General features: G+C 42.2%; 6 protein-coding genes, 2 long non-coding RNA genes, 2 other non-coding genes and 1 pseudogene across 13 annotated transcripts; 7 read left to right on the top strand and 4 right to left on the bottom strand.

Moving 5' to 3' along the window:
- Window positions 1-204,447: 204,447 nt before the first annotated feature.
- Window positions 204,448-323,022, bottom strand: LOC118995416 (uncharacterized). 2 transcript variants are annotated; one of them, XR_005068268.1, is made up of 4 exons: window positions 322,870-323,022; window positions 309,534-309,636; window positions 306,696-306,806; window positions 204,448-204,636 (listed from the first exon to the last, which is right to left on the bottom strand). It is a non-coding gene; the product is annotated as an uncharacterized LOC118995416 (long non-coding RNA). The 2 variants fall into 2 exon arrangements; XR_005068267.1 differs by lacking the exon at window positions 204,448-204,636 and having other exon boundaries at window positions 306,279-306,806.
- On the top strand, window positions 230,693-283,380 carry EDNRA (endothelin receptor type A). The gene is made up of 8 exons (XM_037058435.1): window positions 230,693-230,992; window positions 235,211-235,694; window positions 260,893-261,020; window positions 270,695-270,893; window positions 274,204-274,356; window positions 278,260-278,393; window positions 278,815-278,923; window positions 280,917-283,380. Exons 2-8 carry the CDS (start codon window positions 235,275-235,277, stop codon window positions 281,055-281,057), a joined length of 1,284 nt encoding a protein of 427 aa, XP_036914330.1. The 5' UTR covers window positions 230,693-230,992; window positions 235,211-235,274; the 3' UTR covers window positions 281,058-283,380.
- Window positions 316,262-316,379, top strand: LOC118995603 (small nucleolar RNA SNORA61). Its single transcript, XR_005068316.1, has one exon. It is a non-coding gene; the product is annotated as a small nucleolar RNA SNORA61 (small nucleolar RNA).
- A 535-nt stretch (window positions 323,023-323,557) lies between the features above and the next one.
- Window positions 323,558-340,385, top strand: TMEM184C (transmembrane protein 184C). Its single transcript, XM_037058434.1, has 10 exons — window positions 323,558-323,869; window positions 330,225-330,355; window positions 330,454-330,490; window positions 331,148-331,353; window positions 334,023-334,097; window positions 335,431-335,524; window positions 337,094-337,206; window positions 338,734-338,833; window positions 339,281-339,452; window positions 339,669-340,385. Exons 1-10 carry the CDS (start codon window positions 323,654-323,656, stop codon window positions 339,905-339,907), a joined length of 1,383 nt encoding a protein of 460 aa, XP_036914329.1. The 5' UTR covers window positions 323,558-323,653; the 3' UTR covers window positions 339,908-340,385.
- A 3,438-nt stretch (window positions 340,386-343,823) lies between these two features.
- On the bottom strand, window positions 343,824-364,368 carry PRMT9 (protein arginine methyltransferase 9). Its single transcript, XM_037058433.1, has 12 exons — window positions 363,947-364,368; window positions 361,559-361,707; window positions 358,612-358,848; window positions 357,704-357,871; window positions 355,348-355,450; window positions 354,038-354,144; window positions 351,488-351,680; window positions 350,092-350,275; window positions 347,565-348,282; window positions 345,823-345,976; window positions 344,494-344,616; window positions 343,824-344,203 (listed from the first exon to the last, which is right to left on the bottom strand). The coding sequence occupies exons 1-12, from the start codon at window positions 364,133-364,135 to the stop codon at window positions 343,973-343,975; spliced, it is 2,556 nt and encodes an 851-aa protein (XP_036914328.1). The 5' UTR covers window positions 364,136-364,368; the 3' UTR covers window positions 343,824-343,972.
- LOC118995617 (uncharacterized) lies at window positions 349,051-349,201 on the top strand (annotated as a pseudogene).
- Window positions 364,369-380,377: 16,009 nt separating the features above from the next.
- LOC118995267 (uncharacterized) lies at window positions 380,378-384,696 on the top strand. Its single transcript, XR_005068238.1, has 4 exons — window positions 380,378-380,659; window positions 381,043-381,166; window positions 382,578-382,742; window positions 383,525-384,696. It is a non-coding gene; the product is annotated as an uncharacterized LOC118995267 (long non-coding RNA).
- Window positions 384,697-389,325: 4,629 nt separating this feature from the next.
- On the top strand, window positions 389,326-632,567 carry ARHGAP10 (Rho GTPase activating protein 10). Of its 2 annotated transcripts, none has more exons than XM_037058430.1 (23): window positions 389,326-389,712; window positions 453,934-454,029; window positions 454,107-454,168; window positions 470,556-470,627; window positions 479,528-479,629; window positions 484,154-484,264; window positions 486,499-486,603; window positions 491,330-491,459; window positions 492,743-492,849; window positions 494,660-494,754; window positions 513,263-513,344; window positions 516,189-516,234; window positions 518,562-518,627; window positions 537,786-537,860; window positions 544,446-544,533; window positions 552,440-552,498; window positions 559,715-559,820; window positions 561,139-561,298; window positions 590,580-590,730; window positions 612,269-612,410; window positions 628,301-628,453; window positions 629,579-629,670; window positions 631,853-632,567. In XM_037058430.1, the coding sequence occupies exons 1-23, from the start codon at window positions 389,559-389,561 to the stop codon at window positions 631,939-631,941; spliced, it is 2,343 nt and encodes a 780-aa protein (XP_036914325.1). In that variant the 5' UTR covers window positions 389,326-389,558; the 3' UTR covers window positions 631,942-632,567. The 2 variants fall into 2 exon arrangements, with proteins under 2 accessions (XP_036914325.1, XP_036914326.1); XM_037058431.1 differs by lacking the exon at window positions 389,326-389,712 and adding an exon at window positions 422,584-422,602.
- Window positions 632,568-638,732: 6,165 nt separating this feature from the next.
- On the bottom strand, window positions 638,733-933,044 carry NR3C2 (nuclear receptor subfamily 3 group C member 2). Of its 2 annotated transcripts, none has more exons than XM_037058428.1 (9): window positions 932,757-933,044; window positions 925,271-927,023; window positions 784,752-784,903; window positions 724,276-724,392; window positions 697,390-697,737; window positions 695,997-696,141; window positions 670,949-671,079; window positions 666,562-666,719; window positions 638,733-641,301 (listed from the first exon to the last, which is right to left on the bottom strand). In XM_037058428.1, exons 2-9 carry the CDS (start codon window positions 927,019-927,021, stop codon window positions 641,146-641,148), a joined length of 2,958 nt encoding a protein of 985 aa, XP_036914323.1. In that variant the 5' UTR covers window positions 927,022-927,023; window positions 932,757-933,044; the 3' UTR covers window positions 638,733-641,145. The 2 variants fall into 2 exon arrangements, with proteins under 2 accessions (XP_036914323.1, XP_036914324.1); XM_037058429.1 differs by having other exon boundaries at window positions 784,764-784,903.
- Window positions 933,045-934,267: 1,223 nt separating this feature from the next.
- LOC118995324 (uncharacterized) lies at window positions 934,268-1,032,454 on the bottom strand. Its single transcript, XM_037058237.1, has 3 exons — window positions 1,032,353-1,032,454; window positions 935,066-935,599; window positions 934,268-934,759 (listed from the first exon to the last, which is right to left on the bottom strand). Exons 1-3 carry the CDS (start codon window positions 1,032,452-1,032,454, stop codon window positions 934,532-934,534), a joined length of 864 nt encoding a protein of 287 aa, XP_036914132.1. The 3' UTR covers window positions 934,268-934,531.
- Window positions 951,691-951,795, top strand: LOC118995637 (U6 spliceosomal RNA). The gene has a single exon (XR_005068332.1). It is a non-coding gene; the product is annotated as a U6 spliceosomal RNA (small nuclear RNA).
- Window positions 1,032,455-1,153,433: the final 120,979 nt, after the last annotated feature.

Raw genomic sequence — 1,153,433 nt, 5'->3', positions numbered from 1 at the left:
TCACACTAAAGCCACGAGATAAGTTATCCTCATCTTCATTTTACAGACGAGGAAACGGAGGTTTTCAGTGATTGAGTGTGAGCAGTAAGCTACCAGCCCAGGCCTCACTGATCCTCAAGTCTGAGCTCTAACCACTACCCTACTCTAATGACAAATGATGCTTCCCTACAGTCTGGGCGAAAAGAGGGGACAATGTTCAGATTCATAGCAACGGGGGAAAAACGCATCAACAACTGGGGAGGAGCACGGCTTTTCCCGGATTCTGAACTTTAAAAAGTTATCCCCTACGTCAAAGCATTCCCCAGCACCCTGCTCGTGAGCGGCAGCCTGGGCGTCAATCCCTGACTTGAGCAAAACAGCAGATTTTACAGAGCCTCTCCCTGGAAGGTCCCTAGTCCAAGCCAGTGGCCCCACACAGAAACAGAACTCACCAGAGTCCGTTCTCCACCAGGGAAAACACAGTTCTTGAACCAAGGGGTTATTTAAATTGCCAAAATCAAAGCCAGCAAATGTTTCTGTTGTCGTTCAAAGTCACTTTCTCCTTGAGAAGAGTGAGGAGGAGGAACGTTGGTGGGTACAAAGGGCAAGGGGCCTAGAAAGGCGGTGGCAGGTGCGAAGGGACCTGCCTTTGCCAGCGTGCTCTCACGGAGGATCTCTCCGAGGGCCCTGTGATCTGGGCGCAATTCCTCCTCCATAACCCGAGATGCCGTGTCCCAGGGTCCCATCTGCTCCAGCGTCCCCTAGGCTGCCAGTTGTCACTTGTCTCCTGGGGGGCGGGGGGCACTTTCTGTGGTTTTGTTTAGGAGTTAAAATCTGGCTACCCCCTCCTTACTGTCTTCTGCCACAGAGGCTAAAAGCCCTTGGCCACAGAAAATCATGCACACACAAAGACACACACAGGCAGGCACGCACACCTCTGGTGTTGGGAGCAGTGTTCAGCTTGGGGCCCAGTGCAGTCTGCACATTTGCTGTCTGGGTCGGCCTGGAGAGTTCTCTCTGAAACAGCTACACCTTTGCCAGTTGTTGCTGCTGTCAGCCGATGCTTCCCGCCTTGCAAACATTTCCCCTCAAGTGACCTCGACCAGGGTTCATCTTCTCCACCTCGTTTACAGCACTGTGAATGGGAATTTCAGCCCTTGCGAATGCAGAACTTTGTCTGAAGAAGAGCAAATTGGCCTTTAACCACGGAGCTGTAACATCTCAACAAAAACCAGTTCTATATGTTAGTCTTTTTCGCATGAAGCTGTGGGCCTCGGCATTGGTTTCTGAAAACACACACTGCTTGTCTTACAGACGTTAGCAGTTCTCTCCCCACCTAACAACTGCTCACGCAAAATGACTTCCAGGTAGGTAAACAATGTAAAGTCTTTGAACAAAACAGACTCCCTCTCCCCTCGAAGACATGAAGAAAAAATTTACACATAAAAAGTCTGAAAATTCCAGGATAAAAGACGCGAGGCGTGAGCCTTCCGACTATTCCCAACGCACTGGTGCGCTTTAACGGGACTGTGTAAGTCAATGAGTCTGACTCTGCCGACCGGGCGGGAGTAAGGCTGCTCACTGGCAGGACATACGGTTGTCTTCTTTCTACCAGGGAGCTGCAGAATTCAGACTTTGACAAGCGTCGGTGTGCACTCTGTTTCTACGTGTGCTTTTCAGCATCTCATCCTGCACGGTACTCGATGTCTCTCAATGCAATAGTCACTAGTCGTTTAATGCCACCTTATTTTCAGTTCATTGCTCCATGGATAAGAGAAATGGTGGAAAGTTCAAAATGATTCAGAAGAGAACACTGAACTGGTTGAGAAATAAGTCCAAATTCCAGAAGCAAGATGACAGCTCTAAACCATAAGGAATTTGGTATATTTGTCTTGGCAAAGAAAAGGGGTGTGCTAGGTTTTTCTAGTAAGAAAGAAAAGCAGCACCTTCAATCCATGAGGGGAAATGTAGGTGAGACTTCTAAAGAAAATGACCATATATTTTGTGAGAGGGCGGATATGTCCAGAATGAGGAGAGCTGAAGATGCGAGCAGGTCCTCGTCAGCAAGGTGGACGGGGGGCAGGCACCCGAAATGAAGGCGCACCTCAAAGAAGTGTGGGATGCAGCCACTGAGCCCTGCGCATCGCTTCCTTCCAGCCCCAGGGATCAGCAACTCGCCTTCCACTTTCTAAATAGTCCTCACTTAGCAGAGGGCGGCCTAGCCCTTGAAAAGAGTGAGCATCTCTCTCCCGATTCCTGCTCATCTGTGTATAGAGACCTGGAGGAACCTGTGGTGCAATATTAATGCCAAGTGCTCTCACTTAAGTAGGCCGGCCTGTGTTCCATTACCGGCAGGAAAGGAGAAGCAACCAGGTTTTAAAAAAAGATGGCCCGTGCTCATCCCAAACTTTTCGATAGCTTGTCAAAATAAGGGACAGTGGAAGCACACAACATAACAAAATGCAAACACCAAACACAGTTCTTCTGAGAAAACTCCCTGGCGTTCCCTGTGTGGGTCCATCTCGCTGCTCATTACACGAGTCATTTTAATACTCCCTGTCAGTCCGTTCATCCAGGTGCCAGGATTCCCTTTTGAAGCCTGAAGGTAGTCTGTGGGGCAGCCTTGCAGAAGGGGAAACACGTGGAGGCCAGGGCAGGCTTTCTGGCACTTCACACCTGACATCTTCTAAATTTAGAGCCCCCCACCCTCTTTTTTAAAAAATTGCTTTAAAATATTTCAAAATTTTTATTTTAATTTTTTAGTTTGCACAGGCACAGGGTGCTGTGAAGCCCACCTCCAGTGTCTTTTAAAAATTAAAACAGGGCTGATTTGTAGTGTCAGTGATGACTGCTGATCAAAATCACTGACAATTTTTTAGGAGGGAAGAGGTGCGGCTCGCCTCTCTCACTAGAGAGCTCCGCTTCATTTTTCTGTTTTGATCTAAATCTGAATGTTTTTCTGCAGATGATTCTTGTGCATTTTTAAAGGAGAGACACGGGGAATGAAATGCTCAGAAGAAAATAAATGTTTATTTGGACACACAGATTCCTGAGCCCGGGCTAGACAAACGAGCGGCACGCCAGGTCCCTCTGCTGGCCCAGCTCCGAGGGAGCTTCTGCCCCGACCACAGCCCAGAGACTGCGGCCTTGGCATTGAAACCTCCAAAATAGAAGGTTTGGTGGGCTCCACTCCTACCGCCAAGGCTCCTCACCGAATGCAGGGAGTGGTGGGCACGGACAGCAGTTACGGTGAGAAAAACAAGCTGCAGCCCCAAACGAGCTCTGCTCTCAGTCACGCTTCCGACTCTGAAGCAAATGTATATTTCAATGCGTGCTCTGTTTTTCTGTAATTGTCTCAAAAAAAAATAGAAGTGGCTTTTATGAACTAGAAAAACTATAGAAATCTTATCTTTAAATTCAAGTATTTCTTAGAGAACCAGAGAAACAAACGAAGACAGGGATTTAACAAAGCAGTAAGTTTCCCAGAACCTTGCCTTCTAACAACAAAAAGTCATAGAAGTGTAGCTTTATGAGCAGCTGATTTGATTCTTTTAAACTGGAGAATAGAGTCATGGCATTCTAGTGCTTTTTTTTGCCTGTGAAAACCAAATGGTTCTATAATGTGTAAAAAACAGCTGTAGCTTAATTTTAAATACAACACATTCAGGAAAGCAACACCCTCTTTCCCTCGTCATTGTGAGAGCCTTTATGGAAGCCCACGAACTGACACCAGAAAAGGATGGCAGTAGTTTCTGATGCTAATTGCCATGGTATTTTTAACTACGAAAAAGAGAAGATGATATCAGATAAAGAAAAAACTCATGAGGTCAATTGATTCAAACGCATCAAGACAAATTATATTTGAACAGTGATTAGCTGGTCTAAAGCTACCACATTAAACCAAAACATCAATAAGGATCCAGAGCAAATAATGACAGAAATAGACACAGAGACACAGTTTTAAAGAGAAACAGGAGAGGGAAGGAGAAGAGGGGAGAAATGACTTTACAAAATAGTATTTCATATAGCTGGTGGGGCCCTTAAGTTTTTCAAAAGTGATAATTAATGACTTTTAAAGATATACATGCTGATATTTAATAGAATAAACAGAGAAACATCATTCTGGAATATCTGAAGTCATTTCTGTAGAAACCCCTCACTCCCCAGTTTGAGAATCTCTTGCGATAAGAAACGGACAGAATGGGGACACTGTTAGCTTTCTAATCATCAGTTTCATCCTGTCTCCAGCTCTGATGACCTTTGTTCCAGACACAGGGTGAATAAATATTATTTCAATTATTAAAACTATGATTTTTACAGTGATTTCAAATTCAATGTAATTGAGATGCCTAAGTACTTTCAGTTAAGACTTTTTCTCTAAAAAAATGTATGTGGCAATTTTATATTAAGTTAATCTAAAACTCCCTTTGCTTTGGGGATTCTGTTGCTGGAGAAATTAAGTCCACAAGGTCCGCTTCCTAACGTAATTGACCATCGGGAGCATGGGGAGGTGATTTCAAAAATCAGACAACCCACAGTCCACCTCAGATCTACTGACCTTTCCAGGAAAGGTCCCTGGAAATCTTTCATTTACTTGTTTACTGTTACGCTACCATGTTTGGAGCCACTGTCCCAGGATGTTGCAAAATCAAGAGCGATGTGAGTGATTTGCATAAAAGATCGCCCAGCGTCCCGGCAGCTCCCTGCGGCTACGAAGGCCAGAGGAACTGAGGCCACACTGTCTTCTCTCGGCATCTGCACAGATGCCCGTTTTCTAAAGGAGCAGAGAACAGCGTTGTTTATTTAGTGTGCTATCTGAGTAAACTGCAAACTCATGGTTTAATATGCTTCCACCGTATTCCTGTTTTACAGAGTAATACATTTAAATTACTACTCTTTGCCTTTTTATTTTTGATTTGGTTGTTGGACAAATAAACCCCTTCTGTTTATTGTAGTCAAAGCTGTAACATAAAAGAACAATGTTGCCATCTAGTGGTCAATGGGAGACATTTAAGAATCAGGCTGTCAGTGAAATGCCATGTTCAAGAAAATGAACCCCAAAGAAAGAGGGTAAAGTCATTTCAATAAAGGAGACATATTATTGAAAGAATTTCTCTCAACTATGGATTACTATGAACAGCCCCGCTGAACCCAGCCAAGTGCCGGCTTCTAGTCCTAGAATCACAAGTAGGGATGAGCTGAGAGCAGAGAGGTGCTTCACTTGGCTTTTAAAAAATAACATTGTAAACTCACTGTATTGTATTTGCGTAGGCTCACAAGTGAATTTTACTACCAGAGCCTCTCAGTCATCAATGACACCATCCTTCATGGCCAGGCTAGGCCCACGGGGTTCCTGCTATTCGTTGCCTGGACCCAAAAGCCCTCTAAGAGGAAGATTCTACAGCTCCTTTGCACCTCTGACTTCTTGGGAGAGAAGGGGCGTCACACAGCTTCTGGAGGTTCTTCCTCTAGAAGCCGTCTCAGACTGAGCCCTTCCATGTCTGAAGCCTCGAGTTGTGTGGCGGAGCTGGCCTCCCCGAATATCTGGAGAAGGGAGACTTTCGTGCGCGGCATGTGCGAACACTTACCCACAGGAGTTAGCTCACGTACAATCAGAAAGGAAGGAAAAGGCATCAAGCAGAGAAAAGGCATATTATTCGGCAATTTCTGTTGTTTTAATTTTAAACATTTGGTTTGGTCTAAGTGGTCTCAGTTAGGTCACCATGGCATTTCTTACGTTTAATGCTACTGTAACTTAATTTTATTTCTGAGGTTACAAGAATAGTTTGGGGGCAGCCAGATATATGTGTATGTGTATAAAAGGTGAAGGGTGTAACACTGTCTCTCTAAGAGCTGGGAAACCCTCTGTCTCACTCCCAGGCCCCGGGAAGGAGAGATGGGCCCATGGGGTGGAGCTCGGTGTAGAGCATTTTAGAGGGAGATGGGGACGCACTGAGCATCACCTGTCCTTTTCATCTAATGGGACACACTTCCATCTTTACTGGAACAAAAGGCACTCTTCCTCCAGACGTTCCTCTTTTTGATTGGTATAGGCATCTGTATTTGTCACCCAGCTCCTTGAAAATGCAAAGGTGCCCGACCAGCAGGGGTCTGGTAAGGGCCCACACAGAGGGCCTGCCCCAGGTGGGGGGCTGGGGGAACACATGGGGAGAGTCCAGAGCAAAGCTGCTGAGAACACTAGGTTCACAGCTGCCTCTGGGTGGCATCTCGGACTCTTGGTGCTAGGGCCTTACCTACTGAGTTTATTAATTACATGAAAAAATATTAAGAGAGATTTACCCTCTGTCAGAAATCAGTCTTTGCCTTTTAGATAAACTAACTCATCAAACCTCAAAGCAACTTGGGAGGCAGGTTCTCTCATTATCCCCAGTTTACAGATGAGGAAGTTGGGGCACAGCAGGGTTACATGGCTTGCCCAAGGCTGCAGGGCTAACAACCATAGGTGTGTAACTTGGCTCCAGGCCATGTCTCCAGAATCCACGCTTCTAACTGTTGTTGCAAACTGCCTGACTCTGTGGAACTTCAGCCCCTTCCACAGAAGTAAATTCAAGAAGCCACAAGTGAAGTTCCAGGGAACACAGGAAATTTCCTTGCATTAATTTAAAGGCTTTGGGGGACCTGGGATCCCTCAGAATGCTAGTTCTCACTGCACAGTGCTGCAGAGGTAGATGGGACAAGACACTGCACCACGCCCACACCAGGAGTCACAGCCAAAGTGATAATGGCAGAGGTGACTTCCACCAAGATGGACGCATAGGTGAAAACACTGTGCCTTCTCCCACAACCAAGTTTGAATACAACAAAAGTTTTGGAGAACTAGGACACACCCAAAGACCAGAAAACAGAATTATACAGAAGTCCGACAGCTACGTTCAACGGGGACGGTAAGAGAGGCAGAGCCAGCAGCGGAGCTGGGTCGGGCAGAACAGATCCCCCGACCTAGGTGCACAGGCAGCCCGGAACCAGTCGGGGTGTGGGGCAGACTGATCAAGGTCGCACATTCGTGCACAGTGAGACGGACCACGCAGGCCCCAGGGGGCGAACCCAGTGGTGGAGGGCTGACAGCGGTGGCACACTCGCGTGCAGTGGAACAAAACGCGTGGGCCTGGTGACGGTGGTAGCTGCGGTGCCGGCGGGGGTCGTGGCAGCAGGTGGCAGAGGGAAGCCATTGTCCCTCTTTGACCCTGCCCCCACATACAACGTCACAACCCAGCGACTTAGTTGCCCTGCTCTGGTGAAAACCTAGGGCTCTGATCCTGCTACTTAACAGGAACGAACAGCCCAAAAGATGGCGCAAGAAGAACTCAAAGTCCCAGAGCCAATAACTCTCAGTGACCGAGAAATTGCCAGCCTCTCAGAAGCACAATTCAACACACTATTTATCAGGATGCTCACAGAATTGGTAGATTACAGTCACAAATTAGAGGAACATAGTCACAAATTAGAGGAACATAATGAAGGCTAAACTAATTGAAATGAAGGGAGATGCCCAGGAAACCAATAGTGATGGAAAGGAAACTGGGACTCAAATCAATGGAATGGACCAGAAGGAAGAACGAAACATCCGACCAGAAAGGAATGAAGAAATGAGAATTCAAAAAAATGAGGAGAGGCTTAGGAACCTCCAGGACATCTTTAAACATTCCAACATCCGGATTATAGGGGTACCAGAAGGGGGAAGGAAACAGCCACGAGTGGAAAACGTATTTGAACAAATAATAAAGGAGAACTTCCCCAGTCTGGCAAAGGAAATAGACTTCCAGGAAATCCAGGAAGCTCAGAGAGTCCCAAAGAAGTTGGACCCAAGAAGGAACACACCAAGGCACATCATAATTACATTAGCCAAGACTAAAATGAAGGAGAGAATCCTAGAAGCAGCAAGAGATAAGGGGACAGTCACCTACAAAGGAGTACCCATCAGACTGTCAGCGGATTTCTCAAAAGAGACCTTACAGGCAAGAAGGGGCTGGAAAGAAGTATTCCAAGTCATGAAATCCAAAGACCTACAGCCAAGATTGCTTTATCCAGCAAAACTTTCATTTAGAATGGAAGGACAGATAAAGTGCTTCTCAGATAAGGTCAAGTTCAAGGAGTTCATCATCACCAAGCCCTTATTATATGAAATGCTAAAGGGACTTATATAAGAAAAAGAAGATGAAAAATATTAACAGTGAAAGGACAGCAAACACACAGTTATTAACAACCGCAGCACAGCTGTCTGTGGAAATAAGCAGAATGAATGGGGGAATAGAACAACTGTAATGGTATAATCAATAAAATATATTTAAAAAATACTTAAAAAAAACGGCAGAGGTGAGGCCTGTGTGAGTGTGGTTGGAAGGGCAGTAACGTGGGTGTAATAATTTAGAGTTGTAATTTGAGCCTTTTACCTAAAATCTTATATGATGTGCTTGAGTGTGACATTGTTATGTCACAGAATTACATGCTTATGATCTTGTAGTAAAAGAGTTTGTAATAAAAAGAGGGGGCATTATTTGTGTGGGACCCTGTGGATGATCAAAAATCATGCGATTTGAAATATCAGAAGCTATAGTTTAAAATGTCTTTCTTCTATCCATTCGTTGTAGTTCTTTTTTTGTCACTCTTGAAATGACATTGAAGCAGAAGGAAACACAGGCTTCTTTGGGCTTTGATAATTTAGTCATTAAATATAGAGATATATGTAAGTTTATTCTAGAAATGCACACCTACTGTGTGCAAGGCATTTGCTCGATGCTGCTGCGAATGGAAAGCTAAATGACAAGTCACTGCAATCAACTCACAGCCAGCAGGGGAGATTTTTAAACGGTGTAAAATGACTGTGATCTTACAATGACATGCGACTCTTTCTAAATGAGAGGCACAGAACCATGAGTCCTGTGAAACCCTGTAATTCTCTGAGGCCCAGGACGATGAGTCTCCCACTGACCACTACAGATGAACAGCGCTGTTGGAACACATCATTCAGACGCTCAAAACACACCAGGTATTCTTTTAAAATTCACACAGCAACCCCAGAATGGTAGAGAAGTCGAAGGAAGCAACCAGAGAATGAATTGTGTGCAGAAGCTGAGACCAAGATGAAGCAGCCAAGAAGAGCAGCTAAAATGTGCCTGTCAGCTCGGCCTTCAGGCCACGGCCCTGAAGGCACCCTGGTGAGGGCTTCACAGCATCTCCAGAAGGTGGCCGACATTCCTCCTGACTCCACTCTCGTTGACGGTATCTTATAAAAATTGTCTGGAGTGGCCCTTCGTTCTCTACCCACTCATGAAGACATGCCTTCTCTCTCTGGAGCTGTCAGTAATGACTGCTAGTTACCCAGCCCATTTCTCTCCTAACTGCCTTCATCTGGTCCCTGACCCAGGCCCTTTCCACCACCAGGGTCTTCTGTCACTTTGTCACTGCTCTTTGCTCCCATGCCAGCGAGAGTCCCATACAAATTACTCGGGTTAGGTTAGGTTAGGTTAAAGGACTCTGGAGACTTCACAGAGCACATTCTCGTAAGGCTAAAAATAAAGGTAAAATCTATGGTGCCCCAAGGAAAACAGTGCCCATCGGTGCCAGGAGTCTGAGAGACTTCCAGGCAAAAGGCATTGCTTAGTCTCCAGATTAAGCCACTAAGATTTGTATTTTGAATCTTGACTTCCCAAGACCTTCAAGCAGGAGTTTCTGGTCCCATTTATGCCCCTGTCCCATTAACCAAGCCAGGCTGACTGGTTACATCTGGGGAAAGCTGTCAACAAACACAGTGGCCTTGAGTTTCTCCAGGCGAGTTTCAGACTGTAAATGTGCATTCATAAATCATTAGTTTGTTGGTTGGTTAGCCCAGTGACCTAAACTGGCCAAGACTCAAAGCCCAACACCCAGCTGTCTGTGGAAATAAGCAGAGAGCCGTTCAGTTCAGCCCTAAAATAACCCTACAACATAGGAGCTTCAACTACAAACAGAAGAACCTGGCTGTGGTCACCTGAGGCAGAGGGGATGTGACTGGGAGGGCTCGCCCAAGGAAGATGAGGGAGTTGCACTGGACAACAGGCATTTAACAGGACAGCTGTGGACAAGGAAGTGGGCCCTCCACCGACGGAGGTCTGACCGAGTTTCCAGGCCCTTCGCTCCTCTACTCCAAATTCAGATGGATGGGGAAGGGGCCAAGCTTGAGACCTATGCTCGCCCCCCATCCAGGGAAGTGTGAGACCCTAACAACCACCGAACTAGACCAAGAGATAATTTCTGAGAAGAAAATCGACTTATCAGATCCGCAAAATGCATCTTATCAGATCTTCCGCCGATTACAGCTTATAACCCATCTTTGTACATGAGATGTTGGAAGCAATTCAAGAAAAATGGTTCACGTCTAAGACAAGGGCATAAATTCAGCCCCTGTGAAGTTTTGTTCTTCTCGACTCCCCCTTCCTACGTCACGCCCTCCGTCAGCCAGAAGCTGTGCACGGCTATTGCCACTTGAAAAATGCTATCAACCAGCTGGCGTGAAAAAGGGAACAAAAATAGCTGGTGGCTTTTAAAGAAGGGTTTTCTTATTTAAAACGCATATGTATGCTCATTAGAGAAAGTTCTGAAAGGGAAGAAAATGATAATGAGAACAATTAATATCACTTGTGGTCTCACCACCAAGAGGCAGATTTCTATCAACATTTTGTTATATTTACTTCTGGGTTTTAAGTTGTTATTTTCGTCTATACATTTGTATTAGTAAGAGGAACATTAATCTATACCTGTTTCATTACATCATTTCGAGAATGAAGTCTATTCAGTATTTAGGGACATTTTTGCCTTTTTAAGAAAACTTTGTTTTATCTAGTCCTTATATTTTACTCAAATGTATAGTTTTTTCCCCATATGTATATTTTAAGAAATCTGTACTTTAATGGCTTTTAAAGAACCATGTAGAGTAACTGTTACATAGTTTAAAAAGTACAGGGGGGAGTCAACTCCATGAATTCACGCAGCCTGGGAAAAGGGGGCCCGGGAGGGGAATGATTGGAAATCAGCCCTGGCCCTTGCTCGCTGGGCAGAGGCAGAAAGGGCAGGAGCCAGCAGAAATCACATGACTTAGCAACAGGCAGAGACAATCCCCTGGAGTCCAAGAACTGCCCTGGAGCCAGTCCCTTCTGAGAAAGAAAACACTACTCATAACAGAACTCGAGGTTCTGGCATCAATTTAACTCGTATCTTAGTCCTGCCCCACCTCTGGCCTCGGTCTCCCCCCACCCCCTACCACAAGAAGTGCTATATATCCTGGAGTCTCAAACCCTTCCCAGACCCATTAAGGACTTATTTAAGAAGCTCAGCTGGGGCCACTGTGATGTGCAGACCGACTCTCGAGGAGTCTCCTGAGGGGGAACTGGTGAGGGAGCTCTGAGCGGTGACCGTGTCACGAGAAGCAGTGACTCACCCAGACGTGGAGAACAGTGTGAAAACTGCAGAACACAGACAGGCATCTGCTTCGTTTGTTTTGGTTTGGGGATACAGGGAAATAATAATGGGAATATTTTTTACTTTCTGTCATTTTCTACCCCCCTTGATTTTCACTGCAGCCTGACCCCTGACCCGTGGATGTTAGAGGTGGGTAAGTCACAAGATGTTTTCTTATAAAGCTTAATGAGATGAAATTATGAAACTGGCTTGGGAGTGACTTTTAAAAAAACTGTCCCTTATATATAAAATATTAAACGGCCAAATATTATTTGGTCATATAAAAAGGGGGAAAGTTTTTCACAATATTCAAACTCAACTTGCCTAAAAGTGTTGTTTAAGAATTGACATTAGGTTTTCCTACAAAAATTTCATGGTCCCTTTTTGGTTGTGAACAAGGTGGATTCCGAGCCCCCACTTCAACTGGACATGATACTGTAAACCCAGCAACTTCGGCCTGACTTCACGTCCCCCCGCAGCCGTGCGACAAATGTGAAACCCATAGATCCTGGAGCTGATCTCCTGCTTGGCAACAGCACAGACGGGCCGCCAATTCATTCACACTGTGATCACATTCGTGTGCGGAGGAAATACAGATTTCCACCCACCCTGTAACTGAGTTTATACTTCTCCTACACACCCGCCTGCTCAATAATGGAAGAAAAATACCTTAGGCAGCTTAGCTGGCACGAGACCCTCAAACACCCCTTCAGCAAATGCTCCATCTCTTTAGGTCAAGTTCAGTCTCTCCTGTGTCCCCCTGGTTGGATCATCTCTGGTTTCATTAGCAGGGAGTGCAGTTTCCGTGACCCCGTGGTGGAAGAGGGAACCAGTGGTCCACAGAACCAGCCGGTGTCCTCCACCTCCATGGACTCCTCACACACAGTGACTCGTTCCCCATGGATTCCAACACTGCGCTGTACCCAGTGTATCTCTGGGCCTCCTGCAGCATCCACTATGGCACGGCTGGAGTTTCTCTGGGCTTCACGGTTGGGATTCTGTGGGGCTCCCTCATTCCTGTTCTGGGCTTCAGTTTGCCTTGCACCAGCGCTGTGGGCCCACTGGCGTCTGCCCCATCTTCTCCCCGCCCGTGGGTCACCTCCACCCCCGTGGCCCACTGCAGCACCCTGGCCCATTCACTGGCTCCCCTTGGAGGCCCATGGGGCTCTCTGAGTTCCTTTCACTCCTCAGCAGAGCTAAGGGGACTGCTAGGTTGAATTCATGCCCCAACCTCCATTTGTTGAAATCCTAACTCCCAAGGTGACGGTGTTAGGAGGCAGGACCTTTGGGAGGTCATGAGTGTGGATGCCTCGTGAGTGGGTTAGTGCCTTTATGCATTACGGAGGCCCCCTGCTTGACTGTGGGGCTGTCGTATGGAAGTGAGTTCTCACCCTACACAGAACCTGCCAGGGCCAGCATCTCTGACTCCCCAGCTTCCAGAACTGGGAGAAACAAATAATTGTTGTTTGTAAGCCACGCAGCTCATGGCATTCTGTTACAGCAGCCTGGACAGGCTAAGGCAGGGACCTGGTGACGAGAAGCCGGCCCTCCTGCTCCACCTGACGCCCCTCCAGGTGCTCACTGCAGCGCTCCAAAGAGGGCAAAGGATTCCGGGTTTGAACCCAGTCCTCTCCCCTCGGCACCTAATCTCTAAGAGGAGAGACGGAGATACACATTCTCTCCCATTTCCCCTCATTTTTACAATCTCCCAATGGGGAGGGTTGGGTCAGGATTCCCATTTGAAAACCATACAAACTGAGCAGCCAGAAGCCTAAAGAAGCTTGGTTATGAAAAATTTTTCAGGCTTGCTCCCCATAGTCTGGTTTGCCAAAGAAATTAAGAAAATCAGCATTAAGATTCAAGCCTCTCTAGGCAGATGATTCTTCACAAAGGCAGCACCACCCCTTCGGGGGCATTTTGGAAAGTTGTGGGGTTGTTCTTGGTTAGTACAAAAATTGGAGAGCTGGAGAGTATTGGCGTTCAGTACCTAGGGCCAAGGACAACCGATGCCCTGTAACGAAGGAGGCAGCCCCCAATGAAGAGTCGTTCCACCCAAAGTTTGTGTCGGTGCAAAAGTTGTTCACAATTCTCTGAGCTTAAAATCCTAACTTCTAGCAGAGCGTTTCTGTGTGGCTTACATATAAACCATATATTTAGTTTATTTAAACCAATACAAAATTTTCAGTAATGCAACGGCCATATAAGTGAGGGAATATCACTCTTTGCCCTGTCTGACATGCTGAGAGCTCTTCGCCGTTTCCACAAGGCACCGAGAGCAGGGCCGCTGTTTGCCCCAGAGCCACCCAGCCTAGTGGGCCACTCAGGCGAGGATGGAGGCCCACGGCTGCTCGGAGGGGTGCGCCCAAGCGTTGAAATGCGCATTGTTTCACCCCAAGTCAGCGCCCTCTACTTCCCCTTTATATTTATTTCAATGACAGCACTACTGCCTATCGCTAATTAAAGGGTGTAGTACGTCATTTGTACTAGCTCTAAAATTCATTTGAAAATAGTAGAGAGGGAATAAAAATACTTGTTATATAAACAGGGTTGGGGGCAGATGCGTTTAAGAGCCACTGCTCTGGGCAGCCCCCATTTCTTCCTTTCCATCCTGAGCTCCTTGGACAGGAGTGAAATGTTCTCCAGCCTTGCTCCCCTTCGTTCTCCTCAACCAGTCTGAGAGGGGGGCGTTCTCATCCCTCTTCTTAGAGCAGGGATGTCAAATTCATTTTTCCCAGGGCCACATCAGCCTCGTGGTTGTCTTCAAAGGGCCAAATGTAAATTTAGGACTGTATGAACATAACTACTCCTTAACAGTTAAGCGAGAGCTGGGCACTGCCGCTGGGTGGAAACAAGGTGCTGGGCAGATAAAACAAGGCAGAGGCCAGATTCAGCCCATGGCCTTGTGTTTGCCACCTGTGCTACAGACAGTGGCACTGAAGCTTCGGGGTCTGAGCAAACCAATAAGTGAGAAAGCCCATACTCAAATTCAAGTCCACTGGCTGCAAGGCCAGGCATCTTAGTCATTCTGCATATTAAACTGATATAAAAATATAATGAAAAGAGGTCCTCTTATGTACATTTTAGTTACTACCGTATTTCTACTCACATCTATAACCCGTTCATGGAAAATACTTACTAGGCGATCAAAGGGAGCTGCAACCAAGGCCTAGAGTCTTCTGTTTCAGCGAACCCCCCGTGGACCCTTTCGGAGCTCTGCCACCTAACTGCCCCCCTTCGCACACCTCTGCTGCAGTAACTTCCTCAGTGTTTTAGGTGGGAAAAACACCAATTCTTGCAGTGTAAGGTAGTAGGTAACAATTTTATAATGTAATATTTCTCTAGAGTCATTCACGAAACCCCAAATACTCTAGCCACATTAGTTCTAGAAGAAAACTAGTCCTACCCCCTAATTATTAGAAAGTACAGCGAGGACATCTCCATCCACGCTGGCACCTGAGAGGGGAGGACATCGCAGATGCCTGAGCAGCCCGCGTGCAGTTCCCAGGAAGGGTTTTTCTCAGAAGTCATCTTGCACCCAGCTCAACAGGGAACCTGGGCAGACAGGAACGAGGAAAAGAGCGGTGGCCATGTGCAGAGTAGCTAGGACAGGCTGCGTGTCCGTTGCTTTAGGTACGTTACTTCATTAAAAGCGCAGACAACCTGTGAGCTAGGTGTCATTCCCCTCACCAGGCAGATGAAACTGCATGTGGGCCCAGGGGCGACATAGGCCAGGGGGGCACCGGGTGCGTGAACTGTGTGGTGGACGTGGGGGTTTTGAACTCAGCCACGTCCCATCACCCCGGCTTCCACACACTTTCACACATGCGTGGGCCTGAGGCCCTTGCAGGAGCTCACAGATCTTTCACCCCACCTTTATTACTATTCTGTCCTAAAGGATCTTTGGCGGAGGGGGGGGGGGCTCTGGATTAAACCCCTAGTTAAATTTGGCTAAATCTGGGACATTTAATTTCTAGGGAATGTTCTCGGTTGTCTCTGACAGACAAGGGTACAGCTGAAATTTGGGCAGCCGATGCCACTGCAGTGATGGGAATGTTTCTCGGGAAACCCAGCAGTGATGGGAAAGCCTGCGGATACGCTGTAACTACATGCAAAACGACACGGTGGGAAATCCCCAGCACCGTCTCCCCAGCCTTCCGGCACCCTCTCTATTTCTGGTGCTGCTGTTAGGCTGTTCCCGCGTCCCAGCGAAGTCATTCCACTGCAAAGAAACTTGCTTCAAAAGCATCCATGACTCCATGTTCTCACCACCTTCCTAATTTGTTCTAGGACAGAACCTCACAAAATTGAACTGAAGATTAGAAAAGGTAAATGTGAAAGCAGCAGCCACTGGGTGTCACTGATTTACTACGTGAACATCCCTCTTCCCACATTTCTACAGCAGGAGAAACCCGAGCGTTTTAGTGGGATATTTTGAAACCCCTCATGTTCTCAAGTGCTAAAGACAAATATAGGAGAGTTTAAAATGTGACCTTTGTGGCTTTGAAAAGAGCAATAATAATATTCTTCTGTGATCTGTTATGAGTTACTCATAACTCTAATATTCCCATCTCAGAGATGGACATGCTGAAGTTGAGCAAGTAGACAACGAGGATGGCAGAGAACTATTGCCGAACTTTATTTTTTAGATCAAGACTTGAATGTTTTGTTTTACTTTAAGATAGTTCTCTAAAGCCAGGGATGCACTACCCATTACTTTTTCCTTGTACCCACCTCCTAATTCTATGTATCAGGGGCAGTGGGGGTGGGGGGAGTCATTTCAGAACATCTGAGAATTTCAGGGTTCAGATTATGTCCCAAGCCCCTAAAACATGTTTTAGGGGCTATCACTTAGCATAGGTCTGTTATGAGTCCAGAACATCCACAGCAGTACCCTAATCTTACCACAAAATAATGTGCGGGTTATCGTCAGTCCCAGATGAAACGTGCTGGGGATCGGGGAAGGAAAGGAACCTGCGGAGGATCCCACAGGAAATAAGATGAAGGTGATAATTTAAGCCCACATTTCTGGCCCCCCAAGCTACGCCCATTCGGTTATACCAGGCTGTGTCTCTAAAGAAATGCTGTCTTTATTGTGGACACATCCCTCTCAAAACAATTTAATGTTGGGCGAAACCTTTGGTTAACTAAGTAGTAAGTGGCAAACATATTAAATCCAAGACAATAGTGTCTTCAGTGTTTTAGAATCATTTCCTGGGTAATTGCACTGGCCAAGGGAATTAATGACAGTCTCGCCCCACAAAGATTAGGCAATGCCCCCTCCCCAAACCCTTTGGGTGGCGTTCTGGCCCGAGAATTAGTTTCTCCGGTCTTCTGCTGTCGAAGCAGACAGACTCGAATCTCTTCCACAGTTGGATGTGTTCCTGCTCTCCATCCATCAGGACAAATGCAGTCCTTATTTAGGCTGAAAAGTGGTGGAGAGCTTTGGGGTTATTTATGTATCTTCGAATAGGTGCAGCAACCACCCAGCAGAGCTATAAACTGTAAATCTCCTGATTCTTTCTTGCCAGCACGATGGAGCTCAGAGCCAGAGGCTTTCTCCGGGGAGATAAGATAGCATGTCTACATCACCTCCTGCCAAGAGGCTGCTCCACAAAGAAGGCAGCTTTCTAGCTGGGGCCTCTGCCTCCTTGCCTTCCCGAATCACACCTCGACTGTGGATTTTTTTTGTTCTTTGATCCAGCGTCAAACACCAGGGCTTCTTTGCTTTCTACGTTGTCCCTCCCAACCCTTTGGATTCCTCTCAGACCTGGTTGGTAATTTTTCCACTGATCCCGGAGAGTCTGGCAAATAATGCCATTATTTTATATTTTAAAACAGAATTAGGTTCTAAAGCACAACTCTTGTTTCCCTTTCCATTCTTCATTGTAAAGACAATGCAAGACTTTTCTTATCTTGCTCAGCAAATCTGCATCGGAGAGAGGGAAGGAGTCCCTCGTTCGTTTCTTCTCCCCCTAGTTATAGCTTCTTCCCCTGCCCCTTTCAACATAATTTTCTGGATGATAACATCAAAATACACTAGGAAAACTCACAGAAAACTCAAGCTTCTCTCTTGATGACCATTTCCAAAACAGAGATGAAATAAATGTACAATAGATGCAATAGTTGAAAGTTGATCCTCTTTTCTTTATTGAAAATGACATTCCAAGATTTTATCTTAAAAACTAGATTATTTATAATAAAAACCCCACAAGTAATATGTATTTTGAAGTGTGGTCTCCTCTGCTGCCCATGCAAACCCTGCTGCAGGGTGGCGTCCGGGGGTGGGTGGTTAGGAAATGTGGGAGGATTTCTACGTACTTGTGACATCGTGCACTACTGACTCTGTATAAATGCAGACAAGCATCCAGCCTCCTTTTGCCCAATATTTTTCATAGGAGCATCTCTCATCTCATTCCACTTTCAGGTCACTGGCCTTGCCTAAGCACCTGCCAGTCCCACCATCAACATCACCTCATCCCTGCTCAGTTAACCTTTGTGAAGCCCTGTCCTGACTACAGGCTTAGACGCTCTATACCATTGGCCTCTTCATTCACCCAGCACACATGTACTGAATGGCCGCTCTATCCCAGGCACTGATCTCACTTTTTTATTTCTGTGCAATGCCTCCATCACTGCTTCTTATAGCACAACCACTTCAGGAACTGGTCCAAAGTTACACAACCAAGAATAGGCAGAGAAAGGATCCAAAGCAAAACGGAAGCTTTGAACCAGCTGGAGACACCAGCTCTGAGGTTTATCGCATTTACGATACGAAGGTTTTTCCTCTCTCGTGGTGTTCTTTCATCTCTGCATCTAGTAAGTTTCCCAAAAGATAAGTAAATAAAAAAATAAGATAAATTATCTTAAGCCAGCAGATATTCTAAAAGAGAAGTCATTAATGCAGATGAAATGCTTATAAAATCTGACACATAGTCATCTTTGTATTTATATCTACATGAGTTTTTTCCTGCTTTGCCAATGTATTTTACCCATTGGTCATTACAAAGATCAGAGCAACGGTCTTACCCAGGAAAACCCATTTTAGAAAGAAGTGTTAATTTGGAGAACACATCTCCCAAAAGCAAGTAACAGGCCTCTTCCCGGCTCCCCCCGTGCCCCCACCACCAGGAGCAGGTGAGGACTAAGACAGTAGGGGAAACAACTGAATACTCATTCTCACAAGGGCTGCCATCAAAATTCTCTCACTTTCACAGTCCACACTAACAGTTTAAAAGGTGAAAGTGTTCCAAAGCTGCAGACACAATAAGGTGTTGTCTGCAAAGGAAGGATTCGGAACTCTGCCCACAAAGCGGGAATTAATGAAAATCGGAGTATGTACTTTCAAGCACACAGAAGAACTTGGCAGAGGTGAGAAGCATTCTCTGTCCCCCGTTAAACGTTATCGCCACCACCTCCCTTTCTGATCATTTGTAGGGAAACATCTCCTGCTAACAAGCACACTCTGCTCTCAGAGAGGGATCTGTGTCCTCGGGACACTGTAAATGTGATGGTGAAATCAAGACATTCAGTCCACGAGAGGTTCACATGAGAACATAAAACCCTGCTCAGCTTCCTCGGCTTTACCAGCACAGATGCCTCACCGTCTTATCCAGGTGTTGACATGAGGCCAGAGCAACTCAGACGAAGAGTGCCACCAGGAGGCCCCACCACCCAGGTCCCCTCTCCTGGCATCCTTTCCACCGCTCAAGCATTTAACCAGCTCAGCTCATGCATGTCCATCCCACCAGATCTCCCCCACAGCATCGCTTCTGCTCGGGGAGCAGAGAAATTGCAGAGGTTGTTGATCTTTGCTGAGGGCTGTAGATCCTTAAACTTGCTTAACCTAGCAAGACCAAAGCCATGTACAGCATCTCCAGCTGGCTTGCCTCCATTCTTCCTGACTCCAACTTGCCCCAGCAGCCAGAAACCCCTCAACCCCTGTTGACAGAACAAGGTTATTTCCTCTCCATAAAGCATGAAGCATCAAGAAATTGATTCTAATTTCGCTAACTAGAATAGTGTAGAGGCATTGTCAACTGGTGTATCTCATAAACATAACGAATGGCAAGAGGATATGTTTGTTATACTGCTAGGTCAATTGGCTGCTCAAATATGCTTGGGCAACTGTGCCCAGAACACCAAAGAAACGTGTAAAATAGGTGATTTTATTTAAACTGTCCTCAGACAAACAAGAAAATTCCTTTTGTAAAATGCCTTCAGACATTTGATTGTCTGTTTCAGCACACTACTCAAACCATCGTGCTACAGGAGAGAGACAGGGCCCAGGGGCTGAGACCCGCCCCTGGAGCGACTCACTTCCAGGAGTGCGAGCTTGTAGGCAGCCTGTTGTCTACAGGACAGTGTCTCCATATTTTGCTTTAGGCTTTCTTCTCCCCTTCTCTAGTACCCTAGCATAGGTACCTTTGTTTCTGATCTGAATTAGAACCACACACACCTAAAAGGTAAAGAAGGTGGAGGGAGAGAGGTACAACCTTCTTCCTTGGGGCAGCTGTGTCTTTATTCTAGTTGGGAGAAGAACAATCTGGGAAGAGGCATTATAGTAGAGAAATTGCTGACTGACCAGTGAGTCATCAGAGAACTCTCCTCCTGTGGCCATGACCCCAGGGCTAGGAGAGCCTGCAAAGATGCTGGATGGCAGATGGACCTGAAGCAAGTGAAGGATGGGCCTAAAGACATCTGGCCACCCCCAAAAATTCAGGAACCCTCTTATCAAATTCTAGGAATAAAGCCAAGCTTAATTAAACTTGATTCATGATGAGAAATTGGTTTTTAGACCTTTTTTTTAGAACAGACTGCAGAATTCATCGGGTAGATGAGCTTTATAATGTTAATATTATTCAGGTTCAACAAAACTCTACCAAAATACAGACCTAACATAGAATCTGTTTGTGAATGGCGACGCCATCTTCCTCTTTTATATTCCAGATCTTATTCACAAATTCGCACATTTTAGGAATCAAAATTTTCACAGGTTGAGTCCATAACCATAAACATTTAAAATGATGTTAAATTTCAAATCTAGTCACCTCCTACTCAAATTCATTATTCCGACTGCTTTACTTTGATAGTGATACCTACTAGGGGTTCCAGTTTTGTTCATTTCCTCATGAAAACATAATGAGGTTCTGATGCAAAATAATACAATATTTTGTGTACAAATAGCATTGTGTTTCTTTTTAGGGAAAATAAATAAGTTATCTTTCACTAAAAAAAACACTTTTCATTTTGAAATATTCATAGATTCCCAGGAAATTGCAAAGATAGGACATCTAAACATTAACTATAATATCAAAACCAGGAGGATGAAGGGGCAGAATGAGTATGTCTCCTTCTGTACCCCATCACATGTGCAGGGCTGGGTAAGCACCACTGCAAGGGAGATACAGGGCTACTGTATCGAGAGAGAGAAAGATCTTTGTGGTTTCACATTCTTCCTCCCCACTTCACCATTCCTAGTCCCTGAAAATTGCTAATCTGTTCCCCACCTCTATAATTTTGCCATTTCTACAATGTTATACAATTGGAGTTATATAGCAAATGACCTTTTGAGATTGGCTTTATCTTTTAAAAAATGTTCCACAGAGGCAGAGTTACTTCCAGATGTGTGTAATAGAGCTCATCCTAGCTGATGTGGCTCAGTGGATTGAGTGCTAGCCTATGAACCAAAGGGTTGCTGGTTCAATTCCCAGTCAGGGCACATGCCTGGGTTGCGGATCAGGTCCTCAGTAGGGGGTGAGTGAGAAGCAAACACACACTGATGTTTCTCCCTCTCTTTCTCCTTCCTTTCCCCTCTCTCTAAAAATAAATAAAATATTATTTAAAAAGAACTTAATATTTGACTGTGTTTTGGACATTATGAATTCATAAAGCCACTAGTGAAACTGATTTTTTCAACGGCTAGCAAAACTCCTGTTATCCGGATGTATTTTTGTCTTCCTCTATCTTTATTGTGAATTATTTAAAACAGCATACTCCAATTCGAATACGGCCCATGTTTTCAATAAAGTTTACCAAGAATAACATGCTCAATGTACCAATTTCCTTTTAATAGAAATATCTCCATAAAGTTATAGTATCACTGAAGTATGAAGCTAAACACAGGAATATTTCTTAAGGCTTATTTTATCCTAGGAGAAATTAATCTTTGCACAAAAATATCATGCAAATATTTATCTGCAAAAAATTCTAAGCATGTCTCTAGAAAACCACATTTATAAACAAACTGGTTGAGCTGCTTAAAAAGACTCTCCACTAAACTGGTGGTTCTTTCCTCTCATTTTCATTCCTTTCATAGAAATGTATTGTGTATGAAAGACCTACATGATTTTTCACTGGGTAAGGAAATTCCAATTTTAGAAAATAAAGTTGTGTGACAGTATTACTACAACTTATTGAGACCAGTTCTTCTAAGAGCTAAGGTACCTCCTACAGGGATGGATTTTTTAGAAAATGAATGGAGCAAACAGGGAAAGAAGGAAGTTCAGACCACAGGATCTGAGAGCCACAGCTTCACCTCCGCCCTTTCTGAAGGCCTGGGGACACTGTCAGGTCTTGGATTTTGTAAGACTGGCTTCTCCGCCTCCCAGTCTTCTCCAAGGCAATTCCAGGTAAAACGCAGAAGCACGCCCTGCGTGTCTGAGACTACCCACGCCACTTTGCTTTGGCTCCACTCTAATCTCCACTCATTCAACAACCTTGTAAAAATTGTAACAGCTACCCATACCCAACCAGTTTATATATGGCCTGGCTACAAAGTTCTTTTGGTTTTGTCTGTAGCTCTAGTAGTGCTCAGTTATCTTGAACTTCATTTGAGACAATTTTGTTAGGTTGTATCGTGACAGCTATCCTGTCAGCATGCATTTAAAAAAAAAACAAAAAACATCGAGCCCTGGCTGGTGCAGCTCAGTGGATTGAGCGCGGGCCTGCCAACCAGAGGATCGCAGTTCGATTCCCAGTCAGGGCACATGCCTGGGTTGCAGGCCAGTACCCAGCAGGGGCCAGTTCCCAGCAGGGGATGCACGAGAAGCAACCATACATTGATGTTTCTCTTCCTCTCTCCTTCCCTTCCCCTCTAAAGATAAATAAATAAAATATTAAAAAAAACATCAAAATTGGTGAATTTTTGTATAGCCATTTTAATACTAAAGATGGAAGAAAATAAGCAACATCTTTGGCATATTATGCTTTATTATTTCAAGAAAGGCAAAAATGCAACTGAAACACACACGCACAAAAAAGGTATGTGCAGTATATGAAGAAGGTGCCATGACTGACCAAATAAGTCAAAAGTGCTTTGCGAAATTTTGTGCCAGAGATTTCTCATTGGGAAATGCTCCACAGTTGGGTAGACCAGTTGAGATCAAAGACCAATTTGATCTCAATCAGTTGAGAGGCTGATTGAGATCAAATTGAGACATTAATTGAGAACAATCAACATTATACCATGTAGGAGATAGCCAACATACTCAAAATACCCAAATCAGTAATGTTATTGGTGAAAACTGAAATTGTGTCTTTTATTTTTGGCTAACCCAATACAAAGACAAATTTGTACGTTTGTACATGTTAAGCTGCTGTATTTTAACAGTGCTGTCCTTTGATGTCATGCGACTGATGTCTCCAATAAATAGAGCAAATATTTCTGTAATAATTATCTGAGGAAGAGGAACATTTTTTACCAAAAACTGGACCTTGGTAAACAAACCTTCAGTTAATTCATTATTTTATTCAGTGACTATTTATTGGGTGCTTACTACACACCCAGCAGTGTTCTCTAGCCTGAACCACTGCCCAAACGAGAGACTTCGGGGCCTGGGGTGGGGGGGCAAATTTTTTCCTTTACCCTCGCAGGGTTTTTCTGGCTGGGCCTGAGAAGTAAATTGACTTAAGACAGATGAACAGGGGAAGAGCATACTGTATTATTTAACACAACTTTTATGGGACACAGGAGCCTTCATAAGGAATGACGACCCAAAGAAATGGCAAAACCTATTTGCTTTTTTATATTAGGTTGAACAAAGAAAGGCATTTGTGGAAAGTGACTAAACTATGTAGGGGAACTAAAGAAAGAAGAATTATTTTAAGTCTCAAGTCTTAAATTCTCTGAAGTCTCAACTTCTCATCCTTGATGATAAGAATGTTATTTTCCTTCTAGTATAGGAAAGACATCTTGCATATAGGAATTTCATGTCCTACTTTGAAGAAAGAAAAAGAAAGTCAGATGTGTGTGTGTGTGTGTGTGTTTACTGTTTAACGGTTCTGATAAAATTTAAGTTCAAAGTGTCTTTAAGTTCAAGTGCCTTTAAAGCAAAGTGGTCAATGCTCCAGAGAGGAACATTTTGGACTGACCTGTTCTGAACTACTCCAAGGTCACATATCCAGCACCTGCGCAGTGTTTCCATTTAGATATCTAAAGGGCACACCCAGTTTAATGTGTCCACAACTAAAAGCCTCAGCTTCTGAGGCCCTAACATTGTTCCACTCACTGCTCCCCCATGTCAGCTGACGGCAACTCTGCATTTCCATGTGCTCAACCCAAAAGACCTGATTCATCCTTTCTTCCTCACACTCCATATTCAATCCATCAGGAAATGCTGTGGGCTCTACCTTTAGAATGTATCCAGAGTCTGGTCCCTTTCCACCACCCCCACCACCAGTCTCCCTGGCAGAATCCACAAGTGTCACAACCGCAATATTGCAATGCCCTCCACACCAGTTCTTCAGATGTTATCTTGCTCCCCTACAGTCTGTTCTCAGCACAAGAACCCAAATGGTTCTGATAAAATTTAAGTTCAAACCATGCCACACCTCTGCTCAAAACCCCAGTGACTGCATTTTACTCAGGGAAAGTTCTTACTGTGGCCTCTGAGGTTCCCATGACCACTTGCTCCCTGTTACCTGTCGGGCATCACCCCACGTCCCCTCCAACACACTGCATGCTTCTTCCAACAGCTGAGCATGCTTCCAACTTAACTCTAAGTGCTGGTTCTTCCCTCTGCCTGAAGATTTATCCCCCTTCCCCCAAATATTCACCTGACCAATTTTTATAACTTTTTCAAATCTTGTCTCAGATTTCGCCTGCAAACACAGCCCACCCCAAACACACAAACTCCCACACTCCCTACTGGGACTTCCAACTTCTCTTAACCTATTCTATCTTTTCCCCATGACACTTATTCCAATCGAACCAAATTTATTTTGTCTTGTTATTGTCTTTGTTGCTCGATGACAGTGTTTTGTTTTTGTCTCTTTCCTGATGTGTCCCAAGCATCTGGCATAGGGTGGGTGCTTAAGGAACAATTAATTATTCATTGAAGGAATGCGAGCAAAGCAGATGTGAGCCCTGCTGACAAGATTATAATCAACAGGAGCGGTAACTCATCTCTCCAGGCTTCCTTGTGTGGTCAGGACCTCGACAAGTCCATCCGGGTAGGTCTGAGGGTGCCCCTTGTGGGGCACATTCTGATTTTGAATTTTATGTAAAGATAGCTACTCTGTAGGCATTTGTGCACACACTGATATAGAGTTAATTCAACACATACTTGTTAAGTATCTACTCTGCATAAACTATCACTTATCTGTGAAGTTTGTCTCATTGCCCAGGGAACCCTTGAAACTCTCCAAATTTAAAATGTTAAAATTATGTTGATCCCACCCCAAGTAAGCTTCTGACACCTTCCAGCTCTAATTTTATTCAAATGCAACAATGTCTGGCAGTAAAGAGCGACTGTTTTCAATTGGCTTTCCACATGGTGCAACGGTACCTTCGAAGCTCGATCACCAAAATCTCACCCTTAGGAAACTGTAAAAGGCATGAGAAAATTTCAGCCCCAAGGCAAAATCATTAATTAATTTAAATGCCAAACAAATTTGCTGGGAAACATAAACTTTTACCTTCAGGTCTTGTTTTCCTTCTAAAGAGAAGAGTACACATAGTTCATTTTTCTGAAAGGCCATTTCCATTTTGTTTCACAGAATAAAGCTGGGCTAATTGAGCCTGAAAGTCAAAAATGTTACCAAAATGGGTAAGATGAGGCCCATCCCAATTAGCAATTTATTTGGTTGATATCACAGCTTAAAAATGTGAGAAGCAGAACATCCCTGAGTGAATGCACACCCTCCAAGGCCATTTCATAGTATTACGGAGCACAGAGATAAAGCTAAACAACCCCTCCCTTCCCCCCATCCTCAAATGTGTGCATTAATAAGACGGACCTTTGCAGAGTAAAGATGAGTCATTTCTAATTAAACTAAAGCCAGATTCTCAGTTTCTGGAAAAAGAACCGAACCAAACAGCTTTTTTTGTTGGCTGGAATTACGGTACTTTAAATTAATTTAGAAAACGTCAGAAAAATAAATAAATTCATTTCCCTTCTTGCATGTACTTTTCCAGTTCCCTTCAAAAACAAAATGTTCATTTGAGGCCATGACAGCCAAAATAGAAATGTCTTTGGCATAAACTCAGCTTTGTAGCCTGCAGGCAAAATATAAAATTGTTAAATTGGAGTGGACCAGAAAATGGATGATAAAACTTGTCCATGAAACTTCTACTAATAACAACATTTGTCACATGACACATACTGTAAGTAATAACACATGACCAGACAGATGTGTTACTGTCCCGAACGGCAGGTTTTGGTGCCTGTAAAGCAGTAGGCCAAGTTTACCCAGCCCTGCGGTCATGGCCGCCTATGAAACTGATAAGGGTGAAAATGCCCTTCTTACTCGAAGAAATAGTTGGGAAGAGAGTTCTCTGGTGTTTCGGGCTCAGGGAGTCTCGCGTTAAGTTTCAGGTGGTTGTGTTATTCGACATGACCAAACACAAATTTCAGTTATTTTCTGCTTTGGCAGTATTATTTCCTAAGAGTTAGGCCATTTACGTATTTTGCCTCTGTTTCTCTTTCACTCAATAGTCAGAAAGAGAGAAAAGTGACTTGGAAATAGGCGAGACAGCTGGTAGCTGAAGGAAGCTTGTCCATGGGTAGTCGAGGTACTAAAAGTCCCTGCTTTATTCTGGCTTTGCTTTGCCGTATTCTGCTGAATCTGAGACACCACTGGTTGTGAGATTCTCCATCTCATGCACCAATAGGAAAAAGAACATACACTTCCAGCCAGTCTGTGACCCAGCACTGCGTAGTAGTCCTGCCGGAAGCCTGGGTGGGCCGCACAGCCTTCTTTGCCTGAAAACGTCTTTTATCTATTCCCAATTATTTGGCATTTCCTCTTGCCTTCTGCTGCAGTGCTTGGCCTGTAATAGGAATTCTTTTGCTTTATCTCAGTAACAAACTATAACAAAGCCTCACGGACCCGTAGGATTTTCGCTTCGTGGGGAGAGCATTTTCCCTTGAAGGAAGAACATTTGCTTCACTGGTTGTCACAGTCTTGGCCAGCTGCTGTCTGTCTGCGTGCAGAGCCGCTTTTCATCTCAAAGTGCTTGTGAGCCTCTTGTCAAAAACTTCTGAAATAGGGGTTATGCTCAACATTCACCTTTCCAACACGGCGCCTACACTCAGCCAACGTCACCACAGCATGGGGGCGGTGACCTCTTCTCCACGGCTCACGTAGGTGCGCCTGGCTGACAGCACCTCGGCAGTGTTTCTCAGTCTTCGACAGGCTGGGCTACGAGGGGGAAACGTGCGCCTCAGGAGCAGCAGAGTGCACGCATTCTCTGGTCACCGACTGTTCAGGGGTAGATGGCAAACTCAAATGTCCGTAGGGCCAATTAAATCACGGACATTAAGTGCCGCTCTCTCCACATAAGAAACACGTGCCCTCTGTACCTATAGTTCCTCCCACTTTTTATAGAGATGTGGACATAAATAACTATTGGACACCGTGAGGAAAGCAGCAGGCTGCACAACCAGGAACGGCGCAAACTAAGAACGCGTGTCCTATCTAAAGAAGGCAGATGTTACCATGTCAGGAAGACTTGAGATTTTGGACACAGCCCTGGCTGGGGTGGTTCAGTAGACTGAGTGCCGGCCTGCGAACCAAAGGGTCTCTGGTTTGATTCCCAGTCAGGGCACATGCCTGGGTTGCAGGCCAGGTCCCCAGTTGGAAGCACGTGAGAGGCACCCACACATTGATGTTTCTCTCCCTCTCTTTCTTCCTCCCTTTCCCACTCTCTGAAAATAAATAAATAAAGTCTATTAAAAATTTCTACTTAAAAAAATATTGGACATAGCTGTAGTGTCCAATCTCCTGATTTTTAAAGAGAAGTTGCGAATCTCAATTTTTTATGTGAAATCTCTTCATGTATAAGTTTTGGCAACTGATTAAAAAATTTCAAAATACCATGCATGCCGCACAAAGCAATCTGTGTGCTACATTTGGTTCACAGCTCAGCAATTCATGGTGTGCATGCAAGATACACCTAACATAGGTCAGCCATGTTACAAACAGGGCCGTTTGTTTGTTTACAAACAGCAAACACAAAATGAGTGGAAAGGTGACCCTATCACCATAATATTTTTGCCCATAAAGTATCAGGACACATTAGATTCCCGTAGAAAACTGAACAGGAACTTCTTTCAGCCAGTTCACTTTGAATATTTGTTAACAATTACTCCATGTAATTATAAGAAAGATTTCAAGTTTTGAAGCTAGGAGCAGGCATTTTTTCACAAAATAAAAATGATTGGTTTTTTGAGCCCAACTACTCATTTAGAAATGAGAATCACCACGCCGGGCCCTGGTCCTGCTCAGGGCTCCTGCTCCTCCAAGCGCAGGGCCGCCTTGCTGAACCCAAGTGCTGTTCCAAGTCTCCCTGCTCTGCTGTATTTTATTATTCTTATTTTTCATCTCAGAGAAAGGATATGGGAGAATAAAGAATGGTGACTCTAACCATGGCTCAGCTCAATACAGTCATCTCACCCTGGCCAGTATAGCTCAGTGGATTGAGCATGGGCTGTGAAACAAAGGGTCATGGGTTCAATTCCCAGTCAGGGCACATGCCTGGGTTGTGGGCCAGGTCCCCCAGTAGGGGGCACATGAGAGGCAACCACACATTGATATTTCTCTCCTTCTCTTTCCCTCTCTCTAAACATGAATAAATAAAATCTTCAAAAAAAAAAAAAACCATTAATCTCTGGTTTGAAGGCTTGAAGTCAGCCAAGATGTTGAATCCTAAATGTACCTGCTCTCATAATGGAATTCAAGGCCATAGGTACTTCATTTTCTGGGACTCAATTTTCTCAAATGAGAAATTTTGTCAAATGAGCAGGCAACTTAAGTATTTTTGCATTTGTGTTTTGAGCAACTTTAAGGACTCAGACACTGTGCTTAAGGAGAAGGGTCTGGTTTTATACGATTAGCCTGTAGTCCTAAAGGTAAGGCTTTCATTTAATAGGAAACTATAATGCCTGAAAAACATGCAGTGCTGGGAAAACACGGGCTTGGTGATATAAGTGATCTGCAATGGGGTCTTTCCAGCCCTAATGATTAGATTGTAAAACTTCCCCAACGTATGCGCACCTTTTAATATTGTTCTTACAAAGTCAAACACAAAGACGTTTTCAGATTCAATAATAACTCCAGCTTTTAGGCAACATGAATCAATAAGAAAATTCTGCTAAGGCTGAGTATGCAAAGATACAACTGGCTTTGATTTTTCTCTTTGAAATGAAGCTTTTTTCTTTTTAGATTTTGCAAAAGACACCAGAGATAAGCACGAGTCTAGAAAAGGCAGCTTACACTAGGAAAAATGAGACCTTGCATCTATTCACTGTTGATTACGTTCTCCCTGATCAAGTCTGTACACAGAGGAGCCCCCCTTTTGTGTGATGGGGTATGTGCCAAGACCCCCAGTGGATGTCTGAAACCTCAGAGTCCCGAACCAGATAGATACTATGGTTTTTCCTGTATGTACATAGCCATAATAAAGTTTAATTTATTAGTTTAACACAGTAAGAGATCAACAGGAATAGCTAATAGTAGCCCTGGATGGTGTGGCTCAGTGGATTGAGTGCCAACCTGGGAACCAAAAAGTTGCGGGTTTGATTCCCAGTCAGGGCACATGCCTGGGTTCCGGGCCAGGTCCCCAGTAGGGGATACGTAAGAAGCAACCACACACCGATGTTTCTCTCCCTCTTTCTCCCTCCCTTCCCCTCTTTCTAAAAATAAATATTTTAAAAGAATAATAATAAAACAGAGCAATTTTTGCAATATGCTGTAATAAAAGTTATGGGAATATGGTCTGCCTTAAAGCATCTCATGGTACTGCACTCACCTTTGTACTTGAAGGAAGCTCTTTAGGGCCAGATTTCCGGCCTCAGCGCTCTCACCCTTTGGGGCCATTAGCAAGTAAAACAAGGGCCGCATGAACACAGGCACCTCCAGGCAGCAACAGTCGGTCTAATAGCCAACATGGCTCCTAAGTGCCTAATTGTCAGGGAGCCTCCACAGCATGGAGACACTGGGCCAAGCGGTGACTTGCCTCCTGAGGGGGATGAAGCAGCTGTCACGAGACTTTATCACATGACTCAGAACTGGACTCGAGTTCAAATGCATGAATTGTTTATTTCCAGAGTTTTCCATTTACTATTTTCAAACCATGGTTGACTGACAGCCGGATAAGGGGGGATTTCTGTACAAGTGAAGAGGAGTCTGAAGACGTTTGGGGCATATAAACCATAAAGACTCCAGACCGTGTTTTCCAGGAAATGCGGGCACCGAGGTTAAAACAAACTTCACTGTACAGACCAGGCAGAAATCTAACTGCCCTTTAAACACACTCAGTGATTCCCACCCCTTCTGCCTGTGTCTGTGAGGACCCCTGAACCTGTTCGTCCACATCTCTTTAAGTCCACATCAGAGCCATCCACACACCTCGCTGAACTGTGATTCCATTTCCAGTCTCTTGTGTTCTCCCAACTCATTCTCTTTTGTATCCCACAGTTTCGTGCACAAATACATAAGTAGGTAGTGAGGACATCAGTGGAAGCATTACGTATATTAATGTAATAACTTTTGTATCTGTGGGCAAGAACACTACGACTATGTGTGGAATGTAATATGAGTTCAGAAGCACTTTGAGAAAAAAATGAAAACAGCCCAACTGATTGTAGGAGACTAGACTGTATGGAGAAAACAATACCTACATTGCATCGGTGAGTGGAGACAGGCTGTGGTGTATGATGCTACAAGTTTAACGATATCTCTAAAGAAAAATACAGAAAGAGAAGGAAAAATTTCACAATAATGTGTAGGGTTATTGAATTCAGAATAGCATTATTCTCCACTTTTTGAAATGTTGACAATGAGTTTTATATTACTTTTATAATGAAAAAACTAATGAGAACCATGCTTTGAGTTTCTGTGCTCAAAGAAATGAGGAATACCAGCGGAATTTTGTTATAACATGAATCCGAGGTTCACATAATTGCCATTTTTTACAGGAATCCACTTTATAGCAAACGCTCTATTTTGGACTAAAAGTTGACAGCCTTTTCTGCAGGCTTCATCATGGGCCTTTTAATAAATTCCATTCCAAGGAGAACAGTGTTGTAGCAACAGGCCTGTGTCCTGCTACCAAAGGAAATTTCATAAGCAAACTGAACGAATTTGTTTCCTACTATATATTTATCTCAATTAGGAGCCCAGAAAGTAGAAAAAAAACTTGGTAATTATCTTACTGGCCTCTAAATACCTTCATGTTTTAAGCCATGGGTCAATTTAGGTATTGAAAGACCCAATCTAGTCAAAGCCACAAAGTCTACTGACCACCTGAGGAAAACCCCACCGTTCATCCTCTGGCAAGTGACTGACCTAGATTTGGGCCGCAAGGCACTACAGAGTGTTTCCAGGGATGGGGGCGGGGCATCCACTCCCAACCCGGCTTTAAAGCTATGAGTGTGTTAAGGGAGTATGCTGTTCTGAAGACAGCAAGAGAGGGTGGAATTCTTCATCTTTCTTTTTTTCCCAGAAGGACCTGGCTACTTCCAAAGACTTGCCTAAAGAAATGTGCCTAAAATAACACATTCCACCTCCATACAGCTACAGTTTAAAATATTCACAAATCATTCCAAACTCCTTTTCTTACCTCAATTCTGTTACTGCCTCAGTCACCAAAAAAATGCCCGATTGGTGAATATAAAGTTACAGTTGAATGTCTCCCACTGCTCTTTGCTATGTGACATAGTCCCACACAATCAGACATATTCACAACTGTGCTGTGGTTTTCCTGCAAACAACTTTATCTTCTTGCTGAAAACAACAGCCTTTTCCAAACCCTCCCCTTTCTCCTACATTTTCCCGCCCAAGATGCAGGTGCGAGGGTCAGGACCACAGCAGCCATGTTGCAAGTAGGAGGGCATAGCCAAGAGAAAATGCAGAAGCCTTGGAACTAACGTTGTTAAGGCGCTGAAATAAAACTGGAACCCACCCACCTCCAGACTGACTTTATTCATGTCAATGTGGTTGGGTTTTTCTGGAAATACAATAAGGGCAGTTTTATCTAGTATGGCCCATCTATAGCCAACTGCAGCATGGTGTGTTCCTTCTTTTTTCCCTTTGTTCTACTTTGTTCTACTCTCTCAAAAGAGGCTGAGGGCAAAGAATAGAGAGACTTTATGATCAAATATACTTGGAAAACACTGAACACTCTGTTCCCCTTCTGGGGTGTCACAGTACACATGAAACTACTGCAGACTTTGAAAAGAACAAATATAGAAGAAAAACTGAAACAACATTCAGATGCTTCTCAATCTTATTCACCACTGAACTGATTTTTCAAGCAACCCCTTTATTTACTGTACTCCTCTGAGAATTAAGGTTCTGAGGGCCATATGTGGGAAGTACTAAACTATATTTATCCATAATTATTTTCATAATTGTTGTCTTACATTTTCTTATTTTCAAATGACCCATATGTTCTGGAAAATGTTAGAGAAATTCCAGAGAACTCAGATCAACACACATTCTGATTGATACCAAAGGCAGGCAGGCAGGCAGGAAAACCAGGGGTTACCCTGGCTGGCTACAAATTCCCCACTTCCTTTGACTGGAAGATGCAGCCCCAGATCCCGGCAGCTATGGTAACCTCCACATGCCTTTCTGCACATGCAGATATCGCCTTCCAGACTCAACGCGAGACCTGACACCCTGCTACTGCTGTCTGTAGCGACAATCGCCATGAGTCCATGCAACAGGCAATCCTTGCTACTCTATGATACATGTGGATCACCCCGTGTTCTTAAAACCCTTTTCACCTTTCATGCCAAACTCGATTCCCCTTTGGGGCTGCTCTGTTCTCTCCACACGGGCATTTGATGTGCCGCCAACGAACCACAGGCCGCACTCACCACCCCCAGTGTCCTTTTCCAGATTACTTCCGCTGGGCCATGAACCCAACGGTGGCCATCAGGGTGTGTGTATTTTTCCCTTTTCTCTCTTCACATTGTCCCAACTTTCGAGCCAGAATAACTGAAGCGCTGGGTTCTTGTTGGGATTCGCAACTCCGTGCAGCCTTACAGAGTCTAGGCATTTTGCCAGAAATCTAAACTCTGTTGAACTATGTTAAAAGGTTAAGCATTTCACAGAGTTTAGGTTCCCCTGCCCCCACTGCACTCCCAGATTCTGCCTGGTTTTTTAAATGTCAGCTTTATCGAGAAATGGAATAACTAATAACGTGCTGGATGGGACACTTCCAGCCATCACCATGTCACCATAGCAGAGCAAGAAAACCCCAAACAAGTGCTTACATACGACTCTCTCCTTCACTAGAAGAGCTGAGGCCAAACAGTCAATTTAGACCGTTTTAAGACAAAATGCTAAAAGCTTTCCATAAAAATAAAATGTTTAAAATAAAGCTCTTACTCATAGCTCATAATAACTTCTATTTTAACGGAAAGGCTTTCCTAAAATGAACATCCATGAATAAAAGGCAAACCATAGCCTCCCCAGTCTGGAGGGAAACAGGAAACACTGGCTCCCAGGCCCTTCATTGTGAAAGCCTCCTCGTGGTTATTTCCTGGAACCCAGGGCATCTGTTTCCTCATGGCCATGATGCTGTGAGGTTCTCCAGCCCACAGGGATATTGAAGGGAAAGGAAGTGAAAAATCTTGAATTTGTCCTTCATTCACGCAGCTCCCCATCTGAGGGTAAATGCTGTTGGCATATCTGCAAAAACGTTTCCCCAGTTTGCTGCTCTCTCTTACCCCCACTACCCTCCAGTCCCAGCGACCATTCTGTCACCTGGACCCCCAGGGTGGCCCACTCCTTGGCCTCCCTTCTTCCTCTCCATGTCCATTCTCCCCAGGGAGCAGCCCGGCCACTGGGTCTGCAGAGCCTCAGAATAAGCCTCAGAATAAGCCTCACACAAGCTTCTTATCCTGCTTTATAGGGCCCTGCTTAAATCTCTCCTCACTTTAAACCACCTCCTCCTTCGCCACCACATTCCTGCCACTTGGGACCTTCCTCCTCTCCTGCAAACACACCAGGTTTATAACCTGGGCCCCATGGGGCCATGCCCCCCACCCACCTCATTCTGTGTATGGCTGGCTCCTCCCTGTCGTCAATTTTCAGCTTAAGTGTCACCTGTGTAGGACAGCCTTCTGCAGCCACAGTCTAAAAGCCCGGCTCCCCAAACGCTCAGGTTTTCCTCCCGCAGAATAACTACACTACACAGCACCTTCCCCATCTGGTATTTTCTCTGTTCCACCTTCGGATTTCCTCTACTGGTCAAGAGCAGGAATTTTCTCCTCCACCGATGCATCTCCAGCACCCACAACAGTGCCTAAAACTCAGGAAGATCAAACTTAAGTCTGTCTTGAACGAATGCCCGAGCAGGACAAGAACTGAGAATGGGCGCTTCCTCCAGCTCCTGTGGCCCAGCCATGGGAAGATGTAACAATACCAGTCAGCGGGGACTTTTGGGTAAGAGCGTGTCGGGGGCTGGGCATCCTGTCAGATGTCTTGGGATGTGCCATGAGCCTCTGAGAACTAACCCACGGAAAATACAGATACTGACATAAAGAGAGAGAGCTGTTTGTCTTCACTTGCGGGGACATGAACTGCTCCAGGTGGCTGTTTGTGTCTTTAACATGTTCAATATAGTTTAAGCTGCTGCGGGTCAAGGAAATATCATGATAGAAAATTTCCCTAAATACAGAGTACATCTTTTTTACTTGCTGTATCAAGGTAAATCACCAAAGGCGTCCTGGTAGACAGTCACCACTTCATAAGCAATTTACAAATATAGTCAAGCAACAGGACTCCTTGCTGCTCAGCAAACAGCCAGCTTAGGTGACTCACATCCATAGGCTGAGAGCTGCATCTGTGATCAAAGATCAGAGCCAAAGACGATCACTGGAAAAGTGCTTAACAAATCTTTGGCTTCAAAGCTGGGTTTCATGTGGAGCCAGAATTAACAAGGGGAAGCATGACCAGAATGGAATGCAAGGGTTGAGCTCTGTGGACACGTCCCTGGGGCTGTGACCTGCTTTGGGTTGGCAGCCCTGGGAGCTGGGCTTGTTTCGGCTTAGGCGGCTTTGCTCTCATGGCCAGTCAATGGGATAGGAAGGAAACGGGAGAGGAGCCTGGGCGAAGAAGCACACCGGCGTATACAGTGAAGGTAAGAGGAAAGGTAAGGATCACGGTAAGGTCGCTTCTGGGAGAACACAGATAATAGCAAATTTATTGATAAGGATGAAAGCAAGGAAGTCGACTGGCCCTAATGTCATGAATTCCAATTCTGGGTCTGTACCCAAAGGAAATGGAAACGGGATATCAAAGAGCTATCTGCACACCCATGTTCTCTGAGACACTACTCACATCAGCCAAGATACCGAAACGACCTAAGTGCCCACAAGGGGTGAATGGGTAAAGACGATGTGGTATCTACACAACAGTGGAATATTATGCAGCCATGAGAAAGAAGGAAATCTTGTCATTTGTGACAACATGGATGGACCTTGAAGGTATTATGCTAAGTGACATGACTTAGACACAAAAAGACAAATACTGTACAATGTCACGGATATGTGGAATATAAAAAAGCCAAATTCATAAAAGGAAGGAGTAGAAAGGAGGTTATTAGGAGCTGGGGACTGGGCAAATCGGAGAGATGCTGTTTAAGGACACAGACCAGTGAACATAGTCAACAATGTTGTATTACAATTATTGAACTTGGTAAGAGACTAGATCTTAATTATTCCTGCCTTCAAAAAAAAGATAATTATGTGACATGATAGAGGTGCCATCACCACAATGGGAGTCCTATTACAGTACATAAATTATCAAATCAACATGCTGTACATCCTAAACTTACACAATGTCTCATGTCAAATATATTTTAATAAAAATAAATAGAGATCACAGGAGGCAAGTAGGCAGACCAGGTAGAAGCTGAATCCGATAATATTAGTATCTGGCAGAAAGCTTCTCATAAAAATGTCACAATACAAAAGGACTGCAATTTCTTTTGAAGAACAACACAAAAGGAAACCTTATAGACCTGAGTCAAAGAGCCCTTACTCTCTTTGGTGTGTTTAAGCATATATTGGGCTATACTTTGTGCCAGGTTATGCATCCAGCAATGAGGACAGAAAGAGAAGTTACACATCTTGAAAACAAATCTTAGAGAAGTATGGGGAGCAGTGACCCACGTGCAAACAAAGAGTGATCCGAGCAGTGGTACAGGGTCAAGGCCAGGGCTGCTGGGTAAGGCAGGAGAAACATGAGTGTGGTAGGGATCCAGGGCATTTCAGAAAAGATGATTAAGTACTTCTTTTTCTTTCCGGTTATCACTCCATCACAGTTCAGCAAATGCTGCGAAAACACAACATATTGTACCCCTTTTCTGAACAGGTATTTCAATCCCTGAAGACAGAGAAAGAAACTTCTAGATCAGACTTTAAAATAGTATAAGCAATGTCTCCTCCCAGTTTTCCATCCTCATCGTCTAACACCCCCCTGGACATGAGACGTTTTCCTTTAATCACCATTTCTGCTGTCTTAAACCAGGAGCTCCTGCTCACCAACGTTGATCCATTTTAGCTGCTTTTGAGATCATTCAGTTTCCTGAACATGTGCTGAATTTTTTTAACTTCAAAATTTCTTTGTTAGCATTATATAGTCTTTTTTTTGGACAGGGATTCATTCATTCATTCATTCATTCATTCAACGCAGCGCATCCTCACTTTGGGTGAGTCACTGAACTAGGCAACAGGAAGAGAAAGACAAGCGAGTCGCAGTGAACCTGCCCTGAGGAGCCTCCTTCCTGGTGAGTGACCAGAGAATCCCACAGGCATGCTAAGGGCCATGACAGAGGACGCATAGTAGGAACTGTGAGGGCTCATTATCGGAAAAAGTCTTGGCCCGTCAGGAAAATTGTTTAAGGAAAATAACATCGAAACTGAAACATAAAGGATGATAAGAATTTATCCAAGTAAAGAATGGAGGAAAGAATGATGTCATCAGACATATTTTCAAAATCCCTAAGACAAGAGTGCATTCCAGAAAACACAACTATGGGACTATTGTCACTGGGGGCGGGGGATGGATGGAGGAGAGCAGGAACAGTGTGAGGCAGGGTTAGGAGAGGTGCGCAGTGCCCTGGTTTCTAAGGAGGGAAGCGGGAGAGAAGTTGTAAAGGATCTCATGAGACATATTCAGTGCTTTTGATTAGATCCAGAGGGTCATGGGAACCTTCAGGAGTTTTTAAGCAGGGGAGCTGAAGAACCTAGATTTCTGTTTTACAACAGTAACACTGACCACAGACCAAAAGAATGGATTTGGGGGAACATGGATGGTGGTAGCCCGCGTATAATTTGAAGGTGGTTAGAGCGGTGGTATCATAAGCCAAGGGAGGGAATGTGTGGCAGAAAAGGAGAAAACTGAGCATGTTAAACACTGATGTTAACAAACCTATATGGAAAGGTAAATATACGGGAGAGAGGGGACCATCAGGAAAGTAGTCCTTGAAGGATGTGGCCCAGAGTTCAGACTGAGAAGCCAACTTGGGGAAGAGACTCATCTTCCACTGGAATGAAAGGAAAGAGAAGATGGTGGGTGTGGATGCAGGTCAAGTTTTAAATTTGCTGGCATGGACTGAGGAAATTCTCTACTTGTGCCTGTTTTCTAGAAGATCTGCTGGCAAGATTGGTTGCTAAGATGGACTAGGGAGGAGGTAGGGTAAGGAGTTCAGAAAGAGTGGGTAATGTCGAGTGTGTGGCTGATATCAAAGGCACACACTTCCAATGGCATGAATCCGGCCAGTTGTGTGGATGTGTCGACAGAGCGCAACGTCCCAGCTGTGGGTGGCTAATGAGCAGGCACTTGCATGACTAAGCTGTAAGGTTTTGCCAGCAAGCAGGGAGGAAGAACCAAGGACAAGAAAGTCTGAAGATTCTTTAGGGTATGTTTCCTACATACCAGAACACTCTCCTATATAACCACAATACAGCCATCAAATCTAGAAATGAACAGTGGAACACTGTTCCACTGAACACTATTAGACAGTGTGCTACCACCTAATTCTTAGACCCCACTTAAGTTTTGCATATTTTCCCATCAGTATCCTTTGTGACAAAAGGTTCAGTCCAGAACCACATGCTGGGTAGTCATGTCCCTCCATCTCCTTTGGTCTGGAACAGATTCTCCATCTTTTCCTGCCTGTCCTGACTCTTCAGAAAGTGGTAAACCCGTTACTTGAAGTATATCTCTCCGTTTGGCTTCATCTGCTTTTTCTCTTAATTAGATTCAGAATATGCGTTTCTGGCAAGAATATTTCAGAAGTGACGACATGTCTTTCTCAGTGGATTCTGTCAGATGGTGAGTGATTTCACCAATTTGGCCGATTCCTGGTGCTGGTGACTTTGGGCTCCTGGGTGAAGTCCAGTGACTTCCCCTCAGAAAGGTTCCTCCCTTTGCCTTAGAAATGAATGATTACTTTGTAAGGGGATACTTTGAAACTATATAAATATCCTGATCTTCAAATTTTCAATTTATTCATGAAAGTACTTACATCAGGTAGAGTTTCCATTTTATTCAATGGGGTTTAACCTACCAAGTCATCATTTATATGCTCCAGCTGTTCCAAATTGGCCAGAAGGAGCACACTTAAGCTTGCTTCTGTTTCCTTTTGACATGTCCGCAACATCTTTCTAGCATTTTCTTGCTTTCTAGCACAAGATGTCCTGTCTTGTGTTTTCCTTGCCCGACCCTGGGAATTTGCTACTTCCTCAAGGAGCCTGGTGCCTTTGCATGGAAGATAGTATTTAAAAGCCAACATCTGAGTGCCAGATGGTATGAGGGTCACTGCTCCTAGGCCTCTGTGTACAAAGAGCTAGGAAACGTGTGTGTGTTAGATAAATGTCCCAATCACTTCCATACCCATACATTTACACCTTCAATTACTGCCCTATCTACCTACCTACTTACCTACCTGTCATCTATGCCAGCCCATGAGTTCACATGGAGAGTTACAAGTCCAATCCAACATAAAGTAGAACAAACACAGGGTTCATCCTATTTGTTCCCTGTTTTATTTGTAGCTCCCTTCTCCGAAATGGAGAAAACCATCTCCAGCACATTTGCTAAATTAAGCCGTCCCCCTGGGCGTAGCCTGCCACCAATCCTCCTCCAGGTGGCTGCTTCCACATGGAACCCCTCACCAAGACCCTCTCCTCCACCCTGCACCTCTAACTCCCACACCAGGCCACCGCAGCATGGACACTTTGCTCTCCCTGCCCAAGCTCTGCCTCCCTGCACCGGCCCCAACTCCCCACTGGCTCCTCCTCGTGGACTCGCCCCTCTCCCTGCCGAGTTCTGACACCCTGTGCCCGCTGCCCATTCCCTCTCCTTACTCTGTGCGAGTTCTGACTTCCAAGCCACCCCTTCCCTCTGCAGGGATGCCCTCCTCACCCAGCTAGAGCACTGATGCCGGATCTCGAAGTGCGAAAGGTCTTCCTCTGCTTGGGCTCTGGGCCCTGGCCACTCTCCCAAATGTGCACGTGGTGTCCGGGATGCCTGCTTTGCTCCGCCCACATAAAGGGTTTAGGACTGAATCTTGGGGGAAGGAGCATGTGGGCTCTGAAATGCCTTTTTTACATAGAAAATAAAGAGCTTCAAAATGTCTAGCAAGTTGTGTTAATCATTTTTTCATGTTAATGTTTATCACTATCTAGTTTTTATTACGATTAGGAGTTACTAATTTATGAGATGAATAAAATTTAGTGAGTTCATTGGTATCTCATAAAATTTAAAACTAGCCTTTTCAATTTCAAAACTAGCCTTGCAATTAATTATGCCTTTTAAATTAATGATGCCATTTTAGTGCCTTTTTTTCAGTTTTCTTAATTTTTTATGTATATGGTTGGGTGTTGATTTGAGTAAAAATACAGACATTTTTATTATTTTTAAGGAAATCAGAAAATTGATTCATGAAATGTTAATTTTAAGAGATAACTCACTCTCTTCATTGTGCTGTCCGGTTTTTGTTTACAAATCCCATGTGTGTGTATTGTCACTTTACAACCAAGTTTTCTCTACATAGTTTCATTTCAGTACATTTTATATCAAACCCTGTATCAATGTTTCACATTTGCAGAAATGTATTTATTCTTGTCATCTAAAATATTCACTATTTAGAAACAGACGCACTGCCAAGGTCTTTATTTTGCCTTTTGTTTATAAAACCATGAACATGTTTAAAATAATAGTCAGCTAAAAAGTAAAATGGTCGATTTGATTATTTATTTTTGTGTAGTGCAAAAATAAAATAAAAATTACTGAATTTAACTTTTTCTACTGAAGACTTTTTTTTGGAAAAAAAATACACAGTAGTAATTTCTTAAAACTAGTACTTTCTAGTCCTATTTCTGCATGAAGTTCGATTTTAAACACACTGCTCTGAAAATTGACAGTTGCCAGACTAGAACACGATTTTCCTCCTGCAATATACAAGGTAATTTCCTTTCCCAGATGTGAATGGAAAAAATCCTTTATTTTTTTCTTACATTAACCTATGTCAATTTTATAGGCTTTTTCTTTGTCTGAGAATGCTGAAACTGCAGTGATTTTAGCAGCATGTTTTACCTGGATTTATTTTTCATAAGTCTATTATTTTAAAAAATATATGACAATGGGCCACACTTAAATTTTTGCATTGTATGTCCAATAGAGTTTTCAATAAAGGCTAGGTGTTATATAATTTATTAGTTTCCCTAATGAGTTCACCTTTCAACAATGTCGTTGATTGTGCAAAAGATTGTGTGTCGATCAATTTCCAATCTTGTTAGAAATCCTTTTCATCCTTTTTCCTCTTGCCTTTCTTTTCTTCTTATCTTATCTTCAAACAATACAGTTTTTATTAATAGATATGTGGGAACCTGGAGTCATTTTTCCTTTTCTGCTTGCGTTACAAAAATCAAAATGAATGTGTGCTCCTTCCTCATTGCAATTTATGATTTAACAATGCGACAGTTCCTGGCCGTGTCAGTATTCTTCCTCCACACGCACGTCTCGAGGCCCCTAGTCTCAGGCACCGGCTGGCGCGGGCACCAGGGGGAAACAATCTGCCTTAAAGTACCACACGAGGTGCAAAGAGAAATGCAAAATTTTGGCCATACCGTTTTTCATTCCACTAAAGCTTTTCCTCCGGCTAACTTAAATTTATATTTTCACTTGGAATGTTTTAACACTTTCACCAATCTACTCAGTGAATCTCTATTTGTTTTTAATGAATTGCTCAGAAATTCTACCTTTCATCTGCAATGCAAAAGTGTCTAAATATTTTCACATCCCAGAATTCAATATAATTAAATTATGCATATAGTTTTTTGCAATAAAAGACTATGTAGCCTGTGACAGTGTATGAAAAGGAATAATTTTTTTAAATTACACCCTATTTTTAAGTCTAGAAAATGTTTTGTAATATTTTGTATAAAGCAGATGAAATGTAATATAGTTTTAAATAATATCTATTATATATCCTCCTACTTCTTCTGAAGCTTTACTCCCTAAACTCAAATGACTACATTTCCCATGGGGAAAATGTCTCCCAGATACAACTGAATTCTTGATTAATCAACACTAAGAGTTTGTTATGATGGATTAAACATTCCGCCCCCAATGTTACTATAAGCTGCTTAAGGTTTTCAGAAGATGTGTGCTCTCCAGGAGCTAGAATTAATTTTTAAAATTCACAAAACACACGTGTCCAGTTGGTAGAAGTGCTGACTTAACTCCACCTTTAAAAAGTGAGCCAGGCTCTGCTCACATGCAGAAGGGCCAGGTTATGCTAATGAGAACCATTTAGCCAGCTGCTGACACTTATTGGCCAGGATGATCAAACTGCATGTAGGCAGGAGATGCCACCGGATGGCGTGGCTTTTAAATCCATAAGGTCTGCAAGAAATTTTCTCAGACGACTGTGTGCAGCCCAGAGGTGTGTGATGGAGGCAGCCTGGGAGGACCAAGGGGAAGGGGCTGCTGTGCCCCTCAGCAGGAACCCCACTTACGGGACAAAGAAATGGCGGGTGTGAGAGAGCAGTCACCCTACCAAGGGTGGAGATGAGAGGAAGAAACAGGGGAGAAAAGGAGTTACAACAGGGCAGGAAGGGACTACATTTTAACAATGAACATGGATAATACATCAGAGAAGATAAAGGTATTTGCCAGTTGTCAAAAAGCTAGGTACACACATGGGGATGATAAAGAGGCAGGTGGGTGGGTGGGTGGGAGGGAAAGGGTTCAGGGAAGATCTTAGTCACACTAAGAATAGTCCAGTAAGCACCATGAAAGTAGACAACTGACTTCATTGGCTTTTGATATTATTTTATAGACTACATTGCACTTGAAAAACGACAACTAAGTAAACTAATAGTTCTGGCCAAACTTTTATAATCAATTTCATAATTTCCAGGAGTCCTAGAGTCATGGGCCCACAGCTAGAGGACCCCAAAACTCACAGCCTCATTGCTGTTCTCAGGACCCCCACACAATGCATGCCTATTTAGAACAAATAACCTCCTGAGACTCAACTTGGGAGATATTAAGAATATCTCTTGCCCTGGCTGGCATAACTCAGTGGATTGAGCATGGGCTGCAAACCAAAGGGTCACAGGTTCGATTCCCAGTCAGGGCATATGGCTGGGTTGCAGGCCAGGTCCCCAGTAGGGGCCACATGAGAGGCAACCACACATTGATGTTTCTCGCTCTTTCTTTCTCCCTCCCTTCCCCTCTCTAAAAAATAAATAAATAAAAATCTCTCTAAAAAAAGAGTATCTCTTAGGCAATTACATCCCAGTGCTATCCACACATTTTATAGTAGTTAATAATAACAATAATGTCTAATTAGTAAATGCTGCCATATGGTCTCTCCAGTGTAACCAAACAATAGCATAAAGGGGAAGTTGGGTATTCTGGTAACAGCAGAATTTCTATTCTGAATGGAGACATAGAGAAGATTATAATTTCAAGCTGAGAGAAACACATTTAGAGGCTAGCAGGGACCACCGAGTAAGGAGAGCCCCAGAAATGTTCAAAGTAGTAACTATAGTTTTTCACATTAAGTAAAACATTGGTCATTGATTTGATGTGGTAACTAAATATCTTTCATTAAAGAATTATTCTTAAGGTCCTAGATAAAAGACAGTTTTATACTGAAACTATTGATGGGCTTTCAAAATCTTTTCAATAAGTATATGGTTTATCATTATTAACCTTCTGAAATAATTATGTTACCAGATAGTCTAATAAATAAATTACCCTTGCATTCCTGCTTAAGACTGACTAGTTATGTTGGAGTGTCCTCAAATATACAGAACACTATAATTTATTGTTATTTAAGATTTTCTCATACGGATTTCTAAAAACAATTGTTCTTAATTTTCCTTCAGCTGGAGAGAGGGTGAACACAGGGAGATCTCTTCCTGGTATTAGTAGCAAGGGTATTATCTGTTATGTTACACACTCCAAATAGTTTATTGTTTTAATGAATAATATTAGAAATATGAGCTCCTTAAAGACTCCTTCAAATTAGCCGCAGAAACAAGTAACCTAGGGAAGTATCAGAAATATTTTGAAATAAGCTAATTTTATTCCACAATTATTCATCTGTTAAGGTTTCCTCCAAAAATGTATGTTTAAAATGTCTTTCTGTGGGTCAATTTTGATAAAAATTTAGTTCCCTATTAAAACAAATGTGTCTCTTTCTCGCATTTGTTGAAAGAGAAGAGTGAAAAGCAGGTATTACTGAAAAAGAAGAGCTGCAATCAATAAATCTGGGAAACTGGACTGAATAAAGTAGTGTGGGTTTGCCTAGGCAGAACTTCTCAGAATTCTCTTTCCAGGGCAGTCCTGGGAGTCTTTCAGTGAGGGGGCCACTCAGTCAGCAGGCGGGGATCGCCCGGCTTACTTGCTAGGCAACCACTTCGCCCTGAATGTCTTGTAGGGCACACTCTGAGGACTGTCCCCTTACATCATAGGCATCGTAGACAAGTTAATGTGAGTAGGTGGGTAGGTAGGCATAGGCAGACAGGCAGTTATAATGGAATTTTTGAAATTTGCCTTTGAGTTTTGCAATATTTTTAAATCAATCATAACTTGTGTGGATTTAAACTTCTCTTATAGTTTATGAAAACATTGTGCTTTCTTGACTGAATTTCCTTGTTCTCCATGTTGTGGGTTATATAATGGTCACCTCTGGTCAGATCTTGAAAGTTCAACATAAACAGAGTTAGTTCCCCTTTGACCATGTATCCTAGACAATATTTTTCCTTAGGCATTGCTTGGATATTTTCTTTTCAGAAAGGGTTAGAGGTTCTGTTGACTGCCATTCAGAAAAGAGATTCTGAATGAAGGCTAACTAAAATGACCATGACACATCAGAGCTGAGGCTTCTCAAAAAGACAAGACCTAAGTCTGGTAAACCATTGACACATTTCCTGTACAAAAGTACATTGCCCACGACACACAGGAGCATTCTGAGCTAAGGACTTTAACATGCGTAACCCATGATGCACTGAGGGTAAAGGCTGAATTACCAACACTCTTGGGAGACAGGGGCTGCACCCATGAGCAGACACACAAACTCACACATATACACACACCGATATACACCCCTACCCCTAAACTTTACCTGGGCAAAGCAAGTGAAAGACACAAGAAAGGGAGAAAGATAAAGTTTACCTGTGTCCTGATTTTGTCCAGATGCAGCCCACAGAACTCTGATTTTTAAAAATACCCCACTTCCCAGCCCCTGACGCGTTAGTAAGCTCCACCTTCAGGCTGAATGGTGAGTGCAGCTTATTCGGTCTGCTCCCATGTCACAGTGTGGCACCAGTGAGGAAGGTCATTTGCTCAACACATGTGGCCGGCTGTCCAGCGGCTCCGGCTCTTTAGACCTCATTAGGCCTCGTCAGCTGGGTCTCGCAGGGCCCAGTGGAGGAGCCGCCCGCTATCACTCAGAGAGAATAACAACCAAAGCTTAAGCAGCCTCACAGAGTTTACGCTTCAAGAAAAATACCCTGAAATTTGCATCATTTTTAGTTGTGCTCACAGAGCCCACATGTCTGAAATCACAGTTCAGAATAAAGCGCTAAAACCAAAACAATCAAGAAACTCAATAGCCTGATCCATTCATTCAAAGCAGGAACTGCTTTGGACATATGATAAAAGCTCCATCCATGCCCCGGGCTCAGGTCTTGGTGGCCCTAGATTCCCCAGCCATTCTAGACCTTGGCCACGGGAGCAGAAAGAACAGAGACCCCTGCGACTGCGCAGCAGGGGCCGGGAGGGCACCCCTCCCCCAAAACTCTGAGAGCTCCGCCCCCCTGCTCCAGCGCCTACGGCCCTTGAGCCCTCGCACTCAGCTCCACTTTCAAGCCACCAGGGACAGCCTCTTGGTCCGCTTACATTTTCCTTGTTACAAGTAAAACAACAACAATAAAATCCATCCATAATTCTCACATTCATGGTTCGAGCCAATGCAGTTTCCTATGACTTCTCCATACCACGAGATGCAACGGATCAATCGTGCGAGTGACCCTAACTCGCACAGTCACGCTGGCAGAAGTAGCCACTGCAGTTACCCAAATGGTCTCCCCTTGAAAGAGCAAGTACAGAAAGCCGTCACTGTCCTTCATGTTATGGAAGAGTCACTATCTGTGGGCATCTGTTGGGCGCAGTGGTTTGCCTTTGAAACTGGCTCTGCTTCAGAAACACCAGTAAATGGGATGCGGTTTAGAGAATGTAGTGGTCATAGACCACTATGATAGGCGAAAAGCAGAGTGAAGCAGTTTGCGTGGAAATCAGAGCTGCTCAGCCCGAATCGTTCACAGTCCTCTGCCCATAGATTCTGGAATCCTGTTCTGCCCCCTTTCCCTGGGACGGAACACAGCACAGCCACGTGACACTCCAAAGAAGCCTCTCCTCACCCAGCAGTGCCTCCCACCACTTTCTGCAGCCGCTGTACTCACCTCGCTTCACCCAATTCTCTCCTTCCCAGGCCTTCTCAATACCAGTCCTTCCCGCTGCCTCAGAGGTTTCTCTAGCTTCACGGAGCTGGCTAGAAGCAACCAGAGCCTCCACGGAACTCTGGAGTCAGGACCAAGCAGTGGCAGGAAAGGAGAGGCTAACCTGAAGCACCTGAGTGAGGAGGCGCCAGCGGGAGGTTGAAGGAGCAGCTCTCAGGGGGTCGACCATTTCAGCGCTGCCCTAAACCCGGGAACCGTGAGGCGGCAGGATTCTCCAGGCTGATCACTTGACCTCGGGTCAGTACCTTCTTAACCTTTGTGACTCCTCGCTGCTCTGGCACTTTGCACCCTTTGATTTAGTCCAATGAGCATGACCCATGTACCTATTGTATGAGCCAGGCCTCGGGCTAATTGCGTGTGGAAGAGAGGGGACTGGGTGAAAGGACATAGTTCCGTAAACTGTCAGCTCTAGGAAAGCTCTCTCCCCCCAACATCTAGAAGAGTACCTGAACACCATATACCCCCGCACCTGGCACAGAGCAACCATCGGGTATTTGCTGAGTCAGCAAAATGCTCACAGTTACTGCCTCACCTAACGCTCCGGTGGAGTGGCTGTATGCTATGCTGGGGACTCGGAGTGGCAGGTTTTAGTGAGCAGGCAGAACAGGCCTCTGCTTTGCTCTGTTGACCTTAGGAGAGAGATGTGTCATCAAAGATGAAAGGCTGTCTTACCAGTATTATATCTGCCTCCACCATGAAACTCTACAAATCACCCCATAACCCTTGTCCCCTCATTTTCTCCCCCATGTTCCTTCCATTCTTGGGGGCTCTTGGAGCTGCGGGCCGTGGACCCCAGAGCTCTGTGAAGTGGCTGGCTGTCTGCAGCAGGGTCAGCAGGGAGTATGGGCTCCCTGGGCCTGTCACTCAAGATGAGTGACAGGGCTCAATGACAGCCTCCTGACCCTAGGGGATAAGCGTGCAGTGTCACTGATGTGCACACACCAAATCAGAGGGAGCGCACCCCGCCTCTCCTCCCATCTCCAATCCTCCCCTTTCCTGCGCGTCCAGCGTGCCTGCTGCGGCTATTGTTTCCTCTTGCTTTCTCGAAGGGGGCTGGTTGGATGGGGATGGCAGTTGGAGTGTGGACCAAACCAGGAATAAGGCAAGCAGGAAGTAGAGGACAATGAAACGCTTTCCAGAAGTGGAATTAATCTGGGCAAAAAAAAAAAAAAAGAATTACTGTGCTGATTTTTTATGCTCAGTGAACTAAAAAGATCAGAACTAAAATAAGTTTAAATGAACAAGAAATTCTTTCTCTAAATCAATTCCTGTTTGCTCAAAATGCCAGGATAGCTCACAATACAAAAGAAATGATGTTGACTATGTGTCAAAATGTGTTTTAAATAAATGATATGATATAGTAAAACGGATTAAAAGTACACAGTATCTTCCGATTATCTCAGCTGATTAAACTAAGCCATTCCACACATCTGGGGGGCGGGGGGCGGTGTGAGTATCTTAAGGCATGGCCCATGCTTGGGGAGTTTCCTAGTCCACATGCAGGTCTTACAACTTTACATTTGTATCGTGTGTGAGGGGCAGGCTTTGCAGCCAGGAAGCCTGGGTGCAGAAGTCTCACTCAGCCACTTACCTGTGCCATCCTCGGCGAACTTCCTGTGGTTTTTTCAGCTGTAAAGTTGAGGATAATAACAGGACCCACCTCACGGGATGTGATGAGCATCACACACAAAGACTGAAAACAGTGCCTGGCACGGTCACATGCAGTAAATATTAGCTATTTAATTTTGCTAATTAATTCTGCTCAAATAGTAAAAAAGAAAAAAAAAAACAAGGACCATTTCAAATCATCTGTAATGTCAAAATACCTTTACCATGGGATAGCATTGTCCTTTTTATAAATTTTGCTATTTTCTCAACTTTTTTACAATGAGTGTACAAATATAGAAATGATTTATAACTCTAATTAGAATAAATGTATTCAAATAACAGAAATGATTAAGAAACTTTTAAAAATAAATGAAGCTTTAAAAACTAGGTATTGAAAAGACTGAGGCACATTCAGATTTGGAGCCTGTTTTAGCAGGAAGGTGTTCATCCTGTTCAAGAGAGGTCAAGGTCAAGGGTGCAAATGCCGGGAAGGGGTGATAAACCAATTTGCTGAAAGCATGTCATTAGGAATAGTCCTGACTGCAGACAGTAACAGACACTGGCACCTACTTAAAGTTGGGATCAAAGGAGAATGAGCCCAGAAACTATAGAAATGTTATCATTTTCAATGTCAAATGCCTCAAATTTTATATTTAAGTAAATCCTTCATTTTTAAAAATGCTTCCATGCACAAATACATACAAATGCACAATGCCAAATTATTAACTATAAGTTGTGCTCTGTTCAATCACCTGAAAAGCTGAGATTTTTTGTAAAAACAAAATAATTGAAATATAACTTAAACATCTATTCTTAAGTATAAACAAAAGGGCACAATTCTGATACTGTTTTAAACAGTTAAAAACATAAAACAGATCCCATGTATTCTGACCAATTCTTTGTGCCTTATTAGATCTACTTTTATTTTCTTCACCCGCATTATTCACTTTTAATTACATGGTCAATAAATAGTAATATCTGAAAATCATTTTTAGACTTTTATTTTACTTTTTTAAAAAACTAAATTCTGGAAGATAAAATGTTTAAAAACATTTGATTAGGAAATAAGATACATCTCCATCTAAAAATGTTCTCAAGACAAAAAAAATAGAAGTTTATTCCCTCTGGCTAACATTTAGCAAATTCATCACCCTGCCCCCAGAAATTTCTACATATATATCATCAGGTGGTGGTAGTGGTGATGATGTTGGTGGCTTATGAAAATATTTTTGTAGACTACAGTCCTGGGAACACGGGAAGTGCTACGTTCCGAGGAACTGAGCTGTAAATGAATTCCTCTGTGAGGAGAAGAGCAAGCAGTCTTAACCGACATCAGAACAGCCTTCACCATGAACACAAGGGAGGCAATCAGCCCAGCACCTGCTTAGCTGCTTCTGGATACATTTTTCTGAGATCCCATGTCAGACTTGTAGTATCTGACCTACAGGTGCAGCTCACAGCCACCAGAGGTCAGACTTTCACACCTCTGTCCCAAACAGATGCTACTCTTAAGTCTCCGACAAGGGTGCCTCTTTTTCAGCACCCCATTTTCTTCTTCAATTTTTCACATTATCACAACCAAATATAAGAAGATTGCGTATAAACATAAGAACCACATATTTTACTTTCCCAGGTGAAAGCAACTTCCTGAGAAAAAGAGAAGGAAAAACATAGAAAATAAGATGATAGTTCTTTTAAGGAGAGAACTCTGGTACTGAGGAGGAAGAGCCCAAACCAAACAGCCTACAGACCACTTGGAAAAGACAAGGAGAAAGCAAAAACTCCATATGAGCAATCTGAGGTTCGAGATTTTATTAAGGTATCAGGCCTCATTCTGGAAAATAAAGCCAAATTTCCCCCAAAATAACAATAGTAGTAGCAGTAAGGGTAGTAACAGTGGAGGAGGAGGAGGAGGAGAGGCAGCAGCAGGAGCCAGTGTGTGCTGAACGCAGTGTTCTAAGCACCATACACTTGATTAGAGCCTCACTTTAGGTGTGAGGACACCCGTTGCCAGGGACTTTCTAATAATGGTCGGGAGCCGAGAAAATGCTTCTAAGTTGTCAACAGCACTCCTACATTTGAAAATGTGCTCAAAGAATTCAAACAGGGGAAGAGTCAGTCAGCAGTTTCCTACTTTGGGCAAGAAGATATCCTATTAATTCCAGGGTTATTGATAATAGCAGAATTTGGAAACAACCTAAGTGTCTACAAATAGCAGAATAAGTAAATAAAATAGCAAATATTATGTAGCCGATACAATTAGAATGATGAAGATTAGAAGCCATAAAAAATGATGAAGAGAAAATAGAACTTAAGGAAATTGTATGTGCTGTGAATAAAGCTATGTAAAATATTCACATGTATAGAGAAGGATAAAGAAATCTGATAGAAAAACAATGTCCTTCATACAGTGTATTATATATACAATTCCAGTTTTACAGGAATTATATACACACTTTAGAAGTAAAAATCCTGGAAGACATTTTAGAAACCCTGCCAAAAAATACCATGTGGAACTTATTCCTCGTGGGACTTCAGCCCATGAGCAAACTCAATGTATTCCTCAGAGCCGGCGTTCCCCCAAGGTCCCTCCAACTGCCGGGCCCATCTGCTTCCCAGGTCCAGGCTGGATGGCTACATTTCTCAAAGCACCCAAGGGACGCAGCAGTAACCACTACTGTTTTTGCTAGCAATAGCAATAATACACAAAATGTGCATAGAATTTTACAGTCTTAAACAATGTTTTTGCCTACCTATTTCAAGTCCAACTCCTGACAAACCAACATTGCCAGTGATGAGAATTCCATGGTGCTTTCAGCAGAAGGACGTCCCATAAGACAGCAGTGACATTTACACAGTTCAGGCCGCACTTTGGGGAACAGGGAAGCAACTTGTGCCATAAGCAGGCCACAGCCTCACCCAGCTTTCCAACAAACTGCATTGCACCCCAGTGCCACAAAGACACAACACAGCAGACATAGAAACCACGTCCTAGGTGCGTTCTTACAAAAGACCACAGGCTCACAGGTGTAATGGCTATCCTCTTCCCTCTCCCTAATAAATGTTCTTAGTGGTTTCCAAACCTCTCTGTCATCACAAGCACCCAGACCAACTGAATAAGGGCAGTGTCTGAAAAAACATATTATCTAAAAGGCTGCCTAGCTTTTAAAAGTCAACACGATATAATTTTTAGGGAGCAAAGCCAAAGAGGCAGAAAACTGTACCCAACCTTTAAAGTTGTACCCTTTGGCCCATGTCTAGATAAGTCCTTCTTGGTCACGAGCATTCTTTTTAAGGAATCCCCTACCATTTAGGAAACCAGCCTACTTGACCCACAGAACCTCCAGCCGTGGACTAAACTCACTGCTGCTCTTCTTCACACCTCCCCACACACCGTCCACATCTCCCATATCCAAGTTAGCAAGAGTCTAAAATGCCTCTTTCTTTACAACGTAATGGCAGAGAGCTTTAGGGTAATAAATCCAGAAATGCAGCCACAACACTACAGGCAGAGACGGCGGGAAAACGCAGCCGTAGACATTCCATGTGGTCACTAAGGCAGGCAGCTGGTTTTGTTCAGAGCAGAGGTGTGGATGCTGCAAACTCTAGCAGATCAGTGATAAAGCCTCTGGGCTTAGAAAGAAGTGCAGGCTGATGTCTCTGATGGTTATAGGTGCAAAAACTCTCAGCAACACACTGGCAAACTGAATTCCACAGCACATTAAAGGGATCATCCAGCATGGCCAAGTGAGATTTATCCGTAGGATGCCAGGATGGTTCGACACACGCAGATCAATCAATGGGGACACCACATTCATAACGTGACAATGAAAATCATACGATCAACTCCACAGATACAGAAAAGGCCTCTGACAAAATTCAACATCTTTTTATAACAAAAACTCTCAACAAAGTGGGTATAGAAGGAACATACCTCAACACAATAAAGGCCATATATGCCAAGCCCTCAGCTGAAATCAAACTCACTGGTGAAAAATTGAAAGCTTTTTCTTTACAACAGCAACAGAACAAAGTGCCCACTTTTGCTGCTTTTATTCAGCACAGTGCTGAGAGTCCTAGCCAGAGTAATGTAGGCAAGAAAAAGAAATAAAAGGAATCCAAGTCAGGAAGAAGTAAAATCGTCTCTGTTTACAGGTCATGTGATCTTATATACAGAAAACCCAAGGCTGTTAGAACTGAAAAATGCAGTGCGGCTGTACGGTACAAAATCACTACACAAAAATCAAGTGTGTTTCTATATACCAACAATGAACTATTTTACAAAGAAATAAAGAAAACAATCCTTTTATAACAGCATAAAGAGAATAAAATGTGTGGGAATAAATTTAATCAAGGAGGCGAAGATCTGTGCTCTGAAAACTCTAAGACGTCGGTGAGAGAAATGGAAGAAGACACGAAGAGATGGAAAGGTATCTTGTGTTCATGGATTCTAAGAATAAATATTGTTAAAATGTCCACACTACCCAAAGCAGTCTATAGATTCAGTGAAACCTCAAATTCTAGTGCAAATTCCAAATGGCACTTTTCACAGAAATTGAAAACCAATCACAACACTTGTATGGAATCACAAAAGACCCTGAATGGCGAAAGCAGTTCTGAGAAAGAACCAGGCTGGAGGCTTCACAGGTCCTGATTGCAATCTGTACTGCAGGCAAAACAGAATGGTACTGGCAAAAAGAGACACATGGGCCAACAGAAAAGGGTAAAGGGCCCAGAAATAAATGCATACATATATGGGCAACTAATATTTGACCAGCGAGCTAAAAATACTCGATGGGGAAAGGACAGTCCCTTCAATAAAGGGTGGTGGGAAAACTGAATAGCCATAGACAAAAGTGAATTTCCTCTTCCTTTTTCTGGGTGTACTGTTGGTTCATCTACTTTGAACTCACAGCCAACAGCATTGTAACTCATGCCTAAATGAAGCGTAGATCTAACGCACATTTTTTTGTCCGCGACCCACAGCACAGCTCGGCTATGCTTAAGGACATCAGGCAGCACTTAGGTACCAAGCTTCTTGCTATGTTGAACAGCAAAATCACACACACAAAAAAAAAAAACCCACAAAGATGCAAAAATAATGTGACCCAGTAGAGGAGAGGACACATTTACAGTAGGAGAGCTGAAACGAGATGGCAGAGCAAAACTCAGCAGGGCGTGTGCGTGGCAGGTGACTTCAAACTTTTACCATTCTCCCCACATCTGCCGGTGGCCACAGAGGCACCACAGAGTTGATTTGGGGGTTATGAATAAGTTTTAGTGAGTAGGCTAATTTGCAAGTATGGAACAGGTGAGAAATGAAGGTCAACTGCACTTTGGAATGAAGACATTCTTTCATGTTTCAAAGGGAGGAGGTCCAGGAACACTTAACACTGTTCACACCTTAAGGTGTCATTTCAGATGATGCTGATATAATGCGTTGGTTATTGTTATTATATCCCGGAACATCCTAAAGAATCTGGAGAAAGTACATATCTTTCAATGCTGCTTTCTAAAGCCGTATCTTTATCCAAAAGCCTGAGAAAATGTCCATGGAAAACCACAAAGAATAAAAATCTGAGGTCTGTCTAGAAAAAGTTCAGCCACTGTTAATACAATGAAAATGGTTCATGCAACATCGATGTGACTAGGCAGTCAAGGAGAGAGGACAACTCACGTGCATGAACAATGACGACTTCACCATACTAGTCAGTGGGAGCAGTAGACACCATCGAGTGGGCACATGTGCTGTGTAGCCATCACATTCAAAATGACTGAGTGAGTAGAGCAAGGAATCTACATCAGATTTGGCATTAAGCTTGAACATTCCTCTACAGAAACTATTTGGGTGATTCAGGAGGACACAGGTGTGGATGACTGGTGAGCGGCAGCTTCATCACAACAACATGCCCACTCATGCATCACGTCTCATGCAGAGATTTTGGGTGAAACATCAGATCACCCAGATGACTCAGCCCCACTACAGCCCAGATTGGTACCCCCTGACTTCTGGCTTTTCTCAAAACTAAAATCACCTTTGAAAGGGAAGAGATTTCAGATTGTTGATGAAATTCAGGAAAACACGATGGGACAGCTGATGGTGAATGGGAGAACTGGTCCCAAGGTGCCTCATTTGAAGGTGAGTAGGGAATCACTGTCCTGTGTTCAATGTTTCTTGTATCTTCTTCAGTGTCTCTATTTCTCATAGTACATGGCTGGATAGCTTCTGGACAGACCTCGTATCTAGACAGAAAATGAACTTCAAAGTTGCAACTCCACAGATAATTTCTGTGTGGAAATTAGAAAATGTGAGACCCAACTGCCCATGCCCAAAGCTGGGAAGTTTCTGTCCCATCCTCATATTCTGACTGCCACCAGCTCTGTACTTCACTTTCTGTGTTCTAAGTCAGCATCTCCCTCCTGTTCACCCAGTTTATCTCAAAATGGTAGGGAAGTTTACACTTTTGCTTATAAAATTACGATCATGTTTTAGACTCCCTGTGATTATTCCCAGAACACCTTGAGTTCAGATAAACATGGTCAAATGAGTAAAAGTAATTTTGTGCTAGTTTAAGGTGTGCTTATTCATTCATCCTACAAATATCTCTCAATGAACACTTACTCATTACCTGGCACCACACACTAGCTCTGAGGGCCATTCCAGCTGGAACACATTCCTGTAAGGGGTGGAATTTGAGCGAGACCTGGAGTAATGCAGAAGGCTTCAAGAGAGAAACAAATAAGCAGCCTGAGAAAAATCTATGTAGAACAAAATGAACACACTCAAAATAACAACACTGCCAAGAAGTGATCTGATCCATCCGAAGAGGGAAAACTCTACTCTCACAGAACGAGATTTAACCACTTCCATCAACTGTCTGCAGGGAGTCTTCCATCACCCGCTGCCTTTTATCTATGAGCCAGTTTATTACTCAAGACACATGCTTGCCATACCCACCTAATTAATGAAAGGGAATTAATATGAGTATGTGTAAGAGCATAGCGCACTTCACTCAATAACAAGGTAACAGTAACAGAGGTGTAACATCGGGGTGTTTGTGGGTCAGTTGGTTTGTTTTTGCAGTCTGGTCATTCAGTCCCATAACTCTGCATCTAGTTGGGCCCTCTGAAAATTGTGGCTTGTTTACAACTTATAGAAAAAGCATTGATCATTTGGTGAGAACAGATACGTTCTCGTGCACTGCAAATTTACCTCTCCAAAAAAACCTGTTGAGGCTTTGTAAAATATCAGCCTTACATTTCATAAATGCTGGAAGCTCTCAAAATCTAAGAAAACACAAATATTTCAGCACCAAAAAATGCAATAAGGATCTTCCTGCGGTCACAAGGAAACTTCAGGTGACGCAGAAGGCTGAGGACAGGTGTGGTCAATTCATTTCACTCTCATGGAGACAGGTCTTGACAAGCTTTCCAGATGTCCGAGTGACCCTTATGTTTTACTGTATTTAAAACACTCAGGCAGAACCTTTCAGACAACCATGGCCACAATTCCTTTCGTTCGCCCTCATCCAAGCTCACAAAGGGAAGAATCCTTCGGAAAAAATTAAGAGCTACTAGCATTTCAGTTACGAGTAAGGAAAAGTGGCCCTACAACTAGAAGGCCAAGTGAAGGTGTCCCCCAAGTTGGCAGCCTGTCCTTTATGTACCCACAGAGCATCTCCCTCACAGAGCATCGGAGGGTCCATGGTAGCTGACGCCCAGTGGGCACTGGGCAGCCCCAGGGGGCAGTGACAGCTGGCGTGTGTTAACTCCATTCCACCGACGTGGAACACGAAACAGACCACATACTTTCTTTCCCCTAGCCAGTGCACAGTGAGAACAGCATGCATACTTTCTGGTTCTCCATCAGGTACCTGTTTTTCAGCCACCAAATTCCATTCAATCCTAAAGATACTCAATACCCACAACTGGATGACTGATTTAACCCCAACCCCGAAGGAATCACACGCAGTAATAACATGTGAGTATAAAACCACACCTTCAGAACAAAGCATGCTGCAAAAACGAATCGCAATCCTGTAGAGTAAGTAAGCCCTCAAAAATAATTCTCAAGCATCATTATACATGTTACAATAAAGTTTGGATTATCCTTACCCAGTTTAACTGGGGGTCCTATGCATTTCTCACCTCTTTGAATCCACGTCAGTATTTATTTTGCTTTGAATAAATAGATAGAAAAATAGAAAAATAGATAGCTTGCAAAATCAGATAAACAAGGAATAATCTTACCAGAAAGGTGAGAATGTCTCTGAGGCACCTTAGTTTCTCCCCCGCCCTACCTTCCATCATCACTGCCAGGTTCTGTAGCTCCCCGGAGTCTGCTGCTCAACAACCACTAATTTGAGACCAAACCTTTGAGTGTACACATGGAAAACCGAGGCCCACAGAGTGAGGCACAGGCTCAAGCACATCACAAAGCAGAGCAAGAATATAATCTTATTTCTAACCCAGAGGTGAATGTCCCTGCCCCCATTTTGCCATTATTCTCCCCAGCGTCTCCTATCCCCTTCTCTGTATCTTCTCTGTAACATAAAACAGAACAAAACAAACACACACAATAAAGAATAAGAGCAGAATTTCAACAAGCTTGCTCCTGAATTTCTGCACGTTCCAGAAACAACACTAAAAGCTGTTATCATTGCTGTCACAGAGCATAGGATGACGTCATGTACACACAGCTCAAAATCCCAGACTGGTGAGTTCAGATTTCTACCCACCCATTACTTTTAGTCACAGGGCACATGAATAAGCTTAGTCACCCACAAATGTGGTGCAACAGTGTGAATTGGCTGAAAACAGATATTACTCATCAAAAAAAAAAAATACCTACTGAGTACTTGAAAGGGGATATGTATGTGAAATAGCCCAATTCCCATAATCATTTATTTCAAATAAAATTTAACTGATTCCCAACACCTCTAGAAGTATAGCTCAAATTTGACTCTTTATGCAAATAAAAACTGGATATTCTACATTATCATGGTACTAGCTTAACTTTATATTTAAAATACAGATAAAACTTAAAACTTTATTGTATAGTTTCACATACTAAAAATTATTGTGTTACAATATTTTCAATGTTTACAATAACATGGCCCTTTGAGATGATAAAATGAGAATTAAATTCTACTAAAAATATATTCAATTAATATTTTACCTGTTCAATATAGTCCAAATCTCAGACAAAATATTCTCTATATAACCCTGAATCTTATTCAATAGAATTTAGAACTGGTGGATTCAGATCTGAAATATTTGCTTCAGTCATTTTTTCTTTTTTAAAAACAATTATTTCACTATTATAATAAGAGTATGTGGTTGTAGAACATTCAGGACATAGAAGAAAGCATAAATAAGGAATATTTTTAACTTACTATAGTACTAACTTCTAGAGGTAAAGATTGAAACCATTTCTGGCACTACATTTTAAGCTTTTTTTATAACCTGTTGCCTCCCCTCCTTTGGTATTAATTAATATTTTACTAGGTTGTTAGATATTCTCAGAAAATGTGATGATCAATGGCTGCCTCATAGTCTACGTGGTTACAAACCACTTTACGTCATCAGTTCCTAATGTTGGATGTTTCAGGACCCTTCTTTACAGAATCATGACAGCCACTAGTACGAACAAGGCCACTGCCACATAACTCCACCAACACACCTGCGCTAATCAGGGGCAGAGTCACAGCCCAGCATCCTCCCTCGTCCCTAGCAGGTTTAGGTACACCATGAGGTCTCATCACCCCAAGCCAAATGTTGATGGAGGCCAACCCTCCAGTTTAGTGGTCTGATATTCCGTAGAGAAGGACATAGTCTATGTGGTTCTTTTGTTTTCAGTTTTCTTTTTTTTCTTTTGGCATATTAAGGCAGATACTCACAGAGCCTGTTTGCAAATTCTTTACCTTTGGACTGCATTTGGTTTTTTGGAAACCCCAAACCTAAGGGTTTCTGAAGGCCTTACCCATGCATAACCATCTTGGTCACTATTGACTATTAATGTCTCCTGAGCAGGATCTGCATGAAAGCAGTTATTACATGAGCAATCCAACAAGCACTAGACTCAATGGCCACGCTACTTTGGCCCAGCAGGCCCTTTTCCATTTGTTCCCAAGACCATGCACTCACTGATTAAAAGCAGGAATGCCTGTTCGGGTCCTGGGGAGGGAGGTGATGAATGGTATGTCTGAACAGCTTGGTCCCTGGCTCGGTGTCACTGAAATGCCACACTCCTCACTAGAGTCCACTGATAAGCCAGACAGTGCTAGCGACTTTTATCAACAGACTCTGTAATCGAGGGGCCCGAGTGGAAAGTTAGCACATAGGTTGTTCTGTCAGCACGGGAGGCTTATGCTATTAGCAGACCTAAACAGATTTCAGATTGTAGAACCAAATAAAAATCTCGGTCATTAAGTACATAAAAGAAAAAGTTACAAGAACTCCAATAAAAATAAAATGATGTTTTGAGAGAACCAAAGAAATTAATCTTGCAGTCCATTGGCAATAAAGAAATAGTGAATTGTATATTGTTTTACATACTACACTAATTAGTGCCATTTGGGACAACTTATGCTCCAGGCTATTTGAACTAAAGAATACTGGAAGAGATCTGGAGAATCACCATGAGCCAAGTAGAATTTTTTTAACATAAAAACAAAACAAAACAAAAAATCCCTCTCTGATCTCTCAGGAGAGCTCATTCCTGGAGAACAACTAAACAGTACTGTGCCATATAACCATGAAAATGCAATGCCCATAAGGATCTTTATTCATGAAACAAAGTTCAAAGTTGTCTAGAAATTTAAATGCTTGACATTTAAATCAAACACAATGTGAAGCAAAATAAAACGTTTTCACACAATAAAATGGGTGCAAAATGAGCTTCAGAAAATGGAGTAGTTTTCTTTATGGATCATCAGAAGCCATGATGTCTTCCAAATAGTCACCAGAGTTCTAGGCTAAGGGAAAACATGTGTGAAAAGCATGTGACAAATGGAGTTCGGTGCTCAGTAAAGGAGAAATGTAACAAATTTACCTTGGGTAATTTGATTACGAGAAAAGAAGCTTTGGACTTATTCCCTAGTTCACTTTTTTTTTTTAAATATGGGAATCAAAGCTGACTAAATGTGGTCCCTTTGCTTATTCTCGTTCACCATGTGCTGGAAATAACAAAGAAGAAGAGAGTTCCTGGAAAATGAAACTCTAGGAGAAGTTCCTGAAAGAGCAAGAGAAAATCACAAAACCATGCAAAGATAGTATCGCTTGAAAAACTACGAATGTAATCATCAATATGTAAATGTGATCATGGGGACTCTAAAAATTACTTTCTGCACTTGCCAGAAAAATGGTGACTTGAATATATGTAGGTGCCTCTCCCATGGAACATAAAATAGAGATAAAAGTCACATCAGTGATAGAAAGTAGAGAAGCTTATCAAGGCCATGCCCGAAATATTAAGGAAGTAGAGTAGCAGCTGTCAGGTAAACAGAACACAGTTGCAGAAGCTATGGAGGCTGGGGGAGGAAGAGTGATGGTCCCTCCAGTGATGTCCGTGTCCTACTCCCAGAAGCCAGTGACTATGTTACACTCCGTGGACAAGGGGCATTGAATTTGCAGATGGAATTAAGGTAGTAACTAGCTGATCTTTAATTGGTGAGATTATCCAGGGTCTATCCAAATGGCAGAGGGAGGCAGAAGGGGAGGTGAGAGTGGTGAAGGATGAGAAGGCCTTGAAGATGAAGGCAGGGGCCCACAAGCCAAGGAACTCGGGAGGCCAGTAAAGCAGGAAAAGGCGAGGGATGGGTTGTTGCTCCAAGCCCACAGAAAGGAATGCAGTCCTGCCAATGCCTGATGTCAGCCCTGAGAGATGCATGGCCGACTTCCCCCCCCACAGAGCTGTAAGACAATACACCTATGTTGTTTAATCCAGCAAGTTTGCGGTGATTTGTTTGGGGCAGCAACAGAAAACTAATACAGATGCCCTTGAAAAATGGTGTGTGGAAATGGATAGAGGAGAGTCTTTCAAAATCCCCTAATTTGGAGAACAAAAGTATGATAATCAGAGGACCTTGGGAAAGGAGAACCACTAGGAAAGTCCCTCTACCTCTGGATTCAGCAGCAGGCAAAGCAACTGTGATGCAAGGCCCAAGGGCGTAAAAAATAAGTGCATCGAAGGAAGTCAAGAGTGAGATACAGTCTCCAAGATGTGGGGGTGGGCATTTATACTGAACACAGTTGGTCCCATCTAAACAGGGAGACTAGGAACAGACACACTACCCTTTCTGTGGTGTGCAATGACCCCACAGAAAGATGGACACAGGAAACCCCTCTACAGGAAAACAAAGAAAAAGTTCCCCTACTGGGACTGCCCAAGCTACAGCTCACTGCCTAAACCCCTCCTCGGGCAGCCAACTCCTGAACAAGTGATGTAAATATATATCCAGCAGACACTGGACGTATGGAAGGAGATAAGGGGAGAGAGCAAGGCAGAGCTCCCACGCTGTTTATGGGCTTAGCTAGCCCGTTCTTTATTCAGGGATAGAGAGAAAAGGATTCTTCTACATCAAAGGAGAAGATGCAGAGAAAGAGAATAATATGGATCAAGGCATTTCAGAAAAAGGGGAACATTGGTTAGAAAGACACCCTATGTTTTCAAATTGCAGAATGTGAAATAAAATATGAGAAGAAGAAACAACAGAGTAAAATGGGAAATAAACTGTTAAATGTCAATAGATAAAATATTCCTCCAAGGAAACAAAATCTGTTGGAGATATTAATGTGTTCATAAGAAGACAATACAATAAAACAAAAAGTTAGACCAAATGAATGATACCAAGGACAGAAAATGAAGTTCGAGCATAAGAATAACCTTCATTTTTTTAAAGAAGAATCTAACACAGGCAGAAAAGAAGTAATTAAGATGTAATCATCAGACATATTTCTGAACTGAAAAAGGTATTACTGTGCAAAAAACCTGATTCACCATAGATGAGGTAATGCCACTGAAGAAAGATGAACTTTTATATATACTCCAGAGAAATAAAGTTAAACTCCAAGGATAAAGAGAGGACACAGTCAGAACCCAGGGAGTTAATCTCAGGCTTTTTTTAGTCAGCCTTCAGAACCAAATGATCATGGGGCAATGCCTGCTCTACAGAGATTTTTAGGGCAAAGTTTGGGTCTCGGGATTTTACAATCAGCCAGTTTGTATGATACACATTACAAAGGCATAGAAAGTTACATACAACGAGAAAAGTTGTATTCACAGAAGTCCTCTGACCTCATGCATCCCTCCTCTAGCCTGTTCCAGTCATATTGGCTTCCCCGATGTTCTTAGAAACAATGATCTTTCCCCGCCTCTCACAAAACACGTACAGTTTCAGCTGGTGCGAGGGAATGCGGGTAACGCGCTGGCAGGCTTCTCGCCCGCAGAACTGCACGAAAACAAATGTCTGCTGTTGAGGCCACCCAGTCTGCGTTGGTATTACGCTTCCACTTGATTTGTTTACTTTAGACTTTATTAAGCAGGCCTACCAGATTAACACAAAAGACAACCTGTGGGAATACCAATGAACCTCCAGGCCCCGCTGGGAGAAGAAACGGACCCCCTGTTCCTCAAAGCCAGCGCTCCCGGCTGCTGGAAGTGTTCTCCCAGAAATGCCCCTGCGGACATGTATCCTAAGAGAAGCATAGGGATGTACAGAAAATGTATGACAAGGGAATCCATAGTAGCACAAAATGCACACTGTCTATAGCAACCAAGTGCAATACTTCTTATACATACTACGGGACATACAGTTGACCCTTGAATAACACAGGTTTGCACGGCGTGGTCCACTGAGATGCCATTATTTTCCAATAAATACTGTCAAAGTATTTTCTCTTCCTATGCTTTTCTTAACATTTTCTTTTCTCTAGCTTACTTCACTGTAAGAACACAGTATATTAGACATATAACATTAAAAATGTGCTAATCAACTATTAATGTTACCAGTAAGCCTTCTGGTGAATAGTAGGTTATTAGTATAAAGAGTTTGGGGAGTCAGAAGTTTTACCGGGGTTTCTGACGGTGTGTTCACCTAAGGCCCCTGCTGTTCAAGGGTCAACAGTATATACATATATAAATGATATGTGTAATGTGTATACACTATCTATATTTATATAAATGCTGAGCCACCATGTTGTACACCTGAAACTAATATAATATTGTATGTCAACCATACTCTCACACACAAAAAAGAAAATGTTTACTTAAAGTTTGAAGGGAGATGATGAAGCTGTCATAAGCCAATCATAAAATATGAGTTGATTACAGTGGTCTTCTGTTTGGTGGATTTAATCGGGGAATACATACCTCATGTGGACTTCTCTAATAAAGATTATTAAGGACAATAGTGTGTCGATCTTATGGCGAACATGAGACAATCTCTATAATACATAAAACAAGATCTGGTGAGCCCTGTTCCAAGGGGCCAGCAAGGTCCAGAACGTTTTCGTTTCCCTGGTGACATGATAAGCACTTTGAGGTCAGAGACTTGGCATTTGGGTCTTTTCACCTTCTCCTTGGTGCCTTACACTGTGGACCAGTGGTTCCGACCTTTTTGGCAGCAGGCACCAGTTTCATGGAAGACAATTTTTCCACGAATGGGCAAGGGGTGCAGACAGGAGCAGGAGAGCTCCGAAGAGCTTCCTTTGAGTTTCACTGGCTCTCTCACCTCCTGCTGGGGATGGGGAGGGGCGGAGACAGGAGGCGGANTGATAAGCACTTTGAGGTCAGAGACTTGGCATTTGGGTCTTTTCACCTTCTCCTTGGTGCCTTACACTGTGGACCAGTGGTTCTGACCTTTTTGGCAGCAGGCACCAGTTTCATCGAAGACAATTTTTCCACGAATGGGCAAGGGGTGCAGACAGGAGCAGGAGAGCTCCGAAGAGCTTCCTTTGAGTTTCACTGGCTCTCTCACCTCCTGCTGGGGACGGGGAGGGGCGGAGACAGGAGGCGGAGCTAGGAGGCGGAGCTCAGGCTGGTGCCCCAGATCCTAACAGGCCACAGACCACTACAGGCCTGTGGGGGAGGGGGCTGTTGAGGACCCAGGCTACAGATAACGTAGGTGAAGGATCCCATTCCTCTAAATGTTCCCCAGACCCCAGATTGTATCACCTTTCTCCCATTTAAGCTATTACTCCAGCAATTCCCCTTCTCTCCAAAATCTTCAAAGCTTTGCTCTCTCTTTCTGAATTGTTCCCATCAGGAGACTATCACGAACGTTATATCTTAAAACTTTAAACACATGCACACACCCCAACGTTCTCTTGCCCCTTTTTTTCACTTTTCACTAGTAACTACCTTATGTCATTGCTTTAAAACTCCTTAAAAATCGTCTCCACTGCCATTTCCACTTCCTCTCCTTACAATCTCCTCCAAAATCATCTAGCAGGCACTGTCTCCTGCCACCCTGCCCAGAGGCTTTCCCAGGACACCTGTGAGCTACAGAGCTCTAAGTCCAGAGGTGAATTCCCAGTCCCCATCTCACTGAGTGATTGGCCAGCAGCATGAGACAAAGCTCTCCCACTTTCCCCTCGGCTCCAGGACAACACACTCTCTGACTTTTCCTTCGGCCTCACTGCATCTCTCTGCTCAGTCTCCTTTCTGGTTCCTCCTCCTTTTCTTGGTTTCTTAATGGTTCATTGATCCAAGACACAATACCTACTCTTTATTTACACTTACTCTGGTGATTTAAGACAGTCCCATGGTTTTAAACACAGGTCGGAAGCCCTAAATCTAGTATTTCCAGCAAGGAAATACTCTTGACTTTTCAACTCCAGACTCATACACAAAACTTCCTACTTCATATCTTCACTTGGATTTCGAATAGACACATCAAAGTCAGAATGAACTCAACTCGCTCTTTCCCTTCAAACACACTCCATCTGCAGCTTTCTTCATCTCTGCTAAGGGTAATCCCATCCTTACAGTTATTCAAGCCAAAACACTTAGCACCAAGAGAGAAACTTTCGTTTTAATGTGAAGCCAAATTTTAAAACCACACATGTAATTAAAGATTCTTAATAGGTCCAAGCTCTTAGCTATAGATTGCGAAGGCTCTGAATGAGACTCTGACTACAGATAAGACTTTGACAAAGTCTCCTCCTGAGACGATGACTGTAAAACTCTCCTGCTTCATCTCCCATGACTTCCATCCTTAGCCTACATGCCACAGACTTAACAAAGGAAGGCACTTCCCTGCCCCTCTACTAGGAGGTCTCCTATTTTCATTCTAGAGTCACATAGCTGCTTTGAGTGCTTTTCTCTCCCTATACCCCCTCATCTGACAGCTGAACTATTTGTCCACCAAGTCACATACACATCACTGTCTCTGTGCAGAGATCTCCCTTTGGGCCCCCAGAGCCCTGGTACAGAGACAGCCAGTAGCCACCAAAGATGCTCCACTTCCTTGGGGTGACTACACTGATTTTCTTAGAAGTAGCTGGCCATTTTCCAGCTACCTTGCTCAAGGTGGAGCCATGCAACTGGTTCTAGCCAATGCAATGTAGACTTAAGTGGCATGTGTCATTTCCAGGGAAAAAAAATCTGAGCATCAGGTGTGGTATCCTTCATGAATTCTCCCCTCCCACTTCTGAGTCATTGCTTCAAGGAAATACAGCCAGGAGAGCTGTCCATTTAGGGCCATCCACATTGGCTTTTGCACAAGCAAGAAATAATTTTTATATGAAGCCATTGAAATATGGAGTTATTTTTGATAGTAGTTACTGGATCCTAAAACATGAACTGTGCTCTATACTTCATTTGATAACTTCATGTTTTTAAAATTGATGTTTATTTCTATACACATTAGCCTCCTTACTTATCTGTGGGTTATTCATATCCCGAGTCCCAAGTCCAGCATAGAGTAGGCACTTCATTAAAGTTGTCGAATTTGATTCAACAACAATTACGAAAGGGTGCTGCTGGTGGAGCCAGAGCTGCCACGCAACTTGAGGGGCTGGGTCCATCCCTGCATCTACGGGGCCCAGCAGTTGTCTTCCCTTTCAGTGACACGACTGTCCTAGCTGCACGCTCAGGACCCTGACCTGCAGCCCTCTCCCCCACAGCACAATAGCCACGCGGGTTGTCTCCCACCTCTACCCCGTGTGCCGGAGTAACGCACTTGCCTGGACCCCAGCTTTTGTCTGCTAGGTCAGTAAGTCCAGCTAGGGAAGTTTTACTCCTTCCATGGTGAATTTCCCGCAAAATGAGTCCCTAGTACCCATGCGTGCAGACTTCTATTGATGCCGCAAGTAGAGAACTTACTTTGAGCTCCTCATGCATCCATTTTCCCTGGCAGAGTCTGTGCCCATTGCGGGAAGAGCCTCTGGTATATTTGCATCTTTAGCAGCTGCTCTATGCTTTGCTCAGGACAGGTTCAATAAACGTGTTTCTTAGTGGAACGGCATGGAGCAAGTTGAGGAGTAGAATTTAAATACATGATTTTCTGATTGCACTCTCATAAAGCAGCTCTTCTATACCAAATACCCATAACCCCCTCTAATCAGCTTGAATAGCCATTATAGTATAATTGGTTATTTATTCATATATATAATTGCATCCCCCCAGAAAAGAGCTAGAGATCATTCTTGATCAGTAAGGGACCCTTTGGTTTCCTAGAATATTAAGTGTTTGTGTGTGTATGTCTCACTATGTATTTAAGAGATGGTGCTGTTTGCAGCTTTATCACTAAAGGGAGTTGAGTTACAGACTATGTTTTTCCCAAAGCCTCAGTCTCAATTGACTTAGCAGCCTCTTTGAAAAGCAATGATTATCCTCTTTGAAAATTACCTACTGAATGAAAAAGAGAATAACTGAAAAGTAGAAAAAATATCCTCAGTGCAATAATGGTTTAATATACTTTATTCCCATTGTATGCTTGGCAAATGTGTAGACATTAGTTTTAGAAGGTATTAATAATAGCATTGCTTCTCTTATTTTCAACCGATGTGGAAACTACATGATAATCTTAGAATCAACAGGTGTTTTTAGAGATGCCCATCCTGAACAATACTTACTCACTGGAAATTCTTAGCTTAGGGATCTTTACTGTATTGCTCCAAAAATCTTAGCATTCGAGAAAGGCTGAGAGGTCTCAGGAACAGTTCCCATCCCAAGATACAAGCTAATTGCCCACCCAAGGTAACTATGTTGCCGTTTTATTATTAAAAGTTAAATTATCAAAGAAGTGGCTCTGACCTCTTCCTCAGTGTCCCTGCACTCCTCCACAGCTTTCAAAGCTCCTAGCTGTTGCACATCTGTATAACCAAATTAAGAACCTGTGCGTCTGACTTAGCTATCAGAAACAGGAACCGCTTTTAACTGTAATCGGCACAACGCCCTGGTTCCTTAATGCCATTCCTTAAAACAGTGCTGCCTTCTTTCTTTATTCCTGGGCCTCCATGTTTCAAATAGAGGGCCTTTGCACTCAGAGTCCACATTCAGGATTGTGAAAAGGAAAAAAAGCCCCACCAGTGTTTGCCAAGTTGCCCTTGCTTTGGTTCAGTTGGATCTCCATCAGCGAACCGAGCTTGTGAAGAGTCCAGCCCATACTTCCGGGGGAGATCTGCCTTGACTTCAGGCTGTCAGAATGATTGGGAAATTGCCAGCTGGTTATAAATAAAAATCTGTTGAAAAATAATGTTCATTTAATTTATGGTGTCCCGAAGTCAGAGTTATGAGAAAACTTTCTGTTTAGGAACGAAATCAAATCCCAGGATTCATAGAGACAAAGTCTCCCACAAAGAGGCATATTGCCTTCATGGACATTTAAGACAACACATAGGAAACAAAAGATATTGCGTGAGTGTGGCATGGAATTCCACAGCCAAAGGGCAGCTGTGTCAAATGCAGGAGACGCAGGCCTCGGTCCTGGCTCCCGGCCTGGGTTCTGACGGACAAGTGTGAGGAGCAGCCAGACCTCGCCTCAGTTGCTGCCTCTGCAGTGGACATGCCTGGACCCTTGTAGGGGTGTCCAACCTTTGGCATGTCTGCGCCACACTGGAAGAAGAAGAGCTGTCTTGGGCCACATGTTAAATACATGCAACACATAATCACAAAAAAATCTCATGATGTTTTAAGTAAATTGATGATTTTGTGTTCACAGACCGCAGGTTGGACACCCCTGCTTGGTGCACTGATCCTCGAAAAGGCAGGGTACTTCATGGGCTGTGGCCATGTAACAGTGCATATTCCTGGGGCCAACTGTGAGTCTAGTGGGTCAGAATCTTTGGAAACGGAGCCTCAGAATCTTGATTGTTATAGATACTCCAGGCAATTTCACTCCACAAAGACTGAGAACTATCCCTTTGGTGCCAATCCTAATGTTAGGCAGACATTTAGGGGACAAAGCCTAAAATTCTTTGGGCCCAGCATTGTCACCCTCATAGATATTCTCTCCCCAAGTCGGATGAGTAGCTGTTGCCTTTTCACTGAGATAGAATCTCCATCTTGTGTCCCAGTTGGGATTATAATTGGGATTTTGTCACATTCCTTCAGACTCCCTACCTGCAACCTGCCTAAAACTCTGGTCCCCTTCAGAAGGTCAGTGCTGTGACTCCCTGTGTTCCTGAATGTTCTGTGGCTAACATCTGGCCCCTGATGACTGGCCCACCTGCCCTGCCTGAAAGTGAGAATCCCTTCCCTGCATTTCCCTTGTCTATCTGCCACTCACCTTCTAGAATCATGGACACCTGGTGTCTTTGCCCCTCCCCATCAAGACTACTGCCTGTTGCCTATCACAGAGGCGTCAGAAACCACGGCATCTTTGCACCTGGCTGTGTGCCCCCAGGAACTGCATAACTCTAGTGCATGGCTGAGTCTTTCCTCTCTCCGCACCCAAATGCAGTTACCTGCACCATGTCTAGCCATGTCTCAAAATACGGTAAGACACTTTCTAGGGGAAATTTCAGGTACAAAGTTCTGCAATGCTCTGGCTCAAGGTCCTCCACAATACGAGGGGATACGGAGCAGGGAAGAGATGTGTGAATGAATGAGTTTTCCAGGTTTTTCTCACGTGCCTCCAGAGTGGGGCGGACAAGGCTGCTGGACACGGAAAGGTCAGCAAAGAGACAGACAAGCCCCATAAGCTGGGACTTCTGGGAGCCGGGCTGGAAAGTTACTAGTGGGTGACCCACTGTCCCAGTGTTCCCAGAACTGAGGGGTTCCTGGGTCATGAGACCTTCAGAGCTCAAATTGGAAAAGTCCCTGAAAATCCGGGATGAGTTGGTCACCCCAAAACTCAAAATTGTTTGGATTGTTGCTAAATCTAAGATTTGGGATGTACAAGAATTACAATAAAAAGGAAAGAACATTAGATTTTATTTAAAGTACTTTGCAAAAATATGTAAATATTACAATGTCTTTGTATTTCTCGGGTCTGTTGGACCACACGTTTTGAATGTAATTTTGTTCATAGACCAGCCCCCGGCTTTGTGCTGGTTACCTGTTAATGAAAGAAAACACACGAGTATTATTAATTCCACTGCCAGACATTTTTAGAAGACCTAATATGCCAGTCACAAGTGGAAGTGCTTTACATAGATTATCGCAAATTACTGGAACAATGACCCTAGTAGGTGACCACTATTATTAGCTGAATTTTACCAATAAGGAAACAAAGGCACATATTTTAAGCAACTTTTCTGAAAAGAACCCCTGACCCTGAATTGCCATATGGCAGACAATGAAAGGAGCCTCCACTCCGTTCCAACAATGTAAACTCAATGGGGCATAGACTAGCTGATCATACAGTCCCAGCGAAATACACATTTCTGTCACACCCCTGTGTGCACACAAAGAGGGACAGGTCCCCTGGTCAGATCGGGGACTCTGCTCTCCACCTGACCTCCCTTTTATACTGTTAGCGTTTCTGGAGTGTTTCCTCTGTGTCAGCCATGGTCCCCCTGTGACCTCTTTCACTGCTCACCTCTATCTTCCGAAGCGATTGCGGCAGGCTCCATTTTGCAGAGGAGGAAGCAGGAGCACAAAGAGATTAAGCAACTAGGCAATATCACAAGGCTAGAAAGTTGTGAAGCCAAGACACAAACCCAGGTAAGTTGGCTTTATTCATTTAATGACCTCCGTTCTTCGATGTAATGCATACAGACTGTAAGAATGTTAAACTCTGCTGACTATTTAGTTAGCCTAGCCTCCTCATTTTATCAATAGTAAACCAAAGACCCAGAGATTATGAGATGGGAAAACAGAAATATGTATAGTTGGGAAATATGTATTCTACTATATATATATATATATATATATATATATATATATATATATATAAAATATCTATTGTATCTAAATATGTATTATAATATACACATTATAATATAAATAATATCATATATTATATATTGGGAAAACAGTATATATATGTATATGCCAGAAAGAACACAGGGTTTAGATACAAACAACTGAGTTTGATCCCTATCTGCCATCTACTAACTGTAATTTGTGTAGATTATTAAATCTCTCTAAACCTCAATTCCCTCAACCATAAAATGAGGATAATGCCTACTTACTGGGGAGATTTCAGGATTAAATAAGACAATGAATACAAAGTATTTAGTAGATTTCCTTGCTTACAGTAAGGGATCTATAGAGGGAATTTCTATAGATTACTATTGTTATAATTAGTACTATAAGTACCCACTAGTTACTAGTATTACCTGCTATTACTACTACTATGACTACAACACTGTGTCTTACATCATCATCGTCATGCAGACCATAGAGCAGTCAAGTGCAGGAGAAGCAGGCTTAAAATCTGGCTGTCTAACTTACCAGGATGCCCTATGTTCTTCCTTATCATAGAAACAACATTAAAACCCCACCAGAGAAAGCATTTAATGAAGACTTTTGGAATCCAACAGGTTATCTGATGTGGCCGAAAAGTTGCAGATGAGAATGTACAAAAATTAAAATGGGATAGAGCACAAAGTAAATGCAGTGCCATGGAATCTTGGGAAATGGTGATGTTTCTTTAGCATGACTTCCAAGTTCAATATAAATCCAGTATACATGTTGGGTTTGGGTTTATTTTTGTATTTCTTCTGGCTTCTGTGTGCACCCTGTGAACACATGGAAGACTGTCAGACCTTCTGTATTTGCAGCACAGATCTGAGATTCGAGACTGAAAACAGAGGGCTCACAGCTACCTCAACAGAGAACGGATTTGGTGGAGCTGTATTTCTGTTAAGAGTTGACAAAACAACAGACCAAATGCAGCTTCAGCTTTGCGATCACTAACATGACATGGCAAAAGTCCCCTTGCCTCCCTCTTCCTTTTACCATAATGAAATGTCATTAACATATGTTCATATGAATAAACCTTTCTAAATAGGGGTACATGGAAGAACAAGTTACGACACTCATGAAGCATTTTACAAAGAAATTTTTATTACACTATTTTAAGTTGAAATTCAAAAATTAAAATCATTCACAATCCTATAATGTTAGATAATACTTTGTTGTTTATATTTTCTGATTTTTTGTAAGCAAATAAAAATTCATACCTAGGTAAATATAAGCAGACTTTTTAAACATATTAAACTAGAACATTTTCCGCATAGCAAAATAGAATTACTACTTTTCCATGTATGCAAGGTCAGTCCAGAAAGTATCCAGCCATCTACTATGAAGAATAGAGACATTTACTGAAGAAGATTCAAGATACAAGAAATATTATACACAGGACAATGACACCTCAGTCATCTTCAAAGTAGTCACCTTGAGACCTCACACAGTTCTTTCACTCTCCATCAGCTGCCCTATCACATTTTCCTGAATCTCATCAATGGTCTGAAATCTCTTCCCTTTCAAATATAATTTTAGTTTTAGGAAAAGTCAGAAGTCGCAGGGCACCAAATCTGTGCTGTAGTGGGGCTGAGTCACCTGGGTGATTTGATGTTTTGCCAAAACCTCTGCATGACCCATGATGTATGAGTAAGTGCTTTGTCATGATGAAGCTGCCAATCACCAGTTGCCCAGAGCTGCAGGCTTCTGAATCATCCGAATAGTTTCCACAGAGGGATGTTCAAGCTTAACACAAAATTGGGTGCAGAATCATTGCTCTACTCACTTAGTCATTTTGAATGCAATGGCCACACAGTGCACATGCTCACTCAATGGCGTCTGCTATCCCCACTGCCTAAAACAGTGAAATCATTCTTGTTCACGCATGCACATTCTGGCCCACTCTCCTTGGCTGCCAGGTTACATCAGTGTCACACAAATTGTTCTTGTTATATGGACAATGGCTGGACTTTTTCCAGACAGACCTTTGCATGTTACATAAATTAATCACATCCCGTATCATTGTTTTAAGTAGTTGCCTGACATCCCACTATGTCGGCGCACCATACGTTATCAGTCCATCACTGCTCATGGATACTTGGTTGTTTACAATTTCTTGCTGCCAAGAGCAATTTGTTTTTGTAAATATCCTTGTTTGTACACCTTGGCACACTTGTCAGAGTATTTCCTTAGACACAAAAAATTTCTAGAAGTGGAATTTCCTAATCAAAGACTGAATATTTGAAGGCTTCTCAACATACACTTTGCAATAAGTACGATGCATGTATTTATAACATGTATGTATAGAGCCAGCACACTTATCTGCACCCTGGCAGTGGACATAACTGAGCCTGCGGCACTGCCTTTTCCAGCTGCAACAGCCCACAGCTTGCCTGGGTGGCCATGGGGTCCAACAGAGAGTCCAGGAAGACCCTCTCATGGGCCATACCTTTGTTACACAAGGAGAGGACAGGACACAATACCCAGCTGCTGTGAGGACTTCCTGCCCACCAGCTGGCTAACAGCTGCTGACAACTCCAGTGTGCTACAATGTCATAAACTATCAAAGGAAAACACCATTCCAAACGACGAGACAATTGAGAATTGCTAGACACTGGCATTGAGAAAAGTTTTGATATTTACGTGCATATCTGTTTTGCTTTAACAAGTTAAACAGGAAAGAAAGGGCTGGTCACATTCAGCAAGCAAGAATACTTTTCCTTTGGGAAAAACAAGAGGAAAGAGCATCATGACAGATTTTTGAAACCTGGTACACATTTCCTGGCCAGACAGAGTAGAATATTAGAATGCCCAAGGCTTGGGGGAGTGGGAGACAGTGGGAAAAACCTTTCTCTTTTGCCTGGGTAATATTTTCAATCACTTCCTACTGGAAGGTTTAAAAACTAAAATCAGAGTGTCTCAGTGGATTATAAGCGAGAACAAAGCATCAGAACGAGATAGAACAGCTCTTCCTTGGGAGGCTTTGAACTGAAGGGAGCTACTTCCTGCAGAAAGGGAAGGACCAGGACAAGTCAAACGCTGGACGTGTGCACACCATGGGCGAGCACGCCGGTTGGGAGGAGACAATGAAATGCAATTCACACTTGAACAAACTAATAAATGAGGTAGTTTCTTCTACCTCGTCGGGCATGAGAGAACTATTTTACAGGTAGTTGTCTAGTGCTCTCTACTGCCTTTCCCAGTAGCAACTCAGCTCATCCTGTGACAAACTACCCCCATTTTTCAATGAGGAAACCGAGGCATACAGAGGTTTTTTTTTTTATATTTGCCCAAGATAATACAACTACTAAGTGGAAGAGCTACGTTTCAGACCCAGGGAGACTGGCTCTAAGAATCTATGCTCTTGGCCACATGGGTATGCCAGCTCTCAGGCCACAGTGAGAGACGGGATAGGATATCCCCAAAGCCCCACAGTTAGTTACCTCCTAGTAGCAGACCCAAGAGACCAAAGGGCGTTTACTTTCTATAGGCCTCAGGGTCCTCAAATAGGTGAATCCAGATGTTGGCTCTGTCCTCATCCTCCTCCTCCAACCTGCCTCCCACTCCCACCCCGAACACAGAGCTCAGCACACCTGGAGCTCCACATCCTTTCTCCCTGCTTCCACTGAGTTTGAATCTGAATTTTTACTCACTACCCAAGCAATTTTAATTGCCACTAAAATGTGATCATCATTCCCCTAGAATCCTTTGCTATGAAGACACTGAAATAGTAAATCTCGTTTTTCTGAACATTTTGCAGGGGACACAAAAAAGGGAGGGGAAAAACATTGCATCCACAAAGAAAAGTACTTTCAAACTCCCGATAAATATCCCCACTGGTCCCTTAGCTCCGCGCCATCAAGTGGGGAAATACTCCTTCAGTGCCTTTTCCTCCTTTCAGTTCCCAGAAGTGACAACTGTCCTTTCTTCTGAATTTCCACCCGGGGATTTTTAAAATAAGATCTTTAAGATCTCACCTCTTTCTTTTAAGGTGTAAATGGCGTATTTATTTATAAATAATTTCATAACTGCGATGCTCCAATGAGGTGGCAGATATGAAACTCCCTTATAAAAATGGAGTGACACATTAACCAGAGGTTTCGTTAATACTGCCCCTGGAAAGACGGTACAAAGTGAGCGACTGAAAACGCGAATCTGTCTAAATTTGTGATGGCGAGTATGTGAGGAGGAATCTGAGGGAGCGTTTTTACACAGCGGGGATTGATGTCGGCTGCAGACCGTGCCTTGGCAGTTACATCAGAGACCATGCTGAGCTGATGAGAAGATTTACAAATCTGACCTCAAGCAACTCTCTTCGAGGTGCAAACAGACCCCGCCCTCCCAGTGTGTCATTCACCTCTACTGGTCTTCCTCTTACCAGCTTAAGTTCTGTACTTTACAAAAGTCTCAAATGTATATTCTATTCCCACTGGCTCCATCTTTATCTCCACACCCAGTTCCTCCTCCTCACCTTGGAATCTGGATTCTCTCTCTCTCCGATGCTACCGTGGAATGGGTGCCTGCAGGTTCACAGAGACCTCCTGTTGGGAAGTGTGGCGGGCATGTCACCTCCTTCATCCTCCTGACCTACCTGACTGCGTTTGACACATTTAAGTTAACTAGGGAAGAGTTTTGAGCAAGAAGGCTCTTACTCAAAAGCAGACAATATGAATCAATCTGTCCAATGGTCTGTTTTTCTAAGTTATAAAAGAAATCTATTTTAACCACCTGCTTCACTGACTCATGCAGCACCAAAACGCGAAGGTACGGCTAGTGTTTGAAAAATTCTACCAAGTCACACAGCTCATATGTGGCAGAAAATTGATAGGGGTCTCCCAAAATTTGACAGTGATCCTAAAAATGTTCATGACACTACCGGGGGCAAGTTATAAAACAAAAACAAATTTTTCTACATTATTAACAATAAAAAATAAATTTCAATCCACTAGTCAGAGAAGAGATTGAATTACCTTTGCATTCTTTCTATGAAAAATATTACAAAATTACTGTCTTATGCAGAGTTGATAAAAAAGTATGTAGCCAAAAGATGTAAGAGAAAACAGTAATATGAAAATGTGCAGGGCACTGTACTGATTAAAAATTATACTATTTTTCTGGATTTATATGGGTAGTATTTCTCAGATTTTATTAACTTATAATTTCTGGTGATTTATTATTTGTAATAAATATTCACTTTTTAATGTAATGCATTTGCAACTTTTTATTATTTTTAAGGAGGGTGTCCCCAAACTGTATAAATTCCAGGTCCACCCAAACCTGCATCCCCCAAATTCACACTAGCTCTTCTATCATAGGAACCCAGACTATTAACTCAAGAACTCTTGCGGATAATGAAAATGAGGTATCATTATTAGTGTCTTATTAAAAGACAGCAATTCCTCTCATTTCTTCCATCTTCCTGAGCCCCCTCCCTTTCCTCTGGCTCTGATACACTCACACTTGTGCTATAGGCTGATAATGTGGGATAAATAGATAATACCTCTGCCTTAAGTAGAGGCAGACCTAATAAAGGGTAGAAGACATGAACACTAATAACTGTGCAGTAACTTTTCAATGCTCTTCTAAAGAGTTAAGAGCATAGGATGGGGAGAGACATTATACCCAGGGAATTCAAGTAAAGTGTCTCAAGAGAGGTAACAGCTGACCTGGGCATAAAAGGATGGGGAAGGAAGCCTGATAGAGAAGGGAGACAGCGCCCCATGGGGAAACCTGCAGGGTACCGTATGCAAGCGTAGCATCAAATCTTTCTAAAACACACACTCAGATATGCTATGCTGGATGCAGGATCAGAGAAACAAACACAAATAAGCCACACCCCAAAAGACAAGCATCGCTAGCTTTCCAGAAGAATTAATAAATGATAAGCATATACACGGCATCCTCTTATACACCAAATGTTTATAAGCCTTGGAAATGTGTAGTTTCAAGCTCTGGGATCAGGGAAGTCAGGGCATTGAATCCTCCAACGCCTACTAGAGTTGTCACTGGGGACACCCGTGCACTTTTTCAAAGCCTCAGTTTTCTCATTGGTGAAGTATTTACATCCAAAATTGTCATGAGGATTAAACCAACTACGCGAGACATGAAGAACTGCTGAGCAAGCATCGTATGTTGTCATTAAGTGACACTCACCCATCCAGATTGTCCTAACCGTAAAGATAAACATGCATTGCACATCTCTTTGTTACACCAGTAATTAACTCGGGCAAAGGCAGCACCTGTTGCCAAAACAATCGAGCTGGAAGCAGAGAAGCTGCAAATCGCCACAGCCTTCCACGGAATTCCAGAAATGCTCTCACATCCTCTCTCACATTCCTTTAAGCACAGACCAATTTAAACAACCACCCAAAGCACACCAGGTCAAAAATGTACATACAGGGGACAAAGGCCAAAAATAAAATCCCAATGAAAAATAACCCTCTTGTGAGGAAATGAGACCTTTATTCTGTGTCAGATGTGATTCAGAACATATTCTGAAAAGTCAAGGTGTCCAAACGCTTAGCCCTGGGAGAAAGGTCTGCAGACTGAGCCACTTCTCACAGCTTGGAGAGAGAGGTTAAAAAATAGTTGTTTTTTTTTTATTGTGCTTTTCCATCACCATTTATCCCCCTACACCCTCTTCCACACCTGAAGCAGTAACAACTTGATCCTTTCCAGCCCTAATACAANCATCCCCCAAATTCACACTAGCTCTTCTATCATAGGAACCCAGACTATTAACTCAAGAATTCTTGCGGATAATGAAAATGAGGTATCATTATTAGTGTCTTGTTAAAAGACAGCAGTTCCTCTAATTTCTTCCATCTTCCTGAGCCCCCTCCCTTTCCTCTGGCTCTGATACACTCACACTTGTGCTACAGGCTGATAATGTGGGATAAATAGACAATACCTCTGCCTTAAGTAGAGGCAGACCTAATAAGGAGAAGAAGACATGAACACTAATAACTCCCTAGTAACTTTTCAATGCTCTTCTAAAGAGTTAAGAGCATAGGATGGGGAGAGACATTATACCCAGGGAATTCAAGTAAAGTGTCCCAAGAGAGGTAACAGCTGACCTGGGCATAAAAGGATGGGGAAGGAAGTCTGATAGAGAAGGGAGACAGCGCCCCATGGGGAAATCTGCAGAGTACCGTATGCAAGCAGAGCATCAAATCTTTCTAAAACACACACTCAGATATGCTATGCTGGATGCAGGATCAGAGAAACAAACACAAATAAGCCACTCCCCAAAAGACAAGCATCGCTAGCTTTCCAGAAGAATTAATAAATGATAAGCATATACACGGCATCCTCTTATACACCAAATGTTTATAAGCCTTGGAAATTTGTAGTTTCAAGCTCTGGGATCAGGGAAGTCAGGGCATTGAATCCTCCAACGCCTACTAGAGTTGTCACTGGGGACACCCGTGCACTTTTTCAAAGCCTCAGTTTTCTCATTGGTGAAGTACTTACATCAAAAATTGCCATGAGGATTAAACCAACTACGCGCGACATGAAGAACTGCTGAGCAAGCATCGTATGTTGTCATTAAGTGACACTCACCCATCCAGATTGTCCTAACCGTAAAGATAAACATGCATTGCACATCTCTTTGTTACACCAGTAATTAACTCGGGCAAAGGCAGCACCTGTTGCCAAAACAATCGAGCTGGAAGCAGAGAAGCTGCAAATCGCCACAGCCTTCCACGGAATTCCAGAAATGCTCTCACATCTTCTCTCACATTCCTTTAAGCACAGACCAATTTAAACAACCACCCAAAGCACACCAGGTCAAAAATGTACATACAGGGGACAAAGGCCAAAAATAAAATCCCAATGAAAAATAACCCTCTTGTGAGGAAATGAGACCTTTATTCTGTGTCAGATGTGATTCAGAACATATTCTGAAAAGTCAAGGTGTCCAAACGCTTAGCCCTGGGAGAAAGGTCTGCAGACTGAGCCACTTCTCACGGCTTGGAGAGAGAGGTTAAAAAATAGTTGTTTTTTTTTATTGTGCTTTTCCATCACCATTTATCCCCCTACACCCTCTTTTACACCTGAAGTAGTAACAGCTTGATCCTTTCCAGCCTTAATACAATTGATTGCTTCTTTAATATCAAAATGTGTACCTTTTTAAGGAAGGACATCAACCTCCTGGATTTACAAAGACAATTATAGAACAGTGAGCTGTGTATATTTCGGCCTGGAAGGCCGTTAAATCTGTCCCTGTAGAATTAGAAGGCGAACATGAAGTTCCAGAGACACTAGAGAGAGGCAGCGGATACACCTATGTTCTTACAGTAAACCAGTCTCTTGATTTTTGTGACTAAGGATTCTGAGACTGTCAATATGGAAAGAGAGGGACAAATCACTTGTTGAAGGAAGATTTGCACGAAGGGAGGGTTGTATCATTTCACTGGAATGAGGCACCTTTACAGACCTGGTTATGTGACACTTGAACAACAACCAGCCTTCACCAGGTGACTGCACAGGGCATCGGGCAGCCCTGCAGCCGCACTGACATACACAGTCACGACGACTTCCTAAGACAGCGGGTACTGATGGACTGGTGGCCTCTTATTAGCAAACGGAATGATTTCACCATCTGAGAGCAAGTGCTCACAGAACATCTTTAGAGAAAATATTACAAAAGTGATCATTTTTGTGGCCCGTCTGAGGGTCATTGTATGGTGACATTAGGCTAAACCTTAACCTAAGGCAGCAATAGTTTGAGGTGAAAAAAATTCCATTTAAAAACTTACCTTCTTAAGAAAAGCGGTCGATAACAGTTGTGACTGGGTTCCAGCCAGCCACACACCTCATCCTTATGTGTTCTCCCCATCTCCGTTTTCAGGAAGAAGTCCCAAATAGTTGTTTTATTGAGGGAACTGTGAAGGGTTTTTGTTATTGCCACATCCACTTTGCTCATGGCTACACTTCCTCCGTCATGTTTGAATGAGGAGTGGGATGTGCCTTAATCTGCTGGTAGCGGGCACACCTGGCAGCCTGCCTTCGTCCTATCATCCCATCTCAGTGTCTCTGTCAGGTCCGGGTGTACCAACTGTCTGTTGGATACCATCTTTACCTTAGTAGAGAAACTTAGGTGTGATGGTACTAACACTTACAGCAGCCTTTCCTAACTCCCCCAAGTCGTGGCACTAGAGAAAACGGCCGTGTTTACCCAGCACTGCAGGAAAGAAATAAGGCAGCATGGTCCAGAAGGAACTGGCCAGGGGAGCAAGGGACAGCGGGGACGAGTGCCAGCTCTGTGTCATGTCCCACCCGACAGTATCTACACACCCAGGAGCCCCGCCCTGCATCTGCCTGAGAGAGGTCACCTTCAGCAGGGTAGGTGTTTCAACCGCTCCTTTGGGAATATAAGACCCTGAATGGTAGGGGACTTCATGGTAGGGGACTAGGAGTCCATACGATTTATCAAAAGGTAATAATATTCTTCCATGTGATTATATTTTATTCATTGTTTAAATAGTGTTGGCTGTTGTGAAAACATCTTATAAACAAACCATTTACTTACAGCCTTCTCTTCATTTCCCAATTCTCTAAAGTCTTGGCATGAATGGTGTGGAATGTACGTGGGTTTTAAAGTAAACCAGACCTCCCAGCAGGCCCTGGTACACACCCATAAGGCCTTAGACAGAGGCCGCTCTGTCTGAGCCTCAGTTCTCGCACATAAATTGGAACAATAATATCTACTTCAAAAGAGAGTTATGGGTTTTAAAAAGTTTGAAAAGCTGGCGGCACAGAGAAATGAGTGCTTATTAAATATCAGCTCAATTCCTCGCCATGGGAGAGAATTGCCATCAGAAGTTAACCCCCCACCTGTCATCTTACTTTATTCCTTTCTCCTCTACCATCTTCCCTCTCTCACTGGCCCCTCCTCCTTGCCTTGTTTCCTATTTCTGTAGTGCCTGCTGCCTCCGTTCGTAGGTTCTTACTTTCTTCTCTGTAAACACTGGGGCAATGAGGGAGAAGAGAGAGTTTGGATAGGAATCAACAGGCAATATGGTCATTAATTCAATTCAACTCCCAGGTTTTGTAAGGTACTGCCCTAATCACCTCAAGCAATAATAAAAAAGGAAAAGAAATCATTTCTATCAGGTAATTACTGTGCCCCAGACCTGCGCTGCCTAACTCTCAGTCTCCATCAGTAACCACCCTTCGGATCAGTGGCTCTCAGCTCTCACACCACTTTGCCGTACCAGGAAACGCCAGCACGGACCCATCAGCAGGAACAGCCTGTGGAAGTAGTGAGTCTTGCTAAGAGAAAGAGGACCAGATGGTGGATACTCAAGAAATATTTTCTTATAATACAAGTACCCGAAGAAGCAAAATTCAGCTAAGGTATGGATTCACAAATCAGATACAAACCCATTGCTCCAAATATTTTTTTAAAAAGTCAAGGAAACCCTAAACTAAACTTAAAAGAAAGATACTAGAGATTTACATCTCCTTTCTTATATATTTGTTTTATTTTGCTACATTATTATCTGTGATACAGGGAAAACCCAGAAGGTATTTAAAGTGTGCTGATGTTCTCTGAGTTCTTCTAGGCTAATGACCCCCCCCAAAAAAATTAAGAGAAAAAGCCAACAGGGAAAGCGTGGTGGAGACAGCAAGAATTGCCATGCCAACATTTCCAAGATGGGATGATTTCTACAATGAATCTGCAGGCTGGACCCCATCTTCTACCACTTTCTGAAACACTTCCTCTGTTAGTTCCGATACCATGACCTTCGTTGAAAAGAGTAGGCAGATAACATCTTAGCTCATACACAAAAACGTCAGAATGCGATGGAAAGGCAGTAACCCTAACCATCTGGCACTGACATGAAGCAAGCACAGGCGTTGGAAATCATCTGAGTCATTTTCATAGTCATCTCAGTAACAGCTTCGTCCAAAGGCACTACCGTAGCTCTTAGAATAATAATTATTGTTACTATTCTCGGTGATGCCGCCACTGGTGAGCCACGTGAGCAAAAGCGTTTCTGAAGAGGTTGGGGCGTCCCCAGCCATAGCAATGAACTTCCAGTGCATGTGCCTACGAGGTGTGAGTCATTCTGTAAAGATATAGCAGTAATGAGACCCACAGTCAAGAAGCATAATACTGTCAAAAACTCCAATTTTATTTTCTTGCTAAAAAAAATAGGATCCAACAGATCTATTGTCATTTCAGAAATAAAAAAGTAACCCTATGTGTGCACTTCATAAAATTATATTAATTTCTACATTAATATCTTTCCAGTATACCTATATTGGAAATTTCTGGCTCATTTATATTTTTATGGTAATGTTCTTAAATATGGTTCTTCAGAGTATTGTTTTAATAAGACTTGGTTTGGGGGAGGGGGTAGGTCTGGCTCAGGTGCACGGTGATGAGGGGTGCCATTTATATAAAAGTCCACATGAAAACTGACCCCTGGCGTAGGGCAGCAAGGTGGCCCTGGATGAAAAGAAAAAAGGCAGAATGAAGAGAGGAGAAAAAAGAAGACAGTATGAATTATTAAAGAATTACTCTTCTAGGTAAATTTTAACCTATAAAATATTTGATCATGGGGGATGTTAGAAAACAAAGAAAATATCTTTACAATGAAAATTATTGCTCCATCAATTTAAAAAGCAGAAGAGAGAGGAACAGAAAGAGAGAGAAGGGGAATTAGAAGTAATAAACAGATGTTAAATCTGCCTAGTTACACTCTAGGTTCCTTAATCAATCAGAATAGTAAAAGCTTCTGTTCTCCCTAATACTCTTGATATTCTAGAAAGTCAGGGGTATCCAAACTTTTGGTGCCTCTGAGCCACACTGGAAGGAGAGCTGTCTTGGGCCACTGTGATTTTGTGATTACATGATATTATGAAGTGTAATCATTTAAAAAAAATCTCATAATGTTCGAAGTAAATTTACAGTTTCGTGTTGGGCTGCATTCACAGCCACCCTGGGCCACATGCAGCCCATGGGCTGGACACCCCTGGGGGGGCAAAGAATCAACAGGGGACAGAGCCCTAACTAAATAACACTCACCAAAGTTATCAGAAAAATGGGCAGGAACTAAAGGAAGAAGAGATACAAGAGAAATGTTGGTTAGAGGAGGAAGAAGGGATTGGGACAACAATACATTAATGAGTTCGATGTTGTAAAAAGCAGAAATGGTAAGGGATTCTGAAGAAGTGTGAGGGAAAACATAAGGAGACAAGTTTTCTGAGGGACGCGGAGTCAGGGAGTCCATTCGACACACGGCACATCCCGGTGCCTCTCTGGAGCAAAGGAAAGGCTGCCTCAGCAGCAGCAGGGCACTTCCCATACTGACTACATGCGCTGCCGAGGTAAACACCGTGTGACTTCACATCCTCCCTCAGGTGCCCTCATGAACGACATCCTATGCTATATGCTCATTTTTGCAGATGAAAAAGATCAGGTCTCAGAAAGTGGGGGTAATACTTACAAGTTTTCATTCAGTGTGTAACTTCTGCACCCACCCCCACACTCAAACTCTTAAACGTTAAAATGAACCTCCACCTTGCCTGATCCAAGTTGGCGGAATTTGGCACGCTCCACTCGCAGGGCAGCATCAGCACACCAGCTTCACAGGGTGATGCGCCTTCCTGTCTGTTTCACTGGCGACCATTGTGCAATTTTATGCTGCAACAGCGCCCCATGTCAGAGACCCAGACCACTAACTGATCAATGTTCAATTTTTACTTTTAATGAAACATACCCAATAAACAATAAAACTTCTGCATGAGTAATAGGGCAGTATTTCAGCTGACTTCAGTAGGCCATCATTTGAATATACCCATTTAATGTGGCAGCCAAGTTATTTACTCATGCGTGACTCAAAGAAATTCTGTATGTTTGTGCAGAAATGTACCAAAAAATGTAACTGGATGAGATAGAGAAAGTTTAGGACTTTTTAGTAATCACATTGATAGACACATTCACACACATTAATTCTTTGTTTCTGGAACAAAGACTCAGATTTCAAACAACTTCTTGAAATACTTTTGTTGTTCTGTTTTGATGACGTCCAGCACAAATGGTGATGTTTGAGACTCTGATTCCTCTGAACGCAATTAGATTTTTGGGGGTAATCTAATATAATTGATCAAATCATGAATTTGAATTCTAGAGCTTCAAAGTCTATGTCAGAATATCGGAGGTACTTGTTTTAAAAAATGAAAGAGCTAGTCACAGTTCAAAGTGATAGTATGTTCAGATTCATATTATGGCAAAACTAGGTACATATTCACCAATTCCATTTTATTTTTCTTAGGAAAAAAGAATACAGCACAGTGTTTCTTATAGCTGGGTTAGGTATAGGGGACCAGGTTTTGGCCACTGACATGTAGAGGGAGGAATATGTCCCTTTCATGCCTATTTTATAAAAATCCAATGCATGACCATCCATGACAGCAACCATGGAGACCATGTGTTGAACATAACGAGATGAAGAGCAACTCAACTGCTATGGACAGTGATGTGCGAAGCGAACCTTTATTAATGAAGCCACTGAGATCCCAGAGCTTGTTTGTGATGCACCATAACTCAGCCCAACCTGACCAGTTAAGAAAGTGGGACCGGAAATGGGGACTAGTATTATAAAACTTTTAAGATACGGCGGTGCATCAGGCAGCAAAGAAGCTGGTAACAAAGGCTGGGAATACGGTGATCTAAGTTGTGCAGTGGAAAAACAGTTTGTGAAATTGTTATCAAAGATACCTTGATAGGCAGACAACAGCCTACTACATCAGAAACTCTAGAGGAAGGGAGAAAACAATCATGCCATTGGTGTACACAGAGCTGGCTCGGGTAGGGTGCATTTGGCCAGGCATTCCATGAAAGATAAGTTCAGGGAAGAGCTGGCTGGTTTGGAACACTCTGAAATACTATTTATCTCAGGGGTCATACTTCACTGAAATAACAATATTTCCAAATTTCCGCAGGGCTATTACATATTTGACATTAAGGACTAACACTGTCTACCTCAAATCCAATAGCCAAATGTCATTGCTGCTCTATTTTCAAGCCAGACCTGTTCATATTGGGTGGTAGAAGGGCGAAGGCAGGGGGTACAGAGAAAGGAATGAATCTAACTGTTACTCCAGGCCTTCAGAAAATCCTGAGTGAGTGTGTTGCAGACTGTTTATGCTCAAGTTAAGAATACAGTCTCTTTTTCAATAGTATTTTTGGCCTCTCCTAAATTTCAAAGAAATACTTTTGAAAGGTTAGTGAATTTTCATATCTAGAAAGAAAAAGAGGCCATTGTCTTACCACTTTCTTCAGAAGGCAGAAAGAATACAAATTCAAATGCTGTATTCAAATTCCCTTGAAAGACTAACCATAGATCTGGGGTGGGAGACAAGGTCTGGTATTCATTTTAGCAAGCTGGACTTAATGTTCTACTTTGGGAGGCCACGCGTGATAGTCATTGTTTAGCATCATTCCGCTAAGGCTTCAAAAATCTCCATAAAAGAAACCATACGGGGAATTTATGTGCCTCACATTATGCCAAAGCTCTGAGAAGAGTCGGCTTGGACTCGGTGGCCAGTAAGGTTTCCTTCTTGTCGAAGGAGGAACAGCCATGGCCACCACTGGGACCACGTGGGAAGCAATGAGGACCTAGTCGGGGCAGAGCCAGGCAAACCATGCAGGTGTCAACCGAGCAGGGCTAGAAGCCAGAAGGGTGTGGAAATGGCCATGGGCCAGTCCTCAGGACACTTCCGACCCAGAGGAAAACTTCATGAGTGAACGGGGTGGGACACCTACCAAAATAAGAATCAGGAGTTTGTGGCTTGAAAGTGACTTCTTCCACCGACCAGGTATGAGACTTTGAGACAAGTCACACCCCCACTTTGGACTGCAGTCTCCTCTTCTATGAGATGAAGACGTCGGGCTTAATTATGGATTGTCAGTCCAACCGCCTACAAGGGCCCAGCAGTGGTGGGATGGGAGATCCACATGGAGTGCGGAGCTGGGTGGGCGAAGAGCACGCGCCTGCCAGCGGGGGCGGCTGCCGCTGGACTGCAGCTGAGGACGGCGTCCCAGAAACGCAGGCGCAGCGTCACCAAACTTCCAGTTGTTTCAGAGAAGCTAAAGACCAGGGATTTATATGGAAACTCTTTCGACTTATAAATGTTCACACTTAATTCTATTTTTAAAGCACATTATTGCCCAAATAAAAACTGTCTGCTGGCGGGGTGTGGCCTGGGGACCACATTTGTCAGATAACTATCTCTGAACTAAAGAAATTCTAAGTCCCCTTTCGTATGTGACGATAAATGCAAACGAATTGCCTGATAAATGGCATTTCATCTCTTCTGTCTTGTGATGTCTTTCTTTTCTCTCATTTTTTCAAATGCTTTGGAAGAAACTCCCACACGACGTGCTGGGGCCCTGGAGTTTTGTCAGCTCTGCTGACACAGGATTATTATCCCCGAAGTCCTGGCCACAGACTCCAGAGGGAATTGCCCTGTCTTCATTCTTCACCAATTTGCAGCAGAGCAGACTGTTAGCTCCTCTTCCGAAAAGCCAGCCTCTTCTGTTTACTCACGTGTTTCCAATAACCGTGTCCCAGACCCTTGTGCTGTCCCCTCTTTTCCTCACACTTCCTACATGTGGGTGTTCCCGGGGACTCGGCCCCCAGCCCTCTCTTGTTCTCTCTCAGTTCTTATCCCCAGATCTCGGCTGGAACTTCAGCATCACTGGATTCGTTCACGTGCACAAACGTCCTCTCCACCGAGGAGCGCCGACTCTCCCTTCCCAACGGACATCTGAACATTTCTACTTGGGCCGTACAGACCATTCCTCATGTTTAACGTGTTCCAAATTGATTGTTTTCTCCAAAACTTCTACCTGTGTTCCTCTTGCTACGAAGTTCTCCCACTGGTCCTCCAGTTCCTCTGAGCTAAAATCTTTGTTATCTCTGACTCCCCTCACTCATCTCCACGCTCACGGTATTGGGGACACTCATCTCCACGGGGCTGAGTAGGCCCGAGCTTCCTGGTTCAAGGCTGGGTGCACCACGTCTGTCTTTCCTGCTGCAGTCATGGCACTGCCGACACCGAGTCGCCACTCGCATCATGTGATACCCCTGTCCCCACTGCCTCCCAGAAACACCCGCTCTCTGCAGCTGGCGTTCAAAGTCCACTGTTTGGCCTTTAGACATCTTCCCAGCCTCTGCACACAGAACACCTTCTGTTCCGGCCAAACCGGCCTCAGCATTGTTCCCCAAAGACTACGTTTTGTTCATGTTATCTTGTCCTCATCTGTAATTTCTACCTGTTCAAATCCTGCTGATTCTTTAAGGCTCAGATCAACCTGCATCTTCAAAAAACTTCATAAATTTCCTAAGTCAAACTGACCTCTTCCTTAAGAGTGTCTGGCCTATTCTAGGCCCTTCCATATAAATTTCACATAGATTTGAATGCCAGCTTTTCAAGCACCCATCGCAAGCACCCCCCAAAACCAAACCACTCGCTTGGGATTCTTATTGTTATTTCTTTAACTTTTAGATCACACTTTAGTATTTTTTATTTTTTCTTTCTTCCTTTTTTTTTTTTTTTGTCTGACTAGACCTTATACTGCATGCCATAGGTTTATTTTGCTATTTTTTTCTGGTTTCCAAAGATGAAAATTTTGAATACAAATGCTAAACTTCTTGTTTTCAATATAAGAATTTAATACTATAAACTTCCTTTTATCATTTTATGCACTTACATGCATCCCCAATTTTTAATGTGACATTTTCCTATTCATTCTCTCCAAGAGATTTACTAATTTCCTTTGTGACCATCTCTTTGACTCAAGAGCTATTTAGAAGTACAGCCATACCTCATTTTATTGGGCTTCATTCTATTGTATTTCAACAGATACTGCATTTCTTTTGCAAAATGAAGGTTTGTGGCAACCCCGTGCTGAGCAAGTCTATCAATATCACTTTTCCAATAGCATTTGCTCACTTCACAACTTTGCGTCACATTTTGGTAATTTTTCACAATATTTCAAACTTTTAAATTATTATCAGAATTGTTATGGTGATCTGAGATCAGTGACATTTGATGTTACTACTGTAAGTGTTGCCTTATTTCAAGACATTGCCACAGCCACCCCACCTCTTAGCAACCATCAACCACCCTGATCTGTCAGCAGTCACCGCCTCATGGGAAGACACCCATCAGTGAAAAGACTACAGCTCCCCAGAGGCTTCACTGTGATACTCACTGTACCGTTGTGGTCTGGAGCCAAGCCCCCCACATCATCAAGATATGCCTGTGTGTTGTTTGATCACATGTTTTGTAATTTGCCAGTTTTCTTTCCGTTATTGATTTCTAGTTTAATTCTGGGTGGCCACAGAATTCTTTAGGACATCTCAAGATTTATTTTATGGCTGAGAATGTGGTCTATTTTGACGACTGTCAAATGTCACTTAGGACATATTGGTTAACAGTGTGGCTTACTTCTTCATTCCTAGTTATTTTCTACTTGTGTATGTTGATATCTCCAACTAGAATAATGGATTTCTCCACTTCTATCAGTTTTGCTTCATATATTCTGAAGTCTTATTATACTTCAAATACACACTTAAACTGTTATCTTCTTCATGAATTGAGCTTTTCATCAATATGTAATGCCCCTCTTGATCCTGGTTAATATTTCTTGATGAAGTCTATTTGGTCTGATATTAACATGGTCCCTTCACTTTATTTCTGTTTGTGTTTGTATGGGATGTCTCTTTCCATCCTCTTACTTTTAACAAATCTATGTCTTTATAGGAAAGTAGTTTCTTATAAAGGGTATATATTGGGTCTTATTATCTAACCTAGCAATGTCTGCCTTTTAATCAGCATAATCAGATAATTCATTTTTAAGGTAATTATTGATATGATGGGTTATATCTATCATCTTTTTAGTTGCTTTCTATTTTCTGATGTTCTTTTTTTCCCTTTCCTATCATCATTTAAATTGTATAGTTTGTATTATTTTTTTCTCCAAAGTTGGCTGATTAGTTATACTTATGTTTAAAAATTTTTAATGGTTGTCCTAAAGTTGACATTATAATTTATTAAATTAAATTAAATTGTATTATAAATTTTAAAATTTATCATAGCTTGTTTTAAAATAATATTTTTACTTCACTTATTTTTACTATATCAGGATCTTATAACAATATATTTTCAGTTCATATCTCCTAAAATTTATACTTTTGTTTTCTCACATTTTATTTATACATATACTACTATATTTATATAATAGTATATGTTTATATTTATATTATGTTCATATTATAAACCTTAAAACAATTTTGACTTTGCTTTAAACTGTCAATTGTCTTGTAAAGTGATTAAAAGTAAATAAAAATGTTGTATTTACCTTTATTTTTAACATTATTTTCACTATTAATTTTTGTTAAATCCAAATGTTTACCTGGTATCATACCCTTTCTCCATGAAAAACTTTCATCTTTCTTATAGGGAAGCTCTACTGGGAATGAATTTTCCTATTTGTTTATTTGAAATTTTTGGATAATCAGTTTTTTAAAAGATATTTGCACAGAGCATCAAAATCTGAGTTGATGCATTTTTCTCTTTAAATATTTAAAGATACCACTCTGTCTTTCAGCCTTTAGATTTTCTAACAAGAAGCCCATGATAATGTATTTTCTTTTTAATTTGACTAAGATACATTTTTTGCTGTTTGTTGTGCTTATTTCTTTATATTTGATTACAATGATGCTTCAAATTTTTTGTTTACTTGGGTGTTTTGTTTTGTGTTGTTTGTTTTAGGTATTTATCCTGCTTGCAGTTACATGAGCTTCTTAGATTTGTGACTTGATATCTTCCTTTGTCTTGGGAGAGTTTTTAACATTTATCCCTTCAAGTATTTTTTGACTCATTCTCTTGATTCTCTCCTAGGGCTCTAATTGCACATATATTAGCCCATTTAATATTGTCCCATGATTCTTGTGTGTTATCTTTTTGTTTTTGTTTATCTAAAACATTATTTTTTCCACTTCATGTTTCAGTTTGGATTTCTACTATTCGGTTTAGATAGTTTCTATAATTTTTTTATTTATCTTCTAGTTTACTGTTTTCCTCAGTTCTATCAAGTCTAAAGATGAATTTGTTGAAGGAATTCTTCAATTCTAATACCCATTTTTAAATTTTGTATTTAAAAATGGTCTGTGCTTATAGTTTTATCTTTCTTCTTAAGTTTTCCATCTGCACATGCATGCTACCCTCCTTTCTGAGTAGATCCTTTAATATAATTGCTTTAATTATTTAAAGTCCTTGCCTCGAGGTCCAAACCTGGACAGATGACTATCTAGGTACAGTCATCTCTGTACCTGGATCTTTGGATTCCCATATCTTTTGACAATGGGTTGTATTTTCTTGCTTTTTAAATTTTCTTATAATTTTTAATGAATTCCAGTCATTGTATATGGAAGAATAGAGGCTGAAGTAACTAATATTTATGCCCCTTTCCTGTCAGGCCATTTGAGGGAGAAGGCGAGTTAATCTATTCAAACAATGAGCTGTGTCTGGTTTAACCTCAGTGTACCACAGACTTCACATTCCAATGGTGATGGGTGGCCATCACACCTTGTGCTGAGTGTGGGACCCGAGTGCCAGACAGATTTTCTCAGTGTTCACTCTCCATCCCCAGCTCTCAGCCACTGCTCTGTGTCCACCCACAGAGAATGACTCGCTCCACCCTCTTACATACACCATGCCAACCGTAGATAGCTATTGTTGGATAGACACTCAAAGGTAGGCTTCCTGAAGTAGCTCCCTCTTTCCCTGGTTCAGCCTCAAGCTGAGGCAGGCCCTCTGTTCCTTGAACTTGAGGCAGAGCTTTTTCAGTATGTCTGCCTTCCTCCCACAACAGCCAAATTCTCTGCATTGCAACTGCAGTTTACTGAATTTTGCTGTGTATAATGTGCACTTTTTGCCCAAATTTTTGAAGGAAAAATAAGGATGTACATTATACATGAGTAATACTAATTTTTTATCTATATAAATATTTTTAATTTTATTTATGTTTACACATTAAAAGTGTGACTCTAGAAAGCATTAACAACATCCGTATGCAAAATAATACCCTGGAATCCAATAATCAGTTTAGTTTCTAAATATAAATAAATAAAAATTAGAGTGAAAGACTTTTTTCCTGAGAGTTTGGGCCAAAAATGTGGGTGTGCAGTGTACATGGGAGTGCATTATACATAACAAAATGTGGTATTTTAGTCAGGAGTCCTGGTCTCCTCTAGTGGCGGTGAACCAGAGTGTCTACTGCAAGGCATATGCTAGAGATACAAAGTTGAAAAGGCATGCTCCGTATCTTCAAGACATTTACAATCTCTGTTTGTGAGACGTATATTAAGGTAATGCAGTGTGGTCACTGCTAATGTGGAGGTATAGTCAATAGGAATGATTGAGCAATGGAAACATGACGTCATGAGAGACAGGAAAGAAAAAAGATTAAAATGGTAAATCTACAAACCCTAATGACTCTGGTCAGAGCACATTAAAATTAGTGCTTAACAAGAATGAACTATTTAAAGAGTGGGAAATAGATGCCGAGGCACAAAACACATGAACACATCAATTTAATAATGTCACTCCACTGAGACACAAACGAAAACTTCACTTTAAAGTGGGGACAGTAATTGGTAAATGTGTCACAGTAGAAACATCCATAGGGGATTGTAAGAAGGGGGTTATAGAACACTAAATACATACAAAAAGTCTTATACTTTAAAGGCAGCATAAATCTCAAGAGAGACTAGAACTTGGAAAACTTTGAAAAAGCAGGAACTTTGAAAGAAGCATCTAACTGAAACACGCTCTGCAAAGACCACACTCCAAAGGAAACAGGAGATTCATACTTTGGTGATCGAGCCAAATTAGAAAGCTATCTGCTCGATAGTCAACAGGTGGGTTCTGAAGGGCTAGACAAAAGCATATACTAGATGGTCCAGAAAAAATGTTTTAACCTTAAATTACAAAACAGATCTGTCCTAAAATGACCTTTTATTTCTCTTCACTTGCCATAAATAGAAAGTTAAAAGAGCCCAACAGCTGTGTTTTGGAATAGATCCCAGATATACTAACTTCTTTAATATTTTGTCATTAGCTGTAAGTTTTAACTATCTATTGCAAATATCATTAATTAAAAAATGAATATAAACAAGGACTCCCTTTTGTTTATAATTTCTGCTCTAAGATGATAAGTATAATGCAAATTCTTAGAAGCAAAAAGCTTTAATAAAATGTAGCCAATAGAAGCCAAATGGGAGTTTTTATTGAAATTCCTATCAGGTATAGAGTTTTCATTCCCTCTCTACCCAAACAGCACAGGTCCAGGAATTTTTTGAGCGTGACTTTCGGTCAAACAAATGGGCACATTTCTGTCATGATGGCTCCTCATCATATTTAGAAGACAGCCAACAGCATTTTCCTGGAGTATATTTGATCATACCATTGTATTTGCAGACCTAGTGGGGTCAAAGTGAAGTCAAAGGCTGGATGATAGACCAGAAGCTTGACTGAAGCCAGTGTGATACTCTTGCATTTCATGGATTGTTGACCATCTACTCTCTTTAGCACTCTGCTTGAGTCTGGGATGCATCATCGAACAAAACCAAAATGCCTACATTTGATGGTACCTACATCCTATAAATAGGAAGGTGCCCATGAGGGGCATAATTAACCACAAAGTGAAATGGGTTCAATAATAATAATAATAATGTAACATGTGTAAGGTACCTATTACCTATGAACTGAATACTCTTCTTCTTTTTAGAGGTTTGTGTGTGTCAATGATGGGATAGTTCAATGACTCTCCCAAAAGCACTTGTGGAATGTTTAAAAATAGACTTTAGCCCTGTGGCAACATCAGCCTGGACCCACAACTCACTCATAATAATACACAATTGAGCACCAAAGAATCAAAGAGGTGAAAGCCTTCGGTTTTAAAAAATAAAATGCCCAAGTTTTGCCTTTGGCTCATTCAGCGTGTGTGAGCAAGCCATTTTCTTCTGGTTCCATTGTAACAAGGAAAAATAGGCCAATTATGTTAACTAGAAATGCAAATAATGAAGTTCTCATGACATTTGATGCATCTTGCACCATTAAGGGAGAAGAATATTGTATGTGGGGAAGAAAACTTCCACTCATGAGTTGAAGGCGTGTTATTCTGCTGTTACAAAATTGCATGATATTGTTAAGTTTGAAAAAAACAAAATTACACATGAGAAACCTCCTGGATAAATATTTTGCATGTCAACCAAAATTCAGCAGAGAAGAATTTCCGCTCCACTCAGGTTGCTGTGGGGCCCTTGAGTCTTCACCAGGCACTCCTGCCTGTGACTTTGCAGCCATCGGAGTGTCTGGCAGAGAGCCGGGCACCACAGCACAGAAGAGGAGCCTCTTCACAAACTGATCGAAACCTTCAAATTAAGGAAGACCATGTAGGGCTGTGACTGGTGTGGCTCAGTGGGTTGGGAGTCCTCCCCAAGCTTCAAGTTCAATGGTTCCATTCCCAGTCAGGGCACATGCCCGGATTGCAGGCCAAGTCCTTAGTTGGGGGCTTGTGAGAGGCAACTGATGGAGGTTTCTCTGCACATCCATATTTCTCTTCCTCTCTTTTCCCACCCTTCTCTCTCTAAAATAAAATAAAGAGATAATTTTCTTTTAAAAAAAGAAAAGAAGCAGAAGAAGGAAGGAAGAAGAGATAAAATTGGAAGGAAGGGAGGAGGGAGTGGAACAGGAAAAAGGGAGAGAGAGGAAAGAGGGATTGAGAGATGGAAAAATATTGAAAATTAAAAAATAAAAAATGATAAAAAAGAAGTACAAACTGGTCAGTACAGAATACGCAGTGGGTATAAGAACAGTACAGGAAATGGTGTAGCCAAAGAACTTATATGCATGACCCATGGACATGAACTAAGGGGGGGGTATTGCCAGAGGGAATGTGGGGTACCAGCAGAGGGAGGCAAAAGGAGAAAAACTAGGACAACTATGATAACATAGTCAATAAAGTATATTTTAAAAAAACAAAAACAAAAATAAAAGAAAGAAAGATGCTGTGGGTCTCACACACCCAGAGAGAGGAACACAGTGAGTGAGAAAACTTCTACTATCTCATTCCTGATTCTAGAAAGGTTCGTTTACACAACTTGAAGGAAAACTCACATTGTTTATGAGTTTCATGCTTTGTAACATCACCAGCGGCGTGGAGGAGGAAGTGTTTCCTGCACACCATCGGCCTAAGCCAGGATCTTAAAGAGTTAACTTGCTTGGTCTTAAATATTTACACGCCATGACTATGATTAACTAATTTGGATTATTGGGATCCGTCCCAAAACTCACATAAACTGAAGACTTCCTTTCCCTGGATTAGGTCTGAACCAACAGAAAGTCTTAAGTTCTGCAGAGTTTGGAAACAGGAGTCTAGTCTTTTCATCTAATAAAATAGCTGCCCCTAAATCTCTGACTGTATAGTCTGTGTTTACCACAGAATCTGGGACATTAGTCAGCCTGCTGAAACTCTGCCCTCAATAACAGCCATTTCATTTCCTCAGCCCTACTTAAGTTACAGTTCAGAGTCAACTAATTGTTTTTTCTTTCTTTCTTTCAGCCAAACTACCCATGCTTTGAAGACAGTCCAAGGAATGCTCATTCGTTTCTATTGAAATAAAACCTATTCATTCCTTCTTACTAGTTTACCTTTGAAGTGGCTTTAAAAAATTATTTGATACACATAAATGTTAATTAATCTGACTGATAAAATAATATGAACTCCGCTGACATCAGCATTACCACTGCCTCTGCCCATTACTCCTCATATGCTGGATGAAGTGCAAGCCTCGGGGAGCAGTGGACATACTCCAAATGCTCACCTCTAGAAAGCAGATTTCACAAAAGAAAATAAATGTTGACACTAGAATGTGAAAAGGGGTGTATTACATTTTTTCATAATACCCATTGTAGTATTTGTTTTTGGATACTGCCTAATTTCATGGTGTAACTAACATTGAAATCCACCAACATATTTTTCATTCTAAAATAAAAACTTTTTTTTTTAAACTTTTTTTTTTAAAGATTTTATTTATTTATCTTCAGAGAGGAAGGAGAGAGGGAGAGAAATATCAATGTATGGTTGCCTTTCATGTGTCCCCTGCTGGGAGTTGGCCTTCAGGGAACCAGCCTGCAACCCAGGCATGTGCCCTGGCTGGGAATCGAACCGCGATCCTCTGGTTCGCAGGCCCGCGCTCAATCCACTGAGCTACACCAGCCAGGGCTAAAATAAAAACTTTTGACTTGAGAGTTGTTAGGTGGCTGCCTTGAATTGGCTGAATTATTGAAAATTGCCTTAAGATAGTCTTCCATGAAGTATGTATGCTTTTACAAGTTTGAATGCATTTATGTATAAGTTAACATTTTAAAAGTTTGCACACACAATGCAACTGTCTCTAAATATTTATGAGTGTACTCCCCCATTAAGTCAGGAGACAGTCAGAAACGAAAAACGGTGTGAAACATTCTCAATCTGGTGCACATATACAAACATCAGATTTTTAAATGAATAAACCCAATATCCTAATTCTGGCGTCTTTTTTAACCTCTCTGTTAAGATATGATTGGCTAATAAAAAGCTGTACATGTTTAATTTATACGACTTGATGAGCTTGGAGATAAGGAAATACCCATGAACCATTACTACATCTATGCCACACACATACCCATCGCCCTCAAAGTTCTCTCCTACCCTCTTTATTTAGTGATATTATTTTGTGGGATAAGAATACAACGTCGGATCGACCCTCCCGGCAATTTTTTAAGTATACAATACAGTGCTGCTAACTATAGGCTCTCTGCTACACACACAGTCAATTTTGAATTCTTGGCTGTATCTCCAGGAACTTTCAGTTTCAGATGAGCACTTCCAATTAAAGGAAACATCTGATATCAAATATCTTCTGAACTACACCAGAGTTCATAGCCTATTATGAAATTGGCCAATATACAGAGGAAATGAGACTGAAAGAAGTGGAAGGACTTCGCGATTCTTTGCAAGGCTTGATTTAGGCAAATTCTCAGGTCTTTGGTCTAGTTATTTATGCTTCTTAGGAATGTGCCTTCAATAGGATTAGAGGAAAAAGCCTCTCATCCATTGTCTTTACAAAAAGAAAAAAAGTGCTCTCACCCTGATTGGTGTGGCTTTGTGCTTTGAGACCCATCCTATAGACCTAAAGGTCCCTGGTTCAATTCCCAGTCAGGGCACGTGCTCGGGTTGAGGACCATGTCCCTGGTTAAGATACATACGATGTTTCTCTCACACATTGATATTTCACCCCCTCTCTTTCTCCCTCCCTTCCTTCCTGTCTCTTTAAAAATGAATAAATATAACCTTTTAAAAATGGAAATGTTTAAAAATGTTATTTGGTTACAAAGACATCAGAGAAGGAGGACTTTTCATGTGTGAATACTCTAAGTGACAAGTGAATTCAACACATACAGTCAGATACTGTGTGAACGTTTTTTTAATTTAATTTTCATTGTGATGAAATATCTTCTACATTCTAAAAAATAAATAATATGAAGGTTATTAAAGGTATATGGCATAAAATAAGTGTAAAATACTCATATAAACCTTACACAAAGGTTATAGAACATTAGTGGTATTTTAGCCTCCCCCCTCCCAGTGTGTTCTACCCTCTTTCCTCTCCACACCAGCTCCTCTTAGGGGTAACTAGTCTCCTAAAATTTGTATGCATCCACTTTCTTATTTATTGTCAAAGTGTATAAATCCCTAGACAGTATGATATTTGTGTTTATATTTGTATGCCTTTGAGCTTCATGTAAATGGTAAGCTGTATGGTTTTACTGCAGCTTGCTCTGTTCATTCAGCCCTATCACAGATTTAGCCACTGTGTCAATGTTTAATGTTCCTTCCTCATCCACCATGGCTGATGGCATTACGTATCAACCTTCAGATTTTCTATATAGTTATGTAATCTTTTGTCTTAGAAAATACACTTCCCTTCAGAGCTGGTGGATATCACCTGCCCAGGCACATCTAGTCACGTAGCGTTGGCTTCAGTAGGAGACCACGACGCTGCAATTCTCACTAGTAGAGAATTGCAATAGGCAAAGATAAAACTTCCTCATGAAGATAGAAGCTGGAACAGACTCTGATAACCAAACCCATACACTGGCTTCTAAAACCCATATGCAGTCACATAAATGCACATGCACAAAATGGTTAACTTCGTTCAGTAAAAAATAAATATATAGCCTTTAGGAAAATGTTCAGAAATAATTTTTTTCCAATTTTTTTATTTAATTATTTTTCAAGTACAGTTTTCTGTCTATTACTCCCATCCCATCAATAATTTTAATTAATTTAACTAGATTCATCATTGTAATATTAAGAGGAATGGTCTTTTCTCACATCCCTAGATCTCTGAAATATTACATTGCTTTTGAAATTCTACTGTGTTTTGTGAATCTTAGTTAACTGTCAGGGTTTTTTTACTCAAAGATCATCAGCCTCTTGACTGTGCTTCTGTTTTGCCTTTCTAATCCTTCACTGTGCCCTGCTTCACATTCCAACAGAAATAAACCCTCCTTTCTCTGAACTCCCAGAGCTTGTCAATATTACTTTATAAATAATGGTTATCACATCCCACCTAACATCAGAGTTACTCATGCGCGTGTCTCACTGGCTGTGCTACGTCGAAACTGTCTTGAGGCTGGAACTCATGCTGGAAGTCTGCGTGATTAAATTACATGGTTACAATGAGGTAGGTGACTCATTTGAAAATGCAAGCTTTTTTTCAAAATCACACCTTCTACTCCATTGCAGAGACTGGGGCCAAATAGATGCTGGGGTTTCCCTGACTTACATTTCCACTTGACTTTCTTCCTATACATAAATTTTAAACTGCTGTTATTAAATCAATTCTTTTCCACTTGGTGGTTAAAAAGTTTGCATTGAAAGCAATAATGAAAAGCAGAGAAATGAACACCAATTCTGCTCCCTTTTTTACATTTGACTTTCTAGAACACTAAAATTCGATTTTACAGAGGAGAGATTGAGGAGGGGGCAGAGAGAGATTGATTCATGCTGCCCAAAGTTATTTCCCTGAGGAACAAAAGCTTCTTCCCATTAGGTGATCAAATGCAAGAAGAAGCGGACAAGGGATTCTTTACACCAGAGACTTAATTGAAACAGCAAGGCATGACCTAGAGCAAAATAGCAATTAAAACCCCAACACACAGTTCCTCCCCACTGCCCAGCAGCGAACAATTGCTGAGCCTCAGCCCCCTAATGGAAGCACGACTTTTGCTGCCATTGTCTAGGAAGCTATTGTTGTTGTCCCATGGGAAACAACTCCTTGAATTTGCCTTTGTTCTGTTCAATTGCTTACAATTCAATAACTTTTTATAATCTAAAAAAAAGTGATATCATTTGAAATCTTATTCTTTGAAATGTTTTTATGACAAAAAAGTATGACTTTCTTTTTTTGATATTAAAAAAGTTTCAGGGCAAAATTATTACCTTCTTTAATAACAAAAACATTATCCACAAAAAACCTCTTGAAAAACTCAAAACTGCATAATATGGTCTAAATATACCCTGGGTATTTGCTATCGACCAGAGTTGAGTCTGTTAGTAGCATGTTCTATGTAAGGATTGTTTCAACTTCCAGTGACAGAATATATATATTCATTCTGTTCTCTCACTTCCTGTAGCTTTTTCAAGGGTCAAACTACATAGAAATAATTCAAAGAAAGCAAGGTAAATTGTATTTAAGTCTTCCAGTATTTTACTAGACTCTTTTTTACTCTTCCTTCTTTCTAGATTAGCCTATAAACGTACAGGTCCCAGCAGAAGTAACACCTGCTTGAGTGTGGTGATAGGCTAATAATATAGGTGTAATAATTTATAGTTTTAATTTGAACATTTCACTTAAAATGTCATATGGTGTTTTTGAGTGTGATATTGTTATGTCATAGAATTACATGCTTATGATTTTGTAATAAAAATTTTGTAATAAAAAGGGGCATTATTTGTGCCTGAAACCTGTATAATAATTAGTTTGTAAATGCTGCACAATAAAATAATTTTGTTTGACTTTCCTGTCCAAGGAAAAGAAGCCAAAGTCACTTAATAGCATATGGTTTAAACCATATCATTCTTAATTCGTCATAAGGAAAAATATTTTTATCAGGTATTCTTTACCTCTTTAGTAAACTGACTTTCAATTAATTAATCAATTGTTACTTCAATTGTACACACTTATTATTTCATTTAAATAGGTGGCAAAGAACCAATTCATGATTAGCTAGATTTAAGAGAAAGGGAGGGAAAAGGGAGGGGGGAAGGGGAGAAAGGAACACAATAAATGTAAAAGCAGAAATAAACCTAAGTAATGTTTATTAAATTTTTAGCGTTCTGCCAGGATCTGGCATCTAGACTCATCAAGTCTACAGTGATATGACTCCTGTAAGGGAAAATGATGACTCTCCCTGCTTGCAAATGAGAAAGAGGAACAAGAGATTAAGGCACCGACCTGGAGCCCGAGAACCAGGGACTATGAGAGCTGGGTTTGGAGCCAGGCCTGCGTGTTGCCTGTGTGCACCTTCTTCTCCACCCTGCTGGCTTGCATGTTGCCTCATGAGACAACAGGTTGTTTTTTTAATAAGTCTAGTTGTATGTATTGTGAAGTAGAACTTTTTGCCAAGTAAAAGATCTTTTGTTCTAATTATTAACAACTAATAATCATTGCATGCCATTTGCCCCTGTCTCTGTTCTTGTAATCAACGACAAAAGTCAATGTTGCCTAGACTACTATGCAATGCACAACTCAAAATATTCCTGTGATTCAGAGTCAAGTTCAATCAATACTGAATGGGTACCAAATGGAAATTTAAATCACGTTGTCGTCCACATAAGAAAATAGTAGGTAGACATCTGAAAAGATGACAACTTGTTCTTTGTGTTTGAAAAATATCCTAAATATGCTGTAAATTATTTCAAATTCTACTCTCTATTATGTAAAATAGGAACAAAGGGGCAATATTAGAAACATATCATTAACATATTAGAAACATGTTAATAAGCAATAAAATCAAGGGACCTGTCTTGAATCCCTTCAAGAAACATGAAGATTCACCACTATAAATTATTAAAAGAATAAAATGAATGCATGAATAAAGAAAGTTTCTGAATCCTTGGGCAGATAAATTTCAGATTAGTTCAGAAAGGGTCTTGACACCTGCCTGATTGAGTGTTTGAAATAAAAAGTTGAAACCATTCAACTACTGGTTGTTGTTTGGTTGCTGTTTTTTTCCCAAGTGTGCTGACAAGTTATCCACTTGGCAAAAATTTTTCAACCGCCAAAAATATATTCAATCTAAGACCTCGTATTAGATTTGTTATTTTGTGTCATTCCAGAGTGCCTAGAGCACTTCTAATAACAATATTATTTTCCTTTGTAGAGTCCATTTCTTGGGACTCAGGTGAAATGAATCTGCCCGTAGCCCCATGGTGATCCCATGATTCAGAGATGGCCAATCAGAATATTGCATTACTACCCAACCCACAACCATTGGTTGAGTACACGACCTAACAAAAGCCAGAGTATTTGATCAGATTTGATATCGTCTTGTTGTGAGAGAGTTGTTCTTCCCTTTAATCAACACTCAACAGGATATATTCTTGAGGTTCCTTTTCCTAACACATTGAGAACCTAACTGTCTGACAAATACACTAATAGGAAAATAGGGCAAAGGGATAGAGAATCTAAGCCCTAGGGACATCACTTGAAAAACCCTGAATCTATATGTACCTGAAGCTGATCTAGCCTTGTGTTGATGACTTCAGATTTCAAAAAATTCCCCTTATTTCACTTAGGGTGATTTGAGTTGGAATTCTGTCACTTGAAGGCAATAGATTGCCAACTAATTAAAGTGTGATGTCATTTTCTAAGTTACTACAAATTATTGTGCATTACCTCTTCTTACTTCTAGACAATTATCAGATGGTACGAAACAAGATGAAATGAAATGGTCAGAACCATTACAGATATCTCAGTTTTCTTTTCAACAATAATTCTGAGAACTTGAAAAGAAGATCAGAGTTCACTGTAATTCAGTCATACTGTCAATGTAATTATGATTTTCCACATAGACACTCAGTTAAGTTCATGTACATTCATTCTGTATCATGAACTTTTAGAATTAAAAAGGATTTTGAAACACCCCTTCCCTATCCTCATTTTAGAGATAAGGAACCTGAGGTGTGACAATATTAAGTGAATTGTCCACAATCACACAGCTAGTGAGTGACAAGGTTGGAATGAAACCAAAGTCTGTATCCATAATTTACCAGAAATTATAAAATTACACCTATTACAGTATTCACAATACTCTGAAATAAAGTGACTGGAGACTTTCTAGACTATTATCATTTAAAAAATTGGTAATTCATTTAGTGAAGCACAGAAATGTTTCTGCTTATTCATCTATTGGGGTATGCATTAATTCTTCTGAAATGAGGTTGTATTAAATGAGCCAAAATTCCACTAAACACACACAATGATAAATGACCTGAAATGGTCTCTTTGTAATACTTTTGTTTTCATTATAAATAACTACCAGAGAGAAAAGGGTAGAAATAAGGGTATTCCAATGGGAACTATAAATTTTATTAGATGTGAAAGCTGAATTATAAACTGAGTGAAAAAATGGTTTTCTTTTGGATAAGGATGGCTCATCATTCTCCCTCCGAGTCGATAGGCCAGAACTAATAACTGAATTCCAAAAACCAAACAACACACTCAAAGAATTCTGTAATCAAACAGCCTTTCTGACCACATTCCTAGGTGTCCACTGGTGGGAACAGCATATTTTTATCCATGTCCTTATTCTAGATTTATTACTGCTTTAATAGACATAATTACTATAAAGTGTTTAGTATTCATTTGTAAGTTTTTAAACCAGGTCTCTAACATCCAGCCAAGAAATCCTATGAAACTCAAAGTAAAATAATTATTTTCTTTGGGAATTGATACATAATCACATACAGCACATTCATAGCCCTAAATAGTGAAGCAGCAAAGAGTTTAGGTAACACCCAAAGTGGCCACAAGGACATGAAAGAAAGTCATCAGGATAAGAAGCTTTTTAAAAGCTAAATTGATACTCATTTCAAAGCCTCTCTTCCAAGAATTTTAAGTTTTTAAACTATCTTATTAAAAACACTATTAACAATCTAGTTCTACTAGGGCAAACTAGCTCAAAATGAGTTATTATTTTTGCTTTATATTTATAAAAACTAAATACAGCTTCATAACTAAATATTATAATAAATTATTAACCCAAATCAAATACCCAAACATTGGAGGAGTAACATAGTGAACATGTTGACCATAGAATTAAATGACTAAAGGTCTCACTTATGGTTTTTTTAACCACAATCCCATTATTTTCCTGTATCAGTAAGATATTTATAGCTAGAATGATTAATCAGCATCTGAAAATGGCCAGAGTAGGCTTTTTTCAATGACTATTTGATTAAAGTCTGGCTAGAACACTGCTTAGCACACAGGCAGACAGGAATGCTATCCCTAGAAACCTCTGCCTGTTTTCCAAGTTCCCGGCTTGGCCCCCTCCCTTCCCTACTGTCGCGCTCTTGAATCATGTCCTCACTTCACTTCTGTCTGGCCTTCCTCTCCGCCTCTAGAGCTCAGGACGTTTGCAGACACTACTCATGCCTTCAAAATACACACACAGACATTCCACACTTTTAAACCATCAACTCTCTTCTTGCAGAATGATAAAATCATCTAATCCACTCACTGTTCTACTCACCGGGGTTGCAGAGAGTTGGTAAATGGCTATTTCAAAGTGCTCCCACACACAGGTTCTTCTTACTGGTTATTACCAGTGGACAAAACAACATGCCGTACGTAACCCTGCTGCTTTGCACAGGCTGCCTCCCAGGGCCCTGTGTCTAGGGAAATCGTCCTAACTCATTTCCACTCGGAATTTGTTGCTGTAGCCTCCCACTGTCCTGCAGACATCGGGGGGGGGGGGGGGGGGGGGGGGGGTTGGGNGGGGGCGGGGGGGCTTAGGGTCAGCCAGACGCTAGGGCAATGGCCGACTGTTACTCAAGGCCCTAAACTGCAAGAAGCAGAGGTAGTCCAAAGAAGGAGACTTTTATTAAAAGTTTTGTAAGAAGAACACACACCTTTCTCTCATTGGTAAAATGCTACTGTAAATTAAAGGGCGGACATTTGAAGGCTTGCTGGGTCCAGCATCTCCACGTTAATGTCAACATACTCGTAGAATTGTTTTGCTGTTGCCCTCCACCCCCCACCCACTCTCTCTCTTTCTCTCTCTTTTTAAGAGTTTTCTCACATACTGCAGTTTTAAAGTGCAAATAAATACAAGACCCAGGCACTGTTTGGATTCAGTGTTCTCACTTGGAACCAGCGCCTTACAGATTATGACACACAGCACACAGAAAATGGGATTAGAAAAGGTGCTGTGGCCATCGGGTTGTCCTCGGGCTGTAGAAGCAGGGGAAACCCTTCATTATTCTTCCCCTCAGACTGAGGAAGCTCCTGATAGCTGTGTGTCACCTCTAATGTCATCGTCTCCCTCTCAGGCTTTGTCTCCCTGTCTCCCACTTCCCTTCACTGTCTTCACCATCACCTCCCACCCCCACCCCCGCTCTCCTGGGCTCCCAGGACTGAAGTAAGACAGAAGAGCCTAAGAGTGGATCCACCATTCCCTAATGAATTAATAACCAGCCCCAGCCACAGCCCCAGCCACAGCCCCAGCCCCAGTGCAAGCCAGAAAGGACTTTTTCAATTCCAAAGAGAGTGTTCGGAATCTTTTAAAGGTGTACATTAAAAGTTTAACAATTTGGTTTCTATTATTGTTATTGTTGTGAGAGCTGTTAAAATATTTAGGTTTTAAAGAGAGGGGTTCAATAATTGTTAACATAAGTCAGTGTCAATGTCAGCTATTATTTTTAAACACACTAAGAAAGGTTACAATGGAAATAGAAAAAGAAATCACTGTTTCTATCCAATATGTAAAGCTAGTAGAGAGCTGTTAACACAAAGGTGGGGTAGCAGAATACCTAAGAGTTCTTTTTTTCTTTTTCTTTTTTTCTGTAACAGAAAAAAAACAAGTGATTTTGCTTAAAATTACAACCAGACCTCCTAAATTAAGAAATGATCATTTAGGTTTTATATAAATAACCATATAACATCTTTCTCATGACCAAACTAAGTAACATGTTTTCCTTTACAATCACGTGTGTTGCAGTTTTTGGCATATGGAACACGGATACAGTAGGAAAGATAGGAAAATAAAGCAGCGCTGAAATTAATTTCATGAGTTTATACATAAGAAAAAAAGTTGCCCATAAGAAACTGGTGAGAGATTCTCAGCCTAGTATTCCATTCACTGCATACCCAACATAAGCAGACCCCTCTACCTGGGTGGGGAGGTGACTTGCACACGGTCTGTGTTTTCAGTAAACAAAAGATGCTCTGCACGGCAGCCTAGGTCCCAGGGAAGGGGAGGCTCTTTGGGGCTTGACAGAAGTATTCAGCAAATAATATTATTATTCATCAAATATCACTTTGACTTCCTTTCTGAAGCTCTTGTCTCGTATTGCTTATTGCATTTGGGTGACAGAACATGCATGCAAAGTATGGAAGGAATTCTGATAAAGACAAACTCACCAGGGAAAGGGGAGCTCGGGCAGCTGCTCAAAACCACGCATACACACAGCCCCACAGCCCATGGTCGTGCACTCTGGACACTCTGGCTCATCGCTACTACATGAATGGGAAATACAGTAGAAAAAGTGTCCAAATGGCCAATACATAATTAAAGTTATAGTTTATTAGTCATGTATGTAAATGTGAAATCGTAAAACATGTTTACTTGTAAAAATAACTCGATTTCAATGCTAGGATAAATATTTTGCACAATTTCATTCCCAAGTTCAAAATCGGTGACAGTACATAGAATCATATTTATATTGCTAGCTGATTAGCTGATGTAAACAGGCAAAAATGAGGGTACATTTTTCTGTCCAAGATATTTGTTAACCTTATTTGAAGCCCAAGCTAGTGGGGAGAATATTCTAGGTGATTCAAAAACATTAACTAGCATTCATTCATTCATCAGTCAAAATCTAGTTAGAAAAGTCTTTATTAAAAGGATATAGACATGTGCCTCTCAAGCCAGCAATCTTTCTGAATATGTGCCCCCACTGGTCCACAAAAGAACATGTGTAGGGACAGTCACAGAAGCTTTGCTTATGGTTACAAATAGGGAGGAACCACAACACCCATCTCTAGGTAATATTAAAAGGAAATATCAAATGTGCACATGAAGGAGTCCCGTCAGAGGCAGACCTCATGAGTCAGACACTGGGCAGCAAAAACATAATAGTAAATTTTGTTAAAGTAATGAATTTAATGAGATTTATAGCATAGTATCATTTATATACATCTTAAAATATACTAAATATTATATATTTTCAAGAGTATAGTTAAATTTGTCTACATATATGTTTGTATATTATATAATTTTAGATATATAGATAGATAGATAGACGTGTATATATAACAATAATCAGAGGAACATATATTAAGAGCATTAGAGCAGATAGATGTCTATGGGGCAAGAGAATGGGAGTGCAGATGGGAGGCCACATGGAAAAGCTACAGACAGTCAGTCTCTGACATTGTGGGCTCTGAATGGAAACCGGGACAGACACAGACCATTCTGCATGCTTGACCAAAAGAAAAGAAAACAAAAACACAGAAAGGACTTTGGAGCCATAGTTATGGACATTAGGATAGATCAACAGAGCTAAACAACCAGCCATAGGTCAAAATAAACTTCATCAAAAGGGCAAGACAATGGTATTGTAGAAGACACCACCCGATGTATAGATAGAGATTGGAGATAACCCTCAGCTATAATATTTATAGTCAAGTACAGTTTGGAAATCTTAAAAAGCTTACACTGAAACTTGTAAGCTGTAAAATTTATTGATGGCTCTGACTGTACTTAAACACATGTAAGAGGAGAGTCACTGTAGGAGAGACCATCTGAACGGTTCGCCATGGCCACGGCGCTCACGGGGCACAGCTGTACCGAACTCGGGGGACTGGAGTCATCACTGAGAGGGCCAGCACCACCAGGGGCAGACAGTCATACCAGGCCACACTTGCATGGCTTCGCTATGTGTTCTGGGAGTTGTGCAGCCAGTAGAACAGAAATACACATGTGTGTGAAATTCTGTCTCAGTGACCTAGCTGTCGGAGGGCAGAGTGGGGTTGCAGGAAGGCTGTGGCCATGTCCCCAGTTCACTTTATGGGGATTGGGCACAGTTACACAGTCTGAAAAGAGTTTGCAAAATTCCGTCCAGGTTGTCTCTAGTTAAAGACAACCAATCAAGCTATTCTGAGCGATCCATAATAGTCATCCGACCAGATACTATTACAGACACTAGGGAGAGTCTCTGTGACTTGTATCATTGTTGTATCATTGAAAATACTTACTTCAATTTCCAATGAAAACAGATACATATGTATTATACAATTATAGTTACATAACTGATACAGTTTACTACTTAGATAACAGAAGTAATATTTAAAATGTATTGACGTGTCTGCATTGCTAAGGAAGTTGAATTAAATAATACATAAAGTGGCTCATACTCACTTGTTTTTCCAGCAAATATATCTTGGGAACATCATTCTTTTTTAAATCCATTATTTTTATGCATTTTACCATTACTTATAACATTGGTTTCATGAGAATGTCTCGGGAAGTTACTGAAACCACAAAATGTCAATAATTATAAACGAAGCTAATTCTTATAACATAAAGATAATAAATTATTTGAGAAATAATCCAAGTTCATTAACTATATCATCTCAACATTATAAAAATGTACTGAACTGAGAATTTTATCCCCAAATGCAAGAAATTATAGAAACCAACCACTATGAGAGTTAATCAACAAATTTATACTGCCAAAATTCTCACTCTGAGCAGGTTGTGGGAAGCTACTTCAAAGAAAGAACACTCAGCAAAATGCACCAGCTGAAAAGTCTCAAAGACACACAAACTTCAAAGTATGTATTTTTTTGGAAATGAAAACCAAGTTTAGATTACCATTCACTGACCATAAACATACACACACACACACACACACACACACACCATAGCAACACTCCAAGGTGCTTATCCCATCTTCTCAAATAGTTTGTTTGGCAAGAATTATAAATCAAATCGCCATATTCATGGGTGGTTATAAAGCCACATTTTATGCCTTGGTACTACATTGACGAAATCACAGTCAGGCGAATTGAGAAATTTGCTTCCTATTGTCTACTGTTCCCCTGTTAGGAGATTGTCTACACATGGCGAAGAACAAAAATCTAGACAATGTATTACATATTTTCTATTTTTTAAATGATAAAAGTACACATAGATGAGGCAAGTCCTCAGATAGTTAAATGGTCACACTAGAGAGTTTATCTGAATTTTCTACAATAAACGGCCACCTAAAAAGGTTTTTCTTTAAAATACTGAGAAGTACTGAGAGATTTTGTTGGTTTTTTTTTTCCCTTCTCCCCTTTGCAACAGAATGAGGGAATGAAGCATTTTCTTGGACACTGAGTATAATTATAACTAATCATCTCCTTCTCCTTGGAGCAACATTCGTTGACGTTCCTTCATTTTAGGGTGGCTGGCTGACACAATTCAAATATAATTACTCTTCTTGCATGATAAACTCCAGCACCGTGAGCAAATACAGTATGTCTCATTGTCAAGTTTGGCTAGACAGCAGCAGTGTAATATAGACCTTTCAAGCCCCGGTGTAGCCCCCTGCCTTTGAAATCTGTGCGATATGACAAAACTGACTTTCATTTCCCTTGGACTTTCTCAAGGTATCCTTATTAAGAAAAAAAAAAGTCTAAAACCCATAAATTTAATCTACTGCCTGCCAATCACAATGGTTTCTGCTGTCAGACACTCATGATATATAACCACAAAATTTAAATGTTATTGTTTCATACAAGAAGAGAATGTTGCTCACGACTACCCCAAACAGTCATGTGACAATTCAGTGCACACCCTTTGTTTGCCTCCCCCACTGCCGAACAATAGCAAGAGCAGGGAACCTGTAACCCATGGACCGAATGTGGAAGGACCTACACAACAATACGTGCTGAAGGAGACCATTTTCCCCAGCTATCTCCTAAGAGACAATTGCATGATGAGAGGAAGTTTGCTTCCTAACATATATTTCATTTCAGATTAACAGTGATGCTTGCTTATTTCATTTTCAAATGATTTCTAGTTTTCAGAAAATCAAACTTGGGATTTGATCACTGGAATACAACTTGCACCAACTTTGGAAAAAGAAATAATGCAAGAAGAAATAATAAAAATCACATAGCCATGAATGTTGAAATTGGGGAAGAAACAACAGCTTTAAAACTTAAAATGAAAAATTTCCATATGGCTGACCAGCCCCAAAGACCTCTGTCTTCACTAACATGGAAAACCACATGGCTTTCTTGCACATGTTCTGATCAGTAGTTTTAAGAAAAACGTATTTCGTGGATGACTACAAACAAACTTGACATTTTGTCCCTTATTGAATTATGGTGAAAAAACAAATGTAATTTCATTCCACTATTTTCTGGGACAGTATTTAACAATGGGGCCTTCCAATTCTTGATGTGTGGTTTTTTGTTTTGGGTTTTTTTGTTGGGTTGTTTTGGGGGTTTTTTGGAGTGTATAAAAACTCTTTCTCTCTGTGTGTAGCACTGTCCAGTGAAACTATGTCACATCACGATCTGTGTGTTTATCTCAGGCTGCTCTGAAGACAATTATAGGCAGCTGGCTCTTCATTTCTTGAGCTTCTAAAAACTATTATAAAGTAATCATTAACCGTTTTCATTAGCAGCTGGATGGACTTAGCAGATGAAGAAGCAGATTCTGACAACGGGGCTGTTTTGTTTCTTGCGGGGAGAAACAAATTGGTTCAGCACATCCCCTGGCCTCATTCCTTTGGGATGGGAAACAGTGAAATCTAAATAAAGTTATATTAAATTGAGAACAAAAATTGTGTTTGCGCTACACATACGAGCACATAAATCCTCAGCAGTTTTTGCTTCCAAAATAGACAGAATTCAACTGCTCAGTTCATTTGGAGAAAGGGTCCACTCAGAAATAGTCGCATGTATGTGGCTAGCAGCAACTGGAGGAAATCTATACATGAAATAAAATAGAACATTTGGCCACTGTGTTTGCAACATCTGACCGCTTGTTATAAGAGAATGCCAGGTGCAACAAATGAATATATGGTCAATATACACAGAAAAGGCACACTATAGAGACTCAGGCGGAACGTGTTTACCAGTTCCTGGAAGCCTCAAACTCTTGCTGATCAGATCCATCCATCTTCTCATAATAAAAGGCCACTTTATTAGGAAAGGTCCCTGCAAAGAGACCTCGCTGTTTCCACTGGACACAACATGCAATCACATATTACCTCAATGGCTCTCTCCTTTTGTTACGGACAAAGCTCACCCTGAAGCCTTTTCAACAGCAACCTCGTTTCCAATGTAACCTTTTCCTTGTCCCAGGAAACAAACCCCTGCCACCCTGAAAGCCAACAGATTCACTGTTCTGATCAGGATGTTCCTTTGATCCACGACGATATTTGTCTCTTGGATGCATTTACACCTAGACTTCTCTGGGTATACTGCCTAAATGAAGAAGTCATTTAGAAATCAAAACTACATATATATACAAATCCACCCTGTGGATTACAGAACGCACTCTGCTGCCCACGTAATTTAGTCCAAAATGATAATAAACCTGACTAAGCTCAACTGACCTACTACCCATAAAAAGTCTAAAATTCAGCAAATTGGCTATATCAGTGCATCCCAAACCCAAAAATAAAATAAAGACAACCCTAGAAAATAAAATTTAAAACACAAAGAACAAGCGACGGAAAGATATGCATTTGGTTTGCCATCTTGCCTCTACTCAAAGGCTGAAAATTCTTCGCCTTGCATATTTCAATATGCATCAGCTCAGAAGAAGTTACACAATGTTTCCATCAGCAGAAGACGTGGCACTTAGAGAAAGCATCAGGAAAATAAAAACTACAGACGAAATAGGTGTATTTGCATATTTCACTTGAAATTAGGCTATGTTGCAGCATATTGGGAACTCATATGCATTGGATGTCAGCTGAGTTCCCTTTCTTTCCCCCCAAGGTGACATTGGTGCTTGTCTTACCAAATATGATGCAACTGACAAGTGTTTTCATGTAAGGAAGATATATGCCTCCCATCACCTTGTCAAGCTGAGTGAAGGCAAACTCCAGCACATCCTTTCACAAGTGATTAGGTGGTCGGAGTCATTAAAAGTCATAAAGTTAGACTGCAGCGGTGTGCCATGCATATATATGAACTCATCCAAAGCTGTCCTCCTTGAAGCAGGTGATAGCTCTCAACTTTGCCTCTGACCGAGTCATAAATTCTTGGCTGAGCTTCCTCCCTTTTAGCATACCTTTGAAATTATACTGAGCAGGAAGTGCTGCTTTGGCCAGCCTCATTGTCGCCTGCTTCCCCAGCCAAACCTCCAACAACGGGAGGTCCAAACATCTGATTCTGGTTCCCTAACACAAAGTAAATAGCCGGGTTGTCATTATTTGTTCTTTCGCAGCACTTTGTAGATTTTTAAGTGCTTTAAAAACTCTCGTCACTCGGCCTCCTTTAAAATTTTCTTAAAGGGGCAATAAAACAAAAAGGGGCGGTGTCATTGAATTCTTCCCCCAAATAGGGAAATTAAGGCACAAAGAGTAGAGGTGACATTGCCCAGAGTCTGGAGGATCACGAGTGATCAGGAGTGCAGAACAAAGACTCAGTGCTTACGCTATAAACCTCTACAACGGCGGTTTGCAGCCGGTGCACCACAAGACTGTTTAAAACCGGCAACGCCTGACTATTTAATCAGAGCACTGCCTCCTTTCCCTCACATCGTCAAATTAAAGTGACAACAGCCAACGCAACCATGGCTGTCCGGCGTGAGTGCATCACAGTCACCCCTCTTTCGTCAAGTAGCAAAAGGTATCTTTGGCGTGGCACAGAATGTTAGTAATTAGTTTATGTGTGCCATGAGATGAACAAGGTCGAAAATCGCTGCTCCACAGTCTTCCCACATTTAGCCTTATCTTTGCTCAATAAAGAAATCTGATTTTATAGAAATCTAATTTCTAAAGTACTTTAGACAATATGAACTTAAAAAATTTTAAATGTACCATTTGTCTCAAAAATTCCACTTCTAAGAATCTGTCCTAAAGAATTAGTTAAGTATAGGGCAAGAATATACACACAAGATGTTCGATACATCATTATTTACCATAATTAACAACTGCAAACAAACTAAATGTCCAAAAAATAGCGGATTCTTCAAATTCTTTGATTAAGTATTATAAATCCAAGATGTATTTCTGAATAATTTTTGGTGCCAAGAGAAATAATCGTGGTATAACAATTGTGAAAACAGCAAAATACAATATTTAAAGATCTCAACTTTGCTAAATATATAAACATGGAAAGGAAAAAGAAGTAGTAGCAGAATGCTACTTTTTTGCTGCCTTTTAAGAAAATTTTAAGAAATACAACAGAATGATAACAATATTTACCTGTATAGAAAATTCTGATTTTTTTTCTGTTAAACTTGTATGAATTCCCCAGTTTTTCTACAATGACCATCACTTACTTTAATAGTTAGGAAAAGAAAACAAAACATTGGGGTCTCTGTTTGAATATATCAAAAAGTCCCAATATGCCACAGGTCTCTTGCAAATCATCTGCACATAGACGACTCAATATCAGCAATTTAAATACTTTAAAAAATGCATCACCGCAACACACTCACTCAGGGCCTGCCCTGGACGTGTGGGCTTTGCCTCATTATGGGTCTGACGTCATGGCCAATGCATTTTTAAAATGTGGTATTTAAATGTATGAGCGCCTTTCCTAAAATAATTTTATTTTCCTATAAACGCCTAGAAGTTTGTTCATCTAGCATAGATTGGACACAATCATAACTGAATAAAGTGTTGATTTCTAACTCTCCAAATGTAATAAATCAGTTTTGGGCTTTGAGTACTACAGCAATTGAGGACAGCTTCTCTTGGGCTAATCAGCTATATATAAATCAGCTCATTTCAGCCTCCATAAAAGTCATTAAACAAAAAGTTTTTAACCATCAGACATTTAAAAAGATAACAAGGCAAGATTGGGATGCATGTTCTTTCACATAGCTCTTTATATTGCATTTTCCCTTGTTCTGGACCAACAACATAACACAAAGAGGCCCAGGCTATTGGCTGTGTTACTATAATGTAAACAGAAATGTCCATATGCCTACCAAGAAGAACACATGTGTATAAGAACAAAAGAGGCATGTTTAGTACAGATTTAATTTTCAAGCCATCATCATAATCATTACTCGGAGCATACAATGGAAGTAATTTCTTGCTCAGTATTCTATAGTTGAAATGCTTTAAATATCCAAGCATATTAGGTAGGCAGCTGAGAAACTTTCAGAAGAGACAAGAAAAAGAGGCTAAGGAAAACAAACCTGAGCCCCTTGTGTGGGTCAACAGCCCATCCCCTCAGGGCTGTGCTGGGAAGACACCCTGTCGTCACCACACTCACCTGAGAGGAAGCAAGGGGGGTGTTTTGACCACACGTACGCTGATCCGGCTTTTTCTTTGACAAGGGACGAAGAACTGCAGCCATTCAGAAATGTTGCTGCTGGTTGTCGTGTAATCTCAACAATGAAGCAGCCTCTAAAAAGAATTTATTAAAAAGTAATTTGTTATTAACATAAGGACTTTAGTATTAATAAAAGCTATATCCAAATCCAGCCCATAAGAAGGTCCTAGGAGTCTGCTTCTTCGTCTCCCTGTTTATTCACTTTGGACCACAGGGCAAATAAATAGTGAAATCAGTAGAAGCTGAGCTTCAGGAGTAAAAAGAAGAAAAATGAAATTCTTAGATGATCAAAAACATGAAAAATCAAATCCCTGAAAAACTCAACTTGAGATTAAGATTTTTTTCTTTAGAATGAATTCAAAATAGTGAAATTATTGATTTCAAAGAGGGTGAGCCTTTTAAGGCGTTTAAAATACATTAAGTGGCGCTCCATACATTTTGTACCCTTTTAGGCTCCCGAGAGCAACATTTGTGAAAACGTCTTTCAAAATAGTCCTGCTAGCCTTCTCTGTGGCCTTAAAACAATAGGTTAGCTGTGGGAAAAGGTACAATAAAAGCTAAAACAGCATTCTATCTGTCTAGAAATTATTTATGGCTTCTCATGTGCTCAAACAGAGTGTATGTGTTTACTGTGGGGATGATACCCATCCGTAATGAGCGCATCCGACAAGGCACAGACATATCACTGGCTACATACACCTTCTTCTTCCTATTTGAATGAAGCACGAGCAAATGCATTTTGGATTTATCGCATCACTGGCCTTAGGATTTTAAAAACCCTATGAATTGCATTATTCTGAATGACTTAGAGATCTAACAAGGGAGAGGCATTAACCTCTCTGTGTCTGTTGCATCACTCACACAGAATGTACTTAGCCACCCTAGGAAAGCTAAGATTTAAAGGGGTGAGAGGACAGGCCCATCAGTCAGGGTGATACCAGATGCTAATGCCCCTCACAGCAAGGCTTGCACGCATCAAAAAGCATCAGAGAATGAGTGGGTGCCAAGGTGGTGGTATTTTACTTCCTAGGAGAGGAAATTAGGATAGAATAACAGAAGAGAAAGCAATGAAAAAAAGGGAAGGGCAGAGAGTCAAGGTGGCGTCCGTGCACCTTCCCAACTTTGCCACACCAAGAAGAGTAAGGTGAGTTTTCCACGGGTGAGATTCCTAATTGGAAATATCCCCCACATTATTCTCTTGTTCCCACGAACCCACAGGAAGATGTTGTGGCAGAGTCGAGCTGTTTGCTTAGTGCGAGAGGCAACTGCTGTTCTCCCCACTTAGTGTCCCAGAAGGTTAAACACAGGCCTTATAGATACAGAGCATTCACATCATGCCTCTCACTACCAAGGCAGCCAGCGCTGCCCCTAGCCAACATCTCAGTCATTCTCTAAGTCGCACACTAAATGGATGCATCACAAGTGTGTGGCTGCAATGAACAAGGGCCTGGCAGCACCTCTGAAGATCAAATGCCTTTGAGGGGATTTCTGATACATGATTTTATCAAGCAGAGCATAGACAGGGGTTGTCCTTCCTGGATCAAAGGCATTTAAATGATAAACGAATCATTCGCATTGGTGCTGGAACTCTTCCCCATCAACCTAAGTGCTTCCCATTCAGATGTCCTGTGTACTGACCCACATAACGTGAAAACTACAGGAGAACTTTTCTAAAACGTCTAGGGTTAACTATAAACTTTCCGTTGGATGTTTCTGAAAGAATTGCTACATATGTCTTAAATTTATAGAGATCATCGTGGTTTAAAACAGAAAACAATAGAGGACGCCGATCCTGGAACTGAGGCAACGAGTAATGAGAAGCGAGGGCCCCGCAGCAGCAGTGGCTGGCTGGCTGAATCTCTCCTCATGCCTCCCTCCTCTCACTTGGCCTGATCCTAATTCGGGCCTAGCGTTCTCTTTCCAGATGGAAATCCATCCATGTTCTGGGGACATCAAACCACCAGCACAACCATACACGTGAGGAAGCCATAAGCCAAACTCAACAACCCAAGTCTTACACAAGACTCAATTGGACTCAAAATTGAAGCAAATACTAAAAGCAGTTTATGGTGTAGGATTGGTCCTTCACTACAGTCTCTTTAGGGAGGGCAGTGTCCTAATAGAAGTTTCCTAACAATGAACTCAGCTACATTCCAAGTATATTCTTGGAGGGGACTGTCGTTCAAACGTATTTTATAGAGGACAGTCACTCTTTAGTCCAGCAGTGGGATTGTTTCTTCAGGTTACAAATCCTATGACCCCCCCAAATGCACCGTATATGAGGCAGGATACTCACTGAGTCACCTTTAACGTGACCCCTGCATCAGAACGCTTCCCCAAAGCAGATCTCCTTCGCCCCTTCTTTGATGAAGTGCTGCGAGAGTGATCTCAGCAAGCTACTGTTTGTTCTAAACAATAGTGACTCTCGGTTGAAATAAAATATTTAAATCTCAAAAAAGAAATGAAAATTCACACCACAATGGTTTTCAGTCCCTGGCTTCATCATTCCAATGCTTTTGCTGCTCTGAGAATTTCATTCCATTTTAAGAGTGAATTGTACTTGATATTTGTACTTAATCATTGTCATTTTGGCAAATTTTCTCCATCTTCTGGCCCAAATTCATTTAAAAGAAATCAGCTATTTCCATTCTAAAAGCCAGCTTTCACCAAACTAATGGGAAATACATTCATCTTCCTGCAGCTTTCATTCTAAAGATTTCAAATTTTCTAGTGAAAGATGTCTTTAAATAAACCAAGTTGTTTGTGTTTTTGAAAACTGATTTATATTCATTTCCACACATAAAAATGGTACTAACTTTCTATTCCATTAAATAAAACTAGAAAAATCATTATTTACTAGGGTTCATATTAACAATAATATGAACTACACTTGTACTTAAGTTACCCACAAAAAGTAGTAAATCATTGAGTTACAGCAAATAAATCCTAGAGAATCTATTTTCATAAGCAGGGATTGGTTTTCAGGGATTTTCAACTCTGCCTGATAGTGGAGTACACTAGAGAGCTTGTGAAATTTCAGGAATGTCATACATTGGTTAAACGATTCAGAACTATATGTGTAAATAGGTAATTAATTAGTTGAATAAATTAAAAATAGGCTTCCCTACAATTATTTTTCTCTACAAGCTGCTAACGGTGTTGTCCCAAAGGTACAGATAAATACTCAGGCTAACCAAGTGGACAGAATCCTGGAACTTCCACAATATCCCACTTAAAGATCCAAGTATTATATACTGTGTGCTTTTTAGTTGTTAGTTCTGTGAATGCAAAAAAGCTTTCTATATCAGCATTCCTGTTTCACTGGGCTCCAACAAATGTAGGTTTACGCTGGGAGTAGAATGAAGGTGCCCTTTTCGGAAAATAGCATGTTAAGTGTTTGAGCAGGTCTTAAACCCTTTGTTAGGAATCGAGTTCATTAGGTTTTCTGGTGGAGGAGGGGCTCTGCTGTCCTTCTCTCCAAACCTTCCTCCCAAGGTCACATTCCACTGGTGTAGTTCAGGGTGAGCAGGAGACAGCAAACAGCTTCCCTGGTCATTGTCTGCTTTGATTTAGTACATTGGTTTAATATGATGTTTGATTGAACATTAGCGACCAGAAAACATGAATGTCCCATATTTAGAAAGAAGAAACAAACATAGTTCAATTCCCAATGTGTAGATGAGGGGTTTTTTTTGTGTTTTGTTTTTAAGTAAAAATAAGCATCTCCACTGACTTCATTTGGCTATTGTTTTCACAGGATAAGGTATGTGTTGTTCTATACTGATGTGGCTCTTAGTAAATGCTTTTATTTCATGCATGAAAAAAACGTCACCCAGATGTATCTAACTCTAAATCCCTTTCCTTTTTCACACCCCACTGCCCTCCCTGGTGGAGCCTACTTCCTCTCCTACCACACACTGAACCTGTGTCACAGCAGTAAACACACATGGCTTTGGAGGACAGTCAGCTATGTGCAAGCCCATCACGAGGACAGCATGTGCTCAATAAATGCTTGGAAAGAAAGAAAAAGGGAGGGAAGGACGGGGGAAAGATAAGGAAGGAAGGAAGGAAGGAAGGAAGGAAGGAAGGAAGGAAGGAAAAGGAGGAATTGTTTTGAACTTTGTGCAGAAGTCTCAAACTTCAATGCCTCCCAAGAGAGTGGAAAGGTGTCGTGTACATGAGTAACACTGGTCAGGTGGGGACCGGGGGAGCGGGGAGCAGATGGTCTCTGAGCAGCTGGTCGGCCCCAACTGGCCAAGACAGCCACATCGTGAAGGAAAGCTAGAATCTGTATTTTGAGGTGAAGAAACTCCCTACATTTAAAAGTGGCCACCTAATTCATTTTTTTAAAAAACACTCGATAGGCCAAATGAAAGTGATCTTGTACTCGTTTTAGTCTGTAGGTCTCTAAGATTTTTTTCCCTAAGACATTTTAAAGTTATTTTCAAAAAAATAGCAAAATAAGCGGCATTTATTCCAAGGAAGACCAACATGAAAGTTCATTTTATTGGAATATAATGAAATGTTTACAGCCATAAAATTTTACAACCTACCTAAAATGAATTATATTAGTGGGAAAAGAGGAAGTTACAAACACTGGTTTTTCATCTTCCTGAACATCTTTTATCCATCCATTTCACGCCGTCCCTGATGCCAGCCTTGCCTAGGCCACCAGCACACGGCCCCTGGCACAGTGCCCTACTGAGCCCTCCAAGTGAAAGGTACCATGCAGGGTACAGTCTGCTTAAATTGTCCTTTTTCATGGAAGATTTCAACCATAATATAATTTAATTTAGTACATGTACCCTACATTTTCACCCTTTATGCTGATATTAATTTATTTTAGAGCTCTAAGTTGACAGGTCTAATTGTTTTTGGACAATAAAATAGAAACTTACAAGTATCTCCAGGTTTTTTTTTTTTAAATGAATCCATAACCATCCACATATACATATATTCACACGATGGCAAAAAACACAGGCAGTCAGCTGGCCAAAATTAAATAAAAAGGCCAAAATTCGTGCTCAACAACTAAAATAGATTTAGGCTTTTAAGGGTCAGACCTTGCAAATGACAATTTCCTGGAGGATTTATTGTGAAAGTCAGGTCTTGACAGGGGTCTTAGCGTTATCGCTAAAATTTGACCCCAGCATACGCTAACTTCCTTCAATTAGCAATAAAGTAATTTCTAATTTTTATTTAATTTATACCCTATAAAATCCTGGCCTAATATAAAAATATGCTTTTAAGCTGATATTTGGTAATATTCTTCTGAATGGAATAATGTATCAAAGTACAGTTTTTAAATCTGTTACAGCACCAGAGATAAAGACTTAAATTGGGTCAAATTCTGCTAAATCTAAACTGTGTCATATTTTACACTGAAGAGAGGAGGATTTTCCACATTTTAACTCATTTCTACTGTTCTGTTTGGTTTTCTTTAAAAATGAGAGCAAAAGGCAGCACAATTATAATAATAATTTTAAAAGCAAAATTTTAATATGATTTTTCCCTTTTACTTATGCTTTTAGCCTCTATCAGTCCTTGAGAAAACAGTTTCTGTAAATTCATTGATCAAACGTAAGTTTTCTTCAGCCTATATTTTTTAAAAGCTCTAATTTTATATTATATGTGTACCTCTATGGCAATTATGATTTCTTAACATATAGAAACTAGAACTTCATGAAATATTACGTTCATTCACTTTATTTTTGAAATCAATGAAAATGGTCAGGTTTTTTTTAGTAGCCCTCTACATCTTGTTGGTCATAATGGATGTAGCACACAGTTCCTAAGAACTAAATTTTCCTGACTCCTTAACTTAAATAATCAGCTGAAATAAATTTGATCTTAGGGAATGTAACACACACACACACACACACACACACAACACACGTTTCCAAATGAACAACTTGAGCAGGTACAGAGTCTATATAAGACCTTTGGAGAGATGACAGCAATAAAAATGTCACAGTTAGAACTTCAGCAAATTCTCTGTCCCATAAAAATAAGGATAAAAGTAGTCAGAATAAATGTTTTTGGAACTCTGGCAATTAACCAAAAGCTTGTAGTAATCCTAAGAGTATTTCAAGAAAAGAAAAAAGGCCAAATTTTGGTATAAAGCACCAGCTTTGTGGTATTTTCACTTGTCCCAGTCAGATATTCCACTCTACAGCTCTGGGGTAACTTTAAAAACCAAAGCCTGCAATCGTGGTGAAAGCGAACAGTCTGCCTTCACGCTCTAAACCCACAGCCCGCAGTCTCGGGGTAAACCAACACCCTATAGCCGACACAAGGGAAAATGGTGGTGGGGCTCATTCCCAGGGGTATGGTCATTATCTGACCCACCTTATGGTTCCATGGAAACCCCACCCTCAAGGTAATGTTCTTTACTTGACTCAGCGCTCACATAACGCAAAAGTTATTTTTTCAGAAGCATTTGTCAAAAATAGTTGGAGACAATTGATTAACTTCATAGTTTTATAAGGTAGTGCATAACAATTCTAGTAAATGATAAGCTAATTAAAATACTGAAAAGGAAAGTGTGGGGAATGAGAGGCAGCCGTGGGGCACCAATAAGCTCCAATACATCCCTGGGGATCTAGAAGCCCACGTGATGTGTAGGGCTATCCACGTGTCCAGGGCTGCGCTCACGCACAAGAAAACTCTGAGACGGCCCTACGTTCACACTGTGGGATAATGTCAAGGCTCTTCACAAGAAAGAAAGCAATATTATTAACTGCCTGAGTGTTGAAGGTTTCTCCCAACATACCCATAGGCTTCTTCAGGAATATAGGGAGACATTGATCTAGATACTCAAGAAAATTTTTGTTCAATCACTAGCTGACTACTAAACTGAGTGAATAGAAACCAAATACACAAAGGACAGACTTTACAGATTTAGTTCAGAAAAGATACTTAGCAACCCTCAGGAAGGAGGAGAATTTAATTTCTAAAGTTGTCATATTATGTTGGGAACTGCCCTGCCTGGTTTCGGAAACCAACCCCTCATGCCTGAGGCTGAGTATAAAGACCTTGGGACTGAAAGCCACTAAGAAGAAAAAGCTTATGTTCCTTCTAAAGGCACTGCCTCTGTCCCCTTTCACCTCACCCTGATTGCTCCCCCGTCTCCCGTGGATGATTGGTTAGCTGATGATGGGTAAGATTCCTGAAAGGAGGGATGACTTAAGACAGGCACAGTCATGAAGAGGCCTTCAAGGAAGGACTTGGAGGGGGGGCTATAAAAAAGGGGGTGTTGGACCCTTGCCCCTCAGCTTTGACATAGCCTGAGGCCTCATTCTTTCTGCCAGAAGTCTCCTAATCTCTTAACTGCCTTACTTCCCCAGCCTGATTTAAGCCTGAAACAATGTCTGAGGTGGGTGTGGCCCTGTGCTGGAAAGGGCAGGTTCCCTGGGGCAATCAGGCCTAAAAAAGAATGCATACAATTCTACGAAACCTACTTTGCTAATACCCTCAATTTAAATGATAAGGGTCCAAGCATGGAATGAGTTTGTTTCCCCAAAGTTTTATGGCCCCTTAACTATCTGACCCTGACTCAGAATAAGCCCTCAGAGTTCTTTGAGTGTTATCTATTTCATTATTACTGCCTGACAATGATTGATGAGCTTTCCTTATATGCCCCGTATTCCTTCACAAATTAAACCCAATCAAAGCCTGTGCAGGGAAGGGTCTGGGCCAGCCCTCTTTTCCACTGAGAGAATGGCTGTGTCATCACTTTTCTCCACAGAATTTCTGTAGTCTGTGTGAAATTGTCTGGTCCCATCTATAATGCCACAGACAATGCAGGCCAGTGTCCACATCAATATTATATTATCAAAAATGTCCATCTTTCAATAAAAAATTACCAAACATAAAAATAAGAAAGTATGGCCCATACATAAGAGAAGAAACTATCAACAAAAATTGCTCCCGAGGAAGACCAAACATTGGACTTACTAGACCAGAACGTTAAAGAAGCTATTCTAAATATAGTCAAACAACTAGTAGAAACCATGACTTAAAAACAAAAGGAAAGTATAAGAATAATAACTCACCAAATACAGAAATCAATTAAGAGATAGAAGTTGTTTTAAACACATACATGGAAAAATTCTGGAGTTGAGAATACAGTAACTGAAATTAAACATTTACTAATAAAATTCAGTACCAAATTTGACCTTGGGAAGAAAGAATCAGCAAACCGGAAGACTGATTGATTGAGATTATTCAGTGTGAGGACCAGGAAGAAAGAAGAATAAGGAAAAATAAACAGAGCCTCAGAGACAATAGTAACTGAACCAACATACGCATATGAGGAGTCCAAGAACAAGAGGAGAACAAGAAGCAGGCAGAAAGATTTTGTTAAAATGACCAAACCTTCCAAATTTTATTTTAAAATGTAATCTACACATACAAGAAGCCCAATGAAATCCACACAGGATACGCCCAAAGAGATCCACACTTAGATGTATCATAATCAAATTGTTGAAAAATAAATACAAAGAGGAAATCTTAAAAATGGCAAGAGAGAAATGGTTCATTACATGCAAGCAATCCCAGTAAGATTAAGAACAAATTTTTCATCAGAAATCATGGAGATCAGAAGGCAGTGGGTATGACAAATTAAAAGTGCTAAAATAGACTCAACTAAGAATTCTATACCCAGCAAAACTATCCTTCAAAATTGGAGGAGGAATTAAGACATGTCCAAATGAACAAAAACCTAAAAGTATTCATCACTTGTACAACTGTTCTATAAGAAATATTAATGAGAGTCCTTCAGGCTGAAGTGAAAAGCCACTAGAGAATGACTCAAATCCACAGGAAAAAATAAAGGACATTGGTAAAGGTGGTTACATAGACAAAAATAAAAGGCAGTATAAATGTACTGTTTGCTTGTAACACTTTTTTGTTTATATATGATTTAAAAGAAAGCTGCCTAAAGCAATCATTTTAAATCTGTATTATAGGACACGCAGTGTATAAAGATACAATGTGTGTGACAGTAACAGCGCAAATGAGGGGGAGAGATCAGAACTATGTAGAAGGAGAGTTGTTACCTCTACGCTTATAAATTAAGATGTTAAATGTTATTCCCAGAATAATAGCAAAGAAACTAATTCAAAAATAGTAAAATAAATGACAAGGAAATTGTAGTGATATACCAGAAATTATCTGTTTAACACAAAAGACAGTAATAGAGAAACTAGAGGCAAAAGATAGGTATAAAGCACATAAGAAAATAACAAAGGCAAATTTTACCGTATTAATTCATACAAGGGAATATTATCTGCTGTAGAAAAGAAATGAAGTACTGATTCTGGCTACAACACAAATGAAACTTGAAAACATTATGCTCAGTAAAAGAAGTCAGACTTAAAAGTCACATTTTTAAATTCAATTTATATACAATATCCCAAATAATCAAGTCTATAAAGAGAAAATACAAAGGAAGTGGCGTAACCGTCTAAATGTTTGTTCCAGCCCCCACCAAATGCACACATCGAAACGCAACCCCCCAAGGTGACGGTATTGAAGGGGGGCCTTCGGGAGATGACTAGATCACAAGGTCAGAGCCTTTCTGAATGGCATTCGTGCTCCTACAGAAGGGACCCCACAGCATCCTCACCCCATGGGTCATGTGAGGACACAGCAAGCCAGAAGTCTGCCAACAAAAGCGCCCTCACTTCGCTCTACTGGCCACCTGATCGAGGGCTTCCAGTCTACAAAACTGTGAGAAATAAATGTTTGTTGTTCATAAGCCACCAGGGTCTATGATATGTTGTTATTTAATATTTAGTACTCCTACCCAAGGGGGAAGACTGGTGCCATTAATAAAAGGCCTGGAATCAGAAAATATCTATTTCTGAGGTTCAGAACTTCGAGGCAGAAACAAGGGCAGACTGATAACCAACCAAGGAGCAGACAGCATCAAGGCCCAAGGACCAGCCTGGACCAAGCGATGCAGCGGGAGGCTCATGAGAAAGAGGCCAATGCCAAGACGAGTGGGACAATACCTCTCAACAACAAGGGGAAAGCAACTGAGAGGACCACCCAGGGACCTGCAAACATTGAGCCTTTTCTCTCTAGCCAGGTGTATCTAGCCAGGAACACCTGGAAGCCATATCCAGGAGAAGGTGGAAGGGCAAGAACTGTGACAGGTTGAAGAGTTGCTCAAGACATTTAAAACAAAAGAGCCTCTTTTTCACTAGAAGAGAATAAATTAAATTTAATTGACCCATATAAGTAAAACACAAACACACACTCCACTGAGCACAGCTTACTGGGGCCCAGGAGCAATGTGAGAGCAGTTAGAGACCACGAAGAAGCTGTTTTCTTTGTGGATTTCAGAGATGACATTAAATGATCAACTCTTCCACATAATTTGGTTAAATTTAGGATCATAGTTTGAATATAATGTGTTAGACATGTGTGAGAAGTAATTTAGGGAAGAAAACACGGCTAATTTTTCTTTCTTCTGAAAAATGCTGTTTGTCTCTGCCTTTTATTTCTTGACAGCAAACAAAGATGTTATGGAGAAGGCGGAGCCCCTCAAGCACAGATGATTTCATTTCTTTCCTACTGAAGCTGATGAATAATTTTGAAAGATTACATAAATTATGCTTCCTGGTTTATCTTCATTCTCATGCTTCTTTGGCCTCATCAAAGAATTCTAATAGAAATCACTTTGTGGAAAAGTCTTAGTTTTCATTTTACTTTCAGCTGGGATGTGAATTTTTTTCATATGTATTATGCTGATCAAATCCCTTGGGAGATTTGATGTGGGCGTGGTCCTCTTAAATGTTCTTGAATTCATTATGTGAATGAAACCATCTGTAACCTTTTCAAAGTGAAAACTCAAAGTAGCACAGTCATCTGACAATGAAAGCAATGAAACTGGACATGAAAATACTGGTGGTCAAGGTCATTTAAGAGAATCCTAACTCAGGAAGTTTCATTCATAAGCCCAGTTAGTCTCTTTCCACTCCCATTAAGTCAAATTTATCAAGCAAATGCAATCAGATTTGAGTGACACTAATAACAAACTACTGGAAATGGGAGCAAATTTCCAAAAGCTTTTAAGTGTATTCACCAAATAGAAACAAACAAACAAACCTCCCCCCACTAGATATGATCAATCTGGGACAAGAAAGAAACACTCAAGAAGTTATTATCAGTTACTAGAGCCACAGGCTCTCTCTCTTTTTTAGGTCACAGTTGGCATCATTAGCATTAAACTTTGAGTTACCATTTTATGTGATGTGGAATACAGTATTTCTATCAGGAACAAGACAAAACAAGAGATACATGGAGATATAGATATCACTCTTGTTATATGCTGCTACATGTTGAAATTAAGGCAGGTCTTAAGGGTGGCTTACTACATCAACTTTGTAGCCAATCCCATCTTCAGTTGACGATGAGTCACCCCCCACCCCCAAATGCAACTGTCTGCAGATTTATGCAAATTATTATCATCCAACAGCAATAATGATAACTTTTTCATACAAGGATTTTCTGGGGTTCGTGGCTCTTTTGTCTATAGAACGTTAGCAGTTTTGAGCAGTGGTACACAAGTTTTCTCCTTCAGTATCTCTAGAGCCTGACTACTCAGAAGTTTGCTATCTGCACCAGCATCAGTAGGATCGCTGGGAAGCTTGTTAGAAATGCAGGATCCTGGGCGTATCCCACGCCTACTAAATAAGAACATGCATTTTAACGCCATCCCCAGCGACTCATATGCACGTTAAATTTTCGTATGGATCAGAATCATCCAGAGTACTTCTGACCACACAATTCCTGGCTCCCACCCTGAGTGTTTGATTCACAAGGTCTGGAGTGGCGGGGGGGTGGGGGTGGGAATAAACTGTATTTCTAACAAATCCTCGATGATATTCATGTCAATGGTCTGGAGATCACACTCTGAGAACCACTGCTCCGGACCACAGGATGTGGCTCCTGGTTTGGTACCAGATTACTCGTCTTTCATGGAGGATAACAAATGGCAAGAGTCTAAGTTTTGGCGAATAGCTCCTAACATAATTAAAATTATATTTGACCACATGACCACAGAAAAGCGTGCACGTGGGTGTTTACAGCGGCTTTATTCATGATTCTCAAAACCTGGAAGCTACCAATGTAGGTGAATGGATAAATACACTGGCGTATGTCCAGACAATAAAATAGTATTCGATGCTAAGAATAAATGAGCTAACAAGCTATGACATAGAGAGAGTTAAGGACAGGTTACTAAGTGAACCACATATTGTAATAAGATTCCACTTTGGTAAAATTATGGAGACAATACACAAGACCACTGGTTGTCAGAGATGGGGGGCGAGGAGATCAATAGGAAGAACATGGATGCTTCTTAGAGCAGTGAAAATACTCTGTACCATTTTATCATGATGAACATACATAATTATACATTTGTCTAAACCCACAGAATGTACAATACCAGGAGTGAATCCTAAGGCATACAATGGACTTTGGGTATTTATGATGTGTAAGTTTGCCCTTGTTTTTTTTTTTTTTAAAGTATCTTTTTGGCGATGTTGATAATGGGAGAAGCTATGCATTTGCAGGATAGATGGTATATGGGAAATTTCTACCTCCTTCTCAGTTTTGCTATAAACCTAAAACTGCTCTTTTAAAAAGTCTATGGTGATTGATTGATGATAGGTAGATAGATAAATAAAAAAGATAGAATTTCTAACAACAAAAGATATATTTCACCAATGAAAAAACATACGCAGGTGGCGGGGGGGGGGGGGGGGCNATACATACGCAGGTGGCGGGGGGGGGGGGCGTTGGGGAGCAGGTGCTGCCCAGCTCAGCAGAATTCTCCCAATCACAGTGGCTGTGCCCCCTGTCCCATCTCCTGCCACTGTGGATGGCTGGAACCAAGGACGAGATAACAAACTCTGTCTGGCCCAGTCACCCTCCCTCATCCAAGAACTGGAAAATCTCAATAAAGATCCCTCCCCTATTTCCTGTCTTTCCCCAGGCTCAATTATTTATTTAATTCCTCTATCAATGCTGTGAGCTGCCAATATTCTTCTAATAATTTATTCTTTTCCCAAGTTTGCAGAATTATCAGAAATGCTTTTATTCATGACTTTTTTAAACAACCATTTCCTCTGTGAATCCTTTTTTGGTTTTGTTCTACCCATGTCTGAATAGAGAGGATCCATGAGTGAGAGCCAAAGAGTATAAATAATAAAACAGGCACCTCTTGTGCAACCCCAAGGCCATCCTCCTGGTTCCCTATTGTTTATTGTCTGTTGAGCGCAGACTGCATACCCTCTGGGAAGAGCCCAGATAAGGAATCTGTTGGTGTTGGTACAATGCCTAGAACTGACAGTCACAGGGAACCCAGCTCTCACACACCTTTCCTTTTGTGGGTAGAGAAGGGTCATAAACATGCTGAAAAAGGACTCTGGCGGGGAGGGGTGGGGGCGGGGTGGAAATCAGCAGTGAAGGGGGGTGGGGGGGGGCCATGTCTGGAGCAGGAACAGCAATGCCTTGCTCTAGCAGTTCGAATGAGGCGCTCTCCGCTTTGTGGAATATGCCAACACTCCATGGTTGCCATACGTTTTGGTGCTTGAAAATAACCTTTCACCCTGAGCAGGGATGAAACTTTATCAATAATTGAACTAAAAAAGTAACTATGTGAGATGATGTTAATTAGCTTGATTGCAGTAATCATTTCACAATGTATATGTTCATACCTCAAGTTGTATACCATAAACAAGTTATTTTGGTCAATTATATTTCTATTGTACTTCAATTGTGCTTTAATAAAGCAAAAAAAAAGAAAAATAATAATTGAGCTATTCCATGGGAGATCACGAGATTGTACGCAGACTTCTGAAGGCAAAAATGGTTGGTCTGACTCACCTTGACTACCACCATCACCACCATAATCCCTGCAACGATTCACAACTGAGTGTCATCTAGGTGAACAAGTTGTTGAGAATCAACATTCTCTGCACTTAATTGGTACCACACTGTGGTCTACCATTAGCCTCACATGAAACCCTGTCACTAGCTGTTTCTTCTTCTGTGGCTTAAAAACATTCTGAACTAGTTCTGAAACCAACAAATAAATTCCTAGCATAATGGGAGCACATGGAGACCACATGGGCAAGCAAGGAAGAGGGGGCAGGAAGCAGAGCTGTTTGCCTCACACCCCAAGGTAGCTGTTTCTTCCCTCCCTCCCCTAACACATTCCAGGGTTTTATGAAGATGAAAAGGGGAAGGATTCACAGGAACAAGTATAAAGGACACATGGACAATAACTAAGGGGGGGTGGAAATGGGAGAGAGGTGGGGAGCACTGGGGGGTTGGGCAGGGCTGGGAATATAAGACAGAAAACTGTACTTGAACAAGAATTAAATTTAAAAAGAGTTTTATGAAGATGAATTGTAGCAGGGAGGGTGGAAACCCCTGCTCTCTGAATTTCCTGAGAGCAGAAATAGTAACCGGAAGTCGTGGGCATGATATTCATGATATTCCCCCCCAACACCTCTCTTGTTCCCCTCAGCCCAGAGGGGACTGTGAAAGTCCTGTCCTCCTGCCCTTTCCTCCAGCCCTGGGCGGAGGGGGCAGTTCCCCCTTCCCAGAACTTCAGCGAACCCAGCCTTCATCCGGAGCTCAGCCCTGTTCCCTTCCCATGACACCCAGTGAATCCCCTCAATCCAGGAGGGGAAGATAAACAGCAGCCTCTTGAGATTGTCAGTTGAAAAAGTTACCTGAAAGACTTCAGAATGGACACAAAATAGACGAGAACATGAAGAGGAAGTAACCTAGACACTAGGTGAGGCCTACTGGCCCCTAGAGAACAAGATGTGATAGATTCAAGGCCCCATGTCCCGTGCAAGCCCAGGTCCTTCTCCTCTGAGATGACCACAAACCCAGCATTGTGGTGTAGGGGACTAACGTGTTATGCATCACCTCTGGACGCTGCTTCTCTAGTTGGTTGATCAGGTCAGNGGGGTTGGGCAGGGCTGGGAATATAAGACAGAAAACTGTACTTGAATAATAATTAAATAAAAAAAGTTTTATGAAGATGAATTGTAGCAGGGAGGGTGGAAACCCCTGCTCTCTGAATTTCCTCAGAGCAGAAATAGTAACCAGAAGTCATGGGCATGATATTCATGATATTCCCCCCCAACACCTCTCTTGTTCCCCTCAGCCCAGAGGGGACTGTGAAAGTCCTGTCCTCCTGCCCTTTCCCCCAGCCCTGGGTGGAGGGGGCAGTTCCCCCTTCCCAGAACCTCAGCAAACCCAGCCTTCATCCGGAGCTCAGCCCTGTTCCCTTCCCATGACACCCAGTGAATCCCCTCAATCCAGGAGGGGAAGATAAACAGCAGCCTCTTGAGATTGTCAGTTGAAAAAGTTACCTGAAAGACTTCAGAATGGACACAAAATAGACGAGAACACGAAGAGGAAGTAACCTAGACACTAGGTGAGGCCTACTGGCCCCTAGAGAACTAGATGTGATAGATTCAAGGCCCCATGTCCCGTGCAAGCCCAGGTCCTTCTCCTCTGAGATGACCACAAACCCAGCATTGTGGTGTAGGGGACTAACGTGTTATGCATCACCTCTGGACGCTGCTTCTCTAGTTGGTTGATCAGGTCAGCAGAGACGCAGCACACCGGAGATGGCAAAGTGATTGGGTAGAGACGTCCTTGGAAGTCTTTAAAAACTCACTGACCAGGCAAGTTTCTATAGCTGCCTTAATTTTCATCTGACCCATCAGCCTCAGGCCATCTTACTGATATTTCCCCTCCTTGTTTCCTCTTTCTCCCAAACCAAAACTTACTCCTTTTATAGCCTCTTCAAGGCAGTTTGGCAAGCTCCTTTACTGCCTTGGCTCCCACCTTCACATGGCCTCCTGACGTCAACTCCCCCCACGCAGAGACCCCACTCCAGCCCGACTACACCAGAAACTCTGGAGGTGGGCCCAGAACTCTGTCTGACATGTATCTGTATAGTAGTTATGATGCACACTAAAGTTTGAGAACCATCACTTTAGGAAGTAACAGTTAAGCGACTGGGGTGGAAGAAAAAGGTTACAAAATCACCCTGGGGATGTAAAGTATAACATAGGGAAAATAGTTAATAATACCCTAATAACTCTCTCTGGCGCCATGTGGGCACTAGGCTCACCAGCAGTTACCACTTTGTACGATGTGATAGTAGGCTAACCACTATGCATACACCTGAAACTAAAATAATATTGAATGTCAACTGCAATTGACAAAATTAAAGTTAAAATTGATTTTAGAAAAGAGAGATGGAGAAAGAAAATTTCCACAGTAAAATAAATGGCAGTGTCCACAAGTGGATTGAAGGAAGGGAAGGTTAGCTGCCACCACCCCCACAATCTCTTGTCACTTTACTGATGTAGCTGCGAGACCAATGCCCCATCTCCCAAGTCCCACTAGATTGCCACACTCTTCCAACAAGCACCTGTACGAAAAAGTATGAGGTGCCTGCAGTTGCTCTAGTGTTGCTGTAGCAATTACACGAGTTGGCGATATAAGATTCAAAGACAGCATATGTATCATCAGAAAATAATGTAGTTAAAGACAACTACAAAATAAGGAAAGGGCAATGGAGCGCAAACAGTGTGGAGGCCAAACACGATAGTTGACCATGCGTGACTAGACTCTGTTTTTTTCCTATAATTAAATTGGAACACTGAGCAAATAATATGTTCAAAAGACATGCCACTTTTGGCTTCAAATTATAACAATAAGTCATTACAGATACTGGACATTGCATAATTGTATTGTGACATCCTAGCACAAAGGTTTGGGGATGTCTCCAGACATGATCAAGGTCAATAATGACAAACAAACCTCACAAAAAATGTCATACAGCCAGCAGCGAGGGAGGACAAAAAGGCAAAGTGTGTGGGAGGGGGCCATGGAGAAACTTAAAACTAGGTTCTCCTCTGCCCCAATTAGAAACAGCAAAAACAAACATCCTTCATAGTTCAGGCACTTTAGTGATCTGTCTCTAGGCCTGCTAATAATTATTTTCACCTATCCACTGTCATAACTATAAAAGCAAAGGTAATCTGTAGAATTTTTCAATGATGTTAAAAGTCTTCTCCTGACTTTCTAATATATTTTACACACCTTCCCTACATATTGATATTTGGATTGGTTATATATTGCTGCTCAACAGTTTACCACAAAACTTAGCAGGTTCAGGAACCTGGGAGTAGCTTAGCCGTGCAGTTGTAGCTCAAGGTATCTCATGAGGTTGCAGCCCACATGTCAGCCAAAGCCATATTCAAAAGCTTCACTGAGCCTGAAGGATTCAGCCCCAAGGTGGCTTACTTGCTTGGCCACACACAGGTGAGCCAAAGTTCTTCACCTTGTGGCGTCCCCACATGGCTGCTCATAAGATAACAGTGCATAGCTGTTAACTCCGCCAGAGCGAGCAACTATTCCAAGGGAGAAAGTGGAGCTCTATGACCTTGTGTGTGAAGTTACGTATCATTGCCGCCACTGTACTCTTCTGATAGAAGTGCGTCTCTAAGCACAGTCCGCAGTCAATAGGATGGGAACCAGACTCCAGACGCTACCTCTTAAAGGGAAAAGTATCAAAGAATGTGTGGACATACCTGCATTTAAAGCCAACCAGAATATTTCAAATATTTATTGGATTTTTCTTCATAGATATTTCACACTCCTTTTTCACTAAACTCAATAGTCCGTATGGAATGGAAACACAGTGAGCAGTAGTGGGTGCACAGATCTGCGTGTGCGACACAATAGTACAGAGCTGGGCACACTGAGCTGCAAAATGTCAACTTCACGGTTCAAGGAAACTGGGCATTGACCATTCTGTATTGTCTTTGCAACTTCTCGCAAAATGTATAGCACTTATACGTAACATTCTTGACATTACAAAATTTTGGACGTAAAGAAGGGATTAGTGACTGGCGGGGATTAAATACGGGAGTCGGGGTGGGAGGAGCTGTGCGCGGTTAGAAGAGGCAGCACGAGGCATCCTGCGGTCACCTGCTTTCCCCCTGCGGTCACCTGCTTTCCCCCTGACGGTCACCTGCTTTCCCCTGACTGCTGTACGGCAGTCGACACACGAGCCTACACATGCAATAATGCTGCCTAGAGCCAAATATGCACACACACATGCAAAAGAGTGCACACAAAACTGAAGAAATATGAATAAAATTTTTATTCATGTCCGTATCTTACTTGTAATACTGCAAGATGTGACCTCGGGGGATCTAGGTAAGGTGCATTAGGTAACAGGATCTCTTCATAGTCTGTCCATAACTTTGTGTAAGTCTACAATTATCTTAAAATAGAAAAGTTTAATTTACCAGATATCTTCCTAACCCTGTCATTATAACCAAATATGAAGTCTTCAGAGACACTCCTACCAAACACGTAGCTAATATTACCACGTGTGAGGCATGTTATGTGCTCACAATCATGTTAGCTGGAAGGTTTTAACCAGGATGAAAAAGTGGGATTAGACTCCCTCTTTTGTGTGTGAAAAGTGTGATTATGAATGCCTGAAACAGCAACATGGTTACTAAGATTTAGAACTTTGGATTAATGAAAACTATTGCTCTAGCCTGTAATCCTGCTAGGCAATGCAAGAAGAGAGTCAAATATATTGTCTTTTAAGGAACTAACAACACAATAAAATAAAACAGCTTGCTTAACACCAGCCTGTACATTCAAGTGCACATCCAATCGGAACTACCTTAATAGATTTTCCATGCAGTCGCCCTTAGCTGGTTTTGTCTTCAGTCTGTGTAGGAATGCATAAGTGTGTCTATTTGTCATTGAGTCTGTCAGTCTGTCCTACAGTGTGGCTGTGTTCCTATTTCTAGCTTTACATCAACTAGCCTGACTGCAACATTATTAATTCAGCTTTCACTCACATGGAGTCCAAGAGTAACTCCTTATGTTTCCTTTGGGAACTTTAAAATAATACATTTTCCTTTTGGTAAGTGCCAGATATTTTGATCTCCCACTTGATACTGTCAATATCAAGGAGTTATTGGACAGAGGTTGTTTTCCCTCCCCAAATCAGTCTGATTATAATTATTTGCTCTCACAACTTAATATTTACAAGTGAGGATAAAACAAATTAAATTTGCTTTTGTTAAATTATGGATAACTCAATTTAATGAAAGCTATCATATAAAGTTGTTGATATTTCCCATCCAAAGGGTTATTAGAACTTTCAAGAAATGCTTAATTTTGAATAACACTTTTCACATGAAAAATATTTCAAAGAAATAAGTTAAACACTGAAAGTGATTATTCCAGGTGCTATGACTCACAACAATTTTAATTTTATTTTTTATGAAAAATGTCTTATTTTCCAAATTTGCTATACTGAGCATGTATTACTTTTTAAGTAAAAAATATATTCTTGAAAACACTGATATGTTTAGTTTTGTGTGATAATAGTCATGTAAAAACAATATATTCAGTAAACTGATCGAAGGAAATACAACCAAATAACATCAATGATTTTTTTCTATTGATCTATTGCTGATATTCTCTTCTATTTTACCAATTTTTTAAATTCTGCATAGTGAGCATTTATTAACTCTGTAATGAAGAGGTAATAAAAAACATATTTATATCACATCCCCACCCCACCCCACCCCCAATGCTGTATTCTCCTCAAATATCAAATTAGCAGTAGTTGCACTTTATAAAATCTCGGCTCTCCTTGTCAACAGTCAGGTTTGCCAGTAGACAGGGGCGTATCCCGATATTAGTCATTGAGCAGCAGGAAAGAAGCAAGTAACCAGACCCGTAAAGAACTTTGGCGACCACAAAAGAAGTCAGTCAACCATATACTAGAGACAATATATGACTTTCCAGAGAAATTATCAAATATTTCCTCTTTCTTCCAGTACCAGTATAAGCGGCTCGGAGAAAAGCGAAGGAGATTGACGTGGAGGCAGGTAAAGAGAAAAGTGGCCTTTTACAAAACAGAGGTCACCACAGTTGCAGGTCAGACGGTGAGAGCGCACGCATCTTTCAGACAGCGCAATGCACGCACGGAACCACCAGGGCTCTAAACCCCGGAAGGGCTTTCAAAGCCTCAACACGTGCCCCCTGGTGCCAGGCACTCGCTCACCACACAAAATGCGTTCCTAAGAAGGAAATATAATCATCGGAGCAAAGCAATTGTTGGATCAATACTGAGTAAATATAAATATAAAGATAACTTTAACCAACAAGCTGTGGTTCAGGTTCCCAACAAGGACTGGTCATTTCACACCCCGGCTCCTGGACACAGAGGGCAGGGAGAGACTGATGGCACAGGCTGACCACCCCAGACTGGCAAGTGGCAGGTTTAATAATGCAGGAAACTTACATAAGAGGCTTGCTTTGGTCAGCTGCAAGATGAGTAGATCGCCACACCTGCCCTCGAGAATTTTAAAAGTTTGCATAGAGGCCTCAGTTGGGTTCAGCCATACATTCAATCCAAATGGTCTCAGTAACACCTTACTCTCTCAAGGCTATGCCCCTGAAGCTGCTGGTAGTACAGGAATGGTGAGCAGATTTCTTTATCCTTTTTTTCCTGGTAGGTTACTTTATCTTCCAGCCATTTTATTTAATTCTTTATTTCAGCAGTGATATCAAATTTGCAAAACATCATTCTCTTCTTTTAATTTATCCTTCTTCATAGTATTCTCTTCTCATTTGATGAGTACAATAATTCCTTCTTATATCTGAATAGGCCAAGTAGAATTCTCCTTCTGTTGCCTAAATATCTTTGTTTCTTCTGGGTTTATCTCACCTGTTTATTTTTGTCTGTTTCTGGGAGGAAGATTCCTTCAGATGGCAGTCTGCGATTGCCCATTTGTACGTGACAAGGAGACACTAAGGCCACGAGGAGATGACCAGACACTCTGGTTATAAACAAGGACCACTGATTAGAAACTTCGCTCCAGGGTGCTCTGGGGAAGAACTTTCCTTCAGAACACACTTAGGGCCCCCAGTGTCAGGCTCCTCCAGTTGTCTCATGCTGCATAGAAAGCACCGGAATGATGTGGCTCAGAACAAAAACAAACTTTAGTTTCCTTACGCACACGGAATAGGAGGAGGAACATTTGGTCTCTGCTCTACTTGGCATCACCCTGAGTGGCCCAGGGCTGTCAGCTGCAGCACTCAGGGACCCTCAGACACCTGACTCGACCTCTGGGCAATCTCGCCGTGTGATCGCCCCAGCCCGGCAGCTTCAGAGGAGCCAGGCTTTTTACATGTTGGCTCAGGGTTCCCAAAGCATGCGATCCAGTAAAAGCTCTATGGTTGTATCCTTTTATTTTCTAGCCCCAGAAGTCACGGAGCGTGACTTTCACTAGATCAATAGGAGCAGTGACAACCCCCTTCCCAGATTAAAGGGGCGGGTGCAGAGACCACACACCCTGGCATCTTCAAATACCCCACCCCATGTGTGTGTATGAGAATATATATACACATATGTACATATATATTTCTATTTGAAAAATAACACTTGCCTCTGTTTGCCTTTTTTTTGAGGCAATTTATTATCTCCAAAAAGAAGTGACTCTGGACTCCCTGTCTCAGGAGGGTAAATGCCACTGCAGGGGGTGACACCCTGGGGAGAGCAGGGGAAGGCTGGTTTCTCCCAGTCCCCAGCCCATGCAGTTCAGCTTTCCACAGAAGAAAACCATGGTCCTCAGTCTGAATGTGAGTCACCCTGCGGCTGCTGTTGGATTCTGAATGTTGCCTTGCAGGTGATCCTATTCCCAGCACTGGCCTCTTCCAGAATCTCAGCCTGCAAAGGTTCTGCCAGGAACAGCTGGCCTTTCCTCATGAGTGCTCCCCGTTGTACGCTGTGGCTGCCCATCTATTTGGGTTGGTGCAATTTTTACTTCTTTACCATTTGACTGGGCCTCAGAGGGATGAGATGATAAACATTTATCATTCATCAGTCAACTTTAACCACATCCCAGTGATAATTCCCCAACGAGAAGGTGTGTGATGCAAATCTAAGGGTCTTCCAGTTTTGAAGACCAAAGCCTCAAACTCTGAAAAGGAAGGTGGAAGTAGGAGCTGGGAAAAGACAGCTCTCTTGATACAATTTAGCCTCGAGTTCTCGGCTTTGTCGTTCGCAAGCAGCAAAACACACGTGGCCTCATGGAAGCAGATGGTGTGCACCCAAGTCTCCACTCTATTCTACTAGTTATGTCAGCAGCTGATTTAAGATTTCTGTACCTATGAAAGGCAGGGGATGCCACCCACCTCCCACAGCTGTTTACAGTGCATCTAATATGCTTAGAGCAACTCCTGGCCCATAGTAAGCATGCAATGGATTTTAGCTCTTACTATCTAGCAAAACCCCTAATTCACACTTCTCATTTGCTCATTTAAAATAAATTCTTATGTTTGACTATCTGAAACAACATCAACCAAAAAATGTAATTCAAAAAATGTAATTCACTAAATGTAATTTAGTGCCTGAATGTAATTCATAAAACAAACAAAAATCTAGTCATTAGTTAGCCAGCTTCCAGTCATTTCCATTCTCTGTTCACATGTGGATATTTAAGAAAACGTTCTTTAACTTCTCTTGCCGTGTACATTGAATACTAATCCAGAATGATGTCTTGGATTCTTCTGCACAACTAGTTTTAATATTTGTTATCTGTTAAAGAGAAAACTGAAGTGAGAGTTTTAGGATAAACCAATTGCAAAATTCATATTTCCGAGCACTACAAAATCAAAAAAAAGAGAGGCAACAAAGCCTAAAGCAGATCTCATTTGCAATCTCACTTTACTGGTAGAAATATTTGCAGCTGCAGGAAGAAAAAAGCACATTGTTCAGATGGTTGTGGTTTGACCCTAACCCATCCACTGATTCACCGGCCTGGTTTTTCATATCATGTTTTCTGAGTCTGTTTTTAAAATCTGCAAAATAGATTTTTATTTTATCACTCAAGAAAAAGTGAGAACCAGCTCCTTCTGTAAATATATTTCCATGTTTTGGAATAGGTTACATCCATTGTGCATGAAAAGGATCTGCATTCGCTGGACCAGTCACTCTACTGTGCTCCATCCCACACAGCCTTCTTGCCGTGATTTCACTTTGATAGGACAGATGGAAAAACACGCATGAAAAGAAATAGGGACCAGCATCGCTCCGGAGCATAAACGCGTTCTCCATCACGTTCACTACTGCACGCAGCATGTTTGTAGAATACGGCAAGCACAGAGAATTAGACATAATCATCGCAAACAAAATATTTCACACGTCAGGTCACTTTTACATATAATAATACTCCAAACCAAGAAACTGCTGACAACCAAAATCAAAACGTATGTGAAACAAATGTTTCACAGTTCTTTGTTTTTCAAAATTATTTCAAATTGCTTGTCCACTTGTTTTTTAGATGGTTTATAAAGGTGAGTTACCAAACAGGCCAAAAGCAGAAGGGAAGGTTCCAAAATAATTAGACCCAAAATGATTAGACCCAAAGTAATTAGACAGTGAAGATGGAAATAAGGTTTTTCATCTTTTACTTTTTCCAGAAATGAAAGTCAAACACGGGAGTGGGCAAAAGTAGGTTTGCAGTTGTTTGTATGGGGAAATAAGGATAAACTCTGTGTTTTGCATACTCACCACTGTAAACCTACCTTTGCCCCACTCAGTGTCACGTCATCTCACAGGAGAACATGCACTTTCGAACATTCTCAGCTTGTGGATTTTAAGTTGTCATAACTCTGAAGTGAAAGAAAGTGCACGGTCCTCAGGTGCGTCTCTCTATCGTCTTCCTGAGCCGAGACCAAATGGGAGGCTCTCGTGAGGAGTCCCAGAGCACTGAGGTGTGGAAACCTGCCTTCAACCATCCATAAATGAGAGCCAGTCAGGCAGCTGAGCAGACTTCTCAGTTAATCACCATCTTTCAAGGACACAATGGGACGGCCTATAGCCAGCCTTCTCCCCACCCTGGGTGAGGAAATGGCCGCTACTGACAACCTGCCTTCCTGAAGCATCGGACAGTGAAGGGCCCACAGCGGGATAGTTTGCAGAGGGCAGCTTCCATGACCATTGAGCTATAAAAACTCTCCCAGTGATAGTCACTGCAGGCTAGACAATAATTTTCACCACTAGCAGGGAGAGTCCCCTTGCACACAAATAAATCTAAGTGTTCATCATGAGAATCCACTCTGAAAGGAGCTCCAAGTCTGCTGAGCATCCTGCAGGGTTGCAATGATTCATGGATGAAAAATGCATCTCCTTTAAAAATAAGCTACTGAAAAATATCCGATTCATGCAGATGAGATGGGAATCTTCAGGTGAGCAAATAAAAAGAGCTAAGGCCTGATGCATTTCCTTAAAATTCTGATTTTCATTTTATGGGCTCCCCTCAGAGGTTCCCATTAAACTGAGATACTTACCCATCAACATTTGTAACCAACTTTCATTGCCAGGTTCAGGTCTTCCAAGGATCACACCCTTCATTACCCTAGAGCGACTTCCTGCATGACAGTATTTTTTCGGTCAACAATTGCCCTGATCCCTACACATCTTTATAGATGAGGTGGTGAGACAGTGGCAAATGTAGGCTTCAGTCGACAGAAAGGCAGAGAGCATAAAGTGAGAAAGAAGATATGCTGCATAGAAACCAAGTAGGAAGAGAAGAGAAAACATCTCGGGCAGGCACATGCAACAAAGTAGTTACATGGAAAGAACACCTTTTCTTAAGTTGACTTAAGTCACATGGACGTTAAGTTCACATTCAAATCTCACCTCTGGTGGTAAGAGTGACGCTATTTGGTGTATGAATATATTCTAAATCCATTTCTCCTCTATACATGGAGATAATGATGCTTTTCTCATGGGATTGTTGCGTGTGTCCAATGTGGGAAATACACTGCAGCACCCAGCACATAGTAAGAAGCAATAAAACAACGCAAACGTTTCCTGAACACAAGTGCACATTTTTCAGGGTATAGAAAGAAAAGCTTCGGTCATTTCCCAAAGGTCCTTTCTTTTTTTCCCATGTACATAGCATGATCTTCTCAGCCAGGGAGAGGGGAGCCAGCATGTCCTGACCAGATTTTCAGTGGCACACAGTTCTCAAGCGCATCAAGCTGTATCTCTTTCACTGGATTTCATTTTCATTCCCACATGTACGTGATTACGGAATCATTTCATCTATTATAAGAAGCTGCAGCTTCTCATTTCACATGACTGATGATGATCTACAGCTTAAAACAGTTTCTGTTTTTGTGAGAAACACCAGATGATAAATTAAAAGTTATGTTTTTCTTTTGAGAGACTAGAATCAAAGAAAGTCCCAAGTTGGTTTTGATGCCAGTGTGTTCTTTCATCTAGACAGAAGTTCGCATGTTTGGATTTAGTACACTCTTCTCTCTGCTAAACCTAAAACTACTGAGATGAATATTTTCTATTTCCCTATCTCTAACTGTGATAACTTTACCCTCATATGACACTATTTAATTGATTCTTAAATGTATCAACATCATACTACATTTTTTAAAAACCCAATAATACTTTAACTACAGGTATATGCTGTTGTTGAAATTATCATAAGAGCCAATAGCCACTGATTGAACAACTACGTGCCAGACATTATGCCCCATGCCTTATGTTCGTTCTTTCATTTCTTTGAAAGGAGTCTGGGGACATCTCTCCACAGTCCTCAGGGATCAAAGGAGTCAAACTAAAAATCCCCTCTCCACCAAAGCTGACTTGCACTAATGCTTTCTCACAGACAGATCGAGTTCACAGGCCATGAATCATACTGGTGACACCTACAATTGTTATCAGCACCTGAGTCCACACCCAGAAGGTAACTATTGATAAACATGGGCCTGCAGGATCCCAGTGGCCTGGCCCTCCACTCCACGTCTGTTTGTGAGGACCCAACAGTGGGCCCCAGCGGTAGCCTTATGAGGAAGCGTCGACAGCAGAGTTCTACCTGCAGCCTTTGCTGCAGGAATGCGTGGAAGGGAATGGGCACAGCCTCTCGCCTTTTGAATCCCCACTGGTTTCTTGCCTTTATCCTATGAATATGCTCTCCTCTATTTTCCTGAAAGACATCTCTGTACTCCATGTCCTTCCCTCTTGTCTTCCTTCAGTGAACTTCTCGTACTCTTTCTGCCTAGAGATTTCTAAGAGCGCTCCAACAATTTGCTAGTCTCCCATTACGAATGAGATGTTTGCCGTCTATGTAACACTCACACACACTCGGAATGACGATGTAAGAACTGAGGTTTAGAAAGTTTTATTGCTGGGGTTCAAAGTCCCATTGACTGATGCCCAGTGTGGTTCCCACACCATCTCCCTGGCACGTCTGAGAAATGTCCACGCTAGTTTGGTCTCTTTCATCTCCAGGCCAGAACACAAGCCCGCCTTCTGTTCACATTGACCTTTGTCATTTTCACTCTACAGCTGGGTTATCAAATGCAATTATCTCTTGCATATGGTTTTCCGATGTGGTTAGAAGTATTTTCATAAAAGATTATAAGGTATCAGTTACCTTTTGGTGTGTTCCCTTGGGGAACAAGTCCATGACCATTTAATTCTGACTCTTTAGTCTTGTCCTGCAGGAGCTGTGAGAAGAAAACTTGAAACACTTTAAACACAGGGTAGCTCGACCAACAAGTCAGGGAAAGAGGAAGAGGAGTAGTGGATGCGCAGAGGAAGAAGAGGAGAAGTTGGAAATTAGAAGGGCCTCCATTACCAAGTCCAGTTAGTAAGCATTTTAATATTATGATGGTCGCTCGGTGAACTCCAACCAGTGGTGGATTCCACCTAACCCTGAAGATCTCAGCCCCTTGTCTCTGACTGGCTAGGAGCTCTCTGCCTCAGGACCCTTGCACACCCTCCTCTTTCCACCTGGACCTCTCTTGACCAGGGCCCACAGAATGCTGTCTCCTCTCTCTGGACCTTATTCCGCTGTCATTTTCTTAGCGAGACCTTCTTTGACCTCTATTAATAAAATTTCAATAACACTCCCTGCCCCCATACCCTTCCTTTTCTTTTTCGCTGCTTTATTTTTCTCCATTGCACTTTACCACCATTTTACACACTATTTAGTTCACCTTCTTATTTCACATTTTGTCACCTTCTCCCACTAGAATGTACTGTCCACAAGGACAGGAATGTTTGTTCCCTGCTGTGTGCCCAGTGCCCAAACAGTCCCCGGCATACAGTAAGTGATCTAAATGTCTGTTGAACGAGTGGATCCATGGATGCACTGGGGGATAAGTGTCCCTCCACCTAAAACCTCTCGCTGCAGAGCTATTTGGTAAATCAATATATTCTGGGCAAAATTAGATTTTCCTCTTTTGTAAAGTATATTTTATTGATTATGCTATTACAGTTGTCCCATTCCCCCCCCTTTATTCCCCTTTGCTCTACACACCCCCTACCACCAGCATCCCACTCCCTTAGTTCATGTCCATGGGTCATACATATAGGTTCTTTGGCTTCTCCATTTCCTATACTATTCTTAATCTACCCCTGTCTATTCTGTACCTACCATTTATGCTTCTTATTCCCTGTACATTTTCCCCCATTCTCTCACCCTCCCCACTGATAACTCTCCATGCGATCTCCATTTCTGCAATTCCGTTCCTGTGCTACTTGTTTGCTTGGTTCGTATTTGTTTTTGTTTTTATTTTTTAGGTTCAGTTGTTGATAGTTGTGAGTTTGTTGTCATTTTACTCTTCATATTTTTGATCATCTTCTTTTTCTTAGATAAATCCCTTTAACATTTCATATAGTTAAGGCTTGGTGATGATGAACTCCTTTAACTTGACCTTATCTGGAAAGCACTTTACCTGCCTTTCCATTCTAACTGATAGCTTTTGCTGGGTAGAGTAATCTTGCATGTAGGTCATTGCCTTTCATAACTTTGAATACTTCTTTGCAGGCCCTTCTTGCCCACAAGGTTTCTTTTGAGAAATCAGTTGATAGTCTTATGGGAATTCTTTTGTAGGTAACTGTCTCCTTTTAGCTTGCTGCTTTTAAGATTCTCTCCTTCTCTTTAATCTTGAGTAGTGAAATTATGATGTGCCTTGGTGTGTGCTTCCTTGGGTCCAAGCTTTTTGGGATTCTATGAGCTTCCAGGAAGTGTATTTTCTTTGCCAGATTATGGAAGTTCTCCATTATGTTTTCAGATAAGTTTTCAATTTCTTGCTCTTGTTCTTTTCTTTTTGGTACCCCTATGATTCAGATGTTGGAATATTTAAAGTTGTCTTGGAAGTTCCTTAGCCTCTCCTCACTTTTTTGAATTGTTGTTTCTTTATTCTGTTCTGGTTGAATGTTTATTTTTTCCACCTGCTCCAAACCATTGATGTGAGTCCCAGTTTTCTTCCCTTCACTGTTGGTTCCCCATATATTTTCTTTCATTTCACTTTGCATAGCTTTCACTTTTTCCTCTATTTTGCAACCATACTCTACCATTTCTATGAGCATCCTGATTACCAGTGTTTTGAATTCTGCATCTGATAAGTTGGCTATCTCTTCATCCCTTAGCTCTACTTTTGGAGCTTTGATCTGTTCTTTCATTGGGGCCATATTTCTTTGTCTCAGTGCTCCTGTTACATAGTAAGGGGCGGAGCCTTAGGTGTTCACAAGAGCAGGACAATCCACCGTGCTGCATTATGGTACTGTATATGGGGGAGGGGTCTGAGAGGGAACAATGCCACTTGCTCAGCTCTGCCAGGTTTCAATTGCTTCCCCCACTACCCATAAGTGAATTGGGCCCTTCTGGTGCTGATTCACAGGTGGGTGGTTTTATGTACATTCCAAGACCCCATGGGTCTCTCCTATGAACTCTCCTATGAGGCTTGGAGTTTCTCCCACCACAGCAACCCTCACAGATTTTTATAGCCAAAGGCTTTGAGTCCTTTTTCCCCCACACTAGAACCCTGGGTTGTATGGTCTGTCTTACTCCCCAGTTGTTCCTCCCTGTTTATTCACATGCAAATGTGGGACCACCTGCCACCGCCTTGCCAAACCTGTCCTCCAGTCACCACCTTGCCACAAGTCCTCTATACCCCAGCTGCCCATCTCCACCCCTCCTACCAATCTGGTTGAATGTTTCTTCTTTAATTCCTTGGTTGTCAGACTTTCACACAGTTTGATTTTCTGGTTGATTTTTTTGTTTTTAAATTTGTTGTTGTCCCTCTTCTGGTTGTGTGAGGAGGCAAAGTGTATCTATGTACATCTCCATTAATCTCCACCTCAGTTCAGTGGGGCAACTTTTCTTTGATCCCTGGCCCATGGGTCAACTGCAAGACTTTTATTCCAGAGTTACACATAACCCCTGTGCTAGAAGGTGGTTCTTTCCAGCAGATCTCTGCCATAGGCCCTGAGAGTAATGGTCCAGACAAGTGTAGTGTTCAAAACTCTCACACAGTAAACAGTAAAGATGTGCAGAGCTGCTTAAGTTACCCACTCTCAGAATCAAGGATAAGAAGCTAAAATGTCTATTCTCAATCTGCCATGTCATTTACAGATTACAAAATCTTGGTCCCACAGGCCATAAATTACAATGTTGGCTTCTGAAAAAGGGCCCATGATATCATCACATTGCCATGCTAATTAATAAACACCCTAACTCTTTAAAAAGACAATTACATTACTATGCATTTGGTGCTCTTTAGTGAACGTTATATTCATTTTCCCCTAAAAACCTAAGGCCTCTAACAGTGTTTGTTTTCTGTTCCTTTTTTTGTTTTCTTCTGTATTTTGGGGGGGGGGGTGGGTATTTAACATACTTGGCTTGAAACTCAGTCAAGAAACATTTTAAAAGTCTTACCCTGTTGGCCTTTCCCAAGAATAATTTATACTGGAGTTGATTGCAGGGGTTAAACAGAGTATGCTTACAGCTCAGATTTCACAAGCAGGGAAATTCATGGTGTGTCTCCAAGGAATGTCAAGCCCAAGAAGCTGAAACGGGACTTGAGAAAAATAAAACATGTGCAACTTTTAGTTGTATTTTATTACAAAGCAAACAGGAAGTCCAACATTAAATGTTAAGAGCATTACATGAGGCTCATCAGAAAGGGTTTCATTTAATGAAACCATTGTAAACTTACAGAAATTTCAGTGGATGGTTGAAAACCTAAATGATAAGCATTGTGAAAGCCTACTTTTAAAGTTTAATAAAATTAGCAAAAACAGGGGGCTGAATGCTGGGGGCAAATCTAGTGGTGTGAGCAGACAGGGTCTCTGGAAACCTTCCCAGGCACATCTCCACACCTCAGCCTCTGGTGAATTAAGGCAGCTTCACAGTCCTCCACAAAAAGCCAGCGCCAGAGCTCTGAGGTGCTGATTTAAAGTTTTACCACACATCTAAAAGCAAACTGAAGTTCCTTCTATGGTGACTTGGAGGAGGTGGAATAATGGGCATTGTGGATGAGGTCTTTACTCTGGTTTATAGCCTCACAAATTTAAAATGGAGTCAATAAATAAATTATTAGTCAATACCAATTTTTCCCAATGTGTGGTCCTAAGACAACTCAGCCAGAATCACCAAGGGGAGGGGAATTTTAGGGGGTCCTGGTTAAAAATGAAAATCCCCATCTAGACCTCCTGAAAAGAGAATCTCTGAGGGTGGGACCCTAGAGCCACCAAGTCCCCCATAAACCTGACACTTGCCAAAGTGTAGGGCTAACACCAAAACTACCCATGAAAACACCTGGGGAACTCAAAGACTAAAGCCTGATCCCATACCCGGAAGTCTGTTGGATTGTTGGCGGTGCACCTTGGGCCCTGGGTGTTTTAAGGGCTATCCCTGGACGATTTTAATGTTCTGGCAAAGTTAAGAATTACTGTAATCGAGTCTCTCCCCAATAATAGCATCCTCTATCTCCTCCTAATCATGTAGAAAAAAAGACATGACCATAAAATAGCTAGGATCAAATAGGCACATTTCTGTGACTGATTTCCAAACACTGCTAAGAAATTGAAGTGATTCTCTGATTATATGGGGCAACCCAAGGATTTGGGCCATAAAATAGTTCAACTAACTGTCTGAGATGTGACTGAATTACGTCAGACAAGAAGAGAAATCTGAGCAGTAAAGTTGTGGAGTTTACAGCCTCTGAGGACAAACCAGAGAAGCAGGGATTTCAAGGACCTGCTGGAACCCTTCTTGTTTCTTCCTTGTGGACAGAGGAATTGGGTAGAAGAGTGACATTATGGCCACCAACAGGCATTATTCAACAAGTTTTTTAACCTTAAGTATTTCATTTATAAGTCAGGAGTACCTGTCACTGAAGATGATTTCCAATATTGGCTGACTTCTTACTACACTACAGGTACTGCGTGAAGCACTTCAAATGTGTTATCTCATCTACTGCTATATGGTAAGTACAGTCATCAGCCTATTTACAAAAGACCAAACTGAGATTTAGGTTAAATGTCCAAGGTCATACAAGGTTTTGAGAATTTCAAAGCCTGTGTTTATCATCCCTTTGATAGTACTGTAAGTTTAAATGAAGGTCCAGTAGTCACCCTGTAGTAGGAAAACACAGAGAAAAAAGAAAAAGGAAAACATATTTCTGGCCAAAAAATGATTCTTCTTTCATACCAGATTACACAAGCTCTGACGAATGAGTCCCTACTCCCTGAAGCCACAATGCTTTTGTAAATGCAGGAAACCCAAACACTGTCTCAGTGAACCCCACTTCCCTGGGGAGTCTGCTATAGGCCGATTTGCCATGGAAGGCATGGTCTTCTATTTTGAAACTACAAATCAGTCCCCAGACAAATATCATAACTTGAAAGAATGAAAACTTTGTTTAGAAATTAGAGAGGAAAACTAGAAAATCTATAGAGAGGACAAGGCACAAAATGACATAGGTTGAAGGTCATTTGCCTACTCAGTGGGAGTCCCAATTCTTAAATGCTCACATGTCCGTGTTCAATGATCTTCACGACCCCTCAGTTGCTCCCATTGCTGAGACGGGCCCTTGTCCTGAAAAATACTTAGAGGATAGATTCGTTTTTAATGTTACCTTTCACAAGTGGATTTTCCTGTAGAATGTATTGTCAGATCATTATTTTAAGTTTTTAAATGTGATAAGAAGTGTTGGTTTGTTTTTTTAAATGTTTTACCTAGTGGACAGATGACCCTCTTCAATTATCTGGGTGGGAAAAGGAAACTCCTCATGACTCTTTCATCACATGAAAGTACTGTAGGTAAGAAGGGTGGGAGAAATAAAAGTATTTGCTGATTTCTGGAGTCATGTTCTGACATCTTCTCACCAGCTAAGAGATTCTTAGCCCAAGAAAGAAAGCCGGGAATCCTGATTTCTTGTCCCTTTTCTACGTCTGACGCACTGTGGCCTGAGCATGTTGCTGCCTCTCTGGGCTAGTCCCTTCCTCTCAAAAATAGAGATAATGATACAGTGTTTCAGCCACTTAATCCTAGTAATGGCGCTAGGATTAATGAGAGTGTTCTGGAAAGAAAAGAAATAAAAGTCTTTGATCAAAGGTGTGACTAAGTACAGTATTTTATTATAAACAATAATAATGGGCCTTATGTTTGGATGCCTGGAAACAGACCATTCTCCTCTTGGCCTGCATTAATGCTTGGACCCAGGGGTGTTAATTAGTGCAAAAATATATAAACTGAAAGTCACCCTGAGGGCCTAAAGGAGTTACTCCACCTCCAAAAGTTGCCTAATTTATCCTCCCCTCCACCCTTCCCCCACGAGGCTTCTGTCTATCGTTATTAGTAGAGAATAACTGCACCCTTCTTGCAAGTCCATTGATAGATAGATGTGCTTCCTTCAATTTAGTTAATAGACTACAAGGGATCTGGAAGTACTATTGAAATAATTAGCTTGTATTTGAATATTTGGTCTTAACTCACTGGTGGGAGCAACCTCAAACTAATAATGATTACCTGTGACAGTTCATAGTTGGTATTATTTTCTTATTGTCAAGATGATTTGTTTCAAATGCGCAGAATGTCTGTTTTTTTCAAACTTTTAAAAGTCTTCCTCTTCCTCCCCCAACCGTCCTCAAAACCACCTGTGTTTTGGTTGACACAGCATGTTTCCTGCTCTCTTCACTGAGCCACACCTTCTCACCATTTAGCAGAGAAGCCACTGAGATCCTGGCTAAGTCCCCTCGATCCTGGCCTTGACCTACCCGTCGTTTTTAACCAGAGCAGTTCCAGAATCAAACAGGCCTTTACTGTGTGATGGTGACTATCATAAAAATCATTACAATTTTAACCCAAGATCACTCAGGTTGGGACAACCAGCCCCCTGACAGCTGTCCTGCTCCCACTCTTCCCTCATAAATGCCAGTATCAATGTGACTCAGAGGACAGAGATACCAAGGGCCTTGAGCACAGTTGGTAAACCATCTGAGCTTTACCAAACCCTCACGTCTCAGAGATCATCCTTACTTATTTCAACATGTTACAACTGACAATTTCGGATAAAGGGCAAGATCAGCCCATCCATCGTGTTGAAAAACCTAATAATGAGCATAGGTGTGGTGCTCACAGTGATTTATGAAGCACAGACAGCTAAAATCACCTGAGCGATCACCTCATCCAAATTGGTACCTTAAAGATGGAGAAGCATAGCCCAGAAAGGCAGAGTGGCTTCTGCAAAGATCTGTCTGCCAGCACTTTCTCCAGTAGTAATGGTGAGGTGTAGGAAAGAAAAATATGTGATTTTAAGACAACTCCAGTCAATTAGGAAGATTTCTAGAGATTTAATAGAAAAATCACCTTAGGGTAACACCAATTTTATCCACATGAAGTTGAAATATTACTCCAAACTACAGTATCAGCCCTACTCTAATACTGAGTTGTGTTATGTTTCTTTAACACAAACGTATCTCATACAGAGATAATTAGCCATTCGGGTAAATAAACTAACAAAGAGAAAAACTAGAGAAAATGGATTTAAGATGTGTATCAATGCACATGTTTATATTAGCTTGACTCACTCTACGGCAATCCTGTATTCCTGACATCAGTAGAAAGAGAAAAGCTCTCATAGATCACTTTGATAACAAGAATTCCCAAACTCTCCCTAAAGTATTAATCTTGAGTTTCTGAGAAGCAGAGCTTGTCACAGAGGCTTACAGAGGGTCTTAATGACCTGGCAAGAAAGGAGCTGTTATGGGATGACAACTAGACAGAGAAATGCCTCCCGGTCATTGATAGCTGGAAGTGCGATGGAGACGAGCTCCCTTCCCCAAGTATAACAAGGTTATGCGGAGATTCATCACACTTGATCTCCATTTCCTCCCTGTCCACCCCTTCCCACCTTAAGTAAATATACAAGGAAAGAAATCTAAGCAGCTCTTTAAAGAAATGCTTTTCAGGAAAGTCTCCAAGAATAATTTTACCTTCTCAGAAAGGAAGGAATTAGATGCTTTTTTTTTGACCTCTGAAGCATGAGGTTTCAGATAATACTTGTGAGAGTTAATAAAGAGTTATTTTAATAGGTATGACTGGACAATTAAACATTTCAGCTGCATTTTTTCCTTATTTCTTTTACATTTTAATGATCTTCAACCTCCAAAGACTGTGTTTTTGTGTCCATAGCCTGTTAGCGAAGTTTTTGGAGGGAATAATTTTTCAGGAAGTCTCAAACAGGCACTGAGGTGTTGCCATCGATGGTGACTGACTGAAGCTTTAACAAAGAATACAGAAGCCTCAGTAGACTTATATTCACAGAAACTTAAACTAAACTTTTAAAGAGTTTCTTTCCTTTATTTTATCCATAAAATATCTGGGTTATTTCTACACCATTTGATATTATGGCCACGTTTCTTTTCTATGAAATCAAATGCATGACCAGCTTCATCCCTAAGTGTATCTCGAGTAAATTAAGATAAGTAAACCATGCCTGGCTGGTGTAGCTCAGTGGACTGAGCGCGGGCCTGAGAACCACATGATCACGGTTCGATTCCCAGTCAGGGCACGTGCCTGGGTGGCAGGCCAGTTCCCGGTTCCCTGCAGGGGACGCATGAGAGGCAACCATCCATTGATATTTCTCTCTCTCTCCCCTTCCCTTCTCCTCTAAGAAAAATAAATAAAATCTTTAAAAAAAAGATAAGTAAACCATGTATGCAGTTAAAGAAAGGCTGTATGAATTGAAGATGAAGCACCAAATTGGGCTACATACTCTAGGGCAAGAGCTTAGAATATCGTCCTTGACACAGGTACTAAAACAGGGTTTAAATTCTACCCTGTGAAGTTATTATTGATGATGTAATAACAATAATATGTGTTATTGGTATTATTATTGAGATTGGGCAGTAGTTGGTTACCTAATGGATGATGTATACATATTAGTTTTTAAATTTTTATTTACTTATTTATAGAGTGAAAGGAAGGAAGGGAGAAAGAAAGGGAGAGAAACATTGATATATGAGAGAGACATTGATCAGTTGCCTCTAGCATGTCCCCACTGAAACCTTGCCGTGTGCCCTGACTGGGAATTGAACTGGTGACCTTTTGGTTTGTGGGACAATGACCAACCTTCTGAGCCACACCAGTCAGGGCATCCTTCACAAAAATTATTAATTAATTGACAAAACATTTCTATTTGAAGCTCCAAGAAATTTTACTGATGCTTTTTCATAGAAATTCTCTCTGACAGGGGCAATTGCTGTGGTCAACTCTGTACCTTTAGAAATGAGGTTTATTTTATGATCAAATTCAAAATTCTTTGCACTTCTATACACTAACAATAAACTATCTGAAAAAGAATTAAGGAAAATAATCCCCTTTACAATAGCATCAAAAGAAATAAAATACTAAGGAGTAAATTTAATCAAGGAAGTGATACACTAAAATCTAGAAGATATTGATGAAAGAAATTAAAGAAGACACAAATAAATGGAAAGATGTCTATGGATAAGAAGAGTTAACCTGGCTAAAAATGTCCATTCTATCTATTTCATTCAATTCCTATCACGATCCCCATGGCATTTTTCAATGAAATAGACAAAAAAATCCTAAAATTCATATGGACCTATAGAAGACTCCTAATAGCTAAAGTAATCTTGACAAAGAACAAAGCTGAAGGTATCATGCTTGCTGATCTTAAACTATATTACAAAGCTATAGTAATCAGAAGAATATGGCAATGGTATATAAACAGGCACCTAGACCAGAAATAAACCCAAACATATATGGCCAATTAATATTTGACAAGAGAGCTAAGTTTACTCAATGGGAAAAGAAAAGTCTGTTCAGTAAATGGTGCTGGAAAACCAGACATCCACATGCAAAAGAATGAAACTGTATCCCTATTTCAGACCAATCACAAAAATTAAGTAAAAAATAAGGCTGTAAGCTGAAGAACTAGAAGAAAACATTGGGAAAACTGCTTTGACATTGGAACTAACTTTTTGGAAATAACTTTTTGGATATAAAACCAGAAACACAAGAAACAAAAGTAAAAATAGGCAAGTGGAACCACATCAAAATGAAAAATTTATACAAAGCGAAATAAAACATTAATAAAAAAGGCAACCTATATAATGGGAGAAAATGTTTGTGAATTATATATCTGAAAAGGGATTAACATACAAAATATATAAGGAACTCATACAACCTAATAGCAAAAAAAAAAGAAAGAAAGAAAAGGTTTTAAAAATGCACAGAAGACCTGAACAGACATTTTTCCAAAGACATACAAATGGCCAACAAGTACATGAAAAGATTTTCAACATCACTAATCATCAGGAAAACACAATCAAAACCACAGTGAGATATCACCCTACATCTGTAAAATGGCCATTATCAAAGAGTAAAGAGTATGTGTGTGCATGAGAAAGAGAGAGAGAAAGAGAGAGATGCTGACAAGGATGTGGAGAAAAAGGAACACAGAATACTGTTGGTAAAAATGTACATTGTTATAGCCACTACGAAAATAGTATGGAGGTTCCTCAAAAAATTAAAAATGAAACTACGTCATGATCCAGCAATCCTACTTCTGTGTGTCTATCCAAAGGAAATGAACTCAGAATCTCAGAGAGATGTTTGCATGCCCATGTTCACTGTAGCATTATCCACAATAGCCGAGATGTGAAAATAACATAAATGTCCATGAACAAAAGCATGAATAAAGAAGACATGAGATGTACATATATGGAATAATGGAATATTATTTAGCCATGAGATGAGAAAAGTTGCAAAACTTGCCATTTGCAACCACACGGATGAACCATGAGGGCATAAGTGAAATAACAAGAGAAAAACAAGTATCGTAGGATCTCACTTATTTTTGGAATCTGACCCTATAGAAACAGTGGGATAGCGGCTGTCAAAGGCTGACATTGGGGGAAATTGGGTGATGTTTGTCAAAGGATACAAATTTTCTATCACAAGATGCATGAGTCCCAGATATCTGATATACACCATGGTGACTACAGTTAACTATACTGAATTGTACACATAAAAACGGGATGAGAGTGCAGTTTAACGTTCTCATCAAAACAACAAAGTAGCGATTATGTAAAGGGAACTTAATTGGGTGATACGCTAACTTTCTTTATTATATAGTAAACATTCCACAATATTTCATGTATCAAATCATCACATTGTACATCTTAAAATTACATAGTATTATATGTCAATTCTATTATAATAAAGCTGGAAAAATAATTTTTTTTAAATTTACAAACTTGTTTCAATCAAAATCACAAGGTGATTAAGGACCAATTCATATGGAACTCTAAAAATAATGAAAATAGTAATAATTGCATGGCTCTTACCCAGTATTCATGTTAGCCCTGAAATACCATGTGATCAAAAGCCTGAAATAAACTGGAAAACACCCCCAAAAGTCAAATTGTACATAAGTAACTCTGTGTACCAATCTATGCACACTTCATTTTTAAAAATGCACTTTTTTTAAAGATTTTATTTATTTATCTTTTAGAGGGGAAGGGAAGGATAGAGGGAGAGAAATATCAATGTATGGTTGCCTCTGGTGTGTCCCCTGCGGGGAACTGGCCTGCAACCCAGGCATGTGCCCTGACTGGGAATCGAACCGCGATCATGTGGTTCGCAGGCCCGCACTCAATCCACTGAGCTACACCAGCCAGGGCCAAAAATGCACTTTTAAAGTAGGCCACTTTCCCTTATTTGGGGCACAATTTTATTTGACTCAGTAATCTGTTTCTCTAAGATGCAACATATATAAAACAAAAATCTAGAAAGGAGGAGGAGACTTAGGGAGAGTCATTGAAAGCAATAAGATATATTAGCTGAGATAGCTCAACAAGGAGGAGTAGATGTTGTAAAATAGAACTTCAAAAATCAGATCGTAGAGCCTGAAATGCAGCGTGGGGCCATTTGATGCAAGGGCAGGCTCCCCAGCAATCTCAGAGAGCTTTCTCCATTAGACCACAATAACAGCTATGTGACGTCAATGACTCTGCATCAACAAGAAATGGTTCATTTATTATTAGGAATTCTATTTTCTAAGGTGTAAAAGTACAGGATACATTATTTTAAGCATCTATTCTTATCAAAAGAAATAAAATTTTTAAAGTTTTAAGACTTTTGATAATGCCTTGAAAACACTACACATTGCTGTGAAGTGGATCACTGTGTCAACAATACAAAAACTAGGTGATTGTACCTCTTCATTTATGCTGAAGGAGGTGCTGTCCCAAATCTAGCAACCTGAGAACTGAAGAAGGGCTTTGGGTGAAGACATGTGAAGCTCTGCAGAGCAGCATTCTGGGCCAGGGAAAGCAAGTGCTCTGACCCTGAGGCAGGAGTGAACCCAAGCCAGCTGTCTCGGCTGCCTTAACATGACCAAAAGGAGGGCTGTATAGGAAAGGTCATGGAATTAATCAGGAGTCACATCGCAATCAGGGACTTGGATTTTGTTCTAACTGCAGAAGGAAAATATTGTGAAGTTTTAAGACAAGCAAGAATGGGATCTGATGCCTTTTGTTAGTTTGGAAAGTTCCACGGCTACTGTAGTGGATTGCAAACAAGTAAGATTGGAAAGTGGGAAATGAATTATTAGGTTGTTCCAAGTAGAAGATAATGGTGTCCAATGAAGATAGCAAGCTATCCTTTAAATAAAGCATTAGCTTAGTGTCAATATTAATGCAACTTTTCACATAGCAACACTGGTGATCAAAAGTATATCTTTCTCTCTCTTTTTTTCTATATTTTATTTACTTTTAGAAAGAGGGGAAGGGAAGAAGAAAGACAGGGAGTGAGCACTGATGTGAGAGAGAAACATCGATCAGTGGTCTCCCATACATACCACAAGCCAGGGAACTGAACCCGCAACCCAGGCATGTGCCCTGACTGGGAATCGAACCAATGGCCTTTCACTTTGTAGAATGATATCCAACCGACTGAGCCACACCAGTCAGGGTTCTTTCATTTCCGTTAAAAGTTGGTAATTGCATTAAACACTTCTAAACACTGAAGCTGCCATTCATGAAGATAATCTACAGAGGTGTTTAATATAGTGCTCCAGGCAGAAAGTGACCAAATTGGGTGCACAAGGTACTTTCCGAAGGAGAACTATCTAGTTAATTTTTATCTTTCACTCCATTTACTCTTTCCAGAGTTTGGTTTTAGAAATATGATTGATCTAAAACATACTACTGACACTGACGGCTTTACTTTTTAGCAATTTTTGGGCCACTATTCTTGCAACCTATAAACTATTTTCCAGCAGGGACCTGACACCAGATTATTTAATAATGAAATATGAACTTTGAAAGCCCTTCAAGTCATTTACCTTTAGGTCTAAGACCAACCATAAGAAATTTCTAGCTAAAAATTGTATGAATTCAAGCATGGTCTCCTTCATTGTACTGAGTTTTAATTCCCACGTGAATCTCCTGCCTTAGGCAACACCACCTTTCTAGATGAGTGATTGTCTTGAGAAAGAAAAAATACTCTTTTTTTTTCATGAAAGATAGAGAATCTTTCTACTCATTGCTCTCTTTGTAGATTCCCTTAGGAAGAAATCTAGTGAAAGCTAAACTGGAAAGAATGTAATCAGTTTGCCAAAAGAATATGACCAGCTTGCCAACTTGACGTAGATGGACATGTAATGTTCCAGCTGTCATAAGTATGATTTTCATTTCAAGAGTCCTCTGAGTGCCTCCAAACTCTCCAAGAAAGCTATAGAAACTTTTACAACTTTCAAAGTGTTTGCCCAAAATGGGCCCCAAGGGCTGCCAACTAAGAGGTGAGAATATTTATCCAAGTGTAACGTGGTAGGGCACAGGAGAGCTGGGATGCGCTCCCATCCTGCTTCCAACACATGAGCAAGACCTAGGGGAATCGATATGTAAACGACCGCATGCAGCTAGTGCATGAATAGTTACAGCTGTTCATCTAAACTCAGCAATGTCCACATGTCTATGAAAACAGAAGTAAAGAAAAAGTGGGTGAAATTGTTGCAAATTGCCACTGAAGAGATTAGCTCTATCCACTCCATAGGATTTTTGTAACAATAAAATACTGTATTCCTTTATTCAAAAACTTCTGAAGTGCCTACTAAGAGACATAAGCCCTCTGACACTAGTCCTGGTGCTCAGTCTCCTCAGATAGACTTTTTTTTAATTACAATTTACACTCAGTATTATTTTGTATTAGTTTCAGGTGTACAGCACAGTGGTTAGACAATCATACACTTTATAAAGTGTTCTCTGCCCCCCACCAACATACAGCCTCTTAAAACTAACCTTCCACACTTATAAATAGCTAATCATGTCAGCTCAGGTCCACATTGCCCTGTTCAAACCCCAGCTCTGTCTCTACCAGCTGTATTGTCTTTGAGCAAGTTTACTCATCTGTAAAAGAAGAGTAACAACAGTCCCTGCCTCATAGGGTGGTTAGGAAGATTATAGGAGTTTATACATGTAATGCATAAATAGTCCCTGGCATACCGTAAATCTAATAAATGTTCATTAATGTGATCTCTGCTTTCATCCATCCACACCAAAAGTGTATTCCCTCCCCCCACCCCAAATAAAAACCTGTGTTCTTTAATCCCTTGACAAAAGCAGTTGTCTGGGGCCAAGCATTGGCATCACCTAAAAGTCTTTTAGAAATGCAGATCCCGCCACGAATCCGTACTCCCAGAACAAATACAAAATAATATTGAAGGTAAACTGTAATAGAAAAAGAAAAGAAACGCAGGATCTCAATCCTCACCCCGGATGAACTGAACAATAACCTGCACTCGGACGAGGCCGCTTGGGTATGTGCTGCAATTTCAGAAGCACCGACCTGGCAGCCATTCTCCCACAGCTTCCTTCCCCAGAGCCGCCCTCCCGCAGACTTCCATAGAAAAATCTCACACATGCCCCTCACCCCACCAAAGGCATTCTCATGTGAAGAGGCAGGAACCTCCACTGACTAGAGGACACTCCTCCAACCCTTCCCACCCCAACCTCACCCCTTCACCTCCGGATCCACCTGGTTTCCGGATCTCTGAGACCCTTCTCCTCAAAGGGAGTTTGTGGGCTGAGTTTTTGTCTCAGACTTTGGGACACATCAGTCCTTACAAGCTGTACCTTAGTTCCCTTCTACTACCATTTCCTACAAGCAAGTCCTCATTTTCCACAGCCTCCCTGTCGCTTGGTTGTCTGCTCAGCTCCATTCCACCTATGGCTCAGCAAACGCTCTGGAGCAGACCTCCTAGATTGATCTTGCCCTTGCTAATCCTGCCCACAGGCTGGGTGCCCAGTTTCAGTCTGGCCTTTCCTATTGCTCTGCAGTTAACCTTCCTAGAACTCACCCTGTCGCAGGAAGCCACATGCCCAGGCTACTCACCTGTTTTCTTTCTTTCTTTCTATGTAATCTTTATCATATTTTTTCATTACAGTTTAGTCCCTTTATACCCGCTTCCCCCAGCAATCACCACACTGCTGTCCACATCCATGAGTCCCTTTCCCCTTTTGCTCAATCCCTTTACTGCCTAAACCCCACTCTCCAGCTGTCAAACGCACCTGTTTTCATCAGACATGACCTAAACCACTGACAGAGTGCCTGCCGACCTTTTAGACAAAACAAAGTTCCTCCAAAGGAACTTTGCTTTAGACAAAGCAAAGTACCGCTTCTTTGCCAATGGCAAAAGTTCCTCCTAGTGTCTACATATTTTTACGAGTTATGTGTTCAGTGCAATAGATAGGTGGTTGAGTTAGTGCCATAGAATATTCTGACTCTGGTAGCCTTTGTTAGGAGGACTAAGACCACAGAATTGACTCGACCTCTTCATGTAGCTGGAGGTGAGCAAAAGGGAATCCGCAAACTGCACGCACACTCAGCTACAGAGGAAGTCATCTCCAAATACGAACAGAGACGAATCTCAGAGCACAGACCAAACCCTGCTTCGCCTTCTTACGCTTGTTTTCCTCTCCCTTCAGTTAATGAGCAAGCCCTGGGTCTCCATAATAAATTCCCTGGAGTTGCTTTCTGTTCTAAAGTGCCATAAACCATACTTGTTACTTCCAACCTACCTCAGGAGGGCCGTGCAGCGGCCGGTTGACCGTGTGGGTCTGGAGCTCTGGAGAGAGTGACGGTTGAATGTGATGGCTTTTCACAGGATGCCCTTCTATGTCCCTGCACCCCCTAATCACAAACCCCCAAGTTACCCTTATGTCAAATACCACCACCCAGAGACGGCCTCTCCCTTGTCTAAATTCCAGTGTAATCTCTTCAAAGAGGTAGAGACTATTCTTTATTCTGTTTTTCTAAAACAACATGGGGCGGAGCTGACTAATAAGTGCATATGTCTGTGAGATTTTTTTCCACTTACGTGGGATTGCTGAGCAATCTTCCATGGGTGGCTTAGTGCCTGGTAGGTCTGCTATTCATATAACCGCTACTCAGATAACTTCCCCTTTAGAAATCCCAGGGTGTTACTTTCACCTGTAGACCATAAACGTAGATCTCCATCTGAAGTCCATGAGCCTTTCTCAGGGTCCTGTGTCAAGAAGTACGTGGCTTCAGAAAAGCAGATGTTTTTTCTATGTGAATGGCTGGCACCTGGGGGAAAAAACAACATTGTTATAAAAATCCTGAAGTTGGGGCATCCACATTTCCCATAACATAAAATAGGATTAGTCTATGTGCAAATCACTTCCCTTCCATCTGCTTTTCATAAAAAGCATTGACTGAGAGGTGGAAGGGAAGAAAAAGCAGTGAGATGGGAAACTGAGTGGATATTCTACCCCCTTATGCCTGCAGAGGAATATGCGGTTATCCTATTTAATTTCCCATAACGAAGAAAACACCTCCCTATTGCACTGAGAAGCAATAAATTATAGTTAACTCTTGAACTATGTGGGTCTGAAATACACAGATTCACATATATGTGTATTGTTTTTGATAAATACAGTTGGCCCTGCCCTTTCTGCCATTTCACGCCCAAGGACTAAAGCAAATAAGAGAGAAAATAGCATTTTCACATTCCCAACCGCAGATTCCTTACTGCAGATTCCCAATACTGGATAGAAAGTACTGTTTTTGATCTGCAGTTAGTTGAATCCTCAGATGCAAAAGGCTGACCATAGAGTCAAACGTTATATACAGATTTTTGACTACCTGGGGGTAGACACCCCAAACCTCCGCTTTGTTCAAGGCTCAGCTGTACAGCACTACCACAATAAAATTGGAGAGTTTTGCTACCTCTATGTTAATGTAAAAATAGTGAATACTATATAAAATAATAATGTTTTCATACTTTATTTTATAAAGTCAAAATTTTGTCATTTGACCTGGACAGGATGTAAGACGCCAGGATGTCTGAGTAAAACTGAATGAAAGTTTTCTATTGTATCAGTTTGTTTTATTTTATTTTTTCACATATAATAAACGTTTTTATTTTTTGAGTTTGTGAAATCAATAAAAATATGTCTATTTTGGTAAGAAGAAGCCTGAAAGTACCCTTTATAAAGCAATGGTAAGGTAGAGAATAACATAAGTTGAGTCAGGTAAAATTTCTTATTAAACATTTCATGTGAATAATTACACATCAAGAAATTACAGATGGCTTCCACCCTACTGCTGTGTCTTCAGTGATAAACCAAATTGTTAGAATTTAGTGTTCTTTTTGTTACTGCGCAAAGAGAAATGCAGTATTAGACAGGTCTCCAATGTAAATAATATACTTCACTAAGAAGATAAACAAAAGTTTAGATAATAAAGAATTACAGGATCTTCAATGTTTAAATGTCCTTTGAAAACACTTCAAAGTAAACCTAATAATTTTTTTAAATGGCCAAATGGCTGGTTACCATTTTGAGCACCAAGCCTTAGTGTCCTCAGCATCAGCAAGAGAAATGTTATAAACCTCAGCAAACCTCATTCCCAGATCTAATGGACATTAAGCTAGCACACTGCCAAGGAAAACATTTCTCATTCACTGCTCTGAATAAGAGTCCTTCCTATGTGCATGGGAGGAAGTCATTTGCCAGATGTTGCTGCTTATTTTACAAGTCTCCCTTTGACTTGTGCTTATTTTCTCTTGACCTCCCCAACTTCTCCCATGAACACCACATGGAGAGCACACAAGCCTCTAAACGTTACTGAAGAAGTACCTTGCTGTTCTAGTCAGCACCTCAGTCCGAACGTGTGTTCTTGTTTATGAAAGCAGCTTAATTGCTGATGGCAACTGAATGATCAGGCCTCCCCCATTCCGTGCTATCTGGACATCCATTGGCAAAACAGACTGTTTTACAATTTGGCATCAAAAATGATATGTATGATGAAGACTTTCTCTTTCATGATAACAACAAACCTATTAATGATACATGAAGATAAATAAAATATAGTTAAAGTGAGAGTCAAGATGGAAAGAAAAGATTGTGCTATTGTCTAACAGCATTCTATGTCTCTGGAACGCCCCAAAGATCCTGCAGCAGAAAGTCAAGGGTTGTACTTCACCAAATGGGATTCTAGCAGGAATTTCACGACACTCTTGCTCTCCCCTCTAGATGGAGAGGCAAACTGGCTGACTCAGGATTCAGGTTAGAGAGTACAGTTTCTGTGTGACACATATGCTGCTAAATTTAAGCTAAAATGGTCTCGGTGTCTGTGTAGCCCACTGCATCCTCAGGGGTCTCGCACCTACATCACCTACTTGTCGCCTCCCTGCCGAAGCGAATTTCTTTTGCAACGGAGGCAGCCTCTGTAGCGATGGCCCAGCTTTAACTTTTTCACTCTTCATTTTGATCCCATTATCTTGTTCCACTTGCTGTCTCCTGGATCCGTTCCAAAATTCGGAGCTGAGCAAACTGGGGTGACAGAGGATGGGGCCAGGAAAATGGATAAAGCAGGATTAAAGTTCAGGCAGCTGAGAACATTCTGTCAATGCTCAGGGAGCCTGAGATCTTCAAGTGTTACTCAAAGAACTCAAAGGATTTATATCATCTGTGAGAGTGTTTGCACGTACACACACAAGCCCTTATGCTATCGCTGAAGTACATTCCAATACACAGACAAGAGGGCTGGGCACTTACTTAGACGCTCAGTAGTCAGTGAATGTATAAATGAATGAGTGAATGGCAATATAGTAGTTCCTTGTGTGAGAGACTGAAGAAAAATGTCTCGTGATAACTTGGTAAAGATATTCAACTGCTAGGCTAGTTAACAGAGCTTGCCTTCTCCCAAATTTTTGCAAAATTCTTTACTTGCAATTAATTAAAGTGTATCTCTATGTGATTGCAAATCTCCAAAATCCTTTGGATTCTATTCACCTAGTTGAGCAAGCATTAAAAAATATCTAATGCTATAATTTATGTATTTTAATGTGGTATTTTATACTCAATATGTTTTTTTAAGATTTTATTTATTCTCTTCAGAGGTGAAGGGAAGGAGAGAGGGAGAGAAACATCAATGTATGGTTGCCTCTCGTGCGCCCCTCCTGGGAACTGTATTCCCTGCTGGGAACTGGCCTGCAACCCAGGCATGTGCCCTGACTGGGAATCGAACCGCGATCCTCTGGTTCCTGGGCCCCTGCTCAATCCACTCTATTGAGCTACACCAGCCAGGGCTCAATATGTTTTAAAAACACATTTTTTTAAATTCAAAAACAAACTTGGCTTAATTGTGGTTTAACATAATGTTCTCAAAACTCTCTGTAGTGAAAGATGCATTTGTTTGTTTTAATTTTCAACCTGAAACAGTCAGATATTTTTTATAAAATAAAATAGAGATGAATTACCAGAAAACAAAAATTAAAACACCCATATTCAGGGCCCTGGCTGGCGTAGCTCAGTGGATTGAGCGCGGGCCTGCGAACCAGAGGATCACGGTTTGATTCCTAGTCAGGGCACATGCCTGGGTTGCAGGCGGGTTCCTTGCAGGCTAACTACCAGCAAGGGATGCACAAAAGGCAACCATACATTGATGTTTCTCTCCCTCTCTCCTTCCCCTCTAAAGATTAATAAATAAATAAAATCTTTAAAAAAAAACCCATATTCATTATCCACAACAACCAAGATATGGAAACAACCTAAGTGGCCATTGACGAGTAAATGGATTTGAAAAATGTGGTAGATAGATACATAGATAATGTACTGGCCATGAGAAAATGAAAAACCTGCCATCTGCAACCCTATGAATGATGCTGGAAGGCATTCTGCTAAGAGAAGGAAGGTAGGCATAGAATAGACAAATACCATATAATTTCACTTATATACAGAATCTCTTTTGAAAAAAAACGAGCAACTTGTAGAAACAGAGAGTAGAATGGTGGTGCCTAGGAAGTGGAGATGCTGATGCAAATGCACAAGCCTTCGGCTACGAGTTCTGGGGGATCTAAGCTACAGCATGGTAACTGTAGTCAGTAATGCCGTACATACACTCGGAATTTGGTAAGAGAGTGGATCTTAACCACTCACCACACACGCAAACACACACACAAACACACACACACATACACACACACACACTGCACAAGGTGTTGGCTGTGTTAACCCAATTGTGGTAATCTTTCACAATGTGTATGTATGTCAAAGCATCAAGTTGTACACTTTAAATACACACAATTTTATTTGTCAATGCTATCTCAATAAAGCTGGAGAAAAAAAACAAGACAAAAAGTACAAATGTAGAAAATAACTGTCATTTTTTTATCATTTTAGAAGATTTTATTTATTATTTTTAGAAAAAAGGGAAGGGAGGGAGAGAAACATCAATGTGTGGTTGCCTCTCACTCACCCCCATACTGGGGACCTGGCCTGCAACCCAGGCATGTGCCCTGATGGGGAATTGAACCAGTGACCCTTTGGTTCGCAGGCCTGTACTGAATCCACTGAACTATACCGACCAGGGGATCATTGTTTTTACCATTATATTCAAAACTTAAAATTAAAGTTTTGAATATAAACTTAAAACTTTAAAGTTTCTTTGAGTTATCTAAATACTCTCCATTTTCGTATGTATCTGGTAACAGTTGTTTACAATCAGTCTGGTTAGTGTCAGTCTGTTGATCACACTCAGGGTCGCACTGGTTCAGGTCCAACCTTTTTTTGTCCTAAATTAAGCAGATTTAGGGCAATAACTCAGAGTATGTTCACATTTCCTATCACTTCCTCCCTATAACACTTAGTGCTAAGGTGTTTGCAGAGAAGAAAGATCACCTGTGTAGTTGAAATTAGTTTCCAATGTTTTTCAAGCATAAAAGAATTCATTTTAATCTTTGTATTCTTCCAGTGTTTTAAATACTGAAGATTAAAATATTTGTCAAAGTCAGGAAATAAAGGTCACTGAGAAAATGTCTCTTTTTCACAAAGAGTGATTATTCTCACACATATCTCTGGTCCCCGACTGAAATGCTACCAAGCCATATTTTCTTAGTGTTAGGGAATAATGAAGATGTATGTCTATGCAACGCTGAGCTCACTGCGTGACTCCCAGTGTAATGGGGAGAGGCAAGACTATCTCTCTCTCTCTCTCACACACACACACACACATACACACACATGTGTGTGCATGCACAGCACATAGTATAATGGCTTAGCAGTTAACTGGATGGCTTTGTAACCAGACAGTCTGTATTCAGGTCTCACAGTAGGTTCTCCATAATTATTTTAATGAGAAAATGCTTTTTTAACTATGTGAAAGAGTAGTATAGTAGAAGATGGACAAACAGCATCATATTTTTACATTTGTGAGAATTTTATAGAGTTAGAGTTAAACAAACAGTATCATAACTAAGCAGCCAGCAGTAACTGACTCACATTACAATCTAAAGTACATTATCAAGAACAGAAGCCATGGAATATGTAGGAAAACTGCTCACAACGAGCACAAACCTTTCTTTCAGCACTAATGTTCTCCTTCCTGTAGCCAAGCAAGTACCTAAGTAGGCAAACAGAAAACCTGAGTTAATATATTGATATTCTGTATTGAGTCTGTGCTCACACATAAACATTTTAAAAGAAATGAATCCAATAATAAATACTTCTAACAAAAATCATTACTTGAATTTAACTACCATTTATAATTATTTCCAGCAAAATGAACCGGATCTTTCGAAAAACCTAACATGTGAGAAATGTCCAAAGCTATCATCGCTCCATTTCTCCTGGGAAAGATGCAGATTACGGAAATTCCCACAAGCAATAAAGTGCAAATCTAGAAGAGCTTTGTTACACAGAGTGTAGAAGTTTTGGTGCATTTTTATTCTGTAAATGGAATGGGGTTTCTATGGCAGAGGGGCCATAGATCCCCCAGGTGACGGGGGAAAGGATGTGGAATTTGAGATCAGAGGCCATGGAAAGACCACGGTGCACTGCCAATTTTTAGTCGCAGTTTAATTTCCCTTCATCTTTAGTAAAAATAATGATACATACTCCCAAAGGCATGTTATAAGAAATATGTGAGACTTCCGCCAAGATGGAGGCATAGGTGGAAACACTGTGCCTTCTCCCACAACTAACTTTGAATACAACAAAGGTTTGGAGAACAAAGACACAGCCAAAGAACAGAAAATTGAACTATACGGAAGTCCGACAACAATGAACCAGTCAACCAGGATGGTAAGAGGAGCGGAGCCAGCAGCGGAGCAGGGTTGGGTAGAACAGAACCCCTGACATAGGTGCGCAGGTAGACCAGACCCAGTTGGGGTGCGGGGCAGACTGACCACAGTCACACATTCATGCACAGTGAGATGGACCACGCAGGCCCCAGAGGGCGAACCCAGTGGTGGAGGGCTGACGGCGGTGGCACACTTGCGTGCAGTGGAACGAAACATGCGGGCCCCCCGGTGACGGTGGCAGCTGCGGCGGGAGGCGGCAGACGGGATGTCATTGGTCCTCTTTGACCCCGCCCCCATGTATAGCGTCACAACCCAGCGACTGAGTTGCCCTGCTCTGGTGAACACCTAGGGCTCCGATTCTGCTATGGAACATGCACGAACAGCCCAAAAGATGGTGCAAGAAGAACTCAAAGTCCCAGAGCCAATAACTCTAAGCAACCAAGAGATTGCCAGCCTCTCAGAAGCATAATTCAAGACACTGTTTATCAGGATGCTCACAGAACTGGTTGATTATAGTCACAAATTAGAGGAACATATGAAGGCTACACTAAGTGAAATGAAGGGAGATGCACAGGAAACCAATAGTGATGGAAAGGAAACTGGGACTCAAATCAATGGAATGGACCAGAAGGAAGAACAAAACATCCCACCAGAAAGGAATGAAGAAATGAGAATTCAAAAAAATGAGGAGAGGCTTAGGAACCTCCAGGACATCTTTAAACGTTCCAACATCCGGATTATAGGGGTACCAGAAGGGGGAAAGAAACAGCCACGAGTGGAAAACGTATTTGAACAAATAATAAAGGAGAACTTCCCCAGTCTGGCAAAGGAAATAGACTTCCAGGAAATCCAGGAAGCTCAGAGAGTCCCAAAGAAGTTGGACCCAAGAAGGAACACACCAAGGCACATCATAATTACATTAGCCAAGACCAAAATGAAGGAGAGAATCCTAGAAGCAGCAAGGGATAAGGGGACAGTCACCTACAAAGGAGTACCCATCAGACTGTCAGCGGATTTCTCAAAAGAGACCTTACAGGCAAGAAGGGGCTGGAAAGAAGTATTCCAAGTCATGAAATCCAAAGACCTACAGCCAAGATTGCTTTATCCAGCAAAACTTTCATTTAGAATGGAAGGACAGATAAAGTGCTTCTCAGATAAGGTCAAGTTCAAGGAGTTCATCATCACCAAGCCCTTATTATATGAAATGCTAAAGGGACTTATATAAGAAAAAGAAGATGAAAAATATGAACAGTGAAAGGACAGCAAACACACAGTTATTAACAACCACACCTAAAACAAAAGCAAACCAAGAGGACAGCTAGATCAGGAGTGGAACCATAGAAATGAAGAACACATGGAGGGTTAGCAACAGGGGAGTAGGAGGAGGAGAAGGGGGGAGAAGGTACAGAAAATAGCACAGACGGTAGGTAGAAAATAGATAGGGGGGAGGGCAAGAATAGTATGGGAAATATAGAATCTAAAGAACTTGAGACACGTGGTTATAAACTAAGGGGGGGAGAATGGTGGGGGAGGGAGTGTGTGGGTGGAGGGGAATGAAGGGGGGAATAGAACAACTGTAATGGTATAATCAATAAAATATAAAAAAGAAATATGTGATAAAACATATATGAAAAACATTTTTTAAGTTTGTGGGTTTTCAAAAGTTTTTAAAGGTAATATGGGGGGGAAACTTTACTTTATTTTAATTTTCAAAGCTCCCATGAGTACAGAAATGCAGAGAGCATTGTTTATGATGGTAACATAGAAATATACTGCTGCAAACCATTAACACAGTATTGCTGCCAATTACAAAAGTCCCTGGCTAACCAATCTTCCAAGAAACTGCCTAACAGATGGGAGGCGTGCCACATTTTCCTCAATAAATGCTCTTCTTATTCTCCATTTTCTAAAGAGACAAAATGCAAACTTTTTCCAACTAGCCAAAGTAATTGTTCTGTGGTGAGGAGTTACTGTTTTTGAAGCAGTCATACACAGAGCAGACAAAGGAGTGTTATAACACAAACAAAAATGAAAGCATGAACACACACTCATTCCTTCCTTAGCTCTAAGTAGAAGAAGACACCCAAAGGCTGGATGGGGAGTTATTTCCCACCAGGTCTCTTTATTATCTCTGTGTGGATATTTGCATTTTGGAAATACCCTCTCCCAAGTTCACTACCCATTGCCTGGTGCAACAGCGTGTGGTCAAGCACTCTGTTCAAGTGATTCACGTTGGGAAGAGGGCCTTGCCCCAGGACTGAAGGCTTCTTAATTGCTTTAGTGGTTCAATTGCCAATGCATGTTAGTTTTGGCAGAGCAGATGTAAGGAAAACTGTTCTCATTTTTTTTGGCTCTTATACTTTACATGTCAGATGAAACAGTAACGCAAACTAGAACCGTTCCAGTCCAAAGAACACTTTAAATGTAATTTGGCTTGCAGGAGACAGAGGGACATGGTGGGAAGGGCAACCCAGGACAGCCTGGGGTGCTGCGTTCTAGGCTCAGTGCTGTAGCTCCCTGTGTCAAAGTGCTCTGCTCTCTGAGTCTCCACTGCTTCCTCTCTGAACTGAAGACTTCAACTGAGAGTATGAATTAATGATCACAAATGAAATAGAGCATAGCCCATTAAAGTCTTCAACGACTTTTCTGCACATTAAGGAAGGGGTGAAGTGGAACCTAATCAACAAAACAAACAAGCAAGCAAAATACAACCAGAGACATTGAATAAAGAACAAAATAACAGTAATCAGGGGGGAGGAGGGGACAATGGGGGAAAATAGGGGAAGGGTCTTCAAGGNAAGGAAAACTGTTCTCATTTTTTTTGGCTCTTATACTTTACATGTCAGATGAAACAGTAACGCAAACTAGAACCGTTCCAGTCCAAAGAACAGTTTAAATGTAATTTGGCTTGCAGGAGACAGAGCGACATGGTGGGAAGGGCACCCCAGGACAGCCTGGGGTGCTGCGTTCTAGGCTCAGTGCTGTAGCTCCCTGTGTCAAAGCGCTCTGCTCTCTGAGTCTCCACTGCTTCCTCTCTGAACTGAAGACTTCAACTGAGAGTATGAATTAATGATCACGAGTGAAATAGAGCATAGCCCATTAAAGTCTTCAACGACTTTTCTGCACATTAAGAAAGGGGTGAAGTGGAACCTAATCAACAAAACAAACAAGCAAGCAAAATACAACCAGAGACATTGAATAAAGAACAAAATAACAGTAACCAGGGGGGAGGAGGGGACAATGGGGGAAAATAGGGGAAGGGTCTTCAAGGAACGTATATAATGAGCACATGGACAAAGGGGCTAGGATTGAGGGTGGGAGGTGAGGATAGGTGAGGCAGGGCAGGGGGGGGCTGGGGGAAAATGGAGACAACTGTACTTAAACAACAATAAAAAAAGAAGAAGAAGAAGAAGAAAGGGCTTTGTTTAAAACTGTATCTTCTGTTGTCAGAGCCAGGATTGGAAAGTGTAATGATTCAAAGGAAGAAGTCACAACTAGGTTTCTACTGAATCATTTCAGCCACTTAGTTACTCATTAAGTATGTATTAGTCTGTACACATCTTATGAAATGAGGTGAACTACAACACTGCTTTTTTTTACATACTGTTTTCCTCTCTATTTCTTCCATCCATCAATATCACCCACAGAGCAAGGAATTATTCTTTCAAGTTACGAAACAGCAAAAGGGAATTCGATCATGAATACTGCATTATTTAAAATAAAATTTTAAAATAGTATAAAATTTTTATTTCTACTCTTAGAGTGATACTACACGTATTACAGATAATCTAAAAACAATTAAAGTGGAGAAAAGGGAATTACCAATGGTTTAACCTCTCATTGTCAACTTCGCTTTCAGGCTTTTCCTAAGCATACTTTTCCTACAAGGAAGCAGAGTTCTTTTCGCTCCATTTTGGTTATAATGCACACATCATTTTGCATCCTTCTTTTCTCATTTAACAGATTAAGCCTGTCTCCAGTTTACCACGAGCTCTGTATTTTTATTGGTGGCATACTCTTCAACACATGTATTTACCAAACTTCACAGAGCCATTTCCCCACAGATGATCACGTTAAGCAATAAGTTGTTAAACAATTTTATAGTAATGTCTGTGTGTAAAGTATGGAAACCTTTCGTTAAGGGGGGAAACTCAATACTTGAAGATGGAATAGGAGTAAAGAGGAGCAGGAGCCAGGAGCTTTCTGACCACCAGACAACTCTTCGGAATAAATGCAGACAGAGTTTTGGGGAAAGGCCTTGCATTCTGTCTCAATAGAGACCAGGCAGTCACGGAAAAGGGGCCTTCTGGTAGGCGACTCACAAGGAGCGCTTGTCCCCAGGAGTAGTCCCACCCACTCTACAGCCAGGCAAAAACGCTCATCGAGGAAAAATCTCATGTTCTGCAGCAGCAGAAAATGAATTCCAAAGTAAAGAACCAGGTGGTGGGTGACAAATTCTGCCATAGAAAGTGCTGAAATGCAGTCCGGTGAGCGAGCCACCCCTTGCTGCATGGGAGCTGGAAGGAAAAGGTGCAGTTGCGCCTTCATCCCAGGATAGCATTAGAGGCATTTTGGGATTGCTCACCAGGGTCTGCAACAATCATTTGTATTTTTAGAGAGGTTTCATAAACAGATAACTTTTTTAAAATTCTCTTTCTTCCTGCATGTGGCCCTGGATTGGGAGACACACAGAGAACTCGCCCTTCCTTGGGGCCGTCAGCTGAGTTCCACGTTTTACCTTTTCATAACCACCCTAGAAAAGACAAAAATTTTTTCCTACAACTTTTTCCTAATAGCAGTTTCAAATATATCAAAATTATAGAAAAATAATCTTTGTTGATAAGTTGGAGAAATACCATGGCTAATGTAACATACTACTTAAAATTGTAAGAAAAAGGTAGTGATTTTGCAAAAAGCTTTAGAATTAAAAATAACTATGACCTAACTTTTTTAAAACAGGCAGAAAATATAAACTGTATAAGTTCAAGATATGAAATGACTGAGTGTACAAGTCCTAAGAAAATATAAATAGCAATCAGAGAAATTAAAAACATATATCAAAGAAAACAAGTACGATGATGAACTTTATGAGACAGTGGATTGATTATTCAGAGAGCTTCTTAATCTCCTTTCTTTCAAAGTATTTAAAAATATGGCACAGAATTTGCTCTCTAAAAATTTTGGCCGGAGTTCCATGAAAGAGAAAGATGGCCTAGAGTCTAGACAGTCTCTAAAGGGCCCTTCCTGTACACTAATCCTAAATTGTATTCATTACTCATCTCCTCAGAGGTAATCCAAAGAGATTAAGAAATAAAATGCTTTTTTTCTTCCCACTTCCTTTTGTCTTTGGGAACTCTTTTTAAGTTACTATTTCCTGCTCCCTCCCCAGCATGCTGGAAGCTTTGCAAACAGTTGTTGAATAGTCGTTTAACATTAGTTTCTGATTCATTCCCATAATCGTTCAGCGTCGGTTTCACAGGTGATACGGATGCCCACCCAAGCCTGCCGTTCAAGATCTCTCACATTTTGTCCCAGGAATTAATTTTTAACGTGCTTTTCCTGATGAAATTGGGGCTAAAATGAGGTTTGTCCTTAATTTCTAGGATGGCCTGCAGCCTTTGGCTTCTCTGTCCTGATCAGCCTCTGGTCTGCAGCAGTGACCCCTGTGTCTGGTTGAGCTCCTCCTGTCCTAGAGAGAGGACGAGGGGATGAGCTCCACCAGCGGGAACCCCTGGTGGAGTGAGACATGAATTCAATTAGTCTAGCTCATTGCTATCTCAATTTCCTTAAAAAAAAAAGAAAATTTCTAGCCTCCAAATAAACTGCTGTAACAGCTGGATCTAGATGAAATATACGACTACTTCCCCTCTGGAAGATCCTAGTGTTTCAGAAAACACCGTGGGAAATCTGTTGGCAATTTCCTGTAGCAGGACCGACACCAGGTCCCACTGATGTCAGCCATTTCCTCTCCAGGAGGTTTCACAAAGCCCTTTGCCATGGCAAAATTCGCTCTTGAAAAGAACATGCTAAGATACATTTTGTTCTTGCGGCATCTTCTCCTGTGCTCTGAGATGTGCCCGAAACATGGTAGGCATTCAATAAATGTCAGTTGAATGAAGAAGTGGTTTCTTGCCACATAAAGTATGGGGTCTTTATCATTGTGAAAGACTTAATAAACTAGTACACAGTCCTTTGTAAAACATCGAAGGAGCGATCTTTGTGCCTCATTGATCTACCACAGAGTTGACTTCCATTTTTGGAAACATATTCATCAATGAAACTTCTTTCAAATATATCACTGTTCAGAGGCTTCTTACCTGTACTATTATTCAAATCTGATGCAATGTCAGGTTTTCACAATTAGTTTACAAATTTAGACCATCTGATGCTGGCTATTATAAGATGCCCCTAGACCCGGCCCTAGTATATTTTGAAGAATGATCTCATTCATAAAAGAGTTTCTTTTCATAAATATACAAACAGAATCCTGACGTAACCCTCTGTCATCTGAATAGCATTGCTGTGGTCAAAAAGGCTAGAAAATGTCCTAGGATGGGCACCTCCTAGTTCCTCCTGTCTCATCAGTACAGTGTCCCTTCTACATCTACCGAAAGCAAAAAGTCTTTTCTATTGATGTAGAGTTTAGATGACATGAACTGAAACTACAAGTTTCACTTCAATAGACTCTCTCCAATACAGATGATCTCTTAAAGTTGTCTGTCAATCAAATTTGGTAACTAATTTTAATCTAAATTACCAGGAGAGCTCATCAGTTGAGCTGAGCCTATGATACTGCCTTTTGAAAGTGGTGAAAAAGTAAATGTAATTGTAACAATAAATCCTTTTACTACCAACAAATTTGTCACTTGTGTTATTAAAGTGATACCTTGTCTCAGCAGCTTAAAGAGACCCTTTTGGATAGGATTCCTATTTTAAAGGGACGGATTAAGGCATTTAAAAAATAGCACAGAAAATCACTAGCCATGTGGATTTTGCCAAGGTAAATTCTTTCTTTCATTCACCAGACATTCATTGACATGTTTCCCAAGCTACACATTAATTAATAGAGAACTAGAGAATCACAGTACCGTCCTCACAGTTTATACTCAAGAGAGAAACATGAACTTGAAAATACTTGCATACTTTGGGCAATGAGCACACTAAGCAGTATGCAGATAAAATCTATATGGTTTTATGAACCAATGTCACCCCCCCAATAAAAAAATAAAAAGAAAATACTTGTAAGTACACTAGGTATTAAGAAAACAAACATTCAGACTGATATACAGATATTTAAAGTCACACCTCTGAGGCCTTCCTGGGAATGTTGTATTTAGGCTGAGATCTGGACAAGTGACAAATGGCCAAGCAAAATAAGAAGAAACATCACAGTGCTGGTTCAAAGGCAACAGAGAGACTATCATGTAAAAGGAATTAAACAAAGCTCAGTAAGGCCAAGGCAGAGAAGAAATGGGCCAGCAAGCTGGGGAAAGATGCTAAGAGTGTAGGCAGCACCTAGTTCTGGAAGCCCCTACCACCACGTGAGATGTTGCAACTTTTTCCTCAGAATAGTGGAAAAGTATTGAAGAGGCTAAAGCAAGTGCCGTGGTAATAGTTCAAGAGCACATATCAAGGAAACAATACTCAGCCAACTCCTATCAGATCCCTGTGTCTCAGCCAAAGGTTAGCACCAAGGAGCAAAGCTGGAGACAAGCAAGACTGGCAAGCTAGTGGTTTATTTTAGGTAGTGAGCCCAAGGAGCAGGAGTGGGGAACTGGGGGATTGAAACAGAGGAGAGAGAGTCGATTCAAAGGTGCAGTTTAGAGATCTCTACTGTGGGCGTTAGGTCTACACCCCACAAGGGACAACTCCAAAGAGCCATGTAGAAGGTGCCTTAGGATCATCCAGCCAAGTGATGGAAAGGAAGAGAATTGACACACCACCACCTATGCCTAATGGGTCCAAGTTTGCACATGCATTAAACAGATTGAAAGGGTCCATGCCAGGTGCCTTGAGGCAGCCCCAGGATAGATCAAAAGGCTCTTATATAGCTGAGGCAGGTATCATCAGTTACTACTTACTCTACAGTTGGTTTCAACAGCAAGGCTGAAATTACAAAGTGGGAAAGAGCTCGTGAGGCAATACACAAGGACTGTCAGACAGATCACTCCACTTGCCATTCACTCAGGAGCCTGCTATAAATCTGAAGTTATCCATTAACTAAATGCAAGCCTACATAAGACATTTGGCATAAAGTACTAGAGAGACTTGTCTTCTAGTATCGAGTTCCACCCATGACTAACGTTTTTATCTTTGGGAATAACACTTGCCACGTGCCAGACTCTGGGCAAAGCCCTTCCATTGCCACAGGTAACCCTCCCAACAATCCAATGAGGGGTACCATCATTTTAATTGTATCAGTTATCCATCGCTAAATGGCAAATTATCCCAAACTCAGGGGCTCACAACTACAATAAACATTTTTTATCTCTCTCAGTTCCTATAGGTCAGGAATCTGTGGGCAGCTCAACTGGGTGTTTCTAGCTCAGGATCTCTCATGAGGTTGTAGTCAAGACATCAGCCAGGGGTGAAGACACCTGCAGGCCTCACTGAGGCTGGAAAATGGGTTTCCAGGACGGCTCACCCAAACAGTGCTGGCTGTTGGCAGGACACCCCAGTTCCTGTATGTGGGATGTTCTTAGGCGTTGGACTATCCATACAACATGGGTCCTAGCTTCCACCAGACTGAGCAATCCAAAAGAAAGCAGTGCAGAAGCCACTATGTCTTTGATTTCCTAGACTCAGAAGTTACACACCATCACACTGGTTACACAAGCCAACCCTATTCAGCATGGGAGGAGACACAAGGGAATGTACGCCAGGAGGCAGGGCTCAGGGTGGGCATCTAGGAATCTAGATACTGCAATCGCTGTTCTACAGCTGAGGCCACTGTAGCCAGAGAGGCAACGTGACTTTCTTACAGTCACACAGGAAGTTGTGGACCTAATATTTAAACTCGGCTCTCTGTGACTCTGAGTCCCATGTGTTTAGTACTATGCTATACTTATCTCTTTAAACGGCCTGATACTTAAATCCACACAGGGAAACGTTCAATCTAAAAGTATATCAAGAAGAAGAAAAAAAACCTGGAGCCTACCAATAGCCTTAATGTGGCCAAATTTCTGACTCCAGCTTCCTTCGTCTACAGACTAAATTGTCAGATGTATAAACACAGGTGTACTCGCGCCAGCATTAATCAAACGTTTATGGTGTGGTGTAGAGAAGAAGGGCACAGTCGGAGAAAGCTTAATTTAGGAAAATAAACGGACTTCAAAGCAGCCCAGATGGTTTCAATACTACCTTTTAGAAAAAGGAAGATTAAGGGCTTGATAATGAGACATGAATAACCATTCTGTCCTCTATGGGGTGGGGGGGAGGTGGGGGTGGGAGGGGGGGGACTATTTTCTTCAACTTTGTATTTACAAGACATGGAAATCAAAGGCCTGATGATTAAATGTTGCTATAAATCACGCAGGATGCCCACTTCTCGTGCTCTGAAGGGAGGCTGGGGTTGCAGCTTTCAGCAGCGCAGTGCTGCGTGATTAAAGCAGCACGTGGGAACTGAGGAGCAAAGAGTAGGTGTACCGAAGGACTTTCTCCCCTTGCATTCATTGAATGGAGCATCAGTATCAGAACAGAGCAACAAAAGAATGAGCAACATTTACCGTTCTTTGGTCCCGTCTGTATCAAACACACTGTTATTTAAATCAATATAGGGACAATATTCTAGGTGTAGAGTGAAATGGTATCTCACAACCTGCTCATATATCACACCAAGACCCAGCTTGGCATGTCCTGTGGCATCTCCAGGCCCTTCTGCCACTGGAAGAAGCCACCTGATAGCGTGTCTTCCACCCGAGTTCTCACTACTGAGCTTGGCAGTCCCACTCTAGTCCCTGCCACTGTCCTCTTCGACTCCATCAGAACAATATCCTGTTTTTCTGATGTAAATAGCAATCTCCAAACTGCAGGCACTGGTTCTTTTCAGCTACAGCCGCTCTAAAAGCTTTTGCTCTCGGTATTCCTTTCTCTTTTATATAAGTTAACAAAAAGCAGGCGTATCTTGGGCTGAGATCCACTTCCTAAATTAAAGCCATTCCACACTCAATGGTTTCCAGCAGCTTTTCATATCTGCAGACCAGGCCTATAAATGTGATCATGTTCATTCATTTCAACTTTTGTTACAAAGCATTCAGAATGGAATACATTAGCCAGCTCATCTTTCCCTCTATTTCATAAAGAAAAGAGTACTGTTTCTTTAGAGAGAGCATCTCATGGAACAGACACAATTTCTGGCAGTGAAACAGCTTGACAAATACAGTAAGAGATATGCAACAGTTGTTCAATATGATATCTAAGCAGATAGGACCATGGAACAAAAAGAGACAGGGGCTTCAACACAATAAAGCACCTTGAACTTCCCAGGGTATTTGATCTTTGGAGGCTTTGAAACATCACTGCAACAGGCTCCTGGAATATCTCCAGGCTTTTTCTTCTGAGAAAATGGAATCTCTAAAACATGACTCTTAACATACATAAATCTCATTATCTTTTTTCCATTCCATCTCCCAAGGACCACACCATTTCAGACACATCCACACTAACCCTCAGAGGTAGGTTTCTACAAAGGCTGCATATACTATTAGAAGAATAAATAGTTCGACAGAAAAACTTCAAATCAGCTACAAGGTGATCACAAAAGCTAATTTTTAAGTATTTTTTATTGATCATGCTATTACAGTTGTGCCAGTTTTTCCCCATTGTCCCCCAGTGCCCGGTACCCCCCTTCTCTCCAGCATCAATAATTACAGGAAAACCAGAGTTTTTAACCCGAGCTGTTTGAGTCAGGGATGATTGCGTAGTAGGATACAAGAAGGGAGAAAAAGAGATGAAAAAAAGGACTTGGCTCTGAAAATGGCAGACAGAGTGCCCCAAGCACTTCTCAAACCTGAAAATCAACTGTGGTTCCCGCTAAGGCCAGGGTCACCTGTAAAGTCCGTTCCACACCTGAAGTGAGTAGATAGAGAGCAATACTTAGATAACGAAGCTTAGCCCCAGAGCCCTGCACCCGAATGGGGCCCTTTCTAACTTTATATCTGTATGTTGAGTTTTTTCTTCAGGAGGCCTTCCCAGAGTGCTTAAGACCTAGGACCCTTAATGTCTGGATTCATTTCTGCACCACACATGTGCTGAAGTACCCCTTTATCATTTCTATAAATATAAGCACAACATGAGACACAAACAAAAAACAAAAAAGCGAAGCATTTAGAAACACTTAGGGCCGGTGACCCAGGGACTATGTTTGAAATTCTTCGAAGGTCTCCCATGGCACTTTGAAACCCAACTTCTCTATGGTTTGCAGAGCTCTCCCGTGTGGCATGGAAGCAGTCAGAAGTAAGATGCAAATGAGTGTGTGTGGATATTACCCAATAAAACCTGACATGCAGATACAGACAGCAGGCTGGATTGGGCAATGGGTTATAATCTGTCATTCTCTGGTTTAATGAAAAGCAAGGCAGGCAAATTTCTTCTCAGGAATCTGGACAATGAGCAAGGAGGGCTGGGGGAAAATAGTGAAGTTGGAGAGAAAACCCAGGGTTAAATCAGATGGAGCTTTGCAGGCTATATTGAAGGGTTTTGGATTCATTCCAACGGCTGGGGAAAACTTTTACATATTTTCAAACAGGGATGTAAAGTGGTTTGGTTCACATTGGGGCGGGATGACTTTGGCTATTGTGAGAAACAGACTCTGGGGAAGTGAGAATGGAGGAAAAGTGACCAGTTGGCGTAAACTCACGACAACTGTGTCTTCAATCTTCCCACCGGCGTGTTAGCAGTAAAGACAGTAAGGAGCTGCCAGGTTGGAGGCTTGGCCCCAGGGGAGAGCCAGAGAGATCTGCTCACAGAGAGATGTCTGTCGAGGGGAGGTTGAGCAAATGAACTAGGAAGATAAAAATGTAAATTTGAGATTTCAGTGCTAATACAATTTGTAGGGTTGGCAAGGTCAAAGGAACGAATGTTCACAGCACTAAAAAAAAATGAAAATTGAAAATTAGTAGGGAGCCTGAGAAACTGTGCTCAAAGAGAAAAGAAAAATGATGTGATAACCGTGACCTCTGAGTCAGCAGTGACCACGATGATACAAAAAGCCAGCTGCATCCTGTACTGCTCATTTGACACGATACTTTCATCAGAGAGCCAGCTCTTCACAGATCTGACTGGTGACCAGCACAACAGCGAAAGTGAGTAAATCAAAAGAGCCACCATTGTGTAACATGAGACAGGCCCACCTTGGCGGCTTGCTCCCCACAGTTCCCACAAAGAAGCACACTTGCCCGGAAGCCGGTCTTGATGTGCTCACACAGTCAGATGCATATCCACCCAACACCACCCAAAAAGTAAAATTGAAAAGCAATCGGCATCTTTATGGTGCCCATTCACAAAATGCCACAGAACCCCTTCTTGCCCTCAGTAATCCGCAAAACCCACAACTGTCCCACAGGCTTCCTTCTGTCCCCAAGACTTCCCAGACCCTCCTCTGAAACCTGACCTAGGCTAGTTTTTTTCTATCTTGTCCCTCATTCTCTTAAGCTTTTCCATTCTGAGTATTTCTTCCCAACCTTAACTGACCGAGCTGGTCTCAGTACTTTTTATTACCCAGTTCATAGCAAAGTACCAGGAACCAAGTGGCAGAGTCAGCACTGTCCTCAGCAGGCAGGAAAGGGAAGATTCTCAAGTGTCATCAGGCATCAGCCCAACTAAAGTGACTTTTAAAATGAAGAGTCCCAGGCTCCAACCTCAGAGACTGGTCTGGGGTGGGCATGGGACGCTGAGAATTTGCATTTCTAACAAGCTGCCATGTGGATACTGACATTGCTGGTCCACCAGCTACACTCAAGGAACAGATTATAAGGGTTATTTGGGCAACACCCACGGCAATTCACTGCAGGGTTTCATAGTGACTAACACACAGACATTATTTTCTTTCAGAATAGGTAGATAGACAAGAGAGAGCAAGAGAATAATGGTTTATTTTATATGCCAACTGGACTGGGTTAAAGGGATGCCCAGAGAGATGCTAAAACATTACTTCAGGTGCTTCTGTACCAAAGTTTCTGAAAGAGATAAGCATTTAAATCGGTGGACTGAGCAAAGAAGGTCACCCTCACCAGTTCAGGTGGGCCCCATCTAATTGACTAAGGACCAGAATAAGACGGAAAGGGGGAAAAGGCTGAATTTGCTCTTTTTGCTTGAAAAGGGACATCCACTTTCCCTTGTCCTTGGACATCAACACTCTTGGGTCTTGGATTTACACCACCAGCATCCTGCCAATTCTTGGGCCATTACACTTGGCCTGAGCTGCACCCCCAGCTCTCCTGGTTCTCCAGCTCACACACGGGAGGTTATGGGACTTCTCAGCCTCCACAATCACATGAGCCAATTCCTGTTTTATATTCACATTCAGAATGCAGTTTCATTATTTTTGGATAAATTAATACTTTGTGTTTTATAACTGCTATTCATTACTGAGTCAGGAAGTGTATTAGGACTGCATATTCTTTTCTTGAATAATTTTAGCTGTGGTACATTTACACCATGGAATACTACACAGCCATAAAAAAGAATGAAATCTGACCTTTAGCAACAGCGTGGATGGACCCACAGAGCATTATGTTAAGTGAAATAAGTCATTCAGAGAGAAACAAGTACCATATGATTTCACTTATATATGGAATCTAATGAATAATAAATTAACAAACAGACTAGAAAAGGACTCATAGATACAGAGAACAGACTGACAGCTGACAGAGCAAAAGGGTAGGGTGGCTAGGTGAAAAAGGTAAAGGGATTAAGCAAAAAAGACCCAACGACAACAACAAAAACTTCATAGACACAGGCCACCGTGTGGTGATTACCAGAGGGAAGGGGTGGGGGGCTGTAGGAGAGGGTAGAGTGGGAATAAATGGTGAAGGAAGGCCACTGACCTGGGTTGGTGGACACACAATGTGACATACGGACAGCATATCATAGAATTGTACCCCTGAAATCTACATAATTTTACTAACCAATGTCACCCCAATAAATTCAATTTAAAAAATTCATAAGGGGCAGGGGTGGGGAGAAAATACAGATAACTATAATTGAACAACAATAAAATAATTTCAATAAAACAAAAAAACTCAGACAAAATAGGATATCAGAACAAGAAGCCACCAGAAGAACTAACACTATCCCACTTGAGTAATAATAATAATAATAATAATTTTATATTATTCTTGGAGTACATTCCTTCTACTTGATTTACATTCCTTTTTTCTTTTTCTTTTTTAAATTTCTCTTGAAACTCTGGTTAAATGTTCCCCTAGTCTTCAATAACTCTTCACTCAGTTTTCTACATGGACAACTGGCACACAGGTCTATCATTTCTGCTTTCTTTTTTGTTTTCTGGAAATCTCTCCTCTCCTCCTCCCCGCAGCCCTCCGTCATCCTGTACAAGGTGCTCTGGGCCTTCACGGTCTCTCTCCTCTTCTTTCCCATGCTCAGCCCCTTACAGCCTGGGTCCCAGTCTTCCTCTTTCCTGATTTAATCTCTTGTTTTGTAGGAACACATCTTTCTATAGTTTGCTGAGAATGTGTGTGGGAGATTTAAAAATAATAAAAAGACTCTTCCCGTTTGAAAATGTCTCTACATTAATTTCACACTGGATCGATCATTTCATAAAGTATAGATTTCTAGGTTAGAAACCATTCTTCTGAGAAATTGGAAACATTTACCGGGACCTTCTAGCTTCCTGTCTTATACTTGAAGGGCTGGTTGCCATTGTTGGTCCAAATCCTTGGATGTGACTGGTTCCTGTTTTGTTTTCTCTCTTTCTCAGCTTTTAGGACTTTATATTCCTGAGATTTTATGATCATATGCCCTTGCATAGGTCTTTTTTCCAATCATCATAGCAGTTAAACAGTGGCATTTTGCATCTAAAAACTCATGTCCTTCGATTCTGAAATGTTTTTATAAATCATTGATAACATTTCTGTTATAGGTTGTGTCCTCATTTTTCCTTAGAAAACCATGGTCACCATTGTTGTGAGTCCTGTGCAGAGCAGACCTGGAAGCCTTGTCATGGGATAAAAGGGAAACACGCCGGAGGGGAACCTGAGTTCATTACAACCTCGTCTGGGGGGAGCAGAAGAGGTTCTGCAATGAAGAGACAGCGTGAGGGAAGGTGGTTTGCAAGTGAGAAAGGTGCCACTTCGCAACTTTCAGGTCCACCCTTGGCATTAACTCATTTCCAATAGCCAAGACGAGCAATTTTCACCTTTTTTCATCTTGTGGCACATATAAACTACTAAAATTCTGCAGCATACCAAGAAATATGTATTTTTGGCCAATCTGACAAAAACCAAAATGGTGTAATTTTTATTCATTTATAGCACATGGCTATTGTTGTGTTGGCTGCTGTTATTTCCTTATTCAGCAATCTAAGGGAAAAGAGCTCACTGCCCCCAACTAAATAGTCAGGTACTGCATGTTTTAAAAGTTCTAGTGGCACAGCAGTTGAAAATCACTGGCCAAGACAATTGACTTTTAATTGTCTACCCACTGCTATCTTGCTCTGTGTCGGGGACAGGGAAGCGGCAGGAAAGGTAAGCCCGACTGGGGGTGTTTGTCCACAGGACTGTGCCTGTCTGGCAGCCTCCTGTGAACAGCACTGTTCGTCGGATGCACTCACACATACGCGCCCCATCTGGCTGTCATTCTGCTTCTGATCATGTTTCATTTACCCAGATACGGTCATCAAAAAATATCATAATAACTATCACTATTGTGTAAAAGGACTCCAGTTTTCAGAAGCATAATAAACCTTCTGTATTCCAACCATAAAAAGAATTTTCCCACCCCTCCTCCTATTTCTCTTGGAACATCAGCAAATTGAATTGCAGGGGAAATATAATGAAAAGATTTTAAGTTATCCTGCAGACATGAAGACATGGGAAATTGGCTATAAAGTTACATTTGGGTATTTTTGCTTATTCCCTGTTCAAACTCTGTCCAAAATTTCTTCCCCTTTCTTGCCCCTCTACTGTGCAAGTCTATAGCTAGCTAGCCTTTTATTGACTCTCCTCTCTACCCTCCACCACCCTCCAAAATGTGTAGCAGCGTTAGAGACTCATTCATCATTGCCTGCACTGTTAAAAGAAAAGAGACCATAACAAAGAGCCCCCTACCATTGCCAAGATACACTGTGATCAGTCACAGAGAACAGTATGTATTCCATACTTATTCTAAGTATCAGCAGTTCTAACGAAAACTGAGATGCATGACCCAATATGCAAAGTGTGTACCTGGATGTAGATAACCAGATGTGCTATGCAGAAGGCAGAGGGTGCGTTAGAAGTTATAGATTAGACCTCAGACTAGAGTTCATGTGGTGCTTCAATAGGAAACACCATGAGCTGTGTTCCCTTGCTTTCCCTCTTTTCAGTTTTTTCTCCCCTTACTCTTCTCTAGATTAAAGGGTGAGGAGTGATAAGAATAGTAATAATGATGTAGAGTATAATCAAAATCACACCCAGTGTGAAAGATGGGGTACAGTCTTTACCTAGAACATCCTGATTTTTCCCCTTAGACTTTAAACATGAAAATGTGGAATTTACGTTAATCTCTTTGTTCTTCATCTTGAACATAATTCATGGCCCTACCATCTGAAGAGTATGTTACCTGCTCAATACTGAAGCAAGACTCAAAGCAAGTCTTGTTCAAAAGACATGTGATGGGGTCAAACTCAAATTACCCGGAGGGACTTGAGTGCATGAACTAAGTTCATAAATGTTTAAGGGAGTCTAGCTTTGAGCTCTCCCCTAGGACAAGGAGAAGGGGAAAAGATATCAAATAAATTCCAGTCTGATAAGCAGTCTGGGTAAAGGATAAGAGTAGTAGGCGAGGGAGGAGGGAGAGGAAAGGAGATCATAAAGCTAGGAAAGAGAAAGGTTCATTAAACTCAAGTCTGAAAGGAAATTGTACTAACAGTTAATGAACAGAAATCAAAACAAGAAGGAGATGTTCCCAGGACCCTGGGCGAGTCGGCATCTGGCAGCTGACTTGTACATAGGGCAACGTGAAAGACGTAGGCAGAAAGCACAGTGCTGCGAGCACTTGAGAGGGTGCAGGGCAGGCTCTGTTTTTGATCACTGAAATTGCAAGAAACGCTACATAGCTAAATCGTCAATTAAAAAACAAAAGCTTCTATCCTGGACAATGGTGGTTGGGTTACCAGCATTGTTCATAAATGAACTAAAACCTCTTTCATGAAACTTGGCTAGTGAGATTAAAGAGCAACATATGAGTATTCCAGATTATGCTGTTTCTTGACCCATTCTGAACTTGTTCTTATTTCTTCTTTGCTTTAGGCAGCTCACTTGGCATTTGTCATAAATTATGGTCACATGCAAAGGTTCATGGCCAGAACTGGCAGAAAAACTCAAAACGGCACATTAAAAACTTCTCGTGGGAATTCTTTACAACATTCACGCAAGGGGAACATTCTAGCAACGCATGTAGGAAACAAGATTCACCATATAAGCGGCGCTTCTCTCTGCAGGAAATGACGGCCCAGTATCCACAACGTTTCCTGCAGGCGGTCCCCTTAGTCACGGGAGTCCAGCTGCTCCTGTTAACAACAAAGGCACGATTTATCTCTCAAGGCTGTAAAATAATAAAAGGCATAAATAAGAAAGTTACGGCTTATCCAGATGGGACTGATCCCAGGGGACAGTGACTTTCCCACCACTTCCGTCTTCTCCTTTATACACTCTGGTGCCGAGCTGCGTCTCGGGACCATTCCAGTTAAATGCCCCATCCTTATTCTGATATTTTACTTTATTCGGACTTAGTTTCCTGTAGCCAGAAAGTCATTAATTAAATTACCATAATTTTTTATGTAAACACTTTTCTCTAGGGCAAGATTCATTTTGTTTGATTGTATAGTTGTTTTCTGCCCATATATTCATCTATATGAGTTAAGCCATAGTTTTAAACACAGTGAATCGTTTTTTCTGAAGCACAATTTCCAGTCTTGCCTTGCCTTTCCTGTCCATTTCAAAAGAAAGGAAATATTCAACTCAAGACATCATTTCTGCTTGAGGAGACAGATGAATGCAGAAAATAGGAAATCACACCCAACTGAAAGTCACACCCAAGGATCTAGCTGACAGAAAGGCCAGTAATTTTATCTCTTCTTTTATTAATCATTGTCAGATGTCTTTTTCCTGACTTACTATATAGTGCTTCTCTCCAGAATTTAAGCAACTAAAAAGTTCAGATAACTGGAAATTTTTCTGTATTTCACATCAGTAAAAACGAGTCAAACCAAATGAAGGGATATTAAAGACGGGCCTTTTCTGTCATCCCGCTGTTGTTTTCCCACTTTTCGAAGCAGTCGTTGGGTCAGGACACCGTAGATGAGCCGCCTGCATTTCACACGCCCGTGACACTCGATAATTTATGCACGAACAAGCACGATTCCATCGGGGCTCTTCGTGACATGAGGCATCAAGGGAAGAACAAATCCATGTTAATGCTCTGTACTATACGTTATTTGAAGTTTGAAAGCTTGGATCAAAGTAACCATAACCTTTTCATCATCAGGACACTTCCAGGTATACACATACTTTATCAGTGGTAAAAGTGATCTAAACTCAATAGTAAACACACATACACATATTCAAAATAGTTTTAACAGAAAAGTAAATTCTGTAAACAAGATTTCAAATAACCTATCAAAGGAAGAAGCCAGTGACAAAAATAGCACATATTGTACACTTCCGTTTATATGAAATGTCCAGAATAGGCAAATCTGCAGAAATAAAAAGTAGATCAGTGGTTGCCACGGGGTGGGGGTGGGGGTGGGGGATTAGGAAAAGTAGGGGCAAGTGACTGCTAATGCGGGCCATGGGGCATGGAGTTTCTTTTTCAGGTAACGAGAATGTTCTAACTTAGATTGTTGTGATGGTTGCCCAGGTCTGTGAACATTGCAAAAATCAGTGAATTGTATACCCTAAATGGCTGAAATGTATGCCGCATGAATTGGGTATCATTAGACTCTCCTTGAAACACTGCCTCAGAGATGGTTTCCCTGAGCTGCCCAACACATGGGTAGGTCAATAAACTGCAACTGAGAGAGCAACCTAACCTGTGGGTGAGTCTCCTTTGCTCCACCCTCTCCTCCTCTTGCTTTGTCAGTGGCATCTGACTAATCTCTGCTTCTGTCTCTGCTTTCATCTCACTGACTTGAAATTGTATTTCTCCATCTGTTCACGAACTTGGCTTTGAATTTCTGGTCCTCCTTAAAATATCATCAAGTGCTCTTTTAGAATGTCCGCTGATCAAAAACGCTGCCTCCTGGATCTCACACAAAGTCTGACACCTGAGCACATTCTGCCTCTCTGGACCAGCACACTCTGGCCTCTGCCAAATTTCCACTGTTTTCTAACCCAAACCCCAGTCTTCTCCCGAGATGGGAAGTTAGAACCAAGGTAGGGGCTCTGATTGATGCCAGGCCAGGCTCCTCAAGGAGGCTTTGCTTGATCTTGTGGAAGTCCATGCATCTAAATGAGATGAAAAGAAGTATGGGGGACTCATACTAGAGAGCACCCAATCTTTTCTGCAGCCATTATACTGACCCAGAAACGAGTGGGTGTTCTATTTGGATTGAACTACCCCATCCCCCATCAGGATGCAAGTTACAGAACACAGTGCGAGGAAGTTCACAGCAATACCCTCTGGTCCCCAGCTTCAAAAGCGCCCCTATCTACCTGTCACATTCAAGTAGACCCTGGGAACACCTCTCCAAATAATAATCACTTACTTAATGTCCATGTTTGAAATGGCTTAGAAAAGTAAAAGTCCGAAGAGCTTATCTGATCTCATGGAAAGACAGAAGTCAGATGTGTTTTCCTTGGGTAGTTTAGCTTTTCCTAATTTTTCCACCCCTCATTCGCAACGCACTTTGCCTTCATCTGCAGATTCTCTTAGAAAGTGGTGCCTAAATGCACAGTTGGATCACTGAGTTGCCCTGTGGCCTGACCCCTGAAGCTTTAGATTTTGATCTGAAGAAACTCCTTGAAAGCACTGGAATCTTGTTCTCATCACTGGCAAGTGGCAAAGTTTTCAGATCCTGAAAGCAATGCTTGTAAGTGAGAAATACAAGAACCAATTTGTCCATCAAACCATTATTCTGCCCAAACACTTAATAATTAAAGAACAGGCCATCTTACCTCAGTTATTAACTACCCAAAATGTTCTTTTAAAAGTTGATTTTGAAGTTGATAAGCTTCCAAAAGTCTAAAAAAAATTCTTTACCTATAAGTTGTCGCAATTTAAATGAATGGCTTATCCAAAATGAAGTTTAAATTTCTTTGTAGCAATTTTAATTTCATGTAATTTTACATCTTAGGAATATTTAATACAGCATCTTCGCCTTAGGGATAGCAAAAATAAGACCCAGTGAAGAGAAGCTACTTGCCCAAGTTTCCGAAGCTCAGTTCGGAAAGCACTGGGCCTGAAAAACCTCAGACTCCTGAACCAGGACCTTTCGTAATGTGGTTCTAATGAATGATGCTCCGAAAGGCTTTATACAATTCACACTTGACTCAAAAACTGGGGGAAGGGTAGGGAGGGGCTTTGGAAGGGACAGGGAAGAACGAGAAGATCAAAGAGCATCTTTTTGCGGGGGGGGGGCTCCCTGCAATAAAGGATATTTTGAAGACTATTGTCTATCTCCCTGAAGGAAAAACAGCAAAGACCTGGCAGCTACAGGAGCTGAGAAACAGAAGGTCAGCCACTGCCCCAAACTCAATTCTTGGATCCCGAAGGCCCAGAGCGCACTGGGTCAGGATGAAACAAGCTCAGAATGAAGCTCACACCAGCCTTAAACAGTTGCAAAGATCCTTCATACTCATTTGACTATTACTCTCTAACACCAAAATAATAGTAGCAATGATACGCACTTATATTTTATAAATAAACACAAATTCATCCTCAGAGGGTCATAATATAAGGGAAATAAAGAACTGTGAGGGCCCTGGCTGGTGTAGCTCAGTGGATTGAGCACGGGCCTGCGAACCACATGATCGCAGTTCGATTCCCAGTCAGGGCACATGCCTGGGTTGCGGGCCATTTCCCAGCAGGGGACTCACGAGAGGTGACCATACATTGATATTTCTCTCCTTCTCTCCTTCCCTTCCCCTCTAAAGACTCTAAAGATAAATAAATAAAATCTTAAAAAAAAAGAACTGTGAGGAAAAAAGATACACTATATTTCATTAGCCCTATTACCTGATCTTCCTTAGATGTAACCTATATTTCTCTTGTATTAGAAAATCACTTTCTTCCATTGGCAGAAATTGTCTGTGACTATTTCTTCGCAATGAGATATTTATGGCATTGTCCAGCTGCAGTTCCACAGAGCACTTCCATGGGGGCAACTGAATGAGTCACAGACACTCCCGGGGGAGGGCAGAGCTTCTGTCCTAGCACTGGATTCAGGGCATGTAAGTTATCGGTCTCCGGACGAGGTGTTTCTTTGAGCTGAACAGGAATCCTTTAGGGAGGTTCATCCCAAGGCAAGTGTGTTTGGACAGGAGAACAGAACCTTGTGGTGACAAGTACAGAGGCTGGATTACATTCTGGTCCACTGACTACTAACTTGATGCTATTGGGTGAGTTACTGGACTTCTCAGTGAAACGAGACCAGTTGCACTGATGCTGTTGGGTTGTTGTAGACATTCAATGAAGTAGATACGTAATTGTACTTACCTCAGTGCCTACACAGTTTACATCCTCTGTCACAAATAGGTCCCTTCCCTTCACTAAGGGAATCAGGGAGGTCTGGCAATAGGGTTGTAGCGAAAATTCGCACCAAAACCCAGGTCCATTATGGCCATGAGGACTTTGGAAGATGAGGCCCGAATAGTAGCTCAGAAAATTAGTGAGGGAGCCCAAGTCTATCCAACACTAGAACCACAATTGTTAATAATCTAGACCAATGCTCTTCAGAGTGTAGTCCTTGGTCCAATAGTGTGGGTATCATCCTAGACCTTTATTACAAATTGTCGTCCCAAGACAAGAAGGGATCTGCAATAAAACCCTTCAACAAAATGTGCCTGAGTGCTTATTTGTGGTGACAAGAACTAAAGAAGGAGATGGGAAGATTGCATCTTACTCAGCAGCCAATCTGTGGGAGTAAAAGAACCAAGAAATAGAAGCAACCCAAATTTCTAGGGCTTCCAGAAAAAAAAAATACGAAGAGCAAGACACGGGACTGGAGTCCAAGGGCTGAGGCATAACCCACCAGCCATAAGTGATGGAGGCCCACAGTGGAGTTCCTTCTCAGTGATGAAACGCCCACCTGCTTTTCTATTTCCACCACACGCCCAACTGTTAGCGAAAAGTTGTCATGTTGCACAAAGATCAAGGACACACAACACTTAGGAATTCAACTGCACATGTAAATGTTTACCTAACTACTTCCTTGGGGTCTACGGACTTGTTTCATTATATTGGCAGCTGAACGCCATCGTTTTAGTAAGCCTCTATACTTTGCTAGGAATATGTGGGAGGAAGACATAACTTGAAGCAACTGGAAAAATATATCACCTCAATGCTTCTAAAACTGGTGGGGGTGGGGGTAAGGAAAATATCTGAAGTGGCCTGTCCATGTCAGGGAAATTAACATTCAAAAGATTTACCAGGCTCCCAGCTCCTGGGAGCAACTTCCTCTACTCAAAGTTACGGTCACTGGAGCATATTTCCAGGTTAAAAGCTTCCCCAGAATCTGAATCCAAATACAATCACTAATGAGAAGAAATTGAAGGAGCTCCAAATAGGCATCTCAAGTTGACATGCCTCCTATGTAATCTTATTCCTAGACCTGCTCTAACCTGTGGTTCCAGCTGTATTTACCTTGCCTTGGCCTTGCTCTTGTGGGCAGCTCTCTCCTTTTGCTTTACAGTATACCTACAACATGCCCATCTCAGAGCTAGATGACGAAATCCAACTCTTTGCCTCATCTCCTGCATCCCTCCTTTCCCAGCTCAAGGAAAATAGCACCATCAGCCATCAAGAGATCTAATTACCAGCCTTGGTCTTTGTGTTCGTTTTTATGGCAAGTCACTGTGGTCAGAACCAAAATCAAACCAGGCCCCTCACAAACCACACCAAAGAAACTTTTCTGATGCCACGCGCAGTAGAATAAGCCTGTAGCCATCCTTTGCATCTCAATGGACACGATTTCTGCAGTTTGGCTAAATGGTTCTGCTCTGCTCCACAAATCTTTCACACAACCTAGTAAGTAGAAATGTGGCTTCCACTCAGAGACTCTGTAACCCAGATTATCTGGAGAGCTCTCAATTTTACGATGGAATTTTCCAGTCCACAGCGAAGTCCCACAATCCCCATCTTTGCAATAACAACTAGCATTCACTGAGAACGTGTTCTGTGCCTGGCACGTGCAATTACATGTAACCCTCACAACAATTCTGTGAGGTAGGTGCCACCATTTTGTCCACTTAAAAAGGAAGAACAAAGGGCCCAGAGGAGTAATTCACCGTGGATCATAGAGCTAGAAAGTAAATGAGCAAATGAATATTTCTCTCTTTCTTCTCCACCCTGACCCATGGTCTCTGTCAGCAGTTCTCGCCTGATTCTTCCCGCCCCCGTGCAGTGCTGGCCTGGGTCTGGGAATGACGTCCTCACATGGCACCTCAGTTTCTTGCTCTGAAAGAACTAGATCTGTCTTCTAAGCTGGGCACTTACCCAATCATCTTGTCCTCTGCGGTGTTTAGACTCTTTCCATTTAAAGAAAAAAAAAAGGCCCTGACTTAACCTTACCCTTTATTCTGTTATCTTATCAGAACTTTCACCATTTTATCTTGAGGGTGTTTTTTCCACTGCATTTTATCATGTTCAAACGTCAGATTAATCTGTCACCATGAGTGCCCCTCTGGAGACCTCCGAACCACGGTTCATCGAGACCAAGCCGGGACCCAGCAGCCCAATCCGGAAGAGAGCCAAGACTTCAGATGCCGTTACCAGAAAGAAAATGGGACTGTTCTCCAGCTGCACATACATCTGTGTGTTTTTTGAAGGTTCACTTTGAAATGCTAAACCACTCCCACATGGAAAAGATCCATCATTTCATTGTTTATGCATCTGAGTACACAAACATATGCTCGCCGATGTCCAGAGAGCCTGGAGCACGATGCCCAGCTAATTCAACCAATGTGCGCCACGGCCTGGGAGTGATTTTACAGAAATTTACGAAAACAAGTATATTGCCCTTGTATATAGATAAATCAGCGTTCAGTTGGCTCACTCATCTAAAAAAAAATTGGTCTAAATAATCCATTTTGCCCTATATAGTAAAAAGTGTTTTTAAAAATTTGCACTTATTTTTTATAGAAAAGAAACCAAACAACACTTCCAATTTTTGTTCCTGTACAAATATAAGTACATGTCTATGTCATTGTATCATCCGTGCATTCTGTTTTGTATTCTGCTTTTTCTTCACGTTATTAAATATTCCTCTATACCTAAGCAAACACCACGTTTGCCTTCTTTGCGCCACAGAAAACCTGTGCCTCTAAGATGCCGTTGCCCTTCACCTTGTTGGGGGGGCGAGGGGGGCGAGGGGGGGCAGGGCGCAGCAGGGGCTTCTTGGGGCCATGTCCTATTTTCTCCTATTTTAAACTGAGTTATTTTTATTATTTTCATATAATCTCCTTTTTCTCTTTAGGCATACCTCGTAGAGCACTAGCTTCAACTAAATTTTTGCTTCTTCTAAACCGTTTACCCCGATTTTAAATGAGACTAATTTAAAACACACGCACGCATGCGCACACACAGCTCCTGAGCGCGGGCGAAGGAAAAAGCTTCAGCCCCCGCCTCCCCACCCTCTGCCCCCTAGGGCTCTCCGGGGACTGGTGTGAACGTCACTGCCGGCGGAGGGGCCCAGACCGAAACTGCCACATCCAAAGGGAGAAGCAGTGTTAAAGTTTCATGTTTTTTTTTTTTCAGTTTTGTCAGATTCCTCTCAAAAGGACTCAAGAATTTACATAGTTGCAGATCTTTCCAACGATGCCTTCCTCTAAGTCCACCACTGACGCTGTGTTTTGCTATAATATTTGACTTCCGATATTTAAATAGGCATGAAATAGCACCTAAACATTGCTTCAGAGTTCCTACCTTCAATTTTGTCACGTGATTTCTCTCACTTTTCTTCAGAGTATACATTGTCTTCTCGTCTCCACGCTGAACGGGCTTTTAGAATTTGTATGACACATTTATATAAATTTAAGTGGCAAGTGCATACCTCTTGTTTTGTGTTATGTTTTTCTTATTACATAGCATATATATTTGCAACAAGTTATATTTATTATTTTGTCATTCTGTCGTCTCCTCTGAAATTTTGTCCTATTATGAATTGTTACACAAATTTGTTCTTCAGCGTTATGTATATAAGTCCCCTTGCTTGAGACCCAGACCCAGGGATGCAGGCAGAGACTGGGAGGGGTCATCACAGCCAACAGCGTTGTCCACGGGGCTGCTGTCAGGCAGGCCTCCTGCGTGAGGGGAAAGAGAGCAGGCAGGAAGCCACACACAGGGCCCGTGACGGAGAGTCTAAGAGAAGCTTTGCTCCAAGTGAGAAAAATTATACTATTAAAGCTGGCCAATCAGGATACACACTGGAAGGGCTGGGTCAGCTGAGGTCAGAGAGGGATTGAGAACAGTCTGGGATGAATTTCACTGTTACTAATTCTCACCTCTGTGTGGGCTGTTGTGAGCTTTGCCAGAAAAAAATAGTTTGGAATAGGTCAGAAAAAAGTACAGATTGCATGAGAACTTTCCATCTTATCTATGATAATATCCTTGATTTCACCAATAGTTAGGATTTTATTTTCCCATTATAAATTTCTTATCTTTTTACAAGAGGTGGTAGAAAAATGTACAGAGGAATGTATATAATATGATAATGTTAAAATAGAAATAGAATTAGGAAATCAGGCCAAGAGAAAATAGAAATGAGTTGAATGTCAAAATCAAGTGAAAGAAGACCACCTAAAAGGATACAGAAGTATACAGTGTCCTTTCTGCTTTTCTAGTGCTTTGCTTTCTGATAAATCTGGAATTCCTTAGTGTAATATGTGGTACATTTGTCAATAATTCATTTCTTCTCTACACCATTGACGGTATTTCTGCTATATTTAGTGGTTAGTGATGCCATTCTCTATTATTCTACTATTTCTGATCTGTAATCTTTCACCCTCTTAAAATAGCTTGTAAATTCTTCTAAAATTTCAGTGTAACCCTGTTTTCTTTTTTTAACCCAGTGGCATAGTATTTTTATAAGCTTTATTTTTTAGAATCATCTTAGCTGCACTGAAAATTATGAAGACAGTACAGAGGTCCCATATACACCTACCCATTTTCCCCAACTATTCAAAGATTACATTAGTAGGGTGTATTTGTTACAATTAATGAACCAATATGAATCCATTATTTAAAATCCACAATTTATTTAGATTTCTGTGACTTTTACCCAACCTCCCTTTTCTGTTCTAGGACCCCAGTCCGGACACCAGACTGCCTTTAGTCATCACGCCTCCTTGAGCTCCTCTTTGATTGGAACAGCTTCTCAGCCTGACCCTTGGTTTTCACAACCATAAGACTGTTGAGGAGTATTGGCCAGGCATTGTGTAGACTGTCCCCTGCTCTGCACTGGACTAGGCCCACAAGTCGTATGTTAAATCCCTAAACTCCAATGTGACTATATATGGAGATAGGACCTATGAAGAAGTGGTAAAGGTTAGAGGAGATCATAGCGTGGAGTTCTGATAGGGCTGGCACCCTTGTAGGACGAGGAAGAAGTATCAGCGCTCTCTCTCCACAGTATGAGGACACAGCAAGAAGGCACCATCTGTCTGGAAGCAGGCAGCGAGCCCTCCCAGACCCACCTGTGCTGGCCCCCTGGCCTCAGGCTTCCAGGCCCCAGAACTGTGAGAAAATACTTCTGCTGCTGAAGCCACCCAGTCGGCATATTTTGTGGTGGCAGCCCAAGCTGACACATCCTCAACTGGGACATGCCTGATGTTTTTTCTCACAATCAGACCAGTGTTTTGGGTTTGGAGGAGGAAGACCACAGAGGTAAAATGTCGTTTCCATTGCACCATATCAGGAGGACGTACTGTCAGGAGGACTTACACGATTGATATTAACCTTGATTACCTGGTTGAGGTCATGTTTGCCAGGTTTCTCCACAGTAAAGTTACCTTTTTTCTCCATTTCCTTTCTGGAGAGGAAGTAACCACTATGCATAGCCCACACTTAAGAAGCAGGAAATTATATTCCACCTCTTGGACAGCAGAGCATCTAGATAAAGTCTTTGGAATTCTTCTGCACGAGAAATTTGTCCCTTCTCTCTATGTATTTACTTTCTTTTCTTATCAATAACAAGTTTTTAAAATAAGTCTCCTCAGTAGTTCACTTAATTTACCCATTACTTTGAAGAACCAATTTTAATCTTGAATATTGTTTTAGTTATTTGTCATTTCACCTTTTTCTGTCCTTCATTTTATTTCATTATCTTCTTATGCAACTACATGGAACTTTTATACATCATATTTTAAGGATGGCTTATGCCATTTCTATAGGAAGAAAGCCAAATGACAACTAATTTGCTTAATACAGCTTGGTTTTTATTCCTCTAAGGGCCAATATAATTCCATCATATTATACGAAAATAAATTTACCCCAGGTTGAGCTAAAATATCCCCCAATCAATAAACAACTGTTAAACTGGGTATTTTATCACTGACCTGTTTATGGCTCAAGTTCTGGAACAGAAAAAATTAAAGATTTCAAATATCCAGAGAAATGCCAAGGCCATGGAAGAGACTTAAAAGGAGCAATTGCATTAGCTCTCTGCCTTTCACACAGCCACACCTTCGGGTTTGTCTCGAGAACCAGTAACTGGGATGACCAGCAGTACTGACTCCTCTCAGTCTACACACCGGCACCCGGGCCACAACTTCCCTCAGATCCCTGCTTCCAGGTATGACTCACCTCACTCAAGCAGCCAACCTTTCCTACTTTAAAGAACTCCTTTTCCTCCTAGTGCTTTCAAATTATAATGAGATCACCAGACGTCTATTGCAAAAATACCCATCGCCCTTTACACACTTTCATCATTGGCTTATAAACAACTCTTTTATCTTCAAACCACCTCCATGAGTTTCAAAGTTTATTTCTAAAAAAAAAAAAAAAAAAGTTTTCACTGCAGAGTTTTAGAGAATTTTGTGGGTTTTGTCTAAATGTAAATGAGCATTGGCTTTGGAGAATTTCTTTTTGTACCTGAAAACATCTCCAGTTCACATGTTTGGTGAGCACAGAGTGGACATGTCCCATCAAAAACAACAAGTTCTCAACCCGACCCACCTGCGTTCTTAAAGCACAAGGCTCATCTCAACAGGGTCTGCCGAGCGTCTCAGCCTCACCTGCTAAAGACCGGAGGTAGAATAAACAATCAAACTCACGCACAAAGTGACATTTACACGGAAGAGCATACTGATTGACGGACCTCCACGTTGGGTTCTCTCTTGCCCCATTGCTTCAAGGCAGGTATTACATTACAGTTTGTTGTTGTTGTTGTTTTAAAGTAAAATCTTGAGCATAAAGCCACTGCCATCAACAATGGGAAAAAACAGTAATGCAGAGTATTGTCTTCCAATAAATCCTAGGACTGTGGCACATCCAGCCCCAGCCTGGGCGAGAGCACCTGAAGGGCAGGAGCCACGCCCGCCCCGCGCTGTGTTCTCGGTGCCTCAGGACTGCCACGGATGTGCTTCTCTCCCTCGTCAACAAGGACTGCCTCCCACCAGTCCCCACGGGACCTCCACACACATCAGGAAAAGACGTCTCTTCCTCGTGTTCCAGTCTTTAAGTCAGTAGAGAACACCCATTCTAGTAGGAGAAATACACAGCAATACACAGACTGACTTAGAACTTGACATGTACTAGAAACAGGTACCGAGAAAGCGCCATGGGAAAATACAGGAGAAAGAAGCCATTTTGACTAAGGGGCGTGGTAAGAATCTCATGAACTGACTCACCGAATACTAACTGAAGGCCTACGTACAGTGTACAGGCACTGTTCGCAGTGCCAAAGCAAAGGAAACAGCAAAACCACAACGAGTCTACACTCCACTAAGAAGCAGACCATAGGCAAATAAACATGAAAACCTCTGTCCAGCTGTGCAAAGTGCTGTGGAAAACCTCAGTGGCAGAGGACAGAGTTGTGCTGGAGAAGTGCACTTTTAGAAAGGGTCTTGGGGCGGGGGGGCTCTGCAGGAAGGCAGCATTTCGGCAAAGCCCTGAAGGTGAAGGGAGTAAGTCACGCAAACTTAGGACATGCCCATACTTGAACTTTCTCGGGCTCTTGTCTGTGTTTTACTGGCCTCAAAGTTTAATGGCAACTGTTTCACAAGAATGTGAATCACACACATTGAAGCTATAAAATGTTCTCCAACATTCTTGAGCATGATGTGATAAGCCTGTATTGCACTTGGCCCACATAGACTTGGCTAAAGGGCACACCTACCGTCAGTGGAGCTAAAGAAGAGGCCACTTCTAGCCTTACAGTTCCTTGGTGATGATACATTAGGTTTTCAAATACTTGTATTCTTTACTTTTTTCCTTATGCTCTTCAGCATATGACAAACCCAAAGGTCTGCCTACCTGTAGCATAAATTATTGTCTTTTTTAAATCAATGCAGTAAGATAAAAATAAATCTGATTCTTTCCCATTGAACTGAAGAAACTACCAAGGGAACAGATTTTTCACTCTTCAACTGTGTGTGTTGATGCTCTATTGACAAAGCACAAAATCGACAGTGTGTACCCTAAGCGAAATAAAGCATCGCCTCCCAGGGCTTGTGTGTGCGGCCACACCTCCCTTGCCCCTTACCTCCTACCACTGCTTGAGAGGATCACTTTCCTCCAGTCACACCAACCCCCTTCCTGGTCCTCCAGTAAACGGAGCTGATTCCTGTCGGGCTGCAGCACTGCGCTGCTTGCTCTGCCTAGACCACCCTGCCCCCAGACTAGACACGGTTTGCTTCTACTTGTCATCCACGGCTCTTAGCTATGACTGTCATCAGCTTACCTGTCACCCAGGAGGGGCTTCTCCAGTCACTCTCCTAAGGAGCACTCTCCCTTCACACCCAGTCGGGCCCTCTCTTTGCAGCTGTATTTTCTTCACAGTGCTTTTCACTATCTGAACTGTCTCCTTCATTTGTGTGTTCAGCTGTCTTCTGTTGGCTCCCCCATCAAATATAAGACCCAAGAGCTGGGACCTTGTCGGTCCTGTTCAGCAACATGTCTCCAGAGAAGCAAACATTTGCCTAACACAGAGCACTCAATAAACATTGGCCATATGTATGAATTTACAATTAATAAATGTCTAAATGAATGAATGAATGAATGAGTGAGTGGTTTTTGTAAAAATTGTAGCAAAGCCATTCATACTAAACATATCCAGGAGTCAATGACCAATTGGCAGACTTCTACAGCAGAGGTGCAAAACTTTGGGAACCAGGTCCTATCTTTTAGAGACATCCTTATATTTAGCCAAATTCGAACTAAAAATATCTTTGTTTTACTTAATACCACATAGAGACAGTTACTAATCCAAAAAATGTCAATCCATTTAAAGCTGATTAGCATTTTTGTTAAAAATTAGTGCCATTTAAATTATTATATTTATCTACATAATATATTTTATTACTTTATGAAGAGGAAAATGTAATGATATGTATTTTATCTAAAATTCCTATTCAAATGTGTTAAAAATAAATAAAAAGTAATCATATAAAACTTAAAATTCATCTTTATTTAGAGTTTAAAGCATTCAGGATTTAGTAAACAACACTTAATAGTAATAACAGTGATAAATTTAAAAAATAACTTTTACCAATTAATGTCGTCCCATGTACGGAAATTTGACAAATGGCCTCATAGAAAAAGTTTAGCCAGTACATGGATTAACAAAACATATAGCATTTTGCTTCACAGAATGGATTTCTCCAGCTTCAATGTGCCTTGTGTCCCCATTCATAAATTAATGCCATAACCTGCCCCTAAGCTAACATTCAGACAAATGAGGTAATTTGCCGACTCAGACTGACCTGCCTTTACCCCTAGCCTTTGGCAAGCAAAAATCTCAGTGTGCTGACCGCCCGCAGTCACCCCTAATCTGGAACGCACATGGCTGGTTTTGGTTGCCTCAAAATTGTACTGCCAAGTGACACAATGAACTTCCCCCTCACCACCAAGATCCTCTATGCCTATTTTCCCTCAAATGTTCAACTAACACACACGCATTTTAAGATTGGGTCAGGCCCTGGTCGGTTGGAGCACCATCCTGTACACCGAAATGTGGGGGTTCAATTCCGGTCAGGGCACAGAGGTTGTGGGGTTCGGTCCCCAGCTGGGCTGTGTATGGGAGACAACCAATCAATGTTTCTCTCTCACACTGATGTTTCACACTCATGCTTTCTCTCTCTCCCTTCCCCTCTCTCTAAAGTCAATAAACATATTTTTAAAAAAGACTGGGTCAGCCAATGTCATATTAATCTATCAACATATCAGACAGGGCCTATTTGGGCTATAATGAGATTTCTACCCCATAAAAGACCCATAGTGGGTCTTTTGTTTTCTATAGGCTAAAAGAGAATCCAGTTGATATATGCTTGTCTGGAAGTTTATATAAAATTAAAAACTAAAAAAGGGAACCAAAGAGCCAAAACCTTTGGAGTTTCTTTTGGCTCTAGTCTAAGGAGAATTTCTAAGGTATTAACTTCTATTGTTGACTAGCCTTTAAAGAGATAGAACAAAAAAAAATTCTGAAAGTAGAATCAACATTCTTGGATAGATAACCTCTTACTTGGACAGTAACCTCTGTCACTGAGGTTAACAAAAAATGTGGAAGTTCCCAGTTATCACTTTAATAGAAATACATTAGCAGAACATAGTTCAAGTGTGTGATTGCTTTGCCAATTAAACTTTCCCTTTACTAATGTCAGAACTCAGAGTTTACTGCAGGTTCGTGTTTCTGAAGAGGGAGAGAACATACAGGAAAAGCGGGGGAGAACTACTCTGCAGTAGATGAATACCTAGGCAAAAAAGTTTTATTATTACATTTTTAAATTGTTTTTTAAAGGAAGAGCTCAGGGTCTAAAGTTAGAAGCATACATAGCTTACAGGGTTAATTACAAAATCTTTTTAATACTTCATAAAAGTTTGGATTTTGGAATTTAATCCAAGTTCACTTAACTTAGTGCTAAGAAAAGAAGAGTATAACCACCAGCCGTCCTTGCTCACCCTCACTGACAGGCCAACTTCGTCACCAGCCGTCCTGAAAATGCCCATTAATTTACATCACTGCTCATTGTGTTCTGGTTTTGGACGGCACCTGACTTGGAAGGAGTGGGCAAGAGTGAGTGAGTGTGTGTGTGTGTGTGTGTGTGTGTGTGTGTGTGTTGGTAGGGATTTGCTCTGTCTTGAATTCAGTGTGGCTGAGCAATAGCACAGGAGTGTCTGTGCCCCGGCTGCATTTTCCTATGGGGAGAACTTCCACTTGACCTAGAAAAAATGCATTTGGCTTCTTGCCACCTCTTTACATGTATGTGTGTCTGTGTTTAAACACAAAATCGACACTGCCTCTCAGGCAAGCACTCTGCTAAGTCTCATGGCTTTCCCTGACCAAGTTCATTTTTACTTTTAATTGTAAGCTATTATAAACAAAGTAAAGTGCATAAAATGAACTTGCAACTGAACAAATTATTCTATAGTAACACCTGTATACCTACCATTCAGGTGAAAAAAATACCATTTCCAATCAATTCCATCACTCACATAAATGAAGCAAATTACATGAAATTCATGTAACATAAAATTAACCTTTTTAAAGTATCATTTAATAAATTTGCAATCGGTGCAACTTCCAAATCCATCTACTTCTCAAAAATTCTTACCCCAAAATAAAGCCCTATACCCATTAAGTAGTTACTCCCCATTCTCTCCTTCCCCCCACCCCAGTCCTTGGCAGACCACCAAATCTGCCTTCTGTCTCTACACATTTACTTATTCTGCATATTTCATATAAATGGAATCATACAATGTAAGACATTTGTGTCTGGTTTATCTCACTTAGCTTAATGTTTTCAAAGTTCATCCATATTGTAGAACACATAAGTACCTAATTCCTTTCTATGGCTGAACAATATTCCATAGTATGTATATACCGTAATTTGTTTACCTATCCACCAACTGATGGACATTTGGGTTATTTCCATTTTTGGCTACTGTAAATTGTGTTGCTATGAACACTCATATACAAGTATTTGTTTGAGTAATAGTTTTCAATTCTTTTGGCTATAAAACTGGGAGGGAGATTGCTTGGTTATATGGCAATTCTCTGTTTAACTTTTTGAGAAACTACCAAACTATTTTCCACAACATTTCAACTATTTTACATTCCCACAAGCAATGTAAAAGGCTTACAATTTCTTCACATCCTTGTTAACACCTGTTATTGTCCATTTTGGCTTTTGTTTGTAATTAGAGTTATTTAAAGGGTATGAAGGGATACTGGTATCTCACTGTGGGCTTTCCACTGTTTTCACATAAAACTTGAACACAGAGAAATCCATCAACTAATTTCTCTAACAAACAATTTTGGTTGACATCTTGGGGTAGAGCTCCCCACCCATCTGCCAAGCATGTGCCATTTTACAACATTGAACAGCACAATAAGAAAAATAATAGTTCGAGCAGTTTTTTGGTAGAGTGTATAGGATTTTCCATGTACACTATCATGTCATCTGCAAACAATGACAGATTTGTTTCCTCCTTTCCAATTTGAATGCCTTTTGTTTCCTTTTCTTGCCTGATTGCTGAGGCTAAAACTTCCAATACTATATTAAATAGAAGTGGTGAAAGTGGACAACCTTGTTTTGTTCCTGATCTTAGTGAAAAAGATTTTAGTTTTTGCCCATTGAGTATGATGTTGGTTGTAGGTCTTTCATATATGGCCTTTATTATATCGAGGAATGCTCCCTCTATTTTCATTTTGATGAGTGCCTTTATCATAAATGGGTGTTGTACTTTATCAAAAGCTTTTTCCGCATCTATTGATATGACCGCATGTTTTTTGTCTTTGCTTTTGTTTATGTGGTGTATTACATTTACTGATTTGTGGATATTGAACCATCCTTGCATCCCTGGGATGAATCCCACTTGGTCATGGTGTATGATCTTTTTGATGTATTGTTGGATGCGATTTGCCAATATTTTGTTGAGGATTTTAGCATCTCTGTTCATCAGCAATATTGGCCTGAAATTTTCTTTCTTTGTTGTGTCTCTATCTGGTTTTGGAATTAGGATGATGCTGGCTTCATAAAAAGAGTTTGGGAGTTTCCCATCATTTTGGATTTTTTGGACTAGTCTGTGAAGAATAGGGCTTAGCTTTTCCTTAAATGCTTTGTAGAGTTCTCCTGTGAAACCATCTGGTCATGGATCAAAAAACTATGGTACATATACACAATGGAATTCTATGCTGCAGAAAGAAAGAAGGAGCTCCTACCTTTTGCAACAACATGAATGGAACTGGAAAGCATTATGCTGAGTGAAATAAGCCAGGTGTTGAAGGATAAATACCATATGATCTCACCTTTAACAGGAAGCTAAACGACAAAACAAGCAAGCAAGCAAAATATAACCAAAGACACTGAAATAGAGAACAGGCTGACAGTGACCAGAGGGGAGAGGGGAGAGAATTTCAGGGGAAAAGGGGAAGGATTCACAGGAACAAGTATAAAGGATACACGGATAAAAACTAAGAAGGGTGGAAAGGGGAGGGAGGTGGGGAAGCACGAGTGGTGGGATGGGATGGGAGTAATAGACAGAAAACTGTACTTGAAAAATAATTAAATAAATTTTAAAAAAAGAAAAATAATAATAGCTAACACACAGTGCTTATTGCTTTACAGGTATTATTGTTAAGACTCATTTAACTCTCACAACAATTCCATGAGGTAGGTATTATTGTGAGTTCCACTTGGGAACTTGGGAACAGATGAGGAACTGAGGCACTAAGATCTCAGATGATTTGTTCAAGGTCTAAAACCAGTAAAAACTGGAGATGCAATTCACACACAGCCACTCTGTACAGAGTTCATTTTTTTCCTTTGATTACCAGATATATTCCAAAGTCTTTGAAGCTTGTAAATATAAAGCTGATCTGTCTTCAGCTGGTGGGGGGAAAAAACACCAGTTAAAAATTTTTTTTAAGAATTAGTTAACAGAAATCATGAACCACTGCTAAGGATGTGAGCAAGAAGTAGCATGAAATGACACAAAATAACTCAGAAAGTTGCATAATGTTCTCGAATCCCTGAGAGGATCCAGAGAGGCCCACAACCTTTGCCCTCCTCGTGCTTTTCATTCCAGCTCAGAGTGACCAGTATCTGGGTGATGTCCTTCGTCTGTGGCCATCCTATCAGGTAAGAGATAACAGGGCTACCACCACAGCCTGTGTTGCCCAGAAAAGATGAAAACAAACATCTGGTGAGCCCCTACTATGGGCCAGACAGAGAAGCAGCAATGGGCAAGAGAAGGGTCCAGGAGTCAGGGAGACAAGGCATGATGCTCAACTTCAACACTCACCAGCCGAGCTCAGGCAAGTTACTGAACCACCTGCACCTCACTTTGCTCATCTGCGAAATCTAATGGTCTGTATCTCCCAGAGACTGCGGTGAGAACCACCTTGCACAACACTGGTCAAGTGCCTTGCACGTAGCCTACAACAGAGTCACTGCTCAGTGACTATTAGCTATTAATAGCAGCCCTGCTGTTATTATTGTTCCATTACCTCACAGTCTCTTCTTAGGCAAAGTCTGAAAAAACTCAGAATGGGAAGAACTCCCCAAGCCCTCTCAGATATGCCGGCTCTTCCCAGGTTAGTCCCAAGGGCTTCAGAGGATAAGCCCTTCCTCTCACCTGGAAGTGTCTCCGAGGAAGCATCTCCAGAAGCATCACCAGAACGTTCTCCAGGATTCAGTGCCTTGCTCTGAACCTCAGTAATGTCTGCTTGGTAGTTGCCAAAACATGTGGCTCTGTAGTTGTTTCTAAGGGGGGCTGTGAGAATAGGATCCAATGCCACGTGCGAACTTGGGCCACTCACTGAAACAAGAAGTGCCATTTCAACTGGTGCCCATGTCAGGATGGTACTAAATAAAGCATCACCAACCCATTGCGGGAATAACTGATTACCTCCTGCTAGGAGTTCACATTGCTACTGAATGGATGAAAATTCATGTTTTAAATGTTTCCTCAAGGATGGGTCAGTTGAAAACTTTTGCCCATTTTTAGAACAAAATTGGAATTGGCCTTTTATGGCAATTCAAAAGCAGGCAGATAGTATCTGCAATTATTTGCTTTTTTGCATTTATGGAATTGCTTCTTCCCCCAAAGCAGGTGGCCTGAAGCAATCTGTGCCAGCTGTTTCCAGAATAATCCATGTTTGTACATTGACTCCCCACACACACTCTCCAAGAAAAAAATCCAACGGGAACTAAACAGAAACAGGCAATGCAAAAAACAGGCCTCTGACGCATGCGCCTCGCCCACAGCAATCCAGACTTCTCTCCTCCCTTTTTGCTTAGTGAAATGGACAGGTTTTTGCTCCTGCTGGACTTTTGAATACTTTCTGAGGCATTTATACTGTTGTGCAATGGAAACTTTACAGCTTTGTGAAAACTGCCTCTTCCTGGTCACAGTGACATCCTGCTCCCCAAGCCCTCTTGGCATCTCTCCGGCTTCTCTGCCTCTGCCTCCTTCATGGCTGGTCTTCCCTTGCCCAGCCTGCCTGCCCTCGGGCTGTTCCCTGGGATGCCCACCTCCATGTCCTGATCCCCTCACTATGGGACATAGAACTCCATGGCACACAGAGCCTATGACTGCGGGAGATGGGATCCAAATGATGTATTTCAGTTAGAAAGCACCCTAAAACGGCGCCTTACTTTTTAAACAACGTATAATTTCATGTAATTACAAAGGCATTTACATGCCTAAAATAAGACCAGTTAAGGTAATTCCTCTAGATAATAACCTGTTCACAAGAAGGAAAAAAGACAGGCATATTGGACATCGCTGGTGGGAAAAGTACATTGATGTAACTTTCCTGAAAGCAATTGAACAATAATCATCAAAAGGTCTTTACATTTTTTCATACACTTTGATGCAACAATTCTATTTCCACATAATGACTAGAAATATGTGCTAATATTCATCTTAAACAATGCTCAATTAAAACACATTTAAAGCAGCTAAAAACTGAAAGCAATCTAAATAGTTCAATGACATTTTTTTAAATCTCCAAAATATATTCTTACATACATACACATAGAAAAACAAGAGGGGAAAAACTGGAGAGAAGTCATAGCCACTGTTGAAAGTGAGTATTTCTTGGTGTGATATACAAACGACTAACATTTTATACTTCAGGCTTTTCTGTGTTTTCAAAATGTACTCAAATAGCCCAGATACTTTTATAAAGAGGAAAAATCTTTTTTGAGGAAAACACATTCATAAATATAACACATTAACCATTCTTCTAGAATACTGACTTGCAACTCCCATAAGGAAGATCCACACACTGAGACTATTTGAAATAGAGTATTTTCCAGAAGGAGATGCATTTCATTCCATAGGCTTTAAATGCTGTTTGGAGCCAGTCCAGGGTCAGACATCTGAGTGGACATGTCTCACTTCTTACAAGTTTGTGTGGTCAGCACCTGGCTGACTCGGGAGCTGTCATGGGGTAGCCGAGCTCTCTCAGACACAGTGGGATACACAATGAAAAGACAGAAACGGCACCATTGGAACCAGCTGGCCTCAGGGAAGTGACTCAGCATCCTCAAACCTTGGAGGTTGGTTTTCTTTTTAATTTAAGATATAAAAATAACTTCACACAGTGTGGATGAAGATTACAGTTGATTCTTATTATTCATGGATTTCATATTTGTTGAGTTTTTCCACCTGCTAAAATTTATTTCTAGCCTCAAAATCAATACTCATAGACCTTCCAAGTCATTTGCTAATATGTTCAGAGAAGGGAATTTGAGGTGCTACCCCAACGTTCTCAGTGAAGGCTAAATGACTGACACCCTGTCTTTCTCATACTGTGCACAAGTGCCCCTCTCACAATCCGTTTGACACCACACTTTCACATTTTTTTTCACTTTTTGCTGGTGATGCTGCTGTTTAAAATGGCAGCCTGCTAGCACAGCATAGCAGTGCTGTGCGGTGTCCCACAGAGGAAGAAGGCTGCACTGTGCCTCACAGAGAAAATATAGGTGTCGGAGGATTGTTATCCAGGCATGAGTTACAGGGCTGTTGGCTGTGAGTTCAACATTAATGACTCAACAATATATATTAAAAGGGTCTCTTTAAACAGAGATACACATAAACAAGAATGCATATTGATTAGCTGACAAAAATGTGACCTGAAGCTCAAAGGAACCGAACCCTGTATTTCGCCTAGGAGCAGTGGTCCAGTGTTTGCTGATTCACTGTCTACGGCAATGTTATGGACCATGACTGCCTTGAAAAATGTGAATAGATCGCATGTACAACCCCTTTGTGCTTTGCAAATGTCACAGATGAGCTAGGTGTAACAAGCCCAGAATGAAGAAAGTAAGGTAATGTCTGGTGAATACACCCAATGTTGCCTTACAAACAAAATCAGGTGTCATAATACACCTATTTTTAATCCAACATTTGGTTACATTTTCTGAAAATACATAAGCCTGATGGCTCTAACTTCTTCGCCTGGGCTACATTTGTTTGCAATAGAAGTTAACCCTGTTTGTCACAGATCAGCTGCCCTTCAATAAGCAAACACCCTTCTAAAGCAGGACATCCAAAACAACTTCAAAACTATGGTTTGGGGTTTACAAGTAATTACTGATTCTCTTTAAGGAGAGCTCTGCATCCATTTAAACATATATATGTTTTTGTAAATATATATATACAGCATTGTGTGTGTACATGTAATATATATGTTTATAGCATTTCCAACCAAATCCAACTTTATCTTGTTTAGGTCCAGTGCTAAACATTACAGGAAGCTGGGAACTCTCTATACTATTTTGAAGCTCTTCTCTCAATCTAAAATTAAATTTTTAAAAAGAGAGAGGGAGAGGAGGAGACAATAAGGGAGGAAAGAGATGGCCCATCCTGCACTCCAAGTACAAATACTGAATAGAAGCCAGATTGTGGGGAGAGGGAGACACGTAGCCACTTGGGGTGGTTGGGAAAATGTCTTGCAGTCTATAGGGGCCTATCATTGTCTTTAAAAATTGACATCGCCCTGACCAGTGTGGCTTAGTTGGTCAGGTGTTGTTCTACAAAGCAAAACTTCATCAGTTCAATTTCCAGTCAAGGCACTTGCCTGGGTTATAGGTTCAGTCCCCAGTCGGGACACATAGAGGAGGCCACCAATCTGTGTTTTTCTCTTATATTGATGTTCCTCTCCCTCTCTTTCAACTTCCCTTCCTCCTCCCTAAAGAAAAAGTAAATAAAATCTTAAAAAGAAAGAACATTTAGAAACTGACATGAAGTTGATCTCTAACAGTACTCCATGGCTGAGCCAGTGGGGGGACTCTCCTCAGCGCCCTTAAATTTTTGTCTCTGAGAAGATTTCTCCAGGCACCCTGCGTACTGAGCACACTTTCTAGGGTGAAATGGTGCATACAGAAGAGAGACCTAGAGGGCTGGAGTTCTGCAAACACAAAGCCCATTTGGGAAACTACTTCACCTGAAAGGTTCACATAAGGGGCTATGAGTGGCCTGACAGTGTTTTCTCCTGCATGAACTCTGTGTCTGAGGGACAAGTACCTATCTTCAATTGTCCTGCTAGCAAAACATAGGCCCAAAGAAGCTTCAAGTTCCTTTGAAAGTCTGCTGCTGTTTAAGATTCTGTCTTTGTGTAACCACTAGAAATTGCAATGGGCATGATCCAAACAGAGGGCTGGGAGCTACTTATTCCCTTCCTAAAAATACATCAAAGCTGAGATCTATCCATCTAAAATATTAAGAAATGTATTTTATTCTTCATTAGTTTCTTGAACCAGTCCTTCCTCGACAGTTGCTGGTGAGTGAGTGGCACTGAGGCCTGACTACAGAGAGCTGACTGTCCTTTGCAGCTTGAGGACTTTGGAAAAGTCCGTGTGATCACAATCCATACCTATCCAAGAAATATGAGGCCTCGGAGCCAAATACCAAGATCAGTCTATTAAATGCCAAAAGTACTGGCCTCAGCACGTCACTGAGTCATCCTTTCTAATCCCAGAAAACCCCAAAGGCCCTAAATCCTGAGTTCTGCTTGGAAGAAATGCTCGAATCCTGGGACAGGGGCCCAGCTGACCCAGGTGTGGTGGCAATGAGATGGTACAGAGCACCAATATAATAGCAGTAGTAATAGCAATGATAAAAAGAAATGCTAACATTTATTGAGCATTTACTATGTTCCAGGAACTGTGTTCAGCACTAGCAGTGTATTTTGTAATCCTCTTTTGTAATCCTCTCCACAACCTACATGTGATTCTTATCCACCATTTGCGTGATAAAACAGCTAGGGCTTTGTGAGGTTAGGTAACGTGCCAGAGCATTCAGGGCTAGTGAACGTAGGAAAGGAACCAAATTTCCCTGACTCCGGAGCCTCCCAGTTCAACCACGACACTTTTGTGTTCCCGGAACATCTCCCCAGTTTCTGTACTGACATGGCTTCTATGAGGTTACTTTCTGGCAGAGTAAAGAGTCAAGAGCTCAGAAACCACTTGGGTCCTCTTCCACTCTCTCCCCCCTCCCCAAATATACAGCTTGCTTAGTTCCCTAATGCCAAACACATGCTCTACACGGAAAGACAGCCACGTGAACACACGGCAAGAAGGCTGCCTTTTGCAAACCACGGAAAGTGGCCTCCGCATAAAACCGAATCTGCTGACACCTTGATCTCAGACTTTGGCCTGTGTATCTGTATGGAGACATAAATCTCTGTAGCTTAAACTGCCCAGTGTCTGGTATTTTGTTACGGCAGCCCTAACAGACTAATATACCTCCCTTTCCCGAGGCGTTTGACCCCGACCCTCCATCTTGACTGTGGGTCAAACTTAGTGATTTGCCTCCAAAGACTAGAGTAATGGACGTGAGAAATAATGACTTCACAGTGGAGAAACCTGGCAAGTACCACTGGAACAAAGTGACTGAGACTAATGTCACTAGCGCTAAGTCATGCTAGTGCCACCTGATGGGGTGGATGAGAAAGGCATTTCTCTTCGGAGGTATTTGTCCCAAACACCCTTCACCCCCAAGAAGAACCGTGAAAAAAATCAGACAAACCTCAAGTGAGAGATATTCCCCAAAATATGTGACCAGTACTCCTCAAAACTGTCAAGGTTATGAAAAACTGTCACATAAGCCAAAGACTAAGGAAACATGATGATTAAATGCAATGTGGTAACTTGGACTAGATGCTAGAACGGGAAAAGAACATTAGTGGAAAAACTAGTGAACCTAACTAAAGTCTGAACTTGACTTAACAGTGATATCCTAACATGGGTTTCTTGGTTATGACAAACATCCACAGTAATGCAAAATGGGACCCGGGGTGTGCTGGAACCTTCTGTATCATCTCTGCCACTTTTCTGTAAACCTAAAGTTATTTCAAAATAAACATTTGTTTTCTTTCAGATGGGCAAGGCAAATGAATAGGCCAATCATTAAAAAAAGTGTATGTGGTCAAAAATCTATGGGAATGATATGCAAAGAAATATAAATGATAGCAGTGAATCGTTTTTCACCCCTCAGAGTGACTGGTTGTCAAAAGTGATAATACCCGATGTTTTTTAAAAGGTATGGGAGAATCAGTAATTTGCCAATGGTATCTAATGTCTTTTCTAAGACATTACCTCAATTCATTTCCTAAAGAAATCAGCAAGTCCTTAATGTAATAACTAATAATTATCGAAAACTTCTAATGTTCCAGGCACTGTGAAAAACAGTACATATGCAGTGGATCATTTGATTTTGATGATAATTCTATGAGGTAGATACAATTGTTACCATCTACATTTTAAGGATGAAAAACCTAAATTGTGATACTTAAAATACAACAGCTGGCAGGTTTATTATAGTAACAACCTCCACCAGCGAATCACACCTCCCCGTATCTACACCCTAGCGTAGTCCTCTCCTGCAGTGACTCTGGGTTTAACCCCATCTGCATGGCCCATGGACACAGACAACAGTGTGGTGACAGCCAAAGGGGAGGCACCGGGGCTGGGTGGAAGTGGGCAAAGGGGAGAAATGGGGACATCTGTAATAGTGTCAATAATAAAAATAAAGAAAAAATGTTAATGTAATTGCAAAAAAATAACCCCTAAGACTCAAGGTCAGTCAACAGTCAGCGCCGAGCACCAGACAGGGGAGAGACGCGACAGCTTGCTTAAGGTGCTTGACATGACACCCACTGTGGTGTCAGAAAAGCTTAGCAGTTCAAGACTGGTTTTAGAACCTAATAAATATGTGGCCATGGATTGGGCACTAAAAGACCTTGATGAACAGGTACCAGCAGTTATCTGACTTTTCTACCACACTGGTTACCAATGACTACAAGGATAAGGGTTTAATTTAAAACCAAGTAAATATTGCATTTACCACCTCCAGTCTCTATTATATGCTATATTTTTTTTATTGTTGTTCGAGTACAGTTGCCTGCATTCCCCCCCACCTCTCCCCGCCACCCCAGCCATGCCCCACCTCCCTCCTCTGATTCCACCCCCGCTTGGTTTTGTCCATGTGTCCTTTAGAGTTGTCCCTGAAGACCCCTCATCCTTACATCACCCAAAATAATAATGGAGCAGTGATTGGTATGTGGTAGTCATAAACACATATGGCATTTAACATTCACCCTGTCTAATGCTGTTAGTAAGATGCAGTTTATTTGAAAACGAACAGAAAACCAATGCAGGTGTCGATTTGTACACTGTAGAGCTGTTTTATCAGTGACGTAAAGTTTCGCATGGCACAACTAGACACTTAGTCAGGAGCAATGTCTTTTCACTGTAAGAAATCTCCCACTCTAAGAGAGCAAGAAAAAAAGCAGAGGTTTGTGAGCAGGTGTAGCACCTTGAAAAATCAAAATCACGTATAGAGAGTTTCTAGTACTTCCCCTAAAAGGTCATGCAGTAACCAGGTTTGGAGACCCTGACCCCTGGAACTGAGGCTGGAGGTGCACAGGGAGAGTACCCAGAAGAAGCCCCACAAGGGACTTGGATGAACTCCTCACTGCTCTCCCCGATCTGTGAACTAAGACTGTATGTTTTGTATCAGTGATTCTCAAACCTCAGTGAGCACACACACTGACACCGTGTTACCACAGAGTCTGGTTCCGTAGGTCTAGGGTGGGGCCCAAGAGTCACACGTACAGGAAGCTCGTGGATGATGCTCAGACTGCTGGGCCAAGGATTTCAGTCACAAGTAGTAAGGGTTTTCATTACGTTTTTCATTATTCAGTTGATTTGTGAAAAGACATTTGCTTTTACTTGTCATAATGGCTAATTTTGTGTCAGTTCGACTGGACTAAAGAATGTCCAGATAGCTCATAAAACATTATTTCTGAGTGTCTGTGGAGACTTTTCTAGCAGAGATTTTCATCTGACTCAACAGGGTAAAGAAGACCACCCTCATCACTACAGGTGGGCATCACCTGATTTATCAGAGGCCTGAATAGAACAAAAGAGATGGGAAAGGGGCAAACTTGCACTCTCCGCTTAACCTGGGACATCCATCTGCCCTGGGCATCTGCCCTGAGAGCCAGGGCATCCATCCAGCATCAGTTGCCCTGGCTCTCAGGTTTTCAGACTCAGGTGGGCCTACACCATCAGTCCCCCGATCTGCGGGCCTTTGCACCTGCGGTGAATTACCCCAGCACCTTCTCAGCCAGCAGACAGCAGGCCAAGAGACTAGTCAGCCTCTGTAACCACGTGAGACAATTTCTGTAATAATGTCCTTTGGAGTTTTTGCTGTGCATTATGATAACTTATAGTATCACAAGGCTTTTTAAATTTAAATGACTTTAAATTATATAAAAATTTAATTTTAATTCCTCAGCTACATTAAAGGCTCAATAGCCTCAAGAGGCATATTAGACAGCCAAGGAGGACAGCATATGATAATTTCCATTATCATAGAAAGTTTCACTGATCAGTGCCAAACTGAAGGTTGTTCCGTTACCAAATGAAAATGAAAAGAATATAAGGTTTACTCTAAAACAAATCAAAATGTAAAATCTTGACCTGTCACCTGTAAAATTCCAGCCATTTTTGCTCAGAAAAACAACAAACATAGGTCAAGACAACATGATACCACCAAGAAAGGAAGCTTACATACCTTCTTCTCAGAGAAGTGCTGCGCAAGCCCAGCCTCAAGTGCGAGGTGGCAGGCGTGGGCTGAGAGGCAGAGACGGGGAGCACTGAACGGCTGAGGCTAAATCGAACAAGCCCTGCGCTCTTTGCGCTTCACTCCACGGCCATGGTCATCACCCTGTACTCCTATCAGTCGATCTCCTGGCCTGATGGGGAAACTAATACCAGTGAGAAAAAGGTTTAGCTGATGATGTGGAGTGCACTTTTATATCCCATCTGGAATACTCAACTCTGACTATTCAATACAAGTAACAGCAAGCAAAAAAAAAGAGTATTTATTAGTGAGGAAGTTAGGGTCTCCAGAGAAAACTGAACTAGTAGGATAGATAGATAGACATAATTTCAGTGATATATATGTAAGATGAAGGGGGACCCCCAAAAAACAGAATTTATTAAAAATTGCATACTTATTCTTACATGTTTAAACTTTAGTCACCTTCAAAGTACTTTCCGTTTGATGCAATAGACTTATCAAGATATTTTTTCCACTGCTCAAAACAGTTTTTAACTTTGAACTTGTCGATTTTCATGCTTTTGGTGTTTCTGCTGTTTTTTGTTTCACCTCTTCCACATCAGCAAAATATTTTCCTTTGAAGACTTTTTTTATCCAGGGAAACAATACCAAATAAAAGTCACTCAAAGTGAGATCCAGTGATTAGGAAGGGTGGGACACAGGGTTCATGTTGTGTTTCGTCAAAAACTGTTGAATACTCAGCGTGGTGTGGGCAGGTTGCTTGTAAATTGCCCATCATGAAATGGGCAAACACATTGAAAGTCTTCAAAAAAATTCAGGGAAAGCCAAACACAGCCTCTCACAACAACGCCAGCTGGTACACTGATACAGATGGGTTCCCAGAACTCTCACCTGCGTTACAAGGGGCCCACCCTCCAGAAGATCATTTTAGTTTTTTGGTGCCCACCCCCATAGACAGAGAGGTGGCGGGGGAGAGATTTTAAGGAACTGGCCTCTGTGATTGTGAGGGCTGGAAGGTATGAACATGCATGCCAGCGGAAAACTCGGGGGAGAACTGGCATTGCAGTTTTGAGGCTGATGACAATCTGAAGGCAAAATTCCTTCTTTCTGGGAAGACCTCAGGCTTTTCTCTTAAGGCCTTCAAGTGATTGGATGAGGTCCACTTACATTATGCAGCATAATCTGCTTTAGTCAAAGTCTACTGACTTAAATGTTAATCTCATTGTAAAAAATACCTTCACAGAAATATGTAGCCTGGTGTTTGACCAGACAAGTAGGTAGCATAGCCCGGCCAAGCTGACACAGAAAATTAACCATTCCCAGAGGAAAAAGGTTGTGAAATCTTTAGCTCCAGATCCCTAGCATGTGGGGCCTCTCGACCAGCCCCCTTTCTTGTTCCTCAAACCCCCAGCGACACCAGTGGAGACTGCAATGGCAGTGATGCTGTCATTACAGCATGTAATGAAGGCGGACTTAACTGTGGTGGCCGCCCATCACCTGACTCACATTGGTTTGTTGACAGGGAGTTTCCATGAGTTTTCACACGGGGACACCTGATGCCCACACCGAGATTCCTCTAGGCCAAGGGCACAGTGAGCATCAGTGAGCATCAGCCTTTCTCTTTGCTTCTGACTCCCCCCTGCCAAAGCACACCCAACTCTGAAAATTGGAATTACATTTTGCTGATTATACGACCAATTGGGAAATCTGAAAAATACAGGAAATGTTTGTCAACTACTCTGGGCATCTCAAAACATCAGTCCTGCTGGAGGGAGAAGGGCTTTTACTGAAAGAGCCCTTCCTGGCCTCTAAGCCCACCCTGATTTTCCCCTGGGCTGGGTATATGGAAAAGAATTTGCTTCCTAGAAAAAAATAATTCTTTCACACCATGTTCTTTGTGTTCTATCAGAGATAAGATTACACTTCCACTAACATGCTCCTTTTTCCTAATTTTATATTCACAATTGATGAATATATAGCCCGCAATGGTATTATCTCAGTGACAAGAGGGACTTAAGCTCTATGTCTATAGAAATCCTTCCTCTTTATAATAATATTAAATATTCAGGCAGCACTTTTCTGGACTGGTTTCCTTTACCACATTTAAAAATGTAATCATAAACTTTGTGAATCACAGGCACTAATATCCAACTGCAACTTTTTGTATTTGCTTTGGCATGGTCCCTGGGAAACCCTTTCTAAGTGTTCGGTCAGAGAAGGCATCCCACTGGCGATGTTACAAGCCATATTCTCGGCATCTGTTTATTTCACAAGACATCACTAAACTCCATGATTACCGGTTACTCTCAACTGTTGATGAGAAAAGAGTATCAAAAGTACAGTTGCTTAAACCCATGAAAGCATTGGTTTATTTCCACTCTTGATGCAGACTTGGGAAGATTCCATGAACCAAATCCTATCATAATAGGGTGTCAGAGGAAGTACGAGAATTATATAAAATGAAGGTGACTCAGTTTCCAATAGTCAATGTCAATTCAGGAAATGAAACCAGTAAATTCATTTACATGGGGTGAAAAAACAGATTGGGAATATGCCCCTCTACAACTTGGCCTGCTATCCACCCTTCCACATTCTAGACTCATCTCCTGCTACGTTCACCTACTCTGTCTCACATCTCCCCCTTCTCAGATTCATCCCTCGGATTAACCCAGCCCATTCCCAGTTTTGGACCCACCAAAGTCCTATCTGCTAGGTACTCACTACTCAAATCCCATAAGCCTCCTCAGAGCGAATCACTTAGAATTAATCTCTTCTCCTCTGTCCTTCAAATATATTGTCTTTACCAGATTAGAGCCTTTATCACATTTCAGTTTGGGGTTACTTATGTATCTTTCTCGCAATTTGTGAGCTCTGACTCAAAAATTTACTGTATGTCATTTTCTTTCTCTCCCAGCACCTAACACACCATCTGCCCAAATGTTTAAAATGGAGTGGGATGGAAAGGAATGGAAGCAGCTGCCAAGAAGGGCAGGTTCACAGGCTCAAGTTAACCTGTGAATACAGCTTTTAGGAAGGCCCAGTGATTCTATAACATAGCAGGAGGTCTTTAGGACACAGAAGCCCAGATACAGGAGAAAATGTCCTTAAAGAAAGGACATTTCTCTACACGGAGAAGTAGAGGAGGATGCAGGGAATGGGGGGGCGGGGGGCAGGTAAAGAGACACTTCAGCGAGGACCAGGCTGTACTCACTATCCTAGAATTGCCTCTCATTTCCTGTACTTGCAAATAGATTCTCCCAAGATCCAATTAAATGGATCTTCCCCAGCCAAGTGCAGCGGTAAACTATGACTATTTCTGAGCACATGCTAAAGCAAATAATAAGTTGTGTTTAAGGCTCTTCCATACACATTACCACATTCTGCTTTTATGCACCCTGTAAGGTAACATGGTAGGGGTTTTTTTTTTCCCTTTCTATTTTGCAGATGAAGAGAGAGAATGTCAGACGTTAAGTAATTTCACTAAGGTCACATAGGCAGTTTATGGAAGAGCAGGAACTGTACCTCAGGCCTTTTTGATTCCTGTTTCAGGAGTGGAGGCGCGGACTACACTCCCACTTTAGTAGCGGTAAGGATTCCAAGCCTCGACCACCACTCACTACTTCTCCTGCAAACACTGTGGAGTTGGGAAGGGCAGCGAGAAGCCAGGGTGTGGCAGCAGGGAACGCTCAGGCGACGCAAGGAGTGGGGCAGGTGCGGAGACTGAGCCCCAAGTGTTGCCTTTATCACGTCAGGAAATTGGGACTTCTGCTGAGCCTTTTCCTCTAGAAGCAAAGTGCAAGTACCTCCTTGACTAAGGTCCTGGATGTTCAACCACAGGCGGCGGCCACTTTTCATGGGCAAGACTTGCTGACAAGTTCGCCTAATTCAGTATTGTGACATTTTATGGGAATTATCCAAATACTATTGCCACAGAGCCATGATAGGTTGGGTAAGAAAGATGGTCCAAAATGCAAGGCAAGGCTGGTCATAAAATCTTTTTTTGACTCTCTGGCATTTGGTACAAAAAGGGAAGGAGACACATATATTAAGCCAACCTGTAACACATGTGAATTATACATCTGATAACAAGAGGGAAAATGCATGCTTTTCATACGTAAGATTTTGTAGTGCTGAGCAGGTCCTCAGAGTGAGTGGATGTTGGAAAGTAGAAGACCGGAGATAAACCAGAAGAATCCCACAGATTCCTAAGGTCGAGAAGGAAAAGAGAAAAGCAAACCAAAATGATGGAAAGAGATGACTAAAAACTGAGACAGAAGAAGATTAAGGCTCTGCAACTATGAATATCTGCTCATCATAAAAAGATTTTGACTTTTTAACCTAGGTTTCAAGAACAACATTTCATAAATTATCCCATTTAAACATTATCCCATTTTGCTTTGGTAGGTTTAAAGTATACAAAAAGAGCTTAGCTTTTTAAATCAAAAATATTAAAATATTTAGTTTATGGAGGTGGTGGGACTGTGAACAATTTTTAAGTTTACGTAATTTTAATATTGTTTGGAATATGTTTATGTGAATATGTACAAGATCTGCCAGGAAAAGTCCAGCCATTGTTAATACAACAAGAACAGTTTGCACAACATCAATGTAACTTGGCAGCTAAATAGAATGGACTGGAGTTCGCATGCATGAACAATGGTGACTTCACTGTACTAATCAGTGCAGGTGGAAGACGCTGTTGAGTGAGTGAGCATGTGTACTGTGTGGCTGTCACATTCAAAATGACTGAGACAGCAGAGCAAGGAATCTGCATCAGATTTTGCATTAAGCCTGCACATTCCTCCCCAGAAACTATTCAGATGATTCAGAAGGCCACAGCTGTAGGCAAGATGAAGATGGTGATGGCAGCTGTATCGCAACAACATGCCTGCTCATGCATCACATCTCGTGCAGAGTACTTTGGTGAAGCATCGAATCACCACGATGACTCAGTCCCCCCGCAGCCCAGATTTAGCACCCTGTGACTTCTGGCTTTTCCCAAAACTAACACTACCATTTAGAGGGAAAAGATTTCAGACTGTTGATAAGATTTAGGAAAATATGTTGGAGGCAGCTGATGGCGACTGGGACAACTGTGTGAGGTCCCAAGGTGCCTACTTTGAAGGGGACTGAGGTATTATTGTCCTGTGTACCATGTTTCTTGTATCTTCTTCAATAAATGTCTCTATTTTTCATAGTATGTGGCTGGTTACTTTCTGGAAAGACCTTGTAAGTCTATGTGTGTGCAATGTCTATGTGTGTGGACATGTGTAATATATGTGTATGTGTGTAATATATACACTTACATATTTAGAAAATAAAACTATATATATACATATATAGTACATGTCTATGTATATGTATATATGTATGTATACATGTACTTTTCTTTAAGAACACTGGCAAAGACCAAGAGATCTTAAGCAGGTTGTGAACTTTGGGTTCACTAGCCCACATAGAATAATATTTTAGCTAAAAACCAAATTGTTAAGAAGAATAAACAGCTAGGTTGCTGTTGGTCCAAAACAACAGATATAGGAAAATGCACCAACCCCCACAGGTGACAGCCACAAGGAATAGAAGCAGGAGAGAGATTGGCCTTTCGATTTGGAAGAGGGGCCTGTGGAGAGCTGTGGGCCATAGCTAATTAAAAGAGCCAAACAGAAAACGTTGAACTACCTCCTTTCAGATAGAACCAAACTACTTCCTTTGATTAAGAGGAAGAAATTAAAGACTTTGTTACAGGGTTCTGTACAGAATGTATGTCTTGATGAATGTGTTAATACCAAATTAAATCAGATTCGTAATTACTGTTAGACAAGGAGAATCTAGAGGCAACTTTTTGACCCTGGAAAAAAACAAAACAAAATCAATTGTATTTTATTCCAAGAAGTAAATCCATTGTTATTTATTTATTACTACTTCTTGCCTATTTAAAAGAGCGTGGAGGGTTGGAAATTTGATATAGCTTTTGGTTAAAGTCAGGCATAAATGCTGTTGAAGTAGAAATTAAAACCAGAAAAGAAGAAACAAATATCCTAAGCACAAAGGATAATTCAGTTACTGTGATTGAGGTCTAGGCTTGGCCCTGAGCTTCTTGGCAGTCAAGACCAAAAGGAAAACACAGTGGGTTACACAATGCCAATGAAAGAGAGCACGCAAATGCTTCAAGGGAGAGAACCTTTCTTCCACTAATAAATTTTCCAGAAATCATTCATCAGTAGGTTAAACAATAATGGATAACAGTTGAGGTCTTGTGGAAGGAGCTTGCGTTTGTATTTCTTGAAAAAGTGCTCTTTTTTATCTTGGCATAAATGTATTATTTGCTCTTACTTATGAAAGGTTAATTTGTATGCTAGTGATGTTAAAATCGTATTGTTGAAGAAAAGTGTAAAAGACCATGGACAACACATTAGGGTCTTACTCTCAGGTATTCATGTGCAAACTTTACCGTTTTAATCGAAGCCAGATGCCAGGCCACAGTGATTTTCATCTCAAATCTACTATAGGATATAATGAACTACTTCTGTCTTCATGAATAAGTGAGCATTCTCCAAAGAGTTTTAATGTCTGTGGGAATTTAAGATAGCTTGGACATTTATACGAGGATATTTTATTACAGTTCACAGTGTTTTGGCGTGCAGCAAGTTTATTTCCATTTTAATGTCAGAGGAGGGGGATGGGTGGGTCCTCCTTCCTTAGGATTGTGCAGAGAAGCCTCTCTGCAGAAGTGTTAACACGGGTACATGGGAAAAGGTCTCGGGAAGGATTGATAAGTAGAGATAAAGGCTTATCCCAAGAGACAAAAAGGGGCGGAGGAATACAGTTACCAAAGGAAAGTGGGCTAACAGACACTTATGAAGAATACGAGAAAGACGTACAAGAGGATTTTCAAGGAAAAGGTGAATTTTAAAAAGAAATGATCAAAAATTGCTAGAAAGCCTATTTTAAAGCTAGAGCTGAAGAACAAATGGGAAAAACTCACAGAGGCTACAGAAATTCTATAGATCAAAGGGGTCACGTAGAGTCTAAGATGTGCAGTTCTAGAATGTGTAATATACGAAGTTTATGCCATGTAGGAGCAGGAATGATTGTATCCACATGAGGATTTAAAACCTGTGGCTGTTGCTGTCATAGCCAAACAAAGTGCTAAGAATGGAATTAGATATTATAGGAGATTTGGTAGAGAAACAAGGGGGGAAAGAGAGATGATGAAAAGTAGCAGTATCGATAGGAAAAGCAGGGATTTGGAGTTGGACCTACTTGGATGTGAATCTTTTTTCACCACTCACTGGTTCTGTGATATGGGACTAATTACAGAAGTTCTCTAAGTCTCACTTTTTTCATTCATAAAGTAAGCATAACAGTAAAATTATGAGGAGAGGTAAATAAAATAATACTGAAATCACCTAGCCCAGTGCCTTCCACAAAGATTATTGATGCATTTATAGGGATGGCATGGGGGAAATAGAGAGTAAAAGAGGGGAAAAAGAAAGGAAGGACAAAAGGAAGGGAGGAGGGAGAGGGAGAGAGGAGGGAGGGAGGGCTTTACTTAGGGAGCCTGCAAGGATATTCAGACAGTCGAACAGAATGGTGGAGAAAGCCTATGCTGCTTTTCCTATTGGATGTCTTAGAGCAGAAACGCCCCTTAGAGATTATTGAATTCAACTACAATTCTACGGAGAGTTAAACTGATGCCCGAAATGGTACTATTCAAGGTCACATTGAAAGTTGGCAATAGGTAAAAAATCTACTATGGTTAGTTCAGAAAAGAAAATTGGGCAAGGTTGGATGATTTCCTTAGGGCCGTCAGTGGCGGGGGCGGGGGGTGGGGGAGTGGTCAGCACCAGCCTTGGCTGGCTTAAATTACAAAAACTCAGTACCTGAATTTTTTACTTGATTTTGGCCTAGTCACTTGAAGACTCTCTTCTAAATTTAATGAATAGTGCTTCATATTCTATTTAAATATAGTAACCTAAAGAATCTGTTGAACATTTTATTCATTATAAGACTGCTAAGACTGAGCATGTACCTCTTTGGAGGGAATAGTTGCTACCTCTCTGTTACTTTAACCACCGTCTTTGAAGACACTTTAGTCCCGACATGTCAATTAATAACAGAATCATTGGTTCTTGGCAGCCAGTGCTTCCTGACACCTTTCCCCTATTCTAGCCAAATCCTAGCAACCACAATCACAGAGATACTTTTTGACTCCCTATAACCTCATTGTTGTTTTCACAGTGTAGCCGGAAAGAGTATTTCTCAAAGAAGAAAAAAAGATTTCTTTTTTTCTGAGGAAAAGAAATGTTTCAGCCAGTGAGGCCCATTGTTGAATGTTTATAGAGAGTGTAATAATATGTCTCAGTTCTTTCTTTGTATTAAAGTCCAAATCACAAAAAAATACTTGGAATGGGATTTTGTTTATGCTTGTGTTTTTACATCAGTAGATCACAAGATCTACTCAGGCTGACTTCATCTGGGGACATGACAGAGGTGCTTCGTTCTACTACCTAATCGGATTCCTGCCTTTAACGTAGAAACCCAAAGGAGGCTCAAGGGAAGTAAGGTTTCATCTGAGTCCTCAAGAATGGAAAGAAGTTCACTAAACACAGTGGTGGGAAAAGGTATGGGCAAAAGCAAAGAGGTGAGAAAAATCACAGTTCACCTAGAGTGGAGGAAATGATTGCAAAGATTGGCTATTGGGAACAACAAAACCACTGAGATTTTAAAAGTAAGAAATGGACGAGTCCAGATGACATTTTAGGAAGATGAATTGGACAATAATGTGTAAGGTGGAATCAGAAAGCTAGAGGGCCAGTTCGCCGACCCTCGCGATAAGTCGGGTAAGTTGCATGAAGACCGGAACAAGCAGTAACGGGAAGAGCTGAAAGAGAAACGTTACATAAATGGCAGCTGAAGAAGCCTGGGGAGTCAGAGAAAATGAAGAATCAAAGGTGGCACCGAACTAAACCTGGACAAGTAAGAGTAAGATATCACTACAGACAGAAATTGGAGAGCTGATTTTACAAAGACAACGATGAATTAATTGATAATTTTCCCAAAGTCACTGGTTCTCCTACACAAATGCTTCTTTACTGCATTACTTCAGTCTCCAACAGTCCAGGTTTGTATTTCCCAAGGTTTAGTCCTTGACTTTCTCTTTTTCTTTCCTATTCTTTACCCCACAAACAGTACACTTATTCCCATAGCCTCAACATTGATGTGCATGTTCGTATTCCTCAATTCCTACCTACATGTAGCCTTAGCTTAGTCCTGAGTTCAAGCTCCACTCCAGCATGCTAAGGCTACCACTTGGACACACATCCACCATCTCAAGCTAACGTGTTCCGAAGTAAGTGAAGTAATGGCACACAACCAAGCTGAAAAAGCAAGCCTCCACTTTCAACCTATATGGTCAATAGATCTCCATCTTTCTTTTACTTTGGAATCAACTAGGAAGCATTTGAAATTCATGCATAGCTGGTCCATAGCCCAGAAGCTAGGTTAGGAGAGGGCATATATGTATGCTTGAAAACCTTCACAGGTCTTCCTATCGTGAAATGAGGATTGAAAATTACTAACCAATTATAAGATTGATCAGTGGACCGATAGCCCAAGGTGTGGAACAAGGATGGGACAATCAGGAGCTGGAGTTAGGTTATAGGACAAAGCTCAGTGTCTTGAATGAGACAACCCCAGAAAACATGTAGAAGGGTTTGGATAACAAAGATTAGAAATGGGTTTCAAGTCAAAAGCAGGGGTGCTGGACAGCAAAGTAGTGAGAAGCAGAGGGAGCATTATGGTTCGGACAGGGATTCCTATGAACGCGATCCCCAGACCGGCAGCTTTGGCATCACCTGGAAACTTAGGAATACCAAGCTCCTCAACCACACCTGACCGACTGAATCAAAAATTCTGGTGGTGGTCAAGCAACGTGTGTTTTACCAAGTCCTCCAGGTGACGGTGATGGACAAGAAAGCTTGAGAACCTCTGTTCAGGGAGCTCAGAGAGCAGACAGGAGGAAAGGACCTAAGTAAAGAACGGGGTACCTGGAGGCCTTAAAGTGTTTCCAGATTTCATGGAAATCTTATTCATTAACCATTCCCTGTACTACACAGGAAGTTGTATCTAATACTAAGGTATAGACAGCACTCTCTGACAGCAATGAAACAAAATTAGAAATCAAAACAAAAGTCTGTAAAACAATACAACTAAAATCATACTTCTAAATAAGTCATTGAAGAAATAAAAATTGTACTAGGAATTATAAAATACTTAGAACTGAATGTTGACAAATATACTACATATAAACTTGCACAATTCCAATAAAGAGATATTTAAAAGAGAAATTACACATGTATATGAAATATGTATATTAGAAAAACTTGGTATTAAAAATTGATGAGTTAAGATTCTAAACACAAAGAAAATATATCATTTTCTAAATTTACCAAATATAACTCAAGAAAAAGAATCTGAAGTTGAATAGGATTACAACCCTAATATAAAGGGTTCTCAAATTGAGAACCTCAGACCAGAAACAACACATCTTGGGAACTGCACATTCTCAGGCCCCACTCCTACCTACTGGGTCAGAGTATCTGGGGGTGGGGCTCCGCGATCTGGGTTCCAGCAAATCCTGTCGGTGATTTGGTGCAGCTAAAACAATAAAGCGCACCCTATAGTGGCAGCTACAGAAACAATATCAGTTATTTTTGTCTCTGGTTAACCCCAGAGATCTTGCTTGTAATCATTATGAAGGTCTGAATGGGTTTCCATAGGCGACGTGAGTGACAGTCGCATTACACGGACTGTGTTAAGATGGTAAAAAAGTCTGGGATGCCCTGTGCCCTTCAGGATGGTGGCCGAGCTCAGATCTCTGGCTGGTCCGGCCTCCAGCTTTGAATCCAGGGGATCTTAGTTGTCTGAACGGTGCCTTAAAACACCGCCATGTTTGCCTTAATGACATTTCAAACAAGCTGTGGTCAGAACACCTAGAAGGACAAAGATCTGGGGTTTTTATGTTTATTTTTATTTTTGTGACTGCTTCCTAATAACTGCTGTGCATGTGTCAGAATTTCCTCTGAAACTTGGTTATATCGTAACTGGGTAGTGAGATGGCAGAGGAAAGGAAAATCCCTACTTGTTTCTCTTCATGGATACCATTACCAACCAAAAAGAACCTAATTGTCGTATATGACCAATTAGTCTGGGCTAGTTCCCATTTAGTGGACATAAGAGAGAATTAAAAAAGAGAAATGGAGCCCTAGCTGCTATAGCTCAGTGGATTGATCATAGGCTGCAAATTAAAGGGTTGCTGGTTTGATTCCCAGTCAGGGCACATGCCTGGTTGCAGGCCAGGTCCCCAGTGGGACCCATGTGAGAGGCAACCACGCATCAATGTTCCTCGCCCTCTCTTCTCCCTCCTTCCCCCTCTCTCTAAAAATAAATAAATAAATTTTTTAAAAAGAATATAGGATTTAAAAAAGAGAGAGAAATTGAAAACAATGAGTGCAATGAGACAATTATTTTAAGAAATCTTATAAATGGGAGCAGAGATTAAGGGCCATGAGTGGTCTGGAAGTGTGGGGGGCAGGGGTGACGTGAAGGCCAGAAAGTGAGTAGTCAATAAAGTAACCCTCCCTATCTTTTCTTTTCTAATCTTACCCAACACATTGAGAGCATCACAAAGAAAAATATTGAGTGATGCTCAAAAAACACATGAAGATGGTTTCAGTAGTTCACACTCTTAATCCATCATAGTCCACATTTGAACGTGCACATGTGCAATCTATTTATCATCCCAAAGAGTTTCGCAAATTAGGAAGTATATTTAGACCAATAAAGTCAGTTTTTAAATGTTTAAAGTTTAAAGCAGGAAAGTCTTGGGCTTTCCATCCGGTATTTATTATTCCCTTCTAGCTCTATGGGATGCCACTGCCCCTCAACCACCACGGACTTCTGGCACTGTTCGTTCTTTGGAGGACTTTGTTTGCAGGACTTCAGGTCACACGAAGATTGGATAGGAGAGAGGGACTATTCATTAATGAATGCTTCTCTTTTTTCAAATTGCAATCCTAATCCATTAGAACGTTTAATTTTCTTCTGTAATAAATATGCCCCAAGGTTATTCTCCCTGGTGAATTAGCTGGGCACAAATTAATCCTGAGTTTCCATGTCCTGACTTCACGATTTTTTTCTTTTACAATCCACTGCCTGGCAGAATTCTCCTACTGAAGACTGACTCACACAGACTACCGGATTGGACATTCCAATTAAAAGACTGAGTCTCCTCAGCTGACACCAGTTATTGAACAGAACTAATCCAAGAAAGGTGAGTCCTAAATATCTATTCTAGTAAAAAGGCTTAGTCAGCCAAATTAAATTGAGTATACTTAGACCAGGCACATTCTAAACATTTCTAACCCACTATCCAGATGTTTCCATAAAAACATCTCTAAATTGGTTCCTTTCAGAAAGCATAATTTTGAAACTGATGAAAATGAACCTCTGTTTTCATCAGATCTAATGAATTAGTCTACCTTATTAAACAAAGAACTTGTTATTCTGCATCTGTTTTTTCTCATACAAAAAGGTCTCGTTTTAATAATAAAAATAAATACTTGAATCTAAGTAGTCTTTTCTCCAAGGAAGTCACAATTTCTATTCATTTTTAAATCTAATTGTTTGAAGACAGTCATTGGTAAAGTATGAGAATCCTTAATATGAACCTACATTTGACTAACTTTGGTTTTTTTAAAGGACCTTCACACTCATTCTCTCAGCACCTGTGAGACGGACAGGCAGGAGTCACCGCCACATTGCAGATGGCACAGCTAAGGTTCAGAAACGTGAGGCACTTGCTTAAGCTCCCACAGCTAGTAGGTGCTCTATGTAAACCCAGTCATATGACCCCAAACTCCAAGCCCAACAGTCTTCCATCACTTTCTTCCCACTTGAGTAAGTAAGCAGAAAATAGTGGCTCCACCGTACCGTCCCTGTTGCCTAGGGGTTACATATCGATCTTTTCTCTGTGGATTTAGTGATTAAATTCCAAATTGGTCCTACTGAATGAATTGACACAAACACCTTAGAGTTTTTATTTAAAAAACAACACTTGTCAACCCTCAAAAAAGTTCACAGTTCAAACATAATAAAGTTTAGAAGTAACAGACACGGAGGGGGTGGAAATAGGAGTGAGGTGGGGAGGGCTAGGGGGTTGGGCTGGGATGGAGGTAAAAGGCAGAAAACTTTACTTGAACACTTAAATTTCGAAAAATTAAAATTAAAAGAAAAAATATTTCTAGCTATGGTTTCATTCATGCCAATATGTTTGCATAATATTATACAATATTTTAATTTGTTTAATATTAATTAAACAAGAAAAAACTCTAATATAAATGCATCAACAGTTAGGAAAAATAATGTACATTTGTTAGAAAAGAGATGGAGCAAGAGTCTAATAAAGTCGTGCAATTGCTGTACAGAGCCCATAAGGCTTTCAGTTCAAGGTGACAGACGAAGCACATATGTTTAGTTTTATACCTTCCCAAAGCCCACTTGAAAATACTTTAAAAAGTTTTAAAGAATAAATCCCCAAAAGCACTGGAAACAAGAAAAGGTATAATCAATAGAGCAGAAATTTTGAGAAAATAAAAAGCAGATGAGATCAGACGGATGAAAAAGCCCAAGCAGAGGAAACTGCAAACACATACTAGATGTGGGAAGAGCCGCCATAGGAGATGTTGGCCCCTAAGAACAATATCTGCCAGGTGGGAACCAGGAGCTCTGCTCTTACAATTGGGGGATCAGAGTGGATGACAAGCTTACCAAAACAACAAAGTAAAGAAGTAGCAATAGAACAGCTGAGCTGGCTGTGTCCCTTCTACTGACTATGCAAGTCTGCCTGGGGATTTTGCTTCCAGGGGATCTAACTGGGTAGGGCTCCCAGGACAGGGCAAGACATGGCAGCAGGGCCACGCCTGAGGGAACGCCGGACATCCGCACACACGCACACACGTACAGGAAGGGGAGCAAATTCCACACTCAAACATGTCTTCCACTAGCAATCCTGGGGTTTCTCAGACGGCACAGCTATTCCCAGCTAACACACTCTACAAGACAGCATGTTGAATTGCAGAAAAAATGTTTTAATTGTAGAAGAAATGCTATGTTCCTAGGAAAGAAATATCCATATTTCCAAAATAAGTTGTAGAGCCAGATTGGAAAAATTAAACCATAAGATAAATTAAATATATAGGGGAATGTATATCCACAAAAAGGCACTGGGCCCAGACCATTTTGGGAGAATTTGTTCCAATAAAACCAATTCTATCTATTTTATTGAAACCACCCCTAGACATAAAAAGCAAACAAACAAAACCCTCCTAACTTGCTCTGTGAGGCTCAAACACACGTAACAAACGCTACTCGCTGGGTTCTAAGGGCTACATCTGTCTTGCCAAGGTTTACATTGAGATAGCATCTTCTTTTATGCTGAATGTAAATGTTATGAGACCCAATCTACATTTTCCTATTACCACAGTCTTTGGTTCTCTGCAAGCCTCATCTCACTCTAATCTTTTTTTAATTTGGCTCCTCTAGGCATTTCAGTGTACGGTTCTTACCTCAGACCAACTGGACTAGTGAATGTAAATTTTAAAGTTCTTACTAAAACATTAGCAAATCAAATCTAGCATAGAGTAAAAGAATAAAGCATTGTAACTAAATAAAGTTTATTCAAAAACAGGTTAATCATTAGAAAATTATTTCACAGAGTTCACTATATTAATAGATTAAAGAACCATTTGATAGGTGGACACACATATGCACACATACTTGAAAATCTTATATTCTTTTCCGATTTTTTGTGACTATTAGTAAGCTAAGTACAGAAGGAAACTTCCTTAATTGATAAAGAGAATGTATCTGAAACATAAAGCAAATGAGATTCTTGAAGGTAAAAGGTGAGAAAGAACTAAGACTAATCATCACTATTATTCAAAATTATTCTGGAGTTCCTAGATGATGCAATAAGACAAGGAAGTAAATCAAACTTAAACATTATAAAGAAAATAAACAAGGCTTTGCATTGATATCCGTCAGCAAAGTGTCTGGAGGTCCAGTATCTCTGAAGGACAGAAGACTTCATCTATCTGGTATCAAGCAACCACATTTATAACTAAATAAATTGAAGATATTGCCTAGAGTGAATGTGAAACTCACTGAGTTCTATCTTTAAGAATAAAGCCAGCGAGAAAAAAACATAAAAGCATTTTGTCAGGATTTTTTAATTGAACACCTACTATACTGTTCTTAGAACAGCTCTAAGGTAAGTGGCAGTCTTCAGTAGGGTTGTAACCTCCAAATTTAACATTTCTCTTTGGGACCAAGTAGAATCTCCTTATAACACCATTTCTCTATGTGATATAGTTTCCATGAAAACTGGTGAGTCAATGACATTTGCCTGTACCTGCCCTACCTTTTCCAGAGTATTACTATGAGTTTTTTAAAATGTTGGCTATAAATGAAATTTTTAAAAGCTAACTGAATTAAATGCAAACTATTATTTAAAAAACAGTTCCACCCTGGCTGGTGTAGCTCAGTGGATTGAGCATGGGCCTGTGAAGCAAAGGGTCGCCAGTTCGATTCCCAGTTGGGGCACATGCCTAGGTTGCAGGCCAGGTCCCCTGTAGGGGACACATGACAGGCAACCACACATTGATGTTTCTCTCCCACTCTTCCTCCTTCTTGTCCCCTCTCTCTAAAAATAAATAAATAAAAATAAAAAAACAGTTCCTACCCTGGAAATATTCTATCCTAAGGTACAAAGCATAGTTGCTATATATGCTCATCCTCTTAGATTTTAAAACTTGTGGGACCAGGGACTGTATCTATTATATCCTTTTCCATTACAAAGCCCAAAGTAGGCCGAGTCTGGAAAGAGCTCCCTGGTGAGTCAGAGGACGTGATAGAAAGGCGAGAGTGTGTTTCTGAAGAAGAATTAGGAAGCATTCTGGTCGTAGTGAGTGGCATATGAGAAGGCTATGCCAGCAGGAGAGGGTGAAACTGCAGAGCACTCGCTAGAAAGTTGTCAAACACATTTGACTAAACTCAAAGAGCACCAGGCTGAAAAGTAGGGCCTTTTCGATAAAAAATGACAAAAAGCTCTAGTAGGAGTTTAATTTGTAATTCTGATAAAGAGATAAGATAATGGGTAGTTTTAGTTTCATGTAGTTTCAAGGAAGAATCTGGTGAATATCTTTGCAGGATTCTGGGCTAGGAGTGCCTGTGCAAGCTAACTACACAATGGTTCTATTATATAGAACTGGCTCTTAATAAAGATAGAACTGGCTCTATAAAGATAGAAAGAGGGATTGGGGTGGAGTCATTCATGTAAACGCTTAGTTTAGTTCCTACCAGGTATGAAGGATAAAGAAAAAAAATTTCTAGGGAAACCTGACCACAGCCCAGAAATGAAAAAAGGAACATTTCCAAGGAATAAAATGGGTTGAGGGCTCAAAGTAAAAGAGCTAGACATGTTGTTAAAAACAATATCTAAAACTCACTGTCCTTGAGGCGTGATTTGGGAGGGTCTCATATGGACAAAAAGCCCAGAACTATAGCATAAATAAACTTTACCTGGGGTGACTAATATCAATATAATAATACTACTAAAGTGATGAATAATGACACATAACCACATCCTCAAGACTCACCTAATTAGCATTGCCTAATATTACTTAATCACAGAATGCTTTACTATAACAAATTGTTGGTGAAACACCAACCTAGAGTGAATTATCATGCATGCTTGACTAAAAGGGACAGCAGCAAATAAACCTTCTGGGAAATTATCACAACTGAATTCATGTTTGAGAAGAAACATTTAATAAAATCACAAATAAATTCAATAGGAAAACGTTCTTATATTTTAGAGAGGACCAAATATTTAGAAGTGAATGTTATGATGTTTATAACATAGTTTAAAATACTTCACAGAAGCCCTGGTTGGGTGGCTCAGTTGTTGGGGGTGTTGTCCCGTACAACAAAAGGCTGTGAGTTCAATTCCCCGGTCACCGCAAGTGCCTAGGTTACAGGACCCATCCCCCATCAGAACACACACGGGAGGCAATCAATCAATGTTTTTCTCTCTCTCCCTTCCTCTCGGTCTAAAATCAATAGACATATTTTTTAAAAATTAAAAAATACTTCCACAGAAATACATAAATTTGTGAACATTTTTGTTAAATCATTCAACTCCAAAGAAAAGTACATGAAGCAGCAAGCTGGAGCAGAGCCAGGAAGGCCTCAGTGTAGCATGTCAGTTAAACATGCCTGCAAAATCACATTGCCATTCAGACCACAGAGGGCAATGTCATGGGTCAAATTGTGCCCCCCTAAAATTCATATGTATACCTCAGACTGTAGCCCTACTGGGAGACAGGGCTTTTAAAGAGGTAATTAAGGCAAAATGAGATCACATTTTGAGCCCTGATCCAACATGACAAGTGTCCTCAGCGGAAGAGATTAGGTCACACGTGTACACACTCACACAGGGGAAAGCCACTGGGAAGACACAGCAGGAAAGCTGCCGTCTACACCGAAGGAGAGAGGCCTCAGAAGAAACTGAACCTGCTGACACCTTGATCTTGAACTTCCGACTTCCAGAATCTGAGAAATAAGTTTCTGTTGTTTAAGCCACCCAGCCCGTGGTATTTTGTTACGGCAGGCCCAGCAAACAAATGTAGATGTCTTCCCAAATATATTTAAATCAGAAGGCTGTACACAAAGGTCCTTGAGATGCTGCCTAATCTACCCATCATTGTAGGCAAAGCCACCTCTCGACCTTCTGGCGAGAACAAAGTGAGTGCCCGGGAGAATGCCTGACATCCATGGGAGAGAGGGCCCAGAGAATAGGACTCAAAATCTCAATTCTAAATTCTTTACCGCTCAAAACCCATCCATCCACAGTAGTGTTAAAGCCTTGGCTAACAAATTAAAATGAGGGGGGAAAGCGCAAGGCTTTGCTACAGAACACACTCTGCATGAATATTACTTAACTGTATTCAATAAATACACATGAAAACCTAGAAGTCTCAATCATTGTCTCTTCAACCCAGAATTCAGATAAGGTAATGAAAGACATTTTTGTATTTTAAAAATATAAATTAGAAATTTATACTTTACCTCACATGCATGATTCCTTATCTCCTGTTCACCTCTCTATAAAAAATAATAATAATAAGTAGAATTGTTTCCCAAGCAAATTCCTTTTCCAAAAGTTACCCAGAAGTCTTGAAAAAAAGTCAAACGTAGCACACACTAATTACAGATGGTATTGATTTTTATTCCACAAATTACAAAAATAAATCTAGCAAAAAGATTTATACTCACAATTTAGCAATGTTCCTGCAGGTCGCTTTGCACTGTTTCTAATTACTGAGTTATTTTGAATGTAAAGCAGAAGAGTTCGCCCAAAGGCTTGGTTTGAGGTCCTCAGAACAATGGCTCCTTATTGTCCCTCTCCATGACCTGTTCCCACTCTTCCTTTCCGTTGACCTTTCTTGACCACCCGTTCATTCTTGAAAGTCTCTTCTTTCTTCGTGTCACAAACACTGCCCTTCCCTGGTTCTTTCTCAGATGCTTCTCTCTGTTTGGCAAGTTTCTAGTTCAGCAATTTTCAACCGGAGTGCCACGGCACGCTGGCGTGCTGCACAAATTTTTAAAACATGCAATCCCTGACTATTTAGTCAGGGGCACTGACCTCTTTTCCCTTAGATCGTCACATTTTTAAAAATGACAACAGCCAACCCAACAATAGCCAGCCAGTGTAAATGAACCAAAATTATAACTATGCTTTTTCAGATCAGCAAAAAGAAAAATTCTTGGTGTGCTGAATTTTAGTAATTAGTTTATGTGTGCCATGAGATGAAAGAGGTTGAAAATTGTTGTTTGAGTTGATTATCCTAACTGACTGCTTCATACAAGGATTATCCTGGTTAATTTGACCTTTTCTCTTTCATATTCAGTCCCCGATGAAATGTATCCAACTCACGCTTCACTTACTGACTCTCACGCACTCCTATTTCAGCCCTGAAGCCCCCACCTAGACCCAGGCCTATAGTTCCATGTGCCCTTAGATTATAGTCATGTCCAACTTGAATGTTTTCAGACTGTTTAAAAATTGAATTCTCCTTCTCACTTAAGCTACTATTTCCCCTCAGATCTGGCTTCCTTTTCCAGGCACCCTAAAGGGTTCACGGTCAGCCTTCCTCGCCTGGCCCCTGGTGGACTAACACCAAGTTCAGGAGTTTTGACAGAGACTATAGGTCCTCAAAGTCAAATATTTCCTAGATAACCATCCTCAGAAAATGTTTCCCGACCCCCCCTACCTAACAGGTAGCTCTATCCTGACACTTAGTGGGTTGTTTTGAAGCTATTTTTGCATATCTTCCCTTCCCCATTACGCTTCATTAGAATTGAGTCACATCTTATACATTGTTGGTTTTTTAAATCTTTATTTCTAGCAGAGAACCTAGTACACAGTATTTATTCAAGAAATATTGGTGAACTGTTTTGAACTCCCTCTAGAAAAATTTACTCGTTTTTGACCCTTCCTGCTTCATCCCCTAGAATTAGATCTAATCTGCAACTGCTCCCCTCCCCCCAAAAAACAATGCTTGGTTGTTGCAAACAATAGATTGTTTGCAATAATTCCCTCTTTGGTTTCCATACCCTTGGCTAGTCTCCCCCAGTGCTGACTTTGGGGTTGCTCAGGTTACTTGCTTTGGCCAAGGGGATAAGAGCAAATACAATGCAAGTGGACCCTCGAACAGAATGTGGTCACTGGGCTTGCCATCTCTTGCTGCAGTTGGAACCCTGCCACCACTAGATGAACGAGGCAGGCTAGCCCGTTGGATGATGAAAGACACATGGCCCAGATAACCCCTTACGACAGCCAAGAGCCAGATAATGTAGGTGAGGCCATTGAATGCTGACTGACCGCACATACATGAGGAGACTCTATCGTGTGAATTAGCCCAGCCAAGGCCAGCGAACACCCACCCAGATGAGCCTAGGCATCACTGCTGACCCACAAAATCAGGAGCTAAAAAACCATTTTCTTTAAGCCAAGATGTTGTGAGGTTGTGTGTTTGTTTTCACACGACAGCTACCCTCACAGGGTAGCTGTATACAGCATAAACTAGCTGCTACATTCATCTTCTTCATTTTAAATGTTCATAAGATTTGTGCCTTAAACTCAACCCCCTCAGAACAAAAGCAGTGTCTGTCACCATGTTATTCTCTACCCATGCACTATATATATACTAAGATAGCACACCGAGCGGCCCTCTTGTTCCCGGTTTTTATTCAGATATGTAAAACACTTCTGCAAAATCAATCTCCCTAAAATCCTTCTTTCCACCATATCCTGATCCATGATGAATAAGGACACTTTATTCCCTAAGTTCAAAGTCAATGTGATATCCTGAATTCTATTTTTATATCCAAAACATCCATCTTTATCCTCAAACCATTATAAGATAAGCCCCACGAGAAATGAACCATAGAATCACAGATAACATAAACGGACAACTTTCCTTTTACAGACGAGGAAACTGTACGCCCTCTGTCATCCCACCATCGTCCGCGGGAAGCAGGGACTTCACGGGTTTACAGCTGCTGAGGATAGTTGGGTCTGGTTGAACCCTACCTCCACTCACACCTGTGTCTGATTTTGACAATATTTACGTGAGACTTTGGAGTTGATGCTGGAATGAATGTAAGATTTGGGGGCTGTTGGGAGGGAACAGATGCATTGTGCAATCGAGAAGGACAAGAGTTTAGGGGAGTCAGGGGAGGAGTGCTATAAACGGAATGTTTGTGTTCCCTCAGATTCCTAGGTGGAAGCTTCGTGCCAGTGTGATTTAGAAAGTGCACAAATCGGGCCATTCAGATGTCCCAAATCTACGTCTCACATACCCTCGGCCTCCATCCCTCTCTCTCGCCCCCTGTCACACTCTCCCCGTGCTCTGTGAGGTCACAGACAAAGGGCACCCCCTGAAAGCAGAAGGGAGCGCTCACTAGTGCCTGCGCATGCGTGTGCCCTAATCTTGAACTTCCAGCCTCCAGAACTGTGAAGAGATAAATTTCTATTTAAACCACCTGTCTGTGGTATTTTATTATGGCAGCATGAGCTGATTAAGACAATTTGTCAACACCCACCAGCCAAAAATCACTTGCATCTCTACTGATCAAAGTTAATTTTTTTGTCTATGGATAAGAATCACTTATACTGCTATCAGTTTTCTACAACTTACAGAGTCGTAAAATAGCTCAAAGATGATGAAGGGCATGGAAAACACAGAAAATTGCCCTAGACAGGATACCCGGTAATCCTTCCTGACAATTTCAAGCTCTACCGCAAGTTTCCCAGACACACCTATACAGCCTACTATAAGCTAATTGACCTGAAGCTACTCCAGAGAGACCTGCTGTCACCTCTTTTAAGTCTTTTTTTTAATTCAAGCACAGGCCGTTTTGTTTGTTTTCATTACAAGTGCAACCCGAAGCTCCCAGGCCTACACCAGCCTGAAGGAGCATCCAGGAGTCAGTCCTGCCTCCCCCCACCCCCGCCCCATGTCGTCAGAGCACACAGCCTGGCCTCTTGTCCTCTCTAGCAAACTCTGAACCCTCAGGCCCTTTGGTGCTGTACAAGCCCTGCTGTGGACGGTTGGTCTCATCGTGGCTAATTGAGGGCATCAGACCCCCTTTTACCTTGTGGCTCCCTGGACGCCGTGGGTCTCCTCGGCACCGGTGACTCCCACTGTGAAGTTTATTCTGTTCTACTGGTCACCTCACTGACACACAAGAAGGAACAAATGAAAGTGGAAGGCCTGTCATTTACTGAGCTCTGATTATACGCCAGGCTCTCAGGTGCTTTTCACCTTTTTATCTAACCTTATGACATTTTTGTTTCTGCTTGGTACAATAGTTAAAACTAAGGTATACCTCCCCTAAACGAATCTCAAAAACATAAGACCATTCTCCTATGTACCCCAAATTATAACATTTAACAAAATTAATAATTGCTTAATAATATATCATAGCTAGTCCAAATCTAAATTTTCCCAGTTGCCCTAAAAATGTCCTCTCCTGTCAGTCGCTCCAAACCAGGATCCAGTCCTGGACAGTGCAGCTGGCTGTCATACTCCTGTAGGTCTTAATCTGGAAAAACACCCCTTTTTCCTTGACTCCTTGAAGAGGTAGGGCTAGTTGTCCTGTAAAATATCACACTTTCTGGATTTGTCTATTGCTTCCTCATGGTATTTATTTACCTTGTGCGTCTATCTCCTGTCTTTCCTCAAAACTGGAATAGCTGTGGTCTTGGTGCAAGTTAAATATTTTGGGCCAGATGGACGCCACTCGCTGGGAGGCTGAGTGACGATGTGCCGGCCGCCCAGTGAAGCCAGCAGACGTTTACAGAACGTGGGGCTACATCAAGCCTTAAGTTTATTTTGATGAGATAACCTGCAGTCTTGCCCACCAACACACTTCAGAATCCTCAACAAATTAACATTTGGGAGTACTTCCTTTTGAAAACAAACTGCCTGTACTGCAGTGAATTTTCATTAAAAATGGACTTTCAACTCATGGGCTTGCTTGTTTTCCTCCAGGCCAGCAATGGTCACTGCCAACAGTGAGCTGGCTACGGCGCAGCCCAGTGTGACAGGCTGCGTGCCAGGCTCAGTGACAGGCTGCGTGCCAGGCTCGGTCCCTGGTGTGCGTTTTTCCCAGTTTTTCTACCTGTCCTCTCACAGCCAGCCCTCCTTTATCGTCACGGTTGGTGCTTCTCTGAAACTTGTGTGTTTTGTTTTCCCCAGGGAGCCCTAAAGTGAGCACAACAAACTTGGAAAATACTCTGAGACTTGGATCCTTTGTTGCATTTCCAGTCTGAGGATCTCAGGAATTAGCCATTGTGAAATGGATTTGCAAATTTGAATCAAGAAACTGAAATTCGTAATAACATTTACCCTGAGGACACATGGAAAGTTGGCTTTAAGTGCTATCTTGAGTACTTCCTCTTCAGCAATTATCATTCAGGAAGTCGGTAATGAGAATATGATGCTCAGAAAAGTCATCGTAACTACCATTATAGTAACGCTCCCCTTAATGAGCTGCTTGAACCAGAAGTCAAGGGAAGTATTTCTGAACCCCAAAAGACTTGCCGATCTGTACAAGGAAAAGAAGTAACCTTTGGAAGTGAAGTTGGGAAACGTAATCAGATGTATTGATGACAAGTTCATTATCGGTACAAAGCAAGGACAACAGAGATGGGGCAAGGACAGAAAGCCGTGGCAAGTCATTTCCCAAAGTAAATACAAATTTACAAAAGAGAATGAGAATACAAATCCCCAACAACTAAGGGGTGTTTCTGTTGTTCTCACCTGAAATAAGGCCACCCCAACCCCTTACAAAAGCAGGTGTGTGCTGCTGATCCACATAAACATATTTATTTATACTAAAAAAATCTTTCTTAGAAGAGGCAATACATTTATTTTACAAACTTATAGGGCAGATAAACAAGTGATATTCTAGGAAGGCAGATTTGTTTTGGCGAAATACATACAATATAAATTTTTCAGCTTAAAACCGTACAGCTGTGATACTAAGTACATTCAGTGTCGTGCAGCCATCACCACCAGTCACATCCAAAACCTTCTCATCACCCCAGACCGAAACTCAAACACATGACACAGTAACTCCTCACCCCTCCTTCTCCCAGCCCCTGGTAACCACATACCACTTTCTGTCTGTACGATTTTAACTACCACTCTCAGTCCCTCATACAAGCAGAATCATAAATGGCTGTCCTTTTGCATCTGGCTTATTTCACTTAACATAATGTCTTTGAGTTTCATCTGTGATGTAGCAAATGTCAGAATTTTATTCCTTTTTAAAGCTGAATAACATTTCATTTCATATACATCACATGTCATTTATCCATTCATCCACAAATGGACATTTGGGTCGCGTCCATCCCTGACTCTTAGGCACATGCTACTATGAACGTGGATGCGCAAATACCTGTTTGAGCCCTGTTCTTGGTTATTTGGGGCATGTATATAGAAGTGGAATTGCTGGATTATGTAGTAGTTTTTATATTTCATTTTTCGAGAAATTGCCATCCTGTTTTCCTCAGCTACTGCACTATTTTACACTCCCACAAGCAACGCACAAGGGTTCCACTTTCTCCACATCCTTGTCAACACCGATTATGTCCAGCTTTTTGGTCATGGCTGCTCCAACAGGTATGGAGGAAGAATTTTTAATGGCTAGGTCTGCACTACAGTGGGACGAGCCATCCCGGGACGCAGGGGCTGGTGGATGCGCTCTAGCAAAGACCAGACAGACTGACATGTTTGCCAGGGCAGACTGTGCACTGTCCAAGTGTGTCTGATCGCAGGGCAGGTAGGGGCTGAAACCCAGCCCCTGCTCACACACACCCTGCACACTCCAAAGTACAAACCCGGGTGTACAGCCACCCTTCAGGGAGGAAGCAATGACATTTAGTTCCCTAAAAGCTTTCCAGGCCATGTGCTCCAAGGGGCGCCTTTTCTTCCTTCCTTCCTTCCTTCCTTCCTTCCTTCCTTCCTTCCTTCCTTCCTCTTTCTCTCTCTCTGTCTCTCTCTCTCTTTTTCTTTCTTTCTTTTTAATGCAAATCAAGGCATTTATGAAAGCTACTGGTTATCCTGGCTGGCTGACTCTTCATCATGGGGTTGTAGCTAGAACAGGTTAATGATACCTCATCCACTTGGACCAGATGACTATTAAGGCTCCTTTCAATGGTGATACCCCACGGACCTCTGTCGGTTTTACAAAATGCCCCGCCCCCCGGTGCTCTGACACTCCGTGCGCTGACAGTGGAGTTCACCTTCTCCCATCTTGAACCTAGGATCTGTCTGACGATAGAATTCTGCAGAAAGGACACTGGACCAGTTTCCAGGCCCTCACCTTAAGAAACTGGCAGCTCCCACTTCCTGTCACTTGGAACACCCTCTTGGAACCCAGCCCCCCCCACCCAAGGGAAGCCTAAACCACTTTGTAGAGAGACACACATGGTGAAAAACTAACACTCATCACCAAGTAAGTGAACTATCTTGGAAGCAGAGCCTCCAGCCCCAGCAGAGATGAGCTGTCCCAGCCGAGACCCACCCAAATTGCAGACTGATGAGTAAAGTAAACGACTGTAGTGTTTTTAGGCCACTACTGTTGTAGGGTGATTTTCTCTAGCTACAGTCGATAACCGAAACAGTCCATGACATAAAGTGACCAGTTCCCCAAGGGCACATTTCCAAGACAGGCCTCACACCAGCAGACCTCCAAGGCAGGGCCATCTCTAAGGAGCCCTCAATTTTTCTTCACATGTCACTGGCAATGGCCTTTGTCCCTCATCTCCTCTCCCAGTCCCCCATTTAGGATAAAATAAATCTCTCATATAAGGGTGCTGAGTCCCACCTTCTGCACCCGCCTCTGCACCCTCATTGCTTGGATTTCTTGGGGAATCATAGGTTTCTCTGAGCCACACACTGGACCCCTCTATGGACTCTCCCCGCTTGTGCTTTGCCCTGGTCTAGTATTATGCAGCTTTGGGGGGCTGGCTTCAAGGGACAAGGTAGAGGTAAAATGTACTTGATCCAGTAAACTTCTGTCCACGCTGGCTCTTTAACTTGCTCTGAGCTTAAGATAACTCACACAAACCAAGCAAGGGAGTAGGGGCCGCAGAGAAGAAGCCATGCCGGGGCCCTGGCTGTCTGCAGTGGCTCCCCACAGATCAAACCTGCTGCATTTCCTAGGACAGGACTGGGTTTCTCTCCAAGGCCTTCCCCAGTTCTCACGCTTGTCGCTTGTCGGTTAAACTATCCTCCTACAGGGATTACCACCCCCTCCCGCCCCAACTTCATTTCAGGAAGGAAATAGTTAAAACAAGACTCCTGCCCTTCAGGGCCTGGGAGGGGGCGGTGGCAGCTTTGTGCTTTATAGTGGTTGACTCTAAGGAAGGCTGGAAGCTTAGGACATTCTTGCTGTCCTAGAGTGGAGGAGGTCTGGGAGATCTCGGAGGAGAAGGGAAGAACAGGCAGGCGGGGGGCGTGAGTTCCTCCAGGGTTTTCTTTTACTCGTTAGCCCTTGCACGCGCGCGCACGCGCGCGCGCGCACACACACACACACACACACACACACACACACACACAAGTCATCCCTGTGGGCTGGCGACTGTGGACTGGACGTGGAGAGGCTCCATCCATCCCAGCTGGTGGCCGGAGGCTGGCTGCGCAGGCTGGCTGCTGGGGAGACCTCCCCACCGAATTGGTTCCCAGGAAGTTTTGCGGAGTAGATGCAACAGTGCAGCCGGGGCCGCCGCTGCGCAAGAGCCTGGGACCTACGCCACCCACTCTCGCCGACTCCGCTCCCTCTTGTCCAGGCGTCCAGGCACCGTGCGCGGACCAGGCAGCAGTCTGCGCCCGTCTAGCTCCACGGTGGGTGCAACTCTTTCCTCTCGGGGCCAGGCAGGGCTGGGGGAAAGGCCTCCTGACCCCCTGGCTGGGAGAGGGAGCCGGCATCGTTTTCGCCCGTGGCTCTGCGCCTTGGGCAACCCTCCACACATGGGCTGGCACCCACCTGCCCAGGGGCGTGTGGCGACCCGGGGGGCCTTCCTAGAAGAGGTGCACTCTGGAAACACCTGGGCTTTGGGGTCTGTTTCAGAGCCCCTCAGCCTCCCCAGGCGGGATTCAGATTTTCAGTTAAAGAAGATATACAGTTCTCCCTGAGTATGTCTTTTCCCCAGGCGTGCAAGAACTTTGAGGAACTTCACGCCCGTCGCAGGCTCCAAAGCCTAACTTGTGAAGTGCGTGTCCCACAGCCTTTTCTTACTCTCCACCTTCTCCTCCCTGCACACCCGCGGTTACCAAGGGTAGCCACGGGCACTCGGTGTAAGGGACAGATGTTTTGGAAACCCCCCAGTGCAGCTTGTTTGGAAACCTGCTTGTGGGTGTCTGGGCGTTTGGTTCTATGCTGTCCTTTAAAGGACACTTGTTGCCTTCCACTTGCAGAAAACTAGGGCTGTTTCTAGATTATCAGCTTCTGTTTACACCATCCTAATGGTGCTCCCCGATGGAGTTGGTGACTGAGGGGGTTGGATAAGTCAGACTTTGTCAGTAAGGCAAGTTGCGGATTTATTACCCAGCGAGCAAAACCCACAGAAAACTTGCAAAGAGTGCCTAGTTTTCTGTTTCGCCTCTTGTAGATGCTTATGACTTCCTCTGCCCCCTTCCCATGCCTTCTGTTTTAAGTGTTAACTGAGAAACACCTTGACAATCATTTCAGGTAAACTAAGTGCTCAAAATTCAGGCCATTTGGGTAAAGCCAGAATTTCCAAATTATTGTACTAATTACAGGTAGGCGTTGATCTTAGGAATCAAAGATGTTAAATGGTTAATGTGTAAGCATTAGGATTCATTCCTCTTCCTTAATAACAGCTTTTGAACTTCAGCAAATTCTTATACGCCAAGTAGAACATCGAATCTGTAAACCATGAGGTCTGAACCTGAGATACTTCTCTAGAGCCGTGACTAATTGTTCCAAGCACAGCATGGCTTAGACCCATGGAAATGAGCTACAGGCTCGTCCTGGGAGGAGCATGCATTTGAAGAGGCTTCTTTTGTGTGGGTTTGTATTTTTCACCCAATGTATGGTATTCATGTGCCTTTGCCACATACCCTTTACCTCTGCAGCCTAACATGTGTAGAGAGCTGATGAAGATGTCATCAGAAATTATTTCTGTAGTGTCATTGTTGGCAGGGGAAAGAACACGGCTTTAATGATCACTAGCTCACATTTTGTTAAGAACCCACAGCCTTGGCCTCCTTAGCTCCTGCCGTAAATAGCTGACTGAGCAAGCCAACAATCCAATGTTCAAAGACTAAAGCTGTTCATTTCATGGGTGGCGGGATACCCTCATGGCCAGGTTAGTTCACCAAATATCCTTCCAACGGACTCTGAGAGGCAAAGAGACATTCCATTTCTGGAAGAAGCCTTCCCTCTCTTAGTTGTAATACAGCTATTGCTGAGGATTCCATTCCGATTGGGAAACTGCGAGGCTTTGGTCATTAAACAGCCCAAGATACATTGAAGTATTTTTCTTCTCTCATCTCTGATCTGGAAAGGAGGATGACAGTATGATGAGTTCTCAGAATCCTGGTCTCCACTGCCAAATGGAAATAGTGTCTCTCAATATTCGGTCACATATTCACTCCAAACTGTAAGAAGCCAGAACAAAACTGCAGACTACTTACAAGTCCAAGTAGATCTGATATGTACACAGTATGCCCCTAGCTTAGAAAATGGATGTTTTGATCATTTATTTTTATAATATCCAGCTGAGTCAAGTCCTAGAAGCAAAGTAAAGTGAAGTATTATATCTGTATTGTATCTGTAAAGTGAAGTATTTCATGCTGCTTCCTGGCCATGAAAACTTGACTAAACTTTCTAGAGACTCAGTCTCCTTATGAGTAAAAGGTGGATAGTGCCCCTGCCGACCTGCAGTTGTCAAGTTGAAGTCAGGTGGCAAATACATGCCTAACAGAATGTATTACTACTATAAATAAAATGTTATTATTTCCGGTTCCTAGGGAATAATAAGGTTTGTACTTTTCATCCAACGTGTGGTATTCATATGCCTTTGCCAAGTACCCCTTCCCTCCTCTCAGGAGAAGGCCCAAGTATGTAGTGTCTGCACTTTAGACCTACCATACAAACTGAACAAATCTTATTTCATCAACATATTGAGTAAAGCTAAGGTTTACTGATAGCTATCAAAGATAACTCAAAATTCCTGAAAGTGCTATCTTATTTCACCCACATATTGAGTAAACCTAAGTTTTATTGATAACTGGCAAAGATAACTGTCCAAATCCCTAAAACTGGTTAATGCCAACCATGAATAGATTAAGAATAAAGACACAATTTTTAAAAATTCCATTATATGTCATGGACACACACATCACTGCATAAATGAGCTTACTTCATTTAAAGAGTCATAAAAACTCACAAAAAGAAAATACAAAACTACTTAAATGTGAGGAGCTACCAACCCCACTCGATTTCCCAACATCTCGTTTTTAAGGGTTAAAGTAGAAACCTAGATTTCCTAGGCAAGAAAGACCACCCGCTCTCTGCCAGAGGCTAAGACAAGAAAGCAACACACAAACGGAAGCTTCACTAAAACATTTTAGGCACTAAGAAAAGCATGAGAAGGAGAGGCAGTGTAGTTCAGTGGTTAAGAGCTGAGGCTCGCAGTCGGATTAACTTGCCTTAGAATCCCAGCGCTGCTACCCAGGCCTGTGCCTTTGACGGGCACCCTGATGTTGCTGAGCCTTTGTTTCTCTGTCTTCATAATGGACCTGTGCCTGCTTCACAGTGCTGGCCGTGGTCTAGATCAGAGGGCATCGTGCATGTGTAGTGCTTGTCACTGTGACGAGGCACGGGTTCCCTAGAAAACCAAACAGTGTGCCTGGCTGGGGAAGGTCCATTAGTCCTGGTTTCACTCATTGGCAAATAATTATGATAATAATTTCTGAAGAATGGAAAAGCCAGAAACTCCTGTCAGAATATGTAGGTCATACACATAAATCATCAAGGTGTTTAATAAAATAAATATTTTGTCTTTATCAGTTATGTCATGTTTAATTAAAACTAAAATTGTGAGCCCTGGCTGGTGTGGCTCAGTGGATTGAGCACCGGCCTGCGAACCAAAGGGTGGCCAGTTGGATTCCCAGTCAGGGCACATGTCTGGGTTGCAGGCCAGGCCCCCAGTAGGGGGCGCACAAGAGGCAACCACACATTGATGTTTCTCTTTCTTCCCTTCCTCCCTCTCTAAAAATAAATGAATAAAATCTTTAACAAAAAAAAAATTGTTATGTGTATTGATGGTGTTGACCAGAGTTCTGATATTTAACATTTTGTGACACTTTAAATGGCTAACTATGCTGCATTTTATTCCCATGTTCACAGTTTACCATGTGTAAAACAGCACACTTTTTGGAATACTGGATTCTTAGTTATAGAATTGGTAATTTTATGCTGTAACACTATGTAACTTAGTCAGCATAGAATACCTCTTCTCTTCCACTAATAAAATTTATCCCAATGCTTGAAGATTTTTTTAATTCATGATCTCATCAGCGTAGGTATAGTGAATAGAAAACAGAAATACTTCTAGATCTACTTCTAAAACAAAAAGTTGACACATCCTCATGCATTTTATAATCTAGATATAAGGATAACAGTGGACAGAGATGAGAGATGAGAGAGAGATGAGAGAGAGATGGAGAGACAACTTGCCCTCACAGAGCTTTGGTCTCTTCTGGTTTGTTCTGGTTTGTTCTGCTTTGGTGAGCTGACACAGACACAGATGTAGATACACAAAAATCCACCAACTTTGATGAGTATTTCTAAGTGCACGCTCATATGACAGCTGTCACAGCACAGTCTAACAAAACTGTTTCAAATAAAGTTAAAGACAACTAAGTGCAACTAGAGCCATTGTATGGAAGAAAACCAAATGAACTTTTGGCCAACCCAGTATCTTACCGTTGCCCAACACCTGCTTTTTGACTACAGCAATGAATAATCATTGACTACAATCTTACTGGCAGCTGAATTCTGTAACCAAATTTATTTTTTCTCCTTTTTTTTAGGTGGAAAAACAGTGAGTTTGTGGAAGCAGCACAATAAGAGGCATTTCCTCGAATCTGCATCAGGATGGAAAGGTTTTGCTTCAGGGTGTCCTTTTGGGTGGCGCTGGTCGGGTGTGTGATCAGTGATAATCCCGAGAGCTACAACACAAATCTAAGCACTCACGTCGAAGATTTTACCACTTTCCCTGGGACAGAGCTCAGCTTCCCGGTTACCACTCATCGGCCCTCTAAGCTGGCCCTACCCAGCAATGGCTCGATGCACAGCTACTGCCCACAGCAGACGAAGATTACTTCGGCATTCAAGTACATCAACACCGTGATATCTTGTACTATTTTCATCGTGGGAATGGTGGGGAATGCAACTCTGCTCAGGATCATTTACCAGAACAAGTGTATGAGGAACGGCCCCAACGCGCTGATAGCCAGCCTTGCCCTCGGAGACCTTATCTATGTGGTCATTGATCTCCCCATCAATGTATTTAAGGTAGGAAGTCACCACAAATACTATTTGCAAGTTTGAACCTGTGCTTTGATTCCACAGTAAGAGAGTTGCAGCAGACTTTTCTGACCTGAATTTTATAGTCTGTTTCTCACTGAAAGCAGTTTCTGCTGTCTTACAGCTAGTGGCATTTGAAATTTTTATTACTTGTTAAATGTTGCACTTCTTTTCTAACTTAATTGTTAACCAAATAGTATTTAGGGAATGACTCTTCAAAGGTGTCTTTCTTGCATGGATTCTCATGCCATCCCTAAGCTTGCTGAGCAGCTGGGCGGTCTCGGGGTGATCACTTGATTTTTCTGGCACTCGATTTTCAGAGTGAGATCTACTGAGCCCCGAAAGTACTTAAAATAAGTGCATTCAGTTGCAGTTACCTGCAACTGCATGATGCTGTTCAGAAGCCTGATATCCACAGTGTGGCTTGAAAGGAAGAGCAACTATTTCATTTTGGCGGCCTGGATTGGTGGGTGGAGCCACAGCACCTGCTGGCTTTCCCAGGCACCTGGGCGCCTGAGAGATAAGAGGCCCACGTGACAGCTAGCCACGGTGGACCTCAGTGAGCAGAATCACCAAAACCATTCAGGGCAGGCATCTGGGCACTGTTGCTGCCTCCACTACTCCAGTTTACATTTAGAGAGTATCCACTGTGTGTCGTCCCCCCATGCACCCCCACGTCAAGCTGGGCAATAGGGTCCAAAAGGGCAAATTAGACAAAGGTAGTGCCTGAGTGGGAGAGGGAGACCACAAACCCACTGTCACTGTGGTTACCTTGCTTCCAGAGCTATTTAGCACCAAAACAAACTAGAGTAGAGCCCGAAGGAACTGGTTGGTCCATATTTGGTCTTGTGATTGTGAGGGGAAACTGCTGCAAGAATTCAAGTGAACCAAAATTCAAATAAAACCATGATCTACGCCAGATATTACAGCATATCTCTATTCTAAGCCCAGGAAAAGCACTTTCCTTGGCCTTGAGTTCTTCTTCTATGTACTATCCATACAAATGAAACTATTCTTCACAATCATATTTTGAAATAGGACTTTATATGGTAAGTGTTGTCAGTTGAAGACATAACTCTAAGTAGTTGGTAGCCTTTTGGTTTCCAACAGATACACTTGAACAGTAGCAAAATACCCTAGTACACCAGAAAAATCAGTGGTCAAATAATAAAGATGTAAGCAATGATTCCAATTTTCAAAACTACAAATAAAAAAACATTGCAAATTATCCAGTACACTGTAAAAGTGGGGGAATTAGACAACAAATAATTTTTTTAGAAGTCATATACTATCTCTTTCCACAGAACAGCATCAATACATGCTTTCTATTTGAAATTAAAATGAGATTTTAGAACCAAACGATGAGGCAAAATGAAAATGTGTAATTAATTTAAAATATTTAACATATACTACAGAACTTCATTTTTTCTGTTAACAGGTAATTTTCTCTTTATGAAGTATTATGTGTATTCAATGCCTGACTTTCTCGTGACTTCGATCTTTAATAATAGATTTGAAAATGTTGTTATGACACACTCAAAATTTGACTTCCCTGCAGTCACTGTGGGGAATTAAACATTGACTATGCATGCTTCAACACCAGTTAACCAACCCATCATGGCTCAGGAGAGTAATTAACCATATTTGAATTAATAGCCCCCATTTGAAGATATGCAAAGCAGCTTCTTGGCAAATCACTATCTGCAACTGTGGGGAGGGGACTTGCATGTCACTTTTAGGTGCCACCTGCCAATTATAGAACCAAACTTCATTTCTACTGCACAGCCAAATTTTGAAGTCATAGCATCTGGACTATCTCCAAATTTGTTGAATATCTCAAAAGAAAAAAAACCTTCATTTAAAAAAAACCTTTATTTTAAATCCATATAGTAATAGATAAAAAAATAACACATTCTTATTTGACTATGTGGTTCTTACCTCCTGGAAATCCAACACAGTCAGCTTCTGTATCCATAGGTTCTGCCTAGGCAGATTCAACTGACTACAAATAGAAAATATTTAGAAAAAAAGTTATATCGTTGCTGGCATGACTGTGTGGTTAGGTGTGCAATGGTCATGTCTATACTGAACATGTTAGGCTTTTTCTTCTTGCCATTATTCCCTGGGACACAATATGGCATAATGGCTATTTACCTGCATCTACATTGTGCTAGGTGTTATAAGTGACCTAGATGTGACTCCAAGTGCACGGGAAGATGTGCAAATACTGTGCCATTTTAAATAAGGGGCTTGAGCACCCAAAGATTTAATTATTTGCAGGTGTCCTAGAACCAATCCCCCATGGATACCAAGGGGTGACTGTACTGTGATGCCTACTGTAGTTTTCAATAATATGGACAGTGTGGCTGTGGTATTTCTATATCACAGGTGTACATCTGCGTAATTCCTGTTTTTCGAAAACTTATGTAACAAGTCACCTAACCAATATTACTTTTAGAAAGTAAACCTTTTGGTTTCAACGAAAACTACTCTTTAGTCATTTCTATCTTATCCCAGAAGAAAAGAGAAAAAAATGGAGGGAACCCTCACTGGTGTAGCTCAGTGGATTGAGCACGGGCTGTGAACCAAAGAGTCGCTGGTTCAATTCCCAGGCAGGGCACATGCCTGGGTTGCGGGCCAGCTCCCCACTGTGGGGCGTGTGGGAGGCAGCCACACAATGATGTTTCTCTCCCTCTTTTTCTTCCTCCCTCCCCCCTCTCTCTAAAAATAAATAAAGAAAACCTTAAAATTTTTTTCAAAAAAAAAAGAATTGGAGGAAGCTAAAAGGGCGCCCAGTGTTTGGGGGCTACTCCTACTTCTCAAGTCCTCCTCCCTAGGTTAGGAGGTGGCGCTGTTTCTCTGACTTTGGTCCAGGGTCATCAAGAGACATGCTTCCCAGCACCGTGGGCACCAGGCCCTCATGCCTTTCCCCCACAGCCGCCTCCTTCCGTGAGACTCTGACGCTTTGGGGTCTCACATCCCAGGCCTGTGATTCCTCTCAAACTATGTCAAGCTCCCTCTTTACTTCAGGGCAAAGTAGCAGCTGCCCATCTCATTTTACTATTATGTTTAGGTATCTATGAAGTGAAAATAACGTGCAAACTTGGAGAACATGCTATTAAAAGGATGGATGGAGCTTCTTTATCACCCCCGCCATTAGAAGAATTAGCTTGAAAAAAGATGGGAAAGTATCTGCCATGCTCTCCAAAGAATGATGAGTTTTCACGCCACACAGGTCGTTGTGTTTAACAATTCTATCAATTGCCTGTATACTCAGTCGTAAGGTCTCCAAGCAGAGAACGCGACGTTGGATCCCAGCAGAGGCAGCATGAGTGGGAGGGGACAGTGGAGGGCTGCGTCTTTGGCCAAGGTAGACTCGCTGACTGGACTGCAGTGGTGTTACAAGTGATAAAGCGTTCCTCCTATTCGCATTTTCTTCCCCTTCTCTCAGAAAGAAATTGTACCGAAAGTGTTTCGTATATGAATGCGACATGAAACACAACTGACAAGCAAAGCCGCGGGGCTGTTTCTGGTCTGTTATTATCTCATTCAGGGGGTACAGGGCAGCTCTGGAGGTTCTGCGGACATGGAAGAAGGGATCACTCCACACAATTCCAGAAATTTCCAAAAGATCTCAATGTCTTCAGGGTTTCTTCCCTCTACTCTATATTGCACTTTGCGTCTACTTACTGAGTGTCCCTCTGCCCACAAACACCTAGGAACTCCCATGGTGAGCGGCCAAGGCCTTCCTCACTCTGGACATACTTCAACTACTTCTTAACTACTTCCCAGAGTGCAGGCTCGGCTCTCGTGGAACGCCATCACTTCCCGGAAGTACAATGCTGTGCCTTAAGCAACGTTCCCAGGGAGGCTGGATGCAGCCGCTGAATTGCTGCTGCTGAGACATGCACAGACCCTGCATTGAGTTAGGTCTGGAGTTACACATGCTGCATTGAGAAAAATAGAAACCAAAAAATGGAAAGAAGCCCCTCTGGCCCTTGCTTAAGCTCACACGTGCCCAGACACACTACTTTAAGTGGGGACAAAATCAGACGTCTTGTGATAAAATGTCAAGCAGAAGGAGCCTAAGAAAGGAAATGAATGCCAGTTACCTTCCTGGTTTTCATGCATAAAAGGGCCTTGCAAATGGCAATATGGAAGAAAACCTGTCACTAAGTTTATTGAAGAAATACTCTAATTTTTAATGGTTCAAAAAATAATATCACCAATTTCAAGAGAAGACTGAAAAGAACAAGAGGGAGGAAGGGACACGAGTTAGCAGCCCTTTTCAAATACCCACACTTACAATCCAAACAGATGATGGACTCAACTGGTCAAGAAATTACATTATCTGATATCCTAATTTTTTAAAATTTATTTTTAGACAGACGGGACAGGAAGGAGAAAGAGTGGGAGAGAAACATCAATGTGTGGTTGCGTCTCACGTGTCCCTTAATGGGGACCTGGCCTGCAACCCAGGCCTGTGCCCTGACTGGGAATCGAACTGGCGACCCTTTGCTTCACAGGCCCGTGCTCAATCCACTGAGCTACACCAGCCAAGGCTGATATCCTAAATTTTTAAGAAATGCAAAAACTTAGCCTGGTAAATTAATCTACATATAAAATATATGCATTCATTACCAAGCAATGAAAACATTGTGTCTGTTTTTAGGGACCAAAAATAACCCCCAATTACTTAATGACAATATAGAAGTATAGAACTTAATAACTGTATTCTTTAATGATTCATAGGATTTTGTTTATGTCATCGAGCGTTGTCCCCAGGGTGTCAGGTTATAATTCTGAATAGAGTAGAGCCCTAGAAGTGATGTTTGTGCGTGGATGGGCCGGAGCTGGGTACCATGTGCTTTCCTGTAACAGCTCCTCCATACATGCACGCAGATACTGGGCCTAGTAACAAAAACAGGAATGTGGGGAAATACATGTGAGAGAAGTAGAGTGGAGGAGACTAAATGATGGCCATGGGAAGAAGGGGGACGTTGAGTCTGATGACTTGACGTAGGACTCTGATGTGCATAGCGGGGAGTTGGAACTGGTGACATCGGAGATAGCACTGTGGGTGAACAACGTCTTCATTGGACATGTGGGGTGCAGCAGGTCTGGGGAAACAAGCTAAACAGCCAGTGAGAGCATTCAGTCATGGCTGTTGATTACTAGTTGGGTCCACTCTAAGCAATCACCTGTTGTTGAGGACAACAGTGAAAAATAAACAAATCCAATTTTTGCCTAAAATGATCGGGAATATTCTGCAGTGGAAAGTCAAGGTTCCCAGTATGTTGCCCTGGCCAGACCAACACATGGGAAATACAAGGAATGCAGAAACCCCAGATGTTCACGCAGAGCAGTTACACCACTAGGGGTCCATCTTGTCGGGGCAGCCATGCAAAAGCTGCTTCTCCACACCTCAAGGGAATTCACATCTCAAACACAGATGCCGCGACTTACAGGTTTTTATGCCTCCAACATAGCAGCTGTTCAGTAAATGTTCATTGATAGGATTTGATTTGATTAGGGCCTTTGCTGTTAAAATGAACTTTTAATCAGATTTCTCTGAGACCTTCACATAGTGATAATGATAATGATGATTTCTCAGAGGGCTTCTTCATTTATGGACAAGGCACAGGATATCATCCATGGGCTGCATGTGCTATTCCCCCAAGTCGATCAAATTGCCAATGAATTCCTTACGTGATACAATATTGTCTAACCCTTTTACTCATCAGGCAAATAAACAGACTTTTCTCGTGTACTCCAGCGATAGTACTGTACCTGTAAAATCAGGCACAGAAACTGTAGCCCCAAATTTTTAAGACAGGAAATGTGTCCCTGGACAAGGATCTCTTTGCCTTGCTGGGGCACTGCCTGCTGGCTAGTTTTCCTTGCAGATAGCTCTGACCCTGCCCCCTTCCAGGTGCCACCCTCTTCACCATTTCCCGTGCCTCTAACCACTCCAGCTTCCTTGGTCCATCTGAGAAGACCAAGATGATCCTTCCACTTGACACATTTCTCCCTCATGCCTCCTCTGGCTTACTCCACTTTATTCTTCAGATCTCAGCTTAAACATCTCTTTGTCTGGCAAGTATCCACGGGCCCAGCCTGGGGGAGTGCCTTTCTCCTGTGCTGCCACGTCACCCTCTGTTAACCCTGTAACAGCATCTCACACACACTCTCTATTATATTTGCCAATTCACTCCCCTGTCTGGCCCATTAGACTGTAAGTTCCTTGAGGCAAGCTGCCACCATTCTCATTTATCATTGTATCTTCTGCATCCAACACTGGCCCAGCTTTAAAAAGATTTGATGAATGAGTAAAATAAGAAAATGTACTATAGTTGCCTCTATAAGAATGTTTTTCTCCCATGCAATTCCAGATCTAAAGGCAGCCTTGCTTCTTGAATTTATTATAGTTCTACTTTTTTCCCTTCACACCAGGAATGCCTCACGGTCCATAAATGTGCAAGCAGAGCAGAGCAACACAGAACAGGATCGCTTTCTCCCTTTCCCTTTCTCTTCAGAGGTCAAGAGTTCCTGTCCTATGGTTCAGGCATTGAGCTTTTTCATTTCCTCTCTCTCTGGTGCAGATAACCAAATGAAGGGTTCTTTCCAAGATTTCTGTGCAATATACATTCTTTGAGCATAGCTGCACTTTTGGTTGTGATTGCAATATTAAACCTACAAGTGATTTGGAATATCAAAATGAACATTCTTATCACAAAAGATTTTATTTGTTCTCCAGAGAATAGAAAATAGGTTGATTTTCTGGCATTGCTAAGATGTCCACTGCAAAAGTTCGTTATGCTAACTTGGTGATTTAAGAATATATGTACATATAAAACGACAGAGTGATAAATTTATTAGCCAATTTGCTGTTATAAGGAAGTTCCTGTCTGGAAAGGCTTCAGAACCCTCTCCAACTCTGCCTCCCCTCCGACTTCGTTTCCTGTGTCTGGGAACCTCATTGCTTTCTCTCATGGTTGTGCTAAGTAATTACTCTCATGTGAGGTTCCCCCGTGAGCCCCGCGTTTGGCTCACAGCACAGCTGTTACCATCTCTGATGGCCGATGGAAACCGTCCCCAACTGTAGGACTGCTTCCTGTGGCGGAGGAGGCAGAGATGTTTCAGAGGTGCTCTCATTAGGAAGGTGTTGAGACGTAGAAAGCATTGTTCCTAATGATATTCCTCCATCAAAGAGTTTAGTTCTTGAAAGAGTTTGCTGTATTCTAAATATAACAAAGTTTTACGTAGAGAAAGGAACTTCCCCAGGCTCAACAGTGTGTGTGTGTGATGTTGCGCTGATTCCAGCATTCTCCTCAGTAAAAGCAGATGTTCTGGCTATTTTATGGTGAAATATTTCTATAGGGTATTTATTTTGTGAGTTTCCAGGATGCGAGTGTTATTTCTTTATTATTATACAAAGTTAACACAGTCTGAAGAGTGTGTGAACTAAAATGAAAGAGGGTGGGGAATCAAGTTTACTGAGTCTCAAGTTGGTTCTAAGACAACAGCAGTTAAATGAGGAATGTTTTAAGAAATTCTGTCATAGTAAATTTGATAGACTGCCAGAAATTCTACGACTGCCTTCCAGCTCTACCATAGTCTCCTGGGAGTTAGAGTAACTGCTTCCTATAGCTACGACTTTATTTTTAACTAGGTCTAGCTTTTCTTGGAAAAACTTTCCTTCATTATAAAATTAGTAGTTGAAATTAAATTCAATAGTAGAAATGAATGTAAGTATCATTCACCGTTAATTTTTGGTAGCCTTATTTTTAAATTTGAACATCAAAAATTTTACAGAAGTGCATACTATAAAATACGTATTTAGATTTGGAGGGTTTGAAGTCCTCAGTGTTCCTGCACTCGGGAAGCCAGAATCAAACATGCCCCCAGGAAGACTGAGTGTGGGGTAGGATCAAGGTGGGAAGTGGGGGTGGCTAGGGTGGGGGGGGGGATGGGAGAAAATGGAAACAACTGCACTTGAACAGCAATCAAAAATAAATAAAAAATGTCTAAAGTTCAAAAAAGAGAATGATTTAATATTTTTGGATCTGTAAATTTAGAGGTCACTTTTTAGAACTTAAACATCTCTAGGAGTTCCATCAACAGTTTTGGCCATCACAACTTTTGAAACAACTTACTTGGAGACCAGTATTAATAATGAGAGAGGGTCAAATTATGCTTCTTATAACACTTATTCTCAACCTGAGAGTGCTATTATTTTAGATCAAATTTTATAAAGAAGGTGATGGGGATGGCAACTGGATGGCCTTCTGGTTATGTAGTTACAGCAGGACTTTCTTGTCTAAACGTTCTTATTCATTCAAAAAATATTTGAGCACCTCCTATGTACCTACCAGTCACTGGAGAAATAGCAGTGAACAAGAACAGGCAAATATCCTTGCCTTCATGGAAGAAAAGAATAAGCCAGCTAACTAAGTACATACATAGTATATGAGATAAGTGCTAAGGATAAAAATAAGATGTAAAAGGAGGGAAAGAACATTAATCTAAGAGTGAGTGGGGGAACAAGGCCTCGATACAAAGTGACAGTTGGGTAAAAAGTTAAGAGAGACTTAGGAGCAAGCCATGCCACTAAGCAAGAGCAGTCCAGCCAGAGGAAAGGGTGGAAGGCTCTGAGGCAGAAGGGGACGGGAGGGCGGAAGGAGGAGCAAGGGGGAGGGAGGGGAGACCACAGGAATGTGGGGCTCGGGCAGGAGATGGGGAAGGCAGATTACATAGGGCTTGGTAACAGGGTGACCGTGTAATTTATTGTCCAAACTAGGATATTTTTGAGAGTAAAAGAAGATGCTAGCCATAATTACATCTGAACAGTAGGCATGAATGAAGACTGTCCTAGATATAAACCAGGAAATGTGGTCTCCCTACCAATGTACCTTTATAAAGCCTTTAGCATTTTTTCTCTGGATGAGATAGGAAGCTTTTAGAAGTTCAAGAGCAGAGGAGTTACACTTTCTCATTTAAATTTAACAAGAATTTTCTGGCTACTATGTTGAGAGATATTTCCTAAATTAATGAAGGGAAATGTGCAATAGTAAAATGTTATTTATACCAATATACAACTTAAGAATAAAACTACCTGAAACCTAATTAATGTTTATTCTGGGCCAGGATAACTCATTTGTTCTTCACAAGAAACCTGGGATTCACTACTATTGCCTGAATCCCCTAAATAAAGAAACTGAGGCACAGAGTCTAAGGACTGCTTTAAGGTTGCACAGCCAGCAAGTGGCGGAGCCAGGATTTGAGTCCAGTGTGACGTCAGAGGCCGGGCCGTTAGCTCACTGCCCCATTGCTCCTCTCCCATAGGGCCACCTCCTAAGGCAAATTTCATCACTATCAAAATGGCTCCTCTAGTAGAGAAATATATTTTCAAAGAATGTGTTCAATGATGAAAATCACCCCACTTTTCCCTCCTGCATTAAATCTAACAGCTTCTTTAGTTGCTTATTTAAAACAGAAGTAATGTAGCCCTAGCCAGGTAGCTCAGTTGGTGAGAGGGTCATCCCAATACACCAAGAATTCGGGTTTGATCCCCCAGTCACGGCATGTACCGGAATCAACCCATGAATGCATAAATAAGGGGAACAACAGGTCAATGTTTCTCTCTCTCAATCAATCAATAAAATTTTTTAAACATCTTATTAAGAAAATCAAATAAGTCAGGGCACATGCCTGGGTTGCCGGCCGGTTCCCGGCAGGGGACACACCAGAGGCAACCATACATTGATATTTCTCTCTCTCTCCTTCCTTTCCCCTCTAAAAATAAATAAATAAAATCTTAAAAAAAGAAAATCAAATAAAATAAAACAGAAATAACCTACTTAAAGGAAAATGTGAATGACACCAAGATTGTCCTCCAGAGTAGCATTTATGTTGTAAGTCTTGCAGGCTGCACTGGAACATCTGTTAAACAGATTTTTGTATCTATACTCATTGTCATGTTGGTGAGGCCAACTGACAGAAGGGAGCCAGAAAATAAAGTAAGCTGAAAGGAAAGTGTGAGTTCCTTCAGGGACTGATCGCCTAGACACACACATCTGCTCATCTGCTCAAAGGACCACTTTTTGCCAAACTGGCGCCCCACCCCCAATCGCTGGAAAGTCCAGTGTGGACATGACACAGAAAGTGAGTGTCCATAGCTAGCTCATGTTTTCAGCTGGGGTTGAAACATCAGATTTTACTGATAAACTAAAGGTTACATTGCTAGACCTCCCTTGTAGGTTTATAAGATGCACAGGAATGAAAAGGGGAATGTGAAAGCAAAACAGATGACATTTGGGAATATGTCTCAACTGATATTTTAAAAGAAGCTAGACTTCTTTTTTAAAAAAGCCTGGACTTCCAGCCATCACCACCAAGATGCCCAGTTATGTGTAGGAAGCCATCTTGGACTCGTCAGACCAGCCCATTTGGCCAGCTGAACATCAGTCACTGAGTGACCTCAGTTGGTGTAACAGAAGAATCACCTTGCCAAGCCCTGCGCAGCTTCCTGGACCATAAAACTGTGAAATATAATAAAATGGATACTGTTTTAAGCCACAAATAAATAAAAGAAGCTAAGAATCCTCAATTTTAAAAAATTTACATATCAAGTATACTTTTTTGTGAAATGTTCCATTAAATCTAAAACAATTTGAAAAAGGAACATTATTAATAGCTCTAACTTTAAAAGCAACATGTAACACAAATAATATTGAACATGTTCAAATGTCCAAAGTCATTGCTTGTCAAAATATGAAATGTAATGGACACACACCTCTTTGCCAAATATTGGATGGTATACCATGACCCACCACACATGAGTGTTATGTCAGATAAAGCAATTCTGCAGAATGTCTGTACAAAAGATTAAAAGGAAAAAAAAACAACAACCCTGACCACTATGAACTTTTACCTTAGTTCCACAAATAAATATGTCTTAAATGTTATCTATGTCATAAATGTTGTATCTCTCTGTATATTTCTACTATTTCCACAAATTTGATTTTCTTATAGAAGCTAAATCTATGAAAATTAGACTAGTGTTACATCATTGAAGAGCCCTAGCATTTTGTAAACTTCTTAAACATTTTATTGAAGTATAATATACGTACCTACAGAAAAATGCTCGTATGGCAAGTGTTAGCTCTGTGAATTGCCACAAAGTGAACACATCTGTGTATCCAGGATCAAGAAACAGACCTGCACCTGGGCCTAGAGGCCCCTCAGTCACTAGCCACCCTAAGTCCCAAGGTAGCCATTCTCCTGACCTCCAATGGCATGAATTTGTTTGCCTATTTGGGTGCCTTACAGAAGTCTGTACATAAACGGAATCCTATGATACATACTCCTGCCTGGCTTCTTTTGCTCAACAGTGCATTTGTGAGAGTAACCCATGCTGTTGTGTTTACTTGTGGCTCATTCATCTCGCGATTGTCCAGTGCTTCCCTGTCTGAACTTGCCACAGGTTCCATTCAATACCAGGCATTGAAAGAGATTCCAGCTTTGAGCAAATATGAAGAGTACATTTATAGACAGCCTCATATGCACCTATTCATGAGAAAATACATGCTGAAAAATACATATGTATATACATATATAAGACCTACATGTGCATAGTATATAAAATATGTTTAATACTTACATATCAATATATATCTATATGATTAAAATAATTTTAATATGAATCTTGATAATAATCCTTTTATATTTTAATGAGTAATTTTGGAGAGCTATAGCAGGGCATGGTGCAGTATTAAGTACTGGGCAGAATTTTCGAGACAGATTTTTTTTTCTAATTTTAAAGCCAAAGATCTGTGTCGCCTTTGAATAAACTTTGCTCACTGTAACTCTTCTTTGCCTTTCCAGGAAATCTATTATATGCCTCTATATAATGGATAACCCCCAAATAATTCTCACATTCACTAAGTTTTTATAGAAAACACAAAAAAACATAGGATGAACATGAATTTGAGTTGTTTAGATTCTATTTGAGGGCACGAGCATAGATTCCATCAAGTCAGACCAAATTCCAGAGCAATTTTATATTCACTGTTTTGTTGAAATTTTTGAAACTACTGAATATGAATATATTTAAAAAATAACATTTTAAATGTTAAATGCCTGTTCACATGACCTTTAAAAACAGAAAAACTGTCATTTCTCCTTCTCCCAAAGTAATATATGCAGCTAAAACAAAATTGATTAAATTAATCTCAAGAGATACAGAAATAAAATGAGGTTTCATTTCCACTACTCCCCATTACTGCTATAATAAGTGGTTGTTTATTTTAAACTCTAAGACACGAAACTCAGATTAAGAAGCACTGTTAAGACAGTAAATGGTATGGGAGTAAAAGTTACATTGATGAAGTTGTCTAGGTAATCTCTCTGAGGGTATTTTTGTTAAATGCTATATACTATGTGTGCCAGATGCTAGGTAAAAGTGAGTTTTAACTGTAATCTAGTTACTACACTATAGAAGGATGAGATCATTAAGGAAGTACTTTTATAGAAATTTACCAAATTACAGCATGTGAAGATAGATCTAAAAGGAAATCCCTCTTTTTTTATATTTTTTTTATTTTATTTTATTTTTAATATTTTATTTATTTATCTTTAGAGGGGAAGGGAAGGAGAGAGGGAGAGAAATATCAATGTATGGTTGCCTCTGCCGAGGACACACAATGTATTGTGTGTCCCCTGCCGGGAACTGGCTTGCAACCCAGGCATGTGCCCTGACTGGGAATTGAACCGCGATCCTCTGGTTTGCAGGCCCGTGCTCAATCCACTGAGCTACAACAGCCAGGGCTGAAATCCCTCTTAATATCAACAAAATTTTGCATTGTAGCATTCAAGAAGCAATTTTATTTATCAAAACTACTGACTAGTTTTTAAATGGAAGTATATTACAATACAAATAACACATATCCCCAAGAATGTAATCAGAATGGTATACAATGTGTGAGCACTGAGGTTTACAATCCTATGAATGTGTTTAAACTTAGATTGGTTGAAACTTTTCCTGCTTTTTGTTCTGGGAAACCAGTTAACTTCATGGTAATATTTTCATTGGCTTTATGGAGTGACCTCAAAATTGTCTTGAGCTACTGAGCCACCATAAAGGAGGGGAGCTAAATCCAAAGTAATTATCACTAAGATGATATTCCAAGGCCTAATCTGAAGCACCTTTCTTCTGTCTAAATCTTTCACCCACTGGTAGGCAAACTACAGCCAGTGAGTCATATCTGGCCTAATGACTATCTTTATTAATAACGTTTTATTGAAACAGCCATACCATTGCTTATGTGGGTAGTTTCAACAAACATATGTTCCTAAAACCTAAAATATTTACGCTGTAGCCATTTCCCAAAAAGTGTGCCCACACCTGTAGCATCTTACCAACCACTCTGCCCTGTCTTTCATTCCCGCCTCTCATTCTCCTCCATTTTGCCCCATTGGAGGTCAGAGGTCAAGATCTGAACTTCAAAAAACATACATAAGAATTCATCACCTTCAAAACTCAACAGAAAAAAACAACCCAAACAGAAAATGGGTAAAAGACTTGAACAGAAATTTTACCGAAGAGGATATACACATAACCCATAAGCACATAAAAAGATGTTCAATATCATTATTCATTCGGGACATGCAAATTGAAACCATGGTAAGATATCACTACGTTCAAATGGATGCAGACTTTTTTAAATGACAGCATCTAATGCCGACAAGGATGGCGAGCAACTGGATTGCTCACACATGCCAAGTTTGGCAGTTTATTATAAAAGTAAACATGCAATTACCATGAGACCCAGAAATTGCACTCTTGGGCATTTATCCCAAAGAAATGAAAAGTATGTTTATGCAAAAATCTGTTCATGAAGGTTCAAAATAGCTTTTTTTGTAATAGCCCAAGCTGGGGAACAACCCAAAAGTCCTTCAGTGGGTGGTGAGTGGCTAAACTAACCACAGTACATCCATTTCACAGAACTATACAATAAAGGGAGCTGTTGACATTCACAACAGCTGGGCCCTGACCAGCCTGGCTTCGCTGGTTGGGTGTCACACCACAGTGGAAAAGGCATTCACAATAGCTTGGACGAACCTCAAGGAGTCAGGCTGAGTGAAAAAAAGCCGATCTCAAAAGATCACATACTATGTGGTCCATTTGCATAACATTCTTGAAATGATAGTTATATAGATGGAGGACAGGGTAACGGTTGCTAGGGGATGGTGAGTGGGAGGGAGGGAAGTACAGTTATAAGAGGACATCACAGGGGATACCTGTGGTGATGGACCTGCTCCGTATCTTGACTGGTGGTGGGTACGCAAACCTACACACATGATAAATTATACACACATGATAAATTATACACATGATGAACCTACACACATGATAAATTGTACAAAATGAAGTCCACAGAAATGAGATATGTAACACTGAAGGAAGGAGAATAATATTGGTGAATCATCACTGTAAAAAAAAAGTAGTTGCACCATTCTACATTTTCACCAGCATTCTTTGAGGGTTCTGATTTCTCCACATCCTCACCAACATTTATTATGTCCATCTTTTTCATCAAAGTTATTCTAATGGTTTGAAGTGGTATCTCTTTGTAGTTTTAATTTGCATTTCCCTAATGACTCATGATGTCGAGCATTTTTAATTTTCATGTTCTTAGCTATTTGTATATCTCCTTTGGTGAACTCTCTATTTAAATGTATTAGTCTTTCTATTTTTAAACTTTGAGGGTTCTTTATGTATTTTGACCAAAAGCCTTTATCACATATATAATTTACAAACATTTTTCCACTCTGTGGCTTTTCTTTTCATTTTCATAATAGTATGTCTTTTGATGAGCAAAAGTATTTAATTTTGATTAAACCAAAATTATCAAACTCTTCTTTTATGGACCATGTTTCTGATATCATATCTATGAAATCTTTGCCAAATAAAGATCACAGAAAAATTCTCCCATGTTTTAAGTTTTATATTTTAGCTCTTCCTTTTAGATATACAATCAGTTTGAATTGAGTTTTGTGTAGGATGTGAGACAACCATATAAATTCTTTCCTTGCATTGGCAGGTCCGATTCTTCCAGTGCCGTTTGTTGCAAAATGTTCTTTCCTCAGTGAATTGCCTTGGCACCTTTGTCAAAACTCAACTGAATATAAATGTTTAAGGGTTTATTGATGAACATTCTTTTCTGTTCCACTGATCTCTTTGTCTGTTGTTATGCCAGTACCATCTTGTCTTGATTATTGTGAGATTTAGTAAGGTTTTAAACAGTACTGTAAGCCCTGCTTTCCACGCCCCCCAAAAAATACTGTTTTGACTATTCTTGGTCTTTACATTTCTATATAAATTTTAAGATCAACTTGTTAATTTCCTTGAATATAGATAAGGAATGTATTCACTCTTTAGATAAATTTGGGAGAAATTTCCATCTTAACAATATTCTTCCAATCCATAAACTTTTGTTAGGATCTTCTTTGATTTCTCCAATATTTTTTATCTTTCAGTGGATCTGTCTTATACTTCTCTTGCTAAACTTATTCTCAAGTACTTTTATGCTATTTGGAGTGGAATTGTCTCTCAATTTCAATTTCAACTTTTTGGTTTTTCTTTGCTTGTACATAAAGTGCAATCAGTGTTTGTATATTGCTCTTCCATCCTGTAACCTGGCTGAACTCCTCATCATTACTCTTAACCCCTCCACTTTTTGACTGCGAGTGTGTGATGGCGAAGAACAGTGACTACTCGAAGGCTGGGTGCCACCGTCCTGACTCACGCTAGGGTGCCAGTGGTTCTAACCACAATTGCTTTCGCATCAATAGTGCGCATGTCAACCAGTGAAAAAGGCAATAATCTCTTAATGATCCCTCGATCTTGCAGACCCCATGGCAGGTTCTCGGGGATACCAGAAAGCCTGCAGCCATCACTTAGAGATCTAGACGATGTCTGAAATACTGTGATTTTAAAAATGGAAGATAAATGTTTCTTACCAGACTGCTGTTACTAACATTCACTTGAATGGCTGATTTTCATGGAAGTCATTATTCCATAGGCAATTGCAACATGCAGAGCAACATCCTAGGTCCTTAAGAAAATGAAAACACTGGCCCTAATCCCAAGGAAGTGGTACAAGTGTCTCTGAGTATTCACGTGTCTAGGGAAGGAGCACCAGCATCACTGTGGGCTAATTGTATTGGACCCCAAATACTATGTTTTTTGTTCTACCAGCACCAAAACAAAATTCCTGCAGTGGAGTGTGGCATGTACCAAATTTCAAGTCGGAAGTAAAATTAGGTTAAAATCGATTGTTCTTGATGAGTACTAGTTAATGTGATCTCATTTCCAAATGACCATAAATAAGACATAAAGCAATATCTAACTAATCTTCAAAACTATTTTGAAAGCCTTAATTTTAGTGTTATTTATTATAGGCCCTTGGCTAGAAGCTTAAAATAGCCACTTATCCACTATTTTCCTGAATTTTACATACAGTTAGGATTGTATTTACAGTATGATGCTTATGGCTCATGAGATGAATTCACTACACATTTTACTTTTTCCCTGGTGAGAACTAAATACCACTCACCCATTCAATGTAAACAAATAGTCAAGGTTTCAGATTGCACAGGTTCTGACATCCTTAACCTTTGGGGTAAAAGAGAAAGGCAAAAAGACTAAAATGCTTAATGATGGGAAGATTAAAAGGAAAAATGGGAAAAAATGAAATTAACTGTATAAAATAGAGGAAAGAATTGAGGTTAGGTTACGGATAAATGGAATTAATAACAGTTTCAGAGAAACCAGTTACACCCTTGAATTCTGATATGAAAGATATCATACAATGTAAGAGCTGGCAGGGAATTTAAAGAAAACTTAGTTCTAGCCCAACATTTTTATTTGTCAGAGGAGGGACCCAAGGCCCAAAGATTTTCAACAGGTTTAGAGCTGGAAGCCAGAATTTCTCAGTTCCCCTTCAGGACGTCCCGTCCTCTTCACATTCAATAAAACTGCTGTCGTTTTCGTAACTCTCTGGACCGCACACAGCATTTTCCTAGAAGACAGCCAGGGCTTCTAAAACCCTAATGGGTGCATTGTGAAACTCACGTCGTTGTGATGTGATGCATAGTACCGGGACTGGTAACTCAGACGTCTCGAATATGTCTTCCCACTTCACTTTATGCCTCAGCTGTTGGAAACTGTGAAGTTTTGTTTTCTAATGAATTTCTGTCCCCAAGCATTCAAAACCACCTCAGCTTTATTTACAGTAACACATCAACTTTAGCATCAACTGTATTTTCCCCCCAAAAGACACATATGGTATCATTTTCTTCATGCCGCATACTGTACCTTTGTTCTGTCACTGTTTCCGTCTGCATACAGGACAACTATGACCACATGACATACTTTGTGATGAAGCATTAACTCTAGTTCTTAAGAATTTATACATGAAATAATTACATAAGCTGCATGCTTTCAAATATACCATTGATTTTTCCTTTTTCCTACTTATCACCACCTTCCTGGTTAGTTTTGGGGGTGACTACCTAAAGCTCTGTGTGGTGATCGCTGCTAGTGTGTTTTGTTTTCCTACTCTGTCTTTGCCTGCATGTTTCTTTCAAATAAGTGCTAGCATGTACTACCATGGAGACCACTAATTAAAGTAAGACTTTTTCATTAGATGTTGGGTCTTCCTGTGTGTCCTGGTTGGAGCCCTTATTTTCCATCATTAACTCTGCTTGCACATTGTCTGAAGCGAATGTAAGGCTCCAGTCAGGACACAAGTGTGAGAGCTTGTCTCCATTCAGAAAAGCCAGGATGCATTCCCTCCAATGTGAGTCTCCTCTCAACCATGAATGAAGGGTTAAAGCATCGACACATGTTTGGGTGTGGGCAAAAGTAGGTTCACAGTTGTCATAAAAATAAACAGTACAATAATGACTAAATAATGATACAAGCATAAACTCTGTGTTTTGCATACTCACAACTGTAAAGCTACTTTTGCCAATCCCTCTATTTAGCACTAGCCTGTATAATTTTGATTATACTGAGTATTTCTGATTTTTCTACTTTAGCAATTCTTGTCCACCCAACTAGCCTTTGGTCTTGTGCATGCAAAACAAGCAGAAATCGCGAGTCCCTTGCTTCCAAATCAGCATCCTTATGGTAAAGCTATCGAAAAGAGACATTTCTTTGAATTGCCAGCCTTCAGGTAACTGACTCTGTTGGGTATAATGAGCTCTCATCTTGGATGAATCATCTTTCCTCTAAGGAAAAAACTTCATGGCTCTGGAACTTTGATTTTTAAAAGTATTTTTTCCTTTTTTTTACCCCCATCTTCTCCACCTGGTTGTTATTAACATTTAAGTGTTTCAAACTCTAAAAGTTAAGACCTCAGCAAAACCCGAGACACTGAACAGTCAACAGTGGAAGCTCTGGGTCGCAAGCGGCTGCAGCAGCTCCAAACTAAGCGCAGTCGCAGGGGCAGTTCCTCCCAAACCACTTCTCACGGGGACCAGCCTCTCCAATCTGTGATGGACCGGGCCCTGTGCTAAGTTCATTTCACACGCACATCACCCAAAAGGCATAGGTTCCCTTTTCTTCTCCATCTTCACTGAAGCACAGTGAACTCGCCTAAGTCATGCCAGGGCCCAAAACAGTGGGTAGCAAAGCCTGTTCTCTTTGTCATCGTGCCACACCGCTGCCTTCGGCTGTGCCCCCACTAAATGTTTCTTGTGACTTCATTAGGAACCGGTGCTTATTTCATCCTCCAGGTAGTTATCTCTACAGGGGCTTTTATGCCTCTGTGCTCGGCCAGCACCCTGCTCCTGGGTGACCTGGGTGATCCACCTTAGCTGTCTCATTGGAAAACAGGACAAAAAGTAGACACGGATCACCACAGGCCATGCGAATAGCCCACATTCCCAGATACTTATTTCCCCCAAGCCCTTTCTAAGGATTGGCTCTTCAGGTGCTCACAGCAATCCTCTGAGGAAGCCCGCATCTCTGTCTTCATTTTCTGGAGGAGGAAGTGGAGAAGCAGGAGGGTTGACACTGACCAACATGCCAAGGTCAGGAGCATAGCAGGGAGTGAAGCTTCCGGGCCCACACCTAACTAGTAGGCCAGACCACTCGCTTCACTTTTATTAATTGAACCGTTGTGCTCCCCATCCCCCAGGTCACCGACGGCACCTGGTGCCAGAGCGTGAACGTTTACGGAGCCCCTGCTCTTCTCCGCACTCACCACGTGCTCGCAGTGCTTGGGCTGGTCAGGGGGCAAGGACAGTGGCTGGAAGGAAAGAGCGGGTGGGTGGGGAGCAGCCATGGGCTGTCTGTTCCTGTAGAAGTTCTGCCTCAGTCCTGAAGCAGCCAACGCATAACGGAGGAGCAACGTCTATTCTGGGTCACCCAAAGATGTTGAGCTGTTACACCTGATTTTAAAGTTGCAGCAGCCAGAGAGCGTGTTCTCGTTTTAAAGGCCGTGATGGTGATCACAGACTGTATAATGATCTTGGTCTGTGCTGTCGGAAAGATGCCTTTGTTTCGACAGTGTGCCAGCTTCTACGTCCCAGCCCCTCCCCCATCAGGAAAGACCACCTCGAACCCCACTTTTCTGAAGACTGGTTCCCGGTCCGTCATGTCCAATTCCACATGTCCCTACAGTAGTTCATGCTGAGAGGAAGAGAGCCTTTTATCTACTTTGAGTTCTTCAGCTATTACAGACTGTACTCATAAATCCCTCATTCCTGTCTAGGGTGGGTGGAGTGAGACTAAGGAGAGGAAGGGAATCCCTCAGCCTCGCCAGACAGGGTGGAGGGAAAATAAACACAAAGAAAAATGTGCCACTGGATTTATTTATCCCATTACTTGGATGTCAGGCTGATTAGAAGAATAATGTCCAAGTAATAACATTAAACAGCAGGGAATATTAACATCTGGAATGGATAAAGGGGGAAGTTCATTTATATTTTTAAGTTGTGCATAAATGGTACATTACAATTTATGATTAAAAACCATAGCAGGTCAAAGTAACTCCTATATGTGTGGTGTACATTCAGTTTGCAGAATTCTTCCATAAGCATTGTCCCATTTGAGCCTCCCAAACAGTCATCGGCCATGCGGCAGATATGAGAACCACCCCACTAACAGATACAGGAATGAGGCTTACAGTGGGGAAGTGGCTCACCCAAGACCCCACAGTTGGTAACAGGCAAGTCTCGTATTTGAACCTCAGTCTCCTGAGTTCACTACCTCTGAATTTAGGGAAAGAACAGCCTTATTTTGTGGCACCACTCTGGTGAGGCCTAGGACATGAGACTGCAACCGTGGGATTATGCATACCAGTCAGGTCACTGTACCTTTATGTACGGATGGTTTTAGGGACCGGTGGGGTGGGGGGCGTAGTTGGATGCTGGCTACACAACCCCAAACCATTGTGATTTTTTATTTCTTAGGTCTGTTCTAGACTCTTTTCTGCTCCTCCTGCATTCTCTGACTGTCAGCTGTCGTGTTTGGCCAGTCATGGTGCCTCTAGAGCAGCGGTTCCAACATGTGGGTGGTGGATCAGCAGCACCAGCATCACTGGGAGCTGGCTAGAAACACAGGTTCTCAGGCTCCACTTCAGATCCCCCGAACCGAAAATGGTGCTAAAGCAATGATGCTCGGCCTTGGCTGCACATTGGAATCACCTGGGGGCCTTAGAAAGCATGAGGCCTTTGTCCCGACCCCAAAGATTCCAATGTAGTTGATCTACAGCATGGTTTTCAACCTCAGCACTATTGTCATTTTGGGCGGGATAATTATTCATTGGTCTTTCCTATGCATTCAGAATGTTTAGCAGCATCACTGGCCTCTACCCAATGGGTGTTGGTAGCCTCCCTCCTCCCCCACCAGCTGTAATAACCAAAAATGTTTCCAGATATTACCAAATGTCCCTTGAGTACAAAGATGGGACACTAATCTAAGTGCATGGCCCAGGCATTGGGATCTGTAAATGCTCCCCAAACCATTCTAATGTACAGCCAAGACTAAGAACTACCACTCTGGAAGGTTCTTATTAATTACAAGCTTTGAATGTGCAATGGACTAAAGTACAACAAAAGCTAAGCTTTATAGCATTGGGTGTAAGGTGAGAATAAATCGACCCACCATGAAGACTCAGCCAGTCTGGCCATCAGTGAAGTGCACAAGATTAGACTGTAAATTTTGCATTAACCAGTGGCTCCTTATATTTCTGCATACTTTCTGATTGTTGGGTGTGTTCCAAAAAACTGACATAAACAGGTACATTTGCACTTATCTAAAAGCTCCCAACCAAGCAGCTATTGCTTTGTACTAGACATAGTAGAGGACATCCTGCTTTTGGACCCAGTCATTCTAAAAACAGGGTGCTTATCGGTGTACCATGTGGTACAAGTCCTTAGGCAAATCTGTTCTGACAGGTTAAAAAAATGTGGCCTGTCAATGTTATGATGTTGATTTTGACACAATCCAAATCAGCCACACAAAACAGGATTTCTATGTTAATATGTACCATTCGGCAGGATTTTAGTTTTCAGACTAAAATCAGGACTGTAATTATATTTCAACTGTAGAAAAATCCCCTGTGTAAGAACCAAGGCAAGTGCTCTTCGGTAAAATCCATGCTCCACAGGTCACTCTCCGCTGCCTCGGTGGTTGCTCCTTGATGTTCCAGGGGGGTCCCCTGGGCACCAGGAGGGCACGGAGTGCGTCATCTCCTGGCACCTGCCGTGGGGCTCTTCTGGGCTGAGCAGCCCCATCATGGCCCAAAGTAAAAGGTGTCCAAGAAAAGAGCTTGTGCCCTGCGCTCTCCAACCTGGGTCTTACACAGAACAGTACTCTCCCACTTTCTCAAGTAACTAGTTGGTAGGTACATTGCTTCTTTCAACAGTAAGAGTAGAAATACTACTTTGAGATACAAAGAAATAACTTTTAAACAGAAAGTATATTGTAAGATGAATATTTTTGCAGGGCAAAATTGGTACTTTCTAATTTCAAAATATGAACATATTGTCCCAAGTTAATGAGTTGGAATCATTGATTCATTCAACACCTACAATGTTGTAGGTAGTGTATAATGTGATTGGAAGTTATAAATATGGAGGCTGTGTAAGAGTGCAGACCCTTTTATGGCAAAAATAAGCTATGATTGCTCCAAGGTGCCAGATTAACCCAGTAAACTAGCTGGTACAAGCTTGTACACATTAATGAAACCAACTAGTTTTTTTTTGCTATAGTCTAATTTATCCTAAGCAGTTGCTTATCTTTTCCTATCCCAGCCTAAATTGTTTCATCAATGTGCTTTTAAAAATCAAAACCTTTTGATTGGGTTTCCCAGAAAAGTACTTGAGGAAAACAATGCATAAAAGACTAGTAATAGGAAGTACTCCATATGGTTCCACTTGTTTTTACAAAAGCCATATGCTTTTATGTATGTGGGGAATTTCTTGAAGAAAATACAATTCACAATTAACAGTGGTTGCCTTTGGGTAGGAAGTTTAGAGACTTTGGTCAGAAGGGAGACTTGCTTTTCCTAATGTTCTTATACAGCTTATTTTCACCATTTTTAAGTGTGTATTTTCCATTTCAAATGCTACTATATAAAAGTAAAGACACATTCCCAGTGGTCTTTCAGAAGTTCCAAATGCCTCTTCTAATGAGAGAGAAATGGGTGAACTACACTCTCCGCCTCTTTGATGGCCCCTTCTTTTTACGTGTATTTATTGCTACAGCAGAGTGAGCAGAAAGGAGACTTTATATGGATGATTACTCCAACGTCAGGTCCAAGAACAAGATGAACAAGCAGGTCCTAGCTGATCTGAGACTGGGTAGTTAGGGGGAACTCTTTGAAGAAGCCACATTTAGCCAGAAAGGACAGAAGCTGCCTCCTGGCAGGAGCCCGCTCTTCACCAGCTGCACTGGAACAGCTACTCACCATGTTCTTTCAGAAAGAAGCAGACAGAGGCTGGAGAAGTCCACACTGTGATTGTACCTAAGAAGTCCCTCCAATGATTTCTTTCAGTCCCCTTTGTCCACACTTGCCAAAAAGAATGCGTGCTTACCCCTGGGGGCGGGCTGGGGGAGGGGGAATAACAACACACCTATTTATGTAAAGACAGACAATTCTATGATCGTTTGGGTGCCCACTAATACCATGATATCTTCCCCTTCGGTCCTTCCCTTACACTTAACCCCAGTTAAGTTTATGCAAGCATGAAAAAGAAAAATAATCCATGGAGACTGGAAGGGCCCAAAATGATGCCTGCTCAGTTGTGGAATTTTCTGGATCATTTTTCTTACTACTTATCACTTAGACCTTCACAGAATTTCAGAGTCCCCCTTGTAAAGCAAGACGTACCCTTTTCTTTTCTCTGTTTGCTGGATGTTTGGATTGGGAAACCCACCCCGTGGGCTTCAGGATCCTCTGCCTCTGGGAATGAACCAACGACAGGCAACACAACAGTTCAGCCTTTCCAAACCATACCCTGAGACAGCCCCCACACTCTTTAATTACATCTCTGCGGCCTTTAGTGGAGAGTTACATTCTGGGATAACATACTACACTCTCCTTCTATGAAAAGTAGTTTTCAGGTTCTCTGTTCTTTATAGGGGGTGATTCATCCTAGAAATAGTGTTTTATGTCTTTGCTTGCATCAGGCATTAATAACCAGCAATCAGTGATGGTCTAATTGTTAGCTTCATGCAAATTGTCAGAGTTTATGGCAGTGTTTTTGTGAAGAGCATACCAGCTGTTCTCAGGCAGAAGTTTATGTGGAAATTCTGAGAACTCACCAACCCAGGCTGGTCAGAGTCAGAGGCAGAAGAAACCAGGGGCCAGAATGGACTGAAGGCAAACGTTCTTTTAGAAAACTCTCCAGAAGAAAAGGAACTATGTTAGAAAACTAAAAACTTCTGAAATGAAGTCATATAGGGTTTTAGCCATAAAAATAGAATTTTAGAGAACCCTATGTTACTAAATCCTCAAAATGCATAGGTTCTGTATCTATCCACTGCATAGATACAGTGGATACCCCATTGTATCCATGGGGTACTTGTTTCCCATCCTCTTTCAATGGATTCATGTAAATGACCACATGGACCATGAAAGTAAACCCCACATAATGTTTTAGAAGTTGTAGAACTGAAATTTGAAGCTCAGCTTAGAGCTACTATGGCAACAGGTACTTTGCAGAAAAAGACAAATTTGTCTAGTTAGTAGGATAGTGCTTCCTAGTGAGTGGAATAAGTTTAAATTATGAATCACTAGGCAAAAATTAGAAAAGAAATCAATGCCATCCTCACTCTTGAAAAGGCATCATATATTCAGTAGGGACTTCCTTTCCCCTTTTAATTTTTCTGCTCCTAGTACAATACCAAATTAGATGAATATCAGCAACTCACGGGACTTCACGTTCTTGCTCTTTAACCACGACCACTAGAGGGTGTCCAACCTTTCCCACCAACAAAGACGTTAAATTGTCAACAAGAAGAAATAGACTTTCCACACATGCTACAAACAGATTACGAGAGCCACGTTTTAGGCAAGTTTGAGCCTAAAGAGGGAAAGGCCACTTATGACACACCCACTGAAGCAGCCGGCTCCTAAGTACAGAGGGGAGGTAAGTTCCAAATGGCTCTGGGTGTTGACCAGCTGACAGAGTCAGCACATCCTAAACCACTTCGCCTCCACTGTATTCCCCGTAACCTCGCATTTGGAACTTTGACTGCTTGTCAGAAGATAATAGAATCTTCCAATGTCACTAGCTGAAAATGTGAGAATAGTCTGCTTAACTCGTGGTTTAGCAAGAATGGATAAGAGATGACTGCCTGCTTCTCTGTTAAGCTGTCACCCGAGTCCCATACTTCCGCTGCTCTTTGAAAAGTGGTTGGTGTGCCTACTTCACATAAGATCAAATGTTTATCCCTTCCATTATTATATTTATCACTTTCCATGCCTTTCCAAGTTGCTGAGGCTTTATGAGAAGGGGAAGGAGAAGGAGAAGACTGTTGCCATCATGCTAACTGGAATGCATAATGAATAACAAAATTTAGAAGTTTGGAAGATAATTAGAAGGACATGTCCATGTATCCCATGGCGGCTGTGCCATTCCTAACTACAGTGTCTCCTTTTCGCAGCTGCTGGCTGGGCGCTGGCCTTTTGATCACAATGACTTTGGCATATTTCTGTGCAAGCTGTTCCCCTTTTTGCAGAAGTCCTCAGTGGGGATCACCGTCCTCAACCTCTGCGCCCTCAGCGTTGACAGGTAATGTGGTTCTTTCCCTCTACTCTTTTGTCGAATTTAGAAAAGCATTTTTGTCATAAAGAATGGAAGTCAAAAAGCCTTGAGAGTTGGTATCAGGACAGTGGTTAGTTTCAAGTGAATTAAAATATTAACCATCTTGCTGTACAGTTTACAATTGCTTTTCACATTTGCTGGTTATTAGCCATCTTTGGCCAAAGCAATTTGCATCTAGAGCATTTTGCCAATTATATTCATTTGGCACTCTTGTGGCAACAAAGAAATTCTAATGAAAAAGCATGGTTCTAATATCTGGCAGGAGTTGAGATTTGAACAGCCCTTTTGGAAAACTATTTTTCCAAATAGTTTTGGAAAAACTGCAAAAGATTTTGCCTTTTGACCCAGTAATTATGATTTGGGGAGTTAATTTTAAGGAAATCAAAATTTGAACAGAGAATTCATCATGCATGAAGATGTTCTTTATAAAACTATTTATAACAAAAGTTGAAAGCAGCCTTATTGCTTCATTTTAGGAAAATGGATAAGGATGTTAAATATATTTTGCATGTATAAACATATGAATATAAAATTCCTTGAAAGAAACAGGATAAACATTAGTAGTTATATTTAGGGAGAGAGTCATGGGTTTTTGTAATGTTCTTTTAAGAGAAGAAAAAAATTTCTAAGTTTATGTACTTCTGTTATCTGTTACCGTTTTCCTTATATACTTAATGCCATTCTCTATGTGATATTTTTTCACTTGCACAGCTCATTCCTTTAACCTTTATTCTGTATCAACCTGATTTTCTCTGGCCACACAGCTGTGAAGCACAAGCCCACGCAGGCACACGGACCAGAGCGCAGAGGCCTGAGTGAACAGAGGCACACAGGCGCATTCCCAGGCCAGAGTTATGACCATCCCTACTGTTGTCTTTACAAAAAGCTTAATCAAAATTGGGGAGATATTATTTTAAAAATTAATTAGACTTTGTCCCAAAGTTTAGGTAAAAACCAGGATAATGCCCTGGCTGGTGTGGCTCAGTGGATTGCAGGCTGCAAACCAAAGGGTGGCTGGTTTGATTCCCAGTCAGGGCACATGCCTGGGAGAGGTCCCCAGTAGGGGCTGCGAGAGAGGCAACTGTACATTGATGTTTCTCTCCTTCTCTTTCTCCCTCTCTTTCCCTCTCTAAAAATAAATGACTGAAATTTTTTTAAAAGAAAGAAAAAAACAGCATGATAATAACTTTAGGAGTTATTCAGCATTCTAAAAGAAAACCACACCTTTGAAGAAACATCTAACCAAAGCCAAAGACAGACAAGGCAAGCACGTGAGAAATAGGAATAAGAAATAGGAGAATGAAGATCAGGAAGATGCTTGGCTCCTATAAACAATAAAATCTCTTCTAGAGCTTATAATCCTCTGAGAAGAGAGTCATTGATGAAAAGAGAAGCCAAAAGAGAGGAACGAATTTTCTTGGTATAACAATTGATTTATTAATAGGCAACTTTTTATTCCTGTAAAAGAATTATTACAGAATTTCAAGTATGGCTTATGGTGTTACATGGCACAGTACAGTGATCCCTGATATATTTCATACAAATCTATTTAATAATTTTTTCTTGATAAAAAAATTTTAAGGCACTTACTTTTCAGTGATAAGCTATATAATAAAGCATCCCTACACTGAGTGGTATAATGCATAATTTAGTTCACCATAGAGGCTTGAGCAAGAAGGGTGTGATGGACAGACATGGAGAGTGAGGCCTGGCTGTGTCCTTTAGGAGCTGTCCTGGAGGTGAAGACACAGACCTGGGCACAAGGGAGAATAAAATACGTGATGTAGGCATTCAGGCAGTGGGATTCTTAAATCGTCAAATAAAAAACCCCATTCCTTCTCTAGCTTACCTTGTTCTGCCCCCTCTTTCTTCCCTGGGAGAATCTCAGAGGACCTTCTTGCTAAGCTTAGTCTCCCCAGTAGAAACTACCTGTGTGCAGTGGGGGCAGGGGTATGGGTGGTGACTGGGGGACTAGGTTGGAGGGGGTGGGGCAGAGGAAAGAGGGATATAGGTTCACCTCACCTCTGTGCATGGGGAAAAATTAGCTAACTGTTCAATCACAAATGATCGATTCTGTATCAAATGAAATGTTCTTGGTTTTAATCAAGACTGTGTCTCGGTTTTGGATCAAGAAGGTAAACCATTTTCAAATTCCATTCCCAGAAAAATCTACCTTAATCAAGGAGGTTTTTCCTTGGTAATAAGCTCATCATTCTTTGTTCCCTGGGTCCTTTCTTTATTCTTTTTACATTTCATTTGTTTTAAAATCTAAGCTTTGGGACCTATATGTAGGGACTCTGTTTTGACATTTCTGTTTCAAAGGCTTTCACAGTGGAGAATGAATCACTCATATTTAATTCCTAAAGACAAGATACCTTTGCTTTGAGTCTTCATTTGGTTGCATTGTAGTCTACTAAAAATGTTAAAATCTTTGTTGTTTTTTTTACTAAATCAAGGAGCAAAAAAAGGAAACTACACCCGTTACGGAACAATTTATAACTTCCATGCTATTTGTTGCATGAGCTGAGTCAAATTATGGCTCAGAAAGTGTTCATGATTTTTTTATATTCTTAAAATATTATACATATCTTTCACTTCAGTTGTTTCGGAGAAAAATAACTGTAGAATAATTGTACAGTTACTGAGAGTAGCTGTCCGTCCGAGTGCTGTACAGTCTCTTTATTATTCTGCCCATTGTTCAATGAGTGCAGATGCTGTGGGATCAGAGAGAAGCTCTATCAGCTTTCAGTCTGAAAATTGTAAACAAGATGTTTTTGACTCGCACGAAAATCAGTAAAAACTTCCGTTGTTCATTTCTACTCTAGACTTGTCTCAGTTTAACCATTTCACTAATTCCTCCTCAAACCTCTTATTTGTATTTTATATCCATAGTCACTTAAGAAGAAGGCAAAGTGGAAATTTCAGAAAAAGATGGGAAATTTAGTAACAAACTTTGATCCCTAATTCCGCTTTATCAATGAAATGATTTTTAATTTATTTTATTTATTGATTTTAGGGAGAAAGAAGAAGGGGGATAGGGAGAGATGGAGACAGAGAGACATTGATTTTACTGTTTAACTTATTTATTCATTGAATCTTTCTTGTCTGTACCCTGGACAGGTATTGAACCCACAAGCTTGGCACATTGGGACAATGCTCTAACCAACTAAGCTACCTAGCTAGGGTCAGTGAAATAATTCTTTAAATGTTAAGGCTGGGTACTTCTAAAATGAATGGATTTTTCCCAACAAAACATGAATAATCACCCATTACCAATGATCAAAATAGATACTCTTACACACCGTGAGAAGGTTCACACATTCCTCTGAGTTTGGTGGGAGAGAAAAAGAGGGCAGGAGTGGGGGAAGAGAATCAGTGCCGTTCTTTGTAGTTAATAGTCATGTTTAAGGTAGAAGATGACAGGGGTCAGACCAGTAAAAAGGTCTGGGTACAGATTCAACTTGTAGTTAAAAGTTGCCTAGGGAAGAAGGTTGTAAAAAGATCAAACCCTTTAACAAGTACTCCAGAATGATGTATAATTACACACCCAGAAAAGTTGCAAAGGTCCATTAATAAGGCAACTTAGATATGTGTCAAACTCAAAAGTCAATGCCAGTTATTCATTCCATCGTTCCAAATAACTGCTCAGTGGTCACTATGGTATTCTCAGAGGTTTATCCTAATTTAAGAAGCATGGGGGCGATTTTCTGAAAACCTTCATTTTTACGTAGACACGGAGTTGGTTTCCCCTCATTCTACTGGTGTTACCATTTTCCTGTGCTGCATGCCAGTAGTGAAGACATGGAAGAAGTGGCGGAGCCAGGAGGGAGAGTCTAGGCCCTGGACAAAGTCAACGATGGCTGTAGGACAGACAACTCAGGGTCTCTTGCTGGGTTCTATTCTTCATTGCACACAGTTACTCATTTTCTTAATCTTAACTCTAATATAAAAATTAGGAAACTGGTTAATTTTGCTAGTTCATTTTTCTTTGATAACCAACTACCCTGAAACAGCGATTTACAACATTTTAAGCGATTTTATTATCTCACCAGCTGCATTTCAGCTGGCGGCCGAGTGTCTCCTGGGTCCATGGCTCACATCTGGCCTGTCGGCACACACAGCTGGAAGGCTGAGCTCAGCGAGGCCCGTCTCCCTCTCCACGTAGTCTCGGGCCCTTGAACACATTCTGTGCAGCAGGCTCAGGGCTCCAAGGGGAGCCTGCTGCTCTGCTTAGAGGCCAGACCTGAAACTGGCAAAGCATCGTTCCGGCTCCACCCCAGCTGAAGGGCTCAGCTGAAGAAGTGTCAGAGTGTCCGCAGCCCTCTTTTAACCCTCCACACCATGTTGCTCTTCAAAATTCTCCTTGCTAGTGTTCTACCTCCAGACCTCTCTGCAGCAATTGGTTTGTCTGCCCCACGAGGCAGAAATCATAAACAAACATTACAAATAGTCGGGTTCGCTGTTAATCAGAGACATGCAGAGGTTAGGCGAGAAGTACCACTCTACCTTATAAAGTGGAGACACTGGAGGAAGAATAATAAATCCTAATGTAGACAAGCATGGATAGGTGCTTGGTGGAAAGGTTTTCTAATGTTACCCTACCCACTCATACAATTAATTCTGGAAAATCATTGAAAAAGAGAAAAAACACTTGCAGGTATGTTATTCACAACCTTCAAAGACTGCAAATGTGAACATGAGAGAAAGGTTTAAGTAAATTTCACCAATATCTTGTTATATTGTGTAGCCATCAAATCAATACATGCCATGCCTCTGTAGAAACATGAGTATTTTTATAATAAAATGTAAATAATGCTAAAATAAAATTGTCACTGATAATGATTTTTATATTCAAACTATGTTGATGAGAATAGAAATGGACAAAGAATAAGAATCAAAAGTTTTGTTGAAGTAGTATCTTTTGAATTGGTTTTTATACTGTTTCAAAGTATTGATAAATTTAATAATAAACTTTTAAAAATTTATCCACTATCCCGGACCATACTATAAAGATTCAAAAGCATGCAATAGATAACTCTGGTCTTGAAAACATGTAAAAATCTATTTATAGAAATAGAGGGTGAGGCCCTGGCTGGTGTGGCTCAGTGGACTGAGTGCTGACCTGCAAACCAAAGGGTCGCCAGTTAAATTCCAGTTCAATTCCCTCCCAGTCGGAGCACATGCCTGGGTTGTGGGCCAGGTCCCCAGTAGGGGGCGCATGAGAGGCAACCACACATTGTCATTTCTCTCCCTCTCTTTCTTCCTTCCTTCCCCTCTCTCTAAAAATAAATAAAATCTTTTTAAAAAAGAAAAGAAATATAGGGTGAAGCAAAAGTAGGGTTACAGTTGTGAGTAAATGAACTACAGAGTTTCTTCTTGTATTATTGTTCATTAATTATTGAAATAGCTGTAAAACTATTTCCACACCCTATATACAATAACAAACATTTTAATAAATAAAACATAATTTGTACTTTTATTTTGGCACATCGCATGACAGGGCACAGGGTGACATCATGAGGAAGACTCCCTGGGAACCCACAGGCCAGAGCCCCACGCCAGGCCCCCCAAACCCACCGGTGACCAGGCAAAGGACATGGCAACACCAGTCCTCAGGCTCCAAACTGGAACACAAAGGAGAAAACCACCAGCCCAAAGGTTCCTCCTGGTGATTTAATTATTTGATTCTAAAATTATGAAAGTATTGGCCCCTTATCTATTGGCTAATTAAGAGATGGCCTGAAAAATTAGAAAATGTCTAGAATGTAGTGTGCTATTGGCTTTAGCCAATAAAGACAAATGCACTGGTAAAGAAACAAAGACATTTAATTCCACAAATACTTATTCAGCACCTATTTGCGTGACCGACACACAAAATGGCTACCCTGTGGAGCTTACATTCTAAAGGGAGGGGAGGGCAGAGGCAGTGACTAGAGGGTGGAAGAGAGAAAGGGGAACGAAAGCTGACTTTGAAGTTTTGGTCTGAGGTGGTAAAGACTGTAGAGAGGGCAGGCTTGGGGACAAAGAAGACACGAGACAGTGTGGGTGAGTTTCAATGCCCATTAGATGAGTTACATTGCACTGTGTGTTCCCCATCCCAAGTCAAGTCCCCTTCAACCATCGTTTACCCCCCCACACCCTCCCACACCTCCTGCCACCCCTCTTTCTCTCTGGCAAGCACCACACTGTTGTCTGTGCCTGTGAGTTTTATTTTATTTTATTTTTGTTTCAGCCCTTTACTTCTTCACCTAGCCCCCCAATCACCTTCCCCTCTGACAGTGGTCAGTCTGTTTTCTCTATCTATGAGTTTGTTTCTATTTTATTTGTCAGTTTATTTTGTTGATTAGATTCCACACATAAGTGAAATCATATCGTATTTTTCTTACCCTGAATGGCTTAGCAAAATTCTCTCCAGATCCATCTGTTCTCTCACAAAAAGTAAGATTTCCTTCTTTTTCATAATTACATAGTATTCCATTACATACATGTACCACAGCTTTTCTATCCACTCATCTACTGATGGGCACTTTGGCTGCTTCCAAATCTTGGCAATTGTAGGTAATGTTGCAATGAACATAAGGGTGCATATATTTTTTAGAATTAGCGTTTCAGTTTCTTCGACTACCTTCCCACAAGTAGAATCACTGGGTCATAAGGCAGTTCCATTTTCAATGTTTTATACACTTAAGTGCCCCTGTGTTGGGTACAGAAATGTTTACTAGGGTTACATCCTCTGGTAGATTGCTCCCTTTATGGCTATATAGTGCCTTCCTTTGTCTCTTGCTACAGCCTTTGTTTTAAGGTCTATTTTGTCATATAAAAGTATTGTTACCCTAGCTTTTTTTTTCATTTCTATTTGCATGAAATACCTTTTTCATCCCTTTACTTTTATTTTGTTTGTATCTTTTGTCCAGAGGTGGGGCTACTGAATTCCCACAGGCTGATGTCACAAGTAAGATGGCATCTGGGGTGTGAGGGACTCAGCACAGGGGTCCTGGTGGCTGTCCCTCCAGCTCTCTCTCCAAAGGCACAAATCCCAATCTCTCCTCACAGAACTAGTCTGCCCCACACCCCCTCTGCCAGAGCCCAATATAACCGGCTGCAAACAAGATTTTTCCTTGCTGGCCCTTTAAGAAGGCATCTGTGTCTCTAGCAGACTCTTGTCTCTCCCTGATGGACAGATTCCGCACTGATTTTCACAACCAGATGTTAAGTGGGCACCTCTTCCCAGCTCTGGTGCTCTGGGCTAGGGATCCTGGCTTGGGGTTGAGACCCCTTTGCTTCTCAGTGGAACCTCTGCAACTAAGACATCCCTCTGGAATCTCAGCCCCTGCCCTGTTAGCAGAGCCAGCCCTTTTCAAGTCTCTGTCCTTCCTACCAGTCTCATTGTGGCTTCTTCTGTAAATACTTGGTTATAAGACTTCTCTCAAGCTAATGTTCAGTTGGCTGCTCAGTTGGCTACTAGGTTGACTGCTCTATATTCTAGTTATAATTCTGGTTTGGTCCTGGGAGGCGGCGAGTGTAGTAACCACCTACTTGGTTGACGTCTTGAATCCCAGTATTTCTTATTTTCCACACCTGTCCCCATCTCCATCATCATAATTGGTTTTAATTGCTTTTATGGTTATTTTCTCATTTCATAGAGGTTTTTATTGTTGTTCAATTACAGTTGTCCCTATTTCCCCCCATTACTCTCCCCTGCCTTACCCACCCCCACATTCAATCCTCCTCCCCCACCATTTCATAGAGATTTTATCAAGATCAGTGTGTGTGTGTATGTGTGTGTTAATGAAGGAATAACTATGAATAATCTCCTAAACAAGACACTAAAAATTGCTTCTGCTTATTTCTAGATATTCAACTTCCATTGGATTATAGACATGTAATATTCTGGGAACTCATGGTACATTGTAAAATTAAACTGGTCTGTGAGCATATTCATCATAAGAACACTCTGACCACATTTTCTTACTGAAACTAACTTCTATCTCCCATGCTGCCTAAGACACCTGGTTTTCTTATTGCCTTAAGAGACAAAGTGTTTTATTTAAATCACCTTTCCTGTAACTGATCTAAGAGGAAGGGAGAAGAAATAGATACAACTCACTGACAGCCTCAGGATACAGACATTCCTTCTCCATTCCTTCTAGCTTTCACTGAATATCAGGCTGCCAGTCTAATAAGGCAACAAAGAAAAGTAAACAGAAATGGAAAGCAAAATAAATAGCAGTCTTGATCCCACTGGAAATAGCCATAAATTTAAAAATGCAATCCTGGCCATACTGTAAAAGGATTTCCTTGGTCTGTTTGTACAGCTGTGTTTTATTCCATTCTGAACTAATCTGGACTTTTTTACAGATTGTATTATGCGCCAATCTTATTTACTCTAAAAAATCTTTTGCAAAACATTTCTTCAGCAAATTGTACTGTACATATGCTATATGACATCATTATACATACCAATATTATGGGTTCTAACCCATCGTGAAGACAAGATAGTATAATTCATAGAAGCTGTGTTTTCACAGACGTACCTTGAAGGTGTTCTGAGACAGCACTGAATATAAGGCGGGACTCATCTTGGTGAATATGGGTAGCTTGTTGCCTTGGCTTTCACACCTGTCTCCAATGTACACCTGTCTCCAATGCCTTAGTCTGTTTTACAGCATTTTTCTGGCACTATCTAATGAAGCTACAAAAAGAAAATATATCCTTTCCATTACAACAGCAACAAAAATTTGAAGAATGAAGCCACTAAAATACCACACTACATCACAGGTCTCTTCTTAATACTAAGTCTGAAAGGAGTTAGCACCAGACCATCACATCTGATCAAAGAACATAGAGTTTCTGAACCAAACTTTCTTTTGACTTAACATTTAAATGTGACTATCACCACAAAAATATTAAAGTAAAAAAATGTCAACACAATTTCTTAGTGCCAATTTGTTTTTTAATTGACATAATTGTTTGGTCACATTTATATCCTATACTTTATAAGAACTCATTTTTCTATTAGACTATAAACCCTAAAGATTAGAAATCAAGGCATTTTAAGTCATTTTCATATAGTGTAGCATTATGGGACCAAGATGGGAGAGATATAGTCATTCTTTGACATTTACCAGAAATGCTGTCTATTTACTAAAATGGCCACCTGGTACAAGCCCACTGTGATCATATTTTGAGGGCAGAAGAACAGAGAAGATGATGGAGTATCTATGGCCACTGTTCACTTAAGGGTGGTCAGCTCCATAGATAAGTTTTCAAGTGTTCTGAGTATATAAAGAAAACTAAGATATAACCAGAATAAGTACCAGCAGCTTTCACTACCTCTTCCATCATCCAATTTTCCCCCAACTTAAAAAGCACACATACCTATGTGATGCTGCCACATTCTACACTCTCACAAGATTTTCCTAAATATCAGTGAAGAGCTCAGATCCGCCAGGCAACGGATTTCCAGATGGGTGGAACTGTGAATAGCCCACCTGTTTCTCACACCAGAACTCACAGAAAATCCCTAAGAAGCCAATGCTTGGTCACTGGCCAAGGGAAAGAGCTCTGTTGCATTTATAATTTTGTAAAATTGAAGTAATTAAAAATTTTCTAACTGACTCCATCACCCCATTTAATTTCAGGTACAGAGCCGTTGCCTCCTGGAGTCGCGTTCAGGGGATCGGGATTCCCTTGGTCACTGCCATTGAGATCTTCTCCATCTGGATCCTCTCTTTCATCCTGGCTATCCCCGAAGCCATCGGCTTCGTCATGGTGCCCTTTGAATACAGGGGTGAGCAGCACAAAACCTGTATGCTCAATGCCACATCAAAGTTCATGCAGGTACAAATAGTTCAAAGGGGGTTAATTGGGGAGGGAGCGGGAGGAGGGCTTCATTTTAACTTTACCATCACCAAGACTTGTTGACACCCCCACAGAGCCTGCTGTGGTTGGTCAGGTACTCTTCAGTTGCACAAAAAAAGACGTTAACCCAGGGCTTAGCTTCTAGAGTAGAACAGTTATTTTGTTGTTACTCTTGTAGCACACCTGTAGACACAACTTTTGTTCTGTACCACACAGCTCAGAATTCTGAAATACATTTACTAAAAAAGAGGAATGTAAATGTATAAATTGCTATTTGTTTTTATAATAAGGAATAGAGCACATGCTGATACTTATTTTATGTTACTTGGGGAAATACTTGTTGCTCACACACTTTTTAAAGACAGCTTTACTAACTCAAAGTAGGAAGTCATACTTACATGTACAAATCATGTAAGCTTGCAGAACTTTTTAAAAAGCTGGGTCCAGTTTAACAAATTCAATTGTTGTTGTTTAGTACACCTGGTCTCATTAATGTTTGTCTGAAAAGCTTAATCACACAAGTGTATTGAGAAACATTCTTAAAATGCATATTACCTTTGCAAAACTAGTCAAAGGGGGACTCAGGAGGAAAATTGGAAGGGTAACTATTTCTCTCAAACCAGCATAATTTAGTGCTTTGATGTAAGCTTCATGCAGCTCAGATTCCACATTTAATCACTTACAGACATCTCAAAGTATGTTTTCCTAACTTGGAAAATTTACAAAATGAGTGGTACTACAGTTGACCAGTTATCCTGCTTACACGTTCTTGTTTGAAAATTAAAAGTACTCATGAAGGCTGCCAAACTGGCAAGCTAAAAATTAGAGTCTGCTTATCTACTGACTTTTTTTTTTTTTACTAAGTTGTATCTCCACAGTGGAAAACAAAATCAGTAGGAGATTGTCAGAATTTGGGCAGTGTAAATGAGCAATATAAATATTTCTGGATAAAATGTTAGAAGAGAAGAAGCTTAATGCCCTGGCTGGTGTGGCTCAGTGGATTGAGCGCCAGCCTGCAAACCAAAGGGTCGCTAGCTTGATTCCCAGACAGGGAACATGCCTGGGTTGTGGGCCAGGTTTCCAGTAGGGCTCATGCAAGAGGCCAACCACACATTGATGTTTCTCTCCCTCTCTTTCTCCCTCCCTTCTCCTCTCTCTAAAAATAAATAAATAAAATCTTAAATTAAAAAAAGGAAGCAGCTCACCAATCACTAGAACTGGACAAAATGAAATGAGATGCTTCGTGACGACTGAGTCCCTTTTACAGAGTAGACAAGCAAGGGGTAGCTGCCCTTCAGACAGCAGGGACCCAGAGGGTGCAGTAAAGGATATGAGTTTGAACTGGTGATTTTTTTTTACATTTGGGATTCTCTTTCTCCTCCTGTTCTTTTTTCTAACTTTATTTCTTCTCTTTGTTCCACACTTTCCTCCTCAACTTTTCTCTAGCAGACCAGAGGGAGGCCCTCCATACCCTTGCTGATGACATCAATTCAAAGGGAATTTGTGACCCCTTGCTCTACAGGCCTCTGGCAGCAGGGGTGGGGCGGGGGCTGGGGACTCCATCCGGGCCCCGCAGGGTCAGCTTCCAGACCCTGCGGAGCTGCTTTTGAGCCACTCGTACCAGTCAGCAATGCACCTGGGAGAAGGGGTCACAAACTGAAGAGGGTACTTAAAGCAGTGTTTATTGTGCACTTAAACAAAAAGACAGTCCCTCTCATTTTTCTGTTTGTTTGTTTTTTAAGTCCAGTACAGAAATCTTTCAACAGTGTGATGTGGGTATGGAAATATTTGTAGAAGCAGATATGAATAAACCAACTCCTTTGGGAATTTGTATTTAACCAGAGGATAAAAATCAGGGGTCTGTGAACTTGAATGAAAAAGAAATGACACATGTATTTCACTAACTTCTAACTGAAAATTTATCATTTCCTTCTATTATGAATATAGGCAATGAACTATAATACAATAGTATTTAGCAGTATCACAATTTTTTTCACTAATAGAAATAACACATTTTCATACCATATGACACTGGTACAATCTTGAAATATCATTTATGCTCATCATTGCCTCACCATTAGAACCACCATTAGATATGTCATTTAATTTGTTAATAAATACATATATTGTACCAGAATTCTATTTTAAATAATTTGATACCATTTCTGTGTAACTGATTTCCATTATAATCTTACATATTTTATTTCATGCATGTAAAAGTATTATTCTCAGAAAGGATTATCATCTTCACCAGACTTCCAAAGAGGTTTATGGAATAAAAATAGTTCAGAACCTCTGCCCAGAACTTTTGTTCCTCAGGAACCATTTATAGACTATTTTAATACACATGCTATAAATGGAGCCCACGGGGCCTCTTTCTATATTCAGAGACTGTCTAGTTGTTCACAGAGCAGCATGATTAGCTCTTACTGTGGGAACTGAGACATTACGGGAGGCTGCCTTGTCCGTAGTAAGTAAACACTCCGAAAAGCAGAATAAGGAAAGAAGCATTTCCTTCCCAAGTTGATAATAAATTTAGTGGGAAGAAGAATATAGGTATAATTTTCCAATTTCCATTGTTTATAGGGTATTAACTTTTCTTCTTAAAAAATAAATAAAAGTGAATAATCCTGGTATTTACAAATCTTGCCCACAAGGAGATAATGCTAAACAAGCTTTCAGATAAGATACTCTGCTTTGATAGTTTCCAGGTGGTAAGGGTTAAAGAAGAGTGAGAAGAGGCATGATTATTAATGGCTCAAACTGGCTGGCTGTGAGGTCACATAGCAGGCATTCCAGGCAAAGGGTTAACTCCCAGTAACCAAAGCTACACAGATAAGCCATTCATAACCTCCCTGTTTCCAAGCAAGATATTCACATTAAGTGCACTTTGACCATAACAGTCAGAAGTAAACCGGGCACTAGCAAACCTGGAGGCTCATTAATAAAGTTAAATGTATATTCCTCACATCTCAGAATCATGTTTTGTGGGCTTTGGAATGGAATTATTTTTATTGATTGGGGCTCTTCCATTTGAATAATTAAAATCAACTTCCATTTATAAAAAGTATCTTTGCCAGGGTAATTTTTAATGCAGTTTATTCATGTACTATTTTATAAAGTCAAAGTAACTTCAAGTCTCCAATTTAATTGAATTTTGAGCACCACCCCCAAGCTCATTACCACAACCAGACAGTGAACAGGAAGATGTCAAAGCTCCCAGCTTGCACTGGGCAGCTGGTCTGCATTGTAAAGGCCCTCCTCCTCTCTCCCTTTTCCTCATTTACAGTTCTACCAAGATGTGAAGGACTGGTGGCTCTTTGGCTTCTATTTCTGCATGCCCCTGGTGTGCACCGCGATCTTCTACACCCTCATGACTTGTGAGATGCTAAACAGGAGGAATGGCAGCCTGAGAATCGCCCTCAGTGAGCATCTTAAACAGGTAAACATAATAAGATGAGATGAGTCTCTGGCCAAGACTGTCTTGTCCTTGACAACAAAAGACTGCATTTTGCAGATTTAGCCTGGTATCCCAAAAATAAAGATACTACCTGTTTCTCTGTAGATGTTTATGGTTACAACATTAGGGATTTCTCTTGCAAAATAGGGAGCCTACCTGCAGGCAGGCCCAAATAGGGGGGAACTATTCATTTATTTTGCCAAAAAGTATATTGACCACATGCTTTGTATGTGTTGGCTTGGAACTGCATCGGGGCAAAGAGAAGCATATGACTCGCTCCCCTAGCAGGCTTTGCGATTGTGTTGGGTAAATAGCATGCAAACATGAAAGCAACTGGAAAGTAGAATCACAGCGTGTGGTAAAAAGTCGCCCATCCTATAGAAAGCCAAGGAGGTCATGAGACTAAGTCACAGAGAAACTGTTCATGGATGAGAGGGACTGACTTGGTCATGGAAGATAAACGGGTTTGATGGAAAGAGGAGCTCAGAGGGTATTTCAGGTGAGAAGACCGGAATCTAATTATGTCATGGCCTGGGAACCACCCATTTGGGGAGTGAGAAAGGAGATGCGCCTCATTAGAAAAACCTCAACAACATCAAAGGGGAGGCTCTTGAAAGGAAATGGGACTGGGTGTACAAGGACGGGTTAAATACTGGAGGGACATACATTCCAGAATACTGCCGTTGGTCCCTCCAGGGCAGCAAACAGAACAGAAAAAGCTGTGAGCTTTGGAGGCAACTCTTGGGTCTTATACTTTGGCTGGCTCTGTGACATTGGGGAAATTGCTAAACCTCTCTGAGTTTCTCATAAAATGTATATATTAAAGCATCAAGGGGGTTGCCTAATGCATAGAAGGTGTCTAACAGAGTCCAACTCATGATAAGTATTCAGAAAATGTTGATAGGTCAAATTCACAGAGTAAAGCTAGGACTGTAAGTAAGTTCTAAGTCTCAACAGAGGGCACCCGACCACAGCAGAAGTTAATGGGGGTTATCGATGGTACCTGTAAATGTGCCCTGTGTGATTGTCATACCCAGACTCATTCTGCATCAGCAGGTCTGCTCAACTACTGTTCTTGTTTTTCTGAGCTTCAGGTCCTTATCTATAAATTGGGCATAATAGCATATAAATCAATGTATGATGGGAATCAAAGGAATTAATGTGAACATGCATACTTTGTAAAAATCTAACACACCGCACAGATGGTAGCTCTTACCTTCTATTAAAATTAACAGGAAAATTATACTGAGAAACTTTAGTACAAGTTTGTTCAAGCATGAAAATTTCCAGACATAAAACATTAAGTAATTAAGACCTCTCATTTCTGCAGTGGAGGTAATTAGTTAGAACAGTTTTGTGAAAAAAATGGCGTGGTACGTGTTGGGTTTTGTATCAGCACCAGGAGTGAGCCTGTTTAAGCTACATGTGGCACCTGCTCTGAGAACAATTCAGTAGAGTTTGAGAGCAAAATAACATGACGCCCCTTCACATTCACCTACCATTTCTCAAGGTTTTTGTTTGTTTGTTTGTTTGGTGGTGGTTTGTTGTTTCGGGGTGTGTGTGTGTGTGTGTGTGTGTGTGTGTATAGCATGAGCAAAGACCAGCCATTCATATGGAAAATCCACTGCTAGCTTGGGCAGGCCTGTAAATTACGTGGGGCACAGCCTCAGGGAATCACCAGGGCGTGGCAAACCATGTTAGGTTGATGGAGTCTCGGATATGGCACCCACCTGCCGGTTTTGTGGCTCTGTGGGGGGAGCGTTCAAAAAGACACAACGGCCTCTCTCAGTTCCGTAGAGCAGTCCCACCCCTGACTCCTCCAAGCACGCTGTGGGATAGTCACAGTAGACGCTATCCTTGTGCAGGTGGTTGAGAGACTGACTCAGGCAAAAGGAAATCAGAACCCATGACTCGGACCTCATGCAGTAGACAGTCCCTGTGTCACACTCAGGGCTGTGGCTGGTGCTAAGAGCAGAAGACCGAGCCTGGTTGGCAGGCCTTCAAGTGGGACCATGGGAGAGCTGGGTCAGGGTGGAAGGCCCTGCCACTCTCTGACTAGTATCCTGAGGGGCTCTTGGTCTCACTTCTTGCATGGTTTCTCAAATTTCTCTTCATTATGCTGACAACAGCTTTATCAGGTAGGGATTGTGTTTGAATGCTGGTGGAAGAAAACCCAAAAAACACTGAGTAGCCCACGGAGGGGTTTCTCTTTCTCCCACAGCAAAAGGTTTGTGTGCCATTCGTTGAGCAGGGCCGGGACTCATCAGCAGGGCCTGCCGTTTTGCTGACCTTGCATTCAGTATTACGAGACAGCAACTAGGGCTCTGCCCCTATATCTGGCTTCCAGGCAGAAAGAAGGGGAAGAACATAGATCACACAAGCATGTGGGCACCAGAGGAGTACCTCCCACTTTTAGGCAGCTTTACAGAAATCTCACACAACAATTTCTGCTAAATCTAACTGGTCAGAACTGCATCAGGTAGCCATGCCGATGACTGGGCCAGGTTCCCATACTGCTGTAACAAAATCAAGAATCTGACTGCTAGCAGGGAGAGTAGGAGAATTGGTTTTGGATACGCAAATAGCAGGCTGTTGTGGCAAAGTATTACCTTCTAAAGGGGTTGTCCTCTGTGAGGATACACTTGGGGGAGGCGACCTCTCTCCTGATACTCTCCTTTTTCATTTTTCTGGACACACTATCTTTCATGACCACCCAAAATGATCTCCCATTTCTGCACATTGGAATCCTTTATTCCTCTTAATCATTGCTCAGTGTATGTGTTCTCGGAAGCATATTGCAGCCAGCCCAACAGCTCTACAAGATTAAAGAATTCCCAGTTCTTTGAGTTAGAGTAGCAATTTGTGATAACTGCTCCAAATTTTTTTAAACAGCTCTATTAATCATGAGGGTTTGTTGCAGGCTTCCCATATTTAATGCTATATGCTTTGAGTTGAACCAGCATTACCCTTCCAAAGCCTGTTTTCAATCAGTTTTATTATGACATTAACTGATCCCAGTTACAAACAAGTTGCATTTTATGTTCCTAGTTAGGCTTCTAAATGCATGCACTATAATGCTCAAGGATACTGCACACAAATGAGCAGTTGCTGATAATTCCTAACCTACGGTTTTCTGATCCTGTGCAGACATGGAAGTATGTAAACCTCCAGCTGAAGTCAGTCCAGGGTCAGAACATCCCAGTTCTTCTAATCATCATTGCCGATAGTCCTTTACCCTTATCCCTCGGTTTGAAAACAATACATCTTTGGGAAATATATGCCATTAGCAAAACATTTTAAAACCAAAAATATCCCAATGCTAGCTTTCTTCAAGATCAAAAAAATGGAGAAAACATATTGCTGGTGCTTTTTATTTTCTGTTTCCTATTCCTATGTCATTTTCCAGACATCTCTGCAGCCTTGTCCATTCTTTGTCATGGTGAGTGCAGTCACGTTGACTGCCATGCTGTCGTTAATGCTACTTAGTTACCTGATATTGAGGCTTTGAGCTAATGCTTTCCTTCATACTCGTACATTCTATTCACCACACACACTCACACACACTTACCCACACTCAGCCATACTGTTGGCTCCACTCCAGCCAGTTCCCACCTCTCCCTGCCATAGAACCTCTGCCCTCGTCCTAAGAGCCACCTGAAGCCACCATCCTTCCTGGCAGCTGCACAAAAAATCAGGAGCAAACCCTTGGCCATGAAGTTGGACTCCAAGTCTTAAAAAGAAGGAGGAGGCACCATGAAACAGGCCGTTCTGGTTCCTCTTTAGCTCCTTGTTCCCTGCTCTCTACTGCTTCCTTGTTGTGCTGGTCTTTTATCTAGTAGGAAAACACTGGACTGACTGTACTTTTTTCCTCTCACTTTCCTTTAGCGTCGAGAAGTGGCAAAAACAGTTTTCTGCTTGGTTGTAATTTTTGCACTTTGCTGGTTCCCTCTTCATTTAAGCCGTATTTTGAAGAAAACCGTGTATAATGCGATGGACAAGAACCGATGTGAATTACTTAGGTACGACCCTCTGCACCCATTAGGAAATGGAAATTTCTCTGATTTTTGCAGTTACAATACTTTTACAAAACCATCTGGCCTACATTCTCATTAGCCCTGAAAATTGGAACTACCAAGTTCGTTATTTTTTGTTTAGCTGACATAGCCCGTAACTGATCCCAAAATTTGTGCTCACTATGTCTCCAATCTTGGTGCTCCCTCTGTGAGGCTGTGCACAACCACCTGAGCCAGCCACACGGCCAGTGAATGTTCTGCAGCCCTGGAATTGCTGTTTACACCGCAACTTTACAGAAGTTCTGACTGCTCTCTCTAAGAAATGTCTTCTGGGCAAGAAAAAACGCTTATTCTAGGAATAAATGCTAGTTTTCAGTTTTAAAAACATTATGTTCTAATTATTCTACTCTGTTCTCTTTTGCTCTAGTTTCTTGCTGCTCATGGATTACATCAGTATTAACTTGGCAACTATGAATTCATGTATAAACCCAATAGCTCTATATTTTGTGAGCAAAAAATTTAAAAATTGTTTTCAGGTAAGGCTGTTTTGCAAGTATTTTTAAAGACAATCAAATAAGTATATTAAGTAGCCAATAGTCAAGGCTAATTCCAGTTGTAAATATTACTTTTGTCAGTTATACAGGGCTCCGGCACAAATAACGCCCCCTTTTATTATAAAATCTTTTATTACAAAGTCATAAGTATGTCATTTTGTAACATAACAAGATCACACTCAAGCACACCATATATTTTAGGTGAAACATTCAAATTAAGACTATAAATTTTTACACCCATATCATAAGCCTACTGACCACAATCAAGCAGGTGTCACTTCTGCCGGACCCTGTACTTTCAGGAGGGAAAGGAAAATCACTGTTTTGTTAACCAGGAAGATGGTTAAATTGTCAGCATGAAAGAAAGTAGTATCTATTCAGGCAACAACATGTTCAGAGGTTAAAATGAAAAATAACTAACTTAAAAACATGCCAATTCAGTATGCTCCTTTAAAAAGAAATGCTTAAATGTGAACTCCAGGCCACACAGAATACATACAAACCTATTCCCTCCTTATTTTATCATAGATTTTAACAGTAGTCCCACAATTTCAATAAAACATAAGTTACACTTATTGTTAAGAAACCGCTTGCTAAATGCTACTTAATAGTATATTTTATAATGGGTTCTTCAAAGAAACTAAATGCTCTTTATTCTGGAAATCTGAACTAATGTCATTGAATTTGAAATGTTTCCTTCTGTTCTTCAGATCTCCTTGTAGCTAAGCCAACCCACCTCCTCCAGAAGCTCCATGTACTTCTCATTGATGGGTCATTTTTCCAGTTTCTGGAATGATTTTAGCATAGAGTTAATCCAAACTGGACTCTGTTATCTCTAGCCAGGATGTTAGTTCATGATACATTATCAGGAAGGGCAGCATAGAGGTCAAGGGTGCAGGCTCTGGAAGCAAACAATCTTGATTTACATCACAGCTCTGTACTTACTGACAAACCCAGGGCCAGGTGGTCCTGCTTCCTTAGTCTGCTGGTCTATAAGGTCAGACAATCACAGTACCTATCTCATAAGTAGGATTCAATGAGTTAATATATGTTAAGTGCTTAAAACAATAGTAAGTGCTCAATNCATTGATGGGTCATTTTTCCAGTTTCTGGAATGATTTTAGCATAGAGTTAATCCAAACTGGATTCTGTTATCTCTAGCCAGGATGTTAGTTCATGATACATTATCAGGAAGGGCAGCATAGAGGTCAAGGGTGCAGGCTCTGGAAGAAACAATCTTGATTTACATCACAGCTCTGTACTTACTGACAAACCCAGGTCCAGGTGGTCCTGCTTCCTTAGTCTGCTGGTCTATAAGGTCAGACAATCACAGTACCTATCTCATAAGTAGGATTCAATGAGTTAATATATGTTAAGTGCTTAAAACAATAGTAAGTGCTCAATTCGAACTTAACATTATCTGGGGATAGAGTGTACAGGAGAAAGACAGTGACTGCCCCCATTGAATTTACAATCTAAAAGGAGAACAGACATATATTAACCCAGAATCTTACAAATAGATGAAACTTGGTAGTTTCATACAAGTTGGTGGGAAAACAGCACCCAGCACCCAGCACCCAGGGCTGGGAATACCAGATGAGGTGCACGACGCAGACAGACACCACAGCAGCGGTGCACAGTGAGGACATGCCAGGCCTCGCCTAGCCCCCCGACTTGTGCCCACCCCAAAGTCATAGAACATTCTTCCTCTGACCAAAACTGCTCCCCTTCTCCTTTAACTTGTTGAATAGAGTTAAACAAGAAGCAAGGGACCTATTTCTCTGCAGTAAAATGGACAGTTCAGCTTCCACCATGGGATCACAGACTCCACACACTAGGTTACTGTTAAGGCTCACATTCTATCCTCGAATGCTTGTGGACATTTACCCCTTGTTGGTGGAGGCCCAGGGCATCTGCATCCTACTGGAAACAGGCTGGTAGACTCACGTCAGTTTGCATCTCTTCCTTCTCTCAGTCTTGCCTCTGCTGCTGCTGTTACCAGTCCAAAAGCCTGATGACCTCAGTCCCCATGAATGGAACTAGCATCCAGTGGAAGAACCACGAACAAAACAACCACAACACAGAGAGGAGCAGCCATAAGGACAGCATAAACTAAACATCTTCAGAAACATTAATATTCCTTCGACTCCTATTGGAGAAAAAAAATCACACAGCAACTATGTCTCCTGAAGTCTCTTCTCACGTGGCTCAATCCCACTCCTGGAAAATGCTTTTCAAAGCATCAGAGAGTGTATTGGTTTATACCCACAAATTCAATGAATTTGACTTCTTTAATTCATCTAATTTGCATATTCTGCATGTTATATTCAGCACTAAAAATGGTGAGAGTTGGTAGGGGAAAGAGAGACTGTTAAATGAAACCAGAAGGTATTTACTACTTTTGCATGAAAATAGTTTTCAAGTACATAACTAGCTTTCACGGCTGTTCTGTCCAATGTTCAATGGGAACTGGTCGCCATGAAAGTTTGGAGATGATGAAATAGAGATATTTTTAGGTGCTTTGTTTTGTTTTGTTGCCAAACACAGTATGGGCTTAAGTCACCTTTATTTGAGATGTTATTCTGTGCCGGTATTTTTAAACTCATAGTAGCTTAAAAATAATTATTTGAACCTATTTATACATATTTTACCAAAAAAAGCAAGTAAAACAGAATTTAGGTGAACAATTAGGTTAATATTTCTCATGTCATTGTTTTTTTTCAACATAAATTCTCAAGCTGCGACCATTGCAGGCACTAAAGCACAGACTGGTAACCACACGTGGCAGTTCAATCGCTGCTACTTGAAGCATTTTTAAGAACTTACTTTTTTAGTGATTTTTCAGTACAGGAGATCCTGAACATTGTTTTATGTTAAATTTTAAAAGTAATGCTTGAGTCAAATAGTTCTATTTTTCATAAGCCAAATCATTTTTATGTCCTTTTGGTAAAGTCAGTAACATACCAAAATTTAAATGTGCATGTCACTGAACTATTCCTAAGACTTTCAGTGCGATGCAGGGAAGTCTGAAGTACACCTAGGAGAAAAGGACTAAATATTTTTAGAAGATTTGGAAATTTTCATTGAGTTTTTTTTGTAATAGCAACATGTATATGTATGTATATACTTATCTATGTACATATATACACATGTGTGTATATACATATATACATATATAGTATACATATCACCTCATATTCTTTTGATTTGTCTTCAATGTTAACTGGCAGTAAGACTTTTTTGGCCGTCCCACTGTCCATATAGGAAACCTAATTTCAAAGTGGCTGAGTTGATCGTGTCACCCAAATGTAATTACCCCAAAGGCCATCATGAACGGTGGCTCCTCACTTCTCCAGTTTCCGGCGTGAACTGCAACACCTCCCCCATTCCTCCCACGGTCACCATTTCAAGGGCCCACAGTGACTTTCGCTGGGCATTCCCCGAGATGTTTACAGACTGTGAGTATAGCAGAAAAATCTTTCACTGTGTGTACATAAATATATATATACAACTATACATTTCTTTTAGCCAGCTGTTCTGTTATTATCTTTATGGAGTGTATTTGTGTGTGTGATATCTCCATGTGTGCGATGAGCTGTGTGGATTTATGTAATCTAACAACAGTGCCCTGCACTGGTGCCACGGTGCACACTTCGAATGGCGTCCAGCTGGTCATTCATCGTGCCGATTGGCCTTGGTCAGTTTTAATCTGTGTGTTCATAAATCTTGTGACTACATCCCCATCACAAATGGAATACGGGAGGCAGCATGAGAGGGGATGAGCCATTGGTTAACAACAGTTTCGTTGGTCAGTCGGTGCGATAAGCCAGTATTTGGGGTTGTATACGTTCCTGTGCTAGAGCAACAGTCACTGAACTTGGAAGAATTGTACAGTCCTAACCCTCAATGCAGCTTGGTGATGAGGTCATCAAGTGGTCAGCTGTCTGGGTCAGACTTCACCGAAGACATTACCGATGACGAACTAGCTAAGAATTTGTTGGGGTACATTTTGGCACAGTCACGTACCAAATGTCACCATTGGCTCCCAGTCGGTCCAGGTGCAGGGCTCTTTGTGTATAAGCAGTCGATTCCATGGCTCCCCTGGCCCATCACATGCAGTGCTACCTGCCCATAATGTAACCCATAAGTTCACACTGTTTTGTCAAGATGATTGTCTTTTTGTTTAAAATGCTTTGTCTCTTTCATATGAAAAATGCATTTGATAAGTTCAGAAAGCCATAGATTTCTGAATAACACACAGGCTTCAATGTTCATCGTGTTTATGGACTGGTAAGTAATCATGGTTTACTAGTAGGAATATTTCTGATTTCTACTTTTGTCACATCTTTCCAAGTAAATCTGTAGAAATGAGCCAAAAGCCAAGGACCCCTGCATTGGCAGTGGCCTAAAAGTATAAAATAAAGTTTGCAGAAAACTTGCAAGTGCCTCTTCATTTTTATATAGTTCTTCAGAGAACATGCTTGTTACACAAAGCCTGTCATAAACGTCTCCCTAGTAGTAGCTGGGCAAGGAATCTTACCTTCAAACAGATACTCCTTGCTGTGCTGTCTTCTCAATCTATATGTTGTGCTGAACACACAACTCTCTCATTCATTTCCTCATTCACCTTTCCAGTAAATTTTACCAAGCATCTGCTATGCCCCAGAAATTCTTCTAGGTCCTGGAGATATAGCAGTGAACAAAGCAGACAAAGTTCCCGTTTGGATAGAGCTTGAATTCTAGAGGAAGGAGTTGAACAATAAACTACAGCCCATAAATAGTACATCAGGCAGATATGAGGAATAAACTCATGTGTATCCAACTACTTATTGAACATCTCCAACTGGACGACCAACAGATCTAAAACTAAGCCCCTGGTATCCCTCTCCCTGTGCCACCATAATACCCCTCTGCTCACGTATCAGTCAGGTTCTCCAGAGACACAGAGCCACTATAGGTAAGAAGATTTATTATGGGAATTCGCTCATGGGACTGAGGAAGCTGAAATACGCTACCATCTGCTGTCTGCAAGCTCAAGAACAAGGAAAGCCAAGATCAATTCAGTTCAAATCCAAAGGCCTGAAAACTAGGGAAGCCGACAGTGTAACTCCCAGCTGAGGCCAAAAGCCTGAGAGCGGCGAAGCAGCCCACCAGTGTGGTCCCAGAGCCCAGAGGCTGAGAACCGGGGGTGCTGATGTGCAAGGGGAGAATGGATGTCCCAGCCCAAGAAGAGACAGAGAATTCATCCATCCTCTGCTTTTTCTTTTTCCTGGTCTGGCTGTCTACAGACGGCTAATCCCAGCCCACACCGGTGAGAGGCCATGAGCTTTACTTGGTCTCCTGATTCAAATGCCCTTCTCTTCCTGAAACACCCTGGAGTAACACCCAGAAGTAATGTCACACAGGCTCACTGGGCATCCCCTAGCCCAGTCCCACTGATGCATAAAATTAACCACCGCCGCTCAGCGAAAGACAGCTCCGATCTTTGGGTTGTCAGGAAAGATCCTTGGAGCCATTCCCATCCCCTTCTCTCACAGCGTCGACCCAATGCCTCAGTCAACCCTATCTGCACATCTGCAGAACAGGCCCAGAAGCTAACCACTTCTGCCCACCACCTCCACCACCCTGCCTGCACCACCACCATTTCTGGTCCACACTGCAGTAGGCTCCTGTCGTGCCTACTTGTGTCCAGCCTGGCAAACACCGCACTCCTGTTGGGGCCCATCTCTCAAAAGGCATAACTGGACTGAAGGTGTTCACATGTCCAAGGCAGGCTGACCAACATCCCTTGGGGATTTTTTTTAAAAACAGCTAAAGGAAGACAGGGTCCTTTCCCACTGCGGCAAGTCTGGGAGGTTGTGAGCCTGGGAGCTGTGACCACCGAGGTTTGGGCTGCACGAGGAAAGCCCGTGGAGACTGTTAGGAAGCTGGGAAAGAGCCTTCGGGGCCCAGCTCCAGTTTCCCTTGATGCTTGGCCAGTGCTGCCCTTGTTTGCTGAGCAAGCAAACAAACGTACCGCCCTTTGTGCCTGTGCTGCTTCTCAGTTTTCTTGAACGTACCATGCTGAGGCCACCTCATCGAAGTTACTTACCTTCCGTTGCTGTTGTTTAGATTAATGGGTTTTATGTTTCTTAGAGTCGTTTCAGGCTTCTAGAAAAACTGAATGGGAAGTACAGAGAGTTTCCACATGCTCTTTCTCCTCTTCCCTGCACACAGCAACCCCCCCCCCACCCCGTTACTTCCCGCCTGTATCAGTGTGGTAGCTATTACTAACTAAGTCTGGACTTTACGTTAGGACTCCCTCTTTGTGTTGCACAGTCTATGCAATTTGACCAAGAGACAGTGGCCCTTATCCACCCCCGTGTGTTATTCAAAACAGTTTCACTGCCCTAAAAATCCCCTGCTCCACCTTTCCTTCCCTCCCTCGCTCCTTCTCCCTCTGGGTTTATCTTTTCACTCAGTGCAGACGCAGTGAAGACCCAGCATACTAAACTGTCTTGGTCGCTGGGAACACAATAACTAAACAAACGCAGGTGAGTATTGGGAAGTACTTCGTGGTGACTCAGTAGGTGTCAGCATAGGAAACGGTGAAGGTGGGAGTAAAGGCACAGTGGTCCCACTGTGCGCACTGGCAACCTCCGTGCACACAGTGGGAGGGCTCTTGCCTCTACAACTCTCACTGTAGTGAGCATAAATAAGTCGCTGCTAGAAAAATGGCATAATGGTAATCAACACAGCATTGGCTCTGTAGCACAAGTGGTGACACAAGGCCCGAGGGCTGACTCTGGCTGTCCACTTTGGTTTACCCCCCGCCCCCCGCCCCCGGCACCTTGTTCCTGCCTGGCAGCAGCTATGAGCTCTCCCTTAGCTGTTAAGGAGCAGTCAGATTCATGCAGTCCTAAAGTTACACTGGGCCCTTTGAAGGCAACTGTGAGGCTAATGCGACCCCCAATGAAAATGAGTCTGACACCCCTGCTCTATAGGATGAACTTGTTAAGTCAGTGAATGCATACTATTCCCCATCCAAAATACACCTAGCCAGTAATTTTTTTAATTAAGTGAATGAAACAAATTAGAGATTAAGTCTAGAAAATAGCCAAGACAAATGGGAATCTTTCGGTAGTCTGTTAGCTCTATTGGTGTTTTAGCAGCACGCCCACTAGTCCAGGACAGAGTATTAAGCACTACGCCTGTGTGGAGAGAGGGAAGTGACCTGCCGGTCCTTGCCGGCCTCCCCAGGCCTGAAATTCTGAGTCTACAATTCCTTTCTTTATAACACTGCTTTGTATAGCATTGTATGTATTGATTTTTTCTCCATGTTTCAAGCAAGCAAAGTTAAATCGGGGCACAAGTCCACTATAGGCTGTTGATTATTTCTGAACTTTCAGTGGGATCTTGACATTTTTTTAGTGTTTTTTAACTACTCCTACATTTGTAGAAATGCTCTGTCACACTTTCCCCTGAGCAGTAACAAAGACAAAACCAATGTTTATATTTGGTCGGTGCCAATACTCTCCCTTTTTTTGGCTGTTGTTTCTAAAAGTGAAAGCAGACAGGGCACTGTTCTTAGATTCAGGGAATAAGAAAGAACTGAAAATAGCATTGTAGCTGCAAAGCAGGTCTTATTGCCCCACGAAGCTTGCTAGCAGAGTGCCCTTTCGGTGTGAGGAAGCCAGAAGCCCTACTATCTCTTGGTTTCCCAAGCTTTTAGCATCACGTTATCAGTGGGTCCTGAGTCTCCTCCTGGAAGGTAATAAATTAGGAAAAGCAGTGCCAAACCTAGACATTATCAAAAGAGTCACAGAATCTTCCTGCGGGAATTTAGAGAATTCCACAAATTTTTCCTTTGTGGTCCTGAACCACAGTCCTCTTACCTAGTGTATCTCTGTGAAAAGGATGGCATTTTGTTTGATTCAGTTCTCTGACGGCGGATACAGGCGCACACTGGGTGCTGCGACAGACCTGTCCCAGATGGGAGGGGACAGTGGGCCCTGCCACAACTGTAGTATCTTGTGACCAACCAAATCACAGGTCCCGGGCCCCTGCAGGGCACAGCCCTGACTCACTTCATGTATCCTGTGTTTTCACCAAAACGAGTCTTATCTCCATGAACTATAGCTCTCTGTTTTTCTCAAACTGTGGTAACTGAAATTAAATGCAGTTAAATTCTTCTGATTTTTAAAAATTCTAAAATGAGAAAATCTACTAAGTGTGCTTGGGTAAAGGGACCATATGTGCCCTTTTAGGCTTTGCAGGCATACGCTTGTGCATAACGGAAAGCTGCCCTTGCCCCCTCTGCCCAGTCCTTCCTCTGAGTTATGAAGCCAGATGGGGTAGGCCTGGGTCACTGCTCCTCACTCTCAGTCACGACCCTGGGGGAAGGGAGGGAGTTCGGCCGACCAGTGTAGACCAAGCAGAGCCAAGTCCTGGAGCCGGAGTCGGGAGCGGTTGGGGGGGGCGGGGGGAATGGGGCAGGGGCGGGAGGGGCTTGACTCCCAAAGGAAAACCTGTGTGGCCCTCGAAAGGGGAACGGGGAGCAGCCACACCACTTCCTTTCTTCCCCGTTTCGCACATCGTCATACATCCTGCTACCATCGTTTCTGCTGCCCTTTCAACTCAGTTAATTCCTCAATTTTTATTGTTTTCTTTAAAAATCATTTACCTTCAAACTTAAAAATAATACATAAACTAGATCTATAAAATATGTAAAGTTCTTGCTGACTAGAACAATAATTAACAAATGATCTATGTACGCTAGGGAGAAAAAAAAACCCACATTTGGGACTGTATCTACATCTCCATTGGATGTTTAATTTATCCAGTTCTTTGCTGCCACAAATAAGGCTACACCTTGCATCTTTGTACAAGACCCCATGGGGACCTGTGTGATTTCTCAGGGACGCTCAAAAATGAGTAGGATAAATTGATCCATGTGATCCAGGATCACAGGGTCTTTGCGTAGCTAACACCCCTAAGTGCTTCCTGGATTGTCTCTAGAATGGCCCCACCAGTCCTGGTCTGATCCGTCATGAAAGATCCCAGGGCTCAGGGTGTCTCACGAACATTCCAGTTTGTACTGGCACTGTGTCGCTGGAGGAGCCTACACCCGCAGGCATATGTAACAGACACTTTTGGAGACCTAACCAGTGCCTCTTGGATCCCTTGTACTGGCTTGCTCACCCATCCTCAGCTTTGGTGTTTTTGCTACTAATTGTACCTGCAACCCTGAGGGGCCTGCCCTTGGACATGGAGCCCCTGAGTTGGAAAGGAGAAGAAGTACCTGGAAATGTTATGTCCCTCCCACCCCCACCATGACCTGTGGCCAGTGACTTACAAGTGTGGGAGCCCAAAAGCCCAGCTCTTGCGCCCCAAATCAAGTAAGCACCAAGCACCCCAGCAGATGAGGCTGAATCTGGAACTTCACCTGAAATCTCACCTTTCTTAACTTTTTCCCTCCCCTGAGCCTGCTTCTTCTAGTTCCTTTCTGGTTTTTTCTGGGCGCTGCACCTTAAACAAACCACTGACACCCAAATCCCTGGTGTAAGGTCCACTTCTGGAAGTGGACTAACCAAAGATAGCACACATTTCCATTTTCCTGCCTAACATAAATGACAAGCTCTAGGCACTGAACACGTTAGAATCCTTCAGGACACTAAATATGGGCTCATATCTGAAACCCTCTTTCAGTTTCTCTGCCTGAAACATCTTAGTATGTGTGAGATCTCTCCCCTAACCGGCCAACCAAACATTCTCACCCCCACCTTTGGTCCCAGCCACTGGGACACAGCGTGGCTTTTCTGTCCGGTACACACACAGACCACTCCAGAAATTCCATTTAAGGCTCCTTGGAGTGGGACAATTAACCTTCTTTGTGACTCCAAATGCTCCTCATATCAGAAATCAGCTGTCATTAGGAAAACATGCCCCTCCCAAGTGACAGTGAAGGTGTAGGTCATTTATGAAGCAGGATATAAGCGAGAGGTAACAAAATTCGTCAGCCGGGGGTGGGGAGTGCAGGCAGAAAACACAGGACACTCTTAGAGGGTCTGACAAAGAGGGCACTGGAACACTAGGGTGGCAGCCTGAGGAAACAGTGTTTTTATTTTCAAGGGAAAAACAACCCAGGCGTTTTTATGACAGAACTGGGGCCAGTGAAAGGAAGCGATCATGTATGGATGAGAAAAAGAAGGTACTTGATGGATCGAGATCCCAGGGGAGATGAGAGGAGTTGGGAAGGCGGACTTGGAAAGGAAGAGAGATTCTTCTTCACTGACTAATCGCCAGTGTCTGTTTCTTTAGGCATGTGGTCTCCTGACTTCCTACTCATGAATATTCTCTCTCTCTCTATCTTGGGCTTAAGGATAAAGATAGGGTCTGTTTGTACCATGGATAGGAGTATACATTTTAAACAGCACATTACAAGAGCACCCTGAAGGATATCCATGCAAGTGAACCCTCATGCATGAACTCTTCTCCTTGGCCAGCTCCTAGAGAGAAGGACTTGGGAGAGACTGGCCCATAGCTGGCACCAGAAAGGGGTCTCCTCCCCACTCAAGGCCATCTATGGGTGCCAGTGGAAGCCATAACTGTGTGGCATTTTTCTGTAACAAACATGTGTTGCTCTGGAATGTGGGTAGATTGGACATTTCACCAATATTAATTCTTCTGATACATGAACATGGGATATTTTTCCATTTATTTGTGTCATTATCAATTTCTTTTATAAATGTCTTCTAGTTTTCAGTGTACACATCTTTCTCCTCCTTGGTTAAATTTATTCTTAAGATATTTTACCATTTTATGCTATTGTAAATGGCACTGTTTTCTTTATATTTTTCAGATATTTTTGTAGTGAGTGCATAGAAACACAACTAATTTCTGTGTGTTGATTTTGTATCCTGAAATTTCAGTGAATTTGTCTAGAAGGAGGGGAAAACAAATTTAAATGACCAGGAAAAATATCACTTAGCAATATGTGCTATGCAAAGAATTAAAACAGAGCGACTGCGTACTGGGTGACTAATTTGCATCATGTAGTCAGGAGAGGTCTCTCTGAGGACATGACATTTCAGCTGAAATTAGAACGACAACCTCATCTTTGTTGCGTACTATGCTATCAGCAGAGGCAGAGTCTGTAATGTCGCATGTTGTACAACATAATTCCTAGAGGAGAGCTCTCAAGGGTAACCGCACAGTGTTCCCTGAAGTATTAGGACAAGTCATCCTAAGCATGGTCAAAAGTTATATCATTATTTTTCCCGAGCCAAATCATGGTTAAGGAGAGCATTAAGTTCCCACAACCCTTCTACTTCGTGATTGAAGGAAGCCCTGGGAAGCTGGGCCGATGACAAAAGTAGGGGCTGGAATGACTTGCCCACAGAATTGTGTGATTTGTCATGCACCTGCTGGATATTGACAGATGATGTAGACAATCAGAGTGTCAGCACGGAGGAAGGATCGAACTCAGGCTCCCTTTTTCCCACTGAATATTAGGCCCAGGGACAGTTCGAAATGGAACACACAGTGGAGGAGAGGAGTTAGAAAACATGTGACCCCACAGAACCTATAACCAAGGCTCTGCCCACGTTTCCCCTTCCCTCGGCCTCCAGATGCACTCTGGTGCTTCTCTGTGTGGCCCCTCACACACACACACCGGTGGCACAGTGGGGCCCCTCCTCGGGGTCTCTGAGCATAACAATCTTTTCAAGGGCAATTGTCTCTTGACAATTGGTCTTTCCATAGCCAAATAACAGGAACACCTCGTTTTAAAGCAAGGCTTCATCAGATTTGCCCTCTCTCCTCTTTAACTATATCCCAGGCAGATCCCATAGCTCTCCCACCCCTTTCAGGAATTCAGAAAAGTCTTGTTTTCAGACGCTTAAATGCCAGTCCAGTTTAACCCAAAACCTTCACCCCTCCTGCGTGTCCACACTTTTCCCTTCCTGCAGTTCAGGCCTGACCCAGCCCAGGGTAGCGAGGGAGAAAGGCAGATGGTCTTGCTCTTTCACTTCTCTCCCCTTCCTGCTGCTGGATCACCCCGGATCGTGGAAGGGCAAGGTAGTAAAGGAGTTTAGACCATATTGGTGATCTCTTAGGGAAACACTCAGTTGCCCTTGCCCTCCGTTGTGGCAGGGGCTCATAGGGAATGTTAATGAACAAAAGCCACACACAAAACTACAGAGACCTCCAAAACTCACCATTTCCTGACATGAGCAATATACTGAGTTCTCTCTGCAGCTGACATCTTGCTACCACCCCCACGCAGCTCAGCTCCTTGGCAGCAAGCCCTGCAGCCTCTTTCTGCTGGGACCCCCTCACTCTGGCAGACAAAGTTCTCTCAAGATGACTGGAGCCTGGCCACTTGCCCCAAGGTAACTCTGGCACTCCTGTCCTTCCTGAAGGAAGTAGAGCTCATTCCCACTGCCACCCTCTACTGCCACAGGAAACTTTAGTCCACCTTCTCTTAGCTTCAAAATTCTCAACCTCTGGAGTCACCTCTGCCCTCAAACTCCAAGAAACACTGGAGAGCTCTCCCAACTTGTGCTCCAGTGCCATGGACTTGAGATTCCACATCTCGGAGAGTGTGAGTCAGAGATGGCTCTAGGCTTGATCACGGCTGAGGAAGCTCCCGTGGGGGCACGGGAAGGCCCCCACAGCCATCTGTACTCCCGCATGTAGCCTTCTCCTAACAGACCATTGGGAGTAATGGTAGCGGCACCAGACTGGCTTCCTTTCAGCAAATCCTCAGCAAATACTGATCTTTCTGACACTTCACTATAAAAAGTCACAATACTTCCTGTTCTATTATGGACTGTTGCTTCCTTTCTCTTTTTTCCTTTTTATTGACTGTACTGGGGTGACACTGGTTAACAAAGTCATTCAGGTTGCAGGTGCACCGTTCTACAACACATCGTCTGCACACTCACTGCATTGTATGCCCTTGGACTCTTGCTTTCCAAGCCTCTGTACAGCCGTTCTCCTGGAATTGCTTATCATTGAACTCCTGGGTTCCACTGTATCTTCCTCTTAAGCTTCTTAACTTTTTTTTGCCAGTGAATAATATCCTTGGGTAATTTTTCCAGACAGAAGAAAATGTCTTTTTAAAAAATATATTAGAAATGTCTTCATTTGCCCTTCACACTGAATTGATCATTTTGCCGGGTACAGAAGTCGTGGTAAAAAGTTGTGCCCCTCGCAACCCTGAAGGTGTTCTGCCATCGGCCCCACAGTTGCTAAAGAGATACCTGCTAACAGTGAGGTGCGTATCCACTTTAGGTTATCTGTTCTTTCATTCTCACATTTGAGATTTTTCTCTTTTTCCTGGGAATTTTGAGCCTTCATGAGGCTATGTTTGTCTGTTAATTCATCCACACAACAAATTTTTACTGAGCAAGTGATATAGGAGGGCATATGACGTAGCTGTGAACACAACAGATTACAATATCATTTTCTGATCTGCTTTTGTTTGTTATTCTTTGCTTGGACCTCTGTGAGCCCTTTCCTTCTGAGGACTGGAGTCTTTAAAATTTGGAGGAAATGTATTAACTAGTACTTATTTGGATATTTATTTGACTCAGGCAGCAAGTATAAGAATTAAGGAAAAAGATCTCTCATATTTTCCACCTCCTCCTTTTCAGCTGTAATATCTGAAAGATTATCTCATTTTATCTTTTAAGTAATCAACTTAATCTTTTTCCTCATCAATTTTATGATGTAGCCAGTCCATACATTTTTTTTAATTTTGCCACTTTTTTAAAAGTTCTGTGTGTTGTTCTTGTAGTCTGCTTTCTCCTGGTTTTGTTTGTTGCATGAAATATTTTCTTAACTATCTCTGAAGATAGTACTTAGAAGTTTTAAAATTCTTCTCTGTTTCTTAAATTATCTGTTTTCTCCAGGATAAACTGTCATTTCAACTTTGGTCTTCCATTTTATGTTGTTTGCTTTCCTCCCGTGTCTGTTGAGCTGGTATCTATTCATATTCATCAATGATGGATGGCATTAGTTAGCATAGAAACGGAGAGTTTTCTCTCCAGTTGGGTAGGGCCAGATCTCCAGTTGGCTCTTTCCCGAACACTGACAGCGGGCAAGCAGACAGAGTTGTGCTTCCAGGCAGCCAATACGGGTGAGGAGCCAAGAACTCAAATATCAAATTACAAAAAGCTTTTTAGGGTATTTTACCCCTGGAACACTATCCTCCTCCTCCTCCTCCCTCACTTCCATCTTCTTCTCCTTCTTCTTTTTCTTCAAAGAGACTTTTGTTTTATTTTGTTGTAGAAGTCTGGAGTTATGTTAACTTCTGTGCTACTTTTTCCCCAGGTTGAATAATCTCATTAGGAGCCTCATGCAATCCTGTTGTCCACTAAAAGCAGTTTTGAACTTGGGCCTAAGGGTAAAGCAACTGTGTCATAGCCCCGATTTAGGAGGTGAAAGAATAGTGCAGGCAGCTAGGACTCCAGAATATAATTTGTAGGCCTTGGTGAAAAATGAAAATGCAGGGTCTCTTGTTTTAAAATTGTTAAGCATTTCAAGACCATGTCAGAGCATTATCACAAGGAGATGCCACCTCTGAGCACAGGCACTATGCAATCCACAGAATCATGGGAGATTAAAACACACAAAGCAATCATTGTTTTCAGCCCTAAAGTTTTGGTGTGATTTGCTACACTCCAATAGATCATTGAAATGTATGGGTCATGCCATTCATGGGTCCACTGCACAAGCACCGACAGAGGCTGGCTGACATCCACCCACCTTATTGCCAAACAAATGCTCTGCCATGGATGCTTCCTAGCAGACACTCTTCACGCACAAAGACTTTTGTGCTCAAACTCATAAGTCCATTTACATTTCTCTTTTTCCAGATCTTTACTTCAGTCTCCCAATCTTGCTGTTTTCAGGCCCCTAACAAACCAGACGAGTCATTTGCTTAGACCACTTCTGTCATATAAGATACGGGATGACAGAAGTGTACTGCTGAAAACTCTCCCTCCGGGGAGGGTTTCACCTCATTACCGTCTATAGGGTACACTCTGCAGGGGGCGGCATAGAGCGACAGCATCCGTGTTCAGGCATCACCAACAAATTAAGCCAGCCATCCAGGAACTGGGCTGGATGTTTTCCTCCTGTCTTGGCTGGTCATAGTGAACTCCTCAAGAAACCATAGGGGTGAGCTGAGGGAAAGCTATGAATGCAAGAGAAGAATGTAATGGGGGGTCAGGCGCAATGTTGTGCCCCCTGACTCGCTCTCAGAGCTACCACTGTACCATACAATACAATCTGGGGGCTCCACCTCCTGACAAAGTTTATGACAGGCAGCTCCAGTCACACAGATATTTGACACCCCCACTGTTGGGCATTCAGATCCTACTACGATGGCTCCAGGGGCTGGCTGTTCCCACCATCACAGTGCTCCTCTGAGGGGAAATAGAGATTTCCCCTTGATTTCCTCTGGGGCTCCCCATTGACCCGCAGAGACTGGCCCAGCAACTTTGAGTTATTGTGGTGCTACCACCAGCAATAAGGTTTTCTTGTCATCTGGCTGTTGAGTGATTCTGTCCTGCTAAACAGCCCGAGGCCAGTTGGCTACTCTCTGGGACCACCTTTAGGATCCCTGTCTTACATCTGCCAAAATCTATTTCTACATCCATGTCCAAGTGGACATGGATTTCGTAAGGACACAAGTCAACCCAGTATGGTCTTAAAAGACAAGTAACTAACCACATAGTTCTGTTGTTTTGGCCGCATGGGCATGTGGCTTCAGGGGCCAACAGAGTAGCTACTACTACACACTCATCATGCTTTATATCACTGGATAACCTGACACTCTAAGTCTCCCCCTAGCATGTACCACAGCCAAAGCACACAAGTCAAGGGAATCCTCTAATTCAGTGGTTTCCAAACTCAGAACTCTTTGCTCAAGTGAAATTTTACTAGAAGTATTCAGATAATTGTAATAGATAAATGCTGTTCTGGTAGAAGGACAGCTGACAGGACCAGGGCCTGTGTCCCCCTCCTGTATCAGATTATTCAGCTTCCAGAATATTCCTGGAAATCCACTTACCCACTTTCCCACTTAGTTCAGGAGCAACTGATAAGCACCACTAACAGAGAGCAAAATAGGCCCATAGCAGCTAAGAGAAAAGGCAAAGAGGAAGAAGTGAATTTAGGAAGGGCTAGAGAAGAGACAGTTACTGCCACCTTAAGTATTTTGGGTGCAAAAGGGAGAAGGAAAGTCGCAGAATACCAGTTTGTGGCCTCCTGGTGATGCCAGGGGAGAGGGTAAAAGGCTGGAGGGGAAGGACCACCTTAGACAATGATTTGGAGTGACAGCTAGGTTTTTTACGGCCTTGTGATGGGTGCACAGTTAAAACTTCAGTTTCCTGGGTAAATGTTGAGGCAATTAGCTACAAAGTGCAGGCAAGTTTATATCGAATGACTTAGAAATCTTCTGTTTCCCAAATAAGTAGATAAACAGAAGACTTTAGTCTCCAAACTCATTAATCTAATACCTTCTGTGAGTACTCAGCATGCATACAAGGCCAAATAAAAGCACTCAATATAAATAAATCAATACAAATTTATATCTTTTGATCTTTCCAAAGAAAAATGTTTATATGTGGAGAAAAAATAAATAAAGTGACATTTAAAGGAAAAACCATCCTTCCCCACAAATTCACAGCACATTTTTTAATGTGGAACGTTACGCCATTTGACGTGTCTTCAGAGTCGTTGGGGGGGGGGGAGGCGGAGCAGCTGTCAAGGCGCCAGGGCCTGTGAGTCAATGGGTCACTTCAGTTTTTCTAAAGTCACGCTCCCAAGGAGGCACTTTAATTTGTTGCCTTAAGTAGTTTAATATTTTAACCTATCAATTCTCATATAACTAGCTGAGTCTCAAATGGGGCAAAGAACGAGTCGGGAACAATTCTGATATGAGAATACTGCTCAGCAGGACAATACCACCATCACGAAAAACCTGCATAAAGGCTATTTTGTTCAGTGAACGCTGCGCCACCAGATCCAGCTCTGTGACTAGTTCTCGGGGCAAGGCCCTCCTTGGACGGGGGCTCGGTCAGCTCAGGCTGCTACAGTGAAAGACCAAAGACCAGGTGGCTACAGCAGTCAGCGATTGTTTCTCATGATTCTGGAGGCTGGGAAGTCCAAGGTCAAAGTACTGGCAGACTCCGTATCTAACGAAAGTTGCTTCCTGGCTACCTTTGTGCAGTACCTTCACATGGTCGAGAGAGAGGAGGCTGTCTTCCTTTACTTACAAAAATACTGATTCTGTCATGGGGATTCCACCCTCTATGCCTCATGTAAAGCCAATCACCTCCCAAAGTCCCACCTCCAACTGCCATCGCATGGGGGATTGGGGCTGCAACACATGAATTTGAGGGGCAGACAAACATTCAACCCATAGAGGGGTTCTTGATGTTTTTCGGATCATGACCACTTTTGGAAATCTAGTGAATAATATTCTTAAATGCATTTTTAAACACTTTGTTTATTTGTCTTTAGAGGGGAAGGGAAGGGAAGGAGAGAGGGAGAGAAACATCAATGTATGGTTGCCTTTTGTGCGTCCCCTGCTGGGAACTGGCCCACAACCCAGGCATGTGCCCTGACTGGGAATCAAACCACGATCATCTGGTTCGCAGGCCCGCGCTCAATGTACTGAGCTACACCAGCCAGGGCTTAAAATGCATTTTTAAAAGTACATAGAATTTTAAAAACAGCAATTGCATTACAATACCATTATCAGGACATTTTTAAAAATAAATTTGTGATGGGGCAATACATACCTCCTGTGTTAACAAAATAACAAAATCTAGTGGCAGGTCAAATAACTGGCATAATTTCAAAGTACTTATGAGTGTAGGTGATGTTTTGAGAGATCTGCCCACAACTGTAACATGGTAAGAAATATCAGTGGTGTCTATTGGTGGGAAACCCATAGGCACTGCTAACTTTACTGTGATGTGTTGCCTATACTCATAATGGAAAGAAATGCTCATTTTCCACCGGGACATAGGCCTGGACGGAAAAACACACCCTCAGAAACTCCCGGTCTTACAGTCCGTGCCCGTGCCCGTGCTAACGGGGATTGTTCACGCCCCTGCTCTGGCACCTGGGCTGCGGCTCTGCACCTCAGGGCTCCTACCTCCAGGCACAGGGAAGAGGACTGTCATCACCAGTGTCAGAGATTCAAACTAACGGAGATGGAAGGGAGAACAGAAATTATCTGGTCTCTACTACAATGGCACAGTGTGGGTTGCACAGGCCACTGTGCAGCCAAGTAAGCAGACACCAGGTGGCGCAGGCACCCTGGGGTGTTTGCGGAGCTGGGGCCGGGAACCAAACACGTGGATTCACTCAATAATAGCTCACTAGTTCACACCACAAATACATATCGAGGGCCTACTTAGTGCCGGGCCCCTCGAGGTGCTGAGAGTGGACAGCTCAGTCTGGGCGTCTGCCGTCTGGCTCTGCAAGAGCGTGAACATGCCCCGGCACAATAAACGAGAAAGTGTGGAGGCCGGTCATCCGTAACCAAGAAATCCGTTTCCTAAATGACGCTCTAAACCCAGGACTCAGTTAGTAAAAGACAGAGTGAAGAAGAGTAACATTCATTGGCAACCTACTATGTGCCAGGCACTTCACATTCGTTATTTCAAGACACAATTAGGAAAGAAAAAGAAAATGGGTGTCTACGTGGATAAACAGGTCATTTTTCAGTTCGTACACCATGGGGCCGGTTTTGAATCCCAGTCTGTCTGTTTCTAAAGTACACAGTCCTCTTTCAGGACGTCACTTGGTGCTGTCACTGAGTCAGCCTCTTGACCATTCAGAATCAGTTTCCTTATCTGGACTTGATGATACTGTGGACCAGTAGAGAATATGTATACAAGTGCTCTGCAAATTATAAAACACTAAGCACGTGTTACCATTGTTGTAATCAGATGTCACTTTTGCTATTATCGATGTTGGGTATACAATGAAATTTTTTAAAAGATTTTATTTATTTATCTCTTGGAGGGGAAAGGAAGGACAGGGGGAGAGAAATAGCAATGTATGGTTGTCTCTCATGCATTACCTGCTGGGAACTGGCCCGCAACCCAGACATGTGCCCTGACTGGGAATCAAACCACGATTCTTTGGTCCACAGGCCTGTGCTCAATCCATTGAGCTATATCAGCCAGGGCAAAATTTATAAAATTATCAGAAATCCCAGGCACCTAGATGACTCCATCATCAATGAGCCAAAGTGAGGAGTCACAGTAATGGAAGGAATAATATATTCTGATTTTTCCTGGTAATTGCTTTATTTTTTAAGGAAATTGGATATTCCCCAATAAGGAAAATAACTTGCAAACTAAGTCTCACTTCCTTAATAAAATATTTAGTTTCTAAGACATTACATAAAGAAATAAAGTAATACAATGAATACTATTTTAAATGTGATAAGGGGGTCTCTTACCTAACACTGAGGTGAGATACAACTTTCGCCAAGGCAGTCTAAATTTCTCACCATTTTTGGACAAAAGCTCTGTGAAAATGGGTGTGGGATAGGTAGCTTCTCAATTCCAAACTTGTTCTTGATGGTTTCCCCAAAAGGTTTCGTCATGCTGTCCAATGAAATAGACTTGCTTAAAATAAAGTGGTTTGTTTTGTAAAGTTTTTAATACTGCTTTTCTTGTGTATAAAAATAATACTTGCTCATTACTGGGGGTAAAAAAGAGAGGGAGAAACACAGATAAAAATTAAAATACCAGAGACAACCACTAATTAATATACTCTGTTAACTTTTCAGCCAATTTTTAAATTTTTCAATAAGTTCAATACTTTTTTTTAATTCTGACTTTTTTTAGCAAGGTCTGCCTTTAGTGCATTTAGCAACACTAACTTTCAATATACAGAGCAAAAATAGCTTTCCTGGTCAAAGGAAGATGTTTCAATGATCAAATACACACATACAAAGACACATGAGTATAAACCTCTTTGTGGGAACCAAAAGATTATCACAAACTTATAGTTATTATTAGGATTACATGGAAGAAACAAGTAATTTCCACTTTGCCCTTAATTCTTCCTAGGAAACTCCTCAAAACAAAACAAACAAGTGTTTCACTAAAAAATAAACTAGTTGAGCAAACAACCCACTCTGATCTCACGGTTCAGTTTAACCCAAAGGCAGATCATTGCAGCAAAAGAACCTTCTTTGGTCTCCTCCACCACCGCCCCAGCCAGACCTGCACTAAGTCATGAGAACACACGTGTGAGGATCACTGTTGGCTTCCCCAGAGGACTGTTCGGGCCCACGCGGCCGGGCCTGGACTTCCTGCCTCTCTCCCCGGGCTTCACGCAGTCGAGTAAGAGGCCTCCAGGACAACCACCCTCAAAAAAACTGAACCCAGGAAAAAAAATACACATAAAAAAGCTTTTTGTGTATATTTTTCTACTGAGTTCAGTTGAGTTCAGATGCTATTTTTTTTTCTATTGAAAGAAAAGACACAATAAGAAAGCCAAATTGGATTCTTGCAAGAGTGATTTTTGACACTAATTGCTGGGCGGTATGATGTGATTTCTAATGTTTCTTGCAGTTCATACTTTGTGGGGTGTTTGGAAGTTGAAGAAATTGTGCTGAATGAAGAAGGCAAGAAGAATTTCCAGGCCCAGGAAAAGTACATGGGAAGCATGGACTCTTCAAAGGTCCCCCAGGGGTCAGGGAACGGGGAGGAAGTAGCTCACTGTGGCTGTGGCAAAGGGCTTATGCGGGGTGGGGGTGGGAGACAGGGAGAGGGGCAAAGAGGCGTGAGCGCTAGACCACGAGGCCCAAACTGCCCCTGCACTGCCGGTGGGAGCACTGCCGGTGGGAGCACTGCCGGTGGGAGCACTGCCAGTGGCCGGTCTTCTCCTCTCCTTCTCTTTTCTTAAGTACAGTTGGTGCACAACATTATATTGGTTTCAGACGTACAATATAGTGAGTGACTCGATGTTTATATATCTTGCCATGTGATCACCTCACTAAGCCTAGTGATCGTCTGTCACCCTGCAAACTTTTCCCAATATTATTGACTACACCCCCTTCACCTCTCCCAGCCCCCACCCCTCCTCTCTGGCAACCACCAGTTTGATCTCATAGAAACACACGTGCTTCCTTATCATGCAACACAACGTGGAGGTGTAACTTCTGACCGTTCTCCTTTGATGAACTCATTCAAACTACTAGCATCTCCCCACAGACAAATAAATGCAAAAGGTCATTTGACCCTAATAGTTGCTGAAAAGTACAAATACAGAAAACGAATGTGTAGTGGAGCATTTGCTTTTCTCCATTCAAATATATGGGGGTGATAATGTTTTCCTCCCCACTACTGGATATCGATGAGTACAAACTACTTAACAATTATTCTCCCTGTTGCATTTAGCCAGCATTTTACTTAATAAGGAAAAGGTACTTGTGGTGGTAAATACATACAGCCTGGAATTGATCATTTTAACCATTTTCAAATGTACAGTTCAGTAGGATTAAATACCTTCATAATGTTGCACAACCATCACCACTGTCTAGTTCTAGAACTTTTCCAACACCCTAAAAGGAACCTCCATACCATTAAGCAGTCACTCCCCACTCCCCACATCCCAAGCAACCTTTAATCTGCTTTCTGTCTCTATGGAATATCATGTAAGTGGAATCATACACTATACGGCCTTTCATGTCTGGTTTCCTTCACTTAGCTAACGAAGAATGTTAGCCTAGTTAGCTAAGAGAAGGCAAAAAACAGAAAGTAGAATACATTTTGTGATATAAACATTTTGAGATACCTCTAAAACCACACCTCCTTTTATTCAGTTGTTCTACTGGGATTTGGGGAACTCATCTGTTATTCATTTGCTCCAGACATTCTGCTCTAAGTTACCATTTCTTTCCATGGAGGTTTGAAGCTGCCAAACACATGCTGGCATCAGGCCAGCAGGAGGATGTAAGGCCAGTTCAGGGGGTTCCTTTCCCCCCCAGAGGCCTTCCTTCCCTGCAAGTGACCTGGCAAGACCGTGGGGGTCATTAGGTCATACAGCCCTGAGGGGCACAAGGATGGATGTCTGTCCCTGACACTTTCGGTCTTGATGAAAAGAAAAGCAAGTACATCTCTGGCAGCAAAGTAAATTATACATGGGCTTTATTTAAAAAGAGAGAGAGCATTTATGGGGAAAGAAAATAGATATCACTTCAAATTTAAAAATCATTTCCAGGAGAAGGAACTATTTCTGATCCAGTGTGAGTCAAAGATACTGCCTTAATAGTTCATACAGCACAGCTACTGAGTTATTAAAGAATCCAGGGTTCGCTGACAAACTGCTTTCTGCAACGTGAGCAATTTGGAAGAATACATAGCTTTATTGGGAATGTACCATGCGGATGGCCAGCCCAGACTATGAGTCTGCTGAAGTTTTGTGGGAAATGAGTGGTTTGGCGGCCCCCCAGCCTAAAGGGTCTAAGATCCGCATGCCAGAGGAGCAAGGACCACAGGAGAGCCCTCAGAAAGCCGAAGGCCCGGAGGCCCCGCTGGAGCGCCTGAGACTGGAGGTGCTGCCAGCTCCCGCAGCTTTATTTGCTCTAACGTACAACCCGAAGCTGAGGCCTTACTTTCTTTGTCTCCCTTTTTCACCCATCTCCCACTTTTATTAATAATTAAACACAAATAGCTTGCAAATATTTTTAGTCTTTATTTCTGTCCTGGTATTATTTATACTTGTGCTAAGATCGAAGTCTAAATTCATCATTAAATAATGAGTTCGTGTTGTTTTCCTGCTTCTGTTTCAAAATAAGGACCACGTGGTCTTTATTGTCTCCTTCCAGGACGACTGGTTTAGACTCAGTCGTACACACAAGCTCCAACGGCTGGCCAAGCACACCCACGTGAGGACACAGGGGACTCGCAGGCCCGTCTGAGCACAGGGCCTCCACATGCTTCTCCTTCTTTTCAGAAGTTTTTGGAATCTAAACGCAGCCGATTCTGATTAAAAATTCACAATGGTTCTTTTTAAAATAACAGCATTTATCTTTTTATGAGGTCTATCAGCCCAAATAGGAAAAAGATTCCCATTTGACAGCGTAAATACTGACATTCAAAAGACATGACTACAAGGCAAAGTCCCTGAATTTTAACAAACACACCAAGTTTATCCATACAAATGAATGATGTCCCCTCAAATAGGTGGCAACATTCCAAGATATTGTTACTATTGAACCTGATTTTGGAACTCCAGTTAGGAACTGCCTTCCTTCACACAGAGAGCGAATTGCTTAGAATGCCCTAATGGTCAGAAAAACCATTTTCTCATCGGTATAAGTTTTATTTTTGGAAATGACCAAGGAATTCAATAAGGCAGATGGTAATCTAACCAGATGGATAGAGCTACTTTAGCCTAAATAGGAGGAGAGTACAATATAGTAAGACTAGCTTTCATACTCCTTAGGTAGCCCCGAAGATAACTCTAACAGAAGTTCCTACAGCATCTAGAACAATGGCAGTGTGGTCAAAAGAGGAGTCTGGACCTCCGAGGCAACTCATCTGAAGAGGGTGACTTCCATTTGAATACACAGGATTTTTTTTTAAGAAAAAAGCTATCCTCCTCTTTTTTTGATTTTCGTAGAAACCCACGTTATTTGTTATTAGGTAAGGGGAGTTGGCTGTTTTTCAGCTTATTACAGGACAAAAATTTTAAGTAACAATTCAGTTTTTGGAGTAAACAGAAGTACAAAACCTGAAACACCTTCACAGACTATGCTTTAGTCATTCTCTCCCACAACAGACTTCAAACATTCACATGGACATACAATCTGGAAGGCACAATGGATAGATGTAGAGTAAGTGCACATATGAATATGAACCAAATAGAAACTACGAACTCGGCGGAACAGAACTTATCCTTCTGGTTTCCAAGTCTTATTTCCAAAGCTAATTTCATCAAGCACGTGGGCCAGTGGCCTGCAACACCGGCCCAGACGGGAACGCTAGGCAGCGTGCAGATTAGTTCCAACGAGAGTCGTATTCTGCCCATGTAGGAGGCGTCTGAGAGGACAGTATAGGCAAACGTGTTTTGGGATTTTGTATTCCTGCCAGTAATAAAAAGGAGAAGGAAGTGATCACACATCAGGCACAAGACCTGAACACATTACTAATTTAATTCTTTCAACATCTCGGAGTTAAATATTTTTATTCCCTTTTATAGATGAAGAAACCACGGCTTGGGAAGTTTAAATAGCAGAACACTGGCGCCCCAGTGACCGGGGGAGAGATGCGTGCGGAATCAGCGGACCATGGGAGGGGAGCAAAAGAAAAGGCCCAGGCCCTGTGTTTAGAAAATAAAAGAAAAGTTTCTTCCCACAGAGAACCTTTTTTTTTAAGCTGATGTTATCATATATTCTAGTTACATCTTTCACTAATCTTAATAATTATTTTGTCATACTTTTCTCCAAAATGAAGTAGTGCAGTGACTTCCTGATCTGGGAAAATAAAATGTTCTATGAATTTCTGACAACCAGTTAAGTGCTTGAAACAGTCAAGTGTCTGGGTCAGACATATAAAAATAATGCGAGATAGATACAGAAATGCCGAGGTAAAAAAAAAATTTTTAAATTGTGAAACTTAGTCTTAAGTCACTAGGAACCTTAACCATCCATGGAGTGGGGATGATAGATGAAAGATTTAAATTAGGAAAAGAATAAAGAGGAGATCCTGCAAATAAAATGCAAGAGGAAATTGTGAATAAATGTCAGGGCATTTCATTTGACCTTAAGACATATTTTACTGGTGACTGCTTTTACAAGTACTTCTGGGGTTTTTTATTTGTTAATGACCCTGATTTTCCAGTTTATCTCCCAGTTTATCCTGCCCTAGTAAAGCTCGATCATGTTCGGCTTTTATTTTCTTATTCAGCTCCCAATGACTGATAATTTGAGAGGAAACAAATTAAAACAAGCCACCTGGATGAAATAATGCATTTTTATCATCTTGATAACAATTCAGTTCCAAAATAAATATAAGCGCCATAACTTACACAAATATTTTGCGAGATTCATACCTTATTTCTGTAAGGGTTTCGGTCTCATTGCCACTGTCTTTTCCATCGCCAACAACAAATACTACCAAAATCCTAAAACAGGTTAAACCTGAAATAAGTAATGTTTTGACAGTGATATGGCCAAAAAGATGGTCTTATCCAGAAGTTAGACTTGAGAATATATTGTCTCAAAAACCTCAACGCCACTTGCATGATTGTAGCTGTTTTGTTTTGCTTTGCTTTCTGTGAGTCTGCATCTGCTTTCACGCCACAGGGACATCCAGAAACGTGTGCAAGTTGACACCTTACAAAGCAGAGCTGAGCACGCAAGTTTCTTTCACTTCAAAGGGCGTAGCACAGGGTGCACAGAGAGGAGGAAGCGGGTGCGGCAGCCAAGCACTGCCCTCTGGCTCTCACACTCCACTCCCCAGGGATGTGAGGCTGCAAACTCTGGCCCCTTGGAACTCTAGGTAACATTTCCCACAACCCTTGACTCATAAATATTGACATTTGGGGAAAACAGAGCAGAAAAGAAAAAAGGGCTTTACTCAGAAAAAAAGTTGCTTTCAAGTTGAAATGTTCTTATATCTTCTAAAGCCTGATTTACACCAAAGACACTGCTATAATTTTAAATAAAACATACTCTACTTTGGTATTTTTAAAAAATCTTATTTATCATCAACCAGAGCATTTAGGAAACCAAAGTTTCAACGGAGTTTTTTGTTTGTTTGCTTGGTTTTTGTTGTTGTTATTTTCTTGTTCATTGCCATCAGGAAAGGTTTAACTAACAGGGCTGAGTTAAATGAAGTCTTTCTAGAAGGAACTTAATGTTCTCAGAGAAAATCTTTTTTTTATACTGAATAACAACGTTTAAATTATAGTGAATTAGGAAGTCTTTATTTTTAGGGAAAGAAAACCTTTTTTTTTCTTTTTAAATAGTTGTCTCCACCGCTCTTAACTTCAAAGCCAGAAATAAGATGGTTAAGTAAGACCTCTGAGAATTCTCCACAGACCCTGGCCCCAATGCTTCCATTGTGGAACTGCAGCGCACCCTGGTGGTGCCTGCTGTTATAGCCGATGCACGCCTGTGAATGGCCAACATCACACTCAAATTTAAAAAATGCCCTGTGTTTAGGCTTTTAGAAAACAATCAGGAAAAAGAACAGTGGAGGAGCTCTCTTAAATTATAATTACAAATAGATCTTTTCACAGTTTTTAATATAATTACCTCTTAAGAACAGTTTTGTAAGGTTTCTGATGAGTCATTGACATAAACTGATATAATTTTTAACGTTCATATATTTTCACAATAATCCCTTTTAATAACTTTTCCAATTATCTGAACAATGTTTCAAAAGCATTTTAGGGGAAAATATCTTTATTAAGTGGTAAGATAGTTTCTTCCTTCTCTGTCCTTGGAGTATAATAAGTAGTGTCAAAACATGAAAAAAAAAAGAGAGGGAGAGAAAGAAAGAAAAGAAGAAAGGAAGAAAAAGGAGAAAGAAAAGATGCATATGTCATATGACTTTTCCCTAGCCATCAAATTTTGGCTAACAAGAAAGTTAATTAAGTTCGCTTCCATTCTTAGAAAGAAAATATATTTTAAATACTTTTCCCCTGAAAGAAAAGACAGTTTTATATGCTTTTGTTGTTGTTGTTATAGCTAGCAATACCACTGATGCAAGACTTTAAGGACAAACGGTGATTCATAGTACAGTCATTTCATATCCAGGATTTCTGCATGTGTGGACTGAGCTAACCATAGATCAACTAAAAAATAAGAGAAAATGCTATGTTGTTGCTTCTGAGCACTCTGTAGTTGGACCCGCAATAGTTCCACCTGTACTGAATAAGTACAGGCATTTTTCTTGCCATTACCCCTAAATAATATGGTATAAGAACTACTTACACAGCATTTAAATTTCATTGGGCATTATAAGTAATGGGAGGAGGGATGAAAAGGAGCCTGGCTAAGATGAGAGAAACAGAGTCCTAGCAAAATCATTTGATCTCCTAGATGCAGCCATATCTGAAGTAAGGTGAACTTCTGAACTTTCCAACTACATTGACAAATTCTTTTTTTCTTTAAGAAAGTAGAATTAGATTTCGATCACTTGCTACCAAAACAAAAAGGGTTTTTTATATAGTTAATTTTACTAACATTTTATTAAAATGTGTCCTGCCCGTGCCAACAGCCCATATAATCTTAGAAGTCATCTTATTAAAGTTCCCTCCCTGGCCACCCTAGGTGTGCTGCCTCTCTGATCTCTGCCTCCCACACCCAGTCCGTTTGCACTCACTTTGAAGAAGTTTCATGAGTTTGCTCTAGTGGCACCCCCTCTTACACGTGGCCACCAACAAAGGAGGATCCCTAAAAGGGCTCCCCCAAAAGGAGGGCTGCAAAGAGCTAAGCCCAGATGACAACTGCAGCCCTAGCCAACACCTTGATGTCAGCCCGGTGAATACCTGCACAGACAATCCAGCCATCTGACCCGTCAAAACTGTGAGATGATCAGTTTGGGTGGTTGTAATCCACTCCTGGTCATTTATTACCCAGCAACAGAAAATGGGTACAGGTCAGATGCAATGACTTGTCCCTTGCTTTGGAAGGGATATCTTAACATGTTCTAAATGACTGGGACCTCAAAAAAGTTGAAATGAAGACATGTGAGCAGATTCCAATGAAGGGGGGTACCTGGAATGCCTGTGTTGTGTTGAATCTTCGTTGCCAAGAGAAACGGCTCTTCTAACTCTGCTGTTTCATCTAAGCTGTGTCTTCCTTTGCCTGCAGCACTTTCCTGGTTTGCTGTAAAGAAAGGTATCCAAAGGTTTAGAGAGACTGGACCTTCAGCTCCAGGCTCAAATGCAAAGACAACAAATATCCTCACAGAGACTATTAAATCGGCTCCCACATTTGCATAAGGTCAAAACTCTGTAACAAATGTGTGTGGGTATTCCAGAGTTTCTTCTTTTCTGGTTGAGCCCATGGAGATGAAGGAAAGGTCAGTGTCACTAACACCACATTCAAGACTCTGAAACCCTTCTGTGCTCCAGACCCTGGTGTCCTCATAATGTAGTGTTCCTCAAGTTGTTTTTATCTACTTACTGCTCTGCGAGAGGCAGAAGCCAAACGTGTTTTCCTCAACCTGGCTCAAGACAGTCAGGGCATATAAGACAATTACAATGAAATTCCCTTTAGTTATCATCAACCCATTCTGTATAAAAAAGAATGATGTGAGCCCTGGCTGGTGTAGCTCAGTGGATTGAGCACAGCCTGTGAACCCAAAGGCCACTGGTTGGATTCCCAGTCAGGGCACATGTCTGGGTTGTGGGCCAGGTTCCCAGTGAGGGCTACGTGAGAGGCAACCACACACTGATGTTTCTCTCCCTCTTTTTCTCCCTCCCTTCCCCTCTGTCTAAAAATAAACAAAATCTTTAAAAAAAGGATGTGAGAAATTTATCATTTTTCTGCTCCAAAAATGTACTTTTTTAAAAGTCTTTTTGTTTAAGGAATGCAAAAGACCTAGAAAAAGATGACTGATACCATTTTGATTTGTATGCAAGTGAAAGAAACACAAATTAGCTGTAGCAGTGAGACTTGAGAGAAGCAGAACACTAGAGTATTACGGGAATGAGAGATTTATTATAAGAATTAGACCTCACACAAATGTGGGAGCAGCTGAGGAAGTGAAGGGGGGACATGAGCGAATCACTAACTAGGTCTTCTAAATGCACTGGCCTGGGCGGTTAAGTTGGAGCTTGTGGGGGAACCTGAGAGGCCACTACACCCAGTGCTTCAGTGGGACTGTGAAGGCGGAGCTCACAGACAGATGTCTGGGGAGATGTTCCTTCTGTGCAGCTACCTCATCTGTGGGCCTGCAGCCACGAGTCCAGACAGAGGGGAGGAGGAGGCTGAGTCTGCTCTGGGTGAGCAGGAACGGCTGCCCTTGGGCTGAGGAGCAGGGCGCTGTGGAGGAAAGCGAGAACCAAGTGGGCCCCACAGGTACACCTGTGTCTACCTGGTCAGGGTGCCCCTCCAGGAATAATGGTCTTTCCTTCCCCTCAGTGTCTTGGACGCTCCTCTTTGGCCAGCTCCAACCCAGAACTGTGCATGGAAGGAGATTTTGGGAAACATACTTCTCAGCTTAACTAAGATGTCATGGCATACCCCAGCATGCTAGCTAAGTAAAAGAAGTTTATTCTAAGAATCCTGGAGTTCCTCATAGAACCGAGGATAAGAATCGAATTCGGTCTCAGGAAGAGTCAGAAACAGGCGCTCAAACACCAGCTTTGCTCCTTGCTGTCTTGCCTCTCTCGCTGCTCTCCTCCTACCTGCTCCTTCATCTTCCTCTCCCAGACCACCTGCTGCACCGTGGGAGACCTGTGCTGACTGCTGACAACACCCAGACTTTTTGCCACAGCTTCCTCAGATGGGTTAACAGGAGACTCTCAGCTCTACTTCTGGGTGCCTAGTCCAAGAAATTCTGAGAAAGGATTCATTGGCCAGTGCACTGGGCCATGTTACAAAATGGCTACTCCTGCTGTACCATGTGGGTGGAAAGGAAGAAGCAGGTTTCAGGAGAAAGTAGAGAGTTTTGAGCAAAGCAGCTCATAGGTGTACGCGATATGGGGAAGTACTTACATATAAGAGGCTCCATGGGTATATTGTCTCATTTAATGCTAAGTCAATCCATTTCATAGATAAGGAAATTGGGGGTCAGTGAGATACCTTATTGAGGGTCCTAGAGCAGGGGTGTCAAACTCATTTTCACCAGGGCCATGTCAGCCTCATGGTTGCCTTCAAAGGGTCAAATGTAATTTTAGGACTGTATAAATAACTGCTCCTTACCTAGGGGCAAGGAGCTCTACACCCAGCCCTTTGAAGGCAACCACAAGGCTGACATGGCCCCGGTGAAAATGACACTTTTGGCACCCCTGGCCCACAGCCTATACGGAGTAATACCGGCCTGGCTCTAGAGTGCTCTGTCCTACCCCAGTGGTTTCCAGGGTTTCAAGGGGACCCAGTAGCTCCATTTCATTGTCACTACACGGTGGACTTTCCCTCAACATTCCAATCAAATTCACTATGTTTCTTTGAGTCCTTAGAGCCCACCCTGCCACACTGTACTACCTTCTGCCCCGGACTTTGGTCATCCACTGCAGTAAGTGTGATCAGAGCTACTTTAAATTTCTTACTTTGAGCAAGAGAAAAATCTGTGTTCACTCGAGGACATTTCGTTTAACATAATCCAAACAAAAAATTCACACTTAATATAATCATATAAATGGCTATTAACAATACTCCAGATTCAAGAATCTTCTACCAGAAAGAAAGTAGAATAGCTTGGAAGTTCACTGTTTCTTTTTCTTCTAGGATTTCATTATCAACAACAATTAATATGTATTGAGCATGTTATTATAAAGCACTGTACCAAGCATAATAGAAATACATATGTAATATAATAAAAATAGATGGCAAAGTTCCGATAAGTTCTTCTAATAAAACAGGGGAGAAGTTGCTCCCTTGCTGTACCTTCAGAAAATATCTCATGCCCCTGGGAAACACAGCTTCACTATTCTCTGCTGTCAGGAATACTGAGGTCAAAACACTGGACAGGCCCGAGATGAGGTCCTACCTATGGAGAAAAAATAAAAGAAAAAAATGATGAAACAGTAGCTAAGAGAGGTTCTGAGATTCCTAACTTTTTCTTGAAGAGTTGCAAGTCAAGACCAAAGAAATATTTTTCTTTATATCAGCAGTAAACTGAATCATGTGGCCTCCATAATAATAATACTATAAATATATAATATATAAGTATAATATTTATAATAAATAAGAGAAATGTTATAAGTAGGAACACAAGTTTATATCAAGAGGCTTCCACAATAAGTATTTAGCTCTATAACTCATCTTTGGGGAAAAATAAACCAAAACAAAACCTGCTAGATCTAAAAATTTGTAACTGTACACACAGACACACACAACTCCCGAAATTTAAACTAATCTTGTTAAGAAACCATAGTTCCTTCTTAAAACTGAAATTCTTTAAGGCCTTGATTGAAGATGACAATGGTAGAGATAATGCAACACATGAAAATAGATCGAAATATTTAGAAAATATTTCTAAAAATAGTAGAAATTTTAAGGATCAACTATAACTAGAAAGAAAACTGGGCCATCAAGCTTCATTTTGATATTACTTTTGCAGAAAATTTTGCTACTCTTCAGTTTCAAAATTTGCTCTCACTTTGCCTTGCTTTGTCTTTCAAAAAACACATCATGCCATTTTGAGCTCCCTGAGGGTAACTAGTACAGTCAGTTCAGTGTTGCTATAAACTTCGGATCTGGTTATTGTCACCCACTTACTCTTCCCAAAGATTCCGGGCACTTATTTCAGGACACATGTCCTATTATACTAGTTTTTAAAAATGCTGGTGACAGCGCAGTTGAAAATTCAAATGGAAAAAATTTGGAAGGGTCAGCTTCTTCCCTTCTGCTGACTTATAAAAACTGATTCTTGAGAAGAATGTCTCTGTGCAGGGTGAGCAGTCTACGGGACCAATAACCTATCCTTGCCAGCTCCTTCGTAATCAGTGTAGATGGTCACACAGTTCCTTCAGCCCGTAGTGATGGAAATCAATTGTGAAGATGGCTGAAATAATTTGGGCACATCTGCAGCAGGCCGGCTCTGTGGTCACATAAAAATGAGGTCATATTCTCTGTGGGTAAAATAGGAGTGATGATGAGGAGATACCAGCCAGTTTCAGAAGGACACTAGCAAGTCAAAGATGTAAATCATTCATATTTATATAAGTGTAGAATAAAAATAAACAATACTACTTAATTTACGCAGATTTGTGTCTCAAAAAAGTAATTTCCAGGTCATAATAAAAAAGTTAGCCAGTAATAAAAACACTGGGAGTAGGACTGGTTTAAGCTAAAGTATTGTTTTTAATGCTGTTTTGTTATGCTGGATTGGATTTCTCCCATTTGTCACTCCAAATCTATCCCCTGCCCTTCTCTGCTGTGTCCCATGCCTCAGGAGGCTGATCTGTTCAAACCATACCAACAGGCTCCATTGTCCTCTGACTTCCAGCTGGGTTTGGCCGATGGGTGGCATGAGTGTGACATCAGAGAAAGGGAGGAGAATGGGCTGCAGCTGATTCCATCCATGGTGTCATCCCTCCACAGGGTCCATCAATACACAAGGTCTTTTCAGATGACCCACTCCACACAGCTTCTCCCCCGTCATGTTCCAGCGACTGCATCCTCTCTTCGCCCTGCTGCTGTACCATTTCAAGTGGTTTCCATAGGCATTGCCCAAACCTTCGTAAACGTCCCCTATGAAACTATCAAGTCATCCCACTTGAGTGACCATGTGTGACTTTGGTTGAATCATATGACAAGCTGTTATCCTGACAGAACCACAGGACCAGTAATCATAATTTAGAACTATTTGGCAATTAGGGTTAATTCAGAGCAGTTGCTTGATGATAACAAAATGTGTGGCGGTTGCCCTTCACCTTGTGTATGCCTTCCTTGGTAAGCCTGAGACGACATTCGGATCTGCTCCATCATGATGCCCAAGTGGCACGTCAGCCTGCATCCCAGCCTGGACAGGCTGCAGAGCTCACTCTTTTCCCCAGGACCCACCTAAAACTGGCAGCTTTGGACGGTGCAGCGTGCCCAAATGTTGTATGCATCATCGCCAAAATCCAAAAGGTTTCATCGTATACTATGCCTCTTCCTTTATGGTGACTGGTGCAAGGTACTACCATTTGCCTCTTTCTGTAGAAGGAATTTCCTACTACACCCCAAATGAAGGAACGTCTTGAAACTTCACTACAGTGTAGAGCCCTGAACTATCACAGAATGTGTCTCCCACCTTCTGGCACATGTGCTTTCTACTTTCCACTCACTATGTTCAATTAACAATATGATAATTGATGTAAAGGACCAATATAATGTTTCATAAAATATAATAAAGGTATACCTTTGTTTCTGCTATATAAATGTAAACTGCTTCTGATTTTGCTTACAGATTGGGATGGAAAATAATGCATTTCCCAGGTCAATAGCTGCATGTTGGGTGCCAGGTGATAATGCATTCCAGCAAATATACTGTATCTAAAACTATAGCTGCAACTACCAGCACATTGTTTGTAGTTTTGCAATAATCTGTCATTTTCTAAGGCCCTTCAGGCTTTCGCTCTGGTCAAACAGAAACACTGCACATAGCTAGAGCAGGAACCACTACCCCCACTTCCCTCCAGGTGTTCATGGTCATTTTCACAGTCTCTCCAGGAGCACTGCTTACCACTTACCATGGGTGTTTGGCATGGAAAGAGTTCCAGAACTCTAGATGGTTTTTCCTTTCATAAGGTCTCTTGCTCCACAGGACAGGGAACCAGAGGGCACTCTACTACTTACCAAGTATATGTGTAGGTATTCCCACCATATATTCTGGAACTGGAATAATAAACACAGGGTGGGTCTGAAGTCCCACTAGACCCACTGTTAGATGAATTTGGGCCAAGGCTTCATCTAACTCCTGACATCCATAAGCTCCCACTTTGGTGGGCTATCACAGTCTTCAGGGCCTCTGAGTACCAGTGTAAAACTAGAGCCAGTATATGAGCTCCCCAAGTTCCAGGTATTTCTGTTCCCCCACTGCACAGTCCCATGGGTAAGTAGCTCCAGGTCAAGTAGCTCCTGTGGAACGCTTTGGAGGCTTTTCACTGCATACATCTCTGGCTGTGCTGCAGGGTCTGTTTCAGAGGTGCCTGGCCTCCACTTCTGTTGAGGGGCTTTAGGTCTACCTGCCGGCTGAGTTCTTGAAACCTGGTAAGAAGCCATGAATCCTAATAATAGTATCTGGTTAGCTTCTTCCCAGCTGACCCTAAAGTATCCCTTCTACTATGTTAAGCAGAGCCTCTCCAGACTGCCCATTTATTTCAAACACCCCTATTATTATACCTTCTCTACGATTCATTATTGTACCAACTGCATCTGAAGTTGCCTTTGCCACATAGGCTCAACTGCCTAGCCGCCAACCTTCTAGAATTCCACTTCTCCACTATAATCAGAAATGCAATTTTTGTAAAATTTCCCACTGTCTTCTCTGGATATCTGAAGGGAGCCACCACAGAGATGCCTTCCTGCTCCCTTACATGGTGCTTGATGGAGAGAGTGGCCTCTGGGCTCTCCTAGACAGTCTACGCTGGACAACTTGTTCTATCTTCCAAGTGTGCAGAGAATGCACTCCCAGAGGAATCTAATCACTGTTTGAAACTTGAGACAGTAGGCAGTTTGAGAAATATAATTTCTTGTTGGATGGCCGCGTGTCTAGCTAAAGCTCTCCTGCTGTGGTAGAAGCAAAGGGCAGATTTGGGGGGATCGCTTCCGGTCGGCTACACCCCGCTCTCCTCCTGATTCCTCCCCCTCAGCATCTGACCATGCTCACAGGTGGCCTTTCCTTCCTTCCACTTTTGGAGGAAAAAATAAAACTTTCTCTCATTTCAATATCCCTCCCTCACTATTTCCCTCCCCTTATTCTGTATAGTTATATGAAGTAATTGTCCTGAAAAACTTATCAGTGGATGTAGGAAAGTCTCAGTTGACATAGGAAAGAAAGCTTTAGGTATCAATATACAATGTACAAAACTGACAACTTCAGAATTATTCAAAGTTAAAGACCATTTGTTTCATTTGCATTAGCTCATTTTTTAACATCACCAGGTGTGGTAAGCAGAATGATGGCCCCCAAAGATGTACATGTCCTAATTTCAGAATTTCTGAATATGTTACCATGCATGGCAAAAATGGATTTTGCAGATGTGATTAAGATTAAGAACCTTGAAATGAGATTATTTTGGATTATTTGGGTGGTCCCAATCTAATCACATGGGTCTTTAAATGTGTATGATGAAGCTCTGGACACGTGGTTCAGTTGGTTGGAGCAGCATCCCATACACTAAAGATTGAGGTCTGACCCCCGGTTGGGGCATGTACAACTGGGGAGGCATGAGGAGGCAACCGATCGAAGTTTCTCACATCATGTTTCTCTCTCTCTCTCTCCTCTCCTCTCTCTTTCTCTCTCCCCCACCGCCCCCTTCCCTTTCACTTCCTCTCTCTGTCAAAAGTCATTAAACATATCCTTGGGTGCAGATTTTTTAAAACTATGATGAAAATAAAAAAGGGTACTCTTGATAGGGACTCAACTCACTGCTGCTGGCTTTGAAGGTGAAGAAGACAGGCCATGGAGCAGGAATGTGGACACCCACAGGCAGCTCTCAGCTGAGGGCCAGCAGGGACAGGGCCCTTACTGCTACAGTGTCAAGAAACTAATCCTGCCAAAGGCTTTAATGAGCAAGGAAAGAGATCCTCCCTGGGGCCTTCAGAAAGGAATGCTGCCCTGCCAACTCCCAGGTTTAAGCTCACTGAGGTCAACCTCAGACTCGCCCTCCAGAAATGTTAAGATAATAAAATACATTAGTTAGGCCACTAAGTCGTGATCATTTGATATGGCAGCAGCAGAAATTACATCAGGCAAGGTATGTTTTCCACTTGTCTTCCCTCCTGGGGACACTGATCAGAGGAGCCAGGATTCCTCAGAACAGGGGAAGTGGAAGACACTCAGCCAGAGGGCAACTGCTTGGCTTACATTCGGATTTAGAGAAAGCTCCAGGGAGCGTGCAGGCAGGAAGGAAAAAACAAAGACACTGCTTTCTCCTCGTTTTCCTCTCCTTTCCCAAATGAGAAAACTGGAAAACACAAATCACAGAATTTGCATTACAGGAGCAAAAAAAATGACTAGTTCTGCCTTGCGTAATAAAGATGATACATAAACAGCAGCACTGGCCACACTGGTCACACTGGTCAAGCCCAGTGGACCCCATTCAGAACTATGCATGTGCAACACACTCATTCCACAGTGCCGGAGAGCAAGGAATTGCCATCCCCCCCTCACGTCCTACCTGTGCAAAGCCATATAGGACATGTGCTCCATAGTTTACACAAGGGCAACTGACAGCCTGAGAAAAGGAAGAGGGAAAACTCAAGTTCCACAGAGAGCTCTCCACACTGGAATAAAACCCTCCATGAATTCTCCCAACTTCATGTAAATCAAAGCCTTCTTTCCAAGCGGATCACCAGAGTCTAGCATCAAATGTACCAATGACATTTTGGTCCTTGTTTAAATCCTAAGACAGTATGTCTCAGTAAAAAAAAAAAAAGTTCTGTTTTTATGATGCACAGAACTTCTTCCTAACCAAAAATACCTTCTTTTCAAAATCTTCTGAATTACCTAGTTTTGAATCTGTGATTTTGATCCATCAGTAAATGAATGGATCAAAAAACTGCAGTACATTTAGACAATGGAATACTACACAGCAGAAAGAAAGAAGCTCCTACCCTTCGTGATAGCAAGGATGGATCATGATAGCATGGATGGATCTCGAGATCATTATGCCAAGTGAAATAAGCCAGGCAGTGAAAGACAAATACCATATGGTCTCACCTATAAGTGGAACTTAACAAAACAAACAAGCGAAATATAACCAATGCCGTTGAAATAAAGAACAAACTGACAGTAACCAGAGGGGAGGGAGAAGGGGGATAATGGAGGGAATATGGGAAAGGAATGTCAAGGAACAAGTATCAAGGACCCATGGACAAAGCCAAAGAGGGGTAGGCTCAAGGGTGGGAGGCAGGGATGGATGGGGTAGAGGAGAGTTGTGAGGGGAAAATGAAGACAACTGTACCTGAACAACAATAGAAAAATAAAAATATATCGGGGTTTTCCACATTCTTTTAACCTGTAATTTATATTCCACAAGTATCACTTAAATCAGCCTGAAAATAAATCATCAATGAAGACAAGGGAAAAAAACTCCCCACCATAATAAAGACTTTGTTATTTTTTTTTAGAAGTTTTAGGTTTACCAAAAAAGTAGATACAGCTACTGGAAAGGTCATCTACTGAGGAATAATTTATTAAAAAGGTAATTTATTATTTACTATGTAAGTTATTTACACCATTCACAGTGCTCCTCACTTGAGTAAGGAAGCATAGCAGGTACTATCAAGGATTATCAGGTGGCTTAAGATTCTTTATCACCTTTCTTGTGAGGAAACTAGAGAGCCTCATCGTCATTCACCCAGTAATTTGAGTAACGCACCTTTGAAGATGAGGCAACTCTCCTATTTCGTTAAATGTTTACTTTAGTAGTTTAAACAAAGAGCCATTATAAAGAAAATCGACCCCGGTTCCCTTTCCCATCAGATCTGTACACCAGTCTTGGTGGTCGGAAAAGGAGGGAAGGTAACACCGAAGCTGGCCTCACAGCTCTGTGGCGTGTGGACTAGTTTCAAACAAGGTAAAAGAAAGAAAAGAGAGAGAGAGAAAAAAAAGAAAATCGAATGTGCAAGTTAATATACTAAAGAAATAAACCTGAGTCCAGAATGTAAAAATTAAATCTGTAAGGGAAGAGAGTCACCAGAAATTGTCAGAAAAGCCCTGGAAACGTGGGGAGTAGTATCGGATAGAATGAGAAGCAAGGCCTAGTACAAAGTAAGGTCCACCTCGGAAACCTGAATGGAAGGCCCAAGGGCAACAATCCCCAGACTGTGCACATAGGGCACTGGAGTGGACTCACAGAGGCACCATGAGATGTTTTCAGTTTTTGAGAGAAACACCATGAGATATTTTTATATTCTCTCAAATTCTTTGAGAGAATTTGTTAGACATTATGTCATCTGTACAGTTAGGTAGTTTGGAGCCAATTACTTAATAAATGAAACTATTTATTAAGAACCCCTGAAAAAATTACTGACATTCTAAGGGTGCCATAAAACAAGAAAGTTTGGGAATCTCCATCTTAGGAACATGCTCAGGTCCACAGGACACGGCCTGCTTCGAGCGGAATCAGGAACACAGACCGAAGTGGGCAGGACGGTGCCTCCAGCCGCTCCTCACCGTCACCTGCGCTGTGGCTCTCCTGCCACTCCGCCCTGGCTCTGAAGGAGTTCTGGGGCCTTATGTGCAGTGTACTGTGAAGTCCCTTTAAAATCAGTGAATCTCACTCTTACATAAGATTTTTCAATGTTGGTTTAGGGAACAAACTACTAGAAACTACTTCCCAAATATTTAGTGTGAGAAAGTCTACTAAAATGTGAGTACTTTCTTAGAGAAAAAATGAACTCTATGTTGAGACTCATTCAACAACTTCGTAAGAGCCCATTAGAAAAGTTTTAAAATATATATATATATTTTTAAATTTTATTTATTTACTTATCTTTAGAGGGGGAGGAGAGAGGGAGAGAAACATCAATGTATGGTTGCCTTTCATGTGTCCCCTGCTGGGAGTTGGCCTGCAGGGAACCGGCCTGCAACCCAGGCATGTGCCCTGACTGGGAATCGAACCGTGATCCTCTGGTTCGCAGGCCCGCGCTCAATCCACTGAGCTACACCAGCCAGGGCTAAAAGTTTTAAAATTTACTCCAAATTAAGAGCTGACATACTTTCTGTAAAGACCAGGCAATAGTTTAAAATTAGTTAAAATATTCTTAATTTTTTGTAACTCTTAGGTTTTTAAAGTTTGATATTACAACTTGCACCATGTTTTGTTTTCTTCCGCACTCAATTGGTGAGTAATAGACCATTTTTCCTCCTCCCATTGGGGGGGGGGGGAGGGAAAATGGCTCATCACAAAATCAGGTATAAAGACCTGCTCATCTCTTTCCTGCATTTACCACAATTAAATTTAAAACTCACCCTGCCTGGTGTAGCTCAGTGGATTGAGCGCAGGCCTGCGAACCAGATGATCGCAGTTCAATTCCCAGTCAGGGCACATGCTTGGGTTGCAGGCCAGTTTCCGGCAGGGGCCAGTTCTCTGCAGGGGATGCACGAGAAGCAACCATACATTGATGTTTCCTTCCTCTCTCCTTCCCTTCCCCTCTAAATATAAATAAATAAAATATTTAAAAAAAAATTTAAAACTCACTTAATTCTTTTGACTGGTTAGCACAGTCTCAGATTCCCAAGGCAATGTATCCCTTAAAAAGAAAAACCTGGAGCATTTGAGATCTTCCTCCCTAGCATGTTGTCAATTTGCTACAGATGCTCAGATAAATTCTTATAAAAATAAAAATACACACCAGAAAACAAAAAACCTGAGGCACTTGACCTAGGCTTAAATTTAGCTCTAGGCAAAAGAAAAATCACTTTAAGCAAGAAGCCTCTTTGAGATTAGATACAGAGTTTACAAAGAGACAAAAGACATTGTTTCAGTTATCTATTCACTGGAACAGGCACATAACAAACCCCAAAGTCAGTGAAGTAAAATAAATCATTTCATTATGCTCATGGGTTCTTTTTCTTAAAAAAAAACAAAAAAACAAAAAAAAACTTTATTATTTTTTTAGAAGTTTTAGGTTTACAAAAAAAGTTGAAAGATACAGAGAATTCCCATATACCCCGGGCCCCTTTACATGAGTTGCTTCCACCTTCATCAGTATGTTCACCAGAATGGTACATTTTTAAAAAGATTTTATTATTTTTAGAGAGAGGGGAAGGAGAGAGAGAAATATCAATGTGTGGCTGCCTCTTGTGTGCCCCCTACTGGGAACCTGGCCTGCAACCCAGGCACGTGCCCTGACTGGGAATCTAACCAGGGTCCCTTTGGTTTGTAGGCTGGCACTCAATCCACAGAGCCACACCAGCCAGGGCGGTCAGTACATTTTTAGCAAGGATGCCTCACACTAACACATCAAAATCACCCAAAGTCCAGTTTACATTAGGGCTCATTCCATGGGTTTGGACAAAAGTATATATAATGACATATATTCATCATTATAATATCAGAAAGAATATTTTCCCTGCCCTAAACATCCTGTGCTGTTTATTTATCTCTCTCCCACTGCCATCTGGCAATCACTAATGCTGCATCTTCATAGTTTTGCTTTTTCCAGAATGTAATATAGTTGAAATTATACAGTATGTGGCTTTTCCACTTAGTAATATGCATTCAAGGGCATTCTAGGTCTTTTTATAGCTTGTCAGCTTATTTCTTTTTTTTAGCAATGAACATATTCTATTGTCTGAATGTACCGCTCTTTATTAATCCATTTTCCTACCGAAGGACATCTTGGTTACTTTCAATTTCTGGCAATTATGAATAAAGTTTCCACAAATATTCATATACATGTTTTAGTGTGAAATAAGATTTTCAGCTCTTTTCAGCAAATAGTAAAGACTACAACTTCTGGATGGTATGGTACCAGTATGTTCCATTTTATAAGAATCCACCAAACTGTCTTCCAAAGATGCTGTACCATCTTGCATTCCCACAAGCAATGCACCAGAGGTCCTTTTGCTCGGCATCCTCACCAGCATTTGGTATCAGTGCTCTGGATTTTGGCCATTCTATTAAGTGTTTAGTTATATGTCTTTGTTTTGATTTGCATATCCCTGATGTGGAACACCTTTTCATATGCTTATTTGACATCTGTATGTCTTCTTTGGTGAGGGCTTTGTTGAGTTTTAAGAGTTCTTTGTATATTTCAAACAAGTCTTTATGATGTAACTTTTGCAAATATTGTCTCCCACTCTGTGTCTTGTCTTCTAATTTTCTTGAGTTCATAGATTCTTCAGGTCAGGAATCAAGACAAGGCAGAGCAGGAATAGCTCACCTCACAAGTCCATAGCCTCAGCTGGGAAGACTCCAAAGGGTGAAAGGTAACTTAAATGGCTGGGAGCAGGAATCTGCTTCTCCACTCACATGACTGGCACCTGGGCTGGCCTAACCAGAGGTCCAAACTCAGTGGTGACTGTCAATCAAAGCACCTTCAAGGGGTCTCACTGTGTGTCTTGGGCTTTTCACACCACACCAGCCTCAGGCAGTCAGACCTCTTACATGATGGCTGAAAGTTCCAAACACAAGTAACTGCATGGCCTTTTATGACATAGCCTCTGAAGTTACATGTGGTGATTCTGATTATTTTCACTATATTCTATTGGTTAAATTAGTCACAAGTCCATGCAGACTTAAGGATAGAGTCTATCTCTTTATGGGTATCTTTAATTTTATTTACTTATAAAATTATTTAGAGAAAAGGGAAGGGAGGGAAAAATAGTGGGCAAGAAACATCAATGTGTGGTTGCCTCTTGAGCACCCCTTACTAGAGACCTGGCCTGCAACCCAGGCATGTGCCCTGACTAGGAATCGAACCCATGACCCTTTGGTTTGCAGGCCAGCACTCAATTTCCTGAGCCATACCAGTTAGCACTTTTTATGGACACCATGGACATATTTCTACAGAGATATGGAGATACATGCCAAGGGTTAACATGCCCACCTACCAGAATCCCTCAGAGTAAATTTTTATTAACTTATTATTTTAAGTCAGACTAATTCAAACATATCTTCTATGGATGACAAAATTCCATCTACCTATTTTCACGAGATACAGTGACAAAGAGAAACTTCATTTTATCTATATGAATTTCATCAAGAATGACTAACAGCTTGCTTTTGACCTCAGTACCATCTGCCAGTTACAACCATTTCTTATTTTCTAAATACTATCAAGCTGGATCCACCCTCAGGCTTTGGCTGTCATATCCAAAAAGAATAGCGACCACCTAAAACAAGTATATTAGATAGATTAGGATCAAGCAAGCAGTGTGATTGCTGAATTCAGTGGCTATTCCCTATCTCAGTGATTACTAGACTGTAGGATTTCATAGGCCAAGAAAAAAATCGTAAATAAAAAATAAATAGGAGTCAATAAAGTCACCAACTTTTTATTCTTCAAAGTAAGGGCATTTAGAAAACAACTATTTTATTATTGTCATCACATAAGAGAACTGAAATGAATGATTTCAAAATAAAGCACAATCCTTAAGAGTAAGTTTGACTAAATGAAAAACTCACTATATTTTTTCTCATTTCGCTGTTGTCAGAAACTTCACCACAGAAGAACCCCGGTTCACAAAGAGGTGTGGGAATAACTTTTGCATCTGACATTTTGGTCTCGTCCCCCTCTTGCGTTACTCTAATAGTTCTAGAACTTTAGCTTACCTAGGAACTCAGTCTAAAAAGACAGACAAACAGCATCGTATAAGCACCAGTGGTCAAAATGAAGTTCCATCCCTTTATACTAAGGAATGTACTTAGTACTTTCCATCCTTAGTACTTAGTCCCTTTGTACTTTCCATCCCTTTTGTTCTAAGCAGAACGAAAGCAATAAGGGCATTTCAGTGCACCTTTCCACATTTGCAGGAAGATGATGTCTTCTCCTCTCTCCAAGGAGCTGAGACAGAAGTTCAATGTTTGATCCACGCCCAGCTGAAAGGATGATGAAGTTCAGTTTGTGTGAGGACATGACAAAGGGCAGTAATTGGCAAAGTATTCCTGGTTCACAGGAAGAAATATGTCATCTACACTGAATGAGTGCAGCGGGAGAGAGTTCATGGTGCAACTGTTTGTGTGGGCATTCACCCTGGCAAGGTGGCTGTCACTGGGCTAAGTTGGACAAGGACCGCAAAAAGATCCTTAAACATAAAGGCAAATCTCAACCATCAGGAAAGGGAAAGGGCAAATGCAAGAGAGAACAATTGAGAAGATGCAGGAATAAAGTCATCTTACATACAACTTTCATTAAAAAGTTAAAATTATGTTAAAAAGACAAATAAGTAAAAGGTTCTAACATAACAGTGCTATAGAATACACGTGGGAAAGTCAAAGAAGTTTCCGCAAAATTGGCAAGAAAGGTCTACCCATGAGAAAGAATATAGTGCAATGACTGTGGCTGAAAGCACAGAGGTAGTCCGTGTATGCGGTCTATCCAAGGAAGATTATACTGTGTACCAAAAAAGTGAGCAGTGGTTATACTTGGTTAGAGAAAGGGTTACTCTCCTATTCTTCTCTTTTCTGAAATTTAACAATGGAGTATGCATTACTTTAATGATCAGGAAATTTTGTAAAAACAATTTCAATTTTGTAGGTTACCTTAGGAAGAACCAGCAAAAGGCCTATTGCCATTTTTAAAAAGTTTGTATTACGAGACACCAGATTGGAACATGCAGATGTTGGATCTAGAAGAGGAATACAGAAATCGAATTCCAAACTTTGGCTAGGACAAATGACACCAGGGGAGTGTCACTCACTCACTGCCTCTGTGCGGATCCTAGGTTGGGTGTACTCAATACAGCTAGGCTTCTTGCCCATCAATAAGGCCATTAGTCAGAATTTCTCAGGTGGCAGGTGCTCTCTGACCAGCTCTATCACTAGCTCAGAGAGTTCAAGCCAATTATTTAACCTCTTGAATCTGTTTTCTCCTATGTAACACGGAAAACTCCTTACCCTTCCAAATTCTTGTGTAGATTAACTGATATAATGTAAAGAACTTAGTGCACTTTCTGTCCCTCAGAACATGACAATTATAACAAAGGACACATTTGTGTATTTAATTGAGAAGCCCGTATTTGTTCGCTCTATTGGTTTAGAAAGGCCTTAAAAACCCATTTACCATTTCTTACAGTTTTCGCTAAAAGCTTGAAGCACGTAAAATCTTTGTTGGTTGGAACGTCGACCTTTTGAAACGTAAATGAGTGTGTTTTTAACACAAGTTCCACAGGTAGAAGGGGTACTCAGTATTTGCAGTTACTTCCAAAATTAAGCTGTCTTCACAATGACCTTTCTGCAGGGTCCGGAAACAAATATTCTAGCAACCAACACAAACCTAGGCAGAGGTTTCCAATTTTTCTCTGTGTTCTTATTGCATCTGGGCCCCCTACCCACATCCGCAAAGAATCAGAAACCTTTCGTGCATTAAAAGGTTCAGCTCTAACGTAACTGCCTCTTACCCAGGCTTTTTTTTTAACGTTGCGCTATAGCCAGCAGAAGAATGTAGTACGTATTCGTCCAGCGTTCTCAATTCTTACAGCTTCCAAATCATTCCCATAGGCTACTGGGCCAAAAGCCAGCGATTCTAGCAAATTCCATCCACCTTCTCGGTTTCCAAGCGGCTAACCTTTATAAACGCCCTTACAGCCCCGCCCACCGCAAGTGACCAATCAGAGAGTGGAAAATGAACCGGATAAGGCGGGCTCAGCCTCGCTGTTGACAAATCACCAACCTCAGCCAGCGGGGGCGGAAGCGGAAGCCCTGGTTTGGGGTTGGGTTCCGTCTTTGAGGGGGATGGCTTGTAGGAGCCGGTGAGGATTCGTAGCACTGTAGGGTTTGAGCCTCGCCTCCTGTTTGTAAGCGGAATTGGACGAAGAGGCGCTTGGGATCCTGCAAGGTAGCAAGCTCGACCTTCCAAGAAAAGAGCGAGTGGGTTGGCAGCTGAGAGACAGAAGCAAAGTGTGTGCAGGGTGTTTAGAAACGGTTGTTGGTCCGCGCCGCTCTCCAGGCCATGGTGCAAGAAGAGCTCTGGGCGATCCCCAGGTGAGGGCAGCGGCTCCGCCCGGGGTTTCCACCGCAGAAGAACTGGGTAGATGCAGGGTGGGGAAAAAAGGATGCTGCCCGTTCTGCTCCCCGGCAGCACCCTGAGCGGCCGCAGTTGCCGCAGCTGCAGCAGACAGCACAGCGCAGGCCGAGGAGGCGGCTCGAGCTGGTAAAGTCGCCCAACAGCTATTTGTGTGTAGGATGCGAGTTGATAAGACAGCCGAACAGAGCTCCCTATTACAATATCTTTCGAGCTCTTTTTCCTTGCTATTCGGAGTTGATTTATGCGAAAACATGCCTTGCACTTGTACGTGGAGGAACTGGAGACAATGGATTCGTCCTTTAGCGGCGGTCATCTACCTGGCGATCGTTTTGGTTGCGGTTCCCCTTTGCGTGTGGGAATTACAGAAACTGCAGGTAAGGAGCCTGCACGTCGGCTCTGTCCTTTCCTCTACCTTCCTGCCCCATCTGAGGTTGCTCATTTTTACCCCGGATGCCTCAGACTTGATATCCTGAAAACCATGTCATGTAAATGAGCCCAGTTTTAGAATATAAACCTGTCTGGTTTCTCCTTCACTGTTTTTCAAAGCATAACACAGGTGGAGATAGGACCAGGTCGAGAAAATAGGAAATATTAAGATAACCGCGTAGAAAAGCCCTGTTTTGTTTGGCAAGTATTCTTCAATTCTTTGAAAGTGAGGTAATTTTATCCCTAAAATCTGATCTGTTCCCACACTGTACTTGAATAAACTACCTTGAAAGCCACGTATTGAGTTTATTAGCATTTAACTAGCTTCCTGAATTAAAGGATTCTAGTCGGTTTAGCTCTGTTGTTTTTACTTTAGAAATTAACTCTTAACCAACGAAGGTTTTGCAAAAGTCCCTTTTATATTTCTTGATGTCATATTCTTATTATGACATCAATAAAGTGCTACAAGCTGAAAGACCCCAAGCTAAATACTTAACTAAGGTATGTACTTTATAAACGCTGTATAATGAACTTTAAATTCTAATTGAATAATAACAACTTTTACCTAGAAACACTTTTTTACAAAGGATATGACAAGATCATGGCTACTTGAGGCCCTTATTTTTATTTAAAACTATTTTTTTATTTTCAGGTGCAATTGACCTTCAATATTAGTTTCAGAAGTCCAGCGTAGTGATTAGATGTTTATAGAACTTACGAAGCAATCTCTTCAGTAGGTCTTGCACCCATCTGACACCATATGTAATTGTTAAAGTGTTACTGACTGATCTCTATGCTGTATTCTACGTCCCCGTGACTATTTTATAATCGCCAATTTGTACTTTTTAATACTTTCAATTTGAGACCTTTTATTGTGGAGATGATTTTTACATAAGTAAACAAAATGTTTACTTATGTTTACTTATTTGTTTTCGGTATGTTCATGAAATTGTTTTTTGTTGCTTTTCCCATGCTGGCATATTCCATGTAGTTATTTTTAATATATAATTTTCCACTACATTAAATATTTCTCATTTGTTGGATATTAGGTTATTTCCATGATTTGTTTACCAAAGACATCTTAATACAAATAGGGATTTCTTGCTTTGAAGTATTTCTTTGGAATATGACATAGGAAATACTTTTAAAGTTGATGATATGTACAGTGTCAACCTGTTGTAAGGCTTCTCAGGTGTTGGTTTCAGCTGTACTGTTTTAAGTGCCAGCTTTTAAGGAAAGTTTTGATCTGCAGTCTCCACTGCGAACACTCTGCACCGAATGCATTATGTTCTGCCTGGGCTATTGTCAACACACCAGCAAATGTATTGAATTAAAATGTAAGTCATGTGATATATGTCCTCTTCTCACAGTTTCCCTGTCTCTCCTAGTCCCAGATTAAAATCCAGTGTCCCTACCTATGGCCATCAAGGCCCACAGGACCTGATACCACCCCCCTCTGACTTTCCTCAATTCCTGAGCCTTCACCACACCCACATCACCCACTAATGAGAGGCACACTCCCGCCTTAAGGTCATGTACCAAATGTTCCCCCTTCATGGCAAGCCCTTCCTTTGTGTCCTTCAGGTCTTCACCAAGACGTCACCCAGCCACCCTGTGTAACATTCAGGTGTGTCCCTTCCTCAACTTTTTAGATATTCTTTATTGCTCTGTTTTTCTTCCCAGGGCTCGTTAACATCTAACATGATGTATATTTTACTTACTTTGTTTTCTTCTCCTTCTGCCCGAATGTCTGATGATGACTATTTGAGTCTCAGTGATAAATCAGGCTCGTGTTCTGTGTGACGAAAGATGGAAACCCAGCACCCACTTCCATGGAACTTAGTGGTGGGGGCAGTGGCTACTTGGGCTGTGTGACTTACGGCCCAAATCAGGACAGCAGAAACAGAGAGAGAAAACTGGATTTTAAGTATTCTTAAAAGTAAAGAAATAAGGGGAGGGATTTAGAGGAACATATATAAAGGATACATGGACAACAACTCAGAAGGGTGGAAATGGGAGGGAGAGGGGAGCACGGGGGTGGGATGGGATGGGAGTAATAGAAAACTGTACTTGAAAAATAATTAAATAAAAAAATTGGAGGGGGGTGAAGAAATAGGAACTGACAGGCCTTTGGGTTGGGAAGGGGAGACAGAGCAAGGGCAATACCAGGAATGACTGTGAGACTTGACCACCAGGGTAGCTGGTGATGCCAGTTAACTGAGATGGAAAATTGACAGGGACATGATTGAGAAAAATCAAGGGGTTTTGGTTTTGTTTTTAATTTTTATTTATTGATTTTAGAGGAGGGGGGAGGCAGAGGAGAGAGAGAAACATCAATTTGTTCCATTTATTTATGCATTCATTGGTTAGTTCTTGTATGTGCCCTGACCAGAGATCAAACCTGCAATCTTGGTGTATCGGGAGGATGCTCTAACCAACTAAGCTACCCAGCCAGGGCAAGAAATTGAGTCTTTTGGTCATTTAGTTCGAGATACATAAGAGACATTCAGAAGGGCATGGAAGATATGCAGTTGGATATACAAGTCTAGAGCTCAGAAAGGTTTAAGCTGCAGATATAAATGGGAGTTGTCAGAAGAGAGATGCTGTTTAAAGCCATAAGGATGAATGCTATGTAAGGGAGAATAAAAGGCTGAGGACCTAGCCCCAGGAGTTAGAGATCAAGTAGGGGAATTGGGAGCCTAAAAAAGAAGCAGCATCCAGTGGGAAAGTGCAACGCCAGGAGAGGTGTCTTGGTAGCCAGAACACAAGAGTGTTTCAAGCATAAAGTAGTAAATGGTCAGGGCTCCTACAGTCTTGGTGTTGTAACTTGGTGTTACAGTCTTTGGTTTTCACAAGATAGGAATGCCATTTTTCTAGTGATCCGAGTAATGGCTTTAACGGTTTTGTGATGGCTGAAACTAGAGGGAATCGTGCGAAATATGAATGTGTTGGGGTAAAGAAGTGGAATCAGAATATGAAGGCAAGTGTTTTTTCTTTTTGTTTTGATTATTTTGACTCTAAGGGGACCTGAGAAATGAATACCACAGTAGATAGGAGTGTGGGATTAGGGGAGTAGTTTTTTCCCCTTGTTGTTGTGGGATTAGGGGAGTAGTTTTTTCCCCTTGTTGTGGTTTGTTTTTAAGGATCTATATACTAACTATAGCATGTTCCTAAGATTTAAGCATACTTTCATTTAATGTTCTTAATAACCCTGAAGCATAGGGATTATCTTCATTTTATGGATTTGAAAATGGGTAAGTGGGTAAAGGGACCTTGTGCTGAAGTGGTCTACATACAACACCCTGATCATTCTCTCTGTCATTATTCATTTAATGAGTTTGTGTATCTGAAATACTTAATACCCTGCCCAGCACACTGGAGATACTCAGTAAGCTCTTAATTGTTGTTTAGACACCCCATTGTTGGTTAAACAATAGCTTCACTGTTCTTGCATTGGAACAGCAATTCTTTTTTTCATGAAATAGCATCTTAGTTGGTATTAGGTTCTCTATTGAACACCTGTGGCAAAGTTTTATGCATCTGCCTGAGCCCTAGATAAAGTAGTTGACATTTAGGGATAGCCTTGAATGAAAAATACATGTCTTTTAAACACTAGAATCACAGTGCTAACAGTGAGACATCAGTGGAAACTGATATTGTAGAAAACAGGAGGTTTATACCACTGGTCCCATGCCCACTGTGGTGCATACAGTCATTTATTGGAATGACAAGGTGACTGCGCTATTTAAACTCACACTCACTCTCTCATTTGGCTGAGTATGTACAATTGAAGTCAAGTTAGGTAAATGCGCACATGATGTCACGCTGCTCTGCAGTCATCTCACCCTGGTCCTCGTGGTCCAAGTAGCCACCCTCTATGTCAGTGCTTCTCTTGTCCCCTCAGGATTGGGGACAGCTCTCCTGTTCCTCTCTGGCCTCTGTTTTGAAAGCCTTCAGCTGAGGGACAGTTAATTTACTCCTGGGTGCTCATCTTCAATGGTTTTTTTCTTGTCTTTCCTCTGTAGTTTCAGATTACCTTGTTGGGGGTGTGGGATCTACACTACTGATCTCCCCCTTATTTTGTGAGCCAGAAAACCCTACTCATTGCTGATAAGTTTAATAATGTTAATGGCATCCTTATATCAAATGTGTCTTAAGCTTAAATTAAAATCAATGTAATAATTATATTAATTTCTACAGATACCTACAGTTGACTTATTATATGTGCACATGTAAGAGTTTAAGTTTCTTGTACATATGGCTTTTTATATAGCTCAAAAATCAGAACAATTATAAATCCAGTGATTTGCATTAATGGTGCTGATGCGTACAGATGGACTGAGTTACCACTTGCGCTGTAGAAATGATACTAACTCCACGAGGCAAGATTTTTGAAATTTGGCATCGCTACACTGAAATGACAAAATTATTCAGTCACTTGTTTTATGATCATTTGAAAAAGAACTTTTTTTCTTACAGCACATTGAGGTCATTTTGCCTCTATTCTTTTTTTTCTTTTAATTTAATTTATTTATCTTTAGAGGGGAAGGGAAGGAGAGAAAAGGAGAGAAACATCAATGTATGGTTGCATCCCACAAGTCCCCTGCCAGGAACTGGCCTGCAACCCAGGCATGTGCCCTGAGTGGGAATTGAACCGCGATCATGTGGTTCACAGGCCCGCCCTCAATCCACCGAGCCACACCAGCCAGGGCTCATTTTACCTTTATTCTTTACAAGCACATCAATTTTCTCTTTTAAAAATATGTTTTCTTTGTTTTATTGTTGACACTATTACAGATTTCCCATCACCCCATCCCCTTCGCCTTCCTCTGCAGAGCCCTGCCCTGCCTCCCTCTGGCCATCCTCACCCTGGTCTGGGTCTGTGGGTTATGCATGTGCTTTGGCGAATCCCTTCCCCTTCTTTCATCATTTGTCTCTCAAGTTCTGTGTTTTGGCACTAAGACCATTATAAAAACAAATGCGGGCATTAAAATTACTTAGCAATATTGTTCCTAATGGCCACCTTACAGAAGATGTAGAATATGATTTTTCTTAATTCTTATTTTAGGCCATTATTAAAATGAGTTCAATTTTAAATGAAATTCAGCCAAGCAGAAATCCCTGGAATGTGACCGCTCAGACATTCCTTTTAGAATCTTCATCTCCACATACTTGCATTTCACTTACTGCTTTGATTAACCTCCAGCATTCAGCAAGGCTTCTGTATTTGCTTCACAAGTTTTCCATACAGTGTAATGTAGGAATTTATTGTTATAAATATATATATTTGTTCTGTATACTTTTGCTTTCTACTTCTTTAATCTTTGACTGCCTGGTAAGAAATCTTGTTCAAAACAGTAAAACCAGAAGTTGTTGGCTTAGTTCTACTTTAATTAACTGCTCATACCCCTCAAGTATGAAAAATAAATGCCTACCTTTTTTCCTTTAAAAAGTTAGCATTTCATTTTTTTTTTAATTAAAAGGATTCATACTCTTTAAGGCAGAAGTGCAAGTAGGTATAAAATTAATTCCCTAGAGCTCCTCATATAGAACAGAGGTTCAAATAAATTTGTTTTTATCAAGGAGTGAGTAGATTACTTCAACTCGACCTAGGTTGAGATAGTTAAAAGCATATTTTTAGAAATTGAGTTTTCATAGGATTACAGATTGATCAGATACTGACCTAAAGGAAGAACTAGAGCTCTTTAAAATGTAATATCCTGAGTTGACATGGTTGTATGTAATATGTTAACACAGGTTGCTTCAACAGTCCTGGCAGCAGTGCTTACCAAATGGGGGATTAAAAGTCATGATGTGTGCAAAGAACAAAGTGTCTGTCAGTCGGTAGTCAGTGTTCTGTAACTGTTCTGCTGATGTAACAGAATCTGCAGAAAATGTGGCTAGGTTTTTAATTTTCTAGACATAAAGATCAGTAAACCATACAAAGATTTTTAGATTTGAATTGCAGAAAATTTGGAAACTCTGTATATCTCCAAACCCGATAATCAAATCTAAAGGGCAAGTAAGCTGCCGGGGAAGGACATGGTGTTACTTATTCTTAATGTACACATCACTCTAGAAAAGGCCCCCTGAAGAAAAATGGTCAATGCCATGGGGGAAATTCTGCCCCTTCCCTGTACGTAAGTGAAAATAGGCTATTGATTAAAGAATAAGTAAAAAATAGCTACTAGTCATTTGGAAAATACTGGACCTCATTAATAATCAAATAAATGAAAATGTAAGAAATATTTAGCTCGTTTAATATCAGAGAATTTATACTAGCATGTTCTTTTGTCTCTCCAGGTTGGAATACACACCAAGGCTTGGTTTATTGCTGGGATATTTTTGTTGTTGACTATACCTATATCGCTATGGGGGATATTGCAACATCTAGTGCATTATACACAACCCGAACTACAGAAACCAATAATAAGGTAAATCTTAACATATTTTGAATTTATTAGTGTTGTGTTGGCTTATTTCATAAGTATAATGTGGAATGTTTTTAACTTATGTTTTGCTTTCCAAATAGGATTCTTTGGATGGTACCCATATACAGTTTAGATAGTGTAAGTATGTCTCATTTTTATCTTATTAACTAAGAATTTTTTTTTATGATACCACCTATACTTAGAGAATGCTTAAAGTAATGAAAGTATTTTTATTTGGCAGTAGGAATCAAATTGATAAGAAAAGTGAAAAGCTCAACTTGTGTTTTATGTTGCTGAAGATAGAGTATGACAATAGAAAAGGCAGATGCTTAAAATTTTTTAAATCTATAGCTGTCTTTGCTTAATCTTGTAAAATGTCAGACTCTCACTCTTAATCCTTAAAAGAATATAATGTTTAAATTTACGTGATCATCCTTTTTATTTATTAAATCTCTTATTTCAACAACAAACCTTCCCAATGGATTTTAACACAGTTCTTAGAGGTGATTGCTTTAGTTGGATTAAATATAAAGAAAATGTTTTCCACAGCATTTTCTATCATTATGTCAAGAAAAAAATTGGATTTTTTCATCATTTACTCCCCAACAAATATTTCCATTGAAGATGTTTATTGCTTTTAGAAATTCAGCTCTGGTAGCCCTCATAGTAATAAACTTTCAAAAGTTTGATGAACATAGCAAGTTCAAAAATTAGCTTATTGTGAATACTGTGAATTGGAGTGGTAATTCATTTATGTTAGCTGCAAGCATTTTTAACACCTGTGCTTTTTTATAGTGGGTAGCTTTGAAATATCCCAGGATTGCAATATATGTGGATACCTGCAGAGAATGTTATGAAGCTTACGTCATTTACAACTTTATGGGATTCCTTACCAATTATCTAACTAATCGGTATCCAAACCTGGTATTAATCCTTGAAGCCAAAGATCAACAGAAACATTTCCCTCCTTTATGTTGCTGTCCACCATGGGCTATGGGAGAGTAAGTATGTTTTGGTTTTATTTAAGCAGTCAGTTCTCTGCAAAGCAGTGTGTTAAGTACTATGAGCAGAAGAAAATATGAGTCCCTACCCTCATGTAGTTCATAGTCAAGTTCAAAGAGTAGTGAAACACATTTTGATAATCCACCCACATAGTCAGTTTCTTTCACATTATTCATTCTAAATAGAAAACTTAAAATAGTATCGGTAAAAACCATCATCCTTTTACAGTTGGGGACAGGGTCTGCAGAGATTAGTTTCCTCGAGACCATGTAGCTAGTTCATGACAATGAAATGCTTTTTCTCTGTTGAGATGATCATGGTTTTTCACCCTGAACATGTCAATGTAGTGAATTAGATTTGTGGATTATATTAAAACCCCCTAGCTTTCAAGGATAGATTCAAAGTGGTTGTGATTAATCATCTGCTTGCCTACAAGATTTGATTTGCTAATATTTTGTTTAGAATTTTTGCATGAGAAGCATTAGACTGTAATTTTCCTTTCTTACACTATCCCTGTCTGGCTTTCATATCCCGATTATCCTGTCTGTATAGGAATTCCTGCCTCTCACGTGTATGTCTCAGGAAGAGATTGTGTACTCTACCCTGGAAGATTAGCTCCGGCTTTTTGCTGTGAGATGACAGTTATAGAACTAGGCAGGCTTCCTGTGGTTTCTGGAATTTTCTTTTAAGTTTTTAGGAATTGGGCAAAATAGACAATTTTAAAATGTGTGGGCATGCGTCACTTTAAAACTTCTTCACCTCTTTCAGATCTGCGGCTACTTTCCCGTTTCTGATGTTACTAGTATGTATTTTTTTCCTTGAAAAATTTTGCCATCCGTTTCCTGGTCTTTTCAAGAACTGATTTCTGGCTTTGCTAATTCTCTCTGTGATGTGTTTGTTTTCTATTTCATTAATTTCTGCTCTATTTTTACTTTCTCCCATTTCTTTTGGTTTACTATGGTCTTTTTTTCCTAACATGTTAGAGTCTTTAATTTACAGCTTTTCTTTTTCTTTTCTTTTTAACACTATTTAAAGCTATATATTTCTGTTCAAGTTCTACATTCATCCCTTGCATCTCAGTTCTTCTATTTAGGATCATTTCCCTCTTTCTAAAATATAGCCCTTAAAACTTTCTTTAGTTTCAATTTATCAGTGGCAGATTTTCTCAGATATGCTTATCCAAGGTGTCTTTATTTTGTCCTCATTTGTGAAAGATAGTTTTGGATACACTTCTTTGTTAACTGGATTTTCTCCTACCATTTTGAAGATTTTATTCGTCTTAATTCTGTCTTCATTTATTACTGTTAACCCTCTACTGTCGATCTGATTGTCCTTCAGTTATACGTGACCTGTCTCCCAATTGCCTTTAAGATTCTCTGTTCTTGATGTTGGCAGTTTCACTATGAAGTATCTAGCTGGTTCTGGCTGGCTGGTTTGAAGACCCGCTTAGTTTACAGTGCACCCCAGTCTGTAGATTCCTGTCTTTCATCAGCTCTGCAAAGGTCTCAGCCATGATCTCTTCCTCTGCTCTCTCTTGTAATTCTCATTATATGTTTAGACTTTGTTCTGTTCTTTGTAACTTTTTTTTTCACATTTTTTTCTTTGTCTTAGCCTTTGCTTTTTGCTACTTTTGGAGCAATTTTTTTCAGATACATCTTCCAGTCATGGATTCTCCATAGCTTTCAAAAGTATCTAATTGGCTATTTAATCCATCTGCATAGTGAGTGACTCTTAGTGGTCTCAGCTTTGTTTTGACAGTCAACTCAGAGAATATTATGGGTTTAAGCAGTTCCGACTTAACTGAGCTTTGTAAAGAGTATGAGATGGGAAGCACAAGTGTACAGCCAAGAAGGATTTTCAAGAGATCTTGCAGCAAGCCCAAGTGCAATTCCTAGAGCCACCACCGCTACCTCAGCACAGAGAAGCTTCTCAGCACAGAGAGCCCCAGCAGTACTCAGACATGTTAACACGGCATCTCGAGGTGTGTGTGCCTGACTCAGAATCTTCTCAAGTCTAAGTATAATTCTTAAATTAGGGGATTCATATACATAACACTGACGACCAGATTTCATGATGGAAGTGCTAAGTGCGCATTTGCCCTCAGAGACACTTGGTCTTCTACGTAGTCTTGCACAAGTCTTGCGGGGAGAGAACCTTGGTTTGATAGTTGTGTTTAGGGACTTTGTCGCTTTTGTTTGTTACTCCTTGTGAATTTTCCCCTATATTGAGTGAGCCCAGCGATAGAATGAAAAGTGTTTTGTCCGTTCAGAGTATCTAGTCAATAATAGTTTCTGGAGTGATATTTAAATACCAAACTCGAAACTGAATCCTGAAATGTAAATACTTTCACATACACATATACACATGATTCATTTGTTAATCATTTTTTATTCCAGAAACAGGGACCCACTTTTGTTCTTTTTGTTACATGCTACACTATTTATGAAAAGGAATCCTTCAGAGGTGCAGTTGTCAAATAATTTTTAAAATAGTATTTAAATTATTTGTTTGCTACCATCCAAGTGCTTCCCCAATTGCCATTTACAATGACTAAATTAAATATAAATATTGCATCACTTGTCATCGTGATTTTAATCTGGGGGCTCTGGAGAAAATCTGATGCTGTTCAAATGACCCGTGGCAACGCTAAGTTCTTTTCCTTTGGCAGAGTGTTGCTGTTCAGGTGCAAGCTGGGCGTCCTGCAGTACACGGTTGTCAGACCGTTCACCACCATCGTTGCTTTGTGAGTACACAGAGCTTACGTCACGTGTGTGAGTCCTCGTGCTCTGCTCTTTCTCAAGTGGGACAACCGAGTAGAAAAACACAGAGAACATTAGGTTACTTGTTTATAGTACAGGTCTAGTTTTTAAACACACAGCTTATAGAAACCCTGCTACATTAAATAAGGTGACCATTTGTAGGCAAAGAATCTCCACAGCATTCTTCTATATAACATTCTCTCTAGAGCTTTCTGGAAAGCGCTTAAGTACTTTCTCTTTTAAATACCAGTTCACACAGCCTTTAACATCCATGACATGAATTTAAAGTGTGTTACTTTAGGTTCATTATATGGTCTTATGTTCTAAATAGTTTAGAGTATGAACACTATATTCCAAGGAAGAAGTCTTATTTTTATTTTTTAGTAATTCTGTCAAGGTTTAGCACTTGAAATACATTAAGCTACCTGGTAAAACTATTCCCTAAAAATTTAAAAATAGCCCTGGCTTGTGTGGCTCAGTGGATTGAGCACGGGCCTGTAAAGCGGAGGGTCGCCGGTTCAATTCCTGGTCGGGGCACATGTCTGGGTTGTGGGCTGAGTCCCCAGTGGGGGACTCATGGGGGGCAGCCACACGTTGATGTTTCCCTCCCACTCCTTCCCTTCCCCCCCTCTCTAGAAATAGGTGAATACAATATTAAAAAAAATAAAAAAAATAAAAATAAATCATTTAAAGCGGGTAGATTGTGTGTCTTATCTGCGACATACAAGTAACTAACATTCCGCTTGTTTACAGAGGAAGACAGGAAAGACAGTGAAAGAAACATTTGGTTCTTTATTCTGCCTTTGAGCTGGCAGTTCTGTAGTGATATTTACCTTAGAATTAAGATTCATCCACTTATTTGTGAAGGCATGCTTTAGTTTCTGCGGTTTAGAAACGGTAACCATGTAAATTAAATACTTGGCTCTGGGTCTTCGTCAAATTTACCTCCAAGACATTTGAGGGGGGAATTAGAGTTGTAGTTAGAGCTGCATTTTACAACAATCGTGCTTTCGACAGTAGGCAGCGTAATTTTTTTTGAAGCTGTGTATAACTACATTTAACTACACTCTCTAGTTCAGTGTATGTGCCTTACTTGGATTTACTTCAACTTGGACGTATGATCATATGGTAACATTTCTGGAAAAATGTTTTGTTGTTTTATGTTTTGAAACATCTCTGTGACCAAAATCAAGTGATTGTCTCTAGGATCTTTTAAATGAACTGACTTTTACATTTAAGTATTGCTGCCCATGCTGTATTTTAAAATATATCTTGATTTAGATCATCATAAATTTGTCTCATTTTTACCATTTCTAGAGTCTGTGAGCTGGTTGGTGTATATGATGAAGGCAACTTCAGTTTTTCAAATGCTTGGACTTACTTGGTTATTATAAACAATATGTCACAGTTGGTAAGTAAATGAAGTAAATATTCCTCTTAACTGTACTGAATTAGTGTCTCTAATTCTAAATTCTTAGGGAAAGTATCTTTGGGAATAAAGCTTATTACGTTTTAATCTTGAAATTTGATTTACAGGAAGAATTTGAGGAAACGGTAACATGTACCTGTGCATACAGATATAATATCTTTGTCACTTATTTGGTGACTTATGCCTTGGCCTGTTTATTGTGTTTGTTCATTTGCTCCTGGGTACTTACTGCATGCACACAAAGCCCTCTCTTTCAAAAAGAAAGAAACCAGACACATCCTAGGCACGTTCATAAGAGCCTCTCACGTATTTGGAATTAAAGGAAAATTGAGAATGTCAAGTATTTTAAAATTATGTTCTAGATACTGAAATGCTCTAAATAACTATCTGATGCTTTCAGCTTAATGTTACAATTGAAAATCTTCTAATTAATGCCTTCAGCAAAATAGTCATTTAGATGGAGTGGCGTACATGGGTGGTATTCGAGGTCTAGAATAGAAATCGAATGCCTGTGTATTCAAAGCTTTGCCGTATGTTTATATTCTTTGGAACCAGTAATTCCATTTCTGGAAACGCATCTTCAAGTAATGGTCAGAAGTACTTTCGCTTTGATTATCTTCGTATATAAAGCCTGTTTTTAGTAGCAAAAGGCTGAAACCAATCCAAAGCCCAAAGATGGGGGCTGGTTTAACATACTGTGGTCCTTCCACGGGCCAAAATATTTGGCAGTTACTAAAAATAATTTTTATGAAACCTATGGAAAAGTGGAGGAAAAAAATCAGGCAACAAAACTTGTATTTAGTTGATGATACCTGTTAAAAAACACTGTATGTATGAATAGGAATGGTTGGATGATAGGACTATGAACCACTTTATACTTTACTGCTTTCATAGTCTAAATATCTTAAATGAACATTTCATGATTCTAATGAGGAAAATTAAACTTTAAGGAAAATGTTTACTGCTCTCCAGCATTGATTTTTTTAAAATAAGCCTTGAGCATTTATTTTATAAAAGTAAATTCTGCTGGATTAACATGATGCCCTCAAGAAAATTGTTTCCCTGGTTTCTTACTTTCCGATGGAATGGTCACACTTTTACTGCAAAGTGCTTATTTAATGTGTCGATTTATAGTGAATAGCTAGCCCCTTGTAAAATAATGGTAATTTGTGTACAAAAGCCATTACTAAGTAGTGTTTTTATTTTGGCGGAGTGTGAAGGCAGCTACACATGCATGGAAGCCTCTCATCAGGCACAGCCCTCACTTTGCTGTTCATGGGCCCCAGTGAGCGAGCACCTAAAACCATTGTCAGGGCACACGCTGCACATCTCTTCGGAGAGGTTTCGTCTGTGTACATACTCATCCATGGCAAACTATAAAAGCGTGTTAACCTAAAAATACCGTAATACAGCCTAGAAAGGTTTGCCTGAAACAGTACTGCCGAAAACATTACTCTATCCCAGGTCTCTGCTTTGTAACTTCAGCATTTCTACTACTATATTTAGTTATTCTTATTGAAGAAGTTTAATTGTTAATCTTGTTGTTTCTAGTTTGCCATGTATTGTCTGTTGCTGTTTTATAAAGTCCTGAAGGAAGAACTGAGTCCAATCCAGCCTGTTGGCAAATTCCTTTGTGTAAAGCTAGTGGTTTTTGTTTCTTTTTGGTAAGTATTGCTTCATCTTAAATATTCTCATTTTCTAAAGGGCAATAAAATTGTGAACTAGGGAAGATTTTTAAAATTCTTTTAATACAGGAAGTTAATTAAAATGTCTCTGCTTTTAAAAAGTTCATCCTTTTAGCCCATGTTTTTAATAAGGAAATAATCAGATGGCCACGTAATATTTATAAGAAGAAAATAATTTGAGACAGCCTAAACAGTCTCAGTAGGGTGGGTGACGGGGGCCTAGAAACAAACAGATCGAATTTAACAACATACAAATAAAAAGTGGAAAAAGAAAAAGTCCTTAATGCCGCCACTCAGAATGATTGTTATAAACCTCTGCAGAAGTAAGTTTCATACTATAAAAACGTACAGAATTTAGTATGTTCAGTATATTGTAGATATAATTCTTTGTTGGTAAAATGAGATATAATTTTGTAGTTTAGGAATTTTTTGGTTTTGCTTAGTATTCTGTTGTATAAATATAATTTTTAATCTCCTGTTGACATTTAGGTTGTTCCTAATTTCTTTCACCATTACAAGCAATATTAAAGTGAATAGTATTATCTATAAAACTATCATGATGAGATGATCATCTGATCATCTCATTGTTAGCCGATTAAATTTAATCTGGGTTCAGATCTCTAGTCTCTAGTTCCAGCACTTCAAACAAGACTGGTTTCAAAAAAATTTTTTTTAAATAATCTCAATAGCCAGTTAACACATGTAAACAACATTTAAGTATCTACCCTTTCATTTTAAATGCCTGTTGTGAGGTATTAGGCATTACCTATGTATAGGAAGAACTATAATCCCTCTTGCACACTTTCAAAACAAAAAGACATAACCCCGGCCAGTGTGGCTCAGCTGGTCCCGTAAACCGAAAGGCCTTGGTTCGATCCCCAGTTGGGCTCANGGTTTCAAAAAATTTTTTTTTAAATAATCTCAATAGTCAGTTAACACATGTAAACAACATTTAAGTATCTACCCTTTCATTTTAAATGCCTGTTGTGAGGTATTAGGCATTACCTATGTATAGGAAGAACTATAATCCCTCTTGCACACTTTCAAAACAAAAAGACATAACCCCGGCCAGTGTGGCTCAGCTGGTCCCGTAAACCGAAAGGCCTTGGTTCGATCCCCAGTTGGGCTCATGCCTGGGTTGCGGACTCGGTTCCTGGTCGGGAGCACATGGGAAAGGCAACCGGTCAACATTTCTCTCCCTCTCCTCCTCCCCTTACCCTCTCAAAAAAAAAAATGTATAGTCCAAGTACTGAAGTTCTAAGAATACATAAACAATTCACGTGATGAAACTACTGGAAGAGTGACTTTGTAAAGGAAGTAAATCAGTTTCATGTAGACACACGGTGTCTTCGGGAATATGCTGAGGAGGTGCAGTGCGTGGTGGTGGTGAGGGTCACGGTCCACAGGGTGTGCTGGGGGTTAACTTTTTTAAGTGGCATATTGGTAAAACAACCGCTCATTTTATGCTTGATATAGATTTGGCGTTTACCTTTTCCTAACATATAGGCAAGCAGTAGTTATTGCTTTGTTGGTAAAAGTTGGCGTTATTTCTGAAAAGCACACGTGGGAATGGCAGACTGTAGAAGCTGTGGCTACAGGACTCCAAGTAAGTAGTGCTGTTTCTGAGTTCAGTGGAACTTTTGTTAAGCATTGTTATATTAGGCACGTTCTCTCTTAAACCTGACAATGTACAGGCTACTGTTAGCCAATTTCTCTAGGGTTCTCCCATTTCGCCTGTAAAGTGAGGCTATTAATTACTACTTTGTAGAGCCAGGAATACAACCTAGATTTTGGTATTCCTAGTCGGTGTGTCTTTCTGCACTTGAGCTCGAAGTCCCTGAGCATTTAGTTTACTAAGAAATACTTGGGAGGTAATGCAAAATGGATTTAAAATTTTTTGAGGTCAAAAATTATTATTTTGGAAAATGGAAAAATTATTATCTTATGCGGGGGGCGGAACAGCTACTAACATGTACTTATGAAAAGGAAGAATGTTCTCCCTTTACCTACAAAACTAGATTTAAACTAAAAGATGGCTGACATTCTGTTGTAGGACTTCATTATCTGTGTTGAGATGTTCCTCGCTGCTATTGCCCATCACTACACTTTCTCGTATAAACCGTATGTCCAAGAAGCAGAAGAAGGCTCATGCTTTGATTCCTTTCTCGCTATGTGGGATGTTTCAGACATTAGGGATGATATTTCAGAACAAGTAAGGCATGTTGGTAAGTAGCAGTCATTCGGTTCATCCAAACAGGTGCTTTTATTAAGGGCAATTCAGTAGCTATTTAAGAGATGAAAAGACTTTGTTTAAAGCCCATACCACCATTAGGCTCTTCAAATAGGGAGGGGGAGAGGAGCTTACATTTAGTAAATTTGTAGTGGTAAACTATGATTACTTAATTTTTGGCTAACTTGGAAACCTTTATACTATTTTAAAGGAAGGACAGTCATGGGACATTCTAGGAAAAAGTTTTTTCCTGAGGACCAAGATCAAAACGAACACACAAGCTTGTTGTCGTCGTCATCACAAGATGCAATTTCTGTTGCCTCTTCTGTGCCGCCTTCCCCTGCGGGTCACTATCAAGGCTTTGGACACACCCTGACTCCCCAGACTACACCTACAGCTGACATGTCCGAGGACATGTGTAACACTATGGACAAACCTGTGGTCTCCTGAACAGTGTGGGAAAGCAGACTGCACCACTGCCATGTTACTCAGCACATGGCATCGAGTTGCTCAGGATTTTGTGCTTGGGACAAGCCATAAGTGATGGTAAATTTCAACACAAAAACAGGTGAAAGCCAGGTACTGCTGGATTTATATAACTAAATTTTGTATCTCTCAAGTAATCAGTCTAAATATCCTAGACTTCAACTTGATTTCTTAACATTAGAGTATCACACACTGAAATGGTAGAAAATGACACTGTATTAAATGTTCCTGATGTTATTATTTGATCAAGAGAATGGGCATAAAAAAAAAAAACGCTTCCTACTACCACAGCTGCATGAATATGATGCTCTGGAATTAGCAGAAAAGTGTAATTCAAAAATATGAATTAGTGGAACGTAATTATAATCATGTGCCATATATACTAACAATTATTTCTCTATTTCACAATTAGCTATCTTTCAATAAATGAGAATTTATCATTTTCTGCAACTTTGTGTCTCTTGTTCTTTAAACATAAGACACTACTTACTGTTTTAAACAAAAAGTTCTTGATTAGAAAAGCATAGCATAAGTCCAAAAAATTAAGGGTTAAAAATTATATACCTACAATGAAAGATACCTATCTCTTATATTCATATTAGAATAAGTATCTTGGACCTAATCTTAGTAATCTTAAAACTATCTAAAAGTCATTTTTAGTAATGCTAATAGATTAATAAGTTATTCATGACTTTGAGATGAAAAACTGAGAAATAAGAAAAACTTGTGATAGAAGAGTCTACTTTTCCTCAGTGCTATTAAAGGTGCCAGCAAATGTAAACCCAGAAACCAGTCAGAAGACATGTACATGCTCTCTGGGAGAAATTTACTCAGCATGGTGTTTCTCACAACCCACTGGGTCATACTTAACATTTTATACTGAAAGACAGAAAAGTGCCAGAGTAGTATGTTGCCAGTGGCAACAGTAAATATTTTCTCAAAACTCTTGCTTTATATATTAATACACACCCATTCACATATATGTACTAGTTCACAGTAGACTTTACTATGTCCACTATTTAAATATTTCTATTGAAAGTAAAGGTGGATGGTATAATATTAGAGGCAAAGAGAATAGACATTGTAGGAAGAAGGTACATCTTACTCTGTGGCTTAAAAAGAGCACATAGTATATATACAACATGATTTATTAATCCAATTCAGGTGTTTAAAAATTGGACCAATTAGACTTCTGGCCAAGATGGAGGCATAGGTAGACACACTGTGCCTCCTCACACAGCCCAAATAGGGACAACATTTTAGTAACAAAATAACCAGAACTGACAGAAAATTGAACTATATGGGAAGTCTGACAACCAAAGAATTAAAATAGACACATTCATCCAGACCAGTAGGAGGGGCAGAGTCGGGTGGGCAGCCGCATAGAGAGGGGTCACAGCAAAAAAAGTGGTGGCACTGGGTGCACGAGGCAGCAGCTGACAAACCCTGGGCGCAGGGTGGCAACAGGCAGACCCAGCAAGGCAGCGATTATGAGGCAGAGTACAGCGTACAAGGCAGCTGGCAGATCGGGCAGTCCCACATTTGCACACAGATAAATCAGGCGAAACCGGGGAGCAGGATAGACTTCACAAACCTGGGTCCCAACACCAGGAAATCAAGCCTCAAAACACTGATTGAAAAGACCTGTGGGGGTTGAAGGGCAGGGAGAGACTCCCAGACTCACAGGAGAGTTCACTGGAGAGACCCACAGGGTCTTAGAATGTGCACAAGCCCACCCACACTAGGAAGGCCATTTGCTTGGGGGAAGTGGCAGAAGGGACTGAAACCTGACAGGCAGAGAGTGGACTACACCATTGTTCCCTGTCAGACCCCACCCCCACATACAGCATCACACCCCAGCAACTGGGTTGCCCCACCCTGGTGAGTACCTAAGGCTCCGCCCCTCGTACATAACAGGCACTACAAGACAAAAAAAAGGCCCAAATGGAAGAACAGATCAAAACTCCAGAGCAAATACAACTAAGCGATGAACAGATAGCCAATCTATCAGATGCACAATTCAAAGCACTGTGATCAGGATGCTCACAGAATTGGTTGAATTTGGTTGCAAATTAGATGAAAAAAGGCTACACTAAGTGAAATGAAGGAAAATGCACAAGGAACCTATAGTGATAGGAAGAAAACTGGGACTCAATGGAGTAGACCAGAAGGAAGAAAAAAAACACAAAAGAAAGACAAAATAAGAATTTTAAAAAATGAGAAGAGATGTAGGTACCTCCACATCTTTATACATTCCAACATCCGAATTAGGGGTACCAGAAGGGGAAGAGGAAGAGCAACAAGTAGAAAAGTTACTTATAATAAAGGAGAACTTCCCCAATCCTTATAATAAAAGAGAACTTCCCCAATCTGGCAAAGGTAAGAGACTTCCAGGAAATCCAGGAAGCTCAGAGAGTCCCAAAGAAGTTGGACCCAAGGAGGAACACATCAAGGCACATCATAATTACATTAGCCAAAATTAAAATGAAGGAGAGAATCCTAGAAGCAGCAAGAGATAAGGGGACAGTCACCTACAAAGGAGTACCCATCAGACTGTCAGCAGATTTCTCAAAAGAGACCTTACAGGCAAGAAGGGGCTGGAAAGGAGTATTCCAAGTCATGAAATCCAAAGACCTACACCCAAGATCGCTCTATCCAGCAAAGCTTTCATTTAGAATGGAAGGGCAGATAAAGTGCTTCTTAGGTAAGGTCAAGTTCAAGGAGTTCATCATCACCAAGCCCTTATTATATGAAATGTTAGAGGGACTTTTCTAAGAAAAAGAAAAAACATGTACAGTAACATGACAACAAACAGTTATTAACAGCCACACTAAAAAAACAAAAACTAAGCAAATAATTAGAACAGGAACAGAACCACAGGAATGGAGACCACATGTAGGGTTAGCAACAGGAGAGTGGGAGGAGGAGAAAGGGGAAAAGGTACAGAGTAAGTAGCATAGATGAAAATAGATGGGGAAGGCATGGATAGAATGGGAAATGTAGAAGCTAAAGAACTTATGACACATGGACATGAACTAAAGGGATTGTGGGGGAGAGGGTGTGCAGGGGATGAAGGGGGGAATGGGACAACTGTAATGGCATAATCAATAAAATGTATTTTTTAAAAATTGGACGAATTATATATTTCTTATTGTGCACCCAAATCAAAATTTGGAATTTAGGTGGATTTTTTTTATTAAAGACTATTTAAATTTTCAGATGGGAACAGGGAGAAAGAAACATTAATGCATGGTTGCCTCTAGTGCGCCCACTACTTGGGGGGGACCTGTCCAACAACCCAGGCATGTGCCCTACACTGGGAATCAAACCAGCAACCCTTTGGTTCCCAGACTGTCACTTAACTGAATGAGCCACACCAGCCAGGGCTGGTTTAGGCTTAATTTTTTCTTGAATTTATCAACTTTCTCATTTTTCTTTGCCAGAGTAGACCCAGGAAAAATGCAGCCCCCTTAAGATTTTTTTTCCTAACTTAATTACATTTAGCTTATAGCTTACTGCCAAAACACAAAACCTGAGAAGGTATTTCAGAAGTACACCAGTATTTAAAAGTAGCAGGCCTGTAATTCACAGGTAAGCAACTTTTTGATGTTTCCAATTATAAGTTTGGATTTTAGGAAAAAAGCCAAGACACCTAAAAATTAAAAGTTGTGCTTTACTTACCGACCCAGGATGATGAAGATGACTCAGAATACTTTATAGCTGTAGCATGTGGACGAAAATGGTTAGTAAAGTTTAATCTACAGTGAGTAAAACTAAGCAATAAAGATGAAGTTTCTTAATGTGAAAAGTGAACGACTGCCTCTTCCAGAAAGGAACTCTGCGGCAAACATTTTTGGAATAATGCTACTCGATAATTTGGCATCTTTTAAATACACTTTATTAAGGTCAGTTTTTAAAACTATTTCACTGATACAGAGAATTAATTCTTTACCCTCCCCCCCCCACTTTATGATGACAGTCGCTCTACTCAGTCCAGGAAAGGCTGCGCTTGCCCGACTCAGCGCTTCGTCAGAAAACCGCCCCTCGGCGCTGCACGCGGATGCTGACGTTGCTTTTGTGGTGCTGGACTCGGAGCACGAGCTCCTCCCCGACCTGCACCTGGATGGGATTATCCAAAACAACCGCAGCCTGTTTCCAGTGGGAGACCTCACTGGAAGTGTCCAATCGAATGTCGTCATCAAGGCACAATTGATACCAGAATGGAATGGCAGTCACGTGACCAGATTTACAAATGTGTACCTGGGAGAATTAAGAAATTGAAAATTTCATCAGAACAAATGAGTTAGTCAGTCTTTGTCTTTTTAGTCAATTTTACATCCAAATTTTATAAAGAAATATATTTAATTACCCAAATCAGATAATTTTACTCACTAATATTTATTTATCCAAGCCCATTTTTGGATATTGTTCAAAAAGAAATAACATTTAAATTTCCAAAGGCAGTGGCTAAACCAATTTTATGTACATAAAGTATTACCTAGTTTAAGATAATAATTCTGAATGTGTCAAGAGGAATTATTTTACATTACCTTCACTTGTCTGCTAGAGGTGTTCAAATAGGGAGTCATTAAATCCAGTCTTAAGAGCTCCACTGGCTTACTTAAAGGCACACAGGGCACTGAGGAGAGGTCCAGAAATGCACGGATGGGCACCTAAAGAGAGTACACGTTTTTCACTTCTACTCAATTCCTTTGGTGACCGAGGCTCAGCAACTCACTGCTCTGTACTCAGCTTTTAATATACAGCTTTTACGATACGATACTTTTTACCTCATTTAACCCAATTCCTGTATCCATCCTAAGGAACAAGGAATTTCATGATTCCAGTTTTACAGGAAGACTAAACAAACTAAGGTTTAGGAAGGTTAAGTCATTTGTTTAAATCGTGGTTTCAGTTTGCTTTGATGAAAGCAGATTAAATTTTTAATTAAGCCAAACAGCTCAAAAAGTTGAAACCAAGGATATGCTTGTGTGTGAAAGGTGAAATAACAAATAAATAGTATTACGTTAATTATTGAACTGTTTGAGAATATATGCCAAATTCAGCCAAACAACGTAACAGTGGATTTTGTTTGAAAAACAAAGTTTATAAGGCAGTGATTCTCAACTTGGGCTGCAAATTAAAATCACCTAGGGAGGTTTTTAAAAGTCTGGCTCTTTGGGCCACACATCAGAGATCTGGAGTTGAGATCTGGTTATCAGCAGTTCTGGAAGTACGGTCATGCGCTTAACCAGGGGCGTGTTCTGAGAAATGAGTCATTAGGTGGCTTTGTTGGGCAGGCAGCACAGACAGAGCGCCTTGCACACACCCGGGCCCACTACTGTAATGGTACGTGCTAGGCTTTCAACAACAGGCAGCACCGTAGCTTTTTTACATGCATCATCATAAATACACAAGGAATGCACGGTTCTATGACATCACCTTGGCTATGACATCACCAGGCAACAGGAATTTTTCAGCTCTGTGACAGTCCTATGGGACCACCGTTGGATATGTGGTACTTTGTTGACTGACAACATTATGGGGCACAGGACAATACGGTCAAGGTGGGGAACCCACTGCTATAAAGGGTCCCATCACTTCCGCCTCCTCATTTGAAATGAGGAGGAAGCGTTTAGAAAACGCCCTCCTGTATGAATGAAATGTTAGAGAGCAACAGAGGACACAGATACATCAGCCTCTCCCTGGATATCCTTGAAGGCACCTGACCTTCCCTAGGTAATTTTTATCCACAGTAAGTAAGTACCTTTGCTCCAGGAAACAGATTACTATCCTAATCCAGCTAAGCACAATAGACTGGATAACAGCCGCCTGGCTGAGCTTCTCTTTTAGAGAAGCTTCTCTTTATTAACACGTACCTGAAACTGGTTAATAAATGGTGCTATGTTTAATCCAAGAGTTCGTGAGGTTCCTTGAACAGCATTCTCTTCCACCAGTGTCTGGGATTCCACAAGCAACCCAAACATCAGCACATACTGAGGAAATATCTTGCCTCCAGATTGTAGCAAACACCTAGAGAAAGAAAAGCGTTTTGAAAAGCATCATTATGCCCTACATTTTATCAATACCAACAACTCAATTGTGATGAATTAGTGAGAAAAGGGTTAGCAAAATCCCGTCTCCTACAATTATCTTGGGTTCATCTTCTGTTTCCCTGGAAATCCCATAGGTTGAAAGTTAGCTGTGAGGTCAGCAACACTGCTATGATAAAAGAAAAATTAAACTATTAGTAAAGAGATTGCATCTGGACTGAGAGAACTGTGACCAAACCAGAAATGCCCAGTGGAAAGCCACACTCCCTTCAGGCCCCCCTGGAAATGGGAAGCTGTGCCCATGGGGGATGTTCATCCTTTGGGCCGTTTAGGGCTCTCAAGCCCAGGCAGCCCCCACACGCACACATCCAGTCTGTTCCCTCTCCCCTGAAAACTGTGGAAGATGTGAGAGGGCGGAGGACACTTGAAGGTACTTGAAACCAAATGATCATTTTCATTTGACACATTCTCAATTAAATATTAAATCCCTCAATTTTACTCGATAGTCCAAGCTGGTTCCAGGTGGGTGAGAAAAAAGCAGTAAAGAACATATTCCTGGGACAGCAGGGGGAATTTTAATATCCACTAAATATTAAATAATAGTATTTGATCGATGCTAAGTTTCTTGAATGTGATCATTTTGTGTTGTGTAGAGGAAAGCCTTTGTTCTAAGGAGACAAATGCTAATTGTTAAAACAAGGGCCCAAGATAAGCTAACAACTATCCAATGACTCAGCAAACAAAACAGTTGTCTAGTGTTCACTGTTACTACCTTTCTGTTTTTCTTAAATTTGGAATTCTGAAACTTTTCCAAATAAAAAGCTGGAGAAGTTGACAACAGGTACGCAGGCTGCTCTTGCAATGGCTTTCCGTTGTCACAGGAAGCCAACTCACAACCAGGTCCCCGATGGGCACAGAACGAGCAAGGAGAGCCAGAGGCGATTCCAAACTGCTGGGGCAGCAGACCGATCAAAACAAGCCAAGCTCCCAAAGCAGGGAAACCTGTCGTCACTAAATACAAGTACATGATCATATAATTGTAGTAAGTGCTCTACGCACATTAGCCTAAAAATGGACTCCACCCTGACACTAACGCTTTACTCATTTGTGTTATTCCTTTCCTGTTAACTTGTAACATTCTAGGTGAAGTCTGGTAGAAACTGAATCTCCAATAATTGGTAAAATTACAACTTAACAAAACTATACAGTTCTTTAAAAATATATATATGTATATACACATATATATACATATACCTCTCACCTAAACTCTTGTCAATACCTCTGCCAAATCAGATAAAATTTTAATCCCAAATAGCCACAAAAGTGTACCATTCTATGAAATCAGCAAGCTGAAATTTGATTTTTCCTTAGTCACCCAAACATCTTCTATTTTTACAGATCTCTACTTGTTTCCCATCTTATATAGAGGCAGCCAATCCCAGAGCAGGCTTTCTTCTTCACATCTACAGAGCAGGAGGGTCCATGGAGGGGCAACATCAGTAACACCAAGCACAGGAAACACCAGATCATGACCCACAAAAACCAACAGTTACATTTTTTTATTTTACCTGGATATTGCGGCTTTCTCCATTATTTCCTGCTGAATGAGCCCAGACGGCTCAATGACATCCAATATGATTATACTCCACAACTTGTCCGACTTTGGCCTTTGCAACACAGCAGATTCATCTTCCACGTGTCGCAACCAAAACTCAAGTGCTTCCTTAGGAAAGTGATTGGCTTCAGATATGAGGTCCAGAGTGACACGATGCTGGTCTTTCTCCACCGAACTGTAAGGCTTAACTCGCCCGAGGGTGCTGGCGATGACAGGCAGGACGGAGAAGCCTTCAGACACGTCTAACACATAGAAAGGCTCCGAGGCGCTGGGTGCAGGATCGGCCTGCCCGCTCCCGTGGCTCAGCTCGCCGTCCTGGCAGTGAGCCTCCATGGCCTGACACGGCCGCTCTGGAGTCAGGGAAGACAGCACTCTGCTCATTGCCAGTTTAAAGGCTTCGTGGTACGGAACGTTATTAAGCAGAGCGATTTCTGTGGATTCCAGTACACATGTCTGCTCCACAGCATCTGGTTTGCTGGTCTGCAGGTTAGCCAGGGCACTACAGAGTTCAGCCTCGTTTCCTAGAGAGAGCAAGTCTTCATTCTTGGTAAAACTTTTTCCAACATCCATTTCGGGTTCCGAACTGAGGACATTGACACTCTGGATTCTTAAGTAAAAGTCTTGACAAGACACTTCCATCATCACATGGTCCCCCGGCCTTACACAGTAGTCTTCATAAAAAAGAAGAAAAAAAGTTAGAGTGGATGAATGCAAGTGTTTACATAAGCCTTATGATCACATAAGCCTTAGGATCACATTTGTCCTCCCATTCCACCACCCCTCCTCATTTTTAAATCACTACAGGGAGGATTATATCCATTAATTCATTAGAATTAAGCAAATTAATGTATCCATTTCCTACCAAAAAAAACCTAGAAAAATCTCTCCAGCTTTACACAGGGAAAAACTGAAGTTTGAAGATTCAGTTAACAGCCAGCAAATTAATGTATCCATTTCCTACCAAAAAAAAACTAGAAAAATCTCTCCAGCTTTACACAGGGAAAAACTGAAGTTTGAAGATTCAGTTAACAGCCTGAAGAGATTCAAGAGCTACATTATTGGACCCTAACTATCAGTATTTAGTGCTTTTCCTACAATCATTAGGTACCCATTCATGTTCCCAAATTGGGGCTGGAGGAAGGGCCACAGGGAATTCTCAATCTTCTTTGGTAATGAAGCCAACCATAATAAGGAGAGATGAAATTCAGGGATTAATACCAAACCTCATTTTAGTTTAAAGGAACATTATTCTTTTCTGTAACAGTAATTTCTACAAGAGCAAAGTAGTAGTCAAAAGAACCTTGTCAGTAATACTTCTTAACTGACAGTCTTGCATATTTAGGAATCTGAAAATATAAGGAAACACTAAATCCTACAATAGACTTTATCATGCTCTTTTCCCTTAGCTTTCTCGATAAAACTTTAAAATGTGACTGTACATCCCTTCTCGGCCTTTTGGCTAAGATCAAGTGTAGTATCTATTCTTATCAGTTTAAAATGTGAATGTACAATCACAATACTTTATCAGCACTAGTCAGTTGAAAATATGAGTTGTTATTCTTATGTTTAAACATTTGAAATGTCCTTTCCCTAAAGATTAAAAAAAGACTATCTGTCATTATGGTAAGAGGCTTAGAATAAATCAACACAAATAGAAAATGCCACTTGGTAAGAGCCTGTCATAATCATAGCATCTTACATCCATTATCTCTAACAGCCCTCACAACAGTTCTGCAAAGCAGGCAGCATCCCCACTCTCACGCAGCACAAAACGAAAGCTCTGAAGGAACCAGCAAGGCCAGCCAGAGATCTGAATCCAAGCCACCTGACACTGTACTGGCCAACCCGCTGCACTGACTTGCAACTTAGTGACTGTGCCAAGTTAGAGCCTTGATTCGGACAAAGAGAAACAGCCCTTTGAAAAAGGTAGAATGTTTCTATGCAATACAACTGCGGTGAAATGGACTGAAACACATCAAACTGCTGGTAAAAAATATATATATTCTATACCAAAAAATACCTTCAACTTCCGCAGAGAAGCCCATGGATTTATGGACTCCCTAAAACTGCAAAATTTCGCACTTATATGAATGTGAACGTCCATGGCCTGGGCTCCACAGACCCCGCCAGGTTCTGTGAGTGGTAAGGACTGCTGAAAGAAAAACACTATTTTCCACTGCATTCCACTAAAAATGGACCAGCATCTCTCTTAGCTACAGGTAACTCGAGCACTCGGAGCTGCAGAAATGACTGAATGCTAGATCCTTCTGAGGGGCACAGCAGAGCTGTGTTTTAGTCTCTCTTCTCAACTGCATATATTATTTAAAACTGCTTTTAATACAGAAAAAGACAATTCTCAAAGCTCAGTCGCCCTTGACCAGAAACTTCGTATTCAAAGTACATTTTTTGACAATGACTCAAGTGTTTAAAGGGTTGAAGCAACACAGTTAAGAAAACAAAACAATTACATGAGATGATACCTGCAAGGTCTTGCACGGGGTAGACGGCCTGCTCCCAACACGTTTCCTCACTCGGACCGGTGCACAAGCTGTGTTCGTCATCCAGCTGCAGCACGAACCAAACCACGATAGCATCCAGCACGCCTTCTTTAATAACAGGAACATCAATTTTATCGGGTTTTCTAGTGGCAAGACTTTTTAATTCCTACAGAAATGTAAAAGGATTTCATACATTTAATACGTACGCGCCCCAGAAGCGTATCTCTCACTTTCCATTTCTGCGAGTTCTCAGTCCTGCCAGCCCTCAGCGGATCAGCACCTTGGCACACCTAGACCACTTAGGGCACCCCGGGCGGGAAGCTGTGAGAGGCGGACTGGCATGCCCCGCAGCTACTAAAAACAAGGAAGCAGACACACAGCACTGGCGTAGTTCTAAAGAAGCCCAAGAGGTACATACGGGGTGGGGAAGAGTCGGTTTACATGTGTGAGTACACAAAACACACAGGTTTTCCTTGTATTATTAGTTATTGTATTATTTTACATTTGAACCGTAAGCCTACTTCTGCCCCACTGTGTATTGCTGAATGAAGGCAGTGAATGGCAAAGCAATAGAGATTGTTTTGTTTTTTTCAAAAAGTGTGCGCGCGCGTGTGGAACAGAAAAGCGAATCTGAAAAGATGCACTTGAAACTGGTGACCTGGGTAAAGAAGGGCCTAGATTTTTAAAAAAAGGTATTTTTTCATTTTTCCTTTTCGCTTTTCTGTATTCTTAAAAGTATTAAACAGGCAGATACTACTTTTGAAACTAAAGCCTTAATAAGAGGTACTTTTTTTACGGTGGCAAAGAAAAATTAAAAACAGAAAAGCTAAAACTAAGAAAAGGATCACTTTGGGGCACTTTGCAGCTGCAATCACGTTGTTCTCCACTGGACTGAGTGCTATCAGAAATGAAACGTTCTTGAAGTTTGGCCTTGGTAAGCAGTGCCAAAACGTTCATTTAGCTCCGTACCACGTCAAGGAAAAGACAGTAACAATTAATAGGGGAAGCCTTTTGTTAAATTACAAAAGTCTTAGGCTAAAATGACCCTTGTAAAGGCTTCTGCCCCAGGTAGGCTTCATCTAAAAACGTATGTACTTAAACATTTAGCCTTACTTAAAGAGGTTAGAGAAGGACTTTCTGTAACTTTTCTTGATTCCTTTGGGCACTTTCCTTCGTCCATCACTCCCTTCCACCACTCAGCAACACCCACAGAGACGCCAGGTGACCAACTTGACCTGGCTTGCCCAAGACTGCCCCCACATCTCAGGAACCTCCCAGTCCCGGGCAAGCTGAGATAGATGGCTGGACCCCCTAACGATCCTACAACGCAGAGATACGGACTACTACATTTTGTTTAACCTGAACTTTTTTTTTTTACCTCAAGACTGTTGAAATCCACTGTCATAATTTCAAAGCACTCTGTCAAAGCCAAATACCCTCCAGGAACTCGGCTCATCTTTTCAGTTGTATAAGGTTCACTTGTTTCTTCGGAGTCTGCAGAAGAATAAGCTGGACTCCGAAATTTCACACTTGCTGGCAAACAGATCCCAGCAATGTTCTTCACACCCACCCTGGTGAGGGAGGAAATAAGAGGGGGTCAGGAGAAAGGTGGGGTTCTTTTTATTAGAATAAAGTTAGCACCATCTAATATTGAATCTTACGAAAATGAAAATTTCAGAGACAGTTTTCTTAAATACAATACCTAGACCTACATTAAAATTTAAGAACTTCTGCTCATCAGAAGACACCTAGTAAGAAAAAAGGCAAGCTGAGTAGAAAATATATGTGATACATCTATTTAGCAAAGGATTCATATCTAGAATATATTTTTGAATTCCTAAAAATTAATAAAAGAAAAAAAAATTGGGAAAAGAGTTAAGACACTTCACAAAAGAGCATATCCAAATGGCCAAAAAGCATATCAAAAGTTGTTCACATTCATTAGCCATCAGGGAAATAAAGTTAAAACCATACTACACAACCACCAAAAGGGGGGAAATAAATAGTCTATACAAAGTACTGGTGAGCATACAGTCTCATACACTACTGGAACCAATATAAAATAAAATAAAAAAAACACTTGTGGGAAACTTTCATAGTATCTTTTCAAGGTGAACATATCAGTTTTGAAACCTGGTGTCTGACATTTCTACCTTTAGGAATATGGCCCACAAAAATTAACACACATGATCACAAGAATGTTAAAGGATGTTTATAGCTGTACTATTATTTCCAATGCCCCCCCAAAACTGGATATAACCTACATGTCCATCTGCAGTAAAATGGACAAATGCATCATGGTGTGTTCATACAATGGCATACTATACACAGCAATGACAATGAACAAGCTATACACCAGAACATGATGTGTTGGACAAAAGACAAAAGAAAAGCACACGAAAAATACTGCATGATTCCATCTGTATGAAATGCAAAACAGGAAAAACAACCGATGGCGTTACAAGTCAGAAAACTGGCAACTCTTGGGCGGGGGTAGGGGGTCTAGGATTACACTATAGTAAGAAATCTCAGCAAGATACACCCTAGCTTTTCTGGTGGACAATTCAGCAATGTGTCTCTATAGTCTGAAAGCTCATACCCTTCAACTCAGCAGTTTTATTATTAAGGAAGTTATCCCAAGAAAATACTAAAGAGAGATCCACGGGGACTAAGAACAAAGATATTTACCACTGTTCTTAAGAGCAGAAAAGTGAAAACCAATCTTAAAATCCTAAAATCTGCCCTGGCTGGTGTGGCTCAGTGGATTGAGCACTGGCCTGCAAACTCAAAGGTCGCCAGTTTGATTCCCAGTCAGGGCACATGCCTGGGTTGTGGGACAGGTCCCCAGTGGGGGATGTGCAAGAGGCAACCACACATTGACGCTTCTCTCCCTCTCTAGAAATAAATAAACAAAATATTCAAAAATAATTCTAAACTCTGAAAACGACACTAGAAACTGATTTTAAAAATACACGAAGCAAATTTATTAACACAAAGAGGTTCACAAAGGAAAAGCAAACATATTTACTGATACTTTTAAAATAAAATTTAATTTACACACACACACTTACACAGAGCTGATATCCAACCAGTATACTCTAACTCTGCCGGTGTGCTGACTAAGGCCACTGTCCATCTGGTCAGTGCACTGTGCCCCGCCCAAACCCTAAACATTTTTACTTACCACCTTGCAATATGCACAGAAAAGTATAAGGAAGAAAATGTAGCAAAGACGAATAGTAGTTACCTACAGTAGTTATCAGGATGATTTTTATTTTATTCTTTTACTCATCAGTATTTCCTAAAATACTTGTATGTTACATTTAGCACTACTAACTTATCGAGAGGGGGGACTCCTTAAAAACTCCTAAGAAAATCTGGATCAATTATTTTAGCAAAACAAAATATTCACTAATGCTCACAAAAAATGTAACCAAGAAGCTTCCATAACTAAAAAAAATGATCTGTCATTGTTTAATCAGTAAATCTCAGCAACTCAAGGATAGAAAGGTCCTAAAAATTTCGTTCCCCTCCACCACAAAACATTATAATATCCATAAAGTTACTGGGAAGAAAAAATGAGAGAAATAAATTAAAACTAAAATTATCTTCATATTGGTAATTTTTACTTTACTTGCATCTAAAATCAATGAACTTAATATTTTCCTACAAGAATCTATCACATATCAAAAGGATACTAAGTTACATCAAAATTAATTTTCCACTAGAAAATTGAGCTGGTTTTAATCCTAGAATCCCTAGGCTTTAAAAAACTCAAAAAGAAAATTAAGACCAGAATAAACATGAATTTAGAGATCAGGAAACTTTCAACTGTCTTCCAAATAAACAGTCATACATAACCATTAAGGCACGGTCTACTCCCTAAAATCACAATTCTTTACCATCTGCTGTGTAAACCCTCACTCACCTGTGATGCCTTCTTATCTCTGCACACTCCACTGCCATGCCGAACATGACAGCACCTGCTGGTATAACTTTCCCATACTTTTCACAATTACCATCTTCACCTCTGGGCTAAAAATGTAACAATAAAAATCAGATTCAGTTACATGTACACAAAAATACCTGCGTATGATGACAAGCTATAAAAATAAGAAAAAGACTTTATGTATGCATTTTTATATATTGTGTATATATAAAATTTTAAAAGATTTTATTTATTTATCTTTAGAGGGGAAGGGAAGAAGAGAAGGAGAGAAATATCAATGTATGGTTGCCTCTGGTGAGTTCCCTGCAGGGAACTGGCCTGCAACCCAGGCACGTGCCCTGACTGGGAATCAAACTGGCGACCTTTGAGTTCGCAGGCCAGCACTCAATCCACTGAGCTACACCAGCCAGGGCTATATATTGTGCATATATAAAATTTTTAACAGTACAAATAGGAAGGGAAGGAGAAAGGGGAAGAGGGGGAGTTACAAGGGTGTAAGTATGAGGAAAGCAAAAAACTTTTGGATATAACTCACTGAAAAGCCAAAATCACTATTACCTCCTTGAAAAACAAACTATTCTTCTTTTCAATGTTTAATTAGATATTTTAAATCCAAATTAATTTCTGTAAGCAGTGAATTCTTATTACATGTTAAAATCATTCCATTCATAACATGTATTATATAAACCAAATCTACAATTTGTGGGCTACAGTAAAGGATTTTAATGCAAAATGTAATGTGGTAATTACAAAAGTTAATTCTGTCCAATTAGTAGCCTGGGTTCAACTACTACCTTAAAACCATACCAAGTCATCCCTGACCAGTAGCTCAGTCAGTTAGAGCATCGTATGCCAAGGTTGCAGGTTCGATCCCTGGTCAGGGCACATACAAGAATCAACCAATGAATGCAGAAATGGGTGGTACAACAAATCAATGTGTCTCTCTCTCCCTTCCTCCCCCCACCATCTCTCAAATCAATTTAAGAAAAGAAAACAAGACAGCTCTCACTATCCACTCTTGATAATCTGCAGAGAGGACTGTGAGACTGAAAGTACTTCCCTTTCCGACCTTACTCAAGAATCCAATAGTTCCTTCACTACCTAGTCTCAATTTCCATGCATTCCTCCCCGGACCATTTTTTGGCCTGAACACCCCATTTGTACACACAAATATATAATACATTGTTATTAAATGTTTTATATATGAGTTTCTTTCCAGTATGGGCTCGATAAATATCTGTTAAAATAACAAATTATTAATCCAATTTAAGAATTTCCATGCTGCTTACCTTTGGCTGCAAAAGTAAATGCTCCCATGCATGAATCAAACTCTCCACAATTCCTTCTCCAAATAAACCTGCATCGACAGTTTCTGTTACAACTAGGGACACTCTATAGAACGATTTTTTAAAGATACATGTAAGTAAAATATCATGCTATTTATGTAGATGTCAAAGCTGAGAGAAAAAAGGAAGAGTATATTATAGGAACAGTCCACATGTAAAATTTCCCAACACATTTCATTTTTAACATCTACTCTTGAATCTTGAAGAACTTGACTCTAATGTTCTTCAGGCTCCTCTGAACACCATGGACAACTTCTGGAGGGCCAGTGGGGGCGGGGAGCACAACCTTCACTTGACCCTGCTGCCTGCTCAGACTATTCTTCCATTGCCTAAATCCTAAGAGTGTTCATACCCATCACCTTTACCAGCCTTTCTCCTAAACGGTGACTAACTGGACTTCTGTCCCTAACACTCTGTAAAAATACTCTGCATCACCAACGACTCTCCTCCTACTGATCAAAATGAATAGTCTTTCTCCATTTTCATTTTTGATCTACAAATAACATCCAACACACATAAGAGGTCCTGCCTCTCAAAATCCTTCTCTGCCTTCACTGCCTGTGTTTGGCACTAACACGCTGGTTGGGCCTCTCCTGAGACTTCTCTTGCTTTACTGATTTTCCCTCTGTTCATTTTTTCTTTCCAGAAAACTTCACTAGGAGACACACCAAAATGATTTGTGCCTTCTCTGAACTGCTTCAGCACTTATTGTATTGTTCATTGGTATATTCAGAAGATTAAAAAAGAGTTTCATTACCATTCCTTATCTTCCTGTGTAGACTGTAGGTGCCTTGAGAACAAAAACAACTTGGGTATTCCCGACTATGCCTAACCCCAGTATTCTATTTATACACAAATTTTTCAGTATTTTTGATTATATACATTTACAAAGTGGAAGGTATCACAAACATCTATTCTAACATCTTAAAGTGTCTAGATTTACTCAAGGTCAAAATAAATTAAAAACCCAATCTGTACTGGAATCTATATCTTCTGATTCAAAGTCAGTAGATCCTTCCACAACACTGTCTGTGAGAAAAGTGTTAATTAAGTTAAAGTAACTTTGATTCATGCTATGGACTGAATTATGCAACACCAAAGTCCGTGTTGAAGTCCCAAGCCCCAAAGTCACTGTATTTGGAGAGTCTTTAGGAGGTAACTGAGGTCAACTGAGAGCCTAAGGGTGGAGACAACTGATGGAACTGGTGTCCTCGTCCAAGCAGAAGAGACACCAGTGGCCTCCTGCTCTCCTCACATGCACAGAGGAAGGCCATGTGGGAACACAGCAGGGAGGAAGCCGCCTGCAAGCCAGGAAAAGAACTCTCACTAGAAACCAAATTTGCCCGCACCCTTGATAATGGACTTCTAGCTTCCTAAACTATGAGAAAATAAGTGTCTGTTGTTTAAGCCACATAGTCTGCAGGCGAAGACAATTCGGGACACTGTTTATTTCTATTAAATGGGTATAATATGTTTTGACAGTCTACTAGGACTTCCTTCTATTTCATGACAACAAATGTAGGGACAGACCACTGAAAAGCATAAGTATTATGTAAATATAAATATTATTATACACATAAGAAAGACTTTTTAAAATCATAGTCCAAATGACAAGAGTATAAAGCACTCTTTCAATATAAACTTAAGTAAGATGAGAAGAGAGATTACCCAGAAGGAGGAGTAAAGCAAGTGCTACTAGAGAAAACCCCACCTAAAATGAGAATGCTGGACCAGATGACTTCGAATCCCTTCCAGCTCTAAATTCCATCATCCCCATGACAGGATCAAAGGCTAGGATTTACTGTAGTCAAAGCTGTTTAAAGAGTCCAAGCCATTGAAAGCTGAAACTCCCCAAACTTCTAATTTAGCCAAGGATATTAACACAAATTATAATATGGGTATCAAGGCTGACCTACTCATGTATTACTTTACTGAAGAATTTTTAAATAGTTATTAACCACCCAGGAGGTATTATTCATTTTTACGACCAGAACGCTAAAATTAACAAAGGTAGAGTAACTTGCTAAAGGTCAAGTTCATTTATTAGGTCCCTTGCCACAAATTTTTCTCAAGATCTTTAAATAGTTATTATCAAGAAATATGACCTTATTTTGAAAACTCATCTTATGCTAAACTACCCTATTTCCATAACTTTACAATATAAAGGTTTTAGCATTTTTGTTTAGACTAGAAGCCAGAAATGTAAATATCTTACTTCTTTAAAACATTAAATGGAGGATTATAAATACATTAAAATCAGAAAACATTAAACAGAGGAAATTAGTTTACATGATATTACCTTTCGGGAATGTGTTTCGGAATCTCTATGTCAAGCGACTTCATGTGTAAGAGTGTGATCCCTGATGCCATCTTGTTCGCTGCCACGACATCGCAGGCCAGCTCGTACATGGTCTGGGACAGCTCGCAGGCGTACACCGTGTGCGCGCCAGCTCTCTTAGCAAACATGCTACAGGGGAAGAGTGCTCCATCAGGAAACCACAGTCCGCTGCATTCTCTCAAATGTTAGCGGAACTGTGATCCTCAGACACTTAGATACTTTTATTCTTTAATACCACCATTATTTATTCCATATTAAAAATGAATTAATATTCTTGTCAAGGTAAAAGTTATACAATAAATCATAACATCCACCTGATCAAGAAGACACAATTGGTGCAAAGAATGCTAATGGATTTAAATAACTAGATTCAAGCCAGAGTGCTAATGTAAAAAAATGCTACTAAAATTCACTATTCAAAATTTCAATAATAACTTCAAAATTTTCTTAGAAGTTAGGTCCAGTTTCTTGATAAAGTAAAAGTTATAGTAAAAAATACAGTAACAGTTGCATGAACAATCATAACAAAACTATGTGAAAAATGTCCTAGCTGGTGTGGTTCAATGAATTCAATGCCGGCTGGTGAACCAAAAAGTTGCTGGTTCCATTCCCAGTCAGGGCATATGCCTGGGTTGCAGGCCGGGTTCCTGGCTGAGAGCCTGATAGAAGAAACTGATTGACAACTGATTGATGTATCTCTCACGCATCAATGTTTCTCTCCTTTCCCCTCTCTCTAAAAATCTTTAAAAAGAGATTATGACAAATAAATTAATCTCTAGTTTTAAATTCCAAAGTTAATTATGCCATATGATAAAAAATCTTTACATTAGTATACATGCATATGTAATTAAAGCACAAGTACAACAAACCTTAGTATTCCAGTTCCTGCTCCAATGTCCAAAACACTTTTGGATCCCAAACAAACTGCCTTTTGGATTGCTGCGTTATAAATCGTATTCCTTTTGGTGTCATTAAGCATGATAAAGTGCCAGCGTTCTACCAACCAATTTGCAACACGATAAAAATTCTCCTTTGCATCACTGAAATCAGGGTTTAGCTTCACCGCTTTATGGAAATACCCGGCTGCTTCATCTCTAAAGCCCATCCTAGAGTGAAAAAATGCCAGACAAGACATTCAACTACGTGCTATCAATTCCAGGGCCTTTGTTCGTCCCACTCGTCTGGCCTGAGAATGCCTCACCTGCACCCCAATCCCACTCGACCCAGTGCCATCTCCCTTGGGAAGCCTTCAGTGAGAACGCAATCCTCAAGCACTTCTTTCTCTTCTGAACCCCTATTATATTTATGCATCCCAGGACACTAACAAGTGCTCAACTAAAAATTACTATTGTACTACAGTATATCAGAAGCTCTCAAAGTCATCCTTCATTTAACCAACCTAATAGAACACCAGTGCTTTTTAACACCATTCTCTCCATAAAACCTACTAATGCCTGTATCTAGTGGGCCCCCTGTGAAGTATCCAATCATTTGTGGACCAGTACAGCTGTACCGCACGTGATTAGTATGTAGCTCACACATCAGATTTCAGCAGCACCCGAACTAGTCCAAACTCTCTTCAACAAGTCAGTTCCCTGAACACATGTGTGGATTCACAGCAATGTCAATCTGCTATTCAGATTTCTAAATGTGTAGTCTCAATGTCTGTGTTTATCTGTCATTGACTGGTAATTTGTAAATCAGAACCAGTGTGTGCTCTACACACTGAAAAGGACTGAGCCAGCAAAACCATTTACACCCAGATTTCTTCACAAGCACCTTGAAGCATTCTGTAAATTTTAAAGAAACTGAATCAGACTATTCATTCTGAGTATGGTTTGAGCAAAAAAAGGGAACCGCACTCAAACAAAAGGCAAAAGCCTTATGTCAAATGATAGGCACTCGTGTTATTTTTAAATATCTTGAAGATGGAATTGTTTTATTCTTATTCTGCAACTGCCGTAACATGCAGTGAGAGATATATTATATGCAATCATTATTTGTGGAGACCAGAGCAACGAGTATTTGAAAATTTCAAAATATCAGTGACCTGTTGAATCAATGCCAAGCCTGCATCTAATAATTTCCTCGGTTTGCCCTTCCCTTAGGCTTGATCCGTAATAATTCAGTTTTCTTAAACCACAATGCTAATCTACAAATAGATGATCCACTCAAAGTGTACCTCATATGGAAACACTCAACATGTGTGTCAACAATATCAGCACACTATAAGAATGCCTTTTTTTTCTTCCTAATCAGGAAGAAAAAACATCTTCCTGATTAGCAATTTAATATTTTTTTAATCTGATGAGTGGCTAACGCAAGGATACAAAAACAAGACACCCCCCACACAAATTTCATTTCACAAATAACTGTCAGGAAAGGAAGCTATCGTTTACTCGGGAAATCTTTTTCCCTGGAACAGTGATTTTTTCGGTGGGAAGTCGGTCATGCCGTCTGGATGAGAAAAGCAGAACAAAAGCTACGAACCACTGTCCTAAAGAGCAGAGGACAACCGTTTAGCAAAAGCCACATTCACACTATCACAAACTCCGAACTGCCCAGGGTCCAAATTCAAAATGTTGTATAGTTCCATCTCCCCAGAGCAAATTAACACCAAGATATTTTTTTTCTCATTGACTGGTAATTGCTTAGGCTAATGCCTTACAAAAACAGGTCACCAAGAAGTACAATCTGCCAAAAGTATGTAGAGCTCCAATTTTCTGTTAAACTGAATTATTCTAAAACATAAGTCTTAAAATGTGATGATCATCACACACACATCATAACTCTGGAGTTCTGTAAAGTAACTCTACTTACATAAACTAAAGAAAACTTCAACATTAAAATGTAGATTTCTAACTGATGTGAAGAGTTATTTAAAAACATTTTTAAACTGAATTTCATTTAAAGGGAGAAGGGCTGCTGATGTGCAGAGACGGATTCCGGGGATCAGGGTCCGGACAGTGCGAACCAACAAGCTCCAGGCGACAGTCTGCCTTATCTTCCCAGTTACTCTCATGCTCTGCAACTGGAAACTCAGAAACATTTGTTTCTTAAAGGAGTACTCATTTCCCTCCCCCAGGCATTGCAACGAAGACTCTTAAACTATAAAGTGGTTACATTACCGGGGCTGACTAATAAAGTCTGACAAAGATATTTCTTATACCTCTTTCATAGAAAAATACCTAACATGACCAGGTGACCAGAGCAGTAACAATACCAGAGGACAACTGTTGGAACCTGTAAAATGATCTTACTATATAGCACAGAGCATTATAACAGTGCTTCCTAAACAAGAATTCCCCCTTTACTGTGTACAGAGAGGTGAAACCAGATTTACTGAAACAAATTCAAAACAAAAACTTTTGCTTTTTATCAGTTTTCCTAATTATAAAGTTTCTATGGAGACTAGACAGAAATTCCAACAGCCGATTTCTGCAAGTTGTAGAGTACAACCTACGAGTTCCCTGGCGAGGCACACAGGACCTCGTGGTTCTCTGCCATCCCATGAACCAGGGTTAGGTCCTCTCCCACCAGGCCTGGACCTCAGCCCAGTGCGGGGCACTCCTCCTGAGACTCTCGCTCAGCCTCAGGGACAGTGGCTATCACACACTGTTACTACATATTATGTCTGCTATTCCTATATTCTTCTGAGTTTACATTTTACTAGCCAACCCCTCATTACTCTGATCCTGTTATAATTAATAATTCTTTATACTTTAAACTTTCCCTGTTCAAATTACTTTACAAGGTATCCCTGGTCCAGACTGAGGCAGGATAACTCTTAACAAGTGATCGGAAATCACGACGCACCTGAAGAGATGCTCCCCCATGCTGTTGCAAATCACTTCGTCGTCAGGGAACAGTTCCAGGGCTTGCTCATAGCAGCCAAGCAGGTCTTGCGTTCTGCTGATCGCATCCAGCTCTTCAGCCCATCTGAAGAGTGTGTACTGAAAAGTTTCCTTTACAAAAGAGAAAATAGCAAGACGGTCGATGACAAAAATGATGAAGGAATACACAATACAGGTTGAAGATTCCTCAGAGAACCAAACCTAACTATAATCGATCACCTTAAATTTAATTTAGCTTTAAAAGACACTGTTAAACAAACAAATACATAAATGAATTAAGTGTGACCACCTTAACACAGTTTAGTGGTCTAAACTCTCTCAATTCCTAGCTGCCATTTCACATTCTCCACCTACCTCTTTTGAGGGCAGGGTTCCTGTATTTTGGGAGTTCTTCCTAGGTCTTCTCTTTTCTCGTCCATTCCCAGTGCATTAACTATCGCCCATGTATTGATGGATGCCACATCAATTCAATACATTTCCAACCATGACCTTCTTCTGAACCTCAGACTCATAACACAACTTCCTATCAGCAATACCTTTCAACCAGGGATTGCTCCCTCAGTTATCTCAAATTCAGCTCAACTCAAATATATCCTAAACAATCAGTGTGCAGAGAAGAGTATGAACATAAATCCTGTTCCTACCCTCACCGAGGCCTCGTTATGAAAATTTTAACATACGATTTGAAAGAACGCAAAATGTTCTAAAAGAACCTACCATATTCCTCTCGCACAGGATATAAGGTTAAGGTACCACCTGGTTGCAAACCATGAAGTCACCTTGCCACCTTAATTCCAATACAATTAGTTTCAAACCCAGCCTCTTCTCCCTCAATTTCTTTAAATCTGTCGCATCCTCTCCTTCCCCAGTGTTGCAAGAGAATCTGGCCCTTCGAACCACTTGCTGGACTACAGCAGCCGCCTCCCACTGTCACCCCCTCTCCACCTGCACCTCCCTCCTGACACTCCCCACGCTGCCACACTGCGTGGGGAGAGAAGGCTTTGGTCATTCTGGCTTCGTCCTGGACACATTTCACATCATCTTCATGATCTTCCACAGAAGAGTTAATACCTGAAACTGAATTCTGATAAAGTTTACTTTACTAGAAAGCCAAGAATAGGGTATGATGGGGGAAAGCACAGATTATATGGAATTGGTCAATAGAGAATCAATAAGTAAGTAGGCTAGTGTGGCTGAAGTGTCGGTCTGGGGGTAGAGGGAGTAACAGGAAATAAGACTAAAGAGATGGGTATTTTGCAAAGGCCTAGGACAAGAAATAGGGACTTTGTTCTGCAAAAACACAGAGCCAGTTACTGAATACCAGGTATTGAAATACAAATTTTAGATATACTTTTAATACACATTAAGTATCTATAAAAAAGGTATTATCCCTGTTTTATAAGAGGAACTAAGGAACAAGGAATAGAGAAAAAGCACTGGAAATTATCTATTAAACACATCACTTAGTCCTGAAATTTGCACTAAGTTTATGTGAACTACAAATGTCTAACAGCTACTGATAACTACTGAATGGGGGTCAGGGATGTTGCTAAACCTGCTGCAGTGCACAGGACCACCTCCACAACAAAGAATGATCCCATCCAAAACCTCAGCAGCACTGAGCTTGAGAGACCCTAAGTAAAATAAAGTAGCTTAAGGTTAAAAATTGAATGCATAATTAAATTATTTTCGCAAAATTAGATTCTAACTTGAAAAAAATGTACAGCATTTCAACATATTAACTATCACAGATAATCCAATAACTGAACCTAAGCAATGCATCATCAAATGAATACTTCAGGTTAATTCCAAAGTTTATTCCACTACAGAAACCGACAACATTGCTTCTGCATACAGTAGGCACAAGTGCAAAGGCCCTGAGACATGTACAGCTGGAATTCAATTTAGGAAGTGGGTGAGGATCACCTGAGGCCTCACGTGCAATATGGCCTTTGAAAGTTGACTGAGTAGGAAGTTTTGAAATAGAGAAATGATGTCATCTGACTTTTGTTTAAAGCTCTCCCTAGCCTTACTGAGATAGACCGCAGGAGAAAACCTAGCTGCGAGCCTATTTCAAGGATCAACAGGGGATGCCTGAAGCTAAAACCAGGATAGCAAAGGACAAGGTGGGGAGAAGTGCTAAGATTCCGGATACATTTTTAAGGTGGAGCAGAGAGGATTTCCTAATGGGCTGGCTGTGGTGCGAACAAAAGGAGTCAAGATTGAACCGTAAATATTAATAGCACCTCTAGCCCCCCAACTTAGCCCCTTCTCCCAACTTATTTATGCATTTATTGACTTTCACGAGGACAGAGGATCTGCCAGCAAGTGAAAGAGGGGCTCTCCTCACCTTCACGTCGTCTTTCAGCTCGGGCGACAGGCTGAGCACCAGCAGGTAGTGGGCGTAGGCAGTGCCGAAGTCCTGGGCGCGCAGGCAGTGCTCTGCGCTCTGCAAGGACCGCGACACCAGCTGGTCCCTCCCGGATCCCCCCGAGGCACTCCCGGCGGTCCGGCGGGGCCTGGGCCGCGAGTTCGACATGACAGTCACCACCCTCAGCACTGAGCTAGTGGAACCGAAGGGCAGATGCTTTGGTAAACGAAACAAGAAAACTACTGCGAAGGCTACACGTCCACGAGACTAACTAGAGCGCGAGAAGCGAAGAAGACACCCCTCTGCAGCCAGGGAGCGTGCCCACCTCCGCCAAGAAGAAGCCCCGCCCCCTCCGACCCGCGGACTACCCAAACCGCGGACGCGCACCGTCCGTAATTACAGACACTGGTGGGCGGTGCACGCTACGCAAACGTCTGCGCGCCCCACGTCGCGACCCACCCCCTTCCGTAGGCAGAGACGCGCGGGGTGGCCACTGCGCGTGCGCTAAGGGGATGGTGAGTGAGGGCGTGTCTCAGTCTCGCGCCCTTTTTATTCCATGGCTGAAACCAGAACTTTCTCTCCCCCTTCCCTGGCCTTCGGGACTGTGTGGTGGGTGGGTAAGAGGAAAGACCGTCAGGCGTTGGTGGTGATGCTTCAGGCTTTTGGTTGGTGATGCACCAAGTCTCAAAATGGCAAGACTGGAAAGAGCCCCGGAGATAACAGAAGCACCTTGGATGTGGTGGAGGGAATGCTTACACTGGCATTATTTTGTCACCCTCACAAAACCCTATAAGGTGGGCCCTTGGATCATGTTCGTCTTAAAGACAGAAAGGGGGGCATCCTGCGATGTACTTGCCCAAGATCACACAACCAGTTAGTGCCACAGACATGGCTCAAACCCGAGTCCCGCGACTGCCTGTTCAGTTGTTTTTAAGTGGACTTAGGGTTCAATCCATAGAAAAAGTTTTTCTGAGATGTGGCCCCTAAGAGATAGATTCTAAACTTTAGAGGGGAACGGACATAGGAAACACAGCTTAAAAAGTCAATTTTGTTCCTGGTTTCGGACATGTTAACGGTGAATATTTTCCTTAACAAGAAACAAACAAAAAGCATTTCTGTAAATCAAACTAAAACTGGAGGCCCCTTCCAAAGTCCATCATCTGCAGGACTTTTTACCTTCTCTTTTGATCTGGTTATCTGAGTCAGCCTTCCTCTGAGTCAGCCCACCTACCTATCTCTAAATCCTAATCAGCTCTTGAGAGGTCAGATCACTAGCTTGTGATCCTCAGAGGCAGAATCTATTCTTAAGCGTTGTTTGACTTTGCATCTAGTGAAGTCCAGATCAAAGTAGGGAGTCAAATATTTTTAAAATTTTGATGGAACGACCTACCCCCGCCCCTGCTCTAGGTTTTGCATGCAGACATTCCCAACCATTTCAGGTCCTTATTTCTCTCACGTCTTCAATGACCACTTTCTCTACTAAGCAATTTAAGATTTAACTGTGTTATGTTCCTAACATGACTGAAAAGCTAAGATCTCTCTAGTCCCAGCAGGATATAGTAAAACATGAAAAGACCGCTGGACTTATTTTAAAAAAAAAAAAAGTATGTTCTAGGCCACACTTGGTCCTTTCTGGCCCATTCAATAACCTTTCCTTAAGCGTCATTTCTAAAAAGGCCTAACAAAGTCACGCTTCCTACTTTGTGTTCTAACTAAACTTTGTTTTTATTGTTGACATTGTTACAGATGTCCCCATCACCCTCTGCCCACCTCCACCCAGGCGCCTCTTCCCTCCCTTCCCTCTGGCCATCACCACACTGTTGTCTGTATCTGTGGGTTATGCATATATATGCTTTGGCTAATCCCTTAAGAGTGGTATAACCATTATATATAAAATGCACATATATATTATGTTATGCATTGTTACTATTATCTACAGCCATTTAAAACTTACCTGGATTATTTAAATAAAAAAATTGAAAAAAAAAAAAGAAAAACTTACCTGGATCATTAAGATAAAATTAAGGTCACTAACACCTTTTGAGCATTTTTTCACAAGTGTGTGCAACTCATATCCTGCCAACGTCTAAAGTAATGGGTTGGAATCTCCCTTCAGAAATCAAAGGGAGACCTCCCAGTCTTTCCAAAGATCTGGGTTTGGTGAGGAAGCATTTAGGCTTCATTGTTCAAGTTACCTCTGTGAGTTGCTCTTCAGCCGAATTACTTCACTTTGCAGATTATGTTATACTGCAGGACTTACTTTTTCATTCCACAGGGGCAAGGTTTGTTTTATCTTGTTTTGCTTTGTTTTGTTCTTGGCTCTGTTTGGTTTGTTGGAATAACTCAAATATCTAAAACACCTAGACTGCATGAAGCTTAAAGTGTACATATTGTTACTACCAAGTGTATATAGGCTGAGATGGTGCAAAGAGTTGGCAGGAAGTGGAGAGAGAGCAGAGAAGAAATGGAAGAAGCCAATTTCAATTGTTTCATCATTTCCTATGTATCAACGTGTGGCCAGTGCCAGCTGCTGAAACAGTGCAAGGGATGTCTGTCCCTTGTGAAACACTTCAGATAACTTTCTGAGCTACTACCTCTCACTCGTTAAAATATGATTGATCCAAATACAGACATCACAGGTGTTCTGCATTTCTTTGCGGTGTCTAAGATACTCTTGGAACTGACGCAATATGGAACATCTGGTCACCTTAAGAAATCTGGAATGGAAAATATATTTTGATTACTATTTTCCTTTATTACCTTATTCCTAATTGAGACTTAGAATTACTCAAGATTATATTTATTGGAGGTTAACTGTATTAATATATTACCTTTCACTTCTTTTGGGGTATTACAAAGAAACCTGAAGTAGGACGCAAAGCAGTTGCAGAATGCAGATTTTACTTCTTGATCCTTAGCCAGAAGTTTCCTTAAAAATATTGAAGGCATCACTCCTTTGCTCACAATAGCTCTTTCCCCCTCCACACCCCAAACTGTGATCTTTACCTTAGAGAGTGTGTTTGAGGCCATCATTTATGTATTCTTTTTCACCCTCTTTTAGGGTTCTAAGGTAAACCTCACTGATGTGGAAAACCACTGCTGACTTGAGGCAGATTTCATTGTGGTTGTCTCTCACCACATTCTGGGCAGCTTGTCCACAAAGCACACATGCCAAACAAGGAAGCAAAACCAATGGAAGGGCTCTCAGTCAACTTTCCGATGCGCAGAAGCGGACTCAACAGTGGGGGAAATCTCACTGGAAGTTCAGTAACAAGGATGAGCAGCTCGCTGGGCCTACGGTGTCCTATGTGTATACCTCCTGGGAAGATTCCTGTCTTCCTGTGTGACCCTGTTTGTTTTATCTTATGGTTTGGAGACTGAGTCCCAATTCCATGCATTTTAGGATAATTTGGAAAATTTTTAAATATCAGTGCCTGGCCCTCATAGCCAAAGGCAATGATTTAATTGGCCTGGAGGAGTCTAATGTCCATGCGAGGGGTGTGGGGTATGGGGCAGGCTTCTGTAGGGTTTGTTAGGAATTTGAAGTCCTTAGAGTGTGTAGTATAACGCATAAAGGCAATGTAGGGAGTCAAAATATAATTTCTTTATGGTTTAACAAGAATTGTGACGATTCGATGAAAGTGCTTTGACCTGAAGTGATTGTTATATGATATATAGAATGTACCAGTGTATTGAATTACTTGGAGAAAAAACTTTGTATTGGAACAACAAAATACTATAGCCATGGTCCAACTGCTTGGGCATTGAAATTTGTATACATGCATTCACACTGCTAAACATTCTGTTTCTTCAATATTTTTTGTTTTACTACAATTAAGATTTTTGTTGTTTTATAATAGAACTTTTCTAATGGTTCCATGTACATTTTAAAATCTAGAACTCAAAGTTAAATATAAAACTCTAATAATGGCCAGACCAATGCTGAGTTCAGAATTTGAGTGTACAAGGACCTATAGTAATGTGACAACAGAGTTCAAAACACTGTGAGAGAATCATGACTGGTGCAGCTCAGTGGATTGAGTGCCAGCCTTTGAACCAAATGATGGAACCAAAGGGTCTCAGGTTCAATTCCCAGTCTAGGACACACGTCTGGGGTCCCAAGTGGGGAGCTGAGTGAGAGGCAGTCACAGATTGACGTTTTCCTCTCTTTCACCCTCCCTTCCCCTCTCTAAAAATAAATGAATAAAATCTCTTAAAATGTGAGAGAAAAATTCATTTATTGCTATTCTACGACAAGCACCATGCTTGGTTCTTGAGAACCCGCCTCAGTCTCCTGCTTGGAAATGCCAACCAAAGTGTTGGTGACGACAGTGGATTCCAAGTAATCTGAGCAGAACATGAATTAACAAAGCATTCAGGAAAACGCTAAACTCTGAAAGGAAGCAAAGAATCTAAACCCAGGAGTCACCTCATCTCTCTGTACTCTCTCCGCATTCCCTGTGGTTTACTACTTACTAGTCAGGGTCCCTAAAGGAAAAAGGCTCAAAGGGATGAATTCAAGAGAGTTTAAGTGAAGGACGGTTTACAGAGGTGAGAGCAATGAAGGGACTCATTCAGTACGTTTGTGAGGTGTCCAGAAGCCAGCATAAGGAGAGGATTGTACTACCTGAACCCGGAAGGAGTTGTAGCAACGGAAGAGCAGTGGCCTAAATGAATGTGTGGCCTTAAGGAGAGGAGAGAACCCTGTGGCTTTCCCCCACCTTGCCCTCCAGTCTTTTACTGATGCCTCCTATTAGCAGAACCTAATGCAAAGACTATACATGATATAGTCTGTAGAGTCAGCCACCCTCCAGGGTGCAGAGCAGGGCAAAACAGAGTAGAAAGTGGTTCTGTGGGGCAAAAGGAGAATAACCGGCATCATTACCAAATTTTTACCTCTTTTACTTTTCAAGTTTGAAATAAAATCTGTTCTCTCCTTTCAATGCTTACTGTGGTCATGTTCTCTCTCTTTTTAAAAAGATTTTATTTATTTTTAAAAAGAGAGAAAGGGAGGGGAAGAGACATCAATGTGTAATTGCCTCTCACATGCACCCCAGCTGGAGACCTGGCCCAAAATCCAGGCACGTGCCCTGACTGGGAATCAAACTGGTGACCTTTGAGTTCACAGGCCAGCGCTCAATCCACTGAGCCACACCAGCCTGGGCTATGTTCATGTTCTTGTTGTCTTTTGCTTTGTCTGTTTATACTGGCCTTTTCATCATCCAGCCTTTAGTCATGTACCTCTTAAATTCATCTTTCATCTTCCATGATGTAGCTAGAATGATCTAAGATACAAATTTCCCATTCAATGGCTACCCAACACCTACTGTTGTGTATTATAAAATTTTTTCTTAATTATCTATATGGAGAACTTCTGAAATCTTTTTTTTAAAGATTTTATTTATTTATCTTTAGAGGGGAAGGGAAGGAGAGAAGGAGAGAAATATCAATGTATGGTTGCCTCTTGTGAGTCCCCTGCTGGGAACTGGCCTGCAACCCAGGCATGTGCCCTGACTGGGAATCGAACCGTGATCATGTGGTTCGCAGGCCCACACTCAATCCACTGAGCTACACCAGCCAGAGCAACTTTTGAAATCTTAATTAAAGATATTTGTCTTTTCCTTAGAAGAGGGGAAGCAAAAGTCATATTGAATGTGTAGATTTGTACCCTGAAGTTGTTTGGTTTGGTTAAAGATCATTTGAGGTTTCTTAGTGGTTAAAAGCCCCAAGAATGTTCAGTTACAGTGTCCTTCCCGAGCAAAATAAAATAATTGAGCCAATGAGAGTTGATCCTTAGAAATAAATGATTGGTAAGGACATAGCTTCATCTTCTTTTGTAGCAGCCTAGGAGGAACTGAACCATCCCTACCATTCAAAAGGGAAGTCTCCACCCTGCCTCTGATATCAAGCTAGGCTGGCTGGAATTGGCCCTTTACACCCTTCCCCCTACAGGAGATGCTATCTCAGTGATTGTGAGATCAAATGCTGGAGCCAGACTGTCAGGGTTGGAAGCCTAGCCACTTACCACCTAGGAATCTCGAACAAGTTAAGTGACTTAATTTCTGTACTTAATTTTCCTCATCCATTAAATGAGAATCACACAGCACCTCTCTCTTTGTTTTGTTGTAAGGATTAAAATGAGTTAATGTACTTACAGAGCCTGGAAAATATTGAGCCCTTAATAAGTGTTCCTTACTATCACTCCAGCTTCCCTTGGAAGGGGACTCAAGTGGTTCTCAGAGAGCCAGGCTTGCACCTAAAAGGATCCCTGTCTTCTGCCAGTCCTGTAAGTCTTTCCTAATGCTTGGATCTTGAGACCTATAACTGGGGAGAAAGGAGAAAAGAAGTCCTTCCTTCCCCACCTACTGACGTCTAATAAATAAACGGAGGCCTCGACCTTGAGATAGCTTACTTTGTTTTTCTCTCACAGCTAAGCTAAAGAAAGAGAAGAAATACATTGTTTTTCTTGGTGAAATAGATTTTAAAACATATAATAGATCTTAAATTGTGGTAACAAGCCCTTGAAAGGTTTTTTAACTTGATGGAAAGCAAGTGATCACAGAAGATTCAGGTGACATAGTATTTGTACACACTGCTGATTGGATGTGAACCAGATCATAAGAAGACATGGGGAAATAGTAACTGACATTGTGATTTGTCTGCAGAGCAGAGTTAGCTTCAACTCTTCAGGGCTCATGCTTTCCCAGACAAAGAGACCCTCTCTAACCTCTTGATCTGTGTGATTTTGATAAGCACCCAGCATCTCTGGGTAAGGAAAGTATTATGCAAATGATGGGATGAAAGTTAGCCAAGCAGCTCCCTTTGAAGTCAGTGTCTGAACCAAAGCCATCCACTGCTGCCCCTCCCTGCTCAGTGAACTCAGAGGGCCTTTGCTTGAGTTCAGTTTGAACTCACTGCCGTGTGAGACTAAGTCTTAGCTCCTAATTAAGTCCTAGCTACTTGACTTGGCTTCCACTTAACCTCTCCACCCTCAGTCTTCAACATTTCCTGCCTTCATGCACTTATTTGCTAAGACCGTTTTTTCTCTAATATTTTCCATCTTTGTTTGCTCTGCTCACTCTTTATCATCCTTATTCAGTTCAAGATTCTCCAGTTCCAGCCCTGGCTTGCGTAGCTCAGTGGATTGAGCGCATGCCTGCGAACCACACGATCGCAGTTCGATTCCCAGTCAGGGCACATGCCTGGGTTGCAGGCCAGTTCCCAGCGGGGGGCTCATGGGAGGCAACCATACATTGATACTTCTCTCCTTCTCTCCTTCCCTTCCCCTCTAAAGATAAATAAATAAAATCTTAAAAAACAAAAAAAAGAAGAAGATTCTCCAGTTCCAGAGCAGCATTGCTAGTTCAGGCAGAGCATTCTTGAAATCTGATGTCATCTATTCATAACTTCATCTTAGCATTTACCTTACTGTATAAATGAAATGTCTGTTTGTCTTCCTGACTGGAAAGTGAGTTCCAGGAAGTATGTCTTATTCATTCTTGATCTCCAGCTTTTAGACTAACTAGCAGAATAAAAGAAGCCATCAAACAAATGCCTGATGAACTGACGACTTGTATAATTATGCAAGTAGAGGTGTATAATTGTCCCTCTGATAAAGAAAACTAAAGAAAGGGTCAAGTTTTGTTTGATAACACATTATGTACATTTCTTCCTGAAAATAATAAATAGCATAAAGTACAGAAATAATACACTCCATAATAACCTTTTTTAAATAGAAGGGCTGAAAGGAAGGAAATCAAATTATGTATCTGGGTTCCTTTGAAAATGTTACAATCTAACAGGATTAAATGTACTGTCCATAGAAAATTGTCCTTAAGAGCATATTTACGAAGTATTGCTGTTTATAATAGTGTTAGTGAGCAAGGAGGGCCTGATTCTAAGGGGGCCCCGGAGCTGCACTGTACAGTCACATTGATGGGGCCAGAGACTGGAAAAGCCCAAGAGAGAAGGATGTCTTTGGCATATTTCAGCAGCGAGATTTTGGCTTTTGGGTTGGAACGGTCCTGCACATCGCTGAATATGTACCATCCCTAACCTCCAACCACCTAACACTAGTAAATCCCGAAGTCACCGTGACCACTAAAATTATCCTGCACACTTCCAAATGCCCACTAGGGGGCTTGTATCCCCTCAGTTAAGCATTTATCATATGGTTACCAATAAACAGTGATGAATGAAGCGGAGTTCAATTTGGAGGAAATAATATTTCTCTTCCTCACAGTCTTTTTGGTTCTCCTCTCCACGAGGCCTCCTCCTTCACCTACTGAACCAGTGGGATTCGGTGCTCCAGGTTGAGGGTGAACGTAGGTGAGACCAAAGATACCTAAGTTTCTGAGAGGAGTTTGATTCATTGAAGCTGAAAAAGTAGGCCTTTTATCATAAGGGCAGGTTTCTTGAAAGAGGAAACACGTTTCTTTACGTTATAAACAAGTAAAGGCTTAGAGGACACAGGACAGAGCATTTATACCACGAACCTAAGAGTTGGGAGTTATGAAGATAATCCACCAGGAGGAAACAAAAGGGAGAGAACCTGAAGGCAAGTGCGGAGAATTCAGATGCGGGTCAGTACCTAAGAAGGTACTGTACCCACTGTCCACTCTGTGTGCCCAGTTGAGAGGACAAGAAGGTGAAGGACTTCAGAGCAGAGCGGACCTGCCCCTGGCTTCCTGCAGGCCTCCGTGAGAAGGCTCCTGCCCTCCGCACAGCTGGGGCAGAGTGATGGAGTCTTTCCTCCCCACCCTCCAGGATACAGAGCAGCCAACACTCCCCTCAATGCCGGCCTCCCTCCGCCCCCAAAGCTGCACAGGAGTGCTTGAGAGCTGCATGACAGACAGGAGGGGCCTTGTGGTCAGGGTGAAGCCCGCAGGGGTGGATGCAGACATGGGGCAGCGAGGGAAAGGGAGCTGACACCAGACTGGAAGGAGCTGCCCTTCTCAGTACAGTATGTAAATCCCCAGAAGAGGGGAGGAAAAGGGAGGGGGCAAAACCCTGCATCGACTTAGTTTAAATCTGTAGATTGCAAAGTTTATGTAGAAGGTCAAATATCACACTCCTCAGTAGAAAGAGGGTTTAGCAACAGAGGGCCGTAATAAGGTTATACGGAGCCCAGCAAATTCATTCTAAATATGTTAATAAATATTTACCTTCTCTTTAGTGAAGCCCTTTACCTTTGTGGGAGTAATTTGTCAGCTATTCGGGGTTAATTATTTGTGTGGCTCTGGGTTAATTATTTGTGTGGTTCTGATGGCTATGCATTAATTGTTTAGGGTTAATTATTTGTGTGGCTCTGGTGGTGTGTAGTGACAAACAAGGGAGCCTTTTACTGCTCTGTGACTGTGAAGACCTTTGAAGTAGCCGCCAACTGCATAGAGACCGCAGATCCGTAGTCAGTGGATGAGATACTTCCGCCGGGATGTGTCCATGTTTTAATCAATGTTATATTTACTCTCTATTTTGTGCAAAGTGTAGTTTTAAAATTAACTGTCACTAAGAAAGCAGCAAGTGCTTAGACCTTAGGACAGTTTACTTGAAACACCCTTCAAACATCACAAAGCCAAAACTGAGAACGATTGTATAAATTCAGAGGAAGGAATTTCACCTTAGATTTGACTGAAAGTCTGGGAGCAAATGATGTTCTCTTTGTTCACACTTCCGTAGAGGATTTTTGTTTAGGTGTTATTTAACATTCAGGCTTTAAATCTGATAGACATACCTGGTGAACGGACTCGCCCTGCCTATGGAGACGAGCACAGTGGGTACTCCCATCTCACCCCACACACTCACCCCAAGGAAGCCCAGGCTTAGCTGAGGTCCTCGTTTTGACACTAGTAAGAAGCTCACGTTGCACGTTAGTAATTTCTACCTTTCTCTCCAAAAAACAAGAGAATTTTAGTTTGTTCTCAGAGAATGCCAAAATAGTCTGAAAAACAACCAAGTGACAAAGGCTTAAGCTCTCATAAGCACGTAATCAGATGTCCCCATCTTTTCCTGGGGACTGTTGTTTGGTCAAGTCTGGGTCACATTCCAGAAAGGCACAGTGGCTGCGTTCTAATACACCGCCCGTTCTGCAGGAAAGTCCCGTCCCATTTCATGGTCTCATTGTTAGATATGTGGGTTTTTAAGGGCAGCTGGCTTGCCTTATACTGAGACCAACTGATAAAGCAATGCGCTTCTGAAGTCAGTCTGTTTTATTACCTACCTGACACCTTTTGTGGTTGAATTTTATTACTTGTTTATGTGAGTGTAGTAGCTTTCAGGTCATTTCTAAGACACAGCCTCGTGGTTCATTCTGCTGCTTAGGAGTTTTGCATTCTGCTTTTTATTTGTTTCTTTGTTTTACTTTTCAGTGAAAGTGAATCCATAGCTTGAATATAGTTACCTGTGCTATAGTTATTTGAAGAATAAAGAGACAAGACTTTTTAAACTCCTTAATCATATCAATGTATTCTGTAAGTAAAGGCTGCTGAGGCCAGAAAGATGCCTGTGAATGCAGAATTCTTTTATTTTTTGATCACTTTATTTTGTAAATAACAAACACATGAAACATAAAATTCCAAGAACTAACTTTTAAACTCAACATTTAAAAACCAAGAAAAATGTGAGCTGAAAACTGGATATTAGACACTGAGCGTGCCAAGCAACTTATTTCTTGCAGTTGAAACTACTTCTTTAAACAGGTTAAAAACTGATAAGAAGTTCTTGGGAAACTCATATCAGTCATTGCGAAAATAGCTTAACCCATCCTAATCTGCCAGAGGTTTAAAAGGCCTAAATTTCTAAAAGCGTTAGAGGACTTTTTCTTTTTTCTCTTTTCTACATGCTAAGCATGCCGCCAATGAATCACTTTTGTTACAACAAATTGAGAGTTAAGATATCTTTCTATTTAGGAAGTTATACTGAGGGTCCTTGCAGCCTACAGAAGAGGGGGTTGCTTCAGCTGCTGCTTCAGAACGCCGCAGGAAGTGTCCACGAGAGCTTGCACAGTTACTTGGAGTTCGTGAACGCCACGCAGGTGTACTTGCGGGAAGTGGCAGCTCCTCCACTCTTGTTCAGCTCCAGGTCACGGCCACCTGTGCGTGTTCCCTATGCCATGAATGTTTTGGTGTATGGCCCTCCTGTCTTTTCCTCTTTTCATACATATATTTTAAATTTGCAAAGCTAATCTCCTAGTATACTTGCTATTTCACCATCATTTTTCAGTAACAGGTCATTATTATTAATTTAATCCATCAACTTTATTGGATTAGCCATAACATACTTTATTAAACTAGTTTACTATTATTAAACACTTAGGCTATTTCCAGTTTTTACCCATTGTACATATTGTTGTGACTAGCATTCTTGAACTTAGATCTTTGGGCGCACCCTAATTGTTTTCCATAGGCAAAGTCCTAAAAGCAATATTATTGGGTCAAAGGCAAATATTTGTAAATGATCACATGTAATTTGCCACTCAAAAATGACCACTGCCAACAATTTGATGCCTATTTTAGTCTTTTAAAAAATTAATATGCATGCACATGGTTCATTTTTATATATTAAAGGTATTGTGTTATGTATGGGGATGTAGTGAAGGATTTGAAGCAGATCATTTGTATGACCTGATGCTCATTTTAGAAGGCCCTCTCTGGCTGCCCCATTGAAAATGAGACTATAGGATGCACAGGTGGAATCAGTCAGGGAGCCCTTCGGAGTCTGTTGCAGTCATCCAGGAGAGCGATGGGAGCGGCTTACAGCAGGGGGCAGCAGTGAGAACAGCGTGTGGTGATCAGATGCAGGATAGGTTTCCGCAGGAAAGCACACTGAATGTGGAGTATGAGAGAAACAAAGGAATGCAGATTAACTCCAAGTTTGGGGACCTGAGTGGTTGGAAGGATGGCACTGACATCAAGTGACAGGGGCAAACCCGTAGGTGGAGCAGGTTTGGGGAGAGGGAAGAACAGGAGTGGACTGTGGGGAGAGTGAGTTTGGTATGTCTGTTAGGTATAACATCTAGTAGAGTCAGCTGTTGAATATGAGCCTGGAATTCTGGGGAGAGCAGGCATTGGAAATACAAATTTGAGAGTCATTGGAATATAGGTGATATTTGAAGCCAGGAGTGAGTACAGAGAGAAGAGGGTCGAAACACTGGGCAAGGGGGTCATACCAACAGGAAGAGCACCTACTATGCACCATACACTCTTTGATGTGCTTTGCGTAGATTATAGGTTGACTCATTTAATCTCCAAATCAGCCCCATGAAGGACTACTATTATTATCCCCATATCACAGAGGAGGCGTCTGAGGCATAATGCCAGTAAGTCAGTAACTGTTTTGTGATATGAATTGATGAAATACATGTAAGTTTTAACTTCCTTTTTGAATAATACCAACTTGTTTTGAAATAAATCATATAAAATTTTTCTCTACAAGCTTTTTCCAGTAAGTCTCAAAAATCCTAGTAGTTACACATCCCAGTTACACTTTAAAGAATCAGCATGAGTCATCAGTTCAAAGGTGCTTTTCTTTCCAGCTGATGGAACGTTCTAGGAAAGAATATTAAGGAGAGACAAAAAACAAAAGCATATGTTTAAAAAAGAGAAAAGGAGACTCATTTTCAGTGTACAAGCAATGTCATTATGTGCTTTCACGTGTCTGTTCCTCAAGAACCACACATTCTTTGGGCAAAAAGAGATACGTACGGGGAGATTTGGGGCACAAATCTCCGGATTTTGGGGCACAGACTCCGGAGCAGGCCTAGGATAGGGTGAGGTGGTGGCCCTGATCTAAGGCAGAAGTTTTAGAGGAGACGGAGGGATGGGTCCCGGCCACGGCATTTTGTACTAAACCTGTTCAGCGTAGCCTGATGTGCAGACAGGGCATCTTCAATGTGATACTTTGTGGGGGGGGGCACCCGCTTTTTTGGTTTGTTTTCAGTTTTTTCCAGTTATAACGGATGCACAGTGAACTGCGTGTGTTTGGAAAAATAGCCATGCATTCTCTAATTGTATGTAAGGGTGAGAGAGGCAAGTCAATAAAGAGGAATTGTCATCACTGCTGCCTGTAATGCATTCGGGATGTCAGCAGGATAGATTCTAAGACTACACCTTGCCCTTAACAGAAATGTGCCTAAGACAGGGAAAGACAAACAGCGCTATGGTGGTGGGTTAATTATTGCAGAAGTCTTACAGAAAAAAAATTTACAATTTTACCTTTGCTACCCTGGGGATTTTTACGTCTTGGACGAGGATGCAGGTCAATGGACTTGCTGTGCGCTTTTCTGCCTTCTCATCTTTCTTGGGAAAAAGGTGATTGTGGAAGAGGAGGTGGGTAGGAGAATTGCAAATGGTTTTTTTGTTTGTTTGTTTTGTTTTTTTGTTTCAGACAGATCAATTTTAAGAAAGTTGACAAATGAAAGTTCAGGATCTGGAAATAAACATTTCCCCATCCGCAGTGCTCCTTGGAAAGTCTTCCCATACTTTTGAGGGGTTCTGTAACTTAAGTTGTGAGGTCAATGGGGAAGAAGGAGAGACCACAGAGGTGGTCTACAGAGCCCCAGACCTGAGGCAGCTGGTAAATGCACGCATTTACCACACACCAGAGAGCAGCGTGGCCCTTGAATAACAATACCAGGAAAAGCAGAATCCAGAACGTCAGCTTAGAGATGTGAGAAGTAGTAAAAAAACAAGAAGGATCCTTTTAAGGTCATGTTCATAGCAAGAATAAAAACATAAAGGCTCTGGGGAAGGATGATGCAATGTTGAAAAGATAACAGAGAAAGCAGAACTAACCAAAGTCTCTTTTATGCCATTCTTCTCGCGTGAGCTAACTTCCCATGGGAAGGGTAAAAGGATGATGGTAGGGGGAAACCTACATGCGAGGGAGGTAAGAAGTAACTTAGTTATTTTAATGAGTTTGTTTTTATGGTTGGATAAATTGTAATCTGAGATATTTAGAGTTTATAATGTTAACCATGCAACCGTGGTTGATCATAGAAAATGATTTCATGAACAGAAAGCTGAAATTAAGAACCAGCGTCATCACACTAACCTTACCTCTAGGAACTTATTACTCAACTTAAAACCTAGGCTTTGCATCTTCTTTCTCATTTAACATTACAGGTGACCCTTTAAACAGAAGAGTTTGAATTGTGGGGATTTTCCGTCTGCAGTTGGAGTTGCAGATGTGGAGGGCCCACTGTATGCACTGACAGCACCCTTTGGTGCAGGGTGCATGAGCAAGCTCAGATTTGGACATCCACGGCTGGTGGGGGTCCTGGAATCAACTCCCCTCAGATACCAGAGGGACAACTGTAGTACGTAAGTTTTGGGGGAGTCAAAAGTTGTCCAGGGATTTTTGACTACACAGAGTGTCAGCACCCCTATCTCCTCCCACAGTGTTGAAAAGTCAACTGTATGTGGGAACAGCTCTCCAATATTCTTCATTAAATATTCTTATGTACTGAAATTTTAAATAGCTGCATAGTGCTCAAGTATGTGAATATACTCTAAATTTATTAATCCACCATGGTCTCATTTACACTATTTCATGTTTTTAGTTTTTAAAAACCATACTGGAGGTATGATCATTTTATATAAAATTATAAATTATTGTTCTTTAGGGGGGGCAGGGCTGGGAATACAAGAAAGAAAACTGTACTTGAACAAAAGTTAAATAAAAAGAAAGAAAAAAAAATTATTGTTCTTTAATTTTAGGTCAGATTCCCAGAACAGGAATAAGTGAATCAAAGGCTTCATATTTCAAAAGTCTTTTAATAAGTATCACCAAAATCACCTTTGGAAAGAACCACCTATTTATATTCTCAAAAACCATAAATTAGTGCTTATTTTTTCAAACCTTATTATTACTGAAAGATTTTGGTAGAAACACTTTTCTTTGGTGATTTTCTTATTGTGATAAAATAGACATAACATAGAATTTAATATTTTAAGTGTACAATTCAGTAGTATTAATTACATTTGCAATGTAATGTAACCATCACCCCTATGGGTGATTTCTAGAACTTTTCCGTCATCTCAAATAGAAACTCTGTATCCATTAAACAAAGCAAAACTGAAAAATGATTTTTAAAAAATATTGCATTTCTCACCCTGGCTGGCGTAGCTCAGTGGATTGAGCGCAGGCCTGCAAACCAAAGGATCACTGGTTTAATTCCCTGTCAGGGCACATGCCTGGATTGCAGGCCAGTTCCCAGCAGGGGACACGTGAGAGGCAACCATACATTGATAGTTCTCTCCCTCTCTCCTTTCCTTCCCCTCTAAAGATAAATACATAAAAATCTAAAAAAAAAAAAACAACTCTAAGAGTTTAAAAAAATATTGCTCTCTCTTGCTGACTGTTCTTCAGTCCCATCAGCAATACTCTTCCCTCGTCTCCAGACCCTGGAACTCTCCTACACAAGTCAGACTAGGACAGGATGTGCTCCCGTAACAAACAGCCCCAAGATCTTGTCTTACACAACAAGTGTTTACTTCTCACTCAGCTCACATATGAGTGAGTCTCCTTCTCCCAGTCTTTTAGAGGTCCAGGCTCATGGGAGCCCAATCCTTTAATCACTTCAGCATTTGGAGCAGGAGGACTTCCTGGCTTCTAAGGCTGGGCAGGAAGAGCCTCGCACCAGCAATTGAGTACTACGCCTGGGAAATGCCCCACGCCACTTCCGTGGTAGCCAGAAGAACTCGGTGAGACCTGGTAACAGGTAATGCAGCCGGAGGTGGCAAGCATATCCCTCCCACATTGCCAAAAAGAGAGAAGAGCTAGACATGGATAAACACTGGAAGTCTCTGTATCTTCATTCATATATTTACTGATACAAAACTGGCTTCATTTATCTATTTGCAAAGATACTTTTTTTTTTTGCTAATAAAGGACCCCAAACATAAATGTTTCACTTTATGTAATGCCGCAGAAATGTTAGAAAAAGTAAGAAAACTAATTTAGAAGGATAGCCATTTGTTCTGAGTAAAAAGTCATGCATCACAGAGATTTGTAAATACCCTGCTGTGGTAAATGCCACCTTGGACTCAGTTTTCTTAATAACATCTAAATTTTGAAGTATTCTAGGTGCTGACACTTTCCCAGCGGTGTCGGGGCCTCTGATTTTTATGTGGTTGGGCTTGTCACGGTGGATGCCCATGGAGAATGGTAAATGTGGACAAACACTTCCCAAGTCCATTAGCAATTTTTCTGAGAAATGGAAAATCAAAATAATTTTTCATTTCACATGCACTCTTTCTTAGAGCTCACTCCTACAAAAGGGTTTTTTTTTGGTATAAAACAAAACAAATAAACCAGTGTTACCAAACAATCAGGTTTTTAAATAGTTGCAGATGTGTACAAGACAAAAAAAGACAAAACAACTACAGCAATGGAGTGAAGTCTACTCCATACGCACTATGGCGGCTCTACTAAACGTTTATTTTGTTGCGTATCTTTCACTCAACCCACAGCGGTCTGCGCTTCCTTTCGGCCTTGCTGCCTGGCGGCATGGCAGACTCGCTCATCTCGCAGGTTACTGCATGGACCATTCGCTCTGGCTGGGACACCAAGTAGCCAGCAAGTATAGGGATGTCGACTACTTCTGTGGCTACTGGAAGAAGCAGCTGTCTGTAGTTGGTCATATCCCAGAGAGCTTTATTTTACCAACAGCTGCCCTTCATGCTGATTTTAAAAGTAAGTTATATTGGTTATATTGTTCCTGGAAAAGTCAAGAAAAATGAGATGTTATCCTTAGCCATCTCTCAGATTATCCGCATGTCAAAATGAGGGCTGTCCGTTGTGCCTTTCCACCAGATGAGACCCTGCCAGGAGTTGGAAATACAGGGTCAAGGTCCAGCAAACCCACCTCATACTGTTTTTGAAAATCCTTTCCATGCAAGTATTTATAGTAAAACTCTATTTAGAAATGAAAAATTCAGGGGTTGTCGTAAAAGGGAGGGGATACCAGGACAATGGGTGTGGAGCAGGCCAGTTCCAAACATAAGAGACAGAGCCAATGGGATGAAGGTGTATGTGTCTATTCGTTATAGGCATGGGCCCATGTGGCTTTTTTACAGAGGCCACGGAGCCCCACAGTCTGCCATCTGCAAGCTGGAGTCCCAGGAAAGTCGACGATGCAAAGTCAGTCTGAGGCTGAAGGCCTGAGAACCAGGAGCCCCGATGTTCAGCGTCTGAGGGCAGGTAAAGGTGGATGTCCCAGCTCAAGAAGAACAAAGCCATTCACCCTTTTTTTTTTTTTGGCTTTTGCTTCTCTTTGTGCCCTCAGTGGATTAGATTGGGAGGTGCCCACCCACATCGATGGTGGACGTCTTTCCTTTCTACTGAGTCCAATGCTTGCCTCTTCCAGAAACACTCTCACAGACCCAGTTGGAAATAACGTTTACTAGTTCTCTGGGCATCCCCTAAATTAACTGCTGCAGAGCTTTTAGAGCTCAGTGATCAAAGATGGTAAGTTAATGACTTGTTTCTCCAGTGTGTGCTGGAAAGGTCATTGCCTTCAAGTACCAATGTAGGTATTTACTAATCTTTGGTTGCAAGGGGGAAAAAACCAAACCTTGATTCTGGTGATTTAAGTAAGAAGGCATTTCACTCCAAGTATGTGGGGTGCTGAAGGAGCCTGAAGAACCAGCCTGGGAAGAAAAGCTGGGTGGCCAGCCAGGCAGCCAGCAGATCTCTTTCAACACTCTTGGCTGGAGCAGATAAACTTTATTTCTCCTGCCGGTGCTTCACTGTGCTCAAGGGTCAAAGTCCTGGGACAGAGAGCCTGGTTGGCTGAGTGCAGGTCACGTGCCCAGCCCTTGGTCCCAGCAGGCCTGAGGCAGCTTTGGCCCAAGAAGCCTCCAGGTGTCTCTTTGGATTCCCTAGTGTGAGATAGGCACCAAGACTCGGTGCTATGTGGGAAAATGATTACCCAGGTGGAAATCGGGACACTTTGGGGAAGTGGGAATGCAGTTCCCACATCTCCTTCTAAGCATTAAAAAACACCAGTGTTTGACACAGAGAACAAAAAAAGAGTGCTCATCGAAGCCCAAAAAGCCATGAGTCTGTTGAGTTGATATGTGCTGATTTATTTTTCTGTTTTCCAATTGTTAGATTGCTTCCTTTTTCTCCTCCCCACCCCGCAACAAATAGCCCTAAGCATATACATCTGAAAACTAATCTTCTCAGTTAGGACTAAGTACTGGGTCTGGAATTATTGGGTTGAAAGATAGGAGGTGAGTTACCATACTGTCTTCATTTTCTATTTTGCTCTGGTGTCCATGCACTTTGAGAACATGACTCATTCATGGCAGATCGGCTTTTCAGTGCCGGGATGAGTTCCCGGTGAGGTCAGTCATCCTGCGGAAACCTCTCTGTGGATAGTGCCGGGGGCCTTTGTAGTGCTGGGAAAAACTCTCAAGTGCTCTTCACTTTCCTTCCAACATATTTTATATCCATTGCTCTCTGGATGAAATAAACTGAAGGGTCACTGCTTAGGTCAGTTGATCCGGATGTAATAGGAGAGAGGGCAGCATTGGCCTGAGGGATCTGCGGGCAGTGGGAGTGCCTGCTGATGTACATGATGTACCCAACCCCCTCTCCTCCACACCAGGTCTCTCTCCAGAAGCTAGACGGGCGTAGGGGAAGCAGTGACTGCGTTATGACTTAGGGGGTCCTGGCTGTGTGCCCTGACCCACATCTCCTTGAGCCAGGTTCTTCTAACTGCACACAAGAAAAATGAAAGACCCAGATTTCTTCAGAGCCTTTTTATTCCAATGTGAGAGAATTGGAAAATTCCCCTCCCACACTCACCCCACCCACATGCCCATTCCCCATTGTCCTACCCCAGCTTCGCTGAGAACGTCCACTTCTCAGGCGCACTGCCAGGTCGGCCGCACCAAGTAGCAGGGTGCTTTGTTTTATAATTATCCATATGTCAGCTTTTTCCTCATGGCCAGAGTACACCAGACCACAACGCTTTGAAATTAGGGGCTGCCTCGCCTTAGCAGTCCTTGCAGCATTGCACAGGGCCTTGCGCACTCCAGCCACCCAATCGATATCTACTGACTAACTATCCTGAGGCAAGTGGAATGGTTCCAGGACTCCTTTGGGGTCTCCAACTCAGAGGTTACGATGTCTAGGGTTGCTGGAAAAGGTGCACCCTCCCTAGAAGCAACCAGAGGATCCTGGAGGAGTTCTGAACCCCCCGTGCAGTGTTTTCGAGGACAGACGCAAGCCTGGTGCAGGAGCAGATGGGCTAGACCTCACCCCCTCTGCGTGGGCTGTGTGGAGCGCCCATGGCGCTCCAGCCACATGGCCTTTTCCAATTTCCTGTGCTAGTTCTCCAACAAAGCTCCCTCTGCGTGTCTCTCCCCTCCCCACCTCACAGGCACCTTATTTCTACCCACCGGCTCCTCATCCTGCAGGTCTTGGCTTACTTGCCAATTCCTTGCTGGCCTCTCAGAATAGGCCCAATTCTGTTGTGTTGTTAGAGCACCAGGAACATGCAGCTCTTTCCTAGAATTTATCAGAGTGTTTTCTTTCTTTCTTTTTTTTAAGAATCTGAGACAAGATTTTTCCTTGTTCACTTCTTGCATTGAAGTGCACTTCAGTGACACCCCTGGCCTGAGACTTTTTGCTACAGCTGTTAACCACCACACAACTGCAACCAGGCACTTTCCAGGTTTTCCCTCTCTGTCGGTTTGACAGAGGCCCACCCATTCCTCTAGTTTTTGGTTGTCACCAACCTCAGTTTGGCTATTTGGAGTTCAGCACAAAGGGCCTCCACCAATCTGACGGGCTCATCGCAGGTGGGCACAAGCACCCAGCCAGCAGCCTGGCTGTTTCTTGAACTGTATGTGCTAGGCCCTCGTGGATAAAAGCGGTCTTCAACGCCTCCTGTGAAGCAGAATGGACATCCATTCACATCCAGCTGTGATGCCTGTCTCGGCCACAGCTACCTGTGGGTCTCTGGTGGAGCTGAATCTTGAGTGCATTGGCTCCGCAGCCGGGAAAGAGCCAGAGCTTTCTCTTAATATTTGGATTTGTAATTATTTTATCTATTGTGTCTGACTGGAGACGGTTACTTCATGCGGACATGAATGTGTGTGTGAGTGTGAGAGAGAGAGATTGAGATTGATATTTACTATAGAAATTGTCCCATGGAATTACGGAGGCCAAGACATGCCATGATCTTCCACGTGCAAGCTGGAGAACCAGGAAGGCTGGTAGTGTGCAGCCCGAGAACGGGAAGCACCAATGCCTGAGGGCAGGAGAAGATCGCTGCCCTCCCAGCTCCAGGAGAGAGGGCATTTGCCCTCCCCCCACCTGTCTGCTCTATTCAGGCCCTCAGTGAACTGCACCATGCCCACTTGCAATGGTGAGGATGACCTTCTTTATTTGGTCTGTTGATTCATATGCTAATCTCTTCCAGAAACACCCTCAACAGACACAGCCAGAGATAATGTTTACCAGCTCCTTGGGCATCCCGTAGCCCAATCACTCTGACACCTGGAAGTAGCTCTCAGAGATCCTGGCTGGACTCTCCGTAGAGGTCGTCCAGCATAGCGCTCACAGCGTAGGATGCTCAAAGCGCATCGCCCAGACTGCTGGTTCAGGAAGTCTCGGTAGGTGTTCTGTGCAGAAAACAAGTATTTAGGTGATATTGATGTCATGAAAATGTCAAACACATTTGGATAGTTATTATTCTGTGATACTTTAAGAAAAGATGCACTATAAACTGCTAGTAGTGGTGATATATACGTGTATAGTGGGGGATCTTTCATTTTTTCTTCATTAAACTTTTTTGTTTTTTTTTAATTGTGGCAAAATACACGACATAAAATTTACCATTTTAACTATTTTTTTAAAAAAATTCTAGAGAGAGAGGAAGGGAGAGTGTGAGAGAGAGAAACATGGATGTGAGAGAAAAACACGGATTGGTACACCCCAACCAGGACCAAACCTGCAACCTAGGCATGTGCCCTGACAAGGAATTGAACCTGCAGCCCTCCAGTTTGCTGGGTGGTACTTCAACCAACTGCGCTACACCAGCCAGGGGTCCTTTTAGCTATTTTAAGTGCATAGTTCAGTGTATTCACATTGTTGTACAACCACTGCCACTACATTTTATAGATTACTAGTTCACAGACTTGTTATACTGCATCCCCTGTCTTGGTGGATCAACCCTCCCCCCACCCCCCACTCAAAGAGTGGCCCCTGGGCGGCTGGCTCCTGCTGCTTGGCATTAACCTTGCCTTTGTCTCAGCGATCAGCTGAGAGCCACCCTTCCAGGTCTAAGTGCGTGAGGGCGTGGCAGTCTTCTAAACTGTTTGGTGTCCGGATTGGAGCAGTGACAGGGGAGCATCTTCTGTGGCTCGGGAAGGGAAATCGTTTATAGGGAAGTCTGGAAGTACTGGAGCCCTGTGGTTCTCATACAGGTAGCTCTCTGGAGGCTGAAGTCAGTACCAACAAAGGAGTAGATGAGAGCATCACGGAGAACTGAATGAAGCTGGAGCGGCAAAAGCCTTCAGAAGCCTGCTGTACCTCTCCAGGCAGGTTTTCAGTGATGTGGTCCACTCATGTTTCGTTTAAACTGTTTTGGCTTCCCCCCCACCAACCCCCCGCCCCTGCCCCCACACCTTAATGCTTGAGAGAGAGAAAGCAGCCTAATAATACCTTGGAAGACACCCAAGGACTTATCTTATATTCTCATTATATCATTTACGTTTTGCCACCACAGCTATAATTTATGCAGCTTGTTCACTCTGCCTGCAGCAGAGATTGCTAGGTTCCTGCTCGAAATCTCTTGTCCTTTTTCTCTTTGCGAGAAAATCCAGGTTTTTTTTAGGGTGGCAATATACCTGGATAAAAGACCACCATTCTCCCTTGCAGTGAAGAGTGTGGCTATGCGGGTAAGTCCTGGCCAATGAGAGGAAAAGCAAAACTGTTGTCTAATACCTGCAGGGAGGCTGAGAAAAGTGCTGACTCAGTGGAGAGGGGGCCCCTGTTCTCGTTTCCCTTCTTCCTTCCTGGAAGGACTCACCAGTAGATAGACTCGTACCAGGAGGTGACACTGACGAGGGAATCTTGGGGACTGTGGAGTCATGGGAGACTCATGGTTTACTTCTGGACTTGTTTTACGTGAAAGAAAGAACCTTACGGTCGAAAGCACTGTCATTTTGGATTTCCTGTTACCATGTGTCTGAACCTAATTCTAATACAGCTTGAAACATACCCAAAGATTCAGTAGAACCCACATTTGACTTTAGATAACTAGCAACTTTGTGACTCATCAGGGAAAGACAACCTCACATGCAGCAGAATCTACAGAGAGGGAAGGTTTCATCTGAGTTAACCTCTATTTTATCAAGATTGGAACCTGACCAACTTTCATTGATTCGAATCCCTAACACATGCTGAGTGAAGCATAAAAATACCTGTCTGTCGTACACGGTTGAACGCCAGTCACCTCAGACTCCATGAGTCTGAAACTGAAACTCATCTTGCCCATCACCACCACTGCATCAACCTTTTTGAATCTTCACCTGGACATTTTTTTTTATTGGAGAGAGAGAGAGAGACAGAGACAGACAGAGACAGAGACAGACAGAGAGAGAGACATTGGTTGCCTTCTCCTACGTGCCTGACCAGGGATTGAACCTTCAACCTTTTGGTCTACTGGATGATGCTCCAGCCCAGCCACGCGGGCCAGGGCCTACAATGACTTCTTGTCCCATGGATTCCTCTCAGTGAATGTTCACTGAAGTTCATATGTATCTGCCTAACTTATCATGTCAGGAGCCTGGGGCCCATCTTTGACACCTTTTTCTTCACTTCTATGTCCAGGCCACTGTCAGGTCCCAGGGTCTGCCTCCAAAATGTGTTGTGATCCGTCTGTTTTTCTGTTTCCACTGGCACTTGGAGGGTGAAGCTATTCCACTTCTTGCCCAGACAACTCCAAAAGAATTTTTTTTATGGATTCCTGTTCTCCACACAGCAGCTAGAAGACACAAACCAGATCCCATTACCACTGTGTTGAAAATTCCTTAAATTTTCAACATGATAGCATTAGGACAGATGGGCCGCAGGGCTTTGCAAGATCTGACCCCTGCCCACGCTCTGCCACCCAGCCTTATCTTGAGCCGGCATCTCTCACTGACTGTGCTACAGTGCCCTGACCTTCTCTTTTAGCCTCTTCAGCATACCGGACTCTCTCCCATCCCAGGGGCTGGCACGGGCCGGTTCTCTGCCTGGATCGCTCTGCTGCACCCCCTGTTCAATGGTCATGCCTCCTGATTCTTCTGGTCACTGATTAAATGAGTTTTTCATTCAGTCTTCCTTGACCCCATTCCCAGTTTTTTTAGGGTCTCCCAGTTATAACCTCTCACACACCCTTTACTCTAACTGCATGACACTTTAATTTTAAATTAGGTACATATATTTGCATGATTTTTTGGAGGAGGGTGCAATGTCAATCTCCCTCCAGAAACCAGAAGCGCAGTGAGGACAGACAGGGTCGGTTCTGTCTACTGCCATATCACCAGCCCCTAGCATGGTGCTGATACAGGGAAACACACGTTTGTGGGAAGAATGAATTGTTGAATGAACTTGGGATGAGACCTCTGGGCACTTAGTAGCACTTGCTTTTGGGATAACTCTCCTTGAATTCTGTCTTATAGGGTTTAATGCTGCGGTTTAAGGGGCAGGCTTCCCGGACCCCCAAATCTATTCCATACTGCTAGCATGCAATCTCCATCTCTCTCTTTTCCCTCCCCGCTCTCTTCAGCCCACCCTCCCCAACCTCCTCCTTTTGTCTTCATCATTGTCATAACTTTCAACAGATGCTTTACAAACAGAGTTTCATGGAATCTTCTCACCCCGCCTGTATGTAGCTGCAATCTCCACTTCGTGGACAGCGAGCCCGAGAGTCACAGAAAATGGACCTTAGCTAAGGTCCTACGACTATTAAGTAGTGAAACTGACTTGGCCAGTGTTGGGCTCTTTTGCTAAGCCCTCACGGTTTGTTTACATCCCTTCTACTCTTGAGTGTGGCACTCCACCCCCAGTTATTTGCTGCTTTTATTTTTTTCCCTGTAGACTTCAGCCCCCCTGCTGATTTTAGTAGGGGACTGAACTTTTCAACAACTAAAAGTTATTTGTAAAGCATTTTGGGCTCTCTGGAGGATGGGCATTAAAGTTACAATGTTTATCTGTTTATCTTTGGGTTAGGCACTCACCCTGCTGTTTTGTAACAAAAGAGCTTTTTGAGTAGGAGGCTTATTTAACTTGGTCCTGAGGGTTACACTCCTACAACATGCTGTCCAAACAGATTCTTAATTACACAGTTTCCACACTGAATCTTTTAAACAATTACTTTGAAGTTTCTTGGTGACATTATCAGGAAAACTGTCTATGTAAACATGTCATGAGCTTGTAAAAAATTGTTTGTGGAGTTCCCAGTGTGTTCCTGGCACATAATAATCGGGTCATAAATTGTTAGTTGCCATTGTGAAAGGTTACTATAATGAACAATAGCTTTTTTGGTATAAATTTCAGTACTTTTAAAAGGCTTAACTTCTTTAGGGACACTCTCCTTTCGGAACACATGGAACAGGTAACTCTTCCAGGTGCCCTGACAAACTCTCATTTGATCCTTCCTCCCGCCGTGTGAAAACCACGCAGAACCTGGCCTTTGTTTCACGGTGTTTATTTTTAGAACAATGAAGTTCTCTACCTACCCAAGCAAATGCAACTTGCCGAATACTAGAGAAGCAACTCCCAAGTCTTCCAGTGTGGAGACTCGGAATGTCAGGGGGGCCGATCTAAACTCGGATTCAATCTGCGTTTTACTCTGAGTGAACGAGGGACGCGATCGAGGAAGACAGCCGAGCGAGTGAGCGCACTCACAGCTGACCGTCCGCTGCAGGATACACGAGCTGAGTCAATCACGCACCCCAGCAAGCAGACCTCCGAACGGGACGAGACATGGCTAAGAAGACTCCCCTTCCTTGTCTCGGTCGAGTTCCTTGTCTTAGGGAGCCGAGAGTGAGTCACCCCGAGGAGGGGAGTAGAAGAACAGGGGAGGGCACGCGCCCCAGGGTGGAGAGGAGCCGAAAAACGAAATTCGGGAGCGAGGGAGCCTCGGAAGGAAGAGGAGGGGCAACTGCGTGCGGGAAGAGAAGGAAGAGGCGTCCCGGGAAAGGAAGAGAAGGGAGTGGAGGAGAGGAAGAGAGAAGGCGGAGGAAGAAGAAGGGGGCGAGCCGGGCAGCGCGGGGTGGGCCGGGGAGGCGCCCGGGGCGGGGCCGCCTCGCGCCGGGGGGAGGGCGGTCGGCGCGGGGGCCGCGCGGGGCGTGGCCGCGGGCTCGGGAACTCTGGCAGGGCTGCGTGGAGTGGGGCGCCGGTGCTCCGTGCGGCCAGACTCGGCTCCGAGGGGCATGACCGCGCCGCACGCGCCGCTCGCCCGCGGCTGCTAGCTTCTCCGGGACTTCCTGCCCGCGCGGTCGCCACCTGGCCGCGGCCCCCGCGCTGAGCTCGGGCTGCGGCGGCGCGCGCGGAGGCGGCTGGCGGGCTGTGCGCGCGGACGGCTGCCGTCATGGGGCTGCAGCCCCTGGAGTTCAGCGACTGCTACCTCGACAGTCCGTGGTTCAGGGAGAGGATCCGCGCCCACGAAGCGGAGCTCGAGAGGACCAACAAGTTCATCAAAGAGCTCATCAAGGATGGGAAGAACCTCATCGCGGCGACCAAAAGTAAGCGGGGACCTGGGCGCTTCGGGACGGAGCGGAGCCTTTCCCTGGGGCGGGGGTGGGGGTGGGCGGACCCGCAGTCTCTTGCCCAGGGCCAGCGGCCGGAGGAATTGAGATTCATTCTGGTCTGGGAGAGCCGAGGGTCCCAGGCAAATGGCCCAAAGTCCCCTTTCCCGCTCTCGCCCCTCTTAGGCGGCCAGAGCCAAGAACCATGCGTGGGAGACCCGCTCGCGAGCCCCCAGCCCCAGCCCCTCGGTGCCTGCGTTCCCCACCGGACCGCCTAAGGGCAGGTTTTACTGCACCCTTAAGCAGCTCACAGCCTCCTATAAACAGAAACATTATTAGTTTTCCCAGTTTTGTCTCGTGATCTTACTGAGGATTCTTTGAAAAACTTCAGGATGTTGAATTGCACTCTTCCCTTGGCAATTTCTGAGCTTCTTGGCCACTATCGTCCCAGATCCTTCACTGTGTTGAACCAGAAAGTCCACCTGGCTTCGGGCTGCTTTCTGCACGTTCCTTCCCTCCTCCTGCGCTGAGGAGGGGTCAAAGATTGGCCTTCTGAGGGCGCGCAGACAGCCTGCTGCTCTCTGGCCCCAGGGAGCGCTGCCTGCAAATAGGGAATTCCACCCCGGTCAAGTTGGATGCCTGCCTCCCTGGCTCTTTTCTGTCTTTTGAAAGACTCGGAAATGAAGTGGCCACAGGAGAAATTGTGTGTGTGTGTGTGTGTGTGTGTGTGTGTAGCTGTCTGAGTATCCGAGAAGAGTCTTTTTAGGAGGGAGGCCGGCTGAAATTCGTGCTGGAATACTGAATTGGTGATGCTGCAGCTGCTCACGGGGAGGCATGAGTTCCATTGAGAAGCAGGGCAGCCTGACCACGCCTGTGACCCATAGTCCGTTCTGAGGATGCCTCAGTGTGCTCCCGGTTCTGTCTTATAAAGACCTGCCCACACAGCAGACCGTGACGGGGTGGGGGGGCGGGTGGGGGGGGGCGTATCCAACTACGTTAACTTTTCCCTGGTTTCTGAGTTCAGCCATTTCCGGCCCTGGGAGCTCGACCCTTGTATGTATGTTTATAGGCATCACCTCTAGGAAAAATACCTCATGTCACCGTGCCCTCCCCTTTGCATTAGGGAAGATGAAACATACTGAACAAATTGTTTCAAGTCCTCAGCACAGTGTCCGGGACAGTCAACATTCACTTAATGAGTAAGTTGGAGTAAGGTTTAATGAGAAGAATGTAGCGAGCTATCCTTGTAACTTTGGAGGCAAGTCACTCAGCTGCTCTGGAAAGTGTCCAAAGTTCCTTTGGGTTCTGTGACCTCTTTGATGTTGCAGAATGAGCATTGGGAATCACTTTGTTTGGGACATGTGACTAGTGAGCTTATTTGGTTGATGGTTCTCCAGTGCCTTGGCATGGGGTATGTGTTGGGTAGGAGGTAGGGAGGGGCTGTAAATTTGTAGGAGCCGGTGGAGAAAGCCAAAGTCAAGGAGAAGGGGGGCGTGTGTGCACATGAAAAAGAGGACTCTTCTGCAGCTTGGTGTTAATCAGTGTCACTGGCTGGGGGAGTGTGTCTTCTCTCTTACTGCCTGGAGCTAGGGCGCTATGGAGCTAGGGTGCTATGGGATAGAGGCTTTGGTGTGGAGAGAGACAGATGGCAAAGCCAGTTTGGCCGCTGGTAGGAAGCTATTTATGTGACTGCATATTAGCTCTTCTGCCAAACAGGACACATGCCTGGTGTTCCAGCAGCAGCCAGTGCATCAGGGGGTCAGCTCTCAACCTTCCTCCCCAGTGTAGACTTTCATTAATTTGTAAATTGGTATCATATTCCTTTTGATTCTTGTCCTTTGCCATAAGAAACATAATTTATCATCATGCTTAAGAAGATCCAGAAAGCATCCTTTTTGTCATCATGCTTAATGGGTTTAATTTTTTTTAACCAGAAGATGATAACAACACAGCTTTAGCTTACGTGCTTTTGTCAAGTTAGGAAGATACTGCCTTTGCCCAGCTTGCTCCGTAAAGTTCACTTAAGAGCACTGGACTTAAGTCAGGACGTCTGAGTTTAAGTCGCCCTCACTTTCAGGGCCTTGGGTATGTAACAGCTGGGCAGGTCACTTAATTCTTTTGTGTCCAGTTTCTCTTGTCCTACTTCTAAGAGGCATTTCGTCGGGCTCTGCAGTGTTTGGAAATTGCCTGAGTAGTTCATTTGAAATCGCAGCCTGGGCCAATCATTTGCCTAACCAATTGAGCCTTCCCATAACATCTGGGAGTCAAGAAGTCCAGGAAGGACATGAGGCGGAGGGAGGAGCTGAAGCAAGAATAACCATCAACTAGGACAGGCTTTCTGTTTGATGTGTTTTACATTGTGTTTTTTTTTCCAGACACGACATTTTGTGCATTTTCAGAATTGTGTGTGTAAGTGGTTTCTGTTTTTAGCTGCCCTGTAAGATGCTGCCTGCACGCACTATGTGCTCGTTGGATTTGTGTAATTTTTATTGCCTTGATGCTTCAAACATTGCATACATGTTTAAAGAAACTGGAGGGCGTTCTGTGGGACCTAAGGCGGACTGTGGAGTTCGGTTATGTAGCAATCAGAAACTACTTAGCACCTACAATTTGTTAAATATTGGGATTGAGATAAAAGAGGGGTACTTGAGTTCATTGTCCTCAAGTTGAATAAAGTTTAATCTCGGGAACATGTCCCCTCTGTATGGCGCCAAGTTCTCAAAGACACAGAAGAGATACACAGACACATGGTAAAAGGTTAACAATTCAGTGTCCAGTCAGGAACACGAGTTGGTGGTAGGTAGAGTGGAGAAGTTTTGCTCGAAGTTTGGGAACTCTGCTGTTTTAAGTAAGGAATAGAGCCTTGTCAGATTGGAGGCTGCTGAGGAGAGACCAGAACACCACAATGTTTGAGGACGACGAGGAGACCAGTTTGGCTGGAATAGAGATTTCCTTTCGGGAAGTAGAGTGGGATGAGTGGGGAGGTCAGTTTCAGATTACGGAGGCCCACAAAAACGAGGTTGGGAGTGGGGACTTTATCCTGTGGAGAATCGCTGGTGGTTTTTTAGCAGAAGCCAGACCTGGTGGGGAAGAGGTGGCTGAGAGGTAGTGTGTACATCTCTGTGGGGTGCAGACGGCAGGGGAGGCAGGGGGGCAGGGGGAAGCTCCGGAGAGAAGAGTTGGGGATCATTGACTCAGTTCAACGGAGCCTTTGTTTAAATGGCGTTTTAGTCCTTTCCCCCCAGCCCTTGCCTTTCCTAGAATAACCAGTGTCCTCTTTCAGTGCAGTTGAAGCTTTTGTGAGCTTCGCACCTGATGTCTGTGCAGTTTCAGATGCTTGGGGTTTGCAGAAACTCGGGGTGTGTTTGCCAGAAAGAGCAATAAGCCGAATATGCTTTTCTCATACATTTTACATTGGGCCTTCCTGAATGTATGCTACGCTAGAGGGAGATACTTAGTTTTAAAGCCCTTCCATGGGTGTATAAAATGCTCTTCCTCACGATACATGTAGGTGGTCTAGCTGTGTGTGCGTGTGTGTCTGTTAGAGACAAGCTGGAGGCGCCTTCGTGTGTGAGCCAGCTCTGATCACGGACATGAAGAAGGGTGTTCATGGCAGCCAGGACAAATGTTTAAGTCACCCATGTCTTGGTTTTTGTGCTTTTTAAGGCTTTGCTATTTTAATGATTTTTGCTTTGTTTTTCTCAGGACAACATTAAAGTTCCCCTTTGCTCTTTTTGTGTTTATTGTTTCTGAGAGACGATTCACGTGGTCATTCCTTTTAGGAGAAATTCCTCAAGTTGCTGTTGCATTGAAACATAGGGAAATTTGGAAGACTTAAAAAGAATTTCACTTTGTAAACTCGAGCCTCAGTTTCCTTATTTGTAAATGGGACGGCTACAGAAAGCCGTGAGGGTTGCCTAAAGGGGTGTGGAAATGGGTTGAAAACCCAGGTGTAAGTGGTTGTGTAGATTCTGTTTGGCGGGCCAACATTTTTTTTTCTCTTTCTGACAATCCAAATTTTGTTCAAGGGTCTGCACCTTCTGCCAGGGAACTCAGGGAAACGTGGTTAAGGGGCCGTTCTGTTTAGTCCAACCCAGCGGATCGCAATCACAGAGTCACGTGGGAAGCGCTTAGAAAACACGTGCAGTCAGGGTTGAGAATCACCAAACTCTGACTCAGTTGTGGTAAATCCGTTTTCGGGGCCGGTAACTAGGAATGAGTAGGTAGTGCAGTTCTGGCCAGTGAGACACGGTGGAAGGACCGGTGGGGACTTGGGGAAAGGGTTCCTTCCGTGCAAGGAGTCTCAGAAAAAGGGCTCTTTACCCTTCTGTGGTGTCTGGCAGCCTTGCCTAGAGCCTCTGCCACCACCATGGGACTGAGTGGCCCTGGCGTGAGGAGCGCGGAACAGAGAGGTAACGGAGCCTGATTCCTGATGCCACCATGGGAGCCGCCTGTTGTTCTGTGTCTGAAACCCACCTCTGGGTATCTGGTTGGGTCGTCCGCGACTTAGCACCCTAATTTTAATGGAATGTGTAATAGAAAATGTTGTGCTGGTGCTCCTATTAAGTGGAATTTAGAGAGGTATAGAGAGAAAATGCTATTTAAAAGTAGAATTTTTTATGAGTAGAAAATAATATTCATATTCATTGCTCCAAAGAAATCACACGGACCATGGACCGCCCCCCCCGCCCCCCAATACACTTCAGGACATTACCAAGGAGAGTCTTAAACTCTTGCTTGGGGATTTTTCTACAGGGGCCTGGCCTCCGATGTGAATGTAGACTTGCTGTACAAATAATTACTCTCAGAGTGGAGGTGGCTGGTGGACCCAGGCAGGTTCTGAAAGCTTCAGATACTGCACACGCCGCAGGTGGCCCCTGACTTGTTAGTTCTTCGTTAGAGCAGGGCAGCAGCAGGAGCCCGTTTGCGTGGAATGGTTCCTCGGACCACCTCCTTTTGCTTAGTGTTTTTGGGGGTGGGGGGTGGCGTGGGGAGGGGCACTAGGGAGCATTGCTGACTTTCAGAAGAGGAGGAGGATGTTTCTGTGCTTAATCTTTAAAATAGCTGATGAGACAGAACGGTGTGGAAGATTAAGATCGTAGGCTGGCGCATTAGTGTGTCCGGTCCACAGCACATAGCTCAGCCACTCCCTCGCGGGAACTGTGGTCGGGTTACTGAGCTTTTCTCTATTGGTGTTGTCATCTGTAAAAATAGACGATCATTCTTTCCACCACCAGGAGTTCCTAGTTGGACTAAATGAGTTAATACATGTAAAGTGTTTAGAATAAGCACTCCAGTGTTAATCGCATCATGAGGTGTTTTGTAGTGTGTATTTTAATATTAAGGCCCCTTTCTTGACTGAAAAATAGCTGCTCTGGCCCAGAGACGACTATGTAACCTTGAAGAGCCTGTTTCCCCTAAGAGTGTGTTTGTCCAAACCATCACCATCAGTGGCTGAGAAGATCGACACACACGTGTCAGACTGTGGAAAGGCGTCTGAGGTTTGAATGTAGCTCAGGATGCTGGAAGATCTTGAAGGTACGTTGATAAATCCAAGCCAGTTGGCATCTTGGGAAAATATTTTCCAGAATTGATTTCTGATTCACAAAGATTTGAGGAAGAAACAGGTAACTATGGCTGTTGTACACGTAGGCAAGCCCTCTGCAGCCCCCGCCCACGCAGCCAGCCACAGGCCTGTCTTCAGGGGACAATAAGGGCACGTGGGGGGACCAGGAGACCTCTGCTGTGGGTCCTGAGATGACACTGTCAATGACTGGGGCCTTCAGATGCTTAAACATCACAAGGATGCTTCAGTGTTTAACCCGCAGGAAACCCTAACAACATGATGAATGGATGGTGCTTGTGTTTGCTATGGGAAGTTCACAATGAGAAAAAGAAAGCCGTGAGGGACCTCTCTCGAGAGGGGTGGCTATTCTGAAGAGTATTAGGGAATCCTGTTCTGTGCCAGAGACTCAGTAACATGTCCGGAACAAATTCCTGAGGGAGCAGCTTTGAAACCTGTGACTCTAGCAGCCATGCCTTCACCTTACAATTTTGTTTTTTGCATCCTAAGAGAGGCAAGAATTACACACACACAAAAATCTTGTAGTCTGGAAGTTACTATAAATCGTGCTTTAAGTGATTGCTGGCTGTATGTGGCGGTAAATAGGCAAACTGTTCACATGTGACCACTGTTTATAACATGTGGGGTCTTTAGTTACTGTTTTTAAGTTTGATGTTAGATAGCTATGAAACCATTTAGTTAGGAGATTCTGCGTTGTCTTGTATTGCCTATGACTTTCTACATCTTGTTTAAGTAAGAGTTGTCTTTATTTCAGGATTTGTAGAAGAGTGTGTAAACGTTTCCAGATTATAAATCTGATTAAGGATGTCTTGGATGTTTTTACTAGGTTTCTTTCAGTGAAATTCCATTCCAGAGACGAGTAGGTGATTCCAAACTACACCTGAAACATGTTTTATGTTATTTAAGCTGTATGTAATTTACGTGATTTTAATAATAGTTGCTAACATTTATTAAGTGTTTACTCTTTGCTTTAGTTTGTGTTAAATTCAGGGTAAGCATTATATTGTTTGACATGAGGACTTTCTCAATGAGGTATGTTATTATTTACCCCATTTTGGAGATTAGGATACTGAATTTACAGAAGTTAATAGCTTGTCCAAATCACTCAATTTGTCGGTGGTGGCGCTGGAATGTGAACCCACATTTGTCTGACTCCAAAACCCTTAACCACAATTATAAGCTGTCTCTATAAAGGGGTGTGGCTGCGGTCTCCTTTTAGGGGAAGTTGTGATGATAAATCCTGGCTATCAGGAATGTGTGGACATTTCATAATCTAGTCAGGAGACTGTTCTTATTAGTTCAGCACGGGGACCATAATTCGAAATATTATGAATTTTAAGGCTCCCTGGGATGGTTATTGTAAGTAAAACTGGTTGCTAATTTGTGTAGTTTAGACACGAGAGATTGTATTGATTTAGGACCGTTTACTAAATACAGACTGCCACTCAGAAAAATGCTTCCCCTCCATCTCTCTGTCTCTCATATCGCCCTCTGTCCATTCTACATCTCACCCTTTAGTAAATTTTAATTCTGTTCTCATACTTTAGTATTGGGCTTTTTAAAAATCTTCACCCAAGGATATGTTTATTGAAATTTAGAGAGAGGAAGGGGTGGGGGGAGAGAAAAACATCGATTCGTTGTCTCCTGTATGCGCCCTGAGTATTAGGCTTTTTTTCCTTTAAAAGTTTGTGAGATATTTTAGAAATATAAAAATATATTAAGAATCTAATTATAAACAACTCTGTCTTTGCCTCTCAATTTAAGAATAAAAGCTGCTCCAATAGCAACTGTCTCAAATCTGGTTTATTATTCCCAGGAATATTAATTTATTTGAACACATTACTGAATAATGACACATTTTGCACATTTTTAGACTTTATATAATGGTTTCATATTATATTTGTTCTGCAACTCATTTTTTTCCTTTTCCTTATCATGTTTGTGAGATTTATCCATGTGGTTAGTTCAAACTCTTTTCTTGCAAGTGGCATTTGAAAGTCTTTGTTAATAAATTTTATGCAAATAACATAAGATGTTTTATGGTGTACCTTTTATCCATACATTTTTTATTGCAAAACAATATATTTAGATAATTCATTCATTAGGAAAGCCGTATTATATTGATTTTATACAATTTAAAGCANAGCTGCTCCAGCAGCAGCTGTCTCAAATCTGGTTTATTATTCCCAGGAATATTAATTTATTATTATTGAATAATAAATTAATAGTATTGAACACATTACTGAATAATGGCACATTTTGCACATTTTTAGACTTTATATAATGGTTTCATATTATATTTGTTCTGCAACTCATTTTTTCCCCTTCCTTATCATGTTTGTGAGATTTATCCATGTGGTTAGTTCAAACTCTTCTTGCAAGTGGCATTTGAAAGTCTTTGTTAATAAATTTTATGCAAATAACATAAGATGTTTTATGGTGTGCCTTTTATCCATACATTTTTTATTGCAAAACAATATATTTAGATAATTCATTCATTAGGAAAGCCATATTATAATTGATTTTATACAATTTAAAGCACTAGCTTTGACAACAACCTGTGAGTAACAAATCCATGAATTTTGAAGACATTTAATAATATGCCTTTTGATATTTTAAGTTACAAGCTTAGTGTGGATCATCAGAGCAAGACTGTAAATTTTAGGACTAAGACTCACGAACAAAACCAACAAAATCTTTAAAAGCCTCTTTGCTGTAGTGAAACCAGACGTGCAATAATAGGTGGAGAAGAAAAGACATTTGCATTCATAAACACAATGCGTGTTAAGCACCGTCAGTCTAGTTAGGTCAGATGGACGTGATTTTTAGGCAGGGATTGGTTGGTATTTTGGGATAGGCCTCAAAACAAACAGGAACCACAGCCTGCTTTACTTGATTATCCTAATATAGGAGCATAATTGATACACTTGCCAAGGGGATGCTTTTGTAATGAGAAAGCCTTGACATCCTTCTCTTTAAACAAACACACACACTGAAAAGTCCCTGACACTTTGCATTCTAAGGGCGTGCAGGTCTTTAAGCTTCAAGATCTGCTGGAATCACTGTATTGCTACCAGTGCTAGGATCTGCCTCCCTGGTCAAACTAGATTTTCCTCCCCGTGTTTCCTGAGGAAGATGTTAACTCTGGGCCACTTAATATTTCAACGGTGAGTGTGATTTTTTTCCTTCCTCGTTGACTTGTTCACCCACAGGCACTGTCTGCCTTCCAACACCATCTCGAAGTGAGTCATAGTGAGGCGTGTGGCTGGAGGAAATCAATTGGGCTAAAGTAATGTCACCCCAGGTCTGAATACAGGATGTTTCATACTCAAAAAATGAATGCTTTTCTCTCTGACTATAGAAGTTGGCTCAACTACTTACGCACAGTGTGACCTTGGGCAAGTTACTTAAACCCTCAGTGCCTAACTTTCTGTAGAGTGGAGATAGTAAGCTACCTCATGGGGAGTAGGTATTTGTTCCTCATTTGTTGCGTATTGAAGGTCTTAGAACTCTGCCTGGCCCATGGGAGCAGGAGCTGGAGGAGCTTCTTTCTTTTTCTGAGAACGCTGCCCTGACCGCCTGTGTCGAACTTGAGCACGGTTACAGTTTTCCTAGCAGTGACAGTAGAAATAGTTTGTGAACCCATTTTTTCTCTCTTTTAAACTAACAATGTTTTCAAGCACGGGACTGAACATAGGCCTCTCATTTATTAAATAGGAGAAAACATCTGTAAAAATGTACACTCAGTGAAATGTGGCCTGGAGGCCACAGAAAGCACGCGCTGTAGCTGGAAGACCAGCTCAGGGGGGCTGGGGGCGGGGGGCGGGGGCAGGAGCCAGTGCTGGGCAGGAAGAGCTGCAGAGGGGGTGGGGGCGGGGGCGGGGTTGGGAAGGGCCTGGTAGAGCAGGTTAAGGACTTGAGGCCTCATTCTGAGGACAGCAGGAAGTAATCGAAACATTTTGAACCTGGGATTGGCATCATCTGAATTGTATTTTAGAAAAGCTGCTTGCGCTGCATTTGAGAGAATGTATTTAAGGAAAGCAAGGCTGGGGGTCAGTCACCTAGGCAGACTGGTATCTGGAGAGGCAGGTTTCTAGAAGTCGGGAGTTAGTGGCTGCAGGCACGTGATTGGGTGTGGGATGAGGAAGGAGGTGTCCAGCAAGAGGAATAGGTTTTGTGGGGAGAGAGGATACATTTTTGGTTTTGAATATGTTAAGGCTGAGGTGCTTCTGAGATATCCAGTGGGCATAGTCAGTAGTGTGTGTCTCTTACAAGTGTATAATTCAGGATCAGGGAACAGAGCTAGAGAAATGAGATTTGGGGGACGCAGCATATAAATGGAATTGACACTGTGGAACTGGAGAGAACGTAGGAGGAGAAGGCAGGGTGGCTCAGGGCACATTCTGGAAAACACCGGCCTTTCAGCCAGGTGTGGAAGAGCTGGAGAAAGATATGTGAGAGCAGTAACCATTGACAGAGAGGCGGAACACCTGGGGAGGGTTGCACACGCCCAGGAGAATGTTTCAGAAAGTGGGAGGGAAGCAGGCAAGGTCCTGCTACAGAAGTCAAGTACCATTGGTCCAGGTGACATTGCATTAGCAAGACAGTGTCCTTGGTAAAAGCTGGGAGAGTAGTTTGTGGCCAAGCAGGGGTGGGAGCCCAGTGGCAGATGGTTGAGAAGGCAGCACAGGGAAAAGACATGAGTCTGTGATGCAGAGAGCTCTCTGGGTCGTTGGTAAATGGGCGAGATCCGAACGAGCTGAAGAAAGTGTTCAACAGAGAGGAGAGCGACAGTTCAGGGAATATTCCATAGTAGAAAGGGGTTCTGAATACAGAAGATGAGATGCAGATCGCAGGGGATGGGTGAACTAGACACCCTTTGTCTGGTTCAGTAATAGGGGGGTGGGAATGGTGAGGTGCACTGCCAGGAAGGTTTGTAGGTTTGGATGTTGTGTTGATTATTAACTGATGCGTTTGGGTGGCAAGATCGTTTACAGTAATTAATTTTAATTCTCTCCCAACACATTCTTTTTCTGGTTAATGAATAATGGATGATGTGCAGGAGTTGTCATAATACGTTTGAACTGGGCGGGATGGGATATAGATGTTGGACTATTAAGAAGAAGAGGCAATGGGGGGAAGGGGAGAAAAATAGGAGTGAAATATCTAGATAGACAACCCCCAAATCACCAGGAATTGCCTTTATTTCAGACTTAATTCTGCTGGCACTTGAATAGTTTATTCCAATACTTCTTAATCTTGGTTTTAAAAAATGTAAATGAAAACATTTTTTTTCCACTGGAAGACAACTGCTGATTTGTGTGTTTTATCTCAATGGACTAGTGCTGGTTCTCTTTGGGTTCCACAGAGAAGAAAAGGCTTCTCGCGACATCTGGGGAGATTCTAGAACTTCACATTTCTGCCTGGGAATGGAACTCAGAAGAGTTAAAGATGTAGTAATTATCTGTGATCTAGAAATAGTTTTTCTTTCCCTTTTCAGCTAACTGAATAGGCTCTACCTAGTTTAAGAAATGATGGCAGCAGGAAAGACATTCTTCCGAAAGATGTGTCTCTATGGGTATGCTGGTAGATGGCCCTTCTCGTCCCTTTTCCATCCACATGTATGGACTTGAGGCACACAGTGTGCCTTCAAGGAGGTGAAGTGTAGTGGCTTTTAGGTTCTTCAGAGGGAGGGGATTCTAGGGCTTCAGTGAAGAAGTTCATTGCTTTTGACCCTGGAGCTAGGGGTGATGGTCTGTTTTTGTGGAAAGCATAAGATAGGGTTTAGAAATAACTTGAACCCTCCTTTTTACTTTGGAAGGTCAAATCTCTGGCATAAAACATACTATATGCACACATTCATTTCCTTCAGTTGCAAGTGAGAAAAACTCAATAAAAACTAGTTGAAGCAAAAAAAAAAAAAAGGATTTTTAGCTCCTGTGAGTGAAGTCGAAGGAGCGGCTCACTTTTCATACACCTGTCCCCAGTGTGTGAACATGACACTGTTCAGACAGTGTCATTAGATCTTTTTGTTGCAGTTCCCTTAGTTGGTTTGACCCTCAGGTTGGCACTCTTTCCATAATGGCCATAGCTTAAGGTTTATGTCTTTGTAAGGATTCTAGCCCTGGCTGGTGTAGCTCAGTGGATTGAGTGCGGGCCTTTGAACCAAGGGATTGCGGTTCGATTCCCAGTCAGGGCACATGCTTGGGTTACGGGCCAGTTCCCAGTAGGGAATGCACGAGAGGCAACCATACATTGATGTTTCTCTCCCTCTCTCCTTTCCTTCCCTTCCCCCTCTAAAGATGAATAAATAAAAAAAAATNTGTAAGGATTCTAGCCCTGGCTGGTGTAGCTCAGTGGATTGAGTGCGGGCCTTTGAACCAAGGGATTGCGGTTCGATTCCCAGTCAGGGCGCATGCTTGGGTTACGGGCCAGTTCCCAGTAGGGAATGCACGAGAGGCAACCATACATTGATGTTTCTCTCCCTCTCTCCTTTCCTTCCCTTCCCCCTCTAAAGATGAATAAATAAAAAAAAATTAAATCTTAAAATAATTCTAGAGGAGAGTGACTCCTTTTCCTTAGAGCTATTGATCTCCAGTAGAGGATTTTGACCCCCAGAGAACATTTTTGGCTGTCATGAGTCAGGGGTGCCCCTGGCATCTAATGGGTAGAGGCCAACGATGCTGCTAGACCTCCTGCAATGCTCTGCACAGCTCCCAGACAACGGAGAATGGTCCAGCTCGAAACGTTAATGCTGCTGAAAGGGAAAAACTCTGCTTTAGAGATAGGGAGACTATATAGTCTAAGTCAGGGTACTTTAAAAAAAAAGACTTCATTTATTTTTAGAGTTAGGGGAAGGGTGGGAAAAAGAGAGGGAGAGAGAAATCGATTGGCTGCCTCTCACACACTCCCAACCGGGGACCTGGCTTGCAACCCAGGCATCTGCCCTGACTGGCAGTCGAACTGGCAACCTTTTGGTTTGCAAAATGCTGCCCAATCCACTGAGCTACACCAGTCAAGGCTTAAATGAGGATACTTTGGAGAGTAAACTTATGCTAGGACAAGCGGCACAACAGGCACGAACTAGGACTGTCCTGAGTAAGCCTGGACATGTGGTTGGCCTCCCTAAATGCCGTGTCAGTCCTGGGTTGCTTGGCCAGCCCAGACCACTGAGACATGGCGGGGTGGTCTAGTTTGGCCAGCCTGGTGATGCAGCCACCACTGGGCCAAGGAAGCAGGCAGCAGGTGATTGTCTGCTGCCACAGATCATCAAGGCTCATAACAAAGAGATGTGTAGAACATAGAAGCATGGCCATATCCACTATGCAAGAGAACCTGTGTTTTTGAAGTGACTTAGCTGGACTTGTTGTGATCTGGGCCTAGAAGCTTTGCATGGCAAATAAGGCTAGGTGATGATAGCAAGTCAACATGAGTGTGCCTTCTCTTTTCCCCATTGCCTGGTTGATTAATTTTAACCAAGACAGAGAAGGGTAGGAGGGATGGTAGGTCACAAATAAAGGCTGTGGTCTGTGCAGCTTGCCTGGATACAAGGTCACGGTTGTTGATAATGTGTCGGTTAGTGTTTGTGCCTTATAGTATTCAACCTCTGAGGTATGGAGTCGCTATGGAGAAAGTGTAGACAGAGTTGAGATTAAAGTAGTTAATGTTTATACCATTTTAACTTGTTATAGGCCAGGAGAATAGTTAAAAGATTAAAGTATGATTTGCTGACTTCCTTTAAATTTCTGGCCTTGACAGTGCTCCTGTTTAGTTTTGGGGAATTCAGGTCTTGTTAAGAAAAACTGATCTTTGTGAATGTAATTCATCCCACAGAGTGTGTTAGGTACTTCTACATTCTTTTTTCTTTTATTTTTTTAAAATTACTTTATTACTTTATTTATTTATTTAAAGATTTTAATTTATTTATTTATCTTTAGAGGGGAAGGAGAGGGAGAGAAACATCAATGTATGGTTGCCTTTCATGTGTCCCCTGCTGGGAGTTGGCCTGCAGGGAACTGGCTTGCAACCCAGGCTTGTGCCCTGACTGGGAATTGAACCGCGATCCTCTAGTTCGCAGGCCTGCGCTCAATCCACTGAGCTACACCAGCCAGGGCTAAATTACTTTATTTATTGATATTAGAGAGAAGAAGGGGAAGAGAGAGAGAGAGAAACCTTGATTTGTTGTCTGCCTTGTTGATGCATTCATTGGTTGCTTCCTGTGTGGGCCCCGACTGGGGATCAAACCCACCATTCTGGCCTGTTGGGATGGTGCTCTAACCAACAGAGCTACCTAGCCAGGGCCTAATTTTAATTTTGAAAGCGATTGAGAAATCCTGTAAGCATCCCAAAAAGCTGTCCAAAGAAGTTATATTCTTTTAAAATTATGTGATAGTCTCTGGAAATATTTTCCTTGTCCATTTTATTGTATATGCTGGATTGTATCTGAAGTAAGGATTTGAAAGTAGTTTAAATGGCCTATTTGGAGTATTTTCATTGATAGTCTAGGGGAATTGAGATGGGTAAATGAAATGTGACGTGAAATCTGAAATCTTGTAGAGTTGCCTGCCGTGTCTCAATTGCTGCCCTCTAAAGAGGGCTTGCATGCTATGCAAATCAGCCTGTGGATGAACAGTCACACATCCAGAAACAGGATGTATCATTTAACCACAGTTAACAGTTTTTTGTTTGCTCTAAGATGGTTCAGTGCCTTTTGGCAGGGACTAACTACCACAGTGTCTGCAGGACTGATTTATCTCGACAGTCACAGAACAAAAAGGTTTGAAAAGGTGCTTCTTTGTCGAGAGAACAAAGGAGCAGGTTTGTAAGGACCTTTAAATTTTGTGGCTTTGAAGTTTTCCTTCCCAAAGCTGCAGAGCTGAGAGTGTAATTTTGAGTGAAGGCTTTTCCCCAGGTTCAGGTGTGCTGCGAGAACAGAGTAATGGGCAGGCGTGCAGAGGGAGTTGGCTCCATGGTGGGAGCTAGTGCATGTGTGCATTTGACCTTGGGAAGGTGTGGAAGGGCCACCTAGAATGAAGGGTGCTGGACTGTGGCATCTGTTTCATGAATTCACACCAAAGTCAGAGTTTAGTTCGGGAAGGAAAGTTAGAAGGAATTAATTCGTATCAAGCTCTGTGGGCTTCCAGCTTGCGTGCGTGTGATCTAATCATAGTTTGGATATAAGTAAACTGGTTACTCTGAGAAAGGGGATCAGTGATGATTCCTTTGAAGTGAATAGTCACTTCACAACCTATTTTTTGTGTGCTTGTGAATATCCATTTTTACATATCGAATGTATTAAATGAAGGTGTATATGACCTGTCTTCAGTTGAAAACACCAGTGAGCAGATTACTCATCTGAAATTAGAGATGTTAGATTTTCTTTTAATGGGCGTGATATCTGCATACGAGTTTAGCTATTGGTAAATGTTTTCTGAGACGTATGAAAACAAATTTGTAAGTTGACTAGAAGTAATGATAATAATGTGTTGGTTGTAGCAGTCGTAGCAGGTAAAAACTTTGTTAAAAAAGTTTAAAATTTTCTTTAGCATGTACTGTGTAAGGGTACAGGCCTTTCAGGTGAATTAGCATTTACGTCTCACAGTCTCACAACAGCCCTATCTGATAGTTACTCTTAGAGTAAATACCATTTTGCAACTTAGGAACCTGGGTCGAGATAGGTTGCTACTTGCCCAGGGCTGCTCACCTGGAAAGCAGTGTGGCCTCTGCCAGTTGCAAGCTCTGTCTGAAGCCTTTACGTTCAGGGCCGTCCAGCTTCTGGGCATCTCTGGGCCACACTGGAAGAAGAGGCGTTGTCTTGGGCCACATGTTAAATACATTGCGTCACGTAATCACACACACACACAAATCTTACAATGTTTTCAGTGAGTTGACGATTTTGTGTTGGGCCGCAGGTTGGATGCCCGTTGGAGTGCTCGTTTTTTATTGCCATCAGTGCGGTATTGCACAGGCCTGACTTGCTGTAGTCCTTTGCGCAAAGGCAAGGGAGGGATGGTTATGTCTGTACAGCGTATTTAGGGAGTTTTTCATTTTTCTATGAAGTGAGAGAAAGTTCCTGTAAGCTGTGAAAAGTCACTGGGAAGGAAGTCACCTTCAGATGATCTGGATTATATAATTCTACTTGTATTACTAAAAATAATAATAAAAAAGGCTGCTGTTTGCCTTTAAACCAAAGCAGGATTTACAAAGTAATGCAGTTGTTAGTGATCAGAGGGTGCCTAGGTTTCACTGGCATTGACAGCCGGTGTGCACACCGTTGTCAGCTTACCTGGCTTTCCGCTGGGAGGCAGAGGCCCCTGAGATTCCTCCGCGTAAAGGAAATCCTTTTTTCTGGGGCGTGGATGCTTTACTGGTAATGCCTGTTGGCCCCCTGCCCGAGTTTGCTGCTCATGTCCTGCCCTGCAAATAGGTTGCCCCCTTCATTTGTTCATAAGTAATAGCCATTCCTTTTCTTGTAGATGTATTCTCACTTCCTTTTGGTGGGGGTATCCTGAATGTATTTACTCTGAAATAATTTTTCTGCTGGTTCACCTCAGAGGAATTTGCTATCTAGAGGTTAAGAATTTTGTCCAAAGACATATGGTAATGACTTCGACAATGTCTGTGATGACATTTTAGTTCACTTAAAAATATTTCCAAGTTTTCCTGATAATTATTGGATGTAGTAAATCTCAATTAATTTCCTTGGGTAATTAAATGTAGTAAACCTCAATTTCCACATAGAAAGCTGGAATTAGAGTCCTGGCCTTTTGCCTTGGAGATGGAAGGAACGCCCAACCTTCTTACTCTACTGACCGGGAAACAGGCCCCAAGCAGCTACTTCGGTGTCCGCTTTGTTTTGCCTCTTGGTTCCATGAAGCTCATTGTGGTGCTGAGTTTACGTGGAAACCATTTTTCTTGTCCGTTTGTTTGTGATATTAATGAACAAGTAAGGGAGGAAATCGTATTTAAAGGGTGATTCTACATTTTCCCTTTGAGATTATTTTCTTGATGCTCAACTCACATCCCATTCCTGGATGTTGAAAATTGAGATCAGGGTTAGAGTAAGAAAATATTGAGACTCAGCCATTTGTTTGATCATTCGCATGAGCGAGTCTGTCCTCTTGATGCTTCCTTTGATGTGGAAGTACAGAAGTTAATGACTTGAACAGAGATGGTGTGACATTCTTTTGGAGGTGGGGCTTCCATTCGTCTTTTGCTGGGTTTTAATAAAAGCGAACATTCCTAAACACTTTGAAGCCCCCGCCCCCCTTCCTCACCCTCCAGATCCCAGTGGACTCTCAGCCCGAGAGGGTGGGGTCTGCTTTTAGTCCCCGGCTCCTGCTANGCGAGTCTTTCCTCTTGATGCTTCCTTTGACGTGGAAGTACAGAAGTTAATGACTTGAACAGAGATGGTGTGACATTCTTTTGGAGGTGGGGCTTCCATTCGTCTTTTGCTGGGTTTTAATAAAAGCGAACATTCCTAAACACTTTGAAGCCCCCGCCCCCCTTCCTCACCCTCCAGATCCCAGTGGACTCTCAGCCCGAGAGGGTGGGGTCTGCTTTTAGTCCCCGGCTCCTGCTACAACAGGCCTCGTGCCTACTTGGTGAGCCACCTGCCGGTCCGGCTCCCGGGATGTTGAAAGTTGGGAGTGCTCCCAGCCTCAGGACGCTGGGTGGCACCAGTAGAGGAGCAGGTAAGGACCCAGGGCCTGTGTGGCCTGCCCTGTCCCCAGCCACTGAGGTCAGGCAGAAAGGGCCTTCCGTAACTCGGTGCTGCATGTCGCTGTCCCATCTCCTCTTGTACGTCCTTGCCGAGTACTTTGTTCCTGATGAAAAGAATCAAAGTCCTCATGCCCAGGAAGTGAAAGTGGCTCGAGTCTTAGTTGTTTACAAGACGAAGTCAAAGTGGCTTACATAGTTGTTTTGGCTTCAGGGTGACAAAATCTTCGGAGCCAAAGACCAGGCCCAGGAGGAGCTAGGGTGCAGTTGGGACCACATTCAAACCTCCGTGAGGCTCCGAACTGCCTCCGGACGCACAGAGTCAGCCACTTTGTTTCTTTTGGTTGGCTTTCTGTGGTCATTCCTTAATGATGGTTTACATTTAATATGCTGAAAGTCATCTGCAGATTTTTTAGTCTGTCTCCCTATAGGGATAAATAGGAGTGAATTTTCCATTATACATGCATAAAGGTAGGGTATTTGCATTTAATTTGTTTCACATAAAGAAAAATAACAGGAAAAAGAAATAAAAATAGAGATTTTGCTACACAAGTAAGTTCTACATTTATGAAATTCGATTTACAATACAGCATGGTCCTTGAAGGAATATTAAGATCCTTTCAGGATGATAGTTTTTAAAAAAATTCCCAAGCGGTAATAATAAAATACAAGCAAACATTATTATTTAAGCAGAACCAAAGCTGTGATGTTAGAAGTACTTGTTTTTTGAGAAGAGCAAAGTATCATAGTTTTCCTTACTGGAGTTTTCTTGCATAACCTATTCTTGTGATAAACTCAGTCTGGACATTCTCTGTTCGTTGCATCACTTCCCATTTAATTTCTCCTAGAAAATTATTGCAAGGCATTCCATTCCATTTGACTCTTTGTAAACAGGAAGGAACCCAGGCTATAGGAATATCAGTGCCACATTTTCCAGAAAAAAAGAGAGCATTCCCTTCTAAAGCACTACTCTCTTTGGCCTTTGCTTTGGCTAGGTGTTACTGAAGTGTTTTGTAGGAAGTAGCTTTACTCTGGCTCTTATAAATACAGTAAATAGGTACCACTCTCTCCAGCATCTCTTATCCCTGTGTAGGTGACACTTTTTTCTTTTCCCCTTTTAGAAACTGTGCTGTCACTAAAGGCAGGGGTGTGAGAGGGTGCGGGTGTGTATGTAGTAAGTACACGGCGAGACAGCCTCTGGCTGTTTTCTGTGTGTGGTTCTTGGTTTATATCGAAGGATTTGTCCCACTTCCGTCTTGAGGAGCCATGCGCCAGTAACAAATGTCCATGGGTAAGAGAAGAGCCAGTTGCCAGACCTTGATCGAGCTGGTGATTTTTTTTTTCTCACATAACAAGTCACAGAGGAGGTGGTTGCTGACTGGTTGTCAAGGTTGGGGATGCTCCCAATTTCTTGGCCTTTACCTCAATGGTTGTAAGGTGGTCTAGCCATTACACCCCCTTGCTTGGGAGAGGGAGGAAAAATCTGTATCACAGGCACTGCCCCTTGTTTAGGGGAGAGTCTGTCTGTCCAGCTCTTGGGAGGCCCCTGGCCAGCACATCTTTTGGCTTCTCTCGGATCTGGTGCCTGTCCCTGTCCAGGTGTCTGTAAGCTGTGCCATAGAACAGATTTTCCCAAGAGTGTCACCTCTCAGGGCCTGGAAGCAGAAGGGCAGGCCGATTGAGGGGCCGGCAGAGAACAAGTGGGAAACTAGCACACGGGCCACAGCTGCCTTTGTTTCATAATCTTTTCTTACGGAAAGGAACTTTTTTCCCATCGCACCTTGCGAAGAAGGTGGTGTAGTTACACATTCCCTTTGGCCAATGCTTTACTTTGGTATTTTTTAAACAGCTTCATTGAATATAATTCACCCACCATACAATTCAGCCACTGAAAGAGTTTAATTACATGAGTTTTAAGTATGTTCACAGGCACGCGCAGCCATCCAGAATATTTTCATTGCCCCAGGAAGAAACCCCAGGGCTCGTCCTTGCTGACGCTGTGTAACGTGCTGCACTGCCTTTCACAGCGAGGCCTTCCTGACCACAGTGTTTCTGTTTGCGCCCTCCCCCGCTCTCTCCCCCTTGCCTGCCCACCGTGTGCACCAGATCTCGCATTTCTCAGTGTCTCCTGTATTTTCATGGGTCTATTTTCATTGTTTTTCTCAGAATGTAAGCTTTTTGGAGACAGGGGTTTTGTCTTTCAGTGTCTAGCACATGGTAGGAACTCAGGTGTTTGCTGAATGAATGAATGGTAATCAATCTATGACACTTCCAGTCACTTGGACTTTATTGTGTTAAGAACTATGTATCTTACCTCATTGAAGAGCTGTTATCTCCATTTTACTCATATAGAAACAAGTCAGAGATGGAAAAACTTGCCCTGAGAAGGTATCTGGCAGAGCAAATTTGTGGTTCAAAGTGTAAGCTCATTGCTCTCCACTAAAGGCCTGATGTAAGCTGCATGTCCGCATAAATTAAAAAAGTCTAGTAACTGCATTAATAAAGTAAGAAGAAACAGGTGAAACTGATTTTAATGTTTTATTTAACTCAGTATATAGAAATACTATTTCAGCTTAAAAATTATAATCAGTATACAGTTATTGTGAGATGTTTTGCAGTCCCCCCCCTCCCCGCCCCCAAACAGAATCTTTGGAAGCCAGTGTTCATTTGACATTTACAGCACAGGCCCATTGAGGCAGGGGCCACATTTGAAGTGCCCAGTTACCCACTGCGGCTGCTCCGTTGCAGCCCGGGTCTGACAGACCAGCAGTCCCGTGGCCTTGCATCTTGCTGCCCAGTATTTCAGTTCCTCCCTCCCCTGTCCCTGCAGCTTGGGAGGGTAATAGCAATGTCTCCATCTGCAGAGGCTGACCATTTACAAAAAGCTTAGTTGCATGCTTATCTCCCTGGATTACTATTGCAAGAACTGCAGGAGGTAAGCAAGTCAGGTTTCAACCCCTGTCCAGTTTGCGGAGGAATTCTGTAGGTGACTCTGGAGAACTGGGGAGCTTTAACAACTCATCCGCATTCACTTGGTTTCCACTTTCTCGGCTTGGGAATTGAATCCAACTCCCATGAGGCTTGGGATAGCCCTTCAGCATAAAGGGTTTGTCTCTTTGTCCCCCAGGCCCAAGTGTGGCTTTCTCAGGGACTCAGTCCGACATACCCAGGGATCCTTTGTCACTGACCTTAGCCTTTGCTCATCATCACCCCAACCGTTGCTTCTGTTGTTGCCAACACTGTCCCTCCTTCCCTGCGCTGATTCATTTTCATTCATTCTTTCAAACCAGGTTCCCTTTAAGACTTTCTTATTTCTCCAAATTCTCCCCTGGGAGTTCCCTGTCCTGTCCCCTTCTTGATAAGTAACTCACAAAAACAAACAAAAAGAAGAAGAAATTAATTTCTTGCTTGGTTATTTCAGGGCCAGCAGATGCTGGTGCAGAACTGGGTGAAGGAGATGTTCTCCCTTGTGGCTGGTGTCCCAGGGCCCCAGTTGAAGAGGGACTGTGCTGGTCTCTTCTGGTGGTGATGGGGAAACCCTGCTGCCCTGTGGGTGGTGGGTGGGGCTGCTCGCTTGTGAGGGTCAGAGAAATTCTGTGGATTGGAAACAGGCTGGGTGTGACATTGGGGTCCCTGGCATGACAACCGGAAAAGAGCTGTTTAGGGATAGCAATTTCTGAGAGGCAGTATGGCAAGTTAAGGTCAATCCTCTTCATAGTTTTCTGGCGTTGCATTTGTTTAAAATGGTTTAAATCATCTCTAGGGCCCTGCCCCGCCTCCCCCCCTTTACAGTAATTTCTTCACTGACCGCAGGGGAGTTCTGTGTGTGTTTTCTATTTGGATGTGGCTTCTTTGGTACTTTTTCGGGTGGGTGTGGCAACACCACTCAATTCAAACCACATGAGCCTGAAGCGTTGCTGGTGGTTCCGCCCTGATTGAAAACGTGATGTTTGCAATGGTCCCCCCCACTCTCCACGGGAGGAGCAGCAGTCTTTCACGAACGGAAGGTGTGCTTTTGTTGGGGATGAGAATTTGTTGAAAGTGATCCACGTGCTGGACGGCCTGCCACAAGCAGAACTCCTGAGAATGTTGAATGTGTATGGGCTGCAATCAACCAAGATCAGCGACTGACAGTGTGAGAGCCAGAGGCTAATCTGGGGATTCCAAAAACCACGGTGTCCGAGATTTTGACACAGGATCTTGGCATGAAACGTGTCCTGGCAAAGTTCATTCTGTGGCTTCTGCTACCACAGCAGAAGGAGCATCGTGCTATGTTGCTAGTGACTTCATTCAAACCACCACCAGTGAGCCAGATTTCCTCATGAAGGTTGTAACTGGAGGTGAACTGTGGGTCTGCGGCTCTGATGTGGAAATGAAGGCCCAGTTGTTGCAGCGGAAGTTGGAACAACTTCTCCTGGTTCTCCACACCCGGAGAAGGTGCAGCAAAGTCTCAGCAAGATCAAGACCATGTTAAACTGTGTTTTTTGATTGGGAAGGTGTTGCCCATCACAAGCATGCCCCTCCAAGCCAAACAATAAGGAGGACTACCTCAATGTTCTTTGATGGCTGAGAGCTGCAATACGAAGAAGGCCCCAGCTCTGGGCAACTGGTGATTGGCAGCTTCGTCACAACAATGTGCCTGCTCATGCATCACGTCTCATGCAAAGTTTTTGGTGCAACATCCAATCACCCAGGTGACTCAGCCTTCTTCCTACAGCCCAGATATGGTGCCCTGTGACTTCTGGCTTTTTCAAAACTAAAATCATCTTGGAAAAGGAAGAAATTTCAGACCATGGATGAGATTCAGGAAAATATGATAGGGCAGCTGATAGCGGTTCCAACAAAGGATTTGGTAGAGTGTTTTGAAAAGTGGAAGAGATGCAAGAACGGTGTGCGGTCCCAAGGGGCCTGCCTCGGAGGGGACTGAGGCATCGTTGTCCTATGTACAGTGTATCCGGTATCTCCTCCAATAAATGCCTCTATTTGTCCTGGTACATGGCTGGATACTTTCTGGACAGGCCTTCATATCCTGGAAGCACGAGTTGAGACACACCTGGACGGTGACCGGGTAGGGGTGTAGGAAGATGAAAATGAGTGCTGGAGTAGTGGGAGACAACAGGCTCCTCAGGAAGATTTGAAAAATGTATTTGGGGCCGTGGAGCCTTTCGTCTCTCTAATAAAAGCAAGAGCTGCCTTTCCACAAAAAGTGCAGGATATAACTTGAGGCCTTTCGGAGTCACTAACGTCAGTTCATAACCCCTGGTGATGTTCGTGGACTCCAAGAGAACCCTTAGAAACTGTGATGTCATGTCATTACATTTTAGGGGAGTGGAGAATACAGGTTTTTCCGTTCTTTAATTATTAGCCAAAGTTCATCATGAATTATGTCATGATAACAATTAGTCGTTAATAATTAATATATTGGGGGTAATTGAACATCTCTTTAGCAGCTCGTCTTTGAATGAAGTTTGTGTAAACCATACCGGGTGTCTCCGTATCATAATTACAGTCCATGTCAGAACAGGGGTAGGTAGGTAGGTAGGTGTGTGTGCGTGAGATCTCAATGGGCTACATCTGTTTTTCACTCTTGGTAGGTGGCAGAGTCCTGGGTGTGTTTATTGTTAAGTCTTCAGAGGCCAAACACAAGATAGGATCTAATCCCACGATTCCCCGTGTGTTTTCTGGAAGGTGCTAGTTCGGACAGAAAGAAGGTCCATGAAAGCAGTGTCTGAAGTAACGTATGACGTGCCCTGTCCTGTCTCCCAGACAGGGAGACACACTGTGTGTGTGATTTTATTAAGGGAAGTCTGGCACTAAAGAAACCTGTTTAGCTTTGTTTAAACTAGTCCATTTCTAACTTTATTTAACCAGGAGCTCTCTCCTCGAATACTTTTAACTTCTCAAAAGTAGATACTGGGAAATATTAATTTAACTTCAATTAAAGTTGGCAGAATGCAAAATATGAATGAAGCCATATGGTGTGTGAGCTGCAGGACCTATCCTCTCCTTATTTAAAAAACCCACCTGGAGAGAGCGATGTGGATTCTCTGTGCACCTCTGTGGTCAGGATTTTGGGAAACATCATGAGACGAATGAAATCTGCCCATACTAGTACCTTTAAAAAATAGCTATGTTTGTCCTATAAAAGAAGACATAATACATTAAGAGATTATGGAGAATCATGTTGAAAATAAGAAAAAAAACTTCAGTTTTATTCTACTCACCTGTGACTTTGCTCAGCTGGAGTCCTTTCCACAGTGTGAATTGCAGGATAGAAAACAATCATGATGGGGGTGGAGCACCGGGGAACACCATATTTGAATGACCAAGGGGATGGGCGCTAACTAATAGAACAGACGAATTAGAGCACGTAGGGAGGGGGCAGAGAGAAACGATTCTAGAATCACAAAGGATGCTGTGTATAAGTATACTGAAGAATACCTTTTCCTTTCCAACAGGGTGTGTCTGTGGCATGAAAATTGTACTGCAATTAATGGATCATTCCTTTTTAATAATCTGATTACTTCAGGATTATTTTCAAATATGTCATTGATTTAGACCACGTGTCAACCCTGAATAAACATGTAATGGACTGCCCAGTACCCTGGCTGCTGAATATTTAGGGCAGGATAGGGTATGACCCCTGCCCTGGTTAGGCTCATAATTTTGGAGGATTTGCTGTCCTGAAGCATTTTTCCTCTGGCTTGCATTTTTTTCTCCAAGCCCTTTCTCCCCCTCACCTCTCCTGCCCCCACCCCCGGCCACTGTTGGGGTGGTCTGATTCCAGGCTGAATGAACCAAGGAGCTGAGCACAGCAGTGCTTCCTTGGCCGTACTACCTTGTAAAACACTTCCGATAGGTACATGTGGTTCTGGGGGCCTGGAAATACTGCACTCTTCTTGCCAAATAATCCCAAAGACTCCACTAGTAACACCGGTTTACAGACTTGTTAGTGACTTAGTTGCCTAATCATTCCCATCACAACAGTCTCCCTAGTTAAGAGCAAGTCATTCAGGTTTTGAATGGAATGAATTTTACTTACTTACATTTTTCTCAGGAACAAGACACTTCAACATATTCTCAAAATCTCTGCTAAGTTTTTTATTAAAAAACACATTTTTGCCACTTTTAAGTCAAAATGGATTTAAGTAAACTATAGAAACTGAAAGTAACTTAATGTCAGTTTGAAAGTTTTCGTTTAAATACTTAAGCACTGAAACGTGGGGGAAATGAATCGTGGGCACCGTTCTCAGGAAGAGGATCCAAGTTCAGGTGCAATTCATCTGTCTCCGTGGTGATGTGTTTTCTCAACATCCATAGGAGTTCTGGTCTTTTGGGAAAGTACTTGTCAGTAAATGTTCTTGAGGAAGAAACTTAAAATGAAAGTTATCTACTGTGGCCCATGATGCCACAAGTTAAGGTAAACCCCTCATTATAAAATAAGTATGTCTGAACTTTATAGGCATGTAGGTTCTTATATGGCCCAGTGAGCTGTATCACACCCCATGAAAGGAAGCCACGCGTCAGGACGGTGTTTCACAGGGGCCACGGCATCTCTCTCACGTCGTACATTCCGTTTGCCGACATTCTGCCACCTGTTACGTTAGCAGATTCTCTCTGTGGCGATGATGAATACTTATAACGACTACCCCGAGGATCTACAAAATCCTCTTACATCATCAAAGATTAAATTACATTTAGCATGCCTTTTGTGTCCCATATTTGCTGTCTTCTAATTGTTTGAAAATTGAGAATCGGTGCTATTTTTTTTTGCTCTTGGCGAAATGTCTCGTTTCCTGACCATTTCAGACAAGAAAGCCTAGGATGCTATCTTTGTTGCTTTTCTTTAAAAATAGGGGGGTGGAATTAAGAAATATGTTGGGGGAGGAAAAGAGAGGGGCCTGAAGTGACCACCACCTTTCTCTGGGGGGGAGTTGAAAAGTCACCCAGCTTTCATGCACTTGCTGCAGGTGACACATAAGGACCTGAAGAAGCATAAGGAAGTTGCCGTCGTTGCTCACCTGGAGATGGAATTCGCATTTATACATCCGCCCCTCCGCTATCCTTCTTCCGACTTCCTTAGGTCATAATCAGGTCTAATCTGTTCCATACCATTAATCATAGGGCATCTACCTCATTTTTAAAACTCTCCCCTGAGGATATGTTTATTGATTTTTAGACAGAGAAACATTGATGTGAGGGAGAAAAATCAATTGGTTGCCTCCTGTATGCACCCTGACCAGGGATCGAACCTGCAAACTTTTGGTGTATGGAACGACATTCCAATCAACTGAGCCACCCCTCAATTTTAAACTTAACTCCAACCCATAGAATCACTGGTACGGCAGTATTTGTCTTCAAAGTGCTTAGGAATTCTAGTCCTATCACCTTGCATTATGACTTTGTCTCAGTGTCCTACATTCAGCCGTAATCATGTGTGGTAATTAAAGAGTAGCCACTATTTATTGAGCACTTACTTTGTGTCAGGCTAAGTACTCAATTCGGAAAGATTGTATTTTGACGTGTATTCAGATTCCACCTCTGCTACATCCTTGCTGATTGGCCTTGATGGACTGACTTAGCCTCTTTGAGCCTCAGTGTTTTGCTCCACACAGCGGTTGTACTAGTCTGCTAGGGCTGCTGTACAAAGTACCACACTGGGTGGCTGAAACCACGGGACTTGTTTTCTCACAGTGCTGGAGACTGGAAGTTCAAGATCGAGGCTCCGGCAGAGTTTCTTCTGAGGCCGTTCTGTTTGGCTCGTGGATGGCTGCCCTGTCCCTGTGTCCCCACATGGTTGTCTTCTGTGCGTGGGTCTCTGTCCTGATCTCTTCCTTGCACAGGGACACCGGTCATTTGGGATTAGGGCCCACCCTAACCACCTCATTCTAACCCAGTCACCTCTTTAAAGATCCTGTCTCCAGATAGGGTTACAACTGCAGGTGCTGGGAGTTAAGCCGTCTAGAGGAACCTTTCCAGTCACACCTCAGCAGCCCTTGATAGTAGTGAGGACGGCATGTGTTCAGGTATCGTTGTGAGGATTAAAGACCATGGTCCATGCAGAGACCTGGCAGGAGCATACCCATGTTAACCTTCTCCTTGCTGGAGATGGGGTAGAATTGAGTTTTCTGTACATTCCATTCCAGTACGAACAGCGGGCATCAGTGGAATTCTATTATGAATAAGTAGGTGTTTGTTTTCCACTTGATTCTCACCATCTCTTACCTCCATTCATGCAACCGAATGAGTGATTTGCTTCAAGGCTGCTTGTGGAGTCTCCCAGGCAGTTCCCCCGCTTCTGCGCACTGCCCGCCAGACGTCGTCATCTCCTCTTTTAAACTTAGCTGGGCTCCTCTTTCCTTCCAGTTGGTAGGAACGCTGGCACCCTGTCCAGAGGACAGCCCTGGACTCTGGCTTCCTCTCTCCCTGGGTACGTTTAGCATTTCCACCTAGCAGCACTGTCTGTCAGATGACACCTTCCAAAGGTCAGGGTCTATGTTTTTGTAGGCCTGCACTGGCCCACACCCCCCTCCCCAAACTTGGCCATCTTTTTCCCCCCACCTTATTTCTGCACACAGGCAGAGGGTTCAGGGCAGGGTGGAATAGCTGAGTGAGGAAGCAAAGTGAAAGAACAGTGAGCACAGGCTTGGAGTGACTTTTTGTTCTGGTTCCGCCCCGGCCCACGTGGCTGGTGGGCCTCATGGTGAGTGAGCTGTATGCCTCTGAGCGTGCTCTCTGCCGGGTAACATTCAGCAACAAGGCATTGGCCAGTGTTGCTCATCCAGAGAATTTCAAATAAACACACGCGCAGTTTGAAAGGTTAAGGTGTAAATGCTCACAAAATCATCTCGCTTTTTTACTTCTGGGAGAAAATAACATGTTTTGGGATGACCATGTAAAAAGCTTTACAGACGTCTTCATTACTGAGAGGCATTTCCTGCGGAGTTCTCTGGTGTGAAGGGTTATGAGTTAGTTTCCCGACGGGGCCCTGGTTTCCTGAAAGCTATTCTTGGTGTGCTGGGTGCATGCAGCTGTTCTGCTATCTCCCCGTAGTTCAGTTGGAGCCTCTGGATGGGCGGAACTGATTAGAATTCCAGAGGCAGTGCATGCCGGCGGTGAGGTGGGACCTGCGGAATTTACTAGGAGAGATTTTTGACCAAACCCCCACATTCTGGAGTTAAGTGGTAAAATGAACACTTGATGGGCACAGTATCTGAATAGATGTCTTTTTCATTTTACTCTTTTTTTTTGGTTGATGGAAAGGATCCTTGTTTTTAATATTAAGGAATTATTTAAAATATGTTGTCAAGACTGCCCTCTTTGGAACTAATTAAAATAATGTTTCCCTTCCAAAAGGATGCTTATTTATTGTGACTGTGTATGATCTTATTTCCATGAATGTTCATAGGTCTGTACAAGATATTATCATTTTTTTCTTTTAAACACTTTACAAAGCTCCAGTAATTCCACCCAAGTTTGAATTTTGCTGTGTCTTGTGTTCTGCTTGGGAGGAGGACTTCTATGTTTTGAGGGAAAGTGGCTCTGGGGGTGGCCAATGTAAACATCTCCTGGAATGGTCCCCGGCCTAATAAAGAGGACAGGGCAAGGCCTTGTGCTTTAGAATTCCAGCTGCCCAGTGACAGCTTGAGAAGGAGGGTTATGTTTTAAAGTTTGCATTAGAAATCAGCTCGAATCCATATGTGGGCTCGAATGTTGCATTCCTGAGTGATGACATGTGCTGCCCTGGTCATGTTTTCTAGTGTGTGGTTTCCAAGGTTGCTGTGATGTCACCAGTAAGCCCTACACACCCCTGTGGGAGGGGCAGGGGCGGGCGATGCTTGGCTCTCAGTGTTGCCCTGTGGAGTGTGAGTCCACACTGTGAGAGCCCAAACAGCCCTGGGACAGAGGCCCACTCTGGCGTGCCTGGAAGCCCCTTTGGAGGGTTTCTGCTCTGTCATTCAGTGCTCTGCCAGGTGTGGGGCACAGGCTGCAATGTGTCTGGACGCCACTCGTGCGGTGGCGGTTCTGGTCAGGAGCGCAGACTCAGGGCCTGATTGCCGGGGTGGTTCACATCTGGTCCTGCCGCTCCAGCTTTGCCAGCGGGGCAGTTGCCCACCTTTCAGGGCCCCCGTTCCCCAGCTGTAAAATGGGCCCAGCAGTCCTCACAGGGCTTCTGGGGAATGGAATGCGTTAACCCGTGGAAGGCATTTGGAGTAGTGCCTGGCACACACAGCCTGTCTTAGGTGTTGAATGTCATACTTATCTCAGTTCATATTCATTTCCCATATTTGGCCCTGGTCAGACCAGGTTGGCCTTCAGCAACGTTTGTTTACCATTTCTGAGTCGTTTTGTTACTGGAAAGGGGACCAGGCCTTCAGCGAGCCTCCCTCGGGCCAGCTGTCAGTATGTGGATGCTTGACTGTGTGCAGGAAAGATTTCACAACACGAGTCCAGGTGATTTTGAGAGTATTTTTGTTAAGCTAGGGACAGTGAAACAAGGACGGGCTTAGGAGAGAAGAAGCAACAGGAAGGAGCCTAGGTGGGGCTGCTTTGGTTCACTGAGAAGTCAGGGAAAAGGGGCCTTGGGGACAGGTGCAGGGGGTTAGCCTGGTGTGAGCTGCCGCCGCCTACTGCTCCCCTTGTTGTAAGTTTTGTGGGAACCCTTGGGGTGCAGGAGGTGCAGGCCTGAGAGGGAAGGGAAGGGCATGGGTGTGCTCCCCGGAGGAAGAGCTTGCAAGTTGGTTCCTTCATTGAGGATTTTAAAGGCTGGGAGTTTAGGGGAGGGCTTGAGGCAGGGATCTAAATAGAATACTCACCAGACTTTCCAGGTGTGCCCTTTCAGGGTCCTGGTCTCTGCTGATTGGTCATTCCAGGGGACAGAAGGCCACCTTGGGGGTGAGATCCAGTACCAGTTTTACCTGTAGCCAGCCCCTGCCCCCGGGGTATCTGGCTGTAAATTGCTTGGCCAGTTTGTTCAGCTGTCTGCCTCAGTTTCCCGATTCCGCTTGCCAGGGCATTTTCCCAGCTGCTTCCTTACCTGCCTCCATCTGCCCTGGGTTGTCCAGTTGAAATCTAAGATCCGCAGGCCAGATGAGTATTAGCCCTCATCCTCAGTGGACTCTTCCCGGCAGGCTCTGTTTCTGCACGTATCCAGTGTTACTGGGCAGGTTCGGTTTGCATACAAGAGTATGCAAGTCTCCATCTGGAGACTGTGACCTGGGTTTGTGTCTGTAGGGTTTAAGGGTGATTTTGAGATAAAGTTTTAAAAAATCTCCTGCATATTTTCTCTGTTCTATAACTTGATATTGTTTTAAGTTTTGAAGCTCATTTAGCCTCTTTATTTCCTGTGACTTCATTGCATGGGGTGGCGGCCATGGACTGTCCAAAAGCTGCTGCTTGCATGCTGAGTGAGAGCTATAACATTCGTGAGTGCTCTCACCCAGCTATTGGGTGTGTTTTATTTATTTTTCCCCGTGGGCTTGCCTGAGGAGGCAGAGATAAACCTTTTGGAATTTACTGAGTCCCGGCAGGACTCCGAGCTGACATATATGTGGCACTTGCTCTGTGGCCCCTCCATGCTAGCCCTTCACCACCAGTCACTGCCCCTCGATGATAAAGGGGACCCGGTTTTGCTCCCCACAAATGTGTCTTTGGAGATAACTGATTTTACTCGGGTTTTTAAGAAACACAGGAGTCAGAAAGAACCTTTGACCCTTTTCCCCTTTCCTGAAGGAATTCAATGGGATATTACCTTGGAATCAAAATATAAACTAAATGTGGCAGACTAGGAGAAATCTATCGTACCTGGTTACCACATATTAGCTTCTCCAGGCTACCTGTAAACTGCCTACTTTCCCTTTCAAATCCCAGACCTTGGCCCCCAGCCCCTTCTTCTTTCCCCAAAATGGCATCTCACCCTCAACTGTCCACTGCCCTTGGGTCTCATTGTTTTGGCACCTCCAGATGTAATACATTTTGGACATTTTTTCCTCTTAATCTATCTCATATAAATTTAATTATTAGCCCAGCCAGAAGACCTCAGAAGGGTAGGAAGAAAATTACTTTTTGTGCCCCCACGATGGTCCTTAACTGCTCGTCACGTCCTCACTAGTGGAGTCCAGGTGTAAAGCTTATATCCCACCTTCCTCCTGGCCAGCCCTGAGCCCCAAGGAAATACAGGGGCTTTAAGGAGGGGTTCCCTGCCATTTGCTGCTTCACCTCCATCTCAGGGTGGGGGCCGGTGGTCTCTCTGCAAGGGCCAGCTGTGCAGGTGGGAAGTGACTGGAAGAAAGCTGTGCTTGCTGTTTTGGGGGCGTCCTCAGGGCTGGTGATGGCTGAGACCTTTTCTCAGAGCAGCATCAGGGTTGTGGTATAAACCTGTTCCCAGGTGCGCTGAATCGTTGTGTGGTAAAGTGGCCTGGTCAGGCGGAGAAGCGTGGTCATTCGGAGTGCTTTTGGCTTCTGTCTCTCTGGTTCAGCCAGCAGACAGAGTAGGAATGTGGAAAGATCCCAGGCTTTGTGGTCAGGCTGGCCTGGGTTTGTGTTCTGGCTCTGTTGTGCCCTCTATCACAAGGAGTAAAGAACTCACATGAACCCTCATCTCCTCCTCCAGAGTATTGGGCTTCTAATTCCTCCTGCTTAGGGTTATTGTGGTGTGAAACGTGTAGACTCGGCCTGCCCAGACAGTGGCAGATGAGGACGATGACAATGCTGACATTGTCAGAGGGCTCACGTTGTACCAGGTGTGGTCCTCTGGTGTGACGTGTATGAAGTTAGTGCATCCTGTCCACCACGTCTTCATTTCGTGCACTGGACGCAGAGGCCCAGGGAGGGGACGTGCACTGAGCAGGCGGGCACTGGAGCGCAGACCTGGGCCCAGCCGCTCAGAGGGGTGTGCTTCTGCAATTACCCAGCTGTATACTTCCTTAACAGTAGTTTTTCAAGACTTTTGATGTAGTAATATAGAGGCTGCTTCTACAAGTGTCTGCATAACTGCTTTCTGGCTGACACCTTCCCCTTCTGCAGGCCTGCCCGAGGGGCACAGCGGCAGCCTGAGGACCAGAAAACTGTCCCTGGGCGGGTACGACGGAAACAGTGCCGTGGCTGCTCTGGTTCTGGTGGAAGCACGATTCACTCTTAGGACAACCTCTGGCGCCTCCGCAGACAGGCGGGCTAAGAGGCTGAGGGTCATACATGCGTGAGAGGGAAAGTCTCCAGACCCTTTTGGGTTTTATTATTATTTTTTTCCTAAACCCAAGTTGATTTGGAGCGCTCATGCCTCTGTGGAGGGTGGCTTGGACACAACGGAGCCCTCCGCTGCCCCCCGCCCCCCCGCCCGCCCCCACCGGGTGTGGTGGGCACTGGGACTTGCCCTGGGACTTGCAGTGGAGCACAGAAGCCTCCTTCTCTGTGGTGAGGCTCGGCTGACGGGATGTGGCTCATGCTGATCCTGCTCAGAGTTTTGGGGACCTTTGCCAGGACAGGGGGAAGCTTCCAGGTGGGTCCTCTGCTGTGGGAAAGCCTGCTTTCTCTCGTCCCCAGCAGCCTGTAGGCTCAGCGAGGCCTTGGGGGAAGCTGCCTGGCTGTGTTCACCACCGAGCAGTCCAGAAAGACGGGGGCTGCACTTGACCTGGCAGCCGCAAGTGCTCTTCGTGACGTGCTGTTGCCATGGACAGTTTTCTTCTTTTGGACTCCAGTGCGTACTAAGGGTAAACTTTTCAGATGGATGTGCCGGATTTGAGTTTCAGCTGCACGTCTGTGTCTGTTTACCCTTAGGAAATTGGGATTTCTTGCTTTGCCGGTAGAATGAAGGTCTGTGCGGTTGGGCAGAATCGTCTGGCTAGGGCGTGTCTTTCAAACTTGGCCTCAGGTTGAACCCAAGGCTTGGAGACATGGCCTTCCTGGGAGGCAAATCTATGAATCACACTGAGTGGACTTGAAGGGTGATGCACATGCGTGTCATTTTCAGTTGTGTCTTCCCTGTACCCCTGGTCGGGACATTCTGCTTCTCGAAATAGTAGTACGCATCTGGAGGAATCGGCGTGTACTCTTATTACTTCGAGTAACACACATGAAGTTATTCGGGGTGGGACAAAAGTAGGTTTACAGTGGAGAGTACACAAAGCACAGAGTGTATTCTTGTGTTGCTTGTTAATTATTGTGTTTTCCATGTGAACAACCGGAAGCCTACTTCTGCCTGCCCTGTGTACCACCGGGGCCCTTACGCACCAGGAATGTTGTGTTTCTGATGATCTACCGTGAGTTTTCAAACTAGATTCTGTTTCCTGTAGGTGGGGAGGCATCTTCAGAAATTGAAACTCTAAAACTAGGAAGGGAGTTTGCAGATTTAGCCCATGTGTGGTTATAGATTTCATCATAATCTGTGCACAGCACTAAATTAAGATAACGAGAGGTCGAAATAAAGGTAACGAGAGGTTGAAATAAGTCCCGCTGACTGTCTTCAAACTGCGTACGGCTGGGATGGAGGTGAGTGAGGTGGAATCTGCGTGGTTTTGTGACATAGAAGATCCCGTTAGAAATGTTTGTTAGTGTTGGCACTGAGAAGGACAGAAAGATTTGACATGGGTGGGTCCATATCCTCTGAGCTTGGGTAGGACGTGTCTTTTTTTTCTTTTGTGAATTTTTTAAACTTTGAGAGAGAGGTGGGTGTTGTCGGTCATGTGACAGGAAATGGTCCTTTTGCGCCTCACAGGCCTGGTATGGTGTAACTGGACTTGTGGGAAAAGGTAGGTGTGCGTTGCATTTACAGCGTGCTGCAGCTCTTTGTCCTGGGTGCTAACACCGTGAGCCACCCTGAGCTGGGCCGCTCTCTCAGCCGTGCTGGAGGCAGAGCTGCCAGACAGGGGCCCAGGGTGGTAACGTGGTGGCCAGTCAGCTCATTGGAGTCTCTTTTGTCTCTGGGACTTGGACAGCCCACTTCTCCCAACCCTAGCGCAGATAAGAGGTCGGTCGTAAGCGTACCTCAGGGTAGCTTCAGAATCATTCTTAACACGTGGCTCCTGGCTGACACAGCTATTTAAGTTGGCACATTTTAGGGAACCTGTAATCCCTGTCGTAGAGGTTTGAGGTGTTGTCATCTTTCTTGCTCTGCTGTATCGATGGGTGTTGGGGTGGTGGTGCAGAGAATACCTTCTGTTGGAGTTGAGAACACAACGAGAACACATGTGATCAGGACAGTCTTATGATGAAGACAGGCCTTGGTCTGTGCTGTGAAGGTGGATAGGATTCAGATAGCCGAGGGCTGGGAGCGGGGCCTGTGAACAGAGGGACAGAGAGGCGAGTCCTGCCCATGGTCCGGGGATGGGACTTGGGGTTTGGCAGATTGGGAGGTTTCTCTGGGGAGTGGTTTTCAATTTCAGTGTACAGTCACCTGCTGGGCCCCATTCCTCGAGTTTCTGTTTTTGAAGGTCTGAAGGTCTGCAGTAGGGCGCTGGCATTTGCATGTCTGATGAGTCCCCCGTGACATTGATGCTGCTGGTCCCAGGGCTGCACTTGAGACCTGCGGTAGGGGACTGTGTGAGTTGCTGCTGGAGTCACAGTAGAGTGGAGGTGGAGCTGCGCTGCCCACCTCCAGGGACCCGCTGGGACAAATTTTGGAGAAAGATCTGGAATGTAAAATAGAGGAAGAACGCAGAGGTGACCCAGTGTTTCCTTCAGCTTGGGAGCCTGGGAAAAGGTGCTCACGGGCACCGAAGGGGAAATCAGCAGGAGGAATTATTGTTTGGGGGAATTATTGTTGATCGTGTTTTCAAAGCGAAGGGTCTGCCTAATTTTCCATGCCTCCCAGTAGCTTTTGTCTTTAATGTGGGAGCTTTTCCTGAGTCTAAATGTGCAATCACTCATCTCCCAGAATAATTTTCTCTTACTCTGAGGTTTAAAATGGAAGAATATTGTTTAAAAATATCTCTCAGCCCTTCCACTGTAATTATCTCTAGACTTTTTACACTTTCATAGTTTTGCCTAAGTAGGACTGAAATGGTGTTGCTAAAAATACAAGCAGCTTACAGCAATAGAACCCTAATTATAGTGGGTTGCAGAATATCTCTTTAATTTTTCTGGAGGTTGTCAGTTTCTAATCATTTGATTATTATGGACACCCAGAGATTGGTTTATAGTTCAGTTTTTCCTCATTTTCCAAAGTAATGCATGCTTGTTGCAGAAAATTTGGAACATAAATGTGTGATAGAATCAGCTGTGAACTACCAGACATTATGCCTTTAACATTTTCGTTCACTCTGTTCCGTCTTCCCATGGCTGCGTGTCTGTAGGGGAATAGAGGTGGGCCGTCTGCCTCAGAGCTGAGGCTCGCTGGGCCAGCGTGGGGACTTAGAAAGATTTTCTCTCTCCTGCCTCTCTTCTGCCCCAGTGTTTGGATATAGCCCGTATTTTGCATGGGGCAGGTTACTGGGAGTACCATTAATTGCCTGCTTCCACAGTCCCACCCCATCGCTCCCTAGTGTCAACACGGACAAGAAAGGAGCCTGGCAGACAGACCCGAAGTGAAGAGCGCAGCTTTCTAGCTTTGGTGAGATGCTGTGCTCAGCCTCCCTCATTGGGTCTGTCCTCCTGGGGAGGAGGACCCTGGGAGACAGACAGCATTATCTCTGTCACAGCAGGAACCCGAAGCTCCATGGTAGTAGGGTTCCCCTCGCCTGACCCAGGGAGAGGACCTGAGAAGGGGAAGTTTCTGTGTACCATGCAGAGAGAAGGGAACGTGTGAGGTCAGTGACAGGTCAGCCCGCCTCATCTTGTGGGTGGCTCCACGTGGCAGCATCCAGGGGGTGGGACAATGCAGAAGGCTCCAGAGGCAGGTAGTGACAGAAGCCACGGCACACCTGGGTGAGCAGGCACCCAGAGGGCTGTTGCTGGAGAGGCACCTGGAGGGGGTTAGTGGGGAGGGCTCAGGACAGAAGGAGCAGCGGGCCCCTGGACAGACGGAGGCCCACAGAGCAGCCTGACTGCTGGGTGGGCGAAGCCCTTTCCCTCCACCTGTCCCCTCTGGGAGCTCCAGAGGGAAAGAGAAACAGAAAGGGGAGGGCTCCCATCTTGTGCTGGGCAGTAAGAGCCCTTCCTTGGTCCTACAGGTTTAGGGAATAACTGAGTGACTGCACTTGGGACCAGGAACTATCCGGCATAGGTGTGCTCACAATTTAGTTCATTGACCAAACTGGGGCACTGTTAGTATTTACGTCGAGACTCACCTGGCAGGCCAGGATGTGGCATCACCCTAGATGTTCAGTTGCTGTATTCACACTGAGAAGCACTGGAGGACTGCTTTCACGTCTTAGACCCTCCTTCCCACGGCCCTAAACTGTTTGCAAGCTTTGAATTTTTTGTTCTGTTTGAAAAAAAAAAAAACCAGGACAATAGTCTGTTTTATAGTAGGACTGCTTTGCCATACTAAGTACTTTACCAAGAATATTGTTAATGGCTGTTTCATCTCATAAATGCATCCTACTTTTATTAATTGCATAATTGTTTTCAAATGAGATTCCTTTTCAGCTGTTTGCTACTATGAATATTAACAAAAATAAATCTTTGTGTATTTCCAAAGAAGTCCAATTCTTAGAAATAGAATAACTGGGTCACGTTATACCCTTCCTGCTATGTATTGCCCAATTCTAGGCATTTATTTGAAATCTGAATTCCTGAATTGAATCAGAGCAATTGAGTTGCTTTGATTTGGAAATATGGTGAGATCAATGATTTTTTGTATGAGGCACCAGATAGTTTTTGCCACTTAGTATTTCTCTTGTGACTTTGGATCACAAAGGAAGTAATACAAAGAAGGAACAACTCGAATACAGAAAACATTTTTATTGCCAATGCAGCACTTTTCACGTTGCCTTGGAGTGAATGTCTTGTAGAGACTGGATTATACTCACTTTGGCTGCATGGGTGTGGGCATAGAAGTATTTGAGTGTGACAGTCCTTGTGTTTTTATTGATAGTTTGCACAGAGGGTCGGGAGAGTGAGTACTGGGGCATGTTGAGCTAGGTGCAGCTTTCGTGGCAAACATGAATTTTTGTCAGAGATGACAGCTGTAAGACATAATTGAGCACTGGTGGCATTTTTCACATGCCACCCGCATCTTGTCATCACTGTGAGACTAGCACGTTTTCAGGAGCAGGTGCCTCCAGTGTGAGTCGGCTTCGCAGCTGACTGGTTAGTTACTACTTTGTGGGCCTGGTGGTCAGTGCGCACACATGCGTGTGCGCACACACACACGGCAAACTCAGGCTGAGAAGTTGGCTTTGAGAGAACGGTGTGTGTAGATCATTGGGTCCGACGGAGTGAAGGAAGCTGGGTTGTAAGACCCGTGTGGTGATTGGCTCCGTCGTTGCTAGCGGATGAGTGCAGTGTGCCAGTCCTGCATCTGAGGTGCTGATTACTGACTGTGTTGTAACTTGCTCAGAGGGGTCAGACCAGTTCGCAAACAGGAGAGAAGAAACTTCTGGAAAGGTCATGTGAGAAGGCTTCCTGGTTAGTTTGAAAACATCCCTGAGTCGTTTCCAGCTCAACTGGTCTGTGAAGACCCAAAAGACCCAGGAAGGGTTTCCTTATATTTCACGTATACTAGACGACAGCAACTCCAGAATGATGAAGTGTGTGGATGATTAATGTGTACCAGGAAAAAATGCTGTTGTTAGTGTGCCGTTCAGACAGTAACACTTAAGCTAAAAGGGGAAGAATGACTTTTTAAAAATAGTTTTATTTATTTTTTAAAATATATTTAATTATTTTTAAGTACAGTTTTCTATTACTCTCATCCCATCCCACCCCCATGCTCCCCCCTCCCTCCCATTTCCACCCTTCTCAGTTGTTGTCCATGTATCCTTTATATAGGCTCCTTTAAATTCCTTCCCTATTTCCCCTGAAATTCCCTCCCCTCTCCCCTCTGGTCACTGTCAGCCTGTTCTCTATTTCAGTGTCTTTGGTTATACTTTGCTTGCTTGTTTGTGTTGTTGTTTAGCTTCCTGTTAAAGGTGAGATCATATGGTATTTGTCCTTCAACACCTGGCTTATTTCACTCAGCATAATGGGGAAAGAATGACTTTGACTTACTGATTTGTTTAGCTCCTAGAGCCTTCCTGATTACGACTTAAGATGAGTGTTTATGCCTTTGGAAGCCTCGCTAACCCTAAAAATAAAATCACAGGACTGGAGTTCTGCTTTTTTTGATTTCCCAGTGTTCCCCCTTTTCTGCTGTGTCTGTAATTCAGTGCTCCATCTGCGCCTTCCTGTTTCGTAGCTCTGATTTAACATTTATTGATGGAGCTTCCCAGCTGTTTTTGAATGGTGGCTTGGCAGTGCGTGAGGCCCGAAAAGCAGTCGTGTTAGGACGCTCTTCAGGTTAATCACATGTAACTTTCAGAACATGAGTATCGTGAATATGATGTTCTTGATATCTTAATCCCCTCCTTGAATTCCTTGGACGGACACCCCTGACATGGATGTGTGTGTATGGTGTCCAGGACATAAATGACATGAAGTTTAAGCCTTCAAAAAAAAAGTCATCTGGGCAGCCTTACCTCCCGCCTGCAGCCATGTTGTCATAGCTGAGCTCTTCGCTCTTAAAATGGAATACCAAGTCTGTTGAAGAAGTGTACTAGGAGGACATGAACTTGATTTCCACTCTATCATCATTAGCCATGACTTTGGCTAAGTAGAGTGGATTTTCAGCCGTCATTTCATACAAGGAAGGTTGCGCTCTGAGATTTTAATATTACGGTAGGTTTAAAAAGGACTGTAAAGGCTTGGCTCATAGATGACTCTTAAATGATGCTCCTTTTCTTAATCCTCTAGGTATGCAAACCACTCCTTGTTTTCATAATTCAGCACTCAGTACCTTTTTTTACATCCTCAAGAATGAAGTGAAAAAACTGAACCTATGAATTTCTTTTATAAGATAAATTTGTTTCTGATTTTAGGAAAATTGAAGTTGGTGGGTTCATATTTATGGACAAGAATTTTTCTGAGATGGGTCATTTAAGTGGTGTTGCTTTCTGCCCTGGCTGATGTGGCTCAGTGGATTGAGTGCCAGCCTGTGAACCAAAAGGTCACTGGTTCGATTCCCAGTCAGGGCACATGCTTGGGTGGTGGGCCAGGTCCCCAGTAGGTTGCACATGAGAGGCAACCCATCGATGTATCTCTTGCACATCAGTGTTTCTCTTGCACATCGATGTTTCTCTCCCTCTCTCCCTCCTTCCCTCAAAAAATAAATAAATAAAAAGCTGTTGCTTTCCTAATTTCCCATGTGTAAGCTTGCTTTTTTTTTTTTTTTGCTAAAGATAAGGCAGAGGCGACCCGAGGCTAAGGAGCTGTGTGGGTTCTAGATGGAGTCCCAAAGCCAGCCAGTTACTAAGTGGAACTGCCCCTACTCGAAGGCAGCTGGGGAGCCTGTAGGCCTCTCTGACGCAGCTGCGTCCTTTGAGGTAACTGATTTGCGGCAATGTTACTACCAAGAGCAGACCAAGCAGTGTCTGTACAGGTACTTGTTTTGTGAGTCTGGCAATACAGACACTGGAGTTGCGTGACCCCTGAGTGGCTGCCCTGTGAGAGTGTGGCCTACTGAGGGGTGTGTCAGGAGCAGCTTCGTCCCTGCCAATGGCGGGGAGAAGGAGTGCCTCAAAATTCACGGGGAGGTTTCCATCCTCTTCCCCATTGATTTATTTCCTTAACCTGCTGTTGTCCCGTCTGTAGGAGCAAAGGGCGGGAACATTCCACAAAACATTTTGATTTTCAGTGTAGTAGGGAAAAAGTTATGATATTACCAAGGATCTCTGGGGATAAAGTGGTAACTTAAATCATCGGTAAATAAAAATTGGTAGATACGGTGCGAGTTGTGTGTACTGGGCGACACAAATTACTTTTTATGTTTGAATCACTTTATTCATCAGTAATTTCTACCTTCAATGCATAAGACCCGCTAAAGTGTTCTGGGGGTGTGGACGGAGTTTAAGTGGGCACTGACATGAATGTTTAGTCCCTGTCACCTTTCTTCCCACTTTCCCAAATCCCCTGTAGTCTTTTTGCTCTCGCTGCTCTAGTGACAACTGTCCTCACCAAGGTCACACCTCTGATGGCCTTGGACTCGGTGTAGTGGATGCCTTTGACTTTGACTTCTTATCTTCACTTCCTGGCAACATTTGATATAAAGTCAGTCAGTCCTTTGTTCTTTTTTTTTAAAGATTTTATTTATTTATTTATCTTTAGAGGGGAAGGAGAGAGGGAGAGAAACATCAATGTATGGTTGCCTTTCGTGCGTCCCCTGCTGGGAGTTAGCCTGCAAGGAACCAGCCTGCAACCCAGGCATGTGCCCTGACGGGGAATCGAACCGCGATCGTCTGGTTCGCAGGCCCACGCTCAGTCCTTTGTTCTTGAAGCACTGCCTTCGCTCTTCTGGAGAGGCCTGGACTGCACGGTCCTTACGCTGAAGAAAGTCAGTCTCTTGTTCACTAGTCTGATCACCCCAACAAGTCACCGACTGGAAGACCTGGGTGTAACTCAGCTAGGTGCTCCGGGCCTTTAGACGACAGGAGGGAAGCTGGGAGACCAGGTGTCATTTCTCCGTAGAAAAAGTAGTAGAATTGTTTTCTTTGGCTGAGTGGCATTTCACATGTGCTTGGCAAGGTGGAGGCTCAATATCTGAATGAATCAAGGCAGGGTCGAAACCAGGAGATTGGATGAGGAAAGAACAGGTTTCCTTTAGGAAACAGCAGAGCAAACCCATCAGTGGAGGGGAAGATGGTGGTGGCGAAGGTAAAACTGAATTGTTCTCTCGTGGGAGAGGAGTGACGGAAGGGGCGGGAGAGGAGCAGCTGTGTGTTCTTGCCAGACGGCAGAGGGCTGAGAATAGCAGCGAGGGATTGGGATGGCGTTTGTCAGGCAGTGGGTGGACTGGAAGGTTTCTGAGCTGGGGTGGTGGTGGAAGTCGGGAAGACTAATTCCACGGCCGTGGGTTGAATGGGATCAGAAGGGGGAAATCCTCATTTTGGTCTCTCCTCTGGACTCCCCTTGCGCATGTTGTCCCCAGGGGGGCCAACTCCTAGCCGCTGACTTCATGCTTCGCTGTCTCAGTCCTTACGAGTGACTCCCTGTCCTTTAGTCCCTTTACCTGGGTCACCCGGTCCCATGACCAGTGGCCATTGAGTTCCTGTCACCTTTTGTGCACAGTGAGTCATAACAGCTTTAACTCAGGTCTTCCGATAAGTGCTAACCCAGTAACCTTAGGAGAAGTCATCCTGCCCCCGTGGGACCGCAGCAGCCTGTGGTTGCAGTCAGTGCAAGGCCCCAGGTCCCTGGGGGTGGGGGTGACAGTGTCATTGAGAAAGTGAGTGAGGGGGACCTTGAGGTCAGTGCCTTGGGTAGGATTAGCATTCAGGAGCGTAGGGCAAAACCAGGGCTAATTGTCTTACAGCCCGAGTAGTTCCTGATATTTAAAGAAGTTCTTGAGAACAGGCTTTAGAGTTGATCGGCTCTTGCTCCCTGGGCCGCCTTTCCCCACATCCACAAACCACACACGCCTCCAGCACCCGTGGTGACACCGTGATGGCTTGTCGTGTCTTTAAAAGTGTAAGTGCTTCAGAGGTTCAGTGGATGTGTGAAGGAAGGACTCTGACCATGTCTGTGTGTCCAAACCTTGATGAGCTTGGGGCAAGGACCAAGGGCAAGGGGTGAGCACGCTGGGTGGGGAAGTGCAGTTCCCCCACTTTGTCTGTGCCTCGTCCTGGACACGCATTTGGGAATGTTCTGTGCGAATGCCTTGAGCAGTGGGTAATAAACCTTTGGCATTAACATTGGTATTTGATATCAGTGCCAGATATCTCTTGTTGATAAAAATTCTGGGGAAGCATCCTTGTGAGATATTTGTAGAGGACTATGATTTATGAGTGTTTTGGTACATTCTTGTGACATCAGGGAAGCAAGATATTTTCACGGGCTTGAGAAAATACTCATGATTCCTTGTTATTTATAATCCATAAAACAACATCTGGAAAGTTACTCAAATGGAGTAGAACTGGTTGGAACATCCACTTGTATTTATTCAGTCACCATCCATAGGATGTCGATGCCATAAATCCATTGAGCCCTTGCAGCAGCCGGTGGCATTTGCATTGAACTGGTGACATCAGTGTGCACTGCCATGGTGGTGCCCGCTTTTTCTGAGAGTGGTCTCCACTCTAAGCAGTTCCAGCTTTCTCTGGAAGTGAGCCCTGCAGAAAGGGGCTTTAAAAAAATAATAATAAGCATTGTCGTGTTTACTTTCAACTTTGCAGAAGTCAGTTTAACTGCAGTGTTCAAGCCAGCCTGGTAGGGTGGTCCTGTGATGGATGTTTTACATGGTTCGTATCCGTGTCCGTGGGCTGGGGGCCACTGCGTCTGGTCTCCGCTTGTTGTAAGGGAGTGGTTTAGACAGTCCCCATTCATACACTTCCTCATCCTGACACTGAGACCGGTGTCTCACGTCTTTGGAAAGGTTGTTACCTACGTGGAGGTGAGCTGGCCTGCCCACTGTCACACAATGAGGTGGTATCAGAACTCGGACCTTTCGCATTTTCACTTCCCCTCGGGGGCTTCCCTCAACAAACCGAAGCTCTTCTCTGTGACAGTGATGAAGTCATTTTGAATCGGAGCGTTTCTGTTGGTCCAGGAGAAAGGAATCAGGTGAGGCCATGGGAGTCTCATCAGCTCTTCCTAGCGAGGGTTTCTGAGGGCTCCCATCAGGTGCTTTTCTGTTTGCAGAAAATTTTCTTTTCTCTTTTTTTTTTTTTTTTAATCCTAGTATCTTAGCTTGGGTTGTGTAACAAAATATAGAGTGAGTGGCTTAAACAGCAGACATTGTTTTCTCACAGTACTGGAAGCTGAGAAGATCAACATCAACTTCACAGCAGATTTGTTCTTGGCCATTTCCTCTCGTAAGGACACTAATCCCATCGGGGGGCCCACCGTTATGACTGCACCTAAACACGAGTTCCTCCCAAAGTCTCCTTCTCCAAATGCCCATCATGTTGGGACTCGAGACTTCAACATAAGCAGGGACACACACACACACACACACACACATTCATTCCGTAATGCCTAGTGAGACTGTGTGTGTAAATGGGCCAGCAGGCAGAAAGCATCTTTTCAATTTAAGGGAAGATCCAACATGTCAGTAGTTACTCTTCATGTTCACAAATATTCAGAGATTTGGTTGAATGTATTTGAAGATATTCAGAGGTGGCTAGGTTAAGAACTTGACTTCTTTTTTTTTTTTACATGCGTGTCCAGTTTACTCAGTAAATATTTGAGCATGTTTTGTAAGTCAGGCCCTGTGCTGGGTTACGGGCCACCGGGATGATGAGGTAGAGCCGTTTGTCAGGAGCTGTTCAGTGGCCACCGGTCAAGTTCTGCACAGTTGTTTTCCTCTAGTCGTCGTCTTTCAGATACGTTTCAGCAAGTCCCAAACTTGTCCTTTTTTCTTAGGAATATTCTAAACATAACGTGTAGATAATATAGTGAACACTTCAGTATTCGCACTTGGCTTTATCAGATTTTTAGAGTATTTGAAGAAAACATGCAAAAATATTTTTTAAAATAGGTCAAATAAACCTCACTGGAGCTTTCCCCCAGTGTGTCCCTCTGTCCTGTGTGTCCCCCTTTCTAGAATGGACCACTGTCCTCAGTTTAGACTGTAGCATTCCCGTGCCTGGTTTTATACTTATGTATGTATGAGTTTGTGAGCAATATAAAATACATCATTCTTAAAACTTCATAATGGATAGCAAACTACATATATTCTGTACCTTCAGAGAAAAAAAACCTCATTACTTATTACATACATAGCTTAATACATAGCTCTAGCTCTTTTTAAAAGAAAGTAATGTATGTAGTAAACCATTGTATGATCATCCAACATAATACTAGTCTATTCTCCTCTCATCGCATAAACTTGGAATGCTCCCAGATTTCCACGACTGCAACAGCCCTGCTATGAACCTTCTTGTACATGTCTCCTGAGGCGTGTCTCTGAGTTTCTGGTCCCTCATTTCCATTATTGTAAACAGCACTGCCGTAGACATCCTTGTACATGTCTCCTGAGGCGTGTCTGTGAGTTTCTGGTCCCACATTTTCATTATTGTAAACAGCATGGCTGTGGACATTCTTGTACACGTCTCCTGAGGTGTGTCCTTGTCCCTGGGGTCATATGCGAGTCAGGAATTGTAGGCGATAGGAGGTGAGTGTCTGCCCTTCCAAGCTTGTCTCCACCTGTGCCCGACGGTGCCCTAGTGCCCTATCCAGTAGCCATTTCACCCCCCCACACTATTTCACCTATATTTTGTATCTGCTTCTTCTCCTGTACTTGGTATTCGGAAAATTTTGAATATTTGCCCATTGGTTTGGTGTAATGTGACTTGCGTTATTACTTCTGTCTGTAAATCTGCATTTCTCTGATTCCGTGCGCTTGTTGTCCATTCAGGCCGTTGCTTCTGTGAGTTGCCTGTTCATAACATACCCCCACTGCTTTACTGGTGGCGGTGTTGGGACTCAGGTGCAGAGAAGTGACCGATCGAAATCTTGAATCGTGACTTTCTGTCATCACTGTGGTTTGCATGGCCCTCGTATTCATACATGTAATATGATGAATACCCGGTAACGCATCGACATCTGAAACACGAGCAGCGCCTTCCATCTGCCTGTGCTTCTCCCTCTTCTAACCCTCACCTCCTTCCCCCACACATACTGTCCCGACCTCGATCGTTCTGTGGAACCTCTTCTGTACAGTCGTCTTCCTTCTGGGCCTTGCTTTCCTCGCTCTCCAGTGTTAGTATAATTTGTCCATGCAGTTGCGTTGGCGTTGGTCCCTTCATTGTCACCCTCATCCAGCATTCTTGAGTGGGGGTATTTTGTCCTCATTTCCTGTTTGAATAGGCATTTGGGGTATTTCTGGTTGTCAGGAGCTGTTGCACTATTACAAACAGTCATCTATGTGAGTCTGGGAGGCCACCATCCTGATGGTCTCTTGTATACACCCTGGAAGTAGCGATGCTGGATTAAGTGTTTTGATGTTTAACTTTGTTAGCTGATGATGCCACTGTTCTCTCTCAAAGTTGTCTAGCATTTATACTCCCACACACAGAGGATTAGGTTGCCCCAGGGCTTCTGTTCAATTTGTCGTTGTTTTTGCATACATAATTCTCATTAGCAAACTGTTTTTGGTTTGGTGGTCTTGGGTGGTAAGGTTTGGTTTCCTTGTGCTAAGGCAGCTGGTGTGGACTGCATGGCGGGGGAACACATGAGCCCACCCTGTTAATAGTTGGAGTCTTTTCGAGTTTATGAAAAGAACTTGACCTTGGCTGGGTGACCACGTGGACTTCGGTCACTTTGCAAAACTTCATGTGTATTTGATTATTGTTTTTATAGGTATAATCATGTTAAATTTACTGATTTTATAGTCTTGAAGGTTTATTATCTAAAATTTATGGTAGATCTAATCTCTGCTCTTTTATAGTGTCTCCCCTGTTTGGTTCATATTGGAGTTTTTCCTTGTGTTTCGGTTTTGGATTGTGAGCTCACACTTGGGCTTTATCTCCGGGAATCTGGGGGGCCTGGGTGAAAGGTGTATTAAAGTAGAGAGTAGCGGCTTTAATTTACAGGTTACTTAGCAGTGATAGATAACATTTAACACATGTCATTTTAAATGCACAGATGTGAATATAAAGAAAAGTATGGAAAAATCTCCAGAATTTGACAGAAATCAAAAGACATAATTCCAGAACAGTACACCAGAGCTGACCTTTCAGAAACATGATGTCTGGAGTCTTTTTTTAAAAAATTTATTTATTTATTTATCTTTAGAAGGGAAGGGAAGGAGAGAAATACCAATGTATGGTTGCCTCTCGTGAGTCCCCTGCTGGGAACTGGCCTGCAACCCAGGCATGTGCCCTGACTGGGAATCGAACTGTGATCGTGTGGTTTGCAGGCCCGTGCTCAATCCACTGAGCTACACCAGCCAGGGCTGATGTCTGGAGTCTTAACACCAGTATGAGAAGAGAGAGAATGGAGCCTTGAGTAAGGAGTTGGGCCTGGGATCTCCCTCCCTGTTGAATAGCCAGGACCCTCCAATGACTGTACCCTTGTGGAAGGAGTGAATCGGAAATAGCTTGCCCCCCAAGTGCAGAAATACCCATCTTAGCCTGGGCTCTGGGTAGGGGGGTAAAAGTGTTCTGATCTTGTCCTAAAACTAGAAAGCACAGAGATTCTTAGGGTTCAAATGTATGCCACCCAGATTTTCCAAGAATTAGAGTAAAAACCAGTCTGGAGCCAGTGATGCCCCCTGTGCTGCGGTGCCTCAGGGAAACCGATGGGAGGGGGTGTTTCCATGTCTTCCCCACTTAGAGTAAACGTCTCAGAACGTGGGAACCTGATCCAAAGCACCCTTGCACAGCAGTGTAGTTTTGCAATGAATGGATAAGTCAACAAGTTAGAACCCCACGGGCCTTTTTAGCAGAACGTAAAGTTCACCCACAACCATGTTAAAGTGTAAAGCTTAGGAAGGATATTCTTTTGCAGTTCAAGTTTTCTGCAGATCCTTCTTCCATTCTGAGAATATCCTGCAGCCCACAGAATCAGCGTGTGTATGGAGCATCTCTGCTGTTGTCAGCATCTTTGCTGGAGGACACAGACACACGTGTGCTCTGCCTCCAGGGAGTGGGGAGTCGGGGAGTGACCCCACTTGGACATAAGTCTCAAAGTGCAAAGTGCAAAAATAAGTGACAGAGTGAATTTTCAAAGTAGTTTAGGGATTGCAGGGGTTGTATGGGATTCATTTCACCTGCAGAATTGTTCATTCAGTGAACATTTAATAGTGCTCCTCATGTGTCTAGTGCTGGGAGGACTATAAGAGTTTCTAATATTTATTGCATGTTCACCCATGTATTAGGCAGCCAGATTTTTATATACAGTTAATCTCTGCAACACAGTTTTAATTCTTGCAAATCCCTATGAAGAAGATCCTATGATTACCTTCATTTAAAAAAACTTACTGAACTTTACCATATATATAGAAGTATACATTCATGCGTGTGCAGTTGGGTGGACTTGCACGAACCATATACACCTGTATAACCAGCACCCAGAGCAAGAACAGACCCAACGTTGCAGACTCTCCGCAAGTCCCCTCAAGCCCCCTTGACTTCCAGCAGCAAGTTTTCCCCGATTTTGTGTCTGGTTCCTCTCGTTGGGTCCGTCTGCCCTGTGTGTTGTGTCCTGGCCCCCCATGTTGCTTCTCTTTGGTGGAGCTCCTCCCAGCAGATTGCCCTTCACGTGGTGTAAGACTTGTCTGGTGTTGCCAGTGGGACCCCCCTTTCATCTGGGGGTAGGACTGAGGCCACGGGGGCTGTCTGCTGTTGTTAGGATGGGGGTTGCGGTCTGAATGACTTTCTTCCCAGGGCGGCGGGAATGCGGCACGCCCTCTGCTCTGCTGTTGTTCTGGTCCTGGAGTCACAGAGGGGTTCGCTTGCTCCTTAGCCCCTTTGAGGGCCCTCCTTTGCTTGTCTCTTCTGTTACTTCGGGGTTTATGGAGCTTAGGGAGGAGCAGAGAGAAGGGAGTTTCTGCTCTCTTGCTCCTGCGCATTCGTTCTTAAATGTTGGAGTCAAAATGCAATTAAAGGGAACAGTTCAGTATTTGTTTTCTGTACAGAGAATCATGTACTGAACAGTCTTACTCACTGGTGAGGAATGACTGACTGGTCCAGGGGTCTCATCGCTAGTTAACTGCAGAATCCAGACTGGAAGTGGGATTCTGGGGAGGAAACCAGAACTATTTGTTTTATTGCGGACAAGTAAGTCAGAGAGTTCCCACAGGGAAGTGGGAGGAGGAGAGGAGGGGAGAAGGTACAGAGAATAAGTAGCATAGATGGTGGGGAGAAAATAGACAGGGGAAGGGCAAGCGTAGTGTAGGAAATGTAGAAGCTAAAGAACTTAGGACACATGGACATGAACTAAAGGGGGGATTGTGGGGGAGAGGGTGTGCAGGGGGAGGGGGATGAAGGGGGGAATGGGACAACTGTAATGGCATAATCAATAAAATACATTACAAAAAAAAAAGAAAAGCAGCAGATCATTACAGTGGTGTAATGCTCTGGGTTTTAGAACATTAATACACTGGAGAATTTGTGCCCCGAATGGAAAACCTATTAGAATGCAAGAAGAAAAGAATCTAGTCCTGGATGATAGAGACTGAGACAGAATGCCAGGCTGTATCCTTCTCCCCATTTTAACACTAGTCATTTTTTTTTCAAAGTCTAAAGTAATACACCTCCTGCTTGTACTCCGAAACATTTGAATGACCTTATTAGATGCTCCTTCTGTTTGTATTCTATTTCAAAAAGCGGAAAGAACATAATTAAGATTAATGGGCACCACCCAAACAAATTATACCATAATTTGGAATTTCACATGGCCTTTTATCAGATAATTTTGGTGCACTTCACAGACATTAGATACTTCTCCCACTATTTCCTCCCTGTATTGCAGAATTAGAGAAATGGAGAAACCAAGAAGTTAACTTTTCAGTTGTTCGTAATTTTTTTTCGAGGCCTCTAGGGTTTTAGAGAAACTAGAGTCAGAGCTGACCTGAAGCCAGAATCCTTTGGGGATCTGAAATGGGAAGCAGTTCTCCCCCTGAGACATTCGCTGAGGCACAGCAGGAAGGAGGTACAATACACAGGACTGAACCTGGGCTCTGTTTAATGTCACTGCGGTGATAATGACCAAGGAGGGGCGGAGGCCCACACTGGCTCCCTTATCCCTTTGCATGCTTGCTCCTCTGTTTCTGCTTTTCTGTTTCCTTCCTCTTCCCCAGCCTTGAGTCTGGCTGTGAAGGCAAAATCTCTGAACTCTGTGAGGAAGGGAATGAAGCATAAAGGGCTTTGGAGAAGTCTTCCCAGCTCTTACGATCGAACTCCAGTGCAGGCAATCTACATGCTGAAAGCAGTTGTTTAGAATTGGGAGTAAAGTTTTGTAAGAAAGTCCCATACAGGATGATGGCTAAACTTTCTGACCTGTCTTCTTCGCTCTGTATCATTGAGCTGTGATGCTAAAGGTGAAGTGGTAGTATTATTGCCAGTAATTCACTGGGTGTTGATTGGCCTACAATTGAAGAATGTTAGCATGGGGCAGGGCCTTTGGGACCACTGCTCTGACAGCCCACCCTCAGGAAGGTGTCTCCACAGGGCGAGTGGTGGTGAGGCCTCCTCATTACCTGCGATGAGGCCGCCCATTATATTACAGTTGGTGAGTTGTGCTTTGCTCCAAACCAAAGCTGGTCCCGGTACTTCTGCCTATGGTACTGGCTTTTGGATGACCATACCCAAATCTGAATTTACTAATTGTTCTAATTAATGTCCCTCAAAATTCAGAAACAGATGTAATGACTCCCCCTTGCCACGATTGCTTCTTAAGTGACGGGATTTTTCAGGCTCCTTGTCATCCTGATATATATTTTTTCTGTATGTTTGGTTTTGCCCTTTAAAATGTGGCCCAAACTAAACCTAGTGCCCCAAAAGTTTGCTTATTCCTGCTGGGAATATTATTTCTTTAAAAAAAAACACTAAAACACAAAAGTTAAAAAATAAGCTTGTAAACGTAACCATTTGACGTGCTTTATCCACGTGTAGAAAGGGGCATTTCTGACCTTGAACCTTCACCCACACTTTCTGCGTCTGTTTCCTCATTAGTAGAGGAGCCACAGCTGTCTGGCAGAGCCGATACCTGTGGTAGAGACCACGTGTGTCAGGGATCCAGACATGGAAGGTGGGTCTCTGGCCCCCTGAGTACAAGGAGTGGGAGGTTTTCAGTCACTGCACGGCGTCGCCATTTCTGTGTTATCTCCATGCACCAACCCGCTTCTCCTTTTTATGACCGTCTCTAAGTGACCAGGCTCCGTGGCTTGGGGCCCCCCTTGCTCTGTATAGATGTGGATGTAATATGTAAAAGTGGGTATCTGCAAATTCCATTTATCATTTCCTCTTCATTTTTAAAAAAGCCGGTCCTTAGAAAATTGAAGCAAAAGAACAATCTAGAAATTAGAATTAATTAACTTACTCAGATTGCCTATAGGATGGACAACAAGCCTATTTAACCTTATGTTAATGAGGATCTAGGGGATATTATGTGAAGTGAAATGTGTTTGGCAGAGAAAGGCAAATACCATATGATTTCACTTAGATGTGGAATTTAAAGAACAAAATAAACAAAGAAAATGAAACAGACTCATAGACACAGAACAGATTGATGTTTTCAGTCTCTTCCAGAGGCGAGGGGTGTTGGGGGACTGGGTGAAGAAGGTGAAGGAATTAAGAAGTATAAATCAATTGTTAGAAAATAGTCGTGGAGATGCGGGGGTATGGCGTAGGGATTATATTCAACAAATACTGGAATAACTGGAAGTATCAGGGGGAACTCTTTGTAAAGCATGATGGTCATCATGTAGCCGCTACACATGGCTGGCGGCACGTGGCTAGATAATGACACTCCGTGTAAACTATAACTGAAGCAAATGCTGGTGCGACAATGCACTGACTTCATCCCCACGGAGTCACACATGTGACCTGGAGTAGCAGAGACCTAGAGCAGCATTTTTCGAGTGATGCTCTGGACCCGTGCTTGTCCGTAGACTGTTGGCAGCAAGGAGGTAAGGGGTGTGCCTCCCTACCACCCCCATTACTCACTCGCACGGCGGAGGTGTAATATCGTGCTGTGAAACAGTGTCTGCCAAACTGAACAGTGCACTTGGTGACTTGGTTCGTTTGCATTTTGTCCGAATTCCTTGTGTCTCAGGGACCTTGGGACGGACAGTTCAGGGTCTGGCAGTTTGAACAGCACTGGCCTCGTGTACGACAAAATGTTCTCGTCACCCACTTCTTAGCAATGTGGGTATCAGGTTTCCAAGCTTATATTTGGCAGACAGTGCATTTTAAATATGATTGGGAAGGAATTTATGTCTTTGTTATATCCACTTGCAGAAAAATAAAAGGAAACTCAATATTTCCTTTTGGAAGCTTTCCATCTCTGATTCAGCCTCCTGCCGGCCCCCTTTACAGTAACTGTCCCTGTGATAATCTACTTTCTGTGACACAGCTTGGAGAATAAGAGACTTGGCTACATTCTTGCTGAGAATCCTTTGAACTGGAAACCTGGAAGTCTTAATGGGCCAGAAAAATTCATCAGTGTCCTTATCATTCCTTTGCTTGTTTGTGTGGTTTGGTGGGAGCAGGGTAATTGATAATGTAATTAAACCTAGAATAATAGTAATAAAAAGTTTAACTGGGAAATATACTTGAGGAGCATGTAGATCTTTGGTCAGTTTACAGGCAATCATTTCTTACGTATCATAGTGTAATGGTTTCAGCTAAGTACTGATTTAGAGTAAAAACCTGTTGCGGTTAGAATGTACTGCAGCCGTGTGTTTCTGCCATCTATACAGCTAGTAACTGGAGCCCTCGTGATAAAAGCCGTCAGAGGTCAGCCCACTGGAGCTTGCGGACCATTTCTGATGCAGGCTGTACTTGAGTTGTGGAGGAGGCCGGAGAAGAGGATTCCAGGCAGAAGGCAGTGCATGTACGGAGACCCCAAGAAAAGAAGGCACTTTGGCCTTTTTGTCCCCATTCCAGGGATAGGAGGGAAGTTGAAAGAAGCTGGGTTGACCCATCCCTGAGCTCAGGGTGGTGAATGAATGAGGCTGGAGAGCCAGCCAGTCAGGCACCAGATCGTGTGAGGTCTTTTAGAGCCTTGGTGAGGAGTTTGGGCTGGAGCCGAAGTCCAACAGAATTGATGTTGAAGGATTTCAGCAGGGCAGTAAGGAGATCCAGTTTACACTTCCGGTTAACTGTTGCTGCTGCTGTGTGGGGATTGGGCCGATGGGGAGTGAGTGGAAGCCGAGCGGCCAGTCAGGAGGAGGTGGTGGCAGGATTTACAGTGGAGACAGAAATACACAGATCCCTGGGACGTTTTGGATGGAGAGTGGATGTCAGGGGTACGGGAGAGGGAGGAATCAGGATGATTTGTCAGAGGACTACCTCTTGCCAAAATCTGACAGCCTGACAAAACGTTTGGTGCCTTGGGGCATCCTCAGTGTCTGCTCTGAACCTGCACTCCTCCCCCTGCCCTTCACTTTGGCGGCCTTTTCCGAGTCTTCTCTTCTTCTCCCTCCTCCTTTCTCCGTTTAGAGTCGTCTTTGTCGTTCTCTGTTTTCATCTCTAGAATTTCTGTACCTTCTCTTCCTTAAAAAAGCACCATTTCTCTCCAGTCCCCTCTCTGCAGGGACAGTACAAGCTTCAGGCCTCGACTGCTCTCTGCAGCTGCTTTTGAGAACTTCTGTTTGGTTAAAAGGCTACTTTCTGAAATACCTAAAATGCAGTCATCCTGCTTCCTCACATTAAACTGGCTTCCTCGCGTGACTTCCCTTCTTCTTTTTAATGGTTCTGCCTGTTTCTGTCACCCAGACAGGATAACTTAGGAATCTTTGATTCATTATTTTTCTTTCCTGCAATTTGTTCTGTCAAATCTGGTATCATTCCCACGTTGTCAGGGAAGAAACCAAAGTTCGGAAAGGCTGTCACCTGCTCAGGGTCACCTAGCTGGTCACTGGGGACACTACTGTGTGAGCCCGGGTCTGACACCAGAGCCCGTACTTGTAGTCACTGTGCTGTACTCTATGCCACAGAGCTTTGGGGTAAGGATTTCCAAAGGACACCTAAGCTCGACTTGTTCTTACAATGTGTCAGATTTTCAGGGGTTGAGATCACTGCTATTAACCAGTCATACTAGTCATCTGTTTTCTCTGTGACCACTGTGCATACTGTATCTCTTTTATTAGACACAAAATAAATCTATCAATTTGCTCTACCAGCTTATTTTCTTCTCCCATTTTTGAGGGGGAAGAAGAGAGGAATGCTGGGTACACATTCTTCATTTTTGTTCTCGCCTAATCAGTATACGAAGGGGGCCATTTACCCATTGGCTTGCAGCTGTTCACTTTCATTATTTAAGACAGTGTTGGCCATTGGGTAAAAAAATGTTACTTTAACATTTAATTTCTTCATTGGTAGTGAGGCTGAATTGCATGTTTATTAGTTACTATTTTTTTGTGAATTACATTGATGATGATGATGGTGAATTTTTAAATAGCCCCCAGGTTTAAAAAAAGGTAAAGATGAAATTAATGTGCAATCAGTCTTACAGATTCTGCATCAGAATTTGGGTTGAGAATATCTTCTATATGGCCGTTATGTTTTAAAAGAAGCTTTACATTAACCATCTTACTTTTGCATCTGATCTTTATAAACTCTGGAAGTGGCAAGGCAGAGTCCCCTGTTTGAGGGGGATCGTGGCTCAGCCAGAGAATGTGTTGGGTCTGAGGGGTACAGATGTGGCTTTATTCATGTGGACATAAGTCTGAGAACTGGGCTCTGTCACCATACCCTAGACCTCTCTGTAGCGTTTGAGGATGTGGGTGAGGGCAGTAGCCCAGACACAGAGCCCTCAGTGACCCTTCGATCTTTTGAGGACTGAGCCCAGAATGTAGGGTCCCTGTGACATCAGTCTGGAGAGTCTTTGAGTCCATCTTGACTGAGTCTGTTATTTCACTACCTTGTCATGTATTAGTGGAGCATCTCCCTTTTGCCTGGGTTTGTGGCTACAGCAGTGAACCAGATAGAGAAATCCTTTACCTCAGAGATTTTACATTTGGGGTCAACTAGAGCCATCCTGGTGGGAGGTGGCTCACCTTTCTTGACTTCCTCAAGTCTAGCACCTTTCTTTGCTTCCGGGTTCCCTGCCTTGTTGACTCTCCCCTGGGGTGTTTAGACCACCCCTGGCCTCTCTTCTTTTTCTTCAGTGTTCTGCTACTAAATTGAACAGCTTATACTGATGAGGGGGCCTTCTGTTGTTCTTGGTTTCACCATTTCCTGTTGGCACCTCTGAATCCTGTCCCGAGTCTGGCTGTCAGGGGCTGGCCTTGGTCCACCAGCGCTCTGCTGTGGGAGCTCCCTTCTGTCCCCTTTCTGTCTGGTCATGGTAGCTCCCTGTGGGATCCCTGACCGTCACCTGAACACCTTGTGTGGTGAAACAAGGCTGGAGTAAGTGTGAGCTCACTGTGTGCAATGGGGTTTCTGCTCCCTAGGAAGTTCTGTTTACCAGGGGCGTGCAGGTCACACTTGTAGAGTTCCTCAAGTCACAGCCCTGGTCTGGGAATCCTGCCTTTAAACATGGCCACTGTGTTAGCCAGGGTTCTCCAGAGAAACTGAACCAGTGGGAAATACTCCTGTACGTAGACATATGAAGTGAGATTTATTGTAAGGAGTTTGTCCCCATGAGTATGGTGGCAGAGAAGTCTTATGATTAGATATTTGCCATCTGTAAGCTGGAGATACTGGGAAGCCAGTGGTGTACACTCCATGGAGAACCAGGGGCGTCGATGGCGTAAGTCCTCGTCCAAGTCCAAGGGCAGGAAGGACTGATGTCTCAGCTCAAACATTCAGGCGGAGAGAAAGACATTTATTTTGTATTTTTGCTTTCTTTGGGTCTCTACCAGATGGGATGATGCCCACCTGTCCTGGGGAGGGCACCTGCTTCGGTCAGTGGACCGACTGAAGTGTGAGTCCCTGCTGGCAACACCTCTCAGACACGTCTAGAGGTCAGGGTTGACCGGATACCTCGACCTCCCGTGGTCCAGTCAGGGTGGCACACAAAATAACCTTCACAGCCACGTTATGTTATGCTTCTGCCTTTCCAGATAGTTGGGGATCATTCATTTTGTTTTGGCTTTAACCCCTTTTTAACCCCATAAAAGTAACTTATGCCAAGTGAAGACTATTTAGAAAATACAGAAAAGCATCAAGAACATACAGAGAACCATTGGTTAAGACTCGGGGGACTTACTGCTGTTTGTGGACTCGTGTGTCTTACGCTTTCAGTGATTTTTACACACTGATTGTGTGTGCTAATTTGTGGGACACCCCCTCCTTCCTTGAACACGGATAGTTTCGGGGAGGTCCAGACTGCGTCAGTCTGTCCCAGGAAGCTTGGATTGTGTTGATGTGCTGTCTGGGGTCTTGGTAGACGTTGCCCTTGCTCTTGAGGGAGCAGGAGACCTAGAGGCAGACCTCACTGCCCAGCCCACACACGCCTTTCTGACCACCACTTTGGTAAGTTCACTGTGTCTCTTCTTCCAACAGGGCTGTGTGCTCCTCAGGGTGGCGCTCGTCACCCTGCCCTTCTGCTTGGAAAACGTCCCTTCCCCAGGGGCTCTCTCCACAAACCCTTTATTTTTTTATTTCTTGCTTTTTTTAAATTTATTTTTTCTTTTTTAATTTTTATTTAATTCTTGTTCAAGTGCAGTTTCCACAAAGCCTTAAAAATTTTTTTTTTTTTTTACTCCCCTCTCCTCTAACAGGACAACAGGATCAAGGTCTTGCAACTGCTTACATCCATTCTGGAAAGGTGTTGAAAGGAAAGAGTCTTGTGGCCCACCTGTGGCCGGGGACTGTTTGTATGGCGAGGCCACCTGCTGTGATGGTTCACAGAGAGCTGGCTCCAGGTTCCAATCCCGCCTTGACCTTGTCACCCAGTGTACCTGGTCTGTGTCTTCCTGTACTCGCCTGTAACATGCAGTGACAGAGGCTTTCCTAATTGGGCCCAGTGGGGATTGCTAAATAAATAGTAGGTGGTTACTGCACATGCTTAAGCCATTTGGAAGCACTGGGTTTGGAAGAAAGTTCTGGTCAGTGATGAGTGTTGCCATTCATTATGGTGAGCGTAGTCCATCACGTGGGAATGGACTCAGGCCCTCGCTGCTGTTTTTCAGAGGGACTGGTTTCTGCCCTTAGGGGCTTTTTGTGGAATGTTACATGTTAACATAGGAGAGTCTTCAAAAATTGCTTTTCATTTGCTGGCCTGGCACCTGAGTTGTCTCTCATGGCATCTGCTGACCCCATAGGTCACAACTCCTGCCGGGGACAGTGGCTCTGCTCACAGCTCCTGCTGAGCAGAAAGCACTCGGAGAACCATGTGACGTCTGTCCTGCCCCTGAGCTGGCTGACTCGATTGATCGGGGTGGGCCACACGGCAGCGACTTCTGTCCTGGCCTTCTGCGGGAAGAAAACGGGCTGGGCCGATTTGATTCTCTGGAAAACTTTAATTTGGGAAATAACAAGGGGAAAAGCAGTGGCGCTGAAGTTGAAAGAATGCCGTAAACTAACGTGAGGACGATGAGAGGGCCCTGCCGGCCAACGGCAGGGCAGGGCGGCCGCCGTTCCCGCAGCGAGAACTGGTGTGGTACAGAAGAGGGAGAGCCATCGCAAGGCATGAAACACTCGGCGAGGACCGGGTTATGTCAGGAGCAGAGGTCAGGAGAGAAGATCCCAGGGGCTCTTCTGGGGAGTCTTGTTTTACCCTCCTAAAATTTGTTTTAAAGAGAGTAAGTATTAAAGCATTTGAGAGAAATGGGGTGATTAGGGAGTATCTTAGTTCTGTTGGACAGCTGGAGTTCTTGTAACGTCAGAAGGGTGGAAAACTCACATGCATTCGCCCGGAATAACACCTGACATCTGAACCCCTACTGATACTTGTTTTGGGCCTTACGCGCATACTGTGGTTAACAAGGTGGCTTGTTTGGACTGTGTCCCTCTGTGTGGTTTTCTTTTTCTTTTTCTCTCCCCTATCTTGAAGACGTTTGTTTGCCAAGTTATTGAAACCACTTTGTTTGCCAAGTTACTATATTCAGTAGCGAAATGTGTGAAGAGTGTTGTGTTCTGCCACTGAGCTTAAATCCCTGATCTGTGAAAACAATAAAAAACAGAATAAGGAACAGTCCTACCACCTTTCCTAGACCCACCATTTGTTTAGCATTTTGTGACATCTGAGTCCTCTCTTTTTCTCTGTATATACATTTCCCAGGTGTCTGTGTCTCAGACTGGCCTTTGGGGGCACTTCTGGGGGCAGCTGCCTATTCCTCTTCAGTCCACCCTGTGAACTTTGGGTAGGGTCACGTGCTACAGCCCCCCCCTCCCCCCCCGCCGCCGTAGGAAGTGGGGACTCTGGGTCAAGCCAATTGCTTCAGAAAGTGAGAGGTCACCTGTTAGATGTGACATGGATGATTTTTAGTTTACAGATGGAAATTTCAGTACATTCTATGTGTGTCTTGCCCAGAGCCACAGTACCTGGGTTGTGACAGAGACAGTATCGGGACCTAGGCCTGTGGGGTCACAGCACCTTTCTGTTTTCATAAACCACACTGCCTCTAGTTCATTGTTCCTTTGATTTCTCATCTGTAAAATTAGATCCTCAGACTACATTGTCTCTAGGAATACATTCCCTGCTAAAGTCCTGTAATTGAGGCCATGACGTGGTATCCAAATGCCTCCAGGGGTCAGGATACTTCAGATGAGGCCAATGACAATAGGGAATAATGGGACTAGCGGTAACCAGAGAGTTTGAGAGACTGAAATTTAGAGGTTTAATGAAAGGGGCGGCTAAATAACTAAGTCTGTAGTGCCGCCAGCTTTTGACACTCGGATTTAGGCGCTTCCCTGTACGTGTCAGGCCATCCCGATGTTCAGCATGCAGCCTTAGCAGTGTACTGTTTGTCAGCCTGTCAGCCATTCTCGTTTTCTCCGAAGTGTAATTAAGAAGGCGCAGGGTGAGAGTGTGTTGGCCTGGACATCCCTTTTTGTACTTGAGCACTTTGACTGCCCCCAAACACACACACACACACACACACACACACACACGTCCTTTGCAGCCATTCTCTGGGATGTGCCATCCAACTGCTGGACTGTGTGTTCCTCACTTGCAGGTGCACCTGTTACTGTCTTCCTGTGCCTCCCAAGGTTGCACCGAAAGTCGGATTCTATAACGAAACCTGGACTCTGGTCTGAGATCTCCCTGAACTAGGTGTGTGCCATGGAGCTAGTTGTCCAGAGTTGTGCTTTTATATCCCAACTGTAAAGTGGAGGAGAGAGACTCTGTCACTGGTTTTCAGGTTGTGTTGTGCAGGGTGCTGCCTGGGGACTAGTCTGTGGGAGGCAGGGACCCGCTGAGGGGAGTCCTCCATCCTGCTCTATCTGAGCAGCTTTAATGATCCCTTGGTTGTCCTACCCACTAGTTGTACGATCTTGGCCAAGTTGCTCCACCCGTGTGTGTGTGTGTGTGTGTGTGCATCTGTCTCAGTTTGCTCCCCCGAAAAGTGGGCATAATAAAAGAGCCTGCCTCACAGAGTTGTGATAACTTCAATGAATCTGTAAATGTAGCTACACCTGACCTTACAAGGTGTGGTAGGTCCGAAAGTGGCCCTCCAGAGATGCCCCTTTCTGAGTCCCTGGACCCTGAGTATGTGATTTCACTCAGCAAAAGGGACTTTTCTGATGGGGTTAAACCAAGGACCTCGAGATGCTGAGGGTCCCTGGGTCATCCTGGTGGGCCCATTGTAATGACAGTTGTCCTCAAAGGAGTCAGAGAAAGAGATGTGAATGACAGAAGTTGCAGTGAGGAGATTGGTGGCTGGGGACTGTGGGCTGAGGAATTGGGGCATTCTTTAGGCGCCGGAAAAGGCAAGGAAACGGGTTATGCTCTGGAGCCTGTGGAAGGAACACTGCCCTGTGAGACCCAATTTGGACTCCTGACCTGCAGAACTATAAGGTAATGCATTTGTGTCATTTTAAACCACTAAGTTTGTGGAAGTTAGTTACAGCAACAGTAGGAATCTAATACTGAAGTGTTCGCTGTATTTTCTGTTCTCACGGTGAATAAGATTTTCTTTGCACAGAAGGATTGGTGGCCAAAGACACTTTGAAAACCAGTGGCCTAGGTGATTGCCAGTGTGCCCTTCTTACCTGCTAGCCTGTGTGGCAGGTGCTCTCTATACCCAGCCCCCAGCCCAGGGACGCTCCACCTTTGCTGAATGTGTACGGTGCACTTGAAAGCTGGATGAGGTGTAGTGAAGGCTGCGTGGTGTTTTCCAACGAGGACCTCCTTGTGGGATTGTGCGCGGTTACCAGCTCACTCGCTTTGGAGGACTTCTTTGTGATTGGTTGGCTGTGTTAGTAAACAGGATCTGGCTGTCTGTCATGTGCTGTGTTGGTTCTTGAGCCCTGCGTCCATCCAGGTTTATGCATTTGTCTGGGGCGCTTGGATCTTTGTGGACTCAGCTTAGTTTCCTTTTATCGCATAAACTCATCAATTGAAGTCATCCTAGTGACATTAGACTCGGCTTTTTCAGTGATTAAGAAGAACTCACTACACAAACACCCCGGTTGGGCTGGATTTGGGAGTGAGGGCCAGGAATGCCTTAACCTAACAGCTCCGAGACCGTGCTGGCAGCCCACAAGCTGTGCACGGAGCAGCCTGTGATTTGCCCTTCAGGCCTCAACTAGCCCAGAAATGCATTCCGGGCTTGTGAAATATTTGCACAGCTTTTTATGTCTACAGAGTGAGTTATTTACTTTCCTTTTTTACGCATACAGAGAGGCCACAACGCTGTTCTTGTGTAAGGTGCAGCTGCTGTGTTCGTAAATGTGGAAAACACGAAGCAGAATGTGAAGCTCGTCTGCAGTCCTAGAGGAATTTTGTTTCCCTTCCAAGGCACTTGGATTAACATCAGCGTTATTTCTTTGGCATGAATCTGGCATGAAGGATATTAAGTTCTCAGAGTCTGTACCCTGCTTCTCTCTAAATGAAACATTGAAGAATTCTGCGACGTGTTTTGATGTGCAGAATGGTGGCATAGGTTCCCTTGGCAGAATTTTTGCATAGTTGCTAATCTAGTAATTTAGGTCTCTACATGCAAAGGAATGTGAGCTTCTAGGTGCAGTTTGCCTAGTTTTAAAAAGGTTTCAGAATCCAGTATGGTTTGTGAAGAATCCTGTACTTCAAATGTGATGTATGGGAAAGGTTCATGTATTTGCTGTGTCATTTTTCCCGTTCAAGCCCAGAATTCAAAAACATGTCCCCGAATGTCCCCATTACGGCTTTGGTTGATGGGGTGGGAAGTTGCAGGAAATGACAACCTTACTAGGCAGGTCAGGCTTGTAACTTCAGGGGCTGTAGCACACCCAGTGGGCTGCTTAGAAGTTCAGTTTGAACAGAGCAACCTGAGAAGAGAGGTATCCCATTCACCCCCAAATGCCTCTACGTGTCTGATAATTCACAGTCTTAACTGCAAACTCTTAATAGGTGGCTGTGCTATGAGAAGTAATTTCCTCGTGCGCAGTCATCAAGGGTGAGCAGTGGCAGCTTGGCCAGTGTCTGGCGACTCTTCGAATATGGATTACAGCTGGGCTTGGATCATTCCATGCTATGTCTTCCATCTCAAACTCAGCAGGTCTCAGTTATAATTCCTCATGTCTCAAACTGCTCCTACCCTGCAAAGGCCCTGGTTATGGTTTTCTCTCCCATTTGTCTACAGATTGAGGATCTAAAAATGCCCGTGTGGGAGATTTTGAAGTGGCCAGCTCATTTGATGGGTGCAGATTACATGAAGTCTTTCAAGTTAGCTGTGCTTTCTGTGCATACTCTGGCTTGGCTCTGGCCACTACAGAGTCATGTCAGCTTCGAAGGTGTTTCAGGGGAGCAGTGTGCTTCAGAGTACTCGGGAATTAGTGGGCCGGAGAGGATGGGGGCTGGGCACGGAGGCCCCTGCAAGTGAATTTTCCATTTGATTAGAATCCTGCATTTGAACCATTTGGATAACTAGTTGACCTCTGGGTGAAGGACCTGGGAAGGATGTGAAATCTCTTGAAAGCTGGAATGATGTAACAGAAAGGACACTTGTGGAAGCTTGAGAAAACAATTCTTTGCCTCCAGGACTTATTAACCAGCAGTCTAAAAAGTCTGTGACCTTGATCAAGTCACTAATCTATCTCTGAACCTACTTCAGATAAGGCAGCACCAACACCTCCCTGCAGGCTGATTATAAAAAGTCAATGATACAATAGTCAAGTAAATGATACAGTGATATAAACCACTTATGAAAGTAAATGATATAAATGATTGGAGTAAACATTCAATAAAGGTTGTCTGACCAGTACCCCCCCCCCCCCCAGCTTTCCTCAGTAGAGGGTTATTACCAGCCTTTGTAACTAGTGAATTCACACTGGGTGAGTTTCATGTGCAGTGATATTGGAACAAGCATTATCCTTTGCACAACGCAACTTTGTGTTTATTTTATAGACTCTAGTAAACCTAGTAACCTGTCTTACAATTTTATATTAGATTTTATATTACATTGAGCACGGCAGAAGTTACCTGTGAAAGTGTAAACTTTTGAGAAGAAATATATTCAAAATGTGCTGAGCAGTGGAAAGGTGATGGATTTCTGATTATTCAAAGGAATGGAGTTTGGTATAGTCAAAGTTTTAAACAATAAAAGTTTTGCATAATGAACTCTAATAACACCAGAGGGAGGTCAGCAAAAAGGGAAAGAGGAAAAGGGTTCTATTCTAAAAGAAATTGATGTGACTACAATACTTAGTGCAGAAATTAGACAAAAGCATGCTTCTTACAGAGAAGAAATGTAATAGCTATGTAATCAAACCCAAATTTAATTTGCTATGTTGTAAACATTTCCGCTCACAGAATTAGGAATTGTGAAATAAATACTGAAAACTGCTGTATTTAAGTTTTAACTTTCCATAGGGCTTCCTATGTTGATCATAGAACCATGGTCTTTAAGGTGTCCTGACTGGGTATTTTGGATAAAATGCTCAAAGGAAACAGCTCAAGAGGGATAATATAATTTATACCAGCATTGGTAACATTAAAAAATATATAATATGTGTAAGTAAATATAAACATATATAAACAAATGTATATACATGTGCATAAATAGATATGTGTGTACATAATTTATGTATATAAATATGTGTGTTATATATATTACAAATAATAATAAACCCCCACACTATTAATACATGGAAATAGGTGCCTGACATAAATTAAGACAGAAGACGCCTGCCGTGGGCCCCGTGTCAGGGACATGGAAGCAGCAGGCTCAGGGCTTGCCTCAGGGGCGTGATATTCTAGAGGGGAGAATGGAAGCCCTGAGTCAACGGTGGCTATGAAGAAAATAAAGTGGCCAAGGAAAAGAGCGGGGCTTAGGATGGCGGGGTGACTTTGTTTTAGAGAGGTTGGTGAGAAGAGGGGGTTCTTAGCTGAGCCGTCAGTGTTGAGATGGACCTGACAAGTGGCAGTGGGGGTGGGGAGGGAGCTGCCAGTTCAAGGGCTCTCGGGCTGGAATGACTTTGGCCTCTGTGAACCAAGAACAGGCCAGTGTGGCTAGACCTGAGAGAACGTCGTGTGGTTGACTAGATTACAATAGAAACTGAGTGATTTTTTAGTGGCCTATAAATAGCTAGGCTCTGCTTGTATATGATTTAAAAAATTTTCTATTGTTAATATGAAAATTATGGCAAAAATATAGAAGTATATGAAACATATGTGCATTTTAGAGAAGAATAATAAAGCAAATGTCCACAGACCCAGCACCAGAATGTTCCTCTTACTTCCCGTGTAGCTTCGGGACTGCCTTGCTCTGCCTGGCCCCCGTGTGAAACATCGTGTAACTTCGGAGATAACCATTCACTTGCTGTTCTGTGACTTAGTGCCCCGTACTTGCCACCCAAACATACGTGTAGTGTGGCTTGTCTTGAATTTTATATAAAAGAACCTTTCCGTGTGTATTCTTCTGCGACTTGCTCCTTTCTCTCCGCTCTGTGAATTTTTCATTTGTTTTTACTCCACAGCATATGAAGGTAGTGTAACTTAGTTGCTTGTTCTGTTGATGAGTATTGGTTTTTTCATCTTTGGCTATTATTTTGGCTATTATTGTGATCGGGGCTGTGGATTTTCTAGTCTACATAGTGCACGTGAGCTAGAGTTTATCTTGGGAATTTACTTAGGAAAACAAACTCTGGGTTGTCGGATGTCCTCGGATTTGATAGACAATGCCAAACTCCGTCACAAGTAATCAAGCCCACCTTCACTCTCACCAGTCACTGGCGGGGTCTGAGGCTTTCTGTCGCTGCGCAGACAGGCTCCCACTGACACTTGAGGTTGCCAGACTTAGTAGTTTTTGCCAGTCTGATGGGTGTGTCTAGGCATCTCAAGGTTTCACTTTTCACTGTTATTATCACTAGTGAGTCTGAGCATCTCTTGATGTGGTTACAGGCCGGGTGTATCTCCTTCACTTGTTTTCCTGAAGGGCTGATTCCAGTGTTTTTCCCAGTTTTTTTCTTGGGGTTCTGCTTTACCTCATTGTATAGTAGCTGTTTATATCTTCTCTGTATGTGCTTATCTTCCTTTTTTGAGTCTTTATTTTTTCTTTAAAGTTTAATTATTTTTTTAAGATTTTATTTATTTATTTTTAGAGGGGAAAGGAAGGAGAGAGAGAGAAATATCAATGTATGGTTGCCTCTGGTGTGTCTCCTGCCGGGAAACCCAGACATGTGCCCTGACTGAGAATCGAACCTCGATTGTATGGTTCGCAGGCCCGTGCTCAATCCACTGAGCTACACCAGCCAGGGCTAAAGTTTAATTATTTTTAGACTGGAGAAGGGGAGGGAGAAAGTGAGGGAGAGAAACATCCATGTGACAGAGAAACAGAGATTGGTTGCCTCTTGCACGCACCTATCAGGGACCTGGCCCACAACCCAGGCAGGTGTCCTGACTGGGAATCGAACCAGTGACCTTTTACTTTGCAGGATGATGCCCGACCAACTGAGCCACACTGACCAGGGCCTTTTTTATGTCTTTAAATATTCAAAAATTTAGCATTATAGTCTGGTCTTGACTGCTTCCTACCTGTGCAGGGAAACTCTGCTTCTGCTGGTTGGCCACCTGGCTGATGGGACAGTAATGGGGTGACTAAGTCACAAGTTTTTCATCAACCAGCAGGTTTGCTTGTACTTGTTTGCATGGAGTCAGGCAAAGATTCAGAAAACTTTCTGAGGTAGAGGCTCTGAATTAGCACAGGGGAACATTCTCTATGTTCTGTTGGCCGCAAGCCCTGTCTGGATTCAAGGGGTAGGAAGACGAACCGCCTCTTGCTGGGAGAGCTGCGGGGTCTGCTTGGAAAGGGAAGCACCTACATTCAGTATTAACCATATTTTGCTGTGTTCAATGTACTCTTTTTGCCCAAGGACTTGAGGGGAAAACAGGGATGTGTATCATACATGGACATAATGACCACATACCAATGGTTAGGTATAACAATGCTCAAAAATCATGGGTGCACATTATACATGACAATATATGGTATTTTTGTATGAGTTTCAGGTGGACTGCATAGTGGTTAGACAATGTTATACTTTCCAAGTGTTTTCTCCATTACTTCCAGTACCTACCTGGCAGTGTACCTAGTTATTACAGTATTACTGACTGTATCTCCTATGCTGTACCTTACAACCCATGACTATTCTGTAAGTGCCAATCTTTACTTGAGACCCTTCTGTCTGAAACCCTGGCAGCCAGCCAGGTCTCACTGAGCCCTGGAAGACACTATCCAGGGAGTGTATGTTCACAGCCCTAAGAAATCGGTCATGCTCTGACCTGATGAAGCAGAGAAAGTGCCTTGGAGAGCAAGGTGAAGCTGTGAGATCTCTGAGGAAGAAGAGGCTGGGGAGGCAGTAAACAGCTGCCTAGCACCTGCCCTCCGCCGGGGTGGAGAGTCGAAGACAAGCAAGCTCGAGGGGGCACCAGGTAGCGGGAGATGGGCCCCAGGGTGCAGGAGTCGGGTAGTGCCTCTTGGCAGGTTGAGGGGCGGAGAGCTCTCCAGCTGTGTTGCCGGTAGGAGGAATAATTGTCTTCTCAGCCTTGACTTACAATGAGGACCCAAGTCATGATCAGGTCTTTCTCTCCAGGTCTCTCGGCAGCCCAGCGGAAGTTTGCCCACTCGCTCAGAGACTTTAAATTTGAGTTCATTGGGGACGCAGAGACCGACGATGAACGCTGCATAGGTACGTGAGGATGGGATTCAGGTTTGCTCTCCTTTGCTGTGTCCTCCAAGTAATTAATTCTTCCTCTCTCTTGACAGATGCTTCTTTGCGTGAATTTTCTAATTTTTTGAAGAACCTGGAAGAACAGAGAGAAATCATGGTGAGTCGTGGGATGTAGATGAGTAAGTCCAGCTTTAAGCGGGGGAAAACCTGGGTCTCCACGCTGGTTCTGGTGGAGCTTTGGTGCGGGCATCCACGCGGATCTGGTGCAGAGGGCTCTGGGCGAGGTTTCCGGAGCTCGGAGTTTTACCTGTGCTGTGGCGCTGGCTGTGGCAGTATCTCAGACTGCTGGACCCCCAGATCTGTTTTCTTATCTGGAAAGTAGCAGGTTTGACTCATCACAGCCACCCAGGCTCGTGTAAACAGTAAAGCATTTTCATTTAAATTGTGTCTCATACAGAACATTAACATATCAGAAAGATAAAAGCAGAAAGGGATGTGTGCGTGTGTGTATGTAGGAACAGGGCGGGCAGGGTGGTGGTAAATCCACGGATTTCAAGGCTGTGTGGAGAGGGAGAGAACTCAGGCCTGGAAGTCTGGGACATCCTGCTTCGTCTTGACATCCATGGTCCCAACAGTAGTAAGAGGTGCACTTCGTTGGGTCTCCTGTATGTGCGTGATGCATGCTGAGTGCGTCCAGTGGATGATCTTATTTACGTCAGCCGTGTGTTTTGAGTGTATTAAATGATACTTACCTTCTTTAAAAGCTTGCATTTACCTCTATTGACTGGTGCTCCTTTGTCCCCCTGAGGTTCCCAGTAGAATTGGAACTGGATTATGACACACTACCTATTCTCACCTGTTTGTTTGTTTATTTATTTATTTTAATATATTTTATTGATTATGACATTACAGTTGTCCTAGTCCCCCCTTCATTCCCCTCCACCCTGCACACCCCTCCCCCATCATTCCCCCTCTTTAGTTTATGACCACGTATCTCAAGTTCTTTAGCTTCTACATTTCCTATACTATTCTTGCCCTCCCCCTGTCTATTTTCTACCTACTGTCTATGCTATTTTCTGTACCCTCTCTCCCCTTCTCTTCCTCCCACTCTCCTGTTGCTAACCCTCCATGTGATCTTCATTTCTATGGTTCCACTCCTGGTCTAGTTGTCCTCTTAGTTTGCGTTTGTTTTAGGTGTGGTTGTTAATAACTGTGAGTTTGCTCCTTTCACTATTCGTATTTTTTATTTTCTTTTTCTTAGATAAATCCCTTTAATATTTCATATAATAAGGGCTTGGTGCAAGATGGAGGCGTAGGTGGAAACACTGTGCCTCCTCGCACAACCAAGTTTAAAAACAACAATGTTTTTTTAGACTTTAATAAAAGGACACACTAGTTTTTTCTATGTTTTGGGGAATTATGTTAAAGTGTGTCTGAATGTGTTCAGATGTGTGTGGTGGTGGTAATAATACTGAACATGATAGCTAAGTTAGTTAAGCTCTACTTTGTGCCCAGTACTGGTCTAAGCTGTTTCCCGAATGTTGTCCTTTAATTTTCACATCAACTCTATGTATGAGTCACTGTTACCCTCTTCCCTCCTTCCTTCTTTTTTTTTTTTTAAGATTTTATTTATTTATCTTTAGAGGGGAAGGGAAGGAGAGAAGGAGAGAAATATCAATGTATGGTTGCCTCTCGTGAGTCCCCTGCTGGGAACTGGCCTACAACCCAGGCGTGTGTCCTGACTGGGAATTGAACCAAGATCGTGTGGTTCATAGGCCCATGCTCAATCCACTGAGCTACACCAGCCAGGGCTCCTTTTTCTTTTTAATTATCACCTTTGGATATGTTATTGACTTGACAGAGGGAAAGAGAAAGAAACATTGATGTGAGAGAGGAACATCAACTGGTTGCCTCCCATATGCACCCCAACTAGGTATGGGTATTGAACCCACAACCTAGGTATGTGCCCCGACTGGGAATCAGACCCACAAATTTGGTGCACAGGATGGTGCTCCAGCCAACTGAGCCACCTGGCCAGGGCAGGTGGCCCACATTCTTCGCCAGCTTTCTTGATGTTACTGTAATCTTATGGATAGCATCTGGTGGGATTTCTTTCCAGTGGAGTTGGAGTAGGGGAAGAAGTGGGGGGCGGGGCGGTGCACAGATTCTGATTTAAAAGTGATAGGGACATAAGGTCCCTAAAAACACTACATGAAGTGGGTGTGAGTGTGTGGGTGGTGGTGCAAGAGCAGGTCCTTAGCTTTTGTGCATAGTGTCAGTTGTTGTCTCAGCTGTCTTTGATGTTCAGTGCACTTTCCTGAGTGTTCAGCAGATAGGTATTGGGTCACCTTAGAATCTGAGTGCAGAAGCAGACGCAGCTAACTCCATGGCCTCAGGGAGGTCACAGTCCAGAAAGGGCAGGTGGTAATACAAACAGACAAGCACGTGCTGCACTGTCAGCTGGTGATAAACACTACAAAATTTAATAAAGAAGGGTAAGTGGCCAGGGAGTCGGTGGGGGGGGGGGTCCTTTTCTAGCTGGAGTGGTGAGGGAAGGCCTTCCCACAGAGAACGGTATCTGGGGGAGAGGTCTGGTTAAATCGGCACTGAGCCTCAGCTCTGCAGGAACGCCGTGCGATCCCTGTCTCGATGCTCTGTTTTCGCTTCCTGTTCTTTGAATTGAATGGACTAGGTCAAAAAACTGGAATGTCTCCTTGGCCCCAGGCTGTAGATGGCATGGTTCTCAGAGCTATTGTTAGCTGACTTATTGATTTAATCTTATCCATCTTAGGTCGGAGGCTGGTTTTCAGGGCAGGGCGGAAGAATTTGGTGTTGTCTGTATAAGGCCATGAACTTCAGAGAGGAATGGGAGTGTCTTGTAGGGACCCTTTTGTGGGAACAGCAACACCTGCTGGATAGCAGGAGACTGCGCAAAGCCAGAGGGCCATGGGTGCAGCCATGGCCAACCGTAGAATTTACAGGACATCTGCTGCTGCTGCTGCTGCGGCTTCTTCTTCTTTTTTCTTCCCTCTTTTGTTTGGAAAATTTTGAGCATGTACAAAGTAGAGAAGAAATATATAATCAAGCCACACGCAGTTATCACCAATGGCTTCGATAACCATGGCCACACCACCAGTCTTGTTTCTCCTCTGCCCGTCACTATCCCCTGTTGTTTTGACAGAAAGCCCAGTGTCATCCGTAAATACCTTAGCATGTAGCTCTTGCATCTTGTTAGCTCATCTAACTCTTTTGTACCACACTGTCCTTGTCACACCTGAAAACAAAGAACAGTTCCTTAATATTACAAAAAATTAGATCATACTCCAATTTTTCTGATGTTCATTCACATTTTGTCATTCCTACTCCTGCCCCAAGTAACAGTTGGTTTGTTTGAACCTGGATCCAAACACAATACATTGTATTGGTAAGTTTTTAAGTCTCCTTTAATCTATAGGTTCTTTCTCCTTGTCCCCCCCACTTCCTTGGTAAGACTTCCTAATGCTTTTCTGTGACCTTTAAAGGACCCATATGACACTGCTTTCTGCATTGTCAGTTACTATAATGACGTTAAAAAAAGTTTAATAGTTTGCTGCTTAACCCGTATTGATGTTACTTGGGTGTTTCTGTCTAATCTTGGCAGTTAGTGGTCACTTTTTAAAAGCACGTAAGTTGTATCGAATCATTCTGGCTACCTTTTCTCCTTTAAATAGCTTTGCCTATTTATGAAAAAAATCTTTAATGCTTTCCTAGACACCAGCCTTAAACTTTCGAGTAAGAAAAGATACCTCTCTCAAGCGCCCAGGGCGGTTCTGCAGAGAAAGTGGCAAAGAGAGAATTAAAATACATCGGGTTCCGTGCAGTAAACCGAGATGGAGGGTGTGGCTGCGTGGAGTGGGGAGCGGCCCTGCTCGTCTTCTCAGGAGGGACTGGCGGAGGAAGTGGTGTTCGAGCTGGAGGTTGGGGGCCTGGATGCCCGGGAGGCTCTGCGTGGTTTTGCCAGGTCCCCAGCACAGTGACCAGGCGATAAGGAGGGTCTTTCAGTAGCTGGATGCCAGAGCATGCTGAGAAAAACTTATTTTACTTCAAATATTATAAACCAGCAGCATGTTGAAAACCACATTTTAAAAAAAGGAATGCAAAATGACACAGCTGTAAAGGTAGAGAAATGTTCTAAGATGGGTTCCAGGAATTTGGGAGAAGCCTAGTGGTCAGTGCATCTCCGAAAGCAATCAGAGTTTCTGAAGTCCTACAGTAAATTGCTGGTGTAGTAGAATAATTGTATATTTGTGAGTAAGACTGAATCATCAAAATGTTAAAAAAAATATGTGTTTTAGAAGGCAAAGACCAATGCCAAATATTTTCAAAAAGCAGTTTGTTTCCTAAATAAATGTTAAAATAGGATTTGGGGTTTTAAGGGGTAAAGTCATCTGGAAGCTCAGTGATCCAGGAACAAATTCTTCCTTGTTGGTTTTGAGCCACCAGATATACATATCTTGACATGCCTAATCTGTGCACTGCATGGGATGTGTGTACACACACATGGATTCAGACAAATACTGTCGCGTGCCTGCTCCGTGCCAAGCACTTTGCTAAATGCTGTGAAGACCAGTGCATGGTTCCTACCCTTCAGGGGTTAGCCGTCCACTGGGGGCAATGGCCAAAAGCATGACATTTCGTCCTGCCATGTGGGGACAGGGCAGGTTCCTGAGCCACGTTTACGGGTGAACCAGAGTCAGCCAGATGAGGAGGGAGGGAGAGTTCGGCAGTAGATCCTCCTCGAGGAAAACAAGTTGATTTTGGAAAAGAGGGAGGGGTGTGTTTGCCTGTCGCCCCCACTCGGGTCCAACTCAGCAGCTGTTAAAGGAATTGTTGGGGCGGGCAGTGGAAGGACACCAGTCTTCCCAGTCAGAGCGTTTCCCTCCGTGCACAGAAGTCCAGTGTCTCTGAACGGTGTGGCCTGTCCTTTAAGTGTCCAAGATTGTCTTGTTCAGGGACAGTGTTTTTGAGTAGTCTGTGCTCAGCCCCGTTGCCAGCCCTGACTCTGAAAGTGAGCCTGTCACTCGAGTTGGGGAGCCGGGGACAGTGAGTGGCCAGCGTGGCTGTACTGTGCCCTGGGAGTGCTCTCGGAGGGGAGCCCTGTGTGGTGTGGACACCAGCATTCCGGAGATGTTCTCTCTGCAGCGGCAGGACAGGGTGTACTTCTCGGAGGTGGGCGGCCGGCCAGGAATTTAAGAACCTTTAAAATAGCCCTGTAGTGTTTATGATGTTCTTTTAAAAGGGCTCCCCACTGTATTTACTTCTCTGCACGTCTGAGTGAGTTCCGCCCTCCCCAACAGGACGCCTCAGTTCTGGAGCGCTGGCACATCCCGGCAACCTCAGGAGGCCCAGGGACTGAGGGGAGCTGCAGGGAAGCAGAGCAGCCGGAGGGAGGAGGCCTGGCTTGCCAGATGGTGTGCAAAAGGCGCCCCCTTTGCACCCAGAGGGGCTGGGCCCCATAGGGGCTGGCAGGCAGCTGGGAGGAGGAGGTGTCCTGCCCACCAGCTGCATCCCTTTCCCACGTGAGCAGGATGATGCCGTGCCTGCACAGACGCTGGAGGTGGTTGAGACCCTCTTCCTCCCCCCTGCCCCTCCCTTGTGAAAGCGCTGGGCCAGGGAACGCTGCCTGGGTGATCTGCCCTTGGCTTACGGCCTGCTGACGAAGGCATGGAGCTTCTGAGGTCCAGAGGCTTTCTGTTAATCGTTCAGATGGTTCCAGGGAAGACAATGGTGCTTCCTCAACCTTGGTCTGATTTGCTTCACTGTTTTCTCATCCTTTTTTTCATTCTGTCAGGTATCTCACAGTCAGGTAGGTACGTGGTTTCTGTATCTTCCTGGTTTTTTTGACAATGATTTTTGCTCCAGATTTCCTTTTTACATTTTCAAAAGCGTGTCATAATATTACCAGAATAACACATGTTGGTACAAATGAACTAAACCATTTTTACCTTCTGGTAGAAATTTTCATGATCGTCTTTCCTTAGTACCCCTAGGGCAGCGGTTCTCCAAGTGTGGCCCCCCCGCCCAGTAGCATCACCCTCACCTGGGAATTCGCTGGAAATGCACACTCCTGGGCACCACCCTGGCCTGCTGAGTCAGAGACTCTGGGGTGGGGTCCATGGGTCCCTGTGTGATAAGCCCCCAGGGAATTGTCAGGCCTGCAGAAATGTGCTGCAATCAGAGCCCCCACCTAGGGCGTCAGTGAAATCCCTTGCTGGCGTCGATCACTGCGGGGCCAAAGCTGCCTGGAGGTGGAGGCACTGTGAATGCCTTTCAGTGGCTGTGTCTACAGCTAGGTTAAAATAGTTTTAAAAACCTAAGCGTTTACCTGCGATTTCTGGAGGATTTCGGACTGTATCTAGCTTGTTTATTTTAATGGCACAGGTTTCTGCTGCTGGGAATTTTCATGGTACCTTGGGCTCAGAATTGTTTGTGAGCTCCTGTTGTGTGTTTAGTGCCCAGGCATTTGTGCCATTGGAGAGATTGTGTTTTAGTTTCATCTGCCTTTAATTGTATTTTTTTATGGTATATCAGGCACGTTTTAATCAGTTTTTTTTTTTTACAAAGTGTCACATTTTTGTACAAAATTCTGTTGGCAGAATTTTGTATTTCCCCCATTTTCAGATGGGGGAAATCCATCTTGAATTTATTTATGAAAAATTTCTCAGTTTAAAAGTTGTCAGGGGCCTAACTCCATGGAAGACTCTTTGTCCTTGGAACTGACCTTTACAATTTGACCGCATTGTTTTTTTCATACAAAACCTGTTATTTTCTTTCTTATAAACCCATGATAATTGAGTCAGATGTGGATGTCATTGTGAAAGCTGGTTTTCTTTCTTTAAAAAAAAATTTTTTTTGAGAGGGTCCCTTTTAAGAGTTGGAATTTTTTGGCCCAGAACCCTGTGAAGGTGTCAGTGAGGACTCACTCCAGTCAAAATTCTAAACTCGTGAGGACATCCGAGACCAGAGGCCGGGCCCCCACCCGCAGCCCCTCTGTGAGAGGCCGTGCCTCTGACTCAGTGTTCTCTCTCTGGGTGACTCAGTGTCATCTGTGGCCTTGTGGCCTTGTCATCCTCACATCCTACTTCCCTACTGAAACCTGGGTTTCCTATATTTAATATCTTTGGGTGTGTTCTCTGCTTCTGAGGAATCAGCTAGCTCTTCTGAAAAACCAGACAACACTGACATGAGAGAGTAAAGAAACAGACACAAACCTCCTTCCTCCGCCTCACCCCCCATGTCACAAGGGACACCAGCGTGGAACCAGCCTGAATTGTCTAATTCAGGGAAGTGGTCCCATTAGTGGTAATTAGTTCAGCTCAATGTACAGTTCATGAGAAGAATACTGTGGGTGGAGCCAGGGCACCTCACATTAGCCTTCGGATCCTGCCTTGAAGTACTCAGGGGTATGACCTTGGTCCCCAAAACCAAGAGCTGAGAGAGAACTTAGGATGATTTATATTTGACCACTGGAACTGTGAACTGGAATGATTTGATACGTCACAATGTAAGTTGGTGATAGAGACTAAAACTGAATCTTGCTTCTATCTGTTGGTATTCCGAAAACAGTATTCTTTGCCTTCAGCTCCTTGTAAGATTTAATGCACTTCCCCCCAGCTTTAAACGCAGGTGAAATGGGCGTGTGTTGTTATGGCTGCTGTCCAGTGCGAAGCAGCCATAAAGAAGCATGAATTTGGTTGTATTTCTCCTGGCCTATTCGGATGGCTGTTTAGTATCTCAGGATTTCAATCACCAAAACATTTACGACCAGTTAAAGAGGAAATACGAATCCTGGTGGGTGTCTGAAGACCTGCTAACGAGACTTTCTTGTTAGGTCAAGGAAATCTAATAATATCAGTATCTGAAGAGGGGTGTCATCGTATGAAAGCAAATCCTGGATACCACGGCGAAGCACTCTTTAAAGAAATAATGCATCGCCAATACTTTTTATGTATTGATTTTTATTTTGGGAGGGAAGCAGTGGGCACGGGGAGAGAGAGATTTGTCATTTCACTTATTTACGTATTCATTGGTTGCTTCTTACATGTGCCTTGAGTGGGGATCGAACTCTCAACCTTCGTGTAGTGGGGCGACGCTCTAACCCATTGAGCCACCTGGCTAGGGTGCATCTCCAATATTCTTGACAACAAAGAGGGAAAAAAAATATGTGGCAAAAGCCAGATATTGGTGACTGAAACAAAAGTGATTCAGAAAAGTTAGACCCTGAAGTTTTAGAAATATCTTAACAAGCTGTTTGCTTATTTTCTTTTTTATGAATACACAAGAAGGATACATGATAAAATATGTTTAACTGATGAAAGAGCTTTTTCCATAAATATAAAAGCTCTAAGTGTTAAGATATTAAATCAAGATTTCATTAGCGCTTTTCATTCATAGTATACAAAATAATGGAGTGTCTTATGATTACTGGCATGTTAGATTTAATGAACTATAGGCTACAGTGGTGGGGGGTTATGGAGGTCAAGAGGCATACCAGTGGCCATGATGGTACAGTGGGAAGAATATGGACTTTGGAAACTGTTGCAGCCAGAAGGCAGCTCTCAGATCTCCACCTGCAGGGAGCGCAGCTGATCATCAGGCTCAGCTGCCCTGGGGTTCCATCACTGCATTAGAAGGGTACACTGCTTAGGTCTGCCCCCAGCCAGTGAATGAGCACAGCAGGGGTGCTGAACCAGACTCAGCCTGGGGTCTCTGGAATGCTCTGACCTGAGGGAGCTTTCCCTGCAATTGTACTGTAGGCTAACATGTGTCTGCCCAACCTCTCTCCCTCTACTCCTCCCTCGCCTTCCCTCCTTTCTTCCTTCTCTTCCTTCCCTATTTCCCTTCCCTCCATCCCTTCCCTTTCTCTTCCTCCTCTCCTTCCTCCTTCTCTCCCTCTTTCCTTCCGTTCCTCCTTCCTTCCCTCCCGCCCTTCCTTTTTTTTTACCTTCCCTTCTTCCTTTTCTCTCTCCCTCCCTTCCTTTCCTTCCTTCCTTCCTCCCTCCCTCCCTCCCTCCCTTCTCCTTCCCCTGGGCTCAGACCTGCATCACTGTCCGATAGCTCTTCCAGCCTTCTCTGACCCCCTCCCCCTTTTCTCTGACAGAGGCTTCCCCTAATACATTTCTTGTATTTTTTAAAAGATTTTATCTCTTTATCTTTAGAGGGGAAGGAGAGAGGGAGAGAAACATCAGTGTATGGTTGCCTTTTGTGTGGCCAGTTTCCTGCTGGGAACTGGCCTGCAACCCAGGCATGTGCCTTGCCCGAGCTCAATCCACTGAGCCACACCAAATTTTTTGTATTTTTAATCCTGTCTTGTTGTCTGCTTCTTAGAGGACCTGGATGAACACAGCCACGGGCTGTTTTGGGTCAGAGATGATGGGTACAGAGACTCAGTGTAGGTATTTGTGGGCACTCTTTATCACCATCAGTAGGAGCTGTTGCATCTGCAGGGAAACTCTGTTCTTTGTATTATCTAAGTTTACAGGAGATTCCCACTTCAACAAAGACTTTTTGAGCACTGGGTCTAGGCTCGGCCATGCTCTAGCACCTGAGGCTGCAGCGAGGAAGGAGGCTCTTTGCTGTGTGCAGGTGGAGGGGCTGGGCTGCTGGCTGGGGAGTCAGGAAGAGATGCTCCAGGCCCCGCAGGAGGGCCGGGGACCTCTGTTTGCCATTGGTCAGAGGCATAGGTGTTTTCTCTGAACATTCTCTCCCTGTCTTTCTCTTGTATTTTCTGGATTCAATGGTTTATTGTTTTGTTACTCAGGAAGTTCCCTTTCTTGCTATGTCACTGAACTATGCCATTCACCTGAGAAACTGGAATGTTCGCTTATTTAAAGCTAAAAACAAAATTGCAGATTCTCCCATGATACTTTTACAGCTGTCTTGACAGGCTCGTCTTTCATTTACTTCTAGAAGGTTTTATTCCTTCTCATAATGTTCTGCCCAAGTATTTGCTTTGTTTTAAAAATAGAAGTTAGTTCCATATTGTTTCTTCTGCACAGACGGAGAGGAGGTCAGGAGCGAGTCTCTGCACATCCTTATTAGGTTAACTCCTTCTGAATATATCCAGTAATTTTTTTTGGTGGAAGATTTTCACTTTTTCCCTAAGCATAATGAAAAATATCTTTGTGGGAGGAGTCTATGTGATGTAAATAATTCAACTATAATTACTGCTTTCTTTTTTCAGTGAATGTTCTTCAAGATCGATTCAAGTGTTTTTTTCTTCAGACAAACCCAAAGATATTTATTTGTTCCTGGTCGGTAGACCATAAGGGACTCTTATTTAAACTTTTGTGATATACTTCCCTAACCTTTTTTTTTTTTCCGAGGCCAGGTCATGGTCACGTATTCTGAGAATAAAGTCAGAGAGCAGAAGTGGTCAGAACTTCAGGTCTCCTCCTCTTGTTAGGTTTTAAGCTATTCAGAGTTGAGTGAAAGTTGGTAAAAAAAAAAACTCCTATTGGAGACTTTTTATTCTTGGACAGTCTGAATGGAAAGCAGTGTGTTAACTGAACTAATGAATTCAGACAGAGTATTAATTGGCTTCTAGTTTTCAAGTTGAAGTTTTGTAGAATTAGTTTACAGAGCCTCTGTCCCCATGTTCCAATTGGAGCTTCGTGTATGGGTCCTTTAAGATACTCATTAGTTTCTAGCTGGTGTGTGTGAGCTACGACCCAAAATTTAATTTCATTTTTACATTATTATTTTTTTCCTGCCAGGAGAATTGTATTAACTTGAACTGTGCCTAAAGAGAAAATAGCACACAGGGATTTTTTGGGGGGAAGTTAAAATTGCTTCTACTGTGACATCCCCTTAAAAAGGTAGAGGGTAAGTTGAGACTATTAAGGTAACAAGAGAACATTCGTTGTTTAAAAACAAAACTAGGTAGGACTGAGCCCAACTGAGACAATGGTGGCATCCTATTGGCCACTGAGGCAAGGCTTTTAGCAAAACTATTTGTGCAACTTGTTCGTTTTTTGTCAATATCAGTCTTTGACTCTCCTTTTTCTTCTTATTTCAGTTACTAAAAGAGGTGAAGGACTTTGTTACTGACTTTAATTTTTCTATTAAAACTTGAGCCCTGACGGACAGGAAGAAGGCACAGTGTAGGGAGAGACTGGCTGGGTGGAGAAAGGGGTGGTAGCAGAGAATGAGTGTGGATGGAGAGTAGCGGAGTTAGTTACAAATGAGTTGGTTTAATCAGGAGGAAAATCTTGTTGAGCAGTAGAAAGAAGGGTAGTCCTGAAAGCATTTTGACAAGATTAGTGAGGTTCCGGAAAATGTTAAAATATCAGTCCTGCATTAGTCTGGATCCTCAGTTGCCAGCTCTAGCTGTTTTATACAGAAAGGGACTTTATTAAAGAATACTAGGTAGACTGAAGTCTTTATAAGGTTTGGGAACCAAGAATGATGCCCCGATCACCCCACAGGGCTGCGCTTGGGGGAGACCAGTTCCACTTCGCCTGTGGGTGTAAACAGTACAGCCTGCCCCAGCATCTCACCACTGTGCCTGTGGGCGTAAACAGTACAGCCTGCCCCAGCATCTCACCACTTTGCCTGTGGGCATAAACAGTACAGCCTGCCCCAGCATCTCACCACTGTGCCTGTGGGCATAAACAGTACAGCCTGCCCCAGCATCTCACCACTGTGCCTGTGGGCGTAAACAGTACAGCCTGCCCCAGCGTCTCACCACTGTGCCTGTGGGCGTAAACAGTACAGCCTGCCCCAGCGTCCCCACAGTCCCTGGTGGCTGCTGGTGCACCTGCTGCTGCTGGACACTGGCGTAACGGCTGCTCCCCACTAGAATCTCGGGTCACTGGTCCTTTGAAGCACCAGCTTCCAAGTCAGAGTCTTGGGTGGGAGCATCTGGTGGGTGGAACTCTGGCCAGATGCCACTTCCCCACTGCAAGATGTCTGTCGTTGTCACCTCTTGTAGTGGAAGGTGGGTTCTGCCTCATCAGGGAGAAGAGCTCCTCAGAGTGTAGGAAGGGCCTTCAAGTGCCTGGCAGCCCAAAAGGACAGATACCCACCACTTGTCATATCCAGGCCCCGTTACGTGGTGGCACCATTTTCCCACGACAAGAGTAAACAAAATATTTAGACAGCTTCAGTGAACACGCTTTTAGGTTTGCATATGTGTGTCTGCTAGATAATCACATTTCTCCTTTTTATTTAGTCCAGGATGCATGTGTCCACATTTTAAAGTTCAATCATCATTGTATAATTTAGGAATATTTTCCCCACGTCCTTCATGAAAAAGTCACTCGCGTTCTTGATACCGTGGACGTCAAGCTGATCACAGACACATCCTGACGTCCTCAGCACGGCTCTGCACAGCACATCCTGGCTGTGTTGGTCTGCGTTCTTTGTGGTCCAGCCCAGCCTTTGAAACCTCTCTCTGATGCTTTCACTGGAAATTTTGTCTTACACCACAAGTACTCATTGGCAGCACACACGGACAGTGTTTTTAAAAATTTACCCCTGAGTCGTGTCTTCATGATTTTCTTAAGGTAACCACTTACCTTTTAAAGTGGTCATTACAAAAACACAAACCACTGATAATTCTGATGTCACCTCCACAGTGACCACTCACCTTCCTGCATTTCTTACATTTCTCTTGTTTTTCTGACCCAGAAGTGTTCGCGATCTCCAAGCATTTGAAACCAGCTGTGACCGGCGCCATTTCCGGTTACTGTCCCTCCAACAGTTCTTGGTTGAGCAAAAGGACTGAAAGTATACTTCCTAAGGGAACTCTTTAAGAGTTCTTATGTAAAGCAGGTCCCTTTATTTCTGAGGGACAGTTGCCGGGCGGTCCAGCCGCAGCAGGGTCCAGGGGTCCCTCGAGGTGAGGATAGGCATCAGCGCTGGGTAACAGGCAAACTACACAGCTCAAAGGCAGGTGAAGCACTGTTCCGTTTATTGCAAGTACAATATTTTCATTTCTAATAGTGATTTATCATTTACAGGTGCAAGCATTAAGCAGAAAAGATTAATACAAAGCTAATCAGGAAAAGTACAAAAGTTCCCATAATTTTTAATTATGTTGAACAAAATTGTTTTGACCAGGAGAACCATTAATCAGACAACTTAAAATAGCTCTATGTACAAAGTTCAAATGTCCTATCGTTTATCAAAGTTCTTAGAGTTAGTTATGGGGCAAAACGATACACTAGACCAAGCAGAGGTTAGGAACTCATTATAAGTCTTTGTGATGTCTAATTTAGCTATCTATCTTTCTGTCTAAAATATCTCTCTGTGTACTAAGAACTCTATCTGCTTAATAGCTAACTAGTTTCTCTATTTTTCTGCCTAATTCTAATAGATATATATCCCTATTCAAGGTAAAGGAGGGGCTGTTATTCTAACAACTTTAGACCTTTAGGGGCTATTTTATCAGAGGGGATTTGCCTTGGGACTTACTTAAGGGGGCTGCTTTGGATATTCCAGGCCCCCTACTAGCTAATATTATTTTATCCTACAATTGCTTAATCAGGTCAGGGAAGGAGGTGTTATTTTGGGGAAGGGCTAAGGTGATAATGTTCTCAGCCTGACTTAGTTGCTGTTCAGCATCGAGAGTGGTCAGCATTGCTAGGAGATTGCAAATTATCAGAAAAGTAAAGGTTAGAACAACAAGAGACAGCAAGATTAACCAACACCACATATTCATTCATGCCACGTCCGCCAAGCTGGAACACGCTTCTTTGAAGTCGTCCTCCCCACGCTCGGACTTTGTCAGGCAGCATGGTTGGCGGAGCTGGACGTGGCAGACAGTGCTGGGGGGAAATACTCCTTATGTTTGGAGAAGTGCTGTGACGGTAGTTCCTTGCCACCCTTTTCAGGTTCTCTTTCAAGGGAAGTAAAAAACATGTCTCGGCTGAATGGTTACTTTGTGGCTTTTCTTGACGTTGGGACTGGAAAGCAGAGTTTTCCCTTCACTCTCGTGAAGTGGGAAGTGTCTGGGGAGTTATGGGAGAAAATAGCGGAAATTCTCCTTTGCTCTCAGATAATGCATTCCTCTGGGGTCAAGATGACTTGGAATCCAGGCTTAAAAAACCCCAGCCTTGGGAAACAGGCGTAAAGCCTTGTGTCCTACTAGACTCGGTCTGTTCTTATTCGTACTGAGAGACTGGAAAGGCATGATTAGTACTTATACCAGTTTATTCATGGTTTTACCTGGGTTGAGTCTTTAAAATATTGTTATTAAAAATGTTATTGGGTGCGGTTTTGCCTTTGTTGACTTTTTGCTGAACGTGGGCATCTGGCCCAGAGCCCCATTCTCTTTAGAATGTATGAAGGACTCAGCTTGATCTCAAATGTGGGGGGCATTTAAAGTGGTGGGCATGGTTCCTGCCCACAGTGGGGACTCATTCTTCGCTGATCTGCCCCTTGGTCCGCAGGTTGCTCAGGTCTAGCTCCACCTGTGCGGTAGGTGAAGACACCACCTTGCCTGTCCTTTTCTTTTGAGACATCTAATTTCTTCTATCTGACTGTCTAATGAAAGGGTTTCAGACTTGACTAGTGGGACCATCGTCGTCCCCAGACTGTTGTGTAATAGCCTTGCTCTTTTACTTTGAGCTGTGAAGTCCTGCTGGGGTTTGTGGTTTGCCACCACCCACGATAAGGCGACAGTGAAATGTACAATAGTGTGTGCTCCTGCTTCTCCCGGTGACGTGGAGTCCTGCCGTCATGGAGGTGGATGGGGTCCCCGAGGTCTCCGGGGCCAGCTTTCTCTCGTGCAGCACGCACAGCTGGGCCGACTTCTTTCTCGAGTGGGGCGGCCTCCAGGGAAGACTTATGAGGTGCAGGCTCATTCAGGAACACGAGCAGCGTGATCCAAATGCTGGGACGTAACACTGTTCTCATTGAAGTATGCCTTAAATTAGTTTGAGACATTGTACGTCACTTGGATAGTTTTTGAAATGTATGGCGGAGCCTCTCTCACCTGCTTTCCCAGGTGGAACTTGGGGCATTCCATGGTGTTTTAGTTGGCTTTTACTGGCTTGGTGCTTTAGTATAAAATATAAAAGACTCTGGTTGGCCATGGTTGGGGGAGTCACCTGCTCTACAAGTAGAGAGGGTAATATCAATGTATTTTGAAGATGATCCCATTTCCTTGGCTAGCCGTTGCTCTTCTTACTTTTAGGTCTCTGTTGCCCCAGCTGTTTGACAGCTAAGTAGCAAATTGTCAGGGTGGCAGTGAACCCAGCTGCTGGCCTTGGGAAGACAGTTCCCACGCTGGGCACCATCACCTTTTTGGAGGATTCCCAGCACACAGTACAAATTGTTGCTTTGGGAGAAACCCTTACATAGTGAAACACTGCAAACGAGTCTTTGGTTAAGTTAAGAATCATTTCTTATTCTAACTCATTTTTTTCCTGTAATTTTTAGCTTGACTTTCTAGGGGCGTTATATTTTTTTGATTTTATGTATTCATTTATTTTTTTAGACAGAGGTGAAGGGAGGGAGAAAAAGAGGGAGAGAAACATCAATGTGTTCTTGCCTCTCACACATCTCCTACTTGGGGCCTGGCCTGCAACCCAGGCATGTGCCCTGACTGGGAATTGAACCATGGACCCTTTGGTTCTCAGGCTGGCGGTGCTTAATCCACTGAATCACTCCAGGGCTTTAAAAAAAAATTTTTTTTTTAAAAGTGGTGGCACATTGTTGTAAACAATTACATGAATGTAAACAACATTATTTTGGTTTCCTTTTCTGGATATTTCTGGTCTGGAAAGAGAGGCTGAGAAAGGCACTGCCCGCCAGCAACAATGATGTTAAATGCATTCTCGTTAGGTAAATATTTCTTTTTATTTGCGTTTCAGCAGTGTTTGTTGTGGATTCGTTCTTAAACTGAAAAGCCCCACACGCCAGCCAGAAGGAGGATGAGTGCAGTTGTGGTCTGGGGTCCGCGCGTGGCTCCCGTCTTGTCCCTGGCTCCCACCGCTCTGCTGTTGGCCGGCCCGCCCCACCTTTACTCTGACTCAGGAGCGGCCGCCACTCTGCTTCGCTGATGTACCTTAAATCCTCACGAGGAATTTGCAGCAGTGAAGGGTGGACGGGCTGTATTTAAACCTGTCGTCACAACCCCAGCCCTTGGCATGATGTAGTCCAATAACTGATAATGGAATGTAACTGAGTTTTAACTTTCTGAGGAGGGGGACGGGAAAAGAAACCTCAGAAGTGTTCTCTTAGTGCAAAGGATGGGCCCCTTGGTTGTTTAAAGGCAACCCTCTTGCTCTTTCGACCCAAAGAGAGAGCTGCGTAGAGCTGCGTGACACATTTCCCTGGCGTGTCTCCCCACTGCCTCTTGCCTGAAAATATTTATGGAGATCTGGTGTGTTCACAAATTTAGGAGCGATCCAATGGCTGTGTTGGCAAGGCGAGATACAGCAGTTAAATCTGTTGTTCATTTTATTTCTGGTTGGGGTGGGAGAGGGAAGGGAGATAGTATGCAATACTAATGTTTTCTGGAAACCTGATGTTCTTTTGTGATTACTCTCGTTCTCTAGGCATTAAGTGTCACTGAAACCCTGATTAAGCCATTGGAAAAATTCAGAAAGGAGCAACTGGGAGCTGTAAAGGTTTGTGTCTAATCTGAGCACACTCGTAAACAGAGCACGGCGATGCCTCTGCTGCTTCGGCCTGCGCTTTGTTCGCATTTGGCAGCACCAAAGGAGACGTTGGGATAAACCATCTGTTGTTTTATGTTGTAAATGTGCGTTTCCCTTTGGGGGGAATACGAGATGGAAAACAAAACAAAAACACCTGGGCGGGACAGTGACACCGCTGGTAATCTTGGGCTGTGCTGTTCCATGTGGAGTTTTAAAAATATCTTTAACCAAACAACACATTTTACCCCAGGGCCTGGCGGGGGTGGGGGTGGGGGGCGTCTATCTCCATAGGACNACCAAAGGAGACGTTGGGATAAACCATCTGTTGTTTTATGTTGTAAATGTGCGTTTCCCTTTGGGGGGAATACGAGATGGAAAACAAAACAAAAACACCTGGGCAGGACAGTGACACCGCTGATAATCTTGGGCTGTGCTGTTCCATGTGGAGTTTTAAAAATATCTTTAACCAAACAACACATTTACCCCAGGGCCTGGCGGGGGTGGGGGTGGGGGGCGTCTATCTCCATAGGACGTGCCCTTGTTTCCATACACCTCCGTTTCACAGAGGAACGGAGCCTTGTTGTAGGAGAGCATCGCAGCAGATTAGAAATGCCGCCCCACCACGATGCTCAAGGAAACCGGGACTGTTAACGGGGAGGTGGAGCTCTTGTGGCGTCTCAAGGAAAAGAATTTCCTGAGATCCTCACGGGAGTATGGGGTTCCATGGTTAACTTTGTTGATGATGTAAAAGGAAGGGGGCTCCCCTCTTAACTTGCCAGGGTTCCATCTCGCCATGGCAAAGGTCCAGTCTTGGCCTCAACGAGGCCAAAGCAAAAGCCCAGAGTTTCTGCTCCACGTTGAGGTTCAGTGCAAGCCAGCAGCCGGCCACTTTGGCAGGTGTTTCCAGCTGCAGTCGTGGCTGTGCCGTGGTGTTCGGGCTCCCTCCTGGAGCCTGCGTGTGGTGACTGCGCACCGTTGGCCACGCACCTGCCAGGGCCACATGGCCATGGAGAGGACGGGCCATTAGTGGGAGTTGGGGGGAGAGAGACACACACACCCCCCCTCAGAATTTCTTTGTTCCCTTGGGTTTATATTAACTTAAGTTTGGGGCAGACCAGATGTTTTTTCAAAAGAACCAATCAACTTCCCAAGTTTTTGTGGGCTTTTGATAGGTTTTCACCCCTTAATTTGACCGACAGAGTCTTTGGTCAAGCAACTCCTGCTGTGCCCTCCCGCACCCTGTGGCAGACGGACAATCCTGGAAGGAGGGTGGGCAGAAGCTGAGAGCGTTACTCCCCCTGGAGGGGGCGGGTGAAGCCGCAGCTCCCTGGCTAAGCAGGCAGGCTTCTGTTCCCCAGTTAATTAATATGAATGTCTCATTCCCTTTGTGCCTGTTTCCTAGCTAAATACAGTAACAGGAAGACACGATTAGGTTATTGGAATGTAATTTCCTTCAATTTAACAAAAATTTATTGAGCTTCTGTTGTGTGCTAATGTAGTTACAGGTTCTGGGGAGTCCGAGATGAGTAAGTCATGGACTCTGCTCTCGGGGCTGTGGGAGGGAGCCAGGCTTTCTGGGAATTCTCAGGGATGCTGCCCCAGGGGGCCTGCGGTATATTTAGCAGCTACTCAAGTGTTCTTTAGAATTGGGCTTTGAAATGATCCCAGAGAACTATACTCCCATCAACCATTCCTGGATTTTGTGCATGTGCTCAAGGAGGAAAAAGTATCGTTCTCTGTGTGTGTTAACCATTTTTGGCTTGGCCCAAGGAGAGGAGAATAACATCAATTTTAGGTGGGGAAGAGAGTTTTCGTATTTGTTTTCTCCCCCCACCCCCCATATGCCTTGGAAATGTGAGGTGTTTTTCTTTATCTTCCTACAAATACTGTCCCACTTTTCATCTGAATTAACATGGTGGCCTCAGATGGTTGCAGCGGCGCAAGGTGCCCCGTGAGGGCCTCGTTTTTAGTTGCTGTGCATGGAATCCGTTTTATTTTAAGTGGTTTGTTCACCTGTTAGACTCTTCTTCTGGGCGCAGTATCTCACAGCTTTTAGGCTATGTTTTGAGGGAGGGGTGCCCTCCAGTCCAAGTTCCCTTCCTGGGATTGTCTGCTGGGCGTCATGAGGCTGAACGGTGTATCCCCTGGCTTTGTAGCCTGTCAGTGGAGGTCTGGTTTCACACCTGTGACCTGGACAATAATGGGCTTCAGTTTCCTACCTGTAAAATGACGGACTTTGGGCTATGACTGCTTTATTTTACAGTTTTATCATCTGTTTTATCTTCTTAGGCTGTTTTAAAACTTGAACATCTTGGTTCTTTTTTTAAACATTTCATTGAAATAGGTGTTGAAAGTGTAATGATATCCATTTTAGATTTATCTTCTTGTCATGGGACAATGGTGGTGGTGGACGAGGACTGTGCTCTGGAAATGAAAAATGAATGTGATTTAATGAGTAAATATACTTTATTTTTTATTTGCTACCCACCTTGCGGTTTTTTTCTAAATTGCTGACCCTGGGTTTTCTCTTGACTCCTTTCTGCTAAATGTTCCTGGCTTCTAATACTGTTCAGAGGTATCGTATAAAGCAACTGGCAACGTACAGGGCCCTGAGAAAAGGAGAGGTTATTTTGATAATTTTAGTTTATGCCTGGAGCTGGTTATTGGCCACATGCTATCCTGAAGTCCCCCCCTTATGTCTCTGTATTGTTCTTGCAGCTGCAGGACATTTGACATGTCCATTCTTGCTCTGAACCCCTGTGTTGGCTGTCAGTTCTGTTGATGTCACCTTCGAGGAGGGTGACTGGTTGTGGGTCACAGGGAGATGCCCTTTGTTTTTACTGGCAGTTTTGTGTATTATAAGAAACTGTAGAGAAAGGTGATTTTCTCAGAATATATATAAATATATTTCTCTGTCTCTTTTATTAGATCATTAAATCTTAATGAGATAAAACTATGCTTAATTTCTTTACTTTCTGCTAGTTTCTACTCTGTCTTACTGTGTAAGGTACCTAATAAATAAATAACCAGTTCTGTGGATAATTCTAGAAGAACCAAGGAAGGGTCTGTGATCTGGACATTTATTTTCTACATCTGTGATTTCTGAACTGTCAGTCATATTTTGATGAGCACATGGTCTTGATCTGTTGGTTGATCTACTACCTGGGATATGTAAAAAAAATCTGACTTTCTTAGGTTAAAGATCTTTGAAATAGGAAAGTATTTTTCATGTGGGGAATGTTTTTTAAAGTCTTGAAAAGTTGACCACAGCAGAACTTTTCTGGGTGTAAGCATCATAAGTTTATCTTCTCCTTTCTCTTTTCCCCCATCTGACGCTGCGCCACCTTTCACCTTCATGTTGAAGCTGTTTCAGTTCTGCTTACTCTCTCCTCCAGGTTCCAGAATCCCAAGTACATGTTTAACTGGTGGCTTTACCATCATCTCAACAGCTGGGTGGTTTTGTAGGTTGGATTTTTAGAAAGTCCCGTGGTGTTTTTTCCCCTACTGTGTGCTCCCTCACAGAAGGACGTGTCCTCCTTCAGTCAGTCACCTCTCTGCTTTGGGCTCGTCCCTCCATTCTGTAGGTTCCCCTGCATTTTCTTACACGCTCGCCAGCTTCTCACCTGTGTTTGAAAAGCCCTGTTTTCCTTTGCAGCATGCAGGCGGGTCTGTGCTGTGTCCCGCCAGGTTGCCAGCTCAGCCCCTTACCTCCTCTGAAGGTGTCACCTCCCCTAAGAGTTTGTCACTTACTCCTGAGTGACGGCCTGCACTGTCGATAGTCGATAGTCTAGTCGATAGTCGAGGTGGCCTCAGGAAATCTTGACGGATGCAGACACCGGGCGACATGGGGAGCGGTGTTGATTGTGTAGAGACTCTGAGAAGTAACAGAATGTGATGAGCGTTACGGTGGGCAAGTTTAGAATTGCTCTCTCCGATATTCAATCAGGCGATGACACTGTGGCTTACAGCAGAGATTGCCTGGGTGCTGCTAACATTGTATCGATAATAGAGCCTGTTCAGATGCTGTTTTGCTAAACAGCCATTTTAATTCAGTAGAATAAAACACTTAACCAGAAGGGTTAAAAAAAAAGTTCATCTCGTAACTTAACTGCCTCAGCTATTGCTAATCGCTCATGCTGAATTTCTTTCCAAAACTAATAATTACATGTTTAATAAAAATTGATGTTTTGAGATTCTGTGATGGCAAAATATGGATAAAAAGTAAATCTGTCCGAATAATTTATTTGTAGTTTTCTCCCTTCAGTTTACGTTCAGTGTTGTTCTGCTTAGTGTCAGGTGTGCGGCACAGTGGTCCAGCAGTCACTTCACAAAGTGTCCCCTGAGGTTTGCAGTACCCACCTGGCACCATACGTAGTTATTTCAATACTGTTGAATAATTTCTTAAATTAAAGCGGTAAATTAAGGTGGTAAATCGGGAAAGAATATCGATTTAATTTTTCTTTAAAACTTTAGGAACAAAACTTGTCAGTGCTTATCACACGGCGTAGTGTAAGAGGTCCTGAGATACAATTATGAATGAAAACTCCCCTGCCCTTTAAGACATTGGCATGTGGGGCGATGCTCCAATATCAAAGCGAAAGGGGCACCGTGCTGTAACAGGCACAGGTGCTCTGGAGCGTCCCTGCTGTTTTGGCCTGCAGTGTGGGAAGATCTGCCAGGGCGACCACATTCTTCCTTGTTTGAGTCCCGTTTCTGCCCCTTTACCAGCTATGTGATTTGGGGCAGGTTGCTCAAGGCTGCTGATACTACGCCTTGGCTTCCTGATTTTTACAATGTGACCAGTGACAACTGTCTCAGAAGGTCATTCATTGTGAGGACTAAATGCATTTGATAATGCCTTTCCCATGTCGAATGCAGGGCTGGTGTACATACTTTTGATTATTTTATTATCCCACTTACAGCTTGCTCTGCATCAACTTGCCAAACGAGAGCTGCTCAGGCTTTGGTCCGCTCTCCGAAGGGTGGGTTCAGGGGCAATGTGGCAGAGCAGTGCTGTGTAGGCTAGTGACCCCCCTGACCAGGCGCTAGTGTCAGGGTGATGGGTGGGTGACTCTGGAGATACCGAGTGGATGGTGCTGCTACAGCCTAGGCTCCCTCCTCCATTCCTCTGACCAGACCAAACCCACCGTGGTGCTAAGTGCCTTGCTCCATTCTGTGGGGATGAATGGAGAGCTCTCCTCTCTTTGGAGAAAGGCTGAAGGAGCTTCATGGAAAGGGGAACAGTGGGGCTCAGTACAGCAAATGCAGTGTCAGGTGGGGAAGGTGACCTTTGGTGCAGAAGTAAAGGGAGGGCATGGTCTCCTCCCCGGAGTGGGGAGGGGGCGCTTCCCAGAGGAGGTGGCCTTTCCCCTCCCCTGTAGGACGTTGCTGGCTTGGGTGTATAGGATTTTGTTTTAAAAGGGCTCCTGCTGGTGTAGTACATGTGATATTACCCCACCTTTTTACCTAAATAAAAAGGGAGAAAGAATTGGAATCTCTAAGAAGGTATTTAAGCTCTTCTCTAGGCTAGTCATGCCTTATTATTTTCTATTTATAGTTTGAAAATAAGCTTTTTCATTTCCTCCTCCTAGAAAATACAGAAAATACCAAAATATTTTAAGAAGTCATCTGGTAACTTAAAAAAATTCTCCCCTTCTTTTAAAACAAAACCAGAAATTCTAGTGCTCTGTAGAAATGCAGACAATTCACACCTCTGTTCAGGCTTTTGTGAATTCTTTGTGTGTTCTTTAGCCATTTTTATTTTACATGGACTTATTCATGTCAGATTTCAGTAAAAATTGCTTAATAATGTTTTTTATGTTATGAATATTTACTTTTCTTACATATTAGTCACATTGTCTTCCTGCTTTGCTTGCTTTTCAGTTTGCTGATTGTGTATTTTTGACATCTAGACGGTCTTAAGGCTTCTTCTGTTGCTTTTTTTGCTTGAAAGTCTCCACTCTCTAATATCTGTGGAAATACATTTTCATGATGTCACTTTTTACTTGGGACTTTTCCAGTCCATCTGGAATTAATTTTGGTACGAGATGTGATGCTCACTCTGTTTTCACACAGTTTAACCAGTCATTCCCCCACCATTGGTTGAGTGATATGTTTCTTTGTGTGGTCATTTATAATGACACCTCTCTCTAATGTACTCATAAGACCTGAGTATTTAAAGTTTGGTTCTGAGGTTTACAAAATCTCTACCATTTATAGTGTACATCTTACTTGATTATGTTGTTTCAGGTAATGGCTCTTCTTATCCTTTTTACATGTGAGGTTTTATAAATGATCACAAGCTGACTTCCCATCATGGCATTTAACCTGTAAACGTAATTTTGTTTGGCTTACTCATGTGCAGAATTAAAAGAGAAACTTGTTGCCACTATTTAAAAATCACAGGGGTTTTTAGCTGTTGCAGAAGAATCCGAGGACATGGGCTGTGTGCTGGGTCCCCGTGCGGCAGGAACTAGGGGGCCGTGTTGTGGACACCTATCCCTCTGGGTCCAGGGGGGCTTTCTGGTTTGCCGTGGCCCCACCCACCTTAAGGAGTTCCACTCCAGCTCGCTTTATTCATTTTATTACTGCCTGGCTTGTACTTGAGTTTATGATGCAGTTTTATAAAGAAGTTTTTCATTGTGCTTATTAACTTGATTCTTGAAAGAGCCTTTTGTCTTAAGTGGCTCAATTTATTTTACGTATAATATATGTTATCCATCCATCCATGTACATGTATATCCTATATCGCAGTATTAAAGAAATGTCCACACTACTTTAGCACAGAAAGTTATATGTGCACAGAGATGCTAATAAGGGCGCTGAGAACAAATGCAGGAAGAAATCATTATCTAAGGCTTATGACTTGAAAACAAATCACAGTGACATTTGTATAATGCCATACCCTGTGTAAATAGAAGGATTTCCTTTTTTCTTGGTGGGTGTAATGTTTCTTGGCTAAATTCTTTCTTGACAAAGCCTTGATATCACCCTTTCTTTCATTCCAAACTTTACCCATGTGCTCATTTCCATACCCCACTGTTGCCGAGCGTGCTGGGGGTTTCGTTGGTGGTTTCAGCATCGATCCTTCTTTGTTCCATGTTTTGATGCCAATGAAATCACACGAGTAAATGTGTGTTCAGTAGACCTGGGAGGTAGTTAATCTGCAAAGATAGTGAATGGTTTTTACTCTGTGCTCTTGCGTTGCAATAATCTTGTCAGTGCAACAATGTGATAAAGGCATTCCTGTTCTCCGTGAGCCTGGGAAGCTGCTGCTGGGGGACGCTGCGTGGATCCCTGACTGCCACCACCAGGACTGGAGTTCTCCTGACACCTGAACTTGTGTGCACACCACAATATCCGCTTTGTTACCTAGTGGAGATTTTGAAGTAATGGCCATATGTTTGCTTTACTTTTTATTTTTTGATAGTAAAATAGTTGATGAGTATGATCATGAAAAGTAGAGAACAGTAACCACACATTCATCTTAAACTTAAAAAAAAAAAGGTTGTAAATGAAACTTAGGGCATAAAGGAAAAGTGCTTCTGTTTCAGCCCATGTTGATTCTTACACATGAGTGAATCACAGGATACAGAAGTTTAGGGTTGGATCTAAAAAAAATCCCTGATCTTCTCAATATGAAACGAAGGTTCTGTGTTGTTACTTTTTTTTTTAAGTTGCGCAGCTAGTTTGTACTTCAACTTGGAGTAGAAATGGGAAGAAACTGCAGTTCCTGAGTCTCGCTCTTCCCCATCAGTGTAGGGTCTCAGTGTAGGGTCTTCAGGTGAGCTGGCAGAGTTTCTGTCCTGGGTCCCCACAGCAGCAGTTGGGAGTCCTGAGTCGTGACAGACAGAACTGATGAATGCAAAGGAATAGAATTCACGCGCTTTATTCCATCTCTTTGCCCAATAGGGAAAAGAACGTACCAGAAAGGGCTGGGCTGCTGGCTCATTACTTCTGCTTTAGAAAGTGGAAGTTGGAAAGTAGGGAAGAGAATGTTCCTTTCTGGGAGGCCTTGGAGAGCCGGGGAGAGCTTCAAGTTCATGGAAACATTTGGACAGTCTGAGGACACAGTGTGCACTCGTTGGTGCTCAGAAATGTTTATGAAAAATCTGCTGAAGTTGGCAGGCGGTGGGAGGGGAGGTAGTCTGTCTTTTCTGCACTGGAAATGTTAAAGTTACTTGTTTTCTCAAAAAGCTGCTATAGCAGAAGAAAGCACATGCTTGTTCTAGGCAGGACCTGAGCGATGCTCGTTACGTTACCCACAGGGTCTGTAGAGAACATCAGTGTTGTGGACAGTGTTCTAGAAATCTCTCTGAAGGCTGGGCAAGTGGACGGCATTTCTGGGCACAGCCTTTGGTGGTTGCAGTCATACTGGAGACAGTAAGGGAGGTCCTGTCCCAAGATTTTTTTCCCCCCAATGTGATTATTAGGATTCTTTTTTATGTAGAGAAAAAACTCAGTTTTAAATGAATTCCACCTCTATGCCACAATGTATATAGCAAGTTTGCTTTTTCAGGCTTTATGTTCTTGTTATGTTATGTGTTCCTCTTTACATTTTTTTAACAATGTGGAACGAATGACGTGGTGTTAATTCCAAACACTGATAAGTGTGCAGCGTTGAAAAATAACAGGCTTGGGGAAAAGCCCATTGTGGGGGGGGAGAAAAGATAAGTGTCTGTTCAATTCTGGTGCCGACTTGCTGATTAAGCAGCAGTGGCCAGGGTGCAGATAGATTGGCCAGATAACTTCACACTCGGTGGTGCTTCTATCGGCAGATAGTTTTTGTATTTTAAGCTTCCCAGTGGGTTTCCTATGTGTATGCATTTTTTTCCTGTTTAATCACCGTTGTCTGTTTTTCCGATTTGTAGGAGGAAAAGAAGAAGTTTGACAAAGAGACAGAGAAGAACTATAGCCTGATTGATAAACATTTGAATTTATCAGCAAAAAAGAAAGACTCACACTTACAAGAGGTATTGATTTTATTTTTCTGTTCATTTGTTTCTAAAATTGAATAAGCGGTGCATATTTAAAAAAAATAATTGGGGGGGGTGACATTGGTTAATAAGATTCTGTGTTTCGAGGGCACCATTCTTAACACACCACCTGTATATTGCTTTGTGTTCACCACACCACTTGACTCTAATATAATAAATAGTCAAGTTTCCTTTCGTCACTATATGATATTTGCCTGTGTTTTTTTAAATACGCACCTTTCCTTTGAAAACTTTAGGTTTAGGGTTATTAAAGATGGAAAACATGAATAGGTATTCCCCCAGATGAAGGAAAGAATTCTTGTGGAACAAGACAGAAGATAATGAGCACACCCTCCAGGGATTACTGGAGTACGGGTTCATAGTGGCACAACCTTCTGTTCTCCGTGTATGTTCTCAGGAACGGTTGTAACCAGCATTACCGAAGCACAGACACACTGTTTTCAGGTCTAGATTCATTAATTGGTGTTCAAGATTTCTCGAAGAAAGGAGTTGGATGTAGTAAGTCCCTATACCAGTGGGCTTTTCTGTGAAGGCAGCATTCACCTTACTTAACCCTGAAGATTCCGGGGGGCCCGCTTCCTTGGGTGGAGAACATCTGTTATGCTTTTGTTAATAGACTTCTTTTTTGGAGGGAGCTGTACGTGAGGGGAAAGGAATTTATGTCTTATCTCTGATTTTCTCTTTCTCTTTTCTGAATATCCTGCCACTCGTTCTTCTCCCCCTCACACACTTGAACTCGAACTCAACGGGTTCGCAGTTTGGGACATACGCTTTTCATTAAAAACAATGCTGTTTGCAAACTGTTAGGCTCCTGACTCCTCCCACAAAAGTGTTGGTGTCCCCCCTCATTTGCTGACCTTTAAATACATAAGGAATCTGGGCATAATTCACCAGCACAAGATACCCAAGTACAAACCTGGGTTATTTTTAAGTGTCACATGGGTAGTTGCAAAGTGTGTGTGGCCATCTTGACGTTGCCTGCAGGTCCTATTTTCTTTAATACCTTTGACTGACACTTGGGTGGCCTTTGCCAGTTTGTAGGAGAGAAAGAGGCTTTTGTATCACTTAGTCCTTAGTACAATGCTGCAGGCAGGGGGTGGGGTGGGGGGGTGGGTGGGTCGGTAGGGCTCCCTCCATTGTCTCCTGGTTGCATGTCCTGGAGAAGAACACGAAATGCTTACATCTCCTCCCCCATCCCCACCCCTCCCTCGGTTTTGAAACGGCAGCTGTTGTTTTCAGAGGCCCTCCTTACGCTCCCTCAAGGCTCCCCTTGTCTCCTGTGTCAGGTGTCCTGAAGGGGTTTCCATGCCCAGTGCTAATTCCCACTTCCCCTTCACTGTTGAATTAGGGATCTCTGCCTGAGCATGGCTCAGGCACAACCTTCAGAGCCATCCTCGGCCCTTTCCCTAATTCCAACCCCCCCCACCCCCCCGCCTGTCCGCATAGGCTTTCTTTGGTTTCAGATTTAATCAGAATGTGGCCACCACTTCTCCCAGCCACCAGCCACAAGCATCTCTCAGCAGATTACTGCAAAAGCCTCTTAGCTGGTCTCCCTGCTTGCACCGGCCTCATCCTACAGTTTATTTTCCATAGAACAAGCAGAGCAAGGCTTCATATTGTTCCTTTTCACAGACCCTTCTCCTCACTCCCTCCAGTGGCCCAGAGCCCACCCGCCTATCCTCCCACCCACGTGGCCTGCCTTGCTCTGGCTGGACCGGGGCAAGTGGATGTCATTCTCTGGGCCTTTGCATCATTTGTCTTACTCCCTGGTGTGATTCCAACCCAGATCCACACGCCTCACTCCTTCAACTATTCGCTCAAATATTCTCCACTCAGAGGTTACCACATGAAGAGTTTTCCCTGACCATTCTTCCTACAGTTAATTTGCTGGAGCTGCTCTCAGACCTCGGAGACTCCTTTGCTCAGGTTGACCAGTTTATAGTGAAGGTCACATAAAGGACGCAGATGAACAGCCAGATCAAGAAGTACAGAGTGAGGTCCGAAAGGGTCCCAAGTACAGAAGCTTCTGTGCCCACGAAAACGGGATCTGCCACCCTCAGGCCCGTGGGCGCGTTCACCAACTCCTGTTGAAGAGTTGTGTGGAGCTTAATCTGTAATGTCCCCTCCACCGCCCCATCCCTTTCCCAGAGGTGGGGGTTGGGGCTGCAGATTTCAAGCCTCTGATCACTGGGTCTTTCTGGTGCTGCCCAGGGGCCTCCCCTCTTCTTCTCATGAGCATCATCTCGGGGCTGCTCTAAAGGGGCTGCTGTATAAGGTGAAGGACACTCCCGTCGCTCAGAGGATTTCCTGGGTTTTAGGAGCTGTGCGCCAGGAACCTGGGACCCAGACCAGTGTATTCATTCTTCCACCAGAGACGACGATTGCCTGTCACACTAGAGTCAGGCTACAAAGTGTGAAATGAGGTGTGCCGTGGATGCCCGTGGCATTGGTGTAAATTGTGGGTCATTGACCGTGTGAGGGGTCCTGGTGGTTTGATCACACGGCACACAGCCTGAAGTTCTGAACTATGAGAGCACTAGAGAGGTGTGGGAAGCCGTTTCCTGGATAGGTTATTGCAGTATCGTGAGCAAGCAGGGAATCTGCTAAAATTTAAAAAAAAAACCAACTTGGTAAATCTGACCCTGCCGTAATTTTTGTGAAGGACATTTTGCAATAACAGTAACATGAATCTACTCATTGCTCCTTATATCTTTATTTTATTAAATACTCAACAAAATTACAGTGTTTTTGCTAGGAGTCGTGCCTATTAACTGCTGGTGGCTGAACGGTCAAAGTCTGCTTATCAGAGGCATAAAAATGTGACTGATGAGTATTGGGTAGAAATTCTCATTTTGGCTTCATAATAACACTCTTATTTTTAAATTCAAACATCATTTTGCTTAGAAGATTAGATACATGCTAATTTTTTATTATATGTTAAATATTTTTTCCTCCCAAATTAAAAAAATGTGGTAAAATATGCAAAGCATTAAATTTATGATTTTAACTACTTCCAAGTGTACAATTAAGTTTATCCCCCACCATTCACCACTCAGAACTATGTTGATCTTCCCAAACTGAAATTTGGTGCTCACCCAGAAATAACTCCCATTTTCTCTGCCCCCCACCCAAGCCCCTGGCAAGCACCATTCTATTTTCTGTCTCTCTTAATGTGACTGTTTTAGGTATTCATATACGTGGATTTTACATGGTATTTGTCCTTTTGTAACTTGCCTATGTCACTTCTTATAATGTCCTCAAGGCCCATCCAGGTGGCGAGTGGCAGGTGTCAGAATTTTCTTCCTTTGTAAGGCTGTTTGCAGCTGTTGTGTGCAAACCCCACATTTGGCTGATCCGTCCACCTCGGGGTGGATGGCTGGCCAGCTGCTGTGCGTGGTGCTGCCATGACTGGGGGAACAAGCATCCGCCTAGACTTGGCTGCGGTTCTTTCCGGTGGTCGCGTGGTATCCCTGCAGGCGGGATTGCCGCATCGAGTGGTGGTTCTGGTTTACATTTGTTTGGAGACCTGCCACACTAGTTTCGTAGCGGTGGCGTCATTTTGCGTGCCCACCGACAGGGCGCAAGGCTTCCAGTTTCTCCACACCCTCCCCGACACTCGCTTCCTGTGTTTTCGACAGCAGCCACCCTCACGGGGGGCGAGGTGGTGTCCGGTGGCTTTGATTTGTGTTTCCCTAATGATGACTGTATGTTGAGCATCTTTTCATGTTCGTATCGCCTTTTGTATCTCTTATTTGGAGAGATGTCCAGATAAGTAACTTTAAAATCAGCCAAATTGGGAAACATGTCACACGATCAACGGGAATTCTTTCTCTGTGGAACTGTGCTCCTGTCCCCGTTTCTTTCCAGTTAGACAAGATGAGCCAGAACCTTTTTTTCAGTGCCCCGAGGATCCGCTGCCTGTGCCTCCTGGGCAATGAGCCATGGTGAGGGTCCAGGAGTGTGGCTTCCTGCCTGCGGGCTTCAAGCCCTGACCCGCCTTTGAGAGCCAGGCCCTTGGGACGGGGCTGTGTCTGCATCTGCCTCACCTGTTGCCGTCCCTCCCTGGTGCCACGGCCTTAGGTGTCTCCCCGACCTCTCTCCCTGGACAACTTTGGACTTAGAGGATTTGTTCGTGGAAACTGCTCTGACTCCGTGTAGGTGCTTCGCCCTTGGGTGTCAGTTGTTTGGGTGAGTTTTTCGTAAAGAGCCTTCCTGGAGGGGCAGCACACTGTTTCACCGAGAGTCAGAGAGTGAGTGTTCCAGACCTCTGTGGACCATGAGGTCCCTGTGGCAACCTGCTCAGTTCGGCTGTTGTAGCAGCAGAGCAGCCAGAGCCACAGAAGTTGCCTAAGCGAACAGTCCCCACTGCACCCGTTCCAGCTTCATTCAGACACAGCAGGGGTGTGGCGGTTGGCCTGTGGGCCGGAGCGTTGCCAGCCTCTGGTCGGGGTGTCCCTCCTCGCGGCCTCTGTTTGACCAGCCTCGTTTTTTCCAACGTAGGCAGACACGCAAGTGGAGCAGACTCGGCAGCACTTCTATGAACTGTCTCTTGAGTATGTGTGTAAGCTGCAGGAAATCCAGGAGAGGAAGAAGTTTGAATTCGTGGAGCCTGTGAGTATCGTGGCAGGTGGCTCTGCTGCTGGAGTTTTGTCATAGGATCCAGGTGCTTTTCGCTCTGGGTTCATTGTGCGGTGTCTAGAGACGGCAGTGCACACACACGAGACGCCCTGCTGTACAGGGAGAGGGTGGACCCAGGGGCCTCGAAGCTGAGGCGTCACTGTCCACCTGTGGCCCTCAGCCCTGCTGGCACTGCGACAGGTGCTGGATGTCACCACCCCTGCAGCCAGGTGCAGCTTCACCTGGGGCGAAAATCCCTGCGAAGGAGATGGTCCTGGAATGTGAGCAGAGGGGTGGTGTGGCTGGGGTGGTCTTCACTCCACCCAAGTTTGTTTCTGAAGCAAGCATTCCAGTCCACACCTGGGCACTTTCAACCAATTTGGCGACAGATTACTTCTAATACAAGTCACCGTGCTAATGGCCACCTGAGTCAGGGACCAGTGTGTGGAACATTTGAAACTATTTTGAGTTACCTGGACATTGCTTGATAGTTGTTTTAGCAACATGCGATTTTAGTTTGTGCTTATATATATGTATTGTAATGGCTGCAGTTCTGTATATTAATGTTTATGCACATACATGCATATATTTAGCTCCTGAATCAAAATGTAAGGGGTGTTTTATACTGTGTGTTTTAGTCAAAAAAGGCAAGAAACACTGGAGTTTGAGTTTCAATACTAATCTTAATTTCCATATAAATGTTTTTGTGTCTGATTTTTTTAAAAAACAGCTGTACTGGTATAAAATTGTCATGTTTTTCAGTCTACCCATCGTATATATAAACTTGAGAAACAAAAAATTAGGTAATGATTAATTAAAAATTGGCATTTGTAGAAGCTGTAGTCTAGTCGGAGTAATAAGAATTAACCTAAATTAGAGGAAAATTTGTATTAAAGCTTTTTCTTCTTTACGGGAAACAGCAATGGACAGTTACTGAGCATGTGTAGTGCTCACTCATTGTTTGGGTCGTTGTTCTGAGACCGTGTTCATGCATTTCTTCTACAGAATGACTCAGTAAGGGGATACTTTTATTATCTCACTTAGCAAACAAGCAGACTGACGTAGGAAAAGTTTCAGTGGCTGCCCAAGGGCTCGTGACCGTGTTGAAGCTGGGAATTGAACCCTCATACCGACTGCTTGATGTCAAGAGTCCCAACTCCTGACTGGTCACTCTGTGACATTCTGAAGAATATGAATGTTACGATTTTCTTAACTCTCACCCCAGGTCACTTTCACTTGCTCATGGGGCAGAACCTGCCCCCCACCCCCGCCTTCTGATCACTCATGAGGGGCAGGGGGAGAGTTGGTAAGACACTCGGGCTTAGATTCCACCCTGCTGCCGCCTCTCTGCCTTGGTGTCGGAAAGTCCTTGTGACAGGACAGGTTACAGGGCGCTGGGTGCCACTTAGCTCTTAGATTCTGTGATTTCACTTTCTTGTCTTTTTATTTTCTTTAATTTTTATTTATTTTCATTTTTTAAAGATTTTTAATTTATTTATGTTTAGAGGGGAAGGGAAGGAGAGGGAGAGAAATATCAATGTGTGGTTGCCTCCCATGCGCCCCCTGTTGGGAACTGGCCTGCAACCCAGGCATGTGCCCTGACTGGGAATTGAACCGTGATACTCTGGTTTGCAGCCCACGCTCAATCCACTGAGCTACGCCAACTGGGGCATCTTCATGGATTCTGTTGACCTAGAGTGATCAAGTTTCAATTATAAATGTCTGTGGCGATTCTCTTGACTAGAAATGACAAATGGGCTCAGTGGATTGAGCCCGGGCCTGCGAACCACATGATCGTGGTTTGATTCCCAGTCAGGGCACATGCCTGGGTTGCAGGCCAGTTCCCAGAAGGGGACTCACAAGAGGCAACCATACATTGATATTTCTCTCCTTCTCTTCTTCCCTTCCCCTCTAAAGATAAATAAATAAAATCTTAGAAAAAAAAGAAATGACAAACGGATGATGTAGAATTTTATTTCTCTTGTCCATTATACCATGAAAGCTGTCTAATGGCTCTGACATTTAAGGAAACATCACAAACCTTCCTTTAAAAAAAAAAGACACTAATAAATAAGATGCAATTAGATTTAACTAAATTCTAGTAATCTTCTAATTATTCTACTTCAGTAGAATCACAGTGAGATAAGGGGAAGTACATGGCTGTTTTTATTTTGTGTCCCCCCCCCCCGTTTTTTGGTGCTAATGTCATTCTTTCTTCTTTGTCTTAGATGCTGTCATTTTTTCAGGGAATGTTTACTTTCTACCATCAGGGCCATGAACTTGCCAAAGACTTCAATCACTACAAAATGGAACTACAGATCAACATTCAGAACGTAAGGAAAATGAAAGCCCTCTGGTATTTGAAGGTGTCGGAGAAGTGTATTTTTGATCTGTTATATGAAAAGTCTTAATAAGATCAGGTACTAGAAGCTGAGGCTACATCGCCACCTTCTGGTCCATTGGCATAACAAACTGCTTTCCAACTAGGTGAAGCTCAGGGAATTCTGCCACCTCGTGGCTCCTTTTAAGATTTCATGTAATTTGTTTCTCTCATTTTCAGAAAAGTCACTCAGTATGCTTTCATGGTCAAGATTCACATACTTTCTTTCTCCTTTTCCAGTTTTATTGAAATATAGTTGACAGACAACACCATGTATCATTGTAATGATTTACTGTATGGCCAAGTGATCACCGCACTAAGTTCAGTTAATACCTGTCACCTCCTGATGAGAACTTTCAGGCTCTGCTCTCTCTCCACCTTCACATATGCCCCAGGGCAGTGTTAGCTTCGGTCGTCCTGCAGTCCGCGGGCTAGTTCTAAGGGTAAGCGTTGTGGGTCCACCCTGGAGCCTCCGTGTAGGAGGCAGACTGAGGAGCGCTTTGCGTTGAAGGCGAAGCAGCTCGGTTATATCAATTCAAGTGCCCCTCTCTTACCTGTGTGTCTCACTTCCAGGCAGATTTATGGCGGGAGGGGGAATTCCTTTCCCGCATTTTAAGCCTATTTACTCATATATTGGGCTCACAGTTGCCGTCTGCTGTATTATTTTCCTGGGAAAATGCCTGCTTTCGGCAGGTCTTGATGAAGAGATTTAGAGGTGCTCCGTTAACCAGTATCATGCATGTTTAGACCAGGAGGTGGGTAGATGTTCTCTCGTCACTTTAGTTGATTTCGAAAGTGTCCTCGTGGCTTTGGGAGCAGCGCAGTGAGTGGGTTTGGGACACACTCCTGGCGTGTCATGTGAGACACAAGCGAAGGGCAGGAGTCTCGGGGCTGTGTGCCTTTCAATTCCTTAACATCCTAATAATTGAGGATAATTTGGGGGTGTGTGTAGATTTGGTTTCTACTTTTGTTTTGGATAGTTCCCTATACTCGGGAATATAAGTAATTGAATCTTTTTTCTTGTAATTTATGAGTTAATTTGTGTTTGCACATCGTTTAAACCTTCAGCTGGATTGAATGATTAGAAGAGTAAGTCTCCTTTCCCCGTCGTTCTTTCATGTGAAAGAAGTTTAAAAAGCACCCACTAGCCCTAACTTACAAAATTGCCTCTGTGGGCAGTGGAACATTTAGTCTGACGATGCTGCAGTCTGTCAGGACGCGTCTGCAGGCAGCAGCGTGCAGTGTTGAGAAAGGACATTATCCGATCCAGGGATCCCCAACCTGCAGGCCACAGACCAGTGAGGTCCGTGCCTATCAGGAACCTGGCTGCCCAGGAGGAGGTGGGCTTGAAAGTAATGGGCTCGAATCATCCTGAAACCAGCCCCCCCCTCCCGCCAGGTCCATGGAAAAAACAGTCGTCTTCTGTGAAATGTGTCTTTGGTGACCAAAAGGCTGGAGACCACAGATTAGCTTATAAAATTATGTTTTAATCCTGATCCGCACTGCACCGTGGCCCGCCCCCCCCCGCCCCGCCCCAATACTAACTGGCTGTATAACTTGGAGAAATGGGCTGTTTCTACCTGAACCTCAACTGTGGAGCGCAGGGCTGGCCTGGATGAGACCCCGCAGGCAGAACTGGATTCGGATTTGTGGGGCTGGTGTGAAAATGGGAAGGTTGGGCCCCTTGTTCCCAGAGGAAGCCTTTCGGGACAGCAGGGCCTTCCACGCGCGCAGGGCCCCGTGTGGTACTCAGGCTTGTGCCTGGAAGTTCCGTTGAAACACACCTGGGCGGACACCAGCACCATTTCTCAGAGAGTCAGGATTTCAGCGTGAACCTTCGGGCTCAGTCGTGAAATACCAGAGACAGGCGCTCCTTTCCAACGGTTCACAAAGCGCCCTGGTAAACATCTTTAATGTGTTGAGAACTTAGCACATACATTTGGTAACAACATCCACTTCCTGTGGAAAAATGGCCAAAGAACAGTTTCCTGGGGGGGGGGGGACAAACGCTTTTCCTGTATCATTTGGAACTTGAGGATTGTCGTCAGCCAGTTGCCTGAAGCCCCCTCCTTCCCTGTCCCCCCTCCCATTCCCTTTGTGTCCTGGTGTTTCCGCAGCAGCTCCTGGCAGAGGCTCTTCCGTTCACCTGCCTTCAGCTTCCAGGACCCTGACCTTTGACCTGGGGGTCTTCTGGGCCCTTCCTCTTCGCTTTTAGCTAAGATTTTCCCCTCCAGGAATGCCAGCACCTTTGGGACAGGCCACTTTGTCTCATGGGATCCACCTCAGTGTTCCTCTGACCCACGCCCACACGGCAGCTTTTGGCATATTAGAGGGAAATGCCTGTTTCTGAAAAAGAAAATCCCAGTTGTGTGTTACTTGTGCTACGTATATTTATGTCTTTAAGGAAATGTATGCTCATGTTAGAACCAAATGTTAGAGTTTGGTAACGGTGTGATAGAACATTATAGATAATTGGGGCCAACTTTTCAGTATTTTACAATACTAAAATATAGAAAAACTATTTTATAATCAGAAAAAAAGTGAAAGTTATTTAAAGGTAAAATGACCTCCCCAATCTTGTTTCACCCTTTTGAGTGTAACAATGGTTAGATTTTTTGGGTGACAGATTGATCTTTATTCATTTTCCACAGTCTAGAATAATAAATGGAAAGCAAAGAAAAAAGAGAAAACAAGGTGGCTTTAGAACACAGATTATGTAGAAGATTGTAAATTGCAAAATAATTATTGTATATTTACAAAAATTAACATTATGCTTCTTTATTCTCCCTCCCCAGAAGAATGTAGGAGAGGAGACTAGAATAGAATGTTTGGAAGAAAATGTAACTTGAGAAGTTTTAGGACTCACAAAGAATCCATAGAAGATATGCAGAATGGCTAAAAAGAATTCAGAGGATGCTAAAATGTTTTTGTTACAGTGCTGTGAGAATAGTAGAACCCCCAAAACAACAAACAAGGCTTTAAAAAAGATTGGACGTGATTGTGTGGAGTGTGAATGTGGCTGTCTCTGAGGGGTGCCGTGCCTTATGGTCCCTTTTTACCTTGTACGTTTTCTTTTTGTGTCCCGTCTCCCAGCCTNTTTTTTTTTTATTTTTTTTTTTTTTTTTGGGTCTCCCCCCCCCCCCCCCCCCCCCCCCCGCGCGCCCACGACTGTCTTTGCTCTTTCCTCTCTGTGTTACCATATTGCGGGGGTGTGCCCAGTGCTTGGTTTCTAAGTACTGCCCTCCACTGAAAGGAAGAAGGGCTCCTTTGGGGAAATGGCTGATTTTAGGACAGGGCCAGAAAAACTGTAGGAGGCGAACCTGGGACTCCTTTTTGGATGGGGAAGTAAGGGATGACTCAGAGAAGAGGGGGCATGTCACAAGACCCAGGGGCCAGAAAAAGGGGCCCCACTGCTCAGATCCACCACGATTTGAACATTAACATAATAATGAGAGCATTGGGTAAATAGGAATGTGTGTGTAATTGGGTGTGCACACTCCTGTCTGTACACGTATGGTATGTGCACACACACACAGAGGGCAGGAAGTGAGGGCTGGGAGGAATCGCACCAAGGTGGCAAGGAGGGCGAGTAAAATCAGGACAGGGTCAGGATTAAGAAGGGGATAAGAAACCCTAGAGACGGGAGCATAGGGAAGGTGAGAGGGCCTGGCAGTCAGCCTGGGAGCTCTGTCCTCTGCCCTCTTGTAAATTCCTACAAGACAAAAACAGATGTTTAAAAAAACCTCTCAGCTTGTGTTTAAGTCTGTGCAGGTAAGTTTTCCCCTTTACAGTCTGTATCGGTCAGACCCTTCCCCCCACTAAAAATCACGTACCATTCTTCCAGGTTTCTGCTTGTGTGACCCTTTGCGTTATCCGGAGGGGAGAGAAGTGGTAATTTTTTTTTTTTTGCAGCTCCTCTGGTTTCGCATCAGCAGTTTTTCAGGGTTAACATAGTTATTTCTGAGAGCAGGCGGACGACAGGTCCCGAAATTTGCAGGTGCTGACGTGTCACATTCGCCTCCGCCGTTCTGTCCCTTCGCCCCTGTGGACCCTGGCAGTGTAGCTGTGTGACAGAGATGTTGGCCCACTCTGTCGCTGGGTTTCAGAAATGCAATTTGCCTCCTCAGCCATCAAAGACGTTATTTGTGGGTGATGTTCCCTGCTCCCCTCCATTTCTTCTTAGAAGAAATGTCATTTTCCAGTGCAATTAATTGCCTTGACCCGGAAAAATGATACTTATGTTTAAATTTAATAGCAGAATTAACTTTTTAGATTCTGAGCACTTACACATATTGCTAGTGTAATAATAATGAGTCAGATTGTTGCAAAGGAAAGACTTCCCCGATGGAGATTTTATGACCTGCATTAAAAAAAAATTCTGTGGTTTGGTACTGTTGTGGGAAGTGAGTACGGGGAGTCTTATGTTGAAGAACAGAATTATTCTTGGTGTTAGGAAGCTTCTAAAGGAATTGATATCCAGTTACGTCAACTCCTTGTTAGCTGTTTTAACACTTTTTGTCCTTTTCTCAACAAAGAGGCAACTGGAAAGGCTCGGTCTGTTTTGAGAAATGTACAGGAAAATACTGCAAATTTAAGTACACCTCCCAGAGTCTTAAAAATATCCGTGAAAAAACTCACATGAGAACTTAAAACCCACATGTGGTTTTCCTCCACTGCAGACGCGGAACCGTTTTGAAGGCACAAGGTCGGAAGTGGAAGAGCTGATGAACAAAACCAGGCAGCACCCCAAAGACCACACGCGGGCCAGTCAGTTCACGGCGGAGGGCTACCTGTATGTTCAGGAGAAAAGTAAGGGCCGCCCTCGGCGACAGGGGGCTCATTTCGCATTGCTTTAAAATTTCTCCTTGTCATTGCGCTGTTATTTTTGACATAATTCCTATCACTTTCTTTGGCCTCTCCCATCCTAGAAGGTGCTCTAGGGAGGGGACGGTGAGGCCCCCCTAATTCTGCACCGCTCTCTCCTAAAACTTGTTCGTAAGGGAGCCAGAACTTGGCTTAAGGCTGAAAGTGAGGTGGGGCATTCTCTTTTCCTCCTTTCTCCTAACCTCATCCTTGCCACCTACACACACACACAGCACACACACATTCATATGTAGTTGTCTTGGCCCTGGCCAGGTAGTTCAGTTGGTTACAGCATCATCCCTGTACATCAAGGTTGTGGGTTTGATCCCTGGTCAGGGCACAAACAAGAAGCAACCAAGGCATACATAAGTAAGTGGAACAACACATGCATGTTTCTTTCCCTAAAAAATATAAATAAAGAAAAGCCCATTAAAAGTGTCTTTAGTTGGTGAAAGAAAAAACAATGGCAGCCTGTGTCAGGCTGAACTTTTGTTATGTTATGATTGGACCTTTACTGCCACTTGAAATTCTATCTGCCAGTCCCCATCCCCGGCCCCCTCCCCGCCCCCAACGAAGACCCTTCCCTTTTCAGAGTGCTGCTGGTTGCAGTGCTGAAAAGTCCAGCTTTGGCTCTGCGAATATTCTGCGTTCACCGCTCACCCCTGTATTCTTCACACCTCGTTGATTTAAAGCCCAGCCTCACCCTCATCAGTGAGGGCAGCTGCTTCCGCAGGAGGAGCTACGGCCTAAAAAACTGGATGCACTTCTGCACTAGGTGCCTCCTCGGAGCACTGTGATTCCATAGTCCTATCATTTTGAAAGGCCAGAATTGAATCCAAACGAGGACATACATTAGAAGTCCTCCCGAACTCTCAATGCCTCAAAAAACAAACACGGCTCACGATGAGGAGAGAGATGTCCACCTGCGAGATGGCAGTCCAGCATCTGTCTGCAGGGTGTGTCTTTGACTCACTTCAGAAGAGTCAAAGTAGGACTCTGCATAAGTAGCGTGTGCACAGTCGCCACACAAGCAGGACCTTTTCTCACCTGCTCTCTCTGAGCCTTAATTCCCTAGACTTGCCCTTTTAGTCCAGTGAGAGGTTTTTGCTGGTTCGTGTCCATGAGCCGTCTTGCTCGCTGCCCCCTGGGTTTGTCCTCTTTAGTCGGGTGGAGCTCTGCGTGTTTGCTCGGTTGTGAGGAGACGAGGGCAGTTGTGTTTGCTGTCGCAGGGCCTGCTCCCTTCGGGTCCAGCTGGGTCAAGCACTACTGCATGTACCGCAAGGCGGCCAAGAAGTTCAACATGATCCCGTTCGAGCACCGGTCTGGAGGGAAACTCGTGAGTACTTGACCCTTTGTGTTCTACGAGCGTGTTGCTTTAATGACACATGTATTCACTGGTGATAAATACAGCTTACTTTTTAGGATTAATTTTTGTTTGTTTGTTTCTAAATCAGAAAGGCTAGAAAACAAGAATTCATGATTTTCGACTTGACTGCATGGGTTTTGATGGTCAGATCTTTTTTTTTTTTTTTTTTTTTAAGAGGAGAGTAGATTCTCTATGTCTCTGTTACCGGAGGATGAGTTGGTGGTTTGTCAGGTCAGCGTTTCCGCAGAAGATCGGATATGCGCACGTGTACTGACACCCTGAAAATGTTACAGAGTAGATGATCTGGAATGCATTTGACGGTTTTTCGCTTAGCTTTTCCGAGTTCTCACGTAGGTGTTCCCCACTGTGTTCACTCCTCCCGTAGCAAAGAGCCGCCACACCGTGTGTGGCAGCAGGGACAGGGCAAGGGGCCCACGGGCACCGGCCACGCTTTAAGTAGAAGCTGCAGCTCGTCACAGTGGTCAGTAGTCTGGAGACAAAGGTCTTCCGGCCAGTTCTGGACACCATTGCTCACGTATTTTCAGAAAGGTTAACTCAGGGCTTGCTGGTGGATAGGCAGCATTTTGCTTAGGGGAATATACAACTAACCCAAGTTCCCATCGGTTTACATCTACTTCATGTCTTCCTAAAGAAACTATTTACCATGGCTTATCAGACAAATACATTTTTGTAGTAGTAAAGTAGACTTGGAAAATCAGGTGTGCGGAGAGGAGGCGAAGTGAGTGGGCCGCTGTCGAAGGCCGATGGGGTGAGGACGGAGCTCGGGCGGGAGCCTGCATTCTTTCGATGTGAAGTCCTATGATGTGACCGCTTAGTGGTGACTGTTTTAGCCACCAAATAATCAAACAAACCTTTTATAATACAGTGACAGTGGTATTTTGAATATTTGTGTATTTCAGTGCTCGCCTAATATTATCTGGAGACCCTCAGATTCTAGAAAGTATTACAGTGTTCTGGGAGTGTGCATCCAGACTTCATACAGTTCCTTAACGAGGACCTGTGTTTCCACTCTCTTCTTACTCCTGTCTTCTGCCTCTTTTTCAAAAACCTATTTTTCCCATCACCATTTACTCCCGTCCCCAACAGTCCCCACCTGTTGTCCATGTCCGTGAATCCTTTTACTTCTCTTTTTTGCTTGACCCCTCCACCCCCAACCTCCCAGTGCTCTTTTTTTTTCTTATACTTTTTGAGAGGATAATTTAGTGAGGTAAAAAGTACTATACAAAAATTAAGATAAATTGAGGGTGTTCATTTAGGAGAGAAAAACCACAAAGATCGAGTGGTTCTTATTTTAGGTGATCAGGGTAGCTGACCTCAGGCCCTTAGATTTAGGCAGAATCAAACATTTTATAGGTTAAAAGTGGTCATGTATTATCTGTTTCATATGGTATAATATAATAGATAAAAATAAATTCTTATTCTTTAAAACAGTACAACAAGGGTAACAAATATTCTAGCAGGTAGAAAATGTTTTGTTACTGTAGCTTTTAAAACCGGTGCCCATGAGGTCTTGTTTAATGTGACTGTCACCAAAGCAGGGTCTGGAAAACCCCGAGAAAAGCAGAATGACTGAAATGGTTAAGCTTCTAAATACTGTGTAAATGAACTAGTTTGGAAGATGATACATAGGATAAAGGGACTTAAAACCTTGTTACCCCCTCCCCCCAAATATAGGGTACCTTAGTGTATATGTTTATATGTTTATACTGTACATGCTCATACTGTAGTTTTTGAGTGTGTTTCCAATGACTTTTTGCAGGGGGATGGAGAGGCATTCTATTTGAAAGACTGTACCAAAAGGCACACTGACTCCATCGACAGAAGGTTTTGTTTTGACGTAGAAGCTGCTGACCGGTAAGTGATAGGGGTTATTAGACCTCCCGAGAGGCATTTGAGAAGCTGATTTAGAAAAACAGTGGCAAAGTGCAACGTAGATGTGCAGAAACTGAACGAATGTCATCTGGTTACGCTTCCAGGCTGTGTGTTGCTCACTGCGAGCTGTGTAGTCTGGGCGACTGTGTTTGGCTACGGAGGCTCCATCTTGGCTGGAGTTCGGAGTCTTTCTCAGGAGTGCCGTCACTTCGTAACTTGGGAGCATTTCATTGTTGATCTGATCTGAATATGTGGCACCAAAAGGAGTAGTGGGTGGAAATGAGGAAGTGGGTGACAAAGCTAAGAAGAGGCACTGGGGACTATAAGTACAAATCAGTGTTGTTTGTTTGGATGGGACATTCTCAGAGTATATCCTCTATCTGTGAGGGAGGGTCGTTGGCATAGTGTGTTTACTTTTTTTATTTTTTAAATGATTTTATTTATTTATCTTTAGAGAGGAAGGGAAGGAGAGAAACATCAATGTGTGTTTGCCTCTCACATGAGCCCCTACTGGGGACCTGACCCACAACCCAGGCATGTGCCCTGACCGGGAATCGAACCAGAGACCCTTTGTTTTGCAGGCTGGTGCTCAATCCACTGAGCCACCCAGCCAGGGTGAAACAATGGTCTTTAGATAAGGCTGTTTAATAGTACTTGTATAATAAGTTTTAAATAATAGATTTTTTAAAAGCAAAAGTTCATTTCAGGTCAGGACCTAAGAATACAAAATAGGTAGTGCTTCCTCTTCCCTTACATGATAGAACTGAATTTGTGAGGTTGGTGCAGGGAGAGAAAATCTGTGCTTTACTTCCCAATAAATGAACTGAAGGCCAGGCAACACATAAAAAGCATGCCCTTAAGCACGGCGATGCATGTGACATGACCATGAAAAGGACAGGTAGCTTAATAAGTATTTCACCAAGATTGATTAAAAAGTGAAGGAGAATGTCTGTGCAAAAGAGGTAAAAAAACTTGAGCATGCGTGTGTGTGCGGACACCCCCAGCGACACACTGAGTCCTTTCTAAGCGCCAGACAGTGTTCTGTGCTCTCTCTCATCGGATCTTCACCGCAGCTCTAGCAGGCAGATACGGTCCTTCCCATTTTATGCTGGGGAGCTGGCACAGAGAGAATGTATACGTGGTCTCCCGAGGTCATGCTGCCAGGGAGTGGGAGAGTGGAGACTCGAACTCCTGCATGCTGCCTCCAGGGCCCAAGCTCTGAACCACTGTGCTGCAGGCCTGAGCATTGCTTTGTAAGTGTGACGGTTCCCATGTAATTAATGAGCGTGAGTCAGCAGTGATGTCTACTGGCAGATGTGATGTTTACGGGCAAATGTGTTAAAGGAGGTTGATCTGATTTGTTTCAAAAGCAGGCTACTTCTGGTTCTTCACATACTGTTTTAACATAATTTGTATTATGTTTGCTTAATCCTGCATATTCTGAGACTTGAGCTTGCCACATGCTCTTCATCAGCACCTTGTGTGAGGTACCTCTTTCCACCCCTCACAGAGACTGACAGGGGATAATTATGCAGTTATTTTTATCTACAAAAGATAATACCTTGGGAGACCTTACAGTGGATATATTCTAGTGGTTCCAGCTGGTACCACTAGGGAGCCCTCTTTTCAAATAAAATTTTGTGCATTTCTAGAAGAGGGAAAAGAGTTTCCTTATTCAGTGGGGTGGGGCCTGTACCCCCTACTTCCTCAGTTTTCTCTTGTTTGTGGAAATCTCCCATGTCTTTCTGTCGACACCCAGAGCTGCTTTCCAAGTCCACCTGTGGTGGGAGGGACACTGCTCTAGTCCCAGGGGTTAAAGAGAGGCCTGCCGAGGGCACGGCATCCATAACTGAAGGCGTACATGGAGTCAGCTGGGGTTGGGGCCCATACTTCAGGCGGAGGGCACAGTGCAATGGGAAGGCCTGGAGACGAGAGGGTGTGAACCATGCGAGGTTCCGGGGGTCATGGCCTGACTGGGTCAGAGAGCCTGGGAGGGTGGGAGAGGCTGCAGGTTGGGGGCACGGGCCTCACCTGGAGGTTTTCGAGCTTAATTCACCATATGGTTTTAAGCAGGTCAATGAGTGACATAGTTCTATTTTTCAAAACCTAGTCTGGCAGAGCAGGATTTGGAGATGGCAGGAGTGGATGAGAGGGCCGCGGTCGGTGTGGTGGCCGTGGGGATGGGAGCGAGCAGGTTGGTCTGAGGGGAATTTTGAGAGAGGAGTTGGGTACTGGAGTATAGGGTGGAGGACAGGAAGGTCTCTTTCTGTCCCCAGTAACTAGGTGGTGCCGTTTCCCTAAGAGGGAGAACCAGGGAGGACTAAGGTTGGAGGAAGATGATGACTTCAGTTCCAGTCCTGTCGCATTAGGTGGCCCTGGCTCGCTCAGTCAGAAACCCTGTAGGTGCTGGGTATAGCGCTCGGCAGCCTCAGCAGCACTGGGACTTGGTCTAACCTTCAGCCTCCTGGAATGCTCCTGCCTTGTGACTTTGGGACAGTGAGCTGTGCTGGGTCTCCCCAAATTTCTGGATCTCTGGTTGGTTTCATGTCTTTCCCCCTCCCTTCTCCTCCCCTCCCTCCCCATGTTACTCACCCTTGCCCCTTTGTTCTTGCACCCCACTGCCTTTCTGTTTTTTATGTCCCCTCACTGGTTTCTGATTTCCCAGACCTTTGGTGTGGAGCTCTCGGGGGCTCAGCCCTCAGATCTCTCCAACCCTGACCCTTACAATCTCGTCCAGCTTCACGACTTTTAAGTGTCACGTTGGTGATTCTGCCTGGGTCTCCTCCTTGGACCCCAGGTCCTCACTGCCAGCTGTGTGCTCAGTATTGCCTCTGGGGTGTCTCACGGATGTTCTGACCAAAGCAGGGGTGGGCGATACTGTTTTCCGTCACTTTCCCTAGAATTCTTGGGAAAGTGAAAAGGTATATTCTCTTGATGGACTCCAACATTTTATGTAGGTATATTCAGTCTGATCACACAAATACTAATATATAATTTTTTTCAAAAGCAACACATGCTAATCGTAAGTCTTTTCCTAAAGCTCTTTGGTTAACTTGGAAACTAACTTTATTCATGCATGTGTCTCCCTGCGTCTGTAGGATGAGTCTACTTTTCAGTTGAATTATAGACTCCTGTTATCTTTGGTTGATCTTCTCGTTTCTGAGAAACATCTATTCAGGTTGGATGTTACCAGCGAATACTGTTTGTGAGGCCCTTGGGTTCCAACTGCCTCCCACTGTCTGTCGCTGCTGGTCCCTCATTTTTGGAGTGAAACCTGGAGGAGGGCGGTGAGGGCGCTTTGAGTCTCTGCCTGATTCGGAGGCTTTGACTGCGTATTTCATCATACGGTTCCCCCAGGCAGGCTCTTTCCTCGTCTGCTTCCCTGATCCCTGGCCAGTTGACTAGTGGGCATTGTAGGTAATTTGTTCTTTGTCTGTTACGTTCTGAATTCCGTGAGGGTAGGAGCCTCGTCTTAGTATTACTTGGTACTGTGCAACCAAATGCAATGCCTTATGTATGGTGGGACCACATTTGTCTTGGATGAAACGACATTGAATCGTGGCTCAGGAGTGACAGAGTGGGGTTAGAGTCAATCAGGCAACTGTCAGTCAAGCTTCCTTTTTTTCTGTGCTGTGGCGCAGCACTGTGAGCTCCAGTGTTTTCATTCTGCTTAAAGAAAATAAACCTAATCCGTTTTGGAGCATGTGGGCATTGCAAATGGGGTTCCGGTGGCGTTGGCACAGGAGTCTTACTGGGTACCTTCACATAGCAGTTTCTCAGTTGATTGTATAATCTTCACGCTAAATACATTGTAGCTTTCCTCCGGGTATTAATTTGTGCTGCTGCTTATTCCTTGTGTTGGAGACGAAGTCAGGTAACATTGTGATAATGGGTAATACTTCATAACCCGCAACATGGAGCCCGGGCTTGCCTTTGATCTGTGGGGATGTAAATGTAGAGCTTTCATTTAATTGTCGCATGCGTTCAGGTCAGATTTGGTTGCATGTAACAGAAAACCTCCAAGTAAGATGATGGCTTAAGCAGGGTAAAGCGTTTATGTTGTCTCTTGATCAGGAAGCCGGGGGTGGTCAGGCAAGGGCTGCTACAATGCTCTCTGGTGGGGGGTCCCATTCCCTCGAGTGCGTGGTTTGCCTTCCCAGTCACGTTTGGCCCAGTTTGTCACACAGCACTGTCTTTTGTTGTAGGAGCGCTTTGTACAGGTTGCATATGCTACTCTTGCGCACATACCACTGGCCTGAGTGGACCTGTGCAGTCACACCTTGTAGCATGGGAGGCTGGGCAGTGGTTCTCTTTTGTTTCCAGACATCCATGTGCTGTTCTCATGCTTGGAGAATCTATTACTGAAAATGAAGAAATAATCAATTTGTTGTTCCACCCATTCATGCACTCATGGGTTGCTTCTTATATGTGCCCTAGCTGGGGATCAGACCTGCAGCCTTGGTGTATTGGGTTGATGCTCCAACCAGGCGAGCTGCCTGGCCAGGGTTTGAATGCTTTTTACACCAGTGACTTTATTTAGCAATTATGTGCATGGAGCTGTACTGTTTGTCAGTGTAAAAGAGTGAGTTAAGAACACGTTGCTTCCAGAAGCCCATACAACTGGGCTGAATAATAAGAATGTTACCGTAGCACATTCGCTGCATTGATAGTTGTAAGTGCAGTATTTTAGAGTGCATGGCATTTACGCACCTACACAACTGTTCCCTGTGTTTGGCCTTGAGGATGAAATTAAAAGGCTCTGTCCTCAGGGAAGTTACAGAGCCAGGAGGGTTTACAAACACGTTATCTGTTTGCAAACAGATAACTGTTTAAGGTGCTTTGGGAGCTGAGAAGCAATAGGGAGTGGGGTTGGCTGGGAAAGCTTACTAAAAAAAATGGATTGGTAAATTGAATTTTGAAGATTTGGTGTGAGTTTGGGAGCTCAGAGGAAGGGAGGCCCAAGGCAAAAGGAATGATAGAAGTCTGGAGAAAACATGTTGAGACTGTCCTTGAACTCGGAGGTTCAGAGCTGTGATCCATTTTTCTCCGGGAACCTTTTGATTGGTGGGGAGGACCTGGGCCGCCCTTGGTGCTGACATCTAGTGGATCCAGGCCGGCAGTGCTGCTGAATGGTTAGCACAGGACAGCAAAGGTCACCTGGTCCCACGTGTTAGTCGTGTAGCTGTTGGGAAGCCCTGTTTCTGAAGCATTTGGTAAGACAGCAGCTCCAACTAATGTCTGCGGCATCCAATGGAATTGTGTTGTTTTCTTTTACGTGACTATATTTAAGAAGTGCATATTTTAATTAAAAAAGGGTAACAGTGACTATAGTTCTGGGGATGATTTAAAGCCAAAATGGAAAGGGTTGTGTGTGGCTTGATCCTTCAGGAACTCTAAGATTCTAGTGCAGAGAGAACAGGAGGGGAGGTTACTTTGAAAGAGTTTAGATGGAATTGGTAGAAAATGGAATGTACAGCATCAGAGAGAGCATTTCTTGTATTTAGGCTCCTGCGTTTGTCGTGAGAATTTGCCCCATGGATGATAATGCTGACTGTGGCATGCTGAAAGCCACGTTTTAGGTGGCTTCCAACATTGAAATGGAAATCCTAATTTACATTGAATGACTTTGTCCTTAAAATGTGTGCTGAGGAGCACTGGAGTCTGTCGTAGAAAAGTCTGTGGCTTTTGAGTAAAGTTGTAATGAGCAGTTGTGGACACGTGTTTTCATATTCTCTTGGATCAATACCTTGGAGTGGGATTGCTGGGATGTGCGTATATATATGTGTAGAAACAGATGCATATTTGTGTGTATATTTGTGTTTACATGTTTGGCTTTTTAGAAAATTGACAGTTTTCTAATTTCTTAAACTTTATTGTTGACACTATTACAGATGTCCTCATTTCCTTCCTACTGTTGTCTCCCTCCACCCACTCCCCGCCCCCGCCTTCGCCTCTGTCCCCTCCGGCCATCGCCACACTGTTGCCTGTGTCTGTGGGTTATGCATCTGTGTTCTCTGGATAGCCCTTGACCTTTCGTCCAGTCCTTCCCACCAGCAACATGGGAGAGGGCCAGTGTTCTGCTTGCTCACCACCTTTTCATTTTGTTCTGTTTTTCATTTTAACAGTGCATGACCAGTGATGTCGACCACACCTTTTCATGTGCTTCATGGGCATTCATATTTTTTCCATTGTGAGGTGTCTGTTCAAGTATTTTGCTCACTTAAAAAAATGATGTTGTTGGTCTTTTTGTTACTGAATTGTAGGAGTTACTTAGGTAACCTGGATACAAATGTTTTGTCAAATGCATTAGTCATGAATATTTTCTCTGATCTCTAGTTTGCCTGTTCATTTTCTTAATAGTGTCTTTTGATGAAGACAACAGTCCCTCCACTTCTCCAGGACAAAGTTAACTGTAACGTAGATTTAAACACTGATATTAAAGTAAAACATGATCGTTTCCTATGTGGTACTTCTTTTTCTGACCATAACATATGGCCAAACCGAATTTCAAATAAGATTGAACAGTGAATGTAAAGGTATCTCTTGTTCTGTCGTCACAAGCAGCAGGAACACTAACCAGTGCTTGCAGCTGAGTTAGTCCTGTAGGTCTGTTTCGTGCTTCTTACCGGAGAATAAAACACCATCTCAGACTATGGCTGTCTAGAAATCTCCCATGTGTAGCACTAACCGCAATTTTGAAGGCAACCGACAATCTAATGTTAACGCTCAAAATCAAGGCTGTACACCTAAACATACCACAAAATTCATCCTCCTTTACAAAGATGATAACAAAGATTCTTTAGAACTTCAGGTTTGATTTCTTGGGAGGTCCAGTTTATTCATTATGTATGGGGAAGATTGTGAATTTAGCATTTTATCATTGGCGAAAATGAGGTGGCCAAAATCAAGCTTTAAACGATAGGGCCTCCACGGGGCTGTGACACTCCACTGGAGTTTTTCCAGAATGAAAGCTGACTGAAGCTAAAAATAGACAGTTGTAGGAATATTTCCTGCTAGACGTTAGAAACTTTAGGTTCCACACCATTCTCTACACTGTACATGCATTTCTTAGATTAAGGAAAAAAAAGTCTATTTTTGCTGAAGCTGAATATATCAGGTTAGAAAAATTGATACAAGTATTTTTAAATACTTAAAAATATGGCCTAAGAAACCTTGATCCCAAGGTTGCAAAACCATTTCTTCAGATTTAAAAGGTTTATAATCAGTCTGTGCCTTCTGAAGATATCGGGGGGTGCATGGTGTGATTTGTGGAGGTTGAATGTTCTCTTTTCCTGTACTTGGTGTTTCTAGGCCTGTTTGTTGAGAATGGCTTTCCTGTCATTGGATGGTTTTGGCACCTTTGTCGCAAATCATTTGCGTGTGTATAATGGTGTGTAGGTCTCTTTCTGTGTCTCGATTCTCTCTTCTATTCATTGCTCTGTCTCTCTGTCCTTTTGAATTCCACGTCATCATCACTGCAGCTTTATATATAGCAAGCCTCAAAGCCGTGTTGAGGGATTCCTCTGTTGTTTTTCAAAGTTGTTCTGGCAGTTGTACATTCTTTGTGTTTCCACATAAATTTTAAAATCAGTTTATTTCCACAAAATACCTGCAGGCCAATATTATCAATGTGGAACATTAAAAACTTTTGTGTATGACTTTTCATTTATTCAGTCTTTAATTTCTCTCAGTATGTTTTATACTCAATATAGGGGTCGTGGTTGTCTTTTGTTAAATTTTTGTAAGTTATGTTGCTGGGCATTGTTTTGAACAGTGTCTTAGATTTTATTATCCAATAAACTGTTATTATATGGAAATGCAGTTGGTTTTAATATTGCTGAGTTGATTTATTAGTTCTTTGTAGTTTCTTCAGGGTTTTTTAAAAAAAATGTGTACAATGGCATTGTCTATGAATAAAGACGGCTTTCTTTCCATTCTGTATGACTTTTATTGCTTTTTCTGGTCTTATTCCACTGCCAAGACCTCCAATAAAATATTGAATAGCAGTAATGATTTTGGGCATCTTGCCTTATTCTTGATCTTAGGGGAAAAGCATTTATTATTTCACTTGTAAAATACGGTGTTAGCTGAAGATTGTAGATGCTTATCACGTTGAGGAAGTTTTTATACATTCCCACTTTTAATCATGAATAGATGTTGACTTTTGACAAAGTATTTGTCAATATCCATGAAATGATCACTACTTTTTCTGAATCTGTTAATGGGTGAATGGCAATGAATTTTCTAACTGAAACTAACCTCGCATTCCTGAGACAAACTTCTGTTGGTCACGGTGTATTAATCTCGATGTATATTGCTGCATTCATTCTGCTAATGTTTGGTTAAGGATATGTGTAATTATGTTCAGGAGAGATGTTGTGTGTTATACCCTGTTCTGTAATGTCTTTGTTTGAGTTTGATAATAGGGGTAAGGTGGCTTCAGAAGGTGTGGGAAGTTTACCACCTTGCTGTTATTTGAAGTGTTTGTGTGATTATTACCTTGCTTTGTTGTTTAAGTGTTGGTGAGAATTTGCCTCTGAAGCCATCGTGGGATGAAATTTTTATTTTTTGTGGGAAGTTTAAAAATTACAGATTCAGTTTATTTAGTGAGTAAAGGGACATTCACATTTTCTATTTTTCTTTTGTTAGTCTTGATAAATTGGAGTTTTTCAAGGGATTTGTTTATTTCTGCTAAGCTGAAATATATTTGTGTATATATCTCCACTAATTTTCATATCTGTAAGATCTGTAGTCATAACTTTTTTACATGTTTGATACTGGAGATTTCTTTAAATTTTTTTCTTGTTAAGTTTAATCAGTTGTGTTATTTATTTCAGAAAAATCATGTCCATTTTATGTTTCATTGTCTCCTGTTTTTATCTTTATTTACTTTTATTAGCTTAGGATTTTATTTTTCATCCCTTCTTAAGGTAGAAGGATTGATTTTCCACATTGTTCTTTTTTTTTTAAGATTTTATTTATTTGTCTTTAGAGGGGAAGGGAAGGAGAGAGGGAGAGAAACATCAATGTATGGTTGCGTCTTGTGAGTCCCCTGCTGGGAACTGGCCTGCAACCCAGGCATGTGCCCTGCCTGGGAATCGAACTGCGATCCTGTGGTTCGCACACCCCCGCTCAATCCACTGAGCTACGCCAGCCAGGGCCCACATTGTTCTTGAATGTAGGCATTTAAATGTGAAAATTTCTAATGACTACTTAACTTGCATCCCACACATTTTGATGTGTAGTATTTTCCTTATACTTCTTTTAATTTTTTTTTGTGTGTGATTAGGGCATAGGTGTTGAATTTTAACTCAGGTGTTATTTAAAATGTGTTTTAAAAGTTTCAAATGGTTGGGGATTTTCTACTTGTAATATTACTATGTTTTTCTAGTTCAGTCAGAGAACGTATGTATTCTGTATTTTATCAGTACTTCGAGGTTTATTAGACTTGTTTCATTGCCCCAAGTGCGGGCTGTTTAGCAAATGACCCAGAGCAGGACAGCGAGTCACCTGCTGTGGCTGGGGGCAGTGTTCTCTAAATGGCAGATCAAGTAGGTTGATGGTGTGGCTCAAATATCCTGTATTGCTTGATTTCTGATATTATTTTATTATTTACTAAGCTAGGGGTGGAACAGTTTCTCACTATGATTAGAACTTGCCTGTTTCCCATTAATTTTGTCAATTTTTATTTAACGTATTGAATTTTGAGATCGTTTTTGTGCACGCGCATTTGTGGTATGTCTTCTTGATGAAGTGACCCTGTCATCATTATGAAATGTCCTTTATTTCTGCTAATCTTTATCTTGAAATCTGCCTTGTTATTAATATAGCTACAAGAGCTTCCTTATGCTAATGTCTACTTGGCATATCTTCTTTTTACCATTTTTTTACCTGTCCGTGCATTCAACTTTGTTGTTTATTAATAGCATATGACTGAGTCCATTTATGTGTGGCCTAATTAACCTATTTGGGTTTAAGCCTCCCGTATTGGTTTTGTCCTGTTTGTTCTTTGTTCTTCTATTCTTCCTTTACTTTTCAGTGAGTTCACTTTTTTTAGTATTCCATTTTGTCTCCGCCATTGATTTTTTATTACTCCTCTTTGTATGTGTATTTTTGGTTTTTATCATAGAGAGTATAGCATGTGTTTTGAATTTATCATTGTATCTACCTTTTCATAAACTATATAAGAACCTTACAATGCTAGATTCCTACTCACCACTTTTTTGCTCCTGTGTCCTTGTTATATTTTAATTCTACCTTCACCATGAACCCAATATACAACTTTTAATTTATGAAACTAATAGCCTGTAAAATTTAAAGAAATATAACATTTTACTTAACACATATGTGCATAAATATATATATATATGAGGGTGTATATGTGTATGACTTTTTTATGTCTTGTTTATACCATCACGCTTATTATCAATTTTGATTTTCTTTATTTTTTTTCAGAACTGAGTTTTTAATCTTATGCCATTTTCCTGTAAGTTCCATAGGCTAAATAAATTTCAACATTTCTTGTAATGCAGGTTTGTTGAAGAAGAATTCTTCATGTTTTGTGTTTCTGAAAATGTCTCTATTTTGCCTTCATTTTTGATGAGTGGAGAAGTCTACATTGATAGTTTCCAACCCCCCCACCCCGACACTTCAAATAAGTTGTTCCATTTCTTCAGGACTCCATTTTTTCCTCCTGGCATGTCATCCATCTTTCTTACTGTTTCCCTCCATGTGTCTCTCTCTCTTTTTTTGCTGCTTTCATGATTTCCTCTTAATGGTGTGCCGGAGTGTGGTTTTCTCTCTTTTATCCTGCTCGGGGCTCATTGAAATTCTTGGGAATATGGATTGAATTTCCTTTCAGTTTTGGACAATGTTAGCCGTTCGTTACCTGTTCTAATAGTTCTTCCACTCCATTTTCTCTTCGTTCACATTCTGGGAGTCTGGTTGCATCCTCTTAGACTGTTGGATACCTGTTTCAAATCTGCCTGCAGCATTTTAATTTATAGAAGTGACCTAGTGACAAGAGGGTGAGACCAATGCCATTGGGAGAGAAGTTTATCATTTTTAGTTTCCAAGAGGGGAAGCCGAGCCCTGTCACCCAGGGCTACATGGGGAAACTTCAGGCTTTGGTCAGGAGTCAGGATCGGCTAGTTTGCATAGCGTGGCAGAGCTCTAGGCTATTGGGCTTGGTTGGAATTAGATAAAGGATATGGAGTCAGGATCGGTTGGTCCGCATATGAAAAGTATCCTCCTGAACGCCTCATCATTGTTTTTATTTTCCATCTTGCATATACCCGGTTGTCTCTCTGTGAATAGTTTGCATTTCTTTGCCAAAATCCCCTTCATTTTATACAAGTGGATCACCTTTTGCATTGAATCCTTCAGCATACTTTCAGTTGTTTTTAGGTTTCTGTTTGAATTCCCCACCCCCCACCCCATCTGGGCTATTTCTGGGTAGGGTCCTTTTGACTGCTTCCTCACTTGATGTGGGGTGACATTTTCTTGCCTCATATTTTTTTTTTGCTGTGTGCGCAAGAGCTGTAGAGACTAAGGTGAGTAGTGTTTTTACCTGGGTAGAGAGGGCTTGCCCATTCTTCCGTTAGGTTACCGATGTGTGGGGCTGTCACTGCAGTGGGCAGTTGAGCTGAGATTCAGCATCCTTGTTACTGTAATGAGGTTTTGTTCATCACAGGCTTCCTGTGGTTTGTGGAGAGCACAGAGCCTTCTCCGGAAGTTCTCCTGCCCCACCCCGCATACATGATGAGCACCACACACGTCAGGGCTGCGCCTTCAGCCCTGTGCCCAGACTGCCAGTTGAGTGCTTGGCGATGTCCCCTGGGAAGGAGTTGAGGGTGGCTTCAGACTTCCTTGTGTGTCCATCTTCTGGGGATCCTAAAACAGCCCACCATCCCACTTAAGACTTTGTTAAAATTCTGTTTAACAACCCCCGTCACTGATGTCTTCCTCTTTGTCCTCCTGCTTCACAAACGGTGGAAAGCAGCCTCATGTCCCTGTGCGCATGTGCATGTGTGAGCCTGAAACTTGGCCCATTTTGGCTCATTAGGGTTCTTTGCGTCTTCAGGTCTTAGATGGTCATTAAAAACAGCAACAACAGATTCTGTAGGTTCTCCACTGTGTTCTTCTAAGGGCAAGACGGATGTTGTCTTAACTTTCTATTTTCTAAGCTGGAGCAGCACTTCTCTAAGGGTTAATGCTTTGAATTCACTTTTCTTGGAGGGTATAATCCTGCTTCTGACTAAATCTTTGCTTACTTTCTCTCTGAAACAACTCTCTGGTGGGCAGAAGAAAGAAGTTCATATAAAGTCTTCATGGCTAGTAAAATCAAGCAACATGCTTTTATCATCTCTGGAAAAATGTATGATTCATAGATTTGCACTTAAGGGTTTTTGCCAGCAAACCTACGAGACACCGATGATGACATCCATGTTTCTGTAACTTTGGAAAAGTCTTTTGTTTGGCGCTTTCCAATTCCCACAGTAAAACTCAGTGCAGGAGTTGTAATGCGCTGATTTGGTTTGTTTATTTTCCTTTTTAACATTCCTCTTTGAAGAGCAGGAGAATACTTCTGATTGTTACTACCACAAGTCTGGTAGCTGCTTCTTAGTTTTTTCTTTTCATTTCCTCTGTTTACAATAATAGCTCATTAATTGGACATTTCATAACCGTCTTGTAGATGTTTGTCTTCACTCTTGTACCTTTGTATATTTTCTTAATTTGTGGGTTCATTGATCTGTCACGTAAAATATAAAGAGAACACATGTCTTCCATATGCTTTGATAGAACTGCATGAACTGCAGTTGAAGGAGAATGAATGGATGCGGGGTCAAATGTAAACACAGATAACGGCTCCCTGGACTGCCTCTCCTGTGCAAGCCTGCGGAGTGCCTGGTGCATGGTGGGACGTGTTTTTTAACGAGTGAATGAAAGCAGTGAGCTAGTGCTCTTTGAATAATTACAGTTTTAAGTAAAGAGGGACAGACTATTCCGGCAAGTTACTTTCTTTTACCTGGCTCATTTTTTCTTCTTGAAGTTCCTACTGTTGCCTTTGCATTCACCAAGAATCAACTTTGCTTTGCTGGCGTGGTGAACCATTCCTAGCTCCGCACCGTGCCTGAGGCATGTGTGGGGTACTCAGATGTTAGTTTGGTCGAAACGAGTTACTATATGAAGACAAGAATGCTGTGTCCTCATTCGGGCCAGTATAAGGCATTGCAGTGATATTGGGAACTGAGAACCCCGAGTTGGGACTTTCTCAGTTGTACTTCTAGCTGTAGTGACTAATCTAGTGACCTCAACTCCTCCACTAAACAAAGATGATGTAATAACTCTTTCTTTTTTTAATGTAAATGTGGATAATCTAGTGCATCGTTGTAAAATTATCTGTTGTTTCCTGTCCTTACATTCACCGTGTTGTCGCCTGTGCTCATTAAACTTTATAAATAACGAATGTCTTTGTTTCAAAAACTAGCGCACTGCGATAGGTTGGTTTAACAGTGAGATGCTGTTAATACTGTAGTTTGACATGTGTGCAGTGTTTCCTAAAGTCTCCTTTTTTGCTTAATAATTTCCTAGGTATTGATTACTGAAAACAAGAAACTTGAAGGCTTTAACATGGTAAAAACACGTGTTACGTGCACTACGTTTTATTTTCTCTGCATGCGTGCTTTAGAGATAGGAGCTCCATGAGGAAGCAGGGGGTGTGAGCCCTGTTTGTGATAGGATGGAAACGAGCTTTATATCGCACCAGTGACTGGTCCCCGTGAGCAGCGTGTTGCTAATGTGAAGGGTTCTGGAGAACTTGCAGTGCCATGAATTAATTCTCAACAGGGGAATTGTTTTTTGAGTTTCCATGTTATTATTTGTCAAAATGTAAACAGAAATAGAATTCCTTCCTGGTAGGTGATATATTTCTACTTAATCTCTCATCTCTCAACAAATTTGTTTTCTGTGAGATTCCACACGGGGCTGGATCGCTCAGGTCTGACGCATTGTGCCTGGAGGCAAGTCCTGTAATAAAACTTTAGTTTTTATGCCACACAGGCTTTTTATCCAGACGTGACATGGCTGTTTCAGCTGAAGCCTTTGACAGTTGCTTTTTTCCTTCCTTCAGTGTCTGTAATTCCAGTTCCTAACTCAGCACCTTTTTTTCTTGTGTTCCAAGTTCCTAGAACCAGTCATCCTTTCTCTTCCCCAGCATCTGTCTTTGCTGCTCTCTATGATACCTGGTTAAGAATATCCAGCCACCTACCTGCAAGTATTATTTCTCCTCTCATATCAATGGTCAACCTTAGGGGAAAACTGAAAGGGAACTAGAAAGCACAAGGAATTTCATCAGGCCAAGTGTATGATGCTGTCAGTATAAATATAATACGGAGCCCTGATTTGCTGCAGTTGTTTTTGGCTTTCATGGAATTAATTCCTTTACTGGTTACGAGGCTGTCTTGTAATCACTCTGCCTTTTGTTCTTTGAGTGACAGCTTGCTTACTCAGTATCTGTCGTCCATAGCATGTAGAAACGCCTCTTGAATGTGTCTCCAGAGTATCATTTCCCCCCTCATTTTGCCATTCCATCTCATCTTCTCAGTCTTCCCATGAATCCTTGCAGCCAGCTCTTCCCTTTCTTCAGTCCACTATTCACCCAGCAGCTAGCATTTACATACACACTTAATCTAATCTTGTTATTCTCCTGCTAAAAAACTGCTGGTGACCTGTAGGATGAACCAGATCCTTAGCATGGCCCTGTGTGGCTGGACCCCCGGCTGTCTGACCAGCTTCCGTTGTGCCTGGGTTACAGGATCAGTGATGAGGCCAAACCCAGTTTCCCAGTGTGTGTCATTTCTGTCCTGGGCACCTTCCCGGCTTAGCAGACAGTTCCCACTTTGTTGCTCTTGACATTGCTCATTCATCCTTCAGGCCTCAGACTAACTGTGTCTTCTGCAGGGAAGCCTAACATCCAGGCTTCGGTCAGTCTTTTCTCTTTCTTACTGTCATTGCACCTTGAAATGCCGAGGTTGCCTTCTGAGCCAGGCCGCAGGGTAACCCACACGTCTTCTCGACAATTTAAAACAAAATTTAAAAGATACTATTTATTTTTAGAGGAGAAGGGAAGGAGAAAGAGAGGGAGAGAAACATCAGTGTGTGGTTGCCTCTCCTGCACCTCCTACTGGGGACCTGGCCGGCAGCCCAGGTATGTACCCTGACCGGGAATTGAACCGGTGACCCTTTGGTTTGCAGGCCAGTGCACAATCCACTGAGCCACACCAGCCAGTGTGACCACAGCAATTGAACACGTATGGAGTTGAAGGCTCTTGTATTTTGGCATACATCTTCTGATGTGTCCTTATCACTTCTTTTTCTCCTGGGTAGCTGGCTTTACTCATTTATCATTCTCTGATTCCTTTGCAATGCTCTGTATAATTGAAATTACTTTGTTATTTGTAGTTTATTTACCTTCTGCTTTCTCTGCTAGACAGTAAGCCCTTTGTGGGTGGTATTCCCAGCCCAGCGCCTGGTGCCTGGTAGGGTATTCAATAATTAAATCCTGACCCTCTGGTACAGCACCTAAAGGTTAGCAGACGGTCACTCAGTGTTTGTTGAACTGAATGTTTGTAAACGCTGCATTCTTTTCCCACGACCTTGGTTGCCACTTTTGACCTTATCTCTGCTAGTTCACATATCTCTGCTAGTTTTGCCATTTCTGGATTGTAAAAGCTGTCAACTTTTTACTATGTATTTGTGATATTTTATTTTACATTCCGTACTTTTGTCCCCTTAAATTACATATTAAATGTTTGAATATGTATAACTTTTAGAGAGGTTTGTACATGTTTTTTTTTTCTCTACAAGAATGGAGCACCTTTGCAGAGCTGAGACCCTCATACATAAATATTGTTACGCCACTTAAGTGATGTAGAGAAAGACATCTGTACCATTTTAAGTTTTTTCTCACAATTTTCATTGATTCCCCTGGATACTAAGTGAGGTATACTAAAAATAGGGGCCAGTGTCTTCACGTCCCAGTCAAGAACTTCTGGAAGCAGCCCGACTGTCTGGGCGTCCTGCTTCAGCTCCTGTCCCACTAGGAGCCGTGTGCGGCAGAGCCGGGGAGGTGGCCCCTTGCCTCCGTGCTGCCTGGCGCCAAGTCGGTGGTCAAGCTGGGCCAGTGCAAGATGACAAAGAGGCCTGCTGCTGTTCAGGGATGGGGTTGGGGAGAGTGGGTGATGTTTGTTCCCGTAGAATTCGTAGTCTGGAGAAATGGTCATGGCTGAGAGAGCCTGTCAGTTGCAGCTAGAGTTACTGTGTAGTGAACTTGAAGCAGGGAACTTCAGCTTCATCATGGCCAGGAGGGAAGGAGGCCTGCCGCCCGTGGGAGTGGGCGCTGGGGGCAGGGCTTTGGCAGAGTGCTTTGGGGGGGGATGCTCTATACTTTATAAAGATTGTGCCGCTTATTGAATTACCGTTAATTCTTACAGCTTGCTTTCGTTGAAAAAGATCCAATAGTTACAAAAACGAGGTGGAATACTGTGACAGGAATGATAACTTTAAAAAAAGCATATTCAATATCCAATGGTAATTAGCATTTACTTTCCTTTTCAGCCATCAATTTTTATTTCCAGTTTCTTGTATTTTGGGGTGTTTTGCCTTTTAATCCATGTCAAAAAAGTTTTACTTTTAATACTTTTCATCACATAGATTAGTTTCCGTGGAGAAACCACCCACCTCTTTTTACCTAGAATGCCTTTGCAGTATTCAGAGTTTTCTGGCAGAATTTCCTTACGTCTGCATAAACTGATCTGAGAAAGGTTGACCTTGGCCCTGAGGACCAGTCGGGGTAGAAACAGACCAAATGGTGAACAGCACTGTCCTGGGGGAGGAATCAGAATGGGGCAAAAGTGGGACTTTTTGGTTTTGTAACAGTAAATATGTGTTTCTTTTATAAATGCCAATGTAATCATTGCTACCACCTCGCACTGAACTAGGATGGCTACTTTAAAAAAACAGAGAGCATAAGTGTTGGTGAAGATGTGGAGAAAAGGAACCCTTGGGCAGCTTCTGTAGAAAAGAGTATGGCAGTTCCTCAAAAAATTGAAAGTAGAATTAGCATGTGACCCAGTGTGAGGCAAAACCCCGCTCTTCCTACTTAGAGAATGCATCTCTGCTTCCAGTGTTTGGGTTTTTCGGTACCACGCCGCTCTGCAGTTCTCCGTGGAGACCGGCCGAGCGTCCTGTAGTTTCACTCAGTTCCGACACTAACTAGAGCAGATGCCGCAGATTAAGGGCTCGGTCCCGCAGGCTGCCCTCTCCCCCTGGGGATGCCCTTTGCAAGTGCGGGTCGTCGCCGGAGCTTTGGGCTGATGGGTGGTAAAGTGAGGCTTCCTGTGACCCTTCCGGGTTCAGTCAGACATTGGGGTGTCTCACAGAACTCAGAGAAAGTTCATTTACTATTGCGGGTTTAATACAGAGGAGAATATTGTAAAGGATCTAAATTAATAGCCAGATGAAGAGACACACTGGGCAAGGTGTGGGGGAGGGGCCTGGAGCTTCCGTGTTCTCTCAGGGCATGCCACCCTCCCAGCGCCTGCCCGCGTTCCCCGGTCTAGAAGCTGCCCAGGTCCTAGGGGTGTTGATGGAGGCTTCATTGTGTGGCAAATGGTGGGTTAAATTATTGGCCATTGGTGACCGACCTCGGTCTCCAGTCCCTCTCCCAGCCTCGTAGGGGAGGATGGGCCGGACAGTTCCCGGTTCTAATCACATGATGGGTTCCCTTGGCAACCTGGCCCCATCATGAGGTTGTTCAGGAGTGAGCCCCATCATTTTGTTAGTGTGTAAAATGTTACAGTGATTTCAAGGGCTTTTAAGGAGCTTTGTGTCGGGAAATGGGATGAGAGACCAAATATGTATTTATTATGTGTACCTGAAAGAATTGGACACAAGGCCTTGAGGAGATACTTGTATACCTGTATTAATAGCAGCCCAAAGGTGGAAGCATGGAGGGCTGAATGGATAAGCAAAGTGCACACAGGAGAATATTACATAGCCTTAGAAAAGAAGGAAATATTGATATATGCTGCTATGCCGATGATGAAAAGGGAGGATGTTATCCCATTGAAGTAAGCCAGTCACAAAAAGAGAAATACGGTGTGACTCTGCTTATAAGCGTTACCTGAAGTAGTCACGGTCATGCACTCAGAGTAGAAAGGCAGCCGTCTGGTGCTGGGGGAAGGGCAGTTCGTGCTAATGGGCACAGAGTTTCAGTTTTATGAGATGGAGAATTCTGGAGCTTGGTTTCCCAGCACTGCTGAACTGTATAGTTAAAATGGTTAAGATCATAAATTTTATGATGTATACTTGATCACAATTTAAACATTTTCAAACACAACGTAATCGCTCCTGTGAAACATTGGGAAGTAGAGAACGAGGCTGTTTCCCACCCCCAAGGCGTGACCTGCTCTGTCCCCGTGTCTTTCAGGCCCGGTGTCCCCCTGACCATGCAGGCGTTCTCAGAGGAGGAACGGAGGCGGTGGCTGGAAGCTCTGGGCGGAAAAGAAGCTGTAAGAATCATCAGTGCTCGAATTGTATTTGGACCCCTTTAAGGTCGACCTGTGTTCATTTTTTACGGCCCTTAAAAAATAGTGGCGGCTGAACCTGGTGCTCGAATTACTCTCAGAAGCCTTCAGTATTCTAGTAATTTGGCTTGAGGCAGCAGCAGCGCGTGCAAGACTGGTGTATCATTAGTTTTTATTTTTGCTCTTTCATGACTTTGCCTCTCAGATTCGCCTTGCTTGACGAAGTCATCTGAGGTTGCCATTTCTCGTTGCCTGCCTCACAGCGCTTTGAGAGAGAAATGCAATAAAGACTTGCAGTTTGTTTTGGTCTTGGTGGAGGTAGAACAGGAAATAGGAGGCAGGGCAGGCAATCCTAGAAGTGACTGCTGTAACTGTGTTGCTTGATTTCACAGTTTACGGGTTAGCCTAATGGAATACTCTGTGCTATGCTATGCAGCCTTAGTGAAGGGGTGTGTCTGTACTCGTAACCATTTGAGGAATAAGTTAAAGTCAGGGCTATAGATCTGGCGGCACAGACATTACGCCTGTTTGCCCTTTTATCCAAACACTACTTTCATTTTCCTGGACTGCCGGCCTTGGGGAGTTGAGAACTGGGCAGGTCATGTGTTGAATTGGGGACTCTGAGGAAAACCACAGAACACACCATAGAACCAGTTTAAATACACTTTGCTTAAAGTAGTGAGACTCTGGGCCAGTCGCCAGTGCAGGTGCCAGGTGGGCTCTCTGGAAAGCCCTGGCCACCCTAGCAGGTTTTAAAGACGGGAAAGGGCGGAGTTTGCAAAGTGGAAGAGGTACCATAGGCATCCTATGTAGTAAGCAGAGGGGGTGTCAGGAGAGCTGATGAAACAGACCGTGCTGCTTGGCACTGAGGGGGTGCGCAGAGCAGGTCGGCGGGGAGGGCACCGAGCCGAGTGCATGTGGTGAGCTCAATATGCTGTTTCAGAAATGAGAACCCGACTTACCAATTTCAAAGTAGATCCCATACAGGGAATGTACCACCCATGTGGGAAAAAAGTAGTGATCAGATTTCTGGCTTGTTTTATTATATTTATCAGCATTTAGCCTCCGTAGTTATAGTTCTGTCTGTATATTCTTAATTTGTCTTTGCAATTTCTCTGGGAGTCAAGAGTACTTGTAACAGTAATAGTTACTGAGACCCAGAATGGTGCTTATGTTAATCCTGTACTAACAACCCTGCCCTGACTGGGGTTCCTCTCCTCAGAGAACAAAGAAGTGCTCTGGACAGTCAGTTTGCACAGAAAAAGGTCATAGGACTAAGTTCCTGAGAAATAAATCCGTCACCAAATGCCATCTAACCTTGAAGACCCATGTAGCCCCTCCTTTAAAGAGCCAAGTAATTCGAGATACACAAATAATGGCGAGTCTGCAGGAAGAAAATACCGTCATGCACCACGGGTACCCTCCACCCGTATACAACGAGGTCTGTCCAGAAGGTACCCAGCCATGTGATAGGAAAATTGGAGACATTTGTTGAAGAAGATACAAGAAACACCATACATGGGACAATGACGCTTCTGTCTCCTTCAAAGGAAGCACCTTGGAACTACACATGGTTTTCCTAGTGGCCATCAGCTGCCCCATCGTATTTTTCTGAATCTCATGGACAGTCTGAAATCTCTTCCCTTTCAAAGGCGATTTTAGTTTTGGGAAAAGCCAGAATCACAGGGCACCAAATCTGGGCTGTAGAGGGGATGAGTCACCTGGGTGATTTGATGTTTCACCAATAATCTCTGCACGAGACGTCATGCATGAGCAGGTGCACTGTTGTGATGAAGCTGCCAATCAGCATTTGCCCATAGCTGCAGACTTCTGAATCATCTGAATAGTTTCTGTAGAGGAATGTTCACGCTTAACACAAAATTTGATGCAGAGTCATTGCTCTTTTTGTTCAGTCATTGTGAATGTGACAGCCACACAGTACACATGCTCACTCAACAGTGTCCACCCCCCCCACTGACCAATAAATACAGTGAAGTCATCATTGTTCACACATGTGCATTCCAGTCCACTCGCCTTGGCTGCCAGGTTACATCACTGTTGTACAAACCATTCTCATTATATTAACAATGGCTGGACCTTTTGCCAACAGACCTCGTCATATACCATGGTGGTCCTGTAATTATAATGGAGGTGAAAAATTCCTTTTGTCTGTTGTTGCCTTTGTAATGTATTATGTGTTTGTGCAGATAGATGCCTTTGTAGAGGAACCTGCCAGTAGTGCTAAGAGGCAGCACTACTTACAATTAGTCTGGTAGGCTGCGTTATCTAGATCCATGTCAGCACAATGATGATTCACTAGCGATGCGTTTCTCAGAACATAGTCCCATTAAGTGACACGTAACTGTGTCCAGCTGTGTATTTTTATGGTGCTAGTTCAGGTGCTGTGTATTTTTTGCAGCTGCTGTATATGCCTTGCAAGTAACACAGAGGCTCTAGAATTCTTAGAAGCAGCCCGTGATTATCACCTTTCCATTTCAGATGTAGTTATTTATAATTGCAGGCCGGAGTCATCTCTTAATTAAGTAAAAACCAAATTTTGGAAATAGTGCTGAAAAAAATGAGCTTCGTCTTGCTGACTAAAATGCGTTTTTTATTTGCTTGAAGTTTCAATAAGTTTCTTAAGAATTGTGGTTTCTTCGTCTGATTTCTGCTCCCTCGGCGAGAGACAGAGTGGATGGTCCTCGCCACAGAGCACATGGCGGCACTTGGCCAATGCCAGTGTGATTTCCACACGGTCTGGGTGTGCCTGCTGGGGTCGTTTTTACTGACTTGTTAAAATGTTGTTTCCCCTGTTTTCTCTCTTACTAGCTGCTCCATAGTTTTAACCGAGCCATCGTCCCAAGACCAGAAGGAAGTAAGTGCTAATTTACGAACCTGTTTGTCTCCCTTTTCCGCGAGTGTCTTTGCTTCTTTACTGGTGTGGGAGAGGTGCGGGGTGCTCACCTGTGCCCCTTCGAGCTAACCCTCCAAGTCTGTGTGTGTTCTAGAGGTCCTATCCAACGGGCTCTTGTTCAGATTTCCCCGGGCTATTGTGATCCTCATTGATCCCATCTTTGCACATTGGAAAAAAAAGTCTTTGTTTACAACTATTTTTCTCTACGAAACCCAAAATATGTTCTCTATAATTCAGTTTAATGTATATTCTTGTAGTCATAAATGAACACCTGAGTATTTCAGGTGTGCATCCATCAATTTCCTGAGTTGTAAGTTCCTGTGGGTAGGAGCTGTTTATCAGGTTGTCAGGTTCCCTGTTTGCAACCCCTGCCCCCCCACGCCACACACACACACCACACACACACCACACACACACACACACCACACACACACCACCTTAGAGTCTCTGAGTCCAGCTATACAAGTGATACATCATTGTACTGGAGAGAATAACAATGGGAACACATAGTTCCATATTCTGGGATGATGATTTATTTTCACATGCTTTGTATAAACTAGAGGAAAATGTAGTATTGTGTGGCTCTGTAGTGTGGATTTTTACTGAGGCAAACCAAAACTATCAGATTTTCTAGATTCTTTATGAATTTACTTTGATATCTCTGGAAAAATTAAGAGTACATTTGTCACATGTCCACAGGTTGGAAACATTGTTATTTACACATAATTTCAAAATTATGATGTGCATTTCACTTGAATAAAAGACATCTCTAGCCTGGCTCTGGAAAAGGGCAGTGTGTCACAGGAGGTGGTCAATGTACGGGAGCATTTTTTCAACCTCTCTTGATTCCCCTCCCCTCCCCTCCCCTCCTTCCTTTTTTTCTTCCCTCTTTACATACTTTCTGCTTTCTCTTTTTCTCCTTCTCTTTCCTTTCTTATTTTTCATAGAGAAATGGAAACATGCCTTAAAATTTGTTTTGCCAAGCAGAAAGAAACACTTGCATTTTATAACAGGCTGTGAATTGTAGGTCCCTAAACAGCAAACCGCTGTCCAGTTTTCCTCATTAAAATTCTCTTCAAGCTATGCATTAAGCCTACGAAGTTTGTATTCGTGGATTGTTCATGCTGCCCCCGCTGAGAGCCAGGAGTTCGCATCACTGGGCCCAGTTCTAAACACAGACTAACGTGTTTGCTTCCCCTGTTTCCTTTCAAACAGGAATTATCTTTTGTCAGGGTGCCCAGGTATGCTAGCTAATCCACAAGCAAGAGTCTGTATTAGAAAAATAATAAAGTTGTATTTTCAGAAAAGTCTTTTCTGTTACATGAATCATCTGTTTTAGATTCACTCTGAAAATAATAAATTATTAAATGNACTTGCATTTTATAACAGGCTGTGAATTGTAGATCCCTAAACAGCAAACCGCTGTCCAGTTTTCCTCATTAAAATTCTCTTCAAGCTATGCATTAAGCCCACGAAGTTTGTATTCGTGGATTGTTCATGCTGCCCCCGCTGAGAGCCAGGAGTTCGCATCACTGGGCCCAGTTCTAAACACAGACTAATGTGTTTGCTTCCCCTGTTTCCTTTCAAACAGGAATTATCTTTTGTCAGGGTGCCCAGGTATGCTAGCTAATCCACAGGCAAGAGTCTGTATTAGAAAAATAATAAAGTTGTATTTTCAGAAAAGTCTTTTCTGTTACATGAATCATCTGTTTTAGATTCACTCTGAAAATAATAAATTATTAAATGCTTAGAGCATGGTATAAGAAGCTTTTTGAAACTCATGACCCAAATAATATTTTTGAAAAGTGTTTCCTAAATATTTTCCCCTAGGTTTTAAAAAACAGTATGTGTCGTTTCTCCAGCTGTCAAGTAATTTTAAAACCTTCACTTGTATATATATATTTTTTATTTAAAAAAAAAACTGAGCTCTTGTAGGAACTTTAGCAAAATGTGTCTTAACTATTTCTAGAAAGCTTCCCCTAAAGATTTTTATGACTTTCACTTCCACTGGTTAAGTCATTTTTATCAGTATAAAATTATTTTAAATTATAAATTTATTGATGAATTATTGATATTGGTAGTAGAAGTCTTAATATTCCAGTGAGCACTGCTCTAAATATATATGGAATTTTCATCCACATTATTTAAACAGGGATACATGGCTTTTAGCTTCCTTTTTAAAATAGGAACATAAATCAGTGGAATTTAAATAGTTTTTCCTGTTTTATGAGGAAGAGAAGCATAACTAATTAATCATGCCCTTGATATTTTATAACTGTTTCTTTTAGGTGCACAGTTGGATAAGATGGGATTCACCGTTATCAAAAAGTGCATCAGTGCCGTCGAATCACGAGGTAACACGGTTGTCTGAGTCATTTTGCTCATGAAAGGCGGTAGGTACGTGCCATCTAAGGGTCATTTAAGTTGCTTCCTGCATTGGCTTGGTGCGTACAGTGAAATACATGGACGGGAGTGCACATGTGTCCTGTGGCTGAGAGGTGGTTTGTTTGTTTACTATCAGAGGGCGGGTTTCCTTTCTTGTGTATGTGTTCTCCCGCACTGAAACAGGAAGCTGCTGTGAAATGGGAATCCGTGGAAGAATCAGCAGTAATCAGCAGTGTAGGCCTGCCGGTCTGGGTCTGAGTTACTTTTTGTTCACACACTATTAAGATGTTCCCATCTTCCATCTTCATGTGGGTCTCCATTTAAAAAATAAGCTTCCTCGATGTCCAGTTTACATATAAAGAAAGTTCACTGACTCTAACAATACACACTGATGAGTTTTGACAAATGTACACAGTTGTAAAAGTACTGCATTTGTAGATTCTATCTCTCCTCAGAATTTCTTTGTGCCTCTGGGCAGCCAACCCTGGTTCCCTCCTGGGCCCTTACAACCAACCGCTGAGTTGCTTTTTGTCATTCTAGTTCTACCTTTTTTTTTTTTTGGCATTTTGTATGAATGGGATTGTGCAGCAGATAGTGTTTTGAGCCTGACTTCTTTATTTAGCCTGATGCTTTTGAAGTTCATCTGGCTGTGTCCTTAGCTCATTTTCTTTTTATTCCTAGATGGTCTCGCTACTGAAAAGACCACCCTAGTTCATGTGGATGGACTGAACTTGTTTATCCGTTCACTTGTTAATAGATGTCTGAGTTGCTTCCAATTTAAATGTAAGGGAAGGTAATCCTTTCCCCCCCACCTTTGGGACTGTAAAGAAAACACTCACAGGTGTTTTCTTTGTAGTCCTTAAAGGAAAGTAGGGCTCTGGCACTCTGCAGCCATCCCAGCAGACTTTTGAGAAATGAAGTATCGAGCCCTGCAAACAGGCTTTCCTGGAGGCTGAAGTTCTCCTTGTTAAGAGACCAAGAGAAGTAGGGGTACATGGAATACTTAACTCACTGTCATACACGTATATCCTAGTCCTACTTCGGATACTTAGAGGAAGCATTGCATTCAAGTTTTTTGTCGAAGCAAAGTCTGTTACAGAACGAGCCAGGACCGCCACCTGGGATGTCAGAGGGCTGTGTCTGGGCCCTTTCATTTTGGGGGGATTTGCCTGTCAAGGACAGAGACCCAGGTGACAGAAAGCCTTTCCTTCCAGCTCTTCCAGTGGCAGATTAGGCTGTGACCCTTTCCTCTGTTGCAGCCTGCACTGAAGTCCAGCTGACAAATGTCTTCATTGTCCTAGTGCTTCAAGGACTTCCAAACTTCAGAAAGACGCTGTGATTTTCATACCTCTCATTGGCTTATTCTTGTTTCTGGGTTTTCCCTGAGCCTCTCAAGAACCTTAATTTTAATTGTATTCCTTGCATGCTTATTATTTTGATAAATTAAATTATTTCCAGGAAGTAACATTTTATATGTACTTGCTTTTTTTTTTTTTTGAACAGATGGAAATCTATCTAGAATTTTTTCTAATTGATATGTGTAGGTTTTTTTTGGAGTGTTATGTACATGGAATAGAACATACAGGGTGGGATGGCAGAGTTACAGTTTGTGTGGAAAGTAATACAATAATTAATAAATAATAATATAAGAATAAACTCTGTTTTGTGTATTACTCACAACTGTAAACCTACCTTTGCCTATCCCTGTAGGTACTGAACTCTGCATATATTGAATGTATTTTTATTAATAAATGTGTGAGTTGTTGCATGTTTTAAACAGAATAAGTCTACGTTTTTAAGTTAGCTTTTTCCATTTAAATAATTAAAAAACCACTCTTTTCAAATCTGTCTCTAAGGGCTTCCATTACTAAAGCCTTTTGTTTTTAGTGGATTAATGACTAAAATTTTAGTTAAGGAATCCACCATCAGATCATATTATTAAAAACAATGAGGAATATTATAGAATCTCTGAAGCTTTTGTGCTAAATTTTGAACTTCTCCTAAGGAATTTGGTCTTGCTGATTCCCCCAAATCAGCTATAAAAGCCACTGATACATATTTTCTATGCTACAGCTGTTGTCTCACAGATTTCATCCGTCAGAACGAAGCTAGTTTATGTCCCTGTAACAAGAAACCCACGAGTCTCTCTGGTTCAGGACATCAGGACGATTTCTCCCCCAGGCATGGGTAGGCAGGCTTTGCTTATCACTGATGCTGGGGCCTCAAGGTACCTGATTGCCTTTGCAACCCAATTAAGGTAAAGGTTCCTGGTTGCCGTGCTGGAGGGAAATAGCTCTGGAGGGCTATGGACCAGCAAATGCTCGCTCTGCTTTTGAAGCGAGTTACATTCACTCACAGCCAACTGTTCAGAAATAGCCACGTGGCCCTCTCATCCCCAGGGGTCTAGGTGGTGCAAGCCTATCAGGAGCCTGGGAAACTGGAGGGGTTGGATGTATTTGGCAAATTGTATCAGTGGCTACTGTAGTTTCCTGGGTCCACATGCCTACCAGCCAGGAGCATTTAGTGAGATCTGATTGAAGAATTGTTTCTAATCACTGTTTTCAGCATTTTAAACATAACTTATCATCTGAAAACTACCATTTTGTGCATTTTGGTTAAAGTGGTCAGTACACCACCGTTTTTTCTAACACGTTCTTTTAAAAATAATACTTGGCCATTTTTTTCAGTTGTATTTGTGATATCACTGAAATATCAGACAAATGTTTAAAACTTAACTGTAGTCTCCCCAAAAGTAACATTTTTAGTCTACTAACATATCTTTAATTATATATTTAATATATATGGCACTAATATAAGTTACAATATGTTAACATGTATAAGTAATGTATGTTAACATTCATAGGTGCTAATATATCTTTTATATATGTATATATAATATATCTTGGCTGGGTGGGATAGTTTAGCAGTTAATCTGCTTTTGAGATGAGAACTAACCCCATTTCAATACAGTATCAACATCAATTAACATACCCTCGCATTTGCTGTGGCTGGTGCAGCTCAGTGGATTGAGTATGGACCTGAGAACCGAAAGGTCACAAAGGGTCACCAGTTCAATTCCCAGGGAGGGCACATGCCTGGGTTGCAGGCCAGGTCCCCAGTTGTGTGTGTGTGAGAGAGGCAACCCATCCATGTATGTCTTACCCACCAATGTTTCTCCTTCTCTTTTTCCCTCCCTTCTATTCTCTCTACAAACAAAACAAAACAAAAAAGTCTTAACAAAAAACCCAACATACTCTCATTTTCGGAGTCTTTTGCTCACGAAGGTAGGGCCTGCGGGGAGTCAATCAACTAACCTTTAATCCATTTGCCAACTATTTGCCCATGATGCGTAGCAGCTTCCTGGATCCAGGACCCAGGCCCTCTGACTTCCATCGGAACTTGCTGCCCTTGTGTGCCCCGCCGTGGGAGGACTTCCTAAACCAGTCTTTCTCAAACATGGCTGCACGCTGGGATCACCTGGGATCTTTAAAGAAATTCGTGGTCTGGCTTTTCACCCCCAGTCAGTGCGACTTCACTGCTGTGGGAGTGTGGGAGGGGTAGCTGGGAAGTGGGATTTTTAAACGCCCCCCAGGTGTTCTAATAGGTAGCAAAGTTTGGGAACCCATGGTCCTCATGGGACAGCTGCCTGTGTATTGGAAATGGGATACGCAATTGTCAGTTTTATGTGTATAGTGCTCTGTGGGGAGGCTTTCTCTTAACCTCTTTTAAAACAACCCATCCTAAGCTGAAGCGAACAACACACAAAAGTTCTGAAAGAAATAGCTCAATAGCTCAATGCTCTTTGCTTCCTCAGTAATAGATGACTTACTACTAATAAACCCCCGTTCTGTCTGAAGCCCGTCAGTTGACCAGAATTTATTGAGCGGTCACAGGGTGTGCATAACTCTGCTCTAGGCCTGTGCGGTACATGTGAAAGATTTGTTACATATGATCCTCGATCCGTGGTTTGCAACACAGAGATTTGCAGGCAATTCAAGTATTCCGGGTAGTAAAATCACGTGCTGCAAGTTTGCAGACTAAGAGAGTCCGAATGCATGTGGACAGATTGCAGAATACTCGATGTTGAGGACTGTGTGTGGAAACAGGCTTCCTCAGACTTAAAGGGCGGGAAAGTGTATTTTGGCATTTAGGGAACTCTCAGCAAAGATGTGCAGATAAAACAGTCAAACTTGATTGGATACACAGTAAAGGTGGGTGCTCATGCACTTGTGTTTAGTTGCAAAGGAGCTGGGTTAGAGGGTAGTAAATGGCTGGCTTGCAGGCTTATGAAGGTAGAGTGTGGGAGCCATGTGTGAGGTGACTGTGTGCAAAGGAGCCTGGAATTGCGCCCGGGTTGGGATATGCCATAGGGGAGGAAGCTGATTCAACGTAATCCAGATTCTGTTGGGGTCAGAGAGCATAGATACATAGGAGCAATTTAGCAAATGAAGTAGTTGTCACATTTAGCGGGTGGTTGTACATTGTAGTGAGGGTTCTGCAAGGAACTTAAGCATCAAGTTTAAGTTTAGAAAACAAAGGATGTCAAGGAAATGGAGAGGTCGATGGCTGGCAGACCTGATAACATGCATCAGGATCACCAGGGTGCCTCTGGAAAATGTGGATTCCTGGTGTTAATCCAGCTCTGTTGAATCCGAGTTCTTGGTGGCTGGGCCTCTGCTGTTGACAATGAGAGGTCTAGTAAGAACGGTTAAGCAGAGGGAGGGGTTTCCTCATCTCCTGCTTTCAGAGGATAGTTGAAGCCACGAGGGTTTTCCTGAGAAAGGAGAGTTGGTGAGGGGCCTGGGCCGTGGGCATGCAGTGGGTACACTCTGCTCCTTTGTTCCTCCTGGCCTCGCACTCCAGCGACTCAGAGCTCCCGGAGGACCCAGCACTTAAGCCCAGGTGGGAAGGGTGGAGAGAAATTGTCCAGGAGCGCAGATGGGGGGGTGTCAGAAGGAAGGATTTTGGCAAGGAAAGGGTGGCAGAGAGAAGGGCCTGAGGGGTAGGTGTTTGGAGTAATGCAGTGCGTCTGGGACCAAACTCTAGACACAGAGAACAAAGTGAAGGTTGCCAGAGGGGATGGGGGTGCGGAGTTGGGCGGAAAAGCAGAAGGGGATTAAGAAATGCTAACTTGCCGTCATGAGTCACAGGGTGTAATGGACAGCGTAGGGAATGTGGTCATTAATGTCTAATAACTATGTGGTTACTAGACTTATTGGGGTGATCACTTTGTAAGGTGATGTATAAATGTTGAATGACTGTGTCGTATACCTGAAACTCACACGATGTTGTATGCCAGCTAACATTTTACAGAACTATTGGGTTGGCCAAAAATGTCCATTTAGCTTTTTTTTCCTGTAAAATAAGACACATTTTTTTTCATTTTCATCAATAACTTTATTGATTTGGATATTTTGAGTATGTTCCATATCTCTTGCATGGTATAATGTTGTTTTCAATTAATGTTTCGATTTGATCGCTGTCAACTTCAACTGGTCTACCCGACTGTGGCGCATTGTCCAGCGAGAAATGTCCAGCACAAAACTTTGCAAAGCACTCAATCACAGCACCTTCTCCATACACTGCACATATCTTTTTATCTTGCATTTCAGTTGTTTTACCTTTCTTGAAATAATAAAGCACAATGTGCCAAAAATGTTGCATATTTTCTTCTATCTTCAATATTAAAATGGCTACAGAAAAATTCACCAGTACTGATTAAGTATTTTTTTAAATGCATGCTGATATGACAGTTGCCACAGTACAGTCTTAACAAAATTGTTTCAAATGACGTTAAAGACAACTAAATGCTACTAGAGCCAGGTGAGCTTTTTGGCCAACCCAGTACAGCAAATAGTCACTGGGCAAGATCAGAGGGATAACAGGTTTAAGCTCCAAAGCGGTGCAGTTTTCGATAGCTCCTAAAATGCCTATTTTAGGTGCTCCTAAGATAGGCATTTCAGAAAGATTCTTAAGCTCAGAGACCCTTAATTTCTAAAAGAATGTAACTAGGAATTTCGTTCATACTGTCTACCTCCACGCATGTTTGTGAGGGTAAAAGAGCTAATTTTTGTACATGGTAGATGTTTCATTAAATGTATTTATGGCTTCTTTTTGTCCTTCTCCCAAACTCTTTTAACTGTGAAATGTCCATGTTCCTTCTTTGACAGTTATGTTGCATGGTGGTATTAATTACATTTCATGTATTTATCTTATTTCTGGAACTTTCCTCTCTCCTGGGGAGTGCAGAAAGTGTCCTGGTTTTTCCTTGCCTCTTTTCATTTCTAAGCACAGCCAGTGTCTTGCACGTACGGCCTGCACGCTGTAAGCAATGGCTTTTTGCTCGAGTGTTCAGAGATTTGATTAAAATGCCACATTAGCAATATTATGTGTTCTAACAGCGTGTAAAATTATTGGAAGAATTTATTCTTTTCTATGTGGCTGGACTCAGTACTTTGAAATAACATGTAGGATTGGTTTTTACCGCTTCATTGATTCGTCAGCATCTTTCTGAATTCTGGGTAGTATTTCAGACCTTGATAGAAAGATGTATCGTGTACCATGTGGACGAGTCTTCTGGTTTTAGATCTTGGGGACTCAGTACGTGATTTCCTTAAGTGAATAACTCCCCTATCCAGTCCATTGTCCTTTTTTGGAACTGCATGGCGCCGAGCTTTTCAGGTGCGTGCATTGTAAAATGTGCAAACAGCAAGTAAGCCTCTTTTGCTTAAAAAGTTCTTGGGTTGCTTTATTTCAGCAGTCATTGTGATTTAAAACTACATTTCTATGCCACTTTTGTTTATGAAGTTCCCCTTAAAAATCTTCCATCTGTGAGTAATTCCAATATTCACTTTAATCTCTAGAGTATGGCATTACAGTGTTGGTCTAGGCCAGCTGTCGGTCATCAGCTTCTGCCTTGTAACAAGGTGTGAACTTCTCAGCTAGAAGTAGGAAGCCACCTCTAAGATGTGACAGTCTTAGATTTGTCACATCTAAAAGTGAATTTCTCTTTCTTTGAGAAGTAAAGTTTCAGGTTTTTAGAAAATCTTTCTGCGGTTGGGTTGAGGATTATTTTTCTGCTTCCAGAGTATTTCTGGAATTGTATGGGGTCTCAAAGTGGGCCTGGAAGAAGATCATAATGTGGTTTTAATCTTGGTGGGAGGGAAGACGCCCAAAGTGAACTTGCAATATATTTTGCCCTCATTGCACATTAATCTTAAATTGCCAAGGGCAGATGACATGCAAAATGAAGAAAATAAAGAACAGCTGTCCCCCGGAAATTTACAGCCAGTAAATGAGAGTTTTTTGCTCACTGTCTCTTTTTTAATCATAGTGTAATGGGTGTGAAATGCATGTGGGTAGGTGCAGAGGACAGTCGTATGTAGGAGGGAGCTGAAGAGTCTTGTGGTGTCTGCAAAAATGCAAATGCAAACCCAAAATATCAAATCCTGGCAGGTCAGGACCGATTATTTACTTTCTCAATTAGTAATCTTATTTGCTTTAAGAACAAATAAGCTTCCAAAGCTGTTTGCTTCCAGACGAATGGTAAATGGGCACACTAGGTTCGATGTGTTTGGTTCAGGTTCCGATGAGGTCCTGGGCATTTGACCGTAAGGGCACTCTTAGCTGGGGTGAAGAGCAATGGCTCAAAAACGAGTCAGTCGTGTTGGGAAGACCTGTTAGCTCTACAACCAAGTTACCGTAGTTACTCCACCTGCCTCTCTGTGTCTTCCCTTTATCACGTGTCGTAGGGGCTAATGGGAGTGTCGCCTTTGGCAGGGTGGGTAAGGTGCTGGCAGCACTGGCACACGCTGAGTGCCCCGTAAATGCCAGTTGCTCGTTGAGAGAGAAGCCTTTGAAGTCAGGCGGATCATAGTTAAGTAGTGCCGTGGCGTTTCAAGAGTCTGGGAGCACTGAGAAACTTTGTTTTGTCTTCTGAAAAGAGAGTAATTTATGTAGGGAAATAAGTCGCCGGAATGTACTGTATCTAGTAACTTCATGTGGTTCTTGTAACAAGCAGCTGAATTTTAACTGGTTTGGCTTTCAACCTTCTGTTCTTCAGCGTCCTGTGGACACTTGGGCAGTAACATGGCTCAGGGACGGTGAAGGAAGGGAAGAGGCTTGGCAAGAAGACCATGGCTTTTAGATCATCTCAAGCCATCCGAAAAAGAGGCCCTCCCAGATTACCTAAAATTGTTTTAGTCCCTGATGCCACAGCTGCTCTGAAGTGGAGGGCAGATGGCAGATGACAGATGGCAGCAGGGAGACTCCATCAGGCCTCTTCTCATGTTCTCAGCTCTGGAGAGAAGGAGGGGAAGGAGCCTTGCAGAATACTGCAGCCAACTTTGGCCTTGGCATTGAGTCCCTGTAGTGGTTTATATAAGTAGAATTTCGTAACGATTTACACTTAAGCTGTGTGAGTGATGAGTTTGAAAATAAAATGTACCTTTATTTACCTGTCCCCCTGCATTCTAGGGTACTTTAATAGTTACCCGTACCTGGACATGCACATATTAAATGGGATTTAGTCAACACTTTTTTGGGTGTTTCCTACAGGAAAGACATTGGAGAAGAAAATGGGGAAGATACGATTTCTTTTCTTCAAGGTTAGCTTCAGTCTAGTTTCAAGACAGTGAAGGCCCTGGGATTTTATGCTCTGTTCATGTGAACAAATTATTCTGCATAGCTTCGAGGCTACGGGTAGAAGATACAAGACTCCTGAATTGGGGAAGGACAGCTTATTACTCTCAACAGCCAGAGTATGACATTTTGTGCTGGTGCCTTGTACCCTGATTCTCTAGGTTCCTGAAGAGGGTGTCAGATGATATTTGCACACGTAGCAGGTTGTGCTACAGGAGAAGAACTCTGAGTTTGGGAAACTGGACTCTTCTATAATGGCGGGCAAGCATGCCTGCTCTTTGCTGTAGTTGGAGACACCACCTGTCTTCCACAATTGCACGCAAACTTGCTCTTTATTCCAGAGGGAGATGCTGGAGTAGATAGTGTTCGCCCACGCCGGGGTGCTGCTGGCAGGGGTGAGTGGGTGGGTGCAACGTGAGGAGGTGCTCTGTGACCCACCGGAGCCACTGCGGCAGGTCCCAGGCGCTGAGCTCTCCTGTCGGCAGTGGGAAGACACTGACAGGTTTGAGCAGGAGGGTGTTCAGATCTCTGACGGGAAGTGGAGTGGAGTGGATGGAGGTGCAGTGGCTGGTTGGGTTTTAGAAGTAATCCAGAGAAGAGATGGTAGGGGTTCACACTAAGGCATTGACAATGGAAAAAAGAGATGGGTAGGAAGAGAGACTTGGCAGAGAAACAGACTCCGGCCACCTGTTGGATGGAGGAGATAAGGGAAAAGTGAAAATAATAAGTAACTCTAAGCTTTCCAGCCAAGGAAGGTGAAGACGTCTTGAGCCAAGATGCAGAGTGCAAGAGGAGTAGCAGTTTGGGGAGGAAAATAGACTGGTTTTAGATCTTCTGAGTTCTAGGTAACTGTGGCATGTCTGGAGGAAGTAGAATGATGGCCACGAGAAAGGTGAGGGGTGTCATTTTCATAGAGGTGGCGTTCTGAGTGTCAGAAAGTCATTCGGGTAGACAGTGAGATAAGAAGGTAATGGAGCAAAGGGCGGAATCTTTGGGGATCTTTGCACATAGGGAACGAGAGGAGGAAGAAGAGTGAAGGACTCTGTGATTAGTGGTTGTGAAAGCTTGAAGCTCGAGAATAGCCAGGTTGTACAGGTCATATTTTGTAACGCGTCGTTCCCACAGGAAGCCCGTGAGACAGTGGCCTTTCTCCATTTTACGTGGGCAGCTGCAGAGTCACAAGTTGACTTATGTGCGTCTCGGAGCTAGAAGGCGGCAGATGAAAACTTGAACTGAGACTGAACTTTCCATGCCTGCGCTTTTAGCCACAGTGAGCAGGACGAGATGGAGCCTCTACAGGCTGACCTTCTGAGGGTGTTGGCGATGAACCAAAGAGGAGAGAGGAGGTGGACTTGGAGAGAACAGGGGTGATCCGGACCTGTAGACAGTGGGAAAGGGGGGTGTGGAGGGAGGATTTAAGGATCTCTGACGTTCTGGTCTAGCTGTGGGCCGAAGTCATTGCTTCCTTCTGTTCCCGCTTTGTCATGGGCTGTGCAGGGGCACCACCAACCCGGGGGAGGTTTGCTCGCTTTGCTGAGAATCTCTGCAGGACTGTGGGGTGTCTTGGTGGTGGGCATTGTGGAATCTTCATCGGACAGCATTTTAAATCCTAATAGGCAGCATTTTATGTATCCCCGTGTATTTCATGTACTCTAGCTTCCAGACCCTATAAAACTCAGTAGGTAGTTGAGCAAATAGGAGGGGAGACCCCCAAAACCGTAGAATTTATTTATAAAAATTATGTATTCTTGCACGTTTAAACTTCAGTCACCTTCAAACTACTCTCCATTTGATGTAGTTACATTGATTGGGAGGTTTTTTCCACTGCTCAAAATAGTTTTTGAACTTGTTCATTTTGATGCCTTTTAGTGCTTCTGCCTTTTTTTGTTTTGCCTCTTCCATAGTGGCAAAACACTTCCCTTTGAGGACTTTTTTCATCAAGGAAACAAAAGTCATTTGGGGTAAGATTCAGGGAATGGGGGCATGGGGCACTGGAGTCACGCTGTTGTTGGCCAAAAACTGCTGAACACTCAGTGTGGTGTGGGCAGGTGTGCTTGTAATCACCCATCATGAAATAGGCAAACACGTTGAAAGAGTGGTTAAAAAAAGCACAACTATTCATTGAAGCCAAATGCAGCCTCTCACAACAACGCCAGCTGGTCACTAGTACAGATGGGTTCCTAGAACACTCACCTAGTGGGGGAAGCCTGTATTACAAAGGGCCTGCCCGTTAGAAGATCATTCCAGGTTTTTTGGGTCCCCCCTTTCGCATATCTTATTTATTACGCTTTAAGTGCACGTGGGAGTCTGAGGTTCAGAACAAGGTCAGAGTGACTGCCCAGAGGCTGTGAGACACGCCTTCCCGAAGGCTCGCTTGTGAGGAGAGGCAGAAGGCCACGACGAATGAGTCATAGCAAGAGCCCCTATTAGATCCTGGGACAGTGAGACATCTGGCAACTGGGAGAGGTTTGGGACCTCAGGCGTTACAGGGAAAGCGGGAACTCCTTGGTGTTCTGCAGCTCTCCCCCAGCCCCAGTCTAGGCAGCTTGCCCACTGGCTTGGGTGGTTGTACAGGGAATAGCAACAAGCCCAGGGGTTGTCCGATACGATGCACAAATGCTTTCTCTTGTGGTTAGAACCTGGAAAGGAGGCCAGCCCTGCAGAGTATTGGGGGTGTATAGTCCATTCTGACCTGGCTACAAAGGTGGAGGCTAATAAAGCAAACAGTGCATTTGGACTTGAATTGGAGGTGAGGCTGAGAGTCAAGTGTGGATGTGTCTGCCAAGTCCTGAATTTACCGGTGCTTCCAAAAATACTGAGTTGGACCTGGACTCCGGACAGTTGCCGTTTGCTTTTGTGATATTTCTCCCACAGGCTGGAGGGGAAGCAGTGGCGGAGGGAGATGTTGGGGGCTCCGCCGCCCTCAGGTGCCCACCCATGGTAGTCCTGAGCGCAGCCTGCAGCTGGCTTGGGTGTGGGAGGATCCTGTGAATGAAAGCCCAAGCCCGTTCCTCGCAGGACCTGCGGGGGGAGCCGTTCCTCAGAGCACAGGAGGGGATTCCTGTGAGCAGAGGCTGTGAAGGCAGAGCTGAAAGTGAAAGCAGCTCTTTGCACCAGAAGATGCAGATTCGCTCCCCACCAGCAGCTCTCTGTAACTCTTCCCTCAGCTGCCCACTAATTACGATCCAGGGGAGGAACGCCACGTGTGACTGGTGAATGGGAAGTTTGTGTTTTCCGTGAGGCATTCACATTGAATAAACACTGACTCTGTTCCCAGCGCGTGCTTCCTTTTATGAAAGTGGGCTGTATGTAGACTACGTGGCTCGGTTGGGATGACTTTATATTTACTGTGCCTGGCCGTGTGGAGATTGATTTTGAATTTTAGGCCCAGTTAAAGTTCTGAATGAGTGTTTGGTATGTGAGGCTCATGCGGATGCTTTGCAAATGTCATCTCTACTTTTCACCACAAGCCCATTCCATCCTCAGCCTCATTTATCAGGTAAAGAGGCTGAGACTGGGGGACTGAGTAACTCGTCCACTCAGACAGCTGGGAAGGGGTCAGGTTGGAAGTTTCCATGCTATCATTAACCTTGACCTGTAACACTTGATGTCTTGCAAACTTAACAAATTTGTGTTTCCAGGATATATATGTATGTGTGTGTCTGTAAATTTATTTATTTAATGGAGGGCCCAGCATCTACAGAGTTTAGCATGATAACTGTCATCTTGAGCTTCTTATCTTTGTGCACTGGGATCTTATAACACTGCCAGTGCTTAGAAATCATCTCCTACTTTGCTTTTTGTTGTATTGGGTGCACTGTATGTGCTGAAAAATAAGGTATGCCTCTTCCAAAGTTTTAGGATTCTGTAATTCTAGAAATGCAGTATCTTAAAATTTATGATGTTGAAGGATATACCCCTCTGATGGAATGGAGGAATCATTCTTGATTGTGTCTGCTCACATTTTTTAAAATTTTTATTTTAAAAAATATTTTATTTATTTACTTTTAGAGAGAGGGGGAGGGAAGGAAAAAGAGTGGGAGAGAAATACCAATGCGTGGTTGCCTCATTGGTTACCTGGGACCTGGCTTGCAATCCAGGCTTGTGCCCTGACTGGGAATCAAACCAGTGACCCTTTGCTTCACAGGCCCACGCTTAATCCGCTGAGCCACACCTGTCAGGGCATCAGATTTAAAATAATTTACTATAAACACACATTTTTGATGGAGCCTTAAAATCTTATGAATTGCCCAGGATCTTGGAAGGATGTCTGTGCATGAACCTGTGTTATTTTGTTTCCTTTTTTATGTAACTCAGCACAGTGGGTAGCCTGGGAGGTGCTTACCATTCTTAAACAGACATTTAAACATATCGTTTGTTGACAAATAGCTATAGGGACATGTAAGTAACGCATTGTGACATTTTTATCATTCACCCTGTGATCTGAAACAACATCCATGAGCCTCACCATTGCTTTTCTGTGAGTTCCCTGTATAGCGTCTCGTTCTTCACTTTTTTGTTGGGTGTTTTTCGCACATCATTGGTGTTTTCCCAATTATTTTACTTACAGTACATTTTTCCTTTTATTTTCAAGAATCTGTTAAGACTGGCTAATAGTTGTAACTATAGATGTAACCATAAAACACATTTACAATTGTACAGTTTTATGCATATATGAATGTTAATCAGGTTTGCTCATTCCATAGCCCACGGGCAGTGAGTCTTTGCAGTGCTGGTGGGGGTATGTGAACCTGCGTTTGTAGTTATGTGTGCACCTGGGTATGTGTATGCATGTGTGCTTCCTTAACAGTAGCATGCCGCAGACTTTTGATGTAGAACTCCTGTGAAGGTGAACTTGAACATCAGTGACCTCTCACCCCGGTTGTCAACATGCACAGTGCAAACAAGTGATTTGTTCCCTCCCCCAATAGCGATCAGTTACTTTATTCTGTGACAAGCACTCTGTTACTTGATGATAACTGAGTAAATGGTAGTTTATAGACACATGGAAGTTGATCATTTATTTCTTTAAAATCACAGACCTGTAAAACTTTTAAAAGTCATCGTGTGTCTGTTACCATCAAAAGTGTTTATTTCCCACTTTGAGCCTTACCCCTTCGTATTGTTATATCTGTGTTTTCTAGTTATAAGCTTTTTTCTCTCTCTCTTTTTTTTTTAAAGATTTTATTTATTTAACTTTAGAGGGAAAGGGAAGGAGAGAGGGAGAGAAATATCAATGTGTGGTTTCCTCTCGTGCGTCCCCTGCCGGGAACCGGGAACTGGCCTGCAACCCAGGCATGTGCCCTTTACTGGGAATCGAACTGCGATCGTGTGGTTCGCAGGCCCGCGCTCAATCCACTGAGCTACACCAGCCAGGGCTTTTCTCTCTCTTAATTTTCTTTCTGTGTCCCTTCACTAATCAGGCATCAACTTACTATTCATTTATTCCATTCATTCCCTAATTTATTCCCTCCACTTGTTAGACGGGTACCAAGTGCAGAGGACCATGCAAGGTCTTGAGAATACGGAGCTATCAGCTACAGAGTCTGTCTGTTTCTGAAGCTAAAAAGAAAAGTGAAGGAAAGACTTTGTGGCTCAGTTGGATCCAAGTTGCTTTCTCTTTTAGCTTTAACTCTCTTTTTAACTTTACCCTGTGTCTTCTGTGTGTGACACACAGTAAGCATTCACTACTGCCTAAGAAGTGAACAGGAAATTACATGCCATGTAATTTTTAGCCCGTCACCTTCTCGCTGATGTCCAGTCTTGCCCACCTCTCATTTTGTGTTCTCCATCTGCCTTTCTTGGGGGTGTGTTTTAGTTCCCTCTTCTCTCCCCTGCTGCTTTTAACTGCCGCTTTGTCGACTTCTTACCACATCTACTTGCCAGCTTCCACCTCTGTTGTTTAACCGAATTTCTCAACCCCGTTGAGTTTTATTTCCTTCTTGCATCGAATTCTTTATTGTCTCAGATCATCTCGTTTCGTCCTGTGCTTCTGCAGCCTCCTGTGCGTGCCTCTGGGCGCCCACGGGAGTCTGCGGCCCTGCGCAGGTGCTTTCTGGGGCCAGATAGATGCTGGGGCCATTTGGGTTCTGAGAGGGAAACGGGTGGGCAGAGATGGTGCCGAAACTCGACTGGGTCCTACTTCTGGACCCCCGCCCCCTCGCCCCCCCAGGAAGATCTGGGTTGGGTTCTGGGACAGCACTGCGTGAGATGGGAGGAGACGGTGGGGGAGGAAGACATTTGGTTTCCCTGTATTACTTTGCCCGGGACAGCTGTCATCACCTGCTCGTCACTGTAAAGGAGTTACAGTGACAGAAAGTTACCTTTCCTTTTCTACTGATCAGAACTAATCTTATTTATTAAAAAGCAAAAAAAAAAGATATTTTGACCTGTAAATACTTTGATTGGATGGCAGAGTTATAACGTGTTGTAGTAATGATGTCAATCATTGGGTGTTGATATCCTAAAAAAGTTAGTAACGTGGATATCTGCATTTTACCTTTTCATTTCTAACTGTAATGCCTCTTCTGGCCTAAGTCCAATCTGTATCTGTAGTTGTAAATTATTTTCAAGTCAAGGCAGCCTATCCACACCTATTCTGCACCCATGCAAGGCACCATGAAAGCTGCTAAAAACAACCAAAAAGCAAGGTTGACCTCGTATCTTTCCAGATAATATATGTCTGTGCATTTGGGGAGAGAATGCAGAACACAGGTCCACAATTCTTGACCTGAAAATTCTGTGATCGGATGTGTTTTAGAATTTAGGTATTCTTTTAAGTTTGAAAAGGAAATAGGGGACATGTGTATGTGTGTGTGTGTGTGTGTGTGTGTGTGTGTGTGTGTGTGTATATTGAACTGTAGATAACGTCCCTGCATAGCTTTGGTGTGGAAATTACTTTTTACATGGTAAAATTGGAATATTCACACTTCGTGGGGAAAATAAATATGTAAGCTGATGTCAGGTCAAGCACTCAGATTTTTGATTTGGGGAATTGTGCATAAGAGATTGTGGGTTAGTTTTAAAACATAATTAAGTGTTAAAAGGAATTAATTATGAGGCCCATTCAGAATAAGGGATTATCACCGTGGTGTCAGAAAGATGGGATTTTTATCTGGTTTTGGAGGTCTGGATGGAATGCCAGTTTTGCTCACTGTTGAATCTTGGGCAGCTAGACCAGTGCCTGCAATGTGTTTGATGATTAAATATTTGACAGATGAGTAACCTGTAAGGAGAAGGGGAAGAACATCTCTGCTAGAGGAGACTTGCCCCTGGACGTAGCCATGGACAAGGGAGGAGGGAATGCTTTTGGTTGCTGTGGGCGAGTCCCTGGTCTGCCCCGATGCAGGCGAATGCTCTGCAGTAAATGCGGGTAGGTGAGCTGGGGGCCATGATCGGTGGGTGCTTCTTGGTTCATGCCTTACATATTTAGCTGAGTATGGACTTGATGGGACGGCTTATTCTTAAATGGAGATGGGAGAGACCTTAGGTCATCAGAGTGGTTTGAAATATAAAAGGTTGGGAAGAAAGATGATGTGTAGGATGGATTATGCATGTGTGTGTTTCCTGCAGTGTGCCTTTGTAAAGGTACATGCATCAAATTTAAGGCTGTTGAAGAAACAGTGATTACTCTGAGCTTGAAGAAAATGCAGACATTGACCTACTGAAGTTTAGAAAGTGACGGGGAAGAAATCAAAGAAGATTTCAAAATTCTAATACCTGGTGATTAGAAATAGCGATCCCTTTGGCTGAATGAGGGAACTTTGAAAGAAGCCGGAGAGAATGTGTTGAACTCACTGATATGACTTGGCCTACTGAGTGGTTCCTCTTCTTTAAATGCCTTTATTTGATATCTTTTGTGTGATGTGTGTATCTATAGATATAAAGTATCTTCTAATTTTCTTAGTCCAGAGCTTCTAAGAACAGTGTAACAAAAAGCTTACACAATTTGAGTGTATGCATTTTACATGTTATTTTCTAGTTGCTTTGGTACAAGGTTTATTTAAATTTCATCTTAAAAAATAAAAGCTGTGTTGAGTAGCATTAATTTTCCCTTGCACCTTTTATTATGCATTAGCAGTGAACGCTGTTTCTCTCAGGATGATGAATTTGAACGTGGCCAATTACCCGGTAGTAATGACCCTCCCGGACGGATCATTGCTACCGAAGTGATGTCTCTGTTTCATTTCTCCATGCACTCAGGCACTTCCTGCAGCGCTGTGTTTCTTTGACCAGAGAGTATGACTTGCTCTTTTGGCGTCAGGTGCCAAGGTCAATCTAGTTTAGGTCTCTTATCTTCTGGTATGTCGAACTGTCTGGCCGTGGCCCTCTGGCCTCTAGGGGAAGGAAGGAATGAAGCCCAGTCTTTTCTCCCCTCAAGAATATTTTTTTCTTGTTTTCAATCCCTGGCAGAACTGATCTGCCTTTCTCTCCTCTCTTGCAGGCAGTGAGCATCCCCATCGGGAAGGGGCCTGTTGGCTCCTTTGCTTCTTTAAAGTGCTCTGAGAAGACTTGTGTTTACTGATGGGGCAGCCCTCACTCTCCTGGTTCTTAGCTCTGTGGAGTAACTGAGAGGGAGAGAGTCTTGGTTCATTAGGGTTGTGATAGTAAAGGGCCGCAGACTGGGTGATGTAGCAGGAATTAATTAACTTGCAATTCTTGGGGCCAGAAATCCCATATCAAGCTGTCTGTAGAGTGGGTTCTTATGAGTCCTCTCCCCTTGCTTGCGCATGGCCATCTTCTTGCTGCGTGTTCATATGGTCTTCTCTCTGTGTGTGTCTGTGACGCCCTTTTCTCATCTTAAAAGTGTGCAATGATGTTGGACTAGGGCCTATCCCAGTGACCACGTTTTAACATAATTACCCCCTTTAAAGACCTTATTTCCAAATATAGTCACATTCTGAGGTACTGTGGATTAGGTCTTCAAAATTTGGGGGTGGGGCACAATTCAGCCCCTAACAAGCAGACAAATAGGACATTTGAGAAGCTTTAACAAAATGAGTAAGGAGAAATAAGTGAAAGGCAAAAAAAAAAAAGAGAGAGAAAAAGATGGAAAACAAAGTCAACTTTTGCAAGGAATCATGAAAGCTTGTGTGAGTGTGTGCATACACGTGGTGCTTTATAGCCAAGAGGATGTGCACTGGTACCATCTTCTTTTTCTTCTCCTCATAACACGGGTGCAGGGTGCTGGCCGGGTGCTTAAAGGCAGCATCCAAACTCACAGGTGTCCTGTGTTGCCCAAGGTCTCTGCTCAGGAGTGACCGAGCTGTGATTTGCGTCCAGTTCTTTACACACTGTCTAGTACCATATTTTTTTCATCACCCCAGGTAGGGAGGTGAAAAGAGAGTATGTTCCCATGGGCAAATTTCACGGCCTTTTGGGGGTTGCTTTATTTTGTTTTGGAAACTCTGGAGGTACAGGCATCATCCCATCAGCTAGTCGTGTGCAGTATTCATAGTGTAGGCAGTAAACACATAGGCAGAAAACTATAACCCTTTGGAGAAAGAAAGAGAGTGAGACACCTGTTCTGGAAGTCATTATTTTATGATGGAAGTTTTCAAGCATGAAAAAGACTAGAGAGTGGTACGAGGAACTCCCACATATTTGCCGCTCAGACACAGTCCTTTCCAGGATGTTGCTACAATTGCTTCGTCTACCACTTTCTCCTTCTTAAAGTGAATGGAACATAGGTCCCTCTTTTAAGTATGTTCCTTAAAAAATAAAAACATTTTTGACATAACCCAAAGGCCACTCAGTTTCCTGCTTGCCTCCAAAAGTCCTCTTACAGTTGGTTTAATCAAATCAGTGTCACAGCAAGGCCATGAGACCACATCCTAAATGATGTTCGACAGTAAGTGGTCTTGCCTTTCTTTCTTGTCTGCTGTGCTCACGGCTACTTTGGATGCAGGTCTCTTCAAAGATAAAATGCAATGAGTTCATTTGGATGTAGGGTTTGCAGTGATAACTTATTTGAACTATCAGAGTTTCTCACTGGACAGTGCATTTCACAGTTCTTAAAAGCAAAAAGCAAAAACTGTTCTGCCTCACTTTGGAATGAATTTCTGTGGTCTTCAGGAATCATCCAAACACTGATTTTTTCTTGTATATTAATCAGCACCATGTTACTTTCAAAAGGCTAAAGTTTTTCAAGACAATGTCAAGAATTAGTAACCATAAATAGGAAAGGTATTTTTACATAGTGTGTTGGTATATGTGAGTACTGCTTAACTAATTTATTTCATTAACATCGACTCATTGCATTTTGTCCACATGGAACCTTGTTTTATGGGATTATTTTCCAACCATAACTCACACGTACCAAGCCACTAAACAAGTTCTTACATGCTTGCTTTTGTCAAACATTATTTTTGTAATCAACAGGAATGCCGCTAACACGAGTCAGCAGAGAATCTGAATGCAACTGTTTGTTGGCAGCTTTGAAACTATGACAGTCTTGTATTTTGCTAACATTTTGTCTCTTCCAATAGGTATAAACGACCAAGGATTGTACAGAGTTGTGGGGGTGAGTTCAAAGGTCCAGAGACTTCTCAGTATGTTGATGGGTATGCTTCTTTTCTAATCATTTTCCATGCATGATTTGTTTATGTTCATTAATGTCATGAGTTAATATTTCATAGTCACGTCCAGCCTACTTGCAAATCCATTCTTTTCTTCTGCCTACATTAGTTTTCTCCACGTTGACTCCAAGAAGTAGATTAGTGTTTTCACAGCACCAATTATCCGCTTTCTCTTGACTTGATTAAGAACTGGAAGGAACAAAAGCGTGCCGCTCCTGGACGAATGTCTTCTCCTGCTTTCTTCTCATGGGAAAGTAGCAGCCGGCCGCTGTGATTTGTGTGGCTTCCAAATTGGCTGTCCAGGGTCTCGACAGAACATTTGATTGGACAAGACCACTGGGACTCGCTCATGTTTATGGCGCTTCCAAAACTGTCATTTGACAGCAAGAGTCTGGTTCTCGGGGATTCATTGGTATTCACAGGGGCTTGCTTGTAGTTGCAGCAGGCTCTTCTCCAGAACCATGCGTGCTCCATCTGCGCCGATAACACTGTGTTCTTTGGCACCGTGCACTGGAGGAAGCCAGAAAGCGAATTCATTTCATTACCCTAGACATTCTGTGAATGACACAGCGCTTTTCCATTGCACACAGCCGTCAGTTTGGTGCCACCTGTAAGGCGCCCCACTTCCTTCCCCAGCCCAGAACAGGCTGCGCGTCTGGAGAAGTGGTGATGCCTCCTCAGGCTGGAGGGCCTGTGTGTCATTATGACCTTGCTAAATGTTAATTAATCTGACACCTTACTTTAACTAATCAACATTAACAATGCCCTCAGGTATACTGTCGCTGCATTTAAACGAATCTGCATCTTAAAGCGTTTTAGCAAACACTCATTTTCTGGAAGCAGAAACCAAGATGAATAAAATCAACTGAGATGTGACAGATAGGATTGCTTGTTTGGCTGTTTGAATTAAGGATTTAATAAGCAACAGCCCTTTTTTTTTTTTTTGTAAAGCTATTAACCACAGGAAAAAATTGCCCATCATCAGTTACAGAGCCTTATTAGAATACATTCACTCTCGTGAGCTGTTTTTTACTTTCTGCCTCTCTGGTTTAAACTGGGTGTGCAATGCGGACAGTCAGATTTCCTCCTTACCATCCACGGTCGCCAAACGAAGCGGACTTGGGTTGCCAGTGGTTCAGTAGCAGCTGGAAGCATTTAATGGAACTATAGCATCTGCTTTTAGTTAATTTTAAAATTAGAAACACTTCTTTCCTTCCCAAGATGGTGTTAGGCTGATCAGAACTGGGAGACTGTGATACTGGAAGGGGAGGTTTTGGTCAAGCGCCCTGCCCTGTGGCAATGAANAAAAAATGCCCATCATCAGTTACAGAGCCTTATTAGAATACATTCACTCTCGTGAGCTGTTTTTTACTTTCTGCCTCTGGTTTAAACTCGGTGTGCAGTGCGGACAGTCAGATTTCCTACTTACCATCCACGGTCGCCAAACGAAGCGGACTTGGGTTGCCAGTGGTTCAGTAGCAGCTGGAAGCATTTAATGGAACTATAGCATCTGCTTTTAGTTAATTTTAAAATTAGAAACACTTCTTTCCTTCCCAAGATGGTGTTAGGCTGATCAGAACTGGGAGACTGTGATACTGGAAGGGGAGGTTTTGGTCAAGCGCCCTGCCCTGTGGCAATGAATTGGTCCTAAGGACCCTGGCATTATTTTTATTATCTCCTTGTTCATGCTCAAGGGTGACTGGAACAGGGTGTCTCTTGTGGTCACCTTGAAGTGTTAAATTGTCCCCACATTTGTTCTTAATCTCATAAAATCCCACACGATCTGCATCCTTGAACTCAGGGGGTCGTTTCCTCTGCTCCTGGAAAATATGTCATTCACAGTCCTTAATGTGTGAGATGTTTTAAAACTATCTAATCCCTCAGCTCTTCATGACCCGTAGAACTGCCTTCTCTTCCCATGGGACTCAGAGTAGAGAAGCCCAGGACCCAAGTGTGACACAGCCCCGCTCAGGGCACTCACGAGGGAAGCGCTGTGCTCTCAGTGACCTCCGCAGACGGGAAGTTAGAGAACTGACGTGAAGGAAAGACGCTGGCCTGTTAGTTTTTTAGTGCATATTTATTTAAAGGGGCTATACAACATACATGATTTTACTTAATCTGTAAATGATTCCTAGTCCAAGTTTAGCAACCACAGACTTTGGACTTTTATTAGCATGAATATTATTTTCTTACTACTTTGTTACGAATGCAAACTTTAGCTCTTAACAAAATATGTTTATTCACTTAATAAATTTAAGATTTCCTTAAGATATTTCTTTACTTTCATTCTGATTCAGCAGGTGTTCAAATGGAAATAATTTATATTTCTTCCAAAAAAAAAAAGATGTTAGAGTTTGAGTAGTCATGTATACACTATCTCATAGATATTTGTTCCAGCTTTTCCCACCTCTGTTCATCATTTGAAGGTTATATATCTTAAAGAGAAAAAAATTGAGTGAGTTCACCAGATGCTTAGCTTTGTGTTTAGACCAATCCATATTTCTCCCCTTACTGTGAATTAATCAGATAATTCTGATAGTTTTGCTCATTTGTGCACTATGCACCTTTGTTTTAAAAATTACTATTCTGCAGGTAATGTTTATTTCAAATTTGAATTCTTTCAAAGCCTCTTTTGTTTGCAATGCACTTTTCTTTCTACAAAAGAACAAATCTAAGTTTAAATATCTGAGAGAGTATTCCAAGCCATTTTATATTTTTTTGACATGAGCTTCCATTTACTTTACTTAGTTCTCTTTAATTCTTGAGAGTTAATTATTTACTTTGGTATACTTTCAATTATTGCTGTTTTTACATAAAATATTTTAAGTATTCTTTAAATACTCGTGTAAAATTTGGATGATTTCTAAAGAAAGGATGCTTGCTCAAATCTTGCATGTTTTCTTCACTTGTTACCTTTATTGGTTTTTCCGTTTACATTTAAGAATAAAATAAAGGAAAACATTTTTCTTCTTCTTTCTTCCCCTCCTCCTCCCCCTCCTCCTCCCCCTCCTGCTCCTCCTCCTGCTCCCCCTCCTGCTCCTCCTCCTCCTCCCCCCTTTCTTCTCTTCCCTCTGGCTGCCAGTGAGACCTGCTGATGGCAGGTAACTGTAGAAAGTCCTCTCCAGTCTTCCAAACAGCCAAGTCCTTAGTACCCTTGCAGACCCGGGGAGGGAGTGGGCAGCAGCCCTCTTCCCCATGGTGATGAGAATTGTTTGCCTCCTTAGTCATCTCTCCTGCGAGCAGGAAGCAGTGGCCTGCCCGGTTTTTAGCAGCCTCCTGCTTTCCCCAGGACCAGCTTCCTAAAGCAGATGTTTAAGTGAGCAGTTGCCTTCTTTCCCCTCACGGGTCCTTTCCTTCCCCTGTGGCTCCAACACAGGGCATGCATGGTCTCATAAAAGATTTTGGGTTTTTGTTTGTTGTTAGAGATTCAGAGCAGTTGGGGAAGGCAGAGAGAAATATTAGATGCATTGTTTTGAGGTGAGTCATGTTAGTTGATGGGGTGAGGATGTAGCAGATAAATTACTATAGTTATTGGTCGTTTAGAACTGAGATGAGTTAGGATTTCATGTATTCTGCCTTTTCCCCACTTTAGAACGAAAACGTCAGAGCAGGGGAGGGGAATGTGAGAGAAAATGTGATAGTAGCTGACGTGGCTGGTGGATGTGGTGGTTGTTTCTAAATAAACCTAATTTGCAAAAAAGTTTGGATGGTTTCAGATTTAGACAGAGAACCATAGAAAACAAACAAAACTAATTTAGAAGTGTTTTACTTGTAAAATATGATAGTGTTTGCTTTGTAGGAGAACTTTTTCACATAGATTGGTGAAAAGGAAAACGAACAGCTGAAAAAATTAATTTTCAAAATTCATTTAGTCACTGTGTTTTCTAAGTTCTTTGAAATGAGACCAGGTCAATGCCAACACTTGCCTCTAGACTGGGCTGACAACGTCCTGTTTCAGGAGAATGAATGACCCCTGGCTAGTGACAAAATTATGAAACTTTAACCCAAATAAAAAGTCAGTTGTTTGCATCTGTACTTGTTAATTTTGATTTTTAGGTAATCCATGAGGTGGTTTCTCTTGGTCAGAAAAGAAGTACATTTTTTACCTTGTTTATGATAGGACATATATTGAGGTTGAACAGTCAAATGCATTTCAAGTTTGAATCCCAAATAAGTTATAAACAAATTTACCTAGTACCAGTACATCCATTAATTGTAAAAACAACAACAACAACAACTCCCATGGATGACTGACTTACTTAAAACAGTGAAATTTATTGGAGGATTGGTACTGTAGTCACAAGGAAGTTATTAGCTTCTGATGTAACAGTTACTTTTTATTCTGTGAATTCAAAGGATAGCTTTATTTTTGCATTGAAAAAAGTATGATTCTCAAAATATGAAATGATAATTTGGTACAAAGCTGAAAAGAAAAGATTTCATTTAGAAGCCTTTCCATTAGAAGGATTTAAAAATGGTGATTTGCTGGAAGCAAGTTGATTGAAAATGTTATTTGACTTGTGTGTTGAAATGAGATTTAAATAATTGATTTAATGAGAAAGAGAATATTCAGTTACTGAAGTAATTGGCTGGCAAAGCCTTCAGAACAGAATTATTTAGTCCCAGTTATAAAGGATTGTGCCTTTAATCAGGGGGCTTCATTTGATTTCTTGCATATACCTGTGGCTTGTCTGACAAGCTTAGTAACAAATGAGTTTTGAATTGGAGAACTGATCAAAATGTAATCAGTGTCAGTTGCCATTGTTGTAGTTTATTGCATATTGCTGTCAGTTGCTGTAATCAAGAACCGTCGAAATGCTTTAAAAAGTCTCCAGACTTTTGAGTAATTGACTTCGTATGCATGATGTTATGGCTGTGAAATAACCATCACTTCCTGGTTTACTTGATTTCCAAAAAGTTTGAGAGTAACACTCAGCTGCCATCCATCCTGTCTCATACCCGAGCCTAAAACTTTTTTGGTGGCGCGTGTGCCATGATGCGGTGGTCCCATTTTGACAGATTGTGCTTTTTAGTGCTTTTAAAGAGGAAATACTAGCATGGTGTTTCCTTCCCAGGATAGACAAATGCATCTAAGGGAGGAGGAAAAACCCCAGTGCAACTAGGTTTTTTTCTGGTCTTAGTTGAGACATTCTGGAGTGAGGGAGAAATAGTGTCTCCTCCATGAATCTCTTCTTTTCTCCGTGTGTGGTGGGGTTGTAGAAAAGCAAGCAAGTTTATATTGATTGTTTGGTATCATTCGTTAGAATTCACTTGCTGTTCCCTCCCTCCGAGGTTGTTCCACCTGGATGCGGATACTTTCAGCTACGGTAATTGTCTACCCGTTTAGTAATTGGTGGAAATATGGGTATATCCCTGATTTGATGCTCCCTGAGAGCTTTTGCATGATCTCCTTTGTGCAGACGAGAGCCTGGAGTTCAGATTGGTTTGAAAGTGACTTGTGTGGGGTGGGGTGGTGGTTAGGGCTCTGGCAGGGATTTCAGCCCAGGTTTTTGATCCCAGCGCTGCAGTCCGCCCTGGTGCCGTGCCACAGGTGCCACAGCCGAGTGCCATAGCCCAGCCCTCCCAGAATCAGAGATGCCACCCTACTCAGAGGGCTTGCCTTCCTCATCATCCGGCACTGACCTTTTCCTTTTCAGAATTGGTCCCTTCCCTCCTCCTCTTCCTCCCTCCCTTCCCTCTCCTTCTCTTCCTCCTCCTCTTCCTCTTCCTCCTCCTCCTCTTTTTTATGAAGTCCCAGGTTTTCAGAGCTTCCTAGCTATTTGAAAAGCCATTTGGAAGAACACATCATTAACACACTTTCAGGACAAAGAAAACTAGTTGAATTTAGAATGAACATCAGAAAAGTTACACAGAGGCTTCCAATAAATATTTCCTGGATGAGTGTGTAAATTGTAATGTTAATGGGAAAGATTACTCATAAGTGACTTTTTAAGTTCATGTGTCATCATTTTTCTATTTTATGTATTAATCTTCGGAAAGATACCTAATGTGATTAAGTACAAATCTTAGATGTGTGGGACTAAACTCATCCTTTCTTCCCACTGGCCTTTCGCTGTTCTAATATGTGGTCATTTTGCCATTAACAGTGCTGTGTGTTTCCCCCGTCATAACTCTGTGATAGCAACAGTGCCACCTGAACCACCGAAAATGCACAGGCACTGCGCGTGCCAGTCTCTAAGCCATGGCTACTGAGTAGCACCTGTAATAGTAATATTATTAATGGTAATAATCACAGTAGCTCCCCATGCTTTGCGGTGGTGAATACTGAAATGCTACACTATGTCCAGTTCTTCCCTACTGTCAGCCCAGCCCTTATGTCTTAATTTTGATTTTCCACCACTGATTTTCTGAAGTGCTAGGAATGTCTAGTAATAGATCATGGCTTACAGTATTATAAGAAATTGAGTATAATGTTTGTGTAGGAAACCACAGAATTAATTATTTGTGGTTTGGCCACTTATAAATGAAAGCTTTGTGAGCCAGTCAAGAGGGCCTTTGAATGGTCGAGGTTTTAATATACTTTTTTTTTTTTTTTTGCTTGCTTGCTAGATGTAAAAACATGCAATGAGTTGGACCTGGAGAATTCCGTAGATTGGGAAGTGAAGACAATAACAAGTGCCCTGAAACAGTATTTGAGGTAAGCTCCTCTCAGCAACAGAAGGGACGTGTGGATGATTTGGGCATTTAATACACAGCGGACGCCGACTCTGCCCATTGATCTTGATAGTCAAGTTAAACCTTCTGAAGAGGGGAACGTTTGTGAGGCATCCGATAGTGTCCCAGCAAGTGGGTGAAGTAGGGGAACATCGGTAAACTGCAGCAGAACAGACTCGGAGGCAGTAGACAGGATTTGAATAGACGTCTGGTGTGACTGTTTAGGAAGTAAATGCTGCCAGACAATGAGGAGGAGGAGGTATTGCATTCACCGAGTCTTTCATTTAGGTTTTTGGCTAAAATGGAGATTTTTTTTAAGCTTACAATTGAAACCATTTGAACGTTAAGGCTTAAACAGATCCAAAGCTATTTGAAGATATGTTTACTTATTCAAGTTTTAAGATAAAGTTAAAATTTCTATTTATTACAAAAATTTGGGCTAGAAGTAGAAAAGGTTCAGCATTCCTGTGACTCAGTAACTTTTCTCTAAAAAGAGCAGGCATCTCTTTCCTCCACACCCCACGCCTCAGCCCCCAGCATTTTTTGGTGATGAACCTGGGTCAGTTTTGGAAATAGAATTTTCTGCTTTTTGGTTATGGCTGTATTTTTTATCCTTATCTTTTAACCTGGTTCTTTGGCTGTCAGATTTTTCTAAAAACTATTAGTTAAATCTATAGGCTTAATTAGGTACAGGTTAAGGTCATTTATTACAAGAATGTTATTCATTCATTGCAAGACTGCATCAGAGTGGTGCTGTGGTCTTCATATTTTACACCGGGGGGGTTTCTGGCTGTTTGACTTCTTTAACAAATTCCGATACATCCGTGGGTTCAGGTGTGTATTACACATTTTCAAGTATTTAAGTAAGATAGTATCACTGTTTTAACTTTTTCTTCAAGTAGGAAGTACGTCATCATCGTCTTCATCATTACTCCCAGACTATAAAGGGATGCAATTCAGGCTAAATCTACATGCTGATTCTAGTTTGCCACTGAGAGCACCTAAGTGGTTTAGGTGAGGATTACAGTAAAAATGGATCTTGTCAGTCCCCACCCTGGGGTGAGAACGTGAGCGTCCTGAGGACAGACCTCTCATGGCATGTTCATTGCAGAACCCCCAGCTTCGAGAGCAGAACCCCCAGCTATGAGAGCAGGGGTGCCCCGCTGGGGATGGTTTTGCGCCCTGACCCAGGGGATCCTTGGCAGTATCTCTAGACAACTTGATTGTCATGATTGCAGGCAAGAAGATGCTGCTGGCGTGCAATGAATTGAGGCCAGAGATGGACCTGTGGTGTATGAGAGAGCCCATTTTCCTCCCCCACATGTCCAAAATGTCGATGGAGCTGAAGTTGAGTGAGCCTGTTTTAGATGCCTGATGGAAAGGAGGGATGAGGAGTATAGAAGTGTAAGGGGTTGAAAATGGTACTGACTAGCAAAGGGTGCTGCCCTTCTAGGGGGAAGCGTATACCCAGTACAGGTGAGGGAGTTGACCCAGGGCATTCAGGTTTTGGTAGGAAATCCAGGATGGAAATCCAGTTCTTTCGTAGTAGATTTGTGTGTTTTCCCACTGCTGGACAAGGTCCTTGTTTTTCCTCTCGTGAGGAAAACTAGTTCACGCTGTCTTGATACTCTCTGCCTCTGGTTTCTGATCGCTCCTGGTGTAGTGTGGCCTTTTTGTCTCATTACGCTGTTGCTTCCTGTGGAATTCCGTTGTTAAACATCGCTTACAGAACATGATGAGCCCTGGCTGGTGTAGTTCAGTGGATTGAGCGTGGGACTGTGAACCAGAGTATTGCGGTTCGATTCCCAGTCAGGGCACATGTTTGAGTTGCAGGCCAGTTCCCAGCAGGGGATGCATGAGAGGCAACCATATATTGATATTTCTCTCCCTCTCTCCTTCCCTTCCCCTCTAAAAATAAATAAATACAATCTTAAAAAAAAAGAACATGATGAGATGTTAGGAGGGAAGTTATAAGACATAGATAACCACATAACACCTTCTGCCTGAGTGTGATAAAGTAATGATCGTAAAATGGCAGGTGACTTGGAAGGTTTGAAAGGTTGCTGTTCTTTTCCCCTATGTTATTTTTAGCAGCTGAAAATGCAGTAATTAGGATTTAATTGACACTTTCTGATGATGCACCCAAGGGGAGAAAACTGAGTTTTTCTGTCCCTCCATTCTGACTACCCAGCTGGGCCCCAGCAGATGCATTTCTTTTAGCATAAGAAGTGTGATGGTCCAGAGCATGGCCCCAGTGCCAGCCTGCCCAGCGTGGAATCCCTGCTGCCACTTAGGGAACCACGGCCCAAAGCTGCAGACAGCTCTTCTTACCATTGCCCTTGAATTCTGCTGCAGATACCCCGGTCACCTAATGGGGTGGGAGGCTGGAGATAGTAGAGGGAAGTAACCAACCCCCCCCCCCCCCCAAGCACCAAACTAAAACAAGAAGCAAAACCTCCAAGGTCTGGAAGAAAGAAAAATAGGTACAGCAGACATACAAGGTCTGTCCGGAAAAAAATCCAGCCATTGTTAATATAACCAGAACGGTTTGCACAGCATCAGTGTAACCTGGCAGCCAAGGAGAGTGGACTGGAATGTGCATGGGTGAACAATGACTACTTCACTGTACTTGTCAGTGGGGGCAGTAGACACTGTTGAGCGAGCATGTGTACTGTGTGGCTGTCACATTCAAAATGGCTGAGTAGAGCAACGAATCTGCATTCAGTATTTCCTTAAGCTTGAACATTCCTCCATGGACAACATCTGGATGGGTCAGAAGGCCACGGCTATGGGCAGCTGGTGTTTAGCAGCTTGATCACGACACCATGCCTGCTCATGCACCACATTTTGTGCAGTTTTTTGGCGAAACATCAAATCACCCAGGTGATTCAGCCCCTCTAGAGCCCAGATATGGCACCACGTGACTTCTGGCTTTTCCCAAACTAAACTGACCTGTGAAAGGGAAGAGATTCCAGAATGTTGATGAGATTCAGGAAAGTAAGACTGGGCAGCTGACGGCTATCGGGAGCAATGTGTGAGGTCCCAAGGTACCTACTTTGAAGGGGACTGATACCTTATTGTCCTATGTATAATGTTTCTTGTATCTTCTTCAATAAATGTCTCTTTTTCATAGTATGTGGCTGGCTACTTTCTGAACAGACCTTGTATGTGTGGCATCTCCCTCTTTTCTATTGACTTGAGGTGTTTTTTTAAACTTTTAGTGCTTTAAGAAGGCTGGATACCAGCCCTCTGATTGATTTCCTATCTATTCAAACCCTAATTTTGATTTCCAGCAGTGTGTTCGTTACAATAGTTTCCCATGTGACAGGACAATGAACTGTTTTGTGATGCTTTCAGTAAAATGATTTTACCTAGAGGAAACTTTTAAAGCCTGCAAATTAGAATGGGACTTGGGGGGAAGAAATTGCCAGCATAGGTAAATATTATGATTTATATTCTCAGGCAGATCCCAATGGGTGGCCAAGAGCTGTAGCTTGAAAACACATTGGGTTGGGAAGTTGAGCGATACGGTGACTCAGGATAATACATTTTCTATAGGGAACTTGTCATTTTTATTACTGCCTCCCTAACGTGAGCCGTATCTAATGCTTACTCTTCATGCTGCATTGCCCAGCAGACATATGGTGATGAGAAGCTTATAGAAGATATTTAGATATAAATTCGTTTTTACTGAGAAAGAAGTTCCCTTGGTGGTGTTTCTGAGTGCCTCATTTCTCCACTTTCAGCACCCTCCTCTTTCATTCTTTGCCTAATAACAGTTTTTCTTCTTTGTGTACTTCTTGCTTTTCCATATTTTAAAACAAAAAATCCCCCAAAGTTTACTCCTCTCCCTTTATTTAGTCAGTGGTGTACTTGATTTTATTTTTTTACCTTTAAATGACGATGGAGAGGGTGAAGGGGGGAAGAGAGGAAATAAGAGAACTGTTCTCTTCAGTAGAGTTCTAAGTGCATCAGTTTCATTGTCAACACTTGTCATTGTGTGTGTGTATCTTTGTGTGTGTGCACACACCATCATAAATTGTATGTAAGGAGCATAACCTGTGAATATATGTTGGCATCTATTTTGTTTTTAAACAGTTTTATTGAAGTGTAATTGGCATGCACTAGACTGTCCATATGTATAGCGTGCATTTGTGTAAGTGTGGCATCTATGTGTATCTGTGGAGTCACTGCCATAATCAAAATAGTGACCCTCTCATCCACCCCCACTGCCCCCCCGCTTTTCCCCCACCCCATTTCCTCTTGCCCCTTGGAAATTCCTTGCTCTCACCAGCTCTTTTCACTTCTTATTCCTAAGCAACCACTGGTCTGCTTTCTGTCATGTATAAAAAATTCTGTATTTGCTATAATGTCACACACATGGAATATTGTGGTTATATATATATTTTTTAAATCTGGCTTCTTTCACTCAGCATAATTAGAGATTAACTTGTGTTGTAGGGTCATTCTTTCCTTCTGGTTGCTAACTAGTGTTTTATTGGCTCTTTTGTATGGATACACCCCAGTTTTTTAAAAAATCCATTCACCTGTTGATGGATGGTTGGGTTGTTTGCAACTTTGGCTGTTGAAAGTGAATCTGCTAGAAACTTCGTGTGCGCATCTTTGAGCCTAGGCTTTCCTTTCTCTCGGGCGAATCCTAATGTCTGCGTGACGTCTGGATTCTACAGTTGGTGTATGTTTAACTTTCTGGTAAACTGACGAACTTTCACAGAAAGTGCTTGTGCTGGTTTACATTCCCACGAACAGTGTAGAAGACCCTCATTGTCTCTGCATCCTTGCCAACTCTTGATATGATCCGTCTTATTAATTTTAGCCTTTCTAACAGCTTTATGGTGGTGTCTCATTGTACTTTTAAATGTGTGCTTTCATAATGACTAATAATATTAAACGTTCTTATGTGCTCATTTGCTAATTATATATCTTCTTGGAATAGGTGTCTGCCCGTGCCTTTCACGCAATAAAAAAATTGGGTTATTCTTCTTGTTACGGTGTTTTGATCATCCTTTATGTATTTTGGATACAAATTCTTTCTCAGATAACCTGCTCTGCAAATGTTTTCTTTTGTCTGTGGCTTGTCTTTTTATTCTCTTAATAGCATCTTTCAAATGGTTTTTAATTTTGATGAAATCCAGCTTATCATTTTTTATGTGATGTCTCAAGAAGTCTTTCTGTAATTCAAAGGCACAAAGGTTTTCTATTTCCTTCTAGAAGTTTTATAGTTTGAGGTTTATACTTAGATCTATGGTCTATTTTGAGTTAATTTTTGTGAAGATCTGGGGTGTGGAGCCAAGTTCACTTATGAATATGGATGTCCAGTTGTTCTAGAACCATTTCTGGGAAAAACTGTTTTTTTCTCCCCTGAATCACCTGTCAAGATGATCATAGAATTTTTCTTTTTCAGTTTGCTAGTGTGGAGAGTTACATTGATTTTGCTTTAATATTAAGGCAGTGTAGCATTTCTGGGGTAAACTTATGATGTATTATCCTTTTATTTATCTCTGGGAATTTGAGTTGCTAACATTTTATTTAGAATAGTTGCATCTATATTCACAATATTGGTCTGTAGTTTTCTTCGTATGCCCTTAATTTCGGAACTACAATGCTGACATCAAAGAATGAGCCAGAAAGTATTCCCTCTTATATTTTCTGGAAGAATTTGTGTAGAATTGGTATTCTTTTTTTTCTTTGCTAAAATTCACCAGTGAAGTCACCTGGGCCTAGAGTTCTTTTACTGACAAAATTTAAACTACAAATTCAGTTTCTCTAATAGATGTAGGGCTACTTAGGTTTTCCCGATTCTTCTGAAGCGATCTGGGAGTTTTTCCCTATTAAGACATTTGGCCATTTAATCTAAGTAGTTGAATTTTTGAACATCAAACTGTTCATCACATTCTCTTATTTTCTTTTTACATTTTAATGCATTCTTTTCTTTTCTTTTTTTTTCAATTTTTTTATTTAATTATTTTTCAAGTACAGTTTTCTGTCTATTACTCCCATCCCATCCCACCCTCCATCCTCCCCCCTCCCTCCCATTTCCACCCTTCTCAGTTGTTGTCCATGTATCCTTTATATAGGTTCCTCTAAATCTTATTTTCTTTGTAATACCTTTAGAGGCTGTAGTGATTCTGCACCTGTCTCTACTATTCTTGACATTGATAATTTGTGACTTCACTGTGTTATTTCTTAGTCAATATGGCTAGATTTATCAATTTTATTGATTATCTCAAAGAATTGGGTTTATTTATTTTCTGTTTTTTGTTTCTATTTCACTGATTTATGCTGTGATTTTGACTTTTTTCTGTTCTACTTTTTGGGGGTTTAATTGACCCCTTTTTTCTGGCTAAGATAGGAAAAAGTAATTGATACAAGATCTTTCTTCTTTTGTGATAATACACCTATTTAGCAGTTAAAATTTATCCCGAAATATTACTTTATGAACAACCCACAAATTCTAATACGTGGTATACTGCATTTAGCTCAAAATACTTCCTAATTTTATTTTCTTGGGGGTTTTCCAGATATATTTCTGTCATTGATTTCTAAATCGTTTTTTGTTGTCATCAGAGAAATACCCTGTACAAGTGGAATTCTTTTCAATTTATTGAGATTTGTTTCACGTCCCAGAAGAGGGACGTGAAAGGGACGTTTCACGTTTCACATTTCACGTGGTTTATCTTGATAAATGTCCCAAGTGCTCTGGGAGAGAGTTATGTGAAGGATACACCTGTTAGGTGGAGTTGGTTGACCGCTTTGTTCAGGTCTTCTGTGTGCTAACTGATTTCCTGTCTACTCGTTCTACCAGTTACTGAGACAGAGAGGCATTTGAGTCTCAGCTGTGGTTACCGTTCTCTCTCTCTCTCCTTGTGGTCTCATCAGCTTTGTTCCGTGTGTTCGGAAGCTCCTGTTACTGGATCCATTAACATTCAGAATATTTCGATCTTGCTGATGAATCGACCTCTTTAACAATGTGAAATGATCCTTTATTCCTTGGCATTTTTGTTGGCTTTTGAATGTGTTTTAAATCTGTGTGTGTGTGTGTATCTTTGTTTTTTTTAAAGGACTTGAAGAGGAATTTCTGGGTTACATGATTTAAACATTTTAAAGGTTTTTACTATCTTGCCAGATCGCACTCCAGAAATGGGACAGGTAGACCCGACCTGATACTTTTCTAAGTGTTCTTCAAGTGTTTATAGAGTTGTTTTTTAAAAAATTTTAACCATGTATACATGTTGAACTGTAGCATTCTGTTGACCACAGGATAAAATACACTACTGTTTATGTAATCTATTTTAGTAGAAGATTATAATGATGTGGGTATTTTTGAAGTTGTCCTCAATTTCACTTCATATCTATATTTTATCGTTTCATAAGCATAAGCCAAAAATGGGTTTTATACATTTATAATAGGGATATGTAAGAGGAGAGAATTTGATTTCTTTGAGTTTGCTTAATCTTTATATATTTTCAGTTAATATTTTAGAGACGATTTGCAAAATTATTTGCTTACATTTGGTTGAATAGAATGTATGGCTATAAGCAAGTAAATGTGTGGAGGGAAGTTTTGTATATGAAATCAGATGCTTGTAAAGGTACCTTCCAAGATGAAATGTGAGATACCAGGTGCTTGAATCTGATAGGAATTTGTGGCTGCTTAAGCTGGGATAGTGCCTGGTACAGATAGCACTTAATAAAGTAATCCATTTGGTTTATGGATCTGTTTGATATATAAAAGTATTCCCTGGGGGAGTTTCATGCATTACTAAAGCAATACACAGCATATTCAAAAGGCCTGTCCTACAGCAAGGAGCCCAGAGACTGTGGGCCTGTGTGGAGCTGCTTGGTGACGCCATGCTATTCTTCCCCTGCAGGAGCCTCCCGGAGCCACTCATGACCTATGAGCTGCATGGGGATTTCATTGTGCCTGTCAGTAAGTATCACTCTGAGGTGCAGAGGCCCAAGTTCATGGTCATGGTGTGTGACGCTGTACTTCCCATGTGCAAATGGCTTCGCTTCATTACCGTAATTGGTGTTAAAAATAGAATTCACTTTAGAAGATCTGGGGTTTCCTTTCACCCTTTAAAAGGTAAAAAATGGATCATTCATTCATTCACAGTTATTCATTGTCTACTGTATCCTGATCACTGGTAGATACCAGGAATGTGGAGCTGTGAAAGAATTTCTGCTCAGGAGTCAAGGCACACCTCCCACTACTCATCAGACATATACTAATGGGCTGAACAGAATGCGGTGGGAACATGGATATATTTAACTCACAGGAGGTTAGGGAGATGAGCAGATTTGGAGAGATTAGCGGGTTGGAAATGGCTTCCCCTGGAAAGAGATTTGAAAATTAAAGGCAGAACACAGTATTTTGAGATAATGCCAGAAGTCCACATAGTATTTGATAGAGTGAATCCTATGGATAAAATGTTAAATGGAAAAAGCTCACTGTTGGTAGAATTTTAGTTTTGATGACATTTTTGGCGACTCATACTTATTCGAAGTCCTCTTGTTTTCTGTTTCAACATGCATGTGTGTTATTATGTTTGAAAACACAACAGTGTTTAATCATTAGAGCTTCCTGCAGTACACTGCTCCTAGGTATTTAGTAGTTAAGGAAATGAAGTTTGAGAGATGTTAAGGGACTTGCCAGATTACAGGCATCTTTATGTAAATTCACAGCCCTGGTTCCACTAGCTGAGACCTGCAGTTTGGTTTTCACAGGTGCACCCACGGTAGCCATAGTTGTATTTTCATTTCCTTTTATTTTTGTCTCCCTTGGACGTATTCCATGGTTCAGTCTGTCGGAAAACTTAAGCAGTCCCTTTGGGTCCTGCATTACTGCTGCCGGAACCTTGCTGAAAGTGGCGCCTTTCTGTGCGGTCCTCACTCCGGCCAGTGTGCAGGTTTTGAGGGTGCTGCGGAGAGGAGCCGTGTGTGGGCCCACTCAGACTCTGCATGTGAAATGGTTTTCAGAGAAGGGGAAAAATAGGGATCTATGCACTTTTTGTTTTTATGTGGAAGAGGATTTTTTTTAAAAAAGAGAATTTGTGTGATGAAGGAAATGGGGGAGGTTTCCTTGGCAGAAACTCAAGCAAATGCTTAGTTGTTTTGATTTCTTCCCTGTGGCATTTTTGGCAAACGAGGGAGAGAAAAATTAAACTCTGCTTGGAGGACAATTGTTTCATGTTGTTCGCCTTGGAGACTGGAAAAAGCAGGAGAGTGCCAGTTTTAATCTAGGATCCTTTGAGAATTGGAGAAAGATAAAGGGACTGTGGAATGAGGTTTTACATTACCACGAGTGAGTGTCACTGTTATCATGCCTCGTAACTGAGGCCTGTGTGGTTGAAACTCTAATAGTGATGCATTTCACCAGAGGAAGGCTTCCTAAGAGATAGGAATTTACAAGTGGTGGTGAAGGAATTCACAAGTAGGGGTGGGGCATGAGTTTGAAGGGGTTGGTTGAGGCCGCCCTTGAACAACAGGGTGGAAGAGACTGACAGATACAAAAGGTGTCATCACCTACCCGACCAGGGCCTTGGGCCTTGCTGCCCAAGTTTGCTGTAACAGGGGCTTCCCAGTTTGAGTAACAGGCCCGTCCCCCTCCCATCCCCCCCAAAAAAATATTGTTGCTGCTGTCATTATTGGCATGTGTTTGTACCTCTGTCAAGTTGCGGGCGGAATGGGACCTGCGGTTACCTTATTTAATGAGAAGAAGGGTGTGTATCGACCAGGCGTATGTGAGGGGCCCACATTTGTCACGTAGATTTTAGGTTTTTTGTCTGACCCCTGGGAGTGCCATTGTCAGTGCTCGCTTTTCCTCTGGGAGCAGATCCTCCGATTTCTTGCATGTGTAGTTTCACGAACTGAATAAAACAGTTACAGGAATCAGGTGGCCAGAGGCAGTTTCTTTTTGAACATCATTGGACAGTTGGGACTGCGGTGAAACTATTGTTTTCCATGAACGATGGCAGAGATTACCTTGCTTTGCTGAATGTCTGTTAGCGGAGCTGACCACTAACCTTGTAAGCAGGGCCCGTCTTTGTAACCACCTCTCACTGCGGCATGGGAGGTGGTTTTTGCTGCTTGTTTGCTCTGTGGTGATTTCCGACTGTTCTCTGGTGTTGCCGTGGTCTCTGTGGCTGTCCCTGCCGAGAGTTCAGAAAGTGTCTCTTGGGTCATTCATTTTCTCTCATCAGTTTCTCCCCTGTACAGTTATCTATGAGTTAATAGTTCTGAAGCACATGATACAAAGATGCATTTTGCTTATTTATTATCAATGCAGGAGGAAAAAGGTTTTATTTTTCATTGTTAAGAAATACTGACTTATTGTTCAACGTTGAATGCATCGGGGAATGAAATTTTTTTCTTCCTGAGAGAAAATTAAGAGCGTTCACTGAACTCTCTCACCTGAGAGAAGTAACTGAATTTACCGAAAGGAACTAGAAGGCATCTGTCGAGGAAAGCCGCTCCCGTGTCCTCCTCCCCCCCCCCCCCCCACACACACAGTACTTCATTTCTTGTCACCGACTGTGTGGGTTTCTCCTCCATACCAGCCAGTGCTGCGACACTAGCAGAATGTCCTGCAGTTCGGTTCAGTTCTGATTCCAGCTACGTAGGCTTTGCACCAGAGCCCGTAAGTCACACTCAGTCCCACAAGACTGTCCCTACTTCAGATACCAGTCAGAGGTCTCAGGTTGTGCCCAGGAATTCTGACTGGCTAGAAGTCAGGGTTCTCCTATCTGCCCTGGGATTTGTAATTTGCCAGAAAGGCTTACAGAAGTCAGGGAAACTCAGACTGCATTTTAGCAACTTACTCCATAATAAAGGATGTGTCTGTGACGAAGATGGACAGCCAGGTGAGGAGTACATGGGGTGCGGCCTGGAAGGGTCCTGAGCTCAGGAGCTTCTGTCCCCGTGCATCTGGGGTGTGCCACCTCCCCAGCATGTAGGAATGTCCATGCACTTGGAAGCTCTCCAAACCCTCTAATTTTGGGATTTTATGGAAGCTTTATCTTGTAGGCAATACGGATTTTTAACTATTTCTAGCCCCTTTTTCCTCTCTGGAGAATGAGGACGGTGGTGGTCCTGAAAATCCCGAGCTGCTAATCATGGCTAGATCTTTCTGGTGACCATCTCAGGGCCACTCAAAGTCACCTCATTAGAACAAGAGATGTTCTTACCACCCAGGAAATTCCAAGGGACTTAGGAGCTTGGTGTCAGACACTCCTGTCACTCAATAAATTATGGAGGTCCTGGTAGCTCGATATCAAAATCTAGGGTCAAAGACTAAATATTAGAACAAAAGATTATTTGAGCACACCCCTATTTATAAAGGTTTTAGGAGCTCTGAGTCAGGAACTGGGGGGCATACACACACACACACACACACACACACACACACATGCACAGATACATACACTTGTATATATCTATATTTTGTGAGAATATAAAACCTTACTTGGACTACACAGGAATGCAAAAGATTGTAGCCACCTGGGGAAGGCTGGCAAGCATCTACCTGGATGTGTAGATGGTGTTTATCACCTTTGAGAACATTGTAGACCATGATCTGTGTCTTAGCCTCACAGGCTCAAGTATATCATATTGGTAAGAAGTGGACCCATCCTTCAGGATTGGACTCACGTTAGACTCAGTTTGAGAATGACAGCTGAAGCCCGGACGCCTACTATCTCATCACACAGAGAAGTTCAGTTTCCTAGAACAGAACACTTGTGTTGGTATGCTCAGGGGTCAAGGTACATGGGGAGCAAAATCATATTCTCAAAGGCCTCAGTCATTTATAGTGAAAACTATTAACTATTATAGGATCCAGGGCATTGATCCTTGCCTACCCAGAAGGTTCTGTTCTCATTGGTAAATATGCATGGAAAGCAAGACAAAATTATAGGGTCTTGATGGAAAAGGACTTGGAAAACCAGAAACTAAAAGAATTGAATGCTTAATGGCTTCAAGCTATCTTAGCCTAATGCACTCATTTCTAAGGAGATAGGATCTTCCACAGAAGAACTGGAATACTTGATGTCTGGTGACTGAAGAAGCCCCTTGTTCCTGGGAAGTGAGTGCTATTGACGTATAGCATTTAAATATTTAGATAATTCAATATTTATATGCCCGTGTATCTTTGATACATGGAAGCTATGAGCCTGTCTTGCTCAGTCTCTGTTAGTTGGCACAGTGTCCTACACAGATAGACATTAATTGGGGGGGGATGCTGGTTTATAGTTACAGGGTTAAAAATGCATTTGCTCTTACAGTAAACTCTCAATTCCTTGGCATAGGCTAGGAATTTAATGTTATGGTTAATTCAGTGTCCTAGATTTTAAAAAAGTTATGCCTTTCATTTTTTGTCAGTTATATAGAGTAAAACTAAAGATAATTCATTTACTTTAGAAAAACTTTTTTGAGTACCTTAAAGTTATTACCATGTTATAGCCACATGGAAATGCCTATTAATAGAAAGCTCTGATGAATGTAAAAATAAAAAATGGAGAAAAAAAGTCATTTTTCTTTAAGAGCCTTACTTCCAAAAATTCTTCTTTTTGGAAAAAGGAGGAGAAAGCAGATTTGGAGAAAAAAGTGTGCGCAATTTCAGTGAGATGCGGTTAGAGAGGGAGAAAAACCCAAAACAGACAACGGGAGGTTTGGACTCCCTTTTTCAAAACCAATTCTGTTTTTAGAAATGAAGACCCTTATCTTTAGAGGAAGGAAAACAATTTCTCTATCTTGTGTTTCTCAGTGAGTCATAAATCCAAAAATATTAAAATAGGTTTTCATTGAAGAAAGATGATTATTAATGACAAGATAGACACATGAGTTAGAATGAGCTTTTTAGTGCAGAGTTTTCAATACTGTTTAATTTTGAATGCATAAAATTCTTATTGTGAGCAGTTATCCTTTTATTCCCTTGGAACTTTAGACTTTTCTGGAGTCCCTGCTTTAATTTGAAAATTAGAGCTGCGAGTAGAAGAGGGTATGGGGTGCAAAAATGGTGATGGAAGGAGACTTGACTTGGGGTGGTGAACACAATACAGTGCACAGATGCTGTGTTATAGAATTGTACACCTGAAGCCTACGTACTTTTATTAACCACTGTAATCCCAATGAACTCAGTAAGAAGTAAGAAGAAATTAAAGTTGTGAGTTGAAAATGCTAATGTAGTTTTATTGCTTTTATTTTTCTCCAGCTTTGATTTAGTAAGATCTTGGTTTTAACCCCAGATTAAAAACTTGATGATGGTTTATCCCCCGACTCTTTAGATAGTTGCACTTATATATCCAGTGTCCAGTGTAGTCTGTATCTACGAGTGTCTGTTGTTATTTAGTATGATTTGGTTATTCGTGTTCTGCTTTATCATGTTCCTTTTCATTTCTTAGCCTTTTTGCTTTTTTTCCTCTTTAGCCACAACTGTGTCCTGTGTTGTAAAATCCCATTCCCCCCTGTTAAAACACCACTGTGGAAGGGCAAACTGGAGAAAGCTCCATCTTATAAACACTGAAAGCAACCTCACTAATCATGCAGTTGATGATGAGGAGCGCCATTTAATGACACGGAGGAACGTCCATGATACATGAAACGAAATAGGCTGTTTGAACATCTCATCACCAAAAAAGGGAGGAAAACTCAAAGGATTAAAGTAGAATTTACTAGCTTACCTTAGGGTGAGATTGGTTATGGGCAGTTTTAATTCCAGTGAACTTTTTGTTGACATAGAACAGAGATGTGCACAGATAATAAGCGTACAGCTTGCTGGACTTTTGCAGTGTGAAGATAGCCATGTGATCAGCACCAGGTCAAGAACTGCTACGTTATCTGAGCCCTGGGGCCTCTGGCTCATACCCATTCGTCCACCGTCCACTTGATGTCACGTGCGTGCTTGCCTGACTTCTGACATCATAGGCAGGGCCACCACATCTGAACCTTTCATAAATGGAATCTAACAATATCATCTTTTACGTCTGGCTTCCTTTGCTTATCTTGTGAGATTCATCTGTGTTGAGTGGCTCAGCAGTTCCTTCATTGTTGTTGCACAGTATTCTGTTGCATGAATATACCAGCATCTATTTACCTGTTCCACTGTTGATGGGTACCTGGGTGGTTTCAGCTTTGGACTCTTGTCAAGAGTGCCACTTCCGTGAACATTCTAATATGTGTCTCCGGTATGATCTCATCTTAACTGATGGTATCTGTGCAAGGATCATATTCCCAAATGAAATCACTCTGTTAAATGTGTCTTTTTATTTGATGTTTTAACATCTGGGGCTTTATTGATCCTGAGACACTAACCTCCCGGTACCGGGAGGTAAGTAAACTTGAGTGTGCTTTCCATGTCCCATCCAACCAATCTAGAGACCACCCCACCCCCCTCTTTTGGGCTCTTATACATTCTTCCCTAATCACCTAGGGCCAGGTGCCAGACACCTGAGGACTGCTCCTGTGCCCGGGAGCCCCTGAAAGAATGCAGACCAGTTCTGAGCCTCCTTACTCTGCCTCTCCTTTTTCCTGCACGTAGAAACCACAGTAAAGCTTCTTGTCTCCATTGCCCCTTGTTCCCTGTGCCTCTGGACTGGCCGAGCGAGGCACGACTTGCCTCCTCTTCCTCGGAAGCTGTGCAGATAAACTTCTCCTTTGCGGTAGTCCTTTTCATGCCTGCACGTCTCACCATAACACCTGATTAGCACAAATCCCAGGTGTGTTTTAAAACAGTCACACTCTGAGATAGGTATTGGGGGCTAGGATGTCAGCAACTCTTTGTGGGGGAAGAGTTTATTTGCTGATATTGTATTTGCCTTCCATTGTGGGATAGTGACCCAGTGACAGGCCCCATGCAAGTGCGTGGTGAGCACAGTGGAAGCGCAGTATGCCAGAGGAGAGGTGGTTTGGCTCTTGTTTGGTATCGATGGTGAATGCAAGGCATGAACCCCAGCCCCATGGAAGTCCCTCATGGGGGCCTGCAGAGATTAAGAATAGGGAGAGGGATGGATTTTCTTTTCCTTCGAAAGGTGGCAAACCATGTTTAAATTCCCTGCAGATGTTGAACAGGTGAGATACTGTATTTGGTGATTTTTAGGAATATATTTGATTCTGAATACTCTACTAACTGTTCTTTTTCTTTTTTAAAGAAAGTGGGAGCCCGGAGTCTCGTGTGAATGCTATCCATTTCTTGGTACACAAGTTGCCAGAAAAAAATAAAGAAATGTTGGATATTTTGGTGAAACACTTAACCAAGTAAGCCTCTCTCCCTGCCTGCCTGCCTTCGTTTTGCTCTGGGTGTTGCGCGGTGTTCTCCGATTTGTAGCGGTTGAAATTTGGGCTGTATTTAATAGCAGGGACCACACTTGGAAGGGCAGCCTGGACATCTGACTCACTGTAGGTGTTTTGGACGAGACTGTTGGAATACGATGCTTTTGTGAACCTGTGTAATTATTTGCTTAACATCACTGCCGGCAACTTGGGGTTTGATTCGAAGTAAGAGGAGAGAGTATTACACACTTCCCTGTACACACATTCTGGGACTGTGATTATAAGTCTGTTAGTAAGTTTAGCTTGGTTTCACACCTACCTGACTCCGAGTTTGAAAATGTCCTTTAAATTTGTTTAATCAGTAATAGGTGGTTATTTCATAAGATCCATTCTATTCTTATTTCCTCTTTAAAAAGCAAGCGAAATCTAATAATCCAGTCGAGAAATTAGCCCTTTCTTCAAATATATGACTCCTCGATTACAGTAATTACAGAGTTTTTGAGGCTAGAGGCAGCTGAGGAGCGCTGTGTTTTTGAGCCTTGATTTCACATGAAAAGCGACGGGAAGGCCAGGAGATCTTCTGGCCTGGCTGGCAAGGGTCCTCATGCTTGTGTCGCCATTCATTCGTTTGGTCGATAAATAGTTACCGAAGGCCCTTTTTACGTGCTAGTAGATACAGAATTGAGGAAGATACTTCCAGGAAGTTCCGTTTTTCGAAGGGGAAAAGGTAATAAACAGAAAGAAATATAATTTCAGGTGGGAAGTGGCCGAGGCACAGTAGGGCGTGGAGATGGAGCGTACATGCTGGGGGTGGGGCTACAGAGAGGGTTGCTTGGAGAATCTCTTTGCGGATGAGACCTTTGAGTTGCTGAGAGCAGTTGTCCAGGTTGTTCACTGGGCCCAAGGGGCGAACGCGGGCGCCCTGACCAAGGTCTTCGTGCTTGTGAAGGTGATTCTTCTAAGTCTCGTAGTCCTTGGAAGCAACAGTACAGGGAAGGAGGGGATGTTCTAAGTAGAGGGCAGTAGTAAATGAAGGCCTTTGAGGGACACAAGCTTAGCATACGTGGAATTATGAAGACAGCCACTGTGGCTTGGCAGAGAGCATCCGAGAGAGAAGCAGAACGGCAGGCAGGGGCCTCATTATGTACGGTCTTGTCGGATCCAGTCATCTGCAGACAGCGAGGGCAGCTGAGGCCTGGTTTTTAGGGCAATGTAGGGTTGCAGAGTCCTCTACGTTTCATGGTTTTTGCTCATCTTTTAACCAGAGACCTTTCTTTCCCCCCACCCCCAACATCAACGTTAGCGTATCAAACCACTCCAAGCAGAACCTAATGACCGTGGCAAATCTAGGAGTCGTGTTTGGACCAACTCTGATGAGGCCGCAGGAGGAAACCGTCGCCGCCATCATGGATCTGAAGTTTCAGAACATCGTTGTGGAAATCTTAATCGAAAACCATGACAAGGTAAGGCTGTGTATTATTATTTTTTTTTCTTAAAGGGATTGCTGTGTTTGGCTTGTCAACTTGTGATGTAAAATTTCCTTCTCTTTTTGAAATCACTTTATCACGATGATGAGCTTGCTTTTGAGAAATTTGTATTGAGCTTCTCTCTTGTAATGGAGCTTCATAATGGGAGTCCACCTGGCCTTCCGTTCTGTGGCTGGTGTGAGGAAGAAATGTTTAATCCAGATGCAAAGGAATTTGACTATGTAATTGTGAACTGTATTTTTTTTTTCCTTCCCCCCTACCTTTATTTCTGTCCTTGGATTTCTCACTCAAATTCTCTTTCTGTGACACAGGGAAAATATTTTTGTCAATTGGTGTGACATTTCTCCCCAGAAAACTTCACATCATTTCCCATCTATCCCCATGAATCTGGAGACCCCAGGTTAAGAGTCTCTGATTTGAAAGGAATAATCTCGTAGGTGACACATCTTGTGACTTGTTTCTTTGGAATCAAAGGGTATACATGGTTTTTCAAAATGTAATAGATTCTTTCAAGGGCTTTTAGACTTCTTTTTCTCGTTCTGCCAGTTACAGGTCAGGAACTTGCTAATCATTTTTTCCCTGAGAGAGGGAATTTGAAAACTGTTCAAACTCTTAGTTACTTATTTGTTGTTGAAAAGCTTTTTTAAAAAGTGAGATTGCATTATATACCGAGCGTGTATGTGAAGGTGAACATTACAGCCCTTGATAGAAAGTGGGTCACAGTCTGGGAGTTGGAAGTCTGTTTGGGGGCTCGTATCCTCTGGTGCTACTGCTGCCTAACATACTGTATGATTCACTTACTTATTTCCTTATTGTTAGCAGTTTCTCCCTGCTAGATCCTTGAGGGCAGAGATCTTTTTTGTATATTTAGAATAAAACCTGGTCCATGTCTGGTGCTCAGTTAATATTTATTGGATGAACTAATGAACTCAGTACATTTTGAGGGGGTCAAAAGAGTGGGAAAGAGACAGTCACACCGGGGGACAGTCCCTTGGAGCACAGCACTGCAAGAGCATTTCTTGGGTTGTGGTTGCGTTTGCTGTTTGCTAGGACGATTCTAGCTTGTTTGAGTATTTGTTCTCAATGAAAAACCGTGAACCTGGTCAGAGAGGTTCTTTCCCAGCCTAGTGAAAGCAACGTGTTTATGGGTATATGAAGTTTGTGGGGGCATTTCTTGTTTCTTAGTTTTCAGTAGGTGATGGTGAGTCTGTGCCTTTTACGGCCCCGTTAAGCTGTCCATAAACTTCATTAGTGTGCACGAAGCTATCCAGAGAGCTTGGTGGCTACTATTCATTTTTTGAAAAAATAATTGTTAGACTACAAGCTTTGCAACGATGTTTAGTAAATGCGGCTATCATTAGATTAACTCCCGATAAGGACACTTTTATCTGGTTCATTTGAGAAAACACTGGCTCGGGGTCTCGCTCTCACATAAAAGGATCTCCGTTTAGTGCTGTGGCATCCTACGTTCTTATTTGAAGAAGCTGGGAAGATAAGTACATGATTTTTCTGCTGGGAAGGAGGTAGGGCAGCTTCCACCCTATTAACAAATTAGGGGAATTTCCAAGTGGCATTGATGAGCCAACTCTAATGGTTCACGGCAGAGGAAACTGGACCCCTTCTCAGAGATCAAACTTTATGGAGCAAAGTAGAGAGAGGGCTTTCTGTTTCCCTCTCTCTTTCTGTGGCTGGGCTAGGTCATGCGAGGAAAACACAACGATGTTAATTGAAGCTCTGAAGTTTTCTATCAAGAAAATTTTTCTATCAAGAAAACCCATCAAGGGGATGGGTCAATACCGAGTTTCAGGTTCTTCACCGAGTGCCTGGGTTTAGTGGGGAAACCCAGGGTTGCTTGGCAGGGCAAGGGAGCAGCGAGCTTGAAATAGTTACCATTTCTGGGAGTGTACTTCCCCCAGAACATCCTCTTTGTTCTCCAGTTTCATCCTTGTCTGCTTTCATTCTCACTCCCCAGTTCTTTGTCCAGGATCTGTGATGGGGAATCATATTTCTGCTGACAAGGGTGGTTTTGCAGGACAACTTCACATGGACGTCTGTACCCATATGAGCCAACGGTGTGCTTGACAACAAATGCACAGACTTGGTGCCACCCAAAGACTTGGTGCAGGAGGGATCGAGATCCTTTAGTGTATGGCTCAGAGTGAAAAGAAAGAGAAAGGAAGGAAGTCAGAAGAGGGGAGGTTAAAGACAGTGGTCTTGTAGGAAGGAAAATAATTCAGGAAGGAGGGGAACCGAGAAAGGGAGTAAAGAGACCCAGGGGGTGTCTGGGAAGGAAAGATAGTGATAGAAGAAAGAAGAGATATGTTCTTTTCCTCTGTTACTTATATTTCTGCCCTAGGAATGTGAAAAATCTTGACTAACGGGGACAGTCACTAAAGCAGAAGAAGAAACTTTCCGCATATAATTAAAGCAGGAAAGCTTTGGCTTCACTTTGGAGTTAGAACAAGACCCCTAATGAATCTGCTTTGGAGATCACATTTTGTCCTCGCCTCTCTGCCGTTTTCATAAAATCCATATGTACTTTGTAGGAAACTTAATCCATATGTTTTGGCTTCATTTCCACATCATACATGAAGATGCTGTTTTAAAAGAAGTGTTCATGGGCCAAAAATATTATCAAGGCCTTTCTTTATTTGCAAACTTAGAAAATTGCGTTTCCCAGGTGGGAAAGGGTGCTGTGAAATTCCCAAGGATTTTCAGGTTGGGGTTGTGCCTTTGGATTGGTGATTTTTGCATACATTTTGGTCTCAAAGTATATAGGTCATGTGTTCACTCAGTACAGTGCCTGCTTTGAGTCAGACATGGTGTGAGATCAGGGGGACGAGAGACTGCGGGGCCAGTAGGGGAAAGAAGAAAATGTCCAACAGTAACTTCAGGAGATGGGAGAGAAGAAGGGCTGTTAGAGAGAGAAGCAGCCAATTGGACATTAGACACAGGAGTCCCCAACCTCCAGGCCACACGGCTCATGGCCTGTTTGAAACCAGGTCACGCAACAGGAGGTGAGCATGAATGTAATGCACTCTAATCATCCTGAAATCATCCTCCCCTCCCTGGTCTGTCAGAAAATTGTCTTCCACGAAACCGGTCCCTACTGCCAAAAGGGTTGGGGACTGCTGCCTGAGAGGTAGTGCGTCCAGCCGTTGGGCACTGGGAACGTGTCCTGAATGGTGGTTTGCATTGGTTTCAGAATGGCGTCCGGACAGGCGGGGATGTTGATGAGGACATTTCAGGTGTGGGGGTCATGTAATCAGAAAAACACAGAGGGGCTGTCTGTTCTGTGCGTGCAGCTTCTTTTGCAGCCCGGGGGAGCGAGCTGGGATGAGACTGGAGGTTCGGGCCAGGTGCAGGGAGGTTGGGAATGCCACCGAAGGACTTTTGGGTTTAATTTTACAGGTAGCAGGGCCTGTTGTGGTTTTTGAGTAAACTATTTCAGGAAGTTTAATTTGGCAGCAAGGTTTGTAGTCCAAAGTAGGGATAAAAAGACCAAAAGAACGGGGAGTTAGAGGCTGGAGAGCGTCATTTTGTGAGGTGGATTTGTGGGGCATGTCAGAGGGCAGTGTTAAAAATGATGCTGAGGACTCAGTCCTAGGGCAGTGTTGGTGCCATTAATGATAGGAAGGAACAAAATGGGCAGGAGTGAGATGAGCTCACTTTCTAGGAAGCCAGATGGTTGTTGGAGTCTGATGTCTGGCAGACAGTTGGAGGCGTGGGCCCAGCCTTGTGAGAGAATTTAGTGGGAGAGAGTGTAATGTAAATAGGCATGAGGTTGACACGTGAGGGTATTGATTGGATGCTCATTCTACCCAATGCTTTTGACTTACTATATTGGGTGTTCATCTTAAATAACCCTAGTGTGTAATGTGTGTGTGTGTATGTATACACACATGCTTAAAATATATTAAAATATGTACAATTTCCATTGCATATATGTGTAATAGTATTTCTATGCATGTACAAAATTCCTGTGACATATGTTATCCCTTTATTATACATGTGAGACAACTGAAGGGTGATAGACTAATGTGGTCATGGCCCATAGCTAGTAAGTGGTGATGCTTGGGTTTGAACTAAGGATTGTCTCACCTCAAAGGCTTTGCTTCCACCAATAGGAGAAGGTAAGAACAATATACTTGAGAAATGCTGGGATTTTACTATTAGGCATAAAATGGAGCCAGGAGAATTGCAGGCATGTGCAGTGTCAGGCCTGTTGAGGGATGTTGTCAGTGACGTCAGGTTCTGTCACGAGGTAGGAGGCTATGGGGACCAGCAGGTGGCGTATGTTCTCTTCAGGAGTTAAATGTCTGCTGAGAGCAAGGGCTGAAATCCCCTTGTAAGGGTTTGAATGGGTGTTCAGCAGTGGGCCATAGTGCACATAGATGTATTCTGTATGTTCCCCATATGACAGAAGCACGCCCAGGAAGAAGAGTCGGAACAGGGGTGATGGGGAGCAGAGCAGGACCGGGGCTGTACACAGCCTGGTAATCCCTCTCGTAGTCTCTCGACCTCCTCTCTGTGCTGTGTGTCTTTCCCAATCCTCAGGAGCTCCTGAAGATTCCGGAGAATGTTTGAGAATCATCAAGGAAACCTTTAATATTAGGGTCATTTTCTTTTAATAGCCACCTTATTTTATGTTGATACTTACATTGGCAATTTATACAAAGTAAGGGATATAACGTTATTTTCAACCAAACTGATTTACATAATGTATAGAACATGATTATAATCCAGCTGATGTTTGTCTTGTTAAGATTGTTCAGTGGGTGTTCAGTGGGATAAGCCGACTGTGGGCTGGTCTAAGCTCCGTGTGGTCGTCAGTGTGCGCTGATGTTCATTGACTCTCTCAGGGTCATGAAGTGTTTTCCAGCCTTTATGATAGTTTCTATGGGCCCCCAGGTCCTGGGGGCCAGTCAGGTTTTGTTTCCGTAAAACTGCTCCTTGATGAGAATTCTAGTAAGTGGGTCAAAGTAAGCATCTTAGCCTCCGAAGCGGGCTCCCCGGCAGGCAGCCTGTCTCATGTTCCCTGGTGAGACCGTAGAGGCCGTGCATGACGGTCCTGCTGTGTGGGAAAGGCTGGCGTCCTGCTCCTGTTCCTCAGCCTCTTCCGTACACTCCGATTTCTCTCTATCACGTGTTGCCAAGTCCTCGTCCTTGAATAGCCAGTGTCCTCCGGTCTTGGAAGTACCTAGAATGAGTAAAGGTGAGAAGGGCAGCTAGTTTCCCAGCAGAGGTCCAGTGTAATCACCAGAATATTAAGTTACAGGCACATGTAGAAGATTCTCAGTGGTGCCTGGCATTACTCTTGTTAATTCAGGGACCACCTTTCTGACTTGCATCCACCCGTCTCTGCGGAAAGCTAGAGGATGCTTCCCTCTCACAGGTTCAGTGGTGGACTGGTCGAAGGAATTCTTTGCTCAGTCCCCAGTTGCAGTCCATCAGTGGCCACACGTGGACTGTTGTGGACACGGGACAGCCCATTCTCCATTCCCATGGCTGCAAAAATAATATGTGTCCTCACCCTCTTCTGTGGGTTGGTTCTGTCCTCTAATGTAAAGGAAGCCCAGGTGAGTAGTATGCAAAACTTTCGGTCTTCAGGTACAAGGAACCTCCCGGCCTTAGAGCCTGCTTGTTATTTAATGGGAAAAAGAAATCTGTTTTAAAAAACACTTCCTGATTTAGCTTTGCTGGCCTCGGGTTGCTAGGCAGCACCAGCTTTCATGGGAGAGAAAAATAAATGCCTTAAACAACAGCAAAACAATAAAACTCCCAAGTTTCTCAAAGCTTTGTGTCTGGCTGAGGAGCGACTCTTCAGTGTAAAAGTCAAGACAAGGGTATTTGACAGATTTTCAGGGGATGTTTTGCTTTCTTCTTTCAGTTTTCATGAATGTTGGCCTCTTTGGCATAGCTGCGAAAACCTTAATGTTAGATATTTTTTCAATGGGGTGTTGCATTTTCTAGAGTGTTTAAAAAGTAGCTGGGAAAGCACAGAAAAGTTTCTATCATCCTTTCTGCCTCTTTTAAGCAGAGTCAGAAAATAATGACGACATTGTCTTTCCAATTTGGCTCTTTCCATGAGCGACAACGCAGGAAGTCTCTGCTTTGTGCTGTTTGGGAACTTTGCAGAGGGCAGGTCGTATTTTCCCCTGGGGTGAGAGTGGTGAGTTAGAGGAAGTTTTGGAGATGAGGGTCTTTCGTTCTGTGGTATTTGGGGTCCAGTATGGAGAAAGCATCCAGACGAGCTGCAGTCTGGAAGGGGGGTGGGTGTGTTCTTTGTTGTCTAAGGAAGCATATACTCAGCACACGATGGCAGAACTTACCAGAGGGTGAGTGTTGACTCAGCAGAAGGGAGGACTTCCTTCCTTAAATAATGAGAACATGTTCATGCTAGAGTTGGGACCGGGGAGCCCGAGGAAAGCGAGCAGACCTCGAGGGTCAGATCCACGCTGAAATTCTCTGCCAAAGGCTCTGGGAACGCAAATCAGCAAAGACAGAGCGACGCTCAGTGCTTGGAACTTGGCACTCAATCAGTCAGTGTTCATAGAATTAAAAATGAGGAGTATGATCCTTTGGTTCATACACCTCACTCCTGAGATGCATCTCTTGTAGAGGTACACAGCTGCTAAATGGTAGTGCTGGGAATCAAACCTGGGGCTCTGGAGGCCGAGCTGGTAAGTCCTTGAGTGTATGCTGCTGCTCTTGCCATGCTGAATGGCTTAAATGGAAGTCTTTTGTCTTCACGGTCACCGTCTAATAGCCTGAACTGCTGTGTTTTTATCTTTGGAAACAGCAGATCTGGAATATGTATGTAGATCAAACTAAATCACCCCAAACAAAATAGTTCGATGTTCAAATTTATTTTCAGAAATCTGATGTTACACCAAATAGTGTAAGTGGGAGAAGAGAAACATGAGGCATCACCACTTCAGGATTATGTAAAATGATTTTTATTAACTGTAAGCCAAAGTAGTGAAAATCAGCTGCATGTTTTGGGCAAAAACTTTGGGATAAAAATGATGAAAGCTTATATTAATATAAATGTATACTGTTGAAACCTAGCCAGTGCTAATTTGCATTAGACTAGGATACTTGCAGAGAAAAGTTTTTTCTCTCTTTTCCTGAAAGATATCCTGCTGCTTTGCACACAGCCAGGGATGGGCGAAGAGCACTTTTCTAGACTCTGAACTCACAGCCTCTTCCCTTTATACCCGCCTCATTCCCCTGCCCCATCTGTAGTGCCCTGTGTCACTTAGCACAAACATACCCTAGCGGACAACCCAGCCCCTCTGGGAACTGCTTGCTCGGGAGGTGGACCCTCCAGCATGTTCGTGGGACTGGGGAGTCACTGTCCCTGGATCTGCTGAGCAGAGGTGGCTGAACTATGAGAACAGTCACCCGGGAATGTGGGCCCAGTCAGAGTCTCCTAGAGGTTTGGAATGGGGATGTGGCGAAGCCCAGCCAGTTACAGTGAGATCTTTCCCCTGGCCTGGGGCTGAACAAACCCCTGTAGCCGGTGAGGTGGGGCAGGGCAGAGTCAGGGAGGCAGTGAACAGGGAAGGATTTGAAGATGAAGAGGCAAGAAATGGAGACTTGCTAGGTGATTATCGATGGCCTTGACTTACTCATTTGGAGCAGTCTTGAGTTCTAGCTCTTTCCACTTCCTGCTGATGCTTTTTAATAAATCCATTTTTACTTATGTCAACTTGGCACTGTTTTGGTTGCAACCAAATTGTTTTTGGACAGTGGGGAAAAATACAGTGCAAGGTACCGGCATTTTGATACACAGCTTCTGCACTAACTTTGTCTTGGCTTAGTTTAGTTTGCATTTCAGTGTCTCCTGCATGTCTGGGAGGCTGGCTGCTTCGTGGGCCCCCTCCTTAGGCAAACAGTTTCAGGAGGTCTGAGCAACATCATTTTAGCTTGAACCGGGCCGTCAAAGCTCCCCAGGACCCGTGACTGCATTTCTGTTGTCTTACAACTAGAATCTCTTTTAACTTTGTTCTTCAGCGTTCTCCTGACAAGCCAGAAATGGCTTTTCTCTCAACTCTTGCATGATTTCTTTTTTCCTAGGTAATTGTTTTCTACCTGTAATCCGTTTTATCTGCCCCTGCACCCCCCCCCCCCCATCTCCTGGCTGGGCGGTCCTTGAGCCCACCATCGAGTCAGCCAGCCAGCCCTGTAAAGTCCATGCCTGCATCAGACATCCTTTCCCTCTATCTAGAGCCATAATTTTGAAGCTTTATTTTATTAGGAGCCACTTTGAAAATGTAATGGAAGCTTTGAGTTCCATTCCCAGAAAATAGTGTACTATATACAGTAAGTCCTTACCATCATCAGCAGGTTCTGCGACTTGAAACAAAAAGACATGTAATGAAACTGGTTTGCCGTAGGGTAATTGATATAAACAAGAGTGAAGTTCCTACTGCATCTCATCGACATGATGACAGAATGACATTGAATGAAACGATGTTATTCAGGGACCTGATGTGTACCCCAAAGAAGCATATATACAATGTTAGGAATTTCTGGGACTCCCAGGTCGGGAGCCTATAACCAAGGGAAGAAACCAAGAGCTGCAGTATAGTCTGTGAGAAGTTAGGGTCCAGAACATTCCTTCAGGCTCAGCCTTTCTCATCTTTGGCTATTGACTTGTTTTCCATATTTTTGCACAGCAACTTGCAGGGGAGCAGGTGAGGATGTCTTTTGTTTTAGATTCATGATTTATGCCACCGGTGACACATGGCTGTTCCTCTTCCCCACCTGGGGCCAGCCACCAAAGAAACCTTTTATTGAAAGATTCATTTGTCAATTTGGCCAAGGAGAGTATGAGCTCACCATGAAAGACATTCTGCCTAAATAACGAGGGACGGCCACTTCCCACCACTTTGAGACGTGTGCGTGTGGAGGAGGGGGAGGAAGTCAACTTGGGGCAGTTTGAAGGGGGCATCTCTGTTCAGGTCAGGCCTTCGTCACACAGTCTTGTTTTCTCATCTGAACTTGTCCGAGTTTCCCTAGAATTAAAACGATTCTGAGGCACCACTGCTGAATTTAGTGGTAACTGACCGCCCACTGTACGCGCTTATCTCAGTTTCTGCACCTTAGAATGGCAACCAGTGATATCTAACCTGCCAGATGTTTTGAGTTCTGTACATTTGCCAGAAAATGGCTAAATGAAGGGTTGACGGTGTTTGTTCCTGTGCAGTGGGGCACAGCTGTTCCATGCCTGCCAGACTCCCATTCACCCTCTGGTTTCCCTGTAACTGAAAGTCAGGGCCACGTGGCTGCGTGGGGAAGCAGCATTTCTGGGTGTGATGGGGCCTCAGGATTGCTGCTGCATTTTGGGGTTTGCTGGCAGACTCACGGGACTCAGAGTCTGGTTGGGCTGACACCTAGATTTGTCACAGAGCTGTGGTGAGGACACAGCGAAGACAACACAGGGTTATCTGGAGGGGTCACATGTCATCTTCCTTGTGGTGTCTCCTTCCAGGAGGGCACATTCAGAGCAAACTCTTCGGCGAAGCCCATTAGAGTCTGAGCACCTGTTGGAGACAGTCACGTGGGCGTCCTTTGCGCAGCGTGTGCCCAAGTGCCAGCCACCAGACGGAAAGCAGGCAGCACCCGCATGTGCGCATTTTTGTCCCATTTAGGCACAACCGAGCGTCCTTCCCACTGAGGGAGTGTTTAGTGAGTTCAGAGAACTGTTTACCAGACACATTCCCAGACGCCAGCCAGGGGTCAGCTCTGCAGGCAGCCTTCCTAGGCGAGGCCCCTGGGCCTGCTGTGTTGATTCTCCCGAGCATGCCCGGCATCTTCCACTGCCCCGCTGAGGAGTGTGGGCGCCAGGCGTGCGGGCACCGTCCCCGTCCCTGGGATGCCTTCTCTTTGGCTTGGGAAGTGTCTGCCCCCTTCGCTGGTGAAATGCGTGTCACCAGCCTTATTAGAAAGGGCAGGATTGACTCTCCTGAGGCGCACGGGGATGGAGAGGAATGTGGTTAGAACGCGTTGAGTAAATTACAAGCCATGAAGCGTTAGACTGGGTTAATATGGCACAGGGTGCAAGTCCCTCACAGGCCCCCCTTGTGTTAACTTTGCAGTTTGTGCATTTCTCCGGAGAGTGACCCCTGAGGCAGGCGTCGGTTTTGCTGGCTGTACTTCTGTCGTGGCCTTGAAGTCCTGTTGAGTGCTGCCGTGCCTGCCCTGCCCTCTCCACTCTGTACATGCTTACAGCTCCCCTCCATCCCTCAGCTGGGCTGCCCAGGGCCTGGGCGACACGGACCCTCCTCAGATCTTCTGCTCCCTCCATTGAGCTTCTGGATTTTTCCCTAAAAAGCCTTTTTATAAATAGTTTTGAAACTATAGCCTTCTGTGAGTGTGTCTTAGGTGAGCTTGCCATCCAGTATTAACACCGTTTTCTTTTTTTAGAATCTTTTATTTAATTTTTTGGGGGGAGAGGGGAAGGGAGGGAGAAAGAGAGGGCGAGAAACATCAGTTGGTTACCTCTTATACACCCTAACCGGGGACTGAATGAACCCACAGCTGGGCGTATGCCCTGACCAGGAATCGAACCAGCCACCTTTTGCTTTGAGGGATGATGCCCAACCCACTGAGCCACACCAGTCAGGGCTTAACACTGTCTTCTTCTTTTTTCTATCAAGGTCATTATTTCTGCTCATGTAGATGTTTATAGAATTATGGTTTCTCTTTTATTTTAATAACTTAGGATGTCATACTGAAAGCATCCCCTAATACATAACCATTTAGGTAGAGTGTGTAGTTTTTACTTTTCTGTGTCACAGGCCTGCTTTGGTCAGGTGGCCATGACTTTATCTTTGTGCCATGTTCTGTGTTCCGGTTACCATAGAGATGCTGTAGGTCCTCACTCAGTGTTGTCACTGGGGTCTGGGACAATGAGCAGAATGACTTGGAACAAAACCACATTACCACAGGCTAATTGCTATAAACAAGAGTTAAGTCCCTATAACATCTTATCAGTGTTATGATGAAATGATGTTGAACGAAATGTTCGAAGCCCTGCTGTGCAAGTAACTAGAATTTTAGGGCTGAGTAAGACCTAACCACCTAAAGCTTCCTTAAGTGTTGCACTTTGTCTGGAAATCTGCTTCAGTGAAATATGGGGATATAGATAAACTCAGATCCGTCATGGGCTGGTGTTGATGTACATGCGCAGTGTTCATTCTATTGTTTCTACTTGCGTATGTATGTATAGATGCGTGTGTGCGTCTGTGTATATATGTCTGTGTATATATCTGAAGTCATTCCTGATAAAAGTTCAGCGATCTGGTATTTGGTGTTGGCACCCTTTTTTAAAATGCAATTCTCAATTCAGTCAACCAACGTTTATTAAGCTGTTCTTCCATGCCTTGTATTTTATGGACAAGCACAAACGGTTAAGAAGAATGAAAACCAGACCTTGCTTTTGAGGAGTTCTGTGTTCAGTGAGGCAGACAACAGTGCAGCTAACTCTGACACAGGTGGAATCTTGTAACCAGGTCTGAAGGTTGGGAATTAAGAGTTTTGACGTATGAGGAGCCTTAGCTCTCTCTGTCCAGAGCCAGTTCTGCACTTTGAACACTTAAATGAAGCTTAGCTGTTTCTTCAGAAGATACTTACCTATTCCATTCACAGCAGTGAGCTACGCCTGCAGGGGGTTCCATGGGTATAATTAATTGTAAAAGGGAGGAGGATTCCCTTTCCTGAGCATTCCATTCTGCTTAGGAGGTTAGGCACTCGGGCTTCCGAGGGTCTGGTCTTCCAGACACTGGCCAGCTGTGGTCACAGGAACCGTGAGTCACCCAGCAGTGCCGAGGGGGTGGGCACTGTTGGTTTGCCTGCAGTGTATAGATGACTGCAAGAGCCCACATCTTGGGGTTGGGGGGGGGGCGTTGAAAACTTACCCCAGGTCAGGCAGCTTGCTTTATTCATTCGCAGCCTGACTAGTTCCAAAAAGGATTCCAGGCAGTTAAGCCACACAGTTAGAAAGTTTCTTGTGGTCTTTCTCCTTTCCCAAGAGAAACAAGACTGTATTTTTTTTTAAGCTTCAATGATGCATAGTGCTTCAGTCAATATTGCTACATGAATAGTTCCAAGTTTAAATTGCACGAAAGTGCATATGTCTGTCTCAGTTGGAATGTGTGAGAGTAAGAAAGGAAGTCTCAGTATTTGATAAAGTCCTGAGCCTTATATGGTCCACGGAGCCCCACATGCCAGGGCCTGGTGGTGTGCACAAGAGAGTTTTTACAAATCATCGCACAGCTGGTGTGCTGTTTGTCATTATTATCACTTATTCTTAATTACCAGAAGTGTACACGGGCTATATACTATAGATTGTGCCAAACCAATTCTCTAATGTGTCTGGATTATTAGATTATGAGGAAGATTTATAATCCTCGGTAAATGCCAGTAATTCTAGCTGTGCTCATATAGAGAAAGTGCACATCAGAAACACAATCTGGACCATGATCCAGTGCATTAGTCCCAGTATCCACCTCTTGTTCTCTTCAATTTGTTGCCGAATCAATGTTTTTTTGAATATTGAAAATAGAATTTATTTTTAGGCTCTGCCTTTTTTTTTTTTTGGTCATTCTTTTGCCTCCTACCTTGTCAATAAATAAAAGTAGAGACATTCTTTCTCCAGGGAGGGCTTCAAATTCGTGATTTCTCTGGAATGTCATTTCTGCTTAGGCGCGAATGAGGAAGGGACCGCTAAGAGCATGTTGAGATCCATGTAGCTACATGATGTGTGCATGGGAGTTCATTACATTCTGTCAGAATTTAATGGAGGAATTAGGTCATTTGTGCTTAATGTGGTACTAAGCTGAGCGGAAGCTGTACTCACTGATGGACTGAACTGGAAAGGCTCTTGGAGTGATAATTGTTTCTCGTGTTTAATCGTTTCCTTCATGTGACCCTGCAGGGCCCCACACAGGCGCAGGTGGACTTTTTTTGAAGTCTGCCGTGGCTTTATCCAAATTTCATGTAACTTAAAACTTTTTTTATTGACTTTTTTATTCAGGTGAATCCACATTGTGGTAAATTGTTTCTGATGGTTCCTTGTTTCCCATACTTGGCAGCTTCTTTGTTAATTAGTCTACATCCGTGATTCATAGCAAGTTTTTATGTTTCATACCCCCTTGAGAATGTGAAAGATAACAGTTTCACTTTTTGAAAAAACACAAATGCATCTACACCATTTACAGATGATTTTAGCGCAATGCTAATACTGAAGTCTGAGAGAGCTCAGCTAGGAACCTCTGTTTTGGTGAAATAAACTTAGGTGATATTGAATAATGTAATAAAAATATGTGACCCATTTACACATGTGGAGAGTGAGGGAGGGAGTGAAGTTTAAACTTACAGGTTTCTACATGTGATAGTGTCTTACTTTTTACCTGCGTATTTACTAGTATTTCTAGTACATTATTCTCTGTATCTACCTCCTGTCTTTAATTTGTTGCTGAATACAAATTATTTATCGTTCATTTATTACCTAAAACAGGTATCTCAAACACATGTTTTACGATGGCAAAGATAGGTCTCAAAAATCTTACAATATAAACCCAAACTAAGTTAAAAGAGAACCTCCCCCAGAAAAAAATAAAGGCTTGGTATCAGTCCATGGAGGAGAAGGCGAGAGATTAGCAAATGACATTTCTAAAAAATGGTATAGGCCAGTTCTGGTTTGCTCCGGACTGGACCTTCTGCAGATTTGACATGAAACAGGTTCATGTGAAGTCTTCAAAAACTCCCCCCATGGAGGGAGGTGGAGGGGATGGGTTTGGCAGCCTTGGGTAAAGACTGGAAACTTCCATGAAGGTGGACGCTCCTCCTGACCACCCTGCTGACCAGCGGAGAAAGGAGAGTGGGAGTGTGACCCCTTCTTGACAACACCCCAGGGGCAGTGATCTCCAGCCAGAAAAGTGTCACAAAACAAAACAAAACATGAAAATTAAAAGTGTGTTTTAAAAAACAAGAGCTTCTGTAGGAGAGGAGGTTAAGCCCCCCTTGAAGGGCTCATTTTTTTCTTGTCATTTCTTACATTGCTAACTTCCACCTTGAGATTCTGTAAGTCATGTTCTTTTTCCTGGTCAGTCTTCTGCCTGGAAAATGATACAAAGTGGTTGATAAATTGGCCACCTTGGGCAGAGACTCCTGGTGCGGGGATGAAGGGCCCAGGCCGCTGCTAACATGGTTAGAGCTCAGGCAGGGGCATGGACATAGGTAAGACATTTCGGCAAACACACAGAGAAGAGGTAGAGACCAGGCTGTCAACAGCCATGGCTACATTTTTGGACCCCCCACGCCCTTTGGTTATGGGTTGAATTGTGTTCCCTCAGAATTCCTATGTCGAAGCCCTAGTCCCCAGTGTGATCCTCTTTGGAGATGGGGTCTTTGAGAGGGTAGTTATACATTTACAAGAAGTCATAAAGATGGGGTCCTAATCCAACAAGACTGCTGTCTTTGTGAGGAAAGAAACGATCTCAGCGGTGTACGTGCACGGGGGAGAGGCCACGTGAGGACGCAGCGAGAAGGCTGCCATCTGCAAGCCAAGGAGAGAGGCCTCAGAAGAAACCAACCATGTCAGCACCTTGATGTCAGAGTCCCAGCCTCCGGAACTGTGAGAAGATAGGTATCTGTTGTTTAAGCCACCCAGTCTGCGACGTTCCGCTGTGGCAGCCCCAGCAGACGAGTACACCGTTTTCTCAGGCTGCAGGGCGCTCGTGCCCCGAAGAAAAATGACATCCGAAACCCGGGAAGAGGGTCGAGATGTCACCCCTAGTGTGGAGGTGCGAACAGAAAGTGTCGACAAAACTGCCCATCTAAGACATTAATGTAGTGAAACCAGCCAACCCGAAATAGCTGTGTGTGGTCCATGTGAATGTGTCCCGGCAGGAGGGAAAAATGTAAACTGTGGATGAGGACTCTATTTTGGAAGAAAAACCGATCTAAGGAAGAGAGTAAGTGAGCTTGTTTAAGTTTATAGAAGAACAATTTAGTCAGTAAGATGGGAATTCGAAATAAAGTGATTAAAGGGTGTTTTTTAAGGGTGCTTACTGAGCTAAGAAAAGAGGCTAACACGTAAAACAACATTTCCAAACAATGAGCCAATTAAAAATGGAAGTGAACAGAATTAAAAGTTGAAAAACAAGTTACCATTATTGATGAAACAGGCATGTTCAGTGAATGAGAAAGACGGATAAATGAAGTCAGAGGAGATAGTAGGCACGGAGGGCGCAGATGACCCACTGCAAGACATTTTGTTGTCATGGGGATACTGAACGAAATACATAGAACAAGTAATTTTAATGATAAAACAGAGACCTTTTTTTTTTCTGAATTTCAGCAAAATGGTCAAAATGATGACTGAATTTTAGGAAATGAATTTTAACTCCTTCAGAACTGTTCAGATGGAGACCCACTGGGGTTCGGTTACTGGGTTTTTGAGGGGAAGTATTGTCTGCTGGGAGGATGCGTCTGGTTGCCTCGTGTGTTCTTCCAGCGACTCAGAAGGCAGTCAAGCCGTGTTTATACGTCTTGAGTATCTGTTTTTGGCTACAAAGAAAAACTCCAAATTTCAACCTGCAGAAATAATACAGACCACTCTTTCTGATCCATAATATTGTACTCTAACTATAGAAATTAACAACAATAATAAAAACAGAAGCCCATTAAAAGTCCCTGGTTATCTGGAAATTTTAAAGCTTTCTTGATTCATGGATCAAAACAGAAACAGGCTTTCTATAAAAGACTATGAAAACATATCAGAACTGAAAGGGTAGGGTAAAAATTACATTCTCTGGGAAATTTACAACCTTAACTGAATAAGCCAGCAAGAATGAAATAAATTAAGCTTGCCCATTTACTCCCCCCAAATTGGAAAAAAATAAAAAAGGTGAAATTAATTATAAGAGAAAAAAAGGTCTTAAAAGTTGATAAATACCTTTTAAGTTTTGGTGGATTGGGAGCATAAAATAAAACAGATTTCCTTGGCTAGGCTGGTCAAGGGCAGAAGGGTGGGCGAGAAGGCTCACGGACATAGATAACAACAAACGTGGAAATAATCCACAGATAGGCAGTGAACAGAATGTTGAAAACCTGAAATTTAGTGACTAACGATAATGAAAGAAGTGGAGAAAATTTTAAAAGAGCCACCACTTATTTCCTAAAAAAGTACCAGGCTCAGATATTTTCAGAGGTGAATTCTTTTAAACTTGAAAGAAGCAGTTACATCTGTTGGTATTTAAACTAGTCCATAGCAGAGAAAAGAAAAACTTCATATTCTTTTTATGACTTCAGTTGGGTGTTCAGGCCAAAACCTGTCAGAGACAAATTTGCTGATCAATTTTACTTAAGAATTTTATTTTATGCAGATATTTTAAGTAATACATTAGCAAATAACAGCAGTACTTTGCCAGTGTAATATTTCATTTGAGTTCATCTCTGAAATATAAGGGTGACTCAATATTAGGAAATACATTCATAAAATGTGCCATAGTATTAAGTCAAAGGAGAAAATTTTTTAGTTGATGCCTGAAAGCACTTGGCAAAATTTACATGAAAAATTTCTAATATAATACTTTAATAAAGCAGAAATTGTGGATACCTCCTTAGAGTAATTTAAAAAATATTTTAACCCTTATTTCCTTCACCAAATTAGGGACATTTTCTTTGATTATTTTTTTCAAATAAGTTTTCAGTTTTTAGCTCTTTCTCTTCCCCTTCCGGGCCCCGGTGATTCGAACGTTGGTGCGTTTCAAGCTGCCTCAGAGGCTGCTTACCCAGCAAAACAACCATTGAGAATCGAAGGGCAGGTAATGTGCTTCCCGGACAGAGTAAAGCTAAAGGAGTTCATCATCACACAGCATTATAACATGAAATGTTAAAGGGACTTAGGTAAGAAAAAGTGCAAAACTGCGAACATTAAAATGGCAATAAATGCACAGCTTTCAGCAATTGAGTGTAAAAAACTAAGCAAACAAGCAGAATAGAAACAGAATCATAGATATGAAGATCATTTGGAGGGTTATCAGTTGGGAAGGAGAAGAAGGAGACTGGGGGAAAAGGTGCAAGAATTAAGTACAGATTGGTAGGTACAGAATGGACAGGCATGTTAAGAACAGTGTAAGACATGGGGAAGCCGAAGAACTTCTGTGCATGACCCATGGACGGGAACTAAGGGGGGTAATCATCGATCGAAAGGGGGAAATTGGGGCAACTGTAATAGCATAGTCAATAAAATGTATTCTAAAGTACTTTAGAGTACATTTTATTGATTATAAAAGGGAAAACTAAAAAAAAATCTTAACTCTCAAGTTAGTGCCCTGTTTGTTAAAATGCTTAAAATGCTGAAGGTGTGACTCAGCTCACTATTACTAATTATTGACCTAGAATTACGAGTCTAGAAAGGGAAAAAATGATATGAAAACTGAAAGGGGAAGGTTTTGCCCTGTTTAGAGATAAGATTGTGTACATAGATAACCCAAAAGAACAGAGAGCAGAACCAGTAAATACATTAAAAGGATTCATCTGGATGAAGGATTAGTAGTACCTATTGGAATCGATGGCTTGCTCATCCACAGCCAGAACCTGACAGTACAGTGGGAGAACGGACCCTGTTTCCAATGTCATTTGAAAGGTAAATTACCTGAATGCGAGCCTAAGCCACCCGGCTGCAAGCCTCCACGGAAAGGTGAAGAACACCCATTTGGAGAATGCCAGAATGTTCCACTGACGTGAGGGAAGTCACTTGGAGGGGAAGAAGTAAGTGGTCCCATGTACCACTGGGAGGTGGTCGGAGCAGCCTTTTTGAAATGCTTGGACGGTGTCAGCAAAGTGTCAAATGCAATTCTGCTTTGAAGGCAATCTCTCTGCTACACATACTCTGCTGGTAAGCTTTCAAAATTTCGCAAAAATGTAGAGCACACTGCCTGCCTCGTGCAGCTCCCAGTGTGGGAGTTGGAAACAGCCTTCGTGGTGGGGAAGAGGGTTTACTGAATGATGTGGTTGGCCATGAGAAGAAACATTTGGTAGCTTGCTGAAAGGAATGATGAGGTGGAAGGAGACATACTGACTCTGGTGGACACGCCCTGTGGTGACCTGGAGATCCTGGCCCGGGAGTACTGGTGGGACCCGTGGCTTGGTTACAACTGGTGTCATCAAAGGTGATGGGACGCCTGTCATGATTGTTCTATCAGACGCCATTGCAGCAGATGAGGGGGAGAGAGGCTCTTCTGTGGGCCAGAAAGAAAGGGAATACCCAGGTTGTGAGTGGACTACGGGGAGGGTCCCTGGGCAGGGGTCTGTGGGCCGCCTCCAGCCTGTTGTCCGCGGAACCCAGAACCCTTAGTCCTGTGCAGAAACGGATTCTGCCAGCCACCCAATCGACTGTGGGAGCAGATTCACCCCCCGTTGACCCCTTCACAATGACATTGATTGTAGTCTCCTGAGCTGGGGACTGGGCAGAGCAGCCAGTGGAGGTGTGCCTGGACTCCTGACTTGGGGAAGGTTGGAGAGATCTGAGAGCTTCCCTACATGCCCTTCGAATCAGAAAACACAGCATAGTAGATGAGTTGTTTTCAGCCTCTGAGTTGGTGGTAGTATGTTGCACAGGAATACTTTATACTTTTTATTTCTCATGTCCATAATGTTGCGTGTCTCATAGTAGGCATTCAGTCAATATGTGAATGGATAATTAAAAATTGAGGTATGGAACTATATTGTGACCCTTTGTGTGTTAAAATGCATACATACAATTATACGCATGTGCAGGCAAATGCATAGGCAACTTTTAAAATTTTCTTGGAAGGAATCGAAGAAACTATTGGCAGTGATCACCTTGCCGGGGCGGGGACTCAGGTTTCTCCAACATTTTATTTGTCAGTGTCATCATCAGTACTATTTTCAGGATGAGGAGATTATGGCTCATGTGTCGTTTCTTCTTTGACTTTATAAAAATTGACCAACTACCAACCAATTAACTAACATTAACCTTAATGTATACTTAAGTTTACATTACAGAATGAGCAAGTACTCTAGTTCCAGATCTCAGAGTGTAAAAATATCTATAACTTTGACTAATCTATTGGACCCCCCACCCACCCTGGAAATTGCCGGAGAGTTTAGTTAGTAGTTGCAGTGTGAAGAGACTTTTAACAATGCGTCTGAGTCTTCCTGACCGTGAGCTTCTTACTCACCTTCTTCCACATCCTTCCTTTTTGATGCACGTGCCCTGGCATGGCCATCTTGTCCCTAGATGATAAAAACTTGAACCAGTGGAGAGGGAAGTGTTTGTTCATATGGTCTGTTTGGCACATTACTGCAAAGTGCCTACACCTTCAAGTTATTTTGGGACTGGTGGTTTGCTCCTATCCAAATTACCCTCATCCGGTAATACACATGATATCAGATGAAGAAATGAAATAAATGTCTTTTTGTGGCAGGTTAGCAATGGCTACAGATTCTTGCATCCTCCTTGCAGAGAGAGATGAGACTCTGTCTCCTTTCTTTAAGTCTTGGTGGACCCTGAGGTTGCTTTGACCGTTAGACTGTGACAGGGATGGCTCTTAACTGTGGCTTGAAGAGACTGATAGGTTTTGCCTCCTTTCTCTTGGAACACTCTTTCTGGGGGACATCAGCTACCTTAGAAGAAGCCCACCCTGCCTCTCCCCCAGAGTGAGGAAGCCCACACTCACCATGTGGAGGCTGTGTAGGGGAGAGGAGGAGCTAAGCCCCACCAGTCCTGGCTGTTCCAGCCTTCCCATCCCAGGCATCAGGTGGATGGACCACCAGCTTGGCCCTCCCAGACTCCAGCAGGCAAAACTGAGGAACCCAACTGACAACCAAAACTGAGCTCAGACCTGCGGCTCCAGTCTCAGCCACTTCTAGCCACGTGACAGCCCCAGCTGAGGCCACATATCCCTGCTGTGTCATGCCCCAATTCCTGAGCCAGAACATTATGGACGTAATAAAAGGATGGCGGTTTGATGCCACCGAGCTTTGGAGAGGCCCGTGATGCGCCAGTGAAGAGAAGGAATGTCTCGCTATTTCACTGAAAACGAATTTTGGTTCAGTGAATTCTCCTTCGCCATTGACTTCTTTTAGGTGGAAAAGGGAATGTTTTTAAAAGTTATGTATTTAAAGAACAACAGGTTATCTGCATTTTTGCATATGATACAAAGTTTAAAAATGAAAATGCAGTGTGAGATATACAGGTGATTAATGTCTCTGTTTATTCTCCCCACTTTGATGGTGTGAATTTAGAGCTCCAGCCGCCTGGCTCGGATGTCCGCCTCCCCTCTCTCCTCCCTCCCGTTCCCCGCAACACACAGGCTTTACTGATCGGTGGGACTCCGTGCGTGGCCTTTTCTGGAATGGACTCATTACTGCCATAGTATCTGTATAAGTTTTCTTTTGTTTACACATATTTGCCTAATAGCATATAGGAAAATGAGGTTAAAATAGCTCTAGGTGTTAGGTCCTTAGTAACCTTCAAGAGGCTAATGACCGTGCCCTTTAACAAACATCCCCGTGGAAGGAAGACTGCTAAGGTGGTTTTGGGAGCCTGAAAAGGGTGACTTTATTTTTAATGATTGTGGCTATGAAATGGTAACAGTTTACGAAGCCTTTTCATGTACAGGCTAGTACCTGACACTTTCTCTTTTTGGAAAGAGAAGGCCAGAATGAAAGGAATATTAAGATGGGATTTTTGCCTAAACATTCAGGGCCGTCCCTTTGGCACGTTAACCACGCATCACAATGTCCTCGGAGCCCACAGCCCAGAGCGTGGCCGGCTTGAAGTGGGGAAGAGGCGTGCTCGGGTCTCAGTGTGGTGCGGTACCAGGAGGTGGGGAAAGTCGCCCCTGTCCTGCAGAGGAGTGTGGCAGGGGAACTGGACAGTTGCTTCTGTTTTGAGATGAGTGAGTCACTTGGCTCAGCCAGCTTGGCGAAGGGGGCTCTCTCTTGGCGTCCAGTATGTTGTTTCTCCCCCACAGGTTCACGTCCGCCCGTGCAAGCCCTGCATGCAGTGTTTGAATGTCTTTTGCAATGTCCCTGGTCTTGCCTTGTAAAACTCTATGAGGATGTAGAATTCGTTATCTCCCAAGTTAACCTGCCCAAGAGTTGTGTCATTTCCCCAGTTCAGAAGGTTCTTTCCATTCATACTCAGCTGGCATTCACCTTCTTATATTCCCAGCCTGTGAGCTGGGCCTGGTTTTAACCTCTGGGGCCAATACTGGGTGACTCCCTTTTCCACGGGACAGTGTGTTTAGCATCCGAGAAACTGGTACCGTGACTTGTTGGGCTTCTGTTCTGGTCCTTCAGTTGTATGACTTTGTTTTGAATATCCTGCCTTCCAGGTCATACTCTGTGATGTGATATGTAATTAGAAATGTATATTTGGTTCTTAATTCATAGTTCCTGGCTCACAGCTCCCCAAACCCTGGTAATTTCCTTAGCATTAAGAGCAATGGGGCCATCTTGGTTTTATTTGGTGTCTTGTCTTAGGTGCTTGACAATACTTCAAATGCATAAAGATGAAATGAGGGTGTTGTTATTCATGACAAGCTCCTTCCCACCACAGCTGCGTTCATGTTAACTTTTGGAAAGCACCAAAGGGTGGAGGTAGTTGCCAGGTAAACTAACCCTGAATAGAGGATTGGAAATTTCAGTTCCTCCCCCTAATTTGGGGGGAGGAGAGAGAAGCTGGAGGCTGAGTCAGTCTCCAGTGGCCAATGATTTAATCAATTCCACATAAAGTACCCACGTTGACCACCTTTAAAACATGGTTTTGCTTTAGGTACTTTATTTTTACGAGAGCTAAAATGAAAAAGGTCTGTTGCATTACATCTGAAGTATAGGCCATGCCTAGGGCATACGTACATGCTTGGAGATGTCAGGTGATTCCGATAAATGTATCTATATATGTGCTACCAGGACATGTTTTCTTCACTGTGATTAAAATTGTCACATTTCCTTATGGAGAATTAGTGGGTCCATGCTTATTTTTTCTTTCTAGAGAAAAGGTCATTCCAGCCTTCCCAAATGGCTAGGGGTCATCACTTGTTTTCCAAAAGGAAAATGTCATTCACCTTGACTATCTCAAAAGATATGATGAGTCAGTTCTATGTGCGTTTACCTGTGGTCTGTTTGAAGTCTCATAGTTAACAGTGAGGCAGGGTCCTCCTTTCTGTGAGGGCTCGAGCTCCCCCTGGGTGAGTGAGGCCTCTCCCTGTGGGTCCCCCAGCCCTCTGGGGACTTCAGGTGGTAGCCTTCCAGTGTTATGGTTCTCTGCATTGGTGCAAGAGAAGAAAAACCACCTCAGAAGGAGTTGCACACCCAAATTGAAGGATGAGGAGGAAATGAGAAAACCAAGGAATGTCATGTGTGGAGTATGCCTTCTCGTTGATGTAGAGTATCTGTATTTCTTAATGTTGCTTCAGGCTTTTATTGTTTAAATGCAAGCTCTTGGTTTGCACGTAAGCAAAGCACATATTGATCAGGGAAAAAATCTAGTTTGGCATCAGCTCTTTATTCATTGAAGAATACTTGTAGACAGTTGGGTTATGAAAGTCAGAGTTATAGCTGTGTTTGGGTAAGCATTTTCCTCTGACTCTGGGAAATATTTGCTGCATTTTCTGAGGGTTTGCAGTTGCCAATTGATTAAACTGTGCCCGGAGTGTTTTTAAAGGTTTGCAAACCAGAAAATAGCATTTTACAATTGGGGTTATTTCTTCACACCATGAATGTAAGAGCTTAATCAGGAGAGGTTCCCCTTATATAGGTTGGGGGGAAAGTTACTTGGTGAGCAGTAGAAAATGTCCTTTGTGCCACTGGGTTCGTGATGTATTATCAAAGTTATTTATTATTATTATTCCTCTGCTGGTTTTTGTTGAACACTAGAAAGGATTGGGGCACTGAAAGACTCGTTATACCCATAGTTAATGTCCTTTAAAATGCTCATGGTTTGGAGTAGGTAGTTCTGGGGTAGTTTTAACTTTGGAAAGTCTGGTTGATAAAAGTTGTCATTTACTGAAATCTCGAAGCCAGAACTCCAAGTCAGTAATGTGTTACTGTAGTGCATCGAGTGCTACCCAGGTCAGTGTGGTTACGACCCCCTGGGACTTAGGAAAGGGTCTGAAGGTGTCTCCTGAAATTAAAGTTCAAAGCTTACAAAGAAAAAGAAAACCAGAAAGCCTGCCAATTTGTGAATTCCACAAAGTGCACCTTTTCTTTTTTTATTGGAAACCAAAATTGAAGTTGTTTTTAAAAAAGCTTGTGGGGAGTCAGGGCCACAGTCAAGCCTGAACCTAGGGGCCGAGTGACTGTTGGGAATGCCTCCTGCCCACTTCCATGCTTCCCGGGACATAGTGGAACGTGCTTCAGTCGTCGGTCTCACCTCACAGGCCTGTGCGACCAGGCGTGTATCAGATAACACGGATGGCGCCAGGATGGGGAGTGAGTGTCTAAACACTGAAGCTGAAAGTACTGTTTGGCCATTTTGTAGTTCTGTACTTTACAAAGAAGACTGAATATATTTTTCTCTCTCCTTTCTGTGCTAAAGGCATACTAAGGAGAGTGTGCATTGATTTCCAGCTGTCTTCTGGTTGTAGCTCCGTCAGTTGTGTGAGATAGGTCATCACCAATGAGGGTGTGACATGGTTCAGGACGACTGGGTCGTGTTGGAGGCAGGTGAGCGTGGTGACAAAGACATGTGCACGGAAATCTGGAAACCTCGGTTCAGATCTTCGTAGGTCAGCCCTCTGGCAAGCATATTGTAAGGACCCAGTTGCTGCAACTGTTGCTGTTCAAGATGACAGGAATACACCAGCATGGTGGTAGGCTATTTCTGATAAAGACCAGTGAACTCATCTGTAAAGCATCTTTTTAAAAAAGAATTACCTCATCCTCTCTAATTTCCTTTAACCGTAGTATTTGTTAATTGAGCTGAAACAAATGTGGCAGGTTTGAATTGAGTACAACACAGAATTTCCAGAGACCATGCTTACTTCTTGCTCTGTGCAAAGTATTTCTGGTGGAAGTGGACCAGCCACGTCCCCACGTGGCCCCTGGGAGCAGAGCGTGAAGGACGCTGGGAGGGATTGTTGTGTGCGGCTGATTCCCACGGGCACGAGCACCCAGTCGTTGAGTCTGCGGGATCCGTGGCTCTGAACGGTGGTGCCAGACTTTTGTTTGTGCTCGCACTCCGAGGAGACCTGAGCCGGCGCCTGCTTCCGTGACTCGCCTACACGGGGGGGGCTTTGTTTATTGCCATTGCCTTGTCTGGTGCAAGTGTTTATTATGTTGTAACACACGTAGGTGCTGCGAAGTAACTTTTTACCCTGAAAAAAAGAAGTTTGGAGTAGACTTGATCTCAATTGTCAGTGTTGGTTGAGACGAGTTCACCTGGCCTCCAGCAAAGGTCACGTGAGACGTGACGCTGGCAGTCGGGGTGTCAAAGTATTCTGGAGAGAGACGTGAGTGGTGGAGGCACCTGCGCCCGTGTGGGGGCCCCAGAATTGGGAAATCTGTGTGTCCAAGAATTGGAAATTATGTGTGAGGGTGACACACAGCTGGGCTCTGTGGAACAATAGAAACTGAACATTAGCTTCCAAAATCAGGTGTCCAAAAGGAGGTCAGAATTTTGAATAGTTTACTCTTTCCTCCTCTTGTAAGCTTCAGAAGAATACCCTTTTAATTATTTCTGGGGTTTCAGAGAAGACCATGGTTTTGTAGCTTAGAAAGAGTGTTTAGGACAGAGGCAAGTGCAGGCCATGTGATCCCCTGATGTGGGTAGGGAGACACAGGGCAGCAATGGTGAATCTGTGTGGATGTTCTCCCAGTTTAGTCTTTCTGAACACATAAGGAGCAGTCGTAGTTGGTAGTGTTCTTCTTCCCTGAGGATTAAATTGTGTTTGCTGTAGAAACTGGCACCAGAGGCTTTGGGGGCAGAGGTGAGTGCTCAGCTGCCCGCTGTACCATTTTCACGTGGTGGGGACTTGGGCCGATGATTTAATCTGGGAGCTTTTCTCACGTTAAAATGTGGAGAAGAATACTAATCTCAAAGGTTGTTGAACATATTAAAGTGCTTCAGAGAAAACCTGGTAGATGTTTATTGAGATTTAAATGTATTCAAAGAAATAGGAAGTAATTTAACTGCAAAATCCAGCGTCGAAGTGCAGAAATAATTACACAAAACGATGATATGATTCCAGATGACTTGGGAATTTTGAAAAGATGCTTTTGCTTCTCTTCGGCCCGTTATGAGATGAATTTTCCCCACCGACCTTTAAAATAATTAGCACTGAATTTGAGGAATATTTAAAACCTCAAGAAATTGGTGCCTTCTCAAAATGGTGATTGAGTTGAATTGTGAGGGCCTGCACTTTCTTTTATTATCATTATTTACTGGGTGTTTTCATATTATAAATACCAGTAGCTGCCATTTATTTCCAGTTACTGTGTGCCAACTACCATACTAAACACTTGATAAACATGATCTTACTTAATTCCTGAAATAATCGAACATGTAGGTTTTATGGCTCTCATCCTCCAGATGAGAAAATGAGGTGCCCAGTGTTTTAATATGTGACTCTCGTAGTGGGAGGATAGTGCTTCTGAAGTTCACATCTTTGCTTTGCTACCAGGTAGTCCACACGATGGCTCAGCTCTTCGAATGCTGACTTACCATAGAGTTTCTTGAGGGAGTGGTTGGTCTTTAGAATCTTTGAAGCATTTTGCACCTAATCAGGACTTGGGAAGGTCCAAGGAATTGACTGCCTATGTCCAGTGCCAATTTTTCGGAAGTAATCTTTTTGGTGTTTTGATTTGGACATTGATCCATCCAAGACAAGCCCAGAATGCTGCGGAATGACTGTTTAAAGGGGGAGTGCATTTTAAAATGCAAACTGAAGAACAACGAAACAAAAAAAATTTGTAGTCCCCTTTCCCAGGAACTGTTTTTTTAACCCTAGTTATATTGAGATGTAATTGGTGTATAACATTGTATTAGTTTTAGGTGCACAACATTTTCTCTCTCTCTCTCTCTCTCTATATATATATATATATGTATGTATATATATATATATAGAGAGAGAGAGAGAGAGAGATGTATATATATAGAGAGAGAAATGACCACCACAGTGAGGTTAGTTACCAGTCATCACCTCACATAGTATACATTTTTCCCTTGTGATGAGAACGTTAAGGTCTCAGTAACTTTCAAACATGCAACGCAGCAGGAAATGTGGTCATGCTGTAACTTACTTATCTTACAACCGAAAGAAATTTCTACCTTCACCCATTTTCTTCTCTCCCAAAGACCCCTGCCTCTGACAACGACCGTTCTGTTCTCTGTTTCTGTGAGTTTGTTTTTTGTTTTTTTAGATTCCACATGAAATTCGATAAAAAAGTATTTGTCTTTCTCTGTGTGACTCATTTCATTTAACATAGTGCCCTTGAGATGCACCCAGGTTGTCACATGTGGCAGGAGTCACAGTCCTGGGTCCTATTTTGTTTGGTAGTCTGATGCTGCGATTTGGGACCACCCCCACGCCTCACTCCTTACTCTCTTACCCTGCCTTCCCCTCCCCATTCCCAGGAGTTGGTGGAGGTGGAGGTGGTGGTGGTGGTGGTGGAGGAGGAAGAGGATTTGTCATTATTGGCACCATTTCAGTCTGTGTGATCTTCCAGAAAGTTCTTCCCATAAGTTTATCAGTTATGCAGTGCCAGTTCTTGGGATATAACTTTTCCATGGTTTATTTAGGCTCTGGGTGCCTTGGCTCTTTGTTTTGTTTGGTTTCCTAGTCCAGTAACATCCAAGAGGCATTTGTTGTATTTGTGAAGACAAACAGAAGTCAAAGAGTGGGGGCAACTTTGCCAGCAAAGTTCCCCAGTCCTCCACGGATGAAAGTAAACTACCAAGACATGATCTGCTTGGGGAGGAGAGGTGGTCAGTCTCTCAGAGGAGAAAGGCCGAGAGCCCCTTCCTCAACGGCTTTTATTGGGTTGTAATACACAGGAATACAGGCGGCAAGGATCAAACAGTAGATAACATTTCAAAGAAATCTGAGGGCTTAGTTTGAGTCAGTGTCTGTCAGGTAAGGGGGTTGCAGAAACTTTGGGAGACATACTCATTTCCTGTTTGGACCCTTATTATATGAATGAAAGCACTCTTAGCAGAGCAGGCTTCACAGGACTTTTAGGAATTCTTTCTTATGCCTGATCACCCTGGATCCCGCTCTAGCTGGCAAGGGGCTGCACCGCCTCCCCCATCATAGGTTTTCAGGCTTAAGTGGATTAGAGCCAGGAAGCACTTCTCCCAGATAGAAATGGGGACTTGGCTATGTCAGAATAGCCGGGGGCACGGGGCAAGGGTCCATCACTCTTTCTTTGTTGCAGCACCCCCGAGTCCTTCCATGATGGCCTCCCAAGTGATCATGTCTGGCTTAGGTCCCCCCCCCCACCAAAGGGTCTTACCTGTCATAAACTAACCGACCAAGCACTGGGGGCAGGGGAAGAAGCAGAAACAGCGTTGCTGCCAGAGACAAGCTTTGTCTCCTTAGTGGCCCGCATTCCGGAGGTCACTCACTCAGCCTTAGCCATGAGGCACAGTTACAACTCCCGAAACCAGGCGGAGCGGTTCCCAACAAAGGAGCCCTTGCGAATATTGGTCACACACAGGTGCTGTTTTGTTACAATTGAGTTAAGTTTTCCCATATTTTCTTACTGACTTCATCCTTCTCTTCTCAACCGAACTTGTCTCCTGTCCCCACCACTCCACATACTTTTTTTTAATGTGACAGTGACAGAGGGCAATAGATCTAGCTGGGGACAATCGTCTGGACAGCAGAAGATTTTTAAAGACAGATAAGTAGCGTGCTGTTTGCAGAGCACCCTGCTGGGACACAGGGTCTGTAGAAATACGGTGTTAGCAAGTCCCCAGTTAGGGCACTATAGTAAATTTTCACTAGCAAATATTTGTCCACGGCAGTTTAAATCACTTTTTATTCCGTTTACACATAAGGGGGCAGTGTGGTACTATAAAGCAACTGTGCTGGTGAGGTGCTTATTTATATTGGTATATAATAGTTTTTAGGCGAGGATTTTCAGACTCTGATTACAACTTTCATATGGTTTTCTCTTACGAACTGTGATACACATATGTGATACCCTCACTCATCTACACAGGTCACGTGGCTGTTTTTATTCAAATGCATAAGTATAATAATTTTCTCTTAACAGTGGGGCTTTTATGCCGTGCCTTTTATTGTTTTTTATTTATGTTTTGTTCAGTGGTCTCTGGCTTCCTTCCTGTTTCCTGCTCCCTCCTGAGGAGCATCAGCTCTCTGGCACGCCGGGTCTGCGAGGTGGTTGTCTTGAAAGAGTCTATTTTCTGCCCTCACTGAAGGCACGTGGGTCTCCTGCGTTGTCGGGGACAGGAAGTCTCTGAGCCCAGGTCCTGGCAGCCCTGGAAAGCCCATTATAAATCACCTGTGTGATATAGACTTCCCTCTAAGGCACAGGGTGCTTTTCTCAAAAGACAAAAAATTGCTATGCAAAGAAACAGCATGTGTTAATAACAAATACAATTGCTAATAATGCGAATGGCACTGTGAATAATCGTGGTGCTGATATTCTAGGTTTCATAAGTGGAGGGGCTACTATTAAAGAGAAGTTGGAGGGTATTAAAGCGAGTTGATAAATATCTACAGAACAGTTTATGAAAAATGTATGTGGGAATCTGAAAAGTAATTTCATAAACACAAGCTATTTTTTTAAATGTAAAAATATTTGCAGTCACATGTTTTTGTTTGTGCAGTTTGAAAAAAAATTGAGACCAGCTTTTTGGCATGAATATAATGCTGTGTGAAATTTCAGGGATATTTGTTTTTAATAATTTATCCTGGCTACTTCCCTTATGGGTAAAGAGCTGTGCTATTGTCTATAGCTGGTGGAGACAATTACCCTTGTTTAGTTTGGGAATGAATTCATTGTGAAATAAAAAGATTTCATCTTGCTTTGACTTAATTTTCATGAGAAATATTCTTTAGAAATCTTCTGTTAAAAAATAAAGACTTACGGTTTACACCCAAGATGTGAAGGAATGGAGTTTTGGCTCCAGCTCATTTTGGATGAACTCCAAATTCAATGTTGTTTGATGCTGGTTTACTGTTGGAATACACAGGTTTCTGCTCAGGGGAAATAATTAACATCCTTTATGCTCTCATGGCAGATTTTTAGGACCCTGCCTGATGCCACATTCCCTGAGCCAGCCTCCCTGTCGGCGTCACCCCCAAATGCTCCACCAAGACAATCGAAGAGACCAGGCCAGAGGACCAAGAGACCCGTGGCTGTGTATAATCTTTGTCTTGAGCTGGAAGATGGTAAGGCGTTCGTCACATTTTTCTGTTTGACAGCGTGTTGAGACCGTGGCATATTGTATGGCCCCTGGGCAGGCTGTGGTTTTCCGCCTTTTGTGTGTTAATTTCTTTTCCCGTAAGATTATAATTTATGAGATTAACAGAAGGGGTAATACTTTCTTGTCAGGGAGAGAATGTAAGTTTCAGTTTTGTGTTTGTCATATGCATGGTTCCTTTCATACTTTAAAAGACAGCTTAGATTTCTTTTTTGGGAGACTTGTGTGACCTACTGTGAGGTTACATAACCCTGAGACAAATGGAAGGGGAGCTAAAATTAAAACAGATCTTTTATGAGAGGAGCAAGATAGAGTCTGATGTTAAATGCATTTCGATTAAAGGCAAGCGTGGCTCGCCATTGCAGTGGGGTTTACTTGCCATATTTTTCTGGCTTTCTCATAAGGCCAGTATCTGATCCTATGGCAGGGGTGGAGAACTTGACCTGCTTTTAGGGGCCAGGCTGAGAGGACTGAGCTGCAGTGAGACTCTGGGAAATGCAAGTTCTCGTGCCCCATTCAGGCTACCGTGTTCCAGCCAGTTCTTGTCATGCGGTCAAGTCGTCTCAGCATTGCCAGATTGCCTAGTTTTTAGAGAGTGGAAATTTGAATTTTAAACACCAATCCCTACAAAACAAAATGGCGAGCCAGGTAGAGGCCACCAATGGCTGATTTGTACCCATGAGGTTATCAGTGTGGATGATAAGATGACTGTGGTCGCAAAACCTGCGTTTTCAGGGTGCGTGTCTGCAAGGGGGGCTGTTTTGTCGTGTGACTTTGTCCCTGCTGAGGACGTTTCCTGATTTTGAAATAAGTGTTTGTTGTTATTTCTCTTCTCATCCTCTTTCTGTTTGTATCTTTCATTTATTATTCCTTAAAGCTGTAGAGCGGCTGTTGGTTTGGAAGTATCAGTGATCGTGGAGGGGAGGAAAGGGGCGAAGATAGCGACAAATACTGGTTCTATACCGTCGTCATAAGCAGCTCTGTGGTCAAATGTCTGGGTGGTTACTACGCAAAGATCTGCGCAAACACGCTTCGCTGGCTTCATCTCAGTTGACCTGGGTCTGTGGGAGGACTCAGTGCTTCCTGTAATTACATGGGGCTGCGATGGTTTATTTTTAAATATGTTTAATTATTAAACATTTTTTAAAGATCTAAAATTTTCTTGGGCGATTATTTTCTTCCTTTTAAAAAATTGTTAAATTTATTGGGGTGACATTGGTTAATACAATTACATAGGTTTCCAATGAACACTTCTGTGATACATCATTTATGTATTGATTTGTGTGCCCACCACCTGAAGTACAATCTCCTTCCATCACCACGCATTTGACTCCCTTTACCACCCTTTCAGCTCCCTTCCCCTCTGGTAACCACCATTCTGTTGTCTGTTTTTCGTTTCTGTTTTCGTCTTATTTGTTCATTCGTTGCTTTCAGTTTTATATCTCACACATAAGTGAAATCATATTATTGCCTGTTAGTGAAGCAGACTTATGTCTGATTCAGCTCCCTGGTTTATTATGCTTACTGCCTAATTCCCTTTGCTCCCCCTTTTTATTGATACTAACTAGCTACTTGTGCTGACAGTATGGTTGTTGACCTTTACTGTCTGGCTTATATCACTTATAGGCTCCAGACCCATCCAGGTTGGTGCAAATGGCAGTATTTCATCTTTTCTTATGGCCGACTAGTGTTCCATAGGACATATGCACCCTTTTGTATCTAATAATCTGTCAGAGGCATCTTTGGTTGTTTCTGTGTCTTGTCCACTTGTGAGTAATGCTGCAATAAAAATAGGGGTGCATGTATCTTTACAAATAATTGTTTTCAATTTTTCTGGTGCTTACTCAGAAGAGGGGTTGCTGGGTCACATGGTAATTCTAGTATGACTTTTTAGAGGAACCTCCTCACTGTTTTCCGTGGTGGCTGCATCAACTTACATTCCCACCAACAGTGAATGAGGGTTCCTTTTTCTTCACAGTCTCTCCAACACTCATTTATAATAGTCATTCTACAGGAGTGCAATGGTATTGCGTTGCAGTTTTGTTTTGCACAGGGAAAAGTATCTGTTCAGGTCCTCTGCTCATTTTTTGATTGGATTGTTTATTTTGTTGTTTAGTTGTATGGGTTCTTTCTATATTTTGTATAATAACCTCTTATTGGAGAAGGAGTTTGCAAATATCTTCTCCCATGTGGCTGGTTACCTTTTTGTTTTGTTGAAGGTTTCTCTTCCTGTGCAGAAGCTTTTTAATTTGATAGGGTCCCGCTCTTTAATTTTTGCTTTACTTGCCTTGCCTTTGAGGTCATATTCATTAAAATCTTCTCTAAGACCAAGGTAAATGAATTTAGTACCCATGTTTTCTTCTGTGCAGTTTATTGTTTCTAGTCTTATATTTATGTCTTTGATCGATTTTGAGTTAATTTTTGTGAATGGTGACAAAGAATAGTTTTGATTCATTCTTTTGCATGTGGTTTTCCAATTTTCCCACCACCATTTATTGAAGAGGTTTCTTTTCTCCATTGCATGTTTTTGGCTCCTTCGTTGAAAATTATTTTCCTATATATGTTTTATCTTTACTAGGGCCTTGTTTGAGACATAGTTCAAATCATAGAAAATTAGTTTTACAGTTATATCCTTATTTTCCAGAGGAAGAGGCATGGATCATTAAAATCACCTATAATTTCAGAGCTTTCTTTTAGACATTAGTTTCAACTTTTGATCCCAGCTAACCTTCTTATTCTCTCTCTCTTTTCTCACTTTCACTTTCTCTCAACAGAGTTGCTAATAAGGAGTGAAACTGACTGGTTAGAATTGCTTCTTGTATTTCACTTGTTGTGGGGTAGAAGTGTTAATAAAGAGAGAAAGAAGCAAATGTTGAAAAGTAAAAGGGGGAAAGAGACATCAAAACTGGATTGACTATATTTCCTTAAGGAAATGACCAAAGGGGAACCTTTTGCCTTAGAATTACATTTAATTTTTTGGCATTAGTAGGAATCGAATCATAATATCCAATCAGTGATTGTTAATGGGTAAGAAATTGTTGAAGTGGTATTTAGCCATCTTTTATGGGAATATTCATGATGGTTTGCTGTAATTTTTTTGGTCATATAATAATTCTTAAAAAAGTTTTTATTGTAAGAGGAAAGATGATCATCAGAGAGTCAACTTTAGTCTGTTTTTATGTTCATTTATATGATGTTTTATGCTGCATTTTGTATTTTATAACTTTACATTACTTCTTTTTTATTGTAGCCTTAGTTTTTTTTGGGGGGGGGCAGTTGTCAGAATCAGAAAAGAATCCGAATCAGAATCATAATTTTCATCATAGAGTGATTTTATTTTGCCCTAGAGGCCGTAAGATGAAGCAGTTAAAAACTATTATTTAATCCCTTACCACCTCCCATTATTTGTAGCTAAGCTTTAGTGAAACTTGGGTGAGAAGAATTACTTCAGAGAGAAGGAAGTAGGGGTGTCTTTCCACGTTCTGAAAGAAGAGAAGTATATGAAGAGAAGTGTGTGCTTTTGAAGAGCCGGGGAGAGGGTGCTAAAAGTTATGTTAGTGAATGCAAGTCAGCATATTGAAGACTCTACCCCTTTGGAAACATCTATTCTCATCACTAGGACTTCATTTTTTTTCCTGTAGAATAATCTAATGTCAGTTACTTGGATGTTTCAAAATTTTAATCTTTTATTGTATATTTTTTCTCATTGTTAGTAGTAGAGTCACTTACCATGTTTAGTTTTGGTTAAGATATGAATGTTAGCCAACTTTGGTTGATTATTTTTCCAAATGTTTTCCAAATGTTAGTTTATGTGAGTCTTATAGAAAATTTAAATGCCAGTATGTCCTTTTTCTCTCCCTCACTGTAGTATAAGTTAAATTTGATTTAATAAAATCCAGGACAAATAAATTTTGTTGAAAAGTTAGGCAGATTGCCCAGCAGGATTCAGGAAATCGGAATGGATCCCTGGGGAGTTTCTGCAGCACCAGAATCTGGTCACAAATGAGACGTTTGAGTGAAGTGGTTGGTGATGTTTCATCTCCGGCATTGGTAGACTGTGGAACCGACGCCCCACCAGCGAGCCCTGGAAAACACTCTTGGTTTCGGTTTAACATCAGACAGATCAAAAGTCATTATTAGCAACGACTCAGCAAGCCTGTTAGCATGAGCTTGGCAGCAGAGAACCCAAAGTGGTGTGAAATAGGAGAGAAGCCCTGCTGGTAGACAGGATTTTTATTATGTTATATTTAACCCCACCATACTCCCAGCTGAGATGGACTTTAGCAAATTTAGCCATACTACATATACAGAGCTCATTATTTTTCTTTGTAATGGTTAAATGGTATTAAACTTATTATTGATATTAAACTTAATCAAAGACCTTAAAATTCTAGTTACTTGCTTAAATATCTTTATTGATAATTATTATGAACTAAAATGGGTATAGTATCTAGCTAGATTTCTTTAAGTACAGTAGCTGTTAAATATTTACTGAAATTATTGTCTTTATTATTTTGTAGAAGCCATATTGTTTATTTTTACATAGCATTGAATAATCTCGAAAACTTCAAAGCTGAGTTGATTCAGCTAAGTCGATTGTGAAATAGCAAAATACAAGGCTGCCAAATGCTTCAAAAAAGATGAAGAATCAGAGGTTGGCTTTCATTTCATTCTCAAGTTATCTTTTTGTGTTTTGATTTCTGTAGAGCTAGTAATGAAGCACCTCTAAAACTTTTTAGTGTATGTTATATCTTTGTTTTTTCCTGCTCATTCCAAATTTATGTCCTTATGACTTCTATGTAAAGAAAGGCTGTTGCGTTTGTTGTAATCCCTGCTCCATAAAAGGGAATTTAGTGAGGCTAAATGAGATTTATTCATTGTTATTTTTTCATTCACGGCAGGAAATAATTTTAAAAGAAGTTTTGGTGAGTGAAAGAGAGTATTGTCATCTGAAATTTGAGTAAGCTCTCCCTTCTTCCTTTATTCTAGCTCTAATTTTAAACAACTAGACCGTCATGGGACTAGTTCTTATTTGTATTTTCTTGGGTAATTATATGCTCTGTGCTTATCTTTTTTTATACATGGTAGAGTGTTTATTTATTTAGGTGATACAAAAATACGACTACAGTGTGTCGAAAACAAAATCATTTTGTGAGCCGACTGGCAGGACTGCATGCTGTTTCCGAGTGGTCTTATTTGGGTACCGTCGGGTGGGCGCTTTCCCACCGGAGTCTCGGGTGTGCTCCCTGGAGCCCGTTTGTGAAGCGCGTGTTGTTGCAGTGACGGTAGATCTATGAAGACACAGAGCTTCATCCTTATAAGGAGAAATGTGGAAATACAACCGTTGGTGGCGAGATGGATATGCAGTGAAGCACGAACATGTTCCCTCTAAGGAGGGACACACCCTGGTAGGGATCAGTCCCTAAAACCAGAGGACAAGTCAGTGTGTAGGAATCAGGAAGCCCGTAGCCAAAGGCTGGTTGAGTGATGTGGGCTTAGGCCGATGTTGGCAGGAACCAGTAGCACTAGAAGTGGAGAATAAAATGGGTATCTGTGAGAGATGTTAATGCAAGTTGCCGGGACTTCTTAACTGACTGGATGTGGAGGATGAAGGCAGGTGACCAAAACGAATGTCATGAGCCACATTTTAGGCTTGTAGGTAAATCTATTCTTGTGTTTATGTCTTAGTTTTTGCCCTGCTGGTTTTTAAAACTGTTTAGACCATTTTTCCATCCAAGGAAGGCAGTTTCTCATTTTGTTAGTATCTTCAGTACATGCTGCTTGTATGATTGCTTTGGAAAATAGGTTTGGTCGAAATAGTGTGGGCCTTGTGATGCCACTGCTGCCTTGGACCTCCCCGTGCCCGCTGGGGTCAGCCTCACCTTGTTCTTGCACATCGCTGCGGATGGCGAGCCTCTGGGCTGTGTCTCCTTTGAGCTGTTTGCAAACAAAGTTTTAAAGACTTTCATGCTCTGAGCACTGTGGAGGAGGGATTTGGTTATAAAGGTTTCTGCTTTCACAGAATTGTTCTGGGAGTGATGTACCAGGGTGGCGACGTCACACGCCACAGTGGCACAGGTGGCAAGTCCATCTGTGGGGAGAAATTTAATGAGAAATTTCATCCCGAAGTACATGGGTCCTTGTCCGTAGCAGATGCCAGGCCCAACACACGTGGTTCCCAGTGTTTCCATCTGCTGAGACTCAGTGGCTGGACGACAAGCATGAGATCTCCGGCCAGGTGAAAGATGACATGGGTGTAGCCATGGAGCACTTTGGGTCCAAGAATGGCAAGACCAGCAAGATCGCCATTGCTGGCTGTGGACCACTGTGATAGATTTGACTTGTGTTTTATCCTGACCACCAGACCATTCCCTCTGTAGCTCAGGAGAGCACCCCCTCACCCCCACCTGCTTGCAATGTTCTGCAGTCTTCCTGCTCTCACCGCAGTTCATTGGGCCCCGTGTTTTCCTTACTCCTTCCAAGTCTGGATTGTAGGGTTAAGTTTATGGTTACAAAGTAAAAACTAAACAACAACAACAACAAGAAATAGTGTAAAATATATTGGTATAAAGAGTATCTTGGACAGTCAGTGGAAAGAGAAATATTAAATAATTACTAAAATGTCATGTCTTCTTTGAGAAGGGAATAGTCTCATAACCATGAGCAGTGTAGAGGTCTTTTTTCTCCTCTGCCCCCTCACATTGATTTGTAGGTCCATTGTAAGGGACGAGAGGCAACCATGATGCCAAAACACGCTCACTTCCGCAGGAGTCAGGGATGGATAGCAGACAGTCTGGCAGGTGGGTGCTCTCTAATCTCAGTCCCCAAGAGAGTATCTGTAGAAATTGCCTCTATGAAAACTGGCTTTTGTAAGTGAATTGAAAGTACCCCATCCCCCACCAAATGTTATCAGGACACTTAGGTATGAGAAGAACCACTTTAAAACCAGTCGTGGCCTGGATTTTTAGTGACGCCGGCTAGAGCTATCGATGTTTCTTGTAGACACGGCCATATCTCATCAGCTTGACGCAGAAGTGTAATCAACCCAAGTCACCAGGCATGGCCTTATCTTTGTTTTAAGCTTAGTAATCTTCTTCCAGTTCATACCGTTTTTTTTCCTGACACTTCATAGGTGGGCTCTGGGTAATAACTTTTTGAGTGCCAAGACCTCTTGCAATGTTATGATTCCTTGACATGGAATAACTGTGTTGTGAAGTGGAGTTTAAGACCAGGTTTGAATCAGTGACAGCGTATATAGACAGATTATTTCTTAACTCAGTTTTACAATGTTCAGATGAACGGGTTGGAAAAGGCAGTCAGAAATTTCAGGGATGCAATTGAGTTGTGGTGTGCCCCCATACATCAAGAAAGTCACCTCCCCTGCATTACCGTTTCCCCAGGAACCTTCCAGAACATCAGCCCCCTCTAATGACAAAGCACCAGGCAACTTCTTAGATGACTTCCTGTATAATCTTAACTCAGCTTTGGTGTGGGCTGATCACGTTCCCTTTTCTACGGGGGTGGGGGGTGGGGGGGTGGGAAGTGTATTTAACGCCTTTAAAAAACACATAGCTGCTTCCGTGATGGAAATAAGTTCATGGCAGGTAACTAGGATTTAGAGGAGAGAGAAAAACTCTTTAAAGCTTGTCTCCCTGGGGTGTGGGTTTTTTTCCTCACTTCTAATAGCTTTTATTTTAATTTCTAGTTCTGAATTCAAGCCGCTGTCACTCTCTTTAGAGCCCTCTTTGAAACTCTCGCGGCGTAGGAGGTAGCCAGGCTGTCTAAGAAACATCTTTTCAAACCAACCAAAGTATTGTTTATCCTGAATGAAATAGAATTTTTAAGGCTGTCAAGAGTGACTGATTTGAACGGTTTCTTGGGGAGCTGGGAAGATGAGCGGAAATCTTGCAGGGGGAGGTATTGTCTCGGCGTGGCCAATCCCGAGTGACTTCTATTACTCAGAAAATTGCTATGGACTGTGATACAAGTTACCAGGAAATCAAGTTGCTGTTGACAATGAACATAACCAAACAAACCTGTGGCCAGTTAACTTTTACCTAGTGAATCTTACCAGCTGTGGAGGAGAAAGAAAAGATGGGAGATGGAGCCGCCATGGAAGATGCGCCCGGTAACTACTGGTGTCTGGGTTGCAGTGAGCTCTGCGAGGCAGTGGTGCCGCGGGCTTCCCTGGCTGCGCATTCTGCTTTGCAAGGCCTTCCCATGATGGAAGAAACAAACAAACAAACAAACACACCTTCCAGCCTATTAAAATGAATTCTTGGGCCGCAATTTTGCAAGTACTAGTATTCTTTAAAATCAACAGTGTGATTTTGGGGGGCTTAAAATGTAGTTACGGTCATGATTTAATGTTTCTCTTTAGGGCAGAATAGAACTAATGATTCTTTAAGTCTCTGACTCTTGATGATCTCACTTATTTTAGAGGTATACTCTTTTTCTTAAATTTTTAAATGGTTAATGTAAGAGCAGGTCACAAAATTTGGGGGGGAATAACAGTGAGGTTACTCACCCCATGCTACAGACCAGATACTGTTTTTCGCAATGTAGGTCTAGTCCATAGGTATATTACTATCCCCATTTTACAGTCCAGGTGATGGAGGCACGAAGAGGGTCAGCAACTCAGCCCATCTCGCAGATGGTTCGTGACACAGCCAGGCTTGGGTCCCGGCAGCCCGACCCAGGGTCGGGGTTGCTTAACCACTCTGCTCGAGGGGCTGGACTCCTGTGCCGTGGCAAAGTCAGAGGTATTTTGTGCGTTTAAAACAGTGTATTGATTTATTATTATTATTATTTTTTAAGATTTTATTTACTTTTGGACAGAAGGGAAAGGGAGGGAGAAAGAGACAGAAACAGTAGTGTGTGGTTGCCTCTTGCACATCCCCTACTGGGGGCCTGGCCTGCAACCCAGGCATGTGCCCTGACTGGGAATTGAACCGGCGACCTTTTGGTTCACAGGCCCACGCTCAATCTGCTGAGCTACACAAACCAGGCAGATTTATTGTTATTATTTTTTTCATTTCAAAAAGCTATTTTTTGCCCTGGCTGGTATAGCTCAGTGGATTGAGTTCGGGCCTGTGAACCACACGATTGCGGTTCGATTCCTAGTCAGGGCACATGCCTGGGTTGTAGGCCTGTTACCGGTTCCCGGCAGGGGACGCATGAGAGGCAACCATACATTGATATTTCTTTCCCTCTCTCCTTCCCTTCCCCTCTAAAGATAAATAAAGATAAATAAAATATTTTTAAAAGGTTTTATTTTCATAGCTTTTTCCTTTAAAGAGGTTTTTGTGTGTCCTGCCAGGTCACTTGGTTGGTTAGAGCACTGTCCTGAGGCACCCCAGTTGCGGGGTTGATCCCGGATCAGGGCACATGCAGAATCAAACAACGAATGCTTAAAAACAAGTGGAACAACAAGTCAGTGTCTGTCTGTCTGTCTCTTCCTCCCTTTCTTTCCCCTCCTCCCCTTGAATGAATAAATCAAGTTAAAAAGCAGAATTTTCAGTATAATTTTACTTCTAAAGGAAAATGTCAATCGATGTATAAGCATACAAATAAGTTTGGAAGAATATTAATCAGTCCTGACAATGGTTATCCTTAAGGGTTGGGAGTGTGATGATTTTCTTCTACATATCTATTTTTTCCTATAGAATATTCCTTGTTACACATGCGTGTGCATATGCACACATTTAAAGGCATATGTGCACATACAACACACGCACACATAGTATTTAAGCTACAAAATTTCAGCTTGATGCTTGATGCAAGCTGCACTTGCTACTTGGTGTGCTGAGGTAGGTTTCAGGTTTTGAAGGAGGAAGGATGGACCCTGGTAAACAGGTACAGAGTCCTTCAAGCCTGAGTCGGCCTGGCGAGACTTGATTGGCCCACATCGAGAATGGGTGGCCCTTGCTGCCTGGTGGTTTCCTGTTAGAGCTAATATACCTTCCACCTTCTGCCTGGGCTGCTCTCTCAGAATCCCATTGTCCTAGCATTTGGGGGACCTCTATCAGTGGAAACACTCAGGCAGCAAAGAATTTTATTGAATGGTCCAAGTATTTGTGGTTAAACTTGGATTCAAACTAACCTGGATTTAAATCTCTCTCACTCGTTGCTGTCTTTTATAATCTCAGCAAATTCTCCTCTCAGCCTCATGTGTTTGGGGCAATAAAATTTTATGTGTTTTTTGCCAAGAACAAATGAGTTAATGGCTGTACAGCACCCGATAGGAAGTAAATACTCCAGAATTTGAGCTTATATTTTCTTGAGGGCTTGATGTATGTAGTAGAGGGCTTAAGATCATAGAAAATGAAACTTAGTCTTTTGTATTTGATTATTTCTGTCCTGCATAATTAATAGGCTTATTGGTTGCTAGTGTCTTAATCTGAGAATGGATAGTAATAACATTCTGGGTGTGAGAACACTAGTGGGGGAGGGGGAAGTGTGGGCAGCTAGGGGCCCCCCCTTGTTGTCTCTGCGGGGTGGAGTTTGTGTTCCGAGCACCCCGCTCTAAATTCCCTGAGCCGTGGAAGTGTCAGCCTTCCTCAGAAGTTTATGGAAGACAGTGTGTGATTACTTTTTGATTCCTAAGCATAATGGTACATGGTGGTTATATTTTTTGTTTGTTTATGTAGGCAGAAACCTCAGTCTGTAAATAATGCCTCAGGTCTGTGATTATGATATAAAACTCTCTGCTTTATAGAGTAGAGCAATTTCCTTTGACTTCTATTTACATTGCAACTGAACTGGTCTTACTCATTTTGTAATTGAATTGCTACTGACTCCCATTGACCTTTGCAAGTCGGAGAGGTGGTTCCTGGCATTGTAACCTAATGCCTATTCGTTGCTGCTCTGACATTGTAATGGGGCCTGTGTTTTATGTCATGGGGTTATAACACAGCTGAGTCCTTCATCAGCTTTGCCTAGCATACACTTTTGGCAATCCTAGCCACCCAATAGCTTTTGGGGGCAAATGTTATGCTTAGGTTTTTAAATCTTTGGACAATAGAAAATAAAATGTGCTGTGTAATTTTATGGCATTTCATTACATCTTTTCATGCCTTAATGTGACATTTTAATTTACAGTTCAGGTGTTGCCTTTTCTATTGTTATTATTATTATTTTTTTGTAGGGAGGGATGCATATCTGTATGTAGTTCTGTTTCTGTGCTTTTGCTGTTGGGGGTGGGAGGCCATTCCTCTGGGAGACATGTTTCCCTCTCGTAATCATGAGTTCAGCTGGAGACCTTGTATTACCTGATCGAATTATTCCCACCTAGCCACTGACTGCCATAGGTCTGCATGTCGCTTAGCTTCCTTACGGTCGGTCTGGTTTGATGAGGGCAAAATGGAATGAGAGGAACTGGGGCATCTTGCCCCCTGCCCAGCATGGCGTGGATGTTTCACTTGCAGTGGAACCCAGAATTGGGGTAAGTGGGACTTCAGAAACCTTTCCTTCTGTGCGGCAGTTATAACCTGTCTCTCAGTGCTCCTCCCACTGCTGAGAAACACAATTAGCTTTCTTTCCTTAATGGGCATTTGGCAGGGTTAATTTCTTATACCCCCACCCTGTTTTCCCTAATGTAAAACTTAGGGAAGGTTATCTGATCAGAGAGTCTGCACTTTTTTTTTTAATACTAATTATTTACCACCTACTAGTCCAAGGACAGTAAAGAATTCCCTTTGAGTGGTAGGGTTAGGCTTGCTTTTTAAAGAAAGATACTAAACAATGACATTAGCAATTCTAAAAGTCCAGTTTTAAAGCCAAAGTTTGAGTTCTCTAACCTATCTTCATTATTCTAATTAGTTTAAGAAAGAAATTAACTCACTTTAATTTTTTGTCTTACTTAGGATGTTTTCTTTCTACAGATCTTACCTGTGTAACGCCACCGTGGATAGTGCCTTTTAAAGCAAGTTATTGCAGTTATTTGGCCATTTTAGTTCAAGGTGACTAGCATGTATTGTAGAAACATTTGAGAAGGGGATGCTGGATGTTCTTTGGCCAGTGAGGGTCACCTGGGTTTTGGGTTTGACCATGCCTTCGCTCAGCCTTGCTTCTCTTGCTCGGCTGTGTACCAGCCATTCGGTTTTTATACTATAGCTTCTAGTTACAGAAGGCAGAGAGCCCTGCAAGCTTCTCACTCAGCCGAGTGTCTGAGTAGGTTGCGTGGAAAGAGATCTGTTTGCTTTTCTTTAATAACCAAGGAGTAGCCATTTGGATGAAACCATCTTAGATAATGAAGCTAGACAAGACCAGCTGTTCTTCTGTGATGTCTGGGTGTGACTGTCCCCCCTTTTCCTCAGTCTTGCAGTAACATTGGTTATCTGCCGCCCCTCCCCCCCTCGGTGTCTGTAAGTCAGTAATTATGGGAATGCTGGGGCTAAAGACAAGATGCAAAACAAAATACTGGACTAAACCCTGATTCCCCCTTTGGCGTCCTGGTGAGTGGTGAGCTCACCTGGAAGTCCAGCTCCTTTACTCTGAGTCGGACTCTCGAACGTTTCACTGCTGACAGTGATTTGGAAGCAGGTGGACACTATGATACTTGTAAAACGTGGGTAGGGAAGGTGAGGCCATGCGCAAGTACAGTGTCCTTGGGTGTCCTGGTTACGAGTGGAATTCTGTACCAGATGAGTTGCTGCTCTGAGCCAGTGTGGCAGCTCTGTGATGTCTCGTTTCCCATGAGTCAAGTGGTGCCCCTTGACCTGGGTTAACCGCTTTCCAGCAGTCGCCTGGTTTTATTGTTTTTATTTTTTAATTTCTGTTTACTTAGTTTTTAGAGATGGGGACAGAATGGAGAAAGAGAGGGAGAGATGCATTGATGTGAGAGAGAAATGTTAACTGGTTGCCTCTCGTATGTGCCCTGATGGGGAATTGAACCAGCAACCTTTTACTTTGTAGGACGATGCCCACAACTGGGCTCCGATCGGGCCGGAGCCCACCTGGTTTTGTCGAAGCCTCCTTCAAAGTAAAATGGATTGTTTAGTTTTGAGATTTATTTCTCTGTACTTAGGGTGAGTTTTTTACATTAAGCTACATTTTCTCATCACTGTCCACTGTGATTTGGGAGATTATTTTCCCCCAGAAAGTCTTAACATGCAAGTAGATAATAAAAATAATAGTGATGAATAATAGCTTTTTACTTTACGGAGTAGCCTGTGTATATTAACTACAGTGTTCAAGTAATCTCTGTTGAGAGGGTCAACTAAAATTTAAAGACATCAAATATATTTCAGTAAAGTTTTAAAATATTTTACAGTTTTCTTCTGAGAGTGTTTGGTCTGATATGCATAATATGTATTCTTTGGAATCTTAAGACTTCAGTCCTTCTTCATGGGCATTCTGTGTGTTAAGTATGTGTGTGTGTATGAAATAGATCAGCTTTGTGTTACTGGTTACTGGTCTCTCCCATTGTTTCCTGCCCGAGGACAGTATCTGAGAAGAGTGTGTTAAAATCTGTAATCACAACTGTTGAGTTTTCTGTTTGTCCTTGATGCTGTATCATTTGGGTGCTTTTCTTCTTGTTTGACTGTCTTTTCCTTTTATCCGTACAGAGTGACTGTTTATCTCTCATGTGGATTATTAAGACCATTGTCTGTCTTTGGTTCCTGTTTGTCTAGTATATTTATTTATTTGTTTTGCTATCAATCTCTTTATTTTTGTTTTGAGCATGTCCCTTGTAGTTAACATATTGTTGGATTTAAAATATACACTTGGAGAATCACTGACTTTTTTAATCGGTGAGTTGAATCCATTTATATATATTATAATTACTATTATGTTAGGATTTCTGTCATTTTATAGTTTTTATTTAACGAATTTTGCTACACGTCTTTCTTCCCTGCCTTTTCTTAAAAAAAAAAAAAAAAGCAAATGCGAGCGGGTAGGGGGAATGGAGACAATTGAATAACAATAAAATAGGAAAATGTTCTTTTGCTGTTTCCAATGATATATGTTATTTTTTCCCTAAGGTTTCCCTTATTTGGAGACTTAGAATTTCATGTACCTGTTGATTTCTTAAACTAAATTATTTATATTTCGTTCTCCACCCCTAATAAGACAAATTATTTAATTGACTCTCATCTCCCTGTGGGCTGCCCACCCTCACCATGTTGGTAGTTTCTAGAATTTTGGTTTTGGATCATTTTGGTTATGCTTTTACCTACAATAGACATGATCAAGTTTGTTGAACATCTTACTTGCTTTTATTTAAATATTTAAAAAATTGAGTGTTAGCAGTATACTTCTCTGTGTGCAAACCTTGACTATTTTATGCGTAATGATATTTTTATGGCCTCACATTTGAATGGCAGTTTTAATATATAATTCTATGCATAAAATTCTTTAATTCTTAAAAAGTATTATTTCAATATTGTTCATGCTGTTGAGAAGTCTGATGTCAATCTGTTTTTTTAAAAAAAATATGATCAGGTCTATCAGGATTTTTTTTGTATTTGATATTCTTAAATTTTGCAATAATGTATCTCAAAGCAGTATTGTCTTGTTTTAATTTTTAAAATATATTTTATTGATTATACTATTACAGTTGTTCCATTCCCCCCATCCCCACTTCATTGCTCTCCACCCTGTACATCCTCTCCCACCCACATTCCTTCCCTTTATTTCATGTCCATGTGTCATAAGTTCTTTAGCTTCTACATTTCCCACACTACTCTTGCCCCCCATCTATTTTCTCCCCACCATCTATGCTACTTATTCTCTGTACTTTTTCCCCCTCTCCCCTCCTCCCACTCCCCTGTTGCTAACCCTCCATGTGATCTCCATTTCTGTGGCTCTGCTCCTGTTTTAGCTGTCTGCTTAGTTTGCTTTTGTTTTAGGTGTGGTTGTTAATAATCATGAGTTTGCTGTCCTTTCACTGTTCATATTTTTCATCTTCTTTTTCTTAGATAAGTTCCTTTAACATATCATATAATGAGGGCTTGGTGATGATGAACTCCTTCAACTTGACCTTATCTGAGAAGCACTTTATCTGCCCTTCCATTCTAAATGAAAGCTTTGCTGCATAGAGCAATCTCGGATATAGGTCTTTGGATTTCATGACTTGGAATACTTCTTTCCTGCTCCTACTTGCCCGTAAGGTCTCTTTTGAGAAATCAGCTGACAGTCCTCCTTTGTAGGTGACTGTCCCCTTATCTCTTGCTCCTTCTAGGATTCTCTCCTTCATTTTAATCTTGGGTAATGTAATTATGATATGCCTTGGTGTGTTCCTTCTTGGGTCCAATTTCTTTGGGACTCTCTGAGTTTCCTGGACTTCCTGGAAGTCTGTTTCCTTTGCTAGACTGGGGAAGTTCTCCTTTATTATTTGTTCAAATAAGTTTTCACTTGTTGCTCTTCCTCTTCCCCTTCTGGTACCCCTATAATTCAGATGCTGGTATGTTTAAAGATGTCCTGAAGGTTCCTAAGCCTCTCCTCATTTTTTTTTGAATTTTTATTTCTTCCTTCTTTTCTGTTTGGTCATTTTTTTCTTCCTTCTAGTCCACTCCCTTGATTTGAGTCCCAGTTTCCTTCCCATCAGTATTGGTTCCCTGTGCATTTTCCTTCATTTCACTTAGAATAGCCTTCATTTTTTCATCTAATTTGTGACCAAAATCAACCAATTTTGTTCAGTGCTTTGAACTGTGCATCTGACAGGTTGGCTGTCTGTTGGTCGCTTAGTTGTATTATTTCTGGAGCTTTGATCTGTTCTGTTTTGGCCATTTTTTTTGTCTTGTGCGCCTCAAAGCAGTATTTTCTTTATCCCCCTGTTTGGCAATCTGAGTCCCTTGGATTGAGGTCTTCAAAGGCTCTTTAATTTTGAGGAATTGGTCATTAGGTCTTTAAATATTTCTTACTTTCAGTTTCTTTCTTCTTCTGGGACCTGGATGCGGGCAGTTTCACTTCTGTTCTCCATATTTCAAATCTCTAAATCTCGGATTTTTTGTCTATTTGTCACATTTCCCGATTAGATTAGTTTTCTCTGAGTTCTTAGAATCCTGCTTTACGAGCCCACTGTGAAGGAGGATGATGTAAACAGGGTCAGGATGAGTGGGAGACTCCTTTTCTCCTTTCCTCTTTCTCGACCCTTTCTGGCTCTTACCTGCAGCAGGTTCACCTCGGTGCTTTGGTGCAGAACCAGGCCTTTCTGTTCCTGCGTAAAAATCTCATTCTGGGGATGAGAGGGGTAGGCATATCACACTCAGATCCCCAGGCGAGTGGGGACCTTGCTCATGCATTTTTTGGCCTCCATTTAGTGGTGAGCATCCCACAACCCCCTACTTCCACATGGAGAGTCCGATTGTAGCTGCATCCTTCCCCCCACCCAACCCCCGTGCGTTGAAGGTTTATGATACAAAGACGCCAAAGGGTTTAAAAGTCTGGCTGGCTCTGTTGGATCCCTGAGCCAGGAGACGTTTCGCTGGCATTCCCCCTGCCCGCTGGACCTCTGTGTCCCTTTCTGGTTCTGTTTCTGAGACGTGTAACTGTTTTTAGTACAGTTATATTTCTTTATTTATTTTTAAAATGTTATTTTACCACATTTTTGTTGTGGGGCACATGCAGGAGGAGGACTGGCTTTTAGTGTACAACTGTTTCTGTGTTGCAAATGCGATCACTTTGCTCTCAGTAAATCTTTGATCCGAGAGATCAGCTGTTTGATACTCAGATGCTTCTGTGATATTCTGGTCTGAAGGGAAGGGTGTTTGTTTACCAGTGGAGCTGCAGCAGGAGTCTGCAGTTGTCTTCCCGTTAACCAAATGTGTACCTGTGAAGTTTGTTAGAATTCAGGTCAGTGAACAGATTATAACTAGCTTCCCTCCCCCCTCCCTCCCCCTCCCTCCCTCTCCTCCCTCCCCCATCCCTCCCCCTCCCTCTCCCCCTCTCCCATCCCTCCCTCTCCTCCCTCCCCCATCTCTCCCTCCTCCCCCTCCTCCCCCTCCTCCCCCTCCTTCCTCCCCCTCCCTCCTTTCTTCCCTTCCATAAGCTCAGGGTCATACAGAAATCAAGCTGAATGGTGCCGTCAGTAGCTGTCATGAGAAACATGTCCTCTTGAATGCCTTTTTCTCCAATTTTTGAGAATCTGTGTCTGTGGGGGAATCCTAAATGTTTGTAAAATAGCACTTTTCTGTATTTAAAACATTAATCCCCTCATACTGCTTTGAGAAGACACATGCCCCTTGCACCTAGAGTTCCCCCACGGCTCGCCCGCACTCCTGCATTTTCTCCTTTGTGCTGCAGTCTACCCGGTGCAGTGGCTCCAGCTCTGTCCATATGGCTCTCCAGACAGCGAAATCGCCCGGACTCTTTCCTGAGCTCTGACGTCGTGTAGCCAAGTCTCCTCTAGGTATTATCACCTGGCATTTTTATCGACACCTCAAGCCCCAGCTGTGTACTGCAGCCGGTGTTGTTATCTCTCACATCTCATTTTTCCTGTTTTTTTTTTTTTTTAATTCCCTGGGTACCATCCACTCAGGCCTCTAAGCCAAGACTTTGAGGGTCCCCGCTTCTCCTTCCCTTTGATTCATAAAATTTTAACGACTGTTACACCCGAACACCTCTTGACTCCCTGCTCTGGGTAATGTTACCTCCCTGCTTAATCTCTGCGGTAACTCCCCATGGCTGCAGAACAGATTCACACACCGCGGTACCCGCAGAAGTCTTCACCCTCTTCGTTCTGCTGCTTTCTGCTTCGGACCCGTTTCTCTAGATAAATCCAACTACTTGGAGCTCCGGAAATTGCCACATTCTTACTTCTGTGTGTTCAGTCTTGATATTTTCTCTCCGATGGGGCCTTTGCTCGAAAGTCTGGCAATAATTTCTCCCTCTGTCTGTGGCCTGACCCCCGCCGCGCCTTTCCACCCCCACCAGCGGCAGGTTTGGCAGTTCGGTTCTCTGGTCTCAAAGCTGCTTGATGTGGCCACATTACAGCATGTGTCCCCCTCTGCTCATTTGTCTAGATCTGACTCTTCTGCACTAAGCTGCGAGCATCTTTGGTTAGGGGCTGATTCTTCACCTTGATGACGTAACAGCCACAGTATGAGTTGTATATAAGTAGAAATGGAGTAAATAAACGCTCATTGATCGAATATAGAAAATCAGAGATGTGTGTTGCTTGGGGAGGGGAGGAGGATAACTGGAAGCTGTGTGCAGGTTTTATAACAATACTTAGAGGTTTGTAGGTCTTTTCACGTCTTAGTTTCTACGGGCGTGGGCTTTGTGTTTGTGATGTTTCACGTGGAAGCAAGTCCGCAGTCAGTATTTCCTGAGGACTCCTGGTTTGCCAGGCCTGGGCATGTCTTTAAGCATCACCAATACTGAGACGTGGTCCATCCTCAAAAAACGTGTAACAGAAATGGGTTGCTAAAACCAGGTATGGAACTATCAGATGACAGTGAAATGTGAACTTGATTTCTGCTTACAGTTGGGAGAAAGGCCAGAAGAGGCAGGGAAGGCAGTTGGCCGGGGCTCTGCTGGAGGTGGTGGGAGTTAAGCTGGGTATTGTGAGGAAGTTCTTTTCTTTTCCAGGTGGTGGGAGTTTGCTTTCCAATGAGTTTCTTCTCTTGCAGTCTATTCATAACCCAAACCCCTCAGAACCAGTTTCGTTCGCTTGCCTGGAACAATTTATTTTGCCCAGGTGACCCTTGTGTCTGTAGGCGCTTGTTCAAGGGTGACACCTTGGGAAGGAAGCTGGGTGACACTCAGATGGAATGTGAAAAATGATGAGGGCACCTGACTTTCATTCTCAAGTACAAGTTCGTTTCATAGGAGTTAAAAGTCTTCATTCCAGAAATCACCAAACAGAGATTTTGTTCCTGTGAAATCATATTGCTTTCATACTAGGTAGAAAGTAGTAATTTGATTTTGGTGAACTCAAGTTTCAGACATGTTTAAACGTATGTAATGTTTATATGCTTGGTGTTAGTGTCTCCTTGAATTCAGTGACTCTCAAGTAGACGAGCTCATTCCTGAGCAGTGAAGGCAAAAGGAATTCTGTGCCCCCAGAATCCAGGTGGGGTGATGCATGGCTTCGTTTGATCACTATGTGTATAAACGTATTTCTTCCTGCCAGTTTTGTTTGCACTTGCAGGTTCAGATCGCCACTGTTTGGCAGGAACGAAGAGAGAAATTCTCCTAACAGAAAGTGATTCAGTGTGCCGAATGACAGTGTGTGTTGAGTCAGTCGGCCTGGGGGAGAGATTGGTGGTGGTGTTGATGAGTCAGGGTATCTGGTTGGAAAAACAGTTCACTCATCTCTTGAAAGTCACCTTAGACCCTTGCTCCCCAGTTCCCCACAGTTGCTTGCCACTGACAGTTTCTCCTTGTAGCGGGGAATCCGGGCCCAGGCTGGCCCCAGACTCTCATTTGCTGCTTTTGCTATATCCCGCCCTGCAGCCAGGGAAGAGGGTCCAGAGAGCCAAGGGCCAGGAGCCAGCCCCTGAGGCCAGGAAGCTGCTTGTGTCTGGCTCGCTGTTAAGGTTATCCTGTCTGCTTCAGGGTTGGTCATGTTTTGCCACTTCTGGCCAAGGCCTGGACTGCCAGCTGTCCTGTAGGTAAATGTTCAGTAATTTACTTTAGACCCGGTGCTGAGCTCACATTTGAGATGGTCTCAGTTTGGAAGGGAGCCCTTGCTCACCGTGACAGAGGGGCACCAGGGAGGGGCCTGACAGAGTCCAGCCCCTTGTTCTTGGGCTCATTTGCAGACAAGAGCTGGATGGACCCGAGCTGTCCAGGCACAAAAAAGGATGTGGCCTTCGCTTCCAAGTGGGCTTTATCCCAGAACAAAAATAAGTCAGAAGGGAGTCATTGTGTTCTGTCATGGGATTTCAGTTCATTTCTCTGAAAATTGGCCTTTCTGTTTGGGGCAGAATGACTCCAATTAGCTAAAGACATTTGTAGTGAAAGGCCATAGAAAAAGCAACTTCACTGGAAGGGGCACGATACTGTATTTTGGACTGCCCTGCATATTTGGGGGTGGGACGCAGCAAGGCTTCTTGGGGAGACCAAGGCCATGGAGATGGTGCTCGTCGCTTGCCCCACGGCATCGCCCACCCTCCCTGACAGCACACTTCTGTCTGCTGCCCAGGGTTGGCAGGATGTCTCCCATTACTGCCCCCGTATGGGTCCCTTCGTCCACTGTCACCACCCCCTCCAGGTCCTGCATCCCCGACATCATCGTCTCTAGCTTTCCATTTCTAAGATTCTCCCTCCTGGCCTTAATTGTATCCTGGGTTATGGTTAAATAAGAATTATTTCATACAGTCAATTTTCAAGATCAGCATCTTGGGAGCCAGCTTAATCAGAGCCCAGAATTTCTCTTGTGCTTTATGATTAGTAGATCTGAAATCCGTCTAAGATAGTTTTCCAAGAGCAAGTTTGTTGTCGTTCCTAGCATTCAGGCCCATTCTGTTTCTAGGATGTAGGCCTGAGGAAAAACGCAGGGCTTCCTTGACCAGAAGCTATTTGTGTCTGAGACTACGGACTCCCACGTTATGTATTATCTGCTTTCATGTTGTACTTTTTTGATCAGCTGTTTCATGTGATCCATCACCTATAAAACCAACACCAGATCAGCACCATCTTAATGGCACATCACTGCCTCTGCAAGGCACTGGAGCAGCTAATGCTGACTGGGACCCCCTCAGTCATTCTGGCCAAGGGGGGCCAAGCCGTGATGGGTGCAGTTCAGGTGTGTCTGTGGTAGCAGCTGGGATGCTGGGACAGCAGGAGGACCAGCGGAGGGAACAGCTGCTGGGGGCGAGCGGGAGGCCTCTCTTTTCCATCTTCCACCATAATGCGTGCACAAGATACTAAACCCATTTCGTAAAACGGTCTGTGTGAAGCAATGTCTCAGGCGCCCCATCTAAGGAATGCCTTTCAGTTTTGGTTTGAAGTCCATCTCTGGAGTCGCTGTGGAGACCTGATTCTTGTACAACATGGTCCCTAATGTTCACAGGGAAATGGAAGTGTCTCTCTGTCCAGAATTGTAAAAGGTTGGGCAATTCCATTATAATCCAGCTCAGAAGACAAGGTGCCTTTAAAAGTTTTTAATTTAATAAGTGGTGACTGGCAATGGCTTAAAGAACCAGCAGGTAACTAGAAGGGGGAAGGCTGGACCCTGCAGGGCTGGTGCCTGGCTCAGATTGTTCGGGAGGTCATTATTGTAACTGATAACGGGGCTCCTTCTAGATTAGGAAGTCACTGTGGCCACCATTAAGGCTTTCATCTTGCCTTTAATCTGGTTTTCATTAATGTATTTTTTCTGGGGGGAAACAGTCCTTACTGCGTATTATATCTATGCTCTATTTTATGCATCTTTGGTTTAAAAAAAACACAGCATAATCTTTAAAGACAGACCCCTGGATGCTTGCACACTGAATTGTAAATGTAATTTTGGATATAATTTGATCGACTAATCAGGTGATGTGTAATTATTAGTGGAGTTGTTTCTTCTCCTCTATTTGTTTGAAAGTTGACGCCTTCTTTTCTCCCCTCCCTAGGTGACAGTCCTCACCCTCCTAAGGAGGAATCCAGCAGTCTAGACTCACTTTCCTCCCCGACTCCCATGACTACAGCTGTTCATGGGCTTCCTGGACCAGACAGAAACCACCTTGTCACCGATGGGGACTGGGTGCCCACTGCGTAAGTGTCACGGGGCTTCTGCTTAGTGTTGAGGGAAGGAGGGCCATGAGCTTCATTTCGAAGCTCACGTGGCCAGTGGGTACTGAAGCTGTTAGACCTGAGAACCTCTGTTCGTTTCTTTAAATCAGTGGGGCTGCCAGAGGGAGAAAGGTCTGTGAAAAGAGCCTTTCCTGGGTAGCTCTGTGTTCCCAGGGTGGAAGGGGTAGGTGAGTGTTACTTCCAATCTGTTTCAAGTTCACCCTGTGCCAGTTTCAGGTTGCTCAAAAGAAACTTGTTCTTGTGCTGCTCTGGATATTTTCCCCTGGTTCTGCAAACTTTTAGAGACGTGACAAATGTGCATGATGCGATAGGGGGACTGTGGAAACTGTCTCTAGAATGATATTTGAATTGTGTAAATTTTTGAGGGTGTTGGAGGAAATAGAGTATTGTTTTCCGTTTCCTCCGTAGTGCCCTGCATAATTGACAGTTGCTGGGTGAAATAGTGGATTTTATCTTCTCAGTTGGGTTTAGTGCCAGGCAATGCAGATCAGTTCAGGTGTATACCCGCACAAGTACCACTGACACAAACACACTTCCATGAACCTGGTTTGACTACGCGAGGGGGGTCTGTCTGTCTCCCGGCGCTGACCAGGCAGTGGAGTAAATGCGGACTGAGGGTGCCCAGGGGGAGCAAAGAGCAGCAAGGTTCAAACAAATGCTCAGAAAGAACGAAGAGAACCCCACCGATACTTAAGTGGCATTACTTGATTAGTCGGTCAAACGGCACCCAAGATTCCTCTTGTATTGCAGCCTGAGAGTGTTTGGGTGTCCTGTGTTTCAAGTGAAAGTCTTTAAAAAATAAACGTTGCTTAAAATAAACTCATGGATAATGATGTCATTCGACCCTAGCTGGGTGTTCTTGGGGCTTTAAATGGAAAGTGTCCTTCACATTACACAACTTTTTATAGTTTCTGCTGGATTCGCATGAAATTGTTATGAACTCGTTAAGTATTAAAAGAAGCTGGGAGAAATTTTGTGTGCTAAAATTTGGGGGTGATCAGAAGGCACTGAAAATGTAACCGGAAACCAAAGTGAAACTGGAAATGGGGAATCACAGCCTCCAGATGAGATATTTCCCCCAAGATAGTCATTTATGTATTTTTATATGCCGAAGGCCATGCACCAGGGATTTAAAGTGCATAGCACTCAAACATGCTGGCCAACTTTGCTCTTCTTTTTCCTGGAATGAGTATCCTCTTTTCTCTCTCGTAACCCCAACAGTAATGACAGTGGGTATGGGGAACCTAGAATCTGTAGTCCTGAGCATTCCCTGGGTGGAGCTGGGTGCACATGTGTGTGTGTGTGTGTGTGTGTGTGTGTGTGTGTGTGTTTAAAGCAAACACCCCCTCTTTTTTTTTTTTTTGAAAGATTTTATTCATTTATCTTTAGAGGGGAAGGGAAGGAGAGAGGGAGGGAAATATCAATGTATGGTTGCCTCTCGTGCGTCTCCTGCTAGAAACTGGCTTGCAACCCAGGCATGTGAATGAGAATCTGACTGGGAATCAAACCACCATCCTCTGGTTCACAGGCCTGCGCTCAATCCACTGAGCTACACCAGCCAGGCCTATCAATTACTGTTTTCAGTAAGCATTGACCGTGGTCGGTGGAGACCTGTTCAGTCGGTCATCCTTCTTCCACAGCAGTTCTGGAGAAGAGTGACATCATGTACCCGACGTGGCCAGTGCTCAGTTTACAGCATGCCCATGCCTGGAGTATGGAGAGCTTGATACATTGGTCATTAATCAAATGAGGGATGAATTCCCCATTCATACAGATGCTAAAATGTCATGGGAACTACTGGCTCCAACACTGTGAGAGAGGCCAAGAGGGTGGGGGGGATAAGTAGTTGAAGGAAGCCTGGAAGTCAAGAACTTGAATTTTTTCTGTGCATTAGATAAAATAGATTGATATTTCTCTTAAGTGTGTAGACTGTGTCTTGTCTATCCTATTTATCTAAGTTAGTTTACAGTATTATTTTGTACTACTTTCAGGAATACAGCATAGTGGTTAGACAATCACAGACTTTAGAAAGAGTTCCCCTCCCTCCCCCTGATGTTTCCAGTACCCACCTGACTCCACCCAGTTGTTACAACGGTGTTGACTTTACTCCCTGTGCTGTACGTCACATCCCCACGACTGCTTGGTCACTGCCAGTCTGCACTTCTCCATCTCTTCACCTTTTTCGCCCAGTGCCCCAGCCTCACTCCCCTCTGGCCACCATCAGTCTGTCTGCGTATTTAAAGGAGTTACTTGAAAAGCACATTATAGTCCAGATTGACCATTAAGTCAGTTACCCATCATTGGCTAACTGATCAAGTATCGGGGCCCAGTTATGGATAAAGGAGCAGAACTGGTGCTCCTGCCAGGGAGATAAGCTTTGTTTCCTTAGTGGCTTATGGTCTGAAGGTCGCTCACTCAGCCTTAGCCATGGGGGGGTTACAGCTCCTGAAACCAGGCAGGGCGGTTCCTGACAAGTTCAGGCTGCTGTAACAAAAATACTTTGATTGAGTGGCTCATAAAGAACACATTTATTTCCCACAGTTGTGGAGGGGGCATCGCCTGGTTCTGGTGACCCTTCCAGGGTGCAGGCTGCTGGCTCTGTGACTCTTACAAGGACACTGATCTGATTCATGAGGATGCTACTCTCATGACCTCATAAGGTTGTAGCCACCCCCCGAAAGCCTCCCCCCATATCATCACAGGGTAGAGGGTAGGGTTGCAACCTAGAAATTTCAGGGGGACACACACATTCAGTCTATAACATTGTCTAATCTTTTCCTTTCTCATGCCAAGATAGATTGTAAAACTCTTACTGATGGGAACTGGTTCTTGTAATATTGTCGTAATTAATAAGCATTTTATATTCCATCTTAATTACTAATAAGCATTTTATATTCCATCTTGATTATTGTGTATTTATAAAAAAACTTTCCTTTTGGAAATCCCGTTTCTTTCTGTACATCCCTGAGTGTCTCTTAGGCAACTGTGTTTGATTTCTGATCCATATTCCTTTTTTTCTAAACATTAAAAACTCTCCCTTCAGGAGTTGCACAGAACTAATCTCACCATTTTCCCTTTAGAGAATTTTTCTTTGTTTTCTTAGCTTTTATAAATTTAGTTTTCATTGAGTGTGTAGGCTTTTTTAAATCCATTATCTCCGCATACCAGCTGTACCATATGGAATACAGTCGGATCTGAGGAAATGCTGGTTAAGATCCCTTTTAATAAAACCAGCATTGCTGTGGGGTCATGAACACATGACACAGGGCTTCATCAAGGAGGCAGTGCCTAGGCTGCCCGGTTTTAACCCATGGTGGCCACTCCCTCTTCCCAAACTTCCACGTGTCTCCTCTTGGGTCTTGAAGAATGGAGTCCAAACGTGCGCGACCACGTGTAGGAGCCCAGTAGCTCTGCTGCAGGCAGGTGCCGTGACCCCAGACACTAGAAGGCAGACTTGCAGAGGAAAAGCTATAGCAGCCAAGGGTCTGCTGTAGAGGCAGCAGGTATGTACAGGTGTGGCCTCTGACAGGTAGAGAACAATACAGCAGGACTGGGTTTCTGGGGTTTCTGCTGATGCTTAGGACTCGTGGGGATGATTCATTGCAGTCAATCAGTCTGGAGCTATTACTCACCTGGACTCTCAGGAAGGTGATAGGTGACTTCATTACCTGTGACGAATGGCCAGCTCAGTCTCCTCGGAGGACATTACATCATAGGTCAAGGTATTTCCAAGGTTCCAAAGTCATTTTTCCCCCAATAAAGTAGTTTTCTCTAAACAGGTTTTCTTCCATTGTAAGTGAAGGAGCAGGTCCTTGATAAGTAATCCTTTTAAGTTGCCTGCCACAAAAGAAAATCTCTCTTAAGAAATAGCAGGCATTGCTATCCGCTTCCTCTACAGATTTCAAATAAAAAGGAGGGCCTACTCTTCTGCAGGCACAGAAAGATGGGGGGCTTCTTAGAATAGCTCTTTGTAGTGGGGTGTGTTGGTACCCCGAGGTGCAGCTTGCTCTGTACTCTGGCCGGCAGATCCCACTCTCTTACTGGAGAGCTTCGGTGTGGTGTACCCGAATGCCAAGGTGTTCCCAACACAGCTGTCCCAGGCGGCGCCCGAGCCTGCCCAGATGCACGTCGGTTGCTTAAAAGCCCATTCCCGTCGACAGCCTCGTGCTTGTCATCTCTAGACTGTGTGTGGTCTTGCTGGAACCCCATTATTCTTGTCTGGGAAATAGAGAACTTGCTTCCTTCAAATTGGGCAAACAAAGAGAAGTGTCCCATGCACAGCTACGGCATTTCAAATTACTTGCCTATTGGTCGCATGATTGCTTTTTAGGAAGTCGATGAATTTTTCTGGAAGTACCCTTTAAATTTGATTTGTGGCTTAGTTTCTTATGGTATGCCCTGAATGATTTGTCTAAAGTACAGAAAAATCATCTCACATACTCAACACATCTGTGAAATTTGGCTCACACCTAGAAATGATAAGGTGGCAGCCGTAAGCATACCTTGCAGTCACCTCCTTTCTGCCCTCCCTGTCCCCTCCCTCCCCCACTCAGGGAGGGTATGTCAGCTCTTGTCACTCCTTCACCCAAGGGCTCCCAACCCTTGTGGGCACAGGGCAGTCAGTTCATCCTATAAGCTGGTGGCTCCTATTTTTACCTCTTTTGTTGATTATTGTTTGAAGAGAAAACAGAGAACTTATATTAAAACAATTTTTTTTGCACATCTGCTTTATTGCTAACTTGACTAAATGAACACGTGTTGCTTTTGTACCAAGGGGAGGAAAGCTGTGCAGATTTTAAAAGGCTCAGGAGAGGGTGATACTTACCCCAAGGAATGAGCTGCCCATCCCAGGCACCTCCAGGATCTTCATTGGCTAGCATGGAGATCATGTCCTGGTAAGGTTGCAGATAGGCCCTGGTTATGGAATGCGGTGGGATTCGTTGACCGAGATCTGTAGTAGAGCTAGTGCCTTCATTTGGAAGGACGTGCCGTCTGGTGCTGGGTACTGTGAAGAATGATTTGGGAGCCAATTCCTTTTCCCATACCTAAGCGAGCATCCAAGTCTCCTCTGGATTCAGAAAGGTTGAGGTCTGAGACAGTTCAGGTGAGTGGAAGAATTGGGCTGGATGAGTAGAAGTGTGTGAGCCGACAGGAGCCTTGGGAATTCTGCTCAGAGGTTAGCTCTTTTTTGGACCTCCTGCTGGAGGGGGGGCAGGAACCAGTAAAGGGCAGATGTTTTTGTTTCGGCAGTGGCTGGTTAGAGGCTGCAAGAGGGTAGTTACCCTCTTGGTGTTTCTCAGAATCAAAGACCATGGAGCATTCATTATTGGTGGTCATCCGATTTTGTTTTAGCTGCTTTATAAATGATATTTCGTTTTGATTCTCATGGCAACCTGGTGGGTTAGATATATCTTTATTTTAAAGAGAGGGACGCTGAGGCATGAAGAGGGCAGGGAAGGTGCCCCAAGCCCCAGGAGTAGTAAGGGGGACAGAGGTGGAATTTGATGTCTTCGTCCCAAGGGTCAAGGCTCCCAGAGAATGGTTTTCTTGTGGGGATTGAAGTTGGTTGCACATGGGGACATTGTGTGCATAGTAGGCTTTCTCCAGTTTGGAGACCCAGCGAGCTACTTGGCTGTCAGCTGGCCATCGCCCTGTTGTGATGAGGGCGCCCTGACCCTACGTGCAGTCAGGTGGCTGTGGTGCATCCTTACCTCCGGGGAATAAACACTTGAATCTGGTTGCTGCCCATTCATCATTCAGCACCTTTGGCGGAGATTTGGGGATGAGGGCGTCTTCCCCCAAAACGGAGCCGAGAGACTTGGGAATTTGACATTAGGCACAGAGCCTCAGCCCTAATCTTCTCTGAGTAACGTTACACCCCATCGTCTTCCTCAAGTCCTTGGAGCTAATTGCAGGGCCCACGTACTTGGCCGTGGACCACAAATGTCTGTTCACATTCATTTCCTTGGGGTCTGACGTTTGTCCCATGTATTTTCTTGAATTCTCTCTCTGCCGACTTTGTATAGAAATTGTGCCATACTGACCACCTTGCACACTCACACCTTTCCATGCGCCTTTCCCTGCTAGGGTATTTTTGGTATTTTTATTGTGTGCTTGGCACTTGCGTGTGGCCTAATTCACATCTTCCTTTGCTCTGCTGCAGGGTCTGAAATTTGGAGGTTTTATTTTCGAGCCAGATTGTTCATTAAAGCCCCATAATGAAAAGTCGACTTTCTAAAATAAAGAGACACATCTGAATTTTATAGTGGCTTTTCTTCTGCTTATGACTCAGAAAATTTATTTTTTCACCCGTCTTGTTTTTTCGTTTTCGTTTCATGGTTTTTTGTTGTTGCAATTCATCATTTGCCGGGCCAGGATTGGCTGTCTCCATATCAGAATGCAGGCTGGGCCCCCGCGAGCTCTCTGGGGGTTGGAAGACAGGGTAGAGTGGGAAAGCACTGATCTCAGAGTCAGGCAGGCCTGGCTTTGCAGCCTCCTGCTGCTTCTTAAAACCTTGGGGGCCTCTATCCATTATTTATGCAAACCAAGGCTTCGGCAAGAGTATCTGTAAAAGGGGAATAACAACATCCACCCCTCTGGGTTGCTGTGAGGTTTCAAGGAACCACATGTAATACAACCAACCCCTGCTCCCCGGGGGTTGGGGAGCCACCTGCTTACAGTCCCCTTCCCTCCAGGAGCCTGACTTGGTCTGCTTAGTCTCACCCAACCCGACTTCCTGGGTCACCCGTTCTGTCATCTCCCTCATAGCTCAGGGAAATCACCTGTCCAGCCCTGCAGAGGCCGTAGATGTTGACCCAAAGTGGTAGTGTTTCCAGAAGTTACTGCAGGTTCTCCAGGAGGACTCAGCCTGGGGCCCCTCTCCTAGCTTCTCTGTGTCAGATCCATTCCATAGAAGCCTCTGCAAACAGGACCTTTGGGTATTGCATGGCCACGGCTTGGGGTTTCCATGGGGCCCCTGCCAGCTCTGTGTGTTCTGAGCACTGTGGGTGGCTTGGCCGCCATGACGGGTAATCCATGGCACAGTTTGATAAGAGACTGCAGGATTTGTCTTAGCAGGGCGACGATGCGCCCCTTTCAACCCACAGCCTGTGTCGTGTGTTCAGCTCTCTCACGTTGGGTGGCCACCCTTCTCCACGTGAGAACTGAGCTGGCGGAAGCCGTCCTGTCGGCTACCCTGCAGGACAGCAGTGCAGAGACCTCCAAAGCCCTGTCACTTTCTGAAATGAAGCCACAGTTGCGTCTCGGTTCAGCCCTCCTGCCCGATTCCACAGGGACTGTGTGGCAGGAAGACGGATGGAATTCACGGGGCACTCTGGGTGAAAGATTGTTCAGATGTGACTCTAAGACAGTTCTTTTATAGCAAGACCCAAGAAAGTGATCACCCAAGGAGTGACCTTTTCCAGGTGGCAGCAGCATCCTTTCCTTCCTGTGAAGGAGGGCATTCGCCCAGGAGCCTGAGCACCCCACAAGCCGAGGACCGAGTGCTTCATGTGGCCCCATCTTCCTTGGAAAGGCTCTGTCTTCTCTGTGTCCGGCTGGTTTCCTGCGGTGCCCTTCTGTCCCTGCCCACCCCCACTCCTGGAAAAGACATCTTGTTCTTGACCGTGACCAGTTATTGTTGCTACGTGCTGGCTTGAAAGACCGGCTGCCTCCCTTCTGCTGGGGAGGGACCCTCCGCAGTGGGCGGAGACCTGCTGCTGATGCTGCAGGGAGGGCCTGGCTGTGCCGGTGCCCATGAAGGTGGAGCGGGGTGCAGGAGCAGGGGCTGTCAGTCATCCTCACCCTCACCCCCCGCACCCCCCCAACTGCCAGTGGGTTCTCACCTGGCCTGTGGAATCCGGGGGTCAGCAGACTGTGGCCTTGCTGCCTGTTGTTGTAAGTAAAGTGTTACTGGAACACATCCATCCTGTTATTCGCATTTCGTCTATGACTGCTTTGTTAGACCCAATGGTGGCCTGCAGACCCTAAAATATTTCCTGCCTGGCCTTTGGTGGGAAAAGTTTGCTGACCTCGATCTAATCTATGAACAAAACTAACGTAGTTGGAATAGACCTTATTTCCTAAAAGTCAGGTTCAAGAAGCCTGGTTAATTGCCATTTCTCAGATGGGCAGTGCAGGTGATTTTTAAAAGCGTCCTTCAGGGATTTTGTTGTCATTGAACCAACCAAAATTTTATTCTTATGTTTGTGATTGTCGTTTCAAAAAAATCTAGGGTGTTTTGATGATTAAACATGTTTATTTGGGGTTATTCTTTTTTACAGCCTATTGTTTAAAATTAAAATTTTGTTTTGAAATAGTTTTAGATTTACACAAGAGTTATGAAGGTAGCTCTGGCTGGTGTGGCTCAAGTGAACTGAATGCCAGCCTGCAAACCAAAGGGTTGCCGGTTCGATTCCCAGTCAGGGCACATGCCTGGGTTGCAGGCCAGGTCCTCAGTTGGGGTGTGTGTGAGAGGCAGCTGATTGATGTATCTCTCACACATCCGTGTTTCTCTTCCTCCTCCTCTCTCTCTCCCCTCTCTCCAAAAATAAGTAAATAAAATCTTAAAAAAAACAAAGTTATGAAGGTAGTATGAGAGTGCCCATAAACCATTCTTCCCTGTTGTTAGCACCTGATGTAGCACCATGGGACTTTTGTTTAAAACAAGAAGTTTCTCTCAGTACCATGCTGTTAACTTACAGACCGCATTCAGATTTCACTAGTTTTCCACTCATGTCCTCCTTTCGTTCCGGGTTCCAGTCTAGAACGAAGAAAATGCATTGCATTTGGCAACTTTGTTTTTTTCATGGTGACATCTGTTCAATATCTATATTTCCTCCCTCTGACGTGGAGTGTTTGCTGTTTTTTTGGTGAAGAAAATGACTTGTTATTGATGACATACTAGAAAGCAGAGAAGTAGGCTCTGACTTGGAAATACCTTGTACTGGTAATAGGGCCTCACCTACTGAGTGCTGACCGTGCTCCCGGCCCTGCCGGTCTTTCACCCACCATGTCCTTCCAGCCTCACAGCGACCAGCCTGTTAATGGCTACCTGCGTTTTAGCGAAGGGAGCTGACCCCACGTGTTTGTGACTCACCCGAATTTTGGTTGTGAACCCTCAGCCAAGGCTAAGAGTGCTGACCGTGCACTGGTCTCCGAGAGGCACTCCTAAATCAGTCTCTTCGTCCTGGCCACAGCTTCTGGCTTGTGAGAAGCATCCTCCTTTTTATTTATAAACAAAAAGGAGAACAAGCTGAGGGAGCTTGAGGCCTGGGTGCACAACCACAGCTGGCTCCGGAACTCTGGTCTCTCTGTAGAGGGGTGGCATTTCCTGTACTCAGGATTTCCGTGATTAAAATTCTCCAGTAGCCCACCCTTGCCTTGCGGACGAGGACCTGCCCTGAGGGTCTCTGACTCCCATCACTCTCCGCTCTCCTCCTTGTGTTCTGGCCCGGTCTCAGAAGGACCGGAGACTAAGCTCTGCGTGGTCTCATCGAAACAGGGTATAGCACCCCCCGGGCCTTGAGGAGGTCGCGTTCCCCTGTCTCAGGTTCGGTCTTCTCCACGTGTGATGTGGAGAACTGGTGCAGCTGGGAGTGTGTAAGCTGACGTGTGGGAGCCGGGTTGAGATGGGTGCTGGGCTGTGCGGTTGTGCCTGGCAGGAGCCCAGCTGGGGGTAGGGAGGCGATGGTGACGTGGATGACAGATGGCGGCCTCAGCCGAGGGCAGACGCGGCCTCCTCTAGAAAGCCTTCCTGGATGCTTCCTCCTCTGTTCTCCAGAGCGCCGCCGGGCAGCTCTGCGTGACACCCGTCACATGGCATGGTGATCATCAGTTTGCCCTTCTCCTCCCACTTGACTTTGCTCTCAGAGAGCAGTCGTCATAGTCACCTGGGTGTCCCCAGGGCCTAGCATGGGGCCTGATGGGAGGTTCTCGGGCCGTGAACCATCGATGTGCAGGCAAGGGCGGTTTAGCACCCTCCTGTGGGCACTGAAGGCCCGCCGGCCCCGCCCTGGATCAGGGCCACTCCCTCCTCATGCTGTTTGCTTCTCTCCCCTGCGGTCATCTCAGTCTGCTCCTCGGGAACCAGCGCTGCTGCCTGTGGCATTCTCCCTCTCTGGCACTTAAGGAATAGCTGTGGCATTTATTTGAACAGAGATTTCCCATAACATACAGATCTGCAATATTTCCTTCTGTCTTTATTAACATTCTCAAACACCTGGGCCCAGGACAGCTGTTCCAGACGTACGCTGTGCATTTCTCAGGCTGGACCGAAAGATCATTTCTTGGATGCGCTAGCCTCTGCTCAGAGACCTCTCTGCAAATGAGGCTTTAAAGTCTTTCCTTCCAGCACAAACTTCTCATTTGATCTCGGTGCCGTATAACCACTGTCAGCGATCTTGGCGTTTGGAGGACGTAATCACATCAGAGAAGCAGTTGTTTCTTTTCCTGGCATGCATATCCACCCCCCCCACCCCCACCCCACCCCACCCCCCGTTCTGCATCCTCTGCATGTGAAATTGTGCTCAGTGCTGGAAGAGCCTGAAACGCCCGGTTCCAGTGTCGCCTGACCAGCCTGTGCTGTGCAAGGAAGTGTGTGCTCGGCGCAGGCGCTGCCCGGCGGCTCTGCAGCTACTGCCGGATTTTAACGGGGAAGACACTGACCTCCCTCCCCCATTCTTGCGGTGTTTGTGCTTTTTTGCTGCCAAAACATTTTTAATGTGCATAGAGCGTAGAGTCTGATATTGGAGACAATTGGGTCACCGTTTGAATTGGAAGCAGCATTACTGCCGATTTGTTACATTTCAGACACATAAACTCTGTGGTGTCCACACACACAGCTGCTGTCCGAGCTTCACAGGGTTGAAGGGTGTATTCCTCCCACTGCAAAAGCTGTAGAGTCTTTCTCTGAAATACAGACCTGCTTTTCCACAGCAAGAGTGGTGGTGCTCTTCCCTCTCAGAGAAGTGTAGTCTCTTCCCTGCTGGCTGTCCCCAGTCCCCAGTCCCCAGTCCCCAGCCCTCACCCCTAGGCCTGCCCTTCAGGTGCCTTCTCTGTTGCCTTAGGAAGAGCTCGGTAGACTTTTGATATAAGTATTTTCTCTTTTTTCCCTTTCCTTTTTTAATTGTATTTTTATTTCCATTACCATTTAGTCCCCTCTTACTCCCCTACCCCACCCACCCTGCAGTCACCACACTGTTGTCCATGTCTATGAGTCCTTTTTCCTCTTTGCTCCATTCTTCCACCCCCTACCTCACCCCTTTGCTGTCCTCCAGCTCTCTGTCTGTGAGTCTGTCTCTATTTTGCTTGTGAGTTCAGTTCATTAGATTCCACATAGGACTGAAATCATAGAGCATTTGTCCATCTCTGACCGGCTTATGTCACTTAGCATAATGCTCTCCAGGCCCATCTGTGCTGCTACTGATTTACCTACAAAGGGTAAATTTCCCTTCCTTTTTATGGCCAAGTAGCAGTCCATTGTGTAAATGTCTAATCTTTGCTTTATCTGCTCATGTACTGATCGGCATTTGGGCCGCTTCCGTATCCTGGCAATTGTCAGTAACACTGCAATGAATGGAGGGTGCTTGCTTTCAAGGATGAGTTTCTGAGTTAGTGGTAGGAATTCTTTATGTGTTTTCAGTGAAACCCTCTTGTCCAGTCGTCCCTGTGTTTAAGTAGGAAACGTTTCTCCTTGAAGGAAGGCAGAGGGGTCGGCTTCCCCACACTGGAGTGGAACAGGGGGTTCTACTTTAGGAGAAGATTCCTTCCTTTCAGGGTGTGAAGTTGGGAGGAGCGCAATAAGCAGATATTTGTGTTTCTCTTGAATTTCTGTTTTGGGAAATATGGTTTCTGAGCTTTTCAGGAAGAACTGACTTCTGTCTCCATTTTCGTAAACCACAGCTTGGCTTTCAGGAAACACGTCGCCCTTAGGTACTTTCTCATATTGGTCAGCATCTCATCATTGAATAAAATGGGCAGTTTGAGACCACGCCAGCTTTATTCATCAAAAGTCCTTGGTTAAAGCAGCAGCAGGAAGAAGGAAGTGAGCGGATTTAAAGAAACAGTTGAGGGTTGGGAAGTGGTAGGAGAGGGCACTGAGAACGTTGCGTTCCGCTCTAGCAGGCAGCGGGCCTTTCACACTTGTGTCCCCGTCATTTCTGACCGCCAGCCCAAAGGCTGTGTTAGCCAGGATTCTCCTCTGACCACAGAGCGCAAAGATGGCGGAGAATCTCCTCTGACCTCCCATGGGTGTTAATGCCCAGAAGTGTAAAGTCTGGGGCTTTTCTCTGCTTGCAGCTACTGCATTTGCCTGTGGTGGTTTCACGGATGCTGGTGGAGGACGAGGGACTCCTGGTCAGAGCCAGAGAACCCTGCTGGTCACAGCAATAGCTGCGGTATCACTTCCCAGTCCCAGTTCCCCTAGGTGATGCCCTACAGAGTGTGGTGGGAGAGGAGCCCAGAGATTTTTATTATGGGCAGTAAAACCTGCCCTTTGCTGCAGGGAGAAGACAGAGGCTGTTTCCTCTACAAACATCCTTGAAAAGATCATGCAGAACAGAGGCAGCCCATGGCTCTGCTTATAATACATGCAGAAACACAGAGACCCATGGAGAATTGGCTCCCAGCACATCATGGCAGAGCCCTTCTAGGTGTGCAGGACAGATGCTCATTGAGTCCGTGGGCCTTAGGGCTTAAGTCTCTCCTGGGGCCCAGGCTGAGATGACTCTTAGCCTCTGCTATGGGTGACCATTTCCAAAATACCTGCTATTCCTCCAAAAGGGCTTACATCAAAGAAGAGAAATAAAGATAATATCAGAATTCTCTAGTAAAAGTAATATTTTTCTCTATTGCTTGTTGAGAAAATATTAAAAATTGTTAAAAAAATTTTTATACTTATTACTGCATGTGCACACACACATGCAAAAAGAAAAACCACAACAAACAAAGAAGCAAACAACCTATCCAGATTCTGGAAGGGAGGAGGTTTATGTGAAGAGGTTCACATTTATAATTGTTTAGCTTCAAACAATACAGACAGTTTGGGAGACTCCCTGTTTCATAGGGAGACGCCTGTGAAGTACACCATCATCCAACCTCTGCTGGCCGAACGTGAGAATTCCTTTTTAGGTCTCGAATGGATTCGTTAACCAGTTTTTGCCCCATCACATTTCTCCCCAGTGGAAAAGCCTGTGTAGGTGTCTTGTATCCTGGCAGCTACTCTGCTCTGTTTCCCAAACTTTGTTTTGCTCCGTGGGTCTCCTCTTTCATAGGACTCCGACACTCCACGTGATTTCTTATGCCTCATCTCCAGAGACAACTTCCAGACTTGTGTTCCGCTCCCGCTTATGCCCATTCCAGCCTGCAGGGTGTGTGGCCACACGGAATTCTGAAACCTGGAGAAGTGCCTGTGGAGGCTTCTGAGATCCTGTGGGGAAAACCCAGGGGCTCACCCGTGGAGATTCAGGTCCAAGTGGGAAGCCTGACCGCTGTCTAGTGAACTGGTTGGTTAGTGTTGGGCTGTGTAACACGCTGATACATTGAATGGCATGAAAAAGATCGCAGAAAACAAGCAGGCGAAGGTTGAGAAGTTGACCCTGGAAGGGGGTTGCCGACTCTGGGTTCTGCTTTTGGGACTGGGCGGAGAAAGCCCCGCAGGCCCTCCTCGCCTTCTGCAGCTGCCCTTCCCACAGCTTGTGCATGTTCCCAAAGTGGTATTTTCCTTTTATAAAAAAACAAAAGCACTTAAAAAAAAGATGTGAGGTTAAGTAGATAATAGCTATAAAATTCACAATCTAAATTTTTAGAGAGCCTTGTAAATATACTGAATGGGTACTTTGTCTTCATCCTGTCTCTGCCCTCCCCTCTGTGTGGGTGGGTGGCCATCATGTGACCACCCGACTCTTAGTGACTAGAGCTGCTGGGGGTGTGGGACACTGTTTTCCTTCCACCGTCACCGCTGTCCTGGTGCCTCAGATAACTGCTGGGAGGGAGGACGGTGATTGGCTAACGGTGGTCCTAAATTCTTGATCCGAGCTCCCCTCATCCCTTCCTCCCACTTCCTGATTAGACACCCTGTAAGGTTCATTCTCAGATCAACATTGGAGTGATTTTGGCTGCTGGGGACACAGATCACGTTGAAATTTATGGGTTTCTTTGCTGCATTTTATGACTTCCAAATGAATGGCTAGATGGGGGGTTGTAAATAAGTTGTTCAAAGACTAATGTTTTTTAAAAGCGCATCCCCCACTTCCTTTCCTGATGAAAGGGTGGGGAACCTTCTGTGCACTAAATCTCTCTCGAGTCAGTAGTGTAACATCTCAGGCACCTGATTTATAAAGTCCAGCTCCAGTGAGAGCACATCCGAACTGGTTGCTCGTTGTTGGTTAAGGAGGCCGTGTGCCCGGCACTCCTGGCCCTGTGAGGTCCACTGAAAGAGCCCAACCCTGGGTCTTGCCCCACAGGCAGGAGAACCATCTGAAACTGTCCCAGAACAACTCTTGTCACCCTGCCTTCCTGTTCACTGGTGTGGCCGGCCTTCCGGGAGGGTCTGCAACTTAGAGGCCAGAGGAGAAGTTCAGGACAGGCTGGCATGGAGCTGAGTTGGGCAAGGGACAGATTTGAGCAGGCAGAGCAGTGGGAGAGGCTGAGAGACTTGGAAAAACAGGCTGAGTATGTATAGAACCCGGAGAAACAGTTGAGGGCAGGTGGGAGGTCTGCTAGGGCAAAGGAGCCCTTGGAGGGCGCATGGGGGGCACACTGGTTCCGGGGGAGGCAGGTTGGGTAGACCAGGGCTTAGGTGGCTGAGTGTGGCTGATTGAGCCAGCAGAGTTGGAGGAAAAGGCTGGGGGTGAGCCAGGAGACCACGGTGGTAAGAGACATGGAGCGGTGGAAAGGGGAAGAGTTGAGAATGACAAGAAGGTAGACACAGAGACAGCCTGGGAACTCTTTGAAGTAAACATGGACAGCACGTGGTATTAGTTCTGCGAGAGAAGAAAGAATCAAAGGTTAGGCTCAGGAATGTGGAAGGACAGCCAGGCAGCTCCTCATGGAAACTGGTTTTGGCTAAAGAGGGCGAGTCTGCGGGGAAGAGCATCTGAGTGCAGCGGACACTGAGCAACCCGTGCTGAACATGTGGCAATGGAATGCGGTCCTTTCAGCTCTGGGCTTCTAAAGGGAGCGCCACCCGCCTCCAGTTGGGGGTGGGGGCTGGGACAACCACGTGATTCAGGCCAGTGTGTGTCTGTTGCATGCTCTCTTCATGTTTACGGGCCCTTTCTGTTAATTTTTTAAAATTTTGCGAATATTAGGGAATATTGAGGTCACCAAAGATTTTCGCTATTTGTTGTCTCTCCTTCAAAGTCTAGTCTGCTCCTCTCTAGAGGAATCTCGATTCCAAGTGGCAGTTTTTTCCCCCGAGTTGCTATGTGTACATGACCCGGTAAGAGAGCCTCAAACATTCAAGGGCTGTGCACTGAAATTGTGGAGCTGTGGGTCACGATGGTGACTATAGGTCCATTGGACCTTCCTTATGAACAGAACACAGGGTCACTGGGATAGTTTAGGTGGCCGTTCTGTGCCCGTGGATTCTGGTATTCTCATGAGTGAGCTTGGTGGTCCTAGCTTGCACGAGACCAGCCCCTCTCCGCTAACCTGGAGAGGTACCGTAACATGTCTCAAGTGTGGGGCGTGGCTCTTGGGGATGTAAGAGCCTGTTGAGGAACTCTGTCCTTCCAGTCATCAGGAGAGATAAGGGAGCCATCATCCTGGGTATTTAGGTTGGAGGTGCCACGTATTGGGTGTTCTGTGGCCTTTATACTATTAAGTCCAGTTCTTCAAACTTCCACCCTTAGCTCAAGCCAGACCCGACCGTCCATGGTCCCGTGGCTCAACCCGCAGTCTCCGACCACACCAAGCTGCAGCCCAGCTCTTACGCCGTCTTCGCCCAAGTTGTCACCTTGCCTCTTCTCTCCTCCCACCACCATAGCGGACAAGCCACCTGAAAGGTACACGGTTTGGGATAGGAGGTGGAATACGGTGGCAGCCCACGGAAGGAGCTCATCCTCCTCAGCAGGTTCTTGGGCCCTCTGCTGGAAAAGGCGGGCTCAGGCTCTCCCGGCCTCCTGGACACAAGTACTTACACCCTTGTCTCAGGGCCCAGCCTGGGTTGAAGTACGTTCTTAGGAGAGTTGACCGTATCTGACACTGGCTCGAACCTACTCTTCTTGGTGCTGATGGTGCACTTTGGAAACTACTCATTCATTCTGGAAGAACTTTTTATACACAACTAGAAAACACATGCTCTGTTTTAAAAGGAGGTTAACTGGACGCTGGAAGCAGCAGTGACCATTCCATGGGACACTTATACAGGGGCCAGTGGTGCCGGCTTTGATCAAGCCCCTCCTCCTGGGGGTCTGGCTGAAGCTCTTCTGCCCTCAGTGGCTTCCCCCTGATGGTGCCGTGGGGGCATTTCTCCTGCTCTGGTCTGCACGTGGCTGGCAGTGGGGTCCCCATGCTTCCCCAGGATGCTTCCCCCCCACCAGGATGCACAGGACATTTAGAGAGGTGCCGCGCCAGCCACGACTTTTGGAGGGCAGGTGTGAGGGGGTCTAAACAAAAAAGACCCAAGTAGGAGCAATAAGCCTCTTTCCAGAAGGACGTGGGAACCGACTGCCAGTCTAAACAGACCCGAGTCCGCAGAGCATCGCTGCAGGCACTGTGTGTGTGTGTGCCTCTGTCTTTCACGGCCGGGTCTTCTGTCTAGACACTGGTGCTTTTCCTCGTAGGTGAACCCGAGCGCTTAGGAAGTGAACAGGTCCTGAGGTTCCCATGGCACCACACACTAGGCGAGGGTGTCCCACCAGGCGGAGAGGAGACCTGGGTGAAGAGGTTCGGGGATGCTGCTCAGAGAGGCTCCCTAAGAAAGATTTGACATTGAAACCCGTCCTTGACTTGAAAATCAAGCGCTTACTTTGGCCTAATGCTCACTTCCCTCCCAGTTTCTTTCGTGGAGGTTGCCCCACCAGTGACAGAGACATGAGACTTCGGGCATGGGGGATGGTGGGAAGGTGAGGTTTCTCTGTCCCAGTTTCTCCACGTGTTAACTTGTGTCTTTCATGGTCCCCTCTAAGCGCCACCAGCCGGAAAGCTCGAGCGGTGTATCCGTGCGAAGCAGAACACAGCTCCGAATTATCTTTTGAAATAGGAGCGATTTTTGAGGATGGTAAGTGCTTTGTGGCAGGGTCGACTCTGTCTACAACCCAGAAGGTGCACAGCTGGGCCAGGGGGTCACTGGTTGGGGTGCTGTCAGGAGCACAAGTTTGTCCCTTGATATTTTGGACAGGAGAGAGGTAGCCCATTTGGCTGCTGGGACCTGGATGCCCGCACGCAGGCTGTGTCTGGGAGGCTGGCCCACCACCTCCGCCTTAATCTTGGTTATTCTCCAACCCTTTGGTGTCCTCTCCCAGAGTCCCCAGGCAAGCCTCCTGGATCCTTCAGGTTGCCAAATCTCAGTTACAGAAAGAGTGTTATGGTAGATAAAATTTGGTTTCTAGTCCTCTTACTATTCCAGTGTGCCATGATTTTTGGTGATTTGAATGATATGTGACTCTTCAGATGCGGATATCGACTTTGCACACTGAAACAAGGGTGCAGATTTTATTCACGTCTCATATTCATACTCAGGCGTTTCGGAGCTGTGCCCGGCTTGATATTTCACAGATTCTCTGGTTGAGTGTATGTCTTTCTCGTTCCTGATTTCTTTTTTCTCTAGTCTGGCTCATGATGGGATTCGTTGGTTGCTGTGGAAACAGTGATGTCATGTGTGGGTGGAGCTGCCCGAAGGAGTTCTGGGAAACAGAACCTTGGATCCTCGGGCGGGGGGGGGGGGGGGGGGGGTGGGGTGGTTGATTAGCCAGAATGTTGGGAGTACACAGAATACGTCAACACAGTGCCTAGCTGTATATTGTCAGTAATGCGGCATTTGCTGGTGGAGTTTTTTTTCAGAAAGCAAGTTGTCTTTTAGGAGAGATTCCCCTGTATGTGTGATATGTAATTCGGAGGGACTCCTGATAGTGTCAGAAAATAAACGACAACAACAAACCCTCCACGTGACAGCATTTTGCTCTGTGGAGAAATTTTATTTGTGGAGTAGCTAGAAGGCAGCGCGTTTCTGTGCGGCCGTAATGTGCATCTGGGCAGTTTTGCCAGAGAGTGTGGTAGCGTGGCTGCCCTGCCCCAGGCCTGTTGCGTGTTGGCATGCCGTGTTCGGAAGGGGATGCGGAGGAGGCAGCACTGAAGCCCACCCCTCTGAGACGTGGTGGTGAATATTTGCACCATGGGGTTAGATTTGTCTGGGAGCCTCAGAAACCCCTCCCACGGTGCTGTGTGTGAGATTTGTGCCCTGGGAGGGGGTGCATCTATTAGGATGCATTTCTTTGGGGTGACAAAACCCGACACAGCGGGTGGCTGAGTCGTGGAGGCGATGAGCACACACAGTGGTGCGTCTGAAAGTGGAGACCCTCTGGGTCGGCCAGTGCACACTCCCCCAGACCGCGGCATTTCCACCTCTGCCGAAGCGGTCTCAGCGGGTGGATGGCACACCGGCCACCTTTCCCTGTGGGGTCCAGTGGCTCTGCAGGCTTTGGGGCCACACTCAACCCCAGCAGAAGGGAACGCTTCCACCTGCGTTCCTTTTTTTTTTTTTTAAATAGGGGTGAGAAAAGTTTTCCAGAACTTGTTCCCTAGTTTACCTGCCCTCGTGTCTTGATAGCCAGAATGGGGTTACAAACTGACCTTTCACCTGTCACCCACAAGGTCTTAGACCAGTCTGAGCCCCCCTGGGCACAAGGACCCCTCCCTGGGCCCTCAGACCCTCGGAGGAGAGTCAGGCCCTCCGTCCAGGCCAGGTCTGCCAGCGAGGGAAGGGGATGGTGGTGTCTGACACCGGAGGCTGGAGTTCTCCGCCTCCACAGTCCTTAGTGACTTGCAGGGGTTCTAAAAAAAAGTGTGTGTCTCCTCACACACATATGTACATGCAGCTGTGTACACACACACACACACACAATGTGCACAGATACCAGCATCTCAGTGTGTTTGGGAATAAGAAAGGGTGATAGCAGGTAGCTCTGCATTGTCAACTCTGGGGTGGTTCTGTCTGAGATCAGACCCAGGCGTCCACTTTCTGTGTGACCCCGGACAAGGTCCTGAAGATCTCTGTTCATCATGTCCTTCACCCTGAACCTCAAGGACATCCACGAGATTGGTGCCCTCAGAGCCGTGCCTGGTGCACGGAGGGCCCCGTTCTCTAGGGGCTGAGCCTTTACGATGCACAGTGGCACAGCGAATTCACGGAGAGCGTGAGCTTGGGAGCATTTGGGTAAAAAGTGGTTTCTCTTCCCTTTCAGTACAAACCTCGAGGGAACCTGGCTGGCTAGAAGGGACTCTGAATGGCAAGAGGGGGCTGATTCCACAGAATTACGTCAAGCTACTCTAGCACCTGGCCTGGAGGGGCCCCACCTGCACCTACACCTGGGCACCCACGGACCTCCCTGGGGGCCGAGAACTAACTTCTTCCTCCCGGGCGGACACTCGGGAATTACAGATCACGGGTTGGCACTCCAAGGGTGGGGGTGGGGGGGGGACACACTGCCCAGAACTGCGTAGGTCTGTGGAGCAGGAGAAGAATGTCGGGATTGACAGAGTGGACTTTGCATTCGTTGAGCCCCGGGACTGGGGGCTGTTGAGTACCAGACTCCAGAGTGGGAGAGAAGGCGGCCTTCTGCCGGTGCGCTCCTCACCTGCGGCTGCACTGCTGGGCATCTGCCCACCCCCTTGCTGCTGAGACGCTAATGGTACGTGTGTGGTGTTTGCTCTCAGCTCCGACCACAAGCTGCAGAGGGGCCACAGCCGGGGTCCGGGCAGTGAATGAATTGGTCTAAGCCCACAGGTGCTCCTGCCCACATGGCCTCCTTGAGGCCCCTGTGCACTCTCCCCCAAGAGCACCGTCCTATTTATAAAAGGCCTCTCTGTTCGGTGTTTCTCACCTGTCCACTCTTTCCCAGTCACTGCCTTTCTGCCCCACGGTCTCTGTAAGTGAAATAAAATATAATTTACTACATGGTGTGTGTCCTAATGTGGGGAGATGGTGGAATTGCTTCCCTCTGAAATGTGTTAGGATTTGCCAGCCAAGGGTGGAGGTGTGTCTTCTGTCGTCTGGGCCACAGGCTCCCAGGTGGAGTTCCTTACCGGGAGCTGAGTTTACCTGCCGCCATCTGTGTTCCTGGGTGGGGGCAGCCTGAGGTCCTGGAGGGCTTCCCCAGCCTCCTGAACAGGCGCTGACCCTGGGGCCTGCTGACCCTGGCCGGGGCAGGGCTGGGTGCTACAGTCCCATGGTGGCCAGCTCCCCTGAGTGTAGGACGCTGTCCCCATCCTCACCCCCTCCCCTGTCTCACTCCAGCACCCCCACCCCCTGACTCCCCCCCCCCCGACCCCGCCTGTTATTTAGGCCTCGGCACTAAAATCTCTTCTTCCGGGTTAAGGTGGGCTTCAAGGAGGCAGGCCAGGTGTTCAGACCGGTCTCGGAGGATCCTCGGCTGTGACCCTGCCCGCAGTGGTGCTCGCAGGCCAGGTGTTCAGACCGGTCTCGGAGGATCCTCGGCTGTGACCCTGCCCGCAGTGGTGCTCCCTCGTCCCTGATCTGGACCCCCTGGGACGCAGAATTTACTTTTAGGGGTCTGCTCTGGGCCTTGTGTGTTTCTCTTCCCCACAGGAGGAGCCTGGCAGACTTCTCGCCAAAGAACGTCACAGGAAGAATGTGTGTGTCACCCCTTTGCCCAGATGACTTGGTTCCGGAGCTCACTGGTGATCAGATATGAAGTCGCTTTACCTGGACCTGTCTCCTGTCAGGTGTGGGTCAGAAGGTACGGAGGAATGGGCCTGCTGCAAGGTGTTCGTGTTATCCATACAAATAAGGATGGTCTCAGTGAAGCAAAGCTGGTAATATGGGACTGTGGGCCTTTAGAGGAGTCCAGGGCCACACAACAAGAACCGGTGCTGTGCCTCGGGCCAGCTGGGCTGGGGGTGTGGGTGGCACAACCCCCAGTGTCCTGTTATCTGAGGTGTCATTGTCTGCCCATGCTGGCCGCTTTGGATGTAAAAGGGAACATCAACTTGGATCATGTTCCTGCCTCTTAAACAAGGATGCCCTGAGGTTTCGGTTGAAATGCAAGTAGTATGTCCAGGATGTAGTACATGCTCAGCTAACAGGGCTGCTGGTCCCTGTGTTGGTGCGACTCTGAGTGGAGTGTCCCTTGCATCCGTGTTCTGGAGGATGGCAGTGTGGTGGTTGGGAGGCTGTGACAGCTGGCTGCAAGGGCTGTTGGCCGCCCCTTCCCGAGGTTTCCCAGAGAAGAACAGGGTGGTGGGGCCAGGCTCACTGGGGTCTTCAGGTTGCGGAGCCTCCCCAGGGCCTGGCCCAGGTAGACTTAGTAGTGGGATCACAAGGTGTTCTCTTGCATTGGCATTTCACCTTCATTTCCCCAGGAAAGCGAAGAGGGGTGTTGCTTTCTGTTTTTGCTGCTGCCTGGGTGTGGCTGATTGCAGACATGTCCTGAAGGTTGTCTGAGCAACTGTCCCGCCTCACTCTGGGCTGCAGCCCTTCACCCCGCCCTGGTCCCACACCAGCTGCAGCAGCCGAGACCAGGTCTGCAGCTTGGGCTCCTTCAGAGGCATGGCAGGCGGTTGGGGTAACTGAAGGCAGGTTTTGTGTTTCCTGTGTGCAGTAAGTAGGCTGGGGGCCTGCGTCTGAGGGTGTCACCCAAGTGCCTGCCCTGGTGGTGTCTGCATCTGTGAAGGAGGTGCCGGGTGAGAACAGAGCCAAAGCGCCGGTGGGGGCTGCACCCCTTCCTGTGTCGGAGCAGAAACATCTGCAGTTGAGGGTGTGTGTGTGTGTGTGGGGGGGTGGGCGGAGCAGTGCATTGTCCCTGCCAGTGATGGGTGTGCAACTCGCTCTTTCCCTACAGTGACGGAATGGAGCCCGCCTCACAGAGGAGACAGTTGGGGCGCTCCGGAGCAGAGCTCTGCCCCAGCTCAGTCAGCCCTCATGGGCTTTTTCTGCGGCACCAGTTTGCTTCTAGGGCATAATGGCTGTCATGGGTTGAATTGTAACTTCATCCAAAATTCCTGTGTGGAGCCCTAACCCCAGTGCCTCAGAGTGTGACCTTATTCCTGAATAGGATTATTGCAGATGTAGATAGTTCAGATACGGTCAGTATGGTTGGGCCCTAATCCACTGACTGGTGTCCCTGTGGAAGAGGGACGTTTGGACACTGAGACAGGTGCACATAGGGGCAAGACGGCATCTCAGGGCCGAGGAGAGTGCGCCGGAGCCAGTCCAGTCCACAAGGCCGTCGGAAGGAGCCGACCCTGCTGATGTCCTGTGCTCTGACTTCCAGCCTCCAGACTGAGACCAGTTTCTGTTGTTTACCGCCGTTCCTGGCACCTGGGTCCAGCAGCCCCAGAAAACCAATACGGTGGCTAAAAGTATGTTTCCAGTTCAGAGCAGCCAGTTTTGAAGTCCTCTTCTCACTGTTCTATGTCTCGGGGACCTTGGGCCTGTTCATGTGAGCTCTTTTGGCTTCAGTTTCCTGTGAAATGGAGAGACCACCACCAACCGCCCTGGATGCTGTGATGAATGATAATGAATGTCCAGTGCCGGGAGGGGTGCGGCAGAACTGCGGTTCAGTAAATGGGGACAATGGGAGAGGGCAGCCGCAGGGCCCGGTGTGGGGGGTTAGTCTGTCCCCCTTCTCCCACCCGATGCTTCTCTCCAGTCCCCCCCCCCCGCCCCNCCTCCTCCCGCCCCCCCCCCCCCCCCCGCCACGCTCCCACCAAAGGTCATTCCTGGCCCCTTTCCTCTGCCCAGCATGGTTTGGTCTTTGCCTTCCTTCCCCAGGGTACCCTTTGCCTCTTTCATTTTGGCCTTGACTTTGTTGCCCATTCACCTCAGTGCTGGGCCCCTTCTCACCTTCTCGCTGGTTCCCCCCTCACGTCCGAAGGCCATCTGGGTGACACCTTCCTCAGCCAGGTGTTTTCCGTGACTCTCTTTCCTCCCTCCTGTTGGAGGTATCATTCCAGGAGCGTGTCTGCAAGCAGCTAACCTGTTCCTACTTCTGCCCGTGTCTCCTCAGCAGCTGGTCAGCACGTTGGCCTGGCCTGGCCCACTGTCCCACGTGGGTAAGCTGGCATGGTGTCCCAATGCTTTAGTGTCTGGCTCAAAGTATCTCAGGCTTCTGGTTGGAAGAACACCTTGGCACATTCTTTCCTATCATGAGATCAACTTGACTGGGAGGCAGACTTCTGCTTTTGGCCCCAGGCAGGAGACCTTGGCTTCGGGTTTGGGCTGCAAAGGCACAGGATTCTTTCCGGCAGCCCAGTGCCATGTGTTAGTGTCTGGACTGCTCCTTCCTTGGAGGGTTTAGCTGCTTGGAGTGGGAGGAACATAGCGTGACGCCATCACGAGGAGCTGTGACCCTCTCTGGCCGGGCTGGCATAAAGATCTCAACAAACGGGTTTTTCTGACCATGACAATTTGGAAACCACTGTCTTGACAATGCAAATTCTATGAAGAAAATATCCGAGTAATTGCTAGTGGTAGATTGACTTGCTGACCTAAATTTCATTCCTCCCTAACCCATGCACACTCTTTGTGCGGAATCCTCCCATGCTGACCATAAGCTGGGCCTTGAAACTTGTTTCGGCCAGTGAGACAGGAGCAAACTCAGTGCTATGGGAGAGAGACTTCAGGGTTGTTAGGCTCTTCCTCTGTCTTTCCTTGAGCCTTGCTTCTTCTATGAAAGTTTGCCCAGGCTGGCCCACTGCGTGGGCTAAGCCATGTAGAGCAAAGCCATTCTAGACCAGGTGGCTGCTGGCTGACCACAGGTGCATGAACACGCCTGACTCAGCCCAGCCAGGCCCAGGTCAGCAGAACCCTCCTTGCTGACCTAAACTCAAGAGAGATAATAAATGGTGGTTGATTTAAACCACTAAGGGTTTGCTGCCTGGGGCGGGGGGCGGGCAGGTTGTAGCGAATCACCTGCTACTCTGCCCAACGGTTCGCTTTGCTCTTGATTCAGTCTTGGTGCATGCTGATCGGAATGGTCACATCTTAATCTCCTCTTATCCAGTGGTGTTTGGGACGCCGCTGTTTTCCAGGAAAAATGCACCGGCAATTGGATGACTTGAAATGGAGGTGTCAGACATACTTGCAATCAAGTCATTTAGTCTGTGTGCACTTGTAGTTCATCAAGAAGTATGTTGGAGCTGACTTTAACTTAAAAGGGTAGTAGTATTGCCTGTTTGCCTGAGGGGCAGTGAACATACAGGAAGGCGCAAACCCGCCCCTGCCTACATACACTTCCTGACGCACATTTCAGCTGCTTCGGCTTAACAGCGGTCGGCTGTGCGAGGGGCTGAGACTCAGTTCATAGCTGATTCCTAGATGTGCAGCTGGGTACTCTGGGCCTGAGGGTGCTCTTAGAAATTCTCGGACGTACGGGCATACTCGACCTAGGACTGAGCCTGCTCTGTTCATAAATGGCACCCACTTGGATCAGCGGTGCCAATCGGTGTGGCCTCTCGCTAGCTTTGGCAGGCTCATGACCTAAGATGGCTTTTGTTTAAAGTTAGGGGCGCTGCTCCCTAACAGGTCAAATTCCATATGTTTTAAGATATAAAATTACCTTCATTTATAGATGTTTTATAAAGTTCTCTACTTAAAAGTCTAGTCTCTCCAATATATTTTTCTCCTGTGCTGTTTCATGGCCTCAGAGGTGTTCCAGAAACACAGCTATCACGTGTACACAAAGGCGAATTTGTTGAACTCTCAAGCAGTCCTCTCCTTCTGGAAGCAAATGGTTTGAGTCATCGCCAGTTAAATGACAGATTCAAAAAGCACAGCCATGCACTATGTAGTGACCTTTAGGCCAATGACGGACGGCGCCAATGGTGGTGGGCCACAGCGTTGTAAAGGAGCTGAAAAATAGCTACTACCTAGTGTCATTGTAGCCATGGTAACGTCGTGTCACGGATTAGTCACTTGGCTGTGGTGATGCTGGTATTTTTACACAAACCTGTCAGTAGTGTGAAAGCACAGCACTTCCAGTCTGTACAGTGCGTAGCGCTTGAGAATGAATGTGTATATTGCGGGTATTGCGGGTTTATGTATTTACTGTATTGTACCTTTATTGTTAATTTACAGTGTGCTCTTTCTACTTCTTCCAGTCCTGCAAGCTCCATTCATGGTAAGTGGCCCAAATGGTGTATTATGTTTTTCAACTTGTATGCTGTGTTTTTACCGCACCTTTTCTATGTGTGGATACACAGAACTTTGTCGCGCTGCGTTGCAGGTGTCTGTAGTATTCAGTGCCGTGACACGCTGCTCAGGTTGGCAGCCTCAGAGCGACAGGTGTGGGTGTGCGGTGGGCCGCGGCATTCAGGTCTGTGGAAGTAAACTCGGTGAGGGTCACGTCGCCGTGAAATTGCCAAATGATGCATTTCTCCGATGTTTCCCCATCATGAAGCTGTGCATGACTATACCTGAATTGTATCTTGTGGGAAAAACGTGTTTTCTGATTTTAAAGTGAGATGATGATTGCTTGCTGCTCTTTTGTGGTTCACACTCATGAGCGGAATGGAAAGGAGTGGTGCGTAAGGAGGGCGAGGAACAGGGCTGGGGGCCTGGGAAGACGCCGGGGGAGAGAACGAGACCAGCGGCGCTGGAGGGAGTTGGATGGGGCGTCTGGTCTGCTCATGTGAGTCCTAAGTCCGTAAAATGAGCAAACGTCCATGTGGTTGTGCAGATGAAGGAGGCAATTACATAGGTATACTGGTTAGCACCTACGGGGTCACAGTTACTGTTATTAAATGTTTACAGGATATTTTCATGGACCAAATATTAATAGCGAGAAATGCATCTAATCTGTCCCCAAAGAATGTAATTGACATGTGGCGAGCACAGGTCTCTTTCTAATATGGTGGGGAAAATGCAAAAACTGTTACTGTGTTTCAGAGGTAGGCAGATGCACACGGGATGAAGATCGGAAGGACACAAAATGCAGGTGTCCCTGTGGACGTTCAAATGAACTGTTTCCAAAACAACAGGTGATTAAAGTAAAGGATTTATTGTAATCTGCTTACAGTCCTTTGCAAAGACAGACATATGTTTTTGCATAAAGATATAAATTGCTTCATTTTAAACTAATTTAGTGTGTTTTTTAATTATATGAAGTTCCGGTGAATTATGAATTGTACCAAACCAAGATTTTTAAGAGAAATACGGTACAAAAAATAAGAGCAGACAGACAATTTGGACTGGGACAGGCATTCAACAGTGAGTTTAGAATATGGCTTTGCTGTTTAATCAAGCAAAGTTACCCGGAGACACACACAGAGCCAGTAACTTTGTTAATAGAAAAAGCTGATGCAGACCATCTCCACCCCAAACCCGGTTACGTCGAAATTCTGATTTTGTAAAACGTACATCTGAGCGAGAAGCTGCTCACGTACGCCTTTTCCCCCCTAGAAACTCTCAGTCTGCATGCTGTGTATTTATACCTTCCGAGTGCGGCTTTCCTAGTGCTGTGCATGTAAGTAAGTTAGCTGTATTTAAAGACCTGCCTATAAATTAAATTCCAGAAATTGCAAATTATGTAAGAAAGACTCCCTCTGAGTGCACCTTTGACAGGTTTCCCCGGGCATAGGGCTGGTGTCTTTGGAAAGACAAGGCCATGGTGCCTGCGTGGTGACCCCTGCAGTGGCTTCCGACGCTGCCTTCTCCTGGCCTTAGGTTTCCCCAGCTAGAGCTTTTAGGTTTTGGGAAATAATGCAGTTTCACTGAGTACATGATGATGATCATCACTTTTAAAAGATCCATTTGGCCTCTATTTCAACTAATTTATTTAGTGTGATCCTATTGTTACATTCCCACAGAGAGAAGTTTTGTGATTTGGGACAGAGAAAAGCCATGAACTGCCTCAGTGCGGAACAGATTAAGGAATTACAAATTTTAGTGCCACTGTCTTGCTCGTATCATCTGTAGTTCTTTCCCCCCACAAAACTGTTGCTGTATAAAATTTATTGTTAAAACCTACCTTTTAAAAATGTAAAAACCCTCTAACGAGTGTGCGGTCTCCACGCCGCCCTTCTGCCCGCGCCGATGCGCCTCGTCCCAGAGTGTCCTGCGAAAGCCTGCGTGTTCCCGAGGCCGGGTCTGGGAGCAGCCAGCCCCTCCCCTGACCAGGTGGGAGCATGTCACCTTTCACAGACAGAGCGAGTGCCTGGAATTTTTTTCCCCAAAGGAGGAAATTCCATTTTTCTGAAATGGGATGAGACTATCTATGCTCGCTGAGCCCTTGCGTTTCCAGGCTCTGCTTGCCTACAGCTGATTCTGCTTCTGGAGGAACAGGCAGTTGTCCGAGAGCTGCGTGCTCGCGGGGCCTCCTCCCACGTGTGTGTCTTTAAGGGGTGCCTTGCAGCACCCAGACACCGCAGCGAGCGGTTCCCCGACAGCAGCGGGGCAAAGCGGAAGCCAGAACCCACGCTGAAGTCCCTCGAACACCCAAGACCCTTGAACACCCCGCGCAAGAGACCGAGGACAAAACCAATGTCCAGGAAAAGTAGAAAGGCCTGAAGACAACCCAGGAGGCTTCCATGTGGCTATTTACAATGGGGACTGTAAAATGATAAATCAGATATGAAGCTAAAAAAGGCACAGCTTTCCCTTTCTTAAATACACTGTAAACGGTTCATTAGGCATGCAGAACATTTCACTTTACAAAAAGAATTTTTTTACCTTGTTTGTTTAGACAAAGATAGTACTTAAATAGTCTCCAGCAAAATAGAATTCTTTCAAAAATACTTCCCATTCTTCCTATTAACCACTGGTTTTTTTTTTTGTCTCATTTACAAAAGTTCCTTATACCTTATATAACTCAGGTCCTTCACAATTTATACATACAGTAATGTACAGCACAGCAAAAGACTGCAAAAAAATTATTTGTAAAGCCAACACAATAGATACTAGAAATTGAAACCAAGGCATTTAACATCTTATCCATCCTAATTGACAAACAGACCTAAAGGTGCGGAGGAACGTGGGTGAATGCCAGCCAGAGGGGGCGCTATTCCACACCGTGCTCTGTTATTCCACAGCGAAAATCTGTATAGCTTTTTTTCTTTTTTGTTTTTTAAATAACAAAAGAATATTAATGCCCCATATAGACTATACGTTTTATGTGCAAACCAAGGGTAAGCTTTAAAAAGTTCGTTAGTCCTTGAACCCTTTTAAAACAAGCGAACGATACCAGAAACTACATGGCATAGTTAAAACTTCCGTCTGTTAAAATATCAAAATCAGAGAGTTATTGACTAGATATGGCTTTTCATCCAGAGGATCGGGGACGTGTTTCTAAGCGCTGGGGACCGGAGAAGGAAGAGTCCTTTCCTTTCGGCCGTCGGGGTCTTGCCAAATCCACACCTAAGTGCTTTCCCAGCTCCGAACCCTTGATATGACTTTACAGTGAGAAACTGCTGAATGAGTGTGAATCAACCATCCCATGTTAAAGATATGATTTCTTGGGTCCTTCGTGGGTGTCGACTAACACAGGGAAACTTAAGGCAAAGCTCTGTTGCGACGGGTCCGTCACTTCCTGTGGAAGTAGAGGGTCTTGGCGTTCCCGGATTCCACCTTTGGCAGCTGGTCGCTGATGATCTCCACCAGCATCGCGGGGAACTCCACTTTCAGGGCCTGGGACTCTCGGAAGGTGTAGAAGCAAAACTCCAGCAAGTCACTCCCCAGCTGCAACACAGACAGAGAGGGGCCATGACACGGAGGCCTGGTGCCTGTCCCCGTCCCAGGAGCACTTGGCCTCACCGCTCTCCTGTCGGTTCAAAGAGCAGCTTTCAGAAACCCGGCCAGGAAGTCACGTCTGGGATGCCGTCTGATTAGTAAGTCATCTGTCCTGGGGGAGGGAGAAGGGTGCTCACCCTTCATGTGATAAGCCTTTCACACAGAACAGACCCAGCCAAGGGCTGGGATGAGACACAGCAGCGACCGTGGGGCCTGTGACCGGGTCCATGAACTGCTCTCTCAAATTCTACACGTGTGAACTGGGTGGAGCGAGCGTGTGCACACACCTTTGGGTACTGGGATGGGCCTTGCCAAGGGTATAGGGTGAGCTGGGGTTGGAGGGACAAGACAGCACTCCTCCGCTGGCAGGGCCATGCCTCCTGTAGGCCTGGCTCAGCGGGCACATCCGCCACCAGTCCCCCACGCTTCCTGCCCTGACCTGGTGGCAGGGCTCATCAGACTCCTCGCTTGATTTTTCCCCAGCTTCATTGAGACAGTCGGTTTATAATCAGCATATAGCATTATATAATCAGCACCTAAGTTTTAAGTTGTAAAGCGGTTGATTTGATATACTCACATATTGTGAAATGATTAGCTAGCTAACAAACACCTGCATCACGTCACATGATTGCCATTTCTTTTTTTTTTTTTTGGTGGTAAAAAGAGTACTTCAGAGATGCTCAGGAACTTTCAAGTATGCTATAACCACCATGCTGTGCCTTAGACCCCGGAACTGTTACCAGAAACGTGTGTGCTTTGCCGGGCCTGTCGCCATTTCCCAGCCACCAGTCTGCTCTGTTGCTACGAATGTGGCTTTTCAGGTGCCACACATGAGTGAGGTCATCCGTGTTTGTCTTGCTCCCTCAGTGTGCCTGTCCCTAGGGCCCATCCACGTTGTCGCAGTGGTGGGGGACTTTCTCTCTCATGGGGGAACGACATTCCGTGGGGTGGGCGGCTGCTATGTCCTGATGTGCCATCTGCTCTCATCCCCTCCCCGCTGCAGGCTGACTGAGAGAATGAGGCGGGCACCAAGGACGACTCTGCCGTCTCCTGGCCTGTCCAGCCATTCTCCCTGCTCACCCCCTGGGAAACGGGTCACCTCCTGTTCCTTCAGGTAAAAGGACAGTAACCCACAAATGCAGAATGGCCTTACTGGTCGCTCTTCTATGTCCTAGGAATATAATTTCAAATCACCAAATACACATTCTGAGTTTTCTTTCGTTGACTACACTTTTGGTCATTTCCCACTGTAGTACACTGGCAGGATTAATAGTACATGTTGGAAAAGTGATTCTTGTGAAGGCATATCCATCACTACCCCTCAGGGTTTCCTTAAAAACTCAGTGAGCTCTAATTGAGCAGGTTAGTGAGTAACAGCGTGGTGAAGGCCTTCGTTACAAAGCAGGAGTGGAGATGTTGCTGGGAGGAGCAGCCGCTGCCTCTGCTGGGGGCTGCACCTCCCCCTCCCCCTCCCCGGGGGCAGGGGGGGTATGCAGGGACTGGGACGGGCCAGGGGGCTGAGGCTGGAGATGGGGAGACAGCACTGGCCAAGGCCTCCTCCGGGCACCCCACCCCGGGCACCCCACCCCGGGCTGGCTGTGTGAACACGGGGCCTCTGAGTGGGTCTGCTCCCCAGGGGTGTGGGTGTGGACTGAGCGCACTGGCAGGGGGGGTGTGCATCAGGCCCAGGAGCGCTGCGAGGGCGGGGCCCTGGGGTGCTCTCCTCCCTGTGGCCCCGGGATCCTTCTGTGAGGTTTCTCAGAGGGACAGAGTTTACTGAGCCTGCTCAGTCATCTTCCTGGAACTCGGCCCCCCTTCTATCAAGTGAGGGACAGCAGAATTTGTTTTCTGCCCTCCCCAGAAAAAGGATTCTTAAAATAGAATTGAGATGGCAGGCTTCTTAATTCTTTTTTTTTTAAGGTGGCAGGCCAGTGGCTGTGGAGCTAAAAGTCCCACTGGGCCCTACTCTTCCAGCGTGGTGCCTTGCCCTTTGGTGGGGGACAGCAGGGCCATGGGAGCATCTGTGTGAGCAGACTCGCTGACGTCTGACACAGGTCACCTGGCAGGGCTGGGGCCACCCAAGGGATTGTGTTTGTAAACAGGCAGCGGTGATGCATGTACAGTGGCAGACGCAGAGCAGATCCGTTCATGACCATGAGGCAGCGTGCCCGGGGCCGTCTCTGTGAACCTGCTTTTGAGGACAGGGCCCAGGCCTTCCCAGTGCCTCTGTCTGTAACTCCCTCGTGCATGTGTTCTGGGCACCGGGCATCACCAAGGAGACAATCAGGGGCTCAGCTGTTTCTCCTCACAGGTTGGCTGGGGACAAGTGTCCTGGACACCACTCACTAACCATGCATGTGAGCCCAGGACTGGCATTTCCGCCCACCTGTGTCCTGTCTTCCACAGGCCGAGAAAGGAGCTCGTTTCCAGCCATAAGCTGATACCCAAGACTTCTGTTTATGTAAGCGCCTTGGCCAGAGGGATGAGTGCCTTGCTGGGAGGGGGGCTTGGCCAGGAGAGGTCTGTGACTGCCTGTGGCTAGGACAGAGATAGAAGCAGGCTTCTGCTTCAGAAGCCTGCTATGCCCACCGGCCCGTGGGACAAGGCCGAGAACCTTTGCAGGATTCAGCAGGTTCTGAGCCAGTGACTGCAGTTGCTAAGGTCAGGGATCACCTGTGACAAGCAAGGCCAGGTGTCCCAGGTGTTTGAGGGTGGAGTCTGCAGGACGAGGAAGGACCCTGGCCCCACTGGAAAGCACAGGCCAGGAAGGAGAAGCTGCAGGTGGGTGCTGGTTTGCAAGTCCGACAGCTGTGTCACGGCCAAGTGTCTAACCCCCATGCTGCACACAGGCGCAGCTGCCTCTGAGGTGTCAGCCTGGTGCGAAGCTGTGGCACATACAGTGGGACTGGAAACCAGGGCACAAACAGGTACAGTGAACATATCCTCACCGACACCATCCCCAACCCCTCAGGCAGTATGGCCACTGGGGTGGGCAGCATAAGGCCAGGCTGTCGTCACAGCCTGCAACAAGGCTGTGCATCACTGAATGACCATGGAGGTTTCTACCTGCTCCCGGCAAAGTCAGAGCCCACCCGAGCAGAGCTGGGTCCTTTGGGCCTGCCGCGGTTCTGAGTGATGGGAGCCAGACCTGCTCAGAGGCTGCTTTTGAAAGGGCATCACGTTAAGTCAAGTCCGTATGGACAGCCCTCTAGGGAGAGTCAACGAGTTTTCCTGGACACTCACTCGGCATGAAATGGTTTTCAAAAATGTCGCTCGTCTCTTCAAAGGGTGTGAGTACTGGCTCACTCTACATGTTCCCCTGGTTCTTTCATGGACTGCCCCCCACTCCCTGAAGTCACCCTGCTCCCAGGAGCACCAGCCTGAGGACCCCTGTTCCCCTCTAAAGTCACAGATGCTATATTTTGTCTTTGATTTAATTGCCAGCCAACCAGCCAGGGGACACCGCTCCTCCTTCCTGAGGTTCCCATCTCTGATCGGTGTAACTTTCCCTTCTGTAGCTGCTCAGGTGGCCTGCAGGCTCCCAGAGGACAGGGGGCGCCACGCACCCCTCAGCACCCAGGAGAGGCCCGTCCCGTTCGGCTGCCCCGGTAAGACGATCAGCCCACACTCCTGCCTTGCTCCCGAACTCTCAGGTGGCCAGGAAAAACTTCCTCCAACAGCACTTTTTCAGGGCAGTGTGTTGCTTGTCTTAATCAAGGAAGCAAAACAAAACCTGGTTAGTGTTAACTGTCGAGTGGTTGTGTGGATGACAGTATCCTCCATGCAAAATAATGGTCAGTTTTAGTCCAGAAGCTCGACCACTGCAGGGTTACGTGGGCGTCTTCGTTTTAGTGACGCTGAGTAAGTCATTCAGAACTCAGTGTGGGGGAGCTACCCCTTCTTCCATCTTTTTCTTCAACCTGTTTACATCGGGTTTTAACCAGATTTTGTACGCACGCCCTGTGGCGGGCGCCCTGAGCCCCACCCCTGCTCTGTCCACAGAGGCATGGGGTGGGAAGGAGGTCCGGGCTACAAAGATGGATCCCTGTCCTGCTGGCCTGTCAGCACAGATGCCTTAATCTTAAGCAACGAGACAAAGAGCCAAGCCTGCCGTCTCCATATTGATTCCTCCTGGCCTTCCCCGTAGTAGCACCAGGCTCGAGGGAGAGGCATGAACACACATTATAATCAGTGGTGAGAGTCCCACTCTATTAGGAATCAGAAAAAGTCGTGTGTGTGTTCTGCACACAGGGCCTCTGTTGGGGCCCCAGCAGCCCAGCAGGAGGCTCAGCCGCACCGAAGGAACCTCGCAGGCTCTGCCAGTGCCTTTCTCCTATTCTCTGTACGGAGTGACCACGGCCTGCGCGTGGCCGCTCCCCCAGCCCCACTCTGCCCTGGTGCTGTGCAGGGGGGTCTGGCACTGCTGTTTCAAGGTTACAGGACCACCCGGCAGGGACAGAGCACCGGATGGTAGAGCCTCCGTGATGCAGGGTCCCACCTGTCTCTGACAGTGTGCTCATTCCTCCTAAGTTATTTGCTGGCTCCAGAGCTCTTACCTAATTAGGATCAAGCTTTTTACTGGGAAAAAACCTTGTGCGGAGGTTGGAAGCTTAATTTCCAAAGAGGAGAATTTTAGCTGCGAGGATGGGGTTGGGGCAGAGAGGCAGAGCTGCAACGCTCCATCCTGTAACAGGAACTGAAGTGGGCGGCAGTGACTTCAGAGGGGTCAGTACACCCTGCAGAACCCCCAGCAGTGCGGGCCAGCGTGCAAGACGCCTGTATTGGTGAGGTGGGCACCCCTGCTTTTCTCAGTAGGACATGACAGCAGTGTGGTGCAAAAGCCCCCAATTTACTTGTAGCATTTGTTTCTGCACCCAGAAAAAAATGTAACCTTTAACAGCACGGTGATGCCACCATTTCCCTGTGGATGCCCTCTGAAAACCCAGCTCACACTGTCTGCTCGGCACTCCAGGAGAGCTCTGCTTCAGAGCTGAAGGCCTCAGAGATGGGAGCAAGAGAAAGGGGCTGAAAGATACCATCAGGAGTGATGGTGGCAGAACATGGGTCATGCTTTTGGCCTCCCCCATCCAGGAACGGAAGCTCCTCTGTGGGGTCCAGCACAATACTGAGGACCTGGAAGAGGCCTGCCACCTGTGTGCCAGGGACAAGCAAACAGACCTCGGTATGAGCGGAGGGCCCAGCAGAGTGCTGGCCTGGGCAGGCACCCACAGATGAGAGAGGAACTGCAGGAGTCCCCTTCCCAAGGGGAAATGCCACCATGCTGTCGGAACGAAGGAAAAGCCCTCAAAATGAGATTGGATGCAGCAGAGCCGGTGAGAACTTCACCAGCACCACACTGCCCCTCTCTCTCCTCGGCACCCAGAGTACTGAGGCAGGACCTCCATGACTGGGAGGAGGAAGACGACTGGGAGAGAGCAGGTAAGCCTCCTGCTGACCTTGCTGAGCAGCAAGTGTACCCAGGACTGTCTGGGAGTACCATGCCTGGGGAGCCCCCTACTCATCTGCAGGCACCCCCACCCCCACTCTGTGGCTGGCTCTTTCTTGTACTTCCAAGTGTGGAGGCAAAAGCAAGAGCCAGGAAAATTGGCCAAGGTCAATGGGCCAAGGAGAAACCACAAACCTGAGCTATAGCGCCACCTTCTGGGAAACAAGAGGTTTCTTTCCAGTGAGTCAGTCTGGTAAGAACCAGAAGACATAAAAGCTTAAGAATTCTGCCACAAGAGGGAGCAAGACCAGAGTACCAGGAGCACCCATACAAAGGCAGAAAAACCCCAGAAGGTCAGCACCAATGGACAGAGTAGTCAAGGAGGCGCCTGCTACTCCCACGAGAAAGCAGCAATGCTCAACGACACAGAATGTTCAACATCAAGGAAGCATCACCATCAAAAGAGCAATTCTCTAATATGTTGAGTTCAAAGGCACAGAATTTTGTGATCTTGCTGATAAAGAATTCAAAACCCCCGTTTTGAAGAAACTCCATGAGCTACAAAAAGAACTAAAAGACCAGTCGATGAAGTCATGAAAAAGAAAACGACTGCTCTCAGGGAGCCGGAGAACTCAGTGAGTGAAATGGCAAATGCAATGGCGAGAGCTACCGAGGGGTAGCGCCGTGGACATACAACCAGTGAGTAGGGGACTTCATCCCAAGGACAAGTATCAGAATAATCGGGATTCCAGAAGGAGAGCAGAGGGTGCCAAGTCACAGAACTTACCCACTTGGGAAGTGAAGTGAGCATCCAGGCTCACGAAGACCTCGTCCAAAACACATTGTAATGAAACCCTCAAACGCACCACAGATGAGAGAATCAATCCTCAAGGGACCCCGGGGGGAGAAATGACAAACTACAAAGGAATCCCCATCAAGCTATCAGTGGATTTCTCAGCAGAAACCCTATAGGCCAGGAAAGAGGGGAATTAGATATTCTGAGCATTGGAAGAAAAAAAAAAGCATTGGAAGAAAAAAAAAAGCCAGCTAAGAATACTCTGTCTGGCAAAGGTGCCCTTCAGCTACGAAAGACAAATACTTTCCTAGACAAACAAAAGCTGAGACAGTTCATCACCACCAGGCCTGCCTTTTAAGAAGTTCAAGCATTCTTCAAGCTGAAATGACAGATGCTAATAATCGGTGACATGAAAACATAGAGATTTAGGAAACTCAAATTCTGTAATAGGATGTGTGACAAAATTCAATGGAAAAAAGACTATTAAAAATAGCTGCAGCTACTATAACTTGCTAAACGCACAATATAAAGAGGTAAATAATAACATCAAAGGTATAAAAAGGGGACTGTAAAGGTAAAGCTTTATAGGTGCTAGAAGTTAAGTTGCTATCAGGGTACAATGGGCTGTTGTCTATGGGATGTCTTGTGTCCGCCTCATGGTGATCACAAAGACAAACAAAAACTGTCCGTTGCCTACAGGAGATTCACTGTGGGTTTAAGGATATACATAGGCCATGAAAAGTGGAGGTAAATATACTACAAAAAATCTACTTTGGCTCCCAAACAGTAACAACAAAGAAGGTCCATATATAATGGTAAAGGGGTTGATTCATCCAGAAGATGGATTTGACAGTCATAGTTAATAGAGCTGGGAGAAGCAGACACTACAGTAATAGGAGTGAACTGTAATACCCACTTTCCTCCAGACAGAAAACCAGCAAGGAGACGACTTGAACCAAGCATTAGTCCGAATGCCCTGTATATGTAGAACAGTTCATCCAGCAGAAGCAGAATACGCATTCTTTACAAAACATTCTCCATGATACAAAAAACTGGACACAAAACAAGTCTTAGTACATTTTAAAAAGCTATAAACCACAATGGTAAGAAACTATAATGCACCAAGAGGGAAGCTGGAAAATCTATAAACATGTAGAAATTAAATACACTTCCGAACAAGCAATTGGTCAGAAGAAATCAAAAGAAAATATCTCAAAAACAGCATAGCAAAACCTATGGGACGCAGGAGCACCTCTGAGAGGGAAGTTTATAGCAATAAATAACCTTAACTTGTCACCTCAAGGAACTAGGAAAAAAAACAAATTAAGCCCAAAGTTAGCAGAAGGAAGGAAATAAAAATCAGAGTGGGAACAAAACAAACAGAGATACCAGAAAAAATAGCTAAAATCAGAAATAGGAGATATGAGAATTGATACTATAGAAATAAAAAGGATCATAAACTACTATGAACAGTGAGGCGCTAACAAACTGGATAACCTATAAGAAACTGATAAATTCCTGAAAATATACCAACATGCCAAGACCAAATCAGGAAGAAACAGAAAATCTGAACAGACCACTAATGAGTAGGAAGATTCAATCAGTATTCAAAAACTTACCAACACAGAAAAAACCAAACCAGCCCCAGGACCAGATGGCTTCACTGGTGAAATCTACCAAACATTTGAAGAATCACAACATCAGTCCTTCTCCAAACAACTGGAATAGAGGGAACATGTCCAAAGTCATTCCACGAGGCCAGCATGACCCTGACGCCAAAGAGAACAAATTCAACTAGTGGGATACATTAAAATGAATGTATATGTAGCAAAACAAACAAAAAAACAGCAATGGGAGAAAATATTTGCAAACTATGTATTGGAGAAGGGGTTAATATTAAAAATATACCATGAACTCATAGTTCTAACAAATAATCCAACTAAAAATAGGCAGAAGAGTGGCACATTTTTCTACAGAAGGCATACAGTGAGCCATCAAGAGGTGCTCAGCGCCCTTGATCATGAGGGAAATGCAAATCAAAACCACACTGAGAGACCACATCGTACCTGTTAGAGTGGCTGCCATCAGGATGAGAAGTCAGTGTTGGCAAGGCCACGGAGAAAAATGGGGCCTCGTGCCGTGCTGGTGGGCACACAAAGTGGTTCAGCCACCATGGAAAAGAACACAGAGGTTCCTTGAAAAGTTGAAGTACCGTATGATCCAGCAAACTCCACTCCTGGGTGTATAGCCAAAGGAGAGGAAAACGGGACTGGGAAGGAATGCCTGCACTCCCATGGTCAGTGCTCGTGGTGGCCAAGGTGTGGAAACGGCCTCAGTGTGCATCAGCAGACAACTGGGAAGAGTGATGCACGCACAGTGGGGTGTTACTCAGCCAGGAGAAAGAGGGGCACCCCTGCTCTTCGCAATAACGTGGACAGACTGTGAGGGCATTATGCTGAGATAAGTCAGAAAGAAAATAGACAAAGACAAATACATGCGATTGCTTACAGGTGGAATCTCAAAAAGGCAAATGCACAAAAGCAGAATGGTGACTCCCAGGGGGTGAGGGTATAGACTTGCAAACTAGTGGGTGAGTCCTCGAGATCCGACAGACACCACAGTGACTACAGTCAGTCACGCTGTATCACAGACTTCAAAGTTGCGAAGAGACTAGATCTTCCCACCACCAAAAAATGGTAATTACGTTACATGATAGAAATGTTAGCTAAATGCAACAGTGGTGATCATATTGCTAGACATTGTATAACTTAAATTTACATGCTTTTTCTGTCAATTATATCTCAATAAAAGAAAATACCATCAGAAAAATAGCTAAGAAGACTGGTTTGTAGTAAACACTCACCGCATTTTATAGCCCAAAACTTAACAGGCTAGCATGCCTGTGGGTCAGTAAGTTGTAGGCCTATACAAACATTTGGGGACAAGGACTGGTCTGCACGGACAGGGGCCATCTGGATTCAAGTGTGTCCCCGGAGCAGGAGATGAGCCTCAGCAGGGCTGGGTTCGCCGTGGTGTGAGCTCTGCTGCAAATTCTAGGTACCGGGAACCCCAGCGAGTGTGTGGCCAAAGCCAGGGCTCTGGGCTGGAATCGGTGCCTCTGGCTCTGTTTCCAGAAAGGCCCAGCTGCCTGATGGAGTGAGGGAGACGGGGCTGGTTCTGGCCTGAGAAGACGTGGCTGCTCAGCATCGCATGAAAAACCGAGGGCCTCTCTGAAAACGCCCCTGCTCTCCATCCGTTAGCATCTGGTTGTTATCTGAGATGCAGTGTTTTGACTTGTTCTTCGTCACCACTTTCATAACACGTTCAAAACCAATTACTGGTCTCTAGTCGGTGACAGACACTTCATCTTCAAAATATGCTCTGTGGATGCTGTACTAGTAAGCAAGATGCATTCAAGTCCCTTCTTTTTTCTGCATTTAAATGTATTTAATTTCCACACTGTTTAAGTCTCCTTGCATTAAAAGCCTTGCTCTAGAACGCAGCTCTGCCTTCTTGTGAATAAGGTCTATTGTATGTGTGAAAACCCCAAAGAAAAATGACACAATGGAAAAGGAGAGCGTGGAGCTTTAAGATAAAGGGGTAATGAGAACACTGCTGAACAAAGGGATTCTAATGAAAGGGTTCTGTCTGTGAAAGCCGTTGGCATGTTACTGTATATAGAAGTATAAACTTTTCCTAATTTTGCTTCCGATGTTTCCTAGATCCTCCTGGCAAAGGTACACTACACTGAGCAATGTAAAAATCTAAACCTTTTACGTTACCAACTTTAATATCAGGTTTAATCAAGGGTAAGCAGTTAAATCCTTATTTCAGTCTTACAGCAGCCTCTTCGGATCCAAGGACCTGAGACCCGAGTGACCTAATTTAATCCCTTGATCCTATGATGCTATGCAATGAACTGGGCTGGCCATGTATGGCTTGCAGGCCAAATGTGGCCTGATACCTGTTTCTCGGTGTTTTCATTTTTGTTTGATTTTTACACTAAGCGGCTGAAAAAAATGAAAAGGATAGTATTTCGTGACATGTGGAAATTACATGAGATAGTTTTCCTGGGACTCAGTCATGCCCATTCACTTAGATATCACCTCTGGACGCATTCTCGCCACAGCGGGGGGCCCAGTCCACGGGGCCCACAAAGCCACCGTCCTTTCAGGGGGAAAATCTGCTGGGCCCTGGATCAGAAGCCATACCAGGGATTTAGTAACAATATAAGGGAGAACAGGTTATGGTTGTTTATTAAGATATATAAATCACTTATAAGATGTCTCTTGATTTCAGAAATAGTAAATGTAAGGAGAAAAAAGTCTGAATCAAGAGAGATGGTAGGAGCCAGATTTCCAAATATTATGCAGTGTCTCTGAGGCATCAGGAAATGCTTTAGAAAGAATTCTCGTACACAGAGGGTTGAACTAGATAAGGGGACTGTCTAGCTTTAAGGCTCTGGAATCTGTCAATCAAGTGGGGGGTGGCTCTCACGCCTTCCACTTTTGGCTGTTCCCTCAGGGGCCATTTCTCTTTGATGCCATCGTCCCTGTGGGCTGTACCCATTTGCAGTTGATTCTCATGATTCATGGTAGTTGCATTCTATAAAGTCCTCAGAAATGGTGACTTCACCAGCGCTAATGCTTACCCTTAGGGAAAATAGGGTTAGGTGTCCATGTGGTACCGATGACAACATTTTCATTAACGATCAATACCTCGCCTAGTTTTCTGTGTGTTTCTGGTTAACGACGCCTTATTTTGTACATTGCTGATTCCCTAATGTTGAGCTCCCGTCCAACAGCTTGATAACTCAGGCCTGAATGAAGCTTACGGAACATGCTCATTTTTCTCCATAGAACACACCACAGCCTTCTTGCTCTTAGGAACACAAGCTCGTGAGTACTACATTTGGGGGAAATTTAAAACAGCAAAAACACAAGAAATGCGGCACTGAAAGACTGTGAGGCGCACACTTACCATACGAGAGCCAGAACAAGGGAGACTGTCACCTTGTTGGGCCTTAGCTGGGAACCTGCACTTTGGGTGGCTCAAATAACTCTCTGCACCGGCCCATGAATACCGGTCAAAGTGCTATGAGTATTAATTTGGGGGTTGCAACTAAAATTTAACTAGTAGGCAAATTTGTAAATACAGAATCTGCAAATAATGACTGAGTGTGTGTGAAGCCACTTCCTAGTCCCTTGAACCATGACCTTGATCAACAAAACTGATTAGTGGGCACCTTATGGGCCTTTGCGATGTCAGTCATTTAAAATGATCCACCCAAGTCCAAAATGGTGCTTAAGATAATGTTCCTCTGACTTCTGGCCAAGATGGAGGCATAGGTGGAAACACGACGTCTCCTTGCACAACCAGCTTTAAAGACAACAAAGTTTCAGTAACAAAAATGCAAATAAAACACAGAAAATTGAACTGTATAGAAGTCCAACAACAACGAACCATTCAGCCAGACCAGTAAGAGGGAGAGAGTCAGTGGCTGGTGGAGCCTGGTCAGGCAGGAAAAGGTGGCCGGACCTACCCAGGTGCTCAGGCGGCGGTTGGCAGATCCCAGGTGGGGGATTGCGATGGGCAGACCCAGTGGGGGAGCAAGGTGGCTGGCTGACCGTGGTCACACATTCACACTCAGATAAACCAGGTGAAAGAGCGAACAGTGAGACAGACCATGCAGGCTAGGGCCCCAGTGACGGGAATTAAAGCCTAAAATCACCAATTGGAAAAACTTTTGGGGTTGAGGTGCTGGGAGAGGCTCCCAGGCTCACAGAGTTTTTTGGAGAGGCCCACACACCCAGGAGTTGGCACCAGGAAGGCCCGGTTTGCTTGCAGGAAGCAGCAGAGGGGACCGAAATCCAAGAGAGAGCAGAACAAGCACCACTGCTCTCTCTTTGACCCCGCCTCCACATACAGTGACACAACCCAGCTACTGGGCAGTCCCTCCCTGGTGAACACCTAAGGCTCCACCTCTCATACATAACTGGCGTGAACAAACCAAAACATTATGGCTCAAGAAGAACAGCTAAAAGCCCCAGAGCCCATACTTCTAAGTGACCAAGAGGTAGCCAACCTATCAGATGCACAAAATACTGGTGATCAGGATGCTCACAGAACTGGTTGATTTTAGTTACAGAGGAACAAATGAAGGCCAAACTAAGTGAAATGAAGGGAAATGCACAGGGAACCAATAGTGATGGGAAGAAAACTGGGACTCAAATCAAGGGAGTGGACCAGAAGGAAGAAAAAAATGACCAAACAGAAAAGGATGAAGAAACAAGAATTCCAAAAAATGAGGAGAGGTTTAGGAACCTCCGGGACATCTTTAAATGTTCCAACATCCAAATTATAGGGGTACCAGAAGGGGAAGAGGAAGAGTGACAAGTGGAAAACTTACTTGAACAAATAATAAAGGAGAACTTCTCCAATCTGGCAAAGGAAACAGAATTCCAGGAAGTCCAGGAAGCTCAGAGAGTCCCAAGGAAGGTGGACCCAAGGAGGAACACACCAAGGCACATCATAATTACATTAGCCAAGATTAAAATGAAAGAATTCTAAAAGCAGCAAGAGATAAGGAGGCAGTTACCTACAAAGTACTTCCCATCAGACTGTCAGCTGATTTTTCAAAAAAGACCTTACAGGCAAGAAGGGACTAGAAGTATTCCCAGTCATGAAAGGCAAGGACCTACATCCAAGATTGCTCCATCCAGCAAAGCTTTCATTTAGAATGGAAGGGCAGAAAAAGTGCTTCTCAGATAAGGTCAGTTTCAAGGAGTTCATTATCACCAAGCCCTCATTATACAATATGTTACCTTTAACATAGGTAACATATGTTACCTTTAACTCATCTAAGAAAAAGAAGATAAAAAATATAGACAGTGAAAGGACAGCAAACTCACAATTATTAACAGCCACGCCTAAAATAAAAGCAATCTAAGAGGACAGCTAGATCAGGAGCGGAACCATACAAATGGAGATCACATGGAGGGTTAGCAACGGGAATGGGAGGAGGAGAAGGAGGGAGAAGGTACAGAGAATAAGTAGCATAGATGGTAGGTAGAAAATAGGGGTGAGAACAAGAATAGTATGGGAAATACAGACTCTAAAGAACTTGTGACACATGGACATAAACTAAAGGGGGAGAATGGTGGGGGAGGGGGTACGCAGGGTGGGGGGGGAATGGGACAACTGTAATGGCATAATTGATATAAAAAGATAATGTTCCTCTTTGTTATTGCTTAACGATGTCTTGTCCCTGAAGAAATCCCTTCACTGTTTCTTTTTGTGTCAAATAAGGCCTTAGGGGTAAGGGCCTTTACGGGGTGTGGAGGAGTCTCTGGTTCCCCACGGTCTGGGTGCCCGGCCCCACTCGGGCTTTCAGCCTTTCCTACCCTTGCTTTCCCCACCGAGCACCCATCGCTTGGCGCGCCGCCCAGCCTGTTCTTCACGCCCATCCTCTCCTCCGAGCAGCACCGTTTTCAGAAGGTTCCCTTTTGCCCAGGACTGGCTGGATCGTTTGTGGGGCCCTTTGTTTCAAGATGGGGACAGGAGGAGGTGAAGCTGGGAGGGACACCCTTCCACGGGCAGGGTCCCAGTGTAACCGACACCTAACCGACTGGGCCCCGGAGCTCCCCGGTGCAGGTAGACAGACTGAGGATCTTTCAGTCTGAGCTCCCCGGTGCAGGGCCGGCTCCCACGGGTGCTGCCTCCCCTCCGCCCAGACCCTGCCGCACGTCTGCACCCAGGAAAGGCACCTGATCGCTCCCTCTTGTAATCCTTTTCTCTACAAAGCAGGTAAAAAAAAGTGAGTAAATATTACTATTCCCCTTTGTAGAGAAAAGATGAGGTGATTAAGTGTAAATAGTAATATTTACTCCTCCTCGCCTCATGGAGATAAGAGAAGGACTTAATGACTGGACTTAGGAAGAAAGGCACTGGGTAAAGCCCGGGTATTATATGGTTATTTTATGTTGTAAGAAGAGGGATTCGGGCGGCATAAGGGGGGATTTACCGACACAGGTGTTAGACAGTGAGACAGTTTTCCAAACCTCCCTGCGATGCCATCCAGACGAGGAGGAGATTCCTGTGTCAGGCGGGAGTTAGATGTGATTCTCTCCGAGCCAGGCTTCCGGGACCCTAGTGCTGCTTCTGTATGACACACTGTTCTTCCCGAAGGCTCACCCCGTGGCGTCACACACCCCGAAGGTTCAGGTGGGAACGGAGTGCGCAATGCCTCTACACCTCCCCCGGTGAGGTCCTGGTCCCATCCCCGCACCGGCTGTGCTTTGCAGGTGCGCGGCTAACCAAACAGTCATTCACGACAAAGTCCGAGAAGTAGTTATCATGAGAAAAATGCTTTTTTATGCCCTCTGTAAATAAATTGGGATCAGAGACAACTTTAATCCTTAACTGGCAAAATTAAGAAAAACTACTGGCTTACTGCAAGTTCCTGAGAGGGAGATTTTGACACCAAACAAACAAAACTCACGAAATGGGGGAAAATACTTGCAAATCACAGATTAGCGGGCACTATCCATTACATACATAACTCCTGCAACTCAACAACAAAAACACCAAACAAAAAATGGGCGAAGAACTTAAACAGGCATTTCTACAAAAAAGATACACACACGAAAAGATGCTCAGCAGCACACGTCATCAGGAAAATGCACACCAGGCCACAACGAGATACCACCTCCCACCCACCAGGACGGCTGCTATCAAGGAGCAATTAACGAGTGTTGGTGAGAACGCAAAGAAACAGTCCCTGTGTCCTGCTGGCGGGAATGTGGAAAACTGCGGGGACTGAGTTGGGCAGTTCCTCAAAAATCTTAACCACAGAATTATCATGTGACCCAGGCATTGAAAGTGGGGTCTGGGAGACAGTATGCGTACCCGTGTTGGCTGCAGCATGATCCACAGCAGGGATCCTGCTCACCCTAACACGGAGGGAAACTGGGGTATGCGCTACAACACGGGTGAATCCGAGGGTAACACACTGAGTGAAACGAGCTGTTTCCAACAGACAGATCCTGTGTGAGCTCCCGTACACGAGCAGCCTAGAGCAGTCAGATTCACGGAGACTGGACGGTGACTGCTGGGGAGGGGAGTGGGGAGTCATTGAACAGGCAGAGTCGGTTTTGCAGATGAAAAGTTCTGGAGATGTTTTGCATAACAATGTGAATGCATGGAACACGAATTATACAGGTCCAAACAGCCAGTGATACATGCATGTTTGTGTGTTTTACCACAATTAAAAAAATGACAAACTTTTACTGCAGGTTATTTTCCTTTCATTTCTCTCAAATATAATACAACTCTGTCCTAGAATACTGCCTGGCTATCAACCAGTTGGTAAGCACTGTCTTAAATAGTTTACACATTAGCCACTGAAAATTAATATTTTAAATCAACCTTTTCCAAAGACATAAGGAAACAACCAAGATTAAGCCAGCCATAGAAAACCATGGCCAACCGGAGAACACAAAACCCTGGGGCCACACGTGAAAATTAACTGTCATCACAATTCAGTTGTAACATGGAAGTGACGGCCAGGAAGGACTCGGGATGCACGACGCTGATAAAATCATGACGCGAATGGCTCCTTACTGTCGTGGTGCCTGCGATGCTGAGCTCTCACCTGTACCTCTCTCTCCTCAGTGGGACTGACAGCCATCTATAGCCACAGGTAGGACATTCATGCCTTTAGTATAAAGTGTGCACATATGTGTACATAGTACTTAAAGCTTTCACTGATTCCAAATTACGCCTGCACAGGTCAACATGGCAAAGCTTGTTTGGGGTTGTTTGCAAAGGCAGAGTTTGCTAAGCTGCTGTGATTTCTCAGCTGCACTTAAAACACATAAACACAAAAACTGTACATTTCCTCAACTACGTTCAAAATGCTCATTTACCTACGTGTTGTCACCTAACAGAAAGACTCATACTTCTTTTCTATTTATTGAAGCAGTTTTGGCTAAGGAGCTTTACTGGACAACACATTGATTTTGTTGTTGTTGTTAACTTTGGGCCTGTTTCCTTTGTGGCTGCTGATGCAGTTACTGGAAACCTAGTGAGCATTAACACAAGTTAAATCAATCAGCTACTCTTCACAATAACGACCATGTTGCTATGACTACTGGAAGTTTCCAGCCTGTTTGCTACCTGACCTTTCGCAGCTTCTGCCCCTCTGACCCCTCATTTGCACCGTGGGGGACATGTTCTTTTCTGGCTTGCCCCCTGTGTGGCTCTTTCTGCCCACTTACCCCAGCAGCAGCTCCTTCGCAGGCCCTGCAGGCAGCTGTCCCTTGGAGCCTTGGCCGGTTTTTCCTCTGGGTTCAGTTCTAGGCCTTTCCTCGCCACAGCAGTGCCTGGGAGGTTCCGTCTACCCTCAGGCTTCAGCAGCCTCCGTGCGCTGCCCCCTCCTCGTCTGCATCAGCATTCACCTTCCTCCACATGGAGCCCAGTGCTCACCTGACGTTTCCCTGGGGATGTCCTAAGGGCAGCTGAACTCCAGTGCACCCACACACGCTCAGCATCTGTGCTCACAAATCTCTCTCTCAGCCTCTCCTCAGTGCTGGGCCTGCCTGCCGAACTCTACCCCCAAATGCCGGGGGTCATCTTAGACCTTCCACATCCTAGCATAAGACATCTAGAGCTATCCATTCCACGACGTCAGGATCTCCTTGGTCCCCCCCGGCCCATATCTCTGACCTGGACCACTGCACTGGCATCCTCCCGGCCCTTTGTTCCTCCTGCCCCTGCTCTGATGGGTTATCTAGGTCAACGCTGTCCAATAGGACTTTCTGCGTGTTTCCCTGCCTCCCCCCCAACCCCAAGTGGTGGTTACTGAGCATTTGAAATGTGGACAGTGAGAACTCAATGTAAAATTTTGCTTAATTTTCATTAATTTGCATGGAAATAGCCGGCAAGTGGTTTCTGCATTGGACAGAGTAGCTCTAGATTCTCGGTAGACAGACTGAGGATCTTTCAATAGCTTCCTGAAACCATGTGGCTCATAGGTCCCTTCACTGTCTGCATCCTCATTTCTCACTATTCCTCCCTGAGGTTCTTGGATACAATGAAACTCTCTATCACCCTGACCCCTCTCCCTTGGAACACAAAACCTCCTTGCCACAGAGGAGCCTCTCCTTGTCAGTCTGGCAAACTCCAGCTCTGGGGCTCAGCTTAGCAGCTGTTGCCCTGCCCTCATGCCATGGCCCATCTGCACCCGCCACTTCCCCTCCCAGACACTCCGCCCAGGCTCCTGCCATGCGGCATTTTGGCTCCCAGTTGACGTCTGCGTTCCCCAGGAGACTATGCTTTGTGGCAGTGCACCCTCAGGGCCAGCTGCGTGTCTGGCCAGGTGGAGGGGAGCGGTAAGTCACTCTCACAATACGACCTGACTGCAAAATAGGGGTCCTCAGAGACACCATCATGGCCTCTGGCTGACACCGCCCTTAAGCCACTGACATGTGAACAAAGAAGGGACACCAGGGGAGGACACCTTCCTGTCTTCGAGGAGTCGTCTTCCCGGTGGCTTTGTGGCTCCAGCCACCAGCACCTAAAACACACGGGTCCCTGAGCTGCCCAGACCTCTCCAAACCCATGGGGAGTCTTCCTTCCCCTATTCATCCACACACTAAAATAGCAACATTCTGACCTATTTTTCCCATTTTCCCCACATTTAGTTTTAAGCATATCTGATGCTTTCCCCCCAATCATACAAACATAAGAATGTTCTGAATGAGAATAAACAGTCGGCACCACCAACCCAGGGCAGTGCGCCACCCTTGCGGTGGGGACTTTGCGAAGAGGAACAGGGCCCTTGTCTACTGTGGGAGCGTGGAAGAGACACTGAAAACCACGAACGACTCTTCCACGGTTTTCACCGGCCAGACGGAGTACGATCTGACATCTCGATTACTTAACTGGGAATCTTCAGCCAAGCAGATTTCCTTTTCAGGAGGAGTGGGCTCCCATAATCTGTGTCCTCCCATCCCCCGGTGCTCTGGGAAATCAGGCCGTGCTCACTTAGCTGACTTTGGAATAAACAACTCTTCCTTTTTTAGAATCTTTCTTAGTCACGGCCTTGTCAAAGAAGGCAGGAACACCACTAACAATTACATCAAATAGTTGTTTCACTCAGTGAGATACAATATGGCCTTGAATCTTAATCCTCTTACACACACACACGCACGCACGCACGCACGCACGCACCTGTGGAACTGCCAGGCACCTCATTGCAGATACAGAGTCAATCTCATTTCATTGTCACCTGAGCAACGGGAAGACGGACGTTTCTCTCACACACTGAAGCAGTACAGCCAGCCTCTACGTGCCCTACCTGCATTCTGACAGCGCCCAGCTCAGCCACCATTGAGGAGGTGACCATCATCGTTCCTTCCTGATGGTCCCCTCATTGCAATCTGCCATCGTCATTCCATCACCCAACACCTTTCACCCTTTCAACAAATTAGGAAGTGACTCAAGTGCCACCCCCAGACATGTTTTTGACAACTCTGCCCCCCCCACCCCGCCACTGGTAAATCCTGGCAGGAAGCACAGAGCGCTGACACAGGCGAGCACCTGGACTGAAGTGGAAACCCTCGCACTGACTGAGGTCCGAGTGGTGCCCCACCAGAACGGATCTGCCTTGGGCCCTGCGTGGTGGAATGGGCTGTACTTGACGTCCTCGCTCCATCCCGCCAACATTGGACTGTCCTCTCCTGTTTGGGTGTGTCTGCACTTGAAGGACGCTCCGTAGTGGTGGAGGGACACGGCCTGGGGCACACCCAGACACAGGCTGGGCAAAGGTTCTCCACCTCGTTGTGGGGTGGGTGGGCGCCTCGTTCCGTGTTATTTCACTCACTTCTAGAAATTCCCTACAAGGTGGGCATTACTCCCATTTTGCAGCTGATGAAACTGAAGGCTGATGAGTTTAAGTAAAGCGCCCATGTTGACTGAGACAAATGGGCTTGCTGCACCCCCTGGGGCCAAGCTTTCTGCTTTCCCTGGGGTCACATTCTGTGGTGGGCTCCTAGTTCAGCCTCAGAACAACTAATTAGAAAGATATAAGACAATCAAATGTGGAAACAGCAGGCTGTCCAAACAGTGGAACAAATCAGGCCTGGGGCTTGCATTCTTCCGTGACCGGGAAGAGAAGCTTACAACGGGTTTGCATCCATCTCACAACCTCCTCAGATGCAGTCAAGATAAAATGGACGTGACCATGACCACAACCTGATGCCAAAGCACCTGCTAATCAGATGAGCACAAGCGTCTCACAATGGTTTACGTGGCCCACAACGATAAGGATTAATCGCCTGGACGTCTTGCATCAGTATCTCTTTGGTGACTTTGTCGCTGAAACGTCACACCCTCCTCATGTGAAGGGCAAAGCCTCCCAGTGTGCAGGTGTGGCAGGTACGGCATAACCAGAGGGTCCCTCCTCACCTGCCTGCCTCTCCCATCCCCGGCAGAGGGAAACCGTGGCTCTGGGAGCCTGGCCTGGAAAGACCCACTCGGCTGTGGGGCCCTCCCCCCAGAACCAGAGGCAGACGCTCAGCAAGATGGCCTCACCACGTTTCCTGCGGTCTTGCTGAGGACAGCGTCTACAGTGTCTGAGTGACACACCACGGTATCTGCTCCAGTGACAGGTGGCCCCTACCTGGGCTCACCATCGCCTGCAGAGATGAATTCTCCACCCTGAAGCCTGCTTGGTGCAGGTGCAGACAGACCTGCCACTATGTCTTGGCGGCTGCTCAGCATGCTTGCCATTTTAACAAAACCCCAGGCCCACTGCCCCCAGGATGTAGCACGTGCCCTGCAGAGACGATGCACTCCAGACAGCGCCCAGGAGGAGCCAATGCATCGGGAGCGCCAAGTCCCACGTGGCTATTTCTTATGCCCCTCACTGCTGGTTTTCTGGTCTCCAAGGCGCCCTGGCCTGGAACCTGGTGCTGCCATCAGTCCAAAGTTCCCTCCACCATCATGGGGAATTGGGAGCACCAGGCAGAGGCAAGAGGGTTCCAGCTGCCATTGGTGTCCCTGGGCCTTGAGAAATCCCTCTTTGTGCCCCTTTCTCTTCTTCCTCTGACCCCCTCCACCCACCTTGGGAGCCTTCCATGATCCCTGCCTGGCACAGCTGGCTCCTATACTTCTTGACAAGGCTTTCTATCAACTCAGAATTCCTGTCGGTGAGCCCGCGGTGCACGCTGCGCTCGCCTCTTCGGAGCTCTCGGCACCCTGCCTAGTCCAGTGCTGCCTGCTTGCCCGCAGCAGGCTGAAGGCTCCTGGAAGCCAGGCTTGGGGTCTCTTCTCCTAAGACAATGCCTGATACTTTTAGACACTAAAGATTTTGCTCAATGAGATGGACACCTTCCTTTACCAGAAATGTGTACGATTCCTAAGAACGAGCATTCTGTTCACGTGTGCACTGGCAGGGGCTCACTGACGCACGAGCCAATGAGTGAGTGGACGTGGGTGTGCACATGTTCCCAAAGGTCCCACTGACCAAGTTCAGCCCCTGACTACCGGGTACCACGTGCCCGCTGCCTCTCTAGAACCTGAGCTACCGGAGGACTGGGTTGGTGTCACACATTCGCTTTGAATCCTCTGTGGCCTCATCAGATTTGATTGATGTGAGGCCCATTTTTGCCAGAGGACATAATGAAAGGAAGTTGGTTACAAGGTCAAACAGTAGTACAATATGGCCATGAAACTGTCTGGCGGAAGAGGGTAATTTCTGCCTCTAAGAAGTATTACTGATGTCATCTTCAACATTTACTAACTGTTCTAAATACTGATCATAACATAAATAGCCCTTGATCTCTATGAATGAAGTCACCAATAGGTTCATTAGAAATGTGCTTCTTATTCCCACAGGAAATTAACTGCCACCACTAGCAAGAGTGGCAAACTAGAAAATGACGAATTGTCAGCTCTCTCTAAAAGAATAAGGAGTCTCTATGCTTCATGTACCCTAACATCTGCAATGCAAGAACCACGTTCATTCCTAGGAGCCTGACCACAGTCGCTTTCTTCGAAACCTTTTTTGGGAAAAACTGATGCTCACAGGCATGTCAGAGGGCTTACGATTCGTTAAAGTTGTTGACCAATTCAGATACTTAACTGCCAACCTGTTCTTTCAAATAATGTTCCTTTCACGCACCTTGGCACAGTCTGCCACTGCGTGTGCACCATGCGGGGCAAGTCCATGTGTCCCGAGAGCTGTGCACACGTGTCCCGAGATCTGCGCACATGTGTCCTGAAGGGTGGCATAAACCGCACACTTTTTAAAGCTGAATTTACATTCATAGTGTTCTTACGTGTGGGACTCTTAGGAACAAACACTCTTTCCACGAGGTGATCAGAGCTCGGCTCTGAGTGCAGAGCTGGTCCTTCTGTAGCTCTTTGTTCCCTGGAAGACAATTCTACAAATGCTGATTCACTAATTTACTCTAATGAACAAGCCGTGGGCAGTCTCAAGTCTATGCAAGCACACATGTGGGAAAGGTCCCTCTAGACGCACGATGCATTTTTCAATGTTCTGTCTGGAACAGGAATATAAATAGGACTTTCAAGATGCTGCTGTTAGGTTCATTCTGAGAACAAACTTTTTTTATCATTTAAAATAAAGGCTTTAGAATTAAAATGATAAAAAGTGATCCCCGAAGAATGTTCTCCTTCCAGCCAAAATGAAGTAGGAGGGACTGGATTTACCCTGCCACCAGAAACAACCCAAACTGCTCAGAAAAAAAAAAAAAAAAAAAAAAAAAACCATGAAAAAATGGCTTTCAAGGCTACATTCGAGTCAATGAAGGACAGTAACATCTAGAAGGAAGTCTGGGGGAGAAGCCCTGTCGCCTCGGCTCAGACACCAGGAACATGACTCACGGAAAGAAAGAATCAGTTGGGTTTCATTGAAAGGGAAACTGCTCTTCAGAAGATACTGCTCAGAGAATGAGCTGATAAGCCACAGACTGGGAGAAAATGCTCGCAAATCATTTATCTTATACAGGAATTGCATCTGGAATGTACAAAGAACTCTCAANAAAAAAAAAAAAAAAAACCATGAAAAAATGGCTTTCAAGGCTACATTCGAGTCAATGAAGGACAGTAACATCTAGAAGGAAGTCTGGGGGAGAAGCTCTTTCGCCTCGGCTCAGACACCAGGAACATGACTCACGGAAAGAAAGAATCAGTTGGGTTTCACTGAAAGGGAAACTGCTTTTCAGAAGATACTGCTCAGAGAATGAGCTGATAAGCCACAGACTGGGAGAAAATGCTCGCAAATCATTTATCTTATACAGGAATTGCATCTGGAATGTACAAAGAACTCTCAAAACTCAACACTCCAATTAAAAACAAGCAATTCAATTTAAAAAAAAAAATGAGCCAAAGAGCTGAACAGACACTATACCAAAGACTTAACGATGGTAAATAAGCACAAGATCAGATCATTAATCATCAGAGAAATGCAAACTGAACCACCGTGAGATGCCACCACACAGCTATTTCAGCACTCCGACGAGGAGGACTAATCACTCCGAGTGTCAGCAAGGGTGTGGAGCGATGTGGACGGATTGTGAAGGGAGTGTGCTGGTGCACAGCCACTTTGTGGGGGGGTGGGGGGAGCTGGAGGTCTCATGAAAAACGAAAACGCCTCAGCCAGACGACCCAGACATTCCGCAACTAGCTGCTTGCCCAGGAAAAAGAGAGCAACGCCTGCTCCAGGACCACACAGAGACGTCCCATGTGGCTTCACCTGTGAGTGTGCCCAGTCGGAAACAGCCCACGTGCCCGTTCACACGTGACTGACTTCCCAAACGTGGGAAAGCGGTACCATGTGTGCTGCTCGGCAGTGAGAACAACTATGTATTGACGGACACAGTGGGACACAGGAGTCTCAAAAGAATCACGGGAAGTGAAGGAAGCCAGACAGCAAGGCCCACCTACTGCACGATTCCATGTATATCGAAGTTTAGAATACATGCTTTAATAGATGGCATGAAGTCTAGAATATATACAACTCTAGAATGTACAATCTGAGCTCTTTAGCCAGAAAGCAATACAGAAAGCAACTAGGGAGGTGGAGGTAGGAAGAAAAGTTAAAAACGGGCGCCAGGGAAGGTTTGGGGTGCCAGATGTGTCGTGAGTTTTGTGATGACGGCTTTGTGGGTGTGCACGTGTCAAGCCTCTCAGATGGACACTTCGAATATGTTCAACTTACTGTGTTCTGTCAGACCTTGATTTAAAAACACTGAAAGGACAATGGTTCGCCCTAGGAGGTGCTGCAGAGTCACCCCCAGGATGCAGCCACCTGGCAGTTGCTCGCGGAGCTCCTGCCTGGTGCCCAGCACCCTGGGGCTCACAGAAGCAGCTGCAGAGGGTGGGTGGGCATGTGGACCACCGTGGCCCCTGCATGTTTGCTCTGTGCTGCTCTGCTGATGGCACAAAGATTCTGAAAGGCTGTCGAAAAGACAGTTTTTTCCTGTTGTCTCGTTCCATGCCAATTGCTTCAAAACGCACGATCTATTAACACGTACTGTGATAACTGCACGCTCACTTAGCTGCACTTGTTGTCTGCCCATCCACCTGAACAAACAAGAGAACTCGGCGAGAAAGAGCAACGAAGCCCCGTTCTGAGCTGTACTCAGAAGGACTTTTGACACAACCAGCAGAAGGCAGTGACGGCGCCCCTGTTCTCATGCAGATGGTCGACACTCTGGGCTCCAGTTTCCTTTTAGTTCCTCTCGTGTGAGTTGAGGACGCCCTCCTTTGCCGTGTTCCCCATATCCTCCTCTGCCATCAGCTCTGATTCCTAACACTGGCCTTTAAACTACACTCTTTAGGCCGCTGGTAATGAACAGGACTATCCATCACTGAATTTACCTTCTGGCAATTTGACTTACACCATACGACAAGTTCAGAGAAAGCAAAGGTCAACCCAACATGCAAGGGGTCGTCAGTGTTGATGACTGGAATGTGACCCTCTCTCATCAAAGATCCCACAGAGAGTTAGCACTCCACTGCATAACCCGCTCTCTAGGGGATGAACCACTAGGGCAATAGGATTAATTACCATTAAAGCATTGGGCACCGGGCCTGCACCCTTTTCCTTATCAACAGAAATATTTGGAGATGAATTTCTTATGCAAACCTATGGGTTGGGCTTGGGTGATGAATTTTCCAAAGAAAAGGATGAAAACCTCACAAACACGAAAAACCAAATTAGCATGACTACATATAACTTTTTTTTTTTTGAGCCACACTGGCGGAAACACAAAGTGAAATGAGAAGCACACTTTCAATGACATGCAGCAAGGGGTCAGTGCCAGTATTTTGTAGAAGCCTTTAGCCAACACCTTGGCCACATCTACAATTGGTTACATGAGAAGAAATCAGCTCAGAATTTGCTTTCTGTATTTACACTGAGACAGGAAAGGTGACTCCCATGAAGATTAGTGAGTGTAGGGTTCAACATTTGGCAGAGGCTGAGGTGGTCCAAGCTGGCCCTGACCCACGAAAAATGTTTTTGGAAGATTGGGTTATTACATTAACAGCTGCAGAAGATGGTCACTGTTTATGCAACGCGAAAGCAAACATTTTCACTCACCAAACATTCCCTAAACTGCAAGCAGAAATGTGAAACCTGATCTGACCCTGGGCCAGGACTCAGGTTTTACCGTCGAAGTGCGCATTTCTCAGGTCCTGCTCAGAAGGGGAGGGAAGCCCACCCTTGTCTTGAAGTGCAGTTTGTTAGGAACGTCATCTGAAGAAAAACTCCCCACCCCCACCCCCCAACCAGTTCTCCCCTCTTGCTGTCTTGCACTGGACAGCTTACTTCTACTCTTCCCAAAGGCCCGAGAACGCTCTCCACTCCAGTTCCACTTGGAGAGGACAGTGTGTGGTGTCTGACCCTTCGAGTGAGAGCAGCAGGGGCGGTACTTACGTCGTGCATGGAGTCCAGCAGCTTGGTCAGCTGATAGAACCTCTGCCAACTCTGCCCAGAATTGTTGGGACACTTAGTTACCATCTTCCTCAGCTCTTTGATGTAGTTTGTCCTCATTTCTTCAAATGCAGCTTGGCCTTTGAGGCCATCCTTTGGAACTGTGTTTCAAGGAGAATAGACAATGTAAATTCCCAGGAGGGAAATCAGCTTTTGCATCTTAGCGGCTATATGGCTTTTCCCCCACTTTCAGGTTGATAAGGAATCTCAATGAATTATAGTTATCAGTAAATATGGCAGTTAGTTATCTACTGGTAAATTTTTGTTCGCATACATATACAAAAGAACAATAACAACTGCTCTTTATCAGGTGTGTGTGAGATATTTTGAATATATCGGCTCACTTCATCTTGGCATCAGTCTTATGACATAACCATTATATTATTCTTATTTTGTGAATGAGGAAACTGAGGACTGGAGCTTTAAGCACTTGTCCAAGGGCCCAGTAACTGGCAGAGAAGGCACACAAGGCTGGGCTGCTCTGGTCCAAAGCCTGCCTGCCTCCTGACCACAATGCCCCATGACTCGTGGCCTATCATCAAAGTGCTTTATGAATCCTGCCTTGCCAGCACCTCAGAGGTAGGAAAATAGACTTTGATTTTCCAGGACAACTGCAAGAGCCACAGACAATCCCAGCTGGAGCTAGAATTAGAAAGCAATGTCTTCATATTCAAGTTCAAATATCAAAGACACTTGGGAGACTGGCCATCTACCAAGGGGAGAATATGCATGCAAACAAGCACCTTCCATTCTCTTTGCCCCAGATCACATGACAGTTGAGGCGCTGTCATGTGACTCCATAGACAGTCTGGGTGGTGGGGGGTGTGGTGTGCGGTGGGAACACCATGTGGCTCTGCAGGCAAGGGAGAGTCTGAGTTCCAAAGAGAATAAACCATGTTCACCTTTATCTTTGATGAGGTACAAAGTGAAGGGCTATATTTTCTTCTTTCCTTTTATGTAGTGGCTAGCTTTTGTATTTATACACAACCAAAAAAAATCTCACTTGTCAAGAATCTTAAAGTGCTTTGGGATTCAGGACTCAGCAGCACGTGGGACCTGCTGAGACACCTGTCCCAGGGTGCACGGGACAGTGCTCTGTGAAGAAAGGCTGCACCTGTGTCGTGGAAGGAGGTGCAGGGCACCCGCTGCAGGCTAAAGATGTTTCCTCTGAAAATCTACTTACATGCCTGTTTTTTCCCCCACTACTGCCAATGAATTGTTACTCTTAGGCTTTCACTTTCAAAAATAAAATCCCTACAAACGTTAGTTTTGGAAGAAGACCTGCCATAGCTCCATCCTGTGACATTACCATTCTGAGTTGGGACCTGAATGCGCCACGGCACGTGACTCCATCGTAACCTGTACAGAGAATAGTGGCCGCAGCCATCTGCACCCCCGAATGGCTACGTGTGTTTCTGAACCTTACGCGCAACCCCGGAAGCCAGGAACGCCACATCTACAAATAAACCCTGCGGCCCTGGATAAGGGTGTGGAGTATCTTGCAGAGTTAACCTCGCATATTATGTTAATAACGTTCTCTTTTAGTTTAATTGTTGAGGCTTCTGATTTGTGGTTTGTCTAAGTCTCCTTTTGTGGGGCAAAGAAACCCCTAACGGCAACTGCACAAATTCCTGAGGCTTCCATCATATTAGTTGTGGTTTCAAATAAGTAACATTCACATTACGAGTTAAATACCATCCATTATGTAACTGATACATTTCTCTTTCTTTAAAATTAAAACCTTGTTTTAAAGGTATAAAATAAATTAAAGAAAGATGGTAATAACCAGGATGTTAATATTAAAGCTATAGATCTGTTTTCTGCCAAAATTTTAGTGTTAACCTAAAACTTTCTGCAAGAAATTGAAAGTTTGCAAATAACAGCCCACAATTCCCACCCACATGTTAACTTCTTTTGAAGTTATAACATTTGATGGAGTAAACCTTTTGTTTACAATCTAGATGTTTATGGGTGTCAACCTATATCTTAAAAACTTTACCTAAAATTGAAATAAGAGAATACATCTCATGACTGTATTTCAGTAGTACTTGGCACATATGCTAAGATTAACCAAAGACCTTCCTGTTTCTGATAGGTGTGTTCTCAGAAGTTCTCAAAGTGTGAACCACCTGTGTCAAATATTACTTATATATCACTTCTGTGACTGAAATGTAATGCACTAGTTTCCCAGCTACCTATTTTAGAAGCTAAAACAAACCACAGATAAAGAGAACTTCAGCAAACCCTCAGGTTTGGGAGGTCTGCCCAGGTGTTCTGAGTCTCCTGGTTAGGAGGTGTAGCAGGGCTGGTGGAAATGACCCAAATCTATGGGCTGGAGGAGCGAAGAGACGACGGGGCAGAAGCTCGTCTGCCTCGCCCAGTGAGCGGAAGGACACAGAACTCTGATGTCACTGCTAAAAACCGGGCACGCCGGACAGCAGATGGGCCACTTCACATCCTAAGAGGAAGAATGTTCCACATTCTCCCGAAGATTTGCAAAGTAAATGTACTAAAGCCTGCCGTTTCTACGACTCCGAAAATTCTTATGTTTTCCTACCTTCTTATTTTGCTTTCCTTGCATCTATAAAAATCAGAATTGGAAGTGCTGAGCTCCTTGGAAGCTCATACATTACCCAGACAGCTTCCAAATTGGATCAGAATTTGTTACAGGCTGGTGGATTAGGTGTACAGGCGTGGGCAAAAGGAGGCTTACAGTTGTACATTTGGAAAAATACCAATGAATACAGAACAATACAAGAATAAACTGTTTCCTGTACTCACAACTGTAAACCTGCTTTTGTCCACCCCCATATGTAAAACAGAAAGTTAGTAATTAAGATTGAGTAGTCAAAATTAATACAGAATTGATACCCCATAAATTTTTAGCAAAAATACTCCATTTAACTTTTCTACCATTGGTGGGGGGTGGGGTGGTGTGTGTGTGTGTGTGTGTGTGTGTGTTCCACACCATCCACCCTCCCCGCCAGACACCTGTGTCTCTGTCCCTTCAGGCCCTGTCACCCCCTTTCCTATAGTCGGTGGGACCGGTTCTCGTCTTTCTGTGGCACAGCAACTCCCTCACCAGCAGAGTCTGGACTACAGTTTTCTACAAGGATCCTTCCAAGTTGACATCTCAACACCCAAACCTGTCTGCTGAATTCCAGTCCCAAACCATCTTGGTCTTTGCCCTCTCTACTAGGATTCATCTAAAAATTAACCTATCCAAAACAAAACTCATTTTTTCACGCCATAAAGTCCACTCCAAGTCCTGACATCATCACGTTTCTCTCAATGGCATCACTACCATCCGAGTCTCTCCTCTGTGCTCAAAACCTGCGTCACTTCTGACCCAGGCTGTTTCGTCGCCTCTTCGGGTCAGCTGCCAAGGCCGGCTCTGCAGTCTGTCCCGAGTGCGTTTGCGCCCGGGCATCCTACAGCCACCCATCAGCATCCAGGCCATGGTGCCGTCAGCCCCACAGGTCTCCTGCTTCCAGTCAGGACACGCTCTGCCTTGGCCATCATGCCCCCACCCCCGACACCTCGCTTCTTTTTTAATAGGTGGAAAGCCAGATACACCTCCCTAAAGGCACAAAACGCAGCTTTGGTCACATCGCCCCACTGCTCACAGCCCCCAGGGCTGTACTCCTCCGCCCACCTGGCAAAGGCGATGCTGACGAGCCCACCCTTTTTCCCCATGCCTCCCCGACCCTGTACAGCTGGATGTACCCTGAAAAACTAAGTATTTAAATACAATAAAAATGTAAAAATTAACAGGCAGAACAACTCCCCAGAATGGAGCGTGGGGGCCTGGCTCCACTCTCCCATATCCTCACACGCCCTCACGCAGCTCTGAGGAGAATGTGGCTCACACCTGGCACCCACTCTGTAACCTGTCCAAGGTGCCCCCCGTTCCTGAGTCCCTCTCTGAGCCCCACAGCTGACCAGCTCTTCCCTTCTTGGAGCCACACGACATTCTTTATCATAGTAGAAAACCCCTTTCTGCAATGTGTTCAGGTCACCTCTCCATTGAATGCCCCGTGCCTCATTTTCCCTGCCGCTCCTGAACTGCCCGACCACGCACACACCAGACACCTACTGAACGTTTAGTGGTTGGACAAAGGAATGAGGGATGTGCTCTTCCATGGACCCCCAAGCTTCATCCTCCGCAAGCAACTGAGCTCATCAAAGACCAGGGTCCTCCTCCTACTTCCTCCAATTTTTCCTTTTTACACCAACTACCGGATACCCTAAACAGGCTACTCTTGGAACGGGGCTGGGGAGGGGAGACCCGACAATGTAGCAGACAAGGTGTCAGGGGGCATCGGCTTACTCGTGCTCAGCAGCAGCAGGACCTTCATGATGGAGTACTCTTCGAAGGTGAGCTGCAGTCGGACGAACTGGAGGCTGATCTGGTGCATTGCCTGGCAGAGCTCATACATGGCGGACTGGTGCATCCTCTCTCTGCGGAGGCAAAGGGAAAAACTGTCTGAGAGAGCATGGTTTGTCACCAAACGCAGACTGGCAGGCCACGGCAGCCCCCAGAGATCTGAGTCCAAGTGCTCCTTTCGGCGTCAACGTGGAGCAGATGAGTAATTTAAAGACAACGCGGATGCCTCTCCCAGTGACCGGTGAGCTGCTCAGGACTGACCCTGCGGTGCCATTTACTGCACCCTGTAAGACTGCGCCAGGGCCATGAGATCACCCCGAGGGTAGGGAAGCCTCTGGGGTGTGGTGGGTGGCGCCCACAGGCTCCCAGTCCTTGTCAGCCAGACCCCACACGCTGGCTGTCTGGAGGGGCTGTGCTGGGCACTATGAACACAGCCTAGCGACCTAGTCTTGTTTCCACAGGGACCCCCGGACAGAGGCCTTGAAATACGTCTGTTCACCGTTTGCAGAAGCACATTTAAAAGGGGAAATGAGACAAAATTTGGGAAGGTGAGAACCTTGAATGGAATCTCTGGTAAAGGGAGAAAGCAGTATGGGCGTGGGCCACATGTTTCCACACCTTCAAACAATCAACCAATTCTCCTTCTCCATTAAATCCAAACGTTTCCATTAAAACCCATGTTAGAGTAAGATGGAAGTCATTACTGCCTCTTTCCATGAGAAGTAAGGCATCACTTAAGTTTTCCAGATGTATTTCCTCATAGTAATAAATCCCTGAGGAGGCCTTGGGTAACCACTGCTTCACACTGACCAGAATGTAATTAGTGAAAAAGAAACTGCCGGTGGGAGATGGGAAAGGACTCGTCAAAGGCCAAAGAAATGGAAGGAAAGGTCAAGATGGCTGGCAGATGTCCGAGGGACTGAAAGCTGGGGAGCACCTGAAGGGAAACAACCCTGCAATGCCTCTTCCAGGCGGCACTCCTGGGTTTGACAGGCAGAATTCTCTCTCATCTCAATTCTGAAAGCCTTTTGTAAAGAACCCACACAGAACATTTTGCTCTGCATTATTATTGTTATGTCTTTCCTCTCTCTTCATAAGCGGGAAGCTATTTTCAATGAAGGGAATTTTTAAACACATATGCAAACACACAGAGAGAGTTAACAGCAGGAGCCTATGCATCTACAATCCAGAATTAACAATGTAAACAAGTGCTAATATGTTTGCTATTTTCACTTCAGATCATTACCGACTAAACACGACAGAGTTCAGGTCTGCGGTGCCCTTCTCCCCGATCCCATTCATTGTCCTCACTCCAGCCGCCCCCACAGGCCTGCTCTTCCCGGACCTTCGACTTCATCCTCTGCGAGCAACCGAGCTCCTCAAAGACCAGGGCCTTCCCCGCACCTCCTCCAATTTTTCTTTTTTACACCAACAACCTGATACTCTAAACAGGCTACTCTTGGAAGGGGGATGACCTGACAATGTAGAAAAGGTGCCAGATGAGCAGAGGCAGGCTCCTCACTCTGGGTGATGTCCCTCCGATGTGTGTATCTGCACTCGTGTGTATCTATAAATACAGCACACAATACTGCTCTTTTATGTGAAGCTGAACTTAGATACATATGCACATCCATCTGCAACTTACTGTTCTTCAATGTTGTCATTTGGATATGTATCCATTTTAACAATGTATCCATTGTAACTAAATTAATTCACCGTCACTGCTACCAGTTGCACTTGTGATCTCATCGCAATTCACTAATCTGCTCCACTACCACGGGCACTTGGGTTGCCTCCTCCTTACTGATACTACCAGTGATGCTCACAGGGCACCTTGAGCGCTTCTCTAGGACACCGAGTGGGAGGAATTGCCGAGCCATAGATCTGTGCCCATCTGTGGATTTCCTTCCAACCTGTAGGAGACGAGAACATCCTTTTATCCCACATCCCCACCAATATTTGTCATTATCCGATGTAAATTTGTGGCCATCTACGAGGGTTGAAAGGATAACCCCACTGTTGATTCTACTTGTATTTCCATTATCACCAGTAGGCTGAATATTTTTTTCAAATATTTTCTGAACATTTGGGTTTTTTTCCTTGATGACTTGTCTCTTTATATTTTTACGCTTTTTATTGCAAGCTTTTTTCTTTCTAGCACTGTTATCATCTTTATTTTTAATACTTTCACCTTAAAGATTTGACTGATATTCATCTTATTCCTTCAGTATTCCCTCCCTTTCTTCTTTCCTGTCTCTTTTGCCCTCTTGCCCTCCCTTTAGAATTTAGAATTTCTTAAAGCCCCTTGTAGCTTAACTTCCCATGTATTTATAGTTCATGTGCTTCTTACAGACAGCAAAAAGCTACATTAAAAATGTCTGAAGATATTTATATTTAACATTTCAGTTTTACTGTTTTCCTTTATCATAACTGATATATATGAAAAATTTTCCTGCCATTTTAACTTTCTCCCCTGCTTCTTTCTACTTTCCTTCCTTCTTATTAGATGGATGAAGTTTGTAAAAAATCCCCCTCTTTGCTCGTCAGCTGGGTTTGGAAGGTATACATTCTATTTCTACTCTTTAAATAATTAAGTTATGAACTTGCATAGTTAAACATCTAATCAACACCTCTTCCATGAGAAACAGAAAAATGGAGCGTGCAGTTGCTTTGGTCGACTTCTTTCCGTCCACCTTGTTTTATTGAAATTCCACCTTGTTTTCGGATCGCCCTGAATTCTGTCTCTCACACGCAACATCCACGCCTGCCCAGAGTTACCGAAGGGTCTCCCTGGCCGCTGCTTCCTGCCTTCCCCTCCCTACTTCGGGGTTCGGTTTCTGATTGAAGAAACCGAACGCTTCATTCTTGAACGATAGTTTAAAAGCTGGAAATTTCTAACCTAACAGGTAATTTCCTTATTTTGAAGATGGTATTCCACGACACCTGGGCCTTTAATTGATTGCTGCTTTTGGGAAATACCTTCCTAATCTAATCATCATTCTTTCATAGGTAACCTGCATTTTCTCTTTGGTAGCTTAAAACGATTTCCTCCGTTAACGTGAGGTGTGCAGTATCAGTGGGACGTGCGTAGAGGAGACTGGTTCTTACTGCTGCTCAGGACTCAGTGTCCTTATTTGATTTGAAGATGTGTTTCTTCAGTTCTGAGATGTTCTTAGCCGTTGTTTCTCCATCAATCTCCTGCCCATTTGTGCTACTTTTCCTTGCGGCACTCCCGTTAGCAGAGTGTTGGGCCTTCTCATTTTGCCTTCCACGTTAACCTCCCTTTCAGATTGTGGTTTTTTAAAACCACGTGGTGCTGCATCCTAGGCGAGTTTCTTAGACCTATTTTCTAACTAATATTTTTCCTTTTCTCTGTCCAATCTACTGAATGTCTGCAGTGTTTTCGTCATAATGGTAACATTTTTTTTTATGTCTCGGTGCATAGATAAGCTGTATTTAGTTCTTCCTCAAACATTTGTTATTTTGCACAAGATACTCCTTACTTTATGGTTATTATGACTCCTTTCTCTAAATCACATCTTTATCTATTTTTTCTAAATACTTCTAATACATTTCTTTCACAGTTTCTCCCATCTTGTTTAATTCAGCTTTTGGATGCCTGTGTGCAACACGCACTGTTTTGGCCTGTATCTGCCCTCTGGGGGACTCCCAGGGACACTGTCGCCTGGGAGGGGCTCTGGAGGAAGCCTTGACGCCTGTGACTGTCAGGGACGTGCATTTCACTTGCTGTGGACCCGCTTCTCTGCCAGTTTCTCAGCTCGATGCTTTTCAGGAGACTTGTGGTGTTTAAATTTAGACTCCGCACTAGACGTGGTGCAGGCTTCCTTGCCATGTCCCCGGGCTGGCGGGCCGGCTTGTTGAGTTTCACTTTCCCTGTTAGTAGACAGAGAAATCTTTCCAGAGCCCTGGCTCGATGCAGGAGACTCTATTTCAGGCGAGCCTCGCTGGAGCTTCAGTTCTTGTCTGCTGTTCCTGCCGGGGTTCTCATACCAGCCCAATGGCACTTACCACCGTCAACAGTCTGCGGGCCAACTGCAGCTTCAGCTCCAAGTGAAGCCACTCTGGCTGCGAATCCCCTGTTTTTGCACTGTGTTTCTTTTGAGCTTGGCTGTATACATACAGCTTTTTTTAAATGCAGACTTTCTATGTGTTTAGAAGGGGAAAAGGGGCTCAGTTCAGTTTCAGCATCCTGATCGCTAACTACAAGCTTCTGAAAGGCAGGCTCCGTGCCTGACTCATCTTTCTGAATGTCCAATAGAACATGACACACAAGTGCCATGTGCTGGTCCTTCTTCCGTGTGGACTGTGTGAATGAATGAGAGAGAGAAGACAAAAGGAGAGAGAACAAGAGAAGACGACTAAAGGACTGAAGACACAGATCTGCCTATGCTGGTGATGATTAGAGAAAGGTAATACTGAACATTGACATGAAGATCAAATACATGGCTAATGAAACGGAGGTGGCATTCGTAGAGTTCTCAAAAAGTTCCCCCCCAAAGGAAGAGGTTTAGATCATGTAAAGTGGGGGCGAAGCAGACTGCTCGTCGGGATGCCCGTGGATACAACACAACAGGCATCGGGCGCTGTGAGGCAGAATAGGCGCCCTGGCTTTACTGCAGGAGACCCTGGAGATGCGTGGCCCATCAGCCCTTCCATGTGCTGGCTCTGTGAGCCTGTGGCTGTGTTGCCCCCAAGACCCAGGCTTGTCATGTGTGAAAGGGGGAAGAATAATTAAGAATAATTCCAACCTGCCCTGGCTGGTGTAGCTCAGTGGATTGAGCACAGGCCTGTGAACCAGAGGATCGCGGTTCAATTCCCAGTCAGGGCACATACCTGGGTTGCAGGCCGGTTCCCTGCAGGCCAACTCCCAGCAGGGGACGCACAAAAGGCAACCATACATTGATGTTTCTCTCCTTCTCCCCTTCCCCTCTAAAGGTAAATAAATAAATAAAATCTTTAAAAAAAAAAAAGAATAATTCCAACCTTGCAGGGATGTAGGAACCAACCGTATAGAGGTTCTTGAATTCGAAAGTACTGTACATGTGTTAGCTATTTTTAAAAATATAACGGAAAGAATAAAATGCTTCTTGGAAGACCAATGATCATTTTGGTTAAAACAAACTAAGAAATAATCAAAATTTTAAAGTGACTTTTCAAGAAAACACTACTGTGTTATTACTATTATTATTGTTTGCATGCGTGGTATGGGAAAACAAGAGGACCACCAGAGAGCACACGGATGTTCAGGGACAGGGAAGGGACCTGCCTGGGGCAGGACGCCAGCTAAGTGCTTCTGGATCCAAGTGTTATCGGATGTGTGGGCAAAGCGTCCACGTAGACTGAAGCTCACTTAAAGAGACCTCATACACCACCTGAGAGCAGGTGAGAGAGTTAATGTATGGCGATACCCCCGGGGAAGGCCTTTTTTGCCACTCCACTCTGGACAGCGTCTCTAAGTCTCGTGGTGGCACCTGGGTGACCTCCGTGGTCTTCAGAGCTACGTGGCAGGGAGCTCAGGTCCTTCTTGCCCATGCTTATGATACCTTGTGAAGAGTTACCCTCAGGTTCATGACCAGGAAAGCTAGGTCCAAGGTGCAGCCAGGAGCCAAACCCAGGCTTATTTCCTTCAAAACTCATGCTTGTATCTGTGTGACTGTTTGTGTTTCATTTGTTTAGAGTGTACGTATAAGTGAAATCGTGCGAGAACCAAGTAGGGGCTGCCAGAGCAGGAGGGGGTGAGGAAACAGGAAGAAAAGGGGGAGGGGATTACAAAGTACAAACTTCCGGTTATAAAACTAGTCACCGGGAAGTAAGGAAGAGCACAGGGAATACAGTCAATGATGTCGTAATGACCAAGCACGGTGACAGATGGGTGCCACATTTATTACGGTGACCACTCCACAAGGTACATAAGTGCTGAATCACTATGTTGTATACCTGAAACTAACATTGTATGCCAGCAATAATTAAAGGATTTAAAAAAGTAAAATAAACAACTTATGCTTTTTCCTCTCTCCAAGCTACCAGCCAAACAGTTTTTAGTTCTTTTCTCCATAGTATCTCTTCTCAAGCATAAAGCATATTTGGAACCTCTAATGTTTTGTTATTCTATTTACTCCATTGTTTATCCTTTGGTGACCATTATGTGTTAAGATTTTGTGTTTTCAAATTTCATTGCTGTTTGTACGGCATAAAATTGAATTCTCTAAATGAAGAGTATTGTGTATTCAATATAGCTTGAAAATAGGCTATCTTAAAAACACATTTTACATCACATCATTTTTGCACAATTAGATTAAATGCACAGAAATGCACATCCAAAGAGGCTGAGATGAGGACAATCTTTTTTGGCATGACACCGATACTAATTTCGCAGTATTCCTTCACAGGAATCTTTTTGCTACATGCTTTTATTTGTTTAATAATCTTACTGCATTTGGAGCAGAATAATGTAAAAACTATAGACAACTTTGGGAAAGAGCTGAATGTTATATAATGCTTCTAAAAGGCAAAGTAAATGCGAAAGCCACCCCTGGACAGCGGGCTAGCAGAAGGGCAGTCGGGGCTCAGTGAGTTAGGGAGCCGCCCTGTGTGGAAGAGCACCATGGTCCTGAGTCACTGGCTGCCACTGGTCTCTCTGTGTGTGCTGTGGGCACACGTCCTGCATTCCTAAACACCATCTTGTTTGCAGAACAGAGTCAAGTTTACTTTTGGATGAGTAAATAGATCTAATAACCCACATGGGCAGAGAGACCCAGTCCCATTCCAAAGACTTTGGTTAAAAGCTATGAGGAAATAGTTCTGAAACATTTTTTAAAGAAACCCTCCAGAAAAAAAAAATTCAGTAGTTTTGTAAACTTGTTATTTCCTCCAGCTAGGAAACCAGTTTTATTCATAGCTATAACTTCATCTGGTCCTCTCTTAGAACATCCACTACACTAAACTCCAATCATATCATTTGAAAATAGTTTAAAAATAATCAGTTAAAATAATCTAATGTATCCAAACCTCATTCACTTGGGACAAAAGTGAATCATTGAAAGCTTAGAAAACTTTTTTTCCTGGCTTCTGAGGCAATATACGGTTGAAAATAGAGTTTATTCACATGGTAAAACAGGAAATCAGGAAAAAAGACCCAGTAAAATCAGAGTGGGAAGGACAGTCACATTTTAGATGACTGTCTGCTGGTTGTTCGTTGTTAGGTTAGTAGCTGAACAATCGGAACAGCCTGTACGTCTGGGACCCGCGCCCTCCTGTGTCATCCTGTGGGACCAGTGTGGGCCTGGTTCCCATTATGAGACTAGTCCACTGAACCTACTGGCCGACAGCTGTTGGGGGACACTCTTGTCTCCGTATAAACTTATTTAGCACTAGCTTACTGAGACCTACGAGAAATTACATTAGAAAAGCTTAGTCCTATAGTTATTTGGAGGTCCATCTGGAGGCGGCTGATTTGGGAAATTACTGCCCAAACTACATGCAATCCTGGAATCATATTCATGTCCTACTCTGACAGAGCAGGAATTTGAGAAGTAGACACTGATAAATAGGTATCTGATGAGCCCACGAAGCACTGCAGGTGAGAGCCCGACTGCCTGCAGGAGGCGCTCCTCCTCACACTGTGGCCAATCACATGGAGATCGAAAGCCAAGAATCCCTGTGAGAACCGAAACCATGGTCTCTCCGACATCTGCACACTCACGCTCACAGCAGCACTCTTCACGATGCCCAGAAGGGAAAAGCAACCCAAGTGTCCATCAGCAAATAAAAATGAGTCCAAGCCTACAATCGGGTATTATTTAGCGGCGATCCTGTCACGTTACAACATAGATACACCTTAGTGACACTCTGCTAAATAAATAAGGCAGTTGCAAAAAGACAGCTACTGTGTCACATGAGATGCCTAGAGTAGTCACATTCATAGAAACAGAAAGTGGAAAGTGGAAAGCTGGAGGGGGGGGAGGGGCAGAGGGGACCTGCTTACAGGACAGTGTGAATACACTCACCATTATAGCACTGCACAGTTACAATGGTTAAGATGGTGAATTTCATGTTATTTTTTATCACAACGAAAATGTTTTCAATTAACAAAAGAATTTCTGTAGCCCATGATCCTACCCACCATACCCTTAATAGAGGTTAAGAAACTGAGCTCTGTGTTTAACTGTGTAACTTCCCTTATGATTTAGGTTTTTCATCCATTCTTCTGTTTTGATAATACGTAAAATACCTCTTTTTATCCTCTATTTTTACAACCCGCCGTTTTTGCCTTTTTGTATCTTGATAGATATTTAGTCTTGCTGTATCAATGCTTTTATGGCAAGCTGTGCTAAATGCTTTTTGAAAGCAGGAAAAGTAAAAATCCTTTAATAAATCATAATTTCAAACACTAGAAAACCATTCCCCAAAGGGCTGTCTGTTGTACTTTGGGTACCCTGAGAGGGACGGGAAAATAGGACTAGCTTTATCACTCTCTCTTTTAGAGAGTTTGCATTTCGCAGACGTAATCCCTTCACACTGGCCGGCTTTATAAATGATGCCAAAGTACAGAGGGTCCCGACTGTCCCACTTCCAGGAGCTCATGAAGGGTGCAATGACATTTTTAAACTGGAGACCCTTTAGCGGTACTGTACCAAACTGCACTTTTTCACCTAAACACCTTTTATTTAGGTGTGTAAGACATCACTTATTTTAGCAAGGAACTACAAAGATAACCCTTTGAAAGGTTTCACTCTAGCCCTTGCATCAAACAATAGGCAACTGACATCCCTTTGAGGGGCCTGTGTCCTTCCGGAAAACAGGGTGCACCTTTCTGTGATGAACTTTTTTTAGGGTGCACAGGTCCAAAGTGATGTGAGTACCGCGTAACACCTGGCAGCCACTGAGAAAAGGTGAACCCAATGATTCCACAGACTACGAGGTGCTCTTTAAACACGGATATAAACAACACACAGCAATGCTCGCTGAGGGCTGAACTTTGGAAGTCTCTGGAATCCCAGTAAAAGACTTCTTAATAAGCATGTTTACTAATGTGCTATCACACCCATAAATTGTGTTCCTATGTATATGCGTGTGTGTGTGTGTGTGTGTGTGTGTCACTGAGAGTGATAAACAGCTTGTGTGGCGTGGTGCTCACACATTGTCACGGCAGCTCTGAAAGACCAGACCCCCCTACACCTGACACTGCCAACCACGTCCTCATGTCAGAGTAAATCTAATATCTTGTCATGTGGTCAGTGTCACAGATGGCCCTGTCTTGGGCTTGTTATTTTCCTAAAAAAAAGAAACAGTCCTCCCCCCAACCTTAATTAGAATAAAAATGACCACAGTTTGAGCCTTCAAATTATTCCAGTTTACTGTTTTTCATTATTTTTCATAGTCTTATTAGATTTTTCCTTAACGGACACATAAGATAACATTGTGGAAGGACCATTTTCCTAGCTGTGGCTTCGATGCCTGTTTGTTTTTGTAGTATCATTTATGTACAGCCAGGCTAGAACTCAGCCACTCGGGTCCACGGGTCCCTGGAGAATGTGTTGTGGTCACTGCTTCACTGGGCCAGTGTGCCAGAGGGCGGTGCCCCAATGTCCCCATGATGGTCATCCATGCTCTGTTGGTTTTACACGGTCAAGCCCAGTAACAGTGCAAAGCCAATTTGGGGTTTTGTTTGTCACTTTAACTGACGTTCCAGAAGGGACACGTTTTCGCTGAACTGCCCTGAGACCGAGACGTCACAGTTTCCACTGGCTTTAATGAATGCTTCCACAGAGTGAAGTAACACTTGACATCTTAAAGTCTGGGGGGGCCCTGGCTACACGGCAACCATAATTCACCACGGACAGACCCAGAAATCAGAAAATAACTTTACCATAACTTTTATATAGTTTTTGGTAAAATATTCCTTTGTAGCTTCAACTTTTAAATACTTACAGAGCACAGTTTCTTTTGGGCACAAGGACACGTGAGTTTGACGGAGGGAAGGACACAGGCAGCTGCAGGCCACCGTGACAGTTCAGATTCCACAGGAAGTCAAATGGCGGGTATCTATGATAAATTGTGTTACAAAACTGTCCCGGCTTGACGCAAGGTTTAGCCTTAGTCGTCACTGAATTGTGGGTTTCTCAGGCTAGTTACAACCTCATCTATTTCAGGAAGCGGTGTCTGAGAAACCGCTTCATGACGCTCCCTATAGGATTATGAGAGAAACGTCTGTCCCTGAGACATGTGACTAAATATCTCACTCAGCGGTGGGGTAAGGGACACAGCAAATGGCAGAGCACGGACACAGAGTGTTGATCACCGCCCACTGTCTTTGCTGGTAGTGGGGTCTTTGGCAAAGGCAAATGCCTAAGTTCCGCTGCGCTCTGTTCCTGCCGGAAGGGCCTTCCTCCTGCAGCCCCCTGGCTGGGCGCAGAGGCTGCCCGGGGCCGTGTGCTGGACGGGTTAAGGCCCAGTGGGCCACATGTTTTGGTTCTACACTTTGGTTAGAAAGTTCACACACAGGCTCCTCCTTGACAGAGAAGCAGATGTAGGTCTTGACTAGAGAAAGTGACTTATTCCAAGTGAGAAAAAAAAGAAAGTCAAACCTCACCAAGAACAGTACTCTAGATTTGAATGCAAGGGTCTAGTCTCAGAGCCCGCCGCACTCTTCACTGGGGAACTGAGGTTAAAACGCCCACCGGCGCACTTGGGACCTTCGGGGCACCTAAGACACGCTCGCCAGGCTTAGGCTTCTCTCCAGGACTGCTCTGCACACAGGAAGGACATACAAGAGCAATATTCTCGAGTGATGGAATTTTAAAAAATACTCCTAGGCCTCATGTTTGTAGGCTATAGACTTTCATACTAATTTCTGGGAATTTAATGATATGCCCACCCCAGATAGTTCAGGAGAAGAGAGAAAAGCTTTCATGACTTCAAATAGGGACCTTTGGGATATATACTTAAAGACATTGCCTAATTTTAGTGAACAACCATAGTTTCCTCACTTGAAAAAAGAAGCCGTAAAAAGGCAAGAGTCCGAGACCTGATAACCAGTGAGTTTCAAGAATTATGCACGGTGTTAATCGCTGAGTTTGGGAGCGCCGCTGGGCTATGGTTTGGGCAAAGGGTGACAGCAAACTGCTTCTGCCCGGTGCACTGATGATCTGTGGTAACCTGCCACATACGGAGTCACATCCTTCCTGATGCAGAAGTCACACTGTTCTGGTGACCAGCACCGGGTGCACTGACAAAGGAGGACACTGACACCGATGAAGGTGCTGCTGTACCTCCACAGAGACAGCAGAGAGTGGCTCGCCCTCGCAGAGGTGCCTTCCACAGGTGGGAGGGTGCCCGGGTCGGGGTGTGGAAGGGGCAAAGCACCTGCGTTCCCTCTTCAAGATCACAGATTCCTTCTTCTGCCTCGAAAGTCTTGCTTTGGAAGAAGAAGTAGCTGAACCTCCAGGGACAGTTACCACCGACACCATTCATTGATCGATGGGGCCCCAGACAGCACTTTCCAGCACCGGAACTCTGGGTGAAAGGTTTGACTCATTCTGAAAGCTGAGAAACCATCTGCCTCAAAAACAAAGCGAAACAAAACTATGATGTGCAACTCAATTAATTTATTAGGAATTGGCCCCGTGTCCTTTCTTATTACTGATTCCGAACATCTGTCACAGAGCAGATTTTGTTCAGGACATTCTGAACAGCTGCATCATTCATGACTTCGGGAAACAAGTACGCCGCCACCAGGCCTCTGCGCCAGCAGTGACACCTGTTCCCGTAAGGCGTCGGCACTGAAAACCGCACGCACATACGCGCGACACGACGCGGACACCGTGCTTACTCAGTGCGGTCCGGGCACTGCTGCTCCGCCAAGCCCACTCATAGAAAAGTACTAACGAGAGAGCAAGGAGTACGGCTGACACTACGTCAACGTCTACTGTGAAATTCTGTGAACTTCTGACCTTCCTATGACCGGCAGGCAGTGGCCATGCAGTATCTCTTTAACAACAAACCAAGGAGTCTTCGGGGTTTTGGCCCAGAAGCAATGGGTTAAGGCCAACAGTTCAAAAGTAGTAGGTCTTTGAGGTCTTTGGAGCTGACAGGACTCCTTCCTAGACCAGGCACTGGCTCTGGGTGAGAGAGGGGGGCGGGGCGGGGAGGGAGAAGGAGGGAGAAAATGAAAGGTCACAGTGAAGTAAAAGAACAGCTTCGCACGGTCAGGTCACCTTCATTCTTCTGGAGAAGTGTATAAAAGCCTTACACACTTCATTTCCATGTTACAACAATGGGATGTAACCTTGTAACTCAACAAATGCAACACCTGGTGGTGCCGCCTCTGCACAGTGTTTGGTGAAGGGAGGAGAGCACGGGAGGAAGAAAGGTGAGGCAGAAAGAGAAGACGAGGCAGGGATGTGTAAGGCCGGTGTGGAGGGAAGGAGGGGGAGGAGGGGGAAGGAGGCAGATACAGCGAGAAAAACCAGGGAGCGGGAGAGAAACGGCCCCTCCATCCCGGTAAGTGAGCCCGTTCGTGCCCCATGCTTCCAGAACTTCAACCCCGAATTTCAGAGGCCGCCCCTTCCCGTGTGGGACAGACTGTGCCCGACTGTACGTGCCACCTGTCCGCCCCCCCCCTCCCGCTGTGAGACTCCTGCAGGGGCCACGCCCAGCCTTCAGACAGACACCCCCTCGGTGGAGTTCCTTAATCACATCAGCCCAGAGTCGTCAGGATCTCTTTCAACTCCCTCGGCCTCATCTCGAAGAACACTCATCAGTCACTTGGCACGTGCGTGCTTTCTTGCTGGGGCACCATTCACACGTCTGTGTCTTCATCTACGTGGGTGACAGAATTCCGGAGACTGGAAATTCGGTCTCTCACTTTGGATTCCTTCGAACAGCCGTCATGGTGCTTTGCATCCTCTAGATACTCTCCACATTTACTACGGACTGGTGGAATGCTAGTCATTTTTTTTTTTTTTGCTAAACAATAAAGAGATACAAATTTTACTTTAGGGAAAGTGATTATATTCACTTATGATTCGTGAATGTTGTTCTCCCTTTTAAGTGACCTCATTCTGACTACAAGTTCTCACGGCTGTAAGTTAGCTACCTGATGACTCGGAACTAGGGACTCCTAAGCCACAGGCAGCTGGAAGGGAACTCTGAGACCCTCCCACCCCTACTACTCTGTAGATGGGGAAGACAGGTGGTACGGCAGGTTCCCACGTATGGTCATAGATAGGCTGTTCGACGCTGAAACAACCTAAAATGAAACCAATTATATCATAGGCCAATTCTTGTAATGAAGAGTTAGGGCCCTAGGGCATCTCGTCAACCTCGTAACTAGACAAAGTTGAACAAAACAAGGTTATTCTAGGCTGTGCTGTATCATGAACACAGTTTTCATGGGAATCCGGGGCTCAAGCCTGGGATCCACCTCCCAATGGCTACGTGAGCTCGGATAACCTACCAAACCGCTCTCTGCAAGGGGCTGTGGCCTCCTTACAAAACAGTGATGATAACACCTGCCATGAAACCTGAGTGCCTGTGACTGCAACGATTCACACGATAGCACCGAGGACTGCCAACGGACGGAGAGCCCGGTCGGTCCTGGGGCTCTGTTCCAGTGCACGTCCATTCTCTGAGGTCTGAAATACAGATTACTGAGTCTTCCCTGAGTGAGGAAGCAGAGATGCGGACCCCCAGTGAGGCTCCCTGAAAGCCAAGCAGAGTGAAGGTCTGGGCTGGGTGTCAATGACCCCTCGTCCAGGGGCTCTCGGAACGGGGCCTGAGGACTCCTGGGCATCCCCAAGACCCTTTCCCGGAGTCTGTGCGGGCCCCCTTCTCCCAACTATGTATCTGGGTGAGGTTGAATTTTCTTTTACATATTTCGACCAAAACCACCTCTCATGACAGACTCGTGTGAGAAGCAGGTAAGAGATGTGACTGTCTTCATTTAAGACAGGCTGATAGGGTTTTTGGAAAGGTTAAACAATGCCTCTCTTCTAATACTTTGTTTTCTGAGAAAAATAGTTATTTGTCATAAAGTGTGTATGGTGCTATTTTTATTTATTAATACATAATAGTTATTTTTATTTTAAAAGGAATCAATACTTTAAAAATTTGTTTAATTTCTGATATGAGTCAATGCCAACAGATACACCACAAACAAAAACTGTCAGCGTGCTCAGTGATTTTAAGGGCATAACGAGGGTCCCAGAAACAAAATGTGTGCGAACCACTCATGTGGCCCAGTTTCCTCTTCTGAACGAGGGACAGGGACACGGAGGCTTGGTGACGCGACCTCCCTCAGTGGACAACACCCAGCTCGTGAGCACCGAGCCCCCAGTCTCCAACAAATGAGTCTCACGTATCGTGACGTCAGAAAGGCAGGAGAACACACTTAGAACCAAAGTTTCCATTTTTCCAAGAACATTTCATTTCCCATTCGGGTTCTTTGTACATTGAGCATATTATCCCCCATTTTAAAGAACAACTCGTTTGAAAGAAGACATATGATTGGTCCGTGAATACACTCTCTGAAAGCACCTACTGGAACCCAGTACTGGTCCCAAAGGCCCACCTCTTGTGCACCTGCCTGAACACCACGTTCCCCAGCACATTGATGTAGACACCTTGATGTGGTTGAAAAATTCCGAATTTTGGACTGAGACACACCTGGATTCAAACCCGGGAGCCACTGCCCCCTCCTCTTTAGAAGGAGACTAGCCAGTGCCTGCCTCCCAGAGCTGTGAGGAGTAAAGGGGATGATGTCCTGGAAACAGCACAGAGCGTGGGAACTTCCACACACCTGCAGCGTCAGCTGACGGCAGCAAACCGCCCGCTACACGACTTCACTGTTAACCAGTCTTGAACTCCAGCGTCCATGCAAAGGGAGAATGTTATGAACTAAATGTATGTCCCTCCGAGATTCATGTGTTGAAACCCCAACCCTGAAGGTGACGGTATCAGGAGACGGAGCCTTTGGGAGGTGATAAGGCCATGGGGGTGGAGACCTCACGATGGGATTAGTGTCTGAAGGGGATGGAGCAGAGACAGCCAGCTTTTTCTTTCTGCCGCTGAGGATGCAGTGAGAAGGCACCATCCACAGCTAGAAAGCGGGCCTGCACCGGACCCTGACTGTACCTGCACCCTGGCCTGACAGTTAAACATCTGCTGTGTCAGCCACCCAGTCCGTGGTATTTTGTCACAGTGGCCTCAGCTGAGTGAGACTGAGAGGGACAGCATACCTGCAGCGAGAAGGAAAGCTGGCGTTTATAAACGAACCAGTCCACAGCCCTGCTGAGGCGTTGTCTGTGTGCAGGGGGACGGGCACAGAGGAGGACCCTGCTGGACAAAGGCTGCGGCACGTGTGAACCTGTGCACTGGCCTCTGGGGCATGGAGGACGCAGGCACACAGAGAGCTTTCCGGCAAGGAGACCAGGGTCTCCAAACAGGACAGTTTCTCGCCCTTCTCTATTGTTTCTTTCAGAAAAGTGTCAACCCCAGAAACTCCCCCAAATGGCATGACCTCGTCAGAGCTCTCCAAGTACACAGCCCTATTTTATGAGCTTTGGGTTTTTGGGGTGGCAGTGAGGGGAACAAAACCCAAGTCGTCATTCTCATGTGACACGATAGAAGTGAACAAGCATGTGGCTCAGATCTGGGACGAGAAGTCTCTAAAGACACCGGTACAGAACACACTTTATATATCCGCCAAGACCCAGCCAGGAGCGTTCTCCTGCTTTAGCCCAGAGGACATCACCCAAGCCCCCGGCCTGGGGTCCCGGTAGGAAGCCTGGGGCCCTCCTCAGTCCCGTAACCAACCCATCCCTCCCCTGCTCGGTGTTGCAGTACAATCACTGCATCAACGTGAATTCTCCTCTATCAGTTTTTCCATAAGAAATGCACTCCAGTGATTTTGTGTTTCACTGAAGGGGAGAATATTTTTAGTGGAAGAGACCACAGTCCTTGAGCCCACTAACTGACATTAAAAAAAAAACCCAACATGCTAATATGAACCACTGTAGGCCTTTTAAAGATAACGTATGATCTTAAAATGGTTTTGACTTTTATTCAAAATGAAAATGAGCTCCCTCTCATTAGCCAGAGTAGAGCTTGGACACATTTGTTGCATCATTTCTCGTCCATGTGATTCCAATATAGTTACATACAGTTTAAAGTGTTCCTTCCGTTGGCAGTCTCACATTTATTTTGCTTTAATTTCATACTCTACTGGCAATTACCCAGCTTTATTAACTACTTAGGAAATTTCTCAAGTTCACTACAACGCAAGGAATATTAACACACAACAGTGTTGATGAAGTTAAAACCTGAAAACAAAACTCCACACAAAAACACATCCTGTTCATTCAGTTCACACGCCGATCCCTGAAAACACCGCGGGGCTGACCCACAGCGGGAACCTGCTCTGGAGCCGTGTGCTAGGGAAAGCCCTCACCAACAGTCCGAGGGTGGCGCTGAGCGCCCATGATGCCGAAAGCATTCTGCTAGATACTATGGAAAAGATTTTAAAGTATGCTCTCTGTGCTCTTGGAGTTCATAGTCTATCTGGAGTGAAATGTATACAAAACACACAAAGCACCAAAAAAGTGATATAAAAAGAGTTCTGGGAGGAAAGAACTCACTCTTGACTTTGAAAGGAAACGATGTTATCAGAGAAGAAGCCCCACCTTGGGTCGGGCTTGAGAGACAGAAAAGAAAATGTTCGGAGCAAAAACACCAAGGGGAGAAGGCAGGACTGAGGGAAAAGGAAGGTTCATTTGGCTGGCACCGAGTTCATGCAGGGAAGCAGCAGGAAAGAACGCTGAAAACGGCATTTAAAAATTAATTAGTTCATCAAGCCCTTACTGCTGCCAGATAGCATTCTAGGTGTTGGCGATGCCGCAAAGGTGAGCCAGAAAGGCGGGGTTCCTGCTCCCTGTGCCAACGCGGCGGGGACAGGAGACCTGCTACACAGAAAATAAACACGTGATACCACGGGGAGGGAGCGGGCGGAGGGGTCCAGAGCAGACTAGGTCTGGTGGTCAAGCCAAAGATGTAGGAGTAAGGAATACTTTGAACCGAACGGGATGGTAAGAAAAAGCCACCAGACTGCACAGGGCAAGCACCAGCGGAAGGAGCTGAGTCCAGAATGAATCCTCCGAAGCACCAAAGGGAGGTCCTCTGTGTGGCTCACCCAGGGCACTAGCAGGTCCTCTGAGAGAACGCATTCAGACTCCACCGCACATTTTAAACACCACTTTCTCACTGTTCTGTTCCACCGTCACAGAGGGTGAAGGCATGCTGCCTAAGCCGTGCTCCTTGGGGACAGAGCAGGTGGCATTTCTTCACAAAGTCAGCTGCACTTTTCAGCACTGCCCCAGCCACCCACTCGCCACTAAACGGAGTGTGGGCTCCATGGCGCGTTCACTGTTGTATTCCCAGTGCCCAGGACCGTGCTGGGTACACTGAAGCTGCTCAAGAAACATGTGCAGCATGACGGGACTGGGTGAATACCCGTGTCTGCTTCCTTCCGGAGTGGGCCAACACGAGAGGCGGGGGTAGGCAGCAAAGAAAACGGGTCAAGAAAGGAGCTAGAAAGTCCCCTTGTGGCTCTCATTTAAATCAACACCACTCCCCCCAGGGTTCCTGTCCTCCCCAGTCAGGGCTGGCTCTGGCCCTTGCATGCTCATTTCGGGACCTTTCTGTAATGGGTACGGACTCAGAAGCAGCACCCAGGGCCGAGCTGCCCATTGCATTAAGAATTTCCCTCCGCTCTGGAGGGACTTTCAGGGAAAAGGGGAAGGGTTTACAGGGACAAGTATAAAGGACACACGGACAAAAACTAGGGGGGGTGGAAATGGGAGGCAGGTGGGGAGGGCTGGGATGGGTTGGCTGGGATGGGTTTAAAAGAGAGAAAACTGTACTTGAACAACAATTAAACTTTAAAAAAAGGTTTAATGAAAAAAAAATTTCCCTCCTCTCAATTGCTCTGATGGAAATATCTGGAAGCATCCAATTCTACTTCTTACCATTATGTTCGGTTCATTAAGGAAAAAAATACTATTGGAAAAAAAGGGGATGACAAAGTAGTCACAGGGATGTAAAGTGCAGCACAGGGAATAAAGACGGTGACACTGTAACAGCCACGTATGGTGTCAGGTGGGTCCTGGACTTCTGGGGGGGTCACTTCATAAGTTACATACATGTCTAACCACTGTGCTGAGCACCCAAAACTATACTACTGAATGTCAACTGTAATTTCAAAACTAAAAACATTTTTTAAAAAAGGAAGAAAATGCCTCTTGCTGTGAGGGACTGCACCCGCCCTTCCTCTGCCCCTGACACACGTGGAGTGAATGATTATTTCTAGCGTGTGGCTTACGAATCTCCTCGGGCCTCAGTGCGTCCTTCCCGAGAGTCCCCTCTGTGTAGCCTTCTGTAGGTGGCAAGATGTCCTGTATACCCTGCCTCTGTGTGAGAGGCAGAGAATTTCACTCTGCAATGCTTCCGCCCTTTGCAGACAAGCGTGGGCCACTTTCTACTTGTTTTCCTTTACTCAGGACTCGAAAACTCAGCTCTGTGCAGAGGCCAGGCCTGGGAGAAGCGGCCAGTGCAGAGCGGCAGGCAGCGGTGGGAACCCAGGTTCTGCATCGGCACACAGCCCTCTACAGGGAGCTGCTCCTCCTGCCCCACGAGCTAAACACTCAGACCCTTCTGCAGCACACCTTGGCCCTCTGGCTGCTGGTACAGGGCCTGGGTTCTCACAGGGCTCGATGCAGAGCTAAGGCGCAGAGGAGGAGCTGCTTCCTCTTAAAGTTCATTCCCTCACACTAAACCAGAAGTAAAAAACAAACAAACCAAAATGAGGGAAATCTCAGTGATGGGAGGGGAGGGGGAGAGAGAGAGAGAGAGAGAGAGAGAGAGAGAGAGAGAGAGAGAGAGAGAGAGAGAGAGAGAGAGAGAGAGTGTGTGTGTGTGTGTGTGTGTGTGTGTGTGTGTGTGTGTGTGTCAGGGAAAGGGAGTGGGTGGAAGCAAGGAGGAGGGAGATGGGAAAAGAAGGGAGAGGAGGGAGAACGCAGGGAGGGGAGGTCAGCAGAGACGAGAAACTACACGGAACAGTGTCCCGGGGGAGCAGGGGGAAGAAAGGAATTCGATTCGAAAGAAGCAGAAAGGGAACTGGGGAGGGAAAGAGAGGCTGGTAACAGAGGGAGGAAAACAAATAAAGCCAGTGAAGGGGAAGCTAACCCAGGCTCCATCCGATGTCCTGGGCCCTCTCATCAGGGTTCTTGTCCCCCACCCATCGCTGACCCTGACCCTGACCCCAGACCCTGCCCCTGCTGGAGAAGGAGTCCAGGCACGGAAGTCACCCTAGTGGCTCAGGAATATCAATCACCCACCCTCTGGATGGGAGGGCGGACCATGCCAAGTTCTAACTCCACCCACCCTCAGGCCCCAGGAGGATGCTCTGACCCCAGCCTGAGCAGGTGACCCAGCCTTGGGACATGCAGCCTGCATGAGAGCCAGGCCTATGGGCGCTGGAGGACCTTAGTTCCAGAGGGACCTTCGGGGCACTGTCCTGTTGGCGGAGTTGCTGGGGAGCCCTTGGACAGCTGGACTGCGATAGCGCAGAGAGCCCCTGCCTGCCATGAGGGTCAGCGTGCCATGAACATGACCCAAGGTGATTGACAACTGTGTCCCACCCTTTCTCCCGGTGCGGCCACCATGCAGGCAGCACTTGATCCGACGATGGGGACACAAGGAGGGGTCAGAAAGTGACACCAAGACTTACCTTCTCTATTTTACCAACGATCGGTGAGGCAAAACAATAAAAGGTTCAGAACTACGAAGGCGGTGAAAGGTCACCCAACGCACGCTTTTCACTGCGCTACAACTCGGGACAGTACAAACCTGCTTCTAAAGTCCTGGCTGTGTCTTCAAAGGGAGTGTAACACTGAACCTTCATCTCAGAAGTTAATGAAAAACATTTTGAAGAAATTTCATTACGGGCTCAAACGGGAGTTTTAATATGTGCATTGAATCGATAAGAGAGTTGAATATCTGCAGCAGTGATCTGGTGCAATATATGATAAGCTGTTTCAAGGTAAAAATGGAATAATTAATCATTTAATATGTAGCTGAAAAGTTTTAAGTTTATGAGGAAAGTTTTGTGCCAATTTGAAGTATTGACTCACATCGTCACTCCAGTGCCTACTAATAAATTGGAAAGCATGCCCGCCTGTCCCCCACCTCCAATGTTGCTGGTGCACAGCAGAGGGGAAGGTCTCTGGGAACTTCCAGACGTGTTTCTGACCCGAATAAATAACTGCCTCTTTCATGATTCCTCTTGACTAATGTCTCAGAGCCAATTCGACCTTCGCATGTCTAAAACTGGCCTCCCTTGCTTGTCCCTCCCAAACCCTGGTCTTTCACCCCGTTCCCTATTCCAGGGAGTCGCCCCCACCTAATCCTACCCGACCCTTCAGGCAGAGGCCTGGAAGTCATTCTAGACATTGACTTCTTCCTCCCCTCCCATCTCCATCAGAATCCAACCACCAGCAATTCCTGCTGATTTTGCCTTTCAACACCTTGTCATGCGTCTCCATGTCCATCATCACAATGTCTTGCATTCAGGCCCTTCCTGCCATTGGGCCTTTGCACACGCTGGCGTCTCAGCCTAAATCAACTCCCCTCCTCCTACCCTTCACCTGGTTGACATGAGCTTCATCAGTCCAAGGAAGGCTTTGCTGACTAGATCAGTCCTCTCAGGGACTGCCTCCCCGCAAAGCAATTTTCCATTCAATACTTCCCTCAATAACAACTTTAGGATTCTTTGAATAATGTCTTTCTCCCCATTAGATGGTTATGCTCCATGAGACAGGGACTCTGTGCGTTTTTTCATTGTTCTGAAACAACTCCAAAAGCTGATGCCAGTTAGGCAGCACTCCTGGAGTGACACGTGCATGTGCGTTCACATGTGAGCTGCAGGTCGTCCCCTGTCCCTGAGCAGCTTCCTGAAGCAACGCCGGGTCTGGGCCAATGCCCTGTAACGGAGCAACCACACCGAGCTTGATTTGACTAGGAGGCTTTGTGTCGCTTCCAAATGCTTCCTGGGACCAGCTTTCCCCACCCCCAGTCCTCAAAAGAAGCTCCACGCTGTTCTGTCTAGTCGACAGAAAACTTACAGAAGTCTAGGTTTGGGTTGAGGTAAAAAATTTTAAGAATAAAAAACAACTTTTCCTTCAAATATATGATATCATAACATTTAAATTACTTGTAACATTGGAAAGATTTTTGTTGTTTCCACTTCTGTCAATATTTCCTAGAACAGATAAATTCATATAAAGGCTTGTATGATCTTTTCTTTTTCTTTTGGCTCATTATTTTTATTTCCTCCTTAATGACATGAATTCAAATATAAAGTGCTTTCTCTTAGGTTTCTTTTGTTAAAAAGGATTTTCACAGTTTTTTCCTTGGTTTGGAACCCGGACACTTGGATGTTTGCATATAATTAAAAATTAATAGATGACACCAAAAACATAGGCAACAAAATAAAAAATAGATAAAATAGGCTTCATTAAAATTAAAAACTTCAATGTTAAAACTGCATCAAAGGATATTACCAAGAGTGGAAAGTGGACAACCCACAGAATGGGAGAAATATACAAATCATTTATCTGATATGGGTTTAATATTCAGGATGTATAAAGAACCCCTACAACACAAGAACGAAAGACAAGCAACCCAATTAAAAGTGGGCAAAGGACTTCAATGGACACTTCTCCAAAGTCCAACAAATGGTCAACAAGCGTGTGAAAGACTGCCAACATCAGAGAAACGCAACTCAAAACCACCAGGAGACGCCCCTTCGTACCTACTAAGAGACGCGTCAGACAGAGAACGCAAACACAGTGAGATCTCCCCTATGTGCGGACTCTACAAAAGCCCAAAACGCTGACATAGTGACTGCCAGGGACCCCGGGTGGAGAAATAGGAAAGATCCCGTTTAAAGGGATAAAGCTGCACCTAACAGATGCATGAGGCCTGGAGAGCCAATGCACAGCACTGTGAAGATAGTCAATACTGTATTAGGATCCTGAGGCTTGCTAAGAGACTAGATTTTAATTGTTCTCACCACGAAAAACCAACGACAACTACGCGATGTGATAAAGATGCTGTCGCCAGAACAGCAATCCTATTACAACATGTAAATGGATGAAATCAACATGTCGTACACCTTAAATTCACATGATGTTAGATGTCAAATATATTCCGAACTCCCCCAACACTTCTCACCCCAACGAACTCCCACGCCAGCGCTGAGAGCAATAGTCACACTGGCCACAGGTGGAAACTACCCAAATGTCTATAAACACCTGAACAAATAAAGAAAATGGGGCCGATTCTCTTTGGTAAAAATAGACAAGGTAGTTATATTCTAGCAAGTTGCAGCAAAGACTGAATTAGCAAATAATGAACTGGTCCTCTGTGGGAATTACAGGACTAGGTCCCCAAGAAAGCCACTGGTCACAGCGTTTTCATCAGCTGATCTATCTACACGGAATCCTGTCTTGTGGTATTTCTGCTCAAAGACACCTTATTCACACATACTGTTCACTCACACACACCGAACTCAGTGCCAACAGCACTGTAACTCATTCCTGAGAACAGCTTTTCCAGCACCTGCAGGTTCTCCCATCACAGCCTTCTGGCCCTTGGGAATGCCAGGCCTCAGCAATATGCTCGGGAGTCATTTTAAATGGTGAAACCACCAGCAAAAAGCACCACAATGCAAACCCGTGGCACTAAACAGACCATGAAGAGGACACTTGTTTGTTTACAGCCTGGGATCTGACACGGGACAGCACTCTCAGCTGAAATGCGGGCGCTGGGCAACTCAGACTCCTGCACTCCACCCCCGAAGTGCTACAAGGCTTGACTTGGGGGTTACACATAAGTGTGGGCAGAGGTAGATTCACAAATACAGAACCTGTAAGCAACGAGGATCCACTGTATAGCTCAACAGTGGAACAGTATGCAGCCATGAAAATGAAAGTCGGCTGCTGGCTTAAATAAGGGTGGATGTTGAGAATGTGCTAAGTGAAAGAAGCCAGGCACAGAAAAGATACCTATTGTGTGATTCCACTGAGATGCGATACCTGGAACAGGCAAATTCACCCACTAGAGGTTGTCGGGGTTTGGGAGGAGTGGGGAATGCGGAGTCATTGTTGACTGGGGCCAGGGTTTCCATTGGGGATGATAAACGAGGACTCGGGGAGGACAGAGGTGACAGCTGCAGAGCAATGCGAGTGTGATGAGTGCCACTGCAGTGTGCACTTGAACTGAGCACAGTGGAACATTTTGTTCTATGTATTTTATGACAAAAATGTATGTGCTGACTAAAATTACATGAATTACTTTACTCTTCAGTAAAATAACACGGAGATTCACCAGATGACAATGACAGAAATTCTTACCTACCCTCATTTCCTTTTTAGGAAGAGGGTCTCCATTAAGGAGACTCTCCTTAATATGTTTTTCTTTTGGTTTATAAACCATATTTTAAAACAGGCTTATTCCTGAATGATATCAACAGATTATTAAGGAAGACGAGTACATTAAAATGTGCACATCAGTTCTTTGGCCTCACTTCATGCTGCTGGTGAACACTCACGCAGTAGGAGAATTATTTTTTGTAATTGCCAAAAGAAGGGCCAGCTTCAGAACTAACAGCCGACGCCCCCAGTCCATCCTGAACAAAGCCTTCGGGGTCCACACACCACGTGTGGGTGAGCTAGTCCTCCTAGGCAGGCGAGTGCCGGCACTGTTTCAGGACCTCAGTGCCCCGTGTTCACTTTTCATCTTTCCCATGGCTTTTGTTTCTTTTATCATCAATCTATTCCTCATCTGCTTCCTTCCCTACTGAAAACCCCTATTTTCATATCTCCAGAGAGAGCCATCTGTTAGAATGTGGCTGGGGGGGCACTTCATAATTCAAACATTCCTTTTCATTTTCTGTGTTTCTTGACCCAACAATTACAAAGAAGCACCGCAGGATACAAACAGATGAAATNCTAGTCCTCCTAGGTAGGCGAGTGCCGGCACTGTTTCAGGACCTCAGTGCCCCGTGTTCACTTTTCATCTTTCCCATGGGTTTTGTTTCTTTTATCATCAATCTATTCCTCATCTGCTTCCTTCCCTACTGAAAACCCCTATTTTCATATCTCCAGAGAGAGCCATCTGTTAGAATGTGGCTGGGGGGGCACTTCATAATTCAAACATTCCTTTTCATTTTCTGTGTTTCTTGACCCAACAATTACAAAGAAGCACCGCAGGATACAAACAGATGAAATGTGCTAATGTGGAATACAAACAGTATTAGAATGTAAACCTCACACGGGAAGGAACTCGTGGCCAAAGAAAAACCTACTGTGATTCTTTCAATCTCGTAAGATGCATCCTGATACCAAGAACACCCCGCCACAGAGTAACATTTTGGCTTCTCCCAGGACTGCGGAGAAGAATGGCTGTGATTGTCAGAAAGCACACGGAGCAGCTGTACACGGTTCACAAAAGAACCATTATGCGAACGTGCGCAGGGCCTGGCACTTCGAACGTTCGCATTTCCTGGAAATTAGACGGTCTTCTCTACTGGAGTAGACACCAAAAGGGACTGTTTTCTACTAATCGTGGCTTTGCACCAGTCAAGTTTTGGGAGCCAACTGGATCATCTCTCTTTTGGGACAATTCCCAGATACTATTATGTGAGATTTATATATATGGATTTATATAAACTCAGGCATGTGCAGGACAATTTAGTAAAAGGTAATCTTTAAATTGTCTCAAATGATAGATTTTTAAATTGTCTCAAATGATAGATTTTTAACTCTTACAAATGCAAGTAGGAGTGGATTCTCCCATAGAAAAGCACAACCAATGACTCTGCAGTTTATCTTATGAAGGCTAATTAATAGGTACTTACTCATTAAAGACAAGGTCTGGTGCGAAGTAGAGAAATTGGCTGTTCGTGTGTTTGTACGACCTCCAGCTCAAGGCAAACGATGAGAGACACATCCAAGAATACTGGATCAGGGTGATTTGGTCCTCAAGAGGCAAGGTTTTAAACCCTGAAGGACAGAGCAATTACACACAGACATACACTTAGCCTTGAAGCCCACTCCGGGAACAGGCTTCCTGGGTCAACCCCAACCAGCCGCCTTTCATAACAGACTCAGATCAAACCCACAGTCATTTACAGAGCGCCCACCACGGGCCTGGCCCTGCTGAACACTTCGTTTGAATTCGCCCTGAATTCTCATAAGGGTGAACTGCCCGGGAAAATAAAACTGGGGCGTTCTGGGCTTTTCACGGTGGATGATGGTCTAAAACCTTTTGTTGGCATGGAAGAATTTGTCTTTACCTGTAAAACCTTTTATCCTACTCTGAATGAATAACATTAACATAAAGGATAATTTAATAACCACCAACCACTGCGTATCAGTGAAAAAGGAAGATTTTACTCTTCATGAGCTGGCGGTGGTTGAAGAGGTATCATTCTTTGCTTCCCATGGTCTGGGATGACCCCGGACCTCAACGAGGTTCTGAAGCAGGATAAGCATCCCTGGCCCCTGGCCTTCCTTTCTGGGCCTCAAGCCCTTCTCTTTCCCTTTTTCTAGGTTCTGTATTCCCAACGACATCATGCTCTTCTTTCATTTGTACGGTGTCGCCTAGGGAAGCTCATCTTCAAGGAATCAGTCACCTGTGCTTTCCCCAAACCTTTTCCCTTATGGCTGCTGGTTGATCACTTAAGAAACTGCTTTGAATAAGTGAACTGGGCCAGCACTTAGAAATGCCACAGCAATTCTAAGTGATGTTTCTGTAGATGAACAGGGGCCTTATTAATAAAATTCTATTGCATAAAAATGACTAACATGGGAATTCCAAAGACAATTTAAAGGGTGCTGGAGGTAAGATGACATTCTGAGAAAGAACAGACTTTCAGGGGCTCATACGACTTTCTAGATAGGTCTTGGTTTACTCAGTGTATGGTTAGATCAGCCTTGGTTACAAGCTGTGAGCAACAGGCTCAGTTTGTGCTTTCATAATCAGAATGTTTTTTACCTTACTCATATTTCTGGGATGAAGTTTTGCCTTGCGATCACCAACACAAGAACTATATTAACAACAGAACCCTAAACTCTAAGTGCTCGGGAGCAGTGAGTCTGCTACCTGAGTTTTTGCTACACACATAATTAATTTGATAACAATTAAAAAATTTGCTACTGGGATTGAAGGGAAAGCTAACTCCGATCCTGCCGATGGACCCGGATGTGCCTAGTTCAGGACGCAGACAGTGAAAGGAGAGGCAATCCTACCTGGAATTACCTTTGCCCACTTCACGACTTGGATCATCTGCTTGCCCGCCAGCCGGTTCAGAGTGGAGAGCAGGTTTTCGGCTGTGTCGGGTTTGGAGTTGTCATAGCCGGCGTACACGACTTCGGGTTCGATGTTCCCGAGGATCACAGCGGGGGAGGGGGTGAGTGCCCGGGAGATGGTGGACAGCTGGGGCACCAGCGCTGTGTTGACGGAGGGCTCTTTTGCGGGTGCGATGTAGGTTGTCCCTTCCTCGGGGCTCTGGGGCGGTGGGGGTGGGGGCAGGGGCTGCTGCTGCGACTGCTCCTCATGAATCCCTTTTAACTTTCCCAGCTTCTTTGACTTTCGGGCTGTAAAAAAGTTATAAGCCATATGAACAAATTAAAATAATAATGGGGATACGCTACATGAGGTAAATTACCATCAAACGTTGACTTATATAGGATGAGGCAAAAGTAGGTTTACAGTTGTTCGCATGGAAAACAATACAATAACTGATAAATAATAATCCAAGACTCTGCTTTGTGTATTCACAACTGTAAACCTACTTTCGCCCCACCCTGTACTGGTTAAAGTGTACCTGCCTGTCCTCTAAAGATGACCAATGATACTAAGAGAAAAAGTGCCCTTTTAATATTTTTCTAAAACCAGGCACTGTCCCAATGCTTTACATAAATTAACCAATTTAATGACTTTAGGAGAAGGGACTATTCTGATTCTCATTTTATAATGAACAAAAGGAGACCAGAAGGGTTAAGAAATCTGCCCAGGATCACACAGCAAGTATATGTAAAACAGAGATACACGTCCAAGGGAAAGATAAATCATTTCTTATGCTCAATCTCAACTAAATCTTGCATCACTAATTCCCATTTTCCCACCAAAGAGGCGCCAGCAGTTGCTGGGATGGTCCCTGCCCCCTCTCATGAGCTGTCCCTGGCCCTCCGACCTGGTCTTCTTGGGTGCTTCTCCCTCTTCCTATCTCGGCCCCTGCCCAATCACCTGCGTAGGCAGAGTAGTTATTTTGTGCAAATGCTGCTAGCCCTCTCTCCCCACTGTATTGTGAACTGCAGAAATTTGGGAGTTCCTCCTCTGTCTTAGCTCCTGGGGCGCCTTGGCAAACGCTACACCTGGTGAAAGGGATTTCCAGATTTCCTCTGTGTGAGTGGGAGGGCAATGAACCGCCCAGCAGCACAACCGACAGGAAGAAATTAGGTATCTGGGTGACTCCAAACTGCTCAGCTACCTAGTAAATGTACAGGGACCGATGCTTCCAAAAATTCAGGTGCAAGTTACACGGATACACACAAAGTACAACCTCTCCAAATCCATCCCATTCTATGTAAGTAAGCAATTCACACACTACACAGCCTAGTACTTAATAAAACCGCACAGTATTACATAAGAATCCCACTTTAGATTTTTAGGAGAACATAGTATGAACAAGTGGCCATATGTTCTGATGTACCCAGAACAACCCTGGTTTCTGCTTATTTTCCCAGCCAGCCTGATTAGCAAGAGGGCCCTGTTTACTCCTAAAAGTGCCAGATTTGGGTCAATAAATATATACTGTGTTTATCTTAGTTAAAACCGAGGAAGCAGTGCTAACTTCAATAACAAGTGACTTTCTTTCACAGTTCTTTCAAGGGCTATTAAACTAGATCATGGAAAACGAACAAATGAGGAGGAGGAAGGGGTTACCGGCAGGTAGCTGGGCAGGGCTGGGGTAGATGGCAGGTGGGTGGGGTGGAGGGGCAGATGAGTAGATAGGGAAGATTAATCAGTGTATAAAAAGAGGAGAAAGCCCAGCACTTAGGGCTTTGGTAATAGCTCACATTGCAATTATCCTGCTTTCCATTTTTAAAAAGAATTTATCTAAATATTCTTGAGGACCCAGACAACTTCTACTCAGTTCTAACATATGTGAGGAATTCACAGGATACAAATTTAACACAGTACTTGACTATGCCACACACCAATTAACTTGATTTTAAAAGTAATCATTCATGTTCACAATTACAGCCATTAATATTAACCACATTCCCCACAGAAACGGTTACCAGTTCAGATAAAAGACAAGCTGCTGACAACAGGTATATCTGCCACACACTCATTAAATATTAGGATGGGCTTAAAAGATGAACAAGATATAATTCCTATTTTCATGGAGTTTAAAACCAGCAAAAGAACTTGAAAATTTCAATCACTTCATTTCTTACAGAACATCTCCTTTGACAAAAAGAAAAGTGGAAGCAGAAGCATCTGACTCTTGGAACTGTCTGCATGAAAAGCAGGCGTAACAAACCGCACACGCTAACGGAGCCTGAGACAAGTACTGCCAGCGGTGCTGAGCACACAGTAGGGCACCAGGACATGTCTGACAAATGAATGAGTGAACAAACAAAAGAAAAAAAAACAATCAGCAAATGCCTCACGTTGTTCCTTGCCTCAAACACTGGGCCAAACAGAGAAGAAAAGAACCGAATGCCTAGATAATCCCAAATGCTGGTCAACCGATTGTGTAAAAGCTTGGGAATCCCCTGCCCAGCACATGCTGGTCACTCGGGAATCAGACACGTGGAGCTGCCTCTGCGTGAGGTCAACTTTTCTCTAAGCTGCAACCCCCTCTCCTGTGAAAAACAGGGACGGCAGAGCATCCCTCTCCTATTCACACAGGGCTAAATGGATGAGAAACAAAAACATGCTGACAATCATTAGGAGCATCGGAAATTCTGTTTCGGTGTTACTTCCATTATTTCCCATAATTTTGCAGATATTAAAAATGTTCCAGTTCATTAAAACGCCCTTGTTCTTTGTGAGACTCAATCTGATGATAATCACCATTTGATTGACTAGAAAGAGCCCAGGGCGGTATTTTCAAATTTTATGAAGAGTGATATTTGTTTGCAAATTAATTACAAAATTCAATTCACATTTTTTAAAGTCCTTAGGTCGATAATGCTGTGTTTGTTCTCATGGTCGATTTAAGGTCAGTGCTATGAAATACGATGAAGAAGAATGCTTAATATTTCTTCTAATATTTACGCAAAAGCTTTGGCCTGGAGCATAACCTACTGAGCAGGCTCACAACACAATGTCAGCATTTCAGTTACATTTAACTTTATGCTGCGGTGTTGTGAACATATGTGGGATACTTGCAACTGAATGATAATCTTTATTTACCCCCAATAACTCAAGATAATAAACATTCTCATCAGGGTGCAGGGTCCTCAGCCAAGTGTGTTTATCCAGTATCTGTTCTAAAAGCACAGATGTAAGGTTACATATGAATTATATGGCTCCGAGCAGCCTTCCTAAGGTGCTTGACAATTTCATACTGCTTTTCTAACACTTGCTGTATTATAAAATTATAGCTCCTGATAGTTGATCATGTCATATATATTTCTATAACATCATTCTCCTCGGTCCTTAGGGGTATTCCAGAAATGTCTGTGGGCTGAATTTGTTTCATTTTCAAATTTTAATAAGTATTACACATATTAAGTATTAATTTACTTCCATGTAGGAAACGTAAGTTTCTGACATTTTAAAATAAAATGCCTGAGTTATTAATTAGCACTTCTTTTAAAATTTTTTTTTAACTATATAATGATCCATTGTAGAGTCAGTGCTTTTAAAATGCCATCACTAAAATAAAAATGACCTAAATGTACTGGGCACTTATGTGCTAAGCACAGTTCAAAATTGTGACTAGTCATATGATCTCCATTTTACAGGGGAAGGAACTGAAGCATGGAGAGGTAAGTGCTTCAAGGTTGCAGCCAGGGCTGGGTTTTGATCCCAGCTATGGCTCAGAGCCTGCACTCTCAACCTTAAATGCCCCACATTCTCTCCTCTAATCCTTTTCTCTTTACCTCATTCATATTTTAAAAAGGTTTTATTTATTTTCACAGAGGGGAAGGGAAGGAGAAAGAGAGGGAGAGAAACATCACTGTGTGGTTGCCTCTTGCACACCCCCTACTGGGGGCCTGGCCTGCAACCCAGGCATGTGCCCTGACTGGGAATCAAACTCGTGACCCTTTGGTTCCCAGGCTGGCACTCCATCCACTGAGCGATACCAGTCATGGCTCTCATTTGCATTTTTTAATACTTTGGGTTGGCACAGGCTTCAAATCCAAGTGTATAATTAAGTTTGCTAATTACAGAGGAAAATCTTTAGCCAAAGATACTTGATGAGCAGGTTTCCATGATCTAATGCAACAGAACATAAATGGGGGTTCTTATCACTACCCACCACCTTACTTACCAGAACATGGAGCTAATGGTCACTGGGCTGGGCACTCATGCTCCCAGGCGGCCAGAACCATACTTTATTGCTCAATTGCCAGCACCAGTTGTGTGAGCGTACACATACGTCACATGCATTAAGAGGGATAGAAACATCTCCCAGCCCCACTTGCACCTACAGGGTCTCACCTGCCCTACCTGGATGTTACAGTCACTAGTACATGGGTAGTGGCTGCCCTCAGGTGCCAAGGCCTCAATTACCAGCAGCATCTTGACAGCCACCGTCTCCTGGCCTTGTTGGGAGACAGAACTCTAGTGATTCTCCACAAATTGTTTCCCAGCAGCTGCGAAGTGGGGAGGCCCTCCTTCCTCTCCCGGCCGATGTGCAAAACAGCCAAGGAGCATCCACTGGGACCCTACCTCCACTGTGGGAAACTCCCAGTGGGGACCTCAAGATTCACACGGGCTGTGAAACGTGGCGTGACCAGACTTCCTTTTCGCTTTGTTCTACCTCCTTGGGCTGATAGGGCCTGGTACTGGTGTGGCAGAACGGTGGCTGGCTAGGAATCCCCCAGTAACGCGGTGACATCGATGGGTTCTCACAGTACTCATGTCACTGTCTCTCTCAAGCGTGTTCAGTTAAAGATTCTTTAGACTCAGAAATAGGTAATCGGTACAGCTCCCCGCCCCCTTCTAAAGAAGAATAAAAGGCTGATAAAGAATGTTTTCAATCACGACATCTCACTGGAAAAATTTAAAGTGAGAAGGAATTCTGTCATTTTAGAAATCCCTCAAGCTGTGCAATTTCAGGTCTTGGCAGTAACTATTACAGAGAGGACACATCGAGATTATAGGAAAACTTGTATTTTTCTGTTCACAGGCTGAATGTGATCACCGGCGTCAACCCTCAGGCCAAGGACAGCATCGCCCCCAGTGCTTGCCTTTCACAGACCACTTCTCTGGCCACCTGCACCTAGGTCATGTGTCCCCACTTTCCAGTCCCTCTTCGTTTGCACGGCTTCTCTCTGCCTTTCTGGAGCCAGAGGAAAACCACCCTGAGAGTCAGGGACACAACCAAGCACAGAGAAGCCCACTGCATTTGAAGACGATGTCCCACCAGCAGGTCCAAGGGTGTGAAAAGGACCTAGAGCTCCAGTGATGTCCAAATTATCAGCAAGGGTACCCCTGGATCAGCTGTTTTGAAGAGATTAGTCTTTTTAATGGGGAAGTATAACATGAGGTGTTTTCTCTGTAATCCTCTGTGCCCTGGGGCCGGAGGCTGCTGCTGCGTCAGGCACCTTGGCTTTCGCTCCTTGTCAAGGCACCTTCATTCTGACAGGAGGAGACATCAAATGAGGCAGAAATGAAACCAGTTGGTCAGTATAAATCATAGAATACATTGGGAGAGTGGGAAGAACTGGCTTCTTGTGATCAAAAACAAAGTTTGTAAGCTCCATTGCAAGTAACAGTTGAGTTCTTCACACAGATATTTTTGAAACCAAATCAGCATTCTCTGGAAAATAGAGTTGACCCTTGAACAATGAGCTTGGTCTCTTGGGTCCACTTACGTGCAAATTTGTTTTAGGAAATACATACAGTATTGGAAATGCAGTTTTCCTTATGATTTTAATAACACTTTCTTTTCTCTAGCTTACTTTATTCTAAGAATACAGTATATAATCTGTATCACATACAAAATCTGTTAATTGACTCTGTATTGTAAGGCTTCCAGTCAGCATTAGGCTATTAAGTTTTTGGAGACTCAGAAGTTATATGTGGATTTTCAGTGGTGTAGGGGTCAGCACCTCTGACCCCCATATGGTTAGAGGGTCAACTGTGCAAATTACCTGCTTTGTAAACCCTTATTCTTTGGGAATAACTTGGCTATTGAGTATGCTAAACAAAACACAGACAAGTAAGTAAAAAAGAAAAAGAAAACCTTCATTTAGTTTATAATATATTAAAAATAAGGGAAATAAGCACTATGAAAAGAGTGTGGCTGCCCAGCAAAAGGTCCCTCCCTCAGTTAAAAAGTTAATTCTTTAACAGCTGCGAGAGCTGCCTGCCTTCTTGGCTGGCGTCGAGCAGAGAATTTATTACACCAGGCACGATCTTATTGGGTATGCAAGGTAAATAGTCTCATTAAGACTGTTTTATGAAGAAACACTGCTGTTCGAACAAGGTCAGGGGTGAACAGGCATGAGAAAGAGGCAAAAGGCAGTGACCTGGAACTGGACCAAAGCAACCAGCGTAATTTATGGTGCCTTCCCAAGGACAAGTGCGGTCCTCAGTGGGCTCAGGACGCAGAGAAGGTGTCAGGTGCTAGAACACGTGCTGGGCAGAAAACCCACGGGAAGGGCCTGGGCACACCTCCCCTCGCTGGCAGGTCGGCCGAGCAGGATCCACCTTAAGCAACATCATATATGTAATATATTATATCATAAAGTTTTATCTCCGATACCAATATATTATATTATGTACAAGGGTTTACCCAACAGATATAGTAGTAGGTTATTTACACTAGGTAATGGTATTTTTCTTTATAAAATTTTCAGAAGATAAGCTCTTAAAGAACATCCCAAATAAGATGCCTGAACATTTCTTTGCACATCACTCTTTAGGCATGTTTCCATTATTCTGTTTTCCCCTCGTGGCATTTGCTGTTACTTTCCTGCCACGGTTTCCCTGTCTCGGTCCATTTAATGGTATCCAGTGACCTTAGAATGTGGACGGGTCTGAGAATTCTAAAGCAAGAAAGGAAGATACTTAATTTCCATTTCAGAATTGTTTTTTATGATTAGCATTTGTGTACAGAAGAAATAAAAGCTATGGAATGGAATGGAAGACAATACAGGCTGATTTTATCTCCAATACCATTTTCCTCCAAAATATTCAAACCTCTTAGCTTGATATTCTTTCTATAAAATAATTACTTAGAGCTTCATCATTATAGTTTTAATTTTTAAAAAACTATTATTTAACATCATATTTTATATATAATTGAATTACAAGTAATGATTGACATTATATGACAAGTCAATTCAGTTTTAGTTGAGACTATCAATGTTGAGATTGTAACTGAAAGTTAAAGATTATTAAAATGTTTGCTTAGTAGAAAAAAGGATCAGTGAGCCAGATGACCACACATACGATAAGGAGCCCATGAGCCAGTACAAAAGCACATTTCTCACAATTTGCATGACACAGAACATATTCTGTATTTCTGTGTATTATCACTGTAGTGTTCAGAACATTTTCTAAATGCAAGGCAAAGTAGACAAGCAGAATTTTTTAAAAAGCTTCATGTTAGAAGCTAATGCCAACATCAGAAAGGATGAGTAGAATAAGAACATGTCACTCAAGTTGGGGGCGGTAATTAATTAGTCCTGAGGGTAGAAAAAACAAATGTCAACGTTTATAGCTTGTATGCATTTTAAATAAATATTACTCCTGTTTATTTTTATTTTACATTATTAAAAATTTTTTATCCCCATTTTCTTTCACTGACATTATCAGAATGAGTCTAAATTAAGAATTACTAGTAGCCAATGATGCCTGTACTTGAAAAAAAGTTATTTTTGTAGGCTGGGATCTTTTAGGGATACAGGCTGCATTGGTTTGGAAACTCCCAGATAAAGCCGAGCCAAACCAAATGGTGTTTTTTGAATAAGTGATCCTCTTGCATTTGCTTCTCATGTTTCCATTCCAGCTTTTTTTTTTGGTACACAGGGTTGGTACTGAGCCGTCTGGAGGCACCCTGGTGATGCCTGGCGTTGGCAGGTCTCAGTCGCTGCTGGGAGGAGCTGCCAGGGCTGCCCCGTGGGCAGCAGCACCAGGCAGGGCGCTCACCCGCCTGACCTCTGGGCTAGAAGGGGGAGCTGCTGCTTTCCGTTCGGGATTCGGCTGCAGAGTCAGTGCCAGCCCCGGTGACTCTCTCAAAGCCTCACTCAGCACTGTGGCCTGAATACAATCTTTAGAAGAATACGCTTGCCATTTAAGTTTCAACAGTACTCTTTAAATTTATGTTTTTCAGCTACATTTAAAAAACAAGGTCCAAGAGAGAAATTAAGGTGTTAATAAATACGATGCTCGATCATTAAAAAGAAAATTCTAGGCTATGCAAACACGAAGTACCTTTGTACTGTATTTTCAGTGATTCCCTACAGTCTGCGTTTTCCTCTCCCGCACGGGATGGAATCACACAATTAGATGAGAACCAGTCAGCCCTTCTCCTCAAAGGTGAGCAGCCCCGTGGAGGCCTCTGGGAGACAACTGGGGAGGTTCAGGAAAGATAACTGGGTCATTTCCGGAAGTTTTTCTTCGGGAAAAACTCCACAATTCACATTTAAGACACTGAGTCATTTTTAAAGTAACATCCCATTTACAGTAAGGAGATGAAACAAAACCAGTTATTTGTTTCTTCTCACAAATTGCCATTAGCATTCTGCTTATGCTCCAAAGATAGGCTTCCTGCCCTTGAAAACAAAGCCTGCGAGCACGCTGTCATTTTAGCGCTGGTGTGCGTGGCTCTGAACAATGCGCCTCTGCCAGTGGGTGTCACCGATGGCTTTGCTAGTGTCTCGGCGTGGCCCACGCTGTCACACCGAAGCAGAGGCCTTGAGTAGGGTCAGTTCTGCTCTGCTGCTGTGGGTTAAGGCCAATTTCATGCTGTGATTTTCCAACGGACGATGCGCTTGTAAGTTGCACACCATGTGAAACATAATTTTTAACCTCCATAATCATCTTTAACCTCCAAAATTGAACGGGGATGATACAAGCCTATGACCTTCCCCATGGAGAATCCCTATCTTTTAATGGTATTTTCTTTGGGTCCACAGTTAGGGTCAGAAATTCTCTTTCAGAATCAAATAATCTCCCTTTACAGATAAGATCACATAGGACCATGCGCCACAACAGAATGATACACTCTATAATTGTTTGGTTTCTGGATTATCATGCTTAGAACTGGTCTATACTTTTTATTACATGGTACACAGTCGGTGTCAAGTGCTTACTGAATGAAGAGGCCAATTGTGGTCCCAGAGGGCAGGCAGACTCATCACTTCCAACTTTGAGAAAGTCTAAGAGATGAAAAAGGGAAGAACTAAAAACAAAGTAGCTTTTTACCTCTTTAACTTCACAGAAGAACCACACACTGCTAGAATTCAGAAAAGAGGCACTCTTATCTACATCCCTAGTTTTGGGGCCCAATTAGTGACACTGAATTAGACACGACAGCATGGGATCCTTTCTGTGGGTGGACTGACAGGAAATATACTTGCCCTTGACCCCGGCCTGTCCTTGGGGAATGGGTGGGGATGCAGAGAAAAGCTGGGATCTGTCCCTAATAAGCATCCGTTCAACATTTTGACTCTAAAATTGTGAGCAGCCTAACCGAATCAGCCTTCTAGAGCCAGAAGGAACAACACACACACACACACACACACAAAACCAGCTTGATGTCCTCATTTTAAATCATAGGAAATAAAATTCCAGAAAGATAAACTGGCTTGCCTAGGATTCTCACTGGTAGACACTGTAGATACACTCAGCCTCGATGGTTTCCAGTTTAATGGCCTGTTTGTGGTGTCAGGATCAGAAATCGTATATAGGAGGGGCTTAGAGAAACCTGTGGAAACACATTTGCTCAATAAGACATCTGTTTGTATTTATTTATAGCAGGCCAGAAGGCATGGGACGAAAATTATGAGGGTGAGGCTACAGACCTCTCCCTAGGTCACGTGACAATCACTGGGCTATTTGTTTAATTTGGTGTGAACACAACACCATCCAAATGGAATCCCTGCTTTCCCCAAAATGGTTTCTATAGGGTTACCAGAGGAAGGCATCGGAGCTGGATGACAAAGTTATCCCTGGCTCTGGTGGCAAGCTGGTTAGCAGACGGACAGTGTTTGTACGATTGTGAGTTGTTTCACCTGTGTAGAAGGCCATCTACAGTTTTGTAATGACATTAGAGAAGATATGCCTTAATAAATGACCCAACTCGGTAATGCATGACCTGACCGCCACGTATGATTCTAACAGTAAATTCAAGAAGACACTGAGAAACTGCCATAGACTCGGCTATCAAAGTCCTGGGGTTCAAGTCAGTGCATTAGGACGCACGGCGTGCCAAGTGGGAGCTCAAGCGCCTGCAGGCAGGGACCTGCATGAACATCCAGTTTTCCTAAGTGCCAAGTAGAACGTGGAGGAATAGCTCCTTTGGGCCTAACTTCCCTCACCGCTCTGCCTTAGTGGCACAAGAAAATGCCCTGACTACCGTCTCCAGGGAGTTTTGTAACTTTTTATGTGCAACAGTTTGGTTAGGAAATCACTTACATCAATTATTTTCAGTATTTACAGCTGTTACAGTCCAGTGTTTTGGTACTTGGTTCATATGTTCAGAAAAAAAAAAAAAATTTTAATCTTGTATTTTCAGAAGCCCGCTATCAACTAGATCCTTACGAGAAAGACGTATTGTACAAAAAAGTGGGGAAAAAGACTAGAAATCTGGGGAAGAAACTCTTACCAGATATACTGTCCAGCTACTTGGACAACTTCTAAGATCCAAATATGGTTATAAACAATTTCCATTTTTTGTCCCTAAATAAATTTTAAGTTATTTCCAAAAGTACTGGGTTGCATTAGGAAGTAAATTCTGTTACGAAAAAACGTAAAGCCTATTACGTTTTTTTCCTGTATGGTGGCCCTAGTAGTTAGTGCTCAGCTGTCTTTAAATTCATTCGAAACAGCTTTGTGAGACCGCACTATGACAGCTGTTGTACCGGGTGCCTTTAAAAAAAACTTACTAAAATTGGTGAGCTTTTGTGCAGCCATTTTAATATTGAAGCTAGAAGAAGATACTCAACATTTTTGGTCTATTATGATTATTTCAAGAAAGGTAAAAACGCAACTGAAACGCAGAAAATGATTTGTGCGGTGTGAGGAGAAGGCGCTGTGCCTAACCAAGCACGGGAAAATGGTTTACAAAGTTTCTTGGCACCACCGGCATTTTGACCAAATAATTCTTTGCTGCGGGCCTGTCTTATGTATTGCAAGATGTTTAGCAGCACCCCTGGCCTCCACCCACTAGAAGCCAATAGCAAGGGATAGCCAATATGCTCAAAATATCCAAATCAATAAAGTTATTGGTGAAAATGAAAAATGTGTCTTTTATTTTATGGAAAAAAACCCCATAACAGACTTTTTGGCTAGGCCAATATAAATAATTATTAAAAGCTATTTATACTTTAAAGGCTTACTAAAAGTTAATGACATAATAGATAATTGTAACTAATACAGGATCTGAAAAATGAAGAAAATCATAGGGCCAGAGATGCTGAAACGAAGACTGGCCTGCTGGTTCTCTCACTGTGGTCCACGCATGGTCTTCCCTGGAATTATCTGGGGGCTTTTCACGATGGCTAACCTCAGGCCCCCTCAAACCTAGAAGGCAGATTATCTACACATGGGGGTGGAAGTCCCCTCAATTTTAACAAACTCCCTTGTGAGTTTTTTCCTGCCTTTTGAAATTAAGAACCCACCTAAAGATTCTGAATGGGATTACCATTAAGAGGGAGAAATAGAGAGAACCTGGAAGAAGATTTCTTCAAAAAAAAATAAGATAGGGAAGGGAAGGGAAGGGAGGGGAAGGAAGGAGGGAAGGAGTTACAGACAAGGATAAAAACATCTTCTACACCAGGGTTTCTCAGCCTCATCGCTATTGACTTCTGGGGTCAAATCATTCTCTGTTGCCGGTCCGTCCTGGGCAATCCAGTCTATTGGCAGCATCCCTGGCTCTCTATTCCCTAAGTGCCAGCAGCATTTCCCACTACAAGTTGGGACGACCAAAAATATTTCCAGACTTTGCCAAGTGTCCCCCCTGGAGGTATAATTGCCCCTGACTGAGGACCACTGGTTTCCACTACGGAAGATGATTTAAAGAAGAACAGTAAGCTAGAAAGATAATTAAATCCCTAGACTTATATGAAAAAACAATCAAATGAGAACTGAAATAAGAAGCATGCTAATTCATTATGTTTCCTAAACTCAGTTTCCTTGATAGCAGAAGTCATAAACTAGTAAGTGAGTTAACTATAATTTAAAAACTTCATTTTTGTCGTTTAGAATCTGGCATATTTCACACACACACCAAATTGTATCTCTGATATCCAAAAAGAAGTTGCCAAATCTGGCAATATTCGCCTGGTTTCCCCAATGACAACCGACAGCTAGAGCTGGGAGGTGCCCCTCCCTGTGGAGGGAAGCCTGTCCTGAAGACCATGGATTCCACTGATTTTGTTAACAATTCCTTCCCCCCGAGGGAAGCCCCCCCCCGCCCCCACCATGCTTTACGGATGGGCGAATTCTGTATGACATTCCTTACATGCGTCGTTAGTGTTGTAAGGGTCAGAACCTATCCACACATTCAAAATCTACCTTCAGCTTCCCCGAGATCCAGCTCTTGTGACCGGTGCCACACTTTTTAACCCTTTAACTACAGATATAACTTACAGGCACCACAGGCACACACACACACAGCACACGAGAGAGGGTTCCACAGTTTCGTGTACTCATAACGTCAAGTTTACAATTCGTAAGTCATGGCCAAGTGCCCTACCACGCCCAAAGGGTGTATGTACCAACTGACAAGGGCATATCCTGTATATTATTACACTCATAAAAAAATGAGTAATGACTGACTTGGTTTCAACATTCTCACATTAAAATGCAAGCTGGGTTTCATACAATGGGCTTCCTTACTAACCACCCATTAAAGACAGTATTTGTTCCTGTGATGAAGCTGGGCCTTCCCCAAACCGCGTCTTCCTTCAGCTGTGAGGCTGACACTGTTCCCCAGGGGCGACTTCCTGCTGACGCCACCTGGGGGCAAAGAGGTCCACACCCCGAGGCTTTTCCCTGTCCTGTGGACGGCAGCCATGTGCCCGGCCAATTTCAGTGTATGATTAACCATGGTGACAATCTCAGGGAATTTCCAGGTATGACCTGCACAAAGTCACTTCAATCAGGAGCGGAGTCTCACACTGTTCAATTATGTAGAAGGCACACATTTGTTTCTCATGATGAAGGTCTTGTGGACCCTCCCAAATAACATTCTCTTCATGGCCTGAGCATTTCTGTCAATCTCGGTCAAGTTCTTGGAAAGACAGGTTCTTCTCCCACCTGGTCAGCACATACCCTTTGCCTTTGACCTTGGGTTACAACTGTCCTGAAGACCATGGATTCCACTGATTTTGTTAACAATTCCTGGGATTTACTCCACTAAAGCTCTTCAACCAAATATTAATTTAACTATCACTCGTTTCTCTTCATTCCATTACTTCTTATTTATTTTAGAGACTCACCCCTCCCGCCATTTTACTCTAGGTCACCTCATCCTAAGTTCTCTTGATGTTGAACTTAATGCTCCATTACAAACCATTCACCCTGGGCCAGTATTCCCACCTTAACAGCAGCAATGGCTACCCCAAAATGCCACTATCCCACTCTGGGGACAAAAACATGGTTAAGTAAGCGTAATCAAGAAGTCAAACTTCGTATCACCCACCCAGGAATGAAGAGATATACAAAGCCTTGTCTGAAATGTATTATCATGTAAGAAGTTGCCAAATTACACCACATAAGTCAATATGAAGATCAAAACTTATCATATGTGGAAACTGCACTTTCATGGTGCAGAGATGGAAAATAATATTTATACTAGAACTTGAAAAAACATCATTCTTGGACTCTGTTATAGAACTACGTTTGAAATGAACTCCATAATGCCCTTAATAACTACATAACCAAACTTAATTTTTTCTTGCTAAATTCAGCTTAGTAATATATACGCATGGTTTAACTGCATGTTTTTTTCATTCATTTATTCAATAAACATTTATCAAGCACTTATGCACTTTCTAAGTGTGTTGAATAGAAAGACGAAAGGACAACTTTGTTCCTGAGAAACTCAAAGACTACTTAGCAAGAGACAACCATAAACAAATAATTATTATAAAACCTAGTGAGTGCTACAATAGAGGCTTTGGAAGCACAGAGAGGTGCTAATTAACGTCCTTTCAGGAAGTCCTAAAAAGCTTTATAGGAGAAGTCTTCATAAATTATATACATGGGTAACATCTTAGAAACTGCAGGCTCGTCCCTGTGTGGGAGTACACCTGGTATGGAGGTGCTGAGGTGTGAGGTGTGTCTGGAGGAGCTAACGCAGACTTAGCCTACGGGAGGAGTATGGAGGCCATTTAAGAACTGTGCGGATGAAGGCACAGCTGGCAGGCTGCGAACAAGACACCCTAGTGGCTTTAGGAAAAGGAGGGGTGGAGTCAGGGAGTCAGGAGAAAGGGGGAGGAGGTGACCGAGTGTATTGAGGACCCAAGTCAGGATGGCATCCCGAAATGCCAATGTGGCGACATATTTTGTTAAATGCAGGCTACATTATGATGGCCAAAATAATGTTCCCTCAATGGTTCCTCATGCCCAGAGCCTGTGAATGTGCACCTTATAGGGCAAAAAGGACTCTGCAGATTTAATTAAGGATGTTAAGATAAGGTAATGATTCTGAATTATTCAAGTGGGCCTAATAGAATCACAAAGGTCCTTGTAGGTAAAGATGGAGGCAGGATAGGCAGAGAAGAGATGAGAAGCAGTGATAGGAGCGATGCATTTGATCTGGTGCTGGAGATGGAAGGGGAGGAGCCAGAAAATGTGGGCTGCCTCTCGAAGGTGGAAAGGCAAGGAAAAAGAATTCTCTCCTGGAGCCTACAAAAAACGCAGCCTGCTAACACAGTGCACTGGCACCTACATTGAACTTCTGACCTGGGGAGCTCTAGGATAATACGTTTCTGCTGTTTTAAGCTTGTGGTACTTTGCTGGAGCAGCAATAGGAGGCTCCTACCCACAGGAGTACGGTGGTTCCCTCTTAGCTTTTAGAGGCCTCTTAGAGGCCTTTGCGGCACCTGCGGAAGGAGCCGGCCACTCAACCCACAAGGCTCACTTGATGGAACTGCCCATGTCACTGGACAGGAGAAAGCTGAGGGCAGGAGAAACTGCTGACTGTGTAGAGGGCGCAGCAGGGCAGGTGGCCTGACCAGTCAAGAAGAATGAGGCTCAGAAGTGACTCAGAACCTTTTAAGGGGAGGGGACCAGGTAGGGGCAGAGAGGGGTGTGTGTGGGAGTTGAAAGTCAACCAGCATGAGCTCACTGCTTTGTGGTCAGTCGCAGGATCCCACTTATTTTCAGATAACCTAAGGGAGGCTTCCGATTTTGTTTATTAAGAAAGAAAATAAGTCAAACCTTTTTAGAAAAATTGACACAAGGAGATACCAAAGTCTGTTTGGGAACAGGGCAGTCAATTAGCCTTAGAATAAATAGTTAAAGCAAGCTCTTTTTTAAAAAATATTTTATTTATTTATCTTTAGAGGGGAAGGGAAGGAGAGAAGGAGAGAAATATCAATGCATGGTTGCCTCTCGTGAGTCCCCTGATGGGAACTGGCCTGCAACCCAGGCATGTGCCCTGACTGGGAATCGAACCGGAGTCCCGCGGTTCTCAGGCCGAAGCTCAGTCCACTGAGCTATGCCAGCCAGGGCAAAGCAAGCTCTTTTAAGTTTTATTTTGAATCTGTTTTCAACTCCAGAGTATTTTAATCAAATCTCTTATGTAACATTTAAAGCCCAATAAGGACTTTGCTTTAACCACCAAACAACTAGAAAGCTGACAACAGTGTCTTCATTAACATTAACTGAGAAGGTGACCCAAGCCATCTCTGCTGAGCAAGGATGGAGCAGTGGGTCAAGAGTTCATTTACTGTCAAGAACCAAGAGTGTGGAGGACAGAGACCTACCTGATGACCTGGGAGACACAGACTTTTCCTTCTAACCCACTGATGACAAGTACACGGGAAGAATGTGGGGGTGGGGGCAAGATGCAGCCCTGGCCCCCTTCCCTCTGCCCTTGCCTCCCCCCAGGGGACACCAATGTCCACACGTGTCCGGGGGATGAGGAGGGTAAGTGGGCAGAAGTGGGTGCACCTAGGGTGGCATTTCTAACTTTGCTTCTTCTTTCACAACAAACCACAAACCTCTCCAGGGCCCCTTCTTTCCCTGCTCAGTTTCCCCCAGAAACTGTTCCCCACTTTCTCATTCTTTCCCCGCCCCTGGCTGCCGCACAAAACTGGGGGGGGGGTCACTGTCTCAGTGCGTGTCCTCTCTGAGGACAAGGAGCCTTCCTTCCCTGTTCAGCTCTGAACACTGGGCTCCGCATATTGGCAGAGTTTGAATGTACAACTTATTGAATATACCTAAAATCATTGCTTTGTAACTAGTAATGTTAGTAGGTGAAAAGCTAACATAGCCCTCTGTAAGGTTATGCTAGACTTGGGAAAAAATCAGATACATGAACTTAAAATATCATTTCTAGGAGACTCATCTTGATGAAGAAATATTTACCAAATGCTGATTAGTGATCTTCTTGAGAGACATAAAAATAACATTAAATAGGAAAGAAAGAAAAACTAAAGGGCTTTTAAAAATCAACAAAAATGTCTTGTTATCCTATGAAAACTGTTGTCAACGCTCTAGCAGCCCCCAGAACAGGGTTCTCAGCTCCAGTGAACGAAAGGCAACAGGCAGAAATGCTACGAAGTAAAGCTGCCCACGTCTCATTCAGATTTGCTGTGCACGAGGCAGAGATGTGCGAGCGAGTTTAGAACCAAGACTTGACAGATAAATCTGTACGCAGTCGGAACTGAGTGCGGTCCTACAAGGTCACTCAGTTATACAGGCTCCCCGGCTTGCCATCCTTGTTAGGTGTGATCTTTCAAATGTGGCTGAAAATTTCTAATCTGACTCAACTTTATCTAAAAATGTGAGTATATACACAATGGAAAAGTGTTTTTTGCTCTATGGGATTTAAGTTTTTTGCTTTAAAATTAAAAAAAAAAGTGAGCCAATTAACATATGCAAATGTTTCTAAGTAGTTAACATGAAATGCCTTTCATTTATATAGCAAATAAAGATGAAACTGAATTTTCACTGGTGAAGTAGTCTAATTTTAGAATGAAGAATGGCTTGGTTTACAGAGAGCTAGATTAAGAAAACTTGATGCTGAAAGAAATCTTCAATTACTAAAATTTTAAAAACTGGGCACTAAAGTCTGCCTCCCAGCTTCTGTGTGGTTGCTGAAGACAGTTCTGCAGAATTTCCAGGGGAAACAGTAACGGGCCAGGTATGCTAAGAACGGAGGGGAACTGGTGCAAAGCCGGCTGCTAGGGAGTTGCCTCCCATGTCCGGAGTCTCCGCAGCTATTACCTAGTGTCTGTTACAAAGGTGACAAGAGAGATGGAAGGGGCACACATTCCAGGGGGACCAACCAGAGGGGCCCCAGGCTTCCTCAGACTAGAATAACTTCAAAAACTCCAAGATGGCCAGACCTCTTCACAGTCAAGTTGGACTCGATTTTTGGGTGAGAACATGAAGAAGGGTTGATTTTCAGAGTACAAATCCAGGGAGGCCACCTCAAGTGAAGAACTCTGTCTGCTGACAGATGCTGAGGCTGGAGCTGGGGAGGCTTGCAGAGAGGAAGGAGCTGTGGCCTCCATGGGACTTTGTGACGCCGAGCTGGGCCTTCCCAGACAATGTCCCATGCAAGTCCCAGTAGATGCCATGGGGCCATGTGATGGGGTCAATGCACGAAGGAAGCAACCAGGACGAACTAACCAAGTAGCAGGGGACAGAGACACAGAAAGCCATGCTGATGGGCTACCTCCTTGTTTCAACAGATACAAGTCAAGGAGTTGCTGACACCACTGTAAAGCAACGACAAAGAACTCCAGGGATTTGGGCCATGGCCAACACTCCGTGTGATCTTCAGTACCTGTTGCTAAATTTCCAATGCCTACGTGGCTTTTAATTGCTTCGTTCTTACAGATTAGTTCTTTGAAAGCAAGGCCGATGCCTGCTTTATCATCACTACTCTGCAACATTACGAGGGACATCTGGAATTTCAGATGCGATGATATGTGTCCAATTGATGGATAGACCTTTTAAACACCATGAGACCCTCCTATACAAATGAGATTAATCTAAAGAACGACTGCTTATTTTCATCAATATTTAAACATATTTTACATTATTATGCTTTAAAAACAAATATGGTACAAAACACTGAAGGAGGAATACAGAACAATTACATCTTGCAGGTTCTTATTTTTGTGGTGTAACTGAGCAACTGCCTTTATACTGTTGTTGAGAAATCAAAATAACGAAGCAGCAGCTTTGGAAGAAACTATTTTTATTATCCCCACAGCTCAGCTTTGAAGAGCCGCCCTGTCAAACTATAGATCATTCTTTGTGAATCTGTAATAAAGGGCTCAGCTACATCCTGACTGGTCTTCCACCTTTACTTCCCCCATTTCTCACAGAGAACTTGTCCATCCCTTTATAAATCACTATGATGACTACATAGTTTATAATTTGATTAACAACACAAGTATTTTAAAAATATTTTAGAATTGGGTTAGCCTTTAAAAGGTGTGCTACCTGTTCCCCCCAAATCATCACGTTAAAAGACCCTAATTATATTAAGTACCATACATATTTACTCCCAGAGGCTGAAGGGCTGCTAGAAAGTTAGCTCAATGGCTTTCTGTATATTCCGGAGGTGAGGACAGAGGAGTTATTGTAACATAAATGGCTTCCTCTCCCCGTCGTCACAATCACAGCATTTCACTGTGAAAATGGGGAGAAGAGGGTATTTATTCAGAAAGCCAACAAGCAGCAGATCATTAGTCTCTAGATTTTCAAATGGAGAAAGACTGAGTTATATCCTTTAGTGGACATGTCTGTTAACTGAAAGTAAATAAATTCAGTGATCATGACTCTGGAAAAATCAGAGGCAGAGGCAGACGATACAACTGAATCCTAGCAAACAGGCAGGGAGACTCCATCCAGAATGACTGACGGTCTGTTTCTAAGATGAGAGAGCGCGGTAGACCGCGGCACTTGGGTACAAGTGGCTTCTCCTTCCCCAATTTCTCCACATCACTCATCTCACACCCTGGAGCTCACCTTCAATCTCAGAGCCTGGCATTTAGGGACAGAGGACAACTCAGGCATGGGGAGATGATCTATAAGAGAACGTTCCTCTTACTCATTAATTGGTGATTAAAAACAAGTTTAAGATTTGCTTTACTTAGCCCTGGCTGGTGTAGCTCAGTGGTTGAGCGCGGGCCTGCGAACCACACGATCATGGTTCGATTCCCAGTCAGGGCACATGCCTGGGTTGCAGGCCAGTTCCCGGTTCCTGGCAGGGGACACAGGAGAGGTAACAATACATTGGTATTTCTCTCTCTCTCTCTCTCTCCTTCCCTTCCCCTCTAAGATAAATAAATAAAAATCTTAAAAAAAGATTTGCTTTACTTATGCTTTTTGTATTTTGTTTGGTTTGTGTGTTTTCAAAGTCACCATATCAAAACAGCCTTGAACTCTAAGGTAAAGCCTTAACAGCTCTGTTCAAAGAAGCATAAAAGCTATTATTTTGCTCTGCCAATCTGCTTACTAAAAAACTGATGCGTTTTTGCTTTTAAGTAGAGGAATAACTTATAATATATGAATAAAAATCAGGGTGTTGAAAAATTGCTATGATTTAAGGGATGCTCCATAATTAACACATGACTGTAATTGTCATCAGTTCCTATTGAAGGTGTACCTATTACTCTCTGACTGTTACCTGTACTTAGAGCCCCTTTCTGAAAAATGGGATTTTGGGTCACAGGTCATACTTTGCGTTACAGGGACCTAAAACCTGGCCATAGAAGGCTAGGGAGGGGAAGGGCAGCTGAGGCTAAGGCTGCTGTTTGTCTAGATCCTCTGGAGGACTCCACCCAATCAGAAGCTCTACTCTGGACAGTGACCGACCAATCAGCTGGACCCTCTCTCGGGAAGTCTGCACACAGCATACTCAGCTGACAACGGAGTGGAAAGATGGAGAGATGATATGTAGAAACATCTGAAGTGGAAGCGGACTGGTGGAAAGAAGCAGGTAAAAAAGGGGGAAAATCAAAGAGAAAGTCCTAGAAGTTAACACCTGTTATGTTCTAAATGACATCTCAGTATTTCACAAAGCCTGAGAAATTATTCATATTCTTACACCCAAACTGTCATCCGAGGTAGCCTGAAAGAAGGTTAACAATGTTAGAAAATGACTGAGTATGACAGAAAGTACCAGGGATGGTGTGGAGTGACAGGCTGCTGAAGGACCAGCCGGCAGAAAGCCCTCCATCTGTGAAAGCGCTCGGAAGAAGCAAGGACAGTTCTGACTCTAGGTCTCTTAGACCACCACGGCCAAGTGACAAGATATCCTGGACCCAAAAGGTGAGGGTGTAAGACTGGGATGACAGCCTATCGAGATGGATGACAAGTGAAAAAGTCAAAAGAAAAATGGAAGCACCAAAGGACCTCTGTGTACCCAAGAAGAACGTTCCCAACATCCCTGGGTTATATACTTGAAAAGACCCAAGAAAAGCAGCCCCCTGGGTAGGCTGATGAGGGAGTGCACCCACGGAGTTGTATCTTCAGGAGGGTGAACCTTTGCACGTAAGACACCAATTCAATTACAGTTTTAAAGAAAGCAAATAAAAACCAAATGTGCATGTTGACTGCAAATTATAAACACAGTGGCATTTTAAAATTTAAAAGGAAAACATTCCTTGGAATTGAAGAAATACAGAACATCTTCAAATTCTATCTGCCTTGGCACCAATCCATCAAATTTGCAAGGTAAAAGTACTAGTTGTTCAATTTAAGTCATATCACTATGACAATTAATATCGCTTCACTTTAATATGGAGAACCCAAAACCACACTTTCACTGATTTATACAAACATACTATTTCTCCCGCTTTTTTACTGCTCAAAGGCCCCACGGAAATTCTTACTGCCTAGAAGAGGAATGAAAAGAAGAAAGAAAGCCTGAGGAATGGTATTTCTTCATAAAAGTTGGCACACTTGGGCTTTTTAAACTTCTGCAGGCCACTGTATATTCTGTCTCAGGAGACCCTTAGAGATACAAAAATTGTTTTTCTTATTGGGTTTCTGATATTAAAGCTGCGCTCTCGCTGGCGCTGATCCTGTCATGTCTCTCCCCAGGCCCGCGCTGCGTGTGATTCTGCAGGTGACCACGCCAGCCCGTTGCCGCAAGTGGCTGGCAGATGAAGCCAATTTCCTCAAGTAAAACGATCTCTCTCCCCGGCTGGTGTGTCAGGCCCGATTCTGTCATTCTTTGGTCTCGGGGTCATTTGTTTTTCACTCCATTCCAGTTTTTGAAGCACTTCACAGCAGGGGATGTACTGATGTGTGCCTGCCTGTCTGCCTGTCTGTCTTTTTTTTTGGCTTCCCCCTTCCTGTGCCGAGAAAACTACCCCTTGGCTATCTAGATATCTAATTTTTACTTTTTCTAATTCTTTTTATGTTTTCAGGAGCACTGTTAGTTACCTTCTGCTTCCCTTCTCTTTTGTCCAAAATTGTGATGTCTGTTTTCTTTAAATGTTATTATGTTCCTACACATGTTCCTATTATTCACAACTAGACAAGAGAGAAGAGGAGCCTTATCCATAGCCCTGTCCCACTAACACGTTCGTTTTAGTATTCTAACATTTCTTCCCCATCTTTGAGATTTATTTTATTTTATTTTTTGAGATTTAAAAAATATATTTATCTTTAGAGGGGAAGGGAAGGAGAGAGGGAGAGAAACATCAATGTGTGGTTGCCTCTCGTGCATCCCCTGCTGGGAACTGGCCTGCAACCCAGGCATGTGCCCTGACTGGGAACTGGACCGCGGTCAATCCACTGAGCTACACCAGCCAGGGCTCTTCCCCATCTTTGACTCAGGCAAATCTTTTCACATGTAGTTGTAATCACAGAGTAAGTAACCCCGATAATTTTGCCTATGAATTTTTCATTGCTAGTTTTTCAGAAAGAATTCTATGTTGTGATGAATTTTCATCCCCACGATTTTATTGGCGGATTAATAGTGCATTATGTGAATGAGCTTTAATTTAAATACTTTCCTCTCTTTAGTTCTGTTCTTCTCAGTGATGCACAAGAGTATCTGTCTCTTCGAACGACTCCCAGCACTTCGGCATTACGCGCCCCTCCAATTTTTTAACCCAGCCCCCTTCTCCTCGTCTCCCAAAATCAACTACGGTGTCTGCTGTTGCTGCTGTTGCTACTGTTGCCTGCGTCTGAGATCCTTCTCTCTCTTCACACGACCGGAGCCATTCCAGGGGGAAACAGTGGACTGGGCCTGGACACCCTTATAGAGACTCCAGGTAAACTGAGTAGAAGTGAGTGGTTGCTGGGATTGAGGGGGGCTGCAGGTGGGCGACGGAAGGGAACGGAAAATGTGAAACACCGGAATTAGGCCTATCCTGTGGCTTGTGAAGTCGACCTGTTTTAAAGCTGCGGGAAACAAGACTTGAATATTGCAGGGCCTTCAGCAAAGCAATGTAAAGCGGACTCAGCGTAGCTAATGAAAAACGAGGCACGGAGGGGGGTGGTTTGGAAAAGAGTAAAGATGACTGCATTGGAATTCTTTATGAGCATTTAAAAATATTAATTGGTAAATAATAATATATTAGTTTTAGGTGTGCAATATAGTGATTTGACATTTATATGCCTTACAACATAATCACCACACAAAGTCACACTACAATGCATTATTCAGGCTTCTAATGATATGACCTTGAATTCCAAGTTTCTTATCTATAAAATGGGAGCCTTGGAATAGAAAAAAAACAAACCAACCCTATAAGACCCCCTTCTGTATCCTACGAACAAGGTGCGGACAAGCCAGAAACTCCCCAAGGAAGTCATTCTTGATCTGAGGGCCACTTGGCTTTCAGGCTATGCTTTATACGTTTTAGGAGAATCTCTGGAAGACATGAATAGATCATCCTCTTCAGAACACAGGCATGTAAAGCTAAAGTGATTAATTCCTTTGGCGAAGGAGGTAAGTTCTCCTGTATATAGAACCAGAGTTTTTTTTTAGATCTCCTAATAGGGGCTATAGTAAGAATGGCAGGCCCAGCTTGGGGCCAGAAAAGCTGTTATTTTCCTTTCCATTTCTCTGTTGACATTCTCACATCTCCTGCTATATTTTCCTTTGCATGCAGCCTAAAGCTCAGCAGGATTTTTAAAGAAAAGGAAGAGGACTTGTGGTGGGAGGGAGGGACCGGATCCAGAGAAAGGGGAAGCGGCACATTTTATGGCTCCATTTTTCAGAGAAATACAAAGCTATTGCTCTTCTCTCCCTTCTGTCCACTTTCTAAGAGACAGCCTGTTTTCGAAGCTTGGTTAGGTTTATATGCTAACCAGCTGACAGGATAGGAAAAAATATTCTGAAGTATTTTGGATCCCTGAAGGCTTTGGAAGGGGATGGCGGATTCTGGTCCTGAGTCAGGGTTGTTCACTAACGGAAAAAGCTTTCCCAGTATCGCACTGAGCGGCCACTGGCCTTATCCCCCAACAGAGGCAGCGGGGATGATGCTGGATAAAGACAGACAGGTCAGTCCTGCCTTCCAAGACAGCAGGGGTGATAGTGGGACATGTGTGAAAAAAGTCTAATTTAACTCACATTTTTTATTTTAAAACACGGATTTGCATTACAAGGCGAAACTTTGCATTACCTTTTATTAATGTAACAAAATTGCTTGCATTCCCTTTTGCCCAAATTTAGGTTAACATTGAGTCTTCAGAATAAGCAATAAAAGGAAATTAGAATATATGTTATTTCCACTGGATAATTAGTAAAAGTTAATTATTTAATCCACGAACCAGAAGTGGTTAAATTATAACTTGACTCTTAAAGAAAATATCACTTTCATAAACATTAATTTCCACTCTGCCCGCTCTGACTCACTACTTTCAATGACCTCAAGATTCACAGCAAGCTTTCTCTCTATTAAAATGTTTCAGCAGAGCCCACTGAGTCTAGTCCGCACACAGAGCCTGCCAGCAAACAATGTGAGTTATCTATCTCATCCTGGGCCGGACCTCGCCGACTGATCAGTGTGGACACCAGGACAGAACCTGGGTGCCGCCTGGACAGAGGGTGAGTTCTGGCCCTGCCACGCCCAGGTGTGTGGCCTCGGCCAGCTACCGAACCCCTCAGTGCCTCCAGGAACTCATTCCCAACACGGACAGATAAACAGTACGTGCCGCTCTGTGCTGCCGTGAAGCTTACCAGGAATGGCAAGTAGAAAGGGCTTAGCAGTGCGCCTGGGGCGTGGAAGCCCTCCGAAGTGCCAGTTCCTCCTTTGGTTATTCGACAAACAACCCACTGGACACCCGCTTTGGGCCAGGCCCTCTCCCAGTCCATGGAGAAGAAACGATGAATAAAACAGACAAAAATTCCTCCCTGGTGGAATGTATATTCTAGCAGAAAATAATATGTAACAATAAAATAATGCTTACACTTACTTACAATTATTGCTAAACCAGTGGGCCTCATTGCCACCAAGGGGACACTGAGCAAGGCCTGCAAACATTTTTGGTTGTCACAATGGGCCTCTAGTAGGTTGAACCTGGGCATTGACAAATGTCCCACAATGCACAGGACAGTTCTACACAACAAAAGCACCCGCCCCAAGCGCCGACAGTGCAGAAGGTGAGAAACCCTCTTCTCAAGGTCATGGGCTCACTTAGTTAACCCTTGAAATAACCCTATGAGGTAGGAACTACAAGTATGGCTATTCCATTAATCTTATAGTAACCAATAGTAACTATGTTTTATAGAATAGAATTAATGGTGATATTTCTATTACATGACAATATATTACATAATATTTGTGAAGCCATATAAAATTATAAACACAGGCTTTAAAAATACCTTCCTAGTGTATATGGGTGTGTGTGTTTAAAGGCAGACGATGGGCTTCAACCATTGATTTCGAGTTCCTTTTACAACTGAAGGCTGTACAGTCACGTCATCTCGATTTTAAATTACGAATCTCTCCTAATCCTCACTCCCCTGCTACAGAAGCTGCTCCTCTGTGCCAGAGCGGCCACGATGTGGACACTGGAACAGGGGAGCAGTGTGGCAGACTAGAAACACCAGACCAGGAGTCTGCAGATCCGCACTCTCGCCTCATCAGCCCACCGGCTGTGGCATCTTTGGGCAGGAACTTAACTTCTCTAAGCACATGAGGGTTACCATCGCCAGCACCGGGTGCAATAATGCCTCTCAGATAATCTGTAAACGTGCTACAGAAACTGCAGTGAGCGCGGCCACCTTCTATCCCACCACCGACATGGGCTGAGTAACCACGTTCTTTACGCTGCACACTTGCTCAGTTAATCCTCACCACCACCACCTGGGAGGTAGGTGCACATCAATGCAAATGGAACATCAGGAAATACAGAAACACGGTGACTTGCCTAAGGTTGCAGAGTCAGGAAGCAGCAGAACAAGAGTCCCCACCAGGTTTTTGGCTCCAGAACCCTCCCTCTTAATCCATGTTAACCACCGTGGGCCCCCCTGGCCCAGCCACTGTACACGGTAACATTTGATTTGTAAGTAGTGCTGATTGCTTCGATTCTTTTCTTTCATGCCTTTTACATTTATTTCATACTTAGAAAGGTCTTCTCTACTTGGAGAGTAGTTTTTTTTAAATCCATGTTGTCTTTTAATACTTACATAGTTATATTTCAAAGTTTTAATCTTTCAAATACTCAGAGTTAATTTCAGGGAATAGTAAGAGTTTGGATTCAACTTCCTCATTTTGCAGATGGCTTCTCAGTTGTCATGATTTCTGTTGGAGAAATCTACCCCTTTCCCACCGCTCTGGAATGCCAACTTTATTACATAGAAAATTCTCGTATTATTCAGACCTGTTTCTTGACTCTCTGTTGATCTGACCACCAGTGCACAAACACACTGGCTACTTTAATCACTGTGGCTGGGGCTCATGTTTCACTATTTGGGAGAGCTAGTGGCCCTCATTGTTCTTCTTTGCTGGAATTTTACTGACTGTTCTTTAGGAACTGAGAATCAGGAATTGGTATTTTTGTTAGGATTGCATTATATTTATAAATTAATTCAGGAAAAACTGTTATCCTTAGGAGGTTGAATCTTTCCACCCATGGATGTTATATACTTTTGTGTTTGGTTCAAGTCTTTTACCTCCCTTTTTACCTTCTTTTTTTATGGTGAGCTCCTGTAACATCTCCAGGTTTTTCTCATGTAAGTCTTCCTTTATTATATTTAATTTTGGAATTACGAATGAGTTCCTGATTAATGTTATCACATGTACATCTTTTTTATAAACAGATATGGCAATGAAAACTCTTAAGTACAATATTATATAAAAAGTCATTCATTTTTCTTTTGGTTTTGGTTATGTGCCCCATTCTGGAAACTTCTGCACATTCAGGGTTGAAAACTTCACTGGAATCACAGACACGTCATATTTCTTTTAAATTCCTGTTAAGACATACTTATCTCCAAAAACATTTTAGAGTTTTAAAAATCTTTGCTCCATGTTAGTTGATCTTAAATTTGGGGGTATAGGGCCCAGAGGTAGTATATCACATGTTAACAATTTTTATTGACCTAAAAGTACAAAACTTACCTCCTAAATTCATTCCAGCTTGAAGACATTTTTGAAGTCTGCAGGCAGGACAATTCTTCCGTCGAATCTTGTCAATGATGCAATCATTTCTTCCAGCACATAAATAGTTGTGTTGCCCTGAATTATAAACAAAACAAAACAAAAAACAATTGTTGAAATAAAGCCTATTATACTAATATAAGTACTAACATGACTACTCAGAATATAAAATTTCCTCTTTCCTGCCTCGACATCTCTTTTCAAAGAAGTAGAAGGGAAACAAGATTTACAGATAATACAGGCTCAGGCACGGTCAGCTTAACACCACCGAGACTTCAGAGTACAGATGGGAAAGTTAACACTACATTCATTTTCAGTAGGTCCACATATAAGGAGAACTGCACTCCCCCACTGGTTAAATACACTGGTTAAATAAGACAGACAAGTGTCTGTGATCTCATTAATTTTCACTCAGTTGTGGGGAGGCAGCAACAGGGGAGGTCATTAGGCACAGCATACACACGCCACACAGTAGTGCAGTCCAGGGGAGAAAGCGCAGGGAGGGGTGTATAACACAGGTGTGGGAGAACAAGGGCAGATGCTGACATTTGAGAAACAGTGCACATAGGGGAGGCCTCACTAGAAGGTGATGTTCAATGAAAGATCTGGAGGAAATGAAGGTGCTAACTGTGGATACCTTGGGAAAACACACACCAGGCAGCCAGCTGGAAAGGCCGATGAGGTAGGTGCAGGGGTTGGGAGGCTACCTGGCATGTGTCAGGAACAGCCAAGTGGGAAAGAGCAGAAAGAATGAGTGGAAAACAACGGGAGATGAGGAAAAAGAGCCAAGGTGATTCGGCTCATGTTAGGGCCTCATAGATCATATTTGACTTCGACTTTTGGCTTAGAGAGCTCTGGGCAGAGAAATGACCTGCTGTGAGTTGCACTCAACAGGATTCCACAGCTGCTGTGTTGACCATGGACTGAGTGGACTAAGGGGAGGAGCAGGGCAAGCAGGGAGGAGGCATTCACCGTGACCTAAAGGCTGGGCTCGTGTGGTAGCAGAGACAGCAGGGAGGAGTGGACGCATTCCAGTGCATTTGAAGCTACAGCTACGAGGATTTGCTGATAGACCAGAGAAAAAGGGGAGTTATGGAGGCATTAAGATCCTTCAGCTGAAAAAACTTTTAAAAATGAAAACACTGTAAGTCAAAAAGGAGAAGACAGTGGGAATGTGTGTTTTGTGGGTGATGACTGCAGCTGAGTCTCGGAGATGTCGAGAGTGAGAGGTCTGAGAGGCGTCTGAGGGGAAGGGTCAGACTAGCAGTTGGATAGGCAGGTCTGGAGGTCAGGAGAGGTCTGCACTGGAGACGGAGTCAGCCTGTAGCCGCGACTTTAAGCCATGAGATTGCATGAGACCACACGGCGAGTGAGCACAGACCGGAAGGAGAAGGGTCTGAGGACTGAGTTGAGGGCTGGTGCAAACACATGGGCAGAGCAGAGAGGGAGTCTCACTGCAGAGCAGTGAACAGGCTCCAAAGCCCCCCTTCAGCCTGGTGGCAGCACACTCGCTTGGTGGAGAATTGCTAAGTACAGAAAATACTCAGTAAAAGTAGTGGGCATTGCTTAATGCAGTTAAAATAACTTAATCTGGAGCATGTGTTCAGTAACATTATGCCAAATCTTAGTAATACTAATAAAAAGCCAGGAATAGATTCAGGAAATCTATCAAAGTGAAGAAATGAGACCGTACCATCACAGTAATCTAATGACATTTTAAAACCGAAGGCTCTTAGTGAGCAGAGGTAGGTGCAGATAATTATATAAAAGTGACCATAAGTAAAGACTAAATAGCTGCAGGACTGCGTTAAGTAACGTGATATCTGTGTGGTTGGACTCCCAGAAGGAAAGAAGAGAATAGGTGAGAAAAAATGTACAAAAACTTCCAAAAACTTGAATAAAACAATGTGCAAATTCAGAAAGCTTATTAGTCAAGGCCCCAACAGATAAATAAAAAACACACACACACACAAAACAAAAAACACCAATGAGTTAAATTGATAAAAACAAATGTAAAAATATGTAAAATCAGCCAGAGCAAAATAAAATACATTACGTAAAAGGGAATAAGGATAAGGGTGATAAGTAATTTTTTAAATCAAAACAATTAAGGCCAGAAGACAATAGCTATCTTAAAGCCTGTCAACTCAGAATAACCAATGAAAACATTTCTCAAAATAAAGGTAAAATAAAGACATTTTTGAGTAAACTAAAGATGAGAAAATTTGTTATAGTATGATTGCATTATAAGAAATGAAAAAAGAAGTGCTTTATGCTGAAGGAAAATATCAGATAGAAATTTAGATGCACAGAAAAGAATGGAAATGATAATAGATGGTAAAGTCAAAATAAGCTTTCTTTTTAAAAATTCTTCCAAAGTCAAGTGATTGCTTAAAACAGAAATAATGAAAATACCTTATGAGATTTATAAAACATATATGAGTAAAATACCTGTGAAAACAACAGAAAGAACAGGAAGGAATGCCAATGGAATTCTACTACAGTAAGTTTCTCACATTGTACTTGAAATGACACTTGAAATCCTATGCCTGAAACTAATTCAGGGAGGACTGAAAATCAAGAATACATTCTGTCATCCCTAGAGTGATGCTCTTCAAAGGACAGTCCCTGGACAACAGGACCAGCATCACCTGAATGGCTTTCAAAAATTTAAATTACAGGCCCCACTCTGGACCTCCTAACTCTGGGGTGGGACCTAGAAATCTATGGTTCCTATAATCTTTCAGGTGATTCCAATGTATACTAATGTTTGAAAAATAATGCCAGTAGGCAACCACTAGAATAATAACATTAAGACACGTAGCTTAAGAGACAACACAGAACTAAAATGGCATATTAAAAAAAACCCAACAAAGACAGAAAAGGAAAAAGAACAAGGGAACCAAAGGCAAAGAAACAGCAAGACAGATATAAACCCAAGTATAGCAATAATTACATTAAATGTAAATGGCCTAAACACTCTGATTAAAAGTCAAAGGTAGTACACTGGATTATTAAAAAAGCAAGGTACAAGTATATGTTCAGATATATTTTTAAATATAAAGGCAAAATAAAATAAAATGCTTTGCTACCCCCTAATAACTAAATCAATATAAAGGCACACACAAGTTAAAGGTTAAAAGATGGACAACTATATACAATTTAAAATATAAGCATGAGAAAGCTGATATGGCTGTATTAAAGTCAGACAAAGTAGACTTCAAGACAAAGAATATCACCAAATATAAAGTATGCCATTTTGTAATGATTAAATTGATAATATGACAATCCTAAACATGAATGCATTTAATAGCAGAGCTTCAAAATACATCAAGCAAAAACTGACTAAGCTAAAGGTAAAAAGATAAATCCGGAATCATGGCTGGACATTCGCAAACTCCCTTCTAACCAGGATCCAGAAGATTTTAACACTATTACACAAACACCTGGATCTAATGAGTACTTAGGTCACACGGCTGCACAACACACACGCTCTTTTCCAGGGTAAACACAACACTCACTGGGAGAGACCACACCCTAAACGATAAAGTCGGTCTCAAATTACGAAAGGGCTGAAGTCACTCAAAACATGTTTTCTGACCACAAAAAAACGAAATTAGAAATCAGCAACAAAATGATACCTAGAAAAACCACATATTGAAAATTAAGTGACACACTTCTAAGTAATTTATGGGTTGGAGAAAAAAAATCACAAGGGAAACAATGGAATATTTCAAACAGAATCATAATAAAAACTTAACATATCAAAAATTGTGGGGTAGAGCTAAATCATATTCACAAAAATAACCTTAGCTTTATATACCTATATTAAAAAAGAAGAAAGGTTTAAAATGGAGGATCTAAGATTCTATCTTAAGAAACTTGAAAAATAAGAAACTAAACAGAAGGAATGAAATAAAAATATATTTTGAATTTTATAAATGAATGTATAAGTCAATGACAAAACAGCAGTAGAGAAAACCCAAAAGCCAGAGGTTGGTTCTTTGCAAAGATGAATCAACTGGAAAATAGCACATAGGCTGGGAATTCTGCTCCATGTCTCTCACCCCAGGCCCCAGGCTGATGCGGCCGCCTGCACAGCGCTCCCTGAGTCTCAGGGCTGGGGCCTGCTGAACCCGACAGAGGGAACCCAACAGAGGGAACCCAAGGCTCCAGCCGAGCAAGCACTCAGATCTAGTCCAAGGATCCCTGCTCAGTCATGGGGGGTGGGGAGCAGGAATTAGGCTCTTACCTTGTGCCCAGAAAGTAAAGAGCTGGACATGTATGGGAAACCTCGCTGGACACTGCTTCCATGAAGGGGATATGAGAATATAAAGTTCACCTTCCATATAAGCTCCTCTTTGAAGTATTAAACCTTTTGCATTATTGATTTTTGGGGATTAATTAATTTTAATAAAGTTCAAGGCTCTTCCCATAAGTAGTTAAAATTTGCAAAATGTTAATGAGAAGCCACCAGCTTCTGACACCTTTCCTTTCAGAAGAAAGTAAACATCTACAGGTGACTTCAATGAAAAGTGCAGTCCAGTGTCCTCCCACCCCATCCCCAAGTCCCAAACCCACAACTTACTTTACCAATGTAAGTACATGAACAGGCATACATACTCGTGAGCCTGCACAAAAAAATCGGAAACTAAATACATTGAAAGCCTAGAGGGGAAATGCAAATGTCCCACAATTTTCAAATAGATTATAATATATAATAATTTTTTTCTCATAAAAATTGAGAGAAAGTTCTGTCTAGTCAGCTGGTCCCAGGCACTGTAATAGAGATTCCAGAGGAAAAAAATGTACATCACCAAATGCGCAAACAAATCAAAGCCTCAAGAAAATGGGATATGATTTGGAGATTGCAAAATATCCCTTCAAAGTGAAACGTTGATACGAAGGTGCTGAGCACCAATGACAGGTACTCTGACACTCTGCTAGTGTCTGAAGAATTGGTCCATAAGCTAGTGGACAATCTGTTTACACGCTAATGAAGAGTCCCTCTGTAAGCTAAGGGAGAGAGGAGAGACACAGGACGACAGCATACTGCCCGGCAGACAGCTGTTTGTGAACACGTGCTGAAAAGAAGAACGAACGCATGGCTACTGATGGATTGAACACGTGTGACATACAGAATGTGCATGTGCGTGGAGTCTGTTGTATACTTAAACACACACACGAGGCCTCCGGCTGCTGAGTAAGGGGCTCACAAAGGGCCCATGTGCACAAATCATTTGTGCCTTGTCTCCAGTCCCATTCCCTTCCGTCTCCCTCTGAACACATGTTAAGAAAAAGAGCTCTGGGGATTTGCAGGGAAGCAGCAGAGGGTTCTGGGAAGGGCAGGTACAGCTTAAACCAGCGCCTGGACCCCAAGCAAGGTAAGTGCACCTCCCTGGTGTGCCAGGCCTTAGATCTACAGTCCTCCTCACTTTCCACTGAGGTTGGTTAGGACGCCTTGGACCAGAACCACTACAGTCATTTGGATGTAGAAGTATCTCGTTTCCAGAACAAACATCTGTCCAGCAGGCCTCGGGGAGCTGGAGTCACTCAGCCATCTGTGTGCCTCCTGAGGTAGTGGCAGCTTTTTGGAGAAGAGGCAGCCGGTTACTCTAGAAAACACAAAGCTGCCAAGATGAGAGTCGGTCTGGATGGGGTACCAGGAAGCGTGGCTGACACATGTGTAACATCGATTCACACACAGGGGAACCAGAAGTACTCACATCAAAGCAAAAAATGCCCGTGGACTTAAAACAAAGAGACGAATGTAAAAATAAAAAAAGAAAACTGAAGTATCATTTTTTTCTACTGTGTCCAACCACGGTATTGATTTTAACTGTGGAATATAGTGGTGAGTGTTTAAAAATTCATTTTGTTATTTTAAAAGTTACTGGACTTGTTAGAAATTGTCTTTTAAAACATGTTTGGTTTGCCATAAAAAACCAACTTTTTGTTATACTTGGGCGGATCTCAAATGAGAAATTGCAGATGGGGTGACCTACGGGTCTTGCCTTAGAGCATCCACAGTATCAGGACGAAAAAGGTGGCCACACAGAAGGCGGGAGGGGAAGGCACAGGGGAGAGGGCGTGGCTTTGGAACCAGACACCAGGTCCCAGGCCTGCCTCAGTCGAGAGGGAGCAGGGAGATTCTGCGTAATGGTTCTGAGCCTCAGGTTCCTGATCTACAAAATGCACACAGCAATGCTGGCTCAAATTTAGATATACAAAACAAGAAGCACAAAGCTCGGCCAGAGGTAAGGACTCCAAAAAAAATTGGTGATAGTCATGTTATCATTCATCACTTATTTGGTTAGCATGGTCTTAAAATTAAAAAAAAAAAGTAGTACAAAGAACAGACATACTGTAATCACCTAATTAATAAATGTGAGTAAAGAACATCCTGTGGGTGTGAATACCTGCACCTAGTCAGGAAGGCCTCCAGTGACAAGGGCCCGCTTGAGACAAGACAAATACTCTTAGGCTCTGATCCCATCTTTGAGCCCTAACTCCTTCAGCGAGCCTGCTAGGACGTGGGCGTGGAGAACCGTATCCCGAAGGTAAACACAGAACAAAAAGCCAGGGCTCTGACCTGTTTGCAGCTCAGCTAAGCTCCCTAGACTTGGGCCCAGCACCGCATGGGAGGTGTGAGATTCTGGAAAGTTGTAACTTGTTTGTATTGTTGTCCCTCATGCCCCGTGTTCTAGTGTTACTTAAGATTAAAACTCTTACACGTAAGCAGGCACACCTGTTCAGGGGCAGAAGGAACAGTGCACCCAGGAGACTGAGTTCCATTCTGTAGGGGCCGTCAGGGAAACTGCGCCCCAAAGGGTGAGAGGAGGTGGGGGCAGCAGGTATTCAGAGGCAAGGAGGTTGAGGACCGAGGTCCTTAAAAATAAGAAAAAGAGGTTCTGAAATTTAAGATGGGTTACCAGACAATGATTTAATTCCATTCAGCAAAGATTTTTAAAGCAAAATATAAAGGGGCAAAGTATTGTCCATTCTTTCCAAGACTTTACGTTCCAGGGGGCAGCATGAGGCAGGTGGGGGAGTGTAACTAAGGTAACTCACATGCAGCTGAGATGGGAGACTTTAAGAGGTGATTGTAACTGAGTGAGGGGCTGAGCAAGGCTTTCCAGAGAAAAAACGACCTGGGGTAAGCCCTGAAGAACGCTGTGGATGTGAATCATGGACAAGACAGACATACAGACATATAGATGTGCCAGGCACAGGACAAGTCCAGAGAGAGGCAGAGAGAGACACAGCTGATCACTTATTTGCTACTACTTTTTAACTAGGGGCAAAGAGCTCAGCGCTGCCGCTGGGTAGAAACAAGGTGAAGGGCCAGATTCGGTCCGCAGGCCTTGTGTTTGCCCCCTGTGGTGTGAAGGGTAATGTATTTTGTGGCTTATTTCAACAAAATGGAAAGACTCTGAAGACTGGCCACTTTGTAGAGCTGTATCTCTACTCACAGGTACAGATACAGAGGTTGGTCCTGAACCCTCCTCAGGGACATGCCCCCCCTGCAGACGGGCTGTGTCGCGAGCAGCCAGCTGTCCCTGCCTGGCTGGAGGTGAGCCCCAGGCTGAGGCCGAGCTGAGCCCATCTCCCCCATCCCCTCTTTACGTCTGACCTCGGAGGGAGTCCTGTCGCTGCCTGTCTCTGGCTCCTCCATATTCAATGACACACACACAGGCACCCGTGTCCTTCTACCCCACGGCAATGTTCTGCACCTCTGACTACATCCGGAAGAATCCACCATCCTCTTTTATCTCACGGGGGAGCTAAGTCAGAAGCATGGCTGGTAGTCAGGGTAGCCTCTTTTCATCAAGTAAAATACTTTTTCAGGCAAAACTACACATGGAAAGAGACAGGTTCTAGAAGCCCCCAAACTATGGTGAGCACTGACAAACACCTTTCAGAATCTTGAAGGAAAGGAGCAGGCACTTAACCAGGCAGGAGATCACAGCAACTCTGGACTAATCGGAATGCCCACAATTCCATGTTCTGAAAACCTAACTTGTCACGACACTCTGGGAGCACGGACCTCTACAGATGGCAGTGGGCAGGGGGCTGACTGGCAAGAAGGATGAACATCCACATTTGCCCCTGCCAGCACCCCAGATCCTTTCCCATTCCCCCAGTAGGCTGTGCCCGGGGCCCCAGATTGGGCTTTTTAGAGGGGGCACCCTTCAGCCCCCTACTCCCACTGAAGCTCCCTGCCAGGAGGAGGCAGCTCCACGGATGGACACTGCATGTCAGGCCTCTCTCGTCTCCTTTCCTCACTCCACCCCCATTAAGTCGGTCTGGGAAACAGACTCATTAAGTCTGACCAGCTTGCTGCTTCTTCCTGCTGGGGCAGCAGATGCAGTCTCTGGTCTTGGGAGAGCCTGTCCCTGTGTCCAATTCTGGGTGGCAGCCCCCACTTTCGTGCTCTTCTCACTAAGCCATATCCTTCAACTTAGTTACTCACCCCCAAAGTTGATATTTTATCTTCCACCAGATGCTCCCTCATTTCTCAATTTGTTCAGAGCCCATGGAGGGAGATGGCTGGTACTTCACAGGGGCCTTCGAGATGGAGAGAGGGCCTGACAGCACCAGAGTCCCTGCCACTCAGATCTCTGCAACAGGGACACTGAGTTCCCCAGCCTGAGTCCTGAAACAAGGACCCCATGGTCCCTTCTGCGCCCTTCCCGAAATCTCACTCCCTGATTCCCAACCCCCCAAATGTGCACCTTGTGAAAGGGCAGGGAACCCCGAGGGTGTGGTCACTGTGGGGATACAACTGTCAGGGTGCAAACCTCTACAACAATCAAGATTTACTTTAAACTCTTGGTTTTTTTCCCTTTTAAAACTGTCAAGAAGTTTCAGCATAGAATCTTGTTCTCCTTTCAAACCTTATTGCCATGCTTACCATGTTATGTAATTTTCTTTCTCACACCTTTTTTCCAAATTAATCCAAAGTCTTTATTTTACAAATAAGAAAATTGCCTTCTTTAGTCCACAAAAAGTTATGAATACCCTTCTAGTACCTTTTATCCGTATCTCGTATTTGAAGTCTGATATTGCTTTCTAACTTTTCATGCTGAGGATCCTATTTCGCATGGGATACAGAGAGCTTTAGAATGCAAGGCCTGAATTTGTGCTAGATTCTTGATGCATTAATGTGACCTGAACTTACTTGCTTTAAGTGCACAGGAAGAAGCTTGGTGAGACTGAGAATTCTGCTGAAGCAGATCTACCATGGTGGCCTTTTTATTCCTTAATTACTCAGCCTGTACTGCTGCAAATTCCCCAAACACATGCAAAAACACTCGTGTTCAGGGACAAACAGAAAACAGCCTCTAGGGTAAAAACAGAAAATAAACTGCAAACTTTCCTCTCATTGTGGATTAATATTCCTTTCTGAGCTTCATCACCAGCATGACGGAGAGTCCCGGATGCACGGCGAGCAGGCTCACGGGGTGAGCTCTGAGATTCCTTCCAGCTGTGATGTCAATCACGACCCCCTATTATTCCTGCCCTTACTTATCATGTCTACCCACCTTCGCCTATTTCTGCAGTCGTTGAGCAGAAGGCTACAAGAGAATTTAACTAAAAGGGACCACGACTTATAAAAGAGTTTAATGTTTACCACTACCTGGATAACATATTGTTCAATATTTGTTATATGCCCAAAGCCATTAGCAAATCTGATGGCTTTATTGCTACTTTTCATGAAAACAGGGGAATCCTGCACTTTAGCAGGAAGCCAAACTTTTTAAGAGACCTCTTTACTTCATTACCCCTGATGGACACTCAAGAATAATCAGATGGTATGCACAATGTAAGTTTCCCTTTCTCAATCAATGCATTTGTTTTTCAGAAAGGCACTTTCCATGAATCACCTTTTAAATTAATTCGCTGTTTAAATCTCTCTTTCATTTTTAAAAGTCCATTTGTTGTCCTGCTAGAGATTTTTTTTCAAGCAGTTGACAACTGCCCAGCAACAGCAGCCTGTGTTTGCAGTCACTATTTTGGGCTACATCACATGTCACTTACATAACCTTGTTTAACTGCTCTTGAACCAGTTCGAACAACCTGGGAAACAGATTAGGGCAGTCCCAGCAAATTCCCGAGTTGGCACTGCAGATTCTGATGGGCGATTGCCCATCCCCCGCCCCACCCTACATCTTATAATGTTTCCCCGTGAGTAAGAGAGTGTCCAACAAGAACTGGTTATTCATTGTCAGAGCAAGCTAAAACATTTGATAATTAACTTCCTCTGCTCGGTTTGAACCAGTCCGGTCTGCCCACAATAAACCAATGAACAATGCTCTCCCGCTGCTGGGGTTTATGAGTGAGCCTGGATTAACATGCTTTAAAATGCCAGGTGGGGGGACGACTCACTGGAGAAGTAAGCACCGGTTGCCTTTGCCACCTTGAAACATAAATCTTTTGAAGTTATGTTTTCAGGATTCTAAGATTTTAATTTAGAATTGAGATTGGACTTATTTCCCACCCCCCCCCATGCAGTGTTTCAATTCTTCCCATGCGGTAAACACAAAATTCCCAGTAAACATTCTTCTCAGTGGGAAAGGTGTTGGTTTTTTCATTTAAAAAATATATATAACGTCTAATTATCAGGACTTAAATTTTGGGCGTTCTGCATATTTTAGGGAAAGACAATAAAAACATTATATGATAAAAGCCAACTGCTGTAAGCTTTTAACCTTGAGAAACATTTATTAGTTTGTAAGAAAAGACAAGTAACTTATCAGCAAGGAACAAGGAACATTTTTTTTCAGGAGGAGTGAGTTACGTCCCACGCACATTCATCAGTAGGAATGTAACATGGTTGTACTTCACTATGCAAAAACATCTGTTATCTAGATAAACTAATAAGTTATTCAGGGGAGTGGGCAGGGAAATAACATTTGTTGAATTCCTGTTATGTGACAGGTGTTTTACCAATCATATAATTTAATCCTTAATTAAAAAATTCAATGGGGGTGGACCCTGTAGGGTAGGTCGAACTTGCCCCCGTTTGGTCAACGAAGACACACACAGGCTACAACATGGGTCCGGCTTAGGTGGCGTTCATACTGGGAGAGGTGTCAGGACAGCACCTGGTCTCTCTGTGTATCTATACCTTAAGCTACATATACGTAGAGGGCAGAATAGAACAGAGCAGAATCTTTGCAGTAAAATGCGTAGGCTACCGATAAGGGGCAGCTTGTATACTGAAAGGCCACTAACCACTGTTACACTGGGAAGAGCGACCCTGTGAGTCTCAGCCTCAGCTCAAAGGTGCACAGGATAGCAAGTGTACTTACCCCTAATGCACCGCTTTCTGCCTGATCCAGATGTCCTTTTAAACCCCAGACCTCAAAGTGGACATGTGCACAGTCCTGAAGAACTGAAAATGTCTGTGGGCGGGGTCCTTCGTGATCATGTTTCATTCATTTTTGCCCGACCAGCGAATCCACCAAGACCTCAGAAGCAGAAACGAGGGCTAGGCAGATGGAAGGGACTCTTGTTCATCCACTCGCCTCAAACTGTCGCCACTGGAAGGGTCCAGCACAGCTCACTGGGTCCTCACTGGCCATCTGAGACGTAGCCCGGTTTCTAAGCACCCTTATAGCTCCAAACCCAGAGAGGGGCTGTGTTGGTACCAGAGGACAGCTGGGTCATAAATGTCGACGGGCAATCTACATTTCTGCTAGAAAAGGAATGATGACACCATTCAATATGAGGTTTTTGCGTGCACACACACACTGTGTTAGTTGGGGTACGATGGGGCATACGCTGCAGTCTCCCTCCCTGACCCTCCAGACACCCAGTGCCTTCCCCAGACACAGCCCCTGTCATCATGGTCCCTGTGTCTAGGACACTTGTTTTGTGACCACAGTAAATGTATTCTGTTGGCTAAGTTATGCACTATTAATGCAACAGTTCTCTTCTTTTACTAATTAATTCAACAAATAATTATTGGGTAGCTGTTACATGTCAGTTACTGTGATCAGCACAAGGGCTGAGAGACGAATGAGACAAGATTTCTACCCTTCTGGGCCTCCTGTGTGGTCTCCAGTGTGGGACCCAGGGGCTAGCAAACCCAACCCCACGGCAAGAACAGCCCGTGGACAGAGCGCTACCGGAGCACAGACGAGGGGGTGATGAGCTTCTTGACAGAGGAGGCAGGAAAACCTTCCCGGAAGAAATAATGTTGAGTCAGCTTCCTGAGGAATGGTGGTGGGATGGAAAGGGAGTAGAAACGTCTCTGACGAGAGAAGCAACACGCTACAAAATGAACGGTGTCAAAGGGCAGCACGTGTGCAGCGACGGGTGAGCTTGGTGTGCCCGGGGCACGGGGAGCGGATGTGGAAGCAGTAAAGGGACCGTGAGCATTTGCTCTGCCATGCGCTGTAGTCTGGACGAGAATCGGAGGCAGTGGGGACGCCAGTCCGGGACTGACAGATGATTCAGGAGGTTCACCCTGGCAGCTCGGTGGCAGACATCCTGGCATCGTGCTCAGGATCCAGATGACTCTTTCAGAAGCAGGGGTCAGGAGGTTCGATTTCCCAGCAATCTTCCTCATTTCCGTACTCCTTAGCCCCAAATGCATTTTTCCATGTCTTAATCGCTTCAACAGCCACTCGTTACTCCAGTGACAACAGCTAAAGCCATCTGAAATTATTCCTTTCTGGTCCCCCGTGCCAATATTTCGCACTGTCCTGATCCCTAACCCAGAGGTGTTGACCCCGGCCTCTTGGTATTATCACTGTCTCAAGGACACAGATCGTGTGTGTACCCACTTAGCGTACAAAGCAGAGTAGATATTTTCTCTTTAACATTCTAAACTGGCCAGTCCCCTTTCGTCCAATGATTCCCAATAGGAATGACTCACAACTTCAGCATATTTGAACCCAAATTCTTATTTTTATACGGGGTAAAGGGGCACATGACGTAGACCTGTGACACTGGAACTTGGAGCTGAAGATTAGAGTCAGATGGGGGGATGGAGGGAAGAGGAACTGTAGGAAATGGTTCGGTGATAGGAGACGGCCATCAGCCAACACGAGAAGGGTGGGGGTGGAGGAGCACCAATGCACAATCGGAGCAGTGAGGGGAACGTGACAGACAGCAGGAGGTGGACATGAGGAGGACTAGTGTCTGTTAAGTATCCACTATGCTCAACACTACTAGGCTGGGAAAGTCGTATCATTATTGTGTTTATGATACATTTATGTTATACATAATGTTACACATTTATAACATTTATGATGACCTTTTGGGAGGTGCTATTGTCCTCACACGAGGACACTTGGAGCTGTCCGTGGTGCTCCCCACAGCTGGTGGTGATGTGGGCATTCGAACCCAGCTCTGACAAAAGCCCGAGCATGCTGGGCACATCACTCAGAGGCACTCCTGTCGTTGTAACAGGCATAATAATGTCTTGCTCCAGCTTTTCAGGAAAGTTTTACGCTTACACGTTTTAACCTTGTGCATTTGATCATTTGACTAAATTGCTTAAAATCAAAGCATTTCCCATTTAGAAAACAGCTTAGTCCTTATTCAGGACTAAGGTGAAACTCAGCTAAAACTCAGGACAAAAAAAGTTCCAGTGTAATTCATGGCGTCGTGATGGGCTTTGGGGTCAGACACATACGGGTTCCATCACTTATCAGCCAGGTAGTGCCGAACAAGCCCCTTAACCTTGTCTCTTCCCATCCATACAGTTAGAGTAACAAAATGTATCTAACAGGGGGCTGTAAAGAATAAATGCAACTGTCCGTTTGAAAAGCCTAGCACCATGCCTAGGATGCAACAGGCGCTCTGCAAACCTGCTCTTCCCCAGGGAACAGAGCCCTGGGCCTGGAGCAGACCGCTGGGTTCCCACCTGGTCTCATGGCTCCTGATGGTGAGAGTGGGGGTGAGCCAACCTCATGAAGCTTCAGTGCTCCCAGCTGTAAATGGGGCAGTGCTGGTACTTCTCCCTCAGGACAGCAGTCAGCCCAGCCCCCGCCAGTCTTGACTTTGTACAGGAAGGACCTAGTCACACTACTCCAAATCTGGGATCCCTGCGTTAAGTCACTTTTCAGCTAATTATGCTCGTATTTCAGGTTTGCTTTCTGGGCTTACACCTCATTCCCCTGTGTCACACTGCCTGTACTGGAGCCTGCCTACGACCCCTGATCTTTACATGACCAAATTCCCCACACCCTGGCTCCCTCCGAAGTCCAGCCCCAAGACCAGGGCTCTGACACCTGCCTTTCTCGGGAGCCCAATGGTCTCATTCTGCAGCAAAGACTCTCAGGATGGCTCACCCACATCACATGGGCTGCTCGCTCTCATGGATTGTATGTTCTCCTAGCACCTGTGCCCACATTCCAGCTTCTGTTCCGCCCTGGGGACCAGGTCTGTTTTCCTGTCCCAGGACTTTCCCATGTGCCCCATCATTACATTTGCTAATATCCAAAGATATATTTTCCTTCTCTAATTCCTGTCATTACTTCTCTTATACAAAAGAGATAAGACACATATAGAAATAAATCACAACATTGAGTTTCTTTACAATTGTACTATGCTTTTTTCCTCTCTCAAAAAACACAACAGCTTATCATGAAAAACATACAAAACTGCTTTATTTGATCACTAAGAAAACATGTCAACTTACAAATGGATTTGCCCATCACTGCGGTCACTTGTGAAGGAGAGAGACATTCATTCAAGTGGTTTATGTAACCAGAACCCACCAGCCAATTTTTAGCTCACTGGGAGAATCTGCATGGGCCTAGGAAGGTTGCGTCGAGCCCTTACCTGTCTGGGCCCTCCCCTGCTCCTCCAGGTCTCCCACCTCCATGCCTCATCTTAAGGCTAGCAGTTCCTAGAATGTTCCAGTGCCTCCCTACTTCTACTCCCCAATCCATGATGGCTCCTGAATTTGCTCAGGGCTGCGCAATGTTCTCTTTCTGAAGAGAGTGTCCCTACTGGGCCCCCAATCATAAGTCAGCAAAGCAAGGGCCTCTGTTTTGCATCCTATTCTCCCTGGAGGGGGTCTGGATGGGTCAGCTTCAAGAACATGGGCCGTTTCTACGAACCGGAAATGAAGGTGGGCAGACAGAGGTCTGGTGTGGCGCCTGGCTAACTCGGAGTTTCTAGAGGCTTCTCTGGTGGGCTATGGACCCCAGACCGGTGCATCACGGCAAGGTGGTTTGCTCCCTCACTGGCCAGTGTTTCCCATGCACACGCCTAATGGAAGAAAAAGAACTAGGGTTTGGGGCAGGGCTGGCCTTGGTTCTGCCCCCCCCCCCATTTCAGCTGCTTTCCCAGGCACCTGTCTGACATTGCTGGCGTGCCCTCACTAGTCCCCAATCCTCTATCCCTGTCTTCTGTAAGGTGGTTAAGCTCTACAGGCCACGGGCAAACCTCCAACACGCCAACTGTCTACCTGGATTCTCTGTCCATCTGCTACGTGGTCTCTCAGGCTTCATGCCAACCACTTGCTTGGACTGAGGCTGGGGAGTATTATGCCCATTTGACTCTTGATCTTGATTTGTCCTAAGATGTATCATAGGTACAGGACTGTACCATGAAAATAGAGCAATATTGAGATATAAAAAGCGCAAAGCAATCATAATGTGGATTTTAAGTCTTTTCTATCCACAAGTACCAGTAAATTATTGCTTTGATAGGTTAAATTTTTTCCTATATATGAGTATGTTCCTCTGTAAATCACTAACTTGCTGGTCATCTTGCTGAAGTCACAGCCTTTTAAAATCCCTTCTCTTATCTATAAAACGTAGAGTTGGGATTAGACAAACTCTACTGTCTGCCCCTCTGTCCCTTTTTTCTATGGTCCCAAAGAGAGGACCAGTGAAGAAGAAGATAGGAAGTCATCCTGAGAAAGAGCAGGCAGCGAACAGGGCAGTGGAGCCTTCCCCGGTGTCCTGTGGAAATTACGCACAGTGTACTAGCAAAGCCACACTAAGGAGCAAATTGCTAAAGACTGGAGAGGGAGCTGTAACCGCTGTCCTTATCTGGCAAAAAGGCTAGGAATTGCAGTTTAGTTAAATAGAATTCAAAAGCAGTCACTGTGGCCTTTGATGAAAAAAGTAGTCAAAGACGAGGGAAATTACTTTTTTGAAAATACTTCCAAGCAAAGTACCCTAGGAGATTAAAAAAACAAAGAAAAGTAAGATTTTGTATGTACGGGTATAGGTACGTATTCACACACATTTTAAATAACTGCAGCTGTTTTGAAATTGAACAAGTGATCACACTACACTCTACACAATGTTGTAAAAAACCTAGAACTCTTCCAGGTGTTTCAATATTAAAAAACGCAGCAATGAAAGGTTCACTCCCCTCCTTTTCCCTGCATACCACAGGCCTAGAGGTTTTTACGGAGACTCTTTGTTTATACATTTAGCTTTACCTTGCGATTGTAAAATTGATAAAATGTGGTGGGAAAAGTCCAGAAGAACTATTTTAAGCCAAAAATGTTCAGAGATTATTATACTTGATAAGCCGTGGCTGGGAAAGTATTAAAGAGATACCGCGTGGCTAACACCTCAGATCGAGTCACGGGAGATACGGTGCCCGTGTGAGGCACTATGACAATAAACAAACTGCAGCTTGTGGGCCAAAAATAGCCGAGTTTTTCCCAGCTCTGAATTCCATCTGTCAAAATGAGGTGGATGGCATTCACTAGATACCAGTGATGCGTGCGCAGCTGAACTGGTTCAATCTGCCAGGGGGCTTAGCTTGGTTATTCGTAATAACTGCCAACCCTCAATGCATGGCATCATTTACATAATGAAGGCTTTGGCCATTCTCATCAGCCTATTCTCCCTCCCTTTCTAGAGACTAACTTTAGAACACTTTCACATCTTCTCTACACAGGTTTCAGGCCCCCACAGAACCTCAACTTGCCAAAAACCTTCACTGAGCTTCGTGATGTATGTCCTGTCTCTGAAACATGCTCACTAACATTGGCCGAGAAGGATTACCAGCCGGGCCCCAGAGCGCTGCATTATCTGAGTTGAAATTTGCAAGAATACTGCACACGATTAAAATGACTCCCACTCTTATGTTCTTCTTGCTCTGGCAAATTCTTCCTAGCAATACTGCTTTCTTCTCTACATGATGCCTGAGTGCTTGGATGTTATTTCTTCCAACATATCAGAAGGTAGGGAGCAGGTCTTATGCATCAGTAGAGACCCCCATGGAGCCTAAGACATGGTAAGTGTTAATAAACACCCATGGGTGGGGAGAGGCAGGTGCACCCTTCCTTTCAGGAGCAAGAACTACAGGTCTCATTTAGCAGCAGCTTTGGGCCTGGGCAGGAGCGCCTCAGTTTTCCTGGCTGCTGTAGCAGCCCTGTGCTGTGACTGCCTCTTCCTCCGGAAGCTCTTAGGGCCCCGGGAGGCTGAGTAGTGGGAGGCAATGCTTAAAATCTTCCCTCCAAAGAGTCATTAGTCATTGTGGCACTATATGATAATGCAAATATACACAGGGGGCCAAGAAAATATCTGACAATGAGTGAATTCATTTTGACTATTTTTAGTTGTCTGCAACAAGAGGAAAAAGAAATTCTCACTGAATCACTGTTTAATCCTACGACACAAAATGAATCCTGCAGGCACAGAAGTATTTTCTAACTGCACCATTTCAGACTCTGTCCCTTTTAAAGTACCTATTGTATGACAGGCAGGTGCGGGCCGCACAGACAAGGGGTATAAGAATCCTCACAGGAGTTCACAAAACTACATACAATGATAATAAAATGTGCTAAGTGCATTTTAGGTATGAAATGTTAAGATGGATATTAGCAAAAAGACAAGAGAAGAATGTTGGTGAGAACATGGAGAAAGGGGAACTTTGATGCACTCTTGCTGGGAGTATAAACTGGTAAAGTCACTATGAAAACAATATGGAGGTTCCTCAAGACACTAAAAACAAGGCCACTAAACGATCCGGCAATCCCACTTCTGGGTATACACCCAGAGGGAATGAAATCATCACGTTGAAGAGACATTTGTATTCCCGTGTTCACTACAGTGATATTTATAAGCCAAGGTGCAGAAACAACCTAAGTGCCTGTCAACAGAAGAATGGATAAAGAAAATGTGATGTATGTGTGTATATATGTATATATCAGCTACCCCCACACACGTGTGTGCACACACAGGGCTATTATTCAGCCTCACAAATCCTGCAATTTGTGACAGCCTGGATGAGCCTGGAGGGCATCACGCTAAGTAAAATAAGCCAGACAAACAAAGACAAATACTACATGGTATCACCTGTATACAAAATGACAACAAATAAATCTGAACTCGTGGAATCAGGGAGCAGACTGGCAGTTGTCAGGGGCTGGGTGGTGAGGGAAACAGAGGGAGGCTGGTAGACGGGCAGGGACTTTCAGCTCTCAGAGGACTCGGGTCAGAGAAATTGATGTATGCAGAGCATGGTGACCACAGCTGACAACACTGCTTTGGGCAGCGTAGAATGCTCAGAGAAGAGAACTTAAAAAGAAAAATGAAGGGGTAAACAGGCCAGGTGATAAATGTGTTAACTTGATGGTGGGAATCCTTTCACAATGTATACATATAACATGTCATCACATTATATATGTTAAATATATTATAACTTTCATCAATTATACTTCATTAGAGTTGAGGAAATGTTATGAGATCACAGAGGAGAAAGAAATTAATGAGGGAAGGAGAGGAGACAGCAAGTGGTGACCAGAGAGGCTTGTGCCCTACGGGAGAGATGCAAGTTCAGCAAAGTGAGAGGGGAGGGGAAGGGCATGGATGGTGCCTGTCAGCCATGACCTTACCTGCCTAGGTCACTGCTACCTCAACAATGTCCCACCTTGCACTGAATGCCTTCTGCATAGGGCTCAGAACAGGTCAGTTAAGTAAGTGTATGGTAAACTTCAATGAAGTCATGGAATTTTAAAATCAGTATAATACAGATATATCAAAAATACTAATAAAGGCAGTCATATTGCCCAAACCAAGGGAAAATAGAAATCATCAGATTGATTCAAACATCCAAGGAATGTCAAGCAAAAGGTGAGAGAAAGTGACCCCTGACTGATGGAATTCTTATGTAGGCTTGGATTTACATGGTAACTTCCTAAAGAGTCAGCCTTCCACTTTAATATTAATAGTACTCTGAGCTGAATACATTTATCCCATATGAAATTAAAGTGGAGCATTTTTATGCAGCAGCTCTGAAGGATGTGGCCTTTCACGCGTGCTCAACCTTTAAGTCAATACAATGTAATAGTTTAAGGAAAGAAGACATTGGATTTCAGAGAGCCATTCTGCCTAAAAACACTCTAAATTATTTAAACTGAATTCTGATTACGGTTAAAGTAAAATCTTCTTCAATAGGGCATGCAAGGTTCTTAGGACTTTTGCAAATGAGATCTTTGTAATCTGATTCTGCTTCATCCAGTAAAGCCACATAATGAGTATGTCATGCCACCACCGTCAGCGTGGCTGGCTGTGGAAGACTTTTCAACTTGCTCTTGAACTCTCAAAGGGCACTGGAAAACAGTGCAGATGGTTCTCCTTGAGGTTTGACTGCTAGGTGCCACCTTGAATTACTTGATTCAAATTTCTGTTTCTTACCAAGGAAAACAGAGGGTTTTTGTATATTTATTTTAGAAAATTATATAATTTTAGTGCTGGAAGGAAATAGTTTATCCTAACCCAGGTTTGAGGTCACAGAGATAACAGGGATGTGAGGCCAAAGATCAGGAGACCCGGCTTTGAAATCAAACTTGTCCATGGATGTGCCTCTACTTACAAAGGGATTCTATTCCAATGAACCCAGTCATTGGAAGTTGAACATATCATGAAGTACAGCATAGGGGATAGAGTAAAAAATATTGTGCCCTGGCTGGTGTAGCTCAGTGGATTGAGTGCGGGCCTGGGAACCACATGATCGCGGTTCGATTCCCAGTCAGGGCACATGTCTGGGTTGCAGGCCGGTTCCCAGCAAGGGACTCACCAGAAGCAACCATACATTGATGTTTCTCTCCTTTAAAAGAAAAAAAAGTAATAATATTATAATAACTATGTATGGTGCCAGGTAGGTACTGGAAATATACTTGTAAAGCATATGATTGTTTAACCACCAAGCTAGATGCCTGAAACTAATACAAAATAATATTGAATGTAAACTGTAATTGAAAAGATAAATTATAAGAAGAAAATATCATTAAGTTGAAAAATGCACTTAACACATCTCACCTCCCAAACACCACAGCTTAGCCAAGCCCATCTAAAATGTGCTCAGAACACTCACAATGACCCACAGTTGGACAAAATTAGCTCGCTGCTGCCACCCAACATCACAAGAGGTAAATACGTTAGTGGGGGGAAAAGAGCAAAATTCAAAATTTCAAGTATGGTTTCCCCTGAATGCATATTGCTTTCCCAGCACCGAAAAGTCAGTCAGTAGCTATCATCACTGTGTGACTTGGCACGAGTTACTTTACTTCTTATAGGTTAGTTTCTTCATCTGTACAATTGTAAACATATACAAACAACCTAGCTAGATTACTGTAAAGGACAGGAAAAAGACATGTTTAAGGTGCCAAGTACAGTGCCTACTTACTAGAACAGGTATTCGAGAAGCTTAGCTATTAGTACAGATTATAAAGTTGAATGTTGAATCAGTTAAGATCTTCTGCTTGTCAACCTACCATTATTGTCTGGCTTGTTTTTATTTTGCTTGGCTCTAAAACATTTATACAGAAAAACTACAGATTGAGCACAACCATGCCCCTCCCTTTCTACAATAATTTGGGTTGTTTTTTCAACCCTAGAAACAAAGAAAACAAAAAGATTTCCCAAATCACAGTCTAGGTCTGAATGCATTTGGCTGTGTGAGCATAATTCAACATTTCAGGTGGACAGCTGAAAACTGCCTACAAGGGAGGGGCCGGGGAGAGCACAGCCTGCTGCAGAGTCGCTGAGCCCCACTGAGGAAAGGCGAGGCCCACTGGACCTGGGTGAGGCTGGGGCCAGGAGGGAAAGCACTGAAGCCACGGGAGCCTGCAGGCCCTGGCTGGGGGAGGCAGCAGCTGCTCCAGCTGCTCCTCGAGGCATGCCCGCTGCTGGCACGCAGGACTGTGGGTGGGGGTGCTGCCAGCCCTTCCACTGCTTAGAGAGTGGCCTGGTGTCCACTCTGAATATGAAGACTCTTGATTTTTAAACACTGGCAACTAATTCACATTCCCCACACTCCTCCCCACACACACATTTTTTTTTTTGTATAGGCCTAAAACCCCCACGAAAACCCAAAGAAAACAACAACAACAACAAAAACAAAACCCTGACTCAACAGACTGGATTTCAATCTGGGGAAATGGGTCTGAGACCCTGGAAGGGATCAGGGCGCCTGGGGGAGGGGGTGGGGCCACATCCAGCCTTCGGTGACTGAATGGGGCTTCCAGTGAGGAGGGAGTACCCCCTCGAGGCACCCCAGAACTGGACTTGTGCATTCGGATTTGTTTTTTAGTTTTTATGCCTACAAATTCACACCAAATCCTGCAAAGTGGCACTGGGGTAGACAATATAAATGCAGTTCAGGGTATGAGAGTATAAAACAGGACGTCTAGACTCCAGGCAGGTCCCTGCATTTCCTTACCCTCACGTCCTTGGACTCGGTGCTATATATACGCCTCTGTTGTTTCAGAGAGTATTGGGGAAAACATTCAGATAGACCCGAGCTCTCAGGAAAGCCATTCCAGTTCACTAAACTGCAAATGTCACTAAATGCCCTGGAGCCGTTTGCTGAACCACTGCCTGCTGGTGGAGACTGTGCCCTGCCAGCCCTGGGAAGCTAATCTGGGCCCTCCTTCTAGGGAAGCAAATGCTGTGTCTCCACGACATGAAGAAGGTGGAGGTGATTTATTACCTCGAATCCCAGCAAGGACACACATGACCAAAGACAGGCGTTTGTAACTTTGGGATTAAAACGGCTACTGGCTTTGTGTTTGCTTCAACATACCCTGGGAAGGAACCCTGGGCATCAAAAAAACTTCTGACAATGTCAAGGCAAAAATGCTTCCTCATTCGCTGGCCCATTTGAGAAGGGGTATGATTAACCAGCGAGGCTCCGAGCCCTGTAAGGATGCACAGTAGAGGGAGAGAAACTTTCTGTACAGGGACCAAATTATAAATATTTTAGGCTTTACAAAACAGTTTCTGTTACAACTCTACTGTGTCACTGCCATGTGACAGCAACCACAGAAGACATGTGAGTCAACGTGCTTGGCTGTGTTCCCATAAAACTTCATGGACTCTCCCTGGCCTGGTGGTTCAGTTTTAGAGCATCGTTCCCATATGCCAAGGTTGTCGGTTTGATTCCGGGTCAAGGTACACATAAGAATCAACGCACGAATACATACATAAGTGGAACAGCAAACCAATGTCTGCCTTTCTCTAAAAATAAATTAAAAAAAAACTTGATAGACTCTGAACTGTGAATTTCATGATGCATTTTTTTTATATCACGAAATGTTTCTCTATTGTCCGCTACCCCCCAATTCATTCTTGGCTCATAGACCATATACAAACATTCAGTAGGCCGCATCTGGCCCCTGGTCTATTGAAATAGTCAAATAAAAACAGACAGTATTTCCTGGTCTATGACCATAAAACAAGATGGTGCTAAGCACTTTACTGGATCACTCCATTTTACTATGACCACAACTCTGAAAAATGTTCCTCTTACACCTGTTTTACATAGAAGGACACCAGGCTTAAAGCAGTCAAATTACTTGCCTGAGTGAGTGCAGACAGAAAGTGATCAGCCAGGATTCGAATCCCACTACACTGGCTGTGGGCCCCACACTGTACCCCAGGGGCGACATTTGCACATAGTAGTTCTCAACCCTGACTGGGCATCAGACTGAAGAGTTTTCAAAAACACAGGTACCTGAGCCCCGCAATGTACTACATGGGTTCACTGGACATGGGACCCAGGAACCCTCATGTTAATTTTTTTTTCCTACAGGTGTTTCTGGAGCACATGGAGGGCCTAAGCCTGGACCCTTGTGTTAAGGACCTAACCCTGGACCCTGGACTAAGTGTTACTGAACATGGCCCTGCTGATAAAGAGCTTGTGCATCTTGAAGGAAGATCCGCCTGCTATTTGGACCTGGTACTTAGTTCGTGTTCACAATCTCAGGCAAATTCTTTAAAGGAATCAGGCCCACAAGAAGCTGAGTCCCAGATGTGCCTGGAGTCTTATTACCAAAGCCACATTTGCTGAAAACTACCACCACAGAGCTGGGGATGAGCCAGAGTTGAACTAAAATCGGATGCCTGAACCTTATCAAGAGCAAAAAAGTGGGGAGATGGCTAGAAAAGGCAATACAAACCATGTAAGAACTTGAGTGCATTTAAACAGAATAAACTCAGATAAACAAACATGATTGGAGGCGATGCCTTTACTTGCATGACTGCAAGGGGTTCCTGGTGGTCAGAGTTTCCCTGTCCAGCTATGGGAAGTTTTCAGTTTCTGGCATAGAGAAAAAAAAAAAAAGAAAAGAAAACCTCATCATAGGAAACTCTTGGATCTTCCTTGTTAAATCTCATTCAGTGGAAACCACATAGGAAGTCAATCCGCCCGGGAAATGTGCTGCTACTTCAGAACAAAGACGTAGACAGCTCCGAGGACATGCACAGGAAGACTCTCATGGCCCGTGCAGCCTGACCTGGCGCTTTGCACCTCAGAGATTTCCAAGCTGGGGACAGAGCAGTCCTGTCTTCCTGAACTTCTCCTTGTCAGAGAGCATTAATGCAACAGCTTGTGTGACCCCTTTGAATGGCGTGACTGCCCCCAGGAAGCCCTCTCAGAGCAGATCCACCTTCCTCGTATAATTTTACTCTTCCAGTGGAGTTCCCGCCTCCTTCCTTCTCATCTTCCTGATGACCCCTGCGGGTGTGCTTGCCGCGGTCTCTGCTCACAGGGGCCATTCTCTCTTCCCTCTTGTTTACTGACAGGCCTCAGACACCAGATGTGGGCCTGGGGCCCTGAGGAGTCTAGAGTCTCTTGCCCTCTCATTGGAATCCAGTGCCTGCTGCCTGTCAAGTCCTCCAGAAGCGCACAACTACAACCAGACAAGTCATACAGGGAACAGGACTATTTGTCTACAGGGGCAGACAGAACCCGTGTGTAATGGGCTGTGACCCTTGTAATGAACTTCTGTTGCCACCAGCAAGAAACTGCAATAATGGCACCTCAGAATATAAAAAAACAGCGAAAACCTCTTAAAACCAGGGTGAATCCACTGCAGCTACATGTCTTTACTCGCTGAGGGGGTTACTCAATCAGATAAATGGGTTTGTGGTCTTGTTCTAATTTTCTAAGGAGTAGCATGTAACTTCAACACAATGGTCCAAGAGAAAAAGTTACCAACATTTGATCTTAACTTCTTCAGAGGCTAAAAGCCCAGTGTCTGGAGTGTGTTGAGACTGTGAATTTGCCATAATCTTAAGTATACAAATACAGGTAAAAACTGGAGTTACAATTAATAGGTGTTTCATCATGAGAAAAAATGGAAATAAGACAAAATTTTAGTAATAATAATGCTTGGGCAGCAATGTAAATATATATGTGCACATATAAATTGTATATGAATATAAATTATATGCACAATTTCATGCAAATAAAATTAATATGCACAAATATAAATTGTATATATTAATTACATATGTAAATAGAATAGCAAAAACAAAAAAAATACTTGGAGAGTATGGTACAAGGGGATCCTCAAGCACAGAAACTATTCTGGCTGAATAGTGCATCATGCAAATGATGTACAATTCTGCAGAATCGTAAGAAATGCTACTGTGTTAAGGGCTTTAAAAGGCTACGGAATTTAATCACGTATTCTCTCACAGGTAACAGGAGTTCAATATCAGGCTGATGGTTTTACTGTTTTGTTTAATATTTTGGTACATTTCCCTTGTCTCACTTTCCGAGTACACTTTTTAAAAACAGAGAAATGTGTTTTTCTGACCCATTTTAACTGTACAATTAATGACAATTAGTTAATTTATAACCTCGTGCAACCATCTCCACAGCCCAGTTTTAGAGCAACCCCATCACCCCAACAAGGTGCCTTATGCTCATCTGCAGTTCTCGTCTTGTCCACCCCAATCGACCATTGGTTTGTTTTCTGTTTCTTTTTTTTAAAAGATTTTATTTATTTATCTTTAGAGGGGAAGGGAAGGAGAGAGGGAGAGAAACATCAATGTATGGTTGCCTTTCGTGCATCCCCTGCTGGGAGTTGGCCTGCAGGGAACCGGCCTGCAGCCCAGGCATGTGCCCTGACTGGGAATCGAACCGTGATCTTCTGAGTCGCAGGCCCGAGCTCAATCCACCGAGCTACACCAGCCAGGGCAGTTTACGTTTAATTTTTTTAAAAAAACGGCTGAACTGCTTTTCAAACAGGGTGCACCGTTTCACATTTCCATTACCAGTGTATCAGATTCCAGTTTTTCCATATCCTCATTAACACCTGACACTATTTTATTTTGTATTTTTATTATAGCTATTCTCACTATGCTTTAACTTGCATCTATTTGACGATTAATGATGTTGAACATCTTTTCACGGAATTAACAGCCAACCATTCATGTGTCTTCGTTGGTGTGTGTCCACTCAAATCTCTGGTTCATTTTTAGGAGAGCCGCGGTCACCCTATTACTGGCTCCCAGTGGTTCGCTATACATTCTGGATACAGGTGCCCGACAGGGGTTTAAACTGTGCACGCAGCTCTAAAAGTTAAATCAAACTTCCACTTGATGAGCTGGAACGAGGGATCTCGAACGGGGGTCCAGGGTTTCAAGTGGTGTTTTAGAAGGTCCAAGAAGTCGAGAGCATTTTCATAATTATACGACGACATTATTTGCCCTTTTCATTTTCTGAAATGAGTATACATGGAGTTTTCTAAAGACTAGAAGAAGTATCCACAATTATCTAAAAAGGCTCTTACAGTACTCTTCCCTTTTAAAATTATATAACTGTGTGAAGCCACATTTTATTCATGTATCTCAAACAAAAAAAATGTAAGAATTCGGCTGTCTTCTATTAAGCCACATATTAAACATATTTGCAAAAATATAAATCATTGCCATCTTCTCACTACTATTTCAGAAAATAGAAAGTATTCTTATAAAACCATGTACTTTATGTTAACATCTAATGGGTTTGTGTTCTTCTTAAATGAATTGATAAGTATTTTTAAAATGTCTGTTTTAACTTTTAATGTGAAAAACAGAGATAGCTACAAATCCATTAACCAAAGCTCTTTGGGACTGTCAACATTTTTTTTGAAGATTTTATTTATTTTTAGACAGAGGGGAAGGGAGGGGGAAAGAGCGGAAGAGAAGCATCAATGTGTAGTTGCTTCTCCAACATCTCCCACTGGGGATGTAGCCTGCAACCCAGGCATGTGCCGGTACTCAATCCACTGAGCCACACCAGCCAGCGCGGGACTGCCAACATTTCTAAGTGGGTCAAAGATCCTACAACCCAAAGGCTTGAGAACCACGGAGGCAGAAAAACCCTAAATTAAGAAAATACTGGATTTATGATTGTAGAGGCCACCAGAAAATATTTTCATACGTAAGAGTCAAGTAAATAAAATCTATAACCAAAGAACATGGAATTCCTCATGGAATCCATCCAGTGGATCAACCAACAAGAAAGTGGCGCTGATTCTGGGGGGCTGAGTGGCCCCCTGGGCGGGTGCTGGCGGCAGGGTCTCGGCCACTCCCCCCGACCAGGGTGCAGGCAGAGGGCAGCAGGAGTAGAGTGCATTGTGCTGATGTAAACGGTGACACAGAGTAAATTTGGACCCACCCCAGGTTTCTACCACTTGCTTCTTTACTTCAACAAGTGTCTTCGAAGGCTTAGAGGCCTTTGCCATCAATACACTGAGAAGTGAAATAAAGAAGCTAGCAACTGAGAAAATATGCACAAAGAATATTTGGAGGTGAGACCACATTTCTGATGAGAATATTGTTAAGCTGCTATGCTCTGTTAAACTCTGCATGTGATATATGTCAGAAATGGAGGGTCTCTAGGTGACCTCCCCCCACGCACTGTTGTGCTATTTATTCATCGAGCCCCTGGGACACTGTCATCAGAAGACAGCAGCTCAGGGGTTGTAAAGGTAAAGTCTAAGCCTTTAACATGATGTAAACCTAGAAGTAACATTTTTTATTTTTATTTTCTTATCCTTACCTGGGGACTTGCTTATTGGTTTTAGAGAAAGAGGGTGGGAGGGAGAGGAAGAGAGGGAGAGAAACATGGATATGAGGGAGAAACATGATTGGCTGCCTCTTACACGTGCCCCAACTGGGGACTGAACCTACAACCCAGGCACGTGTTCTGACTGGGAATCGAAGCTGTGACCTTTCCATTTATGGGATGATGCTCTAACCAACTAAGCAACACCAGCCTGGGTTCAATAATTTTTTAAAAATACATCTGGTAAATCTCAAACAAGTTTCCAAACAGGGTAGTAGCACTATAAAGTCATACAAAGTAGACACAAGTCATGGAGTAATTCTTTCTCAACCACTATTCTCTATTTTCAGACATCTCAAGTGTAAAGTGTATCTATGTAATTGCTAGTCATAATATGTCATAAAATATTGCAAATGAAAAGAAAGTTGATGATAAAAATTGGAAGAAATGGTAAAGTATATAAGCTTCTTCAAAACCCAATGATGGAAGTTTCTTCACGTATCTATTACTCTATTTATTGAGATTAGAAATGAACAAAACCCCTAATAACTAGAGGATTCCAATCAAAGGTAAAACACATTTATTATATTGTAAAGTCAGTTTTAGACAAAGTACTACAATCTTCATACTCTAATATGGTATAATTATAGTAGACTAACTTATAGATGCATGTTGTGTATTAAATAAGTTAATAGGTAAAGAGCTCAACTATATCTAGCAGTCACTAAGCTTACTCGCTTACTCAGTCACTAATGAGTAAGCAATCAGTAAGTGTTAGCTATTAGTATGACTATTATTAATACAAAAGAAATATCATTAATACCAGATAGAAATTTTGCTTGTTAGCTTAATCTATGGAACACTATCATTATATTATATGCAAATTAAATGAAACGTTATTGGAATTAGAACATATCTTATGAAGAGTCATAAAACACCATCTAAAATAACTAATTTTCCATTGTTTGCAATTAAGGGGAATGAAGAAAACGTGAACAATGAAAATTCCCCAATAGATTCGTATTTCTTAGGAGGGGGCCGTGTGCTCAGTACAGAAGAGCCTGCTGATTTCATAAATGAGCCCAAAGCCCACGTCAGCATACAATGCCTGCCAGGAAGAAATTCACCCTGGACACCCAATGTTACTGAGAAGAAGCTGGACAAATTTCCATTTTCGTCAACAGCAACTCTGCTCTCTGGTCAGTTAGAAAATTTAAAAGATAATAGTTGAAAGAGAAACACGTGCCTAGTAGAGTACACACAAGATTGGTTAACTACTGAATGGTTAACATTTTTCAGTACACTCCACTTTTCATTACAAATGGTAGCATTTAGGAAATTAACAAAACATAATAAAAGCAACACAATTGAGAATGCCGGTTATATGTGCTGTGTGATTGAAATCCCTTACTTAATTCAGATAACTTTATAGCTGCCATTTGAAATGTTCACTAGGAAGCAGCTGAAAAGGTACAAGTTTGCCATTTACTTTAATGCAATTCAATTCAGTAAGTGTTCATTGATCACGTACTGTGTGCCTACAGCGTCCTAGATGCCCTGGGAATACAAAGGCCTTTCAGGTAACACCTGTGCCCTGGGGAACGAGTGGAGTGGACAGGATGTGACAAGATCTATACACACATCCATGTGTGGGAGAGGAAGAAAACGATGGAGGGGACGGGGACAGATACCAGGTTACGAATGTGTGGTAATGAGATGATACAGGCAATTGGGTAAAAGGGTGCCAATAATGTGAACTAGAATTCTTCAGAAATGCTTTAGAAAGACTCTTAAAAAGGGGATAGAGCCCTGGCTGGTGTAGCTCAGTGGACTGAGCGCAGGTCTGCGAACCACATGATCGTGGTTCGATTCCCAGTCAGGGCACATGCCTGGGTTGCAGGCCAGTTCCCAGCAGGGGACTCATGAGAGGCAACCATATATTATGTTTCTCTCCTTCTCTCCTTCCTTCCCTCTCTAAAGATAAATAAATAAAATATTTTTTTAAAAAAGGGGATAGAAACTGAAAAGATAGAGAAGTAAAAGGTATTCTGGTTCCAGTCCCACATGTCAACCTTATCATCCACTCTGGCCTCCACGGACAGTGCCCTTCAGCAACAGAGAGAGAGCCACACAGTAAGTAAGCTGCAGATACTCCTCTGTCCCCGTCAAACCTCTGGGTGCATTCCTACCCCTCTGATTCTCTAACTCTTATTATTCCCCAAGACTCATTTGAAGACGCATAAGGAAGTGTTACAGCAGGCAGTCAGCTAGTTAGATATTAACAGAAGAGAAGGGAACAAATGGGCGGGGAAGCCTAGGCATGATTAAGTCTGGAAGTTACAGCTTCAGACACCTCAAGGGACAGCCACATCCTCTGCCAAAGGGGACTTAATCCCTGGGCAGGAAGAAGGACTGTGGCCCTCTGCCCCACTACCAGACTACCAGGGAAAGGGTGGAAGAGGGGGAGTAAAAGGGGGAAATTCCTCCACTGACAAATTCACAGCAGGAGGCCCTTCTGCTATGAGGCCTGGCAGAAGAAGCCAAGATGATGACTCTAAGGAGGCGGAATCTAGCCTGGGAAAATCCAGGAAAAGAATGGAATTGGATAAGGGATATGGAAAGAGATTGGTTAATTTAAAAGAAAGTTTACCCCTTCCCAAACCCAAGATAATCAAAGTTTAACAAAGGTCTGCAGTGTGTTCCTTCATTTGCATGCTCTCTCCAAAGCTGTGCAGCCTGGCAGTCACATGGGCTCAAGTGCAGCGCCCCTTGTGGCCAAGTGCAACCTTGGCAGCAGATGTGCAGATGGGAAAATGAGACACAGGACCTCCTGGGCCTGACAGGCGTGAGTGGGGGCTTGCAGCTCCAGAGGCTGGGCTTCTTCCGCAGTGTCAGGTTGCTGAGCCACCTGCTCAAGGATGAGACACTGGGCACCTGGGGACAGTCCCTTGTTTTTGCTCCAATAAACCTTGCCACTATGCCTCAGGTCCTCCTATGCGTGTATCCCCAAAATGCTTCTCTTGCAATTCTGTGGAAGAATCCTATTTCCAGTGGCAAAAGAAGCACCCATCAGGTCCTCAGTAAGTATTATAGCATACATTGTTAGTGCTGTTTTCACACCAGCAACTAGTTCTAATTCTCCAAGTAGACCATAAACTGCTTGAGCATATGGACTATGTATTATACAAGTCAGTGTACCCCCTACACTGCCTGGGAGACTTTCAATAAATATTTGGTAATTGATTAAGGTAGAATATGATTTAAGAGCAGACAATGTCAGACTGTTGCTGAGCTATGATAAACTTTACTAAAGAAAGGCAAAAAAACCCCAAACAAACATGGGAGAAATACCAGCTGAGCAGAGTTCTATGGTAAATTCAGCGGCTCTGCCAAATGATAAAGAATAAACATCTGAATAGATCGGAAGAAGGAGAGCAGATATATTTCAAAGGAAGAGTTAATAAGACTTGGAGACTGATTTTAGGTGACGAACAAAAGTGAGGGATGAATCCAAATGACTGTAAGGTTATAAACCTCACTGCCTGAAATGATACTGGAGTTCGCATTAATAGTAATGAAGAAGTTTGAAAGAACTGCCAACTCTGCAGGAAGTCTTGGAAGTTAAATATTCATCTTCTGTTTTAGGCACCTACAAAATATATGCATAGAAAAAAAACTATAGGCAAATGAACATACAGAACATAACTTAGAATTGAAGCAACAGAGGGGAAGACGCAGATTTGGGAGAGGCCTACAAAAAGAGGTTGACTGAATACACCAAAGGGATTAAGTTGGCATATTCAGAAAAAAGGGAAAACATCAGAAGCCAAGAACCTCAAGTTAGGTGGGGAGAATATCAATCAGAGTAAAAATGGGGGGAAAAAAGAGTGGAGGAGAAAGAGGAGAAAGAGGGAACCAGCACAGACAACACGGAGGCACCTAATCCTAAGAAGAAGCAGTTTACCTGGAAATAAATTTAATGAGCTGGACGGTCATGAATTTTATGATTAAGTGACACTGAATTTTAAAGATTTCATAAAAGGCTATATACACATATACAGACATTAGTTAAAACATATCATTTTGTGATGTCCCATTCAAAGCACAATGATTCTATGTTTCACCTGTTGATCCCTAATACAGAGTAAAGGTCAAAGCGAGCAATGAATAGATGGCACATAGACAAACTGTCTCTCTCTGTTTAGAAACAGTGAGATGGCTTCCATGGTGAATTCCAGACACGAAGGAAAATGCAGCTCTCTGACAACTCTACAGGGAGACCTGTATTTACAGTCCATAGCTAAAGATCATTTGAAATTATTTGTTTTATAGACTTCAACAGATTCTGAACTTCAAGAGAGAGCATGGCATGTGGGCAAATGCTTGGGCTTCGGCACTGAAAATTGTGGGTTGGTATGCCAGCTCTCCCATTGGCTTAGACACTCGGAAGACTCTTCAATGTTCTCATTAAAAACAAGAAAAGAAAAAGGTAATAATGGCCCTGGCCAGCATGGCTCAGTGGGTTGGAGCACCGTCCCACACACCAAAAGGTTGGGGGTTCAATTCCCAGTGAGGGCACATGCCTAGGTTGAGGGTTCAGACCCCTGTTGGGGTACATACGGGAGGCAACCAATCGATGTTTCTCTCCCACATGGATGTTTCTCTCTCTCCCCCTTCCTCTCTAACATCAATAAACATATTTAAAAAAATAAAAATTAAAAAATGGTAATGATGATATCCAACAGGATTGTTAGGAGAAGTCAAAGTGACAGTGCACGTAAGTAGGGCCTGATTAAAACAAGATGGCTTATTTTTCTTCTTATTTCAATAAAGTTACCTTCAGGAACAAAACTTCTAAAGTTGAGATTACGGGATCTTATTACAATTTTAATCAAGTATTCCCTCTTTCTGCTGAGTCAAGGCGAAACTGATGAACGAAGAGGGACTAAGTAATAAGGAATTCTAACTTCAGCACAGAGGTCATGTATAAAACTGGAACCTTTAATCTTCTTTGGGAAGACTAGAAGCCATGAAGATATTGTGGATGAAATAAAATATTTTTCTCTTTCCCGAAGGCCTCTGCTACTAACTGGAATCCAGCTTCTCCAATCTTCCACTTTAGCTGACAGAAGATTCTAGAGAATCCTGCCCCCAAATCCATAGCAATCTGATGGACTACAGGAAACCCGAGGCTTGACAAGAGAAACTTTCTACTGAATGATTGATAAAACAAGTCTATAAAATGCTGATTTCTAGAAAAGTTTATCCACCCACACATTAGGAAATATAACTTAATGTTTGCCAATATAATTCATTATGAAGCAACATAAAAATCATGCCTCCAAAGATAGATATAAAAATACAAATTCCTTCATCTATGGAACTTTATTTTCAAAAGTTTATCCATTAAAGTTTTATGAATTCTGTAGGAGTTTAATTTTTTCCCTGCTGAAACTGATAAAGATATTCATTTAGAAACATTCATTCCCATCATCTCCTAATGAATTACATATAATTTTCAAATATTAAAACTTGACTAATTTTGAAATAGAGATCCTTTGAAAGTTTTAATATCACTTCCATACTATACTAACAGATTTACTCGGTTTCAGAAAAATGTCATTATAAAAACACATGAAAAACATTTTTATTAACAAAAAACCACCTCCGGAGGAAACGAAATGGAAGCGAGGTACTTAACAGCAGACTCCTCTGAAAGATTAGAATCCTAGTATTTTTACACTCTTACTTAAGCTGAACTCAAACATCTGGCATTTTATTCTGTTACTCATTGGGTCATTTTTTCCTCTCAAAAAGGATGTTTATGACTTACTATTAAATGTCCTCTCCTTATGCAGAAGTTTACTGAAGAGTAGATATCTTCAGATGTCTGCCACCTACCCACAATATAAAATTAAATTTACATAAAGTGCAAGCTTTTATGCTTCCCTAGGACACGTCCAGTGAGACAATTACCATAGTAACATGGCCTCGAGACACCAACCAAACACAGAATAGTTACCGAGTTTTTCATACATGAATATAACTTTAAGGCTCCAGTTTTGTACATGACATTTTTGCCTAAATTATACTTTCTTCAAAATTTTACTAAGAGCTTATTCGATATTCTACTCCATTCTAGGCCTTGTGTTTCACTGAGATGAAATTTAGTATATGATTCAATAAGTGATACACTGAAGTGATACATCTGGACACATTTTTACATACTCATTAAATCAAGATACAGAACATTTCCATTATCCCAGAAAGTTCCACTTCTGGCCAATCCCCACCTACCAGTGGGTGACCACTATTATGGTTTCCATCATCATAGTTTGGTGTTTGCATTTTCTTGAACTTCATGTAAATGGAATCCTACAGTAAGCCCTTTTTTGTGTCTAACTTCCTTCACTCAACATAAATTTTAAGATTCACCCAATACTGTTGTATGTATCACTGGTTCATCCTGTTTTACTGCTGAGTAGTAATGCATTAGATAAATATACATATATTATTTGTGTAGTTTATCATTATGAATAAAGATGCTACAAATATTAATATACACATATTTGTGTGGATACATATTTTGAGATTTTTTGATAAATATTTGAAAACAGAATTCCTGGGCCATACGGTATAAATATACTTCATAAGAAACAGACAAACTGTTTTCCAAAGTGGTCTTACCATTTGGAAAGACCACACTCCCACCAGCAAATTGTAAGAGTTCTAACTAATACACATTCCTGCTGATATTTGGTGGTGTCCATCTTTGTCATCAATTTTTATATGTGTGAAATATTGTCTCATTGAGGTTTTAATCTGCAGTTTGTGTGTCTCGAACTATTAATTCTTTCCATGTGTCTGCTGGCTAGCATCTTCTTGGAGTTTGTGTTCAGGACATTTTACGAATATTTTTAATTTTAAATTTAAAAATAAGTTCAGCTTTAGAAAACAGTTGAAATCAGCTGAGAGTTTCTGTGCACTCTTCACTCAGGTTCTCCAAATGCTGACATCTTACACAACCAAAGTATAATTATCATTGAGTTATGATGTGATACTCTTAACTAATCCACAGACCTTATTCATACTCCACCAATTATCTCAATGATGCCCTCTTCCTGGTTCCAGATCCAACCTGGGATTCTTCACTCGCACTTAGTTGTCCTGCCTCCTGAGTTTCCTTCCTCCAATCTGAGACAGTTGATTTTTGTTGTTCATGACCTTTGATGATTTTTGAGGGCACTGGCCTGTTAATTTGTAGAATGCTTCTTAGTGTAAACTGTCTGATACTGCCTCAAGTTTAAACTCAGGTTAGGCATTTTTGGCAAGAATACCACAAAAGTGACGTGGTGTCCTCCGTGCATCACACCAGATGGTACCTGATGCGGTAGTTCACTACTGGGGATATGAAATTTGGTCACTTGGTCATGGTGCTGTCTGCCGATGTCTTCTCTGTATTATTATCATTTTCCCCTTTGTTATCTTGTGGTTAAATATTTCAAGACTAGGCATACATCTTGCTTACAATTTCACCCATGAACTTGGCATCCATTCATCAATCTTACTTGCAACAATGATTGCTGTAGAATTGGTCGAGCAGTCGATTTCTTTTTTCCTCATCTCTGCTATATTTATTAAAGGAATGTTACTGTAAGAAAGAATTGGCCCCCTATCCTCACTTATATAGTTATTATGTATGGAATAATGACTATTTAATTCATGCTATAACTTGTAATCCATTACCGTCATTTATTTATTTTGCTGTTCAAGTGACTCCAGATTGGCTGCTGGGTGGTCCTTCAAATCGGCTCTCATGTGCCTTTCATAGACCCCATTATATTTTGAAGACTTCCTTCCTTTTTCTCTTATTTTATTTTAGCTATTCATTTTATTTGAAAATTAAAAAATTTAATTATAGTCAACACATTCAATACTGTATTAGTTTCAGGTGTAGAGCAGTGGTTAGACATTTATATAATTTACCGAGTTTGTCTCTGTTTTTTGTTTTTTCATTTGCTTTTTTTTGGATTCTACATAAATCATATGGTATTTGTCATTCTCTGACAAATTGTAGTATATGTATATATATATGTATATGTATATATATATATATATATGTATATGTATATACACAGTGAAATACTACTCAGCCATAAAAAAGAGTGAAATCTTGCCATTTGAGACAACATAGATAAACCTAGAGGGTGAAAGACATTAAAAAAAACAATAACATAAAATTCCCTCTCTCTCCCTGTGCATCAGTGAGAAAGGATGTAGCTCCAGTTGCTACTGAAAGTCAGCCTTGGGGGGAAACCAGCACTTAGAGCAGAGAACACAGCGATGGGAAGAACCTGATCTTGACACTGTTACTCTCCCGCATTAGCCAATCCTGACGCCCGCCCTCCCTCTGGACTGGCAATTATGTGAGTCGGTAATATTTCATATTATTGCAGTCCATTTGCATTGAATTTTTGAAAATTAATTGTAGCCAAAAGCATCCTAAATGACAGAACATCCTACATATCACCCAATACCTTTTGCCTTCGCTAATTACTTTCTGCATTTCATTTAAGCTGGTACGCTCAGTTCTAACCATACACTCAGATGAAATAAGAGCAAATAAAAGTTCAAGTTTCCGTAATTAAATGTAATTAAAGCATAATTACATTCCTTCATTTTTTAAGTCTTAGCCCTAAATTCAACAGACCATGTGGCTTTCTACTATCACATTAAAGTTTAACAACAATTAAAGAAGAAAGATGTGCTCAGAAAATTTTCAAAATTTAAATAATCAGTTACTGAAAATAACCTCTTGCAATATAAACTCGAAATGAATTCTAAAATGTGAAATTCATAAATGTGTGTGGCAGTCATACAGCCTGACAAGATAGGTTTTTTTAATAGTACCATCTAAAGGGTGTTTGAGATCCTATTTGTCAAGGTAATTTTCACCCCCTGGTGAATATTCCAATGCCCATGGTAAATTAATCATCTCAAGTGCTGGGCTGTAAAGTGATGAATGAAAGTGCCACGTTCTGAGACATAATTCTCTATTGCAAGTCAAGACCTAGATTCTCAGTCTAGACAAACAGCTAATAATGATTTTATACAACTACGTAAGACTTTCAAACTTTAGTTCTTTTACCCTAAAAACCAAAAAGTGAACAAGATTTGCTGCAACTACCAACAAATACCTGTATATTTGTTGTGAGGATAAAATAACTTACCGATAAATCACTTGAAAGAAGTGGCCCATATTTACTTAGTGATTATGGGACTGGCCATCACCCACAAGCAATCCCCTCAAAGCCATCTCCACATACAAGTGTGGTTCTGTCGTGTGCAGTCACGAATCTTAAAGTGTTCTACCCGCTGGATACGTTGCACCAACATGCCTTCTCCACGGTTAGGTTTCATGAGGGTGACAATAATAACCAGTGACTTTGAAAACAAACTAGAAAGATCAATTGTACATGAAAGTATTTTCCCAGGATATTTGGGCTAAACTATATCTACTGCTTTCTGATATCTTGAAAACATTTACAAGGCCTTTGGTATGGCTAATAAATCACATTTACAGTTACCACTCCCGGCCTTTATGATCTAGTAATACGCTATTTAGGACTTTAAGATTTGTGGAGCTTTCTTGGTTCCTGACTTAAACAACTGTGAAAAGATATTTATGATATAATACTAAGGGAATTTTAAATGATTATTCTTTTAGTGATAATGATATTTAACATTTTAAATGACAATTATATTTTAGTTAGTACTTTTAAAGGCATCATATCCTTAAAGACATGTATTGAAGAATATATGGATCCCAGGACATGCTTTAAAATAACCCAATGATGCAGAAAAAGAGATACACTCATAATTTTTAATCCTGGGTAATGGACATGAGTGTTCATTATACTATTTTATCTTCATTTGTGCATTAAAATTTTTTCCATATAAAGTTTAAAAAACCTATTTGATTTCATTTTTTAATATTTATTTATTTTTTGAGAGAGAGGGGAAGGGAAGGAGAAAGGGTGGGAGAGAAACATCAATGTGTGGTTGCCTCTCATGTGTCCCCTACTGGGGACCTGGACTGCAACCCAGGCATGTGCCCCGACTGGGAATCGAACTGGTGACCCTTTGCTCTACAGGCCCATGGCTCAATCCACTGAGCTACACGAGCCAGGGCTAAAAGGAACCTATTTTAAAATATATGGAATTAAAAGCAGAATGGTTCAGGTTCTTTTTTCTTTTTAGCTTCAAGACTGCACAAAACCACTCAGATTGGACTTACTTTTCCTGCTTTTACCTGACCCACTGAGGTGTGGTTCACACCCACACAACTCAGCCACTGTGAGCCAGCAGGTCTTTGATTTTCAGCTAGTTTGTATAGTTGTACAGGCATTAGGAGAGTGATTTAGTTTTTACCAGGATAACTTTTTTGGGGATTGGGGAGTTTTTTATACTTTTCTTGTGGTAAAAGAAAGTTTTACTTGAACAGTGGTAGCGTAACAGCCCAGTTATTCCTTATATTAGAACCATGCCTCTTTTTTTCTTCCTGAAATACCCATAATCCTAAAAACCCAGTACTTATCAGGAACTAGAATTTGAAACTAAAGCTATGTCTTTTTTCATCTTTACTGAAATTTCTTTCTTGCCAAGTCATGGGGAAGAAATAGACATTTCCCCCCTTTTCCCATATAACTCTCCTTGGGCAGACTGCCACGGCCAGCTGCCACGGGCAAGTGCGAGATCTGAATGGACTCTTCCGTGTCTCTAGGCTGGACCAGGGCAGCTCTCGGAGGGTTCCCACCCCCATCTCAGGCCCCATGGGAACGAGCAGACTATAATTATTCGTCCCCACCTCTAGGAAATGGGACAAAAATTAAAGATGCTAAAGTAGGCCTGAATAAAACCACAACTCTGGTCAATCAATCTTGTTGGTGTTCCATTACATTTCCGCCCAGGCTTTCTCTAGAGGGTTGAGGTGTGCTGGCCCCTACCCTCCACTGGCTTCTGATACTTGTTTCTCCATTGACCTTTCTGTGTTACCTCAGTGTCAGCTCTAAAGATCGGCATTTGTGCTTTCGTTTTCCAATTTCCAGTCTCAGCTGAAAACAAATGGCTGATGATAATGACATCCTACACGCTTTTCATATAGGTGAACAGATAATGTAATATTAGAATAATTCACTTTGCATGTATACTGTTCACATGTAACAACCAGTAATAGATATTCCTTATGTTACAAAAATGACCCAGTAAACCTTTCTTTGAAGGTTTAGGGATACCATAAAGAAAGTCTAGATGATTTTACCATCAATGATAATGTTCATATTTTATTGTTTTGAGCATTTTTTAATAAATAAATGCACTTGGGGAAGTGTTGAATAGATCTGGATACCTGTCGTCATAACTAACAATGCATCACACATAGAGCAACCGTGCAATCTATTCCAAGCATTTCTGAGTGTGAAAGGAGGTGCTACTAACAAGCACACCAGGATAACTGGTGGAAGTCCAAACCATCCCAGGCAAACTGGTGAAACAGGATCACTCTAGTTGTAAGTCAGTCAATGCAAAAAACGTTTAAGATTAATGGCATTTAGCTCTAGACCCCACTACTTGGGGGGCTGTAATAAAATCCCCGATAGCTCCCACCCTTGGAAAGCTTCAGCCATCAGGGTGAGAGAATCTACAGAGAATCCCTATTTTCCTCCCATCCCTCGACTCTGACAGCTTACCTCCATACCAGTAAGGTCTTCAACTTTACAATGTATACCACTGAACTATGAACTGCAATGAACACTGAACAGAGTAAAACAGATTACAATTTACCAAATAAGAATCAAGACAATCACCCCATTGTAAAATTTTGAAAACAACATCCAAGTCTAGGGAATACACTTTCATCCCCAAATTGGTTTCATGCTTTTAAGGCATATTCCTGAAAACCACTGGCCCTATAACATACCATCAACAATTTTGAGACTCAGAGTGTAAACTTATATTAGAAGTCCAAAATAGAAAAAGACTCCTCACAACTATTTATAGCATTGGGAGTCCTAGAATTTGAATAACATTTCAATTTCTTTCAAGGTCTCCTCACACTAAAAACGCCACAATTAAAATTCTCAGCAGCACTTAGGTGCATGAACATTAAACCCAAACCAAACTAAAACATTAAAAACAGCTGGAACTTATAAAGCAGACTGATTTTCTACTTTGGTAAAGAGATGATAATTAAATGTGGCACAATTTTATGAACTCATTAGTCCAACTAAATTAATTTACATTCTGTAGCAATTCAGTAGCTTATAAATCGGAGCACTGCCCCAAAATGAATTGGGGACATTTTTTTTGCTTTTTATGCAGAAGTCAAATGACTTAATGTTTAAAAATTAAATTACAGAATAAAATATATGGCATTAAAATTATGTTAAGAATACTAAATAAACTTGATATATTTTATAGAGTTGAATAGCACTATATATTTCTTTTGTGAAGCTAAAATGGTTTATAATAGGTGATTAATACCAATGTGAATTTTCCAGTCAAGAAATGAGTATTATATAAGGTAAACCTAATTGTGAATAAACTTCCAAAACTATTAGCATCATCCTTTTAAATACACTGATATTAAGATGATAGTAGTTTAAATATGGGTTCTGACAATTTATTCTATTTGCCTAAGATGTCACAAGGAGAAGTTTAGATTTTGGGGACCCCAAATAACAAACCTCAATATAACTTTTCTAACATTTAAAACAAACCATCTGAGGACACCCCCAAATACATTTCCCTTTCCTTAACTGATCACTACAATTACTGCTAGCATTATATTCTGTTTTGTATTTGAAATAGCAAGCTTCCTTTGCAAAAATATCTATTTTGGGGCACCCACCTGGTGCTGTTTGGCTACGTAGGAAGCCCCTCAGCAGGAGAGAACTACGTGGTCACACATGGAAGTGACATTGAAATTTAACTGTGATACCTTTTCCCAAAGCCAAAGTAATAGTTCCCCTTAGCTGAATTTTACCATCAGATCCTGTGAGTAAAAAAAAAATAATGACTAGTTTTTTAATGTTATTCGTAAGAATGTGAGAAATTTGAGCAAATCACTGTGACTAACACTGGCACCAAAGGAGTCATTTTGCCGGGCAAAGGAGAGGTCAGGAAAAGCAACACAGAATTGACACTGAAGGAAGCTATGGAAAGTGTAAGAACAATTTAAAAATAGTAATAGCTATAAATTGCATCAAAAGACCATCATTAAGTGCTGAATTACAGTGCACTGTAGGAACCCAATTCAAAAGATAATAAGCTTCCATTTTTCCTCCAATAGTTAAATTTTTAAATATTGTATTTTTCCAAGAAATGATAGAAGATGGACATTCGACTACTACAGAGGACTTTGAGGAGACTTGTCGGGTTTGTGTTTACTGCTTGTCTATCCGTTCTCCCGCAGTGCACTACGGACTGTGTCACTTTCGGAAATAAAAGACGGCTCAAGGCACAGTCCCTGCCCTCAGCAGTCTGTCTGGCATCACAGGACACACGGGAGTCAAGGGAGCTTCCCAGAGGCGCCACCTCTAAACTGAGAACTGGCACTCTAGGAGGAGCTGGCTGGGACAGATCGGGGTGTTAGGACGAAAGAGTGGTCAGAGGGAACTGTGTGTGCAAAGGCCAGGGGGTGGGATGGACAGCCAGACAGACATGTGGGAGGGGTCGGCACTTTCATAAACTAAATGCAGCTGAAGAATGTGTTTGGAGGCATGATGGGAGAGTGACGAAGCAACAGAGGTGTGCAGGTTACAACGTTCTTCTATAATGCTGAGGAATTCTGAGGAATCGTGGAAAGCAAAGCCAAGCACGGGAGGAATGCAGGGTAGGCTCATTTGTTATCTACTCCCAATGCTGCCCTCACCACCTGAGCATTCAAAGTGGTGCGACTGGAATGTCGTCAATGCAACGCACCTTTCAGTTCAGGCCAGGCTCTTGAGTCCGGTCCACACAGCTCATGACGTTTGCTCCCTGCAAGCCCCTATACAAGGCACGGAGTCCTCAGGTCAGCCCTGGGCCCCACCTGTCCCTTCACCTGGCTGCTCACGCACCACTTCCTTTCCCACCTTCTGGGAATTGCTGAGTCTGCCTCTGGTTTAGACTGGTGAGAGCAAGGCCACAAGTGTACAGAGGGTGCTGAGGGTCTCTCGCACGCTCCAAGTTTCCAGTGTGTGAAAAGCACCATGACAACTTCCCAGACGCAGAGGATGGGCAAGAGGACAGTGGTCAGGAGGTGCCACGTCACGCAACGCATGGTTCTCACAATGTGCCAGAAGTCCAGTAGGGCTCTCAGAGCCGCACAAGGTCCGTAGTTTCTAATGGCATGTTATTAGTGTTTAGTATGCGGGGAGATGAAGAAAACACCCTGTGCAAAATGAAGTGTGAGAAGGGACTCTCCACTGTTTGGGGGGTTCGGGGGCCTTTCAAGGTTTTACAGATGGATTTTCAAGTTTCTCCTGGTAGTCAAATCTTAGAAGCTCTAGAGAAGACACCGTAATGGGACCTGGTGCCATCCCCTCTTTTCTCACTAGGACAGTATTCAGTGAGTAGACGCCAGGCAGTGTGGTGGAGAAGCCCATGGCAGCTCCTTCATGTATGAGTGTGTGCGCACATGTGTGTGCACATGCATGTGAGCATGTGTGTGTGTGTGTGTGTGTGTGTGTGAGGGCAAAGGAATGCAATGGGAGTTAAAGGAAAAGGGCACTGAAGTAAATATTTTAAATTTCCTGGCAGCCCCATTAAAAAGTAAAAATAAACAGGTGAAATTAATTTTAGCAATATGATCTACTTAACCCAATTTAGCCAAAATATTACCGATGCAACATATAAGCGGTATAAAAATTATGAGAGAGTTTGTAGTGTATTTTCCATACTAAGTCAGCAAAATGCAGTGTACTTCACCTCTGTGACACATCTTGCCTAGGACTGGTCACACTGCCAGTGTGTGACAGCCAGAGGTGGCCAATGCCTCCACCACACAGGACAGAACAGGGTCAGAGCATTTTCCTGAACATTCCATCTGCCACATACCACAGAGCAGTCAGAATAATGTGACGTGTTCTCACGACAGAAGTAACTAGCGGAGGATTAGGGAGAGGTGCCCCCTGCGAGGAGATGCTAGTTGTGTTGCCAGATGCCAGCAGGCCCAGAGGTAGGGGGAGAGATGTGTTCTGGCAGGGGCTGAGTTAGGGTGCCGTGAGGAGGCACGGTGGGTGGTGGACTTGAATAACCCCAAATCTACAAGTCCTCATTATAGCAATAAAGCTATTCTGAATGTACAATCTGTTAGCCATTTTCAAAGCACTGTTCCATCCACCGCTATTATTTAAGACCAAAGTCTGGATACAGCTTTTTACAGGCTAATCCTATTGCAATAAAGTGGTTTTTAGAAAGGACAAAAAATCTGGGAAGGATGGTCCTATGATCAATAAGATTGCCTCAAATACTACTAAACTCTACTGATTATTTTTAAGAAAAACAGCTCAAAGTTACTTTTACTTATTTAACTGCCCCGATAATTAGTTTTAAAAGGGGTTTCCAGGATCCACTTAAAACCCTCCTGTATGAAACGAGACTAGCTTCCCCAGGTTTCAAAGGGCTCTATGGCACCTCCTTATGCATCGAGGAATGAAGTACACTAACACTCACAGACTCCCACACCATGTGTGCTTTTCCGTAAGTGGGGAACCCTTGGTCAGCTCACAACAGTGCTTGTGATTCTACAGTGACACAGTCACGGATCGAAAACGCGAGGCTGTTCCGATTCCCCACGATGGCAAAGAGCATCTGGAAGTGTTGGAAAGCGAGTCGTCTGCTGACTTGACCAGTGTGCCAAGTATGACCTCGGGGCCCGTTTACTGAAGAAAAGTGCTCTATGATTGCCACTGTAATTTGGGCAACAGGAAAGTTTCCTGTGGTTACATCACTCACAACTGGCGCTACGAACAAAGTTATTAAGAGGGGTTGCTTTGAGGGACAGACAGTCATTTATGTAAGACAGTGAGTTCATATCACAGTAAATCCTGGCTAATATGTACCAACAGGTCTGCTGCATGTATGTCGGTGGAGCTGGCTGGGAAGCCCTGACAAACTACCACCTGGACAGATGGAGCTGAGACCTATCTGGAGACACTGACTCCCTTCGTTTGAAAGGCCAATGACGTGACGGCCATTAGTTCACATACTGGCTTTCCAAGGGTTAGTTAGCCATAGGTTTGGGGACGGGAGCAGTGAGCATCCTAGCTATTTCGAGGGAAAACGGGTAGAAGTTTACAAAATCATTCTTGGACAATGTAGACCGACTCCAGTTAAAAGTTTCTCACCGAGGCGTGCTTCCTCTCTCCACTCTTCTCCAGTACGCCACACTCAGGCTGTTAGTTACTTTGTCAGGAAATGTACTGACTCTGGAGTCAGATTCAGGTTTGAGCCGAAGCTGTGTGATCTTTTCCCAAGTCACCTAACACCACACGGTTACTGGCAGGAACACACATGCAAATATAAGCTGTTGTCACAACTGCACATGAAGAAATGGAGGTAGGTTTCGCTGTGTGTTGCTTTTTAGCAGCAAGACTGCAGGTTCTTAGCTTAGGCTGCCAGTGTGTACTGGTTTCTGCAGACCTGATCTTGAAAGGAGAGAAACTGCCAAGTATTTTTAAAAATCAGTTATTGCACTCCTTTATCTTGTAAAAACTTCTTTTAAGGATACATCTGCATCAGGCTTATGTGGGCAGAAATCTAGTAAAATGAGAACTACTCCTTGTACAAAAATTAGTTCGGGATCTGCATCCATAGCTGGTATCATGCTGTGAATCTCTTCTGCAAAATTGTATCAAATAGTATCATAGCTTTTACTGTCATCCATCGCCTGATTTGATAACAAAGCAGGACTATTTTAACAACTGGAAAAGCTGCATCCTCTAAGCCTACATCTAATTTCAATGGTATTTATTCTCCCCAGGATTCCAAGCACTCCCTTACTGGTTTCAAATACATATTTTATATTTATTTGAATATACATTTATATTTAATACATTTATATTTAATGTGTGTGGTAGGGGGAGGTAGAATTTGATGTACAATTACTGTTTCTTTGACACCATACATATTAGTCCATCAAGTAACCACTTACAGCAGGGGTGTCAAACTCATTTTTACTGAGGGCCACATCAGCCTCACAGTTGCCTTCAAGGGGCCGAGTATAATTTCAATCCCTTAACTGTTAAGGAGTAGTTATATTTACGCAGTCCTAAAATAATACTCAGCCCCTTGAAGGCAACTGTGAGGCTGATGTGGCCCTTGATGAAAAGGAGTTTGACACCCCTGACTTAGAGCTTTCCATATTTGGTGATGTTATGTCCAGTCTGACAAGTGGTAAGAACACTGCAAACTGCTATCCTTCATTTAATGTCCACAACATACTAGGTAATTGGCGGATACATCCTCTCCAACTGCCCAAACATCAGGAGTTAGGCAGGTATCAGCCACCTTTATTTTCTAGCCAGAACCTTGCCCCAGGTCCTAGAGTCACAACAAGGACAGTGTGGAGTCAGACCTGCATGTCATCCCCAGCTCGGCCCCTGGCCGTCTGACTATGGATACATGGCTTCATTCTTCTGATAGCTTCCTCATAGAAAATGAGGGCACTCCTTAACTCCTATGGACGCTGCACAGAAGTAAGGCCAGAGACTGTCCGTTTCAGCGCCAGCTCGCAGTGGCGTTAAGTACATGCGAATCGTGATGAACAGTACACACGGTGACACCAGGATCTGAACGCAGGCTCCTAAGGCCATGATTCCAGCGATAACACAGTACATCTAACCTTTAAAATGGGAAATGAGACACTATCACCTAGCTTCACTTACTAAGCTAAAATTAAGAAATGCCCTTGTGAGAAAACAGAACACACAAAGATGAGAAGTTTAATGGTGGTTGCCAGAAGCTGGGGGAGGGCAGGAAGAGTGAGGAGCCACTGTTTAATGGGTGTACGTTTGAGTTTTATTGACTCGGCCAAAAAGCTCCTTTAGTTTTTTCTGTACAATGGCTCTCCAGTAGTGCTTAGCTGTCTTTAACTTCATTCAAAACAATTTTGTTAGATTGTATTGTGACAGCTGCATGCATATCATATCAGCATGTCATATCAGCATGCATTTTAAAGAAAACTTGTAAAAACGAGTGACTTTTTGTACAGCCATTTTAATATGGAAGATGGAAGAAGATACGCAACATTTTTTGTGTATTATGCTTTATTATGGCTGTCAGATTTATTATTTATTGATGAAAACTTTGTATAAGAAAATGGAATTATGATCTTTTTTACATATAATAGAATTATTTATTTTTTGAAGATTTTATTTATTTATTTTTAGAGGGTAAGGGAAGGAGAGAGGGAGAGAAACATCAATGTGTGGTTGCCTCTCATGCGTCCCCTGCTGGGAACTGACCTGCAACCCAGGCATGTGCCCTGACCCGGAATCAAACCGTGACCCTTTGGTTTGCAGGCCTGCACTCAATCCACTGAGCTACACCAGCCAGGGCCAATAGCAGATTTATTTCACTATGTGATCTTAATAGAATCTTGGACAGTGGGAAGACTGTTTGTCCTATGTTTTACCTGTGCAATATAAAGTAAGTCATTGCCAAGTGATCTCTTACTTGGCTGTTCAGTAAGAATGAGTAGGTATGGGAAACATGATCTCAACACCTGAATGTGAGAAAGTGGTTGGTGTCCCCTTCTCATATGATAAGAAAGAAAGCAGAAGGCCCTTTCCGTGACTCTCTATGGAGTGGCTTCTGTTTGAAAGAGATTGGTCTACAGCAAGCAGCATACTTACATCACAGGTAGACACCTCTCTGCATAGTGACATATCCTTTGACTAATTGCTTTTCCCCAATCACCTGTAACTTATGAATGAATGATGGGATAATGCAATTACTAAAGAAAAAACACTATTTAACTAACATGTTACATGTTTTAAAATGTTCATTAATGTCTCAACTTAAATCTTTAATATATTTTAGTAACTTTAAAAATAATATTTAATATGGGGACGATTTAAAAAATTCATTAATGAGCTCTGGCTGATGTGGCTCAGTGGACTGAGCACCAACTTGCTCACGAACAGGTCGCTGGTTCTATTCCCAGCCAGGGCACATGCTTTGGTTATGGGCCAGGTCCCCAAATAGGGGTGTGTGAGAAGCAACCATTTGATTTATCTCTTACACATCGATATTTCTCTCCCTCTCTCTCTGAAAATCAATCAATCAATAAATAAATCTTTAAAGAAACTGTTCATGAAAGTACCAGACACAAGTATCTGAAATGACATTCTTCCTGTAGTCCAGTTAGCAACTGAGAAGCTTAAAAAAATCATAATCATATACATGGAGGGCAGGTAATTAAGATATTTTAAAGTGAATATTGTTTTGAAAAATTTTATAACTAAAGCCATTGAATATTAGTATTTCTAGAATTATTTCTCCACCTATTGTCTCTTAAAGACAGTGATCTTTTTATTAATGCTAATTAATACTCACACAATTACTATTCCCTTTTAAATGGTAATTTCTGGTCATACTGGACAGCCAAAAAAAAAAAAAAAAGAAAAGAAAAGAAAGAGAAAGCACAGTTAGTGCTTATGTAATAAGTTACGGGGAAGACAAAACAGAAAGCCTCCTGCGCATTCCCACGTACGTGAAGAAACAGACTTCATGTCACACTCTCACATGCTCTCTCCTCACTGTAGGAAAGACAGTTTGCTTGATTTTTCAAGTAATTTAAAGCTTGCTTTCTCTTCCTGGTTTGTCTTTACAAAGAGTGAGTTAATGGCTCAACAGAGGTCAATTTTTACCACTAAAATACTTTCTTTTTCCTTCCCATCCCTTCCCTGTGGGTCATGACTATAAATTACAACTTACTCTAAATAAAGAAAATAGGCACCAGCACTTGAAAACTCCAACCTTCTGCCTAGTCAACTGAGTTCAACACTGAGGATCTTTGTAAAGAGGCAGCTCTTTCCCAGTTCCATTTCATTTTTTTCTGGCTTCACTGAAAAAGACAAAGTTAACTCCTAAGGCTCCATGTGATTATTTTTGCTTTACGGGTAGTTTTCAAGATATGTTGTACAGTGAGTGATTTAAAGAAACAAAATGTACATAGCGTAGAATGAAGTGCAGGGGGGTCTCTGGAACCCCTGCGCCCTTTCGTTCCTGAGAATGGACCCCAGCACACATGCAGGGCCTCGGCCATAATGACAGCCAGCAAGCAGTCACTCCACAGGCATTGGCTGAGCTGAGCGATCGTGCCTGTTGTCTGTCGGATCCGACACTGTGGGCGCAGGTGGGATGTTTCTTTTCCCCCATTTTCTATGTCTGCTTCATCCCAACTCGGCTCTTGCCCCGTTGGTTCCCTGCCTTTTCATTTCTCTTCTTAGCACCTGTTCCTGGCTCAAAGGATTCTCCAAGTTCTAGATCTGGGTTTTTACGCGTCACTGACCTTAGTCTACCACAGCTTTGTTTTTGTGAAATGCTAATCAAATTAGGCAAAAGTCAGCTATTTCAATATTTGGGAGACATAGCATAAATATTTTAAAGTATCATCAATTATAGCAACTCAAGTTCTTAAAATAAATCTAAATCATAATCAGATGAGTCAGAAGTACATTTAATTTAAAAAATGGAAAGGGAAGGTTGTTTGAAGGAATTGTTTATCCAATACCATTTAATAATGGCATTTCCCTAACAATTTCGCCACCTCTTCTCCTTTAAAAAGTGATTATTCTTTAAGATTTGTAGTTAGTGACTATAAATGCTCTTCATTATTATTCTCTGTTGGAATGCAACTTCAGTTCACATTGGTTAGTAAAAAACAAAACAATTAGTACTTATGTAATACAAGTAACGTCAAATTGCTGAGCCTGGTTCAACTGGGGAAATGCTGTGATGCAGGCCGGATGAAAAACAATCAGCCCGGGCTAACTCTGCAGTGGGGCTCCAATGAAGTCATTCACCAGGAGTGGGAGGGCAGGAGAATGCGGGGTGTTTTAGAAATGTTGGTAGAGTTCATTAAAAAAAGAAGAGGAAAGTAAAAGGTAGTTGTGACCTTCCAAGCTGTGTAAGGTGTGGAAAGTGTGCAAACTCTTTGTTCCTTGATGATGTATTGGGGCGGACTGAACTGAAGCCCTGATTTAGAAGACGCGGGCCTCCCCGCTGTGGCCCTTCAGTGTGGAGCTCACGCACAACGCAGACCTGCCCGAGCCAGAGAGGAGGAGCTCAAAATCCCAAGCCTGGCCTGAAGAAATGCATGCTTTCCTTTAATTTTTACTGCTTCTTTTCAAATCAATTATTTACTGTGTATATAAGGTAGCTACAGTTTAAATATTCTACATTTTATTGAGACAGAAGGTGTACTGATTGTATTGCTCTCTAAAAAGGCGAAACCTCTTTTTAATAAAACTGTAACATTTGCAAAGCAATCCTTTATTGTTTGTATGTCAGTTTAGATGTATCTGCACTTGTTGAGCCTCCTAACTCTGAGAGACAGGTTGAGCTGACTTTGCTCTCGTTTATAGGATGGGGTACAGATGTTCCACACTGGCCCCAAGTCTCGGAGTGAGCAACGCCATTCTGGACTGAAGTCCCGGCTGTCTGACCCCCAAGGGCAATTCTCGTTCTACTCACACTGTACTGGGCATAAAAATGACTCTGGAACCTATGGTGGTGATGTTTTTTTACATGATTTCTTACTGGAAAATTCTCACAGTAAGTGTTCCAGTTGTTGAGAAATATCCAAGCAGCCTTTCACTAAAATGGAACGGTGGTCAGCATGGCTTCTATGAGGGTGGCATGGATCTCCAAACTCAAGTCCTGGTTGTTCCTTCTAAATTGGAGAAGAAAATAGAAATAGAAGAAGGGAGGAAGAAGCATTTGCTCTCCCCCAAAATTATACAGTTTTGATTTTACTAAAACAAATATAATTTAATGAACTTGCACTGTATTTACAATGCTATATAGAAGTATTAATTTCTCTTAAACTTCCCCCAAATCTCACCCCATTGACTCCTCAGCTAATTTGCTTAAGTAATTTCAGTTCTTGCTGACAGTTATGATATCTTTCTAGATTTATATTCTTTAATCTTTTATTTCACTTGCTTTATTCCATGTTTTTACCAGTAGAAAAATAAAACATTTTTGCAAAGATGCATGAGGTTTTGAAATGCCAGTGATTAAATGGAGCCTTAAACTTATGCCTGTAAGGAGAAAATGCTTTCCTCACTCTTCCTCGGGGAGGGCTCTGTGCTGTGGAGGGTACAAGAGTTGCTGTGCATTAGCAGCACAGCATACAGGAAGGCGATGCTTCTGTAAAGGCACCGTTAGAGTCAGCACATTCGAGGATCTAGCCTTGACTACTACAGAGCTTCGAAGACGGCCACCATAAGGACAGAAAGTAGAAATAATCTATGTTGCTCAGAACAGCTGTGAGCTTCTTCCCATGGTGTCAACCTGCTCTCCCCTGGACGTGGAGTTGGTCTCTGACACAGGAGGGAGGTATGTGAGTGTGAGAAAATGTGAGCGTGTGCACCGTGGTCTTACGACAATTCCAGGTGGTTCTGAAGTCTTCTTGCTCACATTCAAGGATGTACCCCCTCTCCTGAGCCTCAGATAGCAATCACTGGGTGACCGAGGGAGGCGGGGCAGAGCGCTGTAAGTGCATGTGCACACGTGCATGTATGTGCAAGCACACCTGCCTGTGGGTGTCTGTGTTACAGGGATCTGCTTATCCCTACAAAAGTCCTTATCAGATGGGTAGTGAACAGAGATACCAAGGAATAAGGTTAAAAAAAAGAAAATCACTATACTCAGTATGTCTGTCTTTAAAGAGCACAAAATTGCAGGAAAGAATCTGGGGGACTTGAAACACTGGTATTTTCTTCTATTTGCTACAGAAATTTTCTGCCTTCTCAGTCGTTAATTGCTTCATGTTGAGGCTCCCTGCAGCGCCGTAAGCTGCTAAAATCATCACTGAGGCTCTCTCTGAGGAGCGACAACAGCCCGCTCACTGGTACCCCAGCGAGCACTGCACTCAGCAGGCCTGTTCCGCTGGTGCTGTGGGCCCGACACCTTCGCTGGGCTTTCAGTTTCGCTGTGTAACTTCCCGTCTACTGCACCCAGCAGCCATAGCAGCCACTGACATCTGTTGCCTAGAACTAAACCCACCTGCCAAACTGCCTAAGACCAAACTATGCTGTTTCTTTATTTTAAAATGTTCCAGGAAATATCTCCGGGTAAAAAGTGAACTTTTTCAGAATCTTGTCTCTGCTTTTCCAGTCCTCTTGACCTGGACTGCTTTATGTCCTTGGGAGAGCTGATCTCCGCAGTCTCCACAGTCCTAACCTCCATCCATCGTCTGCATTTTAAAGGGCTTCCTCCCCAGATCTCCGTCAGAGATCCCTACCCGTCTCCAGCACTAATCCCCCATCAGGCTTGGCAAGTCTTCCTCCCCACCCCTTGGATCACGCCTCCTACTCTGTTGCACTCATTCTATCACAGGTCACCCCTTTTTACTTCCTGTCCTCCTCAGTTCCAGCCCAGCTGTCTTCTCTCCTCTAGACGTCCCTGCCATAAACCACTGCACAGCACCAAGGGACAACACAACCACCTCAGCCACCAGTTGATTCTTGCTGCTGTAAAGAACCTTATGAAAAGACTCGCTGTATTTAAAGACGGGCTGAGATTTCTTATTCCAACCTGAGGGTCTTACATAACCTGACCCCAGGGTCTTCATTCAGACACCCCTCTGTCCCTGGGCATGGGCCTGCACTAGCCAAGGGACTCGGGTCCCAGCCCCCACCCCCCAGCCCCCACCACCTCAATGCCTAAATGCCTTCTCCTCCTCCTCCCATCCTTCCAGGGAGCTATTTTGGCATTTGGTTGCAGCCAATTTAGCAATTTTCATTTGGGGGCACCAAATCACTCTCAAGGGCGTCCAATCCTGTAAATTGTATAATCCTAATCACACCACGAGTTCAACCTCCATGAGAGTGGTGTCCCCTGGCTCACGGGTCTGCTCTCTGCCACCAGGCAAGAAGCAGAGAGCCGAAAGTGGAAGCGTTAGTAGCTCTCAGTTTTGCCAGAGGAAGGCCCTTCTTCCAATGCTTCTCTGAGCCTCCTAGGCTACATCTAAATTTTATCACACCCAGGAAATGAAACACAGGAAGATAAAAATTTTAAATAGAGCTCTAAATTAATATCAAGATGTTAAAGGTGGTAATGGTATTTTTTTAAAATATGGAGTTCATTCCTTAAGAAAAAAATTGAGACTACCCCAGTTCTTTCCCATTAGGGCAACAGAAATTCAAATTAGAGTTTTAACTTGAAATGGCTAGGAGTTAATTATTTAGGGTAGGGTGGGATAACTCAAATTACAATGTGCTCTTCATAAGTGTTCTAAAGGCAGAGATGCTGCCCTACTTTTTGATGGGTAAAAATAGTTGGGATTTGATAGAACTCTTGTGAGAGGCTGTGTAGCTTACATGTTAAGTATAGAGTCGGAATGCCTGGGCTTCCTGGGTTCAAATCCCACCTCCGCAGCTTCCTGCAACCTGGGTGACCTTGTGCTAGTTCTACCCGCCTCAGGTGACTGATCTCTAACATGAGGGTAGATAATAATGCTATTTATATCGCAGACTTATTATGTAAATCACACTGGAAATATACAAAGTTCTTAGCATAATGAGCGCAAAATAAGTACTCAGATATTTACCATTATTGCTATGAACTTTAAGAGTTGAAGGGTCATCCCATGAAGCCTTGTTAAAAACAGTCAGTGCTTTCCTGGTCACAACAGTTGCTTAGCGTTCAGATGTAATGATATTAATTTCAGAACTCACAAAACTTGCAGATTTAAAGAGGTCGTTATGAGGAATAAACGAGCTAAAACATGGAGCAGTTGGTGCGGTGCCAGGCATCCAGCGACTGCTCAGTAAATGGCAGCTACTGTTACAGGAGCAGGTGACTTGCGAATAAATCACTGTTCCAGCACCACTCCTTAAGAGAATCCAAACTCTCCCACTAATACCAACCAGAGAGCTCCTTTAAAAAAAAGACTTATTTATTTTTAGAGAGAAGGGAAGGAAAGGAGAAAGAGAGGGAGAGAAACATCAGTGTGAGGCTACATCTTGCACACACCCTACTAGGGACCTGGCCTGCAACCCAGGCATGTGCCCTAGACCAAGAATCGGACCTGTGACCCATTGGTTCATAGGCCTACGCTCAATCCACTATACTATACCAGTGAGGGCAAGAGTTCCCTTTTAAATTTCAGGCTATAACACCCATGGAAAGAATAGGCATGTTGAAAATAAAGTAGTTCATGAATGTTTTCCCATCAACAGGCAACCCCCTGGACTAGTTTGTAAGAACAGCGTGGGTCTGCTGACTCAGCACTGTCTTGGGTTTGGCTGCTAGAAAGCTAACAGCCAAAACAGTGGCTGGTCTCTACAAAGGCCCCAGGGCTTACCATTCTCTACATCATCCCCAATCCTGGCTCTATGTCTGGCTCTCATCCCTTTGTCTTGTTTTTTTAGTTCACTTATTTTAAATTCCATTTGAACTCATGGAAAGCTGTTGACTGCTTTGGATTTCTTTGGGGTCACAAGATGGGTTGTAAACAAACACATCAACCCAGGAAATAACTCTGAGAAGTATGCACTGTGCTTCTAACTTACACTTTTCAAGTCTGCTATGTGGAGTGTACCTTTATGTGAAAATGTAAGCTGCAAGGACCTCTCTTTGGATTATGCCAGCTTACTTGTAGCCCAAATGTCCTCACTTCAAGTCATGTTCTAATAGATTACTTCAACATCCTTTGTACTTCAGAGAAAGTGACAGAAATGAGAGTGAATCCCACCCATATACTTAAATAGTAATCAATCAATCAATCAATCAATCAATGTTGTTTGAGCACCTGTTACATGTTTGCCATTTTCTCTGCACTGCTTAGCAAATCAAATGCACTGGACTGGCTAAAATTCAACAATAATCAAAGCTTAATGATGAATAAAGACCAAAAGCTGGGACTGAAAATTCCACAGATGCAATAATGTCTGAACTTCAGCTAAACTAGGAATAACCAGACCAAGTAATGAAGATTTCTCTGTATGCAAACTCGGAGAAGGGAAGGGAAAGATTATTCACATACATGCAACACATGCACACAATGTTCTAGATACATGCCCTCTGAAGTCCTAACCTCTCTCTCTAAATACCCATTTCTTATGCAAACACATCTACTTTCACGGATGATGACTCTAAAATCTTTATTTACAGTCTTGCTTGTTCCCCAGACTTCAGACTCGCATATCCAACTTCCTGTTAGAGCCACCTGACTGGCCTACAGACATTTCAAGTGCACTGTCCTACACCAAACTCCATTTGACTCCTCCTGGCAATGCTTTTTTTCCATAGACTTACCAGCTGTTCATATGCTACATAAGTAACTAGTTTCTTACACTCAACCGCTCCACCACCCCTCACTAGAATGTAAGGCTCCACCCCGGCAGGGATCTTCATCTATTTTGTGCCCTTGACCTTCACCCAAGATGTCCCTACATCTGCCTAGAATGGTGTTTGGCATTTAGTAGATACTGAATAAATGTTTGCTGAATGAAAGAACCTTTTCGTAGTGTTGTGATTGGGATGAAGGGGGCGGGGGGGAAGGAGACTAAATGCCATTGGAAAACATTAAAATGAAAAAAAAGCAAAAACATTAAAATGGAAAAAAACAGCTTCTCTCTTGTGCCCCCAGAGCTGCTTGTCTCCCTAACCTTAGCAAAGACATCAGCAGCCCAGTCTGGGGAGTCTTCCTAGACCTTTGTCTCCTGGGTTCCAACACGGAACCACCAATGACACTTCCCAGAGAGCCTGGTGTAGCTAATGCTGTCGGTCTACTCCTGTCTCTGCTCCTCTCTTCCCCAAATGATGTACAACAGCCCTGGAGCTGGCCCCCTTCAAATGGGCATACCTCCCTGCAGCCAGATATTAACTGCAACGCCGAGTTTACCGTTCTGCTGCATGCAAACAGTCAGAGGTTGGTTCTGCTTTGCCCAAGAGTCCAGGACCCAGTCCCAGTCTGCACTTTTGGCCCTACCTTCTGTCACCAAACCTCGTAAATTTTCACAGTGGAAACATGAAGTTACTTCTGGTGCCCTGAGCAGACAGCCTACCCTTATTCCTCTAAGCATTGCCAATTCTACTATCTCAAGATTCAGTTTGGGGTCAATTCTTTAAGAAGCCTTCCCTGTCCTTCCAGGCTGGCCTAAATGTCATGGTTCTATGTGTTCCCATAGCAACCACATAGAGGGATAAAAAAAATCTCCCAATCATTTGCAATGAATGCTAAAGCATTATGCATATGCAGGGAGGAAAGCAGTGTTCATAAAAATGATAGTTATAATCTACTGGGGAGGTATCTGTTTAAGCTCTTATGGTAAGTATCAGAAAGAATCAGGTACCTGGTTCCTACATCCTGGTAAAGGGAAAAATACTTAGCCTGGGAAGTGTTTGGGGAGAAAAAGGTAAGCCAGAACAGTCTTTGGTGTCCCATCTCTGACTCAGCAGCTCTGGAGCAATCACAGTGGACTTCAATGTCCACTAGCTTCTGGTAGTGGCTCTTGGGAGCACTGGGGGCCATATCATATCATAGAGTGAAGACATCTAGTAAATGTGCATTACGTTATTCCCTTAATTTAATGTTGCCAGGTATAAAGGGACAGCTATGTTTCAATCATTATACAATACCACCCTGATTTAGCATGTGTCCACTAAATGTAAGTTCTCCAGCGTGCGGCACAACGGGTTGTCCGACCCCACACCCCCATGTGCTCACGCTCCTGCTGCCTTGTCCCCTTTTCTCATGAGCACATGCAGCACTGGTAGGGATAACTGGAATGTGTGACATTGTCTGATGCTGTCTTCTGGGCCTCTTGAGTTTACTCAAAAATTTTAGAAAAGTAAAGAAAATTATTAATATGCCATTACATTTTCATAAAAACATCCCCCCATGGAATAATCAACTTTTAATTTAAAAATTTTTTAAACCTATATGCTATGAACTTCATGCAAAAGGAATGAGGTACACGGTCACTGGCTGGTTGTCTTAAAATACTGCCTCTATTTGAGGAATCCTGAGATTAATCTACAGTTATATCTTTTAAAGCAGTTTCATTTCAGGAAATAGATTTATAAGTCTCTTACTTAAAGGGAAATGTCTGAGTTGGAAACTGACATTCTTTGATTTGGCCGCCTTTAACAAGCTACGGCCTCTTTTGCCTAACAGGTGTGCTTACAAAAATATAAATCCAGTTGACTTTATACAATAACAAGCTCTCTTCTTTTATGGTCATATAACTCTTCCATGATTTGAAGTGGCTGTGTCTTCAGACACGGAAGGAACACTGAATACCCCAAAAGGAAACGAGGTACTAAAATAGCGTGTGGAGTGTCATTGGCTCTGTTCATTGAGGGGTCACAAAGCAACATACACATGAGGTAAAACACACAATTGACAGTTGGGGAGAGACTGAGATGATGAAGACACAGACTAGAATTACAGGTTGCAGGTTAGAAGTCCACGGGCTTGCATAAATTCGGTGGGTGGGGGGGTGTCCTTTGGCCTTGAATGTTCTATGCCACACATACGTACACGAAACATTCAGTTTGTGGCTACTAAATGTGTCCTGTCCTGCTAGGTTCTGGAGCCAAGACTGTCCTACCCTGAAGAGGTTGGAATTCCCTTTGACAGCTGTCCATGTTTGCCCTACTGTGCGGCTTCTGCAGCTTACTACGGGAGGAGTCTCAACAGGCCAGGCCACTCTGGAAAATGTACAGGAGCCTCTTCAGGATGGTGAGACACCCCACTCCCCCCACACGCCCTCTGAGAACTTTGAGAACTGCAAGACTAGAAGGAGCTTTACCACCCCAAAGGGTGGCTCTATGGGCACAATAACTTCTTACAGGAAAATGAAGATCTAATGAAGAAAAAAATGAAGGGCTTACCAGTGAAGACCTACTGTGCTGTGCTACTGTATCATTTATAGGACCTCTCTGCACAGACGTGATCAGAAAAGTTTAGCATTTTGTTCTTAGAAAATAATAAAGATCTAGTATTTTGAATCTACTTTATGATGTACAAAATCTGCACATTTTGGTTTCACGTAACTTTTCATGGTAATATTAAGATAGCAAAATACTGCGTCTCTCTTTTATATATAAAGAAACGGAGACCCAGAGGAGTTAAATAATTGGCCTTGATCTCACACCTCGTGAGTGCCAGAGCTGGAAAGTAAAGCGAAGTTTTCTGAGCCAAAAGCCAGTGCAGTTTCAGCTGCAAGGGAGAACCCACTTAAAGATAATACTGATCTCTCTCTGGCTCTAAATATATACTTGGTTGTGGGCTAAGAGTCAATAATAATCAAAGCTTAATGATGAATAGAGACCAAAAGCTGGGACTGAAAATTCCACAGATGCAATAATGTCCAAACTTCAGCAAAACTAGGAATAACCAGTCCAAGTAATCACATATACAAAGGCTTTTTTTCAGATAAAAGCATCCCCACAAAACTCCAAGGCAAACAAGGGGTTCAAAATGGAAAAAGAAAATGACAAACTTTCACTTGTAAGGTACCATAATATGGCTTTTAACTGATGCCACTGGCAAGTAAGTTATTCCGATGAAACTTCTGAGTGTTTTTATATGAAACGTTTAAGAAACAAAAAAAAAAAACTAAGCACACAAATACATCCCATTAAACAGAACAAAGATGACACAATCTACACTTTATGATGTGCAGATCCCCACACAGTTACCGCTATACGATCACCCCACGCCTTAGAGTGCTTCACCCTTGGGCGCAAAGCCTGAAGCCAACAAGCGCAGAGCCCTGCCGGCCCCCCTCCCACTGCCACCACCCCGTCTCCTTGGCAGTGGTCATTGCTGCATCTGTCCTTGGCGGTGGTGCTCCCTTTGGCTTCAGCCCACCCCCCTTATCTCAGCTCCCTGTACCTGCTGCTCCTTAGCACTCTCATCAAAACCTGTGCCATCAAAAGAAGAGCCTCAGGTCATCATGGAAACCAGAAAATGAACTTAGTAAATATTCAAACATAACACCTACACACATTTGTACATGTGTATGTGCACACGCACACACACATGCACAGGAGGCGCACCAAACTGGGTCTTCCCAATGCTGACATCACTTCCTTACTTACCAACAAGATGAACAGATGACACCAGGGCAGAATTTTCATGAACTTGAGAGTTATGAAGAATACAAAAAATACACGATGAGACTGGGAGTTGTGAAACTTTAGGTTGGGTCTAGGTTTGGAATCATAAGACTTTAAGATGGGTCTAAGTTTGTGATTATGGTTTCTGAACAGACTAGCTGATTGGGTCTTATCCCAAATGTCTTCATCCATAAAAGGGGAAGAAACATAATATCCATAGACCATAGTTTTGTGAAATCAGTGCCTCAAAGTAAATAAAGCATTAAAAAATACCTTATTATTAAATCACAAAGATAGCCACATTTCTCATATATTTATCCCCCCTCCCCCACACAGGACAGAACAGGAAACTAACACAAACTACAGAAACAAGTCAGTTGTCACTCTTGTGAAGTTTAAAATTAAAATTGATAGCCTTGTTTCATGCATGTAAGTACTAAAATTCTAATTTCCAAATAAATAGGAAGTAAGCTATATTAATGCAAGTCTTAAAAGACACCCATCAAGTTTCATTATCCATTACTGATCATCTTTCTAATGAAGGAAAATGACGGGCCATTAGGTTTTTTCACCTAAAAAAAACCCAATACAATTGTTTCCTCAGCTATTTCCATAAAAATCACTCAAAACAGCAAAAAGGAAGCCAAAACTTGCAGACAGCCTTCTGCTGCAGAGGCAGAGAAGGGCTGATTCTGGAAACAGTGGACGCCTGGGTTCTGACATGAAGACAACCCATGGGCAGCAGCTACCACCCGCACCTTCTTCTGTTCCCTGAGTATCGAGCCCAGAAGGGGAGTTCCTAAAGCGAAGGTACAGGCAGAGTTGGAAGGTGCCAGAGGTAAATATCAACTACTTATTTTCTACTGAGCTAATCAGATAGTTAAGAAAAAAGAGAAAGGGTAGAGGGACAGCCTTTAAAAATAAAGTAATTTCACTATTGTACACATAAAATTTTCCCATTTTCCTGAAATGAGGCTTCTGGTCACAGAACTCACCTTCCCCTAAGAGACATGCCTTGTCTACACGAGTTCAAGTTGGTGGACCCTGGCCAGGCCTAGCCTATGAGATCCCTGCATTCCCCGGTCACAGGAGCTGGTTTGGAGCAGGGCATGGGAGTCAAGGTGAGTCCAAGTTAAAGTCAGTCGGGGCTTTTATAAGAACTGCTGCGAACAGAAAACTTCTCCGACAGTGGCCTGACAGAACTCGCACACCGGCAGAGCGAGAGCAGAGTCAGGCAATGTGGAGCATTGACTTTAACAACCTGGCTCCTGCCCACGGCTCGCCTGCACCCAGGCCGACACTGGGACTTGCAGGTACATGACCATCCACTGGGGCTTGAGCCGGTTTGTGTTGAATTTTCTGTCACCTGTGACCAAGAACCCACATTCGGAGAAAGAAATACGAAACTCCTATTACCGATTCAGCGCTGGGTTTGGGGACTATTAAATACAACTAATAAACTAATAAAATATTATTATTTTGTAAACAATAACAATGTAAATAATGTGAAATCATGTAATATCCATTCAATGATGCAAAGTCAATCCCAGAAGCAAAGAAATAATTAATTGATCAGCTTTTTCATCATAAAGCTAAGGAGATTACCTTGCAGTCTTCAGCAAAATAGACATGGAATATTTGAGTCATTTATGCTTAAATCTCCAAAGCGGCAATTTATCTCTCAGGAAACTTCCCTGAGAGATACATCAGTAGATGTCTTGAGGCTGAATTCCTTAGTGAAAATAATGTCAATGATACAATACTACTTTTGCTGATAGCAAAAATTCTACACTTCAACCAGTCATAATGGTCAACATTAATAAAGCCATCTGGCCTAAGTCTGACATTAATTGCTTATAAATGAGGGCAAGAAAGGCAAAAATAAACTATGAGACTGTTTCTCCTTAGGAGGTACAATTAGTTGGACAGAAGAAAAACCCATCCTAAAAGAGAATCTCCAACTTTTCCCTTAATTACCCACTTGAAAACCTTCAAGAGGAATAAAGGTAGGACTCAGAGACCTGGAGTCAGAGGTGACTGTTCAGTGACCTCATTCTGTGTAGAACACAACCCAAATTACAGAGGTGAGACCGACAGGAACATTTTACTTTGCTGCAAACACATATACTTACACAGCTAACCCCCAAACAACACTCTGTAAATGGCATCAGCCCACAGATACATAATATTTATTCTCAATAAATATTGTAAATGTATTCTCTCTTCCTTAAGATTGCTGACTATTTTCTTTTGTCTAGCTTACTTTATTATAAAAATACAGTGTATAATACACATAATAACATACAAAACATGTGTTAATTGACACATTCTTATGTTATCGGTAAGGCTTCAGGTCAATGGTAGGCCATCAGTAGTTAATTTTGGGGGGAGTCAGACAATACACACTGATTTATGCCTGTACAAGGGGTCAGTGCCCCGCCCCCACGTTGTTCAAGGATCAACTGGACAGAAATGCAGAAATAACGAGTTCTATGTGTTCCAAGTGAAAATGCTCTTTCGGATTATACAAAGTTATGATGACACAGAATTATTTTTCTTAGTCTCACTAAAAAGAGACTGAGGCAAACAAACAACAAAAAATTCTTTATAACTGGTTATCTCAGTTTGCAATTTCAAATTATGCCCATTAAATACGGCTCAGTGGAAAATCTTTAGGCGGTTTTTAGAGAAGGCATTATTACTATGTACCATTGACCGATGACATCAAAAACCTTTTTGAATTATTGCCCAATAATGCTACAGAGTTAACTGTGCAAGCAGACTACACACTAGGAAAAATGTGTAAAAGGAACACCCACATGAACATTTACCTTCCACTGCTCTTTTGAAGAACACCTTGCAGCTGCCACAGGTTACCACCCCATAATGACATCCTGAAGCCTCATCCCCACACACCAAACATATTTTGGAAGGTCTTGAGGATCCAGTAGAAACACTTCGTAAAGTAGAGCTGGGGAAAGAAATAAAGATTTAAATAACTACAACTATACTGTAATGGCACCTTTGACACGCTGTATAGCTTAGCTCAAAATCGTCCACAAGTCATGGTTGCACAGTAAATTCAGCATGTACAGTCACACACTGGGACTCAGGAAACGAGGGTAAACTATCGGTGTAGTGATGCTCTCAAGCATTCTGAAGAGCGAAGCCTGTTGTCAGTATCGAGAAATAATAAATCATCACATGTAAACTGTTTTCTTCCTTTTCCTATTTTTGAGAGTTTAGCAAAAACATGCATTCGAGGTGAGCAGAGAGGAGGAGGATCTTGAGCTGAGTCATCTTGAAAGTATTTTTGGCAACAAAGAACTATTACAACACCACTTGAATCTCTTCACCCAGACTCAGATTATGAATCTCAATTAAGCCAGATTAGAAAAAAAAAAAAAAGAACTCCCCTTTCCAAAACTATCCACTAATTAAAACTAAAACAAATTTATTGCTTCTACTGCTAGCAATTTTTCCCCACTCTTGAAGTGTCTGCATTTTTTCCATGTTGCCTTACATTGGTGTGTTTGAATTACTTCATTTTGCTTACTAATTTGAAGGAATATGGTCAAGTCAATACATATTTTTAAAAAGCCATACATGGTAAATATCTCAGGTATCTCTCATGGTAAGAAGCTGAAGGGTTTTGAGCAATAGTTTTTAGGTACAAATTTAACCCTTTAAAGAGAAATCTGGGTGAACACATTTTAGAAGGAATCTTCTCAAGATGTATAATATATTACCGTGTCAGTTCATGGCACGATCTTGTAAGATTTGGATTTTAGTTTCTAGTAAGATTCTTTACTAGAATCTTTGATTCTAGTAAAGAATCCTACTTCTCTGATAGTTTAGACGTGTACGGAGTAGGAAACTAGTTTTTTTCATGCCTAGTCTGCAGACATTTACTGAGCATCTGTCTACCACAAGTCCCGTGCAAAGCACTGAGAAAATAACATTGTGTTGGCCAAAAAGTCTGCATGGTTTTTTCCATAAGATAAAGGACACATCTTTCATTTCCACCAATAGCTTTATTGATTTGGATATTTTGAGTATGTCAGCTCTCTCCCATGTGGTATAACTTTGATTGTTCTCAATTAATGTCTCGATTTGACCCTTATCAACTCCAACTGGTCTGCCTGACTGTGGAGCGTCGTCCAGTGAGAAATCTCCAGCACGAAACTTTGCGAACTGCTTTTGACACATTCAGTAAGTCACATCCCCTTCCCCATACACTGCACAAATCTTTTTTTAACTTTGCATTTTTATTTTTGAAATAATAAAGCATGATATACCAGAAATGTTGCTTATTTTTCCCACCTTCAGTATTAAAATGGCTACCCCCAAATTCATCAATTTTGATTTTTTTAATGCATGCTGATATGACAGCTGTCCCAATACAATCTAACACAATTTTTTTTTGAGTGAAGTTAAAGAAAACTAAGCACTTCTGGAGCCATCATACGGAAAAAACAAATGAACCTTTTGGCCAACCCGGTGTTCAAAACCACCACCGCCCGGCCTCTGTCCTCAGCGTTCCTGGGGACGGGAACCAGGGAGCACTGTGGTGTGCCGCAATGCCCTGCCTTGCTGTGGGATCAGCCCTCCCCACCGGAAAGGGTGGGGACAGAGAGTCAGAAAGCATTTCCGGAAAGGTGAGAGCAGCACTGAGTTTTGAAGCAGGACCAGATGACAGGCCCACCAAGAAAGAGGGCAGAGGAAGCAGGAAGCGTGGCAGCTCAGAGAACTGCTAGCTGGACGTGTCCAGAACACTCTGGGTGGGTTGTTACGGTGCCGCCTTCGCCTTCCTGTCAGGGCTTCTGTGTCCGTGTGAACCAGTAGGCATGTGATTTTGTAAAAAAAGAAAGAAAACATACCAAAAGGCTAGAATGGTTGTGATACGGTAATGATGTCTCTGCTTTTCAAATTAGCTGAAAATGTGATAATATTGCTCTAATAATTTAGGAAAACAGCAATTTTAAATGTTTTAACTATGTTCTCACTAGAAACAGCTGAAGGAACTATTTGGCTGCTCTGAGCACTGTAGCATGACCGACTTTCTAGAAAATGACTTGTTGAAATCAAGGACTGAAGCAATGTTCTCCAGAGTTGTTTCTCCTGAGAAAAGAGCTCTTTATTATTTTTATTACTGTCCTTTGACTTCTTTATGGCATTCAAAACATTCCATTTCAGCACCAGTAACTTCTTCAGCATAGTAGCCAGTAAAACTCAAGTCCGTACTCTGTCTCACTCTCTCACTCTCACTTCACAGGAAAATATGACTTGTAAATATTTAGAATATGAGTTAAGAATCATAACTAAACTGTAATTGCCCTTCCTGACTACAGGCATCCCTGGGGTCTGTATTTAACATTTTTGTGAGCCAATACTTAATCTTCTTCTCTGCAGTCTTTGGTATTCTCCACTCCTTCTATTCAATTAACTCACTTTCTTGGTGATTTCATCCAGTCCCCTGGCTTTAAATATCATCAATGTGCCAGGGACTTCCAAATGTTTCTCACCAGCCCAGACCCATTTACCCAACTGCACCTTTGACATGTCCACTTGAGTGGCCGCTGTGTCTCTCAAACTTACCATGGACACGATTCTGCAGACCTTTCCCTGCCTGGATCCAAACCTGCCCTCCCATAGACTTCCCCAATTCAGTCAATGGCGACTGTTACGGGCTGAATCCCGTCCTCCCCACAAATCCTACCTGGAAGTCCTGGACCCTAGGAACTCAGAGTGTGACTGTATTTGGGAACAGGGTCGTGGCAGATATAATTAGTTCATGACAGTTAATTAATGAGGTCATGCTGGAGTAGGGTGGGCATAATCCAACGTGACTGGTGACCTTGTTAAAAAGGGGAATTGGGACACAGACACATACATACTCAGGGAGAACGTCACATGAAGGTGAGACAGAGATGAGGCCAAGGATGCTTTTCCAAGCCGAGGATTGTCTGAGACACCAGCGAACACCAGAGGCCAGGAGAGAGGCACCCAACAATGTTCCACTGCAGACCTCAGAAGGAAGCAACTCGGCTGACACAGTAACCTGGACTTTCAGCCTCCCGAGCTACAGAATAATAAATTTCTGTTGTTTCAGCCAGCCAGGTCAGACTGTGGTGCTTTGTTACGCAGCCCTGGCAAACGAAAAGTTGGACTCATCCATGACTCTTTTCCTCTCATACTACACAACAGATCTGCTCAATTTAATTCACTTTCCTCTCAGAATACGTTTGTTTTCAGATCCCTTCCCATGACCTCCCCTGCTACCGCTCTAGTCCAAGCTATCAAGTCCTCTTACTCGGGTTTCACAAAAGCCTCCTGACAGATCTCCTTGTTTCTCCGTACCCTCTTCCTTCCCCTGTGGTCAGAGTGAACCCTACTCACTCTTTTGCTCAAAACCATCCAAGGGCTTTCCATCACACTCAGTAGAAGTCAAAGTCATCCCTTTGACCACAGGGCCACAGTCTGGCCACTTGAGATGTCTCTAACCTCTCTCACTTGCGTATTTGCACACCAGCAACACCAGGCCCCTTACATTAGTGACCTCCAACACACCCCTCTGGGGCTTGTGCACCTGGAGACCCCTGTCCCCTAAAGAGGAACACAGCCCCTCTCTCCTCTCCTTTGGGGCTTTGCCAAAGCAACTCTTTCTTTAGCCACTAGGCCTGACCACAGAGAAGTCAGGCCTTCTCTGACCACTCGGCTGAAAAGACCCCTTCCTCAGAACTCCCTCTTCCCCTTTCTGCTTTATTTTTCTTCCTGGTGCACACCATCTCATATGTTGTCTATTTTACTTCGTTACGTTGTTTATTGTTCACCTTATCCACACAAGAAAGTAAACTCAGTTGGGGCCAGGATGTTCTTCAGTGTTCCCACCACCGTGCACGGAGCTGCACCCGCCACCTGACAGGCGCCCAGGGAACCCCTGATTAAAGGCATGATTTCGGCTCAGTGGCGCATTTACCACAGTCTTTATAAACCCACCACGTCATCAGTGTGGAAGGCCTAGTGTGCTCCTCACATAGAATAGTGTGATTTGTGTTCAACTGTCTGGGGCAGAGGGCAAGTGTGTAGTAGCAGAAACAAATGAGGAGAAAGTGAAGAGAATGTCTAGTACAAAAAAGATGGGAAATCCAAATTAAGGCAGTACATTTGTTTAGTTATAAAATTAAACCAGACATGAATTATTTTTCCTCTTGTTCACTGACATCTTTCAATTACCTAAGAGCAAATTTGCTTCTGTTCGTCCCCAGCCATCTCCGTCTTCCATTTCTGGAACACTGGACTGAGCTCATTCTCCCGACAATGCCTCCTCTATTTCTTCTACTTCTTCGGCTCCTTTTCTTGATCTCCAGGATAGATTTTCTGCGGAGCTCTACCTCTGGCCATCTCTTTTCTTGTTTCGATCTCTGTCCTTTAGTGATGCCATTTACTGCCCCAGCTCAAAGAAGCTCCCTGGTGGCTGACTTTCCAAATCTTTATATCCAGTGACAACCTCTTCCCTTGTTCTAATTCCATGCTTTTACTTCCTTTACATACCCTCTCTGAGCTACGTTCTATCAGCTTCTGGAAGGTTACTACCATCTGCTAGTCAGCCAGCTTCAAACCTTATACCCCTCCTCAACTGTCCAATCGAATCAGTCACTAAGTCCCACGTGGTCCAGCCTTTGCACACTCTTACCACCGCATCCCCCATTCCACCACTGGTACCTCGGCTCCAGTCCCATCACTTCTGAGGGTCCCTCCCTAGCCCTGGCCACACACACCCTCCTGCCTTCATTCTACAGCAGCTGACAAGCGAATTTTCCTGTTAAAGAGTTCCGGCTCTATTACTTCCCAGATAAGAACTCTTCCATTGTCCCCACCCAGTTCCACCATAAATGATAACCTTGGCAGCACATGTAAGTCTGACTTCCCAGTCAGTGTCCCCTGCAGGCCCTCTCACACCGCCTGGCCTTGTGCGCCCTGCACTCCGACACCCCTGTCAAGGTGTGGGTACCTCCACACATATACACGGCCTGCCAATGTCTCTCCCCCACTCTCACTCCTGGGAGCCCTGCCCACCCCTTGTGGGGCTCTGATGTTCTCCCAGCGAGAAGCTCCCCCTTCCCGGCTCCTGCTGCCTCTCCTTCAGCAGTCACCACTTTTGCCCTTACATTAGTGATCTGAGCACCTCTCCTAATCCCTTGAGCACAAAAACCGTGTCCTAGGCACCTCTGTGCTCCCCGCTGCCATCAGAGCAGTGCTGGGATGACATACTGAGCGGATGACAATTACATTACAGTGGGACATACATTTCCAAGAGGCAATTTTACAGAAGGTCAATTAATGAGGCTAAGGTTACAGGGTCAATTCCCATACAGTTCATTTAGCTTTGAACAGGGGAACAAAAAAGAAATCCAGGGACACAGACTGTTCTCAAAAGCTCAGCCAGCTGTCTCACAGACATGCATTATTACCACAGAAGAGTCCACAAATTGTGGATGGGTCAGTAGAAACCTCCAGTTTCTACTGACACCCTAATTCGTGGCTCTCTTTGAAACTGAAAGATGGCACAGGGTCGGGAGGTTACATATCCAGTTTTAAGAGGCACATTAGTACATTTTATAAGGGGGAGGGAGGAGAGGGCTGAGAAAGAGGGGGTTAGATTTTGAACTTACTTCTTAGACACCAAGTGTGGTCGAAATACAAAGCTTACTGATATACGTCAGAGTTCACCACTAGAGTTTATATGACCTACTAAGCAACTACATAGGATGAGAGGACCAAACTGTAGGGCCAGGCCTGCAGGGGTGTGAGAGGAAGTACAGACTCAGTAAACCAGAGCTGGGTTCTGGCTCTAGTTTAGTTGCTACTTAGTGAAACCATAGCAAAATCTACCCTCCGGGCCATAATTCTCACCACAGAACAGTTGAATGTATGATTTCTAAGATACTTCTCAAGATATCCTTCAAAGGTATAGATAGATACAAAATATAAATAGGGCAGTATGTCATGATCAAGTTTTATCCAAATTGAATTGCAAGCTCCAATTAAACACAATGTGTTACACACTATAAACAACCACTACTTAATCTTGATCAAGCATAAAAAATCTACATGTAGCCCTGGCTGGTGTGGCTCAGTGGTTGAGTACCAGCGTGCAAATCAAATACAGGGTTGGTGTAGACTGAATTACTCAATATGTGTGAGAGCACTTAGAACAGCGTGGAACACATATTAAGTATTCTTTCAGTTATGGCTATTGTGAGTGAGTATTACTGTTGGAGCTGTAATTCTTTACTGTGACGGCCGTAATAGTGGAACCATGGGCAACTCTACTTTTCCATATTATATTTCCTGTTTTGCATTTAATTTGCATAAGTATGTGGAACATTGTTAAGCAGAAGAAAAGGTTTTTAAAAACACACAAGGAAATAGTGGTGCTACAGTAGCCATAGAGTTTATTTGCTACATGGGCAGTGTTTTGCGTGCACACGGACTTGAGCATTTCTGGTAATAATTCTAGTCCCCCTAGTGTCTGTGGCATGTAGGGTGGGAACAGCCCTGTTAGATCATTAGGATAGACAAAGTATGGAGATTGAAATGCACACTCGTTTATATAAAGATCACTGAAGCTAAGGAACATAAGAATTTGGAAAATACTCTGTATAAAAAATTTCATGAACATGGATCAACATTTAACAACTGGTTTGCTAAAATTCTTATTTTTACTCACATGTAAAATATGCTTAACGAACCTTTTTGCTGACTCTTTTTGTTTTGAAAAGTATATATTTTGAGTCACATACTTATTTTTATTTTTTAATAATTTTATTTTACTGTTCAATTATAGCTATCTGCATTTTCCCCTAACCTTGAGTCATATACTTAATTTTAAGTATCTCAGTCTAGTTTTTCCATTATTTACGTGAATATTTGGGAGTGATTTTTGTAGTGTATTTCCTTTCGTGATGTTATGTTTAATGGTGAGTCATTCATGTTTTGAGGGATAATTCCTCACTCAATAAGGTTCATTCTCTCACGATTAATAATGTGCTGCACATAGGAATTTAAAAAGTGAGTACCCATCGGACAATCTTGGCTGTCTGCGTACAGTTATAACTAAAGTCGCTAGACACAGAAAATGAAAGGACATAAGGGGCTGGAAAATGGAATTCGAAGCACAGCAAGACTTGGTTGGTCTTTTTAAATTTATTTCCTTTGTTTGCTTTCACAACAGTTTATACCATTAATGATATTTATTAAAGTTGCCCTGTTTAATGAGGTATGTATTTTCTACACTCTACCTTTCATTTAAGTGCAATTTGCCCACTAAGGACCGAAAGTTATAATTAAACCCCAGCCTTTGCCCGGCCGAGAAGTAGCCTGACACAGATCTGAGAGGAAAACAAGGTGGGAACAGTCTGGATCGTAAGGAACTGAAGCCCACGCTGGTATGTGTGGAATTGGTTTTTAAATAAAAGGATCTATGTTAGGAGGGCATTCAAGCAACTTTTTCTCCTGAAATACAAGCTATGGCTAGATAAATTAGGCTTTGATCAAAATATATAAAATCTACTTTGGGAAAAATAGGCAAAAACATTTCAATCTACATATATTTTCTAACAAAACAAGGGAAATGGACAATTTAACTACTGGCCACTGTATTATTAAGGAGCTATTTCAATCAATCAATGTTTATTGAACAAGCAATGTGAAAGTCCTCTTGAAACGACAAAGATAACCAATGGCCCCTGCCCTCGGTGAGACTATAGCGAAGGAGGGACGCTAACATCTGGAGATGGGTGAACATGAAAGTCACCATGCGCTCACCACCCACGGCTTAAAAATGAATCAGAACTCCAAAAAGTCCAATATCTGGCAATTGACCTGAAGGGAAATTTCACGGAGGAACGGGGCAAGGTGCAAATAAGTGGGGCCAAGAGAGGGGTCCAGGCAACGGCAGACGCTCTGTGACCCAGCACTTGTCCAGCTGCCCTCCGGAGACAGGCATGAAAAAGGGCCCAAAGCACAGAAGGCTGGACACCCGGGGACAACGGGCTGACACATCTGGCAGACAACTGGAAACATGGCAAGGAAAAAGAGGGGAGAGCGGTACAGAATTTAGCATGTGAAAGGGTGTAATTAAAGTGATTGATCACAGGTTTTAATATATGCAATACAGACAAACGAACGTTAAAATGTCTAATGTTAAGTACCACTGAACAGGGTGGGCACACAAAAAATGTTCACCGAGAGACAGGTTGGAAAATGCACTATAAGATAAGACTATTCTAAGTAGCAAGGATTCTAGATTTTGCTCATGGAGCAATGAATGCATGAATTCAGCCGGAGAAAAGATTAAATAAGGAGAACCAAGGTCATAGGTGGAAATCTACAGAAAACTAGCACTTTACTTAGGCAGGGAAAGAAGAAGCGACTAGCAAACCCGAGGGAGAAAAACCAAAGAGGCAGGAGGGCAAGATAATGCAGAGTCTTGGAATCAAAGGAACTGGTGGGGGCTAACAGTGCCCAATGCCACCAAGCAAGAAGACTTAAGGTTACGGTCATGGTTGGTGCCGCTGACCCTGGCAATGGCCGTTTTTATGCATATATAAGATGCATAGAAAAGCCACATTGAAGTGAAAAGCACTCGCCACCTTTTTTATTAAGGAGTTTCCATATTCGGGGAAGTTGTCTTTGTCATAAAACTGTATCTAGTGTTATCATTTGAGCATATGCAGAGTCTCTAAAAAGATCTAACAGAAAATCATCTCCAGAAACCTTTGTTGAGCACGATATGCCAATCAGTGGTTGCTAAGACAATGGCCAAACACATTTGCTAAAAAAAAAAAAAAGAAAGAAAAATGCCTCCATATTCTATTTTGCCTCTGCAATCATGGGCATGTGTGAGTGTATTTATATGCACAAGCTATTTAGAGTCCTGTGAGAGGGAATCGTGAACTTCTTACATCATCTGTGGGTCAGTACTTTGTACAGTATACTTTAAGGAGATTACCTCTAAATGCTTGCTTGAGTGTTTTTAATTACAGTGACTTTGCTTTTAAAATGTCATACACACACACACACACACACACACACACACACATACTGAACATGATTTCACTTTCCCCCAAACATTAACTCTCCTTATGTTAAGATGCAGACGTAGGTGCTAATACAGACGGCATCAGATGCTGAATGCTAATGGTTTCTAGTTCTAGCTGTGAACCCTGAACCTGAGTTATTTAGAGATTACTGATTTCAGCATGTTTTTTGTTTACTGCATTTTCAAAAAGTTGATATGAATCGTGCTTCATCGTGGCCTTTCTGAGCAACGGACTATGGCTTTTTCCTATCAATTTAATTAATGAGTCCAAGCTCCAAACTGCCTTTTCCTTGAGTGGTTTTCCTACATTCTGGAAATAATTATTTCATTGCCACTGGTATTGCACTCAGATTCACAAACTCAGCTCTTATTACCGCTGCGTTGCGTGACTTGTGCGTGGGATCACAGGGGCTTTCGTATCAACGCCCACCCTCTATTCTTCCTGCCCTATACTACATTTGTTCACATAAGATAAAAGACTATTCTTATTTTAAGAATGTTCATGTGATAGCTTTAGAGAAGCTCATTCCTAAATTTGCAAATTAACAATGACCAATGTCATAGTACTTCTGTCAACATGACTCCCACCACATTTTCTTCAAATCTACTCCCTTTGTGAGTGGTTACCACCCCTCAAAACATTAAAAACATCATTTTAATATGGCAAAGTCCTAAAGAATGCTTATATGAAAGGCATTAAATAAATTAATGCCTTTATTAATTAGCATTCCAGTTTCTGAATAATCAATGAAGTGTCACTTGAAAATGAGAAAAAATGTGAAAAAAATCCCAAGTAATAAACGTATTTTCTTAGGGTTAATTCTACAATTGTGAAATAATGCCAGTGCTTCCTGGTCAGCTTAATACTCTGAAACGATCTTTCAATAAAGGCATACAAAAATCTTTCCCATTCACACATTAGCTTGACAGGTGAAACGTATGTCCCTTTTCAAAACATTAATCAATATTTCAAGCCACCCACAGGGCGTTCTTTCTGGGAGCCTCCCGCGCAGCCGCACACACAGCCCGCCTGGCCCTGGGCTCCATCGGCAGGCATCACCAGACAGGAGGGCTTGTCCGAGCTGCCAAAGGCTGCTGGGGGGACAGGCCAGCCCCGCAGGATCCTCGGGCGATGAGGTGCGCACGCGCACAGAGAGAAGCAGAAACACTGTACTCCAAGGAACAACAATCTGCAGTGTCAAGGTTTGCTGCCCTTTGGGTGTTTTTCCTTAAGAATTCCCTCAGAAGAAAATGGCAGCGGTTCTAAGTGGGAGCAACTGTAGGGCACTAGAGAGAGAGTTTTGACCACTATTCTGCAAAAACAATTCGGAGGCGCCCCTCCCACCTCCCCGCCCCCACATCCCCCAGCACCCACGCAGCAAGGCCGCACTGCTCGCTCCTCGGCGGCCTGTGCTCACTGTGAAGTTCCCTACAGGCTCCCTTTTAAAATTCTCCTGCTAAAGCACAGTTTAGAGGATGAAGCCATCTATGAAACTGCAATTTTTCAACTGTTTTTGACCTGTGAAATCAGGAGTTACTGTGGTTCCATTTAACCTGGCCTCTGGCTTGGATGGTAAAACCACGGCCCGCCATAGAGCAGCATTTGCATTCAACAGCAGGATCGCTGACTGTTCCCTGGGCAACAGTGCCACTACAAGCAAGGATGGTGGTGCGGACCCTCGAGGCAACTCAGGGTACTGGGGCGTTGTTGTCCCCACCACCTGCCTCCTGAGTTCCCTTCCATCACCACATTCTCCACCCAATGTGCCTGTTAGTTTTTAAAGTTGTTGTTGCTTGTCATATGCTGTATTCACTTTTTTCTATGCCATTTCATTATTCCCATTTTTAAACATGAATGTTAGTTTTTCAAACAATCATTCTAATACACCAAAGCATATATTGACTTTCTGAGGTGTCATGCAGAAAACAAGGAGAGGATCCTGAGTACTTTCTTGGGGTATTTATTTTTCTTAGGGTGGGAAGTTTGGAGCTATTTCCTTGATCCCCCCCCCGCCCCACTAAACAGACCCGAGACCTAAAGTTTCAGACAGGCCTTTCTTTGGCCAGCAAAGGCTGTATGTGCTAATGCATGGCCACCTACTGGGTGCTGCTCCGTTTGGGCCAACCCAAAGACACACAGAAATGCAGTGCCTACTTCACGAGCTGCCATCTTATCCAGATATCTTAAACCCTACCTTACTCTTGGAAAAATCAAGAAGTATCTACAGAATACTGTCCCTCCCTCCTTCTCTGGTCCCCTTTCTCTCTGCCCCCCTCCCTCCTGCTCCAACCCCACACTCATCCGTATTTTGGCTTTGAGAAAAAAGCTACCACTATTATCAGAGGTGTGGGTATTCCTTATTAGAGCAAACATTAAAACTATTAAACATTTAATTTAAATTAGAAGGACCGTTTGGGTATTTGCTGGTAGAGTAGAAGGAGGAGGAACTAATAACCAGGGTCATCTTTTTTCCTGGCTAGCTTCTACCTCCCCCCTCGCCCTACTCTGGAACTAAGGGATAGGAACAATCCCCTCAAAGTCTCCCTCCAAGCCTTTGGGTTGTGTGCTATGAGTAATATGCAGGTGCTGAAACATCTGTTTTGTCCCTTTTCATTTACTGGAATGGGACAGTACCATTAGTGAGCACCTGGCACTGTTCTGAGTCTCTGACACATATAAGCTAACAGGAGACCCTAAAATCCCTTACAATTGGAGGTCACATTGTAGTGCCAGCATGGGGTGAGGGTAGGAGTACAGACAAATCCCTACTGGAAAGTAAAGCAATAGCCTGCTTACAACAGCTCTTCTTTAAAGCAAGAAAAACCAGAAGGGAAGTTCTGGATTCAGGTAACTCAGTGTGACTTCCATCTCTTACCCACAGGAGGGGAACCACAGAGATTCCTTACAGGTAGTGCCCCCGAGAGCGCTGCATCAGGACGTAGACACACCCATGCACCTCTCAGTGCTTTCTTGTGTGTTTGTGTGTACACGTACTCACAAAAGGTTACTGGTGACTTACCCCAAAACAATTTTTACCATTTCCCTGACATTCTTCAAAGCAGTTACAGGAGATTTTTCTCAAAAGTTTTTTAAAAAGTTTTAAGTTAGGCTTTTGCCTTTGGAATAGATCTGAGAAAAGATGAAAAAAACATTTAAAAAACAAAGCAAATGGCACAGATATCAAAGCAAATATGACATTGTTTAGTGATCAGAAGTAGTTCCACTGGAGTTTGTAAAAAAGGAAAAAGAAAAAGCTTTCAGTATATTTATAAATAGTGATGAAAGATGGTGAAGAAGTCAAGGAAGGGCGTTCCTCAGTTTTAATGGCAACAAGGCAAGAAGTGGTGCAGAAGTCACTTAGATCTGTCTTGCTTCCGGCCACGCACTGTGGCCAGATGAGAAACAGGACGGCCACCCGGCACCACCCTGACAACCCACCACTAAATACGTGGGAGCCTGGCCTTTCTGCTGCTGTTTTAGTAAACCAAAATAGTGCAAATAAGATTTATTCAACATCCTATGCCCAACTGCAGTGTGAAAAGAATAGGACTGCTACATATCCGTCCCAACAGGACTCTGAGGACACTGCACACGTCCTCAATGCAAATTATACCGTCAACACTTATTGGCAATAAAACTACTGAAATGTAAATCAATGTTCTCTTTCTGGTGCTTGATGTAATGTACATACTAAGTGTACCCTTTGGTAGAGAGAAATACAAAAACTTTTCTAATATAAGGAACATAATATAAATGTGTACGTGAATTTATACACATGCAAATTTTACCATGCTTGAATATGGCCAACAATATAATTTTTTAATAGAGTAAAAAGTGTTCAGGAATCAGGATTTCATCTTGGCCTCTCCCACCCCTTAAGTTACTAAAACTTATCCATGCTGATAATTTTTAAAGAGACAGAGAAGAAAGGGGAGTCAGCCTCAGTAGTGCTGTGCTGTGACCCCAGCACAGTGGGTCCCGGGGAAACAAGGCAACTTACATAATAAGCCCAAGAGGGACACCTGAGAAGGGACACAGGGCTGGGACAAGAAGATAGTCAGGAAGCAGAGGAACAAGGAGCAGAGACAGCACAGCAAGAAAAGGCTAGAAAGCCAGCTAGAGTCAGTGGGCACAGAGACACCCAAAGCCGAGAAGGAGGAAAGGGTGCGAGTCAGCAAGGCCGTAGGAAACCAGGCAACAGAATCACAGCCGCCTGGGCAGCAGGCACAGGGCTGAGCCCCAGAACAAGAGTCACAGGGGCTGGCGGAGGCTGGGGTGCGCTGGGGGACAGACTTAGGGAGCGGCGTTGGGGCACCTCACCCCTCATGCCTCCCTGGCTTACCCAAGGGCACTAGGGTCTCACCCTAGCTGGTGTGTGTGTTCAACCTAGACCAAGACACACAGAGCAAAACCAGGCCAGCAAGTTTAACAGGTAACAGAAAGCCAGTTCATAGGGGAAAAGGAGCAGCCGAGAAAGGAAAGGGAGAAAAAGAAACCTTTAAAAGAAACAGGTAGCAGGAAGCAGCATTAACTTTCTGATATGGGAAGTGTTTTAAGGGGGTGTTTAAGAGACGAATGACAAATAGTTTATTGGAGTCCTAAAAAGGTGGATGTTTTTTGAGTTCTATCAAAAAAGCAACCTAAAAATGGCATGTTATTTCCAAGGAAGCAGCAGGAAAATAATGATAGAAATAAATCTGAAGTATATTGTTTTTGAGGACAAAATAAATTCTGGAGTATTCATCTAGGTTCACTGTTTATCTTCTAGACTGAGAAGCTACTCATTAATTGAGATAATTACAGCCACACTAAATAGGATGATCATTAGTAAAGTGACAAGTGTAGGAAAATAAAAGCAAGAAAAAGAATTTGTTAGGATAAGAGAAGGAAGTTTTTATAGCACATCTGTAAGGTCAAAAAAATTTTTTGATGAGGTCAAAAACTAAGCTAAAAAGATTTGTTTACTTTTATTTGCAAAATGTAAATTATAAAGGCAGAAGAGTTTATGAAGAATTAAATTTGCTACAAAGCAGAGAAAGCTAACATCCTATTATAAACCATATGAACTATAATAAGAATAATTTATAACTATATGCCATTCATACAACTAATAGGAAGAAAACCTGAAATTCCTAACAGATGCCCGACAACCCTGGACACATTTCTAACTGAGTTTACAATTCTTGAAATAGGAAAAAAATATTTCAACAAAGCCTTACTGAAATAAATACATTATATATGAAAAATATGATTGTAAGAAAAAGAGGTTAATTTGGTTTATGACATTTCAAAGCACTACTTGATCATCATTCAGAAAACTCATGTTAAAATCATTCTAAAGTGTACAGAGTACTATAAACACAATAGAAGACTGTCATCTTGCTCAGGACCCTGGAATTCTTACTGCGAACATTTCATGGGAGCCTCGTACATTTAACCTGAGAATGTGCCCTGCCAGGGTCAGAGGGGAAAGTGCAGGGAGGGGCACCACGGCAGTGAGGTGCTGTTTTGTTGATGACTTCCTATTAACTACTGGAATTCTGCACACGCATGCGAGTTGCAGGCTCTGATTAACTTAGATTTATATAACTAAGTTTTGGAGTGCTTTTTTAACACAACTCCGATGTAATGGGCTTTATGATGTGTATTTTATAGATCGTGAAGTCAACTCAAAATACAGTACTGAAAGACCAAAGAAAGGAGAATTTACCCTTATTACTCACAGTTTAAGAAAGATAAAAGACGCAGCATAAGATTAAACAAATAATGGTACCACAGTCATGCAGGGACAGGGTTTTCCTATTCCTAAGGACAGGCCAAGTGCCAGCCAGCCTTACCCACACCTAGATAAAGGACTACGTTCAGTTTGCTCACAACTCTCGCATAATGGTGTTTGCTTAGCAGGTGGAATTCGATGGAAATCAATGGGGAAGGGCACTCTCCTGTTCCCACTACTAGTAATAGGCTGTTCCCGAGAAACAAATGACGGGCACTCAAAAGTGGGCCACAACTCCCTGTTACTTGTTCGAGAGAAACTGGGCTAGCACTTCCCTGAGGTACAGGGGGAGGCAACTGTTTTACCATTCTTCTTTTATTCCATGAAATGATCTACTGCTAAATCGTAACATTAAAACATAACCCAGTGATGAATTCCACTTCTATGAAAAGTTTGAACAGTACTGACAGCTGTCTTTGACTCTAGTTAAAAAAAACCTAATTATATTTGGTTGCATATTATTTCAAGCAAGACTAAGGCCAAACATAATTTGCTGTGTGTTTAGAGACTTCACAATAGCACATATTAGCATTTGTTTCAACTGAGCTTTAGAAGCAAGTTTTCGATTTGTCAAAGGAATCATAATGTTCAGGGACAGTATTTTCCAGGGCAGCAAGATATAGGGTAGCAACATGAAGATCAACATTGCCTTAGTTTTCATAAGCTTGAGCATGTTTTCTGACCAAATGGGATTCTGTCACAAATAAAAGCTCAAGTTCTGCTCTAAAAATTCAGGTCTGTCTTTTTGTAATGTGGAGCAAGAGGATGAGTACCCAAACAGGACATTTAAAGACCAGTAATGTGATATGAGACATCACTGTGTAGAAAATAATATGCCCTGGAATCCTCACGGCCATCGGTCGTCCTCACAGGCGTACAAAGCCCCACATGGTTTTAAATAGTATAATGAGCTATCCAAATCTCTAAAAAATTAACTTAAATCAAAATTATACAGGCTCTTTTATCTGTGCAGTGAAGTTCAAGTGAATAACAGGAAATGAAAGTTTTACAAATGGCGCCCAAATTGAAAATAAACCACAGCTCAGGAAGGCTGCTCCCTTGCCCCTACCACACCCAAGCACTCAGGCCAGAACTCCTGCTGGCTCTGTGTGGGTGGAAACACTGGCCCTCAGCACCCAAAGCCGACTGCAAAGGCCAGACTGGGAGGGCAGGAGACAGCTCTACACCTACGGGACCTCGAAGAGGGAAAGCCCGCAACCTCAGTCGTGGTACGAGCTGCCTTCCTGGGAGCCAAAGTGTATTCTCCAGGAGGAAATGAAAACAGACTCCCAGCATTCCAAGATGGAACTCTGTGCTATGAATGACATTACTTACATTTATATAAATATAATATAAATATATAATATATTCTGTATAAAATAAGTATTATAAAACATATGAATATATTTATATTATATTATCTTTAAGGGCATGTTTCAAAGGACTTACTGAAGCAAGTTGGAAATACAACTGATTTTGTAAGTTGAAGACAGCATGTAATCAGATTTGCTAACTAATACGTATACCTTTTGAGGACCCAGGTCTGATTACAATAACTAGGGAAGATTAAATGTGAACCTATGTGAACCTATGTGATTAAATGTGAACTTTAAATGTAACAACGTATTTTTTAAAGTTTAAAGGTTTGGATGACACCCGGACTTCACCCCCACCACACCCCGAACCCTTCACACTTTGAGAAAGTTCAGTTTTTCTTACGACTTTGTCAAGAAATACCTCCCTAAGAAATTTATCTGGTGAAAAAGGCATTGAATTTAAAAATTTAAAATATATGTATACAAACAAAGATAACATATGGAGAACATTATATGTCATACTACTATGTAAAGAGACAAAGCATGTATTCTTTAAAATGAGAACTACTCAATTACTCTTTTTTTATACTCTGGCTCTCAAGTCAGTCTTGGATTTTGAACTTAAGTACAGTCAAAGGGGAAAAAAATCAAGACTGATTTCTTGGCTTGTGAAATAGCTAAATTTCACCCTAAGATGTTGATGGAAAAATTTCAAAATTGTTAGTCTAAAGCAAAATAATAAGTGATTCCATTAGGCCAAAAGTTGGTGGAGAGCAGTTTTAAATGAGCACAACCTTTAATTCCATTTCTCCCTGTTATTGGGAGTGCTGTACCTATCAATCATGACTAATAATTCAAAAACAAGATATGAGCAAAGCCAAGCCCTGAGTCTTCCAGCTCAGAGTACCAGCCACGAGCATTCAGTCCCTACAAAGCAGTAATGTATACATTGACAAATTCATATATAAACATATAATGCACCGTATCATCCCTGGCGTAGCACAAAGAATTTAACTTGAATCAAATCAAGCATTGCATTCATTCCTTACCGCACTCTGCGAAATATAATTTTATCTTACTTCTACCTTAAAATAACATGCTTATAATCAGGAAATGTGAAAACTTAGTAACAGTAGATAAACTTATCCTCTAACAAATTCATTGAGTTCTTAGGGGAGACTAAATCTAGTTTACAACAACTGTTCAAAGAAATTTTAAAGCATTATGTATCCTCACAACTTTTTTGAAGTGCATTTTCTGCTAACTATTATCATAGTTAATATGATCCTATTTCACTAGACAAAAAAATGACTGCAATTTTTTTCAGTTTACAAATACAGTTATCTGTTCACCTAGAGGATTAACTAGAAAGTTATGAACAGTACCAAAAAGAATGTCAAATTATATAAGAGAAAAACCTGGGGGTGCTCAGAAATAATAAGACAGGGCCTTCACTTTGCATAGTATATCAAACGATATACTCAATTCTGTTTCGCAGTACACATAGGTACATATCTTTTCTCGTAGACCCACATTAAGGTAAGAGAAACAGATTCCTATGTGCATTAAGGTTTCTTTTATGCTATTTTTTTTACTGTTAAAATGTGTTGGAGAGAAGGGGTGGTGACCAGTTGGGAAAGGCAGGAAAGAAGAACAATGGGAGTCCCAGCTACCTGTGCTCTGTGGGTCAGGGGGCCGGGGACCTGCCAAGGCCATTTTCTTGAGAACTCTGCACTCAGAGTCCATCACTGCCTTCATCTCCCAGCCATGTTTCATCGATTTTTGCTCCACAGGCCTCTAAATTTTCCTTTATCCACTTGTTTAATTACAGACCCAGAGCAGAGCAGAGAAACTGTGCACCCGCCAGTCACCCCCGGGAAACAAGTGGGTGAAAAAGAAGAGAAAGCATTTTTTTATTTTCTGCCATCCAACCAGTGCCTGCGGTCATATACAAATGCAGGGATAACCGTCTGAACTGTAGTTAATTTTCTTTAATTGAAACAGAAGTTGTAATCCATTCAAACATCATTCAGCGCTTCTATGGTTCTGTACAACTGCTGTGTCCTTTTCTCATTTAAAAAAGCACTTTATGTACGTTTACACACTTTCAGTTGTTATTGTATATTTTTATTTATATTTTCCTCCAGAGATAGAAGATAAATATGAGTGGAACATGCCACTAATAGGAAGCCCAGGAGTTAAAAGTTGAGGGGAAAAATGGGAATGACAGTGAAGAACTGCCCATGAAATGTGAGGGGTAGAAAGCAATGAAGCGAGAGGTTTTAAAGCAAAAGAAAGGCAACTCGGAGTTGTGGTTAAAAAAGCATACCTAGCAAAGTACAAGGCAAAATGATTTTAATAGTCTATGAGCTGCAAATGCAAACATACAGCACTAAAGAAGCAAGCAATCAGAATAACTGGGTTATTCTGAGGATAAGAAGAAACATGTGAAGGAAGAACGCAGCTTTAAGTAAATAAAAATTAAAATAACCTTGTTTAAGTGTATGCTCAGGGTACACATAACTGCAAAGATCAGAAAACTCTAATTTCTATGCAAATTACAAGATTGTAAAATTGATGAGGTTTATCAAAAAATAATTCAACTTTTAAATAAATGATACCAAGTTTAGAACACTTCGAATTTATAAATAGTGTTTCCTTCATGTTAGGGGTATTTTGTTAAAAAAACAAACAGAAACAAAATTAAAAAAACCCAAGGTCATTAACAAGAGGAACACAAAGGTGACAATGAAGCCCCGGGATGCTCCGTGGTTTTCCCATTATGATGGCTGCAAACACGTGTTTTAAGAATCTTGAAAAACTATAAATTGAAAACATACTGACAACTTCAAATTCAAATGATTGGTTTTAGCTGCACTGCGTTTACAGTCATACATGCCGTTCCTTCCCTACCTCTTTTTGTAACGCAGTTGGCAAAGGTGCTTAAAACTTTTCTCTCCATTTTCAGAATACGAGAAAAAAGTGCTAATTACGCAATCTATACAGTAAAACACAGCAACTGACAATTCGGTTCTTGGTTAATTGCTAACTGTTGCCTGGACAACAATGACTTAGTTCATTAATTCATATTTGATGATATCAGTTTCTGGTAAATCATTATTCAATTTTTAATAGTAGGAACCATAGAAATTCTAAAGGACACGGATTCCTTCATGTCACAAGACACCTGAGGCCAAGAACAGGTCACCAGCCCATCTCTACCCTGGTGGGTAATGACTACTTCCGAGGTGTTCCCAGGCCGATTAACCTCACTGAGGAAACGCTTCATTGACCTGCTAACATGCGCCTTATATGCTGTGCTAGGTAAGGCTGTGAAAAGGAATTCGAGAGTGTAACAGCGAAGGGAAGAAGCACTAAGTTGCCCCGAGGAAAGCTCGGTGTGGACAAACCTCAACTAATATTTATTCCTCTGAGTCTTCTTTGCACACATACGCGTCCTCCATAACCTTTTCGACTCCTTGAGAGTACTGGGCTGACCTACTAATCGTTGGGTCCCCAGCGAAAGGTCTGACATACATTAATGCTCAGTACATGTTTATTACTGACATAAATGCACGAAGGAACGTGTCTCAGTTTTCATAGGTAATTCTCGGCAGACTCACGGCTGGACACTGACCTGTGTGTGTGTCTTTTATTTAAGGTCACAAAGCCAATGTAAAAATGTTTAACAGACCCTGTGTAGGCTAATTGGAACATGCTGCATTGAATTATACTTAACATCAGGGTAAATGCCTTAAGATATAATAGATTTCCTTTTAATTTTCTCCTCTCTTGCATTCCCTACATCCTTTTGTTGGTCTACTTGAAATTTAACTGACCTGATTCTAATAGATTAAATGTTATTTCTTTTCCAAACGGTAAGAATAGGTTTAAAGAAAAACATCTTGAAAAGTTGGTGTGCTCTCCCGCGTCATGGTATTCGACTTTTAATAACTTTTTCATGATGGGTCTCCAAGGAAATTTTAACTAAAACTATATTCAAGAGCAATTTAGGTGTGATTCAGAATTCAGCTGTGGCTAGTGAAACTGTTTGTGTTTGATAAATTACAGTTACTATCGATATGCCAGAAATAAAAATGCACTGGTTGAAGTACCTTAAAAATAACTTCTACCACCAGTTAGTTCCTCCTCAGGCTCCTACTTTTATTTTGAGCACTGCTGTGCCACAAGAGTTTTTAAAACACGCCATACCTGACTAGTTAAGCAGAGGCACGGACCTCTTTCCCTTAGATTTCTGTCAAATAAAAACATGATAACAGTGAACACAACAGTAGCTGTCCGGTGTGGATGAATCACAAATACACCTACATTTTTGTCAGATCAGCAAAAAATATATATTTCGGTGAGCTGTAGAATTTTAGTAATCAGTTTGTGTGTGCCATGAGATGAAAAAGATTGAAAATCGCTGGCTTAGAGAAGTAATGGATCTTTTTCTTTCTGTAACAGATGAGGTAAGGGAGTAAATACGTTCAGGTTATTCACTAAGAGGGTTCCTGCTAGTTCATCTTGTTGTTTATGAACCTTACTGTGAGAGCCTCTGACCAGCAGGAAGGTGAAAAGACCCATGACTTCGTATCTTGTGAGCCAAGCGTTACTTGGTACTGACAAGCAGAGCTCCAATGAGTGCTGTCTGCCATCAGATGGCACACTGGCCCAGGGCACTGCGATCCCAGGCCTCTGTCCAAACCTTCTGACCTTCAAGGGGAGCAGGAAGGAAATGAGCATGTGCTGGGCCCAGGAGCACTCAGGGGCTGGAGGTTTACATGCATTCTCCTATCGGATTCTACAAACAAGCCTTCCTGTTACAGAAAACTGTTCTCATTTTACAGATGAGAACCTCAGGCCCAGGAAAAGGGACATAGAACCCCCTCTGGGTACAGAATGGGAACCTGGCAGAAGCAGAGTGGAACCCCGGCTAGTCCGAGGCCAAATGTCTGTCTCTCTGGGTTGCACAACACCCGGCTTATTTCCAGGGTCTGGCTCTCAGGTGCAGCTCTGAGAGTCCCATCCTAGGTCACCGTGGGTAGATGTCACACCGGAAAAGTGAACCCGGGACATGGGAGGAGACCACAATGTTTTCTGCCCCAAGAACAAAGTGGTTTTCCCCTGGGGAGAGCCTCTATCATGGAACGAGTGTGTTAAAAATTGTTTGGGGCTTTCTCCTTTGTCACCTGAACAGAAAAAATGACTCTTCTAAACAATGAGGCCAAGATTGTACAGATTCTCCTGGTGCCAATAAGAGAAGCAACAAGCTTGGTTTATCGAAAAGGCAGTAGGTGGATCACACTTCAATTTTTGAAATTAGAAAGCTCCCCCTGTGCCCATATGCAACAGCTGCCTTAGTGCTCTCTCCATTGGGGCTACAACAAGGCAACTTCAGCCACAGTCAAATATACTGCTACTTTAAAAACTGTGATGCTTCCTTGCATAATTTCTATGAATGAATTAAATAAACACTTATGCATGTTATAAAACACATTTATCTCTCATGGAATTTATTCTGGAGGAAAAACAATAACACACTAGTTTAATTCAAAGAATGGTTTTACCATGTGTGTTTTAAAATATTAAAAACAAGTGGAATTTCATATATCATGTTTTATAATTAATATAGGACCAGGAGAGTTGGGAAGCAGTATGTTAAATAGGAATAATTGGCTTTTTTTTTTTTTTGCTTTATCTAAACTGATATTATAGCACAGGCCTGGGCATATAGCACAAATAATTCTGCTATTTACATTTCTACCAGCTGTTTAAACTCCATAAAAGACCACAGTAAACAAAACTGTAATTTTACTGAGATATGCTGAACTGCTAAATCATTACATTATAAAGCCAGTTGATAATCGTAACAGAGCGAACCAGGAATCACTTTTTTAAAAACCCCCTGCTCCTGTGAATGGCTTTCACATCTGCCGTCTTCTGGGGTATTTTCATTTGCGTGCTCATGAATGCACAGGTCAGTAAGTATCAGGTCCCACCACACTGAGGAAAATAATCTCACTATATGAATGAACTGTTTACATGCTGGGGCAATACAAATTCCATGACTCACTTCTACAAGTAACAAATTGGGTCTTCACAATGACCATATAGTCGCTGAAAGAAAGTTCAGTCAAACCTGTAATTTCATGAAATAAAATAGCCTGAAGAGTCATTCTGGGCTCACCCCACAAAATCTGGATGAAGGAGATATACCCTCTTCCCGAATAAATCCAAGATCGTTCAGTCAAGAGAAGGAACTCGAGCAACTGTCAAGTACAATGGTTTTCTCAACAGTTTCATACAGCCTCTCCTTGACGTTGGATGGAATTGCTCTGATTGATGAAACAGGGTTAAAGAAATCTCCATCATGTCATTAAAGTATTTTAATAAATTCAACCTCTTATTTGACGGATATCAACATAAATCCACCCACTGAACTCAGTTACAGTAAGAAGAGCATAACACAATTTCTGCCCCTTATTACTTTACAATCATCTACAAAGGGAGTCACGACTCTTTTCTGAATGTGAAAGTCCTTCCAGAGTCAAGTGCTCTAAACTCTCCTGCCGGCACCACATTCTTATTCCGCATCTGTACTTCCTGTTGGCTGGTGGCAGAATGCTAATTTCAACTCATTTAAATGAAAGCCCCGCATAATGTGGCACTCTCATTTCATTATACAAAAACTAGAGATAAGGAGCAAGGAAGGGATGGCCACCAGGCTGCTGGCCCCAGCTTTCCATTATTTAACAGAGAATTGCTAGCTTTGCCTGGCAACCATTTTCCCCCCCTCTGATGTGTTTGAATTCCGATCAGAGACGTTACTACTGTTTCTAACTTTGTACCCTCTTTTGCAAGCTTTCACAAGCCCCTTATTAAGCACTGGGAAGGCTTCCTAGCTGATGCCCTGCCAGGCACTGTCCTTCTGGACACAATGCGTGCAGGTTATTAGCCTGATGTGCACCATTCAGCAGGCTGTCTTACAATTTCACTGATCATCATCTAGTCAAACTGGATTGCTGCCTTGCCCATGGCTTTCAGATTTATATAATTAACCGAAATTAGCTTGATGTTTAAAACACAATGCCAGCCTCCTCATTTATTTTTGGAAGAACACTTTAGTGAACACAATGAGAGGGCTGACTTGGAATTGCCAACTAAAACTGTCAAAGTTTTCCTATAAAATTACTATGCTTTAAAAAATTCAAATTCCATTAAGGAAAATACCGTTAAAAGAAAACTGTGATCAAATGGTCGGGTACCATTTTATTTTCATTTTAGTTCACTATTATATTCAGCTAAGTTCTGGTATAAAATAGTTCACACAGTGTCTTGCGTGTATATTATAAATATTACTTAGATATACTAATTCCTGGAAAAGTTTTGAAACATCATGCTTTTGGTTACAGAGTCCCACAAAAACACTGCACGTACAAAATGGTATGCATATACTCTATCATTCAGAAGTTATTAATATCAGACAAGAAGCTAAAAAGTGACAACTACATGCTACACATTTTAGTAGATAGTGGATAACACTTCAGGGTAGAGCTTGAGTTTTTTCTACCACACTCTAGTTTGCCTATATCAAATTTACCTTCATAATTGATTGGTGAAAACATAATTAACTAACTCCATTTTTCATAAGGGATCAAATAACAGAAAACACACACAAATGATTTACATAAAATAAAGTCTGTAAACACCTTGTAGTAAAGCTAAAATTAAAATTTGGCTCTCCTGGTTTTTTCTAGTTCTACTGTAGACAGTAATGTGACTTTTAGAGTTTCCTGGGCCTTAGTTTGAATAATTTTAGGCAAATTCACACTTCTCTGTAGCTCAGTTTATTTGTATATAAGATGGTGACAATAATCTCTACCTCGTAAGGACCTAGTAATGCATGAATATCTTATTAATTATGTGAGCATCACACAGCCTGACATCAAACTGATGCTCTGTAACTATTAGCTCACTCATCCTTCATTCATAAATTCATCCAGCCAACATGAACCGAGCTTGCTTAAGTGCCAGGCACTGTCCTAGACACTGGCCATGTGGGGCTGTCATTCTAACAGGAATAATCAGAAAGAGGTTGGCTTGTGGCATAAATGCCAGCAAGTGGCCCCTCGGTCAACTTGTCTTCAGCCCTCCGTTCAGCACGTGGTCCCTGGGCACCAGCCAACTGCTCTAGGGAACACCAAGGGTTGTCAGATGTGAATCCTGCCGGGCTGGGCTGCTTTCCTCTTCTCTCTCGTTCCCTCTGTCTGCTCCTTTCCTTTCTTCCTCCTCTGTCTTTCAGTCGCAAACATTTATGATTTAAACTAGGATGTTTCAAATTGTGCCAAACACAGGAGTTCTACCAGAAAGATGGGTGGGACTAAGGATGGGGTGTCTTGGGGCCAGGTCTGTCAGCCCTGCCTAAATGAGAGCAGAGGTCTCTACTTTACCTGTTTTGTGCCTTCGACTCAATATACTAGGCTTCTGGTGCAAGAGTCTAGTGTGGGTAAAAAACGTTACTGCTAAAGGAATGCTTGGTGAAAAGAGAAGAGTTAAATAGGAGGAATAAGTACCCTAACAGAAACCAACAAGACACAAAACCCAAATGCAATGTACAACCCTTGATGGGATTCTGGGTTGAACAAGTCTGCTATAAAAAAAGGCCTTTTTTCAGATGACCAAGGGTAATTTAAATATGACCTGGGTATGCAGTAATTGATCATTTTATTACATACTACTATAATAATATGTTATGTGGAAAAACATGCTTGAGTACTGAAATGTTTAGAGATTAAAAATCATTCTGTCTGCAATGACACTTTAATTCTTATAGCCATAAAAAAGATATAAATAGAACCAGTGAACAATTATTAAATCTTGGCGATGAGTGTATATTAGACACTTCTGTTGACTTTCTGTACATTTCGATATATTCCATAAATACTTTTTTTAAAAAAAAAACCTGTGGTATGCTCAATGTCTATTGAGCAAATACAATGATTTTTTAATCTCTGTTAATTCCTTCCATCAACTTTGTATACACGCCTGTCTTCAGCACTTGTCCACTTAAAAACCTTATCAAATGAGCATTCTTATTGCAAGATGGTATGTAAAACAAATCAGCTTTCTAGAGTGACATCTACTCATGCCTTTGGTTAATTAAGATGAAGGCCAAAAAATGCTCTTTTCGATTTTGGTTGTATTTCCAAAATTTTAATTTAGCCTTGTGACATACTATTTTCCAAATATGTTTCTGTGCTTATGTTTTAGGAGATGACATCTTGGAGGCCTGCTTTTCACACTTTTTATATACATTACCTTTATTAATATTGCTTTTGAAGTTTGACAAACTACATATATCTTTTCTAATTACCATTACTATTTCGGTGTGCTACTGAATATTAGTTAGCAAAAACCAATTATTGTCTGCAAGCACGACATTTTATTCGGTTCTCATCGAATAAAATTTCACCATATTTATACACAGTGAAATGATTCTGCTTGCCTTTTTTTCTTTGACCTTTTTAATCTATTACAACTGATGTTTAGTTTTTAATTTCTCTTTCAAAAGACTGACTTTCCCATTGAACAAATACCACAGTAGCACAGCTATCCTCAACGTTACTTTGCAGTAATTACTCCCAAGTATTACTACATTCTTGGTAATATATTTCTTTTCTCTAGTTGAAGCAATCTTTAGTTTTTTAATACACTTTGCTATTCCATTCCTATTTTCCTAAGTTTTCTTCTTTTAGTCTTTATTATACTATGTTGTCACCACTTGAGGATGTCATTTACAGCACAGAGAAGATGAACTACCTTATTCACGTATATCAGCTGTCGTTCTGATATTCTTTGAAGAAACCGTCACTCTGGTTCCAGACCTACTTCCCATGGTTTCTTAACTAAAATGCCGTCTGGCCTCACTAATGCCCACTAAAGATCTGTTGCTTTAGATGGTCATATAAGAAGACAGATGTAAGACATCATGGGAATATTGCTAAAACCCTTATTAGGGTAGACAGCAGAGGTTTAAAGGGGAAGTGAAATGAAAATTCTAAAATTTTAGAAAACTTTAGCTATACTGACTTACCAAGCTGGAAAGTGAAGACCTACAGAGAAAATTGTACCAGCTCCCCCAGACCCTGCCTGACCATCGCCACAGTCCAACGTGGTCTGTTCTGGGTTGGTGGCTGGGGCGGGAGGTTTCTCGTAGACCGTGGTGTGAATGAGGGGAAGGGACCCGAGCACAGGGAACTGGAACATGGTCCTTTAAAGAAGTCAAGCATCTGAGCTCCTGAGTGGGTCCCCAGGGCTGTTGTCAGGCACCGACAGGGCAATAAAACCGGCCATGACTGCGGCATGACAGGTTAGCGTCTACAGAAAAGTAGTATTTGAGAGAGGACCCTCTAGAATGCATCTTTTTTATAACACTCTGTCGAACAAGCAATCCGAAGGTGCAGCGCTTTTGAAAGAACGCGGGATGGGAAACAGGGAAACAAGGAACTTCAAGGTTAGAGGCTTTGGAAAATCTTAAAATAAGAACATCAGAACTCATGGCAAGCATTTCTCTCTTTTATTTGACCTACAATTTTAATGAAAAAAAAATGTACACCTTTCTCTGGCAAATACAAAAAATATATGTGTATATGTACATATATCCATGTATAAGATGTTATGCATATGGATGTAGGTAACAATATATCACATGGATGATATATTATGGATAATACATATTATGGAAAATTAGAATATGAGTAATATCTACTATAGAACATTTATTACGGCAAAGATCAAACTAAACATAAATCCTTCTCTGAAAAAAAAGAGAGTTAATTTATAACCACTCATTCTTCAGCTCAAACTCCTCACGTGGGCAGCGCAGGGAAGTGGTTTTGTTGTGGCCGCCCGCAGACCAAACACGCATCAGAACCCACTGAACAGGAGGGTGGGCATCTCATGGGCTGTGCTGGGACCATCTGGGGACTCCAGAGGAAGACTGCTCAGGAGCTCCCACGGGTTGACTCTGCTGTCCCACCGCGGGGGCTCACCCAGGCCAAGGTTCCCTCAGGGCTTGTGTGTAGCTTCCTCTGCCAATCATTACTGACCGAAAATGCCTTAACATGCTGACATATTAAGTTCCTTTCTTACAATCACAACCAGTATTGATCTTTACTCTGAGGCGTGTGGGTCCCACGTGAGGGCCTCCGGGGCCTCTCCAAACCATCTGGAGACGGGCCCAGGCACTCCGCACATCACAGAGGCCAGGAGGAGAGGAAGGGCCACACCCGGCACAGGACCTTGAATTGAATACGCACTGTCTCAAGCCACTGTTTCCTCGCTTATAAAAGGGGGACAGTAGCTGCTTTAGAGTTTTGATGATTCAGAGACCAACGCTGGCACAGGACTCGGGACACGATCGGCACTCAGTATTACTCTCCCATTACTTGCCATACATTTGGACAAGTCCTGCATGGTAGTCCCGTCCTGTATGTTAGGTGAATTCTGGGTAATTTCATCTAATATTATACATATAATTATGATTTTTTTCCATATACAAACAACTAGCACATTGCTATTTTTGATAGTACAGTTTTTAAATTGTCTGGAAATAGTTTAACCATGTTATTACTTACTTCCTCCCAAAACAGCCCTCGATCTTGCATTCTATTGTAACTTAAAGCAAGCACCTCAACTGCAGATAATCTAAATTTTTATCTAATGTTATAGTACCTGTACCTTCTTCATTCAGGCTCAAGAATTCCTTTTAGAGTTCCTTGAATATATTAAAAATTTTGCTTTGTAACATCACTAATTAAAAAACAAAAATAAGCCACTTCATATTAAATACTGACAAAATTATGAAACAGTTAAAAATCTACTTATATATAACCACAAAAATGAAAACTGTAAAAGATAAAAGAGAAAGGATCAAGAAATTTTGTCTGATTTTAGACCTTCCACAAAATAAAAGTTTCTTTTTAAAATAAGATATATTGAAGATCATCTTTCCTGGAACCCGATTAATATTTAAGATATGCTGACATAAGAGAAGGTACTCTATAGAAGAATAACAAAAATTGGATGAATTAAGAAGTACACTTAAGTATGAAAATAAGCATTGTCCTGAAAAATGTGCAGAAGCCACACAGCCCTGAGTGAGAACTGGCCCTCACAATCGGGCTCCAGCTGTGGTGCCTAATTTTCTCTGGTCCTCACGCTAATTCCCCGTATGTACCCTCTACTGCAGACACTGTGCACTCAGATGCTTCTCCCATTTCTGGTCAAAGGAATCCCTGGGCCATTGTCCCTGTCAACTGTCCCAGCTAGAATGCCCACTCCTGCCATCCCTGGCGTCAAAAGTAGTGCCCATCTCGTGGGGCTATGCCCCACGGCCAGCACACACCCAGGTGAAACGGCTCTCTCTTGCTTACACGTCCACAGTGAATTAGTCTGACACATGCCTGCCCTCCTTCATTAGAACCTAAGCGCAACACGGACAAGAAACAGTCCTCACGGACTAAGTCATCTTCGTTTTACCCCCCCTTCCTCCACCCGCAGGTGCATCTGCAGGCTGTCCAGCCTTCCCGGCCTCGCCCCGCCTCCACAGGACTCCGGGCCTGCAGATACCACAGCCACACAGGAGCCACAAATGCTGTATGTTTCATTCCAGTACCAACCCATTTTCATACAGAAATATGGCCAGCACACAATGCATAGCTCGACTGTGCTCAGGTGAATACTCTGACTAAAGCAGAGAGATTCTTAATATGAGCTAATTAAAAAAAAATAAGAATGGGGTTGGGTCACCAAGGCAGGGCTGGGCAGAACTTAGGATGAGCTTAGGAAGGACGTGAGACTTCTTACTGGACTCGCATCCTCCTTAAACAATTTATCTAAACAAACATGTTATTTTAAAAGATTATTGTGAAGGATGTAAGTAGTATTTTTACTGCCAATTTACCTATCGGTGCTTCAGCATCACTTAAGATGTTAATTTGTGGCAATTAACCCAAAACACCGTAATGACAGTTATTCTATAAGATCCATAAGAGATTCTAGATCGGAAAAAACAAACAAGCAATATTTTATTTTACCCCATTACATTTAATAGTACAAGAGAACACTGTCTAATTAGAATCTTTTATTTGTTTTCTTTCTTCAAACCAAAAACATTATACCTTTCATAATAACATAATCATTGAAACCAAATGACTTCATTCTTAAGAAAACTGGATTGATTTTAATGATTCATTATCTTTATGACTTCAATCTGCTCAGTAATGATCCAGCCAATTAAAAAAACACATGTGCCTATAACACAAATGGAACATATGAGTTTCTAACATTTATGATGTCTGATAACTCATATATCTGAATCAGCTGCTCATTCCATTTTATGCACAGAAACAACTGACCAGCAGGGTGAGTATTTTTCTAAATAACCTATAATTCTAAATATCCTGAGCATTCAATCAAGCATAGACAAAACATAACTTCGAAGTACTGGGAATTTGGGGTTTCACTGTCCCTATGTTGGTCTTCTGGTTGTGTTGCCGTGTTACAGTTTTACCAAGTGTTACCACTGGGGGAAAGTGGATAAAGGGCACTGAGGATCTTTATTAATTCCTACAGCTGCATATGAAACAATGATCAGAGTATACATTTGAATGAAAAATAGTTAAAAAATAAAATTCCCAATATCAAAACTTTCAGTGACATTAAAGGCAATGATTACAGCTGGGCTTATGCTTCCTGGTAAATGAGGACGGCATCTTTATTTACGATAAAGTACAAGCACCGGTATCGCCTGAATGTGTTTATTTAGACAGGCACTGTCCAATAGAGTATCCTCTAGCGAGAATTAAGTGTTTAGGTCCTTTATTCACTGTTACTAGCCACACTGCCCATGCTCAAAGGCAACGTATGCTAGTGGCTGCTAGAGTGAGCAGCACAGAATGACCACGTCCATCAAGACAGGAAGTTCCACCGAACAGCACTGTTAGCTGAGCACAATAAGAAAGTGTTTATGAGTCAATAGATAAGTGATTTGACTTATGAACATTAAATATGATAAAGATTCAGAACTGCATTATCTTTTATCCTATCGTTACCTATTACCTTTAAGTAAAAAATTTTTCTACTCAAGCTAACAAAAATATCTATGCAAGTTTGAAAAAAAACCTCTACATTTTTCTAATTTTAAAAAATACCAAAATGGGTAAGTATAACTTAGAAAAATTCATAGCATTCAAATTAACCTTATAACTCTTAAAAAATACTTATTTAGTAAAAAGTCATGCAGTGTGTATCCACAAGAATGACTAAAATTAAAAAGGCACATAACATAAAACGTTGGTAAGAATGTAAAGAAAAGGAACTCTCAGACATTGTTGGTGGAAATGTAAAATGCTCTAATTACTGCCAAAAATATCTGGTCGTTTCTTCTACAACATCACACATCTGCCTTATGATCAACATTTGCCCTCCTCGTTATTTACTTAAGAAAAGAAAAGCATATCCAGAGAAAACTTTTACTAAAACATTCACTGAAGCTTCATTTTTAAGAGCCCAAAACTAGAAACAGCCTAGGTATTGACCGTGGTATACTCAGACGGTGGCACACTGCACAGTGATAAAAAAGACAATTTTATAACACCGTAAATAATCCCCCCAAACATTATGATGAGCAGATAAAGAACATACTACATGATTCCAATTACCAGAACACACAAAACTTATGGTCAAACAAAACAAAGACACACAAAATTCACAACAGTGGCTGCTTCTGTAACAGGACAAGGGAGGGGAATGCCTGGAGAAAGAGAAACGTGTTGTATTTTGATTCCTACTGTTAGAATGTGTAGGTTTTACTTTTTACTCTAAAGTAAGGAAGTGGAATGAAAGAACTACAAATCAATTGATAGTTCAGTTTCTTCCTTACCAGCAAAGACACAGCTCATTTAAAAACCCGTCATGGTGATACGATGAAACCATCAAATGGCTTAGGTGGGTGTCTCCGAGCAGAGAGCAGAGCAAACACCAGAGCGCACACTCGGCACAACTGTGACTGCTCCTTAGTCCGGTCACCTGCTGTCAGTCCGCACCCAGGCTGCTCAGAGGTGATTGAGGAACAAACATTCAAGGAGTTCTGCTGCACAGAAATTGCGGGTGCTATTGCAAATACGCTATAGCTTCCATATAAATTAGGGCTTTCGTATTTAGAATTTCTACCTGAGTAAACAATCTGTGTCTAGCTATCTATGTGATTTACCATTCCTTGCACTTCTTGAGTGATCAACAAAGTGATAAAATAAAAATGGCCTTATTTGCAGAATAATGAAAAAAGTGCAAGGCATTTTGAGTGTCATTGGAATAATTTAAAATTCTGGTAGATACATGTTGAAAAAGGAAGTATGAAGTCATTCATTTTCCAACTAATTAATTTGGATCCTTGTTGAACTTTTTCTCAAGTTTTGGACCAAATATCCTTGGGATCCAGAAGGAAGTTAAAAAACATTTCCTTGTCCTTTCCCCTCAATGCACAACACAATCTTCTCTTAGCCAGTGGGCAGAGGCAAAGCCCTGTCAGAGGGCGGAGGGAGGCTGGGGGGCCTTTCCCAGGGAGCAGTGGTCCCGTCTGGCCTGCTGGGCCCACTCTGGGCCTCGCTACACAGCAAGGTGCGTGGAGCGTGCTGCAGAGCAGTGCGGATTCCACTGACCATTGCTGAAGTATCCTGTCCTTTTAATCATGTTTAAATTACAATTTCCAAAACTCCTCTGGAAATCTCCAAAGTGACAAAAAGGCTGTGACATGGGGAAACTTCAGGACAATCTTCATCCATAGTTGTGCCCATAAAAGCTCCTCGTGATTGGGCCAAACAGCAGTTTGTGCATGAAAGCAAAGACGTAGAGCTGGGAGAAGGACACGTGCAGGCAGTCAACCCATTCTGGGGATGTGAACGTAACGAAATGTTACTGCTGGTAAAACAAGTGAGCGTTTTCCGAGGAATATGAATAGGTCAAACAAATTCATAGACATTACCAATTCAGTATGTGTAATGGCTATTCCAGCTGCTTTTACTTTACATGCCAAATCAGCAGCTGCTCCCAGAAATCTCAGAAAGACTCGCCGGGGCTGGAATGCCACAGAAAGGATGCTGAGGGTGGGCTAAAGAAGGGACAACAGTCGATTCTACTTTAAAACAAAATAGTCCACGGCGGCCATCTGGCCCCGAGTGCACATGCCACTGCCTTACATGTGTCTGCAGACAACTTGACTGTTGACGTTGTTCCCACAGTTATTCACCTGCTGCATATCGTGCACTGGCCTGGGCAATTTTAATTCCATTAAAAAAATCTAAAAAAACAAAAAGGGAATTAAATCAACTAACTGCCCAAAGAAGCAAAAGCCAGAATAAGGGCTTAAATGTGCAGGTTTTTCTGGATTGAAACAACATTGCTCTTTGTTCCATCACACACTTAGGTTGCTCCTGGTGGCACGCTGGGACCTAGGGAAGGAAGACGATGACGTCCGTTGAAATTAAAGATAGACAGCCGGGACACTCTAACTTTTCTGTCTGCTAGAGATGTAACTGGGGGCACAGGATGCCGTAGGTGTCAGGAAGCCTAGATCACCAAGAAAACTGTGGGAATCAGAAGCAAGTCCTGTGTGTCTCACTCTCCCAATCCTTCGGTTTGAGAAGGTTCAAACCTACAGAAAAGTAGGACTTGTAAACACAGGCACAGCCTTTGCTAGACTTGCTGTTAATGTCTACCATGTTTGTTTTCTCTCTTTACGCATAGATACATAGATAGGGCAGGTGTAAGTATGACAGTTACCAGTACATGTCAACTTGGCTGGGCCATGGCGCCCACATATCTGGTCAAACAGTATTCTAGATATTTCTGTGAGGGTGTTTTGGGATGAGATTCACAGTTTAATTGGTGGGCTTTGAGTGAAGCAGATCGCCCTCCATGACACAAATGGGCCTCATCCAAGCAGTTGCAACCCTGGGTACAGCAAAAGGTCGTTCTCCCCCTGAGCAAAAGGATCTTTGAGATGGCAACGTCAGCTCTTCCTGGGTCTCCCGCCCTGTAGATTTTGGACTTGACAGTTTCCATAATTGCACAAGCCAATTCCTTAAAATAAATTAATCTCAAAGTATCTCAATCTCAATCTCAATCTCTATTTCTTTTCCAATCTATCTCCATTGTGTCTACACGCACACACTCTATTCTCTCTTCCCCTTCACTCCCCCCTTTTTCAGCTCCTCCCCTTTCCGCGTCTCTCTCCTCCTTCCTCCCCCTCTCCTCTCCCCACTTTTCTATTCTCTCCTCTTCCCTCTCCTGGTTCTGTTTCTCAGGAGAACCTGGCCTAGTACATAGTTTTTTTCTTTCAGCTGCAACATGTGAAAATACATGTATGCATCATAAGATCTTACCACATAAAAATCAACATGTATCTCCCTAGAACTTATTTATACAAATAATTGCTGGGAAAGAACCAGGAATGATGTAAGTCTGTCGACTCCCACACAACACTAAGACCCTGGTCACCGCCCTTCTGTGGTCTCTGTAATTCTGGTATCGATGCACACGGCTCACTTTCTGTTTGTTATATTGGTTTTCTTTTTATTTAGAAGAAAGAAAGGAAAGCTAAAGAACAAGTTTGTATTTCCAAATGCCTGGGAAACAACATTCTTAGATGAAAAAGAGAATTCTCTGACGTCTAGAACAGATACTAAAACCCAAACATCACTTTCCAAATTTTTTTAAAATAACAACTTGACTTTTACATTATGGTGCAGGTAAAACTTCCCTACTTCGCCTTCCTTTACACTCATACTCCATACTTAAATATGGAGAAGAAACACAGGGAGAATATCAATCCAAGAAGAACACTGAGAGTTCAATGAAAACCTCGGGGGCTAAAGAGTCTTGATTTCATGTACAGCGAGGGTCTGCTGACCCGGGTGTATTCTCATCATCACTTTCCAGATAACATCTCCACACATGTACCTCACTCACAGAAACTTACGTATGAAGTGGAAAGACGTGCCAACATGGGTTTTGAACCAGTGGTACTCTGTGTCTGTCTGTCTGTCCTTCCTTTGTTGGTGATGTCATGGCAATGGTGAAGGCAGCACCAGAGTTCTGGTAACAGAATGGCCTCCCTCCCTCCCTTATACATAAAGTTCTTACTAAAATTCTGGAAACACCACAAAATATATTTCTTGCTGGTCTGACAAAATATTGGTGCAATTTTAGTTCTTTTACACTGGACAGTTGATTGTTGTCATTTTTTTTTAATTTCACAATGTTAGGGAAAAAGAGGTCAGTGTCCCTGACTAAATAGTCAAGTACTGCGTGCTTTACAAATTCTTGCAGCTCACTGGTTGAACACTGCTGCAGTAAGTCAATGAAATATTTCACTTGCCATTCTTGAGGGAGGATATTTTAATATTTAAAGTTATCTATAAGTGTTTCCACAATTGATAGAGGGGATTTCATACACTTTTTAAAAGAGGTAAAATTTCCTGGGTAATAAGAAAGAAAAATTGAGGAAAGATAACAAATTTGATAATACTGATTTGTTCTAAAGGGATAAAAGTTACAGAAAATGAGCAGAATAATTTTCTTGGAACAATCACCTGTAAATTGACTGATCGCACTGAAACAAATTATGATCAGTTTGTAAAAGATTCTGGGCCTCTCTTTTCAGATTCATCATACCCCCTGGTTCTGAATTATTATGCATATTTTGCGGCTCTATTAAACTTCCTTAGAATCGGGGACTCTGATGCATTCATTTTTGAGTCCACCTTCTCCCTCACCTTCTCCACTTGGCTTGATGAATTTTCAAATAAATAAATTTACTAAATCTGAGGCAAAGTTTATCATGAAGATTCCTCTAACATATCCTCAAATTTAAAAACAAAATAACTGAACACAATTTTTCTGCTGCCTTGGTCAATCATAAATATTTTTATAACACAACAGTTCTGACATATTACAAAATCCAATGCAGTAAAGTTCAAATCCCCCAGTGGGAACACAACAGATCTCATTTTCAAGAATGTTTCTTGTTCTTTCAGCTGTGGGTTAGGAAGGATTATATTAAATGTTTAAGTTCCCCAAATAAGGACACACATTAATGAAGGAAGTTTCTATTTTCCAGTAAGTTCTAACAGATGGCTTCCAAACACATACCATAGATTTAAATGTATAATTTCACCCTATAAATATGCTATAAAACATTAAAAATAGATTATAGCACATATGCCTTATGGGCCAAATGAAAAGATAAAAGGAATTTTGTAGTGGTTAAGCTCCTCATTAAGAGATAATGCTTGTTTACAACTACGTGTCCCTTTTAATAGAATTAATGGATTAAATGCAATAGCTTTTTAAATAACACTTAAGACTATTTCCTTAATTTACATCTTAATATCCTAACAGAGTGTAAGAGGGGCGGTTTTCCCTTTAATCAAAATATTTTTGTGACAGTTTATAGTTTTTGAATTTTTTCTCTTTCTACCTCATTATAAGGAACCAAGTTATATTCAAACACTAGGAGAGTTAATTATTGTATTATATTGGATAAAAGATGCAGAAACATAAAACTTGGCAAAAAGCCATGGCAACTATTTTTGAGAGAATTTTTCGATGTAAGATGCCTTTCTTTGTTGAATTCTCTCTCTAAGCAGTCATTTTTGATGGTTTTAGACCTAACTTACTATAGTTTAAACATGTTGTCTACTGGAAAGTGGGTTAAGAAATCAATCAGCTATTCTGTATATTCCTATGGTACTTCATAATTCTCACCATAACTGCCTCTAGTATTAACTTAGATTCATGTGAGAATGACATCAGAAGGTGACACCCGACCAAGGGAGAGACTCAGAACCCGAGAGAAGAGTGCCTGGCACAGAGCAAGCACTAAAACATCTTCTATACTGAAACTACGGAGAAGTTGTACTCGATGAATGCCCTTATAAACAGCCAACTGCGACTGGTCCTTTGCTTCAGGAGTTCATATTTACATGTATTTACCAATAATACGCAAAATGACCTAGAGATGGTGCTAGTATTACTTTGGGATGGAGGCCCAACTTAGCTGGGAAACACTTGGAACAAGCTGCTTCTTCAAAGAGGAGAGTAAAAAATCCCAGATGATGACAGCAAATGTGTTCCAAAGCCTGGTGGGTCCCACTGAATGAAGGAAGAGTTTAATTAAGTTTGTAAATAAGAAACTATGGACAGCGTTCTCCATGCTCTGCTTCTCCAACCTTCCCTGTATGCCCGTGAACCCGCTCCCACACATAGTCAGCCACAGCTCTCACCATGATTACCAATGACCTTCAAGTTTTGAGTCTGACGGACAATTCTCAGTTCTGACCTTATCTGACCCATGACCTGCAGCATCAGACACACAGGATCACTCTCTCCTTCTTGACCCATGTGCATCGCTTGCTCTCTGGACACTCCATGCTTTCGGATTCTCTTCTCCTACCCGGGCTGCACTGCCTAGGGTCCTACTTACCTTCCCGCTGTGCCGATTGCTCTCGAGCCTTTCTCTTCTCCATTCTCTTGACAACCTCTCCATTCGTTTCCTTAAGACTCTGGTATTCATAGCTTCACATCAAATCTCTACCCAGATTCTTAAATCCAACTGCCACTTGACATATGTCTATCAGGCACCTCAAACTTAACATATCAAAAAAAAATACATCTCCCTCCAAATCGACAGCAGTCTTCCTTATCCCAGTCCCCGGTAACCCCTTCTTCCAGCTGCTGAAGCACAAGCCTCGGAGTGGTCTTGTGCTCCCTCCCAGCCATGTCAGCAAGTCCGGGACACTACACCCCCAAAGTCTAGCCAGAATTTGCTTGCGTCTCACCAGCTCCATCGTTACATCTCGTTCAAGCAACTGCCAAATGAATTACTGCAACAGTGTCCCAACAGGTTTCCACACCTCTGCCCCTGTCCTCTAGTATCACTCAGCAGCCAGGGTAGTACTGTGACACACGAAACATGTCATTTAATTGTTCAAAAGGTAAGACATCTCACCAATACCTGCCAAAGTCTCTGAGAACACAGCCCGAGTCCTAGTAATGGCCCACAAGGGCCTACATGAGAGTAAGGCCCCACTGATCACTGATCCCACTGCCTACTCAGCTAACCTCCACACTTCGTCTGCCCCCCCCACGATGGTCTCCTTGACGATTCTGGAACTGCCCCAGAGCAGGGGCGCACCACTCCTGCTTTGGGCACCTGCAGATGCTCTCCTCTCTGCCTGGGACACCCTGCCCCCGAGGGGGCACACCTGTCTCATTCTCCTCCATCCAAAGGCTGCTCTGCATCCACTTCCCAGGAAGACCTCTACTGACCAGCTTTTCTAAAGCAATACATGTGCACACATACAGAGCAGTCTCTACTCCCTGTCCGGTTTAAAATATCTTTTTTTTTTTTTTTGGTCCCTTAGAAGAATACTGGAGGCAGCTCCTATTGAATCAGGAAAGCCAATTTTTAAATTTGCAGGAATTTTCCAAATTGTTTGTTGAAGTGCAGCCATTATTGAAATTATTTTCTCTCATCTTAAATTGATTAATTATATTTAAAAGGTATTAAATACTGAAAACTTCTTGTTTTTTTTTAATGTCTTTACTACATTTTATTCTATCAGTATGGTGGAAATACTGTGTAACTGTGTAGTATTTAGTAACTTTTCCCAGTTCACATTCAGTAACATCATATCTGCGGCTCAAAACTGGTCTTGGTGGCAATATTTATACTGCAAAATCAGCAAACACTAGAAATCGGGGCCTGTCTTCACCCTTCCCCAAAGAGAGCCAGTTACTAACATTTACCAGCACAGTGCTCACTGTCCGTCTGACTATATCATGCCATAGCTTAGCACCTAATACAGTGCCTGGCACACAGTAGGCACTAAAGTGTTGAAGGGCTTAGAGAATACATTTCTCTGAAACTCACTTGCAAAAGTTTACTGAGAAGACGGAAACTGCAGAATGATAATGTATTCACATTGACAAGTCATATACAGTTTTATATGGTACTCTATTAAATAATGACACATTAATTCAAATACATGTCTCATAAAATGGTGATACAACTTAGCTACAGCTGGCATTTTTCCAAACAAATACTCGTACTTTTTAAACTAATATATTCTTTCCTCAGAGTTTTGCATTTCAGCAAATTTATAAAGGGTTTTCAAGAACAACTATAAAGGACACATGGCCAAAACCAGGGCAAGATTAGGAGTGGGAGGTGGTGATGGCTGGGGTGGGGGAGAGTGGTGGGGGGAAAATGGAGACGACTTGAACAGCAATAAAAAAGTTTAAAAAATAATTAAATGGTTTTAAAAAATTTAAAGTCTATGACTTTAGTTAAAGCTCTGTGACAATTAACTACTAGAGAAAATAATTTTAACTGTTGGAATGATTCACCTTTGAAATACTGGAAACTGTAAGCAAAGACAATAAATGCATCATTAACCCACAACAAGTAAAATCAACACTTTTCAAAGGCAATAAATAGTAAATTGTCTTCTTAATTAGTGTTTAAATGATCAGGGACTCTCTCTCCTTACCAACTGCAAGGAGTAAGCCGCACGAAAACAAGATACAACGGGATGGATAACTAATCAGAGAAAGGAAATGGGTCAGTCTTTAGAAAGCCCTTGGGCCGCAGTCCAGTAACGTGTATCTTGTGAGGAGTAAGAAGACTTACAATGATCCCTCAAAACAGAGCTGTAACATGTGGCCACTTTTAGCACGCATAGTCCTGAAAAACCTCAAATTTTCCACAAGCCCATCTCACTCAGTGCAAGGTTTAATATTTACAAATATTTTTAAATCATCCAACAGGTTTTATTTCTGAGAAAATTTAACTTGATGGACAACAATAATAGATTCTGGCATGGCTCCTACTAGACCTTGCATTGACTGAAAAAAAATCTTTCAATTGACATTTTATAAACTAATCAAAACTTACAAAGCATTGTTATTGTAAATTAAGCAACCAGCTAAAACCCTTTTAGACCTGCAGACAAACCTGCAAGGCAGATATTATTGGTTCCACTTTAAACATGAAAGAAAACTGAACTTCAGTGGCTTATCCAGGACTACACAGTAAGGTGGGGACCTCAGTCCCAGATTTGGGCTCTGAATTATCTGCTCTCTTTTCATTACACTCCACTGAGTTTTCAAATGTACTTCACATACCAGTTTTTAAACTTCATTTGCCTTGACCTCACTCTATGGCTTCCCAGCTTGCCCTCTCCTCTTTGCATCCCGTCTTGCAAAGATGGCAAACACACCCCCAAACAAAGTAATTTTCGTGCAAAGCTCAACAGTAAAAACTAAGACTCCCCCAACCCCGTGGCAAGCCTTCCTCACGCACACCGCTGGCAGGTTTTGTGACAATGGGCAGGTTTTGAGACAATGGCCAATGTAACTGGCCTCACTTTGTTTCCAGCAGGACAGCAGGTGACTGGCTGACAGCAGCAGCAACTTTTCCAACTTCCACTTGAAAGAGGTCTATTTTGTCGTAAGAACAAGTGCGTGACGATATTCCAGTTCCGGTCTTGACTACGGAATCACAAACCCGCATGAGAGCAACAGAGAATAGAGTCAGTGACAAGACAACTGAAGGACCACGGGCGAAAAGCGGTCTTCAGAAGTGCTGCGATCGCGCGGTCTCAGGCGGGGATCAAAAAGAGCCACCGTGTGATGAGAGACGACACAGTCCCCAGCTACCACCTCCCCCCCCCGCCCACACTTCCCCAGAAACCACGGCAGCATCAGATCAAGGACACTATATTCAGCACTGTATTAAACCTGGTCATTTTTAATTCTGTGAGCAATATTATCATTCTTGCAGATAATGAATATACAACCCTGCTTAAAATGCAGTGCCTAAAATGTAAGAGCCTTATTCAGTCCCAGCCTGGGAAAAGCTGTTGTGAGTTTACTACGCCATGCCATAGTTTTACAGATGTTTTTCCACGGATGGTCTGATTGGTATAAAATTAAATTTTACATTTATAGTTACAAGTTACACACTGATGAAAATTGAGTATCTAAAGACCTTCGCCTGATAAAGTATTTTTTAAAAGATTTCATTTATTTATTCTTAGCGAGAGAGGAGAGAGAGAGAAAGATAGGAGAGAAACATCAATGTGTGAACTCTGGTTGTCTCATCTGGTTGCCCTCAGCTGGGGACCTGGCCCGAAACCCAGGCATGTGCCCTGACCGGGAATTGAACCAGTGACCTTTCTATTCATGGGCCAATGCTCAATCCCACTGAGCCACACCAGCCAGAGCTGATACAGTATTTTAATACAACACCATAAAACTACCTGCATGTCCATATTTTAAACATGTTCTTGATGTTATTATTAATTACTTGCAAATGGTTTTATAATTTCCTAGAATGAATAACTCACTTTGAAGATGTAATGTCTACATTGGCAATAAAGTGAAAACTATATGTCTGACTTCCTAACAATCCAGGAAAATTAAAATTCCTAGCCTTCCATGACATCTCATTGTAAAAACTGGAGATTCCATACCTATTTCTGATATCGAAATAAATTACCATAATAGTCTCACAACTTAAGAAAACATATATCCAATTACACAGAATCTCTAGCGTGGTAAATGATTTGAATGTTTCCACGAAAATGATGCAAAATTTGTAGTATGTATAATTCTAAGACTGCCAATAGTGTTTGGCAGATGTACAATAAACGATGATTACATGCAGGGCGCAGCAGAAAGAAGGCCTGCTTGAGTGTGGCTGGCAGGGTAGTAAGACAGGTGTAATAATTTATAGTTTTAATTTGAATGTTTCACCTAAATTCTCATATGGTGTGCTTGAGTGTGATACTGTTGTGTTACAGAACTTCATGCTTATAATTTTGTACTCAAAGATTCTGTAATAAACAAGGGGCGTTATTTGTGCTGGACTCTGTATTTTTTAATGTTGAAAAGCCTTGATTATCTGTAATTCAGGCAGACATTTTAAAAAACGAATGTTTTGATAGTATCCAAGTTGCTGTGAGAATTTATTTTTAAAAACCAGCTTTTGCAGTATGTCATGGGACCAGAATAGTGAGGACCAGCATGCCACGTCCTACAACATCAGGGCTCAGTACTCCGTCACTCTGACCTGCCAGCGACTCCTGAAATCCCACGGGGTCTCCCCAGGGTTGGCTGCCCCCAGCTCTTAGTTACTCAGATATTCCTTCCCTGGCTAGCCATAGCCACTCTGGGTGGTGTGAAGTTGTCACTGTGCCTGAGCCCAACTGTCATGCAAAATAATCTTGAGTGTCCCCTCCGAGCTCCCATGTTCAGTTGTCAGTATTACTACTTATCTGACACCAAAACCTCAGCAAGATAAAAATAAACTCTTCCAGAAAACTCTAAACCCTTTACTCTCTATCTAACCAACAAATAATGTTGCTTTACAATGATGCTCTCAGGTTGTAAGATCCTACAACACCTTCTAAATAATTTTTCTTGATGTAGCTTATAAGGATCTTTTGCTTTCCTATAACTGAAATAAAAATGCGTATAGTAACTGTAAGTTGTACTACATTTATAAAAAAAGTTTTATAACATATATTTTCACAAATTCCTACTCTTTAACCTCAATATCACTTTTTAAAAAAATCTTGGAATCCACTGAAGGCTGAGAATTCAGATGAAAATTTAAGTACTAATATGGAAATTATATGAGTTGTATGAAGGAAAAACCCAACACGAGGCAATAAGAGCAAGGTTAAACACACTATGATACAGGCTACAGTAAGCTTTTTCAAGACTAAAAATATTTCCCATATTAAAAATGCTAAACAGTATGGTAACTGAAAAAAAAGGAAAGAATTGGGAAATAAAACTAGATGATATTTACATTCAATATATGTGGGTTAGTATACACACACACACACACACAGACTGAGAGGATGTAATATTTACATATTATAGCGAGCACTTACTATTTTTGTACCCTCTTTAAATAGGAAAATCAGATTATCTAGTTTCTGGGAAGCCATGACCCATGTAAATGTACTTTAAATTTTCTGTACACAATTTTCTATGAGACACTGACTTAATATGAGTGCCAGTTCTTATGGAATGTAAAGGAAAATACTATCTTATATATTTTTACAAAAAAGGATGGAAAAATTAGTATAATTTGACATATAAAGTATTACTTAGAATTGTGAGAAATAAAAGTCAATAAATGTGTGAAATTATCTCTTTCAGATAGCTTTATGAAGCAAAATTTTATAATTAGCCTAAATTATACTTAGAACTACACAGGTGTTTGGTCAGCCCAATTAAATGTTTTTTACTAGTATTTTTAAAGGAAATTCATAGTTTTATTAATGCTTAAGAATTTGTTGACCTGAGACACTAGAAATTCAATCTATGTAATTAAGTTCTCATAAAAAATAGTTATTTCAGTGGGGAAAAATACTTTGACATGTCCTAGTTATAGAAATTAAGACCATACTAGCTTACTAGTTTCTTTAGAACTGCAGTGGACCAACTACGTATAATTAGACCACACAGCTTCAAACCTATTTTGAGCATAAGAAACTACAGAAAAACATACATTTGTCAGCGTTATAATGAAGATCCAGAGAAAGTGTGGGGATTTGAGGATGATAAACAGAAACAAGGCAAACAATGACCTCAAAGGGAAAGGTATTTAGTTCTATTTGTCTTTGAAAGCTACATTATAAATCATTTAGGCATTATTTCAAACATATGTACAAGTGAAGAAGTGTTATAAAAAATGAAAACCTGATGGATCTGTAGAAAAAGCAAAAAAGAAAAAAGTGAAATGACATCTCATATTTCCAAAACTCTTCAATCTCAAGGTTTAAAAAAAAAACATTTTATAATTTAAAACATCTCCATTTGTTTCCATTTCACAAATTTTTCACTGCCAACTGCTACACAGCTTTCAGGAGATCCAATCTAAAGCCCGGCCCAGGGTCACAACCAGCTGGCAAGACCAGCACGGACCACCATCCCGTTACCATCCTACAGGACAGTCCGGTGTCACCCAGAGAAAATACCGAAGCTGAGAGGAAGATGAGCTATCGTTAGTTGGCTGAGAAATCATCCCACCTGCCTTAATAACTATTGTAGAATCCTTTTTTTTATCTGCCAAAAGCTGGCAAAGTAAAAACGTGGCAAATATCTGTGATGATTCTCTATCACAGGCACCACGAGGTCCGTCGCTGTGACTAGGTAGTGAGTGTGGGGATGTGTGTGCAAGCAGAACGTCAAGACGTGTGATGCACAGTAAGTGCATGAGACCTGGTGTCTGTCATGATAGTGGAGGTGGACGTTGCACACGTGTGGCTGCCTGTATCCAGTGTGCTACAGCATGAAAAAGGTGAGATCAAAACAGATTTAAACTGAACACTAGATCATTCAGGCACCAGAGAGAGAGAATGCAGACTCTACGGTGGCTGTTCAGCAAACAAGCTTGTAGCAAATGGGAAAGGGAGTTTTCCCCAACGTAAATGTCAACAAAGACTGCCCCGTCCTATGTAATAATCAGAGCAAATGACTGCCTACCCTCTCGGACATTCACCGGTCAGTCCTTACCGTAGTGGGCGGTACCTAAGACCTTGTTTTGTTTTGTCTGTTAGATAGGAGATACACATATACATGCATGTATTAGTTTGGCTGCGTTTATCAAGATTCTGTAAATGTTGGTTTTCTTAAATACCACTGTCAACAAGTTTGTGAACACAAGTAAGTTTGATCCTCAAAAGTATACTTAATTTTCAACTTAGTATTTAGTTTGGATGTGAAATCTAACCAGCAAGCTTGTGGGACCCAGGCTGTCATAAAAACTATAGATGATTAATTTTTTAAATATATTTTTTCAAAGTATCTGTATCAGTTTTACATAAAGCTTCCAGTTTGCCAGCATTAGCATCCACAGTTGAGAGAGTTCTTTAGAGAAGAGACGGTCACACACTGCTGGAAGCTGGTGCAGGCAAGGGCTGTGTTACCCATTGATTTTATTGTTTTAGGATGCAAGGTGCCAATCTTCTAAAGACTGGAGCTTCTCAGGTTTTTCTTCAGAGTGTGAAGGACCGTACACCAAGTGTTTATGTAACATACAGATGTAGACGATACACTTGGAATGAGGACAAAGTGAAACCGTGATGGGGACGCTTCACTGACACTGACAATGTCTCCCTTTCCTGAAGGGGGCATGTCCCACAGGGTGCAGAAACCCTACCGTCCAACGCTTACAACTATCTGCAGTTCGTCCTTCCAAAAGAATACCTGCCCTGTAGATTAAGGAATAGCAAGAGTGGTCAGAAGAAGTAAGAGCTCAGTAATGTAAGTTTTAGTAAGACCACGAAAGTCCATTAAATTTACAAGACATAAATGGATTTAAAATACCTGAACTACTTCTTTTCAGACATATAGCAGGACCTTGAATGATGTCATTTTGTTATGACATTGATGTGAATCTACAGGAACTTAACTCTTGTTTATACCAATTAGCCTACGGTAAAATTGGGTTCATTATGCATTGTTTCTCTTAAAGTCAGAGAACCCATGAATGACATTAAGTGGGGGCTTACTATACCTTCTAAGACAAGTCCACAGTTGAGGAAGAATTATTTTTGATAACTCAGTTCTAGATTTTCAAGTCCACATGAAGAGGAGCCACATAATGGGAAAAAACTAAAATTAAACCGAAAAAAAAAAGTCAATGAGGGTAGGGCAGTAATTTTCAACAGCAGCGTAGCTCAACAGGAATATGAGTAAGAATAACTAATGTCTTCAATTCTAAATCATGATCAATGATCAGATACAGGTCTATTTCAGAAATGTTTAAAATATGGACAGAATAACAAGTATATTTTAAAATTAAGGCTCTGTAGTTAACTTCATTTAGGACATATGAATCTTTCAGTTCAAGTTCAACTTTGTGAAGCCCCAATCTAAAAGACCAATAAACATTCTAATCATGGACTCTTCAAACTCACCACAGTGGTCCCTTACAGTACAGTGGGATCCCGGGTGCTGTAACTGTGGCAAAAGACACATTTCTATGTGTCTACAGCCTGGCGCACCTCCCAGCACAATAGGATGACCTTCTGTACTCAGCTGATACCTCCAGTGCACTGGGGGCTCCCCAAGTGCCTTCTGTGACACCCTCCTGATGATTTTACCAAGCGGACTGGATTTGAACACAGAGAACGATGGGGCAGGAGTAGATGGGTATGCCTGGATAAGGGACGGGTGTGTGTGTGCTCTGTGATGGAAGCCAAATAAAACCAGTTCTTGATACTATTTGGCATGTTAGTATCACCACACTGGGATGAAACCAATGGGCTCATTGCTCAGCATAGGTGTTACCCACTAGACTTCCCGTTTCCTCTCCATTTCCTTCCTACGTGCCCCTCACACACATTCTTACCCCCTCAGAGCTGCACCACTGAGCCACACGTTAAAGACAATGCATTTTCCCATCCCCAGCTCCTAAAGCACCTCCCTTCTCCTTGCGGGGGGGGGGGGGGGGGGGGGGGGGGGGTGCTGGTCTCTGCAGTTGTCCTTTCTGCCTTCATGCCGTGCCTCAGCTTGTCCTTTTCCAGAGGCAACAGTAGGGCCCCACAGCGACTGGTATTTACTTCAACACTGGCTTCCTGCCAGGGCTCTGCCACTTGAAGCCAGGGCTGCATTTGCTGCAGAAATGACTGAAGTGATGAGGAAAGAGGTGGCAGTAGCTGTGGGAGGAATGAATTGTTCTACTTCCGTTCCTGCCTGTGGCAACATAAGCCTGCACAGAGCAGTGGCATTCAGGGGCTGCAGATGGGAAGGTTCTCTTTCCTCTCGTAGGAGGAGGGGAGGAGTCAGAGCAAGAAGAATCAGCACGGGAAGGCACCTATGCTAAGGAAAGTGAAACGCTCCTATGGCACGAAACAGACCTGCTGCCCACCTGACACTCTACCACCTCTCCTTGCTGCAAGGTGCACACCTCGTATGTTTCAAAGGGAGAAAAAATACAAAGCCATAGCCCTGCCTTTGAAGTTGATCCTTCTGTCTTCCCTTGTCTTCCTCTGCCAAAGAGACAGAAATGACAACCAAGCTTGGACACTGTAAAGGAAATGTGAGTAGACCCTCCTCCCTCTCCAAAATAAGAAAAAAAAAGAAAAGAAAAAGGCTTCTCTCCAGGATGTAATGGCAACCATGCCACTTGTCCTCAATTTTTAGGAGTGATCTATCCAGCTAATCCAGATTCAAAAATTTGTGTCCTGTAGTCTGAACAGTGAAGAAGGCACTGTTGATTCAGAGCTATACTAGATTCTCTGCTCACAAAGGGAAGAAACTTAAAACAGGTTACCTGCCACTAGTGAACCAGAGGCTGTGCAGGCTCAAGGAATTTACCCAAGGCTTCGCCACCAATAAGTGGGGAAACGCAATTCTAACCCTGGGTCTTCTGATCGCAGACGGATTCTCAGTTATTGCCAAATCCTCCTTTAGCACATAATCTCAGCTAGTCTCCAACGACACTTCCCCCCGATTTCTTGATGGTACAATTAGTTTTTCTGTTCTCCCCTTTCATTCACAGCACCTATAGAGATTTTCAACCCCTCAATTTAGAAAAGCCTGGACAATAAGATGATGGGATGAAGGTCTATCAGAGGCCAAAATTGCAAACACCTTCAGGGGCCTGGTCACGTAACAGGAAACTAGGCCTGGGGGAGCGGAGGGACCCTGGCCCTAGGTCCACATCCAGTGTCCAACGCTGCCACGGGCAGGAGTCCCTCCTTCGCCTTGCTTCTAGGTCCTGCATCTTTGGTTCTAAAACTCCATGTCCCTTTCTTCCACAATATCAATTTAAGATCACAAGAGATTTCTCGGTTAAATGGTAATATCCTAAGTAATATAAAAAGGAAGTTGTAAGACAACTTCTATTTGCTGAACACCCACCATGTACCAGGTAGCACTGCTAAATTTATATAAACCAGGCTCAAACAACTCTCAGAAAATTGCAAAACCTTCTACTTCCCACAGGTAAGGAAACTGAGGTTGAGAAAGTTTAAGTAACTTGCCCAAGGTCGTGAAAACTGAATTTGAATTCTGACCAATTCTAAAGACAATAATTCAATTAACAAAGGAAATATTAGATTAAGTTTAAAGATTAAAATTCAATAAAAATACTGAGATATTCTTAAATGGGTTTTGATCTTTTAACTGGAAAAAGGTTTATTTAACTGTTTAGTCTAACTTGATACCTAAGTCATAAATTCGTGTTTAATGTCTTCTTACTCTGTGATTACCTGTGACCTTTACATGCCTGGCTACAGGTCGTCTCTTCCCTGTCTGACTGGCCAGGGAGACTGTGTTCCAACAATGTCAACATTTCTGCCATTCTAATTGGAAAGTTTTAAAAATGGGTGATTTAGTTGAAAATTCAATGGCAAGTTTCTAAAGTCAATCTCTCCCTATCCAGAAAATATTACAGTCTTAATGTAAGTGGAAAACATTAATATGCCTCTTAGCACCAACAGGTGCTTTTTGTCTTCATAAAACTTGGCAAATATTAGCTAATTAATCCTAGTGAAATCCCCATGATACACACAAGGTCGGACTCCTTCTCAACAGGCATTTATAAACCACACAGTTGTGGTTTCAAAGTACACGAGGTCTTTGGCTCACCAACATGATGAAACACAGCCTGAGATCACAACTGGCTCTAGTTTACCAGTTAAGAAGCCCGTGTTTTTTCACAAGGCTCCCCTGGACGACCCCCTGCCTCCTATCTCGTGGCATCCAGGAAAACAAGTCCCTTAGTGTTCCAAGCAGACACGACTCAGCTTAGACACTGAACTACTCATTTTTATTGCACATCCTCTTTTATAGCTTGTTAATAATATTTTTTTCTCTGATTTTGGAAAATAGAGATTGAAGAGGAAGCTGCATGTTTTTCCCCCTAGACTCTAAAGCTTCAGTCATATGTGCACACTCATGCTGAACACCAGGCACTTCTACTCTATTTGACATTATATGCAAAGGTTCTCTCCTAGGAAATGCATGTAAATGAGATGTGTAATTGGTCCAAAGAAAGTAGATCTAATCCTAATCTTGGGCATTCATAAAGTTTCTGCATAGATGTAAAAAAAATAGGTCATTTTGCTAGCAGTATAAAGTTTTGAAATTTTCTTATAAAAATTGAAATTATGAACAATCTGAGAGTATCAATCAGAGGGGAGGTGGGAGAGGATGCTGGGGGGAAAGTGGGGAAGGGTTTTCAGGAATAACTATAAAGGACACATGGACAAAACCAAGGCGGGTGGGATCAGGGGAGGAAGGTGGGGATGGCTGGGGTTGGGGGTAGTGGTGGGGGAAAAATGCAAACAACTGTACTTGAACAGCAATAAAATAATTAAAAAAGGAAAGAGATGGGTAAAAAAAAAAAAAAACTAAAATAATTGTGAAAAAGAGACTGCCCAAACACAAAAGGAATCGGTCTAAGGTTTAGGTGGGTCTCCTCATGGACCACACCCACCAGCACAAGGGGGGCCCAGACAGAGAGGTGTCCTGCACCTTTAAGGACAAAGGTAACTCTCCTTCTTCAAAAAATAAATTTACAACCCTTAGAAAGCATTCACATATAAAGGTATCTTCAGGATGAAAGTTACATAAAGGACACTATCCACACGGCCTCCAAGTGAATAGTTTAAACTTGTTTTTCTCCCACACTTACACAAAACTTTTAGGAACCCGATGAAAAACTGTCCTTTTCATAAATATATAGAGATACACTTTGACTTTAGACACAAAAGAAGCTAAATAGCAAGAGAACTGGCAACAGTATGAAGAGAGATGAGAACACTGATCTATTCTGATAATTTGCATCCAGGTGAACAAAGGGTGTGAGAAAATGAAATGACATTTTTCAGAGGACAGCTGACTGTCACCAGGAAAACTGTCAACTGTCACCTTGGGGCTCATCCAGTTTCCCCATGGCTCCATTTCATGAGGCTGGAGACCTGGGGTAAATATATCTGCTTCACTCATGGCTGTTAAAGAAAAAGATGTAATTATAATGGTTTGTAAGACTCTCAGAAAAAAATTTAGAAGAACTGTCCTATGAAGTTTGGGTTGGAAAGAATGATCCTAGTCACTACAACCAGGAATGATAAAGGTTGATAACAATGATCACTTTTCTTAAAAAACATGTTAGCCCTGGTCATGTGGCTCAGTTGGTTGGAGCATCATCCCATGTACCAAGAGGTTGCTGCTTCAATTCCCGGTCAGGGCACGTGCCTAAGTTGCAGGTTCTATCCCCGACTGGGGCATGTGCAGGAGGCAACCAATTGATGTTTTCCTCTCTCTCCCTTCTCCTCTCTCTAAAAAATCAATGGACACATGCCCTCAAATGTGGATTAATAAGTAAATTAATTACAAACAATAAAAAGCACTTTTAAAATATTGCCAACTTACAAGTTTGAAAATAGAATAAATGCAACATATCGTGCTAATTAAAGTCCAAATCTAAGCCCTTTCCAATCTGATCAAACAAGAAATCCAAAAGGTAAAAAAAAAACCTATTAAATACTTTTGAAATGATGGTTACGCATGTCTCTGAGCTTACTAAAAATGACTAAAGTGTTCACTTTAAGTTGATAAACTGTATGGTATGTGAATCGTACTACAATAAAGCTCTGCAAAAAAGAAAAGAATAAGGAAAGAAAGGAAGATAGATGTTCAATAACTCTATGCAAGTGGATAATCATGACAAGAAAAAAAAACACTGCAAATAAAAGTAACTACTCTTTGCCTTGGCTGGCATAGCTCAGTGGATTGAGCGCGGGCCTGCGAACCACACGATCGTGGTTCTATTCCCAGTCAGGGCACATGCCTGGGTTGCAGGCCAGTTCCCAGCAGGGGATGCACAAGAGGCAACCACACATTGATGTTTCTCTCCCTCTCTCCTTCCCTTCCCCTCTAAAGATAAATAAATAAAATGTTAAAAAAAAAAGTAACTACTCTTTGCCCAGGAGTGCGACGTTTGTGATACCTGCTGCCACCGGTAAAGCAAACCGACTCGCTCTGTCAGGAGGCCATTTAAAAACATGTTTCAATATTTTAACCACGATAAGCTGTGAGACAGAATTCCACTGGGAATGTCTTTTTCTTAATACTTAGCTGATACCTACCAGAAAAAATATATATCCTCTATTTTATCAAGTTTGGAAGAATATATACACAAGTTTTTGTTAGCTGTCATTATCTCTGAGACATGTGCTTTCCTGATCAAAATTCCTGTGTTAAAATGGCCAACAGGCTGTCCTTGTTATGTCAACATCTGTGGCAAAATATCTTGGTTGAAACATCACACATCCACATCAGGCCTGAGACAGTGTGGCTGCATGACCTTACAGCCTTGCTCCTCACACGGGGACACTGGACACCCAATGGGAACCTGGCGCAGCAGAGCGCTTGTTAGAGGAGACCAGGGAATATAGCGGCGTGCCTCCACGGAGTAACAATTGTATTCAATTTGGGAGAAAGCCTGAATTCTTTCCCAATGGGTTGTTTTTATATATTTGGGTTTCTTTCTCTTTTCTTTTTGTTTTTTGGGGCATGAAAGTACAAGTAGAATCTATAGAAACGTACTCTTCCATAGGAACTGATTTTGTATATCTTTCACTAAAAAGAAAACTCTCAGGGTTACACAAAACATTATGTGCTATTAAAAACCAGAAAAGTTGGCATTTTTGTATTTTCAGTGGCTACCCAATGCGTAGTCTCCTACCTTGGCAAAATAACTCTAAACGGGGCACCCTGCTGTCTGCCCAAAGAACTACATTTCCCAGTCTCCTTTGTAGCTAGAAGAGATCACGTGATTAAGTTGCAGACAATTAGACATGGGCTGAACTCTTGCATGGAACTTCCAGAAAATCCTAAAATTTCCCTAGCGACAGCAGAATTAAGTCTTAAGAGGACCATGCGTTTCTCCCAGAAACTCTGATAACCACGTGGAATCATCATGATACCCCAGCCAGTCACCTCCTAGGCTCTTTTACATGGGACAGAGAGCTTATTCAGACCACTATTTGTATGTCCATAGAGCTCAAGTTCAACTCAGCTGATATCAAACCAGGAAAGGCACGGCAGTTAAGAGTGTGAAAGCCACGTCAGAGTGAAACAGGTGTGTTTCTGCTGCAGGAAAGGATGGTGCCTGGACCTTGCCCACACTGGACTGGCCCTAGTCCACACTGGTCCTAAGATGCCCACACAGCTGACTTGCTTTGAAAAAATGAACAGAAACCACTGTTATAGTCCTGTGTTTGACTTTACATTTTAAAAATCAAAATTATTTTACATTTACTATCAGTGAAGAATAGGGCTTTTTAATTAGAAAACGGAAGGCGTGAAGCTGAAACAAAGGAGAATACGTGAAATAGTCAAGTGGGTTTGAACTGCCACCACAGACCTCAGCCCGGAAGTCACACGAGCCTCAGGAAAACCACCCACAGCATCAGAATCTTCGGGGTGAAAACGGGAGGGGGGTGGATGCCCAGAAAGCACAAAGCGCATGAGAGTGCCCCTCTGTCACCCTTCAAGGACAGTGCCAGAAAGGACAGAGACGGGGAAGAGCACACAACAGAAACGTCAACACTGATGGGACCATAATTCGTTCTGGGTGATAAAGAAAAGAAGCAACCAACTTAAAAGGGGAAAATGCACTCTAGGCGACCAAACAGAGGATTGTAAAACATTCCTGAGCAGGTGAGTTGGCTGGCTGGGTGGCCATGGCACGTACCATGAACTGAGTGGCCTGAACAACGGAAGCTAACTAGAGGAGAGATGCCCCAGATCAAGATGCTACCGGTGTTGGCGCCTTCTGAGTGGTGGGAAAGAGACTGCATTCCAGGCCTCTGGCCCGGCTTCTGGGGGTTTCCTGGCAGCCTCTGCTTTCCTTGGCTTTTGCTGCATCACTGTGATCTCTGCCTCGAAGTCTTCATATGTGTGTGTGCGCACATGTGTGCACTTGTCCGTTTTCCTCACTTTATAAGGGCACCAGTCATGTTAGATTAGGGGCCCAGCCTATTCCTGGATGAATTCATCTTAACTAATTATAGCTGTGATGACTATTTCCAACAAGAGCCATATTCTGAAGTACTGGGAGGTTAAGACTACACTATGTGAATTCTGGCGGGATGCAATTCAACCCATAACAACTGGTAAGAGAGAGAGAGGAATGCTAATCGCTTTCTCTCCCCACTACACACAGATGGGAGCAAGTGGATGTTGGTACCTGGACCATTTATCTGGTCCAGGTTTCCACCTAGTTTTCGTTTGCATTTATTTTCCATGTCTGTGAAATGTGAATTTACAGTCTTTGATCACAAAAATAACTACAGTAAATAATGGACCAATGTTTAGTTACAGAAAAACCCTTGGTGGTGATAACTAGAGAAAAATTTGAGATGTGCATGAGCGGGGCCACATCAGAAACCAGCTCAAACACAGGAGTGGCCGCCCTCGGGAGGGAGTGACCATTCAGCCGGACCGTGGGCTCCTGTCACCTGCCTCAGTGACTGGTTAGACTGGAAAATTTAATGGAAAGTAACCATCAGAACTGCTCAAATCCTCATCATTTTAGAAAAATGTGAAATGAACAGGAGAATAACTTTGAAAGCCTGCTCTACTCTCTATATCCAGTCATATTCCCCAGAATGTTCCACTTCGTTTTCTGATTCAGTGGTAAAAAGTACTGTGGCTCTGTGGTGCCTAAACATTCATAAAGCAAGCAACCAACAAATTTCATAACCAGTAATGCTACTTCTGAGAATTTACCCTAAAGAAATCACAAATAGAGAAAAATGTTTATGTACAAAAAAATAGAGAAAAAAAGTTTTGTACAAAAGAATATTCACTGCAGTGTCATGTGTGACAGTGAAAACATGATGATCAACAACTACCTGCGAAAGGAGAGGGCACGACCCCAGGTAGCACTAGGCCCCCGGGACTGATAACACAGGGGGTCACTGAGCTGTGCTCTGTGCCCCTCCTGTGCCAGCTCTTCCCCGATCGCCAGGCATCACCTGCCCCTCTGCTGCCTCCGGGGCTTGTGTCTCCAACAGTCTGGCTCCTTCTCACCTGCTGGAGGCCTGTGCCCCCAAAAGGGATTAGACCAAGTGCTCTTGTGGGTGGGAACTGAGTAGAGAAGCAAGACTTTGGAGTCATAAGACGATGGTTGCATGACAGACCTATCAAAACCCCAAACAGGGCAGGCCTAAGGGGAGGGGGGGCCTCCTAGGAGAAACAGTTATTTGGTGGGCCTATGTGGGCAGAGCCCCGAGATCCAGAGGCCACAGATCTGACAGGGTTCCCATACCTAACAGGGCAAAGAAGATGGAGATGCATCAAATGGTGGAGGGTCACAGTGGCTAGGACAATGGGCATGTTGGTGGTGAGGGGCAGGAAGGCCAATAACTGCGGGATCTCCACCAGGCTGCGTAAGTGCCTCCCCCTCCAGGATGCCCCAGTCCCTGGGGAGCTACAGTGGACAAAATGAATGTCCCTGCCCTAACCTGGCAGAGCAGTCTCTGATTGAGGGAAAAAAAAAAACCCCAATACCCCAGGTTGTGGATGAAGAATCTTACGTATTTCTTAACCATTAAATTAGTATGAAAACATCGTAACTATGCCAAGAAGTATTAGCAACACATTATGGAAAAAAAGAATATGGAAATACATGAAGTCTGGTAACACATGTGTATGTTGTTGTTCTGAAGCACACGGAATAAGCAAACCTATACAGAAATATAGCAAAATGCCAGTAGCTGCTGTTTTCTCTTTTTCAGTGGCATGGGAAGAGGGGACCCTGCTTTTCTGTTTTTCTTTTCCCTATAATACGGCTGTATTACTTTCAACTTGGAAAAACAATTTAAAATAAACATATGTGACCAGAACAGTTCTTCCTTTCAAACCCGACTAAGTCCATTTCTGGTTCACGCGGCCTTCTGCTGGTGATGTTTATGGCTGCGGACTCCCTCGGTATCTCCTGCTAACACAGAAGTTACCGTCGGTGGTTGCTTTACTGGATTTTGAACAACTGCAGTGCGAAGTAGAAGCATTAGGAAGAAAAGGCCTTTTATTAAGGCTCTATTTGAACTTTCAAATAGATTTAAAAATCAGGATTTGCCGCTGATAAGTCCAAACATAATTTATCTGTTTTTATAAAGGATTTGATCTGGTCTGAAAAGCTTCAGTTTCAGTGTTGGGTAAATATTTAGGTTTAACTACCTCTTCTTTTAACAGCTGAAAGGAAAATTAATGTTTGAAATGCTTCTTTGAATAAGCAGAAATATATGGTGCATTTCCAAAATTAAACTAACATTCCAAGAAAAAAATCGGTATTTTCATTAACACACTTTTAATGCAAGGATTTCAGTATACCAAGTAAAAAATCATTTTCAATTTTTTTTTTAATGAGGAAGAAGAGTTTAGGGAAGGGTGCTTCTCCTTTTAATTTTGGAAAGCAGCCTAGTGGTTAAGTGCTTATAAAAACCTGAATTTGCATCTTGAATTTCCTACCAGCTTTGTGACCAAAGATACGTTTTCTAACCGTCACACACCTCACTTTCCCCATCGTGGCATTGGGCTGAGGTTAAGACCTGGCGCCACTGGGACGCTGGGAGGACTGAACACCGCATGTAAAGCACACAGGCACAGAGCGAGCTCCGGCATCAGACTCTACTCTTCCCGGCGTACTGTTCTCTGGTCCTGTTCCACTCTTCTCTGCAACAGGACTTGCTCTCAGAGAGGAAGGCTTTCCGGCCCTGGGCGAACAGCAAAACTACAACGTAACTCACAAAAGTCACTTTCCCTTTAGAAATCCCAGGTATTTCTCATAGCAATGACAACCTTAGAAGAAAATAAGCTCAGTTATAAATTTGTTCGTCTTTGCTGGTACAATATTCAATATCCAATTACCTGAGAAAGAAATGTTACATAACAAAGTAGGTGGGTCCAACACTCCAAAAGTGAAAGCCTCTGGCGTCACAAAAGGATTAAGTCCAGTCAATACATTTATAGACTAATTATCAAAAACAAAACACTGTCTAAGCACTGCATTTATCCTTTTAAAATAGCATCATTTTTATGATGCAAAATTATAATGTTTTTATTTTTAAATAGTGGAGATGAAGGAGTCTTAGCTATACACTTTACCTTGCTCATGGTATAAAGCTCTCTCATGATTTGTCTACAATTGGCTTATGCTTGTAACAACCATGGGCCAAACCTGAAGTGTTTCAGAGAAGTCAGGCAGATACAGTAAAGAAGGATTGGGACAGGGTGGGCCTGATGTTGAAAGGCGACCAGCCCCTGGACTCAGCATGAGGGGGCAATGTGGGACAGTGGCAAGTGTGGTGACCAAGAGACATGCACGGACCCCCTCGAAAGAAGGCAGGTGCTCCGCACAAGGCAGAATTCAAATCCAGTGATGCCAGACAGGCTGCCCCTGCCCTGCCCCTTTCATAAAGAACCAGTTAGAGATGAAGGTAATTGAAAACAACAAAAAAATATGGAGGGGCCAAACAAAACCCTAGGCAGGACCACGGCTGACAGGACGGCCCATTTGTGACCTGTGATGTAAGTGTTCCCAATCAACTTAGTGACATTTTTAGTGACCCCCTCATGTTTGAACTAGAAAAATATAATTCTTAATTAATAAATTGTGTAATATATATTCACACTCATTTTAATATATCCACTTATTTTTTAAGTCAAGAAAATGTCCCTGGGAACTAGAATGCTGACTTACATATCTGTGAGAGAGACATCCCCAACACCGCCCATGCACCGCATGGTCTGAGGCCCACCGACAGGCAAAAGCCAACCGAGCAGAAAACGTCACGAACTCACACGCTACATTCATGTGGAAACCTCTGACCCCACCCCAGCCCTGAACTTTCCTTCCCCTGGCTGGACATGCTTTGCAATAAGCCGAGGGGAGGGGAGGGGTTGCTGAAGAGGGACCCACTCATAGCAGATTTCACAGTAAGAAGGGAGATGACAGCAAAATTCAGAGTGACAGTTACAAGTAGCCAAATGCCAGAGCCTAAGATTTTGGGCAATGGGTCATGTTGCCCAATATGACCACAGAACTGAGAGTATTGCAAGGTCCTTTACCAGTGGGCACTTATAAACAGCACAACAGTTCAAATCAGCACTAGGAATAATGCACAGCACACACACAACCGTGGCCCTGGTTCTTCTGACAAAGGTCCATGATGGTCAGCATTCCATTTCAGAAAGACACCTGTTTACATCAACAAACATTTACAGGGAATCAGTTATGGGCAAGGCCCGGGCCACTGTCAATACTTGATAAGCATGATTTCAAGAGCTGATGTATCTTGATAGATTAAGACATCATCTCTGAAGTGCCTTACGACTCTGAAGTCAGTCTTTTCTCTTAAGGGGCTAAACACTCGAGCTAGCCAGATCAAATTTGAACATTTAAGAGTTCCTAACAGTGGAGATGAGAGGTTTTCTTTTAGTCTTCAAATCAGAATTCTAACTATAGACGACATGTAACTTTAGAAAAACAAACCCTGATGTTTGAGGACTTTAGCTGTTAGTGAACCGATCAAAAACAAGTTTGCTCCTCTCAACGGTCACTCAAATAAAGTTCGTCCAATAACTACGATCAAAACTTCTGTGCAGATGGACTAGGATTTGACAGCGACCCTGCCATCACCGATGGCACATTCCCTCCTGAGTAACAGTGTCGATCGAGGAAGTGAGAGGCAGCAATTAACCTGCAGCTCGATGCACAAAGTGCTCTACAGCGATGCAAGGTCTGGGCTTGCTCCGCTGAACTTCTAGTGAGTTAGCATTTAGGAACTGATGCCGCACATCTTCACTGTTATTAGGTTGTGGCTATTTACTTCCCTAAAAAACACAGTTTCCAAGCCTGGAGAAAATAAGACCTACTGAAATTTGAAGTAAGTCTATAACATTTGAAGGTACACTTTATTTTTAATTTTTATTTTTTTTATTTAATTCTTGTTCAAGTACAGTTTTCTGTCTTATATTCCCAGCCCTGCCTCACCCCCCCCCCGTGCTCCCCACCTCCCTCCCATTTCCGCCCCCTACCTTAGTTATTGTCCATGTGTACTTTATACTTGTTCATGTGAGTCCTTCCCCTTTTCCCCTGTGATTCTCTCCCCTCTCCCCTCTGGTCCCTGTCAGCCTGTTCCGTATTTCAGTGTCTTTGGTCATATTTTGCTTGCTTGTTTGTTTTGTTGTTTAGATTCCTGTTAATGGTGATAGCATATGGTATTTGTCTTTCACCGTCTGGCTTATTTCGCTCAGCATAATGCTTTCCAGTTCCATCCATGATGTTGCAAAGGGTAGGAGCTCCTTCTTCCTTTCTGCTGCATAGAATTCCATTGTGTAAATGTACCATAGCTTTTGGATCTAGTCATTTACCAAAGGTGCGTTTTAAATATATTTAAGACTTCACTACTCAATATTATATAGAGTTGTTTCATTAAAAAAAAGTTTGTTCTTTGTATTGTTTCCCCTCAAAGATGTAGATATCAAGTAAATTAAACAGTAAGGTGAGGAAAGCCTGCATTTCCTCTTATCGATTAAAGCAGCTCCAAGTTTGACTTTCAGAAGCATCAGAACAAAAGCTGCAGTGATATCACAGATAAAGCTTTCTCCAAAGAGCCCAGCTTGCAGACATATGCAAGGAGCCATCGAGAGCAAGACAGAAGCATGCAGTCCAAGTTCAGAAAGAGAGGACTTTTCAGTGAAACAAAACACAGCTGAGAAAGTGAGAGAACAGAAAGCTTATGGGGAGATCTATTGCGTAGATCATTTCTTTTATGGCACGGCTACCTAAAAGCACCAACCAACAAGAGATCGAACCTTTTTAAAGCACAGCAAAAACTTCTCCATTAGGGAGCTCCGTACGTGTATTGTGATGGGTATCAAGTTGCACAAAGCAAACCAGCTCCAAGAATACACCTGTATTTCATACCTGGTGTGGCCCTGGTTTGCTGATCCGTCATAAGCCCCTGACGAGCTAAGCAGCACTTTCACTATAATCCTTTCCCACGTATCTGAACCTGCTGTGGGGTTTTTTAAACAGCTATTAGCAGTGACTAAAACTTCTAATCCTCTGCTATGCCTTTATTATTAACGCACACAATTATCATGCTGTAGCATTAAAGAACTGTGAAAAACCTTACCTTATTTCTAAATCTCACCATTTTTAAAAGAATAACAGTAAGATTTTCACAGAAATGCCATTTCAGTCATTCTGTCTGTGTTTTTATTGTAAATTACTTCAGCTCTGAGGTTAATTGAGATCTCTTGCAGGTGACTTCAAAGCACCTGGAAGGCATCCATGACTGAAGCAACTACTTCAGATATAAAGTAGTCTTTCTTTAGTTTGCTAAAAATGAGGGCAGATTTTTCAGGCCATTTCTGGGACCCACTTCAGAGACCAATATGGTAGTTGGAAACAGGACGGAGTTCATCTGAATCCATGGTAATTGTTAAATTACATATTACAGCTCTTTCCCTAATCAAATTTGGGGAAGATTACTAAAAGCCCAAACTCTGGAAACTGCAGACACATGCTCACCACCCCATCTCTGACAGGGCTAGGAGGTCCACTGATAGCATCTACCCCTTCGTGTTGAGGGTGACTTCTTACACCCCACCACCTTCCTGCCACTCCCTTGGCCCTAAATATTGAATCTTAGGTTCAATTATCTTGCCTTCATCCATTTCACTGCCACTGAATGAACAAGAAAAGTGTTTAAACCCTTCACTGCGGCCCAAACTCAGGGCTTCTGCACTGCACGGATTCAACGCCAAGCCAGAGGATTTCCAGTTTGCATGAACTTCAAAGGAAGGAGGTCAGAGAGCTGGTTGCCTTCCCCACAGTGGCTCCCACCCGGACTGGCCACCAGGATTTTACTAGGTTCATTTTATTTTTAATGCTCAAGGTTTGGGAAGGAGTTAGGTGATGGGAACCCCAGATTTCTCATTGTGTTTGTGGACAAGGCCAACCTAAGCTTTTAGAAAGTAGGACTTCAGAAAGTCTGCCTATAAAAGAAAAATTAAATCCCCCCTAAGAAGCACTTTCAAGGTATATGAGAAAAGCTAAAGTCAGATTAAACAGCAAAAGTTAGTGAGTGACTTAAACCTATGCATGCGTAAACACGTACTCCCCCCCGCCCAAAAAAAAAGCAGAGGCAAAAATTCCTGTGATAATTAAGTACTAGTCTCCTCCTACCTTCAGAATTTGGGGTTGAATCACCACTTCTCCACAGAAGGACAGGCTACAGAGTGGCACCTGGTTCAGCTACGACAACCTCGAGGCTGAGCCGAGCCCCCGGGACAACAGTGAGACCACAGCTGCTGACAACGGCTGACGCAGATGTACACTGATTGCCGACTGCCAGCCAGGGCGTACCCTGTATCCAGGGAAAGGATGATAGACCACGGTTTATTTAAGCCTTCACAAAGAACAGCTCTCCTTCGTTTTTCTAGGGCTGACTTCACTCCAGTGAGAAAACAGAAATGTCCAGTTTCTCTAAACATAAACGGCCACTGGCAGGGTGACACCCTCAGAAACAATAACAACTAGAGTTTTTGAAACTTCTGGAAAATGCTCCAATGCATTCCTTATATTCAGTTCAATTAAAATATTATAGGAATTGTGCATAGAGTGCAATATTGGAATTATAAGTGATGACAAAGCTTGTAACTCAAGAAATCTAAACATCACAAAGACAACATGGCTGGAAAAGGCATGGGTTTTAAAGCCAGGCACCAAGACTGGATGGAGGTCCAACTCCTTGGGGAATGACGTAAACTTGGCCAATGACTCAACCGCTGTACCTCATACAACGGGCACAGGACTGTGGCCTCAAGGAGACACTGCACCTGCAGGGCCCGGCAGCGCAGTGCCTGCACTTGGCAGCAGTCAGTACCCGTCAGCTGCCCTTCGTAGGAGCTGAGTCCACGGCTATCTACTCCCGAAGCCCAAGTTTTTCCACTGCTTCTCTGTTATGAGTCTGAGGTCAACATTGCTACTATTGCTCAACATGCTTAATATTATTAAAAAGGTTTAGAAACTCTAAAACAAGATGATGAAATTTGAATTCTCTTGGGGAAGAACTGGGACGACACACATGGATCATGATTTTGCTTCCCTGCTGGATTTGAATCTAACGTACAGAGTAGAAAGCAGAAAAGTCAACGCATTAAACTACCTGGTTCTTTTAAACATTATTCCAAGGCCATGTAGGATTAGCCATTTTGCCAGTTTACTTTCCACTGATTAGCAAAGAATTAAAGACGGACAAATTCAAGTTGGTTTTCAGACGCACAAAATTAAAGACTGAGAAAATCTGGTACTTTTAAAGCATGCACCAATGAAGGAATTCTTTTTCATTTTAATTGTTCTTTCCAAAACGTTGAGACAGTCAGTGAAATAATCTCAAATTGCTTTGCTTTGTTCTGTGCTTGCAAATACTGTAAATGGCTGGATTCCAGATAGAGTAGTTATCCTCAAATGCCTTCCAATGAGGCCTGCCAGATTCTGTGGTTCAGAAGTAATTTAAAAGCAGAAATGTGTAACAAATGAGACCTAATGGAAAACACTGGATGCTTTGCAGTCAGAGAGATCACTTTTTTCCCAGGGAAGAGAGAGCGTACATACACACATGGGCATATGAATGCGTACACAAACAGACCCATGTAAACAAGATAGAAAACAAACTGACACGTGCTCTATTTCTCTTCATTGTAGACGCTATTTGGTGAGAGTAAAAAATATACACATTGCTGTGTTTTTCAATGGAAAATGGAATTCATGATGCAACTATTAGCCAAACTCAACAATAACTCCTAAGCAAAAACAGAATAGTCAGGATAATACAACCTTTATCGTTAGGCTTTTGGCAGGGGGGAGAAGATTGGGGGGACTACCTTGCTTGGAAATTTACAAATCATTTTCTTATACAGGACAAATTCTCTCTTTATATAATAAGCATCTTTTTAATAACAACTTGTTGAAAGGAGGAAAATCCATCTAATTAGAGAGATTCCATCACTAGTATTCAAGCACAGGTTGGGATGTTCTGAAGGTAATTGTTAATGAAATCTGGGGACTACCACATTGAGTTCATCTTAGAACCACTCATTCGTTTATCTTTCCAAATAGTCATAAATGCAGGCACCTTACTGCACACTACATGTACAGCAGGTGAAGGACAGATCTGCTCTTGCCTTCCTGGAGCTCAGAGGCCAGTAGGCAGACGAAATACAGGGATTTACAAGCATGGTAAGAACCATGAGATGGTTAAGAGAGAGACCCAGGCCTGGGGCAGGGTGAAACCTCCCTGCCAAAACCACTCGAGGGACAGACTGAAGTCAGCTGCACAAGAGGAGAGAGCAGGATTCTTGGGGTGGGGAACAGATGGAATGGGACGTAAGGGAAGTCCAGAACGGCTGAAACAGGGAGGGTGAGCACGACACTCCCAAAGAAAGGCAGGGAGATGACGTTGATCCTCTTTATCCCAAGAGCCATGGAAACTACTGGAAGATCTTAAACTGGGGAGGGCCTATTAGAATGGTGCAGGAATTGCGGGCAACTTGGCATCCAGGGAAGAATGGAGGCAGGAAGACCAGGGAGGAGGTGATTCCCATAACCCAGGCAGGAAGTGATGGAGACATGGCCCAAGCCACTGGTGATAAAGATCCAAAGATGTTTGGTTGGTGCCTGTGATAAGACTGGATGTGTGGGTGGGGGAGGGAGCAGTGCCACAGAAAACGGATCCTGCTGCAGGTGACGTGGTTGGTGACGGCGACACTGGAGGCAAAGCAGGTCTGGGGGACAAAGGGACAGTGATGGGCACAGGTGAGGACAGGCTGAGTCTGAGGTGCTTCCTGGTAACTAGAAGGTGGGTCTAGAGCCCCGTGAGGCTGTGAGCTGGAGACAAGGACTTGATGTTTGTGAGCACGCAGGCCTGCAGGGTTCACTGGGGCAGCTGCCAGGCACACGTGTCTAAGGAGCACCTGGCATGAGACGTGGCCAAATTAACACGTGCCAAGTATGAAATACATCCTGGATTTCAAAGAAACTGATCTGAAAAATGAATGGAGGATCTCGATAATTTTATATTGATTATATGTCAAAATAATAGTTTTATATATCAGTTTAAGTAAAATATAGTATTAAAATGGGTTTATTGTGTTTCTTTTCACTGTTATAATGTGGTTACTAGAAAATTTAAAGTGACATGTGAGGTCTGCATGGGACTCCCATTGTATTTCCAAGAGGCAGCACCAATGCAGAGAGTGAATAAAGTGAGGGAGAGTAAAGAAGAGCGTTAATGAGAGTTTGGTCTCGGAAGAGGTTGTAGGTTTCAATATCCGCAGGTGGGTGTGGTGGGGAGGGGCTGAGAACATGCAACTGGCTGAGAGAATCGGGTCATGTGGCTCAACAGAGGGCAGGACAGGCTCAGGCTCTGACCGGCAGAGAGCGGACGACAGGGTCACTCTCTACAGAGCAGCAAGAAGAGGGCTGGAAAGCACATTTAAACCACAATGCAGAGGCATACATTGCTACTAATACATCAGTGTATGAAAAATAACTATCTTACTGTAATTTAATTTTCTGCATTTTACATATATCTTACTACAAATTTCCAAGTTATTATTGCATTGCCTTCCAAATGGCATATTATTTCAAAGCAAAGGTTTTCACTTTTTATTAACCTACACTTCTCCCTGAAATGTTCCTCTGCTATTGTGTGAAATCCCTACTGGATATCATGACTGAAAACAAATCAAAGAATAGGAGAAAAACCTCCTCCACTGTTTTCAACAACATCCCCTCTCACCTCGGGGCCCAGATGCTGCCTGGGCTGGGTCACGCATGCTCACCAGTAGAACTGCCCATTTAGAGAGTCTCTATAATTCTTCAAACCCTAAAATCATCGAGAGCTAATGTCCTCATAATCCTTCATGCCACCCTCAATAAAGTCAGTATTCTTCCGAGATACGGTAGGCTCACTGACATCAGCCACTGTGAAAGGGAAATTTGTACCTTTTCTCCTTAGTAACGCTCCCAGCGCATTTATTCGACAAATATTTATTGACAGCCTACTGTGTGCTCCAGTGGGGATACAGCAGTGAACAAAACAAAGGTCCTGCCCTCACTGAGCTTACAATCCAGGGGCACAGAAACCCACACCATTGTGCCACAGTAGTAACAACAACAAACACCTCCAGCCTCGCACAGTGGTTTGTCAGGCTCACCACTGCCACCAGCTGCGTCACTGAGCCCTTTACAGCCATGACTTACTAGCTCACGAGCTGGGACACTCTTTAGGCCTGCTCTACAGATGGGGGAAAACAATGAGACGGAGCAGCCAGCCCTCCAGCCACACGCTGCCCGGGTAAACCTAACCTTTGGGCTAAGGATCGAAGGCACATTCCTACCAGCTACGTTGGCAGCTGTAAGCCTGACGTTACAACACGCTCTGCTCTCCCACGGCAGCGCCTACCACGGCGGCAGCTCACACTTGGTGATTTACGGCCGATCCACCTACTGCACATCTGGACACTCTGTGAAGGCAGGGGTTGTGTCTATCTTCATACCCTCGGCACCTAGAAAAAGGCCTGCAACATGGGAGGTGCTCCGGAAATAGCAGTTCGATGAATCAAAGCAAACTTTGCAGGTTCAGGCCCAGGCTTTTATTTGTACCAAAGAAAAAAATCCCTTATCTGTGCCTGCCTTCCTGTTTAGTGCAGAATAAATGTAACTGTAGCCTCCCAGGGTCATCATTATGAACTCGACTTTTTGTGCTGGGTTGTAAACGCAGCGATGCCATAGGGGAGCTAATGAGGTTTATAAGGTTGTTTGCCGGGATAACGGATAGCTCCCTGATTGCTGGTGCTAAGTGCTTGTAAGGGCTTTAATGTCCTACACCCCACCACTTTCAACACGCTTGCTTTCCTCCCCCAACTCTCTGCCTCTATCATACAATAACTGAAGAAGTCTGACATTTATTGGCCTTATCTCAAAAGAGCGTGGTTTTTGGTGCAGAAATTGTGTTCTGTGTATTCTAACCACTGGAGTGACTCCTCGCCTTCCTCCTGACTTTCCCGCCATTTCCAGGCCTTCGGGTTAACTCGTTACTCTATTTTTGCTGAACTCAAAGCAATAGAACCAAGCACAAAGAAAATAACTAGAAAGAGACTGGAATAGCTGAACATGTACAATACAAAATTAATCTACCCATTTGTTACACAGAAGTGGCAACGGCTTCGAAACGCCTGGAGAAATGTTTCCTCACCATTACCCTGGATCCTGACACAGATAAAAACGAGGGTTTCAGAAGGTGTCACCATTTGGCGTAGAGAGTTTTATTACCTCCAAGCATTATGCAAAATCAGCCTTCACACTTCTGGCTTTCAAAGTGTTCTCCCTCACAAGAGTCCTTTCTTTTTGGCCATCATTTTATTTGGCTGTCTCTACATTTTCCCTGGCCTCGTCGCATCTCTTGTACTACAACTGGAGTCAGAGATACAGCGACTCTCCGGGGACGGCTTCAAATCCGGCCTGCTGTTCGGGCTGGAAAGCAAGCCGAAACCGACAGCTACGGTGCTCAGAGAAGGAAGGGCATAGCTGACGGTTTGAAGAAGTCCTCCATCTTCTTCAGGGCAGCCCCACGAAGGGTTCCTCAACAAGGGACTGCCCCTGCCTGGCCTGAGAGCCCAGGGAGCCTTCTTAGCGATGGCCACGGCCCTTCCGCGAGGGCTCTGTATGTGGCAAGGAGAAAAGATCACAATGACCCCCCCTCAGGGCTTATTTACATCGCATTTGATTTTTATTGTTCATGTCCCTGTAGACGGGCAACTTCCAAGTTAATTTCAGGACTTCCGTTTCCTGAACAGGCAACCGTTCATTATTCAGTAAATTTTGTTGAGTCCTCAGAAAAATGTAAAAGGAAGGTTTATGGTGATATTGGTGGCGTGTAAGGCACGGCAGTACACTGCTCCCCAGTTCAGGGCATGAGGCTGAGGGTGAATGTTTGGAGGGAGGAGAAAAGGTACATAAACATGAAACTGAGGAAATAAGCAACGCAGGGTCCTATAATACAAGTGACAAAGTAAACCAAACAGCCCCAAATTATAATAATTTTTTCCCTGAAAGATAAGTATCTTCCTATATATAGAAGTAAGAAACATTGACTTATTGTTTAGAATCTGAGCTAGCACTGTGTTAGATTCTTTGTGTTCATCATCCCCTTGATCCTCACTAACTCTATAGGCCATGGAACTGGGCCTACTGAACAGATGAGAATACTGAGACTGAGGAAGGCGAAACTGCCCAAGAAACACAACTGCAAAGTCGAGAAGAAGGTGTATTTGACTCCAAAGTCAGTGCCCTCACATGCTGACCCTTACAAAATCATCAGTGCCCTGACCTTCCATTGCTGAATATGAGAACATCTAAGAAACTTCAGGTCGGGGATTAGAACTCAAATTCATACTTAGAACATAAATAAGGCTTTAATTGCTATTATATTTGGATAGAAAAGACCAACTATATACCCTTTACTTAACTTTTCCACTTAACTCAACTTTACTTAACTGGTACTAATACATTGAGGGGAAAAGCTCAAAGGTTTAGACATATCTCTAATTTTTAAAAAACAGTTTAAACTCAACTTCCAAATTATATCTTCATTCAGGGCATGCTATTTTCTCAGACTAACAGATTAGTCTCTTAAATGACCCCTCCAATATTTTTCACATAGCCACCAAAGTATCTAAAACACACACTTAAAATCCTGCCCCCTGCTTGAAAGTACCCCTAATTTACAGAACAAACTCCCATGTCCTTGGCACAAAATATAAAGCCCTTAGTGACTGCCACTCACTCACTTGTCTTTAAAATGACTGTGAGCTCAAGGGCAAGAAACTAACAAGTTTTATTAGTTCAATAAATGTTTATTGAGATGAATTAAATTAATAGCCTTACTTTTGGCAAAGAACATTCTTCTATTTTTTTCATGTTTTATTTCTTTTTTCCCATCCTAAAAGAAACTATACATCTGTAAATGCCAAGGTATCTGGTGTGCTATATAGTAGGTGTTCCAAACAAAAAAAAGTGATAAATCCCGACCAGACTCATGTTTTTCTGTTTCAATGTTTCCAGTGTTGAAACTTTCAATACAGAAAAGGCACTACATTTGAAATCTAAGAGTTCTGTTTTAACAACGGTTTCATGTTCTAGGCTAACTTGTCTTTTCTAATACCTAATTCTTACCTGTCTCTTCTCCCTGATCAGGAGCATCTTCTCCTTCACCTTTCAGTTAACACCCTACCAGCCGCCTTTCTCTGAGCAGGCAGAGTGGCAAGAGTCCTGCCGGGGTCCCTGGTCCCACAGCTTAACGACAACCTAGGTGAAGCTACCAATGCCCTGAGGACAGGGACAGCAAATTGTTGAATTCAGATCCCCGGCATGTCCTGTGGCAGCTGGCAGGTGATCAGCAAAGGGTTGTTGAGTAAATGAGTGAATAAAAGAGCAAATAAATGGACACACAGTGCCCAAGTCTGAGTCTGGGTTTCCCAGTCAGAAGACAGTGATAAATGTCTACGTAAAGGGTGGCATGAGATGCTGCAGGTGATGGAACCGCCTCTTGGCAGGCATTCTCAGAATTCAGTCTCCATTCTTTATTTTTTCACTGACATACAAAGTTGTATTAGTTTCAGGTGTGCAACATAATGACTTGATATGTGTCCATATTGTGACATGAAGACCACAGCAAGTTCAATTACATTCGCCACCACACATGTCACGGTATTTTTTCTTGTGGTGACAGCTTGTAAGATCTTCCACAATTTTCCAAGGTACGCGTAGCACTGCCGACTACCGGCATCACAGGATGCGTCAGAGCCCCAGGCCTCACCGATGTCGTACCTGCACATGTGCGCCTCTGGGCCCCTGCATCCATTCGGCCCACCCCCACCTCTGGCGACCACCAAGCTGTTCTCTGCATCTACGGCAGTCTCTGTTCTGTTTTGAAAGCCGTGGCTGATCAAGGACCACGTAAGATGTGTTTCCTCAGTGTCCTGAACTCAGGATACTGAAAGGGCAGGTCATGTGGGACTGGCCCCAAAAAAGTGGGGGGGGGAGGTATTGGACTCTTATCCCTATATACCCAAGGGAAACACAGCACCTTCCTCTTTCTGACTCGCTGGGCCTGGGTGAGGTGCTGATCAAGAATCAGCTCTGCTCCTTCGGAGACGTCCTGAAGCCATGAAGATGGATTTTGCACCACTGATCGTGGGAGAACATTGATTGTTCTACCCATTTTCCAGGAATGAAGCATTTGAAAGTATTTTTTCCTGGATTCCTCCCTGAGTGTTCGAAGCTATATTGAGAAAGGGTAATTAGTGGGGTGATACTGAAGGGGTGTCACTTTAAACTTGATTCTGAGGTCACTCGAGAGTATCTGCTTTCTCTTTTCCGTGTTAATTAAAAGAATAAATCTTAGCTCTACGAAGAAGTGGGAAAATGTATATCCTAGTTCATCTAGCAAAAAGCTGCTTGTCATCTCCGAGCTCTGTTCAGCCAGGAGTGCAAACTCTGCGCACGGCGACTCACTGCGGCGGCTGCGGCTCAGAGAGAACTGAAGGCCCCTGTCCGGGTACCACACTGCGCATGCTCCCCACGGCTTCTGCAGGCCCTTAGAGAAGAGGAGAATCCGTGGCCATTGCTCTCTGTTTATCTTATTCCTGAAATTAATCAGCAGCAACAACCTGCCCCTACAACGAAATCCAGTAGAGAGCAAACTATAGAATCCTCTTAGTTTTAAAATCATATCTTACTAAAGGCTTTATTTTTTTTTTTCCAAAATTTTACTTATTTATCTTTAGAGGGGAAGGAGAGGGAGAGAAACATCAATGTATGGTTGCCTTTCATGCATCCCCTGCGGGGAGTTGGCCTGCAAGGAACCAGCCTGCAACCCAGGCATCTGCCCTGGCTGGGAATCGAACCGCGATCCTCTGGTTCGCAGGCCCGCGCTCAATCCACTGAGCTACACCAGCCAGGGCTTTACTAAAGGCTTTAGAAATGACAAACCACCAGATTTTGATTTTTTAAAAAAAGTATAGGTATGTAAATAATGTAAACGCACAACCACAAAATACAAGCTCTTGGCATAATGTCGTTTAAGAAATGTAGAGCGGCTAGTAAGTTGCTTAAGACATTTTCTGAAATAAAGTAAAATATTAAGTCAAATAACAAATGAACATTAATGGGAGCAACAGTATAGGCCTTAACACTTAAAAAATTCCTCAGAAATGGTTTGCATAGATTACAGATATCAACAAAGTATTCACTGCATGNAGCAACAACCTGCCCCTACAACGAAATCCAGTAGAGAGCAAACTATAGAATCCTCTTAGTTTTAAAATCATATCTTACTAAAGGCTTTAGAAATGACAAACCACCAGATTTTGATTTTTTAAAAAAAGTATAGGTATGTAAATAATGTAAATGCACAACCACAAAATACAAGCTCTTGGCATAATGTCGTTTAAGAAATGTAGAGCGGCTAGTAAGTTGCTTAAGACATTTTCTGAAATAACGTAAAATATTAAGTCAAATAACAAATGAACATTAATGGGAGCAACAGTATAGGCCTTAACACTTAAAAAATTCCTCAGAAATGGTTTGCATAGATTACAGATATCAACAAAGTATTCACTGCATGTAATGGATCAGTTTTTACAAAACTAGAAAGATCTTATTTTTCTGCCTAAATAAGTACGGTAAACTCAATCTTAAAATGCTTGTAAGATATAATTAATCCAAATAACATATTTTAATATTAATCTATATATTGCTTTATTCCACAAAATGTAAGGAAGCATAAAATTAAAACACTAAATTAATTCCAAAACCCTAATAAAATATACAATGGAAACACCAATACATTTTCATTAATAATAATTTGTTTTCATTTTTAAATTATGGAAATTCAAGAGTCAAAGCTAAACTCATACTTTGTCAAGACCACAAAAAGAAACAACTTGTCTCATTATAGAGGATGGTTTAAAGACACCAACATGAGATAATATGCACATCTCCCACATATATATATATTCACTGCATAATGAAAAATATGCATATATAGAAAAAACTTAATTTTTAAAAATATACTTTATCGATTATGCTATTACAGTTGCCCCATTTCCCCCACTTCATTCCCCTCCACCCTGCACATCCCCTTCCACCCACATTCCCCCCCACTTTAGTTCATGTCCATGTGTCACAAGTTCTTTAGCTTCTACATTGCCCATACTATTCTTGCCCTCCCCATCTATTTTCTACCTACCGTCTATGCTACTTATTCTCTGCACCTTCTCCCTCCTTCTCCTCCTCCCACTCCCCTGTTGCTAACCCACCATGTTGTTATCCCCATTTCTGTGGTTCTGTTCCTGTTCTAGTTGTTTGCTTAGTTTGTTCTTGTTTTAACTGTGGTTGTTAATATCTGTGAGTTTGCTGTCTTTTTACTGTTCATATTTTTACCTTCTTTTCCTAAGTCCCTTTAACATTTCATATAATAAGGGCTTGGTGATGATGAACTCCTTGAACTTGACCTTATCTGAGAAGCACTTTATCTGTCCTTCCATTCTAAATGAAAGCTTTGCTGGATAGAGCAATCTTGGCTGTAGGTCTTTGGATTTCATGACTTGGAATACTTCTTTCCAGCCCCTTCTTGCCTGCAAGGTCTCTTCTGAGAAATCCGCTGACAGTCTTGATGGGAACTCCTTTGTAGGTGACAGTCCCCTTATCTCTTGCTACTTCTAGAATTCTCTCCTTCATTTTAATCTTGGGTAATGCAATTATGATGTGCCTTGGTGTGTTCCTTCTTGGGTTTAACTTCTTCAGGACTCTCTGAGCTTCCTGGACTTCCTGGGAGTCTATTTCTTTTGCCAGATTGGGGAAGTTCTCCTTTATTATTCATTCAAATAAGTTTTCCACTTGTTGCTCCTCCTCTTCCCCTTCTGGTACCCCTATAATTCAGATATTGGAACGTTTAAAGATATCCTGGAGGTTCCTAAACCTCTCTTGCTTTTTTTGAATTCTTGTTTCTTCATTCTTTTCTGTTTGGTTGTTTCTTTCTTCATTCTGGTCCACTCCCTTGATTTGAGTCCCAGTTTTCTTCCCATCACTATTGTATTTTGCTTCATTTCACTTAGTGTAGCCTTCATTTTTTCATCTAATTTGTGACCAAAATCAGCCAGTTCTGTGAGCATCCTGATTCCCAGTATTTTGAACTGTGCATCTGATAGGCTGGCTATCTCTTGGTCACTTCAAATTACTGGCTCTGGGGCTTTGATTTGTTCTTCTGTTTGAGCCATAATTTTTGGGTCAGGTTGCACCTGTTATGTATGAGGGGCGGAGCCTTAGGTGTTCACCAGGGCAGAGCAACCCATGTCGCTGTGTGACAACACTGTAAATGGGGGCAGAGTCAGAGAGGGAACAATGGTCCTTGTTCCACTCTCTCAGATTTCAGTCCCTTTTCCCTCTACCCACAATCAAATTGGGCCCTTCTGGTGCTGGTTCCCAGTGGGTGGGCTTGTGCACCCTCCAGGACACTGTGGGTCTCTCCAACAAACTCTCTCATGAGTCTGGAAGTCTCTCCCAGCACCTCACCCCCCTCAAGTTTTTCCAGTCAGTGCTTTTAGGCTCTGTTTCCTGGTGCTGGAGCCCTGGGTTACATGGTCTGTCTCGCTGCCCATTTTTGCCTGGTTTACCTGCACATGAATGTGTGACCACGGTCAGCCAGCCACCTTGTACACCTCACTAGGTCTCTCCATTGCCACCTCATGCCTGGGGTCTGCTGACCTCTGCTTGCACACCAGGGTCCACCAGCCACAGCTTTTTCCTGCCACGATCCCTCTCTACTGGCCGCCGACTCTGTCCCTCTTACGGGTCTGGATGAATGGTTGTCGGACTTCCGAACAGTTCAATTTTCTGTCTGTTCTGGCTGTTTTTTGTTTCTAAATTTTTGTTGTCTTTAATTTTGGTTGTGCGAGGAGGCACAGTGTGTCTACCTACACCTCCATCTTGGGCAGAAGTCATATATGGAAACATTTTAACGACATATGGCAAATTCAAGTGGTTACAAAAAACATGTTGCAGAAAATTATACTATGCTTTTTCCTTCAAAAATATATGTACAGCCAGGCATAGAAGATTGAAATTAAAAAAAAAAAAGGAATTCTGAGTTCCCAGTAATGGATGTGTTTTACTTTCATAAAGTAAAAAACGATACTGGAAAGGAAAACGCATATTGTTCCCATGACCGTGTCACTGAATGAAAAGGCCATGGCCACTCCCCACAACAGACTCCCTGTCAATGAGTAACAGCAGAGGACTGCTTATCACTCTTCTTACTGACTTAACATGTCTTATCAGTATTTTACTGTTTTATTGGGCACTTTCACCCTATGCCACCCCAGGTACTGTAAATAAGAAACCGTATCCTAGTGACATTTCACTGCATAGAAAAGGGATTTTGCTTAATGGCATCTTTCATTTAGGGCTAAAGACCTCTTTCACCATTTCTTAACAAATAATATGACACAGCTGGAAAACTCTTGCACCACTCACAAATCCTAAGTTATACTGCTGGACTATGTGAAAGTCACTTTAAACCTACACAAATTTGCAAATATCCACTCACCCAATAAAAAATAATTAAAAAAAGAAAAGACTATATTTTCTGAACAGATGAAATTGTATTACAAAATCAATTACATTATTCTATAGGCATATAACTAAAGATATATGTATATATTTTTTTCAAACCTATGCTGGGGATTTTAAAATAAAACAATCCTGATAAAAAATAATGATAGAAATCTAATAATTATAATAAAGATTTTTCCCAATGCTCTTGATATACCAAGTTATCTCCAAAAGAACACAGTTCATGAATTTATTTTTACAAAAACTATCATAAAACTGCACTACACCCAATCATGGATGACAGAGATTCATGGTAATTAAGAGTAGTTTCATTGTGGAAGTATAAAACTAAACAAATCTCTTGTAGCTAAAAGAAACTAGCATGAGAACAAAAACATTATGCTCCAAATTAGCAATGGAAATTAAGAAGTGATCTGATGATTTTACATCCAGTTTATGCAATTTATAAAAAAAGTAAATATCTCTTTTGAAAAATAAATACCTCTATCACATAATTAAAATCATTAGATTATTTCAGTAAGGGGAGGGCAGTAAAAGAATTTTCAATGGGATTGAGCAAAATTCAACTATCATTTATTCAAGTAATTAAGAGTTTTAAAAAATGTTTTATTATTTTTAGAGAGAGGAGAAGGGAGGAAGAGAGAGGGAAAGAAACATCTATGTGTGAGAGAAACATCCATTGGTTGCCTCCAACCAGGGATGGGGCCTGCAACCCAGGCATGTGCCCTGACTGGGAATCGAACCAGTGACCTTTTGGTTTGCAGGACTATGCCCAACACACTGAGCCACTCCAGTCAGGGTGTAACCAAAGGTTTAAAACGAGCTTGTTTGTTCTGACTGCCAGAAACTGTCAAGAGGTGAATGTCCGTGTATAGTAAGGATAAGGATTCTTCTCACTGTTCCACACCCTCTGTAATATGTCCATTGAATATCTAATATCAAACCTCTCAAGGTGAGGGCCACATACTTCTTGGGATGTGTCAGAGATTAGAAGTTCCATGAAAAACTATACAGCATGTCATCTTAAGTTTTTCACTTTATGAGTGGAATGCTTCAAAGAAAAGTATTTCAGAAAAAAGCACCATCATGCCTATAGGCATTTATCACCAAGCTTCTGTCTCCCAGCCTTTGCTTATTCTATTTTTTGCCCAAACATCCAACCCTGACTATTCTCACCCCAACTCTTCTCCAGACCAGTGAGTGTTCAACTTGAAGCCTGGTTCAATCACCAGAAGACAGCTTTCCTGAATTTCCCAGGCAGTGCCCTTCTGAGGCAGAAGTCCTGAGGCACCTGGGGACACACCTGCAACACACCTGCCGCAGGGCAGCAAGTCTAGCACCTCTCCCCGCTCCCCTCGGGGGAAGGGCAGGGATGTGCTGTCAGTTGTCTACCACTGGTGCATCCCAGGCAAACAGCGAAGTTTGTTCAGGTCTGGAAAACTACCTGCAGATAAAGCTCCATTTTTAAGTATGACACTCTGAATTAAAGGATTTCTTGTCAGAAATCTAAAGAAGAAAATTAAAGTTTGGGCTTTGGAGATCAAATCCTGGTCCTGCTACCTGACTCTGGCCAAATTTGCTAACCTTTTGGAGCCTGTTTTTCTTTGTTTTTAAAACAACGTGGCAGGTATCATTTTAAAATGAGTCCTGCGCTGAATGGGTAGTTAGTGTTTACAGAGTGCTGTGATCAGTCATGATCTCGAATATCAAAATTAACATAATGTTACCATGCAAACTTCAGATACAGAGCAGAATAATAGCATGAAGAGAAACAAAGTTAAAAGTGTGGTATACACACTACCTATTAAACAAAAGGAGCCTGGTACAAGCACTATGGAAAACAGTATGAAATTTTCTAAAACTAAAAATGAACATGCCTTTTGACCCAGCAATTCCACTGCTGGGATTATGTCCTGAGAACCCTGAAACACCAATCCAAAAGAACCTAAGCACACCAATGGTCATAGCAGCACAATTTACAATAGCCAAGAGTTGAAAGCAACCTAGATGCCCATCAGTAAATGAATGGATCAAAAAAACTATGGTACATTTACACAAGGGAATTCTATGCAGCAGAAAAAAAGAAGGAGCTCCTACCCTTTGCAACATCATGGATGGAACTGGAAAGCATTATGCTAAGTGAACTAAGCCAGGCGGTGAAAGACAAATACCATATGATCTCACCTTTAACGGGAACCTAAACAACAAAACAAACAAGCAAGCAAAATATGACCAAAGACACTGAAATACAGAACAGGCTGACAGGGACCAGAAGGGAGAGGGGAGAGAATCACAGGGGAAAAGGGGAAGGATTAAAGGACGCATGGACAATAACTAAGGTGGGGGCAGGGAAATGGGAGGGAGATGGGGAGCACTGGAGGGGTGGGAAGGGTTGGGAATATAAGACAGAAAACTGTACTTGAACAAGAATTAAATATATCAATCAATAAATGAATGAATAAATAAAAAAGAAGCCATTGTTACTGTACTAATAAAAATATTTGAGAGAAGTTCACTCAAAGTACTTAAAATACTGGCACTAATGTCTGCTGTAAACTTACAAATGATTTTGCAAATTCCATTCAATTGTGGGTCCTGTATATATTTATATGTGTACATGTGTGGAAATGTATATATATGTACATTCCATATTTTTGAGGAAGATTCCATGAATGTAAAAACAATAGAAGATAGATATCTGTGAAACAGACTTCAAGGGGTGGGGGGAGGAATATATTTTCCAGCAGTTTCATCCGTAAATGTTGTAGATCTACGCAGTAGTTTATGGAGTCACAATTTCCTACAGGTAAACATATTGAGAGCTTCATAAAAAATGCTCCCTCGAATGCAGAGTTTGCTAAAAGCTACTCAGTGCCCACGCATAACTGTCCCATTGTCCCACGAACACCGAGACCCCTCTGGGGGAGCCTCGAGCACGAGCCCCCACCACAGCAGCCGCCTCATCTGCAAAGATGCCGACTGAGCAGCACGTGTGTGTGTGTGTGTGTGTGTGTGTGTGTCAAAGCAGTCTTGTCACCAAAATAAAAACGCCACTTTCCCACAGCTCTCTGGTCATAACTTCCTAACTCTGGTCAAACCTGAACTTGTAAGTATTTAAAATCAGGACCCATTCATTTTTGCGGTGAAACTGTGAGTGTAACATAGGAGGAGCCCACTTGTCTGCCAGCCCCGGTGCCTTTTCAATGCCATCCTCCTCTGAAGGGAGAGGGCTGACTTCTACGGTATATCTCCTAATATATGTTCATGTACTTTTACATGACTGGCTGTAACTATCTATTTACAGAGCAGATACAGCATGGGAGTCCCCCCCAAGTCGTACTTTACCAAAGCTAAGCAAATACACACTTATACAGTGCCAAATATAAAACATTTGTGTGGGACCTAAAATGCTTTAATTTATTCGTAGAAGAACCTAGGAAACTGCTGACATGACAAGCTTTTATGTTAAATACTCAAAACCTCCCTCAAGGCCTCTTTTTTAAAATTTAACATGAATTGTTTCTGCTAAGTTGTAGAATATTTACAATGTTGAATTTTCTCTTTATTAATCCCCATTGTATCATTTCTTCTTCAATCTTTATTTAAAAATAAAATGCAGTGAACGTGCAATCCACTTCAGTTCCTGGCATGTTAAAATCAGAAGTAAGGCGAAGGCTATGAGGTGAGGAGCAAGTCAGAGGCGGAATAAACACAGTGAGAGCAGAATTTCTAACTTCTGAATTTATGAAGTATTATAAGAGAAAAACACAAACAAATATCTTTAAATTCTAAAAATGCACTGAAAGTATTCTCTTCCAAAAGGGCTATATTTATTCAACTATGTGCTCCCAATATAAGGTAAACCCTTTATTAAAATGCCATGCCTCAGCTCTTTGTTTGCTAAATTTAAATTATATGAAACTGCTTAATCACCAGCATTCTAAAAGCGGTAGGTCCTAGAATCTCAAGGGAAAAAACGTTCTATTTTCAAGACACTCGCATTACACTAATCCATTAGAATACTTGGCTAATAAGTTAATATTTAATCGGCAATTTCCTTAAAACACAATAGCATACCAATAGTAGTATTTCCATAAGCCACATTCACTCTTGGGAAAGGGAAAGCACCTACAAAAAATACTAAGTAGGTAATATAAAATAAACTAAACCACAATTCACAAAACAGACCGCAAAAAAGATATTCCAAAATACTACAAAATGTGACTCACTTACTAGGATATAAAGGATTCCTATTTTTCAAGCATCATTTCTTTGGACCATCATTCCAGAAGAGAACTGTATAAAGGAAGAATTCATGGTAGAAAAAATTGATAAATGGACTACTTTTGCTAATCTATAATTTGGGTTCAACTTCCTTACACAGTTCTGCCCATTAATTTTCTTTTTTTGGACCATTCAACTTGGCTGTGATCCAAAAGATCCTGAGCCATTTCTCTTCGAACTGCAATCAATCTCTAACTGAAATGCAATCAATCTCTAACCAAATGTGTTCATCTGCCTTGCCCTTATCATTGATATTTTTAAAAAGCTAATAGTTTGAATAGCTCATAACCCAGATAAAATGCTTAGAATTAATTGGACCACATGGGTCTTATATGTTCCTGATAGAAGTTCAGGTTCTTAACACCTATAATTCTACCTTCCCTACAAGAAACGGACTCTAGTTACCTTGGTTTTCACCATGCACAATCGGCAGATATAGCTATAAAACTATTACAGAGAAACACCTGAGTACCAATAAATTTTGCATGTGTCAAAATTAATAAATAATCTGTCACTACCTCTTTCACAGCTATTTAAGAACTATAGTTGGGTGCATATGAGTGTGTGGTGTTGGTGGAAATGTAAGACTCAGTTCTCTCCCCCAACCCCCACATTTTTGGTGTCTCAAATACCTTTGGGAAACAGCTATATTCACAACTCCTCTCCTATATGTACATTATACAAAATGTCAGCTATAAGTTCAAGAAGCTCATAAAGCCCCTAAATTAAAAACTTACAAACTTTAAAAATGGCAATGTCATGTCTAGAGGGGGCAGCTATATCTTCACATGCAAACTATCAACTGTACCATCCTGTGTGGCTGATTATGTGGGCTTGGGACAGGTGAGCATTCAGGATGAGAGAATGAGGCAGGTAGGGATGAACAAGGCACGATGCACAGGGTCCCTCAGTTTGCTCTGCTTTGCTTCCTAAGCAGGAAGCAAAGGCAGCAGAAGGAAGTGAAAGGCAGTTCTTGGTAATAGTGGCTGGGAGGACATCGCATTTTCAAGGCGGCCTAGTCAAGCACCAAAATGTAGAGGGGATGTGCCATAAGCCATCGTGAGTAAAAAACCTGGGCACTACAAAGGCCATTTTTTAAATTTCCCCCCGATTCCCAGTTCATTACCACTTTGCTAATTTAGCATCAGGCACTGTAGAGCACTTTACAAAAGTAAAAATAATTCTATAATGAACGCTATAAATTTCTGTACACACACATGCAAGTATACTGTGCGAATATTCTTTCTCCACAGCCCAGTGTCCTGTCTGGGATGACACACTGCTCCAGGGAGCACTGATGCCCTCCGGTTTGGGTTAGAGAGCTGGAGAAGGCAAAATTCATTCTAATAGGAAGGCCGAGGGAGAAGTGACCCTCTTTGCCTCCCTGAATGGTGAAGTGTGTGGAGGGTCACCGCACTCGGCACGTTCTCACAGTAGCGTAATGTAAAGTGTAACGACACAGAGCTAGACTCGGAAACAGCATAGTGAATGCAGAATTCATATTAGAGGCCTCATTTATGCCCTTAGCGATTATTAATAATATAGCCATGTTCTTACAAAGGCAAAAACTCATTTGATACCATTTTCCGTACACAGAATGTTCCGCATTATTTTTCAAAAGCCATGTCCCCTGCTTTACCTTTGCAATCCTGTCCCAGGTCAACGCGTGTCGTCAACATAAGGCCTCACTGCCCAAGACAGCAAGGCACTGGCAAAGCTGACCCTAGACACCATCGGCTTGGCTCCCCCGCCCAGAGGCCCTTTTTATTTTTTATGCCATGGATGCTTCTGGAAGACTGGCAAAGTCTATGGACCTTTTCTCAGTGTGATGTTTTTCCGTGTGTATAACTAGATTACATAGCAAACAATTAGACTGACAGTTGTCAAAATATTTTAAGATGTGCTATGGTAATGGACTGCTTTATTAATCCACTAAATAACCAGATCCGGCTGTGGGTGTAATAAACACTATAATCTAAAGTGATTATGTGATATGAAAATATCTGTGATTTATTTCTATCAGTGGCAAAGTCAGAGGCTGCCAATAATACTACGGTTAATTGCCCACATTCGGAATTAAAGGAAATGCTAAATTTTCAGTCAGATACCAATAAAAACGAAAGCGAAATTTTTTCCCCTAAGGTCACAAACCACTAGAAACCCTTGCGTTGGGATTCCTGCCAGTGTCCACAACAGAGTTCACCCATCTGCATGACCACAATGGGAGTTTTAAAGTGCTTTGATGTATTACGAAGGTGTCCTCCTAGTGTCAATAGCAAACCTAAAAATCAAACGAAAAAGAGCCAGATACTGTGTTTCATAAAATCAAAGCTTCACTGTCTGATCTCCATCCATCTTAATAGTCTAAATCCTTACATAAATATCTGAAATGACTTCAGGAACAGAATTTTTTTAAAAAACTAGTCTGCTGAAAATATATACAAGGCTGGGCAAAAGTAGTTTTACAGTGGTGAGTATGCAAGGGAGCGTGTATTCTTTTATTATTATTTATTAATTATTACACTATTTTCCATACCAATAACTGTAAACCTACTTTACCCACCCCTGTATGTTGGATAAATTTACTTTGGTTTCCAAAGAAAATGACAAGGTAGCAGGTATATCAACCTGAAAGATCTTCAAAATTATGAAGCAGCTATGGCTGCTGTGGCTCAGTGGATTGAGCACCAGACTGCAAAGCAAAAGGTCCCTGGTTCAATTCCCAGTCAGGGCACAGGCCTGGGTTGTGGGCCAGGTCACCAGTAGGGGGCATACAAGGGGCAACCACACATTGAGGTTTCCCTCTCTTTCTCTCTCCTTTCCCCCCTCTCTAAAAATAAAGACAATCTCTTAAAAAATTAAAAAAGGGCATTTCCACGCCCTTCCCACCCTCCCCCGCTGCTCTCACCTTTTCCCTGTAAGTCTCCATGCTCCCTGCCTGCTCACAGCCTGCTCACAGCCTGCTCCCTGCCTGCAGTGCCATGGCACCATGTGCAGGGGGCGCTCAAGGCAGCCCCAGTTCACTCCTTGTAGATACAGAGACCACAGTTTCTTTAAAAAACCCTTTTATTAAATTCATTGGGGCAACACTGGTTAATAAAATCACATAGGTGCCAGGTGTACAATTCTGTAACACATCATCTGTATACTGTACTGTGTGTTCACCACCCCAGGTCCGATCTCCTTCCACCACCATGTATTCCCCCTTTACCCTCTTCTACCCCCCCACACCCACTTTCTCTCTGGTAATCGCCATACTGATGTCTGTGTCTATGAGTTTGTTTGTTGTTTTTTCGCAGACCACAGTTTCTGAACCCAAAATAAGGAGACACAGTACGACAAGTATGAAGGGAGATTTAGTTGGTCTTCTGCCAATGACATGACTGAAGCATTTGGAAATCTTTGAAGTAATTTCAGTGACTTACTTTGTTTTAATATACAATATTCCAGATGTTTTCAACATTAGGACAGTCTAGAACATACACAAGAAAAGAATGACTGGATCTAGAATTCACTTATAAGTTTCAAAACACAAGTGCTAGTTCAGGAAAATTTTAATTGATAAACAAATGTCTCTAGTCTTCCTTATCAATTTGCAAGCTTCCCCATACAAGAGGCAAAAAGGAGAACTATCAAATCATTAAAAAATACCAATTTCCTCTTTCTCACACACATTTAGATTGAGAGTGATTGCATTCTACAGTGAATATCAAAAGGTAAAATTACCATAAAAAGAAAATATCTACAAGAATTATAGATAAAACAGAAATGAATTTTCTAGACTATTGAATCATCAGAGGAATGACCTTTTATTAGCTAGGTTTGGATTTGATTAATAAAACAAGAGCCAGATACACCATTACACTAGCAATGTGATTTCAATAGAGCCGCCCTACAAAAAGCCCACACTTTCCTTCAAGGCTATGCTAACACTGCATGACCTATACGTTCTATATACCCAGTCTTGAGTCTTATCACCCTCCAACCAAGGTTACTCACTAAAAAAAAAAAAGCTCGGGTTGCCTGAAAAAGTTTCTAGCACCTCGACAATTTGAGAGTCACTGTTCAAAAAAGGTAAACCATAAAACAGGTTTGTCGGAAGACTTTGCTACATTTCAAAGTTGCCTAAAAATTAAGAGATGGCTTCACTGAGTACAATTGTTTGAGCTACTAAAGCAACCCAAATACTAGACATAAACTTTCAATATACTACAATTATTCTGCTGGTCTCTGACATACTACATAAATGCCATCATATTGTTAAATCAACAATGCCCTCGTTTAAATGGAAATTAACAAAATATTAAAAAGTTTAAAGGTACTGTCAAATAAACTGGAAAAAATGTCTGTCTATTAAAATTCAGCTTGGGTTTAATATGAAAAATGTTAACGTACCAAAAGAATGGCACTGAAGCAATCATGTATAAACAGATACTAGCCTGAAATTTAAGACAAGCTGCTGGATTGAATGATGAGACCATCAGCTTGAGTTTTTCAGCTCATTAGCTTAACCACAATCCCAACCTAAAATCCATAAAGTCACCAAGGCAAGTGTAATATACCTCCTAAGTTTAGAGAACTACTCACATTTTTCATTATTCACATCAGGAAGGATTTATGGTCAGCATTACTCTAGTGACAATGAAGAGAGACCCAGAGCAGTCTTTGAGGGAGAAATGAACTTTTTAAAAAAGCATTAAAAACCAGTTTTTCTGATGTTCAATGTCAACATACTGAAAAACAGAAATATATCCCTCTTTAAGAACAACAACAATAAAAAAGCAAAAACTGAGCCCTGCAAATGACCCAGCGCGCTTGCACCCAGAAAGAGGACAAAGCCATACACACTCCGTCCTCCTCCACAAACTGCCTGCCCGTGGCAGCTGCTCTGCCACTGACACGGGGGCCTGAACCAGGGCCAAGCACCACCTTGAACTCCTCCTCTTCCCCAATTCCCACCATCCATCGCCCATCAAGTCCAACTGATCCTGCCTAAGTCTCTCCCAGGCCCATCACTCTGCCTGATGCCCTTACCGTACTGGGGCCTCCTCTCCCCACCAGCCCTCCCCAGTCGCCTGTCCTCCCCTCCTCCCTCCCTCGGACATCTCTGCACCTGCTCAGACTCTTGCGGGGTCCTTAGCTCTGAGCCTCTGCACACTTCCCATCTCACCTCAAAGTCACTGGGGAGGAAGAAGACATCTAACAGTTGTGGCACTCACTTCTTTGGTGGGATGTGCTTGAGTACTAAGGAAGTGTTTCAACTGAATTATTACCTCCTCAAGGAAGAGAATCGGGAAGGGAATAGAATCCTGAGCTGTGCAGTTGCGTATTAAAATGTCAGGGCTGATTTTTAGTTCCCTTACCTCTGTCTCTGCTATTGTTAGCATGTCGTTATTATTGTATATCATTATTAATAACAATAATCATCAACAGTGGTCTATTTTTATTGTTAATAAAGCGAATATGGTGCTTTGACACACAAAATCGCATATTTAATCCTTCGCTGGGCCCAGTTCCACGGAACACAGCAGAAGTCCTATCCAGTCTATCAGTACATCCTGGCTCACTGTGTTGGTGAGAGGAAGCAGCAGGAAGGGATCGGAAGACAGGATCCGCCCTGCAAAGGAGCCGGGAAGAACCACACAGCAACATCAAAGGCACAGATGAATATTTAGGAGGCCTCCACAGGGAGACCCCGGAAGTGGGGATGCCTGTTCCTAAGATCCCGCTCCACTCTGTGCAGCATGATTTCCCAAAGGACGCAGGCCTGTGGAGGCAGAGCTTCTTTATATTATATCAGGGATATTTCCCCTGGAACTCGCTGACTTTCCTTCTAGGCCCTTTCTGAACTCACTACATTCAGCTCCTTTCTGGTTCTATCCTACTATAGCTTAACTACAAGCTGCAAAATGGAGTCTGCACTTTAGAATTCTTGGTGAGCTGTGGGTCTGGTCATGGCTGGAAATTACCTGTGAGCAGGGGAAAAAATTATTTCCCTTAATAGAGTTTATGCAAAAACGATGCAGAATGGATTACAAGGGCAAGTACCTAAATTGTGATTCCGTACATGGCACTGCATTAGTGATTTAATGTGGTTTTAAAATGTGTGCTATAATGGATAAAATGAATGCTCTTTAGAAATTTTGTTTAAGGGGCCTGCAACAAAATGAAAAATAAATTAGAATTCAATTTCACATTGATGTAGATTGGCCACCTTCCGATGCTCCTAATTTGCTCTCTCCCACACAATTTATGACTATTGCACTGGCCCATAGAAATTCCAATGCCCCAAACTGCATCATTATCAGAAACACGTACATTTGCCCTTGAAGCATGAAAAAATTAGAGTTGGACTAAAAATTAAAACAGACAGAACTTAACTGATGACAGAACTTAAAATTGGCATTTAAATGTTTCTTCACCACACTGAGTCCAATCATCACGCTCACCATCTCTCTTAAATTCTTTGTGGTTTCTCTAAATTTTAAACCATAATCTGCCACTTGCCTACAGCAGATGGATTGTGTGCCCAGTCTGAAGTGTGCCCGTTGTATAAATCCTTACCCAGACACACCTATCTAACTTCTTGGCAGGATCTTATTGAGAACAAGACCAAACAAGCAGGACAGTTTTGGAGGTGGCAAGGTGGCAGAAGTGAGCAACATTGCAAAAAGCAAGGAGATAGGCCTCTGAGCTCTGGGCTGTCAGTGCTGGCCACCATGGTCTTGCCATGCGCCACTCACAGCTGGACACGATGGCGGGGCACAGACGGGTTGGAACCAAGCACCGCCTGTTAGAAGCAGTAACTTTCTAAATCCGTAACAACGGGCTCTCTGTATACTGAGATGATGGGGCCAGCCCATCCTCAGGAAGGCACGTGGTGATGGATGCTGAGATCTGCCCCACGGGGATGGGTGGCCAGTGACAGGTGCGAGGCAACCCATCACAGGCAGCCACACAATCTGGCCGTGGAACGAACAGAGTTGCTGCTCTCTATGCAGGGAGAGCTGCCCCTGGGGCCCCGTGACCCCCATGGTTGGCTCCTTCAAGCAGGCTACGAGAGACACAAAAAGCATCCCGGGGTTCAGAGGGCAATGGTGCTGTCCAAATGCTAAATCCTAATTTTCCTGTAGGTCAACATCTAGAGCAACCTCACTGCAAACTAATTACAATAAATCAACAGTTTAAAAAAACTTTCTAAGCAATGAAAACGTTGTTATAAAATTTACTTTGCTATAGTTTTTCTTATGAATGTATTTGAGAAAGTGGTATGGTTAGAAGAAGCATTTAGTTAGCTTTCCTGCGTAACTTTTTTTTTTCAATACTGTAGATGTGAGTATCAGTATGTCTAACATGAAAGAAACAGATGTGTATTATTTGGGATAAAATTACATGGAATACTGTCAAAATCAAGAGGTTTAGGTAAGAGTTTCCCTAACTATGCAGTTTATAAATAACTGAAATGGATGAATGAGTAGAAGTGCTGAAATTTAGATACTTAGAAATAGAGGAAGGCATGTCCACAGTCAGGCTTAGTTCAAAATAAAGCTGAAAAGTCTATCTTATCACTAAGTATTTTTAAATACGTTATAAATGTTAAGTTCCCTTTATTACTTTTCATTCTCCTGACCATGTGATAGAAAGGACAGCTGGTAAAACTGTCTCCAGACCTGCCTGCCAAGGTCATTCCTCTGCCCTTAAATTTTCATTCATTCATCCTGCAAACATCTGATGTTATCACACACTGAGTACCGTTGGACCTAAGTCAGGAAAGAAATAACAAAGAATGAATATCACTCATACACAAACATTGAGAGTGACAATTTCAGTAGACTATATCGAAAACCAGAAGTAAAACACACCTGTATGATGTTTGAGAAAATAAAGACTAGTCTGCCAATCGTAAGGTATTTAAATTAAGATCGATTCTTTGATAAAACATAACATTAAGTATCTGTTCCAGTGTTAAAAAATGTTCTATGGCTATATAATCCAAAACAAAATGACGTCACACTCCATAAACTCTGCCAGTGAATTAACGACAATGACAGAAACAGAATTCTAGAATAAATATTGTGGACTTCCTGTTTTTAAAATATGCTATATCCTCTCCCCTTTATATGTCCTGTTAATATTTTCTTCCAACACAAACCCTGGCATTGATTACTACCTCTCAGTGATTTTATTCATATTCATGAAAATGAAGTTCCTGATAATCTGGTGATCTCAGCATCCCCAAAAGCTGAAAGGATGCAGCTAAAGACTAAGGAAGTGTTCTCCAAATGTAAGAACATATGTGACCGGAAGTTTAAGAAAAACATTGGCTATTGGTAATCAGAAACACAACGCACCTATCAGCATCTAACTTATCGTAGGTTGCTTTAAATAACATATTGTGAAATGTTATTAAAACTGGTTCATTACCAAATGAAAGGTATATTAAAGGAAAAAGCTGAAAACTTTTTTGTTCTTCAAAGTCATGAACACTTCAACTCAGCTAGTGATTGGATCAACTCCAAAAAAAAAGCTATTAAATTAGAGCATAATTTTAAGGGATAATAACCAAAATTTAAATATGTTAATCCTTCCACTGATTTCTGAGTATGCTTTGGCTACTTTAATATTTTTAAAGAACTCTTTTATTTTCATTATTTCAAAAACAGAAGAACACTATCGTACCACCACAGGAATTGATATGCCACTCGTACTTAAAAGATTTTTCATCAGTGTCTGATTATACATACACGTGTTATATGATTTTAAAAAAGTATTAGTAGACGTCTTTGACAGGGCAGTAAAATGAACCAACACTTTATATAAAATTCCAACTTCTAATGGGATTAAACATTTTTTTCAAATCTATACTTTGATTTCCTCCTGAAGTAACTACTTGTCCGTCTTTCTTTCCAGAGAAAACCGCGTCCCATCCACACACTGCGCCTCCAGCAATGGTGTCCCCTTCCCCTGCCTGCAGGCCTGTCCTGGCTCGCTCTTCCTTCTGCCTCCACTGACCAGACCCCAGTGTCCTCCCAGGCCAGCTCAATCCCACCTTCTCAGGCAGTCTTGAACAACCTCACCTGCTGAAATCCATCCCTCCAATGGCATTAGCACGTTCTCACTCACTTGTTCCACAACGGACTTTTCTATTAACTGTGTCCTATTCTCATTATCCAGGTAATGAGAGCACAGGACCCAGACACCCAGCAAAAGTTTGCTGACTTAGGCTGAAAGATGACATTTTTAACTGTTAAAACTGAAGTTAAGGGTTGTCACACACACACACACACAGTCTTATCTAAACTGAGTGGAGACTCACAATACGTCTGTGAAACACCCATCATCCTCATTTTAGGGACAAGGCAACTCCCAGAACCAGAATTCAAACCAAGGGTTTGGGCTCGGAGTCTGTAAGCTGCCTTTCGAGACGTGAAACGGCATTCCCTGCCCAGAAGGCTCTGTCTGCCCTGGAACTCACCAAAATGACCACATATCCTAGTCTGTAAGCCATTCTGTCCACGTTCCCTTCATGAGTGACATCAAATGACAACGGCTTATCACAAATAAAAGAAAAAGAAGTCTGTGGAAACTAAAGATATGAAAATAAAACACTTCACATCATTCATGACAAAATTTACAGCTATACTCTATGTCTATAAATGAAATGTATCTTGTATTAAAATATCATGTTTTCAGTATTCACAAATTCTAGTCTATTAAAAAAGGGGGCACCAATTATACAACTTTGTCTCGATTCTTCATGCTGGGAGGGACGTCTAATTCTACTCATTCTTTGACCAAGAAGGAAACGGGGCTCAGCATGACTCAGTCCCCTCCGGGTCAGTCTATGATAGAATGGAGGCCCAGAGAATGGAGGCCCGGCCTCCTGACTCTCAGCCTGACCGCACTGTCCACTCTGTAGGGTATTTCTCAAGAAGCACTGAAGACAGAGGTGTCCGCCTTATGGGTCCTCAGGCTTCAGTCCACCCCCGAAATGTCCCTATCGGGAAACTGAGGCAAAGACAGCCAATAGATTTTGGCCAAATCTTAAACTTATTTTCACTTTGATGGAAATCACCCCCTCAAAAATTAAAAATATACTGAGATAAAAGAAAATTCATCATAGTAACTACCTGCTAAAGCGCCTTTGTAGACACAAACTCCCCATCTTTCGTTAACCACCCAGGCTTTCTCAGATCCTCCACACATCCGCAAGAGACTCATACAACCTATCTGATTACAAACATAATATCCTCTTTTAATTCTATCTGAAAACAAGAAAAATAGCCTCTAATGACACCCTAGTCGAGTTTCCTTTTTACAGATTAATGAGGGAAAAAGTAAGTATGTTGACATGTGTCTGTCACAGAAAAGAATGTCAATGTCAATGAAGTAGGCAGGGACGTACAGTCAATCTCAATTTAAAAAATAATCACAGTACACGTTTAATATCTATTTGGGTCTGGAAGAAGTCTCTAGGTGCCAAATTAAACAATCAATAAACTTAAAATTCTGCAAAAATTTTAAACTTTTGACAGGATGTTACTTATGGCAACAAAGTACCTACTTCTCTGTGGCATCTCTATTTTAACATCATAGCAAATAATGCTTTCAGAAACACGACACAGCCAAGCTTTTTCTCATATTGAAGGGAGTTTCAAAAGGGCCACGCCCTGTAGTTGGAAGGCAGAATCCCACACCCTTCACTTCCCCCTACCTCTGTTCAATTCCGCTGAGGCCACACCAATTCCAGGGCAAGGGGAAGGCAACCTAGCAATGTCAGAAATGAAGCAGGCAGAGTAAAGCCAGAACCTAAACCCCCAAATATCCCAGGGCAACAAGAAGTAAAACCGGGGTACCAAAGAGAAGTAGGAAAACACCAATGTACAATCCACTTTTAAAGTGGCAAGGAATTAAGAAGTGTTCTGCATTCAGCTCCCTCCACACGGCTCCACTCAAGTTCTGTTCAGTTGTCAGGAGAGGACGCGATTCTCTTAAAATTTAAGAGCAGTAATGATATTCTGCCTATTTCATCAGGAGACGACCCAAAGTGAAGAGTAAGGCAGGGGGAAAAAAAAGCGGACTGTTTGGGCATTTCTCCTCCCTGACCACAACTGTGTTTCTGTTTTGCGGTAGATGAAACTCTCCGGTGCAGAAGGAGAAAGTAAATAACAGGAGGAACTGTAATTCTTGAGCCTGTGCCAGTTTACAGTATTGAAAAAAAAGAATCTACGCCACAGCTTGGCAGGAGGCCATGTTTACAGTAAGCTAGCTAGTGCTTTGCCCAACAGGAAGAACAAAGGGCGCAGTGTAGTGTGGCTGGTTGTGTGCGTTTCAGATGTTGTGGGCAGGCAATGCAGCCCCACAGCCACGGACCCCGTCCTTATCACGGCTCTCTCCCCCCAGGGACTCTGCAATCGGGGCGAAAGAGTCTATTAAAGGGTGGAGGTCAGCTCACTGCTCTGAGTTTCAGCTTCAACTTTAAGTAGCCGCTTATTTCACTCAGAAAAACGCAACCCCTCTATTCATTTCGTCTGGACTTTTTAATTTCAAGAGCTGAAGAGCATGTGATGTTTAACGATAGAGGTAATTCTGTTTTCTAAGCACAGCAAAACCTGAAACAACAGCCTGAACTACAATTTCCTTAGTGGGATTTAATATATATATTCCTTCCATTATATTATTAGAATTCTTTAGCACAGAAGTGGACTGAATAACACCAGGAAAATTATGTTAAGAACTCAATTAGTATTTTAACATAGTACATTCACAGTTTATTTCCGGGAGTAAATAAAATTTTAAAGTTACAGTTTTATGACCAACATAAAATCAACAACAAAAACTCTTTCCCCTCAGTTATATTTCTTTGGAAACTATGCACAAATATAACTCAAATCATACTGGAATTTCGACTTCTTTATATACACCTGGGGTTACATATTTGCTTAGGTAAAAAAAATTTTTTTGATCTTAAATACCGACATGTTGGACAACACAATCCTAATTTAACTTTCAGTTTTCTCACTGACGTTTTGTTCTAGTGGAGAAGGAAGACAAAACAAAAGCCACTAAGTATAACACACAGGCAATGAGTGAAGATGCTAAAGAGAAAAAATAAAGAAGGAAAGGAGTGATCAGAGGGGCAGGAAGAAGAGGATTCACGGGAGTGTGAGAGGAGTCAGCAAAGGTGTGGGGAGGTGAGGGTGCAGGCCGCACCTGCTGGGTGGGGGTCAGGGTCAGGAGGGCTTCAGCTGTTTGTACCAGCAACTGAGGTGGTTTCCAGAGGAATAGCTATGCATCCCTCACTATCGTGCAGCTCCTCCCTACGGTGGGGCCAGCAGGAGTTTTGTTTGAATGCAGAGGGCTGGCTGTCCTGGGAGCCAGCTCTGGGAAGGAAGAGCTCCAGCAGCTGGAAAGTGTGAAAAGGAGAAAAGGTAAGGAAAACACAGGCAAAGGACGGAGAAGTGAAGAGAGGCGAAGAAAAGGGAAAAATGAGAAAGACGTGAAAAGAAAAGGTTTTGAGGTAAGTGCCCTAAATAGTAATATTCTTATAGTAGCTGGCCATTAGACATTTAGAAAGAGAGTTTATAAACTCTCACAGTCTGGAAGAGGCCTCTCCTGAGAGTCTGATTGGCTCAGAACAGGGCTCACCAAGGCAATGTCAGATACTGCTATCGCAGGGTAGTTTAGTGAGCTTTCATTTTTGTTCTGTTTCCATTGTTTTGTTGTTTCCTTCCGTGTGGGGACAGATGGGGGGAGGGAATTTCTCTGGGATACAGGCCTTAGGGCCTCCCAGTGCCCAGGAAATATAGTCTGATGACCAGAGTGACCACCTCAAATGTTCTACTCTGTGTGCAACCCCTGAGTCCCTCACCTTAGCCTTGGAGGTGGTTAGAGAAATAATCCTGAGTATGAGCTAGGAGGATGCCCTTCCCCTCCCATCTGGTTGCTTAGGGGCTCTTTGGGAAAAAAGGCAACAATAAGAAAACATTCACACCCATTGAAGTAGCAAAAACTTTAAAGTCATTAATAACCGTGTTTTCAAAAATATGAAAGAAGGAGAACTCTCCTATATGGCTGTGTATAAACTGTAGAAGAACCTGGTAACAGCTGGAAAAAACAGGAAGACATTCATACTCCCTGCCCTGTAAATTTCATTTGCAGGAACATACCTGGGAAAAATTGTATCACTGTACAAGGAAACACGTAAAAGTATTCATTGCACTGTGGTTTACTCTAAAACAGATGTTTATTAAACTATAGCTTGGAAGAATGAAAAATTACAAAGGATTTCCATCAAAAGCAAATAAACAAATTGTGTTGATATAATAAAATATTATATAGCAATGAAAATAAGTTCACTGAATCAACTTCTACCAGCAGAAATCTCAAAAAAATAAAAGATGAACAAACAAAGCATGTACACAGTGTACGGAGATTAAAAATTGGACAGCAATACTAGAGAGTGATTAAGCATTTAAAAAAAAGGACTAGATCTAAATTTTATCTCCCAATTTAATCTTATGTCTGATACTTCTTTTGGAATATGCAAATTATTATTGTAAAATAATAAAAAGTTGTATTAAAACTTTTAATAATAAAAGTTTTTTTATTAAAAAGTCAATTTAAAGCTGTAAATCAATCAAGTATTTGTTACGCCAGAAATTCTTAAGTGGAGGCGGTTAGGAAGCCATCAGTGAATCTGGGCAGGGATACACCTCCTCTCCACCTTCCCACCTCACCTGCAGGAAGAGAGGAAAGGACTCGGACATCTTTGTACAGATGGGCAGGGTAGAGCCGCACAGTGAACAGCAAACTGCGCAGCCAGCTCAGCTTCCCTCCCAGACTCCCACTGCCGACCAGCCAGGCTCTCTCTCTGTTTTGAGAACCCTGGTCCTGGAGAAGCACCGGTAATGTACCAGGAGAGTCTCTAAGTGGGATTTTCAAAGGGGTCTAAGAGACCACCACTTTGTAACAAGTATTTCAGCTTCTGTTCAGAAGAAGAAGACTGGAGAAGCAATAACAGGCCAATTTTGAAAAGAAAGGAAATAATTCATACAGTATTCTCCCATATTATCAAATAAATAAGCAAATTCAAATTTTTAATGATGCCAGCAATGAAGAGAAAGATGAGATGCAGTGCAGGGCTCAAAGAAAAATTGGAAAACCTATCTCAAAAGCTTAAGGACATTAAGAAGCAAGATAACAATGAAGCTGGTATCTGTACTTGTTACCCTCATAGATGCTCACTTATTAAGTCTATATTTCAGTATGAGTGCACTTTAATACCAATTAATCCTCTATTTTCACCTAATGTGGAAAACTAAAATTAAGGATTATAGGAAAAAGTTCATTAAAATAGATTTAAATGATTTTTACATTATTGGAAAAAGCATAAAAGAAAGTTAGGTATCTTTTAAAGATTCGGTGATTTAGGGTAAATACAATGCCAGGGGTACTATGCATGCACACAAATTTTTACCCTCTGCCTTTTTATTGAAACATAATTCATATACCATACAATTCATGTTTTTAAAGTGTGTGATTCAGTGGCATTTAGTATTCTCACAGAATTGTGTGCCTACCACCTTCATCTCATTCCCAGATATTTTTATCAGCCCCTAAAGAGACTTGGGGCCCATTAGCAGTCTCTCCCAGTTCCCGGTCTCTGGCCCCTGAGAACCACTAACCTATGTTCCATGTCTACGGATTTGCCTACTCGGGACACTTCAGATAAGTGGAATTGGAAAATATGGGGCCTTTCGTGTCTGGCCTCTTTCGTTCTGCATAACGTTTTCAAGTTTCATACATGCTGTAACATGTATTGGTGTTTTATTCATTTTTATGGCTCCATGATATTCTGGTGTGTAGATACACTGAATTTTGCTTATCCATTCCTCAGCTGACGGGTGTTCCGGTTGAGTTTTTGGCTATTATGGAATAGCACTTCTATGAACATCTGCATACAAGTTTTTGTGTGAACGTATATTTTCAGTTCTTTTGGAATTGCAGGGTCATATAGTAATTCTAGGTTCAACCTTCTGAGGAACAGTCGGACTATTTTCCAAAGCAGTTGAACAATTTTACATTCATATCAACAATGCATGAGAGTCCCAATTTCAGCCCCTCCTCACCAACACTTGTTACTGTGTCCGTTTTATAGCCATCTTTGTGGGCATGACATGCTATCTCATGATGGCCCTGACTTGCATGTCCCTGATGACAGACTCTTAGAGTTATAGGGTTTACCTATTGTTTACATTGAGCTAACAAGTGCTGTAACAATAATAATAAATATTGATTTTTTAAATTCTTGTATCATTTTTTCTCGTTATTAGACTTAACAGTCAGCATATGTATTTTGTGAATAAGAAAACTATTAGGAAATAGATAACCAAAAAGTGCATCTTTAAAAATTATATACACTGACATAAGATTTTAGACATTTATATACTCACAATATAAAAAGTTACACATTTAAATATTTATAATAAACCCACACATTGTCCTTCCTTAGTAAAAAGGGTTGATCAAAGGTACATGCCAATAAGAACAACGTTTGGAAAAAAGCAGTGTCTTACAGGAAAGTAGTAAATGGTGATAAGCAAGCTAACCCAGTTGTTTAAACGCCATTTATTATTTCTCTAAAAAATGTATTTATCCTAAATAATCACTACCAGTTCCCTTATTTGTTAAAATATTTTAATTGCTTTAAAATTTGTTACTTTTCTATTTGCTAGACCAAAATAAAACATTAAATTATATTCAGACACAGTTCATTATTGAGTACTAGAAAGTATACACTCCCCTATGAAAAAACATTACTGCCCATACTCATGATAAGAAAGACCTTTTTTGTACAGTAAAAGTTAGTATGGAGACTGATGTTTAAAACATGGAAAATTCAATCAAAAGGTTTCTATTTTCAAAACACAAAAACAGGAGTCAAAAGGGCAAGGTGCTGCAGATGGCCACAGTTCCCTCGCTCAGGCCAAGGCCACTCCAACGCATTTAGGATATGCTCACTCACCATGGACTATAATAGATCACGTTTCCACTGAACACACCAAAGCCATTCAGTGAGCTCCACCAGCAGCCTGTGCGTGTGTTTCAGAGGTTCTAGTCTAACCACTAACCCCCGCCCCCACCCGCAATCTACTCTGTACTTTCAGGCTCTGTCCATTTGTTCACTCAAATCTCCATGTCTGGAATTTTCCCTTCTCCGGTCTTCTATGCCCTCAACAGCTACCCACATCCAGTACAAGCTCCGTCATTCACACAAAGCTGTCTCTGACTATTCCCTCCACTGACATTATCAATGAGAGCAGTTAAATCCACAGGGGGGTAAAAGAAGCACATTTCCAGTTTGGCTGACAGAGGAGAAGGCCCCATCCCCCTCCACATACACCTTGACGAAGATACAAGTCGAGTAGAAGAAGACAATCTCCAAATTAGAAGGCACAAAAGTAGCTGCACTCTTTTCTAAGATCTCTTAATAAATTGGCTTTATTCACTCATTTATTCAGCAATTATTCCACCTTCTTCTAAGTGAGCCCTTAACTCTGTGCTAAGAACAAAAATGAGAAGCTGGCCCAAGCCCTGAGGAAGTATCTGATATTACCGAAGCACTCACTGTGTAACAGTTGCCCCACACCTGCATTACTACTTATAACCTTCACAAAAGACCCTGCTATTACACCCACTGCATAGGCAAAGCAGAAGTTCAGGGGCTAGTCCAAGTTCACAAACTAACCAGTAAGCAAGCCAAGATCAAACGACAGACCTGTCTAACTTCTGGCCACCCAGGCTCAGTGCCTCAAGCAGCTCACTTGCTGAGAAATGTTTGAAAGGTATAAAATACATATTATATAGAGGGGATCATTATGTATGTATAGCACATAAAATTAATGTCTATAATTTCCATGACATTATACATTAAATAGGCTGGTCTGGGTATTTTATTTGAATTTGTAACATCGTTTCTCTTAAAAATATGCTATTAATGGCTGAAATCAATTCAGCAGTTATTTCACAACATTATTTATAGGTTACTGACTTCTCACTGCCAACCAAGAGATCTGTTTGGGAAAAGGAGTAAAGTAAAAGTCACTCTACGTAATAATAAAAGAATACATATTGTTAGGACTTTATAAATAAAGTTAAATGGTATATTAAGCAGTGAAACAAAAAAGAACTGCCCTATTCATAGCCTTTAAAAAATGTAAATAGCTAAAGTCTCAATCTCCTCAGAGGACATTTTCAAATCCAGTTTGTAACCACAAGATAAAGACAACTTTACCCAAAGTATAAATAAGACCTATAACTTAGACAACAGGTGAACACATTCAATATAGTCCTCAAATTAAACTGTGTAGAGTTAAAATACTTGCAACTCAATTCTTTTAACATATGATAACATGCAGGGTAGCATGCAACATGATCATGCTGCGTGTTTTGTTATATAAAACGTGACTACAGTAACATGAACTAAGGCAGAAGTTTTGAAAGACTTTCAATCATTTCCCTTTCTTAGCTGAGAAAACCATTAGGCAAAGCCTTAGGCAATGGGAATGGAGATAAATCTACAGCACTAAGTGGCATTCTACCTCCACGAAAGATACAACTTAGTTTCCTGTTTCTTAGGCTCCAGTCCGCAGTAGCCTGGAAACCTACCGTAGCTTTCTTTTAGAACAATTTCACCCTTTTACCTTCGGTTAACAATGACGGGTCTCTGACATCATGCGTGCATCCGAAGTGAAACATGACAGCTTTGCTGCAGTTTTGTGAAGCTTTATAAAGGTTAAACAGCAGCTGTTTGACTAGAGATTTTCTGTATCAAAACGTAAACCAGTGTCACCAGCGCAAAGGGCCTGAGTTCACGGGTTTAACACCACAACCCAAGGACGCGACTGGGTCTCACCAGGTCCACAAACAAGCACCTTTTAAAGTCCAACAGCAGCAATAAGGAACTATGTACATGCTCCATAAAATGACAGCGATTTTTTTTTTTAGGAACCAAGATTCATGGGCAACTTCTCAGAAGGGAACAACACACTGTATATAGACCACAGCTGGCTGGCATCTCTTATCTACATATTCAATATAAAATTCAAATGATCATGTATGATAATTCCTATTTTCCATTACTGAAAATATTTAAAATGTAAAAACAAATATTTACTACATGTAATAGTACAAGCTAAATATTTTCATGTCAATTTGTGAAAACTTCGTAGTGATTTTATTTCTTATTCTTAAGTCTATGGTTTCAGATACAGTATAAATCTTTATATTTGCTTAAAAACAAATTGGATTTTCTTTGTCAGTAAGAATCATGAGAATTGTATTAGTAACTTATTTTTTTCTGTTACTGACAAGGAAATACAGACATTTCATACAGTCCAACCAACTGAGTCTTTAAACTTCAAGTTGATATACTACACATAGCAACACCACACACTTTTGAACTTATTATTCCAGTCTAAAATTCAGTACACATTCTAAACAAACAAGAAATTTTATTTGCTAAAGGTAATTCCTCCACTGACTAAAACAGGTTTTTCCTGTTCTGTTTGGTGAAAACTATAGATTTTTCCTTGCTCACATCAGTGCTCTAGCCAAAATGGTCTAGTGCCCGTTCTTTATAAGCTGTACTATAAACAGAGAATTGCGAATTAAACGGACAAAACGCTGAGCTGCATTTCACGGTCTCTTTCCACACTGCATTGCGAAAGGACTGGTACCGAGGCACGCTGGTCACTCCTCTGCAACTGGAATCCGTGGAACTGCAAAGACTAAGCAGTAACAAAGGCCATCAGGGCAAAGCTGTACAACTGTGTTCATGGAGGAATGGTCTCCCAGGATACCATTTTCCTGAGGGTGGGAAGGAGAGCCTAGAGCTTCCCACGGCCATTTTGTCAGCACGGAAGAACATTCCTCTGGCGTGCCTGGGCCTTCAGTGGATAGCAAGCAGGTTAGCGCAAATACGGTAAGGGCTCAGGGACCTGCATCGTTACCCCCGCGCTCCTCCGCACAGGACAGCAGCACAGAGCGCCGAAGTCGGGGTCTGAGAAATAAGCTATGATCTGATGGAAGGAACCAGTTCCCAGGAAAGCAGATTTATCACATCACCATTATACAATAGGAAGCAACCCTATGAAGCACGCAGGCTGCGCTAAAAGGCTTAGTGATCTCATTCCTACCATAACAAATTAACTGCCAGAAAAGACCGTCAAGGTCAACCTGGCAACAATTAAAAAAAATAATGAAAAGCATTCACCCCTAAGGCAGAGTTAGAATGTTTTAGTTTGAAGCAATGTGCTGTATATTTTATTAGCTATAACTTGTTTAATTATTCATAGCAACTCTTCTTATATTCCATACAGAAACCTCAGGTTGCTCAGATTTCTATCTGAAATCTTCTTTTTTCCTTATTCAAGGGCAAATGCCTTAAGACACAAAAATTTCTATTCCCTGTTCTCAACTAAACACAGACACAGTTGTTGAGAATAAAATACTAAATGAAAGCCAGAAAGAGGCAGGGGGAGACAGAGGGAGGAAAAGAGGGAGAAGAAAGGAGAGACAGACACACTTTTTCACCCTCCTCCATCACATACACCGCTGACCAGACTTACCGCAGGCCCCTCCTCCTGCACCTCAGGGCCCGCACCGCGCTCCTCCACCGGAGTCCTTCAGCCCCTGAGCTCTGCAAGGCCACATGACCCTGCACAGCCTCAGAAGCATTGCTAGGGCACGTGCCCAAGACCTCCATGTGGCTTCCTGTCGGTATGCCACCACTGTCTCCTTGGCTTGCTTTCTGGCACACTGTGCTGCTAAAGACACAGCTGCTGCTGTCACCGGTGTAGTCGTCTGCCTATTTCAGGTCCCAGGGAGCACCATGGGTGCTTGCTCCCTGCTTGACGAGGGTATGGGGGACACCAGGGCTGTTCTGCGGGACGTCAGCCCAGAAGAACCCTGCCTGTGTCTGCTACCCGGAGGAGCGTCTGGCCTCCCTTCACAGCTCTGAACAGGACAGATGAAAAACTAACACCAAAACTAACAGGGTCACTCACTCCCTTGTGTGGTCCCAGCCACAGATGAGTCCCGGGGGACGGCATTCCTACAGAAGAGCATACCTTAGTTTTTCGGACAAACCAAAGCCTTCACAAGTAACCTGGCGGTAATTTTTCTTTAAAATGACCACAACTACTATAGATACTATATCAACTGCACATGTGGCAATGAACTGTAAGTGACAGGTTCAGATAATCAAGTCTTTTACCTTGGAGGGGTCATGCTGATGACCTCAATTCCCTCATTTGAAGGGAGGAAACCCTACGCCAAGAAGAACGGAGGGATTTGTTGAGTGTAACAAAGTCAGACGTGGGCAGGTCCAGGCGCAGACCCTGTGGTCCCCCACGGCGGGTCTGTATCGTTTCTGTTACACTACAAATTGCTGTAATTCAAGAACGCCTTTGCTCTAAATTGCATAAGAAATTGTGGTCAGTTTAAAAAGAGAGGACTACGGAATGCCAACTTCTTTTTCCTCTGTTGTTTCTTAGAGCTTTGTCTTGTTCCAACATCAATGATAAAAAACGTAGTTCTCTCATTACATGCCAATTTCCTGGGCTTCGTCTTGGTCTATCTATCATGCCAACCTCTGCTCACAGGGGTGGTGGATCCTTCCACCTGTCTAGTTTAGCCTACCCTTCCTTTATCTTAGTGACCCAACCCTCCTCGTTTTGTGCAGAACCACAGTTTCTAGCTAAGAAACCACATAGCCAACCTCTGGTTCAGCAATGGATGGCAAAGAGACCTAACTCTGGCCAATGAGATATAAGTAGAAGCTACCAACTGGCACTCCCAGGAAAGTTCTTTAAAAGGGAGATTTGACTGGTTTTTCTCTTTTGTCCTTTGCCTTTCACCTTCTCTGGTACTAGGAGGCTCCTGGAGGTGCAGCAGCCACTTTGTCATCATGAGGCAACAAGCATGAAGATGAAAGCTGGACAACCCAAAAGAAGGGGAGAACAGAAAGTCAGAAGATCCTCAGATCTGATGACGTGGTGATGCTACGTGCCTGCCCCAGACTGCCTTTCTCCAGACTGGACAAAAAGAGACCCCTACTTGATTAAGCAATTGTGGCTTGAGTTTTCTGTTATATACAGCTGCAATTATTGCTGATTTACATATCAGGTGTCAGTGGATGTCTCCACGAACAACAAGAGAAAGAAAACAATTATATCTTTTCGGTAGCATATTTCAATTTTCTGGGGTAGTGCGTTGATGCCAACACTGAATGAGCACTAACTTATTTGAACTGACATGTGATAACAGTGTTCTACATGTGACAACAGTGTTCTGCGGGGGAGAGCAGACAGCACTTGGGAGAGATGGAGAGATGGCCCACTGTAAAACACACGGTCCTCTGAGTGCTAAAGTGCTGGAAAAATTCTTGTCTCTTCAGAAAAGCGGAAGTTACATCCGTAACCCAAGGCAATCCCTAAGAACCTTACAGTAACAGCAACCTTTCCTCCAGGAACTGGGGATGCTGTTTTCTCAGAAGCATGTGTGTTTTTTTGCAAGACGGCTGACACCTCAATGCCTCTTCATCCTGAAGTTCAGAGCAAGCACTGTTTTACTGACGCTACAGGGAACCTCTAGGGGACTGCTTACCCATCTCCTTTCAAATACTCTGTAGCCAGAAACGTTGCCAGCCTATGAACGCACCACTGAAAACGCTGCCGTCCACACAGAGTTTCTGATGAGCTGTTTCTATGTCCAGAGTCACTCCGCAGGCTCTACCCAAGAAAGTAGAATCGCCGCCACCTTGGCCGCTGCCAGACACATTCATTTTTATTCTTGTCTCACTGGCAAAGCCTAATAAGCCAAAATGAGAAAATGGCTTCACAAAGTAATTATATGCTACAGCAGTTTCTCTCCTTCTTTATGAATATTAGACAAGTAAATAAAAGTCCAACGTGTTAGGACGAGGCAGTATGTGAGACTGCATCAGCCTTCAAGAGTCCCTCTCCTGAATTTTAAAATTACACAAACATTACTTTTCAAAAGGTGTATTTATATCACATCACAACTTCCCATAAAAATATATCAACTATCAGCACCAATTTTTCAACATATGAAATGACAAAATGGTTAGAGAGAAGTAGGAGAACATTGAACAGGAATTTATTTGGAACTAAACAAACCAATTTCTTAAACATGCTGATCATGTCGTCACTGTCTCGCCAAATTCATGGAAGAATGAGTAGAAATGGCTGCCACCTGAAAGGCGTTCTGTGGACACGAGGCTCACGGAAGACCCAGGTGCGGTTTCCCTGGCCCCAGAGGCCCACCATCCTCCATCAGGGAACGTGGGCGGCGCGGGTCCTCAGCAAGCAGAGTGGAGAGGGTGCAAACACACACAGTGCCTTTGCAGGCCACCCTCCAGTGTGCCAGAGAAAGTTCTGCTTGGCTAGTAGAGCATAATTAAATTCTGCTGCAAATCAGTATTTTAAAGACACACGCTCTACCTCAATTGATTCAACGGTCAATTTCGAGGTCCATTATTCAACTCACATTTTTACTTTCATCTACCAAAGCACTATTACCCCCAGCACTTCCTGAGACTTCAGGAAAGCCTCTCTCAGCCACACCCTAAGCTCTTTGAAGAAATCTGCCTGGAAACCAGCAGCAGCGAGGGGCCTGGCCATATCCTGCAGAAAGAGTGGAGAGCTGAGCCCCGGTTGAAAACAGCCTCCTGCAGAGACAGCTCAGCCTGCCCGCTCTGCCCCACACGGTTCCACTGTGCGTGGATGCCAGCGGGTCCAGCAGCAGGGTTCAACCGGCAAGAGAGTCCCGTGTAAATGCGCTGTTTTCAGGAGAGTGATTTGGTACAATTACCTGTCTCTCATTTCACAGTATATTTTTAAAACATACTGTTTTGTAGTTTTAGAAGTCTTCTTGTCCTTTGCTCTTTTCTTTCCTCATTTATCTCCTGGTTTTGTTTTTGTAAAATATGAGGCTTTCTTCTCTTCGTAAGTATAGGAAAAAGTCCTCATTCAGAGAGGGTAGAGTTTACCTTTTCATGAGACGGTCCTTGTAGATCAGATTTAAGGAAGTAAGAATTACACTGGACCCAATAAGTGGCTTTTTAAGACTGACGGAAATATTATCCTGTGTCTTCTATGCATTTCAGAGTGAGTAAAAGCCAAGTCTTAAGTATGTACTAATTCATTTAAATGTAACAAAGGCTTAAGGACAAAACTAATAGAGGATACAAACTATTGCTGAGGTTAAGAACCTATATTCACAAACTGTTTTTCATATTAAATATGAATCGAACTTAAATTCTAAACAATATAATAATGCTGTTGAAAAAATGTCACCTGCAAATCATGTCCTCAGGGAAATGGGAATTAAAACGAGACAGCAGTGCACACCTGATAGAAGGGCGGACACCCAGAGCACCCACAGCACCCACAGCACAGGCTGGGGAGGCTGTGGAACAGCAGGCACAGACACGCCTTCACACCGGTGGGCACGCAACATGGCACAGCCCCTCTGGAAGACAGTCTGGCAGCTTCTTTCGCAGCTGAACTACTCTTAGGATACGATCCAGCAATCACGCTCTTCAGCATGTATTCAAATGACCTGAAAGCTTGTATCTACAGAAACACCTGCGCATGGATGTTTAAGGCACATGTATTCACGATTGCCAAAACTTGGAAGCCACCAAGACATCCTCCAGGTGAATGGACGCACTGCGGTACATCCAGACAGCGGAGTGTTACTCAGCACTAAAAAGAAATGAGTTATAAAGCCGTGAAAAGAGGTGGAGGAACCCTTAAACACATGTGACCATGTGAAAGGAAGCTACTCTGCAAAGGCTAGAGACTCTGTGCTTCCAACCGCATGGCATTCTGGGAAAGGCAGAACCATGGAGGGGGTGACAAGCTCAGCAGTCGCCAGGAGTTCACTGGGATGGGGGAGGGACAGGATGAATACGCAGAGCAAAGAGGATGTTCAGGGCAGTAAGAATGCTCTCTGTATTCTGGAACTGTAAGGATGAAGACACGTCACAGGACAAAAAAACGTGTTTGTCCAAACCCACGGAGCACACCACCAGAGTGAAATCTAATGTGAAATGCGCACTTTGAGTGGTAACAATGTGTCCTGTGGGTGCACTGTGGTGAATGATTTTGATGCTGGAGAAGGCAATGTAGGAACAGGGACAAAGGGTGTATGGGAAATCTCTGCACCTGCCTTTAAGTTTTCTGTGAACCTAAAAACGATATAGAGGCCTGACTTGTGTGGCTCAGCTGGTTGGGCATTGTCCCGCAGAATGACAGGGCGCTGGTTCGACTCCCAGTCAGGGCACAAGCCTGGGTTGCAGGTTTGGTCCCTGGATGGGATGCATGCAAGATGCAACCAATCCATGTTTCTCTCTCACGTTGATGTTCCTCTCCCTCTCCCCTCCCTTCCCCTCTCTCTAAAAATAAATATCTAAAATAGTGTAAACGTAAAACGAATAAAACTGATCTAAAAGTCTAAAATATTCCCCTTTAAAACTATCCCTCAATTTTAAATCACTACCTTTTCTATACACACAAATAGAAGAACATGTGATGCGATGGTTCACATAGTTTGATACATAGGAATGTGGTCCAAGTCTAAAACATGCTAGAGAGGGACACTTCCGGAGAGTGGTCACATCTGAGGAAGAAGAGTAGGAAATGTGATTAGAAACACTCCAATTACACATTTCTTTAAAGAAGGGATCTGTAGTAAATACACAAAATGTTGACAACTACATCAGAGAGACAAAATGTTGACAACTACATCAGAGAGACAAATGAACGTTCATTTGTCCTATTATTTCCTAGTCTCAATGCATGCGGGGGGGAAAAACTGGGGGTGGAATTACCACACTCTCCAGTGACAACACAACCGAATGCGATCTGGAGTCAGGCGAGAACTGTCAGCGTGCAGTGCAAGTTCAAGTGTTTTGGGGAGAGCGACCGGAAGCTTATTCAGAGGGTCAGAGAGCAGGGCCAGAGTCGCCCGAAAGGAGGACGAGGTAGAATTAATTGTCTGGGGAGACAGCACACCACAGGCGCTGTGTGAATGGGAGACATAACAAGGTCCTATTCAGGGAGGCGCTGTTTACTTGGTGATGTGTGACCCCAGGATTCAATATTGCATATATCAGCTTACTGTGAACCCAATAGGGAGACGCTAGATTTGCTGCAGAAGACGAAACCCTAAATACAGAAGAAACCACTAAAATAATGCCAGGGACAAGAATCCTGAGCGAAGATTTTGACAGCACATGCACATAAAGTAATTATAAAATACATGCTTACCTATACAAGTAAAAATTTATGCATGCTCATAATATGACTTTTAAGAGTGAAGTCAGGAATTTATTTTACCTGGTATACCACAGTAATTTGCCACAAAGCTTTATGAAACAGCTAACATAATGTTACAGCCAGAAACCAATTGTTGCTAAAATGCATTCAGTTAAAATGGAAAATATAGGGAAATAAAACACTGTAATTGTCTCTCAACCCACATTGTATATTATGTCACTAAATTATATACTATTATGTTTTCTACATTTTAATATGTTCTCCCATAGAGGAATTGATAACACAAGGAAATGATTCTCTGCTTTTATTTCTGAAGACCTAAATAACATCCCACATATATTTATAAACCAAACAGGGTCTCAGCCTCTTATTAGATCCCAAGGCTTATCAACTCCATTTCACAAAACCACCACATGTAGCAATGCGTGAAATAGCAAACACAAATGGTTTTCTGTTCTTCTCACTTTGACTCACAATTGGGCAGCGGTAGATTTAAAGTGAGCTATAATAATACATAAGGAAAAAAAAAACCCCAAGGTTTTCTTAATTTTAGAAAATCTTTTAATAGCATATTATATAACTCATAAAAATATTGCCTTTGGCCTTGACGATATTTTATTTAACCTTGCCCATCAAGTGGAGAGCCGGCACAAGCACAGCAGAGACTTCTCCCCAAAGGGATGAGAGAATTCCATGGCTCCGATCCAAACTGCAGCAAGATGTTGAGGCACTACATGCTAGTAAGTAACACGCACAGTCTCCTTTACTGGAGACCGCGTGAGAACTTTTTACATAACAAACTATTGCAATTGAATACTAAAAAACCTTTGGAGAAGTATACGAAACTTACGTACCTTAAGAGGGTGAGTAACTTTCTGGATACAAAGTTAACAATAAGACCAGGTGCTTGGTGTACACGGGAAGTGCTACACTTGAAATTTAAAGAATCTGGTCGCCAAATATGCTGAGTGTGTAAATTTCAACGATCCGACAGGACAAATAAGATGATGCACTTACCAAATATGAGCAGAGACCCTGAATCCAGACTTGGGTGGAGATTTTAAAGAAACAGGAAGGATCGGGCACAAAGGAAAAGGGGCTCTCAGACATGGACAACAATGTGGTGGGTGCAGGGGGTGGGGCAGAAGCGGGCACAAGGGGACTAAATGGTGATGGGAAAAACACAATGAAAGAAAATTTGAAGAAAAAATAAAAATCACTTCATAATAACTCTTTTCAGGTCATATTACCAGGTCATATTTTCTATAAATACCTTAAAGTATGAGGTGAGAAAGATAGTAACAGGCTTACCCTCTTTTTAAGGTTCAGACGTCACTGACATCCTTCTAGGGGACTCATGTGTTTCTGAACTGATGGCTCTAAGCAAGATTTACATTGCGTTTCTCCATTTGACTCGTGGAGCAGCTACTAGGAACCCTCTCGTGATGAGTTCTCCCCTTGTGCACACTGAGGACAGGCACGTCTGACGGGCGTCCCCAGGAGGTAGCCCGGCACTTGCTTAGGATCTGTGAATCCGCCCTACAGAGAGAAGACTGGGCTGACCCTGTTGAGAAGGCAGGTCAAGGCCAACAAAGGCTGACCTTAAGACATGGCTCTTCTAAAAAACTCTCAAATAAGCATTGGCCACATCTAAAAATTATAATTGTCATTATTATAAACTAAAGGTGCTTTACTAAAATATAGAAGCTGCTTCTTGAGATACATAGAAGAGGCAGATACAATCTGTGTGCTTCCTCATCCCTTTAATAATTTAAGGCTTTATCTTACTTTTAAGGTAAACGGTACGGTCTCCGCAGTATCTTCTATAGGTAATCAGTAGTTGTTAATATTAGCAATTCTCTCCCATCTTTATAAAGGTATCTTTTAATAGGTAGAGATTCAGGTGCTGGTAAAAAGATCTCTACTAAAATTTATTGTTTCTATTTGAGTTTCCTATAAGTGGAATATCCCTGAAGCTGTAATAAATACTGAAAAATTTTTTGACACATGGAGAAAGTAGTTTCAGGAGATAGAATTAAATTTCCTAGCAATTCGCAAATTAATTCTCCTATCTTAGCTTCATCATGTGCTTTTTCACAGAAAAGTTATGAAAAAATGAAATAAATGTGATACCACATGACCTTTTTTAGTGGAGAAATAACAATTCAAAGTACAGCCTTATCTTGAGTCAGTGGCCCTTAGTAACGGGTGGGCGGAGATTCGAATCGCTCAAGAAGCTGTGCAAAAATGCACACACCCAGGCTCTGTGTCCCAGCAAACCTATCACAAAGGGTCACAGGTGGTGCCCTGAAAGTGCCAGCTCCTAGAGCTTCACAGGTGACTGTGACATACAGCCCTGGCTGGTGATCGGCTGCCACAGGCCCAATCGCTTGGGGGCTGAGTGGGTAATTTGAACTAGTGAATGGGCAGTGGTGGGGACTGTGACAAACTGGACGGGCAGTCTGCTTAGCTCAAGCTCCTCGGGGACTTGCAGAGGCAAGCCTGGTATCACCAGGGCTCTCATTTTGTTGAAGACAGAATTCAGGATTCAGTTTCATGTATAATCTCTTGATTTTTAAATGTTTAAAGGCACCGGAAGTCAGTCTGTGATCCTTGGTTTAAGGGACCGATAATATTGATAATTTCTGCTACTCAACTGGAGTACACTCAAGGTACGTAATTGTGGGGTGAGAATGGCAAAAACAAGGCCATAGCAGTCTGCAGCTCTTTCTACTAAGCCATGGGATCCCTGCCCCATGAATTGGGCTGGCCTGTGACTTATTCTGACCAAAGGAACACAGCAAGAATGATTGTGTGTGTGTGTGTTCCAGAGCTGGGCCCCACAGGGCCTGGAGGCTTTCCTCTCTCCCCCTCTTTGATCACTCCTGCTGCATGGGATGACATGAAAGACCGAGTGGAGAGCAGAGACCACCCAACCCCCAGCATGCTGGCTCCTAGCACAGACTGAGCCATGTTCAAGGAAGTAACTGAAGTGTCCTTTGCTAGATGATTAGACAAAGATGGTGTGGGACATACTGGGTTGGCCAAAAAGTTCATTTGGTTTTCTGTGTAGGATGGCTTCTAGTAGTGCTTAGCTGTCTTGAACTTCATTCCAAACAATTTTGTTAGCATTGTACTGTGACAGCTGTCATATCACGATGCATTAAAAAAACTTAACCAAAATCGGTGAATTTTTGTGCAGCCATTTTAATAGGGAAGATGGAAGAAGATATGCAACATTTCTGGAATATTATGCTTTATTATCTCAAGAAAGGTAAAAACACAACTGAAACACAAAAAGAGACCTGTGCAGTGTATGGAGAAGGTGCTGTGATGGATCAAATGTGTCAAAAGTGGTTTGCGAAGTTTCTTGGTACTACTGACATTGTGGCCAAATAACTTCTTGGCTGTGGGGCTGTCTTATGCACTGAAAGATGTCTAGCAGCACCCCTGGCCTCTAACTACTAGAAACCAATTGCAGGAGATAGCTGACATACTCAAAATATCCAAATCAATAAAGTTATTGGTGAGAACAAAAAATGTGCCTTTTAGTTTACAGAAAAACTAAACAGACTTTTTGGCCAATGCAATGTACACAACCCGGTACTACTCAGCCACACAAAAAGATAAAAAACTGGATGAATCTTGAGAATATCATGGAAAACAAGTCAGACGGAAAAAGTTAAGAACCATATGATTCCGCTCATATGTGGGATATAAAACTGAAAGCAACAAACGAACAAACAAGAAAAACAGACAAAACCTCACAGGCCCAGACAACAGTATGGGGGTCACCGGAGGGAGGGGGTGGGGGAGTGGCAAATGGGAAAAGGGTCAAATACACAGTGATGGAAGGAGACCTGACTTCAGGTGGTGGGCACACAGTGCAATATACAGAGGATGCATCACAGAAATACACACTTAAAGCCGACATAATCTTATTAACCACTGTTACCCAAATAAATTTAAGAAGGAAAAAATTAAAATAAATAAAACTTTCCAGTCCTAGGCAAAACAGCAGGTGACCCCAGTGGCCGAGGGGCCCCGGCCAAATCCACCAGAAATGCAGAATTGTGAACAAGCATCTCACGCTTCAGCCAGAAAGCGTCTCGGGGCTGATTCAGCAGAAACAGAAAACTAATCAAGAAACTGCACTGAACAGAGAATGCTGCTGTAATAAAACTCAACAATGAAAACTTAGAGTGAAAACTTGAAACGTGTGGCCTCAGTGTTGGGACACGGTGGTAGACAGCAACAGGCAAAATAACAGAGAGGTGATTAAAGACGGGGAGAGCGGCAGCCCATTGTGGTGAAATAACCGACAGCGTTTTTGCCTGTGATAACTGGGAAGATAAGAACGTACCTAATGAACTTGTTGATCTGGCCGAGAGCTCTGGAAAGAATGCTGAAAGTATAATTTCACCTCCTTAAGCTGCCCATGGCAAAAGCACAAGACTGGGGGAAAGGGAGAGAAGGAGGGAGGCAGGGATGAGGGAGGGTAGAGTTCGTTCACTTTGCAGGCAGAATAAAGGAAAAATAGCCAGCCCAGGAATTGGTGGGTTGGAAATAAAACTGTCTCTCATCCTCACAGTCTTCAAAGTGATCGATAGGCAATGTGACCGTGTATGCGGTGGCAGTAGTGGTGGTGGGGGGGGGAGAATAATCCAGGGGGAAAAAACAGAACACATACTTGAATGCATGTGTCCATGTGTGTATAGAAAATGTTTTTCTACTAGTTATTTAAAATGTTATCCTGCAGAATGAATAGACTCTGCATAGATTCTAAGTCTGCATTAATTAATTAATTAGTTAATAATTATATCCTGGTGGCTCACGGCAGGCATTTATTCTTATTACAATAATGTAACCACAGTGTCTTACTGCACATTATGGGTCCTTGGTGGAAATGGCAGAGGGCAGCTGTGAGATAAGCCACCAGGTGAGTCCTCACTTCACAAGTTTTGGAGACTTGGTGTCAGATAAGTGTCCCAGCAGTGTGGAAGCATGGCACCAAGGGGCTGTGGAATTGCAACTGTGCACAGACCTCCGTGATTAAAACACATGACCCCGAATCCATGTGCCAAGCGTTCTAACTGCCTGCACAGTTAGAGCCAGCCGGGCTCTTACTTAAGAGCTCATTTGCTCTCCCTAGATACAGTATCGACCCCTGCTCTATTAATCTCCTGGACTCATGACAAATGCAGGAAGGTATTTAAGATGAACTCCACACGCCCAACAAGCTGACGACCCCCAATGGAAAGCAGCCACAGCAGTCTGAGGTCATTAACTGGTACAGTCAAGTACACTAAAAAAAAAAAAAAATCCATTGGCTGATACCAAGGGCATCAAAACTCAGCAGAATAGTTTCATTCCCTCAGCTGAAAGGAATGCCCATGTGTCCTTCTAGGAATTGACGGTGTTAGTCTTGCCCTCAGAGAACTTACAAGCAGGTAGAGGCAGTGGCCGTTGTACCAGGCACGAGGCACTCCACAAAGGCAGCGAAGCCCCCAAGGATCATAAAATAAACCACAGTCTGAGCATTCATCACGTAAAGGTTTTTGCCCAATACAATTTATTTAAGAAGACAGGAAAATGGGCAATTCATTTTAGACAGACTTCCATTCCAAGTGTCTAAAACAAAATAGTCTTGAATTTTAAGCAAATTCTCAGCTCTCTGGAACAATCCCAATGCCAAAATTGAACCGAACATATCATATGCAACATTTCACGACACATCATATAAATATAAAGCAACACATAAAATAAATTACATATATAAACAGAGACTAGAAATTCATATGTTAATACTTACGAGTAATAAAACTTGAAATGATTATGTTTTCCCTGGGGCAAAGTTTCTTCACTTTCTCCATTAAAAGTTCAAGGCAATTCCAGAAAAATTTATATCCAACTATTCTGTATACATCTAAATCACCTGCAATGTTGTATAATAAGCACCTCTCACTAACAAAGACTTCAGAAATATAATTGAAGCCTAACTTGAATTTAATTGCAAAAAAAGATTATTTCCTTCCATAGTTTATGGAAACAGTTTCATTAAACCACAAAAAACATGTACAACTTTCCTACCAAGAATTCGATATATTTTTGTTCCAGAAATGATAATATAGGGACAGAAATGTGTAAGTTCCTGGAAACAAGTTTGCATAAAACTACCTCCTTAGAGAACACTGAAAGATACTTTTATTTAATTTAGAAATCACACAATAGCTCATTGGAATGTATTCCTTAAAGTTTACTCTTGATTAGCTGACAATTCAATATACCCTAATCAATGCTGAATGATTTTAAAGCAATTTTTAATCTTTTCATTAACTGGACTCCAAGCTCTTCCTCACAATGCAACTACAACACAAAAGGCATTGTGGTTCCCTCTAACCCCCATTCTGTACATAAAGGACAATCCAATTTGCGGTAGTTGATGTTCTGCTCATTTCTTCTCTTTTGGAAGTCTAAGAACACTTCTTTTCCTTAAGTGACAGTTTGCACTGATGTTACTTTGTATTGGCCTCATGTTTAGAGCCTAATTGTTAGACAATCGTGCACTTTATACAGAGTGCCCCCAACATTTCCAGTGTCCACCTGGCCCCATACACAGCTGTGACAATGTCACTGACTATATTCCCTGTGCCGTACTTCACACCCCCGTGACTGCTTTGTGACCACCAGTCTGTGCTTCTCAACCGATCACTTTTTTCACCCAGCCCCGAATCCAACCCCTCGGGCACCCACTAGTCCATAAGAACCCTTCTTTCGCTTCTTTCGGAAGGATTCATAGGTGTTAAGTAGTAAATACAGACCTCCATTTACAAATATTCTCTAGAAGTTCCAGTACCAGAATTTCCTACATGCACCCTACCAACATTTACGGTATGAACAGCTATTTGTCATTTTACCTCAGAGTCACAAAGCAGCTGCTTTCCCTGAACATCCCGCTTCCAGGTCCCCTCCTAGGAAATGCCAGGGAGGGCCTCTCCTTCCCCAGTCTTTGACTGGCAGCTCAGACCACTGGGCTGGGCCCGCCTCCCAGAGGGGCGGGGCAGCCCCACTCCTGACACTGGGGAGCCCTGGCCTTTCACCCTGCCCCCATTTCAGGTTGCCCTGCAGGGTGCAAACAGGAAAGCTTTGGAGCCAGAGTCCTGGGTTCTCACCCTGGTTCTATCACCTGAGCACACTGCGACCTGAGCCAGTCCCACTGTCTCTGTGCAGCGGATACACGCAGGCACCAATTTTATGTGCCACCAAAATGCACTGTCACACTGCTGTCCGCATCATGTAATCTGTTTTACATTATGTCATCTGAGACAAGAATTCATAATGAGAAAAACAGACTCAAAATTCATAATGAGGAAAACAGACTCAGAAAGTTAAAGAATTTGCCCATGGCCGCACAGTTAGCGAGAGACCACGTTGGAGAGAGACTTTAAACTGGACTCATTCATTCAAAACCATGCAAGGGATGAATGGTCCGTACGTGACAGCCATCATCGGTAAAGGTAACAGATAATCTCCACCCTCGTGGAGTTTCCATTCTTTTGGGGAGACAAGAAGTTAAAAAAAACTCACAATAATTACAAGCTGGCGTAAGATGGGAAAGAAACACACATGGTGGGAGGATAAAAAGTGAGCGTGTGCACCTGTGTGTGCATGCACACATTTGAGTGCATGTGTGTGCATGTGTGTGCATGTGTGTGCGAAGGGCAAGGTTCAGAGTATGTATTTGGGGAAGGCTCTTTACCAAAGGGTTCGGCTTTAAGCCACAGTCCGAGAAGAGTGAAAGCAGTCTTTTAGCAGGAAAAGATGGGTGAGAACCCGTGTTTATTTAGGATGGCCCAGACAAGCCACTTCCTGCTTCTCCTTCCAGGGTCCTTTCTCGCCACTCTGCCCAGCTCAAACTCTATGCTGTGGTCATCCGTTCAGAACCACTTTCTGTCTCTGCAGTCTGCCCACTCTTGGCCCTGGCCTTTGGGTAATGGCCTACCTGTACTTAGGGTGCATGCAAGATTATTCTCTTATATACTGTGAAACTTCTCCATACATGCATGAACTTCATGGTTATGTTAAAACAGAAACATAGTATCCCACTGAATGCTATTATTATTCACACAGTCTTTAACACATAATATTGTACTTTGCAAGTATGGAAGTATCCCTGGCTGTAGGTTCCAAAATAGGGCATCAGTATCAAGCTATGTGCAGGTTTCTCATCTTCACCTGGCCTAGTGGTCAGTTCCATACGTACAGTAATAAGTCTCATGGACAGCAGACAGACACAACGATTAACTTCTGGGCTCTGAATTCTTAACAATAAGCACCAGGCTAAATTATTTTTTAGTCATTATTCTGATCTAGGAATAACTTAAAATAGGAGAGAGAGGAGAATGTAATCAAGATGAAGCTCTTAATAACAAAGCCATCTATCACCTAATAAGGGAAAACTCATCAGTAACTGTACCTGTATTGCAGGCGACATGTGAACATGAAGTGTCTGGCCAGGATACCGTATATTATAACTAAATCAATGCGCTGGTATTTACTGAGCTTTGGGTTTTGTGGGAGATGTAACATTCACAGGCGGTATCTGGGAGCAAAGCAGCCCAGAGGCTAATGTAGGGACCCTGGAGTTGCTGGACTTCTCTTTAGGCAGATGGGCTAAGTCTGCAGTTAGAAAGTATCTCTGGGAAAAGATTCCAAAAATCAATATCTAATCATTAGGGTTAGGGTTAGGATCTTGAGGTCAAGGAGTGACATATTCATTCCAATATATGATAAATGATAGGCATGCAATATTTATTTTATGAAGGAATAAAATTTATTTGACCTCAAATTAAGTTTTAAGATATATATATATACATATATATATATATGTGTATATATATATAATACGAAAAGCACAACAGGTTTAAAAGGCTTTCCTGAATGACACAGAAATAAGTCCAAATTTTATTATTAAATTAAAAATAGCAAAAATGACAAACAAGTAATTGGTAAAAGCACCCCCCAAAAATCTTTGAAAGGATATACGCCAACTAGTGGCTCCTTTGGTTCTTAGGGTAGGGTTCTTTTAAATTTTTGGTAGTGATGAACTTTAGGGAACTTTTTACCCTATATAATTCTGTATAATTTCATATATACATATGTATTTTATGTATATGCATATATACATATATTTTAAACACGTATTCTATAATAAAGCACCTACAATAACTTTTAGATTTACTTGTGAAATCTAAATGAAAAAATGAGTATTCCTAGATCAATAGTTTAATTCACAAAACCAAAATCACGAAGATAAAAAGGTCTGTGGTGTGAAGCCCTCTCATCTCCCCTCCCCTCCTACTACAGAGACTCCACTGCGTGTTTCAGTAAATCACTACTTGAGATCCAAACCATGTACTGGGTGCGGAAAAAATGAGACAGTTCTCCCCATCCTACCAGCCCTTAATTTTTAAAAATACTTTGTTGTGGTCTGCTTCTCACTGACTGCGTAATAGCATCTCCATTACAGCCGGCATCCCTGCTGGCTTCAAACGGAAATCTCCCATTAGAAAGTAGTCAAGGGTTGAGAGGGAGGTGATCAGGCTGAAAATAAAACAGAAACTTAGAGAAATGCTGTATTTGCTAAGGAGTGAGAGGAAAAGAGCTACTTCCAGCAGATTCCAATACCTGTCCTCTTAGAGGCACTCAACTTCCTTTTGGAATATTTTTTACAAATTACTCTCCTATTTCAGAAAGTACATTTTTATACAGAACCAGGTACTGATCGAAAAATGAGGCTGGAAAATTAAGATGAACTTTTTGCTGTGCTGGATTTGCTCACAGTAAATTGAAAATTTAAATGTTCAAAACAACATACAGAAAATAAGCACCTGTGTAGAAGTTCCTGATTCTCAAAATTACAAGCACTTTTTACATTTCCTTTGACAACAAGTTAATGTTTTAAATGAAGGTTTATTTTCTGAAGTCTTTTTAAATGCCAAAAAGTTTCAAGTTGTTTTTTATATACTTTCAATTTTATATGGACCAGGGGAACTGTTTATCGAGAGGAAGCTAGCAGTAAGTCGTTAAATACGTTAGACTTCATACTTCACCATGAACTCTATGTGCTTATTTGTCTGCTCTTTTTGGTAGGTATTATCTCCATTTCTTGGAAGAGAATTCAAGAACAGTAGTATTTGCTCGGGCTCAGAAAGCTTCATCTCATACACAGAAAGTAGAAGATTTTGTACTAAAATTTATCAAATTTCAAAACAGTCTGTGTTTCTAATGCTTCTACTTGGGACTACTCTGCAATGTACAAATTCATGCTGAATTTTTCTTCTTCTTTTTTTTTATAGATCTGGGCCTGGGTATGCCTGTACAAAATAACTGAAAACTCTATAAAAGGGATATTTTGAAAACAGTAAATTATTCACTGATTATATATACTAGGTGATATTTTTCTTAAGAATAGAATTCATTTCAAGTTTTGAACCAATTTCAAATGTGACAGATGGAACTTAAGTTTACAAGGGAGGAATAAGAACACATGTATTAAATGAGGTACTAATATTTAACAGTCAAAACTTTGCCGTTGGCCCAAGACCATTCTGAGGCTTCCGAAGCCTTTGTTTTGTTTCTGATTTTGTTTGAGGTGGGGATGGGGGGATGAGTGTCTGTGTGCTGTGGGCACAACTGCAGACAGAAGTGACTTCAGGTCTCTTGACACAGCACAGGGGTGACGCCAGTGCAACACTCTGATAATTTCAAGGAATTATTTCCTAACACTTACGATCTACCACCTCATCTAGAAATTCAAATACAAACTAATACATGTGGATCTCCATGAATTTTTGGAAGGAAAATAACTTCAAAACCTAGCATCAAAGCAAAAGGAAACGCAATGAAGAAGGAGGAAATACGCCAAGGGGCACATTTTCAGTAACAATGAAAGTCTATGTAATGTTTTTCATTTACATTCACAATTTATTGGTAATATTTGCTTCTCAGAATGTTACCTGAAGGAAAATATCATAATCAGATGTAACTGACTTAAGCCAGAAATAAAAGCAAAATCTTCTAAGCTTATCAAATAAAATGCATGGGGCAAATAAATGGCTCCAAATTCACAGACTGAATTGTTTTTTAGAAAATTATATCAGCATATAAAGTCAGTGGACTGTTACATTTCAAATACTTTATATTCTTGAAGGTTAATTTCTAGTAAGATAGTAATGTCTTAGAGACTGTTTTTTTCTCACATAACATCCCAAACAGACGTACTCAGCTTACACACAACTCAGGGGAAGGAAAGAACGAAAGTCAGTGACAACTTGTCATGCAGTGTGCCTCTGTACAGAAAGACTCACTTCTCCCACCAAAGGCTCTGTGAAGAGCCATCCCCCATCTCTCTCCGACTCTCCAGAGTGAAACTATCTTACAAATCTTATCTTACAAATCTTTCACCAACTGCACACATGCAGGATGCACGCAGGCAGGCACACACATGCATGTGTGCACACACACGTGCACACACCCCCCTCTTGCTCACATATTCCCCAACTAGGAAAGAGAGTAGGTTCAAGTACACCTGTCAGCCAGCAGGACCACCTCACCCCTTCTTACTGATGCCCTCACAGCAGAGGCTCAAAGATGTCATTCACCTCCACCTGGTGAAGGGTTCTACTCCTGAAGGAACCAAATCTAACAAAATACCAAGTAGGTCTGGAACTAGTCATAACTAGGTTTGACCCACACTAAGAGGAATCAGACTATTTCCAGCAAATTTTGCTCCGTCCTGATAAAAATTGAGAGACCTTTTCTGATTTACAAAGCACTTCACAAATGCAAGGTCTCTACTGGGAAGTTCAAGGTCTCCAAAGTGAAGTCCCTGCTTCCCACGAGGCACCTGTGTGCATACAGGCAGACAGAACAGCTGTCTGACAGGCGCCCTGCTGCCCACNGAGTAGGTTCAAGTATACCTGTCAGCCAGCAGGACCACCTCACCCCTTCTTACTGATGCCCTCACAGCAGAGGCTCAAAGATGTCATTCACCTCCGCCTGGTGAAGGGTTCTACTCCTGAAGGAACCAAATCTAACAAAATACCAAGTAGGTCTGGAACTAGTCGTAACTAGGTTTGACCCACACTAAGAGGAATCAGACTATTTCCAGCAAATTTTGCTCCGTCCTGATAAAAATTGAGAGACCTTTTCTGATTTACAAAGCACTTCACAAATGCAAGGTCTCTACTGGGAAGTTCAAGGTCTCCAAAGTGAAGTCCCTGCTTCCCACGAGGCACCTGTGTGCACACAGGCAGACAAGAACAGCTGTCTGACAGGCGCCCTGCTGCCCACCCCCCACCCTCACAGCTCTCCCAGCTTTGCCACTCTTTGCCAACTCAAAGGCTTCCCACTTGTGAAAGCTGACCTCTGTAAGAAGAGTGAGCAAGAGAGACCCAGCACTGTCCTCATGGGGCACGTGTTCTAGAAAGGAGATTCCTCGACTAAGCACCGTGTTTTGTCACATACAATGTGGACCCGTGGTTTTGGTCCAAACATTCAGGAAAAAAGTCTTGCATTTTAATTTTTTAATTCAATTATTTATTTATATTTAGATACTTGCTTTTTGTATTATAAAGGAATTTTAGCATTCATTTTGGAACATATTCAAGAAATTTTATGTAACACATAACTACAAACACAAAAACAGATACAAGGTACTTCAGGTACCACCCATGTATATTGTGCATCCTTATTTTTCCCTCTAAATGTGGGCAAAAAAGTGTGCATTATACATGGAAAAATACATTAATAGGAAATGGTACTAATAATTCCATATTTGATAGAGATGTTGAAAAATGATAAGAATGTCTAGAAGGAGAATTGAAGGTCACAGAGTGTGGAATGTTCATTGTAAGGGAAATGAGAAGGAACTGACATTTACAATTTTTTACCTACTAAACTCTGAGAATGTTAAAATAAGACTTTTCATTATTATACAAAATAATTTTTAAGAAATACCTTTTAAAAAGTTTCTTGACCATCAGGGTATCTCCATGTTGAACGCTGACAGCCAACAGTTTCAGAGAGATGTATATTCAAATTTCATAATTATTGGCCTAGTATGTTTTAGTCTAAGACAATGTAACACAAAGTCATTAACAATGTATATTTTAATTAAGTAATGCTAACCAATCACACAGTGTTAGCAATCGCATAAGTGCCAAGCATTGTGCCAAGGGTTCTATGTGTATTATTTCTTTAGTCTTCACAACCATGCCATGAATTAAGTCGATTATCACTAATGGAGGAGCTGAGGCCTACAGAAATGAGTAACTTTCCCAAGGTCACAGCAGTAACAACCATCCAGACCAGAATTCCAATGCAAGTCAGTGGGATTTCAATTCCTACCACCACGCAGGCATCCGTTATAAACGTCTGGGGGGAAGGTGACATCAATAAGAGAAATACGGTCTCTTAACAACACAGAAACCCCGTTACTCATACAATTCACATGATTATATCTTATTCAACTAAAGAAAGACTTAAAATCAGAGTCTATGGCCATAAACTGTATGTAAGTTCATAAAAATATATCTCCTTTCACATAGTTTCCCATACTGAAGTGATTTTATCATGCCTCCTAAACATATAATTAGTTTTGATTGAATGGCTTACTTTTGTGAAATTGTATTGATCTGTTCATTAAACAGCTTATTCTTCATAGAAAACAGTGTTAAAGTCTGCATAAATTACCACTGATAGACAGGATTTCACTAGACTTCCAAATATGCCAACTATCTTTTTTCATAATTCTCGCATACGATTTGCAAGGATATGCACATAATGAATCTGAATGAATGTAAATCACTCAAATCTATCAGAGGTCCCACTTCATTAGGATTGCATCTTTCTAAAGAAATTAGTTCACATCCCATTTTTACCTTAGTTAGCACATCCCTTTTTACTATTTAAATATTACTATAGTAGTGTAAAAATACCATGCTTATTTCTGGAAAAGAGCAATATTCTTGCCCCATCACTATTTACTACTGGAATAGTGTTCAACCTAAAATATGAACATTAATACAAAGAGTATTTTCTTCTAAACAATTTATTTTAGCAAATTGATGTCAAAAGGATTCCAGCAACCTGGTTAACAGTCCCTCAGTAATAACCTCCTGGAAATCAAAATATAACACTTTTTAGATTAAAAAAAAACCCTTAAGGAAATCCTCCCTCCTTTTTCACACTACTGAGCTAAAGCAGGAGGCAACCCTAACATGTGGCCAAATTAACATCCCTGGCTGAAAAAGAGTCCTTTGGTAGCTGTCTTGTGTGTATGAGCAGGGACCTGACACCTGCAAGTGGGACACAGCATGTCATGGGTGGGCCAACCCAGGCCTCAGTGAATTAGAGTCAATGATCAACATTATTAATTGTATTATTTACTCCCCTTCATCAGGTAGTTATAAAAATGTAAATCAGATTTCCACCCTCTACTTCAATGTAACTGCAGAGACAGTTCTGAAAACTCGGTACTGAGTTTCACCCTGCCTCTCCCACCCCTGGAAGGCAGGCATCAGCCCACACCTCTTTCAAGTCCGTAGCATCAGTCTCAGCCATTCACACTCAGCTGAAACGCTTACAATCCAAACACTAGTGTCTTTCAGAAAAAGATTAGGAAGTATATTTTGCTCACAAACCAGCAGCTGTTTTAGCTACTTAATCTTCTGTTTATAAAAACAATAGACCAATTGTAGAAAATAGAAATTAAAAAAATGTTAAGACAAATAAAATCATTTGTACTATCACCACCCAGAGAAAAAATTAATATTTAGTGTATTTCATCCATGAATCTATTTTATCTATGAATACATCTATATACTTACACATGTATGGATACATGAAAACATTGTACTATATATGGCTTATACCCTATTTTTTCCACTCAGTGTGTATTTATTCTCACTTTTGTATGTGTTGAAAGATACTAGGTAATGTTTTAAATACTTATGGCCATAAGTTCCAAATGGGGATGCACCAGATTTTGCCGACTAAGCTCCCTATTGGTCGTTGTTTCCCACGTCTTGCTAACACTGCAGGGGATCTCTGTCGATGTCTGTCCACGATTCCCTTAGGATGGTTTCCTAGAAGTGGGGACACCAGGTCAAAGGGTGAAGAAACAAGGCTGTCGACATACTGCCGGACGGCTCTACAGAAAAGACGTCCCAGTTCCTGTTCTCGTTAGAAGCATATGTGTGTACGTCTCATTAAAAAAAGACTATTTTTAATATTGTATCAATATGGAAAGCAAGCAACAGATTATTAGTCTTTTTTAACTTACTTATTTTTAAAAAATTTATTTACTTAGTTTTTTAGAGTAAGGCGGAAAGAGAAACAGAGAGAAACATAAATGTGTGGTTGCCTCTCATGCAGCCCCTTCTGGGGACCTGGCCCAATAACCTGGGTAAGTGCCCTGACTGGGAATCGAACCAGAGACCCTTTGGTTCACAGGCCAGCACTCAATCCACTAAGCCACCCCAGCCAGGAGATTCTTATTAGTCTTAATTTATATTTTTCTTGATAAAACATCCTTTCGTGTGTTCATGAGCCACCTACATTATTGAGCCACCTTACTCATTTCTTAATTCATGGATTGTCAGATTCAAAAACTATGCCTGAAGTTTTAGAAAATATGTTAATCTTATATGTGTAAATTTTCCAATATGATGAAACATGAGTATTAACCAAATTGCTTTCTGAATTAAACTCACCTCGAACCAGCTGGCTGCTTTTCCCTCATGCTATTCCAAATCAGGTCACTTGTATTTCCAATAAATAAAACAGCACTTAAATAGTCTCTTAATAAAGTTTTAAATAAAAGCCCATTCTTAAGATGAGGCAATGGACAGAGAAGTCTCTGAGAAATCAGACCATCCTCCAAAAGATAACAAATCAGCATGACAATCCTCAGTTAACAGCATATTCCCTTTTAATTGAGCAATAAGAGGAGTTTATGGGCTTTAAATTTATAGAGATGTGATTCAGGGAACTTGTAACCACATTTTAGTTTAATTGCAGGGGTTTAAATCAAAGTTTAAGATACAGAAATACAAGTAAAACACAAGCTAGTGTCTCATGATCTGCCTACAGGGTTGGGGACCTTTCACTAAAGCGGAAAGGAGCAGGTCTCTCAAAGAAGTTCTTTTTCTTCCCTACCTGTGGATTCACGGGAACATCTTAGACTGAGAGGGAAAAAAAGTCACTCCCAGCAGTAAGTACTTTCAGACTGGCCACTGGATTTCTCTCTCACCTATCGTCATTGAGATTGTACTTCTATCATTTATGTGCCCACAGAGCACAATAATGTCACACTCCATTTGGCCAGCTCCGGTGACAAGATGTGCTTTCACAGGTTGCTGCCAGATTCAGATACACAGACCGCATCCAGCCACCAAAGGCAAATCAAACCAAATCACACGCGAAAACCCCAGATGATCTTCAGCCCCCACCTCTCCGTTCAATCTCTCAGCACAGCCCTGGGAGTCCTCAACTGCAGCCCCAACTATGCATGTTCAGTTTGGGCAGAAAGCTTCGTCTCTCCTTTGGGCACCAAAGGCTTCTCCTCTTTCCAATGCCCAAACAGAGAACCAAACTATTCAGTCCCAGGTTCCAGACTATTTTTGTCTGGGGGCGTGGCCACAGCACAAAACCCTCTCAGTCTACGATGAGTTTTTGTTGAGGTGTTTACTTGGGGAACGGCGCAGGCAGGGGGGCGGCGGAATCCAGACACAGAGAAGCAGAAGCAACCATGTAACAAGGTGGGTCTTGTTTTGTTTTTTATGTAGATAAAACAAAACCCTTAAATACCTACCACCTAGGCCTAAAGGATTTTATGAAGCCCATTTCAGATCTTTTTCAAATATAAAACTAACGCATTAGAGATGAGGGTAATATCTCCAGCTGTCCTTCCTCTCCCAGAGGCAAGCCCTGATTAAAAATTTGGATGATAACTTTGTTTCATGTTTTTAAACCTCTCTCATATACATACATATAGACAATAAATGGATATAGTCTATGTGCTTTTAAATTTTTGTGCAAATGGCATCCCTTGATAGATATAGTTAGTTCTACAACCTGCAGCAGAATGCTGTTGAGACCCATCTTCATGGCTTCCGGATGGACAGTGTGTGGCTACTCGTGTAAACTTTGGACAACATGCGTCACGAGGCACTGATGTAGAATACCATCTGCATATATATCCTGGACAAGCGCTAAGATTAACTGCTAAACAAGCGAACTTGAGTCTTTGGTATTGCCGAAATACTCTTTTACCGGCTTCTTGCCTCCTCTGCAGGCACCTAGCAAGATCAGGGGCCCTCTTGGCTCTTCCTCCTCCATCCGCCTGGCCCAGGTGAAGGATATGAAAGTCCACTCAGCCAAGAAACAACGTCACACAATTTGAACACCACCATTCATTTTGATGAAGACACCATGGATAAGGAAAGGGTTTTAGATCTGTCGCAGCTGGGCTGTAAGCCCAGGTCTAGTACACACTGTGTGTGTGGACTGGAACAAGCCACCTGACCTCTGAGAAGCATCGGTTTCCACGTGAACAAAGCAGGGCTTGCACACCTGTGCCCTTGGGCTGGCACACAGATGAACACTCAGAAGACAGAGGGCAGCTGAGGCTGGCAGGCTGGTGCATGCACACCACAGAAGGCAGGCTGACCACACTGCTAAGGCCTCACATATACACGCCAATGGACTAGTTTCTTCTTTGCGGAAAAGGGTGTGTGCAGCGATGCCATTCTTACTATTCAGAAAGCAGGGGATCCTCTCTGGAGTGTTTCATCACTTATGTTCCAGGGACTGGCTTAATATTGAAAGTATAGTTGCACTGAGTTCAATTTTAGATCTGAAATTTTGTTATAGTGCAAAATTTCATGAAATAAAAAAACAAAACGAAACAAACAAACAAAAAACAGATCAAGCTGGAATTCTAGCCAATTTTTTGGCTACCTAGTCACAGTTTGGGGATTCAGATTAAGCCTTTCGGTGATAAAATGCAGGCAATGTCTACAGGTAATTTAAACTGAAGAGAGGGGCAGACGCGAGAGAAGTGAAGAAAGTGAAAAAAAAGGCACTTTCCTTTCTTAGGAAGAAAAGATAGGTTTTAGAATGGTAACACCACCTGTAGCTTCAAACACTCAACTGCCAGTACTTTCCAGTCTTATGAACTTTTTTTTTTTTTACTTACAGTTTCTAAAAATATAAATATTTTGCTTTTTAATGAGTGATGGAGTCCCTTTCTGTAACCTGGACCTCCCTCTGTAAATACATGTCCTATTTGGGGGTCAACCCCAAAGGGCCACGGAGTGCTCCTATCACAGGTCAGGTGACAAACCACGCTGACAGTACAGAGCACAAATTTCTATCATTTGAGCTGTTCCGGTCTGGGGAGCATTACATTTATTTCCAAAATTTAAGATAATCGAAATCTACTCTGATCACCAAAACCAGAAGTCCCCTCTTTCATCTTTCCATACCGGCATAGTTTCACAAATACCTGAATCTCGAAACCAAATAAGAAATAAACACATCCCTGACTTCACATATCTCGTGTTTATCGAAAGCTTTGACATAGCTGTGTAGCAGTTGCCCTTGGTTAGTCAGTGGGTATAATTTTCTGCTCTTAGTTTCTTAAATATCAGAGGAAATCATTCTTACTACTATGAAGAGTATTTTAGAGGACGGTAGGGGCAAAATGCATCATTTCCTAGAGTAACCACATTTCTGAAAAACAGATTCTTTCATCAACTTCTACATGAAAAGTGCTGAGACTTAAAGAACAACAGAAAAGCTACAGAAAGTACATACTGGACCATATCCTTATGAATGGATGGTGGGGAAGGATTCCTGGGGCGAGGCATATTAAGCACAAACTTTAAGAAAAATGGAAATTCTGCATCTAATTTAACGCATCTGTTTGAAAAAGAACGCCCCAATGAGGTTTATAAGGACAGGTCATGGACTAGGAGGTCATCATTTCAACTCATATAGAACTGACGGTTTAATGCATGAATTAACTGTTTGTAAGTCAATCGACACAAGAAAATCAAAAGGATATCTCCGTAAACAGTCTGATAAACCTGAAAATAGGCGATGCACATTTAAATTGCAAATGAGACACTAGTTCCTACTCATAATACAAGTGTCAACAAGTACGTGAGGAAACCAGTACCTTACAGCAAGCCATACAAACAACACTCCCCACATCAGGCAAAACTTGTAAAATTCAAGATATATACATTCTCCATTACCCAGAAAGTCTTCCAAATCTGTATCTCAGAGAAATCTTCACTGATGTGTGTCAAGGGACATTTACAAGACTGGTCTCAGCCGCACTGTTTTTTATTAGCAATAAACCTGGAAACAGCCCTCAATGTCCATTAATAGCGGGCCAGATAAGCACAGAAAATGACAAAACAATTAAAGTGGAATGATCTGAGTCTAAATGCATCATCACACTTAGCGCTCGAAACTGTCAGATGTTTTGCGATGGTAAGATTCCATTGCGAACTGTCAAGTATATGCATATATTTATACATGCAGGATAAAAATATGGGCAGAGAATAGACATGCCATGCTTGACTCAGACTGCCTCTGCAGACACAAAGGGAGGGGGTAGAGGGGAGGGGGCCCAAGAGAACTTGAACTCCGTCTGTAACAAGTTTGTCTCTAATTTAAAGACATATCTGAAACAAATGACTAATTAACTTGTGTTAGCTCTGGGTGGCAGAACAGGGATATTATTGTCTTTAGTAATTTAATTTTAAAAATAATAAACAATGGGACAAATAAGGCATCATGTAAAAATTTCTAACCTCTGTGTAGATGATCTGGTTTCCAGTTCAACTGTTTCAGCTGCCCTGGAGATAACTGTAATCTACCTTGATAGTCTTTCTATTCTAAACTTCCTGCTGCCTTTGAAAAATACACCCAAATATTATTACCAGGAGGTCAAACTTAAATACATTAAGGTCAGAGGATAGTTTGTCACATGTGCTAATGTTAAAACATGATAACTTCTGAAAGGAAGTTTATGTATAACTTGTTTTTCCTGTAACTTGCCTCATGAAAAATTTAGTTTTTCACGCAAAGAAATACTACTTAGCAATACAGCTATATAATTATAGCTCAGGACAAGTCAGTGCTTCCATGGTCATCAGACCCGCAATGAACAGAAAACTAGTCACAGCAGACTAATCCCAAACCATGACATTATTAACAATAGCGGGGCCTTCGGCAATAAGAATTTCATTCTATAGATAAAAGCCAGTCTTTAAAATAGTTTGTGATTGGTTAGCCTAACAAAAAAAAATCTATTAGGCTTACAAAGTTTCCAATCGTTCACCTGATACCAATGAGTAAATAAAGTTCTTCCTATTTAAATTTCACTTTTCCATATTATCAAGGTAAAGGATCATTATGTGAGAACAGCACAGGTTACGCAGATGGAAAGGAAAAGGAAAAGAAAAATGAAAAGACTGACCATCCAGTGTAAGTCCCTGGAAGGACCACCCTTGCACAAGCTCAGGAACCAAAACGGTCAGGTTTCAGGCCCCCTTTCAGACTGGGGCCTCCTGGTGGAGCACGAGGAAAGATCATTAAGGTAGAAAAGAAATAAATGTGAGGATAATGGATTTTTTAATGGAATATTTTTTATTCTGTCCTAATAGCTTGTAAGTTCTTTTATTAGCTTAGGAAATAAACTATATTATGAAAAACCTGCTTTATTCATCATGCTTGCTTATTCAGATAATTATAAACATAACAATTTAATTTACTTTCAAGTAGTTTTAATAGATGTTACAACAAATGGCCCCAAAACCTTAAAGAATCCAGAAGCCAGCAAAACCTGCAAGAAACAGGCCAACATTCTGTCTCTCGGGTCCACAGTGCTCGTCCTGCACCCACCGTGTCTGCTAGGGCTACTCGGGAAAGCACAGCAAACACACTGTCGGACACAGATCACAAGGCAATGATGAAATGCCCAGGAGCCCAGAATGCTTTACTTCTCTGTGAAAATGCCAGTGCCACCTGGAGGCAAAGATGATCTTGTTCTTATACGTGAGATGTATTATTCTCTCAAAAGCAATCGGTACTGGTGCTCTTTTAACAGTTTTCTGTTGTTGGCACATTTCTAGCGCATTCTCATCGTGCAAACTTAGGTAGAGACAAGAAAGAAACACTAACAAAGCAATGATCCGGTCAGTGTCCAGCGATAACCACTACCAGTCTGAGGCACTTCCTTCCTTGGAGAATGAAACACATGTTTGTTTTCTCTGAGAATGAAATACACCATAGGTAAATATGCACACACAAATTCTGTAAATAGTTACATCTATAATATTAAATGAAAAAAATTAGATTTTAATGACTTCCCATGCTATTAAATTTTTTCCATAGAAATGACTGCATAAATCACTCAATAATAAAAATATGTTTATCATGATTTGACTTATTCCCAATTCACTGAAAAAAGTTGTCTATATTTTTAGGTTACGTTAAAATAAACACCATTATACACAAACCTTTGTCCAAGCATATAGTAATTTTCTGATGACATAGCTCTAGAAACTGGACCTTCTAAGGTCCATAAAGGCAATGATAACTAATAATAACAATAAAGCAAGCATACTTAGGCAGGGCTTACTACAGGCCAAATAATCTTCTAAGCACATTATGTATCCTAATTCAATGAGTCCTTGTAACAATTCTACTTGGTAAATTCTATAGTCATCTCCATTTCACATATGCAAAATCGGAGACACAGAGAGCTTAAGTAACCTGCCCAAGGTCGCACAGCTGAGATGCATACAAGGCCATCTCACTGGAGAGTTCACGCTCTTGAACTGCATATATACACCACGCTACTTCTGATGGCACCTGCTGCGAAACTGTCTCTCTCTTATACTTCCCCATAATGCCTGTTGGTGGTATCTCGCTACCCATCCTTTGCTCTCCTCTCTGAAAATCAGACAGACGAAAATTGCTACATAAATGTGGCTTTAATTTCTATCCCTCTATTGACTACACGACTAAACAGTGCAGAAGTTCACATTCTCCCTTTGCATTTGCTTTTCTGTGAACGGGTTCTGTGTTCTTCCCCTGTCCCCCCCAACCCCTTACTGGAAGTCGTCGTGGTTTCCTTATTGATTTGTATCAGCTCTTTATATTATGTATAGATGGCTAATCTAATCACCATTCCCCACCTTTGCCTTAATTTTATTTGGCACTCGGCACTTCGAAGTGTTTACACAGTCACAATTTTGAGTGCATGTGTGTGCTTTCTCCCACTGCTCCTGTCTCATAGACCACTTTTCCACTCAGGAGTCAGACACGTGTTCAACTAAATGTTCTTCCCGGTGGAGCTTCTCCGTGAGCCACCTGGAAATGATCCGGTGCGCGGCGCCGGCATTAAATCTGAAACACAGCGGCACGGTGAGGACTTGCTATTACAGGTGTTTTTACATAATATGTTTTCATCCTCACGCAGTTCTTAGACTAGATGGCAACACATGCTGACTTATTACAACAGAATTCCTCAGTTCAAGGACAAGTCATAATCTAAGACATTTCTGTTCTCGTAATAGGCACATCAAAACATCTTAAACGGGAGAATTACTCCTACCTTTAAAAACCCTCAGACTAAACGCTGTCATGGGCTTCCCCTGAACAGTCATTCTGCCTAATGTTTAACAATAATAGAAAGGCATCCGATTTTTCACAGCTGATCGGAATGCCTAACAGGGTTTCTTCTTGGCTTTCTTCCTGCTGTCCAGAGAAGACAGCAGCTATATATTTGGTAACATCAGCCGAACAGCTCTGATGTTTGAAGAGCATTATTACAGTTGGCGGCTTTAACTGCGTGGAGGAAGGAGGAGGGATTTTGACGTTCTCACTGACTTAGGCTTTCTGTAGCCAGAGCACTGATGGTCCAGCGGGGGCCTGGGCGCCACGTGATTCGTTAATAAAAATAATGAATGACATAGATGTTACTGAACTGTTTACTTTTAAAACAAAAACACAGAACAGGTTCACGATTCTTCCTACAAGAAAGCCACTCACTCGTTTGCATTCTAATGTTTACTCAAGTGGGAGAAGAGGTGGAAGTTAAAACCAACACAATACACCACTGTGCAGCCTGCCTTATCTATGTTGCAAGCCACAATAGGCAACTCTTAGTGAATAATATTTTTATGAACACCACGAAAACAAAGAGCTCATGGTGCTATTTGCTTTACTGCCCCCACACACATACCCACACAGCGCTTCTAAACCAAATCTGCCACGGAGTATGTGATACATGCAAATATTAATCTTCATTTGTATTGCTCTGAAAAACAGTTGAGAATCACTAAACTATCTTCATAATAATCTCTATTTTTGGAATTTACAGAAGACTAGAGTTCCCAATTAAGTGTCTCATGAAGGCACAAAGAATTGGAAGGATTTCCTCTCTCTAAAATAAGGTTAGTTTTGTGGTTGAACTTATTAAATCTGCATTGCTAATTCTTTTCACAGTGGAATCTCTGAGGTCATACTTTCATATTCGAAACTATTTACCCATGTAGTTTCTATTCTTCTGTTTCAGTTCTAGGGGAAATTAATAATGAAAACCAACATAATGATAAGAACTAAGGTTTTCATCGAATGCTCACTACCCACCAGCACTTTGCATGGATTCGCTCAGATAAATTTCCCAGTAGCCATAGGAGGTAAGAGCTATCATTGCCACTATTTTAGAGTTGTGGAAACTCACTGTTGAAGAGGTCAGGCCACTTGCCCAGGGTCACACAACAAGCAAGTGGGACCCCAAAGCTGACTATCCTTTCCACCATTCTCCTAGATATTTATTTCTTACACTTTCTCCAGTTTACCAAGATTACTCTGACTTCTGATTATATCCTTCCTAAAGGATGCTCTCTCATCCTTTCAATATCTTTAAGCTTACTGATCCTCATCTTCTCAACTTGTCTGAAATGAACTAATCAGATTAACTGACATCTCTAGAGTATTTCTGTGAGCCGCACAGCATTCCCGTCACGGGATTCCTCTGCCCAGCGGGTCATCATGCATAGACATCCATCACGTTGGAAGACCATGTGACCAAACATACAACCTCACACTACTGTTGAGCAACCTATTCAAACTGCACTTTCGACTATAAATGTTCCTACTGGTAGTGAATCACTATGGGCCTCTTTCTGTAATCGTGTACTTCTATTTTAATAGTGGCCAAGAGGACTGGTTCTTAACCTGGAGTTCATGGGTTCATGAAATGATTCATCAACCTTCTGCAGCCATGTGCAAAATTACGTGTAAGTGCATGTGTATATTGCACTGGTGAGCAGGAATAAGTTCATTTTGTTAGTAAATCACTCACATTAAAAAAAAACCACCTTTGTACCAAGAATGGGAGAAGCTCTCAACGAACAGGCCAGATGATGAAAATGCCGTCGGGACACTCCTCAGGTGCTCCTTGGTGGACAGGGATAAACAGTTCTGGATGGTCAAGGGACGTATTTATCAATGGGGTCAACTCAATGAGTCTTTTAGAGCTACATTAATGCCACCTTTGCCTAGGTTTATCAGAGAAGGAGGCTGAATCCGCAGGGTGCTGTTCTTGGAACGCATTCTGTCTACTACTAAATTTTCCCATCATGAGAGAGTCTGTAAGTGTACTCCATCTGACAGACTAGCAGATCTTGCTTCTGTCTGGGGGAAGAAAAGGTTGTGTTGGCCTTTCCCAATCATCAATTTTCCATCCACCTCAAATTTGCAATATGACTAGGTAGTTCACTTCAATAATAGTAAAGTTCTTATGAGTGGTAATGCTTAGCATATCAAGCACTGTAGTTAATATTTCTGTTTAAATAGGGGATAATTAATAAGTGACTACGTGATCAGTCTATGAAACAACTGGTAGAGTACAGTTTTTGCTTGCCAAGAATGCTCTGGGGAACTGCCTTCCTACGTTAGTGACAAGGTTGGGGGAGGCCTAGCACCCCCATTCCCCGACTATTCACATGCACACACACCATCTCTGCTCACGGCTGGACATGAGACCCAAGCCAGATAGACCAGAATCTATCAAGGAAGAGGCCATTCCTTTCACCAGGATCCATAACTGTTGAAAATGTGAGCCCACAATGATACTGGCCCCCTATCTCCCAGAACCAGAGTTGAACACAAGGAGAGAAGCGCCAACAGATGGAGAGAGAAATGCAGGACACTGCCATAGGAAACATGGAATCTAGCCAAGCCTGAGGTTTAGCTCTTGAACTTCACTCATTTTGCGAGCCAAGAAGTTTGGTTTTGTTTAAGCTAGTATGAGATTTTCTGAGCTGCTCACAAACCAGGAGTTCTGACTAATCACATTAAATTCATTTATGGCCATCATAAAATTGTAGTATTGAAAGCAACAATTAATTTCTAAGTATTTGCTCCCTGTGTTCTCACAACATTATTTGGCACATCCAGAAAAACAACTACCACAACCTACTTTGCGATGAGACTTTGGCTGTGTCTAGACAGGGTGTCCCGAAGGATGAGAGGTTTCTTATTCTTGCTCTGACCACACAACCAGGACTATCCTGGCAGAATCAAGACTTTAATAAACGCTTGTTGAATAAAAGTCAGCATCTAACACAGCGTGTAAGTGAGTGTCTACTGGTTAGACAGTGCAGAAGTGTCAAAGCTAAGTATGACACAGCCTCTGCTCAGATGGGGCCACACCGGACTTCCAGTGCACTGCGGTGTATCTCATCATGTGCCAAATTTCATCAGTGCAAGCACTCCCATTTTTATTAGGATTAAGTGCTAATTTTCATTGTGATTTTACACACACACACACACACACACACACACACACACACACAATGTGGCCCTGGCTGGTGTGGCTCAGGTGGGTGGAGCATCGTCCCATTAAGCAAATGTTGCCTGTTCGATTCCCCATCAGGGCACATGCCTAGGTTTTGGGTTTGGTCCCCTGTTAGGGCAAGTATGGCAAGCAACCAGTCAATGTTTCTCTCTTCCTCCCTTCCTCTCGCTCTCAAAAAAAATCAATAAGCATGCTCTCAGGTGAGGATAAAAATATATATAATATAAAATTTACTATTTTAACCATTTGAAATATTCTGTCAAGTGGCATGAAGGACATGCACACTGTTGTGCCACTGCCACAACCATTGGTCTCCAGAACCTTCTCGGGCTGTTTTAATGTGCAGTTTGTATGGATTACAGGGAGTTCAGTAAACAGAACTGGTATTTCATTTACTTATTTATAGGTAGCAGTGCATTCGTCTTTTAAAACTTTCCATATTTTCTGTCTTGTAATAGTCTCTCTTTCCTGTCTTGAACTAAGGACCAGGGAAGGGCACCTACTGTTTTTATTTATTTATTTTTTATTGATTTAGAGAAAGAGTAGAAGAGATGGGGGGGGAGGGAGGGAGACAGACAGACCACACCGAGCAACATCAATTTGTTCCACGTATGTATGCATTCATTGGCTGATTCTTGCATGTGCCTTGACTGAGGCTCGACCGGTTACTTTGGCATCAGGATGATGCTCTAATCAACTGAGCTACCCTTCCGAGGCAGGGCACCCCCTCTTTTAAAATGAAGTGATTGAAACCTCACTTGTCTAAGAACAGTATGACAAGCAAACGTTTCTCATTCTTCATTGATGAAGGGCCTCGAGTAACTCAGAGTCAGCGTGCTCACCATCAGTTACACGTCTAGAAAAGACCGACTGTGCACAGATTCTGACATAGTCATGAAAACTTAATCGCTTTTCCCATTAAATAAAACACTGCTTTTTTAGAAAACTTGTAAGTTCCACTGTCCTTAAAACCCTTGTAATACTGTCTGATTATTTCCACTAGGGTAGAATTGGCAAGAATTAATGTTTTAAAGCATATTTCATCAGTGTTATGAAACCATGCAGGCTAGGTAGGCCATGTTCATAGTTAGATTTCTATTCTTCACTTCTTCCACCTCAGGTACTGGCAACAAACCCATCCTTTAAAAAAGGCACAGTTCACACAATTATACTCTATCATAAAATATCTCTGGATTTTTAAATGAACAGTAGCTCAAAAGTGGGGGGGCACCCTGCTAATGGAACCACCCATGGAGCTAAATGTTTCAGAAGTCATGTGGATGGAAGAGCTATCAGTTTTAGATTTTCACCATGAAAAGTTGTGCTTATAACCCCTCCTTTCCCCTCCTCTATGCATCTGTTAATTTCTTCAGTTCCCTGAAAAATTGGTACTTAACAGGGGGGGAAAGTGCTGTTTTCACCTGAATCATAGCAACCAAGGCCAAATACAGGGTCCATGTCCAGAAAATTATCATATTTCTACCACATATAGAAAACTCAAAATGCTTCCAGAAGTCCCAAAGGAACCCCTCCACATGCACTTAATAGCAACCGGGCCCGAAAAAAAACAGAAACGAAGAAAAAAACTACTTTGAGTTATATAACCATGAAAGCTTCACTCTTACCTTCACATTTCCCAAAACAAAAGTCTCCTTGCACGTAATTTCCATTTTAAAAATACAGTGAGCACCCACAGTGGAGTACATTAAAGACTGTCTGCTCCCATTACATCTCAGCACTCCCAAACTCGGCCCTTGGAATCTCTTCTCAAACTTACCAGAAAAAAAGTATGTTTCAGGGAATTATAAATCCTGCCACCTGGGAAAGGGCACCCTGAACTCAAGCACTTACTCCTGGAGGGAAAAATCAGCAGGGGGCTTCCGAAGGTGCCCAGGAGGTGCTTCCCCCGCTTTCCTGTGTCAGAATCCCGTCAGGCGCTATTTCTAATTCGGGTACATAATCGTTCACCAGTCTGCTTTCCGACTTTGTCAAACCAGGATTTGGTTCTTCCTATTCCATTTCCTGGGGGTGTTTTTTCCCCTGGTCTAATAAAAAAGTTCTGTTTTGGTATCAAAATCATCGAGCTTTATGGTAACCCAAATTATGAAACTACGTGGCTTCTTTTCTCTTAGAGTCATAATGATACTTACGTTTTCTCCTTATTACTCTGACACTGAATTTTTCTTCCCTCCAACTCCTTGGCAATCTACTTTTTGTGGGCTGTGTACACACATAGCTAGTGGAATAATGGAGAAGGAACGAGTTTGGGGGCAGGTAATAGGGCATTCAATTCTTTTTTCTTTAAAATGCTTCTAACATCTACCCTGTGCCCACCACGCCAACCCCTCAGGCCCCTGCCGTTGCCTCAATCGCCAACGGGACAGCCCCTCAGCTGTCTCACTTGTCTGCCACTTGTCTCTCTCACCAGACTGACCTTTCTACCTATTTATGTCATTCTTTAGTTTTTAAAAAAAGGGCTATATTAAAAATGCCCCAAACTTCTTTTTTGCATTCACAGCTCCCTATAATTTAGCTTTCCCCAACAACCCCTCTGAGCATTAAACCCTTGTGAGCAGGCTTTGTTTGCCCTCTGTCCACACACCCAGCCTGTACTATGCCTTACTCCCGTAATTCTTCTGTTCCTCACAAAATACCACCCATGTGCAAAGGTCAACGGAAATCTCACCTCCTACAAGAAGCTTTCCCTGACTATTCTAGCCCACAGAGAACTCTTCCTTTTTTAATCTTTAGGAACAGTTTTTACCTGCATCACATGGCCAGACACAGAATCAGGGAACGACAACAAAAAAAGGCTGGATGCACTCGTGTGAGTCATCCGCCCCCTGCCCCCCAGATGGGAACAGTGGGCGCATTTGGTTTGTTTCCTATTCATTTGGTTTGTTGAGCCACATTAAGATGACAGTAGGTACCAAACAATTTGCAAATTGCTTATTATTTTTCCCTCTGTCAATACTGAATATTAAGCAGCTATTTTTCTTTCAGTTCATGGCCATCTAAACACACTGATAACAGAACTCCAAAAGAGGAAAACCACCCAATAAAAATGAGCAAGAGAGTTAGCAGGCATGCAAAGAAGGCATGTGGATGGCGAGTAAGTACATGAAAAGATGTTCGGTACCATTTAGGCATTGGAGAAATGCCACCGTATACTGTAATGAGATAGCACTGTACAGCTCTTATACAGTGTCTAAAATTAAAAAGATGAGCTCTCTCAAGGGTGGGCAAGGATGGAATAGAGCCAGAACTCTCACTCACTGCAGGTGGAAATGGTACATTTTGGAAAACAGTCTGATAGTTTCTTAGAAATTAAACCTACACCTATCATAAGACCTGGCTACTCCACTTGTGGGTGTGTACTGAAGAAAAAACAAAGCATAGGTCCACACAGAGATTTGTATGTGAAGTTTACAAAGCTTTGGGTGTCACAGTCAAAACTGGAAGCAGCCCAGTGTCCACCGACAGGGGAGGAAGAGACGGACAGACTGCCGTGTATCAGGTAGTGGAACTCTGCTCAGCACTAGAAACAAACTACTGTTACGTGCAACAACAACGAGGAATCCCAAACATGTTATGTGCAATGAAAGAAGCCAGTCAAAAGGCTACACAAAGTATAGTTGCATTTATACGGCCATCTAGGAAAAAGAACCAGAACGATGGGGTGGGGAACATATAAATGGCGACCAGGGTGCAGAGAGAGGGGAGGGGCTGACTGTGGATGACAGCGCCCCACGAGGGAACTTTGGGGGTGATAGAACTGTTTGAGATTTTAAATAGGTGATGACCATTTCACTCCATATTTGGCAAAACTCATAGAGCTGTACACCTAAAAGACTGAATCTTAAAGTTTGTAAATTAAAAATAAATAAATGGCCTCATAATAAAGACTAAGAATACATCACCATTTAGCTTGGCATGCGCCATTACAAACTATGATGCTGAGATTAGAAAAAGCAAGAACAGCATCTGTTGATTATTTTGTGATAATCCTAAAAATATGCTGATAGAGGCCACAACCATCTTTTTTGCAAGAACTCTTCAGTTATTTAAAAATGATTTTGTTAATCTTACAAAACCACCTACACTTACCTAGTCATCCCAGATACATCTCCACCCCCAAGTCCCTCTGCGAACCAATTCATTCACCATTCATTCATCATTCATCCCTCCACTCATTCAGGATTTACTGAACATCAACGATGTACCTGGCAAATGTAAATGGGTAAAGAGGACACATAAGGTTCCTATTCTGAGGAAGTTCAAATTCTAATTAGGGGAGATGAAGTAAATGAATGTAATTTCTAATAGGCATGTGCTATGAAGACCACAAAAGAGGGTGATGTATAAGAAGGCGGGGGCGGGGGGTTAACCATGTTAAAGAGAATGATCAAGGACGATTTCTTTGAGAGAGTGACATTGGAATTGATCATAAGGGACAAGAAGGGGCAGCCACCCAAAATCTGGAAGCAAAGACGTCTTGGCAGAGGGAACAATAAGTGCAGAGGCCCCCAAGAAGGAAGCGGGGGCTTGGTTCATCGGAGCCACAGAAAGGTCAGTGTGGAGGGAGAGGCCGCAGGAATGGCAGGCAATCGGGGGGGCCCAATGGGTCAGTGCTTTACAGACCCCCAGTCGTTCTGCTTCAGGTGCCAGGAGCAAGAAGCAGCCAGAGGGCTTTGTATCCGCCACATAATCTGATTCCTGTTTTTGAAGGATCCATGTGGCTGCCTGTTTTTTCATTGGACAGTTTTCTTCTCCAGTTAAAGTTTATCTGAGCTACGTGGCCTTGGGAAAACCAGGCATGTACTTTCTGATCTTCAGCTTCCGTACCCGTATGCCGGCACGGTGGCCGCCACCAGCTGCCTACACTTACTGGTTCAATCTGGCGATACATACGTGACGCCAAGGCTGACTGAAGTCTTGTTTCTATCTCGCCTTCCCAGGACACTGCCCCATCGATGACCTTCACTCCCTCTCACATGTTCAATGTCATTTTCAGAAGTCCATTGCCTTGTCCAACAGACAAGTATGTCCCCTGTCCAACAGAACTCTCTGCAGGTCCTGCGGTTTCTCTGTGCTCCCACAGCTTCCCTCCACCCCCTTCTCTTCACCACCAAATGTGTGCCTCCCAAGGGCAAACACTGTGCCCACAGTCTCCCAAGTCTCGCTGCTTTCCTGGGACAACTGGCAAAACTGGAATGATGTCTATGAAGTAGAAGTTCATTGCTTGACTTTGATGGTTTTTATTGTGGTTGTGTGGGAGAATGTCCTTATTTATAGCTGTTTTTAATGAACTTCCAGTTTTTTTGCATGTCATTATTTGAAAATAAAATTGTTATACAAAAACCCACTCCTACAAAGGCTTCTTCTGTACTCTGTCACACCTGTCCCCTTTTCCCATTACCCCTTTAGGGCAAAGGGTATAAGGTTTTCCTAGGGTAAACAAGGTAAAAGGTAAAGGTTTTCCTTTTCCCATTACCCCTTCAGGGCAAAGGGTAAAGGTTTTCCTAGGGTAAACAAGGTAAAGAGTAGAGGTTTTCCTTTTCCCATTAGCCCTTTGGGGTAAAGGGTAAAGGTTTTCCTAGGGTAAATAGGGTAAAGGGTAAAGGTTTTCCCCTTTTCCCATTACCCCCAACATCCAGAGAAGCAGGTTCCCCTCCATCCTTCTGAGCTGTGGCCATAACTTCTCAACGAGTCTCTCTCTGCTCTGATCCACCCCATCACCACCACCGCCCAGTTACGGTTTTTCCAGTGCACTTGGCTCAGGCCACTTCCCATTCCAACATTTCAATAGCTCTTCATTATCTACCAAATTAAGTACAAATTTCTTAGTGTGACTTTCAAGTTCCAGTCCCTTTCAGTTCCAACTCGCCTCTTTCAGGCTTTCTTGCTCCCACTGGTCCTCATCGCGGCCAGCCTCCCCACGGGCTGGACCACATTCAGTGTTTTCTGCCTAACTCCAGGGTCCTGCTCACTGAACTCCCTCCACCCACAAGAGTCCACCCCTCGCAAATTTTTCAAGACTAAGTATGAACACCACTCTGACCAACACCACCGCCCCATTTGCCAATGTATGCCTAGATAATCTCTGCCTGTCAGAATACCCAAACGGGATTTTGCCCATTATAAACATTTCATTCCGATTTAGGTGGCAAGTTTCTGTATATTGGTCGAAACAACTTCTAATACACAGGGCAGGGCCAAAGGAGGCTGACAGGTGCGAGTGGGAAAACACAGGTTACTCTGGTATTGTTTCCCACTCAACCAACTCTGACCTTCCTTTTGCCCCAGCCTGAAGAAGGTGAGGCTGCATACTAGTGAAGTGCTCATCATTAATAAAATGACCTTAGAACACAGTGATGAATTCAGATCCTCAGTTTTTACCTCACACCCTCTCCATAGGATACTCACTTTTTAAGTATTCAAACTACCTTTTGTTTGTTATCTTTACTTCCTGAGACTGGAGCTGTCTTGTTATGGCATAAAATACAAGCAACTTCTACCTCTTATCTACACAGAGATTCTGGCCTTGGTCATATCACTACCATAAATACAGCGCTTTATAGAACATCAATTAAGTAATATGCACGTGTATGTAATTACATTTTATTGGGTTGGCCAACAAGTCCGTTAACGTTTTTTTTCCGTAAAATAAAAGCCACATTTTTCATTTTCACCAATAACTTTATTGATTTGGATATTTTGAGTGTGTTGGCTACCTCCTACTAGTGGCTCCTGGTGGGTCGGGGTCAGGGCTGCTGCTGAATGTCATCCAGTGCACGAGACAGCCCCACAGCAAAGAAATATCTGGCCAAAATGGCAATAGTACCAAGAAACTTCACAAATCACTTGTGACACATTCGATCGTACGCTGCACAAATCTTTTGTGTGTGTGTTTCAGGTGCATTTTTACCTTTCTTTGTTTAAAAGATTTTATTTATTTATCTTTAGAGGGGAAGGAAAGGAGAGAGGGAAAAAAATATCAATGTATGGTTGCCTCTCATGTGTCCCCTGCTGGGAACTGGCCTGCAACCCAGGCATGTGCCCTGACTGGGAATTGAACCGCAATCGTATGGTTCACAGGCCCGCGCTCAATCCACCGAGGTGCGCCAGCCAGGGCTTTACCTTTCTTGAAATAATAAAGTATAATGCGTGAAAATGTTGCATATTTTCTTTTATCTTCAATATTAAAGCGGCTGTACAAAAATTCACCAGTTCTAAGTTTTTTAAATGCACGCTGATATGACAGCTGTCACAATACAATCTAACAAAATTGTTTGGAATTATGTTGAAGACAACTAAGCACTACCTGAGCCACTGCATAGAAAAAAAATGTAATAGAATTTTTGGTCAACTCAATAGCTTTATTGTTATCTTACTCTAAGGAACAAAATAAAACTCATAAAATTGAAAACAAAGCCTGTACTTGTCGAGTTTAAAAGTATAAATTCTAAAGTTTAAGATGAACCACATTATCCACTTAACACACTTATACTTCCTGGACTTCACTAATAAATTTTGGAAAGCGATCCAAAAAAGCATACAATTTAGTGGCTATATTTAAACATTATCAAGAAGCCAGTATTTTCCTCTTGATTTGAATTTAGTAATTAAGCTCTGCTTAGTAGCAGAGCTTAAATTTTATTAGTAAATGAGTGATATGAACCTAAAGCAACAGTTGAAAGCCTGGGAAAAAAAAGTATTTTTTCAGGGAAAAAAGTTAATGACATTAAAGCATTAGGGGAAGTGAACTGTTACTCCTAAATTATGGTGATCAATAGAACATCTGCTACCAGGGGTGTCCAGCCTTTTGGCATCTCTGGGCCACACTGGAAGAAGAAGAGTTGTCTTTGGCCACAGATGAAATTCAAAAACACTAACAAAAACTGATGAGCAAAAAAAAGGTTTTAAGTGAATTTACAATTTTGTGTTGGGCCACATTCATAGGCATTCAGGGCCGCACATGGGCCATGGGTTGGACACCCTGGTCAGACATGACAAGATGGAAAAGGTCAAACGCTTTCAGAATTGCGGTTTTTCAAAAGGCATTAAATTAATAAGCAATAACTCTCCAGGTCCTAGTTTAGCATCGAACTGGTATGGAAATGGCCTTACATTGAACACTGCTTGCTGCATTGATTGAACAGAAACGTTGACTTTAAGATTTTATTTATTTACTTTTAGAGGGGAAGGGAAGGAGAGACGGAGAGAAATATCAATGTACGGTTGCCTCCTGTGAGTCCCCTGCTGGAAACAGGCCTGCAAACAAGGCATGTGCCCTGACTGGGGATCGAACCGTGATCGTGTGGTTCGCAGCCCTGGCTCAATCCACTGAGCTACACCAGCCAGGGCCAGAAATGTTGACTTTAATCAACTTTGAGATGTGAAGTGAACAGTTCAAAAGGTACTAATACTTTAGATGATAAAAGATGGACATACTAACATATACATCGAGGGCACTTGTGATGTTCAAAGCTAATGTAGAAAAGCTCACTATAATAGTAATTTGTGGATTAAAAATGACTACGTTTTTTCTAAAATAAAATTACCACCAAAAATTCCATAGATGAATAAAAGTGACTGAATTATGAGAAGCAACACTCATTTGAAAAGTCATTCCCTAAAATATTTAGAATTCTAACCTGAAGGAATCAAAATCAAAATATTGTAAGACAAATAAAAAGAAAAAGAGAGCTCCATGTTTTCATTTCCAAATGACCGAGAAATCCTATAATGGATTTATTTAGTAAGTATTGGAAGTATTTAGGGGGAGCAATCAATACCCCCCTACCCCGTCCCCAACTCCATCATTCTTTCATCCTTTGCATTACAAAGAGATGTTTACATCTCAAGGATTTACTCAGAAAGTTTACCAGAGACAAGGCGTACTCTGTAACTAATGCCCTGAGTTCCAAAGGTTTTGGTTTATTATAGAAAATGAGTTTCAAAAAACTCTAGGGACAATTGAAAAAAAACTACAGATGACTTACTAAACGGTTTCATTCCATCACAAAAATAACGCAGCATATGTTAAGACAGATACCCTCACGGCTTATCTAGAAGCCAGTCAGGAACTGCCCTTTGAAACAGTGAACTCCACATTCAAAAGCTCGAGTGGGCTCAGCGCTGTGCTGCGATGCTGTACGTGCCTGCCAGACACAGCAGCACAGATGCCCAAGGTCATGTCCACAGAGAAAACCCTGTTTCCAGACGGGAGGAGGTGAATTCAGAGATCAAGAAATTCACAGTAAGTGTCAAATTTTGCAAAAGGAAAGAGCTGATTTTAAAACACTCTGTTTTTCAAAGGAAAATGATAGGTCACGCCTACTCGCTTTTACTTTTAAATGGTAAGTGATTTTTCTATCCCGACCACCCTGGAAACCACAGAGCTAGACTTGTGATTAAAATATACTTGAAACCACATTAGCAAATATGTGAAACCACATTAGCAAATATGTGAAGGGATTCCAATCCTTAGAAGCATCTTGTTCTCTTTAAAATAAAGAGAGGCAAGAAGCTGTGACTCACTCAGGGTTACAGTTTGGTTTGTGTCCAAGCTGACGGGGAATGCCAATCCCCATGACACAGCGAGGTCCAGTGTCCAACCTGAGACCTTTACATCCAGCTTCTGTCATAATTCACTTTACAGTGCGGCGCTCGGACAGTCCACGCATGGGAAATGATTAACAGATGACTCTCACCGCCACCCTCCCAGAATGCCTGAGCCTGAACCGGCGGCGCCACACACTACCCAGCCATTACTCACTTTTATCAGCTTGGAAATTTAATCTAGATGAGAATCGTTTTCATTTGAATCGGGCACTCCTTCCTTGGCCCAACGGTCAGTAAGGCTAACGCAAATAAAGTAATATCTTTCTTCTCCGCTGACTACCAGCGGGTGTACAGCCTAGCACAGCACAGCAATTCTCGGTTTGGGGGAAGAGCTATGGTTTAGATGAACTGTATCTACAGATATGAATTTATGTTGACTAGTATAATACCAGCAGCTACGTCGACAAAGTGAATGCCCTCTGACTGTTAACATACATAAAGAGAATTCTGGAATATGCAAGCAGAGACACCAGATGACACCTCAGTGGCCACAGATACAGGGTAAGCTCAAGGTCACTGATTCACATTATTATGTTGAAGGCTGGACCACCAGGAGGTGCTGCATGAGTGAACAGACTTCAAAAGTAAAAATGTATAAACAGAAATGTAGTAGCAAATATATGGTGCCTAATCATAGTTTTCTAATTTTTAAAGATATTTTATTTTATTTTATTTATTTATTTGTAGAGAGAGGGGAAGGGAGGGAGAAAGAGAGGGAGAGAAACATCAATGTATGGTTGCTTCCCTGACTGGGAATCGAACTGGCAACCCTTTGTTCGCAGGCTGGTGCTCGATCTACTGAGTCACACCAGGGCCTAATCACAGTTTTTTTTTTAAATCAAAGTAGAATTTAATCACAAGAATTATCAAGAAGTATTTCTTTTAAATATGTACATACTACTTCTTTAAAATTATTTTATCTTGCCCTGTCTGGTGTGGCTCAGTGGATTGAGTGTCATCCTGAAAGCCATAAGGTCACCAGTTCAAATCCTGTCAGGGCATACACCTGGGTTGTGGGCCAGGTCCCTGGCTGGGGGCATCAGAGAGGTGCCTGATCAATGTTTCTCTCCCTTTCTCCCTCTCTTCCCCTCTTCCTAAAAATAAATACAATCTTTAAAATTATCTTTTCAAATTTCATATAAGGAAAAGAAAATTAAAGGAACGGAAACTAAAGATTGTGAAAACACTTAAGATTGCATTAACATTCATGACTAACATATATATAATTTATAGTACATGCCAGGTGATATTCAAAGTGCTTCTCATAAGTGAGCCCAACTGTCTTCACTGCCTTCGCGGTGGGCACTGTTTGGCCCCCTCTCACACTGCACCAGGAGGACCGCAGCCCGGAGAGGTCACGGGATGTGCAGGGTCAAACGGTGCAGCTGAGATGCCCCCCCAGGGCAGCTCTGCTCTCAGCTACCAGGCAACTCACCCACCCACCAACTCACTGAAGACAACACCTCTCACCCAGATATCGATGTCACATACAGATTTCCTTCTGAGTATGAAACAGAGCATGAACAGGAAAATGCATGCTCAGTTTGGTTCTGATGACAGCCACCTCCTGACTGGCATTAAAGTTTAGAATCTGAGACAGAGGCAGCGCTAAAATATGATGGAGGAGCTCACGCTGTTGAGAACTGGAAGAACATCCCTTCTACAAAATGTTTGCTTCCGTGTAAGCAAGAGGAGTCAGGCTGGAGTCAACGAGGAGGAACGGAATGTACAAATTAAAGTTTTTGCTTTTGGTTTGGAAAAAAAATAGAAGGAGGAAGATATAGGAATACACATAAACCCTAGAGCAGGGGTGTCAAACTCATTTTCAGTGGGGGCTACATCAGCCTTGCAGTTGCCTTCGAAGGGCCAGTGCAGACCTCCTTGCTCCTCGTTGAGGAGTAGCTACATTTACACAGTCCTAAAATTACATTTGGCCCTTTGAAGGCAACCTCGGGGCTGATGTGGCCCCTGACGAAAATGGGTTTGACACCCCTGCCATAGAGCCTGGACAAATTATCCACAAAATAAAGTTTTAAGGAAAATACCCATATATTCTTAAATGCCAAAGGAATAAACTATATCTAAGAAATCTATCCTTTATATGCCCAATAAAGTAAACATGTATTACAACCATGTAATAAAAATAGTACTGGAGCAAAGTCCAGCGCAAGTATTCATTATATAACTCAGAACCACCTTCTGGTCTTATCTACAACCTCTTCCTTGTTTTTCTAAATATATACAGTATGCTATCTGCACCAGGGAAAGCCAAGAGATATTTTACAGTAGGTTACCTATGTCTCCTTGCAGATCTCAAAGGTTATAAATATACCAATTCAGAACTGCAGTGACATAACTCACTTCCAACATGAGTAAGAAATCAAGATTGTCCACTGGGTAACTGTAGCTCTGCTCAGGCTTAAAAAGCCCTCAGTGGTTAAGGAAGTGACTTATTTGTATTAAAAACCACAACTCACACCCAATTAACTGAACGAGAAAAGGACAAAGACAGTGGGAAGCTAGTGGGTAACAGATTTGGGTTCAATTTCATTTTTCACAGCCAGTGAAGAGATTAATAAAGAAAACTTTTTTAAAAAGGGGGGAATGACTTAAACCACAAAGACACTAATTTAAAGCAATTTTCGTGAACCGGGTATACAGCTACAGAAAAATGATTGTGGCATTATTCTGCTAAAGCAAACAGCGTAGCAGGCCGTAGAGAACAAACATTTTCCAAACACTTAGGGCTGACAAGCGGGGCTGGGGCAAACACCTATATAGACTCCTTCAAAATCAACGCAAATGTTTTTCTAAGAGATTTTAAGGACTTTTCGGTTCTCTGTTTTTAAAAAAAAGTAGCAACATTATATACCAGTAAGCCACGGGGGCGGGGGGGGGGGACACTAAGTGACCACCCGGAAAATATACATAAAACAGTAACCTGACATGGGTTGAATTTGTCAGCTGTCAATTTCATGCCAACCTTCCCAATTTTATAAAGCCACGGTTTTCAAGAATGGAGGAAGAGCCAGCTTACCTTGACACGTTTTCTGGAATGTACTCTAGGACCGGATACCCGTCACTTCTTCTCGACGACAGGTCACCGTGTGACTTCCATGACTCCACCAGTGCGCTGACAGGAGGGAAGGAGCCCATGGGTTGGAAAGACTGGTCTCTCGCTGCTCGAGACAAAGATATTGTACCCTGAGCACCAATTCTGTAGTGAAAGGACTGTCCACCCGAATTCACACCAACAATGGCAGATGAAGGGATGCTGGCCTCAGGAAAATAGCTCCCATCCTCCGGTTCTTGTTTAATCCCCATCGGGAAGCCACTGCCGTCACAGTTACCATCAAAGCCGGGTACAGGTGGTCCTAAAATCCCTGATAGGGAATAATAGTCTTTATCATCCATGAAGGAAAAATACGAGCTGTCCATCAATGGAAATGGGTTTACTGTCGGAGTCCCTTTGAAAGAGGAGCCTGAACATGAATGCTTCGTTGATTCTTGTTTTATTGGTACTGAGAACGGTGAATCAGAATTTATTTTGCTGTTTCCTTTTAGACAGGAGCTGCTAAAAACTCCATCTGGCTCTGGTTTTATATACTGGACGATGTTAAGCTGGCCAGGGACACCGTTGGAGATGTCATTCTCTACTTCCTCAGTCTTGGGAAAGGGGACCTCGTGAGCACCTTTCTCGTGTGTGTCTGGACTGGGAACCACGTCTCGGGCCGCACTGGATCCCACGGGGGTGCCAGAAGCAGCGTAGCTGAAGGCGCTGTTTATGGGGCTACAGATGGACCCCACCGTGCTAGCAGTGGGGCTGGAAAGTGTGGATCTGTTATTCGTGTTGGAAGGGCTGGAAACGGAGCACCTTGAGTTGTTGATATTGGCCGGGCTGGACACGGCAGATCGCAGAGTCACATTAGGACTGGAGACTGGAGATTTTGCACTGCAGTGGCTTGGAGGGCTGGAAATTGGGGATTTCATGCTGCTTAATGGACTTGAGAGAGGGGAGCCCACATTGCTGGCATGTGCTGGGCTGTGTGACCTAGAACCTCGGTTCTCAATATTTGGGGAGCACGTCAAGGGAGTCCCCTGGGCGACAGGGCTATGCACTGTGAAATTGCCAAAGCTGGCTGACGTGGAGGACACAGAGCTAATCCCAGCGGGGCTGCACACTGAGGATGTCAGGTTCAGAGGGCTGCACACAGATGAGCTCTTCTCATGACACACGATAGGGCTTTTAACAATGGTGCGCATGACCCCCCCATTTACAGAACTCCCCGAGTCAGCCATAAACGATCTCAAGGGTCTGCTCATCCCCAGAGTGGAAGGACAATGGCCGTTTTCTTTGTAGAATTTTACCAGCTGTTCAACGTTTTGATAAATCTTCGCTGGGCTCAAGCTTCCTTGTTGGTGTTGCTGATCGTAGGTGAAGTCGGCATCTCTCACAGAGTCCATGTATAAACCCATGGACTCCGCGACAGTGGCTGAAAGTTCCTTAGATTCCAGCTCGGTTTTAACATCAGATGTTGAAATCCCAGACCGATTATTATCTTGCTGAAGGCAAGGGAGTAGTTCGTGTTTTTCTTTGCTGCTTCCTTGAGTACTGTTGTTTGGAATAGCACCGGAAACACAGCTTACATTGACAATCTCCATGTAGTTATGCTCATCGGTTCTCTCTGTGGGTCCCCGGGAAGGACGATCCACGGCCTGAGACACTTGGCCCCACCGTCGTTCCATATCTAGACCGTCGAGGACACTGTGGTAGCCTTTGGTCTCCATAGCTAACAAATAAATGTATATGAAGAAGTTTACTTAGAGTCATTGTTAACAATATTACTCTAAAAGACATTCTAAAATTCCATTTACTAAGCCACCAATTTTCAACCTCTGTGTCACAAGAATACTGAAAAGAGATAATACCTGACTGGTTGGTTAGTCAGGGGCACAGACCTCTTTTCCCTGAGATTGTCAAACTTAAAAAATGGTAATAGCCAACACAACAATAGCCATCTGGTGTGAATGAATCAAAAGTATACCTATTTGGGGGGGGGGGGTCAGATGGGCCAAAAATGTATTTTTGGTGTGCTGCAAATGTTCAGTGATTAGTTTATGTGTGCCATGAGATGAAGATGGTTGAAAACTGCGGTACTAAGCTATAAGTACATATTCTGTTTATTATAAGCAAGACTTCCGGTTAAATTAAAGTTGTTACTTGTTTAGGTGCTGACACAACCGAGCACTGACTCTGACTTGTCCAGCTGCCAGACTACAATAAGCAATCATGTAAAACTACAGTGCATGCAAACGAAAGTAACATTTCTATAATACAGCCTTTAGAGTTTGCAAAGAATATTTACAAATATTCACTTGTGTAATATGCAGAGTAATCCCTGGTACCAACCAGAAGAAAACAGAGAAGAACTGAGGACTCAGTGAGATAGGCGACTTGCCCAAGGTCAAAGATATAGTAAGTAGCAAAGGCAGGTTTAAAACTTAATTTTTTCACCTTGGCTGGTGTGACTCAGTGGACTGAGTGCCAGTCTATGAACCAAAGGGTCACCAGTTCAATTCCCAGTCGGGACACATGCCTGGGTTGTGGGCCAGGTCCCTGGTTGGGGGCATGAAAGAGGCAACCACACATTGATGTTTCTCTCTGTTTATTTCTCCCTCCCTTCCCTTCTCTCTGAAAAAAAAAATTCTTAAAAAAATAACTTAATCTTCTCAAAGCCTTTGGAACCTCTCAAGGTATAGAGAAGCTGCTTCCCAGACCTAAGGCGTACCTTTATTAAAAACAATAAGGAAATACAATTAATACTACCATTGCCCAATATAAAGTTATGGAGTGAATTGCCACAGGAAAAACAATTTAAGAATTTTTTTAAAAATAAGATTTTCTTAAAATGTATTAGTGATCCAGACCACTTAATGGCAATTCTAGAAAGCAGAGATTCACACTTCCTGGTTAATTAAGGTGGCCCACAGCACGCAGGGGCAAGCCAGGAGTGACAGGACCCTCCCCAACAGGCTTTGACATGCACCCTGCTCTAGTGTTACCTCTGCTAAAAGACTCCCAGCAGACAAGACAATCTCATTCTCCACAGTAAACGGAGGAAGTTTAAGATGTGTCCCGACAACTTACGTGTTCATTCATTCGACAAATATTTACCAAGTGTGGGCTATCCTTGGACTACAACCAGTAACTGAATCTACAGTAACAAGCAAAACAGGCATAGTCCCCATCTGCAGGAGCCCACAGGATTGCTGTACATATAGAATAATCAGGTAAATTGGCTCTCTATATTTCATGACAGAATAATTATAATAGGCTATATTGATGAAATTCTTACATTATATAATTCAATGCAATATTGTAAGCCTTTCACACACATTAACTTATTTAGCCTTATTAACAACCTTGAAAATTGACAAAAAGTATTACCCAAATGATACAAGTGGGGAAACTGAGGCACGGGTACACTGCTAAGTGGCAGAACTGGAGTTTGATCCCATGTCTCTCCCCACACCAGGGTCATGCCAACCTTGGCACTACTTCTATTTGGGGCCCCATGACACTGTGTGTGGAGGCCTGTCCCACGCACCATGAGATGTTCAGTGCATCCCCACCCACCCCCACTAGATGCCAGTAGCAGTCCCCGGCCACAGTTGTGACCATCAACAATGTCTCCAGACACTGCCAAAAGTTTTGGGGTGGGGGGAGAGGGGTTCAAATAACCCTCCACCCCATTGAGAACCACCACGGTAGAGAAAAATAACTTATTCTCAGTAAAAATTTTATTTGTACATTTTAATATATAAGCCTCCTAAAATCATCACAGGATTTTTCAAATCCTTTGGTTGTATAAACAAGCTATGACCCAGATAAAGGTCTTGATCTTAAAGATGCTGCTTCTGCAGTTCTGTACAGAAATATCACTTTTGGCCTCTCATCCCTGCCCCACCCCGCCCTCTCTCCCCGCCTTCCCCTCACTAAAGTGAGACTAGGAAGTCTTTCTGCTACAGAACTTGTATTAACACAGAAAAGGGAATAATGATTCTACCACATAAATTGGCAATAACTACCACAAGGCCCCGCAATGAAATTTAACACCCGAATTATTTGCATGTTGTAATTACCTCTAATTTCTGTGTATTCTTCACTAGAATTTAAGGTTTCAGAAGGCACTTAAATTTTACCACTGCATCCCAAGCTGATAGCACGGTGCAAATTAAAATTTTAAACTATTATAATGTAATCAATACTCAATAATTTGTGACCACTGAAACCTACCAACGATGCAGTCTACTTTTACTTCAAGACCATTATCTTATAAATTCCTAATCAGAAATCAACCACAAAACACTGGAAAATAAATCACAGTGGCTGAGGTGGTTATCTGGTAACTCCAGCCAAAAAAAAAAACAAAAACAAAAAAACTTAATCTGGATAAAAGCCAAGTAAAAGTTGGGGGGCAGGGGGAGCAACAACTATATAGGCAAACGGGACCAAAATGGCTACTACTAGCATTTTCTACTTTACTAAAAACCCATTTCATCACAGCCACAGGTTGAAAACACCAGAACATATCATGTGCTTCCGGCTTCTACCTAGGAATCCCCTGTCTTCCCCATATCAAGCTTGAATGGATGTATATGGAAGGTGCGATGTTTTGGCTCCAAATTCATTAAACAGCACAAGTTACATGTCTATTTATGTTAAAAGCTGAACACCTTTAGTGCATCACCCCTCTCCCTCAACCCTGTCTCTAAACCCACATTCCCTGTGTTGGTAAAATGCCGCCCCCTGTACCCAAATGCCTGGAAGGCGCCCTTGCCTCCCCGAGATTAACCTCTGTGGGCTCATCCGTCTCCACATCCATACCTACGGCCTCACTCTCCCCCCCCCCCCCCCAGGTCCTAGGCAACAGGCCCGTCTTCCCCGAGCCTGCAGGGCAGTCCCCATGCAGACCCTGCTCCAAAACTCCATCCTTGGAATCCTCCTGTGGAAGGGCGACCGCTTGCTGTGCTCGTGAAGTTTCACTGTGTAAATGTGCGTGCTAACACTCCTGGGCCGCTCCACAGAGCAGAAACCCCTTTCCTTCCGAATCCAGCAGTCCCTACATAATCGGGCCACTGCAGCCTTTTTTCACAGAGCACCTACTGATATTCCAAGGGATGGTTTTCATCACTCTGCCCTAGAGCGGGACGCATCGCTCAGATCTGTGAGGTTATGTGAAGACTTGAAGAGAATCTATGGGGGGATGCAGGCAAGGATAATCTTAAAGCACTTGACAAGCAAGCACCCTGCCAGCCCACATCATGGCTACTGATCCCAACTCTCCAAGCCTTGTGTAGCTAGCCTTAAACCCCCTTAACAATAACATAACATAGCCTGCATTTCCCGACATTATCGACAAGGTTATCATTACAGGACTTGCCACAGGCTTTGCTGATATCTAAATTAGCTTTGTTTAAGGCATGCTTCTCATCTACCAAGCTAAGGCACCTCTCAAAAAAGAAAACAGAGTAAAGGTTGGCAACAGCAAACACAGAAGAATGCGGGGCACCTAGCATCTGCATGGCCAGGTGTTTTTAAACACAGGTTTATTGAACTATTTTATGAATCTCCCTAGTATTTTTAATTGATCGTCTCTGTAAGGAAATGGATCAGGTTAGAAATGTATTTTCCTATCCTGTCCGGAAAACCCAGGTTGTCCTTCTGGAACTGGAGTATTGACCATGGCTTCAACACAATTTCGGTCTACCTGAATTTACTAGTGAACACTAAAAATATCAGTTGGAGAATATGGTTCTCACAGAACTTACTATCCTGAGGGTGAAGGGAAAGTTCTTGCTCCTAACGTATAAGACACTGTATACAAACCTACCTTCTATAAAATCAAACTTGTCTCCCGTACCACAGGGATTATAATAGAGACTTTCTTGGGACAAAGTCAAAAGTCCTTAGGACCCTCTGATTGTCATACAAATGGCCTCCCCACAAAACATAAGGGAAATTTCATGTAAGTTAAAAAAAAAACTACACACACACACACACAAACACACATTGACAAAGTTCTACTTTAAGCCATGCATATGTTCTTAAATACTATTTTTGCAAAGGCAAAATCTGACTTTAAAATTTTATGTTTTATATTTTGTGTTCAATTGTCCTTTCCCATAAGGAAGTAGGTTTTTTTAGGGATATTAACAAACACGCCTGCAAATTTGTATTTTATCTGAAAACACTTTCACTTTTAAATGCATCATTTTCTATAATATTTCACCATCATATGGCGTCCAAAAGACCAAAATCTTAAGAATTTCACAATTTTCACTGGTTGCATAGTTGTTTGTTGTATGTAACTATTTTTCCGTCATCCCCATTATAGAACCATTATCACCCTCCCTTCGTTTATAGATGGGGTAAATGATAGAAACCTGCCCAAGGTCACCTAAGAGAGTAGGAGAACCAGTTAGAACTGAGCACACCTGATTTCTATTCACTCGCCTAATTCACGGAGCCACCTGATCTTTCCAAAAAATCCCCAAACAAAACTATTTCTTCTCCCTTAAAGGAAAAAGCTCACCTTTAGATTGTTTTTAAAAACTACCCTCCTCAACCATTTCCGTGATAGCGTGCCATGAAGTGAAATGTAAAATTAAAAACTTCATCGCAGAACTTCACAGGTGGGGAACGCTGTTATCATTACTACGTAAATATCATCAATAACAGCACCTAGAGCAATGGCAATACAAACGTTAAAAGGCAATTTAGTGCATTTGAAATTCAGCAGGTTCCAAAACTTGTCTGCTGGCAAATAGAAGTTTTCCTAACCTTTATGTAATAACAGTGAAAGCCGATGGTGCCATAAACCATTATGATTTAAACCTGGTGTTTAAAAATTCAATAGGAAAAGCTATGCACCTGTATTCGGTGGAAGAGTACGGGTGCCACCGAAAGAAGCTTCATCCCTTCTCCCCTGCCGTTAGAATCCCAACTGATGCCACAGAAAGCACGGTCTCTCTCAAGAGTTTCCCAAATGCCAAGGAACGGGAATGTACGGTTTCCAGAGCCCCTTTCATGCGGGATCTATCAGGAGCTCTATCTCCTTCAATTGCCCTTAATAAGCTACACCTCCAGCTGAGATTTGAGTGCCTCTGCAAACGATAAAGAAATATTATTCAAACGTCCTTTAAAAACTGGACAAGGCAAACTACCCGAAATTCATCTTGTGGAAAAGAGAAGGGTGGTGGTAGACCTCCCACTGCCAAAAGCGGCTGAAAGCCGCTCGTTAGAGGGCATTTATCCAAAGTGGCCAAACTTTCCCAAAATAGTCCTCTGGCGGCCAAAGGGGGGAAAAAGTGGAAAACCAAAACAAAACAACAAGCTCACAGCACCATACTGCCTGTGCCTCCGAATTACGCAGCCACTTCTCCAAGCAAAGTGCACGCTCCCGCGCTGCGGCCGCACGCCCAGGCCGGCAAGCGGCGCCCCACTGCGCACCCCCACACACCTGCCTCGGCCGGGGTCCGTCTCCGCGTCTACCTGTTGCAGCACTCGCCAACGCAACGACACTCCTGCTGCGGAGCCCCTCTAAATCCAACCACATTCAGGCCAGCGAGTGCCGCTCCCCCTGCAGCGGGAGAGCGCGAGGCAGCAACACTCTTGCACCCAGGTGACTGCACCGGCTTCCTCCAAGCAGCCAGAAGTTGGCTCGCTACTCCCCCGTCCAATGACACCCCGGGCGCGGAGGGGCGGGGAGGACCGGGCTGGGCTAGGGGTAGGGGCAGGGCCAGGGCGGGCGAAATCCGGAGGGAGACAGGGAGAGAGGGCGGGCGAAAGCCCGGAGGGGGAGTGGGCCAGCGCCGGGGCCGGCCCTTTTAAAAGCGGGTCACATGTCCAGATAAAGTTCAGGTTGCTATCCCGCCCCGAGCCCTTACTATTGGCCCAAGGGGAAGCAAGGCTCCACACTGCATGGGCCTGCCTGGCTTCTCATTGGGCAGCCTCGGCTGTCAGTCACCAGGAGGGCGACATGACTGATACAAAGTTGCTGCGACACAGCCTGGACTCCGCAGCTCCCTTAAAGCCGCAGCAGCGGCGGGCGTTTTGGGTGTCGGGCAGGGGCTACGACACTGGGCAGCAGGCACCCTCCGGACTCTGACCCCCACCCCCTACGCTCGGCCGTTCTCAGCTTGCTCGCACCCATCTGGCTCCCTTCCTGCCAACCCCAAGATATCTGGAAAGACATGCAAAGTGTGGTGACGCTGTAAAGTCGGTTTTTCGGAGAACCAGTCAAGATGTTGTCCCCTCACGCTCTCCACCTGCGGCGCCAGGTGAAGGACAGCCCGGGCCCAGGCTCCACCCACAGCATCCGTGCGCAGGGGAGGACTCCCTTGGCTTCACCCGACCCGAGAGGTCCTCTCCACGCCCCTTCCCTGGGTCTCCCAAGTTACCTCTTAGAAGAGCAGCTTCAATGTCCGCTGCCAGCAAGCAAAAGGATCACGTTCCCACTCGATTTGACTTTCCTTGTTTTAACCATGCAGGAAAAGCGGGTGATTTCAGAGTAGGCGACCCCTTTCAAACACAGCCTCACCCACTCACCACCTCAACCCCCAACAACAATAAAAAAAGTGCCAGGGTCAAGAACTGCTGCTCTCCTTGTAATTTTGTTGCTGTATTTACTACTTTAGTGTTGGATTTTTCCACTAGTTCAATGTGAAAGAAAACCTACCATCGAGGATATTCACTTCTTTGCAATGGGTGGGAGGGGTGCATGTACCTGGGAGAAACATACACAAGGGGAGGAAGGAACCGAACTGTTTTCTAAGGATCCAGCATCTGCAAGAAGAAATTTCCGTTTCCCTTCAACCGCCCCCCACCCCCCCCGCCGATTCTCCTCCCGCCCACCCAAATGCTGGGCTTCTTAACTTTGACTTCTAAGGACTTTGAGGGTCCGCGTACACTCAATTTTAGGCTCCCGGCTGGCCCGAAGTCAGCACCAGTGACGTACACACCTAAATCTGGTCCCCTGGCCCTCGGCGACCCGCAGCCCGGCGCCAGCAGCTGCGCAGCCTTCGCCTCACCCTTGCCCCGCGCCCGCGTAAGTCGTGGCGGAGGCGTTCACCCTGTGCCCAAAGGCCTCTCCTCGTCTTACAGTTAATTAAGCTTTGGGATTTCCGACCCCGAAAACAAGATTAAAACTTCCAGCCGTTCCAGGTAGGGAACTCCCTGGAAGCGGAGGCGACAGCGGCGGCGCAGGAGAGCTGGTCCGGACCCCGACTCAGGTGTTCAGCATTCCCCTGCGTGGAACGACCCCCACCCCCCGTGCCTCCGCAGCTGGGAGTTCCAGCCAAGTGTCCCAACTTTCCTGCGGGGCCCGCTGTCACGCACGATCGCCAGGCCCGCCGAGCAGTCGGGCATCGATCGCACTGGGGTGGAGCGCGGGCGGCAGGCAGGAGCTAGCGAAGTCCGGAACCTAGCGCCCGGGCACGCGAGGAGGCGGCAGCTCAGCCTGCGCTGCCAAATTGTTCATTATTAAAGGAATGGACGTGTCTGTTTTACTAAGTTTTTACCTCCCTTAGGGTGAGCCGGTCTTGCCCTGGATCACAGCTTCTTGCAAAATCTAGGTTAGAACCGTGAAGGGACAGCCGCCGTGATCCCTCGCCCTCCCGCCGCCCAGCACCCCTGCCCGGAGCGGCCCGGTGGGCATCTAGGCTCCTGCCCGCAGCCCACCTCTGCGCTGACCCTGCCTTCACCTGGGCCGCCCCTGAGCTCCCCAGTTCCCCTCCCATCGCTGTCAGTGCAGTGCCTCGCTGCGCTCACCTTTTCTAGGACATGGTGGGGAGGCTGGGGCGCAGGGTGGCGGAGGGGGGGTGCCGCTAGACTCCCGCCGCCGCCACCGCCACCGCCGCTGCCACCAGCAAGTCCACTATTAGCAGATCGGCGGTAAGGATGGAGAGGATGGAAATCCCGGCGGTCGCCCTTCTGACGGTGGGTAGAGCAAGAGAGCAGTAGTGTTGTTACCCCGCAGGAGCAGGCGAGGCGCCGGAGCCAAATCGCGCAGAGGGGGACGCGGGCTCCCGTTCGCCCCCAGAAGCAGCGGCTGGCCTTTGGCGGGCCCCTTTTGGAGGCTGCTGGTCTCCCGGGCGGTGACCGCGGCGGCCCTGGGAGCCGGGAAATTCCGCGGGGTGATCCCGTGTCGGCTGCCCCGCGGAGCAGCTCTCTGAGCCCCCTCTCTGGGCCTGGGGTGGCCAGGGACAGGTCGGACGTCGGAGAAAGAGATAGTGTGTGTGTGTGAGAGAGAGTGTGTGTGTGTGTGTGTGTGTGGCGGGCGTGGGGGAGGCCGCAGGGGGAACCCTAGGCGCCGCTGCCCCCTCTCCGGGTCACACCCTCACCAGTCGGAGGAGGTAGCAAAGTGTCCAGCCACCGGCTGGTGGGAAACGGGCTGAGGGCGCCAGTGGCGCCCTCCCACCCCAGCTACTGGCAGAGAGGAGGCAGAGAGAAAAAGGAACCCCAATGCATGTAGCTCGCCACCCCTCGCCAAGGACCCCCAAAGTCCGGCCCAGACCTAGCGCCCCGCCCCAGGTGCAGTTCCCACCTGCGGGGGACGGCGCGGACTCGGGACTACGAGCTGGGGGCGGGAGGGAAAAGTTTCTTTTCCTGCTCCCTCGCTGCCCACCCGGGGAGGCTGCTGCTCTCCTCACTCTCTGGGGCTCGCCGCGCCTCTGCCCCACCCCCACCGTGGGGGGGCGCCGTGGAAGGGCGGCGTGTCTGCGCGCGGGGGCGCTGGTGGGGGGAGGGGGAGCAGCGGCGGCCGCCACTGGTCCCCTAGCTCTGACAGCGGCTGAGACGCGGCCGGCCGCGGGCCCGCGCAGCTAGCGGAGGTAGGGGCCGCGCGCCAGGGCCCTTCCCCCCTCCGCTCGCCGAGCGCCGCGCGCGCCCCGCGCCGCCCCGCGCGCCCTCGTGCCCGCCTGGGCAAACACCTACGCAGACGCGAAAGTGAAAGGGGGCGACAGTAGGGAGGGCGGCGGGTGGCGCGCGCGCGCGCGCTGGCGGCGGGGGTGGGTGGAGGATGTTGCTGTGAGACCCACGATGCCGGGATTCTCCTGCTCCCACTGGCCTGCAGCGTTGCCTCCTGGCTCTGAAGCCGCCCCCAAATCCCAGGTCACCTACCCCCGCTACACATCCCCCTGTCAGGGGATGTGCGCGAGTGTGCGAGATATGCTTCAGCCGCAGGCTGTTCCACCACACTGTTCCACTTACCCTTGGTGTAAGATTGGGATAGGGGGATGCATTGTGAATGTCACTGTCACAGGCTCCTCGGCTTGTTGTAATTTATGACTCAGTTAAACTGCGAGAACTGACCACAGATACCTCTTTCTGGCTTAACAATCCTTTTTTTCTACTGGCTCTATTGGACCCCTCTCCCACCCGCCCCCACCCCGTTGAATCCTGGGTTCTTCCCCCTTTCTTTCTAAATAGGTGGGGAAGTTGCTAATCCCTTCCCACACCAAACCTGTTAAACACGGAGCTGCCCTGTTAAAACAATCACCGCCTTTCTGGGACTACTGTCCGAATACCAACCTTCCCATTTCATCTGCCGCCCACCCAGTCAGTGTTAGCACTACTTAGTTCTTAGATGGCTCAAAGCGGTATTTTGGCCTTTAGCAAAACAACCTTTTGCTTAGTTTCCCTATTTGTAGATGTGCAGAGTCCTTAAGGTATTTTTTAGATGAAAGCAAGAAAATGATAATACTGTATTTTCAAATTAGTATATTAGTATATAGTCAATGGAGTTTAAAAGAACCACTTTTTAGAAGTGTGCTGACTGCAAGTGCTGAATTTTGAAATGCATCAGACTTGAGATGGATTGACATTAAGGACTGATAAAGGAGGCAGAAGAATGAATAGATGTGTGATAAACCATGCACATAGTACAATGGTAATGGTAGATTCTAGGTGGCAGGTATACCAGGTTCACTGTAAAATTCCTCCTGTTTCTTTTGTATGTTTTAAACTTTTCATGATGAAATGTGAGAGAAAACGCTTATGTATATGTAACTAAATAATGTAAATTCTGTTTACAAAATTGATCAGTCATCCTTCCCCCTTTGCAAAGCGATTTGCCACACACATTCTATACTAGGCACCTACCCCACTGCTGTGTCGGTCAATAATTTCCATTGCAGGCAGCTTGTCAGGATCGAACTATTGTTCTATAACCACAACATTTTAGAAACTTGGAAGATTTTTTTTGTGTGTTTTTTTCTCATCCCTTCTCAAATGTTTCTCTCTCCTGCCCTCAAAACAGTTTGGTGTTATAAAACTAAGATTGAGTCCTTTAGCATGGGTAGATGTTCTTTTGAAACTTTTCACACCAAAATAACTTCAGGAGGTGGTCCATATGCCCCGCTATCTGTTGGGAGAGAGGTTAGGGGACCTTACATTTAATAATAGACAAACCTGTATTTGTTTTTGGATATCTGAGCACATATTTAGATACTTACCCAAACATTTGAACAATTAAGTTTCTCCTTCTCTTCATTTTATTTTGCTGGCTGTAAGACAGGACGTAGTCCTGTGCCACCCCTGAAGGCAGGAGAAGATTTGCAACCCCCTTGTCAAAGAAGGAGGGGACATTGATTTTGCTTGGAATCACCCCACGAGGGGAGCCTCTGAAAGACTCCATCAAACATGGGGGTGCAGGGGTTTCTGGTTGTTTGGAACACTCTTCATTCTACTGCTCATTAATGAAGAGCTCAATCAACTGTAAAAAGAAAGTGCCTAGTATATTTTTTCTTTGCAAAAGGAAGGAAATGTTTTTTAAGAGAAATAAAAATTAAGAAAAAAAGAACACAGAAAAGAGCATGAATTTCATGTCTAAAGAGCCGGAGACTTTACAGCTGCCAAATAGCTTTAAATCTTGAAGCAGCATCAGATATCTCCCTTTTTGACAATTGCTCAGCCTTCTCTCACAGTAGCTGTACCACAGGGCACCTCCTTCCTGCAGCCCTTTAGTGTCAAACTCCCTCAAGTTGGCCACCATAAAGTGCACAGCTCAGCGTTTGCAATTTACATGTGACATCATATCCTCTATTATATAACTTCAGATACAAAGCCTAATATCATCTAAGTTTGTGTTGGAAGAAATCCTCCCTTCCTCTTTCAATTTCAGCAGAACCACCCCTGGGTTCCCTGATCCTAGTCCCATTTTTTTAAACAGCTGACACTAGGGGTGGAGGGTGAAGGTGGACATTGAGTTGTTCCTCTCCAAAAAAATGGAACATATTTTGAAATGTGTTCAATACTTCTTTATATCTTTACTTACTGACCAGAAAGTAAAGACCAATAGGTATCATAATTTAATGCAATAATTTTTAAAAGTTAAAGGCTAAGCATTCGGTCATAGTTAACTTCATTAATAAGCCCAGCCATGCTGGCAGGTTTTTTTTTTTTTCTTTCTAAAAAGCTAGGCTTTTTTTTTTCTTTCTCCTGTCTCTTACCAGCTGCTGGAAAGAGTTGAGAAAGACAGAGAGAGTCAGAGAGAGGAGGGAGGGGGATATTGGAGACGGAAGATGAGTCGGGGAATAATATAAGATAGAGCTTCTTCTTTGCTTATTGCAAAACACACATGTTACAGTTTATAAACATTGCAAGCAAATAAGAAATCGTGGACCAGAGAATAAATACAAAACATATTAGTGTGTTTGTTAATAGCCAAAATAGACCAAATTCTAGACTAGTTGGAATATTTTTATTAGCTTTGGTTATTCATTAATTTCTGTATTTTTCAACCTACTTATTCATCTGTCTGCCTTAATTTCATTTTTAGTCATTTTAAATAGAAAATACACAAACTTAATACATTTCCATGGCCAGATTTTGAGATGACAGAGCACCAAGCAGCCCATGCATCACAATTAGCATGCCATATTATTAGAAGCAAATCAGATTTCACTGTGCCTACACTGACGTTCTAAATTTAGAAACAATGCACAGTGGTTGGGGGGTTACTTAGAGCAGTTTACTTTAATAAAAATAAAGATATTTTCAATTTCCTTTTCTCTGCTCTTTTTCTCAGTTTGGTACAGGGAATTCCTCACTTTTAAATATCTCTGCTACCCTTACATAAATAACCGCATGGTTCGTGCGCTCATTAGGATGATGGATCAAGACTGTCTCTCTGATATTATGTACAGTAGAGGCACAGAAAAGCAAAACAATCTACTGGGTCATGTGTGGGAAACATAAGAGTCTGTGTTGAACTTGATGAAAAACCCATTTAGAATTTCTCATTAGGACTTCACAGGAGCCGTTGGCTTTTCAGTAGTTGGCACTATATTTTTAGCAGCATTTTAACAGCTGTCAGTAACAACTAAGACAACATTTTGATCAACACTGTATTTTTATTCTAAGAAAGATCATTGCAAAGAAACAAAATGCTTCAGAATTTGAATGCTGAGCTATGAAAGTAAAAAAAGAAAGGTATTGTGATATAAAATGTTAATCCATCAAGGGCAGACAGTAAGGTAAACTATATAAAAATAAGGCCAAATGAATTTTTAGGTTTTAATTTTCTAATGCCTAGGTACACATAATAAAGATGATTTTATTCTTAAATGGTATGTTCAGTGTCAGAAATAGAAATGTCAGAATAGGAAAATGTGCGGTGTATCTTGTCATATATTTGCAAGTAGGTCAAGAATAGCCATGTGGGCACCCAAAATGAATAAATTTTTTTCTTCACATTAGAGTTTATAAAGGGAGGTTATCACATGTCAGATATATGACACTGGAAACAGCAGACAGAAACATGTAAGAAGCTTCATGACAGATGTCATCTTTCTTCCTAAAGATAGAGGTAAATGTGCTATGGGCAATGCATTACAGAGCAGACTAAAACTAAATCTCTGCAGGCGTCAAATTTCCCTTTCACCTGTAGTGTCCCCAAGTTGAATGATTTGGCTTCCAAGGGAAGTAGAGTAATGGTATATATATTATTAAAGAAGCCACTGAATCATCTTCTCCAGGGGTCATCTGCTCATTTCGAGGACTTAATCCAAGTTTTGAGTTTGTCCCAACACAGGCAGCTGAGTATTTCCCACATCATCTAGCTGGCACAGTGAGGAATTAATTCATTCTCATATCAAATGATATTTTTATTATATTGCACTTGTTTCTTCTAATCCTTTTGGGGGCACCAATCTATTAGCTCTTTGAATATGAATATGAGGCATTTGAATATGAAGCATTCAACAGACTAATGGAATTTTAGGAAAAACTGAGGTTAGATATCCTATCCTTTTTCCCAGCACAAATCCCTACCACATGAAATGTGGTGTTGATAGTTGTTTTTCACGAAGCATCATATGGTTTTCTTAGTGCATAAATTTTTTTAATATAGTTTACTTATTTATCTTTAGAGGGGAAGGGAAGGAGAGAGGAAGGAAACATCAATGTATGGTTGCTTCTCGTGCATCCCCTGCGGGGAACTGGCCCCTGTGGGGAACTGGCCTGCAACCCAGGCATGTGCCCTGACTGGGATTCAAACCACGATCCTGTGGCTCGCAGGCCCACGCTCAATCCATTGAGCTACACCAGCCAGGGCATAACATTTTGACATTAAATATCCATGTGTAAAAATTAAACATATAAAGCAGTTCTTATATGGAAAGTATATCCACAACAGTTATTAATATTTAAACCACAATCTATTTTGAAATGCTGAGTCCTAATTATAGCTAGACTTCAATATTTTATCAAAACAAGTAGACATGTTTCCATTTAAACTAGTTTATTACTTTAAAAAAATGATTTAAATGGCCTTGACCCTGAATGTGGCAGAACGATGTCCTGTAAGTGGAGGCTGAATAGATGTAGAGTGCTGCTGTATGATGACAGGAGATTGTTGGCTGGTGTAAAGGACCAAAGAAGTACCTAAGGTCTTGGGCTTTCCCTATACATCCATACGGGTAACTTAAACTTTGTTGTTTTAATTTCATAAAGATGTGTTCAGCACACATTTTTATAATAATTATATATCTCTAAGGAGAAACAAATCTAGGAAAATTATATTTATATCATTTCAACATATACCATTATTACCCTATTTATTTATAAATTATATTGCTTTTACTCCAATTTGAACAACATATGAAGTTTTGTTTGAAAATACAACTTATATTTAAATAACCTCTATTCATATTAATAATATATGTATATAATATTTATGTACACACACACATACATACATATATATGTATAGGGCCCAGCACAAATAATGACCCTTTTTTAATTACAAAATCATAAGCATATAATTCTGTAACATAACAATATCATACACAAGCATACCATATGACATTTTAGGTGGAAAGTTCAAACTAAAATTATAAATTATTACACCCATATTATTACCCTACCAAAACACACTCAAGCAGGCCTTACTTCAGTTGGACACTGTGTGTGTGTGTGTGTGTGTGTGTATGCGTGTGTATAAAATAATTCAACAAAAACTGCCAAGGAACAAACTGCAATATAATAAACACATATCTTTTTATCAACTGTAAATTATTTCCATGGCACCATAAGATTATGGTACTTGAACACAATTACTGGTACATTAGCAAATTATGGACCCAGTAGTTAAATCAACACTATTAATCCCGGCAAGTACACTCACTGAGAAATTCAAGCAAATATTAACTTCACAGACAATTCAAAAAGCCCAAGGTGCATGCAAGGCACCCCCAGGCTCAGCCTCCCTAAATGAAAAGTCCGAGCAGAAACCCTCAGCCTAGAGCTGTATGCAGTTCATGTCCCCTTCACATTGGACCAGCAAACCAAGCAGCAGAGCAGAGTCAGCTGGCATGGCCTTGAATCCTGGCTCTATCACCTGCTAACCACATGACCCAGGGAAAATGACTTAGTCTTTCTAAATTTAGGTTTCCTCATTTATGAAATGAGATTATTGATGCCACAACAGGTACTTAACACAATGCCTATATCTAGAAAGTGCTCTCACAAAATTTTAGATACTTACCTTCAGAGGTTCATCATGGAAAATCAAGGTTGATTTTTCTGGGGGTTGAAGATCTTGCTTCCAATTTGAAAGGTTCTTTGAGGTTCCTGCAGAATCAGAGCTTCACCTGAGGTCCTCAAAACTCCAGACTTCTAACAAATCTCTCTCCTAGAAGAGTGATTATCGAATTTTAGCTTGCACCACAATCACCCCCAGAGCACATTAAGAGAGATTACTAGGCCCTACCACCAGAGTTTCCCATTAGCAAGTCTGGACTGGGGCCTAAGAAACGCAGTGTCTTAACAAGTTTCCAGGTTGAAGCTGATGCGGCTGATCTTGGGATGACTCTTTGATGGTCACTGCCCTTAAGTACAGTAAATGAAATGATTGTGCTCAGGCTGCTGCTGGGAATACAGGAGAGGGGCAGATGAGAAATAGGAAGTGGGGGACAGAAGAATGGAAGTGTCAGATAGTGATAAAAGGGGGTCAGGGTCTTCAAAATCATGTGGCCATTGGAATGATGGGGCTGGATAGCTATCTTAAGGCATGAACTAACTGCTTTACATGGGGGAGCTGAGAACTGGTAAACCATATTCCTTCCATTGCCTTTGCATGCAGTTCGCTGTAGTCAAGTCCAGACCACATTTCTCCCTTTGTCCTACGTGTGTTATGAAGATGGGTGCATTATTCTTGAATCAGATTTTAACTGAGCCTTTTTTTTTCTTTTCCACTTTCATGCAACCAAAAGGGAACATTAGATCAACTGGACATGATGAAAATTTGACAAAGCCATAATGGTCTTTCCTAGTTTTTTTAAAGATTTTATTTATTTATTCTTAGAGAGAGGATGGGAGGGAAAAGGAGAGGGAGAGAAGTGTCCATGTGTGGTTGCCTCCTGCACACCCCCAAATGGGAACCTGGCCCACAACCCAGGCACGTGCCCTGACTGGGAATTGAACTAATGCCTTTGGTTCACAGGCCGGCACTCAATCCACTGAGCCACACCCGCTAGGGCTCTTTCCTAGTTTCTAATCAATGATTATATGAGGAGATTTCTGATATTTTGCCTCAGGAACCCCTTTATTCAATAACAATTTCACCCCTTTATTTAAAAACGATGTTGACATTTTAGGATTTTACTTCGTTAAAAGGTTGAAAAATAAAATTCAATCCAGACAGATAAAACTTCTCTATTTATAAAGATGGACCTAAAAAATAACCAAGGAAAGTCATCAGAAATAAGATAAAGCTACATTCCTTATATTACTTTAATCAAACTTGGCCTGGAGTAAACAAGATAAAGAGGGAAGAATAGACAATGCTACTCATAAGAAAACTTGCTATTTTCTTAAAGGATGGCACAAACGTTGCTAATTCTCAATCAGGGTTACTGTTTGAGGGAAAGGAGCAAAAAAGTACAGGAGTAGGCCGTCATCAGTGGGTGGGGGTTCGCTCCCACTGTTAGAGCAGCTGGGCATTGCTCTTTTTGCCCCAGATATTCAGAAGAGGGAACCAATTCTTAATATATCCAACCCCACACAAAAGGGGCCTGGTGGGCAATTCAGCTCATGATTCCGGCTGAGGGCAGGGATTTACAGGTCAAATTGCTCTCAAGGGCAATGAGAACTGCCCATGAAAGAGACTACAGGTCTTTAGAACAGGGCAATTCAAATTCAGTTCATTTCAATAGCACTGCTCATTGGGTCACCTTCAGAGCTTAGCCTAGTTGATTCTAGTCACCTTTTACTCAACCAGATGTAGGGCTGATATAAATCACTGCATGTTGATCTTAAGTCATTACCACAACTATGCTGATTGGTTGGCCTATGTTGGATGAACTGCTAAATATTTTGACTCTAATCCTAGAGAAATGTGTTCAGTCCAAATTGTACATGTGTCTTAGTCTGTTCAGGCTCCTATAACAAAATCACAGACTGGGTAGTTTATAAACAGCAGAGATTTATGTCTCACAGTTCTGGAGGCTGGAAGTCTAAGACCAAGGTGCCAGCATGGTTGAGTGAGGGCCCTCTTCTGGGTCACAGACTTCTCCTGTGTCCTCACATGGTGGAAGGGGCTGGGAAGCTCTGGGAGGCCTCTTTTATAAAGGCACTAACCCCATTCATGAGGGCTCTGTTCTCAGGACCTAATCACCTGGCAAGCCCACACCTCCTTGAGAATGAGGGTTTCAACATATGAATTCGGGTAGGGACACAAACATAGAGACCATAGTGACAGGCTTATGAATACAGCAAATTTAACCACAATTCTGGTCACTTTTGTTGGTGATATGTTAACCTTTAACCCGAAAATACTCATTAGGTATTTCGTACCTGCCATTGTATTAGTCGGGTACAGATGAAGCTGCTACACAAAGACACCAAAACACAGAGGCTTGGATAGAAAAGAAGTTGAATTCCATCCCACGTAAAGTCAAGAAAAATGAATATGGTCCAAGGTGGAGAGGGGGCGCTGCTGCAGGGGGTCCTCAGGGGCCCACGCCCTGCTGCTCTCTAACTCCACAGACTGTTGTCCTCATCGGTGTCATGGGGGCTGGGGCACCAGCATCACATCCATCGTTTTCTATTAAAAAACAGAAAACTTTGACCAGGTAATTTCGACATATCACTTTGCTTTCATCATATTAGCCAGAGCAATCTTTAGGGAAGGGTGACCATGCCACGTGAAAACTGGAGTTCTACTACCAAAAGGAAAAGGAGGAGAAAAAGTACAGCGGATGACTAACAGTCTTTTTCAGGCAATGACCAGCTCTGCTGAGCAGAGAAGAAAGTGGGATGGGCTTAAACTATGGCACAAAGATCTAAGGTTATAGCTAAGAAGGGGTATAAGAAATGATGGTGGAAGGCGGGGTGTTGTCAGGGGCTGGGATGTAGATGCTGGGATCAGGATTTACACTCTCAAAACCAAAGGGGCCATTTCTTTTTTTTTGCAAGAAACCAAGATAGCGGAATCAAGTAACTAACTATTCTAGTAAAGATGAACTAATCTTTTAGTAGGCCACATGGTAAGTTTGCAGAACAAGCTAGGTTCAATTAATTGATCTTTTACAGCTAGAAGAAACAGATGTGATACAAACGACTCTCAAAAAATGTTGAAATATAACAAGGATTTTAGTTATGTGACGTAAGTCAACAGTTTGAAATGCAACACTATTTCATAGAAATAGTTGAACCTGAACCTTAGGTTAAGGTTCAGACCTTAACCTAAGCCTCTCACACAGAGAGAGCTAGTGTGTGGCTCTCCAGGGGTATGCCAGCACAGGGAGGGTGTGCCTTCGGAGCACCACAGCACAAGCCTATGGGCAGGACTAACAGCCCGTGTCCCTTCTGATTGGCTGATACCCATGCCTGCTTGGCCTGAGCTGCAGAACAGGTCATTAAACACTATCAGCATGATCTCTGATTTCAGGGGCTATTCACTATTTGCTTAGGAGATGTTCGGACCACAAAGGGCCAAGAAAGGACTCCTAAGGAAAGATTAGTAGTTTCTTCTCCAATCTGCAAAAATTCTGCACATGGGCTGGACTAAATGAAGAAAGAAGGAGACGGTGCCAGGCTGACTTGTCAACCTCTCTGTGAGATAAATGTGGAGGGTCTGCAGAAAGCAGACAGTTTGCCATTTGGGGTTCATATGCTATTTAGAATTTGCTGGCCATCCTGGAATTTTGATGAAGAATTCTGGATTTTCTATAAATCCCAGATGCCATATATCTACTCTGCTTATACATTTAAAATGTTGATACCAATTACAAAGGAAGTTGTGAACTCCCTGCTCTGGAGGAATTTATAAATAGGGTTTCCTCTGATCGGGAATAGCAAAGATGGGTCTTAAGCAGGGTGATGGAGGAAGGTATCTTATCAGTTTGTTTAGCCTTTTAAATAATTACTTTGCAAACAGGAAATAAGGTCAGGAAGAAAGACCCAATGTAGCCCAATAAATCAGTGGATGAAACAGTACATTGGAATTTTGATATCTAGCCTTCTATATTTTCTTTTAAAAAGGTGCCTCTATGTCATAGCCAGGGATCACACAAAAGAGAAAATTCAGCAGTGTTTATTTGTTAGAGTAGCAGTAAAATAAAAAGGTTAAAAGCATAGAGTCTGGGCCCTGGCTGGTGTGGCTCAGTGGATTGAGTACCAGCCTGTGAACCAATTGGTTGCCAGTTCGATTCCCAGTCAGGGCACATGCCTGGGTTGCAGGCCAGATCTCAAGTAGGGGGTATGCAAGAGGCAACCACACATTGATGTTTCTCTCCTTCTCTTTCTTCCTCCCTTCCCTTCTCTCTAAAAATAAATAAATAAAATCTTAAAAAATAAGCATAGAGTCTAGTATCCCAGCCAGGTGACTGTCTTAAATTATGTAAACTCTAGACTTCAGTCTCATCTCCTATGAAATGAGGTATTACAATTTACCTCAGAGGTGGTTGTGGGGATTAACGACCTGTTTTACAAGTGGCTTACAATAAGCAATAAACATTAGCTATGACGTTTTTACATGCCCTTAATTCTGAACCATCTCCTCTACCCATGTCTCTACCACCAGTCTTTCCTGCTGTCCATGCACTTGGCATCTGACCTTATTGGATCACCTCTCCCTTTTTCGTATTTTTCTTATGGGCTATTTGGTATTCAGGGCTGTCTGCCTGGCTTCGTTCCACTAATATTCAGGCACAATTTCTTCTTCTGTCTTAAGCCTCCCATTGCAAAACATGCTACTCTTGCAGCACAGTTCCATTCTCCCTGCTGTAACCTCGTGTTCAGGGCACTTACGTAATTACTTATAATATTTATAAGATCTTTTTGCTGCTTGAAGAGGTAAATTCCTTTAAATGGAATTAAATGCTATGGGTTCCCCAAATTCGATTTTGTGTTTCTCTTTCCGAGCACACAGGAAAGCTCCACAGCCCAGCCTCCCTTGCATTTAAGTTGGGTCCATATGACTGGGCCTGGTCCCTAGTGTGGGTGAAGGGATACGCTCCTCGGTCATAACCTTCCCTGAGGGACTGCCTCACTTTCCTTACCACGAATGCCTAGAGTTTAGACTCTGGGCTCTCGAGTTTAGACAGGAGACTGGATCCCAGAGTCACCTATTGGAGGAAAGCTACCTAGGGAAGTTGCTGGAACTGCATTGGACTATAAGGTGAAAAACAAATCTTAATAAGGTACATTCCATGATATTTGGGTACATTGCCCCATTAGTTTAGATCGTACAGAACAGAAATATTTGGGCAGAATACAAATCCACAGTGAATACTATTATAGTGAAGTCTGGATGCAGTTATACTAGGAAACAGTATTACTGAGTTCATTATGGAGTTTAGGGAGCTGAGCAGAATGCTGTAGAGAAGAGGTCAGGGACCGCTGAATGCCACAGGACCAGGTTCAAAATCTGTCTCAGACACTTATAACTTTGACTTTAACATGTTCATTCTCTGGAATGCAAATAATACTTTCTTTCTAATAGTGTTATTGTGTAAGTCAGCTAAAACTTATTAGGAAACTCTCTCTTACCTCTACATGCTTTCCAATATTCCAGTATTTCCAATCCAGTATTTAATTTCTGTGATTCATCACTCTAGACCACTTTTCATAAAGTTGACTTTATAGGAGTACTGGACTACAGTCTTGACAATAAAGAGCAGCAATGTGGTCCAGAGAAAGTATCCATTTGTTTAATTTGTGCCCAAATAAAAGAAAATCATTATAAAATTTTATGTGTTGAAAGTAGTACTTAGTAGAGAACAATTTTCCTTTCATTTAGTGCATTATTCAGAAGGCTCCCAAGTTAGAAGGGCTGTGCCACACACTACAGCACAATTTTGAAAATATTGTATTTAATTAAAATGGGAATTTCTGAAATGATTAGAATACAATTTATATTTAAAAATCTTGCATAAAATTTTGACCCATGCAATATTGATGAGTTAATTTTCATTTTCCTCATCTCATCTTTACAATAGGAGGACAGTCTCTATTTAAAATGATCGAGGGTGGGCCATTGGCCAAATGAGCCCCAGTGAAGACAGATACCCAGTGACCACCTATTCTGCAGCCTTTCTGTTTGCACACACACAAAGCCACTGGCACACTCAATACAAACGTTCACATCAAAGGCACACCTGCAAGAGTTGCCATTGTTACTTGCTATTTAATATTTAAACACATTTAGAGTTCATGCTATATACTTGGTGGCTTTTTAAATCAAAGTAAAAGCACAAGCTAATACATAACTTATTCAATTAAAAGGCAAGTATGGCAAATTTTTACATTAGGCACACAAGAAAGGAGAATTAAAAATTCAACAGATATTACATCGCAAGTTTGCAGACCCTGATTCTACATTGTGTGGTAACGTCTTTAAAATATGAGCATTGCAACAAACTAAGTTCTCTGTAGCATGGCATCCCTTTTATATTAAAATTAGTAAACTCTTCTCTTCAATTATCTAATACCTTGATAATTAAAATACTGGCAGATGTCCCTGAAAATGGGTAGAGGAGCAACATGCTCTCTTTGTCTTTCTGCCCTTTGCTCACCGTTTCTTCTTTCTCTCTCTGTGCACCATCCCAACCTTTAATTTCCACCAAAGCTTTGTCCCAACACCTCTAATCGCCCCTCCCAAATGTCGACTTGCACTTTACACACAGTTTGGTTCTAAAGTCAATGCACAAGGTGGAAAATCCTATAAAGTCAGACATTTCCTAGGGGGGAAAATCCCGTAATTCTCCCTTAAAGTGCATTATACACGGCCATTTGTATGCACATTTGAGGCTGACATACCATCCAACTCAGCCAGCTTTTCCTCCAGCCTTGGAACAGATTGCTGTTTTCTCAGTTAAGCACCTGATGAAGTAGTTGGCTTGCATTTAGGGGCCATGTTGTACAAAAGAATGTATATCTTTAAACACTTGAATCACACTCAGCATGGCGAGATGCTCATACTATGAGAGCGATGCAAGAGCAGAGACCCAGAGAAGGAACATCAGATTCACGTCTCCCTTCCTGCGCTCCTCTGGGGCATATGCTCTAGTGGGATGTGGGACAGAATCTCCCACACTATTTACATCCTTCCCCTTCCCTCTTTCTCCTTCTGGCAGAGTAAGGAGAGTTGAGTATGGACGAGAACTTCATATGTATTAAGGAAAAATTCTATTCAAAAGCACAGCTTTTTCTGAGAAGGGCAGCTTGTGTTAGAGGAAATGGCAGGGTCTCTGTTGCTCCTACGTGCCACAGTGGGAACTGGTGGCCCCTTCAACTTAGCAGAGGGGACTGTCTCACAGTTTATGAGCACACTCAGAACTGGGAAGTATGGAGGCCCCGGAGAGCTGATGCGGCATGTCGTGGTTTCTCAGCTTTTGCCCTGTTGACATGTTGGTTCACACAGTGATGTGTTGGGTGGGGGTGGGGGGGCTCTCACCTGTGCATGGTAGGATGTGTAGCAGCACCCCCTGCCTCAGCTCACTAGGTAATCATGCAGTACCCCCCAAACTCTGGAAACCAGAAATATTTCCAGATGTCATATCACCCCTGGGGAGCAAAGTCATCCTTGACTGAGAACACTGCTCTATATGACAGAGTGGGAAGACTTGAAAATCTTGGGGGGCAATTCTGAATGAGAAGAGTGAAAAAGGAAATATGGGATAGAATGAGAGGAGCTTTCTAAATAGTGCAAGGCTGGGTACTATGTGAGCTGAAGCAGCCTCTGAGAAACCCTTAGTTATGAGACGGTTCCAGGCTTTTAAAACACAGATACGTCTAAACTCCCACTTGAATCTGTTTTCTGTCATGTGAACCCCCTTCCATTTCCCCAAATCTTCCATAAAGTCAATATCCACACCATGTGAGAGTGGTTAGGGGACAGCTGACTGCTCAAGAAAAGGACTGAGTTCCCTACTAGAGCTTCCATGACAGGGGACAGGGACACCCACACGGAAGGTTACTCAGTTCAGAGGACATGGCATCCTGGGACTAAGGATGCATACCCAGCATGGACTGTGCAAAAGTCTTTGGATTTGTACAAAAAAAAAATGGATTGTGGGTATGAACAACCCTTACCTGTATCTTAAGAGACACTCTAAGGTTTTATGGCATGCAGGTTCTCTGGGCCACCCGGAGGGGCCGCCAACCCTGAACAGGGTTGGTGTAGGAAGAGATGACCCTCCTCTAGTCTCACCGTGACTCTCAGGGGGTCAGGGGTAGAAGCTGGGGCCTCCAGGGGTGGGAGGTGCTCACGTCTCAGGCGAGGACGATCTTTACTACATGATGTACATCTGCCCCAGGACACTGCTTATCGCCCTGCTCCCTCACCCCCGACCTCGTTCTGTTTCTCTTGTTGCTTCATCTTAGTTGCTCCTTCATTACTCTTTCACAATGCCCCATACATTTTTCTATAAAAGACTCCAGCTCTATCCCTTTGCCACCTTCCCAAGGCTGCCTCACTAGCTGGGCACGGATTTGGAAGGCTTCCTCTTCTCTTGGCCCACTTCCCTCTTAGGGTCACGTTCAAACTGTTTCCTCAACACATTCTGCCCTTCATTACTCCCACATGAATCTTGTCTCATGCTGCTCTTTCCTGTAGAAAGCCTTTCATGACCATATCTTCAGGTCTTAAGTTAATCTATCCCATTCTACTTGAATACATAGGTTCAATGATACAATTTCTTACCTTAAGATAAACTGAACTCAACACATCTTATCAATACCTCTTTAGGGGCATTTGTCATTTTCTATTTGTTGTGACAGATATTAGTATACATGGTATATTTACCCCTAGATGAAGAGCTCTTTGAAAACAGAAACTATGTGTTAACATAACAACCACTTCGTAATAGTTGTTAAGTAGTTGATTTTAATGTTTTCCCCATTTTTCCAAAAAGAATTTGAAATGGCTTAGAAAGGCACAAAGTACTGGCTAATGATTTACATTAGAGTAAAGTGAGAAAAAAATGAGAGATATAATAAAAACTTAAGAATAGTAGGCTATTAAATAAGTGCTTTCTAAAAATAAATCCGTTTTCTTGGCATAAGAACTGCCAGCGAGTTAGTTCAGTCTCAGGACAAACTGGATTTCCTGCCTCACTCACCTCTGTCCTAGTGGGGTTGTCCACATACCATCACTGTCCTTACTGCCTATACTCTCCACCTCCCCAAGTTGGCCTTTCTTCATTGCGTGGTCCATTAGAAACTGCCTCCTGCTTTCACCGCCGGACCTTACTGACCACAGAGCTGGCTCTTGGCATGGGTACTGGATTCGAGCCAACACACATCTTTCTCTTGGATATTTGGAGGTGGAGCAAGAGGTGAGAGCCTTTTCTCCATGGCTGGTGAGCTAGGAATCTGCTGAATCACCTCAGTCCCTGGGTAGACAAAGCTGGATTTTCAGGAGAAGCAGCCAACCTACAGAAAGAAGTAGAGTGCTCGCTTCAGCAGCACATAGACTAAAATTGGAACGACAGAGAAGATGAGCATGGACCTTGCAGAAGGATGATACACAAACTTATGAAAAGAAAAAAAAAATAGAAAGGAGCAGAGACCAGGAAGAGCGAGACAGTTCTGCTGGTGTTTGAACACAGGTCCCTGTTTCTGACACATCCCCCTCAGAGATTCCCTTGTCCCCTGCTTTCCAAAGTATATTTGTTATTGCTGCTTTTGATTTGTATTGAATTAAGTCCAAACCCTTGAGCCCATCAGTCGAGCATTTCCAGCACCCAGTCAGCCTTATCTTGCTTCTAAATTCTCAGTGGAGAGCTGCCTTTTCCCAGACGCCAGGCTCATTCTTTCCTCTGTGGTTTTCCAACAGTTATTTCCTTACCTTGAATGACCTCCTGCCTCCTCTCCCTGCAATGCTAATTCTAGCCTTTCTCCAGGGTCCAATTTGAGATCTATCTCCTCCATTAAAACCCTTCTTGATTGATCTTTTTCTTCTCCGAACTACTGTAGCCCTTACATCCCCAGCTTTTACCATGCTTCCTGAAGCGCATTTATTTTTCTGCGTTGGTTTGTTCTCTTACATGTTTTCTGTGTTAGAGAATTTTTTGCTTCGTTTATTACTTACAAACTTCACGGTCTTTAAGAAACAGCATCTTCCCGTTTGTTCCTTAGCAGCTTGATTTATTTTAGTATGACAGTTTGGGGTGAGGATTGGCATGGGGGGGGACTGATTTGTCTACATTGGAAAGAGGGCCAGCCCTGAGGCTGTTGCAAGCAATTCAGAAAAGGAGAAACAGGGAAGAGAAAGCGGGGAGCAGAGCACTGAAGCAGGAGAAGGTTGTGCAGGGCCCACTGTGCTCATTCTCTGGGATCCTCAGTTGCTCAGAAAGTTAAAATAAAGTCATAACTGCATGGAGAGCATGTATATTTCATGGAAAGTGGTGAAGGGATCGAGATTTGGGCCTAGATGATCAAGGGCGAAAAACAGAAGCAACATACGTGGAGGCAGGTGCTGTTAAGTGACTGTGAAAGATGCAAACCCATGGGATTTATTTTCAGAAAGCACGAAAAGAGTTTTCAGATTCAAGCAGCTCTGCATTGGATGGGGGCGGGGGGAGGGCAGTTTCAAGCCACGGAGCAGGAGGTCCCAGCAAATGCCTAGGTTACAAGTCTTAGTTAGTTGAGTATTAGACACACTAGTCTTGCCTTCCTGGCTTGAATGTAAGTTTCATGACATAGAGACCAACCTGTCCTGTGCCTTGAAGACTCTCACGCTGTGTCAGGCTCAGAGTAACTGTTTTCATCCTGTCTCTTCACTTTCCAATGCTTCCTCTCTATCCATGTTAGGCTAACAGCTCCCTTCTCTGCTTTATGGTAAAAGTGGGAGGAGGAAGAGGAAGAGGGAGCAGAAGAGAAGGACAGTCTTCTTCTGTGGACCAATCTCCTTCATAATCTGGTCTCATCCGATTGATGTGATCTCACCTCCTCTGGCCCAACAGGATTTTTCTCCAGAAGCGCACAGTTCCTCTCTGTCTCCTCACAGAGTTTCATCTCATTGTGTTTTGTTATGCTGCTGCCCTTACCTAAAACACTCTCCATTCGTCTGTGTTCCTACCAAATCCTACTTGTCTTCGAATTCCAGCACAAGACACAGTTCTTCCAGGAAACCTGCTGCATCTATCAATCATTCTCCAATTACCTTTCTTCTCAGAGCTTTAATTACATTTATAGTGTGTATCATGCACAGAGCACTGATTATTGCTCTAGTGATTCTCATGATAGTTAATCTTCTCATAAGCATCTTGAGAACCAAAGGAGCAATTTTACAGTTTTGATACACTGGGTACTCAGTACCTGGTAAGTGTTTGTGAACCCCTTCCCTAAACAGGTTCACAAAGGGCCATCTTTGTTTGGTTTCCTACTCTTCCCCCAATGCTAGAACGTTGCCTGGAACATAATGGGCACTGAATTAATATTTGTTTAAGAATGAATGAATGAATATTGGTCTACCAACATTTATGACTCCCAGTAGTGAAGATCAGTCTTTTTACTTTGTCTTTCTCAGCTAATGTAGAAGGTGTTTTTCTGGCTCTCTTGAATCTAATAACTGTACTCCTTTGTTTAGATTTCCCAGCCTTTCTGATAAGTTCAGATGCTGCTACCTTCATGTGGCATCAGTCATTCTTGAAGCTTATTTCAGACCATCTCTGTGGCTAACTTAATCCATCTATACCAAAAGAGAAAACGGGAACAATGCATATGTGTAGTCCCTGTTCCGTCACTTTCTTGTTTCCTTGAGTGCATCACAATATTGAAAAAATGGAACTTGGGCATGTATATGGTAAAAAACAGCCTCTCTGGAGACATAGCATTCTCCTAAATGGAAATATTCAATATCATAATGATATTAATTATCCCCGAATGAATATATCAATATCTCATGCAATTCCAACCAAAATTCCAACAGAGAATTTGATCTGGTAAAAGTTAGATTGGTTCTGAAATTTGCTGGAAGTAAAAAATTGAAAATAGCCAAGGTAATTTTAAAGAAAAATAAAGGAAAGAGACTTGACTTTTCAGATATCAAGATTTATTAAAAGGCCATAGTAATTAAATCAGAATGATAGGGCAGATACGGACAAACAGCCCAATGAATAGCACAGACGGCCCAACACACACACACAGAGAAGTGACATCACAAACTAGTGTGGGAAAATAGGTTGAAAAAAATAGTGCTGGGACAACTGACCAACCACATGGAAACATATATCTGCTACATTATATAAAAAATAAAACAAACCTCAGATGAATTAATGACTCAAGTGTAAAAAGCAGAAGCTATAATTTTTCAAGAAAAATACAGAATAGTTTCAAGGCTTGGGACAGGAAAAAAATTTCTAAGTAACACAGAAAACATATAGGCAGTAAAAGAAATAAAGATGAATAAATTTGACTGAATTAGAATTTGAGGCCTATTTATTTTAAAAAAGGCATTATAAAGAAATTTAAAAGGCAAGTTACAGACTAGCAAAAAATATTTCTAACCATATATCTGACAAAAAATGGTATCAGGGATATACATTTTTAAAACTCAATTAGAACAAGATAAATCAATAGAAACAATAATATGGGCAAGGAGATGAATAGTCAATTTACAGAAAAAGAAAAATAAATGGCCATTTATATTCAACTCTATTACTATTCAGAGAAACACATCTAATAAAATTGAGAATATAAAGCATGTACATGCCCTATATTTACTGCAATTTTTCTTTTAGGTTACATACACACACACATGTATACATACATAACACATATATTAGAAAGGCTTTTGTATATGTGAACAGGTAGATATGTACAAAAATATCTCAGCAAAATTATAACTGTAAAAAATTGGGAAAAAACAAATTTTCATTAATAGGGGAATAGGTAAGTAAATTTGTGGTATTTTCCAAAATTCATTTAAAATAAACAAATTAGAGCTATATAAATCAATGTCAATAAGCCCCAAAAACATAATTTGAAGGCAAGGAAGCAAATTGTGTACTTCCTTTGACATAAAGTTTAATAACACACAAAGTAGTATTTTATATTATTCAAGGACATACATTGTATAGTATAGCACACAGGCTTTCCCATAAAGCAGCTTCTGAGACACAGATTACCAAGCAGGAACTTCTGTAGAAAGTGTTTTTGGGAAGGAAATCTTTCTTCATTTCCTTCCTTCTTTAGGAAGGAAATGAAGAAAGCAAGATTGGATGGGAGGAAAGTCTAGGCCAACGTGTAGTCTTAACAAAGGCCTCAGTCAAACCCTCTGAAGGCCTGTGAATCTAAGGTTGCCCCTCAAACTTGTCCTGAGTTGGGGCAAGGGCCCTGGCCTGTAGTTATAAGTCACTGGATGTGGGAAGTAGATGACCTTGGGGGAGGCGGCTGTCCTCAACCTCTGTGTAGCCACCAGGAACATTCACACGAAGATTCTGATTTTCTTCTCTCCGACACATGGTGGCATTACGCCTTCCGTGCCCTATGAGTTAGCTATGGCCATGTCATGTCCTTTGGCCAATGCAATGTGAGCAGAAGTTGAATGGGTCGCTTCTGGGTGGGTACTTTTAATAGTCTACATGTGACTCTCCACTGCCGTGGTGACCTGTGACATTCTGGTTCTATGGAGGTTCTTCCTGCTGCCTGTCTGAATGAAAGCGCGTGGGGCAGTGCACGCAGCTGTCCTGTGGCCAATGTTAGGCATAAACACAAATAAGCTCTATCTGTTTTAAATCACTGATCTATTGTTTTTGTTTGTTGCTCTTGTTTTGTTTTTGTCACCGCTGCATAAGAACCTAGCTATCCTGACTGATACCACTCCTGGACTCCAAATATCACTTCTGCCACCTTTGAGCTCTCTTCCTCTTGCCACATATATTTACTAAGCAGCCTTTCTTGTCTCGCTTCCTAGATCAGGGCTTCACAAAATGTGTTCTGCAGAAAAGTCGCCATGTGAGCTGCTCTTCAAAATCATGGTTTTTATGGTCAAATAGGTAGGAAACCACATACTTTATCGCTCTCTCAGGGGTTTATAAGTGCTCATTCGCATATGAACTTTCCAGAGCAGTCTTTCCATAAAGAAACTGGTTTTAACTAATTTTAATCTTCCATTTCATAAACTCGTTTGACTATGGAACCCTAAAAATAACATCTATTAACATCTGACAGAGGAACACATTTTTGGAAACTATGCCCTAAGCAATATTCCTCTTTCCATTCCAAATTAAACACATCCAGCGTGTCTACTTGAAAATGAAGAGAATGGACCTGGGTCTGGTTTGCAACGAGTTCAAGAACTAAAAGCCTTTCTCTATGCATAGAATTTCAGTAGAACTGACTTGTAAAAACCAAAACAAAACATTCTATTGGCTTAAAAATCAATCAACACACATGTAGGATATATAGAGTAGGAAACACAGATATGCATTAGATATGTGGCCCTTAATCCCGTAAGGCTAGCAATATGCTTGCAAAGATAATAGGCAGGCTCACAGAATGCAAAACAGTAAATGTACATCATCACTGGCAAATGAGTGGGTGTAGACAGAAGCCCAAGTGTCTGATCACACAGTGAGAAGAGGCCAGAGTTGGTGTCTACATTCCATGTGTTGGATCTGAGAATCAAGGATTCACCGAGTCATGGAACCCTTATTCTTTGATATTACTCTAAGTCCCTTCCCAAAGTGTGATGTATAAGAATGCAAATGTTAGGCACAATTAAGATGATTAGCATTTCTGTATATTTCCATCATGGCTTCAGAAATCAAAAGGATATTTGCCAGTTTCCCAATCTGGCAAAGTTCAAAAAATGCCTGCCTGCCTACTTATCTTTGCAGCAAATTATAGCGCCGCTTGCTGGCCAAGAAAATGGACCACTCAGAATGAAGAGGCAGAGCAGGTGGCTGGCTGCCTAGGCCTTTATAAAAATTTTTTTTTTTTTTTTACAGAAGTTAGTTGAGTTAAGGAATTACTTCTTTTGACTGAAAACTCCTATTTTAATAAGTTAGAGTGGTCAACAAACTGAATTGGGTGGAGCAGAAGGTTGCATAATTTCTAACCTCCTCTTCTTCCTTTTTATGTGTTCTGAATGAAGAGGAAACTATTTTAGCTGACAGGAGAAAAAGACAAAACATTTAAAAGAAACAAAAAACTACAAGTTTTGCTTTTGCCTCTGCACATGAGAGTTTGAGATAGGAATAAAATTATAGTATACTGTATTAGAGACTCAGAACCTAGATATTTTGGGAGTAGATGGCTCAGCAAAAAACACAAATTACTTTTAGACCCAATCTATTATTTATTATTTCAGTTTATAAAACATGCACCCAATGCATCTTTGGGATGAGGAGTTCAAAGTCATTGTGATTGTTTAGTTGGCTTATCTTGGCATTTAGAAATCTGCATATTTTATGTTGACTTGAAGTTGTGTTCTGTAAGAGATTGTTATGTCATAAAAACAAAAAGTAAACTTCAAAGACTGAAATTCACAGTGTCATCACAAATGTCTTAAGTCCTTTTAAGTTACACAGCAAAAAAATATCCTATCAATAGAGGTTTTAATTAAATCATGAGGAATGGCTACTCATATTTGGAGTAAGGCATTATTTTTTTATCACTATAGTTATTCATTCCTATTGTCTTCAAGCCAGAATAAAAAATCTCCCACAGAATTAATTACAATTAATACAGGATAATTTACAGTTGTTTGTAAATTGAAGTAATTAGTTTCTTTAGGTGAATTACCTGGGCTTACATGACATGACCATTTCTAACATATTCCTTCTCCCCCTCCAAGACTTCCCCTCAACGCAACTGCTAGGAATGTTTTGGACTGTTGAGTGGACGCAGCTTTGCACTTTAAAAAAAGAGAAAATGATTATGCTGAACTCAAGTTTCCCATATCACTTTAGTGTGATTAGTAACACTTCCTGGAAAGTTCTTGTCTTGATTCTGAGAACCTTTATTTCTAAAAAAACTTATAATGATGAAAAATATTTCCTACATTAAAAATTAACTTGAAATGTTACATTTAATTGAAATAATATTGCTTTGAAATAAGTTTCTTGTACTTTTCTTAAAATTTACTTTATGTAAGCAGATAAGGGTGATTAAACTGCCTTTTAAAAACTAATAGTGCAAACAATAAAGTAAAAAGATAAAATAAAAGCTGAATTGCAAGTACCTCCATACATAAACATTCAAATCTTGAGTCAGAGTTTGTTTTATGCTTAATTTTCTATTATTTCTTTCTCTTGTAATGTTACCTATCTGATTTGGTGCACCTATTCTCAAATACAATAAAAGTAATTCAAGCTTAGATGTCACACAAATAAAATTTATTGCTGCCATTATTAAAGGTGAAATAGTTTAATACATTAATAAATTCATAAATTAGCAGCTAGTTTGCAAACTTTTTATATGAAATTAGATGACAATTATTAAGAGAACTAGGCAATAAGTGAGATGCTAATTAAAGCCAACAGATATTCTCCATTCCTAATTTATAATTCAGCATTCATCGAAAAAGCTAAATCAAGGTCATTATATCTCCTCATATCTAGATATCTAGGTAAGAAATCTGACTGTTGAATTCAACATCATTAGATCTGAATATAAAAAGCAAGCATATAAAATGACCAAACAAACTAAAGAAAAAGTCTCCGTAAAGTGAGATTTCAAAAATCACAAAGATATAAGACAAGCCACTTAGAAAAGTATATTTCACTTTTTTGTGCAAAAAATGAAAGCAACGCAGCATCTTTAAGTATCAGGTAAATAGACGTTTGTGTTATTGTATCACCAGTTTGACATTTCAGTAGGCATAAACAGGATGAATAAAGCTATATGATACAGAAATAGATTCTTAAGAATTGAGTTCAAGTTTTATCCTGCTCATCATATGACTGTGAATGAAAGTATCTCCAAAGCTCATTCTGAACAAACGGCTTATCATGAAGTACTCAGTGAAATACCGGTTTCGAGCAGCATTTGGGATATAAACTACAGAATGAAGCATCACATATCCCATTATTAAAGAGAGAGCAGTTTTTTGAAGACACTTTAATTCTTTCCACCTCCAGTTTATAAAGAAGGCTGGACCACCGTCCCAGCAGAGGCTGCGTGATTCTCAGGAGGCTGTCTACCTGGAAATAGCTGGTGCCAGATTCACATCATGTCAAACACTGCGGCTGCTCTCTCGGTGCCGCCTTCAGGAAATCGTAAAACAACCCACAGGCTATTGTGAAAGGCCCCGCTGCCCGAAGTCTAAGGACATGGGACTTTACATGACCATGTACATATTCTCTAAGATTTCAACTCTGTGCTGTGCTTATAAAGTGGGAGTGACTAATATCAGAGTATACACATTTGTATGTACATATATTTATAAATTTCAGAATATATATAAAATAAGAGTGAAGAATTAATTCACTTTAATAGGGGTGAAGAATTTACTTAGTCTGGTTCACCTAGTTAATTCAGGTAATCCTAGGGTAGTGGGGTCATTTACATTTATTGAGTTACTTAGCTAAACACTTTTTTAATGGAGTCAAACACTACACTGAGCCCTTACTGTGGCCTGTCTCACTGTCATACTCCCCTGTATCCATCCACTTGGCAATGTGATTTTGCAGCTATGTGCACCAAGAAGTGAAGTCCCTATCCCCACCCCTTTAATTGGCACTCAGCTTGTGACTTAACCAGTATAATGTGGCAGAAGTGACGGGGTGCCAGTGCCGAGCCTAGGATTTAAGCAACTGTAGGCCTTTCTCTCGTGGGACCCCTTCTTCTATCAGGTAAACAAGAGATGAGAGACCAGAAGCACCAGAACTAGGTCAGCCCAGTTATCCCAATGGTGGTCCCAGATGTGAGAGAGCCCTGCCAAGGTCAGAACCTGACCTGAAGCTCCAGATCTGACTTGAACCTGATCGAGAGCTGACCACAGACTCATGACAGATCCCAAATGAGGTCAGAACAACTGCCCAGCTGAATTCCGACTAAATCACAATGAGCTAAATAAATAGCTAGTTGTTACAAATATATTGCCACTTGGTAATACCCCACTATTCCCAATTACAAGTATAGCATCTGAAAATTGAGTCAATAAATTCAGGACCTAAAGACATAAACACATTAAGCCACATCTGTATATGAATTATCAACTTTAAACTGTCGATGTATTGCATTTTGCAAGGTTGTACACAAATCGGGTAGCCACTGCCTTTCAGCAACTTTTAAAACATTATTTATCATATAAAGCATGTTTATATTTCTTACATTTGTAGAACTATATAAAAATGTGTTTGTGTCTAATTGGCATGCTTTATAAATCAAATAGTTTAAAGTTAAAAACCAAAAAGAGATGAACCCAACAAGACCTACGCACCTACTGAAAACCAAACAATAAAGCTGGTTTATGGACAGGTAGCCATGCATATATACATGATACGATGCAAGGTCATTAATTCTTTGTAGCTGGGCATTTTTCATCAGTCAAGAACTATTCTATCAAGGTAAAGACATGAAGTGCCCCTTCCTCATTCCAAGCCCTTCACATTATTGTAATTTTATTTAGGCCATTATATATCAATGCCCAAATCCATCACGAGCCACAGAGCAGGCAAAAGATAAAATGTTAAAGTTAGAAGGAACTTTGGAGGTTACCAAATGGGGTGGTGAGCAGAGCAACAACATATGAAGACCCCTATTCTATTCCTAGTTGTGCTACGTGGACCTTCTTTAGTTAATAGTTTTGGGCAGTAAAATGAGGACTTAGGTGCATATATAGCTTCTGTGTGTGAAAAGGCAATTAAAAATGTATTTCTCCCTGCATTTTAAAGAATACTTAAGAAGAGCTGAATTGCCAGGGATAACAGAGAGGGTTTTTGAGAGAACAAGGACGGACAGAGAGGGGAGATGTCACTAGACAAAAGAAGTCTACAGGAGGAACCTGGGGAAGTTTCTTTTGTGTGGCATGTGAGGTTCCCCATAAACCCTGGCAGTACTTTTGGGGTTATTGGGGGAAGGGAGGAGGGATTGAGGAGCAGACCTAAGTGCGTGCATGTAGGGCGGGAAGGGAGAGAAGCAGCTACTACCCGCCCCAAACCTGCCGAGTCCTATTTGTGTTACATAAGAGTCTTTGCGCATCTACAGATCTCTGGCTGTGAAAGCTGCTCCTGCTTCACAGCATTTACACCAAATAACACTTCTCTTTATTCTGCATTCTCTAGCTCAGAATTTTTGATGAGCCATTTGGGACCTGGCTAATGTATATTTCTGTGCTATATATAAAGAAAGGATTTGTCAAGGAAATGAATGGCATAAACCAGATTATAAAAATAACACCCAGATGCTTGAAAGGGCAGTTTTCAAATACCCTAAATACTTTAAGGACATGATTTAATTATTTTCCTCCATAAAATACATTAAAATTATGACCGATGATCTAAAAGAATGTTTTTATAGTTTTTCCTCTAATTTTGCAGAAAGATAATAGGAAGACATTGCCTTTTTAATATGTGAATTATAACAAGATTTAGGGAAATGGGCTAATAATATGGCAGGCTGATTAGATGAATTAGTAAATTAATCCAAGCTGTTAAATGTACATATGTGAGTCCTCTGAGATGGGAATTCATAACTGATTCCTCCAGGGTGCTTGTTAAAGTGGCATGATGACTGCTTAACTGTTCGTGTACATTTTTAAAAATTTAAAACTTGAAAGCAGTCAGTGTACATCCATACTGGTGGCAGTGGACTTTACACAGACCCCACGACCGCCGAGCATCCGTGTCCCCAGCTGGAACGCAAGGCTGCCCTGGCATCTATGGCCTCTGTCCTCTACCAGCTCTTCCTGTGCCATTCCAATGAGTTATATTCTCAGTTCCTCTGTAAAGAACTGAATGCATGGAGTTGCAATGTGACATAGTTGAGTGTTGGGGGGAAGACTTGATTTGCCTGAGCTGGGTTCAAATCCCGACCACTCTGCTTAATGACTGTGCAGCCCCGAGAAAGTTCCTGACCCACAATCCCTTTACCCTCATTTGTAATCAGGGGTAATAATACCTACCTTGTATGGCTGCTATGACGACTCAGGATGACGTAGATTAAAGCTTGCAGATCTTTGCACCAAATTAGCAGCTAAAGTCATTTTCTCTTCCTGTTTCCCTTGATTGAATCCCAGATTTATTTCTAGTGATATTGCTTCCTCCACAACATGCTAGGTGCTCCTATATTTCAGCTTTTTGAAGAGGACTCAGGATTATTTTGGCTCCCTGAAACTTCTTCCTGACAATTTTGTATAGTTTTCATTTAATAATCTCTCCTCTTTTGAAGGACATGCTGCCCACTTGTATCTCTTACTTCGAAGCAAAAACGTTTGTACAATTATTCTTTTATTTGATTGTCACAAGAATTCTGAGTGGTTGAGTGAGCCATTATTATCTTATTGAAATATATGGGTTCTTGTTTTTTCTTAATCCCGAAGGACTTGGAAACGTGGCTCCCAGTCTCCTGTACTCCAGCCTTTGCTCCCATCTTCAGTGACTCCCTGATACGGGGCACTAATGAGCCATCCAGCAGCCTGCCCTGAACTGAAACTCACTTCCATTCCACTGTACCCACCCCACTTTCAGGAGCATGCTGGGGACCTCTTAATCACCTGAAACTGCTCCTCTGAGAATCTGAGTTTTGAAATGACTTTCTCTGACCACAGCCTTGTATTCTTTCTCTTCTTAAACTCTTTCTCTGCCACAAAACCTGTTCTTCTGCCTCATCATACATTCCTGCTTCTTAACTCCTTCCTAGTCTTTCAGGATATTAACATCCTCCTACTCCATTTCCCCCATAACCAGCCTGAATTTCAAGTATGTGCTCACTCATTCATTCATTCCACATTTATGGAATGCTCTTTATGTGTCGAGCACTGGGGTAGAAACTGTGATAGGCCATTACCTTTGCCCAGAAGCAGCGCAGGGTGGACTCATCAGTTCTATTCATCACACACTCATCATCTCTTTTGGAATATGCTTGTCTCCTTTTCTGTCCTTTGCTTCCACCAGGCAAAATACGCTTTATGTATTGCGTGCCCCTGTTTTGAGACCTCTGGTTCTTATCACTGCGAGAGAATCTTCTTCTGACTCCCTGCCTGGGCTGGGTCTGCAGTGTAAATAGAATTTCTCACACGCCCAGGCAGCCTTCCATCTCTGCAGCTACTATTCTCAAATTTTGCTCTCTCCACGAACTTTTACCTGCTCCTCACAGGGTGACCCAGTCTTGCTTCACTAAAAAAAAACAAAGACTATCAGTTATGGACTACTCCAGTATTCCTCACCAGCTGTCTATACTTAATCCATATTTTTCTTTTCTTAGCAAAAGGCATAATAAAGCAAGATAAGACATAATTTGCACAGCTAGCTTCTCCATAGGTACTTTGGTCTCATCTCCTGTGACTTCCACTTTGATTTTTTAAATGATACTCTCTTTAGTCTTCCATTTCTCCTTCCCCAGTAGATTCTTACCTTCAGCCTAGCAATATCCGATATAGGTTTTCTATTAACTCTGACTGTTCCTTAACCTGCGACCATAACATTTCATTAACGTTCACCAATTTTGAGAAGACATCTACATCTCCTTCACACTACTGCAGTGTGGCACCTGCCTCCCAAACTAACCAAGTTGCTTGAACAGCTAATTACCAACCCCCAGTGGCCCTTCAGGCCTCTTACTGGAAGCAACTGACCACCACTTGTGTTTATTCTGACCCAGTCTACCATCTGGCCAGAACCTGATAAGAAGCTGCTCTGGCAAAAATTCTGGACCTCTTTTTGCCTTTTTTCAGTCTTGCTCCTCCACCTCCCTGGTTCTGCATTTACTGGATCTTTGACCTTTTGTTGCATCTCTGATTGCCAGCCAGAATTTTTCACTTGAATCTGATGACAGATTTGCATTCTCTGGCAAATCACTGGACCATGCCTACAGTGTCTGACATAGTTCCAGGCTCTATAATCCTACTCTGTGGCTAGTTAGCGTATCTCGTTTCCCTGATGGTCTGGTCTGAACTCTTCTGTGTGGGTGGGAGTCTTAAAGTCTCTCCTCCTCTGGTTGGCATGATATTCTCCCCGCCTGATGCTTTTTATACTCCTCTAACCACTCTTTCATGTTTCCAGTGAAATCCTTTCTCCTCCCTTTTCCCTTCCCTCTATACACTTGGCAGATTTCATCCACTCCCATGGCTTAACCATCATCTCTATTGCCAACTCCCAACGTTATAATTCCAATTTAGAATTTTTTTCTGAGTTCTGCATATGTAGATGCAGACTGCACACTGGGTGGCTTCTTTAATTTGGACTTTGAATTCAACATGCTGAAAAGCAAATTCATCATCTTTTCTTCTAATCTGAATATTTTCTTGCATTCCCTACCCCGGTTAATGTTACTTTAACTTCTGACACCTAACAGCCACTTGAACTTGATGCTTCTGAAATCCCTGCTTTTGAAGTGCCTCCTCTCAATGGTCTCTTGTACCTGCTTTTACTTGAATTTCTTCTGAGCAGCCTAGATCGGCCCTTGCATTGTGTCCTGCCTAGACTTCTCCAATAGTAACTATCTCCCTCTCACATTTGCTTCCTCTTCCCAGTCATTTTCTACCTTCATCAGTTTACCTTCTAAAGTAAAGTTTTGTTTATGGCACTCTGCAGTTTTTAAGCCTTTTCTGGATTCTAATGCCTATACAGTAAAGCCTACCCTGTAGCTTGCTTGGCACAAGGGGTACTTCATAATCTGACCCCATCCCAGTTTTTGCCTCCATGTTGAAAGCATTGCCTGAGTTCTGCTCTGTGCTTCAGCTGCATTAGACAACTTGCTGTCTCTGCAACTTAACCCAAGGTTTTTGCACCTGAAGCTCTGCCCATGCTTCCTCTTCTATCCAAGGTGACTTTGCTTTCTTTTCTCCCAACCTTAATTCAAACCTTAATTCAGTGTCCATCTCTGATAAAAATCAACTTCTGAAAGCCTTTCCTAAGACTGTCTGCTGTGCTCCCATCACACCGATTTCTCTCCTTCAAGTGGTGACTCAAGGACCCAGGGTCCTTCTGTTTTGTGGCTCTGCCCTCTCCTGGGGCTCAGACTGCTCTGTCGGGTCCTCTGCATCTGGCTGGGTGATGAGGAAAGTAAATGGGGGATCACCTGTGGGAGGCTTTTGTGGCACATTCACTGTGTCTCACAACCCAGTGTCCGGAACTCAGTGCTGCTTGGCTGCGGTGCCCAGCAGGACAAGGGAACTGGTTTGGTGAATAGCCAATAAACATCTTCCACACAGGTGCATGGGAGGTGGTTAGTATATATGTTTTTAAACTGAATGAATTAATTATTACAGAATAGGCATTAGCTGAGGCAATTCTATATCCATGTGCACGCCTTTCAGATTCATTATTGGCTCCTAACATTGTAGTTCAAGAAAAATAAACATTATATCACATGCTTATATCATATAACCAATTATATCATTGGTCAGGAAATTGGCTTATTGTTTAACCAAATGTTTGCATTGATAATATTTATAATATATAACTCATACTGACATGATAATTTGCAGAGCTAGACTACTATCCAAAGAACACGAGAAGCATAATGAAAATCATTTAATCTATATTTTCTACAATGATTTACAAATCGTTCAAAATTACTTCACAACGTTGCCAAGCTTCAAGGCCATTAATTTCAGAACCCTTTAACAGACTGTTTGGGAATGGCAGACCCTGTGCAAAACGTGATCCAATTATGTGTCGTAGAAAGAGCACTGCAGATTCAAGTTGTGACTGCATCACTCCCTGGCTGGGTATGACTGATAAGGCCACTGAGCCTGTGTTTCTTCACCTTTAAAATGATGGGCTATTAATGGGTGATCCCTTAGGCCTCTTGCAATTTTAGCGTTCCCTTTTAGGATCTGTTAGAAAGTGCTAGTTAATATGGGATAGGCTGATCAATAGAAGAGTAGAATGGCGGTCAATGGCGGTCAATTGGGTTAAATAAAATTGTATTTAGCATCAAACATGTATCAATCACCTTTAAACGCCAGGGGAAGCCACTTATCTAAAATTATGTGAGGTCTTCTTTATTGCTATGTTATAAGCAAACCAAAACACTGAAGTTAATGGACCCATTTACAAAGGTCGTTCCCCTCTCAGGTGCTCACACAACCTCCCCTACCAATCACACTGCTAAATGGTCCACCACCGAGAGGGGCCAATGGCTTTTGTTACCTTTATGGCATGGCATCATCTCTTAAGATGCTATTATTGTTGCTGAAGTAATGGTGTTCTTATTGACAAAGAGTGCTCTGGAAGGGCACTGTTCAGGGCCAGGTGAGCCAGATGAGCACCCAGGAATTGTACATCTGTTTTCTGCGTGGTGCTGACTGCTCTACCCACACCATGGCTTAGATGTTTGCCTACCATCCTACCCACGTCGGGAAACGTAACCCACTTTAATTTTGTTTGCTGCTGCCAATAACACTCATAAAATGCTAAAAGAGGGCTCCAGATCTCACATTCTTCTAGAACTTATTATGCTTTGAAGTCAGTCATGTAGGTGAGGTTAGCACAATATCTCAGGAACGGTACTGAGAATATAGCACGACTTGCTAACACCTATGATCTACTCTGAATCTGCCACTCTTCAGATATGCTGTGTCAGCCATATATATCTCCCTTATACCTCCTACTCCTCATGTGTGAAATGGGAATAATGCATCCGTTTGTTTATTGAACATCTACTATGTGCTAGACACTATTTGGGGACTGGGCAAACAAAATAAATTCCCACCTGCATGGAGTTCACATCTGAATACTGAAAGACAATCAGAAGTCACATTTTGTCAGATGGCAAAAGTGCTAGTGGGGAGTGGGACACTGTTTTGCTTAGGTAGTCAACGAAAGGGTTTGCACGGTGACATCTAAGTGAAATGGGTGAGAACCGAGGGATAAAGCCATGTGTATATCAGGTGAAACTGTGTTTAAGGAAGAAGGGATGGCACATCTAAAAAGCCTGAGAAAAATAGTAATTCCATTTCCACGCTCATTATTGGGTTGCTATGAGAATGAAATGAAATGCTCTATGTATGTGATCTGTATATTGTTCAAAATTATATTCATTTGCACTATTGTTACAGTATTTTTATATGTTATGGTTGCAAAATGAGCTATTTTATGCTTCCCTATAAGAGAGAAATTCTGACAGAAAATAAAAAGGACGTGTACCAACTGCTGTAATCTTGAGGTTGGCTAGCAAAAATATACTTAATCTCTAACTTCAAAGCATTTATAAACAATTCGAAGGTTTTTTTTAGAATTTTTAAATATTTTATTTATTTATGTATTTATTTATTTATTTTTTCAGAGAGAGGGGAAGGAAAGGAAAAAGAGTGGGAGAGAAACATCAATGTGTGATTGCCTCTCATGTGTCCCCTACTGGGGACCTGGCCTGCAACCCAGGCATGTGCCCTGACTGGGAATCAAACCAGCGACCCTTTGCTTTACATGCCTGTGCTCAATCCACTGAGCTACACCAGCCAGGGCTTACAAGAAGTTTTTTGGGGAAAAGCAGAGAACAAGTAATGCCAGGGGAGTATCAGGTTGGTGCTGCAGACTGGAGACTCATCTCTGAGCCCCGAGAACTCAGTCATTCTTACAACGGCAGAGAGAGACTCTCCAGTTAGGGACTCCTCTATCCTCTTCAGGTCTACCCCTGCCCCTCCCTCTCCCCCTCTCTTTCCTTTCTTGTGTTTTCTGCCTTCCACATGGAAGTTTTGAGGTGGCTTACAAAAAGAACACAAACAATAAACAGGGGCTAAGAAAGAGGAACTTGTAATATTCACACGACTATAGCTAAGAGCACATCTCTTAATTCAAGCACCACTGGATATCTCCATGCTACATTACGAGCAGGCACACGTGATAACCACCTGAGATACACAGGACCGGAAGGTAGACGGCTCCTGGCTTCTGCTCCTGCAACAGTTGGCTTGAGTACGGAAACATTCTGGACACCTGTTTGTATTTATTTCCATACATACATGCAACAAATCCTTTGTAAAGTGAGGCAGGGTATATACAAACATATAAACAACTAACTCTGGAAACAGAAATACAGAATTGAAAGAACGTTTATAAAGGCTCATAAGGAAAGAGAAATTCCACAGGGGACTGTTTCACATTAGTTGAAATATAGATTCCTGGGGTAAGTCACATGATATTTAGTCACATAGGTTTATCGATATAACCATTATGTATCTTAACTATCATTGAGAATTACATCTTCCTCAGTCTCAACACTAGCCCCTATAGTGATCTGAAAATCAGAATCTTTTTCGCCATGATTTCTAGACAATAAAGTTCCACATCCTCTCATTTAGTCTTTGATTTAGTCATTTTTTAAAGATTTAAAAGTTTTTGAAATTTATATTTAGATAGAGAGGAAGGGAAGGAGAGAAACATCAATGTGTAGTTGCCTCTTGTGTGCCCCCAAGTGGGGACTTGGCCTGCAACCCAGGCATGTGCCCTGACTGGGAATCAAACCAGTGACCCTTTGGTTAGCAGCCTGAATTCAATCCACTGAGCTATGCCAGGCAGGGCTGATTTAATTTTTAAGTTCGAGATCTACTCTGCTTCCTGAGCATCTGCTGCACGACCTTGGGGTCAGAGTTCTATGGAGCCTGGGAAAAGCAGCAGGTTCTAGAGGTCTAGGACACCAAGGTTCTCATTGCTTTAGTTGGCAAAGAGAAAAGGATTTCTGCCTGAAACCAGTAAGACTCATGGTTGTTAAACTAGAATGTGCTTAAGGTGCACCTGGGGGGCTTGCTGCAAATGCAGAGGTTCAGACTCAGTGTGTCTTGGGGGCTGCCCTGAATCTGCCTTTTCAGTAAGGACCCAGCTGGTTCCAAAGAACCACACTGTGAGGAGCACCACTTGGACAAAGGTACTCAGAGGTGAAGTCGTCTTTGAAGTAGTTCAATGTCAGAGGAAGAGACGAGTGGTGAGCGGGTGGTTCTGCTTGAGCAGGACTCTGGGAGTCCTGTTGAATTGGTGGGGACAGAGAGGAGGATTTTAGAGGATATGTTTTATAACATTGTGATAAGTAATTACAAGTGGATCTGGTTAGACGGAGTCACAGTGGGTATCAGACAAAAAGACATTGGCTGACCTGAGTTAGACAAGCCTCAATGACAAGAAGAAAGTTTTTGTCAGGCAGATACAGGTACAGAGGAGGGACAATGGCTAAAGTGATTATCCCAGTTACTACAACAAACTACCCCCCAACTTAGCTGTTCAAAACAACATCCATTTCTTTGGGCTCATGTGTTAGTAACTTGAATAGGCCTCATGGGGACTAGCTAGTCTCTCCCCCAGGATGAGGTCTGGGGTCACAAGCAGACCCTTCACCTGCATGTCTGGCACCTGGACTGTGCTCACTTGAGGTCCAGAACTGCCAACGATCCTGCCTACATGTGGCCTTTACATGTAACTTGGATTCCTCGCAATAGGATAACCTCAGGGCATTTGGAATTCTTTCATGGCAGCTCAGAGCTCCAAGCCTGAGTTTCCTAGAAAACAAGGAGGAGGTTGCCTCGCCCTGAGGACACGACCTAGCCTCAGAGGTCAAGTCACACTGTGTCACTTTTGCCATACTCTACTGGTGGAAGCAGTCACAAGCCACCACCATTCAAGGACAGGAGAATTAAACTTCACTTATTCACCAGGTAGTGGCAAAGCCGTGACGTGAAAGAGCACTTGATATGCCAAATGTTGATGTACCATCTTTGGAAAACGAAATCTGTCAGAATCTAGGGAGTTGAGTGGCTACAAACAGAATGGATAAATCAACAGCAGTAAGTTTATTCAATGTAATACTATATAGTACAAATGAGCGACCTGCAGCTACATACATTCACCTGGATGAAGCTTAGAAATACTGTGTGGTTAAAAGTCCAAGTTGCAGAATACTTACAGTATGCTACTATTTTTATAAAGTTCAAAATGCTTAAAAACAGGCAACACATTTTTATTGTTTAGGCTTACCTACATATGCAGTCTGACTCTGAAAAAGTTTTAAAAACTTTGGGATAGTGGAGGCCTCTGGGGGTCGTAGGAGACAAGGGGATGGAAGGAATGGGAGAGAATGTATAGGGGAATCTCTACAGTTCAATGGTGCTCTGCTTCTCCAATGGGAGATGGGTTTGTGGGTATTTATTCCATCCTCTGTTCATTCACTGCTGCTTTGTGCATGTTGACTAGGTGGTTAATTTACTCACTCATTTAGCAAATATATACTGAGGGCCCGGCGTGCCCAACGTGTGGTAGGCAGTGAGGAGAGATGATGAATTAGATAGTCATGGTTCCTCCTTTCTCGGGGGTGGGATTTGTGATGAAGATATATACAGCGGAGGAAACTAAACAGGGAATGACATGTAAAATGACGTTATGTCCTCTCATTGTGGCACATGACATAGACTTGGAAGTTGGGAAGGGTGTCCACAAGGGAAACATTTAAAATAATAGAGACCTAAAAGATATTTTTTGTTGGTCTTTATCTTTCATAAAAAGTACTAAGTTCTGCCCTGGCTGGCATAGTTCAGTGGATTGAGCGCGGGCCTGCGAACCAGACGATCGTGGGTCGATTCCCAGTCAGGGCACATGCCTGGGTTGCAGGCCAGTTCCCAGCGGGGGACACAGGAGAGGCAACCATACACTGATATTTCTCTCCCTCTCTCCTTCCCTTCCCCTCTAAAGATAAATAAATAAAATCTTTTAAAAAAAGAAGTACTAAGTTCTATTTTGGATTTTTCTTCCTATTTTCAACTTTTTATCCTTGAGTATTTAAAATATATACAAAAGTAGAGAGAATTATATAATGAAACCTCATATAATTATTACCAGCTTCTGAAATCAACATCCCATGGTCAATCTCATTTTATTTTTCCTGTAGCTCTGGATTATTTTGAAGTAAATCTCGGAACTCATATTATTTCAGACTTTACTTCTTTTTAAAAATATGACAAAGTATGTCTTAGACAAAAGAAGCTTAATATGGGAACATTTAGTGATATTTTTTACATGATACATTTTTAAAAAATTATGACATTTGGTTTATATTGTATTTAATTTTACAAAAAAATAATTATGCAAAATATCTCTTTATTATAGAGTTGTGAATGTAGAAATCCTAAGTAATATCAAAATTTAATCTTACTCAACCTGTTCAAAAATTGAAAGCTGGCTATCAGAAATAAGTAAAACACCCAACAAGTATAATTGTTTGTTGCCCTGGTACCTTAGCTGGAAAACATTTTCAAACTTATTATTTATATTCTGCCAATCCAAATCCTTAGCAACACATCTATAGAACTTGTCTGACTTCAGAGTGGCCCCTGGGTTGCAGAGATTTCCCTAAGTGAGCAAGTTCTGCAGAGCTTTGGATCTGAGTAGAACAAGAGAGTTTTATGGAATGGGGAAGGATGTGTTGGTGGCTAGAGTCACACCTCTTCCCCCATCAGCTCTCTCTTGATGTCAGTTTTCCTCCTGCCCATGAAAGAGATTGAAGGCTCATTTGACACTCCGAAGAAACTTAGAATGCAGGGCAGGTGAAGAGAGGAAAACATAGTTTAAAAGACATTTAAAGAGCCTGTAATGAAACACATTAAATTTCTTTCTCTGTTTCATTTATGACATCTCTCATTGTCTCTTAGAAAGGCTTCATGCTCTCCTCCTGGTTGCTATGATGAGACAAATGTGGAACTTTTTATTTTCCTGGATTATGTAGACTTCAGCTGTCATCTCTACTAAATAAGTCAGCCCACAAGACAGCCTTTTTTTTTGTAATAGTAAGAAAAAAATGACTGATGTAAAGACAGGACTGCATTTCTAAACCCCACTGAGGGGAGACTCTCCCAGAGGGGTGAATGAAGAGGGAGACCGAAGAGTGGGGTGGGAAGGGAGAGGTCTTCTCTGGGTCTGAGAAGGGGAGAAAAGCAGGTGTTTGGGGGCTTGAAGCGCAGCAGTAATCTCTGCCCTGTTCCCTCTGTCATGTGACCCTAGAGAGGCAGGATCCAGGGTGATGGGTTCCCAGACTCAGCAAAGCACAACCCTACATGTCCTCTCTAGAACACCATGTGGCTTGGACAATGAGCAGCCTCCCAGTGACAATGACCAGTATGGGCTGACAAGCACTGGGTTTCTCCAAATGTTCTCAGCCAAGTGAAACGTTCAGGATCCACATCAGAACTAGATCAAGGAGAGGTGATAAAGTCCAAACAACAGCCAAAGTTGATTTTCCTACAGCCTGTTGGTTAGATGAAATATGATTTAGAAAAATAAGAAATGTGGCATTTCTTAAACTTGAGAAGTGGAGTAATATTTATGATAGCTGCATTTTATATGTTACCTAGTTTATTTTCTCAGAGGAGCTGAAAGAATGTTCTGGAATATAAAGGGAAGTTTCTTTCAACGAGATTATTATATCCATGATTTGGTGTTTGTCATATGTTATGGACTAAATCGTGTCCCTCCTCAAATTCATAGGTTGAAACCCCAACCCTCAGTATGACTGTACAGTAACGTCCCTTTATCCACGGGGGATACATTCCAAGACCCTCAGTGGGTGCCTGAAGCTCTAGATGGAACCGAACCGCATGCATGTTGTTTTTCCCAATGCATACATACACTTAAGGCTTCTCTTTGGCATGTCTGAACTGCCAACCAGCATCACTATGCTTGGGACTTGGGCCATTGGTATGTAAGATAAGAGCTCTTGGACACAAGCATGACGAGCCTATGCCCGTCAGTGACTGAGGGTGCTCGTGAGTTACCAGCAGGCAGGAGCATGTGCAGCGCGCAGATGCTGGGCAGGGGGAGGTTTCAGTGTGAGCTGGATGGCATGAGATTTCCTGCTACTACTCAGAATGGCATGAGTTAAAAGTTGTGAATCGTTTACTTCTGAAATTTTCTATTTAATATCTTCAGACCCTGACTGACCATGGCTATCTGAAACCATGAAAAGCAAAACTGCGGGTAAAGGGGGACTACTGTATTTAGAGAGGGGGCCTTTAAAGAAAGAGTTAGGACTTCCGGCTAAGATGGAGGTGTAGGTGGAAACACTGTGCCTCCTCGCACAACTAAGTTTAAAGACAACAAAGTTTTAGTAACAAAAACACAGCCAAAACACATGTAAAATTGAACTGTATGGAAGTCCGACAACAATGAACCATTCAGCCAGACCAGTAAGAGGGGCGGAGTCAGAGGCGGAGCGGGGTGGGGCAGGAAAGATCAGTGGGACCAACCCAGGCATGTGCAAGTGGCGGTGGGCAGATCTCAGGTGTGAGGTGGCATCAGGAAGACCCAGTGGGGGCCTGGCTGGCCGTGGTCACACATTCATGCACAGATAAACCAGATGAAGGAGCAAGCAGTAAGATAGACCGCTCAGGCTAGGGCCCCAGCGATGGGAATTACAGCCTGAAAGCACCAATTAGAAAAACTTTCAGGGTTGAGGTACCAGGAGAAGCTCCCAGGCTTACAGAGAGTTTGTTGGAGAGACCCACAGGGTTCTGGAGGGTGCACAGGCCCACACACCAGGGTGCTGGCAACAGGGGGGCCAGGTTTGCTTGCAGAAAGTAGCAGAGGGGACCGAAATCCGAGAGAGAGTGGAACAAACGCCATTGCTCCTCTCTGACCCCACCCCCACATACAGCATCACAACCTAGTGACTGGGTCACCCTGCCCAGGTGAACACCTAAGGCTCCGCCCCTCATACATTGCAAGAGTAAACAGATCAAAACATTATGGCTCAAGAACAGCTCAAAGCCCCGGAGCCAATACTTCTAAGCGACCAAGAGATAACCAACTTATCAGATGTACAGTTCAAAATACTGGTGATCAGGTGGCTCACAGAACTGGTTGATTTTAGTCACAAATTAGAGGAACACATGAAGGCTAAACTAATTGAAATGAAGGGAAATGCACAGGAAACCAACAGTGATGGAAAAGAAACTGGGATTCAAATCAAGGGAGTGGACCAGAAGGAAGGAAAAAATGGCCAAACAGAAAAGAATCAAGAATCAAGAATTCAAAAAAATGAGGAGAGGCTTAGGAACCTCCAGGACATCTTTAAACGTTCCAACACCCGAATTATAGGGGTATCAGAATGGGGAAAGAAACAGCCACGAGTGGAAAACTTATTTGAACAAATAATAAAGGAGAACTTCCCCAATCTGGCAAAGGAAATAAACTTCCAGGAAATCCAGGAAGCTCAGAGAGTCCCAAAGAAGTTAAACCCAAGAAGGAACACACCAAGGCACATCATAATTACATTAGCCAAGATTAAAATGAAGGAGAGAATCCTAGAAGCAGCAAGAGATAAGGAGACAGTCACCTACAAAGGAGTTCCCATCAGACTGTCAGCTGATTTCTCAAAAGAGACCTTACAGGCAAGAAGGGGCTGAAAAGAAGTATTCCAAGTCATGAAACCCAAAGACCTAGAGCCAAGATTGCTTTATCCAGCAAAACTTTCATTTAGAATGGAAGGGCAGATAAAGTGCTTCTCAGATAAGGTACAAGTTAAAGGAGTTCATCATCACCAAACCCTTATTATATGAAATGCTAAAGGGACTTATATAAGAAAAAGAAGATAAAAAATATGTACAGTGAAAGGACAGCAAACTCACAGTTATTAACAACCACACCTAAAACAAAAGCAATCTAAGAGGATAGCTACATCAGGAGTGGAACCACAGAAATGGAGATCACATGGAGGGTTAGCAACAGGGGAGTGGGAGGAGGAGAAGGTACAGAGAATAAGTAGCATAGGCAATAGGTAGAAAATAGATAGGGGGGAGGACAAGAATAGTATGGGAAATATAGAATCTAAAGAACTTGTGACACATGGACATAAATGAAAGGGGGGGAATGGTGTGGGAGGGGTGTGCAGGGTGGAGGAGAATGAAGGGGGGGATAGGACAACTGTAATGGCAAAATCAATAAAACATATTTTAAAATTAAAAAAAAAAAGAGTTAGAGTTAAATGAGGTCACAGGGTGGGGCCCGATCCAGTATGACTGATGTCCGTATCAGAAGGGAGAAAGATAACAGGGATGTTTTCACAGAGGAAAGGCTGGGTGAGGTCACAGCATGAGGAGAAAGTCCTCCAGAGAACCCAGCCTTGCTAAGGCCTTGATCTTGGACTTCCAGCCTACACAGACAGTAAGCCTCTGTGGTTTAAGCCACCCAGTCTGTGGTACTTTGTTATGGCAGCCCTAGCAAACTAAGGTACTATATTTAATTCTTTCACATGCAGGTCTTTATTCTCATGGAAAATTGAAAATGCTGTACACTAGTAGAAAGTCTCATGCTATGTGGATTGATTTATATTCTATTGGGCACAATGGTTCACTTTCTGAAGAGAGTGTTGCGGGGGTTGTAGTTCACACTGGGATGCCACTGACCACACTCACAGAGAACTCATGCTGCTCAAACGGTGACTCAAAATGGGGACGACGGCACAGGTGTATGTGCAGAACAGGGAGGCACCACCTCAGCAAGTTAGAACCGCAGGTATGTTCCCCAGATACTGTGGCAATGCTAGCCAGCATCACATTGACCTTTGTTAATATGAACATACTGAATACTTGTTAATCATGGAGAAGATATTAAATTATAAAAATTACATTCTTACTACTGTACTCACCTCTATGCTACCATTACAATTCTGCTTACAATATTTAAAGACTGACAGGCTATCTGATTCTGATTTTACAGGCTTCTAAAGTGGCTAGTTAAAACTCAGATGTGCTCCAGAGAAAGTGGGGATGGGGCAGAGAGAGAGAGAGAGAGAGAGAGAAATACAAACACCAGGAATACGTATTATTAAACTGTAACTTCCTAGAAGTCAGTAATACATCATTGCACCCCTGAGATGATCAAACACTGTTTCACACGTGGCTGGCATTTATGAGTGGTTTAATGCATTGCAACTCGGACACAAAGAAAAGCACACAACGAATATGACTGTAGAATAAATATTACATATCACATATGGCATATGTGAAATCACTTTTACCATTTTATAGTTATATAGTGTGTATGAGTGAAAATATGTGAGTAGGCTTTACTTGGGCTAATATATTGACAGCAATGTAGGTATTTTTGAATATCTAGATATTACCAAATATCTATAATGCTGATTATTGTGATGAATGGACAAATTAATTGTCCCACTTGGTCACTTTTAACTTGGTTTGCTTTTTTTCAAATTTACTGAGGTATAATTAATAAATAAATGTAAAATATTTAAAGTGTACAACATGATGATTTGATATACATATATACACATGAATGTATGTGCATATATATACATACACATTTTATATATGTGCGTTGTACATATATATACACATACACTGTGAAATAACTCCCCTCACTCAGTTAATTAACACATCCACCACCACCTGGCATATTTATTTTTTTGGTTTGCTCTTTCTAGAAATATTTTATATCCAAAAATTCCTTTATGTTTAAGAAGAAATAATAGCAAAGATTAATAATGTGTAAGTTTCCTAAATATATCAACCTGGTGATATGATACTTTGGTTTATAATTTGCCACATACTATTATACAATATTAGCACCACCTGTCTATATTAAAACAAAAAGAAGACCATTATTTCTGCATCCTAGATAAACAGGGATTCTACCAGAAGTCAGTGGGAACTGCACACAGTCCAGGGTTCTATGTCTGTACAACCAAAGGCCTGGTGAAGTGCCCTTAACTGGTCTCTCCCTTCACCTCTCCGACACACACCATAAAGCCTCTGCTGTGCGCTCAGGTACAATCAGAGCACAGGAGAGGGAGAGAGGAACCCGGGAGCCCGAGCAACGAGGCGGTGACCTACCCGTGCTGCTGCATAGGTGCCTGATGATTTGACTTCAGGGAAGAAAGGAGAGCTTTGCATGGCCGTATCCATAAATTACAGGCTTTCTTTTCTAAACCCAACGGAGATAGCAGCTTTCAGCTTTCAACTATTAAATACTATTAGGACACCTAAATCATGAATTGCATTTGAAAGAAAATGTGATCTATGACTTACGATTGAGACAATTCTATTTTTGTCTATTAGAGACAGGTCCACTTCCCTCTTAACTGTCAATGCGAATAAAATAAGTCTGAAAATTTTCCTGTGAAGCAAATTGTTCTGTGAAGTCAGAATGCCCCAAACACAAATGTAGGCTGGTAGAGACTAAAGTGAGGATTAGGGGAGACTTCTGGTTTCTTCTACATGCCAAGTGAGCACATTTACTTGTCCTAGAGTGAAGCAGGGTGTGTAACCATGGCCACTTTGCAATACTGACGTTTTCTTGGAAGAGCTGGTTTTTAGGGTATAGTCCCTTTAAGGGATTGCAGGGTCAGTTCATTGCTTGAATGAGGTTTTGCCCACAGGGTGCTAGGTTTCTGGATCTTTCTCCCTTGTCACTTAGTGTCTTTCTCATCCCTGGAAGACTGTCTGGAAAGAAGGACCTTGCAGGAACCAAGCAGCCTGTACTTCCAAAAAATTATGTTTCATGAAGGGGATCAAGGTTGGTTTCTGACTGTAAGATGTAGAAAACCAAACCAAGAGGTTTCTGATCTCCAAACCAAGAGGAAGTTCTTGGTTGGAACTTCCTCAGATTGGAATCTGCCCTCCAATCCTCCAGCAAGAGGAAGTTCCAGCTTTATCATTTGCCCAGGGAACTTTTAATCTTTATATTACAAAGATGTGCACTCTTGATAACCTTTCACATGCCAACGAGGTCGATGAGTGTATTCTGTGACAACTACTTTGCATATTTCCAAGATGCAATGTACTTTGAGAATGACTGAGTCAATGGGCAGAAAAGATGAGCATCAATTAAGCAGAATTTCACATTGCATCTCAGAATTCAAAACTCATGTTTGTCAGCAGTGGACAGTGAGCTTGGCACATATGTTCTGGTCCACCTAGAAAAGTCTTAAAATGTAGCAAAACTATTAGTTTAGGTTAAACTTTCACGTAAACACAGTTACCTGGGAAAGCTCGAAAAATCGGTGTTTGGTTTTCTGGGCTCAGTCAGGCTATCTGCCTACAATTTATTTGTGCTCCCACTGTACAAGCTAGAGAGTGTACAAATGATGCTATGGCTTTTCCTGGGTCAACCAGGTTATGTTCAGCATCACAACATGACTTGAATGCTATAGAGTCAATAGTTTCGAGTGACAAAGAGCTTTCTCCGTTACACATAGCCACATTTCTTTTACTGCAGAGCTTCCCAAATACTTTTGGTTGTGACACACCCCGAACCATCTTATTTGTGTAGCAAAATGGAAGAGGATGCTCACAGTGATGGGCTGAGGGCTCTGGCTTCCCCAGTCTCCCCCTTGCTAGCCTGGGAGCTAAGACCCGTAAATTAACATCTTGGAGCATTTACAATCTATTCAAAGGCGTATAGCTCATCTGAGCAGTCCAAATAGCCACCATCTATAGTTAATCATCACAGTTCAGAGTTGAGTGGGACCTAAGAAAATGAAGTGACCATTTAATTCGCAAATAAGACAAGGTAGGAAGAAAGCAGTTGCATGATAGCATAGGGAAGGGAGAGAACTGGAAAGAGAACTAGCTCTGAATCTTGGGGCTACAATTTAGTATTGCTGTAATCTTAGTCACGCCACTAAGCTGCTCTGGGTCTCCAGTCCTCATCAGCAAAACAGGACAATTATACTCACCTTGCTATAATACTTAACATTAGAAATAATGTACATGAATCACATGCCAAACATGGTGCATGATACAAAAGTGATTGCTAATTTGCTAAGTGATTTTTCCCAGTTTACAGAGCAAGAGATAAAGCCTGAATTGAAATTCTATACCTAATTCTCAGCTCAGTGCGTTGTGTTCAGACACTGAGATGGACGTCTTGGATATTTCAAAATATGTTAAGGACTGAATGAATGTTTGTGTTCTCCCCAAAGTCCTAAGTTGAAACCCTGGTCCCCAGTGTTATGGTGTTCAGAGGAGGGGACTGTAGGAGGCAACTTGGTTTCAGTGAGGTCGTGAGGGTGGGACCACATGATGGGAACTCTGTCCTTAAAAGAAGAGGAAGAGACCAGAGCTTTCTCTTTCTGTACCATGTGAGGATGCAGCAAGAGGGTGGCCACCTGAAAACCGGGAAGAGGGCCCTTGCCAGGTACCAAATCTGCTGGCATCTTGATGTTAGACTTTCCAGACTCCAGAACCATGACAAATGTCTGTTATTTCAGCCACTTGATCTATAGTATGTTGTTAGAGCATTTGGATCCGACTAGGACGCCTTCCTTCTATGGACTTGAGCTCATCAGTGTTGTTGTAGCTCACCTCTTCAGAGGTCAGCATCTCCCACTTTATCACCGAAAGTAAGCCTGGGGGAAAGGAGAGCCTTTAGCAATAATTCTAAAGGCAACCAATGTTTGAGAGCACTTTTACTTTTTAGCGTGCTCTCACAGACTTGGCATCTCTGGGTAACCTTGAGGAACTGCGATGGTCAATGTTTTCAACCACCTACAGCATACAAATGAATCAGCCTCAGTCAAAGGCGTTAAGATAGCCAAGGCCTAGCACCTCTGCATAACGGGACTTAAACCAAGTCTGTCCCTAATCCCCGAGTCTCACTGCTCTGAGAATTTCAGCACTGACATATGCAGTTGACTATAGATGAGTATGCTGATGGTTCAACCCCTACCCACAAACGGCGGAGCAGGGGCAAGTGACTGGAGAAGCAGGAGGAAGGCATGTGATGATGGTGGGGGAGGCAGGTGTGGCAGGGGGTAGTGGAAGCAGACACAGGAAGAAGCTGTAGTGCTGGGGGCTAAGAAGTGGATGAGCTGACGGCTTCTCCACATGTTCTTAAACCACTCAGGACCATTTAAACTCGCTAAAAAGAACAATGTGATTTGAGGCCTCTGTAAAGTGGCAGGATGCTACCTAACAGTATCATACCTGGTCTTAGGCACACAGTTTTTCTAGTGCTTTGAAAAGGCGAGGGAGTATTTTATCAAGTAGACTTCATTCTTAATTAAACTCTAAAAAGCTAAAGTGATGCATCAAGGAAAAAAAGTTGAAATGATCCAGTTCAACAAACATTTGTGACAATTTAACTTGATATATGCTACACTCATTTGGAGAACTGATCCAGCAAAAAGGCTTTCTAGGTTTACCTTGTTTCAAAGGCAGAGGAGATATAAAAGTACATATAAGGGGTTAAAGTTGGTATTAAGAGAGATTACAGTAACTAATCCACATCTAGTTGGTTTTGTGGAGCCTAAGAAAACATATGGTGAATTGTACCAAAAATAGACGTGCAATTAAAAATAGAAGACTGGTTCGGTGAAACCTGCCCTCCAATCCTCCAGTAAGAATTGGTTCAGACTCCCACTTCCCTGGAGAGCACTAATGCTAGACTCTTCGGCAAATTACCGGTTCTTTCTAGACCAACCTGTCTCATTTATGAGAGATAGCACTAGCCTTTGGCTTAGCACTTCATTTTAAACTTACTTCAAAGAACAATCCAGGTACTAAATGGTGAAAATAATTTCAATTTGTTGGACATATAACATATGTGATTATATATATTAGTGGCATATATATTTGATATTGGCCATAAAATATACATCATATAATATATTGGATAGTGTGTGTGCACACATGTGTATTACCTGTAATCTACACCAGAGGCAGGCAGAGTGGTGTAGGTCTCATTTTCTGAGACTCAGTTTTGGGGGAACTGAGCCTCGGTTCCCTTGGTGATCTCCAAATGGCAAGTCCCCAAATGCTTATTATAAGAACAAAAAAAGAAGCATACAATGCAGCCGTTGTGATTCTTGCAGTTTGTCCCTCAAGGTTGCAAAGATGTTTACTACAGAGATAAGCTTTTGGCCCCTTCTTCAGACGAAATCCTTCCTCCCCAGGTAAGCATGTACACTGAAGGCTCCTTCTGAACACCCACCATAGGTAGTCTCCCTAATTCCTCTCCCCCAGAGTCAGGGTCTCTGACTCCATCTGTAATTAAAAATAATGAAGAGTATTTCTCTTTTGTAAAGAAGCCACTTTAAAATACACTAGCATGAGTGACAGATCTTCTCAGGAATTTACTTTTTTGCTACATGTTTCCTGCATTGTTATTACTTAGCAAAGAATTAAACATCATTTCTGAACATTTACTTTGTGAAATATGAACTAATTAAGAGTAATGGTTATATATCTAACTAATAATTAAAATGTATGGTACTTCCTCAATATGTTTTCTTTCATTTCAAAAATAATGTAACAGACTCTACTCTTTGTTGTCCCAGGTATCAACTAATGAGCTCCGTGGTATTTACTCTGCCCTTGGTCTCACCTCTCTGTCTTTTTTTTTTTTAATTTAATTCTTGTTCAAGTACAGTTTTCTGTCTTATATTCCCAGCCCTGCCTCACCCCCCCATGCTCCCCACCTCCCTCCCATTTCCGCCCCCTACCTTAGTTATTGTCCATGTGTCCTTTATACTTGTTCATGTGAGTCCATCCCCTTTTCCCCTATGATTCTCTCCCCTCTCCCCTCTGGACCCTGTCAGCCTGTTCCGTATTTGAGTGTCATTGGTCATATTTTGCTTGCTTGTTTGTTTTGTTGTTTAGATTCTTGTTAACGGTAATATCATATGGTATTTGTCTTTCACTGCCTGGCTTATTTCGCTCAGCATAATGCTTCCCAGTTCCATCCATGATGTTGCAAAGGGTAGGAGCTCCTTCTTCCTTTCTGCTGCATAGAATTCCATTGTGTAAATGTACCATAGCTTTTTGATCCAGTCATTTACTGATGGGCATCTAGGTTGCTTCCAACTCTTGGCTATCATGAATTATGCTGCTATGAACATCGGGGTGCATAGTTCTTTTGAATTAGTGTTTCAGGGTTCTTAGGATATACTCCTAATAGTGGAATTTCTGGGTCGAAACGCACGTTCATTTTTAGTTTTCTTAGAAAATTCCATACTGTTTTCCATAGTGGTTGTACCAGTCTGCAATCCCACCAACAGTGAACTAGGGTCCCCTTTTCCCCACAACCTCTCCAGCACTTGTTGTTTGTTTCTTTGTTTATGATAGCCATTCTGACTGGTGTAAAGTGGTATCTCATTGTGGTTTTAATTTGCATCTCTCTGATAGCTAGCGATATCCAGCATCTTTTCATGTGTCTCTGGATCCTCTGTATGTCCTCCTTGGAGAAATGTCTGTTCAGCTACATGCAAAAAAATGAAACTTGAACACCAACTTACACCATACACCAAAATAAATTCAAGGTGGATAAAGGACTTAAATATAAGCCGTGAAACCATTAAAGCCCTAGAGGAGAACATTGGCAGGAAAATCTCAGATATTCCACACAGCAATATTTTTACTGATACGTCCCCCTAGAGCAAGGGACATAAAGGAAAGAATAAACAAATGGAATCTCATCAAAATTAAAAGCTTCTGCACGGCTAAAGAAAACAGTATCAAGATAAAAAGAGAAGCAACAGCTTGGGAAAACATATTTGCCAATGATACTTCAGACAAACGTTTAATCTCCAAAATATACAAAGAACTCACTTGACTCCACTCAAAGAAGATGAGCAACCCAATTAAAAAATGAGCAAAGGACTTGATCACCTCTCTGTCTTATGCTAAGTTTGGTTGCATCTGAAATCCAAACAGCCACTGCAGTTTCTCTCGTTCTTCATGAGCCTCAGCAAGGCTTTTGCTGCGCCTGTTCCTATTACATATGAATCCAAAGTGATAGATCATCATAGTCAATTTCCACTCTTATCAAGATTAAAAATCTGTTGGTCAAATCGAGAACTTCACTGTAAAATTTCCAATTTCCTTTAAATGGGCTTAGTGTAACTAGACTTGCCTGAATGTGCCTGAGAAGAGTGTCAGAAGCAAAACACCTGATCTAAAGGTAGTATTAAGCCAAGAATAGTTGCCTAATATTCTCAACTCTTAGATCTTTAAAAAAATAAAAGCTTGACTGATAAGGATGCAATGATTTCTTGACAAAGGCTAACTCAATGTGTGGACATAATTGTGCAAAAGTGCCTTACTCAAGTGCCAAATAGAACAATCAGTATAGGTCCCAATGGATGTTGCACTGACGAATACAATTTAATATTACTTAAGATGTTACAGCTAATGAAAAATTATTCCTAAGAGATTTAGAAATTTAAATCACTGGAGACAAATCTTGGCTTCACTTTTCTTGACATGTTCGTGTTTGAGCTCTCCTTTGATGTCAGCTTTTGTAGTATGAGCAACAACATCTGCATTGTTAACTCAGCTCTTACTGACATCTTTATTTCTTTGTGTACCCTTTTTACCTGTATTTTGAGGCCTGGGCAGGGGAAGGCGCCTGCACATTCAGACTTTGCTAAAGGGAAACGTCATTGAAATAAAACTTTCAATTGCCCAAGTTCCAGGTTGGAGGTCGTTCTGCCAATGTTCTCCAAGTATAAGAAGTGACTTCAGAGTGTGGAGACCATTGTCCCTACATTAAAATGCTGACTCATGCTGTGTGATTTCCAGGATGGAGAGTTAGTTCCTCCTGCGATACTTCTCCTGTATGCAGAGCAGAGGGTTCTCCTCTCACTCCTTCCCAACTTGACAGAAAATGTTACATTCCTGTCTCTTCCTGCGATCAGGATGGAGTTGAACTAGAAAATTTATACTGACAAGGTCTCTCCTGTCTAGAACCTTACCCTGATTTCTATATAGAGTTTCCTATATAAATCTTATCTAGATGTCCCTATATAGAAACATACAAGAAACCTATATAAAAACATTATACATATGTATATAAATATACAAAACCTATGCACGTAAGTTTTGAAAAAACAGAAGAGTAACCCAATTTACACTGTAGAGGGAAGAATGCTAAAATCTGAGTTAGAAAACTGGACACTTCCCAGCCATAGGGCCATAAGCAATGCATGAAAACCTCTCAACCTAGAAGGTTTATGCATTGGTCCCTTAATGACAACAATGACTGTCCAAACTAGTAGGCAATTGTGAGCACAAAATGAAGCAATGTAGGCAAAGGCAACTTCAAACCTGTGACATCCTCTACAACAGTGAAGTATTTTCATTAAGTATGACACCTTCTTTTACTTGCCTGAGTAATCGCCAACCTAACTTGTGTTCCTTGAGGACTTCATCTACAAAATTTATATTGGTAGCCAAAGGAAAATGTGCTTTGATTTATAAAAGTATTGATTTTGTTTATAACAGTTACAGCTAGAGGAGTCAAAACATGTGTGTGCGTGATAGGGATTCATAGAAAAATATGCCTGAATGAAGAAGAAAAAAAGGTTAGTATTATGCCCCAGTCAAGGGAATAATGACCCATGTCAGGTGAACAGCGCAAGTCACAGAGGTGCTTGCTCATGGGGGCCAGGGTGGCTGCGTGTTTAGTCTCAGTGGCCCAGAAAACTGCCATCAGCTCTGCTGTTTATTACTCATTGTCTGTTCCTCGTCTGTCCTGTGAATGCCACCGAGAGATGCTACCTATGGTAAACTGTAATTCGGACCTTCTCCCTCCGATACAGGGGCGATCTGAAATTACCTCGATTATACTGAACTCTAGGGCAGAGTGATTTATCTGCACTGATTTGGGCTCCCCTCTAGACATCAGAAACAGCACCAATTTTATGCTTGTGTTAGCACATGCCACTTGGCTCACTAGTAAACAGGCAAAGGCCAAATTCCCTGAAATAACCAGCACACTTCAGTGTATTCCACTTTGCTCTGGGGTATTTGCCTCAGCTTGCTTGCCCTCCTTCTTTGGCCAGAGGCCCCCAGGTGTGTTCGCAGGTGTGTTTGCAGGCACTTTCACATTTCCCTAAATGGTCTACACAAGTTTGCACAGCCCGCAGCCCACACTCTGACCCCTGAGGTTTTCCAGATATGCCCAGACACCATCCACAAAGGTAGGCAACACACTGTTCCAGGCCCAGTTCAGGATGGCCAAGGGTCACCGCAACTCATACTCTCTCCTGAACGAAAAGGGCTGGTGGTTGGCACTGTCTATATGCTGAGGTGCGTTTCCTAAAATTCTGCCCAATCTCTGGAGGTTGTGTTTGCTCAACCATAATTTCTGGTCTTGCACTATATGTGTATTTAGGGCTTAGAGTAGAGAAGAATTACCAGTATTTCTATACTTCTGGACGACTTCTCCAGAATCCAATTGCATGTTAGTACTAGTCAGTCACTATGGCATTTTGTTTAAATGTTTTGATACCTCTTTTGTGAAAGGCGATATTTAAAGTATTTCTGCAACAGGTGAGTGGGCACAGACCATCAGAATACATTTGTGACTGCTTCCCGCCAAACAAGTACTAAGATACAGCACATGGAAAATTTAACTGAGAATGAATGAAGTTATTTGAGAATTAGCAGAACAGCAACAAGCAATACAATTATGGTAATGTTTTGGCACATGTTCTGGTATTCACGTATTCACAAATCTCAATTTCACTTGCCAGAATGGCAAATGTGACTGTATCTGTGATCTATTAATCATGTGTATGTTTCCTAGAACCACAAACTCAAGTCCAATTATGCTTGGCTAAGTCTTAAATCTTTGGGAGAAATAATGATATTTTTAAAATTCCCAGGTCAGAAATTTTGGGTAACATTTAAAGCAATGAACTTTTCTCTATTTCACCTGTGATTAAAATGCAGTGGGAATTTTCAGAAAGGTTACATTGTATCTTAGTGCTCATGGGTAGCATTTTTGGAATGTGGCTATTCTTACAAACATGCGAGAAATAACATGTGTGTGTTTAGAAGCACATAGCTTAGTGGCAGTACATATAAAGAGAAAAAATATTTATAGCTGTGAAAATATCTACCTTTATACAATATCTGCATTCTTGAAATCTTCCATGTCCATAGTTCTAGAAATGCAATACTTTTCCATTGATTTACTAGCGATTTCAAACATATGCTTCATACAGACTTATCTTTCAAATGTTACACAAGCCATTTTCCAGCATATAATCTTTTTTCATCTTTGTGTATTTTCCTTCAAAAAGTCTACAGTAAATATGAATTCCTCTTGTTATGAGAAGACATATTTTTCTTATAGATTTTATAAATTTTGAGCAATAGCCAACACAGCATTAGCTTAAACTATTGCATCTTTATGCAATAATAAATCCAGTTGTTAAAACTCATGTTATAAAAGAATATTTGCGACATGAGAAAATACAAATAAGCCCTGGCTGGTGTAGCTCAGTGGATTGAGTGCGGGCCTTGCAAACCAGACGATCGTGGTTCTATTCCCAGTCAGGACACATGCCTGGGTTACAGGCCAGTTCCCAGCAGGGGACTCACAAGAGGCAACCATACATTGATATTTCTCTCCTTCTCTCCTTCCTTTCCCCTCTAAAGATAAATAAATAAAAAATCTTAAAAAAGAAAATACAAATAAATACATTACATAATAAAAGCCCATTGCAAAATAGTAAAAGTTAAATTTTGGAAAGAAAACTGTTAAGTATATACACATATACTAGAGAAAAATACACAATGAAATATTAATTGTGGTTGGTTCTGGGTGGTAGGGATGTGACTGTTTTTGTTCTTTCTAAAACTCTTCTACATTTTCTAAATTTCTCTGGGAATTATAGGTTATTTCGAAAGCTGGAAATACCTATATTTTGAAATAATATAGTATACAGTGCTGACATACATCTTGTCAAGTTCTACAGTTACAGGCACAACAAGGAGAGTATGGATTTAGGCACGGGGGCAGAAGGAGTCAAGTTACAGATGTATGTATCAAACAGGGCATCGCATTTGGTGAATGGCAGGTGGCTCTAGAGCTGAACAGATGGACAGGCTGGATTGCGTAAGAGCTCATCAACTAAGCTAAGAAATTCAGAACCTATGCAGGGTGACCATCCACTCAGACTTGCTTGGGAGAGCCTCGTTTTAGTCCTACTGCAGCAGCAAAATTATTAAAAGCATTCTCTTTTATTACCCAAACTACCTGGGTTTAGACAATATATTATGTGGTTATCTGTAGAGTCACTGGGAAACCAACGAAGACTCACTGCCAGGAGATCAGCACAACTGGATTTACATTTGGGAGAGACCCTTGGCTGCACTGTGAAAAATGAATGTTTTTTTTGTGGGGGGAGGGTGTGCAGAAATGTGGACGGGGAGATCATTAGGGCCCGATTGCTAACAGGAACTAGGTCAGGGGCAATACGGTTAGAGACAGAGGAGACAGGAGAGAAGATTCACATGGAAGAGCAGGTGTAGGCATTCAGGGAAATTTCAGATATTTTAAGATAGGGAGCTAGATTTTTCTATATAATTTGCAGAAAATTCTAGAGTAGTATTGCCCAATAGGACTTTCTGCATTGATAACCATGTTTTCTCTGTTTGTGCTGTTCGATATGGTAATCATTAGCCTCATGTATCTGGTAAAATCTTGGTATTGAATTTTACATTATGTTAAACTTTTACTTCAGTTTGAATTGGAATAGCTCCACGTATCAGGGCTTCTCTACTAGACAAGAGTAACTCTAGCTTTTTATCTGTAAGGTATGAGAGAGAGAGATCTGGCCTGGAGATGCAGCTTCTCAGGGGACCAGATCAGTGCTGGTTGAGCAAATGCATTTGGCCAGAAGGGCTTGCATATTGAGAAAAGAGGAGGGTACAGTATCTAAGAGTTGGCAGACAAAGAGCAATTTGCAAAGAAGAGACTAATGATTATTAGTAAAAGGGTTGGGGGAGACTCAAGAGAGGGAGTTGGATTTGGTAGTCAAAGAAATCGAGAGTGTCAAGGAAGGAGTGATAAGCAGCAACCAAAGGTCTTTTGCAGTAGGACCTGTAAGTAAAATGGAGGCATTTTGGGAGGACTGCAGTTAGGAGATCACCAATGGAGGGAGACATTTGGAGGTCAGTAGAAGAGCCTAGTCTCAAAGCATTGATTAGCATTGGAATTAGGCTAAGGCTGCTGAAACTCTACTCTCAAAGGTAGTCACAGAGAGAGAATTTAGAAATAAACACAGTAGGAAGTGACAGCTAAGTTTATCTGCTGAGAGTCAAGGGGATGGGATTCAGAGTTGACTGAGAAGATAGTGAAAAAGCAAGTTCTTTATCCTCTGAGAGTAAAGTTACACGTTAGAAAGGTTGAACCATGAGAACTCAGCCTCATTCCACGCACTACCACTATGCCCAATCCTCAAAAAATTGTACAGATTTCTCAATGCAGCTACTTTCATAAGAACCGATGGCTTGTTCCTACCAGGAAGGAAACCTACTCCATAAGTGCAAGAAACAATGTTTTTTTCCCTCTTATTTGATGACAGCAGATAAGAACCTGGAGGTTTGTTTACCCTTTCAGTGGGGCAACTGCAGCGAAGGCCCATGGATGAAAGAAAGGTAGAGCCTCAGAAAGGAAGACAGAATCAAAATACCCTCCCATCTCCAGATAAAAAGGATGACTGCTGAAGAGAAACTCAAAGAATGGAGTTTATCTCAGGACTGTAAAGAAGCACATAGTTCGGTGCTGATCTGGAAACTGCATTTGGAGAGGCAACCTGACGAGGTGGGATGACAGCTGACTGGGTGGTGGCCCTCCAGCAGCCTTAGGCTCAGGTGCTTGGCCTGTTTAACTGCACAACCGTGCCAAGTGTGCTATGCCATTCTTCTGGGTACCACTGCCCCTAAAACCGGACCAGCGTTCATGTTTCTGCTTTTCAATTTCAAACGTCTATGCGAAGGGAAGTTGAAATGGTACCTAATGTGCTAAAAAATAAATCTGGGTGCATGAATATCTGCTAAATGTTGTTGACCTGTGTGTGTCACAAAATTTCACTCACTGCTTCAAGGAATACATTTTAAATGACTTTAAAATAGTCGTGTTTGTCATCCATCTATAGCAAATCAAGGTTAAAACAGAACAGAGACAGACGAGTTTTGCAAAGTTATAAAATATATAAGGAATTATTTTCAAGTTATAAAAATACAAATAATGAGGTTATGCCTAGGCTGAGAACCTGTATGACAAGTTTCAGTTCAAAGAAACTGCTGAAGGCTTCTTAAAGGTACCCGAGGGGTAGACGGTGTGGTGGGTTAAGGAATGTAATACTTCTAATCTTTGGTTTCAATTCTTATTCAATTCAAAAGAAAGAAATAAGGAAAGGAAGGAAGGACAGAAGGAATCAGTTGTTTAATGTTGCAAGTTTAGTGTGACAGATATAGAGCGTCACTTTGTAAAATATATGATTGTGTAAACACTATGTTGTACACAAAATAATACTGAATGATTAAGATATTCTTGAGTATTTCTCTCCCCCCTTTACTGAATTGTAATTGGCATAAAACATTGTGAAAGGGTAATGTGATGATTTGATACACTTATATATTACAATATGATTACCATGGCAATGTTAGCTAATGCCCCCACCACTTTGCATACTCACCATTTCTTTTCTGTGGCAATAATATTTAAGATTTACCCTCTTAGCAACTCATAAGTATATAATACAGTATCACTAACTATAATCACCATGCTGCACCTTAGATCTCCAGAATTTATCCACCTCATGACTGACCTTTGTACCCTTTGCCAACACCTTCCCATTTCCCCCACCCTCCCCACCAGCTCTGGTAACCACCGCCAAACTCTTTGTTCCTGGGAGTTTTTGTTTGTGGATAGCTGTGTACCTGTTTTTCTTTGTGGGGGGACAGAGTCTGGCATCTCCTGTGTAGCCCCTTTGGTTGGCAAAGATTTCTAAAATAATATTTAAAAAGCTCTAGCCACAAAAGAAAAGCTTGATAAATTAAACTATATTAAGTTAGGACTTTTACTTACTAAAAGATATCCTTATTAGAGTGAAAAATATTGCTAAATTATGGACTTTCATAGGGTACTTGGTGAAAAGGTGAATAAATTAGGCAAAAAACCCTCATAGACACACAGGATAGTACGGTGATGGTCAGAGGCAAAGGGGTATGGGAGGTAAGAGAGGGTAGAGGGGGATAAATGGCAATGTAGGGAGGCTTGACTCTGGCTGGTGAACACTACAATAAAATATACAGATGATGTATTATAGAATTGTACTCCTGGAACCTATATAATTTCATTAACCAAGGTCACTGCAATAAAATACAAATTTTTAAAAATGCTATAAAAATCCATGTTCCTCTGACCCAGCTTAAGAATAAACCTTCATATGATATAAATTACATGCATAGTTAGCATATCTGTATCTCCTGTTTACTATTCTCCCATATAATCACTCTCTCTCCCTAACCCCTTGGATTAACCAATCTGCTGAATGTTGTGTTCATCTTCTCCCCATAGAGCTTTATGGTTTTATAAGACACATACATGGAAATAATACACATTCCTTGATTAGCCAGGGCCCCGGCAGGAAAGTGACAGCACGCTCAGCTGGGTAAATGGGGAGAGTTGGCAGAGGGTCTTCCTGCAGACGTGTCTGGAGTGCAGGGATCCTGAAGGGATAGGTATTGCTTGGGGCCTAGGAGCTCTGGCGTTCCATTACCATCTCTGTTTTAAGAGCAAAGAAAAGATACTCAGAGAAAGAATGTGCTGAGAACAGGATGCCTGAGGAGCACAGCCCTCTGGTCAAGGGAGGCTTCAGTCCACCTGACCTTGTAGGGAGGGAGTCAAGAGGACGGACTTGTCTGATCGCACACTCCTGCCTTATGACGCTCCTCAGTGGCAGACCCCACTGAAATCCAGAAAGCAAGGGACCCAACAAGGCAGAGGTTGGCTGCCCAGGTCACAAAGGAGTACAGAGGAAGGGGACAGTGCAGCTGGACACAAGGGGGCTGCACTCTCCTGTCAAATAACCAGCACTGATGGCATTTTGTAGATTATACCATTACATCAAATGTATTATGCTCTCCGGATCTCTTTTTGCCACTTTTCTCTTTCTTTTTCCAGAACTTGTTCTGAACTTGGCACTTTTTACTAGTATACATTTTTCTTCTAGACAAAAACTGATTCAAGAGGTACATTCTGCTCCTGTCAGTTGGGTCTCTGTTAAGGTTTGTAGATTCAAAAAACAGAACTCATCAGACCTGCTTTAAGCAGAATTTATGAAAGAATGAATTTGACACCATAGAATCTTGGCAATAGTCAGAGAATCGAGTGTGATGGCCTTACAGCCAGGAACAATCTCCAAGTTGCATTGTTGCCCTGCCCCACTGGGTACTGTGCTGCTGGGAAGAGGCTCTACAGGTTGCAGGAAATGCTGTAGCTGCGACAACTGTCATGGTAGCCTCTGAAGGCTGTCTTTGTCACCCTTACCAGCATCAACTGCACCTTCTCAGTCATTCTGCCCTCTACCAACTCTTGTCTTGAATACGAGGTGCATTGGAGATGCCGAGGTCACCTGTCCATACCCCAGCTTCCAGGGAAGCTAGGGAAGCAATTTTCTGTCCTCTATGTTGAGGAGGCACAGATTCTTCCACATAGGGAGGGTGTTCAAAAGTTCCTGGATGGTGTGACAAATGTTCACCCATTCCCTACTAGCCATCGCTTTCAGGCTGGTTCCTGCCTCAACGCCTCATATGGTTGCAAACAACCAGAGAGTCCAGTGCCCCAGGTGCACTGCATAAATATGACCCCTCTTCTGGGAGCACGTGCTTTGCATGAGCGCCTGGACTACTCAGTACCTTCTTGTCTCTGGACTCCTTTAGTGCTAATTAGCGGGACTGTTCAATTAGCTGGTAATTTTGCCTTTTTAATGATCTGCGTGATTTTGCTAAAATAGTATGAAATGCCACTTTGCTGTTGGCCATGTACTTTATTATTTGGTATTTTCTCTTCATTAAAATCTCAGGGATCCTTAGGGGAGTGATAATTTTTTCCTTTACATAGGAATTAGCATATTGCTATGAATGTAGGAGGTACAAAATAAACACTGCGTTTTAATTGTTCCATCATAATCTTAGTTCTCTTAGTTCTCTAGTATATTTAGTATTTACTAATAAGTTTTTTCATGTTCTCCCCCACACTCCAACTTTGCCTTAGATTATATAGAAGGTAAAGGCTAGGAAATGCATGGTATTTATAAATATCCAAAGGGAAATGAGACTTGGGTAATAAAATATTTAACCCTTTAGATCCACATGTAGAAATATAGCCAGTAAGGCCTTTTGGGGAGATAATTTATGCTGAGTAAGCAGTACAAGGTTGGGTAGGTAGGATTTATCAAAGAACTTTTGTAGTGGGGACATATCAGTAACTCTTTTGGGGATTTCAAAACTACATATAGTCTTGGGAATAAATAACCAGTAACCAACAAATCTTTAAGATGCTTGAGCCTATGGGAAATAAGGAAAATAAGGAAATGAGCAGTATTATGCCATGAACCCATACCTGCCCACTTAGTATATAGTTGGGGCACTCAGATGAATGGTAATAGAACATATGGGAAGCTTGGCAGAATAAATATAGGATCATTGGCTTGTTATAATTCTGGGAAGAACAAAATCAAATCCCATCTCGTGGAGAGGAAGCAATGTATCCAGTAAATTATTTTGATGATCAAAAGTGACCTAAAAAGCCATCATGCTTTTTGTTACTTGGACAGGATGGAGATCCAGGATATCCAATAAGTAGGAGTGGAAAGTGGAATCAATCAGAAGTCCGGGGTTCTCCAAAGTTCACTGGAAGACATGTATGTGTGCATGCAAACATGTTTGTGCGTGCACACACATGGTATACACATGTACACATGCACATATGAATAGACATATATATATTCTGACTGTGGCATACACTGAGGTTTTCAAGAATTGTGACCTGTCTTACCAGCATCTGTTAAGCACTTATTAGCCACAAAACAAATGTCTAAGTGATATTTTCAAGAATTGTAACCTGTCTTACCAGCATTTATTAAGCACTTATTAGGTGCAAAACAAATGTCTGAATGATATTAAAGAAAATCTGCTTTCTCTTCTCTGAAGTGGGGGGAGAAATGTGAATTACTATAGTAAAAGCTCCACTTTGGCCATGAGTCTATTTACTGCTGTATTTCTGGCACCTAGAACAGTGGCCAGTGCTTCAGTAAATAAGCAGTAAGTAAATAAATAAAATATTTCTTGAATAGGTTCATCAGTTCCTCTCGTGAGTGATATTTAACTTTAATAAGTAAGTCAGATAGGGAAGACCTAAACTTAGCCAGCATATGCATATATATATACATATATATATATAATATCCTGCATATTATATCCTGCATACATAAAACATGTACCTATACATATATGTAATATATGTGTATACACACGTATAATATATAACACATTATATACACACATTACAGAAGCCTGAGGCTCTGAGACTGGGTAGGTGTGAAGAATGCATGACAGCAGGAGACTCGCGTGACGCCGTTCGCTTAGCTGCAGGACGGCAAGCAAAACCAGAGTGAGCAGAAGAGAAACTATAAAAATCCCACAGAGGAAAACTTCATGATTTGGTGCAATTCTGGAATTCCAAGTGCTAACAGGCAGAACACCTTTACTTGCATTAGTTGGGAGTACAGCTCTTTCTGAAAACTGGCCTTGGGTAGAGTATGGTTTTAAATGATGAAGCCACAGATAGCTGTGGGCTCTGCAAACAGGGCTGGAGTTGCCAGCCATAGACTAGTTTTTATGTGTGTACAGTGTGGGAAGGACAGTTGGTCATGGAAAGGGTTTTTCAGCCATACCTGTTCACTCAGATAACAATCACCACCACTGGTATTATCTCTAAATATAAAGGTAAACATGCATTTGATAATATCTATGTCTGTATCTATACACACAATTTATAAAGGAGGGGGAAGTTAGATTGGCTGATTTTGTTCTTTTTAAAAAACACTACAATTCATTATGGCCACCGGGTAGAAACTGGCAAATCTCGTAGAGATTTACGTATGCTAGTTGAATAAGTTGAATTCAAATTACGTAGAGGGATCTTAGTTGAGATGATTCACTCAGAGTCACCCCTGGTTTCATCTATGAGTATAACACTGGTAGAACCTTGTTATGAAATGACTCATTCATTATATCGAGTCGGTTATATCATGGGTCAGATCACATCTCCTGAAGTACAACAACCACATATCATAAAGCCTGGAACAATGCAACTGGCTCATTAATCATTCACTCACTCAGTAATTCATTCACTAGCTCATTCAACAAATACATATCAAGTGCCTCCTAAACTGCAGGGATTATGAGCAATAGAAAGATGAATAATTCATAAATTTTGCTCACAATTACCCTAAGAAAGCTAGTTTTGTATTGTGAGATTGGTACTCTGGAAGAATTCTGTTAAATTTTTGTGACAAAATTAATATGTATTATAAAATAACTTTATCTTAGTTTTTTTTTGAGAAGCATCTATGGAATTCTTCTCAAATAGGTTTTAGAACACCTATTAGGTTTTAAATAAAAATAAAATAAAAGGCCAATAATAAGTACCAGTGTACTATTTGGATAAAATACTGATTGTATCTTCATTACAACTGTGAAACTTAAAAATGTGTAGCTTGTTAGAAAACTTGTTAGAGCTGCTTGTTTTTCAACGCAGACTTAACACATGCTATTAATTCTGATTACAATTCAGGATATTTAATTTTCATGACTTAAGATATGCCTATGCATCTAAAACATGCTTAAGTGAATAATGTTTTTCTGATTAAAGCCACAAAAGTGGTGCCTGGTGCAGGGTTCTCTTTCTATATCTGAAGTTATAATTTAGAAGTTATTTAAATCACATTAAATGACTTCTATTCAACTGTACAAGCTGGTGATGTCAGTTATCTATTGCTGCTTGACAAATCATCCCCACACTTTATGACCAAAAAAAGGATTTTATTTGCTTAGTTTTCGTGGTCATTTGGGCGGCCCTTGTATTTTGAGTCAGCTTTGCTCATCTCTACAGAGCTAGCAGCTCAGCTAAGGCTGGGTGGGCTAAGACATGCCTTTGCGTGGCTTGGTTTTGAGCCAGGCGGTCTCTCCTTCTCCAGTCGCTGGCCTGGACTTCTGCACACGGTGGTGGGAAGTTTCCCAGAAGCCGGAGAGGGCGAGACTCCAAGTCCAATCCTGGCTCTAGTCTCTGCCGGTTACGTTGCCGATGGCCATTTGACCTTGACAAGTAACAACAAAACCTCAGGATTCAAGGGGTGGAGTAAAAATTCTCCCTCTGTTGGGAGGAGCAGAGAAGCCACATTGACCAAGGTGTTCTTGCAGAAACAGGAGGGATTTGTGGGCATTTATTTGTAATCTGTCATAAACTGTTCTACAATAATCAGCTTTCCCTCTCCTCTGCCAATGAATGTTAATGAACATAAACATTCAATAATCTGTAGATTGACTCAGGTTCTTAAAATTAAAAAAAATTAAGCAAATATTATCACCTACGAGCTATTTTTAAAAAGTAATATTTACTTAAAATTAGAGATTAAGAAACATTATCAAGGAAAATACACATTTAATATTTGTTTTGACTGAATAATCAGGGTGAGTTGGTTGGTCGGGGTAGTTGAACACTACCTCAGCCCATTCAGCCTAAGTAGGACACTCACTATCTTTTAGTTTGTATAATGTATACAAAAAAAAAAAAACAGGTCTCTGTTTTTTTTTCCCCTTTTCTCTGCTTATTCTTTTTGTTCCACTCTGCATACCTTCATCCACATTCACCCATGTTGTGATGATTCACAATCTANTTAGAGATTAAGAAACATTATCAAGGAAAATACACATTTAATATTTGTTTTGACTGAATAATCAGGGTGAGTTGGTTGGTCGGGGTAGTCGAACACTACCTCAGCCCATTCAGCCTAAGTAGGACACTCACTATCTTTTAGTTTGTATAATGTATACAGGTCTCTGTTTTTTTTCCCCCCTTTTCTCTGCTTATTCTTTTTGTTCCACTCTGCATACCTTCATCCACATTCACCCATGTGATGATTCACAATCTAAATGTCAAACTTTCGACTGTCTCCCACATTTCAGATCTATTTAATTAATTGACTCCTTGATTATGTCTAGAATGCTATCCTCGTAGGCATTCAGAACTCATCCTGTCCAAATCAGAACTCGTTGCCTCCGCCCAAACCTTTTTCTCCTACTACAATGTCTAACTTAGTGAGTGGTAATATGAAGGTGTATTCAATGTCCATACTAGAAACTGGAGAATTAGCTTAGGCTCTGCTTTCCCTCTAATTATTGTTTCCTTTTCCTTAGTCACTAAGTCAGGGGTTTGGCCCATTTAACATTTCTTGATTCATCTCCTCCAGTCCCACTCCATTTGTCTCCATCAGACTCCTCAGCTCATCTCCCTACTTTCAAGCTTCTCCCAAACTGCCCCATTCCATCTAGAGCACTGGCCCTAAAACATGAATTTCATCATATCACATCTGCCAATAAATCCCTATAACCTTCAGGACCTGATGTACCTCCTTATCTCGGAATACAGATCTCTCCGGGACGTGTCCGCTGTGCTTCGTCAGAGGAAAGTGCTTTCTTGAACACACCGTGACATTTCCCACCTCTGTTTCCAAACGAATCTCATGGTTATCCTTCCTGATCCCTTTCTTTCTTCACCTGGGTCACTCTTACTCATTCTTCAAGAACTCAAAGGCCTTCTTCTTTGGGAAGTACACATAAGGTCACACAAGACTTAGGTGTGTCGTTTACTGCTCTCCCTTACACTACACAACTAGCATACATCATATCTCATACAACCAGTTTTAATCAGCGATTTACTCAGCTCCTCTCTGTTGTTGATCTGTATAATGTTAGCAATTAACTCAGTCCCTGACACAGAGTAAATTCTCAGTACTTGAATGATTACTGAGATTGAATAAATTAGTGAGTAGATGACAGATGTAAGGGGAGGGTATTAATTAGATTAGAGTCGGCCACCTGTCTTGGTTACATCTTCATCCAACACACACACGTGGTGGAACTATTTATTACTGAAAAATAGTTTATGTAAACCGGGATATTGGAAGCAATGCATTTGGGGTTTAAATTGAGATTAAGTTCAGGTGAGCAGGAGATCAGTTTGAGATGGGAACAGCTCTGCTTCTAAACATTTAGGGATCATTTATTTATCAATTATTTTGTAATTAAAAAAGAACTGTTAGAAATTTGTCTCAATATAATGGAGAAAATTTATTTTCTTTATTATTTGTTGCTAACTGTTAACCTCTGTTTGGATTCTTTCTAAATGCTAATTATCTTCTATACCTGTTAACACTGAGTATTTTCCTAGGGAATTCAAAATAGTTTTAATACTTACCTAAGGAGGATAATTAGGAATATAAATTAATGTATATAATTATGTCTTTCAAAACCCAATTTAAATCATTTTGGAATATCTGCTATTTCAGATTATTCAGATCAATACTTCTAGCATCTAACCATAGATAATGGAATTTCAGGTGATCAGTAAATTGAATCTGATTCTGTACATTTATAAGCAGTTGTTCGTATCAGCTGCTGTTCTTAGAGTCCCATTTTGAAGTATTCTGCTTTGAGAGAGAAATTATCCAGCTAAATTACTCTATAGCTGGAGTTCTTTTGACTCTCATCTTCATAATAGATTAAAAGTGGTGTCAGGAGGATATTTCTATCATTGGTTACACTGGTGTGCAAAAATTGCTGTATATTACTTTAAGAATACCTACTCAGTGAAAGAAGAGCTGCGTCATTAACTTTCTGTCCTGCTGTCTTTCTTTCCCAGACACAATGGGTTCCAAGTCAACTTCCTCATTCTTTCCAGCATCCTATTTCTGCACCATTCTCCTTCAACCACCAACTGCTCCATTTTTTTCCTTTACACTCAGACAATTATTTTTCTTTCTGCTTCATAAAAATGTGAGCTACTAGACCAAACACTTTTAAATTCCTGCCATGAAACTGATAAACTTGTCAGTGACTACACCCTTGCGTGTCTTCCTTTTTCCTCTCACAAAGTAGGAGTTTGGAATCCACTGCTCTCCTCCGCCATCAGTGTTTAAACACACTCAACCATCTCACCCTTTACGCTCACAAAGCAGTCCAGGCTTTGCACTAGCTTGCTGTTGTTCCACATTCAAACTTCTTCATAGGGTTGGGTGTGTTTATTGTCTCCCTTTCCTTCCCCTTGACCCACTTACTATTTCATCCATTTCATTCTGGTTTCTGACCATCTCTGTGCTTAAACTTGTCAAATTTACCAGTATCCCTATCTCTAAACCCAAAGGCCATGCTGAATTTTTATTTTGTCATCTTGAACATTTAACACTGCTAACTACTCCTGTCAGCAGTATAAAATTATCCAACAAGTGTACCACGCACATGCATGAGGCTTTTGCAGAATTAAGGAAAAATGAATGAAATTGAGCTTCAATTTGAACTTAACAAAATTCTCCCAAAACTTTAGAAACAATTTTAATTTCAAGATTTGTGCAGATTCATGCTTCATGAAAAGATATATAACATATAATTGTTTAATTTTAATATACATATATAAATGTATTATAAATTGCACTTCCCTGTGGGAGAGAAAATACCACGGTCCTTTAATATCTCTAAAAAGCTAATTCCAGCTCCAACTTCCTAGAACTCTCTCCTAGTGCTGTGTAACACCACCAGCTTCCAGTTTCTCATGAACATCTCTGACTGCTGTGACTCTGCAGGGACTTTAAATGTTGGTGTTCACCGGAGATCCAGCACCTCTCTTCTTCTCACTCTGGCCACATGACTCTGACTCCGCATGAGCTCATCCACATTTAGACTTCAGCTTCTGTTTCTGTGATCTGCCTCCCAAATCTTCAGCTGGGAGTTAGACCTCCTTTTTGGCCTTGCATTCTGGAAGTCACTGTTCAGAGATATCTAGGAGATGATTCAAGTTCAGTGTGCCCCCCGATGGCCTCAATATATTTCTCCACAACTCTTTCCTCCCTCCTCAGTTGTCATTATTTTAGTGAATGGAAAACTGTGGTCCAGACTGGAAACCTGGGGTTCTGATTTACCACTTCCCCACTCCTTCAGGGTCACACCAATCAGCAAGTGCTAAGAATCTGCTTCCTTTCATTTCTCGATTATGCTCGATTCCCTCCGAACTCACTAATACACTACTATAGGCCACCATAATTTCTCTTCTAAATTACTACAATAATTTTCCAAATTACTACAATAATCTCTAGTCTATTTTCCAATTTAAAACTGGAGTGATTTTTTAAAGCAACATGATCTTATTTCTCCCTTGTTTAAAGTCAATACTTTTTCGATGACTTAAAACTCTTCATGGACACACCCAGAAAATGTAATATTATTTAGTATTTAAAGGAAATGAGCTATCAAGCCACAGAAAGACATAAAGGAACCTTACATTTTTAAAAAATATTTTATTTATTTATCTTTAGAAGGGAAGGGAAGGAGAGAAATATCAATGTATGGTTGCCTCTCGTGAGGACCCTGCTGGGGACTGGCCTGCAACCCAGGCATGTGCCCTGACTGGGAATCGAACCTCGATCCGTGTGGTTCGAAGGCCCTCGCTCAATCCACTGAGCTACACCAGCCAGGGCTTGGAACCTTACATTTTATCATGTTACTAAATGAAAGAAGCCAATCTGAAAAGACTCCACACTATATGATTCCGACTATATGAAATTCTGGAAAAGGCAAAACTATGAAGACAGTAAAAAGATCAGTGGTTGCCAGGAGCTGGGGGGAGGGAGGAATGAACAGGCAGAGAATAGAGGATTTTAGGGCAGTGAAACTACTCCATGTGATGGAATAAGAGTGGATGCGTGCCATGACATGAAAAGGGAAACTTAATGCAAACAAACAATGGGCTTTGGGAGCTAATAGTATGTCACTGTAAGTTCACTGACTGTTACACATGTACCACTCTGGTGGGGGATGGTGACAGTGAGGGAGGCTGTGTGCATGTGAGGACAGGATGGGTATATGGGGACTCTCTACATTCTGCTTAATTTTGTTATAAATTTCAAACTGCTTTGCAAAATAAAATCTATTAAAAAACACGATCCTCTATGGTCTGGTTTTTCATATCTCTTTAACATGATCTCTGCTTCATTCAGCCCTTGCTATACTGTTCATGTGAAACTCCTTTGTTTCTTTGAAGTAGGCAGGTTCTTGTTCACCTCTGAGCCTTTGCCCATCTCATCTGACTTTTCCTCTTCGGTTGCTATCTTCTTGTCATCCTCTGTCATTTATCAGATGCAATGTATTGCCACATGTGTCTTCCTCACCACACTCTAAGTTCTCGGTCCATCTTGCTCACTGTGATATCTCCAGTGCTGGACATAAACACTTGAACCAATGAATGGGTGCCATTGGGCTGTAAACAATTTTTGCTCATTCTTACCTAGATCTACCTGCCTTTTACTTTCAACTGCTCTGAGCTCTTTGTCAGAAACCACTCTAAAAACTCAATAATAATCACCAAGGTTGCCAAATTTAATAAGAACAATCAAAAGTACAGGACACTCAGATAAATTTGAATTACAGGCAGACAATGGATGGTGTTTTTGTATAATTATGTTCCCAGATATGTAATGTTTTTATAATATTTAATTCAATATTTTATAAATATTTGGGGACATTTATACTAAAAATCTATTCATTGTCTAGAATTCAGATGTAACTGAGCTTCTTGTATTTTATCTGACAAGCCTACTCAGGCCCCCAGAACTATTTCCTGCTTACTAGAATCATTTGTCTAGACACAGATGGCAGAATGGGAGACCTCCTCCATACTGTGTTCTCTTTGGGAGATTTCTGCTAAGGACTCCTTTTTCTCCTCACACGTGTTCATTTTTCTGTGCTTGCAGTAGAGCATCTCAATTTTGCCCATGGAGAAAGTTTTTGTCATTTAGTAAGGGAAAAAAGTTTTACCTTTAACTCATTGCCTTGTGTTTTTTTGAAATGGTAGTATGGACATATAATTCACATACCAAACAATTTACCCTTTTAAAATGCACAACTTACAATATTCACAGAGCTGTGCACTGTCACCAGAATCTAATTTAAGAACATTTTCATCACCTCCAAAAGAAACCTTGTACCTATTAGCACTCACTCCCCATCCATCACACACCCTCAGCCCTAGGCAATCACTAATTTATTTTCTGTGTTTCTGGATTTGGACATTTCATTTAAATGGAATCATGCAATAAGCAGTCTTTTGTGACTGGCTTCCTTCCCTTAGCAAAGGTTTTCAAGGTTCACCCACGTTGCGGTACTCATCATACTGCGTTCCTTCGTGTTACCAAGTAGTGCTTCACTGTGCCCTGAGTATAGCACAGTTTGTTTACCCATTCATCAGTTGGTGGACATCTGACTTGTTTCCACTTAGTTCTGTAACATCGACACTCTAATAAAATTGATTTTCATCAATTTTGTGTTTATGGTCCAATGGTTAAGCTTTAGGGAAAAAGCAGAGAAAATGCTCAGCTTGTTTTAATAGTTGTGTAATAGCATTTTACTTTGCTTTTGGAATTTCAGTGGATTCCTTGATTTATCCCTGTCTTTATCTAAATTTATTCTTTCACATGGGAATGGTTTAAATAAATACGAGGGAAATATTGGATGCTGTGATAAGCACCTGCAGATTTTGTCAGGCTATACTATTCTGAAGTGTCTCAGAAAATTTAAATTTGAAAATAGTTGGTGCAACAGGTTTGTTCAATAATATTTTCCATGACTAGACCATCTGGCGTTGATTATAGTCTTTGGCACAGATGTGTAATATCGCCCTGTGTGGCTGGAGTTCGTAGGGTGTATATGTATTCTTAATGTAACATATTCTGATCTAATCTGTGGAAGACTGCACCCAGGATGGTAAATCAAAATATAAAACCAAAACATACCATATCAGGACGAGAAGGAATGTTTGAGTCTTTGCACACACAGAAATGCCAACTTAAAAGCAGATAATTTCTTAGAGAAGTTGAGTACATGAACCCAACACTGATCACTGTGCTGCCCAAGAAAACTCTGCCGTGGGGGAGTCACATGGCTGTGTCTACATTAGCTCCCCCAAGTCAATACACACTTGCTGTGTTGATGTTTCTAATGTACGTCTTCTTCCTCTCTTCCTTTCTTCTCTCTCCTTCTCTCCCCACCCCCATTTGTCTTTCTCACTCTCCCTCTCTTTGTCCCCCTCATTCATAATTTTTCCTAAAATCATTTGGATAGAATAAACAGGTGGAAATTGCTTAAAGGAAGCTGACTACTTTGGGCAGTTTTACATAAATATTGATAAATAGGTGTTGTGACAACCTAGAAGCATAATTATTTCAAGGGGTGTGAGCAAATCTCAAAATAAAATGACTATATATTCACTTCAATTGTTAAAAGTACCTGCCTTAACTGTTGTTTAAAAATAACAAGATGTAACACAAGAACAGTTAGGATGCCCACTCTTCATAAAGCTTGAACAATGTCTTAATGTCTTGGAAGCTGTGCATTAAGCAGCTTGAAGTGTGCTCCTTTTTGCATATGTACACTGTTCATACCTGTCTTTTTTAATATTCTTAAAGTTGATGCTCAGAGATTAAATAACCAAGAAGCAAAATAGATCAATATAGTCTGTGAAAAAGTATATTTGCTGCTTGACTTCCAACTGGGAACTACCAAATATTCATTGTCTGGAACTCCGTATGTTACCATTTTAGTGAATGTAAGATGCCATAGATTATGTACCACCAAGAAGAAAGAAAGAGACTAGTTCATTGCAATAAATAGTAAGATGTATCCTGATTTCAGTGATAGAAAAGTGAGGAAAATATGCATTCTAGAACTGAGGAAGAATAATACCACTATTGGAGTATACAAATACAAGTATACAAATAGACTCAAAAGGCAACTGCACACAATATTTAATAATCACTTTCATTTAGCTAGAAATTAATTAAGCACTTAAAATATGCTTAGCTGTGGGCTAAATCCTGGTCCAATAATTGAGCTGTAACTACTTCATTAGTTAGAAGTTTCTTTTTGGTAATCACCTTCTAGATGCACCACATTATACCAGTTGGCACAGCTGGAGTATGTGGCTGCCCACAAAGTCGGGGTTGACGTGCTCCAGGAAAGTCTTTATCCTTACTTGTTCTTACTCATGACACTGGAAAATCCTAGTGTTTTTTTCCCCTTTGGCCTGGTATCCTTTGAACATGTGGTTATTTCTGGAGGGATGCATTGAGTATTTTAACCACTAACTCTCCAGTGTGGAATCATTGATTACATTTTCCCAATGGAATAGCTTGTCAGGCTTAAAAAATAATACACCCTATTGAAACCGATGAGCAATCAGCTTCAGAGACCTATGTAACCTGCCCATACTGCATAGCATGTCACTGATTTAAGTGGGCTTTCATCCCTGTGCTAGTTACTGGGTCTGACTGCCTTTCACAAATACCTCAAATATACAGAAACGAAGTCTCTAATCTAGCTGAGATTTTGAAAGATAAAATGGTAAAGAGACAAATTGAGAGAGTGAGGTATTTTCTGAAAGGATCAACATTAGGTAGCCATAGAACGAGGCCCTGGCTTGGGCAGTGAAGAAGGCAAAGGTTTCTGAAAGGGCAAGTGGAAAGATGCCAGAAATACACTTGTTGGTCTATAAGTTTCCCCCTGGGCTTGCATCAGAAGTACAGACTCCTAGAACTGAGATCATCTGCCTTTCACATTTATCAGGTTTACTTCAACTCAGTATTTTACTGTGATTTCCCAGAAAGACTAGAAGGACTCACTTAGGAACCACGGCAAAATTTCTGTCTTGAAACCGAAATGATTGCATTTTTAATACAATATTGAATGCAATTTTTTACCAGTATTTAAGACTTTGGGAGTTCCTTTATTTCACTTGTTTAATGACTGGGATTGAACAGCAGTTGAGAAACTGCACTAATACTAAACTGCACTAAAACGTTTGAACACGGCTGCACCCATATCTATACAGCTGAATCTTAATGGCAGTTGATAAAGCTCACGGAAAGATAAGAAATATTAGTATTCCTTTTTCCTTAACGTGGATAATATTCATTGTCTCTGTCAGCAACACTGAAGAGGAAGCCAAGCCTCAGACACAAACAGCAGGGCGACATACACTACTACTGAAGCACCAGACCCTTCACAAGCATCAATGGGACCACTACGGGCCCACATTCAACCATCAGAGTAAGCGAACCAGACTTCCTGGTTGGAAACTGTAAGTGGAAAATAACAGATGAGTTGGAGTCTGTTCCCTCATTCCAGAAATATTCATAGAGCTCCTACTGTGTATCACTGTATATACCTTTCCAAGAGATGGATATATAGCGGTGCACTAACCAGAGAGATTTTCTGCCCTTATTCCAAAAGGCATAGTAAGAACAATTACATTTTTGTGGACTATTACAAATATAGTAATCTTATTCTGACTGGTATGGCTCAGTTGGCTGAGCATCATCACCTCACAAAGTGAGAGGTTGCTGGTTCAGTTTGCAGCCAGGGCACATACCCGGGTTATGGCCCTGGTCCCTTTTGGGGCGCATGTGAGAGGCAAGTGATCAATGTTCTCACGTTGATGTTCTCTTTCCCTGTCTTTCTCCCTCTCTTCCCCTCTCCCTAAAAGCAAATACATAAAATCTTTTAAAAAACAGTAGTCTCCATATATGCTATTCCTTTTGCTTCAAAAACTTCTGATTCAGATATTCACTAACTCTTGCTTTCCCTTTATGTCTTCATTTAGACAGCTCTTCCCTGGAAGCCTCCCCTGAAGCCCAAGTTAAATAAACCTGCTTTTCCCATGTACTCTTTCGAAGCTTTGCATCATTCATTTTTTAGTTCTTATGCTACATTGTTTCTTCAATGATAAACTCTGAGATAACAACAACTCATTTTTTTTGTTTATCTTTGTACCCTGGGCAATTTGCACTGTTTTTGACACAGGATAGGACCTATTATTTTCCTAGGGAAAGAATGATCTCATGAAGAGTCTTGTTCTCGCACACTTATCCTTTAGATAGTATACAAGTAATTTAAATTCATATTTCCTAATGTTACAGGTTACTAGATGGTTTTTGAAAGAATCCACCAAGGATGTGAGATCCCAGTTTACCAAGAGTCAAATAGATTGAGTTACTAGTCAGTATTTCAGTGTAGTGGAGTGAGTGGCCAGCAAGATTTTAAAACATTCTTGTCTAGTGTGTGTGTATGCCTGTGTATGTTTGAAGATGGTAACTGTGATTTGCCACATTTGGCATTTGAAACTCCAACTTACACCTCATAGCTCAACACCTGCAAATATATATCATAAGAGCATTGAGGAGTGACACAGCATAAAAGCAATGATAGGAGAAGATAATAGTCACAGTGATAGCAACATACATTTATTTAGCCTTATTGTGTGCCAGGCAATGTTATATGCATGCCATACATACTCATTTTTATATACCCACAAGTCTATGAGGAACTGACACCAGGGAACTTGAACTTCACCACACAGTGAGTAAACAGCAAAGAGAATGTAAACTCTAAAGCTTGGTCCAGAGTTCGCATTCTACATTCCACTCCTCTAATCTGAAAGACAAAATCTAAAAAAAAAAAAATCTATTGATTTGAAAATAAAACAAAATTAAAAAAAAATAAAACAGCTAAAGAAGTAACACTTGAATTGGACCAAAGAGTTTTCTGGGCATATTAACAACCGATATATTAAAAACTACCCCTGATGCCTATTTTTTAGATCAAGTACTTGATTAACTGCTTCTTAGACACGTGGAATTAACTGCTTCTTAGACACGGGGACAAAGAGTTCAGCTGAGGGGTAGAGTGTTAGGTACATGGCCAGGGCAAGCGTGGCATACGGCGATATGCCAAACATACTTGTGAAAATATGTCAGAGAGATAGCAGACAGGTGACAGCATCCCCGGGTCCACACGACTGGGGCCGGGAAATGAGGAGAAGGCAATGAAAAGAAAGATGACAGGTGAACAAAAACCTTTTATCTTTTAAAAGAAGTCTTGTGCAACAAAGCAGAAGGGATGAGTCACAGTGCTGTCATTAGACAGGGAGAATGGTGTAAATCGCAGATCACTGGTAGAGTCAAAAATCTTAATGACTTAACCAATTAATACTAAATACTATTTTTGAGAAAATATCCCCTACCCAGGTAACTCGAAGGACTGAGGACGTTCTTAGAATGTCTTTTTCTCCGGGTGCCCAGAAAACAGTGACCCCTCTCTGACCCTATCTCATTTGGATCTGTTACTACTCAGAACTGTTCCTCATGTCCAAGATGCGTTGCCTTAATTGCTGATTTTTGAGGTCAGGAATCATGTGGATATTTTTTGATTCAAATGTATTCAAAATGGACAACTTTTTATTTAAAAATTAGAACATCTCCAAATACTCCTGATTATAATAAATTAGTCTCTAGAATTTCAACAAAAGCCCTTAAGAATATGGCAAATCTGAAATACATATTTATCCTATGAAATTAAAGTAAACACAGGCAATTTTTTCCTTTGTATTGAACAAAATTGCTATTAATGCTTTTTCAGTTCTATTTTTGTACTAAATGACTAGGTTATATGAATTTTTCTTGCATGCTACTTTTAATACAAGGGTAAAATCATTTTGAGTGAAGAATTACTTCTCTCTATAAGTTAATTATTTCTGAGGAGTTGGCAGATGAAAAAATGACAGGAATATTATTGCTTGTGTTTAGCTTTTAGCATATTTAAAATGTGTAGCTGAGATAATCAGCACGAAAAGAATGCTCCTTTTATTTAATGAATTAATGGAATGGGCACCTAGAAGTTGCATTGTCCAAGTTCAACCAAAGCTGCTTAAACCTTCTTCTGTAAATCAACTAGGTTGCTTCACAGCCAATAAAATAATTATGTGTTCCTTTGCCTTGCTCTTATCTTTTGAATTCAAGTTACATGCACACGCTCATTTGATATACAACTTTTTAAAAAGCTTATATGAAAGATGCAACATAATTTTATTCTAAATATGAACTTGACAATATGGATTCAAGTTGGATTCACTGATGTGCAACCTTGCATGTGATATCTGAAACCAGAAATTGTCAAATGGTATATCAAAAAGGTAAATTAGCATATGCTCAGTGCAACCTGATATGACAGATGGGTAGGAGGAGGGCTGTTATCCTCGAGAAGAGACTAAATATATAATAATTTGAATGTATACACAAACTGGATAAAGATTTTCATAAAATAAATTTCTCTGCAAAATCTATTTTCTATGCTCATAATAACTAGTTAAACCCCCACCACCACTTACTTCTTTCCATACTTTTATGAATCGCTTTGCAAAGCTTCTATGCACAAAAATTGCTTTATAGCATTCATGTTTATTGAGCACATACTAATTTCAAGACACTATGCTAGGCTCTAAAGAATACATTGGGAGATCATTCAATAGTAGTAGTAGTAGTAATTATAATGATAATTGCTCATAGCTCTTGAGCACTTACCATGACGTGCCAGGAACTCTCAGCAGGCTTTCTGACTTCAGACACAGACACCCACAAACACGCACACCACAGAGTCAGCTGACAATAAATGACAAGTGAGTGATGAGGGCAGTACTCGTTTTCGAAGATCAGAAGAGGCTTAATACCTGAAGAGTTGAGAAGGTGGGGTGCATGTCAAGAAAAAGGCTCCTGAGCACAAAGCTGAGGGCTGTGCATTTGCTACTGTGTGAGTCATGGGACCCACTGAAGGGGACGGACATGAAAGTCATTGCTTTGGAAGGTTTATATGGGGACAGTGTGAGTTGGGCTGCATGAAGGAAAAGTAAAGCCAGAGAGACTCAGGAGGAGGCTGCATTTGTCTAGGAACTGATGTAAAGAGGGGCAGGCAGGAAACTTCCTTTGTCCTCAGAGGTGGGGAGAGAGGAATGAGGAATGACTCTGACTTCTTGGTCTTGATGACCACTGGGAGAGGACCGGTTTATGGGAGGCGGGTGACGAGTCAGGTTCTAGAGATGAGATGTCTGCACAGAGGGTCATAAAACATCTGAAATTTATGGAAGGGGCTAGGTTTGGGGACTCACCAGAACATAGGGAGAACTCAAGTAAAATGACTGACAGAATAAATCCGAACAGCAGTACCCTGTCCCATCCCAAGAAATTCATGCTTTAAGGTTCTCCATCTTCACTAGCTGTTTCTCCTGTGCAATCCCCACCCCCCACTCACCGATATTTGGGAAACAGCTCTTGCTATTTGCAAAAACGACTTACACTGTAAAAGAAAATTTAACCCAAAGCTGTGTAGGAAATAAGTCCCCTGTAACAAGATTTAACAAACACAAAAGCAGTCTTGAAATATTGTTATACCCTTTAAAATGAAATTATTATCTATATATGGCACTCCGCATCTGGTTATGGCACCAGGCTGCACTTTGGATGCAGCTCATACCAGTGAGCACTATCGCACAGAGCCTGCTGTGGCGATGGGAGCGTCCCTGTCTGTGCTGGCCACTGAGCACTGCAGTGCGGCAAGTGGGACGGAGGAACGGAACTGTTCACTTTAATCTTAATTAACTTAAACTTCAGCAGCCATATTTGGCCTCTCTCTAATACTCTGTCGAATAGGCCTATAATTTCACCACTGATCATGATGGACATTCAACGTGTACCTCCTCAAAAGACTCTTTTTCTTGAGGCTTTTTGTTTTGTTTTGTTCTGTCGTTCGGTTGGGATGGCAGAACAGTATATTCGGGAGAAATGCTGGTACTGGAATGTCAATCCCTTTGGGTGTGATTATTAGTGTATTGAAATGCTTTCGTGCTTTTAAGTTTGTCAACATCCCAAGGGTCACAAACAAGACATATTTATTTTTCTTGAACAAGAACATACATGTTCTTGAAACATAAACAAATAAAAGCTAAAGGCTGCTTAAATGGGAAGACTTCTCTCAAAAACGAAATACTATATGGCTTGACACCAGCCTATACATACTCTGGCTGCCTTAAGAAGAATAGTTTAGAGTAGCCCATTAAATAAATCTAAGCATCTCACATTATTTTGTTTCTCTAATTTGGTAATAGAAAGAATCCCCATGAGTGGCTTTCTAATGTCTGTTCCTCCTACCCCATGAGCATCCAATTCCGTGAATCAAACACTATTTAAAATCACTAGTAATTTTTATCTTGCACTGATCCCAGTTGATCCACGAGGTATGGGACCAATACATAGAGAACACAGTAAGGACACTAAAAAGAGAGCAGGTGGCTCTCCCAGAGATGAAGAGTAGTTGGGAAAATGTTAATGGAAAGAGAATTGTCCAACTGAGCCAGGCAGATGAGGGGTGGAAACACTCAGTGTGACCCCAAGTGCTCCTAGCAACTCAGGAATCAGGGAGTGCCCCAGCGGGGTGGCTCAGCTGGTTGAAGGGTCACCCCACACACCAAGAGGCTGCGGTTCAATACCTGATCAGGAAGCATACAGGAGGTAACCAATTGATGTTTCTCTCTCATATCCATGTTTCTCTCTCCCCCCTTCTCTCCCCCTTTCTCAGCCCCTTCTCTCTCTGTTCTCAGCACTAGGAGATATTACTGAAGGCACATGCCTTCTAGAACCTATCTCAACCCACCTTCCCATGTCTGGTGCTGTCTTTTTCTCAGTGCCATTCTCCGACCACTCTTGATCCTGTTCTCTCTTTATTCAATCTGCCTCCACCATTACTCAGGTTTCCTTCTTGGCCTTCCATAAAGTCTCACTTTGTTTTTTGAAAACAGAATGTGTCCATTTCTCCAATTTAGTTCTCAGCTCTAGGTTATGATTCCCAAAACTCAGCCCTTCCACAAATGACAGAAGATGTTCTGCAACGCTCTGTGCAAACATCTCATGAAACATCTCTAGAACCTGACTCATCACCCGCCTCCCATAAACTGGTCCTCTCCCAGTGGTCATCAAGACCAAGAAGTCAGAGTCATTCCTCATTCCTCTCTCCCCACCTCTGAGGACAAAGGAAGTTTCCTGCCTGCCCCTCTTTACATCAGTTCCTAGACAAATGCAGCCTCCTCCTGAGTCTCTCTGACTTTACTTTTCCTTCATGCAGCCCAACTCACACTGTCCCCATATAAACCTTCCAAAGCAATGACTTCCACGTCTGTCCCCTTCAGTGGGTCCCATGACTCACACAGCAGCAAATGCACAGCCCTCAGCTTTGTGCTCAGGAGCCTTTTTCTTGACATGCACCCCACCTTCTCAACTCTTCAGGTATTAAGCCTCTTCTGATCTTCGAAAACGAGTACTGCCCTCATCACTCACTTGTCATTTATTGTCAGCTGACTCTGTGGTGTGCGTGTTTGTGGGTGTCTGTGTCTGAAGTCAGAAAGCCTGCTGAGAGTTCCTGGCACATCATGGTAAGTGCCCAAGAGCTATGAGCAATTATCATTATAATTACTACTACTACTACTATTGAAATGATCTACCGATGTAGAGCCTAGCATAGTGTCTTGAAATTAGTATGTGCTCAATAAACATGAATGCTATAAAGCAATTTTTATGCATGGGCACTTTGCATAGTGATTCATAAAAGCCTAGAAAGAAGTGAGCAATAGTGGGGGCCTTTATCTAATTATCATGAGTGTGGAAATAGAACTTTTTATTCACAGTCAAAGCTTCTTGTAAAGCCTGAAGCTCAGTCTATGCCTTCAGGAGCCCATGTCTTGATCCAGCCTGCTTTGCAGAGTAGCCCCAGGGTGAAGTAGTATTGTGACTTGTGGGTAACCAGGCATGTGTCGGAAAGAAGTGGGGGGTTGGAGATGTAAGAACAGAGGTGCCACCCAATTTAAGGCAGAGATTTTTTGTTGGTTAGCAAAGGAAGGAGAAGCTGAGAGTGAAACAGGATTGTGACATGAAGCCACAAGCAGCATTTGTACGTTCTAGACCCTGAAGCTGCAGATTGTGGGGTACGATCATAGAGATACATGCATTTAGCAAGTTACAAATCACAGCATGCACAGCACTGACTGGCAAGGAGGCTGTCTGGTTTGGGGCATGAGGAATGGCCATTTCATGAAGTCATTGAATCAGATTTGAAAGTGCAGCTTTCTGCTACTGCTTACGGTCTTGGTTTGGTTCTCTTAAAAGCAGAACCTGTTTTGAGGCACTGGGATAGGCAGTTTCCTTGAGTGGTGATCACAGGAAGCTGGAGGGAAGAGAGTAAGGATCAGGAGATGGGGTGGGGGAGATGATACGAATGTAGATTGTCATGGTCACTGGTACGTGCATGGGGCCTCTGTTCTGTTGGAACTTGCACACTTCTGCTGGACAAGATGCTAGGTGCTATCCCCCATTTACTGAGGGCTGTTTCAGGGGACTTCACTCCCCACTATTCCTGGGTTGCACTCAGATGGTCCAGCAGTGTTCCCAGGACCTGGGACAGAATGGGGGAAGGTCAGAGACACAGCCTTGAAATGGGATACTGTTCATGTGTCGGGAGTCTGAAACACATCAGCCTACCCGTCTCACCTGTGCCTGAAGTCAGAGGGGCCTGGGGACTGTGATACAGGGCATAGGAGGCTTTTGCTACAGCCACCACTTACTCAGAATGGTTATTAAGTGTCAAACACTGGGCTAAGACGAAGCATACACATTCTACCCATTAGCCATACAGCTCCCCCTTGAAGTGAGTGAGGTTATGTGTCTGCATTTTGCAGAAGATATGCAGACTCAGAGCGGTTAGGTTACTTGCGCAAGAACTCAAATATATCAAACGCCTAAGATCATATCCTGGCCGGCATTGCCTACATTTGTAGCTCCACTGTATTTACCCTTTGGTAAAATGTTTGGCTCTAAACTTTGCCTTCTGTCATCTTACTATTTTTTGGTAATTCCTTCTCCCACACTTTCTTCTCACATTTACTCTTGGCAGCTCAGCATTCTGCAAGTTTTGGCACATACAGCTGAGTAACCACCATCACCATTGTGTTCTATGTACAGTTGGCCCTTGAACAACACAGTTTTGTACTGAGTGGGTCTACCATACACAGATATTTTTCAATAGATACCTATCCACTGCCTTCGAAACACAGTCTAGAGTCCGCAGACAAGGGGGCTGAGTATAGGCATCAATCTACATCATTTGATCTGGAGAACTTGAGCATCTGCAGATTCTGGTACCCATGGGAGTCCTAAAACCAATACCCCAAAGATACTGAGGAGCCACAATGTTTTGGGGGAATCGAACTGACATCTTAGCAATAGTCTCCTCATTTTATCATTTTACTACTAATTAGTTGTCACGTAGAGGGACTGATCATAAGCAGTATAATGAAAGAAAGCCATGTTTATTAATGTATGACTGCTAGATGGGAAATTGGGAACACTGCTCTTTGAACTTTACTTACATGTATCAAGAACACGACAAAACTTGTGCTGTGGGCTAGGAGAAGGACATGGTGTGGGCTAATTTGGAGGGAGCAGGATGTTAGAGTGTTACAAAAGTCCCCTCTAACTTTGCTAATGTCCCTTTTGAGTGACTGAAGTATCTCTATATGCCAAATATAAATTATGTGCCATTTGTAACTCTTTGGGGAATTCAGTAAATTGTTAAAAAATCATTACTTCTTACAATGTGTTTTAAAGGTGAAACATTCCCTATTCCTAAAAGGTAGGGCTCTTTTAAGAAACACATCCAGTTTGTTAGATTATTTAAAATATAGAACAGGCCAATAGAGCATTGCTAATGCAGGTCTCTGGCATTGAATATTTCAGTATTGCCTGAGTCTGCATGTTTTTCAGTGGCAGTTCTAAGTGCAGGAATTTCTGAATGTCCATGCTTAGTTTTTAATTGACAACCGACAAAAGGTATATATCTTTCTGATCTAGAAGGAGCGGCTCTCTTCGACATTGGCGACTTAGCATTTTCTCACTTTTACATTTGGGTGCCAGGCCTCCTTTCTGTTGCTCGTGCCCCAAATTCAACTTTTGGAGCTCTGCCCCTTGCCAGCCCAGGGTTTCAGCCTTCCTGGCCTGTTGCTGGCTTCCTGGCAGGATGTCAAGCCTGTCCAGGCAGGACATCAGACCAGTCCAGATTAAACTAGCTTGATCGGAGAAACAAGCCAGTGCAAAACAGCAAGATCCTCGTTAATTTTAATTAACAGTTCCAAACAGAGTTACACAACAAGGTCATTTTCCCTAAATGAATTATTAGAGATAATATAAGAAGGAGGCTCCTCCAAGCAGTAATTTTATACCCCAGGAGTTGGCAGAAACTGTCCAAGAGAAGATCTGTCTTTCCAAGTCAGTCTGCCCTGAAGGTTGAAGTAAATATTCCCTGAAAACACTGGAGCCAGGGTCTGTGCCCGTTCCCCCCGTTCCCTGACATTGCGACACAGAGTTCAACCTCCTCAGAGGATGCTATGCAGTGATGTGTCCTCACCTGGAAAAATAACACAATTATAAGAAAAAATTTAAATGGATTAGAAAATTATTTTGCCTTATAAACTGAGAACATCCAATGTCTACCAGAGAACTCTAAACAATGCCCTTTCTAGGTATTCACTTGATTATTGACTTATTCATTTTTTTGCTTATTAAAATTCAGGTGGGGCTCTGGCTGGGCAGCTCCGCTGGTTGGAGTTGTCCTGACATACCAGGGTTGCAGGCTGGATCCCAGGTCAGGACACACAAAAGCAGCAACGACGAATGCATGAATAAGCAGGACAACAAATCAATGTCTCTCTCACCACCTCCCCCCAAATCAAAATGGAGAAATTTAAAAAATCAGTTGGGCACATTTTTTAATAAATTAGTTTTTTTACTTATTTTATCTTTTACTAACTTGCATATGATATTTTAATCTTCCCCCAAAGCCAATAATATTCTTTCATGAATAGGCTTTATTATTTAATGAAATGTACAGAGTAAAGTATTTTTCTAGGCATTTGAGATTCCAACATGTATTGAAATACTATTGAAACATCCAAATCAAATGATCAGTAAAGAAGTGCTAAAAATTATTGACTTGGACATATAAATATAAATATCATACTAAATTGACAGTTTTTCAATCTTCTCTATAAACTGTCAGAAAGTATTTTTAAACCCTAATCACTTAGCTGAATAAATACAAATCTGAATGAACACTGCTGGCCTCTTTGGCAGTCTGCTATCCTAGTGAAGAGATAAAAGCACTTAGCTTGAAAGTTTATCTAAGAAACTCAGTTAGATTCGGAGTTACTGTAACAATTCTCGTGAAAAATCAAAACACTGCCAAAAGCCGCTGAAGCCGCTGACCCAGCAGCCTGAGTCTGAAAGAGGCAGGCAGCAAAAGCGGCAGGGTGGAACTCAACATATGGTATCAGATTACTATTAATCTGGAGAAACAGACCATCAGCAAATTGAGAAAAGGATCTCTTATTGCAAGCCTGTGAATTTCATCCTCACTCTTACTCTCTGATTTGTCTTCTGGCGTTTGCCTTATTGTCATGTAGGCATAATGATTTTTCATAATGAATGGATTCCCTATGTAAATGCTTATCCACATGTCCTACCAGTAAACTGTCAAATTTCAAGGTGGTACTGCCATATAGGTGCATGTATATGTATGTGTATATGTAATCTGTAGATATGGCAATAGCTATATATCTATAGTATTTTATATAGAAAATATATGTACATTTCTAAGTATTATATATTGAATATATTGTATATATTTACAGTCAGGCAGTGCTTTTCTCTTTTTAAACTCATTTAATGTCTTACAGAATTTGCTCAAGGTGCATTGGCTCAGTGTGCACGATGGTCTAAACACATGTAAGCAGGCGGTCTGCAGGTCTAGATGCGTTTTGGTGGGTGGTTTCATTGTGCAAAGAGCTTTATTTGTGCATGGGTAGAACAGTCAATTGTTTTGTCTCTGGCCTTCTAACTTCACAGGATGTAATATTTTGAGTGAGTTTTTGAGACGCATGGATACATAAAGATGGGAGGAGGAAAGAATAGTTTGTTAGCTTGATTTTGGCCTAAGATCATTTAGAAGAAAAGAGGCTACATGTTATCAAGAACAAAATAACATGATGGTTGGCTAGTGATATAATAAAAATTGAACGAAATCAATGAATAGATTCATCTCAACTCATGCGAAGATCAATTCAATCAAAGTGAGTTCAATTCATAGCTCTATAGAAGTAGTTTCACCTACCTGTCATGTATTATAATAGGTAATGTTTCCATTCCTTAAACCATCAAAGCATCCAATATTTACATATTACATCCCTTCCTATTTCATGTCGAGGCACAACATTTTTGTGTTTGTTTCTCCCATCAGACCCCTGAGACGAGGAAAAGTCTGTGCTCTCCCCACCCACTGCCCTACTGTTGCCAGCGATTAACTCGGTGCTCAGCACGTTGCAGAAAGACCTTGCATGACACAGGCTGGTGAGCAAGGTGGAAGGCAGAACAAGGAGTAAGTTGTTGGAAGCAGCTGAGATAGGACAGAAGAGAAGCTGTAACTCTTGAGAGATCTGAGTAGGGCCTTCCATACCAAGACTGACATGAAGTTCTTCGTTGTAATTGTCTATGGCTCTACTGCCCTGTCCAGTTCCTCTAGACTTAGGACTCTCTGAAGTTAGGATGACAATTTACCATGAATATAATTTCCCCCTTATTTTTAATTTATTTCATCTGCCTTAAACTATGCTCTTCAAAAACCTGAAAGCTTTAAGTAGAGATCCATGTAAACTCTACCAGTCAGTCTTCTATCTTATTATAAACCACTACTAAGCAAACATCCTTCTCTGTAGGATGAGTAAAACAGAAAAACCATCAGACTTATGGAAAAACATTGAAACCCAGTGAAAATCATTGAAACCCAAGGGTAAGGAAGAAGGGAGAGAGAGAAAGAGAGAGAGAGAGAATGAGTATGAATGAGAATGAGGACATAGGAGCCATTATAGAAAAAGAAAACAACCTATGATATCTGGAAGTATTGCATGTAGTTTATAGAAAACTTAATTATTTAATTAATTATTTAATTAATTATTTAATTAATAAATAAAATGGAATCAGTAGAAGGAAACTAATTAAAGTTGATTTGATGTAGTGAAAAAGACCATACATTCAGATATTAAGAGGAGAAAAATAATGGGAGACATGGATGACCCACAGAAGAAATGACCTGTATAAAATGGGAATTCTGTGACTAGAAAAAAAAAAGATGAACCAAGAGCAATGCTCAAAAGAAAAAGTAAAACTCCTTCATAGCAAAAAAGATGACTTCAGCCTCAAAGGCTAGAATGTGCATTAAAGTTTGTTACAGGTCAACATTATGAAAACAGAACCACACTTAAGACATTCTTGTGCAAGCCTTAAAAATCCAGGATCACATAAATATCAGGAAAAAACAAAGAACCAAAAAAAAAAAAAAAAGTTAGCCATGTTGCCCAAGCTTCCTAGAAAGGATATTGCCTTTTAATTCCTTTGCTGTTAAAGGTCAGAATACAAAAGTATAGATGTTAAGGGTCAAGGTTATGGAGAAGATGGAGCCCCATTGCCTGATTTCAAAACCCACTTTGCTGAATATTTGTTTTGGGAACTTGAGCAAAATCCCTCTCCTCTTTATGCTTCATTTACATCAATATTACAATGCAGATACTAAAAGTACTTTTAAATAGGTATTGTTAAGGTTAAATAAATTAATGTATTTAAAACTTTTAGAAGAGTACCTGGACCATGGTAAGCAAAATACATGTTCTTTTTTTCTGCTTTCCCTCCTTCTCTTCCTCCTCCTTTTCTTTCCTGCCTATGTCCCTACCCTCCTTCTCCTTCTTCTCTCTTCCCTCCTTATTCTTCTCTCAATGTTGCTATTTTTATCACAGAGCTTTGAAAGAATTCTATAACTAGTTATCAAAGTGTAAAAGCAAGAAAAGGCCTTCTTTGGTACATATACATTAAAAACAAGCTGTCCAGACAACTTATATAAATCATTTGAAAATCTGAGTTATTACAAAGCAAATAGTGTCAAAGATCAGAATTCTTGACAAGGAAAAGTGCCACTGATCTAAATGATTAGTAAAAAATTGTTAGACTAATGATTTTAGAGTTCCACATGGGTTGCAAAATTTGGTTTCCCTTTAAGTACATAGCTCCTATTGTGTAAGATATTAAAAAAGGAAACTATAGGATTTACATTCTTCATTAAGTTAAAATCTAGAAATTGAAGAGTACTTGTAATCAAAGGCACAAAGCATTTTATTTATCTAATGGTTGTCAGCAAGTGATTATTTTACTCTTAGCTCTTGTGGTTACTTTAATATAATTTTATGACTATCTTTGAAAACTTTAAGGTATTTAGTTAAAGGATAAATATAGGTTTTCTTTTTTCCAAATTAAAGATAATAAACAGCAAAAAAAAAAAAAAAAAAGAAGCAAAACCCAAATCCTCAAACCAAACCTCTATTCAGGAAAAATAATTAGGGAAAACTTGTAAGCAAATATTTTAATAGGACAAAAAGAAAAAGAAAATACATATTGATAGAAACACAGTCAAGTATTACTTAGATCAATAAAGGTCTATTAGTTAAACATCTCAGTGAAAGAACAAATCCAGTGATATGCTATTTATAATCTTCTCACCTAAAATACATGTTTTTGGAAATGTTAGCAAATAAATAAAAAGCAAATTCAAATAGAAAGAAAGCAGTATTAGTATTATATAAAATAGAATTTAAAGCAAAAGCATTAAATGCACTAAAGAGGGTCATTTTAATATGAAGTAATAATATCAGTAACAAAGATAAAAATATTTGAAAATCTTTATGTAAGGATTAATAGAGTATCACTAATAGAGAATGTAAATGCTTTGGGAAATTCAAAGTAGTTTTAGCAAATTTAGTTATTATGAAATATTTTAACTACCATGAAAGATCAGTTAGTCAAATTATTAAAAACATAATAATATTTAACCTCAATATCATTACAAATCAAAGAAATATTTTAAGTGAGACAACTTTTTTTTCTAGCTTTCAAATAAGCAGATGTTTTTAAACATATAATACCAATGTTAACACGTTTGTTGAGATGGACCCTCTGTGGCTGGTGCATCTGTAAATGGATACAACGTACAAGAAAAACAACTTAGATCTTTCAGGGTCCTTAGACAGGCTCATATTTTTTGTCAGAGTACTTTCAATTCTTGGAGAACGATTGGACAAAGATTGGTATTTGTGCACATAATTGCAGAATTCTTTGAATAAAAAAACAATGTAAATAAAATATCAATTTGGAGAGGAATGATTAATTACTTTTGTCATACTTTAAAATACACTTGAGAATATCTATAATAATGATGTTGAATAACACTGATTGACACAAAGAAAAGGGAAAATTACCATAATACTTATTTCTGTTGTAAAATAAAAATTATTACATAGGATTCAAAAAACAGCATGGTCCTATTTTTTTGTTAAAATTGAGAATCATACAGGAGTGTGTAAAAATATATATGATTAAATATTAACAGTGTTTATGTCTGTGTGGAGTTACAGGTAAATTTTGCATGCTCTTTTTTGTATATTTTCTAATTTTTCATTAAGAATGCATTCTTCATAATGAAAAAAAGTATTCAGAATATAAAGTGCAGGAGAGAATTGCCAAACAATTGTGTAGAATAGAATTCTTTGAAAAGTACTTTTCTGAATTTCAGTGTCTCAAACTGACAGTAACCAGAGGGGAGGTGTAAGGGGATAATGTGGGTGGAGGGAGAAGGGTTGTCAGGGAATGTATATAAAGAACACACGGGTGAAGCCAAAGAACGGTACGATCAAGGTTGGGAGGTGGGGATGGCTGGGGGGGGGGGAGTGTGTGTGGGGGAATGGAACAACTGTACTTGAACAACAATAAAGAAAAAAGAGTACTTTTCTGAAATATTCTCATGTTTTTTGCTATTAAAGAAATAGTATCCATAAACAAACATATTGCTCTATTGTATTCCTTTCCCAAAACCTATAAAACACAGAGTCTGACTGAAAAATAGGAACATCAGCCAAATCATCATGTTTCTCTACCAAATTAATAAATATTGCTATTTTTATAGAACTCTACATTAGGAAACATTTTCACAATTATAACCTTATTTAAGTTTCACAACTCCTCTCCGAAAAAAAAAAAGGTGGTACCACAATCTCCTATCTAAAGATGAGAAAACTGAGACTGGGAAGGATAGAAGTCACCTGCCTGAGTGAAGACAGGCCCAGAGATAAAAGCTGAGCCCTCTCCAGCACTCTGCCTGCACTGTGCACACAGGGATTTGAATGTGCAGCCTGGCCCTCTACTCAGCCCCTCCTCCCTCCATGTGTTCATTAGGACCTTGGTATCACATGTTACTGCTATTGTGTAGACACACCTAAGGAAGATGGAGCAACATTTTATTCCTAGGGATAATATTTAAAAAAACGAAGGGATACAAAATTGTGATTAGTTATCTTTCTAAGTAAAATTCATACTCATTTTGCTTCACTTTACACTGGGCTATCAATTTTGTAGAATTGAGGTACAATTGTAAATCTACATGTAGTACCTGATTTTTAAAAAGGACTTTATTTCTTAAAGCAGTTTTAGAGGCCAGCCAAATTAAGAGGAAGGTTCAACACCTATCCTCTCTACCTGCTGCAAGTCACAATGGACAGTCTGCACTTTTGTAACTGAATTTAACATTAAATTTATTAGGGATTTTGGTCTACATGTAAAAACTCAGCCGGGTATTAACAGAAGAGCCAGTGGGTATTTAAAGTGAGCATATTCAGCATTTTGTCTGGGCTAGAAGTCAATCAGAATGCGATCATTCATTGAGACTCCTGCAAGCAATAGCCACTGTGCTGTGCCAACATTCACCAAGTGAAGGGCCGGGAAATGTGAGAGCCGGGCAGATCTCGCAGAGATGGCCCAGAAGTCAGCCATCTCAGCTACAGCGGGGCCATGGCCGTCTTCCTTGGAACTACAGTGCACTCTCAGGAGGGAATCTGAGAGGCAATTCAGACCTTTTTCAATGGGCTCATTCCCAGCAGGAACACCCTATAAGAAACAAACTAGGATGCTTATTTTCCTATTCTCAATTTTCACAAGAGTGGCCAGAATACAATGCGTATGTTTTGCTGACTCAAGATATCAAAGCAGCAAGAAGTAAAAGCAGTGACTATTCGGTGTCCTGATTGGGGGGAATAGTGAACAGCCAGGACAACTCAACAGCTTTTTAGGAAGACAGTTAAAATTTTACCTCTTCCTCTTGCAAACCATGCATTCCTCAGCAAATTCCTTAATTTTTTGATTGTTAGTATACTTATCTGTAAGCTAATCCATAAAATTATTGCAAGAAATATATAAAATGAAAACATATACAGTACGTGGTAAATATACTATTATGATGAGGGCACAATAAATATTACAGGGATTAGAATATTCTTTCGCTTGAAATTTGGATGTAGAGAGCTATGCTATTAACTAAGTTAAACTTTGGAAGCAAATGGTAGTAATCAAGAATATAAAGAATGCCTGAGAACTCGCTAGGGAACAGAATCTTCAGCTGCCATGGGTGTCATTATGAAGTAAGAATGATGTATGTGACTTGAGTAAGCCTAAGAAAATGTCTGAAGCTCACCTGTCAGCATGGAGACATCCAGAATAATTACTGAAAACAAATGGAGCTCTTAAGAGTCCAAGAAGTTTTGACAGTGGAGGAAATGACTAGAAGCGGTCTTGACTTTTTATAACACTCACTCATCTTTGTCGCTTTCGTTGCATGTCAACATGTCTGTGTGTTACGAGGTCAATTTTCCCCCAAATTAAATGTAAATGGGATGTAGTTTGTCATAAATTAAAATGACATCATGATGGTGTGAATATTATTCTCAACATGCTAACATACTGTGTATCTATCTACTCTCACTGTGATTTACCACTCTCAAGTGAATGAGTGGCCCTGCCTGGAACAGTCACGTAGCAAAGAGAATTCCAGTTGAGCTCATGATCCATTTCTATCACCGTGCATGAGGAAAGCCCAGGGTACAATTCACAATCAGAGTTTCCCCTTTCACTCAGTAGCCTATAGCATGCAAGCCTGTAATTCTGGTATGCATGACTCCATGGATGAGGAATTGGAGTCCTGCTTCAAGGGCTGGACTCAGTATTACTGTACAGCACGTGGCCACAGTGTTGCTGGGCAACAGGGTTTGTTTTCTGCTGCTGGGATTCCCACTCCTGCTTCCATAGACGCATATTACATAGTTTATCTGTGTGGTGTGTGCTAATTCTGTTTCAGGAGGGTGGCTGCCAGCCATCCAGGCCTGACAAGAGGTGGGGGTAGGGGCCTTAAGTTACATAATATCTCTTTTGTTATAAGGCTAAGGAATAATATTAATCTTCCATTATAAAGATAAACTTTACTGATGCTCCTCGTCATGCTCTTGCTTGCCACCACCTGTTTAAAATTCTCTCACCACTGGCTCCTGTCCCACTCCTCTGTGCGTACATTAAGTTGTAATCTCTGAGCAGGTCATATAAAAGCAGCTGGGAGAGGATAAAGGGATGACGTATGTCCCAGCAAGGATGGCGTTTCCTGGAAACATTTCAAACTGGTCTGACAGAAAGTTGCTTACTGGCTCGCCATGGATGTAGCAACGTTCTTTAAGACACTGGTCATCTCAGTCAAAAATACACAAATCTAGAAGTACTCACATACACTGGTATGAGCTATTTCCATAGGATGGTACTAGAGACTGTTGTGGTTGGAACAAAACAAAATAATCAGAACTTTTTATTACCTAGGAAAAGCAAAAGTTTACAACTGTCTCTTTCTGCTGCCTTGAGAGTAGTATAAGCACTTTGTGCTGCCCTCAGCTCTCTGCGCTTGTACAGCAACTCTGCAAGATTCCTTTACAACTTTTTATACTCTCTCAACTTCTATCCTTCCCTCACCTTTTCAATGATTAAAAAAAAATTAGTTTCCAGGAGTAATAAAGTTCTGATTTATTTGTGAATTATGAAACAGGAATATAAAAATTTTAAACTAAGAACAACCCAAGATTGTCCTTAATTGCAGCCGAAGGAAGCCATGTAAAGCACAGTGTTCCCATACCCTATGAAGCATAGAATCTGCTAATCTGTAGAGTGCAGAAAATGTTTAACATCTGGCTCTGGTGGTAGGTGGAGTGTTGATTTGTAGTGTTTGCTGATTTCCACGGTGTAAATACTCCCACCGTGGCTGATTTCAGGCTACCAACCCAACGTGATTTCCTTTTAGCACTGAGGAATATTCCATTGTCTGAACATACCCAGTTTATATATCCATTCACCTACTAAAGAACATCTTGTTCTGAGTTTTTCACTTTTGAAGGACAATATCACTAGCTACAGAATTTTTGGTTGTTTTTTTTTTTTTATCTTGACATTTTAAATACTTCACACTCTTTTTCCTTGCACAGTTTTTGGGGAGAAGTTCCATGTAATTCTTACCTTTGATCCTTTGCAACTAAAGTATTTATCTTCTGATTTCCTTCAAGATGTTTTCTTTATCATTGATTTGCTATAATTTAAATATGACATGGCTAACTGTAGTTTTTAAATTTTTTTTACATTTATCTTGCTTGGTATTTTACTCATACATGAGTTGCATAATAATACTGATATGACTAATTATGATTACTGAAAATACTTAAAACTTTTTAAACATGCTATCTTAATTTTTGTTGTAAATCTTTTTTTTGCTCCCTAGTTACTCTGACTATTTTTATGTGAGGACTCAGAAAGATTCAGATACTGTACCCCTGCCATCATCTTCCCAGAATGCATATTTTTTCCTTCTTAAAAGATATGGCCATTTTCCAGGTCAGTGTATATAGATCTAATGCATTCTTTTTAATAGTTGAGCAACATTTAGTTTTAAAATGTAATTATTTAGCCATTATTTAAATCATAAGCTTTGTCATATATATTGCAAATATTTTCTCCCAGTTTATCTCTGAATTTTGACAGAAAGGTTATATCTTTATGTACTCAAATCCATTGGCCATTTTCTTTATGGCTTCTGAGCTCTGTAATGTTCTTTTTCTAAAAATATATTTTTATTAAATGTATTGGGTTGATACTGGTTAATGAGATTATTTAGATTTCAAGTGTACATCCTATAATGTATGATCTGTATATTGCATTGCATGTCCACCACCCCAAGCCCACGTAATCTTCCAACATTATATATTTGGTCCCCTTTACCCTTTACTATACCCACAGCCCAGTCTGTTCCCTCTGATAACCATCATACTGTTGTCTATGTCTGTGAGGTTCAGTTTTATATGACACATATGAGTGAAATCACATGGTCCTTAATTTTCTTGACTGACTTATTTCACTTAGCATGATATTCTAAAGGTCTATCCATGTTGTTGCATGGACAAGATGAAAATATTTAATCTTTTCTTATGGCTGAGTAGTATTCCATTGTACCACACATTTATCCAATCATCTATGAAGGACACTTGGGTTGTTCCCGTGTCTTGGCCACCATGAATAATGCTGCAGTGAACACTGAGGTACATATATCTTTGTAAATAAGTGTTTTCAAATTTTTCAAGTGGATATCCAGAAGAGGGGCTGCTGGGTCATATAGTGACTCTATTCTTAATATTTTGAAGGGCCTCCATACTGTTTTCCATAGTGGCTGTATCAGTCTACATTCCCACTTCTGATTAAAACATTCAATGAAATGAGTATAGAAGGAAAGTACCTCAGTATAATAAAGGCCCTATATGACAAACCTTCAGCTAATATCAATGGTAAAAAACAGAACACTTTTCCTCTAAGATCAGGAAGGAACAGGACAGGATGTCCAGTCTCGCTACTTTTTTTCCTTAAGGCTTTATTTATTTATTTTTAGAGAAAGGTGAAGGGAGGGAGAAAGAGAGGGAGAGAAACATCAATGTGTGGCACCCACTGGGGATGTGGCCTGCAACCCAGGCATGTGCCCTGACTAGGAATAGAACTGGTGACCCTTTGGTTCACAGCCTGCGCTCAATCCACTGAGCTGCACCAGCCAGGGCCAGTCTCAGTACTCTTAATCAATGTAGTACTAGAAGTCTTATGTACAACGTTCTTAAGTCATTCTCAAAGTTATACAAATATTTTAATATCATACCTTTTTGAACATTCAATTTTAAAACCCATGTGTGATTGTGGTATTAAATTGGTATCAAATAAGGCATAATTTATTCACTCTCCATTCTCTGAGTGGAGAGTGAATAAATTGCATATTATCCAATATACTATGAAGCCATATTTATTATGTAAAATTCATATTTACTTAATACATTTCTAGACTTTGTATTCTTTTTTTTTATTATACTTGCATTAATATATTCTATAAGATTAGTAACTTGATAATCATGCAGTGTATTTAGTAGGACAAGAACCCCTTTACTATTATATGTTTAATTTTTAGTTATTGTGAATTTTTATAATTACCTTTGTGCATGAAATTTATCATGTGATTTTTACATTACAAAAATTCCATACTGTAATTTAGGTTCATTAAATTTGATAAATATATCAATTTGGGGAAGACACTCATTTGGATAATATTGTGATTGTATTCTAGAATATGATACTACTCCAAAGTTATTCAGGTCTCAATTCTGTGAGTATGTATATATATAAAGAAACAGAATTGATCATTTTCTTTTATGTCCATGGAATATTTTAAATAGTTGTTCATGTATTTGTCACCAAAAATTGTACTTTCCAAAAAAGAAAGTTGTTTTCAGAGCATGTTCTCTGAATATGATCAAATAAAGATAGAAAACAATAAATGGCTGTCCAGCATAATTTTCATATACTGCCAGTGAAGGTACACATTGATTTAATAACTTTGAAAACCAAAAGATTAAAGCTAAGTACTGAATGTGAACATAGCTAACACATTAATTTTAAGCCCTGTGTACAGATGCTCACCAAAACACAATACAAGAGTACTATTTATAATTGCCCCAAACTGTAAATAAGCAAAATATCCTCCAAAAGTGTACTGCCTAAGTGAATTGTGGTATCTTCAAACCACAGAATACCATATAGCTGTGAGAAAAAAAATAATCTATGGTCACATGGAAAAACATCCATGACCCTCAAAAGACAAAATTAAATTAAAAAATGAGAGAAAAAGAGTATGTACTGTATGACACCATTTATACAAAGTTAAAAATAGGTAAAACTAACTTACGGGGGCTGGGACAGTAGTGCCATTGGCAGAAACAGCGACTGGGAGAGAATGGACGACCGCCACTGCACCAAGGTTCTCCCTGCTGATCCCTTGTGAACAGTCACTAAGATGTGTGCACATTTACGATTTACATACTCTTGTGTGTATGCTGTACTCTCACAACAAAAACTCCAGGATACAATGACAAAATCACACAAATATCTGTCTTCCTCACATCAATGTATTTATCAAATGTAATGCATTCAAATTACAATAAGGAATTTAAGAATGTGTCCAGGATATATTGTTAATTGGACTGATTTTTTAAACAAACTAGCAAAAAGCCACTCCTGAATACACACAGCCAAATAAACAGATATATCAATTTCAGTACACAAATAAACATTTTTCTTCAGCTGGAACAGATGGTTTTTGTTGTTGTTCATCAATTGCTTTTTGTGCCTCATTTTTTATCAAAAGAAGTTTTGACAAATGGCTCTGGAAGAATTACAATATCAAGAAAAGATGAATATTAATGCAGAGGACGGAAGTACCTCGTGTTGCCTGCTTCTTTCACAGGCCGCTGGCTGACCCGGCACCACATGGCAGGGTCTGCACCTTAGAGCAGAATTTCCAATCATCTCACACTAAGGTTTTAAACCTGAAGTGCTTGCTCTAGTCTATCCCATATTTTGCTTCCCAGTAGGTATCCTGCAATCTGATCCCATGATTCTTTTCACACTCAGGGCTCCTGATGTGCAGCTCCACACCTTTTGCACCTCTTCTCTTTTGACCACAATTCTACCTTCCTGATTACGTACACTGCTTACGCCGACCTGAATAAATGGATGCCTTCCTCGCACCATCCTGCACCTCGGTGCAGGCTCAGGGGGGTCCAGCCTGCGGCCCTTGGGCCGCAAGCAGCCCAGGATGGCTGAGAATGCAGCCCAACACAAAATTGTAAATTTACTTAAAACATTATGAGATATTTTTGGGATCACATGCAGTAATGTATTTAATGTGTGGCCCAAGATAATTCTTTTTCTTCCCATGTGGTGTGGAGATGCTAAAAGGTTGGACACCTCTGGCTGGAGCCTCTCTCACCCTTTCTCCACATACTGTAAATAATTCTTGGCCCTGAAAGCATGGTCCTGGACTAAGGGTGAAGATTCTTTTTTCTTTTAACTTCATTTTAAAATTCAGACAAACAGAAAAGCTACAGAAATAGTAGAAAGAATTAAATCCCTGGTATTTTTCCATATTTCCCAGTTAACATTTTACTACAGTTTTTTATTGTTCTCTCCCACTTTCCCTCTTTCTGTATCCCTCTTTCTTCCCTCTTTATTCCTGGAAATTTTCAAAATCACCACAAACACTGAATTAACAAATATTGAGTTCCTAGGCACAAGACAGGGTTGGGTTCCCATAAGCCTCTACTCACAGCATTTCTTCAACAGATTGATACAAAACCTTTTTAACACGTATTGCTGTTTAAAGACACTTTTAAAAACGTAGATTGTTGATTCATTAACAGTGAGCTCATGCCCACCAGCACCACAACAGCCCCTGAACAGAGCTTCCCTAACACGCATCTTTTCTAACACACCTTCTTTCCCCGTAAGGCATGCCACAGCCTTGTTCCCCTAGGGCGCTGGGCAGCACTTGAGCACTAGTGAGCTCACTACCACCCCCCACAGCAACAACAAAACACAAAAATGCACACAACGTGTGACGCTAGGCTGGCCACAAAGAGAACACCTAGTTACAGTATGAGAGCAAAAACAAGCAGGCAGAGCACCATTTGTTGGACCTCAACTGGATGTGCATGAGGTCCAAANTGAACGGAGCTTCTCTAACACGCATCTTTTCTAACACACCTTCTTTCCCCGCAAGGCATGCCACAGCCTTGTTCCCCTAGGGCACTGGGCAGCACTTGAGCACTAGTGAGCTCACTACCACCCCCCACAGCAACAACAAAACACAAAAATGCACACAACGTGTGACGCTATGCTGACCACAAAGAGAACACCTAGTTACAGTATGAGAGCAAAAACAAGCAGGCAGAGCACCATTTGTTGGACCTCAACTGGATGTGCATGAGGTCCAAACAAGTGCAATTTGGTGACTCAAATTTTCACCACTCTGCACGTGTCCATGAATGACTGCAAAAGCACCACAAAGACTGATTTTGTGGTTACAAATAAAATTTAGTAAGTAGGTAAATTTTCAGACATGGAACCCATCAGTAAAAAGGATCAGCTGTGTAAAGGTCACAAAGCTAATAAGTGATAGACTGAAGTCTGGCATCAGAGCTAACCAAAAAGTTTATGTTCATTTGATCTCATCACTGATCTTCTGGGTATAACATTTCCATCCTCTCTGAGGAACTAGTTACTATCCTAGCTGTTATTAATAACTACTACTGGTCTAAGAAAAATTGTGAATTAGGTGAAATCTGCTCTTGATAGCCTCCTGCTCATCATCTCAGTCCCTTTCCAGGTCTGGTCCATATGTCTTGGCCCATTATCTTTGAAGATTTATTTCCATTACCTACCACTCTGATTTTCTCAGATCCAAAGGTGTCACCTAGATAGTCAGATAAATTAATACTTGTAAATGTGAAAATGGGAACTAAGTAGATGAGTACCTTTTGGAGAACATATGCACTATTTCCCCCCTAAGACAGAATTAATATTGGTGTGTAATTCATTGAGGTGAGGTTTCTCAGGACAGTCTATAGGTTGTATGGGATCAACTTTGCAAATGAGTAGAGAAAAACACCTGTGAGAGTGGAGGATTAATGCTCAGCTTCTCAGCTCTTCTATGCTATTTCTTTCATATCTCCCAACAGGTTAACAAAACAGGTCCAGGAATTAAAAATGGTCCATCAGGGAATGGAAAGGAAGTCTGAGTTCTGCGTTCAAACAGGTTATTGTTATGAAATTAGGCGTGGAGAAATTTAATAGTCTTTTTCTAAAAGTTTTTTAGTATCTTTCTGTGCTGTTATTTAAAAAACTATAAAAAGTAATAGCAGATATATCAGAGTTTGGATAAAGCAGCCTTGATAGCTTCAACTGTATGTTGAAATTAACCAGTAATCTCTAAACCCACAGCATTTCATTCATTTCATTGTGCAGAAGAGCTTCAAATGGCTGGAGAAATTATAATGCCCTTACTCTATAATACAGAAACACGGAAAAGTTTTGTTCCAAACATAATGCCTGAGGATTACTGCATATCAAAGGAAAAAGCACATCTAAAACACAAGTGTTTGACAGCTATAGAAGGAGGGACAAATACTTGACCTATTTATTACAAGCTCTAGGTACAATTAATCAACCCATTTACAGAAATGTGGAAATAGGAAGTAAAATGGGAAATTATTATCAAACACATCTTATGGTAGTAGTTTCAAAGGAAAAAAAACATACACATATATGTACAAATATACATGCACATAGGATTTTCTATTATCTAGTGCCACACTGAGTGATGAAATAGGGTAGGGAGTAGGGGAGCCAGCTGGCTTCAAGGCATCATCGCATTGGAGGAGAGAGAGATGGATTACTTATGAAGGACAGTGACTATCATCTGAGGAGAAGGGAATGGGAAGGAAGGAATTCTCTTCAAGTTATATAAAACTAGATTTCAAATGAATTAAAAAATAAAGAGCAAATAATGAAATAGTAATAACCCTAAAAATATAAAATGCAAAAATGCAGGAAAAGGAGACATAACAGAGAATACAGTAAATAGAAAAAGCCCATGCAGAGATAATTCAAAGATTGGAGTTAGCAATTAAGAATTTTTTTAAATTATTATTTTGAGTGTAATGCTGAATACAGAAGAAAAGATGGAAAGTAGGAATCTCAACATAGAATTAGAGATGATAAAAAATTATTAAATGGTTACTTACTCTACAACTGAAATATACAATATTTGAATTTATGAACTCATTGGTTTGGATTAACTATAGGCTGGACACAGTAAACTCAGAGACAGGTCAAAACAAAATATGGAGAAATAACAAATAGAAAGAAACAGAAAAGAGTGCAGGGGATGTGTGGATTACTGCAGATTATCTAATATTCATATAATTATAGTTTCAGGGAAAGAAAGAAAAGAACAGAGCAATATTTCAGACCTCTTAGTAAGGAATTTGCCCAAATTGATGAAAAACATCAACCTATAGATTAAAGGACTTTAGTGAACCCTAAACAGAATAACAAAGAAAACCATCATATTCAAACAGTAAAAAATAAAGATAATGGAAAAAACAGTCTTAGAATCAGCTGGAGTGGGAATTAAATTGCTTTTAAAAGAGGAAAAATCAGATTGATGACTGAGTTTTCAACAGTACTATAAAAACCATAAAACAATAATATGACTTTTTAAAAATGCTAAAAGAAAAACTGCTCACTGAAAATTGTGTATTCAGTTAAAACGCCCTTCAATAATGAAGTACATACTTCATGGTGAAAAGACGAAAGCTCTTTCTCTAAGATCAGGAACAAGACAAGGAAATCTACTCTTGTCACTTTTATACAACACAGTGTTGGAAGTCCCAGCAAGAACAATTTGGCAAGAAAAAGAAGTAAAAAGCATCAAATCAGAAAGAAAGAATGAAACTGTCACTATTGGCAGATGGTGTAATATTATAAGTAGAAAATCTTAAATATTCTACCAAAAACATTTAGAACCAAAAAAATGCGGTAAAGTTACAGAATAGAAAGTCAATATAAAAAACTTTTGTGTGTCCATGTACTAATAGTGAAATGTCAGAAAGAAAAATAAAGAAAATAATCTCATTTAAAATTGCATCAAAAATACAATTACTACTAATAATTTTAATCAAAGAGGTGAAAGAAAACAGAAAATTATTAGACATTATTGAAAAATTGAAGAAGACACAAATAAATGAAAAGATATCCCATGCTCAGTGATTAAAACAATTAATATTGTTAAAATATCCATACTACCCAGAGCAATATCCAAATTCAATGTAATCCCTATTAAAATTCCAAAGTCATTTCTCACAGAACTAGAACAAACAATTCTAAAATTTATATGAAACAAAAAAAGATCCAGTACAGCCAAAGCAAGCCTGATAAAGAACAAAGCTGGAAGCATCACACTCCCAGATTTCAAACTATACTACAAAGCTATAATAATCAAAACAATATCACATTCTCACAGAAACACACATAGATTAATGAAACAGAATAGAGAGCCCAGAAATAGACCCAAACATGTATGGTCAAATAATCCTTGACAAAGGAGCCAAGAATATGCAATGGGGAATGGAGAGTTTCTTCAATAAATGGTGTTGGAAAAACCGGATGGCCACCTGCAAAAGAATGAAACTGGACCACTATCTTATACCATACATAAAAAAAAGTAAAAAAAGAAGTAAAAACAAACATAAGACCTGAAACTGTAAAATTCCTGGAAGAAAAATGAGTGCTAAGCTCCTTGACATTGGTTTGAAGATGAGTTTTGGACTTGACACCAAAAGCAAAGGCAACAAAGTAAAAAATCAACAAGTGGGAGTATATCAAACTAAAAAGCCTCTACACAGCAAAGAAAACCATCAACAAAATTCAAAGACAACCTATGAAATGGGAGAAAATACTGCACTCATATACCTGAAAAGGGGCTAATATCCAAAGTACATGAAGAACTCACACAACTCAACAGCCAAAAATATCTGATTAAAAAATGGGCCACGGATCTGAACATACATTTTTCCAAAGAACTACAGATGACCAACAGATAGATGAACATTACTAACCATCAGGGAAATGCACATCAAACCCACCATGAGACATTATCTCCTACTGTAGAGTGGCTATTATCAAAAGGATAAGAAATAAGTACTGAAGAGGATGTGGAGAGAAGTGAATCCTTGTGCACTGCCGGTGGGAATGTAAATTGGTACAGTCAGTATGAAAACCAGTACAGAGATTTCTTGAAAACGTCAACCTAGAACTTCCATGTGATCCAGCAATTCTACTCCTGGGAATATATACAAAGGAAACAAAAACAGTAACTTGAAAGATACATGTGCCCCATGTTCACAGCAATATCATTTACAACAGCCAAGACATGGAAATAACCTCTGTCCATCAATAAATAAATGGATAAATATGATGTGGTATATATTCAAAATGGAATATTATCCAGCCATAAAAAGAAAAACACAGCCATTTGCAAAATCATGGGTGGACCTTAAGGGCATTATTCTAATCAAATCCTGCTTTGTATATTTGGATAATAAAAGTATGATATATCAAAAATTATAAAACATAGATAAAGCAGAATTCAAAGGAAAATTTTAACTTTAACTGCACATATTAAAGAAGAAGAAAGGTTGAAAATCTAAAATCAAAGCTTTTATCTCAAGATGCTAGAAAAGGAACTATAAACTACACACATACAGAGAGGATATATAAATATTAAAAAATAAATGAAGTAGCAAGCAAAGATATAGTAAAAAATACTGACAAAGCCAAAAGTTGTGTGATGATTAATGTATCAACTTGACTGTGCCACCAGGTGCCTAGATATTTGTTTGTACTTTATTCTGGGTGTGCCTGTGAGGGTGTTTCCAGATGAGATTTACATTTGAATCAGTGGACTGAATAAAGCAGATTGCCCTCCCCGCTGTGGAGGGCCTTTAATTGGATAAAGGCCTTAATAGAACAAACAGGCTCCATAAGAGGAGCAGTCCTTCTCTCTGCCTATCTTGCAGCTGCACAGTCTGCCTTCACACTTGGACTCAGACCAGAGCACATCATTGGCCCTCCTACTTTGAGGCTTTCAGACCTAGGAACTGGGCCATCAATGCCTCGTCTCCAGAAGGCCGATGGAAGACTTTGTGGCTTCTCAGTCTCCACAATCGTGCACGCCATTTCCGTTTGGCTTTGTTTTTCTGGAAATCCTTGACTAGATTTTGAAATCAAGAGTGGTTCTTCTTTTCTTAGATAAGTTCCTTTAACATTTCATATAATAAGGGCTTGGTGATGATGAACTCCTTGAATTTGACCTTATCTGAGAAGCGCTTTATCTGCCCTAAAAAAATATGAACAGTGAAAGGACAGCAAACTCACAGTTATTAACAACCACACCTAAAACAAAAGCAAACCAAGAGGACAGCTAGATCGGGAGTGGAACCATAGAAATGGAGATCACATGGAGGGTTAGCAATGGGGGAGTGGGAGGAGGAGAAGGGGGAAGAAGGTACAGAGAATAAGTAGCATAGACGGTAGGTAGAAAATAGGGGGGAGGGCAAGAATAGTAGGGGAAATATAGAATTACAGAACGTGTGACACAAGGACATTAACTAAAGGGGGGAATGATGGGGGAGGGGTGTGCAGGGTGGAGGGGAATGAAGGGGGTAAATGGGACAACTGTAATGACATAGTCAATAAAATATATTAAAAAGGGAAAAAGAGTACAAAAAAACTAATAATAAAAATTATTGTTTTTTGAAAAAAAAAGAGTCGTTCTTGGGAAGACTCAGCCTCCACAATTACATAAGCCAATTCTTTATAATAAACCTCTTCACAGGTATACATATCCGTTATTTGTTCTGTTTTTTTTTTTTCTGGAGAACCCTACTAATACAAATTGAATCTTTAAATACTTTGATAAAATTTATCAACACCTAGCAAGATTAATCAAGACATAAAAGACAAAGAAAAACAATAATTACTGTTAGAAATGAAAAGTTTTTATGAGCACACCTATAGGATATATGAAATTAAAAATAAAATAAAGCATATTTCCCACAACTCTTTAACAGTAAATTTAATATCTAAAATGAAATGGAAAATATCTAGAAAAACACAATTTACCAACACTAACATAAGAAGTAACTGAAAAATCTCAATAGTTTTTATCTATTAAAGAAATTGAGCCCCCAATTAAAATTATTACCACAAAGAAAATACCAGGAAGAGATGGCCTTATTGGCAAATTCTCCTAAACAGTTAAAGAACAAAATATATCAATTTAACATAAACTCTGTTAGAAATTTTAGAAATAGAACCCACTTTCTGTTTTATGAGACCTACATAACAAATCCTGAAAATTAAATATTTAAAGAAAGAAAAATGAGAAGCTTATGTTGCTCATAAAAATAGAAGTGAATTCTTAAACATTAACAAATTGTAAAAATTGATATGAATTCTATGTTTTATTTTTTTATTTTTTTATGAATTCTTAAACATTAACAAATTTTACCAGATTAACAAATTGAATTTGGTAAAATTTGAAAAGGCTAATATTTCATGACTAATGAGGTTTATCCAAGGGATACAAGGTCAACTAGCTTCACATTAAAAAATTAACCAATAACAATTTAATTCATCACATTAACAGAATGAGAAAAAAAATCACATTATCATCTTGATAAATACACAAAAAGCATGTGACAAAGCTCAACCCACACTCATGATAAGAACTTAAAGAAAATTGTGCTTAAAAAGGAGCATCCTTAAGTTGATAAGGAGCACATATGAAAAATGTAAAACTACCCCATAATTAGTATTAAATATTGAATGTTTCCCCATGACCTTATTTTGGGCAGAAGTCAGGATGTCCCCTACAACTATTTCTGTTCAACATTATTTCATATCCAGGGTAAAAGAAAAAGAGAAAGAAATTGAAGTGTATATACCAGAAAGAAAGAAGTAAAACTATTATTTTTTTAGATCATCTGATTATGTACATAGAAATTCCAAAAGAATCTACAAACTGGTATATTTAATATACAAATTTAGGAAGGTCTTTGGATGCAATGTCAATATAAAGTTACTTGTATTTCTAGTGTATTTCTGGTAATAAATATTAATATAACAGCACCAAAAATGATAAAAACTTCTAAGAATCAGTTAACAGTGTGAAATATAGGGCCCAGCACAAATAACACCCCTTTTTACGACAAAATCATAAGCATCTAATTCTGCAACAACAGTATTCCACTCAAGCACACCATGTGACATTTTAGGTGAAATGTTCAAATTAAAACTATAAATTACTACACCCATAATATTGCCCTACCTACTACACTCAAGCAGGCCTTGCTTCTGCCAGACCCTGTATGTACAAGAGTTCTACACTGGAAACTACAAAATACTGTTAAGAGAAATGAAGGAACATCTAAACAAGTAGAATGACAGACCATTTTCATGGAGTGGAAGACACCCTACAAAAAAATTTTATTCAAGGTAGATCAAAGATCTAAATATAGAAGCAAAATAATAAAACTTCTAGAAGTAAGTAAAAGAATATCTCCATTTCCATCAGGTATGTAGTTTTATTAAATAAAATACAGGAGCACTAAATATAAAATGAAAGACTGGTAAACTGAAGTTGAATTTTCAACTTCATTGAAATTAAGAACTTTTGCTTCTCAAAAGAGACCATTGAAAGAGGGAAAAGAGAACACACACACTGGGAAAACATATTCATAATACGTACTTCCAACAAAGACTTGAATTTAGGATATACAAAGAGCCTTATAAATCATTAATTAAGAGACAAATAACCTCTTTATAAAATGGACAAAAGATTTGAATAGACACTTCACAAAATTGGCTCCCAAAAAACAACAAGGGATGAGAAAAAGCTCAACATCAATACCAATCAAGGAAATGCAAAGTAAAACCAAATGAGATCCTAATACACACACACCAGAAAGGTTATACTAAAAATATTGCCAATCAGTAGCACAGACAGTATAAGGTATGAGACCACTGGGACTCATATGTATTTTTTGTGAGAGTGTAAACTAGTAAGTACAACCTCCTTGGAAAATTATTTTGCAGTATCTACACATCTTATCTATCCTATGACCAAGTATAAACCCAAGAGAAATGGTTGTATATATTCACCAAAAGACACATAAAGTGATCATTTTAGCAGCTTTACTCATAATAGCCTGAAAGTGAAAACACCCAAATTTTAAAGTAAATTGTATAATGTTTATACATAAAAAGCAACAAAAAGAGTGAAGAACATCCATTCTCTACAATATAATGAATTCTTATGTATGTTATATTGAGTGGAAAAAGTAGACAATAGTGAGCTTGTTGTATAAAGTATTTACATAAATTCAAGAACAACATTAATCTGAGGTGAGAGAAGTCAGACAATGACTCTTTCTGGGGGTGGAGTGGGCCCAGTGTGCATTATTAGCAAGGGGGCACAAGGATGCCTTCTGGGATTTGGTTAACATTTTGTATTTTGATAATGGAGGTATGCGCTTATGCAAAAACTCATCCAGCCATGCACATAATATTTGTGCACTCCACCACATGTATGTTATGACTTGTTTTTTAAAAAATGTAAACAGAGAATTCTCAGAAAAACAAATCCAAATGGCCAACAAAGTATAATGAGCTCAGATTTACAAATAAGGAAATTCATGTTATAGCAACAATGAAACATCACTTTACACATATGAAACTGCCAAAAATTAAAAAGCAGGTAAACACTTTGCTGGTTGAAATGGAAATTATTACAATGGTTTGGATTGATTCGTGACCCTATTTTTTAAATTATATTTTGGTAAAAAATGAGAAAAATTCCTTATGTATGTATGTTTATATGAAATTACCTGCTTATGTATACTTGTACATGTCTTTGTGTTATAAGAACATGGGAAAACATACTTCACATTTTGTCTAGATACCATATCATGGTATCTAATTTGCTCATTTTCTGAATGCTGAATCATTTATTTTTGAAAATCAGGATTATATTAACATTCTTGTCACAACCATTTTTGCCCATGTAGCATTCCTCCCTTTGTTTTTTAAAAATCATTTTATTAGTTCAAATTCCTGGGAGTGTGGTTATTGAGTCAAAGGTTATAAACATTTTTATGACTCTTGGAATATACTGTCAGACTTTATTTCCAAAGAAGGAAACAATGGATACTAACTCCAGAAATGTGTGTCCTTGATGTTTGCAAACTTTGTCTCTTTTAATTTTTGCTAATTTAATAGATGTGATTGGCATATTTTGTTGTTTTAGAGATAAAGATTCATTTTTTTCAATATCGAATAATTTTTTATGACTTTGAATTACATTTTGATATGGGCTTTGGCCTTTGTAAACTGACATTTAAAATGTATTTTATATTTTTACTATTTTGAGAGCATATAGGAATTTTATGTGAAATAAAGGGATTTGATTTATGCAAATAGAGTCTTGTCCTGGCACGAAGAGTGAGGGCATGTAATGGGGACACTGGACAACTAAGTGGACAGGAGACATCTGTAACAGAAGTGGAGCACTAGGTAGTTGAGTAGCTGGGTTTGAAATGATTACCATGCAACGTATTACCCTTTGCCACTATCATTTCACAAGAGAAAGTACGTTTTTTCATATTGTATTGAAAAAAATAAGTAGGAAAAAACATTACTTCAGAATAAGGTTTAGTTTTTTTTTAATGAATACAATTCACCTTTTTGAAAAATTTACAATATTGTATGTATATGTATGTGTTTGTATTTTTGGTGTGTTTGTTTGGTTTTCTATAAACTGTACAACTTATCTATGATATGACACTGTAATGGTGGATACATGACATGTATTTAACCAAACTCATAGAATGTACAACACCAAGAGAGAACCCCGATATAGTCAATGGACTTTGGGTGCACCACCCTGGTGGGGGATGTTAATAATGGGGGAGGCCAGGCAAGTGTGGGGGCAGGGGTTATATGTACTTCCCACTCAATTTTGCTAGGAACCTAAAGCTACTCTTTTAAAAAGTCTTAAAACAGAAAACAAAAACAGAACCCTTAAATATGGACCCATATTTTCTAATCCAGACTGATGGTATTATATTGCTTCCCAACCAAAAGACAGAAAAACTTTAGCAGCTATTTGGAGAACTGAAGCAGAAGACAAGTGCAGGTTCCAGGGGAAGAAATGTTAACTTCACCTCCTGAAATGTAGTTTTAAGAATTGCTATATAGTTAAGATATTCTGGGTATTGCAGCAGCCAAAAGACCCACTTGGCAGTGAATAAATCCATGCAGTTCTTTTGGAGCTAAGACATCAGGAACCCATTGAGCAAAGAGACAGAGTCATGAGAAATGATTTGTTCTAAAATGGTCCGTAGAACAACAAAAACAGGACAGTCCTCCCATGCCTCTGCCCTTATGGCAGGACCGTTAGTCCCCCTCTGAGATTTTTAACCAGTTGCATTGTAGTGTTATCACAAACAATTCCATTAGTAATGTCATCTGTGGATGTAAAAGACAACAATACATTATATATGTGCACTGACATATTTGCTGAATTTTAAAGTATGCAGCATGTAAGAATTGGAGTGAGGCTGTTGTTTATAACGTATATCATTAAATGAAGAACAGATGATCTAAGAATGAACATTTGTTGGAATGATGTCTCTAGGCTTAAATATTTATTTTACATCCTCTATCCCCTCCCTTTTTGACAAAGTACTATGTTTTCCAAAATCCACAATATGAAATCATGGAAAGTTTATGACAAAATCACCTCAAATTGCTACCATAAATTATTACCTCCTAGAGTTTTTTTTTCCTGCAATGTGCAATTAATCAAGAAAACAACTTATTCTTTCTAATTAAGGAGATGTTTTAAGAGTTTTATTTTAGATTTGAGAAGGAAGGTTGATTTGTGGGGAAAAATACATAATTGCCCTATAAAGTGTACTGTGATTTCATTTCTATATTCAGGGTTTAATATACAAGGTCTGTACTGAAGGTATCCAGTCATGTAATATGAAAAATACAGACATTTATGGAAGAAGATATAAGAAACATTTTACACAGCATAATGATGCCTTAGTTCCCTTCAAAGTAAGTACATTGGAACTTCACACAATTCTTCCAATCACCACCAGCTGTGATTTTCCTAAATCTCATTGACAGTCTGGAATCTCTTCCCTTTCAAAGGTGATTTTAGTTTTGGGAAAAGCCAGAAGTCTCAGGGTGCCAAATCTGGGCTATAGAGGGGCTGAGTCACCTGGGTGATTTAATGTTTCGCCAAAAAACTCTGCACAAGACATGTGATTCATGAATAGACACACTGTCCTGATGAAGCTGTCAATCACTAGTTGCCCATAGCTTTGGCCTTCTGAATCATCCAAATAGTTTCTGCAGAGGAATGTTCAAGTTGAATGCTAAATTTGATGCAGATTCATTGCTGTACTTGCTCAGTCATTTTGAATGTCATGGCCACACAGTACGTATGCTCACTCAATGGTGTCTACCACCCCCACTCACTAGTATGGTGAAGTTGTCATTGTTCACACATGCACATTCCAGTCCACTTGCTTTGGCTCCCAGGTTCCATTGATGTCACACAAACTATTCTCATTATATTAATGACAGCTGAACTCTTTCCAGACAGACCTTGTATGAACCCAAAGAAGGGACACCCCTTGTCCTATTCTTCAAGGTAAATGGGAACCCAGTGCTTCTAGAAGTTTAAGGTTTTGAAGAATCTTGAAGAAAAAATGTTTCAATAGGGAGTTTATGTGGCAGATTTTTTTTAAAGAAGAGTTGTTGAGTTGCAAAATGTAGAGTTCATTAGAAAGGGTGACGACTTATTCTCCCTGTACAAACTCTGCAGGGCATGGTGAGGGTCTCACTGCCCATTTTATAGACTCCCAGGTTTTTTATTTGCTCTGATAAATTATTTCACCCAAAACTCATTTATTCTTGTGGTGCAATGATTCATTTATTTATTCATCCATGTATCTATTTATCCTTCCATCTACCCATACATCCAACCATCTTTTAGCCGACCAACCAATAAATAAATAATTACTGAAATCTGCCAGATTAAAACAGTGTTAGGTCTTTAATTCAAATGTGAATAAGAAATGATCCTCACTTTTGAAAAGCTCACAGGTCAACATAGTTGTACAAAGTAACATTTGTTTTACTCCCTAAATTATTTTTTGAAACCAGATCACATCAAGAATTTTTAAGAGGTCTACACTGCTATCAGAATAAAACTAGTCAGTTAGTGATGGGAAGTCATCTCTGAATTCATCCTCAATACTCAGTTACTCATATAGCCTCACTGTGCCCCACATTCCTTCCCAATGCCCACACTTTGTTCTCCTCATACATGTGGTCCTTGGATTTTCCAGTCTCCCCAACCTTATTCATGTTGTTTCATTGGTCCTGAACAACTTTCTTCCACCTCCAGGACACAGCTCAAATTCATCCTCCACCAGGAAATTACTCCACTCTTTACAATCCAATATGATGCCCTGAGGGACTTCAGCCTCACTCTTCTACAATCAATGATCAGAATGATCTTCCGAAGCACAAGCTTGATCATGTCACTCCTCTGGTAATGACTTTCCGTAGTCTCCTTAAGACAGAGTTCTGGTTCTTCAGCATGGCGCCCAAGATCCTCTATGATCCTGCTCCTGCTTACCTCTCCACCGATGTCTCACCACTCTCCTGCCTCAGCAATGCAGAATCAGGTAATGCTCCCAGAGCACATGATCTCCTGTGCAAGGGGTCCTCCCTTTCCTGAAATGAACCTATTTCCCCTTTCTATCTGATTATCTCTTCACCTTCTTTTAGGTCTCCATTTTGATCTTACATCCTAATCCCTGACAATTGGGCCATGTGTCTCCTGTGCATTCCTAGAGTGTCTTATAGTTTTCCTAGCAAAGCCCAGCAGGTATCTTGTCATGTTCATATGAAATAGGTACTAGTAATAGGTATTCAATGAGTGTTAGCTACAGATATTAATTTGAGCCACCATAACTTTCTTCAGGAAGTTTATAAACTGGATAGGGACAGTTATGTGGCAAATGCCATGCGACAGGAGCAAGTGAGCTTAAAGCTAAATACTTCTGCCCCAATATGCATAAGCTAAGGTTGCTCATAAAACTTGATTTTTCAAAAAATATTTTCTCTTAAAATTGTTTTTATATTCTTTTCAGTCCTGATGCAGTTTTTCTTTATCCTCAGTCACGGGACCTCTGTTCAGCTAGTCGTCAGGTACTTCTCCAGGTTGACTGTTCTATAATTTGGCTGTAATTGTGGTGTGGTCATGGGTGGAGGAAAGTGCAGTGTCTAGCTACTTTGCCATCTTGATCAGAACTCCCTTATACAACTTGATTTGAAGCATAGTCTTTATGGAGTAGGAAGAATAATTTTTCTGACTAGAGACACAGTATGTACAGATTCAAAAAGCCAAATCACTAAGAGCTACTGAACCAATTAATAGTCGGGGCCCAAGTAGCTCTTCTATGATTTTGTATATTCTTGGAGGAGGGGTATCATTCTTTATATCTCAATAAACCATTAAACTCTAGGTAAATCAACACAACTTTCCATTAGTAACTGTGCAAATAGTGAGCATGACCCTAAGGGCAGGGTCATTTCTGCAGGTTTTCAGGTTCTAGAAGTTACTGTTAAAGGAACACAAGGGGGCCAAGACCAGTGGGCTAGGCTCTCTGGAAGTCACCAGTGTGATCTGCACAAAATGTGTGTGATTCACAAACCAGAAAGAAACAACCTTGGATCCTTCATAATCTGTGCATGTGTATGGGGGAGTGGGGCCCTATTTCTATTCTGGGGATGTAAAGAATAGAGTCATTATATCATGGACTTTATAATGCAATCAAATCTTATAATCTCAGTTTGGGGAAGACTGGAGACATCTGAGTTGCACATTACTAATAAGCCATATCAAGTTTTCCTTTTTTTTCAAATAATCCATAGTTTGCACACTTAAAAGGGCAATATAAAACCATACAGCATAGGACCTTAACAAATTACAGGTTGATTTCTTTGTCTCCAAGGTCCTCACTGAAGGAGCTGTTTACTTGACTCTTAATCTTCTGTGGGGAAGAAGATTCCCTAACTTCTTTAGGTAACTAGTTTTTTTGTCTCCTTGAAGTAATTTAGTTTACTTCTGTAATAGTCCTTCCTGCAGCAATTTAAAATCCTATTTTCTTTTTGTGGCCTTGATTAAAATGACAACATTGCTTAGTGTGCTATGATAAATAAAACAAACTTTCAATTATCTGTGCTAACGGGTTGGAAAAGTGAAGAAGAGCATGCACAAATGAAACCTAACATATTCTCCAAACCTCATTTTAGCTATTTGTCTTGACTTTTTCTCCAACAAACCTTTCGAAGAGTCTACTAAAGAGCAACATACTGATTTGAATTTCATGCCTTTTCTTTTTCACTGGTTTATTCTCTGATAGAGCTGATAATGATCGTTGAGATCCCCAAAGGAGATGGAGAAGTCAGGAATATGGGTAAATTGGAGGCTACATTCATGCATTTATAAAAGCTTTAGGTCTCTGGTTTACCAATCTGCACTCTCCAATTACTTTATAACTTCATTTAGCATTGTTTAAATCATGAGATCATTGTACATGCATGTCATTTGGAATGTGCAAAATGTACACTCTTTCAAACAATATTTTTGCATTGAGCTATGGTAATGTAGCCAGTCTGAGCTCAAAATTCCTGAACTACATGGCAATTAGGTGCTACAGAAAAACTGAATTTACTGTTTTGTAAAAATGAGAAAATAAATAAGAATTGCTACTTATTCTTCAAAAAGGCAGCCAGTTGGTGAAATGAGCCACGGAAAGACAAATGCCATATGATTTCATCTCTATGTGGAACCTAATGAACAAAATATACTAACAAACAATATAGAGACTCAAAGAGACAGAGAAGAGGCTGACAGCTGTCAGAAAGGAGGGGCTTGGGGGTGAATGAAAAGGTAAAGGGATTAAATAAAACAAACAAATAAACACACACAATCTTAGACAAGGACGACAGTATAGGACCATGGCCTATACTCCTTAGGGAAGGAGAGGGAAGATGGAGAGGGAGAAGTAGAAGAAGGTAGATGGGGATAAAGGGTGATGGAAGGCGGCGATTTTGGGTGGTGAACACACAATACAATATACAGACGATGTAGTATAGAACTGTATGCCTGAAACTTATATAATTTTATTAATCAATGTCACCCCAATAAATACAATATTTTTTTTAAAAAAATGCAGCCAATTAAAAGCATGTTCATTTACATAAATGGAAGAACCTTAAATTTTGCATTTCCTGACAGGATTAAACTTCTAAAGTGTGAATTAATGCAAATGTTAACATGGCATCTCCTAAATCCCTTTCTACTTTTACCACCAAGAACAGAATATAGAAAAGTAAAAATACATAATGAGAGGCCAGTTTCTGTTTGTTTTGTCACTTGCCCAAGGAATACTAAGTGCGCTTAGAAACTGTGGAAAACTTATCCTATCCAAAGATTTCAGATAGGCAACATCTATACCAAATCAATCTCTCTCTCTCTCTCTTCTCTCCCCACCCCTAATTTGATTTATATAATAGAGACCTGATTTCATGGGTCTCAAAGACCACGTAGTTCAGACAGTGATAGGAAACTTCCCACTGGCTTTTGTTTTTCAGAGGCTGGGCTGAAAATTCCCTGAAAAAAAATGGCCCCTTTCCTCTTAAGGAGGTCTTTCTCTCTGTTACCCGCAGTACGGCAGCCTGGTTCCCCACCTATTGTTAGTGCAAGGTTTGCTTCTATTAGGATCTACATCCTGTGACGGGAGTCCATGTTCTTCAGACTAGGTTGCCCTCCCCCTGGACTCCCACACTCATCGCCCTGGACTGGGCTGCCTTTGTGTGCCTGTGACCCTGTACTGTCAGGCATGATGGGGGAAAAAAGTCAGCCTAATTGGACCTTGAGCCCCACAATGCTAGGTTTATGGTTACAACTCTGGCTGTGTTGACTGTAAACTGCTTAGGGCATTTGCACATTTGGGTTCTGGATCAATGCTTATTTACCAGATTTTCTTTGGAGATGGGTACAAGAACAGCACAGCAGACGGTATCTACTTTCCTCTGTTTTGCATGTTTTGACAATGCTTAATAAACATTCACATGTATTTCTTCTCATCGTTACCTGCTCATAATTTATTGAATATCTAACTGACATTAAATATTTTTCAAACCAACAAATATAAATGCTTATGCTTATTTTTTTTTTAAACATTCAGTTTGGGACTTCATCTTGTTAGCTTTTTTTTTAAAGATTTTATTTATTTTTTTATCTTTAGAGGGGAAGGAGAGAGGGAGAGAAACATCAATGTATGGTTGCCTTTTGTGCATCCCCTGCTGGGAGTTGGCCTGCAGGGAACTGGACTACAACCCAGGCATGTGCCCTGACTGGGAATCAAACCGCGATCCTCTGGTTTGCAGGCCCGCGCTCAATCCACTGAGCTACACCAGCCAGGGCCTGCTTATGCTTATTTTTATGAAGATTCATTTAAGATACAACTTTCAGAAGTGCTTTGCATTGTAAAGCCTGGAGTCATCTGGCAAAAATAAATGCCTAACTACTAAACAAAAGATATAGAAAAAAAATAGAAAAAAACACTGTTTGAAAAATGAGTTTTGATAAGAATGCAAGTCAAAATGACCCATAAAAGACAGTTCTTTGCACATCATCATGTGAAAACTCTTTACTGCATTTCATATAACTTTTAAATTGTTTTTGTGGCCTACCCTCACCTGACAAGAAAGGTATTTAAATTTTTTAAATAAATTTATTTTTATTTTTTTAAGATTTTATTTATTTATCTTTAGAGGGGAAGGGAAGGAGAGAAGGAGAGAAATATTAATGTATGGTTGCCTCCTCTGAGTCCCCCTCCAGGAACTGGCCTGCAGCCTAGGCATGTGCCCCGAATGGGAATCGAACCATGATCGTGTGGTTCGCAGCCCCACGCTCAATCCACTAAGCTACGCCAGCCAGGGCAAGGTATTTAAATTTTTAGTTATCAGAGATGAAAGTCACTTGTGAAATATGAAGCTTCCTGGTTCATCCACGATTTGGATATGTTTATGCTGTTTGCTCTTGAGTTTGCCCCTCTTTGACGAGGGGTGTCCGCACTGTCCTGTCCTCGGCAGCCCTGCTCGGCTCCTGTGGACTCATGCCCGTGGCTTCTTGTGTGGAGTCAGCCCACCTCATAGCTGACCCTCCTCTTTTCCTGCTTCCTTCTGTCTGTCCAGCATTACTGTCTTTTGCAAAGAACCCTGCCTTCTCATGATGTGCCTGAGGTAAGATACTTTCAGTTTTGTTATTTTTGCCTCCAGTAGTGTTTCAGGCCTAGTTTGCTCCAGGGCCCTCTTGTTCCTTTTTCTGGTGGCCCAGGGTGTATGTAGAGAAACCTTTCAACACCATGTTGGGATGACTCGCTGCTAAAAATAGCGATGGCTCATGGCCTACTGGTTCAGGGTCTCACTGTCTCATAGGCACTGAGGGGCATGTCTATCCCCTTCTGTGATCCAAGTTAACCTGAGTCTCTGGAAGAGTTTTTGAACTGACATTCAATCCCAGCACACACTTCTGGTTGAACCCTCCTCTTAGGATGTGAGTTCGTGGTCAGAGATGACTCACTGTAGCCCGTGAGAGGTGAGCAAGGGCAGCCTGGAACCTCGGGGTGCCAGGATGCTCAGGTCCTTTGTGCTGTTCAACTCCTGCCTTTTCTCCTTCACTGACACAATGCTGTACTCTTATTTTGGGGATTTGTTCTTAAATCCTACAATCCACAGGAATCCTTTTGTCTGTCCTGAAGGTTTTTGAGTTTTTAAAACTGTATTGTTTTTATTTCTTAGGTCGGGCGAGTCATTTTCAGTGTTTCAGGAGCCTTTATAACTTGCTCCACAGCACGGCCCTCCAGGCTGTAAGATAGCAGGACTTCCACCGGTCTTCTCCCCGCCAGTGCTCCTCCCCAAGGGATCCGTGGGCTCCACAGCCCCTTCCGGCTGTTTCCTGTGTGGAGTGTAGGAGAACCTATTTAAATTCCACCAAACGCTTTTTTTCATCAGCTTCCCATCCAAAGGGGCCTTTTACCAGGTTGAGTTCTCCAGGAGCGGATGCTGAGTCAAAGAGTAAAGTGAAGGATGGATGTCATGGGTGAACACCTGTGGAAGGACAGGGTTTGCCAGAAAGAGAAGCTGAAGGCAGCAATGGCCAGGCATCCCATGGGAGCGCTGGCTATTCCGTCAGAGCCTCCCAGTGGTGGGCTGAAACGGCCAGGTCTTTGCATCCTCGCTCCTCTCAGTTGTCAGATGTGGATCTCCCCTGGAAGAGCATGGCCGTGGCCAAGGAGGGTCCTTGAAGCTCAAGTACACCTCAAAGCTGGTGACTAGAGGCCATTTTCTGACAGTATTCCCAGCAGTTGGGACAAGTTTCTCCCTAGAAGGGGATCTGAACATCATGTCTCCATGTCCCCTGAAAGTCTCTTAGTGAACTTGGCTCTCAGGACATGCTACTAATCTACAGGCTCTCTCTAGGTAGATTTATGGACAGAAATATAGGTCAAAAATTCTTTTTTGAGGGGTAAGGGCAAGAGGAGGTTGTCTTGCACACTGCAGGGTATTTAGATGCCAGTAGCTCTTACTAGATGCCATTAGCAGCACCCGCTTCCTCAACTGTGACAACCAAAAATGTCTCCAGACATTGCCAACTGTGCCTTGAGAACAAAAATATCCATGATTGAGAACCACTGTGTTCCATGGACAAAGAGGTATAAGTATAATTTTGCTTTTATAATTTAAATTAGCTGATACCATTAAGCAAACTAGAGTGCAATGCTTTCTTTTTTTCCCTTGAGTATTATAAACTCACTAGAGTACTTTTTTTCTTCTCTTGCCCTCTTTTGCTTACGGATTTGAAATTGTAGGCTTCATTTTTTCCCTTGCTTCTCCAATCTGACTTTGATGTATCATGTCACAAGGGCAAGTTCTATTCTGGATAAGGCACTGGGTGGAGTCATTTCTAACTGTTGTCATTGATGTAAAAAAAAGGAATAAAACTAAAGAAACTGCAGTAAGACATGTTTCTTTCTTGCTTTTTCCTCATCACCGTATGTGATGACTTCAGCTTAAATCTAGGCCTCAGTTTAACAATTGTCTAAAACCGATGCTGACTTCTTATATATTTTTCCATAGTTGCTCTGGGAGAGTTTTTTTTTTTTTCTTTGACAAGTGCAGAAGAGGAAGGTACAAGAAAATAGAAATTTTCTAAATGCTGTACATAAAGTTTCCGTGAATGTTTTCTTCATGATTGCTGAGGAACTGATGAGTAGCCTAACAGGATGTGTTAGATATGTTTCAATGAATGGCATGAACTAGATGCTGAGGTATTCTCACAAAAAAGAAGAGGCGAGATTTTCTCTGAATGGAAAATTTGTATTTGGTATGCCTATGTGGGATATATAAGCTACAATAGTTCCATTTTGGAGCAGGAAAAAGATGAAGCAAAGAAAAATGAGTGAAGTAATATAACTACACAGGATTTTTCTTTGGAAGGGAAAAACTATATTTTAATTTTAGAAAACAAACAAATTAATGGTGAATTCTGAAGCCTTATGTGTTTACAAATATTTAAAATTGCTTTTCAGTATGTATTCTTTTACAATTACTGGCAGGCACTTTTCTTGATTAGTAATTTATAATTCTTCCTTGAAATTATGAAGTTCCATTAAGTTGACAGGTGTTATGAAGTATGTTCAGGGCCAGGGATGTAAGACTAATACAAAACACCTGCTTAAATTTTTTAGCTTAAAATATTGCCAGAATAGTGATTGTTCAAGAGATTTGAAGTTTATAATGAATCTGTGAAGACTTAGCTGAGACTACATAATAAGGTTTCTCTGGTAGAAACACTGAAACATTTTTTTCATTGTTTCAATATGACCCTGTTGACTACAGCTGACATGCAGAAGTCAGAAACATTTTCATTTCTAGATAAAGCAAGACTTGCCCATAGAATCTGATTGGATTGGCCCAGAGAAAGGAATCCAGTGACACATATCCCTGTGGGAAGCATGTCCCAGTGCTTGATGGCTTTGCTAGAGGTGCTTTTGTGGGGAATCAGTTCATGGGGGGATTAGGTTGTGGACCACAACCTCCTGGAAGTTACCGCAGACCCTGTCTGCACAGTTATTACGCAGGAGTTTAATAAACCTTTTTAGATTAGAAAGGGTCCTTATACTGAACAAAAGGCTGGAACTCCACAGAGGTTTATGTGGAATTCAAACATTATTTAGAGCAATAAACACAGCTCTGGTCTCCCCATGGATGGCTTGCTAAGAATGAGAATCCAGTCAAGAGAAATTAGTTGAATAATTCCATCAGCTGGTAAGCTCCCTCATGCTGGCCCGATTCAGCAATGCTTGCCCTCATCTCAGGTCAGTGCTGCACACGTTCTCCAGGCTCTTGCCTTTACAGACACCTTTCAGACCCGAAACACTGAAAGCCCATTTCGGCCTAGTGAAACCTTTTAAAAAGATGCTTCCTGGCAAGGGAAAATATATTTTGTAAAGTATTTGTAAAAGTATTTACAAGGGATTTGTGTTGATAATATTGTCAGATATCATTCGTTTTTCTTAGGAATAAGTTTTTTTTTAAAAAAAAATCCACATTACATTGATTCTATTTTGAGTTTTTCTGAATCTCTTTTACCTCCTCCTACATTGCCATTCCTAAGGACATTATATTTTAACATTTTCTTGGTGTATTATCTGCATAGATGTAAACACATTGTGAGTTTTCACAAACTGTACATGCCCACAGAACCAGCCTGGATCAAGAAACAGAAAATGTTTGGTACAGAGAGGCCCACCAGGCCCACTTCCAACCTCTGAGTGTTCGCCTGACCTGAGGGTAAATGCTACTCTGACTCCCACAGTGTCGACGAGCTCTGAGGAGGCCAGAACAGTTTGCTTCACCAGAACTTTGTTTGTGGACAGCTGTATTGGTTTCAACCTTGCGGCTGCTCCGCACCCTGCCTGAGACTAGGTAGGATGCTGCCTGCGAAGGTCTACCAGACTCAACTGCTCCAACAGTGTGGATGTGCTCTGGGCAATCAAGATAAGGGGGGGTGTTATCTCATGGGAGGGAGTGGTATCAGAGCAGGAGGGCTAAGAGAAAGTGAGATGGGCAGAGGCCAAAGGAAACCATCTCCATCTTCACCCCTCTGCTTGGGAAAAGCCCCAGGGAGTAAAGCTCTCATTCGTTTTTGCAGCATTCCTCTTGAGGCCTCTGCACAGCCTCTGTACAGTTCTTAAGGTGGAGGGTGAGTAGAAATGGACTCCTACTGACAAGTAAGAACTGATGAGAAAAAAAGACTGAGTAACTTACAGGAACACCCACCAGCTCTCACTTGCTAAGGGCTAAGGCAATTTATTCTTTTTTCCCCCTTTTCTTTAAGGAACATCAGCCTAGAATGCCCCTTACTAAAGATGGGAGGAGTCAATGACTGTGTGACTTATATAATATAAGCATAGGCTGAAAGCAATACCTTCTTTTCTTATCTGCACAGAATCCTTGGAAGATCAACTTGCCAGAAGAACACAACTCAAGGAAAGTCCTCAATAGCCTCAAAATGCTTCCGCTTTCATTTATTAGAGATAGACTCCATCCTTCCAAATGTGATAATGGTCTCAGCTGTTAGAACACGTGACTTAACACAAATGAAAGGAGTTATCATCTATTGTGCGTGATCTACATTTACATGCTTTCCTATGTCCTTCCCAGCAGAGCTGGGGCTTGAACCAGAGCCAGGGGAAGTAGAGAGTTAGGGGAGGCCAGAGACACACTGCTCTATCCCTCTGCACAGGCAAGCAAACGTCCATACCTGCCAGTTGGAAGTGAGTTTGTATACCTGGTGAAGTCTTGGTAGTCCCTAGGCTGGGGACAAAAGCCTCCTACAGTATTAGGTCTGGGAATTCTCTCTTCAGGTTCACCCTGAGCCCTGGGAATCTCACTAAAACCACACAAAAAGCATGTCCTGAAGTACATCCATATTTACAGCTTGCTTTCTGGAGACTGGACTCTTTTTGCCTTCTCAATTTCAATCTCCATGTATTTCTTCCCACCCTTATTTTCATCTCTACCTGAAGTTCTCAAACTCGTATGCCCTGTAGGTTTCTTCTGACTTCTGATCTGACTCTCTTCACCTGGTATTCAAGGTAGCTCCCACTCTGTGAAGATGCGGTTCCGAAGGGAAACAGACAAATCCTGGTCTCTGTCCTAGTTACCCCCAAAGGAGAGAGCATAAGCTATGCATTAGTACTGGCCACTCCCTCTTTCTCTACCCCTCCCTGCCTCCTTTTTGGACAAACTCAGCTAAAGATCAGCAATGGTAGTGACAAATAAATGCTATTTTCCAGCTTTTCGTGCATTATTATTTATAGTGAATGCTATACAATAACATTTACCTTTAAGAAAACCTTGTCTGTTATTTATCTTACCAAGGATGGAGGTGGAATGGGGGGAGTCACATCTTAGGATCTGTTCACAATTAGTCTCTTTACAACTTGCTCTCAGTGTTTTTGTTTGTTTGTTTTTCTTATGTTACCAAGGAAGTAAGTAAACGGGGGAAATCTCAAACCCGATGACAAAAGAAACTCAAGAGGAATTAAAGATGGATAATGATATAGTTCTTTTTTGCTTTTGGGTGTCCATACCCCACATGTTCATTAACTAAAATGAAGGTGCTACAAATGAATGAAACTAGAATGAAAACTTGGCAAGTACAGTATTTTGAAGGAAAATCTTTGTTTTCACTGTTTTTGCAATGTGAATGAACTCCATTGAGCTGTTTGCAACACATTGCCGAGAGGAACTCCTACCAACTGTTTTAATGACACCAAAGACTCATTTGTAGGAAGGCATTTTCTCCCAAAGATACAGTGAAAGTGTGTTTTGGGTTGGTTGATCATTTCCCTGCAACCGGGTTTATGAAGATTTACTCAGACCCCTGCTACTCAAAGTGCGCTTGCCCACTAGCTGTGTAAGCATCAACCAGGAACAACGCCTACCGCCTGGGCTCCACCCCAGAGCTAGTGCATCAGAATCTGCACTTAATAAGATCCCCAGGGGATTCCTATGGCCATCAAAGTCTGAAAACATTGACCTAGAAGATCTTTCACCCCAAATTACCAGAAAGGTAAACTTCATTCTACATGAAATTATCTCAGATTCTGAATTAGGATAGTGAATGTTAGTCAATCTTTATTAAATTATGTTTCCATTTATAAATAGCCTTTTGATTATATTTTTATTATCTTGTAAGTAAAATTCTTTTATTGAATACCTTATTTCACAGGCTTTAGTTACCTACTTTAGAGAAAAACATCTGTTAGAAGCTGGAGCCATACTAAAATACTCTTTTTTAAAATATATTTTATTGGTTATGCTATTACCATTGTCCCATTTCCCCTCTTCACTCTCCTCTCCCCTGCACACCATCTCCCATCCACATTCCCCACCTTTAGTTCATGTCCATGTATCATACTTACAAGTTCTTTAGCTTCTACATGTCCCACGCTATTCTTGCCCTCCCCGTCTATTTTCTACCTACTGTCTATGCTACTTATTCTCTGTACCTTCCCCCCCCTTCTTCTCCTCCCACCCCACTGTTGCTAACCCTGCATGTGATCTCCATGTGATCCTCTTTTAAGCCACTCAATATAGCTGGGCTTTGTCCACAAAGTTGTATTTTAGGGAGATTTTGACATCTTGGCATTTTTCCTCCCTGGAGTATTATAAGTTTCCTCTAATTCTGTGGTAAATAATTTTCTCAAGGCTTCAGGAGGAACTCGTGTATCATGTTTTTATTCTGTGAAGTAAGAACTCTCAACAGACTTAGAGAAGTCTCCTGATACATAGTCGGTGGACAATATTTGGGACCTATTGGATGAGGTAGGGGTTACTTACATACTATAAAACTCATTCGAAGACAAGTTACAGCTCTTTGTTCAAACAGGAGTGCAGCATTTGTTTAGTTGCAGGAAAAAAACTGTGCTTACTATGGGATATACTTTACATTTCCTATATCCACTCTTTTATCTTTGTGCTTCATATAATACCTTTAAATGGTTCTAACATGTGTAAGCCAAAAAGAAAACTATAAGGTAAAATAAAAATAGTACAAGTCATATCTGCCTGTTATTCCTTCAAAAAGGATACTTTATTGATCAACCTGTGAATCCATATTTTTCTCTTTACAGATACACAATATTGCAGCTATTTGTGACATCCTTAAACCTACTTATTTATAAATGCTCCCTGAGATAAAAAGAGTCCAGGATTGTCACTTTATAAAGAAGGAAACACTTTGAGACACTCATTTACTTGCATTTGAATCTCAAATTATTGTCAAATATCTGATGGCAGATATTTCTGTCTGTTTATCTCACTGTTGTATCCTCCAGCACTTAGGCCAGTGCCCCACTGATGGTGTATGGTAAACAGAATAAACAAATGGATTAACTTAAAAATGTAAGTCTCTTCAGAATTAAACTGTTGCGATTCATTCCTTCTTACTAGTATTTTTTGAGAAAAGAGTCTTTGAGTAATAAGATTCTCCCTAGACACAAGATCTTACCTAAACAATTAAATAATAGAAGACAAAGATAACTGTGATTCTAAAATGTACTATGTAGGAATAGCCCCTACAATGCCCAGTTTACCGGTAGTTCATTCATTCTGTGGCTTTGACCTATGATGGTATCACAGCTGAAGTTCTTTTCTCTCAAAGAGCCTCCTCTTCATAGCCCTTGATCTGACCCCCCCCATAATGACTTGTGTTAACAAAGCTGCTCAGTGGGGTTCCTTTTCACCTTTCACCTGTCACCTTCCTGAGCCTGAGATGGAGCCTGTTTTCCCTTTTAACCTTTGCTCTGATGCCCTTCTCTCTACTTGGTTGGCTGATGGCATGACTCACTACTAAATGTATCTGGTAGGCTCATGACCTCCACTTTCTCTCCCTTTTCCCTAGGGAAAAATACGCTCTATGTTGATGGTGGGATGTGTAGACAAGCATTTAGGAAATGATGGAATAGCATCTTTCCTTCTGGGGAAGGTTTTCGGAGTATGACTAGGATTTTAACAGAGACTGAAATATGAAAGAGCATGACGTGTCCAGTCATGTTGGGCAGTTTATTGACTAGAAAACTGGCTGAACTAGGGGAAAGACTAAGGAAAAGACAGAAAAGGAAAGTGAGGACCACACGGCAAAGGACTTTGAATTTAACATAAGTGGGGCATCCATGAGAGTCCAAGTACATGACTATGTTCTGAAGGTACAAAAATGAATAAAAGTTAGTAGCTATTTTTAAGGACCTCTCAGTTATATGGATGAGTCAGACATGAAGTGATGCAGAAATGTGCTGCAGGCAGACAGCTACCTGGACACAAACACAGAGACTTGACAATGCCTGTGATTTCAAGGAACACTAACCCAGCGCTGCTGGCTGTGTGATAGGGATGGATGGAGATAAATCTTAAACGGCAGACTGAGATGAGATTGGACGACCATTAGGTGGCATACTTAGAAATTTGCATTTTCTGTTATAATTAACAATGGGCTATGAAGATATTAAAGTGAGGGAAACATATTTTAAGAGTTTTAGATTCTCTTCTCTGTGGACTTGAGTGAGAAAATAATTTCAAGAGGAATAGGTTGATGAACAATGCTAAATACTGCAAAGATGTCAAGAAGGATAAGAACCTGAGTAGAAACACTTCTAGGCTAAGGCCCATGAGGGCAGGGACCATATGTGTACCTGACCCACATTAGGTGCTTGATAAATATTTGTGAAATGATTAAGTAAAGGTATATTTTGGATTCACCTTGAAGGACACATATGGCTTCTGTTCTTCAATTTACTCTTGCTTATATATAGCATTACTTATTACTCAAAATGTAACCCATGTTATATATGAATATTTCTCTGGTTTTCAGAGAAGGAAGAAAAAATTAATCTGAAAAGAACATAATCACATTTTTCTAGTTAAAAATTTAGCATTAGTCTGTTTCATAAGGGGTTTTCCCTCCTCGTTTTAAATAATATATTATGCACTAAACAATGGACAATGAATTAGCACATACTTAATTTTCTATGTCATCAGCAGTATGTTTCTTTTGACCTTTACAAGTAAAATTCAAAAGTTAATTCAATTTTCCCTTAAAGGCTATTAAGGTTCTGAGGCAAGGATTTAGGTTGCGCTTGGAAAGATGTTAATGAGTTGGAAGTGGATCAAAAAACATTTACTACTCCTTCTTAAATTGCTCCTGATTTATCATGACTTTCTGACATTTTCATAGTTTGTCCTCTATCAAAATTAAATCCTATTAGCTGATCAATTGCTATATTAATTTGAAAGTAGCCAAATCTCTGTCAAGGGTCTTAAGAAATACTTTATAGATCATTTAAAAAATACATCACTTGAAAGGAATTTGACTTATATATTTCATTAAAGAATTTTCAAAACTGTCACAAATCTAAATATTATTTTAAAATCTCCATTATTTTGTACTTTTTAAAATAAATATTTTATTGATTATGCTATTATAGTTGTCCCAATTTATCCCCCTTTGCCCCCACTCTGCCTGGTATCCCCACTTCTTCCAGGAATCCTCCCCTCCCTTTAGTTCATGTCCATGGGCCACACATACAAGTTCTTTGGCTTCTCCATTTCCTATACTATTCTTAACATTCCCCTGTCTATTTTGTACCTACCCATTATGCTTCTTAATTGCTGTACCTTTTCACATATTCTCCTCATTCCCCTTCCCAGCTGATAACCCTCCAAATGATCTCCATATCTAGGATTCTGTTCCTATTCTGGATGTTTGCATAGTTTGTTTTTTTTAGATTTCCTTGTTGATAGTTGTGAATTTGTTGCCATTTTAATGTTCATAGTTTTGATCTTATTCTTTTTCTTAAATAAGTCCCTTTAACATTTCATGTAATAGTGATTTGGTGATGATGAACTCCTTTAGCTTTACCCTGTCTGAGAAGCACTTCATCTGCTCTTCCATTCTAGTTGATAGCTTTGCTGGATAAAGTAATCTAGGCTGTAGGTCCTTGCTTTTCATCACTTTGAATACTTCTTGCCAGTCCCTCCTTGCCTGAATTTTTTTTTTTTTTGAGAAATCAGCTGACAGTCTTATGGCAACTCTTTTGTAAGTAACTATCTGCTTTTCCCTTGCCACTTTTAAGATTCTCTCTTTATCTTTAACCTTTGGCATTTTAATTATGATGTGTCTTGGTGTGGTCCTCTTTGGGTCCAACCTGTTTGGGACTCTCTGTGCTTCCTGGGCTTGTATATCTATTTCCTTCACCAAATAAGGGAAGTTTTCTTTCACTATTTTTTCAAACAAGTTTTCAATTTCTTGCTCTTCCTCTTTTCCTTCTGACATCCCTGTGATTTGTATGTTGGTATGTCTGGACATGTCCCAAAGGATCTTTATACTATCTTTGTTTTTTATTAACTTTTTTTTCTTCTTGCTGTTCTGGTTGAATGTTTCTTTCTTTCTTATGTTCCAAATCATTGATTTGGATCCCAGCATCATCCCCTCCATTGTTGCTTCCATGTAGATTTTTCTTTATTTTACTTAGTGTAACCTTCATTTCTTCCTGGGTCTTTTTTATTTTGTTGCCATCCTCAATAAGTTCTTTGAGCATCCTGATCACTAGTGTTTTGAACTCTGAATCTTATAGGTTGGTTAGCTCTATTTCATTTAGTTCTTTTTCTAGGGTTTTGTTCTGTTCTTCCATTTGGGACATCTTTCTTTGTCTCTTCGATTCAGCAGCCTCCCTGTGTTTGTTTCTATGTATTAAGTAGAGCTGCTTTGACTCCCTGGCTCAGTATTGTGGCTTACTATAGACAAGGCCCCTGTAAATTGTATGGGGCAGAGCCTTAGGTAATCACCAGGGTTGGGCAACCCACTTCACTGCTTTGTGGCTCTGTGTGGGGCAGGGCTTGGAGAGGGGACAGTGCTGCTGCCTGGCTTCTGGAGATTTGTCTGCCATTGGCCCTGTGCAACTGGTGTCCTTCCAGCTATTGCCCTGACGCTGAATCCCAGGGGTGGTGGGTCTGCATATGTTTTAAGTCTGTGCAGGCCCTTTCCTGAACATCTGACAGTTTTTCCACCTCCCCAACCCCTACTAGTTTTTATAGTCAGCCATTATGGGGATTTATCTTCCCAGTGTTGGAACCCTGGGCTGTGTGGTCTGGCCTGGGGCTGGGATCACTTGCTCCCAAGGTATCCCTCCTGAGTTTTATCCACCACATGTGCATTTGGGACTTCCCATTCTACCACTGCCATCTCTCTGGCCATACCTTGTCTCCATGCCTCTCTGCCTATCTCTGAGTCTCTGGCCCTCCTACACACCTAGATGAATGTGGCTTATTTAAATCCTTGGTTGTCAGGCTTCCACAGAGCTTGATTTTCTGACATTCCAGGGTATTATTTGTTTTGAGGTCTGGCTGTAATTCTTTCTAGGGTTGTACAAGGAGGCAAAGTGGGTTTACCTACATCTCCATCTTGACTGGAAGATATTTTGTACCCTTTAAGTTTCAATTTGATTTTCACATTCAGTAGGATGATGTTTAGTTTTATATTCTCTTTGAAGGAGAGGTTTATGAAAATAATTAGTAGGCTGTGGAATTTTAGTTGGTTAATATAAACTAATTCAGAGAAAATTCTGTGTTTGAACATAACATATAAATTACTCGTCTACTTATAACGGGGTTATGTCCTGATGAACCCATCATAAGTTGCAAATATCATAAGTGAAAGACAGATTTACTGAACATCATAGCTTAGTCTAGCCTACCTTCAAAGTGCTCAGAACATTAGTCTACAGTAAGGCAAAATCATGTCACTGCCAGTGCCCAGTGTCACAAAAGACTATCATACTCCATATCACCAGCCTGGGAGAAGATCAAAACTGAAAATTTGAAGCATGGATTCTTTTGAATGTGCACTCACACCATCATAAGATTAAATAAAATTGTAAGTTGAACCACTGTAAAAAAGTATACACATATGCTTATAACTACAAATTTGTAGGGGATGTAGATGGTGTTGTTTTATTATTGCTTTGAGCTACTTAGTTTCTCTAGAATCAGGCTGAGAGTAGAGGACTCGTGGTCAAGTGATTTATTAAGGAGGTACTTCTAGTAGAAGCTGCCAAGGGAGTGGGAAACTGGGCAGGGACATACCAGGTCAAGCAAAGGGGGGATTTAGGTAATGTCCTTCAGGACATTGGCCTCTTCAGGCCTCGGCCTGACCCAAAGAGAGTCCCCCTGTAGTGTTAGTCCACCTCTGAGTGTCACATCCTACACAAACAACTGGGCTGTCTAGTCCCACATCAGCTTGTCAGTTGCTAAAAATATTTGTGGTGATGGTAGGGGAAGAGGGGACAGGAAGGGGGGTACATTTTCAGAACTTCCTTCTACTGCATATAGTGGGCAAGGCACAGCTCCCAAGGGCCCAAAGGTAAGACTCTGAGGAGACTCTGGGATTCTGGCCACTGAAATCAAAAGGTGTGGGGTGAGAGTGGGTGATACAGAACCGGTGGAAGGGATCTGTAGAGACCTAAGGGCACCAACCACAGTATGTTTTAGACTGTCAAAGCCTCATTTTCTCAAAAATGGTGCAGTTCCCAAATTTTTCTAATTTCAGTTGAATGTCTGATCTAAAAGTCCACGCAAATGGGGTTTTATTAACTACTAATAGCACATTTGTTGTTTGGTTGCTAAGTTAAAAATGTCCTCTTTTCTCTATACACAAAAACCAAGTAGAAATGAGTGTAGAGACACACCAGCTAGCTAGAAGGAAATGCTCTTTATTGCTCCATTTTTATTTAGAGAGGCTTCCCGTTCTACCACAAACTACTCTACCTGATGTGTTTCTGTAGTAGTGAGTCACCAAAATGACATCCATATTACATTTGACAAGTGACTATTTTTCTCATTCAAAAGAGTTTTTCCAGAGCCACCCAGAGTTTGTTTTGTGTTTGTTATGGGTGGTCCTTTCTCTCACCTTTGCCTTGCTAAGATACTCGTTAGCAACAAGATAAAGAAGCCATATAAATGCATTCAGTCATATATTAATTCAAAGGTCCTTTACATAAATCTCTAAATCATTAGTTCTTCTTTATTAAGAGTATGAAAAGGAAGTTGGTACAAAGGTTTCTTCATGGTTTGGGGTAACTGTTGGCAAGATCAAGAGAAGTCATTTAAAGGATGTGTTGGCTTTGTTTTTATGATAGGAGTGATATTCTGAGCTCCAGTGTCTCCTCAAAATCTTCATGTTTTGATGAAAGAAAAGATCACAACAGTTATCTTAATATAGTAGCTAGTATTTGTTGCTTCAACTGAGGGCACCTGTGGTTTCAAATATTTCACTCATGTATTGACAAGCCATGGTCAACAGGCACACCATACTGGAGACTGGGCATCATTTCCAGTGTGGAAAGGCAGGCTCAGCTTCTCCTGCCTCTCACTGCACAAAACCTGAAATCAGGGCTGATTTTCCTTTCAGGGCAATTGCACAGCAGCTTTGTCCCTCTGGCATTCTTCCCTTCCCCCACCCTCATTCCTTTCTATATTTATCCAGCATGAGGAGAAGGAAGGAGAGGGAGGAGAAGAGAGGAGAAAGGAGGAGAAAGAGGTAAAAAGGACCGACTTCTCCTGGAAACATGACCTTGACTTAGTTTCCAAGAGGATTTTACCAGGTTGTTCTGTGAAGTAGTTTAATCACTTGCTTGAAGCAATGGGGTTTTGTTTTGTTTACAACTATTTTCTCTCACCCTCAAAAGTTAGCAAAATGACTTTAAAAGACACCGAAACTCATGTCCTTCTTATTGCCCAAAAGGTAGGTGTGAAGTAAGGCATTTGTAAAGAAGCAGAGGAAGTAGAGAGTAAGTAGACAAATCATTCCTGTGAGCAACCATTCCCACCCCTGTAAAGCAGGGAGTCTAGTCCTTGTCTTCTCACTGCCTTACACGAATTTAAGGAAGAGGAAGAAGAAAGTATATGGAGTGTTCTAGACATCCAAGGAACAGGTGTTGCATACCAAAGGTTATCTACCTACCTTACAGGGATGTCATGGACTACATAAGAAAATAGGTGAAATATTTTGAGTTTCATGAAAAATGGGCAGCCTACGCATTTGAGCTGTTATTGCTTTATGTTCTATGTAGCTATATGAAGCATTTACTTAATGTATTTATTCACTTCTCTATTAATTGTATAGCAGATTCCACAGGATATAGATTCAATAGTGAAAGAAAGACATTGCGTTAAAAAACTCCCGAGGAACTACAGAGCCATCCAATCAATATTGCACCTTCTGTCTACATACCACCACCAGTTGGTCTGTTGTGATTTATATTCGCCCTCCAACGAGGAGGGAGTTGGGAGAGAAGAGGTGGGAGTGAAGGAGAGAGCAAAGAAAGAGCAGTGTCAGAGGGGGTGATATTCACAGGATGCTAGGACTCCTCACATTCAGGATGCTGAGCATGTCACTCAACATTAAAATACTGACATGTCCCCTTTGGAATGACTCACCAGTGGAGTGGATTTGAACTCCTCTGACAACCACAGAATGAGAGGCTGCTCTATCATTTAAAACATCATGCTTTCATGAAAACAAGGGCCATCCAGATCAACCTCCTCCATGGTCCATCAATATACCAAAGCACCATAAAAAATATGTGCTTATTGAACGTGTAAAATTTATTGTGATTAGTATATTACTTTTTGGCAGGCTAACATAAAACAACATGGACTAATTTAATCAATAAAAATATTTTGGAGGGAAATCAGGCAACCCATACCATCCAAGAAAGAGCTGAACTAGTAGACTCTGAGGAAGACAGGAAAAATGCTCCCATCTAGAGAGTGAAAATTTGCTGTGGCCTGGGCAATTGTGCTGTGGCCCGGGCAATCGTCCACACTGGTTTCTGTGTTCTGCTCAAGATTCAATTCCTCCGGTGAAGGCATAATTAGATTAGTTCCAGTCAGGGGCTCATCTTGCTGGTGGTGGAGATTGTGAAGAGGTTCCTGGGATTGGCAGTCCCACCAAAAACATAGTAAAGTTGGTTTCTTAAAGTGTAAAGGTACATTTGATAGCATCTGCACTCCCTGAAAAATGTTATACTACATTTATATATACATTGCTAAAAGCTCATGTAAAGGATATAAGGGGATTAAGTGGTTTGTATATCTGGGTTTGACTTGCTACAGTCACTAATTAGCTATATGACCTTCATTTCTCAGAGTCTTGGTGTCCAAAGTTGAAAAAGGAGCGGTTGTTTGTAGGTCTTTTATTTTCATTTATTTTTGTTTTTGTTGTCTATTTAAGTTACATAATTGAATTAACTATGCATCTCAGTGTACAGCACACTGTCCCATTCTTCTAAGCAAGATGCCTTTCTTGTTATACTCTATCTTCTACTTGTGTCTAATTTCCATTTCAATCACCCCCTAGACAACTGTTCTCTCTCAATACATGTTTTTGTATATGCGAAATATGTAGATATTTCTAATCTGAGTGTATATACATGCACATATTTATGACATACACAGGTTTCGCCCACTATCCAAGAGTAGGGCCCCCCCATGAAACCTCTTGTAAGCCAAAATGCCATAAAGCGAAGAAGCAAGTACCACTAACTTACGTGGAAATAAATTGGAGTGTTCCCGAACCCCTAAAATAACCTACTGAACTATTCCAAATAACACACAAACCTACAATAATACTAACATATAGTAAAAGCAGGAATTTATGATAAATATGAATGGTTTCACTTACCATGTGTACTGTCTCTATAATGGCTCACTGCAAAAGAAATGCTGAATGCTATTTTCGCTCTTTGTCTTTCTTCATAAACATGAACATCTTCTCAGGATTTCTTTCAGCCAGTGAAAACAGGTACTTTTGTAAAAGTGAAGTGGTTTAAAGCAAATTTTCAAAAAGCAGAGATACCTGTAAATATATATATATACATACACATGAATCAGCTGGTGACTGGTATTATGCTACTGATCTCATTCTGGTTCTTTCTTCAAGGTTTTTGTGCAACTTCATGCTTTTAAGGGCTACCCCATTGCCTGTGTATCTCTGGTAAATTCTTCTTAAATGCTTTAGAGAATTTTATCATGTGCGCCACTATTACTGTATTTATCCTTTAGTGATAAATGCAGAAAACAGCTCCAAATTCCACAAACACTAGCAAATTGTTTGCTTGTACATGATTTTTGTAGGTCTTTCAAGAGGTTCTCTGGGATATTCCTATTATAGTGAGATTAAGATATGAAAATTCATAATTTCACTAAATACAAATTGCCTTCCAGAAAGATCTTACCCATTACCACTTCATCAGTTCTGCATAAAAGGTTTTATTTGTCTATATTTTCTTCAAAACTTTGTCTTTTCCAACTTGCTATAAACATACACACATACTACATGCATATATACATGCATACATACATACTTTCCCCCTGATCGCCAAGATATTTATCTATATTTTATTCTACTTGCCTTATCATTTTAGCTTCCATATTCAAGTTTTTAACCCACTTGAAATAAACCTTGGCTTTTCACTTTATGAAAAGCAACTTTGCATTTCTCCACACAAACTAGTTTTTTCAAGACCATATACCATCTCTCATCTTTTTTAGTTATTCTGAGTGTCAACTTTACAATACAGTAACTCCCATTAATACTGGCCTATCTTGAACACTCTGTTCTGTTCCATTGAACTGTCTCTTTGTATCCATACACTGTTTTCAATTACTGTAGCTCGTGTCATGCCTTCATATCTGAAAGGTTTGGTATCTGTCCTTTGTCTTTTTTTTTTTTCACTTTTCAAAATTGACCTAATGGCCAACTAGCTATTCATAAAAAATAAAAATATGCACTATTAAAATAATGCCAGATAAATAACAGCTTAGGAATAATTATAAATAAACCTCTGCTGAAAATCTATGAGAATGAAAGGCCAACAGAGAGATATCCGAGATCTTCCCAGCAAACGGAGATCCAGAGGCTCCAAAATGGGCGACAGAAACAACTGACTGACTGTGCAAAAATGCAAAACTCCCACACGACAGAACATTCCATGAAAATCAATAGGCAGTGATGAAACAGGGAAAACATACTTGTGATCTGACAAAGTATTAATTTCTATATTATTCAAAGATGTACAACTTAATTCAAAGTGAACACAGACACGAAAAGACAATTCAGTAAAGAACAAATTTAAATAGCTAGCAAATGCAAATTTAAATAGCTAGCAATATGCATTGAATAGGAATACAGAAAAAAGAATAGCATGATACACACTGGTGGTAAGAGTGTTAACATGTATAGCATTTGGGGAAAGAAATATAGCAATATTTATAGAAATTAAATATACATGTTCTCTTCTACTCAATACTTCTATTCCCAGTGATCTTGCTATTATGAAAATAAAGGCATAAATCTTGACCATAAGAAGTACAAATTTGAATAAATCTACGACTTAACAAGGACCTTTATTAAAGCACTGTTTGTACTCACCAAAAAGCAATAGTAAAAAATATGACTGAATGAATACAACTTAATTATGATTCAAACACTACATAATATTCTATAGCCATGAGAATGAATTAGGACAATGTATTACATGTGTATACAATATATGATCATGGAAAAAAGAATGGCAGCATGGCTACATGGAATTGAGGGTGACAGAGGAAAGATGCGCATGATAAGGAGAGAATGTATGGCATGATTTTACCCATACAGCATTATGTGGGTGTGTGTACGCATAAGTAAAGCAATGATGGATGGTACAGAGTGGTAAAGGTAGTTATTGCAGGGTACTGAAATTTAAGATAACTTCTTTACATTTTTGTATATTGTTTTAATTTTTTACAGTGAGCAGGTTTTATTTACATAATCAGAAAAAGTAATAATATTTTTACTGTGGGAAGAATTTATAAAACTGTAAAACAAAATAAAAACTGACAACTATTTATGAACTTTTACTCTTCCATGTAATGTTATAAAGAGTTTGTCAATTTTACAACAATATTCCTACTGGCACCTTTATTAGCATTGCATTAAATTCAAGAAAATTATTTTTTGATTTAATATATTTATAATATTACATTGTATTTTGTATTTATTTAGTTCTTCTTATTTCTTGTACTTAAGAGAGTTTAAATGTTTTCTCCATAAATGTCATTTTCATCTCTTATTGTGTTAATTTCTAAATACATTATTGTTTTTGTTGCTATTATGTTTTCTTATTTTCTATCTTATTTAGTAGTTAATTTTGAGGTATAGTACTTTCCTCTTTTATAAGTTGGTGTTTATTTTGTAACTGTGCTGAATTATTTATTAGTTCATCTGGCATTTTTGTTCTTTTAATTAAAACATTTTCATTGTGGTAAAATACATCTAGCGTGAATTGCTATCTTAACCATTTCTAAGTGCACAGAGCAGTAGTATTAAGCACCATCGCCACCATCCATCTCCAGAACTCTTTTCATCTTGCAAAACTGAAACTTTGTGCAATTAAACATAACTTACCATTTTTTTCTTTCTCCCAGACACTAGTAATGGCCATTTTACTTTTTAAAAAATATTTTCTTTATTTATCTTTAGAGGGGAAGGGGAGGAGGGAAGGAGAGAAGTATCAATGTATGGTTGCCTCTCGTGAGTCCCCTGCTGGGAACTGGCCTGCAACCGGGGCAGGGGAATTGACTGGGAATTCCCTGACTGGGAATTGAACCACGATTGTGTGGTCCGCAGGCCCGTGCTCAATCAAATAACCTACATCAGCCAGGGCCCATTTTACTTCAAAAAATTTTTTTTTCATTTAATTATTGTTCAAGTACAGTTTTCTGTCTTATATTCCCAGCCTTGCCCACCCCCCAAGTGCTCCCCACGTCCCTCCCATTTCCACCCCCCACCTTAGTTATTGTCTGTGTGTCCTTTATACTTATTCCTGTGAATCTTTCCCCTTTTCCCCTGTGATTCTCTCCACTCTCCCCTATGGTTCCTGACACTGTATTTCAGTGTCTTTGGTCACATTTTGCTTGCTTGTTTGTTTTGTTGTTTAGGTTCCTGTTAAAGGTGAGATCATATGGTATTTGTCTTTTACCACCTGGCTTATTTCACTCTGCATAATGCTTTCCAGTTCCATCCATGATGTTGCAAAGGGTAGGAGCTCCTTCTTTCTTTCTGCTGCATAGAATTCCATTATGTAAATGTACCATAGTTTTTTGACCCACTTTATTTTTTAACGCTATGAATTTCACTGCTCTAGATATCTCATATACATGTGATCCTACAGTTTTTTTTGTAACTGGCTTATTTCCCTTAGCACAACATCTTCAGAAATCCTCTATGTCATTTCGAAGCTGAACAATACTCTCTTGTATGTGTACATAGCAGTCTCCCCTCATCCAAGGCTTTGCTTTCTGTGGTTTCAGTTACCTGCTGTCAACTGTGGTCCTAAGTTCCAGAAATACACAATTCATAATTTTTATCTTGTACATTGTTCTGAGTCACATGATAAAGTCTCTTGTATCCTGCTCTGTCCTGCCAGGAATGTGACTCAATCCTTTGTCTAGCATATCGTATGCCACACTGTGTATATGTTCCCTGTCTAGTAGTCACTTAGTAGCCATCTGGGTCATCAATCCACTGTCCTGGTATCACAGGGGGTCAATAGTAGTGATGCTCATAATTCAGACATGTCAAAGAGAAGCTGTAAGGTGCTTCTTCCAAGGAAAAACGTAAAAGTTGTCAATTAAAAAAGAAAGAAAAATTGTATGCTGAGACTGCTAAAATGGTAAAAACCATTTATGGTAAAAACAAATCTACATTTGAGTATGTAAGAATTCTATATTACAATACAATGTTGCATTAGCAGGAGAAAGTAATTTTCATTATAAGCCATTTCTTTCAGTTGTTCAAAGCCTTCTGAAACAATCTCTTTTAGATTTAAATTATCCATGCTTGAAAAATTCACAGTTGAAGCCTAGAGGTAATTTTGAAAAATTGAAAAAAAACCAATAAGCATCATGGCCCCTGCTTTTGTTTTGTTTCATCTGGCACCACTGTTTTCTTTTAAAGCCCACAAATACATATACAAACTTATATTTAGGTAGATTATTTTAACACTGTAAAGTCAGGAATTTTCAAAATTAAGGCTCTTTCTGAAATAAAACACAAATCAGTATTTCTTTTCCCTTCTCCTTCCTTCCTTCCCTCCCTCCCTTCCCCCCCCGTCCGTTCCTTCCTTCCTTCCTTCCTTCCTTCCTTCCTTCCTTCCTCCCTCCCTCCCTCCCTCCCTCCCTCCCTCCCTCCCTCCCTCCCTCCCTCCCTTCCTCTGAATATTTAGTTAGGCATTTTTATTTCATTGAGAACTGTTCTAACAACCCAAGCAGTGGGGCACTGTTGGAAGGATACATGTAGTCTGGAACTAGAAGAGGGAACTCCTCGAGAAGAAAGAGCTCTGAACTGCTCTTTCTTGGTCTCACTCATGGAGTCTTAGCTTCTTGGGTACCTGCTTTGGCTTCTTTATACCTTCTAGCAGGTTCTTATACTTAAAGCTTCTCCTTACTTTACTAAGATAAATCTCTTAGTTAAATATTATTTCAGTATTTTTATGTATTCTAAACACATTGCATGAATCTTAACATATACAGTTGCTACACATCACCACACCCAAGGAGTTTTTATTTAAAACCTCATTGGGGGTGGGGATGAGGGTGAGAGTGGAGGTGGGGTAGAAAATATATAGTTTTTTAAATAAAAATGAAGAACAAGGAACTGAAAGTGTCACATGCTGTTCTGTTTGGTTAGTGCATGTAGACAAAGGTAGAAATATTAGATGGGTTGCCTTGATATTTTCAGTTGCCTTGATTTGAAACCCTAGGAAGAGGCAGCCTGAACAGTTAGCCCGTCCCTGGTACAGTTATGACCTTTGATCGGGACTTGTGGACCATGTTATTCCAAACAGGCTGTAGGAAACAAATGAAGGAAATTTTAAAAAGAAAGCATCCTGCCCCTGCCACTCTGTGCTTTCATAGGCCCAGAGCCGCAGGGTAAGTAGCACCAGGGGACAGACACGGCAAGGGGTCAACCTCCTTCCCAAGGAGGGGGCTTCTGTGGATGGAGCAGTGAAGTCCTGGGCTACATGCTTTGGGGTTCCTGCTGCCTGCTGATTAACCAAGGGGTTCATGTGAAAACCATAATACTACAGTTTGAAAAAGCTCTATCGAAGCGCTAATTTTGGATTTATGTAAATGAATCTGGTATTTACAAGTCCTTTCCCATAGCAGAGGCTTTGGTCTGAGTGCATTTCTCAAACAGGAAGATTCACTGTGGTGTGATGGAGAAAATCATGGGACAGGCACCCAAGTGTCAGAACCCTGATTTGTCTTGATGAGTTGTTTGACCTTTGGCCTTTATGAGGCTGAGTTTTTCATCTGCAAAATGCAGGTGCTTTTTTTAAACACCCCACTTTTCCATCCCATGAAATTGTAAATAGAAACCTCACACATGCGAGATTTAAATATGAGTTGGGACATTCATTACGATTGCTCCTATAGCCACCTCTGAGACACCTCCGTGAAGCCCAAGGACTCAGAACACCTTTTGAAAAAGATTAGATTATCTTAGTAATTCTTGTGCTCTGAGTCCACAGATTCTGATTCAGAAGTTGGGGGCACTGCCTAAGAATCTGAGTTTTAAATGTCCCTTCTCCCCCACAAATGATCCTTATGTAGCCCTGAAGATGTAGTCACTTCTAAGAGTCTATAATCACTCTGTTTCAAAGGTTTTTTTTTGTGTGTGTGAGAATCAAATGAGATAATGTATATGAAATTATGACTTTAAAAATACATCTGCTGGAAGATGGTTTAAATACCTGACAGACTATAGAATACTATACTAGTTCAAAAATAGCTTCATGTAAAAATACAATCCAAAGTATAAAAAAGAGACTTTAACTCCAAAACTTCTCTATAACGACCTTCTAGAAAGAACTCAATTGGGTGTTTTTATTCTGTTAAAAAAGTGATAAAAACATGCAATTTGATTGATTAAAATAATATAGTTTTAAAAAGAACAGTACTTATTCTTACAAATGTTATTTTGGACTATCTCTATATACTGTAGAAGGAATAAAAACATCTTCCCTGTTAAATGCATGTGCATTATAAGAGGTAGAGGGTATGCCGCTAACTTTCATTCAGTATAAAGTACATTCCTGCTTTTGGAGGAAAACATATTTGTGCACATTTGAAAAGTTCAACTCCAGGATATAGTATGGTCAGTTTGATACTCAAAACACTTTTTCATTTCAAAAGTACCTGGGCCTTTGTTTCTTCCTCTGTACAGTGGGTGGTCAGATGGCCGCTCAGTCTTCCCTGCTGAGCATAAGCTTTCGTAGTTTGTAAGCAGCACTTGAGAAGGGACATGTGACACCCCAACATGTGTGTATAGTCAGACAGAGGTTGGGGCTGTTGTCTGACTCACAGTCAGGCTAAGCTTTATTTTTGCAGGAGCCAGTATTCTGATGATTTGGTACAACTGCCTGAATTAAATGGTTACTAATTAGTCTACAGCTGGAGGAAACACTAAGCCATTAGTCCCAAACCAGGCTCCTCCCACACCTATTGAGTAGAATTCTGCTGGTTAGCCAGGTATGGAAATCATTGCATAAGAGAACCATATGTTGAAAACAACTTCAGCTGATGTAACGCTATTGATCCCAGTCATTCTATCATTCTCAAACATAGCTGCGGACAGTTTTTGTATGTAGGTGCTGCATCCCATGCGTGTGTGTGTGCATGCACACGTATGTGGTTTGTCAGTGATGCGCTCACTAGTTGTAATAGTTCTAATAGCTGGTCACATGTGGGTGCTCAAATGCAAAATACAACATATCTTGCTGCAATATATATACCACTTGCTGCAACAGAAATCTAAAATTTCATCACATATGCCAAGTTTCTCTTTCTAATGATCATTTCTTTTTTATTTAATCTTTACAAAGTAAAGACCTTCCTATAATTTTATAGCTATGGAGAAGGGAAGTACATATACAAATAAGTTGGGTCATATTCAATCTCAAAATATAATCAAATGAAAATCCTTCCAGGAATTTAGTCAATATGCCTAAAGTTCCTACGCCTACACTGTTTGAGGCATATGCCAAGGTATATATTTTTTATTTTTAGAGAGAGGGGAAGAGAGGGAGAGAAACATAGAATGAGAGAGAAACTTTGATAGATTGCCTCTCATACATGCCCTAACCAAGGACTGAACCCACAACCCGGGCACATGCCCTGACTGGGAATCAGACTGCTGACCTTTCAGCTTGTGGGACAAAGTCCAACCCACTGAGCCACGCTGGTCAGGGCGCCAAGGTGTATTTCTGCACAACTCCCTTTCGACACCACATGAGAGGTGCTGAGTGCTTAGTCATTCCACCTCACTCTAGAATTCCTTTGTAGATGAAGGGGACTAAGATTTTAAGGGAAGTAAAATAGAAAACCATGGAAAATAAAACTCTGCTGTTGAAAGAATGTATTATACATCGAAGCTATAAATATTTATTATAAGGCCTATAAACAAACAGCCCTCTTTAGGCCCTGGCAGGTTGGGAAAAGGCTGACCTCGGAGTTTTTGGTAAATTTTAAAAATGCCTTTTATGCTTTCCCCTATAGCCTGGACATCTTCCTTTGCGCCTGTGTTTTCGAATGTCTCTTACAACTGGCTTTGAAAATGTTTTTGTTGGTTGTGAGACAGTGGCAACTTCGACTTCTACCTCATTTTGTTCTTCTGAGCTCATGGTTTCGATGGCAACCAGTGTCCAAGCTCTGTTACTCTGAATCCAGTATAAATATGCACCGCGGGCACTCTGAGAATTTCCTCAAATCGAATCAATACTAAATCACAATAAAATGTGCTTTTATGTATCACACATGTTACCACAAGAATCAGAAAGAGCTCCAATCAGGAATTTTGAAATATTATTTTTATAGCTGACTATCTTAGAGATGATATCAGCAAAAATAGAAACCTACTCAGGCTAGCGTGGAAACAGGGTGTGCATCTCATGTCTTTCACTGGGAGCTAAAAAGCCAGCTTTTTCCTCTTTTCCCCTTTTCTTGTCATTATAGACCTAATATCTTGTCATTATAGTCTTTTTAGCTGCCAATTCCCAGGAGAGAGAATCTGACTGGCTTAGGTGTCATGTCATCAGGTCACCCTTCCTGGGGCGGGGGTTGGTAGGGAGCAGAGAGATGGCCCAGGAAACAGCGTGCGACAGGGCAGAAGTGCCCGTATGTCTGGTAAAGGACTATGGCTGCTTTTTGAATTTTGGACTTCATGTTTATTTTATATATTTTTCTAATGTGCTTCCAAGGTTAAAGTATTTTTTAAAAAACAGATTAATTCACCTCATTAGCATCCTTGTTTTCTTGTAATTATTTTCATTTTTTCCCTTTCTGACGATGAGCTAGGCTTGGGCCAGACTGCCCCAGATCCTCGCCTCTCTATTCTTCAGCTCTGGCTTGCATCCCAGGGGTAGCTGATCACACTGTCGAAGTGCTCAGCCTCCCATGGAAATGTTGTTAGCGAGTAAAAGGCATCCACGAGAGATGAGAGGGTAGGAGGAAGGCAGAAGAAGGGGTTTCCCTTCTCTTGCTCCCATGGTTATAATTGATGTGGATGTCAGTGCTTCCGCTCCATCCCCAGCTCCCACAGGCTACTGCGGTTCCAGCTTCTCCGTGTCCCTGCCTCAGGCTGTCAAAACATGCCTTCCTTTGTCCTTCCAGCTTAGGGAGAAGCGCTTCCTGGGACAGCAAATCACTGCCGTGGCCGCACAATCTGTACCCCCTTGGATTTGTCACCTCCCACTTCACCTGTGTAACCACTTCTTAGTATTAAATTCCCTCTGGCTTAAAAGCGTACAGTGGTTTCTGTTTTCCTGTTTGGACTAAGACTGGGACAGACTGACATCTGGATACATCATCAGTTTAAGGTAGTATTTGAACAAAGTGTGATATGATAGTATAGAACTAATTCCACTTGTCTCTTGTATTTTTTTATATTAATAAACTTATTTTTAGAGCAGTTTCGGGTTTATAGAAAAAATAAGCTGAAAATATAGAGCATCTCATATATCGCCTTCCTGCCCTCACATGTATTTTCCTCCATTATTATTTTGCATTAATGTGATATATTTGATAAGAGTGACAGGCAAATAGTGATACATTACCATCAACTAAAGTCCACGGTTTACATTAGAGTTCACTTTGTACTTACATTCTGTATGTTTGAATAAATACATAATGATCTATATCTGCCATTATAGTATCACAGGAGAGAAGTTCACTGCTTCGCACGTCCATTGCACCCCTGTTTATCCTCCATTTCCCTCCCAACACTCTTCATCCTCAACTGTCGCCACAGACGGCCTTTTCAGAATGACATCGAGTTGCCATCACATGGCATTTCCTGATTGGCTTTTTTCACTTAGTCATGTATGTTTCAATTTCCTCCATTTATTTTTGTGACTTGCTAGCTAATTTCCTTTCATTGCTGAACAGTATTTCATTGTATGGATTACCACAGCTTGTTATCTATTCACCTGCTGGAGGACATCTTGGCTGGTTTCCAGTCTTGGCACTGAGAAATAATGGGCCATAAACATTCCCATACAAGCTCTGTGTGGATAAGTTTGCAACTCATTTGAGTAAACACCAAGGAATGCAATTACTGGATGATACATAAAAGCTAGATAATTCTTCGTTTTGTATGAAACTGCTAGATTGTCTTTCAGAGTTGCTGTACCATTTTGCATTCCATTTTGCAGAAATGAATGAGAATTCCTGTTGCTTCACATTTTTGCCAATTTTTCTTTTAGATTTTAGTCATTCTAATAGTATTTTAAAATTATTTATTTATTGTATTTTATTTTTTCTTTACTATAGTTGGCATATAATGTTATATTCACTATATTAATTTTAGGTATACAATACAGTGATTAGACATTTTAATACCTTACAATGTGATAATAACCCAATCTTATTCTTTTCTGGTGGTGATAAGATTCAATCAGTGGGTGGGGCATGTTTTGTTATCATTACAGTTGATATCCATTTAGTTCCTAAGGTTCCTATTGCTTTTTTGGGTCACTGTTATCCTTGTATTTCATTTCTTGATAGTAAAAGAAGGAATCAGGGATGTTGATACATGCGTGTTCATGCACATGCATGTGTACCTAAGCATGGGTATGAAGAGAAGAAAATATATTCCCTGTATTTTCTATAGGCAGTATCACTATCCATGTTTTCTTTGGTGGATACGTGGACCAACAAGTCTAAATCATAATTTACCAGGGGGACCTGTAACTCATGAAAGAGAAATAAGATTGCACTTTTTCACTATCATTTTAGAAAACGTTTGAGCCTGTTTTTGCAATGTCTTTCTTGTCAGTTCTCAATGTGGCAGCTCAAGCCTTCATGTCTCACATGGTTCACTCCAATAATATGCTGAGTAGTGTTCCTGCCTGCATGCTTTTATTCCTTCACTCCATGAAGAAAATGTTATGAAGAACCTACTATGCGTCAGCAATGTGCTAATTGGCAAGGATATACTGACCAGTGAGCTATAGTGTCTGCCATCACACTTATACTGTAATGTTATTGTGCAGTAGAGTATTATATTACAACATAGTATTATATTACAATACAATAGAAGGGAAAATTAGGTAACGATGTGATCAGAACAGAGTTTGGTACATTAAACAATAGAGGTATCAGACAATAACCATATGCTTATTCATGAATACCTCCAGGCAATTAGTTTTTGATGAAAGCCAGGTTCCAATGTCAGTATTCTCAACAAAAAAGGGTGAAGATCTTAACGAAGTCATAGGCAAAGTCTTGCAATCATCTCAAAGTCTAGCTTAATAGAGCGCAGTGCAGATCACAGCTGTTCAAAATCCTTCAGTGGATTTTCATTTACTATTAAACTAAAACCAAATGCCTTTGCTTGGAAATTAAGGCCATTCAAGTATGGACCTTGGCCTCCCTCTCCCAACTTCTCTTACTTTACTCCTGCAAACGCATTATACGTCCTAATCAGACTGGGCTCTTCACTGCCCACCCCTGCACAGGCCCCTCTATCCTCCTTTGTTCATGCTATTCTGACTATGAAATTTCCTCCTGAGCTCTGTCTGCCAACAGTCTTATTTTTCCAGTTCAAACAACAGTGCATCATGAAGATACTGGGATCTCTACCAACACACGCAATCTCTGATTTCCTCAGTCCTTTTAGCACTATATACTTTTCTCTTTATATTTTATAGGGAGGTGATTACTGGCACAACTGTGTGCATAGTTGTCTAGTCTTCTTTACAGAGTCTCCTTAGGGCTTTTCCCCATAAAGGACCTAGCACAGGGCTGTGGCCATAGCATAATGCTGAAGACGTTTGCTGAATCAGTGAAAGGACCAGTTCTGTTTGAGAAGGTGTAATTGTTGAGGCTGGAAGGGTTCTAGCCTGTGTTTAGAGATCCTTTTCCTCTCCTAAGAAGAGGAAAGTCGGAAGTCTTCCCCGTTACAGGGACAGCAAAGAGGGTTCCATCTCTGGGGGACCCTGTGGGAAGGAGGCATTGAATGCACAGAGTTACCACATGGAAATGGCAAAAACAGATCTACCCGTGCTGGATCACAACACCGGAAACCTGTTCCCAGTGGTTTCTAAAAATCAAGCTGAGGTTCATTATGTGAGTTGTTCCTGAACACTATGTGTCCAGCAAAGTGCTAGGTGCTTTTCCACCTATTATAACTTTGAAATAAATAGGCTACCAAATTTGCTGGCAAGGAGATGACTTGATGAGAGTAGCTTTGGAGAAAGATGGTTAATATATGGCTGAGCACACAGAAGGGGACCCTGTGGAGAAGCTATATTTGAGGCAGAAGGTAACAGAGAGACTTTGATGCGAGAGAGAAAATAAATAAAGCATTGCTTTAGGAACAATTCCCCAGCAGGGTTTCCCCCAGCACAGGGAGCTGACGTGAGAAACAGACCTTAGTAAAGCAGGTCTGCACTTGAGACGAGCTGAGAAGCTCTCCTTTGGTCCCCAGCACCGTGTTCTCTCGAGCGTGCTATCAGCCCTGCTGTGTCTGGCTTTCTGTGCTCTGCCCTTGAGGTTTGGAGCTCCACTCAGCTCTGAAGGTAGAGGAGAAGGGGCCAGAAGCACAGATGTGGCAGGTGACCCATGAGACAGAACATGGTCAAGAAAGAAGATTCAGGACTCAAGGACTAGAACTAGAAGGGTGTCTTGAAGATGCAAGAGATAAAGGAGTCAACAAAGAAGCCAGGACTTTGTGACAAAATCAAGAGATAAACACTGAGTCAGCTGCTGTAATATGAGCAAAACTGAGTGAGGTTTACAAAGAAAGGAGTGCTCTTTGGTGTCAAGGGCAGTGGAGTCTGTTAAGAATCTAGGAAGCCCACGCCACAACTTCCTGGGCTCTGCTTACCCTGCACAGCTACTACGGTTTTTTTGTTTGTTTTTGGAGGTTCAGATATATAAAAGGTACCGTGACTTTTCACATATTATCTGAATTAGATATCATCAACATCATCATGTATTTATTGAAGATGAGTAAACTAAACTCAGAGAGGTCAAATAACTTGCCCAAGTTTACATGGCTATTAGATATGGGATTAAAACCTATGTTTGTTTGATTCTGAGTCTTTAGTATCAGTATCATTTTATGGCACTTGAGTTTTTGTGTCATTTCCTGCCCCCTGCCCACAAAAATAGTTCAGTCCCTTTTCCTATCTCGTCTTTGGTCTTCACCACCTCATGCACATTGTGGGAGTACAGCACAGTGGAGTGGCAAAGAACTGGCCATTGGCCTGGAAGACAGAGAAGTGACTGTTACCTTATAAATCAGATCGCAAAGGCGTTGTTTCTGACCCAAGCTTGGTTTACTATTCTCTCTCCCGGGTGGTCTGCAGGCATCTCCACATTCACCCATCTATTTACCTGACTGGCTTAAGCATTCCTGTGCTTTATGACCATGATTACTAAGTGTAACCTTCTACATTTAGAATAATTTTTGACTCTCTGGTCCTCCCCATTTCCTGAACAGATATTTGCAATGGAGTTTCCTACATTTTTCTGAATGCTTTGTGGGCTGAACTTGGTAAAAGAAAACTCAAGGCGTGTTAAGTGAAATGAAAGTATTTTGTACACCCTGAATATACTATTTGATTGCCCTTCCCTGTTATCTGAAATAAAGACTACCTACAGACGGTAGATAGAGGACTGCAGATCCTCAGACAAATATGATCGGCAAAAGGTCTGAATAGTCAACTTCATGTACAGATGTTCCTGTGCAAATTAGACAGTTGGATTTTCCTCCAGGTAAATGAATGTTGGAGGATATTTAAAATCAGGGTGGTGAATGGCCTTTTTATTAAAATAAAACAAGGAGTGTTATTAAAATAAAACTTCATTTGAATGAACCACAGGGATCATTGGATTCACACTGCTTCTCAAAGATGAGGAAACTAAGACTCTGGCTGGTGTAGCTCAGTGGACTGAGTGCGGGCCTGCAAACCAAAGGGTCGAAGTTCAATTCCCAGTCAGGGCACATGCCTGGGTTGCAGGCCAGTTCCCGGCAGGGGTCGCACAAGAGGCAACCATTCATTGATATTGTCTCCCTCTGTCCTTCCCTTCCCTCTAAAGGTAAATAAATATTCTTTACCTCTAAAGGTAAATAAATAATAATAATAATAAATCTTAAAAAAAGATGAGGAAATTGAGATTAGCTAACAAGCCTTAAACACAAAACTAAGAAAGGGGGAATCCATCTAAACTCTTGTCCTATCCTATTCTCTAGTTACCATAGCAAATTGCCTCCCAACAACTCTGCAGTCCCTTCCCTGAAACAAAATACTGAACTTTTTAAATGTTTCTAATCTGGGGTTATACAATTTATGTGGGGATATTAGCACCATGTCCACCTCTTGATGCATATATGGTAGAATAATTGGACCGATAAAGAACGTGGTTGTAGAGCTAGATTGACTGTCTGGCTTAATTAACGAGCTGCTATGTGCCAGGCACTGTGCTCAATGTATTGGACCCATGGAACTCGATGGTGAACAAGACACAAGCCCCAAACACCAGGGATGCCAAGTATATTGAAACTGGTGTCTTGTTGTGGTACTTAGAAGCTTGACAGTGAGTTAGTTACCTGACCTTTTAGAGTCTCAATTTCCTCACCTTTTTTGTCTCTGGGATAATAATATATCATAAAATTATTGTGTGAAGGTATGAACAAAAGTCCCAGTACACATGAGCTCAGTAAATGGTAGCTGTGATTAGTAGCTTGATTTCAAGCAAGGATACCACAGTGCAGAAAGGCCAGGCCACACACTCAAGATCACCCAGTCGTTGGCAATCTGACTCATCTACATCCTGATTTAGATGGCTGGTTCTCTCCGAGCATGCTCAAGGATGCACCCTTCACTTACGTCTTATTGAATAACATCCTGTGCAATAGCTGCTTTCCGTAGTATTTTTTACATTGCAGTCTCTTGGAATGTGGAAACAGATGACTGACTACCAAAGACGATGTAACAGGTGTTAAGGAAAAAAGAGAAACTGATATTCTAAAATCAAATTCTTCATCTTGTACAATAAAAGCAACCTCAGAAGGCGTGTAATGCCTCCTCCCCATTTGGTCATTTGAATAAAGTCTTTGAATTGGCTTTTTAAAAGGCAATCTGGTGGTTAATTTTAAAGGAATCTTATTAAGTATCAGATAGTCATCACATCCAAGCACAGTCACGGCGGTTCTAAAGCTTTCCAGTTTACAAACACCATGCATGATGGAACCTGTTCAAATAGTATGTCCTCCGTACACCAGCCTGGTGGGTTTGCTCCAGGGTAAAAAGTAAAGAAAGGGAAAGTGGTAACTGGTGCCCCTTCAGTAATATTCAAAAAAGATTCAAATTTATGAGCATACGAAATTTTAATAAATACTCATATTTTCTGTTACCCCACACCAAACTTCATTTTAGAAAAAATAATCTGTTACCTCTTTTAGGACTGAGTTTTCGTGCCCTCACTCTGGGCCCAGGTGAGGAAGAGTTATCCTCAGTGACAGATTCCTGCCTCACCTGCATCCTCATCAGCCATCCTCTCTCCAGGGCTTCTCCTGCCTCAGGGTCACTGGGGAGCTTGTTAACAACTGTAGATGCCAAGAGCTTATCCAGACCACGTGAATCAGAATCTGATCTGGGGGTGGTGTGGGGTGGGTTTGAGAGGATCCACAATTTAAGCAAGCTCTCCGGGTGACTTTTCCCATAATAAAGTTTGAGAACAACTGTACGTATGTCTGTTTATTGTCTCACTCTGGTTCTTATTTATTTATTTTTAGAGAGAGGGGAAGGGAAGGAGAAAGAGTGGGAGAGAAACATCAATGTGTGGTTGCCACTCCCCTACTGGGGACCTGGCTTGCAACCCAGGCATGTGCTCTGACGGGGAATCGAACCAGCAACCCTTTGCTTCACAGGCCCATTTGGTCATCATGATCAATCCACTGAGCTACACCAGCCAGGGCTGTCACTCTGGTTATTGTTTTAAACCAGTGGTTCTCAAACCTGGTTGCATGTAAGGGCCACTTGGGCAGCTTTGAAAAACTGCTACTGCCAGAGCCCCACCCCCTGTGATTCCGAAATAATCGGCCTAGGATGGAGCCCAACTATCAGTATTTTAGCCAAATGATTTTCATCTGAAGCCAGTGTTGAGCCCTATGGCAATCCTTCTGGACTCACCACCTAATGTTGTCATGATCCTCCCTCTCTCCTTGTACTCTGCCTCCTTTCTAGCACTTTCCAGTTTGATGCTTCCTTTTCTTGCCTTGGACATCCCTAATTCCTGACAGATGGGATTCACAGACCGTTTGGCATATGAAAAGAGACACTGTAAAGTACAAAAAGCAGGAAGTCACTCAGTATTTAATGTCTCTATTGCTTGCTTATAACACCCAGGAAGGTCACGTGCTAGTCACCGTCCAGTAACTCAAATGATCCCCTTTGCACCTGGCTCTGCCATTCCGATTACAGAATTGACACACCTTAAAAATAAAACAACAGAAAAGAAGGGATTGATCCTATTGCTGCTGATGTTGCCATTTACTATTACAAGAGCGGGGAGGGCCATGGAACACATATTATTAGACTGTATCTTATACCTCCTGTAGCATTAGAGGGCCTGGTTTGAAGATTAGAGTTGGTCCATTTCCTTCATTCCATGACAGGTGGATATTTAGTTCCTTTTTTGGATTTTAGTGACCATTGTTTCATTCATTATATTCATTTAATAAGTATTTTCTGGGCACTACTGCAATTACAATAAATGATTTATAACTGCATGCAATACTATAAATGACTCTTACTAACATAACATTGAACAAAAGAATCCAAACACAAAAGCAAATGTACTATATGGTTATGTAAAGTAAAAGCAAATACAAAATTAATTGGTACTGTTATAAACTAGGAACATAATTACCCGGGGGGATTTTACTGACTGTAAGGAGCACAATGGGGGACTTCCTAGGGCAAGCCATGTTCTATTTCTTAATTGAGTGCTTGATACTGAGTGTGTCTGATTAGTGAAAAACTTTTAAAGATTTTATTTATTTATTCTTAGAGACAGGAAGGGAGGGAGAAAGAGAGGGAAACATCAATGTGTGGTTGTCTCTGGCACTCCCCCTACTGGGGACCTGGCCCACAACCCAGGCATGTGCCCTGACTGGAAATTGAACTGGTGACCCTTTGGTTCACAGGCCTGTGCTCCCTCTACTGAGCTGCACCAGCCAGAGCTTGACTTGTGGAAATTATTGAGCTTTATTTATTTATGATCTTGACACATTTTATAACTATTTTATACTGCATTAAAAGTTGAAAAAACTATACTAAGAAAAACTATTTCACAGACACTAGAAGAAACTAGGGATTTGCTGGTGACCAAGACCTGCACTTTGCCCTCAGTGTATATGCAGGTGAGTAGGGAACACAGGAACGGCAAAGCACATACAACATTCCACAGGGTCCTGGAGAAAATGGCAGCCACGAGGTTTGAGGTAAGAGTAGGAGCTGTCTAGTCTGAGGGGTGAGGAAAGCAAGAGTGTTCATGGTGGCAGGAACAGCAGAGATGTGGCTCAGAAAAATGAAAGAGGATGATGGGATGGAGGAACTGAAGTAATTTTTCAGGGTGAAATATAGGAAGGGGGCAAGTGATGAAAGACGAGACTGGATAAATAAGCAGGGGCCACATCAAAAAGCCTTTATAAGCTATTTCAGAATGTGGACGATACATTACACTGAGGTCACTAAAAAAGAATCAAAGGGGACATTGCAGGGTACAATCCCGATCAGATGTGGTCTTAGAAAACTTACTGTCACCAAAGGGCAAGGAGTAGATTGGAGTGGTCAAGTGTGCAGGCTCGGATGCCCGCCATCCAGGCAGGAGACATGGAGGTCCAGCGATGTCGCTGGTTGGGGGCTGGAGAGAAGTACTAAGAGGCATTTAGCAGGTAGGTTTGTCCAGATTTGGTGCTGGAATGGAAGTGAAGGAGAAGAAGGGGCAGAGGGCAGGCTGCTGGACTGATGGTGAACACTGGCAGGAAGATGGTGAGCCTGGTCCTGGGCACAGGGAGAATGAGACCAACTCCAGCAGAGAATTCTCTTCCAACGTGTGTTTTGTTTGCTCTGTCTCCAGCCCTCCCTAGGAGCAAGGGGCATTTCAAAACAACTTCATTCATGGTGAAATGAGAAGTTATTAGGTCCATTCCCTGGGCAACTTGAAGCAAGTCTCTTAACCACTAGGTTTCTCAGCTTCTTTCCCTGTAAACTGATGACAATTAGCAAGCCCCTCCTCCCTACAGGGAAGTAGAGATGAGAAAATGAAATCCTAATTGTAACCATACTACCTACACGCAAGGTGTTATTATTCTCATTACTGTTTCATCACAGTAAGTCTCGGAGAGCTTTTTCCTAGAATTTCTTTCACAACTGATGTTAGATGGTATAAAACGTGTCTGTTCCACCCAACATCACATTCGGTTGAAAGGCATTTCTGGTATCTGAGGGAAGAGGACTGGAATGAGACCCTCCTTTATTTTTACCTCTGGGATGGGGTCTTTCTGCCCCTACCTTTGCCGTTTGGGCATTCTGGTTCCTCCCTGGTCCCTGACAAGTTGCTCCCGAAGTTCATGCTCCACTTGGAGCTGCTCTCAGCACCTTTTATTCGTACATCTGGCACCGCCCACCCTGTGGCCTGCAGCCTCCTGGTCTGCAAGACCGAATCACTGTCCACAGGTTGTCTCTCTCCCCCTTGCTAATGAAGAAAATCAGAGATGTCGCTGTATGATTACTCCCAAATTTTATTCTGTGTGTCTGAGAAGGTAAATGAAATTCTTCCTTTTTGTGTTTTAAAATTTCTCCAGTATGGAAGGTCAGGTTTATGTCTAATCATGTTTTATGTACAATTTAAACTATAACTCACAAAGTCAGGAATTAATTTTATGGCTACCTAAAGTTTCTAAGTTATTTCAGGGTCCAACATTTTTTGGGGGGTGGAATCTGAATCAACTATATATCTTCCTAAGATTTTGAAATAATCTTGTAATTATTATATACCATTATGGAAGTTCATTATTTTAAATATTAGGCAAAATATAAACAACCATTTAATAGAAATATTAGTCACTAGAGTCAATCTGTACAGTTCTAAGATACAATAAATAACTTGGTAGCTGGTGAGTATATAGCATTACCTAGTGTTAGAAAGGAATGAATTTGGCTGAGGAATTTATTACATATTAATTTACTTTCAGTATCTCTGTATCCAAGCGCCTTCCTAAGCATTGCATTTGCACCATGCTTGGAATTTCAGGTATTTGTCAGGCCATTTTTCTCACATCTGTCCTCTGATGCACAGAATCATCTCCTTACCTATGTCCAGGACTCTCTTTAGTCCATCCACTGAGATTTTTATTGCAGTGATTAGTTTTTTTCATTTTTAGTATTTATGTTGACTTGATTTTTTAAATCTGCTTGTCTTTGCTTTATAAACTATGTCATTTCCTTTGTTTCTTGTAACATTTAAAACCATTTTAGGGTGCTTTTTATGTGTAATTCTTAGGTGGTAAATCATGCTGTTTGTTGCATCAGCAGATTCTTTGCTCTGACGTCTTGTCCCCTTCTGCTTCAAATTTTGATTGTGACCTCTTCTTCCATGTAAATTCTACCACATGCCTTGGTGAGGGACCCAGCATTCAGTGGGACCAGCTTCCCCAAGAGAGAACCTTCTGTTGTATTTTCCGACTGGTACCTTCCTATTTTCAGACCTGCCTGCATCTCTACTTTGTAACTGATTGGTAGCACTGATTTCCGAACCCCTGTTTCATGGAACTGTATACTCTTCTATTTCCATTTCTTCCTTAGAGCTGTGCATAAGAAGAGGTATACTTGCAAGCTTCAAGTCAGAATATTTTAGAACACAATTATAAAGAGCATTAAATATGACCATCGGACGGTTGCTTTACTGTCCATACATGAATTGAGCACATATAGGTTGATCACATACTATGTGCAGGGCCCCTTCTGGTCACTGGAGGCGAGAATCAGAGCAGGGCTTATCTAGGTGAGGGGATTGACAAGTGAGCAATCGTTCTATGTGGTAAACACTGTTGCAGAAGTTGGGAAAATGTTCTCAGAGAACAGGTGATAATTAGAGCAGCAGTCTGTGGATACTACTTACTTTGTGCCAGGCACCGTGGTAAAGAGTGAATTTTAGTAATGGCCCTCAGAGGCAGCTGATGGTGACAGACACATGTTAGTATTTTCATTTTATGAATGAGAAAACATGGCTCATCCTGTGAACAGAAATTATACTCCTAGTAAGTGGCAGAACTGGTTTTTTTCAAGCGTCTATCTCTGGGTCTAAACCACTTCTTATAAGGAAGAACTGTGTGGACTTTATAGAGGAGACCGCAACTGCACTGGGTCTAGGACGAGAGGTATCAGTGAGTTAGTGATGTTCTTGGAAGGCAGAGGAAGTCACAAAAGCATAGGGAGGACGTAGCCATGTGAGGCAGCTAGCTGCAGGGCAGACATAGAGAATGTGAAGGTGGGGTGGGCAAGGAGTGGAAAATGAGTCTAGAAGGGTGGAATGGGGACCAGGTCCTGAAGACCCCCCAGCCACTGCACTCTCTGGTGCAGGCCTGCTGGGATTTAAAAGTTAAAGGGTTGGGGTGGAATTGAGGTTAGGCATAAATGATACCATTGACACGTATTTAAATAAGAAAAATATGAAGGTAAGACATTGGCCCCATGTGTGAATTCTTTGCTCCTGGTTGCTTTGTGTGTGTTATTAGTACCATAGGGCTCCTGGCAAAGGACCAGGCTACACCCACCACCCTGATGCGGTGTTTGCCCTGTAAACACTTCCTGCCTCACAGCGCAGCCCTCCCCTCACTGCAGAGCACCTGTTTCAGTTTATTACTGGGCTCCACCTCAAGGGCTTCAACCTGCAACTTTTTTTAAAATGATATGCTTGGTTGACGTTTGCAAGGAAGAACCTCCCTGCTCCCACCGCCCCACTACCCAAACTGTATTCTGGAGAGGACATGCTCTACTGAATGACTTAGGCAACCAGGCTAAAAACACAATGACAATGCTTTGTGCTAATATTTCAAGTAGTGCTAGTGATCTGGGCGTTTCACCTTTGGCTGCACATGGCATGTTTGGTTCTCATATAGGTAGAAACATTTCCCTATAAAGCACATCACTCAAGTACTGTGTAGTATTCGGGGGCCTTTTTAATGCAATGGTGACAATTTTTCCAATTTGTATGACAAAGAACGTTTTGAGGCTTTTTTGTGCGTGTGTGTTCACAATGAGATTCCTCCTGCTTTAATGGTGCATATTTTTGAGAAAGGGAAGACATAAAGGGTTACTTACCACGGCCCTTTGTCAATGTAGATATTTCCCTAGGCAGATACGCACAGTGACCAAACAGTGGGTACCTGAGCACATTATTTCACTTGAAATCCAATTTAAGTGTCTTGTAACTATCACGGGTTTAGCTGAACCTGTGTGCTTGGGTTGTGCTCACTGTCAGCCGTTCTCTTTATTGCAGTGCTGGCTAATCACTAAATTCTTGTATTTATTTCCATTTTGCCAATTAGCTTAAGTTGTTAGTGCAAATTTATATGTCCTGGTTCTTCCCAGTCCTTGCCAATTACTTTGGAACATTGAACACTTAACTGTGCTTGCTCCGGGGCACTAGCAGTGAAACAGTAATTAACTGAGATAGCTGCCTCTTTTCCTTCAAAGCTAGAGAATGGGACTGTGTTCCAATAAACAGGCTCAAAGCAGCATGAAGGCAGCTCTTCCGATGGCAAGTTTTTCATCAGAGCTCACATGTAATTTGTTTTTTACATTAGTTAAACACTACAGAAATGAAAACAAACCAAATTATGGTTTGTCAGATGTAATAAAATGCTAACAGATCAAATCTGGCTTGGCTCCGCGATGCTCTACAATTTACATGATGTTTTAAATGAATCATAAAATGTTAATCAGACAGAAATCTTGACCAGAAATTCAAGTAATCTGATTCGGTTCTGCTATAAATATAAAACAAATGGAATTTACTTTTCTAATTACATTTATCTTTTAAAATCCATTTATAGTTATGGAAGAATAAACTTAAAATATCTTTTTAAGATACTTTAAATTACTTTAATCTCTTCCATCACCTTCAAAATTTTAGTCATTTTCCTATGGAAAAGTGATATGGGAGACAAATTAACCCCAAGGATGTCTCAATAGTTAAATTTCAAACACACTCAGAGACAGTCAATAGATTAGCAACATTTGCTGAATCTCTACTAATGTATCTAAATAAGGATATTAAGGAACTGAAAAGATAATAAGAAATGTGTGTGTGTGTATACACACATTATACACACATATAACGTATCAATGCATACAGCATGTATATATGTATATATTGTATATATGTGTGTTTGTATTTAATATGCATATATGCACATGTATGCATATATGTTTGTGTATACTTTCCAACCCATTGTGATTTTATAAGATACTTATATGACTCTAGCACCTGAAAGCTTTGAACACAATATCCCAGTAGAATTTACTGAAAATACTGGAATCTCTAAGGTTGAGTAAGCAGAGAGAAGCAACTAGACAAGCGAACGAGTCTGTAGTTCCCAAGAAGAGGATCAGTGTAGGGAACCGATTCTTGACTCTTGGTTCTGTGTCCCACACACTTTCTCCCTCAGTTAGCTCCCAGATTCAGTACCTATCTGTCCTTCTCCCTTGTTCAGTGAATCCCAGTTCTGGAGACAGGAGGCATACTTTGGCTTTATGTAATTCTCCAGCCCAGTGTCTCCTGAGGTGGGGCACTGATTTCTTATCCTGGCTCCCAGTCCTACAGCAAGCTCTCTCTCCATGGATCAGGGTGGGCCTGACATCCACAAATTTGGGGGAAGAAAACTTGGAATAAGTGACGAGAACTGAAGGGTGCTGTAAAATCTCCTGTTAAAACCTCTACCCGAACCACAGTATGAGAAAATTGATGGGGGTGTTTCCTCACTGTCCCTGTACTGCCATGGATACTAACAAGAATAAATATCTATTAAAAATGGTCGAAGCAAAGAGCCCGGACAATTTAATGACTAGGGTAGCAGAATGCCAAAATGGCCTCCAAGATTCTTGCCCCTGGTAAATACACCCACATAATCATCTGTCCTTGAGTTGTGCGGGATCAGTGAATGTGATGGGACTGTCGCGCTTTTGATTACGTTACAGGACAGAGACAAAGAGGCACCGCAGCTTCTCCTGGGTAGGCCTGACCTAATCAGATGAGCCATTTAAAGGCATTAGTGAGATAATTCTGCTGGTCAAGAAGAATAAACAAACATCTGTGCTGTGAACTGTCTGTGGAGAGGAGCGGCCTCTAGGAGCTGAGGACCGAAGCCTCACAGCCACCATCAGAGCCAGGAAGAAGTCTCTGAGCCACCGGGAGATCTCAGCTGCAGGCCCCACTGGGGCTACAGCCCGTGAGGCCATGAGCAGAGGACCCAGCTACGTTGGGCCCAGACCCACAGAGCACAGGGACCCATGCAAACTAGGAAAAATAAATGTATGTTGTTGTCAGATTACTAAATTTGTAGTAATTTGTTACACAGCAATAAAAACTAAAACTTGTTTTAAAACCTAAGATACTTATAGATGCTTTTCATTAGAAGATGAGTGGTTCATTAGGACATATATCTCTTTCTTTTTCTTTAGATATTTCCCATTTCCCCCTCAACCTCCAAATGAGTATGACAAAAATCACTCTCCTGCTTCATCTTAATCTAATGTAGAATGAAATGTGTGATTAGATGCTCATTTCTAATAGACATTTCAATCTTGGTATATGCAAACCCAAACTAATCTCCAAACTCCAGCTCATGTGCTCGTGACCCACTCCACCCCCTGCAACCTGTTCTTCCCTCCACCTTCTGAAGCAGTGTTGTTGATGGTGACAGCGTGCCTCCTGTTACTTGGTACAAAAGCCTGGGTTCCCCTGCCTTCAACCCCCACTTTGAACCAGCCCATCTTTGTCTACTCTGTCCCTCTTGCCCTGCTCTACTTTGTCTTTTCCTTACAGCACTTACCATCTTTTAACACACTATAGGATTCACTTGTTTATACTGGGTATCATCCATTATATACCTCTCCACATTAGAGTGTAACATTCTCTAAGACATGAAGACAAGGACATGAAAAAATAGTGCCTCCAGAGAGGGCACTCAAGAAATATTTGGGAATAAATGATGACATAAGCGATGAAGAAAGTCCACAACAGATTCTTCAGTTAGCTTATTTTACTGCCTAGAAGCAGCTAGAAGTACCAAGGAATCTCTTGCTGACAGTCCAATTTAGACTAGTCCCATCATTGCTATGATTTGGCTTCCTCAGTGAGAGTGAGCTGCGTTAGGTTAGTTTCTAGAGACATCCTGCAAGTGAAATTGATTATAAGGACTAGAAGAGTGCTCTTTAATTTTATTGATGTATCTTCAATAAGTCTATTACCTGTAACATTTTGAGAGATGATGGGTGTAGATAAAGACATTTTCTATGGTCTTGAGAAAAATCCAGTTTATGTTTTGCTGCCATTCTTGTGATCCAGCAAGATCACTTAATTCAGCCTAGCTTCAACCTGGTAACACTCCGTAAAATTGAATGACTAAATTCTGTCTTCTTACACTCACTTAACCTAGCCATTGGAAATAGGTAGGACTAGGTAGTTCATACTTTTGCCTCATAACCAATAAAATACATTTCATCAGTTTCTTTTTTTTATAAAGATTTTATTTACTTATTTATTTTTAGAGGGGAAGGAGCAAGGGAGAGAAACATCAATGTATGGTTGCCTTTTGTGCGTCCCCTGCTGGTAGTTAGCCTGCAAGGAACCGGCCTGCAACCCAGGCATGTGCCCTGACTGGGAATCGAACCGCGATCGTCTGGTTCGCAGGCTCGTGCTCAATCCACTGAGCTATGCCAGCCAGAGCCTCATCAGTTTCTTTCAAATATTTCTTAGAACATGGGAAAAAGTAATAATAAGAAAGAATTGATAAGGCAATTCATTTTCTTTTAAGATAATTAAGAAAAGAAGGCTATTGTTGGTAAGGTAAATTGTATAGATTATTTGTGAGACGTAAAATTTGAATTTTTATTATAAAAAGTTTTACTGATATTTTACTTTTTTCCAGAAGGACTGGCCTCTGTTACTGTGTTTGATTAAAATATCTGAATTTCAAATACATAGTTTTGAGTAATACTAGTGAATTGATTTGTACTCTATAGGACAAGTATTTCCACTTATATTGATACTTCAAATGGACATAACAGAAATGGTTGGGATTTTAGAACAAAGAGGCATGGGTAAAATAATTTAACAGTTTATAGATAATCTATAGTTTTCTAATGTGACACAAACATCTGGAAATGCATATACAACTTTAGAATTGGAAGGACCTTAGGAACCTCCAAAGCACTCATTTAATGCTTGATGGGACTTTAACGAAGAGACACCGCAGATTCTGCCCGAAGGTTCCCCATCCTGCAACTAGTCAGCGGCAGAACCAGCCTTGGAATCTAGGAGTGGTGGCGCTTGGGGCAGCATTTTCCCCGGTATACTAGGTAGTTTTTCTCATATATTTCTTTCCTTCTTAATTTCAGCTTAATTTCATTACTGCTACTATCATTAAAATATAATTTCTGTGGTGCTTAAGACCAGAGGTAACTGAGAAGGTAGGTCAGTGTGGAATGACAAAAATTCTTTCCTGGGGCTTAAACTTTCACTTTGGCAGTCAAGCAATAATCTTATACATGTATGATATGATCTTATATAAGCAATAATCTTATACCTGGATTTCCTGCATCTTTTATATTTTCTATAATGAGAATATGCTATTTTACAATGAAAACTGAATTTAGAAAACATTATTAAAATGTGAAGCATTCAATGTGCATATTAAAATATAAATATACCATATGAAACAAATATAATAATTTAGACTAAAGTAGATTCTATATTTATTTTTGTCTTTAAAGAATAAGTTCTGTCTTGTTTAATGTCATTTGTTACTTTTGTTTTTCAAAAAAAAAGCATGCTAAAATAAGTTTTGTGAATAGTCGTCCTTCCCATTTTGACTCCTTTTGTAAAATAGTACTTGTCTAAAATAACTGCTTGTTCCTCACATACTCAAAACCACACCCATCGACAATCAGAAACAGGTAGCAGTTTACTTATTTGTCTGTCTGTCAAATTTCTCTGCCTGTCTGCAGTAGTTACACTAGACCTCAGCCCTGCCTTTCTTCACAGTGAGTGCATGAAGGACAGGAGGAGTTAGAATATATTAACATGCTCTGTTTTTTAAAAAATTTATTTTAACTTTCCAGAATCTGAATTTTGGGCTAAATTAACTAACTACCTTGGAGCCCAATCTTCTACTTTAACTTGGCTAAAAAAGCATTCTTACTATGGAAAAAGAATTCCTCCCAGGAAATAATTTGTACCCAAGAACTATCATGTTTCAAACGCCATGAGTAGAAGCATTGAGTAGGGCTGATTAACTGGGATAAATGTGGAAGAGAAAACAGGAATTTGTGAATTATTATGGGGAATAGAGTCTACACATTGGTTGGAGGAAAGAAAAAGTCCAAAAGAGGAAGAAAACAGTATTCTCAATAAGACAGAGTATGGATGAGTATCTTGGAGACACACAGGGAGAGAGAAAAGTGCACTAAATTGCTGAAGTATCCCGCTCCCTGTAGAAAGGACTGGGATGGGAAGTGAAATATTGGATGGAGAGCAAGTGAAATACAGCCCACCAACTCAGGAACTCCCGGTTGAGGAGTCCAGCAGGAATGCAGAGGACAGATGACAGTTAACCTGGAATTAAACTGAACTTGATTCCAGAATTTGGTGGATGCTAATTACAAGAACATAGCTTTAAGAGAATTTTTGCATCCAGAGTTTGTCTTGAGGAGATGGCAAGACATAACAGAAAGTATGAGGAAACATGGGCATCCATTCGTCATGAAAAGAGGAACAAACCTGCGTGAAGATGGCATAAGTCAGCCCTGGGAGGGACATAACTATGGGGGGTGTGAACAGGTGTCTGACTGTTAGGTCACTCTGGACGTTTTCTGTCTAGACATCGTCTATCTAGTTGGTATTAGATGTGTTCATTATGGCATATAATTTATTAGCACCCTATTCTAAGTCCTTCCCGCACTCTTTCCTTCACTAGATTTCGCTACATTCTTGAGAAAGAGACAGTATGCTGTGCTTTGTTCTATACCGTGGCCATTCTACTTCATGTTGCATCCCCACCCCCACCCACACGGCACCATTCCTCAACTTCCTGCCCTGCCCTATATTTAACCCTTTGGATTCATCATGATCTAATATTCTATATAATTCACTACAAGTCATGTTTATAAGTTAAATCTCTTGCTTAGTGACATTTACCTTATGATTAGGTTATTCTCTTTCCCTTGCAAGTAGAGCTACAAAGCCAGATGTTTAAATTGACACAGTCTCTCTGGTTTTCCTATGAGTTAGGGGCAAAAGCAACAGCCGTTGGCCTCGGAAAAAAGGAAAAACATCAGTGAAGTCAGGGCAGACCTGGGACGGAAAGCTTGAGGCACAATAAAGACGGCTTTCAGCTCCAGTCTATTCTGATTCAAGGAGGCCCGGAATTTCCCCCAGTGTCCTGAGCTCATAGTGAGGAGACCTTGGTTCTAGTCCTGTTCTGGCACTGCCATGGTTCATTAAACAAATCATGGTTTTAGTTTCATTGTCAATAACTTGGGAAAGTAATAGTTTGCCTGTTTTTTTTCTTACAGGTTTTCAATATCCAAATTGAAAGTTTTAACTAGTATTAAAAGTTTTAAAAGTTTAAGATATACATTTAAAAACACATTACTATTATTGAATGTTTTATTTTTGAAAATATTTTCTCTAAGATATCATATCTCTATGTGCAGAATAAGATTTTAAGGCATAATATGTAATTAGGTGATACTCTGCTTAATATTCATGTGAACTATTTCCTGGTTTAGAATATCAATTGTTTTTGTAAAGTATTTTTTTTTGCATCTTCTGTATACTTTTGTATACTCTGTTGGCAATCAGAAAATGAAGGCTGGCCCTTGGTGATCACTGCTTTTGGCTGAGAAAACCCTGGGTTCAAAGTGAGGGGCTGAGCGGATGTGGACTGGCCGGCCCGTGGGGAAAGTTCAAGCGGGCGGTGAGCACAGACGACGAATGAGTTTGCCAGGAACTGAACCATCAGGTGCATGGGCCATAAAATGAGTCCATGAGGGACAGAGTGTTCCCGATGCCAGCAGTAAATCCATTTCACATAAAGTGAACTGTTTGCTTAAAGTTTCCCATGTTCTGGCAGACCTTTGGTGCTGAGAACCAGCTCAATACAGAAATGAGCTCACCCAGAGCCTGTAGAGCAGAAAGACACGAGAGTACAGATTGTTGAATCAAAAGTGTCTCATGAGAAAAAGCTCTCATGAAATATTTGGTATCTTGCTGTTTAGAACTTTCCACTTTGAACAGAATTGCCTTTTCTGATGGTACTCTTTTTAAAAAAATACTTTATTTATTTATTTTTAGAGAAAGGGAAAAGGAAGGAAAAGAGAGGGAGAGAAACTTCAATCTGTGGTTGTCTCTCACATGCCCCAACTGGGGACCTGGCCTGCAACCCAGGCATGTGATCTGACTGGGAATCGAACCAGTGACCCTTTGGTTCACAGCCCATGCTCGATCCACTGAGCTACACCAGCCAGGGCATTACTGCTCTTTTAACATAACATTTGGAATAAAGCACTTACTTGATGAAATGCATATATTCAGCTCTCTGATCTTTGATTTTTTAATTTCAATTTTCAAATTAAAATGATATAAGGAAAATTGTTTAGCATTCATTGCACTGTTCATCGTGGATATTTCGTGTTTTATGTTTATTTTTTGCAGACTTTTTTCCTACTCCCTTTTCTCTAGTGAAGGGTGCTTCCCATAAAGCTGTCTGATAGAGAAAGACATAGTTGCTAGGAAGCCAGAGACACGATGGCTGATGTTGTTAGGGGGGGTGCAGAGGTGAGTCTCTGATTATACAAGAGAACCACTTTTCCTTCTCCTTGTGAGTCTTTTTTATACACAGATGACAAGCTCAGTAACTTGGGAGGAATAAGACCGCAGAAAGAAATATGAAATCTTAACGTGTTTCCTCAGAGTGATATAAATCTGATGATACTTCTTCAAGGATGAATGAGTTGGGTGCATGCCCACCTGTATCTTAATCTGTGGTGAAAATGCTTTTTGAAACCCACATGACACAGATCTTTTGGCTTATGCAATAAAACTAGGCGGGCTCTCTAAGGCCTTGGTCTCATCACCTGCACGGGCTGATGAATCTCTCTCTTACTAGTATTTCTTCCATCTTCACATTTGGGGAAGTAAAGGTCAGTAAACACTTACTGAGATCTTCTAGGTGCTAGGTATTTATACTAGGGACTTTCATATATTTTCTCATTTAATCCTATCACCCTGATGCAAGGGATTGTCATTTCAATAAACACAAGGAAATGTTCTAGTAAGTGGAGGAAGTGGGGTTTGAATCATGTTCAGTGTCACCAAGTTCTTTCTGTTACAATATTTCTGGCTAATGAAGAATAGAATAAATACATACATATACTGATTTCACAAAAACCACACAATAAATACTTCTTCCATTAGTTTTATGAATACTTTTGAAAAAGTCTATACATGATAATATTTAATAAAATACTTTTAGGAGATTATTCTGGCTTTTGAAAAAACTGTGCTAAACACTGCTCAGTTTTACCATGAGATGGCTTAATCAGTGCCTTATTGTTTGGGCTCTCTGGAGGATGTTGTTGCTGCCTACACACTTTAACTTCATTAAAAAACTTATTGAATAGATAGCTTGTATACAATATTGAGCTAGGATGGGTAAGACTGTCATTATGAGGCTTTTTATATAATGCAATGGGGATATTACCAGGTTTTAAAAGGAAAGCATTTTGAATAGAAATCTGAAATGTCCCTACGATATTTGAAATTGGCAATAGTCAATCCTATCAACAATGTGTTACTCTTCAGCTTTAGATATCTTCAGTGTCCAGTGCCCTAAAACTCTTCAGTGGAGTCACAAAGCCAAGCCAAAGAAAATCTGTATCTTCTGAAATTATTGAATTTTCATTGTCACTAGTATCCACTTGTCACATCTGAACAAGAGCATATGGAGTTGACTGATAACCTTCAAGAAAAGGTTGTGAACATTCGGGTTCACACATAAAGGTGATAGGGGAATTCATGAATTAAAGATTTCAGCCTTAGTTATAGGCTTACGTGATTAGTGCTTGTGGAAAGATGTTATTCTAGTAACTGGAATGCATGACCACGTGACTCCAAGAGGCGCGCAAGCAATTCGGTTTTTGTGCTCCGGGGGGTCCGCAAGCCATGGAGATGGCATCTGAGCCATTGTGTTCCAGGGAGTGAATGCCCATGATGCAGATAAGAACTGTTGATCATCAGGTTAAAAAATACTAGGATATGCCCTGGCTGGTGTAGCTCAGTGGATTGAGTGCGGGCCTGCGAACCAGACGATCGCGGTTCGATTCCCAGTCAGGGCACATGCCTGGGTTGCAGGCCAGTTCCCGGCAGGGGCCAGTTCCCAGCAGTGGATGCACGAGAAGCAACCATACATTGAAAAAAAAAAAATACTAGGATAATTGCTGGGGGACTACAACTTTTACCTGATTAACCTTTTTTCCAAACTGCTTACCCACCCTTTTCTATTCCTTATAAAAAGATCAGCTTGAGATAAGAGGTTAAGATGGATTTGGGGGTTCATAGCCCAGGATCTTCTCAGATCACTTGTGTCTGAATACAGTTCCCACAAAAATTCAATCCTTGTCTCTACATATTGGCTGGTTAGTGACAGGCAGCATGAACACTGACTTTCTGGTTCTAAAGGCATGAGCCATGCTGAAGAATGGACTGGCAGTCTATATTAGCCTGTGAAGCCACATCTGGTAGACCAGAATATTTTTTTAGAAAGCAAAAGTGGGTAAACAAAGAGAAAGAAATGTTCTTGGAGAGCAGGTTGTATGATCTGAGATTTACTGAGGCAATTATTGTCTGGGTTTTCAAAAGAGCTAGACAATTTTATTATCATCACTAGGTACTTGTAACTCAGAGAGTGGGGATATAAGAGGCAGGTTATTTAATGCCTCTAAATATGGATTTATTGTCCATGGGGTTAGGATTGAGAGCTCTTTCCATGTAGTGCTTTTTCCTATGCTATGTTATTTTTTTAAGAAGTTAAAAAAAATTAGGTCTCTTTCCCTGAAATATCTATTTGTTGAATACTATTAGGGGCAGGATGTTTGATTACATGGAACTAGCTCATGAATAGTGAATGCCACTCTATTTTAATACAGGCTGCTTAGAAACATAGTGTGTGGGATTACTACCTTGATGGTTATCTGCAAATTTAACACTGCCAGTCTCTTATCACACAGAGGGCGTGGGCAAACTTCTAAATGACTCCAGTTTTAGAAACTGTGACACTGTCCATTAGACAGTGCAGCAGACCTGGGCCTTGAATAAAGACCAAGATAAGAGATTTATGTGAAAGACAAGGCTTGTTTCTGAAACAACTGTGTGCTCATAAAATAGGACATTCAAATAGAGCTGTATGAGTTTTAGACCTAGGAAGAGAGAGGAGATATTCTTGCACATACTTTGTGATTTTATCTACAAGCCAACTTTCCAGGAAAAGCCTTATAAACAGTTGCAGTAAGATGCCATATCTGCAACTTGTTAAGAGAAATAGCAAAATTACAATCACCTGTAAGACTGCATTGTTCACAAATGAACCAGTTTGATTTGAAGGGTTGGACTGATTCAGTGAGTCAAAATAGCCAAAGTATTTGTATGAATTACCTGTGTTTGTATAGTCTAGGGAATAAATAAATATATATTATATATACATATTACATATTACATATTATATATTATATAATATATATAATTACCTGTGTTTGTATAGTCTAGGGAATATATATATATTATCACATATATATATATATTATTACACACACACACATATATATATATGTGTATATATATATATATACACACACACACACAATAGTCCAGGGAATGTGTGTGTATATACATATATTTCACAAAGCACACAGAAAGTGGTAGGACATCTCAGATATGATTTCATATGTACCTTCCTCTAATATAGATAAGGATACAGTCATTCATTCCCAATATATATACTGAGTTCTTATTTCATGTCAGGCATTGCAAATGATATGACTATGGATTAGGGATGTGGAAACACTTTCTTACTATTTTTTAAAAAAATAATATTTACTAAATACAACATTGCTATTGAGACAGACTGTTCAAAACAAAATTTGATCTTGGTTAAGAGATCTACAAATTTTTAGGTTATAATCACAAGAAGTTAAAAAAAAACTGTTTCATAAATATTTAAAATCTTCTTTGTTCTTCAGACATACACAAATGATTGTCACTATATTTTTTCTTTTCTTTTGTTCTCTTTTAGTAGGCAGTAGCTACAATTGATTCAGCTCTACTTTACCAGAATAAGTAAAGGTCGATTTGCTTTGTGTCGTATTAAATTAAATCTGAGAGACAACAATTATATTTTAATGCTTCCCTTTTGAGATTGCATCTGTGTTAATATTTAAATAACAATACAGGGTAGGGCAAAAGTAGGTTTAGAGTTGTTCCTATGTTAAATAATATAATAATTAATAAAAAGTAACACAAGAATAAACTATAGTTTGCTTACTCACAACTCTAAACATATTTACTTTTGTCCCATCAGTATATCTACCTTTCAGACTCCGCTCCCATGTTTTGGTCTTCTTTGGCTTTAGGCTTTTGTTGAAAGCTCTAAATTTATTTCAATCTTTTCCTTTCCAGAAAGGTAAGAATATTGCTCTGACCCTTACTCAGCTTAAAAAAGAAAGTGGTGCAAATCTTACGTCAGATTTATTCACTGACTTATTTATTTTACTGGTGTATATCAAAACTGTCATAACGGCAAATAGCAATGTTACCTGTGGTATTCTTTTAGTATATTTGATAGAAGTATGGAATGATCACATCATCAAATATGTGCCCACAGAGAAATTTATTTCATGTCTCTCTTCACCAATTTGCACTATTCTGTTCCTCAGATCAATGAAAGTGGAGTAATAGTTATAGTATACTAATATTTATATAAATACTTTTTCTACTTTTCATATATAAGATGGACCAGTGGAATGCAAATGAATTTTTTAAATTTTTTCTTCCTTTATATTGGTATATATTGTTGCTAAACTTTCTCCTTATTTATGAAGAGTTTTCTTATATGTGTATGTATATATATGTGTATATGTATTACCTGTCTCCATATGTATAATGTATATATAAGGTATATTGTGATACAGAATGTGTGTATGTGTGTGTGTGTGTGTATATATATATATTATATATATTGGGTTGTCCAAAAAGTCTGTATGGTTTTTTCCTGTAAAATAAAAGAGACATTTTTCATTTTCATGAATTTCTTGATTTGGATATTTTGAGTAGGTTGGCTATTTCTCATGTGGTATAATGTTGACTGTCCTCAATTAATGTGTCAATTTGATCTCTATCAACTTCAACTGGTCTACCTGACCACAGAGCCTCATTCATCAACAAATTTATAGCAGGAAACTTGCAAGTCACTTTTGACACATTCAATTAGTCACAGTACCTTCTCCATACACTGCACAAATCTTTATTTTTTGCTTTTCAGTTGTATTTTTACCTTTCTTGAAATAATAAAGCATAATGTGCCAAAAAGTTGCATATTTTCTTCCATCTTCATTATTAAAATGGCTCCGCAAAAAGTCACTACTGTTGGTAAGTATTTTTTTGGATGCCTTCTGATATGACAGCTGTTAAAATCAGTTAAACAAACCTGTTTCAAGTGAAGCTAAAGACAACTAAGTACTACTAGAGCCATCTTACAGTAAAACCAAATGAACTTTTTGGCCAACCTAATAATATGTATATTATATATACATTAACACACACATACTCTCACTTTGCCTTATGCGACAAGATAGTGTAAGAAATAAAGACACTAACCCCACTCCTTCCATTCATCTGGGTACATTTCTAAACCTCGAAGAAGTCCAGTTCCTTTATTTGCAAATGGAGTTAATCATATCTATCTTTTGGGGCTTTTGTGAAGAATAAATTAATATGAAAAACAAATAGATTCTGACAAATTGTGGGGAAAAAAAGTGTCAGCCCTTTTCGCATTGTTGAATACATTAGCAAAGCAAAGCAATCCATTCTTTCCTTTTTTCCACTAAGACCCAGGAAAAATGGTAGGACCCTAACTTTTCATAATGTGTATAGATGTTAATCAGAAGAAATGGATCTTCTGTGGTTTCCTTTCAGAATCACTCTGCCTTGCTGTGAGAAGTCCAAGACACATGGGGAAGCCATGTGAAGAAGCTCTAGCTGACAGCCCCAGGAGGCCCCCATTGGTCCCCATTATCAATGACCAGGTGTGAGAATGAGCCGTCCTGGATGTCCAGTCCTACCAAGATTTCATGGACATCTAGCTCCAGTAGCTCATGAACTGCAACCACATAAGAAATGCCAAGTTGGCATCAGTCAGCCTCCAGAATCATAACAGAGAATAATAAAATGTTTTAAGCCACCAAGTTCTGGGTAGTTGGCTATGGAACAAAAATACAGATACCCAGAACAGCATTATAAGCAAATACCATGGTGACTCAAGCAAACCTGCTCACCTAAAGATGTAGTATCTGATATATCAAGCCTCAAAATATTAAGCGTTTTGTGTGCTTATAGCCCAAATGCTGTGTTTGATTTCAATGTGATTAGGTTTCAAAAATAGAGTTAGTGTATGGTGTTAGATTTGAAGAGGAGAACTGAAATATAGCATTTGGAACTCTGAGTTTCATATGCCTTGATTCATTCATTTAAATATTGATTATGCACTATGCAAAGCAGTGTGCCAGGTGCTGTGGGGGAATAAAGGGATGAGTCACAAAGCCGCACCAAGATTAGCATTTTGGAAGACCCTCCCTTTTCCCTGGGAAGACAATAAAACAGTGTATTCAAGTTTCCTTCTGGGTTTTCATTTGGTGTTTCCTTTCTTCCTTTCTTTTTGACCCTTATTTTTTTCAGATTGTGACTTTGAGTGTTTGAAAAGTGCGAAAAGAAAAAAAACCCTTAATTTGAAGGAAAAATTGTTATATAATACGATAATATAGTAATCTTAAAAACACACTAACAATACTAATAAACAATCTAGAATTTTGGTGAAATTTTCATTTTCATTGGCTCCTATTTTTTGACCCCGTATTACTGTTATTCTTTCAGAGAGATTTGTGCTCATCATCTGGTATAAATGACAGGATGGATTATAGAATTCCTATGTAGCCTGGGTACTTTAAATGTGATAAACCAACTATTAATAGCTTTCAAGTATTGTGACTTTGTTCAAAACATGGGCCTTGAAAGGACAGAAACTGGACTCTACTTCTGACTCTGACGATGACCTTTTTTTTTTTTTTTACTTTAGGTAAATTTGAAAACACTCTAAGCCTAAATTTCATTATCTACAAAGTGAGTATAAAAATGTTATTGATGTACAAAGGCTATTGTGAGCACTGGCCGCAATTGTGCATGTAGAGTACCTGCAGGGGCTCTAGCACATGGGGAGAGAATCAACATTTTTCTGAGATCATGGCCCAGCCCCGGGGGATCGTGTTTTCTAGGGCATAAAAATATGGTGACGCTGTGGATTCAGTGCAATTTTATCAAGGTTCCACAGTCAGTGGGGCAATTTAAAAATGATCTAAACCTATGTACTTTTTATGGATGTTTTTAAAGTTTAAAATAATTATTTAAAAACAGTGCAAGCTTTCTTTAAATGAAATCTCATGTAGTTGGACCATCTGTCTGGCTGGAATGGAGTGGGGACCTGTCTCATTTGCTACAGTGGTTCTCTTAGGACAAAACCTAATGGCTCAGCAAAGTCCGGTTTATAAACTAGTGCACTAGGCTATTATTTTTATGTTTGTAGCTCTACTGTGCTTTGCCATGTGTTGTAAGCACCTGAGAGTATATATTATCCTAAATGTTCTACGTCATTTTTTCCCTTCCGCATAGTCCTCACCTGTGCTTTGGCTTTTCACAGATCAGCCTCTTGGCTCAGCTTAGAGACCGGAGGATACAAGGAGAATATGCCTTAAGGGAAAAAAGCACCTTAAAATGCATTAATTTCCTAATGCAAACATTTTATCCCAATTACAAACATATTTCACCTTAATTGCTCAAGCTGACTGTGCTGCATTTTCATTCCACAGGTTTAAGTTCTATAATTTGAGATTTCTCCAAAAACATTCCCGGGAAGCTGGGGATGGCACTACCAGCTGGTGAGCCCAGCTGTCATTTCATTAACCTATTTAGCCAAATCTTGATGAATCCTAATATGTACTTGCTTAAACCAGAAGTTCCTTTCCTTGAGTTCCTTTTCTCAAAAATTCCAGACATTTCCTGGGATGGTGTCAAGTATTGATGAGATTTTCCTGGTTTTAGGTCTTACTTGAGTAAGTCCAGTCCAAACTCCACAAAGCTGGGTTATTCCCCAATTTGCTGCCCTCAAGGTATGCCACTGCAGTCACCGATGGGGCCGGTACCCTTTGCATCTGACACAGGGGGCCCCAGAACCTGCTCCAGAACCCGTGCAGCGTGAACAACATCAGCTCCTCCGCTCCAGTACAAGGAGGAGCTAAAGGGTTGCTGTGACAAACACGGGCTGGAGTAGCTGACGACAGCCCTTCTAATTAAACAAAAATAAAATTTTAAGAATCAAATATGCTTACTTTGCAATTTGCAACAACACGAATGCATATGGGCCAAAAGGAGAAATTCTTCAATTTTGTCCATTTTGTTTATATCTTCATATTTTTACTTTTTTGTTTGTATATCATATATTTACTTTTTAAAAGTCAGAGCTCTTAGGAGAAAAGGAGAGAATGAGGAAGAGGCAATATTTGGGAAGATAATGATGAAGATATACCAACTTTGTTTTGATCTTTTAGGATCTAGCTTTACTTATACTTTCATTTTCAAACTTTTTTTTACGTTGTATCTCCTAAGTTATGGGCAGTTGAAAATTTTAAATGTAGTTTATTTTTATCTTTTACTGGAACATGTAGTGCTTTTAGATTTAATGTAATTACTAACATTTCATATTGTTCTTTTCTCTCCCTTTTTGCTATTTTAGAATTATTTTTTATTATTCCAATGTTCCTTCCCACTAATTTGGAAGTTGTATATTGTATTTCCTTTTTTTTAGTGGTTTCTCTAGAAATTACATTGAAGTCTAATTCCAAACAATAGCTTTACCCCTCTCTTAGACAATACATATCTTAAAAAGCTTTAATTCCATTTTTGCTCTCCTTTTGATTTATGTTATTTTGTTAGACATTTTAATTGTATTCTTATACTGCACAATACATTATTACAGTTATTGGGGTTTTTTGGAGTTATTTGGGGTCAACATTTATTTAGGTTTACCCCAACTCTAATTCCTTTGCTGTTTATTCTTTCTCCTATCTTGGAGTTTCCATTTGGGATCCCCTTTTTCGACCTGAAGAATACCCTCTGGAATTTCATTAGTGAAAATCAAGAGTGGGAAACATTTTCAATTTTTATTTATAAGAAAAATGCCATTATTTCTTCATTTTTGAAGGAATTTTTTTTCCTCCGGATACAGAGTTATATGTAGATTGAAAGTCACTTTTTTTAGCCCATTGGAAGTACCACCCCACTACCGAGATGTTGAGAAATTGCACATCAGTCTGTCACTCCACCGAAAGGAACCTCTTTTTTCTTCTCTGGCTCCTTTCACACCATTTCCTTGTCTTCTGTGTTGCATTGCTTCATTATAATGGGACATTTCTTCTGATGGGGACATATTAGACTTCTTAAATATGTGGACTGATGTCTCATTATTTCAGAAACATTGTCAGCCATTCTCTTCCTAAATATTGTCATTACTTCATTCTCTCTCTCCTCTCTTTCTTGGACTTCAATAAAAAAATATGTTAGACAGGGTAACTCTATCCTCAATCTCTCTCGACTTTCCTTTTGTTTTCCCTCTATTTCTTTATTTCTGTATATTGCATTGTAGTTATTTTCTTCTGACTCATCTTCCAGTTCTTCATTTTCTCTTCAGATGTGTTCAATCTACTCACAAACACATTAACTGAGTTCTTAAATTTAAATAAGTGTGTTTTTTACTTCTAGAGTATCTACCACATTTTGCCACACGTTTGTACACATTATACATGGGATTGTTATGCCCATTATTATACCCACAGTATGTGATCATTTTACCCATGTATAATGCGTATCCTTATGTTTCCCCTCAAAAGTTTTGGGCAAAAAAATCATGTATTATACATGGCAATATATAGGCATTTAATTCTTTTTCAGATCTGCTCTATCACATAGTGCCTATGTTAATTCTCTTTAATAGGCCTTTCATACTTTAGAGGTCATTATTCAAACATCTAAAATCTCAGTGTGTTTTGACTTTTTTTTCTTCTCCCAGGGCCTTGATTTGGTGTGTACATACAGAGTTTTTTTTTAATCCTTTCTTTCTAGTTTAGAGTTTTATTCTCCTAGACATTTTTTCTAGTTTCCAGTTATTCCAGCACAAAGCGTTCTATGTATTTGTAAGTCACACTGCAGTCCATGTAGCCATTTTAAGAAAGGCCTGATTAATGATTAGGAATTAAATATACATGTGAAATAATTTTTCAGGAATGAAAGCAGTGCAAAATGTTAGCTATTGTTACAAGTCTATATGTGTGTACTACTCGAATAGTGGTTTTACTCTGATATACAGGTCCTAACAATGCTATTTGTTTAGATATAAATACAATTCATAGGTAGTGAAGACTAGTGAAGATACGTTAGCATATTTCTATTTATTTCTTTTGAGGTAATTTTAAAGAACTTGACAATTAGAGAAAAATTAAGTGAAAAAGATGAGTACCAGACCTGTTTTGAGAATGTTTTACATCCTGCCAGCTGTAAACATCCTCCTAAAAAGACAAATGCCCCTCACTTGTGTCACGTTTTCATTGGATTAAGAGTAAGAGAGTTCAAAGGGTCCCGTTAAAAAAATCCTGCAACTTACTTGTAGCCATTGGAATTACCATCACCTTCTTGGCTGCTTTGCGAAAGCAGGTATTTTTCACATGATTAAGAATGACGACTCTGGTTTTTCGACACTGTTAATGTCCCACACCGTCCAGATGTTCCCCTGAGGAAAAATGCAAATTACAGTTGGGGGATAATAATGCCCAGCGCAATGTTGAGATCTTTCTAATTCATATTCAACGAGAGGGACAGAATGTTTTGAAAAGGTGATGTGGTATTCCCTAGTGGAAACTGTTCTAGGCCATTTGGAGTTCAAGGAAGGCAAAGCATTTCTTCTTTTATGACTGGAGAAAACCAACTGATGAAACATGCACCAGTTACAGTTTCACTAGCAACTGTCTATTGACTCATACTGACAGATTTATGTCAATTCCACTCACGACACCTAAACTGACTTCCCCTTTGTGACTCAATTGAGAGCTCTGTCCGTGTGCAGTGAGTCTAACAACAGGTCAGCAGACAGGTCCAGTATGTGGAATGCAAACAGAGACCATGAGTGAAAAGGCCGTTGACTCGGGAAGACCTACAAATGTGACCCACACTGAAGTCTCACCCACCCACTGAAACGTCAGCCCACCTGTGAAGTGTCAGCATGTGTGGAAACTGCAGCCAGAAAGCCAGCACTGACTTCTGGTGTCAAATTCCGAGGTAGAAGGGGGTCCATGGATGGGCTTCAGAGGATGGGGAAAATCAGACGCTTGGGGAAAAGGGACGCAAGTCTGGGTAGATTTGTTAATACAGAACTTCAGGAAAGTAGTTCTTATTTCATTTCTGGTACATCAAGGGCAGCTTCCTGGCTCTCTACATCAGGTCCTTCTTTTCCTTTAATGAGAAGGCCTTCCCAGGAGCTGCACTGAGAGGCCAGTCAACATGAAGATCTCTGTGGAGTATGGTAATTAAATATATTGACCAACTTCAGAATGGTAAAAGTAAATTTTGGGATAAAACATGGTTAGAAAGCTTCCTTTCTGGAACTGGGCGAAACACAATTTGAAAAACCAAATGAACCAATATCAGAATAAAATTGGAAAATTAACTAAATAAATTGAGATGCAAATGTTTATAATGCAGATACTATGTTTGCAAAAATTAATTTTCTTATTAAGAAGGATGGCTGTTTAAGTAATTATCCATACTTCAGGATGGGTAGTTTGACTGTTAAAAAGCTTTAAAAATATCCCTGGCCTGCGTTAACTGTACTATTTCAGCTGATTACATTTGGCATCCCTTTGACAATCTTTGTTTTTTATTAATGGGCACAGAGAGATGGTTACTGGGTAGAATGGGAAAAGAGTGCTTCGTCCACTTTAATTTTAAGGTTGGTGTTTGAACTTAATTACTTACTTCATTAATGGATTCAGTGTGCACTTCTTGAGAACCTATTCTGTACCAGATACTGTTCTAGAAATAGCATGGTAAATAAGATAATAATGATCCTGTCATTATGACGTTTTCTGTCTAGCGTACTTTAATAGAACAGTAAAATGCTACCTTATCAGAACTTTTAGGTAACTATACTGTGGATAAAATTAATACATAGTATGAATGCAAAATACAGGAAAAGATAAAGGAATTTATCAATTTCATTTCTTGGTAATAACCTTTGTTAAACTTTTGATAAACTGCTTTCAAATTATTTTATTGAGGGTGTGATGATATATGTGTCAACACTTATGTAGCTTTATCTGTTTTTCTATGTATTCATCATCTAGCCAAATATCTGTTCCTCAACACACACACAATTTAACATCTGCTCTACAGCGTCCCCTCATGCAGACACCTCTCTGACTTCTTAAGATGTCCTTCTTTATTGCACCAAGAGCTACTGGTCAGAAGAACACCTAACTGCCTCCTACTGCCCCTCTTGAGTGGGTCACATACAACTTGACCCCAGGAAATGCATGTGTCCTTGACTTGCTAAACCATTGAAATACAAACCGTTCCTCACAGCTGTCCTTTGTCCTTATCTTGCTAACTCAACTGGGTGACTCCACTCTGCTTTCAGATTAAAAAGCAGGCTCTGGTCTCTCTAAATCCCAAGAAACACATAATCAGTATCTGGTAATGACTCACTTTATTTTGGTCCCATGCAGCAAGGAGGACTGGCATTTCAGGGTGGGGACACGTGGGTGACTGCCAGTCTCTTATCTTACAGACGTCCTACACTTACATGGTGTTTCTTTTGGAGCATTTGAGGGAGGGCTTGGAAAGGAAGAGGAATGGAAATGGAAAATGCCACTTTACTCCTGGGAGTTTGACCACTCTTCTCTCTTAAAGGTGCCCCTGAATCAACTTTTGAACTTTAGACTTCTCTTAAGCAGGTTAGAAGTGGTGGTGGGGGTGGATCAGCTCTGCCCCCTTCACTGAATCCTCCATGGATGGCTCAGGCATCTCAAATGTATGGTTATTTATAATTCATTTTCTCAGTTTGGGGGTGTCAGCTAAAAGTCTAGAGGCAACAGGGAAGACTCTTATTCAAATTCATATATACGAGGTCTTTCCAGAAGGTGTCCAGCCATGTAATATGAAAAATAGAGACATTTATGGAAGAAGAAGAAGATACAAGAAACATTGTACACAGGACAATGATGTCTTTGTCTTCTTCAAACTAATCACCTTGGGACCTTACACAGTTTTCCCAGTCATCGTCAGTTGCCCTGTTTATTTTCCTGAATCTCATTGACAGTCTGAAGTCCCTTCCCTTTCAAAGATGAGTTTAGTTTTGAGAAAAGCCAGAAGTCACAGGTGCCAAATCTGAGCTGTAGGGGGACCTGAGTCATCTGGGTGATCTGATGTTTCACAAAAAAACTCTGCATGAGATGTATGCATGAACGAGTGCACTGTCTTGATGAAGCTGCCAGTCACCAGTTGCCCATAGCTCTGGCCTTCTGAATCATCCAAACAGTTTCCACAGAGGAATGTTCTAGTTCCATGCAAAATTCAATGCAGATTTGTTGCTCTACTCACTCATTTGTTTTGAATGTGACAGCCACACAGTACACGTGCTCACTCAATGGCGTCTACCACCCCCACTGACTAGTGCACTGAAGCCGTCATCATTCAGGCATGCACTTTCCAGTCCAGTCTCCTTGGCTGCCAGATTACTACAATGTTGTACAAACCATTCTTGTTATATTAACAATGGCTGGACTTTTTCCAGAGAGACCTTATATATATGGTTTCATATTGCTAATGGAGTACTTCTTAACTGTTTTACATTTAGTATGACATTAGATTTCTTTGGAAAGGAAGTATTAATAGTCATATGTTATTTTATCTCATGAAAGAATCATAATTTATTTCTCTTTTTGATTACTTAAAATGTTGGCAGTTTTTAAATTTGATTTTAAGGTAATACATACTCATTGTAGAAATGTGGACAATACAGAAAAGTACAAATAAGACAAAAACATACTTTTTAATCCCACGGAAAAAATCTACCTACATTTTACTGTTTCCTTCTAGATCTTTCTCTCCCTAAATAGATATAAACAGACACAGATATATGAAGATAGTTATACCTATGCATGTGAGTGTGTATGTATTTAATCTCATTAACACTGTGTCTTAAATACATCTGCATTGAAAAAATGGGGTTTCTACTGTATATAATTTTATAGCCTGTTTTCACCTTCTATTACATTTTAGTCTTCATATTTGAATATGCATTTAAAAAAGTACTTTTTAATAATATAAAATAATATATATAAATTATAGAAAAATTTAGAAGATATATTAATTAGCAAAAATAAAGTCCCAGTAATATTAACTTTGTTACCTAAGCAATCTGAATGTTTCAAACAGTCTTTATTGGAGTAGCAGTAATATGAATGCCCAATTCTCACAGGCTCTAGACCACCACAGCCTTCTGAGAAGCTTTCTCCCATCCCTTCCCTCTCCATTATGGTCACTCCTCACATTACAGTCTAGTTTCACTCTTGCTGCTCCTTCTTATACCAGTAGAGGCTGTGTTGAGAGGAGAGGATCTAGGAGGGGACACACACTCCAGAGAACCTGGTGGCTGGGGGGGCAGTGTCAGCTGCTAGGGCCACCTGGGAGCTTAATCCGGTGTGTTTACTGAGCTCCTCCTCTCCTGAGGGTTCTCTTCAGGGACCTCATAGTTTCTCCCTGAAATCTGGCCTTTGCACTATTATCCGTCCACCTCCCAAAGTATGAGAATTATGTCTGCACATGTGCGCACCTCAGTTGTAGACATGATTCAAAATGCACCTCTTCCCGAGAGGCGCTTCAGCCCCATTCATTAGAAGTTGTTAGGAGGAGAGCTGACACTGGCAGTGTTTGGTTACACGCAGACACACATACACATTCATAATTACAGCATACATTCATTATATGGATTATATTTATTTTTCTGGATGTGTTTATTATGAAATATTTTATATACTTGAACTTTTTAATGTGTATATATTATGTGCTCACAGTGGTTTTATAGATGTGTCTACAAAAGCTCCTTTTAAAGATGGAGATTAATTGCCCTCCTCTTCAATGTAGGCTGGGCTTAGTGACTCACCTCTAGTGTCATGGCATCACTCCTCCCATTAGATTAAAAAAAAAAAGCACACCCCCTTAAGTGTGTACACTCTCTCTCTCTTTCTCCTTGCCTGCTCCCCTCTGGAAGAAGGAAGGCTGTGAGCAGTTCAATGGAGAGGTAGACATGGTTTAGAAATAAAGTGTCTTGTAATTCTCCTGAGTTTAGAAGAGAATCCTTCAGTCTCAGGTGAGTCTTCAGAGACTGCGGCCCTGGCCAACACGACTGCAACCACAGGAGAAACACTGAACCGCCCAGCTGCGCTACCCCCAGATTCCCGACTCAGCAACACTGGGAGAGAATAGAGATGAGAGTTGGTGTAAGCTGCTCAGTTTTAGGGTAATTTGTTATACAATCATGAATAACTAACACAGATTAGATAGATCACAGAGATAGATGATAGACAGAGGGGTAAATAGATAAAAATATATGATGACATTTAAGTTACAAAGAAGGTGTAAAATACAAATCTGTGTCCCAGCACTCAGGTTGCAACTGCAACAGGTTTTGCCACTCAGCATATCGTGACGACTTTTTAAAAAATATTTCATTTACTTATTTTTAGAGAGGGAGAGAGGGGGAAAGGGAGGAGAAAGAGAGGGAGAGAAACACTGATGTGAGAGACAAACACCAATCCATTGTCTCTCCTGTGCACCTGTGCCCTGACTGGGGGACTGAACTTGCAACCCAGGCATGTGCCCTGATTGGGAATCGGACTGGTGACCTTTCACTTGGCGGGACGACAACCAACCAACTGAGCCACACCTGTCAGGTCTCATAAACACATTTTTATTCCCTTGAATTTCAAACTATGACAACATTTTAAAATGATGACTAGAATTCTATGGTATAAATACAGTTCACTTGACCCAATACCAAATTTTAGATACTTAATTAATTTATAGTTATTCATAATTGCCAATCAGGAGATAAACTACATAACTCTATAGTCAGGACTCTTAATTGCTAGCAAAAAAAAAAAACCCTTTTCCTTGTTGATTTAAACAAAAAAGGATTTATTAAAAGAGATTAGACCTAAAATTGCTTCAAAATAAAAATTTAACCCAGAAAAACCAAACAAAATATGAGGAAATAAAAAAAACAACATACTACGTGGGTCTATGGAAAACATCCAAATGACACCATACTCACTATCCAATGAGAAAAACGAAGGCAGCCCAGAGTCTTCAATTCTGATCACGCCAGCAACACTCACTGGTCTCTCTGGCACCGGTCCTACCAGGAAGTCTTCCTGTTTCAACCACCCTGATTGCCAGGGAGGACTCTTGCTCTCTATTTCTTCCTGGCATTGCCTCCTGAGTTTGGGTTGGTGCGTGTGACCAGTAGAGCCTTTGTCACAGGCACACATCCTCCAAGGGAGAAGGAAAAAGGCAAGAACTTGGCAAATTTTACTTCCTGTACTAGAAGATGGGCTAGGTCTCTCATTGGGAAGTGAAAAAGGGGGCCAAGTGTCCATTGAAACCCACATTGACACATGTAACATAAACTTAAACTCTTCTTCCAATAGTTAAAAAATTCTTCCCTCAAGCTAATGCAACTAAGCTTTATGTATCCAGAACGTAATCACCTCCTCCCCAAAAGGGGACTGCACAAAGTCTCATTTATTACTGCTTTTGACAAATCCAACACCCCCCACCCACTGTTTTACAATCCATTTCAATTCTATGGGCCAAACTGAAAAGTTGTTCAGCACCAACACACTCAACCCAAAACAGAGGTGGAAAGAAGAAAGAAGTTAATTAGATATACAAGCACAGGAAAGGAAAAAAGCACAGGGAGTTGTTGCGGTCCTGTTTTTGTAACTGGTCATGAGGCTGAGGTTGGTAATTATGACTTTCCTACTTCGCAGATGTTTGCGGTTCTTTATCTGATGTAGTATCCCGAACCTTTGTTCTTGAGGAATCTCAACATCCGTCTTTTCTACACAGATGCTGTGGCCTCCCAACGAATATTATCAATGAACAAGTTCGACCAGGAAGCACCCCAGGACATTTTTCCAGTTCCATCAATACTTCTTACTTTCTCAATTGTGCAGCAGCAACTGTAATTCTTTGTAATAGTCAGGATCGATCTCAAAAGTCAACACCATAATCCCCTCCTGCTTCTACTTCCTAGCGGCATGAAGGGCCTGAATGGACCAGGTGGTGTCAATTTGCCAACTGAAGATTCCGCTGTTGGATCTTCTGATATAAGCTTGCCTGCCTTGGTTACTGCAAAACCCAGCTCAACAGCACCCACAGTTTCAAGGATGGAAAGCTGAACTTTGATCATGCTTGTATTTTGTGCAGGGTCTTATGAAATCTCATGAAATTTTTCCCCCTTTTAGTCAGTAGGTCGTAGGCAGCTCTCCACGATCTAAGGCAGGAATAGACGAAGGGATAGCAATGTGGCTGCAAAACTCCCTTTTTTCTTCAGAGCCTAATCAGGTCCAGTTCTTGAAGTCCACTTCCATTTGATGATGGAGCACTGTGTGGCATAGCTGACTATATAGACAAGTGGGTTAACACATCAAATTCATAGTGTGACGTTGCAGGGCCCAAGGTTACATGTTTAGTTGTAAATAGGTACCGGAGACAAACAGGGTCTATTATTCAAAACAAGGACAAAAACCTGAGGAAAGGCCAGTCAGTGGCTTTCACCACAAATCTTAAGAGTTTCTGCTGTGATTCTGCTAAGTAAATTTGGCAGCAAATTTAACCATTGCATTTCCCAGGTATAAGAACAAAATAGTTGAGTTAGTTAAGGTAGACTCTGGTCAGCTGATCAGTTCAAGTAACTCCTTTGAGGAGTTACTTGAAAGGGCACCTTTAATATATCTCATAAATGCTCAGACAGCATATTCAAAACTGCTTATATTTTCTCTCCTAAACTTAAAATGGTTCATGTGTTAAAAATGATTGAACCTTATCATTCACTTTGTTTGGGAGAGCCTATGTTACCCTGGAAACATCTTAACTTTTTTTTTTTTTTAGTTTTCAATTACAGTTTATATTCAATGTCATTTTGTATTAGTTTCGTGTGCACAGCATAGTGGTGAGATAATCATCTACTTTACAAAGTGACCCCCCCCTCCTGATATTGGAAATATCTTTTGGAGAAGTTTAAAATTAGGCTTCTGTAGGCTTCTGCATTTTTGTGGCATTATCTTCTGTTTTCTGGCAAATGTATATTTTACCTAAGGTTTCTACTGTTTCCCAAGAACCAGAATAACGTCTGTGGGAGGGTGAAACAATCTCCTTCTCTGAGGGAATCCAGCTTATCACCTATCAAGACTCATAAGATATGGAATTTCCCATCTACAGGAAGTCTCAGGAGAGTGACCAATGTCTTCCACAATGATGACTGATCCCCCTTAGGTCTGAACTTGCCATCAAGAAGGATTAACAACTCAAAGTACTTATTGATTTGAATGAAGCTGAGCAATAAAAGTACACTTGACCAGCAGGATTGTCATCATTGTGCATCATTTAAGTATGAAGTCCGATGTACTTCTCCTACTCACTTTTACTACACCCTCTGCTTCAAAATTTTTAGTTGTTTTGCTGTGGAAAACTTAGTGTTCTCTTCTGGGCAAATTGAAACTTTCTATACAATGCGAGGCTCTCATACTATCAGTCCTGGGAGATATGCATAAATGGTCTGACACCAGGGAAACACTAAACCTATCACACTTTGGATTTCCTACTTCTTAATGACAGAAAAGGGGACAGTTTCAGTGTGATCATGTTTTGTCTGTGTACAGGTGAGGAAATAGTACCAGATTGGTCACTTTGCCCATCCTTTATTAAAAACTCCTTGACAACTCTTTCCTGTTTATTCAGCAAACACCCCTACCCTTATTCTTGTTTGCTCAACACAGACATTTTGGAGTTTCTTTGTCTCTCTTCATACACACGTCCCTAAAGACATTCCAAGGATATTTGCATAAGCCTAGTTTTTAGTGATTAGCAAATAATACTCAGGGAATGCCATATTTGAAACATTTTAAATTTCAAATAAGTGCAAATATTACTACAGAATACAGGTATTTCAAGTTATGGAAACTATCTCATAGGCATGTGTCAGGCAATATTATACTATATTTACAAATACATACCTGAACATGTCTCTAATTAGTTCAAGATTAATTCTTAAAAGTAAAATTGCTGGGTCCAAGGGGGCACATATTTTCAAGGACCAGAGCAAACTTGCCCCCATGAAAGATGACTTTATAACATTACCAACAGTGTACAAAGAGCTTATTTGTTTCTGCCTTTGGTAACTTAAGATATTATAAATAAACACCATCTTTGACAAATTTGTTAGGTAATAGATATTATCTCCTTGTTTTTTTAAATGTACAGATCACATATTTTATAGGTTTCTAATTTTTTCATATTTTTAACTGATGTTTTTGTCTTATTGACTTCTAAGAACTTTTCATATATTAAGGATATTAAGCATTTACTTGTCATTACTTAAGCATTTATATTTGAAATATTTTATAAAGCCTTTAACATGGCTCCAGTTAGAAAAATGTTTTAAATATATAAATATATCAATATTTTATTATTGTTATTATTATTATTATTATTTGGCCTGTATGCATTGATGGCCTGCCTAGAAAGTTAGTCTCTATCTATGCTCAATTTGTGCAAGTGTTCCCCTGTGATTTCTTGTAAAACATTTTGTTATTATTTTAATATTATCCAATTTGTAATGTGTTCTGTGGTACATCTTCTGAGTAGTGATCTAAGTTTTTTTCTCAAAATGATAAGTTGATTTTCTCAACTGTATTTATTAAATAAATTGTCCTTTCTCCCCTGAGTTAAAGCACTATCTCATTGCACACTGAATTCTTATCCACGCTAGTTCTTGGCCTGTTTGTGACACACTTTCCTCTTCCTATAGTTTGGTTTGATTTTGTGCCTCTACAGTGTTCTGATTATTCCAGATTTTAAAACATTTTATGCATTATATTCAGTTCTTTGCTATTTGGTTGGAGGAAACATATCATTTTCAAACACTGTTATTTTCTAAAATGACTCAATTAGTCAAAACTATTTACTGTGGAGTTTTAGTCCTAGAATATTGCTTTAAGTTGTTTTGAATTGATCTTATATTCCCATTTTAAAATAACTATTCATGGTATTTGTATTTATCTAACAACTGTATTAGCAAAAGTTTTTTAGTTTTAACAGTGTTTAATTTGTTCCAAGGCACTGTCTTGCCCCAACAGATAACATGTACTACATTCTAGAAGTCTTTGTTTTGATTCCTTTCTTAGTGGGTTCAAATAAGACTTGAAATATTTTGTTTTCCAAAGGATCCATCAGTAATCCACACAGGGACAGACCTTTACAGACACACACACACACACATGTAATATCTTTGTTGCTAGTATACAAGTCTGTATTTTAGCTGGGTATAGATTTGGGTGAAAATATAAATTTTTTTCTTTAAAAATATCTGTAGAAATGAGTCATTTTTAGTATAATTCCTAATTGTGATTCATTATTTAGATGTCTTTAGAATACTGTTTTATTTTATCCTAGAGTGTTTTGTATTTACTTTATTACATATCTTAGATTATCATTTTGTTTTTCTCATGTAGAATGACAATTTTGATACATAAGCAATTATTAGTTACTCCATTATTTGACATTTTGTGTTCCTGAGACACATCTGAGAGTTTCTTAAATTTGTTTTTTTATGCAGCATACTTATTTCTGCCCTCATACTTATTCTCTGTCTTCGTAACTTAAATTTTTTTCAAAAGAGTTTAGATTCCTGCCATATTTTTAGTAAAATTTTCTGCAGCATGTAGAGCAACAATGGTGTGCACGCACTGCAGTTTCTAAAGGTTTCCAACAATCATGTCCTTGATTTTTTCTTCTGTTTTAATGTTTTGTTTTTCTTTGGAATGTTTGATTTGGTTGCGCTGCATTGTGGGTGACTCCTTAGAGTGGTACAGGTCATCACTGTACTCTTCCTATTACTCTCTACTGATGTTAATTCTTCTACAAAAATGCAAACTTTTTCACATTATCCCTCATTTCATTTAACTCAAGGTAAATCCCCGGCCTTTCTCTCTATTCTGCACCCAGTCTTGCTCAGTTTCACTTCGGTTTGATTTCATGTGATTTCATCTGTTGGTCTAACAGAGAGCTGCTTCCACGAAGTTTCCGGGCATGTGAGGGGTGTCCTATCACGGCCGGAAGTCCTCTGCACCTTCACCTCCCCTGTTCTGTCTTTCCAGAATCCCCCCATATTTCCTACTGGTATTCATTTATAGGTACTAATTTTTAATAAAAGACCCATGTCTGTGATTACCACACTGCACTAGTTGTGCCTAGCTATTGCATGTTAGATCTTCAACTACTACTCAGGCGATGTGTGCAACTATAAGACTGATTTTGGAGGGTTTGGGTAATTCAAGTAGCGTCAACTCTACTGGACTGTAAAAGAAGTTCTTAGTCCTTTTTCCAAGCTTTGGAAGGTAATTTTTCCCTGAATAATTTGAACTATATATTTCTCCCTCTGTTAGAAACTGTGCTTAAAACCTCAGGCCTCTGTACTGCTCTGAAGTCATTAGTCTCTGTCCCTCCTGGGTCTGACCTCGCATCCCAATGCCACCACTGCCCCTCCACATTGAATCTGACGGCTGGTGCATGTTACTGAAGTTGTTTATGAATAGCAGAAAGGCAGGATGGACGAATGTGAAAGAGAAGTGAGAAGGAAGGTATTCTCTTGAGTGCTAGGAAAGCAATTTGATGTGAACATTGATTAATATTCCAACTATTATTGTTGCAATTTTGCATCCCTTTGCATGTGAGGGTGAAGCTAGCTTGTGCGCTCAGAAGAGAGCACATGTGTATAGGCCAAAAGACAGGACAGAGCACCGTGGGCCTGGGGGACACTACGGATGGACCATTGTACGGATGGACCATTGTACGGATGGACCATTCACAGAAAAGGCTGGGGGAGAGGTGGCTGAGGTCAGGAGATTCACCACTGTATGTACCTGCTTGTGGAGTTTAAACTTCCCCCTAAAAGAAGCATCGCAACGTTTAAAGCAGGTGTGTGACGGACGTGGTGGGACAGAAAGACCTCTTTGGCAGTAATTTGATTGGAGCAAGAGGAGACTGTTGATGGGGAGAGCACAGAGGAAGTTGCTGCAATCACTGAGGAAGAAAAAAGGTGACAGCCTCAGCGAAAGGTAAAAGACTTTTGTGATTGGAACAGAGGAGAGGGAGAGGGAAAGGGCGGAGGGGGAACCTGGGATGATTCTTATGCAGCTGGTTCATGTTACAGGGCCAATGAGTGTGACATTTGCCCAAATAAACTGGTTTGTTGGGGCTGCAGTGTGGAGTGATAATGAATTCAATTTTGAAATTCCATTAGTGATGTCATATAGACAGTTTTCTTCTACACTATGATCAATTTTAACTTTAGTAGAATGACTAAAACCGCCAGATGTTTCCAAGGATAAAACAGGCTAAAGTTTTAGGATGCAGGTACTGCCTGGTTGAACAACTTGGATCGTGGTGCACTGTTGTTAAGACCAATGAAGGAGGACAGAGAGATTAACCAGCGAGGTCACTATTTAATGCCAGGTGGAGTTGGTAGCATGGGAACAAGAAGGAGCTTAGCTGTGGAAGACAGGAAATTAATATCCTCAAACGGATTTTATTCATTAAAAGTAGGATTTGGGGCAAGGCACTTGCTTAGTCATTTGGCTCCTCAGGTCCCTATTTGTAACAGACAGATGATATCATCTTTCAAATTATTTCACAGAGTCTTAAGATTTGAACTAGATAGTTGATATGAAATCGCTTCCACATGCTGGTTTCATATCTGGAATGAGGAGAAACAAAATATTATGTATGTTTGGGAGCAGCACTGGAGCAGAAATTTTCTGATGGACAACCCTAGAATGTAAATAACACTAGCCTTTGGGACAATTTAATGGCACCTTTAACAAAAACATATTTAATCCAATTTTTAAAAACGTAGTAGTTTGGAGACTAGAATGTTGTAAATATGAAATCTCACTCATTACAAAGGAAATAATGCTAAAAACAGTACTTAGTGAGAGAGAGGATATTTTTGTGATCACTTTTAATTAGTATTTTCCTTTATTAAAATATAAGAAGGGGAAAACAGTTTTGCATTCAATATTAATATAATTTTCAACTTCTGGCTATGATTACATCATAAATATCATACCCAAACTTCTTACAGAACTAAATACAGAGCATTTCATATTCTTCCAAAGTTCACATAATTAAGAAAGTGTTTTTCAAACGAAATAGAATTATCTCGTTTACTCTGCTGTGTTTACATATGTCTTTCACGAAGAGCTATTTGGCAGTAAATCTAGCTGTTCTTTAAATAAGCATACTAAAATACTTCTTCAGAATCTAAAGTTCTGCTAAAAGAAAGAAAATCCACACCAATTTTGCCTCTGAAAAGATATTATCACTGCTCTTTTTGTTGGTCTAGAGAAAATACTGGAGAAAATGGAATTTTACCAAAAGCAAGTTATAAATTCACATCCACAGAGTCATATCCTATACTTTCTTATAAACCAATAAAAAGTAATGGATTAGGGAAAAAAGCTACCTGTTTGCCTCTAAGTATTTTGGAATAAAGAAGCTGATAGCTGTTTACCTTGTGGCAATGCTGAGAAAACTCCCCTGGGGCTGAAGTCCAAGTGAAAGACTTAAATACTGTAAACTGTGTTTGCCACAGGAAGCCCCACAGATTCAAAACTCAGAACCAGCTGGCCCCAAACCTGACTGGCAGGCAAGATTGCACATCACCTCAGTTTGAGTAGGTTTTATTAGCAAGTTTTAATTGGGGGGTGTTCACATCTTTCATAAAATCTATTTTAACTCTGTTGTTAAAAAATGGCGGATATTTTAACAGTTGAATGGCTTTGAGAACAACAGGCTTTCTCCAGCTTTTTGCCTGAGTGTCAAGTGCGAGGGAGTAGTCTAGGGGTTCAGAGCCATTCCCCAAGCAGTCAGGCTGTTTGGGTTTGAGTCCTGGATTTGGCCACTAGTCCCAACTGTGTGACTTGGAACAGTTCCTGACCGATAGACACTACTTAGTAGTCATAAGCTCTAGTCACTAGTATCAGCTCGGAAAATTGTTGACACAACATGAAGTTGATAAATGATGAGAAGGGAAAGGCTTGGCTCTTTGGCTGGGGCACTTGACATTGCAGGATGTGTGGAAAGAACATGCCATTGGGGGGCTCTACCCAAGGGTGCCTCTCTTTCCTGTTGTTAAGATCAGTCTCGGAAAACCAGGAGAAGGAGGAGTGTACCACCGTATCCCTAGATGCTGGTGACTTAACCAACACCATCAGTTCTTTTCTTACTGGTAACATTCATTCCCAAATGACTCCCTTTTCTTCCCCTCCCTGTCCTGCCGAATTTGCAAAACCCACATGCCTCACTTGAGAAATCCATGTGCCAAGTTTGAAATTTTAAAATTCAAATTCTTTTCATTTTTTTTGCATCCACATAAATTCTGGCAAATTTTGATGCTGGTTAAGAGAAAAGCATTTTGCTTGTTGGAATGTGATCATCACTCTAAAAGACTGAACAGATTTTTGCAGCCTTTCTAAATGCAATTCATTTCTAAGAAGACAATGAAGATAAAGAATTTCTTACTTTAGGGTCATGCTGGGGGAGGCTTAGAAAGTACTGAGTTTGTGCACATGACACACAGAAAAAGTTGCCTCTCATCCATAATCAATTATTTTATATACTGGTCTTTCCAAAACTCCCCAGGAGACAACATAACCTTGACAAAACGAAGGATGAATTTCAGCTGCAACCTGTAACCCTCACGGAACCCACTGTGATGGATAGTTTTGTGTGTCCAGCTATAGTACATCACCCACTTTTTCAATCTCACGCTGATCTAGGTGCTGCTGTCAAGTTCTCTGGTAGAAGTGGTTGGCTTCTGCAATCAGTTGACCACTTTAAGTGGAGGAAACTATCCTCAATAGTGTGGATAGGCCCCCTCCAAGTGGGTGGAAGGCCTAAGAGCAAACCGAGGTTCCCCTGAAGAAGTTCCATGTGAAGTTGGCTATGCCAGCTCCTACCCAGGGGTTTCTAGCCTGCAGTCCTGCCCACCCAGACCTCACAATCCCATAAGGCAATGCCTTGAAATAAATCATACACACATACATACATGTATATATTCCAACATGTATGTATGTATATACTTTCAACCACTGGTTCTGTCTCTTTCTCTGTAGAACTCTGACTGACACACACATCATCTAAATTGTGATGTAAAACTCAAAGTAAAATTTTCACTGGCCTAAGACCTATATAAACTGCAACAATGTACTTCCTTTCAGGAGAATTTAGTGTTTTGACATAGTTGGGTTTTAACTCTTTTTGAATTGTTACACGCACACACACACACACACACACACACACGAAGAGCACATACCAGACTGAACTCACCTCTATAACAACACCACCTGCACACCCGCCCTTGGGGCTCCTGTTGTCACACCCTGTCCCACCCTCTTTCAGTGGCAACCTGTGTCCAGGGTTCTAAGTGTGCAGGTCAGTTACCAGGCACAAGATTTTAAGTGAGGTGTCTTGAAGCAAAGAGACCATCTCATTCCTCAGACGTTGCTGTCTGTCAGGACTCACTGAACTTCAGAGAAAATGACAAATTTTTCCTACTACTTTAAAGCCTTAGTTGCTAGAGAGTCTTTGTTAAAAGTGTATATTATAAATTATATTCCAATTAATAGTTAAAGAAAGCTAACTCTACAGAGCACTTAGTGGGCAGATTTAAAGCCTCACGTTATTTAATAATTAACTTCAAAAATTAACTCTGCAAAATGGAAGTGTATGTTTCATTTTTAACTTCAAACCAGTGGTAATATAGTGGCTCGACTGAATGAATATCCCAGCTTCTCCATGGAGACACATAGATCAGTTTCTTTGCAGAAAGAGGACGTTCTATGATATTCACCAAAGAAAATGTCCCAATAGTTGACATTTACAAGATCTTTTATTGGTAGCATTTTACGACTTTGCGAAGCTCCCCTAAACTTCTGCAGCTGTTTCCCAGTATCACATATGCAATCAGTCCACAAGTCGTCACTGGCAAATTCACTCACTGTACTTTCTAACTTAATGCACATTTTTAAATTAAAAAAGTATCATAAGATTATTGGTATAACTAACCTTACTTCAGAGTTTGTGTTAGAAAAGTGGCACCTCCGTGGCGGAAACAGAACTGACACCCACAAAGGTTTGTGGGAAGGCGGATCTGTAAGGGATGAAGCCAGCAAAGGGCTCCACCCTCCTGTATACACTCCCTTGAGGATAGTCTGCTCTGGCCAGAAGTCTCCCAGGCACCTGTGAGAGCATCCCCTCTCTTAGCCAATTTGATCCCTTCCTTGGGGGGCATTACTCAGATCTAAACATACACCACTCCTCAGTCCCTTAGGTTACTTAAAATACTTAGATATTTGATATACCGATATAAATAAAAGGATCATTGGAAATCTTGTGTCAAAAAAGTTTGGCCATTCTAGATTTCAGTGTGGTTGGTGATGAGAACAAAATCAGATTCACCTGGCTGTTGAGGATTTCCATGTTGATAGAATGTATGCATTATATCACAGTTATATAGGTAAACATCTTATCTTTGCTAATACACCACAGACTTCTTAAGGAAAAGACATTTGCCCCTGCAGAGCAGGTGCTCAATCAGCATTTGTTACATGAATTAAAAATAATAACCATCATTTAGTTTTTAGTATTAACCCATTAAAATTAGAACAAATTAGTATGCATTTTGAGGATTTCCTGATCATCGCCTACCATTTTAAAGGATGAATAAACATAACACGTCTAAATAAAGCCTTGATAAATCAACACCTGGGATGCGGCACATTATTCTGGTTATTTCATCTTAAGAAACAGAAACAATCAGGGGGACCGGTTTCCTTACAGAAAAAGAACAAGGAGATCATGAGAGAGCTGTGACAGGACCCGAGCAACTCCTGCAAAATTCTGGGTCTCATTTCTTCCTTTAGTTATTAACCTTCAAGCCAAAGTCCTTGAAAAGTTGCACATTCTGCTTGGATCTAATTTCTCTTCCCCATTCCCCTCAATTCCTCCTCCATCTACCTTTTGCCCGCTCCAAAACTGACTTCTGGGAGCCTCACATCTGGGACTTCTCGTGTCTTGTCTTACCTCCCACTGGACAGAACTCAGCACTCCCTCTTTTTTGAAGTTTTGGCTTCGTTTCTAAGACACACTCATCTAGGACAGCTCCTTTGCCTGCTCCTTCTTGGGCGGGGGGGCGGGGGTTGTTCTGAAAGTTCCTCAGACAGCTTAATGTTGGAGAGCTCAGGGCTCACCTCTTGCCTCTTCTCCTCTCTGTCTGCCTTCATTCTCCTCATCATCTCCTCAATCTCATTACCCAGGTTACCTTCTGCATATTGATGACTCTCAAATCTATAATCTCGGGCTTGTGTCATCCAAGACCCCCAGTTCTACCTGCCTATTCAAACTTTGACATGGCCCTGGCTGGTGTAGCTCAGTGGATTGAGCTCAGGCCTGTGAACCACAGGATTGCAGTTCGATTCCCAGTCAGGGCACATGCCTGGGTTGCAGGCCAGTTCCCAGGAAGGGACTCACGAGAGGCAACCATACATTGATATTTCTCTCCTTCTCTCCCTAACGATAAATAAATAAAATATTTTAAAAAAACTTTGACATGGGTATCTTACAGGCATAATGAGCTTAATGTGTCCAAACTGACTCTGTTTTCTCTTGATCTTTCACTGAAAACCTTTTTTCATGTACTTCTCCTTATCTCAGACTCAGGCCCAAATCTTATCTTTATTTCCTCTCTCTCACATACTCTACATCCAATCTATCAGCAGATCTTAGTGGCTCTACCTGAAAAATATTTTCAGAACGTAACCATCTCTCCCCAGTTCCAATGATATCATAATCTTGCACTTAGATTATTGCAACTGTCTCCTAACAACAGCGTCTCTGCTTCACTCTTACCTTCCTATTGTCTTTTCGCAACACAGCAGTCAGGGCGATCTTGTTAGAAAGTCATCAGATCGCGTCGTCATTCCTCTGCTAAAAACCCTCTATTAGCTTGCTGACACTCTCAGAGCAGAACCCAAAGTCCTAACAGTGTCCTCCAATGGCCAACATAATCAGCCTTTCCCTTCCATTGTCTGTCTTCTCTTCTCTATCTAGATTCTTTTTTCTTTTGATGATCTCTCCAGTTACACAGCTTCAGTTTCCACAAGAAGTATAATCACAAAATTATTTAATAATTATTGCAATATAAAATATACTTAGAGCCATCTGTTCCTATTGAGAGAAGGAGCTAGGCAACAGAGAAGTGAAATGCTGTTTTAAGACAAAACTTATTCCCACTACTAGCTTCACCCAGTCTCTCATCATTTTGGCTTGGACTATTAGCATAACCTCTTATTTGTTATCTGTAACCTACGTATGAATATCTCCAACTTTTTCTGCACATAATTGCCAATGTAATCATACCACATATATTTCATTGGTTTTCTGTAGAGGAAGAGGATGGTAAAAGTGATGACGATGATGATGATAAAAAAGATGCAGAATGAAGAATTTTGAATCTGGAATGAGCCTTGTTTCCTCCCTCAAAGTCAAACATATATTTTCTGTATGAGCTTACCATATCAAGGAGACACTCTGAAGAATGTCTATATGATATGTGCACATGATATTTCCATTGCTTGAAAGACACTTCTCAGTTAAATCAAAAGGCCTATCTTGCCATTAGACCCTTTAAACATTTCATTCTTTTAAAGAAACTAGAAACAAAACTGAAACCTCCATGGAAAATCATGACGTGTTCCTATAACTCTGTGGACTTGCTCCAGTTTTGGTTTGGACAGCATCTTCTTTGCTAAGAAGGCCATCTATGAAGCTGTTTGGGAGGGATTCATTTTTTTAATAAGTTACACAGTATTTTAGTGGTGCAAAACAGGCATAAGTTTTCTTGCAGAAAAACACAAAAGTAGAAGTGTTTCCAGATCTTTCTCTACTTGAGTGACATTCTTCACTGGCCGAAACTCCTTTGGCTAATTGATTCTCTAAACAAGACCTCAGCCAACCTTCAGAGCAGCTGTTTCTGGACTAACGGAGACTGGCAGGCGGGGGAATAACTGTGGCTTTACCGGGCATGCCTTTGCTTTCCACCGCGTTCTCAATTGCCTTCTCTGAAAGGGTTGCTTTTGATGACCAAATGCATCTTGTTTTCTCTCAGTTAAAAAAAAAAAGAAAGAAAATACAGCCCTATTTTTTAGACCATGATAACACAAAGCAGTCACTGGAAAAATTGGCAAGAGTGAGTAGAGTTCCTAATAGGCTGGCCTCTGTAAGTTGGGATATTTTTCTGAGAAACCCAGTGATGCCCGTTTCGTTTTGGAATGGATTCCTTTCCCCCGGTGGCAGTCCAGAAGCCTTGCTGTCTGTTTCAATCACAAATCCCCAGTCTTCTCATCCCAGTCTCGGGGCTGTAACTGACTCCTGGCAATTCAGGATCAAACCTAAAGCATTTAGCTAGTGAACTGTACCATTTGTTGAATGTGTGAAAATCTCTGACGCTTGGGGCTGGAATTAAAATGTCATTGAGTAAATGAGGGTGTTAATAGTCTGGGAATCTCATAAGAGAGATAACCAGTGTCTTACTTAGAATCTGAGAATTTTAGAGCTGGAAGGGAACTTAGTGATCATTTACTCTAATCTTAATTTTGCATATGAGGAAACTGAGGCCAAGGGTGATTAAGTACTTGGCTCCAGATCACATCCGGCTTAAACAGAAAATCAGTTGCCTGATTCTCTCAAGTGCCTATTTCATGACCCATGATTCTCTTCTCACTCTGATTAGCTTTTGTAAAAGAGCAGAACTGGAAGCCAAACCAAAAATTTTAGATGCTTAGTTTCCTTCCTTGGTGGTTCTCTTTTCACTAGTGTGTGTGGCCAGGTGGGCACAGGGTAGGAGACGGCTCGAACTGAGAAATCTGAGACAATTCAATACTTAACCACAGTGTATTTAGGGGGGTCACTGTTGTAGGCAGAATAAAACGAAGGGAGATAAAATTACTTTTTCTAGAATGACATACAAATGGATGAGAGTTTTTTGAGGTCTGTCTAAGAGTAGAAGGCACAAGGACTTTGAAATGCTGGTTTTGGTCAGTGTGCCGGGACACACTGGACCACTGCCAGGAGGTCCTGGGTGCGTCACCAGACCCTTGCCTTTTGGCTATTTTTGGTTATAAGACAGGCAGCATTAGAGAAGCATGAGCCTGGCTAAACAAACTCAGAAGACCCTTTGGAAAGACCATGTAGACTAAGTATTTGGAATTAAGCCATTTACCATGTATGGCTAAGATACTGGAGATGTATAGGCAAACTTCATAGAAAGTGAGAAAAAGAGTATTTTTGTAGTCTTATCCCTTTACAGTTGCTACATGCAGAACCAGCCCATTAACTGGGCCCTGCAGAGAAAGGATGCCCCACACTGCTGCAGTGTGCTACTGAGGGTCTTCGGGGTCCTAGGAATGTATTAGCATTCGAGTTTTCTGGTAGCCAGCAGTGAGGCCGGCTCTGTACTGGGTCTGTAGGTTGTCTCTCTGATAAACATTTTTCCTCCTAACTAATCCTGAACATTCACATTTAATTGTGTTATGCTCATGTCTTAATTATCAGGATATCAGAGTGTCTGCCACATGGTAGATTCTTAAATGTTTTTCAAGTGAGTGCATAAGAATTATGAATTTGGATTTAATTAAGAGAGCCAGGGGAAAAAATGAAAGGTTTTTATATTGGATTTGGGCATGTTCAGGGTTGGGCAATCTTTCCTGGAACACTGGATCACACCACACAGAGGCTCATAGGAGTCCTCCTTCCGCTATTTCTTTCCATCCAGTTTGGTAATAAAAGAACAGATTGCCCAGTGGCCAGAGACTAAAGTTTTAATGTCTGTAAATTAAGGAATAGGAAAAAAGTGAAATTGTCAAGGGTCATCAAATCTCCCATTTCTAGTAATTCACATACTGGATTAGTAGATTCAGTTGTTCTCGACAAACATTTGTTGATATTCTATTTGTGAAATATTTGGCTTCCAGAGAGAAGAAAGACCCATATGTTCCATATGAGAAAGTCCAAATTGGAATTCCTGTGAAACTTTCTTTTAACCTGAAGATTTATTGGAAGGGAAACAGGAGATCCTGACTTCTCAAACTTTCACACACAGTATCTAAAATAATAAACTGATTCTCCTTTTACTGCTTTGAGCAATTCTTCCCAATTGACTGGTGATATGAGCACAGGTACGTGGAAAGATCCTGGCTCCAGTATGTTAGTTTTGGTGATGATGAAAAATTTTGTGTGCCACATAAATGTAGATGACCATGTATCACAGAATGAAAATGAATTCAGCATTTAAAGTGCTGATTTGTCGGAACATCTGAGCTCACTGGAGGGAAGTGATGATAAAGGTAGAAGAGCTGTCAAAGCAGAAAGGTAGCAAGTGAGTAACACCTCATTAGGTGCAAGTGCTTTGTCTGTGGGGAAGAGAAATTAATGGTATCTCCGCATCTTGCAACATTTGCTTGTGCAGTTCAGAAGCACAAAGACCCTGTTTCTGTACTCAAGTTCTCTGTGAAAGTATGTTTTCCCTGGCCATGGTCCTTCACCTTCTGGTAGTCAAACTCGTTTAAAAGTTGGAAAGTGGTGAGGAGTCACATGGAAATGATGCCGCTGATTCTCTATGGCACAGACAAGGATTGAGTGAGCAGAGTTACCAGGGTCAGGTAAGGAACAGGGCGTGGGACTGGTCAGAAAGAACACAGAGGGTCTCTTTTCTCTTTCGAAAGCCAAATGTGGTGCTGAGCTATTCTAATCCTTAGAAGACTTCTAAAATAGGTAAGAATGTCAAAAAATGTGTAGGTGTGAAGTATTTTTAATTAACTAGATTAAACAGCACAGGTTCTGGGATCCTTCCCCAAGGCAAACCCCAAAATGCCAGAAAAAATAGAGGTATATTGATGGATCTCAGAGCTGTCCTCGGACATCAAAACCAAAACTTTCAGAAATGCGCGGGGAGGCAGAAGACAGCAGGGTCTTGATGAGGAGGTAGTTAGTGTAAGTCTGGTGGGAGAGGCAGTCGGGGCGCTATAAAGGGGGTAGCAGACAGGGAATTCTTTGGTCCTGTCCTTTATATGGCCCTGGGCAAGTTGACATCCTGCCCTGCTGTAACTGTGGCACAGGAGAGCTGCTGTGCCAGCTAGGCATAGGGGTGTGGCCATGGCAGTGCTGGCTGGGTGAGGACCACAGTGCAGGCTGCACAGGGCCAGGCAGCTGAGCACTGTTGCCCCAGCAGCCTATCTGCCCTGTGAATGGGGCAACTACAAGACAGGCTACAATAGTTATTCAGTCCATTTTTAAAAGTTGATTAAGATATAAGCTTCAGGTATACAACACTATAATTCCATATCAGGATACACTACAAAGCGAATACTCCCAAAAGTCCAATTATGATTCATTGCTATACAATCGGCCCCTTTGAAACCTATTGCCCACCCCCAAAACCCTTGCCCAGTTTCAGAAAGTATTCATTCTAACACTGAATCCTAGTTTTCTAGTGTGTAGAATTTCTCTCTTAGATATTTTGTGTAAATAGTTTTTAAAACCCTAATTTTTATATCCATTTAGGGTGCAGCAATAAAAAGGATTTTATAGAAAAAAAGTTGATTAAAGAATCATAAAAACTTACTGGTGAAGTTCAAATGAATTGTTAATTAAAAATACCCACAGGTATTTTTATGAACCAATTTATTAATATAAGACTAAAGCCTTTTCTTTGGGCATAGTTCTCCAGATTAGAGTTGTCATTTTTCTTACATAAATCACATTCCTATAAATATCTATCATTTTAATTTTTAATTCTTTAAATTGAAGTTGAAATTGTAAGATATTTAAAAGCAATCTGAAAGTGATTCATTCTAGATTTTTGTGATAATTCCTCATTTAAAAAATAGTCATATTGCCTATACTCTGGCTAAATTGTTCTTAAATTTACTCAGATTTATTGGCTTCCCACCCCCAATCTTATTTTAAGATATCTTATTTTTATAGAAACAAGATTTTCCCTTTTTTCATTTGTTTCATCGATTTATATATTATTTCATCCAATTATGTGCAACAATAGTATCACCTGACACAAACAGGCTTGGTAACAAATCAAACTAATCTTGCTGGTTGCACTCCATGGCGGGAGCAGAAGGGCACGGGTGTGAGAGTGGCCCACGAGTTTCCAACATTCACATGCTGTGGGCACCTGGTAACTTTACAGAGTAAATATAGCCCATTTATTTTCAGGTGCTTTGTTCAAATAGATGTTGCATTTTATATTAGCAAAGTTATCTGCTTATCCCAAGGGAATAAAAAAATAAATGCACAGAAAAAAATGAGGTTTGTATGTAAGGCAAGTATCATTCTTTAAAAAAAAAAAGGCAATGTAGAGAACAACCATATATAAAATAAAAACACGGACAATTAACTTCATAAATATCTGAGAAGAATTGGGAAGAATTATAAATATAAGAAAAACAAATAGGGATTTAAAGCATAAAATATTTAATTGTCAATGTAACAAAAAAGATAGTTTGAGTAATAGAATGAATATAGACAAATAATATATTAATATAGATACTAAAGCATCAATAAAGAGTAAACAGACAGTAGAACATGAGAAAAGTTAATAGATGTAGAAGAGAAATTGTCAACATACATCAGAAGGAAAAGAGAATAAATAAGGGGAGAAAATAACTGAAAAATTTCCCTGAATATTAGATTTTTAGAGCCAAATAAACTAATATTTAAACATTGAGGTGAAATAAACTTATCATCAGACATAGAAGGTTTTAGGTAGTTAACCTCGTAGGGACACTTTTTAAAAGAATTCTTACAGAGCGGACTCTAGTAAGGGAAGAAATGGATCTGGAAGTGATAAAACATAAAAAACAGGGACAAGTTCATTGTTATAAAAAATAAGCAATACAAACAAATGAATAGCTACAACAATCTAAAAATATAATTCTAGAAAACGTCAAATGACAGCATGAAAGTAAGTTATGGGGGGTGGGTCAGGGGAAGCACGAGCTTACAGAAATTTTTATACTGCTCATGGTTGAGACTCGATATTTACCAACTTTAGTAGAACTAAGGGGAAACAATAAAATCTCATGAGTTTATGCAATGGGTGGCCACCAAGAGAATAAAAATATTATATATAACTATTAAAATAGCAGAAGAAAATTTGATTTAGTCAATAGAAAGAAATAAAAAGTAAATGAAGTTATTATGAAATAAAACATAAAATAAGATGGCACAATAAGACCTACATAATATAATAGTAATTAAATAAGTGTACATGGTTAAAAATCACCATTCAATAACAAAGATTCAGATGAATTTATCAAAATAAACATCTAGCAATACATTGCCTCTTTAAAAAGAGAAAAGTGTAAAACAACAGTGTAAACAGAGTTTGAAAAGGAAGAAACGCAAAGGCAAATATGAATAAAAAGGAAATAACAATTTTAGAAATTACAAATACAATTTGAGAGTTAAAATGTAAAAGGAAATAAGAAGAATGTTATGTGCAAGTAAAAAAAAACAAAATGATAATGAACAAATATACACCTCCAAGTATATAAAGCAATAAAATGGTATATTGAGAAAATGGCTGTATCAGTAACTGTTGTTAGAATATTTAACTAACAGACCCAGAAAGGGAAAAATACTGTACAGAAGACTGGAGTACTAGGATCATACTACATGTGACTTGACATATATGCATAATTTTTCATCCAACAAAAAGAAAACATTGTTTTTGAGAACATGAGATACTGCCAAAATATCAGCCACAGACTAATTAAAAAATTGAGCTCCATACATTCCAAAGAATTAATATTATATATATTTTATACCTTACGAACCCTAAAAGTTGAAGTTTATACTAAAAATATAGTTAAAATATTTTATATATTTGAAAGTATAAACATACCATTACACAACTCTTGACCAAGAAGTAATCACGTAGGAAATCATTAACTATCTAGAGATGAAAACCACACATATCAAGATTTGTTGGATGTAGCCAAATCATTACCAAAAGTGGCCTTACTGATGTTAGATATATTTATCACAAAGCAAACACTAACAAAAACAGAAGCAAAGGAACTAAATATTCAACTCAAGCAGCTGGACAACAAACATCAAAATAAATCCAAAGAAACCAAAAATAAAGAACGGGGAAGAAACAGTAACAGAAAAGGTTGAAAACATAATTTTTCAGAAAGGTTGATAAAATATGCTGTGAAAACCCTATTTCAGGTAAGTTGCAAATTTAAAAAGTGGAAACTAACTAGTAGAAAAAGAAATATAAAAATTGAGAAACAGTCTTTCAAACAACTTATATGCCATCAATTCAGAAAACCTAAAAAATGTGAATTTGTTATGATTTCCATGTGTAATTTAAGGTTTGTAATGCCTCTTTTTTTTTTCCTTAGAGGGAAGTGCTTTTGGTGGACATGAAACATGTCCAAGTAGCCTCTCATTCTGATCCAAAACCATGGCAACTCGCCAAGTCTGCTTTGGGAGCCAAGTAGCTCAGACTCACAGCCACATCCCTAAACTCTCAGGGTTTACACGAGAGGGCACAGAGCCTCAGTATCTAAAACAGCTCTTAGTAAAATAGTGGACGCAGAGAACACTAACTGGTGCTGGCCAATGACCAAGAAAGTGCATTACGTAATCAGGGAGCGAAACACAAAGAAAGGCCCCACTGTCCTTAAGGGCCAAATATTCCTCATCGGAGAAGCGAGGCTAACTCAGAGTAACCCAATCTCAGCTGGTCATCTTATGCTCCTGTCACTCTAGGTGTCGTTTTTGTCACTCACAAGACTGAGTGAAATGTGACTGGGCACGTTGAGCCTCGAAGGGGTTTTCTGATCGCCTGTGGGACCCTGTGAACTGCGCTTTACTGGACACATCTTAGCCTTTGCTCACAATGCGTATTTCATTGTTTCAACCTCTCTGGCTTTCACATTCAGAAGGAGTTCTGAGTGACTTTCTGCTTATATCAGGAACTTGGATGGACTGTGACAGAGTGCAGTCTCTCTGGTGGGAGAACTTACAGTTTTCTGAATACTTTCTTTATATTCCAGAGGCCCGAAGGGAATATTTTAGCCCAGAGTAGAATGGTAACATTTCTGAAAAGATTGGATTGTAATATGTCTCAAAATAATTGGGACCCATGGATAGAACTTCTAAAAGAGGAAAAAAGTATTTGTTCTCTTCAAAAGCATATGTAAGAAAACCATCCTTAATTTAATAAGGTGTTTGCCAGGATAGCACCATCATTTTACTTTTATATAATATGCCCAGTAGAATAAACCTCTGGTACATTTATACAGCTAACCACCAAATTAGAATAAGAATAGGACCATTTGTATCTGAATATTCAAAAGTAGCTACAGATAATAAAATAAGCTCTAAGGATAACTGGCCTTGTTCTCTGACTGATTCTGGCTACAAAATAGCATGCTATTCCCAAGAAGGAAATTCTTCTACTATTTTGATTCTGACCTGGTTGCCTTCTAGGTTAATTCTAGTTTGGGTTCAGCACTTCCAGAGAGCATCTATGAATATCATGCTCATTGGCTTCATGCTCGGATGGATGGCTGTTTAGAGAAAAACCCGATGGCAAATTGGTTCAGGGGTTGGATAGCTGATAAATTATACCCAATAGATCCTGATTTATACACAGAGAATGAAGAGTCCATTTCTTTGCCATATCCTAAACTCAATCTTCCATAACATATGACTTGGAACTTGGAGCCTGAAGAATTTGTTTCCTTTTCTTCCAAAACTGCTACCTTTGTTTCATATTTTACTATACAAGAACATCTGAGGATAGCCAGTTTGTATTAGATTAATGAAGTTGGCTTATGGATTGAAGGAGAAACAGAGCACTTCTTTGTTAGGTAAAGACATTTGTTTCTCACTCTCCTGGAAAGAATGAACATTGTCTTTTTATAGTGCAGGAAAGTAATTAAACAAGAACTTAAAAAAAATGGAAGGTTGGTGATGAAGAAAATACCTAGAAATGATTAAGGCTCACAAACAATCGTCCCAAACAGTAGTATTTTGCATAGACAATGCTTTGAAGTGATTCTCAGATATTCTCTCTCTCTGTCATTCATTCATTAATCCATTCACTCAGTCATTTATTTAGTACTTACAGAGCAGCAACTATGTAAACACTGAGCAGCCTTTTCATTCCAAACAATTCTGTTTGGGTGCCACCCACATTTAAGAAACACATTATATGTTTTCTATGTAAATCCTATGACTTATTCTGTGGTGGGATTGTCTTATTAACCTTTCTTTTTATTCAGTCTTTCTTAGGGCTTCAGATTTATGGGGCCCATGAAGCCAAGAGCTTTAAACAATGTCAAACCTTCCCTGAACAGTTAGCTGTACACTCTCCAAGTACCCAATGTGTACAAGGCAAATAGGTGTTACAATGGATTTAGCAGACACAAAGCTGAACAAAATGTACTTTGTTCAGACAACTACAAATACCATGTACACTAGTAGTGACATGAGAAAATAGAACAGGTCCCTAGAAAAGATCACCTTAAAATAGTTAAGAGTAAGCTCTCCTCTGTGCTCCATTTAAAATTAAATGCCTATGCCAGGCATTTTAATATAAATTCCAGTTGTAGCAAATATTATTTGATTAATTATTTAGATTTTTATCATAGCCGGAGTCCCACTGACTAGTAATTATTGGCCTATTTACTATCTCTTCCTTAAAACTGTGCCACTTAGAGTATTTCTACCTTTTCATTTGTGCCTTCTTCGCGTTAAGAGTAGTATTTGGAACCTAACAAACATTCAATGTAAGGGTTTTTTTTTTAATTGATTAGTGACTGTATCATAGATCTGTCAGTCTAAATTTTCAAAAGCTATTTTCTGCCTATGAGTAGTGCCATTGAAAAGTTAGTATCTTAAAGGGTAGAAGATATATATATATGTATATGCATGCATATTAATTATTTTTAATATTTGTATTGTATTAATTCAGAGAAATCCCAAGTTATTTATCAAAAAATCTCAGTAAACCATACTCAACTAAAGCAAAATGAAGCCATTGCAAGTGCATCAGCTGACCCCCAGGGTGGTGCTCACCGACCCCCTCCTTCTCTCCCTCCCTCCGCCTTCCTCTGTTTCTGGTAAGAACATTTAGGATCTACCCTTAGCAAATTCCAATTACATAAGGTACTTATATTTCAAATTTCAAATATATAATTATATAATATATATTTATATCGCCCTTTTATGTTAATTTTTGAAATGTATCCAAAATGACCACATTTGGACAGCCTCTCACACTTCATCCTGACATAACCTGATATATGAAAAAACTGTTCCTGGTTTGATCGAGCGGAGTAAGAGCAGAGTGTCCAGCTGTAGAAAGACTTCTTGAAAAGCGCCATTCTTTCCTCCGACCCTAAAAGCTCAACGCCAGAGATTCCTCAGCGCTCCTTGAGTGAATATAACTGAAATATCATATAACTGAAATATCCACTTTCATAAGATGGGGCCAAGAAAGGATCTAAAGCGATGTAACTATTTGCATTCTTTGTTTTCCTATTCAGTAAGGCCAGTGCAATCACATGGACAAGAAAGGATGCTTGCTGCTGCTAAATGCAATATGCTTCTACGAAAACGCCTTACAGCTGGTGTCAACCACAAGCTTTTTACTGATGCCCATGTTAAGGTTGAAGACTTGTAACGTCCAGAGTGGGTCAGTTGTGAATGCTGTCATCATTGTGCCAGTGACGGACTTTGTTACATGCAAAAAGAAAGCCAGTTTCAGAACATTTCAAATGTTTGGCTGAATAGATATAAACAAAAAGAGACTGACAGCCTTGTAACTGTATCTTATGTGTTCAAAAGCCCCTTTCTGCTCATGGGAGGGGGGAAAAGTTCATTATGTATTTATGAAAAACAAAATTACCTTTTCATAAAAATAAAAAGCAATATGTTTTGCTTATATCAACGGGTAAAATTAACACAGCCTTTCCTGTAACAGTTAATTTACTCTGACATGATTCTGAATATTAGAACAAAATGTCAAGAAGAGTTATAAATTGAAATAAGAGATAAAATTCTTCAAGTAAATTGTTTTCTCTACAGAGTCATAGGAATCAATTATTTATTATTCATGGAAATGTTAGCACTTCTAATTTACACGGGAGCTCTCATCTTATGATTCACCTACAGGCCATGGCCCGGCAGGAACGTCAAGGCATGTTATTATTATTGCTGGCACTGCCTATTAATAACTGGATATCAGTGACATGTTTAATCTGCTTTTGATTAAACTAAGCCTTCAATTATGCTTGGATATAATTTCTTTGAATCATACTTTTGAATATCAGGCGCGACAACCCTGCTCTCCTTTTTCTCAGGTACTTTTTTGTTTGTCCCTGTAAACACGACTGGAGACGAACTGCGGTTTCCTGAGGGCCGCTCGCGCAGATCAGTGCTCGCTGCTCCCGGCAGGTAGGGCTGGGTGAGGGACTTCCTACCCACGAGGCAGTGCCTGGTAGGTTTATTCCGTTTCTGAACTTGCTGCTGCTTCGAAGGCTGATCATTAATACCAACCATGACAGCCTGTGGCATGATTGGGCTCTTGTTCAACACAAATGATCATTTGCTGCTAATGACTCTAAATCACTGTGAACAAGGCAAGGATTGACCTCGTGACCTAAGTGGCCCAGGGGATGCTTGGGTGTCACATGGTTTCTAGTAATGGCTGGAGCTAGGTGTCTGGATGGAGAGCTGGGATTTTTTTTAACTGCAGAAATATTTTTTTCAAATACTATATAATATTGAGGTTACAATCTACTTAATTTAAACAATGAGTATTTTACTTGATATCCCATATTGTGTATATAAAATTGGTGACAAACAAAAAAAGCCACACAGGAAATTCATGAAGTACTTCCTATAGCTTTCTTTTAGAACTTTGTTAAGTTACAGGAAATGTCACTTTTATTTTTCTTTCCAAAGTGATTATGATTGGTTAGATTCCTCTCATAATCTCTATGTGATGGGTCACTTTATTATCTTAGCTAAAACTAGAATGAATAAATAGAAAATAAAAAATGACTCCCTCAAACATTATGGAAGATAAAAAAAAGGAGGAGTTGGTGATGTAGTTTATTTTAGATATTTTGCATATACTTAATATTTTGTATAACAGTTACTTAATTTAAACATATAACTGTATCTAGAGACAGACCTATAAAAATGACCTTAAAACACCAGAATTGGATAGAACAAGATAAGATTTAATAAGAAGAAATTTTCTAATGTAATGTAAAAAACCACAAGAAATAATAATGTAAAAATATAAAACATAATAAATAAAATATCTGAGACCTCCAATGGCATTGCTAAATGACAATATTTAGCATTGCCATCAGCACTGCCTTATTTCACCATTTCCGGATGCTGTAGCTGTTAGACTGTTAGAGCATATAAGTTAGCATGGGCTTGAAGTAAGGGTCTCGGATTCCATTTTTATTTTATTTGTCACTTATTTATTGCATGACAAACATCCCAAACAGTCACCCTCAAAGATGGGTGATTACTGCCACCTGATGAATGGTGACACTAGAGACACAGCATTGTCACCACACCTGTCAGTAGACAATGTACTTTCCAAAATGGAATTTTACTTTCAGACAAGCATGGTTGTTACTTTCCTTTGCTAAGATTCACTACAAATATGTGCACATTAAGAGATTATTATATATGGGACTCTCCTACCAATTATTAGTCTCCACTGAAAGATAACATGGAACAAATAAAAATGAAATGACTTGCAAATTTGCCTGGTTTCTTTTGGGATGAAAGAAAGCTCAGGGAGACTTAGACATAGGAAATAGGAGTTCTTAGGTTTTCCAGAATTGAATTCAATAATTCTGATATTCTTGGATGAAGGTGAGGTTTAGAATTTTTATGGTAATGTTAAGTGTGTGTTCTCAGCTTGAAGTGCTTTATTCTAATTGGCTCAGCTAGGTTGTAACTCTTCTTTACCAACTAACTGGGTAAATTCTGCTTATGATAAGAAGATGCTTCACATAGTAGTAAAAACTTTATAGGTATTGGTTGTCTGCCATGTCCCAAGAATTCAGCTGAGTACTTTCATATATCTTATCTAATTTTCACAAAAATACAGTCCAAATTGATGAAGAAATTAAAAGCCAAATGTAAATGTATCTATCTCAACTCTCATGAGGCACGGGGCTCATTCTTGGCAAAGCTGTTACTGTTTCTCATTGGTCTTTTCTGGCCTTCCTTTTTGTGCATTATTTCCTAAATTCTTGCTCCATAAATACCTGCTCTAAAGAGAGTATATGGTATCAGCTTTTTGCATGTTTTTTAAAAAAATTTAATTGTTGTTCAAGTACAGCTGTCTCCATTTTACTTTCCCCACTCTCCCCACCCCAGCCATCCCCATTTCCCAGCCTTGATCCCATTTCCCACCCTTGATCCTACCCCCCCTTTGGTTTTGCCCATGTGTCCTTTATAGATGTTCTTGAGCAAAATGCAAGATGTCTTTATGTTAAAATATAAAGAATAGTAATAGCTTATTTTAGAACAAAGTCCTGGTGCTGCCTAATGCATAATAATCCTGAATTCTCCACAATACAGAGACCAGGAGTCACAGGCACAAAAGTGGATGGTTAGTAGTGGACTGAAAAGGTAAAAGTTTCCTTGGTTGTGGGTAAACAATGGAACCGTGATCCCAGAGATGTTCTATGGAGGTACTTCATTGTTATTTCAACTCACAGGGCCAAAACCATCAAAGTGAATGCTGAAGTTAGTGCCCAATCAGAGAGCAGAAACACAGTCAGCATCTGTCTTCCTCTCACAACAAAACTCCAAATATATGGAATGTCTGTGTGTGTGTGTGTGTGTGTGTGTGCATGCGCGCGTGTGTGTCCATGTCCAGATGCCCCCACTGGTGAGCCTATGTCTGTCTGTGAACTGGTGTGCATATGCATGATCTGCCATAAGAAAATAATTTTCAGAAGACCGAAATAACTGTCACTGAGTGATAAAACCCCAACAAAAGAGAATCAGAAATTTTATTAGGCTTTATCCTGCCTGTGGATAAATTTATATCGGGTTAGATTCAAATAAGAAAAATGAAGCAAACATCCAAATGAAGTTATGGGTGTGAAAGACAGAGAAGGAAAAATCATCCTGAAATTGTCAGTTTCAAGCTAGGGAAATGTGATCAGAGCCACAAAGAGTCTAAGGTGTAACAAAGCTATGGGTCTAAATGGATAACTGGACCCTCAATAAATCTAGCCGGATCCTGTTTCTATCTGTGAATTGAGGATAATCTTTGAAGAGAAATGTGGGCCTTCTGACTGCCTGGATTCTTCTTCGAGGATCAGCACTATAATACAGATCAATTAAAGGAAATTGGCAGAGGTTCTGTGGCAAAAACAAAGCAGGTTTTCACACAACATGTGCTGTAGGTTAAGCAATGGACTGTCGGCTTCTTGGGACAGGATGTACAACTGGGTCTGCACTAGACTCATTACAGAAGGAGCTTGGAGCATCCACCAAGGTCATAGTCAACAGTTATTAAAACTACTTCCTACTTATGTTCTCTAAGGTTCATCACAGGTCTCCTGAAGTGACCTAATTCTTTGGTTGTGAGTGTATGGTACAACTTGCAATAATAACAGTACACTTTTTGTGATTATCTTTTGCTCAAGGGCTGGGCATTTTTCACAGCTAGTTCTTACTTAGGTCTTGAGATATCAAATCCTGTCCCAGTCCTGTGTATATCACCCTACTGCTTCAGTGTTTTATTATTATTTAATAATTATGGATGCGACAACACAATCATTGTGTGCCCCTTGCACACTTCCTAAACCTCAATTTGATAGTCTGTACCCACAAGGCTACCATGCTCTGTTGGGGAAAAAGATGCAGCTTTCAGAGAACTTCAGTGAGATATCATTAACTAGTTGCTAATTAGCATGTTTTGTCTGCATGATTTTAAAAATTGTAGAGAGGGAGAAACATGTATTTGTTGTTCCATGTATTTATGCATTCATTGGTTGATTTATGCATGCGCCCTGATGGGGGATGGAACCTCGGAGTATGGGGATGATGCTCTAACCAACTGAGGTACCCACTCAGACCTCTGTGTCATTTTGGATGGTCTCAGTCTCGCTTTCGGTTCCTTGTGGCATGTATCATCATTATCATCATCACTATTGTTATTATTATCATTATCATTATTGTTATTATTTCCCTCTCTTCAGAATATACCATCAAATTTCACTTCATGTAGTTGTATCTGAAAATAAAATGTCAATATTTTTCCAGCAATTAAGTGTGGCTATTTCATTGTTGTTGTACTATCTGGTACAATCTCAGAATTTCCTTGAGTGTTATTCCAGAATCTAGCCCATGAGGAGTATTATCGTGGATATTTACAGTGCTGTGGCAAGCCTAATGAGATCTCACGACATCACTTTGGTGATACCTTATTGGACCTCCCTGTAGTATAATTAAGCCCCATTATCCTGCTTTTAATTAAGAGAAAATTCTAAACTGTAACATGAAGGGTTGCAACCACTTCTTGAAAATGTTAAGACAGCAAGACCAAAACAGATACAGATCACTGCTGTGTAAATTACAAACTCACACACCCTGCCGCACGCACTCACTTCGGCAGACATGCACACATTTGGAGCAGATGGGACTTTGTCTTGAAACTGAGATACAGATACCTTACCATCAAGGCTTGGGTATAAATCAACACCTTCTCTACCCTCCCTTCCCATTTATTTCCTCTGCTACACAGGTCCCTGGAGACCCAACCCACTCTCAGTAATCTCACCTCTGATTGGTTTGATCTCCCAGCTACTATTTCCTTTGATGCTGGGATGCCTGGCCTGTCCCCACCGTCACCAGATATATGGTGTGACTTGCAAAGCTTCTCCCGGTACAATAACAGTACTCTCTTTTCATGATTATCTTTTCTTCAAGGGCTGGGCATTTTTAACAGCTGGTTCGTTCTTACGTCTTGAGACATCAAATCCTGTCCTGGTTTTGTGTATATTTCCTTACAGCTTTTGTGTTTTATTATTATTTAATATTTATGGATGCAACATCACAATCCCTGTCCAGCACTGCTTTTGCCTGCATTTGAAATCACAAGGCTCCAGAAGCGGCTCCAGAAGCGGCTGCAGAGCACGCTGGAGCAGCTGCAGTTCCGTCTGCCTTTATGCGCAGACCACCAGGTGTGAAAGCCTGCTCGCTCTCCATCCCTGCACAAGAAATGCATGCTTGACAACAGCTAGAGAGGTGTCCTACCTTGTATTTACTGAGTTTCTGGTGCCTACAAATGTATATGCATAGATTTTTTGAGGTGTTGATCAAATAAGTAAAGTGATAAAGATCTCCCAATATCATTTTTAATTGAAAAGTTTTATGGAGATAAATGTCGACTCACACATGGTTTTATGAAATAATACAGAGAGATCTCTTGTACATTTTGCCCAGTGTCCCCCAGGGGTAACATGGTGACATTTAGGGAAACTGCTGTGTCATATCATGATTAGGGTACCGACACTGATACAACCCACCGGCCTCGGGTGTGTGCGCACCTGTGCATTCCTCACCGAGGTCAAGACACGGACACCTGCTGCTGCTTTACCACCACAGCCACCTTCCTCCTCGTGCTCCATCCCTACCTTCTGGTGATCACTAATCTACCCTTCGTCTCTAAAATTTTAGCATTTCAAAACATGTTACATAAATGAGATGATACAGTATGAGAAATGTTGGGACTGAGCTTTTCCTTGTTCTCCCATGCCATATAATTCCCTGGAGTTTCATCTGAATTGTCTAAATCAAGAACTCACTCCTTTTCATTTCTGAGTAGTATTCCACACCATGTGTGTATTCATTTATTAAAGGACACTGGGCTGATCCCAGTTTCGGCTATGGCAAATAAAGCTTCTATGAACACCTGGGTACAGTTTTTTGTGAACATAAATTTGCATGTCCCTGGGATAAAAGCCCAATAGTACAGTTACTAGGTTGTATGGTAGATGCATGTTCAGTGTTTAAGGAAACTTCTGAACTGTTTTCCACAGTAGCTGCACCATCTCACATTCTCACTAGCCACGTATGAGTGATCTCACTTGCCCAGGTTTCTGTATCCTTGTCAGCCTTTGCTTTTCAACTGTCTTGTATTTTAGCCATTCTCATAGGGTGTAATGATATCTCCTCTTGGCATTAATTTGTACTTCCCTAGTGGCTAATGATGTTAAACATCTTTCCTGGTGCTTATTTGTCATCTATAAACCCTTCTCAGTGAAATGTCTGCTCCCCATTTTCTAACTGGATGGTTTGCTTTTGTTTTACTATTGAGGTTTTGGACTTATTTATACATTCTAGATATATCCTTGATCAGATATGTTGCTTGTATTATTTTCTCCCAGTCTGTAACTTGCCATTTCACCCTCTTCACATGCCCCCCATACAAGGAATACATTGTATGGGAACACACAATTTTTTTAATAAATAAATTCAAGTTTGTTGGGGTCCCCCCTCATTTAGCATTTCCATGTGCAAGACAGATGGGAAGCTAGGAAAGGTATTGCTAAATCTACACAATTAAAATAAATCAAGAATAGATTACCAATTGCTAGGTAATTTCTGCAATAAAATGTGAGAATTCCTTACTCTTTTTCTAGATCCAGGCCAGTTTACCAATACAGAACTCACTCAATATGGGAGAGACTCGACCTCTAGAAGGAAGGACATAGCGAGATCATGAAAAGTGTATATGGAAATAATTCTTCTAGCACTCTGCAAAGAAATGCATGGGCATTTACTTAGTAGCTAACTACACACTGAGAACAGGGGAATGCCCAGACATTTTGTGGAATGTTGGACACAAAGCATATAGGAAATAATAAATAAAGTTCTGGCCTAGCTTTGGCTCAAGGTGTCTAAAGATCCATACACTGTTTACTTCCTCAGTCCCTAAAAATATAAGTAAATAATGGGAAGAAACACCACATTAGTGCCTAAGCCTGCAGGGTTAGAGCAACCATAAAGAGGAATGCCCAGCAAAAGTTTCTGGGACAGCCTCTCATCCCTTTCTTTCCTCCCTGGGACTGAAAATCTCATTCTCCTAGCTCCTGGGAGTTTTGAAGGTCAACAATGAAAAGCTGAGTCCCCACCTCTTCAATAAGTACCACTCCTTTCCAGGGGAGCTGGAATCAAACAGTCGATGAGCAGAATGTAAAGGCTGACTCCTTTGCCCAATTTTTGACTATGCTGCTGTCAACACTCCCAGCTCCAGAGCACCCCCTACGGCTGGCTGAGGTCTTTGTGGTGCTCACCTTCTCTGCCCAGTTCTGCTTTTACTAACCCACGGGCAGTGATGCCCAGGGTATTCCCCATTACACTCTGCACATGCAAATCTCAGTCATCTCAGAGTCCACTTCCTGGAGACCTGACCAGCAAAATCGCTCTTTCCCTTTTCAGTAAAAGGGCTGTGGGACTTGCCCAGCAAAACATACTCATCAGTTTATTTTGGTCAACTCATCTAAAGTGTTAGGTGTACTAAGTGAGCATTTGTGGCTTTCTTAATGTGAAAATAGCCTTGATTGTGTGACATGTAAATTAGAATATAAGTTGATTCTTTTGTTTAGGATCAGTCTGGCATTCCTATCAGAAGACAACATCAAAGGATTCAAGGTATAGAGGTGGTTCCTCCTTGGGGAGTTGTCTGTCTGCCTTCTACTGTTAGGAGTTCAGACGTGCCCTGAGCCACACCATTGAGTAGAGGGAGTCTCTTTACTCTCTTGGGTCATTACATGCAAAATCAGAAAACCTCCAGACCTTAAATGAATACTGCTTTTCACCCATTTCTACAGTAATTAAATTATTGTTTTTGTAAAAGTAAATCAGGAAAAATTTCACCTCTCATTTTGATATTTTAAAATTAACTTCAGCTTAAAAATTTTGAGTTCAGACTGGCTTCTCTCCATTGCCCTTAGAAGACGTTATAGCCTTTACAACCTACAGAGTATGAAACCCTCAATAACTAGGGATATGCACTACTATCTACAAAGTATCTACTACGTGCCTGCCATTAGGCTTGGCATATTCATATGCATTACTTCATTTAATTTTCATAACCATCACATATTATAATTATTCTTCCGAATATATAAGAAGTTAAGGGAGCCCTCACTGATGTGGCTTGGTGGGTTGGGCATCATCCCAGGGACGGAAAGGTCATTGGTTCAATCCTGGCCAGTGCGCATGCCTGGGTTGTGGCCAGCTCTCTGACTGGGGGCATACAAGAGGACACCAATTGATGCTTCTCTCACATGTCGATGTTTCTCTCCCTCTCTTTCTCCCTCCTTTCTCTTCTCTTAAAAGGTAAATAAATAAAAAAAATTAAAGAAAGTTACCAGGGAAAATGACTTATCTAAACTCAGTTCATTAGCTGAATAATCAAGGTTAGAACCCAGGTCCTAAATCCAAGTTCAATGCTCTTTCCACAGCTAATTCAGTGGCGTACTTTGTGACTAAAATGCATTACCTCATCATGGCATTTAAAAAATTTTTATTATGCTTGCCAGAAATATTATGATTTCATAGTTAGGTTCTATTGAAATTTTTATTTTCTAAAAATTACAGAGAAAATTGTGGGAGGATTGAGAGGAGAAATTCCACTGAACTTGCCTTTGAAAGCAGTAGACTATATCATTATTCTTTTTTAATTCTTTAGTCTGAACTGGAAAGCTATTTTCAGTTGTACGAAATAAGGATTTTGTATTTAATATAAAAGTAGCTGTGTCTCATGTATATGTGTGTGTGTGCGTGTGTGTGAGAGAGAGACTGTGCTTGTTTGTGTGTTTAATTTGTATAAAATATATATGGCCTCCTGGAAAAGAATTAATAGAATATTCAGATGGTTTAGAAATATTCAATGTATTTGAGAAATGAGTCTCTGCCTATTTTACCAGTGGTTCTAAGGGACACCAGGGTGACGGGTCAAAGCAATGGTTTTCCTAAATGAATGTGAAGCCATGACAATGCCTCTCTCGGATCATGGCTGAACAGGGCAGAGGGCAGCACTCACCCTCTCTGCTGTTTTCCATGCGTCAGATATAGCTGATCCAGCTCCTAATGGGATGGTAATCAAAGGAATAACTCTAGGAAGGAAATTCTTCTACTTGATCATTTTAGTTATAAAACAAAAACAAAAAAAAACCCCATCTTCTAATAGCCTAAAGAGCAGCACTCATTTTAGTCAAGTAAATAGCTGGGAGGAAATAATGTATGTATCTAGATTCTAGAAAGTATTTTTTAGTAATTGTATGCACTGCCTTAAATTAAGAGCAGAATTGTCAGCAAAAAACATCCCAGTTTTCTTTCCACTCTGGAGAAGAAACCAGGGACTGCAACAAATCATTCATGCCAGTGTATCCAGAGCAACTGTCCTTGGTTCTAGGTCGGCAGCAATGACTCAGCGTGCATTATTAGACTCTTGTCCATCAGAGAGTGTTTTCTGCTCATTGTTACTAATGCTGCAAGTTAGCACCTTGGGACCAGCGTATTTTTTTAAGATTTTATTTATTTATCTTTAGAGGGGAAGGGAAGGAGAGGAGAGAAGGAGAGAAGGAGAGAAGGAGAGAGGGAGAGAAATATCAATGTATGGTTGTCTCTTGTGAGTCCCCTGCTGGGAACTGGCCTGCAACCCAGGCATGTGCCCTGACTGGGAATCGAACCGCGATCATCTGGTTTGCAGGCCGGCGCTCAATTCCCTGAGCTACACCAGCCAGGGTGGGGCCAGCGTATTTCTGTGGTAAAACTCTAGGCTACCGAATGAAGTCAATTTGGACACTGACTCAAGAGGGTGACACAAGGACCCAGCTCACTACTCTAACAAACGGTTAACCTTACATAACGCTGTGGTTCTGTAAGTGCAAAACGTTTGGTTTAGTCACTAAAGCAAACCCTGCATATTCTACCCAATGAAAGCTCTGCCGTCCTGCAGTTAAACTGTTCAAGCAATAAGAATTCATTCTTGTGTGTTTACATTACAATTTTCTAAACTGTTCTCTTTTATTCAGTGTCTTGAATGTTTAATATGACTAATTGCTTCTTGCTCTGGAAATAAGCACATTCTTTGATAAATTGTTTGAATGCTCAGGCATATAAATTGGAAAGATTTTGATTCTTGATGCTGTGTAGAGCATATAAGTTGATAAAGGAAAACTCACTATCACATGCTGAGCACGTTCTTCAACATGATGTACTTCCAGAAAGATTGCTGAAAATTAACATGGACTTGGGCAAGTTTGCCTCCTCTCATTGCAAGATTGAAAAACAAGAACTAGGAACAGTTGAGCCACCACTGAACAGGTGGGGAAAAGTCATGAAGGTTCACCTTACATATACACAAGCTATTAAATAATGTGTATTTCCTGAAGCACTTGAGATGGCTCAAGGAAGATGTTGAAATAACTGTAGATGGTGGTAGTTGTGGGGGACATAAGCCACCAATGCCACCACTTCTCTTTATCAGCCATGTCAACCTATTATGTACTTCATAGAGATATGTAGATAGTTCTTTATAGATTGGCTGTTGTTTAGCTATAGACAGATGTTTATCATTTAAACTGAACCCAGTACATCATACATTTATAAAGACAGATGGATGCCTCTGCTCACAGGGAATTTAGTGCCTGTCTATAAAGGCCAGATGGGAGCCGCTTCACAGAAAGGTTTACATTGGCCAGCTATGGTTGTACTCCAAAGAGTAATGAGATGTCCTCAATTCTCCAAAGACTTTCTCCACTCTTTTTCTTCCACTGTAATTGTCTGCAGAACCTTTCAGGGCTGAGACTCACCACTGAAATAACCATACACATTCTATATGCAAAGATAGTAGTTCCTTTGGTAGTACCTAGAAGACATAAGGCACTCGGTAACTACCACAGCCAAAGAAAACAGACCAGTCAGGTGGTTAGAGGATTTTATGCTGGGTCTTCCTTTCATTTAGAAATGGCTTTGAGCATACAGATAGAGGTGAAAATATGTCAAAATGTACAAGAGAACTTTTGGATAGAAAACACACACAATTCATTCATTTCACTTATATTAACACACAAAATTCTAAAATCTTATGAGCATAAAGCAAGCCAAAGCTGAATGGAAACTGAATTGATATTCCATCTCTTCATGGTTTCCTCATAAAACATTTATGTTTGTGACTTATTCTTTTTGCTGACTTGGTGACCAAATTGGTTATGCTTAGTTTCTTAAATTTTTAGCCTCAAATAGTTTGCTTGTAGTGTAATATAATGATGACTTAAAAATCTTAGATTTGCAAAAGGCACTTTAAAGTCAAGAGAGAACCATCTCAAGGTTTTGTAAATATTCAAATTTATAAATATCACAATATTAAATTGTTATCCCCATGAAACTTTTTATATCTTAAGACCAATAACTTTCCTAGATTATTTTACATTCTTTTATTTCTACCTTTAGAAGGAGCAATCCCCTCTCCTATTTTTCATGGGGAAATACAATTTGTATCTTTTCATGATTTTTATTCTGTGCATAGGAAAAAGTAGAGAATGAAAGATCTTAGTTAGCTGTGGAAATGAGGTCAGTAAGCTTCCACTTACATTACGTCCAGCTCAGATTCTTCAAAGTTACTCACTATTGGTAAAACTAGGAATGTGAAGCCTGAATGCTAAGAGCTTACCATGTTGCCTAACCCACTACGCTTGTACCGATAAAGCTTTGAAGGCTTCAGAGATAGATGGATGTTCAATGTGACTGAGCAGAGGAAAGAAGCATTTCAGTTAAGGAGAGGGAAAATATAAATCTCTCCCCATCACTGAGGTCTTTACTGCCTTCAAATTTCTCCAGATATTTCTTTTTATTAAGTATATGTTTTATTTTATTAATGTTAACATTTAAGGGATGTGAAAAATTTTATTGGAAAGAAGTTAAAATTGAAGGGGAGAGAAAAATAATGGATGATTAATAGACCTGAGGATCTGTAATATTCAAAACCAAGTTATTAATGTTTTTTAAAAAGTTACTGAATTGATTGGGGTGATCAGTTAATAAAATTATATAGGTTTCAGATGTACAATTCTGTAACGCACCATCTGTATGTTGTATTGTATGTTCACCACCCAAGGTCAAGTCTCCTTTAGCCACCATTTATCTCCCCTCTATCCTTTCCCGCCTGCCCCCACCCCACTTTTCCTCTGGCAGTCACAACACTGTTGTCTGAATCCAGGAGGCTTTTTTTTGCTCTATCCCTTTACCTTTTCCAGCTCCCCGACCCCCTCCCCTCTGATAACTGTCAGTGTATTCTTTGTATCTATGAGTCTCTTTCCATTTTGTTTGTTTACTTTGTTCATTAGATTCCACATGCAAGTGAAATCAGATGGTGTTTGTCTTTCTCTGACTGGCTTATTTCACTTAGCATAGTGCTCTCGAGGTCCACCCATACTGCCACAAAGGGTAAGATTTCCTTCCTCTTATGGCTAAGTAGTATTGCACTCATCTACTGATGGGCCCTTGGGGTACATATATTCTTCCAAATTCAGATATTTCAATATAGCTTCTCTTCCCACAAAGTCTGAGAAACACTGAGGTAAATAGCAAACAGAATATTCCCTCACATTTCAGGTGTCAGGACCAAGGGTTCAGTGTGGATACTTCTTGGAATGTTCACGGAGAAAGCCCAGAGCAAAAGGTGCAGTAATGTATAATTCATCCACACTCCTTAGGGACCAGTAAGCCAAAGAGGTAGGATGGAAAACTATGCTACCACACCTGGCTCTTCTAGTTTTAAAAGTAGTAGGGTTTCTTTGCAGGTTAAAACACAATCTTATGGTTTTAAATATGGCTCCCATGCTACCCTCAGGCCCAGCCAGGAAGCAGCATCTGTGGCCCCAGAAGTAATTACTTCAGGAGTCTTGGCCTCCTGGGATAGGGCCTGAGAGTGAGGGACTTGGGCATTACCATGTTGGCCAGACAGTCTATCCTAGCACATTAGGGTGATCTGAGAAAGTGGAGCAAGACCTCTCAGATTCTGCAACTCTGATCTCCTTAGAGATCTTTTACAATTAGAAATAAAGCATTGTAAAATATTAGAAATTCCTATGGCTCACTATTATGGATTCTCCACCCAAATAGAAGGTGTCAGCTTTATAGTTAAATAATATGTATTTTAAGAATTTTTATAGTGTTACCAATTGCATAAGTATATGTTGTTATTACAATCCAGTTGTTTAAGGAAATTTTGTAATTAATAGTATGTTCTTATATGGACTGATAACATTTTCCCTTCCACATTTAATACTAACTTTACTGATGGTATTATTTCTGAACCTTACGACAGATTTGGATATACTGAAAAAAGTTCAGAGTCATGTAAATATGAGGGTTAAAATGAAGTTCAGGAGGAATTGTAATTAGGATTTTGTGTTTATTTGTTTTTGTTTTGTTTTTTAGCTTGAAGAAGATAAGCTGTGAGTATGTTGATATTTATTATTCAAATACCTGAATAAAATGACACTATTTGGAAACAATAAAAATATTTTGTCTGTAATAATCTGAATATTTAGGTCCTGAAGTAGACTTCTAAAAGATGATTCTAAAGTACAAGAACTATAGAGATAATCATTGCAAAAGCAAAATTAAAAATGATACTTGATTATTCCTGATTGATTTGTATGGGTTTTTATTTTTCTATCCTGTACTTAAACACGGGAATGTCAATGTTATAACTTTTTGGTTAATTTTTATTTGATCTTTACCAGATTTCAGTCACATGGAGCAAAATTAACCAAATTTTAAGGGCTTACACTTGGTTCCAAATGCATTACACATTTACAAAATTTTCTTATGTTTTAAATAAGTATTGCTTGTTTTCCTTTTTAACTGAAGCAGATGTATAGCATTGATAGTAACACCAAAGGAATGTTTTAATTTATTAGAATGTTTATAGTCTCTTCAAGGTCGGTACCTAAATGTAAGCTAAGGCAGTGATCTGTGAATTAGTTTCTATTTTCAAAGGTAGAGTTGGTATGGATATTTAAACAGGATGTGACTGAAAAAGAAAGTTCTCTGGCTAAATCAAAGCATTATAATATTTTAGTGAAGTTTAGACTATTTCATTTTCCAACCTTGAAAATGAATTTCCCCATGCGTGAAAGGCAGAAGATGAGATGGCTGGGAAGAACACAGTTACTGTAAAGCGAAGCACTGACTTCTGTGTAATTGCCACCACTCCATTTCTATCTTTACTTCCAAAGTCCAATCAGGATTTTTTTGTGTGTGGTCATCCATAGCTAAAAATGTTGAACTGATAACAAAGAACCATTAAGTTGTTCTAGTAACTGGACAGCAGACAATTAAGTCTTGCTCAAGACACTGGTGAAAGACAAAGAAACCAAAGCAATTCCATTTCCACAATTTTGTTCCAAGAAGTCCTCTCAAGATTGAAATTGATTGAGAAGTCCCGGGCAATACTGGCACTTCACGAGGTGGACGCGGCCAATGGGCCCTCAGTCTCTGAACAAATCTAGTTCAGATCATCTTTACCAGACACACAGAGTGGGGATGGGAGAAGATCTAGCCTAAACCTCTAGTGCTATCACAGCATTGATCTCTTCCATCTGTGGTTTTAAGTAGACTGGCAGCTCTGATCTAATTAAAGTTGGTGTTATCTCTTGTACAACTCCTTCGCCAGGGGAAGCTCCATAGAATCTGGCTGTGGGGCTGTGAGGAGAGACAACGCAAGTGACGACGTGCACTTGTGGAAGCTCCCTGGACTGACATCAGCTTTCCATCGTGGGAGCCCCTTTTCTCTATCTGTCTCAGTAACTCAAGCTTCTCTTCAGGCTGAAAATGAGTGCTTTGGTGGCAATTTAATAGAACTTGTAAATTAGATCTTTACAACTGATAGGGAAAATAGCAGGTAAGAACAGAGAAACTTGGAGGAATAGGTAGTCTTAGTTATTGGGGCATTGAAACACAAAAGAGAAGAGATGATTCTGAATTACAACAGTAGCAGGTTGCTATCTATAATTATCATTACATATGACCTTGGAAAACACTAGCAACTTCCAATTATGTGCTACCAGGTGAAGTGATACAGTCAAAAGGAATCTTGGATTGCAAAACCACCCCCAAAGATACACACCACAAGTAAGACTGTTTCAAATATTGAATACATTCTCACCAGATATCCTTCTAAAGGGATGATGGTTTCATAAAAGTAGTTCAAATTCACATGGAAGAATTAGAAAATGATCCTATTCTTTTTGATGGACTAATACAAATTATGAGAAAACCAGTACATCTAGGAAGAGTAAAACTCATAAATCTGGGTCTTAGATCTGTATTTACTTATTTATAAATGGAGTTTTCTTTATCCCTGGTTCCCCAGAATACGGAGTTTGTGACAAAGCTCACATGCTCAACTTTACTGGTAAGTGCAGTCTCAGAGCAGCAGGTCTGAGGCAGAGCAGCGGGGAATGTAGACATAAAAGATATATGCAACCAAGCTGGACATACTTTCATAAGAAACCCAACTGGTGACTTGGTTCAGAGGTTTTCCAAATAGGCTCTGCCTCAGAACACACCTTGAGGGCAAGGCCCTGCAGATTTTTCTTGAAAAGGGCCAAATAGTAAATATTTTAGACTTATTCAGGGCATATGGTATCTGTCACAACTACTCAACTCTGTTGTAGCATGGGAGTTGTGATAGACAGTAAGTAAATGAATGGGCATGGCTATGTTCTAATAAAACTTTACAAAAATGGGCAGCAGGCCAGATTGGTTCTTTGACTGCAGTTAGACAACTCGTGTTTTAGAAGGAAAAGGGAGAGAAATGTACTTGACCCCTTCCTTCCTGGAGTCTTCCTTCCTTAGTGGATGAAGATCTCGCCACGAGGTATTCATACTTCTGGGTTTTACTACCTGCCCCTCTAGATAATTCCTGAGGAGTCAGATTCTACGCACAGGTTCTATGGCGTGTCATTTGAGTTTGGAAATGTCGGACGGGTTATTGCTTTCATAGGTCCATTCAGGTTGTCCCTGGCTCCGAGAACCACTGTGGCTGCCATCATAGAAACAGAGGCTGAGATGCTGCTGCAGGCAGGGTTGGCGAGGGAGAATAAAGGACAAGGGTGAAATCTCAGGCTGTAGACCTGAACAGGCAGCCATGGACTGGGGACTGGGGTCGTGATGGGGCTGGTTCAATGTGGAAAACTACCTAATGTGTATCTGATAATGCTTCCTATTCAAGTAAGAAATAAAACTCTTCATACAGGAACTCTAAACAAGAAGTGCTGATTGAAACACAGCAGACCTATGTACTCTGCTTTCAAGTTTGTTAAATTAGCACAACCTTAAAATGGAAGGATTTCCCTCATTTCTTAATGTCTGAGCCTTAAATGGCTACTGAGAAAATTGGGATATAAGCAACATTTGAAGATAATAACCAAAGAGACATAGCTGACCTCCCAGGGAACTATGGGGGCCGCTAAAATAAGCACGGGAGTTCATTGGTGGGGTAGCTATGGGAGATTCTTGTCCAATGTGTCACATAGCAGTGGGCCAAACTCTGGTAGTGGTGTCAGAGATCCTGGGTTCAAATCCTGGTTTTGCGTCATAGGCCAGTTTGACATGGGGCAAGTCACTTAATCCTCCCCTGAGCCGGTTTCCTTGTTTATAGAATAGAAAATTAATACCTATTACTGTGAGGATTAAATAGCCTAGTAAATAAACAGAAAAAGGCAATGCCTGGCACACATATGCATGTGACAAAGGTAAACTGTTCACTAATTTGCGTGTATGCTCAATAAGGCTACTGTCACACTCAACATGAGCCTCTTGAGAGGAAGCTTCCTGCACTTGTCTTAGTTCGTCTGCGTTCCCACCTCTTCCAGGTACTACTAACAGGGGTGACTTCTCTGTGAGTGTTTATATTTGTCAAGTGAGCATCGCGTATACCCATCTGCAAGCTTTTACAGGGAGCATAAATGATTTAATAATATGTATGAAGTATTCCATACAGTGATTCACATATAGTAGGATTAATAGTACAATAGTAATTATTATTACAATTATTGTAATTTATAATTCATCTCACATAACAAAATCATTCCTAGTTTAGTATCTGTCTCTTCCCAATAGCTTCTCCCATTTAGATATAACAAGTCATGAGCAAAGTAGCTGAGGCTGTGAATTTATTAGTTTTCTATTTCAGTCATTATTAGAGTTGTCTGATAACATCAGTACCATCATGAGCACTGTACTGTATAGTGAGCTACACAGCACTTTGAAATGATACAGGCTCTGACCACATAATGATGCTGTAATAATGGGAAAGGAGAATTAAAGACCCCCTATTTTGAGCACCAACCACCTTCCAAACATTCTACTGTTTTGCTCACATGTAGTTAGTTAATCACCAAAACAACCCTATCGTTTCTAGTTTACTGATGTTTGGAGAGTTTATGTAAATCCCCAAAGCTACACAGCTATTCCACACCCAAGGGAAACCCCGAGTTGTCCAGCACCAAAGCCCTTACCTTTTAATTATTTCACACTAAGTTTCTGCATGAGAACAGAAGTTGCAAAAGCTTCCTGTTCTGCCTGGGCCATAAACTTGGCTTGTGACCTTAGCAAATCGTATACACTTTTAAGCTTCAACCGTCTCTAAATTTAGGTGGTTATATTATGTGAACTTTAAATTCACTTCAGATCTATAATTCTGTGCATATTGCTTAGGAGAAATATAATGACGACGAGAAGTGCATCTGTGGATGGGAAGGAGTGGTGACGTATTGTGAGAGAGAAGGGACGGACTAGGCATGCTCTTCCTAGCCCCGCCCCTGTAGCTGGAAGTACACATGCCCTTGGTGAGCTGGACAGCCTTATGCTGCTCAGACAAGCTAGATCACATCACTTCAATATCTTTCCATCTCACTCCAAGTGAAAGGTCCTCGCAATCAATGGCCTATCAGGCTCTACCTGATCTTCCTGTCACCCCACTATCTTTCTGCCTCCCCTCCTACTCTGGCCCTTGCTCACTCTATTTCACCGCGTTGGCCTCTTTGCTGGTCCTGGGGCACACCAGGCACACTCCTGGCTCAGACCATCCTACTTGCTGTTCCCTGCCTGGATATCCTCAAGATTGGGTCACCCAGATTATTGGGATTTTAGAGGAAATGACACCTGTCCCATGGGGCCTCCCTGTACCACTGTTTAAAAGAAACAACTTATCTCACCTCCAACTATTATACCATCTTCCTACAGCACTTACACCATCTAATACATGACACCTATAACTTCTTTATTTTTATCAAGTGCTTATCTCCCCTTCTACAGAGTGAGGAAAGAGTTTATCTTTGTGGTCACTGCTGGATCCCCCATGTCTTCAGCAATCAGAGCACATTTTTGAATGAATGAAAAATCAGCACTTGAAAAGTATAGACTAGAGGCCTATATAGAATTTTACATTCATTAGTTAATTTTGTGAAATAACATAACATTTAATTATTAACAATCTCTAATAGATATCCAAATAAATGTTGGGTGAAGAATGAAAAGGCATTAAAAGGATGCCAAGTTAAGAATTATCTGTAGATTTTAATTATAATTTATGTGCAAGCAAATGCTTAAAATCTTAAGTTTACATATTCAGTGGAAGTTGAATTTCATGGCTATTAAAATCATTAAAACATCTTTAAACTAATTAACATATATTATAGATTAACTTCATATTTAAAAAAAAGAGTCATCAAAATTTTTTTTTAGTTAAATTGCATTTAAATCGTCTTGGTTTGGTGCCAAAACCACTACAGGGAAACATCCTTGTTAGCATCCTGACTATTTTAACAAGTAACCCCCAAACTTTAGTGTGTATATAAACCACCTCCTGCCTTACTGAAATGCAAATTCTGAGTCAGAAGACCTGGGGCAGGACCTGAGATTCCCCATACCCAGAAAGCTAAAGGTGATTCTGATTCTGGTCTTTATACCATCTGAAGTGGAGCCAAACATCTAGTGTGTACCTGCCTTCTCCTAATGTTACCATTATGGGGTCAGATGAACTTGAAATAGGAGAGACATTCTCTCCAGAAGAAGTGTTATTAATACATTGACCAACTGGTGTCATTCAGTGCTGAAATGAAATAGAGATGCTTACTGTTATAGACATCACTTTAGCTGGGAAAACTAGTGGGAGAGACTGATTCATAAAAATTTAGGCATCTCCAATGTCTAAAGACAGGTCACGAGGCATCCTGACTCTTCTCCATGAGTAGAACTTACTTCATTGCTGCATCTTAGCCTCAAAAAACTGTAATGTTTTAAACCTATTTTTATTTTATAATAACACAGTCGAGAAGGAAAGAGAACCGAGCATTTCAGTCCCTAAAATATGCAGTGAAATTGAATAAGGGGTCGGGAGGTGGGAAGAATAACCACAGATATATTTTTTTAAACAACAAACTTAGGCACTGCACAGAAAGTAACACAAGCTTGCTTCTTTTGCCATTGCTCTCATTTAGCACGGCTCTTAGAACTTTTGGAAGGTGGTCTATGCAAATGGCTTCACATACATAGTGCTCAGTTTTGCAAGTGAAGTGCAGCTCAAGGGTGGAGTGATCCATCTCATGGTAGGAATTCTGTTTGGTATACACCTACCATTGGTCACCTTCCTGGAAGGAATTCTGTTTCAAGTGGTCATACCAAAACTCTGCTAGTGGTTACTGGCAGAAACCCATTCTCTTCCTGACCCTGGATTGACAAAAAAATACGACAGGATAGCAGGGAAAGATTTGTCTTTCTGTGCTCAGGATTCCATTACCGGCATTCCAAAGGGATGAGTAATCCAAATATATCTTTAGGGCAACCATAAAACTTGTGGAAAGAAGAGGGGTTTTTTGTTTGGTTTTAGTTTTAGTTTTTAAATTCAGCAGGGAATTAGTCTTCCTCCTGACTCCTGGTGCACGGTTTTGAGCCAAACAAAAGCCAAGTACCGCACCCAACCATTACGGCACAGAGAGTGGTCATCTCGCTGTCCTCTTCTAGGTTAGATGGAATCACAATCATCCTGGATTCACCGAACTGTGCAGTCTCAGATTCCTCCCTCCTCTGTGCCCAGAGAGGACAGCGTAACGGTCTCCACTCTCTAATGTAGCCAGGATCACGTTCAACACCTTGGGTGCCTCCTCTGCGGGGGGAGTAACCTCAGCCTTTCTCATGGCCATGAAAACAGCTCCTCTGTTTCAAGGTTACCTAAGATCTTAGTGTTATTTGATCCTTTAAGCAACCTCAGAAGTTAAGACAAGTTAGTTCCTCCTTATTTTCACCCACAAAACTCATACAGTGATAAGTATGGTATTTCTTCCCAGTGAGCTAATCATGGTCAGAGTTAAACATTGCACAATTTGGCATATTTCTTCAAGCAGTATTATTTTATTACGGCCATAACAAGTAAGTCAATATTGCCTTTGTTCTTATTCACTTTCTCCTGAGTACACAGGTTTTGTCTTTGTTAAAATTTCTTAAATATAAAGAACCAGAATTGGAGGATGATACATGATTCCGATACAATAAATGATATTACCAGTTTTCTACAGAATTTTTCTTCTGGTTTGGAATAATAATAGTAATAATAATATATGATATGCCAGGGAAAAGATACTATTTATTCATGTTCCAGATGAAAAAGCTGAGGTAGAGAGATTTTGAGTACCCAGCCCAAGGTCATGCAAACCAATACAAGTGCTGGAAATAAGAGCTGCACCAGGCAGTCTACTAGTACCGTAGCCCATGCTCGTAACCTCCTAGCTATACCTTTGGTCAGCAATGAGACAGACTCATGCAGTACAGCTGCCAGTTTTTATTAACTTCATTTATTCTTTCTTGAGTCCTGTTTGGGTGTATAAGTTCCATGATGAAGTGATAATAAAATTATTTTTCAGAAAACTGCTGTATCTTTTTAAAAAGATCAGACTCTGGTTCACCCCATCTTTCTTAATAATTTTATGCATTAATTAAAATACTTCTGTTTCTTACTTGCTAACAGATTTCATGACCACATATAGAAAAACTATAGTACTTTTAAAGAGAACCATGGAAAATTTATTCAGGTATGTTTCAGCATTTGAAAAGAGTCAAACAATACAAAAATGGGTAAGATGTGACTTGAAAGCTACAGTTTTACATGTCTTAGGAAGGAATTTGAGTATCAGTAATCCTATTTCCCTTTTATAGACAGGGAGGAGGCATGCAAGCCTCACATGACATATGAATATGTTTGCTTAATGACTTTGCTTACCAGACCCAGCGCCAGCTCTGGTTTATGAGAATGGCCCTGTCTGTTGCTATGCAGATGATAAATTGTAATAAATGTGTTCAAGGACATTAGATCACATCTGCAAAGAGATTCAGAGTATCTACTGTATAGCGTGGAAGGAAGTTGTAAACATTTTTGCTTAAAATAAGCTTTTGGGGGGGAGGAATTACTTTATCTTTCTGTCCTTTAATCTTTAAGTAGTATTTGAAATTTCTACAATCAATTCATTTGTTATTAAATTAGCTTTTAAATTTACTAAAATATATCTTAGTATATAACTGGCTACCCCTCTAGATGACAACTATGTTTGATTTCACATCATAGCCTTGACTTTCTTTCAATTCATTTCCATCAAGGCACATACCGAGTGAATGTATTTTACAAAGCAGTAGTTGTTGAACTCTGTTGTGTGTGTGTTACATCTAGCAACAAACCTGTGTTTCAGCATGAAAACTTGGCCTTTTGAATTTCAGTCAGAATTATTTTTATGACTTAGTTATAAACCCACAAAAACATGGCCTTATAATGTAAATGCTGACATAAACTTTACATATCCTCAGCTACAAATCAAGGTGCTATAAAATACCGTATTGGAAAAGTCAAGCTAGGTAAAATACTAAGTTAATATTTGTTGGGAGAAAAAGAAAAGCCAACTGGTTAAACACTTTCAATTTCAGTTCTGCATGAAATACAGACCCTTTAATTTGGTAGCAACATAAAGTGTAAAGTCACTATCATATATCAGTGAAATTAATGCCAAATACTCTTTATGGCAAAAAAGACACTTCAATTAGAGGGTTACTATTTTCCAATCCAAAGCTAGATCTATGAATGCACTGAGAGCTACAGATTTCAGTCTTGTATGTTTTGTTGGGGATGGAAGAGGTACTCGGTTGTCACTGACTGCTGTGAAAGGCAAAGTGTGTGCCAGCAGAATTCTCATTGAACACTTGATGTCATACGTCATCTGACACTGGTTTTTCCATCAGGTCACTTCAGGATAAGGTACTACTGAAAGAGCACAAGCAACTTGGTGGGTGGACTGCTGACAAGTTTCAGAGGTTTGGCTGGCATTCCAAAGTTTGTTTGAGTTAATCTTCACCCTCATTGGCCTGCAGAGCTCAGTGAGAACTGGCGCTCTCATTGCCTCCCAATTGTACTGCTATCAGAAACGCCACAAGAAAAGTACTTGAGGGACAGATTTTTATAGGGATAATTTTATTCGGGTAAGGAAGAACTTTCTGTTAAAAGGTACAAAGAGTAGTATTGGTTTATTGTTTATTTGTAACACATGCCCACTGCAGGCAGCCATATGCAATTGGTGTGCTGAGGGCTTGCTCCTAGGTGTTATTTTGAATTTACACTTTCTACAGTAGGTTCCAAAAAATTCTCATTGATTGATTGAAGTACCAATAGGTAAAATCAGTTGTATATCAGCATTCTGAATCTGTAGACATCTTAGTTGTATCTTTAACCCTAATATATAACTGAACTGAGAAAGTGTTATATTAATCAGAAAATACCACATTTTTTTTAGAATCTTAGGGCCTTAGGCTTAAAGGACATGATAAATTACATGATGATTCTCACATTCCCACATATTCTATGTCATCATTTGCAATGAGAAAAACCTGGATTCTTTTCTGAGAGCAATGTGTATATAGTTATAAAATTCTGCTTATATTTGAGTAATGCTTACAGAAAACTCATATTCTGTTTAGACCACTGTGCCTATGAGTTTGGTTGGGTTATTGTTTGCAGTTTTGATAATAGTTGAGTGGGAAAGGAAGAACCAACTTGGTTAATGGCTGGGCATATAGAAACACACCTATCACTGGGCTGTTAGACAGATTTGACAACATCATTTAACGCTAGAAGCCTAAATGCAGCATTTAGCTTCCTCTTAAGGAAACATCAACCCTCAAGGATCTCATTCCTGCAAGGTGACAAAGGCCCATCTTGGTACCTATCTGTGCCAGGGGAGAGGGGGAAAGGCAGCAAAGAGGGACCCCTTCCCATTGGTTTGTTGCCAGTTGATCTAGGCTCCTTATCCTACTGCTGGGCCTGACTTTCTTCTGTGTCAAGATAGGAAATTGAGCAAAGGCCCTGTCCCTGTGATAGGTGAAACAAAAAATTAAAGAGCAATTATGAAAGAAACTTAAGCGCTTGAGTCCATACAGGAAGCAAAAGAAGGAAGCAAGACACGCCCATTTCTTCTCAAGATACAATAACACCCTCTGTTCAAATATGATGCCAAAGATGCCAGTCTTTGTCCAATCAGACTGGAGCATACTTCTCCCACAGGGTGGTGGGAGGGGCTAAGCCGGGGCAGACATTTCCTTCTCTGTGAGCAGAGAAAGGAATGCAAGGAGGGCAGAAATGTTCTTGTACGCAACATCACTCCCTTCTGACAACAGAATCCTTTGTATAATTTCCAAATCAAGGCCATAGCTCCTAGCAGTCCACTGTAATGCAGGCTAATGGTAGAACGTTCTCACATGGAAGCAAACCTGCCTCATGATGTCCACCATGCACTATGGTGTAGTCCAGCAAAGAGCAGATCTAATCACATAACTGATTTCCAGGTATTTGAGGCATTACTTTTCTCCATACCTCTCGCTCCAAACACCACATCCATCCAAAAGTCCAAACACACTCTTAAAACAGAACTAGGAAGTATTTTCTGAAAATGTAAGGATACTCAAAATTAGTTTCCTCTTGGCAGTACTTGCCCCTGTCACCATGCTGTGGAGGGGAAGTTCAGGTTACAGACTGCGGGAAAAGGGGTGCTGGTTGCCAGGGCACCCAGCCGTACTGGGGGGATGTGTGGTGCCTCTTCTCTCCTCTAGTTAAACAGCACCGAAGGCTCCTGCTCCTCTCTGCATGTTTCCTTTCGCCTCTGTTCTCAGAAGTGACATTCTGCACAGTCGGGAGGACTGGTGCAGAGTTAAGACACTTAGAGCAAAGAAAATAAAGAGTCAGATGTCCCAGCAGCTTTCATTGCGTCCTGATTCTCACCACCCCCAGAGCAACCATGAAAGTAGGAGGGACCAGATGAAGACATTTAAAAATTGGTTCTGCTCCACAGTGATCGGAGCAAGCTGGGGCTCAGCTGCTTGGAGGCGTTTTGAGGGGCTGCTCCTGAGGTCGGGGTGCTAATGTGGCAGCTCTGCTTCCCTTGAAGACCTCCTTGAATCACCCTACATGTGAGGTAGAAAGAGTGACGCTTTCTTTTTGTTCATTATATATAACTTAACATAAAATCTAATGAAACCAAATTCCAGGAAATCCAACAGAAGTATATATTCAGCATAGCCATGGCCAACTTCTAGTCTTTAGCATGGATCTGTAGCGGAGGGAAGTGTGTGGGTGTGTCTGTGGGATCCATGCCATTCATTGGGTCTACAGTGAGATCTGTGCGAGTCAAGAATTCCATTTACCCCATACGTTACAAGGGAAGAAAGGAAGTGTGCTTATGTGCGGTCTTGAAAACAAACAAAACAAAACCCCCTACAGTGTAAAGGCCCACACTCTTAAACCTGTGTATCAGCTGCTGGAGAGTGGATTTTATAAATGCGAGGCCTTTCTCTGAAGTAGAGCTAAGATGGCATATACGGCTGCTTGGTCAGTTATGTAATGACCATTTTGGTGGGGAATTACCTGCTGAGTGCTTTGCATGACTATTTAAGAAATATTCACAGAAAAGAACAAGTATGACATGAAATGTAGATAAAGTAATCTTACTCTTTAGCCACCTGCATACAACTTGGCAAAAGGTGAGCCTCTGTAATCTCCTTGTAAGCATGT

The sequence above is a fragment of the Sturnira hondurensis genome, unplaced genomic scaffold (genome assembly GCF_014824575.4).
Source record: "Sturnira hondurensis isolate 20B ecotype Veracruz unplaced genomic scaffold, ASM1482457v3 Scaffold0010128, whole genome shotgun sequence".
Lineage (NCBI taxonomy): Eukaryota > Metazoa > Chordata > Mammalia > Chiroptera > Phyllostomidae > Sturnira > Sturnira hondurensis.
Note: the sequence above shows the minus strand (reverse complement) of the source record. Positions and strands in the feature narration are given on the sequence as shown.

Bases quoted from the DNA above. Each gene is read 5' to 3' on its own strand.
- TMEM184C (XM_037058434.1), top strand. From the start codon at position 323,654: ATGCGAGTTGATAAGACAGCCGAACAGAGCTCCCTATTACAATATCTT. The intron at 330,491-331,147 runs GTAAGTATGTCT...GCTTTTTTATAG, and splicing joins CCATATACAGTTTAGATAGT to TGGGTAGCTTTGAAATATCC. The intron at 339,453-339,668 runs GTAAGTAGCAGT...ACTATTTTAAAG, and splicing joins AGAACAAGTAAGGCATGTTG to GAAGGACAGTCATGGGACAT.
- NR3C2 (XM_037058428.1), bottom strand. From the start codon at position 927,021: ATGGAGACCAAAGGCTACCACAGTGTCCTCGACGGTCTAGATATGGAA. The intron at 784,904-925,270 runs GTAAGCTGGCTC...TTCTTTCCCCAG, and splicing joins ATTCCAGAAAACGTGTCAAG to CTCTACTTTACGAAGTGTTT. The intron at 641,302-666,561 runs GTAAGTACCGCC...TCTGTGTTGCAG, and splicing joins TGCTGGACTCCATGCACGAC to CTGGGGAGTGACTTGCTGGA.
- PRMT9 (XM_037058433.1), bottom strand. From the start codon at position 364,135: ATGTCGAACTCGCGGCCCAGGCCCCGCCGGACCGCCGGGAGTGCCTCG. The intron at 358,849-361,558 runs GTGCGTCGTGAT...TTTTCACTCTAG, and splicing joins ATGGGGGAGCATCTCTTCAG to GATGGGCTTTAGAGATGAAG. The intron at 355,451-357,703 runs GTAATATCATGT...ATCGTTCTATAG, and splicing joins CCGAAACACATTCCCGAAAG to AGTGTCCCTAGTTGTAACAG.
- LOC118995324 (XM_037058237.1), bottom strand. From the start codon at position 1,032,454: ATGGCGTGCACGATTGTGGAGACTGAGAAGCCACAAAGTCTTCCATCG. The intron at 935,600-1,032,352 runs GTAGGAGGGCCA...AGCGGCGCCTAG, and splicing joins CTAGGTCTGAAAGCCTCAAA to GGTTCCCCCTGCGGCCTCCC. The intron at 934,760-935,065 runs GTGAGCGCAGCG...ACAATTTGGCAG, and splicing joins CCCACCATGTCCTAGAAAAG to CGCAGGCTGAGCTGCCGCCT.
- ARHGAP10 (XM_037058430.1), top strand. From the start codon at position 389,559: ATGGGGCTGCAGCCCCTGGAGTTCAGCGACTGCTACCTCGACAGTCCG. The intron at 491,460-492,742 runs GTAAGGGCCGCC...TTGCTGTCGCAG, and splicing joins CCTGTATGTTCAGGAGAAAA to GGCCTGCTCCCTTCGGGTCC. The intron at 629,671-631,852 runs GTAAGTGCTTTG...CTTCCCTTTCAG, and splicing joins AGGAGCGATTTTTGAGGATG to TACAAACCTCGAGGGAACCT.
- EDNRA (XM_037058435.1), top strand. From the start codon at position 235,275: ATGGAAAGGTTTTGCTTCAGGGTGTCCTTTTGGGTGGCGCTGGTCGGG. The intron at 261,021-270,694 runs GTAATGTGGTTC...ATTTAATTTCAG, and splicing joins TGCGCCCTCAGCGTTGACAG to GTACAGAGCCGTTGCCTCCT. The intron at 278,394-278,814 runs GTACGACCCTCT...CTTTTGCTCTAG, and splicing joins AACCGATGTGAATTACTTAG to TTTCTTGCTGCTCATGGATT.